This window comes from Grampus griseus, assembly GCF_964374135.1.
Source record: "Grampus griseus genome assembly, chromosome: 9".
Taxonomy (NCBI): domain Eukaryota; kingdom Metazoa; phylum Chordata; class Mammalia; order Artiodactyla; family Delphinidae; genus Grampus; species Grampus griseus.
Window position 1 is genome coordinate 43,911,868 of NC_139003.1, and position 1,153,433 is coordinate 45,065,300.

The 1,153,433-nt window shown below is 40.7% G+C and overlaps 8 protein-coding genes across 15 annotated transcripts; 4 read left to right on the forward strand and 4 right to left on the reverse strand.

The window, feature by feature from the left end:
- Positions 1-16,565: 16,565 nt before the first annotated feature.
- KBTBD2 (kelch repeat and BTB domain containing 2) lies at positions 16,566-58,223 on the forward strand. Of its 6 annotated transcripts, none has more exons than XM_082662141.1 (5): positions 16,566-16,647; positions 17,050-17,154; positions 46,921-47,433; positions 52,490-52,655; positions 54,843-58,223. In XM_082662141.1, exons 3-5 carry the CDS (start codon positions 47,264-47,266, stop codon positions 56,376-56,378), a joined length of 1,872 nt encoding a protein of 623 aa, XP_082518267.1. In that variant the 5' UTR covers positions 16,566-16,647; positions 17,050-17,154; positions 46,921-47,263; the 3' UTR covers positions 56,379-58,223. The 6 variants fall into 6 exon arrangements, with proteins under 6 accessions (XP_082518267.1, XP_082518269.1, XP_082518264.1 ...); XM_082662138.1 differs by lacking the exons at positions 16,566-16,647; positions 17,050-17,154 and adding exons at positions 34,514-34,543; positions 36,163-36,265; XM_082662140.1 differs by lacking the exons at positions 16,566-16,647; positions 17,050-17,154 and adding exons at positions 34,833-35,087; positions 36,159-36,265.
- Positions 58,224-68,601: 10,378 nt separating this feature from the next.
- LOC309827648 (V-type proton ATPase 21 kDa proteolipid subunit c''-like) lies at positions 68,602-69,884 on the reverse strand. The gene has a single exon (XM_082662412.1). It carries the CDS (start codon positions 69,492-69,494, stop codon positions 68,877-68,879), a length of 618 nt encoding a protein of 205 aa, XP_082518538.1. The 5' UTR covers positions 69,495-69,884; the 3' UTR covers positions 68,602-68,876.
- Positions 69,885-92,440: 22,556 nt separating this feature from the next.
- On the reverse strand, positions 92,441-150,709 carry AVL9 (AVL9 cell migration associated). Its single transcript, XM_082661447.1, has 16 exons — positions 150,602-150,709; positions 132,070-132,190; positions 129,802-129,887; positions 127,133-127,204; positions 124,110-124,199; positions 123,351-123,417; positions 122,144-122,184; positions 120,990-121,028; positions 116,770-116,839; positions 109,212-109,750; positions 102,215-102,349; positions 100,376-100,595; positions 97,991-98,108; positions 95,578-95,631; positions 94,991-95,079; positions 92,441-92,658 (listed from the first exon to the last, which is right to left on the reverse strand). The coding sequence occupies exons 1-16, from the start codon at positions 150,692-150,694 to the stop codon at positions 92,543-92,545; spliced, it is 1,950 nt and encodes a 649-aa protein (XP_082517573.1). The 5' UTR covers positions 150,695-150,709; the 3' UTR covers positions 92,441-92,542.
- A 7,866-nt stretch (positions 150,710-158,575) lies between these two features.
- LSM5 (LSM5 homolog, U6 small nuclear RNA and mRNA degradation associated) lies at positions 158,576-162,233 on the forward strand. The gene is made up of 5 exons (XM_082661865.1): positions 158,576-158,648; positions 160,153-160,248; positions 160,531-160,558; positions 161,276-161,348; positions 161,971-162,233. Exons 1-5 carry the CDS (start codon positions 158,603-158,605, stop codon positions 162,001-162,003), a joined length of 276 nt encoding a protein of 91 aa, XP_082517991.1. The 5' UTR covers positions 158,576-158,602; the 3' UTR covers positions 162,004-162,233.
- A 42,917-nt stretch (positions 162,234-205,150) lies between these two features.
- Positions 205,151-755,736, forward strand: PDE1C (phosphodiesterase 1C; the record flags this gene model as incomplete). 2 transcript variants are annotated; one of them, XM_082661639.1, is made up of 19 exons in its annotated part: positions 205,151-205,460; positions 373,415-373,465; positions 405,907-406,078; positions 645,998-646,111; positions 647,919-648,101; positions 649,034-649,100; positions 654,021-654,137; positions 656,078-656,218; positions 666,374-666,474; positions 668,982-669,110; positions 676,499-676,600; positions 678,292-678,412; positions 687,418-687,499; positions 690,965-691,085; positions 693,153-693,328; positions 701,328-701,558; positions 708,338-708,415; positions 736,357-736,425; positions 755,567-755,736. In XM_082661639.1, 19 exons carry the CDS (start codon positions 205,151-205,153, stop codon positions 755,734-755,736), a joined length of 2,535 nt encoding a protein of 844 aa, XP_082517765.1. The 2 variants fall into 2 exon arrangements, with proteins under 2 accessions (XP_082517765.1, XP_082517766.1); XM_082661640.1 differs by lacking the exons at positions 205,151-205,460; positions 373,415-373,465; positions 405,907-406,078; positions 755,567-755,736 and adding exons at positions 488,049-488,525; positions 506,969-506,995; positions 745,709-745,771.
- A 22,429-nt stretch (positions 755,737-778,165) lies between these two features.
- On the reverse strand, positions 778,166-789,801 carry PPP1R17 (protein phosphatase 1 regulatory subunit 17; the record flags this gene model as incomplete). Of its 2 annotated transcripts, XM_082662199.1 has the most annotated exons (4): positions 778,166-778,236; positions 784,411-784,563; positions 785,865-786,017; positions 789,720-789,801. In XM_082662199.1, the coding sequence occupies 4 exons, from the start codon at positions 789,799-789,801 to the stop codon at positions 778,166-778,168; spliced, it is 459 nt and encodes a 152-aa protein (XP_082518325.1). The 2 variants fall into 2 exon arrangements, with proteins under 2 accessions (XP_082518325.1, XP_082518326.1); XM_082662200.1 differs by lacking the exon at positions 785,865-786,017.
- Positions 789,802-837,083: 47,282 nt separating this feature from the next.
- Positions 837,084-905,385, reverse strand: ITPRID1 (ITPR interacting domain containing 1; the record flags this gene model as incomplete). The annotated part of the gene is given in 18 exon segments (XM_082661701.1): positions 837,084-837,215; positions 842,136-842,233; positions 842,345-842,442; positions 842,444-842,621; positions 842,624-842,732; positions 842,736-842,816; positions 876,401-876,411; positions 878,977-879,028; positions 883,763-884,047; positions 884,050-884,166; positions 884,168-884,326; positions 884,330-884,337; positions 887,496-887,698; positions 889,115-889,201; positions 891,205-891,256; positions 903,308-903,351; positions 903,901-903,949; positions 905,231-905,385. Coding segments are annotated over 18 exon segments (1,905 nt in total). The 5' UTR covers positions 905,373-905,385.
- A 165,827-nt stretch (positions 905,386-1,071,212) lies between these two features.
- On the forward strand, positions 1,071,213-1,072,226 carry NEUROD6 (neuronal differentiation 6; the record flags this gene model as incomplete). Its single annotated transcript, XM_082662321.1, has 1 exon — positions 1,071,213-1,072,226. One exon carries the CDS (start codon positions 1,071,213-1,071,215, stop codon positions 1,072,224-1,072,226), a length of 1,014 nt encoding a protein of 337 aa, XP_082518447.1.
- Positions 1,072,227-1,153,433: the final 81,207 nt, after the last annotated feature.

Consider the following 1,153,433-nt stretch of genomic DNA (forward strand, 5'->3'; position numbering starts at 1 on the left):
AAATTTATACTTGGCTTTTCATCTCCCCTCTAGGGTAAAGGCGAGACTGGGAAGGATTACGGAACAGGAAAACGTTCATTGGTACTCTCCTCTGTCTTTGTGCTTCCTCTTCCATATACTGGCATTATCAGTTTCCCCACCTTCTAGGGTCCAACCCACAAGGCCCAATTTGTTAATCTAATTAACACTAAGCCATTCATTCACAAATACCTGAATATATATGATGTCCCAGGATCTATACTCTTCCATGGGGATACTGCATTGGCTACACTAATCCATGGCCCTAAGGAATGAATACATGGTCTCCTTTGATGAGGGTAAGAATGTCACAAGTCTCATCTGTCATGTCATGAAATGGGCTATGAAAGTTAAGACACAGGTGCTACTAGAACACATAGGAGTGTCACATAATCCAGCCTTGGGTGGGGATAGGAGTGAGAGGTGTTTTCCTGGAGTATCTAAACAAAATCTTTAAGTAGGGGTTAGATAAAGTCATAGGTCTCGTAAGACCAGCCTTGGAAACACTATCATCTTTTGCTTTTCATCTGAAAAAATGTAGCGCTTAATCACTGTTTACCATCTCCTTAATCCATTTTGAGGGATACCTGGTTAATACAGGGAGTTAAAGGACATTTTTCTATAGGACATTTTCATCACAGGGTTACTTAGAAGCAGCATTGAGCGGACACATTGATATGTATCAAAATACTGTCCATACTGTCACCCAGAAAGCCTTTCTTGGAGGCACCCCCATCCTCTCACATATGCTCTGTTCTTTCAAATAACCGTGGGAGAGCCTCCAATCACATAAAAATCTTTTTAGCACATAGTCACAGACCTAACCTGCACCATTTATTGGGAGATTGGTTCTACAAATTGACCACCTAGGTCCTAGGTTCTTAGTATAAAGATCTTTTGTTTCCTAAAGCTTCCTTTATTCCTAAGGAGTCTACACTAGTTGAAAGCATAAAACATATGATTCTACAGGCCACCACTGGAAATATCCATCAGTGGACCTACTGTGTTCCTGGCTTCCATTTATAAACAATGAGTTGGCATCCTTTCCGTCTTCAAGATGGTTCCTCTTTGTGGGGAATGCTTAATCTTTTTATTTTGTCCTCAAATCCACCATCCTTTTCTCCTTATCTAAAGGTCCTTGGAGATTACAAGACAAAACTATTCATGACAGATGGTGCTGTCATGAGTGATGTGGCCACTATGAGAGAAGAAAATGCTTAAGAATCACACACTTTTGCAATTCAATTTATTTGCTGTTTTACAACTTATATTTCCAAAGGCTTTACAATGTCACATTTTCTTGTTTTTTGATACAATGCTTTAATAGTTCAGTCAAGAGAGATATATGATGCAATATTTAGCTCTTCCTTGAAGCTGGAACTCAGCAATTTATTTCCTGTGAAATAATAATGGAATACATTTCCTTAAATTGGCATGTAACAGACTCAAGATGTTATACAGAGAATCATTACCAATATCTGTAGTTTCCATTTTTAGGATAAAGCCAAAGGTCTTGACATTTTGCCTGAGCTTAGTTATCAGTCTTCCTTTTATGACCACTGCAGGGCAGAAATGGCCTTTAAGGGGCCATCAAGCCACTGCTCCAGGACCAGGGGTTGAGGTGAGGCAGGGTTACCCAATGCCAAGACTCTGTGTAGGGAAGCCTGTCAAGCTACTGCCCCTTAAGGGAGATGCTAAGCTTCCACTACCCAGCTCTAAGCTGGGACACTAAGAGTGACACTGCCAGGATCCCTTACAAAATCCCATTTTAACCCACGACATACTACCATTAACAGATCGGGAGTTAAGTGTGAAAGCCAGCTTAAAAATAACATTCCACAGAATTGAAAGGCTTTGGCTCTAATCCTGTCAGGTAGGGCCTTCTTTACAAGGTATGTCTGTTACCTGGGTAGAACTCTGCCGTTTGTCATTGCCCATAAGCAGTGTTAGCTTTGAAGGGCAGACCAGGCACCAAGTAGGAAACCCCAAACAAATAAAGTCCAAAAAGCAAATCATAAGACGAACTGGACACAGGACACATAACCAACCTCTAGAGCTGCTGGGTATTTCCTAAACTTTATAGCATCTGCCTCGAATCTCTGTTACTTTGTAGGGGAACTTGGTTTTTGATCTCTCACAGTTACCTGAGGGAAGAAGTGATTCATACATTAAATAATCCAAATTGCTTAAAAACCAAAAGGAAAAAATAAATCAAAAACACATCTTTCAAGAAATTGACCTGTTTTTCATGATACTATTCTATATCATTCTGTAGTTCTTGGCAGCAAAAAATATCATTGGCAAAAATAATAACAGACAATTTATAGAAGAGAGACTTCTTGACTGTGTGACCTGGAGTAAACTGAAGTTCCCATTATCTTCACAGGACGACTCGGTCAGACTTTTTTTTTTTCCGGCTGCACCGTGCGGCTTGCAGGTTCTTAGTTCCCCGATTAGGGATCAAACCCTGGCCCTCGGCAGTGAAAGCAAGGAGTCCTAACCACTGGACCACCAGGGAATTCCCCAGACTTTCTTTCAGACATGGCCAAAGAAGAAAAGTGCTAAAAACTACTCAACTACAATATTAAGAAGGGGGAGAGGGAATACATTTATAACCAATGTTATTACTCAAAATAGAAGAAGATTCATACACGCTCTGATGGGAAATGACATGGGAATTCAGAAGCAGATAAGACTTTGAGAAGGCTAAAGGTAAAGTTGCCGGTGTTTTAGTTTATTCATTTTACAATGTTAGACATCGTGATCTAGGGCTCACACACATCTGGAATGGTCCCATTCATTATGGAGCTTACACAGCGCTTCTTTCTTATGTATGAGGGGTCTCTAAGCACAGTGGTCCAGAACAGTCTCTCTTGCCATCTTTTATAAGCAGGGACTAAACATACCAAAGCCAAAAAACTCTGCTCATATTGTAAAGTCACCCTATTTTTAAAAACCCCTTCCAAATTACTGAGCATGAATTGAAGTCATGACAACAGCCAAGAGTTAAGATGTGACAATACCTCAACTTTTCAGTGGAAGTGGTAGGCATAAATATGTCAAGTCTAAAGGTTCTGGGACTAAGACTGGAACTTATTTAAACTTCCCTGGGGCTCTTATGCATCCCATTCTTCACTTACCTGCTTTGCTTCATTCTTTGCACCCCAGAGGTAATCATCTCCCAAAGCTCTCCTTTGGGCCCGCCCTCCCTCCCCACTCCTGTCAGCTGTGCCCCCGCCAGTCACAGGATGGTCCAAACTCAAGCTTCAACCAGGTGTGGGGAGGCTGCTAGTCCAGTCCCTCAATCTCACCACTTTATGCCCCTCCCACCATAACCCACACAGCAAAGCAAAACAACTTCTCTTCCCAAGTTAACTCTTTTCCATGGATGTTACCATTTTTTTGGATGTACTCAAGTTCAAACTCCAGCCCTTTCTTTTTTTTTTTTTTTTAACATCTTTATTGGAGTATAATTGCTTTACAATGCTATGTTAGTTTCAGCTTCGCAACAAAATGAATCAGTTATGTATATACATATATTCCCATATCTCTTCCCGCTTGCGTCTCCCTCCCTCCCACCCTCCCTATCCCACCCCTCCAGGCGGTCACAAAGCACCGAGCTGATCTCCCTGTGCTATGCGGCTGCTTCCCACTAGCTATCTACCTTACATTTGGTAGTGTATATATGTCCATGCCTCTTTATCGCTTTGTCACCGTTTACCCTTCCCCCTCCCCATAGCCTCAAGTCCATTCTCTAGTAAGTCTGTGTCTTTATTCCTGTTTCACCCCTAGGTTTTTCATGACATTTTTTTTTCTTAAATTCCATATATATGTGTTAGCATACGGTATTTGTCTCTCTCTTTCTGACTTACTTCACTCTGTATGACAGACTCTAGGTCTATCCACCTCATTACAAATAGCTCAATTTCGTCTCTTTTTATGGCTGAGTAATATTCCATTGTATATATGTGCCACATCTTCTTTATCCATTCATCCGATGATGGACACTTAGGTTGTTTCCATCTCTGGGCTATTGTAAATAGAGCTGCAATGAACATTTTGGTACATGACTCTTTTTGAATTATGGTTTTCTCAGGGTATATGCCCAGTAGTGGGATTGCTGGGTCATATAGTAGTTCTATTTGTAGCTTTTTAAGGAACCTCCATACTGTTCTCCACAGTGGCTGTATCAATTTACATTCCCACCAACAGTGTAAGAGGGTTCCCTTTTCTCCACACCCTCTCCAGCATTTATTGTTTCTAGATTTTTTGATGATGGCCATTCTGACTGGTGTGAGATGATATCTCATTGTAGTTTTGATTTGCATTTCTCTAATGATTAGTGATGTTGAGCATTCTTTCATGTGTTTGTTGGCACTCTGTATATCTTCTTTGGAGAAATGTTTATTTAGGTCTTCTGCCCATTTTTGGATTGGGTTGTTTGTTTTTTTGTCATTAAGCTGCATGAGCTGCTTATAAATTTTGGAGATTAATCCTTTGTCAGTTGCTTCATTTGCAAATATTTTCTCCCATTCTGAGGGTTGTCTTTTGGTCTTCTTTATGGTTTCCTTTGCTGCGCAAAAGCTTTTAAGTTTCATTAGGTCCCATTTGTTTACTTTTGTTTTTATTTCCATTTCTCTAGGAGGTGGGTCAAAAAGGACCTTGCTGTGATTTATGTCATAGAGTGTTCTGCCTATGTTTTCCTCTAAATGTTGGATAGTTTCTGGCCTTACATTTAGGTCTTTAATCCATTTTGAGCTTATTTTTGTGTATGGTGTTAGGGAGTGATCTAATCTCATTCTTTTACATGTACCTGTCCAGTTTTCCCAGCACCACTTATTGAATAGGCTGTCCTTTCTCCACTGTACATTTCTGCCTCCTTTGTCAAAGATAAGGTGACCATATGTGCGTGGGTTTATCTCTGGGCTTTCTATCCTGTTCCATTGATCTATATTTCTGTTTTTGTGCCAGTACCATACTGTCTTGATTACTGTAGCTTTGTAGTATAGTCTGAAGTCAGGAAGCCTGATTCCTCCAGCTCCATTTTTCGTTCTCAAGATTGCTTTGGCTATTCGGGGTCTTTTGTGTTTCCATACAAATTGTGAAATTTTTTGTTCTAGTTCTGTGAAAAATGCCAGTGGTAGTTTCATAGGGATTGCATTGAATCTGTAGATTGCTTTGGGTAGTAGAGTCATTTTCACAATGTTGATTCTTCCAATCCAAGAACATGGTATATCTCTCCATCTATTTGTATCATCTTTAATTTCTTTCATCAGTGTCTTATAATTTTCTGCATACAGGTCTTTTGTCTCCTTAGGTAGGTTTATTCCTAGGTATCTTATTCTTTTTGTTGCAATGGTAAATGGGAGTGTTTTCTTGATTTCACTTTCAGATTTTTCATCCTTAGTGTATAGGAATGCCAGAGATTTCTGTGCATTAATTTTGTATCCTGCTACTTTACCAAATTCATTGATTAGCTCTAGTAGTTTTCTGGTAGCATCTTTAGGATTCTCTATGTATAGTATCATGTCATCTGCAAACAGTGACAGCTTTACTTCTTCTTTTCCGATTTGGATTCCTTTTATTTCCTTTTCTTCTCTGATTGCTGTGGCTAAAACTTCCAAAACTATGTTGAATAAGAGTGGTGAGAGTGGGCAACCTTGTCTTGTTCCTGATCTTAGTGGAAATGCTTTCAGTTTTTCACCATTGAGGACGATGTTGGCTGTGGGTTTGTCATATATGGCCTTTATTATGTTGAGGAAAGTTCCCTCTATGCCTACTTTCTGCAGGGTTTTTATCATAAATTGGTGTTGAATTTTGTCAAAAGCTTTCTCTGCATCTATTGAGATGATCATATGGTTTTTCTCCTTCAATTTGTTAATATGGTGTATCACGTTGATTGATTTGCGTATATTGAAGAATCCTTGCATTCCTGGAATAAACCCCACTTGATCATGGTGTACGATCCGTTTAATGTGCTGTTGGATTCTGTTTGCTAGTATTTTGTTGAGGATCTTTGCATCTATGTTCATCAGTGATATTGGCCTGTAGTTTTCTTTCTTTGTGACATCCTTGTCTGGTTTTGGTATCAGGGTGATGGTGGCCTCGTAGAATGAGTTGGGGGGTGTTCCTCCCTCTGCTATATTTTGGAAGAGTCTGAGAAGGATAGGTGATAGCTCTTCTCTAAATGTTTGATAGAATTCGCCTGTGAAGCCATCTGGTCCTGGGCTTTTGCTTGTTGGAAGATTTTTAATCACAGTTTCAATTTCAGTGCTTGTGATTGGTCTGTTCATATTTTCTATTTCTTCCTGATTCAGTCTTGGCAGGTTGTGCCTTTCTAAGAATTTGTCCATTTCTTCCAGGTTGTCCATTTTATTGGCATAGAGTTGCTTGTAGTAATCTCTCATGATCTTTTGTATTTCTGCAGTGTCAGTTGTTACTTCTCCTTTTTCATTCCTAATTCTATTGATTTGAGTCTTCTCCCTTTTTTTCTTGATGAGTCTGGCTAATGGTTTATCAATTTTGTTTATCCTTTCAAAGAACCAGCTTTTAGTTTTATTGATCTTTGCTATCGTTTCCTTCATTTCTTTTTCATTTATTTCTGATCTGATTTTTATGATTTCTTTCCTCCTGCTAACTTTGGGGTTTTTTTGTTCTTCTTTCTCTAATTGCTTTAGGTGCAAGGTTAGGTTGTTTATTCGAGATGTTTCCTGTTTCTTAAGGTAAGATTGTATTGCTATAAACTTCCCTCTTAGAACTGCTTTTGCTGCATCCCATAGATTTTGAGTCGTCGTGTCTCCATTGTCATTTGTTTCTAGGTATTTTTTGATTTCCTCTTTGATTTCTTCAGTGATCACTTCGTTATTAAGTAGTGTATTGTTTAGCCTCCATGTGTTTGTATTTTTTACAGATCTTCTCCTGTAATTGATATCTAGTCTCATAGCGTTGTGGTCAGAAAAGATACTTGATACAATTTCAATTTTCTTAAATTTACCAAGGCTTGATTTGTGACCCAAGATATGATCTATCCTGGAGAATGTTCCATGAGCACTTGAGAAAAATGTGTATTCTGTTGTTTTTGGATGGAATGTCCTATAAATATCAATTAACTCCATCTCGTTTAATGTATCATTTAAAGCTTGTGTTTCCTTATTTATTTTCATTTTGGATGATCTGTCCATTGGTGAAAGTGGGGTGTTAAAGTCCCCTACTATGAATGTGTTACTGTCGATTTCCCCTTTTATGGTTGTCAGTATTTGCCTTATGTATTGAGGTGCACCTATGTTGGGTGCATAAATATTTACAATTGTTATATCTTCCTCTTGGATCGATCCCTTGATCATTATGTAGTGTCCTTCTTTGTCTCTTCTAATAGTCTTTGTTTTAAAGTCTATTTTGTCTGATATGAGAATTGCTACTCCAGCTTTCTTTTGGTTTCCATTTGCATGAAATACCTTTTTCCATCCCCTTACTTTCAGTCTGTATGTGTCTCTAGGTCTGAAGTGGGTCTCTTGTAGACAGCAAATATATGGGTCTTGTTTTTGTATCCATTCAGCCAATCTGTGTCTTTTGGTGGGAGCATTTAGTCCATTTACATTTAAGGTAATTATCAATATGTGTGTTCCTATTCCCATTTTCTTAATTGTTTTGGGTTCGTTATTGTAGGTCTTTTCCTTCTTTTGTGTTTCTTGCCTAGAGAAGTTCCTTTAGCAGTTGTTGTAGAGCTGGTTTGGTGGTGCTGAACTCTCTCAGCTTTTGCTTGTCTGTAAAGGTTTTAATTTCTCCATCAAATCTGAATGAGATCCTTGCTGGGTAGAGTAATCTTGGTTGCAGGTTTTTCTCCTTCAACACTTTCAATATGTCCTGCCACTCCCTTCTGGCTTGCAGAGTTTCTGCTGAAAGATCAGCTGTTAACCTTATGGGGATTCCCTTGTGTGTTATTTGTTGTTTTTCCCTTGCTGCTTTTAATATGTTTTCTTTGTATTTAATTTTTGACAGTTTGATTAATATGTGTCTTGGCGTATTTCTCCTTGGATTTATCCTGTATGGGACTCTCTGTGCTTCCTGGACTTGATTAACTATCTCCTTTCCCATATTAGGGAAGTTTTCAACTATAATCTCTTCAAATATTTTCTCAGTCCCTTTCTTTTTCTCTTCTTCTTCTGGAACCCCTATAATTCGAATGTTGGTGCGTTTAATGTTGTCCCAGAGGTCTCTGAGACTGTCCTCAGTTCTTTTCATTCTTTTTTCTTTATTCTGCTCTGCAGTAGTTATTTCCACTATTTTATCTTCCAGGTCACTTATCCGTTCTTCTGCCTCAGTTATTCTGCTATTGATCCCATCTAGAGTACTTTTAATTTCATTTATTGTGTTGTTCATCGTTGCTTGTTTCATCTTTAGTTCTTCTAGGTCCTTGTTAACTGATTCTTGCATTTTGTCCATTCGATTGTCCATTCTATCTCCAAGGTTTCGGATCAACCTTACTATCATTATTCTGAATTCTTTTTCAGGTAGACTGCCTATTTCCTCTTCATTTGTTAGGTCTGGTGGGTTTTTATCTTGCTCCTTCATCTGCTGTGTGTTTTTCTGTCTTTTCCTTTTGCTTATCTTACTGTGTTTGGGGTCTCCTTTTTTGCAGGCTGAAGGTTCGTAGTTCCTGTTGTTTTTTGTGTCTGTCCCCAGTGGCTAAGGTTGGTTCAGTGGGTTGTGTAGGCTTCCTGGTGGAGGGTACTAGTGCCTGTGTTCTGGTGGATGAGGCTGGATCTTGTCTTTCTGGTGGGCAGGTCCACGTCTGGTGGTGTGTTTTGGGGTGTCTGTAGACTTATTATGATTTTGGGCAGCCTCTCTGCTAATGGGTGGGGTTGTGTTCCTGTCTTGCTAGTTGTTTGGCATAGGATGTCCAGCACTGTAGCTTGCTGGTCGTTGAGTGAAGCTGGGTGCTGGCGTTGAGATGGAGATCTCTCAGAGATTTTTGCTGTTTGATATTATGTGCAGCTGGGAGGCCTCTTGTGGACCAGTGTCCTGAAGTTGGCTCTCCCACCTCAGAGGCACAGCACTGACTCCTGGCTGCAGCACCAAGAGCCTTTCATCCACAGGGCTCCTTAATTTGGGATGATTCCTTGTCTATTCAGGTATTCCACAGATGCAGGGTATATCAAGTTGATTGTGGAGCTTTAATCCGCTGCTTCTGAGGCTGCTGGGAGAGATTTCCCTTTCTCTTCTTTGTTCTCACAGTTCCCAGGGGCTCAGCTTTGGATTTGGCCCCGCCTGTGCGTGTAGGTCGCTGGAGGGCGTCTGTTCTTTGCTCAGACAGGACGGGGTTAAAGGAGCCGCTGATTGGGGGCTCTGGCTCACTCAGGCCGGGGTGGGGGGGGGGGGTAGGGAGGGGCACGGAGTGCGGGGCGAGCCTGCGGCGGCAGAGGCCGGTGTGACGTTGCAGCCTGAGGCCCGCCGTGCGTTCTCCCGGGGAGCCGTCCCTGGATCCCGGGACCCTGGCAGTGGCGGGCCGCACAGGCTCCCCGGAAGGGCTCGTGGCTAGTGACCCGTGTTCGCACACAGGCCTCCCGGTGGCGGCAGCAGCGGCCTCAGCGTCTCATGTCTGTCCCTGGGCTCCGCACTTCCAGCCGCGGCTCGCGCCCGTCCCCGGAGCTCTCTCAAGCAGCGTTCCCAATCCCCTCTCCTCGTGCACCAGGAAACAAAGAGGGACGTAAAAGTCTCTTGCCTCTTCGGCAGCTCCAGACCCTCCCCCCCCCCCCCCCGGACTCTCCCCCGGCCAGCCGTGGTGCACCAACGCCCTGCAGGCTGTGTTCACGCCGCCAACCTCAGTCCTCTCCCGGCGCTCCGACAAAAGCCGGAGCCTCAGCTCCCAGTCCCGCCCGCCCCGGCGGGCGAGCAAACAAGCCTCTCGGCTGGTGAGTGCCGGTCGGCCCGATCCTCTGCGCTGGAATCTGTCCGCTTTGCCCTCCGCACCCCTGTTGCTGTGCTCTCCTCCGCGGCTCCCAAGCTCCCCCACTCCGCCTCCCGAAGTCTCCACCCGCGAAGGGGCTTCCTAGTGTGTGGACACTTTTCCTCCTTCACAGCTCTCTCCCGCTGGTGCAGGACCCGTCCCTATCCTTTTGTCTCTGTTTAGTTTTTTCTTTTGCCCTAACCAGGTACGTGGGGGGTTCCTTGCCTTTTGGGAGGTCTGAGGTCTTCTGCCAGCGTTCAGTAGGTGCTCCGTAGGAGTTGTTCCACGCGTAGATGTATTTCTGGTGTATCTGTGGGGAGGAAGGTGATCTCCGCGTCTTACTCTTCCGCCATCTTCCTGGCCCTTTCTTAAAGATTCAATTGCGTTAGTCCTCTCACATGTCTCTATCTCTTTTTTTTTGTATACATAGTTGTTAAGCAGTTTAAATTTTATTGACCTCCTGGTTTTTTTAAAAAAGTTAAATTTAAGGTCACACCTCTAAGTTTGATGCACTCTATACAGATCGTGTAGAGTATGACTGTGAAGAGATACAAATTAGTCCATGTGGAAAAAGATTTACTAGAGTACAGAATCATTTTCATAAATACATGTCTCTATCTCATACTCCCATGTGAGTCAGGACCCTCACCACTTTGTTGATTTATTGGGTTGCCAAAAAGTTCGTTCGGGTTTTCTGTAAGATGTTATGGTACTTTTTGGCCAACCCAGTACAACACTTTTTGTTGAATAAAACTGGTTTGGGGGGACTTCCCCGGCAGTCCAGTGGTTAAGATTCCACCTTCCAATGCAGGGGACCTGGGTTCAATCCCTGATCGGGGAACTAAGATCCCACATACCACAGAGCCAAAAAATAAAACAAACAAAATGGTTTTCAGCCATATAGGCACTCTTCACTCTAATTTCTCCTATAAAATACTGCTGGTTGAAATTCCTACGGCACATTTGTCTCATTTCTCTACTCAATCTGGATTAGCCCCTTATTGCCTACAGGATAAAAATCTATAAGTGAAGAGAAACACTACTACTTTACCCCATTCTCCTTGGTCTATTTCCCAATTCCTCACAAGTCTTCCCTCTGGCAGGATGGTCTCGAGAGGAATCCTGCCAAGGCTGCCCATTTGAGCTCACACTACTGTCTCCATTCCCACTCCAAACTTGCTCTTTTGTCTCCAAACCACAGAACCTAAAACTGTGTCAAAATTCTCTGCCTCCACATAGACTGCCCATTCTCAGCAATCCAGCTAGACTGATGTCCTCCTGACTATCTCAGCCCAACTCTCCTTACCGCCACCATCCAAATCTTTATAATCTACTATAGCACTTTGTTTCAAATTACATTGCAGTTTCCTAGAATGCAGGAATTCTAACTTGGGATTTTCTTTGCAAATCCTATGAATATGGGCACCTACAGCTTAAGTGACAACATACTTTCAAAACAGAGAAATGCTATTGATTCACAGCTGCCTTTGCATCCAGGACTTGGTATGGAACCGCCACAGACAACCAGATAGGATGAACCCACTAGTCACTTACATTCCAATGGTTTGTGAGAGGCTCTCCTGGACTCCAGTCCCTCTGGCTTGGGCATAGTGTGTTTTCTTCGGAGGGTGACACCAGTGCTTTCACAGCCATCCTGTCGTTTCAACTGGTAAACCACAGGGACGACGTGCTCATATTCACCACCAGCTTGTAATAACCTGTACTTATTTCTGGTGGGCCAGACCATAACTTGGGGAGGGACAGAGCACTCAGGTGGCATCCTGATTATCCTTCCAGCCTTCAGATAAGACCTTCCTTTGGAAGATGTCAGAGGGCCCTGTGGACTCACTTCTTCAAGGAGGCATTCTACCTCATGCATTACATCTTCAGCTTCCAACTCAGAGTCTTCTGAATCCTCAGGAAGCACGATGGTCAAGGCAGCGCTTTTCTGCAGCAAATAGGCTGTCTTAACATTTGAGACGCTGCTCAGGTCTATCAGCTTCCTGCCTTTCACAGTCTTTCTAGTCTCCGCACACCTTTTCAAGTTCTCTTTATGCACCTCCCCAATCTCATCATTCACCATCACTTCATCTTTGTCTGCACTTAATTTCCTATTTGTGACTGGCTTTCTCCATGACCCCTTGGTTTTGCAGTCTGGTGAGGTGCCTTCATCTCTGCAGGGCATTTGCTGGGGGGGTTTCTCTACCTGTGCTTCATACCAACTCATGTCGCACTGGATGCCCTCTTCTACTTTGGTAAACTGGGCCGACCAGGTAGGGGAGGGAACGTGCCCCTCATAGTTACTGTTCTCTACCTCACCTTCATCTTCATCTTCATCCTGGTTCCTACTCTCCAGCTGCTCTGCTCCCTTTCTCCCACTTCCTGGTGAAGACTCAGGGGAATTCTCAGACTGTACCTCATACCACCAACTCATATCGCATTGGGTGGCCTGACCTACTTTGTTGAACTGGGCCAACCAGGTAGCGGATGGAACACCCCCCTCAGGGTAGCTATTGCTCTCTACCTCTTCCTCTGCACCCACATTCTCAGGGGAGCCATGGCTCCCACGACTGTTCTCTGGCATGCTTTCCCCTGCAGTAAGGAGCTCCTGAGATGCTGAATGTAGGCTCGGGTCTTTTACTGCTTCCATGCTGGCACAGGGTGGCCCTTCCTGATGCAGCTTGTTGATGTCTCCAGGAGACGGGTACAGTTTTGAGTTCAGGCTATTCTGGATCTCATCCCTGCCAGGTGGAGGTGGTGGGTTTTGGGAAACAGCTGCATATCCCTTCTTTTCTTCACCCAAGTTCATCTCCATGATAGATCCTGACTTAAACATCTCATGTCTTACAACATCAAGACACTGCTCTGACTGGAGAGCTCTGTGTTCATCTTTATATGCAATGCAGTCTCCACCCTCATGAGGGTTACAGAGCACACCTCTACTTTCCCAGGAACTCTGTGAAATCCCATTGTGCTGCAGTATGTTCTCTGGCATGGCTTTACCATAAGCCACATCATACAAACCCATAGTTTCTTTCAAGGATTTCCAGAATTTTATTATAGAGGATCCTTTGCCCTGTACTAGCCTCCTTTGCTCTTTCTCGGATACACAGATTCCTTGAGGTGCATCTCTATGCAGAGTGTTATTAGAAGGGCTCTTGCTATGTAGCTCCCTCTTCTGGGCGACAGAAGTCAAAGCCCCATCTGTTTCTTGATGAATGTTGTCAGTTTCAATGTCAATATTAGTAGCAGGGATACTGGTCACCCTTCCTGTGTCATGGCTGTCGCCTTCTGCGTGCATGTCTTGTTTTTCTCTCATGTTTTCAGCCTGTTGAGGTTCAGTCTGTGTGTGTTTCGTTTTCTTTTTTTTTCCACAGCCACCATATTCTCTGAACTGTGCCGTGTTATAAAACATAGGGACTATGGGTCTTCGGTTAAGAGTAGTGGGCAACGGGGACTGAGGGATGAGGAAGCTGGGATACTCATTGAGCACCACAGGATATGGAAAATACAGACTTCCATTTCTCAAACCTAGAAAGAGAAAGGCATAGCCATTTTGTCTCCTGTGGCCAGTCACAACATTCAGCCAGAACACCTGTACAGCCACACCAATGGTTAAAATATTGAGTTTTCTCTATGTCAGTTGGTAAAGGCCCCCAGTTCCTCCCTGAACATCCACAGGAGTCAACCAGTGAAGGAGCAATGACTAGAACAGTGGGGCCTCCAGAACCCTTCTTCACACTAGAACAGCACTACAGCAGGCATCTGTTCCAACTGGTTGGTTCCCAAGCCATCAGTTGGTCAGCATATTAAGAATAGCACCCCCTACTTTGTAGCCTTTTAAAAGAGACCAAGCACATACCAGGCATAACTCAGGCTTGTCATGGTTGCAAAAAGAATAATATCAGGCCTTACAGAGCAAGAGGGAACAAAAGTTCTTTGGATTTAAAATCCTTTCTAAGCCTATGTATTCAGCCCTATTCATTCATACACATACACACATCTTCCCCCATTTCCACTCTTTAGGGATAACCACTGCAGTGGTGTCAATAATGCCAGACATATTTCTCTCAAACAAATATATTTTGGGGAAAGGCATTTGACTTTGCAAGACAGATTTGTACAACTGACAAATGAAGCTAAGGTAAAACTTCTAACTATATAAAAGAAGGAACAGTCATATTCCAATCAGTGTTCATGAAGCAATTTAGCCAGTATTGTGCAGTAGATCTTATGAACCCAGTTTCACTGTTGAGGAAGGTATCAGTGTGCCTCTAGTACTTGGCTAAGATACCTCTAGTATATTTGTATAACCATATGCATATGGGTATTTTCCTTTATTGAAGGAAAAGGACATCTCAGCTTGGGTTTCAACATTGTCCTAAGAGGTTAGAAGCCACAGAAGAAAGTTCATCTAACTACAAAGACAGATAACCTCAAAGCCAGTCCATGGAGGGTCAGGTTTGGAACTCTTGTTGAAACTACTGGAAGAGTGGGCTCTTCTCTTGGATCACTAGCCATAGAATCATTACAGGCCTGGAAATGCTGTGACCATCTTTGCCACTTAGAAATAATGGCTGACAGGCCAACACAGAGAAAGTCAAAACCTAGAAATAGAGGGAAATAGACTAAAAAAATGGATTATGTGTTTTGAGTCCCCATCTAGCCAAACAAAAGTGGCTTCACTCTTGGAATTCTATACATTCCTTTTTTCACTAAAATATGAATTATGTTGCAATTAAAAATACAAATTTTCTTCCTACTCCCAGCACCATCCACTTTAATTCCCCTAAACCACAACTCTAAAGGATAAATAATTGAAACCTTAAGCTGAATGGTGTGGAAAAACCACAGAGGTATAGCATCTCAACCTGTTAATTCAAAGAATGTTTAAGATACAATATAAATTGCTTTCTCTCAGAACTTCCTACACTCTGTACTCACACAATTCCTGTCTCTGCACCATTTCAAAATGAAATTTCAATGTCTGTACTAATTAGGGAATCTCCAGAGAAACAGAGCCAAGAGTTTATATACTGTAAGATTTCTTGAAGGAGCTGGCTCATGTGGAGGTGCTAGTCCAACATCTGGCAGGTAGAGGCACAGTGAAGAATTGTAGGTCACAGGCCATACGCTGGCACAGGTCCCTGTTGCTCAGACTGAGACTATTCAGCTGGCAACAGTGGTGAATTCAGAAGCTCTCCTTATCACACCTAGTTTTCTACCTGGAAAAGCTGCATAATATTTACAACATGCTTTATCTCCAGCAGGATACTCAGAAGAGCAAGTTTAACATTATCTTTCCTACTTGGAGAGGTGAGATGGGAGAATCACCCCATGGATCCTCCTGCCTGCCTAAAGCCCCCTCCCCCATGTACTGAATGAAACGCTAGATGTCCACCTTCCAAACATTTTCAAGTCTTGCTTGTCATTCTTCCTCCAGAGTACTTTTCTGACTTCACCATAATAGGTCTGAGAACCTTTAGGCCTTGTCAAAACCCGTACAGGGACTAGGAGCACTAAGGCACCTCTGGCCTCACACACGAGGGGACTTTGGTTGGATTACTCTGTGACCCTGGGCCAGTCACTGACTGGGAGCCTCAGCCCCCTCATTTGGGGAGCAAGGATAGCAACAGTACCTAGCTCATGGGCTGTTGAGGTCAATGAGAGAACCTATTTCTAGCATTTAGCAGAGTAACTGGCATATAGCTAGAATTCGAATGTTTCCTATTAACCTGAACAACAAACACTGCCCCATGCGCTGCTACAGTCTCTCTGGTGTGAGCACAGGGTGAGGAAAGGGCGGTAATGGACGCAGGTGTTAGAAACCTTCAGGCTTTGGCTCACAGGGAGGGTCCCTAATCCCACTGAACCTCTTTGGGGATTCAGATTCCTTACCTGCCCCAGGAATGGAGAACGAATTATAGACAGGATTCTGGTACCAGGGACCCAGGTGAAGCTGCTGGGCCACGGGGTGCACATAAAAGAAAGGTCTGGAGTTACTGCCCTCAAAACTGTCGTTGTTTCCTGAAGAGTTCATTTCCCAGGCTGAAAAGCAGGTGTTTGTAGTTAGCAAAGGACAGCCGCACTCTGCCCTGTAAAGTGCTGTGAAGGAAGAAAGTCGTCCTCGTCCCCCATCAGAACTAGGAGCCTGGGTGGAGGTCCCTTACCTTCTCTTCCCGCTCGCCTGGGATGGGGACACGCGGGGGCTGCCCTGCGTGCGTTTCGAACAGAGAAGCAGCACCCAGAGGCCCGGGCCCGTGTCGTGCTGAGCAAGTCTGGCTCCCCAGGCAGGAGCACCGTGGGGAGATGAGGCCTTGGAGGCGCGGGGTACCTAGCGCTGGGCGCCAAACGCCAGGGGCCGCGCCCCGCGGCTGCACTGGGAGATGCGGCCTAGGCCTCGGCTGCACCGCCCTTGTCCACAGCCTCTCCAGCCTGCCCCCCAGCCTCCACCCGGGCCGATCCCCTCCTCAGTCTGGGAGTCCAGGCCCCCGGCTCCGCGTCTCCTACCACCCCCCTCCCCACAGGCCTGTCTGTTCCCGCGACCTCCACACCCTGCACCCCCGCGCCCTGCAGGACCCGCGCTCGCGTTCGGGACACCAACCTGCTCCAGCTCGACGTCTGCGACTGGCAGCCTCTACGGTGGCTCACACGACCCGCGCCGACCCGACCTCTGTAGCCAGGTGAATCTACGCTGCTGGTGGCCGAGGCTCCAGCCTTTATCTGGGCGGCTGGAAGGCAACGTGCTGCCTCTTCCGCAGGCACCGCCCCTGGCGCATTCCCTCCCGCGCATGCGCCCTGTCAGAGCTCGTAGGCCAGGTGGGTCGGATCGAAGGCGCCGGTAGAAGCGGGGGCTGAGACGGTGGAGGGGAGCGGCCCTGTGCACGCTGCTCCTGGGTGAACCCTAGTCCTCCCTTCTGCCCACCCTTGTGTGTGTGGGCGCCCTGGCCTAGACTCTTCTAGAGGGCAGAGCCCTTCCCGTTCCCTTCGCTCTCCACGACTGTCCCCTCCTCTGAGTGTGTTGAGTGAGGTCGGGTCAGGCCGCTCCTCTGAGCTCCTGGTCTCCTCCTTCCTTGGGCCTAAAGCCGCTGACACTTAAAGAAGAGGAGGCTACTGAGGAGAAGGAGAGAGGAAGGAGGCCAACGTGGACGGAGGACAGACCTGAGAGGAGGAAGACTCACACAGGAGAGGTAAACAAGCGTGCTTAATGCTGCTGAGAGCAGCATCTCGCAGGGGCAGGGGCTTCGGCAATTAGGACGCTAGTGGTCGGGGGAAGTGGTGGGACAGGAAGGCGCTGGAAGTCTGTGGGGTGATGGATGGGCAGTTAGAAGGGGGAAGCTGGCAAGTACAGAGTACTGTTTGTGTGTGAGTGGAAGGAAAGTCATAGGACGGTAGTGGAGGGGAGTCGTGGGGATGTAAGGAGGATTGTGGATTTTGTTTTGTTTTTGAAAGGAAGGGATTGAGGTATATTTATCCTGGGATGGACTGACAGGGAGACGTTACTGGTAGTGGAGAGAGAAGGATGTTAGGACGATGTTCTGAGAATGGGAGGGTAGCCAAGGCTGGTTACAGTGCTTGGCCTTGGACAGAAGAAAGTCGTTGAGGTTGGAGGGAAATGAAATCCTGAAGGCAGGAATTTAAGTGCATTAGCGTCTGATGACCTTGTTATTACTATATTTTCAGTCAAGAGGGGTAGGAATAGTACTAACCATGTCTGCCATATTTCCCCATGGAATGGAAAGAGCAGTAATTTACAGACATGCAAAAAGAGCTGCTGGTAGAGTTGGGGGCTGACCTGGGGTGAGATTCAGTCATTTGTATTGGCCTTCATCTGAAGTGTTATGTCACTTGCCTAGTCATTTTCAGTTGCTTGGGAGAGACACAGTGGTTGGATGGATCAAGGACTGTGGTTTTGTAGGGCTTGTGGGAAGAGAAGTCAATGGTTCAAGAAAGTTCAGTGTAATGGTGAGAAGTTAAATACATCATGGCACATGACGTATACCCTGCACTTGTGTGACCCTGAGTGTGAGTACCTCCATAAATTGTGCTCCCTAGGTACCTCACCTCACCCTACTTAGTGGCCTAGCATGTAGTTAGGAAGAGAAAGTAATGTCAGAGAGGAACTGATCAAGTTAAGATGAAGTAATGGAGGTCTTATACTTGAGAATGAAAGAGCTAGAGGAGGGCGTTCGTGGTCCGAGAATGGCAATCTGAAATTTCGGCTTTCAGAGTTGGAGCAGTTGTGAGTTGTAACAAGGTCCACGGGGTGGCCATTGGTTTGCTGAAGTCCTGTGGGCATGAAGGTCATTTGCACTGAGAAAGGAAAAGATCTGGGAGGCTGGGGTTTTGTTTGAGTCACCCCCTCTGTTGCTGAACTCAAGTTTGTGTGCCAGACACACAGTGAGGGCAAACAAACGGAAACATCGGAGTTTGGAGCAAAGAAAGGTTTACAGTATTTGTTGAAGAGGCACCAACCCAAAAGATGGGAGACCTAGACTCATCTCAAATCCATCTTGCTGGCTGGCTGGCTGGGGTGAGAGGTTTTTAAAGACAGCAGAGGTAAAGGTTCTTTGTGATTTCAGCTTCCCGATAAGACCTCAACTGCAGACTTCCTGGCTGCCTGTGACTTGATGTGTCGTTGGTGACTGTGACTGATCTGTGTGTTCCTGCAAAGCAAACTAGTAAATCGTGGTCTTGTGATCCCTTAACTTCTTTCTAGGAGAGAGCAAAAGCAATGGTTGAGACATTTTATTCTGTACTTAGAGCCTTCATGATGGTTCAGGAGCTTCAGTTCTTAATTGACCCTCCAGGTGTCATCAATTTTAAGTCCGCTTGGGGCCAGCTGGTTGAAGCCACAGGACATTATCTCGACAGTTTGGGGTCATGAATCAAGGCATTAGTTTAAGCTAACAATCATGGAAAAGGTTATGTTGGGCTTGCTTTTCTTTTGTTTCTGCATTCCCTCACTTCTCCAGTGAGTAACTGTTTGAATCTGCTCTTTGGGATTCAGGGAAAATCTAGGAGACTTAAACCATTTTCTATAAACGAGAAATGACAGACACAGGAAGGCTTTTGTACCCGGGAGGGCCCCGCTGCGCCCTGCTTCATTTCACCTCTTTCGTATGGTAGTCATTTAGAGGTTCCCATGTCCTCAGTGAATGTGGCAGAGGGACCAGCAAGGTGAGAGATAGAAACATCACAAGATGTTTGTATTCATAATGTGATGTTTTTCTTAAAGAGAGTTCCCCAAATTTTATAATCTTCAGTCCCCAGAAAACTTGGATCTGCCACATGCTAGTGGCCATGTCAGCCCTGGAGTGCATGGAGAGTGGGAGAATGAAGAACCTCCTTATGAGGGAACAGGTTTCAATGACTATTCAGTGAATAGGGTGAGGGATATGGTGGCTTGTGCTTAGGCAAACAGGGCTTCCAGGTTGCAGTGGCTGGGAGAGTTGGTAGGTAGGTCAGCAGGGAGAAGAACTGGAATGCAAGTGTCCCAGAAATGCCAGCTCACTGGGAACTTTGAGGCAGTGCTGGAAGATGTCAAGAATGAAACGTATAGTGGTACTAGACCACTGATGTAAGGATGTTTTTTGTGCCAACTGAGCATTTTGTGTTGGGTGGGGTGTCTGAGGTTAGATGGTGGTTGCTATTTTTGCATTAAGGTCCAGCTAGTAAACTGTGTGTTCTCTGCTCAGAATTCCAAATGGTTTTTATTATTATCATCTCTATTTTAAGATGAGGATATCTGAGATTCAGGAAGGTTAAATAATCTGTCCACATATATTAAGTTGCAGTCCTACTAGTTGGAAGGGGAGTGAGGTGAGGTCTTTGAATTCCCAGACCCAGTGCCTTTTCTACTGTTTGTGTGGTCAGTGTCACTCTCATTTTGACAGTTTGACGGTCTTCGTCTCCCATTAAAGCAGAGTAGTTTCTACTTCCCCCTCAATTGACATGCTGATCTCAGATAGAAGTTTTAAACACGAATGTAATGATAGTCTTGCTTTCCACACCTAAAAACCTCCTTCACCCTCACTAATGATCCTTCATTTACTCATTCCATGTACAAAATTTGAGTCCCTATAATGGTACCAGCACAATTTTAGCCCTAAGGAAACGGAAGAAAAACAAAATTGTAATTCCTAAGGAGCCTTCATTCTTGTGGTATTTGCAATGAGATGCCATTCACAGCTAACATATTGGGGAAAAAATGAGTCTGACAACACCAAGGGTTAAGGAGGAAGTGGAGTGACAGGAACATGTATACATTACTCCTGAGAGTGTAAATTGGTAAAAATCACTTTGGAGAGCAAGTTGACAGTATCTGAAAAAGTTGAAAATGTGTCATACCCCATGAACCAGCAATTCTACCTCTCGAAATATCCTAGGGAAAAAACCTTGTATATACACACAAGGAGCTGTTTATTAAAAATGTTTGTTACCATAGCATTGCTTTTAATATATATAAAAAAAATGAAAACCACTTAAATATCCATGAAACAAGAGAATGGATAAATAAGTTGTAGTATAGATAAATTATGGGAAACTACATAGGCGTTAAATGAATGAACTAGAATCACATCTGTCTCCATGGATAAATCTTAAATATAAGGTTCTAATTTATAATTTCTTTTATAAATATCTTTTAGAGTTATAGTTTTTCTTGCTATTGAAAATGATTTATTTAAACTACACTTTCTAACTGTGTTGGTGGTATATAGGAATAATATTGATATTTACATATTGATTTTATATTCCAGCAACTTTGCTGAACTCTTTAGTTTCAATTTTTTGTGGATTTGACTAGATTTTCTGTGTGAACACTCAAATCATCTACAAATAATGAAGTTCTTTTAAAAATATATATTTATTTATTTTTGGCTGCGTTGGATCTTCTTCGCTGTGCGCGGGCTTTCTCTGGTTGCAGAGAGTGGGGGCTACTCTTTGTTGTGGTGTTCAGTCTTCTCATTGCGGTGGCTTCTCTTGTTGCGGAGCACGGGCTCTAGGCGTGCGGGCTTCAGTAGTTGTGGCATGTGGGCTCTACAGCACAGGCTCAGTTGTTGTGGCACATGACCTTAGTTGCTCCGCAGCACGTGGATCTTCCCAGACTAGGGCTCGAACCTGTGTCCCCTGCCTTGGCAGGCGGATTTTTAACCACTGCACCACCAGGGAAGTCCCAATAATGAAGTTTTGTTTCTTCCTTTTCAATGAATAGCTTCTCATTTCTCTTATTTGTCTTAATCTTCTAAGACCTTCAGCACGATATTCAATTTAGAACACTGATAGCAGAGAGCATTGTCCTGTACTTAATTTCTAATGATACACTATAAAGAATTATTGTAGGTTATTTTCAAGATACTCTTTAGCAAGTTAGTAGGGTCTGTTATTCCACATTGGCTGAGAAGTTTTAAAATTTTGAATGAATGTTAAGTTTTAGCAAGTGGTTTCCTGCATCTTTGAAATAATCATATTTTTTCCTCTTTCTTCATCTTGCTAATAAAGCAGGTTCCTTACTAAATTTTTCTCTCATTAAACAATCCTTATATTCCTAGAATACACTCAACTTGGTCTTGATATATTTTAATATACATTGCAGGATTCCATTTGCTGGTATTTTATTTAGAATTTTGGAATCTAAGACTATAAGTGGAATTGTTTTATAATTTTTAATTCTCATATTGTCTTTTCTTGGTTTCAAGATATCCTAGCCTCATAAAATAAGCTAGATAACGCCATTTTTTTCTGTTCTCTAGAGCAATTTGCATAAGACAAGGATTATCTACTTATTCCTTGAAGGTTTGATAGAACTTCCCTGAAAGAGTATGTTGTGTATTTTGTTTGGTGGGTAGACATGGCTACTGATGCAGTTTATCTAATGTTTATAAGTCTGTTTCGTTTTTCCATTTCTTGATTTGGTTTTGATGACTTGAATTTTTCTAGGAATTTGCCCTTTTTGTCTGAGTTTCCCAGTTTACAGGCATAAAACTTTTCATAATTTTTGATTTTTTAAAAGTGCTTGTGATGTCTGTAAATATGTTCCCATTTTGATATTTAATGTTCTTTGTCCTCTATATTCTTTCCTGATGAATGTGCTCAAAACTATATCCATTTCATTACTCTGATCAAAGAACCAACTGTTTTGTTGTTGTTCCTCTCCTTTATTTCCTATGTAATAATTACGGTTCTTTTATTTCTATTCTTAAATGTCTTTCGGTTTCCTCTGTTGTTTGCTTTTCTAGCTTATGAGTTGGACATTTACCTAATTAATTTAATTTTTATTCCTTATACATATATATGTTTAAAGCTATAAATTTCCTTCTAAATACTTCTTTAGTTGTGTTTCACAAGTTTTGTTGAGAAGCAGTCTCATAGTCATTTATTTCTAAAATTTTCTAATTTCCACTCTGTTCCTTTTTCTAATTACAATATGCTTTCTGTCATGATCCTTGAATTACTAAGAACTAGGTTTTTCAATTTACAAACATCAGATTATTTTGGTTTATGTTTTATTAATGATTTCCAATTATATTGCATTTTGGTCAAAGTACATGATTTGTAAGTTACCAATAATTTGGTATTTGTTTGGACTTGTCTTATAGCCTTGTAAGTATTCATATTTTGTAAATGATTATAGTAAACTTGAAAAGAAGTTTTATCCACTAATTATTAGATGTTCCTTATTTATAAATATCCTTTAGATCCAGTATTTTTCTGTTCAATTTCTCTATACCCTTACTAATTTTTGGTCTACTTGATGTATAATTTACTGAGTTACACGTGTTTGAAATCTCCCATCATGAGACAGATTTTTCACTAGTAGAGGAGAGAGTTAAAAATATGGAAAGGGGGAATGAATCCACTATTGTTGGATTGGAATCAGAGATGTTAGTGTGAACTCATGGCATGTATATAGATAGATATAGATAGATAGGGATAGCATGTATGTATATATGTTGATATAAATGAGTGTATATACATGTAAGTATGTACATATATATGTGTGTGTGTATGTATGTGCTTACATCTGTTTTCTGGTTCTGTTTGCTGAGAGGGCCTAAAGAAATAATACCTTAGGGACAAGGAGCACACCTAGCCCTCAAATCTTGGTTTCTAAATGCCATTCTCCACTCAAAGGAATCAGAGCTTGGAGAAATGGCTGTTTCTAGGACAGGCAAATACAGAGAATCACAATTTACTGGAGAAGCTCAAGAGCAGCAACCTGTATGGGAACTAGCACTCAGTAGGGAAACCTGAACTGTAATTGACAAATTGCTGGAGGCTCAGTTTTGACAAGTCTGAGAAATAAAAACTCCAGGTAAGCTCAGTCATTGGTGGAGCCCCCACACTTTTATGAGTTTTACCTCCTGGAGCTCTACAGTTTTCTCATGGTACATATTGGAGAATAATCCCAGAGTGCTTTCAGCAGGGGTATCAGAAAAGGAACCATTTTAAAATATGCCAGATCATTCTGTTCTTCTTAACAAGTTCTGCCCTCAGGAGAAACTGTTCAGAGCCTATCCTTCTGGGGTTTTATCAGAACCTAAACTACTTCTGGGAAGGAAAGTTCCCACTACACACACTCTAGCTGTCCTGTCCCACCTAAGGGTTGGGAGGTGGGACAGAGAGACATGTGTGAAGTTCACAATCAGAGATTTAAGCTCACTAAAAGACTGAGACATAATCGTAGGAATATAGAACACTTGCCCTGACCCCGTACCGTACCACTACATTGCTAAAAGCCAATTTACAGCAGTTCTTCAGCCAGTACCCATAATGTACTTTACCCAGTGCATTATGTCCAGCTATCTAGAAAGAAATTACAAGATACATTAAAGGGCAAAGACCACAGTTTGAAGGTACAGAAGAGGTATGAAAATCTGACTCATATGTGGCAAAGATGTTGGAATTATTAGACCTGGATTTTGAAACAACTGTGATTAATATTCTAAGGGCTCTAATAGATAAAGTAGACAGCATGCAAGAACAGATGGCTAATGTAAGCAGAGAGATGAAAATTCTAATAAAGAATCAAAGAGAAATGCTGGAGATCAAAAACATAACAAAATGAAGAACGCCTTTGATGAACTCATTAGTAGACTGGACACAGCTGAAGAAAATCTCTGAGCTGGAGAATATGAGAATATAATAACAGAATTAAAAACTTCAAAAATTGAAAAAAGACTGAAAACAGCAGAACAAAATACTTAAAAATTGGGAAAACTGTAAAAGGTGAAACATAAACATAATTGGAATACCAGGAGGAGAAGAAAGAGAAAAGAACAGAAGCAACATATGAAGCAATAATGACTGAGAATTTCCCCCAAATTAATGTCAGACACTAAACCACAGATCCAGGAAGCTCAGATAACACCGAGCATGATCAATACAGAAAAAAAAAAAAAAAAAAAAAAGCCTACACCTAGGCATATCATTTTCTAACTATAGAAAATGCAAGCTAAAGGAAAAAATCCTGAAAGAAGTCAGAGGAGAAAAACACTTTTACTTAGAGATGAGCAAAGATAAGAATTACATCTAACTTTTTCTTAGAAACCATGCAAGCAAGAAGACAATGGAATAAATACTTAAAATGTTGAGAGAAAAAACCAATCCACCAACCTAGAAATCTGTACCCTGTGAAATTATCTTTCAAATGTGAAGGAGAAATAAAGACTTTCTCAGACAAACAAAAATTGAGGAAATTTGTTGCCAGTGGACCTGCCTTGCAAGAAATGTTAAAAGAAGTCTTTAGAGAGAAGAAAAATGATATAGGTCAGAAACTCAGATCTGACCTATAAAGAAAAGATCATTACAGAAGGAATATGTGAAGGTAAAATAAAAACTTTATTTTTCTTATTCCTAATCTGACAGATAAAAGTTTACTCAAAATAATAATAGCAATAGTGTATTCAATTATGTATGCTTTTGTGTATATATATGTTTATATATGCTTACCTGTAATTGAATGATAGTAATGATAAATAGGTCAGGAAGTAGGAATTAGGAATTAGTAAGGTACTCATACTATTGGTGGAATCAGTATAGTGTTATTTGAAAGTGGACTTGGATTTGTTGTAAATGTATATAGCAATCTCTAGGGCAACCACTAAAAAGAGCAAAAGCAGAAGTACAACTGATAGGCTAAGAAAAAACAGAATCATTTAATATGGTCAGTAAGAACCACAAGAGGCAGAAAACAGTGGAAGACAAAAATGGGGACAAAGAAAAAGGGCAAGAAATAGAAAACAGTAATGTATATGGTAGATATTAATTTAACTATAATGGGTAATCAGTTTGGATGTCAGTGATCTCAATGCACGAAATAAAAGATGCAGATTGACATAATGGATCAAAAAATAAGATTCAACAAGAAATTGACTTTAAATATTAAGACACATGGGGACCAAAAGTAAATGGATGGAGAAAGATGTACCATACTAGGACTAATCAAAAGAAAATGGGAGGGAACTTTCCTGGTGGTGCAGTGGTTAAGAATCTGCCTGCCAGGGCTTCCCTGGTGGTGCAGTGGTTAAGAATCTGCCTGCCAACACAGGGGACACAGGTTCAAGCCCTGGTCCAGGAAGATCCCACATGCCGTGGAGCAACTAAGCCCGTGCGCCACAACTACTGAGCCTGTGCTCTAGAGCCTGCATGCCACGACTACTAAGCCCAAGTGCCACAACTACTGAAGCCCACACGCCTAGAGCCTGTGCTTTGCAACAAGAGAAGCCGCTGTGATGAGAAGCCTGTGCACCACAACAAAGAGTAGCCCCCGCTGGACACAACTAAAGAAAGCCTGCACACAGCAATAAAGACCCAACACAGCCAAAAATAAATAAATAAATTAATTAATTAATTAAAAAAAAGAATCCACCTGCCAATGCAGGGGACACAGGTTTGAGCCCTGGTCCAGGAAGATCCCACATGCTGTGGAGCAGTTAAGCCTATGTGCCACAACTACTGAGCCTGAGTTCTAGAGCCCTCAAGCCACAACTACTGAGCCCTCACGCCACAACTACTGAAGCCTGTGTGCCTACAGCCCATGCTCCACAACAAGAGAAGCCACCACAATGAGAAGCCCACACACCACAACGAAGAGTAGCCCCTGCTCACCACAACTAGAGAAAGGCCACATGCAGCAACAAAGACCCAACACAGCCAATAAATAAATAAATAAATTTGTTAAAAAAAGAAAGAAAGTGGGAGTAGTCATATTTATTTCAGACAGAGAAGATTTCAGAGCAAGGAAAGTGATCAGGAAATAAAGAGGGGTATGTCATAATGATAAAAATGTCAGTTTTCAAAGAAGACATAATAATCCTTAACATGTATGTGCCTAACAACAAAGTGTCAAACTAAGTGAGGCAAAAACTGATAGAAATGCAAGGAGAAATAGATGAATCCACTATTGTAATTGGAGACTTCAGTGCCCCTCTATCAGAAATGAGCAAATCCAGCAGACAGAAGATCAGTAAGGATACAGATGAACTCAACAACACCATCAATCCCCTGGATAAAATGGACATCTATAGACTACTTTATTCAACAGTAGCAGAATATACATTCTTCTCAAGTTCATGTGTAACATTATATTTAATGGTGAGAAACTTGAAGGCTTCCCACTAATATCTGCTACAAGGCAAGTAGCACTGCTTTTCAACATCATACTGGAAGTCCTAGCTAATGCAATAAAATAAGAAAATGATAATAAAGGTATACTAATTGGGAAAAAAGAAATAAAACTGTCTTTGTCTGCAGAATACATGATCTTCCATGTAGAAAATCCAAAAGAATGGGTAAGAAAACTCATGGAACTTAATACGCAATTATAGCAAGGTTGCAAGATACAAGGTTATTATTCAAGAATCAATCACTTTCACATTTACCAGCAATGAAAATTTTCAATTTGAAATAAAATACACATTATACAAGCACCCTCTAAGAATGACATATTTAAGTATAAATCTGACAAAATATGTATAAGATCTATGAGAAAAACTACAAAACTGATGAAAGATATCAAAGAACTAAGTTAATGGAGATATGTTCATGGATAGGAAGACTCAATCTTTTCAAGATGTCAGTTCTCCCAAACTTGATTTCTAGATCCAGTGCAATCCCAATCAAAATCCCAGCAAGTTATTTCATGGCTATCTAGAAACTGATTCTAAAGCCTATATGGACAGGCAGACTTAGAACAGTTGACTCAATATTGAAGGAGAACAACAAAGTTAGAGGACTGACACTACCCAACTTCAAGATTTACTGTAAAGCTATGGTAATAAAGACAATGTGGTACTGGCAAAAGAATAGACAAAACAAACAATGTAATCTAATAGAGAGCCCACAAATAGACCAACATAAACATAGTCAACTGATCTTTGACAAAGGAGCAAAGGCAATACAGTGGAGCAAAGATAGTATTTTCAACAAATGATGCTGGAACTATGGGACGTCCACATGCAAAAAAAAAAAAAAAAAGAAGAATCTATACACAGACCGTACACCCTTCACAAAAATTAACTCAAAATGGATCATAGATCTAAATGTAAAATGATGCAGAACTATAAAACTCCTAGAGGATAACAGAAGAGAAAACCACAATGACCGTGGGTATGGTGATGACTTTTTAGTGACAATTCCAGTGGCATAATCCATGTAAGAAAGAATTGATAAACTGGACTTCATTAAAAATTAAAAACTCTGGGAAAGATACTGTCAAGTGAATGAAAAGACAAGCCACAGACTGGGAGAAAATATTTGCAAAAGACATATCCGATAAAGGACTGTTATCCAAAATATACAACGAACTCTTAAAACTCAACCCTAAGGAAACCAACACCTCAATTTGAAAAGAGATCACAGACCTTAACGGATACCTCACCAAAGAAGATATACAGATGGCAAGTAAACATGTGAAGAGATGCTCCACATCATTATATCACTAGGGAAATGCAAATTAAAACAACAGTGAGATACAACTACACACCTATTGGAATGGCCAAAATCCTGAACACTGACAACACCAAAGGCTAGTGAGGATGTAGAGCAATAGGAACTCTCACTCATTGCTGGTGGGAATGTAAAATGGTATAGCTGCTTTGGAAGAGAGTGTGGCAGTTTCTTACAAAACTAAACATATTCCTACCATACAATCCAGCCAACTATTAAAAATGCACATTTTCTGACAGTGTGACAGTAGCAGTTTTGCTAGATAAAGTACTAAGGACTTTCATGACTTTTAGAATTGCAGTACTTTTGAAGCCAAGACGAATTAAGCGTAAGACAAAGTTATCTCATTTTAACATCACAATAGACCTAGGAAGTAGGTACTATTATTATTTTTCCCAATCTATAGATGAGAAAACTGAGGCTTGGGTAGATTAGGTAATTTGCTTTAGATCACAGATCTAGTAAGTGACAAAGCCAGGCCTCTTTCCAGTGTTTTCTTGTTGCTGTTTTGTTTTGTTTTAACCTTTTTTTTTGGTAAAATATACAGAAAAATTATCATTTTAAGCATACAGTAGCATTAAGTACATTCACAGTGTTGTGCAAGCATCACCACTATCTGTACTCAGAACTTTTTCATCATCCCCAAACAGAAATTCTGTATCCACTAAACAGGAACTCCTCATTCTCCCCTCCCACCAGCCCCTGACAACTACCGTTCTACCTTTGTCTCTATGAATTTGACTACTCTATGTACCTCATATAAGTGGAATCATATAATGTTTATCCTTTGATGCCTAGCTTATTTTGCTCAGCATAATGTCTTCAAGGTTTATCCACAATGTAGCATTGTTTTCTTCTTTTTAAAGGCTGAATAATATTATATTCCCATTGCAGTAATATTCCAATGTATATATCACATTTTGTTTCTCCATGTGTCTATTGATGGACATTTGTTCCTACCTTTTGGCTATTGTACTATTATGTACATGCGTGTACAAATATATGCTTGAGTCCCTGCTTTCGGTTCTTGTGGGTATATACCTAGGAGTGGAATTGCTGGAGAGTATAGTAATTCTCTGTTTAACATGTGGAAAAGAACATAATTTTAATTACTGTTATTTATTTATTAATTTAATTTATTTATTTTTGGCTGTGTTGGGTCTTTGTTGCTGCACACGGGCTTTCTCTAGTTGTGGCAAGTGAGGGCTACTCTTTGTTGCGGCGCGCGGGCTTCTCATCGCAGTGGCTTCTCTTGTTGTGGAGCATGGGCTCTAGGTGTGCGGGCTTCAGTAGTTGTGGCACGCGGGCTCAGTAGTTGTGGCACGTGGGCTCAGTAGTTGTGGCTCGCGGGCTCTAGAGCGCAGACTCAGTAGTTGTGGTGCACGGGCTTAGTTGCTCTGCGGCATGCGGGATCTTCCCAGACCAGGGCTCGAACCCATGTCCCCTGAATTGGCAGGCGGATTCTTAACCACTGCACCACCAGGGAAGCCCTACTGTTAGTTATTAAATGACTACTGTGTGCTAGGCACTTTACTTATATTGTCTTGAATCCTTATACAATCTTAAGGTATAGTATACCCATTTATCATATGAGGATATAGGCTTAGAGAGGTTAAATAACTTGCCAGGAAGATGTAGCTACTGAATGGCGAGTTGATAAAACCCAGTCCAGTGCTCTTCCTGAAGTATACTCTCGTTTACCATGTTGGTCTCGTGGATTGATTGTCTTTGTAACAGGCATTGTTGCTAGTTTTACTAGTGGTCTCACCCACTTCTTCCTTGCTGGGAGAACCACAATTTTGTCCAGATAAAGAAAAGCAATGTGTTCAGAGAAAGTGGGTCTTTTCCCCCTCTAGCCCTATCAATGTCTGAAAACCAACTACAGGAATCTCATTATCCTGGGCAAGAAGATATCAATATAAGAGGAACTTTGCTGAAGATTCTGGGAAATATTTTTCCTATCTGTTAATCCAAGAGAAGGGAGAAGAAAAATCACCTCCTTTTCCTTCCTGCTTATACTATTTAAACCATGTTACTGAGATAATATGGTAGTTCCTAAGATTTGAAGTGATACACGGAAGCAGTTGGCTAGGAGAAAAGAAAGCAGTAAAACAGAGTAGTTAAAATCATAGATACTGGAGCCAGGCAGCCTAGATTTTAATCCTGGCTCTGCTAATTTATTAGTAGTGTGATCTAGAGTGAGTTACTTAACTTCTTTGTGCCTTAGTCACTTCAACTGTAAAGTGGGGACAATAGCAGCAAACTCATATAGTTGTTGTAAGGATTAAATGAGTTGATATAAAGTGCCTAGTACATAATAAGTACTCACCAAGAGTTAGATTTTGTTTTGTTTTTATTATTATTGGTGTAGAACAAAGACCTCAGACACTCAGAGGCTGGTAGACATACTATCCCTTGAGTGAGACCTGCAGTTACTAACAGCCTAGCTTGCTTTCCTCTGCTAACACACAAACTACTCAGGTTGCATTTTGACTTTTTGGAACACTGCTACTTTTTGCTTCTACTCTACTACTTACTCTTCATACTGTCTTTCTACAACACAAAACTGATTCCACTGCTAGGTCCCCATTAACTTTAGGATAGAGTCCAAACTTAACCTATACGCAGCTTCATGATCTGTATCTACCTCTTGCTTTCCTCTCCAGATACCCTGTCATTCCCCCACAAATTCTCCATGTTCTAGTCATGGCTAATGACCTTGTTCACCCAACAAATACTTATGAGTGCCTAGACACTTACTGTGTAAAGCACTGGAGAGTCAACAAGATATGAAAGGGGTTTCTGCATTCATGGAGCTTACATTATAAAAACATTTAATTATAACCATCAGAAGGGCTGTGAGTTAAAAATACTGTGTACAATGAAAACTTAATAGTGAAACCCACCAGCTCGTTTGTTTGAACCTCTATCCTTGATCCCTGCTATGTTCCTCTGCTGGTCCCCTTCTTTTTCTGCCTACCCTGCTCCACTTTTTCTGAAAAAACTTTCTTGAGCTTCTTGTTTTTCTTATGTACTCTTATAACACCAGTGTACATATTGCTTTCACAGAATTTATCCTACTGTTGATTTGCTTGGGTCTTTTCCTCCAACATTCCTATTCCTCTATGAGTCTTTTATCTCTGTATCCTAGGGTACTAAAGCAAATCTTTGTTGAATAAATGATATCCACTTTCTAAAACTTCTTATCTTGAAATAATTATAGACTCAGAAGTTGCAGAAATAGTACAGAGAGTTCCTTGTGTACCCATCACCCAACTTCCTACAGTGGTAACGTCTTATATAACTATAGTACATTATCAAAACTAGGAGACTGACATTGGCACAGTGCAATTAATTAGACTGTAGGCCTTACTCAGATTTCATCACCTTTTATATGCACTTATTTTTTGGTAGGTGTTATATGTAGTTCTATTAAACTTTATCATATGTATATGTTTATAATTATACCAGAATCAAGATACAGAAATGTTCTGTTACCATAAAGAACTCCCTTGTGCTACCCGGTAATAATGATGTCCATTTTAACTAGATTTTCTCTGTATATAATACAGGGAAGCAAGATGGAGAGGGTATACAGTTGACTCTTGAACAACATGAGGGTTAGGGGCACTGACCCTTCTCTAAGTACATGTACTTTATAGTGGGCCCTCCCTATCTGCAATTCCACACCTGCAGATTCAATCAACTGTGGATTGTGCACTGTCCCCCCTCACAGATGGCCTGGTAACTTCCTCCCCCAAATCCAAGGTTTTTAAATACGTTAAAATTAACATTAAGAATATTTTAGATTATCTTAATATCTTAAATGATTATGATGTGTAACATCAGAAATGGTTAAGCAAAGATTCAACTTTAGAAAATGTGTAGTTGCCTCTTTATTTCCCCAGGAAATCATTTCTGTTTTCTTTCTAGAATCATGACAATGTTTAAAATGAAGTCTTAGAAGGATTGTTTCATGGCCATTGGCACTTAATTGAAAGAAAATGCCTTATTAACTAAAGAGGAATGCTTAAAACAATGTCATGTGCCTAATTTTGGATATAGATCACATGGGAGCTACTTTACCTTGTAAAAAAAAATAGTATAATAGCTAGAAAATACTGATTTATGATCTCCCTAAACTGGACCCTCAAACTAGCTGTGATTGTTCCGCTTCCAAGCTAAGAGGTGAAATCTGTAAAGAAGTCAAGGTGCTGTTGATGCTCATAATGCCAAGCACCCTATAGTTGTTCTACCACAGCAGCTGCAAGGAGTCAGCCTCCTCTGACTGCAGTACGTGCTTCTTCCTGATTGTTCCAGTTCCCTCTGAGGATTTTTAAGGGGATGGCAACTTTGAGGAGAGAAGGAATGGTAAACAATTACAAATATTTGAGGATACATTTTCAACCTGTTCTTTTCCCAGTTAAGATAAAACACCAAAAAGATTGGCTTCTTTGAAACTCTAGAAACTTCAATCCAGGCTACCAGCCCACAGTGTTTTAAATGTTAAAAAGTGATGCTTTAAGTATTAACCAAGTAGCAGACTGCTATTTGTCTGACCCAAATAGCCTTTTGCTAGAGCTTGGAAAAACTAAGTCCTCACAGCTATAGTTGGCTGAAAGACAGTTCTAGAAAATGAGATGTATGTGAGAGTCAGCTGAGTTGGGGGTATGGAGTATTATCCTGAAAAAGCTTTTACTTTCCTGGAAAAAAAGAAAAAGAAAAAGGTGGCTGAAGCCACTCCTTTCCCTATCCTCCTGCCTTGAACAACGGGGTGTAAAGAGTAAAACTGCTGCAACCACCTTGCAACCATGTGAGAAATGTCAGGAGAATCACAGAAATTGTGGCTCTCCTGTTCTTGAGCTGTTGAACGAACGATAACCAACTACCTGCAGACTTAGGTGACTAAAGAGACGCTTCTTTAAGCCATTGCAATATAATGGTTTTTAATTCGCAGCCATATGCATTCCTAACTGTGCAGCTATTAAAATGACACCTTTTTAGTACTCTCTTTCATCCTCACTATTAGCTACTCTTCCTATAGTTCCTGCTATTACTATCTAGTCACCCTAACTGGAAAACTCAGTCATCCTTCACTTATTTTCCCTCATCCTCTTAGTAACCAAGTCTTGTTTATTATATCTAGCTAGTTTCAAGTCCACCTCTGCTTCACTATCTTCGCTGCCACTACGTTAATTTGGACTCTCTCTCCACCTCCTGTCTGGACTATTTTTACAGCCCCCTAATTAGATAGTATCCCCACATCCAGTCCAATATCCACCATGCTTCAGAATTATTTTTCTAAAACCTTATAAGATACTCTTCTCCTTAAAAATCTTAAATGGCTCTCAGTCCTCTAGAGGAGGAAAGACAAACTCCTTCTTTTGTTGTTTCTGCCTTCTTGTTTAGGCTTTGCATCTCCAGGATCCAGTCTGGCCCAGAGTAGGAGCTCAGGTGTTTGTTAAATGACTGAATCTTCTGTATGGCTTCTTTGTTGTTAAATATCAACACACGTAAACATTTAATCAGACTAAGCAGCGTGATGGCATCCTGGATAGTCAATAAAGATTTGCTGAGTTAATCTAGTTTCTGGATTCTACTGTAAAATCCTTTATCAGTAGTCCCAGATATACACATCTTGCTGTGTATTCAGTTGATTTAATCTGGCCTGAAGAAAGAGGCTCTTCAGTAACGTGTACGCATTTAGTTTATAACTGGTCACGTACATCCTCCAGACTGGGCTTATGCCAAGAAAGGAAGTTACGAAGGTGGGTGAAGAAGCCTATATGGGCATTTCTGACAATTTTCGATCTGTGAATTACTGCTATCAAACGAGAGAGTAAATCTACGACTTCCTGCAGCCTCGCAAGCCGTACCAAGTTAACCGCACCAGTGTGGGCCACAGCCTACAGCCGCTACAAAGGCTTTGCTTTGTGAAGCGGAAGGCTCTTCTTGGGAACTTACTGCGGGGAGCGGGGGGCCGCTGCATCGCAGCACGAACTAGCTCAAGGCTTCCCGTGCAGAGCTTCCCCAGAACTGCGGGCTCTTTCAGGTGCTGCTTCGAGTTTTTCCTTGGCCTAGAGACCAGGACATGAAGCCTCTCTTGATAAGATCAAGAAAACGGAGAGTGCTTTGATACGTGCAGAGCGTGTTTTGGAGAGCAGGGGTCGAGGAGACAAAGCCCACTCAGCCAGCCGCCCAACATCTCCCTTTCTTCCCTGGTCCTGTGTTGTCTAGTCCTCCTCATTTCCACTCCCGACTCAGCCTGCAAATTTCTATATTTCAGGAGGGAAAAATCACTCTACGGCATAAAACCTGGTGCCCTGCTGGCCGCATTTCCTAGCACTGAATTTCTCCCGCCTCCCTTTTCGCCGGGCTTAGGCCTGAAGCCTTCACCGCCCGAACCCCCTGGCGTCCCAGGCCCGGGCGTCTCCGGGGCGACCCCTCCGCCGCGCACGCGCCCTACGCGAGATCTCCGCTGACCTTCTCCAGAAAACCCCTTCAAAAGCGTTTCCCCTTCACCTCGCGCCTTCCCCGCCCTTCCGGCTCTTCCTCCACGCGCCTGCGCGGACCCAATTGTTTTGGCTTTCCGGTGGGATCCGGCAAAGGAAAAGGGCGGGGGAACCGAGTGTAAGGGCGGGCGGGGTGGGGGGGGCGTCTCAAGAACCCGGGAAACTGCAAAATTGACGTTTGTGCCGCTAGACGCGGGCGAGCAGCGGAAAGGGAAACCTGGCGAAGGCTGGCCCACGGTCCGCTGTCCGCGCGTTCCCGGGCCTCAGAAGGGGCCCGCCAAGGGGGCGAGAGCGCGCCGCAGGGGCGGGGCGGGAGCGGCTACCCGGGCGTTTCGCGGCCCCGGGGCTGACGAGGCGGCGCGGGCAGGCTGCGCGGCTCCCGTGGGAGGAGTCTGGCGGTGGTCGGGCCTTGTGGAGAGTGCAGCTGCGCCCAGAGAGGACGCTGCTTTCCGCTCAGGACGGACCGGCCGAGGGAGGGCGCGAGGGGAAACCGGAAGGAAGGGGAGGCGGCGGCGCCAGCCTTCCTCGGAGGGAAGCAGAAGCGAGACCCCGGCCCTAGTCGCGGCAGCAGGGCCACGCCCCCGCCGCCGCGCGTGAGGGGCCCAGTGTCTTCGTGGCCACCGGCCGCATCGGATCCCAATCCTCGGGACTGAGGGACTCGGGTGAGCAGGCGTCGCCAGCGCCGGGCGGGGGTACCCGGGGACGACCTGTGGAGGAATTGGGGGAGGAGGGCCGCGGCGGGAGGGGGCTCGGCCCTTTGTGGCTCGGCGGGCTGGGGGCGGCGGCGGCATCTTTCAAACCGGAGACGCTTCCGCTGCGGGCGGGGGAGGGGCGCGGGCGGCTGGCGCCTCCCTCCACCCCCGGCGGCGGCCCCTCTGCGGCTCTGCCTCCGGCCGGTGCTTGAGGCAGGGGCGGCGGGGCTTGCCACTCGCGGGGGCGTTTCCGGCCGCGGGTCTCCCAGGCGGCGCCCTGGCCCCGTCTGGCGCCCGCATTGCCAAAATGAAGCTGCTTCCCTTAAGGACTCGCGGCGTCTTCGCGAGACGGTGGGCAGTAGGAGGGCAAGACCTTCCTTGCATTTTTTTCCCCGGTACTTTTGAAGTAACCAAGAGATGTCTAGATTAACTGAGGCCCCATTGTGATCTACTGATGATTTTAAAAAGAAAGCAGAAACTGCCCTTTGAAACGGAAAATTCTGTACGTATTTACTTTAGACTGTGAAATCGCTAACTTATTGAACTCGACCACCTTTCTCTCCCTATGAATTGAGAAACCGTGAAGTGGAGGAATATCCCATAGTTTGATGTGGACCGGTTATTTTGAGTTAACAGGTTTTTTATTTCTCGTTTGTTGATCTAAGATCTGTTTTTATACTACCTCAAAGAGAGAATATACCCTCCACAGATCTCTAGAATTGTCCGATGCCACGATTGCCCCTTCAAATGAAAATAGAAAAAGAATCTAAAAATGTAAAGTTAACTATGAAAGGGTATGTTTGTGTGAAATATCTATCTTCTATATCAGTAGTGTTATAAAAACGTAAGGTACAGGACTGGTCACGTGTTGTTGACACATGAATCTGTACGTCTGGCTCACTTAGCATTCAGGCATTCACAGACAACCCTATCAGCAATGTGGTCTAACTAAAATTTTATTTTCTTCTATTGAGGCAACCAGTTAACTGGGTGGAATTAACAGAGTGGTTTTCTTTCTCTTTTCTTTTTTTTTTTTTTAAGACAGGGTGTTCCCCCCCTTCCTGCTGTGTTGTGAATTTTTGCCTGAATTTGAGTGGTATGGACTTCAAATCTCGCAATTGTGAGTGACTGACTTTAGTTAACCTTTGGTAAGGACCTTTTTCCTGACGTTTTTTAGAAGGACTTTTTCTGACTGAAAGTAAATCGAAAAGTCAAACCAGTCAGTTGTTTTCCAGTCTTGATGTAGAATTTTCCTAATGTTAAGCTTACTTCTTCACTTTGATCTTTTGTTGGTCTAGTGTTTATTGAAGTCGCTTTAGACTGGGCCCTGAAATTCTCAAGAGGTTGTTGTCCTTAGTAAACAGTACGGGGCTATGGCATTTCTGTTGAGCTTGCTTTATAGTTCGTGCTTTTCCACATAGTTCTGTTTTCTCGACAGTTTTGTAAGAAGAGTTCTAAGTGCTATAACTCTTTTCTCCTTTTTGCTCTCATAAGCAGTACCATAAAATCTGTTAGCTTTGATTATTCACATGGCCTTTAAGGAGATGGGTGGGAATAAAGGTGTCATAGTGCTTTAGTCCACAGTTCTCCATATATTTTCTTCTGGTTAATGGAAATAACGAGCTGTCTCATAAAATCCAAATATTGAGCACTGAATGTGTTTAAAGTGGATGGTAGGGACTTCTCCGGTGGTGCAGTGGTTAAGAATCTGCCTGCCAGTGCATGGGACACAGGTTCCATCCCTGGTCTGGGAAGATCCCACATGACGCGGAACAAGTAAGCCCATGCGCCACAACTGCTGAGCCCACGTGCTGCAACTACTGAAGCCCGCGCGCCTAGAGCCTGTGCTCTGAAACAAGAGAAGCCACCGCAATCAGAAGCCTGTGCACCGCAACAGAGTAGCCCCTGCTTGCCACAACTAGAGAAATCCCATGCGCAGCAACAAAGACCCAATACAGCCAAAAAAAAGTAAAGTGGATAGTAAATTCATAGAAACCTGAATGCAGTCACAAAAGCCAAAAGATACTTTGATTTTCCCAAAGATTTTACTCATATACTTAGAAAAGAGTTGTATTTTTTCTTGCTCTCGTTCTAAGCCCAGGAAAAAGAATTGGTTCTGCTATCATAAAAAATATGAATGAAAATGTCAAAGTCCTTCATTATATCTTAGTCTTATCATTTCAGTTTTGTGGAGTTTGAATAGAGCAGATCATATTTAAATAACTCAGGGTATTGGAAATGATAAGTTGATTTCAAGTAACTTTTTTTTTTTTTTTTTTTTTTTTGCGGTACGCGGTCCTCTCACTGTTGTGGCCTCTCCCTTTGCGGAGCGCAAGCTCCAGACGCGCAGGCTCAGCGGCCATGGCTCACGGGCCCAGCCGCTCCGCGGCATGTGGGATCTTCCCAGACCGGGGCACGAACCTGTGTCCCCTGCATCGGCAGGCGGACTCTCAACAACTGCGCCACCAGGGAAGCCCTCAAGTAACTTTTTAAGTATATGAAGGGGTACTCCTGGTTCCCTTGCTGGTTTTTTCAGTACCTAGATTCCTCTGTGTGGGAAGAAGGGATTATTGTAGAAAATTTGGAGAAAATGTAATCATTTAATGAGAGATGTTTTTTAAAGTCTTTCCTTTTTTTTTTCAGCTCCACTCCCATACCTCTGACAAGTGGCAACGTGTAGTAGGTTCCATGATAGGCAGGGGATTCTGAGTATTCCTCAGTTTACCCCCCCTTTTTTTTAAAGAAACTGAGAAATTTAAATAGTCATAATCATCATTAAGCAGCTATGCCCTTAATGACCTCATGAATATATTTACTATCTGGGAAATATTTTCTTCTGCTGTTGTGATTGAAAAAAATCATTGATTTGGTGGAAAATGAAATCCCATTGAAAAGGTTAAGGTCAGTTTTGCTTTAGTCTATACTTCTCCAGCTTTCTTAAGTCTATGTAGAGCTGAGAAGAAAAGAGAAAAGTGATATCCAAAATAAAAGGACATACTACACTCATATAATTATTCTATCACAGATGGTGTCTCCTTTATGTTCTTGTTTAATTTTTTAAAAGTGAGATAACTTATTATTCATAATGTAGAACAGAAGCTTATTCTTGTGACCTGAATTTACTTAGGGTACTGAGCGTAACTAACTTGATGGAGCCATGTAGTTTTTTCAGTATAGTTGGAAAGGAGGAACACAAGGAAATAGACCTAGGCTCTGAATTTGATTAGAGTAGAGGAAGCTGTACTGAAATTTATCAAACTTGATACATTATTTAAAAGGCAAGGTGTTTGGTCTTTTTTTTTTTTTTTCCTTTGGCTGCATTGGGTCTTCGTTGCTGCACACGGGCTTTCTCTAGTTGTGGTGAGCGCGGGCTACTCTTCATTGCGCTGCGTGGGCTTCTTGCAGTGGCTTCTCTTGTTGTGGAGAACGGGCTCTAGGCACGTGGGCTTCAGTAGTTGTGGCGTGTGGGCTCAGTAGTTGTGGCTCTCAGGCTCCAGAGTGCAGGCTCCGTAGTTTTCGTGCATGGGCTTACTTGTCCTGCGACATGTGGGATCTTCCCAGACCAGGGCTCAAACCCATGTCCCCTGCATTGGCAGGTGGCTTCTTAACCACTGCGCCACCAGGGAAGTCCAGTTGTTTGTCTTTTAATTGATGCTTGTCCCGACTCCAAAAATTTCTGTTTGTGTAGTGGTTGACAATCAATCTGAAGATCAGGTGGTCTTCCAAACATTCTCAACTGTCAGGGTTGTTTTGGTAACTTGAAAGCAAAGTATTTCTGGCACCAATATTTTGTCCTCCCTAAGGAGAAACCTGTTTTCTCACTGAAATGAAGAAAGGCTTGTTTTATGACTGGTATCATTTAGTTTTTCTGCGTGGGCATCAGCCTTCTCAAGGTTAGTCTTTGTTGTACTAGTTTGTTTCATGATTTGTACCATCAAAATACTCCCTAAAATCTTTGAATAAATTTCTCTTATCTAAAATATCATTCACCCAGCGGGAAAAGAGAACTGTGTTTGAGTGTTGAGACCTTGTAATTGGGACCCTTAGACCTGTATAGGTGTGAAGTTTTGAAAGTCGGGAAAGTACTACAAAAAGCTTGACCAGTGAGTGCGTTAATAAAAGTAATTGCAAATTTTTTTGCACACAGTAGTACTGTTGTGTGTCAGGCAGCACAGTTCCAAGCTCTTCATAGAACTCATTTAATTCTTAGTCCATTGAGAAGAATTCTATTTTTATCCCCCATTTTACAGATGAGCATACTCATGACAGAAAAAGGTCACACAACTAGTAAGTTGCAGAACTGGGATTTCAACCCAAGTAATTTGGCTCCACAGTTCACGCTCTTAATTTTTTGGCAATACATGAAATTCAGAATGCCTTGGATTCTTTCTAACAAAAGTTTTTGATCTTCTGTATTGAGATTTGTAGCAGTGGAAGATGGAGCATCACCTAAGTTAATATACAGCTTGAAAATGCTTCATACAGATGATAACCTGTAGCCCACTGCCCTTCCTTTTTATCACTGTTTTATCCTTACTGTGTAATTTTTATGCAGTCCTTGTTTGCAGCCTCCTCTCCATCTTTTTATCCTTCCTCATTTCACATATACAGCTCAGTTAATTGCTGAGCAGTCTCATATTCACAATCAGTTATTTAATCCTTTATTCTTTCCTTTATCCTCCAGGTCTTCCCTGTATAACATTGGAAAAGCTTGTTTTGTATCTGTTTGAGTTTCTATAGCTACTCTGTGGAAGGGCACTACAAATGACACACCTGTGGGAATGAAAACTAGATTTCAAAGTGAAGTTAGACACATCTGCTTCCCCTAATAAAAAACTACTGCCATCAACCTCTGAAACCTGTGAAAGTATTTGGAATTATTTTTTTAAATTTTAATATTTCACACCTTTTTCTAATTAATCTTGATTCCTGTTCCTTGAATATCAGTATTTAGATCCTATAAAATTTATTATTACCATTATTTTTAAATTATGAGTATTATAGTAGCATTTACTTTGTTTAAATTTTCTTTGCAGATACACTTTTGGGCATATTTTAGCTTTTGCAGCCTAAGGACTTCAGTTTTTTAATAGGAAAGTGAAGTGAGGATTTCAGACAACCAACGTAAACTTCTGGAGTACAACTGACCCTTGAACAACTCGGGGTTGGGGCGCCAACCCTCCTAATACTAGAAAATCTGCATGTAGCTTATAGTCAGCCCTCCAAATTCTATGTTCATCCATATCTGTGGTTCCGCATCTGAGGATTCAACCAACTGCAGATCGTGTAGTGCTGTAGTATTTACCATTGAAAAAAACTGGACCTGTGTAGTTCAAACCCCTGCTGTTCAAGGGTCAGCTGTACAGGTACTTTGAAAGTTGGATTTTTCTACAGTTTGATTCTATGGTGAAAATGAAAAACAAGTTAGCTCTGTGAAAATTTACTTTATAGTCGAATTGATTATTCAAAGGGAGGAAAACCTATTGAAATAACTTTCCATAAGAGGTGTTTCAGATTTTTAAGTAGAATTGTATATATTGATATGGATTGTTGACTGATTTAATCCTAATGACCATTTAATAACAGAATGTTTGTTTTGAAACTGTTTTGTGTGGTGGAATTCACTCAGTAGAACCTTGGAGGCTTGGGTATCCTAGAGCAGCGGTCTCCAACCTTTTTGGCACCAGGGACTGGTTCCATGGAAGACAGTTTTTCCACGGGCGGGGGTGGGGTGGGGAGGCGATGGTTCAGGCGGTAAGGCTGCCCTCCTGCTGTGTGGCCAGGTTCCTAACAGGCTGGGGACCAGTACCAGTCTACGACCCAGGGATTGGGGTCCCCTATCCTAGAGAAAATGTTAGGATCAAAGTTTTGGCTTTTCCTTTTTTTCTCCCAATCTCAAGCAATTTATAAATTTTCTGTTCTTACAGGAAGCTCTTAGATTTAAAAATAAGTTGGTCTTTGTTCTGTACTTATTTGCAGGAAGTCGGTAAAAAGGAAAGGATCTCATCCTATGTATAGCATTCTAACCTTATTCATTGCTATTATTCTCTGCTACCAAACAGATCAATCAAAAATATTGAATTGAGCGCAGAACTTAGAAAAAAAGTAAGAATGTGCATAATTTTAATGCCAGAGTACATTGTACTTTATTAGATTCTGAATTTTGTTATATTGTGTTTGTATGACTCCCATTTAATTCTTATTCTAGTTGGTTTTTTTCACTGTGGAATATGTTCTAACAACCAGCTTTAAAATACAGGACTTTAAAAAAAATAAAAAATAATAAAATACAGGACTTTTCTATTAATCTTGAGGTGCCTGGTACCAGGAAATGTGGCAAGTAATAGTGGTTTCCCAGTCTTTGGCCCTTGGTTCATCTAATGAATCCATGTGTTCACTAAATGTCTTTACACATTGTCTTGTATACATCTTCTATTTTTCAAATGTATGTAAATATGTTGTAGTTGATAAAAAAAAAAGAGAAAGTGTTTTTGACTCTAAAATAGTTTTTTCTCATTGTGAGTTTTTCCCAGCAGATTATCTTTAGGAAAAAAGTCCTTTTTTTCTAAGCTTAATAAAGGATACTCACATTAGATTTTAAAAAAAGAAGTGTTTCAGAAGTCCACTGAGCCTGTAGTAAGTGGGGAAAGCGGTTGTGTGATTAGGTAAGAGACATTAAAATATTTCAGTTGAAACGTGGAATATATACAGGTTAGATTAAGAATTATATTTAGGACTTAACCTGGTGGCGCAGTGGTTAAGAATCCGCCTGCCAATGCAGGGGACACGGGTTCAAGCCCTGCTCCAGGAAGACCCCACGTGCCGCGGAGCAACTAAGCCTGTGCGCCACAACTACTGAGCCTGCGCTCTAGAGCCCGTGAGCCACAACTACTGAGCCCGTGCACCTAGAGCCGGTGCTCCACAAGAGAAGCCACTGCAATGAGAAGCCTGCGCAGCGCAACGAAGAGTAGCCCCCGCTCGCCACAACTAGAGAAAGCCTGTGTGCAGCAACGAAGACCCAACACAGCCATAAATAAATAAATAAATTTATAAGAATTTTATTTAATTCAACTTTCAAGCATTTGAGGTTTGTGCGTTTTCCTTGTTCGTGTGATCTGAAGGGAAAACGATCTTCTAGGAAAAACAGCTTGAGATATGTATTTTTGTCACTGATTTTTTTTTTAATTTCTTAATATTTGATCAAGAAACAGCCTGAAGCAGAGATTGGTACATTTGGCCTGCAGTATGTTTTTGTAAATAACATTTTATTGAAATAGTCATGTCCATTTATTTACAGGTTGACTTTTGCTGCTTTCAGGCTACAGTAGATTAAGCATTTGGGACAGAGACCTTAATGGCTTGCAAAGCCTAAAATATTTTGTCTTTATGATGAGAAAAGAGAGTAGTATACCTTTTGAAAGTTTGGTTTTTTTAATTAAATAATCATTGCATATGTTAACAAAATTCAGAAGGTTTAAATAGGTCTTCAATAAGTTTTTCCTTCCTCTGCAATGTGAACCACGGTTAGCAATGGGGACAAGTGCCATTTGCCTCCTTTCCTCGTTTTACTTGTGCTACAATTGTTCTTATGGTAAAGAATAAAATTTTCTTGTATTATGTCTCTATCAAAAGTTTGGAAATGAAAGAGCACGACAGCTAGATTTTATTCATTTGCCTGCTTCTTTTTGTTTTTGAGTTTGTCTGGAATAATTGGTTTTTAAAACACCCTGTTTTTAAATGATAGTCATGTTTTGGCTGTAGTAAGGGTAAATGCACTTGGTGTCTTGGAGCTCTAGTGGTTGGCAACTCTCAGTCTGAGTCCTTAGAGTACAATACAACGACCAGCCTTTAGTAAATACTCAAACATTTGTTGAGTTAAATTTAAGTAGCCATTAATTTATAATAGAAAATTAAGTAAACAATTTCATTGATACCTGAGAATTACTAAGCCTGAGGATGCTAAATTCTACAGACAACAGGGAGTATGACTTTTTTTTTTGAAACTAGTTTTAGGTATAACACAGAATGATATATGGTACAATATATTTATTAAAAAGGGAAAATTCATAAAATGAGTCAAATCATTGGTTATTAAGTAATATGGTACAGACATTGTGAAATGTTTCAGAGTATGTAGGATATTGGTTTTAAGGTTTTTTTTTTTCTGGAACAAGTTGGGAAATTAATTAAGTTTTATTTTTAGGAGAGAAGGAATCTTGTTATAAAAAATATGTTACGGGCATTTAAGGTGGTTGTTGTTGATCATCTTAAACTTTGCCATTTTTCCCCATTTTTATTTAATACATTTTGAAGTCTGTGTTCCCAGAGAAGGGACACTGAATTTTATTTTGGATTGTACTAGATACAGATCAGTTTAAATTAAGTTGACTTTATATGATGTCTGAATGACTTTTTCTGCCTATTTTAATATTATGATATCATAAATAAAAATTACTTTATTAGGAAGAAATGTACCCTAGATTTCAAAGGAAAGGGTGGGAATAGGGTGTATAAAGCAGTGACAATGAGATTATATAAAGTTGGCTCGCCATGTCGTATTCTAAAAGCAGACTTCAGTTTTAATAGTTTTATGCATATGATAAAAAGAAATCAAATCTAGTAAAACTGAGACAAATTCAATGGGGCTCAAAAAAGTCACTGCAAAAAAATCAGGTCATAGTATGAGGTCAGAGAAATGACCAGAGTGAACCTGTACAGCTACCCTGCAAGGAATTCTGGAGTCTAATCTAAATCCATCCCTGCACTGGCCACCAGTTCCTGTCACCTGGTTTAAATATGGATGGAGGGCTTCCCTGGTGGCGCAGTGGGTAAGCATCCACCTGCCAGGGGACACGGGTTCGATCCTTGGCCCAGGAAGATCCCACATGCTGCGGAGCAGCTAAGCCTGTTCACCACAACTGCTGAGCCCTTGTGCCTAGAGCCTGTGCTCCACAGCAAGAGAAGCCACCGCAATGAGAAGCCCGTGCACCGCAACGAAGAGTAGCCCCTGCTCGCCGCAACCAGAGAAAAGCCTGCACGCAGCAATGAAGACCCAACACAGCCAAAAATAAAGTAAAATAAAATTTAAAAACTAATAATAAATAAATATGGATGGGGACAATTTTGGGTCCTGCAGCTGGGGTTAGGACTTACAGTCTATTAATACATGCATTTCTGTAAGATAAATTTTTAGAGGTAGAATTGAAAGATTGAGGTATTAAGCATTTTCAATGCCAAATATATCTTCTATAATACTTCATTTGCAATCTGAAATTCAAAAACCTCTTAAAATGAAGTTAAAAATTTTTTTTTTTTGCAAAACTTGACCTGAAGTAACATAAGACTGTATATAGTATTATTTTTCACAATGTGCATGTTTCCCTCAGTCAGAATAGTAGGATGTTCAGTTCTGGAGCTCTGCCCCAGACCCTTTGTAATACATGATATATGTACCACATTACCTCTGTAAGATCTGAAAAATTCTAAATTCTAGAACACAGCTGGCTCCAAGAGTTTGTTTGTTTGTTTTTGTTTGTTTGTTTGTTTTTGTCTCCATTGGGTCTTCGTTGCTGAGCGCTGGCTTTTCTCTAGCTGCAGCGAGCGGGGGCTACTCTTAGTTGCGGTGTGTGGGCTTCTCATTGCCGTGGCTTGTCTTTGTTGCGGAGCACGGGCTCTAGGCACGCGGGCTTCAGTAGTTGTGGCACGTGAGCTCTCGAGCGCAGGCCCAGGAGTTGTGGCACACAGGCTTAGTTGCTCCACGGCATGTGGGATCTTCCTGGACCAGGGTTTGAGCCCGTGTCCCCTGCATTGGCAGGTGGATTTTTTTTTTTTTAAGTTTATTTATTTATTTTTGGCTGCATTGGGTCTCTTTGTTGGGTCTTCGTTGCTGCACATGGGCTTTCTCTAGTTGTGGCAAGCGGGGGCTACTCTTCGTTGTGGTGTGTGGGCTTCTCATTGCAGTGGCTTCTCGTTGCAGAGCTCGGGCTCTAGGCGTGCAGGCTTCGGTAGTTGTGGCACGCAGGCTCAGTAGTTGTGGCACATGGCCTTAGTTGCTCCATGGCATGTGGGATCTTCCTGAACCAGGGCTCGAACCTGTGTCCCCTGCATTGGCAGGTGGATTCTTAACCACTGCATCACCAGGGAAGTCCCAAGAGTTTTGATTAAGGGCTTATACGTATGTATCAACTTATACTCCTCTGTAAGAATGCTCGTTTCCCGACACCCTCACTAACACTGGGCCTTGCTGCATTATTAATATGTGAAAATAGCCAGTGATTTTAGGTATTATTAGCTTTAGAGGTTATAGTAGTAAACGTAGATTTATAGTGTAACTTTTAGATTTGGAAGAGCAAAGTCATTACCTTAAATGACCCAAAGTCTCTGCCTTTGCACCTATTTTAGTTACTTCCATATAGTTAACTTGGCTGGAAATTTGACAGTCTACGTCAAGTTTGCAGTTCATGTAATAGTATAGTTTGGCAGGAAGTACAATGTGATCTTCTCTGACATATGGATGATATTTTTGTGAGAAAAAGTATTAGTGGTTCCAGTGATGGTCAAATATATTTATAGGTTTCATGTCAACAGCACTTGACTTTCTGATTATGGAGCTAAGAGTCATCTAATTAGGAAATAGGTGATAGTTTTTAACTGTTATTAGCACTGTATATTCTATATGTTTTTCCTGATTTGTAATTCCTTTGCCATATGTTGTAAATACTGATTTCTAAATAACATTTTAAATTAAACTTTAATGCAGCTGGAATTTCTTTTGATGAATGGTATGCAGTATGACTAAAACTTAGGTGGGTTTTTTTTTCCTTCAGTGGGTAACCAGTTGTTCCAACGTTATTTGTTGAAATAACCCAATCTTCTAGTTTGAAATGACTTGTTTATCTTTATCATATCTAATGTTTTTTTTAACATGGATGTATTGTATTTACTTATTTACCTATTGTGTTTATTTTTGTTTACTTGGGTTTATTGTAGAATTGTAATACATTTTAATATTTGTTAAGAGTATGAGGAAAAACTTGTTTTTCCTTCCCCTCAAATATCTTGGCAGTATTTGTGAATTCTTCCAGATGAATCTTCTGCAAGTTGGATTTGTATTAAATTTACACATTTTGAGAACATTCATATCTGTATAGTATGAAGTCTTCATGTAGGAATACATTCCTCTATTTTATCATGTTTTACGTTTCATTTTTCAGTAAAATTGTATGTTCTTATAAAGATTTCTAGGAAGGAACCACTGTACAGAGAGAGATATGTTGTATTTATCTCCGTTACAGGATTGAGCTGCAAATTTTATAATATAGTTTATGCTTTGGAAATAAACAAATTCAATCTATTTATCATATAGTTTAAGTAATTTAAATATAAAGGCTGTGTGAATACATTTAAATTATACTCCCCAAATGAGAATCTCCTTGCAAGAGAAAGGGTTTTTTTTTTCTCTTAAATTACAGTCATGTATTGCCCCTAAACAAATAAGTAGGAGATTTGGCTTTGCTGGTAATTGAAATTATTTATTTTTAAAGAACTTTTAAAAAACTGTATGCTTATTGATGTGTTCCTTATTTTCTAGAATGTTTATATTTTGTATAGAAGGCAAAAAATTAACTTAAAACCAGAAATGTAATAAACTTGTTAAATGTCCCTTTTCTCATGTTTCATTTTTATGGTAATGTCTAAAGTTGAACTTCAAAAAATAATTCATATTTAAGTCTGCGATTTTAAACATTGTATTCTAAAAATGTACTGACCTAGATACTCTAACTGAACTTTTTTTTCTTTTTAGTTACTCCAGAGGATCCACAGAACATAGGATGTTGCCACAAAATCTACCTCGTGTGTTACTCTCTTTCACTCATGAGTTGAACAACAGTTACAAATTTGAGCAAGATATCTGCAGACTGTGTTGAAAAACTCTGAAGAACCTAATTAACACAGGATGACCTGGTAGTGATTCTAAGCCTAAAAAGATACTGCTCATTAGTGAATGTATCAATCTTGGTTCTGAATGCTGCAGATAACAGCAAGCAGAGTTTCTCCTTTCTTTATTTCTGAAGCATTCACTTGACCTTCCATCAGTAAGACTGATTTTTCTAATCTGTTCCTGGATATATTAATGGAATACAGTCATGTCCACTCAAGACGAGAAGCAGGTCAATACTGAATATGCTGTGTCCTTGTTGGAACAGTTAAAACTGTTTTATGAACAGCAGTTGTTTACGGACATAGTGTTAATTGTCGAGGGCACTGAATTCCCTTGTCATAAGATGGTTCTTGCAACATGTAGTTCTTACTTTAGGTAAGTACTGTAATCTTGGTTAGTTTGTAATTTCAAATGCAGAATGTTAGCTTGTTTTAATCTTTTAAACATTATTTAAATTTTTAAAAAAAGTTAGGTGTCTTAATGTTTTGCTTAAGTTTTTTATTTGGGGGCTTCCCTGGTGGCGCAGTGGTTGAGAGTCCGCCTGCCGATGCAGGGGACACGGGTTCATGCCCTGGTCCGGGAAGATCCCACATGCCGCGTGTCTGGAGCCTGTGCTCCGCAACGGGAGAGGCCATAACAGTGAGAGGCCTGCGAACCACAAAAAGAAAAAAGTAAAAAACAAAAAAATTTTCTATTTGGGTGATATAGTGCTTGTCAAATCACCTACTTGCGTGTGTAAGTAAGGGGCAGGTGAAATAAGTTTTTACAAAGGATTAAATACAAGAAATATGTTGAAATTAACTAAGGTAAAGTTTTAATGATGGGGAGGCAAAAAGGTTCAGAATACTATTTTTTCATTGAAAGAAAGAAAAACGAATGGGGTAATTTTCACTTACTCTTAAGATTTTAAAATGTTACATTTAGAAAACAGTCATTGTTTATAAATTTAAGAGTTACAGGAGGCTTAATAATAACTTTTAGAAGATAATTGGTACTGTTTAGACATGTTAAGGACTTTTATTTTCTTTGCAAAAATGAGTTCCTTTACTCACTCTTGGTTTCTTTCATCATTTGTGCTATTGTTTTAGCCGTACCAGACTCCTTGCCAGATTGAAATAGTTAATAATGTTTTTGTTCTCTGTGCCTCAGAATTTATAAGTTGATTTAGTTATTTGTTTGCTAATTACAAATAAATAAAGCTTAACTTTACATTTTTATGATCTTTTGCAACTTTTAATCTTTTTAAGATAGGTTTCCCTTTATTATGTGTTTCATGGGAGGAAAAGAATTAAGGCGTAGAAATTCCTATATTTGGTCTCTGCCCTTAGGTTGAATTTTTACTTAATATTTGAAAGGGACAGGGAGAATAAAGATGAATGAAATGTGGACCAGTATATTCCTGCTACAAATCTTAGCTGGCATAAGTGGAGATCAGCAATGAAAGTTACTTTCTGCTGCTCCTTAGTGGCAGCTGTAGACAGGACAGGTTTAATCTTGACTTTTCAAGGCTAACATACACGAAGGTGTAGAAACTTAACATTCCTTAGTATAACACATCTCATGATGATTCTAGAAGCTAAGGCCCAAATGTCAGTTGCCTTGCTCTGCCTGCCACTGTTTCAGGTTTAGCTGTGGATATTTCATGCAATTTCAGACATTGATTTTCTTATCTTTGGAAGCTGAGCATATTTGCAAACAGTGGTTCTAGAGAATTTAATGGATCTAGAGGATGCTCAGAATCCTCTTGTGCTTCTACAAATAGAGATTCTTGGATTTCAAACCTAGAAATTATGATTCAGTGGGTCTGAGTTAGAGTTTTAGGATTTGTATGTTTAAGAGCTTCCCAGATGATTGTGATGGTCAGGTTTTTTTGTTTTTGTTTTTTCATATTTATTGACTTAGTAGATGGTGTTAGAAATTCAAGGTTATAGATTCAATCAAACCTGGGTCCATTAGTTCTCCCTTTTTAATGGTTATTAATTACAAATTGATTATCCATTATTGGAATGAGCTATATGCTTTAGTTGTGGATTTTCAGATTGATATTTGTAATCATAGAGTAGAATCTTTTGTGGTAATATTTTAGCAGTCATCTTGTGTAACTTTTAAACCTATGCAGAAAGTGTATCTCCATATTTTCTGAATTGTCATCATCTTTATCAGGAAGTAACACATGGGTTTATGGGTTAGGTATCTTACCTTTTTTTCTTCTGCGCTAAGTCTGTTTTTTATTGTATAGATAAAACACTGTTCTTTAAATTCTCTAGCCCTGAGGTTATTATTTATCTTTAATTGGGTTGGAATTGGTTTTCCTGAAGACCAAGAAGTTTAAGTATTTCATTAATGTTACAATCTTAAAAACAACACATTCTCTTTAAGGCTGCTGTTATTAACTTATCACTAACTAGTTTCCTTTTTTAGCATCCTTGGTGTTCTGAGAGAATATATTCTCCCTAAAGCAAATCAGATACTAAGAAGTAGAAATAGTAGTAGAAAGAGTAGTCCTATCCATGTTTGGGCTTAAAGCCATCCATCTTTAAAATCCTGTGTCTGGAACAGTTTCATAATCCACAAGACGAAGACATTTATATATTAATTTTCCCTCCCATATATATTCTCTGGACTGTGTAGATTATTGTTATTGTATATTCCCACAATAATAACCTGATTTTCTCCCAAGTGTTCTTCAACTGGATTCTGCTTTCAGGTTTGTAGATTTTGGTATCCTTACATATAATGTTGCTATCAATCTTTATCATTAGAAATTTACTATTAGAAATTTTGCCTTTTGAAACAGATACATTCCTCCTTTGTAGTTTACCAGTTCCATCCCACTAAGAATCAAAAGAACTTCTAAAATCCAGAGAACCTCTGAAATGGTAGTTTCTTCTTCTTGGTAACATATACACTTCATTTTAGACCCTAAATGAAGGGGATTACTTGAGAATTACTCAACACCTCTTCCACTATGGTAATTTAGCCTCCTATAATATTATGCAATTCAGTATTTACTCTTTCTTTAAAAAGTCTGTTTAAGATTTTTATAATCAAGTTGGCTAGGCTTCTACTAATCTTTGGTCTTCAGGAAGCATAGTTCCTTCACAGAAGTCCATCATTCTGGTGTCATAAACCATAGTCTAGAATAACCAGTCTCAGTGTCATCTGTATAGTCAGCTGTTCCCTTGCCCTACTTCCTCTTTCAAAGTTAACTACCTTCTACTGGCACAGACAGAAAAGCACATGACCCCTAAATCTTGCATTTTTACTCAGAGCTCCTATAGTTCTTTTCAGGTTGCTTTTGTTATTTCCCATTCTCCCGGGCCACACAAGTGAAGCCAGTAGCAATTGGTGTTTTTATTAGTTTCTTGTCACATCTTGGGTATTTTTCAACAGCACTTCCTAATCTCTGTTACTTGGTTGGGTTTATTTATGGCCATTCTGTATTCTTTGGGAGGAAGTTATCAACCACCCTGATTGATGTTTTTGCCACTCTTCCATTCCCTAACTGCCTGAAGTTTAGTTGCTGTTCTTACTGCTCATTGTGAGCTACACTAAAAATCACTAGTGCCTTCCTAATTGCTTTTGCAATGTTTGTTATCCTTGACTACCGTTTTTGACACCCTACCTCTCTTGCCCTGAGTAGCATTGTACTGACTGGCTTGTTCTTATTTCTCTGATGAATGTTTCTCAACCTTCTGTTATTCTTTTTTCTAACACATGTCATTTTGTAGATAATTCACAGTCTTCTGCATTAATGCCTGACCTTCAAAGTTCCAGTTGTATTAAATACTCAACTGATTATTGTATTACTTCCATTTGACTCAGCTGCTCGCACCTCAAACATATCTAAAATTTAACTCACCTTTTTTGCAAGATTAACTGTTTTCCTTGACCTTATAATTTTTCTCTCAATGGTTAACATTTTTTTCAGGTACTTGAAAATAAACAGCTTTGATTCTTTCCCTGTCTACTTCCTACTATAGTCTATTCCATACGTTCAGAAAATCACCAGATCTTGTTGGTTTTTTGTAAAAGCTTTTGTATCCATTTCTGCCAACCTAGCTCAGGTGGTTCTTACTTCTAATCTAGATTATTGCAGTAGCCTCAGAACCCTTTTTCCTATCTCCAGCCTTTGGCCCTTGAGGTCTGTCAGTACAAAATATTCATCCTAGAATACATTTTATTATGCTAATAAATCCATGCTGAAAACCCTTCAGTGAACCTTCTTCACTATCTACAATAAAAAGCTCAGACTCGTATGTCTGTGTATGTGTGTGTGTGGTTTTTTTTTTTTGGGACATGCTGAGGGGCTTGCGGATCTTACCCCAGCCAGGGATTTGAACTCGGGCCCCGGCAGTGAAAGCACTGGGTCCTAACCACTGGACTGCCAGGGAATTCCCTCCTATATCGCATTTTAAAATCCCTCTGTGGGACTTCCCTGGTGGTCCAGTGGTTAAGACTCTGTGCTGTCCATGCAAGGGGTGCCACTTTGATCCCCTGGTCGGGGAACTGAGAATCTCACATGCCTCAAGGCCCAAAAAAAAAAAAAAGCCCTCTGTGATCTGACTGCCACTTATCTTTCCGATGTTTTTCATGAGCCCTTATGTTCAGCAATGTCACTGGGAAAAACAGTTCTTATGTTCTACCCTGACTCACTGTTTTATCCGTTTTAAAGCCTTTCTCATCTTCTTGTCCTTGAGGTTGCCCAGGCTAGTTCTTGTGCTACCCACTTATGATCACTATAGGCATTTCTGTATATGCAACAATATTCTTTGTTTTCTTACCTCTTCCATGTATATGGGCATTTTACTTTGTGTTCTCCACAACACTAATTGCCTTTCCAGCATATTTTCCTGCATGTAATTTTTAGGAAACTGTTCTGCATATTTTTAGGAAATCATGTGAGTAAATGAAATTTTTAACGGCTTTATTGAGATCAAATTTACACACAATTAAATGAATTTTAGTATCTTTACAATTTAATTTGAAACATTTCCATCACTTTGTGCCAATTTACAGTCACTCACTGTTCTTACCCACAGCCCTAGGCAACCACTAATCTCCCTTCTGCCTCTATATATTTGCCTCATATATATTTGTATACACATCATACAGTATGTGTCTTTTGTATCTGCCTTTTTTTCACTGAGCATAATGATTTTGAGGTTTGTGTTGTAGCACGTATAATAGAGTTCCTTTTTATTGCTGAATTCCTGTATGACTATAAGGATTAAATTAGTTTTGATGTTATCACTCAGAATGGCACAGTGGAGTAGTTTGGTATATCTTTGGCACTGGATTATAATTTTCTGTTGTTTCCCTTGAAAGCTTTCCCTATAAGTTGTCCATCAGCAAATACCCTAAATAAACATCCCATATTGTCTAGTTTTTCTTTTTAGCCTTACATTTGTTTTCCCCATCTCTACTATAGGGCCATGTTCATGAGTGGACTAAGTGAAAGCAAACAGACACACATACACCTGAGGAATGTGGATTCAGCCACCTTACAGATAATAATAACGTACGCATACACGGGTAACCTGGCAATAAATGACAGCACTGTAGAACAACTTTACGAAACAGCTTGCTTCCTGCAGGTAAGCCGTTTTTTCAGTCTTACAGCTATGTAATTTTATTGCAGATTTTAGAAGGTAAAACTCTTTTTAAAATACGTAAGGGAAAAACAATAGGATTTGATCAGCTAATAAACTTAGTTTTATGATGGGAACTTGACTAAAAAGATAGGTGAAAATTTCATATTAGTTTCATAGTCTGCCTAATATACCACAGGATTTAGATTTCAAGTAAAAGAAATTTTTAACAGCATTTGTTAAAGTGCTTCAGTTTTTTGGCTAGAAGCTTAGATGTGCTAATTTTTGATGGTTTTTTCACAGAAAATGTCAAGATTCTTATGGAAGTTATCAAACATAAATGTTCATAATAGCCATGAGACCTTACTGAGCTATTAAGGAAAATTATTTAAACTAAAATAAAAAGTGATGATTGATATATTTACATATGATAAGCTATTTCACTGTGTTTCCCCTTCAACTTTTTTTCTTTTTTGGCTGTGCCGCGTGGCTTGCGGGATCTTAGTTCCCCGACCAGGGATTGAACCTGGGGCCCCTGCAGTAGAAGTGCAGAATCTCAACCACTGAACCACCAGGGAATGCCCCCCCTTCAACATTTAACTTTAAGAGGAATATAAAAATATTTTCCTCATTTTTTCCAAAGGGAGAAATAAAGTTTCTCCAAAGGGAGAAACTTTAAAGGTTAAATTCTGGGAGTACAGTTCATGATACCTAGTAGGTACTTGATAAATGTGTGCTGAATAAATGTGAATGATGCCGGTCGAATGCCAGTTTCTGGGTGTGACTCTGGGAACCAGAACTCAGTCTGTCCATGCCTTAAGTACCTGTCTTCCTTTTTAGTCCTGTATTCTTCCCCCCCCACCCATAAACTGTGCAGTGTCCTACTATACCTATAACTCTGGGGACACTGAAGTCATGGTAGCTTCCTGGTGCTTTAGAACGGAAGACATTCACATCCTAAATCCAAACCTAAAAGGGAGAAATGCCTACTGTAAGAACTGTCTTTCTTCCATAGCTTATATGTTTTCATTACCTTTTTAAATTTTTTAGCAATTCTAAAAGCAAGTTTTTTTAGAATTGCTAAAAAATTGAGGAATTTTAAGAAATTTGGATTCCAGAACATTGTTATTATAGTGATACCTTTCCTTATAATTTTTTTCTATCATGTTAATGAAACCTATAGGCATATGCTTGGCCAAATGCAAAACAGCACTCTGCCTCTGGGAGTAAGTTGCCCTGGCAAGCCTGGGAATGTGGCATTTTATGACTACCAACATGGCTTTTACTATTAACCACATGAAATGATGTTTTTATATGCCAGGTTCTGTACTAATGCTTTATATAGGTTCTCATCTAATTCTTAAAATAATCACTTGTAAGGAAGGATTTCCCCATCCTACACAGGAGAAAGCTGAGGCTTAGAGAAGTAAAGCTACTTGTCTGATATTGTACAAGTGTTGACTGGCCAATCCAGGTTTTGAATCCAAGCAACCTGACTTCTTACCACAAACTGCTTCTAGTCAATCACTGTGTCGTTGAATAAGTATAGTAGGTAGCACTTCTGACTCAAGATCTACTGTTTCTTAAGAAACAACAAATCTAGGAAAGTTAGAGTGGCTAAGATGGGTCGTTTAAATATAGGTAATTTGTAATTGCACATGAATATATTCTTTTGATTGGTTATCCTACTGCTCCATGTAAGAAAGGCAAATAATAACTACTGTTAGGCATTGTGTATGATTTTCTGCTTCTATATGACTGTCTTGTCCATGTTAAGAAAACCAGATTCCAGCTTCTCAACAGTAATCATTTCCTATACTGATTTACATTGTTTTCATTTGGTTCTCTCAATTACGTATTTTGCTAGGCTTTAAAAAATACATAACTTATGCATGAATTAATTTCTTTCCCTTTCCCTTTAAGGCTGTTTAGGTTTTTAAGAGCCTATTTAATGTTATACTACTGACTCCTAAATAGGGCAGTTAAGTAGGCCACTGGACAGGAAGACGAAATGCAAAACTATGCATAGTCTTCTAATTTTATTATTACTGGAAGATTATCTCTTAGCCCAAACATGTGTATCTAAAAATAAAAACTATAGTATAGGGATCTGATTAATATACCTGTGTGTTACATAAAAATAAAATTTGTCTAGCCTGCCTTTATCAGCCTTTTTTTTCCCTTCTATTTTAGGTAGAAGATGTGTTACAACGTTGTCGAGAATATTTAATTAAAAAGATAAATGCAGAGAACTGTGTGCGATTGTTGAGTTTTGCTGATCTGTTCAGTTGTGAGGAATTAAAACAAAGTGCTAAAAGGATGGTGGAGCACAAGTTCACTGCTGTGTATCACCAGGAAGCTTTCATGCAGCTGTCACATGACTTACTGATAGACATTCTCAGTAGTGACAATTTGAACGTAGAAAAGGAGGAGACAGTTCGTGAAGCTGCTATGCTGTGGCTAGAGTACAACACAGAATCACGATCCCAGTATTTGTCTTCAGTTCTTAGCCAAATCAGAATTGATGCACTTTCAGAAGTAACACAGAGAGCTTGGTTTCAAGGTCTGCCACCCAATGATAAGTCTGTAGTTGTTCAAGGTCTGTATAAGTCCATGCCCAAGTTTTTCAAACCAAGACTTGGAATGACTAAAGAAGAGATGATGATTTTCATTGAAGCATCTTCAGAAAATCCTTGTAGTCTTTACTCTTCTGTCTGTTACAGCCCCCAAGCAGAAAAAGTTTACAAGCTATGCAGCCCACCAGCTGATTTACATAAGGTTGGGACCGTTGTAACTCCCGATAATGACATCTATATAGCAGGTGGTCAAGTTCCTCTGAAAAATACAAAAACAAATCACAGTAAAACAAGCAAACTTCAGACTGCCTTTAGAACTGTGAATTGCTTTTACTGGTTTGATGCACAGCAAAATACCTGGTTTCCAAAGACCCCGATGCTTTTTGTCCGCGTAAAGCCATCTTTGGTTTGCTGTGAAGGCTATATCTATGCAATTGGAGGAGATAGTGTAGGTGGAGAACTTAACCGGAGGACCGTAGAAAGATATGACACTGAGAAAGATGAATGGACAATGGTAAGCCCTTTGCCTTGTGCTTGGCAGTGGAGTGCAGCAGTTGTGGTTCATGACTGCATTTACGTGATGACACTGAACCTCATGTATTGTTATTTTCCAAGGTCTGATTCATGGGTAGAAATGGCCATGAGACAGACTAGCAGGTCTTTTGCTTCAGCTGCAGCTTTCGGTGATAAAATTTTCTATATTGGAGGGTTGCACATTGCTACCAATTCTGGCATAAGACTCCCCTCTGGCACTGTAGATGGGTCTTCAGTAACTGTGGAAATCTATGATGTGAATAAAAATGAGTGGAAAATGGCAGCCAACATCCCTGCTAAGAGGTACTCAGATCCCTGTGTTAGAGCTGTTGTGATCTCAAATTCTCTATGTGTGTTTATGCGAGAAACCCACTTAAATGAGAGAGCTAAATATGTCACTTACCAATATGATCTGGAACTTGACCGGTGGTCTCTGCGGCAGCATATATCTGAACGTGTACTGTGGGACTTAGGGAGAGATTTTCGATGCACTGTGGGGAAACTTTATCCATCCTGCCTTGAAGAATCTCCATGGAAACCACCAACTTATCTTTTTTCACCGGATGGAACAGAGGAGTTTGAACTGGATGGAGAAATGGTTGCACTACCATCTGTATAGTCAGGAGTTCAGGGAGTGCACGCCTGATCTATTTGCTTTGTCATTTTCTTTGCTAAATGAGAGAGGCTATGAAAGGACTGAATATGAGTACATAAAAATCTATCTTTGATAAATTTTATTTTTATGCCCTACTTAATATTTGCATCAGTATAATATATATCAGTGAGTCTTAAGAAAGATATGCTTCCATAATATGAAATAGATTATCCAATAATTGAGAAACTTTTATGTGTATCATGAGCATAAAAATCTGGATTATCTAACATTGTTAGCCCTGTGTATGTACAGTTCCAAAAGTTCTCTTATTAAAGTAGTTTCCTGTTCCTAGTGTGGTATATCGCAAATTATGCTGAGGTTATTTTATTATATGTATTTCATTCCTGTGCTTCTGTTCTGAAGTCCTGGAATAGTTTTTTTCGGTGTAGTTAATTGAGCTGCACTTAACACTAATGTCCATGTTGGTATTAGAAATGTTGTCTAAATCCTATAGTTGAGGAAGATCTTCCATTTTATGGTATTGCACAGGGAAAGTATGACTGCAGGATCAGTCTAACTATTAGGTGCATGTATTCTCTTTTCACTAACTTATACTTGTCTATCTAGAATACAGGTCTTCCAATCAGCTGGTCATTTACCAGGTGTGGACTTAAGTTGCTGGGCTTGCAATAAGAATTGCTAGTCCCTCATTGTGCGGGTCTGTGTGGAGCTTTAATCAGTAAATGCCTCCACTTTCTGTATTACATTAACATTGGCTCATGCATATAACTACCTGCTGCTGTCGTATTTCTCCATCTTAAAGATTTAGAGTGGGTTAACCAGGTCATTACATCTTAATTTAATAACAAACATTACTGTAGAGTGATTGTGTATAGATATTTGTTAGCTGTCAGGGTGTGTTTTTTTTTAACCTGTTGTGTGTGGGGGTAGGATTAGAAAGGTGAACCGTTCAGGAATTCTCTGCACTAGCGGTGCAGAAGAGCAGATAACTAGTGCTGCTCTGGCATTAATCCCAGGAACCACTAGCAGTAGCGGGGTGCCGCCAATCTAACATGAGCACAGGTGCTTCATGACAAACATTACTAGCATGTTCAACTGCATAATGTTCTGGCACTGTATTTTGAATGACATTAATTTATTAAATAAATTGTATATATTCAATATATGTTTTTCTTTTGTGATGCTTTTAGTTGTGCTTTTAGTTTGTTTTACGGAGTCAGCTTAGTTTGTGACAGGTGATTTCTTCAGAATTTTGTTGATTATATGATATTTGTCTGATTTGAGCCTTACTGTAGGAACACAAATTACATAAAAAGTAAGAGGCAAACCAGAGCCTAATGTTACAAAAAAAAAAGATTTTTAGTTATTTGAATGGGCCTTGTCCTCTTTCACATACGGTTTTTTTCTGCCTCAAACACTCTTCCCCTTTGACTGGTTAGCTCTCAAGTGATTATACATCCTAGTTTGTGCCTGTTTTCCCTTTCACTTTGAAAAGTGTCCCTGTTTGGATAGTAAATGATATGGTAACCCTGGTTGAATTCAGTTTACACTTCAGGTAACTTCCTCCAACTGGCTTAAAAAAAAAATTCTATTGATACTACCATGAGTTCCCTTTGTTTAACTCTCAACTGTGGGATTTCCCTGGTGGCCCAGTGGTTAAGACTCTGTGCTCCCAATGCAGGGGGCCTGGGTTCCATCCCTGGTCAGGGAACTAGATCCTGCATGCTGCAACTTAAAAAAAAAAAAAAAAGATCCTGCAAGCCACAACTAAGACCCGGTGCAGCCAAATAAATAATTTTTGGGAAAAAAAAAAAAAAAAAAAGAATAAATCTCAATTGTACCCCATATGACCCAATACTCGTTAAACTATCTTATACTTATTGATTGTTTTCACCACTGCCGTGAGGGCAAGGGCTTGTGCCTACCCTATTTCTGCATCCTCAACATCTAATAATGCGTGGCACATAGGCATGCAATAAAACCTGTATAAAGGCATGCATAGGTCACAAGGGGAATCTGAATTACAGTAAATCATTCAGACTACTATTTTGGAATTGCAGTAATTATTGGAGTATCTGACAGTATGGAAAAGGATTTGTCAGTAGATTAACATCAAATGAGCTGGCATTAAAAACAAAATTTCCAGAGCTTCCCTGGTGGCACAGTGGTTAAGAATCTACCTGCCAATGCAGGGGACACGGGTTCGGTTGCTGGTCTGGGAAGATCTGACATGCCGCAGAGCAACTAAGCCTGTGTGCCACAACTACTGAGCCTGCGCTCTAGCGCCTGTGACCCACAGCTACTGAAGCCTGCAAGCCACAGCTACTGAAGCCTGCATGCCACAACTGCTGAAGCCCGCGAGCCACAACTACTGAAGCCCGTGCACCTAGAGCCCGTGCTCTGCAACAAGAGAAGCCACCACAATGAGAAGCCCACGCACCTCAACCAAGAGTAGCCCCCATTCACCACAACTAGAGAAAGCCCGCATGCAGCAACGAAGACCCAATGCAGCCAAAAATAATAAATAAAATAAAAATTAAAACACAAACTTTCCAAAACAAACAACAAAACCCCCCACAAACTTTCCAACAATATAAAAAGGATTTAACCAAGTGGGGTTTATCTCAGCAATGAAAGGTTGGTTTAACATCTGAAAATCACATAATATATTAACAGAATAAAAGAGAAAAATCATATCATTTCAATAAACAGAAAAATTATTTGACAAAATCCAAGCACCATTTGTGATATATATATATTTATAGAGGTACTAGAAGAAACATGGATTAATTCCTCTATAATGAGTAGGGAAAACTTTCCTAATAATAGCTCAAATTCCAGAAGTAATAAGACAAAATGTAATTTCACATACAAAAAAATAAAACTTTGGTATAGAGTAAGACACCTAGGCAAGACACCATAGGCAAAGTAAGAAGACAACAATACAGGAAAAAAATTTCAAGTGGTAGTATCTCTAATATCTTTAAAGAGCATATAAAAATAAAAAGGCCAAGATCTAAGAAATTGAGCTTCTGAGGTGAAAAATAAACCATATAATATATGCTAAGAGAAACACACAATAAAACCAACACTGAGATGCTATTTATCATGTATTGGCAAAAATCCAAAAGTTTGAATACTGTTGGTGGAGAAACAAGCACACCCATACATTCCTGATAGTCCTGCAAAATATGGTAGCTGTGGGAGATTTGACAATACTGGTAAAATAACCCTTTGATCACAATCCTGTATCTAGGGATCTCTCCCAAGATAAACTGGCAAAAGTATTTTTTAAATGTATGCACAGGTCTGTTATTCCTTACAACAGTATTTGTAATAGCAAAAAGGCCAGAAACAACACAAAATCCATCAGCAGTTGGTTAAATCAGGATTGGTTAAATAATGTCAGATCCATAAAGTAGATCTCCAGAATATATCATTAAAGGGCAAAGTGGAGAAAAGTGTGTATATACAGTAAAATGTACATTATTTACAAAATTTGCTATGTGTTTAAGCTAAAAAGATAAATATAAACATTTTTAAATGGTTAACTAGAGGGAAAGGAAAAGAACAGTATGAGGGTTAAAAATAGAAGTCTTCTTTGAACATACCTTGTTTTATAAATTTGACTTTGGAATTATGTAAATATTTTACATAATTATAAAACAAAATTAAAATTAAAGATTTTAAGATGAAGCAAAAGAATCTAAATTAGTATATGGGGGTGGCATAACCCCACAAAAAGGAAGTTTCAATCAACTTAAAACAGTAATTTGTGCATCCCTAGTGGAATAAACCCTAAGGAAAAAAAAGGAAAAAAAAACTTTAACTTTTTTTAGTCACATTATTAGTGGTAGTGTTGGTATTAGTATTCTAATACTATTGTGTGTGTATTGTGGTTAAAGCAAATGAGTAATAATATAACCTGTTATTACTAGAATCTTCTTAGAACTGGAATTCCCTGCAGAGGAGAAAGGAAGAGTAGAAGAGGATAAGTAAAACCCTGATAAAACCCTATACAAATTCATAATACATTAAAAATTTTTTTTTTCTCCTTTCTGTTGAACAGGCCTCAAAACAGTCACCAATCCTATGGCAGTGAGCATCCTAGCCCATGGACAGTAGTCTTGAAATAATACTTCCCACTAAAGGAAACAAAGATTCTTGACAAAAAAAAAAAAAAGCTAATTCCAGATGTGAGACAAGAAATGTACAAAGGAGGCTATGAGTTAGAGATAAGATGGCAGAGTAGAAGGACTTGAGCTCACCTCCTCTCATGAAAAACACCAAAATCACAACTAACTGCTGAACAACCATCAACAAAAAAGACTCGAACCTACTAAAAGTGATAGTCTACATCCAAAGACAAAAAGAAGCCATGATGAGATGGTAGGAGGGGTGCTTTCATGATATAATCAAATCCCATACCTGCCAGGTGGGCAACCCACAACCTGGAAAATAATTATATTGCAGACAGAGTTTCTCCCACAAGAGTGCAAGTTCTGAGCCCCACATCAGGCTTCTCAGCCTGGGGGTCTTGCATCAGGAGGAGGAGCCCCCAGAGCATTTGGCTTTGAAGGCCAGCAGGGCTTGAGTGCCTGAGCTCCACAGGACTGGGGGAAACAGAGGCTCCACTCTTAGAGGACACACACAAGGTTTCACATGCACTGGGAGCTTGGGCCAGACCTACCTGTGGGTCTTGGAGGGTCTCCTGGGGGAGGCAGAGGTCAGCCGTGGCACACGGTGGGGGCAAGGACACTGGTGGTGGAGGCCCCAGTGAATATTCATTGGCATGAGCTCTCCTGGAGGTCACCAATTTGGTACTGAGACCTGGCCCCATCCAATAGCCTGCAGTCTCCAGTGCTGGGACACCTCAGGCCAAACAACGAACTGAGTGGGAACACAGCCCCACCCATCAGCAGACAGGCTGCCTAAAGTAGTCCTGATCCCACAGTTGCCTCTACACATATCCCTTGACACGGCCCTACCCACAAGAGGCAGGACACCCAGCTCCACGCACCAGTGGCCACAAACACAGAAAGTTAGACAAAAAGAGTCGGCAGAGAAATATGTTGCAGACAAAGGAACAAGATAAAACTCCAAAAGACCAACTAAATGAAGTGGAGATAGGCAATCTTCCTGAAAAAGAATTCACAGTAATGATAGTAAAGATGATCCAAGATCTCAGAAAAAGAATGGAGGCATAGACCAAGAAGATACATGAAATGTTTTACAAATAGCTAGAAGATGTAAAGAACAAACAAACAGATGAACAATACAATAACCAAAATGAAAAATACACAAGAAGGAGTTAATAGCAGAATAAATGAGGCAGAAGAACGAATAAGTGAGCTGGAAGACAGATTGGTGGAAATCACTGCTGTGGAGCAGAAGAAAAAAGAATGAAAAGAAATAAGGACAGTCTAAGAGATCTCTGGGACAACATCAAATACACCAACGTTTGCATTGTAGGGGTCCCAGAAGGAGAAGAGAGAGAAAACGGGCCTGAGAAAATATTCGAAAAGATAATAGCCGAAAAGTTCCCTAACAGGGAAAAAGAAACACTCAAGTGCAGGAAGCGCAGTCCCACACAGGATAAAACCAAGGAGGAACACATCAAGACACATATTAATCAAATTCACAAAAATTAAAAACAAAGAGAAAATATTAAAAGGAACAAGAGAAAAGCAGTAAATAACATACAAGGGAATCCCCAAGAGGTTATCGGCTGATTTCTCAGCAGAAACCCTGCAGGTCAGAAGGTAATGGCATGACATATTTAAAGAGAAGAAAGAGAAAAACCTACAACCAAGAATATGCTACCCAGCAAGGCTCTTGTTCAGAGTTGATGGACAAGTCAAAAGCTTTACAGGCAACCAAAAGCTAAGAGAATTCAGCATGACCAGACCAGCTTTGCAACAAATGCTAAAGGAACTTCTCTAGATGGAAAAGAAAGGCCACAGCTAGAAACAAGAAAATTATGAATGGGAAAGCTCACCAGTAAAGGCAAACATACAGCAAGGTAGGAAATCATCCACACACAAATACGATATCAAAACCAGCAACTGTGAGAAAGGAGAGTACAAATGCAGGATATTGGAAATGCATTTGAAATTAAGAGACTAGCAACTTAACACAATCTTGTATATATATAGACTGCTATATCAAAACATCATGGTAACCACAAACCAAAAATCTACAATACATACACACACACACAAAAGAAAAAGCAATCCAAACACAACACTAAAGATAGCCATCAAATCACAAAAGAAGAGAACAAAAGAGAAGGGGAAGAAAAAAAGACCTACAAAAAAAATCATAACAATTAAAATGGCAATGGGAACATAATATCAATAATTACCTTAAATGTAACAGACTAAATACTCCAATCAAGTCATAGACTGGCTGAATGGATACAAAAGGAGGACCTGTATACATGCTGTCTACAAGAGACCCATTTCAGATGTAGGGACAAACACAGGCAAAGTGAGGGGATGGAAAAAGGTATTCCATGCAAATGGAAATAAAAAGAAAGGTTGAGTAGTAATACCCATATCAGACAAAATAGACTTTAAAATAGATTGTTACAAGAGACAAGGACACTCCATAATGATCAAGGGATCAATCCAAGAAGAAGATATAACAATTGTAAACATATATGCACCCAATGGACTTCCCTGGTGGCGCAGTGGTTGAAAGTCCACCTGCCAGTGCAGGGTACATGGGTTCGAGACCTGGTCTGGGAAGATTCCACATGCTGTAGAGCAACTAAGCCCGTGCACCAAAACTACTGAGCCTGCGCTCTAGAGCCCGCAAGCCACAACTACTGAGCCCATGTGCCACAACTACTGAAGCCCACATGCCTAGAGCCCGTGCTCCGCAATGAGAAGCCACTGCAACGAGAAGCCCGCACACCGCAACGAAGAGTAGCCCCCGCTCGCCACAACTAGAGAAAAGCCTGGGGGCAGCAATGAAGACCCAATGCAGCCAAAAATAAACAAATTAACTAATTAAAAAAATATATATATATATGCACCCAACATAGGAGAACCTCAATATATAAGGCAAATGCTAACAGGCCATAAAAGGAAAAAATCGACAGTAACACAATAACAGTGGGGGACTTTAACACCCCACTTTCATCAATGGACAGATCAACCAGACAGAAAATCACTAAGGAAACACAGGCTTTAAATGACACATTAGACCAGATGGACTTAATTGATAATTACAGAACATTCCATCCCAAAGCAGCAGAATACATATTTTTCTCAAGTGCACATGGAACATTCTCCAGGACAGATCACATGCTGCACCACAAAGCAAGACTCGGTAAATTTACAAAAATTGAAATCATATCAAGCATCTTTTCTGACCACTATGCACTATGAGATTAGAAATCAATTATAAGAATAAAACTGTAAAAAACACAAGCACATGGAAGCTAAACAATATGTTACTAATCAACCAAGGGATCACAGAAGAAATCAAAGAGGTAATCAAAAAATACCTAGAGACAAATGAAAATGAACACAGTGAGCCAACATCTATGGGATGCAGCAAGGGCAGTCCTCAGAGGGAATTTTACAGCAATACAATCTTACCTCAGGAAACAAGAAACATCTCAAATTAACAACCTAAAATTACACCTAAAGCAACTAGAGAAAGAAAAACAAACAAAACCCAAAGTTAGTAGAAGGAAAGAAATCATAAAGATCAGAGCAAAAATAAAGGAAATAGAAACAAAGAAAAATATAGAAAACATCAATAAACGAAAAGCTGGTTCTTTGAAAAGATAAAATTGACAAACCTTTAGCCAGAGGCATCAAGAAAAAAGGGAGAGATCTGAAATCAATAAAATTAAAAATAAAGAAGATACAACTGACACCACGGATATACAAAGGATCATAAGAAAGTACTACAAGCAACAATATGCCAGTAAAATGGACAACCTAGAGGAAATGGACAAATTCTTAGAAATGTATAACCTTCCAAACCTGAACCAGAAAGAAATAGAAAATATGAATAGACCAATCACAAGTACTGAAATTGAAACTGTGATTTAAAAACCTACAACAAACAAAAGTCCAAGACCAGATGGTTTCACAGACGAATTCTATCAAACATTTAGAGAAGAGTCAACACCTATCCTTCTGAAACTATTCTAAAAAACTGCAGAGGAAGGAACACTCCCAAACTCATTCTATGAGGCCACCATCACCCTGATTACAAAATGAGACAAAGATACCACAAAAAAAAAGAAAATTATAGGCTAATGAACATAGATACAAAAATCCTCAACAAAATACTAGCAAACAGAATCCAACAACACATTAAAAGGATCATACAGCATGATCAAGTGGGATTTATCCCAGGGATGCAAAGGTTTTTTAATATCTGCATATCATTCAGTGTGATACAAATTTATCTTTTTTCAAAAAAAAGTCTTTTAATTGTTCAAAATAGCACAAAATGACATCACACTATGGTAATATTGAGTCACGGGGGTTACTCTACAATAGATGAACAGGCTTACAGTTTCCAGAAATGAGAGATCAAAGGGTGGTTGGGAATAGGGATGGGGGAAAACAATGAGACCAGGCAGTGGGCTCCAAGGTGACCAAACGTGACGTTTTCCACACATTAACAAATTGAAGAATAAAAAACATATGATCATCTCAATAGATGCAGAACAAGATTTTGATAAAATTCAACACTGATTTATGATAAAAAGTCTCCAGAAAGTGGGCATAGAGGGAACCTACCTCAACATAATAAAGGCCATATATGACAAGCTCACAGCTAACAACATACTCCCAGTGGTGAAAAGTTGAAAGCGTTTCCTCTAAGATCAGGAGCAAGACCAGGATGTCCATTCTTGCCACTCTTACTCAACATAGTTCTGGAAGTCCTAGCCATGGCAATCAGAGAAGAAAAAGAAAGAAAAGGAATACAAATTGGAAAAGAAGTAAAACTGTCACTGTTTGCAGATGACAAGATACTATACACAGAAATCCTAAAGATGCTATACCAGAAAACTACTAGTGCTCATCAAAGAATCTGGTGAAGTCACCGGATACAAAATTAATACACAGAAATCTCTCGCATTTCTTTTTTTTTTTTAACATTTATTATTTATTTGGCTGCAGCAGGTCTTAGTTGTAGGACGTGGGATCTTCACTGCAGCATGTGGGCTCTTTTAGTTGCAGCATGTGGGCTCTTTTAGTTGCAGCATGCCGGATCTAGTTCCCTGACCAGGGATCGAACCCAGGCCCCCTGCATTGGGAGCACAGAGTCTTAACCGCTGGACCACCAGGGAAGTCCCTCTTGCATTTCTATACAGTTAACAACAAAGGATAAGAAAGAGAAAGTAAGGAAACAATCCCACTTACCATCACAAAGAATAAAATACTTAGGAATAAACCTACCTAAGGAGGCAAAAAACCTGTACTCGAAAACTATGAGACACTGATGAAAGCAACTGAAGATGACACAAACAGATGGAAAGATAGACCACATTCTTGGATTGGAAGAATCAATACGGTCAAAATGATTATACTACCCAAGGTAATCCAGATTCAATGCAATCCTTATCAAATACCAATGGCATTTTTCACTAGAACAAAAGTTTTTAATTTGTATGGAATCACAAAAGACCCTGAATAACCAAAGCAATCCTGAGAAAGAAAAACAGAACTGGAGGAATCAGGCTCCCTGACTTCAGACTATACTACAAAGCTACAGTAATAAAAACAGTATGGTATTGTCACAAAAAGAAAATATAGCTCAGTGGGATAGGACAGAAAGCCCAGAAATAAACTCATGTACCTATGGTCAATCTATGACAAAGGAGGCAAGAATATACAATGGAGAAAAGACAATCACTTCAATAAGTGGTGCTGGGAAAACTGGACAGCTACATGTAAAAGAATGAAATTAGAACATTCTCTAACACCATACACAAAAATAAACTCAAAATGGATTAAAGACTTAAATGTAAGACCGAATACTATTTAAAACTCTTAGAGGAAAACTTAGGGCACTCTTTGACATAAATTGCAGCAATATCTTTTTGGATCCACTTCCTAGAGTAATGAAAATAAAAACAAAAATAAACAAATGGGACCTAATTAAACTTAAAAGCTTCTGCACAGCAAAGGAAACTATAAATAAAATGAAAAGACAATCCTCAGAATGGGAGAAAATATTTGCGAACAATGCAACCAACAAGGGATTAATCTCCAACATATACAAACAGCTCAATATCAAAAAAAAAAAACCCAATCAAAAAAATGGACAGAAGATCTAAATAGACATTTCTCCAAAGAAGACATACAGATGGCCAAAATCACATGACAAGATGCTCAACATCCCTAATTATTAGAGAATGCAAATCAAAACTACAGTGAGGGCTTCCCTGGTGGCACAGTGGTTGAGAGTCCGTGTCCCCCAATGCAGGGGACACGGGTTCGTGCCCCGGTCCGGGAAGATCCCACAAGCCGTGGAGCGGCCAGGCCCGTGAGCCATGGCCACTGAGCCTGCACGTCCGGAGCCTGTGCTCCGCAACGGGAGAGGCCACAACAGTGAGAGGCCCGCGTACCGCAAAAAAAAAAAAAAAAAAAAAAGAAAAACTACAGTGAGGTATCACTTCACACCGGTCAGAATGGCCATCATCAAAAAGTTTACAAACAATAAATGCTGGAGAGGGTGTGGAGAAGAGGGAACTCTCCTACACTGTTGGTGGGAATGTAAATTGGTACAACCACTATGGAGAACAGCATAGGGGTTCCTTAAAAAACTAAAAATAGAACTAGCATATATGATCCAGTAATCCCTCTCCTGGGCATATATCTGGAGTAAACCATAATTACAAAAGATACATGCACCCCGATGTTTCACTGCAGCACTATTTACAATATCCAAGACATGGAAGCAACCTAAATGTCCATCAACACAGGAATGGATAAACAAGATGTGATACACACACACACACAATGGAATATTACTCAGCCATAAAAAAGAATGAAATAATACCATTTGCAGCAACATGAATGGACCTAGAGATTATCATACTAAGTGAAGTCAGTCAGACAAAGACAAATATCATATGATGTCACTTATATGTGGAATCTAAACAAATGATACAATGAACTTATTTACAAAACAAAAACAGACCTACAGACTTCAAAAACAAACTTATGGTTACCAAAGGGGAAAGGTGGGAGGGGAGAGGGATAAATTAGGAGTTTGGGATTAACATATACACAGTACTATAAATAAAATAGATAAATCGGGCTTCCCTGGTGGTGCAGTGGTTGAGAGTCTGCCTGCCGATGCAGGGGACGCGAGTTTGTGCCCCGGTCCGGAAACATCCCACATGCCGCAGAGCGGCTAGGCCCGTGAGCCATGGCCAAAAAAAAAAAAAAAAAAAGATAAATCAACAAGGACCTGCTGTATAGCACAGGGAACTTTACTCAATATTCTGTTATAACCTATATGGGAAAAGAATCTGAAAAAGAATGGAAATATGTATATGTATAACTGAATCACTTTTCTGTACACCTGAAACTAACACAACATTGTAAATCAACTATACTCCAATATAAAATAAAAATTAAATTAAAAAAAGAATAACTTCAATTGCAAAAAAAAAAAAAAGAAAGAAGAAATGTACAAGAAACCTAGAATATTTTATTATACCAGATATAAAGAAAGCTATCAGACAGTTAGAGTCACGTTAAATGACTCTGCAGCCCACTAGTCAACAAGAACCATTGACCAGGCCTGACTACTGCTCCATGGGATGGGAGACACCTGGGATTCTTGACTGCTGGACCCACAAGGACAGCAGGCACCGTAACCACCATTCAAACCTCCTCGTCAATCGCATAGTGTGGGCAAACCTCTGGTCCCAGGAATATGGCCTGGTGGGCCACAGGGGCCTGACGCCCAAGGGCAAGTGTGCAAGAGCTAACTGCAAACGTGTGTTCCACTGTGACTCAGCATCGAGGCTCCCTGGAATCAGTTCTCAGGTCTGGCTGTGTAGAGACAGATGAGGCCACAAAAAATTAAAAATGAACCAAAAACCACTGAGCAGAGAGAGGGCAGTATGAGCAACAGTAAGAATAAAAACTCCAACAAGAGGAAGATATATTAGGCTAGTGATTTGTTGAAAATTAAAGCTTCTGAATTATAACACATTTCCCTTTCACTTTTTTTGACCCAGACCAATACCATGTTTATTTCACAAACACTGGGAAGATGGGTTGGAGGTAGAGGTGGGACACGGGTGCAAAGCTGCACACAGTCATCAGCAGCCCACTCGCCACACTGAGGGTCCAGCCAGGCAGTGCCTCCAAGTCCACAGGCAGCAGAAGTGAGTGCAGGGAGGGCCCTGAACACCAAGCCCCCTGAAAGCCTAAGGGGCACAGCTCCAGCTGTCCCGGGAAAACCACAAATAAATAAGAGTGGGGGGGTAGCCCCACCCACACAGATCATCTAATCACCCATCTTCACTCTGGAGGTCTGAAGGATTGCAACGCTGACCTCAAAGAGGCCGATGGCACTGCCAAAGATCTCCACAATGAGAATCTTTACAAAGAGGCTGGGGTCCTGCACATCAGCCAAGGTGGCTCCACTGCCCACGATGCCCACACAGACTCCACAGAAGAGGTTAGACAGGCCCACTGTGAGGCCAGCCCCAAACAAGGAGTAGCCTGCATGGTAGTTTTGATGGCCAATGGCCTTGGGGTCAGTAGCACTGCAAGGCTCAGCCCTGTTGCTAATGACAATCGCCATGATGATGCCGTAGATGGCCACAGCCTCACAGAAGATGATGCTGATCAGGTTCTTGGTCTTAATCCTGGGGGCCTTCACCCCTTCCCCAGTGATGGAAGAGCCAGTGATGCAGATGCCCCATGCCGCCCCAACCACAGACAGGGAGATAGCTAGGCCAATGCCCAGGTTTGACCACATGATGGGGGAAGTCTCCGTCAGGAACCATGCCACATCAAAGCGGGAGCCCAAGTCAAAACTGGCGTAGCAGATTCCCATGACGAGCAGGCAGGCCCTGAAGGCCACGAAGACCCCGGAGTACAGCAGCACTAGGCCCGTCATGGCGGCAACGACGCCATGGGGGGCCGGGAGCTCAAACCGCGTCCCTGCATCCGCTGTCCACCCTGCAGCCTGTGGGCCCGCCCTGCAGTGTCACCTCCCCTTTCATTTTCATTGTGATTCCTTTTCCCTGTTATTTTTCATTGTACCAGTAACATTATTTTTAGAGGAAAAACATTGAAATACAAACATTAATATATGTATTTGAAAGTAGATATTTTCCCAATACTAAGCACATGCTGTATCATATATTTTCCATGTTGAAAATATTCTTCTCTCTGTGGGAGAGAGCCAGCTGTTTAGTGGTACGCAAAGGAACTTATTTTACTCTTGATCCACGGAACCTCCTAGGGGACACCACTGTAAAATATGTCAATGTTTTTTTTTTCCTGGAAATGGTCTACTAAATATTTAATCTCTTTTCTTTATTATCATCAGAAATTAAAACATTAGCATGAAAAAGTTTAAAATTTCTTAATTATTTTTATTTGAGAAAAGTATACTCATTAGAATATATGGAATATTAAACCCTAAATAAGAGGACTTTATATCGAAAGAAATATCATTAATCATCTAATATAATGAATGTCAAAAATTCTATTTGTGTTCCTGCCAAAATACAGAAACTTATTTTTAAAAACTGAACTATTACTTTCTTTGTGTGTGTGTGTGTGTGTGTGTGTGTAATTCAGATTTTATTGCTTATTATATCATTCCATACAACTTTAAGTAAACAGACTTTGAGAAAATATACTGGGAATATTAAACAGATGATGGCAATATTGATGAAAATGTTCAAGTGTTTTACATAAGGTAGTAAGAGGCACCACTGCCACCATCACCCTCCGAAATTTGTATGTTTCACATAAAAAGAGTAAAATAGTTTATTGGCATTTAACTAGCATTATTCTTTGTAATTTATGCACCAAGATACACCTAAACAACTGCAGAATCTTCAGAGCAAAACAAAGCATTTTCTTTCACTAGCAGATATAGCAGTTTCAGTTTCTTTAAAAAACAAGCAAACATGGGCTTCCCTGGTGGTTCAGTGGTTAAGAATCTGCCTGCCAATGCCAGGGACACAGGTTCGAGCCCTGGTCCGGGAAGATCCCACATGCCACAGAGCAACTAAGCCTGTGTGCCACAACTACTGAGCCTGTGCTCTAGAGCCTGTGTGCCACAACTACTGAAGCCCGCGTGCCTAGAGCCTGTGCTCCGCAACCAGAGAAGCCACCGCAATGAGAAGCCTGTGCACCACAACGAAGAGTATCCCCCGCTCACCGCAACTAGAGAAGGCCCACACGCAGTAACAAAGACCCAATGTACCCAAGAATAAAAATAAAATAAATAAATTTAAAGACCAAAAAAACCAAGCAAACAAATCAACACAACTACACACACAACCCCAAAACAAAAGTTGGCATATTTCAGTGGTCCTGAATTTTCATGTTTCTATTGTATTAATTAAAGAAATAAAATGTGATTCAGCATTTAAAAATGAGACTGATCTTCTTCACCATAATTATACTTACTTTATAATTCAAACGATTTAACTGAAGCCGATGTTAACCCAGCAAAAACCATGGATACAACTCAAACTGCTCTTTGGCTAAGAAAATTTCTTTAAAAGTTAAATATTCTTTAAAAACTCAAACCCAAGCTGCACAGGTGTAACTTTAAGAACCAACAACTGACCCTTCCAGAAAGCACAGCAGTAGTTCCAAGTGTTTTGAAGCTGGGGAACATATACAGAATCACTGTAAATCGCACACACACATCAGTAACTTCCTGATAAAACTGTACTAATAGTTTCCTCTATTACTGACTAAAAAAATAAATCAAGCAGGTACTACAGTTCAGCATTTAAAAGACTTCTATACCTATTTTTACAAAGATGCTTGGGCTGAGACATACATTTGTATACTTGAAAACAAACAAGGCTTGAAATGTGGTTTTATGTGAAACCACTTAGAAGAACTCAGTCATCAAAAAACTAAAAATACACAACAAATAGGAATTTATTAAAACCACTGTCTCTAACAATATAAAAATTAAATATTAAGGCATCTTTTACTCTCATCTTGGTGTATGCAGCAAAGAGAAGTGTTTTAAATAGGAACCAGCACTTCTATTTCCAATGCTTTCTAACACATTTGGCAGATTTTTTTCCTTTCTCCTATTCCACATTCCGTTGAAAGCTCTCATGATCAAACATCATGACCCAAACCAAAAGAAAAGTATAAACAGATATTGACTTATTAAAAAGCAGTTCACCCTTGAAAAATAAAAAGGAACTACAAAGAATATTCTGTATAGGGAATTTCCTGGTGGCTCAGTGGTTAGGACTCTGTGCTCTCACTGCCGAGGGCCTGGGTTTGATCCATGGTCAGGGAACCAGGATCCCGCATGCTGCATGGTAAAAAAAAAAAGAATTATGCATAAAGTTCAAATACTAGTATTTAAATTTCTCTGAAGCAATTTGCGCTTCAGTAATTAAGAGAAAGAAGGGATGAAGACTTAAATACGAGAAGCCTATTAATATGGATCACGCTGTGGACTCGTTCACTCAGTAGTCTGCTCTGTTGAGAAGAGAATTTGAAAAGGGCTTCATACTCCCTTAAAAAACAAAAATCACATTCACCAGAATAAGATCATTTAAATTAACACTGATTATATATAATTCCCCATATTTGTCCACTTATGAAGCTCAATTTCTTCATAAAATATACTAAACAGTAACATTTTCACCTTTTATTAAGGCAAGTTTGGGACTTTTATGTTTGTAGAGTAACAGGCCATAGCATGTAATCTTGCCAGCCCTCCCGCCCCCATCAAGTGTGAATGTGATCAAGCCTCTACCCCCAGCTACCAACCTATGAAACTACAGATGTTAGAAGAACATGTTAAATTATTTATGCCTAAAGAATCCAATCAGCAAAATCCAGATTTTGGAAAACTGTACAGGACAAATGACCCAATTTCTTCAGCAAATTGGAAAAAAATACAAAGTTGTAGAGGAGGAATCTGTGGTCACTTGAAAGATTTATCAACTAATGGCCTTGTGTAGACTTTAGTTCAGTACCAATTCAAACAAACTAAAAATAAATATGCCTCCACACAAACACCTGTACATAAGCAATTATTCGTAACAGCCAAAAAAATGGATAAACAAAGCCTGGTAAATCCATACAAAGGAATATTATTCAGCCACAACAAGGAATGAAGTTCCTTATTCATGTTACAACAGATCAACCTTAAAAACTTTATACAAGTGAGGGTGTTACCGAACCAGGTTTGTTCTGCCGGATGCGCAGAAAGTCAAAATGGTGAGACGCCGAGGTTTGCAGCAAAGTGAGACGGGAAGACAAATCTCAAATCTGCCTTCCCAAAGGCAAGGGGCTCAGGTATTTATGGGAAAAAGAACAAAGAAGCAGGGCACTCTGAGGCGTGGAGAGAGAGGAAAGGTTATAGGAAAAAGGTGTGATAATTGTTCTGGGCAGGCCTCTCTGCACGTTCAATATGTCACAAGTGGATGCTCCCGTATGCCCAGCTGAAGGGTCAGTGGTCCTATCCAGTCCTAAGCAGCTCGGCTCAAACCAGACAGAGCTGACTCTTGGCTCAACTTGAAGCCGAGGCAGCTGACTCCAAGTTCCTGGAAAACACCTTGGGCAAACATATTGTTTAAGCTACGTGCTGCTTGGAGGACCCGAAAGTCTTAAAACTTTGATTAGTGAAGGAAGGTGACATGGATTGCACCATGGTTTCAAATGAAGCCAGACATAAAAGACCACATATTGTAATTATTCCACTTATATGAAATATCCAGAAGAGGCATACCCACAGAAATTAATTTGGAAATGGGTAGCGACTGCTAATGGATACAGGGTTTCTTCTAATGGATACAGGGTTTCTTCTAGGTGTGATGAAACTAGTGGTGATGATTGTACAATTTTGTGAAAATACTATAAACCACTGGGCTGTACACTTTAAAAGGGTGAATTTTATGGCATGTGAATTGTGCCTCAGAAAATACAGCATTCGTGGGACAAATGGAAATTTGAATACTGACTTGCTACTTGATAATATCAACAGTTTATAATATTAAAAAAAATTTATTTTTTGAGATACATTCTCAAAAATTTACAGATGAAATACGATGCTAGAATTCGCTTTAAAAATAATACAGAATAGGTGGGAAATCATTATTTTGAGTAAGGATTACATCAGGCAAGAATCATCAGTGGATTCTGTAATGGTCCTAACATATGTCCACCAATTCTTTGATATTCTCCCTTCAAGAGTTGGGACTTCAGGGAATTCCCTGGCGGTCCAGTGGTTAGGACTTGGCACTTTCACTGCCAAGGGCACGGGTTCAATTCCTGGTCAGGGAACTAAGATCCCACAAGCCGCGCAGTACGGCCACAAAAAAAAAAAAAAAAAGTTTTAACTTAAAAAAAAATTTGGAGCTAAATTTCCCTTCTCTGGAATGTGGGCTGGACTTGGTCCCTCACATCTAATGACTTGACTGTAGAGGAGGTGACAGTGTGTGACTTCTAAGACTAGGTCACAAGGCTTTGCCCTCTCCTTGCCCTCTCAGGGATCACTTGCTCTAGATGAGGCCAGTACCATGCTATGAGGTCACACAAGCAACCCCAGGGAGAGGCCCATGTGGCAAGGAACCGAGGCCTCCTCAGTTCCCACTAACTAAGATCCCACAGGCTGTACGGTGCGGGGCGGGGGGGGGAGTTCTAAAGAACACAATTGACAAAATTGGAATAAGAATGGTACAGTAGATAAAACTATTGAGTCAATGTTCAATTTACTGAGGTTAATAATTATACTATGGTCTATAAGAGAATATCCTTTTTCTTAGGAAATACACAATGAAGTATTTAGGGATAAAGGGTTGTGATGTATGTTACACTCAAATCGCTCCCCCAAAAAAGTGTGTGTGTGTGTGAGAGAGAGAGAGAGAGAGAGACCTACAAATGAAGCAAATGCAATAAATATTAATAGATGAAAGTAAAGGGTAATGGGTATTTGGTTTTTTTACTATTTTCATTTTTGCAACTTATATGTAGGTTTGAAATTATTTCCAAATAAAAACTTTAGAAAATCATATGGCGGGCTTCCCTGGTGGCGCAGTGGTTAAGAATCCACCTGCCAATGCAGGAGACACGGGTTCGAGCCCTGGTCCAGGAAGATCCTGCATGCCGCGGAGGAACTAAGCCCATGCACCACAACTACTGGCCTGTGCTCTAGAGCCTGAGAGCCACAACTACTGAGCCCTGTGTCACAACTACCAAAGCCTGCACGCCCTAGAGCCTGTGCTCTGCAACAAGAGAAGCCACAGCAATGAGAAGCCTGTGCACCGCAACAAAGAGTAGCCCCCACTCACTGCAACTAGAGAAAGCCCGCGCACAGCAACGAAGACCCAACGCAGACAAAAAAAAAAAAAAAAAAAAAAAAAAAAAAATCATACGGCAAAAATATTCTACGGGAGGGAGGAAAATAAGTGAGGGTAAAGATGAAAAAGATTGACTATAGGGGACTTCCCTGGCAGTCCAGTGGTTAAGGCTTCCAATACATAGGTTGTGGGTTCGATCCCTGGTCAGGGAGCTAAGATCACACATCCTCAGGGCCAAAAAACCAAAACATAAAACAGAAGTAATATTGTAACAAGTTCAATAAAGAGTTTAAAAATGATCCACATAAAAGAATCTTAAAAAAAAAAAAGAAAAAGATTGACTAAAATTGATGAGTACTGAAGCTGAGTGGTTTATTATAAAAGGCTTAGGAACTTCCCTGGTGGTCCAGTGGTTAAGACTCTGAGCTACCCCCAATGCAGGGGGCCTGGGTTTGATCCCTGGTCAGGGAACTAGATCCCGCAGACCTGGCACAGCCAAATTTTTTTTTTTTTTTTTAAAGGAAGTTTATTATACTCTCCTGACTACTTTTGTATGTATTTGAAAATTTCCACAATGAAGGTAAACAACACTGAAGCGACTGAACTTGAAGATCCCCTCTGTCTCTCTGAGTTCAATGGTTTTTTTGAGCATGGTGGGTTATGGATGATGTAAATTTGAGTTTCACCTTCGTTCAAGTTTTTCCTCCAAAAATTGGGGATAATAATTTCTACTAACAGGATTATTAACTTTATATTACACATGTCAAAGTTGTTAGCACGTTCTCTAGCATATCCAATTGTTCAATATGTGTCAGTAATAATTATTACTATTGGATGAATAAGTGAAATATAAAGATTAATTTCCACTTGAGGTTAAAAGAAGTATTGTCTTCGGAGTTTGTTGTTAAGGGATTAGACCTGCATAACCACGACCATTATAGGCATAAGGTATTGGAACAGGTCCACCCTGGGTTCTGTGGAAAGAACAACGTCCTTATAATTAATTAGGTTAACTCCTATGCGTTAAGAAATTTTTTTTTTTTTTTTTTTTTTGCGATACGCGGGCCTCTCACTGTTGTGGCCTCTCCCGTTGCGGAGCACAAGCTCCGGATGCGCAGGCTCAGCGGCCATGGCTCACGGGCCCAGTCACTCTGCGGCATGTGGGATCTTCCCGGACTGGGGCACGAACCCGCGTCCCCTGCATCGGCAGGCGGACTCCCAACCACTGCACCACCAGGGAAGCCCAAGAATTTTTTTTTTAACAGGATGTAACAGAGTCCTCTATTTACCCAAAATATCTTGACCAGAGCCCCCAGTAAAAGTACAAGACATAAAATTAGGAGCTTTTCCATCATTAAACAAAGGACTGGTGGAATCAAGCCTGCATTAAAAGTTGTGGTAAAACACACATAAAATTTACCATGTTAAGTAATTTTAAGTGTACAGTTTGGTGGCATTAAGTACATTCAAATTGTTGTGCCAGCGTCACCATCATACACCTCCAGAACTTTTTATCTTGCAAAACTGAAACTCTGTACCTATTAAACAATAGCTCCCCATTCCTCCCTCCCCCCAGCCTCTGGCAACCACCCTTCTAATTTTAGTCTCTGTGAGTCTGACTGTTGTAGGTAACTCACACCAGGGGAATCAATACAGTAGTTGTCCTTTTGCGACTGGCTTATTTCACTGAATGCAATGTTCTCGTGGCTCATCCACATTGCAGCACGTATCAGGTTTCTTTCCTTTTTAAGGCTGAATAATATTCCATTGTACGTATATGTATCCACCATATTTTGTTTATCCAGCGATGGACACTTGGGTTGTGCACACCCCGTGATGACTGTGAAAAATGCTGCTATGAACCTGGGTGGACATATATCTCCTCCAGTCCCTGCTTTCAATTTCAAGCTTGGATTTTTACAATTTGTGGGAGAAAGTTGTATTTTAAATTCCTCTTACCATCTGGCATTTAATTTGTTTGTTTGATGTGTTTAAGTGACCGGTAAGGGGACAATGATGATGCTTTTCCTGATAAAATACTAACATGAATGGTCTTGACCTATTCATAATAGCTAAGCTTCCGTTTCATTTCAGGTGAGTCCCTTCACGTGCAACACTACTCACATGACTACTGGAAAGTTACTTCGATTGGAGGGATTTGAAATAGCAACATTGTTTTAGGCTTTGGATGCTGGGTGAGGATGGGGAGAACTGAAGCTGGTCAAGTTCATGGGAAAGGGCCTGGTTTCTCTTCAGCAAAAGTCTTCCTCTTTGAGGCCTGAGAACTGTTACTCGCTCACGTTTGATTTTCCCCGTGTACCCCCGTACGATGGCACTTCTTCCCTCTTTCCTGGAGGGTTACATAATTATGCAGCTCGACATCGTGGGCCTTTTTCCCCCGGACAGTACTTTCTGGAACTGCTAGATTTCCAGATGAGAACTGTTTATTCTGGATCAGACTTAAGTTGGTCATCTGAATTCTCGTGGGTATGGAGAGTTTTTCTTACCCTTGGCCTACTTTTTGTGCTGCTAAATATCCTCTTACAGTTCCACCAAGCACTTTGTAAGACAGAAAGAGTTGAAAGCACTGCTTCTTTTGCTTTCTCGGTTCCTCTGGCTGTTTCAGTGCGTCAGTTACATGGTGCTTCTCTGGTAAGCCACAACCACAGAGGAAGGAAAGGAAGGTTTTGTTCACGTCACAATGTAAATCAAGTGCCTACTATGTGCCGTGCTCCAGGCCTCATAGTTCATTACAAAACCGGAACAGTAAGGATGGTGATAGAAATACATCCAGGGCTCAGTTGGGGGAAAAAAGGCACTGAAGGCCTGAGGGCTCTAATTCCCATGCAGTGTGCTTGTATTCTGTGTCCTGGCACAGTTCAGAAGTAGAAAATCACCATTGTGTTATTGACCTCATATATCAACTCATTTTTCCATGTTCCCATAGCAACGTGGGAGAAACTGAGAAAAGATATAGGAAAGAGGAAGAAAAAACGCAGGGGAAGCAAGCTGGCCTCCTGCTTCCTCTGTATACTTCAGTAGATCCTGCATTTTCCTCTTCTCCTCGTTACCCCAGTTTCCACAGTGATTGTTCCGATAGCTGTCAAATGTGACCATGAACATCGCACTCACTAGTATAACACTGAAGCATCATAACTCAGTCCTCCTCTGTTCGTTGTTCCCAGTTTTTCATTTTTCACTATAATGAAAAATGCTATGACAAAGAACTCCATGCACATGGCTTTTTTCTTTTTCTTTTTTTTGCCTTTTGGATTATTTCCTTGATATTAACTCTTAGGAATGGAATGCCAAGCAGGCTTGGGGGGGGTGGATTAAGTCCGTTTACATTGAGTTGGACGCTCTCCTGATGAAGGTACAGGGTCATAAAAATGTTCATGCCTGCGTTTTCGACACTCCTTAAAAGTACATCTCGTTGAAAGCAATGAAATAAGCGTTAGCTTAACATTCACACACACTCAAAAAAGAACTCCGCTGGAGTGTGCAGGAACTCGATACAGTACAGGAAGCACTGTGTCATGGAGACCTAAATAAGGAAGGAATAAACAGTCATGTGCTGGGGAAGGCATCCTCTTCAGTCACATCATCCGGGAGGATTTCGCTGGAGCAGCTTCCCACCTAAGAGAGGATTTGAAAACCACCAATCTACCTCCTTTCTTTTATTCAGAACATAGGCCCAGAGAAGTCTTTTTTTAACATGCCCAAGGTCACATAACAGGCTAGGACTGTATTCTGCCTTCAGCTTTTGGGGTTCTCTGTACAGACATCCTCTCCTAGTAAGTAAGGGAAACTGAGGTAGCGACTGGAACCCAAGGGAGGAGGCCCTGAGGGAGGCGGCCCACGTGCTTCCTTGGGCCTTTCCTCTCTCCTCTTCCCATCTCTCTCCCAGCCTAGAGGGATGAGAAACACCATCTTAAATCGGGTGGTGGAGCCTTCATTTTATTGTTTTCCTTTATACCCTACACATTGGATAAAAATTCATTTGAATCTCTTCAGTTGTTAATCTATAAAGAATTAAAAATTGCTGAAAGCAACCGTGTATTCAAAGCAAACTGCGTATCAGATACACTGCCCATGCGTGTGCTTAGGAAATTCACACTTCCCTTTTATATCCAATTATGCTGTTCATTTCTGGTCCCCCCTCCTTGAACCCTAGGAATTCACACCATTTTCTTCATTTTCCTTTCACCTGTCTGTGGATTGTGACCTTTCACCTTCCAGTTACATATATCTTCTCCCTTCTCCCAAAGTCACAAATCAGAACTGTCCATGCATCCAATGTTTACTAAGGGCTTACTACGTCCCAGGCACTGTTCTAGTCCCTGAAGACACAGGAATGAATAAATCAGAAAGAAATCCCTCCTCACTTTCTATGGGAGAAGATGGACAATAAACAAATATGAACACAAATAAATGCATCGACAACACATTCGTCATCTAAACCCACTGCACCCATGGGAAACCCAAGGTTCAGAGGTGGTGAGTAATAAGCAAGTGTGGGTGCTGGATTTCAAACCCAGGCCTGTCTACATCCAATTTATGAGATCCTAACTTGTAAGCTACAAAGCCCTGAGCAAAAGCAAAGACTGATGCTGATTACTGTTGCCAAAGTCTAGCAAAATGAAAATGCAGGCACTTTTTTTTGGTAATTTTCACTTGTCAGAGACACCAGCCTTTTTGGGTTTGCAGTTTTCTTGAAAGATGTGCCTGAAAAATGGAAACCATATTCCTTCCATTGACCATGCCTACCTAACTCCAGAAACAAATTACAGTTTGAAATGGTTGGGGTTTTTATGATTAAAAATTTTTTAAATGTGTCTTATGTGTACAATTTGATTTTAACTATGTATATACTTATGAAACCACACAGATCAAGTGAAATAGTTGATTTTAATCAACACTATGCTTGGCCTTGATATCTGTCACAGCTTGAAAGTAGATAAAGTATCTTTTGGTCCCCAAAGAAAACAACTTGATGTTTCTGTTTGAAATGCTTTGTTTTGTGAAGTTGATATAAAGGCAGTTGCACTTTCCAAAACTTTCCAGCTTACTTGATGGAAAGTATTTCATACTCCTGACCCTGGGAAGGCAGCTACCTCATCCAACAGAAGTCCTCAACATACAGATGACCCCTTACAGGTACTTCTTTTCCTTCTTGTATCAGCAGGGATTTCCCCCCTCCTCACTCTTTCCTTAATCCTTGTATTCTCACCAAGAGTGATCTCCGGTGGTTTCTATACTTCTCAGGTTCCTTCTGGCTTTAGCATCCCCAAAGACTGTTCTCTTCCTTCTTTCTCCTCTGTCATCACTCCATAACCGTTCCTAGGCCTATACTCACTGACCTGCTCTTCTGCATCACAGGCCACAGGCCCCCCCTAGGGTGGACTGAAAATCTGCTCTTATCTTTACTGTCTCTACTCAAAATCTTAACCATCTTCACTCAAGGAGCAGTGTGAATGCCACCTCCTACAGGAAGCCTTCTCTGATTGTCCTAGCTGAAAGGACTGCCATGGCACTTTACTGGACCTCTCAAGACACTCATCACATTTTTCACTATCAAATTTTTTTTATCAGATCTCCTCTTGTCTCCTGGAGCCCCGACAGCACCTCACCCACAGCAAGTAGTTTTGTGACTGAAACTTGACTTACTCCTGCTGGGGCTATGCAGACAGGAGCTATGTTTTCAGCTGTCAAGCTGTAAGTTACATTCTTCTGTCTGTTGTGCGGAGCATTTCAGTTCTCTAGCACCTTCTACTATACTTCAGTACATACTCTGGCTTTCTGACATGCAGGCTTTTATGAGCTGAGACACAGCTCCCATAAACAACATTGTCCATTTAGGAAACCCATTCTGCATTCCCTAAGAATTGTATCAGAAACCTTGGAAATACAATCTGCTCTTCAAGGTAGAATAGTCACAGAATTTAACCTGATAATTTAAAAGGAAACCAAAAAAACGTTTTCCAACCAGGAGTAGTGACTAGTATCCTTCATTTCCAAGGAGACCCAAGAGGAAAAATTCTCAGTATTCATTAAGCCCAGATGCTCAAAGGAGTGGAATTAATGGCACACAAAATAAAAATGTTTTAAACTTCGAGTCTCAAAATGTAGGATCTATCACTAATAGAAAAACACACTTTAAAAGTTGTAAAATATAAGATTTTAAAATTTCAGGGACTTCCCTGGTGGCACAGAGGTTAAGAATCTGCCGGCCAATGCAGGGGACACGGGTTCGAGCCCTGGTCCAGGAAGATCCCACATGCTGCAGAGAAACTAAGCCCGTGGGCCACAACGACTGAACCTGCGTTCTAGAATCCACGAGCCACAACTACTGAACCTGCACGCCACAACTACTGAAGCCCACGTGCCTAGAGCCCGTGCTCTGCAACGAGAAGCCACCACAATGAGAAGCCCGCGCACTGCAATGAAGAGTAGCCCCTGCTCGCCGCAACTAGAGAAAGCCCATGTGCAGCAACAAAGACCCAACGCAGCCAAAAATAATTTATATGTATTAAAAAAAAGATTTTAACATTTCAGTCCTTATGCTTTTAAATGACCATAGAGTGGGTAACATACAAAAAATACTCATTTATCTTCATGTGTTAAAACCTTACCTGGAATTTCCATTTCTAAGGCATTTAGTGGGAGTGAATGATCTATCGAGGGCACTGAGGCTTTGGCGTGTAATGGATGATCTTGTACAAAGAACCAATTCAGGATTCCTGCAGCTGAAGACGGTGCAGCGTAACTTCTGTCTCCGTGGTTTCTAGGAAGTGCTGCTGACTGACTGTTTTCTAGGGCAGAGCCAGGGGGCAGGTGGAAAGGCTACTTTTCAGATTCTCTTCTGTCCTACTTTGGGCTAATCATTCCTCAGTGCACATGGCTCATCTGGTAACGCTGATCAGAATAAAAATTCCATGGATTAGATCGAATATAAATGAAAGTCCGGATGTTAACTGCAGATGGACTTTTAGAACATATGAAGTATTCCCTTCCTGCTTGTAAACTTTAGGAAGAAACAGTGAGTTTCACCCAGGTTTATCAACATGGTGGTGGCGGCACGGGTCTCTTGGGTCTCCCCTTTGCCAAAAAGAGTAACCTCAGCAGATGCTGAAGTGTCCTCCGGGCTCTCCCGGCACCGCCCACAATCACTCTAGAGCCGCTCCTCCTTCACAAGCCCCCCCCCGCCCCCCCCCCCCCCCCCGCTAGTCTAACGGCTGGAGAAATCAAAGGAAAACAGTTCTCAGGGTGACATCAGGATGACTGGTTTTTGACTGAGGGCTGGGTCCATAGGAGTTTTGTTCTGGGGCCCATCGTTTGGGGCAAATGGGATTTAAAGTTGGTACAAAGCTAAGAGATTGGGCCCTTGAGGAAAAGGAAGGCGGTGATGGCTGAGTTCAGAGAGACATCACTAGAGCTAATGGCTATGCAAATGCAGTGGTGCCCAACCCAGAATGAACTTTCTCAAATGCAGCACCCAACCTGCCACTTGCCCTTGGAGAGCCCTTTAAGGTTTTCCCCTACCCTTTTAGATCAAGTCCACCCCCCCTCTGCCAGGCTGACAGGTATCTCTTTTTCCAAACCTGGCCTTATCTTACAGCCTCATCTCTTGCCCATCCCCCCTTGCCATTTAGGTTCCAGCCACACCAAAGAACATTCACTGCTTCCCAGTCTTTGCCTATGTTGTTCTCCTAGGCCCTGGAGCCCTTTGTATCTACACCCACCTCACTCCTAAAACTATCACTTAGCCTTCAGGGGAAGAAACATCTACTCACCCCTGCCAAAAAGGAGCTGGCCACCTGCTCAAACACACTGGGCCGACCTTTGACCCAGCCTCTTTACCCACTATGGTAACCATCCATTCTCCCCCTGCTATGTGGGTGGCATGTACTGTGTGTGTACACAGTAGGCACTCAAATACTTGATGGGAAGAAGGTAGGGTTTAAAATGCAGTGTGAGGGACCTGGGTTAGTTCTGAAAGTGACTTCCCAGGGCAAGTAGCCAAAGATGTGCACATCTTGGATCTCTGGAGGCCAGTGTGAGTCTCTGCTTCGGTGCTAAAAGTCCTTAGGGCTTGTGGCTGCCCAGGACAGTTCCGGACACACCAGACATTTATGTGACTGCTAGACTTGGAGAACATCAGCCCTTCAAAGTAAAAAAAATTGGGTTCCCTCCTCTGTCTTCAAAAACTCATGCTGAGGCAAAGTTTTGCACAGGACCTGTAACAAAATGAGAAAAATAGGGACAAATTAAACTCATACAACACAAAGAGTTACTAATTTGATTTAAAGGATTCTCCTTTACTCTGACCCTATGCTCTTCCCATGTTCTGGTATTAAAACGTCTTTGTAAAAAGTGACAGTGATAAGAGAAAGACAAATATCATATGATATGGTTTATATATGGAATCTAAAAAACTGATACAAATGAACTTATTTATAAAACGGAAATAGACTCACAGACATAGAAAACAAACTTCGGTTACCGAAGGGGAAAGGGGAAAGGGGACAGGGGTGGGATAAATTAGGAGTTTGGGATTAAAATATACACACTACTATATATAAAACAGATAACCAACAAGAACCTATTGTATAGCACAGGGAACTCTACTCAGTATCTTGTAATAACCTATAATGGAAAATAATCGAAAAAGCAGTGCATGTATATATATATTATATATATATATAATATACATATATAAAACTGAATCGCTTTGCTGTACACCTAGAACACAACATTGTAAATCAACTATATTTCAATAAAAGGTTTTTAAAAACCAATAAATAAATAATAAATAAATAGAGTCCTTACTTGGCCAAATAAGAAGTGCCAAAACTTTCTAGCCATATCGGGGAGGGGAGGGCGGAGTGGGGACTGGGAAAGAAATCTCAGGTGAAGAAAGCCCTAAATGTGCAGGGCAAAACTGAAAAACTCCTAGAAGATTACAGAGAATATCCTTATGCCCTTGAGGTAGAGAAAAGTTTCTTAAATAAAACACAAAAAGATATCATTTCCTCTAATCATAAGAGGAAAGATAAATTTGACTACATTAAGAACTCTATGCATCACAAGAGACCATAAAGAATGAAGGTAAGTCACGGAATGAGTATTTGCAACACACATAATTGACAAAGAAATAGTATCCAGAAATCCATCTATCTATCGTCTATCTATCTATAGATTGAGGTATACACACATACATACACACTCGTAAAATTAAAATGCAAGCAAATAAGAAACAGATAACCTAACAGAAAAATGGGTAAAAGACGAATAGGCATTTCATGAAAGTGGAAATCTAAACAGTCAATAAGTAAATTAAAAAGTACTCAATTTTATTTGTACACAGGGAAATGCAAATTAAAACCCACAAGGAGATACCATCTTAAACCCATCAAATCAGCAGAAATTTAAATTCCTGGTGATACCAAAGCATGGGAGACAATGTGGAACAATGTTGTTCTCATTCCCTGCTGGTGGGAGGGTAAAATGGTATCATCCCTTTGAAAAACAGGTTGGCATTAACTAAAAAGTTTGAAGAGATACACATTCCCATGACCCTGCAGTTTCATTCCCACATTTATACCCTAGAGAAAACATGCACAGGTGCACTGGGAGATGCATACTAGAAGGGTCAGAGCAGCACTGCTCTTCACATTAGCTTCAAACCAGAAACAACCAACGCCCACCCATAGCAGACTGGATAAACTGTGGTGCAGTCGTACAGTGGAACAGCTTATAAAGCAGTGAAAGAGAATGATCTCCTAAAACCAAAATTAAGCAGAAAAAGACAATACGAATGGTGTGATACCGTTTATACAAGTTCAAAAACAGACAAAAAATAACAATGCTGTTTGGGAAACATACACAGGAAGGAGGAGGTCGAATTATAAGAAAACGATTATCTCAAAAATCAGAAAACCAAACACATCTGGAGAAGGAAGAATTATGATCTGGGAGAGACACAAGGGGCAGCGCATTTTAGGTGCGGGCACTATGCTATTTCTTGCCTGGGTACTAGTTGTGTGATTGGTTAAGCTTAATGTATACATTTCTTTTCTGTATGTGTATTTCGCACTTAAGTTGCCCGTCCCTTTCTTAAAGTTTTACTGGTTGAAAATCTCCAAGACAGAAGCACCTATTTGCGTGGTGCTCAATCAAAGCTGAGTCCAAGTATTTTAGAAGGAACTCCGAGTAGCCCCAGGTGAGACTTTGAAGAGCAAGAGAGGCTGGAGCTGACCTTCAGTTAAGTGTCTATCAGGGGTTCTCTCAATAATGCTTCTCCAACAACTAGAGGGGTGGGAAAGCGTGACCACAGCAAAGGTGTCACTTAGCCAGGGGGCTTGTGGAGGCCAGGGTGTCAGGAGAGAAGTTTGGGATGTTACTGTGTGGTGGACCCTGAGTGCCTGATTCAGGAATCTGGATTTAATTCTGTAGACAGTAAGTAGACTTGGAGGATTACCATGCAGCAAAGGGACAATTAAAAATACCCTAATGGGGCTTCCCTGGTGGCGCAGTGGTTGAGAATCTGCCTGCCAATGCAGGGGACACGGGTTCGAGACCTGGTCTGGGAAGATCCCACATGCCGCGGAGCAACTAGGCCCGTGAGCCACAACTACTGAGCCTGCGCATCTGGAGCTTGTGCTCCACAAGAAGAGAGCCCGCGATAGTGAGAGGCCCGCGCACCGTGATGAACAGTGGCTCCCGCTCGCCGCAACTAGAGAAAGACCTCGCACAGAAACGAAGACCCAACACAGCCAAAAATAAGTTAATTAATTAAAAAAAAAAAGTAACAAATGTTCAAGTACAACTGGTGTCTTAAAATAAACAAAAAACCCTAATGTCTTAGGGAGATGATTCTGGGTGTGAGGGGTAGGGTGGACTGAAAGTAGAGAAACTGATAAAGGCTCAGGCATAATAGACCAGGAATGACGGAAGTGAAGTTAGAAAGCGATGGAATGAAGACGAGTTACTGAGGAAGAACAGTAGGAACTTAGTGATGGAACAAACTTTTTCAAAAACTTATTTTCTGTTCTTTCCCAGCCCTTCCATTCTAAAGCTAACTCGAGAGAGATTCTGCTTTACAAGGACAAGTGACTGGAACCACGTAAGGTCAGAAGAGGACTAGCAGACACACTGATTTGATGCCGAGAGCCCAACTGAAGGCTTCAAAATTCCCTCCAACTACTGGAGAGTATTGCCAGGGTCGGGGGCCGGGGGGCGGGCAGGGAGGACAGAGGGTGGAGCCTTTTCAGCAGCAGCAGAGTTGTTTAATGGCGAGCAAGGAGTTTTTAACTTTTCATTATGGAAATTCTCAAACATACATTGACACCAGAATAGTCTAGCAAATCTCCTGGCTTCAACAATGATCAGTATGTTATCAAGTGGCTTTCGCCATTTTCCCACCCTCCACGTCAATGTGTCCCAGGCGGGAAGCCAGCTCTGGTGAAGGATAAAACATACACATTTAGAAACATTTGAATCTTAGTTTTTGTGTTAGGCTGGGATGTCAGTGGTTCCAAAACAGGTATACATGGGATCAAGAGCAAAGAGCACAACCATCTGGCTTTCCTGCCCCAGACACTCCCCGGCCTCTGAATCCACAGCCATACAAAGTGTGTTACCTGTGTTGGATGACCTTAGCCGCCTCGACTGGAGTTGGCTGTCGGTCACGCGACTGGAAGCTCCGTTGGGGATTTGTCGATTGTGAACTTGGACAGATCAGTCCTGCTGCAGAGCAGTTCCCTAAGCCTGTGATTACCACAGGAGGAGATGAGCCCTTCACAAAGTGTTGTTCCTTGGAAGAAACTGCCTCTATAATCCTGCTCTTTCCAGATGTTGCCAGGTTTGATCATTGCAACTCCCATTCTATCAGAATGAAGAGAAGGCAGCTCTGACCTGGGAGACGATGGGGGACCATCCCCTCACCACGGCAGAGCCTGAAGCGCAGCTGGAACAGGTCCTCGGAAAAGGGAGATGTTGGCGGTGTCGAGCTCTACTGCCCGAGTCACCTTGTCAGCTCCAGGCAGCAACAGTCCACGTTGTAAGAACACTGGTACCTTAAATTTAACCCTGTACTCAAGGCAGCGCACATTCCTGGGAACAAAGAAATTTGTCTCCTTCTTCTGTGAAGCTGTTTTGCAAAACAGCTATAAGGAAACCATGGTACATGGAAATACATATGTGAAAATGTGCTAGGAGTCCTCAGTGGAAACGTCAAGGTTATTCTGAAGCTCACCAGTACGGATGGAAAAATGGGTTGCTTGGGGCAATATCCTAGTCCCCTGGGGATTTCTGTCCGTGAGCATGTGACAAGATGTTACTGCACGACCAAACTCCGTTTGGTTGTACTCTGTGCAGCCCCAGGCACTAAACATTCTTGCTGCGAGGGTCACCACCTCACAAACTGAAGCACCACAAGTATTTTCAAAATGAGAGAGTAAAAAAAAAACACGAGCAATGAGTCCTTTAGTTCCGCTGGTTTCCTAATAAACGAAGCTGGCCCTTCTCTCCAACTGTGAAGCAGGCCAGAAACCACACTGACAACATGAAGGGTACTTCTAGAAAAACAGGCCAAGTCCACTGTATGCAGGAGAAACAGGATAATTTTATTCTCATTTTTCCTTAAAATAAAGATACAGTAGAAGTTTTACAATTCAGTATGATTGGACGTGATTTATAATTTTAACATTTTTTAAAAAACAAATGACAACAGAAACAAAAGACTACTACAAATTATAAAACTACTAGAGCAAAGAGAAACTATCTTTCTAATCAAAACATGTACCACAGCTCTAAACTTCCTAAGAAAACTTTCTAAGATTTCTAAGCTAAACTTTCTTAGAATGGGGTTTGTGAAAAACCTTTAATCTCAAGTATTTAAACTATTCCTGTACCCACTAAATGCTTTCACCAACTTGTTAATCATATGCTTCCTAAATTTAGGAACCAGTGATCAAGTGGCCTGAAACAAGTCTTGATCCTATATTTCCAGCTATAAATTACTAATATTTAAAGAAAACAATATATTTTCTAAGCACGTAAGTTTTCTAAAAACTTCAATTACCTTTTCTGGCTCAGTACCTCACTGAAATGTTCAAATATTCATATTGCACACAAAAAAATTTGAGCAGCATACTATATGAGTGTGAGAAGCCGATGAAAAATAAGATTGAGGAAAATCCCTAAGTTGTGTCCCATTTAACATGATTTAAATATATAGTTTCTATATCTTTAATTAATATAAGTAAAAAGGTAATCTTTAGAACAGCACAGAGATACAAATGCATTAGCGTTTTACAAAATATATTCAATCCCTTATACGTCCAACAATCTTTTAGTTTTGGAGCTGCCATACAAGGGAGCTAGTTTCTTCTCCTTCATATGAAAGCAGGAAGTCATGTGTACAAAGTTATTTATATGAGAAGAATAAAGATCCACATTCCTTTTCTTTGTCCTTGACAAATATTTATGGAATGTTGGAAGTGATGAGAAAACAATTCCAATGTTATGAAGTCCAAAGACTTGGAATGAAAAAACTCGTAGTGGCACGCTGAGCTACACAGCATGACAATCATCTTCTAGAAACGAGGGTTGCGTTCTCTATCGTGTTTAGAGGCTACCACAGAACTGGGTGGAAAGGCCATGAATGACGTGCCACCTCTGGTCAAACAATCAGAGCATGCAAATGTCAATGCCATCTCAAGAGTCCCAACCAACTCCCTGATAAAATGACAGGCAACACTAACCGGCTACCAGCCTAACAGGCTACTTTCCCAAACTGCTGAAGCAGATAAAAGTTCAAGGGGTTCAGGATAAGTCCACTGGCCCCTCACAGGGCTGGGTGCTCCTAAACTCATCACCAGGCCTCAGGGAAAAGGACCACTGACTCTAACTTCCACAAAACAAATTAAAAGCAAAAACTGCCCGCCAGGGAGATAAAGTTAAAGCCTCATTTTAAAACTCATGGGCTTCCCTGGTGGCGCAGTGGTTGAGAGTCCGCCTGCCAATGCAGGGTACATGGGTTCATGCCCCGGTCCGGGAAGATCCCACATGCCGCGGAGTGGCTGGGCCTGTGAGCCATGGCCGCTGAGCCTGCGCGTCCGGAGCCTGTGCTCCGCAACGGGAGACGCCACAACAGTGAGAGGCCTGCGTACAGCAACAACAACAACAACAACAACAAAAAACTCGTAACTAGCAGATGAAAAATTTAAGTTCTTCATAAAAGAATTATTATAACCTTTAGCATATTAAATAGTGCTCTCGGGCTTCCATGGTGGCACAGTGGTTAAGAATCAGCCTGCCAGTGCAGGGGACATGGGCTTGAGCCCACATGCCGCAGAGCAACTAAGCCCGTGCGCCACAACTACTGAACCTGCGAGCCACAACTACTGAGCCCACATGCCACAACTACTGAAGCCCGTGCTCCTAGAGCCCATGCTCTGCAACAAGAGAAGCCACCACAATGAGAAGCCCGCACACCGCAATGAAGAGTAGCCCCCGCTCGCCTCAACTAGAGAAAGCCTGCGCGCAGCTACAAAGACCCAACACAGCCAAAAATAAATAAATTTATACCAAAAGAAAAAAAGATACTGCTCTCAACGTACTTTCATTCAGATCTTAAAGGACCTTGTCTCTTGGGTTTGCAACTTCTCACCTCTCCCTTCCTAATTTGTTTTCTCCTTGCCTTTCTAAGTAAATCATTCTAAAAACAACAACAACAGAAAAAAAACAATGCTTAATATAGGACTTGGAAAGCAAGATAAGGTTGAGGAAATCACGCCATATGCTCTGGTTTGCTGCCCAAAGATACAGCTGCTGTGTTTCTTAAAGCAAAAAGTAGAAGAAAATTGTATTTTAGGGCCTGGGGGCTAGTAAATCACTAACAGATTTGGGGATAGACTATTCATACTGGTTATATGAGCCAAATGCAGATGTAAAATAACCCTAAGCCATACTGTGACAGGCAACTTTTCCTATTCACTTAACTCAGGACACTTGGGTCAGCTTCAACCCTCTTTCCTTTACCTATGTCGTCATTACAGTGCCTAGCAGGAATTAAAGCACACCAGGGACATTTTCCAAACACTCTTTTTAAGTCACCTGGACAGGAGCGAGGTCTCCACCAAGCTATGGATGCAGTCTGTGTTGCCTGGCACACTCTGAAAAAGCCTGGCTGACCCTAGCTCCCTCGGGCCTACATAAATGCACTCAGTCCTCAGACAAAAACACTGTGGCCAAGCAAAGCACACACCTTTTCCAGTGAGTTGTCCGAAGACAGCCACACCAGTGTTGGCTCCACTCACAGAGCCAGTGGCTAGAGGAGGCTACTGCTTCCAGGCTGGACGCTGGGCTGGAGCCAGGAACCCAAACTTGAAGCACGTAGGCTCCCGGGACCAGGGGCCAGGCTTCCTGCCTGCAACTGTGCTGGCTGCCCCAGGGCCCCCCCAGCAGCAACGTAATAGCCTGCACTCCCTGAAGATGCCCATACCTTCTAGAACCTGAAGGAAATAGAGTTATGGTCTTTTGACCATTTCTATGACAAAAGTTCTATCTTCTGAAATACTCACTTTATGTTGAAAGCCAGTTAAATGACCACTGTAAATAAGAGTTGAACTCTTAACCAGAAACATGAATAGAAAGTTCCATTAAGGTGTATATAAAATAGGGAGTGATACTAAAGCAAAGTTAAACTTTATGTAACTTGTTTTATTTCAGTGGGATTCCAAAGTGGATTGGACTTCTTGGAATAGTGAGAGATGAGAATTCACCCCAATTATACAAGCTATACAAACGAAAGGAGGAACCAGCAGCGTGCTGGCTGACCCCTCACAGCACTCTTAGCGCCGTGAACAGCCTGGCGGTCGAGAGTAGCAACTGCGTACCGATACACTATCACACTCTACTCAACAATGCGGCCTCACGAAAAAATAAGATGTTAGTCTCAGTGCAACTTTAAAGTACCTTTTAAAGTTTTGTTTGGTACTACTTTCTTCTCTTCAAATAGTATTTCCTGAGAAAGCAAATTTTCCTAGCAGAAGTGGAATTAATACAGTTCTCACAATAAGCCCTTTACCTTGAGTTATTATACTCAAAGGGAAGTACGCTTTTAGGTGTGCAGGACTTGTGTTAAAACACAAATTGGAAATTTTAGGGATATTTAGATTATGTCCCTATGTTTCGTTTCACACGCCCTAGTAGTGCTTTTTATACAAACATTTCTTAAAGGGTAAATCAAATATAATCAAGCGTCCTCCCTAATTAGGTCCCCGATTTTCTCAATACTCTTTATATCAAATGTAGATTATACTCATGATGTATTTTCCAAGTATCTGAAAAAGCAGTCTGTCGCCTGTAAGTACTCCCTGAGAACACCCAGCCAAAGTCCCCTTGAAAAGCAAATGAGAGCTGAGCCTGGCAGCCACATGAGGTCTAGTTGTGTAAAAATATTCAGTAGTGAGCACACCTGTGTCTAAAATGAACCCAGGTGTCCTTCATGAAACATGACTGATGTCATGGCTGTAGTTTTCTTCTCTTGCTTTTCTAAATGTGAGCCAAGATGAGATTTCTGTTTAATATTTACAGATCATCTTGCTTTTGGAAGGGGGTAGAGATTGATTACATGAGGATTTTCTATCAGGGAAGTAGGAAGGCCAAGCGCCCTGAAAAGCTTTATGAAGATTAAGACTAAGAAAAAACCTGTAAGTCTGTAAACACCCAATGGAAAACTGTTCAAAAGAAGAAATAGAAGGCACAAACTCTGGGTTAAAAAATGCATGTAAAGATTGCAACATTACTACAGTCAATAGAACTAACACCTAGATCTTTAAAAGTCTTGCCCTAAATACACACTCAGTTAAACTGCTTGAACACCGCTATAACCGTCACCATGCTGTTTCTTTGCACATCTACTCGAACAATTAGAAAAAGGAAGAAAGCACAGTGACCCTCCTTGACACCTCAAAGCAAGTGCTTAGGATTGGGAAAGAATAAATTAAAAGCACAAAACAAAACACTCCATCCTCAGAACTACCACCTCTGACTTCCACGGTTTCTAGGAGGAAGTGAAGTGATAAATGTATTTTGTGGGTAGAAAACCAACAAACAAAAAATCCTCATATAACTCAGCAAGATAATAATGAAGGGCTGGATTATATGCCCCCTTACTGTTAAATGTAAGCACATTTTAGGGCCCACTTTAGAGAAATTAAAATAGTAATATAACTTAATCTTAGCACATATAAATAGCCATCTGGATATTCAAACAGCAACAACAGAACAAAATTTACACCAAGTAAAAACTTTTCTAAAGTAAACAAATGTATAATATCAGAACTCAGAATTCATTAGAACGTTCACTGTGTTTCAATCAGGCTCAGACTGAAATAAAAGTAGTCAATTTAAACCCCAACCTGGGAAGCCGTCCCTGCTACGCTTGTGGTTTCGTCTTTTCAGCATCCCGTGACATTCATTTACACAGAGGGCAACCGTCCCTGTAAACAGTTCGACCTATTGGTCCCTGCTGTGGACCTGTGGTCGATGAAGAGGAACAGTCTGGGAGCAGCAGACAGACAGGGGATGCTTAAACCTAAGAAAGCGACAGCAGCTTCTGGGTGGCTTGCTCCGCTCAGGGTTTCCCGTCAGGCAGCTCAGTGAGACTCTGTGGAGTGGAACTGGTGAAAGTAGAAAGCCATGAAGACATGGCTGTCTTTGCACTGGAAAAAGCTCCTCCAACTGACTGGCCTGAATGGAAAGAAGGGGAAAAACAAAAGGAAAAAATGTCTTCACTTTTGTTAAGAGACACTGAAAAACCAATGTTAATTAATAAATGTTAATTAACTGCAACCGATATGTTAATAGTTACTAAAATACCATTTACACTTCTAGTTTCAAAATAATCCCTTACCATGGGAATGTCTAAGAGGAACCTGGATAATGCCAGGGTGTAAGACCCTGCTCTCCTAAGCATTTTGAAAATCTTGAGCAAACTCTTTCCTCAATACCCACTGTGCCAGACCAGTGGTTCTCAGCACTGGCTGTGCAGCAGAATGACTCGGAGAGCTGAAAAAGTCCTATGAGCTCTCTGTACCCTAAATCCAAGTTGATAACTAAAAACCACCTGCAGGGAAGAGTTGTTAGGCTGCTTAGGGAAATTTGGTTTTGTCATCTAAAATGATGTTGCATCAAATGAAGACACACAGAGCTCTATCTGCCTGAGGTCTGTTCTGTTTTTAAGAGCGTTATCTCGTGTTAAAGTGAAATTATTTAAGCTGAATCATCCATACTCATTATTCCTGAAGAAGGGAGTGTGGAAGAAGAGAATAGGCCTTAGAATTTAAATATCAGCAGCATCACTAAAAATTAACTACCAACTGACATCATATAACTATGATGAAGTAGAATTTTCCTACTTTTCCATAGTGATGGGGCTATGTGCCTTGTGTTTCTCTTCTAAGACGAGTGTGTGGAGTAGTTCTCTCACCCTGTCTATCTCTGGATATACAGAATGTTAGAGCTACGAGGACCCCTGCAGAGATCACTTAGTTCTGGGGCTTTTGAGTTGTGTTCAGTAAGGGTTAGCCAAGCTCTCTCAGGAGGTAAGAAAGGAGACGGGTCCTATTTTCAATACTGATATGACAAAGCAAACATAGCCAAATGTAAATAATCAGTGAATCTGAGATAACTGGGAGTTCCTTGTACACTGTTGCACAATTTAAGTTTGAAATAATATAAAAATAAAAAGTTAAAAATATAGAAAAGAGGGAACAAGAAGTTTCTTTACAAAGGGTATGGAATAATCTTCAAAATATTTTAAGTGAAAAAAGGTACAGAAGGGTGTATACAACAGCATGCTACCATTTGTCTGGCTTTGGTATCAGGGTAATACTGGGCTAAGTAAATGAGTTGGGGAGTATTACCTCAACCACTACTTTCTGAAAGAGTTTGTATAACAGTAGCATTATTCCTTAAATGTTTGATAAAATTCGTAAGTGAAGCCATCTGTGTTTAGATTATATTTAAAACCTTGTGGCAAGCTTTTAAATTTTAATTCAACTTATTTAATAGATACAGGGCTATTCAGATTTTCTATTTCTTTACTGCATTGGTTTTGGCGATTTGAGTCTTTCAAGGAAATTGTAGATTTTACCTAAGTTGTTGAAAAATTGGCATAAAATTATTCACAATATTATTATCCTTTTAATTTCTGTAAGATCTACAGTGGTGTCCCCTCTTTCATGCCCAATACTGGTAATTTGTATCTTCTTTTTCTCTTTATTAGTCTAAAAGGTTTCACTAATGTTGTTGATTTTTTCATAAAAACAACTGTTGGTTTCACTGATCTTCTTTATTGTGTGATACTACCTTAAAAGACGGCAACTCCTAATGCCTACTTTATTATTATGGCTCTCTACTATTTATAAAGAACTGTGGGCTGGGACTTCCCTGGTGGCACAGTGGTTGGGAAACCGCCTGCCAATGCAGGGGACATGGGTTCGAGCCCTGGTCTAGGGAAGATCCCACATGCCGCGGAGCAACTAAGCCCGTGAGCCACAACTACTGAGCCTGCGCTCTAGAGCCCATGACCCACAACTACTGAAGCCCGTGCGCTTAGAACCCGTGCTCCGCAACAAGAAGCCACCGTGCTCCGCAAAAAGAAGCCACCGCAATGAGAAGCCCGTGCACTGCAACGAAGAGTAGCCCCTGCTGGCCGCAACTAGAGAAAGCCCGTGTGCAGCCAAAAATAAATAAATAAATAAATTTAAAAAAAAAAAAAAAAAAAACAAGAACTGTGGGCAGCTCAGGGAATGGAGGAAAAACTCCAGAGAAGCTTGAATCCTGGTAACAGAACAGACAGGACAAAATTTGCTAAACTTGGTTTGACATCATCTAGTGCCACAAGAATTGTTTTAATGAATAAGCCCAAAATTTAAAACAAAAACCTCTGTATTCGACCATCTTGCATTATTATGTGATACACAGATCTCTACAACTTTATGTTTTTATCAATGACATATTGAGGATAGAGAAGAGATGTGTTATGATTCCAATCTGTTCCTGCCCAAGACATCCTTACCAACAGCTTTTCCTGTTTGCACAACATTCCGACTCGTTGTGACCATGACGTTTCCAAGTTTTTTGCCACGTTCACTGTTTTGAACAGAACTGAGTAAAGGAGAGGAATGTTAAGTACAATTTTAAAAAATTTCTCAGGTATACATTCACCACTCCATAACCATCCCTCAAATCAGTACTGCGAAAAGAAGCTAAATAATGCATTATTTGTTATGCATCAATTAATTTACTAACATTCTAAGCATGTGAATCTTCAGAAAACACTAAAAGAATACGCAGATGAGCCAAAAAGTGGTAAGGGCGTAAGGATGCATGCTTAACTCTTCCTACAGTCACAATATGCTAAAGTAACTTCACCAGAACAAAAATGGCAAATCTGGCTATTAGTTCACACCATTCTCCATGAAACAGCAGTGTTTTCACTTTGAAACATACACACTGCTGAGCTAGAGAATGTTATGCACATATTTGGTTACTATTTGAAGCACAAGTCTGTGAAGTGGAGAAAAACAATTCCCAATTAGCAATGAAACACATGGCATACATTCAGACGTAAGACTGTTCCTAGTATTTTCCCTAAATACTCACTGTGAGAATCTTAACTTCATGTCTGACACTGAATACTGGCCTTGGAAAGGATGGCTGTAAAACAAAGTTTGAGTTTAGACTATGAGTATTTCACCAATAAAGCTGCAACACAGTTATCACATGGAAGAATCAGGAAACCTCCCTCGCAGGGGTGACTCAGCCGGGTGGCAGTGCTCCAAATGAGATATAGGAAACAGGGCTTTGATCACAGCTCTCCACTTAACAGTTATGTAAGTCCCTCTGAGCTTATGTCCTTGCTTGTAAAATAGGTGTGCTTTTTTCCTTGGGTGGGGATGGTTTGTGTTAGTGCTGCCCTAATGTTCTGAGTTACCTGGTCTGGGGTGGGGCCCAAGCACCGACATTTTTAAAATCAGGCAACCTGATCAACTTTACACTATAAAAGAAGGCATCAATAAATATTCAAATTCTTATCTCATACGCAGGGGTCTCTCTGTCAATGTCTAACAAAGAAAGTGACCTAGAGAAATTTGTAGCCGCTTATTGAAATATCAAAATGCTATTTATGGCTTTTCAAATGAAAACAAATTGATATATTGGCCATGTTAAGCATACGTTAACAATCCCTCTTTTTCTGGATTTCTGAGTCTCCGGTTGGAAAGAATTGAGAGATTAGTTCATCATTCTCTATTCCTGCAAACACTGTGCTTAAAGGATGAAACATGCCTGCTGCTTTTAAGGGAAGTCAGAGGACTACCTTCTCCGATCTTTAGGAGTTGAAGAAAGGGTTTCATAGATCTCAAACCTTACATTTAGTTTTGAATATTTCCAAATTATACCCCCTGCTGACAGTTGAAGACTATCATTTCTTGTTTTGAATTTGGTGAAAATCTGCTGATGGTCATATCTGCATAATTTCCCTACCTTTTTTTTTTCCTGGCCCTTTTCTTCAGCTTTCTCCTCAATCTAAGTAACCGCAATTTATTTACATATTTTTAAAAGTATTGTTTTTACATTCCTTTAAAACACATTCCAGCTAATCCTCATATGGACCTGCAACACAATCTGTCGAGCTGCTTCAAGTTAAAGGCACTACAGCAGACGCAAGGGGCTGCGTAACGATCTGACCAGGCTAAGGGTCAGAGTACCGGGGAGGAGACCAAACTACGAACGGTCACTCCCCCAGCACTACCACAAGGAGCACCGCCAGGCAAACAAACTCACATCTGTTTCTCCTTATTACTCTCTAGAACACAGACCTTGTGGTTAGTGAGGGAGAAAACTCTGAACTCTTAGTCCTTTCATTTAATACCATTAAAACGCTTGTGCCTTTTAATTCTCTATGTTTTTACCACACCCAAATGGCAACATAGGTTTCTGCTACAGCCCAGTATGAGGATTAAATTCCCCCAAATCGGTCCTGAACCTAGTCATTGTTCTTGATAGGTACAAAATATTGGCAGACATGTTCTCCCAAACCCTGCTTCCTTACAGATGCTTCTGCAAGTTACTATGACATAATTCCTGGGTTTTGTATTTGTAGCACCACTTAAATCACATCCCCAGTTGAGCTAAGTTTACCATAGTTCCCAAATAATATGGTAATCAGTACTAAGTTGATTTTTGTCAGATTCTCACCGAGAAGTAAAGTTTAAAACACAAATGAAAACAAACGTTCAGTGTATACTTGTATTGTAAATAAAAAATTATATATTTTAATTTAGAAAAGAAGTTGCCAAGATGTACGCATTATATTAATTGATCTCCTTAGACGCTACTCTGCCATTCACATAGTATTATTTCTTAATGGCCCCACTCCCCAGCATGTTTAAATGTCTTTCACATGGGATAAAGTCTTTGCCCAGCAGTCGGCACTGTGACAGGTATTAAATTTTGTTGGATCTAGAATCTGATGTGGAAACTGCATCAGATTTGACTGCAAATCTAGGAGTTTAAATATTAACTTTAGTTGTTCACACTTCATATTTTAAAATAACCTCTCAGTTTAAAAAAATAAAAATAAATAAAATAAAATAACCTCTCGGTTTTAACCAGTGCTATTTCCCTCAAGGGTTCTGTCTTGTTTGACCATTCTGCTGAGGCAGAGATCCAGCGAAAGGGAGGGAAGAACCATGAGGTAGGAGGATCCTCACAGGCCAGGACTTTGTCTCCAAATCACGCTGGAAGCTGGGAGAAATGTTAGTGCTTCCAAAATGCCTTGTGCTTTGTGGGTAAGAAGTGTGAATAGGGAAGCAGTTTTCAGCTGCTTCTCTGTACTTGGGAGCCTTTTTATAAAAATCTACTCAGGGAGATTCTTGAAGATATTCACAATATCATCAGAGTTAAGATATGATTTTCTTTTCTTTTTTTTTTTTTTAAAAGATATGATTTTCTTTATGCTGGGGCACACTTAGTAAGTGAACCACCTCTATCAACCTTCAGAGGATGTGCTTACTTTGGATTTATTTCTGCAAGTGCTGGATGCTTGTTGCTGTTCCAGACCCTGTAGTTGTGAGTGTTCTTCCATGCTGTAACAAAGGTCGTCCCATAGTCTGATAAGATCTTTTCATTATCTGTCAAGTAAATATTTGAAAGTTGAGCTGGACTGTAGTCAGTCAGGGATGTAAAGATTAATAACCTAAACCAGTAAAGAAATGGCTTTAGCCTCCCTGTCCCCCTGCTTTCTTGGGGAGACAGCCTACCAGATGTTAGGAATCTTGGGTCTAATTCCAGAAATCCTGTTAAGAAGTGATGTGGCCTTTGGTAAGTCACTTACTCACTAAGAATTTCATTTTTCTTACTAGAAAATAAGGAGGTTGAGCCAAATATTTTCTAAGGTTCCTTAAAACTCCAAAATATTTCCAAGTTCTCCTTACCAAGGTAAGGAGGCATAGTATTATTTATTAAAATCTATAGGCTGGACAGTGGGTTAAACATACTGATGTCTACACATGGAGCAGGCAATTAGGGTATCTTTTCATCTTCTCACAAATGCCATTTTTCTAAGAAAGGCAATTAGAAAGAATACATTAATTGGTTCTTTTTAGACACTATTTACTTTTCTTTGCCTCACTATTCAGTGAAACTTACTCTTGAGTTTCCATGCATTTCACAGTCGAAATACTTAAAATAACAAGGAGATTTTTCATATATTTAATGCTTAAAACTTTTTGGCTTTATCACTATCGAGGCGAAGCTTCAATGAGGAGCGTTTCTTCTACTTGGAAGGATAGAAAAGGTTTTGAGGACTGATTCAAATAGCTATTGCTTCATATGTTAACTTCAAGTTGCTTGCTTTGAGGGTGAAACATGTGACTTTTTTTGCTGGGAGAGGAAGAGAAGGACATAACACGGTTCTGTATGCAGCATAAGGAAGTTCTTTTAAGAACATACTCCTCAAACAGCTCATTGGCCTGAATTTCCTTTAAGAGCTTGGGCCTGAGCCAGACTTCTTGGGCTGAAGTCCCAGCTCAGCCTCTTACCAGGTGGAAGAGCAAACTATTTAACCTCTCTATCCCTCACTTTCTCTTCTGTAAAATGAGGATGACACAGTATCTACCTCTAGGATTGCTGGGAGGATGAAATGAGTTAGCAGATGTTAAGTGCTCAAAAAAGGGGGTGCTGCACATGTTAAACGTTCCCCCCAAAAGTTAGCTACTATGTATTACTCAGTGCTCACAGTTACCCGGGCAAATATTTTTAAGAAGTAAATTAATTACTGAGGAAGCTACATGGCTGGTGGAGACTTGGGTTTTCTTACTAGATAAACTGAATGATTCTGGGTTAGAGGATTTAATTTTGGGGTCTCAGCTGCTACAGCTATAGAAGAGGCAGACATTCAAAAAAAAAATCCCATTAGCAAATAAGGAGTCGCTCCATTAGCTTTCCTAGCGAATGAAGAACATGCCCGAAGCCTGAGTTTAAAACTATATATATTATGTGAAGAACTAACCTGGGAGGTGGCAGTAGTGAGGTTGATTTAAAAATCTACTAACACAACAATGTGAAGGTACTTAATGTCACTGTGGAACGATACACTCATAAATGGTAACGATGGTAAATTTTAGGTTATGTGGATTCCACTACATTTTTTAAAAAAGCAACTGTGAAATAGTTGGATAATTGAAAAGAAGGAAAACCAAAAGCTCTATACTCTTTTAACACCACCACCACCAAAGCTAATGAATATATGCCAAGTGTCCAGGGTGGTAGGTGTCCATGGTGTGAGAGCTCATTGCAGAGCTTCATTTTCTCATTGTATATATTCTTTTCCATGGGGAATGAGATAATTTTAACTCAGCAGTGATTCTATGTTTGCCTGTTCCATTTTAACCACTTAGTAGGGATAAAATTTCTCAGAATGGGGGATAAATTTGAAGGTCTAATCACTCAGAATGTGATTTTCAATGATTTCTATTTTTTATATTTCTCTTTTCACCCATTATATATCTTAACATGTAAGCAGTGTTTATAAATAGCACTCAAATACTGATATACCCTTCCATATGGTGGAATACTAAGGGGCCATGTAAAAAGTGACGAAAATCTGCATTTACTCTCTTGATAATATGTTTATGTTTCTATTATAAAGAAAAACTAAGTTATAAAAAACATGAAAAACGGGATCCATGTTTGTAAAAGGACTACCACAAATACCACAAAACTAAAATCCAAAACACAGGCTTAGAAAAAGGTCTAGAAGGATATCAAGTACTCAAAATGCAAAGAGTAGTTAAGTCTGTCTAAGGGAGTGACAGGTAATTTTTCATAAACTTGTTTCTTATGCAATTCAAAACATCGTAAGAGTTACAAAATGAGCAAGAGGCTGTGAGCTCCTTACCTAACTGCAGTGTGGCGGCCAGCAGTGCATGGATGTAGACTGCAAACTGGGCTCGAATCCATTCGTCACCTCCCTCCCAGCCCGTGCCATCCAGGAAGACATCATCTCGGTTCTCGGTCACATGCCTCACTAGGTAATCTGCGAACCTTAGGTCTGCAGTGGTTGGGTTAAGCAGCTTCCTGAGTTCTGGATCATGGATCTGGATCAGAGCTTCTTCTACCTAGAGGGTACCCGGGTATAAGTCAGAGTCTGGGCATTCACGCAGATATCCATGCCACACTTTAAAGAGTAACTACTGGCAAGTTGGAGCTGGAAATAAAAAATATGAATAACAGCGTTCTCAAAAGGTGAGCCTAAGAAAGAGACAGGTTTTTTACACTGAAGTTTTTTTTTCTTTCACTATTTTAAAAATGCTCATTTTCTGTTCTTAGAAAATATATGCATAAATATTTAATCTTGAATTATAGAAGTAATTCACGTTGACTGAATATTTTGGAAAATATAGAAATGTATAGTTAAAGTCACCTTTTTCATACAAACAGAAATGAATACAATTAAATATAATTCCTAAAAATTTTTCCTTTGATTGCACAGACACTTTGGAATATTTTTATTATGTAATACTTGATACAGAAAGAAATATATGTAACTTACAGGTTAGTTTTAAAGTATAATAATAAAACAAATACCCATGAACTTGCCAACCAACTTCAGAGCTAGAATGTAACCAATAATGTTGAGAAAACTCTGTGGTCCTCCCATCTGTATCCTCCTGCCTTGGAAAGTATATGTATTTTTCTCCCTCAAAATTGGGATACATATAGCTTTGAATCCCAGATTTTTCATTTATTGTATTATAAACGTTTTCCCAGGAGGCACATTCTGGTACTTTCTGTTAGAAACTACAAAAACCTTAGGGTGGCCAAAATCACCCTCATGCATTTGTAAAAATTAATTGTAAAATTGAACAAATTATTTAAATTTCTTATATATTAATAAGATGTCAAATATTTTTCTCTAGTTCCTTCCTCTTGATATTGGGGCATATTAAACAAGCTAGAAGTATTTAAAATATTTATACGATAAACACATTTTAATTGTGAGACTGTAGTAGGACCAGATTGCCTAGGTAGGAATCCTAGCTCATCCAGTTAGTAGCTGTCTGATCTCTCTGTTCCTTAGCTTCTGCAGGTGTAATACAGACAGTAACAATGCCTATTTCAAAGGTTGTTATGAAAACCAGACCAGTTCATATACCTAAGGCGCTTAGGATGCCTGGCAAAGGAAGCAATTATTACCACGATTAGTATTATTACTATGCCCCAAATTCCAATTAAGAAAGAAGGAATCAGAAAGAGAAAAACAAATACCGTATGCTAACACATATACATGGAATCTAAAGAAAAAAAAAAGATTCTGAAGAACCTAGGGGCACGACAGGAATAAAGACACAGACGTAGAGAACGGACTTGAGGACACGGGGAGGGGGAAGGGTAAGCTGGGATGGATTGAGAGAGTGGCATGGACATATATACACTACCAAATGTAAAATAGATATCTAGTGGGAAGCAGCCGCATGGCAAAGGGAGATCAGCTCGGTGCTTTGTGACCACCTAGAGGGGTGGGATAGGGAGGGTGGGAGGGAGGGAGATGCAAGAGGGAGGAGAAATGGGGATATATGTATATATATAGCTGATTCACTTTGTTGTACAGCAGAAACTAACACACCATTGTAAAGCAACTATACTCCAATAAAGACATTAAAAAAAAAAGAAAAACAAAAAGAAAGAAGGAAAACAGACCAGCGGTGTCAAGGACCCACACTCATATGTAACCTACTTCCACAATGGCATCACTGAGGTGTTTCTGTTGTCGAAAAAGGATGTTAGTAGCTCCAGCAACAAATCCTCGAATGGTGACATCAGAGAGAAGATGATGCTGCTGCAATGCCATATAAGGCAAACACAGATATCCCTGAATTACAAGAGTAATAGAAAATATTAGAAAAGTAATGGAACAGCCCGTCTCTCCTCAAGCCTAGAGAGCTAATAGTAGGAAAAAAAACTCCCCATCTTTCCCCAACCCCACACCATTCCTAACACAGCTGATCTTTGACTCAATACAATAATATTCCAATAATAATAACCATAGGTCCGCATGAATGGTCAATCTTGGCAAAATGGTCTACCATGAAGGTTGTCTTACTTGACCACTTTGTTCCTCAGTTCAACTTAAAAGCCTCCACTGTAACTAACACACCGAATTTTTTTTCATTTAGGAAATGAAGTATTAAGCCCATTAAAAAGTATGTTGTTTAGTAGAAAGCTGTTTGTTCTTCCAGTAAAATTTTAAAACACATGCATTTGCACATAACCAGCAAAGTACTATTATAAGAGCAAACACTGCATAGCAATTATTTTACTGTCCTATTGTTTAAAATTATGCAGCAGTATTTCAAGACACTTGCTACTAAATGTTTAAAGCACAAATGACAGTGGCAGTAGTGTATTTAATTACTTTCCATTTGAATTGCATTTGAAAATACCATTGCCCTGAAAATTATACTTTAACCACCAAGCCACAGCAGGGAGTTAAGTGTACAGAAAGCAGCCTATATCCTGAAAATAAAGGTGTTAGCACCGGAGTGATGCACTGAAGGAGGAAATGGAATTTCTGCTGAAAGATTCTATATCAAGATAGATTTCCAACTAGTGGCACAATCTGCATGTGAAGGCAGGAGGGAGGACTTGCTGAAACCCTGAATTTGTTTCAATCAAGTCTGATGACAGTTTCATTCATTTATTTATTTATTTTTTTTTTTTTGCGGTACGCGGGCTTCTCACTGTTGTGGCCTCTCCCATTGCAGAGCACAGGCTCCGGACGCGCAGGCCCAGCAGCCATGGCTCACGGGCCCAGCCGCTCCACGGCATGTGGGATCTTCCCAGACCGGGGCACGAACCCGCATCCCCTGCATCAGCAGGCGGACTCTCAACCACTGCGCCACCAGGGAAGCCCTCATTCATTTATTTTTTATTCTCACCTTTTTTTAAGAAACACTGACTATAGTTATCTGGATAGTGTCTTGTTTCCCTCATGAGACGAATTTCTCGGAGGGCAGGACACACCCCTTCGGCTACTGCAGGTCCTTCCATGCATCTACCATCTGCCTTGTACCTCACAGCTGGTTGTTATATACTTAACATGAAAGAAGACTTCCAAAAGTTGGAATATATGTCTAGAAACCTGGTTTTATTCTTCTTCTTGACAGTGTCTTCCTCTGCTCTATAAAACGCCAACTAATAGAAGCAGCAAAAATAAATCTATGTCTATGCATTAGACATACTGAGTATACAGTGCTTCTCAACCCACACCCTCTGACTAAAGGTGGAAAGGACCCCTGGTCCTTAGGCCAAATCACTCAAACAGCTGGTGCAAGGCTCACAGGTCATGCTTTACTTTGTGTGCTATGTATTAAAAACAACAGGCTCCCCGCTCCCCAACTACCTGTTTCTAAACATAAATACTACAATATTGAATGCTCTTTCAAACTTGATATGGACCCCAGAATACCCTACTCCCCCAACTAGGCCTGAGAATCCTTCTTGATAAAGGCACCCTCAGAACTGCCAATTTTTACAAAGATTGATTTAATTGCTCATAGTATTGCATTTCATAATTGACTCTGTTAGAGAAGAAAAGTCTACCGTCAACAGTGGAATTCTTGGCTAAGTCTATAACAGCATGAAAACTAAGAATGTGTTTTTTTAAAAAAAAATCAATAGTTCAAAGCTTTTTAAAAATATGAAAAAAAATTTCCCTAAAATATTATACATATATATATTCTTTGACCCAACATTTTACTTCTTGTAATTTACCCTACAGATAGACCTGTTCATGTGTGAGATTTGTAAAAAGTTATTTATTGCAGCATTGTTTATCATTGCAAAAGACAGGAACCCTAACTATTCATGAACAGGGCAATGAATAAATGTTCTTCTATATGATGGAACACACTGCAGCGAGTGATGAAGTTCATCTCCAAGGAATATTTTGCTTAAAAAAAAAAAAAAAGATATAGGTAAGGTTGGTTGCCCCTGGAGAGAGCAACTGAATAGCAGGGTATGGAATGAGAGAGACTTTTTATTATAGATGCTTTGGAACCTTTTGAATATTGAACCATGTGAAAGTATTACATATTTATAAAGTTATTTTAAATAGTAGATCAAAATGGCCTTAAAATTTTGCCATCATTACTTTTAATGATGGTCAATTTAGCCTAAATCTTTTAAAGGTCTTCAGTGTCTGGTGGCAGCAAGAGCCTGGGTACTTTCACATAGAGCAGCCTCTACAGCCAAACTCACCATGGCTTTCCACTTTTCTAGGATGCTTTAACTTCCACATTTGGAGCTGCAGTATATAATGGTTAAAAAAAAAAGAAAATTGAAGAGGTATCTGCACACCTATGCTCACAGCCACACTACTCAAAATAGGCAAAAGGTAGAAGCAACCCATACGTCCATCGATGGATAAATGGATAAAGAAAATGTGGTATATACGTACAATGGAGTATTATTCAGCCTTGAGGAGGAAGGAAATCCTATCATATGCTACAACATGGATGAACCTTGAGGACATTATGTTAACTGAAAGAGGACAGTCCCAAAAAGATAAATGCTGTATTATGATTCCACTTATGTAAGGTATTTTAAAGTAGTCAAGTTCATGGAAACAATGATGGGTGACAAGAGCTGGGGTGAGGGGAGAATGCGGAGTTGTGGTTTAAAGGTTATAGAGTTTCAGTTTTGCAAGATGAGAAAGTTCTAGACATCTGTAGTACAACCATGAGAATACACTTAACAACACCACTGAATTGTGCACTTAAAAATGGTAGAGATGGGCTTCCCTGGTGGCACAGTGGTTGAGAATCTGTCTGCTAATGCAGGGGACACAGGTCTGAGCCCTGGTCTGGGAAGATCCCACATGCCACGGAGCAACTAGGCCCATGAACCACAACTTCTCAGCCTGTGCTCCGCAACAGGAGAGGCCGCGATAGTGAGAGGCCCACACACCGCAACGAAGAGTAGCCCCCGCTCGCCGCAACTAGAGAAAGCCCACGCACAAGAAAGACCCAATGCAGCCAAGAATAAAGAAAAAAATAAAAATAAATTTTAAAAAAATGGTAAAGATAAACCTTATGTTGTTTTTTTTTAAACCACAATTAAAACTAAAAAAAAAATAATGTCAAAAAACACACCTCAGCTTGGTAAATCTGGCAAACCTGTTGTGAGCTGATCTGCTAGAGAGCTGCAAAAGCATAGTGCCTTCTCCATTGCGACTTGGGAAGGGCTACAATGCCATCAGGACCAACTGGCATTTTCTCATCTCTCCTCTGTTCAGGGATGATAAGCATGTTCATGAACTGGAAGTCTCCATACTGCAGGGATGTCAGTTCTCTACAAAATTTTATCTAGCGTTTAAAGGTAATCTCTCAAAATCTCAACCTGTGTGAGTGAGAACTTAAGTTCTCCTAAAATTAATTAATGATCCTAAAATTAATGTGGAAATGCAAAGGGCTAAGAAACTCTTGAAGAACAATAGCAAGAGAGGAATCTCTGCCTGACTCAACATACATGGTAATTAACACAGTGCAGGACTGACGCAGGGACAGACAGATACACCAATGAAACAACAAAAAGCACAGAGACAAGACTCCCTTTCTCAACCATACACAAAAATTAATTCCAGGTAGATAAAACCCAAAATGTGAAAGCCAAAACTACAAAGCTTTAAGTCCCACAAATCAGTGACAACAAGGGAAACAACCCAGAAGCTTTGAACAATTACTACACAAAGGGAAATCCAAATGGTTAAGAAGAACATGAAAAGATGCTCAACCTCAACAGTGACTACTGAAAAAAATTACAAACTAAGAGCCAGAAGATACTATCAGATTGGCTAAGTATTAGGAAGTCTGACAATAACAAGTGTTGGTAAGAATGTGAAACAATGGGAACTCTTAACCACTGCTATGGGAATGGAAACTGTCACAACCACTTTAGAAAACAGTTTGGAATTATTCTAGTAAAGCTAACATACCCATTCCCTGTAATCCAGTATTCCCACTTCTAGGTACTGAATCCTAAAGAAATGCTTGCATGTATACAGCCAAGATTTCCAAATAAGAATTTCATAGAAGCATTATTTGTAGTAGCTAGAAATTGAAAACAATGTAGATGTCCATCCACAGAATTCGTAAGCTACAGAAGAGCCGAAAACAGAAAACTACAGAGGAATAATAATACACGACTTCATGCAAAATTACGGATGAACTAAAAGCAATGTTGAGAGGAAAAAAAATAGTATAGTGACACTTAAATAAAACTAAAAAACATGCATCCATTACTTTTTAGCTAGTCACAAGTTATCTGTAGGTTCCCTAAATTTGAATATGATACTCTGTAAGCAAGCAAACCAAATATAAACTCAGAAGCAATACATAAAGCAGTTTAATACATATGGCAGAAAAAAATTTTGGTTTCCAACTACATATACTTTTAATTCTTTCATATATTTTTTTTTACTAAAACAGTTGCAAACTGTGGGCTTCCCTGGTGGTGCACTGGTTAAGAATCCTCCTGCCAATGCAGGGGACACAGGTTTGAGCCCTGGTCCGGGAAGATCCCACATGCCACAGAGCAACTAAGCCTGTGTGCCACAACTACTGAGCCTGCACTCCAGAGCCCGTGAGCCACAACTACTGAGCCCACGCACCTAGAGCCCGTGCTCCTCAACAAGAGAAGCCACTGCAATGAGAAGCCCACACACCACAACAAAGAGTAGCCCCCGCTCGCCACAAATAAAGAAACCCCATGTGCGGCAACGAAGACCCAACACAGCCATAAATAAATAAATAAATAAATAAATAATATATATATTTTTAAATATGCTTTTTAACCTAGTTCTTCTGTACAAGTATTTTTAACATCTTCAAGAGGAAAAAAAAGCCTAAAGGCAATTGACTTTTAAGTATATTCCATATCTGAAAGCTACTGACATGAAAGAATCAGCGATTGTATTTGAAACAAGTTAGATTTGATTGTATTTGACTGTATTTGAAACAAGTTAGATTTGATTGTATTTGATTGTATTTGAAACAAGTTAGATTTGAATCATCACACAATAAAACATAAAACCAAAAAAAAAGTTTAATTTACCATAATGATGGTGGTAAGCCCATCATATATTCAGTACTGGTATAATGGGCACAAAAAGAATATTCTGCCAAACAGTTTATTAACAGCACACGGAACACATTAACATTGCTTTAATTCAGCAACCTGGCAGACAAAAACAAAATCCCTCCCTCTTGATATCTCCACAGTGATAAAAATTAGAGTGGGTGGGTGAAGCAGCAAAGTAAGGGCTCCAAAAAGTATAGGCAGTCATGACACTCACATATGAATTCAGAAAACCCACAATTTGCGTCTATTGAGTATACTCAGTAGTTTGAGAGCCCTGAGTTTTCTCCCCAGGCTCCTGAATCCCAGTTTTAAGAAAATGTGCATTAGTTCAATCATGAAACCAATTAAGATAATTTCAGCATCCCCTAACAGGTCACAAAATGCACAAAGACAGCATTTTCTGTTAACTATTCAGCAACACTGACTTGGGGCAAGTACTTATTTGTAAAACTGAATACACCCAGAAAGAATTTATCATATAGTGGAAATACATGTTCAAGTCAATACTATCCAATTTCTTTTACTTCAGGGATAAAGGAAGGTACTTAGGGAAATCATATAACATTGCTCTAATTACTGGACAGATGTATCTGTCTTTCATGGTAGATTGCAAGACCATGGTTGCAAGAATTTAGAACCTAGTACAAGCCTAGCACATAGGAAGGCAATAAATACTTTTTGACTAAAAAATGAAACATACAGGAGACACTGGTTCGATTCCTGATCCGAGAAGATTCCACATAGCGTGGAACAACTAAGCCCATCTGCCACAACTACCGAAGGCCGCGCGCTTAGAGCCCATGCTCCGCAGCAAGAGAACCCACCGCAATGAGAAACCCACGCACCACAATGAAGAATAGCCCCTGCTCGCTGCAACTAGAGGAAGCCTGCGCACATTAGTGAAAACCCAATGCAGCCATAAATAAATAAATAAATTTTATTTTTTTTTTAAAAAAAGGGATTTTTTTTCTTCTGCTCCATTTTGAAAACTAATTCATGAATGGCAATAAAATAAGGAGTTTCTCCTGAGTAGAATGAAAAATCAAAAGAACCCAAATGTCGCTTCCAGAACCCTAAAATATTCCTGAAATTAAGAAATGATACCCTAGGACATAAGATACTGGCTCAAAGATTCAATTAGATTTACTACGTTGTGTTTAAGTTAAATCATAAATACATTTTGAATGTTTTTTCATAAAAAGATTAAAAAATACTTTTTAGGGCAAGTTAACCAAAACACTATATTATACCTATGAGGGGTACTAAAATTTACGTTAGCCATCTAAGCTTTTTTGTAGCTTTTGGAATTGTCGTATTTTAATATACATTCATTTAATGTAATCAAGACTGCCTCCTCCTCCACCAAAGATAAACCTGAATAATTAAAAACAGGCCAAATACAGTGATTGGTGACCTCAAAATCCCCAGAATTAATTCTCTGTAGCCTTATACTATGGTCACAGATGCCAAAGCACTGTGTATTTTACAGTCAAAGAAAAATTTTCAGACTGAAAATGTGTTTAACACTAAAAGTTAAATTCTAAAAGGATTTTGTTATATCCTTAAGGGCCTTAATAAAGCATTTTAAACCTTACCTTTGTGAAGATGGCCAGGGGCATGCCATACTGGTCCTCTTCCAAACCAGAAATTATCCCTGGTATCAGGACTACCTGGCCTGTGTTAGCTTGAGGTTGTACAGTAATCGGAGGACTGTCTGAGGGCAAAGAGTCCTTTGGAAATGAGTTTGTCTGTTCTGATCCCACCTGTTCTCTTTCTTTCAAGGAGGAGTCCTCTAAGACACTAGGATCCAAGGTCTCCCAGTCACTTTCTGAAGACTCTGGAGATGGGCGAGAAGGAGGTTTCAAATATTGATTGCTGTCATTGGGTTCCTGTCCTTCACTGCTGTCATCATCTACCTGGAAAAAAGGCTCTTCAGTCTTCATGGCAGCATCTCTTCCATGGTTTCTCATCATGATTTTCTCAACAGTTTCCAAGTTGGTATTTGAAATGTCAGGAGCAGGCATAGAAATAAACTCATCTTCAGTGGGATTACTTTCTTGAAGCCCAACATCTTCAGACATACTCTTTCGGGGTCTATATTGAGAACTATCACTGAGACCATGTTCAATCATGCCTAAAACATACAATATTGGTGAACAGTTTGGCTCATAATAAGGTAAAGGAAAAACAAGAATTGTATATTCTCCTTTAAATAGTGGAACTCCCTTGAAGTAAGTCAGAAGAGACATACAAATATCGTATATTAACGTATATATGTGGAATCTAGAAAAATGGTACAGATGAACCGGTTTGCAAGTCAGAAGTAGAGACAGAGATGTAGACAACAAATGTATGGACACCAAGGGGGGAATGTGGGACGTGGGGGTGGGGGTGGGATGAATTGGAAGATTGGGATTGACATGTACACACTAATACGTACAAAGTAGATAACTAATAAGAACCTGCTGTATAAAAAAATGAAATAAAAATTAAAAAAATAAAAAAACAAACAAAAAAAATTAAAAAAATACAATCAAAATAGTGGAACTCTCCTATAAAAATTTTAATAAGCTATGCTTGCACAAATTTCAATGAGAAAAAAGAGAACAGAGAGCAGAAGCAAAAAGAACTACAATCCTGCAGCCTGTGGAACAAAAACTACATTCACAGAAAGATAGACAAGATGAAAAGGCAGAGGACTATGTACCAGATGAAGGAACAAAATAAAACCCCAGAAAAACAACTACATGAAGTGGAGATAGGCAACTTTCCAGAAAAAGAATTCAGAATGATGATAGTGAAGATGATCCAGGACCTCGGAAAAACAATGGAGGCAAAGATCGAGAAGATGCAAGAAATGTTTAACAAAGACCTAGAAGAATTAAGGAGCAGACAGAGATAAACAATACAGTAACTGAAATGAAAAATACACTAGAAGGAATCAATAGTAGAATAACTGAGGCAGAAGAACGGATAAATGACCTGGAAGACAGAATGGTGGAATTCACTGCTGTAGAACAGAATAAAGAAAAAAGAATGAAAAGAAATGAAGACACTCTAAGAGACCTCTGGGACAACATTAAACGCAATAACATTCGCATAATAGGGGTCCCAGAAGGAGAAGAGAGAGAGAAAGGACCCGAAAAATTATTTGAAGAGATTATAGTCAAAAACTTCCCTAACATGGGAAAGGAAATAGCCACCCAAGTCCAGGAAGCGCAGAGAGTCCTAGGCAGGACAGACACAGGGAGAAACACACCGAGACACAGAGTAATCAAGTTGACAAAAATTAAAGACAAAGAAAAATTATTAAAAGCAACAAGGGAAAAACGACAAATAGCATACAAGGGAATTCATGAAACATTAACAGCCGATTTCTCAGCAGAAACTCTACAAGCCAGCAGGGAGTGGCACTACATATTTAAAGTGTTGAAAGGGAAGAACCTACAACCAAGACTACTCTACCTGGCAAGGATCTCATTCAGATTCAATGGAGAACTCAAAAGATTTACAGACAAGCAAAAGCTAAGAGAATTCAGCACCACCAAACCAGCTCTACAACAAACGCTAAAGGAACTTTGCTAAGTGGGAAACACAAGAGAAGAAAAGGACTTACAGAAACAAACCCAAAATAATTAAGAACATGGTCATAGGAACATACATATCGATAATTACCTTAAATGTGAATGGATTAAAAGCCCCAACCAAAAGACAAAGGCTTGCTGAATGGATAAAAAAACAAGACTCACATATATGATGTCTACAGGAGACCCACTTCAGACCTAGGGATACATACAGACTGAAAGTGAGGGGATGGAAAAAGATATTCCATGCCAATGGAAATCAAAAGAAAGCTGGAGTAGCAATACTCATATCAGATAAAATAGACTTTAAAATAAAGAATGTTACAAGAGACAAGGAAGGACACTACATGATGATCAAGGGATCAATCCAAGAAGAAGATATAACAATTATAAATATATATGCAACCAACCTAGGAGCACCTCAATACATAAGGCAACTGCTAACAGCTATAAAAGAGGAAATTGACAGTAACACAATAATAGTGGGGCACTTTAACACCTCACTTACACCAGTGGACAGATCAATCAGACAGAAAATTAATAAGGAAACACAACCTTTAAATGAAACAGTAGACCAGATAGATTTAATTGATATTTATAGGACATTCCATCCAAAAACAGGAGATTACACTTTCTTCTCAAGTGCGCATGGAACATTCTCCAGCATAGATCACATCTTGGGTCACAAATCAAGCCTCAGTAAAGTTAAGAAAATTGAAATCATATCAAGCATCTTTTCTGACCACAAGGCTATGAGATCAGAAATCAATTACAGGGAAACAAACGTAAAAAACACAAACACATGGAGGCTAAACAATACGTTACTAAATAACCAAGAAATCACTGAAGAAATCAAAGAGGAAATCAAAAAATACCTAGAGACACATGACAATGAAAACACAACGATCCAAAACCCATGGGATGCAGCAAAAGCAGTTCTAAGAGGGAAGTTTATAGCTATACAATCCTACATCAAGAAACAAGAAACATCTCAAATAAACAATCTAACCTTACACCTAAAGGAACTAGAGAAAGAAGAATAAACAAAACCCAAAGTTAGCAGAAGGAAATAAATCATAAAGATCAGAGCAGAAATAAATGAAATAGAAACAAAGAAAACAATAGCAAAGATCAATAAATCTAAAAGCTGGTTCTTTGAGAAGATAAACAAAATTGATAGACCATTAGCCAGACTCATCAAGGAAAAGAGGGAGAGGACTCAGATCAATAAAATCAGAAATGAAAAAGGAGATGTTACAAGACACACCGCGGAAGTGAACAGACCAATCACAAGTAATGAAATTGAAACTGTGATTAAAAATCTTCCAACTAACACAAGTCCAGGATCAGATGGCTTCACAGGTGAATTCTATCAAACATTTAGAGAAGAGCTAACACCCATGCTTCTCAAACTCTTCCAAAAAACTGCAGAGGGGGCTTCCCTGGTGGTGCAGTGGTTGAGAGTCCGCCTGCCTATGCAGGGGATGCGGGTTCGTTCCCCGGTCCGGGAGGATCCCACTTGCCGTGGAGCGGTTGGGCCCGTGAGCCATGGCCGCTGATCCTGCGCGTCCGGAGCCTGTGCTCCGCAACGGGAGAGGCCACAACAGTGAGAGGCCCACGTACCACCAAAAAAAAAAAAAAACAAAATTACAGACCAGTATCACTGATGAATATAGATGCAGAAATCCTCAACAAAATACTAACAAACAGAACCTAACAACAAATTAAAAGGATGTTAAGTGACCAACACCCCCATGATTGAGTGGGATTTATCCCAGGGATGCAAGGATTCTTCAATATATGCAAATCAATCAATGTGATACACCATATTAACAAGTTGAAGAATAAAAACCATATGATCATCTCAATAGATGCAGAAAAAGCTTTTGAAAAATTCAACACTGATTTATGACAAAAACTCTCCAGAAAGTGGGCAGAGAGGGAACCTACTTCAACATAATAAAGGCCATATACAACAAGCCCATAGCAAACATCATTCTCAATGGTGAAAAACTGAAAGCATTTCCTCTAAGATCAGGAACAAGACGAGGATGTCCAGTGTCGCCACTTATTCAACATAGTTTTGGAAGTCCCAGCCACGGCAATCAGAGAAGAAAAAGAAATAAAAGGAATACAAATTGGAAAAGAAGTAAAACTGTCACTGTTTGCAGATGACATGATACTATACATACAGAATCCTAAGGATGCCACCAGAAAACTACTAGAGCTAATCAATGAATTTGGTAAAGTTGCAGGATACAAAATTAATGCACAGAAATCTCTTGCATTCCTATACACTAATGATGAAAAATCTGAAAGAGAAATTAAGGAAACACTCCCATTTACCATTGCAACAAAAAGAACAAAATACCTAGGAATAAACCTACCTAATGAGACAAAAGACCTGTATGCAGCAAAGTATAAGACACTGATGAAAGAAATTAAAGATGATACAAACAGATGGAGAGATATACTATGTTCTTGGATAGGAAGAATCAGTAATGTGAAAATGACTATACTACCCAAAGCAATCTACAGATTCAGTGCAATCCTTATCAAACTACCAATGGCATTTTTCACAGAACTAGAACAAAAAATCTTAAAATTTGTATGGAGATACAAAAGACCCTGAATAGCCAAAGCAGTCTTGAGGGGAAAAAAACAGAGCTGGAGGAATCAGACTCCCTGACTTCAGACTGTACTACAAAGCTACAGTAATCAAGACAATATGGTACTGGCACATAAACAGAAATATAGATCAATGGAACAGGATAGAAAGCCCAGAGATAAATCCACGCACCTACAGTCAACTAATCTATGACAAACGAGGCAAGGATACACAATGGAGAAAAGACAGTCTCTTCAATAAGTGGTGCTGGGAAAACTGTAGAGCTACATGTAAAAGAATGAAATTAGAACACTCCCTAACACCATATACAAAAATAAACTCAAAATGGATTAGAGACCTAAATGTAAGACTGGACACTGTAAAACTCAGAGGAAAACATAGGAAGAACACTCTTTGACATAAATCACAGCAAGATCTTTTTTTGATCCACTTCCTAGAGTAATGGAAATAAAAACAAAAATAAACAAATGGGACCTAATGAAACTTAAAAGCTTTTGCACAGCAAAGGAAACCACAAACAAGAGGAAAAGACAACACTCAGAATGGGAGAAAATATTTGCAAACAAATCAATGGACAAAGGATTAATCTCCAAAATATATAAATAAATAGCTCATGCAGCTCAATATTAAAAGTACGAACAACCCAATCCAAAAATGGGCAGAAGACCTAAATAGACATTTCTCCAAAGAAGACATACAGATGACCAAGAGGCACATGAAAAGCAGCTCAACATCACTAATTATTAGAGAAATGCAATGAGGTATCACCTCACACCAGTTAGCATGGGCATCATCAGGAAAACTACAAACAACAAATGCTGGAGAGGGTGTGGAGAAAAGGGAACCCTCTTGCACTGTTGGTGGGAATGTAAATTGATACAGCCATTATGGAGAACAGTATGGAGGTTCCTTAAAAAATTAAAAATAGAATTACCATATGACCCAGCAATTCCACTCCTGGGCATATATCCAAAGAAAACCATAATTCAAAAAGACACATGCACCCCAATGTTCATTGCAGCACTATTTACAACAGCCAGGTCATGGAAGCAACCTAAATGCCCATCGACAGACGAATGGATAAAGAATATGTGGTACATATATACAATGGAATATTACTCAGCCATAAAAGGGAACGATACTGGGTCATTTGTAGAGACTTGTGTGGATCTAGAGACTGTCATACAGAGTGAAGTAAGTCAGAAAGAGAAAAACAAATATTATATATTAACACATATATGTGGAACCTAGAAAGATGGTACAGATGAACCAGTTTCCTGGGCAGAAATAGATACACAGATGTAGAGAACAAATGTATGGACACCAAGGGGGGAAAGCAGCGGGGGGTGGGGTGGTGTTGGTGTGATGAATTGGGAGATTGGGACTGACATGTATACACTGATGTGTATATAATTGATGTCTAATAATAACCTGCTTATAAAAAAATAAATTAAAAAAAAAAACGAGAGAGAAAAGAAAATGTCAGACAAAAGAGAAACCCATGGCCAAAGTGAAAATGTCAGGGAACTAGATCCCACATGCCACAGTTAATAGATTCCCTCATGTCGCTTCCCTGGTGGCACAGTGGTTAAGAATTTGCCTGCCAATGCAGGGGACACAGGTTCGAGCTCTGGTCCAGAAAGATCCCACATGCCATGGAGCAACTAAGCCCATGCGCCACAGCTACTGAGCCTGCACTCTAGAACCCGTGAGCCACAACTACTGAAGCCTGTGTACCTAGAGACTGTGCTCTGCAACAAGAGAATCCACCGCAATGAGAAGCCCGTGCACCACAATGAAGAGTAGCCCATGCTCGCCGCAACTAGGGAAAGCCCGTGCGCAGCAACGAAGACCCAACACAGACAAAAATAAAATAAATTTTTTTAAAATTAATTAATTAATTAAAAAAAAGATTACCCCATGTCTCAACTAAAAGATCCCATGTGCCGCAACGAAGATCCAACGTGCTGCAACTAAGACCCAGTGCAGCCAAATAAGTAAATAAATATTTTTTTAAAAAATAAAAATAAATAAACTTCTGGAGAAAAACAAAAAATAGAATGGTAACCCTAACCACTTTTTCCTTGAAAATTTTTATCATTCAAAGGTTCATGGACAAAAAAAAAAAAGGTTCATGGACTTCCCTGGTGGAGCAGTGGTTAAGAATCCGCCTACCAATGCAGGGCACATGGAGTTGAGCTCTGGTCAAGGAAGATCCCACATGCAGTGGAGCAACTAAGCCCGTGTGCCACAACTACTGAGCCTGCACTCTAGAGCCTGCGAGCCACAACTACTGAGCCCATGTGCCACAACTATGAAGCCCGCGTGCCTAGAGCCCATGGTCTGTAATAAGAGAAGCCACTGGAATGAGAAGCCCGCGCACTACAACGAAGAATAACCCCTGCTCACCACAACTACAGAAAGCCCGCGGGTAGCAACGAAGACCCGATGCAGCCAAAAATAAATAAGTATACATACTAATATGTATAAAATAGATAACTAATAAGAACCTGCTGTATAAAAAATAAAATTCAAAAAAAAAAAAAATAAATATTAAAAAAAACAAAGTCCAGGACAGGGCTTCCTTGGTGGTACAATGGTTAAGAATCCGCCTGCTAATGCAGGGGACACGGGTTCAAGCCCTGGTCCAGAAAGATCCACCATGCCGCTTAGCAACTAAGCCCGGCACCACAACTACTGAGCCCATGTGCCACAACTACTGAAGCTCGCACACCTAGAGCTGTGCTCTGCAACAAGAGAAGCCACCACAATGATAAGCCCACGCACCGCAATGAAGAGTAGTCCCCACTCTCCGCAACTAAGGAAAGCTCGCGCGCAGCAACAAGGACCCAATGCAGCCAAAAATAAATAAATTAATTTTTTAAAAAAAGGTCCAGGACAAATTATAAAAAGGTAGAGTAGAAACCGCTACGCTCTTACCTGGAAAAAGGGATAACACCGTCATCAGGGCACCCACCAATTTATTCACTGGAGAAATATAAAAGAGAACCTGAAATGGAGTCAATCAAAATTAAATCAGAAAATCCATGAGTCCACAATGATACTTTAAAACAAGAAAAAAGAAAAGAAGGGAGAGGGGAAAACTCTTTACAGAAGTGTAACAGCTAAAACATACAGAATTTATGATAGAATCAGACAATCACCAAGCCATCTATCACGGTTCAGGTAAAAATTACCAATGGATGCTAAAACTATTGTGAAAGGTTGTTGGGCAACAGGATATCCACATATCTTCAAATTTATCAACCCACAGTTTACCTATTAATTGCAAAGAGAAAAAACAAGTACCTAATTTAAAGAAACCTGGTAACCACCACCTGAATCAGATCATCAAATTTCACATTGCCAATAATAATACAAACAGTCATGGGGCTCCTGATGTGATGCCCCGAGAAGGACACACCACCACCTGTATTCTTGCCAAAAAAATTTAATCTGAAACTAGTGACAACAATCAGACAAATCTAATACTATAATGCAACTAATCTGGATTCTTAAAAAAAAAAAAAATTAAAAGGCCAATGTCATAAAAACAAAGAGAAACAAAAAAAGAGCGAGGTGGTGGCACTGTTTGAGATTAAAGAAAGCTAACAATGCAATAAGTGATCCTTGGTCTCCAGATTAAGAAAAGCAACCAGCTTATAGGACATTATTATGACATCTGGGGAAATGTGAAAATGGACTGTACATTAGATAGCATTTATTATATCAATGTTAAATTTCTTGAATGTGAAAATGATATTTTGTCTGTGGGAATGCACCCTTATTCTTAAGAAATATATCCAGGGCGTGTTAGGAATCGGGCTGCACAGCAGGAGGTGAGCAGCCAGCAAGCAAGGAAAGCTTCATATGCCACTCCCCATCGCTCCCCATCGCTCGCATTACTGCCTGAACCATCCCCCCTGCCCCGCCTCCGATCCATGGAAATACCGTCTTCTGTGAAACTGGTCCCTGGTGCCAAAAAGGCTGGGGACTGCTGTCCTAAAGTATTTAGGGATGAAGTACCATGGTGTCTACAAATTACTTTAAAATTATTATGATTCAGGGAGAAAAATGAACACATATAAAACAATGTAATGCAAAAGCAAAATGTTAACAACTCATAAACACAGATGAAGGGTATAAAAGTGTTCATTATATATTACTCTATCAACTTTCCTGTAGGTTTGACATTTTTCAGAATAAAAATTTACAAAAATTAATCCGGAACAGGGTTCAGTTAGATAGTGCACTAAAACTAATGCTGGTGAGAATTACATTAGAGGAAAAAAACAAGCATGTAGTTGCTCAGGTGAGAGTTTTTTCTTTTTTTAAACCATTAAATCATTTAGTGGCACTAAGTGATATCCAGTAAAGCGTAACATCCATAATCTCCTGTGCTCTCCTTACACATTGCTTATTTGAATGCTTTGCAAGTACAGAGAAACCAAGACTGCATTAAAAGATGTCCTTACTTTATTAAATCAATATAAAAAGTGTGTACCTGTGATTTGCCATATTAAATAAAGTCTACTTGATCATAAGTGCCACTGCATGTGGCTAGGCTAAATATTATTTTGCAAAATTTTGTTTCAGATACATGTATCCACATGTGCTCTAAGTTTCAATGAAAAACATTTTTTATTATGGGTTGCAATAAAAAGTTTGAAACCTACAACTCAACAACAAAAAAAACAAACCTGATTAAAAATGGGCAAAGGACTTGGATACACATTTCTACAAGGAAGATATGCAAGTGGCCAAAAAGCACATGAAAAGGTGCTCAACATAACTAATCATTAGGAAAATGCAAATCAAACCCAGGAGATATCACCTCATACCTATTAGGGACGGCTACTATCAAAAAACCTGAAAATAACCAGTGTTGGAGAGGATGAGAATAAATCGGAACACTTATGCGCTGTTATTAGGAATGTAAAGTGATTTAGCTACTGTGGAAAAGATGGCAGTTCCTCAAAAAATTAAAAATAGAACTACCATGTGATCCAGCAATACCACTTCTGGGTATACACTCCAAAAAACTGAAAGCAAGGTCTTGAAGAGACATACATAGACCCATGTTCACAGCAGCATTATTCATGACAGCCAAAATGTGGTATGTACATACATGGAATATTATTCATCCTTAAAAAGGGAGGAAATTCGGACATCTGTTGTACATGGATGAACCTTGAGGACACTATGCTAAGTGAAATAAGCCAGTCACAAAAACAAACACTTATGATTTCATTTATATGAGGAACCTAGAGTAGCCCAATTCATAGAGACAGAAAGTAGAAGGGTGGTTGCCAGCAGGTGGGAGAAAGGGAGAACGAGGAGTTAGTGTTTAATGGCTACAGAGTTTCAGTTTTGCACAATGAAAAGAGTTTTAAAGATGGATGATAATAGTACAACAACAGGAACATACTTAACACCATGAAACTGTACATTTAAAAATAGTTAAGATGGTTAATTATATGTTATGTGTATTTTACAAGTATAAACTATTTTGAAAGGTTGAAACACTGTACCAGTACATGTTAGTTTCATTCACTTTTTAAAAATTTACTTTTTTTCTGTTTGAAGAAAGAATACATATTCATCCAGAAAGCTAGAATACAGAAAAGTGTATTTCCTTCTTAAAAATATAGCCAATATTCTCACCACACTGTTGCTGTCTTTCCTCCTACTCTTTTCAATTAATATATATTTAATTATAAAATTGGAATCATGGGCTTGATATGTAGCTGGGCAAACTTTTTTCACTTAACATGCCATGAAACACCTTTACAACAATTAAAAAAAACCCACCCAGAATCTTTTTTGTTGTTTGGAAATTATATACAAAATAAATCAATACTTACTTAGTCACTGATAATTCATTATTAAAAATGACTGAAAGAATCTCTTAGATAGAGCTTTGCATCAACTAAGATTAATTCTGGAAATTAAACCTCTAAGAGAACAATTACTGGGCCAAACGGATAAACATTTTTATGGAAACAAAATATACTGGATATTGTGAATGGCTGACTCTCCAATATCCATTCCACCCTACTTTACTGAGCACAGTAATACAGTGTATACAACTGGCCACAGATCCAGGGATGGCTCCTGATTACTCTAAACCAGAGGTCAGCAAACTTCTCTATAGAGGGTCAGATAGTAAGCATTTTTCATTTGTGGGCCATTTGGTCTCTGTCCCAACTACTCAACTCTTCCACTGTAATGCAAAAGCAGCCAGAAACAATAAGGAAAAGAATGGCTGTAACTATGTTCCAATAAAACTTTATTTACAATAGGTGGTAGACCAGATTTGGCCCTGGGGCCTAGTGTGTAGACTCTTGGTCTAAAATCCCTCATCTAAATCTTTGATCTAAAATCATTGCAATCCCATCCCTTTGTACTAGAGAGTGGTCTGGAACCCAGGTTTAAGCCAATCAGTACAGGCGTTTCTTTGGCACCAATTATTGGTTCTGGGTAGGCACATGGCCTCATAGGCCCAAAGGAATTGACAGGAAGAATCCTTATTAAATGGTGTGCGAAGAGGTATTATCTCTGCCACCAGTTATAGCTAAGGAAGCACATAGTTCAATTACTGTTGGCAGTTATCCTACACTACAAGGGAAGTTAGGCTCAAGATAAAGCAAGCACTGTGGACCACAGAACAAAGAGATGGAAAAAATCTAGGTATTTAAATACATTGTCAAACCATTCAGTCAATCCACTCTGAAGTCTGAAGCGAGCCAATACATTTCCTTATTTTTTAAGTCAATTTAAATTGAGTTTTCGGGACTTCCTTGGTGGACCAGTGGTTAAGACTCTGTGCTTCCACTCTAGGGGGTATGGGTTTGATCCCTGGTAGGGTAACTAAGATCCCTCATGCCGCATGGCACGGCATGGCAATCAATCAATCCATCAAGAGAACTTTCTGTTATCTATAGTCAAAACCATTCTGATAACTGAATACTATCAAATTGCCCCCAGAAGAGACTGCATGAATTTACACTTCTATAGTAGTGGACAAAAATATGTGCTTTAGCCCACTGTACTTTTATGGCCAAAAAAGTCTTAATTTATACTTTACCATTAGTTTCAATTTTATATAGTATTTAAGAAATGTCAATAAATATTAAATATTCTAAACATTCAAATCTCACCTTCTTTTCAAGAAGAATTAGTTTAAACAGGATTAGGACCTGAAGAAAGAAAAAAAAACTATCAAAATAAGAAACTCAAGCCTATTTTTCATTTGCCTTTGCCTCTCCTCAAACATAACCATGTATCACTGAATCAATAATATTAAATAATTCTAGAGCTTTAAACACTACATTGAAAATTATGAACTTATACTGAGAAATTCCTGTGTCCTCTAAAAATGTGAATACCACTTAAATTGCTATCAAATTGCACTTTTCGGAATAAGTTGCGCCATTTTTGCTTGAAATATCTGCAAGCTCTTTAAAGTTAAGGTACTATTCATTTACTTCTGGATGTCCAGGGCATTCACAGAGCAGATACTCATTACAGCTGTTAAGTGAATGATCAATGTGTGTATGTCCCAGTCAACAGACGCCTTAAGAATAAAGATCAAAAGATATAAGTATAGATATTTTACTGGAAAATGTTTCACTCTCAGGGCAACATATAAAATACTCTGCAAGATAAAAACATGTTTCTTTTAGATGTGGTATACATATACAATGGAATACTACTCAGCCATAAAAAAGAATGAAATAATGCCATTTGCAGCAACATGGATGGACCTAGAGATTATCATACTAAGTGAAGTAAGTCAGAAAGAGAAAGACAAACGCTATAGATATCACTTATATGTGGAATCTAAAATATGACATAAATGAACTTATCTATGAAAGACTCACAGACATAGAGAACAGACTTGTGGTTGCCACGTGTGTGTGTGGGAGGAGTGAATTGGGAGTCTGGGATTGGTAGATGCAAGCTATTATATAGAGAATGGATAAACAACAAGGTCCTATAGCACAGGGAACGATACTCAACATCCTGTGAAAAAAAGAAGTTTTTTTCCACTCTGATTTCATGATATCCAAAATTACAAAAACCATAGAAAAAAGTATCCTATCCTGCACAGAAATAAATGACACTATTTGTATACTTTTAGAAATTTCTACCATATAAGCACTACGAACACTTTCAACTTTGTATCACTATGACAGCTGTCTCAGGAAAACTAAAACACAGTTATGCCACGCTCTGCATTAGACCATGCAGCTCGTGGAATTTGCCCAGTTAAGTAATTTTAGTACGTCATAAATTAAATAACATATCATACCTTGTGTCGAAAATGAAGCACAAGATCTCGAGGAGATAGACCTATAATGTTTAAAAAAAAAAAAAAAAGCTAATCTATGACTACCAACTACTGTTTTTGTCAAAGCAAGTTTTAACCTCCTCAAAAGAAAGGCAGGTAAAAGTAGGAATATGCAAATATTTAAATATTTATGTAATATCTCATGCACACACATAATCAGAATTTATCAAATACTGTTAACAGTCAAACAGCACTGCGATAGAACTTTGCAATAATGAAAATGTTCTAAATCTTCACTGTTCAATAGAGTAGCCATATGTGGTCACTGAGCACTTGAAATATGGCAAGTGTGACTAACAAACTGATTTTTAAATTTTATTTAATTTCTATTAATTCTAATCTAAATGTAAACAGTCACATGTGGCTAGTGGCTCGTGTTGTGGTCATGCAGCTCTAACACCTCCCCATTTTCCAGCCATCTTACAAATTACCCAAGTTTAGAAACTATGAAGCTTGTACTACTGTGGCAGTCAATCATTTAAACATGGTTTTTGGTCACTACACCCCATAGGCTACTATTTCTGAATCACAATCTTCTCTGATCATCTGCCATAAGACAAGATAAATTAATTTAGAGAAAAACATATTCTCAGAATAGAAGCTTTGTAACCAGCTTACATTACACACAGGATTGCAAAAGTGAAGTTCCAGGGTTTGGCTACATCATGCTAAAATGGGAATTGAGCAAGCGTAAATCACTATGTGATCAACAATTTTTTTAAAACATGAAAAGGACATTTATTGAGTGCCTAACACACAAATGAATGTTCTGGGTTGTCAAAATAGCATAAAACCCTCAACTTGAAAAATCTTAGAATAGAAAAGAGCTAATAAGCAGATTTCTCTCTCTTGCTCTCCCTCTGTGTTATGACAGGGAACTGACCTGGTCAGCATTAACGTAAGGAAAATAAACTTCCATTATTACTCTGAAAAGCAGAAATTTTCCTTATACAATTAATAGTTGTAAATTTTGATACAAGTATGTTACAACCCTTCTTAATGCAAATACTGTCTCAGAAGATATTTAAGGAAGCAGCAGCATCAAATGTTGGAGAATTTAGATCCCATATAGAAACGTAATGCTTATCATGAAGTTTTACATGCAACTCAGCATGCCAAACAAAAAGAAACGAGGGCATTTCTTCTGACTTGTAAAAAAGTGACTTACCAAGATATACCTGGGATCCTTCTAATGAAGTTCCTCCCAGGGAACTATTCATATGTTCATAGAGCTCCTATAAAATAAAAATTCAGTTTAGAACACTTTACTATCATTTTAGACACTGAATTAGAAATAGGATGACCAAGGGAAAATTGGTTCTTTAACTGAGGCAATTTTGTCTCTCTGAAACTTGCCAGTTTCCAGCAATCCTTCCTTCTCTTCCTCTACATATCAGAGCTTGATTCATTTCCATGGTGGTACGGATTCCTAGGATAAATTTCCTCTACTTCCTTGCTAAATAACTAACTGTCCTACTCTCACTAGAATCCAGGAGAGATCCATGTTCTATACATCCATGGCAGCCTCAAGAAAAACATATTATCCATCTTCAGTAAAGTAGGAATGTGGTTTTTCTGTGCTTTTTAGTATGGGAGTTAGGATCCAGAAATGTGATATATAAACATACTGCTCAGTGTATTAATAACATAACAAATGTAGAGAAGAAATGCCATAGCGAAAGGGCTATTATCCATTAACAGAAACATTTATGTCAGTCAACTGTCAATCATTATTTTCTAATAAAAGATGGCTTCATTAAGTTTAATAAGTATGAACTGTACATTTTGGGATGATCATTGGCTCTTCAATATTATTTTCAAACAAGAATGTCCTTCTTAAGCTAATAAATGATTAGCTCACACTATTAAAAATCTACTTGATTCATCAATCTGTCTTCACACACATCTATGGGGGGGATAAAGTTACCTTTAGAATGGAAATTTGGGAAAAATCCTTCTCTTCAAAATATGCATGCGTAATAAGTTGAAGTTTTGCTTGAAGTAAGCCATAGAGAGGCTTAAAGAAAAAGAGAAATTACCATTAGTTTGATAATAGTAAAAAAAAACAAACACCCCACGACTTTTTAACTTGAAAAGACTGAGAAGGAAAAAGTTACTGACAACTTTAGTATCTTATTATTCACAGCTGAACGTTAAGTCACTGTTCTAGCTCCTGGACTGCAGCTGCAAAGTGCCTGACCCACTCAGAGCACCGGGGTTGAGAGTGAGCACAGACCTCCTGGGTCTTGCTGCAGTCACTCAGCTGCGTAACTCTGGGCACTTAACCTCTCCATGTCTGCTGACTGATGTGAACATGGGTATATGAAAAGACAGTACATCTTCTGGGGCTTTCTCATCTTAAATAACACAGGTAAAAGCACTTTCTAGAGTATCTGGCATATAGAAAGCACTTAAATGCTAGCCATCATTATCATAAAATTTAAAACATATCGTAATCCTGCACACGGTTCTGCTAGCTTGTAGTAACGTTTAATCATCCTTATAGCGCTAATTCTTATATTCAGTTGAACATTCATGATTAAATTTAATTTCATTTCCCCTTTTTTTGCCCTCTATAGAGGCTTAAAACAACTAGTCTGTGTCCTTTATAATATCCTATATCATATTTCTTTTGTATATCCGAAAAAAGTTACTCCTTAATTCTTATTTCTCTATTTAAAACCTTCTTCCTACCATTTCCATCCTTTTATGTTCTGTTCTAGATGTTTTCTGGTTTCTGTGTCCTTTTTAGGATGCAGAGACTAATGTTGAATATATACTCTAATTAGTTAAAACAAGTAATAGTGGAATAGTTTTCTCCCCCAATATCCCGGTTAATATATCATTATTTCTATCTAAATATATTTTTATATATAGACTAAAATGCACTATGAACCACCAAACATTTTTGTGTGAGCTGGCTCTATCTGTCTGATAAAACTGGCTTTTCACCCCAATTTTATCACATAGCAGTTACATGTTCATGAGAGTTAGACATTTTTTCTCTGAGATATATCTTTATTTGTGAAATGAGAACGATAAATACTTAGATCTCTCTTCTTACGAGGATTAAAATGACAACTATATCTAAAAAGTGCCTGGTATAGAATACTTGACATATAGGCACTTGATAAGTGGCACTTGTTATTATTATTACTGTTCTTTGAAGAATTATTCAGGAAGCCTTTCAACATGTTGTGTTTATTCAATATCCAGCACTCCTATACTTTGGTCATCTGGTCCAGCATTAAAAACAATAATTCACTGATGTATATTTTTTCAGGCTACCCTTCTAGAAACTGTGTACAGGAATCAGATTAGCAATTTACCAATTTTCTGATATTGAAGTCTTTTATAACCATTCCTTTCCTAGGAGACTATTCGTGCCCTATATTTAAAATTACTTGGGACTTCCCTGGTGGCGCAGTGGTTAAGAATCCGCCCCCCTATGCAGGGGACATGGGTTCAAGCCCTGGTCTGGGAAGATCCCATATGCCGCAGAGCAACTAAGCCCACGCACACAACTACTGAGCCTGTGCTCTAGAGCCCGCAAGCCACAACTACTGAGCCCGCGCGCCTAGAGCCTGTGCTCTGCAACAAGAGAAGCCACTGCAATGAGACGCCCGTGAACCGCAAGGAAGAGCAGCCCCCGCTTGCTGCTCTAGAGAAAGCCCGCGTGCAGCAAAGAAGACCCAATGCAGCCAAAAAACAAACAAAAAATTACTCTCTGGGAACAAATATCCTGATCCTCAAAATCTTATTAGTAAGGTCCATAGTACTAAATTATTCTCACTCAGGTTTTTTTTTAAAGCTTAGTACTAAGCAAGCTACATTTAAATTGTCTGTGAATATAAGAAATTGGAACAACTGCAGAAGAAATAATTAAATAAAACCATAGTTTTTTGGTGACTAGGCTAATGAAATATTCTGTTTTGCGTTAGGTTAACTGCAGAAACATTTGTACTCAGTAATCATATAGATCTAAGATAATTAATATGATAGATATCTAGATATTTTTTCCCACAAACAGAAGTGGGGGGACTATATTTTACATGTAGAACTAGGCATCTGGTGTTACTGGTAAAGGTGTTATTAATCCATTAATAATACAAATGGGACATCACAAATGATTTAATAGAGACAGCTATGAAAAATAAGAAATGCTATATATTTTCTTTTGAAAACTAAAAAGTTAAAATGATTATAAACTTGCATCTGATCAACCTGTACAGAGAAGAAACAATTTTAAAGTGTTGTTATAGTACAATTCATTATGTCATTTCCTTTCCTCAAACATTTTCAGTTTTTTGTGTTTTTTTTTTGCGGTATGCAGGCCTCTCACTGTTGTGGCCTCTCTGGTTGCGGAGCACAGGCTCCGCAGGCGCAGGCTCAGCGGCCATGGCTCACGGGCCCAGCCGCTCCACGGCATGTGGGATCTTCCCGGACCGGGGCATGAACCCGTGTCCCCTGCCTCGGCAGGCGGACTCTCAACCACTGCGCCACCAGGGAAGCCCACACATTTTCAGTTTTTAAAGAGCAAGCTAGGGATACAATTTTTCACTGCAAAGAGCCATGCACTTTTGTATCATCAATAAAATCTGAGTAATTACGATACTTTGAATTTTAGTAAAATATTACTTATCTACAGTCTCGAGAACAAAACAAAGCTGGATAAATTAAATATATCAGATGCCTCATTTTGCTCACGTATCAACCTCCTTCCCCAAAACTGATCTATTAGATTTCCTCCCTCTTAAGTAGTTTTGGGCAGAGGGGAAATGAGAGTGAACCTACTGAAAGGCAAAGAGGAGATGCAAGAGCATCAACAATAAGCCTCTAATTTTAATATATCACTGTTTTCATAAACCTCTCCTCATTCTAATAATGCTTTATCATCAAATAAAAAGCTGCCATGAGTGTTTAACATTAACAGGTTACTTGGTCTCTTACCAGCTTGCTTAGAACACAGACACTTTTCTGAACGGTCTCTCTGGTGATATCTGCTTGCCGTACCTTCAATGCCTATTATAAACAAATAGTCATTATTAAAAACATTTCATGGACATATTTAAAAATAATTATTTTTCAATATAACACAGCAATCAGAAAAAGTATCTTACACTTAATTAAAAGCACTTATTGAGAATCTCAATTTATTGAATGAATAAGTGTCAGCCAGAGCACTCTGCCAGAATCTGGCGGGCAATGGGAACATAACAGTGAGAGACAATCTCTACTCTCAGGGAATTCAGTCTGGAGGAGATTACTTGATGTGTAAATTGCCACATCCATAATGCAAATCAGTCATCCCTGGTTCTGGTTTTAAAATGGACACCCCTTTCGGAGATTAATGTTTCTGATGAGAAAGGGACAGTTTAACAGCTTGTTTCTCCAGAGATGCAAGAATTGTCAGCAGTTTTGTTAAGCTGGTTATTCTACGTTACTGGAGTCTACCCTGGCACACCTGTATTGTATTGTAGCCCAGCCCTGAGCCGTAACTCAAGCCTTGGTGATTCTGAAGATGACTACATGAGATATCTGCAGTTCTCTGCAAGTAGGAAACAGGACTTGATCAACCTCAGGTAAGGCTGTGAGGGCAGTAAGAATGACTCTTCCCCCGCAGTGTACTGCCTGACGTCTCCTTGGATCTGTCCTGAGGACCATGGGGTCTCAGTGTCTTCAACTGCCTGAGGACTGATGATTCGTCATTAGATTACATCAAGAGTAGAGCCTTTCCTCAATCTGTTTCTACCTCTTTACCTTGATTGGATTCATCCATCGGGTCTCAGCTTTGTTCAAAAGGAAAGGAAAGGCTTTCTCCTAGGCTCTAGGGCTCTCTGATATCTGCTTTATCTGTCTGGTTATCATATGAGGTGAGAACAACCTGGAGGAATGGGCAACCCCAATATACTCTGGAGTGGGTCAGACTCAAGAGGTGTCGGAGACACGCAGTATGAAATGCCACTTAAAGGCTGTCTATGTAGAGCATGAGAACTGTTGTTAATGACAACAGCATCAGAGGAATAATTTTACTAGTGGTTATACAATTTACAGGGGATAAGAGGTAGTGAAAGGAACAGATTTCCAAGAAAGGGCAACAGCTCAATTCATCTCATCTAATAAGATGTAAGGTACATGAAGAAATCAAATGCGTAATTATTCGCAGGTTTATCTTTAAACTCAGTTATTCATTTGAACCACAAACATTTACTGGGTGTGTCCTATGTTCCAGGCCCTGCGCATGGAGGGTTATTTCACAGTAGGTAACTACTTTGGGTATGCTGGGATTTATTCGTGCAGTTTACTTTTAAATGCCTGAGGGAAACACACACACACACAGAGCAAATGTGGTAGAACATTAACAACTGTTGAATGTAGATGGTGGGTATACAGGTGTTTATTGTGCAATTCTTTTAATTTATCTGCGTGTTTGAAATGTTTATTATAAAAGCTGAAAGAAAATTTTTAAAGACTTACTAAGTTAATTACCCACCTGAGGAAGCTTTTAAAACTTTGTAATTGCCTAGGATCTACTACCAGAGATTCTACTTCAGTCTGTAGAAGGAAAGGCCTGGCAAGTATACTTAAATTAAAAAAAAAAAGTCTCTGGGGCTTCCCTGGCCGTCCAGTGGTTGGGACTCCGTGCTTCCACTGCAGGAGGCACAGCTTCGATCCCTGGTCAGGGAACTAAGATCCCGCATGCTGTGGCCAAAAAAAAAAAAAAATCTCTTGGCCAAAAAAAAAGAGTCTCCATGTAGTTCTGGTTAAAAACCATTGTTTTAGAGCAGCGGTTCATAGTCTTGCCTACATATTAGAATCACCTGGGGAACTTTTAATACTCCTGATGCCCAGAACGTTAAATCAGAATCTCTGGGGTTGGGACCTAGTCATCCCAAGTATCTAAAGCTCACCAGGTGATTCCAACAGTGAAGCCGAGGTTGAAAAGGCTCACTACTTCAGAGTATTAATCATTTCATAAGAGGAAAGAGATCTTTACTCAGAAAGGGTATCCCCACCACAAAAAGAACGGTGCTGCACAGAAGCAAACCAGGAAAGGGGAAGCTACCCATCTTGATTTATTTAAATTTATTAATTAGAGATATTATAGTAAGTTAGGCATTAAGCGGGAAGGTAAGTTTAAGAATGATCAAAATCTTAGTTATATATAATTAAGATAACTTGCAAGTAGTTTGCAGCTACTATAAGTACTTTCCATTACTTCTAGAATGTTCCTTAAAAAAAATACAACACTCATTACCATTCCATTTTTTAAAGTTACATACCAAACACTAGAAATAGAAAACTCAAGGACACCATGAAATTGACATACAGTATTTTGAAGACAAATGGATAATTTTGGTATCAATATCTAAAAACAATGTACAAAATATTATACAATACAAATATAATTAGTCGCCAATGTCAACTTAGAAAAACATTCATGTGAATTAAACTGGTACTATAGAGAATACAGCTACATGGTTTATAAAACTTTAAAACAGTATCACAGGTACCACATGAAACATAAAGATTATGTATTTCCCCAAATTCTACATCTTAAGTGGCCAACAATTAAACAATTTTTTAGTGTTTTTTGGTGTTATTCATTTTAACTGTACCTTGGCTTCAATTTGTCGATAGCAAGAGATACCATATACAGTGGCTCCATTTCCATTTCTGGGTGGCAAGTGAAAAAACACAGTATCTAAGAGATATACAGAAAAAGGTAAATACCAAAGTGGACTACCCATATTAATAATGAACTTTGACGTTATTATAATGCAGTCACTTAAACAAAAACGATGAAGTAACACATGTCAGACTTATTTCTAGCATCACAACCACTGGTTTCTTAGAATTCCTCTCACTGCCTTCCAGTGTACACGCATGACAAAAAGCCCAAGAGGCTGAATCATAACAGGTCGAATTGAGACTACAATCATTTTTCTCAGAAAATACTTTATTATACAGGATTATTCCAGATAAAAAGAAAGTAAAGAATCATACAGGGAATTCTCTGATGGTCCAGTGGTTAAGACTCTGCACTCTCACTGCTAAGGGCCTGGGTTCTACCCCTGGTCGGGAACTAAGATCCCATAAGCCGTGTGGCCAAAAACAAGAAACAAAAAAAAAGTTTATCCTTAGGGACTTCCTTGGTGGTGCAGTGGTTCAGAAACCACCTACCAATGCAGGGGACACGGGTTTGAGCCCTGGTCCAGGAAGATCCCACATGCCGCGGAGCAACTAAGGCCGTGTGCCACAACTACTGAGCCTGAGCTCTAGAGCCCGTGAGCCATAACTACTGAGCCCGCGCGCCTAGAGCCTATGCTCTGCAACAGGAGAAGCCACCGCAATGAGAAGCCCGCACACTGCAACGAAGAGTAGACCCTGCTCGCCGCAACTAGAGAAAGCCCGCATGCAGCAACGAAGACCCAATGCAGCCAAAAACATAAATAAATAAATAAATTTATATATATATAAAAAAAGAATCATACAGACCAAAGGCAACACATAAATTTTGAATAGATCCAAGAAATTCTTGGGACAATTGGGGAAATTTGAACATAGATTAGATATGAGATGGTATTATGGAGTTACTGTTGAATCTCTTAGCTGTGGTAAAAGAATCGAACGTCATCCCGGGGAATGATCTTATTTTTACAAGATGCAGGCTGAAGTATTTAAAGTGTCATGATGTTTGCAACTGACTTTCAAATAGTATAGGCAAAACTGTACACATATATAAAGAAAGTTTGTGGAATATTTACTGTTCTTCCAACTTTTCTGTATGTTTAAAAGCTTTCATGATAAAAAGGTTTAAAAAAGAAGTCTTGTGAGGTTAAAAGTACAGCATTTTAATTTTATGTTAGAGACTTCCCTGTGGCGCAGTGGTTAAGAATCTACCTGCCAATGCACGGGACACGTGATCGAGTCCTTGTCTGGGAAAATCCCACATGCCGTGGAGCAACTAAAGCTGTGCGCTACGTTTACTGAGCCTGCGCTCCAGAGCCCGTAAGCAACAACTACTGAATCCCACGCTCTGCAACAAGAGAAGCCAGGGCAACGAGAAGCCCACGCACCGCAACGAAGAGTAGCCCCCTCCCTCTGCAACTAGAAAAAGCCTGTGCACGACAACGAGGACCCAATGCAGCAAAAATAAATAAATATAAATTTTAAAAATTAATTTTATGTTAAACTGCAGAGTAATATTTGCTTCATTTCATACAAAAATTAGTAAATATTAGAAAAATAAGTAGCCAAACCAAGTTTAATCTTGTGTCTCGGTAGAGCCTCTAATACCATGATAAAGTATAGTATATTTATTTCTTCATTAAGCCATTCAAAGCACTCATCTATACGGTGATAGGAGACTCAGTACTAACTTCACAGCATTGCTTTCCTTGAGGGTGTTAACATGCTCCCCACGCATGCAAGCCAACTTTTAAGCAGAGCACTGTGATGGCAGTGCTCCAGAGGTGGAGAAGCAATCCCAGCTGTTTTCAGGTGGGCACTAGAGGACGAAGCTAGAGCTCCAATCAATCTGCAGCTGGTGCAGGTAAAGCTCCTTAGTTTGTCTCTGAGAGGAGTCTGAAGTTTAAATGCAGAAAGTGCTACCAGTAGCAGATGTCCTAATATGGCTAATTACTTACTTTGGCCGGAGCTCTTGGCAAAGGAGTGGCCAGTGTCCACCAACCATTACCAATATAAGCCTGGCACTTCTCTGCAGATCCTCTAGTATATGACTAACTAGTCATCTCCAAAGAAGCATTTAAATATTTTATGAATAGTCACAATAGGCCAAAGGTCTTTCATTACCAAAGTACTCAGACTCATGGCAAATTTTTTAAAAAGCCACCTACTGATTGCTCCACTGTCTGTTTACATACCTTCTTGGTAGTTGTGTGCGCCATCTGGTAAGGCAAGGAATGGCAAATACTTCCATTCTTCAGGTAGAGTGTGACTGTCATGTCCATCTCCTGGAATCAGGGGCGGGTAAGAGAATTCAACCTAAAATGGTAAGGAACGTTAGCCAACAGGTTGATGATCAAAGGCAGCATTATATCCTGGCAGACAAAAATGCTTTCAAATTCTGAATGACAGAACTAAGGATAAGCCACACTTCTTGATGCCATTTTCAGCAAACCTATGGTATAGAAGAGGAAAAAGAAAAAGGGAGGAAAGCCACGGAGCAACTAAGCCCGTGTGCCACAACTACTGAGCCCGCGTGCTGCAACTACTGAAGCCCGCGCACCTAGAGCCCGTGCTCCGCAACAAGAGGAGCCACTGCAATGAGAAGTCCTGCACCACAACGAAGAGTAGCCCCTGCTCGCCACAACTAGAGAAAGTGCGTGAGCAGCAATGAAGACCCAACACAGCCATAAATAAATAGATACATAAAGTTTAAGAAAAAAACCCTAGAAAAAAAGAAAGAAAAAATGAGGAAAAAAAAATTAGTAAGCCTTTTTCCCCTTTTTTATTTAAAGGAGTTTAACTTTGATGTGCACAAGGGTAGTGGGTAGTGGTGGTGGTGACTGGATTGGAGATGTACATGTGGGAGCTGTTATCAAATAGACGGTAACTGAAGACATGGAGCCCTGAGAAAAACCAATATCCTCCTGAACTGAGTAGGAGAGATCCAACAAAGGAGCCTAAGAAGTTGGGCCAAGTTCTAGATTTGCTTCCCATCAGTTGGCTCCCTTGCTCCCAATACTTGAAGCTTTGAGTCTATGGTTTCGATGGGTTGTTAGGGAGGTGAATGGGCATTAACCACCACTTTAGGTTATTTTTTTCCCAAGACTGAGAAGTGATCAATGAAGTCTCTCTAATACTGTTTGTCTTGTAGAAATAACAAAGTTTTTAGTATAAGCCCACGGTTTCTGGCATTCCCTAGGTTTACTAACATTTTCCCTTTGCTTATGGGGTTTCTTTTGTTGTTATTTCAATGAGACTTTTGGAGAGGAAGGCAGAATTAAATGCTGAGGACTTGGGTTATCATACTGATGTAAGTTCTAAGTGTCTTATGTTTAATTTTCTTTCAAAGTATATTTAAGCAGGAATTTGCACTGCATTAGTAATAAATACACTGAAGTTGGAAAAACATAGGGGTAAGAATCACTTTTAGATTCCATCTTTAATGTGGAAAGACATGATGGCTCATTTCCCCACATCTCAAGGTAATCAAGGTGCCACTAGTCACATGAGAGCCGATTATAAAAGGACTTTAATAATGATTATTTTTAACAGGTGATCTAGTTCTATATTGAAAATGTTTAAATTTCCCTGCGTCCACCTCCAGAAGCAATCAACATTTCAGTTTGAAAGGATCAGTTACTTAACATCAATTAACTGAAGGCTGGGCATACATAATCTCAAGCTCCATTTCACATTTCTCTGTGTCTTCTCTATGATACCAGTTTTATATTGGCTAATCTTAAAAGTGTAAGGGAAGGCAAGGTGTGCCACAGAGGGAAAGACATAAATTCAAAGCCGATGCTATGAAGCTGGTAGTTACAGAGCTAAAAAAAATTCCCAACTCAGAATTCTTACTTTAACAAGGGAAAAAAAAAAAAGAAACAAGAAAATTATTGTATTTTATGTAAACACTAAAGTCCAATATATAACACCTAAGAAGTACTGGTAATTATCACAAAATAATTTCTTTTGGAAAACCACTAATTTTTATGTACAGTATTTATTTTAAAAGTATTTAGTATGGAATAAACATGCTTCTAAATAAATATAAACATAACGGACTCAAATTCTCACAAATACTTCATGAAGTATGTTGCTCTTTAGGATCCAAAAAGTTTGCCAACTGAAACTTATCACTTGCAATCTGCCTCTACAAGGATTAGGTCACTAGCCACTGCAGTCACTGACCTTCAACACACCCTGAAAGGAGTTCAGGGAGGAGATCAGGAAGGAGGCACTCTGTGCTCTGGGAAAAACTGGCAGAACGGGCCTTCAGATAGTTAGATCTTTTCAGAAGATTTGAGCCCAATGTCTTGCATCTTCTCATATCTAGAAAAGCACTAAAATCATTAACGGAGACATCTGCTCCTCGTGACTAGCAGCAACCCTCTGCCAAAATGTGTGCCTGATTGCACACATCCCCCTTCACCAACTCACACGTATACTGGGACTTCCATGGTGGTACAGCGGTTAAGAATTTGCCTTCAGGGCTTCCCTGGTGGCGCAGTGGTTAGGAAACTGCCTGCCAATGCAGGGGACACGGGTTCGAGCCCTGGTCCGGAAGGATCCCACATGCCGCAGAGCAACTAAGCCCGTGCGCCACAACTACTGAGCCTGCACTCTGGAGCCCGTGTGCCACAACTGCTGAGGCCTGTGCACCTAGAGCCCATACTCTGCAGGGAGAGGCCACCGCAATGAGAAGCCCGCTCGTCGCAACTAGAGAAAGCCCGTGGGCAGCAACGAGGACCCAACGCAGCCAAAAGTAAAATAAATAAATAAAATAATAATAATAATAGATTTAGGGTATTTCCTTAAAAAAAAAGAATCTGCCTTCCAATGCAGGCAATGCAGGTTCGATCCCTGGTTGGGGAACTAAGATCCCACATGTCGAGGGGCAACTAAGCCTGTGTGCCACAACTACTGAGCCCACACGCCGAAACGAAGACCCAGTGCAGCCATAAATAAACAAACAAACAAAATCTCCATGAAAAAAAAAATCACAGGTATACTAACCTCTCCTGCTACTTCTTCAGAGCAGTTCCTCAGAGGTTTCTGAGAGGCTATCTCCTGGGCTATAGTCCTCATTTTGCCCCAAATAAAACTTAACTCACAACTCTCACATTGTGTGGTTTTTTTTTTGTATTCATTTGACAAGTTTAATCTAGAAAATTCCAAAATAAAGTAGTATGACAACACTCAACCTCTCATTTAATATTTATTTATTTATTTTGGCTGCGCCAGGTCTTAGTTGCAGCAGGTGGGATCTTCATTGGGGCATGCGGACTTCTTAGTTGCAGCATGTGAACTCTTAGTTGCAGCATGTGTGTGGGATCTAGTTCCTCAATCAGGGCTCAAACCCAGGCCCCCTGCATTGGGAGCGCGGAGTCTTACCCACTGGACCACCAGGGAAGTCCCTCAATCTCTTATTTAAACACGGAAATGCAATTTGAAATAATAAAGTTTTTACTCATATATTGAAAAACATGAAAAAGATTATTCATATTTTGTGTTGACAAGAGTATGGGGCTTGGCTGTGGGACTGTAAATTGGTACAGCAGTTTGGATGACTATTTGGCAGTATTATCAAATCAACAATACACTGACTCAGAAATTTCAGTTTTAGGAATTTATCCCACGAATACACAGATATTCACACAGATAAGTACAAAAATACTCACAGAAACATGACTTATTGAAGGATAAAAATCGGAAACCTAAATATCCATCAGAAGATTGGTCAAATAAATTTTACATCAGTTCTATCCAGCTGTAAAAAAGAATCGTAGATTTATAATATATTGATAAAGCAAGATAGGTATCGTATACTATATAGTAGGTAAAATAAGAGCCCTCCAGACATGTCCATCTCCTAATCCCTAGAATCTGTCAATGTTACCTTACAATGCAAAAGGACATTGCACCTAAGATTATCTCCAGATGGGGATTATCCAGGCGGACCCTTGTAATCACAAGGGTCCTTCCTTATAAGAGAGAGGCAGAAGAGACAGTCAGAGATATTTGAAGATGCTATGCTTCAAGATGCTTTGAAGATGGAGGAAGGGACCATGAGCTAAGGAATGCAGGCGACCTCTAGAAGCTGGAAAAGGCAAGAAAACTGATTCTCCCTTAGAGCATCCTGAAGAAACGCAGAGCTGCCAACACCTTGATTTTAGCCTAGTGAAACCCATTTCTGACTTCCAGAACGCTAATAAATTTGTGTTGTTTTAAGTGTGTTGTTTGTGGTAACAGAAGCAATAGAAAATTAATACATACTGTTAAATTTAAAAAGCAAGCAGGATATCAGTAAATATAGTATATAATCCTACTTATACTGTGATTCCATTTATGCTAACAATTATACATCTTTGTAAATGGATTAAAAAACATGCTTGAAAAAACCTTTAATAGAGGTTTTATCTCTGGAGAGGTGAAAAGAGTTGGGGATTGGAGCTAAAGGAATATTCCTGTTAATTTTTTTCCATCTTTTTTTTTTAATTTCAAACTTACAGAAAATTTGAAAGAATTCAAAAATCTTGTAACTTCCACATTCACAAACTGCTAATTTTTTGGCCATATGTGCTTTGTGTTGCACGTGTATACAAATACTTTCTAAACCATTTGACAATAAGTTGAAGATATTATCATTTACTTTTAAATTGGTATTTATTTTTAAATGACTGCTTTTTAAAAATTAATTAATTAATTTACTTTTGGCTGTGCTGGGTCTTCGTTGCTGTGCGCGGGCTTTCTCTAGCTGTGGTGAGCAGAGGTTACTCTTCCTTGCTGTGCACGGGCTTCAGTAGTTGTGGTGGCTTAGTTGCTCTGCAGCATGTGGGATCTTCCCAGACCAGGAATCGAACCTGTGTCCCCTGCACTGGCAGATGGATTCTTAACCACTGTGCCACCAGGGAAGTCCCTAAATGACTGCTTAAAAAAAAAATTTTTTTTTGACATGGACAATTTTTAAAGTCTTTATTGAATTTGTTACAATATTGCTTCTGTTTTATGTTTTGGTCTTTTGGCCGCGAGGCATGTGGGATCTTAGCTCGGACCAGGGATGGAGCCAATCCGCAGCCCCTGCGAAATCTTAACCACTGGACTGCCAGGGAAGTCCCTAAATGACTGCTTTTAGAATAATTTTAAAAAAAGCAAATGATAACCACAAGCAGTTCCTAACTTCTGAAGGAAGTATTTCCATCCTATCCTTTTGGAGGCAAAAGGACATGGAGAGATCTATTTCCTTTTCGGAAGATTTAGTTATCAAATTACCAAAGGCCAGAGTCTAATATCTGATGCTATGTTATGTTCAATATATGATCCTGATTCTATTAAAGGAAGATCTGTTTTGAGTGACTCTAGTTTGAACTTAAAATGCAATCAACTCATAAAATTGTTATAAATATAAGTGTAGATACTACATGTTTGAAGAATTCCATTGGGTAAAATAAGGCGGCTTTAGACTGACTTGCATCTAGAATACTTGTAACATTGATTCTTCAGGAAAATGTATTCAGAATTTCAAACAGCTAACTTTTTTGTGACACAACCTTTTCATAAATTGTACACTGCCTATATTGTGTTGGCAACTTTCTAGAATTCTTCTGCTAGTTTATTTGCCACAAACAAATCCTTGCATTTGGAGACAGCTAAACTTGCTAATCAAATTTACAATAGTCCACACAAACTCCTTTCTGCGTCTACACACATACAACAGTTTCTATGGCTATATGGTGTTGTTTCATTATTTAATCAATCCTTTATTGTTGAACATTTTAAGTTTTTTTAAATTATTATAAGCTATTCGGTACAGTTAAATGTGATGTAATAAAAAAAAAAAAGATTTTTATTCGGTCTTTGTCCCTGGTCCTGACCCAAAGCTCCTAAAACCCTTGGAATTTCCTAAGAGATAGGAGCAGCCTTTGTTATTCATAAGAAGATGCTTTCAACCATACCTAGGTTCATGCTAATGAGGGGACTCTCGGTGGGCATGGGCTAAATGGCTCCAGGATGGGGCCTGGTCACCAGAACCATCAAGCCTTGATTTGAAGCTAGGAACTTTCAGCGCCACCCCTAAACCTCTGGGGAGGGGAGAGAGGCTAGAGATTGCGTTCAATCACCAATGGCTAATGATTTAATACGTTATGCTTATGTAATAAAACCTCCATAAAATCCCCAAATGATGAGGTTCAGAGAGCTTCCCAGTTGGTAAAGACACTGAGGTGCTGGGAGGATGCTGTGTCCAGGGACGGCATGGAAGTTGCATATCCCTTCCCACATACTTTTTGTCCTATGAATCTCTTCCATTTGGCTATTCCAGAGTAGTAGCCTTTAATAAACCAGTAAAGGTAAGCAGTGTTTTCCTGAGTTTTACGAGTTGTTCTAGGAAATTTTAGAACCTGAGGGGTAGACACGTAGCGTAGAACAGAACTGAATTGTAGGATATCCCGTCAGTGTGTGGGGAAAAACAAAATAACAATGAATCTGTTATCTCCCAATTAATGGGATTTATAAACCTTAAGTTGTACATTCTTCATATTTTGAATACAGACTCAACACTCTATATGCCCCTTTTCAATACGTCCAAAATAATCCAGACAGACACACAATTCACGGCACATAGGTTTAAGAGGAATTCTCTTGGAGGTTACCTGAGAGTCTTACATAATAGTTGAATCAAAACGCAATTTAAACAATAATGCCAATAAAACTAAGCAGTACCACAGAAAGTAAAGGTAGGTATAGTAGGCTGCCTCACTGTCCAACTCTAAGGGAAACCACCAACACTGCAGTTTACAAGAAGGGCTCTCTCTCCCTGCGGCTGTGCTGTGCAGGGTCTGCATACTGTACAGGATAGCCCTCAGTATATATGAAAAATCACTGACAAAACCCAAAGTAAACCTTCAGAGATAAGCAACATTTAGAATGATGATCATCCAGTAAGGTTACTATTTTACCGTGAAAGTTCACAGCCCCAAATCTTAGTTAAATTTGGGGAGCAAAGATGGTATCTGGGAGGGCATTAGCACAGACAATATATAACAGATACATCAAATGTTCCCCTATGACTAACTCACACAAATTTTAAGCAGCTCTCTCTCTCCCTTTATTTTTTTTTTTTTTGCGGTACGCGGGCCTCTCACTGTTGTGGCCTCTCCCGTTGCGGAGCACAGGCTCCGGACGTGCAGGCTCAGCGCCACGGCTCACGGGCCCAGCCGCTCCGCGGCATGTGGGATCTTCCCGGACCGGGGCACGAACCTGTGTCTCCTACATCGGCAGGCGGACTCTCAACCACTGTGCCACCAGGGAAGCCCTAAGTAGCTCTCTTTTTATGTCAACCAACACTCATATGGTAAAATCTATTTTGATCTCAATTAGTAGTAATAATTTACATAACTACAAAAGAAGGTAAGAGGAGGGAAAAAGAAGACAATGGCTGATTGCTAAGAAGGGAAAGCGGAATAAAGATGCTCTTATCACAAGGAATAAAAGGCAATTTTCCATAATGCTAAATGAACTATGTAAGAAATGGTGACACACACACACACATATATATATATATATATATATTTTTTTTTTTAATTTTTGGCTGCTTTGGGTCTTCGTTGCTGTGCATCGGCTTCCTCTAGTTGTGGAGAGCAGGGGCTACTCCTTGTTGTGGTGTGCAGGCTTCTCAGTGTGGTGGCTTCTCTTGTTGCAGAGCACGGGCTCTCGGTGCGTGGACTTCAGTAGTTGTGGCTCTTGGGCTTAGGTGCTCTGCGGCCTGTGGGATCTTCCCGGACTAGGGCTTGAACCCGTGTCCCCTGCATTGGCAGGTGGACTCCCAACCACTGCGCCACTAGGTAAGTCCTGTGACGTATGTTTATCCTCCAGGAATGGTAAAAATTACAACCCCTTTCTACAGTTCACAAGTCAAACTGGGGTGCTCTAATCAGATTCCATCTACTTTGTCTTCAGAAGCAAAAGACTGAAAAAACAACAATGAAAAACTACAAAAACAAAACAATTAACATAGTGTCCTGGTGTGGACTTTGGGTACTTCAAAAATATCCTTTGTTCACTAACAATCTACTCCACTGTCAAGAGAACCATAAAAGCCACAATGCTAAACAGCACACAAATTAAACACATCCTTGGACCCCACAGATATGGCTACAACAGGGCTTACTAAGGGAAGGAGAGGGCTTCCTGAAATTCTGAAGCAACTGCTCCACCTCTCCGCTCCCTTCCTAAGTACCTCAGGGATTTTACCTCCTTTATCAGAAGCACAGGGTACTTGTTTTCTTAACAGTCAAAACATTTTAGGCACCAAGGCTCTGTCATGATGTTTTTCAATTTAAATGAAACTTTGGACGTAGAAGACACATCTTCTCTGAGCTATATTTTCCCTCACAAATTTCTTGACGATTCAATACTAGAAAAGAAATGGCACTCTTCCTCATTAGTCTCTTACAAAGTTGGCAGAGCTGAAATTACAAAGAGATATTAGGAATACTGTATATAAAGTTCCTCTAATACAGGAGAGCTAGGAAGAGGATTTATAAAAAACATAGGGTGGAATGATGAAGACTGGTCTTCTGGATGAGATGATATAAATAGAACATTATTTATCCCTAGGCTATTGAGAATATATACAAAGATGATTATCAAAGCTACAAAAATTATTTTCTTGCAGGAAAAAAAAATTAGAAACTTCCTAACAAATGATTTAAATCAATTTGTTTTAGGGACTTCCCTGGTGGTCCAGTGGGTTCCCAATACAGGGGGCCCAGGTTCGATCCCTGGTTGGGGAACTAGATCCCACACGCATGCCGCAACTAAGAGTTCGCATGCTGCAACTAAGGAGTCCACATGCCACAACTAAGACCCAGCACACCCAAAAAGAATCAATTTGTTTTAATGAACTATACCCTAGCAATCTTTTACACATTTATCTATCTATCTATCTGTCTATCTATTTATTTATTTATTGCAGTACTCGGGCCTCTCACTGTTGTAGCCTCTCCCGTTGCGGAGCACGGGCTCCGGACACGCAGGCTCAGCGGCCATGGCTCATGGGCCTAGCCGCTCCGCAGCATGTGGGATATTCCCGAACCGGGGCACGAACCCGTGTCCCCTGCATCGGCAGACGGACTCTCAACCACTGCACCACCAGGTAAGCCCCATCAATTTATTTTTAATGTATTTATTTTTGGCTGCGTTGGGTCTTCATTGCTGCACGCAGGCTTTCTCTAGTTGTGGTGAGCGTGGGCTACTCTTCGTTGTGATGCACGGTCTTCTCATTGTGGTGGCTTCTCTTGCTGTGGAGCACGGGCTCTAGGCGAGTGGGCTTCAGTAGTTGTGGCTCACGGGCTTAGTCGCTCTGCAGCATGTGGGATCTCCCCGGACCAGGGCTCGAACCCGTGTCCCCTGCGTTGGCAGATGGATTCTTAACCACTGCGCCACCAGGGAAATCCCACACATCAATTTATTTTTAATATTTCAATATTGAACTTTTACATGGCAAAAAAGATTCCAATTTCTGGGCATGCACCACACCCACAAAATAGAATCTAACAAATTACTAATATCACCTGTGAAAGCCATGGGGGCAGGAACAGGTTTCATTAACAATCCTGCAGTGATTTCCTCATATATTAATATATAGCTAGCATACCCTGTGATGAGTTGGATGAAGAAAACACAAGTGCAGAGGGCCATATTTCAAATCTAACTGGACACCCAAACATAGTTTATTCTGAAGTCAGACTTCTGACAATTTAATTACCTAGAACACTGCCAACTAGGAACAAGTAAGAAAAGCATCTATCGGCCTAACCCGCTGTCATGCAGCCCTGGATAATACACTAAGGAGAAGTCTTTAGGTCTTCTTTCAAAACCCATGACTGAGTCATTTTATTTCATACACATTTAGTAGATGTGCCCTCCCAGTCCACTGAAGAAAAGAAGCAACATATGAGAAAGCAGGGAGGGGAAGCTGAAAACTACAACATTATGTTTCTGGTCAACACTGAGAAGTAACTGCTCACTGCTCCGTCATCTCCCTCTCTCTGTCTGGCTATCAAAAGCCCAGCTGAGTCAGAGGCATGTGCAAATCACTCTATGTTAAAATAAACCGATAATGCCATAGTACAACGAGTGACATTTGTTATGAAGGCAGAATCATCCAGACTAACTTAAACTGTGTTCAGTATATGCTGCTACAAAATCTATTTAAACAAGATCCCCAGTTAAAAAAAAAAGAACGAAAAGAAAAGATGACTTAGTCTCCACACTTAGAAAAATGGTGCAAAGTCACAAGGATGTTCTTTGCTGTACTATTCAAAATAGCAAAAAATTGGAATGCCACCTAAGTGTCTAAAAAGGAGACCAGTTAAATAAAGATTTCTACAAAATACTATTTAGCTACTTTAAAAATGCTATAATTCAATACTTATCAAAATGGAAGGTATTAATGGTAAAATATTACATAAAAAGGCAGGTCCTAAAATTTGTTTACAGTATGATACATTTTTGGAAAAAGTTATATATATTCATAAAAAATATTCCTCCAGGAATATTCAAGGCAGGTTTCTCTAGGATAAGGATTTTAAGCGCTAGTTTTCTTTTTTTTTTTCCTCTCTATATTTTCTGACTTTCTACCACAGTGAGTACATATTACTTCTGAAAAGAAATGTCATTTTTTGGGACTTCCCTGGTGGTGCAGTGGTTAAGAATCCACCTGCCAATGCAGGGGACACAGGTTTGAGCCCTGCTCCAGGAAGATCCCACATGCCGCGGAGCAACTAAGCCAGCAAGCCACAACTACTGAGCCCGCTTGCCACAACTACTGAAGCCCGCGCACCTAGAGCCTGTGCTCCACAACAAGAGAAGCCACCACAATGAGAAGCCCGTGCACCGCAATGAAGAGTAGCCCTGCTAGCCGCAACTAGAGAAAGCCCGTGCACAGCAATGAAGAACCAACGCAGCCAAAAATAAATTTATGGTTTTGAAGTCATTTTATAAAACAGCTGAAATATGATTTTAAAAATTGTCAGAAATATCAATTTAAATAACATCTTCTAAAAATACCCTAGGGAGAAACTGAGTTTTTAACCTGGTGGCATCTTTTTCTTTTGGCCGCACTGCATGGTATGCAGGATCTTAGTTCACCATCGTGCCCCTTGCAGTGGAAGGGGGAGTCCTAACCACTGGACTGCCAGGGAATTCCCTCTGATGGCACTGTAACCAAAGAATATAATAGGACCAGTCTTTCTCAAAATTATTAGGTAAGTAGGTCTTCATCTTTCTCTTGTAGTGCCCATCCATGATAGACCAGGGCCCTTCTGCAGTCTCCCCTTGTCTAGCAAAATCCGTGCTCAGCAAAGGATCTGCACCACAATGATACCAAGGAGAAGGCTACCCATGATATGTATTTTACTGGGGATCAAAGACTTAAGGCAAAGAAAGAAATTTATGCCTGCTGTATAAAAAAATAAAATTAAAAGAAAAGAAATTTATGTACTGTTAGGCACTTTCTAGCTACCTGGGGAGAATTATGAGGACAAAAGAAGCTTCCTGAAATTTCTAAATTTCCATTACACAGGTTGACCTCCCACCCTGTTTAGCTGTGATGCCAAGGCCTAAAGGAAAACTATTCCACCGCTATTAAGTGTTAATGTTGCAGCCCTGCAAAGTCACAGATTTTCATCATTTCAGCATAGAAGAAGCATGGCTAAAATCAGCAAAAAACCTCCACCCAAATATAAAAGTGCTATGGAGGGCCAGAAAATGCAATCTTCTTTCACGAGTTTTTCCGCATAGCTAAAAAAAAAAAAATCCTTAGATGTTCCCATAACCAGCCCACTCAGACTTTTATTCTTCCCTAACCTCTAATTCTCCAAAAATTTGTTTTTTCTGTTCCAAAGACCTACTTATTCCAACAAGAATCACAAACAATACCTCCCCAATATTTCATTATTGTCACCACAAGATTCCATCAATAGCAGGTGCATAAACTTTGTATCTGTCAGCCAGCCTACTGTCACCAAAACCTGAAGGGGTCAGGGCTTGACACTATCACCCTAACATAAACCAACCATCCCCTCAAATTTCCTCAACCCATTCCTGAATTTACCGTGCTACATCCTGCTACTCATGGAGATTTCCCCATCACCAGCCCACTCAGACCAAAAGGAAAATATACTGTTCTCTTCATTGCTTCTAGTTGCTTTATTCATTGTTGTTTAACTACTCACGTAAACATGAGTTCTAGTGCTTTAATGATTCTACTTTTGAAAGAACTGCAGTCTGGTAAAACCAGTTTATCCAAGAATTAAAACTGCTAGTTATGTTTACAAAACCATGAATTCTATCAGAATAGTGGTCAAAATTCAAGTAATAATTCCAACTTTTTATGATATCACTTTGGAAAATAACTATTCCCTATTAATTTGAGTGTTTTAAAAAGTTCCACTCTACGAAAGAACCAAAAAGTTTGATATACATTGATTATACTATTTTGCCAAACATTATGCAAATCTAACAAACACAGTTTATATATTTACGTCCACAAAGCAAATAAGGAACAAGCAAAACTCTGGGACACACAATCTGTAACAAGCAAACTACTATATAGAAGATGTCCATAAATTACCTCATGTCAATGAGTCTAATTGCAGGTGAATAAGAAGGAAGAAGAATTCTTTGCTAAGCGCTAAATTTTTTAAAATTTCAGGGAAAGAGTTGGAATGGATAAATATTTCAAAACCGTTTGAATTGTCATGGTAGTACTTTAGCTACCATGACACTATCACCCTAACATAAACCAACCGTCCTTAAAATGTTCTAAATGTTAAGTAGATCAATAAACTAGAATAATGACCACTAGAAATTAACATGGTATCTATAGAAGAATTCATTCTCATGAATTACCCAAATAAAAATGAAAAAATAATCAAATGATAAACAGATGTTCATTTTAATTTAAATGAAGGCATTTTTCATTTAAAATACATCTGGGGCTTCCCTGGTGGCGCAGTGGTTGAGAGTTCGCCAGCCGATGCAGGGGACGCGGGTTCGTGCCCGGGTCCGGGAAGATCCCACATGCCGCGGAGCGGCTGGGCCCGTGAGCCATGGCCGCTGAGCCTGCGCGTCCGGAGCCTGTGCTCCGCAACGGGAGAGGCCACAACGGTGAGAGGCCTGCGTACCGCAAAAATAAATAAAAATAAATAAATAAAATAAAATACATCTGAAGTCCTCAAAGGTAGAAAAAAATAGGAAACAAAGTGAAGGAATCAACATCTACATGCCTAGTTTGAGGATCTTCAACATAGATGGCTTTCATCTTGCCCATGTAAACCGACCTCTTTATCACAGCACTGTAGAGCACCTTTATAACAGAAGAGTCTACAAAGATTTAGTACATTCCCCTAAATAATCATGTTCAACCCAGCACACTGCTGAAAGGAGTTACTTTTTTTTTTAAAGAAATATATTGGTTTTAAAAAAAATAAATTAATTAATTTATCTTTTTATTTTTGGCTGCGTTGGGTCTTCGTTGCTGCGTGTGGGCTTTCTCTAGTTGTGGCGAGCGAGGGTTACTCTTCGTTGCGGTGTGAGGGCCTCTCATTGCGGTGGCTTCTCTTGTTGTGGAGCACGGGCTCTAGGAGCACGGGGTTCAGTAGTTGTGGCATGTGGGCTCTAGGGCACAGGCTCAGTAAATGTGGCACACAGGCTTAGTTGCTCTGTGGCATGAGGGATCTTCCTCGACCAGGGCTCAAACCCGTGTCCCCTGCACTGGCAGGCGGATTCTTAACCACTGCGCCAGCAGGAAAATCCCAGGAATTACTTTTTTAAGCAAAGGTTTTACTTCGGCTCACTTGAATCTAAATATTACCAAGTACAACCAAGTATGGGAATCTTCTCTATGAATAATCTCAGTGTGTGGAATGAACTGGTGATCAACATGACCTGCTGCATCTTGAGTACTTGGAAGAGCAGTCTAACAAAGCACCCTCAAACCACCTAAAACAATCTGAAGTCAGTTACAATTCAATGAGCCATATACTTTTAATCCTTTACACCTGGAAGTAAAATCTTAATGGTGGAGAAGGGAGCTGATTAATCCATCCTGAGGGAAACTTTACATAATTAGAAAGTCTGAAACACCTGATACACTACTGATTAACAAAGAATGGCAGTCTCTAGAACAGTCCTTCTGCCTAAGACTTGATGCATGTACTTTACAGAACATCAAATATATTTGGATTTTGAAGGGTTAAGAAAGCAGAGTTGGACACATGCACCACAATGTCCACTGCACTATGTACAATAGCCAGGACATGGAAGCAACCTAAATGTCTATCAACAGAGGAATGGATAAAGAAGATGTGGCACATATATACAATGGAATATTACTCAGCCATAAAAAAGAACGAAATATTCCCACTTGCCGCAACATGGATGGACCTAGAAATTGTCATACTGAGTGAAGTAAGTCAAAGACAAATACCTTATGATATCACTTATATGTGGAATCTAAACAAATGGTACAAATGAACTTATTTACAAAACAGAAATAGTCACAGATGTAGAAAACAAACTTAGTTACCGGGGGGAAAGCGTGCGGCAGTGAGTGGGGGGTGGTGGTGGATAGACTGGGAGACTGGGATTGACATATACACAATACTATATTAAAAAAAGAGGACCTACTGTATAGCACGGGGAACTGTACTCAATACTCTGTAATGGCCTATATGGGAAAAGAATCTAAAAAAGAGTGGATATATGTAAATGTATAACTGATTCACTCTGTTGTACACCTGAAACTAACACAACACTGTAAATCAACTATACTCCAATAAAAATTAAAAAAAAAAGAGTTGTAGGTCATCCAAAATCATTTGCAGAAGTTAAGAACATCCTTTAAGAACTAATACGACATATACTGGAATTTTTAGTACACTTTGATATTTTAGAAAAACTAAGACAAAAAAGGGAGAAAGTAGGGCAACCAAAAATGAGAAATGTAGATGAACAAACTATTTACCCATCTTTTCCTGTCCTAGTATACATTAACTGAACACCCTATTCCAGCTGGATGAACTTCCATGAATTTATATAAATTATGTCTCCAGCCAAAGTTTGTTTTTCACTGCATTGACGTGTCAATTTTATCGATCAACTCAGTGTGAGAGCCCTTCATTCATTTGCTCTGTTGGCTGAGTGGAGTGGCTATGTTAGCAGACCCCTGACACAACCTGACTACCACCATAGAGGGTTTCAAAGTTTTTTCAGATTATCAACTCACCAACCTTAACTCTCTTTAGAGTCGAGAAATCAGTGTCATCTCTCCAGCTAACCTCCATTAGAGGAGTAACAGAAACCAGATTACTAGTAAGCCAAAATGTTTCTCTGAGAAATAGTAATAGTTCTACTAAAATTCTAAGTGTTTGAGTCTTGCAAAAGCTACAGAATACACACTAGTTCTATCTAAAAATCACCTACATTTTGACTTTGACAAATTCTAACAAATTCTTGTTTGATTTGCAAAACCAGGTTCTTAGCTCTTCATTTTCTGCTATGAGATGTAATTATAATTTTAAATATTTATGTATGTATGTATGTACGTATGTATTTATTTAGGCTGGGAATGGTCTGAGTTGCAGCACGCTGGATCTTCGTTGCGGCATGCACGTGGGATCTTGCTCTCCGACCAGGGATCGAACCTGGGCCCCCTGCATTGCGAGCGCGAAGTGAGGTAAGTATAATTTTCAAAAGCTGCTTTCAGCCAGCAATAAGAAAATAACCCTGCGACTTTCCTGGTGGTCCAGTGGTTAAGACTCCACGCTCCCAATACAGGGGGCCCGGGTTCAATCCCTGGTCAGGGAACTAGATCCCACACACGGCAACGAAGATCCCGTGCACCACAACTAAGACCAGGCACAGCCAAATCATCTTTCATTGAATTGTGGCAGAACCCTTTGCATTCTCTTCAATTCTATCAACAACCCAGGTGAGCAGACACTCAACAAGTGTATGTATTCAAAAATAATTGCCTTAGTCTCCCTGAAGCACCTTGTGGATTACAAAAATATATATATAAGGCATGTATTTTTTCCACTCTACTAAAAGCCTACAACCTAAAGTGCTACTAAAAGAGATGCAGTTATGAAGACTAGGGACATCTGGGCTTTAATGTTAGTGCTGACAAAGAGGCTCTCCTTAACCAAACTTTAGTCAGGCTCCTCTGAACTCTCTTCTCAATTAGGCCCTGACTTCTGGGCTTCTGGGTTCACCTCCGCATTGTCCAATTTTAGCAAGAATCCTGTTAGACCGGTTTAGCTAGAAACCCCTGTTACCCCTGAGGTACTAATTTTCTTTCCATCCACTGGCCCCCACTCTGCTTCCTGCCTATAAATTCTCACTTTTCCTTGTTATTTTCGGAGTCCAGCTCTATATTGAGGTCTCTTTTTCAATGTTGCAATTGCTTTTCTGAATAAAATCTGCTTTTACCACTAGCTGTGTAAGTATGTTTCAGTCACTTAACCTTTCTGGGTTTCACTTTACTCATCTGTAAATTTAAGGGAGGTAGAGTAGATGACCTCTAAGGATCCCTGCCAGGTCTAAAATTCTCATGACGAAATCTGGTAGAGGAAAATGAGGTACAGGAAAAATTAAGCAATTTGGACTTGCTGGAGGTCACAGAGCCGTGAAGCCAGGACATCATCTTCTGACTCCCACCCAGCACAATGTCCATTTTACAAAACCAGTCACCGGGAATTCCCTGGTGGTCCAGTGCTTAGGACTTTCACTGTCAGGGCCTGGGTTCAAACCCTGGTTGGGGAGCTAAGATCCTGCAAGCCATGCAGCACGGTCAAAAAAAAAAAAAAAAAAAAAAAAAAAAAATCAATTTCAATGCTGAAACCAAAAGGCAGACAAATCCAGAGAAAGGGCATACCCAGGGTGCTATTTCACCCCCGAGTTCTGCTTCATCTTACAATCTGTTGTTCAGTACTCTTTAATCCCTAAGCAGCATTACATTTTTTTTCCCATAAGATAAATCATTTTTCCTTTCTGGAAACATAAATTATACTACTTTTACCAATAAAACACGTAGAACACATAATAATTAACCTTGACTTTAGATGACAGCAATGATTAAAAGATTTTATTCTATTTCCTACCAATATTTCCTTCTGTTTTGTCATTAAAAGTTCCATTCAGTTTGGTTGTGAAGTGGGCCCCAGTTCTTACTTTACTGTAAAAGACTCCTAAATGCCACGGGGCTCAGCTGAAGGCAATACTGACTCCAGCGTTACTTCAGTAAGATCGTTTTACTTCCTCCAAGTTTCAGTTACTTCGCCCATATCCAAGGTAAGTTATAAAAGACAACATCAAAGATGTGAAGTTTTAAAGTATTAAAAATCTAATGATGATGAACACTGTGTTTACATGCCATGGTACAATTATCTCAAATATCTATTTTAATACCTCTAAATATAGGGAAAGTTTTTTAAATTTTTTAAAATTAATTTTTATTGGAGTATAATTGCTTTACAATATTGTGTTAGTTTCTGCTGTGAGGGCCACATTTTAAAAACTTATATTCTACTGCTGCTGCTTTGAATTTTTTAAAATACCATACTGAATAATGCCACTTCCTCCTTGGTATCTTTCTATGCCATTTTTACCTGAGGGACAAGGAATATGATATATTTTAAAGTTAAGGGAACTAGATCCCACACACGGCAACGAAAACACATACAAACATAACTATTTTTTCACGCCATCAGTTTTCTGTTATCATCCTCTAACGAACTTAAATTTTGCCAATAAAGGTCTTCTAAAATGTTACATTTTCTGTGAAATGCAAGAAACAAAATGCTACATTACCTAGTGGGTAGCAATCAGTAGTTTTAATACTTTACGAATTTCAATTTACCGTTCACTAGCACATTATGACATCACTGCCTTCCAGCGTTTGCTCTCATTAAATAATCCTGTTTCTATCTTTGTTCCCTTGCCTTCCATACATAGACGGCAAATGTTCTATTGTTCCCGTTCACCATTTCAGTGAAGAAGCTTAAAAATGACTTTACATTTGCACGTTTCTTTGCTCGGTAAATACAGTTCCTCTCACTGCAGTTGAGCTGGAGAGGTCGATCTCTCACCAAAAAGCAAGATCTGGACAAAACTAAACAGCAAAACCAAGGCCGAATGGGAAGGGTGGGGGGTGGAGTCAGTACACCAGCCTAACAGGGGTTCTAGGGCTTCCACAGATAAACAAAGGAAGTTGATTTCCCCACGGCGCCGCGTGTGCTTCACTCGTGTGGAGTCCCAGAGCTCATTACCTCGAAAACGCAGCCCAAGTGCTGAATTTTTCTAAAGGATCCCATTATAGGTGGACACCCAGAAAGTCAGCGGAGGCAGAGCTGGATGGGGAAGAGAGTGGGCCGACCTTCGATTCCTTCCTCCCACCCCACCAAAGAACCTAAATACCTACCAGCCCCAGCATACCGACACATAGCTCCTCAGCTGCTCAAGATACAATTTTCAGGGGCAGGAGAAAAACGGGAGCGTGGGGGGTGGGCTTCAGGTGGGGTGAGTGCGAGGAGCTGGAGAGAGGAATCAAGTTCAGAGGCGAAGCCGAGGGCACCAGAGGGAGGTCTAAGCAGAGCGGAACAGCTTGGGTGCCGGCGACGCGCGAACGCCCGAACGGCCGGGGGCGGGCACAGGCCCCTTCCTCACCTGGCAGCCCTTCTTGTGATGAAAGCCGACCACCGCGATGTGCAGTACGGGCCCACGGGGGGCGCTATCGCCGCCGCGCCCGTTTTTCTCCATGGGCGACCGCCGCAGGCCCGCAAGACGATGACTGCAACCGCCGAGGGCGGCAAGCCGAGCAACCCCGTGACCCCCAGGAGGACTGCGAGCAGTGGATTTCAAGTGTCAGCGAGGGTGTCGCATGAGAGCCTCGCAGGGAACGAGGAGGAGGCCGAGGCTCCTGCAGCTCTGCACCGCCCCCCCCGGGCCGCAGCCGAGCTTCCCTCATCCGCTTCCGCTGCTTCCGGGCTGTCACCTGATGCGGCGGCAGCCGCCGGTAAGGCGGGACTGGGCAGGATTGGGAGGCACCTGATGAGGCGGGGCCTGGCGGGGCCTGGAAAGGGGGAGGGGCGCCGGGATGGGGCGGGGCCTGGTGGGGTCGCCTGGCACACCTGTCTCCCGCTCACACCCTCTAGGTGCGAACTCATCCCACTTCCTCCTCCTCTGTCCTCGTTTCTTCCCCCTTAAAATCTCCGCCCCTTCCCATCTCTTCCCTCAGCTTTCCTTTTTTTTACTTCACTTTCGGAGTATCCAGTTCTTTCACTTCCTTTCCTTCGCCTCTCTGGCCTACAGTCTCTCTGTTCTTTACTCTTAAATTTTGATAACACGGAGACATATTGGTGCGGCTGTATATCTCTGTATTCAACCTTTAAATTACCTGCTTACCCAGAGTTTCTCTTTTGCTTCGTTCTATGTTTTTTTTCCTTATTTAAATATTATGTGTAGGAGTTTGGAAGTGTTTTAAGGCCTGATGCAGAATATCCTTGAAAGTAAATTTACAGGGAGACCTGTAAAATGATCCTTCTAGTCCTGCTATTTTATTTATTTATTTATTATTTTAGTCCTGCTATTTAAAAAAAAAATTCATTCTATCTTTCTGGTTTTAGTACTCTGGTCAGCACAGAGTACTAAAATACATGGGGTCTGTTGTCACCAGGATTTTTTATTTCCTTACTGTTTGTACTAATTCAATTTAAAAAAATTGAATCTCATTTTACGTCAGTTTAAAGTGAATAATGGAAATACTAATAGATTTAACAAGTCTTATCCAGGGCAGTTTGAGGATAGGTACCTGCTTCAAATAGCATTCACAATTATTACAATAACGAGCTGTGAAGTTTATCATTACATGTTGCACATCCCTTAGTTTAGACAACCTTAGCAGCTGATTCCACTTCTGGCCTTGAAATTTAAGGACATTCATTCTAATATAAGTATGGCTGAGAAAAACAGTATACTCTTCTTAGAATATACTTTCTGTGATTCAGTTGAACTGTTTTAATGCTAAGAAAAATACTGTAGAAAAATTTCAAGATGTTGCTACTATTTCTTTTCTGTATTACAAAAGTCTTGGCATTGGCTCAAAACTGTGTGAAACTATAATATTGCCTGTATACAGAATATGTCACTGTTTTGTTCCATCTGCCTTGACATTTAGGCCACAATTGGCCTAACTAAAATTGAAGTGAAATTGAACATCTTTTCAAAAGGATGTAAGGGCAGGACATCTTAGGACTATGTATCTACAGTGAATGCCAATTGTTTATTCATTGTGCAGGAGACCCAGTAATAACTTTATAAAAATCCATGTCATTTTGCATCCTAGGGCCTCCAACTAAGATTAAATCATTTATTCATAACCATTATGTTGGTTAAATGTTTAAAAATTATGTCATTTAAAATAATGCTATAAACAAAGAAGATATGTTACAGGGAAAATTGGAAAAGAAAGTAAACAAGTGGATTTCCAGAATTTTTTCCATCCCTAAGTATACAGACTGGTCCATTTAACAATTTAGAATAACAACTTTTATGGTAGTTTTTTTTTTAATATTTTTAAATTAATTTATTTTTGGCTGCGTTGGGTCTTCATTGCTGCACGTGGGCTTTCTCTAGTTGTGGCGAGTGGGGGCTACTCTTCTTTGCAGTGCGTGGGCTTCTCATTGTGCTGGCTTCTCTTGTTGTGGAGCCCAGGCTCTAGGAGCACAGGCTTCAGTAGTGTGGCACACGTGCTCTAGAGCACAGGCTCAGTAGTTGTGGCACATCGGCTTAGTTGCTCCGCGGCATGTGGGATCTTCCTGGACCAGGGATTGAACCCATGTCACCTGCATTGGCGGGCAGATTCTTAACCACTGCTCCACCAGGGAAGTCCTACATTAGTTTTTAATGTGTTGTATTAATATAAAATAAATTCATTAACAACATATTGTCTACAAGGACAAATATCTATTGAGGAGAAAATAGAAATTTCTCCTTTATTTTAAAAAATATTGTAAGGAACAAGATTGGAAATAACAATTTGAGATAATGGAATACTTCCTGAACATTATTTTGTTTTGTTTTTATTTTTTTAAACTTTTTATTTTATATTGGAGTATAGCCAATGAACAATGTTGTGATAGTTTCAGGTGCACAGCCAAGTGACTCAGCCATACATATACATGTATCCTTTCTCCCCCAGACTCCTCTCCCATCCAGGCTGCCACATAACATTGAGCAGAGTTCCCTGTGCTATACAGTAGGTCCTTGTTGGTTATCCTTTTTAAATATAGTTGTGTGTACATGTCAATCAACTCCCTAACTATCCCTTCCCTCCCCCCCACCCCCCTGCAACCATAAGTTCATTCTCTAATCTCTAAGTCTGTGAGTCCGTTTCTGTTCTGAACATTATTTTGAAAGGAAACTTTTGCTTGTATTTTTATGATGACATTTATCTCCAGGGAAAAAATTAGAAATGCTTTTCTGAATATACATTACATTGAAGAGCTTCTTTTAATTATATATATTTTATGGTGAATTATAAATTCTATTTTATATCTGCTCTGTAAGTAAGAGCTAATGGGAGAAAAACCCTGGAGACATAGAGCTGTGACATGTTTTCAAATTCATTAAAAATAAACTCTTCATCTGGAATTGCGTATTGTTTCTTTTTCTGTCTTGCCTCAGGAAAGTACTCAGTAAAATAAAACCACTCCCTTCCTGCAATCCCCATTAACTCTACTCTCTAAACAAAATTTTATCAACTTTTTCAGAGTATAAAGAGACTTTCTTTATTCTTCATCAATAATATTGAATATTGCTTATGTTAATTTGGTTTCTGTAATGGAATACAAAGTATTGACTTTCTTAAAGCATATTTTTCTGAATTTTAAACTCTATCAAGTAACCAATGCCTTGAATTTGGTCCCTACTCATACTATAGTATGGTGAAAATAAAACAAGAATACAGATAGGAAAACAAACAAACAGGAAAAGAAAAGGGCTTCACAACAAATTTGGCATTACTTTGTCTTTAGAATCATGTGAAGATTAAGGAGGTTTTTGATGGATATAAATGAAATAGAATGAGAAACAACTTAAAGAACTTAGACCATACCTGGCCACAATGCTTGCCCTTGAACAGGTCTCAGTAATAATGATCTTGATGGAACAAAAGAACAAAAAAATGTTATCAGATAAGAGAAGTAACAATAGCAAAGATAATACATCTGTCATAAAGACCCAGTTCTGTTTCAATGATAAAGATTAGCCTGAAGCACTTTCTTGAGCTGTTTTGCTCAACTGTAACCTGAGGTTTGATGTTGACCTTTTGTGACCCTCCTGCCTTCAACCAACAAAAACTTTGACTCTGTCGACCTTTGCCCCAATTCTGTGCTGAATTTTCTGCTCAAGCCCCCTCATGAATATGCATGTACCTTAGCTTAAAACTTCCCCAATTTTCCTGTTCGGAGAGATACTGTTTTGGGAAAGATCCCTGGTGTTATCCTTACTTGCTGCAAGTAAGAAATCCTGCCTTCTCTGGATCTTTGGCTTGGTTGTGTCTTTCAGCTAGACACCCACCAAGAGGCAAACCCAGTTTTCCGGTAACAAAATTGCTGCCTTAAAATGGCTTATGTGTTTAAAAGTAAGATAAATGTGAAACTAGCTACCTAGCAATGCTAGCTTTTGTAACGCCTACTCTAAACCAACCACCATATTAAATATTAGGAAACAAAGATAAATAGTAATAGCTCATATTTAATGAGTCCTCTGCTAGCTACTTTTCATGTATTATCTCATTTAATCTTCACAACAATCCTGTAAGTAGACACTATTATTCTGTTCTTTCCAATGGGTAACATGGGACTTGCAAAGTTTGAATAGGTCAAATAACTAGAAGGAATTGTGGTGGAGATGAGGTTTGAATCAAAGTAATTTAACTTCAAAACTAATGGATTTAATCATGCTTCTTCCCAAAATTCTTGACTTTGAGGAACCTTTTTTTGCAGGAATGGGGTGGGGTGGGATGTGTGTTACCCCCTGGGTAGATAATTATAAGAAAATGTTACCGAACACAAGTTTGTGTGACCAATGCACAGTGAGGCCAAACAGACCGAAACATTGGAGTTTGGAGCAGAGAAAGATTTATTGTAGGGCCAAGTAAGGAGAATGGGTGGCTCATGCCCCCCCAAACCCCAAACTCCCTGATGGTTTTGGGGAAGGAGATTTTATAGGCAAAATTTGGGCTGAGGACTACAGGGTGTGTGACTTTCTGCTGATTGATTAGTAGTGAGGTAACAGGATGGTGTTCTAGGAATCTTTTTTTTTTTTCCTTTTTGCAGTACGCAGGCCTCTCACTGCTGTGGACTCTTCCGCGGGCCTCTCACTGCTGTGTACTCTTCCGTTGTGGAGCACAGGCTCCAGACGCTGAGGCCCAGCGGCCATGGCTCACGGGCCCAGCCGCTCTGCGGCATGTGGGATCTTCCCGGACCGGGGCACGAACCCGTGTCCCCTGCATCGGCAGGTGGCCTCTCAACCACTGCGCCACCAGGGAAGCCCTAGGAATCTTATGCTCAACCTGAAGCTACTATCCTCCACCTGGGTGGGGGCCATAGTTCCTACAGAATTCAAAGATATTGTTATGTATGTTCCTTGAGCAAGAACCAGGACACTGCCCCAAGGCTGCACCATTGTTTCTTGATTTCTCCTCCCTTATTTCTGCATCCCCTCCCTTCCCTAATTAGAAACTGTTTGAATCTGCCCTTTGGAACTCAGGGAAGGTCAAGGAGGCTGAATGAAGCCTATTTCCTACAAACAAGAAATGGGGGACACAGGAAGTCTTTTGTGCCCAGGAGGGCCCACAGGGGAGAGCATTGAGAGCTATTAACATTGAGCATTTAGAGCATTCTGAGAGCTATTAACATTGTTGCAGGATCATGAGAGAGCCCAAGTCTGCAAGTCAGAGAAGCTTCACAGAGGTGGTCACATTTGAACAGGGTCTTGAAGGATGAATGGGATTTATTAGAACTTGGGGACAGAGCATCCTAAATGCAATAAAGTAAAATCACTAAGGACTGAGGTTATTAAAGGACAGCATTTAGAAAAGGAAGGGTTTTATGACAAACTCAGGGGAAGTATATAAGATTTAAGTTAAAGTGCAGGGAGAGATGTTTGGAGGAGGGCACATGCCAATTTGGAGGAGGGCACACAATATTCCCTCTACTTGGAATGCTGCTCTTGTCCCCTTTCTGCCTATCCAATTATTCATCCTCCAAGACTAGATTCCTGTCAATTCCTTTGTGAAGCTTCCCAAGCTATCTGTGTGGCCAATGGGCAAATTTAACTCTCTGAGTATGAGGAACTTTATCCAAATACCAGATCAAAGTGAAACCGCAGTCCTCCTCAGATGCAACTTGAACCCAGCCGTACTTCAGATTGGGACTTGAACCCACAATACCAGACTTAGGAGGGGACTCAAACACATTGTCTTTTCATTGAAACAGCTTACATGGTGTCAGGACTTACTGAAGGTCATGTTCTTTGGTTTCAGCACAGAAATAATTCAGTGTGAAGCAAAGTGATAGGCAAAGAGTGGGTTTATTAGCATAGGATGCTTGTGAGGGATACAAGTAGTCAGGCAGGGGAGCACAGCTCCGAGAACAAAGAGGGCTATATTTTTATAATCAAGGAAAAAGTGGGGAGGGGAGAAGACCAGCTCCTTCCTCATTTTTGGGTAGAGGTCAAATCTTACATCATTAGTTCCTCCTTTGACCCTATATGGTCTAACCCAGACTGTAATGGCGCTATTTAAATCATATGTATATTAGCGAAAGGGTAGTGACATATACTAAAATATGGTAATTCATCTCAGGTTTCAGCACAATGTCCCCTTTCACCTAGTTTCTTTCCCCTTTCCCCTTTATTCCTGTTTTGGCTTCATGCAGAAATGCTACTCTTCAAGAACCATAACTCCCTGACTTCATGTAACTACATGTAGACCCCATATCTACTGTCTTTTGTTTTAACTATCAGGATTTGTGGTTTGAATGCACCTGGTATTCCTTCAAGGTAGAGTAAATTTTCTGCTATGTTACTGGATTCTTTTATTTTCTTTTAAACTGGATTGTTTTCTTGAATGGTCATTAGTTTACAACAGTCTCCCAAACTCCCTTAAAATTCTCTCTCTCTTTAATCCCCTAGTGGGATTTATAACCTATTTAATTATCCTACTCTATCTCTATTAAAAAAGTAACTATTAGGAGTAAATGTATTTGTAAGTTTCCTGACACATATGAGGTACTCAATATTTCTGAAATGCAAAAAAGCCAGGATTGGCTTAGTATTAAGAAGGAGGTTGAATCCTAGGGGACTTTGAACTCAAGGGCCCACCTGTAAGGGCTTCTGAACCTCCTCACTGATGTTTGCCTTAAATCATACCTACTTCTCTAGGATCCCTGAAGCTAAAAGAGGACTTTTTGCTTTATGTATTAAATTTCATATGCCTTCCACATAATGTTTGTTAATTGTCTTTCTCCTCTATTTATCCTCTGGCTCCTATAAGGACAGAAGACATTGTAGTTCTGTTCTTTACACTGTTTTATACTCAGCAAAATGCCAGACAGTGTGCAACTAAAGTATTTGTTCAATGAATGAATGATGGGTGCTTTACAATCATTTGTTGTATGAATGAAGGATGTTCTTTCTGGCCTCTCTTGCTTAGGCTCTTTAGTTTTAAGTTCCTCAGATACAAACATAAAATATACTAAGGCAGAAAATTTGTTTGCTTTCTCTTTTCAAAAAAGAAGTGTAAAAGCATCAAGGTTTCCTAAATGTGATGTCATTAACATAGAGTGACATCTGGTGGTTGCCTGTTGGACAATGTGTTTGTGGAAGAAATAGTGAAAAAAGTCTATAGTAGACTCCTAGATATAACAGGATTTAAGAACGATAGTAGAAAATAGGGAACATATTTAAAATCTCCCCCTCGCCCAGAAAAGTTTTTTAAAAATGTTAGTTGTGGGTTTTATTTATTTATTTATTTATTTTTGGCCACACCATGCGGCAGGCGGGATCTTATTTCCCTGACCAGGGATCGAACCCATACCCTCGCCATGGAAGCACAGAGTCGTAACGACTGGACCACCAGGAAAGTCCCTTAGCTGTGGGTTTTCAATCCACTGAACTTTTAAAAGAATTGGTAGATTCCTTAAAAGAAACAAAAATAACAACAACAAAATTTACGAAAATTACAACACAATGAATCGGTGGCGGGAAAATCAAATTTATTTATACTGGTCTGAAGAAAGATCCTGGGTTGAAATGAGATACAACTTGGGGAAGATAAGACGACTCAAAGGTTTCCGTTTGGCAAAGTCTTCCGGGTTAGAGGAATAATTTATTTACAAGGCGGGATAGTTTTAAAGTCTCTTGGAAATTTGGAGAGAAAGGTGAGTGTCTGTCGAGACCGCAAAACGTTCAGTGAACGGAAATATTTCCCAGGATCTCATTGCCGGGGAAGGAGTGACTGGGAGCGATCCCCGTGGACCGGCCCGATCGCACTCTCGGCCTCAGATTGGTCGAGTCTGAACGGGCTGTCGGAAAAAGCGGAAGCGCGCTCTTTCAAACTCGCCTTCCCAACTTCGAGAGACGCAGACCACTTCCGGCGTAGCCATGGCGGCTAACGCTACCACCAACCCGTCTCAGCTTCTCCCTCTAGGTAATCGTTGTCGTGTTGGGGTGCCGGGGCGGGGAGCTGAAGATTAGGGTCGGGGCTCGAGGGGCAGCGCAGCCCCTGGCTGAGTGTTAGAAAAACGTATATGACCAACTGCTTTCTTCGCGGCTCTCCTCTAGGCGCCAAGTCTCTGCGGCCTCAGGCCGCCCGCGTCTCTTCGGCGTGGTGGGGTTTTCTCGAGGCAGGGACTTTTGACTCCCCAGACCAAACCGTCACCGGAAGAGGTTCACGCTTAGTGAATAAGTCGTTGGCCTTCTTTGTTGTGAGCTCGCCTTTACAGTAGTGGATAGCAGTCCCGTTCCTCAACCTGGCATTTAAAATCCCCAGATTAGACCCTGTTGCTTATCTGGCCGGTTGTTGAGAGAGGCACCAGGATCTGGACTGCGCCTTAAAAGAGGACTCTGGAAACTAGCTTTTCTTGCCGCTCATTCTTTCAACAGTTATTGCGCCTCTGTGCACTGGACACTGTGATTGGGCACTGTTCAACAAACTAAAATCACGGCCGTTGCCTTCAGATAGCATACAAACCAGTGTAGGAAACAGGATACCGGGCAAATAAACATCGTACCAAATAACGCTAAGCCTGCTGAAGAGATGTTCAAGCTGCTGTCCGACTACAGAGGATAGACTTTTGGGGGGTGGGGGAGACGTAGTGACGAGAAGGGATCTCTGGTGAAGACAGGCCTCTCTCTTTTTTTTTTTTTAAATAATGTTCTATATCTTTATAAAATTTTTTTAATTAATTAATTAATTAATTAATTAATTAATGGCTGTGTTGGGTCTTCGTTTCTGTGTGAGGGCTTTCTCTAGTTGTGGCAAGCGGGGCCACTGTTCATCGCGGTGCGCGGGCACAGGCTCCAGACGCGCAGGCTCAGTAGTTGTGGTTCACGGGCCTAGTTGCTCCGCGGCATGTGGGGTCTTCCCAGACCAGGGCTCGAACCCGTGTCCCCTGCATTAGCGGGCAGATTCTCAACCACTGCGCCACCAGGGAAGCCCAGGCCTCTCTCTTAATATTTTGTATCTGAAGGGTGATTGAGCTAGTGGATGTGGCCGTGATTGTAAAGTGTCATGGAACAAACTCTTTTTGAATGATCAGTGTATGCCAGGCAGTGTCCATTGGGGATACACTGATGAGTAAAAACAACCACCATCTCTGCTCTCATGGACCTTAGAGTCTGGGGGGTGTGGGTGGGGTTCATATGTCAATAGGATAACCTAAAATAATATTAAGCCACAGCCATGACAAATTGTTACAAAGGAGGGGTAAGTGGAGAACAGGGAAAACTTTCCTGTTAATAGAATGATTAACAGAGACATGTAGTGTAAGATCTAAAGTTTTCGAGTGAATACTTTTCCTGGTTTATATTTCACCATATGCAAGTAATAAGTGCCAATAGGCACTCACATATTTGTTGAAGTAACGAATGGGCATAATAATCTTTTCTCTCCTCTCCCCCTCCTTTTTTTTTGTTAAAAAAAAAATCCATAGAGCTTGTGGACAAGTGTATAGGATCAAGGATTCACATTGTGATGAAGAGTGATAAGGAGATTGTTGGCACACTTCTGGGATTTGATGACTTTGTCAGTATCCTTTTAAAAGTTGGTAGTATGGTTTTTTCTTCGGTATTTTAAAAAAAGAACTTTAGACAATCAGTACTTACGGATTTTTATAATAAAAATTAATTTATTCTCATGGAAATTGTGATAGTGTTTTAAGAGGTGCGTGTACTGAAAAAAGATGAAATTACTAATCACAAACATTTTGAATTTGAGCCATTGTGTTCAATGTTATAATTAAAACTGAACAAAGGCAGAAGCCAGAGTAAATTTAACTTGGTATATTTATTTTCTTAACACCAAATTTCAGATATGGTACTGGAAGATGTCACTGAGTTGTGAGTAGTGTTGAAAATTAAGGAATTGGGCAGGGGAATCTCTTTTTAATTTAAGGCAGTTTTAGTACTGTTGAGTCAGTAAAATGATCTGTTGAGTCAGAGAACACTGCCTATTCGAACTACTCTAAAGATAGAAGTTTTACCTACTGATGTTAGTAAAATTGGATTAGAGGATTATTACCTTTATGTAACTGTCACTAAATTGCTAGGAAATTAGTAGAGACAAAGCTTTAAGGTAAAAGGTACTAAAAACAGCCAGGGATCTTAGGGCTTAGGTCAAATAAAGGAACTGATAATAAGAGCATTTAATGCTTTAAATTAATTATTCTACAACTTATATATAATAGAAAATGTAAATGATGCCTCAGTTATATTAATTATAAAGATCATGACCAGTAGCTCTGCTTTCAGATTTGAATTAATTACAGATTGGTATAATGGATAGGAATCAGTAGTAGATAATAGTAAAAAGAGTGAGGATAGTAAACATTTTATTTCGTATTTGATCTCCTTGGCAAGTTTCAGCTTTTTAGATGAAGATCAGCTCAGTGGATGTGGATCTTAGGCCAGTCAGTCCACTCTGTTGCCTTTGGGGAAGAATTTACATCACCCAGGGGTGATGTACATCACCCACTTTGTCTCTGAAAAGTGTTGGTACAGTTGCCTGACCTCATGTTCATTTATATAGAATAATTAACCTTTAATCTATTTGTTTAGTGAAATCACACCAGAAGGAAGAAGAATTACTAAATTAGATCAAATTTTGCTAAATGGAAATAACATAACAATGGTAAGACACAGTAAAGCTATTTTTATTTAGATGTTAAGCCATTTTTGTGGGGCAGGGATTACAGAACTAACTTGCTTGACTAAGTGCTCATGGGTCCAGTGGTGCTTAAGATGGGAAATGGGTGCTCTGGTGGTCAGGGCTCTATGGCCAAACTGTTGAAGATGACATTAGGCCTAAGATTAGTTTGCTTGTGCTTTTTTTTTTTTTTTTTTTGCGGTTCGAGGGCCTCTCATTGTTGTGGCCTCTCCCGTTGCGGAGCACAGGCTCCAGACGCGCAGGCTCAGCGGCCATGGCTCACCGGCCCAGCCGCTCCGCTGCATATGGGATCTTCCCAGACCGGGGCACGAACCCATGTCCCCTGCATCGGCAGGCGGACTCTCAACCACTGCGCCACCAGGGAAGCCCTGCTTGTGCTTTTTAATCATTTGTTTTGCTAGGAATCATTGTTGAGACACTAAGTATTAATTGATGATGTTGGAATTGTAAACAGCAGTGACATGGAGAAAATGGAAATATGGGGGAGGGGCAAAGAGGCGTGACTCCGATCAATGAGCAGCTCTCAGGAGGGGTTTTTAGATTATGTAGTTCTAAACTAAATACTAAACTTTTTCCTCCTTTGCAGCTGGTTCCTGGAGGAGAAGGACCTGAAGTATGAATGGATTTCCTTGACTTATGCTAGATTCTGTTTTGTCTTACAATGACAACAAAATAGAATTTTTATTTTAACCTTTTAATGTTTGTATTCTCTGAAGCCAAGTTTTCCGTTAAAGGGAAATGCTTTGAAGATGCATTGTAAATGCCTGTTTTTGTAAGTTAATCATGATTATGTTGGAAAAAGAAGAACAGTTTGTTCTTTGAAAACAAAAATAAAGGTGTTTTTGTTAACTGTCATTTTATTTATTATACTGCAATAGCCAGTGGTTGTAGTTACTTTGTCACTTGCTTTCCTGTCATTTTATGATTATTTGCTTCCTCATTTAGGTGACCATTTGATTCTCAAACAAAAATTGTTCAAAACAAAATGATGAGCTTTGATTTTGAACAGGTGCATTAAAAAAACCTGAAATGATTGCTTACAAAATTCAGTTCAAACTCTGATGCTTTGAAATGAGGATTTTTCTACTGAACTCAAGTTCCATTAACTCCTATTAAAAACAAAGCAGCAAAATACACAGGTAATATATGCACATTGTAGAAGTGCAGATAAAGTAAAAAGGAAAATATTAATCACTTTGCTGTATATTCTCTTAGACTTTCTTAATATACTCTCAGTACACACTTTATTTTTACAAAAACTTACTCTTCCTGAATGTACTGTTTTGTAGCCTCCAGATAAGACTTTTTTTTGAATTTAAATGGGGAGAATCTTTCCGTGTCAAATATTTTGGCAGCATTAATGTGTGCATAGTATTTTATTAAATGGGTTTACCATAACTTATTTAGCCTATTCTTTATTACTGGCCACAGTAGTCTAACTAAATCTTTATACATTTTTATTTTTCTTAGAATAAATTCATAAATATGTAAGGTCAAAGGATAGATATTGTCGTGTTGCCAACAAAAAGTTTGTGCCAACCTACATATAGTTGTAGTTTTTCATAGTACCCTTCACACACTTAACAACATTGGCTATGTTCTATTTTCTCCTCTCTTTGTCATTGTGATAGGCAAAACCTGGTATGTTTAAATTTTTAAAAAGTAATTTTGAACTGATTTGTATTTTGTGAATTACTTATATGAGGGTTTTGCCATTGAGATGCTGTTCTTTTTCTTACTAATCTGTAAGAATTCTTAATACGTTACTCTTAATCGTGCATTTTCCAATAACTTCCCCAGTTTGTAGTTTGCCTGTTGGTACTTTTGTTTGTTTGTTTGTTTTTATTTTTGGCTTGTTGGTTCTTCATTGCTGCACACGGGCTTTCTCTAGTTGTGGCAAGCTGGGGCTACTCTTGGTTGTGGTGCACAGGCTTCTCATTGCAGTGGCTTGTTGCGGAGCACGGGCTCTAGGCACGCGGGCTTCAGTAGTTGTCGCGCGGGCTCAGTAACTGTGGCTCGTGAGCTCTAGAGCACAGGCTCAGTAGTTGTGGTGCAGGGGTTTAGTTGCTCCGCTGCATGTGGGATCTTCCTGGACCAGGGCTCGAACCCATGTCGCCTGCACTGGCAATGCTGTGTTCTCAAACAAGTGGGAGAGAGTTCCGGTGCTTTTTTGCCGCATAGCTTACACACTTTCCTTTTTCAGGAAGGTGAGACTAAGCCAGAAGACTGTATACCAGATGTCCCAGGCAATGAACATGCCAGGGAATTTCTGGCCCATGCACCAACCAAAGGACTTTGGATGCCACTGGGAAAAGAAGTCAAAGTCATGCAGTGTGAGTGTGGAAGGGTTTCAAGTAACACCCTCAATACGTGCAAGTTATAGACCACCGTTTACAAAAAAGTTCACTTACTTAATTTGTTCTCACCACTGCGCTGTTAAAGTCGGGGTACGATCTCTATTCTATAGATGAGGAAGCCGCCTAACATATGTTATTAAGTGGTACAAGGTGAGGCAGAGCGGTGCTTTGACTCCAGGGCTTCTGGCTGCAAGGGCAATGGACTTCCACAGGGCTGTAGCTGCCTGCAGAGTATATGCTTCAGTATTATGCCTGTAATGGAAAGGATATTCCATGTTAAGGTTTTATCCAGGTGACCTGAGAGGAGCTCTGGGCCACAGAGGGTGGGTCTGGAACAGGTAGAGCTCTGTGTGCACACCCTCCACCGCATCAGAGCAGCAGCACCTTCATCCAGCGAAAGATGGTGTTTGAAGAAGGGGTACTGCTGCCTTTAAAGACATTGTTTGTACAAAGATTCTTCATGCACACAATTAAAATAGTGTTTCCCAGCCCCTTTCCTTCATTCTCCTCACCTCCAAGGGACCACCTCAACCTCTTTTAAGAAGGTTATTTTGAAGTTTAGCTCTGGACTAAACAAGGACTAAACATACCAAAGGCAAAAAATTTGCTCATAAACACCTTGTTTTTAAAAATCCCTTCCAAATCACCGAGCATCAGTCAAAGTCATAACAGCCAAGAGTTAAGATGTGACATTACACCACCTTTAAGTAGAAGTGGTAGGCTTAAATATTTCTTGAGTCTAATGGTTTTAGGACTAAGACTGGAACTTATTTAAACTTCCCTGGGGCTCTTATGCATCCCATTCTTCACTTACCTGCTTTGCTTCATTCTTTGCACCCCAGAGGTAATCATCTCCCAAAGCTCTCCTTTGGGCCCTCCCTCCCTCCTCACTCCTGTCAGCTGTGCCCCCGCCAGTCATAGGATGGTCCAAACTCAAGCTTCAACCAGGTGTGGGGAGGCTGCTAGTCCAGTCCCTCAATCTCACCATTTTATGCCCCTCCCACCATAACCCACTCAGCAAAGCAAAACAACTTCTCTTCCCAACTTCTGACTCCAGCCGCCTTTTAAAGATTCAATTCTGTTAGTCCTCTCACATATCTTTTACTCCCATGTGAATCAAAACCCTCAACACTTTGTTTTGTTGAATAAAACTGGTTTTCAGCCATATAGGCACTCTTCACTCTAATTTCTCCTATAAAATACTGCTGGTTGAAATTCCTACGGCACATTTGTCTCATTTCTCTACTCAATCTGGATTAGCCCCTTGCCTACAGGATAATAATCTACAAGTGAAGAGAAACTCTACTACTTTACCCCATTCTCCTATTTCCCAATTCCTCTGCCAGTCTTCCCTTCTCTGGCAGGATGGTCTCGAGAGGAACCCTGCTCTGACTGCCCATTTGAGCTCACGCTACTGTCTCCCTTCCCACTCCAAACTTGCTCCTCTTTTGTCTCCAAACCACAGAAACTAAAACTGTGTCGAAATTCTCTGCCTCCACATAGACTGCCCATTCTCAGCAATCCAGCTAGACTGATGTCCTCCTGACGATCTCAGACCAACTCTCCTTACCGCCACCATCCAGCTCTATAATCTAATAGAGCACTTTGTTTCACATTACATTGCAATTTCCTAGCATGCAGGAATTCTAACTTGGGATTCTTTTTGCAAATCCTATGAATATGGGCACCTACAGCTTAAGGGAAAACATACTTTAAAAATGGAGAAATACTATTGATTCACAGCTGCCTTTGCATCCAGGACCCAGTATGGAACCACCGCAGACAACCAAATAAGATGAACCCCCTAGTCACTTACATTCCAGTGGTTTGTGAGAGGCTCTCCTGGACTCCAGTCCCTCTGGCTTGGGCATAGTATGTTTTCTTCAGAGGGTGACACCAGTGCTTTCATAGCCATCCTGTCGTTTCAGCTGGTAAACCACAGGGACGACGTGCTCATATTCACCACCAGCTTGTAATAACCTGTACTTATTTCTGGTGGGCCAGACCATAAGTTGGGGAGAGACAGAGCACTCAGGTGGCATCCTGATCATCCTTCCAGCCTTCAGATAAGACCTTCCTTTGGAAGATGTCAGAGGGCCCTGTGGACTCACTTCTTCAAGGAGGCGTTCTACCTCATGCATTACATCTTCAGCTTCCAACTCAGAGTCTTCTGAATCCTCAGGAAGCACGATGGTCAAGGCAGCGCTTTTCTGCAGCAAATAGGCTGTCTTAACATTTGAGACGCTGCTCAGGTCTTTCAGCTTCCTGCCTTGCACAGTCTTTTTAGTCTCCGCACACCTTTTCAATTTCTCTTTATGCACCTCCCCAATCTCATCATTCACCATCACTTCATCTTTGTCTGCACTTAATTTCCTATTTGTGACTGGCTTTCTCCATGACCCCTTGGTTTTGCAGTCTGGTGAGGTCCCTTCATCTCTGCAGGGCATTTGCTGGGGGGATTTCTCTACCTGTGCTTCATACCAACTCATGTCGCACTGGATGCCCTCTTCTACTTTGGTAAACTGGGCCGACCAGGTAGGGGAGGGAACGTGCCCCTCATAGTTAACTGTTCTCTACCTCACCTTCATCTTCATCTTCATCCTGGTTCCTACTCTCCAGCTGCTCTGCTCCCTTTCTCATTTCCCACTGGATGCCATCAACCTACTTTGTACAGGGTGGAAGGAGGGGAGAAATAATGACACTCCTCATAGAGGCTATGAGAGTCACCTCCAGAGGGCATTTGCTGGGGGTATTCCTCGACCTGTATGCCCTCACCTACTTCATTCGGCAAGGGGACAGGGGAAATTACAGGGGAATAAAAATACTCCTCGTAACTATCAGAATCATCATCATCATCAGTTTCAAAGAGGTCCCTGTACTTCCACCGTGGTTCTTCACTGCTCTCTGATGATGGCTCAGGCTGTGCATCATAGCACTGACCCATGGCACCCTGAGTGGCCTCATCTACTTTGTTGACCTGAGCCAACCAGGTCGGGGAGGCAATACCTCCCTCAGGATAGCTAATGTTCTCTACCTCTTCCTTTTCACCCACATTCTCAGGGCAGAATGTATTCACAGGGATACTGGTCACCCTTACTATGTCATGGCTGTTGCCTTCTGAGTTAACATCTTGTTTTTCATTCAAGTTTTCAGCCTGTTGAGGTTCAGTTTCTGTTTGTGTGTCTCTTGTTTTTGTTTCTTCCCAGTAGCCACCATATTGTTGGAATTGTGCCATGTTATAAAACATAGGAACCATGGGTCTTTGGTTGAGAGTAGTGGGCAATGGGGACTGAAGGACGAGGAAGCTAGGATACTCACTGAGCACCACAGGATGTGGAAAATACAGACTGCATTTGTGAAACCTAGAAAGAGAATGGAATAGTTAGCTATTTTGTCTCCTGCAGCTGGTCACAACATTCAGCCAGTACACACCACACCTGTACAGCCACAACTGTTCAAATCCACCACAGGACTACCACTTAGTCTTCTGTTACCAAAGCCAAGGTCTTAAAGTCCTCCCAAGTCCTTACATGAATAACTACTAACAACTTTCTTAACCCATCTCCCACACACCTCACAGGCCTGTAATGCATTTTGCTTCCAGAACAATCTTTCTGAACAATCTGTGATCCTCACTTCAGTTACAGTATTTGAATGGCTGTCAGGATAACGAGGAACAATGACCACATTTCTTAGGATGGCGTCATCTAGTTTCTCAGGGTATCATCTCATTAAGATGTAGGTGGTCCAATAAGGACCTTGCCATAGACGGGTTCTTCCACATAAGGCAACTCCTCTTTTCCTACCTTCCCTGCTACCAAACTGCTACCAAAGCCTAATCATTTTACAAAGGGAATCCTGCCAACACATGGACCTTGAGGCATTTTGCTAAGAAAAATCAGTTGGACAGAAAAAGGCAAATGCTGTATGATCACTTATGTAAATATATGGAAAAAGTGGAATCACAGAAGTAGAATGGTGGTTGACAGGCCCTGGGTGTGGGGGAACGGGGAGACGTTGGCCAATGGCAAAAACTCCTCTAATTCAGCTTATTATTCAGAAGACAACACAGGCAAAGAGAAGTTAAATATTTACTAAAATAAGCCCATTTTTAAGAACATAATTCAGGGAATTCTGTGGTGGTCCAGTGGTTAGGACTCTGCACTTTCACTGTCGAGGGCGTGGGTTTGATCCCTGGTTGCAGAACTAAGATCCCACAAGCCTCAGGACGTGGCCAAAAACAAAAACAAAAAAAAACAACCCCCCCCGTCCCCCATAATTCAGCCCTCTCTTTCAATTCTACAGCACTGTGTACTCCATGTCTTAAATATTTAAAAGGTGGTAGACATTCTGGATATGTAAAATGCTTGGAAGTCACTTACTCCCAAAACAGTAAAAAAGCTAATATATCACAAACTCTTCTCAGATCATTCACAGCAATGGGTGTACAGGGAAGACTGCTACCCCCAGTATTGGAGAGACGTGAACAGACAATCACAACATACAGGAACACAAACCCTGTAGGGATCTCATCCCCATCTAGCCCACCGGAAGCGGCTTCACTCCTGGAATTCCAGGTTTCACAAGACAATATATCCTATAAATTTCTTCTCACTAAAATCTGAGTCATGTTGCAATTAAGAAAAACCGAGTACAAATCTTATTCCTACTTCCACCACTTACCCCTTTAATTCTCCTAAACCACAACTCTAAAGGACAAATAAAATATTGTAAACCTTAAGGGTGTAGAAAAACCAGGGGTATATAGCAGCTCAGCCTGTGAATTCCAAGAATGTTTAAGATACAATATGGGGACTTCCCTGGCGGTGCAGTGGATAAGAATCCACCTGCAAATGCAGGGGACACGGGTTCGAGCCCTCCGGGAAGATCCCACATGCCGCGGAGTAACTAAGCCCGTGCACCACAACTACTGAGCCTGCGCTCTAGAGCCCGAGAGCCACTACTACTGAGCCCTTGCACCAGAGCTACTGAAGCAGGGTGTGGAGGTAGCGGGAACAGACTGGCCTGTGGGGAGGGGGGTGGTAGGAGACGTGGAGCCGGGGGCCTGGACTCCCGGACTGAGGAGGGGTTCGGCCCGGATGGAGGCTGGGGGGCAGGCTGGAGAGGCTGTGGACAAGGGCGGTGCAGCCGAGGCCTAGGCCGCGTCTCCCGGTGCAGCCGCGGGGCGTGGCCCCTGGCGTTTGGCGCCCGGCACTAGGTACCCCGCGCCTCCAAGGCCTCATCTCCCCACGGTGCTCCTGCCTGGGGAGCCAGACTTGCTCAGCACGACGCGGGCCTGGGCCTCTGGGCGCTGCTCCCCTGGTTGAAACGCACGCAGGGCAGCCCCCGCGTGTCCCCATCCCAGGCGAGCGGGAAGAGAAGGTAAGGGACCTCCACCCAGGCTCCTAGTTCTGATGGGGGACAAGGACGACTTTCTTCCTTTACAGCACTTTACAGGGCAGAGTACGGCTGTCCTTTGCTAACTACAAACACCTGCTTTTCAGCCTGGGATATGAACTCTTCAGGAAACAACGACAATTTTGAGGGCAGTAACTCCAGACCTTTCTTTTATGTGCACCCCGTGGCCCAGCAGCTTCACCTGAGTCCCTGGTACCAGAATCTTGTCTATAATCCGTTCTCCATTCCTGGGGCAGGTAAGGAATCTGAATCCCCAAAGAGGTTCAGTGGGATTAGGGACCCTCCCTGTGAGCCAAAGCCTGAAGGTTTCTAACACCTGCGTCCATTACCGCCCTTTCCTCACCCTGTCCTCAAACCAGAGAGACTGTAGCAGCGCATGGGGCAGTGTTCGTTGTTCAGGTTAATAGGAAACATTCGAATTCTAGCTATATGCCAGTTACTCTGCTAAATGCTAGAAATAGGTTCTCTCATTGACCTTAAGAGCCCATGAGCTAGGTACTGTTGCTATCCTTGCTCCCCAAATGAGGGAGCTGAGGTTCCCAGTCAGTGACTGGCCCAGGGTCACAGAGTAATCCAACCAAAGTCCCCTCGTGTGTGAGGCCAGAGGTGCCTTAGTGCTCCTAGTCCCTGTAATTTTTCGACATGGCCTAAAAGATTCTAAAAGCTATTATGGTGATGTCAGAAAAGTATGTTGGAGGAAGATGACAAGCAAGACTTGAAAATGTTTGGAAGGTGGACATCTAGTGTTTCATTCAGTACATGGGGGAGGGGGCTTTAGGCAGGCAGGAGGATCCATGGGGTGATTCTCCCATCTCACCTCTCCAAGTAGGAAAGATAATGTTAAACTTGCTCTTCTGAGTATCCTGCTGGAGATAAAGCATGTTGTAAATATTATGCAGCTTTTCCAGGTAGAAAACTAGGTGTGATAAGGAGAGCTTCTGAATTCACCACTGTTGCCAGCTGAATAGTAGTCTCAGTCTGAGCAACAGGGACCTGTGCCAGCATATGGCCTGTGACCTACAATTCTTCACTGTGCCTCTACCTGCCAGATGTTGGACTAGCACCTCCACATGAGCCAGCTCCTTCAAGAAATCTTATCGTTTATAAACCCTTGGCTCTGTTTCTCTGCAGATTCCCTAATTAGTACAGATGTTGAAATGCTGTCTTGAAATGGTGCAGAGACAGGAATTGTGTGAGGAAAAGTACAGCATACAGAGGGGGGGAGGTTTCTGAGAAGAAGAAATTCATATTGTATCTTTTTATTTTTAAAGATTTTAAATTTTATTTATTTCTGGCTGCGTTGGGTCTTCGTTGCTGTGCGCGTGGGCTTTCTCTAGTTGCGGTGAGCGGGGGCTACTCTTCGCTGTGGTGCGCAGGCTTCTCATTGTGGTGGCTTCTCTTGTTGTGGAGCACAGGCTCTAGGCATGCGGGCTTCAGTAGTTGTGGCTCACGGACTCTAGAGCGCAGGCTCAATCGTTGTGGCACACGGGCTTAGTTGCTCTGCGGTATGTGGGATCTTCCTGGACCAGGAAGGTTTGCATTGGCGGGTGGATTCTTAACCACTGCGCCCCCAGGGAAGTCCCCCAAATATATTATTGATAAGCGTTGAAAACAGTGATGACCATTAAAAAAATAAATGGATAAAGGTCTCACCTCTTTGACTAAGGACATATAGATTCTGATAAGGAAGAGTGCATGTTTTTGTACTGGGTCAGTTTCAAGATTGAGTTTTTCATTTTGTAAAGATAAAAATTATACCTATTAAGAAAAAATAATCCATACCTAAATACTGAGTCAGTGAAATATAGAAAGCAAGGATTAATGGTGATTAGGTGACCAGCCTGGTCCTGGTGCCCTGTGCTTCCCACTCACTGACATCTCTAAGTGGTGAAGCTGGCGGTTGATCTCAGGTCAGCCTGATGCCCAAATCTGCTGCTGTCTGTCTGCTCCAGTCACAGGAGTGTGAGGTCATTTGGCATTAGCCTGGAACAGAGAATGGCTGGTAAATACTGCGTCTACTTTATTCAAGGTTGTCCCTGACTGAATCTTAGGCTGTTAAAACATTTCGTTCCTGAACCTAAGAAAAATCATGCGTGATATCAGCTGGCCGCCGGAGGGCACTGTGGAACAGGCTAGGAGTTGCTGAAGCCAAGGGTGTTTCGTTTTCCCCAGATCCTGCATTCCAAATCAGGTTCTGGTTTTCTACTCTGCTGTACTTACTTTGGGATCACACCACAAGGGCAGGTAGAGGGTTGAGTCCATACTATTTTACACTTATTTTTGAAAAGGAGGAATCTTTTCCTTCATATTTTCTACATGAGGTGCTGTAAAAAACTGTCTCTAAGTATATAACGTTGTGCATGAAAACATGGGCTCTAGAATCAGATTCACCTCGACTCTAGTCCCAATCAATCATTTATTAGTTGTGTGCGTTTAGGCGGCTACTTAATGTCTCTGGTTCCAACCCCTCATTTGTAAATTGGGAAAAATAACTACCTCTCAGGGTTGTAAAAACTAAGATAATACATGTAAAGCATCCAGTATAGCTTTCAGTCATATAGTAAGTGCTCAATAAATGGCAGTAGTCATTACTACTATTTTTAAGAGACCCTGGATCAACTTATATTTATGGTTTTCCTGTCACAGCAATTCCATTTCAACAATTCAAGCTGTCACATAGTCCACAACATTTCCCCCAAGAATTGAGCCCTTTGTCCTCTTTGAATCTTCTACCACAAAGCTCAGTGCCTGGGCACAAGGGTTCATGTGATTTGTTGAACTAAGTGGTGTCAGTAAAGCTATCTTTTAAGATGAGTCCGAGAAAGTGGGCTTTATTACTTGGAAAATGGCTGAACTTGCAGAGCAGTTAGCTTTAAGGTTAGCAGAGGGAGTAAAATAAAGAGAGGGAGATTTAAAAATATTCATGTTTATCATGAATAATGCAGTCATTTACTGAGCACCTACTTTGTGTCTGCCCTCCGGAAGCTCACTGCCTGGCCGGGAGACACATCTCCCTAACTGTGATACAGTGTGATGAGTAGGTTAGCTTTTGGAGCACATGGAGAGAGAGGAATGGGTTCTGCTTGTGGTGGGAGTGGGAAGCTGGAATACAGAGTACTGCTGAAAATCGGATCTGGCTCAGAACTGAGCCCTGGCAACATCTAGACGGTGGGGTTAAGGTATTCCCTTCTCTAAAGGATCTGTTTGTACCCTCCAGTTTACAAGGAGGATGGGGAGTCTTTTGGAGGTTGTAGGTTCAGACCCATTCAGGCTTATCTGATGCATTTGGAAGAGAGGGGCTACATATTGGGTCGGCCAAAAAGTTCGTTCGGGTTTTTCTGGTGAAATATGGAAAAACCCGAACGATCTTTTTGGCCAACCCAATACCAATACAGGTTGAAGGGAGGGATTTCAGAGGTCTTGGAATTTCATCAGAGGGGAACAAAGAGTCATAAGTATGAGGAAGTGGCTTCAGAAAGAAGCTGAGGATCAGCAAGAAGTGAAGGTCCTAGGAAACTCATCCTAACTCATGCCCCCAGGGGTGCATGTCCTGAGGAGGGAAGGGAGTGTCTAAGAGAATGAAAGAGCTGTCTCTCCAAACTCTGTATACATTGTGGGCCTGACTTTTTCTCTTGAGCACTTTGATAGGAGTCCTGTGTCACTAGGACTATGTCAGTCACATGCAGGCAAAGTGGGCAGCTGAACAGCTCAGAAAGAGGCATGAAAAGGCAATCAGGAAACCTGAGTTTGTCGCCAAGTGGCTGTGTAACCTCAGGCAAGTCACCTCTGTTTTTTAGGACTTCAGTTTTCTCATCCATAAAACAGGAGTTGAATTGGATGTTTGGGTTTCCTTCCAGTACTCAACTCTCCACCTTTGGTTGTCTTCATTTCAGCGGAAGAGAAAATCAGTCAAGGGCCTGAGGTTCAAGTGGGGAGGAGGGGTGGTTAACCGTAAGTGACAGGTCACGTCTGCAAAGCCCAGGCATGCTCATTCTTCCCTCCTGTCAACAGCCACCCCACCACTGCCAGCTGTAGTGTGTTTGGAATCTGTTCTGTGTTGGTAGCCATTGGGAATTGAGGGCATGTTCCCACATCTGCGGATTTTCCCATGACTTCTTGTCCCATGGGAATCTAGTGGTTTTGGATACTGTGGCTAATCTTCTAAAGCTATGATGCTTCCTGTTCTCCTTGCTGCCTCTTCCTTTTCTGTTCTGTTTCAATGAGAGTGAACCTGAAAACTGTCAGAGTGGAAACCACATGGAGAGGAATCATGGTCTGGTGTAGAAGCTCTATCACTTATTCACTGAGTGAACTCAGGCAGGCCATTTATCCTCTTTGGGTCTTGGTTTCCTCATCTTTTAAACCAAGACAAGAACTCATGCCTTTCCCATTCTATACAGGTGTTCTGAAGATGCAGGGGTCTCACAGATGTGAAATGCTTTAACTTGGCCAACTGTATGTATTGACATGGGGTCCGATTCTGGATCCCTCTTCATTCATCATTGGATACCAGCTGGTAACATCCTGGTTGACTTTTGAATCTATACGCCATAGCTTTCCAAAAAGAACTGTGGCGTCGACCAGAATGCCTGCAAAATAATTGATCACTCTATTTTCTATAAAATAGAGAAATAGAGTAGAAGATCATGATCATGGAGTGTGGTGAATCATAGATATGTGGGTCATGGGCTCACATGCTTCCCCTGATCTCTATTTTCTATAAAATAGAGAAATAAGAGTAGAAGATCATGACCATGGAGTGTGGTGAATCATAGATATGTGGGTCATGGGCTCACATGCTTCCCCTGATCTCTATTTTCTATAAAATAGAGAAATAAGAGTAGAAGATCATGACCATGGAGTGTGGTGAATCATAGATATGTGGGTCATGGGCTCACATGCTTCCCCTGATCTCTGGGAAGGAGTCTGTTTACTTCCTTTTAAGTATTTGCTTTTGTCTCCTAATTGCAACTTCTTGGGCCGTGGGCCCCATTAACACTTCTTCAGAGCAGCCCTGTTATTTGTCATTGGTTTTAGCCATCTTCATGGTCACCGTCTCATGGGGGTAGTAGGAAATGGGAAGGACCTTACTTTTCCCTCTGCTGAAGTGCCTGGAGAGCATCTCTTAGTGCTTGCAGCTGGAAGTGTGACATTTAATTAGTGGAGAAAATTGAGTCAGAGAAGATGCAGGCTGTGTGGGCAAGAGGGTGAGAAAAGGCTGGGGAAGACGTGATATGCTCAGTGGAGCAATTTGGCCCAGGTGTTCTCCCAGATCCAGATTGGGTGTTCACATCACCACAGGTGGAGATTACAGAAGCTTCAGGAATTTTCCGTAGTGATGGGAACCACAAGTGAACCCTCAGGGATGCCTGGTTTCTTCTATCCCACGCTTGCTTTATTTGGGAAAGCAAATGATGACTCCCCCCCCCTTCCGAGAGGTGAGGACCTCATCCAATGAAGCCTGGCCTCCTGCTGGCCTACTGACTGGTGCTTGGAGATGACACAAGCTTGCACTGAGAGCTGTGGTCTCTTAGAGCACAGGATCCAGAGTGTGATGAGTTGGAAAGGAGCTTCAGCGCCTCTATGCCCAGTCCTGCACCTTATAGAAGAGGAGACCTAGGTCCAGAGAGGGGCATTGACTTGCCTACGGGACTTAGGGGCTGAGCTGGAACCGGTGCTTAGGTCATTGACACCTGGTTCAGAGCTCTTGGCTATGCCACTCCATCTCCATGACTGGATGGTGATGTTTGGGTTACACTGGATAAAATTACCCCCTCTCTCCCAGAAGCTGAACGAAATCGCTTGTGTCTGAGCACCTGCACTTCTCCATGTGTGTCTTAGAGATATGCATTCCCAGTTTATTTCAAAAGTACCATTTCTTCCCTGCAGGCACAGGATTAATTGTAGTAATGCCTCATCTGCCTCTGGGCCCCTGGTACCTTGAAAAAGGCTGACAGTCTGCAGCAGGAGCTAAAGGGTGCAGGGGGGCCAGGAGGAGGGGCTTAGATGGAACAGGAGGCAGAAAGGAAGAGGGCCCAGTATGGAACTTAAAGGAGAAGTGGGGATCTGCCTTCTAATACTTGCTCTGTTGTGTGCAAATTTGGCAAATTCCAAAATTCCATTTCCTTCTCAGTCCCCCTTTACCATTTCCCAGTCTCTTTTCTTAGGCTAAGCAAGATGAAACCAAAAGATAATGCTAAAAATAACTCCATTCTTTAATAAATTACTTTTTATCTTTATGATTTTGATTATTCCTCATGGGTCAACGACACTTGATAGAAAAGTGAACTCCCCACCTGTGGCTTAAAGCCAAACCCAGGTTTCAGCTTTGAGGGGATTCCTGAGGGTATCCCATTAATAACCCTGAAGTCCTTAGGGAAGAATGAGATGCAGATTCTAGTCGGGATCTCCATCACTCAAGCAGGGGGACCCAGCCATTTTGTAAATCAACTAAGAGAGTAGGTGGCCAGGAATTCGGGAAATGTGTGCTCACCTTTTCACTCGAGTGGTTCTGCAGGGCAGGACAGATAGGCACAACTCTCTACGCAGATGATTTAGAGGGTGTGGTGTAAACGTCCTGCCCTTGCGGGCTTGTCCTAGCTCACAGCCGCCAGCCAAGTGATCTTGAGTAGGTGACATTTAGTGTGGTTTTTGCTTTGTGTCAGACACTCTCCTAAGCACACTGCTCCTCACAATGACCCAGTGAGAGGGGATGTATTATTGTCCCCTGTATCAGTCAGGATTCTCCAGAGAAACCGAACCAATATGCGATCTCTCCGTATCTCTATCTCTATAGATCTATTATCTACCCATTATCTATCTATCTATCTATCTATCTATCTATCTATCTATCTATCTATATATATCTGGCTACCTACCTACCTACCTACCTATCTCAAGGAATTGGCTTACACAACTGGCAAGTCCTAGGTCCGTAGGGCAGATCAGTAGGCTGGGGCAGGAGCCTATGTTGCCAGAGACAGAATTTCTTTCTCTGAGAAACCTCAGTTTTGGCTCCTAAGGCTGTTCACCTAATTGGATGAGACCCGCCCACAATACTGAGAGTAGTCTCCCTCATTTAAAGTCAATTGATTGTAGCTGTTAACCACATCTACAAAATATCTTCACAGCAACACCTAGATTAGTGTTTGATTAAATAGCGGGGCACTACAGCCTAGCCAAGTTGACACATGCAACTGACCATCACAAACCCTTTTACACATGAGCAAACTGAGGCAGAGAGTTCATGTCCAAGGTCTGGGCAGGGATGTGACAAGGTTAGAATTTCAACCCAGGCTCCTCAGCTGTGCCCTTCCCCGTTGTGCTGCTCCATGGCCTAACTGATTGAGGTTTCCTCAAGTACAGATGAAGCTAATACTGCCTGCCTCTTTCTACTCACAGGATTCCTGTACTTACTTATGTGCTTTTATTCTCTCATTCCAAATTGGATTCGAGGAAGCTCTGAGAAATCAACAAGTGAATTCCCATAAAGGTATTTTGAAGACTATGATGAGAAAAAATAAACCAACACTGACTGTGCGCCTATATGTGCCAGACACAGTGCCAACGTCTGCACGTTTGTTGTCTAATTTAATACTCAGAAAAAATGCAAATCCTCCATTCCTCAATGTTCTTTGAGGGCAACTAGACCTTGCTCGTATCCTTGTTGTTTTTCACAGGGCTGGGAGCAGTGGAGATACCCATTAAATGCCTATGAATCAATGGAATTATTGCCCAGTGGTGAAACATGAGACCAAGGTGATGGTTGCTAAGAGCTTCTTGGGCGGGGCAAAGGATTTTATATGGGATCCAGTCTCTTGTAGGAGCTGAAAAAATAATCCCAGCTCATGTTGCCTTGAGAGGGAAGGAGGAGTCTTCTCCAGAGACTCATAGGGGAAATCATCTGCAGGTGAACTTGCTAAAATTATCCACTCCTTTGGTGCAACACACACTCCCTAGGCTGGAAAGCACGGCCACATATGTCACCTGGACTCTTTAAAGCTTGCTTGTCCTGTAGGCAAAGTCTCTCCACTTAATGAGTACTGAATTCTTCTAATCCCCAGCCCTGGACAGTGTTCCCCTGGAGGGAGGTAACACGAGTAGGTTTCTTCTCTGGTTTGTTCTACATCAATCCCTCCTCATATAAACCCAAAGCAGCAAAATAGCTGGCCTGACATGAAAAGGGCTTTGTGTTACGTGGACGTGTCTTAAGGAGAGGTTTACCTGTAGGCGGGGTTTAGGTACTAATATGTTAGTATTAGAGAAGATATCCTGGCCAACAATCAGGTTTATTTTACCTTTGGCTCTGGGAGGACTGGGGCTTTCTGAAGTTCCCAAGAATGTAAACTTGGGTCTTTTGATCTAAGGGAAATGTGCTGAGAGGTGAAGAGGCACTGGCTTCTCGTCATGCGTTAGGAGGAAAGGGTGTGAGGTTTTGGCGTTAACCATGCGTGGTTTGAGTCTTGGCTGTGTCAATTCCTAGACATTTGAGATGGAGCAAGTTACCACCCTTTCCAGGTCTGTTTCCATATATATATGTATGTGTATATGTATATGTGTATATATAAGTATATGGGGATGTGTATGTATATGTACAATATATAGCATTGGGAGGACATTGTGAAAAACATAGGGCTGTTTTGATCATCACCATGAGACAATATATGTACAGAACTGGGCCTGTAGTAGGTACTCAGTACATGTCGAGTCTTACCCTTTCCAGAACCACTGCTGGGGGCTTGCCCAAGCCATGCCTCCCTTGTTGCTGATTGAATCTAGATGAAATCTAGTTAGAATGGACACCAGGAACATCTGAGAGGAGAGACTGTGGTTGAAGTGTGGAAATTGAGGGTCTGCCTGGGGAGTGGGTTCTGGGAAATGTAGTGGATGCTGTCAATGCCCCTTGTAATTATCCCCTTGGACCTGGAGGTCACTTGTAACTTGGGCGGAGTTTTCCATATCACACCAATGACCTCCTACCTCAAGCACATGATTCTTTCTGTTTAAAGGTTTTCTCTGGCCTGGTGAGCATGGTTTGTTCTTCTTTCTCAGGGCTTTGTTATGTGTGGGTGTGAGGCTGGCACCTGCTGTAGCTATCTCCTTGCCAGTCTGAGAATGAAGCTAAGACATGGAGGAGGTCAAAGAAATGGAGAAAGAACCACCCTACTTCTGGTCTTGCATTTTAGTGGAAGGAATGCATTCCTTATAATAATTTAAGCTAATTTGGGTTGGAATTTTCTATTTTTTTGTTGTTTTGCTGCTGGAAGTATGCTAATCAATACAGAACTCTCAACCAATGAACCACAAGAATAATCTTGTTCAGATCAAGTCTTCAGTATCCAGAATCTGTCACCCCTCTTCCATTTGTCCTATGTTTTTCTCATTCTATTGGGATTAATCCCAGTAGATAGTATTATCATATCAAGGCCTCTGACTCTACTTTTGCAGTTGTTTGCAAAAAGTTCATGTTTACTGCGATTTTCATCAATTGATTTCTGTTAAGGGTTGTTTCCTCTAATCTGTTTTGCAAAATGCTGAGGTTTTCTGTTTTTGCTTTTCTGGGAGTGGCTCTTATCTTCTTGCTTTGCTGAGAAGCACTCTCTCCATCTGATGCTTCGTCTGGTGACTGTTCTCAACCTTAATGAACTTTCTCTGCTTTACTGCTGTACTCTCTGTGGCAAGAAGAGATCCTTCCTGATGGGGGTCTTGTCTGGGCACAGAATGAAATCCCCACCCCATTGCATAACACTGTGACATTTCCTGTAATATGGTCTACATCCTCTCTGGCAGGAGTAGCACAAGGATGTGCCTGAACTCGAGGGCTCTTAGTACAGGGGCTAAATAAACACACAGGCCTTTTTTGTTTTAAAGGTTTTCCTGCTAATCATAGGGAAGGAGCAGCCAAAGTAACACATATGGGGAAATTACAGGGGTTCAAGAAATCTCAGAAAAGTTCCAATAGTAGTGGTTTTATCGTCTGTACTAAATTATTCTCAGATCATTTTCTTTTTATGTTGTAGTCCTTTTCTTTGCTACTACTAATGATACTCTGAATTTAAAAAATTTTTTGACTTTAGAACTCAATAAAAAACAGAAGGATGGGGCTTCCCTGGTGGCGCAGTGGTTGGGAGTCCGCCTGCCGATGCAGGGGACATGGGCTCGTGCCCCAGTCCGGGAGGATCCCACATTGCCGCGGAGTGGCTGGGCCTGTGAGCTATGGCCGCTGGGCCTGCGCGTCCAGAGCCTGTGCTCTGCAGTGGGAGAGGCCACAACAGTGACAGGCCTCTGTACCACAAAAAAACCCCAAAAAACAAAAAACAGAAGGATGAATATTAAAGCATCAGATCACTGTTTTAAACCTTGGAAAATGGAATTCCCTGGTGGTCCAATGGTTAGGACTCGGCCCTTTCACTGCTGCGGCTCAGGTTCAAGAACTAAGATCCTGCTAGCTGCACGGCGTGGCCAGAAAAAAAAAAATTAAGCCTTGGAACATATTTTTATGGGTTTAGGAGAATGAATAGGGATAGAGGACCATTTGTGTTTTTTTGTTGTTGTTGTTGTTTCCGGAGCACAGGGCTGGAACCCATGTGCCCTGCAGTGGCAGGTGCATTCTTAACCGCTGCTCCACCAGGGAAGCCCGATAGGAAGTTATCTTTGACAACCTCAGAAATATGTAAACTCTGAATTTACACAAGGGGGGTTCATGTTACATAAGGAAATTATATAATTATATACAATTATATGATCATCGTCTCAGAGTACTGTAAGAGCAAAGGTAAAAGTTACCTGTCACAACAAGGGAAAATAACACAGACATTTCTTATTCAAGATAATTCAGTTAAAAACAAAACAGGGCTTCCCTGGTGACGCAGTGGTTGAGAGTCTGCCTGCCGGTGCAGGGGACACGGGTTTGTGCCCTGGTCCGGGAAGATCCCACATGCCGCAGAGCAACTAAGCCCGAGTACCACAACTACTGAGCCTGCGCTCTAGAGCCCATGAGCCACAACTACTGAGCCCATGAGCCACAACTACTGAAGCCCGCACACTTAGAGCACATGCTCTGCAACAAGAGAAGCCACCGCAATGAGAACCCCGTGCACCGCAACGAAGAGTAGCCCCTGCTCGCCACAACTAGAGAAAGTCTGCACGCAGCAACAAAGACCCAACACAGCCAAAAATAAATAAAATAAAGATAACTTCCTATTAAAGCACTTCATGTACTTGTTTACATGTTATGAACATTTGAATAACTAGCCCTTTATTTTGAGTTACCATTAGGAAATCATGAAATACCTTGAATGTTGACTTTCAGGGTCAAATAAACCAGTTTAGCTATTTTGCTTAATTTAAACCAAACTTTATTTAGCTAAAAATGGCCAATGACTCATTTATTTTCTCATATGAATTAGAAAAATCAGGTGTGATGTAATTATAAGTAAATGCAGTTTTATGAATTGCCTCTAATTCAACTGGGAAATCATCGTAACTTTTTTTTTTTTGCGGTACGCGGGCCTCTCACTGTTGTGGCCTCTCCCGTTGCGGAGCACAGGCTCCGGACGCGCAGGCTCAGTGGCCATGGCTCACGGGCCTAGCCGCTCCGCGGCATTTGGGATCTTCCCAGACCGGAGCACGAACCCATGTCCCCTGCATCGGCAGGCGGACTCTCAACCATTGTGCCACCAGGGAAGTCCCATCATAACTTTTAAACCACCACTTCTTAAAGCATGTGATAACTACTCACACTTACTTGAACTTCTAAATCTTAAAATTCCAGTTTTGTACAGCAGTAGAGCTACTTGCTTTAAACATCATCAAATTGATGAGCAAATTCTGACTGTCTTAGTGAGTTGCAAATGGAAGTTGGAAGATGTACAGTATGTCCTAGTTCTTTGAGATGCATTTTAATATATCCTTCCATTTTGTTCATTTACATTGTATTTTTAGCTTCTACCCTTCCTTTTTCCCTCTATAATTTTATGTTGTGGATTTCGCTCAAAATAAAGACTATCAAAATCCATTAGAATTTATCCAGTCTGATGCTTTATTTTGCTTTTTCATATAAGAAATAGATGACTTTGTTATGAGTGTCTCCAAATGCATAAACACTATCCCTTTTCTTTGTTTCTTTCTGTGTCTGATTAGTTCATTCATATTAAATATGCTTTTGCTTTTTGTATTATGAAGTGGCAAGTCCCTTAGGAAAATGATTGTTTAAACTACCAGATTTTATCTGAAAAATACAGGTTGGAGAATGTCAAGAAAAAAGTACTAATAAGTAAGCCTTAATTGTTTCATTAGGAAAATGTTCAAGAATTGCCCAAAGTAGAGGTGATGGTAGGGAAAAGCTCACTGTGGATTTTGTTATCCACAAGCTGGCAGTTCACAACTTTTTCCTAAGTGAGAAGCCATACTGCCTACACAGCTGAAGAGGTTGAATTTTATATACAGATTGGCTGGATCTCCAACCTGAATAATTCAGATCAGAAAGAGAGGAGGGGATTTGCCTGGGTAGACAAAGCCTAGGAACTTTCATTCTGCCGAATCTTAAAAAAGGGAGAGAATACATTCTGATCTAAATTCTGTGAGTTGAGAATCAAAGCTATTGATCAAACAGATTTTAATAGCATTTAGAGTTTTAGACTCATATAATAGGTTAAAATTGAAGCTAGCAAATAACAGTAAGTTATTTTGGCAGAACTGGTATAATTTACTGCACCTTAAAGTTTTCAAATGAGAGCTTTATTTTAGTCTGATAACGATTACAGTACAACGACTTATATCTAGAAAGAATTGACTTAGCATGATAAAAGGACCATGTTTTAAAGCTATGTAGGGACTTCACTCGTGGTCCAGTGGCTAAGACTCCTCACTCCCAATGCAGGGGGCCCAGGTTCAATCCCTGGTAGGGGAACTAGATCGCACATGCCACAACTAAAAGATTCCGCATGCTGCAACTAAGACCCAGGGCAGCCAAATAAATTAATTTAAAAAAAAACTCACAAAAACCAAATATTTCTTTCAAAAAAAGAAGCTATGTAATAGTTATTATTTTTGAGAAATATATGAATTCTGCATTTGAATTTCTTTCCTTGAAGCAATGGAAATGTAGTTTTTGACCTGTTTATGAAGACATCTTGACATGCAAATACAGACATGTTGGTGTGGCTGAAACCAGTTCATTTAGAGGTAAACGTTTTGCTTTGAGATTATTTAGAGTCTAAGAATATACTGAACTAGTTTTAAAATAATGATCATTGGGAGGGGTAGCTGCATATGTTGAAGGATACAGCCTGTGGAATTTGTGCATTTTGCAAGGCTGAAATTATGGCAGGTCCAAAAACTGATGCCCAGTTCCATTTCACTGGTGTTAAAAAATATTTCACTGCTTTGATGGTCTTATCCTTCAAGTTAATATTTAAAAAGCCTCCTATATGTATATGTATAGCTGATTCACTTTGTTATAAAGCAAAAACTAACACACCATTGTAAAGCAATTATACTCCAATAAAGATGCTAAAAAAAAGAGAAAAGCCTCCAGCTGTGAAAGCAACATAAACAGGTTCTAAATGTACCTCATCTAAGTTCCTGTGCCTGAGGAAGCTAATGTTAACTCATCATGTGGTACTCAATTTGTACAATAAATTATGAACTTAGAAAAAAAATGATCCTCAGAATATATGACTTAACAATCTGTATTGTCTTTCCCTGGCTTGAATTTATTTATTTATTTAGTTTTTACATCTTTATCGGAGTATAATTGCTTTACAATGGTGTGTTAGTTTCTGCTTTATAACAAAATGAATCAGTTATACATATACATATGTTCCCATATCTCTTCCCTCTTGCGTCTCCCTCCCTCCCACCCTCCCTATCCCACCCCTCCAGGCGGTCACAAAGCACCGAGCTGATCTCCCTGTGCCATGCGGCTGCTTCCCACTAGCTATCTACCTTACGTTTGTTGGTATATATATGTCCATGCCACTCTCTCGCTTTCTCACAGCTTACCCTTCTCCCTCCCCATATCCTCAAGTCCATTCTCTACTAGGTCTGTGTCTTTATTCCTGTCTTACCCCTAGGTTCTTCATGACATTTTTTTTTCTTAAATTCCATATATATGTGTTAGCATACGGTATTTGTCTTTCTCTTTCTGACTTACTTCACTCTGTATGACAGACTCTAGGTCTATCCACCTCATTACAAATAGCTCAATTTCGTTTCTTTTTATGGCTGAGTAATATTCCATTGTATATATGTGCCACATCTTCTTTATCCATTCATCCGATGATGGGCACTTAGGTTGTTTCCATCTCTGAGCTGTTGTAAATAGAGCTGCAATGAACATTTTGGTACATGACTCTTTTTGAATTATGGTTTTCTCAGGGTATATGCCTAGTAGTGGGATTGCTGGGTCATATGGTAGTTCTATTTGTTTTTTAAGGAACCTCCATACTGTTCTCCACAGTGGCTGTACCAATTCACATTCCCACCAACAGTGCAAGAGGGTTCCCTTTTCTCCACACCCTCTCCAGCATGTATTGTTTCTAGATTTTTTGATGATGGCCATTCTGACTGGTGTGAGATGATATCTCATTGTAGTTTTGATTTGCATTTCTCTAATGATTAGTGACGTTGAGCATTCTTTCATGTGTTTGTTGGCAGTCTGTATATCTTCTTTGGAGAAATGTCTATTTAAGTCTTCTGCCCATTTTGGATTGGGTTGTTTGTTTTTTTGTTATTGAGCTGCATGAGCTGCTTATAAATTTTGGAGATTAATCCTTTGTCAGTTGCTTCATTTGCAAATATTTTCTCCCATTCTGAGGGCTGTCTTTTGGTCTTGTTTATGGTTTCCTTTGCTTTGCAAAAACTTTGAAGTTTCATTATAGGTTCCATTTGTTTATTTTTGTTTTTATTTCCATTTCTCTAGGAGGTGGGTCAAAAAGGATCTTGCTGTGATTTATGTCATAGAGTGTTCTGCCTATGTTTTCCTTTAAGAGTTTGATAGTTTCTGGCCTTACATTTAGGTTTTTAATCCATTTTGAGCTTATTTTTGTGTATGGTGTTAGGGAGTGATCCTGGCTTGAATTTATTGTTCTATCATGACTTAACATTACTTTTGTGGTTTTTTTGTTTTGTTTTGTTTTTACTTTTGTGTTTTATAGTATTTTATACACATTTGTGAATTAATTAGGCGAGATTTAGCATACAGGGGCCAAATTTTTACGGAGATTTGAGGGTTGCAATCCAACCCAGTTGATAAAGATTGTAAGCAGCAGGTCTCAGTGCTTCCCAATCTCTTGCTCCTCACTGATCCAGAATCTGTGAGACCGACCACATTTTCTGGTCACATCTAACTCTGCTGAATGCAAAGAGACTCAACTTTTATCTAGCCAAATAAGGGAGTCAGGAAAATACGAACATGCAGAAGTCATTGAACCCAAACTTACATTATATCAACCAACTTACAGGTATTCATATTAGATTATATTATATGCCAACAATATCCAGGAATAATGGTACTGTCATGTCTGTTTGGAATACAATGTTCCTCCAATACCATGCTAAACATTTTGAATAAAATCATGTAGCAAACTGAAAACAAAACCACAAAGAAGAACATCCCTTTCTTCTTAAGAATATCTTATTTCTTCTTACTGGGGATTTCTTGGAAGTTGTTCTAGTCAAGTGATCTCTATGAGCTGAAGGAGCAAAGAAGTATATCAGAAACAGTTGGGGCTCTTCCCTGGTGGCACAGTGGTTGGGAGTCCGCCTGCTGATGCAGGAGACACGGGTTCGTGCCCCGGTCCGGGAAGATCCCACATGCCGCAGAGCGGCTGGGCCTGTGAGCCATGGCCACTGACCCTGCGCATCCGGAGCCTGTGCTCCACAACGGGAGAGGCCACAACAGTGAGAGGCTCGTGTACTGTAAAAAAAATACCCCCAAAAAACCAGTTGGGATTCACAGAAATTTATACAAGAATGTTCATAGAGCATTATCCATAATAACCAAAAGGTGGAAACAATCCAAATGCCCATCAATAGATGAACAGAAAATTAATGGTATATCCATACAATGGAATATTATTCAGCCATGAAAAGGAAAGAAGTATTGATACATGCTGTGGCATGGATGAACCTTGAAAACATCATGTGAAGTAAAAGAAGCCAGGCACAAAAGGCACATATTACATGACTTCTTTTATATGATACATCCAGAATAAGCAAATACAGATTTGGGAAAACCTGTAGAGATTAGAAGTTATCAGGGATGAAGTAGGGGAGAATGGGGAGTGACTACCTAGTGGGTACAGGGTGTTTTTTATGGGGTGATGAAAACGTTTTGAAACTAGAGAGAGCTGGTGCTTGCACAATTTTGTGAATATACTAAATACCACTGAACTGTATACTTTAATATGGTTAATTGTATGTTTTGTGAATTTCCTATCCATTAAAAAAAAATGAGCAGGGAAGGTTTCTAAAAAATCTGAGCCCCTAGTTTTCTCAGCTCCATGTATTTTTTTAAATGCTCACTTTTCTTTTTAAATTTCTTTTAAATTTTTTTTTGGCTGCATTGGGTCTTTGTTGCTGCGTGAGGCATTCTCTAATTGTGGTGAGCGGGGGCTACTCTTCGCTGAGGTGCACAGGCTTCTCATAGCAGTGGCTTCTCTTGTTGTGGCAGACCACGGGCTCTAGGTGCATGGGCTTCAGTAGTTGTGGCTTGCGGGCTGTAGAGCACAGGCTCAGTAGTTGTGGCGCACGGGCTTAGTTGCTCCATGGCATGTGGGATCTTCCTGAACCAGGGCTCGAACATTTTGTCCCCTTCATTGGCAGGCAGATTCTTAACCACTGTGCCACCAGGGAAGTCATCAGCCCCATATTTTAATTTGCATCCTAGGGAGCATATCGATGTGAAAGCTCACATTTTAAGAGATGTGTGTGAGGTGACTATCTGGCTTAGGGTGACTCATCATCGTTTATTAAGCAACCTGGGAGCTTGAGAGCAGTGCATTTCTGGCAGTTTGCTGATTCCTTTAGGCAATCTTAACGCTGAGCCCTGTGAGCAGCAAGAACTAGCATGTGATTAGAGCAGAAGAAATTACTCTTAGAAAAGCATCATTAATTTCAAAAGCTCTTGTCCTGAGCTATGTGGCCAAGTGGAGACAAATTAGGATGCTGTCTAGAGGAGAGAAAGTGAAGTTGTTTTCCCCTCTTTAGGACAGAAGAGAAACCTAAACTCATCTGTTCCAAGTAGTTAATTCTTCCTCTGGGGTGGGAGTGGTGGGTTTGGGAGAGGGTGGTGGGTGGAATGTTAGTCATAGGAGGCATGGGGTTTGTATCAACTCTACTGCAAGATGCTTTGGTTCTTTGTTGCTTTGTCTCCTTGGTGATAAAAGGAAGCTGTTCATATTTCCCATTCGAGTCCATCACAGAATCTTTCTGGGGTCTAATTAGTAAGGTGGAAAGGGCAGTGGACAATTCTCAGGAGACCTGGTTTCTAGGGTCTGCTCTGGGGTCTCTTTCTTGGGCCTTGCTCTTCAGTAAGGTAGATCAGAGCAAAGCAGGATCATCTCCCAGGTCCTTATTTAGAAACAGATCCTGAAACAAACTCTTATTAACAAAGTGTTCAAAGCATTTGGACAGTGTACTCTTTTACTCTTCACTTTTTTAAAAAAAATAATTTAATTATTGATTTATTTATTTTTGGCTGTGTTGGGTCTTCGTTGCTGTGCACGGTCTTTCTCTAATTGTGGCGAGCGGGGGCTACTCTTGGTTGTGGTGCACGGACTTTTCATTGCAGTGGCTTCTCTTGTTGTGGAGCACAGGCTCTAGGCACGTGGGCTTCAGTAGTTGTGGTGCACGGGCTTAGTTGCTCCGCGGCATGTGGGATCTTTCTCGGACTAGGGCTAGAACACGTGTCCCCTGCATTGGCAGGTGGATTCTTAACCACTGCGCCACCAGGGAAGTCCCTTACTCTTCACTTCTGAAACCCCACTCAGACAGGATATAAAAACAAAACAAAACAAAAACCTCAAGGAATGCAATGGGTATTTGTCAAGATTATTGACTTGATTACCTAGGGTAGTAGTTGCTCTCTCGCTGAGGCTTTAAATAACACACATTGGGCAGATAGGATGTATTAAGCTTTGTACTGTGTCCTTTTATAAAGATTATGTCATCGAAAGATATTTCAAGGTATTACTATTCCAGTTTTACTAAGGTCTAAAGAGATTGCAAAACAAGCCCCGAATCTTGTAACCAGGGTTTGAATGTAAGTTTTTGCCTCCATATCCAGTGCTTTTTCTCTATCGCAGTATAGCTGATTTTCTTTGGGGGATGACTTAGCCTACACTACACTTCCTCTTCCCATGATCCTCCACTTTCTAGCTCCACAGTAGAATCCGTATTCCTTCGAAAGAAAAAACCACAGCCAATCTCTAAAATTCTATACCCCAATTTTATTTTATAGCCAGAGTAATATGATTTCTGCTTCCATCTTTCCATTGAAACACTCTGCAAAGGGCAGTTTCTAGAACACATGGGCATATTTAATCATATTCTTATTGGACCTCTCCATGGTGGTTCCGTTGTTGACCACCATCCGACTTCCTCTGGTTGCCGGTCCTGGTCTGTCCTGATCCTACGCTTTCTCTGAATGTTCCTCCTCAGTCTCCTTTGAGGGCTCCTCTTAACTCAGAATGATGAACAGCGGAAATGTCCGTGTACTGCAAGGGAAGCCCCGTCACCACTCACAGTTACACAATGGTTAGACATCAGAGTATTTCCTGAAGTCCGGATGATTCAAGGTGAACAGCAGCACCCAAAGTACAATTCCCAGTCTAGGCTGGGACCTCGTCTGTTTTCTTCACTTCTGAATCCTCACTGCTTGGCCTATTATTGGTGTAGAAGGAAGTATATGTGGAATTAAAAAAAAAATTATGGATAGATCTCCAAATAAAGATGGGTCCACTCCATGCAGAGGATGCAGAAAATGCCCAGGAATGTGGTCAGAAGTGCTTGGGGCTTTCCAGAGTAATTATGAGGAACACAGTATGGCTACAGTTTAGAGTGGAGGGGTAGAGGCACTGCTGCCAAGGCTGGAAAGTGTAAAAAAATTGTCAAAGACTTTGAAATAGGAAAGGAAAAGAAAAGATTACGAGGTGTCATATCAGTAGAATGCTGGGCATTGACTTGTGCCCTCTTCCATATCATCTGGTTCTATAGTGTTCTGCACCTTTCAGTGTCTTTGACCTTTTTTACACATTGTAAGTTATGTAACTCTGATAGCAATGCAAATGATTCTTGTCTATAGAAATGAAAACGAATTTTGTCTGGCAGAGTTGCAATTGATTCCCTGCCTCCTCAACACCCCAAACCCTACAGTTGGAAGCATCTAGTTTTGCATCTGTTAACGAATTCCTTTCAGCATTTCTGAGTGCCTGTGTATGTGTCTGCTCTGTGGACACTCCTTTGAATTGGGTTTTAATGCCTTATAAGTTCCTCATTAATTCATGGCTAAGTAAAATCTTTGACATGTGTTTACTTTATATTTGTCTGAGTCATGATTTTATCCTTTATGAAAAATGATACTTTAACAGACAATAGATGAGAGTTCAGTTCTGAAGGGCCTTGAAATCCACTTTAGAGGGTTTAAATTTTAATAGTGTCAGAGGTTCTCAAAGCAGAAACAAAGTGGGATTAGATTTGTGTTTTCAAACAAACACATGTGGTTGGGGTGGAGAGACCAGCTATTGGGCCACTGCCAGAGTCCAGGTAGGAGAAGGTGGGAGATGGAGTAGGGCCCAGCCCAAAGCCTTAACATGTAGTGACGCCAGGTGCTTCATAAACACTTAAAGATTAACAAAATGGATGAATTAAGTACTAACTTAAGGAAAGGGGAGATCAGAGAAGCATTTCTGAAGACAAGTTTCAATTAGGCACACCCACTACCTTCCAGACTCAATAATTTAAAACTTTCTGGGACTTCCCTGGTGGCACAGTGGTTAAGAATCTGCCTATCAATGCAGGGGACACGGGTTCGAGCCCTGGTCCGGGAAGATCCCACATGCTGCGGAGCAACAAAGCCCGTGTGCCACAAGTACTGAGCCTGAGCTCTAGAGCCCACGAGCCACAACTACTAAAGCCTGTGTGCCTAGAGCCTGTGCTGCACAACAAGAGAAGCCACTGCAACAAAGAGTAGCCCCCGCTTGCTGCAACTAGAGAAAGCCCGTGAACAGCAACGAAGACTCAACACAGCCAAAAAAAAAAAAATTTAAAACTTTCTGATTAAATGCTTTCGATTTATATTTTCACTGACCCTTATTAATATGATTTTTTTTGGTGGCACCGAGTACCAAATCTTAACACATATTCTAAAATCCTCTTTAACTCAATTCTGTACTCATTGTTACAGCACTGTTTCTGTTGACTCAGAATCTTTAGCCCGTAGGGTCTCACAATTGTCCTGTCTAGAAAGAGTATTATGCTTCAAAGAGAGGTAAGTACAGAAATTGGTGCTTTAAGGGTGTGGTAGACAGTTTCAACAGGGCCTCCAGTGAACCACTTGTGGAGTCTCCTCCCACACTGGCCCTGTGACTTTTTTTGGCCAATGGGACATTATCAGGCGTGGTATAAGCAGAGGTTGGATACACGGTTGTGTGTTGGGGTTTGTCTTCTGGAACATTCTCTCTTGGAACCCAACTACCATGTGCTATTGAAGTCTAGTTTTCCCTGTTGGAGAGAGGCCACCTGGGAGGAGCCAGAGTTGGAGATAGCACATGAAAAGAAAGGCCATGTAGAGGAGAACTGGGGTTCCTGCCAGCTCCCAGCTGAATGTGGGCTGCATGAGTGACCTGAGACACAGTCTTCCAGACTTAGGAGAAATGATAAATTGTTATAATTTTAAGCTGCTAAGTTTTGCTGCATGTGTGCATGTGTGTGTTTCATACAGCAAAGGGAAACTGAAACTGAAATAGGGTGAGAGCAGCTTTCCTAGAGGGGAGCCAGGAAGGGTACATCTGAGCCAAGTTCACTGTTTGAAAAATTCTCAGTCAATGGCCCCAGCGATTTTGTTCAACCACAGTTCCTATTTTCAGTGAGGTAGCAAGTGCACCCCCTTTGTGAGCTGTCTTAGCATCAGCTCTCAGCTGACTAAAGTCAATAGTTCTTTGAGCACCTCATATACTTTATCCCCTGCCTGTTATGCCTGAATATCAACAGAGGGAAAGGAAACATGGCAAGCCCTAAGGTACAATCAGGATTCTAAAGAGATCCGAATAATTGGCTGTCTATGTAAGACAGATGCCTGTAAAATTGGTTTCACCATAGCAAGCTCTTGAGAGGTTTGGGGAATTGGGTCCATTTGGCTAATTTTTCTTTATATTTAACACACACACACACATACACACACAAACACACACGTATAAAAAAAAGTTTGAACATGAAATTAGGGCTAATGAAAATGAGGTATGACAACCCTAACTGACTTTGATTTGTTCTTGCTTTGGGTATATTTTTTTATCTCACAGAGCCAGGAATTTTTTTTCATTTTTATTTTTTAATATATATATTTATTTATTTTTGGCTGCATTGGGTCTTTGTTGCTGCGTGCAGGCTCTCTCTCTAGTTGCAGCGAGCGGGAGCCACTCTTCATTGTGGTGCGTGGGCTTCTCTTGTTGCAGAGCACGGGCTCTAGGTGCGTGGGCTTCAGTAGTTGTGGCACTCGAGCTCAGTAGTTGTGGCTTGCGGGCTCTAGAGCTCAGGACCAGTAGTTGTGGTGCATGGGCTGAGCTGCTCCACAGCATGAGGGATCCTCCCAGACCAGGGCTCAAACCTGCATCCCTCATATCGGCAGGCGGATTCCCAACCACTGCGCCACCAGGGAAGTCCCAGGAATTTTAATTGTAGAACTTAGCTACTCTTAGGTGACCTAAAAAACAAACACCTGCTGGAAGATATAACAATAAATGCTCTCTTTGCAATATTGTCTATCAGAAATTACTCGGCTTAATCTCCACCCTTTATCCCTTGCTCTCCTACTCGTCCTACTTATCAACATCTATAATATTGAATAATTTTAATTGCTTTGCTTGAGGAATAATATTTGGTTCCAAACCCAGGAATGGCTGTTGGGCCTTTGGCTGAGTGGATAAAGTGGGCTGAAGGTAAGAGAGACTACTCAGGGCGATTTCTGTGGAGGGTGTGTGAAGGAAGGGCAGAGGGGAGGTGGTGAGTTACCAGGGAGGTAGGTCTGGAGGGGTGTTTCAAGGGAAAATTGTTGGGGTGAACGGCTGTGCACTGAGGTTCTCCACTCCTCTGTGTCTGCTTCTATGGACTCTTCAGTGAAATGTCCATGACCAGGAAATTTGCTGAGGGACTGGTCTGTTTTGAGATGTAGTAAAGTGCTGAGTCCTTGGGTGTGAGGGAAGCAGAGCCTTCCCATGGAGAGCCACACCACCTGGGTGCCACTGGTAATGTCTGTGGCAAGGACTTCTGTGGTATAGTTAGCAGAAACTGGCCTTCACACAAAGTGCCCCCACGCTCATTAAGAAGAGCTCTCTTCTTTTCTTCTGTGAGTAGGCCAAATGGATTTGATAAATCAAGGACTGACTTCTTGGGGAGGGGTAATGGGTAGGTTGGGAGTAGGAGATGGAGCCACTGCTGCTGGCCTAGTCTTGTTAAAAGAAGCCCGATTTTGTTTGGGAGGCGATTCCCAGCCCCAGGTGAGGAACCAGGTTTGGCTTAAGCTAATCATGGGATCTCATTTCTCTTTGCTAGTGTTTTAGGGAACTGGGCATATGACCTGGTGCTGGCCAGTGAGATGTAGGAGGGGACATTTGCTAGGTGATTTCTAGGGACAAGTTTTTTGCCTACCAAAAAAGAGCTATGTACTAAGAGAAGGCTCTTTCCCACCAGTCCTCTTCCTTCCTGCTTGGATTGTTGTTATGTGACTATGCAATGATTGGCGTTTTGGCAGCCATCTTGTGATCCTGAGAAGGCCAACACAAGTGCAGAAAAGCTGAACAATCTTGGGACTACCTATCTCCAGATATTTTCTTAGATGAGATAAATAATACGTTTGTGGTTTTGCTTTGTTTTACTTTTCTACATTAAAAAAAATTTATTTGTTTATTTATTTTAGTTTTGGCTGCGTTGGGTCTTGGTTGCTGTGCACAGGCTTTCTCTAGTTGTGGCCAGTGGGGGCTACTCTTGTTGCGGTGTGCAGGCTTCTCATTGCGGTGGCTTCTCTTTGTTGTGGAGCACGGGCTCTAGGAGCGAGGGCTTCAGTAGTTGTGGCACGCAGGCTCCGTAGTTGTGGCTTCCAGGCTCTAGAGCACAGGCTCAGTAGCTGTGGCGCAAGGGCTTAAGTTGCTCCACGGCATGTTGGATCTTCCTGGACTAGAGATCGAACCCATGTCCCCTGCATTGGCAGGAAGATTCTTAACCATTGCGCCACCAGGGAAGTCTCTACATTTTTTTTAAACTAAAGAAAAATTCTTAAAAGGTGGTGGGAGATGAGGCAGTTGCAGCCACTGGCAGCCTGTTCTTGGATGAAACTTTGTTACGTAGGGAAGTAGGAACCCAGAGCTGCTATTACAAGGAGGCGCGGGGTGAAAGGGGACTTTTCCTTAAGAGGGGAGGAACCTTGCTTTGTCTGTAGTTGGATTGCCAGGGCCTAGCATAATGCTGGCCACTCCCAGGGGGTCAATGAAGCTTCGAGGCGCCAGGCTCGCAAGATGCTGGAGCCTTTCCTTTTGGATAAGGCAGGGACAGGAAGGCTTAGCCTGATCGCTAACAGTGTAGCACCCTCCCCCTAAGCTCACCCACCCTGGCTGCGTGGGAACCTGGGCCGGGAGGAGGGGATGCACCTGTGCCCCAGAGCTGGGGGTGGGTGGAGAAAGCAAAGCCCTGCCCACTGACAAGGTTTTATCTCCAGTCTCTCGGTTCAGTGCATTTGTGGTTAAGCAAGCCGCTGTTGGTCAGGTTTTCCTGTTACGCCCAGCTGATATAGAACCCAAGTATTTTCTCCTGCTCTGTTCATGGGCTAAATGAAGTTGGATGCTTCACTGTCTTCACCTGCAGTGCAGAGTTGGCGTCTCCAAGTTGCAGCCTGAGACAGCTGCAGAATTGAGGTCGTGCTCTGGGGTCGTGCTGGGTTTGCTCTGGTTGCTAGGCATCAGACTGGGGTCTGGTCCCCACAGAGCTGTCTCTCTCCTTACTTTACCTTCATTTGCACTCGCTACCTCCTTCCTCTAAGAACTGCATTTGCCGGCTGCGGCAGCAGCCCCTAGCTTGGAGGGAGACCCCAGAGGCAGCTCATGCTCCAACCGGACCCGGGTGTGTTCCACTTTGGCTGAGATCCTTTCAACCTAGACAAGGCACCAGGAGTTCCCCACAGCTCATGGGTGTAGATGCAGTGTTCCACCTGCAACCACCTTGGTCACCTCTGAGGTGTTCTCTGTTGTGTGGTCTGCCCCTTCTTTTCTTCCACTTCATGCCCCACACCTTAAGCTCTAGTACAGGTCCTGCTGCAGCATTTACTTAAAGGGTAAGTCATTTAACATGTCTATCTCACAGTTTCCAAGTTGCTGGATAATCACACATGTATTTAATTGTTACTGTGGGGACCAGAGGAAGTGTAAACGCCCTGGTCTCAGTTGGGCACTGCTGCTTCTCCTGCTTTGACCTCATGTCCTGGTTAGGATGCCACTGGGCACCCCCTGGTTGCTAGGGCCCAGCCCCCCTTCATACAGCAGAATTGGTAATTGGTCCTTTGTTTGTCAGGCCATGGCTTCATAGTCTGTTGTGACCCTAGTTCCATTTTAAATAAATAGCCCTTTGGACAAACTGGCAAAAAATGTTCTTCAAATGTTAAAAAATAGACAAAGTAAATGTGCACAGATCTAAAACAATTCTGTCATTTTCAGAATGCTCAGATTTGATAAATGGTGGGAGTTTGACATAGTACAGTGGTTAAGAACATGCGTGGGTCTGAGTTAGAAAGACCTAGATTTGAACCTGCATGAAGTTGGACAGGTAGCTTAACCTCCCTGAACATAAGATGGGAATAATCCAAGCTTGGCCGCGCTGTTATAATGATGACACGACTATACAGTGATGACATGCTAACAGGTGTTGATATGTACTAGGGCCAGCATTTTATATAGATATTTCGATGGCAAATTTCTTATTATCTTCACCCATTTCACAGATGATGAACCTAAAAAATAGGTGAGATAATCTCCTAACATCATACAGCTATTAATTGTGCAGCTGGGCTTTGAATCTAGGACATCGTCAGAAGCCCTGCTCTGAACAATCAGCTAAGTGCTGCATTTAACATATCCTCCAACACATAGAAAGTGCTTAAGGAAGGCTGTCAATGATAATAATTGTTATTAAGCACATTGTCTGAAGACTCATTAGATGAATTTGTTTAAAATTCCTTAAAATGCTCCAAAGATGGTAAAATAAGAATAATACAAGCTAACAGATGCAAAGACATTGCAGAATGTTAAAAATTAGTTTTAGTTTATAACATAACTTGTAATCATATAAATTATTTTAGAGGAGAAGAGGCCCAACTTCCTGTTGTCAGATGTGGCCTGCCGGCTTGTCCTTGTTATGTATCAGCTTCTTATAGCCTCCCGGTCACCATTTTTGCCTTCCTGCTGGGGCCCACTCATGCCCTTGATGAAGCCTAGACAGGCCCTGGGGACTAGGCTCCTCCACCTGGCTTCTCTCTCTCCCAGGGCTGGGCACTGAGCCTGCCCCACACTGGCCATGTGTAATGTCTCTCCTAGTTTTGTTTGTTTCATTTTCTGAGCTTCTGTTCTAATGCACAGGTGCACAAACTTCGTTTGAGAGTTCGATAGCCAGTCTGAAATAAGTGAGTTTATTATGTGTAATCGTTAACTACTTCCCAGGCATTAGCCCATTTAACTTTCACAATGAGACAGATACTATTATTAATTCTAATCTTGATACAGATGTTAAAACTCTTTAAGTAAAAAACTCTAGCCAGAGTCATAGGTTTGACATTAGCTTGTGCATGTGGGAGGAAAGGAAAGTGTCGTCAATCTTTTCCCAGCTTAAAGAAAATTTCCAAATATTTGTACCTTCCAGAAAACAAAATATCAATTTAAATATCATTACAAGGGCAATACATTATTAAGAAAGGAGATCAGACTTTAAGAAATGAAAGTATAATGACAGACTTTGAGAGGTGAAAGTTTACTTTCATATTCGGGGTGTCTTAGACGACTTCTTTGGTAGAAAAACCACCTGCAAGGGAAATTTTGTGACAGAGTCCTCACTGCTTTTCTGCAGCTGGAGGAGAGGCCTAGCTTGTGGAGATTTCTGTCATCAGCAGGTGGGGCGGCATTTCTCATGGACATGACTGGTATTTTTCTCTACTTAGTACTGATAGAAACAAAAGCTGACCTGAGAAACTCAACCAACAAGGAGAAAGGGAAACCAGTAGAAGAGGATTATTAACAAAAGGCATATGCGTGCTGTTCTGAAGAGTCTTATTTTGTGCCCCCCTCTCTCCCCACCCCGGCCATCCACCTCCACTCTTTTTTTTTTTTTTTTTTTTTAAACTTTGCTTTTAGTTTGTCGCCCCTAAGCAGATACCGGGAATCAGGGCCCAGGCTGGGGCTGCCCGGCTCAGCCAGCGAGTCTATACAGTGTGTGCAGGGGTGCCGTTCGCCCCCTCCAGGTAAATGCAAGGACATGGTCGGCCAGGTCCTGGGGGATTTGGGTGAGATGGGGCCAGGCTGCAGGGCTAGTGGGTTCCATTAGGCAGCTGTCAGATGTCGAGAGAGGAAGCAGGGGACAGGGAGGGGGTTCGAGAGGGCGTAGTGGGCGCCGGCCCCAAGGCCCCAGCGCCCAGCACTCCGCCCTGTAAGCTGCTGGTGTCCTTGCCGCCCAGCGAGGCGAGGTGCGAGTCGTGCGTGAACCGGACGCTGGACACGTGGCTGCCGTGACCCCAGTCCAAGAGGCTCGGCGCCTTGGCGCACGCGCACAGGTACTGGAAGAGGTCCGCTTGGCGGAAGTCGTCGGACGCAGTCACCGTACACTCGTTGTGGGAGCAGCACAGGGAGTGATGTCGGTTCCATCTGAGCCATCTGGCCACATGCCATAGACATAGAAGTCCAGCACGCAGGTGTAGGTGGCCCACTCCAGTTCTCAGGTCTCATAGTGATTCCTCAGCAGCTTACAGCCTCCAGCCACGTCCCAGTAAAGGATCTCATAGTCCCAGAATTGGACATGATGAAGTTCCTATCCTTGGACCAGTCAGGGTGAGTGATGAAGCTGCAGTGACCCACACAGTGGCCAAAGCGGCTGGACTTGGTACCACTACTGGAAGCTCTACTCTTCTTTATACTGCTCTGTGGCCTGGGATGTAGATGAAATACAGGAGGCCCAGTTTAATTTGAACTCTAGTAAACAGGTTTTTAGTATAAGTGTGTCTCATGCAATATTTGGGACATACTTATACCAGAAAGGTATTTGTTGTTTATCCGAAATTTAAATATATCTGGGCTCCTGTATTTTTTATTTATTTTTATTTTATATTGGAGTATAGTTGATTAACAATGTTGTGTTAGTTTCAGGTGTACAGCAAAGTGATTCAGTTATACATATACATGTATCTGTTCTTTTTCAAATTCTTTTCCCATTTAGGTTATTATAGAACATTGAGCAGAGTTCCCTGTGCTATACAGTAGGGCCTTGTTGGTTATCTATTTTATTTTTTTTTGGCCACGCCATGAGGCTTGCGGTATTTTAGTTCCCCGACCAGGGATCAGACCCGGGCCCCCTGCAGTGGAAGCACAAGAGTCCTAACCACGGGACCTCCAGGGAATTCCTGAGGTTATCTGTTTTAAATATAGCAGTGTGTGCATGTCAATCCCAAACTTCCAATCTATCCCTCCCCCTTCCTCTTCCCCCCTGGTAACCATAAGTTTGGTTCTCTGAGTCTGTGAGTCTTTCTGTTTTGTAAATGAGTTAATTTGTATCTTTTTTTTTTTGATTCTGCATATAAGTGATATCATATGATATTTGTCTCTCTCTGTCTGACTTACTTCTTCACTTAGTATGATAATCTCCAGGTCCATCCATGTTGCTGCAGTTGGCACGATTTCATTCTTTTTAATGGCTAATATTCCATTGTATGTTATTATATTATTGTTATTATTAAACCTGGCAACCCTAGTTTGGGAGGCTGCATCAACAGGCTCCTGTCCTCTGGCTTCCTATTGTGTTTGATCAGTGGGAGGCACTGGTGGGAGGAAGGGGGCTGGAAGAGGAGGAGGTGGAGGTATTGGCTGTGTGACTTGCTCTGGCCAATAAAATGAGGCAGAAGTGATGGATGCCATTGATAAGCCTCAGTGAACCCAGCAGGACTTGTAAGATCCCAGAACAGAGGAAGGGAGCAGCCCTAAGTACAGTGAGGAGGGAGGAGCAGGGCTCTAGGTAGAAAACTGGGATTGGAACAGAGGGCTATAACAATTGCTGATTGGCTGGTGCCGTTCAATATTCAAGAATATGTTTCTAAAAAATCAACAGACTCGTTTTGGGAAGCTGGTGCACCTTAGCTTAGTCTAATTTTTAGTCTAATTAGTCTACTTTTTAGTCTAATTTAGTCTAATTAGCTTAGTCTAATTTTTAGTCTAATTAGTCTAATTTTTATAGAGTTTTCACTTTTCTGGTTTGTGAGAGTGGAATCAAAGACTTCATTTGAAAAAATGGCAGAACTTAAATTTAAAAAAATGTTAAGTAAAGAAATTTCATGGATTTCTCATTTTGCTGGGTAAGCTTTCAGAATATTGTCTTGACACCTAGACAGATATGAAAACCATTTATTTCCTAACTCTAAGGGCCTTGCATTACCGTGAAGGCAGTGAAATTTCTTTTGGAGGGTTCTAGGTCAATAGTTCATTTAAGAAAAGCTTTAATTCATGTCTGCAAGAGATAAGGAGATGGACTGTTCTCCTAATAGGTTCTTTTATAGGCCCTCCCCCTCAGTGTAGGGCCGTGGCCACGTCCTCTTCATCTTTTTATTCCTAGCGTTCGATGCAGTTCCTGCCATGTAGATGATGGTTGTGTAAATGTTTGTGGGATTGAAGTGAATTTTAGTCTTTTGCATTTGACAGACTAATATACAAATAGACCATATATGAAAATATAACTCTGATTTTCTATCTACAGCAACGAGTCCAGAAAACCAAACAACTCCCATAGCAACTGGCCCAAAATGGTCAAGACTTGATTAATAACTGACAGCTTCTCTAATTTTTGCCCCTACTTTCAACTTTGGACCGATTGGAGAAAGCCAGATATGCTCCCCTAACTAATCACATAAGGTGCTCCACTTCTAGTTAGCCTGCCTGCAGCTTCCCATGCCAACAGCCTTCAGTCAAGGGCATGCCTCAGGTCTTCCCTTTTTTCCACCATAAAGCTTTTCCACTCCTCTGCCTGACTTTGAGTCTCTGCCAAAACATGAGTGATGGTGGCTGACTCCTTTGCTAGAGCAGGCTCTGAAAATAATAGCCTTTGGAATATCTGCTTTATTTAATGAATTGAAATAGAAGATTTATTTTAATTAAATGCAACCAACATTCATTGAATGACCAGTATATGCCAGGTGTTAGGCTATTTGCTGTTTACTACTTAAAAAGAAAATGGTTGTTATCATAATTTTTAAAATTAAAAACTTAAATGTAATATTTTAATTAATAAAATTTTAATATTTAATATATTAATTAAAACAACCATTTGTATTTTGATATTTTATCAAAACATTCAGACCGATCTATTATTTATTAAATTGTTTTAGATGAAGATGTATTATAATAAAATTACATGGGTAAGTACAAACCCCAAGTTGCTTGAAATCTTACCTACTTTGGGATCCAAAATTGAGGTTTCAATGCTGAATCTGTAAAAGAAACTAAGTCCTGGACATGATCATGGCCACTTTCCCTCAGAACTTTTTCTGTAAATGGCCAGACAGTGAATATTTTGGCTTTGTGGGCCATTCAGTCTTTGTCAAAATGACTCGACTTGAGGGTTGCAGAGCAAAAGCAACAAGAGATAACGTGTAAAGCAATGAGTGTTGGTCTGTTCCAGTACTAAAATTTGTTTATGAACCCTGAAAATTGAATTTCATATACTTGTCACATATCATGAAAAATTCTTCTTTTTATTTTTTCCCAACAATTTAGAAGAAATAAAAAACATTCTTAGCTCACAGGCTGTATAAAAACAGGCGACAGACCACATTTGGCTCGGGGGCCATTGTTTGCCTCATAACATAAAAATACTCTGAATATCTTTAAATATAAAAGCTGGCAACACAGATGATATTGAGACTAGTCGGTCCTTTTCCTATGTATTTCTGCTGTGATTTTATATGTCCTTGTATATGGTATATGGTACAAGGTATATGTCTTTCTTAGTGAGGCTAGATTCATGCACACACATACACACACACACCCCACATACAAATTTCATATAAAATTGAAAGAATATTTTCACATACATATGTTTTATGTATTATCGATAATTAAAAATAACATCATGATGTCTTCTCTGTCTTTGGCTTCCTTTAGAATTATGTTTCCTGTTTCTGTTTAGACTCTGGCTCAGAACTGGGTGGGAGGGAAAGAAACAGAATAACCAGCCCAGTAGGTGCAGATGTCCTTTAAAGTCTGAGGGAATTACAGATATTATGTTTCCTTTTCTAGCTTTATTTCCTACCACAGGGTAATGACAATTAAGAGCAATTGAACCACTCCCTGCTAACAGCCTCTAGATTTCAATCACAGGATCTTTGGCAGAAATTCAACCACAGTAAAACCCATGGCACCTTGCTGGGAAATTAGTGGCATACTTGCTTCTCTCTCCCTACCTCTGTCTTTGACAGACACCTTAAATCTATCCCTGCATCTTCCCTGCTATGCCTTAACTGTGGCTCCAGATTCCTGCTAAACACAGCGCTGCAGGCAGCCACTACCAATCAAATGCAGGCACACTAAACAAAACTGATTTGCCATGTATGTGATATTTTTGTCTCAATCTTGATCTAAGAAAGCTCAGTTGTTGAAATTTATCATGCGAAGAACAGTTGAAAACCTGGGAAGGGAGATTCATGTGACTTTCAGATTTGGTCTTTTTTTACTTAGACCATGAAATCTAGTGGCTTTTTATTTTTACTTTTTTTTAATTCTTTGCTTCTTAGAAGTGGTTCAGTTTAATTTAATTTAACACAGCTGAGGCAAGACATGATTAGAATAGAAATATATTAAATTAGAATAGAAATATATTAGAATAGAAATATATTTAGAATAGAAATTAATTAGAATAGAAATATATTAAAAATTCTTCATTTAGGTTTAAAGGCCCATGTACCAAACGGGGAAAGAAGCTTGCCCAAAACGGGCCTGGGGTTTTAGTAGATGGCATTTTCAGAACACTTTGATGGAAGTCCAGGGTCTGCTGGATTATATAGGAAGAAACAGTTCCAAAGTATTCATTCTATCCTGATTAGACCACACGTGGATCATGGTCTTCTGTCTTGGAATTCAGCACCCCCAACCCCCAGCAACAACAACAACTAGAGAGCATTAAAAGGAACACAATGGAAGGGAACAAAGGGTCTGAGCAGCCTGTCACATGGGGATGAGCTGATGAAGCGGGCAGTTGGCTTGAAAGAGAGAGGGTTTGTGGGAGCACAATTGCTGTCTTCATATACTCACAGTTTTATCACCTAGAAGGCGGCACAGGTTGATTCTCTGTTACTCTGGGGGCATCTTTCTTCGTTTGTTTCTTCCTTTTAAATAATTGGATTAAAAAATTGTGGTTGAATACACATAGCATAAAATTTACCATTGTAATCATTTATAAGTGTACGATTCAGTGGTGTTATGTATATTCACATTGCTGTGCAACCCATCTCCAGAACTTTTTCATCTTGCAAAACTGACACTCTATACCCATGAAACAACTCCCTATCTCTCCTTCCCTTCAGCCCCTGTCAACCACCATTCTACTTTCTTTTTCTATCAGTTTGACAACTCTGGGTACTTCATAAAATGAAATTATACAGTATTTGTCTTTTGTAACTGACTTGTTTCATTTAGCATAATGTCCTCAAGATTCATCACATGATAGCGTGTGACAGAACTTCCTTCTTTTTAAAGACTGAATAATATTCCACTGTATGTGCTTACCACATTTTCTTTATCCATTCATCTATTGATGGACATTTGAGTTGCTTCTACCTTTTGGCTTTTGTGAATAATGCTGCTACGAACAGGGAAATCTCTTTGAGACCCTGCTTTCAATTCTTTTGGGTACATATCCAGAACTGGTATTGCTGAATCATATGATAATCCTGTGCTTAACTTTTTGAGGAACTGCCATACTGTTTCCCACAGCAGCTGTGCCATTTTACATTCCTATCAACAGTGCACAGGGTTCCAATTTTTCCACATCCTTGCCAGTACAAGGACATATTGTAAAATACAATATTTTATGGGGGTTTTTTGATAGTGGCCATCCTATTGGGTGTGAGGTGATTGTGGTGAGGAATGTTTCTCAACCTATGGGAACCCATGCTCCTTTTGAAGAAAAAGAAAAATCTCAGGCCCTTTAAAAATGTTATTTGAAATTTTAAAAGAAACTGACTATCTTGTCCCCAAACAGATCTCAGCAGTGGTAAATTTGCTTTCCCAATCACACAGATCCGAAAACTTCACCAGGGAGACTTTCTTCCTTTCCACGACAAACTTTTTCATTAGAATATCTAGAGCAGGGGTTGGCAAACTATAGCTCACAGGTCAAATTTAGCCTGCTGCCTGCTTTTATACACTCTTTAAGCTAAGAATGATTTTTACATTTTTTAATGGCTGAGAAAAAAATCAAGAGAAGAATAATATTTTGTGACAAGTGAAAACTGTATGAAATTCAAATTTTATTGTCCAATTCAGTTCTCAGAAAGGGCTGTATGCTGGCTCAGGCTGAGAGTCAGTCAAAATTCAGAGGCCTGGAAGAAAGAGAGAAGCTTAACCACAATTTGGTTAACAAGCATTTTGTCCAGTTGGTCAGTGGGGATGAAACAGTTTAGCTAATCATTTATGAGGCAAAGAATGGGCATTTGTAGGGTCAGTGTCTACCCTTGTCATAGATAAGCAAAGGGACATCCTTGAGTGTTATCTAAGTCATCTGGGAAAGGGTGGGGTTTTTTTTGTTGTAAGCTATTTCCCAGGACATGAAAGGACAGGGGATTTCTCCACCTTCACTGTTTCAGGTAATATTCAACACTGTCAATGGTAGAACCTCCAAGATCCAAAGTCACTCAGCTTGTAGCATGGGTGAATCAGATCTTTCCAAGACCCCTCAACGCACACTCTGCTGACCACCCACTGGTGGAAGTCTGGCTGGATGGGAGCGCTCCTGCCCTTGATGGAAGAGGTCAGTGGCCTGGAAGAGGAAAGGCAAGGGCATGAGAATGACATCACCTACAGCTGGCATATTCTCTAACAGCTTCCTCTAACCAAGCTCTAGTTTTTGATACATGGTTTGTTTTTTTGTTTTTGTTTTGTTTTTTAATGCAAGTAGAAAAGGAAACAGAGAAGATTGTTTCAGGCTCACCTCTTCCCACTTACAGGAGAACTGGGGAGAATCTGATTATCAGCAGCAGTGTCAACAACCAAACTCTTAGTTGAGTTTAGCTTCCCTCCTGGAGGAGGATGTGTGTGTGTGTGTGTGTGTGTGTGTGTGTGTGTGTGTGTGTGTGTGTGTGTCCTGGGGAAAGGCTTAGGTCAATCAGTGTGGCAGAGGGCACTCTGACGGTTCAGGGTAGCAGCTCTTTAGCATCCCATTCAAAAGTCTTATGTTTATGTAAGTATTTTCGCAGTGGGTACAGTCAAGTGGAGTATGTACTCCTAAGTAGGTCCAAAATACCTCCTTCCTCACCTCCTCCCATGCCCACATTTACATTATTGCTAATGATGCCTATGTCAGGTTTGGAGGAAAATCAAGTCAAGGTACACGAATAGGAAATGTCTGCCCAGGAAGCTCCTTTTCTAAAAGGTCCTTTGCCCAGAGAGAGGATTTCTACTTGTCTGTCAAGTGAGCAAGGAAAGAATAAAAAGCACTTAAAGAAGTTAATATAGCCATGCACACAAATGGGTTGAGGGACACTGTTGCTTTCCTTCTGTGTGCCCTGAGAAGATGGGTTCCTGATGTTAGCAGAGGTGAGAGGGCACTCCTGATGGTCCTTGCATGGCATGGGGATCGTGGTGTGCATTTGCCTCCATGTAATGTTAGCTCAGGGCCTAGGACTTCAGCTTCTGCCCACTTCACGGGAAACAATGCCAAGCACAGAGAGCTGTGTTGGCCCTGCAGCTGTCCCACTTCAGTTAATCCTCTGATTTAAATGCCCGTTGAGCGTTCTAAAACCTTTTTTCCTCTTCCTCCCACCTTGGGGTTTGTCGATCTGGAAGCCACCTCCGTGATAGTACTACTTCCCGCATACTTATTTGTATGCCATTTCACAGATGACAGTGCCAAGAGTCATGTCAGTGCTGGGCACTGAGGGAGGAGGGGAGGTTGGATCCCAGGCCAGCTGAGGAATCCCTGATAAAGTCATTCTCTCTTCACACATTCCAGCCTCATATGCTGTGTATTTCACAGTTGTCTTTTTTTGTGTGTGTGTGTGGTACGCGGGCCTCTCACTGCTGTGGCCTCTCCCGTTGCGGGGCACAGGCTCCGGACGCGCAGGCTCAGCGGCCATGGCACACGGGCCCAGCCGCTCCGCGTCATGTGGGATCTTCCCGGACCCGGGCACGAACCCGTGTCCCTTGCATCGGCAGGCGGACTCTCAACCACTGCGCCACCAGGGGAGCCCTTCACAGTTGTCTTGATTCATAGTTCAGTGCCTGACACCTTCAAGATGGGGAGCAGGGAGGATAGGAGACTGGGTTTAGAAAGAGGAGTCCCAGACACAAGATCCAACTCCATTGCTACTAACTAAGTGGCTGTGACCTTGAGCAAGACCTAATACCTCTCTGGGCAACAGGGTTTTAGCTGGAACTTAATCCCAGGCTGCTCTTCTGGCTTCTGGATCCACATTAGGTGTCACCACCTTCTTATTGCAGTCAGAGAAGGGGTGGGGCCAGCAGGGCAGGCCCATTAATAGAGTCCCTGGCTGCTCTGGCTTCCCTTCATGGGAGCCCCCAGGGCTGCGTTCCTGAGGAGTACTAGCAGAGTTGCCTCCCCTTGCACCTTGGCTGCCCTCTCTGGCCTTCATCCCCCGTGGGAAGGGTGGGCATCTTCTTGGTCCCCACAGGGGGGAGGCACCCAGGATGAGGGGCGCGGGAAGAAGTATGCTGGGGAAGGGGATCGCCGAGCCTTCTCAGGGACAGCCAGGAGCCCAGCCGGGCTCAGCGGGAAGGCACAGCCTGGAAGAGTAGTGATATTGGCCATAAGAAGAGTAACTGAGAAGAAGGTAGGCTCCTCCTCTGCCCTCGCTAAACCCTTCAATCTCTCGGGGAACAGAGGAGGCCCAGATGTGTCGGAAGGAGCAGGAAGGATGTGCCAGTCCTTTGGCCCCAGGTGAACAAAGTGCAGAAAGTAGAGAAAAAAGCGGTATCCCTCACGTAATGCCACGTCCTTTCCCCCCACAATCCCCAGTAAAATCTCTGGACAGTCTCTGCGCACTGACCCCTCCAAGTGTCCTCACCAGCCCGGATTATCGGACAGGCGCGGACACCGCCCGGGTTTTCCTCAGTCCCCGGCGTGGGCGCGCAGCCCTCCCTGCAGCCTCCTCCGCCGCCGCCGAGGAGGGGCTGCAACCCGCGGAGGCACAGGAGGAGCAGAAGCTGGGGGCGCTACGGCGCGAGGAGAGAGTAAACCTTTGGCAGGCAAGGGGTGTGGGTCCCGCCGGGAGCCTTGGCCGCTCCGCTGGGCCCAGCCCGGCCCTCCGAGATGGGCTCCGTCTCCTCGGCGCTGGCGCGGTCCCGCAGCGCCTCGGTGCAGCTGGGCTGCTCGCCGCCGCAGCCCGGAGCGCCCCCGGCTGCTCCCGCTGCTTGCGGAGACCCTGTCGCTCTCCCCAAGACCCGGAGGCTTGGACCAGGGCGTGGAGAGGCCGCCATCCGGCCCGCAGCCGGGGAGGCACAGCGGGCCGCGCCGAGCTCGGAAGGGCGCGAGAAGTTAGAGAGTTTGGAACTGTCCCCGGTGCTGAAGCGTGCGGCAAGTATGTCTCGGCCCCATTTGTCCGGAAGCCCCGGCGCCGCGGGTAAGTCTCCTTCTCTTGCGTAAGGATCGCGGGGAGCTGCTCCGTGGAGACCTATGGGGGCCCTCTTTACCGTCAGGGGGAGACATGAAGGCTGTGTCTCCCAACAGGATTTCGGTTTTCTTGTCCTCTTACCCATAACCTCTTGCCCATAAAACTTGCCCATTAACTTTCACAGGTTAAGACTCATTTCTGACTTATGTCAATAAGGGGTTATTTCATAAGAATCATCTTTCACAGGGGTTTAAACAGTAGCTGGCAAGGCAGTTTACACCCTAAGGACCTCTTTCCTCATCTCTGTACTGGTGTCGGCACCATGGGGAGACGTCTTCCTTGTTGTCTTGGAAAGACAAGGATAAAGGAGGTGCACCTTTCTCCCAGGGGAAGTGGGAAAAGGGTAGGAGATTCCAGCTTGTCCAAGACTTATCCATGTGTGAAGAAGGAAACCAGTATTTGAGCTACTCTCTTCTAAAGGGACTTGGGGGTGTGTGGCTGGGGAGGACATTTTAAGGGTAGGCAGCAAGGAAGAAGGGAAAAGAGCACATGAGATTTGGAGTCAGTGGTGGGTCTGGGTCTCCATCTCCTGCTTTCATTGTGGTCTTGGGCAGGATACCCTCCTTGTGCCTCAGTTTTATCATCTCTGACATAGGGATGATAATAATACATTTCTCACTAGGTAGCTGGAAAATCTAACCAGACATAGGGCATGCAGTAGTACGTTGAAACTGTCAAGTGCTGTGCAAATACTGAGTATGATGCCTGAACCAGATCTCTAAAACTCTTCAGCTGAAACTGAAGGGAATTGTGAAACGTTTCAATTTTTAGTTTGAGATATTCAAAGGTCCATTTCATAGGGTAAGTCCTGTTTTGTGTAAGTGGGAGGAAAAGTTCTCAGTTGGTACATGTAATTAAAAAAATCACACTAGAAAAGTTACCAAATACATCAGCTGGGCTTTTGGTCTCATACATGAATCCCCACTTCATCCCAAGCAAGGTTGTGATGCTCATTGCTATTGTCTGTTGAGTGTTCAAGAAGGATTCAGTAGATTCAGTGGGCAATATTAGTTCCCCTGAAGAGAAAGATGAGATTAGTAGAGAGGGGGATTGGCTCACACTTTGACTCATGAGAGTTAAGTATACGTGTAACCTTATTCCCTTGAGAATTTCCTTTTAAAAAAATAGTGTGAGTTTATCTATTAGCTTTTATTTGTTCTCATTTCACTCAAACAGTGTTTTCAAACAAAAATTAAAAGAAGATACATGTACATTATGCTTGCAAGGGGGGATTTATCATTATAAAATATGTTAGTTTTTTTGCATTCATAGGATATCTTGTGGTGTTAATGGAAAGAGAACCAGATTTGGAGTCAGGATATCTGGGTCCTGCTAAGGTCTGCGTTCTAGGCCAGGAGACCTATATTTTCTAAGCCTGTACTATCAGCTCTTTTAAAATGAGTACAAATAGAGTTGTGCCATCTCCTATGCCATGAAGCTGAAAGGAAATTATGGAGATAAAATTGGTTTGTAAACTATGAGTACTATACAAGTGTAAGGCATTATTAAAGTATCTGGAGACTTAATATTTTCTAATGTGTAGGATGGAAATTTCATTTTTATATAATCTTATCATAGTTACATTGGATGGAACAATTCAATACTAGATTGTGTGTGTGTGATATCAGTTGAATTACAAATATATAGATGTCTATGGAAGAATATTACCATATTTTTTCCTCATGCTTTTGATGATATGGACAGAAGAGTTGTATATTGCACTTAATTCACACATTTGTAATTCCCGAAAACTAATTTCTAGGAATTTGCATTGAATTAATTTCTGTTCTGGATTTGATGAATACACCTTGGAAATACTTTTAACTTTAACTTTTTGATTGTACGAAAATTCCTTTTGTCCATTCCCTCCATTTTATTTCATAAAGAATATCTCAAATTAAAAATAACATTCAGAGTTTTATGTCACCTAGAATACTTATACAAAGTTATTCAATTTCTATATTTTGCTCTTAAAAAAAAAAGAATGGTATTTGAGCTTGAATCTTTGAAGTGTGGTGGGTTTAGATAGTTGGAATTGCAGATGAGGCTCAGTTTTATCATCTTTAAAAGTGAGGTGAGTTGCCCTTACCTGTGAATCTGGGTGGCCCTTTGTTGGACTAGATTGGATTTCTCCAGATATTGGGTCAAATAGCACAGAACTTGTGAATCTGGGAGAAAAGTAGATATGCTGCAAACTAAAACTTGTACTTTACAAACCAAACTGAATATATACATGTGTGCTATGTGCCAGATGTTATTTTATGAGATGGTGGGATGGGTCCTTTAATTATCATTTTACAGAAGAAGATATCAAGGCACAGAGAGGTTAAGTAACTGGTCACACAGCTAGTAAATGACAGCCAGAATTTAAACCTTGGTAGTCTAGTTCTGGAATTATATTCTTATCTACTTCTCTATACTACTTGTCTTAAGTGCTATGGGTTTATTTCCCATTTTCCAGTCCTTTACTTTACTAGTATTTAGTAACGTCCTTTGAAAGCTTTGTCTTGTCTGAGCTATACACAGGGGAACCAAGGGCAAGTACGTTGGTCCTGGGAGGAAGATGTCAGAGTATTAAGGAAGAAACAGTTACCTTGGATATTATTGTGGTGGTAATTAAAGTAAAAAAACTTTAAGCAGGAAGACTCAGTGTGCAGAGTCAGGGCAGTTAGGCCAGCTGTTTCTCCTCATCTTCATTAAAGGCTTTGAGCCTCTGAGATTTATTTTACTATGGATGGTGATAGTTCCCTACTCCTCTCTCATGATACTATTGTGAAGGTAAGGTATCAAAACCCAAGTGGGGACCTGGCTTATATTAAGCATGGGTGTTTTGTATGTTTGTTTTTTAGAGCTTTGCGGCCCTGCTCACTGGTAGAAAGTAAGGATCAGGTTGATCCATTTTCAATAAAAAGGTATCTCAGAATAAACCAATAACCAGATAAACAAAAAACTTTCCACAGCTACCTGTCTGTTGTGTGATAATCAGCAGTAGATTATCTGAGGCTCCTAGCTTTTGTCAGAAATTCCCCTGGATGGGGAGAGACTTTGACATTATTCATTAAGATGGTTTTTGGTTAATAATCTGTGTATTAAAATTATTGGGGCTTTTTCAATTTTCAGTTGTTATTCCCACCTGCCTTTTTTTTGTCCTGCTGTTTTAATGTTTGGAAAAGGTGTATCCTACAAGAGGTGGTTTCATACTGCAACTGACGTTTGTCAAATGATGGTCTTGGAACATTGTCTTGCTGAATTTTTTTTTTTTTTTTTTTGACTACGCCTCACAGTTCGTGGGATCTTAGTTCCCCGACCAGGGACCATACCCGGGCCCTGGTAGTGAAAGCACCGAGTCCTAACCACTGGACCACCAGGGAATTCCCTGTCTTTCTGAATTTTATTTTCTGTTTCTTAGTTTTCATCTAAATCCTCTGTGAATCCTGAAAAGGTTACCGGGTGGTGGTCAAGGGCAGCTGTATTTTCGGGAGGCTCTGCTTAAGTTTAGAAAGTGTTTCTTGCTGTTGCTGCTGATCAGATGTTTTCAGTTTAAAGTAAACGTCAGACCACTTTGGTGGGCTATTAATCCCTTTATCACTGTTTGCCTCTAACTTCAGTCCTCTCATATGCTAGGATCAGTGGTTTTCAAATCTTGGTGTTTATCTTAATCACGCGGAGAGCTAATTTCCGAAGCCCAGGCTTGTGGGTATGAGATAGGGCTGGGGGTGTTAATTACTCTAACCAAATTTCCCAGGTGACTCCCTTACCACCAATGTATGTATCATAGTCACCTGGAGGCTGGCCAGAACACAGGCTCCTGGGCCCCAAATCCAGAGTTTCTGATGAGTAAGTCTGGCAAGCAGTCTGAGAATTTGCATTCATAACAAGTTCCCAAATGCTGTTGATGCTGCAGGTCAAGGGATCGCACTTTGAAAACCACTGGTCAATGCACAGAAACCACCTAGAAGGAACACTATTCTTAGATACATTGTGTTATAGCCATTATTGAATTCTTGATTTGGGATCTTGACAGATCCCCCAAAAGAGACTCTGGATCCTAGGCAGCTTTCATTTGCCCAGTCTCTCTGCTTCACCTGCCCAGCCCCTTAGCAACCACTATTGCTAATTTCTAAAATGACAGGATAATTATGATTCTTTACCAGTGATGCTTTTAATTTGGGATTAAATTTTTTGGAAAATTTTTAGCCTAACTAAAAGGACGGATTAATATAAAAATAAAACAAAAGCTTTTATCATTTTTAAAGACCGGAGGGTGGATGGTGATGCCACTAGTGTCTTAATCTTTAACACTCACAGCATCTTCTAAGGTATTTCCCTGTTCCAAGTTAATTTAAACAGACATAAATGGCCTTCTAAAAGCTTAGGTTAGTGACAGGCAATGCTGATGAGAACGGAGGTGTGATGGGCAAGTGCTGGACCCCTGTGGATTTGGCATTACCTGCAGAAACTGCCCCCACTTCCACAATGTCTTCCCCGTAGGGAGGCCAGCCCGGGTCCCAGTGCCCTATCAAGGCTGAAAAGTCTCTGAGTCACTTTCCTTTGCTTCTCTTTCCTGGCAGTTACTTGAGTCATTGCTTGCAAAGCCAGTCTCAGCTTAGGGCAGGGTTGCGTAACCTGTTTAGCTCTGAGCCACCAGTGGTGTATTTGCTCCTGTTGGGTGGAGAACTTGGGGAAGGATGCTTCACAGCTGTACAGCACTTTACAGCTTAGAAAGGCCTTAGAGAGTCTCTTTATCTTTGATCTTCAGGACAGCTTTCTGTGGTAGGTGAGACACGTGGCCTTATTGCTGGCCTTTAATAAAGAAAGATTTAAATCAACTTTTATTTTTTATTGATGACATGCTTTATCCTAGATCACTTGCAGTTAGTTAGACTTTCAGGTGGCCCATTATTAATTCTTCCAGCAAGTGGGTACCAGGAAAATAGGCTCTGGAATCTTAATCCTTGGTTCTGATACATCCTGGCTATAGGAACTTGCCTTCTCTGAGCCCATTTCCTTATCTGGGAAATGGAAATGGAAACGGTATTGGTATTGACCTCACCTACACAAGGTAATTTATGCAAGGAACTTAGTACATGCCTTGGGACATGATAATCATTTAAATATTAATTATCTTTACAGATAAATAAACAATCAGAGATGTAGACTCTGTACATGTAGATGTACAGATACGGAACTCTTCCCTGGAGTCCCACAGCCCGTGGACTGGCAGAGCTAGCCTCGAGATCTTTTGATTTCTAATCCAGTTCTCTTTTCACAATGTCATGGTGATTCTTCTGTGGAAATAAAACAATAACTGTAGTGAGAAAGATAGGAAAGAGGAGGATGTAGAACCAGAGAAATACTGGAGACAAAGGGGAAGAAAGCAAGAAAACACAAAGCCTTTGGTGTTAGGAGGCTGGGGCCCTTGATCACCTACTTCTGGGGTAAGGACATAGATCCCACATACATATGTCACCCTTGATGTTATATTGTCTGTAATTTACTCAAACTGTTCAGCCTATGCAGTGGTGCGTGTGTGTGTGTGTGTGTGCGTGTGTGTGTGTGTGTTTCAATCTGCTTTCTAGGGGCAGGTAGTTAACACCCTATTGAGAAATACTCAATAAGAAGTGTATTCCTACATTCTTCACCTATTCCTCCAACTGCTCCAATTATGTAATGCCTAATTGTGTTAAAGATTTTAAAATCAGAATAAAGGTAATTGGGAATAATTTTTCATTGGTCACAATGAGTGATGTTGAAGGTATGCCAGGGAACTTCTGCCCTTGCATGAGCGAGGAGTAAGAATCTGACGAGTCCAGTGCGCTATATACCTGCCTGAGTGACATCCTAATCCTACGTCTCTGATTTGGGTGGGAGACAAAGGCTGAGGCTAGCTGATTAAGTTGTGCATATTGCTTATAATAACTGTTTTTAAAAACAGTTGGCCACATCAAAACAGCCATGTCAAAAAGAAAAAAAACAAAGACAAAAACCAAAAACAAGACAACCATGTCAAAATGGACATCAAAATGTCCCTTTGTTTCTAATGTACAGGTGTGGTGTGTTTCTTCATAGAGAGTAGCCACTTGGCCAAATCCCTCCAAGGTTATATTTTGAGTTTCCTAGTGGAGCGGGGCAGGGGATATCTCCACCTCTCTTTCCTTTGCAGACCACACACTGAGGGCAGGGATTTCCCAGAGGCCCTTCTCACCCCTGCCCCTGAATAAATATCTAGGTCATTCCCAAGCACACTCTGAGCCTCTGCATCCCAGAGGGAGGGAGAGAGGACGGGAGGAGCGTTCTGGGAAGATCCTGTGATCTTAGATCTAAGATTCTCAGCATGTCCTGTCAGCTCAACCCAGACCCCTATTTATATATCAGCAACCATCAGTCCTGAGCGCCCTGACCCACTCCAAGTCTCCAGTGGCAGGTACTTGGGCCTCATCACACCTGAAGGCTGCAGGGGTGGTGAGGGGGTCCCACGCAGCGTGCAGCCCCTCTGCGCTGCTGAGGGAGGGACGGAAGAAAGCTCTCAGCCCGCCGCCCACTGCCCTGGCTTTTCAGAATTCTGAGGTCCCTTCCCTAAGAACCAACCCCTGCCCAACTCAGGGGGAAACTCTTCTTCTGCAGGGATTTTCACTCACCGTGTGGCCTTGGCAATGACTAGCCTGTACGCCAGCCAGCAAGAGTTTTTGCTTTTTCTGCCCTGTCACTTTTTCCACAGCCATACTAATTGTGGCCTCCCCAGGGAGAAGGAAAGGAGGCGTGTGCTGTCTGCTCCAGCCCTCTCCAGCTTCCAGCCTTTTGCTTTGTTATGTCTTGAGATTTGGGCTCCACTGGGTTGGGAAAGGGAGAGAGGATGAGAGTGCCAGGTAAGTAGGGGCCCCAGAACACTGCCTGCACCCCACATCGCTTTTCAAGCTGTCTCATAATGAAATGACCCCCAATACAAGGTGAGTCCTCTTTTTCCCCTTTGAGAAGATTCCTCAAAAAAAATTTTTTAAATGGCGTACTTGAACATACAGACTTCGAGGGGACTAGAAAAAAAATCACATTTAAAAAAAAATTTTATTTATTTATTTATTATTTATGGGTGTGTTGGGTCTTCATTTCTGTGCGAGGGCTTTCTCTAGTTGCGGCGAGTGGGGGCCACTCTTCATCGCGGTGCGCAGGCCTCTCACTGTTGTGGCCTCTCTTGTTGCGGAGCACAGGCTCCAGACGCACAGGCTCAGTAGTTGTGGCTCACGGGTCTAGTTGCTTCGCGGCGTGTGGGATCTTCCCAGACCAGGGCTCGAACCCGTGTCCCCTGCATTGGCAGGCAGATCCTCAACCACTGCGCCACCAGGGAAGCCCCACATGTATTTTTAATATTTATTTTACTTTGTTATACCTATTTAAAAATCTCAAGAGGCGGAAAATACATTAGTTTAAAATATTCCTTTTTCCACTCTTAACATTTCATAAAACACTTTTTTTTTGGTTTTCCCGAGACCTGATTTATTCAATAGCTTAACAGATATCTGCATGTTCGTTATGTGCCCAAAACACTTTTATTTATTCTTCTTACATGCCTTTTTATCACTAGTATTACTGTCTTTACTAAAGTCATTTTGGGATCATCTGACAGTTTTCTAGAGCATATCATCTTCACCTGTGTCTAAGCTGTTTGTATGATCTGTGCGTAATGCTGTCTCTGGAACTTTTACAAGGCATGGCCTGACCAAGGTTTAGCTTTCAGACATTCAAATTCACTTCTCCTCCTCCTTTCGTGAAGTCTGACCTCTAACCTGCTAGAAAGGAGAGACTTGAGAGCTCAAGTTTCAGTGAGTCCCTCTATCCTGAGGGCTAACTTGACGCGCGCGCATGTGCACGTGCACAGACACACACACACAGTCCTTGCTCATCATTTGGGCATACATGGCATTAATGAATCTTCATAGCTGGAAGGTTCCAGGGAGATCGTCTGGTAGTAGATAGTACCAACTTCTTTTAGTATTTTAGTATGAGTTGAAAATGGCATTATTGTTGTTATAAAAATAATACAGCTTGTTGCAAAAATGTCAAAAAATGTAGAATAGTGCAAAGAATAAAGCAGTAACAAACTATCAGCCAAAGATAACCACTGTTAACATTTTGCCGAACATCCTTCCAAGTATCTCTTCAGGCGTGCGTGCGAGCACACACACACACACATTTTACATAAATGATATCATTTTATACATGCTATTTTATAATATAATGCTTTCCACTCAATAATATTTTGTGAGCATTTTTCATATCAATGTAGTTAAACATCATTGTTTTTAAAGGGTGCTCTTCTGTGTATATGGTATAATTTACTTCTCACTCTCCGATTGATGGATTTTGGGGTTGTTTCCAGTTTTTAAAAAAATAAATATATTTATTTATTTTTGCTGCATTGGGTCTTCCTTGCTGTGTGTGGGCTTTCTCTAATTGCAGCGAGTGGGGGCTACTCTTTGTTGCGGTGTGCGGGCTTCTCACTGCGGTGGCTTCTCTTGTTGTGGAGCACGGGCTCTAGGTGCATGGGCTTCAGTAGTTGTGGCTCGCGGGCTCTAGAGCGCAGGCTCAGTAGTTGTGGCACACGGGCTTAGTTGCTGCACGGCATGTGGTATCTTCCCAGACCAGGGCTCGAACCTGTGTCCCCTACATTGGCAGACGGATTCTTAACCTCTGCACCACCAGGGAAGTCCCTCCAGATTTCTTTTCTTTTCTTTTATCAGTTTTATACACATCAGTGTATACATGTCAATCCCAATCCCCGAATTCATCACACCACCACCACCACCCTCCGTTGCTTTCCCTGCTTGGTGCCCATACGTTTGTTCTCTACATCTGTGTCTCAATTTCTGCCCTGCAAACTGGTTCATCTGTACCATTTTTCTAGGTTCCACATATATGCGTTAATATACCATATTTGTTTTTCTCTTTCTGACTTACTTCACTTTGTATGACAGTCTCTAGATCCATCATGTCTCAACAAATGACCCAATTTCGTTACTTTTTATGGCTGTGTAATATTCCATTTTATATATGTACCACATCTTCTTTATCCATTCGTCTGTTGACGGGCATTTAGGTTGCTTCCATGAACTGGCTATTGTAAATAGTTCTGCAATGAACATTGGGGTGCATGTGTCTTTTTGAATTATGGTTTTCTCTGGATATATGCCCAGGAGTGGGATAGCTGGGTCATATGGTAATTCTATTTTTAGTTTTTTTTTTTTTTTTTTTTGGCGGTATGCGGGTCTCTCATTGTTGTGGCCTCTCCCGTTGCAGAGCACAGGCTCCAGACGCACAGGCTCAGCGGCCATGGCTCACGGGCCTAGCCGTTCTGTGGCATGTGGGATCTTCCCGGACCGGGACACAAACCTGTGTCCCCTGCATCAGCAGGCGGACTCTCAACCACTGCACCACCAGGGAAGCCCTATTTTTAGTTTTTTAAGGAACCTGCATACTGTTCTCCATAGTGGCTATATCAATTTACATTCCCACCAACAGTGCAAGAGGGTCCCCTTTTCTCCACACCCTCTCCAGCATTTGTTTGTAGATCTTCTGATGATGCTCATGCTAACTGGTGTGAGGTGATACCTCATTGTAGTTTTGATTTTCATTTCTCTAATAATTAGTGATGTTGAGCAGCTTTTCAGGTGCTTCTTGGCCATCTGTATGTCTTCTTTGGAGAAATGTCTATTTAGGTCTTCTGCCCATTTTTGGATTGGGCTGTTTGTTTTTTTAATATTGAGCTGCATGAGCTGTTTATATATTTTGGAGATTAATCCTTTGTCCACTGATTTGTTTGCAAATATTTTCTCCCATTCTGAGGGTTGTCTTTTCGTCTTGTTTATGGTTTCCTTTGCTGTGCAAAAACTTTGAAGTTTCATTAGGTCCCATTTGTTTATTTTTGTTTTTATTTCCATTACTCTAGGAGGTGGGTCAAAAAAGATCTTGCTGTGATTTATGTCAAAGAGTGTTCTTCCTATGTTTTCCTCTAAGAGTTTTATAGTGTCTGATCTTACATTTAGGTCTTGAATCCATTTTGAGTTTATTTTTGTGTATGGTGTTAGGGAGTGTTCCAGTTTCATTCTTTTACCTGTAGCTGTCCAGTTTTCCCATCACCACTTATTGAAGAGACTGTCTTTTCTCCATTGTATATCCTTGCCTCCTTTGTCATAGATTAGTTGATGATAGGTGTGTGGGTTTATCTCTGGGCTTTCTGTCTTGTTCCATTGATATATGTTTCTGTTTTTGTGCCAGTACCATATTGTCTTGATTATTGTAGCTTTATAGTATAGTCTGAAGTCAGGGAGTCTGATTCCTCCAGTTCTGTTTTTATCCCTCAAGACTGCTTTGGCTATTCAGGGTCTTTTGTGTCTCCATTACAAATTTTAAGATTTTTTTGTTCTAGTTCCATAAAAAATACCGTTGATAATTTGATAGGGATTGCATTGAATCTGTAGATTGCTTTGGGTAGTATAGTCATTTTCACATTATTGATTCTTCCAATCCAAGAACATGGTATATCTCTCCATCTGTTAGTATCATCTTAAATTTCTTTCATCAGTGTCTTACAGTTTTCTGCATACAGGTCTTTTGTCTCCCTAGGTATTTTTCTTTTTGTTGCAATGGTAAATGGGAGTGTTTCCTTAATTTCTCTTTCAGATTTTTCATCATTAGTGTATAGGAATGCAAGAGATTTCTGTGCATTAATTTTGTATCCTGCTCCTTTACCAAATTCATTGATTAGTTCTAGTAGTTTTCTGGTGGCATCTTTAGGATTCTCTATGTATAGTATCATGTCATCTGCAAACATGACAGTTTTACTTCTTTTCCAATTTGGATTCCTGTTATTTCGTTTTCTTCTCTGATTGCCGTGTCTAGGACTTCCAAAACTATGTTGAATAATAGTGGTGAGAGTGGACATTCTTGTCTCGTTCCTGATCTTAGTGGAAATGCTTTCAGTTTTTCACCATTGAGAATGATGTTTGCTGTGGGTTTGTCATATATGGCCTTTATTATGTTGAGGAAGGTTACCTCTCTGCCCACTTTCTGGAGAGTTTTTGTCATAAATCAGTGTTGAATTTTGTCAAAAGCTTTTTCTGCATCTATTGAGATGATCATATAGTTTTTCTTCTTCAGTTTGTTAATATAGTATATCACATTGATTGATTTGCATATATTGAAGCATCCTTGCATCCCTGGGATAAATCTCACTTGATCATGGTGTATGATCCTTTTAATGTGTTGTTGGATTCTGTTTGCTAGTATTTTATTGAGGATTTTTGCATCTATATTCATCAGTGATATTGGTCTGTAGTTTTCTTTTTTGGTAGTATATTTGTCTGGTTTTGGTATCAGGGTGATGGTGGCCTCATAGAATGAGTTTGGGAGTGTTCCTTCCTCTGCAATTTTTTGGAAGAGTTCGAGAAGGATGGGTGTTAGCTCTTCTCTAAACGTTTGATAGAATTCACCTGTGGAGCCATCTGATCCTCGACTTGTGTTAGTTGGAAGATTTTTAATCACAGTTTCAATTTCATTACTTGTGTCTGTTTATATTTTCTATTTCTTCCTGGTTCAGTCTTGGAAGGTTATACCTTTCTAAGAATTTATCCATTTCTTCCAGGTTGTCCATTTTATTGGCATAGAGTTGCTTGTAGTAGTCTCTTAGGGTGCTTTGTATTTCTGTGGGGTCTGTTGTAACTTCTCCTTTTTCATTTCTAATTTTATTGATTTGAGTCCTCTCCCTCTCTTTCTTGGTGAGTCTGGCTAATGGTTTATCAATTTTGTTTCCTCTCCCTCTTTTTCTTTTTTTTTTTAATTATTTATTTATGGCTGCATTCGTTGCAGGTGCGTGGGCTTCTCATGGCAGTGGCTTCTCGTTGTGGAACACAGGCTGTAGGTGCGTGGGCTTCAGTAATTGTGGCACATGGGCTCAGTAGTTGTGGCTCGCAGACTCTATTAGCGCAGGCTCAGTAGTTGTGGCACACAGGCTTAGTTGCTCTGCGGCATGTGGTGCATCAGTTAGGTCCAGTCCATGGCAATTTGCCAAGGGTAAGCAAATGGGAAGCCGGTGTTTGCTGGGAGCTTGGATGGAAGATTGATGCATTTTTCTCAAGAACCACTTAGGCAAAGTGAAGGTGGATTCTCAGAGTCATAGTGAAGAGCACAGATCATCTGGGTGACTTTGGCTTGATATGTGAAGGTGGGAGCTTGCTCAGCAGTGACCATATCAGGGACATGGAAGGGGACCTTCTGTATTACGGCCCTACAAATACAAACGCTGTCTAACAGTATGTTCATGATCTCACTGTCTTAATATTTGTGATTTCATTTCCGCTGTCTAGCTTGAGTATTTTTCAAATTCACTTGGAGCTATTCTGTGACAAACCTGTAAAACGTCAGAGCAGGAAAGAGCCTTGAATGCCTTTCTAGTTCAGCCTTTTCCAGCACCACTAACTCCATGAGAAGAGAAAGGTTTCCATGGCCAAATGCATGTGAAAATTGCTGGTGAGACAAAGTTAAACAGGTTTGCTCACTGCTGGACTTCTCAGATGCTTTGTTCTAGAAATGTGCATTGTGACTCCAAGAGCAAAATCTAGCCTGAAGATTTCCCAGTATTCCCCCCTCCCTTTTTTTTTTTTTTTTTTTTGCATAGAGCATTTCTCCATGGGATACACTTAGGAAAAATGGATGAGGAAATTCAGATTTAGAGAAGGATACTGATTTCCCAAAAGTCATGCCTTGAGTAAGAGGCAGATTTGGGATTAGAACTCAGGTGTCTTCATTCTCCATTCATGCAATTAAAAAATCATTCTCTGTGACAGACATTTCTGTGCCAGGTACCGTGCTATAAACCTGAGTAAGAAAGAATCTTTTTCTGTGGATGGCTTACACTCTTGTTGGGGAGACAGTTATAACACGGCGTGAATTTAGAGACATACGCAGCATGCTAGGTTCCTCAGAGAAGGGAACAATGAACTTTCCAGGTTTAGAGCTCTATCTACTACATCAGGCTATTCCAGGACTTTAAAAAAGAGTCTTGTTCAGTTCATATAAGGATTCCACAAAGTATTTGCATCTATTATTCCATCATTCTACATCAGTGAGTTTAAGAATAGAATCCAATGTGCAGACAAAACTTTAAGGACAAGCAGTGGTGTGTTAGAGATGGCTTGCCCTCTTGTTAGAACCCCTTGTGCACATCTCTTCCCAATTCCTCATTCAGTGACCTCATGAGGGTAGCTTGAAATCAGCCGTGATGAGAGTATTTACACCACGGAAGACACTACAAATCAGGGTCCCTGTCCCAGTTGTTAAATTTTTGCCAGCATAGCGCTAAATAAGGATGTTCACTCTTTATAATAGTCAAGAATTGGATATAAATTGAATGTCCGGCAAGAGGGAATGTTAAATTATGTGCTGGTTATCTTCCAAACTCACCCTCTACTCTTCTCCACCCTCCTCTAGTCTGGGTGGTGACCTTTATTGTCTGCTTTTACCTTCTGACTTCTGTTTGTGTTGGACCAATGAGAAGCACATGCAGAAGGTTGGAGGGTGGAAGAGAGTCATGTCAGGTCATTTATTCCTCCAGCTCAATCCCTGCGGGGTCACTGTTGGCTGGCTGTCCCTCAGCTGAAGGCCACAGCTCCTATCAAGTGATCCTGGAAATCATTCCATGTCTGTTCATAGTGGTCTTCTCCCACCTGCCTTTTATAAAAATTTAAACAGCTCCAGAATCTTCTATCGTGTGGATGTCCCAGAGTTTATTCAACCACTTTCCCATCTATGGGCATTAGGTTGTTTCCAACATATTGCAATTACCAATAAACCTGTAATGAATAACCTTGGGCATTCATTTCGTATTGTTGTATTTTCATATTGTTGGAGGTATTATCATATCATTGGAGGTATTATCTTCAGGGAAAGTGTCTAGAAATGAGATTGCAGAATCAAAAGCCAAACGCATATGTAATTTATTACTAAATTCCCCTCCATAAGCGTTGTACCAGTTTGCATTCCTACCAGCAATGAATAAGAATGTCTGTTTGTCCCCAACCTTGCCAATAGAATATGCTGTCAAGCATTTTAATTTTCTTCAGTCTGTAACGTGAGAAATGGTATCTCAGTTTAGTTTTAGTTTGCATTTAAAAAATTATGGGTGAAGTTTAATATCTTTTTGCATGAATTATCTGTTCATGTATTTTGCTTATTTTTCTATCGTGTTTCTGGTATTTCTTTCCTCAATTTTTAAGAATTAACAATAGATTAGGACATTAGCCCTTTGTGATATATGTTGCAATTTTTTTTCTTTTGGCTTTGGTTTTGGTATTTTTTTGTTGTGTAAAAGTATGTTTCTATGTAGTCAAATTTATTTCTCCTTTTATTTTTTGTATCTGGTTTTTGAGTCATAGTTAGGAAACCTTTCCCTGCATTGAGGTTAGAGAGGAATTCACCCATATTTTCATGTAGTACTTGTTTGGTTTCATTTTTTACCTTTAGATCTCTGATCTTTTTGGAGTTTTTCCTTGTCTATGGTGTGAGATACAGATCTATTTTCATCTTTTTCCAAAGAGCTATCAAGTTGTCCCCAAGTCATTTATTAAAATGTCCATCTCTGCTTTAAGTGGTTTGAGATGGTACCTTTATCAAATATTAAATTTCCGTATTTACTGGGAACTATTTCTGGAATTTGTAATTTATCGTACTTGCTTGTGTGTCTATTCATGTGCTGGTGTGACATTGTTTTGCCATTTTTTTTTCAGATTTTTTTCAACATTTTACTATACAATTTTTCAAACATACATAAAAGTTGAAAGAATTTTACAGTGAATACCTACTTACTTACCCATTAGATTCTACCATTTCACCATACATGCTGTATCACATATCTATCCGTCTGTCTGTCCCTCTGTTCATTCATCAATCCATCTTATTTTTTGATGCGTATCCAGGGGAGTTGCAGGAATTATAACACTTCCCCCCAACTTCAATATGCATATCAGTTTATTTTATTTTATTTTTTTGGTACGCGGGCCTCTCACTGTTGTGGCCTCTCCCGTTGTGGAGCACAGGCTCTGGACGCGCAGGCTCAGCGGCCATGGTTCACGGGCCCAGCCGCTCTGCGGCATGTGGGATCTTCCCGGACCGGGGCACGAACCCGTGTCCACTGCATCGGCAGGCAGACTCTCAACCACTGCGCCACCGGGGAAGCCGTATGCCAGTGTTTTACAAACATGATCTTGTTTAATCCTCATAAGCATGGTATGAGAAAGGTGTGATTATCTCCATTTTACAGGTTAGGGACCTGATGCCCAGACAGAACTGACTTGTTAAAGGTTATTCAGCCTGGTTTAGGGATGGCAAATATATGGTAGAACTAGGACTTGAATGAAGGCTGTCTGACTTAGGGGCTTGTGCTTTTTCTATTACCCCTGGTATGTTAATGTATATATATATATATATGTATGTATATATCTTGATATATCACATTCTGACCTTTTGATAAGACAACCATGTTTTTAATTTTCTGGGTTATTCCCAATTTAAAACATTTTGTCCTTGGTCATCATAACTATCATCATACTTGATACATTCATATGCCCTGATTTTTAAAAATAGAACTGCCTGGGGGTCTTCTCTTCTTGTTTACTCCCTGTTCCAGAATTATGACTGGAAGGTCATAATCTCATCTGCTAGTGATAGATCTTTCCATGAATGACACCCATAGTTACTGTTATTTCTTAAAATATGTGTCTTTTGTTCCATCACGGAACAAACTGAACTGTGATATGTTTTGTAATTCATATAGCTGATTTCATGTTACTGTCATCCTTATAGTTCTGTCACACTTCGGATGGTTACAATTTTCTTTGTCTCTGAGGACATTGGAACCTTGCATTATTTACTATATAGGAGAGGAAATAGTAGCCTTATAGGGAGATGTGATAATGTTCTCTCCCTGTTACTATATTTCTGAGAGAAAGCATCTAGTAAGAGCCAAATGCAAGCTAAGGGCATAGATAGAAGTATAAATGAAACTTTCAGACCTGTGAGGGACCTTAGAACTCTTCAAATTCAAATCTATTTTTTTAAAATTGAGGGCTCAGAGAAGAGAAGGTACTTACACAAAGTCATAAAGCTAATAAATAGTGGTGCCAGAACAATGTTCTTTTACTTTCAGTATAATGCTTTTTCCACCCTAACCCAGAGTAAAGTGTTATGGGGTTAATTGGGCCTCTCCTCTGCAGCTATGACAGCCAAATTAGGAATCATTACTGACATTTCTCAGGTTTCCCTTTGTGCTGAATGAAATAATATTGGGGGAAAATAGAAGATAGAACCCACAGAGCAAGAGAGAAGAGATGGCTCTAAGAGGGTGCTTCCCTGCTCTTCTCCAGGAGGAGATTTATGCCACATGAAAGGGAGGTGAGTACGCTAATCACCTGGTGGGCCTAGATAGGCTGAAATTCATACATTTCATGTAATTCCACCATTTTTAACTTTCATTGTTAGGAGAAAAGTCAGCTGTCAGTCGAACGGTTGTTTGACTACAGATAATCAGCCTTTTCATTTTGTCTGCTTTTTAAGATTTTCTCTCTATATTTAATGATGTGTAGTTTGAATACAGTGTGTCTGGTATGGTATTTTTGTTTTCATTCTGCTTGGAATTTTCTGGTTAACCTGGGATCACTTTAAACTAATGTTTGAGTTGGGATTTTTTTGTCTCCACAGGTAGTGTAGGTTCCATCTCTGAATCCATGTGAGTAAAGCCTTGTGATGAAGAGTTCTTTGGGGAGAGTCCCCCTCCCTGTTTTTCATACTTTAGCTGGAGTCCGGGTCAAAGCAGTCAAGATATCCACTGTTTACCCATACTGTGGGAAAGATTTTTTTAAAAAAATCTAGTTCATACAATTGAGGATGGTGCTTTTTTGGAGGTCCAATTTTTTGGTGAGAGCTCTACTTTAGCATTCCACCCCTTTTTGGTTCCAGACTTTATTTCCTGTCCTCTCATGCTCATGAGGCCAATTAAAATCAGTCCCTAAGCCAACAGAGATTGACTGATTTCTCCAGAGAGAATGCCAGTTTCAGTACTTGCTTATCTCTCTGGATTTATGGTTTCTCATTGTTCCTAACCTTTGAGCCTTTCTATAACTCTCATGCCAGCTCAGACATGTCAATGAAAAGAGGTTTAAAAATGTTTTAGTAGCATTTTTGGTACCCCTGTGCCAGGAGTCTTTTTCCTTGACTTCCAAGTCTGTCATATTGTTGAAAATGAAAGTCAGTCTATTTATATTCAGCAGAAGAGTTAGACTATTACATTTGGATGTTATCTTGATATCACTCCAGCGCAACAGCCATATGGAACTCACAGTCTGTTGAAGGAGGTAGTCATTAAACCATTATACACAATAAATTGATATGGAGGATATGTTGGTCATCTATACAGGGTAAACGGGGACACAAAGACATGAACAGAGGGTCCAGGGGAGTCTTCTGGCAAAAGCTGACTTGAGCTGGGCTTTGAAAGGAAAGGGTGGAGAGACGAAGGAAAGAGTGGAGTGAGCTGAGTCAGTAAAGGCAGGGGGGGTTGTGAAATAGCATCTTTCCAACCCTACAGTCAGAGCTACTTGGTCACCCCAGTCTTTGAAACAGGTCCCAGTCTTGGTCAGTCCCAGTCCCACATCCAAAAAATCATTACCTAGACCAATATCAGGGAGCTTCTCCCCTGTGATTTCCTTTAGGAATTTTATGGTATCAGGTCTTCTGTTTAAGTGTTTAATTCATTTCGAGTTAACTTTTGTGAGTTGTGTAAGATAAGGGTCCTGTTTAATTTTTCTGCATGTGGCTATCCAGTTTCCCTACACCATTTGTTGAAGAGACCATTTTCTTCCCCATTGAGTATTCTTGGATCCTTTATTAAATATTAATTGACTGTATATGCAGGGCTTCCTCCTGTCTTTCTTGTTTCCTGTGCCTGTTCCTTTCTGGGACTTATTTGACCTTCTGGGACTTAAGCCCTGCCAAGTTCTTGCTAGTCCTCCTGGACATGGTACTGCATGTGACTACAGCCTAGCTCCCTCTCTCCACTCTCTGCTAGTAGGCGTTATGCCAGACACCCTTCATAATCTTCTCTTATTTCCTTTTCTCAAACAGTCTATGAAGGAGATTGAATTTGGATTTCAGTGGGTAGAAATAAGGTCCCCTAGCCTCTGTGAGGGAGCACTCCTCTTCCTAGCAGGTTCCAACCATGTTTGCTTGTGGGGAACCTTGAGGGAGCAGTAGACAAGCTTAAGAAGGGGAGTGCCATGGAGCTACCAGCTCCCTGCTCCCTGCCCCGTTATATTGGAAGTATTTCAGAAACTGCCAGAGGGAAGGAAATTGCAGCTCTAGCTTCTCTGGCATTTCAGAGAAGAGAAAAAAATATATACCTGCTGATGGCTCCCAGGTATACGTCTGTGATCTAGAACTCTCTTCTGAATTCTCTATCTGTATATTCAACTGCTTCCTTGATACCTCTACTTAAAATGTTTAGAGGAACCTCATAAGAACAGTGTGTACAAAGATGAATTCATCTTCTCTCCCGAACTTGGCTTTTCCTTCTGGGCTCCTGTCTCGGCGAATGCCACCTTGACTCACTCAGATGCCTAAGCCAGGAACAGCAACACCATCCTTGGCTTCTTCTCCCCTGACAAATCCTGTGATATTCCATCTCTGCTCATCTATTTCTGTTCCATTTGCCACTTCCTCAGCCCATTTCCTCACTATCACTTATCCAGCTGGTGTCCCTGTCTCCTTGGTTCTGCTCTCTTCCAATTCATTTATCAAAACTAGCTAGAGTGATCACTCTAAAACCTTGGTACTCAAAAGTGTGGTCCATGGACCAGCACCATCAGCATCACATGGGAGCTCATTAGAAATGCAGAATCCTAGGCCCCACCCCAGATCTGCTGAATCAGAATTTGCATTTATCAAGCACCCAGATGATACATACCTAAGTACACTGGGATTTGAGAAGCATAGCTCTAAAATAAATGTCTCATGATATCTCTGCCTTGTAAAATCCCTTAAAGGCTTTCTACTGCCCTCAGGAAAATCCATCCTCCTTAAATGAGCCCATAATGTCTTTTAAGATCTAGTCCCTATGGACCTAGGCAGATATGTCTCTTTTCTTGGTACTGTGGTGACCTCTGAGCAACAGTCACTGCCCTGCTTTCAGTTCTCTGTGTCTTTTCTCCAGGATTTGCATGTGCTTTTCCCTCTGCCTGGAATATTCTTTCTCTGCAACATTTCTTCCCCAAGGAAGCCTTTGTGACCTCCCATATCTGATCTTGGTTTCCCTTCTGTGTGTTCCTATGGATTTCCCTTATCTTGCTAATTAATTCTTTTTGTAACTTTATCAAATAATATTTTTACAGTACATGTACCTGTTTGCTCTGTGCTGGGATGCAAGCTGCTGAGAATACCCTGTAGATGCTGTGTTCGCCTCCATCTCCCCCTCTAGACTTGAAGCTTAGTGTAGATGGAGACCATGTGTATTTATTCACTTGTGATCCTGAGACCTAGCATAATACCTGGAGCAAAATGACACTCAAAAATGCAAATCAAAACTACAATGAGGTATCACCTCACACCGGTCAGAATGGCCATCATCAAAAAATCTACAGACAATCTACAAACAAAATCTACAAAGAAATCTGCTGGAGAGGGTGTGGAGAAAGGGAACCCTCTTGCACTGTTGGTGGGAATGTAAATTGATACAGCCACTATGGAGGTTCCTTAAAAAACTAAAAATAGAACTACCATATGACCCAGCAGTCCCACTATTGGGCATATACCATGAGAAACATAATTCAAAAAGAGACATGTACCACAATGTTCATTGCAGCACTATTTAAAATAGCCCCAGGACATGAAAAGCAACCTAAGCGTCCATTCACAGATGAATGGATAAAGAAGATTTGGTACATATATACCATGGAATATTACTCAGCCATAAAAGGAAACGAAATTGAGCTATTTGTAATGAGGTGGATAGACCTAGAGTCTGTCATACAGAGTGAAGTAAGTCAGAAAGAGAAAAACAAATACTGTATGCTAGCATATGTATATGGAATCTAAAAAAAAAAAATGTTTCTGATAAACCTAGCAGCAGGACAGAAATAAAGACATAGAGAATGGGCTTGAGGACACGGGGAGGGGGAGGGGGAAGGGTAAGCTGGGACAAAGTGAGGGAGTGGCATGGACATATATAAACTACCAAATGTAAAACAGATAGCTAGTGGGAAGCAAGTGCATAGCACAGGGAGATCAGCTCAGTGCTTTGTAACCACCTAGAGGGGTAGGATAGGGAGGGTGGGAGGGAGGGAGACGCAAGAGGGAAGAGATATGGGAATATATGTATACATAGAGCTGATTCACTTTGTTATAAAGCAGAAACTAACACAACATTGTAAAGCAATTATACTCCAATAAAGATGTTAAAAAAAAGCTATATAAAGTAAATATATAATTAGGAAAAAAAATGACACTCAATAAAAACTTGTTAAATGGATGGGGAGCCCCAAGTATACTGATGATGAGTATGGAATATAAAGGACCTATTTGGTGAATTAAGGGGGGGGGTGGTGACAAACTTTTACTCCCTTTAATCTGAGTGTGCTCAAAGAGGTCTATTCTCAGTCTTCTGGAGACTGGGAAATGGAGGCGATGGGAACAATTATTTCATTTTAAAGATGCAGAAACTGAGGTTCAGACAGGTTAACCAACTTGCCAAGGGTTCCACTGATTGTAAGAGTTGGAGCTGCGACTCCAATCCAGGGGTGGCTGACTCCAAAGCTGGGAACTTTTTCCAGAGTCAGGACCTGAGTAAAGGTCAGTTTGGCCACTCCAGCCCTGAATGAATGAATGAGTGAATGAGTGCATACAGGCATCTGTCCCTCATTCTGATAGTTATTTTAGTAATTCAGGCATTTCACATTCAAAAGGCCAACCATCTCTAATGTAGAACAATCCTTTCTGGTGTTTTCCATGGACAGCAGACTCCCTCAAAGAAAACTTTCCTTTGGCCTCTACTGTGTGGGATCTGAAGCCTCTTTGCTTCTCCATAGAATGCCAAATGTAGAAGAGATCTCATTAGAATCCAGTTGGTTCCATCTCTCTTTTCATCAAGGCTCAGAGACACAGAATGACTTACCCAAGGTAACACAACAGATAAGTGACTGAGCTGGAGCTCAAACCTGGACCTTTGAGTAGTCTGTTCAGAGCTCTATCCACTGGGCTTTGCCACCTCGTATGCAATAGGTGTTCAAGAAATGCTTGTTGATAGTCCTGTGATTGTTGCTCACTGCTGGGAGCTCTGGCAGTGACTCAGGCCTCAGTCAGAGGCAAGTCCCCAGTGATTTTTAGTAAGCAAAAGAGAAGTTCATGTCTTGAGCTATGATTATCTGTTCAGATTCCTTCAATTAGTGTCAAAGATAATAACTTGATTGTTATTATTAAATGTAAATGGGGATAGTCCTGAGATGCCCCAATAATTTTGAACAGAGACATGCACTGGCTGAGGCCTTGCCTCATGACTCCGAGAGAGAGAGAGAGAGAGAGAGAGAGAGAGAGAGATGGAGAAAATGAGTGTGTGTGTGTGTGTGTGTGTGCGCGCGCGTGCACATGCACACATGCGTTTGAATGTAACACTCAGACAGCCAGGACAATATGTTTCAGAATTTTCTACCTGCTGTTGCCTTTGAGATGCACGAAGAGCAAGCAGCCGTGTCCGCAGGCTGGGAGAGAGTCTGCCCGGCGACAGTGAGGAGGAGGAGGGACAGCGCAGGCGCTGGAGTCAGATGGTCTGGGCTCAGTCCCACCCTGACCCTTGGCAAGTTTTTAAACTTTATAGATTTACAAAGTGGGTTTGATACTACCTATGTCACGGGATAACATAAGGTAACGTGTGGGAAGTGCTGTACACAGCGCCTGGCACATTGCACGTGATTTAGGAATGGTTAGTGAACCATACAGGAGTGACTGGTAAGGTTGGCTGGTAGGGGCTTGTGGACAGGCTTCTCCCCATGGGCTGGTTTTGGATGCAGTTACTACTAGGCTGCCAGCCATGTTCTGAGGAGTGAGCCGACTGCATGATGCTCCTGGGATGGGCTCTGTCCAGATAGCTGGATGGTCAGTGCCTGAAGGCCTCTTGGCCTATGCAGAACCAGAAGCCTTCTTGTCTCTGGGGAGGGCTCTTACAGGACCCAGTTCTGGGGACAGGGATTCTGGGCAGGTGAGCCAAGACAGAGACTTAGGACTCTTTTACCAAAGAGTAAGATGGAGATGAAGCTACCAGAATTGGGGCCCAGCTGTCAGCAGGGCAGAGCCCTGTGGGCAGAGCTGGGGCCAAGGTCAGAGCCAAGGTGCTGGATGTTAAGTCTAGGCAGGATGGAGCCTCAAAATTCCTCCAGACTACATTGAACTCCTTAAGGGAGGTGCATAGTGGTGGTTACAGAGCAGGTGCTGGGGCCAGACTGTCTGGATTCGAATCCTGGTTCTGCCATCTAACTAGCTGTGTGATTTTGAGCAAGATGTACCACCTTTCTGTGCTTTACCTTCTTCTGTGAAATGGGAATGATAATCATATTGCTTACCTTGTAGTCTCTTTGGAGGATTAAATGAGTTCATTTATGTAAAGGACCCAAATCAGTGCTTCACATATGGCAGTGCTCAATGAAGAGTTAGAGGCTCTTCTACATGCCAGGCACTGTTCCAGGCTCCAGGAATGTGGCAGGAGACCAAACAAGGTTTCTTTTCTCATGGAGCTGACATTATAGTATGTGTGTGTGTGTGTGTGTGTGTCAGACAAATAATAAACAAATACGCAAATACATATATACTGTTAAGGGATAATAGGTAAGGCAGGCTGAGCAGGGCAGAAAGATCGAAGGGGAGGAAGTATTTTTTCTTTTTTTAAAATATGTATTTATTTATTTATGTTTGGCTGTGTTGGATCTTTGCTGCTGTGCTCAGGCCTTCTCTAGTTGCAGCAAGCGGGGACCACTCCTCGCTGCGGTGAACAGGCCTCTCATCGCAGTGGCCTCTCCTGATGCGGAGCATGGGCTCCAGGCACGCGGGCCCCAGCAGTTGTGGCACATGGGGTCAGGAGTTGTGGCTCATGGGCTCTAGAGCACAGCCTTAGTAGTTGTGACGCATGGGTTTAGTTGCTCCGTGGCATGTGGGATCTTCCTGGACCAGGGCCCAAACCTGTGTTCCCTGCATTGGCAGGCGGATTCTCAACCACTCCACCACCAAGGAAGCCCTGGAGGAAGTATTTTGGATGAAGTGGTCAGGGAAAGCCTCTCTGGCTAGGAGACTTGAAAAGAGGCATGAGTAATTGAGAGAGTTGTGTGGATATTAGAGGAGAGTAGCTTTCCAGGCTGAAGAAAGAGTAACTGGGGGGGCCTGAGGTGGAAGCATGCTTGGGCGTTCAGAAAACAGTCAGGAGGCTGGTGCAGCCGGAGTGGGGGGGAGCCAGCAGGATAGTGGGGAGTGAGGTTGGAGAAGTAATTGAGGCAAGTGCACATAGACCCAGGCGAAGCCACAGTGAGGATTGTAAGGGAGATGGAAGGCCATGGAGGGCAGGCAATTGAGCAGTTGAGCTGTCAGTTTCACCCAGGGTGCCTGAGTAGAGAATAGACTGATGTGGTGGGGAAATGGGGTAACCTCTGAAGCTATTGCAGTAGTACAGGCCAGACAGAGCAGTGGCTTGAATTAGAGAAGAAGTGGTGGGTGGTAAGGAGTGACCGCACTCTGATGTAGTTTGAGGGCAGAGTGGAGGTAGAGTAAGAAAGAGCAGAGTCAAGGATGACTCTTAACACCTTTGGTCTGAACGACTGGAAGAATGGAGTTGCTGTATCCTATCTCCTTGGATATAAAGAAGATGGGGAGGAGAAGGGGTTGAGGGGAAAACAGTCCTGCTCTGGACGTGTTAAGCTTGAGAATAGTGGGAGACGTCTAACTGAGGTTGCCAGGAAGCTGTTCAGGCGAGAGGCTGGAACTGGAGGTGTGGAACGGGGCATGGTTAGCATGTATGTGGGCAAGTCCCCTGGGGAGTGAGACTAAATAGAGAAGAACTCAGCCCTGGGGCTCCCCAAAGTTGGAGGTCAGAAGGAGGAGGACAGTCCTCAAAGGGGGCTGGGAAGGAATGGCCCGTGAGGAGGGAGGAAAACCAGGAGCGTGGTGTCCGGAAGCCAGTGAGGTGCATGCTTTCAGAAGGGGATAGCGATCAAACGTGTCACAGGCTTCGGAGGCCCAGTGAGGCGAGGCTTGAGGCTGACCATTGATTTGGGAGCACAGAGTCATTGATAAGAGCAGCGCCAGAAGAGTGGTGGGGTGAAAGTGCAGCTGGGGCAGGGTCAAGAGGCTGGAAAGAGAGGAGAAGACGTGATAATTACAGACACGTCCTTTGAAGAGTTTTATTATAAAAGGGAGCAGAGAATGGAACAGTATGTGGAAGAGCGTGTAGTCAAGTGAGAGACGGTTTTCTTTTATGATGGAAGAAATAACAGATCTGTGTGCTGATGAGAATGATCCAGTAAAGGGAGGGACACTGAGAGTGCGGGAGAGAGGGGGCACTAGCAGGAGCCGTGTCCTTGAGTAGACAACCGGAGATGGACCTGTGTGCCCTGGGGAGGCGCTGGCCTTGCACAGCTGTTCACACCCCCAACGGAGCCCTAGGTGCTGACTGGGCACTTCCTGGGGGAGGGGCAGCGGTGGCATAGGGAGTCCTGCAGAGAATGTTGAAAGGCTCATTCCAGAGACCAACGCTAAATTCTTTTTATAGCTTCAGAGTTTTGGTCTTACATGTACAGTGAATTTGATGAACTTATTGCCGGAAAACAGACAGGGCAGCTTCTAATAGCAGCTGTAGGAAGTTCTTGGCTTCCAAATTATGCAGTTGTCCATCAACAGCTCAGTTAAAGCTCTCAGGCAGCAGCGGTATGTCAGCATTAAAAAGGGTCAGAGTGAAACCCTCAGGAAAATTAATGAGATGCAAGTCCACCCGTTGGGCTTATTTTTAGATATTCTAGGCAACTCTCGAAAGGGTGGAATCTTGGGCTGCTTTATGTCAACGTCGCCGCGCCGGGAACTGACAATCTGAGAGGCTGGCCCTTCAAATAACAGACAACTTCCTGCAGCTCATGGGCAAGCATCTTCCTTTTTTACCCCAAGGCACAATTTCTTTCATTTTTTTTTTTTTCAGGAATCCTGAGTTGTAGGCAGTCTCTATTTGCCAGCCCTAATTATGGCTTATAACCTTGCAAACTGGCTGGGGTAGCTTGTGGCATTGTCCTCAAACCGGGCGTTTGGGGATTTTGCTGTGGCTGAGAGCAGTTCTGTCTCTGTTTCTGATGTTGTTTCTGTTTTTCTTCATTATTGAAAAGCCCAACCTTCCCTCTTTGTCCCTTTGGTTTGCAGCCCAAGTGATCGTCTTGGTTGGTACCTCTGATCTTTCTGTCCTTAGCTCAAGGGGTCTCCACCTATGCTGTCCTGAGAGGTGTCTTGTTGTCTGGACTTGGGCTCTGTCTATCCTACCTGCCTGCAGGTCTTGCCCTATATGGCTACTGAGTTTCTGGTTGTCAGCCCCAAGATCTGACTGGCGGAGGAATGGTGCCCCAGGCCCTACCTGAGCCCTGAGGAGATCCACCTGCCTGCCTAGACCAGCCTCATACCTATATTGATACTCTATGCTGGGTCAGGGCTATGCTTGGCCTTGGGGACTCAGAGACAATTGGGACATGCCCTCAAGGGTCTGACAGTACAGTGGGGAGACCAGCGGGGAGTCACCATCCTTTTCTCAGGGAACTGCAAGTCCTTCAGGGCTGGAGCTGAAGTGTGATGGGGCTGGAGCTGGGGACGTGGGCGGGCCAGAGCTGGGACTTCACACTGAGGGCAAGGGGGAGCCACTGAGGTTTTAAGAAGGTCAATGACATGTCATATTTGCATTTGAGATTTGCATATCTCTCTGGCTTCTGCTGCTGCTGTGAGGAGCACAGGTTGGAGGGGACAGGAAGACTGGTGAGCAGGTTTCGCTCATCTCTGCACCTGTCTGAGCCAGCTCGGCTTTAGAACACGATGCTGCTGAAGTTCCTTGCACACACCTGATTTCCTGATACAAACCCCTTACTCTCCCAAACATAGGGGCTTGGCAGTGGTGTGACTTTAAATACTGTTTCTTCCTCCCAGAAATATTCTCTCTTTGTAGAGACTAGAGGAAGGGATTATCTTTCTTTGTGGACTCTTGTGCACCAGAAATTACAATCCCAGCATATGGACCATTGAGACAAAACCAAAGAGGAAACTCATGTGCTGTTTTCACCTTTCCTTCCTCTGTTGCTGCTTTGTTTTGCTCGATGAGAGGTAACAGAGTATAGTGTTGGAAAGCACACATTTTGTAACTGGATTGCTTGGATTGCTTGAATCCCAGCTCCACCATTTACTAGTGACTCTGGGCAAGTTACTGAACCTCCCCTGTTTCAACTTCCTCATCTCTAAAATAAGGATAATAATAGTAACCTATATCATATTGTTACTGTGAAGGTTAAGTGAAATAATACCTGTAGGGTACCTAGACTAGGGCTTGGTCATAGTAGGACTTACTGCATCTTACCTATTTTTATTGGTGACTTGGAACGTTTGAGGACCAGAGGGCAAGGATGAAATGCTTTTCAGTGGCAAAGCGACTATAAAAAGACTCACCAAAATAGTCCTTCCCAACTGGGGTACCAAAGAGGCAGTGATGGGGCCCATAGACTATTTTAAAATAGCTAATAGAAAGTACACATTAATCTTTTTTTAAAAAAATTAATTTATTTATTTTTGGCTGTGTTGGGTCTTCGTTTCTGTGCGAGGGCTTTCTCTAGTTGTGGCGAGCGGGGGCCACTCTTCATCGCGGTGCGCGGGCCTCTCACTGTTGTGGCCTCTCTTGTTGCAGAGCACAGCCTCCAGACGCACAGGCTCAGTAGTTGTGGCTCACGGGCCTAGTTGCTCCGCGGCATGTGGGATCTTCCCAGACCAGGGCTCGAACCCGTGTCCCCTGCATTGGCAGGCAGACTCTCAACCACTGCACCACCAGGGAAGCCCCACATTAATCTTAAGGCAAGCTTCACAGGTGAATTATACTGCAATGCACTATGGTTACAATGTTGATATAAACAAAGTGCTTGGGAAAACAGAGTGATGCTCAACACTGCTTTTGGTGGGAAGGGTGTGGGCAGGGAGGGAGGTTACCAGGTTCCCGATCTCCTTCCCGGAGACTCAGCCTTACACACTGTGACTATCTGGACCACCCTGGGGCAGCTTCCACTTTGCTCAGCTACTGAATATCCTGGGAACATTGTCTTATCCTTTCCATTTCATTATTAGATTGACTGGAGAGTGGAAGGGTAGGGGGAGAGGTGGCTGCAGTAGGGAACACGGTGATTCTTACCTGAGCCCCTAAAAGGGGCCCACACTCAGGGAATGGCTACAGGAGGATCTTTGGAAAGGGGAAGGCGTTGTAATTTTATGTTTATACAAAGAGATATGGGCTTAGGAGACTCCAGCAAATGGTGATTTAGTCCACCCCGTGGTCCCTCACACCCTCACACCACTGTGTCTGCTTTTAACAGGTCCCAGTCAGCAATGTTTTCTTTCACTAAGCAGGCATTTATCTCCTAATACCATCAAGGCAAGGTCATTGTAATTAACAAAGGGCAGAAGTTTTTTCTTTCTTTGTTGTCCCAGTGCATGGGAAACACTAAGTTTACCAAGCAGACATTATGGTGTCTTTGCCAGTTGACCAGTGTCTTGGATTTCCTGTAGTTCTAAAGTCTGAGGGTTAGCTAGAGCCTAGGTGATCATCTGCTCCAACATTCCATCCCCGTCCTCTGACAGACCATCCATTCATTCTCTGATGGAACGGAGAATTTTTTCCATCTGAAGTTGTTTCTTAGTTCCCCTAATGTCCACTTTGTGCATGGGTCAGATCCTGTTGTACAATCATCTTTCAAGATATTATCAATGGATTTCTTCTTCTCAATGAGGAACACATCCCAGTGAAATGAAAAATGGTGGCCAAGTGAGTTATACTTTACACTCAAGAGCATCGTGGCGGGGGTGGGGGTACTTTGCTGGTGGCGCAGTGGTTGAGACTCCATGCTCCCAATGCAGGGGGCCCGGGTTCAATCCCCGGTCAGGGAACTAGATCCCACATGCGTGCCACGACTAAAAGTTTGCCTGCTGCAACTAAGGAGCCCATGTGCCACAACTAAGGAGCCCGCCTGCCACAATTAAGACCCAGCACAACCAAATAAATAAGTAAAAAAGAAAAAAAAAGAGTATCATGGGGGAACTTGAGAATAAAGTTATATCTTAGCTTAGATGAGGCCTTTGAGAAAAGCTATCTCTAATATTTATAAAACCTTGAAGCTCCTTTAGGAAATATCTATTTCGTAAAGTTGAAGTGATAAGAATGACTGCAATTCAATTCCATTTTAATTCAGCTGACATTTGTTGAGTACCTCCCTTTTACCAGACCCTGGGATAAACCAGGAGGCTGCAGAGATAAATAAGGTCCCTGTCCCTGGAGAGTTCATGGTCTGCCTAGGATGCAGATGAATAAACAAATAACTATAGTACAGCACATTGGGAGATAACTTAGAAATAGGAACAAACTGCTAAGGGAACTCAGATGAGGGAGCTCCACACCTGGAGCGTTCACTCCAGGTGTGGAGAGGCAAGGAGAGCTAAGACAGGTAATGCTATTTATGATGGAACTTACTAGATCTTGAAACATGGGGAGGAGTTGACTGGATTTGGTGGAGAAGCAGAAGCAGTGGAAGAGAACTGGTGAGGTGGATACACATAGTAGGAAAGAGAACAGTATTGTGGCACTCTAAGGAGTGAGTGCCATGATGCCTTTTCTTTGTGTCAGTAGAAATCCTTTCACCTAGTGAGGTGCTGCAGTGCATGCTTGAAGTCTGACTGCCTCTCCTGGGTGGGGGTTGTGTGTTTTCTTTTTATGGTAAGTCTGTGGTGAGGAATAAGGGAGGCTTGGCTTGCTTCAGGACTGGGCTGATCCCAGCAATCTTGCCTTACCTAGATTCTTTAGTTAATCAAAAATTCAGGGCTTCCCTGGTGGCGCAGTGGTTGAGAGTCCGCCTGCCGATGCAGGGGACACAGGTTCGTGCCCCGGTCCGGGAGGATCCCACATGCCGCGGAGCGGCTGGGTCCGTGAGCCATGGCTGCTGAGCCTGTGCATCCAGAGCCTGTGCTCCGCAACGGGAGAGGCCACAACAGTGAGAGGTCTGCATATGGCAAAAAAATAAATAAATAAATAAATAAATAAATAAATAAATAAATAATTCAAAGCTCCCTTTTTAACTGCAAGTACAGTTTAAATGGTGGTGACTGGCTTTCACACTTAGGCCTCCCTTTACCCGACAGAGCCATCTCTGGCTTTCTGAACTTCTTTGTGGGTGAAGGAGCTGCGGTGAGTTGCCTGCGACCCTTTGCAAGAGCCTCAGCGGGTTGGGAGGGCCTGAGAAAGACTTTGTAAAGAAGGTTTTAGAATTAAAAAGAAAGTCCTAAAGAGTGGTGAGGATTCTTAGACCTTGTAGAAATCTTCTAGCCCTGGGACAGCAAGTGTGTTTCCTCTTTTGTACTGTCTCTCATTGCATGGTGGTGGTTGTTTGAAAGGCTGGCTTGAGGATGTTCTGGACAAATGGGAAAGGGTCTCATGTGAGGTGAGTGGCAATGATGGAATCCAGATCTCGTGATTCCTGGGCGGGACTTTGGGACACATGGTGTGGCCGTTCTGAACCCATGGGGCATAGGCTCTTTCCACGGGAGGATTTTTACAATCTCATAAAAGTCAGAAAAATTCAGAGATCTCTGGGAGTCAACTAGATAACAGCATCCTGACAAATGTCATGAATGAAGAGAAAAAGAGGATTCTCCACGTTCATCTTCACTGGCCAGATATTTACATTTTATCAGAGCTCAAGGGGGTGGCCTAGGGTCTGGCGTATTTTATTCTCCTGAAATCATTTGGTAGTTAGGTCTTTTCTAAGATATTTAGATGTCATACTAATCAGGGAGGATTTACAGTCTTGTGAAGGAAAGAGGACAGGTGAATGTCAAAGGAATGAATATGCCCAAGAGTCCTGCCGTTGTTGTGCATTGTTCCCTGCACTGGGGCACTCTTTCAGTAGTTTTGGTCCTTAGAGATCCGGGATTGACTTTGAAAGGAGACAACATCTGACTTGTAGGATCAGAAGAGATTGTACTGATGTCATGATACTCAGTTGGGCACACCGGGAGTGAGGATACGAATGTCCCTATCTCAGCTCCAAAATGGACATTTCTAAAATAAGACTAATATGAGAAAGAAAAAAATATCTTCTTCTCTAAGATCATTTCATAGATTCCTCCAAGCTTCAGATCCTGTAACGTAAGAAATTTAAGCAATCTAAAAGGCAACAAATAGTACTCAACAAATTAATTGCATGGAAAATAAAGAATGGAGGTGATACCTGTAGACTAAAAGAGATTTCAGGAAGTATCAATCAAGTGCCATGGACAGACTTTAGTTGGACCCTGATTCTAACAAACTAAAAAGGAACACCGCAACCATTTGACTTCTAGGGGATAGTTTGGGTATTAGAACACTGAATATTTGATGATATTAAGGAATTGTTCTTCACTTGGTTTAGGTATGGTGATGGTATTGTGGTTATATTAAAAGAGAGCGACCTTTATGTTTTAGAGATATGTATTGTAGCATGTAAGATGAAATGATATGACGTCTGGGGTTTGCTTCAAAATGATACCGGAGGGGGAGAGCTGGATGGAGGTGTACAGAGGACAAAATTGGTGGTAGATTGCTGGTAGTTGGGGCTGGTCAATGGGTACATGGGGGTTCATCATATTGTTTTGTCTACTTTTGGGTATGTCCAAAAAAGACAATACAGAGGAATGCCACAAGGCAGGACACGGTTATGTATCACGTAATTGTAACGTATCAGGGATATGAATACAAAGTAAGGAACACACTGTTGTTCATAGAGTAAAGAAACTTATTGCTCACAGAATATTACTTTTTTAAAGATTTTTTTAAATTAATTTTTTTTGTTAAAAAGGAACTATTTTTAAAAATGGAAGCATAGTTAATTTATAATGTGTTTCAAGTGTACAGCACAATGATTCAGATATATATATATATATATATATTCTTTTTCAGATTCTTTTCCATTAAAGGTTATTATAGGATATTGAGTGTAGTTTCCTGTGCTATACAGTAGGTCTCACAGAATACTCTAAACAGAGCTTTTTTGGATCCACTTTAATGAGTAGAGGAGACAGCTCTAATTGACAAACGCATTCCTTAATAGATGTTATAAAGGCCAGTTTTGAAAATCCTTTGCTCTCAGTGTTTTTAGAAGACAGTTCTCTAGAGAGTACAAAAGTTAACTTTAGCCCATACATTTCTGGGTGAATTTAATTTGGATCTCCTCTCTGGAACAGGCAGTCCTGCCCTTTCCCTCACCCCTCCTCACTCATCTGTGTCTTTATAGCTCAAGCATATTTGCCCTGTGCCATGGTCTGCCCTACTGTCCCGAGTTCCTTAAGAGCAAGGATGTGCCTCAATCCTACTCTGTGTCCCCAACCACAGCCCAGGGCCTGGAGCACCATGGGGTTCAATAGAGATGAACTGAACTGAATTGAATAACGTTTGGTCTAGTCTCTGAACTTTCTGCCATGTCTAGAGAACTCCCAGGAGGCCACAGGTCACCCTGAGGGCTGCCTCTGTGGAGGGGCTTGGAAAGGGTCCTTGACATTTTCAGTGCCCAGGCTCTGGGCGTGTAGGCTCAGCAGCCATGGCTCACGGGGCCAGCCATTCCGCGGCATATGGGATCTTCCCGGACTGGGGCACGAACCCGCGTCCCTTGCATCGGCAAGCCGACTCTCAACCACTGCGTCACCAGGGAAGCCCAGTCGTTGGCCCTTGAGAATGAATTTGAAGTGATCCCTGTTTGAGGCGGTTCATTTTTTTCTTTGATGGTGTGACTCCCCCTGGTGGTTCTCTGTTAGAATAGCTTCTTCAAGGAGCTGTCATTCACTGCTTGGGCTGTGTGGCAGAAGAGAATTTAGAATCCTTTGTCATAAATCCAAGGTGCAACTGGCAGCTCTTGTCATTTATTGCTCTTTAATGTAGGAGTGGCCAGTATAGGTAAGTCCACCTGCATATGCCAGGCCATTGGATGGTGCAAATGGGGTGGCCATATACAGCTCTGTAATAAGAGCTTCAGGGAGTCACTGGCTTAAGGTACATCTTTTGCTGGCCTCCTAGGGAGTCCTCCTACCCTAGATAAGAAAACGAAGCTGGATCTATTGCCTCTAGAAGGTCACTGTTAAAATGCACACTGACATTTTGGGTTAGACAGAGAGGAGGAGTCTTCACATGAGTAAAGAGTGAAGTAACACTTAACTGAGTACCTGTTGTGTGCCAGATATTTCTGTAGGCCCTTCACATACCTTCCCATTTTAAGCTATGGCAACCACCCATTCTGATGTTCATGGGATAAAATTGATTTCAGACCCAGTCCCATTTCCCCTGTAAAGTCACTTGTAGTTCTCAGACTACGGATGCTAATATTCAGTTCAGTGAACACGGTTGCCGCACTTAGAGTGTACTCCCATGAGCACAGCAGCTCAAGTGCCTTGATAAGATGTAACAATCTGTCTTAGGGTAGGACAGAGTTAAGGATGCCTCTTTTGTATGGGCAATGAATATTTTTCTTTCTTTCTTGTTTACGGTAATGAATTACCATAAACATAGCTGTTGAAAGCAACATACATTTATTATCTCCCAGTTTCAGTGGGTCTGGAGGTTAGTATAGCTTAGCTGGGTCCTCTGCTGGCGAGCTCATGAGGCTGCAGTTAAGGCGTTGGCTGGACTTCATTCTCGTCTGGAGAAGTATCTGCCTCTAAGCTCCTCCAGGTTGTTGGCAGAATTCATTTCCTTACAGCCCTGTAACTGAGGGCTCCAGCTTTTTGCTGGCTTTCAGCTGAAGGCTGCCTTCAGATACTAGAGCTCACCCGCAACTCCCTGCCTGTGGGTTTCCTCGACATGCTGGCTTACTTCATTAAGCCAGCAAGGAGAATCCCTGACCTCAGGAAGAGCTCTCACCTGATTAAACCAGGCCCACCCTTGATAATCTCCCTTTCGATGAACACTAAATCAGCTGATTTGGAACCTTAATTACATCTGCAGTGTCTTCACCTTTGCCATATTCTATTGGCTGGAAGTAAGTCACAGATCCCACCCACACTGAAGGAAAGAGATTATATAGGGAATGACCACGAGGGGGCAGGGATCCATGGGGGGCCATCTTAAAATTCTGTCTACCACAGTAAGATTGTTCTTGATTCTTTTGTATTCCAGTATCACAGAAAATGCAGGTTCCATAAAGACAGACTAGCCAATAGGGTTCCACTCTTCCTTGATTCCTTAAAAAAATTCAGTACCATGTACTACCCGGCTATCGGCTATACTGTTCCCACTCTTGGCAGAAGGTGGGGGGATTTTCAGTTGCCCAGGTGTTCTCAGCCTCAGGGCTGATAGTGTTTCCTTGGCTTTGGACTGAGGTATCCCTGTCCTGTGCAGCTGAGTCTGCTGGCCTGACCAGGCTACCTTACGAGATGTGTGCGTCAGTTGTGGGAAATAGGAGCGAGGACGTCAGATTCTTTTTTAAGCAACTTTATTGAGATATAATTTGAATACCATAAAATCTACCCATCTTAAGTGTACAGTTCAATGAGTTTTAGTTTGTTTATACATTTAAACCAGCATCACAATCCAGTTTTAGGATAACTCCATTCCCTTGAGCCTTTTGTACTCAATCTCTGCTCCCATCCCCCAGCCCCAGATAACCACTGATCTGCTGTCTGACTCTATAGTTTTGCCTTTTTTCCCCTAGAAATATTATATAAATAGAATCATGTAATATGTGGTCCTTGGTGTCAGCTTGTTTAATCAAGCAGAATGGTTGTGAGGCTCACTTATGTTGTTGTATGTATCATTACTCCATTCTTCTTTACTACTGCGTACTATTTCTTTCAGGTCTGGCTACATAACTTGTAGGCCCAGTGCAAAATGCAAATGCCAGTCCCCTTGTTCAAAAAGCAGGAAAAAGTGCCACTAACGTTATTAAAATATAAAACTTTTCTTTTTCTTCTGTGGTCTCTTTCTTAGCTCTGTCATGGTGCTTTTTTTTTTTTTTTTTTTTTTTGTGGTACACGGGCCTCTCACTGTTGTGGCCTCTCCCGTTGCGGAGCACAGGCTCCAGACCTGCAGGCTCAGCGGCCATGGCTCACGGGCCCAGCCGCTCCCCAGCATGTGGGATCTTCCCAGACCGGGGCACGAACCCGCGTCCCCTGCATCGGCAAGTGGACTCTCAACCACTGCGCCACCAGGGAAACCCTGCCATGGGGCTTTTTATTTGCTATTTGGTGTTGTGTCTAGCACGTGGATACTTACCATGGCTCACTGTGTGCACATGGTCCTCCAGCTGCTGGATTGCCTTTCCCACCAGCCACTGGACTAATGTGCTGTGGCTTGGCTGGGGGTGTAGAAGTTGTGCCAGGCATCTCTCTTCCACATGGGTCTATTGCCCCAACCCATGGGGACAGGTAACCCCCAAGGGTAGTGCAAGCTTTATGCTGGGATGTGTTGGGAACCTAGATCTGTCCCATGTCCCATTGGACTTCACTTACCAAACACAAATTCAAAGATAAACTTACTAAGAAGTTCAAGATGGTGACCACAGAGCATGAAACCCTATGTGTGGGGTCCTTCTGAGAGTGGTCCGTGTGCATCTACCCTGGCTGCTTGCCCATCAAGGTGGCCCGGATTCCGTTGTTTGATATATCATTTTGTTTATCCATTCACAAAATGATGGACATTTAAGTTATTCTAGTTTTTAGTCATTATGAACGTTCATTTATGAGAGTCTTCATTTAGACATGTTTTCCTTCCTCTTGAGTGGATGCCTAAGAGTGTAATTGCTGGGTCATATGGAAAGTGTGGGTTTAACTTTTTGAGAAATCGTCAAATTGTTTTCCAAAGTGGCTGTACCATTTTACATTTCCCCTAGCAATGTCTGAGGGTTTCTTCCTATCCTCACCAACACTTATTATCTGTCTTTTTGATTATAGCCTTTTTGCTGGAGGAGTTGTGATGGTTTTTCATTATGGTTTTGATTTGCATTTTCACCATGACCAGTAATACTGAACATTTTTTCATGTATTTATTTGCTATCCATATATTTTCTTTGGTGAAGTATCTATTTAAATCTTTTGCCCATTTGTTTTAACATTGGGCATTGCTCATTGTTTTGCCCATCAGGTTGTTTGTCTTATTATTGAATTGTGAGACTTAAAAAAATGTGCTGGATACAAGTTGTTCTAGTTATATGATTTGTAAATATTTTCTCCTGGGCCATGACTTATCTTTTCATTTTCTTAATGCTGTCTTTTGAACAGCAAAAGTTTTTAATTTTAATGAAGTCCAATTAATCAAAAATTTTTTTCTTTTATGGTCCATACTTTTGGTGACATCTGATTCTTTTTATTACTCTCTTCAGGGGAGAAATTGGGGGCCATGGTGAAAGACAGTCACTGCTTTCTTATTTGTTTGGGGGCATTGAGGGACTGATTTATCTTGATTGTTTTATAGAAACACACAGAGAAAATGAACGTGATTTTTAGATGAACAGGACTTTTGCAGCCTCCCCTTGCCTTCCTCCCCATTGCAGACGTGCAGTACAATGTGTCTGGGGAGAGTCTTGTGGGGAGACTTAGAGATGATGGAGAAGAGTCATAGCCTGACAGTTCCACTCTCCACATGAAAAGGGAAAACATCACATGGAAATTTAAGGCATCGTGGGATTCTCCGACTCTGCATGAGGGATTTTTCCAGAAGATCTGACCTTGTGATTATGCTGGAAGTGGAATGGTTTGAAACTGAAGCTCTAGTTTTTCTTTTTTTCAAAATCTAAGCACCATTCAAAGGGAATGATTAGCAGAAACCTCAGTTTTAGCTAAAACTGCAAATAGGATGATAGATGCAATACTCATAAATGGTAAAGAGACATTTTATGACTCAGGATATTTTTATATCATTAATATCTTTCAGTTAGCTTAAAAAGTATTTACTGAACACCCATTATGTGCAGGCACTGTTCTAGGCCCCCTTTGTCCTAAAAAGGACAAAGCAAACAAAAATCCTTGCTCTTGTGGAGCTTATATTCCAGGAGGGGGAGACAGACAATACATAAAAAGTAAGAAAAATGGGCTTCCCTGGTGGCGCAGTGGTTGAGAGTCTGCCTGCCGATGCAGGGGACACGGGTTCGTGCCCCGGTCCGGGAAGATCCCACATGCCGCGGAGCGGCTGGGCCCTTTAGCCATGGCCGCTGAGCCTGCGCGTCCGGAGCCTGTGGTCCGCAACAGGAGAGGCCACAACAGTGAGAGGCCCGCATACCGCAAAAAAAAAAAAAAAAAGTAAGGAAAATGACACAGTATAATAGAAGTGACAGATGTTATGGGAAAAAATAGCAGGGGATGGGGGGGGAGGGATGCTGAAGATGTTTCATATCATATAGGGCGGTCAGGAGAGAACTCACTGAAGGGGTGCTATTTGAGGTAAGGAAGTGTTATCTGGGGAAAGAGCAAAAAAGGAAGAGGCCCCAGACAGTGCAGAAGCTCCAAGACGATGGTTTGCCCAGCATGTTCATGGACTCGTGTGGAGGTCCGGGTAGAAAGGGCAGGGAAGAGTGAAGCAGGAGACACACCAGAGAGGAAATGGGGCCGGATAATGTCGGCCTCAAAACCCATTAAGATCTGAGCTCTTACAGAGAGTGAACTAGAACACATTTTGTGCAACTGTAACATCCAAGTTTCTTTTCCATTCAGGTGTTTAACAGTTACATTTTCCTCAAATGATTTCCCGAAGAATACAAGGAATTCAGTGTGTGACTGAATAATAGTTAACTTTTAAAAGTGGCAAATGATGCTGTGTGGATAATAAAAGATAACAAGTGGATCTAAAATGTTATTATGGAGCTGCCAAAAAGATGGAAATACTGGCCTATGTACAAATGAATAAAATTTAAATATAAAAATGCATCTATTTTCTTTGAAATAGGTTTTAAATGGGTTATTAAAAATGGAGACTGGGAAATTACAAAAGAATTTATTACAAAGCAGGCTATAAATGGCAAAGTACAATGTTACAATGAAGTCGTAGATTTAAAAAGTGACTCACCAGAATATGCCATTTTTAGGTACAAGTAAGATGCACGCTTAAAGATATTTTTACTTATACTTGAGTAATATGGAATAATATGGACAGTGATTCAATCAGAGTATCTCCTTGTGCACTGGGGGAAGAAAGGTACAGCATGAACCCACTAACTCCTTAGGGAGTGGGCTGGGCCCACCGTTGGTGGTTTGTGAACCCAGCTCACCATCTACGAGAAAGTATGCGTCTTGCAACCAAATCTACAAGTCAGGTGACAACGTGACTCTTAGAAAAAGGTGTGGGCTATGTGGCTTAAAACTCAAACAAATATCAATCATTTAGACCAGAAAGTTCTCCAAGCCGAAACTGGACTTTTAAATGTAAATAAAATATCCTGCCCCAGAGAGACTGGAGTAGACCCAGAAGTCAGTCTGGTGTAAATTGACCTGTTTCTGCCTTTCCTGGTGTTCATTTTTGCACAGCTTTGTCAGAAACCCATTGTTGGCGCCCTCTGGTGGCAGATTCAAAATGAGGCCTAGTGACTGGCAACACCTTGCAGTTAACATGGCCTAACAGCCCTTACTTCATGAGAAATGACTGTACCAACTCACTGCTTGTAAAATCTAGCATTTCCCTTTGTTAGTGATGCATATTCCAGATTTAATAAAATTACTTGAACACTGATTTGGGCTTACAAAGAAATAAGCACGTGGAATATTTCTGCATGATAATAGCTAGTACTTTTGGGGTTCTTACTATTCTGAGTGCTTCACGTTTATTAACTCATTTAAGTCATACAACAATTGTATGAGGTGTTATTATTATTTTAAACATCTTTATTGGAGTATAATTGCTTAACAGTGGTGTGTTAGTTTCTGCTTTATAACAAAGTGAATCAGCTATACATATCTCTCTCTCTCTCTCTCTCTATATATATATATCTCCCCATATCTCCTCCCTCTTGCGTCTCCCTCCCATCCTCCCTATCCCACCCCTCTAGGTGGTCACAAAGCACCGAGCTGATCTCCCTGTGCTATGCGGCTGCTTCCCACTAGCTAGCTATTTTACATTTGGTAGTGTATATATGTCCATGCCACTCTCTCACTTCGTCCCAGCTTACCCTTCCCCCTCCCCATGTCCTCAATTCCATTCTCTAGTAGGTCTGTGTCTTTATTCCTGTCCTGCCCCTAGGTTCTTCATGACCATTTTTATTTTTTTTAGATTTCATATATATGTGTTAGCATAAGGTATTTGTTTTTTCTCTTTCTGACTTACTTCACTCTGTATGACAGACTCTAGGTCCATCCACCTCACTACAAACAACTCAATTTCGTTTCTTTTTATGGCTGAGTAATATTCCATTGTATATATGTGCCACATCTTCTTTATCCATTCATCTGTTGATGGACACTTAGGTTGCTTCCATGTCCTGGCTATTGTAAATAGAGCTGCAATGAACATTGTGGTACATGAATCTTTTTGAATTATGGTTTTCTCAGAGTATATGCCCAGTAGTGGGATTGCTGGGTCGTACGGTAGTTCTATTTTTAGTTTTATTTCCCATAGTAGCTGTATCAATTCACATTCCCACCAACAGTGCAAAAGGGTTCCCTTTTCTCCACACCCTCTCCAGCATTTATTGTTTGTAGATTTTTCGATGATGGCATTCTGACTGGTGTGAGATGATATCTCATTGTAGTTTTGATTTGCATTTCTCTAATGATTAATGATGTTGAGCATTCTTTCATGTGTTTGTTGGCAATCTGTATATCTTCTTTGGAGAAATGTCTATTAAGGTCTTCTGCCCATTTTTGGATTGGGTTGTTTGGTTTTTTGATATTGAGCTGCATGAGCTGCTTGTAAATTTTGGAGATTAATCCTTTGTCAGTTGCTTCATTTGCACATACTTTCTCCTATTCTGAGGGTTGTCTTTTCCTCTTGTTTATGGTTTCCTTTGCTGTGCAAAAGGTTTTAAGTTTCATTAGGTCCCATTTGTTCATTTTTGTTGTTATTTCCATTTCTCTAGGAGGTGGGTCAAAAAGGATCTTGCTGTGATTTATGTCATAGAGTGTTCTGCCTATGTTTTCCTCTAAGAGTTTGATAGTTTCTGGCCTTACATTTAGGTCTTTAATCCATTTTGAGTTTATTTTTGAGTATGGTGTTAGGGAGTGTTCTAATTTCATTCTTTTACATGTAGGTGTCCAGTTTTCCCAGCACCACTTATTGAAGAGGCATGAGGTGCTTTTATATTCCCATTTTACAGAAGGGGAAAATGAGGTACAAAGAGGTCTCATTTGCACAAGGTCACACAGGTAGTAAGTGGGAGAGCTGGGATTTGAACTCAGGAAGTCTTCTTCCAGATTCTGTGCTCTTAATCACTACACTATACCATCGCTTATTTGGCTGGGTACACAGTTGGTTTTGTCAGTACCTGGTTCTCTAGCATTGACTGTCATTCTTCAAATACTTTGCTTTTTGTTTTTATTTATTTATTTATTTTTATTAATTTTTTTTGGAATATAGTTGCTTTACAGTGTTGTGTTATTTTCTGCTGTACAGCAAAGTGAATCAACTATACGTATACGTATATTCCCTCTTTTTTGGATTTCCTTCCCATTTAGGCCACCACAGAACATTCAGTAGAGTTCCCTGTGCTATACAGAAGGTTCTCATTAGTTATCAATTTTATACATAGTATCGGTAGTGTATATATGTCAATCCCAATCTCCCAATTCCTCCCACCCATCCCCCCGCCCTGCCTTTCCCCCTTGGTATCCATACATTTGCTGTTCTCTATGTCTGTGTCTCTGTTTCTGCTTTTCAAATAAGATCTTCTATAACATTTTTCTAGATTCCACTTACATGCATTAATATACGATATTTGCTTTTCTCTTTCTGACTTACTTCACTCTGTATGACAGTCTCTAGGTCCATCCACATCTCTACAAATAACCCAATTCCATTCCTTTTTATGGCTGAGTAATATACCATTGTATATATGTACCACATCTTCTTTATCCGTTCCTCTGTTGATGGACTTTTAGGTTGTTTCTGTGTCCTGGCTCTTGTAAATAGTGCTGCAGTGAACATTGGGGTGCATGTGTCTTTTTGAATTATGGTTTTCTCTGGGTACTTTGCTTTTTAAAAGCAGAGCAAGGTGAAATACTTGTATGTATTTGTACGTACACACAGTTAAAATATATATTAAGTTAAATATATCATTTAAAGACAGCTATATAAAAAGGAAGATTATATATATGAAGGAAGATAAATACATCGCTTTAACTTCAAACGTATTTGAATGTTTTTCTTTGTGGTGATGCATATATTCTGGTAACACTTCCTGTCATTTATTAATTCATGTTGTTCTTCAGATTGGGGTTTAAAATGTAAAGTTTGCATGTCTTAATCTCTGTTTCTAAGTTTCTTGAGAGTAGAATTAGGATATGATTTATCTTTGAGTGCCAGTAGTGGGGAATCTATCAATACTTATTGAATGAATGAATAATGGAGTAAATATATGAGCTAAACTTTATTCAAAGTAGTGAGTATTCATAGTATTGATAGCAAAGACTCATATGCTGTTGATGATTCATCACTTTCCTTGCTACTTTATATGCACTAATTCAATCTACAGCAACCTTATGAGGTAGGTACTGCTATTACTCAACATTCTATAGGTAAAGAAACTGAGGCACAGAGGTTAAATAAGTTGTCCAAGCTGGTAAGGGCTCTGGCATCCATGAGCTCAACCACCATGCTACATGGTCTCATGCAAACAGGCCTGAGCTGGCCTTGGCTATGATGAGTGTGTTTACAGAGCTGCAGGGGTGCACCCTGCGTGGCTTTTTCTGTGCTTAGTGCTTATGATGGGAAAAGTATTAGGCATGGACTCCTTTCAGCTCCGGAAAACTCAGATTTCACACGCCTCCCCCCACCCCACAGCTTAACTCACCATGCCCTTCCCCCAGTCCCTAAACTCACTCCGCTTCTCTGCTCCCTGTCTCGGCAGGTGGCAGCAACAGTCTCTTGTCAGGGCTTCCTTTCTCCAGGGTTACCCCTGTCCCATCCATGCTCCACACAGCACTCCAGAGTGATTAAAAAAAAATAGACCATTTTTTTCTAGCAGTTTTAGGTTCACAGTAAAATTGAACATAAAGTACAGAGTTCTCATATGCCCCCTCCACACAGCCGGCCTCCTGCACTGGCTTCTGCCAGGAGTACGTTTGTTACAATTGATGAACCTGTGTTGACACATTATTGCCCAAGTCCATAGTTTACCTTAGGGTTCACTCTTGGAGCTGTGCGTTCTGTGGGTTTGGACAAATCTATAATGACATGTATCCACCATTACAGCAGCATACAGAGTAGTTTCACTGCCTTAAAAAACCCCTGTGCTCTGCCTATTTCATTCCTTTTTCTCCCCTAACTCATGGTAACTGCTGATCTTTTCTTTTTCCTGTCTCCATAGTTTTGCCTTTTCCAGAATGTCACATAGTTGGATTCATACAGGATGTAGCCTTTTCAGATTGGCTTCTTTCACTTAGAAATATGCCTTTAAGTTTCCTCCATGTCTTTTCACGGCTTGATTGCTCATTTCTTTTTAGCACTGAATAATACTCCATGGTCTGATGTATCAGTTTATTTATCAGAGTGATCTTTCAAAAACACAAATCTGATTGTAGTTCTCTCTACTTAAAATCCTTTAATAGCTTCCCTGTGGATAAAAAATAAACTCATTTGCATGTGTTCCAAAGTCTTCACAAAAATAGCCTTGCATTCTATCCATTACCTTCCCCATGGTACTCAGTTCTCCATCCTTAATGAACTTCTTTCTGTTCCTCAAAGTGACATATTCTCACGTACCCCAGGGCCTTTGCACATGCTGTTTCCCCCCTTGCTTCACATCCTCCCCCTACTCTAGCTCTTTGTTCTCCTCCTATCTTGTCATTCTTCATGGTGACTTTAGTATCAACATAGGTGGTCCATTCCATATTCTGGACTCTCAGTTCCTTGACCTCCGGCTCCAAAGACCTTTCATTTGACCTGATTAAGCCACCTATTTGCAAAGTCATGGACAATAACTGCCCCACCTCTTAAATCTGGATTTCTGGCATCCTGCTCTCTGATCCTTCCCTCCTATGTCTCCAGCTCACTTGTTTAAACAGGACTCCCACCCAGGCAAGTCCCAGACCACAGTGAAGCCTCTCTTTCTGTACCCATCCCCCTCCTCATACCCTCACTTCCCTCTCTGTGCAGCATAGATTCTATGGCCTGGCATTTAAGCCTTCCCTTGCAAAGTCTTATAAACCTCTTGCCTCTCTCTCTCCTCTATTGTCCCTGCCTGTAAAAAACCATAACCTGGTTAAAGCCAGGTTAAAGCCACTAACTCTGCCCCTGCCCCTGCACAGCTGTGCTCTGCTGGAGAAAAGGCCATAACCACTTGTTTCAATACATAAGACCAGAGAACCCAAACGGCGGCACCACGGTTCTCCATGAACAGCCTTTAATCTTGCTCGTCTTCACCCTGCCAGCCTTGACCCTGCCTCCTCCTCCAGCTATGGCCGCATCTCTGTGCTTCTGTTCAAAGCTGAGAAGTTTGAGAAGTCATGTGTCCTCACTTGCTTGATTTCCTCACCTCTTGGTCTCTCTCCTCCCTGCGTTTCCACAAGGCTCCATAACTCACTGTACTGAAAGGGCTTTATCAAAGCCTCCAGCGCCACATCTTGCCACAGACAGTTCTGTCCTCATCTTGTTCAACTTGTTAGTAAAATGGACTACTTATTCATTTTTTTATCCTTCAAAAAAATTAAAATTGTGGTAAAATACATGTGATACACAATTTACCATATTAACCATGTTTAAGTGCACAGTTCAGCAGTGTTAGGCACATTCACGTTGTTGGGCAGCCAGTCTCCAGCAGTCTTTTCTCTGTACCCATTAAACAACAACTCCCCATTCCTCTCTCCCTCCAGCCCTGGCAACCAGCATTCTACTTTCTGTCCCTGTGATTTTGACTACTTTAAGTACTGCATATAAGTGGAATCATACAGTATTTGTCCTTTCGTGACTGACTTATTTCACTTAACGTAACGTCCTCAAGGTTCATGCATGTGGTAGCATGTGGCAGGATTTCCTTCTTTTTTAAGACTGTAAAATCGTCCATTGTATGTATATAGCGTATTTTCCTTATCTTCCACCCGTTGATGGACATGTAGATTTGCCTCCACCCTTTGGCTGTTGTCAGTAAAGCTGCTGTGAACATGGGTGTACAAATATCTGTTCAAGTCCCTGCTTTCAGTTCTTTGGAGTATATACCCAGAAGTGGAATTGCTGGATCATATGGTAATTCTATATGTAATTTTTTTATGAACCTCCAAAACTCTTTTCCTTAGTGGCTGCATCGTTTTACATCCCAATCAGCAGTGTACAAGAGTTCCAATTTCTCCACATCCTTGTCAACACTTGTTATGTTCTGTTCTTTTTTTTTGATAGTAGCTGTTCTAATGAGTGTGAGGTGTTATCTCACTGTGGTTTTGATATTAATTTTTCTAACAATTAGTGATGTTGAGTATCTTTTCATGTGCTTGTTGGCCATTTCCATACCTTCCTTGGAGAAATGTCTATTCAAGTCCTTCATCCATTTTTAAATTGGATTGTTGGGTTTGTTGTTGTTGTTGAGTTGAATGAGAGTTCTTTATATATTCTAGGTATTAACTCCTTATCAGATATATGATTTGCAAAAATTTTCTCCCATTCTTTAGGTTGTCTCCTCATTCTACTGATTGTATCCTTTGACACACAGAAGTTTTAAATTTTGATATAGTCCAATTTATCTATTTTTTCTTTTGTTGCCTGTGCTTTTGGTGTCATATCCAAGAAATCATTGCCAATTCCATGTCATGAAGCTTCCCCCTATGTTTTCTTCTGAGAGCTTTATAGTTTTAGGCCTTATGTCTACATTTTTGATCCATTTTGAGTTAATTTTGATATGTAGCATAAGGATCCAAATTATTATTATTATTATTATTTGCATGTGGATATTTTATTTTCCCAGCGCCATTTGTTGAAAAGACTCCACTTCACTTCTGAAACACTTGCTTTTCTAGTGCTCTGTGACTCTGCATGTTCCTGCCTTGCCTCTTACCTCAATGACTGTTCCTTCTCCATCTATTATGGTGGTTCCTCTTCTTTCTGACCTCCAAATACTGGATCTCTATAAGCTCAGTACCTGTCTCTTTCCCCTCCCTTCCCTCCCTTCCCTAGGTGATCTCATTCAATTCCATGTCTTTAAATCATGACAACCCCCAATTCTCTATCTCCATCCCAGATCCTGTATTCCGGGCTCACACATCCACTTATCTTTTTGATATCTTCATTCAGATGTCTAAGAAACATCTTAACCTCACAGTATTGATTACCCCATCAAAGTCTGCTCCTTCCTTGTTCCCACCATCTCCCGCTTTGCTGATCTTCTCCAAAAAAGAATAATCATTTTTTAACAGCAACTTTTTTTTTCATTTTACTGCACTGGTTTGGGTCTCCCAATTACCTGCTCTCATAGCATGTGTTCTTACCTACCAAAGGACTCATGACTCTAGTTTATCGTAATTATTTGTTCCTAGCAATTGGCTGTCTCCTACACTAGACTATCACCTCCAGGGGTGTGCCTGCTTTGCTCAAGATAGAATCCCCAGCCCTCAGCGTATTGTCTGGGACATAGTAGGGGCTCAATAAATACCTGTTGATTGAGCGAATGAATGATCTGGCAGTGGAGTATGAGAGGTTTAGAGGTGAGGAGACTGGAGTTAGGGAACCCATTTAGGAATCTCTCTAAGTAAGAGGTGATAAATATCTGAGCTAGGAAAGTTGGGGTGGAAAGGAAGAGATATAGTTAAGAATCATGAAAGCTGAATCCATGGAATATGAATGTCTGGGGATGAGGAGGGAGGGGTGACTCAGAACTTGTGCAGAAAGTATGCTTCAGTGATGCGGCTTGGTACTTGATAAATCATGCTCACCAGAGTTGTTTAATATAATTTACTGAAATACTGTTAGCAAAGAACTATATTAGGTAGTTTCCTACTTTCCTGTAGAGAATTCTCTTCTTCTGTGTAGAAAAGTTCCTTTGCTATGGAAAGTTCTTTTCTATAGGCAGTTCCTGAAAAACTGTACAAATGTTAAATGTATGAAGGCTGCATAAGGTATTTGGATGTTACAAGGGAAACTCTGTTCTCCGAGAGCTAAGACACACTTCCCAAGTTACATCTTGTCTCTAGGTGCAATCTTGGATCATCTGGTTTTAGAACCTAATCTGTGTTCTTTAGCTTTTTTTCTTTTTCTGTCACAGATATACACACATCAGCTTAAGTTCAGTGAACTCCCAGTTGAGAGAGTCCCTGATTCAAGCTCAAATGACAATTCCCATTTTTGTGTCAACTGTAGTAAGGTTATGAGACTTAATGTGTCTAATCACTATAGTTCCAGTATGTCATTTTCCCATTGTCTACACCTTTATTTGACAATAATAAGGGCAAAATGCGGTAAAATATTCAAATAAGTGTGTAAACAATCTCTAATGGATAGAAGTGGGGTGCTGCTAAAATTGAACTATGAGCTGTTGGCTGGCATGACAGTTTGAACGGTTTGCTTGTTAGGTAATATACAAAAGATCCCCCATGCTGAGGACACCTTTGTTAAGAAGTGCCCTGCTGTAAAAAGGTTGTGAAGAAAATGGAACTCTACTTATATTTCAGGAAATTTGCAGGTAGTTCTGTATAATACCTTTAATTGGACTCTCCTGCTTCTATCAGAACTAGTCTTTCTACTCACCATGTTCGTTTCTTTGACAGGAGCGTGTTATGGGCTGAATTGTCCTCCACCCCCTCCCCCCAGCTGAATTCAAATGTTGAAGTCCTAGCCCCTGGTACCTTAGAATGTGACTGTATTTGGAGATAAGGCATTTAAAGAAGTAATTAAGGTAAAAGGAGGTTATATGGATGGACCCCAATCCAATATAACTTTTAAGAAGAGGCGATTAGGACATACACACACAGAGGGAAGACCATGTGAAGAACCAGGGAGGAGATGGCCATCTGCAAGCCAAAGAGAGAGGCCTCAGAAGAAACCAGTTCTGCCAACATCTTGATCTAGGACTTGTAGCCTGCCGAACTGTTTGAACATTAATTTCTGTTGTTTAAGCCTCCCAGTCTGTGGTACTTGGTTATGGCTGCCCCAGTACACTAACACAGAACTCCTTGGCCAAACGCCACCAGCCTTGCTGAGACCCCTTGGACACCCTCTCAGCCTTGCAGGGTCCTCTGGGCCTTAGAGGTGGAGAAGCATTCCCTTAGGGCCCAAGCAAGGAACAGAGGTTATGAGTGGTAGGACGACTTGTCCAGAGGCACACACCCAGGAGGAGGCCAGATTGTAGACTTGAGTTTACTGTTCACCACATAGCCCCCTTAAGAGATTTGGACCTGTCAATTTTTAGTCTATTTGATAAAATGCTGGTTAAGGCATACCATTTTGAATACGTCCATGTAATCACTGGCAAACAGATGCTATCCTTCTTTAGATTTCATGATAACGTTCTTAAATGTTTCACACGAATGGCCAAAATGAAAGAAGTAGTAAGGGAGAGAGCAATGATGGGGGAGGGGAGATTATTACAAACCTACACTTAGATCTCTGCCAAGATGTAAAAAACACCAAAAAAGTAAAAATCAATTACAGGTCATTTTTAAAAAGAAGAATATTTTCTTATGTTATTATAAAAGCAACAAATATTTATGGTGTAACATTTGCAAAAGGCAAAAGTTTAAAGAAAGAAACATGTATCCCTCACAATCTGATCATTCAAAGAAAACTCAGGAACAATTAAATAGCCGTCTTTCCAAAATTTTATTCTATGCCTATGCAAACATACGTATGTATCACAAAAATGAAACTACAGTGTACACATACAATTTTATTGCATCTATTTTATCCGTTTGGAAATATATATATTTATTTATTTACTTAATTTTATTTATTTATTTATTTTTGGCTGCGTTGGGTCTTCGTTGCTGCGTGCGGGCTTTCTCCAGTTGCTGCGAGCCGGGGCTACTCTTCGTGGTGGTGCGCGGGCTTCTCATTGCAGTGGCTTCTCTTGTTGCGGAGCATGGGCTCTAGGTGCGCAGGCTTCAGTAGTTGTGGCTCGTGGGCTCTAGAGCACAGGCTCAGTAGTGGTGCACGGGCTTAGTTGCTCCGTGGCATGTGGGATCTTCCCGGACCAGGGCTCGAACCCATGTCCCCTGCATTGGCAGGCGGATTCTTAACCACTGCGCCACCAGGGAAGTCCCCGTTTGGAAATATTTTATGGACATTCTCCCAAATCATCAAATAGTCTTTGAAAACGCAACTCTTATGGTTACATTTTTAATGTCCATTATACAAATATGCCACTCTTTATTTAATTAATATCCTAGTATTCAGGTAAAGTAAGTTCATTTTCTTCTTTTTTACCATTTTATTTATTTATTTATTTTTGAAGCATAAAATACATTTATTGGAAGAGTATTAGGTAGCTGACAGATTCAAAGGTGACCCTGTTGAATGAGGCTTGTTGAGGAACCGAAACCGGCAATGCTTGGGCAAAATTCTGCCACTGAAATAGTCATCTTGGAACAATGCAGCTGGCTCTTCAGCCCCAGGACCTTTTCACTGACAAGGCTTGGCTAGTGTGTGGCCACTGGAAACTCACTGTGGCTCCCTTCTCCTCTTCACTAAGTTCATTTTCTAATCACAGATGTGGTCAAAATGTTAGTGGAATTATGTTGAAAAAATATAGGTCAGGAAAAAATTTTTAAAGGACATATTATATATTTAGTTACCCCCAAATTAAGGACTTTTATTTAGACCATTGCAATTGAAGTTATTCTTTCTCAGTAATTATGTATTGTCACTGTAGGTAGTTTAGTTTTACTGAAAGAAATTTGAGTAAATTTACTTTTATTTTGAACCTTCTTTTCATTGAATCATTAATTGGTGGTTCATTTTATTTTATTTTATTTTATTTTTGCTGTACGCGGGCCTCTCACCGCTGTGGCCTCCCCTGTTGCGGAGCACAGTCTCTGGACGCGCAGGCCCAGCGGCCACGGCTCACGGGCCCAGCTGCTCCATGGCACGTGGGATCCTCCCAGACCGGGGCACGAACACACGTCCCCTGCATCGGCAGGCGGACTCTCAACCACTGCGCCACCAGGGAAGCCCGGTTCATTTTATTTTTAGTGTAAGTGTGTGTACCTGAAATGGTGTCTGTTCCATGAATTCCAGTTTAAGGTTCCAGTGCTTTTCCTCCTTGTATTTGTCTGCTTTTCTTTCTGAAATGACAGGGCCTGGCACGTTCTTAAACATTTTCTGAAAATGTCTATGAAGCAAGTTCAAAAGACCTGAACTTTTGTCCTCATTAAGTTGTGGAGAAAATAGAGAATGTTAATATGTTTGCTTTAAAATGAGTAGAATTGCAAGCTCAACTATCTGCTATGTTACTGCAACTCTCTAGCATTTGTCAAGGGCTTAATACACTGCAGGCACTTTCCTGTAAATTATTTCATTTAATTCTCACTCCAGTCTCACAATTTATGTAGAATTTCCTCCATTTTATATGAGCAGAAACTGAGTCAAAGAGGTTGAATCGCTTGTCCAGAGGCACATAGATAAGTGGCGGGCTCCAAAGCATGTGTTCTTTTTCATTACACAGCACAGTTTTTTGATGACCAGGACAGCTCCTCAGATCGTTTTTGGGCTTCTTTAATGGGCATTCAGTGGCAAGGAGCATGCACACATAGACCAGGTGTGATGATAAAATATTCAGACTCATTTTGTGGGTGGTTATGGGAATCATTCTCATTGTTTTATAGTCACAAACTTACATTATGTACAGTATATATCCTTGTGGGTAGTGGGTGTGTACATATACACAGGTGCAAAAGCCTACCTTGAAAAGGATAGAATGATGCCTTTGTAAACCTCCAAAACCCAGCCAAATCCTATAGTCAGAACACAAGTTGGCAGCCAAATGCTGTAATAACAGTACATCAAGGCTCAGAAAATTAATATTTGAAAATAAAGAGGTTTTACTATTTATTAACTATTTTTTCATCCTCATTCTTTTAACTTGGTGCTTGGCACTGATTGGCTATGACCTTGGTTTACCTTGACTATGCTTTTGGTTATTTATTGCAGCTGTATTGCCCCTGGTAGACATAGGCAAACACTCTTCCGAGATGTTTTTAGAGTACATTTTTTTTGATGTATAACATAAATATGTTTCAGTGTAGACAGATCACAAGGTACAGGTTGATGGATTTTCATGAAATGGACTCATCCGTGTAGCTGACACCCAGATTAAGAAAAAGAACATTACCAGCATCAGAGAAACCCCCCCATACCCAGTCTTAATCACCATCACCCCCTCCCCAAAGGCTTCCACTCTCCTGACTTTTATCACCAGTTTTGCCCGTTTTTGAACTTCCTGTAAGTTGAATTATAGAACATTTTGCATTTGGTTTCATTTTTCAATGTTATTTTGTGAGATTCATCCATGCTCTTACATGAAGTATTTGTTTATCCACTTTCATTTCTACACAGCTTTACTTTGTCAGAATAAGTCACAATTTATTTTATCCATTCTCTTATGGATGGACACTTGAGTTTTCCCCGCTTTTTTGCTATTATGAATAGTGCCCCTAAAAACATTCTCATACATATCTTCTGATACAATTACATATATATTTCATTGGATAAATGCCTAGGAGTGGATTGCTGGGTTATGGACTACATACATATTCAGCTTTAGTAGATGCTGCCAAGCACTTTCTTCCAAAGTAGTTGTACCAATTTAAATTCGCATTCATAATATATGAGAGATTTTGCTGCTCTGGATCTTTGCCAAAAATTGATACTGTTAGTATTTTTCATCTTAGCCGTTTAGTGGGTAGGCTCATTATGGTTTTAGTCTGTGTTTCTCTAATAACTAATGAAGTCAAGCACCTTTTCATATGTTTATTGGCAACTCGGATATCCTTTTTTTGTGAAATGCTTGTTCAGATCTCTTGCCCATTTTCTATTGGGTTGTTTATGTTTTTTTTATTGATTGCAGGTATTCTCTGTATATGTATATCTCCCCCAGATAATGTAGCAGCTAGAGGCAGCATGAAAAGTCCTGGGATCCTGGAAGGTGTGGTACCGAGGGGAGAAGAACAGAAAGGAGGTTGGGGCCCCTGGATAAAAGCCCATTTGCTTCTCCTTTCAGCCCTGACATGGGAAAGGTATTTTAGGCGGCGATGCCTTTAGTCCCTGGTGGCTCCGTGCTTCACCAAGGGGTACGCTGGCCCCACCGCTTGCCTACTGATCTGGATTTTGAAGCCCCATTGTCTGGGAATCTATGCATTATTCTAAACTCACAATTTCAGGTGCTCTTGTCCAGTCCCAAACTTGGGTGTCGTCTCTGTTTCCTCACCTCTCCTCCAAGCCCTCACCTCTCCAGTCCCACCAAGTCCTGGCGATTCTATGTCCAAAATATGCATCCAGTTCGATCACTGTGCCCCGCTTCTACCACCAGCACCTGGTTCAAGGCATGTCGCTCTTCCCGGAGGCCAATGAGATGGCTTCCAAATGGGCCTTCAACTGCCGCAGTGAACTGTTTTAAAACACAAAGTGAACCTTCCTTTAAGTTCTTTATTCTCCCTGTTATTATTCCTCATAGCCCCTCTTCTTTCCCTCTGTCACACTTGGTAATTACATGTTTCTTCTGCCTTTGTTTTCATGTCTGTCTTCTCCACTGACCTGTCAATTCCATGAAGGGATCAGACCTACTTTGCACACCAGTGCAGCTCAATAGTTGTTGCATTTGAACACGAGAGATTGAATGAACACCTCATGTCAAATCTGAATCAAGTCCCCAGTGCCCCTTTCAGGTGGTTATCCAGCCTCTTCTGGATACTTCAAGGGATGCAGTTCTCACTACCCCTGAGGCCACCTGTCCTGTATTTGAAAGAAAAGCAACATACCTAACTTCAGTGTTCAAAGAGGAGGCAAAGTGCGCAAGCTGAAGGAAGGCTGAGGTCCCAGTAAGACCGGAAATAGGAAAATCTTCCCAAGGCACCAATGTCCTTGCTTAATTGTTTTAGTTGGAAAACTCCGCTTAGTCATCAGATGCAGTTCCTGGCTCTTTGGCCCTAACTCCCTTCCCACCCACAGTGTTTCTAGGGAACACAGTGCACTTCTGTTTTGGGGGCAAAACAAGCTTGGGGGGTGGTGTCGATCTTGTTCCCATGCTATGCCTCTGACCTCTTCCTCTGGAACTGAGGTCCAGAGTGGAACACATCATGACCTGGGGCTCCAAAATGGGCCTCACCCATCTCTCAGTGGCTCAGCTCCTTACCCGAATGTGGATTACTGAACTCACTTTCATCAAAGGTGGTGGCAGGGAGCTAGATATCCAAATGCATCCCCTGAAAGAGACAAGGCTGCAGTTTGAAATTCTGGCTGTATTGAGGCCGTGTCCCCAGTGTGTAGTTAGTCTATTAAGTAGGAATCTCACCCCGTGATGATCTCAATTAATTTGACGTTTTCCCCAGTTCCCTTTAGATAGTCTGTACTCAGCACTGTGGGTTCATGAGCAATTTTAAATCCAACACAGGAAAGGTCCTCCTTGTATTCCCACAGTTCACAGCCAAGGCTAAGTCTGTCAGTGTAGCTCAACAAGGCCTTGGAGCCAGAGAGAGCTGTGTTCTAGCTTGATCAAGCCACTTGTCAAGTGGGACCCCAGACATTCACTTACCTTGCTGAGTCTCAATGTCCTCATCTGCGAAGTGGAGCTAATTCTTATCTCCAGGGCCATTGTGAAGATTAAGTAAGTTATGGAAGGTGTCCAGCACTGTAGCTAGTATGACTAGGTGTCCTGTATGAGATGATTCTTTTTCCAAACAGAGTCTCCCATCTTCTGGGAAAGATGGTCTGATATGGCTTACTGAATCTATTTGGTTGTTCTGGGAGATAACTGCATTTACTCCTGATTCTAGGACAGTATTTGCCGAATTGCTATACTGCAAGGTACTGCCAGCCTCCTTGGCATCCTTGATGGGGAGACAAAGGCAAGGTGTAGAAGCTGATTTGAGCAAATGAGCTGGAAACAGGCCCAAACCCTGACGCTTTTAATAATCTATCTTCAGTTCATTCCCAATTAATTCCCACCAGTTATGGGCGTAGAGGACTTTAATTCCCTCCACTCCTAGCACAGGCCTGAATAATTAGAATCCCCCAAATGCCCTACTTTATTCAGCAGTTCCGGACATGTGCTCTTGTGAGCCTTTTGAGTAACGCTGACAGTAAAGGAAAAAAGAAAAAGCGAAGACTTGGAAGAGATCTGCTGATTTTTCCTGGGTAGTAGAAGTATGGATGGTTATTATTTTTCTCATCTGCGTCCCACATTTTGTAAGAGATAATTTATTAGCATTATTATCAGAATCCCCTTCCCCCCAAACTTTCTGAGTTAAAACACCGGGCAGGTTAATTTAAATGCTGCTGCACTTCTGAAGCAAGGGTGAACCTATGTAAAGTGGTCAAAGCAGGGAGCAGCAGGCCCAGGGCACCTCAAGGTCATACATACTGGATTGAAAGCTCATCAGCATTAAGAGGGAACATGAGTGTGGTTTCTGTTGCAGAGTACAAGAGGCTTATTCCATTCGTAGTAGGTGCGTAGTAAACAGTGGCTAAGGTGATGAATGAATGATGCTTCTCTTCCGATGATCTCAGAACATTTTGCTTTCTCTATTTGCCTCAGTGAGAAATGCCTGCTTAGCTTAGATTCTCCCCAGATAGGGATACTATTTTTAAATCAATCAGCTGATAAAAATTTATTGAGTTCTTATTATGTGCCAGGTACTGGGTATGCAGTAGTGAACAAGAGAGTCATGTCCTTGCTGCCTTGGACCTCATAAGCTGGTGGAGAAGACAGAATGTGGTCAAATAAATAAAGAAATAAGATGTGTAGATGTGTAGGTGCTGCAGAGGAAATAAACTCTTGATAGGGAAGTCAGGTAAGAGTTCCCATCTAAGGAGGCGACTTGTAAGTTGAGACCTGAAGGATTAAAGCAAGAAGGTGGGGTGGGGGATGGAGAGTGGGGCTGTGTTCCAGGCAGAGAGGACAACGTACGCAGAGCCCCTCAACTGGGACAGAGCTTTGCGTGTTCCAGGCAGCAAAGGAGACGGGTGTGCCTGGAGCACGGCGAAAGACGGGGAGTGTGGTTGGCGTGAGGTGAAGCGGACAGGTGGGTAGAAGCCAGATCATGCAGGCACTTGGAGGCTGTGGTTATGTGTTTGGGTTTATTCTGAATGCAGTGGGAGCCTGCCCGCCCTTCTTCCCCCAAACCTACTTCACCTGCAGTTTTTCCATTTCAGTTTTTGGCAATTCCACCTTTCCAGTTGCTCAGGTCAGAAAGTTTGGCATCATCCTTGACTCCTTTTTTCCCTCTCAGACCACACCTCCCCTGCCAGCAAATCCAGCTGCCTCCTCCTTTAAGTTATAATAGAATCTCACCACTCCTCCCCACCTCCACTCCTCCACCCCGATCCAAGCCACCATCTCTCTAGTCTGAATTATTGCAATCACTTCCCAGCAGCTTGGCTAAGAATGCTGTCACATTAATATCTCCCTCTTGTGGTCAAAACTTTCCAATGTTTCCCCATCTCAGAGTGAAAGCAAACTTTCTTACCATTGTACAATCTGGCCCCTCCCTTTACCTCTTAGATCCTGGGTACAAAGCCAGTGGGTACAGAATGGCCATCATCAAAAAATCTACAAACAATACCTGCTGGAGAGGGTGTGGAGAAGAGGGAACTTTCCTACACTGTTGGTGGGAATGTAAATTGGCACAGCCACTATGGAGAACAGTATGAGGTTCCTTAAAAAAACTAAAAATAGGGCTTCCCTGGTGGCACAGTGGTTGAGAGTCCGCCTGCTGATGCAGGGGACATGGGTTCGTGCCCTGGTCCAGGAAGATCCCACATGCCGCGGAGCGGCTGGGCCCGTGAGCCATGGCCGCTGAGCCTGCGCGTCCGGAGCCTGTGCTCCACAACAGGAGAGGCCACGACAGTGAGAGGCCCACGTACCGCAAAAAACAAACAAACAAACAAACCAAAAACCCCCCAAAAAACTAAAAATAGAGCTACCATATGATCCAGCAATCCCACTCCTGGGCATATATCTGGAGAAAACTCTCATTCGAAAAGATACATGCACCCCAATGTTCGTTGCAGCACTGTTTACAATAGCCAGGACATGGAAGAAACCTAAATGTCCATCAACAGAGGAATGGATAAAGAAGATGTGGTACATATATACTATGGAATATTACTCAGCCATAAACAAAGAACTAAATAATGCCATTTTCAACAACATGGATGGACCTAGAGATTGTCATACTGAGTGAAGTGAGTCAGACAGAGAAAGACAAATATATGATATAGCTTATATGTGGAATCTAAAAAAATGGTACAAATGGACTTATTTACAAAACAAATAGAGGCACAGATGTAGAAAACAAACTTATGGTTACCAGGGGAAAGTGGGGCAGGGAGGGATAAATTGGGAGATTGGAATTGTCATATACACATTACTATATATAAAATAGATAAGTAATAAGGACCTACTGTATATCACAGGGAATTCTACTCAATACTCTGTCATGGCCTATATGGGAAAAGAATCTAAAAAAAAGTGGATATATGTATATGTATAACAGATTCACTTTGTTGTACACCTGAAACTAACACAACATTGTAAATCAACTATACTCCAATAAAAATTAAAGAAAATATTAGATATGTGGACACCTCAAAAAAAAAAAGAAGCCAGTGGGTAAAACACGGAGGGGAAAATCAGTGGCTATAACCATTTATTCAGTCAGTCATTACTTCAACAAATAGTTATTGAGAGCCTGCCATGTGCCAGGCACTCCTCTAGGTGCTTGGGACATGCTGGTGACAAATCAGATGAGAAGTCTCTGCCTCATGGAACTTACATAGTAAATAACTAAATTACATAATTTGTTAGAAGGAAATAAGTGTTGGGGGAAAAACAAGTTAGGGTAAGGAAAAATCCAGAATCTTGGGTCGGGGGGAGAGTGTGGTCTTTTGTTTTTTTTTAATTAAATTAAATTAATTAATTAATTATTTTTTGGCTGCGTTGGGTCTTCCTTGCTGCACACAGGCTTTCTCTAGTTGCAGTGAGTGGGGGCCACTCTTTGTTGCGGTGTGCAGGCTTCTCATTGCGGTGGCTTCTCTTGTTGCGGAGCATGGGCTCTAGGCACGTGGGCTCTAGAGCGCAGGCTCAGCAGTTGTGGCACACGGGCTTAGTCGCTCCACGGCACGTGGAATCTTCCCGGACCAGGGCTCAAACCTGTGTCCCCTGCATTGGCAGGTGGATTCTTAACCACTGCGCCACCAGGGAAGTCCGAGAGTGTGGTTTTAAATAAGGTGGCCTTGCTGAGAAGGTGATATCTCAGCAAAGCCTTGTAGGAGTGGGGGAAGTTAGCACTGCAAGTGACAGTGGTAATGAGGTCTTCAGGCAGTGGCCATGCTGGGAGTGGAGCAATGGCTGCTCCCTCCAGAGTGATGCAGGCTGAAGCTGCCATGGAGATTATGCTACCCACAGCCAAGGAGTGGGAGTGGTGGTCATGGTTAAGCCAAATAAGTTAGGTCAGAACAAAGAGCTCTCCATGTAGCCTTGATGGCAATATATTTGTCAGATCCCTACTTCCTTTAGAATCAGATTCCCAAAGTGGATTCTGAGCAACAGTTCTCAGCAAAACGATTTCATGGGCAAAGAGTTTGGTAAGTGTTCCTTGGAGTTTCACAGGGAACGTCAGCATCGTAAAGGCTTTGTGGGATTCTGCACTAAAGAAGCATGGTTAACTCAACATTTATTAAGCTTATTTAGTTGTGGAATCCTTTTTTTTTTTAAATGGAACTTCTAGTTAAATTCCATAGAACTACAAACTTGGAAATACTTACATAGACAGACTGGACCCAACCAATCTGGGAAGATTTGATTGGGTTCTCACTAGGAGCAAAGTGCTTGCAGGAGCTGGAAAACAAAGCTAGTTGCTAGGGTGAGTGGGGTCCTCCAACCAGGAAAGTCTAGATAGTTATGACATTAAGAATGGCTGGGGGGCTTCCCTGGTGGCGCAGTGGTTGGGAGTCCGCCTGCTGATGCGGGGGACGCGGATTTGTGCCCTGCTCCGGGAAGATCCCACATGCCGCGGAGCGGCTGGGCCCGTGAGCCGTGGCCGCTGGGCCTGCGCGTCCGGAGCCTGTGCTCTGCGCCGGGAGAGGCTGCAGTGGTGAGAGGCCCGCGTACAGCAAAAAAAAAAAAAAAAAAAAAAAGAATGGCTGGGAATGCATCTAGGATCAAATAATTATTAATCAAACATTTGTTCAATGTTTCCTTTCTTGTGGCATCTACGTGCTGAGAGTTGGCAAACTTTTTCTGTAAAGGACCAGAGAGTAAGCATTTTAGGTTTTGTGGGCCATATGGTAGTATGTAAGCAGCTATAGATAATACATTAATGAAGGAGCATGGCTGTGTTTCAATAAAACTTTGTTTATGGATACTGAAATTTGAATTTAACATAATTTACACGTATCATAAAATATTATTTTTCTTTTCCCAACCATTTAAAGTTGTAAAAACCGTTCTTGGCTTGCATACCCTTCATTTATTTATTTATTTTTAAACACTTATTTATTTATTTATTTTTGGCTGAGTTGGGTCTTCGTTGCTGTGCGCGGGTTTTCTCTAGTTGCGGCGAGCGGGGGCTACCCTTCGTTGTGGTGCATGGCCTTCTCATTGCGGTGGCTTCTCTTGTTGCGGAGCACGGGCTCTAGGCGCATGGGCTTCATTAGTTATGGCATGCAGGCTCAGTAGTTGTGGCGCCCGAGCTTAGTTGCTCCACGACACGTGGGATCTTCCCGGACCAGGGCTTGAACCCATGTCCCCTGCATTTACAGGTGGATTCTTAACCACTGTGCCACCAGGGAAGTCCCTGCATACCCTTTAAAAGCAAGTGGTGGGCCCCATTTGGCGCACTGGCTTGCCAACATCATGTGCTATATGCCTTCAGGAGCTCCCAGCCTAGTGGGAGACATCTACCTGGGTAATTACAGTGTGTTGTGGAAAAGGTTGTAGTGGAGGTCAGCACAGGATGCTCTGAGAGCCCAGAGGAGGCACTGGGAGGGGGTTGGATGGGTGAGGAGGGGAGCTAACAGCGAAGGCACTCTGGATTCTCTGCTTGGTCTTCAAGACCCGGTTGGATGTTGCCTGAAGGGTATGCCTGCCTGAACTCAGTGTTTCTTCTTCTGTCTGGGCATTAGTGTTCACCTAGAGTCTCTTTTCTGGTGCTACTATTTTCCTTTTGCCTCCTTGACTTGTTTCTGTGGTTTTTTATCCTCATTTGCCCCCAGTTTACTTTGGGGGCTTTAACTTTGGAGTACCCTCCTGGCTGCTGCAGCCTTCTAGAGATTGAGCACGTGTTCCCTCCCTCCTGAGTGCCCTCGGCCTGTCTCCCTCGGGGGTGGTATTTCCCCACCCACCTAGTTCTCCACTCCCTCAGTTTCTGACACTCACTACAGGAACTTCACACAGTGGTGTGCTGGTGCCAGTGCAGATCGGCTCACGAGACCCAAATGTACACATCTCATCCCAAATGAGTTCAGTGACGTTTGGTTGGTAGCTTGAAATCTGCTGCGGTGGAAGTATTTACCCCGTAGTAATTGGCAAAGAAAACCTGCAAATACAAATCAGCACTACCCCCCACCCCATCCCCTCGGCTGTGGCCATTTCTGCCCAGGAGAACTGTTTTACCGGCCACAGCACTCTTTATAAGCCCAGGCAAGATTAGTTTTTAGGATATTATACAACCCTACTCAGCCTGGGAGAAATTTGGATCTAGGTGTAGTGTCAATTACTAAACTGTTAAAAATGCCTGGAAGGTACCGCCCTCCTGTACCTTCCTGACACATTCCTACTAGACTCTCCCAGTTTGTGTTGCCCCTCTTCCTTGGTGTGTTCAATCATATCACACTTTTGTGTCATCTTCTGATTCTATGTGTGTCTTTCATTCAACTGTGATCTCCTGGAATGTGGGCCTGGAATAGGCAGCCGTAGAGTAGTGATTAATTGCCAGGACTATAGAGCCAGGCTGTCTGGGTGCAAATTCTGGTTCTATCACTTATGATCCGAGTAACCCTGAGCACGTTATTAAGTAACTCAGTTTACTTCATCTGTATAATTGGTCAGATTTGCAAGGGCTAAATAATTTCATGTACACAAAAGCACCTAGAACAATATCTGCCCTTAGTAAGCATTCAGTGAATTCAGCTATTATTAGTAATCATTCTGTTTTCAATTCCCATCTATTGTCTGGCACATGTTGTATGGTACACACTTAATACATTTAATATGTATATTAAATACTAATTGTATGAGCAAAAGTACAAATAGAGGTAGAGACGGGAGTGATCCTTGTGGGCTGTAGTAAGGGGATTTGAACAACTGATGGGGTTTGAAATAGGGCTTGAAGGGTTGGTTGAGTGTGGATAGCTGGGGAAAGTTAATGGTTAATTCAGTTGGCACTCCAAAAGTTAGGCCATTTGGTAAATATAGAAACTGAATGTGAAAAATAATTAGCATTAAGCTGATTTCATCTCAAGTTAGTAGCAGAACTGCTATCAAAATTTCATTTCTCTCCTCCCTAGTGTCTGCTGAGGTGTTACCAAGTGTTTTGCTTTAGGAATATAATAGATTTTAATTATTGAACAATGCACTTGAAGGGAAAGCAGGAAGTCAGGAATGTCCTGTAACTCTGGAGCATCAGTTTTATGCATTCTGGAGAAATTAACATAAGATGGTGACTTTTCCACAGCATCCAAAAGTAATTTTACAATGACTGAGAGATTGTGACCCCTTGACCCTTTCCATTCTCACATGCATTGTCACTTTGCCGTTTGTGAATTATTTTTCCTTTCAGAACTCACCTGTGCTGTCTCTTGGCAAATCAAAGCCAAGCTAACTAATAATGCATGGCTCTGCCCCGTGATTGTGTTAAAAGAAAGGCTGCTTCCCCACAGAAGGGAGGGGTGTTAATTTGCCTTTTTTAGGACCTGCACAGTGATTGAGGTTGACATAATTCTCTTTGAGGTTTTTATTCCTTTGTCATTGAGTAATTGTTCTTCAGCTGCTAGGAGTAGATCAGAGCAAAGGGATGAGGACTGCTGTAGACGAAGAATCAGGACTGTTGTGAAATTTACCCCTCTCCACTCCAAAATTCATAGCCTCTGAGGCAAGACAGATCTGCTTTGAATGAGGACTCTGTCACTTTGCAGTGAGTGATCTAGGACCTGTGATGCACCTTTTATTTTGAGCTTCACTTTTGTCTTCTGTAAACAGAGATTATGACACCTGCCTGGCTGGAGGTGTGGGTTTCAGTGAGATGGAGCTCTGCAGTGACAGTATGAGGCAGAGCCCCAGTGGCTTAGTAGGTGCTCAAGAAATGCTTCTTTCCTCACATTTCAAAGTTTTTTTTCTCCCAGAAAGTGTCTTATGAATGGTAGGATTTTCCTTAAACATATTTAAATTGACAAAGATATGTGAAAATGAACATCCAGATGAAACATCTATTGTGTGAATGTGTACAGGACTATGGGTGTACATGTTTGTGTGTGTTTGCTCTTGGAGGGCAGGCACGTACAAGAGTGACAATATTTCTAGACCAATTACTTGCATACTGCCTTCAACTCCACCTTTTTCTTCTCTTCCATCAAGAAAGCAAATCCATTAACAAAGAGGAACAGAAAAAAGTAGCAGACGGGTCTGAAGAGGCATCGGACAAGAAAACCCCATTCCATTCTTACAGAATCTGTGCTATTTGTGACAAGCATGATACTTGAAATTCACAACACGCAAGCAATTGTCATTCTCAAAATATATTATACATTGTGTAGTCTCAGTGACACCCCAAATTTGTGAATTTTACGGCCTGTCACTACAGACAAGAGCCTGTCAGTAATCTGCCAATTAGCAGGTTGAAGATTAACTGTTTGGGAAATTATCATTTTTAAAATGCTAAAATTATTAAAATGCTAAAATTATTATAGAATTGACTTAAAATCACAAGTTGGCTGGGTTGTGGGCAGGGAAGCTTTGCTCTGTGTCCAGGGCCATGGCATTCTGTGTGGTCTTTTACCCACCCTGTTCATTAGGATTTGGGGATAATAAAATGTATAATTATGTTTTATTTATCTATGCTCAGGAGGCATAAAAACTATAGAAAACAGTGAAAATGCTTTGTCATCGTAAAATACGTGCAGTTAAACACCATCTTAAGAAAAATTTCTGTAGGAGTATTTTCACTTTAGACTGGACTTAACTTTCCAGGCTTCGTATTCAGAGGGGCGGCTGCGGAGAGGAAGAAAGTGCGCTAGACCTGTTGAAGACCCATGTTCAAACCCTGACTTGCCTCTATGAGCTCCGTGACCTTGAGCATATTACTCAACCTCTCTGAGTTTATTTTTCCACTTGAAAGATGGGAGTCGTTATAACTACTCACAGAGTTGCAGCAAGTGATATTCTATACGGAAGTTTGTCCTGTGTTCCTATTCCTGTCTCCTCTGGACCAGTGCTGTGAAGATGCAGGAATACATTTGCCTCCTCCAAAATGGTTTGTGGGGATCGTCCCAAGTGTATGGAGGAAGCTTCTCTCACTTTTCCAGCTGGTCCCTTTCCAGGGTTGGTTTGCCCATTGCCCAGATGGCTCAGTCCCTTCCTGTGCTGGCTGAAGAGATTAGGAGTCAATAGCACCCGAGGGGGTGGATGCCGTCACTTGGAGAATGAGAAGAGAAAAAGGGTCTGGAACAGAACACCAGTGTTTAGGGTGCAGAGGAGGGTCAAAGGCCAGCCAGGAGGGAGCTGGGCATGGGAGTGCAGGAAGACCCAAAGTCTAAAGTGACGGCAGAAGAGCTAGTCAACTGCAGCAGACACCCCAGAGAGGTCAGCGAGGATGGGCTCCTCTGGTTACCTTCAGGTGGCTGACAGGGCATGTTTCTTTTCTTTGCGGATAGAGGCAGGAGCCAGGAGGACAACCGTGGAAGAAGAGTGGAACAGCCCGGGGGAAACCAAGGAGAAACTCGAAGATGTGGGAGAGCAAGTTCAGCCCCCCTGTGCGCAACTGACTTGGTTCAGAATCCTCCAAACACTCTTCTTTCCTCAGCTCTTACAACAGCTTAAGGGAACACAGAAGTGGCCAGTACTATCAGTTTCAATGAAATGATGGAAAAATCGGAACTCAGAGTGCTAATGCTTTTTTTTCGGCCATGGAGCAGCTAGGTTTGAATCCACCTCTTCTGAACCTTAGTCCTCAGCCCTTCTCACTGAACCGGCCGCGTCTTTCGGGAGTTTCCTAAGCGTTTACCAAAGCAGCAATGCAGCGCTTCCTGCAGGTCTCTTGGCCACGCAAAAGGCAGGACTCCACGCTGTCTCTCCCCATGGAAAAATATCCAAGCAGTGGTCCATCTTAGCATCCTCATGGCTAATCACTTCATGATTTCTCGCCTTTACTCCTGCTCCTGTGCTCACCGCCCTTCCCCCTGATCACTTCTGCCAGTTAAGTCGGGGGGAGGGGGGGGTCCCTTCGTCCCGGTGAGAAGAGACCAGGGGCAGCCCGAAATTGTGCTCGGAGTCCTGCCAGCACACAGGCGCCCCCCAGCGGTGCTGGCGGTAAGTGCAGCTGTGTGGACGGCGCCCTAAGGACCTGGGCAGGGGAGGGAGAGGAGAGCCTGTGTTTTCCAAAGTGAGGTTCCTGGTGCTGTGGGCTGTGGCAGTTTGGGGGATGTTGGACAGAGGAACCCCGTGAGACTTTGCAGGGATTTTTATCACACTCAGAAGGACATTTGGTTTGGATTCTAAGTATTCCCAAATTAACCCTAGGTGTGGGGTCCTCCAATCTGTTGAATGTTGACAGTCACATTGTCTCCTAGTGCCATTTCCCTCCTTTATGTGAAAATTAAGACTTTTAAAGGAACTTTCATCTAAGAGCTCAGGGTTTTTAAAAACATTTTTATTGAAGTATAGTTGATTTACAATGTTGTGTTAAGAGTTCAGGGTTTTAAAACAATTTTATAAAGTGTTGTGAAGCGTTAGAAATAACATAGGCTCTCAGAAGTTCTGGTTCCGGAACTGCGCTAACTAGTTTGTTAGGACAACCTGTTTCCCTCTCTGACCCTGTTACTTTACCTATGACTTCCTACCCTTCACAGGTTACTACTGTGCAAAAGTGCACCGAAATGCATCAGGTGTGAAAACAAAGTAACAATGACATGATAGCAGCAGCTGATGTTTGTTGAGTGGTTACTTTGTGCTAGATACCGCTCTAAGCACCTTTCACGCGTTAAGTCATTTAGTCCTCACAGCAGTCATATAAGGAAACTGAGGCAAAGCCCAAGGGCATACAGCCAGTAAGAGCAGCACCAGGATTTGACCTTGGCAGGTCAGCTTCGGAACTTGTGCTGTTCATCGTTGATGTTTTACTGCATTAACATGAGTGAGGGAGGATGAAAACGAGTATGGTAAGGGTGAAAATGACACCAATATTGTTATAAAAAAAAAAAAAAGACAAACCGAAACCTTATCATTTTTGCTCATGTCTTTTTATCACTCTTATCTCAAAAAAAAGAGACTGGTGTGGACATTATCTCCTCCAGGAAATTGTGGGCTGGACTAATGGCCCCATGCTGGGCTCCCCCCACCTCCTGGACGTCCCTCTGTCTATGCATCATGTTCAGTTATCATTTGTTCACTTGTGGGTCAGTCCCCCTAGACAGTGAGCTGCCTGAAGGCAGGGACGATGAGCCTGGCAGATAGACTGTGGAGCTTGGACACTGGGCCCCTGGGTACTGTTGGTATTTTCTCCCCTTCCTCTGTCCTTGCCACTCCTTTGAGGCAACTAGATCTCCCTCCCATCTTCCCAGGAGAGTCCCTGTTAAGTGGTTTCCAGGGTCCATCTGGGTATCAATCAGGGAGGCAGGTCTGCAGTCCTGCTGACTAAGTCCTAAGGGGCTGCTGACTTTAGGTGAGTCATCTTCATGACGCTTGGGTTTTCTCACTTCCCCTTGTGTGGCAGGAAGCTGAAGGTGGTCAGTGCGGCCGGGGCCTGGCCAGTATTGTGGATGGGAAACAGGACCACATAAGGTACTTGGAGGATGGGCTGGGGGGGAGGCTTGGAGGTGGCTAAGGGCTCCTCTCCCAGGGACAGAAACCACAAGGACAGCTCAGGGGCACAGTTCTGTATTCCAGGTGGGAGATGGGAAAGGAATAGGGCCTACTCTGTGGCCTCTAACTGACACCTGTCTCCTCTCTGCTTATGTATTTCTTTGGACTTGATTAAACAAGGGAGAGGTTGAAAAAATAAGAATGGGTGGAAGGGCCCACAGATGGGAGTGTCTGGAACTTTGCACCCTCTGAGAAGATGAAGACAGGCAGCCTAGCATGGTGGATGGAGGTCTGGGGAGAAGTCGGATTGGTCCCCATTTAGATGTCACATCCACCTTGCTGCACCTGGCCTCAGTTTCTTAATGTGCAACATGGGAATTGTTGTTAGGGCTAAGATTCTTTCTGGAGATGAAAGGGTCTGTCACAGTGGTTGGACCACAGTGAGGACCTCGACAAACAGGAATTGAAAATGAGGACCCACTGACTCTTCTTTCAGTTTAATCACTGAGTTAACACCTCATTTTTACCCTTTTTCACTTATCTCCAACAAGTGGTCTTGATTTCCAGCATACTTCAGCAATTCAATTTTCTTGTGATGTGCTTCAGTTGTCACACATTTTGAGTCAATCCCGTAACCATTCGCTGAATGCAGGCCATGTGTCAGTGACAGTGCTTCGTGGTTTGGAGGATATCTTCAAAATCACAGGGAGATTAATTAAGTCAAGAGGCAACTCGTGAAAAGAGGAAACCAAATTGCTTCCATTCTCTCAAATGCCCTTTGTTGGCCTGAGAGGCATTTTGTTAGAAATTCAGTTGCCAAATGTATGTGTAAGAATTTATCACAATTAGAAAAAATGCCTTTTGGTAACTTAAATACCTGACAAAAGCAGCTCAGCATTAAATCGTTAATACTCCCACCTGCTGCCAACATAACTGCTTTCTTTTGTCATGATAATACAGACTGTCTGATTCTCTGGTAGAGTTTTTGGGCGGCAGAATAATCAACATCTGGAAAAATGTGCTTGTGATTCTGAGATTTCAGTCATCTTGTCAACGTAGAGACTTTGTGCTTTCCCCACCCATGAAGGTTTTTATAATTTAAGATCGTAATTTAGAATTTCCACTACACAAGACTACAATCTCTTTCTTTTTGTACCAGGTTGCCTTGTATGGTGAACATGCCTGATATTTTGTAAAGTACCAGTAAATAAGGTGTCACTGATAATGCGGTAGCAGGACTTTTCCATTAAGTCCTGGTATGATGGAAGTATGAAATCTCTCCTGAGAAGAGGAGCCCAAGAGTTTTTAGACAATGAATACGAATTCTCCTTTACGCAGTTGGTGGTAAAGATGGACCATTTATCCTGATTCATGGAGGCTGGTTAGAGCACATCCTTGACTGAGAAGGCTGGCATGTTAATTTCCATATTTCTTCTTAAAGCTACTGTCAGAACCAGAATATTCATTCAACAAGTATTTATTGACTGCCTACTCAGTGCCAAGATTGTTCTAGGTATTTGGACTACATCAGTGAACAAAACACACACAGCCCTCACGAAGCTTACAGTCTAGGCACGGGTCATTGATCTGGCTCAGGATAATTTACTTTAATATATTTTTTAAATCATAAAATTTTTAAAACAGGACAAATACAGGAAATAATTCAGAGACCCATGTTTGCATTGACAACTGACTTTTTATTTATTTTATTATTATTTTATTTTTTTGACTGCTCCTTGAGGCTTGCGGGATCTTAGTTCCCCGACCAGGGATCGAACCCGGGCCAATGCAGTGAAAGTGCCGAGTCCTAACCACTGGACCTCCAGGGAATTCCCAACAACTGACTTTTTAAATGTTTTTCTTTTTTTCTAATAATGGGCAGAGTAAAAAATTTGGAGGACACATAAAAGAAGAAACTAAATTCTACCAAGTTTCCTGGGCGGGAGGATAAGCCTGAACTTGTTGCCTCTGGGTAACCAGGTTACCTGTAACTCCAGCACTAGACTGTAATCACTATCACCATTTTGGGGTGTTTTCTCCCCGTCTTTCTGAAGTGCAGTTTTTACATAGTTGTGACCATATTGTATCCTACTTTGCTCTTTTTCTTAAATATAGTTTTTTACTCTCACCAACTATGTTTTTCTGTGACATTTTCTCCAAAACCCCAGCATCCTTATCATTATCATCAGCAGCAGAGACCACATCCAGGACACAAAGTGTGGGTGGTGTGTGTGTGTGTGTGTGTGTGTGTGTGTGTGTGTGTGTGTGTGTGTGTGTGTGTGTGTGTGTGTGTGTGTGTGTGTGTAGCTAGCTGTGTATATCTGTGTGGGTGTGTGTTTGCTGGTGATAAGGGACATGTTTGTTAATTCTGTTTGAAGTGAATCACTAAGCTGGAACAAAGTCCTGGATGAATTTAGCTGCTAGTGAACAACAGATGGGGGAGAAACTCTCTATTACAAGTCATTCCAACAAATAGCTGGATCCACTCTGGTGTCAGAAATCCCCTTCTGAGCTGCCTGTCTGTTCTCTTTGGTTCCAGTGTTCTTGGTGCTCTTGATGATTCTGTTGCAAGGTTGCCACTGAGAGGAGTTACCTTCTCCAGGGATTTCAGAACCACAGTAAGAAAGATTTTCAAACTAAATCTAACACCATAACTCCATTCTTTGTTATTGGAGGGCTTGAAATGAGATGCATGTGTAAAATACTTAGCACAGAGCCTGGCACATGGTGGCTGTTAGATCCCTAAGGCCACTATGTTAGACCCCTAAGAAACCATGCTCCCTTCCCCATGTTCAAGTGCAGGTGCATGCTGACTCTACCTTTAACAGTTATCCATCTGGGACCTGTTGCTGTGCAAGTTGTAACCCTGGCTGCTCTGTATTTTTTCTAATCCCTATTCCCCAGAGCCCCGTCAGACATCTTGGATGTGGCAGATTTTGCTGGCCTACAGAAGATTCTTCACCGAGTTTCTCTCTGTTTTGCCCCTTGCCTCATAACATATGGACATTTTTGTATTTCTCTATATTTATGTTTTCTATTTACAGAAAGGAAAAAATCGTATGTCATAAGATGATGTAATTTTCAACTACTACTAATGAATTATTCTTTTGGCTTGCTTACTAAAGCCAGAGCTATAGTGTACTATTGAAATTGTCTATACCCTTAAACCTTCTGGAAGTGATAATACCAACATCAGGCCACATGAAAAAGAGGTGTTCTTTCTGGGGCAAAGCTTTAATTTATATATCATGGAGGTAGGCTTAGGTACATTTTTCAACTTCAGACCGAAAGGTTACAGCTGTGATTTGGGGGCAGATTTTTCCCTCAGCCCTTGGCAGACAGGTGTACTATGTCTGCACCTGGTGAATTGGAAATTTGGTCAAAACGGTGAAGAGGGTGGGGTTTCAAATGGATCCACACGTTTACCAAACCCTCTTTTCTTTCCTAATTTCATTTCCTGGAGCCCCTCTTGCAGTTTGATGGGGCCATGTGACTAATTTCTGGCTAATGGAATGTAGGAAGAAGGGATATGTGTTTTCTTCCAGGCTTTTGGGGGAGGTCATCGAGGAGATGTGACCACTGGTTGACCTGTGAGCTGGACCCAGGCAACTGGAGGCTCCCCACCACCTCCCCTGTCCTTGGCCCCTTGCCTTCGGCATTTTCAGAAGCTTCTCTAAGGATACAGCCCTAAGATAGAAATGTGGTGTTGAGACTCTCTGGATGGTATATGTGACTGAACCCAGCTGAGTCCTCTATATAAACTTAAGATTCGGCGGGTGTGTGCGGAAACTTACTCATTCGCGGCCGCCCAAGACAGGCCTGGTAAGAAAGTTCCCTTGTTTATTAAACCTGCCACCCACCAGTCTGGAGTGGTCTGCCTCTTTCTTCAATCTCTCCCTGCCCTCTGCACATAGGGCTTTGTAATGAGCAAGAAATAAACCTTTAAGTGGTGTCAGGCCACTGAGACTTTGGAGAGTTGTTATAGAAATTAGCTACACAAACTAATACAGGATTTGGCACATGAATATTAGTTCAGTAAATATGAGTGTGTTTTTCTTTTGGTCCTCAGGAAGCACAGAATGTCAGACTCCTCTCAAGGAAATCTGAACTGAGAAGAGTTGATACGTCTAAGCAAAGCCCTTGAGAGAATGTCAGCAGTCAAGCAGGAAAGCCAAATACATCGCCAATGGCATACGGTGGGGTTTGCGAGGAAAGCAGGGCTTCGGGCCAGGAGCCAGATAGGAACATCAGGATGGAAGTAGACCAGGAGTATTTGGGATGAATGTTGCAAACTGGCAGTGGTTCTGATCCTTGGCTTCTCCCTAGAATCATCTGGTGAGCTTAAAAAATACCAATGCTTAGCCTCCCATCCCTGTTCAGACCAGTGAATCAGAATCTCTTTCGGTGAGCCCTGATGTCTATATGATCGACTCATTCCACAGGTGATTTCAGCATGCTGTTGTTGTTGAGAACCGCTGCCGTGAACAGTATTGAAGCATCGGTGCCTCATCTTTACTGAGCAGTGGATACTAGTGTGAGGCATACTTGGATGACCCAAAGGTACTGAGTAATATTATGGCATGCTAAATAAAGGTCAGAGATAGTTGCAGCCAGAAGAAATTACCGCTCAAACACACCGGGACATCTGTGACTTTTCCTTGGCATTCAGAACTTCCTTGAGGTGCAGAATATAATCCCTGCAGGTTCTCTGATTCCTGGGTCCTCTCAAGCTGCTTGATGGCCACTAGTATCCATTTCCCATCTTCTCCAGATTCCTTCTTATTACCTTTGTATTAGTCAGAGAAACAGAACCAACAGGATGCACCCATCCGTCTGTCTATCAGCCTGTCTGTCTGTCTATCTCTCTCTCCAGAGAGAGGTTGGTTTATTGTAAGGAGTTGGCTCATGTGATTGTAGACGCTTGGCAAGTCCAAAATTTGCAGGGTAGATTGACAGGCTGGAGACCCAGGGAAGAGTTGCAGTTTGAGTGCAGAGGCTGTCTGTTGGTAGAATTCCTTCTTGTTGGGGGGAGGTCAGGCTTTTTTGTAGTAAGATCTTCAACTGATTGGATGAGGCTCACCTACATTATGGAGTGTAATCAGCTTTCCTCAGAGTCCACTGATTTACATGTTAATCTCATCGCCCCACCCCCCACCCCAGATGTTCACAAAACATCCAGAATATTTGACCACACAGCTGGGTACCATGGCCTGGCCCAGTTGACATAAAATTAGACATCACAATCCTCTTGCCCCTCACATGCACTCTCTACCTGCCAAAGTGTGCATGAAAAATGAAACATCCGAATGCCCATTCTCTGGCTTGTTCCCTGCAACTGTAGTTCGAGTCTTCTTTATACAAAGCAAATCAGATGAGCGCAATGTAGCAGATTCTGTCACAGCCTGGTCTCTCTCTGTCCCATGCTCTTACCACTCCCAATTGCTGAACTGGCATTTCTTTGCTTGAAACCTTCATCTGTCCACCAGATTTTGCTCTGCTGCCATTTCAGCAGGCCAGGAATACAGTTCGTCTTCTGTTTCCACGGTTCTGCATCTGTGGATTCAGCTAACAGCATATCGAAAATATTTGAAAAAAAATTCCAGAAAGTTCCTGAAAAGCAGAACTTGAATTTGCCACGCTCTCCCCTGGACCACTCCCAGTTCCCCCCAAGATTCTGTAGGGCCTTATGAGCCAAGGTAAGGAGGTGGGGTTTTTTTTGTTGTTTGTTTTAACTTTTTTTTTTTTTTTTTTTTTTTTGCGGTACGCGGGCCTCTCACTGTTGTGGCCTCTCCTGTTGCGGAGCACAGGCTCCGGATGCTCAGGCTCAGTGGCCACGGCTCACGGGCCCAGCCGCCCCGTGGCAAGTGGGATCTTCCCGGACTGGGGCACGAACCCGTGCCCCCTGCATCGGCTGGCGGACTCTCAACCACTGCCACCAGGGAAGCCCTTAACTAACTTTTAAGTGTTTATTCTGTTAGTTTATTCTAAGAGGTTTTACTTTGTTCTGAGAGTTTTTCTAGAGTGATGGGGAGTCTCTGAAGTGTTTCAGGCAGAGAAAGGACAGGACTAAATTTTTGTTTAAAAAGGTCGTCTTGGCTGCTGGTTAGACAAAGGCTTGGAGCAAGACTGTCAGCAGCTTGCAGGGTTAGGAGGCTGTCGTGACAGTTCACGTGAGAGACAGTGTAGCATGGACTGGGGAGGGGGAGCATGGAGAGGGGTGGGTGGATGCCAGACATTTAGGTGGTAGTTCTGTCAGGACTTAGTGGCTGTTTAGGTGAGGAGACAGAGGGGACAGTCATGACGCATAGGTTCTGATCCGATGGTAGAGTGCATGGGAGGACCATTTACAGAGATGGGGTAATTGGAGGTTAAGAGCGAGGCTTTGATGATATTCTGGAGGTATTATGGTGAGGAACCCCAAAATGCCTGAGGACTACAAGAACAGTATGGGAGCAACACTCAGCCCATGTCCACTCACCAAGCTCTGTGTTTGTCCTTGCCTGGGCTGCTTCCCCCAGGGGAAGGGGACCCTTTTCTAACTCTCACAGAGGTGCCGGGTGGCTCTTCCTAGCAGAGATCCTTGTTCTAGTGAGTTTGGACCGAAGAATGCCTTGGAACCCTAATCAGCCAGAGAAGAAGTTCGAAGGAGGGTGATAAAGGTGGGCCTGGCCTGGGAAGGGGAGTAGAAGCATTATCCCCCTTCTCCAACACCCCAAGGGAACTCTGGAGGTGGATTAGGAAGATGAAGAGTTCAGATTTGGATGAGTCGAGGTTAGGTGCCTATAAGACCTTCTGAAGAAAAAGGAGATACCCTGTTGCTTGGGGAAGAGATCTGAGCTGGAAATAGATACTTGAGAGTCATTACCAGAGCTATCAAAGTGAAGAGGATTGCTCAGCGGAGAGGTAATAGAGTGAGAAGAGGTTCCTGGATAAGAGCTTCTCTGGTTAACAACAGTAAAGGAAGTGGCTAAGAAAGCTAGAGGGAAAACCAGGAGCAGGTTGTGCCCTGGATGCCCGGGGAACAAAAGAAATCCTAAATGATGCAGCTGCGGTCCACGGAGTTAAACGCTGCCAAGAGGCCGAGAAGATGAAGGCCACAACATGTCCACTAAATGCAGTGATGCCTAGGTGACAGAAGTGTCGTGGAACAGGGAGGGGGACGGAGGCTGGTGGGTGGGAGAGGACCTGAGCATTTCCTGAGGGTGCTTTCTGAGCCAGGCCCTGTCCATGCTCCAGACTCCAGCTCTCAGGAAGCCCGTGGGTGTCTGCAGCTCAGTTGAGTGATGGAGGCTTAGAACCTCTGGCTCCATTGCTCATGGGGTGATTGATACTCTGGGGCCTTGGGCCCAGGGTGAGTGAGCTCTGAGCCTGTTCCTCTTGCCTCTGAGTATGCATTATCTCAAGCACTCTATGCAGGAAACAAGCACAAAAGGGACCTAGTGTCCTAGTGATGATGATGATGTTAAAAAATAACATATATTGATGGGAATTCCCTGGCGGTCCAGTGGCTAGGACTCCACGCTTTCACTGCCAAGGGCACGGGTTCAATCCCTGGTAGGGGAACTAAGATCCTGCAAGCCGCGCGGTGTGGCCAAATTAAAAAAAAAACACAATACACCATATATTGAAAGTTTACTATGGGTCAGGTTCAGGGAACATCTTTAACTTATCTCAGTATAACTCACATATTCCCTATAAGGTAGTTATTACATCTCCGTTTTACAGAAGAAAAAATCGAGACTCAGAGAGGCTAAGCAACTTGCCCAAGGTCACACAGCTAGCAAACAGAGGAGCTTTTTGTTTTATTTATTAGTTTTTTTTAAAACATCTTTATTGGAGTATAATTGCTTTACAATGGTGTGTTAGTTTCTGCTGTATCACAAAGTGAATCAGCTATACCTATACATATATCCCCATATCCCCTCCCTCTTGCGTCTCCCTCCCACCCTCCCTAACCCGCCCCTCTAGGTGGTCACAAAGCACCAAGCTGATCTCCCTGTATTTATTAGTTTTAAATGTTGTTAACCTGTTTATTATGAGCTGGCTCCAAAGCTCATCACAGAGGAAAATAGAGGGTGAATGGAGAGAGGGAATGACTGAGAATGACTCTTCTGCCCCAGTCACGTCACTGGCTGGCTGTGCAGCATTGCATGTTACATCTGTGTTCACTCCTTAATTGATCAAATGTCTTAGCGAGGGCCTACTCTGTGCCAGGCACTGCTGGGGCTGAGATGGAAGACCCATCCCTGCTACCAGCAGCTTATATCCTTGTGGGGTGACCAGCGTGCGAACAAGCAGTGTGAGTGCAGTGTGATGGTTCTAGTATGGAGATGTGGAATGGGGTCCAGGGGAGGCTTAAAGTGGAGTGGCCACCTCCCTCCAGAAAAGGCAGGCAGGAAATGCTTTCTGGAGGACCTGGGACATCAGCGGAGACTTGAAGGAAGAGGAGGAGGTCTCTAGGCAAACCAGGTGGGCTGAGGGGGGAAGAATAGTCCAGGCTTGATATTCAGGATTATGAAAAAGAAATTCAAGGCCATCATTTTGGTCTCTCCACCTCCACTGCAGAGTGTCTCCAGTTCTAAAAATCTCCTAACTGCAAAGGCTACCAGAAAATTCTCCCTAAATTCTTAGAGCAAAAAAGAATTAATTTACTCTAATTTGCTCCTGATGTTTTGGGGGAAGCATCGCTCAGCTAATATTTTTTGAGACATGGAAGGATTTTTTGAGACACTGAAGGCAGGTATAGAAAAATAGTCATTTTTCACGGATGCACTAATGATATGTAAACTTAGAAAAAAAGTTGAAAAATAGACAGTGGCCATTCCTATCACAAAGAAAAGTTGCCTCATTGTGCAAATAGAATTCTGTAATTTCCATCAGGGCTTTCGAGTCATCTTTCTGGGAACTTTCTCTGACCCTCAAGTGTGTAGGCACTTTGCTTTTTACTCTCTCTGTTTATTTAGATAGTCGCTGCCATCCCTGGGCCTAGAGAAACAAAGAATACGCTCTAGGGAAGCAATAAGGTAGAAGCAAAATGAAACAGAGAAGGGGGTTAGTGACAGCTGAAGGGAGTCGCTTCCATAGATACAGATTTTCTGAGACTGCTCTCTTGTTTGGACCCCTGGTTCCAGAGACTGTCCTGGGACTTTCTCTTCTTGTAAAGTCCTCAAAGGCAGGGACTGTTTCTTGGTTAGCACAATGCCTAACACATAGTTGGCACTCAGTAATGTTGATTTAATTCCACCCTTTCTTTCTCTGTTTATTTTTTCCTTCTCTCCCTGAAAGGGAGCGTGTTTGATGGATTAGTTAGGACTCATGTTTGCAAGCAGCAGAAACTCCCTTATGCTGGGTCACTCACAAAAAGGGAATGTAGTATAAGGTACTACGGCATCTCATAGAATTTGGGAGGAGCTGATTTTTAGATGCAGGCTGGAACTGGGACTGGAATTTCCTGGAAATTCCTCTTCACCTCTCACAATTCCTACTCGCAGCAAAGATACTCATTAGCCTTATCTGGACTGTACCAGTTACAGCCAGAAGAATAGGGCTGCAATTCAGAAACTTCATTGCCTGTAGCCGTTTCTGTGATGATGTGAACGCAAGGGGGCCCTCTCCAAAAACTGGAGTAGTTGTCAGAGAGCTGAGGATGTCCATGAGGGGTATAAACAATGCTCTTATTGGGGCAACTTGGGTTTACAATTCTTGGGCCTTTGGCTGTTGGGAGAATTCCAAATGGTAGATGGCTTCCTATCTGAGAACGGTTGAAATGCATTAGTGAAGTGCTGAGTAGCTGTCTTCTCTTTGGTATGACAAATAAAAAGTTATTTTCTTAGAAAACAGACTTTTTGATAACACATGCTACACATATATATATGCTCATCTTTATCTAGAGGTTTAAAACCAATCAACAATAAGTACTTTCCACTGACGCTCTTTCTCTTACATAGAAACAGTTATCAGCCCCTTCATAAGGAGTATCAAAGGACATGATATTAGAACCTGAGTCAGAGGAGTATCCTGCCAGATTAAAGTTTTTCCTTTATAGTTGTTATAGTTTGAAGGACATTATTTGATCCATGAGCTATGAACTAATTTAGGTACTGAATTCAGTTCCTATTCTGATTTCTTGGGATGAAACCAGGGTCATGCATTATCTTGGGAGAAATTAATTCTAACCTAATTAATCTTGGCTAATAACTGGATCAAACTATTATTATGTATATTGTTTCTTTCCTTCCTTCTTTCATTCATCAAGCATTTGTTGCTGTGCCTTCCTTGTTAGAATCCATTCCAGTAATTAAAAGCAGATCAATGATTTTCCAAACTTATTTTAAAGTAAATACAATAAAACTAGAAGTTAGCTAAGCCTGGGCAGGTGTAAGATATTTACTATAATCTAGGAGTCAGCAAACATTTTCTGTAAAGGGACAGACAGCCTTTTTTGGCTTTGTAGGCCATGCAGCCTTGGGCACAACTACTCAACTCTGCCTGTTGGTTTCAAAGCAGCCATACACAATATGTAAATAAATGAGCGTAGTTATGTTCCAATAAAACTTTATTTGTGGACACTGAAATTTGAATTTCATGCAGTTTTAATGTGTCACATGTTTTTCTTTTGAATTTTTTTTTCGATCACTTCATCACTTCTTAGCTTGAAGACTACAAAAACAGGTGACAGGCTGGATCTGACCTGCAGGTCTGTTTGCTGACCCCTGCTCTAACAATAAGAGCATAGGATTCACCCATCTGCATGGATATCTTGGTTTAGTTTCCTTACTTCACAGGCATTCTTAAAGGAGCATTTCTGAAAGAACAAGCAAAAGTAATGCTTCTGTTGATCTTAGTCTTGAATTCATTCTTTCTCGGCTTATGTAATGTCAGCACTCGACTTCACTTGGTTTCGTGTAAGAGCCCAACACCGAGAAGGCTGCTTTCAGACTTTGCACTTGAAGCAGTGCATTCAGTGGTTCTGTAGGTGTGCAATCTCTAAAACCAGGGAGAGAGAGAACGGTTCTGGGGAGAAGCAATTTAAAAACAGTTCTAATTGTTCAGGCAAGTTATTTTTACCAGTCTTTAGGGGACAGATAAATGATCACATTGTTATTATTTTTATAGATTATATTTCAAAAAGCTTTTCTGCTAAGAGTGATTAAATACCAAGTTTTAATTTCACTCACTCAGGGAAAATTTTCCATCACATTAGGATTTTTTTTCTTGATAACTTAACCATAGGAGACTATAACTCAGGGCTTTCAGGATCCTCATTCCAGAACTTACAGTGCCAGAAAAGAAGGCATGTGATTCTGCTGAAGGTTTGGGAAAGTGGGAGAAATACAGGGAAATGAGAACGATAAGAAACTTTTGGGGGTACTATATTTAAAATACATTCTATATAATACATATAAACATTTTATGTATAAAATTTTCTTATAAAATTAATGATAACAGGGACTTCCCTGGTGGCTCAGTGGTTAAGAATCCACCTGCCAATGCAGGGGACACGGGTTCGAGCCCGAGTCCGGGAAGATCCCACATGCTGCGGAGCAACTAAGCCCATGTGCCACAACTACAGCCTGCGCTCCAGAGCCCACAGCTCACAACTACTGAGCCCGTGAGCCACAACTACTGAAGCCCGCATGCCTAGAGCCTGTGCTCTGCAACAAGAGAAGCCACCACAATGAGAAGCCCGCGCACCGCAATGAAGAGTAGCCCCCACTCCCTGCAACTAGAGAAAGCCAGTACACAGCAACGAAGACCCAATGCAGCCAAAAAAAAAAAAAAAAAAATTAATGATAACAGTAATGAAAATATATTATTGCTGTGAAGAATTTTCTGCACTGTCTACATAATGAAACTTGGGAGTCACCTGGTGATTGCAATAACTGAAGGCCCACTGCATGCCTAGGTTTCACCCATTTCCTCTTCTTAATTCACATTGTAAGATGAAGAAAGCAGACTCAGGGAGGTCTAGCTTCTTGCTCAAGGTCATATAGCTGGTAAGTGGTGGAGCCACATTTCAGACCCAGGTCTCTTTATTTCTAGAGCCTTTTTCATGCTTTTGTGTTGTAACGAGTTCCAGTCTCAAGGAGTGCCTCAGGGTTTGAAGCACTCTCTTACTTCCAAGCTGGGACATGCCATTCTGTGTGACACGGGGTCTGTGACATCCATTGCCTTTTGGATCAATTAATCTTGCCACTGACCTGAGAAAACTATTAATGTGGTTCTAGGTCTTACCAGAGAGAATTTATAATTGACGTTCCAACTACATCTGACATTAAAAAAATACCCATTTCTCTAAAAATATATGGTAAATTGAAGAAGATTCAATTCCTGAGATATTCACTAACCTGGTTGCCAGTGGGCTTGAGGGTTTTATGGGCCCCCTGAAATTGCATGTGGAATACTGCACATGTGTGTATATGTGCCTTTTTTTTTTTGGAGAAGACTTATAATTTTAGTTAGATTCTGAAGACGTGTGGACCCACTGTTCTCTCAGAAACAACGAGGGATAGACCTGATTGACTCTGTTAGTATTGACAAGTGTTTGGTAATTGTGTCAAATTCCATCATGACAAATGAGGTTAAATTAACTGTAGTCCCTTAATAACCTGAGTGTAGCACTGTCATTCCATGTGCTACACTGTGTGGACTCCACCAAGGGACTCAGCTCTGGTCTCATTACATGAGCTCCCCAGCCCCTGACACAGAACACTGCAGCTGTAAATCCTTAGCAATTGCTTGCTGGTTGGAGGGAATGATTTCCTCTGTACAAATCTTGCCTAACTCAAGTCATTTCAGGTACTGGAAACACCAATGATTGATTTGATGTCATAAAGTGAAACTCCTCTGTCCAAACGCTGCCACTTTTTACCTGTAGGACCTTAGTCAAGGCCCTGTGGACCTCAGTTTCCTCTTCTGTAACAAGAGGGGTTAGCTGTAAGATTGGTTAAATTTCTGCCACCTCCACAAATTCCAGGAATCTTTGCTTGGCAACACATTCCAGGAGTCTCTATTTGTCAAAACCAAATTGGAAAGAGCTTGGACAATTCGTTTGGAATCGACTAGTACTTGCACATCTTAGAGCCTCTGTGTGTAAGCGCTTAGCCACAAATATGGGTTACTTTGATAATTACCTTCTGGCCAGGGACTGCCGAGAAGTAATCTTACCGGGGTTCCAGGCCAGTTAGGGAGACAGCTGCTGGGAGGAAGTGGGCGTGGCGATTTTCCCGACTTCCTTGTTTGGAGCAAACTTTGGCAGTATCTGACCGGCTTAGATGTTTGCTTTTCCATCTGTTGATGTGCTTTTTGGGAGCTCTCTTGTCCGCCAGAGAAAACATCTAGAAGAAGCCCGACGCCAATCTTTGCCATTCCCTAGAGTCCCCAAACCCCACCAGCCTCCAGAGAGGGGAAGGCGAAGCTGAGAGAAAACAGGCGTGCCTGAAGCGTGCCGGCTTCAGCGGCTCCCAGGGAGTAGGGTGGCAAAGACAGGGATTTCGGCACCCACCCACCCACCGGCCTGCATCCACGCGCACCGGTCCGCGTCGCCTGCCTTTCTTAGCACTCCTCTCGTGGTGTCTGGAACCTGGCACTGGAGATGAAGCAGTTGCGACGCTCGCTGGCTGCGCCGTGTGCCTAGTGCGTTCGTTAGTCGACCTCGCGGTCGCGGCGCCTGCAGCCGGCGCGCTCCGCTCGCAGCGAGCGACGGACCAGCGGGGACAGCGCGCGGCGCGCCGGAGGAGGGGACGCGGCCCAGCGCGGGGCGCCGGCGCGGGGCTGCGCGCTCCGCCGCGGGGGACCCCGGGACGCCGCCGGCCGAGCCATGACGGACGCCAGCAACAGGAAAGAGGGCTTCAAAAAATGCCGGAGTGCCACTTTCAGCATCGATGGCTACAGCTTCACCATCGGTGAGAACTTTCCGCCCTCTGTTGTTCTACTCCCGGCTGGGGCAAACCTCCTCTCAGGTGGCGCCGAGGGTCCTCGGGGTCGGGCTGGGCCGCGAGGCGAGGCGAGGCGAGGCGAGGCGCTCGCCAGGCGGGAGACCCGGGGAGGGGCAAAGGGGCCGGGAAGTCGCGTGTGTGGCCCGGCCGCCTCACCGGGGCTGTCCCCGCGGTGCCCCTCCCGCCGCTCTAACCCGGCATCCCGCTGAAGCTGGTTTTTAGGGTCACAGCTTTTGGAACTGCTCGATTTCCTCTCAGCGATTTTAGTAACACAAGCCGGGACAGGAGGGATAGAGACAGAGATAGAGGCAGAGAGATGGAAATAAATACTGGGAGAGAGAAAGAGTGACAGAAAGACGTGGGCATGACAGGCACTAAGACAGAGACACAGAGACACATAGAGAGACAGAATGACAGAGACATCTAGACAGAGACATTAGTAGAAACACGTAGACAGCATGTCAGAAATACAAAGTCGTAGATGCCAAGACAGAGAATGACTGATAGAATGTCAAAGACGTGGAGACAGTTATAGAAACAGAGAGGCAGAGGCTTTGAGAGACAGACACATAGAGATAGAGAGATTCAGAGAAAGAGATTGAAGGATAGGTTCTACCAAGATTGAAGCAAGAGGAGAAAGGGACACAAGGAGAGAGAGAGAAAGACAGGAAGGAGGGAGGGGGGAGGGAGAGAGTGAAGATAAAGCAGAAAAAGAGGCACATTTAGAGAGAGAGAGAAGGCAGGGAGGGAAGGATGTATCATGCTACTGAAACATTTGAGAAAAACCTGTCTGCTGTCCTCTGGACTCCTAGTGGCTCCTTTCCCAAACCCTTTACCAAGAGGGGTACCAGAGGGGGCTGGGGGTGTCTTCATGGCTGTTAGAGGGAGTGGGACCACAGGGCTGACCCTCTGGAAGCTGAATTTGAAGAGATCAGTTCTTGGTGCTTTTACTGCCCGTTCTATGCTGCACACCAGCTGGTCCAGGGATTGCCTCCTCATCTTCCCAGGAGATGGGCTAAGCCAGGGCAACTTCCTCTCTGGAATGTCAGAGTTTGGAGAATGGCAGGGCAGAGCCAGGTGTCAAGGAGCTGCTTCAGCATTTCTACTTCTGTGTGTGCTCAGGTCACTACGGCTTTAAATCTGAACTTCACCCCAGAGTCTTTGAAAGTGAGGGGTGTATTAATGTGCTTTTTAGAAGTGTAGCAGGAATTTGCCAGGGGCAAGAAGAGGCTGATGGACAGGAGCTCATCTCTGGACCACTTTTGCTCCTTCTAATGAAGTGGCCCAAGATTTGGGGGGCATGGGCTGAACAAATATTACCAGAATTAAGTCTAAACTCCTTTGCCTGCTTCCCAAGCCTCTCCATTCTGGCTTGAACTTGCTTTTCCTGCCTCAGCTGTCACTTCAAACCTGTTTCTTCCACACACTCATGATTGTTTGCCCACATCCCACCCCTCAGAGCCTCTGCTCAGGCTGTGCCCTCAGCCAGGAATGCCATTTCCCCCAACTCTGCACTGAGAAATCTTGTCTATCCTGGCTCTCACTTGCCACCTCCTCTGCTCTCCTTCCCCATCAGAAAGAATTTCTCCCTCTGCACTCATCTCAGCCTCTTAGTCCTCTGTGAGAGCTCACACTCGGCCTTGAATCACTTATTTCAGCAACTATTCGTCGTCCTCTTGCATTACGGATTCCTTAAGGATGAGACTGTGTGTAATTTATCTTTCATAATGGTGATGGTGGGTGCTTGGGAGTTTTTGTAGGAATGAATTAAAGGTTGCCAAGGTCAAAAATGATTCATTAAAAGGCCTTTGCCGTTTTAATATTAGTTTTTTTGAATCTGATAAGGAAGCACCCAAAAATGATTTTGACGTTTTACCTGGCAGTTCCCTGTGAAATCTTTTTCTTTTTTTTTTTACAATGGTGTGTTAGTTTCTGCTCCACAACAAAGTGAATCAGCCATACATATACACACGTTCCCATATCTCCTCCCTCCTGCGTCTCCCTCCCTCCCACCCTCCCTATCCCACCCCTCCAGGCGGTCACAAAGCACTGAGTTCCCTGTGAAATCTTATCTTCCAAAAAGTGTGGCTTCTAAAACCCAGGTTTACAGTGTAGCCCTCCCCGCCCCTCTTTTTGCTCCCATCCTCACTAGAGGAAATGGTCTGGCACGTTGGTGTGGTCTGCTAGTCAGAAGGGACCTCAAAAGTGAGCAGGTCACTTCCTGGTGAGAGAGCTGCCAGCTTGTTTCAGACCTTTGGGCATTTATTCATTCACTCCTTTCCATCTGCCCTCCTCCTTTCCTTCCTTCTTCAAAAAATGCTTATTGAATTTTACTGTATTAAAAGATACAATTTAATACAATGCCTGCCATATGGCAAACATTCAATAAATGGTAATTGTTGTAATTATTCAAGTCCCTAAGCTAATATCATGGGGAGTTTATGATGATGAATCAGACTTAGAACCTAGTGTTCAAGGAATTTGTACTCTTGGGGTGATGTGATGTGTTCATACATAACATTTTACAAAGTAGAAGCTAGTAAATGCCATAAGAGACATTTTAGAAGTTTTAGGCCAATATAGACATTTTAGCAAACACAGATATTCAAAAAGAAAGAAAGAAAATCACTTGTAATTTTATCACCCGATGCTAAACATTATTAATATTTCTTGTATAGACTTCCAGTACTTTTTATTGTATATACACAGTTTTTTTAACAAATGCAGTCATAATGTTTGGTAATGTTATTAAATATCATAATAGCTTTGTTTCAAGCTATATACAAAGTTTTTATTTAAAAAATCTTCTATTGTTGGCTATTTAGGTTGCTTTTAATTTTTTACCATAATAGACAATGAAAACAGGCTCAATCTTTGAGTACATCCATTAATACTTCTGAGAATAAATTTCTAGAAGTACGATTGCTTGGTCCAAGACTATGTATATTTTTAGGGATTTTAAAACATATTGCTCAACTGCCCTCTGGAAATACCAGCTTACACTCCCATCAGCAACATATCAGGTGCTCACACTCTCATGAGACTGGACTATAATTTTTCAAAAGCTGTTGGTTTGAGAGGTGGAAGGTAGTATCTTACTTCCACATGTTATTTCACTTCTTTTGTGAAATTGCCATTTTATGTTCTTTTCCTGTATGTTTTTCCTCTGGGGGAATTTCATCATTTATTTTTAATTTGCAAGTACAGTTGACCCTTGAACAACTGGGTTTGAATCGCGCAGGTCCACTTATACGAGAATTTTTTTCTATAGTAAATATTACAGTACTATACGATCCGCAGTTGGCTGAATCTGCGGATGTGGAATTGGGGATATGGAGGAATCACATATAGGAAAGGCTGACGGTTAGTTATAATGCAGATTTTCAACTAACCGTAACCCCTGAGTTGTTCAAGAGTCAAACTATACTCTTAATGTACAAAATACATGTTAGTTATACATATAATCAATATATTAATTATACATAATATATAATTATAATCACTATATATTAAGTATACAATATACTAATCACATAATAATTATATAATTAATATGTATAGTAATACGCATTATATACAAACATGTACGCGTGTGTGTATGATTTGCAAGTGCCGTCTGTCATATACGTTATGTGACATTTTTTTCTGAGCAGGGGACTTCATATTACTGCAACGTCAGTGTGTGGCAGGTAGGACTTGATTTCAGGACATACAGATATCTTGTAGCCTGTGCCCATGGTTGCCAGCTTGTCCCATGGTTTCAGCAGGGTGGAATAGGTGGACAGTCCCCCTCTTACCACGTGAGAGAAGAATCCTGAAGAGATCCTGGTGCCCAGATCACTCCCTTTTCTCAAGTGTCTGACATTCTGTCATCAAGAATCACCTTCTCTTCCAGTCTGTTAATTATGTAAAATTTCCAGGTCAAAGAACTTTACTAAACGAATTTATGTTATGGTCCTGGCGAGTCAAGAGATTCTTACCAGGAGAGGCTTTTGAGGACAGTGGGGGTCTTGAGGGTTCTTCAGAAGGGGAGGTGTGACCCACCCCTGTGGCAAGGTCAAGAATCACGTTTCCTTGGAGGGCTCCTGACAGAACTTCTCTCTGTTAAATGGATGTCTCTGGGATAAGAGGAGGCATCTGGCTCAGAGACTTGTGGTTCAGATTGGCAGGGAGAAGGCTTCAGCTGTGGTTCTCTGCCAGGAATGATACTCCCCAAGGGGTGTTTGGACACATATGGTACACTATTAGTAGTTGAGTTCTAGGGGGCTGGGGACAGGCTCTACAGACAGTGAGCAGAGATCAGAGGGGTTCAGTGTTCTGTAGTGTGAGGGCAGTCCTGCACAGTGAGGAATTGCCCTAAACGCCAGTGACACCCCCAGGGAGAAACCCTGTGAGGGTTCCCTCTGACATGAGAGCCTGGGGCTCCTGAGCTGGCCTATGCCCTGGCTGCAGGGACTCTGGGACACTGACGGTCAAGGCTGCACGAAGAACAGGCCCTGCCATTTGCCATGCATAGCTATGGGGTGTGGGCCAGGCACTGAACTAGGTGCTCTACTCTGCTCATTTGACCACCTTTCACAACGACTCTGAAAGGTACGTGTCATGACCCCCATTTCAGGAGAAGAAGCTCCTGAGACTCCGAGAGAAAGTAATCTGCCGGAAGTCACAAGCTAGGAAGTGGCAGGGTTGGGTTCAGACGACATCTGCCCTGACTCCTCAGCCCAGGGTTTGTCCCAACCGTGCTCCCTCCCATGGTAGACTTTATTTGTGCCTGAGCCTTGGGACGAGCCCATCATCCTGATAAGGACAGGTCAGGGAGTTTGCCAAGGTCTGATGAGCGAGCACAGGCTGGGGCAAAACCAGAAAAAGATGGACCATTGTCACAGGGAGGGGAGGGCTGCTCCTGAGAGGAAGATCAGGTTGAAGAAATAGGCTTGTTAATCCACCTCCCACCAGGGCCGTCTGTTCAGCGCTCCCCTCATGTACCTGGGAAATGGTCTTGTGTCCTCTCTGTATGATGTTCTCAGGTCATGAAATCAGGTATGCGATCGAGAGGTCTGGGAAACGAGACCATGAGCTTGAACACATGCTACATCCAGAAAGCACTACTGTCATCAGCCTCCGTGATTTGAGGGTCCCATCCCTAGGAAACCACTGAAGTTATGATTGTAGCCAACGATTGTAGCTGTTAACATTAATTGAAGCCCATATGTAGAAGTTCAAGTGTAGCTTGACTGTGAACTCCCATTTGAATATGAAATGAATGGTTGTTGTGGGAGTTGCAGTATCACTGGTTTCCAGAAGAACTTTCCTTGTCTTCGGGGGCTTGGTTATATGTTTGGGTTTGTATTCAGTGGATTTGCAGTTTCTTACTTTCTTCATAAGGCTGCCTGAAATACAAGCACACACTTTCCTCCCAAAGTGAAGTATGTCCGCAGAAAACAAAAGCACTTTTTTTTTTTTTTTCAGCCGCCTGAGGGGGCCTCCTTCGATCTCCCTTGGTGCTACTCACCACTCCTTTTATAGCTGAGAAAATTGGGCTCGGGGTATCCTCATTTCCCCTTCTCCCCTCGGCGATGAGTGACCTCCAGGGTGTCAGAAGGAAGTGGGTGAAGCCATGGGCTGGGAGGATGTGAAGTTGGTGGGACGTATGGAAAAGAAGCTGCCTCCTTCAGAAATGAACCTGGTGGTGTTGTGGAAAATTCTAGGCCTGTACTGAAGACGTGTTGCTAACAGAGGGATGTGTTTCCTGTAGCAGCTGCCACTGGCTCCCTTGAGTTTCTCTCTGCAGGGTTGTCCCAGAGGAGGAAAAACAAGGGGCCCCTAGACAGCAATCAGAGGCCCAAGGGGCTAGGAGTGAGGGTTCCCTGTCCCACCCTGGGACTGCCGGGTGCTGGGAAGCCCCGCTAAGTGGGGAGGTCTGCTGGAGGATGCTCCTTTCACAGGGGTTCTGTGTGGGCAGGGCTCCGTGGGTGTCGGGGGTGATGGGGCTGCATGCACCGGGGGTGTGGCCCCTCTCCAGCCCAGGCATAGCGGCCCCTGGCCTCCCTTGGTGTGTATGGCTGGGGACTTTCTCAGCCCAGACCGGTCTCAGTGCTCTCTTGGCTGACTGTCACGTCTGCCTGCTAGTTTGTCTGGGTGGAGGCGAGACCTTTGGGCATTGTACGCCTGGTTGCGGGTGATGGTGGGTCGCAAGGAACTGAATAAGGATCCAAGGCACACTGTCCTACCGCCACCTCCCAGTGCCCGTTGCCCTAATTCCCTCCTTCTCACATCCCTGGGAAGACTGGAGCAGAGTGAGGTGAGGTGGTGTGTGGACTGAGGGCTCACGCAGACTGGGACTGCAGTCTGTACTCTGGCTCTCAGCTGCCCCCCTCGATCCCCACTCCTGCATCTGAGCCTCAGTTCCTCACATGTCAGATGCGGAGTGTGATCCTTAGTTACGGGATGTGGTGAGGATCAAGTGAAGATTTGCATGAAAAATTTGTTGGTTAACCCTGAAATGCCATTAAAATGCTTCTTGTTATTAGGGGAGACTTAAATACTGGTTACAACTTGTGCACCCCTCTGCACAGCATTTGCACTTCAACAAAGGGAAGCTTGAGGAATGAGGCTCTCATGACGGGGTTCTGATTGTCAGCCAGCAATTGGAGTGCATAGTTTTAGGGATGTCTGTCAGCTGAGAGAGGGCATTTGTAGTGGGAAACCCTGGGCTTTGGAGTCACACAAAGACTTACTGTGCTGGTCAGGCAAGTCAGTTAGCTTCTCTGAGCCTTGGTTTCCTTCTTAGAATAAACGGGGCTAGTGACACCTTCCTCGTGCGTGAACGCGGCCTGGGGAGTGAAGTTCTATGCACAGTGCCTGCTGTCACACTGCGTGTTTGCTCAGCAACCCTTCCCTTCCCCTGAAATTATACTGACTAGAGCTGGCTCTGGCTGCGAGCAGGTGAGGGGGTCGGTGGTGTGATCCTGAGGGTTTGCGGGTGTGTTCTGGGGCAGGCTTAGACGTGGGTCACTACTGGTCTGTGCTGGTGCGGGAGTGGCCACCAGGAAACCCTGTACTGTATCCTGGCCCCTGACGCCAGTTGGGAACAAGAGCAGAGTGGGTACTGGACACTCTCCTGCCCTCTCATGGACCAATGCACCTTCTGGGGCCACACGGTGTCCCTGGCATGTCTACGAAGCCTCATGGACCTAGCAGAGCAATGGGCACAGTCCACCTGGGGCCATGGGGACGTTGTGGGTAGTGGGGAGAACAGCATTGCAGGAAAGAGCTTCTGAACTTGACTTGGGGATTGGCTGTAGGACACAGAAAGAAAAGGGGACCGGGATGGTGAAATTGGACCTCACAGAGTCCAGAATATAACAAGCTCTGGAGTTAAGACACTTGGGGTTCAGATTCTGAACCTCATCTTTTGCCATGATCTTGGAGAGGTGGCATCAAATGGCTAAAGTTTAGTGTCTTAAGCTGTAAAATGGACATAATAAATATAGTATCTACCTTGCTGGGTTGGGCAATTAAATGAGATAATGCAAGCCGAGCTCCTAGGCATTACCTTAGTCCATTCAGGCTACCATAACAGAATACCATAGATTGGGTGGCTTAACAGAAATGTATTTCTCACAGCTGTGGAGGCTGGGAAGATTTGGTGTCTGGTGAGGGCCTGCTTCTGGTTCATAGAGGGCTGTCTTCTCACTGTGGGCTGTCCTCACATGGCAGAAGGGGTGAAGGAGCTCTCTGGGGTCTCTCTTTTTTTTTTTTGTGGTATGCGGGCCTCTCACTGTCGTGGCCTCTCCCGTTGCGGAGCACAGGCTCCGGACGCGCAGGCTCAGCGGCCATGGCTCACGGGCCCAGCCGCTCCGCGGCATGTGGGATCTTCCCGGACCGGGGCATGAACCTGTGTCCCCTGCATTGGCAGGTGGACGCTCAACCACTGCGCCACGAGGGAAGCCCTGGGGTTTCTTTTATAAGGGCGCTAATCCCATTTATGAGGCTCCACCCTCATGACCTAATTACCTTCCAAAGGCCCCACCACCTAGTACCATCACAGTGGGGATTAGGTTACAACATATTAATTTTGAAGGGACACAAAATCAGTCTATAGCACTATTATTATTGGGGGTTAATAAACATTTGCTGAATATAGCACTGTAGAAGAGCCAGGGGAACCACAGGGGAAAAAAATTGCACAGTGTAGTGGAAAACATGTATCAGACTCAGAATTGAAAGTTAGGGTTAGTTTCTTCCTAACTTGCTCTGTAATCCTGGGCAAGTCGCTTAACATGGGCGACAGTTTCTCCACCTGTAAGTGAGCTGGTTGGGTACAAAAATCTCTGTGGTTCCTGCCACTCCAGGAAGGGAAGGCAGTGAGCTTTGAGTCCTGAAGGCCACCGTAGCTGTCCCAGAGCCAGAAGGTGCAGGGGAATGGCTAAGTTTGACACTCACAGGATTTCTGGTGAAAGAAATTTGCAGAGTTCAGAACAACGCAGAGGCAAATTGAATGTAGGGCTAGCAAAGAGCTGAAATTATTCTTGAAGTAAGTAGACTAGATTTTGTGTACACAACTTTGTATGGTAATTCACTGTACTCCCAGTGAAGTTTGATAACCGCTGAGCTCTAACCAAAGACAAGTCAATGTGTAGCTGCCTGGGCCTTCCAGCTGTTTCACCTTTGTGGTATCAAATCCCAATGAGAAATGGGGGGCTGGGTGGAGATTTCCAAGTGTTTCTGCTTGCCTGCAGGGTTAGCTCCATTCTGATGTGTTATGAAGCCTTCATGGCTTCCGTTCGTGTTGCTAGATTTGTTTGTAATGAACAGTAAATGTGATAATAGATAATAGTCGTGGAAGCACCTAGCCTGGATCCTGCTTAATAAATGTTTGCTGTATTTGAGAGGCAGTAGGTGTAGAGGTGAAGAGTGTGGATTCTGGAGCTTGACTACCTTGGTTTGAATTTTGGCTTCTCAGTTTATTAGCTGTGTGATCACTGTGACCTTGGACAGGTTACTTACCCATTCTGCATCTCAATGTGCTCATCTGTTAAATAGAGATAATTATATTACCTGTCTTCTAGGGTGTTGGAGGAGTAAATGAGTTAATGTACATCAAGCACTCTAAACAGCACCTGGTACATAGTAAGTTCTCTATAAAATGTTATGATATTTTTCCATATTATTATTATAATATTCATACTGTATGTAATAATAATAATAATAAATTTCCATAACAATATTATTTACATGAAGATAGTAATAACCATCTCTGAGTCCTGCTTGATCAAACACCCATTTATGCTGTTCCTTGAAAAGCTGTAAGGATGACCTTGGTCTTCTGCCTTTCTGTTGTTCAAAACTGGCATTTCCTGCCAAAAGGCATTCACTTCTGTGTGTTCTTGGACGTTGGCGTCCCAGTGCTGTACAGTTGTTCTTGATGAATCCATGGTGGACCTACAAATGTTCCCATCTTCTTAACCAGTTAATCATCTTTTAGGACTTAGTGTGTCACTTGTGATGGCTTTGCAGAGTGAGTCCCTAACTGCCAGGCCGTTTTTAGGTGGTTAGCTCTCCTAGGTCAGGATGTTATGTGGAAAGGAAGGAGAGGCAGAAGACCCGGGCTCTAGATCCAGCCCTGGGGCTTCCTGTCTCTGTGACTGTGGGAAAGAGCATCAATCTTTCTGAGCCTTGGGTCCCTCATTTGTAAATGAGGATAACACTTCCTTCTTTGTTGTGTTGCTGGGGGAATTCAGTAGGATGGGCAACGATGGAACCCAGCATACTCTAGATGCCCAGTAATTGGTAGCTGTTGGTTGTGACTGTGGAGAGGCTCTGAAATCAGGGAGCGGGCAAGTCTCCCGGACCCACAGCTGCTTCCTTGGCTGGAGCTCCCCGGCCTGCCCCCTGGCTGCCTCTCATAGCCCCCGACCAGCCACTTACGTTGGGTGCTGGCGTGGCTGCAAGGCTGTCTTTGTTTTAGTGTAGGATTTCCCATCAGGCCAGGGATCTGGAGCCCAGATGAGCGTTTCCAGCTGGCTCTGGGTAATTGGTGCCAGCTACTCTGGGGAGAGCTGCCTGGCGCTGCCTGTGCTGTTTGGCAGGCAGGCTCTGGAGTGTGGCAGCAGCTTGGCCTGAGAACCAGGCCTTCCCCAAGGGGCCTGTGGGGGTCTTGGAAGCCGAGCTGCTGGAAGTTGGTTTTTACCTGTTGGAGGCCAGTATCTGCCGGACAAAGGTCCAAACCACTCAAGACTCCATCTATGAGTATTAGTCCACTAACACTGCTGCTGAGGTTTGTTTCTTGGAGAGGAAATCACGTTAATTGATTTGCTGATTCCTGCCTTTTCGCTTTGCCTCTCCAGACAGCTGTGCTTCCTCTCTTCTTGATAACGGCATAGAGTGGCTCAGGTGTGATTCCCTGGGCTTGGAGAAGAAAGTAGGAGAAGGATCAGCTATGCTGGACTTGCGTCACTACTAACTACCAGCATTTGTTTAACCTTTAAAAAGGGACCTCTAGGGACTTCCCTGGCAGTCCAGAGGTTAAGACTCCGAGCTTCCACTGCAGGGGGCACGGGTTCGATCCCTGGTCGGGGAACTAGGGATTGACTGTTTGTTTTTTTTTTTGCACAAACCGGAAGTTGAATTGCTGAGCTCTGATGTTCACCATTGATGAGATATCTGACTACAGTCTTCACCTTTCTGAATCCTGTAAAGTAGGAATAATAATATCTATATTTGATTATGCCATTTATAAAGTGCTTGGCCTGGTAATGAGACCATCCCAGGTACTTATAAATCTTAATTCCTTTCCCTTCTCTATTCTCCTTCCTTAGCTCATGCCAAACCTGAAGGCATTTTGGCTGGGTTAGATGTTCACCTGTGATACAAAGTATGGGAACTCTCCAGCCCTTTGGAAACTTCATCTCTCTGAGAGGCCCCTGGAAAAATCAGGCATTGATTTACTCCTGACTCCTGGGGATCGCAAATGAACACATGGGATTTAGGCAGCGAGTGGGAAAGTGGATGGATTTCTGTTTTAAAGTCATTAGTTTACAATGTCCAAGAAAGACTTATTGTGTCTAGTGACTCATCTTTCTTTAACAGTTGGAAGTTTAGATTTTCAAAATTTGTCAAGTCAGTAAGTATTGAAGGGGAATCCAGCATCTCTTAAAGAGAGAACCGACAGCACTCTGAACCGGACCAGATCCCAGCCATGTGCTGGGCCCCAGAGAAACCCAACTTTCCAGCAAATGCCTTTTCTTCTTTTCTTATCTGGGTCATTCATGAGGCTAAGTGTTTAAAAGTTTAAAAGTTTAAAAGATGCAGAAATTTGGCCAGTTGTGTAAGACTATAAGCCTGGTCTTGGTGACTATTTCAAGGAGGCTGTTTTTTTTTTCTTCTTTTTTTTGAATAGTGGTCTTGCACAACTTTTTTCAGATTTATTCCTAGGTATTTGTTCTGTTCTTTTAAAAAAATTAATTAATTAATTATTTTTGGCTGTGTTGGGGTCTTCGTTTTTGTGCGCCGGCTTTCGTTCTGGCGAGCGGGGGCTACTCTTCATTGTGGTGCGTGGGCTTCTCACTGCGGTGGCTTCTCTTGTTGCGGAGCACGGGCTCTAGGCATGCAGGCTTCAGTAGTTGTGGCATGTGGGCTTCAGTAGTTGTGGCTCGCGGACTCTAGAGTGCAGGCTCAGTAGTTGTGGCGCGTGGGCTTAGTTGCTCTGTGGCATGTGGGATCTTCCCAGACCCAGGCTCGAACCCATGTCCCCTGCATTGGCAGGTGGATTCTCAACCGCTGTGCCACCGGGGAAGTCCCCCAAGGAAGCTGTTTTTTGGAGGTGATTATGCAGTTGTTTTTTAAGCTGTTACCCCCATGTTGATGATGATAATAACAAGGTTTTACCATTTGTGAAGCACTTTCCCAAACAGCAACTCATTTGATTCTACCAATAACCCTGCAAGAGAACTACGTGCAGCTGCATTTCAAGGGGGCTTCAAAAGTCAAAGTGACTTATTTCAAGAGCAGTGACCTAAATCCAGTTTCTGCATTTTGGAAAGCTCATGCATCTGAAGCAGAAATCTGGGAACCATCTTAATAGATTCCTTCTTCTGTGTCCCTACATCTAGTCAGTCATCAGGTCCTGTGGATTTTCTTCTCTAAGCTCTTTCCTCTTCATACTTTGCCCTCCACCTCCCCTGCCCTTAGTTTAGACCCCCTTTTCTCTCCCCGAGTCTACTGCAATATTTCCAAGTGGTCTCCCCACCTCCCCAACTTGCCTCCCCTCCAAACGCCTCTCAGCACCACAGCTAGAATGTTCTTCTGGAACACACAGCTGATCCTGCTGCCCTGCAGTTTAAAACTGTCCAGTAGGGCTTCCCTGGTGGCTCAGTGGTTGAGAGTCCGCCTGCCGATGCAGGGGACACGGGTTCGTGCCCTGGTCTGGGAAGATCCCACATGCCGCGGAGCAGCTGGGCCCGTGAGCCATGGCCGCTGAGCCTGCGCGTCCGGAGCCTGTGCTCCGCAAGGGGAGAGGCCACAGCAGTGAGAGGCCCGCATACCGCAAAAAAACAAAACAAAACAAAACTGTCCAGTAGCTTCCTGTCGCATGCAGGATCAAGCCCACATTCCCAAGTAAGGCTTGCAGGCCTTCTGTGATCTGGTCTTTTCTCTAGGCTCATACTTTGCCGTGTCTCTGGATGGTAATCATTCACTTGGCCTTTCTTTATGGGGTGCCCACCACATGCCAGCTATTGTGTTAGGCAGTAGGGATACAATGTGAGTCAAACTGACCAGTCCAGTGGAGCCCACAGTAGTGTAACTGTGCTCTGATGGAATGGCTGGGGTGCTGTTGCAGTGCCCGGAAATGGCATGGAACCTAGTCCGGGGGGCATTGGGGTGGGCTCCCCTGATGAAAGGGGCGGGAGAAGGAGGTGGGGAAGCATCCAGATGGAGCGGGCAGCCCAGGCCCTGCGCCTGGAGGGTGGGTAGAGGAGGAATATGGGTTAAGAAGAGTCCGGAAAGGTGGGCAGAGGTTCTTGTGGACCAGCTGAAGGGTTTGGTCTTTTTCCCAAGAGCAGTGGGAGGCAACTAAGAGTTTTAAGCAGAAGTGACTTGATCAGATTTGTATTCACAAATGCAGGGGCTGGCTGCACTGGGGCGAATCACTGTGTGAGTATTTGTTGACTGGTCCTGCTGTTGGGTCATCACGGGCAACTACCGTGCACATGGTGTTCCTCCTCTGTATCTGGGCCCTCCTATACCCTTCTGAGAATTCATTCTCTCTTCGGAGCAAACCAGAAAAACTTTCAGGCTGCCAGAGAGGCAGGTGGTCCGTGGGGGCAGGAGGCTTTCTTCACTTTCCTAATCACTTAATTCATTTTTTAAACACAATGAAGATGGGATTATTAATTTCATTTGCCTATAAAAATGATCCGTATTCATTCTGGGAACTCAGGAAAGAAAAACTCATTATCCAGAGATGACCTCTGTTAATATTTAGGTGAATCTGCTTCCATATTTTTTTATCTTAAATTCACATAATATTCTATAGCAGTTTTATATTTAAATGGGATCATCCGTGTTGTTCTGTTATCTGCATTTTAAAACTTAATTGTATGCATGGACATTTAAAATTACTCAGCTCCCTCTCTCTCTTAGTGCCTTGGCTCTCTCTTTTTTTTTTCTTTGCTATACGGGGGCCTCTCACTGCTGTGGCCTTTCCCGTTGTGGAGCACAGGCTCCGGACGCGCAGGCTCAGCGGCCATGGCTCACAGGCCCAGCCTCTCCACGGCACATGGGATCTTCCCGGACCGGGGCACGAACCCGTGTCCCCTGCATCGGCAGGCGGACTCCCAACCACTGCACCACCAGGGAAGCCCCCTTGGCCCTCTTTTGCGCTGTTCTTGGCTTCTTCAACCTGGATACCTCGCGAGCCAGGTGAAACTTATCTGAGCATCTCACAATGTGGCCTGTTTGGGCAGTGCTGTCTCACCAATTATACACACACACATTTTATGTACAAACACACACACACCACATACACTTATCTTCTCTCTCTCTGTGATTGAGCATTTGCTGTTCGCCAGGCAGTATTCTAAGGGCTTTGAAAGCACTAGCTCATTTAATTCCCCATTTTCTGATGAGGAAACGGACACTTGCCCTGGGAAGTGAAGAGCCCAGGGCTTGAATCCGGGGCATCTGAAGCTAACATGGTTGTGTGTGAGCCTGGCCATGCATGGGAGATGTCAGAGGAAGGGCCTTCTTACACCTGTGGCACATGCCTTTGGTAAAAATTCAAAGCACTTTTGGGACATCCAGCATCTCCTCTCAGCCTCCCAGTGAGAGGGTTTATGACCTTGAATGGGGGAGGCAACTGGGTATGAAGGTCTTAGGACCAGAATGTTTCTTAGAGTTTATTTCAACAGAAAGCTCGGTCAGCCACTCATTCCTTCTCTTACAAACATTTGCTAGGTGCCCTTTGACTGCCCTGCAAATCTAAGGAGACATTAGACAATTTTCTCATTCTTGAAAAGTGTGTGGGCTTGTGAGGAGACTGATAAAAAAATAACATCCATGGGCCAAGTGTTGTTTGAGGGATTTATGAAGAACGAGGGTAGCACAAGCGCAGGAGGAGCTCACTGCCTGCAGGAGTTTGGACCCAGTTTTTTCCTGTCTTGTCTTGTCTACCTTTTCCCTCCCCCTTCCCTTCCATTCATTCAGCTTTATTCAGTTTTTATTCAATTTACATACCATAAAATTCACCCATTTAAAAAGTACACTTCATGATTTTTAGTAAATTTACAGTGTTGTGCAGTCATTACCATGTATAATTACTTAACTGTTTCCATATTTTGGCTACTACGAATAATCCTGCTATAAACATTCACATGCAAGTCTTTGTGTGCACACGTATTGTCATTTTCTTGGGTAGATTCCTAGGAGTGGAATTGCTGGGTTGTATGATAAATTAATGTTTAACTTTTGATGAACTGCCAAACTGTTTTCCGAAGTGGTTGTACCATTTTACAATTCTACCAACTTGTATGAGAGTCCCAGTTATTTTCTGGTTTTTTTTTTGCGGTATAGGGGCCTCTCACTGTTGTGGCCTCTCCCGTTGCAGAGCACAGGCTCCGGACGCGCAGGCTCGGCGGCCATGGCTCACGGGCCCAGCCGCTCCGTGGCATGTGGGATCCTCCTGGACCGGGGCACGAACCCACGTCCCCTGCATCAGCAGGCGGACTCTCAACCACTGTACCACCAGGGAAGCCCGAGAGTCCCAGTTTTAAACCAAGTTTTAAAGAAGTAGGAATTAGCTATATCAGTGGTTTTCAGATACTGCAAGGGCAGGGCTGGCTGCATACGAACCAAATGGGGAGGTTGTTAAAGATTTCCTGGCCCCATGCTTTGGAGATTCTGCTTCTGTAGTTATGGAGTGGGACCTGGGCATGTGCATTTTTAGGAAACTGTCTAAGTAACTCTGATGTGTGGTTTTGTTTGGGAATCACTGAACTGGATGAGGTTCAGGAGGGGATGGGAAGGGGAGAGATTCTGGGAAAATTCTAGGCAGAGAAAATGGCATGTGTAAGAACAGCATCATATGTGCTTGTAATGAATGGTTAGAAGTAGGAGTGGCCAGAGAGAGAGGCCAGTTAGGAGATTTTTGCCTTGGTCCAGTCAAGACCAATTAATTCATTGACCTATCCATTTAGTTTTCTGTGAAAATTTTTTAGGGGAACTAACCTTTTTTGAGTACCAGGCACTAGGCTCAGAGCTTTATATTTAATTTTCAGCAATCCTTTATAAACCTTATTATTCTCAGTTTACAGGTAAGGAAACTGAGGCTTCGGAGATTAAGTAGTAGGGTTGGGACTTGAAACCGGGTTTGTCTAACTCTTTCCATTATAGCAATTTGCCCCAACGCTGTGCAGATCGCTGTGTGAACAGGGTCTTGGGATTTCATATTCATTATAGAAGAATTCATTATGCATTTTCATATTACACTTGATTCTCCAGCTTGCTATGTGATCACTGCTATTTGCTCTTCCTTTCTGTGGGTTAGAGGTGTATTAGATTTTCTCTAATGGAAATGACAATATTTAAACATTCTAAACACCTTGAGACTTTATGTCTGCTTCAGTGAAAGTCCTTTGGCTGCTGCTTTTTTCCTGGTCCCTGTTGATCCAGGTTGCATTTACTGACTGTGCCAACACTTGACCGGGATCTCTGGTGGCTGTCAGTCTGCGCTCTACAGAAGAGGGAGATGAAGCCCTCTGTGAATCAGGAGTTGGGAGTTCTGCGGTAGGGCTGTTTTCAGAGTTGGATGCATGGTGAGGGGAAACTTCTAGTAATTACCGAACAGATGCTCTTAATGAGGTCTCTGCTGGATTTCCAGGTGGCAGTGAGAGCTCTGCATTGGGACAGGGACATTGCAGTCACTGGATCATTATGTGACATCACATCCTCCCCTTGTTGTCATAGCAGCGTAATCATCCCACTGAAAGTGTCCCTCAGGGTGACGGGAAGCCACGTCTTTTTTCATTAATGGGAATTCATGGTGCTTTCTTCCATGATGAGGAGAAAAAGAACTAGCATATTAATGCTCTTTGAAAGGAGAATAAAGCTTAACGATTTTCAACATATTACTTCTATTGTTGTTATTATTTTAAAAATTATTATGCAAGTTGTACATGTTGATTGTGGAAAAATTTATAAAATAAAGATTGGCAAAGAAAACACAAAATCCTATTTATAATATCAACACATACAGAGAATTACTGTTAACATTTTGAGAAATGTGTTTTCTGCTTGAGTTTTAACACATATGAACATTCATTATTATTTTTTTCAAATATGAGACCATTATTGTATTGTTGTTTACTTTTTTCCTGCTACCTAACAGTGTGTAATTAATATCATTTCATTCCAATAGTCTTCCTCAACAGAGTTTTTAAGGTAACATGGTTTATTTAACTGGTCTCTATTGTTGGACGTTTAAGTCCTTTCTGCTTTCTTGCTGTCACAAATACTGCTCAGTGACTACCATCGTTTTTACATCTTTATAAATTCTTTTTTAAAACAAATTTTTAAATTTTTGGCTGCGTTGGGTCTTCGTTGCTGTGCATGGGCTTTCTCTAGTTGCGGCGAACAGGGGCTATTCTTCGTTGTGGTGCGTGGGCTTCTCATTGCGGTGGCTTCTCTTGTTGCGGAGCACGGGCTCTAGGCGCACAGGCTTCAGTAGTTGTGGCACGCGGGCTCAGTAGTTGTGGCTCACGGGCTCTAGAGCACAGGCTCAGTAGTTGTGGTGCATGGGCTTAGTTGCTCCGCGGCATGTGGGATCTTCCTGCACCAGGGCTCGAACCCTTGTCCCCTGCATTGGCAGGCGGATTCTTAACCACTGTGCCACCAGGGAAGCCCTATAAATCCTTTTTGCCTTAGGATAAATTCTTAGAAGTAAAGTTGTTGAGTAAAAAGAGTTGAATATTTTTGAAGCATTTGAAATATATATTCTACCCCCGCAGTATTGAACCAGTTTACAATTCCACACACAAGTATGACTTTGCCTGTTGACCCTTATATTGGATCTCAGCCTTTAAAAAAAGCTATAATTTGGTAGGTAAAAAATGGCATATAACCCTTCTGTTAATTTGTTTGATTATTTGTGAATTTGAACCTTTATTTCTTATCTGTTATTTCTTTTTATAAATAGCACCTGTATTTCTTTTATAAATAGCATACTCATTTTTCTATTGGGGAGTTCTCTGATTTCTATAAACTTTTTATATATTAAGGCTATTTAAACTTTGGTGATATTTGCTGCAAATAATTTTCACCATTTGTAAATATGCCTTTTAACCCTTTTTTATGTTCAGACTTTAAATTTAAAAATAAACCAATCAGGTTTTTTTCCCCATTTTTGGTTCATATTTAGAAAAACCTTCTAAATTGAAGAGATTATGAAAATATGTATCACTGTTTTTCTTCTAGTACTTTATAGTTTTATTTTTATAAAATTTTTGATTGAAATCTTTGAATTCATCTAAAATTCATTTAATGTTGAGGTAGAGATTTAATTTTGTTTCCCCTCTAAATTTATCCATTTTTCTCTGCACTGATTTAAAATATTAACTTTATAATATAATGTTACACTTACATACATACACACATTTGGGTGTCCCTTTGGAATTTCTATTCCATTCTTCTATCAGTCAGTCTTTTCCTATGCTGGTGTGATGCTCTTTAGTTATTGTAGCTTTGTGATACATTTTAATATCCAGTATGGCAAGGCTAGACTTGTTCAGCTTTTTCAAAAAGTTATTGGCTACTCTTGCTTATTTCTCTTCTTGATGGACTTTAAATTTGCTAGTTTGCATTTTAAAGTCCTTAGGATTTTTGATAAGGTTGTAGTTACAAGCATGAATTAGCAACTTCCCAGGTGGCCTAATTCTAAATAAACTTTTAAAAATATGCCATGGGTGCTGAAAAATGGAGGTTATTTTCTGTTTTCATGTGTATCATTCAATATATTTATTAAATTAATTTAATTATATTGTAATTATATAATCCAGACTAATTATCTAGATTAGTAATTATATTAATACTATTATTCAGGTCCTTCTATCTTTTTGGCTGCTTGACCTGAAGAAGACTACTTGTTTTTTATAAATTTCTCTTCATATTTTCAGTTTTAGCCTTCATGTATATTTTGGTACACTGTAACTTGTTTTGTAGGATTTATGAGAATTATATATTCATTGTCAATTTGTTCTTTTTCAGTGTAAATGATTCTCTGGATACATACCACTTAAGTGGTGTTTACCATTTTCTTTTTTCAGTTTACAGTATCCTTTCGTGTGTGTGTGTGTGTGTGTGTGTGTGTGTGTGAATATATTTCAGTATTAAAAATGCAAGTTAAACAACCCTCCCCCCCCCGCACTTCCAAAAGCATTAAACTTTCCCTAAACCTACTTCTGACATCTTGGTGAACACCCTTTATTATTCTGTTGCGTCTGTGTGCACATGAACACAGACATTCACAATTTGCCATGGGGTCGTTCTGTATATGCTGGTATGAAATCTGCATTTTTTTTTCCACTTAAAATTTGTCGTAGTCATCTTTCTGTTGCAATGAACATTTAAAAAACCATTACAAATTAAGTTCTTCTTGGTAAGAAATGTCTGTATTTTTCATCAGATCAAGCAATTAGGCTTCTCATTTTTTGTCCTTTTCTTGTTTGTTTTACTGTGCTTTATGTACAATATTTTGTTTTTTTGCTCCAGTCTGATAGTTTTAATTTTAAATTGGGGAGACTAATATAAATATCATTACAGTATTTATAGTTGCTCTTATTCCTGTAACATGAACAATATTTTCTACTGAAAAAAAATCCTGCGTTCTCTTTCCTATTTATTTTTTTGGTATATGGACTGCATTTTCTTTTATCTTTTCTAGTGTTTGGAAGGCATTATATTAGTAGTTAACTTTCATTTTTCAAAAGTTTCTTTAATTAACTTTTTCAGATTGTCAGAGTCAAGTGTGAAATGGTTCCTTTGGTGATAAGGTATTTGGCACACTTTTACTTGTCTTGCCCACTTCTTAGGCTATGTTGATATAACCTTGGCTTTGAAAATCCAGATGATTTTTATATTATTATTTTTAGCATTATAAAATTTTCTCTTTGGATAAATTTTTAGATTTGATTTTTGAAAACAATGTGATGGTTAATTTTATGTGTCAACTTGACTGGGCTAAGGGATGCCCAGAGAGCTGGAAAAACATAATTTCTGGGTGTGTCTGTGAGGGTGTTTATGGTAAAGATTAGCTTTTGAATTGGTAGACTGAGTATAGACCACCCTTACTAGTGCTGGTGGGCATCATCCAATTTGTGGCAGATCATGGGACTTCTTGCCTCCATGATTGTGTGAGCCAATTTCTATAATAAATCTCCTCCTATATATCTCCATATGTATCCTATTGGTTCTGTTTCTTTGGAGAATTCAGATTAATACAAACAGCTTTATCGAGGTGTAATTTACCATAAACTTAACCAACTTTAAGAATGCAACTAAATGGGCTTCCCTGGTGGCGCAGAGGTTAAGAATCTGCCTGCCAATGCAGGGGACACAGGATCGAGCCCTGGTCCAGGAAGATCCCACATGCTGCGGAGCAACTAAGCCCGTGCGCCACAACTACTGAGCCTGCGCTCTAGAGCCCAAGAGCCACAACTACTGAAACCCGCGTGCCACAACTACTGAAGCCCGGGGGCCTAGAGCCCATGCTCCGCAACAAGAGAAGCCACCGCAATGAGAAGCCCATGCACCACAACGAAGAGTAGCCCCCGCTTACTGCAACTAGAGAAAGCCTGTGCGCAGTAACGAAGACCCAACGCAGCCAAAAATAAATAAATAAATTTATAAGGAAAAAAAGAGAATACAACTAAATGATTTTTAGTAAACTTACAGAACTGTGTCACCATCACTACCATCCAATTTTAGAACATTTCCATTACCCCCCAGAGAGCTCTTATACCCATTTGTAGTACTTGAATCTGGTTTCATAGCCAGCTTTCTGCCAATTGATTATCTCTTTAACTAGTTTTACTTTTTGCCAGTCACTTTTGTGACATTCTGGAACTCTTGTCTTAATATTCAGATTGTTGGATTACAAATTCAAGAGATTTTCTAGAAGCTTCTGTGTGAGCTTAAGAGCTCACATACCTGAAAATCCCTTCCTAACATAACAAATAAATTGGTGGCATAAAATTGCTGCATGGTAACTTTTCTTCTTTAAAATTCTGTAAGCGTTGATTCAGTATCTCCTTGAATTTAGCCTAGCATTGGGGAAATCTGCGGCCTGACATATTTTTCATATTTCCTAGGCAAGCTGGTTTATCTGCCTGAGTACTTATGTATTTTTTTAATAAAAAAATTTATCCTTGTAATTAAATAGTTGTACAAGCATGTGGGTAGTTGTGGGTTTCTTTTAATGGATTTTTTTTAACATCTTTATTGGAGTATAGTTGCTTTACAATGGTGTGTTAGTTTCTGCTTTATAACAAAGTGTATCAGTTATACATATACATATATCCCCATATTTCTTCCCTCTTGGGTCTCCCTCCCTCCCTATCCCACCCCTCTAGGTGGTCACAAAGCACCGAGCTGATCTCCCTGTGCTATGCGGCTGCTTCCCACTACCTATCTGTTTTACATTTGGTAGTGTATATATGTCCATGCCACTCTCTCACTTTGTCTCAGCTTACCCTTCCCCCTCCCCGTGTCCTCAAGTCCATTCTCCAGTAGGTCTGCGTCTTTATTCCCGTCTTGCCCCTAGGTTCCTCATGACCATTTTTTTTTTTAGATTCCATATATATGTGTTAGCATACGGTATTTGTTTTTCTCTTTCTGACTTACTTCACTCGGTATGACAGACTCTAGATCCATCCACCTCACTACAAATAACTCAATTTCGTTTCTTTTTATGGCTGAGTAATATTCCATTGTATGTATGTGCTACATCTTCTTTATCCATTCATCTGTTGATGGACACTTAGGTTGCTTCCATGTCCTGGCTATTGTAAATAGAGCTTTAATGAACATTGTGGTATATGACTCTTTTTGAATTATGGTTTTCTCAGAGTATATGCCCAGTAGTGGGATTGCTGGCTCGTATCATAGTTCTATTTTTAGTTTTTTAAGGAACCTCCATACTGTTCTCCATAGTGGCTCTATCAATTTACATTCCCACCAATAGTGCAAGAGGGTTCCCTTTTCTCCACACCCTATCCAGCATTTATGGTTTGTAGATTTTTTGATGATGGCCATTCTGACTGGTGTGAGATGATATCTCATTGTACTTTTGATTTGCATTTCTCTAATGATTAACGATTTTGAGCATTCTTCCACGTGTTTGTTGGCAATCTGTATATCTTCTTTGGAGAAATGTCTATTTAGGTCTTCTGCCCATTTTTGGATTGGGTTGTTTGTTTTTTTGATATTGAGCTGCATGAGCTGCTTGTAAAATTTGGAGATTAATCCTTTTTCAGTTGCTTCACTTGCAAATATTTTCTCCCATTCTGAGGGTTGTCTTTTCATCTTGTTTGGTTTCCTTTGCTGTGCAAAAGCTTTTAAGTTTCCTTAGGTCCCATTTGTTTATTTTTGTTTTTATTTCCATTTCTCTAGGAGGTGGGTCTAAAAGGATCTTGCTGTGATTTATGTCATAGAATATTCTGCTTATGTTTTCCTCTAAGAGTTTGATAGTGTCTGACCTTGCATTTAGGTCTTTAATTCATTTTGAGTTTAGTTGTGTATATGGTGTTAGGGAGTGTTCTAATTTCATTCTTTTACATGTAGCTGCCCAGTTTTCCCAGCACCACTCATTGAAGAGGCTGTCTTTTCTCCACTGTATATTCTTGCCTCCTTAATCAAAAATAAGGTGAACATAAGTGCATGGGTTTATCTCTGGGCTTTCTATCCTGTTCCACTGATCTACATTTCTGTTTTTGTGCCAGTACCATACTGTCTTGATTACTGTAGCTTTGTAGTATAGTCTGAAGTCAGGGAGCCTGATTCCTCCAGCTCCGTTTTTCTGTCTCAAGATTGCTTTGGCTATTCAGGGTCTTTTTTGTTTCATAAAAATTGTGAAATTTTTTGTTCTAGTTCTGTGAAAAATGCCATTGGTAGTTTGATAGGGATTGCATTGAATCTGTAGATTGCTTTGGGGAGTATAGTCATTTTCACAATGTTGATACTTCAAATCCAAGAACATGGTATAGCTCTCCACCTATTTGTATCATCTTTAATTTCTTTCATCAATGTGTTATACTTTTCTGCATACAGGTCTTTTGTCTCCTTAGGTAGGTTTATTCCTAATTGTTGCACTGGTAAATGGGAGTGTTTTCTTAATTTCACTTTCAGATTTTTCATCATTAGTGTATAGGAGTGCAAGAGATTTCTGTGCATAAATTTTGTATCCTGCTCCTTTACCAAATTCATTGATTAGCTCTAGTAGTTTTCTGGTAGCATCTTTAGGATTTTCTATGTATAGTATCATGTCATCTGCAAACAGTGACAGCTTTACTTCTTCTTTTCCGATTTGGATTCCTTTTATTTCTTTTTCTTCTCTGATTGCTGTGTCTAAAACTTCCAAAACTATGTTGAATAATAGTGGTGAGAGTGGGCAACCTTGTCTTGTTCCTGATCTTAGTGGAAATGGTTTCAGTTTTTCACCATTGAGGATGATGTTGGCTGTGGGTTTGTCATATATGGCCTTTATTATGTTGGGGAAAGTTCCCTTTATGCCTACTTTCTGGAGGGATTTTATCATAAATGGGTGTTGAATTTTGTCGAAAGCTTTCTCTGCATCTATTGAGATGGTCATGTGGTTTTTCTCCTTCAGTTTGTTAATATGCTGTATCACATTGATTGATTTGCGTATATTGAAGGATCCTTGCATTCCTGGAATAAACCCCACTTGATCATGGTGTATGATCCTTTTGATGTGCTGTTGGATTCTGTTTGCTAGTATTTTATTGAGGATTTTTGCATCTATATTCATCAGTGATATTGGTCTGTAGTTTTCTTTTTTGGTAGTATATTTGTCTGGTTTTGGTATCAGGGTGATGGTGGCCTCGTAGAATGAGTTTGGGAGTGATCCTCCCTCTGCTATATTTTGGAAGAGTTTGAGAAGGATAGGTGTTAGCTCTTCTCTAAATGTTTGGTGGAATTTGCCTGTGAAGCCATCTGGTCCTGGGCTTTTGTTTGTTGGAAGATTTTTAATCACAGTTTCAATTTCATTACTTGTGATTGGTCTGTTCATATTTTCTCTTTCTTCCTGGTTCAGTCTCGGAAAGTTGTGCTTTTCTAAGAATTTGTGCATTTCTTCCAGGTTGTCCGTTTTATTGGAATATAGTTGCTTGTAGTACTCTCTCATGATCCTTTGTATTTCTGCAGTGTCAGTTGTTACTTCTCCTTTTTCACTTCTAATTCTGTTGATTTGAGTCTTCTCCCTTTTTTTCTTGATGAGTCTGGCTAATGGTTTATCAATTTTGTTTATCTTCTCAAAGAACCAGCTTTTAGTTTTATTGATCTTTGGTATCATTTCCTTCATTTCTTTTTCATTTATTTCTGATCTGATCTTTATGATTTCTTTCCTTCTGCTTATTTTGGGGTTTCTTTGTTCTTCTTTCTCTAGTTGCTTTAGGTGTAAGGTTAGGTTGTTTATTTGAGATTTTTCCTAAATTTACCAAGGCTTGATTTGTGACCCAAGATATGATCTATCCTGGAGAATGTTCCATGAGCACTTGAGAAGAAAGTGTATTCTGTTGTTTTTGGATGGAATGTCCTATAAATATCAATTAACTCCATCTTGTTTAATGTATCATTTAAAGCTTGTGTTTCCTTATTTTTTTTCATTTTGGATGATCTGTCCATTGGTGATAGTGGGGTGTTAAAGTCCCTTAGTTTGCTTGTGTTACTGTCGATTTCCCCTTTTATGGCTGTTGGTATTTGCCTTATGTATTGAGGTGCTCCTATGTTGGGTGCATAAGTATTTACAATTGTTATATCTTCTTCTTGGATTGATCCCTTGATCATTATGTAGTGTTCTTCTTTGTCTCTTGTAATAGTCTTTGTTTTAAAGTATATTTTGTGTGATATGAGAGTTGCTCCTCCAGCTTTCTTTTGATTTCCATTTGCATGGAATATCTTCTTCCATCCCCTCACTTTCAGTCTGTGCGTGTCCCTAGGTCTGAAGTGGGTCTCTTGTGACAGCATATATACGGGTCTTGTTTTTGTATCCATTCAGCCAGTCTATGTCTTTTGGTTGGAGCCTTTAATCCATTTGCATTTAAGGTAATTATTGATGTGTATGTTCCTATTACCATTTTCTTAATTCTTTTGGGTTTGTTATTGTAGGTCTTATCCTTCTCTTGTGTTTCCTGCCTAGAGAAGTTCCTTTAGCATTTGTTGTAAAGCTGGTTTGGTGGTGCTGAATTCTCTTAGGTTTTGCTTGTCTGTAAAGGTTTTAATTTCTCTGTCAAATCTGAATGAGATCCTTGCTTATAGAGTAATCTTGGTTGTACGTTTTCCCCCTTCATCACTTTAAATATGTCCTGCCACTCCCTTCTGGCTTGCAGAGTTTCTGCTGAAAGATGAGCTGTTAGCCTTATGGGTATTCCCTTATGTGTTATCTGTTGTTTTTCCCTTGCTGCTTTTAATATTTTTTCTTTGTATTTAATTTTTGATAGTTTGAATAATATGTGTCTTGGTGTGTTTCTTCTTGGATTTATCCTGTATGGGACTCTCTGTGATTCCTGGACTTGATTAACTATTTCCTTTCCCATATTAGGGAAGTTTTCAACTATAATCTCTTAAAATATTTTCTCAGTCCCTTTCTTTTTCTCTTCTTCTTCTGGGACCCCTATAATTCGAAAGTTGGTGCATTTAATGTTGTCCCAGAGGTCTCTGAGACTGTTTCAATTCTTCTCATTCTCTTTTCTTTATTCTGCACTGCAGTAGTTATTTCCACTATTTTATCTTCCAGGTCACTTATCCGTTCTTCTGCCTCAGTTATTCTGCTTTTGATCCCTTCTAGAGAATTTTTAATTTCATTTATTGTGTTGGTCATCACTGTTTGTTTGCTCTTTAGTTCTTCTAGGTCCTTGTTAAATGTTTCTTGTATTTTCTCCATTCTATTTCTCAGATTTTGGATCATCTTTACTGTCATTGCTCAGAATTCTTTTTCATGTAGACTGCCTGTTTCCTCTTCATTTCTTAGATCTGGTGGGTTTTTATCTTGCTCCTTCATCTGCTGTGTGTTTTTCTGTCTTCTCATTTTGCTTAACTTACTGTGTTTGGGGTCTCCTTTTCGCAGGCTGCAGGTTCGTACTTCCCGTTGTTTTTGGTGTCTGTCCTCAGTGGCTAAGGTTGGTTCAGTGGGTTGTGTAAGCTTCCTGGTGGAGGGGACTGGTACCTGTGTTCTGGTAGATGAGGCTGGATCTTGTCTTTCTGGCAGGCAGGTCCACATCTGGTGGTGTGTTCTGGGGTGTTGGTGGCCTTGTTATGATTTTAGGCAGCCTCTCTGCTAATGGGTGGCATTGTGTTCCTGTCTTGCTAGTTGTTTGGCATAGGGTGTCCAGCAGTGTTGCTTGCTGGTCGTTGATTGGAGCTGGGTCTTGGCGTTGAGATGGAGATCTCTGGGAGATTTTCGCCGTTTGATATTACATGGAGCTGGGAGGTCTCTTGTGGACCAATGTCCTGAACTTGGCTCTCCCACCTCAGCGGCACAGCCCCGACACCTGGCTGGAGCACCAACAGCCTATCATTCACACGGCTCAGAATAAAAGGGAGAAAAAAAAAGAAGATAGAAAGAAGAAGATAAAATAAAATAAAAGTTATTAAAATAAAAAATAAGTATTATAACAGTTTTTTAAAAAGTAATAAAAAAAAAGAAAGAAAGAAGAGAGCAACCAAACCGAAAAACAAATCCACCAGTGATAACAAGTGCTAACAACTATACTAAAAAAAACAGAAAAACAAAAAAAACCCAGACTGACAGAACCCTAGGACAAATGGTAAGAGCAAAGCTATACAGACAAAATCACACACAGAAGCATACACATACACACTCACAAAAAGAGAAAAAGGGGAAAATATATATCATTGCTCCCAAAGTCCACCTCCTCAATTTGGGATGATTCGTTGTCTATTCAGGTGTTCCACTGATGCAGGGTACATCAAGTTGATTGTGGAGATTTAATCCGCTGCTCCTGAGGCTGCTGGGAGAGATTTCCCTTTCTCCTCTTTGTTTGCACAGCTCCCAGGATTCAGCTTTGGATTTGGCCCCGCCTCTGCATGTCGGTCGCCTGAAGGCGTCTGTTCTTCCCTCAGGCAGGATGGGGTAAAGGAGCAGCTAATTCGTGGCCTCTGGCTCATTCAGGCCGGGGGGAGGGGAAGGGGTACGGAGTGCGGGGCGTGCCTGCGGCGGCCGATGTAATATTGCAGAAGCCTGAGGTGCACCGTGTGTTCTCCCGGGAAGTTGTTCCCGGATCACGGGATCCTGGCCGTGGTGGGCTGCACAGGCTCCTGGGAGGGGAGGTGTGGAGAGTGACCTGGGCTTGCACAGAGGCTCTTGGTGGCTGCAGCAGCAGCCTTAGTGTCTCATGCCCGTGTCTGGGGTCTGCGCTGATAGCTGTGGTTTGCGCCCGTCTCTGGAGCTCCATTAAGTGGCACTCTGAATTCCATCTCCTCACGCACCAGGAAACAGAGGCAAGAAAAAGTCTCTTGCCTCTTCGGCAGCTCCAGACTTTTTCCCGGACTCCCTCCCGGCTAGCCCTGGCGCACTAGCCCCCTTCAGGCTGTGTCCACGCCGCCAACCCCAGTCCTCTCCCTGGGATCTGACCTCCGAAGCCCGAGCCCCACCTCCCAGCCCCGCCCACCCGGGTGGGTGAGCGACAAGCCTCTTGGGCTGGTGAGTGCTGGTCAGCACTGATCCTCTGTGCGGGAATCTCTCCGCTTTGCCCTCTGCACCCCTGTTGCTGTGCTCTCCTCCGCGGCTCCAAAGCTTCCCCCCTCCACCACCTGCAGTCTCCGCCCGTGAAGGGGCTTCCTAGTGTGTGGAAACCTTTCCTCCTTCACAGGTGCCTCCCACTGGTGCAGGTCCCGTCCCTATTCTTTTGTCTATGTTTTTTCTTTTTTCTTTTGCCCTGCCCAGGTACGTGGGGCGTTTCTTGCCTTTTGGGAGGTCTGAGGTCTTCTGCCAGCGTTCAGTAGGTGTTCTGTAGGAGCTGTTCCACATGTAGATGTATTTCTGATGTATTTGTGGGGAGGAAGGTGATCTCCACGTCTTACTCTTCCACCATTTTGAAGCTTCTCCCCAGAAATTACCAGCCAACAAGTGTTTATCGATCAACTCACTATGCACCAGGGAAAGACAGAATAAATTGATGAGCAGGAAATCATTCTATGAAACTATCCTCCAGAGAAAGTTGGACAAATTCCATTGTTTCTATCAGTGAGGAGTTGTTCCTTTTTCTTCTAGATTTTTGAAAATCAGAGTGAGAGTTTAGGTCTCAGGGTACACATAAAAGTTGTTTTTTGACTTTCCACTTTAAACACTGGCATTGGAGGACTAGGTTAAAATAATAATAAGGGATATGAATCCTCGGGTGGTGACACACAGGCACAGAGATATTCAAGCAGAAATTCTGGGTGACCATCTATCAGGAATCAATTCTGGAGGCTGAAAGTCCAAGATCAAGATGCCAGCAGTGTTGATTTCTCCTGAGGCCTTCTTAGCTTGTACTCATCATGTGGTCGTCCCTCTGTGCATGAGTCCCTGGTTTCTAATTGACTTTTAAAGGAATCCAAAGGCCCTTTTGATCTACTAATGCAGTTTCTCTTCAGGTTAGGAATTTCTTCTATCATATCTTTGATTATTCTTTTCCATTTGTTCTAAATTCTTCTTCAGGAACATCCATCATCCCTATATTGACTTTCCATTCTCTGTTTTCCACAACTAGAATCACTTTAGGTTGCATGTTCTTCCCCTCTAATTCCTCTTTGATTTTACCACTGAATGGATTTCCTACAGCATCAATTCGTTTCTTTAACTGTTTCCAGTGTGTACATTACTTCTGCTATTGATTTTTTTTCTTAGAATTCTTCTTTCTCTTCTGCATTTGTTTTCTTTGCAATTTTAATTGCATTTTAATTTCCATCTGTTCATGTTTCTACTTTTTTTTTTTTTTTTTTGCCATGTAGTCTGATCCTCTTACCATGTTTGGGGCATGCTGGTGTGCATCACTCCCAGTACAGTTTCCTGTTTCCATTAGGCCATTACCTGTGAGTCCTGCTCTGTGAAGTGGCATCTTTTTTCTCCTCTCATTGCCTGATTCTCTGGCACTCTGAGCATGAACAAGCCACAGTTACCAGCGTGCATTGCTATCAGGGCTCATCCTGATGGTACAATGCCTTTATCTAAGAGGTGTGTACTGTGCTGTCATTAAGTCTCTTCTTACCCACATCAATGTTGTACTTTCTAGGATTTGTGGTTTCTGCTTAGATTTGGAAGAAGTAGGGGGTGCAGTTGGGGATGAGGGTAAGGCAACAGAACCTGAGACTAAGATGAAAGGGGAAGTTTGAAGCTTCTCTCTCTCTCTCTCTCTCTCTCTCTCTCTCTCTCATCTTTTGGTCTCTGTTTCATTCATCAAAGCCGCTGTGTCAAGAGCTGAAGTCTCAGCAGCTGTTGTTTTAATCCAGTGTCATCTATTCTATAATCCTCATCAGTTGCTCCCAGGTTCTGGTATTGGGCTGTGATCAATTTTAGTTTTGTTATGACTTTTTTCTATGCCTTCTTTGCTGTTAATGAGAACAAAGGAGCATCTGCATTGAGGACTTGTGCCTTTTCTACTGGTTTGGGCCAGAAGCATCGTATTTGATATTCTAAGACTATTGTAAAACTTTTAAAATGCCTCTTGGCAATTTGTGAGGCCTTTGTAAAAGTGAGGTTTATAGAAGATTAAAAGAGATAACTATATCTGTGTAGTGTCATATGTTGCTTATTGTGGGAAAACTTGGCATGGATGCAGTTTTTTTTTTTTTTTTTTTTTTGCGGTACGTGGGCCTCTCACTGCTGTGGCCTCTCCCATTGCAGAGCACAGGCTCCGGACGCGCAGGCTCAGCGGCCATGGCTCACGGGCCCAGCCACTCCGTGGCAAGTGGAATCCTCCCGGACCGGGGCACGAACCTGTGTCCCCTGCATCGGCAGGGGGACTCTTAACCACTGCGCCACCAGGGAAGCCCTGGATGCAGTTTTTAAGTGACGTGGGGTGTAGGGATTTTTTTGTTTTTCTTTAAGAGTGTATCTAGGAACAGAATAGTGAACAGTTGCTTTATAGAAGCCAGGATTTTGTTCTTTCTATGCTAACCAAAGCCACATTTTCTAGTTCGTTCTTTCTCCAGTGGTGGTAGTAGTGGTAACTGGTGTTGGTTGAGTGGTTCTTGTGGACCAGGTACCATGTTAAGGCTTCACATGTAGTAGCTCATTTAATCCACACAATAACCCTGTGAGTTAGTTGTTATTATTTGTATTATTCCCACAGAAAGGTCAAACGATTTGCTTAAGATCCCAGAGCTTATAAGTGGCAGAGCCAGGGTTGGAATCCAGGCTGTCTGGCTCTGGGGCCCCAACTCCTTACCATCACATAGCACAGTCTCTCAAAATAGCTGCCTTTCCTGTAGTTACTCAGCCCTCCTTCTAGATCCTGAGGTTCCATTTAACCCCTAACTGTATCATTTAATGACTTTCTGTTCTTGCATTAAAATGTCTCTCACTTGTGTTACCAGAAGAGCTGAAGATGATGTTTGGGATGTTTAAGCTTTTTCTCTACCATGTTTTTTGAGTCGTGAGTAGATACCAATTAATATCTACATAGGAAAAGGCACATGTTCATTTAAGTTCAGTTTATACTTGTTTTTGTCAGTTCTAATATTTCATTTCTTGTCTTCGGCTCAGTTTTCTTTGCTAGTAGTAGTATCTATTTCTTAGGGTTACAGTGAAAATTAAAGAGGTAATAAATGTAGAGTGCTTATAACTGTTTGGTACATGGTAAATGATCAATAAATCTAGCTATTATTGATAATATTGGTAGTATTTTTATAATACAGTTTTCTACTTTCATTATAGCCATTTATGCCCCAAGTAAGTGAAAATATATTTGCATTTTCATAAACTGGATACCTTGTAGCTCATAATTAAGGTCTGCCAACTTGATGATTGTTCACCAGCAATTATAGGGTCTTACTAAGTGAGCATGAATCATGTATCATGTCATTATGTCAGTGAATTTGCTGGATGTTTTTAACCAAATATACCAGTTTTCTTGGACACATCAGCAATTGTAAACATGTTAATTTATGTTGCAAGATTAGTTGTTTTTCTAGTGGAACTTGAAATAAAGCTTTTTCTATTATTTCAGTTTGTTTGAGATTGCAGGGTGAGTAGCAAAGCTCCTCTAGTTTGTTCCTACTGATAAGTACCAATCAGTTTTTTTTTTTTTTTGGATCCTGTGTAGCCAGTACATGACAGAGAAATACACTGGATGCTGAAGCGGATATAACACATAACCATCATCCTTAACCCCCAGTTTGAAAATTTCACATCCAACAAAATAGCATCTAGTTGATCTCATTTGCCTACTTTACAGTAAATATAAAAGTTTTCACTTTTAAATAAAATGATGATAAGTAAATACCATTATATCCATATTGGGGTTCTGTGTAAAATTTGATTTGAATAAAAGTTTTACTGTTAAAAATATTTGAGACATACTGGAGAGTTCTAAGTGTCCTTCTATTCTAAAACCCTCTTAAGATTTAATGTTAAGCCTTCCTGTTGTTCTTTGGTATATGTTTGTCACTACACAATCCTCCGTTTCCCTCTTCTATGGTGAGAATAGTGCTCACATCATGTTTTGAGATCTCTAGAAAAGGGCCAGCAGCAGGAGTTGATATTCTAAGTGCATTATTCTCCTTAGGAACCCAATGAGGTGGTGCTACTAGGAATCAGTGTTTTTAGATTTGGGGCACTTTCATATTTGATTTTTGTGTCACCACAATTATGGTGTCTACACAGTTGATTTTGTTAACAAATCAGGTGGCTTCACACTGACTGCAGACACAACTACGGCCGCGGTGCTTCCACAAATGGGTTGTACTAGCCCTTGAAGGCAAAATTCAAACTTCATCCTCTGGTTCTCAAGGGTGTCCTCCTCTGATCATCATTACGCTCAGCTGTCCAGTCGACTGAGCCCTAAAGTGAATTCTATCTTACTATCAAGCAAATACAAAGACCCAGTGGGTTTTGAAACTGAGTTCCAGTTCTCACTGTGATAATTCTATGTCTGCTGTGGCTAAAGAAATAGTTGTGGGATGACATCTATCCTTTGCTGTAGCCCCAAAATACTTTCAGAAGCACTGTAATTACAGGAAGTTCTTGGTTTATGTTTATACATTGACTCAAAGCACAGGACCAAAACTTTATCAATTAATTTTTTATGGGTGGTTTTGCTTTCCTCTGATATGTTTTGCGGAATATTGGCTGCCTACTTCGCTGGTAGGAAGTATGGCAGGCTCTACATTATCAGCCTCTGACTGAGCACCTTTTGCCCTATGTCTGTCTCTGCTGCTACTGCAACTATTGTTCTTTTTTGCAACTAATATTGTTTGAGTGCTGTGCTGCAAGAGTCACTCCCTGGGTAAGCTCCAAGCTGAAGTAGATTTCTCCATTGCCAGGTGTTAGGGCATTTCCTGTTTAATAACCTGCCCCCCCATCTCCATTTTGAGGCTGATGCTACAGAGGTTACTGATTAATTAATTAATTACAGGTTAATTATTGTATATCTAATATCATAGGGTTAACTAAGCATATGGTAGATGCTTAATAAACACTTGTTAAAATTATAGCATGGGCCTTTTACCAAATGTATTCTTTTACATTGTTACATTTGACATGTATGTCCAATTAGAAAACTTTTCAATTCTCAGCCTTTGTTCTCCAGCTCATCACTTAATAGTGGCCATATGGCTGCCTCAGCAGTTATCCCCTTAAATCTCATTGGCTAGAACTGGGACACATGCACATTCCTAGGCCAATCACTGGCTTAGTTGTCATTGTTCACTTAGACCAGTCATGAGTCATTCCATGGACTGGGTCCATTGCACCCAAACATAATCAGGATTCTGTTTGCTAGTCTTTGAAGGGAGAATGGCTTTTGGTTAGACAACAGGCAACCTAACTCTGAATATTTTTCTGGTTGAAAAGTCAAAGTTTTTGCTATGTAATAAATCTCACTGCAGGCAATGAACTTTGGCCTTGAGACTCTATTGATTTGTGCAAATAAGTGTTTAGAATTTTTAGAATTTACTTAAAAATGGAAGAATTACATCTTTGTTGGTTCAGTGTGATGTAACTTATTTTCTGAAATTTCCTTGTGAAACAGGTGGGTGTATGTATGTCTGATCTGGTCTGATGGGATGTTTGGAATGTTTGTGCTGGATGTGTGAGAATTTAGTCACTTCTTATTCTGGCTGCATCCCCCAGCACAGATCAGTCAAGCTGGGTTATGAGGGCTCCCACTAAGTCTGGATCTCACCCGGCTCCACGTGTCTCATCATTCACTCCTGGCCCTGCTGCTCTTTCGAACCCATCTGTCTAGTCTCCATCCTCTTGACTGATCACAAGGGGCAGGGAGATCTGGCTAAGTTTCAGGACGCTACATTGCTACACTCTCCAATCTACTCACCCAAGCTAATGAGCATCTTTACTTCTCAGGCAGGGTCCCTCCCAGGCTATGTAATAAATGATGCTGCTGGGGTGAACAGGTGAGACAAAGTGGAGGTGATTTATAGGTACTTGTTGCAACTAAATCAGTGGAAGAAACAGCAGGTCTGCAGTATCCCAGAAGTTCTCCAGCAAGAAGGCCCAGTTTATGTCCTCAAATTCTTCCCTTCATTGCTTCATCCTTTATTTGCAACAAAAAGCCCTCCCAGTTACCTCCTCAGATGTTCTCCGAGGTGGAGCTAGATAGACCACAGGAGGCTGCACCTCTGCCTGGCATTCATTTCATTTGCAAGCATTTTCCCATTTGTCATTATCCTAAGCTAGAGGCCCTGTTGTCTAGTCAGGAAAGGTTGGTGCAAAACCTGAGACAGGTGTGCCAGCTTCTTCCTGTTTTGCCTATTTGTCCATAAGGTCTTGTGGGACTATTAATTTTCCATATTTTCGCAAGTAATTTATTTAAGTTCAACTAACTAATCTGATACCATAACTTCCTCTAATGTAATGGATTTCATTCTGATGAAAATTACCCATTTTATAGCATCATTCCTATTGGAGAAGTGATTGTGTTCCTGGATAAAAAAATTCTTATTATTTTATTTAAACATTTTTATTGGAGTATAATTGCTTTATGATGGTGTGTTAGTTTCTGCTTTATAACAAAGTGAATCAGTTATGCATATACATATATCCCCATATCTCTTCCCTCTTGCGTCTCCCTCCCTCCCACCCTCCGTATCCCACCTTTCTAGCTGGTCACAAAGCACCAAGCTGATCTTGCTGTGCTATGCGACTGCTTCTCACTAGCTATCTATTTTACATTTGGTAGTGTATATATGTCCATGCCACTCTCTCACCTTGTCCCAGCTTACCCTTCCCCCTCCCCGTGTCCTCAAGTCCATTCTCTAGTAGGTCTGCGTCTTTATTCCTGTCTTTCCCCTAGGTTCTTCATGACAATTTTTTTTTTTAAGATTCCATATATATGTGTTAGCATACGGTATTTGTTTTTCTCTTTCTGACTTACTTCACTCGGTATGACAGACTCTAGGTTCATCCACCTCACTACAAATAACTCAATTTCATTTCTTTTTATGGCTAAGTAATATTCCATTGTATATATGTGCCACATCTTCTTTATCAATTCATCTGTTGATGGACACATAGGTTTGCTTCCATATCCTGGCTATTGTAAATAGAGCTGCAATGAACATTGTGGTACATGACTCTTTTTGAATTATGGTTTTCTCAGGGTATATGCCCAGTAGTGGGATTGCTGGGTCATATGGTAGTTCTATTTTTAGTTTTTTAAGGAACCTCCATACTGTTCTCCATAGTGGCTGTATCAATTTACATTCCCACCAACAGTGCAAGAGGGCTCCCTTTTCTCCACACCCTCTCCAGCGTTTATTGTTTGTAGAAAAAATTCTTATTTTTAAACTTTTTCTCTTACAAATATTTCTTTAAAAAATGGTACCTCTTCTTGTTTATTCTAGAATATCATAGCATTCTATCCTCCTACACACTCATTCAAAGGAAGGGATGTTTACCCGGTTTAGCACAACAATATGTACTTAGGTTAAAAAAATCCGAAAGGATACATGCACCCCAGTGTTCATTGCAGCACTGTTTACAGTAGCCAAGACATGGAAGCAACCTAAATGTCCATCGACAGGGGAGGGGATAAAGAAGATGTGGTATATATATACAATGGAATAATACTCAGCCATAAAAAAGAATGAAATAATGCCATTTGCAGCAACATGGATGGACGCAGAGATTGTCATACTGAGTGAAGTAATTCAAACAGAGAAAGAGAAATATTGTATGATATTGCTTACATGCGGAATCTAAAAAGAAATGATACAAATGAACGTATTTACCAAACAGAAATGGACTCAAAGACTTAGAGAATGAACTTATGGTTGCCGGGGCGGGGGTAGGAGGAAGGGTGGAGGGAAGGGATAGTTATGGAGTTTGGGATTGACATGTACACACTGCTATATTTAAAAAGGATAACCAACAAGGACCTACTGTATAGCACAGGGAGCTCTGCTCAATGTTATGTGGCAGCCTGGATGGGAGGGGAGTCTGGGGGAGAATGGATACGTGTATATATATGGTTGTTGCTTTGCTGTGCATCTGAAACTATCACAACATCACTTATACTCCAATATAAAATAAAAAGTTAAAAAAAAATTCCTTCCATGGGCACTGACTGAAGTTGATTAGGTTGTCCAGAGGGCCGGCATTGCGGAGGGGACTTCTCAAAGGTCATCTCATTGCACAATTCATCCGAGCCCTGTTTGTACCTCTATTTTGCATGTGAGGAAATGGAGATGTAGAGAGCAGTTAAAGGACTTCTGCCAAATGGCAAAGCTGGATCTGAATCTGGGTCCCAGCCACTCCAAAGCCCATGCCCCTGCACCGTGCAGCCCGTGTGCCAGAAGACTGTTGACTAGGATCTTGAGGGTCACGGCATCCAGGCTAGGGGTGCCTCAATTCTCGAGGCCAGGTGGCACCTTGGCCGCTGTTCCTAACCAGCTCCTTATTTGTGGAGTTTTGAGTTTTCACCTATAAAGTTCTTTCCTCAGGTCAGGCCCCTGGAGACCAATTTCGTTTTCTAAAGGCCTTTTGGGGGACCTTGATGGGCAGCGTGGGCACATTTGAAATCAGCCTGACTTCCCGAGAAGTCTTCATCTCTTTCCTTTCTTGACTCTGCTTGTAGATATATTCTTGCCTGTTAATCCAGTGAGAAAGCCTTCTCCTTGGCCTCAGAACCTTTTGCAGATTTCTTTCTTCCTCTCTCTCCCCCACTCTTTTCTTCCTCCTTTCCTCCCTCTCTTCCTCTCTCTCTCTCTTTCAACTCAAATGCTACTTGATTATTGTAAAAAGCAAAAACGTTAGAAAATACAGCTGCACAAACAGAAGAAAGAATTAATTAAAATCACTCTAAAGTCCACCACCTGGGGATAAATACTGTTAGATTTTGTAGTGTATTATTTTAGATTTTTTACATGCAAAATTTGCATATAAAATAGAATTGTTATGTATATACTGTTTATGCTTTGCTTTTAAACCTTTTTAATCGGATGACCTACTATTATTGCCTAAAAATATATCCTAAACGCCTGTCTGTATGAATATATGTATATCCACATCATCATTTTTAACAGGTGCACATTATTTCTGTATACATTGGTTATTGTGTAAGCAAGGCCTTGCTACTCAAAGTATGGTTTGTGTGTAGCAGTGTTGTCTCATCAGGAAGCTTGTTAGAAATGCGGAATCTTGCTACAGCCAGGCCTGCTGGCCTGGAAACGACTCCCAGGTGATTCGTGTCACGTTAATGCATGAGGAGCATTGGTTGAATGCAATCTTCCTTGTGGAACATTCCAGTCTTTTAACTATAAACAACACTGTGATGAACACATCTTTAGCAGGCGTTTTTCAGGAGGTCTCTATATACTGCATTGTCACAGCTGTCATGACAACGTGAGTTCGGCACTTTCTGGCAACTTGTGTTTTATAACTCACTGACTCTTCGAGGCCTCATGGGGAAAGAATTCACAAGATTTGAGAGGTTCTCGCCAAGTCAAGATAAGTAATAATTCATCATCAGGGGTGCTAGCTGGTTCTGTTTCCTCTCTTGCCCCCTCCCTGAGCAGCATCCAGGAATCCTTTCATGTGCATGAGTTTGAGGATGGGGGACGAGAGGTTTAGTAAAATGCTATTAATTAGTGAAAAGCTGCATGTTATTTGAAATGTTACCTATTATCCTAAGTGCATTTAAACACTAGACTATCTCTCCCCTTCCCAGTGAAAGGCTGGAATTCAAATCATAGATATTAAAAACAACCTAACGAATTTCACTGTAGGCAATTTTTCCTCATTTTCTCCTTGAGTCTCTCTGTGGGAGAGCAGGCTCATTAGTCTCTCTTTCACATTTACTCAGTCAAATATTTATCATGTGCCAGCTGCCTTAACTGTCTTTAGAACAAGGCAAGGTAGAAATAAATAAATGTAGAGCCTCTACTTTTTTTTTTTTAACTGTAGCATTTCCTGTCTCCTCCAAGTGCTGTGCTTTATATATTGTTATTCAATCCTTCCATCATTCCAAAAGGAGAGGTATCATTAGTCTCATTTTTCTAGTAAAGGAACGGGGGCTGGAGCCCTTGGTGATTGGCCCATAGCCATGGGGTCAGTATTCGGTAGGGCTAGAGTTGAAACCCAGGTCTGTCTCCACTTCCCGCCCACCCCAACACCCCCCCCCCCCACCTCTGACCCAATCTGTGCTCAGCAAGGCAGCCTCCTAAGCCTTTTGGGAAAATGTAGGGATGAATCCTTCAGAAATGTCCAGACCGAACTGAATTTAAATTCCTGACATCAGGTCTTACCCTCAGCACCTCAAGCCGAGGTCTAGGAAAGAACAACCACAGCTGGGGCTCCGCGTCTGGCTCAGCCCGTGTGGCTGGGTTGGCAGCCCTGCAGGAGCCTGCTGCTTCCCCACCTCCCTGTGACCATATCTGGTGCGCTTGCCGCATCCCCGGAGCACTGCCAGCCTCTTTCTTTACTGACGGGCACATGGTATCACTCTTAGGACAGTTGTCCTCACTAAGCCTCTCTGAGCCTGTTTCCACTTCTGTAAAGTGGGGAGAATAATCCCTAATTCCTAGGAGTGCTGTGACGATTAAAAATAATAATGAATGTAAAGTGCCGAGTGCTCCGGTAGAGGAGGTATTGTGATTGCTGTTTGTGGGTGGCCCCTGCTGGGTAGAGAAAGGAGACGGTGACCAGGAAAAAAAGAAGTGATTTTGGAGGGGATTTCCTCCACTGTGACATTATATCCCTTCCCTGCCAAGGGTGTGAGAAGAGACTCCACTTCGGGTGGTTGAGGGTGTCATTTGCTGGGATGCTAGTGGGAGAGAGACAGAGACAGTGACAGAGAGACAGAGAGAGAGAGAGGGATTTTTCTGCAGTCTGAGGGGAAAAGGCCCTTTGGCTCCCTCTCCTCCCAGAAGCTTCCCTGCCTCCAGTGCTTGATGGATGCCCCCCTTCCACCTGGCTCCTGTTTCTCGACCTGTTCCTTACATGGAGCTGCCCTGGGTTTGGGTCTCAGCCCAGCCTCTTTTCGCAATACACACTCTGAGGGTTCCCATCCACTTCAAGGTTGTGCCAGAGATTCCCAGAGCTCCTTCCCCAGCCCCGAGATCTCTCTCAAACTCCTGACGCCTGCTCCCCCCACCCACTGGACATCTCCACCCTCGTGTCCCCTAGACGCATCCCGCTCAACTTGCCCCAAACTGAACACACACCCATTCTTCCTCTACCCTTAGATGAAGTCCCCTAACCCCAGCCTGTGGTCTGGCCTGTGCATCCCTTTCTGACCCCATCTCCAGACTAGGCCTTGCTCACAGGGGATTTCCCCCTCACTGGATCTGTAACTAAGGAGAGTAACTGACCGAGGGCCTCTCTGCAGTGTTTAGTGGCATTGGTGCTGAGGATGTGCCTCCCAGGGCCTCTCCCAGCCAGTGACTGAGCTGCAGGGAGACCGAGGCAGACAGGTTCCCTGAGCTGAGCCAGGGACTCCTCTGACTGCTGACTCTGGCTCCGGTACTGCCCTGCCGGGCCTCCTTTAGACTGCTTGGTGGTCTAGGATACCTCCACCCAGCCTTCTCTTCCACCCTCCTTCCCTGGGGTCAAGCTCTTGCATTGCACAGTCAGTGGGCTCTTCCAGCCTCTCCAGCTCCCTCCCTCTCTTTACTCACAGGCATCTCATCTCATGATATTCTTTCCTGTTTAATCCCATTTTGCACTGAGGATTGAGCTAACACACTCATTCACACCCCAGGGCCTTTGCGCTCGTGGTTCCCTCTGCCTTGAGTGTTCATCCTCAGGGCCAGCTCATCTCATTCAGGTCTCTGCTCAAATGCCGTGTCCTCAGAAAGGCCTGCTCTGACCTTTCTATTCTAAAGAAGAAAGAAGGCCACCCCTCACCCCTGGCCTCCCGACCTTATCTGTCACATCATGGATTTTAATTCCTTCACAGCCTTCCGAATTCTTTTTATTTGCCAAACTTGCTTTTGTTGCTACTCCTCTCCCTCACCCATCAATTGGAATGTAAGCTCTAAAAGGATAGGGATTTTGTCTATCTTGTTCTCACCTGGGTTCCAGTGTAAGGAGCACTGCCTGCACATGGCAGGTTCTCCAAAATGGTCTCTTGAATTGTTAATTTGTTCTTTTCCAAGTCTCTCTTCTGCTTCTGCTAATGGGGCCACTTGCTCACCCTACCTCTACCTTAATCAGAAAGTTGGTGTTCATCCTTGATTCCTCTCCTGGAGATTTTCTCTCTTACATATTCTCAAATCCACCCTTCTCTCCAGCCTCTTTCTTATCTGTGTTTCTCATGAGGATGCCCTGATTGGCTAGGCTTAAATCAGGTGACCACCCCTAGAGCTGAGGAGCTTCATCAAACCTCATCAAGTGAGAGGGCTTGAGTGTGTGCCCTGCCTAGATTTGCTCATTAGCTGTTAGTAGCAGTGTAATTATCGGGCTAAAGGGTAGTGAGACAGCTCAGCGCTGGTGAAATGAATTTCCTTCTCTCTTCTTTCTTGCTAATCTTACCTTCTCTGAGTGGTCCAGCTATTCTTTTTTGTTAACTGCTTAAACCCATTAATACTCTTTTTTAAAAAACATTTTTTATTAAAAGATTTTTTTATTGATGTATAATTGACAGCATTATATTAGTTCAGGTGTCCAATGTTTATGACTATTCTTAATTTTATATATCTGAATGAGTTTTATCACAAACTGGACTATTGCCCGTTTCTTGGCAAAGTCAGCCTGGATTCCAAAGGGAAATGTAATTTGGATTAAAGAACAATAGGGGGCATTGTAGTATGAACTGGAGGAACAAAAAAGCATCTGTTTGGGCATTTTGGAAAAGCCTGCTTGAAAAGGGAGGGAGAAGTTCAGAAGGCTTCTAGGCAGGGCCTTTGTTAGTGCTGGATGGTTGGTTGTTTTCTAGCTCCATGATAGGCCTAGAGAATGTGGGGTGTGGAACACTCTTGTTTCATCAACGTTAGGACAGATAGGAAAAAGGATAGGATCAATGTGAGCACTGAATCCAGTGGATCCATTTGAATAATTCCTGGTGGACTTTAAAAAAAAATAAATTTATTTTATTTTATTTATTTACCTTTGGCTGCGTTGGGTCTTTTTTGCTGCACATGGGCTTTCGCTAGTTGCAGCAAGTGGGGGCTACTCTTCGTTGTGGTGCACGGGCTTCTTACTGCGGTGGCTTCTTTTGTTGTACAGCACAGGCTCTAGGTGCACGGGCTTCAGTAGCTGTAGTTGTGGCTGAGTTGTGGCTCGTGGGCTGTAGAGCGCAGGCTCAGTAGTTGTGGCACATGGGCTTAGTTGCTTTGTGGCATGTGGGATCTTCCTGGCCTAGGGATCGAACTTGTGTCCCCTGCATTGGCAGACAGATTCTCAACCACTGCGCCACCAGGGAAGTCCCTTCCTGGTGGACTTTATTGGCCATTCCTTGAGCATTGTACGTGGGATGCACCCAGCCAGAGTCCTGGGTGGCATGGGGTGTTCCTGCCTGAGGTCTCCAACCCCAGTGGACACAGTGTGATGAGACCTAACAGCTTGGATCCATTTTGGAGGGAATCAGAAACTAGCCATGAAAGTAGTAGTGTGTCAAAGGCACAGGCTTTTTTTTTTTTTTTTTTTTTTTTGCGGTACGCGGGCCTCTCACTGTTGTGGCCTCTCCCGTTGTGGAGCACAGGCTCCGGACGCGCAGGCTCAGCGGCCATGGCCCACGGGCCCAGCCACTCCGCGGCATGCGGGATCCTCCCGGACCGGGGCACGAACCCGTGTCCTCTGCATCGGCAGGCGGACTCTCAACCACTGCACCACCAGGGAAGCCCAGGCACAGGCTTTTGAGTCAGGTGGACCTACATTAAAATCTCACTGCAGTCACTTGGTAGTTGTTTGACTCTGGGCATGTTAGCTAATCCCTCTGAGCCTGAGTGTGAATTAGTGAAAAAAATAAAAACACCTACCTCATAGGGTCATTGAGATAATGTATATAAAGGGCTTGAAAATAGTAGGTGCTTGATAAATATTGGCTTCTGTTCCTTCAAACATTATGTTTTATGACCCCTGCAGTTTGCACATTAAATCTTCAACACCTGCCAGTGTTTTTGGAGTTCTCTACCTAGTGGTTCTCAATTGTTTGGAGTATAGTGGTACCCTAGAGACCTCTCTTTGGGAAGTGGGAGCATTTAATTATAATTTTGCAAACATCATAGTAAAGATTAGATCAGGCAAGAATCATCAATGGATATATACTAAATCTAGGGGGTTGGATGGGGTTTTGATGAAGGATAGTTGCATGGTCCTAAAGCATCTTGCAGGGGAAGAAATAAAACAGTAGGGATATTGAGAAAAAAATCTGACGTCCCCCTTGATCAAGTGTTCAAAATTAAAATGACTTATGAAGGATAGATGGACATGACGTGCCTCTGACTGTGAGACCCATAAAGGGAAATGTCTGTGCAGTGTTCTGGCTGAGAATGCAAACCTCAATCTAATCACAAGGAAACTTCAGACACGCAAAATCAGGAACATTCTCTTATAATAAAGAACAAGGAGGTTGGTTCAAGATGGTGGACTAGAAGGACATGCGCTCACTCCCTCTTCTGAGAGCACCGGAATCACAACTAACTGCTGAACAGTCATCAACAGGAAGACACTGGAACTCACCAAAAAAGATACCCCACATCCAAAGACAAAGGAGAAGCTGCAGTGAGACAGTAGGAGAGGCACAATCACAATAAAATCAAATCCCATAACCGCTGGGTGGGTGACTCACAAATTGGAGAACAATTATACTACAGAAGTCCAGCCACTGGAGTGAAGGTTCTGAGCCCCACATCAGGCTTCCAAACCTGGGTGTCTGGCAATGGGAGGAGGAATTCCTAGAGAATCAGACTTTGAAGGCTAGTGGGATATGATTGCAGGACTTTGACAGGACTGGGGGAAACAGAGACCCCACTCTTTGAGGGCACGCACAAAGTAGTGTGTGCATCAGGACCCATGGGGAAGGAGCAGTGACCTGATAGGAGACTGAACCAGACCTACCTGCTAGTGTTGGAGCGTCTCCTGCAGAGGCAGGGGGTGGCTGTGGCTCACTGCGGGGACAAGGACACTGGCAGCAGAAGTTCTGGGAAGTACTCCTTGGCATGAGCCCTCATGGAGTCCACCATTAGTCCCACCAAAGAGCCTGTAGCCTCCAATGCTGGGTCGCCTCAGACCAAACAAACAACAGGGAGGGAACTCAGCCCCACCCATCAGCAGACAAGCAGATTAAAGTTTTACTGAGCTCTGCCTACCAGAGCAACACTGAGCTCTACCACCACCAGTCCCTCCCATCAGAAAGCTTGCACAAGCCTCTTAGATAGCCTCATCCACCAGAGGGCAGACAGCAGAAGCAAGAACTACAATCCTGCAGCCTGTGGAATGAAAACCACATTCAAAGAAAGATAGACAAGATGAAAAGGCAGAGGACTAGGTACCAGATGAACGAACAAGACAAAACCCCAGAAAAACAACTAAATGAAGTGGAGATAGGCAACTTTCCAGAAAAAGAATTCAGAATAGTGATAGTGAAGATGATCCTGGACCTCAGAAAAAGAATGGAGGCAAAGATCGAGAAGATGCAAGAAATGTTTAACAAAGACCTAGAAGAATTAAAGAACAAACGCCTAGAAAAATAAAGAACAAATAAACAGAGATGAACAATATAATAACTGAAATGAAAAATACACTAGAAGGAATCAATAGCAGAATAACTGAGGCAGAAGAACGGATAAGTGACCTGGAAGACAGAATGGTGGAATTCACTGCTGCTGAACAGAATAAACTAAAAAGAATGAAAAGAAATGAAGACAGCCTAAGAGACCTCTGGGACAACATTAAGCATACCAATGTTTGCATTATAGGGGTCCCAGAAGGAGAAGAGAGAGAGAAAGGACCCGAGAAAATATTTGAAGAAATTATAGTCGAAAACTTTCCTAACATGGGAAAGGAAATAGCCACCAAAGTCCAGGAAGCGCAAAGAGTCCCAGGCAGGATAGACACAGGGAAAAATACACCGAAACACATAGTAATCAAGTTGACAAAAATTAAAGACAAAGAAAAATTCTTAAAAGCAGCAAGGGAAAAATGACAAATAGCATACAAGGAAATTTGCATAAGGTTAACAGTTGATTTCTCAGCAGAAACTGTACAAGCCAGAAGGGAGTGGCACTGCATATTTAAAGTGTTGAAAGGGAAGAACCTACAACCAAGATTACTCTACCAGGCAAGGATCTCATTCAGATTCGACAGAGAAATCAAAAGCTTTATAGACAAGCAAAAGCTAAGAGAATTCAGCACCACCAAACCAGCTCTACAACAAATGCTATAGGAACTTCTCTAAGTGGGAAACACAAGAGAAGAAAAGGACCTACAAAAACAAACCCAAAACAATTAAGAAAATGGTAATAATAGCATACATATTGATAATTACCTTAAATGTGAGTGGATTAAATGCTCCAACCAAAAGACACAGACTGGATGAATGGATACAGAAACAAGACCCATCAACATGCTGTCTACAAGAGACCCACTTCTGACCTAGGGACACATACAGACTGAAAATGAGGGGATGGAAAAAGATATTCCATGCAAATGGAAATCAAAAGAAAGCTGGAGTAGCAATACTCATATCAGATACAATAGACTTTAAAATAAAGAATGTTACAAGAGACAAGGAAGGACAGTACATAATGATCAAGGGATCAATCCAAGAAGAAGATATAACAAATATAAATATATATGCACCCAACACAGGAGCACCTCAATACATAAGGCAACTACTAACAGCTATAAAACAGGAAATCTACAGTAACACAATAATAGTGGGGGACTTTAATACCTCACTTACACCAGTGGACAGATCAGTCAGACAGAAAATTAATAAGGAAACACAAGCTCTAAATGACACCATAGACCAGATAGATTTAATTGATATTTGTAGGACATTTCATCTGAAAACAGCAGATTACACTTTCTTCTCAAGTGCACACAAAACATTCTCCAGGATAGATCACATCTGGGGTCACAAATCAAGCCTCGGTAAATTTAAGAAAATTGAAATCATATCAGGCATCTTTTCTGACAACAACGCTATGAGATTAGACATCAATAACAGGGAAAAAAGCATAAAACACACAAACACATAGAGGCTAAACAATACGTTACTAAATAACCAAGAGATCACTGAAGAAATCAATGAGAAAATAAAAAAAAAAATACCTAGAGACAAATGACAATGAAAACACGACAATCCAAAAATCATGGGATGCAGCAAAAGCAGTTCTAAGAGGGAAGTTTTTTAGCAATACAAGCCTACCTGAAGAAATAAGAAAAATCTCAAATAAACAAGCTAACATTACACCTAAAGGAACTAGAAAAAGAAGGACAGACAAAACCCAGAGTTAGTAGAAGGAAAGAAATCATAAAGATCAGAGCAGAAATAAATGAAATAGGAACAAAGAAAACAATAGCAAAGATCAATAAAACTAAAAGCTGGTTCTTTGAGAAGATAAACAAAATGGATAAACCTTTATCCAGACTCATCAAGAAAAAGAGGGAAAGGACTCAAATCAATAAAATTAGAAATGAAAAAGGAGAAGTTACAATGGACACTGCAGAAATACAAAGCATCCTAAGAGAGTACTACAAGCAACTCTATGCCAATAAAATGGACAACTTGGAAGAAATGTACAAATTCTTAGAAGGGTATAACCTTCCAAGACTGAACCAGGAAGAAATAGAATATGAACAGAACAATTACAAGTAATGAAATTGAAAAATCTTCCAACAAACAGAAGTCCAGGACCAGATGGCTTTACAGGTGAATTCTGTCAAGCATTTAGAGAAGAGCTAACACCCATCTGTCTCAAACTCTTCCAAAAAATTGCAGAGGAAGGAACACTCCCAAACTCACTCTATGAGACCAGCATCACCCTGATACCAAAACCAGACAAGCATACTACAAAAAAAGAAAATTACAGACCAGTATCACTGATGAATATAGATGCAGAAATCCTCAACAAAATACTAGCAAACAGAACTCAACAACACATTAAAAGGATCATACACCATGATCAAGTGGGATTTATCCTAGGGATGCAAGCATTCTTCAATGTATGCAAATTAGTGTGATACACATATTAACAAATTGAAGACTAAAAACTATATGATCATCTCAATAGATGCAGAAAAAGCTTTTGACAAAGTTCAACACCCATTTATGATAAAAACTCTCCAGAAAGTGGACATAGAGGGAACCTACCTCAACATAATAAAGGCCATATACGGCAAACCCACAGCAAACCTCATTCTCAATGGTGAGAAACTGAAAGCATTTCCTCTAAGATCAGGAACAAGACAAGGATGTCCACTCTTGCCACTATTATTCAACATACTTTTGGAATTCCTAGCCACAGCAATCAGAAAAGAAAAAAAAATAAAAGGAATCCAAATTAGAAAAGAAGAAGTAAAACTGTCATGTTTGCAGATGACATGATACTATACATAGAGAATCCTAAAGATGCCACCAGAAAACTACTAGAGCTAATCAATGAATTTGGTAAAGTTGCAGGATACAAAATTAATCCACAGAAATCTCTTGCATTTCTATATACTAACAATGAAAGATCAGAAAGAGAATTTAAGGGAACAATCCCATTCACCATTGCAACAAAAAGAATAAAATACCTAGGAATAAACCTACCTGAGGAGGTAAAAAACCTGTACTCAGAAAACTATAAGACACTGATTAAAGAAATCAAAGATGACACAAACAGATGGAGAGATATACCCTGTTCTTGGAAGAATCAATATTGTGAAAATGACTCTACTACTCAAAGCAATCTACAGATTCAATGCAATCCCTATCAAATTACCAATGGCATTTTTTTACAGAACTAGAACAAAAAATCTTAAAATTTGTATGGAGACACGAAAGACCCTGAATAGCCAAAGCAATCTTGAGGGAAAAAAAACGGAGCTGGAGGAATCAGACTCCCTGACTTCAGACTATACTACAAAGCTACAGTAATCAAGAAAATATGGTACTGGCACAAAAACAGAAATATAGATCAGGGCTTCCCTGATGGCGCAGTGGTTGAGAGTCCGCCTGCCGATGCAGGGGACACGGGTTTGTGCCCTGGTCCGGGATGATCCCACATGCCGCGGAGCGGCTGGGCCCGTGAGCCATGGCCACTGCGCCTGCGCGTCCGGAGCCTGCGCGTCCGGAGCCCACGCTCCGCAACGGCAGAGGCCACAGCAGTGAGAGGCCCGCGTACCGCAAAAAAAAAAAAAAAAAAAAAGAAATATAGATCAATGGAACAGGATAGAAAGCCCAGAGATAAACCCACACACATATGGTCACCTATCTTTTACAAAGGAGGCCAGAATATACAATGGAGAAAAGACAGTCTCTTCAATAAGTGGTGCTGGGAAAACTGGTCAGCTACATGTAAAAGAATCCCTAACACTATACACAAAAATAAACTCAAAATGGATTAAAGACCTAAATGTAGGGCCAGACACTATAAAACTCTTAGAGGAAAACATAGGAAGAACACTCTTTGACATAAGTCACAGCAAGATCTTTTTTGACCCACATCCTAGAGTAATGGAAATAAAAACAAAAATAAATAAATGGGACCTAATGAAACTTAAAGGGTTTTGCACAGTAAAGGAAATTATAAACAAGACAAAAAGACAGCCCTCAGAATGGGAGAAAATATTTGCAAACAAATCAACGGACAAAGGATTAATCTCCAAAATATATAAACAGCTCATGCAGCTCAATATCAAGAAAACAAACAACCTAATCAAAAAATGGGCAGAAGACCTAAATAGATATTTCTCCAAAGAAGACATACAGATGGCCAAGGGGCACATGAAAAGCTGCTCAACATCACTAATTATTAGAGAAATGCAAATCAAAACTACAGTGAGGTACCACCTCACACCAGTTAGAATGGGCATCATCAGAAAATCTACACACAACAAATGCTGGAGAGGGTGTGGAGAAAAGGGAACCCTCCTGCACTGTTTGTGGGAATATAAATTGATACAGTCACTATGGAGAACTGTATGGAAGTTCCTTAGAAAGCTAAAAATAGAATTACCGTATGACTCAGCAATCCCACTACTGGGCATATACCCAGAGAAAACCATAATTCAAAAAGACACATGCAGCCCAATGTTCATTGCAGGTCTGTTTACAATAGCCAGGTCATGGAAGCAACCTAAATGCCTACTGACAGACGAATGGATAAAGAAGATGTGGCACATATATACAATGGAATATTACTCAGCCGTAAAAAAGAACGAAATTGGGTCATTTGTAGAGAAGTGGATGGACCTAGAGACTGTCATACAGCGTAAGTCAGAAAGAGAAAGACAAATATTGTATATTAATGCATATATGTGGAATCTAGAAAAATGATACAGATGAACCGGTTTGCAAGGCAGAAATAGAGACAGATGTAGAGAACAAACATCTGGATAACAAAGGGGAAAACGGGGTGGTGGGTGGATTTGGGATGAATTGGGAGATTGGGATTGATGTGTATGCACTAATATGTATAAAATAGATTACTAATAAGAACCTGCTGTACTACAAAAATCAAATCAAATTAAATTAAAAAAAAACCCCAAATAACCAAGTGGTATGGGTGGAGCTGTAGTCTTCAAAAATGTCAATGTCATAAAAAGATAAGCAAAGGCTATTGGAAGTGTTCCAGATTGGAGAAGGCTAAGGAGGCATGACAGTTAAATGCAATGCCTGACCCTAAACTGGATCCTTTTGTGGATGGGAAAGGCCATAAAGGATGTTATTAGGTCAACTGAAAAAATTGGAATATGGATGGTCACTTAGATAAAAGCACTGTCAGTGTAAATTTATGAAGGTGAAAACTGTATTGTGGTTATTCCTATTGTTAGGAAATATACCCGTAAGCCTTTAGGAGTAAAAGGCCATAATATATGTAACTGACTCCAAAATGGTTCAGAAAAATAAATTTATATATATATCCACAGCTACACCCACACCCATGTATACATATTACATATGAATGAACATATACATATGGAGAGGGGAGAGAGGAGAAGGGGCGGCTGAGAGAGAGACGGAGAGAGAGAGAAAGGAAAGCAAGTGAGGTAAAATGTTAATAATAGGTGAATCTGGGTGAAGTGTTTATGGGTGTTCCTTGTACCATTTTTGGGGCAACTTTTTGCAAAATTTCTCAACAGTTAAAAATAATTCATCATGCTTTTCTCACCTTCCCTGTCCCCAGAGACCTGGAGCACAAAGGATGTTGGCGTGGTGGAGATGAACAGGTGTGCATAAGGAAAACTGTCAAGGTGATTCTGATATCCTCCCAACCATGCCTGATTGAAAGGTGGGAGCTGGACTCTGCGGGAGGAATCCCACTTGACATCTTAGTTCTTGAATCACGACTCAGAGGTGGTAAAATCAACAATCATAATTTTGCAGAGTCTTGAATGAAATGGTGTTTGTGACTGAGGACTAGAGGATCCAGGACAGAAAGAGGGAATCGAGGCCGTAAGGGGCAAGGAGAGCCTTTGGGTAGACATTTTCACCTGCACACCTAGGTGTGCAAGACATACTATCTTTCTAAAAATCATTTAAGGCTTTATTCCAATCTCCTATCCCAGTTGGTTGGCAGGAAGTTCAAAGAGTCATTACGGGGACTCACCTTCCTAGGTCCTAGGAATGAGAGAGTCACTGGTCCTCACTGGGGACCATGGAGTTCCACACTGGGGACCGTGGAGTTGCCTGGTTCCCTGCAGGTCCCACCCTGGTTGGTGGCTTGGCTGGCTGATTCTCCACCATGTTCAATACACAGGGAGTCTTTGGCCAGTCTGGGCACTTGTGTGCCAGGGGTGCTGCCATGCTGGGGGCCTCTTGCGGTCACCCCTGTGAGGTCCTTCCACTACCACCCTGGTGCACTGCCACATGGCAGGGTGTGGGCCCCTGCTCCCCATGGGACCCCATCCCCAGTCTGGATTGCTTACCATCTGGGGGATGGTCTGCCTTTCCTTCTTCGGAACCTTCAAAGTTACACAGCACCCTCTGTGCCATCCTCCCAGACTAGCTACTCACCCATCAGCATTTTATCAGTGAGTTCAGGATTTTGCAAAAGACAAGATGGGACCACAGACTTAGCCACCTAGTTACTTGCTTGGAATTGGGTGTGAGGTGGAGGTGGGAACCACAGAAAAAAACAAATGAATGTCAGAAAATATCTTGACACGTAACTTTTTATTTCCTATGTATACGTAGTCCAATTTCAAATTTTAAAAATATTCCCATCAATACGGGCAAATCAGGGGCAGTTCTGCCTGGTCTTTAGAAGCTGTTTTCTCACCAGCCACTAGGTGTCACATCTGAAAATCTCAGAGCAGCCCCAGGGGTGAACCTTCTGTTTTGGGGTCAGCACACAAGTTTATAAATATTTTGGTGTTCAGAAAGGAAGGCTCAGGATAATTTTAGTCCATCAGGGATTTTTTTTTTTTTCACTAAGGACAATACTTTAAGACTGGTGGCATGTTAAAAGGAAACTCTACAAAGTAGTGATATTGAACTGATGTGGAGGGAATGAATGGTTTCAAAGTAGTGAATGACTTACACCCACCAAAATGTCTGTGTAGCTCTTTTGATTCCCATTGTTTTCCTGTCACATGACTAGACACTTACTGGTAGGTTCAGTATAAAAATCACAGTTGACTTAAATTCTGGCTTCTGATCCTAGAGGCCAGAAGTGAACTCACCACGCAGAGATGGGAACTTTCTGGGTCCTCTCACTCCCCCAGGGGTGAGGAAGATGAGATCTCTCCCCAGAGAGAACCCATGGACAGTTTCCCTCCATGAGCTGACCACTCTGCCCATGAAACAAAGAATTGGGGTGGGTGGAATTTGAGAGAAAAGTGACTCCTGTTTCATCGGGACCTTCTCTGTGCCACGTATTTTACTGATACGTCGACCCATAATGCTTACAGCAGTCCTGAAAAGTAGAGGTAATTACGCATCCCCATTTTGCACATGGGAACACTGAGGCCCAGAAAATCGCATGGCTTTTCCAAGGTCATGTAGCTAATGAGGGGTGGAGCCAGGCTTGCCTACCTCTCCACTGCTGACTGGTTAGTTCACTTACTTTCGGTTGGACGGTGTTAAATTCAGTTACGGCCCTTCCCGTCATTGCCTCCCTCCCCAACCTTGACTCTAATATTCACAGACTTCCTGCTTGGGGTCAGAAACTTGAAGCCAAAGTCCTAATCACTGAAGTCTCCTCTGGAGAGGTGACCCTCGTCAGTGAGCCTGGACACAGGAAGATCCACGTAGCATCTCTCAGGAGACTGGTTAGGCCCAGTACTTGGGGTTTGACCACAGTTCTCGGGGAACAGCCCAATGTTTAGGTGGGACAGAGAATTTCTGGGCACCCGTCCATGACTGGGTGAAAGAAAGGACACGCTAAGGGTTTGTTTATGCAGTGACTCTGACAGATGTGTGGAGCGGAAGTGTTGAGAAGTCAGCCTGCAGAATAAATCGACTCATCCTCTGTTTGAAGGCTGGAGGAGCGAGTTGGGGTGACAGGTGGCCTCTGTTGACAGTGTTCTCTATCTTTAGATTAATTGGGTCCACTTTGGCTACCATAGCGCGATATCACAGGGTGGAAATGTGATGATATTTGCTCAAGGCGTTTCTCTGGGAGTGGATGAGAGAATAAGTAAAATCCTTCCTGAAGAGCAGTGTTTCTGCTTGTTTGTTTGTTTATTTTGCTTTTTAAAACTTAAGCCCAGTGTAGTGAGGAAACTGTGAGATTTTAAGTCAGATCAAGATTCAAGTCCCAGGAATACCTCATCCTCCCTACGAGGACACGTAGAGGTTTGAGAACTTGCCCAAGGTCCCCCTGCTGCTGAGAGGCGGAGCCCAAATTGGATGCACTTGTCCTGATTCCAAGGCAGTATCCTGTCTGGAGCAGAGACTTGTCCCGGGCCCACGAACATGAGGCATTTGTGCTGTACTTTTGGGGCACTTGTCCAGTCATGCCTACCTGTGCCAGTGCACGGGGGGAATTTAAGGATGCGCTGACGAAGGCAGAGAGGAGAAGGAAGAAAAAGGCAGGAGAGGGAAATTCTCCAGCTGGGGTCTCGCTACTGCCCCTCACCAGCCTTGGCCCTGTCATCCTCCTTGTTTAGAGTATGGGACAGCAGTTTATCCAAACTTCTTTTTGGCAGGATAAAAACGCTGGCGACCCCTCTGAGTCTGGGGAGTTGGGAAACACACACCGTATGAAATGTTTAAAAATCAGGACTGTAAAAATGTCTTTTTCTTTTTGATAAACTTTTGCTGATTGCCTACCATGTGCGATGATCCATCGAGGTCCAAACCGTGGAGTGAGATAGGGGACCTGCTGAGGACCTCCCTGCTGGGCATGACGAATATGTCAGCTCCTTCAATCCCATAGTTGTTCTGAGAGGTAGATCCAGTTGTTTCCAATTCACAGGTGAGAAGACTGAGGCTCCGGGAGGGTCACTGACTTGGGTCTAGCAGGCCTTTTGAGAGCAAGAGCTGCCCCAGGAAGGAGCTCATCCTTTTGAAGAATTCTTTGAGGTTATGACGAAGGATATTCTTTGGCTTCAGTAAAAAAAATCACAGAAGCCTGCAAGCTTGGCCAGAATAAGGTTTCAGGAAGTTGACTGCCTTGCCTGCGGGGTTTCCTGGAGCTTCTGTGTGTGAGCAAGTCCCTCAGTTGAGTCACTTGCACTCACTGGCCTGGCTATTTTTTTTTTTTAAAACATGACGATTCCTCAGGGACCCCAAAGTCTTGAATTCCCTTGGCTGGCACAGGGTGTGCTCGGCACGCCAAGCTTGTTAGCTGAGAATTCGCCAAGGGGATGCCCTTGCCCTTGTCCCTCTGCACACCAGTCATCCCTGTCATGCCACGTGCAGGGACCCAGCTCTCATGCGGGAGAAGGGAAGCGCATGGAAGATGTGTTGCTGAGAGAGTCGTTGTCAGGCTTCTGTGTTTTGAATTGGCAGGTTAACAGACAAGGGCTGATATTCATACCAGATTCAGTACAGATTCCATTTCCTCTTACATTTTGGAATGTTCTCTGATGTGCTGGACCTTGTGCTATGACATGATTTAATTTTGAGGAGTTTTTTTTATCCTCATTATATAGATGAAGACGCATGGATTCTAAGAGGTTAGGGAACTTGCCCAAGGTCCCCAGCTGGTGGGAGGCTGAGAGCAAATTCGAATTCATAGGCTTTTTTATCCTGTACCTTTGGGGCACTTGTTCCTTCCTCTGCTGCCCCTGGAAACTCTGCAGAGCGGTGTGGTGTCTTTGAGTCTGTCTGTCTGGCTCCTTGGAGATCAGCCAACTTGCTGAGCATGTAGATGGGATGGATAGCACGTAGCCTGCTGAACCTGTCTCCTTGGCTGCTGGGCAGCCCTGTTTAGGGCTGGACTCTGTCTGTTTCTTGCAGATGCACTGTCAGGTTGCAGTGAGCGTATCTGGTTCTGCTCCCAGAGACAGAATGTGGCCAAGCAAAGTGCCAGGCAGGGCTCTTCTGGTGTCTGGTGGGCTGGGGGCAGCCCTCACCCCCCACCACCGGGGCTCTAGTCTCGCCAGGAACCTATGCTGGGCTCGGGCAATTGAGATGAGTGTGAACTTGAGGGCACCGTCTGTCCTGCTGCCCAGGAGACAGCTGCCACTTCTTCCATTTCATGATTGCTTAAGAATTGATAATAATAATAGTAATAATAATGATGACGACAACAATAATAAAAACACTCATAGAATGATTATGTTGCCAAGCACTGTTCTGAGCATTTTATAAATATTTACTCATTTTAATCTTCACAAACACACTTTAAAGTAGGTGCAACCATTATCTATCTGTTTTATAGAAGAAGATGCCGAGGCACAGACAAGTCACGTGATTTGCCCCGATCACCCAGTAAATGATGGAACTGGGATTTGAATTTAGGGAGTTGGTTTCTGACGCATCATTTAAGTATAAATAAATCTTCATCGAGCCTCCCTGGTCATCAAACTCTGGCTGAGAGGCTTCTCTGTGGCTCCTGGAGGTCAGGAACTATGTGCCTAGTCATCTCAGCAGCTGCACAAAGCTTGATGCGTAAACTATTCTCGGTACGTGTTTGTAGAACAGGGTGGTGGAGGGATGGACGGGTGGACTGATGAATTGGCTAAAAGTGACAAACAAGAAGCTGAAACTAGGAGGCTGGGTTGGAAGTCGAAAGAATGGACCATTTACTGATTTGCAGATCAGAAAACATTTTTATATACATTGTTATATTTAATCCTCACAATAGCCCACTTTAGGGGTAGAGCAGATGCTACTGTTTCCATTTTACAGATGAGGAAACTGAGGGCAGGAGAAATGACTTGCCCAAGGTCACACTACTGTGTATCCAGTGGTTTTCCTACTGCTCCGTGGGACTGGCCAGACCCGGAGTTGGGCAGGGGTGCCAGGTGAGCCACTGAGCACCCCTGTGGCCAGGTGAGGCTGAGTGGGCAGCAGGAGTCCCTTGGCTAGGCTGGTAAAAGTGTCGGCAGAGGGAACTGGCTGCTTGGGACAGACATACAGTCCCCCTGGTGAGTTGGCTGCCGTTCAGCTCATGCTTTGGAGGAAGGGGAGCTAGGATGTGGATGCCTAGGGCTTTGCCACTGGACAGCTGCCTTGGCACTCCCTTTCTTGGGCCTTCCACTCTGTGCACCTGGCAGGACAGTCATACTGCCAGGCTCACAGTGGGAGCTCCTTATCTCTAACTCCAAATAGGAGGTCTACACTAAGCTTTCAGAAAGCTTCACTAAACAAGCTGCTTATACCTTGTACCTACTTGAGTGAAACCTTCTGGGAGATTCCGTTTGTTAAAGTTCAGATGCTTAGGTCTCTGAGGATTAATTCCTTATGTGAACCTTGCCTTACATGAACTAATAAAACACATAGGAAGCAGTGAGTGCAAGTCTTGTAAAATGTCTTTTGGTTTCTTTCCTGCATCTCCTTCCCCATGTAATGACTCTGGGTCAGACTTTTGCCATCTTGCCTCCTGAAAGGTTTTCCTACTTCTAATCTTGGTCCTCCAGCCCACCTCCACAGTGGCCACAGCGCGCAGTCCAAAACACAGGTATGATTGTGTCACTTCTTTGCTTCAACGTTCAATGTGTCTTTATTCCCCTGAAATCCTGAGGTATTTCTCACCCTAGTCTACCAGGCCCTTCCTGTGTCTGAACTAGCCTCTGCCCCTCCTGTCCATGCATACTTCTGTGTGTCTGGATGCACAACAGTATGAGCCAGTTCACTCCCAGGCTTGCCATCTCTTGTCGCGCCTGTGCTCTTGTTTCCGCCTGGGGTGTCCTTTCTCCTCTTCCTGTGGATCCTTCAAGCCTTGTTGCAATGCACCTGCCTCGGTGAAGCTTTTCAAATTCTTTGCTTCCTTGCTGGCAGGACAAATATACTCTCTTCTTTGGTTTCCATAGCATTTCATGATATTTCCAATGTTGTACTTAAAACAATGCATTTTAGTCATCTGCTTGTGCCTGGCTCCACGATATTCTCAGGGACAGGAGAGGGGGCCTGTTCGGCTCAGTCCCCAGTGCCCAGCACAAACTGTGGCTTCTTCTGATGAATGTTTCATGACTAGGTGATGGTGAAGCCAGAGTCCAGTAGGGCTGTCCTCTGTAGCTGCGTTCTTTCTTCTCAAGAAGAGGTAAACCTTAAGGAACCCAGAGATTTGATAATATTTTAGTAGATGAAGGGGCGTGTGTGTGTGTGTGCGCGCACACACGCGCGCAATACTTTATTTCTGAGATTCGGGCTTCAGGGCCCCAGGATTCCACTTGTATTAGTACCTTAGGAGCTTGTGGCTCTCTCGGTGCAAAATTCTAGATTCCATTTAAAAGTCTAGATTACATTTATGGAATGCTTCTTACGTGCTAGTCACTGAAAGACAGGTTCTCCCATGCGATGCCCATGGTGACTCTAGGTGACAGGTACTGTTATGCTCATTCAGAAGATGAGGAAACTGAAATTTCCAAAATATACAAACAGCTCATGGAGCTCAGTATCAAAAAAATAAACAACCCAATTAAAGACCTAAATAGACATTTCTCCAAAGAAGACATACAGATGGCCAAGGGGCACATGAAAAGCTGCTCAGCATCACTAATTACTAGAGAAATGCAAATCAGAACTACAGTGAGGTGTCACCTCACACTGGTCAGAATGGCCATCATCAAAAAATCTACAAACAATACATGGTGGAGAGGGTGTGGAGGAAAGGGAACTCTCCTACACTGTTGGTGGGAATGTAAATTGGTACAGCCACTATGGAGAACAGTATGGAGGTTCCTTAAAGAACTAAAGCTAGAACTACCATATGACCCAGCAATCCCACTACTGGGCATATACCCTGAGAAAACCATAATTCAAAAGGAGACATGTACCCCAATGTTCATTGCAGCCCTATTTACAATAGCTAGGACTTGCAAACAACCTAAATGTCCAATGATAGATGAATGGATAAAGAAGATGTGGTACATATATACAATGGAATATTAGTCAGCCATAAAAGAGAACGAAATTGGGCCATTTGTAGAGATGTGGATGGACCTAGAGTCTGTCATACAGAGTGAAGTAAGCCAGAAAGAGGAAAACAAATATCATATATTAACACATATATGTGGAATCTAGAAAAATGGTACAGGTGAACCTTTTTGTAGGATGGGAATAGAGACATAGACATAGAGAATGGATGTGTGGACACAGGGTGGGAAGGGGAGGGTGGGACGAATTGGTAGATTAGATTTGACATAAATACACTACCATGTGTAAAATAGGTAGCTAGTGGGAACCTGCTGTATAGCACAGGGAGCTCAGCTTGGTGCCCTGTGACGACCTAGGTGGGTGGGACGGGGGGGCGTGGGAGGGAGGTCCAAGAGGGAGGGGATATATGTATACATATAGCTGATTCACTTCATTATACAGCAGAAACTAACAACTTTGTAAAGCAGTTATACTCCAATTAAAAAAGGAAAACAAAAGATGAGGAAACTGAGGCCTAGGGAAGTTAGGTAACTTGGCACAGGTCACAGAGGTAGTAAGTGGTAGCCCAGGGCTGCTCAAAATGTGGTCCACAGGCTGGGCTGCCCTGGCCTCACCTGGGAGCTCGGGCAAAATGCAAATTCTCAGGCCTTCACCAGCCTCACTGAATCAGAAACTCTAGGGGTGAGGCTCAGGGATCTGTGTTTTAACAAACTCTCCAGGTAGCTCTGATGGACACTCAAGTTTAAGAATTTTAAGTATGCTGGCCGTAATTAAACTGAGGTATACGCATCTCCGAAGCCTTCTCCTTCCCTCCCTGTGTCTGCTCTCTCAGCGAAAAAAGGGAAGGATGTGGGAAAGGACCCCTCTGGCGTAGAAATCAATCTGGGCAGTTTATGTTGGTGTTTCCCATCTGAGTGGCCTTGACCCCCGTTAACTCATTAATGCTCTTAACAGCTCTGCAAGGCGATGTCAGCCACCCTGGGTTCATGCTCTGGGCTCTCACCCACCTCTGGGACCTCTTGTTATCAATGTGGGTGATTTCGAAAACAGAGAGTCTTGGGTTTCATAGCTCTTCTGGGAACAGTTTGGCAACAGGAAAAGGTTGAGTTGTTTCAGTTACTCTAGAATGGCTGCTTTTGACAGACTTCTAAGAGAAAGGAAAGGTGTTTCTCCAAGTCAGATTTAAGAATGTGCATTTGACTTTCTGGGGGAGCCTTTATTTCCTGAGAGAATTACATCAGCAGGAAAGGCTGTGTTGGAAGCATAGAGTTGATTGTAGGGTCCTAGACCACTTTCTATGGCAGTCCTTCCTAGAAGTGGACAACTCCTCCTAGCGGGGGTCTCTGAATGTTCTCTGCCCTCTCCTTGCTCACCTACACACGTGTGCACACACGTGCATGTACAGGCACTCAGACATGCACACACGTTCACATGTGCACACATATTACACACATGCCAGTGTACAGAGACATGCACATGTCTGTCCCCCGGCCACACACACATTCACCCACTGTGGATGGATTTCCCTAAGTAGATGCTATTTCTGATGAATAGTAGAGAGAAAAAGTCAGGATCTTTCTTTCTTCCCCATCTGCCTAAAAAAATAGCATTTATTGATTGCTTTGGGAACCTGGTGATATCAATGAGGGAAGCTGTTGCGCTTTCTGGCTACATTTTAAAGTTGGGAGGAAGGGTGAGCGTTTTCTCCTTGCTCTCTCAGGGGGCCGAGTAGAGAAAAGTTGTTCTTTCCCACCGGGCACCACCCAGAGTTTTGTACCTTCTTATGAATGTGCAGAGAACCTGAGTTTCCTGGATCTGTCAGTACCCGTGAGGTCACATTAGCAAGTCAGATGTCACTGGATTTTGCCCCAACCTGCATATCATAGGACTTCCAGCCCCCTCAGAGTCTCACCGTTGTTTCTGGAGGTATCCACGAAGGGGTGTCCTGAGTACACAACCACTTTTTGGTGCTCTTTCAGCTATAACAAATAACACCCAAAATGACCCACGCTCAGATGTGGAGTCTGGTCCAGCCCAGATCCTCAGATGCGGTCTGTATTGTCTCATCTCATTGTTTCATTGGTGCACAAGGCCCTTTGTGATACCCCTGTCCTCGTCCTGCCTTATTCCTTTTCCCTTATTCCCATACATTTTCCCGGTAGTGAGCTTCCTGTGGTTTCCAAATGCATCATGCTGATCTCGCTGCCCAGGATGGTGTTCTTAGGAGTGTCTGCTTGGGAGATTCCTTTCCCTGCTTTAAAGATCAGCCACCCCCTCATCCAGGAAGGCTTCCCTGACCCACTGTCCCCTGCCCTCAGAGTGGACACTCCCTCTTCCAGGTGTGTGTGTCTGTGTAGGGCATTCACCCTGCAGCATTGCCTTTTATTATTTACACATTGTCGCCCTGTGTCCGTAAGCTCAGGGTCCAGCTCAATGCCTGGCACATTGCTCGTGCCACAGCAATGTTTGTTTGAATGAAACTGGATCCATCTTCACATGAGCCCTGTGGGTGAGCCAGAGCAGAGATCATTGGCTCCATTTTGTAGATGAGGAAACCAAGTCTCAGAGAGGCTGAGTGACGGGCATTGGGTCTTGCAGCAGATGCATGATAGAGGCGGGTCTCAGGTGCCTCCCATCTGTAAAGGCAGAGTCCTCTGCTCTTGTTCCTGAGCTGGGCTGCTTCTTGGCCCCCCTGAACCCTTCCCTTCCCCAGCTGCATAAACGCAATTGTCTCCTTTTAAAAGTCATCAGAACCTTTTGGAAATCCATCAGCTTAAGAGAGATGAGAAAATGGTGAAAAGCACAGCCCATTATAAGCAGATTCTCTTTCTACCTCTGGGGTTTCATTCATTGCAAGGCATTTGCATGAAGAATGGCAGCTGTGTTCTCTGGAAGGCTGGGTAATGCTGATGGATCACTGTGGGGTTTCAGTAAAGGCCAGTCGGCTGTAGATGGCATAGAAAGGCTATTTACAGAAGCAGCAATAAAGATCTTGTTATAAGGTCACCAATAAGGTGGCCCTAAGAACTGTATTTAAATAAGGCTTCAGAGAGCCTGGATTTACCAGGTTTTGGGAAATGTGAATGCTACTTCTGGAGATGACCTTAAATCTCACTTAATAACGAATGTTGATGACTCCTTTGTAGGTTATTGCAAGTGTTAAATATCATTCCCGCTAAGGAATATCATCTCTCACCAAGACACCTGCAAGAGCCCCAGTTGCCCCTCTGGCCCCAAAGGCATTACCCACACACCAGCCAGAGTGATCTCTGAAACCCAATTCTGAATTTACCTTACCCAGGCTTAAAGCCTTTGATGGCTTCCCATCCACCGTGCTTCTCAAAATGTGGTCTGGGGACACGTGCCTGCTTGTTACCAGTAAGCCCTGAGAAAGGACACACATTGAGAGCAAGCATTTAGAAGCTCTTATAGTAACTGGCAGAATCATTTTATGTTTGTTAAATCTAATAGTGAAAAAAATTGGGCTTGTATTTTCTATGTCTTTTAATTTTTATGCTATTTTATAGAAGTGTCAGTCTGGGACACATTGGCAATGAGTCGTTTGAGCAGCACTGGCCTGCAAGGCCCGAAAGTTCTGGCCCTGCCTGCCTCCCTGGAGGTCCTCTCACATCCTCCTTTGTGTTGCAGCCACACTGGCCTCCTCACGTTCATTCTCCTTCCACGTGGAGATTTACAGACGCTGTTCCCTCTGCTTGGAATGCTTCTTCCCTGCCCGTCTTCCCCACGGATTTAATTCCCGCTTATTCTTCAGGTCTCAGCTCACTCATCAGTTTCCCAAAGAATTCTCTTTTTCTTTTTCCCTCCAGACTGGCTAGTTATATGCTCTCCTTGCACCTGGTTCTTCTTTATAATACAAAATCATCATCAAATAATTAATTGTATAACTTGTTTAAAGCCTATTTTCTGACTAGGATATTGTTCCATGAGGAAAGGGGCTGTTCCTGCTTTGCAGACTGCCCTGTAATCTTGGGATAGTGCACAGTGCCAGGCACCTAGTATATGCTCAATAAAGTTACTGAGTGAGTGAGTGCAGAATCAATTGGCAAATGTTCTTGGTACACATTGTTTATCTGATTATATTGGCTATAATTTTAAAACAAGAGAGCAGTTGCCTAAGAGTAGGCAGGTGAGAGAGGAGGGGATGCAGGTGATCTGTACATCACACGATTAGATCATCAGCCCCGGAATAATTAGAATTTGCCTAAAATACTCATAATCCCTGAGTATAATAGAGAAATACAAAATGGAATCCTCCCTGGACACATTAGCCATCAGTTGGGTTTCTTTACAACCCCAGGCTGAAATCTGATTGATACAGTCAATCAGATGAGATCTCAGCTAAAAGAATTTCACTTTGGCTGGAGTGTAGAGTGGGATGAGGGAAGTGGCAAACAACATACCTGGAGCGATGACTATGACCAACCTTTGCAAGCAATCACAAGGAGTTTGGGCTTTATTTTAATAGCACGAGGGAGCTGTGAAAGTTTAAGGGGTTTGGAGTAGAGAATGGAGAATGGGGGAAGGGCAAGAGGCTATAAATTTTTAATTAGGTCTTTGTTATTCATGGATCGATGGTTTAATGTGCATATTACCCTCCTCTGAGCCAGGTACCTCCTCTGTGCAGGTGCTGGGGAGAGAGCAATCCACAAGACAGGGAAGAATCTTGAGGCAGGAGAGCAGTTAGGAGACGGTTACAGTAATCCTGTGAGGGAGCATAGCGGCTAGACCAGGAAGCTAGGATCATCCTGGTAGTGGTGGGATGGAAAGAGGCAGACAGACTAGGTAGAATTGACAGGAGTTGGTGATGGATTCGATGTGGAAGGTGAGGGAAAAGGAGCGAAGGATGGTGGATGACTAGGTGCCTGGTCTGGAAAGCTGGGTGGATGGTGGTGCCTTTCCCTGAGCTGCAGCTTCAGGCTGCTTGTGCTATGCTTAGATTGGGCCAACCCAGGTTCAAATGTGCAGGCAGGGGTGGGTTGGAAAAGGACCTGAGGGGCTTAGCCTGGGTTGTTAGCCTTAGGCCTACGTGTACTTGTCTGTGGACGTGGCAGCTGCAGGTGAATGGATGCAGAAGAAGATCCAGCTGTGAGGGGCTGGGGACTGCAGAGGCCCGGAGCAGAACTAGGCTGATGGGGAATCTGCTGCCACAGCTCAAAGAATTTTGCATTAGCCGTGTGTGCGTGTGTGTATGTGTGTTTAATCCATCATTTTCTTTATCTGCATCATGCTTCACTAAAGCTCTTGACTTAATCTAGCTTGACTTGTACAAATGTCACCATCTGGCACTAGATCGTGTGCCTTTTCAATCAAAAAGAGTGGAATGATTCCATTCAGAAATGTAAGTCTATGACTGAATGCCTTCGTGGTGTGTTATGGCCAAACTCGAACTTGTAATCAGCCTTTGGGGTATCTTTTAAGTAAAAAGCTTGTTTGGATTAACAATAAAACAGACTTCATGCAGGAAAAGTTCTCACAGTTTCAGGGGCTTTACTCTGCCCTGAATCATTAAAGTAGACCCCGGGCAGCCGGATGTACTTTTGGAAGGACTCGGGGCACGTTGCCTCCGAGATGGGTGGTAAGAAGATGTGGCTGTAGTATTATCAGTCATCATCATCAAGCATTTTATCAATAGCCCTGACAGCACCAGGCAGACAGCACAAACCTGTGGTTTAGTAGAAAGTGTATGAAACAGGGAGTTAGAGCTTACAGCAGGACTTCTCAAAGTGTGGTCGGTGGTTTGTCCACACCAGACAGAATCCCCTGGGGAAGGGAGCCAGGATTCTGAGTCCACTGGTCTGAGATGGACCTAGGAAACTCCATTTTTAACATTTTGCTCCCTAGGTGATTCTGATGCAGAATCACCTGATTTGAGAATCACACCTGTAAGCCCATGTTTTTGAATCATACAGACCTTTGGCTCCAGCTCTGCTACTTATTGGCTGTGTGTGTGACCCAGGGTCACTGCTTCCTCTCAGCCTCAAATGTGTCATCTGTAAAATGAGGATAGGAGCAGTGTCTACCCCATAGATGGGTGGTAGAGAGGATTCAATAAAATGCTCAGTGCAGAGCTTAGCAGACAGTAGGTGCCCAGTAAATGGAAACCATTCAGCTCCTGCCAGGCTAGCCGACATAGGGCAGCTCCTCTGTCTTAATACAAAGCTATAGAGTTTAATAGGCTCTGCATATGGTGGAGTGGTAGCATACGCATGCTTGATTTACAAAAACGTAACTGTACATGCTCATTTTCCTCTCTTTTATGTAATTTAAAATTCTCCAAATTTATAGTTTGCACGTATATTCTTTTTTTTTTAGCAGTATGCGGGCCTCTCACTGTTGTGGCCTCTCCCGTTGCGGAGCACAGGCTCCGGATGCGCAGGCTCAGCGGCCATGGCTCACTGGCCCAGCCACTCCGTGGCATATGGGATCTTCCCGGACCAGGGCACAAACCCGTGTCCCCTGCATGGACAGGCGGGCTCTCAACCACTGCGCCACCAGGGAAGCCCTGCATGTATATTCTTTATAAACACTCTGCCTAACTGCATGCATTGATCTTGGGCACTGTTTAGGATTGTATACGTAAGACCAGAGAGACTCTACTTTACAATTGATTTAAGGGATTTTCAAAGGCAATCCTTGAGCACATGTGATTTTTGTCTTCTGAGCTAACTTTAGAACCTCACCCCCACGGAAGGTGTGACTCCGCTATACTTAAGACACAATGATTAACTTATTTTTGTGCCTTGATTTTTTTCTTTTAATCTGCAAAATTGAAATCATCTCATGGGATGTTGGGTGGATACATGAGATCGCGGTTGTGAAAGGTACTTATTTCTTAAAAAGAAAAAGTTTTAAATTAGTCCAAAGTAGAATTGACAAAAATAGTCACCAGTGTGGTGGGATGGCCCATTATGATCGACTCCCAGAAACTGATCTGGGGCATCTTTTGTCCCCTTCTCACAGCTGTGAATAGCATTTTTATTAGGCTGGTGTTCAAGGGGTCTTTCTCCTTTCCCCCAGCATCCCATGGAGGAACTGAGGGGACACCCTTGTTTACAGCACTAGTGCCATTTCCCACGGTCTAAGTAAGGTGTGGACGTTATTGTTGACCAGATCCTCTAATGTGCAGTTAAATGCCCACTTCTGTGGGCCTGCATTTACCCACTGTAAGGAAAGGAGAGGCCCACCGCTGGTTCTCCAAGCCATATTTTGAAGTATTTAGAAGCACCACCTTCAGTGAAATGATCTAGATTCTTTGCTTAAGAACTATAAAACCTTGGGATCTTGGAAAGGATTTTCTGTGACATACTGGAATGTGCTCCATAGCGTCCCTGATAAGAGGCTGTCCAGACCCTGCTTGGACAATTCCAGTGATGACAGGGAATCACTTGTCCTATTTTCACCCAAGGTGGCCCACTTTCTTCTGAATATCTTTGACTATTGGATATTTTCTTTTTTTATAGTGTTTCATGAAACATTTAACTCCCAAGAACTTCCATCCATTGGTACCTTAGAACCTATGGCCAGTCCCTCTTCTGCATAACAGCCTTTCATACATTTGAAAACTGTAGATACTTCTCTTCTTGAGCATGAACAACTTTACTGCTGCTCCCACCCAGCGTGTCTCCTGCCTATTCTTTACATATGTGCAATGCGCAGAAACAAAAGGAAGCTTTTCACAACGTCTTTCTCTCCAAGTGTTTTGTTTTCCAAGTGTTGATGCCATTTTGCCCAACGGTATGGTTAGAAGTTAATAATGATGCAACATCTGGGTCAGAGAGTATTTGCTGCAGCAGTGGGTCCTGGCATGTCTATTTGATGAGAGGCAGTAGTGGTTATTTGTAGAGGTTGTATTTTTCTGTAGTGAACTTACCTGTCCTTCTAGGTCTCTGCTGAGCTTACCTCCTCTGGAGGTCTCCTGTCATTCTGTCATGTCATCTGGCTTTGTATCAATGTAATTCACTGTGTAGGCATTCTTCCAGGTCCTGGGAAATCCCTTCTGGGGCTGAATCAAGCTGTTGTTTCAATTTTACATGCTGTTTTCATTCTCCATATGTCTCTCTCTTGACTCCCCTGCTAGATTATAAGCTCATTTAAGGTCAGGATTCTGGCTTGTACATATGAGTATTTGTAGTCCATTGATTTTCACATTCTTGGTGTTCAGTGACTATGATATTGATTTGAAGAGGAATTGGTCTTCCCTTTAATACTAAATTCTTTTCCTTTGGAACCTCACCTGTTGCAGTGGTTTCTGTATGGATTCCCTCGTTGTCTCTATCAAACCGCAGACCCATGCGTCCCATCGTCACCTGAATCTCTCTATTTATACATCTCCCAGGGACCTCAAGTGCAACATATACCATATTAACTAAGTATCTTTTAAACCCTCACCTGGGCCACCCAAGCCTGTTCTGCATGGCAACATATCTTACTTCAACAGCCAGCCCTTGACCATACCCGTATAGTATATTCAGTTATTTATTGAGTTGAGGTAATCCAACTTTGGAAATGTCTGTGAAATCCATTCTCTCCTCTCCATCCTGGCAGTCATGCCTCCCTGGAGGCCCTCCCTACTTCCATAGAGCTGACCTTGTTTGGAGAGACAGGCAATAAATCAAAAATCCTGAGCTTGGCCAACAAGGCCCTTGGCTCTCAAGCCCTAGTCCTTGTTCCCTGCTCCATCTTATACAGCATCTCTGCTGGTCATTCCCAAACACACCATACTCATAAATGCTTCTTGCCCTTTGCACATGCTGAACTCTTTTTTTCATCTATTAACTCCTACTTCTCCTTTATAGGTTCCAGTGTCATCTCTTCTGTGGAGCCTTCCTTAACTTTCCCAAGGAGGTTAGCCACTCCTTCCGGATCTCCACAGCACTAACTTTTGTACTTCTATTATTGAACCTGTAAGGTTATGATTATGATTATTTGTTTACATGCCTGTCTTTTCCACTGAGTGCTTCTTAACGAGCATTTTAAAGAATTAATTAATTAATTTGGCTGCATCGGGTCTTAGTTGCGGCATGCAGGATCTTCATTATGGCATGCAGGCTTCTCTCTAGTTGTGAAGTGCAGGCTCCAGAGCTCGTGGGCTCAGTAGTTGTGGCATGTGGGCTTAGTTGGCCCACGGCATGTGGGATCTTAGTTCCCTGACCAGGGATTGAACTCACGTCCCCTGCATTGGAAGGTGGATTCTTAACCACTGGACCACCAGGGAAGTCCCCACTGAGTGCTTCTTGAAGGCAGGCAGTGTGTTTTATTTATCTCCTCATCCTCAGCACCGTATTGTGCTTGGCACAGAGAAGTCACCCAGTTCATTTAATAAAAATTATAGCCATTGTTTATTGACCTCTTAAGTGCTGTGCATTGTGACAAGAAGTTATTAACACGAGTTATCTCATTTTGTTTTCATAGCGGTCTTCTGAGGGAGACATTATTATGAAACCCATTTACACCAGGAGAGCCAGAGTTGACCGCTCATCTCTTGGACTCCAGAGCCCCTGTTCTTCACCAATGTGCCTCCCTGCCTCTTGCAATAGATATTTCTTGAACGCGTCAATGACAGGACTTTCCAGAAGTTATAAATTTCCACGTTTCTATACCACTGGCTCACTTTTGCCAAGTGCTGCTTCTCTGGGTTCTAAGGAGATTCCAAATACATAAACATGGAATAGTATGGCCAATAGCGAATTAGGGCTGTGTTCCCTGCAGGAGCTCTGCACATCCAGGTTTTCTTGGCATTATCTAGTTGGCTTTGGGGCAGGGAGAGTATACACCCCATCCCCTGCTCCTGCCTCTGACCTGCCTCTAAGGGGGCAAAGCCCTTCTTTCATCATGAGTTTGAGTCCATGCCTGATGCACTTGGAAGAGAACACAGGAGCACAGAATGCTCCGTGGGCTGTCATTCACTGGTGAGCAGAGAGCAGAGGTGGGATGGCAGGGGGTGGGGGCGAGAGGGGTGAGTGGAAGGGGCTGGGCTGGACTAGAGCCAGAAAATGGCATTAGGCAGCAGAACTCACAGAAATGAATTCTGCTTTCTTCATAAAGGGACTCAGGATTAGCTTTGTGCAACCAAGGAGCTTATTATACTGCATAATTATTTTATAAATGCAAGGTATTTCAGGATTGGAAGGGGTCTTAGAGGTTTTGCTGTTTCAGCTAAAGCTAAGCCAAGAGAGGAGCTGTCTGTCTGTCTGCTTGAGCAAGACTGGGTGGCAGCGCCAGGATAGGGTTACCACGGCTCCCACCAATTTATTTATTTACAGGGAGAAATTTAACTTCCAAGGGCACTAGCACTACCGTGTTGAGGCCAGTGCATTTTCTCCTGCGGGGCACACATGGCAAAGGAAAGAGTGCGGCCTTTGGGTTCCCTCTAGCCTTGGCTGGATCCTGCCCTACCACACGCTGGTTGTGCAAGCTTGGCCCAGTCCGACAGCACGAGGAGAGAGGGCCTTTCCCAGGGTCCCCATGAGCTAACACGTGCAGAGCACCCAGCACTGCTCCAACGGGAGGCTGTGCTCAAAGAGGTTAGCTCTTCAGTTTGACAGTTTATGTGAAAAGCCACGTGACCCTTGGAAGTGTGCCTGCTGATATTAGAGTTCCCATTGAAAGACATACGCTTTTAATGGCTCCTCTTGTCAAGTTGTGACCAGCTGAGGCAGCGTGCTTCCACCTGGGAGTGTCCCTGCTGGTGGGACCGTAAAAATCCTTGGCTGTTGTCAAGGCCGTTTCCCGAAAATTGTTAGTGTTCTGGCGTGTAACTGACACCTTCCTTTTCTTGGGCTTCCTTTGTTGTTAGTCAAGGTGAATTTGATGCCATGAATTTCTGCTCTTGGTTTCTTAAAGTCATGCCTTTCCCCAAAACTCTTTGTGAACTCCATTTTTTTATGATTCTTTTTTTTTTTTTTTAATTGAAGTATAGTTGATTTACAGTGTTGTGTTGTGAACTCAATAGTTTTGGAAATCCCGGGTTCAGTGGTTTTCAGACACAAGCATGGATTAAAATCATGTGGGGGAAGCCTGCTTAAAATGCAGATTCCTAGGACACCCTCCCCCCTAATTCTGATCCAGAAGGTCTGAGTGGACTTGGGAATGTGCATTTTATCAAGCTTCTTTTGTGATTCCAACACAGGAGGTAGGGTGATGACACACTGAGAAATATTTGCCCTACTCCCATTAACAACATTTTTACTCACAGGCTTTTAATTCGTGTGATATTTTTCAATCCATGGATTTATGGGAAAAATGGTAGTTTTGAGGAACAGGTATAAAGTACCTATCCTCACAGTGAGGTTGGTTAATGGCCCTAGATACTCATGTGACAATCAAAGAGAAACCTTAAAATTGAGATGGTCTTCACGATGCCTTCCTTCTAAGAGTATTCTCGGTTCAGTGAAATTGTCAACCTTCCCCTCTTCTGAAGTCCTATAACATCTTGTCTGTTCCTCTTTCATGATGCCAACATCTTTTAAAGAATCTTTGCATTCTTCGTGTTTATTTGTGGGATGAAGGACTTCAGAGTCTCCTCGCTTTTGCAGAGTCCAAATCTTTAGCTTAGGTCTGTTTGGTGGGAAGACACCCTTCCTGCATGGACTGACTGTCTTGCAGTGTTGGTATTCCATGGAATCCTCATTGGAAAACAGTGCCCCAGGTTGAGGGAGCCAGTGATCAGGTAGAAATAGTGAACACCCGCAGAGGAAAAAGAACTAAAGTGGATTCCATTTTCCATGTTCAATGTCAGGGCTCACAGACACCTGCTGTCAGAATGCTGCTTCAGTGCAGGACTGGCCCAAGTCAGGGCAGTGGGTTCTGGAATATTGAGTGTGCTCTGGAGGCCAGCTTCCACGTGTGATTTTTGGCTGCATGGCTGCATGGCCTTCAAGTGCACTGGAAACTTTAAGAACCAGTCTGGGCTCTTGTCTTGTTTCTTGTTATCTAGCACTACTACTTGTGCCTACTGCCTCTGTGCTCCTGCCTGGGGCCCCATGTGGCTACTTTTACATGTCCTTCTCCTTTCTCTTCCCCCATCTCTGCGTGAAGGAAAAGCACAGCATTCATTCATTCATTCATTCATTCCACAAATTGGGCGTGGAGGTGTTGCCTTCACATCCTGCTTCTAGGCCTTTTCCTCCTACATTTCCATCGATGATCAGAATGTAAAAAGAGCTCTCGGAGAGCAGGAGCATGATGTTATCTTGTTTTTGTAGAGGAAGTGAGTCTCATAGTGGCTTTTGTAAAATTTATCTCCTTGGAAACCCACTGACACATAAATGCTCATCTTGAAGGCTTTTGAGACGTGCTTCATTCTACAGCCAGTTCAGAAACTCTTGTGGCTAAGTGTGCTTCCTGATCAGCAACACCGATATTTTCTTGTCCTCTTACTCAGGTCTGTATGTCCCAGATTTCAGTGTTTCTTTCTGGGAAAGAAGGTGATAAAGAAAACTAGCACTGATTCAGTCCTGAGAGCTCAGTAGACTTTCTCTTCACAGCTACACCCAAGTGTAAATATCATTATCCCCTATATTTACATGGAGAGGAACTAAAACTTGGAGAAATGACATCCCCCAGGAAAGAGGCAGGATTTGAACCCAGGCCTGCTGACTCTTACCTTCAGCTGTTGATTATTAGAAGGACTTTTCCAGGCCCCACTATCACCAACTCTCCCCGCAACCACAATGTTCTCGAAGACCCGACTCTCCTGCTGATCTGTGTGATGGAGGAGGACTGTTTTGTTATTTTTTTGTTTGTTGTTTTGTTTTTGTTTTTTTCCTTCCAGTTTTATTGAGGTATAATTGACATACAGTGTTTTGTTATTTCTGACGTGCAGTTTGAACGATTTTAAGTCCACCCCAGAGCCAGTTCCCGTGACAGGTGGGTCAAGGAAAGTGTGACTCATTGAAAACCACAGATGATTTCCACATTCCATTTTAAACTAGTGTCATCAGCTTCCTCCCACTCAAAAACATCACCCCAAGCTGCTGATCTTTAAGGACTCAAAGGGCTAATCTGAGTGTCCCTTGTTCTCTCTGCCTTGTAAGTAGTCTGTGCACGTCAACCCAGGAAGACAGGCACTGCCTGTGCGTGGAGTCGCCTCTTACAGCATTCATATGTAAAAAGCTATTTGTCTTGGAGGCATTTCCCTAAAAAAATACATCATGCATGTGTTCACTGTGCAAGAGTGTGTAGTGCCCGTGTGATCCAGGCAAGCCCCACTCTCCCTCCTCCTAACTGCCCCCCCTCCCCGCTTCCCACCCCAATCTGCCCAATAGACCATCTCTCCCTAGTTGTCCATTGGGAGTAACTCATTTGTATCAGGCACCCCAGGAAGTCAAGACTCTGGGTCATCCATCACCATCTCCTGGACACTCATCTCCATATGGCTTTTGTATCTTTTAATCGGACTAAATTTCTCTCTTCTCCCTGTTCCCTTAAACCTTCCACAGGGCCCTGTGGAACCCGCAGTATCTTATCAGTAAAATCCCCTGTGTCCTAAATCTTTTCTTTGAATGGCCACTTTACCTTTTTTGCTCCAGTTTAAACTGGGCTGTCTTCTGAGGACATTGCTTCCACTGGCGGTTTTATTCTCCCATGCCCACCAGGCTCAGGGGCGTGTACGTGAACTTCTCACTCCTCATGGCCACTTCAGGCCGTTGTTCTTGCCTCCTCCTGAGAAGCCCCCAGGTCTTTTGAAGCTCCTGCCTCAGTTGGTACTGTCTACCACTCTTCCTCATTATAGTCATCTATAAACCCTCTCTAGTCATTCCTTGCAGACTGCTGTACCTGATTCACTACTCTTGTCACAGTTTTGGGTGGTTTGAAGATACCAAGTAGGTGATCCTCGATTTCTATTAATTTATTTCCTCACCTTGAATGATCTCGTCCTTTCTCAGCCACTCATTCCCTTGGGTATACCCCAGACTTTGTCGCTACCAATCCTTGTACTCTCCACCCCCAACCCATAATTCCATTAGCAATATCCCACTCATTGACTGATCCTTTCCTTCCTTCCAGATCATTCCTTCTAGAAGCCCACCTCCAACAATTATTCAACCCCCGGCAACTCCAAACTATTGAACCTACTTTCTTTTCATTGGCCATTGCCCCTGTCAGATCATCAGTTTCCTTCTTACCCATCTCGTTTCCACGGGCCACCATTATAATCACTCCTTTGCCTACCGTTTCTACTTACCTTCTGTTTTACTTGCCTAGCACAGCCCCATAGCCAGGTAAGCCAGCAACCCTCCTCCTGCTCTCTGGCAGCTGAATGTGGCTGAGAAGAACATATAACCAGGCTGACTGTCTTATTTAAAAATTCATGACCACGAGATGGACTTGGAGGGTATTATACTAAGTGAAGTAAGTCAGACAGAGAAAGACAAATACTGTATGTTATCACTTATATATATGGAATCTAAAAAATAAGACAAACTAGTGCGCATAACAAAAATGAAATAGACTCACAGATACAGAAAACAAACTAGTGGTTTACCAGTGAGGAGAGGGAAGGGGCAGGCGATAGGAGTAGGAGGTTAAGAAGTACAAACTACTATGTATGAAATAGATAAGCTACAAGGATATATAGTACAACACAGGGAATGTAGCCACTATTTTCTAATCACTATAAATGGAATATAACCTTTCAAAATTGTGAATCACTCTGCTGTATACCTGAAACATATAATATTATACAATAACTATACCTCAGTAAGAAAAATTCATGACCATGAATGAATCTCATATTGAACGCTTGTACTTCCTGGCAAATCTTAATACCTTCTCCCACTTGAGAGACAACTGTTTTATATACTCTCTTCTCTCCTCAAAATTTTCACTCTATCTCCTCCTCATTCTCTACTGATGACCTTGCTTCTTATTTCCCTGAGAAAATAGAAGCAATCAGAAGAGAACTTCCACACACTCCCATTGCCACGTCTTCCACCCTCCTGCATCTGTACTCATAGACTCTGCATTTATATCCTACACCTGCTGTTTCTCCCCACGTACTCTCTCCTGGTACAACACATGGACTGTGTCTAAGGCCAACATCTCCACTTGTGCAGTGGACCCCATATCCTCTCACCTTCTCAGGAACTTTGCTCACAATAATTCTCCTCCATTTCTTCATCAATTTTTCTTTTTCCATGGGGTCATTCTCACCAGCATGCAAACATGCTCTAAAAGCTTCTGTCTTAAAAAGAAAGAAAGAAATCCTGTGTGAACATAACATTCTCCTCCAGTGATTGCCCCATTTCTTGGATCTCCTTGGTAGAAAAATTTCTCAGCATAATTTTTATACATGCTGACTCAGTTTTCTCTTTTTTTCAATTGAAATATAGTTGACATGTAGTATTATGTTTGCTTCAGGTGTACTGCATAGTGATTTGACATTTGCATTCATTATGAAGTGATAACCATGGTAAGTCTGGTAACCATCTGTCCCCATACAAAGTTATTACAATATTATTGACCATATTTCTCACGCTGTATATTGCATCCCCATGGCTTATTTATTTTATAGCTGGAGGTTTATACCTCTTAATCCCCTTCACCTAATTTCTACCCATTCCTGACCTCCCTCCCTTCTGGCAACCTCATGTTTGTTCTCTGCATTTATGAGACTATTTTCATTTTGTTTGTTTGTTTTGTTTTTTAGATTCCACAAATAGTGAAATCATATGGTATTTGTTTTTCTCTGTCTTATTTCACTTAGCAAAATACACTCTAGATCCATCCATGTTGTCACAAATGGCAAGATTTCATTTTTTTGTTGGCTGAATAATATTCTGTTGTATATCTATACCACATCTTCTTTATCCATTCATCTGTTGATGGACACTGAAGTTGCTCCCATATCTTGGCTATTGTAAATAGTGCTGCAGTGAACATTGGGGTGCATATATCTTTTCAAATTAGTGTTTTTTGTTTTCTTTGGGTAAATACCTAGAAGTGAAATTGCTAGGTCATATGGTAGTTCTATTTATAATTTTTTTTAAGTCAAATTTTCTTTTTCTTTTCTTTTATTGATTTTTATTTTTGGCTGTGTTGGGTCTTCGTTGCTGCGCGCGGGCTTTCTCTAGTTGCAGTGAGTGGGGGCTACTCTGTTGCGGTGCGCGGGCATCTCATTGCGGTGGCTTCTCTTGTTGTGGAGCACGGGCTCTAGATGCGTGGGCTTCAGTAGTTGTTGCTCGCAGGCTCAGTAGTTGTGGCTCGTGGGCTGTAGAGCGCAGGCTCAATAGTTGTGGCACATGGGCTTTGTTGCTCTGTGGCATGTGGGATCTTCCTGGACCAGGGCTCAAACCCATGTCGCCTGCATTGGCAGGCGGATTCTTAACCACTGTGCCACCAGGGCAGCCCTATTTATAATTTTTTGAGGAACCTCCTTATTGTTTTCCATAGTGCCTGCACCAAGTTACATTCTCACCAACAATGCACAAGGGTTCCCTTTTCTTCTCATCTCAACCACTGCGCCACCAGGGAAGGCCTCTACTCATTTTTTAATCAAGTTTATTTTTTTGATGTTGGGTGGTATGAATTCTTTGTATATTTTGGATTAACTCCTTATTGGATATATCATTTGCAAATACATTAAAGTCTTTAATCCATTTTGAGTTTATTTTTGTATATGATGTGATAAAGTACTCCAGTTTGATTCTTTTGCATGTTGCAAAAGTTGAGTTTCCTCAACTTTTATTGAAGAGGAAACACCATTTATTGAAGAGGCTGTCTTTTCCCCATCATATACTCTTACCTCTTTTTGGAGACTAAAAAAAAATTAATTTTTATTGGAGTATAGTTGCTTTACAATGTTGTGTTACTTTCTGCCCTACAGCAAAGTGAGTCAGTTATATGTATACATATATCCCCTCTTTTTTAGATTTCCTTCCCATTTAGGTCACCACAGAGCACTGAGTAGAGTTCCCTGTGCTATACAGAAGGTTCTCATTAGTTATTTATTTTATACATAGTAGAGTATATATGTCAATCCCAGTCTCCCAGTTCTCCTTTTTATAGATTAATTGACCCTATAAGCAAGAGTTTTTTTCTGGGCTGTCTATTCTGTTCCATTGATCTGTTTTTGTGCCAGTACCATACTGTTTTGTTTTTTTTTTTTACATCTTTATTGGAGTATAATTGCTTTACAATGGTGTGTTAATTTCTGCTTTATAACAAGGTGAATCAGTTATACATATACCTATGTTCCCATATCTCTTCCCTCTTGCGTCTCCCTCCCTCCCACCCTCCCTATCCCACCCCTCTAGGTGGTCACAAAGCACCGAGCTGATCTCCCTGTGGTATGCGGCTGCTTCCCACTAGCTATCTATTTTACGTTTGGTAGTGTATATATGTCCATGCCACTCTCTCACTTTGTCACAGCTTACCCTTCCCCTCCCCATATTACCATACTGTTTTGGTTACTATAACTTTGTAGTACAGTTTGAAATCAGGGAGCATGAAATCAGGGAGCTAGTTTATGCTGCTGTAACAAGCAGTTCTCACATTTATTTTTATTTATTTATTTATTTATTTAACATCTTTATTGGAGTATAATTGCTTTACAATGGTGTGTTAGTTTCTGCTGTATAACAAAGTGAGTCAGCTATACGTATACATATATCCCCATATCCCCTCCCTCTTGCATCTCCCTCCCACCCTCCCTAACCCACTCCTCTAGGTGGTCACAAAGCATAGCAGCTGTCACATTTAAGTGGCTTAAGACAAACAAATAGATAAACAGTCATCTTGCAAGTCCATTCATGGGCTGGCAGAGGCCCAGTCCAGGGTGCAGGCTGAGAGCATTGTTGTCAGTCATGCAAAGGGAAAGAGAGATGACAGATTGCATACTGACTCAAATGTTTCTACCTACGAGTGACACCTCTGCATACACTTGCTTGGCAGAAGCAAATCACACATACTTGCCTAGCTTAACAGGGTGGGGAAGTGCAATCCTACTGTGTACTCGGAGGAGGGAACTCAAACATTTATGAATAGGTCTAATAACTGTCACATTTACACATATAGTTATAGCCCTCTGTGAACCCCTTCCTGGCCTCATTTTTCCCTGTCTCTAGAGACTATCACTATGCTTAATTTGGTGATATCTCATTGTGTTAATTTTTATTTCCCTGATTATTATTGAAGTTGAGCATCATTTTATATTTATTAACTATTTTGGTTTTCTCTTTTGTGAGTTGCCTGTTTATATAAACATATATAATTTTTAAAATTATATTATTTGTTGCTTTTATATTGATTTATTAGAGTTCTTTATGTATTTTGGATACTAGCACTCTGTTGGTTATTTGTTATAAATATATTCTACTCCATGGTTTATAGTACCCTTTATTTATGGAATCTTTTGAAACACAGAAGTTTTAAAACACTTTATTGTTTACTTTTTAATCTTTTGTTTTATGGTTTGTGATTTTTGCATCTTGCTTAAGAAATCTTTTCCTACCCTGAGGAAATAATACTTTCTTTTGGAAGTTTTGCTTTTCAAATATAGGTCTTTATTCTACCTTGAGTTGAAAGTTGTATATGGTGTGAATTAGGACTTTATTTCTTCTCTAGTAAGGGTAATGAACAGTTCCAGCATCCACTAATTTATAATGCTTTTTCTCTTATATATCAAGTTTTCATATAACAAATATTCCAGGACTCTTTATTCTGTTCCATTATGCTGTGTGTCTGCTCCGGGGCTAATTAAAACATTCTTAATGGCTTCATAATTAAGTGCTAATGTCTAATAGAATGAGAATTATCCTTCTTCCCACCTCTGTTCTTCAAGATTGCTTTGGCTATTTTTGGACCATTGTTCTGCCCTAAAAATTTTTACAACAAGCTTGTCAAGTTCCATGGAAAGCCTTGTTGGAATTTTGATTTATTTGTTTAACAACAGTTATATATCACTTATTATGTGCCAGGCACTGTTCTAAATGCTTTACGAATACTTACTCAGTTAAAACGTATACTTTTATTTGGAGAGAATTGACATCTTTATGCTGTTGAGTCTTCCCATTCATGAACATGGCAAAGATCTGGCCTTCTTTAATATCTTTTAATAACATTTTATAATTTTCTCCATAATGATCTTGATTGTTCAGCTAGATTTATTCCTTGGCACTTTGTAAATTTTTATTGCTGTTGTAGAGGATATCATTTGAAAAATTACACTTCCTAATTGTACATTGCTGGTGTAAAGGAAGCCAGTGCAAATAGATTGTTATTGTTAACCTTAAATCCAGCAACTTTGCTTAACTCTCTTGTTAATTCTAATTATTTGCCTGTGAATTCTCTTGGATTTCCTAGGTGAAAATTATAACCTCTGCTGGTTAGGACTTCTGGTTGAGCAGAAGTGGTGATAACGGTCATCTTCACTTCATTCTTGACTTTAAAGAGAATCTTTCTCATTTCTCACCACTAAGGAGAAGTTTTCTGTAGTTGTCTGGTAGGTTCTTTTTATCAGATGAAGGAAGTATCCTTATAATTTTAGTTTGCTGAGAGATTTTTGTTTTGTTTTGAATTTTATTTTTTAACATAGAATTTTTTCTGGTGTATGGTTCTAAATATTTTAACTTATGCTTAGATTTGTATAAGCACTGCCAGTGAGTTTATAGAACAGTTCTATCGTCCCAAATACCTCCCTCATGCTATTCTTTAAACCCTCTCTCCAGCTCTAAGGTTTGGCAACCACTAATCTCTTCTCTGTCACTATAATTTTATTCTTTTCAAGAATGACACATGATTGGAATCTTACAGTATATAACCTTTGAGACTTTTTTCATTTGGCCTAATGCCTGTGAGATTCATCCAAGTTGCAAATATCAGAAGTTTGTTGTGTGGCTGAGCAGTAACCCATTGCGTGGAGGTACCACAGTCTGTCTGTTTACTCGCTGAAGGGCATATGGGTTTCTGGGTTTTGATGATTATGAGTAGAGCTGTCATAAACATTTGTATACAGGTTTTTGTGTGGCCTAAATTTTCATTTCTTTAGATAAATACTTAAGTATATGTGTAACTTTGTAAGGAAGTGCCAAGTTATTTTCCAGAGTGGCTCTACCAGTTTGCATTCTCACCATGTTTGAGAGTTTCAGTTGCTCTGCACTTTCACTAGCACTTCATATTGTCAAAGTTTTTTATTTTAGCCATCTTATTTGTCCTAAGAAGTGTGTAGTGATATCTCATAGTGGTTTTAATTTGTACTTCTCTAATGGCTAATCATGTTGATCGTCTTTTTATGTGCTTTTTAAGCCTACTGTATATATTTTTTGGTGAAGTGGCTATGTTTTTGCCCAGTTTTTAATTGTGTTGTTTCTTTTCCTACTATTGGGTTTTTAAAAATTATGGTAAAATTTACATAACATAAAATTTACCATTTTAACCATTTTAAGTTTATAACTTAGTGGCATTAAGTACATTCCCAGTGTTGTACAACCATCACCACCATCTATTTCCAGAACTCTTTCATCAGCCCAAACAGAAATTGTACCCATTATGTAATAACTCCCCATTCCCTGCTCCCCCCACTCCCTGGTAACCTCTATTCTGCTCTTTATCTCTATGAATTTACCCATTCTGGGTGCCTCATATAAGTAGAATCATACAACATTTGTCCTTTTGTGTCTGGCTTATATTACTTAGCATAATGCTTTCAAGGTATATACATGTTGTAGCATGTATCAATATCAGAATCCCATTCCTTTTTATGAATGAAAAATGTTTCACAATATGGGTGTACTACATTTTGTTTATTTATTCATCTGTTGATGGACATTTGGGTTGTTTACATTTTTTGGCTATTGTAAATAATGCTACTATGAACATTGGTATACAAGTATCACTTTGAATCCTGGCTTTCAGTCCTTTTGGGTATATACCTAGGAGTGGAATTGCTGGATCATCATTTTTGTTTTGTTTTTGTTTGTGTTCTTTTATTCATTAAAAAAATTGAAGTATAGTTGATTTACAATGTTGTGTTGATTTCTCCTGTACAGCAAAGTGACTCAGTTATATATATATATACACACACACACACATTCTTTTTTATATTCTTTTTTCCATTATGGTTTATCTCAGGATATTGAATATAGTTTCCTGTGCTATACAGTAGGACCTTGTTGTTTATTCTGTTCTTTTATTCATGAATAAGTATTCTTTGATTTTTTTCAAAGACTCTTCCTACATCTATGGACATGATTATTTTGTTTTCTTCTGTAGTTTCTTAGTATGCTAAATTATAACATTAATAGATTCTCTAATATTATTCTTACACCTCTGTGATAAGCAGAATTTGTTTAAGCTGTATTATAGAAAACAGTTTTGCTTTCAGTTTACTAACTGGTGTTGGCTCTGGTGTTTTTTACTATTATTTCACCTATGTGCATGTTTATGTTAGTAACATGAAAATATTAAACTTTCCCATACTCTTTCAATGTGTTTCTCTTTTAAATAATTATCCCCACATGCCGGCTTTAAGATTTACTTTGCCCCTGTGAAAAGATAAGCTGGTCTTCCTACTTTATAAAAACTGGACTCTAAGTGTAATGGAAGAGTGCTAAACTAGAAGACAGCTATACAGAGAGAACTGTTAGTGGTCACTAGACCCTTCTTCTAGGAGTTACATAAAAGCTTCTTCCAGCATCAGTTTGCAGGTAACTCACTAGTCTCTTCCCTCCTGGGCTGTGTGCAAGGTGTGGAACCTGGGAGCCTGGAGTCCTGGATCTTCTTCCTGCCTGGTTCCTAACTAGCTGTATGCTGGGTCAGTGTCAGTGACTCAAGCAGAGAATGGATGGGCCAGCTTCATGGAAGATGGCCGTGACTGTGTTCAGTGATGTCTAAAATGTCATCTCGTGAACGCTGTTGACCCAGGAAGGACCAGCTCAGTGATTTTGAGCAGGTCATGCTGGCTCCCTAAGCTTCGGTGTCCAGGGGGAGTCTCCATGGTTCTAGAGGTTTTTAAGGCCATCATGCTGTTTAGCTGTTTAGCAGTTTCAGGACTGCTACTTTTGTCCCCGCCCCCCTCCCAATTGATATGAATCGATGAATGTGATGGTATTTGGAGGTAGGGCCTTTGAGAGGTAATTAGGTCATGAGAGTGTAGCCCCCGTGATGGAATTAGTGTCGTTATATGAAGAGGAAGAGAGCTAGCCCTCCTTTACCCACCCCTGTCTCTCATCCACGCAAGGATACAAAAAGAAGGCAGGTGCCCTTGGACAAATTCCTTAACCTTTCTGAGCTTCAATTGCTTCACTTATAAGATGTAAATAATTATTATTCCCACCTCTAGAGAGTTCAGACCCTTTAGTATAATATTCAAGGACCGTCAGGACCCAGCCCCAACCTACCTTTTCAGTATCTTTCCTGGTACCTTGCACTCTGGCCATCTGAGATGCTCTCCCATTTCCCAAACACACAATCCCCATGCACTCTCCATGCCTTTCCTTATTTTTTCCCCTCTGCAGGAAATACAGTGTTTGTCTCTTCTGGGCCTCGTGAAATCCTCCTTGTTCTTCAAAGCCCTGTTCTCTGAAAGTTCTCCAGTCCTTTCCCATATCAGTTATCTATTGCTGAGTAACAAATTACCCTGTAGCTTAGTAGCTGAAAGCAACAATGAACACATATCATTTCACACAGTTCTGTGGCTCAAGAATCTAGAATCAGATTAGCTAGGTGGGTTTTGGCTCAGGGTCTCTCATGAAGTCACATTCAAGATGTCAGCTGGGGCTGCATTCATCTGAAGCCTTGACTAGGCCTGGAGGACCTGCTTCCATATGGCCACTCACATGACTGGCAAGTTGACGTTGGCTTTTGGTGGGAGGCCTCAGCTCTTCACCATGTGGACCTCTCCACAGGGCTGCTTGAGTGTCTTCACAGCATGGCTGCCTGGTTTCCCCAGAGAAGGGATCCAAGGGAGAGCAAGGTGTGAGTAGCAATGTTTCTGTGACCAGGATTTGGAAGTCATACACCATCCCTACCCCAGTATTTTGTTGGTCCCTGGGTTACTACTGACTCAGTGTGGGAAGGGAGCACACAAGGGTGTGAGCATTAGGAGGTGAGGCTCACTGGGAGCCGTCTTAGAGGCCAATATCACATTTCCCCAACAGAATTAAGTGTTCTGGTGTTCAGCCACATTCATTTATTTACAGGGTCTTTCTGTGCTATACAGTAGATATTTGTGTGCTAGTTTTATTTATTGGATGCATTTGATCTGTTCAGCCTGTAGGCAGCTGGTAATGATGCGGTGATTTATGGTGCTGGATGTAACAGTGCTGGCAGTGCATGTCTGAGCAATGTTTAGGGTGTGTGTGCGTGTGTGTGTGTGTGTGTGTGTGGTGTGCTTGCACTCGTGTCCGGCACATTGGCTCTCATGAGCTCAACTTACTGCGAGGTGCTTGGAGAGAAATGGAGCAGCTCTGGTTAGTCGTGGCTGTGTGGTTGACCCATACCCCGGATCTGAGGACCTCCTTGTTTGTTTCGGGCTTTGTGCCCTGCTGGTGGCTTGGCCAGGGTGGGCAGTGATCTTCTAGGTCAGCTGTTCTATTTAATGCCTGTGGAGGGGGGTGAGTTTCCCTTGCCCTCTCTGCTTGGACCCTCCTTCTCACGTGCACACCCTCTCAGCATCTATCCTCAAGTAGGTTTCAAAGTCGTGCTGGGAACTGTTCTTTCTCACAGCATGGCTGAAAGAAACCAAGGGAATTGGACGTTGAATTCAATAGTGTGCATTTTCAAAACCACCAGGGGCTTGTCAGGGAGCTCTTAGAAAGTGTGCCTGGCTGTGCCTTTTCAAGGTGGGTTACGTCCTTCAACACCTTGCTTCTGGAGCAGTACCATCAGCGCCACCTGGGAGCTCGTTTGAGATGCAGAATCACAGGCCCCACCCGAAACCGACTGAGACAGAATCTGCAGTTTTAACAAGATCCCCAAGTGGTTTTCATGCCTGGGGAAGTCTGAGATTCAGTGTTTTGGAAGGCAGCCTTCTGGAAAATTCAGTCCCTTTGGATGGCTCCTGAATGTACAACGCAGAAGAAGGTTCCCAGGCGCCCTGTGTGTCTCCTGAGAATCAAGCAAAAAAAGAGGCTTGGCCGAGGCGGTGGAGGTTTGGCTTCGCCTGGAGATCATTGTGGAAGTGAGTGTTAACCAGTGGGTTGCTGAGGCTTATTTAAAATAAAAACATCTCTCTTTTCTTTTGGCAATGATTTAAGTGATTTTACTTTGGTGGGTAAAGGGCTTGGGATATTTTTGTCAAATGAGGAGTGGATGGGGCTTGTCAGTCTGGAGAAGAGGGGGCTTAAAGGGCTGAGGCCATGATCGTTGTCATCAAATTTGGGAGGACCCTGAGGAGGAATGGGAATCAGGCTTGTTCAGTGAGGGCAGAAGGAAGACCTTCAGAAGGATTCCATAATCATGAAGATGACCTTGCTAAGGTTGCAGAACTAATTAGAGGTGAAGGGGGCCCTATCTCCACAGGGGCTGAGCTGCCATCTGTAGGGGCAGTCCAGACATGAGCTGGACCTGCCCTTGTTTGGGACGTTGCAGGGGGTCTGAGCAGGACATGTGGAGCTGGACCAGTTCCAGTCCTGTGAACTGTCGAGAAAAGAAAAGGGCTCATAGAACTGGGTTCACTTCCAGCTTTCCCATTTACTAGACCTGATTTGGGCAAGTTATTTAACTTTTCTAAGCCTCAGTTTCCTTATCTGAAAATGGGAATAATAATACTCACCTCATGGGATGGTGTGAAAATTAAATAAAAATTAATTATGGGTGTAAAGTTCTTGCCAGTGCCTGGCATGAAGTAAGGCTTAATACATTACAGGGTTTTTCCTTCCTCTTCTCTGTACTTATTTCCTTTGCCTTATTTGGGTTGGACTTAATTAGTTAACAGTTTGAACAGCTGGCTTGATATTATATTTTAATCTTGTTCATTTCTGATTCTTGTTAACTGCTAGCCGTCCTGGTTTGCTCAACTGGGGTGTTTTAATGAGGCCAGAGTAGCAAGGTGGCCCTGTATGGGCACTGCTTTGGTCACTCAGGTGTCACCCTTGTTGTGGGCCAGCAGTCGTGCAGCCCGGGGTCTGTGGTTGTCACCAGGGCATCAGCCAGGAGGGCTGGACAGAGCCCCACAGGCTGTTACCATTGGGAAGCAGCCGGGTGCATGTCGGGTGGTGGTGCTTTGGAGTGACTGCTGACTCTGGACTGGTGTACCAGCACCTGAATTTAGAGCATGTTTAGACATATCTGCTCTTGGATAAATTCACGTGTCCATCTGCAGATGCGACACTTTTGTAGATGGGAAGAGGAAAGAAGGCAGAGTTGCAGTGAGAGGCATTTTATAATGTATCAAGAGAGGAGAGAGCTCTTTTCTCTGCTTTTTACTACCCCCTCCCTCAATTAAAAGCTTTTCTTGCCTGAGAAAGGGAGAGATTTAGGGTATGGTTGGTCCATCTCAGTCTGCTCCCAGGCCTTGAATGTACCACACTTCTCCCCTCTCCCTGGAACAGATCCCATCATCCTCTCCACCTCCCTGGCTCTCACCTGCCCCGGGTCTCCTAGAAGCCTTCTGTTCTCCTCACTCCAGACCACCACAGTCTCTACCTTCTGTGAACAAGGACCCTTCATTTGGCATTCAGCAGAGTTTAGATCATGTCATGTATTAATTTTATGTTTTCCCAACTTGGCCTTGGGCTTCCTGAGGTCAGGACCTGGTAGCTTGGCCAGGTGGTTTCTGCAGAAATACCAGGTACCGTAATAAGTTTGTATTGCAATAACTCCAGTAATCTGTGTCAGGAAGCTCAGTGCCAGGCCTCTGGTCTCAGTGGACTCCTGCCCACCCAAGGACCAGTTGTATCCATCCTTGAGTCCAGCAAGACATGGGGAGGAAGGGGCTCAGGGAGTGAGTTTAGATTGTTTGATCTGAGTAACTGAAAGCCATGGAAAGTCAGTCTGAAACCTGGCAGCTTGGAAAGAGAGGCCAGGGAAAGGGAGCCAGGAAGTGATTGAAAAACGTAAAATTCACTTTTATTAATATCCCACTTTGTTACATAAAGGATTGGTGTACAGAGCAAAATAGAAATAAAGTATAATTTGTGGAATGAGGTTGGATATAGATAAATAAACAAATGTATACAATTAGGACCAGGGAAGATAGAAATATATTACATGAGCTTTTTCATATGACCCCAATTCCTTCAAATTAATTTAAAAAAAAACATAAAGGGCAATCTGTTTCCCAAGCTGTCTTCTCAGGTTGGCAAAGACTTATTTGATTTTCCTTTCTGTCTGTATTTCATCGCACCCTGGGTTGAATGAGCTGGCGAGCCACTCTGCCCTCTGGCAGGCAAACCTTGCCCTCTGCAAGGATTTGCCCATTACTCCAGGAGAGAAGGGCCCAGAAGGTGCACCATCCCTTCCACTCTCAAATTATCTGCACTGATGAGTCATCACTACAAATAGGTTTTATTTTCTTTTGTGCAAGAGCCTGATTCGGAGTCGATTTGACAGGCAAATGGGCCCAAAAGGTATAATGAGACAACACTAAGCATTTCTGAATAACGAAGTGGAGAAAGGAACAGGCTGAGGGGTGGCGAGGCCTTTTATGTCTCTGGGGCACACAGTCCAGTTGGACTTCAGAGCTCTGTTCTGTTGATGGAGCAGGAGAACAGAGTGCCTCCCTGTGTGGTGCTTCTGACCTGAGGCTCAGTGGAGGGGAGGCAAGGGGTTCTCCTGCCAGGGCTGGGTTTCTCGAAAGTAAGGCTTGTCAAACAGTACTGATACTCACATGCTAAAAGTGTGATGGGTAGCATGCAGGTTAAGAGCACTGGCTCTGGAATAAGGTGCTATTGGATTCAGTTTCCACATCTGCCATTCGCTAGTTGTTTCATCACAGGGAATTTACTTAAGTTCTCAAAGACTCAGTTTCCATATCTGGAAAATAGGGAAATAATAGTGATAACCTTAGAGAGTTGCTGTGAAGATAAAATTAGGTAATGAAGGAGCAGTGCTTAGTTTGGTCCTTAGTTATATAGCAGCTCTCATTTTAAGCAAGTCAAGTAATATATTTTTATGTAAGTATTTAATTAATTCAGTTATCTCTGTGAATTGTCCATTTTTTTGACCCTATTATTTTATGGTCTATGCAACCTGGCAGAGATTTTCCCACATACCCATCCTACCTTCCCCTCCAGCCTCTTCCCATCCCGCCCATGACAGGCTTTGGTAGTGTATCACAGACACATCTTGCTAAACTCAGACTCAGCGTCAGAAGGCTCCCTAACACAGTACTCTGCTCAGCCATTGCCAATCAGAGTTGTATATGTTTATGTTTAAAACATATCCTGGGGCTGTCAAGCGTCAATATTTATCAAACCCAATGGGGGCAAAGGAAACCAAGCCCTTTACTTTTACCCTTGACAGACCACTACGAGGGAGTTAAAGAGATGGGGTACATTCCCTTCTCTGAGAATGCTGGACTTGGAGCTGGAAGAAATGATATTTCGAACCCTGATGCTTGGCCTTGGTCTCATCTTGGACAAGCCACTTGATCTCTTGGAACGTCAGTTTCTTCCCCTGTTAAGAGAATAGGTCTTGCCTCCTGGGGGCTGGTTTTATGAGTTGTACTGTTTTCACGCGAAGATTTGATTCTAGTTCCTATTCCCTTGTTACTGTTTTCTAACTGTGGAAGATTTAATAGGGTTAGGGAGACACCTGGTAGCTGGGGTTCTTGCATCAATGTGGGAATGAAGCTCCTCTCTTTGTAACTAGATTCTTCCTCTTCTGGATCCTGTTATTGTGCATCCTGGCCCCTGTGACCATCTCACAAAAGGGCCCCTCTCTGCTGACCACCTCCTAGTCTTGTGCCAGGTATGAAATCCCCAGGCAGGTGACCTCCCCCAATCTCTGTAGGCTAGTACATGGCTCTCACTGGGGCTAGAGCCATGGAGTAGAGGGTCAGGACTTAGTGTGACTTTTCTCTAGGGGTAGCTCTCTCTGGAGCACAGCTCTTATCTGCCTACCTTTCTTGGAAGGCAAAGAGGCTAAATGGAAAGAACCTGGGCTTTGGAGCCAGGCATACCTTGATTGGGAATTCTGACACACAACTTTGTGGTCTTGGAAAATTTACCTGACTTTTCTGAGTTCCAATGCCCTGTCTATCAAATGGGAATGACAGTCTTACTCAGTGTGAAGGCAGGGACCATGACTGATTGTTCAGGGCTTTATCTGCAATTTAGTCAATGTTTTATAAGTATTCCTGAAGGACAGAATGGATACTTAAAAAAAAACATATTTATCGGGCTTCCCTGGTGGCACAGTGGTTAAGAATCCGCCTGCCAATGCAGGGGACATGAGTTTGATCCCTGGCCTGGGAAGATCACACATGCCATGGAGCAACTAAGCCCGTGCGCCACAACTACTGAGCCTGCGCTCTAGAGCCCGCGAGTCACGACTACTGAAGCCCGTGCGCCTAGAGCCCATGCTCCCCAACAAGAGAAGCCACCGCAGTGAGAAGCCCATGCACCTCAATGAAGAGTAGCCCCCGCTCACCGCAACTAGAGAATGCCAGTGTGCAGCAACGAAGACCCAACACAGCCAAAAATAAAAACAAATTTCTAAAATATTTATTTATTTATTTATTTATTTGGATGTGCCGGGTCTTAGTTGTGGCATGTGGGACCTTCGTTGCTATGTGCGGGATCTTCATTGCGGCTTGTGGGATCTTTAGTTGCAGCATGCGGGATCTAGTTCCCTGACCAGAGATCAAACCCGGGCCCCCTGCGTTGGGAGCGCAGACTCTTAGCCACTGGACCACCAGCGAGTCCCCAGAACGAATACTTATAGAACATTTAAATGCTCAGTGGGTGTTAATGTCCTTGTACCATCTTCTTATCCTGCTTCCAGTTCTTGGCCCCCATCGCACTCTGCATGGTAGGACGTTGGTCATTGATTCAATACTGTGCCAGGCATTTAGGCATTAGGAATATAGTAGTTTTTTCATTGGCAGAGAATCTGTGCTTGTGTGGGGATTAGACTGTAGTGGAAGCAAAACGCAGTAAACCCAGTGAATGAAGAACAGAGCATACGAGAAGGTGATAAGTGCTTCCAGGAGGAATTGTGCAGGGAAGGGGGACGAGGCAGAGGGAGAAGGGGAGTCGGGAGCTGCGATCTTAATAAGGTGGTCATGGAACACCTTAATTAGAAGGTGACAGCTAGGTAAGCTGTCACTCGATCTTGGACGGAGTCTCTGTCTCCCCAGTATTCCATTCGGTTTTCCTTGCTTGGGTCTTTGCAAGTGGAAGGCAAGGTGAGGTGAGGCCAAGCATCTGTGAGCAATGCCGAGCTTCACCTTCTACAGAAACTAGGAGGGTGCCTGGAACCTCATTCCAACACCCTCTTCTCTGAAGTACCTTGTGTGTGGTTTTCCAGCCAGCAGGCTTCCCAAAGGACCTCACCTGGAGGGGGTCCCTGGCAAGCCCCAGAGCTAGTGGCAGAACAGCAGCCAGCCAGCATGCCAGGTAGATTTCCTTGCAGGAAGCAAGGCTCTCCTGTGAACAGCTTTCTCATTGTGTGTTTGCCCTGGCACCCAGCACCCCAGCTGCATTTATGCTCCCCCAGGTGCCAGGGTTTTCAAAACAAGGGTGGCAGTGTTTTTGGTGCTAGTTTTGGTTACAAAGCAGTGTGTACCTGCCCATGCCACCACTATAACTGTTTGGACCACCCTCCCCATCTTTTTCTGATGGCCTGGAATGTTTGTGACTCAGTTGGGGTTGGGATGCTCATTGCTCTGAGTTAACTTCCTTTCTCACCATCCTGTCTCACCTGCCCCTCCCCACTGGTCTCCTTTGGAGAATCTTTAAGATTTGTTTCTGGCCAATTTTCTGCCGGGGTGGTGGTGGTGGGGGGAAACATGAAGCAAACATACCAGGGGCACACTTCATTTAGAATGCTGCTTCTCAAACATTAAGTAGCAGTTGTTTAAATTCTAGAATCTTGTCTTCCCTTGCAGGATTCCATTTCAGTGGGTCTGGAATGGGACCAAGGAATCTGTATCATATCATCATTATCTTAAAGTCAGTTCCCTAGCTGAACACACTTGGATAAACCCAGATTGAGAGACATAGTTTACCTCCCTAACTTGCTTGTACGTCAAAGCTGAATGAAACCTACTGTTGCAATCCTCCCAGAGTTTAGCCCTGTGTTGAGCTCCCAGGTGGCTCTCAGTACACATGTATTGAAGGTTAGAGGCAATGTGAGGTGAATCCTTTTATAAAGAACCCTTCACAGTATGAAGAGTTGCCCACTAATTGATCTCCATAGTTATGTTTGCAGTCTTAACTGTTGAATTTTTCATAAAGCAGAGGCACGTCTCTGTTCAGGATTTTAATGACAAAACAATAGCCTCCTGAAAAGAAGAACTGAATAGGGGTAATTATTTCTGAAGGCATCTTCCTCCCTGAATGTTGCTTTGATAAAGGTGTCTGAAGTTACACCATTTGTTAGTGCTTCACAGCCGTAGCTGCTCATTGGAATTATCTGGGAACTTGGAAAGTATGGATGCTTGGGTCCCGCCCGCTGAGGCCCTATTTAATTGGTCTGGGCATCAGGATTTTTTAAAACTTCTCTAGTGGTTCTTACATGTGGCCAGGGCTGCAAACCACTGACCTAGGAAGTGTGGAACCCCCTGGAGAGGGGAGTGGGTGATTCATTTCTTGAGACTTACAGGGAGTCCCCTTGGACTAAAGATAGAAGGTCCCCTGGATTCTGTGATTCAAGACTGCTCTGAAATCTGAATCTGAAATATGTTTCATATAAATAAATATACATACATATATAATGACCCAAACTATATATAATAGTTAATTGTTTTCTACCCCTTTAATAAAAAATTTGTTTCTGATTATAAGGATGGCATGTGCTTATCCAACTGTTGGGTTTATGTAGAAAAGTATAAAAAAGGCTGATAATCTCCCCAAATGCCAGCACATGGAAGAAATAACTGTTACTATATCTGGTGCACATCCTTCCGCTCATTTCTTTCTGGCTAAACACACACGCAGCCAAGATATACAGTTCAGCACCAATGGAATTAGTAATGCATACCGGTCTACGTGTTATACCCAGCACATCTTTCAGTAAATCTATGTAATAACTTTCCTTAAATGGTTAACTTTCCTTAAATCTACAGAATCATTTTTATGAGATCTTGCCAAATTCAAGCTCTAATTGCACGTGATAAATGGAACATCTACTTCATTGTCGAAGCTTGCTAGATATTTTTCTAAAATAAAAGGCAAACAGCAGTGTAGGAAAGCCCCTCTGCTGGTCAAGAAGCCCCCGTGTGTCTGAGCCGGCCAGCATTGTGCTGGTGGACCATCGAACGTGTCGGGGCAGTTTGTGGGCTGGGAACAGAGGGGTTTAGCAAGCTTGGCCACAACCACTCCTTGTAGTGCTGGTCTCTGTTGAGTCTTAGTTTCCTTCTTTAAGACCTTTAAGAGGTCCTGTCTTCACCTGCCTTCTGAACCCACGCCAAGGGTATAGAAAGCCCACGCCAGTCAGCAAAGAGCTGCCTCCCGAACGTCCAGGAGCTGGACTCACCCATAGGGGGCGTCTCAGTGGTGACCCATTGCTGGCCCATGGGTCTGGATAGTTACTCAGTTATTGAGAGAAGCTGACAATCTGCATTTATATTTGAAACCCCTTGATTTTTAAATGCAGACAACTAATTGTTTAAAAATGAAAGACATTGTAGGGGCCAAGCAGAACACACCTGGGGCTTTTTAGAGTCCTCTGGAAGCCAATCTGAGGGCTCTCTCTACGGAGCCATCTGTGGCACTGGTATGAATTTCAGTCTACTTCATTCAGTTCTAAAAATATTGAGGAATGCATTATTCTGCGTGCCAGTCACTGTTTGAAAGATTGGAAACAAAAAGATGAAAAGTTATGATCCTTGTCTCAGGTGGGGTAATTTATAGTTTAGAGCAGCTGTTCTCAAAATATGGTTTCCCCAGACGTGCATTCTCAGTATCACCTGGAAACTTGTTAGACATGCAAACTCTCGGGCCCCATCCCAGACCCACTGAATCAGAACTTGCATTTTAAAAAACCCTGCAGTTTATTTTAACAGACCTTCCTGGTAACTCTGGTGCCTGCGCGGGGCATTGCTGGTCTCACCACTGAAGCTTGAGAAGCACTGGTGTGCGCGGGGAGTGCGGAGCACGGGCAGAGGTCTGTGGACTGCAGAAGCCGTGCTGGAAGCCAGGGGAGCTTTTCAGAAATGAACGGCTCCTTCTCAATCTTAAAGGATGAGCAGGAGTGAAGCAGTGGGGAGGGGTGTTTAGAGGGGAGGGGGCAAAGGAGCAGTAGCAAAGAGGACAGAGAGTATGTAGGGCGTGTTTGTCCATTTAGAGTGTGTGGCTGGGCCCTGAAGGAAGCGCTGGGAAGTACAGTGAGCTGAGAAGACTAGGTGGTGCCAGGTTTTCAGTACTAGGTCAGGTTAGCTGGATTGCATCTTGTAGATGTTGGGACATCATGGGAGACCTTGGGGCACTGGGTCTGCATTTAGGAAAATAATGCTGCTAGCAGGGTTCAAATTCCTTCTGGGTAGAGACAACTCTCACTGGCCTAGATCTTGATTCCTGCCTCTCCTGGCGTGACTTGGATCTGGGTCAGCAATTCCCACCCTTGGATAGGGTGGCGGGAGGGGAGGAAAAAGCCTGTGGGTGAGGAAGCAGCCATGGCGGCATGTGAAACTGTGACGGTGTCGCGACCACCCCTCCTTCTTCCCTCAGGGAAAACACGCGCTCTCCAAGCTGAACATTTTAGTGCTTGCTGATGTTCTCAGCAATGGCGATGGTCTTCATATTCCTACTTTAAAAGCAGCCCGTCAGTTTCTGCAGCAAACATAACCTTGCTCTATTTCTTTCTTTAGAGATCTGTAGTGTCCAAAGAGGAAACGATTTGAACTCAAGGCCAGGAAACTCACGTCAATAGCGAACTAGGTCTTGCTCCGTTCTCCCGCCCTCCCTCTCTGTCTTCCACTCTCCATTTCTGTCTCTCTTTCTTTCCAAAATGCTGGGGTGTGAGAGATAATGGGAGCAGGATGCAATGTTACCTCCCCCTGCTGGTTGTTTTGTAGAATGTCTTGTTTGTAATACATACAGAGTGCAGACAGTGGGGCAATGCAAATGACCGAAGCACAAAGTAGACTGAGATTAAATTCATTAATTAAAAAAATTATGGTAAATTAAAAATTTTTCACTCCTTTGAAAGGGTGAAAGGAATTTTTTGACTCCTTCCATTCTTTGCAACATGATGTAATACATTTCTGAAGTAGTTATTTCTTTTGTCCTGTACTGCAAATTCTCATAGATGAGAATGATTTTAATGATTACATTGGCAATCTCCTTTATTCTGCATATGTATTGGATGTTCTTTCCTAAACTAAAATGAACAGGTTTTTCCAGTTGATTGCTCTGAATGTTCATTCAAGTTGATCACGAATATCTACAAAACACCCAAGGTTATAGTCATTATGGGCATTAAAAGTGATATTTAAAGGGGATGAAACTTGTGTTTCAATTTAACAATTGATATCTTTTTTATCCATGAAGATGGTGTTCGTAAATATAGGGGATGGTAATTATGACCCTATCAAGATGATAAATTATACAGAGGCTTTTCAGAGGAGGGTGAACGACCCTGCTGAGAAGCGTTAGGGGTACGGTTTTCTAGGGCAGCTCTCCGGACAATTTTCTCGATCCTCCTATTTGTTAGACTCTAAATTTAAATATCCTTCTTAACAATAACCAACCTTACTATCTTCTGAAATCCCTGCCTTGCTTTGCACCATGGACCAAGAAAATCAGACTGATGTCAGGTGCTTGGGGTGCATTTGTGTGCTGAAGGACATCCCGGTGAGAGGAAGCTTAAAGCAGAAGGACGTGCGCTGGCTTTGAAGCCTGGTGTGCACGCCTCTTACTCAGTGCATGCAAGCCAGTTAACTCCTGTAAGCCTAGTAAACTAGGTATTGTTTAGGTCGTCTCCAGCTTAATTCACTTTTCTAATCAGAATGATTAAGGCTCTTGACCTCGTTTAGACATTGAGAGCAGCACTGGAAATATAGAAAGAGAGGGAGTGAAGTTGCTTTTATCCTCTTACAAAGACTCTCAAAAACAGTGTAATAGTGAATCATCCAGAGGATTAGCTGTAGGTTGGGCATATTCTACGGACACATGTGCCTTGCTCTTAATTGTATCTTCTGTTTTTTTTTCCAGTTGCAAATGAAGCCGGAGATAAGACTGCCAGACCACTTGCCTGCTTCTCCCGTGAGTAAATCTTGTTTCACTCCTTTCCTGGGCTCCTTCAGAGCCTTTTTGCCTGTGTGGTTCACCCTGCCAGGTGTCAGTAAAACACTGCTAGTAGAAGAGTAATATAGGAAATGTCTTCAGTGGGTTATTACTCCATTTGAGCCCCACCGCCAGTGAGTTATTCATTGCTGTTGCCTTTTCAGTCCTTAGAATTGTGGTTTATCAAACCGTGTCCTGGGGCTTTGCTATTCGAAGTGTGGACCTGGGAGCAGCAGAATCGACATTGCCTGGTGGCTTTTTAGAAATGCAGAGCCCCAGGCTCACCCCAGACCTACTGAATCAGGGTCTGGATTTCAACAAATCCCCAGATTCCTGTGCACAGTTGAGTTTGAGAAACACTGCACTGGAGAATCCCCTCAGAGTACCTTGCCGTGGGGTGGGCTTTTTCTGAAGAATGAGTGCAGAAGAGTCTATGAAATGCTTGTAGTTGTCAAGGTCCGTTACATGTGTGGAAGCATCGTCACCTCCCCATGTGGACTTAAGGGCTGGCTCCACTGGCTTCTCCTCAGTTTGGTGATATTTTGAAGCTCAGATGGAATCTGTAACTGGTTCTCCTTTGGCACGGGGATGTTTGTAAGGGCCTAGGAGCTCCCCATCAATTTCACTTGACTCCTTTGTCTCCAGGTCTTCATCCCAATGGGTGAGCAAGGGTCAAAAGCCTCTTGATGTTTTCTGTGCCAGAGTGATCAGTGAGTAATACATTTGCAAGTTAATGCATCCCCTGGGATGAAAACCCAGATCCCAATGAAGGGAGTGGAAATACCAAGGGAGATTGAGTAGGGTTGGGTGGAGACGCTCCCCAAATGGGCTGAGCATCCAGTGGAGAAATAGTGGAACTGTAAATCAAAATAGATGGATTTTTCTTTCCAGCGCCGTCACTACTTTCACTTAAAGGAATTTCACTTATGCTTTCCGAGCCTCAGTTTTCCCACCTCAAAAATAGGAAACTCATACCCATCTTCTCTCTTTTATAAAAAGCTTACCATCTTTTGAAGTGATGGCATGAGAGTCACTGCATTGTTCACATAGGGCGGACAAAGTCTTGTGTGTGGATTCTGCCAACATAAGTCTTAACACGTAGAGTCTGAAGTATCGTTTCTCTGTTTATAGGGCTTCTTCCAAATTCTGCCTTCTAGCTCTTTTTGGGGAGGGGGCTTCAGAACTTCGGGATTGATTCCTAAAAACGATTTTTATAGAACCGTAATAATATGTGATAATGAAAGAGCATTAAGTGTTCACATTTTAGAAACTGTGTAATAAAACACTTGCTTCTCACAGGCCCCCCTTTTCACTGCCCTCCTACCTGGAATCATTATTTCCAAAATAAGTATTTCATCCCACAGCTCAGTGAGGATGATGAATATGCTTTCAGTCTCCTTATTTCTTTGTCTCCCGAGCAGTAGTCAGGCAAATTAATAAGCTGGGGTGGTAATCCGACCACGCTGTGCAGGCTGCACCCCATGGGAGTTTCTGCCATTTAGAGGCTCATCATGCTTGCCTTGAGTGTTGAAGGGTGCTGCGAGTTCAACACCCTTGAGTGTTGAAGGTGCTGTTGAGGAAGGTGTGGGAAGCATGTCCCAGGCAGAGAGAACACGTGGGCACAGAGGAGCCTCGCACGTTAGGGAAACTGGCTGGAGAGGCAGCCCGGGGTCAGGCTAAGAGGGGTCTTTGTGCTAGCCCATGGAGTGGACGCTGATTCTGGGGAAGCCTTTGAAGGGTGTCCTACTTGGCCAGCATCTCCCCCTCCTCCTGGAGCTTTAGGTGGCCTCCGGGGACCAGAGCTGTTTGGTGAAGAACTGGACCTCCCAGCCCAGCTCCAGACCCCAGTCAGGGGACGAGCTCCTGGAGCCCCCTAACACTGGGCTCCTGACATTGGGACTGTTGGCCCTGGGGCCGGGACTCCTGCTCGTCCAGATGTCTGGGATGCTGGGAGGCTGCCCTCCAGCGCCAGCCCCAGAGAGCCCTCCTCTCTAGAGAGGTCTGTTTTATGTGTATATCTGTCTCCCATTAGACAGTAGGCTCCTGGAGGCCAACGGACCCCTGGTTGAGCATGTATTGACTGTGCCTGGTTCAGGAACAGCTGCCTGTTGAATGAAGACTGAGTGAACTGCTACCCTGCCTGCAGCTGCCCCCACTCCTCCTTATCCTAACTTCGTGGACAGGGCAGGCTCTCCCACTGCCAGCACACACACTCCCGGATCCCTCTGGATCCAGGCCTCCCTCAGGGGGCTCCCATGTACTAACGTGAGGGTCCTCAGAAGCCACGAGGGACATGGGCTCTGGTGTCAGGCCTGGGTTTGGGTTCTGAGTCCAGGAATTCTGAATTCTGTGTGAACTTGGGCAGGTAACTTAATTACTCTAAGCAGGAATGAGTGCTAAAATGCTTAAAAACATGTGACGTGGTCACCGACCAATCAGGACAGATGTTGGCCATGGCTGATGTGAAGGAGGGTGCAGGAGGCCCTGATAGGCCAGTTACTGGGTGGGGCGGGGGCAGCTGAGGTGGATATTGGCCCTGATTACGTGAGGTAAATAATATAAAGCGTAGTGTTTGCACACTGTAAGAGCTCAGTAAGTGTGGGTGATTGTCATTACGTATATTATTACCCTGAGTCATTTTCCTCTCCCCGCCTACCTCTCTCCCTCCCTCCCCTCCTCCTTTCCTCCGTCCATTCCTCCCTCCCTTCCTTTTACATGTGTTTATTGAAGACTTTTCTCTGCTAGGCCCTGGGGGCACACAGATGAGTAAGTTTGTCTTCCAAGAGCCCACAGTCTAATCAGGGAGTTGGAGAGTTGGACAAGTAAGTGGCTCCAGTGCAGTGTGTGGAGGGAGATGTGAGAGATTGGTACGGGAGCTATATGGGGAGGCCTCACCTGGCCTGCGTTGGGGGTGGGTTCAAGAGAGTCTTCCTGGAGGAGAAAAGGATTAGCTGAGGCTTGGGGAGTGTGTGTGGGTTAACAGGTAGAAAAGGTAGGGGGGAAAAAAAAAAAAAGAAGCGACACCACTCTTCAAGGAATAAAGGCCATGTGTAGTGTTCAGACGTGGCCACAGTGTGGCAGGAAAAGCTCAGATTTGGGTGTACATCTCTACTCCAGAAGGCTTAAAAGAGGCTGCATGCAGTGCAATGGACAGAGCACCTTTTGAGAAGGGAGTGCACGGAATTGGAAGAGACTGTCCTGAGGGAGGGGTTGGCCCCAGAGCTTGTGTAGCTGGGCAGCTCCATCCTGGAGTTTTGATTGCTTCCCTAATTGAGGAAGAACAATTTCTCCCCTGAGATAAGTAATGATTGAAAAGAAAAGAATGGTGTCAAAAGCAGTAAGAAAATGGAGCCTAATTAGTAATGCCTGCAAATTTGGCCTCTTTTGCTTTGGGAGGTAATAATCCAGGTAGTGTTGAAAATAGATTATCCTATAAAAGAGCTGGAGTAGTTTTGGTGGATGGATGATAAAGCAAAGGGAGGTCGCCTAGTATTTTTATGTTGGGTGTATGATTGGGTGAATGATCCCCTTTCCTGGGCAGAGATGGGCAGGGGCAGGCGGGGATGTACAGCTAGGGTAGGTGCTGGGTGAGCCTAGTACCTATTACACGGTAATGGCCATTGTGGAGCCCCAAGGCAAATTCAAATCACGTCTGACGGAGCGCTCAAGTCCAGCCAGAGATTTTTTCTAAACTGACTGTCACAGCAAGGAGGGTTTCTCACAAGCATCAAGTTGGGGGTGGATGGGTTACAGAACCAGGATGATGAGAACAAGGATAGGATAAAATGGGTGGGAGTAAAGGCTGAGAAATGCCATGAGCAGTGATGGGCTGTGGCTGTTGGCTGGGTGTTCAACGTTCTCAGGGGTGTGTACTATGAGCTAGAGCCATATAAAGGGCCCAGGACAGGGTAGGAAGCACATATGGAGATTTCCTGGTTTGTCTTTAACAACTGTAACTATTTCCAAAATGTTCAGATCCTCTGTAGAGCTCCAGGTCCCACCTCAGTAGTATTCACAGACCGAGCATCTTCATTTCCTACTTGCTCCCGCAGAAAGTTACCTTCAGCAGTGGCAGCTCTAGGGGCTTAGGGGTAGCAATGCAGCTCAGTGGTCTTCAAAGTGGGGACCCTGGGAACTTGTTAGAGATATGAGTATTTGAGCCCTTTGCCAGATCTGCTGAATCAGAAACTCCTGAGGGTGGGTCTCAGCAATATGTATTTTAACAGACTCTAGTGGTGATTCTGATGCATGCCAGTATTTGAGAACCACTGCTGTAGTTGGAAGGACTATGTTATGGTGGTGGCAGAGATAGAGGTAGAGGTAAAAGGCAGCATGCAGAGCAGTACAATGGTTTTATTTAGTTTATACATTACAGAATAGTACAACTAGCAGTTTTCGATAACTGCTTGTAATATGTAATTGCATACAGACATAAGACAGAGCAAATGTTAATTGTCCTTGTCAAAGAATAGTGTATTATTATTATTTTATCTTATTTTTATTGGAGGAGTTTGTGGGGGCTGATGGAGGTTATGGGAAAATGATCTAAAGGTCCCTCTAATCCTCCCTTGTGACTGGCACTGCTCTGCATCATCTCTTGAATCTAATCCTCTTTTTTCTAAGATCATCTCCTACCTGGCCCTGACCTTTCCTACTCCACAACAAGGTCATTGTAAGAACTGCTTGGTTGGCCCCTAGCTTCTTGCTTGTAGCTTTAGATCACCCTCCACACAGTAACCTGTACCGTCACGCTCTAGTTTCTGTCATGACATATTTGTGTTTCAGAACACAGGGAGTTACTCCCTAACTTGTGTTCATCCAAGATTTATCTGCCTGACCACAAGGGTCCCACTGCTTGTTCTTACCCCCTTTCTCCATCCCTTTCATCAAATATAGTCGTTATCAGCCATGCAAATCTGCTTGGTTCAGTAAACAGATATATCAACCCATTATCTTAGATTTGAAAAATTTCAAGTTAGACCAGAACTTGCAAATGATCTAGTCCAAACCTCACTACTTCCTGTAAAACTCATCCTCTTTGTGACATCCCTGTTAGGGGGTCATGAGCTCTCTGAAGGAACCCATCCAGTGATGGAAAACTCACCTTGTCTTAGTGAGGGTTGATGGTAACGGTCATAGTGATGGACTGGAATGTTATGTGTTTGGGGAACTGAAACTCACTCTGCTTTTCTTTTTTTGAATGTGTTTGATCAAGTCTTTGAATACGTCCACTATATCACTTGGTCCCCAATATGTTAGTCATTGGTCCACCAGTGGGTGGCTGATGATACTATAAGTAGCTTCTAGAAGCTTGTGGACAATATGTAACCCAGATGTTAGCTGGAGGCTCTTAGTCCATTGACATCTAGTTAAATAGGCTCAAATCACTGTTGTGTGCCCTTTGGAGGTTCAGAGCAGACCTCAGTGTTTCCGTGAATATCTGGGATTGACTTAGTGTTCTTCTGGCCCTGATCTCCTACCTCTCTTGATTGTGTTCCTCTGTATGCTTCTGGCTCTTTTCATATCTGCTCTGACATAGACTCAGATGCAGGCCAAAGCCCCTTCCTCTTCTCTTCTTCCCGTGTAACCAGAGGCTATTGGTCAAAGCAAGACTTGACTGAAGATTAGGGAAAGGGAGATCACAATATGCAATTGTGTGCAGACAATTTAAAGTCATAGTTCTCTTCTCAACAGTTCTTTCACCCATCCCACAGCCAGTAATTGTTTTAAAGACCACGCTGCCCATGTAGCTCCTGGCCTACCACCCCTTGATCCTCCTCTATCCACCGTCCTCCATTCTTTACCCTTTATTTCCACTTCTCTCTTAGGAATAAAAATACACTCCTCCCAGTCTCTCGTGCAGAGCTGTATGACCATCATGTTAGTTGCTTTGGTATTTGCTGACACCCTTGCCTTCACCATCTCTCCTTTATTTTCAACTTATTTCTTTTCCTCCATGAAGGCCAGTTTCTTCCTTAATGGGAATTGTGGTCCAACCTGTTGAGATACTAACAGATATTTAACTCCTTGCCACAAGTGTATAAGCTTACACCATTAAAAAATCTGGTTAGAATATTTTTTTTGTGTGTGTGTGTAATGTGACCCCAGGGAGGCCAGGGAAGACATGGATTGGCTGTTGTATGCCAAGCACCTCCTCCCCTCCCCTCTCAATGTATACTCCTTTCAATAAAGTTAGGATAAAGTTTCTGATTCCAGTAAGAGGTGGACTAAGAAAACCTGAAAATCCTCCAATTTTTATAAGCCTGTAGGAATGCTGAGTAAAATATTTTTTTAAATGCCCTTAAATGCATAGTTAAACTTGCAATATAGAAAGGGAACTCTGCAGGTGGTAGAAATGAAAGAGGAATTTAATATCAGCACAGCAAGCTGTAAACATGCCTGCTGATTCTGCAGCTATGCTGCATGGGGGTGGTGCTGCTAGTTCCATGGGATCTAGTAACACATGTTTTAACATCCACCTGGGGAAAGAAGTTAAGGCCTTGGCCTGTGCAGCCTGGGGAGTTGGATATGAGACTTCTGCCTGAACTTGACTCTTAGAACATATGGCAGATCGTGTTTTCCAAAAATATTTGCAGCTCTATCTCCCATCCCACATGCTCTTCTTGCAGAGTGATGTTGACAAGCCTCCCACTGAGATGTGAAGCCTATGTTCCCTCCCCTTGAATTTTGGTGGCCTGTAACTGTGGCAGAATGTTGCTACGTGACTTGCAAAGTTACATCATCATAAGTGATGCAGCTTCCACCTGGGGCCTGTTGGGATGCTTGTTCTTGGAACACTGTCATCATGCTGTGAGGAAACAGAGAGGCCATATGGTGAGCCCACTGCTGCACCACCCATCCCAAAGTACAGGTTTGTGAGCAAAATAAATGGTTATTGTTGTGGTTTGAAGCCACTAAGTTTGGGGTGATTTGTTATGCAGCAATAGATAACTGGAACAAAGGGCTACCTCCTCAGTGAAAGAGGGACCTGAAAAACAAAATACATCCATTAGCATAGGGAGATAACAAGGAAACTTGTTTGCCTCCTCTTGCTCTTGAGGAAAAGTCTCCCCTGGGCGATGGGAACTACCTGCCTGGTCCAGGTACCCTTTCAAACTAAGAAATTAGTAAAAATTGGTTCTGTGGGCTAGTAATGGCAGAATCAAATGGAAAAATGCAGTAAAATCAATTGTAAAAATATTCTGAAATGCAACCCAAGTCATAATGTATTTTCATAAAGAAAACAAGGAGCACTAAATCAAAATTTTAAAAAAATCCACAGGGGCAGCAATCCACCAGGATGAACAAGAGTCAGTGAGCACAATGAATAGAGAATTAGAACCCTAAGACCTCGAGGTACTATATTGACAAACTGAAAGAAAACATGAACTACATATATTTAAAAATAAAGATATAAAAAGAATTGAAACTCTAAGAAGGGAACAAAAAGGAAGATTTTTAAGAGAACCTATAGAACTTCCAGAAATGTGAAAGTTAACATTAACAATAAAACAAACAAACAGACAAATAAACCCAAACACAGTTTATCCACCTGTGTTGGGTAGGACTAAAAAGGGAAATAATGAACTGGAAGATATATCTGAGGAAATTATCCAGAATGCAGCACAGGCAAACATGAAAGAATGGTTAAGCAATATGGAAGATAGAAAGAGAAGGTCCAACATACATCAAATAGGGATTCTAGAATGAAAGACCAAGGGGAATGTGGGAAAACTAGTAACTGAAAATCTAGTAGCTGAGAGTCCTGCAGAGTTGACTAGTGATATTAATCATCAGATTGAAGAATCATACCTAGTTTCAAGCCCGGAAATAAAAATTAACCCATTGCTAGACACATAATAATGAAACTGTAGAACATAAGCAATGAGAAAAAACTAAAAACAATTGGAGGGAAGAAAGATTACCTACTGTGTCTGAAACTGTAAGTTTAGTTCTTCTATATTAAAAGAACCTTGAGTTTTTAGTGGGGCCTATGTCCCCATCCCTCCAAATAGAGTGCATTTCTCAGGTTCTCTCGAAGCTAAGATGTAACTAAGTTCTGGTCAATGAAATGTAAGCAGAACTGTTGGGGCAGATTTCTGGAAACTTTCTTGAGGGTCTTGTGCTCCCTTTTTTCCTTTTCTTATTTATCCTTTCTCCACCCTGCTGCCTGGAACACAAATGTGATACTGAAAGCTCTAGCTGCCACCTTGGACCACAGGGATAATGGTCACACCAAGGGTTGGTAGTGTGGTAATATGAAGACTTTGTGGAACAGAGCTGCTATACCAGCCATGAAATGCTTACCTCTAGATTTTAGAGAGCTTAACATAAACTTCTATCTTGTTTGATATTTTGGAATTTTGAGTCTCTGTTACAAAGACATGTAGAATCCTAAATAATGCATCTACCAAGATTAATAATTAGACTGGCTGCATACTTCTTAATAGCATGTTTAGAAGTCAGAAGACAAATTGAATATTTGTGAAATGATGAGGGAAAAGAACTGCCAACCTGGAATACTATACTGAGAGAAATATCATTCAGGAGTGAGGCCAAAATAAAGACATTTTTCAGGCAAAGAAATTCCAAGAGAATTTATTATATGTATACCCTTGCACAGAGAATTACTAAATGCTATATCTCAGGAAGAAGACAACTGAACCCAGAAATAAGAATAAATTATGTTTAACAATTAGTTAAAAAGAATATTGGGATGTTTTTAGTTTTTTAAAAAACAGCTTTATTGAGATATAATTCATATACCATAAGGTTTCCCTGTTAAAAGTGTACAATTCAATAGCTTTTAATGTATTTGTGGAGTTGTGCAACCATCACCATAATCTAATTTTAGAAAACTTTTGTCATTCCTAAAAGAAATCTTGCACCCAATAGCAGTCACTTTTCATTGAGACTCATACTCCTAGTCCTAGTATATCACAAATCTACTCTGTGTTTCTATATATTTGTCTATTCTGGCCATTGTATATATTATAAAAGGAGTCATATAATATATGGTCTTTTGCGATTGGCTTTTTTGACTTAGCATAGTGTGTTCAAGGTTCATCCATGTCGTAGCATGTATCAGAATATCATTCCTTTAAATTGCTGAATGATGTTCCATAGTATGGATGCTCCACATTTTATTCTTTTCATTTGAGTGATTCCACTGTGAATAATGTTGCTATGAATATTTGTGTTCAAGTTTTTGTGTGGATGTATGTTTTCATTCAGCCTGGATGTACACCTAGGAGTGGAATTGTTAGATCATAAGGTAACACTAAGTTCAACATTTTGAGAAACTGCCCAGATCTTTTTCAAAACGGCTAGACAATTTTATATTCCTATCAGCAATATATGAGGGTTCTAGTTTCTCTAAATCCTCCCTTACACTTGGTATGGTTATTCTTTAAAATTTTAAACCTAGTAGGTGTGAAGTTGTATCATATTGTGGCTTTGATTTCCATTTACCTAATTACTAATAACATTAAGCATCTTTCCATATGCTCTTTGGCCATTTGTATATCTTCTTTGGAGAGCTAGTTAGTTTTTAAGACAAAAGGCAGCATTCCATTCTCTGATTTTCTAGTTGAAGGAAGTACAATAAAATGAAAAACGGTCATCACAGGGAAGCTGCCAATTATTTATGAATAAAAAGTGGAAGAAAACAGAGACCTCAAAAGCATCTGTTCCCACACTGTACTCATCATCTCTATACGAGTTCCTACTCCGGTGTTTCCTAACTGAATTGGTGCCATTTTATTCACTAGGCAACACCAACCGCAAACCTAGAAATCATATGTGCATCCCTCTTCTCCCTCACCAGTCACCAGATTATACTGGATCCATCTCCTGAATTCTGTTTCCTTCAGATCCTTTCACTCCATTCTCACTGCCACAGCTTTATTTTAGCCCCTTGTCATCTCCTACCTAATAGATTTCACCGAGCCTCCATTTTCCTCTGTGAAGTCTGTTCTCTTCCCTGCCAGAACAGTCTTCCTAAAGATAAAGCTGACCGTGTCATTCCTCTCCTTACAAGCCTTCAGATGTCTGCTTCTGGGAAGATGGAGTAGACACACTTTCCCCTATCACTCTTGTTAAGTACAACTGAAAACTCTGGTCATTTTATATAAGACAAGCAAAAAACAAAAACAAACAAACAAAAGACTCTGAAAGATGAAGAGAAGAAGCCAGACCAGCTAGAGATAATTGGGACCTGGGGAATGAAACAGTGGTGAATTCTCTGGATTTTCTTTTTGCCTTATACATCCCATTCTTGGAGATGGAGAAGCCAGAATCCTGGAAATGCCAACAGATCAGACAACAAAAGGCCCAGCAAAACCGTGCTCTCTGTATCCAGAGGACCAGGGAAGGGACAGTCTAGCAAGACAGAAAATGTTTAGACAATAACTAGACACTCTACTCCAACCAAATACCACAGAAAAACTGGGGTCCCATCCTCACCCATGCCAACAATGGCTGGGTAGGGAAACTGAATGTCTAGCCTCACATGACTATGAGGTGCCCTAAGACCCCCACTGTGGTGGCCTTGGAGAAGGCCAAGTAGGGAGCTGGCCGGTAATGAGGTCTCTTTCCCACCATGGTATCAGTGGAGAACATGTGGGGAACATGGAGTTCCACTTCCAATTGGTAATGAGGCATCCTTCTTCTTCCCTGTTGAGGTGATGTCACAGGAGGACTAGTGGAGAATCAGGACTCCATAACTGCCGAATGGTACAGAGGCCAGACTCATCAGATGTCACTAGAGGTCACTTGGGGAGCTGAAATGCTCACCCTTTTCCAGCAGTAACAAATTTGCCTGCCCTCCTTAGATGTCAAAGAAACTAGAATAGTTAAAATAATTTTGAAAAAGAAGAATAAGTTGCAAAGAATCAGTGTATTTGATTTTAAAACAATGTATAAATAAGGACTAGGTGGTACTGGTAGAAGGATAGATCCATAGATCAATGGAACACAATAGAGAAGCCAGAAGTACATCCATACAAATATGCCCAACTGATTTTTGACAAAAGTGTAAAAGTAATTCAATGGAGATAATATAGTTAAATGTTGTTGGAGTATTTGATCATTCATAGGCAACAATTCAAACCTCAACCTATGTTTCAAAACTTATACAAAAATGGACTTCAATGTAAAATGTAATACTGATACGATGAAACTTAGAAAAACAAAACAGGAGAAAATCTTTGGAATATAGGGCTAGGAAAGAAAGACGTTATTGAAAACATGATCTATAACAGGAAAAATATGGGTAAGTTGGACTTCATCAACATAAAACCTTTCTTCTACAAAATACTCTGTTAAGAGGTTGAAAAGACAAGCTACAGTCAGGGAGAAAATATTTGCAAGTAATGCTGCTATCCAAGAAAGTTCTGGTATCTATAATTCTCAAAACTCAAAAGTAAAAAAGTAAACAATCCATTTAGAGTATGGCCAAAAGATATGAAGAGACATTTTACCAAAGAAGGTGTACAGGTGGCAAATAAGCACTTGAAAAGGTGTTCAACATCAGTAGCCATTAGGGAAATGCATAACACCACAGTGAGATACCTCTATATACCTATCAGAATGACTAAAGTACGGAGAAAACCATGGTTGGAAAGGATACATGCACCCTGATGTTCATTGCAGCACTGTTTACAATAGCCAAGACACGGAAGCAAACCTGAATTTCCATCGACAGATGAATGGATAAAGGAAATGTGGTACATATATATGCTATGGAATATTACTCAGCCATTAAAAAAATGAAATAATGCCATTTGCAGCAACAGGGGTGGACCTGGAGATTATCATACTGAGTGAAGTAAGTCAGAGAAGGACAAATGTCATATGATATCACTTATATGCGGAATCTAAAAAAAAAAATGATACAAATTAACTTATTTACAAAACAGAAACACTCACAGACTTAGGGAACGAATTTATGGTTACTGGGGGAAAGGGTCAGGGGGGACAGATTAGGAGTTTGGGATTGATATGTACACACGACTATATTTAAAACAGATAACCAGCAAGGACCTACTGTACAGCACAGGGAACTTGGCTCAATATTCTGTAATAACCTAAATGGGAAAAGAATTTGAAAAAGAATGGATACTTGTATAGATATAACTGAATCACTTTGCTGTACATCTGTGACTAATACATCATTATTAATCAGCTATACTGCAATATAAAATAAAAATTAGAAAAAACAAATACACTATTTAAACATATGCAATTTATTACATGTCAGTTATATTTCAGTAAAGCTATTTAAAAAGTCTTAAGAGAAAGAAAAAAGAATGGCTAAAATAAAAAAATAATGATCACATCAAATCCTGGTGAGGATACAGAGAACACATCATTCGTACATTGCTGGTGGTACAGCCACTCTGAAAAAGTTTGGCTGTTACTTAAAACACTGATATGCAACTACCATATGACCCAGCAATTGCACTCCTTGGAATTTATCCCAGAGAAATGAAGTCTTACATTCACACAAAAATCTGTACGTGAGATCTCACACCTATTAGATACAGGGGTTGGTGAGGATGTGGAGAAGTTAGAACCTCTGTTCACTGTTGGTGGGGATGTAGGATGGTGTAGCCAGTGGAAAACAGTTTGATGGCACCTCAAAAAATTAAAAATAGAATTACCATACGATCCTGCAATTTCACTTCTGGATATATACCCCAAAGAATTGAAAACAAGGACTTGAAAAGATATTTGTACTCTCTTGTTCATAGCAGCATTATTCACAGCAGCCAAGAGGTAGAAGCAACCCAATTGTCCGTTGATGGATGAATGAATAAACAAAATATGGTAAGTACATACAATGGAATATTATTCATTCATGAAAGCAAAGGAAATTCTGACATGTTGCAACATGACTGAACCTTGAGGACTTTATGTTAAATGAAACTAGCCGGTCACAAAAAGACAAACGCTATATGATTCTAGTTGTGTGAGGTATCTAGAGTAGTCAGATACATAGAAACAGAAAGTAGGATGATGGATGCAGGGGACTCAGAGGAGGGGAGAATATTGTTTAATGGGTACACAGCTTCAATTCTGCAAGATGAAAATAGTTCTGGAGTTGGTTGGTGGTGATGGTTGTACAACAGTGTGGATGTACTTCATGCCACTAAACTGTATACTTAAAAATGGTTAAGGTGGTAAATTTTATGTTATGTGTATTTTAACCACAATTTAAAAAACCCTATACATGAATATTTATAAAAGCTTTATTCATAATAACCTCAAATTGGAAACAACTCAGATGTATTTATCCAGTGAATGGTTAAACAGACTGTGGTAAGTTTCTACCATGGAATGCTACTCAGCAATTAAAAGAACAAACTACTGGTACGTGCAACAACCTGGATGAATCTCCAGAGAATGATGCTGAGTGAAAAAGCCAACCCCAAAAGGTTATAAATTCTATGTATATAACATTCTTGAAATGACAAAAATATAGAAACGGAGAACAGATTAGTGGTTGCCGGGGGTTAAAGAGGGAGTGAGGTGGGAGGGATGTGGGTGTGGCTGTAACTGGGCAACGTGAGGGATCCTGGTGGTGATGGCAGTGTTCTGCATCTGTGTCAACATCCTAGTTATGATGTTGTACTATAGTGTTACAAAATGTTACCATCAGGGGAAACTGGGTAAGGGTACGACGGATCTTTGTATTACCTGTTACAAAGTTCTTGGCATATGACGAAATGCCCTTCAAAATCTGGCCCCAGATGACCTCTTCTGTCATGCTAATTTGTCATTTAAGCCCCAGAAACATGAAAGTACTTGCCTGTCCATGCTGCTTCACTCCTCCGTGCCTTTGCACGTGTGTTTCCCTCTGCTGATCACCAAGCCAACCCATTCATCTCTCAAAGCTCTGGTCAGAGGGCACCTTTTCTATAAAGCCTGGTCTGACCCCCAGGACAAAATTATCACTCCCTCATTTGTTTGACATCTATATATTTCTACACAGTTATATTACTACTTGCTTCATACTGTATTATAAGTAGCTCTTTATTGACTGTTTCCCTACTAGATTTTGAGTTATTTGAAGGCAGAAACTATGCCTTGCCAGTCAGTATATATAAATGTTCAATAAATGTTTGTTTAGTTGGACTGAAAGCAGAGTGAATGGGAATGTTCCAGATCTGTAACAATTCCAGACAAGGGGAGGAATCCCACTCATTGACTGGACAGCTCTTAGGGATCCATACTCAGTTACCTAACTAGAAAGAAGTCAGATGCATTTTAACTTACAGGACTCCCATGATTTACCAGTCACAACATCCTGTGATGCCTTCTTTTCAACAACTATTTATGGAGCACCTATTGTGTGCCAAGTACTGTGTCTACTCCCCTCCTTGGACAGGCAGGTAGGCCAAGGTGGTGCAGTGGTTCCTGCCATCATGTGCATTAGGCCCTGGCTAAGTCTTGGATTGAAGCACAGGGTGGACACCTATAGTCCTGTAGGCTGTGAAATATGTGACTGCAAGGACATCATCCTACAAACTAAGCTGTGAACAACTTCCTCTGCAACTGTACAGTCCTGGAGGCTCTGCTGAAATTCTCATGTTTGCAGGTGCAGTCCTTGAAACTTGTGAAAGAATTGCCTCGGTTCCAAGTCTGTAAGTTTTAGCTTTAGGGAAGCTAGGTTCCCTAATATAGGGCAAGATAGGAAGGGAGGTCAAGATGTGAAGCCAGTTGGGTGAGAAACTGAAGAAAACTCATGCATGATACAATTAAAACACGTAGAAGAAAAGACTGACAAGAGATTCATTCATGTTTTTAATATTGGGTTACAGCCTCAGAAGCAGATATCTTAGAAGCAGATAAAAAAAAGTTAACCTTGAAGGACATTTTGGGTGCAGGAGTATGAAAGTGAGTAAATCACAGTCCTTTCCCCAAAGGAGTTTACTGCCAACAGATGATCCATTGTTCTTATTACCGGCAATGGCTAGTTTGGGCCAGAATTAGAAAGAGTTCTTCTCTGTGACTAATATATTGTCCCCAAAGCCTCTGTTTTTCTGGAACTCTTGATGCAAATCTCCAAATCTCCAAATCTCCAAGTGATTACTTTCAAACACTTATATTTTTGATCACAGTATACATACCATTTAAACATGTCTAGGATGAATGTGGCACATTCTTCCAAGTGCTCAGAGCACTTTCATATAGACTATATTACCGAATTCATTCCCACCAAGTTTTTATAATAAGGTTAAAAATCAATCCTGGAACTTCCCAAAGGAATACTAGGCAGATTTACAAATGAATCATCCAGCAGATGGTAAGACTTGGGTTTTTGCATGCTTTGCAGACATTAACATACTTCAAGGTAGTTATGCATTGAAAAATTTTCACAATTATGGGGGAGGTGGTATCTGAATTAGTGATAGTCTAAGTTATAGAAAACTTAAAAAATACTATCTTCTAACTCTCAAGTACCCAACTTACGGTAACCATTAACGGTGTTTGTCAAGTAGATTTCACCCTTAGTAGGTAAAGCTTCTCTTTTAATTAGTATACTAAATGAATGCTGTCAAATTTCTTGAAAACAGTCTCCCTTTAATCTTGTCTACATCATTACTCTGCTGAACAGACTCATTCTTTTGATGTGTGACGAAGAGTAATCGAGACATTTCCTCTTGGAATTGATGGTCTCACTATATAGTGATCCACTGCACCAGATGAATTTCTAAATAGACTTTGAAAATTATGTGGGAGCTGTGCCCATCAGTTGGGTAAAGACAGATGCAAGGCTTTGCTTCAAAGCAGATTGGCACTGTTCTTACTGTTCTCTTTAGGCTTGGGTTATGCATTACTTATTGTGAAAACTAGCTGTTTGAATAGGAATGTCAGTCTTACTCTTGGTTCTTTCTGCTGAATTTATCTGGCAGCCGAGGTAGACAGTGAGTGAAACCTAGAGTGACTTACATACCTTGCCTTTCAGAAAACAACAGGCTCTGTATCAATCTTTTTGCATCCCAGAATGATTAAACTAGGGTTAAATCCAAAATAAAACTCCAAACAAAATATGAAGAACTAGGGAAATGAAACACTGTCCTGAAGACTTAGGGAATAGGTAGACTTCTGAAAAATGACCTAATATAGGAGCCAAAAGAAAAAATGTAAATGCTACTTTGCATTCTCTGTAAGAAGCAAAAAGACATAGACCCTGTGAGATAGGAGCAGAAAGCTGTTAAGAAGAAAAGCAGGTTGATTTTGAGTTGAGATGCAAAAAGGAACAATGCACAGAAAGTAAATATGAAACATAGGAATTAAAATCCTCACTGAAATATAGAAATGACACTGAAAAGATTTTAATCAATGATTGGAAGACAAACTTGAGAAACAGTGTGTTAGCCTATAGAGGAAAGTGATGAAGAATTGAAAACGCTGAGAAAAGATAGTAGGAGGTCAGAGAAGAAAGAACCAACACAAATAAATTAATCATAGATGTTCTGAGACTAAAGCCACACAGTTGGAACAGAAGCAGTAATCAAAGATAAAGTTGAAGGCAGCTTGCCAGAACAGAAAAAAGGTCTGAGTTTGCATATTGAAAGGGCTTGTTGTATTCCAGAAAAAAATTGAAAATCAGTAAAAGTAACCCACAATTACATATACGCCAGCAAAATTTTTGAAATACAAAGATAAAGAAAAATGTCTGCCTACAAAGGGAAAAAACACTATCAGACTTGTTTCCTAATTCTCTTCTACAGCATATAAATAGCAGAAGATAATTGAGAAATTGTTCAGAGTTTAATGTAAATTCAATAAATCTGTCCCTGCATTGTTGTTCACGTGTATCTCATTAACCAACATGTCATTCTTGGAAAGAATTATTCGAGGATATACTTAAGCCAACTGAAACATGAGTCAAAATAAATTCTGTAGAGCTGTTCTGTCCCATTAAATGTGGCTATTGGGCACTTGAAATGTGGCTAGTCCTAACTAAGATCTGTAAGTTTAAATACACATTGGGTTTTGAAAAAAAAAGGAAAAATATAAAAATCTCATTAATAATTTTTATGTTGATTACTTATTTAAATGTAATATTTTGGATTTATTGACTTAAAGAACATAATTTATTAAAATTAATTTCATTTGCTTATCTTTAATAAATGTAGCTACCAGAAAATTTAAAATTACACATGTGGCTTATATCTGTTCTGTTGGACAGTGCTGCTCTTAAAGATAAATTATTATGTTGAAGAACTGTTGAGCATCAAAACCAGGTAAATTTATCCTTAAGTTCAAATAGCTATTGGACATAAAGTTAGAAAACAAAATGTAATGTGAAACACAATTCTTAACAACGGAACTTCTTAATATTAAAATAACAATTTAGAAATAGAATTCAAAAATTCACATAACATCAGTGAAAGTGAATAGAGGAATAGGAAGTCTAGGAAGACTAATTTAATCATCTCATACAGGCAAGAGTCAATGGAAACTCTGTTGTTATTGATGTTGGCAGTAAGATAATAAGAGAAAGAATAGAAGAATGTATATTCTTAAATTTAAAAGTAACTATCATAGTGTTCCAATTATTACAACTATATATTATTTCAAAAGGCAAAATTAAAACAAAAAAATGATAAGCAAGAATGTTTCAGGTGAGTACAAAGGAAAAGGAGATAGCTGTGGCAGTATTAAACTTGATAAAATACAGAACTCAAGAAATAAAGAGCTGAGTCATTTTCAACTGATAAAGGATGTAGTCCACAATGCAGATGTGATAGCTCTATACCTTGTTTTCTACACATAGAGTGAATCTTTTCTTTAAATTCAGTGCCCATGAAATAGTTATAAAAATTACCATGTGTTGGATGACAGATGACATCAATAGATTCCCCAAATCAATATTAGATCACATAGAACATAATCTCTGACTATATTGTTATAAGATCTAGAAAATAAAAAGAAAAAATAAAGAGTTAAAGAAGGAAGGAAAAAAGGAAGGAAGAAAGAAAAAAGAATGGAAGAAAGAAAGAAAGAAAGAAAGAAAGAAAGAAAGAAAAACTTAAGTTACAACAACCAAAAATACTTTAACCACTTGAAATATTTTTTCAGAAGTAGTCAACTTTTGGGTCAAAAAGGACATGAAAATTTCCATTGCAGTCTTCTTAGAAAGGATATTCAATAAGAAGTTGGCATATCAAAACTGATGACATGTATCCAAAGCCATAGACACAAATGCTCTGATTTTAAAAAATAAATTATGGAAAAAAGAGGAATATAAACTTATTCAAAGTAGGGGAATGAAAATATCAATCTAAAAGCCCAAACAAGTGAATTAGAAATGAGAAAAGCAGTAGAATGTATAGATTCAAGAGCTAGCTCTGTAAGGCAATAAAAATAACTTATGGAATGGCACTGTCCAGAAAACATTCTATGATAATAGAATGTTCTATATTGGCACTGTCCAATACAGTAGCTACTAGTCACATGTGTCTGTTAAACACTTGAAGTGTGACTGGTGCAACTGAGGAAGTAAATGTTTAATTTTATTCCATTTTTATTTTAGTTTATTTTAATTTTTAATTGAAGTATAGTTGATTTACAATGTTGTGTTAGTTTCAGTGATTCATACATATCTGAATAACTTGCTGTACACTTGAAACTAACACAACATTGTAAATCAACTATACTTTAATGTATATATATGTATTCTTTTTCAGATTCTTTTCCATTATAGGTTATTACAAGATATTGAATACAATTTTATCCAGTTTTAATTGATCTAAATTTAAGTCACCACATATGATTAATGGCTACCATATTGGACAAAACAGCTCTAGAAAGTAAACAGAGAAGAAAATAAATAAGTAAAGAAATACTCAAAACTATTAATATATAGGTGAAGATTAAAATACAAAATGCCATAGAAATCTGTGCCAACAAAATTGAATATCTCTACAAACTGGTAATTTCTAAAGGAAAATATTGACTCCAAAAGAAATAGATACTCTGAATGCAGCAATAACAAAAGAAGACATTGAAAAATTTGTGAAATGATTACTTTGCTAAAGATACTTTAGATCCTAAGAGTTTTATAGGCAACTTTATTCAAATACCAGGGAATAGGTTATTCCCATGATGATGACTACATAAGAGATGAAACTAATGGCTTATTTTCTTTATGAATATAACATGCAAAAAGTCTTAAATAGAATTCTAGCAATGCAAATCTCTAAGTATACTACAATAACAATACAACATGACCAAATAGAACTTATTTGAGTAATGCAAGGTGGCTTCACTATTAAGAAGCATTTTATAGTATAATTCAGATGTCGTATAGACATGACTTTTAAGACCTATGCATGGTTGTCTCAAATCCCCATCCCACATCAGTTTCAATCTCTAAAATTCAATCAGCGGATTTTTCAGGAGTTTCTCTAGGTTTCTTCTCATTATCTCTGGCTCTCTTTTCCTGAATCTGTTGAATTTCCCCCTACACTTTGCATCTCGCAGATGTTGATTTACTCTTTTCAGACAACAAACAAGTATGGGACACAGGCCATTCTTCATATTTTCTGAATCCTCTCCCCAATATCACTTTCACAAAGCAACCTGTGTGTGAGATCTTTACTGTTCTAGAGAGGTGGTTACATTGCAGTTCCACACAGCATTCAGTTTAAACATGGATGTCAGACTTATATGTTCTTTGAAAGTTCTTCACTTATTTTTGCCAAGTATGGTTCCAGTAGCTATATTGCTCTGCCTTCTTTCTCTCCTCTCCTTCTTTTCCTCTCTCCTTTGTTCTTGCCCTTCTCTACATTTTGTGCATTTTGTATGAAGAATAGTTTAACTCTTTCCTTGTTTCTCTTTCCCTTAATCACTCTCTGTCATAACAAGATATTTTTCCCACAAAGTTCCCTAGAGGAAACTTGATTCCATCTGGAAAATAAGTTTTTTTCCATTTTGCTACTAGTTTAACACATCAATAGGTAAGAGTGAGAGAGTGAGAGAAAGAGAGAGAGATAGAAAGATGAGAGAGAGAGAGAGAGAGAAGAAACAACACACGATCATCTCAGTAGATGGTAAAGCCATTACCATTAAATATTTTATTTCTTGCAACAATAACCCAAACAACTAGCTTATCAAAGGGAATTTATAATAATGCTACAACAGAAAATTTCAACTACATTTCACAAATAGAAAATGAAGTGAAGCCAGCAAAATGATAAGGTTGCTTGCTATTGGCAATATGGTTTAAAATTCTTCTGGAAGTTTTAGCAAATGCAGTAAGACATGAAACAGAAATAAGAGGCATAACTATTGGAACAGAGAATGAAAAATTATTATCGATGATATATATGCTTACCAAACTGAAACAAAGAAACAAGGAAAAATTCTTAGAAAGAGGAAGAGTTTAGTAAGGATCCAGACTATTAAGTAAATACACCAAATGAATAGCTATTTTATATTCCAGCAATAACAATTTAAAATATATAATCTAAAAATGTACTCTATTAATGAGTGACAAGCATATAAAATGCCCAGGAAAGAAACTTAGTAAGAATTTTGAAAGAACATTTGAAGGAACAAAGAATTTTGAAAGAACTAAGAACGTTGAAACTTTACCGAAGGAAATTAAAGTCTGAAGTACATGGGAAGGCTTTTGGTTGGTAGGTGACAGAAACTCAACACAAACTCTCTTAAGTTCAAAAGGGGATTTGCTGGAAGGATACCATAGTAGTTCACAGACCTGTAGAAGAGCTGTAGAAAACTCATAGATCTGGGAATATAAGGCATTAGAACCAGCACATGCCACTCTCATTCTTTTTTCTTCCTTTCCTTAGGCGACTGGCTTCATTTTCTCAGGCTCCTCCATGCATTGATTGGGACATGGTTGCTGGCACTAGCAATGTAAAGAGAAGGAAGTGACTTTCCTCTTTGGTTTCAGTATGAAAAATACCACAGGGAAGAACTGTGATTATCTGAGATTGGGTTCTATACCCACTCCTTGACTCATTACTGAGGCTAGGGCCATGGAATAATATAGCTAGAAAGCCCACCAGACTCACATAGGATGAGTAATGGGGGAGGAGACATTCCCAAAATAAAGTGAGAGGGGCTGTTATAAGTAGGGAGGAAATGGTGCTTGGGTAAACAAATATGATAGATATTCCATACTGAAAGCACATTTTCATCTACCTGGATATGGACATGATATATTGTGAAGATGATAATGCTTATAAGAAATAAATTAATGAAACAATTAATTATACTTTTGTTAAATACCATCTCAATATAAATTCAGAAGGGAGATTTCTCTTTAGAAATTAAAAGAAGTGATTTTAACTAAGGTTTTCTTAGAGACTTAAACAAGTAAGAAAAGCTGAAAGAAAGGGGGAGGTGTTGCACTACCAGATATTATAAAGTTATAATAAGTAAATAATGTGATTCAGCTGTTTAAAAGTTTAATTTAACATGATAACTCAGAAATAAACCCTAACATATTTGAGAATTTAGAATATGTCATCACAAATCAAGTTGTATTCTTATATTTTGCTAGCCCCCCCCCTCAGTGTGTGTGATATCTGAAATGGAATTAAATTTTCAAATCTCTTTGAAATTGCAGGTAGCAGAATTTCTGAAAAGTTTCTAAAACCAAGACTTAGTATATTGAAAATAACAGAGCAGTACCCGTGTGACTCTTTTAAAGATATTCAAAACTTTCTTGACACTTTACGTTCTGTACCATCATTATTGTTCTATTTTAGTCAGCATAAAACTCTTCATCTGGGCTTTATTAGGTTCATTCTGGACCTCTGTACCCAAGCCCCAATTTTCCTACCCCCTGGGAATTTTAGGAGCCTTATCCTCACGAAAAGAGAGAATGCCTATGAATGCCACGTCATAGATATTTTGAGAATCGTTGAAGGTTTCCAAGGTTTTTTCTTTTTTCTTTTTTTTTTTACCTTTCTGGAGAATTAAGTCTCTTCTTTCCTTTGTAGAACTCTAACATCTCAGCCTTCTGCCAGCATAATGCTTCTGTATTTTTTTTTTTTAATCGGGAACCCAGTTGATAAGTCACTTGTCAGATTTCAATAGGATTACCACATCACCTTGGGCTCCTCATGCCAGCTGTTTATCAGGCTGCCACCATTAGACACGCTTCAAAATGAATCTGTAGTTATTTCAGATTTAGATTCTTCTCATCTCATTTTCTTGCCTTCTTGTCTCTTCTTAACCCATTAAACTCATCTTGCATTACTCATTTCTTCCTGCAGCCTGAACCTCCTTCTTTAAAGGAAGCTGCAAACATGCAAGAGACTACACATCAAGGTTCTCTCTAGTTGCAGATGGGGTGTATCTTACTTCTTATGTAAAAGGATGTCTTTTTCATAGTAAAAAATGCAGAATATTTTGTTTGATCTACACTATGTGTGTGTTTATTTACTCATAAATAAAATACAAACAGTGTGATGTATCACCCTGAGTCCTGGATTAGGAGAATGAGAATTTGGGGTCAAAGCAATTTGTGTTTTCTAACTCTATGATCTAGGTGGTTTGAGCTCTTGGAGGCTTAATGTCCTAGTGTTCAATAGTGTTTCAATAATACTTACTTTGGAGGGTTGATGTGATGATTAAATGATGTAATGCAGATGAAGGCAACATGACAATGCCCAGCACATAGCAAATACTGAACAAATATTGGTTCATCTGAATCTGAGCACTTGGTCTCCTGATAAGGTCAGTGATAAGGATGCTGCTACCAGAGTTTGTGACTCTGGAAAATTTATAATCAATCTGGAGTGTTCATAGAGTATACAAAAAGTTGTCTTCGTGAAGAGAAGAGAGAAGATTTATGGCAGGGACAGAGTGGGTTTTAGCAGCAAAGGTGAATGTAATGGGCATTTAGTGAGAGTCAGGAGCAAGTCAAAGGAGAGAGGAAAGCTGGGATGGGGAGGGGAGGGGAGTGGGCAGAAGCAGATGAGATGGAGTGGGCTGAATGGAGTTGCTCATCTCCTGCACCTGAGCCTCATTATTTTTGGTACCCTGAAGGCTTAGTTTATATATGATTTCCCTCGTGGGGTTTTTGATATTATTAAGAGAGACCTGTGTGACTGTTTCCATATTTTTGCTTCTACTTAGTCAGAAACATTTCATGCTTTCAAAGTCAACTTAAAATAAATTAGAGCAGGGGAATTTTTTTTTTTTTTTTTTGTCAGAACAGACCATTCCAGTGTCCCTGGATATTGCTCTGCCCACGTTTGTGGAGAATCGGAGGAAGAGTTCTTTCCCATTCTCTCGGATTTCAAAGAGGAGAGTGCCCAAAAGGCTCACATCAAATTGAGTTGGGATGAGCCGTGTCAGGGGGCTGTGATCCTCCTAAGGCAGGAATGAGTAGCAGATGGAATTCTGGTTGTATTCTCTAGGATCCAAAGACTGTGTGGAAACTCTAAGAATTGGGTACCTTTTGAACTCAGTGTCACTCCTGTTGGCCCCCTTTTAAAGCTCTAGCTCTACTGCGTTCTCTTTATTTCTGTCCCAGGCAGTCTCTGATGATGTGGAGGTGGTGCCACAGTCACGCACAGTAGACCCAGAGAGCTAGGGAATTAATACCCTATGGTGTTACCCTTATCCATGGGATGAGAGCCTGTAGATCAATGCTGTCTCTTCCATTCCTCGCGAGGATCATTCTGAGCGTCACCTACAGCTCCTCTGAAGATCTCTGACAGCAAAAATATAAGAGGTGGGAGGGAGGAGTTAGGATTATTTTGTTATTATAAGGCACTCAAACTACCTGTGAAGGGGTATGGTATTACTTGAGAGTCAACTTGGATTAGCTGTAAATGTATATTGTGAACTCTAGGGCAACAGCTAAAAAAAGTTAAAAAAATAACAATAAGCAATATGCTTAAGAAAGAGGAATCATGTAAGATGCTCATTTAAAACCATAAAAGGCAGAAAAACAGTGGAAGACAAAAATAAGAACAGAAAACAAAGGCAACAAAGAGAAAACACTAATAAATATGGTAGCTATTAATCCGATTATATAAATAATCATTTAAATGTCAGTGGTCTAAATTGACCAATGGTTTCAATGTACTGATTAAAACGTGGTTAATAACCAACCATGGTGATAGCTCAATATTGCACCTGTGTGCTGGCTGTCCCTTGTTGTGCCCTGATTCACTCTCTCTGTCCTCCACTCACTCCTGCTTCCTGAAATCACTTCCAAATAACCTACTTGCCACGAGCCCTTGTCTCAGGATCTACTTTCTAGAAGGAAACTAGGCCACGACCCTACCTTGGAAGCAATTCAGGATGGGCTAAGAAAGGCCCCTTTCTCTGGATATGGTGGTATTCTTTGTTTCACTCTTAATATGTTTCCTGTGATATATGTTTTACTTAAAATTGTTGAAACCAGTCTGTTCACCTTTTGCCTTAAAGGTTTATTTTATTTTATTTTTTTTTTTTTTGCGGTACGCGGGCCTCTCACTGTTGTGGCCTCTCCCGTTGCGGAACACAGGCTCCGGACGCGCAGGCTCAGCGGCCATGGCTCACGGGCCCAGCCGCTCCGCGGCATGTGGGATCTTCCCGGACCGGGGCACGAACCCGTGTCCCCTGCATCGGCAGGTGGACTCTCAACCACTGCGCCACCAGGGAAGCCCAAAAGTTTATTTTTAAAAAAATAGTCCGTCATTGCTAATTAATTTACTTAGCAAACATCTCTTCAAGGCCTGTTGAGAGCAATCATAAGTTCATACTAATAGTTCTGATTCAGATCCTAAACGACAAGATTCTTCTTCACATTCTCCTGTTGCCTACTTGTATTTTCCTTCTCCTGAAGTGAGAACTCTGGATCCCTGCACCCTCATGACAGTTGCTCATTTGCTCTTTCCTACAATATGTATGACATAGTTTAGATTACTACTTTATGATTACTACTGACTAGAAACCTGCTAATGGAAGTTCAAGGTTTCTTTGCAGTGTATATGTTTGTGTGTGTGCCCTTAGAGTTGGTCTCTGAGGATGTATAGTTGGAGTACGGTATTCAAAAGATATTTAAATTAATTCTTGTTTTCCATTATGGTTATGTTACCAATTTGATATACAGTTAGATTTGATAGTTTCTGTTTGTATTCAGTTTTAGGATTTCTTTATTCCTTGCTGATTTGATTTTCTTTTTGAATATTAAAACATTTGCATAGTTCAAAAGTAAACACTATCTGTAAATGCGAAGTGTTTCTGCCATCTTTAGTGTATTCTGCCTACTCTCAACCCATCCCCCTGTAGATAACCATTTTCATGGTTTCTAGTCTGCTATTCTTGTTTGTCTTTTTGCAAAAATATGCTAAGACATTTCCCCTATCTTTTACTCCAGAGATAGCATAATACACTATCAAATACTAGATAGCATAATATACAACTCACGCATGTTGCTTTTTCCCCACTTAGCATACATATTGGAAATCACTCCTCATCAGTTTACAGACTTTGGGATATTAGTAGCTCATTATATATATGTAGCATAGTTAATTCAATTGATTAGTATGGTTAGGTTAATTATAGGAATTTCTCAAGGGGTGCAGCAAATATTGGTTATGGACAGCATGATGTCTTTGGTATTGCTAAAGGATAATTTAAAAAAATCATAAGAATCCAAAGTGAATATATGTTAAAGATCTTATTTAACTCATTAATTGATGAAGAAACCAGTAAGATGTTACAACTGGTTTGAAGGAGAATCCAAAGAGCAAATATACAAATCCGTCAGGAAGGCTGAGATGCATTTGCTTATTAGATATAAAACTGGCAAAATGCATCATATCTACAAGGCAATAATTAATTGCATTCCATGGGACAACTTTACATTTCTAAAACCAAAAATCATTTGCATTACTATTAGTTTTCTCCAATTTTCAGAACTGTGAAATAGCTACAAGATAATAGAAAATGGAGATAACTGAGATGGGTGAGTTAGACAGGATATTCACTAAACTTTTTTGTCCATTTCAAGTCTTTAACCATTTTTCTTAACAATGTTTGTGGAGGGGATGGGGATGAGGGGAAGGAGAAAACAGATTTATTTTTCCAAAGACTCTCTAGTCTGAACCACTCAGTAGTTACCTTGCATTTTTCTACCTCTCCAAAGTTTCTTGAGGGCAGGGATGGTGTAATAAAAGCTTCTGTATGTCTTGAAGGATTCAGCACAGAGCTCTAAAGTGCTCTGCACTGTGCTAGAGTATTGGGGCCACAATCGTAAATCCCCTTCTGTTGATGGTTGGCATGTATCAGTGGACTTATGCCCCAGTCATATCCACTATTCTTGTCTTCCCATTTTGTGCTGTGTTGTTCACGTACAGCAGACTGTTGTCAATAATTAACCTTCTGAAAGAGATTAAAACAGAAATAGCAAGATTCTGCTTATAATACTTCGTGTTATGCCAGCTTCCTGGATCTCTCTCGGGTTTGTGCCTTAGGCCAGGTTATAGGTGATACAGTACTAATGAGCTGTTATAATTAGATCCTTGTGGATGGAGCCCAAGTTCTACTTAAATTACAGCTTTTATCAAGTCAGATAATGGCTGGAACACTCCAGGACAGGGCTGGGGCTTTGATATTGCCCTTCTTTAAAACATTTATTATTATTATAGTTTTTAAAAAACTATTGTTTGGGTTCAGTGAGAAGGGTAATTTATTCCCCATTTTATCCTGCCGTGAAAAATTTTCTTATCTCAGTCACGATAGAAGTGTTTGCTGAAATAGAATATTCTCATTTGAATCATGTACTCATCATCTGTGTGCTTCCTCTTCATGAATATGGAGGGGATCTTTGCTTATATTTTCTATCTTGAAATACAGCTTTTCAGAGCATGGTTCAACTGCAGGCCCACGAGCTGCTCCACCTCCAGCATTTTCTAACGGCATCACAGTCTACCTGGCTGCTTAACCAGAAACCTCAATCCATCTTGCCACTTCTCTCTTCATCGTCTACACCCAATCAGTTACCAAATCCTACTGATTCTACTTGCATATCTCCTAAATCCACCTGTTTCTCTCTGTCTTTATCATCACTGTGCTTTTCCAGACCCCTCATTTTCTCACGGCCAATTTGCCTTTTGGTTGATCACCCGGTTCTAGGCTCATGTACACCTCCCAACTGGAACATCCTCTGTATTGCTGGTTCCCAACAATTTTTTGAGCAAAGACCCCGCCCCGCCCCGCCCCCCCCCCTTAAGTTAAAAAACAAAACAAAACAAAAACCAAATCAAAGACTATCCCATGAGACTGATGGTTCTCTGGGTTCTCAAAGGTCAAGAGAACCAGGCCATTTCCATTTTTTGAGTTTCCCAGAATATTAAAAAATGTGAGGAAATGCCAAAATAAGCTATAAAAATTGTAATGTGTTATAACTGTTTGCATTTAACAAATTAATAATTTTAACATGAGAAAACTGTGCAGTGTAGCTATGCCTTTCACAAGATAATTGGAGGATTTATTAAAATGTCAGTTCTTAGTACTTTATAGAGGATGTATCATTTGGATATGGGGAACACCTTTATGTTAATATGCTGAGCACACATATAACATTTAGGAAAGCATTTGGCTACAACCAACCAAATACCTAAGAATGTAATAAGTCAGTATTCATATGTCTCACATCTAGAAATCTGGAGATGAGGGAGACCAGGGAAGCTGTTCAACTGTGTTGTCGGGGATTCAGATTCTTTCCACCTTTATGTTTTTCCATATGCAAGGTGTAAGCTTTTGTCATAATGCTTGTCACCTCATGGTCATGAGATGGCTGCTGTAGCTCTAACACACGTTCACCTTCCAGTAAGAAGAAAGAAAAGCAAAGGGGAAAATAAGGAAAGGCAAAGTTTAAAGGGACAAAAATGTTTTTCTCCTGTTGAGACTTTACTTTTTCATTGGGACAGATACACCAGCCCCAGGGATTTCCACCTACATTTCATTGGCCAGAATTATAACATATGGTTAGCCATAGCAGTAAGGGAGGCTGGGAAATTGAGTATATTGTTTTCTAGCCTCTTCGGAAGAGGAAGGCAAGTAAAAAGGGAGTTGGGAATGAATGTTGATTGAATCCTATTTATAGCTTCTGCCACAGTCGTCTTCTTTTTTTTTTCTTCATTTTTATATATTTTTTTTATTGAGGTGAAATTTACGTAACTTAAAATTAACCTTAAAATTTATTTTTATTTTTTTAAAACATCTTTATTGGAGTATAATTGCTTTACATTGTTGTGTTAGATTCTGCTGTATAACAGAGTGAATCAGCTATACATATACATATATCCCCATATCCCCTCCCTCTTGTGTCTTTCTCCCAGCCTCCCTATCCTACCCCTCCAGGTGGTCACAAAGCATCGAGCTGATCTCCCTGTGCTATGCAGCTGCTTCCCACTAGCTATCTATTTTACATTTGGTAGTGTATATATGTAAATGCCACTCTCTCGTTTGTCCCAGCTTACCCTTCCCCCTCCCCATGTCCTCAAGTCCATTCTCTACGTCTGCATCTTTATTCCTATCCTGCCCCTAGGTTCTTCAGAACCATTTTGTATTTTAGATTCCATATATATGGGTTAGCGTACGGTATTTGTTTTTCTCTTTCTGACTTACTTCACTCTGTATCACAGACTCTAGGTCCATCCACCTCACTACAAATAACTCAATTTTGTTTCTTTTTATGGCTGAGTAATATTCCATTGTATATATGTGCCACATCTTCTTTATCCATTCATCTGTCAATGGACACTTAGGTTGCTTCCATGTCCTGGCTATTGTAAATAGTGCTGCAGTGAACATTGTGGTACATGACTCTTTTTGAATTATGGTTTTCTCAGGGTATATGCCCAGTAGGGGGATTGCTGGGTCGTATGGTAGTTCTATTTTTAGTTTTTTAAGGAACCTCCATACTGTTCTCCATCGTGGCTGTCTTCTTTTAAACTTGCCAGTGTATCTTTGTAGCTGCTGGTACAACTTCTGAAGGTGTTATTGCATGTCCATCTGGGACCCCTGATGGACAGATAGCTTGGATCACATGACCCTTCTGATTCACTGACTGAGAAAATGAAAAACCTATTATGCATTCATTAGTGCTTTTACATAAATTTCTAGTTTATTAATCATATCTATATATACTGAAAAATTAGTCGTATATATAGACTTCGTTATTCCATCTACAGATACAATGGATTCACAGACCTCTTCACATAGCCTTGCTAGTCCCCACGGGTTCACTTTCAGTACTCTACAGCACCCTCGTTTCCTTTCAGAAACACGGAAGTTGTCATGTCACCATAACCTTGGTTAAAAATCTTTAATTCTTTTTTGCCTACAGAAGAAATTCTAAAATAATTAGCATTTTATTCAAGGCCCTCTATAACCAATCTTTGGCCTTATCCCTGGTCACTGTCCTCTCTCTCGAGCTGCTTTGTTCTGCTGTGGAGCCTTTGCACATGCTATTTGCGCTGGATGCTCTTGTCTCTCTTCCCCATCTGCTGAAGATCTGTTCCTGCTTTAGACCCATATCAGACGTTACGTTTGCTGTGTGGCTTTCCCCAGGGCCCTGAGGCAGAGTGGGGGAGCTCTCCTCTGCCCCTTCTAGCGCTTCTTTGTCCCTTAGTTATGGTGCATTGCCCATTTATTGTGATTGTTTATAGGCTGACTCATCCCAAGGGAACCAGTCTCATTCATCTGTCTGTTTCGAGAGCCCAGAATGGAATCTGGCATATTGAGGGAATTCAAAATTTGTATATTGAATGAGTAAATGAAAGAATGAAGGGAAATAGGCAGGGAGTTTATTGTAAGGTCTTCGCTTAGATCAAATCTAAGAAAACAGGCTGCTGCTTTTGTCTTCCTCCTAGAACCAGACCTTCGTTAACACAAAACCCGACTTTCATTAATAGGACCAGATCTTATTAAGATATGTGTTTAGGACTTTGAAAAAGCTGTCTTGCATTTCAGGAGTTGGAGGGCTCTGTTTTCTGCTCTTAATGTGCCTTAATTTTCTCTGGATTGACACAAAAGCAGTTTGGATGTGGTACACTCCCAAGGATCATTCGTGACTGTGGTCATTAAAAGAGTTGTTTTCGGAGCCATGGGTGTCCTTGGTGAAGGTTAAGGGGTCCTCATGAGGTGCTCCCTTTTGTGTGTGAAGTTCTTTTGATCTTAGCTGCAGAGACAACCTTCAGGCACAACAAACTACAGTGATTTCTTCTGTTGTGGGCTGTGGATGGTTGATCAGGGAGGCATCCCCACGAGCATACGAATATGTTCTCTACCCACCGATCCCATGCATGTGCATTAGCTGGCACTGCTCCTTACCCCTCCATGCCCACCTCCTCATGCCCCATAAAGAGTCTTTGTGTGAATTAGAAAAAGGTCCTCCTTCTGCACAGATGGGATAGAAAAAGCCAACCCCCTCTGGATGGGCAGAGCTCCATGGGTGCATGACTCAAGAGACCTGACAGTATATCTGAGCAAAGATAAAGGCTTTCTTTCCTCTGGGAAGAGGATAACCAGCACCGGCCAATGGTAACTGGGTAATGATAGTGGTCATACCCTCAGTCTCTACCTTAAAAATATAACTTGCTCATAGACATTTAAAATAATAACTATTTTTATTACTTATTTTTAATACTTATTTGTATTTTTATAATAACTCTTAATTTTAGAACATTTTTAGATTTACAGAAAATTTGCAAAGATAGTTCAAAGAGCTCCCAAATACCCCATTCCCAGTTTCCCCAATTATTAAGCTTTTATATTATTATGGTACATTTGTCACAATTACTGAACCAATATCGATATACATTATTATTAACTAATGTACATTATTGAAATTTCCTTAGTTTTTCGTAATGTCCTTTCTTAGTTTCAGGACCCCATCAGGATACCACATTTAGTTATCATGTCTTCTTAGGCTCCTCTAGGCTGTGACAGGTTTTCAGACTTTCCTTGTTTTTTGATTGCCTTGATGGTTTTGAGGAGTACTGGTCAGATGTTTTGCAGAGTGTCTGTCAGTTGGGATTTGTCTTTTCCCTATGACTAGACTGAGTGTTTTAATGGGTTTTATTATTTTTAGGTGTGGTAAGGCCAACAGATCAGGGGATGACTGCCATTGAAAAGATAGTTTGTTAGTATTCACAGATCCCAAAAGAGGGGGTACACGTCATACCACGGAGGCCATGCTGAGAAGCATTGGGGTTGTTAGGCGGAGGGAGGGAGGAACTGTGGGCAAGAGTCTTTACTGTGGTTTCTGCAGGAAGGAATGGGTTCTGCCAGGTAAGCAGGCTTAGGATTGGCTAGTTTGAATAATTTTAGTGCGCTCTGGGGCATAGGGGCTGTCCCTAGATGTCTGGTACCTGTCTGGAGTTATCGGGGCAGGTGGAGAGTGGCTCAGGATGTGAAAGCTTGGTGAGGGAGGTGTTGGGGTGTGGTTGCTGGTTTGGTTGGCTGGTATCTGAAAAGCATGCCTCTTGGAGGGGGGACTCTTCCTGAGGAGTGGAGGGGAGGGAGGAAGGGGGAGGTGACGGAGGCAGGAGGCCAAGGCAAGATGACTCAGGGGTATTTTCTGGTTGTCCAAACAGGGCATGTCTGGGATACGCACGTAGGGCAGATGTTAAAGTATTAAGTTTACAGAAGATGGAAACATGCTTAGTACTCTGGGGTTATAGATTTTGGGGAGAAAGACCGTGGAGGTAAAGTGCCATTTTCATCACATCATATCAAGGATGTAACTTATCACTGTTGATACTGACCTTGAATACCTTGCTGATCAGGCCCTATTTTGTGGTACCATATCTACTTCACGTCTGCCTTTAATGTTCATCTCATATGTTTGAAGTGTTTGTAGGGTAGGGTCTTGGTAAACACCCAGTGTAGTTTTCCTTGAATCTTGATCTTCCAGAAGAATGAACCCGCCTGTAGTGGGGTCTAGTTCTTAGGCGGGGGGCCCTCTTTGGGGTGGGTGTCTCCACAGAATACAGTCTTGAAACTTGGGCCTTAGGCAAGATGAGTTCACAGGGGAGACTTGTGTCTGAATATCCTGCTGTTCTCTAAAATGGTCGTCCTTTGTATACTTCCAGTTGCTGAATAAATACTTCAGTAAATACCGACAACTCTGTCAGGAGTTGGAGTTGATTATCACTGAAATGAGACAGGATATATATTCACAGTACTTAGCTGTGAGTTAAAATGCTCAGAGTGCTAACCTATTTTTGTATATAAATTTTAAAAATCCTGGTTACTCCATGAGTTGCCTGACCAAAACCTTCTGGAGCCCTCTCATGTTGGTGGAGATCATGAAAGATATGTCAGTGTTCCTGCTCTGCTTTTGAAAATCCCGAGTTGGGCAAGGCAGGCCATGGAGCTGGTTGGTAACTCACCTGCACCCCTTTTTCCCCCTCATGCCTCAGGGTCTAAGTCGCAGAACTGTCTGTGGAACTCCCTCATCGACGATCTCACAGGGAATGTCCAGGAGAAGCCACGGCCGACGATTGTCCATGACCCCCGGCCACCGGAGGAAATCCTAGCTGATGAATTGCCTCAGCTTGATAGCCCGGAAGCCTTGGTGAAAACGTCCTTCAGGTTTGGTGGATTGCAACTCAGTTTGTTCCTTCTTTTTGCTTGTGGAGTTATTTCAGTCCAGTTGGATGCCACGTCAGCGTGGCCAGCAAATTACCTCATTTCTCTGCACGAAGTAAATTAGAATTGATGAAGTAGTGTCGGAAGTAATGCCGCTAAACTTCTGGCTGGATTTCCTGAATGTAGTGAAGACCATATCAGTAGTTAAGTTGCTGTTGGTATTTAATTGGTATTGGCATTTAAACGCTGAGGCAAAGGATTTACTGACATTGGCAATTTGAATTGGATTAATGAGTCTTTTGCTTCAAAGGAGGATGACGCAGGGAGATAAGTGCACAGGGAAAAAGCACGTGGTGGGAATTAACTCAGCCCCGTGCCTTTAGAGTTCCTTGCTTCTAGTTGTAAGAGAAGTGAGAGCTGCTGCCTCCTGAAATGAAGTGTGGATCTTCTTCTGTGGTTTCCCAGGTGGCTGTTGACTCTGTCCTTGTTCATCGTTTAGTCCTGCGTTTTCCCGCCAAGTTCTCTGGTGTTTTCTTGTTGTATTGTACTCCACTTTCATCATGAGGCGTCTCCTTACCTTCTCACCTGTATTAAATAAAAATCAGCCTGGGTATGGATGCGGTATAGAAAAGTGATTCTTTTTTCTGAATGGGTCTTTCAAACTCACTTTTGAAATACGCAGTCATACTGGTATCAGAAATTAAGGTTTAATGATTTTGCCAGCCTGCCTTCCTCCCCTCCTTTCCCCCTGTTATTCTAATTTTACTTCTTTCATTTTTCTTTCCATTATATAAGGCTTTCATACTCTCCACATGGCCAGTAGTACATGTAAGCTTCCCTTTTCTTCCCTCATAAACAAATCAGACAGGATTTGGAGTCCAGGAAATATACTTGAAAAATGTGTTCCCTTCTGCATCCAGGTGATATGTGTAATCGCCCAGTAAAAGCCATTTCATTGTGTGAAGGTTCTTAGTGTGGACTGAATTATAGATGAGTTCTGAAAAGGAGTGATGAATAGGGGTTTGGATTTCTTTATATAATGTGACTGACGCAGTGGCGGGACCAGAATTGCAAGGCAAATGCTTTTCTTATTCCTAGGAAGGGTTTACTGCATTGTGAGGTTTAAGTAAAATAAAAACCACTCAAGTAGAGAGAAGTACATGCTATGAACCTGTGATTCTCTGCAAGTGACTGTGGGGGGAAGACGGGAGGGTGAATGGGTCTCGTGGTCTGTGTGTTCTCATCTGCAAGTGTCTCTGGTGGAGTCAACCCCTTCATATACTGTCTTCTGGTAATTACACCTTCCACCTCAAACCAGGTTCATCATCTTCTTCAGTGAATAGCTAAAGAGCTGCTCCCATGAAAAGAACATCGTATTTGCTAGCCCAACTCCATTACCATCATCCCTTCTCTTTGCATTCCCTCTGTGCTCTTTAATAGAGATAAGGTACTGATGGCCATGAACTTCTTTTGCTCTGCTAGTTGTATTATGTGCCAATGTCTTGGTTCCAGAAAGAGATTAATTTATAAGTTTGTTAAGGTCAGGATTTATTTCTGATTCCTTGTAGCACTTGGTGTGTAGTGGGAGAAACACAGTAGGTGTAAATATGCCAGTCCTATAGCAGTGGAACCCAGAAATGTATTGGCATTTGTTGTTCATTTACTGGTCTCCTTAATACAATTCTGTGCTATCCTGGAACCATCCTTTCTTCCAAAGAAGATAGTTGATTTCAATAGCAATGTTAGAGGGTAAATATTCTCTAATGCAGTTGTCCTTAATTGTGGTAGTAACATCAGTTGTGAGATTTGTTGCAGATAAATTATTATAAGCAAAATGTGGGAATAGCTTACTTATCAAGAAATAATTTAGAGCAGAATCAAGGTTGCTCTTGTAGCAGAAGACCTAAATAGACATTTCTTCAAAGAAGACATACAGATGGCCAAGAAGTACATGAAAAGCTGCTCAACATCACTAATCATTAGAGAAATGCAAATCAAAACTACAATGAGGTATCACCTCACACCAGTTAGAATGGGCATCATCAGATAATCTACAAACAACAAATGCTGGAGAGGGTGTGGAGAAAAGGGAACCCTCTTGCACTGTTGCTGGGAATGTAAATTGATATAGCCACTATGGAGAACAGTATGGAGGTTCCTTAAAAAACTAAAAATAGAACTACCATATGACCCAGCAATCCCACTCCTGGGCATATACCCTGAGAAAGCCATAATTCAAAAAGTCACATGCACCCCAATGTTCATTGCAGCACTGTTTACAATAGCCAGGTCATGGAAGCAACCTAAATGTCCATCGACAGACAAATGGATAAGACGATGTGGTACATATATACAATGAAATATTACTCGGCCATAAAAAGGAACGAAATTGCGTCATTTGTAGAGACTGTCATACAGAGTGAAGTAAGTCAGAAAGAGAAAAACATCGTATATTAACGCATATATGTGGAATCTAGAAAAATGGTGCAGATGAACCGGTTTTCAAGGCAGAAATAGAGACACAGATGTAGAGAACGAACGTATGGATACCAAGGGGGGAAAGCAGGGGTGGGGGTGGTGGGATGAATAGGGAAATTGGGATTGACATGTATACACTAATATGTATAAAATAGATAACTAATAAGAACCTGCTGTATAAAAAATAAATAAAATAAAATTCAGAATGAAAAAAAAGGTTGCCCTTGTAATACCACTTGTTTTCTAGATGCCTTTTGGATTGCAGAGAAGGAATGAGTTATAGCTGGATATTAAATAATGTGATAGGAATATATCACAATGTGTTCTCCCCTACCTCCCTTTTTACTCCAGAATTGAAAAAACCTGGTAATTGCTGACTCCAATATTAGTGACTCTGGAAAATCTAGGACGACCCGTGCATTATGCTCCTACAGTTTCAAACTCCAGGGGTGCCTCCATGATCAGCGCTCTCAATCCCTACTATGACTTCTTTAACCAAGCAGTACAGTCATCCCTTTGCTGAGATTGAGGTGTTGGGTTCTTTTTTCTGACTCTGAAATTCAGTCTCTCAGCCACCGTGCCGTGTGTGTGTGTGTGTGGACACACTTATACACAACCCCACACACAATTAAGGGATCCAGGCATGTGACTGTGAACATCCTGCCCTTTGCGGTTCTGCAGAGTCTTGTTTGCTGCGGAGGAACACATGGTTCTCGTGAATTGGCATCCTCTGTCCTCATAGCTCCTCTGCAGGATCGTTACCACCGAGCAACAGAGTAGAAGTGATAGCTTTGCCTACTCCCTTCTCTTTCTCCTTGTTCACACTTGGAGGGCATTTGGAATTTGGGGCCACAAAATATGGTCATCATTTTTTTTTTTTGATTGGGCAAGGAAATGCCTCTTTATTGGTGCTGGAGCTGTTCCTGAGGCAGTCAGACCATGGGACCCTCATTGGGACCCTTGCCCTCAGCTACTTCCATCTGTGGGAGATACTCTGTCCCAAGGACACCTATTGTATCAGCTTCTGTAACTGATGCAGAAGTGGGCATGGTAGGTGGGGATGTCCTTCCGGGCAGCAGCTGGGGACGCACGTGCAGGTAGCGCTTGGCAGCCACCTCCCACTCCTCCACGCCTTTGAGCAGATACACACAGAGTGAATAAGATCAGACTTGGGTTTTGTGGGTCCAGGTGCAGACACTGTGGGCTCTGAACGCTCATGAAGCCTCTGACATGAAAAAGTCTGCTTTCAAAACCTGAGACTTTTGAAAAGAGGAAAGTGGGGACCATAGCTAAATAAAAAGGCTTGAGTGTCTCGAAAGTAGACACTTCTGGGAACTGTATCCAGGTGCCTGTTTTCTTTGTTCCTCACGACCTGTCCCTTTGAACCTTGTTCTGCTCAGGTTTTTCTTAAAAGAGATGAGAGAATATGCTGAACCTGAAGCTTAAGGAAGATAGACCAGTCCAGCCAGTCTGATTAGTGACCCAAGAGAACAGGAAAGAGCTGGCTGCTGAGAACCCTTTATCTCCCCAGCTTCTAGTGTGCACATGTGCAAAGGTGAGACCCAGCCCAGATTGTACTGAAAGTCAAGGAAACCAATGTTTACTGAGCATCTGCTATGTCTAGGAACTGTACATTCATTTACTCAATCTCCCCAAACCCTGGCAAGGTGTGTATTGCTATCCCAGTTGTGCAGGTCAGGAAACTGAGTCTCAGAGAGATCAAGTAACTTACCCAGAGCCACCCAGCAAGTGGCAGAGCTGGAAATTTCAACCCAGTCCACCTGGCTCCAAAGCCTTACCTGTCCACCATGTTCTACCACCACATCACCTTGGCTTTCCTGCTTCTGGGTTTGCTGTTGGTGAAATAAGGTAGCGTGCTTGATTCTACTAATCTGGGTGTGCAATTTGGATATATAGTTTGAGGCTTATCCTATGAGACTGACCCTGTTCTATTGCACTGAATCTTTTTTCTAGTCTAAACTTACGTTTTTGATCCACCTACCCCTTTCTGGTAGGAGCCCATTAAGGTAAACTTTATGTCCAATAAATTCGTTGAGGGATCCTGTTAAATGCAGACCCACATTCAGTAGGTCTGGGTAGCAGCCTGTGAATCTGTGTTTCTAACAAGCTCCCAAGTGATGTGATGGTCCAAGGACCACCCTCTGAGGAGTGAGGCGTGGGCTTTGGAATACCACAGGCATGAATTTGCAAATGCTCTTCTTAACTGTGTGATTTTGAGTCATGGTTTTGATTCTCAGTTGCCTCATTTGACAAATGGAAACAGTGAAATAACAGCAGTGGCCTTGGGCCCTGTTGCTAGGATTCAGTGGGCGATGAATATGGCAGCCCCTAATTCCTTCTCTCCCAGTTTTTCAAAATCCTGTTTAGGAGTGGATTGATCCTCTGCACCTTGATCCCCTTCTTCTGTGACTGGGCTGTGCCATGTGCCCCAGGCTGGGAATATGAGCCCAGTAGGTACTTTGTGAGCAACGCTGGCCTCTGGCCTGACCTCCTTGGGCAGTAGTGGAAATTCTGAAGCCATCCAGCACGTTGGCCATCTCAGTTACTTACCTTGAATTGTGTGACTCAGCATAGGTTTTGATCATTTTGCATTTGGAAGAAGAGTATGCTCACTCCCTGGAGAGTCACTGGGGGATTGATGGACTTCTCTTCCCACACAGAATGGACTTATTTGGGCTTTGGCAAAAGCGTTCCTGATTCTATACATAACTTACTAAGAATATGTTCCAGAGAGCAGAACTGCATTGAGCCAACACCTCGGCTGCACATGAGATTAAGTCCTTGTCAGATCCCACTTAATGGATTGCGTTTTCCACGCAGAATTAAATCGTTGAACTCATCCTCATTTTGGCTTTTGGCATTCATTTTTCGACCAACAGCTATAGCCAAGAAGCCAGTTTCTGACTTGATTACTTTCAGGAAATGTGCAATCTGGCTGATGATAGGGCTTGGTGTGGGGTAGCGTCCCCTGCAGCTTCAGACCCCACCCCGGAATGAGTCATGGGTTAAAATTCCCAATTAGCTCATGGGAAGTCTGGTCACATGTCTTTCTCTATCACCATATGTTGGTCACCCACCGGGAACTTCGGGGGGCCCCTACTTCCGTGACTTAGTGCTGTCTCCCTGGAGTTGCAATTTTTCCTTTCTAGTCTTCACTAATCCAAAGCAGTAGAGTTTTGCTCAGGTCTGTGAAGGGGAAAAATGAAAGAATGAATTCTGATTTTTTTTAAAACTCAGAAGAGTTTCTGTTGCAACTTTGGCTTCCCACAAGGGAAATACTTAGGCTTCTCTTTGCAAAGCAAGTTTTTATAGACAGATTTTCCAATGTTGGAAATTGACAAAGCATATATCATGCAGACACTGTTCCGTTTGCATTCTTCCTGGTCCTTCCACTAGTATTTTGGGAAAGAGGGAGTTTGTCTCTGTGGTGGCCATGTGAATGCACCTCTCACATCTCTGACCACACGGAATGTACTTGACCCATGGCCCCAGCTTCTGTGCGAGGATATTTGTCCCTGGGATGGCTCTGGCTGTGTTTCTCAAGGGTACTTTCAGCCAATGACTAAGAGTGCCAGGGATCCTAAGGGTGGCCATTCCTGGGAGACACAGGACTCCTCTGATGGTGACTTCAGCTCGAGGACTCCAAGTTCCTTGGTGAACTTTCTTTAGAACTGCACTGTGATCTAAGACGCTCCCACCCAACCTGCCGTCCTTCTCTCCTTCACTGGAAGTCAGACCTGCATCTCGCCTCTCCCTGCCTCCTCTGGCTCCTTCCCCATTTTCTCTTTCAGATGTTCCCCCTGATAAATTTCTTGCATGTCTAATCCTTCCTTGGCACCTGCTTCTCAGAAGGCCCCGGCTAACTCAGTCTCACACCATGCTGCGATCCTCTGCTGGCCCACCACTGCCAGCTCTGTGCTGTGGGCACAGCTTCAGCTTCAAGGCTACTGGCCTAGAAATCCTGGGCCAGTTTTCTGTGCTTGATTTTATATTTCATGCTGCATCTTCCCCGTGGGCTCTAGTGGTGGGGTGAACATGGGGCAGGCCACAATTTTTTTTAGTCTTTTGTACTTTTATTGCCCACTGGAGACTTTGCTGAAACATTGAGATTAACTAAAGAAACTACAACATGAGAAGGGAGCATTTAAAATCGTACCCCAAATATAATTGTTTCTTTTGTACAAGGGAAATGCCAAAGAATGTTGGACATTGTACAGCTGGTTTGAACACTTTGGTTGCCAGCCAGTGGACCTGTCTCCAAGGCTAACTTCCCCTTAAGAGCGTATCCTTTGTCAAACCAGACACATTCTCATCAGGCTATTGGGGAAGCCAGGGTTCTACCCATAGGAATGGCACTCATCTGAGGTGTCCTCAACAACTTGGTATATGCCTAAATCAGAATAACTCCTAGCAGCACATTTTACAAAGTGTGAGTGAGTCATCCTAGGAGAATCCCACAGGGAGGAGTGGGGAGCTTCAGTACTGTCAGGTGGGGGAGAGGCTCGGATACTCCTGGAGGCTTCATCTCCATCTCTCTGCCAGTGTGCAGCGTGGGTCAACCTCCCGTGCCTCCTGATGAGCGACAGGAACTTCTGTCCTTGGTCACACAGAGACCTGAAGTGTGCTAGGAGTCTCTGAAGTTCTCTCTAAATGAAGGCAGGCCACCCATCTCTCTATGGCAGTGCTTTGCATCCTATCGAGGTCTGGTCATGATTCTCATGTGCTTCTGGATCAGATGGTCTGGCCTTTAGCCCTTGGGTACTTTGTCCCCATGTCAACCTCATGGGCCAACTCCCCAAGCACAATCCCTGGTAACTTCTGAGGTTCAACCTCAGGAGCTTGTGGGAACCTCTGGGGCCTGTCCAAACCACACAGAACCCAAGAGATAACTCGGGGAAGCTAAAACCCAGCCTCCTTCTACCTGACTCTACTGGCCAGAGTTTACTCAGATGTGGACCTTCTGGTTTATGGGTAGATGTCCCTCTAGAAAGAGAAGAGGAAGTCTCACTCCTGCCCCGCCTGCCTCATCTTCCTATAATCCCCCAAGTCCGAAAAGCTGGGTCTCTGGCTTCCTGCTTCTCCTACATTATATCCTCCTCTTCCCCAGGACCAGGCCTTGGGCTAAGTCTTAATGGTGGATGAGGTAAAGAGACAGATTGGCCTAACTGATATGGGACCCTACACTGGGAAATACCTCAGAAGCACCATATATGTTATGCCTTAGAAACTTTCAGTGATAAATGACTTTACCTCATTGGTTTTTCTGCAGTAAAATTAAGGTTCCCTAAATACAAATAGAGCAAAACCCTTTGAAACTGTGCCCTACGGTCATGCAAGTCTGGATATCCCTTGATTGGTGATTGGTCCCTGTCCTCAGCAGTGGGGGATCCCGGGTTATGTTATGAACCTCACGATAATGTTACCTTGTGTTTTACTCTGTAGAAATTTTTGTCCCCACTTGCAGCCTTAAGGCGGGGCTTCTGCCCTTGCTAGCAGGAAAGGAGAGATTTCCTTCTTATTGAATCTTTCTAATAACAGGTGCTCTCTTCCCATTCGAGTGCTCGGTCCTTGTTCTGCAGTCACATCCCATGCCCGGCTCTGGAGCCACTTGAGGTGAACTGGACCAGCACATACCCTTGCCCCTGGACCTCACACGGATCAGTGAATATGTTGAATGACACTTGGTGTAACCATTGAAACAGGCCAGACTGGATCATGGTGGACATAAAAGGGAAGCAAAAGGAATGGCGTTAGCCAGGGTCAGGAGGCAGGAAGACACGGCGTATGTTGAAGGAACTGTTGGATTTGTGTCTAAGGCATGTGAAAGTGAGGCAGTCTTGGAAAAGTACAGTTGAGACCAAATATGGCAGGGCGTTGTTTGCCACGAGAAGAAGGTTCACTTTTATTCCATAGGCAGAGATCTTTGGAGCGTTGGGAAATCTTTGGGGAAGCAGAAAGAAGACTGCATATTTTTTTCTAATTAAATTACAGAATTAGGATTTATATTTTCATGCCTCTGCCCTCTATACACAGAACATCAAGACTAAGGTTTTCTGCCCGGCAGCAGAGATGGAATAATGGAGGTGGAGAACAGCATGGAATTTAAAAATCTATGGAGGAAGAGCATGGATAATCAGGGGAAGACACTTGTGAGAATATGTCTTCCCACATGGATTGGAACAGGGACCATTGTTTTTTCTATTACTTCTAAATGTAGTAGCAGCTAATGGTTATTGAACAGACAGCCCCATGACTGTAGTCTGGCTGTTCCCCATTTATTGATTACCAGTAAGTGCAGCAGGAGTTGAATTTGCTAAGATGAATTACCTCTAGACCCCAGAGGCCAGCTCGGTTGGGGAAGGATGGTTATTTGAACAAGAGCTGTAGACATGCTAGACATGCTTGTCCTCCTTTGGAAGGGATGATGATTCTGGCTCAGGTGATGGGGTCAAGTACTCAGAGGCAGACACATTGCAAACTGCCCGAGAGTATAACTTGTGCACACTCTGCAAAGCTAGAAACAGGAGGATGTGAATCAAATAGCAAACTTGGATTCCGGGATCCAAACCTTGATCTGTACATCAGTTTCATTCTTTGAAAATGGTCCGGATTGAGAATGAGAAAGGGGATGTATGCAGGGGGCTGAATTATATTTATTAAATTTTGTGTTTCTCTGTTGTTTTGATAATTATTCTATCTTCGACCCTGTCTGGCCCTGTCGGGGCTGAGTTTCGTTGGTCATTAGGTTTCCATGGGTAGCACTGAATCAGGCTTTTGTGTCTAGCTCTAAGCCAACTGGTAGGTACCTACATTGTTTTTCAAAAAACTATTTTGACAATTTTTAAACCTTCAGAGAAGTTGTAAGACTAGTAAAATGAACAACTGTCTATCTTCCACCTAGAGTCACTTCTGCTTGCTTGCTATCAAATCTATCATCTATTTATCTTTTTTTTCCGAATCTTTTGACCTTAAGTTGTAGACATCATGACCTTTCAGCTTCAGCTTGTATCGCTTAAGAGTGAGACCACTTTCTTACACACACAGTATAATTACCAAATTCAGGAAGCTTAACTTTGGTATAAAACTATTATCTAATATACAGCCCACATTCAGATTTCACCAAATGTTCCAATAATGTCTTTTATGACAATCTTTTTATCTGATCCAGAACCCGTTCCTGAAGCACACGTTACATTTACTTGTCAGTCTCCTTTAATTTGAAGCAGCTTTTTAGTCTTTCTTTGTCTTGCATGGCATTAACATTTTGAAGCAAACGGGTCACATGTTTTGTGCTGCAGAACGTTCCTCAGTTTGGGATTGTCTGATCGTTGCCTTGCGATTTGATTCAGGTTATTCATGTTGACAGGAATACTATATAAGTGATGTAGATGTTGCGTCCTCCATGCAGCACTGGAAGAAGGCTGTCGATTGTCCCATTACTGGTGATGTTAGCTTTGATTATTTCATTAAGATTGTTTCCCCTAATGTGTCCCCTGTAAAGGTGCCGTTCTGCCCTTTGTAGGTAATACGTTATCTGCGGGGAGATAACTTTGAGATGATGAAGATAATCTCTTCTTTCTTTCTTTATTTTTTTAACATCTTTATTGGAGTATAATTGCTTTACAATGGTGTGTTAGTTTCTGCTGTATAACAAAGTGAATCAGCTATACATATACATATATCCCCATATCTCCTCCCTCTTGTGTCTCCCTCCCACCCTCCCTATCCCACCCCTCTAGGTGGTCACAAAGCACCCAGCTGATCTCCCTGTGCTATGCAGCTGCTGATAATCTCTTTCTTAACAAACTTTTATGCAATGGTTTTAGCGTCACTTGATGATTCTTGCCTGAATCAATGGCAATTTCTAACTCTATTATTCTTTCTCCATTTATTAAATGACATTTGATGGTAAATAAGAGCTTTCCCTTTCCTTCCTCTCTTGTTCCCTTTCTAGATTGTAGTGTCAGCATGCACTCTGGATTTTTCTTTCATCCATTGTTTTATAAGCCGTTATATCTTCATCCTACCTGGAGCCCAGGGAGGGTGTTTGTGAGAGAAAGGACACAAAGAAGGGTGGTATGGGCAGTCCTTTAGTATAAAATGCATCAACCCTAATGGGCAGAAATAAGTTTGACTTGGAATATGAAGAAGTGTATCAGCAAATCCAGGCTCTAAATAATCCCCTGTCCTGCGGGTAGGGGCTCCGTGGGCTGCTGTAATCTGATGGAAGGCAGTATCTTGACCTGAACCTGGTGGTGCCACTGTAATGATGGGAAATTGCAGAGTGGCAAGAGTGACATGGAGTGGGTTGGGGGAGGCATTACTTAGCCAGAAAAAGGAGTGTGAATGTATTGTCTGGACTTTTTTTTTTTGCAGTACGCGGGCCTCTCACTGTTGTGGCCTCTCCCGTTGCGGAGCGCAGGCTCAGTGGCCATGGCTCACGGGCCCAGCCGCTTCGCGGCATGTGGGATCTTCCCGGACCGGGGCACGAACCCGCATCCGCTGCATTGGCAGGCGGACTCTCAACGACTGCGCCACCAAGGAAGCCCTGTCTGGACTTTTAACTGGGTCTCCAAGTCTTTTCTCCTCTCCTCTTTCTGCCATGTAGCACTGCTCCCACTCCTGCCGGCCAGTGTCTGATGTCTGTGCCCAGCCCCATGGTCTGAAGACTTGCCTACATCTTATCACTGACGGGTATAGCGAGAATGCCTGAGTTCTGGTTTTAATCCCAGCTCCACTCCTCGCCTGCTGTGTGACCTTGAGCAGGCAGTTGAAGCTGAGCCTCAGTTTCCTCAACCGTTTAATGGGATGAAATCTTCTTTTCCTCGAGGGATACCTGTGAGGAGTCAAGGGGGCTCTGCATGTGGAGCAGTGAGCACAGTGTCTGGTACCAGCAAGTGCCTTGTAGTCGTAGGTAATGCGATCCCGCATCAGCATCCTGCTGAGTGCTGCTGGTAGATGTACAGCTAGCTGTAGGCCCGGTGTTGTGTGAAGGAATTCACTTTATCTGGCTGTGGCTCAGGTGTGTCCCTTAGTACTGAAAAGCCACTCTGACACCAGGGACCTTTGAGACACCTTCTCCCTCTCTTTAGTTTCTAGCGTTTTCCTCTTAATCCTTGTCCAGTCACGTTGTGTGTAATAACAGTAGCTAACCCGACTGAAGGTGATGTGTCAAGCACTTTTCTACATGCTTTACATGCTGTCTATTCGATCTGCACAGCAATCCTGGGAGATTTTAAAATTTTTATTACTTTAAATTTACAGATGGAGAAACTGAGGTGTGAACTTAACTTACCAAAAGTCAGACCACCAGTTGGTAGGTGTGGGTGGGATTTAGAGCCACACATTCTGGCTCCAGAACCCACATATAAGCACTAGAACACACTTCCTCCCTGGTCTAGCCTGGACGAGGTGGTCTGTGTCTTCTGGTTTGGTTGTTGGTGTGCGTTTGCTTTCTAGCTAGGCTCCTGCTTCCTGCCTGCTTCCCAGTGAAGTACCCGCAGCAGCCTACTCTCTTCATTTCCTGCCATTTCCTCGTGCCCAGGATGGACTCTTACTTCATTGCCTGCTGGCCTGCTCTCTTGGGCTTCATCCCCTGCCTGCCCCTTCCTCCTGCAGAACATAGCTCAGCCTACAAATGCCACTTTAGCTGCTGGGCTGGAGAACTAGAAGGCCCTTCTTAAGACTTACTGCTCTCCTGGCTGTGACCTCACACACTTGCTACCCACAGGCCTCTCCTACGAGCTTGTCACCAGCATCACCCTGCAGTCTTGCCAGAGCCCTTTGTCCCCAGCGGCCATGAACCATGGAGGTGTGTGGGTGCAATACAGGGACCTGGTAGAGGAAGGTGGTTTAGAACTGGAGCTTGGAATCAGGAAAAGCTGAGTTTCTATCCTAATCCTGTCTGTCACTTACCACCTTGGGAAAGTTACTCAGCTTCTCCTGGCCTCAGTTTTCTTTTCTGCAAAATGGAAATAGTAATGATGGGAGGATAAGATGAGAAAGTGTATGTCAAAACACTTAGCATAAAAACTCCTGAAATCTGAGTAAGGTCATAGGCTAGGTACTTATACTGTGTCAATGTCACCTTCCTGGCTTTGATAACATACTGTAGTTGTGTAAGACAGAAACTGGGCAGAAACTGGGTAATGGGTATGTCGAAGCTCTCTGTACTAGTTTTGTAACTTACTGTGTGTCTACAATCATTTCAAAAAAAGATTTAAAAAACCTTTAGCATAGTCCCAAATCTCAATTAATTGTAGTTTTTTAAATTATAAAATATCACCAAGAATTCAGTTACTTGGCTCAAGTTCAACTTTTTGAGGTGTGTATATTTGTGTGTGTGTGTGTGTGTGTGTGTGTGTGTGTGTGAGAGAGAGAGAGAGAGAGAGAGAGAGAGACCTAAGATAAAGTAGACCAGACAATTTCTAAAATTGTTTCCCTTTTGTAATGAATAATACCAGTGGCATCAGCAGCAACCGCAGGCAAATTCCCTCCGTGCTGTAGTTTCATCTTCTCCCAGTTGAAAACCTTGTCTTTTACTTAGTAATCTCTATCCTCTTCAGATTTATTATTTACCTTATATTTCAGTGGTTCTTAATCCGGGCTTCACAGTATACTCACGAGTGATTAAAACAGCATCCCTGGGGTAGCGCCCGGAGAGCTGTATGATTTGAAAGCTTCTTTGGTTTGTGGAGTGCAGCAGGCCTGAGAACCACGGTTCTACCTGCATTGCAGGCTCCCCTTCGGCCCTTTCTCCCTTCCCTCCTTCTCCCACATCCACATTGCCTTGGTGTGTGCTGCCTCCACAGGGCACCATTTTTCTAATGACCATCAAGGCCTTTCCTGACCGTGGTTCCCGGATACAGACGTTGCTCCCTTTTCTTTACAGCATTTATCTGGAGCGGATGTCTGGAGTTTTGGAATCATCACAGAATGAGCTCTCGCACCCCTCGAGATGCCATATGTCCATGCCATTTTAGATAACCGAAGTGTCACCAAATGTCCCTTATGTTGTCTTTCTCCAAAAGCCAATTCAGCAGAATTCAGGCGACGTACATGTTTTCTTTTGAGAATGTGATAGGTGGAAGTTTTCAGAAGGCACTGACTACTTTTGCTTACAGTTTCAGTGGCTGACGTATTTTCACCACCTTCTGGATAAACTCATTTTGCGACATTGCCTCAGTTTCTTAGTCACCAGTCCTCCTTTATTCATCTTTTACAAAATGAGATTTTGTCATAAAAATAATATACTTATCTTGTAGAACATTTGATAAAGGGTAAAAGAAAAAAGTCCTGAATATAATCCCTGCTGTCATTTTGGCATCCTTCCTGAAGTCTTTATATCTATGACTTATTCTTACAGTCATAATTACAATGTGGATACAGTTTTGTATTCTAATTTTTTTTACTGAATGTTTTATCTTTTTTAAAAAATTATTTATTTATTTATTTATTTATTTATTTTTGGCTGTGTTGGGTCTTCGTTTTTGTGCGAGGGCTTTCTCTAGTTGTGGCAAGCAGGGGCCACTCTTCATTGCGGTGTGCGGGCCTCTCACTATCGTGGCCTCTCTTGTTGCGGAGCATAGGCTCCAGACGCGCAGGCTCAGTAGTTGTAGCTCATGGGCCTAGTTGCTCCGCGGCATGTGGGATCTTCCCAGACCAGGGCTTGAACCCGTGTCCCCTGCATTGGCAGGCAGATTCTCAACCACTGTGCCACCAGGGAAGCCCTGAATGTTTTATCTTAAGCATTTTTCCAAGTTGCCACATAATGTGCGTGTGTGTGTGTGTGTGTGAGAATATATGCTGGACATTTAGGTTGTCTCCAGTTTTTCATTCTTTACAGGAATGCTGTGATAAAAATCCTCATGCATCTAGATATTCCCACATTTTAAGCTGTATCCCTAAGAGTAGGTAACTAGAAGTGGAAACACTGGCTCAAAGGGCATCTTGACCCTTAATAAACTGCACCAGAAGAGGAGCCCTGGGTGCTCTTTTCAGTGGGGCTTCTTCCAGCAGTTCCAATCAGTGCTGAACCCCTTAGGTTGAGTGGGATGGTGCTCATACCTCACAACTTTGAATTGACTATTATTAGTATTTTTTTTCAAGATAGCTTGTCCTTTCCTAAAGCTGTGTAGTGCCAGTGCTGATGATTTTTGTGTATTTTGCTGACATACTGCTCACGGGAATAGTATAGTCACTTTTTGATCTGCTACTGGTAGATGTCAATATCATCCCTCTTTTATGTATGAGCAAAGTAAGGTTCAGAAGAATTAAGTGACTTGCCAAGGGCACACAACTGAGAAAGAGCAGAACCAGGAGTTAAACCTGCACCATTTTGGCCCCAAAGCCTGTGTGTTTTCCACCCCACTCCACCCCACCCCCCAATCTGGAAACAGGGCACAGAAATAGAGTCGTAAATTGTTCCTGGGGGGAGGAGTTGGAGGCAAAGGAGAGGAGAAAATATCTGCCTAGGATAGACTTCAGAAAGGTTCTTGCCCACAATGAACCTAGAGTTTAGTGGAAGAAATATAAGTAAATCAATAATTGGGACTTCCCTGGTTGTGCAGTGGTTAAGAGTCCGCCTGCCAATGCAGAGGACACGGGTTCGAGCCCTGGTCCGGGAAGATCCCACACGCCGCGGAGCAACTAAGCCCGTGCGCCACAACTACTGAGCCTGCACTCTAGAGCCCGGGAGCCGCAACTACTGAGCCTGTGTGCCACAACTACTGAAGCCCACGCACCTAAAGCCCGTGCTCCGCAACAAGAGAAGCCACCGCAATGAGAGGCCCGCGCACCACAGTGAAGAGTAGCCCCTGCTCGCCGCAACTAGAGAAAGCCTGTGCGCAGCAATGAAGACCCAACGCAGCCATAAATAAATAAATTAATAAACTGATTAATTACAAAAGAAATTGAGTCTTTAAAAAATTACTGTCCTGTGCAGTAGCCTTTGTTTTATTTATTAAAATATTAGTTGCTTTATATAGTTAATATTAAATAAAACAAAAACAAATGCTGTTATAGGAATAAACAGAGAAGAGCATTTTTACAGAGTTTTATTAAGATTTAATTGACATAGAAAGAAACTGCACATATTCAAATACATTTGGCATTTGTATACATGCGTGAAACTGTCACCATAATCAAGGTAATGAACACATCCATCACTCTCAAAATTTCCTTGCAACTCCTCCTTCCAGCCCCTCCATACTGTCCCCAGTGGATCCCCGGGCAACCGCTGATTTGTTTTCTGTTGCTATAGATTATATTAATTACTTTGCATTTTCTAAATTTTTGCATAACTGGAATCATACAGTGTATATCCTTTTCAAAAAAAGCTGGCGTTTTTCACTTAGTCTAACTATTTTAAGAGTCCTACATGTTTTTGCATTTATCAGTAGATCCTTTCCATTAATTGCTGAGTAGTATTCTGTTGTGTGGCTATACCATGATTTGTTTATCCATTCAGCTGTTGATGGACATTGGCTTTTGCCAATTTCTGTAGTGGAAATATTCCCACCATGGCCAATTTCAAGTTAGCAGTGTGAAGTCACAGAATGTGGAGTTGGGAAGAGATGCAAGAAACCATCTGCTCCATATATTCTAGGAAATTTGTCCTGGGCAGTAAATAGGCATGGAGTGGAGGGAACTGGAGCGTCTCATGAATGGAACACCTTCATCTTGGGGAGTTCTCTATCATGCTACTGGTGAGGATAGGGCTTGTTCCCACTTACAAATAGGTGGTTTGGGACTTTGCCCAAATGTGATTACTGAGAAACACTATTGTGTTTACAGAGACTATTTGGTTTGAAGGAAGATGTATTGCTTAGGAAATAACTATTGATTATGGGTAGGACTGAGAACTGTTTTAAGGATTTTATACATTTATAATGATTTTTAAGAATGAAAATAAATATATGAATCTTTTTTGGGGAGAGGCTTGCTTTATTATACATTCCCTGCCTGGACATATTGTTGTTTTAACTTCATTTTAGATATCATGTGGAATGCAAAAGAGCTAGTTTTCAAAGTCAATAGAAAAAATATAGAAAAAAACCCTGAACTGCTCTACTTTGTCCTTCAGTATTTTATACATCTTCCTCTCTGTGAATAATAATCCATGTTTATAGGGTAACAGTTTACATTTATAGGATTGCTTTTTATTCCACATGATCCCAAAATGTTCCTCTCTGATCTCTGCATTCATCACTAAATAGCAGCAGTTACCTGGCAGAAACACCACTGAACCATGTCCATGGCACAGAGGAAGTACAATCAGGGAATGTGGTCAGACGTGCCATGTAGAGGAGGTGGCTTAGAAAAGAGAAAGTTTTGAAAAGTCAGGGAATCAGGTCAGGCATGGATGTGGGAACTTCTTAGGGTTCATTCATTCATGATAACCATTGTCGAACTCCTACCATGAGCCAGGCACTGTAGTAGGCATTAGGTTTAACATGGAAAGAAAATAGGCGTGGTCCCTGTCCTCGTAGAGTTTATAGCTCTAGTACATGGCAGGGAGCTAAGGACTTCCTCAAGTCTGGACTCAAAGAGGCCCTCCAAAGTGACCGTTTTTATTCTAATCAAACATCAAAGAAACCGTTGGACTAAAACCTAGCTTTTCTGCCCTGAAAAACTTAGGTCCTGTGGTCACTGGGTGTTTACCCCAGAAAGGCATTTCTGGAACTTAGAGTTACCGGGCATTCTTTGAAGGTACAAGAGAATCCCTCACTTCCCTGGCCCACACTGACTAAAGCAAAACAATGTGGAGGATTTTTTTCTTGAGGATTCTATCCTGACCAAGGCCTTGGCACCTCCCTGTGGCTCCTGATGTTCAGTTTTTCTCCCTCGGGTTAGTATGGATGGGCGTTAAGTGTAGTGCAGGCTCTTAACCTGGGGTCAGGCACTAGTGGATGACTTCAGGGGGTCTGGGAATGCCTCAAAGAGGGCCTAGGGTTCCATATTTATTTTTCAGGGAATCTGAACCTTTCAACAGATTGTCATGAGAGTTTGTGATTCAAGAAAAGCTTCAGAACCTTCAGTGCTTTGGAAAGAGCACTGTAGGTGGCAAGAAACCTGGGCCCTTCTCTAGCCATATATCAGGCAAGTTGTTAACTCCCGGTACCTCAGTTTTATCATGTGTACAACAGGGATAAATATTTTCCCTTTCTACCCAGCGGGATCATTGTGAGATCAAAGGAGATGATTTTACATGAAAGTGCTTAGAAAATGCCCAGTACCATGGAAAATCGAGTACACTGTTGCTGCTGTTACCATGGCAGATCATGGTGGGGTTAGTAGCTGGGGCAGGGGATGCAGGACAGGGAGAGGAGTTGAATCTGGGCAAGGCGTCTTTCCCCATCATCAGGGAGAGGATTAGCAATCTTTCCTAGTGCCTCAGTGTCCTTAATTCACCCAAGCCCTGGGGCCTTTACTGTGAGCTCTAATTCATCCTGGGGTGAGAAACAGGAGTCAGGAGAAGGAAGAGAAAATCTTGTGTGGATGACGTACGCAGGAAGGAGCAGAACCCCACACCAAAGAGAGAACACTTAACAGAGTAAACAAACCTTAACAAGTAAGTATGACAGAGAAATGTACTTGTTTCTCCTAAGTACGTTTACTCTGAGTCTGGGCCTCACCTGGGAAGACCTTTTGTTTTTGGATCCCAAGAGACCTGGGTTTGAATGGGGCCTCTGTCATACGTGACCTGGACAAGCTGCTTAATCCCAACCCACCCCCCCAGCACTAGTTTCCTCATGTGTAGAACAGAAATAATCATACTTATGCTTTGGGGGCTATTGTGAGGATTAAAAACATTACAGTATGTAAAGCTCAGCACAGTGCTTGGCGAACTGCAAATGGTCCTGGTACTTGGAGGTGCTCAACCAATATTGCAAATGAAGGACCCTTTCATGGTTCTTACTAAGGGCCTGGCCCTATTCTAAATGTTCCTTTAATCCTTATAATAATCTTTTGGGATAGGTACTACTAGCATGCTCACCTGACAGATGGGAATACTGAAATGTAGTTAAATAACTTGCCCAAGATCACTTAGCTCTCAAGTATTAGAGTTGGGCTTTGAACCTCTGTTCTGTCTGTCTCCAGAATCCAAGTGATTAATCACTGAACTATGCTTAACCCCTCAGCTGAGTTTGAATGGTTCTACCTGTCCCTCTGGAAGCCCATCAGCAAGATGTGAGACTTTGTTTTCTTGGCAGGGGTCCTTCTGCATACTAGCCCTTGCTCATCCTTGGGATATCCTACCAAACTCGGAAGAAGGATGGTCTGTTTCATAGTCAAGGCCAGAGGGAAGCCTAGGAGGTTTGGGAGTGGTCTTTGCCAGCTTTTGGCTTGCTGCAAGGGCATTTCGTATCCCAGTCTCTTTATCACTGAGAACTCAATGTGGCCGATTCTCTTAAAATAGTGTGAACAACATCTCCCAGAGCTGGGAGGTGATCAGCCAAGTGTGTAAGGCAGCCCCACACTGTTGTGGCCCAGTGGGAAGTGGATCTGCTGGAAGCCAGCCAGAGTACTTTGGGAATATGAGCAGCTCTGCTGTGAAAGTTGAGTGCGTCTGTGGGCTGGACTCCGTTCTGCAGAGCTGTGTGACCTTGGGCATCAAGTTAGACTGTGGCCCTGCAGTTGTCACATCCTTCCAAAGGGTGATGATAGTTCTTGACTCAGTAGCTTAGACCAACAATTCAGAGAAAAGGATTATCTCCTTGATTACAAGTGGAAGCCCATTTTCTAAACAAAAAGTAGAAGAAACTTTTCCTTTACTTGAGCTTCATTATCCATGGTGAGGGATGGACAAGGGGGTATTGAGATGTATTTACCTGTTTGTTTAAAGCTTTTTTTAAAAAAATATGTTTCTATTATAAATGTGATAGTGCTCATAGAAAAAGGAAAAGGGAAAATGTTACCCATGATTCTTTCTTTGCAGATTGCTAAAATTTGATTTCCTCTATGAATATGTTTAACTTCTCTTTAATCTCACAGTATCATGTTCTAAAATTTAACATTATGACCCGCCCAACATTTCTCCATGTTTAAACTTTTATGAGCATCAAAAACTCTTAAATTTAGTCACTTAGTAGATGTACTATAGTTTAGTAAACCATTTTCTGATATTTGAAAATTTTCCAGTGTTTTGCAAATGTAATATAAACAATGCTGTGAGGGACATCTTTGTGTAAATAGATTGTTGTAGATTTAGGATCATTTACCTGGGTTAGATTCTCATACCTCAGGCAGATTTGTGGAACTCCCCAGAAGCACAGTGTGGTCAGAGATAAGAGGTGCTCCAGCTGTTAATGCCTTTGGTGTTCTTCTTTAGTTACTGTTCTAACTCTCCTTCACTTGGCATTTTCTTATCAAACAGGTATTAACTGTAATCTCTTGACTTTTTGTCAAGCAACCATATCTTCCACTAATGGATGCACAAGATCTATGTAATTTTGATATTCATATTATCTATTGATATAGGACATTGGAGAGAATCCTTTCGCAGCTGTACTGAGCATTCTTTGTGCACTCTGAAGTGTTTAATTCAATTCTACATACGTTTGTTGATCACTAAAGAGCAGCTGCCAGTGAATTTGAAGGAGTGTTAATTGGGAATCAGAAAATGTAGGTTCAGAATTTGGCTCTGCCCTTTATTAAGTGACCTTACACACAGAGACTAAGCTTGTTCTAGTTTTGTTTTCTGCCTAAGATGTGGAAATAATATCTCTCTCGGTGGGTATTCATGAAGATGAAAAGATGATGACCTTAGTAAACTGTGTAGTGTTATATAAGTAAGAGGCACAATTATTGTCATACATGGAAAGTGTTCTGCTCAATACTGTGGGCGATACTAAGAGGAACCATTCATGCATTCATTTATTCAACAAACATTTATTGAGTAACTACTGTGTGCAGTGCAATGACCTGAATGCTGGGCATACAGTGATGAATAAGGCCCTGTAAACCATTGAGGAGTTTATAATCTAGTAGTATAGATAGCTGTCCAGTCCAGTATGATGGCCATTTCCTACATGTGGCTAGTGCCAGTGAGGAACTTAATTTTTAATTTTATTTAATTTTAAGCTATTTAAATATAAGCTTGAAAAAAGACATCATTCAGTAACCGTTATTGGAAAACTAATGTTTTCCATTGAGAATTATGTCTGGAACAACTCGAGTATGTGAATCTACATTTTAAGCTGTACATTGTATAAAATCTAAATACAATCAAGGATTTCCAGTGAAAATTTAGCCTCCTAATTGAGATATGCTGTAAGAGTAAAATCTACACTGATTTCTAAGACTTAACATATACAAAAAAGTGAAATATTTAATTAATAATTTCAATATTGTTTATATGTTCAAATAATATTTTGGATGTATTAGGTTAAATAAAATATATTATTAATTCACCTACTTCGTTTCACTTTCTTAAATGTGGCTACTGGAAAATTAGGCATGCAGGTTGCATTATGTTTCTACTGGCAGCACCAATGTAAGTAGAGATGAGTGAGCCACAGTGTGAGCTCTAGTGCAGGCTGCACTGAGGTGCAAAATGCTCTGGGAATTTTGGAGGTGGAGAAGAGAAGCATTTCACCTGCGGGGGGCTTCAGCAAAGCTTCTTGGAACAATGTCATTTGACTGAGCCTTGAAGGCAAACTATATGACTTTTTTTTTTTTGCGGTACGCGGGCCTCTCAGTGTTGTGGCCTCTCCCGTTGTGGAGCACAGGCTCCGGACGCGCAGGCCCAGGGGCCATGGCTCACGGGCCCAGCTGCTCCGCGGCATGTGGGATCCTCCCAGACCAGGGCACTAACCCGTGTCCCCTGCATCGGCAGGTGGACTCTCAACCACTGCACCACCAGGGAAGCCCTATATGACTATTTTTAAGGTTAGGTTTTATTAAGGAAGAGCAAATTCCAGTAACAGGAAGCAGCTTTCACAGAAGTATAGTGGTCAGAGGGTTTGGGGCCTGTTATTAGGAAGTATAATGGATTTTTTTTTTTTTTTAATGTTATCAGCTTCTACTCTGCCTTATTTGGAAGCCTCAGGGTTTTAAAGTTCTCTTATGCTGAGCTCTGCCCAGGTATCCTGCAATGTCATCCTGATCCCCCAGGGGGTGATAGAAAATATATACTCTTCCCAAAAGCACATTAGCTGGGGCATTCTGGACATAGGTCTGTAACAGAAATACAGACAGGTAGTTTCTGGGGCCATAGTGACTTTGGGACAGTCTTGTGGTGCTCTAGTGCCAGAGTGACTTGGAGACAGGATTCTTGTGGGATCTTTAAGACCAAACCACTTGGCAGCCACCTGCCATCTGCCCTTAGGGCTGAGTATTAGCTTCTACTTTCCCCAAACTACCTATACCTCATTCCTCCTGATTTAAATGTTCTTTTTGGGCAAATGTGAGTAGCTAAAAATCTAAAAGCTAAATGTTGATCCAGTTCTCAGACTGGGAATACAGTTTTTATTTATTAATTTTTACTGCAAATAATGAGGACCAAAACCAAGTGGAAAAATCATGGTCCTAGGAATCAGAAATCTGGAGTTTCAACCCTGCCTCTGCCACTTATCTGTTGTATGATTTTGGGCAAGTCACTCATTCTGATAAAGTTTGTGTAATGGGATCAATAATACTTATTTCAGAATTATTGTGAAAATGAAATAAATGGAGATAAATAAAAGTGTAAAGTTGGTAAAGTGCTATAAAACATAAGGCACTGTTTTGAGTTGTCAGTAATAATAATTCTGTGATAATTGGCAATTGCAATTATAGGTATTATTAGCAATGCCCACACAATTGTTAATAATCACATAAAATCACCAACAATTATTGTTACAGATTATAATTTGACTATATTTTAAAGTACAATTAATAAGCAGTTATGAAGAAGCACTCTTTTGAACCTGAGAGGAAGAACTTTGTTTAGATAGGAATCTCCATATCTGCTTCCCATCATTTCCTTTTTTTTCCCATGTGAATGTTATAGTTGGGAGGCAAGTGAAGAGTGAAGGGGAGGAGGGATGAGAGTGGATGGTTTGGAAGCTGTCAGCTAAACCTGAAGCATCCTCTGTTGCTGCTCTCCATTTAGTAAGTAGTTACATCCTGTGCAATAGCTCTGTAATTAGTTTCTCCTTTTCCATTCTCTCCAGCTATTTGTTTGGCTCAAGTCCTTGACACTCCTCACCTTTCTACTCTAATAGCCTCCCAACTGGCCTCTTTGCCTTGAGCATCTCCTCATCTGACCCATCCTACATCTAAAAACCTTCAGTGGCTCCCCATTGCCGACAGCATCTGTGCTCATCTGAGGCATTGGGAAACATTGTTGAATCAAAAGTCTGTGAATAATTTATTCTCTTTTTGTTTTACTCTTTAAAAACCCACTAGAGCAGGGTTCACTGTATCATTCTGTCTAGCGTGAGAGAATAAGCGTGGAATTGGAGCCAATGCATGAAAAAATTGCGAATAAACCCCAGATATGCCTGCAAGATGCTGCCATCCATCATTATGTTATGGGAAAAAATAGTTGAGAAATGGTAGCCTGAAGAATAAAGTCCGTGTTCCTTTGCGTATCATGAAAATGATCCATGGTAAGTCCTTATTTCGTCTTGATCCTCCGCCATTCCCCCACCTCACCACTCCTGCCATCCTTACCCGCTGTGTTATTCCCCAGCCATACCGGTTGCGGTGACCTTTGTTTCCTAGCCAGCATGTGTTCTTTCTTCTGTGGGAACAGCAGCCTCATTCCATTTAGGGAAGCTCTGTTCCTCTACCTTCCACCAGCATGGCTTGGGTGGGGCTGACCCCACCTTCAGCCTCCTGGATTGGCCCTGTATCTCAAGCCTGACTGGCAGAAGTACAGGATTCCTCCAGCCATGGGGATTGACTGGAGATGGGCAGGTGCCTCTAGCTGGGCCAATCAGAACCAACCTGTGGTTTTGTAGGAAGTATTGGGAGTGTGGTGCGAAGCTGGTGGGATGTGTCAGGTCCTTCCAGGGGCTATGTTGCTGCCTGGGGAAAAGACTGTCTGGGTATGAAGCTGACACAGAAGATAGGAACACTGAGAGAGAAGTGGACAGACTCTTGGCGGCATCCCTTGAGCTCCTGGATCCACTTGAAGCTAGATAAGGCTTGGTTTTATGAGCCGATTTAGTGTCTGTCTGTCTGTCTGTCTGTCTTAAGTCTGTTTGAGTTTAGTTTCTGTCATCTCAAACTGAGTCCTGACCAATATACTAGACTCCTTACCATCTGCAATCTTGACAAGCTCATTACCATGACATGTTTTTGCTCATGGCCTGGAATGCTCCTCCCCCTTTCTCCGCCCAGGTCAGGTATCCCCACTGCCTTCGCATCCTGCCTGGGCAAAATGAGTCTTCTCTGTGAGTTCCTATAGCCTGGGGTCACACAAGTCGTTACATTTTGTCTTACAGTTGCTACACGTGCATTGGAATTTCTGACCCCTTACTTATGAGATACTTATTAATTTCAGACACTTTCTTATTTAAATGTATGTCCCGAACACTTTGCATAGCTTCTGTGAATAAACAATAAATATTTGTTGATCTGAATTTAGTAGAAAAAGAGAAATAATAAAAGTAAGAAAGAAAGAAAGAAAGAAAAAGTGCATTTTGCCCTTTAAAATGTGAGTCTTGGTCTTGGACTGTGAATAAAGGAAGATGGGAACAACTTGTTGAATAACAAGTTAAACCTATTTAATCTCTTTTTGTGAAAACTGTTTGTACTTGACAGCTGCAAAATATTTGGTAGCCCGAAGATGGGAGGAATTTAGCCTAGCATACGGGGATGGTAAAAAGAGAGGCTGAAGAGATGATTCTAAGTTACCTAAAGTCACCGTCAGTGATACTGTGTCCTGCATAGCTGAATAACTCCTACCAGCTGATGGGATGTCAACTCTGGAATGTCTCTCAGGACTCTTTCCTTTTCATATTCCCTAGTTCAGGCCGTCCCTGAACACTGGACTACTGCAGAAGTCTTCTCACTGGGCTCCTTGCCCACCTTCTTTCACACATAGTTCATCCTGTATGTGGGGTCAGAATGATCCTGTAAATCTGCCCCTGTCACATGGTTGCTTGCAAGCTTTAAGTCCCTAAGATATCTCTTTAAAGCATCACTTAGGACTTGCTATGGTGGGGCCTGAACTTTCTTTTACAGGCTCATTTTCCAGGACTCCCATTCTTCCCTGTAGTGTTCCAGCTAAAGTGAACCATATGCCGGTCCTGACTGTTGACCATGCCCTGCTGTTTTCTGTTTTGGTAGTTCTCTTAGGGAGACCTCTCCACCTGGAATATTCAATTCCCAACTCTGCAAGACCAATAGCTGTCATCCTTTGATGCCACAGATGAATGCCACCCCCTCCCTTTTCTGCATTTGGAACTACCCTAGAATGTTTTAGTCATTAGGGTCATTTGTATATACATTCTGTATTAGGATAGGCTTGCCACTGTAATAAACAAGACAAGCCTCAAATCTCAGAGGCTTAACACAATAAAACTGTATTTCTCACTTGGCCACCATCCTGTGCAGCTTGAACATCTCTTCTCTCTGGCCACCTCCAACTCAGAAACTCAGGAATCTGGGCATCTTCCATAATGTGGCTTTACCATCTCAGAGACCTTAGCTTCCAACGGTCTGTCTAGAGAGCAGGAGAGAAAGAGAGAGAGGGTGGTGGATGGTGTGAGATGTTTTAGAGGCCAGACTGGGAAGTGGCACATGTTATTTCCATCTACATGCTGCTGGCCAGAACTGAGTCTTATGGTACCAGTCTAAAAGCAAGTGTGGCTGGGGAATGCAGTTTCCGTGTGAACCCTGGAAGAGGAAATGAAATCGATGAGTCACTTCCAGCTTCCTACTGGAGAAATTTGTCTCATCATTTCTGCACCCTTTGGCATTTATGAACAAAGGGCCCTAAACATATAAGGTGACAGTGAAATTGAGACCCATGAGGACCTGTGTACGGGCAGCACTGCACACATTATCTTTTGCTACTTTATTTTGCTTTCTTGCTCCTGAGCAGGGATAAAACCTTTAGTGCCTTCACTTTATACCTTCTCCCCCCCTTCTCCTCCCCCTTCTCCTCCTCCTTCTTCTGTCTACATTTTTCCTCCTTATTATCTAATTTTTTCCTATTCTCTTTGCCTTCTCTTAACCTACGTTAATTATCACCCAAAAGCCAATTGCAAAAGGCGTAAGTGTACACAGAGTCAGGAATGGATATGTTTGTGTTCTTGGGCAGGTAGAAAAGATGCTAACCACTCCAATTCCTTCTGTTCTTTTTTTGTGTGTGTGGGGGGGAGGTGTTAAATAAACCTTTTATTTGGGAATAGTTTTAGATTTTCAGAAAAGTTCCGAGGATGACAGAGCATCTCCATATACCCTCACCCAGTTTCCCCTAACGTTAACATCTTATATTTATGGGGTCCTTTTGTCAAAACTAAGAAACTAACATTAGTACAGTGCTATTAACTGAATTCCAAACTTTATTTGGATTGTGCCAGTTTTTCCACCCATGTCCTTTTCCTGTTGCAGGATCCCATTCCGGGTACCACATTGCATTTGGTTTTCATGCCTCCTTAAGTCTCATCTAGTCAGTAATAGTTTCTCAGTCTTTCTTTGTTTTGTATGACTTTGACACTTTTGAGGTGAACTGGTCAGATATTGTGTAGAATGTCCCTCCATGTGGGTTTATTTGATATTTTTCATATGATAAGTCTGGGTTCTTGGGAGGAAGACCACAGAGGTGAAGTTCTGTCCCCATCACATCATATCCAGGGATAAATGATATCCACATGATATCACTCATTATAATAAACTTGATCACTTGTTTAAGGTAGTGTTTGCTAAATTTCTCTACTGTAATGTTACTGTTTTCTTCTTTCCATACATTTATTCACTGGCTACTACTCACTAAGTCCAGCTCAAGGGGGAATGGGATTAAGCTCTGCTTCCTGAAAGGGAGAATAGCTACTTAATATTATTTGGAGCATCCAATTCTTTATGCTTCCCCACTTAAATGCTTTCAAAGCCCCTATAAATAGATTTGTGCCTCAATGGCAGACATAAATCACGGCCTCAAAAACTATCTCTCTGACAACTAAATGAAGAGCCTTGCAAATTCTTATCCCATAGGTAAGAGGAAGAGTCCATCCTGAGGAATCAAAACAAAGCGAGCAAATGAACCTATTAGCATCTAACCCTTCTGTGAAGTAGCACACCTTGGAGTCAGCTAATGACTGCAAAACGCTGCTTGACTCATCACCGCCTCCATTACTCATGAATGCACACGCTCACTCTTGGGTGAAGCGGTGAGGTGCCTAAGCTTTCCAAAACTGCTCCCATTCTTTGTGGCAGGCTAAGGTGCTGAGGTGTTCTGTTGGTGGGCAAGGGAAGTGGGCAAGAGGGTGCATTTTGCTGCTGTAACAGCCACAATCATGCCCTCCCTAGCTAGCTAAGAGCATTAGGGATGTCAGAGAGGAACCTTAGAATGTTTGATGGGAGGTGGGGTTTCTCACTTCAAAGCCCCCTTTCTCAGCTGTCAGGAAAAGTGTGAAGAGAATGCTTTTGAAATAAAAATTGAAATGAATCACAGCTCTAATTGTTTTCCATTTATAATCATAGTTGGGTGAGATCATCTAGATGGATCACTTTATTCTACATGTGAGAATCTACAGATGATGTGAAAAGTAGTGCAGCTGAGTGCAGGAACCAGGCCACCTTAAGACGTACCTGCTAATTCACTGCTCATTGGGACATACAGTTCTGAGAGGCAGGAGCTGGAAGAGAAAGAAGAATGTGGGTTTTGGCATCAGGCACACCCGAGTTTCAATCTTTTCTAAAAAATTTATTTTACTGAAGTATAGTTGATTTACAATGTTGTGTTAATTTCTGCTGTACAGCAAAGTGATTCAGTTATACATATATATACATTCTTTCTCATATTCTTTTCCATTATGGATGGAATCACAGGATGTTGAATATAGTTCCCTGTGCTATACAGTAGGACCTTGTTGTTTATCCATCCTATATATAAAGTTTGCATCTGCTAATCCCAAGCTCCCAATCCATCTCTCCCTCCCCCTCCTCCCCCTTGACAACCACAAGTCTGTTCTCTATGTCTGTGCATCTGTTTCTATTTAGTAGATAAGTTCATTTGTGTCATATTTTAGATTCCACGTACAAGTGATATCATATGGTATTTGTCTTTCTCTTTCTGACTCACTCCACTTAGTATGATAAGTGGTCCATCCATGTTGCTGCAGGTGGCATTATTTCATTCTTTGTTATGGCTGAGTAGTATTCCATTGTATATATATGTACCACACCGTCTTTATCCATTCATCTGTCATTGGACATTTAGGTTGCTTCCATGTCTTGGCTATTGTAAATAATGCTGCAGTGAACATTGGGGTGCATGTATCTTTTCGAATGAGAGTTTTCTTCGGATATATGCCCAGGAGTGGGATTGCAGGATTGTATGGCAACTGAGTTTCAATCTCGACACTGCCATTTATATTAGTCAAGTCACCTTTGCAACTTTGTCTCTCTTGAGCCTCAGATTTCTCAGCTGCCAGGTGGAGTTACTGAAATTTTCTTAGGATAGTTGTTGCAAGGATTAAATGAGGAAATACCTGTTATGCACCTACCTGGTATTTAATAGATGGCAGCTGCATCAGAATGCTTTTGGTGCAAATAACAGAAAATCCAACTGAAAATGGGCAAAAGATTCAAAAGAATATTTATGTTATTTCACATAAATAGAAGAATAGTAGTAGGATTACTCCAAGATTGGTTGTTTCAGAGGCTCAACATTGTTAACAAAAGTCCAGGTTCTTTCCATTTTTCTGCTCTGTTGTCCTCAGCAGGATGGGTTCGTCTTGAGAGTAGCTCTCCTCACAGTCATAATATGGCTGCTGACTTCCAGGCATCCCGTTCGTAGATGACACCCCAGAGGAAGATGAGGTATCTCTCCCAGTGTCTTCCTTAAGGGTGAGGAAACCATTTTCAAAAGCAACCCATCCCCATTCTTCCTTTCCTAGTTGACTGCTCTTCACATCTCATTGATGAGAATTACACCACAGATTTGTGTCTGAATCATGGGTCACCATAATTGGTTTAGACCAATCAGGATCCACTCCTGGAACACTGTAACTGGTTAGACCAATCAGGATCCATCCTGAGGCAAACGCTGGTCCAGCCTCCCTGATACCTGAAGGAAAATATGAATACTGTTAAGAAGGAGGAGCATCTGAATATGTCAAAACTTTTGCAGGTTCAGCAAACAAGGTTATTGCGGTAATTCATGAGGATGGACATTGACCTGATTGATTCAAATGTAGATATCTCTTCCTCCCCTTTAAATTGGTTCACTCTTTAATATGGTAGAATGTCAGAGTTTGAAGGAATCTCTTTAAAACATGTCTAAAGAATGATTACTTCCTTTTCTTGAACTCCCACCAGTATACAGGAGTCTGTCCCTGAAGCACGGATGAATGGCTTCTGGTGAACCAACCCTGGGGTTATATCTTGAGGTGATTATTTACATCAGAATTAATTGAAGTTAAATAAAGTTACAAGTTCAGTTCCTCAGTTGTGCTAGGCACATTTCAAGTGCTCACTAGCCACATGTGGCTAGTAGGTACTGTATTAAACAATGCCAATTGTATAACATTTCCATCATTGCAGAAAGTTCTTCTGGACACCAGTGCTATAGGTTCTCCTCCAGACCCTTCCAGTTTTTTTTTTTTTTTTTTTTTTTTTTCCGGTACGTGGGCCTCTCACTGTTGTGGCCTCTCCCATTGCGGAGCACCTAATCCGGACGCACAGGCTCAGCAGCCATGGCTCACGGGCCCAGCTGCTCCGCGGCATGTGGGATCTTCCCGGACCGGGGCACGAACCCGTGTCCCTTGCATCGGCAGGCGGACTCTCAACCACTGCGCCACCAGGGAAGCCCCCGTTCCAGTTTTAAAATTCTGAAGAACAGACTCAGGATTACCAATGTCTATGTACAGATTTAATAATTTGATGGGTGTATTGATCGGTTGGAAAAAAACCAAAAATAATTTATGGGTCAATGTTTAGAAATTCTTACCATAAATTATTTGTCAACTGATCCATGTGAAGTAGAATTAATGATTCTCAATGTGCCTAAATCTGCAATATGAGTTTTAATTAATTAGTATTTAATTTCTTTTGTGCTTACTCATTTATTCCTACAAACCTCAATTCTTGCATATTCTGGGAGTGATAATTTCTGACCTTATTATTTTCTCTCTTGTCTTGGTCTGCCCAGTACTCTGCATTTCCCAGCTGTTAACATCTTCATCAACCAGAAGATGGGGAAAGGAGAGTGTATTGAATTCAAACAGTGAAAAATTACAGCTTGTCAGTGTCTTGGGTGGAGGTTTGGTGAGAGAACATTGGTTCAAATAAGGAGTTTAGACCATCTGTTGAATTAACTATATACTGGTATTATTACTAATAGTACCTTATATAGGCATCTCCCTTTCACATTTTTTATTTCATTTAATCTTCCTGTAAGTTATTGTATTATCCTCATCTTCATACAAGAAAAGAGACTAAATTACTATTGTGTAATGTGGTATATTAGTTGGGGTTAATGTTTTTTAATTTTATTTAATTTTATTTGAATTTGGCTTAATAAAACACACACTGAATACACACACACACACACACACACACACACACACACACACAGCATGTGTTTCAAAAGGTTATAAAACTAGAATTTGAACACAGAACTTCTGATTCAAAATTTGGTGCTATTCATATCTGTGGCTGCTTTCTTTGTTCTTTTCTATACTTTGTACCTTTCCCCTTTGCCAGAGATAATTGACACATGGCCATGCTTAACTCTCATAGGAAGTTGTGAAATACAAAATAAAGGGACTCACTTCATAAATAATCATGAAAGAACTTGGGGATCTTGACATGAAAGGTATGCTGAATTATAATTATATAGAGGTACATAGATTATAATAGAATTTCCTTCTTCAGTCAGAGATGTAAACACTTATGGGTTGTTGCAAGCCTCTCATTCACCATAAGTAGCCATTTCTATGTACATGCTGGGATAATGTCAAAGAGAATGGAGGGTAGGAGTAGGAGATGGTGAATTGAATGGACTGACATGTCTTTCTTCTCTCATGTGTTCTCTGTTAATATTGTTTCCAGAGAGGAAACACTGTTTCAACTGATGTAGACAAAACTTGAATAATAGGTCGAGTGAACTGGATAAGAAATATTGAAGTGGAAAATGGTTATTGGATCTTTTCATTATTTAATCTGATGATGAACATCCTTTGTCACCTCCCCTTCTGTTTCTTATCCAGTGGACAGAGGAGATACAACAGCTGGCAATGAATCCATCCCTCACCTGGTTGATTATTCAATTTTAGGACCTTTATTTAACTGTGGTTGCTAATCAGCTTTTTTCCCAGGCAGTCTCCACATTGCTTTTTAATAATGGCGGCACCCAAGCAAAGCATGTGACAGGGATTAATTTAATTGTGTTGTCCAGAAAGTGGAGCATGGGCTCTAAGGATGCTGCAGTTGTACAGCCCTTGAAGAACCAGGTGCTGCTGACATTTTTCCTAATGGGGAGTGAAGATGGGAAGTGCTGGGGCTGGAGGTGGATCTTGGTTTACTTTTAGATCACTGTGGATTACTTGCTGTGCGTCTTTGCTTGCAGCAGGAAAGCTGATTTCTGGAAGCAAACTTCTCTTCATAATACATATTGTGTTTTGTATCTTGCAGGGTCTTTATTGAACCAGACCCTTACTCTGTAAAAACACTGCGATATTCTCATGCCCCATCATAGATTGCTATAAACAGGAATAAAATGGATGAATGGATGAATGAATACATGACTCTGTGAGTAGGGGTGAACTACATAAAGAAATTGCAATGCTTTATAACTACTGAGTTTAAAAAAAGCCTCTTGGGTGTAATTGCTTCCTTTTTCTACTAAGGACTGCTAAATAAACAACACCAAACTACTTCCAATTAAACAAGTGAACTCTGCATGCCTTTTCACATGAAGGCTTTGGAAAAGGAGGCAGACATTTTAGATTCTCTGAGGCTCAGACACTTCCTCTGTTTAATTATGATGCAGTAGAGATTATTTAAACTGAAATATAATTGACATATAATTTTATGCGTGTTTCAGGTGTACAGCATAATGCTTTGATATCTGTATATATTGTGAATGATGCAGTATAGATTTATCCCGGGAACAAAGAACTGAGCTAAAGCCTCCTCAACACGGATCATCATTTCAGCAACTTTGGCCTGCTGTTCTTGATACATGCTTGTTTTGGCCCCTCTCTCTTTGTAACTAAATAATCATTTTTATCAGAAAGAGTCCTTTGATGAGAGATAAAACCAAGAGAGAAGTAACATTGAGCACTTTGAATCAATTCATTCTTTCAACAAATATTTATTGGACGTTTACTATGTGTTAGACACTTCTGGGCACAGAGGAAGCAAAAACGGATGAATGAATTAAGGTTAAGTTAGCAGAGTTGACCATAGAGGGCTATCTGTGCTTCCTTCAAAATTTACTTTGAGAGGTCTCACTTCTCACCATCCCTGCCCCAAAAGGTCTTTTTCAAAGTATTTCCAACAACCTACAGGATTCGCTATGAGAGGAGTTCTGGCAATGTAATTTTCTCTATCGTGTCACATTTCCCATGATGCTTTAGTCTTCCTTCTAGATTGGCATGTTGGGAAGCAACACCTAAGACTCTTAATCTGCTGTGAACTCTTTTTGGGGATGACTTTAGATCTCCGTATGCAGTTCACTGAATGGTTTTGCTTAGGAGCAAGGCATAATGAGTTTTGCATTTAGAAGGAGTTCTCTATCATCAGAGTGAAGGATGGAAGTCCTTGCCTCTCTTCTTTGCCTTCCTTTCTTTCTTCAACCTCTTCCTGTTGCACTTTTCTCTCTATCCCTTCGTTGGGATTGCTGTTGTCTAGGTTCCTACTGATTCCCACATTACCAAATCTGACTGCAGCTTGTTTGCCTTCATCTCATTTGGTCCATGCCAAAGGAATCAACCAATTCCTTCTTCTTAAAACACTTTTGCTCTTGGCTAATGTGACCACCCTATTCTCCTGGTTTTTAAAAAATACCTCATTGGCCATTTTTTTTCTCAGTCTTCTTTACGAGCTCTTCATCCTCTATTTGACCTCTCCATCTCAGATGATCTGAGGGCTTCCTCTTCAGCTTCTCTAGGCTTACCTTTGCTGATTTTATCTGTCCCAAGTCTTTATCTTTTGTTTCAACACTTAGACTATTATGTGCCTAGGTGTGGTTTTCTTGAATGTGCTCTTGAGTCTGTACATTTTTGTTTTTTACTAAATTTGGGAAGTTTGGGCCTTTTTTTATATTATTTTTTTTCTAGCCCAATTTCTTTCTCTTCTCCTGGGATTCCAACTACCTTTATGGTGAACCTTTTGAAATTTCCCACAAGTCCCTAGGCTCTTTTAATTTTTTTTCAATTTTTTTCCTTGTTCTTCAGATTAGGTGATTTCTATGACATCTATCTTCAAATTCACCGAATCTTCTTTGTCTGTCTGCCCCTACTATAAACTTAATGAAGTTAGGGTCCTTGTCTATCTTGGTCACTGCTGTGTCTTCACTATCTAGAACAATGTCTGGCAAGGAAAGAAGGTAATGTCTGTGGTCTAGAGTGATACAAGGAGAAGCTGAACTAGGACACTGGCAATCAGGAGGAAGAGAAGATAGACCCAGAGAGGTATCTTATCATCAGTAATATTATCAGATCAGTTTGAAATTCAATTCAAGCAAATTATCCTAAGGCAGAGATTGAGTGAATTAGGTTTAAATAGATCTCATTGACTCTAATGAGGTGGCTTCATTAGGACTCCTAAGGGTCACTAATTCATTCATGGGGGCCCAAGGCTTGGCTCTGATGTACAAATGACAGAGCATTTGCTTCTTTCTAAACATTTAAGGATTTAAAATTTTCAGTTCATCCATACAAGGAACCAATCATCTAACCAACAAATTATTACCCTTACTGAGAGTTGGATCCTGGGCCAGATCCTGAGTATACAGGGGTGATTATGTATGTACCTTATAAGACTAGTAGAGTCAGAAGTTCAAAACAGTCAGTGTCATCCAGCATGATAAAATGCTCTATACAGGGTATGTGCCAGAGCCTGTCACTTTGAGAATGAGTATGAAGGGTTCAGGGAGCATTTTGAAAGGAGATGCTTGAGTTGTGACGTTTGAAGGACAAGTAAAACTCCTCAGACACCAAGGGAAAAGCTTGTGTGCAGATCCATGCAGGGAAACCATGAAGAGGTCCATAACCAGTGGGAAAATTCCAGCGCCCTCTGGTGGAATGTGGCAGTCTTGATTCACATAGCTTTATCCTGACCCCCTCAACTTGAAGAAACTAAGAACATGAAGCAGGGATTAGGATCCAAAATGCCCCAAAACAGTTTGCAGTAATCATGGCACTTATTAGCATTATTAGTATAATGGGGCCTGGGCAGAGATGAGCTCAGGAGGTTCTCCTGTACTTCTTGTCATCACTTGCCCAGTTGGGAGGTAGTAAGGGCAGAGAGGCTGTCATTTTTCAGGGTCTTACTTCTCTCCTTTTCCTCAATATATCAATAATATTCATGGCGATGCCATCTAAGTACTTCATTATCTCTTGCACCAGAGTTGATCAAGGAGGAGAGAGAGGCACAAGGGAATCTGCTTTCTACTGGTTAGGTTGCTGGTGAATGCTGCAGGGCCAGAGGAGTGTGGTCATAAGTAGTTGGGGAAGTAAAGGACTGTGATCATTTTGCAGCTCAGGAACAGGGGGTCTAATGAGGGAAATCCATTATGCTGAGATTACAGATATGAACAATGGCCATACTAGGACAGTAATACCCAGGTATTCTAACTCCTACTCAGGTACTTTTCCTCAGAATACCACAGGGAAGGGAAGAAGAGAGAAAGAAAGGAAGAGAGGAGAGGAGAAAAAGGGAGGAGAGGAAGAAATCCTTAATTAATATTCATATTTTGACCAAGTTTGCAATGTACTTTCCTGGTCTTAGTTACTTAGCTTCTGTACTTTGTAATAGAGAATTGTTAGTTTGTATTTATTTCAGGAAAAAACTGTGGTATTTTTCCTTTGGAAGATAGATAGATACGTAGCTTCTGTAATGAGAGAGAGAAAGAGTTGTTTTGAATGTGAGTGAAAAACTGTTCCTGTAGGCTCTGCCTTTCCTATTTGCACATACTAGCACTATTTTCTGAAAATAAGAACAAACAACAACCAGAAAGAGAAATCTATATTAAAACTATTCAATCTAAGTGATCAGCTTCGTTTTTGGACTTGTGTATTGGAAATATTCTTTCATTATTATTGTATGAGGTATGTCGTTTCCAGGTAACAGGGAAGAAAAAGCTTGGAAGCTCAGAATCACAATTTTATAATTCTCTAACTTGGTAAAGTACCATATAAGAGAACTTTAGGTTTAATTATATTGGAACAATGTGTGCTTATTTTAATCCTGAACTGAGATAACAGAGTCCTTGGGAAGATTATTTCTGTCTTAACTTTGGAGACGAAGAAAAAAAATATAAGCCCATTAAAACAACTCCGGGTCTTTGAATGAAAGCAGTAAAGAAGTTATACTATTACAAGACTGTTTTTGTGTGATTTCAAGTTAATGTGGAGTGACTTGAAGAGATTAAATGCAAAAAGCTTTGAATCTGAGGAAAACTATTTAACAGCAAGGCAATTGAAAAAGCAAGAGTGAGTTTATTAGCATTGTTTTTTTCTTTTGATAAATCGCTACTAATGTAATGCCTTGATAAAAAGAAACTTGAGAGCTACTATTATATTTTAACAAATTAAAAATAATTTGTTTACCTGTTACTAAAGTATTATGTCACATGTTCACTAATATACTGAATTTGGTAAGCAAGTAAGTATACATTAGACGACCCAGCAATCACACTACTGGGCATATGCCCTGAGAAAACCATAATTCAAAAAGAGTCATGTACCACAATGTTCACTGCAGCACTATTTACAATAGCCAGGACATGGAAGCAACCTAAGTGTCCATCGAGAGACGGATGGATAAAGAAGATGTGGCACATACATACAATGGAATATTACTCAGCCATAAAAAGAAACGAAACTGAGTTATTTGTAGTGAGGTAGATGGACCTAGAGTCTGTCATACAGTGGAGTAAGTCAGAAAGAGAAAAAGAAATACTGTATGCTAACACGTATATATGGAATCTAAAAAAAAGGAATGGTTCCAAAGAACCTAGGGGTGGGACAGGAATAAAGACGCAGACATAGAGAATGGACTTGAGGACATGGGGAGGGGGAAGGGTAAGCTGGGACAAAGTGAGAGAGTGGCATGGACATATATACACTACCAAATGTAAAATAGATAGCTAGTGGGAAGCAGCTGCATAGCACAGGGAGATCAGCTTGGTGCTTTGTGACACCTTGAGGGGTGGGATAAGGAGGGTGGGAGGGAGACGCAAGAGGGAGGGGATATGGGGATATATGTATATGTGTAGCTGATTCACTTTGGTATACAGCAGAAACTAACACAACATTGTAAAGCAATTATACTCCAATAAAGATGTTAAAAAAAAAGAGTATACATTAGTATATTGAAATTAGTATAAAAATAATAAGAAAAAATTTTAAATGTAATTCCAATACCCAGATATAACCATTGCACTCTTTTACTGTTTTCATATGTGTTTCTCAAGACCAACTGTATAATTTAAATTTATAATTACATTTTATTATAAATTATAATTATAAAGCAAATTATAATGTGTTGTTTGCATGAACACTATATCAGGGGCATCTTTCCATATCAGTAGATGTGCATCTTCAATACAGTGGTCTCAACCATTTTGTTTTACTCCGGCATAACTGAGGAATTAAACACAGTATCGATAGCGGTATTCTGTCAACTCTTTTTTTGTTTTTAAACATCTTTATTGGAGTATAATTGCTTTACAATGGTGTGTTAGTTTCTGCTTTATAACAAAGTGAATCAGTTATACATATGCATATGTTCCCATATCTCTTCCCTCTTGCGTCTCCCTCCCTCCCACCCTCCCTATCCCACCCTCTAGGTGGTCACAAAGCACCGAGCTGATCTCCCTGTGCTATGCGGCTGCTTCCCACTAGCTATCTATTTTACGTGGAACTCTTTTTTTAAGGGGTGAGGAGATGGGGTGGAGAGGAGGGAGGAAAAATGGTCAGTTTATGTCGAAAAAGCTCCACGTGACAAATACCTATCTGTAACATCACTTTTAATGATTGTATAAATTATAATGTTTAAAAACAAATTCCCAATTGTTGGCCATTTAGGTTGTTTCTAATTTTGAAACATAATGTGTAATATTGTGATAAACACTCCTCCCCACCCCCATCTGATTATTTCCTTACAATAAATTTCTAGGCATAGAATTACGCTATCAAAGAGCCTTTCCTGCACTAGCAGTACCTTGATTTTAGGCCCAGGACCTGCATTTGCCATGCCAGTGACCCTGGAGAGTCAATGTTATGGTTCTAGTACAAATGCTGACAGGCTTGAGACCCAGGAAGGGTAATTTGAGTCCGAAGGCAGAAAAGAACCAATGTCCTCGCTGAAGAAAGTCAGGCAGGGGCAATTCCCTCTTACTCACCAGAGGGTCAGTTTCAGGCTGTTGCGAAAACTGGAACCTTTCCTGTTAAGCTGTTGCTTTTCTGAGACTTCTCTGTCAGCTCTCAGTAGGAGCCTTAAGTGAGGCAAGGTTAGACTTGCATTTAAGGCTTTGGCTTAACCTGGGGCTTTTCAGCGTCATCCTGTATGTTTCCAGTTGACGGTTTTGGCTTACTAGCCTGAGTGTTTGCAGTCTCCCTTCATTTCTTCCAGTTTCCTGAGAACCTTCCTGAGCTTTTTGTAGACTTAGAATTTTAGTGTAAACAAAGGATGTCCAAATATATCCATGGTCATTGTGAAAGGCAGGGATTCAGTGAGGGAGGGAGAAAGAGAAAATAAAAACTGACCTTCAGTTTGCCATTGAGGCTGGTATTTTTCGGCTCCTCAGTCCCCATGCCTTGGTTACCCTCTCACACATTATTTGGCTTGGCATTGGTGCTACTCCCGCCTTCCTGGAGGAGTCATTATAGAAGAAATTCTGGGTCAGGTCAGAAGTCAGCCATATCATCACAGTATCACAAAGAACACAGAGCAACTGCAAAATGCTTTATGACCTCGAGGTACAAGTACTGTCATGTTTTATTTTTATTTTTAAAATAAAATCAAACCTGGCTTTAAGCGCTGCTAGCTTTGGTGGGGGAAGAATCTAATGTTCCTTTTTATTGGGGCTCTCTTTCTTCTCTACTGAATCATGCAGGGACCTCAGAAGTTATATGTGCCTCATGAAATGGAGGAAGGAAATGGCCTGACGTCCACAGTGGTCGGCATTATCAGTATCCTTCCATCTGCTCCTACGTGCTCCACTTGACACCTGGTCCTTCATTCTGTCAGGCTCTGCTTCTAGACTTGCATGTGAGGATGCTCACAGGATCCCTTCCTACTTGACCATGGGACGCTGTACAACCCCCTCACTTCCTTCTCCCTACCCCTCACTTCCTAAAACATACTCACATGACTTCCCAGGCTCTGGGAATCCAACCCTTAGGGAAAGGACAAGTCTGTCTTCCTCTTGTTGCACCAGTGTCTATCCTGTCCTCCTTTGGACAGTCTTTCCTAAAGTATTGTCATGTTAACTTTTCCCTGAGGGCAACAGAAACCAGCCTTTAAGGACACAGACCCCAGCTCCCTCTTGAGTGGAGAATGCAAGAATAGCTTTTGTTCTTGCAGCTAATGAATTCACAACAACATCCTGGCCCTGCCCCCCCCACAAATTAAAAGCATGGTACCAATTTAATTTTTCAATAGCTTACCCAATTCCAGAATTTTTTTAGACATTTAGGGGAGAAAAGGTGAGCAGTGCATTTTGAACATTCCTGGCCACCACCTATGATAACAAATAGACCTAGCCAGACTGATCAAGAAAATAAGAGAGAAGACAAGTGGCCAATATCAGGAATGAAGGATGGGACATCACTATAGATCCTGGTACACATACATGTATTAGTGCCACGTGTGTGCCCAGTTATGTGGTGAACTAACTGTTCTAATAAACTTGAAAGACTTAAGACACAAAGAGGTGAAAGAGTACTTACTATGCTGGAGTTAGAAGTCTTATGTTCCTGTTATATCTCTGATAATAATTTTTAGCAAGTCTCTCAACTGCTATGGGTCTCTGTTTTATTATCTATAAAAGAGTGTAATAAACCTGTACTCACAGACTCTGAGACCCAAAAGGAATCACATACAGGAAATCACCGTACAAACTGTAAAGTTCCATTTACACATGATATAGTTTTCTTATAGTTGTTATTATTATTAGCAGAGTTGGTCAAATAACTCTTGGTCAAATAGTTTGGAAAGCCGAGCCAGACAAACAGCTTGAGATGAATAGTTTTCTCTCGACCTTTAAAACACAATCTCTTTGAGGGGTTGAATAGAAAGAAAAGTTGATCATGTCAAGGGGATGAGAAATTTCAAGGCTGTTTTCCCTCTGATGGGCTTCCAGATGCAAACCAAGTAACAGTTTTGATTTCTGCATTTTGCATCTGCCTACTCCCAAGAGCAGAGAAGCAGAGATTTTCACTTGCATTGCTGAGTAATAACTTGCAAATAGGAATGCTCTTTCCCATATGGTCCAGGAAGTCAAGTGAGATGAGGAGTGCTAGCACTCCATTTTAATGTTTAGTTTATTGCCATGAAATGGGCTATAGGGTGCTGTTGATGAACTTGTCCAGAGATGTGACTGAAGCTCTGGATGGAAATAACTATGTAGCTGTAAGGGGCACAAATTTTATAATTCTGTAGTTTTATGGTCCAAAACAATAGCAAAAGAGGACCCAAATCACCTAACAGGGAATGTGGACTGAAAGGTCAGATCCATCTCTCTTGTTCTGGCTTCCTCTCCCTCTCCGGCTCCCTCAGCTCCCAGCTTTCCAAGGTTACTGCACCTTCTATGTTTCCAATAGCTCATCATCCTTCTCACCCTAGGTGGTGGAATCAGGAGAAGAAAGTACAGGTGGCAGAAAAATTCTGGCACCTTCTCTTTTGCGTTTTACCTACGTATATGCCTATTACGAGCAGCCCCCCTGCCATTTGGGGAGATCGTCAAGGTGTTCACGTGGAATAAATCTGACAAACCCCGCCTGCTTCTTCGTTATTAGGATGCATCAGCTTTAATCAGAAGCAGCAAGGACACGATCCTCGCATCCCCTGAGAATAGCAGGTGTATTCTCTTCTGGGGTTTGCTGAGCCTATTAGCAGTGTCCTTTGGCAATGAGGTAGATACAGCTCTGTGCTAGGAAGAAGAGAAGTATGCCAAATCTCCTACAAACTGAGTAGCATATGAGCACCCCATAGCAGACGTAGATGCAGGAATAAAAAGGGGGATGGATTGACTAAGATGATGCTTCTAAAACATCCCCTCAAGTTTCAAAGCACCCTATAGTTCCATCCCAGGGAAATGTCACATTTAAGGACAAAACTTTCTTGACTTACACTTTTGTAATGTTTCAGGGATTTTAAAGGCTTGGTCTAAGGAAACTCAATTAAAAACCCCTCATTCTGTCTTTATTTTTTATTGAAGTATATTTGATTTACCATATTATATTAGTTTCAGGTATACAATAGAGTGATTCAATATTTTTATAGATTATTCACCATTTCATTCTCTCTTTTTATAACCCCGATCTCCTGGGATTTCCTTACACTTTTCCTTGAGGAGACCTCTTTCATCCATGCCATTTTGTCCACACCAGCTTGGTCCCTTTGCATGATGGACTTCTGAGAAGTTGCATCTTTCCACTGTGCAGAGCATTCGGGAGGTGTAGTTCTTCCCTCTGATGGCTGTTCTCTTTAGAATCTGCCTGCAGCTGTCATCCTTTCTGTCCTCAGAGATCTGGGGGCAAGGGGGAAGGTAAGAGAGCAAAGAAATTGAGGAAATATGGTAAAATACCCCACATTTATAATTGTATCTTATAAAGATTAAGTTATCACACTTGTTGACCAACTATTTGGCGGATTGCCTAGACTCATTGGCTTTTTTGGCTTATTTTTCCTCATTAGCTAGGACTCTTTAGCCTCCCAGAGTTTAGAAACTGGGAGATTTACAGTGAGCTCCACTTTGCAGATCTTGGTTATAATTTTTCTTAGAAATTGTACCTCAGAGGCAACTACTGGCCAATCTCATTTCTGAATACAGATGTGAAAAATTCTAAGAACATTATCAAATTAAGTCTAGTAGTATAATGACCAAGTGAAGTGTCGGCCAGAAATGCAAGGATAGTTCAGTACTAGAAATGCATTATATTACAAGATAAATTGACTTTATTTTTTTAAATTTATTTATTTATTTTTGGCTGTGTTGAGTCTTCGTTGCTGCTTGCGGGCTTTCTCTAGTTGTGGTGAGCGGGGACTACTCTTCGTTGTGGTGTGCAGGCTTCTCATTGCGGTGGCTTCTCTTGTTGTGGAGTACGGGCTCTAGGCTCATGGGCTTCAGTAGTTGTGGCATATGGGCTCAGTAGTTGTGGCTCACCAGCTCTAGAGCCCAGGCTCAGTAGTTGTGGCGCATGGACTTAGTTGCTCCGTGGCATGTGGGATCTTCCCAGACCAGGGCTCAAACCTATGTCCCCTGCAATGGCAGGCAGATTCTTAACCACTGTGCCACCAGGGAAGCCTGATAAATTGACTTTAAAAGGCAATATCCGTTTCTTTTCTTTTTTTCTGTTATTTTAAAAAATTGTGGTAAGAACACTTAACAAGAGATCTACCCTCTTAACAGATTTTTAAGTGTAATGTTGGCAGTATCCATTTCTAAGTTATCTCTTACAAAAGTAGAATAGAAGGATAGTTTTTTTTTAGAACACAAAATATAGTAATGGAGGAAGATTTTCACTGTTAGAAATATGTATTATAAAGCTATAATGATTAAAGTGCTGTGTACAGATTCAAGTGTAGACAAACAGAGATGATGAAAACAGAGTAAAAAGTCTAGAAATGGACCCAAGTATATATGAGTTTTGTGTGTAATACAGAAGGTTTTTTAATTGGTGGGTGAAGGATAGCAAGGTCAATAAAATATATTGGGATTACTGGCAAAACATTTGTTAAGAATGAAGTTGGAGCACTTGTCATTCATACAATAAGCTTTAGAAAGAAAAAAATATAAAAAGAAGAAGAGGAGGGAGAGGATGAAGAAGCATGAGGAGGAGGAGGAAGAAGAGGAAGACGAGGAAAATAACCTAAGGAAGTGGGAGAAAGCGTAGAAAACATGAGTTCCGAGGTGAGGAAGACTGAATGGGGGGCTCTTCAGCAGCCTGGGGTGAAGACCTGAAATTGTGGGAAGATCCATGAGAGGCCTCATAGCCACCTTGAGGGAGACACATTCTCTTTTAAAACAGAGATTCCCTTATGATTCCCAGGGTGTTTAGAAAGTTTAGGTTTCTGATGACTCATCTTTTGGGAACAGAGAATCTGGTTTCATGATTGAAGGGTAATATTACAGCCATGAGGGAGTTCAAGCAGTGTTGGTAGAAGATACCAAGATGAGGTTGGGAGCACATCAAGGAAAATCAGCTTTATTTCTTTTCCATTGATATTTTCTTGTAAAGTAGGCAGGCAAGTAACTTATAGGGGTTTATTACTGAATCTTGTTCTGTCTACCCTTCTGCCCCTATGCCATTCATGTCCTGACCCGTAAAGGTGAGGTCCCAGCCTTTAAAGAGTGGTGGTACACCTCCCTCATTCCCAGGCCGGTCTTGTTCTTATCCTGTCTCCTTAGCTCTGACTTGTTCCCCTGCAGTTTTGATTGCTGCCTGATTGTGGCCCAAAGGTCTCCTGGTCTGAACCTCAGTCTCCCAAACAGACTTTGATTTGGGGGGGCTCATGGCTCCTACCACTTCTGTGGCAGAAGAACCCACCCCCCAACTCTGGTTCTACAGTCTCAGGCTAATTGGTTGTGACAAAGCCATCCTTGCCTGCTACCTCACTCCACCTCTAGTCCCTGCACCACTCCCCATGATGAGAGAGGCGTTCCAGCAAGTTAAATATGACCAACACCCCACACCCATACACTTTTGTGTCTTTAAAATGCTATGAGTGTGGTAATCGTTAGAAGATTTCAGGGTCTATAATCAAATGTACCATCTTTGGTGTCGCAGAAACATCCTTATTGTCACTTCACACCTGCCTTCTCTGCTCCAAGCTTGAAAATCTAGAGACTTGGAACTGGTCATATGTAGTTTTTGAAGCTTCTGATTACATTTGCTTACATTTTTTCGAACTTTTAAGAGGTTTCATCCTTTTGAGCCTGACTTTGAGGGGACTCTTGAGTTGGCTGCGGGACAGAGAAGATGGGACAGCAGCCTTGTTTTGCCATCTGGCTACAGCCCCCTTTTCTTGCTGCCGTGTGTGTGAAAGGCCTCACAACACGAGTTTAATTCGTGTCAGTTCACTCCCTCCCTTGCCTCTGCCAACAGCAGCTTCCAGCTTTGTTCACTTAATGAGAGTATGTTCGACGTAAGCTGTCTTATTTCTAGCAAATGTGTAGCAATGCTTGGAGGCGCTCTGGAGGTTTTGAGATTTCTCTGGGGAGTTGAAGGAGATTTCTAGCTTCTTCTCAGGCAGTTAAAGTTGTCTTCTCGTAAGCGGAGTTGTTACGTCCCCACCTGGTTCCGAGATTTTAAATGCAGTTGTTTGGAAAATACCACCCATCTCTGGGGTTTAATCAGATGGCAGGCTCTGAAAGGCTGCTGGGTTGGTGGCCGCGGTACCATCTTGAGGGATGATGACTCATGGGCATCATCATTACAGTGTGTATGGAGTGAGGTCAGTCTTTCACTTTAAATTAGGCAGAGAGAGAGGGAAAGGGCGGGGAGGGAAAGGGATGATGACAGAAAAGGACCAGGGAAGTGGGACTTGGTGAGACCACTGTGTAGCTACCGCCTTCTTTTGGTCAGTCAAGGGAAAGACCCATTCTTCCTTAGTTGCCATGGTTTCTTCAGGAGAGGCATCAGGACTTTGTAATGAAAGTGATGCTGAATTATGTATCTTACTATGTGCTGGGCACTGCTCTAAGCTCTTGTTGATAGATATCATTTTGGAGAAAGTTCACGGGCTTTGAAGACAGACACACCTGGATCTATCACTTGTGTGTTGTAATTCTGGGAGAGTGACTTTTCTAAGCCTCAGTTTCCTCATCTATAGCCTTACTCTGAAGGGTAGTAAGAGAAGGTGCTGTAACACTAGCCAGTGGCAGGCCCTCCATGGCAGTTTTGTTTCACGATCCTTCATTGATTCTTCTTGACCTGGGTGTGGTACACCTCATCTCAGCCCCAAACATGTCCTCATCTTGCTGCTGTGAAATATCCTTCCCTCCCTTTGTGCATCACCTAGATCTGTTACTCCCCATCCATGTGATGGTCTAGTGATTTTGTTTGGCCGTCTATCCCTCTGTCCTGTGCACATTCACATGTCTGTCTTGAAAGTGAAGCCCTGCAGAGGGCAGTGGTCAGCTCTCTGATGCTCTCTCCCTGCTGGGCCAGGCTGGGGCCAGCCACAGCTAAATAGATCATGAAAGTGCCGTGACAGCTCTCTCAGGGATTCATGAAGGTAGTGGGTGAGAATGCCTACACACTGGCCCAGCCAGAACCCACTCTCTGTGGCCTCAAGAGAGCTAATTGATGCGCACATATGAGGGTATTGGGAGGAACATGTGTGCCCCTGCTGGTGAATTTGCATGCTTGATACTCAGGTATTTGTTTAGAATGTTGGCATGTGCCAGGCACTGTTCTAGGCACTGGGCGTACCGCAGTGAACACAACAGACACAAGTCCCTGGTCATTTTTAGCTCACATTCTATAGCTAGTAGTAAATAACTAAAACACCGAGTGTGTCACCTGGATAAGGGCTATGGGCAAAAAGTCAAAAACAAAACCAAACAGGGAAAGGAGTGGGTGGAGAATGCTGGAGTGGGGAGAGGGGTTACAATGTCAATTCCGGCCTCCCTGAGAAGGTGAATTTGAGCAGAGACCTGAGAGAGGTGAGGGAGTGAGTCAGGTAGACCTGTGAGAGAGAACGTCAGGCCAGAGAAAGGGCCAGTGTAAAGGCCTGGAGGAGGGAGTTGGTTGAGGAACAGTGAGGAGGATGGCGTGTGTGGCTGGAGCAGAGTGGGGAGCGTGGAGGTGGAGGACGTGAGGGGGACGTGGGGGTACTAGAGGGTCACTAGAGATCCCTTGCATCTCTGAAATTCTGCTATTCACTGAATGAAAAATCATCTCTATTTCAGGAGTATCTAAGCATGGACATTCAAGGTCCAAGCACAGAAATAGTACGTTTCATTTTGGGTTTATCAACAAACTCCACTGACCAAGGCGAGTTCTTTGTTTCAACTTGAATATGCAGTATTTTAAAAATATTAATAACTCCTTAAGAAATACATGTTTAAGCTATAAAAATCTGAAGATACCTCAGAGGACAACCTCACTCTAAAATGAAGAAAAGACGAATCACCTGTTATCTCACCAAGCAGAGACGGCCATGGTGAAGACTTGCTGACTAGTAAATACCAAAATCTACACTGTGTGCCCTCTAGGCTTCTTCATTTAGGGCAGCGATTCTCAACTGGGGACAGTTTTGCTACTGAGGTACATTTGGTGATGTCTGGAACCATTTTGGGTTGTCACAGCTTGGGAGTAGCTATTGGCACCTAGTGGGTGGAGTCCAGGGATGCTGCTAAAACTCCTGCAACGCACAGGACAGCCCCACAACAAACTGTCTGGTACAAAACATCAATAGTTGTGAAGCTGAGAAACCCTCATTTAGACCTATTAGATGTGCTCTCTGTACTTTTATTAAAAAGCAGAAATGGAATCAAAGGTATATATTATTTTGTAATCTTTTCCCTCACATAGTGATAAACATCTATCCTTGTATATAAACCCATCTCTCTGTTATTATTAGAGTCTGTGTTATCCTTTCCTTCGTATGGATGTGCTGTGACTTAAATAACCACTTCTAAATTTTCAGCTATTTGGGTTATTTCCAGCTTTTTGTTTTTGATTTTTCTGATCATAAACAACAGTATGAGGAGAATTCTTGTACATAAATATTTCTGCATTTTGTTAAATTTTGTACCCCAGTGACTCACACTGTGCCCAGAGAAGGGTGGGAACTTGATAAATGTATCCCAAGGCTGAACTTCCATCTCTCTCGGTCCTCTGCTTCTACAGTATTTGTGTCCAATTCCCTGCATGTTCCTTTGGCCCAGGGTTCTTATTTTATGTAAAGTCCTGGAACGAGGACCAGATGAATCAGAGTATGTGTGTGCCAGGGGTAAGGTTGAACTGAAGAGAAGGCACGAACATTGGAACAGTAGCATGTGGTAGCTGGAGTTCTGCACTGAGTGACTCAGATTCCATTTCAAATCTCCAAGCTCTGGCACAACCCATAGGCCTGGTTCTGTGGGCCTAGATCAGGCCAGGGAGGATATTTGACAACGTGGAATACAGGAAAAAGACATGGCCAGATTTTCTAAATCCTGATCATTTATGCTGTGCATCCTATATGCTTATTAGAACAAGGAGGGAGCAAATTGATACAGGTTTGGAGCCAAATGTTGATCTTTGTCATGGTACTGGGAACATAGTAAATGCTCAGTAAACACTTAGGGAAGGATTGGGGTTGTGTGTCTTGCATCTCTATAATTTTCTTCTGGCATCATGGCCTAGGCAAATCCTTTGAGCTTTCACTTTCTTCTGAATTGATCCTCTAATTTTCTCAGATTTTCTATTTCTGCTTATGCATTTTTTCTTTTTTGCTCTATTCTGTGGAAGGATTCCTCAACATATATTATGAGCTTTGATTGCATTTTAATTGTGCCCAGTTCGGGGAAATGTGTGGTATCATTCCTCTGATAATTTTTCCCTTCCGTTTTCTCTTTATCCAGAACTCTCCTCTGTGAGGTGTTGGATATTCTGCATTGTCCTCTCATTTTAAAAGATCTTTTCTAGGATTTTCCATGTCTTTTGCTTAACTTTATATTAGATTTTTCCAACCTTATCTTCTATCCTTTGTGTTGAATCTTTTTATTTTTTCTAACATACTTTAAATATTTTATAGCTTTCTTGTTCTCTTTCTTTTTATTTGAGTAGCATCCTATTCTTGTGTCTTGCCTGCTATGTTTCCTTATATCTCTGCCGATATTAGTTATTGTTTACCTTCAGAAGTTTCTTCTCTTTCCCTCGTTGTATTGATTACACCCCCTCAAGTTTCTTTTTGTTTTTAATTCTTATCATGTTGAAGGATTTTCTTGAATATATGACAGTCCTTGTCTCTCCGTTCATATTTAAGAGCACTAAAAGCTGATGGCAAGCCCTGTCTACATGCTTAGGCTTGTCAACTGTTGGGCTTTATTGTAGGGTAACTGCGTAGGTTTCTGGCTCATCATCTCTTTTTGGGGAATCGCATCTTACTACTTAGTGGTATTTTCTCTGACGCTCTTCCAATTCTCAAGAAAGAATTTTCCAGTCTCCCAGCTGGGCAGGAGTGGGTGGGAGATATCTGTCTGGCTGCCAGCATCCTGGGGATAAGAAGTGGGCTAAGACTTGTGTCCTCAGCCCCATCCTCATCCCTACCTTCTACTGAACTCGACTTCTCAGATTTTCCCAGTGTTCTGCAGGATGAATCAACTCACTCCTCTTTTAGATTGTAGTGTTCTCTGCTCTGGTAGCGTAGCCAAACTTTATCTTTAGCCCTCCAGTGATTTGTTGGAATCTTTCACCCTCTGGTACCTCCTCCATATTCTTTTTGCCCTTTTTTTTTTTTTTTTTTTTTTGTGGTACGCGGGCCTCTCACTGTTGTGGCCTCTCCTGTTGCGGAGCACAGGCTCCAGCGGCCATGGCTCACGGGCCCAGCCGCTCCGTGGCATGTGGGATCTTCCCAGACCGGGGCATGAACCCGTGTCCCCTGCATCGGCAGGCGGACTCTCAACCACTGTGCCACCAGGGAAGCCCCTTTTTGCCCATTTTTACTCTTGTGGGGTATGGAGGGGGAGAGGTGAGATGATAAAACCCTGAACTTAATTGATTATATTTAACCAGCGTTCCCTGGACCTGTGCTTTTAGCCCAAGCAACTCTCTGTTACTTGTAAGTGACTGCTGAGTTTCAGCTGGCCTAGGCAGAAACCTCTTTCTTTATGGAATAGGATGTGGTTTTATGTGGCTTGTCACATGCTCCTCAGTCACCTGGAGAAACCCCTCAGTCCTGACTTCTCTATGAGAAGCAGTCCCACTGAGGCCCAGGGAAGGCTGAGAGGTCTCCAGGTATACATTGCAGAGAGCAAGATGCCTGTGATGAACCCTCTCCTCCATGGCCTGCCCTTGGCAGCAGGTGAGTGGCCAGTGTCTCTGGCAGTGGTCTCCAGGAGGCCACACCAGAAACACAGTGGCTCAATAGCAGTCACCTCAAAAGTCACCCTTTGCCCCCCATCTTCCTTTTGGCAGCGTGCCATGCTGTGCAAGCAGTTGTCACTCTAGACCCTTCAGGAATGAGTGCAGATTTTCCTGGACGGTTGCCTCCCGCCAGATAGGAAAGGAAGGAGGGAAAGGAATTGACATTGACTGAGGTTGGTGCCATGCCAGGTGCTTTATATAGCCTTGCTTACCTCATTTTTGTAACAATCCTTTGAGAATAGGATTGCTACCCTCACGTTATAGAGGAGGAAGCTGAGATTCAGGGAAGTTAAATAGCTTGCCCAAGGGCATGGTCATTAAGTGGCAGAATGGGGATTTGAACCCCAGTTTGTCAAGCTCAAAACTAGTAGACCCTCCATAGATCACTGTGGATGATGGTGACAAAGGGGGCCTGCATTCCTAGGAGACCTCAGAGGAACCATATTCCGTTAGGTGTGTACCCAGGAGGTGCTAAGTAAATGTGGTCCAAGTGAACAAATGTGATGGGAGGGCTTTCTTTTTCTAATTACTTTTAGAGCTTTAAGAATACCTGAAATGATACATTATTGTTTAGAAGAATCCAGAAGTTTAAGTGCCCAACCAGCTTTCAATTGTCCTTGACCAAAGAAATGTATATTGGATATCTGAGAATACTCAAATCAAATTTTTATCATTACTTTCAAGTAATTCCCTCTGTGGAGAATTCATTATAAGAATAACTTTGTTGGTTGATGTCCCATCCCTATGTTTGAGAAGCAGGTTGATCTCCTTTTTGTGATAGTTTTTGCAAGAACATTTAAACAAGTAACAAGGAAAAAAACATATTTGGGGGCAAGAGGATTTGGATTTGGGTCATGTTTCTTAATTTCCAGCACTATGGTCCTATGTTTAGCCAGGGATCCCAGTGTGAGAAGTGACATCAAGTGTGACCAAAACATTCAGTTGATCCTGTCTCTTGTGCCATGTGGAAATTCCATTAGTTAGAACAGGGTGGTGGTGAAGCAAGTCAGTCAGTTCTTAAGGGCATGTTTGTCCAATTCTTTCTTTTTCTCCAGCATATTTGTTCAAGTGCTGGGGAGAACATAGGAACACCAGGTCTATTCCCAGGTGGGGACGTTGGGACTAAGTTGCTCAGCAAAGAGAAAATCAGAAGCAGGAAAACAAGTGTGTGTGTGTGTGTGCGTGCACATGCATGTGTGTGTGTATTTGTACATGCTTGTGCATGTGTGTGTGGTCATCTCAGGCATTGCTTCACATACTGTTTGGAGTTTGGGGCTCACCTTTCTTATTCAGGCAAGTAGGTGGGTCATGAGTGGGTCAGTCTAGATTAAAGGGGAAGGTCAATGTCTAACTAGAAAAGGCATTGTATATTGCTTTAACCAAAACTGCAGTATTTACGTGGCTTTCTGAAAAATTCAAGTAAAACGTCATCTTTGCTTCTCCTTAATTTAGTAGAGATTGGCAGCTCAAAGCATATGGCATGAGTGTGTAATTTAAGAGAAAGTAAATTAATGTGCCACCAGGCAGGAGTTTATGGCGTTGGATGACTAATGGGAACAACCAGAACTATGTACTTATTTTCCTCTCAAACATAGCAGAATTTATACCACTTATTTCCTCAAATAAGAAATTCTTCTTTAGGAATGTCATAGTGAAACAGCCTGAAGTTTGATGGGACATCCAGAAATGTTGCCTGCCTCCCTCCCTCTCTCCTTCCCTTTCTTCTTTTTATTCTGTCCACAAAAACTCAGAGTTGGCCACATGCCACCTGCTGTGCTAGGCACCTGGGAGTGGAGTGGGGTCTGAGGGGCGGTTCCCGGGCACAGACTCATCACCGAGGAAATAGGCATATTTTTAAAAAAGTGCATCATGAGTACGACTGATAGTGGGATGTAGAAAATGGGGATGCATGATGTTTACTAAACTTACTGTAGTTATCATCTTGCAATATATACATATATCAAATCATTATTTTTTATACCTAAAACGAATGCAGTGTTGTATATCAATTATATCTCAATTAAAAAAACAACAAAAACCCAAACAAACAAAAAATAAAGTAGAGATGCAGAAGGTAGAACAAACTGCTTTTATGTTGGCGGTGAGAATGATGAAGGGTGGGGGCCTGAGAAGGTGAAGGTCCCAGAAGACATCACCGAAGAGGTGACAGTTGAGTTGGGTTAAAGGAAGAGTCAAGGTAAACTGGGGGAAGTGCACCCAAGTTGTGAGGGGAGAGGAGGCAGAACGTGGACTTCTAACCAGTGGAAAAGAGCATACTCGACGGCAGGTGGGTGGTACACTTGAGAAGAGGCCATGACTGTAGCCTATAAAGTGTAAGAGTCATGGGAGAGGAGGAGCTGGAACAGCAGGCTTGCAGGGCCTTACTTGCCATGCCCAGGAGCTCAGGATGGATTTTGCAGACAAGAGGGATCCAGCAGACATTTTGGGGTTTGTTTTTTTTTTAGTCAATTAATTTTGTATTTATTTAACCATGTAATGTATAAGGACTTGTACAAAATACACAAAGTATTCCACAACTTATGAAAATGTTAGAGTTGAGAAGGACCTGAAGTATCGCTCAATCTGCCATTTTTCTTCCAGATGACAACAGAACACAGTGGAGGTGAAACACACATGAACACAGTGTTCTGCAGGATAGCACACAGATACTGAGTATAAATTTTTAGAAGCAAAATCAGATTTCCTGATTCAGTCCAGGGCTCTTTATAAGGCCGAAGATAACATTTTCTCCCTTTAGGTTCTTTCTTCTATTGAAACCAAGGAATCTGTGAACAACTTTCTTTTGTAAGGACCTATGCCTGTTTTTTCCGGGGGGTGGTGCTATTTAATGTATTTTACTTCGTTTTTTTCATGTTTATGTAGAAATATTAGTGACTCTCTTTAATCGTTCTATCCTTTTTGTATATTGTTAAGAGCCATTATTGTCGCTACAGCAGTTTTTCAGAATAATTCACCCCCACAGCATTTACTTAATTAATTATACTGTGATAAGGTACACATAATATACATTTTACCATTTAAACTCTTTAAGAGTGTACAGTTCAGGGCTTCCCTGGTGGCACAGTGGTTGAGAGTCCGCCTGCCGAAGCAGGGGACACGGGTTCGTGCCCCGGTCCGGGAAGATCCCACATGCCGCGGAGCAGCTGGGCCCATGAGCCATGGCCGCTGAGCCTGTGCGTCTGGAGCCTGTGCTACACAACAGTGAGAGGCCCGCATACCGCAAAAAAAAAAAAAAAAAAGAGTATACAGTTCAGTGGCATTAAGTACATTCGCATTTTTGTGCAACCATCACTGCTGTCCATCTCCAGATAGATTTTCACCTGGATCTGATTTTTCATCATCTCAAACTAAAACTCTCCCCCAACCTCTGGCGCCCTCTATGAATCTCCAATATTTTTAGTGAAAATCTTCAAATATATAGTTTAGGTAATAGAATTGTGCAGAAAACATCATATATCTACCACCTCGACTGTACAATTAACAATTGCTGTATTTGCTTTCCCACAAATCTCTGCATCTATCCATCTCTCTGTCATTCATCAATCCATGTTATTCTCCCCGCTCCACACACACGTTATTTGTTGATGCATTTCAAAGTAAGTTGCAGACATCAGTATCCTCTCCCCTAACGCTGCGGCAATGAACATCTTTTGAGTTCCACATTTGTTTATGGCAGTAAATAGATGTTTTTCATTTCAACAATAGGGGACTGACTTGTTCAGAAAAAGTGCTCTGAGCCCATTCAATAGAAGAGATAAGAAGGGAATGATCTTAGGGGAAATTAAGGTCTATCGCCCTAGAAAAGCCTGAAGGATGCGAAAGCAGAACAAAACAACAAAACAAAAACCTAATTGAGCAATTCTCTCTAACTTAATTAAGTAAAAGGAGGAAAAGCTTTAGAGTCAGATAAATCTGGATTATCGTCCCAGATGTCCTATACATTCATTTTTCTACTCATCCTTCTACTTTGATTCATAAAGGATTTGATTGTGGCTTATAAGAACACAAGAAAAAAAATTGAAATTAAATAAAATCCATAAGCAGGGATTATATTAAGATCATTTGAATTTGAGTTTCATGGCATCTTTAACCAAGGGGTAAATACAATCATTTATATGATTCTCATTGTCCATAAAGAGAAAGGCTCTCCAAGGTCGTATAACCTTGGGCAAGTCACCTAACTTCTGTGAACCCCAGTTCTCTCATCTATAAAACGGGGGAAACAAATGCTTACCTGCCTCAGGGTGGTGTTGAGAATTATGTGGGTCATTGTCTTTAAAGGGCTTGGCACATTGCCTGGCACATCAGTGCTCAGCAATTGTTAGTTCCTGTTTCCTTTCATGTCATGTTACCTTGTGACTTGTGTTCCTACTATAAAAGTGAAGTGTAAACAATGTTCATTGCAGCCCTATTTACAATAGCCAGGACATGGAAGCAACCTAAGTGTCCATCGACAGATGAATGGATAAAGAAGATGGCACATATTACAATGGAATATTACTCAGCCATAAAGAGAAACGAAACTGAGTTATTTGTAGTCAGGTGGATGGACCTAGAGACTGTCGTCATACAGTGTGAAGTAAGTCAGAAAGAGAAAAACAAATACCGTATACTAACACATATATATGGAATCTAAAAAAAAAAAAATGGTTCTGAAGAACTTTGGGGCAGGATGGGAATAAAGATGCAGATGTAGAGAATGGACTTGAGGACACAGGGAAGGGGAAGGGTAAGCTGGGACAAAGTGAGAGAGTGGCATGGACATATATACACTACCAAATGTAAAATAGATAGCTAGTGGGAAGCAGCCACATAGCACAGGGAGATCAGCTTGGTGCTTTGTGACCACCTAGAGGGGTGGGAGGGAGATGCAAGAGGGAGGAGATATGGGGATATATGTGCATGTATAGCTGATTCACTTTGTTATAAAGCAAAAACTAACGCACCATTGTAAAGCAATTATACTCCAATAAAGATGTTAAAAAAAAAAAGAAAAAGTGAAGTGTAAAGAGCCTAGCAGAATGGGGTCTTAGTTGGAGTCTCACTAATTGAGGCTTTAGTGCTTGCAGCAACTGTTCTTCCTCTTTACCCGCCCATTTCCCAGTGGCAGTCTCATTTTTTCAGGGCTGGCGGAAGTTTTCTGGGATGCTTCATTGTTTTTTTCTTTTAATACACACCAACAGGGTAGGGCTATATGATTTTTTAAAAAAAAGACTCATTGCTCTCAGTGCAGGATTCTTTGTTTGATGGCTTAGAGCATTTTCTCTTTCGTTTATGGTTCTCTAAGTGTTGGCGTTGAAGTTGGAGCCACAATCAGCGATCTTTGGGGTCAGTCAGGGGACAGCATGTAAGATTGTTAAATAGTTCATTCTAGCTATTTTTTTTAAGGATTCCTTCAGTTATTTAGGCATCTCAGCCCTGGAGTTGGGTTGTCATTTGGCATTCCAACTTGCTGCTTGGCACTGTGGTCTTCTGACAGCCCCAAATCCAAGATTTACTCAACCTGGTTAATTTGTAGCTGTATTTAGATTTTGTGATGGTTAATTTTATGTGTCAACTTGATTGGGCTACGAGGAGTCAAGACTTTTGGCCAAATATTATTCTAGGTGTGCCTGTGAGAGCGTTTCTAGGTGAGATTAGCATTTGAACTGGTAGCCTGAGTAAAGCAGATTGCCCTCTGCAATGTGGGTGGGCCTCATCCAATCAATGGAAAACCTGAATAGAATAAAAAGGCTGAGTAAGAGGGAACTTCTCTTGTCTGACTGCATGATGGGAGACATTGTTCTTTTTCGGCCTTTAGACTGAGGCTGAAACATCTGCTTTTTTGGGTTCTCAAGGCTGCTGGCTTTCAGACTAGAACTTATACCACTGGTCTCCAGCTTACCAGCTGCAGATCTTGGGACTTCTCAGCTTCCAGTTTGCATGAGCCAATGCCTTGTAATAAACCTCTCTATCTCTATCTCTCTATCTCTGTCTGTCTATATATACATATCTCCTATTTGTTCTGTTTCTATGGAGAACGTTTACTACCACAGATTTGTCCTGTACCAGGACATATACCAGAGCTTGGACTAGAACCATCACTTCTTTATAGATAGAGCATATGTTATTTGCATTAAGACATTGTGGGATGTTTTCCATATCACAGAAAAATAATAATTTTAAATCATGTATTAATTCTTTTTTTTTTTTTTTTTGCGGTACGCGGGCCTCTCACTGTTGTGGCCTCTCCCATCGTGGAGCACAGGCTCCAGACGCACAGGCTCAGTGGCCATGGCTCACGGGCCCAGCCGCTCTGCGCCATGTGGGATCTTCCCGGACCAGGGCACGAACCCGTGTCCCCTGCTTCGGCAGGCAGACTCTCAACCACTGCACCACCAGGGAAGCCCCTAATTCTTTTTTTATTACGAAATGGTGTTCATTATCTTACTGAATTCTCACAACAGCCCTACAAGTCAAGATTTGAAAATAGATGTATCTAATTCCCAAACCTGTGCTCATTCCACCATGATGAGAATTGATAAGATGTCAGGGGAAATGAACAGTTTATTCTCTTGACAATATTTGATGCTCACTATGGCTCTAAACTGAGGATTAAAAAATTTTTGTTTTGGAGATCCTTTAACGTTTTCTGTTTAACATTCTATTGTCTAAATTCACCCTGTGTACCTCTGATGAGGGCTTTAAAGAACATCTTCCAAAACCGTTAATGCTTTCTTCCTCTGGCTTTGGGTGACGTCCCTCACCTGCTCAGTGATTGAATGAGTTCATGAGGCTAGAGCTGAATTCCCAAACTTATGCTGGGAGAGCAGCAATGCCTTAAGATGATGCACCAAAGAAGGAGGTGGTGAGGGTTCCCATGGGAAACACTGCATACTGTACCCCATTTTGGAGGTTCATAATACACCTTAGCGTGGTAAAGCTCTCAAGTGTCCTCCGGTAAAGACACCCTCTTCATATTTTGTAACCCAGCATTTCCGTAACTTATTTGACCAAAGGCCATTTTTATGATGCCAGTTTATAATTCTTTGCAACATAATATTATGGGAAATATTGACCTAAGCATGGGGTAGGTGTTTGCAGTGGCACCTGTTGAGACTGGGGAGGGGCCAGGTGTGAGGGACATTGGCTTGTGCTATTCTGTAGGCACTTTACTTAGGGCCTGGTTTGTTTAGGTCTTATTTGGGGTGAAGACCTGGAGGATATACCCCCATTTGCATAAGGATAGTCTGATGCGTCCATTTTTTAAAGTTCAAAAAACAGAAAGAAAAGCTTCCCTAGAAGCAGTGTTCTAATTCTGCAGACTGAGTTGATGAGGAACATCCATGCTAGAAGCAGCATGTTGGGTATACTAGAAGTGTGTAGCAAAGCTGCACATATGTTTGAGAGCCAAAGTGGGCTGTACAACTGTGAGAATAGACACTCATGTCCTGCTTGGGATACCTGACCCAGGTTAAGGCCAGTGTGATTGTGGCCAAGCTGCATACACAGCAGCAAAGGGCAGGCCAGTCCAGCTGAGGAAGTCTGCTGGGAGTGACACATCTCAGATGCCATTGTCTGGAGGGAAGAAACTGAAGATAAGGTGGGATTTCCTGTGCACCCATAGAGGGGCACCAGATCTGCCCATCCTGGGAACACAGTCTTTGGTTGTTGTCTGACTTCAGCCTCATCAGAAATACCTTGGCTGGTTTCTTTCCTAAGGAGATTTTCAGTCTTTAGGCAATCTGAGCACAAAAACTGTTCTTCTTAAAGAAACAACAAGATGATTCAGCAAACATTTATTAAATTTTTCGTATATGTTCTGGAGGAAAAATTAGTCGTTGCCTTCAAAGAGTTTATTTAGTATAGAGGGCTAGACTATCTTTTAAAGAAGTAAGGACAATAAATGAGTGGAAAGATGCGTAATGCTGAGTGAGCAGTACTAGCAAATCGTGCGAGCCAGGCTCTGGAGAATTCTCCAAGTTCTAGGTTCTAAGCAGCTGACTCTTATCCCAAGCAGCTGAATTCATTGATGTCCCCTTAGCAAGATATTGGGCCAGAGTCCTCCGGTAAATTAGTCAAGGATATAAATTACAATGACCAGAGCAAGAGATCTAGTTGACATTTTGCAGCAAACAGATGCAAAAGGGAACTGGATTTGGGGAACACACACTGGCAAGCTTGCTTTGGGAGTCAGCTGGTGGAATCGATCCCAGTAAAATGTGTAGGAAATTGGGGATTAATGTTCTGCAGCAAATTCTCACCAAGGACTCCACTCTTATAATTGCAGAAGACTGGCTTTTAACTGGGTGGGAAAGAAACCTGCTTTCCTTAAAGGTGAACCCCGTAGGAGCCCATACTTACCTTGACTAAAGGTGTTATTTATAACTCTCTCAATGATGTTTTTAAAGACTTCAGTTATTCTACTGAATTGTCTAGGTATTTGTGAAATGACTGCATTTTACATGTGCATATTTTCAGTTAACGAGGCAGCTAGGGTGCTAGGGTGACTCTCTGGGCATGGTTTGCCCTACACTTTCCTGCATTTAAAACTGAAAGTCCAGCATCCCAGGAACCCGCTCAGTCCCAGGCACATGGAGACTGTCAATCACCCTAGAGGCAGTTGTGGTGAAAGCTCTGCTTTGAAGTCGGACATCTGTACTGACTAGCTGGATCACTTTGGGCAAGTTGCTTAACCTCTCTTAAACTTTCCTTCTCAGAAAAATGGAGAAAATTATGCTGACTTCTCAGATGTTGTGTAGATTCAGCAACACAGCGCTTTTAAAAAACACTCAGCACAGTGCCAGGCACCTAGTAGGCGTGCAATAAATTTTTCCTTCCAAAAATATAGTTTGTCTATCATCTTGGCTTTTCTATCTTAGCATTTTGAAAAGCAAACCCTCAAAGGAAAAAGTGGGACACTTACCCTGTGCCAAGTGTTCAGCACCTTCTGCTCTAACTTCCTGTGGAGTATCTCCTTGGTTGAGCAGCATGGTCTGGAAGCGAGCTCCAGTTTCACTCTTGATTGTGTCCAGAGCCGGTGGCTCAGCGTTTGCCTGGCAGCCTAGCCTAGGCTAACCAGGAATGCTGGTGGGGGAGAGACAGCCCTGACTTCCCACTCTTGGTGTCAGATTCAGGTCACCCGGAAGTCAGCGTCTGTCTAGAGCTCCCAGTTTCAGAAAGCTGTTTGAAATCACCAGCGTTTTGTGGCCAACAGGGGTGTGTGTGTCCAGGTACTGACCTGGGGTCTAGCAGAGCAGGAGAGAAGATTTTGCAACCTTCCACAGGAGAGAGCATTGTGCAGCCTTAGACATGAAGGGAGGGAGTAAGACAAAGGAAACACTTTCCAAAGCTTGCTTTCCAAAACTTAAATCAAGTGAATAACATACACTTTTAAAAGAATTCCTTCCTGCCTCTTGTCACAGGGCTACATGGAGTGACATCTCTCTTATGAAAAGAAAAAGGGAAACATCTTTGGAAACTTTAAACATCATATTATTTCTCCCAGGTTGATTTTGAGGCTTTGAGAATAAGACAGCAGGCTTTTAAGGCTTGCCTTCTTAGAATATAGGGATGAGCCTAAACAGATGTCAGTTTTGTTGCTTGGGCCAAAAACCTTAGAGTCATCCTTAACTCCCTCTTGCATATCAGGGGTATGCTTCTCTCCATCTCCACTGCTACCACCTGGCCAAGCCACCGTCATCTTTAGCCTGAATAACTGGATGTGGCCTCCCGCCTGGTCTCCCCACTCTTGCCCTGGCCCCTGCTATGCTCTGGCCTTGTGCCAGCAGCCAAAGAGGTCTTTGTAGGCTGGAAGTCAGATTATGCTCCCACCCTGCTCTGAGTCTTGCAGTGAGTTCCCATTTCACTAGGAGTAAAGGCCAGAGTCCTTGCAGTGACTGACACATGGTCTTTCACAGCCCCCTGTTACCTCTCCGCGCTCCCTCGCCTGATTCTGCCACGCTATAGCTCCTTGTTCCTTGAGCCACCAGGCATGCTACCGTGTGGGGGCCTGGCTCGAGCTCTTCGCTCGAGCGTCGAGCTGTTCCTCTATGCCTCTGCACAGCTCACGCCTTCATCTCCTTCAAGGTTTTGCTCAAATCTCACCTCTGGAGAGGCTGACACTCACCACCCTGGTCAGAGCTATAACCTGCCCCTCCCACATACTCTCAGTCCCTCCTCCTTGGCTTTTCCTGTTTCCCACAGCACTGGCCTCCAGCACTGTATATAATTTATTTGTGTTCATGTCTTTGCTTTAGTCTCAGAGAAGATCACATCAAATGTTCGTCAAAGTGCAGGGGGAAGGGGGCAGACAGATCTGAGTTCAAATTCCACCTCTACCACTCATTCATTCCCTGTGTGATTTGTGTAAGTTAATCTCTCAGAGGCTCCGCTGCCTCATCTACAAATTAGTAATAATTAATTCACTCAGATACTCAGTAAGCACCAACACTGTGAAAGGCACTGGGGACAGAGAGGTGAATATGAAAGACACCGTCCTTGCTGTTATACAGTTGTGAAGCGGATTAAATGCAAAAATGCATGTCATATGCCTGGTAGAGAACTCAACATATATTTGTTGCTCATTAAGCACAGTTCCTTTGTTTTTTTGAAGACCTTGAATATACTTTTAATTTTCTTCCCTTTTTAGTTCATACCATTTTCTTTTGGTGCTATGAAGAGCAAACACACACACACACACACACACACAACACACCCCATGTTGTCATTAAGCTACAGCAGGATTATTTTTATTTTTTGCGGTACACGGGCCTTTCACTGTTGTGGCCTCTCCCGTTGCAGAGCACAGGCTCCGGACACGCAGGCCCAGCGGCCATGGCTCACGGGCCCAGCCACTCCGCGGCATGTGGGATCTTCCCGGACCGGGGCACAAACCCATGTCCCCTGCATCGGCAGGCGGACTCTCAACCACTGCGCCACCAGGGAAGCCCTACAGCAGGATTTTTGGGAAAGGGGGCTGGATGAGCTCTGGGAGGGTCAAAGAGCCTCCTAAAAATGTACGCAAATCATGGTATACACATTTTATTTAAATAGATAGAAACAAAGTCTGTGACTTTTATCAGATTCTCAAAGGGTGCCCTTGATCCTTAAAAGTTGAAAACATTTCCAACACCCAATGATTGGTCTGCTTTTCTGGGCTTCTCTAAACAAAGATTTGTAATGGAAACTCCAAAATGATGATTAATTCCAGGGTGGAAGATAGCTTTTGTCTAGTCTTGGTGCTAAGCTTCATGGGTGGTGAGAGGAGAGCCTGTATATGTCAAGGTCATTGCCTTTTGAATCCCTGGTACCACTGGAATTTAGAGGCTTGCTGCCACGCAGATGAAACCACCCCTGAGATGACTGGGATGACAGTGCAAGAAGTGTAGGCACAGGTGTTATGAATGCTTCATTAATCTAGGTTGAGTACAGGTCACAGAGGGCAGAACCCCTCCAGCCCTCAGCGTAATTCTGGGCTGTGATTTTGGGAAGTCTGAGAAAAGGACCATCCCAAAGAGAGTTAAATGCAGAAGCGTTATTGCTTTATTATGACTGTTATTTATGTTACTAACAGTAGGGCTGCCGGCTCACTTAGCCCCATGCATTATTTTCAGCTCTGTAGCATTTAATCCCAGTTCCCATCATTCTGTCTTCATTTACATGTATCATTCCAGGAAAACATTTTGTGTGATTTCTTGCTTCTTGCAAGAGAAAAATTAGATGAAAGGAATGAGAGGAGTTTAAAGGCAAGAAAATGATACCAAGAAACTGCTTTGCCTTGCCTTAATGAAGCAAGCAAGTAAAATTTTTACTGTGGTCTTCTCTCTGCGTGGAGGGTAGGAAAAATGCTGCCAGGCAAAAGCAAAAACCGGAGTGGGTGATGGAGGAGTTTCCTGGGAGATATGGGGATATATGTATATGTATAGCTGATTCACTTTGATATAAAGCAGAAACTAACACACCATTGTAAAGCAATTATACTCCAATAAAGATGTTTAAAAAAAATGTGGGATATATTCACCATGGAACATTACTCAGCCGTAAAGAAGAATGAAATAATGCCAATTGCAGCAACATGGATGGACCTAGAGATTATCATATTAATAAGTGAAGCAAGTCAGACAGAGAAAGACAAATATCATATGATATGGCTTATATGTAGAATCTAAAAAATTATACAAATGAACTTATTTACAAAACAGAAATAGACTCACAGGCATAGAAAAAAACTTATGGTTATTAAAGGGGAAAGGGCGGGGGAGGGATAAATTAGGAGTTTGGTATTAAAATATACACACTACTATATATAAAATAGATAACCAAGAAGGACCTACTGTATAGCACAGGCAACTATACTCAATATCTTATAATAACCTATAATGGAAAAGAATCTAAAAAAGAATATCTATATATATACACACATATGTATATATCACTTTGTTGTACACCTGAAACTAACAGAACATTGTAAATCAACTATATTTTAATAAAAATTGAAAAAAAATGCCAAAAAAGAGATTTACTCTCTTAGCAGTCCAACAGAGAGTAGCAGAGAGGAGGATAGTGGTTGCCAGGGGTGGGGGGGAAGGGGAAATGGGGAGATGCTGGTCAAAGGGTACAAAGTTTCAGCTATGCAGGATGAATAAGCTCTGGAGATCTAATGCACAGCATGACAACTGTAGTTAATAACACTGTATTGTGTACCTGAAATTTGCCCTCAAGTGTTCTCACTGCAGGCTTCTTTTTATTCCAGCACCGCCACTGTCTGCAAGTGTGGCCTTGGGCTAGCGATCTCTACGGTACTCATTCTTGTTTGTACAGCTGCTTAAACATGGCTTGAAGTGATTGGTAACTGCAAAGTTCTGGTACCGTCATCAGAAGGCTTTGGGTCAGAGGGCTGTTAGTTGTTCAGACACAGAGAGTTAGCCTCCCAACTTATACAAAAACCCCGACGTCTGAGAGAACCCATAGTGGGGCAGGTCAGTGACAGCCTTCAGTTAAAATCCAGTTCTGCCCCTTACAGTGTGACCTTGGGCAAGTTAAGTGTCAGTGTGAGGGTTTCATGGGATATCATACTTGCAAAGAGGGAAGTACACACATACATACAATAGAGAGTAGCCATTATTATTACTATTATCAACTGTACTACTACTGTTACTGTTACTACGCATGTTGGGAGCAATATTTATGTCTGGGGAAAGAAGAGGGATTGGATAGGTCCTCTAGATATCATCCAGGGTTAAACCTGCCCTTTCAGTAACAGTGATGGCTTTGTCCACACGTGGCCTTTTAGAGCTGTATTTTGACCACTGCTCAATTATCCAGATAGCTGAAAAATGTCAGCCATGGGTCCCAATGCATTATTGATGTTGGCCCTTTTTCTTCCAGCTGCATTGCACGCTCCTTGTCTGCCGAGAACAGGAAGGGTATTCTCTCTCTCCTGTGTCCCTTGGAGGCAGGCCAGGGTGGAATCCTGCTCCAAAATGTTACTTCCCTCCAAAGGTGAAAAGCGTGAGTCACATCTGGTCGTCCCGGTGGGTGATTTCCGCGCAGCCTCTCCTCCGCGCAGCTTCTCTCCTGCACCATTTCACGGGTGATTAAAGGCAGGCCAGCGCAGCCCGCTCCGCTGGAGTGAGGTCAGAGCCCGACTTCGACGATGCGAAGAGGGATTTTCCTCCCCTTTGCAAACACCGGGCGACGTCACGGAGCCTCGGGGGCGCTGTCAGTTGCGGCGGTGAAAGCGCAGGCTGACGGAATATTGATTTGGTGCGAGGGTTCGCAGCAGCTGGGACAAATGGGGCCTCCTCGCCGCTGCGGGGTTCCGGCCGCCTCTGCGACCCAAAGACAAGAAAAGCGTGGCCGAGTGTTTGCAAATGCCAGGCGGGATGGGCTCAGCCAGCGGCACGAAATGACGCGAGCCAGGCTACAGCCAGGATGCCCAGAATAATGCGTTCACGTGTACTTTTGCAGAGCAAACTCAGATAAGCTCTCAAATGTAAGCACCTGCTTAATTGGTTTAAAAAAAGAGAGAAAGCCCAGTCACTACATTTTCAGAAGTCCTTTTGCCTTGAAATATTCCGTAGCTTTTTCAGGAGTGGTTTTTGTTCCTTCTTTCCTTTTTGTTTTTCTCCTTTCTTTTGTGTTATAAATGGTTTATGATGATGCATTTGTTAGTCGTGGCCTCCAGGGCCAGATAGTGACCGTGGGAGGTAGGCTGTCACTGAAATTCTAATCAAAATTTATAATCGAATTGAATGGTGTAAGTCTCCCTGCCAATATTCTAACATAAACACAGTTTCATTTTGATGGGAACGTTGTTTCTAAAAGCCAAAGTTATCAAATAAAACTCCCGAGGTTACCAGTAGTAAATGACCAGCCCTCTGTCAATAAACCCTTAACCAAGTTTAGCTTTGCTATGGGAGGTGGAGGGGTTTTGAAAAGGTCATGCATTAAAATTTCCTCTCTGACCAGCTGGCTCTGGCACACACAGGCAGATAAATCCTGCAATAAATTAATAGGAAAAGTGGTCCCAAGTCTCAGGCAATGGTAGCATCTTGAGGAATTGCGTGGAACTGATCTGGCAGAAATGGTTGGTTTCTGGTGGATTGAATCATATACTATAGAATTGGAGTACATATATGGGAAATTATTACGAACATTAAAATTCTGATCATTAAAATTCCAACCTCCACGGCAGATGAGACTGATTTCTGCACAGGATGCAGAGGGCACTTCTGTTATGTTGTATGGGTGAGTGAGGTGGGGACTGATTTTCACGAATGCTCTCTGTGCTTGGGTGGGGAAAGGGAGGTATTAAATGAAGTCTTTCTTATTTAGAGACTAATTGATTCAGAAGGCTCTGTTTGGTTTGCCCATAGTGAAAGCAGAATGGCTTCTAATTGACTTACAATTGATCTTAATTGACTTGATTGGAGGTATTTTCAAGGACTCAGCACTCTTCCCTTTCAACGCTTTAGTTAAAATTCTCACGTGCCTCCTCAATCCCATTGAGGAGAGTAATTTTCATGTCTTCATTTACATTAGCCCAGGCTGTGGGGAAGTCACATAACCATATGTGTGAGGGTCCACCTGGTCCCATGGTGGTAATGGAGGCATCTAGCACTTTTAGAGTCTTTTGCTAATTTGCTTTGCGTGCTAACTACTTTTAAACTGTGTCCATAAGTTTCCATTCCTCTCCATAAACCAAGTCCCACTCCCTACTTATAGGAGTCTGTTTATATCTTAGAAGTAGAAATGTAAGCATATATCAACTTCTGATGGGTCTGACAATCTGTAAGTGTGAAGGATTATGGGCCAAATCAAGGTGCCTTCAGGGTCTTTTTTATTAGCCTGAATCTGTCAAAAGTGTGTGGGTGGAAGGCATTCATGGAGCTGTTGTTCTTAACTCTCCTGGGTCTTAAAAATCCTTTCACTTCTGAGAATCACAGGGACTAGAATGGACCATTTAGATGTACCCAAGGATAATTTTGAAAATGCTGTCTGGAGTAGTTAATATCCCTCATTCCCCTTGCGTGCTGAATCACACAGAAAGTAACATTTCACTTCTCTGGAGGTACAGCTGCCAGATTATTGAAAGTTAACATTTTATGCACCAAAATGTAACCTGGGCAATGCTTTATTGCCTTTCCCTGGATAATCCCACATTGGCTTCTGGTCATGTTGAAGGTTCATTTGTTTCCATGGCTCGGGTTTGCTCTTTGAATATAGTTTATATGGCAGGAATCATCTTGGACCATAATGAAATAAATTTTACAGTCCTTCTCGGAGAAGCCCATTTGGTCATTTGTCATTTGGTCTGTTATGCACTCGAGGGACAGTGATGAACAAGACAGTTGGGATCTCTGTCCTCCAGGAGAGTAGTCTAGTGAATCCTGTAGTAACCCTACCAACAGGGAAATTAGTTTATCATCAATGACGAATTAGTTCTGTATTGTGGATTTTGAATGCTGGAGCTCATGTGTCTAGAGTCTGTCCTCAGTTCAGGTCACTTCTTGAGATCATTCAGCATCTTTGATTAAGCCAGGGGACATTCTTGCTCCTTTCCGGCCATTCTTCACATAGCAACCAGAGTGATCCTTTATGAACACACAGCTCTTGTAATCCCTAATGATTTCCCATCGCACTTCAAGTGGAAGCTGGTCTGTAAATCTGCCCTCAAGTCTCTGCTGTGGCCCTAGCCACCTGCGTCCTCCACCTAATCCCAGACCAGTCTTCCCTTTGCCGCATCCCTCCAGTCACAACTTGCCTCCTTCCAGTTCCTTCACCCCATCAAATGCTGCTTCCTGCCCCAGAATCTTTGCATTTGCTGTTCCCTTTTGTCAGAAATGCTTTTCTTCTGCTTATCACCTGGATGACTCCTTTACCTCCTTCAGGTCTTGGCTCAGATGTCACCTGCTCACGGAGGCCATCCCTGACCACCTAGGTGGAGTAAAGATGGCTGTAAAATCTGTGTCACTTCCACCCTCCCCTCTGCCTTGAGAGGTGGAGTTGATTTCTCCTGCCCTTGAATCAGAGCTAGGCCATGTGGTTGCTTTAATCAGCCAAATGCAGCAGAAATGATGCTGTGCCAGTTCTGGGCCTGGCTTCTACCTCCTCCCACTTAGAACGCTTGCTCTGGCAATGAACTTGCCATCTAAAGAAGTCTCAGCGTGGCCATCATCAAAAAGTCTACAGACAATAAATGCTGGCGAGGGTGTGGAGAAAAGGGAACCCTCTTGCACTGTTGGTGGGAATGTAAATTGATACAGCCACTATGGAGAACAGTATGGAGGTTCCTTAAAAAACTACAAATAGAACTACCGTACGACCCAGCAATCCCACTACTGGGCATATACCCTGAGAAAACCATAATTCAAGAAGAGTCATGTACCACAATGTTCACTGCAGCTCTATTTACAATAGCTAGGACATGGAAGCAACCTAAGTGTCCATTGACAGATGAATGGATAAAGAAGACATGGCACACATATACAATGGAATATTACTCAGCCATAAAAAGAAATGAAATTGAGTTATTTGTAGTGAGGTGGATGGACCTAGAGTCTGTCATATAGAGTGAAGTAAGTCAGAAAGAGAAAAACAAATACTGTATGCTAACACATATATATGGAATTTAAGAAAAAAAAAGGTTCTGAAGAGCCTAGGGGCAGGACAGGAATAAAGACGGAGACGTAGAGAATGGACTTGAGGACACGGGGAGGGGAAAGGGTAGGCTGGGACGAAGTGAGAGAGTGGCATGGACTTATAAATACTGCCAAATATAAAATAGATAGCTAGTGGGAAGCAGCCGCATAGCACAGGGAGATCACCTCGGTGCTTTGTGACCATCCAGAGGGGTGGGATAGGGAGGGTGGGAGGGAGATGCAAGAGGGAGGAGATATGGGGATATATGTATATGTATAGCTGATTCACTTTGTTATAAAGCAGAAACTAACACGCCATTGTAAAGCAATTATACTCCAGTAAATATGTTAAAAAAAATTAAAAAAAAGTAAGTCTCAACAAACCACACGAGACCATGTGGACAGAGGAGAGGGGAGGGAGGGGGGAAGGGAGAGAGAGGGAGGGGGGGAGGGGGAAGGGGGGAGAGAGAGTGAGATGTCCCTGCCAAGGCCCCAGACATGTGAGTGAAACCATATTGGTTATTCTAGCCCCAACAGACATCTGACTGCAACTGCATGAGAGACACCAAACAAGACCAGCAGAAGAACTTGCCTGGTCAACCCACAGAATCATGGGAGATAAAAGATGGTTTTGCTGTTGTTCTAAATTTTAGCCACTAAATCTTAGAGGGTCGTTTGTTACATAGCAATAGTTGGCTGAAATGCCCAACTTATTTATAAATAGGTCCCACCCCCATTGTTTTCTGTACTGGAGAAAACAGTTTCTGTTTATTTTCTTTTCAGCACTTTTCACAATTGATATTGATGTATTTATTGTTTTATAATCTGTTTAGCATCTGTTACCCTAATTAGACTGATGCTCCATGGTGCAGGCACTGGATTTTTTATTGACCACTGCATACCTACTATCACAGAGTGCCTGGCACATAGTAAGCACTAAGAAAAGGTTTGTTGAATGAATGAATGAATGAATTTAAAAGTTTCCAGTATTTATTTGTGAGATTGTCTCCCTCCACCCCCCACACCCCAAATACAGAGACAAGCATCTGCAAATCTTTTCTGGGGGCGGTTCAAAAACAATTTTTAAAATTTCTTTTTATCTTTCTTTATAAATCATACTTGTTAAATCACAATTCTACTTTGTATCTGCTACACACCTGCTCAGCAGATTTTATTGATTCCCTATTGGCAATAGCATAAAAAGACTACGCTTTCCTATGGCAGTTCAGGCCCACCTCAGTCTGCAGATCCAGCCTTTCTTCACTGTCCCTTTCTTGGCCCCCTTACACCCATCACTCCTGGTTATGACCTGAGCCACCACACACATTTCCACTTTCCTGGAGTCTCTCTTCCTCTAGTTTTTTCCTTCAGGAAACTTTTGTCAGTGGCCTGTGGTTTTAGTGGGCATTTCTTCTTCTTATCTGTGAACAAACCCTTGAATGAAATCCCCAGGTGGAAGCAGGAGCTGTTCTTGAGACCCGGGAAGGAAGTTCAGAGATAAAGGAGCCTTGGGCTGGGGGTATGGGGACATGGATTCTGGTCCTGGCTTTGCCAACATCAAGCGCTGGGCCATGTGCAGTTATCTAACCTGCTGGGGCTGCCCTTTTCTCTCAGTAGAATTCGGAGCTTAGGTAAAGGGATCGCTGAGTTCCCTTCAGCACTGAGGTTTTCCACATTCAAATTTGCTTTCTAGTGACAGAAGAACAACCCGCTGATTTATGTGCATTTGGGGCAGAATTTGGCTGACTGCAGCATCAGCAGTTTTATGTGAACAAAATTTTCAATTTCATTAGTACAGCCAAGTTAATTTTGCTGGTTTGTCAATTTTTCTGAGAGGCAGAGTGACCACTGGGGCCAGGAGTCAGGAAAACCTTGTGCTGTCGTGTTTCCCAGCCACTAGCTGGAGTGTAAGCCATCCAGAGGGCACCGAGAGTCCTCTTGGATCTCATCCACTTCCTTTCTAAACTGGGGATAAAAATAATATGTGTTTCATTCACTCTAGGGTTGTTCGGAGGGGCTAATGTGTGTAATACGGCAATGCTTTGAGAGGCCATTATCAAAAAATTATTGAAACACAAATTTTTTTTAAAGATTTGATGTAAGTTCATAACAATGCAATTGACAAGGAAATTTAGTTATTTCTGAGATATACATTTTAAAGTAATAACTAGAATTATGACTTATAACATTATACCTGAACATATAAGATTTTTAGAAATTTCATGTAATGTCTGAAACATTTATATTAACATATTTCCATACAAATAACCTAAAGAAAGTTTAGTATTTGTTGTTTTTGTTTGTTTTTTTATACTGCAGGTTCTTATTAGTCATCAGTTTTATACACATCAGTGTATACATGTCAATACCAATCGCCCAATACAGTACACCACAATCCCCACCCCACCATGGTTTTCCCCCCTTGGTGTCCATACGTTTGTTCTCTACATCTGTGTCTCCACTTCTGCCCTGCAAACCAGTTCATCTGTACCATTTTTCTAGTTTCCACATACATGCGTTAATATATGATATTTCTTTTTCTCTTTCTGACTTACTTCACTCTGTATGACAGTCTCTAGATCCATCCATGTCTCAACAAATGACTCAATTTCGTTCCGTTTTTATGGATGAGTAATATTCCATTGTATATATATACCACAACTTTATCCATTCATCTGTCGATGAGCATTTAGGTTGCTTCCATGTCCTGGCTATTGTAAATAGTGCTGCAGTGAACATTGAGGTGCATGTGTCTTTTTGAATTATGGCTTTCTCAGGGTATATGCCCAGTAGTGGGATTGCTGGATCATATGGTAATTCTATTTTTAGTTTTTTAAGGAATCTCCATAGTGTTCTCCATAGTGGCTGTATCAATTTACATTCCCACCAACAGTGCAGGGGGGTTCCCTTTTCTCCACACCCTCTCCAGCATTTGTTGTTTGTAGATTTTCTGATGATGCCCATTCTAACTGGTGTGAGGTGGTACCTCCTTGTAGTTTTGATTTGCATTTCTCTAATAATTAGTGATGTTGAGCAGCTTTTCATGTGCTTCTTGGCCATCTGTATCTCTTCTTTGGAGAAATGTCTATTTAGGTCTTCTGCCCATTTTGGGATTGGGTTGTTTGTTTCTTTAATATTGAGCTGCACGAGCTGTTTATATAATTTGGAGATTAATCCTTTGTCTGTTTATTCATTTGCAAATATTTTCTCCCATTCTGAGGGTTGTCTTTTCGTCTTGTTCATGGTTTCCTTTGCTGTGCAAAAGCTTTGAAGTTTCATTAGGTCCCATTTGTTTATTTTTGTTTTTATTTCCATTACTCTAGGAGATGTATCAAAAAAGATTTTGCTGTGATTTATGTCAAAGAGTGTTCTTCCTATGTTTTCCTCTAAGAGTTTTATAGTGTCCAGTCTTACATTTAGGTCTCAAATCCATTTTGAGTTTATTTTTGTGTATGGTGTTAGGGTGTATTCTAATTTCATTCTTTTACATGTAGCTGTCCAGTTTTCCCAGCACCACTTATCGAAGAGACTGTCTTTCCTCCATTGTATATCTTTGCCTCCTTTGTCATAGATTAGTGGACCATAGGTGTGTGGGTTTATCTCTGGGCTTTCTATCTTGTTCCATTGATCTACATTTCTGTTTTTGTGCCAGTACCATATTGTCTTGATTACTGTAGCTTTGTAGTATAGTCTGAAGTCAGGGAGTCTGATTCTTCCAGCTCCATTTTTGTCCCTCAAGACTGCTTTGGCTATTCGGGGTCTTTTGTGTTTCCATACAAATTTTAAGATGACTTGTTCTAGTTCTGTAAAAAATGCCATTGGTAATTTGATAGGGATTGCATTGAATCTGTAGATTGCTTTGGGTAGTATAGTCATTTTCACAATGCTGATTCTTCCAATCCAAGAACATGGTATATCTCTCCATCTGTTTGTATCATCTTTAATTTCTTTCATCAGTGTCTTATAGTTTTCTGCATACAGATCTTTTGTCTCCCTAGGTAGGTTTATTCCTAGGTATTTTTTTCTTTTTGTTGCAATGGTAAATGAGAGTGTTTCCATAATTTCTCTTTCAGATTTTTTCATCATTAATGTATAGTAATGGAAGAGATTTCTGTGCATTAATTTTGTATCCTGCAACTTTACCAAATTCATTGATTAGCTCTAGTAGTTTTCTGGTGGCATCTTTAGGATTCTCTATGTATAGTATCATGTCATCTGCAGTGACAGTTTTACTTCTTCTCTTCCAATTTGTATTCCTTTTATTTCTTTTTCTTCTCTGTTTGCCGTGGCTAGGACTTCCAAAACTATGTTGAATAATAGTGGTGAGAGTGGATATCCTTGTCTCGTTCCTGATCTTAGAGGAAATGCTTTCAGTTTTTCACCATTGAGAATGAGGTTTGCCATGGGTTTGTCGTATATGGCCTTTATTATGTTGAGGTAGGTTCCCTCTATGCCCACTTTCTGGAGAGTTTTTATCATAAATTGGTGTTGAATTTTGTCAAAAGCTTTTTCTGCATCTATTGAGATGATCGTATGGTTTTTCTTCTTCAATTTGTGAATTTTGTGTATCAATTGATTGATTTGCATATATTGAAGAATCCTTGCATCCCTGGGATAAATTCCACTTGATCGTGGTGTATGATCCTTTTAATGTGTTGTTGAGTTCTGTTTGCTAGTATTTTGTTGAGGATTTTTGCATCTATTTTCATCAGTGATATTGGTCTGTAATTTTCTGATTTTGTAGTATCTTTGTCTTGTTTTGGTATCAGGGTGATGGCGGCCTCATAGAATGACTTTGGGAGTGTTCCTTCCTCTGAAATTTTTTGGAAGAGTTTTAGAAGGATGGGTGTTAGCTATTCTCTAAATGTTTGATAGAATTCACCTGTGAAGCCATCTGGTCCTGGACTTTTGTTTATTGGAAGATTTTTAATCACAGTTTCAATTTCAATGCTTGTGATTGGTCTGTTCATATTTTCTGTTTCTTCCTGGTTCAGTCTTGGAAGCTTATACCTTTCTAAGAATTTGTGCATTTCTTCCAGGTTGTCCATTTTAGTGTCATAGAATTGCTTGTAGTAGTCTCTTAGGATGCTTTGTTTTTATGCGGTGTCTGTTGTAACTTCTCCTTTTTTCATTTCTAATTTTATTGATTTGAGTCCTGTCCCTCTTTTTCCTGATGAGTCTGGCTAATGGTTTATCAATTTTGTTTATCTTCTTAAAGAACCAGCTTTTAGTTTTATTGATCTTTGCTATTGTTTTCTTTGTTCCTATTTCATTTATTTCTGCTCTGATCTTTTTGATTTCTTTCCTTCTACTAACTCTGGGTTTTGTCTGTTCTTCTTTCTCTAGTTCCTTTAGGTGTAAGGTTAGATTGTTTATTTGAGATTTTTCTTGTTTCTTGAGGTAGGCTTTTATAGCTATAAACTTCCCTCTTAGAACTGCTTTTGCTGCATCCCATAGGTCTTGGATTGTCGTGTTTTCATTGTCATTTGTCTCTAGGTATTTTTTGATTTCCTCTTTAATTTCTTCAGTGATCTGTTGGTTATTTAGTAACATATTGTTTAGCCTCCATGTGTTTGTGTTCTTCCCGTTTTTTTTCCTGTAATTCATTTCTAATCTCATAGTGTTGTGGTCAGAAAAGATGCTTGATATGATTTCAATTTTCTTAAATTTACCGAGGCTTGATTTGTGACCCAGGATGTGATCTATTCTGGAGAATGTTTCGTCCGCACTTGAGAAGAAAGTGCAATCTGCTGCTTTTGGATGGAATGTCCTATAAATATCAATTAAATCTATCTGGCCTATTGTGTCATTTAAAGCTTCTGTTTCCTTATGTATTTTCATTTTGTATGATCTGTCCATTGGTGTAAGTGAGGTGTTAAAGTTCCCCACTATTACTGTGTTACTGTTGATTTCCTCTTTTATAGCTGTTAGCAGTTGCCTTATGTATTGAGGTGCTCCTATGTTGGGTGCATATATATTTATAATTGTTATATCTTCTTCTTGGATTGATCCCTTGATCATTATGTAGTGTCCTTCCTTGTTTCTTGTAACATTCTTTATTTTAAAGTCTATTTTATCTGATATGAGTATAGCTACTCCAGCTTTCTTTTGATTTCCATTTGCATGGAATATCTTTTTCCATCCCCTCACTTTCAGTCTGTATGTGTCCCTAGGTCTGAAGTGGGTCTCTTGTAGACAGCATATATACGGGTCTTGTTTTTGTATCCATTCAGCAAGCCTGTGTCTTTTGGTTGGAGCATTTAATCCATTCACGTTTAAGGTAATTATCAATATGTATGTTCCTATGACCATTTTCTTAATTGTTTTGGGTTTGTTTTTGTAGGTCCTTTTCTTCTCTTGTGTTTCCCACTTAGAGAAGTTCCTTTAGCGTTTGTTGTAGAGCTGGTTTGGTGGTGCTGAATTCTCTTAGCTTTTGCTTGTCTGTAAAGCTTTTGAATTCTCCACCGAATCTGAATGAAATCCTTGAAGGGTCGAGTATTCTTGGTTGTAGGTTCTTCCCTTTCATCACTTTATGTATATCATGCCACTCCCTTCTGGCTTGTAGAGTTTCTGCTGAGAAATCAGCTGTTAACCTTATGGGAGTTCCCTTGTGTGCTATTTGTCGTTTTTCCCTTGCTGCTTTAAATAATTTTTCTTTGTCTTTAATTTTTGCCAGTTTGATTACTATGTGTCTCGGCGTGTTTCTCCTGTATGGGACTTGCTGCGCTTCCTGGACTTGGGTGGCTATTTCCTTTCCCATGTTAGGGAAGTTTTCGACTATAATCTCTTCAAATATTTTCTCTGGTTCTTTCTCTCTCTCTTCTCCTTCTGGGACCCCTATAATGCGAATGTTGTTGCGTTTAATGTTGTCCCAGAGGCCTCTTAGGCTGTCTTCATTTCTTTTCATTCTTTTTTCTTTATTCTGTTCCGCAGCAGTGAATTCCACCATTCTGTCTTCCAGGTCACTTATCCGTTCTTTTGCCTCAGTTATTCTGCTATTGATTCCTTCTAGTGTAGTTTCCATTTCAGTTATTGTATTGTTCATCTCTGTTTGTTTGTTCTTTAATTCTTCTAGGTCTTTGTTAAACATTTCTTGCATCTTCTCGATCTTTGCCTCCATTCTTTTTCTGAGGTCCAGGATCATCTTCATTATCATTATTCTGAATTCTTTTTCTGGAAGGTTGCCTGTCTCCACTTCATGTAGTTGTTTTTCTGAGGTTTTATCCTGTTCCTTCTTCTAGTATATAGCCCTCTGGCTTTTCATCTTGTCTGTGTTTCTGTGAATGTGGTTTTTGTTCCACAGGCTGCAGGATTGTAGTTCTTCTTGCTTCTGCTGTCTGCCCTCTGGTGGATGAGGTTATCTAAGAGACTTGATGGGAGGGATTGGTGGTGGGTAGAGCTGACTGTTGCTCTGGTGGGCAGAGCTCAGTAAAACTTTAATCCACTTGACTGTTGATGGTTGGGGCTGGGTTCTCTCCCTGTTTGTTGTTTGACCTGAAGCGACCCAACACAGGAGTCTTCCTGGGCTCTTTGGTGGAGCTAATGACAGACTCTGGGAGGGCTCACGCCAAGGAGTACTTCTCAGAACTTCTGCTGCCAGTGTCCTTGTCCCCATGGTGAAACGGAGCCACCCCTGCCTCTGTAGGAGACCCTCCAACACTAGCAGGTAGGTCTGGTTCAGTCTCCCTCGGGGTCACTGCTCCTTCCACTGGGTCCCGATGTGCACACTACTTTGTGTGTGCCTCCAAGAGTGGAGTCTCTGTTCCCCTCCAGTCCTGTGGAAGTCCTGCAATCAGTTCCCACTAGGCTTCAAAGTCTGATTCTCTAGGAATTTCTCCTCCAGTTGCCTGACCCCCAGGTTGGGAAGCCTGACGTGGGGCTTAGAACCTTCACTCCAGTGGGTGGACTTCTGTGGTATAAGTGTTTGCCAGTCTGTGAGTCACCCACCCACCAGTTATGGGATTTGATTTTACTGTGATTGCGCCCCTCCTGCCGTCTTATCATGGCTTCTCCTTTGTCTTTGGATGTGGAGTACCTTTTTTCGTGAGTTCCAGTGTCTTCCTGTCGATGATTGTCCAGAAGCTAGTTGTAATTCTGGTGTTTTCGCAAGAGGGAGTGAGAGCACGTCCTTCTACTCCGCCATCTTCAAAAGTAATCCCTTCAATGCTGAAACACAATTTTTGACTTATCTCTTTACCAGGATAATAAAGTCTCTATATTTATCTTGGGTGCTGTGCACGCCAAGGTTCCAGTACCATTTTCCATCTTCCCTTCCTTCATGTGCTTTTGGACGGGTAAGATGGGGGAGGAACTACTGTCTCACGAGAGCCTTCAGGGTTTAAGGCACTGGTCATACATGTTTTTTCAAAAAATTCCTTACAGTAGTCCTCTAAGGGAGGAGTTGTATTAGTTAGGATTCTCTTAGTCGTCAGTGACAGAAATCTGATTCACGCTAGTTTAAGTGAAAAAAAAATGGGTGGGGGGGTGGAGGAGATATTTATTTTGTTCATATAACTTAAAAGTCCATGGGTAGTTCTGGCTTCAGGAATAGCAGGATCAAGGGGCTCGAAAGACCCTTTCACATTTTCTTCTTTGTCTTTTTAGTTCTTCTGTCTGCTTTTCTCTGTTATCCCAGAGAAAAGACAAATAGACCTCCTCTCTCTTTCCCAGGGACCACATCGAATCTCCCATAAGGAACTGGTGTTGGATCTGCTTTAGTTACATGTCACCTTCAGACCAATCACTTTGTTCAGAGATAGGAGGTGGATGGCTCTGATTGGCCAACCTAGGCCATGTTTGTTATAGTCAAATCTAGCCAGGGGCTAGACTCCAGGTTTTCCTACAGCTTTTTTGGGTCAATGAAAAGCTTGGTTAGCTCAGATCAGGCTGAAGGTTTTGAATCAGGGTATGTGAGAGCTGGGAAAAGATCCAGAGGTCACTGAGCCCAACCCAGCCATGGCCAGAGAAGAGAAGAGAAACATCTTGTTCTGGGTCACAGGCGATTCAGTGCTACTCCTAGTCCTTTCCTTTTCCTGTATTTACCTCCACTGGAAGGGTTACATGAACTTCTCCTGTCAGAGTAACTGAAGGATCCTTCCAGAGGTAGGGGCAAAAACTGGATCACATGCAGGTCACATCAGACCACCCCTGAGCTGGGACTCCATCCTGTCTCTCCTCCCATCTCCTCTCCCTGCCTCGCTGGGCTACACTCTGGATGGTTGAGCCCCATTTCACATGGGGCTTCGTCCTCAGGGCTTCGTCAGTCCACTGTCTCTTTTTGCATCTTTTTTTTTTCCTGGTGGAGGTAGTTCCTAGTATAGAATCTGCCCCAAACTATGAAACCAAAAAGAGAAGACATCAAAGGGGAAAGCAGTGTGACTGTCACCAAAGAGGCCCCTTGCTGGAAAGAAACGCCCATGGGAGAGAAGAGCCTGTGATGACAGTGTGTCCTGGGGGCTGGCTCACACTTGGTGTGGGCAGGAAAGAGGGGCTGCTCTGCTTGATGGTGCTACTTCCAATGTCCTAAATGCTTCTCCAGAATTTTCCCGTGAAAAGACTCTAGATGACGCCATTGCCAAATTATGAAAAATGTATCAAGGACACTGGCTTGCTTCATGGAGGTCAAAGCAAGCAATCATAATCTTGTAGCTAGAAGATGGGTGTTCATGCGAGATAATGCTGTGCTTTTTCTGATTTTGTCTGTTTTCTTTGTCTAGCTCTTCCTTGGTAAGCTGAGGAGCTTGTTTGCATTTGGTAGTTGGATTCCTCTTATGGAGCCCTGGTTATCATTTGCCCCATGGTTGTTGCATGGTCCTGAGGCAGGTTCCCTGAGCTGACCTCAGTATATGATGCATATTCAGGCAGCAGGTACCCTCCACATGTGACCATGCTTCCCTCTGCCTAGAGCCACCCATAGCTCCCTATCGTCTGCAGAAGAGAGCCCAAACTTCTTCCATGACCACACAGGTCTGGCTGACACTGCCAGCACTTTTCTCCTGTTCTTCTTAGTCATGCACTTATAGTCAAGCCACAAAATTGTTTGTGGGTCACTGGCCACTCCACCCCTTCTCAGGCTTCTGTGTATCTTCTCATACAGTTCCCTCTTTCTAGAATCACCTGCCTCCACCCACCTTCCACCTTCAAGATCCAGTTCAGATATTATCTCCACTACGTAGCTACTGTAATTCCCCCGCAGTTTTCGGGACCCCTCATATGTGCTCCTGCAGCTCCACCCTCTCTGTTATATACCTTTTAATTTGTCTTTTTATGTGTCTGTAGGGAAGAGATAATAACAAAGGGAAAAGAACTTTGCACTATGGTCTTGGTTTAAAACCTGGCTTTGCCATTTTAGCAGTACGTCTTTGCAAAATTGATCTGACTTTTGGGTGCCTCTTCTGTCTTTACTTGTAAATGGACATAATGAATTCTTCTGAAGTGTTTTGTTGAGGGTGAAAATGAACCAACCTGTGATGTGCTTTTAGCATGGTGCTTGGCACATGGTAGTTCTCAATAGCCAGTAAGGGTAGTGGTTGTTTTTATTGCAGTTATTATTGAATTGTGACATTGTAGTGATGAAAGGGAACTGAGGGGTCATTCTCATGCCTGTGAAGCCTGATTTCTGCTCCCTTGTCTGATGGTCATGCAGCTTCTCCTTGAACTCTGCCAGGTACAGGGAGTTCACTTTCCTTCTGATCTTCTGATACTTAATGCTGATTATGCAGAGGTTTGATAGTACTTAGGCTAAGTTACTCTTTGTCTATTTGGGGCACTATTTTACTTTATTTTTTTTCTTGAACCAAAGGTTTTATTTATTTATTTTTGGTTTTAGTTTTTATGCAATTTTAAAGGTTATACTCCACTTCACAGTTATTACAAAGTATTGGCTATATTCCCTGTGTTGTACAATGCATCTCTGTAGCCTATCTTACACTCAATAGTTTGCATTCCCCCTCCCCCATCCCTATATTGCCTCTCCCCACCTCTCCCCACTAGTAACCACTAGTTTTTTCTCTATATCTGTGAGTCTGCTTCTTTTTTGTTTTATTCACTAGTTTCTTGTATTTTTTTAGATTCCACATATAAGAGAGATCATACAGTATTTGTCTTTCTCGTGTGACTTATTTCACTTAGCATAGTGCCCTCCAAGTCCATCCATATTGCTGCAAATGGCAAAATTTCATTCTTTTTTATGGCTGAGTAGTATTCCATTGTGTATATGGAATATACACATCTTCTTTAGACATTCATCTGTTGATGGACACTTAGGTTGCTTCATACCTTGGTAATTGTAAATAATGCTGTTATGAACATTGGGTGCCCATATCTTCTCTTTCTTTTTTTTTGGCCATGCTGTGCAGTTTGTGGGGTCTGAGTTCCCTAACCAGGGATCAAACCCATAACTCCTGCAGTGGAAGTGCCCAGTCCTAACCACTGGACCACCAGGGAAGTTCCCATGCACGTATCTTTTCGAATTAGTGTTTTTATTTTTTTTCTGATACATAGCGAGGAGTAGAATTGCTGGGTCATATGGTAGTTCTATTTTTAGTTTTTCGAGAAATTTCCATAATGTTTTCCACAGTGGCTGCACCAATTTACATACCCACAAACAGTGTACAAAGATTCCCTTTTCTCCACATCCTCGCCAACATTTGTTATTTGTGTTCTTTTTGATGATAGCCATTCTGACAGGTGTGAGGTGATATCTCATTGTGGTTTTGATTTGAATTTCCTTCGTGACTAGTGATGTTGAGCATCTTTTCATGTGCCTGTTGGCCATCTGCATTTCCTCTTTGAAAAAATGTCAATTCAGTTTTTCTGCCCAATTTTTAATTGGGTTGTTTGTTTTTTTGATGTTGAGTTATATGAACTGTTTATATATGTTGGATATTAATCTCTTATTAGTCATATCATTTGCAAATATTTTCTCCCATTCAGTAGGCTGTCTTTTCATTTTGTCAATGGTTTCCTTTGCTGTGCAAAAGCTTTTAAGTTTGATTAGGTCCTGTTTGTTTATTTTGCTTTTTTTCCCTTTATTTTAGGAGACGGATCCAAAAAATATTTCTATAATTTATGTCAACGAGTGTTCTGCCTGTGCTTTCCTCTAGAGTTTTATAGTATCCAATCTTAAATTTAGGTCTTTAATCCATTTTGAGTTTATTTTTGTATACAGTGTTAGAGAATGTTCTAATTTCATTTTTTAACATGTAGCTGTCCAGTTTTCCCAGCACCACTTATTGATGAGACTGTCTTTTCTCCATTGTATATTCTTGCCTCCTTTGTTTAGATTAATTGACTGTTAGTTCGTGGGGTTATTTCTGGGCTCTTTATCCTGCTCCATTGATTTCTGTGTCTATTTTTGTGCCAGTACCATACTGTTTTGATTACTGTGGCTTTGTAGTACTGTGTGAAGTCAGGGAGCATGATTCCTCTAGCTCTGTTCTTCTTTCTCAAGATTTTGGCTATTCAGGGTCTTTTGTGTTTCCATACAAATTGTGAAATTTTTTGTTCTGTGAAAAATGCCATTGGTAGTTTGATAGGGATTGCATTGAATCTGTAGATTGCTTTGGGTAGTGTAGTCATTTTCACAATGTTGATTCTTCCAATCCAAGAGATTATTTTAACGACTTGTTTTGGGGATACAAGACAGAAGTATGATCCCCAAATGGAGTTTGGCATGTGGGATCTTCCCGGACTGGGGCACGAACCCGTGTCCCCTGCATCGGCAGGCAGACTCTCAACCACTGCACCACCAGGGAAGCCCATTAGTGGGATTTTGATCAAGTCAGAGAAAAGCAAATTTTGAAAGAAAAAGGAAAAGAATAGCCTTTCACTTTAAGTAAGCTAATCAGAGAAAGAGAACCAAAAATAGTCTTTAAAAATGTTTGTAAAACATGATTTTGTTTCATTTTAGAAAACTTAAAAAGTAAAGATGTATGAGAAAGTTAATAAGGATATAACTTTTCTTTATTTTAGAGCCATAGTAGTTTTTGGAGCTGGAGGAACCTTAAAGATAATCTAATTTAGACATCTTCAAATTTCTTAAGCAACAGAATATTTTACTTCAAATTAACATCTTATAAGGGATTCTAATGCCTACCTCAGATTTTAAAAGTAAAGAAAGAGATGCTCTGGTTGAATGAGGAAGTGGAGTACTTAGTTCTCAGGGTCAGGGTCCACCTCTGCCTTCTCCATATCCCATCTCTGAGTGACCAGTGCTCCCACTTCACAGATGAGAACACTGAGGCCAAAGTACTACAAAACACCACGGAATTCCTTGCTTCTCATTCAGGGTTCTTTCTAAACTACATTAGGAAGAGTTTGCCTTCTCTCCACCAACATATTACTACTTTTAGATACACCATGTTATTATGTCATATGGTCAGCTTATTTTTGATAAAGGAGGCAAGAATATCCAATGAAGAAAAGACAGCCTCTTCAATAAGTGGTGCTGGGAAAACTGGACAGCTGCATGTAAAAGAATGAAATTAGAACACTCCCTAACACCACACACAAAAATAAGCTCAAAATGGATTAAAGACCTAAATGTAAGGCCAGAAACTATCAAACTCTTAGAGGAAAACATAGGCAGAACACTCTATGACATAAATCACAGCAAGATCCTTTTTGACCCACCTCCTAGAGAAATGGAAATAAAAACAAAAATAAACAAATGGGACCTAATGAAACTTCAAAGCTTTTGCACAGCAAAGGAAACCATAAACAAGAGGAAAAGACAACCTTCAGAATGGGAGAAAATATTTGCAAACAAATCAATGGACAAAGGATTACTCTCCAAAATATACAAGCAGCTCATGTAGCTCAATATCAAGAAAACAAACAACCCAATCAAAAAATGGGCAGAAGACCCTAAATAGACATTTCTCCAAAGAAGACAAACAGATGGCCAAGAGGCACATGAAAAGCTGCTCAATATCACTAATCATTAGAGAAATGCAAATCAAAACTACAATGAGGTATCATCTCACATGGTTTAGAATGGGCATCATCAGAAAATCTACAAACAACAAATGCTGGAAAGAGTGTGGAGAAAAGGGAACCCCCCTGCACTGTTGGTGGGAATGTAAATTGATACAGCCACTATGGAGAACAGTATGGAGGTTCCTTAAAAAACTAAAACTAGAACTACCATATGACCCAGCAATCCTACTACTGGGCATATACCCTGAGAAAACCATAATTCAAAAAGAATGATGTACCACAATGTTCATTGCAGCTCTGTTTACAATTGCCAGGACATGGAAGCAACCTAAGTGTCCATCGACAGATGAATAGATAAAGAAGATGTGGCACATATATACAATGGAATATTACCCAGCCATAAAAAGAAAAAGAAATTGAGTTATTTGTAGTGGTGGATGGACCTAGAGTCTGTCATACAGAGTGAAGTAAGTCAGAAAGAGAAAAACAAATACTATATGCTAACACATATGTATGGAATCAAAAAAAAAAAAGGTTCTGAAGAACCTAGGGGCAGGACAGGAATAAAGACGCAGACGTAGAGAATGGACTTGAGGACACAGGGAGGGGGAAGGGTAAGCTGGGACGAAGTGAGAGAGTGGCATGGACATATAAATACTACCAGATATAAAATAGATAGCTAGTGGGAAGCAGCCACATAGCACAGGGAGATCAGCTTGGTGCTTTGTGACCACCTAGAGGGGTGGGATAGGGAGGCTGGGAGGGAGATGCAAGAGGGAGGAGATACGGGGATATATGTATATGTATAGCTGATTCACTTTGTTATAAAGCAGAAACTAACACACCATTGTAAAGCAATTATACTCCAATAAAGATGTTAAAAAATAAAATAACATAAAATAATCTCTTAAAGTCCAATTCCATGGAAGTCACAGTTTTGCATTGGGTGACATTGGGTTGGTAAATTGGTTTCCTCAGGTAAACAAATTTTATCGTAAGATGTTGACTGCTTAATGCTGTCTTTGCTTGAGAGTAATGCTTTAACTCACTGGAACTGTATGTGCTTCCAGAAAATCCTTAAGGACTGACTTTAATGAGATGACTTCAGCTTGTGTGGTAGGTGAGTATGTAAGTTCTTTTCAATCAAAAAGGTCTGTCATCTCACCTTCAGGCAGGTACCTTCTCCACTGCAGTGAATGGGGCTAGCCATGCCATCCTCATCACTCTCATCTCTAATTTCTGGAAAGTAAATGCCCACTTCCAAATGGATGAGCATTTAGGATTTAAACACTGCTTTAAAAATTTCTTTATCAAGGCCACTTGAATGGAACTTTACTTGAGCAATGGAGAAAAACTAGTTCTCACCTTTAAGTTTATCTGAATTTTGAGAAGCAGGCAAGTATCTGATGGATAGAATAAGAATGCTGGGAGTGTGACTGAATCATTAACTGCCAATGAGGGACAATACCATTATAGGGCAAGCTGCGTCCTGAATCTCAGGAGCCCTGAGTCCCAGGTTTGAAATGGCCGCTGGGAAGTGGGAAGTGGTGGTTGGCTGCATCTGGAAGGGAGCTTAACCACCAGTTCCTGTGATGTCTGGGCCTCAGTCAGCTTCAGCCAGGATCTTTTCTTTCTTTTCTTTTTCTGTCTTTGGTCTTTCTTTTAATCCCACCTCCCTCCTCCCCTCTTAACTGCATTACCTGGTCCCACTCTGCCTGAGCATTACACTTCATTGACATTGTGAATGACCTAGGGGGATGCAGATACTGAGTTGTAGCTTCTTGGAGCTGAAACTCCTCTCCAGTGTCAACATCTGCCCAGGGACCCTTTGAGGAGTCTGTCATGAATCAGTGGAAACTCCAACTTCCTTACTTTTGTTTATATTTTCCTTTCTTCACACCATTTTGGGGGGAGAGAGACAGACAGAGAGAGAGAGAGGACAGAGAGAGAGAGAGAGAGAGAGAGAGAGAGAGGGAGGGAGGGAGGGAGGGAGGGAGGGAGGGAGGGAGAGAGAGAGAGGTGACTCCCATTAGCAAGAACATATCGGGACTTTCTAAGTGTGATGTGTGGTTACTTTAGTCCCTGTCAATTGCTTTAATATTTCAAAATGGAACCGCCTCTGTGGCGGGCGTGGAAGTGAGCGCTGTGAATGAAAGCTCCAAGCACAAACTCCGCGGAACCTCGCCGGGGCTGTTTGCCCCACCGGCCCGCTGGGAGGACACGGACCTCGGTTCCCTGGGATTTCCGCGAGCGGTGCCGTGCTATTCATTTTGTGCGGGCTTCGGGAGTCATCGGCGCTCCGGGGCTGGGGGCCCTGCGCTACGGCGGGCCGCCCTGGCGCGCGCGGGTCTCCGGGTGCGGGGCTGGAGCCCGGCAAGCGTGTGCCCTGCCGCCGGCGGTGCCCGGCGCGCCCCTCTCTCCGCGCCCGCGGGTGCTAGACCAGACGCCGGTCCCGGCGCGCTCGCAGACGACTCTTCTCAGTTGTCAGTTTTCTCGCTTGTCAGCAGAGCTGCTGGTAAGTGACAGAAAACAGAGAGGGGGCGGGACGGCAGCGTGGCTGGGGAGAAAGCGACCGGGAGGGGGAGCCGCGGGGCGCCCCAGGGCAGGGGGCGCGGGTGGAGCCTGGGTGCACGGCCTCCGGGTCGGACCGCCTAGCCCCGGACCGCCCAGCCCCGCGTCGGCTCCCCCTAGGCTCACCCGCCTCCTCGGTCTCCCCTTCTCACTTTCTCCCTCCTCGCCGCCTCTCCTCCTCACTCGGTCCTCCCTTTCCCCCCCTGCAGTCCTTCAGCTGCCAAACTGTTCGCTTCCTTGGCTTTGTTTGAGAAAAAAAAAAGAACCCGAACAGGTCTGAGGTGTTTTCTCCTAAATCAGGAGCACAATTCCTACCCTTGGCATTAGCCCAGGAGCATGGCTGGTTCCCGCAGCTGCCTCCGGGGAGCACCTGGGTCCGGGGTCGCCGGCCCTCCGGGCCCGCCTTAAGCCATGATTTGGGGGTCGCAGAAGGGGGAGCGCACGCAGAAAGTGACAGGCAGACGCGCTCGCCACCTGACTGGGGCTCGAGGGCAGGGCTGGGCAAAGAGGCGGGAGAGGAGAGCCCAAAGTCTCTCAGCCTCACTCCCAGTGATAACCTGCAGCTATGGAGTCGCCAACCAAGGAGATTGAAGAATTTGAGAGCAACTCTCTGAAATACCTGCAACCAGAACAGATCGAGAAAATCTGGCTTCGGCTCCGAGGGCTGTAAGTAGATCTGTTTACTTCTTTCGCCCTATTTCCCTCTCATCAGTATTTTACTACACAGCCACAGTCACGACTGCTCACCCCAATTCCTGCATGACCCTTCAAAATACAACGCTAGAAGTTCCACAACCGCTTCTCTGTTAATTACAGTCACTGCTACCTTCCTTTCAATAGCGAGACTTGTCTTTCTGAGTGCTTCGGAATGCCTTGCTGTTTCCAAGTCATGCTTTCTTTGGGGAAGAGGAGATGTCCTTAGATTTCAGTTATAGTAGCTCAGTATTCATGGAGATATTTCTGTTTGTTTGTTTGTTTGTCGGGGAGAAAAGTTTGGGGACTCAGGTCACAGACTTTTAATCAAAGGAAGAGTTATTCTCTGCAGAATGCTTGCAGACACCTTGGCAGGTGGTCCAAGAACTTAACCAACAGTTCAAATTCAGCATGTATTCTGCCTGTTAGATTTTCCTCTCCCTCTCCCTAGCCTACTTCAACTTCTGATATTTTCTTAGGATTCTTTCTAGCAGGAAAAGAGTTACTGAAAGGAAGGACTATTTTTGGAGAAAGTAGGGTTCAGAACCAATATTGGAGTTTCCTAGTAATATTTGAACAGTGAAATAGGGCGTTTGCTTTCAATACAGTGACCAGAATTCTAGTTGGACTGGTGAACAGAGATCTCTGAATTTCATCCACTTCATTGGGTGCTGTCTGTTTTTGGGTACTGAGGAGAGGTGACCTGAAAATATGTGTTATTTTCTGTGAAAAGATTTCATAAACAATGAACTGCTGGTTATCCCAGTCAGGAAGCTGTAGTGACAGCTGTATGGTTACAGCTTGCTCCTCAGTTGACCAGGCAGGTCCCAAAGATACCTTCCATAACCACCAGATACTCATTTCCCAGATATTTGGCATCAAATATCTAGTGCAGATAAAAAAAAAAAATAGGTTATCTCCAAGTATATTCTCCAGACCTTCTGTTCCTACCAAGGGCAGTGATGGGAAAACCAGCTCCTTGGCAGTTTGTTTTGCTGCAGTTATTGTTTTTGAAAGCACACACACACACACACACACACACACACACACACACACCCCAAAACAAGTCAGAAGGGCACTGATCTAAGTTATCTTTATCTTGGGGGAGACCACATTCCAACCAGGATATTCACAGTTTCTAAAGGGAAGCAATAAGGTAGGTGTTTCTTCAAGGTATCCCCATTTAAAGTGCAATTTATAAAAGCCCTTCCATCAATAATCAAAGTGAGTTTCATTGCCATTGATCTAAATGTGAAACCATGCCAAATAATATGATTTTGGGGTTGTCTGGCTGCTGCAAGCAGAGGCTGTAAACTTATTTGGAAATCTTGTCTTTCTGGCTGGCAGGCTCTTCCAACAGTTGAGATGCACGCAATGCAGCACCTCTTTCAGAGAGGTGTTTACAATAAGCTCATGTTATATGTGATGAACACTCCATGTGATCATATTGTGGTGCACACAGAAAGTTTGTTGCGTCCACAAAATCTGGGTCCAAAATATACAATGTCAAAGTGTTGTCAGGCTGGTCTCCTTGACATCCCGGCTGGAGGGACTCATGTGCACACACTCAGGAACAGCTTCTCTCAGGCTGCTTTACAATTCCAACCAACTCCACAGAGCAACTCAGGCTGGGGAAGAGTGTTTGGGCAAATCAGCCAGGTTGAGGTGGGAAACTTGTGTGAAAAAGCATTCAGAGCTTACAACGCACTGTCTTGTAGCTTCCTCTGTTTCATCTGTTAGGCTTCTCTCCCCAAATTGTTGTCTGCATTTTTGTTTTCAAGTCTCTTGTGTTTACCTAGCACCCTGTACCTTTGAACATAAAAGGTGTGGGTTGATTCTTTTCCAAATGTGTGTTTTTGAATCCTTCTCTTTTTACCCTTCCTACTGAAACACCCTGCCCAACAGCAGTCCCAGGAGATCTGTAGCTTCACTTTCTGATTTGAAAAAGGACATGTTACTATTGTTACGACATTTTTTTTTTTTTTTACTACTGTTATGGTTCTTACTACCACTTTTTTTTTTTTTTTTTAACAAAACAGTAGTGCTGTAATAAGTAGCTAAAGATTCCGGAAACCAAAGCGCATGCTTTTTTATACAACTTGGAGTAACACTTTTGCAGTTAACAAAATAGAAACCTTAGGAGATGGAAGGGTGTGTGTCCCTTTGCTCCCACAGTGGATTAACAGTAAGAGAAAGGAAGCTGTTCTTTCAACATTTTAGAAAAACTCAATAACCAAAATTGAATTTTCATACCAATTTATTACCATGACACCTGTATAGAAGGGGCTTTACAGGTGACCACAGATAGTCAGGAATTTGGTTCACCTTGTTTGAGAGCCATCTAAGTTTCAGGACTTGGTCATCTCATGCCTGGACTATTTAGTGGTATTGTCAGTATCTCGCCTACTTAATCTATCCTTGAATTTTTCATCTCCTCCAGTAGAATGTCAGTTCCTTAGGACAGACACTTCGTGTGTCTTGCTCACTGCTGTACCTCCAGTGCCTAGAACAGGGTTTGGCACATAGTAGATGCTCAATGAATAGGTGATGAAGGAAGCATAAAGACCCAAAGATGAACTTTTCAGTATTCAAAATGAAGGTAAATGTGTATCTGGGTCAGCTTACAGGCCACGTGGTACTATCAACACAATATTCCATGAACTAGATGGGAGGTGGATTTAATTAACATCATTACCCAGGTTGGGCACAGGAATCTAAACTGAGGTGGCAACTGGGCAAAATGTGGCAAAGCCACGACCCAGGGCAGGATCCCACTCTTAGGTTTACCCAGGTTCTCTCTTTTCCTCCCCTTTTCTGCACTTGCCTGGAGTGGTCTTTACCAGCAGCAAGAGGATCGTTGCCAAGAATCTATAGTGTGGAGAATATAGGGGATGGTCCTCTCTATATTACAAGCCCCACACATCCCCCTTTCCACGCTTTCCTTTTTTCTCTAGCACATTTCACTGTCTTAATACTATATATTTAATTTATTTATTATGCTTATTGTCTGTTTCCTCCAATTAAAATAGAAGTTCCTTGAGGAAGGAGCCTCTTTTTTTGTGTTTCCATTTCCTCCCTTGTCCCCCAAGTGCTGTTGTCCTTACTCTATCCTCTGTAGGAGTGGGTGGAATTGTTAAGAGCCCCTCCCAATGCCTGTTTTGTTAGGGAATCTTCCAGCAGGGAAAACATGACGACTGCACTTGCTTCCTCTGATGTTGAGGGGGAGCCTCACGGCTGTATGGTTTTGACTCATAACTTGTACCCTGGGTCCTGACCAAGAGTTTTTCCTGTTATATGATGACAAAAGGGTGCTTCTATATATATATTTTTTTTTTTAATTGAGAGCAAGAGAACAGGTTCCACTTATTTCTTGGCATTTATTGTCACAATTGTAATTGAGCTTTTGTATATCTGTTTTGCCCAACTATGAGGTAATCAGTACAATAAGATTTATGCTTTTATAACACTCTATGAAGATGCTTTTTTTACATGATCTAAAATAGTATTATGAACATAAACGGAGATATGGTTTATTATGTTTATTGTCTGTTTCCTCCAACTAAAATATAAGTTCCATGAGGACATAGTTTTTTTTTTTTTTTTGATCTGTTTTGGTTACTGGAGTATCCCCAGGTGTATGGTTATTAGGGTCACAGACTGGGATTATTGTTTCTGTCTATTCACCAAGCTTTCCCATCCCCCTTATTATGGCAGTAGACCCTCCCCCCTGCCCCCCAGCCCTCCATGGGCTCAAGATCCAGGATTGGCCAATCACAGAATTTCACCATTCTGGCAACAGTGGTTGGTCTCAAGTGTGGCACAGAACCCAAGCAGAAGCAGTAGAGTCCTCCACTGAGATTTTCTGTTGGCTGGGGGAGAGTGCTGCTTTCTCTTCTGGGTTTTCCTGGTGGCTGCTGCTGGCTCCATTTCTTGCTGCGTGGAGCAGAGCTTTCAGTGACAGGAGACAGGCCAGAACTTACAGAGGAGCAGAGGGGAGAAGATGGAGTGGAAGTCCCTGGGTCTGCTCCCACAAGCCCCAGTCCCTGCAGTTGTTTCTCTGATTCTGTCTGCTGTCCCAGCTACGCGAATCCGTCAGGCTGTGTTCCTGCATAGGCTACTTCGAGTCTGGTGTCTCTGAAAGTCTTCACTAATACCCCCACTCAAGTACAGAGAACTTAAGTGACTTTTCCAAAGTATACATCAAAGGCGGGGGGGAATCCAGAGGCCAAGAAGCCTGGATCTTTGGTTTTGTATTTCTTATTTAATAAAGACTTCTCACTCTGTACTTTCTTTCTACTCTGTACTTTCTTTCTACTCATCTGAAATTTTTCATAGGGCCATCAGTGTTCAGGCAACAGAAGTTTAGTCAGTTAACATTTGCTCAGTGTCTGTTATGTGCCAGGCACTTTGATAAACTCTGTGCAGAAGTAGATAATCCATAAGGCTGTAAGATATAAGGCTGTAGCTAAAGAGAACAACACAGGGAAGTCAACACAGGGAAGTCAACACAGGGAAGTGTTGACTGTAGTTACAGAGGACACACGGGGAGCCACCTCTGCCTGGGAGGGCCAGAGAAGGTGTGAGCAGTGAGCTGCAGACTTACTCGGAGCAGAGTCCTTAGAGTCACAAGGAAGAAACTTGCACAGATTTCTTTCATTCATGTCAGCCTTCGGCAGAGATGTGAGGAAAACAGGGAGTCATCCAGTCAGCACAGAGTACATCAGCTCAGAATTCTGAGCTGTTTTTATGGACAACTGGAAAAGCTGTGTCTACTTAACTAGGAATATAGCCTGAGTCTCAGTGCCCTTCCCTATGCTCACCTCTTACCGGTAATCCCAAAAGAGAGGGTGTGGTTGGGTCTAGCTGCTGTCATTCAACATGGAGCTATTGGACAGAAATCTCCCAGGTCACCTCAGAAGCAGTTGGCCCCTACATTGGTCCCTGGTCCATCAGCTGTACAGGTAACAGGGTTACCTTCTCTGACAAACCCATCCCCAGAGGTCTTAGATATTCTCCTTAAAAGGTAGTTGTGAGGTATCCTCTTGCAGCTCATCTAGTGCAATATTGAGGGATAGATAAAGCTAGTGAATGGAGGTAACAGTGTACAAAGGTACAGAGGTATGGGAGACATTGACACATCAAGGAGGAATGAGAGATAAAGTTGGAAGAAAGGCATGGGCCAGGTAGTGATACATGGAATTTTAAAAAATTTACTTTTTGTTTTATTCAAAACTATACATGCTCATAGTTTAAGGAGGCAGGTCTTCGACCACGTTACACACACACATACAAATGTGTTCCAGACACTCTCCATTGATCCTTCAGGGAATCTTTTTTTGAATGCATGTAATTTTAAGGAGTTTACACTTTATCCCTTAAGTTCTAAGGCATTGTTAAAAGACTAAGCTAGAGAGTAACACAATGAGATTTGAATTTTAGGATGGCTATTCTGGAAGAAGTATGGAGGACAGATTGGAGATGAGACTTGAGGCCTGGAGATCAGTTGGAGAAGATTCTTCAATGTGGTAGTACCACTGAGGAGGAAAAAATAAGGGGCACAGTTGACATTAGAATGGAGCAGACAGAAAGAGAGAAGGAGAAGTTGTCTTCCAAGCTTGTTTTGTCTCGGATGTATTAGTGAGTTTGGTGCCATTTGCCTTGTTAGAGACCACGGAGAGAAGTGCAGGCTTGGATACAGCAGAATGATAAATTTGGGTTTAGACATGCTGGACTGGAGCAGCCTCTGGAAGGTTCAAGTAGCTGGTGGTGATAGCAGCCTGGAACTATGGAGAGACCTTTGGCCTAAGAGCCTCGGGTCTGAGAGTCATGGTTCTGAGTTAAAGCCTTGTGAACAGATGACCCAGGGAAGAGGGGCTTCACCTGAATCTCACTAATAAAGCAATTCCAAAAGAATAATTTTTAAAAATTGATGTTTATTTCCCCCAGATTACATATTTTAGGGTGTTAATTGGGCCTTCCACTCTCCCGTTTAATTGCAAATGTCAGATGGTTCAGCATAATTTTATTGGGCTCTTATTATATACCAGATATTAGGAGCTTCAGAAGAGAAATGAAAGTATCAGGAGAAAAGCCCTGCTATCAGGAAACTTAGAGTCTAGTTAGGGAGACAAGATAATTCTTTATAGAAGTGAAAAGTTATAAAACAACAATAAAAGTATGGGCAATAATTAATTGCTAGGTAAATGACATTGACACAATGCCCTAGGATTTAGAGAAGGAAGACGTTTGTGTTTGAGGGATTGTTTTCGAGTCTTTCTTTTCCTAATAAAGGCCAGTTAAGTCTCCCTGAATTATGTTCTTAATGTATATTGAAGGGGAGAAAGAGGTGAATATCAAAAAGGGTTAAGTAGATTCTTATATTTAGAATGAAATTTTCTTTACTTGAATACTAATGTCATATATTAGTACATCATCACTTGCTTATCAGAATTTGGTTGTGCTAATTTATTAGCTAATTACAACTCAGTATTTAGCAGCCGTTTATTATTTTGGCTAAGCTTTACAGCCTCTGTCGGTAAGCAGCCCTAAGCAAAGAGATTTCTTCATTTCTAGCTCCATTTTCCGTCTTTAATTTTCTTTGGTTCATAGAAAACTACTTTCCTTGGTTCCAGTTTCCCCGTATGGAGGGAAAGTGCTCACATGACCCACCTCATAGATTTTTGAGAGATGACAAGAAAAGTAATGATTAAATGTGAGACACGTAATGTAGTCTGTAACAGCTTTGAGAATGACCATCACAATTTCCCATTAGTAATACGAATGAATTCTACAACAAATAAAATACTCTATTTCTGGAGAACGTATACTGAATCCATGCAAAGTGCTATATTCTTCAGGCTTATTGGAATGTACTCTTTATTTAAAGACCTTTTGACAGCTCTTATTAAATAAAATAAACGAGTATAAGAAAAATCTAGATGTTCCTAGGTTGTGAAATTATGAAAAATCTTAAGAGAATAATTCAGTCAAGAAGACATCATTCATAACTATAGGTGATGAGTTTTATTTATAAATTTGAATGAATACACACTCATCTATATGCAGGAATCTCATCTATCACTCATTCATTCAGCAAACATTTCTTTAGCACTTACCATGTGGCAGGCACTATGCTAGGCACCAGGGATACAGTGGGAAACAAGACAAATGTCCCCTCCTTTAGGGAGCATTCAGTCTACAGGTAGAGGCAAATGTTAAACATCTAATTCCCCAAATAGATATTTACTGTGATGAGTGCCGCAAAGAAGTACAGGGTGCTGTGGAAACATATAAGAGGGGGCCCACACCAGGTCTAAGAATCAGGGAAGCCTTCTCTGAAGAAGTGAGATTTAAGCTGAGATACGAAGAATAAGTAGGTGTTAGTTAAGAGTTGAGGAAGAGTGTTCTGAGGTATCCAAGGCCTGGGAAAATAGCAGGTGCAAAGAGCCAAAGGGACATGACGCCTCCGAGAAGACAAAAGAAGGCCAAGTGGCGGCAGCAAAAGCAGTGTGGAGACAGGAGGCTCAAGGCACAGCTGGAGAAAGGGGCAGATCTTGCCTTTTCTTTTAGACCAGGGAGCCTTAGCAATGGGAAACCACTGTAGGTCTGTGGGGATGGATTTGAGAGATTTTTAGGAGATAGACTCAACGGGATTTGGACTTGGCATGTGAGGGAGAATTGTGGAATTTAGAATAACTCCCAGGTTTTTAGCTTGAATCCACAGGTACTATTTACTTAGATCGGGATCACTGAGGGGGGATCAAGTTTGCAAGTTTGGTTGTGTGTGGCAGCAGAATGAATGCGGAGTAGAAATCATGAGCTCAGTTTTGGACATACTGAATATGAGAGGCCTATAAGACGCCCCTGAGGAGACATGAGCAGTTGGATAAGAAGGCCTGGAGATTTAAGGAAAGGTCTGTGTTGGAGATGTAAGGTACAGCCCAACAAATTAAGAAGAAAAAATTATATATATATATATAATAATGATATAATACATATTGTAAATAATATATATATAATGTGTATAAATATGTATATGTGAATATGTGTATTCATGTATGTGTCTGAATGATGCTAAATTAATATTCCTATAAAGTTTACAAGTAGAGAGAACATAGTTTAGTGTGACCTCTCTAAATAGTCTGACAGAAGATGCCAGAAGACGATGAGTTTATATATGCTTTCTCATTGGCATTTACTTGTTCAACATTTGGGAAAGACCAGCTAGTAGTCAATCTACATGGCTTTGCTTGGAACACTTGTACTGACTGCTTGGTGTCAAGTCCACCACAACATGGGTTTGGAGCAAAGACAGAAACCTGAGCGCTAGGCAGGGTCATTTCCAGTATTCCAGATGCAGAAAGAGACCATGACCCAAGAAGCTAAATGGAATGAGGCCCTCATCACGGACCTTGTGGGGACTGTCAGGCGTGAGCCAGGCAGTGAGACTCGGAGCTTGGAGCCCAGCCTCCTGCAGAAGGGTCTGGTGCAGCTTGGCTGGGTGGAGGCTCCCTAGACCCTGCAGGAGGCTGTCCTGTTGTCTAGGCTCGTCCAGTGGGCGCCGCCTCATGCTGCTGCTCCCAAGGTGTCCTACGTGCACACACCGGGCCTCTGTCTCTCGGGGCATCCACAGTTCTGCCATAGTGCCCACCCTCCACATCAGCTCTGCCTCATTCATGGCCTTTTCCCCGGAAGCTCTTTAAGGCCTTCCAAAAATGGACCTTCCTCCCTTCTTTTCCACTCCCTTCCAAAGACCTGTTGCAGGGACCCAATATTCAATATTCTGCCAAAATATAGCTTTCCTTTCCCTTAAGGCCAGTAGAAGAGTGAGAAGCAACGTGAGGATGTATTTTGACTGAAAGTCACTATTACGCATCCAAAGACCATTAAATTCTGTTTATCTAGATTCTAAACAACCAAAATTCTTAAATAAGCAAGACTTTTCCTACACTCTAGAGACATGAAGTAAATCTGGTAGTGAAAGATTAGTCTTTGAAAGCTACTTCCAGGTGTGTTTTTAGGAGTAGTTCAAATTCAGATTAATATCCCACCCCTTTTTTTTTCTCTACGTCTCTGAGTCTTGTCTGAGGATGACTCTAAGGGGTCTTACAATATCTTTAAATTAACCCCCCAAAGTATTTTATATTTCGTATACTACTCTAGGTTGTTACTTGGAACCCTGTCTCCTAACTATGAGAAACTATAAACACTTTCATGAACAGGGTCCTGCATAGCTCATTTGTGAAAGATAAGGATGAATTATTGTAAGTCAAGCTTCAAAAATGTTTAGAACTGCCATTCTGTCTATCAAACTACTAACTGAAATTAGTCATGGTTAAACAAATGAAAGAATGGTTCAAAGCACCCATTTGTGGGAGTCTTTGATACTTTCAGTGAGGATAACTGTAGCTGAGGAGAATCTGGTTCAAATGCTCAACTGATTCAGTTGACAGTGGCGCTCAAAATGGTCCCTAGGAGTGCATCTGCTAGCTGAGTGGGTTGGTCTTTTTTTCTGTATTTTGGGGATCGGCCTTACTTTTGCCATATTTAAATTGTTGAAATGTACAGAGCCTATGTCCAGAGAAGAGCCTTCTATAGATGATTCTATTGTGAGAGAAGATTTGAGAGGAAATAGGAAGGACATCTGCTTTCAAGGAGCTGTTGTATTGACTGACATTCACCTGGAATTGTAAATGGCCAATAGCTGCTTTCTGCCGGGAGTAGGTTTTGATAACAAGTTGGGAGGAAAGGTGGAGGAGAGAAGGAAGGAGTTACTACTTGGGGAGATAGGAAAGCCTTAAAAACATTAGACTGGTCACTGAAGTTAAACTTGGCAGAAGATACAGTTTTTGTTCTGGCTAAATCTACATGGGGAAAACGGAGTAGAGAATTCAAGCATCTCTCTGGATAATTCAATTAAAAACCTGCCCCTCCCCTAATTACAGGGATATCTGTGAAGAGTGAGGTTTTGTCTCAGTCCTTTGGATTTATCTCCACTCTGGCAGTGTTGTCACAGATATTAAGAAATATTTTTGTTTTCAGCCTTTCTCATTGATGTTTATCGAAACCGGAGATAGGCTCCCAGGAAGTAGGTCACAAAGATCTCTTCCATTCCCATCCACACTGTTTTATTGTACTTAGAACACTGCAAGTGGTTGTAAATATGTGAATGGAGGGGTAGATCATTTATGCAAGAAAGGTACTACTTAGACTCCTACAAGCATGACATTTACTTTGTTTTCTTTAACAACCTTTCCAGTATATTTTCATTGGTGCCACTGATTAGCTCACTGCCCAGCTTTAAGCAGTAGATTTTAAGCTAGAAGGAAATGGTCCTTGGTTTGCTCAAAAATAATGCTTTTCAGAGGAAGATTTCAGCTTTTTTGGGGAGGGGTCCTATTTTGGGGCCTGTTAGACAGTAATCTGAGTGCTGGAATTTTTAACCCAGGCCCAGGAGAGAAACAAGCATGAACAGGAGATTTGGATTTTTGTGACTGGCCAGCTGTCTGCAGCTAGAAGAGGGGTCTGGGGAGGGGGAGCAATGAAGACGCAGCCCTGTTGGGAAAGTGGGCGCAACCGGCGCGGGGTGGATTGACTGTGAGTTGGTGCCGGTCCAGGTGGGGCTTCCTGTGGGGTTGTTTAGTTTGAACTAAACCTTCTCCTCAAGGATTTCTCCTGTTTCCACTGCCCAGCCGGCCTTAGATAGAAACACATTTGCTTCCAGAAGTGAGTTAAACATTGATCATCTTATTTACAGCTGTGTTTCGGATTAGCATTCTCTCATGTTTCTGATTTACCAATGCTCAACCCCAAACCACACTCTCGAAGGCTTCCTTCATTTGAATTTGATCTCATCACTTTGGGTTAAACATATTGGAATTTTGTACTTTGGGAGTTGCTGTCCCCAAACATGATCTTCCTTTTCTAAGAGCCCTAAATGAAAGGGTGGGAATATGTAGGACAATTTTCCCCAATAGACAACCTGGCAGAAAAATTCTCTAGAAAATTTAAGCAAAAACAACTCCTTCCTAATTATTGGGTTATTCCAAGTAAAAGTGAGTTTATATTATTTCATTATTTTGTATTTTTTGTCCTGCCTTGGATCTTTGGCCAACCAGGAAAATAGAATTGTTGCCCATATGGATTTTCATTCTGTAGCTCATCAGTTAAGAAATATTTGAGCTAGTAAGAGAAGTTTCTCATTTTCTCTAATATCTTTCTTCTCACCACCCCTTCCCCAAATTGTCTGCTGGAAGGTGCCAGGAAACCGCAATTTATATATATTTTCTCATTGGCATTTACTTGTTAAAAATATGGGAAAGGCCATAAAGCAATCAGTATATATAGCTTTGCAAATCTAGGTTTTAACATGGGTATCATGGAAATGAAATCACTGGGAGAAATGAGAAGAAATGTACAAGGGCCTTCCATTCTCAGCAGCATCTGAAGTAGTTCATACAAATGATTTAAGACAGATTCAGTGGAAGTTTCTAGCGATATCCAGTTTTGTTCAGTCGGCACCCCATATGCCAGTAAAAAACAAAACCAGAGGATCATTCAGATCCTCGATCATTTCACAGATATTTGTGGCATTTTATCTCAGTCCACTTTCCCACAAGTGAGCCGCATGTGACCTGAGCTCGTGAGAACATGTACTTAACTCCCTGAGTTTTGCTGTGCACTTTTTTTTTCTGAGCCTGTCCCCCAATCTCCTCTCCCTTGAGGGAACTGAAGCCTGAGAACCAACATTTCCAAAGCTATCTGTGCCTCCGCAGCAATAGTGACCTCAGTAAGGAAGGATGGAGACGGGATCTGATGGGATCTGGAGCAGAGTGAGTCATTATTGCCCAGAAACCCTGGAGAACATTGCGGACAGAACTGGACTTCTCACTGTGTGTGGGGAGCTCTTGCATATTCAACTTCCCAGACCAGAAAATCTTCTTGTGCTCAACTGGGAGGTATCTTGCTGTCAACTTAGAGACTAAGCACAAGTTTTGGTTTTTCTAAGCCCGCTCGTTTGAATATTAAGCCTATTTATAAACCTCATTATTGCAGCAACCATATGGCTCTTACTCAAAGATACTCACTTTAAAAAAGTGAAAGACTGCCAGGTGCTTCATGATTTAGCCTCAATGCTTAATTGACTCTCACTCACCCAGGCTATCAGGAATGATTCCCAAGTCATCTGTTTGACTTTGGAGTCTGTGAAACTTACATGTGATTGTGGGTATGCCCAGTACTTTGCAAACTGCTAGCCATCAAAAAGCAAACAAAGCTCTTTAAAAGCATCCTGCATCTGCCACACTGTTGTTTCTTTTTTGCTCTTTCCTTGCTGTCTCTACTCTGCCCTTAGGTCCAGGTGTACTGTGGCCAGAATCACTCCTTATGCTTGCTTAGTTTCCTCCCTTCTCTCGCAAACTGGGGCCAAGAGAGGTAAAATGAAGTGCAGGGTCTTGAAGTTCAAGGTGTAGATGACACAGCCATGGACAGCTTTGGGGAACCTTTTTAAGTATTGGGGGTCAATGCTCTTTGCTCTTTGATGATACTCCCGTCTCAGTAGCCACTTGTCAGAATGTGATCAGCTGGACATAAATGGACTGAAGCCTTCCAGGGGAGATTTTTCCAGCTTATCACTTCCCCTGTCCTGTACACATGCATGCACATATAACACGTACACACTATTTGATACTTCTTGGCAATCCACGATTTCATAGAAACATTCCAGAGTTAAACAGACGTGGATTTTCAGTGAAGACCAGGAGTCTTTTAATTTGCCTAACAGGTAAGTGGATGTGGTCAAGCAATAATTCTAGTTATAGCATGATATCTCTGTGCTGAGTTATAACTTCTAGAGGATGCTTAGGGATTCTGTGTAAGCAACTCACTGGGCTTCAGTTTTTAGGGAATTATCGATAAAAAGGCTTTTTCTTAAAGATAATTTGAGATATTTCTAAGGATTATCATGGTGTCCAGTTCCTAAATATCTAATTTTACTTTCTTTTTTTCCTGCTTTCTGAGCAACGACCCAGCTTTGACATTAGAGGAAAGGATGTGGGTCTGCTAGGCTAACAGGGATCACTGCTGGGTGGGTGTCAGAGTGTATATAGCCTGCAGGCTCCCTGGGGCGTGTGGGGAGCGAGAAGAGCTGGGCAGAGTTTCAGTTCCTCCTCTGCTTACTAGGACTGAGATTAGCACCTGCTTTCTTTGTGGCTCAAGTGTTCTAAGATGAGGAGAACTGAGAGTATTCAATTTTTCTACTTTAGAAAACAATCTTAAACTTCTTTTTAAAACTTTTTTAATTAATGAAAGACTTTTTTTCAAACAAAATTTGGAAACCTATGGAATTATAATACCATTATTACTTATGCAGTACTATTGTTATAAATACAGTAGCTGACTCGTTCTTGAACGTTTACTGGATGCCCAACACTGTGCTAAAACTTTACATTCATTATTACATTCAACTCTCACATCAACCTGTGAAGTGCATATTATTGTTACCCAAATTTTACAGATAAGGAAACTGGTGGCTGGGAAAGTGATGTAAGTTGCCAAAGGTTACATAGCTTATTGGACACAGTAAGTTGAAGAAGGGATCTAGCTTAGGTAAGTGATCCTACACACTGTACTGTAATGCCTCTCTTTAAAAAACAAATGAATAGACAAACAATGCCGTGTGTGTGTGTGTGTGTGTGTGTGTGTGTGTGTGTGTGTGTGTGTGTGAAGGGTAGAGGGCATTCCGGGGAACAGAGTTTGCAAAGTGCTCTAGGCTTTCATCCATGCGGTTTCCTCAGCCTGGCCTTGTGAAGATGGCCTGCCTTTTGCCTCAGTGTGCAGGTGTGCTCTCTCCATCTCCCACACTGCCGAGATACCAGAGCACGGCAGCTCCTGGTCATTCTCTGTGGTCTGAATTAGCTCAGTCTAGCTACATGAATCTTGAGACTTGTGATGTATTGTTATAAGTTTCAAAAAATTATAAATTTAAAGTAAGTTTGAGAAGCCAAAACAGAAGATTTAAAAACATTCCCTTTGTCTTTAAGGTTATGAATCAGGGGCAAATTCTGTTGAAGTTCTTAAAAACAAAAGGCCAAGAATAAACTAGGTTCTTTTCTAGCTCATTTCCTGCATTTGGACGGAAAGAGCCCAGTATGTTCTGTGGTTGGTTTTGTTTGTTTTTGTCGAGTGTCTAAATTTCCTCCAGGCATCCTTTGACTTCTTTGACTAATTTCCTCAATTTTCTTTGAGGGCTTCAGGGTTTGCTTTCTGTCTCAACCAGTTCAAGGTTCTGTATCCTTAGAAAAGTTACTTAACCTCTCTGAGCCTCATTGCCATCAAGTATAAAGTGAGGTAAACCTCCTAGGGTCTGTAGCAGGTCAAAGTGAGTTAATTTATGTAACAGACATGGAACAGAGGAGATGCTCAACAATTGTGAGCCTCCTCTCCAGCTTCCCCCCGCCAGCCTTCTCTCATTGCATTCCTTCTGTGTGTAGAAAACCATGACTGTGGTAGATGGCCTCACTGCTTGTAGTAACTCATCACTAAACAGAAAAAAAATGAGTAGAAAGAAAGCATTTTGATCAGTGTCTTGGTGAATTCACTCATTCACGCAACAGCACTGTATTGAACAGCTGTCATTTGTCAAGCACCATGTTAGGCAAGGGAGAAATACTAGCAGATAGTGGACAAGCTATCGATCTTGCCATCAGCATAACAGATGAGCTCTGGCCACCATGGAACACACAAAAGAGATGATCCAGTTTGGGAGGCCCTAGAAGGTTTTCGGGAGAAAGTGATGACTCAGCTGAAAGCTGAAGGATAAGTAGGACTCAAGCCTCACCATCTTGCCCAGTCAAGATGATCTGTGAGTAGGATCTTGAGTAGAGTAGTTTCTATGGATCTGTATTTTCTCTTGTGCTTTAAGTGCTGACCTTCCAGCTCCAGTGTAAGATGACACTTTGGGTTGGGTGTCTTTGGACATGGGGGCTGTCTGTCTAAATGGGACAAGATGGGAAGGGAGAACTTCAGAATCTGTGAAGTCAGGAATGCATCTGTGAAGGTGGGGAGTGAATGTTGGGAAGGTGAGTTGGGCTGAAAATAAGGTTTTTTGGTCTCTCTTTTTTGGGTCTACCAAATGCACAACCCATGTTTTGATATGTGTGGGTGGCAGCTACAAATGATGTATTTACTTTGCCCACAGACATTTGTTGTGTACGAACCATGTGCCCGTCGATGTGCATGCCCTTGGGATAGATACAGAGACCCATATGACAGGACCCCTGAGCTCAAGAAACTCAAAACAAGGCGAAAGGGTCCTAAACCTTTTAGAATTCCCCTTACATGGCATGCATGGTACCTGGCAAATTCAGTGCATTGTGTTCTCTGAGATCATTCCTCCCATTTTATAGATGTGGAAGCTAAAGCTTGCTTTAGTGTAGAGCTTGTCTGAGTCTCACAGCTAGAGAGGGAGAAGTTGGATTTTGAACCAGGTTTATCACATTCCAGAACCCTATTGTCTTTCCACAAGGCAATGCAACAGGTGACCCCTTCTCTCAGGTGTCATCTTTTAAAAAAAAGTATACATTTTATTACATTTCTTGATTAGCTCAGTACTTTTCAGCCTTAGAACCTGCTCTCTGCCTCTGAATCTGTCTGGGCTGAGCTGGGCTGGTTTGAGGTCGTTAGGCACGCCCTTCTTACCTGCTTGCCCACGTACTTACGTATTCCTCCTTGTTGAACTCCTGCCCATCAATCAAAGCTACAAAGCTTCCTGAGCCACCCCTTGTCTTGGTTGTTATACTATAACACTTTTGGTAACATGTATTAATTTCCTTTTTTAGGATTCAGATTCTTTCAGAGAGTAGATCTTAGTAGAGTTATTATGAGTATTAGTGATGTATGTTAAGTGCTTGTTATAGTAGGTGCTGAAATTGGAAGCTATTCTTATTTTTGTTCATTTTGATGCACTCAGCGTTCCCAGCAGTGCCTTTTTTTTTTTTTTTTTGATACGCAGGCCTTTCACTGTTGTGGCCTCTCCCGTTGCAGAGCACAGGCTCCGGACGTGCAGGCTCAGCAGCCATGGCTCACGGGCCCAGCCGCTCCGCGGCATGTGGGATCTTCCTGTACCGGGGCACGAACCCGCGTCCCCTACATCGGCAGGCGGACTCTCAACCACTGCGCCACCAGGGAAGCCCCCAGCAGTGCCTTTTTATGATCCTTGGCAAATGTTGGCAGAATTCTGTGGAAGCCAATAGCAAAGGTTGTCTTCTTCTGGCCTCTGAAGACACACTCTGTTGACAGAACTAGTTGAGTTTCTGGGTGGGAACCAGGGGCATCCATCTGCCCCAACTGCCCCCTTACCTTTGGCCCTTGCACACTCTCACTGGGTTATTTTCCAGTCTTGCCAGAGACTCCCGAGCCCGGTTCATTAGACAGCAGTTCTAACGAGGGCCAAGGGCATGGGTCACACCCACAGCTCACTGTGGTCTGTGCCTGTGGATGAAACCTCTGCCTTTGCTACTGCCTAGAGCGTGCGAGCTGTCACTGCTGGGGTGGGGGGGTGGTCCAGGATGGTCAGTGCACACCCATCACAGCTTTTGGAGGGAGTGCAAAACACTGTTTTAAGCTGTGGGATACAGTGGGGCAGCATACAAAGAATCTGCCTTTGGGGAGCTGACATTCAGGTGGGTTATCTCATTTATTTCTCACCACAAGGTCTTGAAAGAGGTGCTCTGATTATTCCCACTTTACAGATAAAGAAAGTGAGGCTCAGAGGGGTTGAATCTCTGGTCCAACACTGTAGAGCTGAGTGCCACAGCCAAGATCGGAACACAGGTAGTTTGCTCTCAAGCCCAAGCCCTAACCCATCTGTTAGTTGACCTTCCTCCCTACATATATGATGTAATTCAAACATGTAAATATCTCTGTATATTCTTCCTATAGATGTATATATCTGTATATGTGACTGTATATGAGTATTTTATAAATTTTTATAATTATTCTAATTATAATCATAAGGCTCATTTAAAATAGAAAATATAGAAAATTCATACAAGTACAAATAAAAGTCATGATTCATTAACCTACTACCCTGGGCTCATGATTATCACTCTGATGGTTTTCCTTATAGATAAATAGGTATCAGTACCTCTCAGGTCAAGATCACATTGTGGGTTCAGTGCCGTATGCTGTTTACTTCACTTAACATGTCACACTGCCATGTATGTTTTCATTTAAACAGAGATGTCACAGGTCATAGGGATTCTGAATTTGAAACATCTGTGCCTTTTTGTAAAGCATGTGTGACATGTAGCTCTATTAGCAAATCAGTAGCTTGGCTTCCTGGTGCAGTGACTGTAATGGGAACGTCGGTGTGGAACCAAGGACAGCTGCATTGCCCTTCCCGGAGATGCTACCGGGAGATACGTTTTCCTCTCCCAGCACTTCCTTTCCTTTAATCCTCTCCATTGAAGAGTCTTTTAAAACTCTTTTGAGGGTCTTCAGAGCCTACAAAAGCTGACACAAATGTGAAAAACGTTGGGATACACTGGAAAATAAACTTTTATGGCCATTTCCTCCTCGAAGGCCACTGTGACCCAGGTGAGATTACCAGGGCCGATGTGACCTCCATTTGATAGATTAAGAAGCCCTGCACCCAGTAGATTTGCCCAAGGCTAAGTGAGGACTCTAAATTGCAGAGGTGGAGTAGAACTCCAGCTACTTGTGCTTCCTGGGGACGTGTTCTTCCAGGGGCCTGAGCCCACAGCTTAGCCAGTAGCAAGTTCCTGATTCTGCTCTCACTATTTTGCTTCTAGACTTTCTCATTGTCCCTTTTCTCACATCTTCCTTCTCTGAAGACCTTATGTCTGGTCTTATGGTTTAGTTGCATGATTACACATTTACATTTTAAAAGGCAGGTCTTTAAAGGGACTTCGGTGCTAGCTGATGGGGATGATAATAACAGTAATGACAGTACAAATAGCTAAGAGTTGTGGACCATTTACTATGTGCCAGATACAAGACACGCTTCACAGCCTCTGCCCACTTACTCCTCAACAACTCCATGAACCTGGTGAATGAAGGGCTGATATTTGAACCTGGATCTTGCTATCTTTAAGGTCTGATCTCAACCAAGATGCTACAGTGCTCTCAGAGGGGAAAGAGCAGAATATCGGGGGCAGAGCCATTGAGCTCTTGGGATGCTATGTGTAGCTGATAAGACTACGATTCTCTGCATCCAACCGCAATGTAACACAATAATCCACAACTTTTAAGTGGGTTTTGAGACCCACAAGCCTCACAGAGAGAACTTTCTACAAAGTGTTCACCTCTGCGTCCATCCCCGCTGAAGCTATCTTTTTCTAACCTACCACCTGCCGCAGACTCTTTTCTGATGTGTGTTTATGCTTCTTTTCCCACAGGAGGAAATATAAGAAAACGTCCCAGAGGTAAGAGCGTCCCTCTGAGAAAGGGGAACTGGTTGGTTGACTCCTTTGTGTCACAGCTCTTCGCAAGTCTGGCTCATGGTGGACGTTCATTGTAATAAACAGTCTCTCAGTTCCTTCTCAGCGAGTTGCCTGCTTTATCTTCGAGTCACTACTGTTTCTGTAATTAAAAATTGATTGCATGCATTTAGTGTGGCACAGTAAGTGTACACCTTCGCATGAGAGTGGATCCCGTGGCTTAAAAAGCTTGTTACTGCTAAGTTATCTAGCGATTTTATCAAAACCTTTGACCAGAGTGGGGCTGGGCTGAGGGCATGTGTAAAGGATTATAGGTGGAGCAGAAAAGGTTTGCAAATGCACGTTTGGTGTTTGGATTCTCCTTTGCCTGATTGGCTGACAAAATGCTATTGAGCTCAAAACATAGATACAAATTCCTTTAAGGGAAGTCTTTTGATTTAACCATGGAATGGGTAATTTAAAGTAGAATATCATCTGTCTTCACCCTCCATTACTCTGTTTTATTGAGAAGAGTTTGGAAAGCACATTCCAAAGAAATAGAGTTGCTTAGACCTTCTGTTCGCCAAGCAGCAGAAGACTACGGCTCAGTCTAAAAGCCTAGTGTCTGCTTTTCATGGATTGACTTTGGTATTATGGCTTTAAACAGATTATATGAGATCAAAAATTGCTGTTGCAATTAAAATCTTCCAGTAGGTTTCAACAATGGTACTTTCAGTGACGACTTTAATCTGACCTCTCCTAGTGGGTCTCATCTCATCGTAGAGGCTCCTATGTCCTATGGTTTCCAAATAAAGTCAGTAATCCAAAGTAGTGGTGTCATCATTTGATGTGCAGTGTGGAGGTGCACAAATCATTGAGAGAAAATGAACTAAAACTTTAAAAGCTTCCTAGACGTTGCTATACTTTTCTAAATATAGTGAGCTTATACAGATGGCTGAATAATTCTGTCTTGTTCAGGTTCATCAGGCTCATGGTAGTAATTGCATGTGAACCACTGAGCAGGGCGTAAATTAATCACTCAGATTAGAGGGCATAGTAGTCTTTAGTAGTAAAAGGTAATTTATCATTTTCACGTGTAGTTAACTTGAGGTATGACATGTTTCAAAGTTGCCTCAATCTTATTTTAAGGGGAGATAAATAGACAGGTAAGAGGGAGTTTCTCAAGAGAACTGCTCAAACCTGTCAGGTTTCAAATTACTGTGTCAATTTTTTGGGAAAGCATATTTTTGCATATCTGATGTGAAAGCTGTTGCATTTTTATGTCGATGTAAAAAAAAACTGGTTTGTATCAGCTTTATTGAAGTCTTAAAAGTGCAAATGAATAGAGGCTTGGTGTGAGCTCTTCTGCTTTTAATCACATGCATATTCTCATGTGAAATATTCCATGTCTACTAATTTATCATTGAGTAACAAACCATCCCCACACTTATGGCTTAGAACAAGGGTTTTACTTTGCTCATGATTTTATAGGTCAGGAATTCAGGAAGGACTTGTCTGGGTGGTTTGGATCTGACCCACCTGGTGTCAGCTGGGGCTGATGTGGATGGAGGATCCATTTCCAAGATCGATTCTTCACTTGCGCGTGGGGAGCTTCGGTGCTCCTTCTTTCTTTCTCTCTCTCCACATGGCTTTCATCCTCCAGAACGTCTCCAAGAGTTTGGGCTTCTACTGCATGGTGGTCTCAGGGGTGTTGCACTCTTAGCTGGCTTCCTAGGCCACGTGTTCCAAGAGAAAAGGAGTGGAAGGTGCTAGTCTCCCTGAAACTGGCTTAATGTTACTTCTTCTGTATCTTATTGGTCAAGCTATTGCAGAATCCACCCAGAGTCATGAGAAGGGGATATAGATTACATCTCTTGATGGAAGGGTATTAAAGAATTTGAGGCCATTTTCATGTATCAAACCTTCAACCTTTATCAGAATGATCTTGCTTGAGACCTTTTCCAGGGATCTGTAAATTTGGAGCGTGTGGATACCTCATTTGATGAATGGTGGACACTTTTAAATACATCTTGATACCCCGTCAGATGCTGGTCTGTTTGAATATATGCTTGTCTATTGGATGATTCATTTGGACTGGGAATAGCTGTGGTTCCTTTTTCATGTTAAGGACAGGTGTACTAGTGTGGACTCAACTGGTTAGTTGAATTCTAAGTGCAGTTATTTGGATTCAGTCAATAATTAGTCAGGTAAAGCTGGTGGCTTCATGTAGGAAAACTAAATGACACAAATGCTACATTAAAAAGCGTTAGGTCTTGTAGGTTTGCTTTGGACATAAGGGGAAAAACAGCCCAGGATACAAAAATAATCTACCTTTGTTTAAACTTTTCTTGCTAAGTTTCATTTCGTTTTACTCATGTATTTATTTACCTTCTAAAGCCATGTTAAAGAAAAAAAAAATTGACTAGCTTTCAAAATCATCATTATCCCACTACAACTCAACTGAGGTAGATATATTTCTTTAAATATTTCATAAAGTACTAGGCAGATTTTAGTAACCCACAAGAATATTTTTTTTAACATCTTTATTAGAGTATAATTGCTTTACAATGGTGTGTTAGTTTCTGCTGTATAACAAAGCGAATCAGTTATACATATACATATATCCCCATATCTCTTCCCTCTTGCGTCTCCTTCCCTCCCACCCTCCCTATCCCACCCCTCTAGGTGGTCACAGAGCACGGAGCTGATCTCCCTGTGCTATGCGGCTGCTTCCCACTAGCTATCTGTTTTACATTTGGTAGTGTATATATGTCCATGCCACTCTCTCACTTTGTCCCAGCTTACCCTTCCCCCTCCCTGTGTCCTCAAGTCCATTCTCTAGTAGGTCTGTGTCTTTATTCCCATCCACAAGAATATTTTGATGATAGTGATTCTACTAAGTCTCACTTTTAGTGTTAAGGGAAATGTACTCATGTCTTTCAAGACCAGAATTTCAACAGAAAGAGTGATGTTATAAGTACTCTTTACTGGGTTAGCAAGGGCACCTGTAGGTAGGAGGTAAGCTTCTCCCTGCACAACTTTATTAGATTGGGCTTTAAATAAACACAATTAAGGGGAACCATCCTTTTGCTTTCTGAATGGGGCTTGTCCACGAAGGCCAATCATTTCAAGAGATTTGCTGAAGTGGTGAAATGGTAATTTGAAAGCTAGAGGGGATTACACCGGAAACCTGCTTCCCCATAAAATTCTCATCAGGTTGTTTTCAGTACAGCTGCAGCTTCAAGTTATCAGGTCTGGCTCTGAGAAGTTTGTATCTTTGAGAAAGCATGCCAGACCATGTACAAAATAATCACAAATATCTATAAATAATCTAATATTTCGGGGCTGCCCCTGAAGAAAAGAATTTCTATGAGGGATGATGTTATAAGCTGAGTCTATATTAGAAGAGCTTCCAACACACACATGCACACACACTCACTCCCTGTTTCAATGTGCTAGGGAATCTGTGAATGGTCAGCACAATTAGAGGCAGATGTACCAATAAAGACATAGCCACAAACCTGAGGGACCTCCACAGACAATTGTTCTGTTTTCATATGTGTGGGCATGGAAATACTTTGGTCAGGATGGCCAGGGGTTGGAGTTTTAAGGCCACCAGATAGCAAAACTCTCAGTGGCATGAAGGTTTTTGTTGATTTGTTTGTTACTGACCCTAGCTTTGTTAAGATCATTTAAGTAGAAGTTCTGGTTCTGACTCTATCTGATTTACTCATTTTATAAATCTAGACATTTCTGTGAACAGTTAACTTTAGCCAAAGTTGTCTCTCTTTTTGTTGATAATCATATTAGATTGATAGTCACATGCATAGCACTTTACAAAAATCTCCGATTTTAACAAAAGTTTACTGAATACTTACTGTTGCCATACACTGAAATAAATACCGGAAATAAAAAGATACATAAAAAATAGCCTCTGTGAGGGGGTACACAGGCTTGTAGGTGTGACTGTGAAAAAATTATAATAAAATTTGGTAAGTACTATAATAGGTGTAAATACTGAATGTCACTGGGAACAATTAGATCTTTGGGGAGGATTCTTACATTATCGCATGCTCTTCTTTCACTAGATCACAAAAGAGAGCTGACAGTATTTTTTATTATTCATGGTGCTTGAACGTATGGGCGTATTAAAGTCTAATGGGATAGTTGAGAATTTCTTTTCTTCATGTTTTCAGTTATTTTAAACATGTATGTTTTGCTGATTCTTTAGACTTTTTCTCAAAGGGGCAAATGGCTCAAAAATATTCTGGACATTAGGAGGAAGACAGCCCAGGATACAAACGTGTGGAAGTAATTGACAAAGTGCGTCTTGCACATGTAGATAACAGAATGGCCTCTATCTGTTGCAAGGCATAACAAGGAGTTATTTTTTTCCCTCAAGTGTCTAATGCCTTCTTTTACTTGGATTTTTATGTGGCTCAGTAATCACACTTGATAAGCCCAATAATTGATTAAATCCAGCAAATGATTTCTTTAGTCAGGTCTGCCCATGTCGTCCTTCATGAATCAGCATACTTAATGAGTCATCAGCAGAACCTCCACCTTTGCTGTTAATAATAGATTGTCTTGTGTGGGCGGGGATGGGTAGGAAGGTGAGTGGATATCACCCTTTGGCAAGACTGCCTTCCAAGCACTCGTATTCTTGTGTTAGCAGGTGCATCTTTTGCTGAACTGTGTCCCGTTTCATTCCGGACGTATTAAGACTCATTGGTGAATCCTGAAGCTCTTTTGGCGTCACTGACATAGACTCGGTGGATGTTGTCCCCTACCTTTGTGGTAAAAAAAGACAGTCAGATAACTTGTGGGGGAAGTTGAAGGGGTGATAGGGTATATCAACGCACATATTTGTGCGTGCTTATGGATAACCGATCTTACACACTACTACTTACTCAGTAGTATTGACATTTAGAGCCCAAGTATTAGTGGTGAAATCAGGGACAAGAGGATCTTCTAAGAAATAAAGTCCTTTAAAAAATATTTTCCTATATGTATTTGCGATGACTAAAATTCTCAAAGTAGTAGGAATGTGTGCATCAGCTATGAGAATATGTCCAGTTTACATTCCAAGTTTGCCAGCTGAGTCAGGTTGACTTTACAATGAATGGTGGCAGACAGAATGCTAGAGAAAGGAGCAAAGTGGTCTGGTTAGGGCACAAATCACAGATGGACACTGAGAATTAGCCACAAAGGCTAATGCCCAAGGGAGTTAACATGGGAAATGGCCTACAAGTACTGTGATTTCAGGTGAAACAGCCAGGGGAGAAAGGAGGGTGATGGAGGGTCCACATAGATCGTTTGGTCAGATTTCAAAGTATCAGGCAACTGCCACTCATCATCCCTCACTCACTCATTCGCCTTCTTAATAGATCAGCAGGAGTCTGGGCAGCACAGGTGCAGGGATCTAGACTCAGAGTCTGTGTAGCAGGGGTTGGGAACGAGGTATGGCGAGAGGGTGCTCTCTCCCTCAGAGGTAGAGTAAGTAGCTCCGGCACTGAGTCTGGGTAGTATATTTAGACACTAGTAACAGGAATGACCTTGGCATCGAGCTGTCATTTTCTGAATCAGGCGGATTGTCTAGGCACAATTCAATCTTCTTTTCTCTTCCATCTTCAGGTCTGATGATTACTACGATTCTCCCACTCACCCAGGATCAACACTTTTGAGTCCTTTTATATGAGCTGTTGTGTGTGTTTCTTCAACTTTTCCTTTTTGTTCTCCCCTTTCACCTGTGATACGTGGGTCTCTAACAGGTGGTGGGCTTTTCCTCCACACTATTTTCATACTCATCATCTCGGTCCAGTCTCATTATCCATCTCTTAGGGTCTTGAATAGCCTCCTAACCACTCTTGGTCTTCTGGTTTCTTCATCTCCGTTCTGCTTACCCATGTCTGATTCCTTTTTCCACAGTGTCGCTGATGGTGTCACATCTGTTTAGAAAAAAGCAACAGTAACTCAACAGCAACAAACCTCCACTGGCTTCCTTTCAGCTAGTAAAGACTATCTTCTTGTCTGGGATTTTAAGGGTTTCTTCATCTACCTCCATCTCAATTTTCCTGTTTGTCTCTGTTATGCTCTTTCATTCACCCTGAGTTCTAGTCAAGCTCAACTCCTTGCTGACGGTCATATTTGCCTTGTGTTTTCTATCATCCCTTCTTCATTAACAGTCTTTCCTTACATTTAGGTCTTTAATCCATTTTGAGTTTATTTTTGTGTATGGTGTTAGGAAGTGTTCTAATTTCATTCTTTTACATGTAGCTGTCGGGTTTTCCCAGCACCACTTATTGAAGAGCCTGTCTTCTTTTTTTTTTTTGAATTTTATTTTATTTTTAATATAGCAGGTTCTTATTAGTTATCTATTTTATACATATTAGTTATATATGTCAATCCCAATCTCCCAATTCATCCCACCACCACCACCCACTCCCCACTTTCCCCCTTTGGTGTCCATACGAATTTTGTTTGTTTGTTTGTTTGTTTTTGTGCGGTACGTGGGCCCCCCACCGCCGCGGCCCCTCCCGTTGCGGAGCACAGGCTCCGGACGCCCAGGCCCAGCGGCCATGGCCCACGGGCCCAGCCGCTCCGAGGCACGTGGGATCTTCCTGGACCGGGGCACGAACCCGTGTCCCCCGCATCGGTAGGTGGACTCTCAACCACTGTGCCACCAGGGAAGCCCTGTCCATACGTTTATTCTCTACATCTGTGTCTCTATTTCTGCCTTGCAAACTGGTTCATCTGTACCATTTTTCTAGATTCCACATATATGTGTTAATATACAATATTTGTTTTTCTCTTTCTGGCTTACTTCACTCTGTATGACAGTCTCTAGGTCCATCCACGTCTCTATAAATGACCCAATTTTGTTCCTTTTTATGGCTGAGTAATGTTCCATTGTATATATGTACCACATCTTCTTTATCAATTCATCTGTCAATGGGCATTTAGGTTGCTTCCATGTCCTGGCTATTGTAAATAGTGCTGCAGTAAACATTGGGGTGCATGTGTGTTTTTGTTGTTGTTGTTTTTTAACATCTTTATTGGAGTATAATTGCTTTACAATGGTGTGTTAGTTTCTGCTTTATAACAAGGTGAATCAGTTATACATATACATATGTTCCCATTTCTCTTTCCCTCTTGCATCTCCCTCCCTCCCACCCTCCCTATGCCACCCCTCTAGGTGGTCACAAAGCACCGAGCTGATCTCCCTGTGCTATGTGGCTGCTTCGCACTAGCTATCTATTTTACGTATGGCAGTCTATATATGTCCATGCCACTCTCTCACTTTGTCCCAGCTTACCCTTCCCCGTCCCCATATCCTCAAGTCCATTCTCTAGTAGGTCTGTGTCTTTATTCCCATCTTGCCCCTAGGTTCTTCATGACCTTTCTTTTTTCTTTCTTAGATTCCATATATATGTGTTAGCATATGGTATTTGTTTTTCTCTTTCTGACTTACTTCACTCTGTATGACAGACTCTAGGTCCATCCACCTCACTACAAATAACTCAGTTTCGTTTCTTTCTATGGCTGAGTAATATTCCATTGTATATATGTGCCACATCTTCTTTAACCATTCATCTGTTGATGGACACTTAGGTTGCTTCCATGTCCTGGCTATTGTAAATACAGCTGCAATGAACATTTTGGTACATGATTCTTTTTGAATTATGGTTTTCTCTGGGTATATGCCCAGGAGTGGGATTGCTGGGTCATATGGTAGTTTTATTTTTAGTTTTTTAAGGAACCTCCATACTGTTCTCCATAGTGGCTGTATCAATTTACATTCCCACCAACAGTGCAAGAGGGTTCCCTTTTCTCCACACCCTCTCCAGCATTTGTTGTTTGCAGATTTTTTGATGATGGCCATTCTGACTGGTGTGAGGTGATACCTCATTGTAGTTTTTTTTTTTTTTTCCAACATCTTTACTGGAGTATAATTGCTTTACAATGTTGTGTTAGTTTCTGCTATATAACGAAGTGAATCAGCTGTATGTATACATATAACCCCATATCCCCTCCCCTAAGAGTATATGTTTAGAAAACCAGAATTCCAAAGAAAAGTCACATGCACCCAAGTGTGCCCGGCAGCACCATTTACAATACCCAAGATGTGGAGAGATACAAAATGTCCATGGACAGATGAACAGATAAAAACCAAGTGATATATGTACATAGTGGTATATGACTCCGCTGTGTGAAAGAATGAAATCATGTCATTTACAGGAATTTAGATAAACATAGGTAAAACATAAACATAGGTAATCATACTAAGTAAAGTAAGTCAGTCAGAAAGACAAGTATTATATGCTATCACTTACAGGTGGAACCAAAAAATACACACCACTGAAATCATTGAGAAAACATAAACAGACTCAGGGACGTAAAAAACAAACATATGGCTTTCCTGGCGGCGGGGACGGAGGTGGGTGTGGCGGGTCCGCGCGGCCTCAGGGCTGGAGCCGGAATCCCCGCCCGCCCCAGCGCCCGCCGCCGGCCGAGCCCCGCGCCCCGCGCCTCCGTCCTGGGTCCCGGTGGCCGGAGCTGTGCCCGGGTCCGCGGGACAGGCGGGCTCAGAGGTCGCTTGTGTTGGGGAAGGGTGCGGCGAGGTTCCGGCGCCTCCGCGGAGCATCGCGGGTCGGGGGCTAGGGGCGCCGCCGCTTGCTATGCTCTCCACCCTTTCCTGGCTCTGAAGCCGCGGCTGTTGGCCTGTGAACTATGTACAAGAATTAGTTGGCATCATTGTGATTTTTTTTTGAGTAGGGACTATGCTCCCCCAAAGCATGATGCCTTGGACCTGATTAGTATTTATTAGTGTGGATTGAATTTATGAGTGTATCAGATTGGGATCCTTCATGTATTTCGACCATGGGTCAGAAGTAAAGCCAGAATTACCAGGTGGAACTGCGGGTAAATAAGCTCAGATTGATAAATGATTCATACTTGTAGATCACCACATACTCCCACACTCAGGCTCTATTTGGCCCTCACACTGGCCAGGGTGGGGACCTATGAGGTCAGCAAGCCAGATGGCATGCATGGACAGGAATCAAAACATATGCAGTTGCTTGGATCATTGACTCTGCTTTTCTGTTTAAGTTCTTTCAATATGGGTCTCTAGCTTTGGGTGGAAACTCAGAGTGTTTTTGCTCTACATCAGTACTTCAGTCTCTACCTTTCCTCCATCCGAACCACTAGTCCTGGAGATGTTTAGTGCAGTGTCAATGTATTTGTTTGTGGTGCATTATTCTGAATATTTGATAACTGTGTGGTGTGCACCATTTGACTGTTCTGTGGTGTTTTGAGAATCATTTTCTTAGAGTGCCTAATAAGACCTAAGTGCTTCTTTAAGACTTCAGCAGCATTCATGCTGGGCATGTCACTGTGCTTCAGAAGTTAAGCCCAGACTTTCAGTTGCCCAAATAGGCAAGTCTATAAATCCCTCCTAATCCCAGTAGCCTTCAATACTAAAGAGGCAGAATTAACTTGATTGATTCAATCATTGGTGAGAGCTTCCAAATTGGGACCAAGTCCAATCCCAACAGTAGCTTAAGAGGCAGCTTTTGGAGTATCGGGAGACACTGGGTCCACTAGTGTAGATCAGTTTCTTAACCTTGGTACTATTGTTGTTTTCATTGTAGGGACTGTCCTGTGCATCGTAGGGTGTTTTGTAACATCCCTGGCCTCTACTCACTAGATTCCAATAGCAAATCCCCTATACCTAGTTGTGACAACCAGAAATGTCTCTTGGGGGGCAAAGTCATCTCTGGTTGAAAACCACTGGTATAGATGAAAGGTTAAGAATCAGACTTGTATTCTGTCGCTAGTTTAGCTTTTCAGTTTACTCCTCTCTGATCTCAGTGTCCTCATGTATAAAGGGATGAGGTTGAACACAAGAATTTCTGTGGTTCCTTTTGGCTCGAGAATGATACTCTCTGATTCTAACTACTAAGGTTTTCTACAGGAAAACGGAGACCACCAAACAACATTTCCAGTGATGACAAGCACTCTGTGACTTATAACTGAATCATTGGGGAGGAGCAACATTGCTGATGAGCATGGAGATCATTGGGCAGGTAACATGGTCTGGCCTCATAGTGATGGTCCTTTGGCCACCAGCCAGATTACCCATGATTTAGATACTTCTAATTTCACCTAAATAGTGTGAACGAATCATGAGAAGGACAATAAAAGGACAAATGCCAAAACATAAACTTTGGCAAAAACATAGATATGTCTAAAAGGCATTTTATTGATTAAATTTATTGTGTGTTTACCATGTGGCAGGGCTTCACATGCATTATCTTACTTAATCTTCACGGTGATCCTTTTACAGATGAAGAACCCAGGGAAAATAAGTAACTTGACTGATGTCACAAAGCAGAGAAATGGTTGGGCTAGGGTTTAAAGGCAGGTATTTGAGATGCTAAAAATGTCTTGTTTTTTTTTCCATTCTGGTGGTTTTATAATTTTTTACAGCTGTGGAACCTCCCCGCCCCCAAATGAAGCAGCTTAAAGCTGAATAAAATCAAAGGGTCAGAGAAATATGCCTTTTGGAGTTCATTTCCCTACTCTGCCAATTTTTATTTTCTCATCAAGACATTTTACATGTGAAATTTTTCATATTTGGCCTCAACCCACAAGTTGACGTTCTCAGGAAAATTCAATGAAGACTTAAAGAAAAACCCAACAAGCAACAGTGATATTTAAATAATGTGATTGAAAGGGGAAAAATCCTTCACCTCTACCACCAGGTTGTTTTTCAAAATCGTCTGTTTTAGTACTTAACTGCTTAAAATGCTTTGGAGCAATGTAATCAGTCATACATGAATACATAACTCTTTATGCGTAAAAAGTAAACAGCAAAATAGAATCAGATAAAGGAAAATTTGTCCTGTATTTTTCTACCCTCTGATTTAATATGATAATGCCTTTTCAAAATTCATGAGATCACTGCTTGAATTTTTCCCTTTGTCTCTGCACAAGTAAAATGACTCTCTGCACTGTACTGTTTATTCCCATAACTTTGAGGAGAGGGAACCTGCATGAAAATTCCTAAGCAAGCTGGAGGGAGTAGACTGAGCTGAGAATGTGCTTTGGAAGAGGCATGTCTGAAGTCTTTGCTCATCCATGAAAGAAGGGCAGAAAGTTGGGTCAAGAGCAGGAGTTTGGAGTCACCCATTTCTAGATTGAAATATGAGTACTTACCAGAACCTTTGTTTCCTGTAGGTCAGGTGAAAATAATGATACTTCCTAGGGTTCTTGGGAGCCCAGAATGATATAGTATATGTGAAGCACATAGGAAGGCTTTGGTACTTGGAAAGTGCTTAGTCACTGAAGGCTTGGGGGATCCCTCAGAGAGAAACCAGCATTCAGTGGCCACTGTGCAAATGGCTTGCACTATGAGACAGAGCACGGTAAAGTAAGGGAACTGGTAGGAAGCAGATGGCCCTGCTTTTTAGGGGCAGGGATTGTGTCTTTCTTACTGAAGAATGGAATCAGCCTTAACCAAGTGATTGGTGACCATCTTTTGGAAAGAAGGTTGGAGTAGGTGGGGTAGGGGAGTCCTATGCAAGGTCAGCAGCCACTGGGACATGGGCCTTAATTAGGAAAAAAAACTTGGAAGGGCCCAGTTGGGTGTAGTCATGGAAAATCTTTCCACAGGAAGACACTCATAGTTCATCTTCATATTTAGTTTTCTTTTTTGAGGGAAAATATATGTCCTTTAAACTATCACAGAGTGAATAGCACTATGTTATATTGGTTGATGGCATGCCTTCTAGACTCAGCATGCCTGGCTTCTAATCCCTGCTCTACTATTTTAAGTATATGACCTCTAGTAAATTCCTTAATTTCTCTAAGCCAGTGGTTCTCAAGTGGAGGCGATTTTTCCCCCAGGGGACATTTGGCAGTGTGGAAGATATTTTTGGTTGTCACATCTGGGAGTGGGACATACTACTGGCATCTGGTAGATAGAGGCCAAGGATGCCGCTAAACATCCTACAATACACAGAACATCCCCACCATAACAAAGAATTATCTGGTCCAAAATGTCAACAGTGCCAAGGTTGAGAAACCTTGCTCTAAGCCTTACTTTCTTCATCTGTACAGAGGGAATAATAATAGTACTTACCTCACAGGGTTGTTGTAAGGGTTAAATGAGATAAAGGTTAAACACATTCAAGTGCACTTGCTGGCTTTTAGTAAGTGTAAAGAGTATTTTTGCCATTATTATTAACATTACTATTTTGACCTATGATTCATTGTTTATGTAGCAGATTTATGAATTCTGTTTCATAGTTTATGGAGCTGACATATACAACTTTACAGGTGTTTAGATGCATTTAAATTTTATAAGGAAAAAATTTTGAAGTACTTTAAATCATGCATTAAAAGACATTTTGAAGTTGTCTTGAAGGGGTAATATTGTTTGGCTTATGTGTACTCTGTGCTGAAACAAATCAGAAGTCATAAGTTCTACATGCTGTTATAGTCTGTTAGACCTAAAATCGCAGATCTTAAAAGAAATAATTTGATATTATTGCATATTGTTACATAGGCAATAAAACAGAACAAATTTACTGAGAAATCAAGTCCCATCTCTTACATGCGGGGCTAGAGAAAGTTAATTATCATAGTAATCTGAGTGAAAGCTGGTAACTACAAAGTGAGCCTCAATATAAATTGGGATGGATTCCTACTTAGTACACAAGACAACAAAAATTGATATTCATACACGTCCAGAGCCAGTGCAACACCTCTGAAAGCTTGGCTCTATCTGGAGTCACAGGGCAAGCTCCTCTCCGCTGTGAGTTTGTGAATTGCAGCGCTTAGCCGCTAGGGGATAGGGTTGCCCTTGTTGTCTTGTTGCCCTCTGATATAAATACAAATGGTTGACTTTTTAATAATCAGCTTCTTAACCTTTAAGGTACGTTTTATCATTTACATCATAATCAAGAGTTTCTTAGAGTTAGCACAACAATTAAATAGCTTAAGAAAAGAATGTGGTGTGTGCAACGGGGACCGTGAGGTGTGTGATCACCTCTGCTGGTACGCCAAGTCCATAATTCCAAATAACGTTGTCATGATTTTGTGATAATTTTACTAATTCTAGTGTACTATGTTGTTAGTAAGAGTAATATATTTGCTAGCTACCACTGCTCACTCATGACCCATTATTAAGAAAGATCGAAAATTAACCCTTTTGGTAATACAAACAGTGCCTGTTTGATGGGTAAACAGAAGCCTCATTCATTAGAGGTCATAGTGCTCCCCCTTGGGAATGAAGTTACTTTATAATAACAATACCAATGATGGTGATGCTGGTGGTGATGGTGATGACGATGGTGGTGGTGATGGTGTTGGTGGTGGCCCACGAGCACAGCTATTCATTAAGACTGTAGCTTATGCTCGTTAGATCACACTAACTTCATACTTTTGCCTGTTTGCTTTACATTTGCTCCTTTCCCCTGCTGATTTCTCTGCGTTGAGAAATGTGTTCCGAGAGCATGATTTAGGGATTTGACAGATGAGGTTCTGATGAAGCCATTGTAAAGCTAAATTGCTTTTCATTTAGCACCATTATTTTGAATAGAAAGAAAATTTCCTTAAATTAGTCTCTTATGTGGAAAATGAATCACGTTTAAAGGGTACTTTTGATCTTTAAATTGGTGGGGTGGAAGGTTCCTCCTCCTTGATATCAGTGACTTACTTCTGCCATTGGTTTGCATGGGACCTTGTAGGGGCATAATTACACCAAAAGTCTCTAAGCAAGACAATACAGCATTGGCACTCAGAGCATAGATTTGGGGGTCTGAGAGGCCTAAATTTAAATCTCATTTTCACCCCTCCTTAACTTTGTGATTTTTCAGCTGGTTAAACATAAACATTCTCAGGGTATGGGCTACTGATAGTACCTAACTCATAAGGTTGTTGATAAGGATTAAATGAGACAATGTATGTATCGTATGTGACCCAGTTCTAGGTATATAGTAAGTGCCTAATAAATATTAGCTGTTAATATAATGCCCTGCCTTCCAATAAAAATTAACGGCCACAGAATGCCATTCTTCATCATAATGAAGAATGAGACCTTGCATGTTCTCTGCAAAACTTGACCTCCCTCAAGGACTTATTCTACTTGCACAGGAGATTAATTCTTCATGATCGCATGTGGCAGAGGAGTAGTTGGAATGGCGCCAGCAAATTATGGGCAGGGGGTGGGAGAAGTTGCCGCCTTTTGCTTCTGGCTGATCCACAAAGCATGAAGATAAAGTACAGGTCTGTAGAAAGAACCTAAAAGAAGGAATCCAGCCATTTTAGCCAGAGATTCTAGGTGTCCTCTGTTCACTGCTGCTCTCTTGGTCCCTGTATTCATTCTCAAAGAGGTCCTGCAATGCACAGGTCAATGGGCAGACACCTAACACACCCACCAGAGTTTTTAGAAAGGGAGGTCAAGTATGCAAAATGAAAGCCAGTCCACGTGGTTTGCATCGACAGTGTTATCAAGAGGTTGAATGAAGAGTACATGAGAGGTGTTTAGTTTTAAAAATGAGTTCTACCGTAAATATTGAGTAAAATCAAGTTAAGCATATTTTATTTATGGATGTCGACTTTGGCCTGACTCCACTTGCGGACTCTTTATTTCACTTCATGTTTACTGAGTGTCAGGTATGTGATAGTCAGGTACTGTGAGACATTCAAAAATAAATAAAAAGAGTAAGATGTGGTTTCTACCCTTTCTACCCTACCCTTTACTGAACCCAAACCCTGCTTAGTTTGGGTTCAGTTAAGGCTTTTGCTGGAGGTGATGCCTGAGCTGAGACTCCAGGATGAATAAGCGAAAATAGGCAGATGTGGAAAGGTCGTATGGGTACTTATTTAGAGGGAATAACATGAGCAGATAGTCGATTTTAATCAGTTTTGTTATCTGAGCTCCAGTGTCTGCTCTGGCTTGAGTGAGGTTTGGTATGACAGCTTAAGGCAGGGTCACTGTGCTGTGGGTATCCTTGTGCGTGAGCCTCGAGCCTTAGCTGCTGCACAGAGAAGTAGATAATCACTCCTCTCAGGGCTGCAAGAAAAGGAAAGAAGACAGTTCATAAAGACTTCTCTACTTGAAGGCACGTGGTGTGGCCACCTGGGCACTGTGGACCTATTGTCTCTCAGAATGGCTCATCCCAAAGAAACTAAGAGTCACTTCAAAACAAGAATCAAAGGGCGGATTTAAAAAATCTCCTACATCTTCCATAAGGGAGTAGAACTTAAAAGTAATGATGAGAAGTGTTCTCTATTTTTTTAAAGAGTTTTTGTAAGGCTGGTATTTTTCTTTTTTCTGTGTCTGGTAAAATTTATTAGCCAAAACCATCTGGGCCTGCATTTCTTGTGGGAAGATGGTATTCAAGCAATTCTCAAATGATATCAGAATCACCAGGAGAGCCTGTTAAAACACAGCTTGCTGAGACTGCACCCCCAGATTCTGATTGCGTAGGTCTGGAGTGGGGCCTGAGGATTTACCTTTCAAAAAGTTCCCAGGTGTACCTGATGGTGCCATTCTGGAAACCACGCTTGGATAACCACTGCCTTAATAGGAATAGGGCTATTTGGATTTTCTATTTCTTCTATGTCATTCTTGATGAGTTGTATTTGTCAAGAAATTTGTTCATTTCATCTGTGTTGTGATATTCACTGGTATAATGTTACTTACCATCTTTTTAATGTTTGCAAAATCCGCAGTGGATTTCATTCCTGGTATTGGTAATTTGTGCTTTTTTCTCATTATTTCTTGATCAGTCTCACGGCTTGTTTATTACTTTTGTTAATGTTTTTAAAAACCTAACTTTTTCTATTGATTATCTGTTTTATATTTCATTGCCTTATGTTCTTATTTTGATTATTTCTTCTGTTTACTTTGGATCTAATTTTCTAAGTTCTTAAGATGAAACTTAGAGCATTGATTTTAAACTTTCATCTTTTCTAATACAAGCATCTAAGCTATAGAGTTCCCTCTGAGTTCTGTTTCTCCTCTGTACCTCCCTGGTACCTCATCCGTACTTGTGTTACAATTGTCAACTGGATTCTTGTTTCTCTTCATAACAGTCCAATAAATTCCTTCATAGAAAAGACCCTCCTACTAATTTTTATCTCCCTAATAAACTCATAGGATGAGTATGTTGCAGCAGGTGGATGTGTGAATGTGTTCGATCTGGTGGCTTAGATGCTTCCTCCTTTGTTCTTGTTTCTTGCATGTGTGGTTGTCAGACAAAGGAACACCACTTATAGGAGGAAAAGTCATTTCTGAAGCAAGCTATGTGAGAGTAGAGCTGTCCTTGTTTTGAAAAACTGTTACAGTAGGTGTCAGTAAGGCCGGCCTGGCACTCAGAGAACACAGTTCCACTGCCTAAGTTGGTTGTTGGTTGAATTTTCTCTGAGTTTCCCCGCCTCTGGCATTTCCTTGGAGGCCAGGCTACCCTTCGTGCTCAATGCCAAATGGAGTCAAGATGAGATTTCTCTCCATTCAAGTCGGATTTCACAATTGACCAGGTGCATTGTAGCTGAAAAGTGGGGTTGCTTTTCCCATTTCCTCAGCAGCAGCTGGTATCTGTGGCTGTGAGAGGCACGAACAGCCCTCTGCTAATGTACTCCCATCCTAGGGCAGATGCGGAGCCATCCTGTTGGAATTTCTAGCTCCTGGCTCTTCAGAGATAAAAACTCTCAAGTGCGTGGATTTTCTGACTTTTGGCAACTCCTTTAAAGGCAGAAGAATTAGGGTGTTTGTTTCCCAGGGGAAAATGGGAACTTCTCTGGGGGATTGAGTTTTGGGGCCCATCATTGTGCAAATCATTTACAATAAACAATTATAACAAAATATTCTTTTTTATTCTCACACTTCAGAATCTACACCAGTGGTATAGATCTCAAAACAAACAAGCTAGGCTGAGGAGAAATCAAACTTTGATTTGAAATGCTAATGACTGTGATGGTAATAATAATAATAATAGCCATAAAAATACATGATAATACATGATAGTTATTATGTTCCTGGCACTGGGTTATGTGCTTTCCACGTGTATCTCATTTAGTTTTTGCTATAGCCTCCAAGGTAGGGGCTATTACTGTCCCTATTTTATGGGTGAGAAAACGGAGTCTTAGAGAATATAACTTTCTCAAGGTAGAAAATAATTGGACTTCGTTCCAAATGATGTTGGTTTGGCTCTTGACCCCAAACCTTTAAGCCCTGTGCTATCCTGCCTCTGTGTTTGACTTTGGGGACATTGGGATATGGTGACAAAAGTGGGGTTATGGCTTGGTGTTTGCATTAAAATTCATCATAAGTGCTGATTACAGTCATTCTGATGTAGATGATTCAGACATCTTCTTAATTCCTCTGTTTAGTTTTCCTGTGCACCTGTGAGTGGGGGCTACCATGAACATACCCAGGGCAGAAAAGGAAAATAATCTTTGTACAGAACGAGGACCTTAATGAAAACTCTGTTGAAGAAAAGGATCTCCGTGTTGTTGAGGCTTTCTTTTTTCTTCTACTGCTAAGGGAAGTCCACACGCCAGATTGGCACCTCTGTGCGAGGCACAAATCAGCTTTTCTTCCTTTTAGTGAGGTTTATGAGATGTGGCTTCTGATTGAGCTGTAATTGGAGGAGGGGACGGAGGAAAGAGGGGAGTACCTAGAAGCTCCAGTCCCATCTGTCTGGCCACAGGAGGACTTGATTTCTTCCTCTGTTTATAGAAGCTTATATGAGGAAACTGGTTTTTCCTGTTCTCTTCCCATTATTCTTCCCTTCTCTTTTCAGCAAGGGGCCAATCTGCAGGTGCTGTAAGGCAGCAAGTACCTTTCTTGCTTACTGTGACCCACAGAGAAAAACACATGAACACACACTGTGGCTCAGTGTGTGTTCATACTCACACACACACGTATGCTGTCACAAACACACACACACACTCTCACACTCACACGGAAATAAAGGTTTTATCTTACTACCGGTGACTACATCTGATATTTCCTATTCTATTCTGTTTTATTTTTATTTATTTATTTATTTTTGTAGAAGGTGAAAAATAACACACCATCATTTCACAGCTTTTAGCACAGTGCCTGGCACTGAGATGGAACTCAATTCATTTTCTTTTTTAAAAAATTAATTAATTAATTAATTATGTTGTTGAGGTATAGTTGTTTTAGAAAGTTGTTTTAGTTTCCACTGTACAGCAAAGTGAAGTAGAGTTCCATGTGCGATACAGCAGGTTCTTTTTTTTGTTAACATCTTTATTGGAGTATAATTGCTTTGCAGTGGTGTGTTAGTTTCTGCTTTATAACAAAGTGAATCAGTTATACATATACATATGTTCCCATATCTCTTCCCTCTTGCGTCTCCCTCCCTCCCACCCTCCCTATCCCACCCTCTAGGTGGTCACAAAGCACCAAGCTGATCTCCCTGTGCTATGCAGCTGCTTCCCACTAGATATCTATTTTACATTTGGTAGTGTATATATGTCCATGCCACTCTCTCACTTTGTCACAGCTTACCCTTCCCCCTCCCCGTATCCTCAAGTCCATTCTCTAGGAGGTCTGTGTCTTTATTCTCATCTTACCCCTAGGTTCTTCATGACCTTTTTTCTTTTTTTCTTAGATTCCATATATATGTGTTAGCATACGGTATTTGTTTTTCTCTTTCTGACTTACTTCACTCCGTATGACAGACTCTAGGTCCATCCACCTCACTACAAATAACTCAATTTCGTTTCTTTTTATGGCTGAGTAATATCCATTGTATATATGTGCCGCATCTTCTTCTTCTTTTTTTTTTTTTCTGCCATACGCGGGCCTCTCACTGTTGTGGCCTCTCCCGTTGCGGAGCACAGGCTCCAGATGCTCAGGCCCAGCGGCCATGGCCCACGGGCCCAGCCGCTCCGCGGCACGTGGGATCCTCCCGGACCAGGGCACGAACCCGTGTCACCTACATCGGCAGGCGGACTCTCAACCATTGCGCCACCAGGGAAGCCCTCTCCATACATATTTTAAGATTTTTTGCTCTAGTTCTGTAAAAAATGTCATTGGTAATTTGATAGGGATTGCATTGAATCTGTAGATGGCTTTGGGTAGTATAGTCATTTTCACAATATTGATTCTTCCAATCCAAGAACATGGTATATCTCTCCATCTGTTTGTGTCATCTTTGATTTCTTTCATCAGTGTCTTATAGTTTTCTGAGTACAGTTCTTTTACCTCCTTATGTAGTTTTATTCCTATGTATTTTATTCTTTTTGTTGCAATGATGAATGGGATTGTTTCCTTAATTTCTCTTTCTGATCTTTCATTGTTAGTGTATAGGAATGCAAGATATTTCTGTGCATTAATTTTGTATCCTGAAACTTTTCCAAATTAATTGATTAGCTCTAGTAGTTTTCTGGTGGCATCTTTAGGATTTTCTATGTATAGTGTCATGTCATCTGCAAACAGTGACAGTTTTACTTCTTCCTTTCCAGTTTGTATTCCACTTATTTCTTTTTCTTCTCTGATTGCCGTGGTAGGACTTCCAGAGCTATGTTGAATAATAGTGGTGAGAGTGGACATCCTTGTCTTGTACCTGATCTTAGAGGAAATGCTTTCAGTTTTTCACCATTGAGAATGATATTTGCCATGGGTTTGTCATATATGGCCTTTATTATGTTGAGGTAGATTCCCTCTATGCCCGCTTTCTGGAGAGATTTTACCATAAATCGGTGTTGAATTTTGTCAAAAGTTTTTTCTGCATCTATTTAGATGATCACATGTTTTTTATCCTTTACTTTGTTAATATGGTCTATCACATTGATTGATTTGCGTATATTGAAGAATCAATCCTTGCATCCCTGGGATAAATCCCACTTGATCATGGTGTATGATCCTTTTAATGTGTTGTTGGATTCTGTTTGCTAGTATTTTTGCATCTATATTCATCAGTGATATTGGTCTGTAATCTTACTTTTTTGTAGTATCTTTGTCTGGTTTTGGTATCAGGCTGATGGTGACCTCATAGAATGAGTTTGGGAGTGTTCCTTCCTCTGAAATATTTTGGAAGAGTTTGAGAAGGATGGATGTTAGCTCTTCTCTAAATGCTTGATAGAATTCACCTGTGAAGCCATTTGGTCCTGGACTTTTGTTTGTTGGAAGATATTTAATCACAGTTTCAATTTCATTATTTGTGATTGGTCTGTTCATATTTTCTGTTTCTTCCCGGTTCCGTCTTGGAAGCTTATACCTTTCTAAGAATTTGTGCATTTCTTCCAGGTTGTCCATTTTATTGTCATAGAATTGCTTGTAGTAGTCTCTTAGGATGCTTTGTATTTCTGTGGTGTCTGTTGTAACTTCTCCTTTTTCATTTCTAATTTTAATGGTTTGAGTCCTCTCCCTCTTTTTCTTAATGAGTCTGGCTAATGGTTTATCGATTTTAGTTTATTACCAGCTTTTAGTTTTATTGATCTTTGCTCTTGTTTTCTTTGTTTCTATTTCATTTATTTCTGCTCTGATCTTTATGATTTCTTTCCTTCTACTAACTTTGGGTTTTGTTTGTTCTTCTTTCTCTAGTTCCTTTAGGTGTAAGGTTAGATTGTTTATTTGAGATTTTTCTTGTTTCTTGAAGTAGGATTGCATTGCTTATAAACTTCCTTTTTAGAACTGCTTTTGCTGCATCCTGTAGGTTTTGGATCATTGTGTTTTTGTTGTCATTTGTCTCTAGGTATTTTTTGATTTCCTCTTTGATTTCTTCAGTGATCACTTGGTTATTTAGTAATGTATTGTTTAGTCTCCGTGTGTTTGTGTTTTTTACATTTTTTCCCTGTAATTGATTTCTAATCTCATAGCGTTGTGGTCAGAAAGGATGCTTGATATGATTTCAATTTTCTGAAATATACTGAGGCTTGATTTGTGACCCAAGATGTGATCTATCCTGGAGAATGTTCCATGTGCCCTTGAGAAGAGAGTGTATTCTGTTGTTTCGGGATGGAATGTCCTATAAATATCAATTAAGTCCAACTTGTTTAATGTATCACTTAAAGCTTGGTTTTCCTTATTAATTTTCTGTATGGATGATCTGTCCATTGATGTAAGTGAGGTGTTAAAATCCCCCACTATTATTGTGTTACTGTCGATTTCCCCTTTAATAGCTGTTAGTATTTTCCTTATGTATTGAGGTGCTCCTATGTTGGGTGTGTATGTATTTATAATTGTTATATCTTCTTCTTGGATTGATCTCTTGATCATTATGTAGTGTCTTTCCTTGTCTCTTATAACATTCTTTATTTTAGAGTCTATTTTATCTGATATGAGTATTGCTACTCCAGCTCTCTTTTGATTTCCGTTTGCATGGAATATCTTTTTCCATCCCCTCATTTTCAGTCTGTATGTGTCCATAGGTCTGAAGTGGGTCTTTTGTAGACAGCATATATATGGGTCTTGTTTTTGCATCCATTCAGTGAACCTGTGTCTTTTGGTTGGAGCATTTAATCCATTCACATTTAAGGTAATTATCGATACATATGTTCCTATGACCATTTTCTTAATTGTTTTGGGTTTGTGTTTGTAGGTCCTTTTCTTCTCTTTTGTTTCCCACTTAAAGAAGTTCCTTTAGCATTTGCGATAGAGCTGGTTTGGTGGTGCTGAATTCTCTTAGCTTTTGCTTGTCTGTAAAGCTTTTGGTTTCTCTGTTGAATCTGAATGAGATCCTTGCTGGGTAGAGTAATCTTGGTTGTAGATTTTTCCCTTTTATCACTTTAAATATATTGTGCTACTCCCTTCTGGCTTGTAGGATGTCTGCTGAGAAATCAACTGTTAACCTTATGGGAGTTCCCTTGTATGTTATTTGTTGTTTCTCCTTTGTTGCTTTAAATAATTTTTCTTTGTCTTTAATTTTTGTCAGTTTGATTACTGTGTCTCTTGGTGTGTTTCTCCCTCAGTTTATCCTGCTTGGGACTCTCTGCAGGACTTGGGTGGCTATTTCTTTTCCCATGTTAGGGAAGTTTTTGACTACAATCTCTTCAAATATTTTCTTGGGTCCTTTCTGTCTCTCTTCTCCTTCTGGGACCCCTATAATGCGAATGTTTTTGTGTTTAATGTTGTCCCAGAGGTCTCTTAGGCTGTCTTCATTTCTTTCATTCTTTTTTCTTTAGTCTGTACTTTATGGCAGCAGTGAATTCCACCATTCTGTCTTCCAGGTCACTTATCCATTCTTCTGCCTCAGTTATTCTGCTATTGATCCCTTCTAGTGTATTTTTCATTTCAGTTATTGTATTGTTCATCTGTGTTTGTTTGTTCTTTAATTCTTCTAGGTCTTTGTTAAACATTTCTTGCATCTTCTCGATCTTTGCCTCCATTGTTTTCCCAAGGTCCTGGATCATCTTCACTATCATTATTCTGAATTCTTTTTCTGGAAGGTTGCCTATCTCCACTTCATGTCACTGTTTTTCTGGGATTTTATCTTTTTGCTTCATCTGGTATATAGTCCTCTGCCTTTTCATCTTGTCTATCTTTCTGGGAATGTGTTTTTTTTTTTTTTTTTTTTTTTTTTGCTGTACACGGGCCTCTCACTGTTGTGGCCTCTCCCGTTGTGGAGCACAGGCTCCGGACACACAGGCTCATCGGCCACGGCTCACGGGCCCAGCCGCTCCGTGGCACGTGGGATCTTCCCGGACCAGGGCACGAACCCGTGTCCCCTGTATCGGCAGGCGGACTCCCAACCACTGCGCCACCAGGGAAGCCCTGGGAATGTGGTTTTTGTTCCACAGGCTGCAGGATTGTAGTTCTTCCTCCTTCTGCTCTCTGCTCTCTGGTGGATGAGGCTATCTAAAAGGCTTGTGCAAGTTTCCTGATGAGAGGGACCGATGGTGGGCAGACCTGGGTGTTGCTCTGGTGGGCAGTGCTAAGTAAAACTTTAATCTGCTTGTCTAATGATGGGTGGGGCTGAGTTCCCTCCCTGTTGGTTGTTTGGCTGAATCGACCCAGCACTGGAGTGTACAGGCTGTTTGGTGGGTCTAATGGCGGACTCTGGGAGGGCTCATGCCAAGGGGTACTTCCCAGAACTTCTGCTGCCAGTGTCCTTGTCCCTGCGGTGAGCCACAGCCACCCCCTGCCTCTGCAGGAGACCCTCCAACACTAGCAGGTAGGTCTGGTTCAGTCTCCTATCAGGTCACTGCTCCTTCCCCCCTGGGTTCTGGTGTGCACACTACTTTGTGTGTGCCCTCCAAGAGTGGAGTCTCTGTTTCCCCCAGTCCTGTTAAAGTCCTGCAGTCAAATCCTGCTAGCCTTCAAAGTCTGATTCTCTGGGAATACCTCCTCCCGTTGCCAGACCCCCAGGTTGGGAAGCCTGATGTGGAGCTCAGAACCTTCATGCCAGTCGGTGGACTTCTGTGGTATAATTGGTCTCCAGTTTGTGAGTCGCCCATCCAGCGGTTGTGGGACTTGATTTTATTGTGATTGCGCCCTTCCTACTGTCTCATTGCACTTCTCCTTTGTCTTTGGATGTGGGGTACCTTTTTTGGTGAGTTCCAGTGTCTTCCTGTCGATGATTGTTCAGCAGTTAGTTGTGATTCTGGTGCTCTTGCAAGAGGGAGTTGAGTGCACCTCCTTGTACTCTGGCATCTTGAACCTATCTCCTCTATTCTGTTTTATTAACATACAAAATGTTGACTGTGACCCAGCAAACTGATGTTCTTATTCAGTGATGGGTGGCACCCCATAATTTGAAAATTACTGATAGCGATTGGTGGGAACTGAGTATAAGAGCATAAACTGTATCCTTTTGTGGATTTATTTGAATGTCCATGTCCAGCCTGAGTGCATTAATAAACCCCGGTGCCATATTTTTTTTCTGTGGCTAACTCAGTATCCTTCCTGGAGTCTCCAGATTTTCCTCTAACCTGAATTAGATGCAAGTCATTTGAACACCTCTCTAAGATCTGTGGGTCAAGCCAAAGGAAGTAACCCACAGAGAACGAACCAGCTGGAGTTGCACAGTGAAGGCCCAGGGCCCTTGGCCTTCGCCTGCCTACATGGTGCAAGGTGAGGGCATAAGTTATGGGAGTTGACTGTGTCTTGGGAACCACTTCTTACTGTAATAAGCCCTTGACAATCTGCATTCTTTGGGACTTCACAGTAGATAACAGCAATAATGGAAAGCAATTTTTGTTCTTTTTCCTTTGCCAAAGTACTGACGGGGGAAGGACATTTATCCCTTTAATGACAAAGGGAATTGGGCTTCTCTGATGCACAGGGTGGCATGACATGCTTGCTGCTAACATATTCCATATGTGTTCTTCACCCTGCCTTCCAGACTGTAAGTTCGTTAAAACTACTGAATGAATTCCAGGGTAGGGACGATTAAGCTGTAATTTACTATATTTCATGGCTCGCTTCTCCCTTTTCTTTAAGCTCATTCAGCTGTGGCTGAGTCACAAAGAGACAGCAAATTCACCACAGTGCATCCCGCATCCTAAGACAGCTTTGGGAACTGACATTTGCTTCTGCTGGGATGCAATCAGGAGAGATACAGCCCCTCCCCTCTTGCTTCTCCCTGTCTGTGCGTTCTGTCCTCAGTTCACCGTGGGAAGGTCTTAGAGTTGTCAGCTGGTCTCAGTTGAGGATGAGTTTGGAGAAGTCACCTTCTGAATGGATTGTGCTGGTAACAGAGCTGCTGTTTTCCAGTTCATGGCCTGGTCTTCCCCATCTCCATCTGTTTGCTTGTTAGTCCTTAGTATACCCATGCTTTGCTGCCTCATCACTCCTAGACACTCTACAAGCAGCACTTCTCAAACTTTAATCTGATCATCTGGCAAGGTTGCTAAAATGCAAATTTTGATCTAGTAGGTCTGGGGTAGGGCCTGAGACTCTGAATTTCTAATGGATGATGCTGGTGCCCCGGGTCCTTGGCCGTTCTGTGAATAGCGAGACTCAACAGGTTGGTGTGTAGATGGCTGAGAGGACGCTGTCTGTGTGTGTGTTTATTGTTTTCATAACGATATATATGTGGCTATGGGATGGTAGCTTTTAATCTATGAGAAGAGAATCAGGACTGATCATTCCTTCTAGGTAGAGTTGCTCTGTACCCTCCAGTCTGATCACTTCTCTTTATGCATTCATCTTGTATTTCACATGTGCCTTTTGGGAATAAAGGTCCTGTTTCCTGCCAGTGGCTGTCTCCACACACCCTTGGCAGTGAATGGATTCACTGTGACCCCGATTCTTGCCTTGCAGTTGTGAGGAGCATGATATGCCCAGGTGGCAGAGAGATGGGAAAACTCTCAGGGTGTGAGAAATTCTTGATAGTGACACATTAACCCAGAAAAAAGCAGCCTAGCCTTGTTGTGAAGTTCCTGCTGATCTGAGACAGAGCCTAACACTCAGTGGAGTGACAGCAATAGCTTTGTTTTCCTCTTTAAGCCCTGGGGTTTCCACTCCTCTTCAAAAAACCCCTGAGTGCAGCCTGTTTTCTCCAGGACAGCACATGGCTTTTCTAACTAGTTATGGCATCCTGGATTTCTGTAACACATGCAGTTATAATGCAACACACCACCACCATCAATTTAGGAGGAATCTTAAATCTTATCTGTTCTTTTGACCTTGCTGGAGCTTTGGTCCTAGAAGGAATCTTAGATGTCATCTTGTTCAGCCTCAGGTGAGGCACAAAGCTCATATGGTGAAGGGTTGTGCCCAAGGTCATACAGCCTTGCATCTCATCTCCTGACTTCTAGGAAAGTAGAGAGCTCACTTCACAGCCTCTTGGTGTTTTTCCACCAAGCAGAGCTGCTGCTCCAATACACACCTGTGGCTTCTGCTCTTTGGTGCCTCTGACAAACGTCTGGATACAGAGCCTCCTTGCCCACCTCCTCCCACTTTCACACCCCCTGCTCTGTACCTGCCCTTGGACCTTGTGGTGATGGTGGTGGGGTTTCCCTTTTTTTGCCATACCACATATCCACACTGTGCCCTTACGTCTGTTTCCTGTGTCCTGCCAACTCTATTGATTCTGCTTATCCATCAAGACCCCGGTCAAATTCAACTTCTTCCTTGAGCCCAAGATCACTGGGCTGGGTGTCAGGAGCCCTGAGTTCTAGTCTCTACCCAAAATAAGCTATGTGGCATGCACAAAATCTTTAGACCTTTGTGCCCCAGTTCCTTCCTATGACAAAGGAACTGGCCCTTGATATATCTCTGATTTCGCGATAACTCCAGTTCCACACTAATCACTCCTTTCTCAGAATAGGGGCGCTTCTCTCAACTAGACTCGAGTTTAGATTTCCAGCTCTACTATTTATCACTGTGTGGCGTTATGCAAGTTGTTTAATCTCTGGGTCTCCATTTCATCATTAGTAAAAGATGGGGCTGTTAGGAGGATTAAATGCATAGTAAAATTATCTAACGCATATTAACACTGTTAAGATAATTTTTTAAAAAAGTAAAATTATAACTCATTCATAAGTAAAATAAACGTGTGTTAAAGATTTTCTCATTAACTCATTATTAATGAGGGAAATGGTAAGAAGTTACAAGCAGTTCAGATGACAATCCAAAGAATAGACACATTTATAGATTAGAAATGTGCAAATGGCCGGGCAAAACTTCTTCCACCATGGAGGAGGGAAGTCGACTGATTCTCCACCAGACAGAATGTAATTGCATGTCTATAGACAAGGATTATTTTGTATTATTATCAGTTATCCACAGTTTACAAAGTTGTAAGGTAGCTCAAAGGCTGTGTGGGATGTTCCTCTTGTGGTGAGGACAGAAGCAAGAGAAAGACAAACCACTTGGTCACCTTTAAAGCTTTCGCTTCCTTGCAGTGTATGTCATGACTCACATTCCTTTGGATAAAACAGATCTTATGGCCGAATCCAACATCAGTGGATGGAGGAGTGTCGTCCTCCCGTGGAGGGAGAAGAGGTCCATATTAGCAAATGACAACAGCATCTTCAGCAGTTAGCATTTATTTTATAAATTCTTAATCAGATTTATTATAAATTCTAAATCGGGTTTATTATAAAGTTGATCAAAGATGATGACGAGCTGTGAATCACAGTTGCAATCTTGCACCAAGCTCATCTGGTTTATTTCTCCATTTTATTTTTATTTCATAGTATCACCAAGACCCTGATTCATACACAGCTATGTAGAAGCATACTGATGTGTTCAGTTTTACGTGAGAAGACTTGCAGAGATCTGAATTTTTTAAAATAAACAATTCAGAGGAACTACTTCTCTGTATTCAGAATCCATCCACATGTTCAAATACACACACAGATATAGTGGGAGAAGCTTTATTCTTAGGTGAGCACAAACAACTAAGCATGAGTATGGTGGGTTCTAATGTATTAAATTTTGATTTTGGATAAGCACATTTGAGGGTGTGCCTTGTTGTTTTAAATTCTTTTTTTTCTCTGCAAGTAAAATATGAATACATTCTCTATAAAGAAATTAAAATATTGCTGAGAAGGCGGAAGTGTCCAATCTCCTTTGACTCCCCGTCTGTCCCTTCAACCATCCTTCTCCCAGATTCCTCCTCAGTATAACTTTCATCAGCATGGGATGTATACATATTTTATATAATAGGTATTTTTCTGCAACTTGCTTTTTCTACTCAATGATATCTTGGAAAGTTCTATATGTCAGCTCATAACAATTTACCTCTTTAAAAAAATTCATAATATGGGTAATCATAATTAATTGGGGTGTTCTCCTAACGATAGGCATTTAGGTTGTTTCTGGTTCTTTGCTGGGATAAGTTATGCTGCAATGAAATAGGAAGGCCCATTATGTGTTTATTAAGCGACAGTCTTTAAAATGCACAAATGCAATGGGTAAACTCTGCTTTCTTGTTCTTGCAGATGTATTGGTGCATGTAATTAAGGTTCATTGCTCTGAAACCCCTTTTATAACATTTACACAGTTTTTTAAAACCCAGGTCACATTACCTGTTTGAGTGAAAGTCATTCAGTATGAATATCCTGCTCTTAAACTCTTGATTCCTTGAATTTATTTGTATGAAATGATGTTATATCTGCCCTCCACCTCAGCTTTCTCTCCTCTGCTCCTTTCCTTTCCTCTCGCCTCTCACTGCACTTACATCCACTTTTTATGCAGGCCCCAAACAGCATTGCACATGATATTTCTTTTTCACGGTACGCTGGCCTCTCACTGTTGTGGCCTCTCCCGTTGCAGAGCAAAGGCTCCAGACGCGCAGGCTCAGCGGCCATGGCTCACGGGCCCAGCCGCTCCGCGGCACGTGGGATCCTCCCGGACCGGGGCACGAACCCGTGTCCCCTGCATCGGCAGGCGGACTCTCAACCACTGTGCCACCAGGGAAGCCCCCTGCACATGATATTTCTTGATTTATTCTGCATCTTGAAAATCTGTAGATTATTGTTAAGACAGGACTATGTACAACAACACTATGAATCACAAAGATAAACTTGAGATGAGAAATTCTTTGCTTTTTCAAACAACATGGGAAGAATATGAACTGGAAATAAAATTAATAATAATAAAAATTGAAGTTGAACTGGTTTTCACACTAAAATAGATCTTAACCTTTTTTTAAGGTTTGCATAGATTGAAGCAGTGACTTAAGTCTATTACTGCTTCCTCTGGTGAAGTCCTTGTAGCAAGAATAATGACATGTATGAAGAGATTCAATGAGTGTATTTGAATGAATAAATAAATATTTGAGAAGGGGAAGCTTGGGACCGTTTAGGTTTCCACTGAAAGTCAAAATATGTGCCGTTCAGTATGGTAACCACTAGCCACATGTGGCTATTGATCCCTTGAAATACGGCTGCTGCTGCCACATATTAAAATGGTAAACATTTGGCTACATTGAGTTAAATAAAATATACCATTAGTATTAATTTCATTTGTTTATTTTTTAAAATGTAGGTACTAGGAAGTTTAAAATGCCGTATGTGACTGGCAGTATCTGTCTGTTGGACAGCACTGCTCTAGCTGTTAACTGACCAGGACTGCTTTTGCATCACCTCTTTGTTAAGGACATACTTTAATTCTAATCCTACCTTTAGTCCCTAAAGGTGATTAAGTCAAAATCCCAAGAAGACTTGCTTATTCTTTCTTTCCGATCAGTTTTTGAAGATTTAATTAATGTGGTTTCAGTGTAAGACTTATTATATCATATTTTTGCTGCTCTGAAAATGTAAAGTGAAGAATTTGAGGAAATGGTAATCACTACATTAGCCTAACAGATAAAAAACAATTCCTTTTCCAAGTTTTCCTGCAGTAGTTTGTAATGCAGCTCATAGCAGTGAGGCTCATTTTGATAGAGAATCAGAGTTGTGGTTTTTGATTGATAAAAACTCCCTCCTTTAGCCTCTTTACCATTTTTTTATGGGCTCCTTTGCCTTTGCAAAGAAAACTGAAGCAGTTGCATTCATTTCTGATCTACTTGAAGTCTTATAGTTTGCCACATCTGGTAAAACCAGCATTCCTTTAGAGTGCTATAACTTAGTATCTATTCGAACACACACATAAACAGACAACACACCACTAATTTTGTATGTCAGTATTTTTGTTTCGGTTTGGCTTTGTCAGTCTCTGAAGTGTTTTTTTTTTAATCAATAAGCTTTATTGTTTTAAGTGAGTTTTAGGTTCACAGCAAAACTGAATAATGGAACACACAGGGAGTTCCCACATACCCCTACTCCTACGCACATACAGCCTCCCCACTCTCAATCAAGGAACCTACACTGACACGTCGCTATCATCCAAAGTCCGCAGTTTACATTGGGGTTCACTCTTGGAGTTGTTTTTTCTATGGATGTGGACAAATGCATAATGACATGTATCCATGCATTACGGTATCATATAGAGTAATTTCACTGCCCCCCAAATCCTCTGTGCTCCATCTATTCATCCATTCCTCCCCCAACCTCTGGCAGCCACTGATCTTTTTACCGTCTTCATAATTTTGTCTTTTCCATAATGTCATATAGTTGGAGTCAGACAGTATTTAGCCTTTTCGGATTGGATTCTTTCATTTACTAATATGCACTTAAGTTTCCTCCGTGTCCTTTCATGACTTGATAGCTCATTTCTTTTTAGCAATGAATGATGTTTCATCGTCTGGATGTGCCACAGTTTATCCATTCACCTACTGAAGGACATTTTGCTGCTTCCAAGTTTGGGCAATTATAAATAAAGCTGCTGTAAACATCTGTTTGCAGGTTTTTGTGTGGACGAGTTTTCCATTCATTTGGGTAAATACCAAGGAGCATAATTGTAAGATGAGTATATTTAGTTTGGTAAGAAATTACCAAACTGTCTTCCAAAGTTGTTGAACCATTTTGCATTCCCACTAGCAATGAATGAGTGTTCCTGTTTCTCCACATCCTCTCCAGCATTTGGTGTTATCAGCGTTCTGGATTTTGACCATTCTAATAGGTGGGTAGTGGTGACAGTTGCTTTAATATGACCAGATCAGTGAGTGATTCGGTTGGAATTCTGTTGTCCCAGCAGAATGCTGTTCTTAGAGGGATGAGGTATGTTCTTGATGTTCTGAGTTGGACAGTGAGTCCCTTCTGTGGTGGCTGTTGAGAGAGAAGAGAAGGTGGCAGACCAGAAGACGGGGCTCCTACATTTCACCCAGAATTGCAGGTTGTGGCCACCTCTGCTCTATGGGTGAACATACGTATAGCACAGGCTGTGGACCTGGCAAAGGAAAAAGTGGGAATTCTGAGTCTAAGCTGGAGGCAGCCTTTTTTCTATTTGGTGCTGGGTTCATTCTGACCACAGTTTCTGGATTGTACCGTCGTGTGTGCGCATGTGTGTGCATGTAGGGGAATACTGGTTACTTCAGCATGCAGCTTTTGTTTTCTGAGAGCAGCTTGTGTAACCAGCTGTCAGTTGGAGGGGTCTCATTAGTGGAGCAAATTCCCAGGAAGTTATTACAAGGAAACGCACTGCCAGGGCTTGGTTGGCCTGAAAAGACACAGCTATGTAGGTGTTCTGATCCTACCCCTTCTGATCAAAAAGAGACTGAAAGAGAACGTGCTCCCCTGTGAACAGATCGGTGGAGGGGGGCCTCCACCCTGACTGTGTGACCTTTGCCTGTAAGAGTGGATTGGGAACTGCATCCGTAACATGGGTGCTGAATGAGTAATTACAGGCAAGCCAGTCTGAGTCAGCCAATAATTGACCTTAACCATCCTTTCCCCACTGTGGTGAAATCTCACCCATGGCGAACCTACCTTATGGCTCTGCCTCAGTTCTGACGCGATTAGAATTGGCTCACCTGGAGCTGCTGTTCCCACTCTCCCAGGCACCTCCCACTTCTGCCAGGCTCCTCTGGTTGTCTGTCCCATCTTGGAAGCCTCAGCCAGCCCTGCTGGCATCAGCTGCTCGTGCTCTGAGTGGTGGCAGGCGGCCGTCTCAGTGATGTCTTCACGCCGTGAATACATACACGCCCCTGCTTCCTGACTTCATGCTCCTCGGTTTCTACTGAGTGTCCCTCCGCACTCCCTCGTGTTGTACTCCACCTCCACCTCCTCTCCACCCCCCTGGCCCCTGGCCTTGGGTTTCAGTCTGTGCTTGTGTCTGACCTCTCTCTTATACTGTCTTTTTGGTGTCTAACATAAAATTAATGTAAAGAAGTAGGCACATTTAGAGATAGTAAAGTGTTTTCTGAAAAGATGGCAACGTGATACGAAGATGACTCTCAGTGTGCTGCCCATTTTCTGCTGTGTCTGCTTTGACCCTTGAGGTCAGCAAGGACCCAGTGACCTTGGGATATTTGGCTCTCCGTCAGCTGATCCTGGGACCATTTCCTGCTTTGCTGGTCCTTGACCTGCTCGACTGTGACATTTTAAGCCCCCTGGATGGATTCCCTCGTTGGGCGGGTACTTGAAGGCATCGCTTTTCTAGTGTTCTGTTTGCCATCTGCGCAGGTTATAATAATTCACTGAAAGGAAAAAAAAGGTGAGGGGAGATTATATTCACTGAGAGAAGGGGAATTGCGGTTACCTTGGGAAGAAGACAGAGGTAGAGAGCTTAGGTGTTAAATGTTCAAAGCATGGCTCTTGTTAAAGTGCTATAACGTTTCAGCCCCGTGGCTGAATTGTGTATGGGATTCTGTGCTTCTGAGAGCTTATAGAACTGTGACTCTGTAGTTCAGTGATTAAACTTAGGCATACTTATAACAGATGTGCCTGGATGAAATGAGCTCTGATTTTATGTTTAATCTTTGCTGTCTCTGATGGTTGTTGAAGGAAGAAGAAATAATTCTATCAAGAAATAAGGTCATGCAATAAGAGAATAAGGAAAGAAGAATAAAATGATGGAGAATTTTCTTTTTCTTTTTTTATGCTTACTGGAAGAGAGTGAATACTTACTGATTCCCAAGCTCTTAGTAAATGCCATGGATGTTTCTTTAAGTCACACAACTACCTTACAAAGTTGATGGTAGTGTCCCCATTGTATAAAGATATACTGAAAACTTAAGACAACTTTGTAACGTTCTCCAAATCAGGTTTTCATCAATTTTAGATCTGCTAGGGATGTTGTACATCTTCCTCCCTTTTCCCTCTCTCCCTTCCTTTCTTCAAAAAGCATTTACAGTCAGCCCTGCATATCCGTGGGTTCTGCATCCACGGATTCAACCAACCATGGATTCATCCCACAGATGCAGACCCCGAGGATACAGAGGGCCGACTGTACTACATCATGTTACATAAGGGACGTGAGCATCTGCAGGTTTGGTATCTGTGGGGGGGGGGTCCTGCAATCAATCTCCCCTGGATACAGAGGGCTGCTGTATTTTGTACCTTAATCTGCGCTCAGTACTGGATTTAGTACTGTTGGAGTTCAGTAGAAGTGATCCTCTGACACATTCTGATATGAATTGACCATATATTTTAAAAATTTTTAATTTTTAAATAATAATAGATTCATAGGAGGTTATGAAGAAATGTACAGGGAAGTCCTGTGCATCCATCTTCTAGCCTCCCCCAGAGTTAACGTCTTACATGACTATAGCGTGATATCAAAAGTAAGAAATTAACCTTGGTGCAATCCATAGAGCTTATTCAGATTTTATGCGTGCGCTCATTCACGTGTGTGTGTGTGTGTAGCTCTATGCAATTTTGTCACATGTATAACCTTGTGTAATGACCCCCACAACCAAAAGGCTGTTGTACCATTACTATGAGACTCCTTCATGTTATTCCTTTATAGCTATATTCATCTCCTCTCCTCCATCTCTCATCCCTGGCAACTACTAATCTGTTCTTCATCTTTATAGTTTTATTTAATGAGGGTTCCATAAATGGAATCATACAGCATGTATCATTTTATGACTGGCTTTTTCTCCACTCAGCACAGTTTCCTTGAGGTTCATTTAAGTTGTTGTGCATGAGAATACTTCCTTTTTATTGCTGAGTAGTAGTTCATGGTACGGATGGACCACAGTTTGTTTAATCATTCACTCATTGTAAGATGTCTTGGTAGCTTCCAGTTTGGGACTATTACAAATAAATCAGCTATGAACATTTGTGTACATAAAAAAGAGATTAAGTTCTTCTGATGTATGTTTAAAATTTTATTTGAACTGAGGCATGAAAATAAATCGTCATGTTGTATAGGAAGTTTGACGTAGAGTGAAAACTCCGTTAGAACTTGGTAGTGGCTGAGGTTGTTTTTCAGCAAACATAATCTTTTTTTTTTTTTTTGCACGCGATATGCGGGCCTCTCACTGTCGTGGCCTCTCCCGTTGCGGAGCACAGGCAACGGACACGCAGGCTCAGCGGCCATGGCTCACAGGCCCAGCCGCTCCGTGGCATGTGGGATCTTCCCGGACCAGGGCACGAACCCATGTCCCCTGCATCGGCAGGCAGACCCCCAACCACTGTGCCACCAGGGAAGCCCAGCAAATATAACAAACATCACTGTCAGAAGAGATTTTAAACAACATCACTGTCAGAAGAGATTTCCCCCATTGTAACAAACATCACTGTCAGAAGAGATTTCCCCCATTGTAAGCTGTATGTTAAAGCTTTCACTAATCTCACCGGCTTTTATATGATTTTGCTTTATCCATCTTACTCTGGAGTCAATATTTCTGCCAGGACCAGTTGTGCAGTGGCGTGTCCTATTTCTTAGTTCTTTAATAGAAATAACTCAGCCATAAAAGCCAACAGGAGAAGTACTCAGTTGACCCATTGGTTGGCCAGTCTTTAACGTGTACGTGTAATAAATGGTGGGGAACAAACAGGCAAGTGGAAGAATAGGAACAGAGCCTTTTTTGTTGAGTTTTAAATGTTAGAAAATATCAGAAATAAAAAGAAAGGCACGGAAAGCAAACTCACACTGGATTTCTGTATTGGTAACAGGAAAATAACAATCTATTTCATATTGATTTCCCATATCCTTGGGATTCAAATAAAATGGCATGCAAATGTGAAATAATTAAAATTGTCATTCTTTTTTTTATTGTAGTACAGTTGATTTACAATGTTATGCTAGTTTCAGGTGTACAACATAGTGATTGAATATTTTTATATTCAATATATATGAAGAGAGTTTCTTTTCTCCATTTTATATTCCTGCCTCCTATGTTGTAGATCAATTGACCATGAGTGTGTGGGTTTATTTCTGGACCCTCTATTCTGTTCCATTGATCTGTGTGTATGTTTATTTGCCAGTACTGTGCTGTTTTGATTGTAGCTTTGTAGTATAGTCTAAAGTCAGGGAGTGTGATACGTCCAGCTTTGTTCTTTTTTCTCAAGATTGCTTTGGCATTCATTTTTTTAAATTCAAGTAGACCCAATTTGATGGAAGAAGCCTTTCCCAAAAGATCCCTTACAGAGAGATAAAAGTGTAATTTGCAATTGACATCAGCAGATTTATAGTAGAAGCCATATTCATATTCCTCGTTTATTGTTAAAGTGCCAGGCCTAACCTAATTCATTTGTTTATTCCTTGTTCACTCATTCATTTCCTTACTCATTCAAATGGTCTCCCAAATCATTAGTAATACTTCTGCTATATCATTATAAGCCTGGATACTAAAGGAACTCCTTTCCTTATTCTATACTCCCTGAAAATACTTTATTTCTTGTCCTGTGATTTCTCACATTCATGACTTCTGCTTGGATTACATTTTCCCCTTATGATCACTTGTCTGAATTCTACCTGTTCTTCAAGGCACCTCAAATGTTTTCTCTATTGACTTGCTCCCGATCTCTCTTATCTAGAAATTACATAACTTTCTTTTGATTTTCCCCAACATTTTATCTGTAGCCCTTTAATATTTTCTACTTTGTATTATGATTATTTATGTACATTTCACATCTTTGCTACCTACTGTTAATTGCTTGAATGCTGAATTCATGTTTGATTCTTCTTAGTATTTATTTGTTCTTTCCTTCTCTCCCTTTCCTTTCTTCCTTCCTCCTTCCTGCTCTTTCTTCTGCCGTTTCTTCCATGTCTCCCTCTGTTCATTTTTTTCTCTCTTATGGGTATTCATTAAATATTTGCTTACCACCTGCTATGTGCCAGAGACTATAATAGGGGTTTTGGGTGGAGAGAATAAAAACAAATACTAGGTCCCTGGGTTAACTTGATTATATATTTAAGTTACACATTAGGAATAAAAAAAATCTGATTGGTATATTGAGAGATCAGGGACATATTAAAAGAGAGAGTATGGAATATTCCTCTTCAGAAATTTTACACAAAGATAAATTGTTTTTTTCCTGAGAGAAGGGCATGTAAATGTAGTCTTCCTTAAATAGGACCAATTTCACTCCTAGATTCAGGATTCTGTGAGTTTAAGAAAAATTATTGTGTTCCTAAGTTTTGTTGACAGACATCAGGAGAGTGTCAGCTGATGATAAAAACTGAAAATGTCAAATAAAACATGACTGGAATTCAAATTGTGTGTTAAAATAACTTTTATTGGTGCATAAAATGCTTCAGCCAAGCATTTTGGAAGCTCTGAAAATGTAAAAAAGATAAGAGGAAGTAGAGAATAAGCATTTGTTTTGCTTATCACTTACCTGTATGGTATCTGATGTTGTATCTTGTCCCCTGATGGAGGTGCTTGATAAATGGTAAACAGGAATTGTGTCTATAACAGGTAGATGTGTTTTCCTCATGGCATCCTCTAACTCTTCTCTAAAAAAGTTACTGTGGAAAAAACATACCCCAAACTGAGAACTTTCACTGAGTATAATTTGTTTAAAGAGAAGTCAGCAAGGTAGGGATTTCTAGGGAAATGTCTACAAAGCTGTCAGAAGTTGAGTGCCCTGGATTTCAAGAAAAAAATTGTAAAGAGACTGAATAAGTCCATTTCTAAACAACAAAGTCTCGGGGAAATGTTTCTTTCAGTGAAGCTTGAGGAAGGACTATGGAACGATGAATGTGGGAATCTCAAGGAGATGGGCTGAGAAAGTGCAGATTCAGGGCAGCCTTTGATGACTGGCTTCATTCACATGGGCTAAAATGGACAGTGAGGCTACCAGTATAACTGGATCATAGTGCAAGATAGGAAGGAATGTAGAGGGATGGATTGAGGAGCTCTTTCTAAAATTCACTTACATGTCCTCCTCCGATGTTAGTTTTGTGGAGTTTTTCTTCTGCGGGTAATTGGCCTCTGTCCAGAGCAAAGCATTTGGCAGCAGAGAAATATAGCTGCCCGCCCCCCCCCCCCACCGTCGCTGGTCATAAGAGTTTTACCAGATCGAGGGTACAGAAATTACTGCAATGCAAAACATGACTTTGAATTTTATGTTCCTGGCAGTCACGAGGAAAACAAACACTATAGGATCTGTACTTTGTCAGGAAGATTTTGATTTGCTCCCCAGAGTCAAATTTTAGATTTGTGTAAAATTCGTACGACACAGACTGAACTCTTTTGGGCCTTGTTTGAATACAGTCTATCCTTGTACTAATTGCCTGGATTTGAGGCTCTGGTGTGCTTTTCAGAAAATGTAACTGCAGTTTTACTCTAAATGTTTTTACTCTGTAAAACCAAGAATCTGTGGTTTTTTTCTGTCTTTATTTTAAAATATCTCCACATTTCTGTGCTTTTAGATCTATGAGATTTGTCCTAAGTGTCCAATTTTGAGAAAAGGAGCTATTAAAATTTTGGTGTTTTGGAAGTCCTTGTATCACTGTATGTGCTTACTATTTCAGAAAAACAAATCCAGAATTTATAAAATTAAATTACCTTCTTTTGGTTTTTGTCCACAGAAAAAATATGGGGAATTTCTGTATGTTTATTTTTGGTTATTGTTTTAGGTGTAATGAAAAGGTGCAGAAATTGTCAATGCGTTGGTGGATAAGCTACCTGGGAGATGTTGGTCCCCTTTTGGCTAGCACAGCTGCTCCTTGAGTTATTAGAATTTCTACGAGTGTATTCACATATAGCAAAATGAGTATAGACTAACATTTGTATTGCACTTTTGAAAGGCGCCCTAGTGAGTGGGACCTGGGTCTGGCTCATGGATTAGGATTTTCCTTTTTTAGTGCTTGCTTTTTAAAAACACAAACCTCATCAAAGCACTATCTGACTCAACATCCTTCAGTGATTTCCCCCTTCTTGAGATAAAAGGATTTCTTCACTTGTGCTTTGAGCTACAGCCATTCTGAAATACTTGCATCCCCTAAACGTTTCTGGGTGTGTTTTACTTAGGTGTGTTTGATTTCTCCCCTTCCTCTAAAATGCACAGGCTGGAAGCACTCTTTGCTGGGACCTGCCTGTACTTCCTGAGTAGAAGTGTGCTCTTCCTGTGGGTGTGGCCCTCACTAGAGGCACTTGCCACGTGGGCCTGATGTCACTTGCATTCTTTTTGTCTCCCTGCCCAACTAGGTGTTTTTATGGCAGGGGATCTGTTGGTTTCTTTATATCCCAGCACCCAGGAGAGTCCTTGGCACATAGCCTCGCTTAATATTCTTGGGATGAAAGCTCATCGAAGGAGCACAAAGGGCTAGGATGTCTGTGGGCTAAGGAAGGAAGAGCAAATCCTTCAGTGGTCAGGCCATAAGTGCCCAGGCTGACCAAGCTCACCACTGTGGTCTTTCATGTTTGGCTTCTTTCAGTTAGCATAATGTCTTCAAGATTCATCCATGTTGTAGCATGTATCAGTGTTTTATTCCTTGTTATTGCCAAATAATATTCCATCTAATGGATATATCATTATCCATTCATCAGTTGATAATGAAGACTTTATCCATTCATCAGTTGATAGACATTTGGGTTGTTTCCACGTATTGGCTATTATGAATAATGCTGCTGTGAACATTCCTCTGTAAGTTTTTGTGTGGACTGTTTTTAATGTTTTCATTTCTACTGAGTATATAAGTAGGTGTGTATTTGCTGGGTCACGTGGTAACTCTACGTTTAACATTTTGAGAAATTTCCAAATAGTTTTCCAAAGCAGCTGTATAATATTACATTCCTATCAACAAGGAATGTGGATTTCAATTTCTTCACATTATCAACAACACCTATTATCGGTTTTTTTGGATTGTTGCCATCCTAGTGGTTGTGAAGTGGTATCTCGTGGTTTTGATTTGCATTTCCTTAATGGATAATTATATTGAGCAGTTTTTCGTGTGCTTATTGGCCATTTGTATATTTTCTTTGGAGAAATATCTATTCAGATCCTTTGCCCATTTTTAATTGGGCTATTTGTCTTTTTAATTATTAAGTTTTAAGTGTTCTTTATATAGTCTGTATACAAGTTCCTTATCAAATATATGATTTGGAAATATTTTCTTCCATTCTGTTTGTTGTCTTTGTATTTTCTTGATGGTATTCTCTGAAGCACAAAGGCTTTCAATTAGTCCTGTTTTTCAGTTTTTTTGTTTTGTCACTTATGTTTTTGGTGTCATATTTCAGAAAATGTCTAATCCAACTTGAGATTTACTCCTATGTTTTTTACTAAGAGTTTTGTAGTTTTAGCTCTTACATTTAGGTCTATAATCCATTTTGAGTTGATTTTTGTGTATAATGAAAGGTAGCAGTCCAACTTCATTCTTTTGTGTGCAGGTATTCAGTTGTTCCAGAATCACTTGCTGAAAAGACGTTGATTTTCTCATTGAATTCTCTTGGCATTCTTCTCAGTGTCCAGGTATTTTCGTCTTACTTGTTCTCAATGTTATTATTATTATTATTTATATAAGTAATACATGGCAGAAAGCAGTAATAATAATTAGCATTATTAAGTTCTTACTAGGTATCAGGCACTGTTCTAGGAGATCTACCATTTAGTCCTCATGATAACTCTGTGAGATAGGCACTGTTATCCCCATTTTACAGATAAGGAAGCATGGGAAGGTTAAATAACTTGAAAAAGGACAAACAACTGGTAAATGTTGGAGCCAGGATTTGGACACAGGCAGACTGACTCTACAGCCTGTGTTCTTAACCATTACGCTTTGTCTGACTGTGTCTTGTTCTCAGGAAAAATAAAAATTTAAAACAGCCAAAATTCAATCTCCAGAGTACTAATGTTGACATTTTCATATACATCCTTCCAAACTTTGTTCAATGTAAAAAATGTTATAACAATGGGATTAGACTACATATACATTATTGAGGTGGTTTTATTCAGTTTATTGATATATTATTACTGACTTTCCTTGTCCATAAATCTGTATCTAAAGCATCATTCTTAATGGCTGCAAACTATTCTACCACATGTCTGCACCATCATTGATTTAACCAATCCACTGTTGTTGGACGTTTAGGTTGCTTTCAGTTTTTCACTTCATAAAGTGTTCTGATGCATGTATTCATTTATGTACTTTTCCACTTTTTTTAGGATAGGGGAAAAATTCTTTTAGTGGGAATTTAAGCAGTATGAGAAATCTGTAGGGCTTTTAATGCATATTGAAAACTTGTTCTCCAAGAAGTTTCCATATGCTTACCATTGATATTTTATATTTGATAGGTGATTCTGATCCTACATTGCTTTAGTGTACATCTTTTCTATTATCAGTGAGATTGAACATGTATCAACGACTGTAATTGTTCTTTTGTGAATTACCTATTCATATTTTATTCCTATTTTCATCTAAGAGCTCTTTATATATTAAAAAATATTAACCCTGTGTCCTTTTTTTGCATTCCCCTCTAGTTTATCATTGTTTTTAAAATTTTTCTCATGACTTTTTTGATGTATAGAAAATTAAATTTCTTAGTAGCAAAACATGGTAGCAAAAATATATTAAGCCTTTCCTTTATGGCATCTTTGTATTTAAAAGTAAAGTGTCAAAATACTGTTTTCAGTGTCTGGCTTCCATGAGCTGGGGCAGGATATGAGAAATTTTCCCTTATATTTCCCCAGCTTGTTTTATTTTAAACATTGGTTATCTATATTCCTTTAGCTTATAGAGAAAATAAACCATCGATTTAACCATTTGGCATTAAAATGTTAGCAGTGAGACAGGCTGGGATGGAGAACTCGGGTCTCCTGTAAATTGCATGGTGTATGGTTTTCGGCAGTATTTCAACTGCCCGCTCCATGGTGTGTACTCATTTAAGTTTGCTCCTAGCATTTAGACGTGATATCTTAAAACTCAAACAACTTAATTTGTATGAGAGAATGTGGACTTTCTTAGCAACATAGGTTAGAAGAATCGCCTACTATCCAACTGTGAGCTTCACTCATGTGCCATCTCAGTTAGCATAACGTGGAGATTTGGGATCTTCCGCCTGAGTCAACTGGTTATTCTTCAGGCAGTGGAACAATTTTCTGGTCTCCTAATCTGATTTGTGGTTAAGATGATGATGGCAAGCAGATTGATTTCACACAATTGATTTAGAAAATGCATTTTTTTTCACTTTAGTCTGGTTTTCGCACATGGATGAAATACACTGCTAATTTTCTCCCAGCTCCATTTCAGATTTATTCTCTTTCAAAGGGTTTAGACAGAGGACTGGAAATGTGCCTGCCTTAAATAGAAGCTAATACTAAGTACTTTCTTTTGCAAAGCACTGCTGAACACTTTATCAGCTTTATCTCATTTAATCCTCACAATAAAAATATGCTATTTTTATGCCGGTTTTGCATAGGAGGAAACTGAGTGAGGTCAAGTTAAGCTGCCCAAGATCAAAGATCTAGGAAAAAGTTCTACAGATTCAAATCCAGGTCTCCAGAGTAGGGCTGTGCAGTAGCACGTAGGGGAAAGGAGTTAGATAACAATTTTGACTTTAAGTATAGTTGAAACCTTACACATATGGAGATAAACTTTAGTGCCTGTATATACTAGAAACCCATTATTATTATTTTATCTTAAATTCTTTTTTTAATGCACCCTTTTTATTTTTTTATCTTTTTAACATCTTTATTGGAGTATAATTGCTTTACAATAGAAACCCATTATTATTATAGGTGTTATTATATCTGTAAAAACCTACAGTCTAGAGGGCTACCATTTATAAATTTTTTTTCAGTTTTTTAAAATTGAAGTATATAGTTGATGTACAATATGATATAAGTTAAAGGTGCAAAAGGGCCACCATTTATATTGTCATCTAAGCATTTGATTCCTCATTTTTTGGTCATTTGTTCACTAATGTTTGTTTTGCCTCTGAAAGTTATAAATATACACACCTGGAAAGCTAGGCTTTCAGCAGCATACATATAATTGAGAATTCTGTGCAGGACTGTAGACCCTGTCTTTTTCTATGAGCTTGGAAAATATGTGCTAGGAATAAATGAGTACTTTATAATCTCAGAGTTACAAAAAAGACGTTAATATATTTCTTAGAGATTCAGTAGATAAAAGTTCTTGAAGGTGTTTGTTCCTCAACAAACCAGATCTGTAGGCATTAAAATGTCGTTGCTTTTTCATTATCCATGGCTGTGAAGGTGTGATGTTTTCAGTCAGATTACACCAGAGGTTTTTGTTTTGGTTTGTTTTGTTGACTGTATAGGTTTTAAATGTTTTCAAACTATCTTCTTACTGGCTTGACATTTTATGCCTTTTGCATATAAATTTTCCTTATTTTATTTTCCAAAGTCTCAGCAAAGTACTTGTGTATCTTGCATTTTTACTGAATTATTGCAGTGCTAAGGGCATCTTTCTACGCTTGGTCTTCCATCCACATATTATGAGGACATTAATCAGACCCGTTTTTTCTCTTTGCACAATCCCACAGGCCTACCCACCAGTCTATGGGAGAGAACAGCCATCATGCATGCTTTTTTTCTAGATGGTCTAAACCGCACATGTGTAAAAAGACCTTTAAAGTTGAACATTTTGATATGTGTCTGTGTGCGTGTATTTGTGTGTGTGTGTTTAAAACTTGAAATGTGGTTTTGCCAACTGCAATTGAAGAAGGATTACATATGTATGAAAGAGTGTTATTTTGCTGAGACTGTATAACCATTTATACCAAGGTAGGTCACAACTCACAATCCAAAAAACACACTTTTGACTTTCTGCCAGTGCACCTTTGATTTAGCAAAATTCACATTAGCACTATCTGAAACACTGAAGAAAGTGGAGAAGACTCAGCTTTCTAGGTTCTAAAAATACGGGCTGTATGTCTTATCTTTCACGTTAGCTTTTATAGGAGATTAAGTAAGAATGGGTAATGTTATTATTGTTATTATTAATAATAGCTGCAAGTTATTGAGTAACTCATGTTTCACTGAGTTAGTTATCAGCTGACATCTGCAATAACTGTGGAAAATAAGTATTATGAATTACCATTTTTACACTTGGACAGTGTGAGGTTCAGAGATAACTTGTTTGAGGTAACAAAGCTGGAAAGAGGTAGAGCCAGGACTTGAAACAGGAGGCCATCTGAATGTGAAATACACATTTAAAAATCAGCTTTATTGAGCATAATTCACATGTAGTGCACTGTACTTAAAGTACACAATATAAATTTTGACCTATGCATACACCCGTGAAACCCTTACCATGCTCAAGAAAGAACATATCTATCACCTCCAGAACTTTGCTCAGGACGCTTTTTAATGCCTCCCTCCAGCTCCACCCTGCCCTTTTCTCCCCATAAGCCCATTTCCAGGCAGCCAATTATCTACTTTCTAGCTCTGTAGATTATTTGCATTTTCTAGAATTTTACATATATGGATTTACACAGTGTGTGCTTTTAAAAAAACTGGCTTCTTTTACTTACTATAACCGTTTTGAGAGTCATCCATGTCGTTGCAGGCATCAGTGGTTCAGTCCTTATATTGTGAAATATTATTCCAGTGTATGGATTATATGCCACAGTATTTTATTCGTTCACTGTTGATGGGCATTTGAGTTGTTTGAAGCTTGGGGCCGTTACGGAGTTGTTAGGAATATTCATAGGCAAGTTTTTGTATGGACATAGACTTTTATTTCTCTAGAGTAAATATGTAAAAGTAGAATGGCGAAATCATATCGTAGCCACATGTTTAAAGTTTTAAGAAACTGCCAACGTGTTTTCCAAACTTGTGCCAGTTTACGTTCCCACCAGCAGAGTATGAGAGCTCCACTGATCCATATCCTTGAAGCACTTGGTATGGCCAGTCTTTTTGTTGTTGTTGTTGTTAGTTTCTGCTTTATAACAAAGTGAATCAGCTATACATATACATATATCCCCATATCTCCTCCCTCTTGCGTCTCCCTCCCACCCTCCCTATCCCATCCCTCTAGGTGGTCACAAAGCACGGAGCTGATCTCCCTGTGCTATGCGGCTGCTTCCCACTAGCTATCTGTTTTACATTTGGTAGTGTATATATGTCCATGCCACTCTCTCACTTTGTCCCAGCTTACCCTTCCCCCTCCCCATGTCCTCAAGTCCATTCTCTAGTAGGTCTGCGTCTTTATTTCCCGTCCTGCCCTTAGGTTCTTTATAACCATTTTTTTTGGCCAGTCTTTTCAATTTTAGCTGTCCTAATAGATGAGCAGTGGTATCTCATTGTCATTTTAATTTGTATTTCTGTAACATCTTATGATGTTGAAGCTTTTTTCATGTGCTTATTTGCCACCTGAATATCTTCTTTGGTAAAATACCTGTTCCACTCTTTTGCTTGTTTTAAAAATTGTTAATTATTATTGCTTTTTGAGAGTCTTTGTATATTTTAGACATAATTTTTTTTATCAGATATGTGATTTGAAAATATTTTCTTGCAGTCTGTGGCTTGCTTGTCATATTCTTAACACTGGTTTTTAAAGAGTAGATGGTCTTACTTTTGATGAAGGCCAGTTTATCAATTTGTTCTTTTTATGGATTGTGCTTTTGGTGTTTATTATAGGCAGAATTATGTCTCACCCCAAAAAGGTATGTTGGAATCCTAGCCTTTGTACCTCAGAATATGACCTTATTTATACCTACTGAAGATAGGGTCTTTACAGAGGTAATCAAGTTAAGATGAGTCATTAGGATGGGTGCTAATCCAGTCTGACTGGTATCCTTATAAAATGGGGAAGTTTGGTTACAGAGACAGATACACACATAGGGAAGATGATGTAAAGAGACACAGGGTAAAAATGGCCATTTTCAAGCCAAGGAGAGAGGCCTGGTACAGATCTTTTCCTCACAGCCCCCAGAAGGAACCAACCTGTCAACATCTTGACCTCAGACTTCTAACCTCCAAAACTATGAGACGATAAATTTCTGTTGTTTAAGTCACCCAGTTTTGTTATGCCATAGCAAACTAATACGGTGTCGCAAAGATGTTCGCCTGTATTTTATTTTAGAAGTTTTATAGCTTTAGGACTTATGTGGAGGTCTATATATACATTTTGAGTTGATTTTTGTATGTGGTGGGAGGTATGGATTGAAGCTTAATTTTTTTTTAACATCTTTATTGGAGTATAATTGCATTACAGTGTTGTGTTAGTTTCTGCTGCATAACAAAGTGAATCAGCTGTATGCATACGTATATCCCCATATCCCCTCCCTCTTGTGTCTCCCTCCCACCCTCCTTATCCCACCCCTCTAGGTGGTCACAAAGCACTGAGCTGATCTCCCTGTGCTATGCAGCTGCTTCCCACTAGCTATTTATTTTACATTTGGTAGTGTATATATGTCAATGCTACTCTCTTACATCGTCCCAGCTTACCCTTCCCCCTCTCCGTGTCCTCAAGTCCATTCTCTACGTCTGTGTCTTTTTTTTTTTTTTTTTACTAAATTTATTCAATTAATTAATTTATTTGGCTGTATTGGGTCTTTGTTGCTGAGCCCATGCTTTCTCTAGTTGCGGCGAGTGGGGGCCACTCTTTGTTGTGGTGCGTGGACTTCGCGGGCTTCTCATTGTAGTAGCTTCTCTTGTTGTGGAGCACAGGCTCTAGGCACATGGGCTTCAGTAGTTGTGGCTTGTGGGCTCTAGAGCGCAGGCTCAGTAGTTGTGGCGCACGGGCTTAGTTGCTCCGCGGCATGTGGGATCTTCCTGGACAAGGGCTCGAACCCATGTCCCCTGCATCGGCAGGCGGACTCTCAACCACTGCGCCATCAGGGAAGCCCTCTGTGTCTGTGTCTTTATTCCTGTCCTGCCCCTAGGTTCTTCAGAACCGTTTTTTTAAGATTCCATATATATGTGTTAGCATACGGTATTTGTTTTTCTCTTTCTGACATACTTCACTCTGTATGACAGACTCTAGGTTCATTCACCTCACTACAAATAACTCAATTTCGTTTCTTTTTATGGCTGAGTAATATTCCATCATATATATGTGCCACATCTTCTTTATCCATTCATCTGTCGATGGACACTTAGGTTGCTTCCATGTCCTGGCTATTGTAAATAGTATTGAAGCTTAATTTTTTGCACATGAATATCCAGTAGTTCCAGCCCCATTTGTTGAAAAGACTATCCTTTCTCCACTGAATTGCTATTACATCTTTGATTAAAATCAGTTTTCATGCATTTGTATGTCTGTTTTAGGACATTCTGTTCTGTTGCTTTGTCTATCTTTATGTTAATACCAAACTAACATTATGATAAGACTTGAAAACAGGTTGCATTAGTCTTCTATCTTTCTTCTTTTTCATAGTTGCTTTGGCTATTTTAGGACCTTTATGTTTCCATATGATTTTTAGAATCAGTTTATCCATTTCTACAAAAAGTCACTCTGTGATTTTGATTTCAATTGTGCTGAATGTATAGATAAATTTGCGGAGGCTTGACATCTTAACAACATTGAGTCTTTTGACCCATAAGCATGGTCCATCTCATCATTATTTTGGGTTTTCTTTAATTTTTCTCAGCAACATTTTGTAATTTTCTGTATTCAGGTCTTGACAACCTTTTATCAGATTTATTAGTGTTTCATATTTTTGATATTATTATAAATGGTAGTACTTTTTTTAAAATTAATTTTTATTGGAGTGTGGTTGCTTTACAATGTTGTGTTAGCCTTCATTGCACAACAAAATGAATCAGCCATACACATGCAGATATCCCCTCCCTTTTGGACTTCACTTCCATTTAGGTTACCACAGTGCATTAGGTAGAGTTCCCTGAACTATACAGTATGTTCCCATCAGTTGTCTATTTTATACATAGTATCAGTAATGTGTATGTATCAATCCCAGGCTCCCAGTTCCTCTCACCCCACCCCTTTCCCCCTTGGTACCCATACATTTGTTCTCTACTTCTGTGTCTCTATTTCTGCTTTGCAAGTAAGATCATCTGTATAAATGGTATTACTTTAAAATTTCAACTTCTGATTGTTCATTTATCGTATATATAAATACAATTGATTGTTGTATGATGATCTTGTATCCTGAAAGCTGGAAAACTGATTGATTAGTTCTAGTAGCTTTTTGGTAGAGTCCATCGGTTTTCAATATAAAAGATCATGTTGTCTGTAAATACAGTTTTACTTCTTCCCTTCCAATCTGTATGCCTTTTATTTCTTTCTCTTGCCTTAATGCACTGGGTACAACCTCCAGAATAATGTTGAATGGAGGTAGTGAGAGGGGACATCCTTGTCTTGTTCCTGATCTTAGGAGGAAAGTGTTCAGTCTTTTACTGTTAAGTATGATGTTAGTCAGGAGTCGCCAATTTTTCTCCTGTAAAGAGCCAAATAGTACATTTTTGGCTTTGAGGACCACATGGTCTCCATTGTAACTACTCGACTCTGACATGGTAGTACAGAAGCAGCCGTATCTTCCTCACATACATGCACTGACATTACTTTGCTGCATACTCAGGTAGGATTCTCTGCAGATCTCTGGTGTTTTCTCTTTGCGCAGTTCTTCTTTCTCAGGTAGTGTTTCCTGCACGTTCTAGCTGCCTTGGTCTCTCTGGAATCTCAAATCCCTCTCCTAACTCAGAGAGTCCATGGGCCTTCCGCTGGGTTACCCCTCCTTGCACTGAGCCCTGTCAACTTTCTCAAGGCTGTAAGCTGTGGCAGTCACAGAGCTCCCCTTGTTTGTCTCCTGAGTCTTAAATACCACTCTTCCTTACCTATTCTTTGTTGCCTTGATGTCCAGTGGAGTCGCGGATTGGGCCCATTGATCCAGACGGCACTAGGCATATCCATGTTTACCATTTTTTATGTCTAAAAACCATACATGAATTGCTATCAGAAGATTTTGTTTGTAGAAAACATTCTTCTACCACTTATCTTGGAAGTTTCCCTGAAACCTATTATTTAGTAATTTTCATATTATATGAGTTTTTACTTTTTATGACCTTCTTTTTAGAGAGAAGATCTCAAAGAAATATTAGATCTGACCATTCATTCAATGAATATTTTTGAGCACCTGCTCTGTGCCAGATAGTGTTTTAGGGATGGAGGGTATAGAGGTGAAAACAACCAAATTGATTTTTTTCGAGCTTCCATTTGAATAGCATGACACATGAAATGAAGAAAGTAAATAAGTAAAATATGTGGAACCACCAGTACTATGGAGAAAAATAAGGCTAGTTGGGACTGGTGATGATGGTGGTGGTGTTAGTGGTATTGGGGTGCAAATAAAAATAGTGAGGCGGGGTAAGGCAAAGACCTGAAGTGGGGGGTCATTGTTTATATCATTAGCTATTTTGATTATTTATCTTGTGGTAAACCTCCATGATATATTCAAAATAACAACTAAAATCATTTTTCGGGCATCCCTGGTGGCGCAGTGGTTGAGAGTCCGCCTGCCGATGCAGGGGACACGGGTTCGTGCCCCGGTCCGGGAAGATCCCACGTGCCGCGGAGCGGCTGGGCCCGTGAGCCATGGCCGCTGAGCCTGCGCGTCCGGAGCCTGTTGCCCCGCAACGGGAGAGGCCCCAACAGTGAGAGGCCCGCGTACCGCAAAAAAAAAAAAAGAAAAAAATCATTTTTCAAGCTCAGTTCTTTTCAGTAGCCTCCCTTATTCATAATCCTGATCCTAGCCCAGGGAATTAGGAATACGGCAGATCTGATTTACAGTATTCTAAAAGCCACTGGGCGGGGGCTTTGTCAGGAAAAGAAAAAAGTGGGGGGGGGGGCGTGGCGTTCCTTGGCAGTCCAGTGTTTAGGACTCAGCGCTCTCACTGCCAAGGGCCCAGGTTTAATCCCTGGTTGGGGAACTAAGATCCTGTAAACCGCATGACGCAGCCCAAGAAAAACCCAGAAAAACAAAAAAACAGAAAAGTATGTGTGGCAGGCCAATACGGTAGGTGTGCTGAGGTGACTGTTCGGGGGAAGAGAATTAATGGGGCATATGCGAGGGTAAAGCTTGTTTCTGAGGCCACAAGGCTTAGGTACAGACAGAAGTATTGAATAGACAGTGGCATACAATTAACTTTGACACAGGTAAGTTCTAGTTTTAAAACCTCTCTGGGTCCTGATAGAGTTAATTAGGCTAATTTAATGAAAAATATGTTGCTATGGGCTTTCAAATTCTGTACTCATTAATTTAGTCGTGGTACCTGCGCTTGAATATCATCAACAATAAGATAAACCTTGGAAGACATGGGACTTTGATTGTACAAAGGACCATCATAGAAATTGGGTGGGTTTTTTAATTAATCTTCATACTGTTCTGCATAGTGGGTACACCAGTTTACATTCCCACCAACAGTGTAGGAGGGTTCCCTTTCTACATACCCCCTCCAGCATTTATTATTTGCAGACTTTTTTTTTTTTTTTTTTTTGCAGTATGCGGGCCTCTCACTGTCGTGGCCTCTCCTGTTGCGGAGCACAGGCTCCAGACGCACAGGCTCAGTGGCCATGGCTCACGGGCCTAGCCACTCCGTGGCATGTGGGATCTTCCTGGACCGGGGCATGAACCCGTGTCCCCTGCATCAGCAGGTGGACTCTCAACCACTGCGCCACCAGGGAAGCCCTGAAGACTTTTTGATGATGGCCATTCTGACAAGTGTGAAGTGACACCTCATTGTGGTTCTGACTTGCATTTCTCTAATAATTAACGGTGTTGAGCATCATTTCATGTGTCCGTGGGCCATCTGTATGTCTAATTTGTAAAAATGTCTATTCAGGTCTTCTGCCCATTTTTTGAGTGGGTTGTTTGGGGTTTTTTTGATATTGAGTTTTATGAGCTGTTTGTATATTTTGGATACTAACCTACTGTTGGTCGCATCATTTGCAAAGTCATTTTGATCTACCATATGATTCAGCAATTCCACTCTTGGGTATATCTGGAAAAAACAAAAACTCAAATTCAAAAAGATATATGCAGCCCAGAGTTCATAGCAGTACTGTTTACAGTAGCCAAGACATAGTAGCAGTCCAAGTGCCCATCAACAGAGGATTGGCTTAAGAAGATGTGAGATATATAAATGTATGTGTGTATATATATACATACACGCACACACACAGCGGTATACTACTCAGTCATGACAAAGAATGAACTACTGCCATTTGCAGCAGTGTGGATGGATCTAGAGAATATTATGCTTAGTGAAATGTCAAATAGAGAAAGAAAAATACTGTATGATATCACTTATATGTAGAATCTAAAAAATAATACAAACATATACAACAGGAACAGGCTCACAGACATGGAAAACAAACTTATGTTTACCAAAGGGGAGGTCTGGGAGGGATAGTTTAAGAGTGTGGGATTGACAGATACGAACTACTATATTTAAAATAGCTAAGCAACCAGGATTTACTGTATAGCACAGGGAATTATACCCAGTAGCTTGTGATAACCTATAATGGAATATAATCTGCAAAAAAAAAAAAAAAAGAATCGTTGTGCTGTATACCTGAAATTAACACAATATTGTAAATCAACTATACTTCAATTAAAAAAAAAAAGAAGAAGAAACTGAGTGGGGCGGAGAGAAAGGGAGACCAGTACCACCGAAGTGTTGATGTGCCAGGCATTGGATGCTTCATATTCTTGTCTTGCTATTTGACAGTGAAGCTGGAGTGTAGCAGAGCTGGGACTTAGACCTACCCTGGCTGACTCCATGGATCGAGCACTTTGTGTCATGGCTGCCCCTTTTTTCTGATTATATTTGGTGGCTCCAGGGCCCACAGCATCATCTTCTTTCTTATGCCTATTGACCCTAAGTGCACCTCATTGCCAGTGTCAATCATGTATCTTTTCCACACCCAACCTACCCATATATGGAATTTCACCATGTTTTTGTTTCCTGCTGTGCCTCTGGGTAGAATGAAAGCATTCCAACATTGAGTGCTTATCCTCCTATGGACAATGTCACCAATCTCCTGTACGGCCAGCACCAACTGTAAATGATGGGCCTGGCAGTGGAGCACAGGGCTTCTGATCCAGGACACCCATCTACTGGTGTCTGAAAGATCTGGGACCCAGGCCATGGTTTATTTCCCCTGTAAACATCCACTACTGTAGAGGCATTTCTTTTCTTTTACTCATATCCTCCACCCCCTTGACTTGCATAGTGTGGGAGAGGATTTTGTATTTTAAGGTGAAGAAGACAATTTTTCTACATTGATCAGCCAAGGCAGAGAATGTTAATTCTTCTGAGAGCATCTTTCCTATAAAGTGAACCTGCTTCGCCAATTTAGCATGCCAGGAGAACAAGAGAAGAGTCGTTTCAGGCAAAGAACTAGAAATCAATTGCCTGTAAAAATTTTAAAATGCCTTTTTTAGGTGAATTTATTTATAGATTAAATAAATGAAACTCCTTACCTTTTCCTGCCTGATTGGTTTCAGTCAGAACCAGTGGAACCAAGAAAGTGATAATAGTGATATTGATCTGCAAAAAGAAAATGCCACCAAAGAAAGGCAGTAATGACATTTTAAAGAAGTGACTTTTGAAAAAAATTTTTCCTTCATGAATACTTTAAGCTATCTCCTCTTGTTGCCCTGGAAAAATCTGATTTAAGTCTGGCTTGAGTATTTCAGTGTGCCTGCAGATCTGTTTAAAATGACCACATTCAAAGATGCCAAATCAGCAATTGGCTAGAAGCAATGCCATAAACTCTGGCTCCATGCTTAGTGGTAAAGTGTCAGTTCTGAACTATACACCTTTCAAATATACCAGCCAGTCTGGTGTAGTTCCTTGCTGGTGTGATTGGAGGAACTCCTTGTATACATTTATGGACAGGCCGGTGAGGGGCGTGGGGAGAACACAGTTAAAATTTTGGATCTGGAACTCGCTAGTTGTGAGGTTTGGGTGATTTCTCAGAATCTCCACTTCCTTGCTCAGTGTGCAGGTGCTGTGTGATGTGGAGGGTAAGGCGTTGGTGGGGACTCAATAAAAAGGCCCACGGGGCTTCCCTGGTGGCGCAGTGGTTGAGAGTCCGCCTGTCGATGCAGGGGACACGGGTTCGTGCCCCGGTCCGGGAAGATCCCACATGCCGCGGAGCGGCTGGGCCCGTGAGCCATGGCCGCTGAGCCTGCGCGTCCGGAGCCTGTGCTCCGCAACGGGAGAGGCCACAACAGTGAGAGGCCCGTGTGTCGCAAAATAATAAATAAATAAAATAAAATAAATAAAAGTTAAACAGTTGATTAACATACTAAAAAAATAAATACAATTTAAAAAAAGAAAAGAAAAAGGCCCACGTGTGGGGCAGTCGTGAGAGTTCATAAACTAAGGATTTGGATGAATCTAGTCTGATTCTCTGCACCTGCACTTCAATGTTTTAGAAGTGCTCTATATCCTAGAAAGCTCTATGAATTAGTAAAGTGTTAGTGATTGTGGTAGATTATAGGGTATACACTTTAAGGCCAGGGAAGCAGTATTGTATACACTTTCAGCCTCTGCAGGAGCTGGCACCAACAGGGACACATAATATGTGCCAAATAAAGAATTAATAGAAATCAGAAGAGACCCCATTTTTCTCTTATAACAAATGGCTCTTTGGATATATTGAGAGGTGTGTTCAGTTCTCAATAATTTGGTATTAAGGAGAATTTACCTATGATATGTGTTTGGACTCTTTCTGTGGCATGTGATTAAAAAAAAAAACCCATCTTCAACTAGAATAGGAAAAAAAAAAGAGATAGTTAATTAACCAATGATTTTGAGGGTCTGAGAACCTATTGGATTTAAGTGTGGCTCGATCCAGGTGCTCAGATGAAGGCATCTAGGCCCAGTGTCTCACTCTATCTTCCCACATCCTGTTCCACAGAGGCTCTGTTCTCTGCCAGGCTTACCTGTTGCAACGAGGCCTCACATACCTCCAGGTTCAGTCCAGCAGAAAAAAAAAGTTGTCTGTAGGAACTCTTACACAAATCCCAGGACTTACGTGGCCTGGAGAAGCTTGGGCCACATGCCTGTTGCTTGCCAGTTCCTGTGGAAGGGAGGGGATTCAGGAATACCTCCCACTGGCAGGTCTGGGTGAGGCATGCCTGCCTGGAGCTGGGAGTGGGTTCCTCTGAAAGCAGGTGATCTGAGAATGGGGGATGAAAGAGTGAGCTACTGCCAGAAGACAGGGAGAGGGGACACCAGGTGGCCAATATACAGCCAGTGTTCACTCCATCTGTGGACCCCTTGGTTGTCCTCTTCAGGCCTTTGTAACCCATTCCTGCTCAAGTAAAGTTTAGAGAAGGGATATTATCCTTAACGAGGTAGTGACAATTCAAATAGTCTATTTTGTTTTATGATTCCTGTCTGTTTTCAGGTATCTTGGGGGTCATTTAAAGAACAGAGGCTTTCCCCAAATGTCTAAACTACACTTCAGGGTCTGACATGATCTCTCTAGGGATCCAGAGATTTTGGTGCTTGGAATTGAGTTCAAGTGTTCACAATCCATCTTAGCTGTGACTTTCTGGCAAACTGAACAGTAGCTCCACAGAAGCTCCACGGAAGTATGAACAGAATAGCCATGTTAAATTCTGAGCAAAGGGCAGTTCTTTGCATGGATGGCCCTTTCTTGTCATCCATATTTCACTTCATCAGAAAGGCCTTCCTGATTCTTAACAATACATCATTATCTGAAAATAGCTTTTGTTTCATTTTATTTATTTTTTCTCACTAATGTTAAACTCCATAAGAGCAAAAAAGTGTTTTCTATTTTGTTTTCTTCAGTAGCCATAGCACCTGGAACAGTGTATGACACCTAGTAGGCGCTCAGCAAACACTAGGGCATGAATGAGTGGCTCCTACGAACCACTCTTCTACTGCCTCACTAGGCGCGAAGTGTCCTCTGTAAATGAGGTTGGCTGGAGTAAATACAGTAGCTGAATCCAGCTATAACTATGTTGTTATAATGGATGGGCCGTGTAATATAGTGAAGTTATTAACTCCCAAAGTTTGTACTTTATCCAAAAGACATATTACTGGCTTTAGGCAAGGAATGAGTCTGGCCTCCATGATAGATGGGGCTTACACTTCAAGACAATAAGCGTGTACTTGGGACTTTTTTTATCTTGAACGACACAATTGCATCTGAGGACGAGCATGATTGACTATGTAGAAATGGAATAAGGTTTGTTATTAATGCAGTCTTGGAGCTCACGGTCTCACAATCTACTTGGCAGAGATTTCTAAGTCGTTACCCACAGAATTTTACCATAGTGCCTGGAAGTGAGTTAGAGTTTCCATTATTAATTCCTCCACACATGCCTCCCTCCTCCCAGCAAGCCGTGAGAAAGAGAACTGATTCCAGTGCCTGCACTTGGTAAAGGGGGTCTGCACTTCCCCATTCTAGAGAGAACCTAGAGATTGGATCTCTGTGTAGGTTCGTGGCAGGCTGGGCTCCTTGACAGATTGGATTCATTTGGTCAAATGTGTTGGCTTAAACTTTGCAGAAATGAAGTTGAATGACGTCAAGAGAAGCTACAGAAGCTGATGGTGTAGCACATTAGTGGACCTCAGAGTACAAGTTAGCTTTATTTATAGATACTGCTTTTATGGTGAACTAGCTAAAAAGACATCAACAAAATGAAAAGAAACTGAATTTCAGTTCTCAGTGTATTGCTTGTAGTCATCACTCTGTGAGTCTAAATGTTTCAGAAATTTTCACTCCATTTTGACATTTTTAACGAACATATATGAGCACTTTCCAAGTACTAAGCACTGAGGATATAAATTTGAATAAGATAAATCTGTTTTGGTTTCAGAAAAACACTCAGTCTAGAAAGGAGAGACAGATCTGCACACACCTAATTTGAAAATCTATGGTAAGTAGTATGAGAGAAGTCTGTGCAAAATACGATAGGAGGGGGCAAGTAATTCTTCCTGGAGTGGGGTGTGTGTGTATATATGCGTGTGGTATTTATGCCCTGCCTATGGCTTTTTGTCTCTAATAATAATGGAAGCAATAAATACACAATTAACGTTCATTGAGTGCTTTTTATGTCAGGCGCTGTTCTAATTACTTTATACCTATGATCTCATTTAATCCTTGTAGTAGCTTCTATGGAGAGGGTATCCGGATCTTCCTCATTTTGCAAAAGAGGAAACTGAGGTTCACAGAGGATCAGTAACTTGTTCAGGTTCATGAGGCAGAGCCTGTATTCATCTAGGTGACTCTTGTTACCTGTGGCCTCCCAGCACCACTGGACCCCTTGCTTCCATGCTAGTTGACAGGAGTCTCCTGGAAGTGCTCTCTGTGGATCCTAAGGGGTTGTTTCCTTCCCGTACGTACGGGTTACTCTCTTCCTGTGTGGAATCCATCATATGTGTGTGCCGCTAAGGTGACTTTACTAATGTGATGGTTCATTTTGTGCGTCAGCCTGACTGGCTACGGAGTGCCTAGATTAAACATTGTTTCGGGACGTGTCTGTGAGGACGCTTCCAAATGAGACGAGCATTTGACACGGTAAACTCAGTAAAGTAGCTCGCCTTCCCCATTGTGTGTGGGCATCATCCAATCCATTGAGGACCTGAATGGAACAAAGCGTGGAGGAAGGAGGAATTTGCCTCTTTTTTCTTTCCCACTACTTGAGCTGGAACATCTCGCCTTATCCTCTCCTGCCTTTGGACTGAAATTTATGCCATCAGCTTCCCTGGTTCTCAGGCCTTCACACTTGGACTGAATTACACCACCGGCCTTCCAGGGTCTCCAGCTTGAGAAGAGCAGATCATCAGTAATTGCGTGAGCCAGTTCCTCATGATAAATCTCCTTTTATGTGTGTGTGTATGTATACATCCCCCTGGTTCTTTTTCTCTGGAGAATCCTAATTCAGCTAATTAATCCTAATTCAGCTAATTCAGCTAATTCACCTAATTCATCAGACTAATACAGCTCATGTCAGGGGAATATCTTAACTACATATGTGTGCAATGAAATGACATTGTTGGTCTGTTTTAGAAAGCTCACTTCCTAGTAGTCCAAGCTGTGGTTCTCACTGAGTTCTCAGTATTAGTCTCCAGCACTGAGTCCAATCCATTGTGTTTGAATGTGCCCACTACTGCTGATAGAAAGTTCTGCCTGGAAGTCTTGGGGACCTAGATTTTTCTGGAGCTCCTCTCCAGAAACTTTTAGCCATTCACATGACTCCACTGGACCTCAGTTTCCACATCTGCATAATGGGCATAAGGATGAATTTGCTCCCTCACCCAGGGGCTGTGGGCAGGACATTTATGCCTGTGTGTTGGTTCACTCAGCTAGTCTGTGGTGATGATCTCATGTGTGGGAGACACTGTGTATCCTGTGCGAGTACAGGCAAGTCCAGACAGGAGCTGTCCCCATGGAGCTCACAGCCTCACTGGGGGAATCTGATGCACGTAACTGAGCTTGAGCACAGTTATTACTGTACACATACTTATCATCCAAATAATTACACCTTACTTATTAATTATGCAATAGTTCTATACAAATAATAATGGTAGCGCAACAGGCAGCTGCCATTTACCAACAGCAGTTAACTATGTATCAGGAAAATGTACTTTTATTTAGGCGTTAGAATCGACTTCTGATGTGAGATTTCTTGCTTGTTTCTTAAAAATCACTTAAAAATTTAAAATAGGACACGTGCGTGGTATAAAATTAAGATACAAAAGTGCATTAAATGAAAGGTTCGTCTCTTTCACTGTAGATTTCTCAGTCCTACTCTCCAAAGTAAACTCATTGTAAACTTTTTTTGTATCCTTCAAGAACTCTCATTCAGGTACTGGCAATATACTCATATCCATTCTTTCACACAGATGCGACCATATTGTGTACAATTCTACATCTTCTTTTTATACTCCATGCACTTTCTTTCTGTCTCTGCCTCTGTCTCTGTCTCTCCCTCTGTCTGTCTCACTACACACACACACACACACACACACACACACACAGTCACACACACATGTACACAGAGAGAGGTCAATCTCCACCTCATTACTTTTGATAGTGATTAGTTCTCTTTCTCGGGGAGTCAGTAGGTTAAAAAAGTCATATCATGTGAAGGTATTCTGTAACCGTAAAAATATAAAAGAGTAAACATACCCCCTAAGAACTGGCTGGGGTCTTGGAGGTCGAGCTAAGTGGCGTCATGAAAGGACTCTTGTTCTGGGGCGGCTTACCTAAGGAGGTGGAATGTGGCTCTGTGGGCAAGTGGGTAGATGTGGAGAGAGTGTTGCTGGGCAGTGTGTGTCCAGGGCTCATCTCAGGCACCTGCTCTGTGGGGAAAGCACTGATTCCCACCGCTCTGGCTGGTGGCTGAGGCTGGTGGGAGGGTGCTGTGCTGGTCAGGGTTGGCTTGGGAACTGGGTGGGACAGTGCAGCTGTCCTGAGAGGGAACGGGCTGCCATCTTGGGCCCCAGGCCTCCCAGACCACTTTCCTCGTCTGTTCGCCCCGACCCCTTTCTGCATTTCTACTCCTCCCCCCACCCAGTCTCTCACCAACCTTCCCTGGTGAAATCCTACTCTTCCTTCAAAGCATTCCCCTGCACCTTCATAGCTCCCTTTTAAAACACTGGGAGTGTGGGCTTCCCTGGTGGCGCAGTGGTTGAGAGTCTGCCTGTCGATGCAGGGGACACAGGTTCGTGCCCCGGTCTGGGAAGATCCCACATGCCACGGAGCGGCTGGGCCCATGAGCCATGGCCGCTGAGCCTGCGTGTCCGGAGCCTGTGCTCTGCAATGGGAGAGGCCACAACAGTGAGAGGCCCGCGTACTGCAAAAAAACAAAAAACAAAAAAAAAACACTGGGAGTGTAGCAGTGGTAAGAGCTGAATTGTTCCAAGTTCTCACTACATTCCAGACACTAAGTTCTTTACATAAATTTACTCATTGAATCCTCACTACCACCCTATGAGAGACTCTTATCATCCTCATTTTTATAGATGAGGAAGGCTGAGACACAGAAAGTTCACACATTTAATCAGTGGTGAAGCCCAGTCTCAAATTATGGCAGTCCGATGAACTGTCTGACGTAACGGCCGTAATTGCTACCATTTGGCCCTCACAGTGACCTTGACGTAGGTGTGGTTATCTCCATTTTTACAGATGAGGAAATGGGAGCAAAGCAACTTGGCAAAGGCATGCAGTAGTAAGAGGCAGAACTGGGTTTTTTCCATCTGGTTCTCATCTCCTTTCCCCTCTAACTTGCTGTCTCTGCACATACACCTAGGGTACTAGAGGCCCTTGTGCCTGACGTACTCACTGCTACTGTAGTCTTCTCTCCCCCAGCAACAGCCATGCTTGGCACTGCTCCTGGCATATAGCCGATGCTCAGTAAGTAATTGTTTCATGACCAGTCTTTCTGTTGGCTGTGTGAGGGTTCTTACCTTACCTAAACTGAAAGGCATGTCTCACTGCAATCATTTTGAAATTATAGATGGAAAAGTGTCAAAACCTGTGATGGCTTAATGTTATCATGTCACGTGGAGTTCATCTGTATTCTTTTTTAATAGATTTATTTATCTATTTATTTTTGGCTGCGTTGGGTCTTCGTTGCTGCACGCAGGCTTTCTTTTTAGTTGCAGCGAGCGGGGGCCACTCTTCTTTGCGGTGCGCAGGCCTCTCATTAAGGTGGCTTCTCTTGTTGCAGAGCACAGGCTCTAGGCACGCAGGCTTCAGTAGTTGTGGCAGATGGGCTCAGTAGTTGTGGCTCGCGGGCTCTAGAGCGCAGGCTCAGTAGTTGTGGTGCACGGGCTTATTTGCTCCATGGCATGTGGGATCCTCCCGGACCAGGGTTCGAACCCGTGTCCCCTGCATCGGCAGGCGGATTCTTAACCACTGCGCCACCAGGGAAGCCCTCATCTGTGTTCTTGCCCAAAGGCGTTTTTACATCCATGTGGGAGTGCCTTTCCTTCCACATTCCTGACGTTGCATGAAATCAACAGATTCAATAATTTATCAGTGTCACATGGGGCTTGTCCTGTGAAGTGGCTTCAGGGTCCAAGAGCTGGGGAACCACAGGGATTCCTGGTGCTTCTTCCGGGTTCTGCTGTGCTCTACTGAGGGTGTTTTACACAGATCCCCTGGCCAAACCCACATACACCTGGCTGTGCAGACCCTGAGATGGGCGTTTGGATGGAGTTGTCATAGAGTGTATATCAGTTATGTTGGGTCAGTTTCCCAAGTGCAGCCTGAGCATGTTGAACAGGTGATGTGCCCTTATGAAGAGCATATTTGCATATTAATGTGCCTGCATTTTGATTCTAGGCCCTTTACTTCCTTAGGACTGTGCCACTGAAGTTTGTGCTTAAGTCTGAGAATATCTGTAAGTTCTAGCAGAGCCAAGCCTGTGTCTAATGTAACTCTGTCCCCTGGCAGAGTACCTGGCACACAGTGAGCTACCATAACATAAATATTGAGTGAATTAATGGTTGTGTCTTTAGGGAGGTGAGAATGGTTCTGGGTGGGAAAGAGTTTCTGAAAACGCTGCAAGTATATCAGTTCCTCTGTTCCTGAACCCTGACGTTTCCTTCATGTTTCTTTACTTGCAAATGATCCGTGATGTTTCTGACCACAGCCATTAGGAGGTGGCACAGCAACCTTGGCTGGAACCTTCTTGGTGCATTGGCTTTTGGACAGAGAGTTGCTAAAATTAAACTGTTGCTTTGGCTTTAGTGCTGTTGACCTGTCTTCATCATTTGAGAAAAAGTGCATATATTAGAAAATTTGCCAGGGCCCAGAATTTGCCTATGGAAATGAATTTCAGTTAATCCCACCTTTAACTAAAGAACTTTTAGCCGTGTGTTAATCAAATTGTTAATTATGCTCAAAGCAGTGTATATGATGACTAAATTACCATAATTTTGCTACTAATGGTCATTTTCTGCTTCCGTCCCTTCAGTTGTATTATGGACCATATACACAATCAGGTAGCCTTACAGTTCTTTTATGAATCACTGATATAATCTTATAGTTGTACCTAGATGTGTACAAGCGTGATTAATAATGATAATCCAGTGTATTACGTTTGTTTTCCTGTTGCTGGAATTAATTGAAATAATATACATGCAAAAGCCTAGCACAGAGTGAGACATATGGTAGAGGATCGCTAAGTATTTAGTCATCTATTTAATATGCATACATCCATTTTCCCATCTAGTGGTAGTGCTATTAAAATATTTTTTAGCAGCCATATAGGGGCATTTTATTTTTTGTTGTTTTTTTAAAGTAGGTCACATTTATTCTTAGATATTCCAAGTTCAAATTATTGCTGCAGAGATCTATGATACAGAGTTCTAGAATCCCAATTCATTACTGTCTAAGCATTTGACTGGTTTATGATATATATTTTCTCTGAGACAAAGAATTAGCTTTGTCTGTAATCATGCCTATAGTCGGCCCTCTAGGTGGAGGTAGGATGGCCCACTATCTGGGTGAGACAGTCCAAAAGATGTTAATCCCACCACTTGGCAGTGAGTCCTGCAACAACTCCCTGATTGTGGTTGAGACCATTGTCAATGTAAGAGACAGACCAGCCACCATTTCTTCAGGTTCTCTGTTGTCGAGTCTGTCTAACAATTTATTTAGCCATTGTAATATCTACACTTTGAGTGGAATGTCTTCAGGGGCATTAGGTCTCTGACTTTTGTTCCATTCATACAAAGACCTGAATCTAACCATTGTGAGTGGGGGCAAGCGATGGGAGATGGAACCGATATTTTGTGTACCTGCTATTCAGGTACTATGTAAGATCCTTTGCCTGTGTTATCTCATTTAATCCTCATGACAACCTTAAGAGGGAGGTACCATCACCTCCATTTTAGAGATGAGGAATCAGAAGTCTCATGTGCTTATGTAGCTTGACCAACGTTCTAGTTACTAATTTGAACTCAGGTTTGTCTACTGCAAAACCCATACTCTAAAGTTCTATGCTGACTTGCCTCATGTAACACTGTTTGTTGTTATTTAATGTTTTGTTAATACTTGTCAACCTATCAATTCATTCTCTACATTTTCATGCAGTAAATTTGTCCTAAATTCTGTGCCAGAAAGACTGATCTTTCTATAAGCTGATGATGCTCCTTTTTATTAGATCATGAGGGTTATTTCACTTCTTATAGTTTCTTTTTTCTTGACTGGAGAGCCAAGTTGAGTGCTCAGTTGTAACAATTCTCATCTCTGATTTCTGGTACTATTATCCCCCCCTTTCTATCTAGAATTTTCTATCGATCTTTTTCTCTTATTTTAACTTGCCTCTTAAGCTTCCAAATTATTTATTAAAGTATAAATTATAAAATCATCATAGTATTTTTCAAACATTTAAACAGCTTTACTCATCTTGGAAATCAGCTTAAAAATGTTCAACAAATAGGGAGATACTGGATCCATTTAAGCAATAGCTTTATATCTTGTCCTTTCACGCACAAACGTGTGCACGAGTATATCCATGTGGATGCACACACACCATTAGTGGGACATGCCCTTTGAGTCTCCTGCCCATGGCTTGCATCTATCTGTCTTGTGTGGCATTGGTTTCACTGACCCTATTCTCTGGTCACCTGATCTGACCAACCACACAGTGTAGCTAAAGGTCATCCATCCAGAGGACACTCCCTCTCACTCCTCTAACTCCCTCTTATTTTTATTTATTTATTTATTTATTTTTTGCGGTACGCAGGCCTCTCACTGTTGTGGCCTCTCCCGTTGCGGAGCACAGGCTCCGGACGCGCAGGCTCAGCGGCCATGGCTCACGGGCCCAGCCGCTCCGCGGCATGTGGAATCTTCCCGGACCGGGGCACGAACCCGTGTCCCCTGCATCAGCAGGCGGACTTTCAACCACTGTGCCACCAGGGAAGCCCTAACTCCCTCTTATTAAAGCTGTTTAAAAGAGGCAATTTCTGAGTATTTGAACACTTTACATAGATCTGTGACCTTGAAATTTAGTTTTGGACATTCCCTTGGATGATCTTTAAGTCTTTCAGGCTATAAATTACTACTCTAGCCTGGCGGCTGCGGCTGGAGTGGAGCATGAGCAGGTGAGGCCCTTGTCCTCCCAGGCAAGGACAAGTCTGTATAGTAATCATGGTGGTTCTTCATTGTTCAACATTTAATGTTGCAGCTTCTCTCTCCAGCTTGGCTTTCATACCCAGTCAATGCATAGAGGAGTGTGTGTGTGTGTGTGTGTGTGTGTGTGTGTGTGTGTGTGTCCCGAAGCATAAAGCGGCAGATGGTTCTGAAGGCTGGCACAAAGTGGGAACTTCCTGCTGAACAGCTCTCCCTCTTGGGGTAATGCCGGCTGCCCAATAAACCTATGTTTTCTGGCACCTAAACCCATTGTCAAGGATCCTTCCTCTGCATAGGCAACCTGCACCTCAAGTAACATGAACAAGCGCAAAGGCCTTTGTTTGGCCTGAATGCTGATGACAATTTAGAATTGGTGCTTTTTATTTGTTTGTTTTGGTCCTTGAATTTAGTGCTTTCTGCTAGGAGACCAGTTGGCCTTTCAGCTCTAAGCAGCACTCCCTCTGTAGAGATATCAACTCTATGAGATTCTTTGGGGAATTTAAAAGTTGAGTAGATAATCAGTTCTTGCTCCCAAGAAGGTTGTGAGCCAAACAAGTTTTCCAATGCCAAAATCTAAGGGAGTTAGGGAAAAAAAAAAAAAGCTTTGGTGCAAAATTAGACATGCAATATGATAATTACATTGTAATTTTAAAAATGGTTTACTATTAAATAGATTTAGTTGCAGAGTTGGAAAAATGGAAAAATGCTGAAGAAATATTCTCTACTATAGAACAGGGCTTCTGGGCATTGGAGGTGTGGTGGAGAATGAGTCGCTTCAGATGGGTGTGTAAGTTTGTATTTCAGGTCCTCAAAAGTTGCAGAATGGACTATCTTGTCCGTTAAGTATTTTACAAAATAGACCTCTGACCAAGAGGGGCCTCGCTGGCTCTCTTCCTTCCCCTTATCTTTTCACTCTAATTTTAGGAGGACCTTGCTCAGTAAGTATACCTGTAATTATAGGCATTACAGGGGGTACTCAGGGGAAAGAAAAAGCTGCTTTTTTGAATAAGGAAAAATATCCAAAATAGTATCTAGAAACAAGAATAACCATGAAGTGAGCAAAGATCATCTAGGATTATTTGGGCTTCTCTCCGGGGTGGTCCTGTTTAGGATACAGGATGGAAAACATTTCTAGAAAGCGTTATCATGGTCCAGTCAGTCAGTCCTGACAACATGGGGTTTTGTTCCATGGGTGAAGACCCATATCATTACAGACTAGCTCTTGCTACATGTTGAGTGGGACCAGGGATTTTGCTGTAATCGTTGGTAAATAAGCATTTGCTAACCCCTCTACTGCTGTTGTTTTACAAACCAGTAAAGAATGATGGCTAAACAGATTCTGACAAGAATCAGTTACTCTTCCTAGATTCGCATAAAGCTATGAACCTTAGGTTGAATTTACTTCCTTCGTAGATGTTCTTTCAGTTTCTGAGGATCCTGAAGTTCCCTGTTGCCCAGTTGTTGGACCTGTGAAACCGAATGGCTAAAGGAGAGTGGGAAAATGGTCCTTAGGTTCCTTCTGATTGTGATGAGCTATCAAGAGCTCACTTTTTATCGCCTGCTATAGTTCAGAGAATGCTGTGCAGTTCATAATCTCATTTGAATTTGGCAACCTTGGGGTGGACAGGGAAGATTTTACAGTTTGCCCTTATTAGATGAGAAAACTGAGAGAGAGGTCAGGAGGTCATCCAGCTCATTGATAGTAAACCTGCTATAAATCAGTTTTTTATTCCAAGTTCAGTGCTGTTTCCATTAAGCACATTAGCTCTCAAAACGAGTCGTGCTTTCTATTCTTTAATGCTTTGATTTTGAATATTTTAAAAATATTTATTCTTTTGATGACAAAGGTAGTTTAGATAATATTAATTACATATCCAGATGAGAAAACTAAGGCATAAGGAAATTTGGGGGCTTACTCAAGGTCATAAAATGAAATTAGAGGCGGAGCCTCAGAGAATTTGGCCTTTTCTACCGCACATTGCGATTGTTGTTTGCCTTTGTGTCCTGCTTCCTCTGGCTTGAAGCACTTGCTGCTACTTGAGATATTGAAGAAATACAGGAAAAGGGGACTTGGGTATCTGACACAGACTGTGATTCAGCAACATCATGGAATTTCCACTTTCTAGTTTCTCTGCCTTGGAGGTTAATGATTTATTCTGTCTTCTACATAGGGCGATTGAGAAGTGGGTTGTATGCTTTTTTACATAAATATTGTCCAAAAAGGGAAAATGCAGCACTGTTACATTTGGCCAGCAACAAAAGAGTTTTTTAGTTTTGTTTGTTTTTAGGAGATCCCTTTTGTCCATCATTTTTTTTTTACTGATAAGGAAAGAGACTAAGAGAGGTGAAAAGACTTGTTAAGCTTACAGACTTTAGCACCAGGACCCAAGACTTCTCATTTTCTGTTCTATTCACTTTTTACTCTATTACATCTTGTGCATAGGTTGGCATGCAAACTATTTGTTATTTAATAATATTTCCTACTGTTTTGTAAGATATTATGAGACTTCTCCCTCCAAAATTTCTTCCTTCAATTTCCCATATCCAAAGCTTTTATATCTCTAAACGATTATGTTGTGTAATAGGAAAAAAATAGCCTTATAAAGGGTATCCATTCATCCTCCTGATTTCTAGTCGATCACTTAGAAGATTTGAAAATATATGCCCCGCATCCCTATGTTTCTCTTTCTTGTTCTTCCCAAGTTCCAGTTCTGAATGCTTGCCAACCAGGCCCTCCAGCACTCTGCATTTGCCCTCCTCCCCTCATTTCTAGCTCAAACTGTGATCCTTTGTGTATGTTAGAATGCTTTGCATACCCCAGAATACCCTTATATCAGCCAACTCAAGTATTAGCCTGGAAAACAGCAATTATTTATTGGGTTAAACATTCATATTGAATGATCACGAATGATCATGTTCTAGTTCAGACAGAGAGTAAGGCCACAGCTCTTCTCTATATGTCAGACATAGCTGAGGCATATTCACAACATCGTTTTATAGTATCTCAGTGTGAAACCACTTAAATATTAACCAGTATGTATTGGCAAGTATTGGAAGACACCAAAAGCATAATTATTTTTTTTTAGATTCCATATATATGTGTTAGCATACGGTATTTGTTTTTCTCTTTCTGACTTACTTCACTCTGTATGACAGACCCTAGGTCCATCTACCTCACTACAAATAACTCAGTTTCATTTCTTTTTATATCTGAGTAATATTCCATTGTATATATGTGCCACATCTTCTTTATCCATTCATCTGTGAATGGACACTTAGGTTGCTTCCATGTCCTGGCTATTGTAAATAGTGCTGCAATGAACATTGTGGTACATGACTCTTTTTGAATTATGGTTTTCTCAGAGTATATGCCCAGTAGTGGGATTGCTAGGTCATATGGTAGTTTTTTGTTTTGTTTTTTTAACATCTTTATTAGAGTATAATTGCTTTACAATGGTGTGTCAGTTTCTGCTTTATAACAAAGTGAATCAGTTATACATATACATATGTCCCTATATCTCTTCCCTCTTGCATCTCCCTCCCTCCCACCCTCCCTATCCCACCCCTCTAGGTGGTCACAAAGCACTGAGCTGATCTCCCTGTGCTATGCGGCTGCTTCCCACTAGCTATCTAGTTTATGTTTGGTAGTGTATATATGTCCATGCCACTCTCTTACTTTGTCCCAGCTTACCCTTCCCTCTCCCCATATCCTCAAGTCCATTCTCTAGTAGGTCTGCATCTTTATTCTCGTCTTGCCCCTAGGTTCTTCTGACCATTTTCTTTTTTTTTTCAGATTCTATATATATGTGTTAGCATACAGTATTTCTCTTTCTGACTTACTTCACTCTGTATGACAGACTCTAGGTCCATCCACCTCACTACAAATAACTCAGTTTCATTTCTTTTTATATCTGAGTAATATTCCATTGTATATATGTGCCACATCTTCTTTATCCATTCATCTGTTGATGGACACTTAGGTTGCTTCCATATCCTGGCTACTGTAAATAGTGCTGCAATGAACATTGTGGTACATGGCTCTTTTTGAATTATGGTTTTCTCAGGGTATATGCTGGATCATATGGTAGTTTTAGTTTTTTAAGGAACCTCCATCCCTTGTAAGAAATGTTCCCAGAGCAACTGGCATAACTAGGACAGGTGACAGGTTCAGAAAGCAGAGGAAGGAAAGGAAGGGAGCCAGTATGTACTGAGTGCTGCCCTGCGCCAGGCATCGTGGAGGTGTAGTGCATGTGTTACCTTACTTAGTCCTCATAGCTATTCCCATTTTGCCGGTACAGATATAAAGACACAGAGAATGTAATTTGTCAGTGGCCACAAAGTTAGTAACTGATAAATCTGAGATTCCGACCCTGGTCACAATCAAGACAAGAGCCGTGGAGACCTCATTTAACTCTGTACCCACTACCCATTTCCAATTTTTGCCTCCGACACCCTAACGTTATTTACTTCGTCAGAACCAGGGCTCAAAGCCTCTGAATTTGACCATTGCCCGTATTTTCTCCATGGAGGTGTTTGATTTGGTGACCAGATGCTATAGTATAACAGACATTTTTTAAAAAAATTGAAGTATAGTTGATTTACACTATTATATTATTTTCAGATGTACAGCATAGTGTTTCAGTATTTTTGCAGATTAGCGTAATAGACTTTTGAGGGCTAGCCTGGAAACCTCAGCACTATTAAATATCATTTCTATAAGAAAATGCATGTCACATTCCAATTAAACAACTTACAAATAAACTTTGAATATGTAATAGATATTCAAACATATATATGTAATAAATAAACTTTGAAAATTTGTTAGTTGGCTATACACAGCATTAATTGAGTTAAATTTATTAGAAAAAAAGAGAACTATCTTCTTCAGTGTCCATCACCCTCTTTTGTGGTCATGTGTGAGGACTCTAGGAGCCAGGATGGGGACAGCTGAGAGTTGCTGGTAAAAGTCATGTAGGAGACTCCCTGATATGAGAAGAAAATTCTTGTGGTTTAAACATGAAATAAATAGTAAGATCACAGTGATGTATTGAACTTTTAAGTGTACTTTTCATTTAAATGAATTTTTCCCCTACATCTTGCTGCTCTAAGGGAATCTCCAGTAGAGGAACAATTTAATTTTGAAGCTGAATTAAGTTCAGTAGTCAGCCTCAGAAAAGCAGAAAATTTCTCTTTACACACATAGAATTCAAGTGAAGTTGTATTAATTTCAATTGAGGAAGGCATCTTTTGGCTATTGCCACCGTGACTGATACTGTTTCCATAATTCTCAAAATCAACCAGATATTGAGGGCGTTTTCTGTTTGTTTGTTTTGCGGTACGCAGGCCTCTCACTGTTGTGGCCTCTCCCGTTGCGGAGCACGGGCTCTGGACGCGCAGGCTCAGCGGCCATGACTCACGGGCCCAGCCGTTCCACGGCATGTAGGGTCTTCCCGGACTGGGGCACGAACCCGTGTCCCCTGCATCGGCAGGCGGACTCTCAACCACTGCGCCACCAGGGAAGCCCTGAGGGTGTTTTTTAATCTGTCTAATTCTACTTAGCATTAGGGACTCGGTTTAGTGGCCCCTTCTTCTGGGGCCCTGCCCACCAGCCAACTGGAAGACACCCTCCTGTGTGCTCCCACATGGCCCTGCACTAACACCCATCTTGTTCCCAGACCACACGCACTGTAGTGGTCTTTCTGTTCCTCTGGGGCCCCACCAGACTGCAGGCTCCTTGTTGGAGGAGCTGCTTCAGATCCACCCCTTCCCTGTGCCCCGCACAGTGTCTAACCCTCAATAAGCGGTTACTGAATAATCAAATCAGTGAATGACTAAATGATTCCCATTTTTTTCTGGTTGGGGAAAGCAAAGCTCAGACAGGATAATTGACTGTGATTGTATAAGTAAGTGATGGAGAAAGTGCCTGCCCAGAAGAAGGCTAAAGACAAAGACACAGCTGGTCTCTGGAGTTATCATAGCCAGAGAGACCAAAGACAGTTCACCCATCAGGGGCTAACTACGGCTGTAATGAGCAACATTGATGGGGTCTCGTTAAAGCAAAAAGGGAGAAAGTAAATTTTCTCTTGGAAACACTGAAGAGACAGAGACACTGAAGAGACACTGAAGTATAAGAATGTATAAAGTGTTTGGAAAACTACTTGACCAAAGGTGGAAACTTTTTGATATCTATCTCTATCCCTATATCTATATTTGTATCTGTATCATCTATCTACATGTATATATGTCAAAATAGAAGAGGAAAAGTTGATTTAACAAGAAAATTTCAGTGTACAGTGTGTATGTGGATATAGAAGATATAATGTATGTATGTAATATATAAAAACATGCTATGCATGTTTATGGAAATATTCTTGGTTTCATGGTGATTTATGATTGACAGTACCCACCTGGCTAGAGCTTATAGCAACAGCACACATTTATTGAGTATGTGTCTGGCACTGAACTAGGTACTGGCGTGGGAGGAGATATAAAAATTAGGACTATTTTGTCATTGATCTTAAGGAGTTATTAGCCAGAGAAAGGGGATTTGACCTGAATACAAATGAAAGTAGAGCAGAATGAGGAAAAATACCATACGTAGAGTCCCAAATAATACAATTTTAAAAAACATAGAGGCCCAAATGTGGAAGAAACTGTATGCAGTTAGAAAATGTGTTAAAAGATGGTTCTTGAAGCATGGGCAGAATATCAACAGGTGGAGGTGGAATGGAGAGAAGGCAGGTAAGGTGAAGTCAGTCATCTTAGGAGTTGCGATTGTTTATTTGAATTACACGGACATATTCAAAATAGACGTACAGATGTTGGCTTTGTTACTTATCAGTCCTGGTTCTGGCTGGAAACCAATGGCACATCTAAGGGTTTAACTCAGGGCCATCTAATGAAGGTACTCTTTACAGACATGTGGGCAGAGTTAACAGAACCAAAAGGCATGGTAAGGCGCCCAGGGACTGGCAATAGCAGGAAGCTGTCACTGCCTGGGCCTGATGGGGCAGGGGGAGGGCTGGAGACAGCTCAGAGCTGTGTGAACAGTGACAGTTCCACCTGTCACTGTTGGAACAATAGTGATCTCGGGATAGGTCATGTCATAAGTACTTCAGCTTCCTTCTCTTTCCACTCTCTGATCTTCTACTGGCGCCTCCAACAGAAACTCAACAGGGAGTGAGGGCCAGAGTGATGCACAGGCCATGGGAGTCTCCCCCATAGGAGCTGGCAGAGGATAACCAGCACAGATACATAGTATTTTCTACAGATTCCAGCTTTAAACTGAAAGTTCATTATAGAACTGTTTGCATCAGAGAACTCAGAAAAATAGCTCCATATTGGGTATCTTTCAAAGAGATTTTATTACTGAAGCTACCAGAAATAACCTCTTTTAAGTCTACTTTGTATGCTAATGAAGCTATAACATGGTTCTCCAGGGGAAAAATTGTAATTATGCTTCAATAAGCTAGTTTTATTAGGGAAGGGGATATTTTGTTATCCAAGACCCTGCCCCTTCATTTCATCCTGGTACTTTGTAGAGATGAGACTGAGAGAACAAAGCCCTGCAAGGAGACTGTAGCTGGAGACATTTTCTTGGTTTCAAAGCTCATTTTTTTCCCTTTAGGCCGGGTGTGGTTTTCTCTTTAGGCAATATAAGAAGTTCCAGATCTCTGTAGTATCTTCCAGTGCTCCTGAGAAGGGATTGAGGAAGGATTTAATTTAGAGACATTCTGAAAGAGTGAGATGGATGCAAGATGAGCTCAGCTGGGTGGACCCACCCTGTCCTGGTTCCTCAGCGCCACTGGGAATAAATGCTTTCAATTGCACATCTCTTTGTTTACTTTTCTTAGTCTCCTCAAGAATCCTTAGTGCATTAAGAGCTGGTTGCTTCTTTAGCAGGGATTTCCGGATAAACAGTTTAAAGTTCCCTTTTTAAAAAAACACTCCACTAAATAAATAAATACATAAATGAATAAATAAAGAAAATAGTAGCTTAATTCTAGTCCATCCAAGAATGCTTTTTTCCACTCAGCTGTTTAAGGCACAGATTCAATGAAATTTAAATCGCTCTCTTATATTCCTCTGATTTAATCAGTGTTGATATTAAATTATATAAGTTTGGATTTTTGTCTTGAAACAGATGTATTTCCCCTTCTCTCTTTCCTTCCTTCCTTCCTCCCTTCCTCCCTCCCTCCCTCCCTCCCTTCTTTCCTCCCTTCCTTCCATTTTTCTTTTGGAAGATGGAAGCTCGAGTAAGTGTTGCAATAATTAATCTTCATCAAGCTTTCATCCTCCCAGTTAGTTCCTAGGGCAGCTGCAATAAATTGCCACGAACTTGGTGGTTTCAAACAATAGAAATTTATTCCCTCACAGTTCTGTTGGCTGGAAGTCCAGAATCAAGGTGTTGGTGGGCCATGCTCCCTCTGAAGACTCTAGGGAAGAATCTTTCCTTGACTCTTCCAGCTTCTGGTGACTCCACGTCTCTTGGGTTGGGGGCTGCATGGCCCCAATCTCTGTCTCAATCTTCACTCTGTGTTCTGTCATCTTCTTAAAGGGACAGCAGTCATCAGATTTAGGGGAAACCCTATTCTAGTATGCTGTCACCTTCATCCTTAACTAATTACATCTGCAAGGACCTGTTTCCAAATAAGATCACTGTAATGGGTTGAATAACGTCCCCCCAAAATTCATGTCCACCTGGAACCTCAGGATGTGCCTTTATTTGGAAATAGAGTCTTTGCACATGTAATTAGTTAAATTAACATGAGGTCATACTGGATTAGTGTGGACCTAAATCCAATGACTGGTGTCTTTATAAGAAGGGCAGAGGACCCAGAGAGAAGAAGGCATGCGAAGTAGGAGGAAGAGATTGGAATAATGCACACAAGCCACAAGCCAAGGAACATGAAGGATTGTTGGGGGCCGCTAGGAGCTAGGAAGGGAAAAGGAAGGATTCTTCTCAAGTCTGCAGAGAGAGCGTGGCCCTGCCAAAACCTTGATTTTGGCATTCTGGAGACCAGAATTGTGAGAGAATAAATTTCTGCTGTTTTAAACCACTGAGTTTGTGGTTATTTGTTATGTGGTCCTAGGAAACTAACAGTCACGCTCTGGGTTTCCAGGTCAGCATGAATTTGCCGGACCCTATTCAATCCACCATACCTCTTTCGCCTACTCCTCTTCTTTGCCACATTTTTTTTTTTTTTTGCGGTACGCGGGCCTCTCACTGTTGTGGCCTCTCCCGTTGCGGAGCACAGGCTCCGGAAGCGCAGGCTCAGCGGCCATGGCTCACGGGCCCAGCCGCTCCGTGGCATGTTGGGATCTTCCCGGACCGGGGCACGAACCCGCGTCCCCTGTATCGGCAGGCGGACTCTCAACCACTGCGCCACCAGGGAAGCCTGTGAGCTAAGTTTTGACACATCCAGGTGGACTCATTCATTCATTCGTCCATTCGGTTGTTCACTTACCCATTTATCAAGTATTTATTTTTTCCTGCTATGTGCTAGGCAATAACCCAAGAGCTAAATAGGGGTTGGCAACTGGAAAGATGAATGTAAATAGAGAAGCATCCTGACAAAAAGCATGAATAGAGTGTGCATGGAAGGAGGCCCAGATGACGAGGAAGTGTGGCTTAGGTGGCCTCATTCTTCATGGGCCCATCTGACTCCAAAATCTTCTGATGGCATATCTCTCTAATAGGAAGGAATTTTATAAGCATAACTTTATCCACAATGGAATGCCCTAGCATCTGGGACAAAACCCAGCAGCTGTGTGGCCGTGTGGTGCAGTGTACAGGGCAGGGAGTTGGTAAAAGTTATGCCTCCAGCTGACATTGCAGCTGGGAGTTAAGATTGGCAGAATATACTTAGTGAAAGTGGCAAGCCGCCAGGTTCTCAGAGCTCATACTCTGTGCCTGTCTCGCCAGCTTGTTGACGACCAGCAATTGTCAAGACCACTCTTTTATACCTCCATTCCAAAATGGGAAATTTTCAATGATTCACTAATAATGTGAGGTCACTTGCAAAATTGCTTCAAGTCATCAAAACTGATTACAGTCATGTGAAACACTGTGGCACATTACTTTGAATGTTTCATCTAATGTGCCTAAGCTTCACGCAGCAAAACTGCACCAAAACAAAAGCTATAAAAAGATCTGCAGAAACAGCAAAAAGGAAACACTGAAGCAAACACAAATTTGAGTCTTTGGAAACATACACTACGCCTCTTTTGGATATTGCATCCAGTATCCCTTGAGCTTGGAGTGTACAAATAAATGCCCATATAATGACTCTTTAACTGAGTAATTACATGCTTCTTCATGCCCTGTGGATTGATTAGCAATTACACATGGAATTGCTAGGGGAAAAAAATGAGACCTGCTGAAGTGGTTTCTGTCAAGTGGTAACTGAACATGGTTGAAAATGATTGTTTGCAAAATGACTCTGGTGGTTATTTCGATAATGATGGTTTCCAGAACTTGAAGTTTGTGATAAACAGTTTTCAGGACCTGAGAAAAACTGTGTTGGCTACAGCTGGGGAGTCTTTCTCAAGATTCTATCAAGAGTTTTGGTCTTCCTTTTTCTCAGAGTAAAGTCATATCGACATTTCACAGAAAGAAAGCTGGATTGTAGTTGGTGCCGTGTGTGGGACTGGGTTTGGACCAACCTGTGTAATTGTGGTAGGGCTTTAGGAATGAGATAGAGAATGTTTCCGATATCATCAAATCACCAAATGGGTTTTTCTGTAATTGCTAGTTTAACAATGCTCCTCTCCCTTCTAAGAATGGTTATTTAATAATATTTGGTCATTTATAAACTTCTTCTGTACTGTAAATTACCATTGGCAATGAATCTTAGTGGTAGCTGGGTCCCTCACTTACTAACATATGAATTTTGAGTTTGGCTATTACAAAGGGTTTGGCAGGGAGCAGACTCCAACTCAGATGGTTCAACAGATTTTTAAGGAAGTGGCTACTTGCAAGCATGGGCACAGGGTAAGGGTATTTGTGTTCCCAGAGACTAGTAACAATGGGAAGCTGTTACTACCCTTAGTTCTGAAGGCACAAGGAGAAGAATTAGCATTACAGGAAGCCAGTGAGAGACAGGAGCTGGAGTCTCGGAGGGCCACAGACAGTGCCAGAAAGTGTAGCTCACTGGAAGAAGACGGTGGGAGGAGATTCCTCAGCTTCCCTCCTCCTGACCTGACCTCTAGTTAGTGGCTCCCATTGGTCCTGTCCAACCAGAAGCCTGCCAGTAAGGGGGCTCTGGGTAATGTGTCTTTAGGAGGAAGTCTCAGGTCATAGAACGGGGCAGAGAAGGCAGGAGGATGATCCAGAGTGGAGGTGAAAGCAAACAGAAGAATCCATGCAGATCCTAGTAATACGGGCACAATCGTCAAAGTGGTCCTAGACCCTCATAGTACTCTATATACATAATTCTCATAGTGAGGCTCAGACTAGTTATAGCATAAGTGAGGCATATACACACAGGCTTGGGAACATAAAACTAGGGTTTGAATATCAGCTCTGCTGTTTACTAGCCAAAAAAAAGCTTTCCCCCCTTTTTATTAATGAAGAACTAAGCCTCAGTGTGATTAAATAACTCTCTCAAGATTACACAGCTAATAAGAACACATATGAAGAACAAAACACCGTAGTTCTTTACTGAGAGAAGCTCTGAATAAATGGGCAAATATTCCATGTTTCTGAATGGGAAGACTTCAAATTTTAAGATAGAAATCATTTCATCACTCAATAAGTGTCTAAGTGCATAACAACAAACAAACAAACCAGCAAATATATGCTGCACAATATAACCGTGCGATGCAGCATGGCATTTGGTCTCAAATATCTGTAAAATAGGCTTCACAACTTTTTTCCTTTCCTTTTCTTTCTTTCTTTTTTTAAAACAAGTTTTACCACGAGGATTAAATAAGATAGTATTTCTATGCTTAATAGGGTGTGTGGCATATAGTAATTGATCAATAAATATAGGCAGTTATACTTTTTTTAACATCTTTATTGGAGTATAATTGCTTTACAATGGTGTGTTAGTTTTCACAAAGTGAATCAGCTATACATATATCCCCATATCTCCTCCCTCTTGCATCTCCCTCCCACCCTCCCTATCCCTCCCCTCTAGGTGGTCACAAAGCACTGAGCTGATCTCCCTGTGCTATGTGGCTGCTTCCCACTAGCTATCTATTTTACATTTGGTAGTGTATATGTGTCCATGCCACTCTCTCACTTTGTCCCAGCTTACCCTTCCCCGCCCCCCACCCCACCATGTCCTCGAGTGCATTCTCTATGTCTGTGGCTTTATTTCTGTCCTGCCCCTAGGTTCTTCATAACCATTTTTTTAGATTCCATATATATGTGTTAGCATATGGTATTTGTTTTTCTCTTTGTGATTTACTTCACTCTGTATGACAGACTCTAGGTCCATCCACCTCACTACAAATAACTCAATTTCATTTCTTTTTATGGCTGAGTAATATTCCATTGTATATATGTGCCACATCTTCTTTATCCATTCGTCTGTCAATGGACACTTAGGTTGCTTCCATGTCCTGGCTATTGTAAATAGTGCTGCAGTGAACATTGTGGTACATGACTCTTCTTGAATTATGGTTTTCTCAGGGTATATGCCCAGTAGTGGGATTGCTAGGTCATATGGTAGTTCTAGTTTTAGTTTTTTAAGGAACCTCCAGACTGTTCTCCATAGTGGCTGTATTAATTTACATTCCCACCAACAGTGCAAGAGGGTTCCCTTTTCTCCACACCCTCGCCAGCATTTATTGTTTGTAGGTTTTTTGATGTTGACTGGTGTGAGGTGATACCTCATTGTAGTTTTGATTTGCATTTCTCTAATGATTAGTGATGTTGAGCATTCTTTCATGTGTTTGTTGGCAATCTGTATATCTTCTTTGGAGAAATGTCTATTTAGGTCTTCTGCCCGTTTTTGGATTGGGTTGTTTTGTTTGTTTTTTTGATATTGAGCTGCTTGTAAATTTTGGAGATTAATCCTTTGTCAGTTGCTTTGTTTACAAATATTTTCTCCCATTCTGAGGGTTGTCTTTTCATCTTGTTTATGGTTTCCTTTGCTGTGCAAAAGCTTTTAAGTTTCATTAGGTCCCATTTGTTTATTTTTGTTTTTATTTCCATTTCTCTAGGAGATAGGTCAAAAAGGATCTTGCTGTGATTTATGTCATAGAGTGTTCTGCCTATGTTTTCCTCTAAGAGTTTTATAGTGTCTGGCCTTACATTTAGGAGATAAAAGACCTATATGCAGAAAACTATAAGACACTGATGAAAGAAATTAAAGACGATACAAACAGATGGAGAGATATACCATGTTCTTGGATTGGAAGAATCAACACTGTGAAAATGACTATACTCCCCAAAGCAATCTACAGATTCAGTGCAATCCCTATCAAACTACCAATGGCATTTTTCATAGAACTAGAACAAAAAAATTCACTATTCGTTTGGAAACACAAAGACCCCGAATAGTCAAAGCAATCTTGAGAAAGATAAATGGAGCTGGAGGAATCAGGCTCCCTGACTTCAGACTATACTACAAAGCTACAGTAATCAAGACAGTATGGTACTGGCACAAAAACAGAAATATAGATCAATGGAACAGGATAGAAAGCCCAGAGATAAACCCACACGCATATGGTCATCTTATCTTTGATAAAGAGGCAAGAATATACAGTGGAGAAAAGACAACCTCTTCAATGAGTGGTGCTGGGAAAACTGGACAGCTGCATGTGAAAGAATGAAACTAGAACACTTCATAACACCATACACAAAAATGAACTCAAGATGGATCAAAGGCCCTTCTTGTCTGTGTCACATGGCTTGGCTTTAGCATGGATACAAGGTAATTTACCCTGCAGATGTTTGCATAAGAAAACATTGTACAGCATTAACTTTAGAACAGTTTGTAAACCAGAAGAGGCTTTTTATTTAATCACTGCAGTATATTCAAGGTTTAGAACTCCTCAGCGAGTGGAAAGCCAACTCATTGGCATATCCAGCATCCCATGTGGGGCCAACTGGAGAGCCTTGGCTAGAAACTGTGCTTTTAATAAAACCCAGTTGATTTTTAGTCATTTGTCGTATGAATGGAAACTTGTTGAAAAATATAAAGCACTTCATGTCCTGGTTGCTGTGCAGTGACTTGATAGAGATGATGTTTTCTACTTGCCCTGTCCTCAGCCTCCGCCACTGCCACCGGTAACCAAAGCCACACCTGGGAAGTGAACTGCTGAGAAAATGCATGTTTGCTAAGCTACTCAGGAAGGGAACACCAGGGTAGGTAATGCTGCATGAAAACTAATGTGGCCAGTGTTTCCCACTTTAAGAAAACGACAGTGCTAATAGCAAAAGGAAGAATTCTTTTGTTATATCTTACAGAGGACCAATCTAAATGTGCCAGTGATGGCACAGCTCCCAGATACTGAGTCATTTCCTACTGTCCTCTTGCTCTGCACCTTGACTGTTAGAACCCAGTGTATCAGTGAGGGTTAGGTGGTTTGTTCTGTCCGTACAAGAAATGGACTACCTAGATTCTACCGTCTGTAGCTGTTTTCGAGGACCACATAGAAAGACACTTTTGAATGACAGAGTTGGGTGATGCCAGGGTTACAGGAAGAGGTTTATATTTGTGCCTGAGCCACAGGTTAGCTAATGTCCACAGTAGAAGAACAAATGAAAAACTGACATGTCACCTTATGCTTGAAATGCCAAATATTTGGTTGCATAAAACTTCTTTATGTCAGCGTCAGAGGAGTTAACTGACTTGGCTGTTAATGAAATGAAATGTAAGACTCGGGAAAATCATATACATTTTAAAACTTCTATTTTAGGGACTTCCCTGATGGTGCAGTGGTTAAGAGTCTGCCTGCCAGTGCAGGGGACACAGGTTCAATCCCTAGTCCTGGAAGATCCCACATCCTGTGGAGCAAATAGGCCCGTGCGCCACAACTACTGAGCCTGTGTTCTAGAGCCCACGTGTCACAACTACTGAGCCCACACGCCTAGAGCCTGTGCTCCACAACAAGAGAAGCCACCGCAGTGAGAAGCCCGTGCACCGCAACGAAGAGTAGCCCCTGCTCACCACAACTAAAGAAAGCCTGCATGCAGCAACGAAGACCCAAAGCAGTCAAAAATAAATTTTTAAAAAAAGAAGCTTTAAAAAAAGAAACAAAACTTCTATGTTAATGGCACTGTGGCTTTAATACAGAGCATTTCTCTTGCCTCCTTAAACAGGATTATTACTGAGTTTTCCAATTTTTATTCCTTATTGTGCACATATTAGCCAATTTTGCCTCTGGCACTGGCGTACGTTTAGATTATGACCTCTTTGTAGAGAAATAGGTGGGCTTAGGAAGAATATTTGTACTCCAGGAGATAAATCTCTTCTGCATAATTGGACATGTCAGTTTATAAAAGGGTAGCAGAAACCTGTACAAATATAAATTGGTTTCATTGTTTATCTGCCCATGATTTTGACTGATAGATTTTCAATTTTCTGTTTGTGGATATTTTGAAAAACTCTTAGAGTTGTGATAAAGATTAGGAAGTTTGATTTGGTTGTTGAGTCTTTGATTCTTGGAAAACAAGTGAGTTTGATTTTAGTTTGGGTTTTTTCTTGATTAACTCATTCTGAATGTTTTTGTCCCTGAGTGGCTGCAGGTGACGTGGATCAGTAGGTGAAATAGAAGCAAATTCCAAGGCAAGATTCCTGAAAGGGCAAGTTTGAGGTGACTCACACATTGACCCTGTGGTGAGAAAGAGAGAAACTTATTAATCACGAGTCACTTCCATTCAAACCCCATTTAAGAAATTTTTACCTAGCTTAACTTATCTCTGCCTACTGAGAGATTTAGATAGCACATTCTCCCTGACAAGAAGGCTTGTGCACACATGTGGAAGTTCATTTTATTTGTAAATCTATTATTGATCATACTATGACCATACATTTAACTCTGTGTTTTAAATATTAAAACATTAAAAGTGTAAATATTAAAAGTTTAAAAATGCTTCATCTTTCATGACTTGCCGTCCAAGTCAAATTGATCATCTTCATCTTTAACTTGGGAAAGTATAAGCAAAGACAGACTTTTGAACTAATTCACGTGGAGACAGTTCCTTAAGTCTTCAAATTCCCATCTAAAGTAGGAAGAAGGATTTTCTCCCTCCTTGAGCAGGGCCCTTCTGCTTGTTTGCATATGGGCACTTCCATATATATGAGTTGCAGCCTTCTTTTTTTTTTCTTTTTTTTTTTTAACCAGAATCCTCTCAGTAATGATCAAAGAAATAGATCAGTCAGAAGGGGCTTTCCCTACTGTAATAGATTGTCTGACTGGATGTTCAGTCAGACAATCTATGTTCAAAAAAAAAAAAAAAGGCAGAGACTTGCTGAAGCCACATTCAGTGCCAGGACAGAATGCTCCATGGGTCCCCATCACATCCCCCAATTTAGGTCCTCTTATTAATCCCATTTTACTGCTGGGGAAACTGAACCTCAGTAAGGATGTGACTGGGTCACGGTTACTCAGCTTGAATCAGGTCATTATTTCCCCAGAGCTCTCAGCATTGTCTGTATTGCCTCTAAAGGAAGATGGTTCAGACAGAAGAGGAACTCTATCTACAGTGAGCTTCTGACACCAGAGTGACATGCAGTCAGGTGAGCGGGAGTAACTTGGCTGTTAAATCAGTATGTTCCTTCAGTGACCACGGGCAAGTCACTTAATCTCCTGGGGCCTCAGTTTCCTTACTTTTAAAATGAGACAGTTGGACAGAATGCCATCTGGGCTTGATAATATTCTTTAAGTGTCCAAGTATGTACTTCCATAGGTTAAATGTCCGGTCTGGAGTACTTCAATTACTTATTGAGAGTGGGGGATTTTTCCATTTTAAGACAGCTAATCAGTATAAACTTCATACTGCCCCACTCCATTTTGGGCACAAGGAAATTTGTTTTTGAACCTACTCTCTAGAAATTGCCTTCTGAAGGCCACGCTTTTTGACTTCTTTGTTGCACTAGCTCACACTTAACTGATGGTTTCAGCATGTGGTTTTGATTTGAGGGTGAGTAGTTTTACCAGTGAGGGTGAAACTTTAGCCCTATTTCCTTAACTGCCAGAATAAGGAGGAGGAAAACATCTGAAATGGGTATCCATGAATGTGTCCTGTTTCAGCGAGAAGGATTTAATGAAATGGGCCTGGTCGATATCAGCTTGACAAATAAATGAGCAGCCACATCAAATTGTACACAACGTGATCCAAATTGGGGGTGGGGAAGATTGTCAGGATAAACCTGCGTCAGATCACATGCGGCTGCTTCCAGATGTGCTTCTCATCTGTTACGTCAAACAAGATTCCTTAGTACCAGAACGATTGCCAGGTCTGTTGGGTGATGATTCAGAGTTAAAGAAAGATATGTATGAGACCGTGTGGGGACTAAGTGAAAAGTTATCTCTTCACATTTTGAGATGAGAGAATGAAATGTCAAAAGAGAGATAAAATGTGTTATTGTCCTTTTACAAAGGAAGAAACTGAGGCTTGGCGAAAGTAAATAATTTGCCCTGGTTACCCAGAATCAGCTGTTAAACTTACATCTATACACTACACTACAGCTCTATTTTAATCACTTCCATCACGTAGTAGTAGTGTGGTATGGTAAGCCAAGCTGCTACGGATAAATGGAGAAAATAACAGATATATAACTATTTCAGTAAGCCAGAGGGACAAATTCTTGGCAATCCACGCTACATAAAAGCCAGGAATAGATCAGAGAATTAAACTGTTAGTTATAGAGCAATAGACTCATTAAAAGACACATCAAAATGAAAAGTTGTTTAATAGATAGAAAACTAAGATAGCAAATTGGACCAGTTAGGGTAAAGCTACCTGCATAACAAACACCAGACTGTCGGTGCCTCAGTGTTACTGAACTTTACTTCTTGCTCTCACGTTCCTGGTCAAGTGGGTGACCACCCATCTAATCAATGATTAGGGTACGCGGGCTCTTTCTGTTCTTTGTACAGTCTGTGAAACCTCTGCATTCGGCAGAGAGTGGGGAAAAAGAGTGAAGGTAGGGCAGTTGCTCCTTAATATTCCTGGTCCTAGAGTGACATACATCACTATCACTCAAGAGCTAGTCCCCGTGACCTCCTCACCTCGGTGCAAGGGGGGCTGGGAAATGTAGTCCCTGACTGTGCAGCCACTTCCCAGAAACTACTCTACACTATGGAAGAGGCAGCATGAGTCTTTGGGAGATCCTCAGCCACTTGGCTACACAAATGGGCCTTCTAGACCTCACCTAAATGAGTTTCACTTACTTGTCACAGCAGAGGATTGAATTGGAGAATATATTTGGGAAAGGGGCAGCGTGGTGCTTAACTTCAAATGGCGACGTTTCCAGTCATCACAGTTTAAAATATTCCCATCAAAATATTGTGCACAAGGTCCTAAGATACCCTATTTCTGTAGCTCTACTTCTGTTTTGTTGTTGTTTTTTTCTTAACATTTTACAAACTCAAAAGAACAGGACTTACTGCCTTTTTTTTTTCCTTTCTTTTTTCTATTTTTTTCATGCAAGAGATCATGAAACGGTTTCTGAGTTGTAGCTCTCTAAACTCAGAGGCTTGCCAAGAGTGTTTTTAATGGCATCATCTGTGACATTTTCTACAGCTATTCTGATGTGTCAAAATGCATTTCTCTTAGCATGAAACTCCTGTGTCAGAGTAGCTGGCAGGATGAATAGATATTTTCTCTGGAGAGACTGGTTTGAAATGAAAGCAAAATCTGAGCTTATTGAGAAATCTAGCAAAGACTCTTCCTAGTGAAGGTGTTCTTATATAGAGCTGTCAGGTACCCTGATTGTTACCAGTTTCCAGTTTTGGCTCTTATACTTTCAGTAATTTTGCTGAGAATCTGTCGATATCAAACTTACACAGTGGGGCAAATTATTTTGCATTTACTTGGAGACTAAAGAGTCAGAACCTTTCTCTTCACTCCCAAGGTTCAACCCCTCTGCCTTCAGAATGGAGTGTGGGGTCCCTTAGCTACGGAAATGGGATATAAATGGTGGAGTCCATTAAGCCGAGTTTTGGGTAGAACCTCCTTCGGTTACTAATTGAATCAGCGCAGTTGCAAATCTGTGTTCTTGTAGGCCCGAACAGCTTTAGGCATGTTGGTCGAAGATGCAATTAGTAAACGTGCAGTTAATTTTTAAATACCTTTTAATCTGCTGTTTTAAATGGCTGCCAGTCAATACCAGCTTTCTGGCTGTGACAGTAAATATACATATTTATTATCAATTCAACCACATGATATTTTTTGAATATCTATCATATGGAAAGCATGCAGGGCACACTATTGGAAATATTAAGAATAATGAGGTCTTCCCTGGTGGCGCAGTGGTTGAGTGTCCGCCTGCCGATACAGGGGACACGGGTTCGTGCCCCGGTCCGGGAGGATCCCACATGCCGCAGAGCGGCTGGGCCCATGGGCCGTGGCCGCTGAGCCTGCGCATCCGGAGCCTGTGCTCCGCAACGGGAGAGGCCACAACAGTGAGAGGCCCGCGTACCGCAAAAAAAAAAAAAAAAAAAAAAAGAATAATGAGCAAACATAATCTCCAAAATTGAGGTATTTATGGTTCATCCATGTTTCTAGATAGATGCATGTTAATAATACCAGCTGTGGCATTTGTCTTAGGGCCAAGAGAGTGAAACAAACTGAATTCTTAGACGACTTTGGAGGAGGGAGGGAACTTGGACGGCTAGGACTGTTATGTCAAGGGAGATACCATGGGTAATGGTATTCTTCCTTGGATTTTGATTAATATAAATGACTTAAGTTTATTTAACGTTTTGATTGACTGTTTATTTTCCTCAAAACGCATTCACATGCAGCATCTCATTTGTATTGTTTCAGCTGTTTGTAACTGTGAAGAGCAGGTATTATTGGTCTGTTTTCCAGATGTGGAACTTGAAGCACAGAAAGTCATAGCAGGAGCCCCACCAGGGATCCAGAGTGTGTGAAATCCAGGGCTAAACCAGAAGTAGTGTCTTTTCTATGAGACCTTTGTACCTCCCTATATAATAAACTTTGGCTAAAAATAAGTAGTTCCCTAATAGAGGTACATTCTTATAGCTAAGTTGGTAGAAAATTTATGCTTGAGTAAGCAGGGAAAGATAGTAGATAAAGCTTGAGTGTTGGAAATAAAGGGATTAGAATATTCACTTTGCCATTTACTAGATATATGATCCTGGGGGAGTTACTTAACCTCTCTGAATCTCACTTCTGTAAATACTTGGGTTTGTTGAGAGGATTTGCAAAACAATATAAGGGAAATAGCACAGTGCCTAGCAAGCAGTAAGCACTCACTAATTAGTACTTCTTATTTTATTTTTAAAGTATTTTTTCCAGTTTTATTGAGATATAATTGACATACATCTCTGTATAAGGTATATAGCCTAATGGGTCGACTTACACATAGTGTGACATGATTACTGCAATAAGTTTAGGTCGATTCATCATCTTATATAGGTATAGTAAAAGAAAAGGCAAAAAGAGCAAAAAATGTTTTTCCTTGTGGTGACAACTCTTAGGATTTACTGTCTAAACAACTTTCGTATATAACATACAGCAGTGTTCATTATATCTGTCTTGTTGTACATTACATCTGCAGTACTTATTTATCTTATAACTGGAAGTTTGTACCTTTTGACCATCTTCCTCCAGTTTCCTCCCTCCCACCCCTGCCCTTGGATAACCACAAATCTGATCTCTTTTCCTGTGAGCTGGTTGCTTTTTTTTAAAGATTCCACATATAAGTGAGAAAATACAGTAGTATATATAGCTTGAAATCACGAAGTTCATTCTATTCCAAATAGCGTATGGATGTCATAACAGTGGTAGGGCAAGTGGAACTGTAAGTTGGTGTCTCCTTGTGGAAGATCAAAGGGAGGGTGGGAAAGGTTAGTGCACCAACCTTTCCATGGAAGGCACAGAGAGAGAGAGAGAGAGAGAGAGAGAGAGAGAGAGAGAGAGAGAGAGAGGCCAGACTAGCTCTCTCACACACGTGGTTTAGGCTTAGCTGCCATTGGGATCAGATATTAGGCCAAGTAAAACAGAACTGTTCTCCACGGAGAAGACCCATGAGGGTATGCTGGATAAAAGAAGGCCCTGCTAACTTGTGGTTAGCTGTGAGGGGGAAGTCTCAGCCTACTGAGGGATGCCCACAGTTGGGAAGAAAAACTGAGAATTGTGCAGTAGCAAGTGAAATAACTGTTAGTTTCACCATTTCTCCTTTGCCTCATTGCTCAGACTTACTGGCTACCAATAAATGTTGATAGCAACCTCCAGTGAGACAGAGCAAACTTGGGGAGGGAAAGACAGCTTAACTGAGAGCTGAAAAGTTTAGGAGCTAGTGGCTGAACTACCACATGTAGTTGGTAGGTTCCAAATCACTTAATAGGTTTGGAACCTACTTTTCTTTGAATCTATTCTTGGATAACTTCTGGGTCAGATGGCTCTTGCATTAATAGGAATAATAGCTAAACTCCTGGGAGGTTATCATGCAGTCAGGATACTCTGTACCTTGGTGAAGATACTGAAATTTCTAATCTTCTTTAATTCTATTTCAAGTTGAGGTCTTTATTCAAAGTAATTTGTTACTAATAGGAAAACAGTAAAGTTTGTGAATGATTCACTTAAATTAATAAGTGGACTCAAGGCTATTCCTGTAACTCTTACTTTCCTTCAAATATACTTTTCATGAGTGAGAGAGAAAGGGAGTGGAGTGATAACAGGAACATACTTAGAACATACAAGAACATATGTGTGTGCATGCTTAAACTCACACTCACGTGTACTGAAAGTCTCTGCCAAAGAGATCCCTTATCTGACATGTGGTTAGCAATTATGGCAATAACAATTTATTAGTTCTATTCTGCTCTGCGTATTTTTAGGGTGTTAGGGAAATTGGGGTGAGCTATGAGAGTATGCTTCAATTTAGTATTGACATTGGGGTGGGCTATACAAGTGTGTTTCACTTTATCAAAATTGGGATGGGCTGTGAGAGTGTGTTTCACATGTTTTATATTGATTAATGGTCAGCCCTTAAAAAGACCTCTGTTTTTATGTCACACTCTCTCGGGCCCCTTGGGAGAACTTTGCATGCAGCGCTGATTGATTGCAGTGCCAGAGAGATTTATAAATATTTAAATGGGAATTTCAATTTTTTAACTTGCAGAAGGATAGCTTAAGGACTAGGTTAGTTAACTGTTACCAAAATAAAGCAAGAGAAATGGGCAAGGAAAACTGTCTGCTCTAGTATAGAACTTTTCTTTATTAAGTGAGAATAGAAAGACATGTACATTTTTTTAATGTGGAAGCTGAAAACTTATACTTTCAAGCTTATGAAGCCTTCAGACCTCACTAGAGCAGGTCTTTGAAGACACAGGAAAGTCAAATACCAGTTAATCAGGAAAAAAGAAACTAAACTAGAAACCGTTTGTGATAACAGTTGGCTGCTTTTTTGGGCGCTCCGTATGCCTAAGTATATAGTTCATTTATGATCAGGCATCTTTGGAGAACAAAGTGCTCCATGTAACATAATTTTCTAGGTTACCCCTTTATGTCAAATTAAGAGATAAAAATGCTTTATTTGAGGTGAAAATTCCTGTAAAGTATTGAAAGTTCTCAATCCAGAGGACAGTGAACCCAGTTCAACCTTTTAATGCATATTAATGACTTCATTTCTTCTATTGTAGATTGTAAGATATATCATTACTGAATTTCATTAAAGGAAAGAAACACTACTATGTTAAAGGAACACATCAGTTCCAAGACTGATTTCAATTTCAGAAACATTAAAAAGTGAAAACGTAGAGGAAAATGATAGTAATTAAGACCAAACTGGATAGGGCTATTGAAAATAGTTCATCAGTGTGAAAGACCCCAGTCTTCCTTGTTTGAGCAATTTTGTTTGCTCATTGTAGGTTTTCTCATGCCCGGTGAAACCTCCCACTGGAGACAGCATGTCAGCCTACTGCCTTTGCCCACCCCTTAGGTTTGCAATTTCTAATATGCTTGGGAGTGGTGAACCAGTTGTTACACAGTTAGGGCTATCTGTAAGATTAGGGGCCTTCCAGAAAACTGCACAAATTTGGGGGCTCTCTTTTTGCTGTGCTCCAGCTTGGGGCTTGTCATGGATCTTAGCTGCCAGATTTGTGACTGCTATTAAACTGTGATCTGTAGCTTTAACAAAATATCTCTCACCTAGATGATCAGGAAAGAGTACTAGGTGTTAGAAAGATAATTAAAAAAAAAAAAAAAACCTCAAACAGATACGTCCCTCCCCGCAAAGGTATAAGTAATACTAAAACATCCAGGACATGGAAAAGTAAGGAAAGTTAGGAGAAGGAAAAAAGTCTAGAGAAGATGTCAAGAAGTGGTAATTTTGAACATCACTTTATTTTATGCTTAAAATCACAAGAATATGATTCACAACCTTCATGGAGCTAAGTGAATGTAAAGGAATGAATCATTTCCAAATGATATTAATAAAATAAAATTCAACTATCACTTTAAATAATTGTTTTTAACCTTGAGATGATATTTTTTCAGCTAGTATCTAGACTGCTGTATTAAAGGTAAACTGAACTATACTTATGCAGAGTTTATCAGTTACAGCTCCTTTTCCTGGTTGCCAATCAGCTAAGATATCTATGTTTACCGAGTAAGAGAGTCCCTATTAGTCAGGTCCAAAGTACACATAACTGTATTGATAAGGGAGGCACTCTCAAATGAGTCCCTAAAAGTGACATCTCTAAGGGAATTGGAATGGTTTTTTTGTTTGTTTTTTGCGGTACGCGGCCCTCTCACTGCTGTGGCCTCTCCCATTGCGGAGCACAGGCTCCGGACGCGCAGGCTCAGCGGCCATGGCTCACGGGCCTAGCCGCTCTTAGGCATGTGGGATCTTCCCGGACCGGGGCACGAACCCGTGTCCCCTGCATCGGCAGGCGGACTCTCAACCACTGCGCCACCAGGGAAGCCCTATGCTTTCTTATTACTGCCTCTAGACAGTAACTATCACTTGCCTCTAGAAATAAATGGCTTCCAAGAAGAATGATCTCAAGTTACTATCTCAGATCCTTCTAATATTTTGCATTGCTGCTTACTTGTACAGCGTCATTTATTACCTATGAGACAAAGGGTAGCACACATCCATTTTAATACCCCTTGGATCAATTTCAATCCATGCCATTTCTAGGGTGTATTTCTTCTGGGAATTCAAATGGCTTTGACATCATTTTGCCAGGTTTATAAATTATTGAGGGTCATAACTTAAAAAATGTACCCTTTTCTGGGGCAACACTGGCAGCATGAGGGAATTGGGTTATGATAAAAGGCTAGTTTAAGGGCATAAGTTGGGAACCAGCAACCCTTAAACTGATAACTGTTCCTGGAGAAGTTTGGAGGGGGTCATGATTCAGATTGACACAAAACACAATGCTTGATACAGCTTATGATTTCCCTCCTGAGCTTGGAAATGAGGTATCCATGGACTCTTCCACTTGAGTCTGTATCACACCAGGCTCTTAGTGTGGTTTCCTCAGGCTGCTCTTGAAGGAAAAAAATGGGCTTTTTTCTTTATTCTTAGGAAGATGTTTAGTTATTGTCTTTAGAGGTGAATGTAAAAAGAAAACCCAGAAAGGTTCTCTACCTCCCCTCTATGTATTCACATAAGTAGATATCTGTTTCACAGATATATACCTGATTCTCAGCTGGAAGAATATTCCTTGTTTCATGCATCTTTGCATTTTTAATTTTAAGTATCAACATCATTTCTATCAGATAAGACCACTCAAAATACCACTAAATTGTGATTAACGGTTTTCAAGGCACTTTCATACATCATCTTATTTGGCCAACATTGGAACCCTGAGAGGCTCACATCATCGTAAGATTACAAATGACAAAGTCCTTGATGTAAGAAGGTAAGGGATGTGTCCAGGTCACCGGGTTAAAGAGCAGTAGAGATAAAATTAGATTCCCTGTCAGGTTCCCTGACAACTTTAGTCCAATGCTGTTTTCTCAAAATGTCTGAAAGATTTCGATTAGGGTTGACTAACGGAAGGAGGATGTTGGGAGGGCAACAAAATCCTTGATATTTACATATTAATTTAGAGTACCAACATTATTTGCTACCTCATCCCTGGATCTGTCAAGATCTCAGGAGCAGATATACCCTTTGATTCAATTCTGGGAGCAAGGAGTGGGGCCGTTATTAAGGAAAATAAAGGTTACTTGAACACAAGCACTTTGATACCATGATTGTTGATCTGATAACCCAGATGGCTACTAAGTGACTAATAGGTGGTATATGCTAGATGAAGTGATGATTCATGTCCTGGGCTGGACGAAGCAGGATAGGGTGAGATTTCATCATGCTACTCAGAATGGTGCATAATTTAAAACTTATGAATTGTTTATCTGGAATTTTCCATTTAATATTTTCGGATCACATTTGACTGCGGGTAACTGAAACTGTGGAAAGTGAAACGGTGAATAAATGGTGGGGGGAACCACTGTGTTCATCTTTAACAGCCCTTCCATTAGAGAGTGTGTTGTTTCTAAAAGCACACCGTTTGGAGAGACTAATGATCAGTTCTTTGAGAAAGGGTAGGCATACTTTTCACTACTTGACAAATGAAAAGCTCAAGGACCAGAGAGCACAGATACAGACCTGGGAGAAGGACAGTGGTTTGCAGACGTTTATTTCTAAACTCTCTTTCTAGAATCCAATGTCCGGTGTCCCAGACAAACATACCCCTGGGAGTAGCTACATCCTGCCCAGGCTGGTGGGTCTGCTTGGTGCATTCTAGGATGAGCACTTCCCCAGAGTAAAGACATTGCTTTGAAAAATTGGGCCTCCCACTTACAGGACCACAGTCATACCATCAGGGCTCTGTTCTTCTTCCCTTCCTGTAAGAGCTAGTGCCCCTTGTCCAGGGGTTTTTTCTCTTCCCCCACTCTGCTTGTTGTATTCCACATCTTCCTCTTTCCTAGATTCATTCCTTTTACTAATCTTTAATTCTTTGAGAGATGGTCTGTGGAGATACATTCTCTGAATTCTGGAATGTCTGAAAAATATCTTCTTTTGCCTTTCTATTTGAATGTTATTTTGATGGGGTTCCAATTCAAAATAATATCTTGTTTATATTCAAAAAGAGTGGTCCTTTCTCTCTTAGCACCCGATGGTGGCAAGAAGAAATTTGATGTCAGTTTGTACCTTTGTAGGCAATCTGTTTCTTCTCTTTTTAAGCTTGTATTATTCTCTTCCTCGCTAACTTTGATGTTCTAAAATTTCACCACAGTATACAATGTGTGGTTTAATTCATCCTGCTTGGCACTTGATGAGCCCTTGCAAGTTGAGTCTTGAGTTTTTACCTCTGGGATTTTTTTTTTCCTTTAAAATTCTTTCACTTCTTCCTTTGTTTTTCCTCCTTCTGAACACCTATTGTACATATATTGAAATATCTTGCTTGATCCTCCATGTCTTTTAACTTTTCTTTCATATTTAGGAACTCTATATTTTTTTGTTCTGCATTCTGGGAGAGTTCCTTGACTTGTTCTTTCAGTTTCCCAAGTTTCTATTCAGTTGAATACCATCTACTTTTTAGTCCCTCATTCGGTTTTCTTCCAGTGATTAAAGTTTTAATTTAAAAGATCTCTAGTTAATTTATTTATGGTTACAATATCAACTCCCATCTCTTGAAATAAGTAACTATATTTATTCTAAGTTTATCTTCTCTTTGCTCTATTTCCTCAGGTGTTAGTTCTGTTGAGTTTGGCATGAGTTTCCTAAAACATTTGATGATTCTTACTTATCTCTTTGTCTTTGTACTTGAAAATCCCTGTTTTCCCTACCATACTGTATTTCCAGTTAATGTGGAGAGGATTAGGACATTCTCTGGGAGATGTTTGCTGGTAACTTGTCTTTTGGGTGTCAGCAAATTGCTGTGTTTCCTAGTTTTCAGTAACTACTCTGCCTCTATGACCCTAGCTCCACATCCACTGCTTTAGCTAGTGGTCAGTGTCCCTGCTGTCTGTTGCTTAGCACAAGAGAGACAGTAGCGAGGGGTTAAGTGGCAAGAAAGTACAAATCTAGTTTCCTAATAGATCACTCTGATGAATACCCCAGGGGCTTCTTCTGTATCCTGCCTCAGTTGACCTTGAGTGTGGCTTTCCCCGAACATTTCTACTTTATAAGCAGTTTTTGCCTCTCTGGGTTTTGGGGTGTGGTTTCTTTCTGGTTTTGCTTCTGAGTCGAGCTGATCCTGCCTGTTTCTGATCTTTCCTTAAACTCTTTGTTTCATCATGGAACCCTTTCTTTGTTTGCAAGGATGTTTCACACGTTTAAAAATACATTTTTAGTTATTTTGCAGGGTTTTAGGTGGGAGATAGGGAAGATTTATGTGCTCAGTCGGTCATCAACCTCCCCCTCCCATTTTTCTCATGCATGAGAGAAACAGACTTTAAAAAATTTCTCTTTGATTGGTTACATCACACGTTGTAACATCAGTGAGAAATCTCATTAGAGCTAGAGGCTTATCATAGTGTAGCAGAGCAAACTCTTTTTGAGGTGGGAAGTGGTAGAGGGTCCTCTGAGGTAGCAGGATAAATGTCTGACAGCAGTGTTTCTCAGTCTCACCCTCTAGTACAGAGGTCGGCAAACGTTTTCTGTAAAGGGCCATATAGCAAATATTTTAAACTTTATGAGCCATATAGTCTTTGTTGCAGCTACTCAACTCTGCTGTTGTGGTGTGAAAGCAGCCATAGACAGTATACAAATGAGTTAGTGTAGCTGTGTTCAAATAAGACTTAATTTTCAAAAACAGTCCTGTGGGCTAGATTTGACTGAAGCCATAGTTTGCCAGCTCCTGCTGATTCAATTTGGGGTCTAGAGTATTATTTAGAATATAAGGTATTTCTCAGACCAGAATTTTAGGAGAAAGTTGATCCATCAGGTAGATCGCATGTATAGAATTTCAATATCAACATAATTTTTAAAATGTCATTAATCATTCTGTTTTTGCCTTGAATTATCTTCAAAGTCAAAGAACACTTATTATCATTGGAGAGCTTAAAAAAGCTTGTGGTCTGGGTCATGTCTGAAAATATTCTGATGCAGAATTTATAGATGTTAGAGAAAGCCATCTCATAAATACTCAATTATGAGTTTCTGAAATGAAGAAGGAAGAGCCTCCTTCATGTCCCATGAATAACCTTGGTGTAGGGAGATGAGTGGGGATCAGCTGATGGTGATGTAGAAATGGTGGTGATGTAAATCTGCTGATAACTCAAAAGACTTTGATAGGACCAGTGAAGATGAGAAGCTACTTTGGAGGAAGCTACCTGAGCAAGAAAATAGCTTCCCTATACTGCAGAGGAGTTTGTGTAACTTCCGGGCTCTTCACTTTATTTTTACAGAATGGAAAGCCATGCCTGAGGTGATGTAGGTGAATCAGGACTTGGAGTGAGGGCTCTGGTTTCCCAGTTTGTTGTCTGTTTCATGACATGTAATATCAATAGATGCCAAGAGATAGCTTTAGAGAAAAAAGTCAGAAAATTGTTCGAGAAGATGGATTCCAAACCCCCTTTGGCTGTGGTTTCTTTTCTGTCAAACGATAGGAATGAAAATCATGGTTCTCAGCCCTGACTTTGTATCAGAACACCTGGACATTTTAAAAATAATTTCTGTACACAGATTTAACCTGAATCAAATGAATCAGTCTCTCCAGGTGGGTCTGGGCATCGGTATTTTTTAAGTTGCCCAGGCAGTTCTAATGTGCAGCCAGAGCTGGATACCATTGGTCTGACATTTCTCCCAGGTACATCCCCCAGTTTAGGGGGAATATCCTAGTTTCAGTTTCTGTTTTGCACATCTCTTTGTGATGATGGGTGACTCATCCTTTCTCCAGGCTGTGGACGGCCAAACATGTTTCCTCTTTATGAATTTCAGTTGGTCCTAATTGGAGTCGTCTTTGGGCATTGCTGATACTTTTTATCTGTCTAGATGACTTCTTTTCATTCTGCATTGACCTTTGTCATATACTGTCTTGTGTCTTCCCTCGTCTTTCCGTTCTATTATTTTGATCAGTTTCTGTCTTATTTTATTAGTCCATTCGGTATAGAAGAGATAAAATGATTTTCTTTCCTGAGCATGGCCTGATGAGTTAAGCAGAGTGAGAACTGTTCTTGCATGTCCTGAAGCTGCTCTTTTTTTTTTCCATTCCTCATCCACTCCCCCAACACCAATTCTTTCCCCCTTAAAAATCCCTTGCTTTTCTCAACTCTCAGATGTATTTCTTATTTGTCTCATGTAAGATGCTTGTCAATGTCTCTTCTCTGTTTTCTGGCATTATGGCAAAATAGTAATCATATCATTAAATATTAAAGAAGATCATATAACTCAATATTAAAAACAAAGCGCTAATTTTTCCTTTTTTTTAATTTGTTTATTTATTTTTGGCTGCAATGGGTCTTCGTTGCTGCGCGCAGGCTTTCTTTAGTTGTGGCGAGTGGGGGCTACTCTTGGTTGCGGTGCGCGGGCTTCTCATTGTGGTGGCTTCTCTTGTTGCAGAGCGCAGGCTCTAGGCGTGCAGGCTTCAGTAGTTGTAGCTCACAGGCTCTAGAGCACAGGCTCAGTAGTTGTGGCGCACAGGTTTAGTTGCTCTGGGGCATGTGGGATCTTCCTGGACCAGGGCTTGAACCCGTGTCCCCTGCATTAGCAGGCAGATTCTTAACCACTGAGCCACCAGGGAAGCCCTAATTTTTCCTTTTAACTCTTGTCAAACTCTGTCAACTTTATGAATATCAACCTTGAAAACTCAGTGAGTCTTGTCCACCCAAGTGTGTTACACATAGGTTAATAACCATGTAAATGATTTAGCTCCTTTCTTTTCTCTCTGTATGTGTATGTCTTGAAAAAATAAAAAACAGTCTAGCTACCTAAATAGTTTTGTCCCCATAATGCTAGAGCAATACTATTGCTAGAGCAATAATTTTAAATTAAATATTTTGCTGGGGCTTGGGCTTGTTTAATTTGGACTCTCTTAAAGGACTTGGATAATGTGTCTGAATTTTTCTGTGCGATACTTAGAACATGCCACTAGGAGCTAAAAATACTTTGGTGTTGGTAGTGGTGTTGCTGAGGGCTCGACACAATGATGCTGTATCCTCAGTGCACTATAACCACAATTAAGATTAGAAATATACCATTTGCCTTTGTGTCACTGGGACCTGTAAGATAAACCACTCATTCAATTTTTCATTCTACCAAAAATTTAAATTATTAAATACTTATATGTGCTAGGAACTAATCATGATGTATGAAGATTTTAATAAAATTTTACAGTAAACTTTTGTCAATGTTTTTGTCATTGGTGAGGGAGAGGCAGATAATTATAGCACTGAACACATGATTAAAAGGGAGGTATTCTAAGAGTAAATATTATATTAGGTATAAAGGGCTTTTTATCACTAAAATTGATACTGGCTTTAAGCTGTTTGGTCTGTTGATCCCCACTTTATCCAGTTGGCCTGCTCTTTTTTGAGATATTTTGCCAAACAAAAGCCACAAAGAAACTATTTGGGATTACCAAAATTTGTGAATAGTTTTGGAAATTGCAAATTCTAGACCTCTACAAACCAATTTAAAATGTGTTAGATGCCTATTGATTTTTTTCAGGACACTTGATTAATAATCATTATTGAATCAGAAATGGATCCATCTTCCAAAATGGCATTCTTGCAAGAATTTCAAAGTCGCTTGCAAAACCTATAATAGGCATTAGATTGTATCTACACAATATAAATGTGTGGGAGTAATTAGCCAGAGGGCTCAATCAATATAGATTTCTAATCTGGATGATTAAGGATAAAAAAGGGCTTTTTCGTCATCATGAGGGGCTTTTTAAAAATGAGTACAAAACACCTAAGTAAAGCAGTTTTTTTTCCAGTTTTATTGAGATATAATTGATATACAGCACTATATAAGTTCAAGGTGTACATACATCATGAAATGATTATCACAATAAGTTTAGTGAACATTCATCATCTCATATAGATACAAAAAAAAGAAATAGAAAATTTTTTCCTGTGATGAGAACTCTTAGGATTTACTTTCTTAACAACTTACATATATAACACATTAATTATATTTATAAATATAAATTATATTTATCATGTTGTACATTATATCCATAGTACTTATTTATCTTATAACTGGAAGTTTGTACCTTTTGACCCACTTCATCTAATTCCCCCTCCACCTACCTCCTGACTCTTGTAACCACAAATCTGATCTCTTTTTCAATGAGTTTGTTTTTGAAGTATAATTGACCTACAACACTGTGTTAGTTCCTATTACATAACATAGTGATTTGGTATTTCTATACATTTCAAAATGATCACCACAGTAAGTCTAGTTACAATTTGTCACCAAAAATATTACATAGTTATTGACTATATTCCCCACACTGTACATTTCATACCCATGAATCATTTATTTTGCAGCTGGGAGTTTGTACCTCTTAATCTCCATCACCTCCTTCTTTTTTCCCCCACCCCCTTCCCATCTGGCAACTACGTGTTTGTTCTCCATATCTATAACTATTTCTGATTAGTTATGTTTGTTCATTTGTTTTGTTTTCTTAAAAATTATACAGTATTTGTCTCTTTGTGACTTATTTCACTTAGTGTAATACCCTCTGAGTCTATCCATGTTGTTGCAAATGGCAAGATTTCATTTTTATGGCTGAGTAATATTCCATTATATATTTACATATACCACGTTTTCTGTATCCCTTCATCTATTGATGGGCACTTGGGTTGCTTCTGTACCTTGGCTACTGTAAATAATGGTGCAGTGACGTAGGGGTGTATATATCTTTTCTAACTAGTGTTTTTGTTTTCTTTGGTTAAATAGCCAGGAGTGGAATTGCTGGATCATATGGTAGTTCTATTTTTAATTTTTTGATAAGTTTCATACTGTTTTCCACAGTGGCTGCATCAATTTACATTCCCACCAACAGTTCACACTAGTTCCCTTTTCTCCATACCCTTGCCAGCACTTCTTATTTGTTGTCTTTTTGATAATAGCCATTCTGACAAGTGTGAGGTGATATCTCATTGTGGTTTTGATTTGCATTTCCTTGATGATTAGTGATGTTGAGCATCTTTTCATGTGCTTGTTGGCCATCTGTATGTCTTCTTTGGGAAAATGTCTGTTTAGATCCTCTGTCCATTTAAAAAAATCAGGTTGTTCAGGGGTTTTTTTAAGTTGAATTGTATGAGTTCTTTGTATATTTTAGGTATTAACCCCTTATCAGATATATCATTTGCAAAGGCCTTCTCCCATTCAGGAGGTGGCCTTTTCATTTTGTTGGTAGTTTTCCTCACTGTGCAGAAGCTAAAATTTGATATACTTTCATTTGTTTATTAAGACCAATGTCAAGGAGAGTACTGCCTGTATTTTCTTCCAAAGTTTTATGGTTTTAGGTCTTACATTTAAGTTTTTAATTCATTTTGTATTTATTTTTGTGTGTGGTGTGAGAGAGTAGTCCAGTTTGCTTCTTTTGCATTTAGCTGTCCAGTTTTCCCAACACTATTTATTGAAGATTGTCATGGATTAATTACCCATGTAAGTGTTGGTTTATTTCTGGGCTCTCTATTCTGTTCCATTGGTCTGTGTGTTTGTTTTTGTGCCAGTACCATACTGTTGTGATGACTGTAACTTTGTAGTATAATTTGAAATCAAGGAGCATGATACCTCCAGCTTTGTTCTTCTTTCTCAAGATTGTTTTGGCTATTGTTTGGTCTTTTGTGTTTCCATACAAATTTTAGGATTCTTTGTTCTAGTTCTGTGAAAAATGCCCTTGGTATTTTGATAGGGATTGCATCAAATCTGTAGATTGCCTTGCGTATTACGGTCATTTTGACAATATTGATTCTTCTGATTCATGAACGTGCTGTATCTTTTCATCTGTTTGTGTTGTTTTCAGTTTCTTTCATAAGTGTCTTATAGTTTTTAGAGTACAAGTCTTTTACCTACTTAGATTTATTCCTAGATATTTTATTCCTAGATATTTTATTCTTTTTGATAAAATGGTAAATGGGATTGTTTCCTTAATTTCTCTTTCTGATAGTTCATTGTTGGTGTATTGAAATGCAACAGATTTCTGTATATTAATTTTGTCTCCTGAAACTTTACCAAATTCATTGATGACCTCTAGTAGTTTTTTGGTAGTGTCTTGAGGATTTTCTATGTATATACCATGTCATTTGCAAACAGTGACAGTTTTAATTCTCCCTTTTCAATTTAGATTCTTTAATTTCTTTTTGTTCTCTGATTGCTGTGACTAGGACTTTCAAAACCATGTTGAATAAAAGTGGTGAGAGTGAGCACCCTTGTCTTGTTCCTGATCTTAGAGGAAACGCTTTCAGCTTTTCACCATTGAGTATGATGTTAGCTATGGGCTTATCATATATGGCCTTTATTATGTTGATGTATATTCCCTCTAATCCCACTTTATGGAGAATTTTTATCATAAATGGATGTTGAATTTTGTCAAAAGCTTTTTCTGCATTTATTGAGATAATCATATGATCTTTATTCTTCAGTTTGTTGATGTGGTGTATCACATTGTTTGATTTGTGAATAGTGAACAATCTTTGCTTACATGGGATACATCCCACTTGACCATAGTGTGTGATCTTTTTAATGTATTGTTGAATTAGGTTTGCTGATATTTTGTTGAAGATTTTTGCATCTATGTTCATTAGTGATATTGACCTGTGATTTTCTTTTTTTGTGATATCTTTGTCTGGTTTTGGTGTCAGGGTGATGCTGGCCTCACAGAATGAGTTTAGAAGCATTCTTTCCTCCACAATTTTTTGGAATAGTTTGAGAAGGATAGGTGTTAACTATTCTCTAAATGTTTGTTAGAATTCACCTGTAAAGGCATCTGGTCTTGGACTTTTGTTTTGGGGGGATGTTGTCTTATTATTGATTCAGTTTCATTACTGGTAACTGGTCTGTTCATATTTTCTATTTCTTCCTGGTTCAGTCTTGGGAGATTGTACATCTATAGGAATCTGTCTGTTTCTTCTAGGTTGTTCATCTTATTGGTGTGTAATTGTAGTAACCTCTTATGATCCTTTGTATTTCTGTGATGTTGATTATAATTCCTGCTTTTTCATTTCTGATTTTATTGATTTGAGCCCCCTTCTCTTTTTTCCTCTATGAGTCTGGCTAAAGTTTTATCAATTTTGTTTATCTTTTCAAAGATCCAGCTCTTAGTTTGATCTTTTCTATTTTTTAGTCTCTGTTTTATTTATTTCTACTCCTATCTTTATGATTAATTTCCTTCTACTAATGTTGGGTTTTGTTTGTTTTTCTTTTTTTGGTTCCTTTAGATGTAAGTTAGGTTGTTTATTGGAGATTTTTCTTGTTTCCTGAGGTAGACTTGTATCACTATAGACTTCCCTCTTAGAACTGCTTTTGCTGCATCCCATAGATTTTGGATTGTTGTGTTTTCATTTTCATTTTTCTCCAGGTATTTTTTTAAAATTTCTTCATGATTGATTGGTTGTTTAGTAGCCTATTGTTTAGCCTCCACGTGTTTGTGTTTTTTGCATTTTTTTCTTATAGTTGATTTCTAGTCTTATAGCATTGTGGTCAGAAAATTGGCTTGTTATGATATCAGTTTTCTTAAATTTACTCAGACTTGTTTTGTGCCCTAGCATGTGATCTCTCCTAGAGAATGTTCCATGTGCACTTGAAAAGAATCTTCCCTACTAGTTGTCTGCTGTTTTTAGATGGAATGTTCTATATATATCAATAAAGTTCACACCATTGTAAAGCAATTATACTCCAATAAAGATGTTAAAAAAAAAAGAAGTTCAATTGGTCTAATGTGTCATTTAAGGCCAGTGTTTCCTTATTGATTTTCTGTCTGGATAATCTGTCCATTGATGTAAGTGGGGTGTTAAAATCCCCTACTGTTATTATGTTGCTGTCAGTTTCTCCCTTTATGTCTGTTAATATATGCTTAATATATTTAGGTGCTCCTATGTTGGGTGCATATGTATTTATAATTGTTGTATCTTCATCTTGGATTGATCCCCTGATTATTATATAATGTCCTTCTTTGTCTCTTGATACTTTTTTTGTTTTTTTAAAGTCTGTTTTGTCTGATATAAGTATTGCTACCTGAGCTTTCTTTTTATTTCCATTTTCATGGAATACCTTTTCCCATACCCTCACTTTCAGTCTGTGTATGTCTTTAGATGTGAAGTAAGTCTCTCGTAGACAGTATATATATGGGTCTTGTTTTTATATGCATGCAGCCACTCTTTGTCTTTTGATTGGAACATTTAGTCCATTTACATTTAAAATAATTATTGATAGTTATCTACTTATTGCCATTTTGTTAATTGTTTTGGGATTGTTTTTGTAGTTCTCTTTTGTTCATTTCTTCTTCTTTTGTTCTCTTCTCTTAAGATTTGATGACAATCTTTAGTGTTATGTTTGGATTCCTTTCTTTTTTCTGTGTGTATGTGTCTATTATAGATTTTTGGTTTGTGGTTACCATGGGGTTTATATATAGTAATCTCTCTATATATAGGTGGTTATTTTAAGATGCTGATCTCTTAGTTCAAACGCATTTTAACAACCCTGCATTTTTAATCCTCTCTCCCCAATGTTCACTAATTTTGACATCATATTTTACATCTTTTTGTTTTGTGTATGTCTTAACTACTTACTGCAGATATAGATGATTTTTACTATTTTTGTCTTTTAACCTATATATATATTTACCTTTACCAATGAGCTTTTTCCTTTCATAATTTTCATGTTTCTAATTGCAGCCTTTACTTTTTCAGTTAAAGTAGTCCCTTTAACATTTCTTGTAAAGCTAGTTTTGTGTAAAGTGGTTCTGTCTTGTGTGGAATGGAATTATAGCACCATGGGTATGGTTTGTTAGATCATAGTGTTGAGTTTCCTTTCTGAGTACTTTTTCTTCAAAATTTCTAGGAAATAAATCTTAAATTTTTGTCGGAATTAGCAGAAGCAATCCTTCTAGTTAGTTTTTTGGAGCATTAGCATTAACATAATTTGGATGTGGTGAAACTTGTTAGTGTCTATCCCAACACATGCAGTGAGTTTTAATGGGCCATTTCTAACTAATAAAAGCTATTTGTCAAGTATATAGCTATATGTGATTTAGTCTTTAGGTCTTTAAAGCTGTTTATGCAAGTATACTTAGTTTTTAATTTGAAAAAAAATGGATCTTTTTCAGACCCCATGTCTCAATTTTTGGTCTGCAGTACATGGTCACTGTAGAAGTAGATAATTGGAAATAATTGAAACCTGGATAGAGGTTGCTGCTTATATCAAATGGGAGGTATTCTCTCCTATGTTGCCTCATAGGAAATGCGGTGAATCCTTCTCCCTCTATCAAACTGTGAGAAGTGGGAATAATAGGCCTTATTGGCCCTACCTCTCCCCAACTCATGAAAATGTAGTGAGCATTTCAGAAGTGCTGATACTGCTAGAATTGTCTTTCTTCCCTACTAGTTGTCCCATGCAGGTGTTTGCACTGATAAATAGGATACCCCAGAGCCAATTAGGCTTTAGTGCAAAGGATCCCAGAACTCTCTTCTTGGGACTACCATAGCATTTTATTTATACTGCTCTTAGCACATGTGTCTTAACTTTAATTCATTTTATTTGTTCCTGACCAGATTTTAAACACCTTGAGACAAGAGACTAAGTCGTATTTGTCATTATATTTGTGTCCAAGGCCTAGTACTGGGCCTGCCACAGAGTAGATGCTTGTGAATAAATAAATGAATAAATGAATGTGCCCTTGTATCATTGGAATCTTTCTCTGACCTTGACACTACTACTGTTTTTTTATTTGTCCCAAGAGCTGATTTATAGGTTTTCCTTTCGGGGATGCGAACTTCAGTGTGAAAAGCAAGAGCCAGAGGAGAATGAACTTGTGCCCTGAAATCAGTGAGAGGGAAGTTCTGTAATAGAGTGAAGTGTGGGCCTGGGGCAGGGGACAGATTTGAAATAACTGACTTGATTTGTTAAGGAATTGGAGAACAACCAGGGCCCAGGGTTGTCAGCCAAAACTTTTTTAAAAGTATTGATTTCAATTAAATGAAGGAGTTTGTGTCAGTATATGAAACTTTCTTTCCATCTACCAAGGATGCTTTCTCTTCACTATTCAATGTCTTGACATTTTAGAATTTATAGATCCATGTATTGAGGGTAGCTTTATCTGCTGGCTCTTATTAAAGAAGGCACTTGAGTTTTTGTTGCCTTTGTCATAAGGGAGGGTTATATGATAAGACAAATCCATTAACTTGACCTTTTAATCCTTACATGTGTGTTCCAGAAATGAGATTTTTAGTTTAAAAATACAGTATTATCATTGTATTTTGAAAATGAAATTGGACATAATCACTCACTCTCTTCCATTTTTTTTCCTGAAATCAAGTGTTTGTATTATTGGAAAGAGAATTCAGTATTTGAGGACCTTGTTTCTTGTAGAATCAGACCTTCATGGTCTTCTGGCCCACAGTGATCCTACAGAGAATGGAAGTCAAGCCTGTCCATCAGTCACCTAAGAACAACAAGTGCTAAAAATGACTTTTAGCAAAAGTTCTGGTCACACATGGGCCCTTAAGAGAATGGTGGCATAAGAAAAAATTACTCTTCCTCATCAGTATTACAAAATTAGATAACTTTTGAGTATGAGTCAAACAGTTTTACTGTATGAAACCAACTGGCATCAGCTCATATAAGCGAATGTGAATTTTTATATTGGTTGTGCTAATTGAACTTGCTGGAGATGATTACATCACAGATTGTCTGCAGTACTTCAAAGAGGTTGTGCTGTGAACCTAAACTAGTTACAATGCAAAGCACGTTACAAAGAAAAAGGTGCCACTGGAATAAATGACAGAGATGACATTAATTATTTTGTTGTTATCTGAATTATACCTACCAATAAAAATGTTGTTAATGAACTAAGCTAAGAGTCTTAGAGATCTATACCAAAAACAGTTGATTATAGTAGGTGCATTGTGAAAAATTGAATCATTTTTGAAATTGGTATAGTTCTTACAGCAGAGATGTGCATCAAATATAGCATCATTTTTCATGCTCTGAAAAGCTGCTCTTAAATCAGGGGCGTCCTACATTTGATGGTGTCTTAGTGTTGTGGTAACCAGAAGACATAAGGTTATGGAGACTCCTGGTAGAGACCTGGGAGTTAGTGCTTAGCCTTCTTGAAACAACTCTTTTTTCCCATACCATGGAAAACCATAAAATGGTACAGCACATGTTTAATTGCCTTGAAAAAGTAAAATTCATTCTAATAAATGCTATTCATTTGTGTCATCCTCAAACTGCTACATGCTTTTTTAACATAATGGGCTCTATTGGCTGCGCTTGGCATAAAAACCTATTATTTAGATGGTAAGTTTCTTCTAATATGATAATTGTTGTTAGAAGGCAAAAGCCTCCTCAGTTCTGGAAAATGAATTAGAAACTATTCTTCAATGACAGCATTCACTGTAGCATCACATTCAGAAATAAATACTTGGGCATTTATCCCTATCCATGTTTTAATTGTTTTAATAAATTGAAAATGCTTTATTGATAGATTTACTGTTTTATCCAATGAAGGAGAAAAACATCTAGTGAACTACTCAGATTTTCCATTTTCTAACATGGCTATTTCTTTCAGAGGTTAGTTTCTAAAATGTTCATATGTTGGCATTCACTTTCAACATATGTATCCAGCGTACTCATATTCCACAAATATTTATTGAGTGACTGCTTGGTTCTAGGATCTGAGTTAGGGGCTCTCACATGCTGCAGTTTATCTAACTCTCATGACAGTGCTATATGTAGGCTTGACCATTAGCATTGTAAATCTTCCAGCAGGAAAATATTTTATATCACAGCCCAGTGAATGACTCACTGAGAAAGAAAAACCATTTGAGGACCCACAGTTGAAAAATACACGACCGTCAGGCTGTATATGTGTGTGTATAATCCTGTGTGTGTACATGCACATACAGGCACGTGCGTAGGGTAGATACAGTGTTTTCTAGTCATCCACCATGACAGTAAAACATAATATTCTGTTTACAAGCTGTAACATGTAATAACAGGAATACTTGTGTCTTACATTATAGCCAGTTTGAGAAGAATGGCAGCCTTGTATGGGGGTGGGCTGGAGTGGACAGGAAGAGAGAGATTTGAGACATAGGGCACAGAATGTACACATATGCACACATGGATATCAGTGTTCATGGTGCTGACAGACACAACTTGCACCTTTGCCAAACCTCTAATCATTTATTGAATACTATTTTTTCTTCAAAATATACATCCCTTAGGTATAAAATTTTTGAACACTAGGCAAAATTATGCAAACACATGGTTCTTTGAAATCGCTTTTTTCATTTTCAGTGAAAATGATGTCTACTTTAGAAAGTGGTGCTGTGACTTAAACATTTACTTTTTAATTATGAAATATTTAATACATCTGTACATGGTAAAAAAAAAAAAATGTAGTCACGGTGATAGAAATTGAGTTTCCCTTCCACCCAAAGGCACCCCATTCCCCAGAGGTTGTCAGTGGTTTCTTGTCTATTGTACCAAAAGTCGACGATGTAATTAAGTGCACGTACAAATACAATTATAAATAATTAAAAAATGTAAATGAAAGACTGTTTACATGATCATCTTTTCTTTCTTTCCTTCTCCTCCTCTCCCTCCCCCTCCTCCCCTCCCCCTCCTCCCCTCCCCCTCCTCCCCTCTCCCCCCTCCTCCTCATTCTTCTTCCTCCTTCTTGTCCCCCTCCTCCTCTTTCTCCTTCTCCTTCTTCTTTCCCAAGCATCTTGTACAGATTTTCCTCATTCTTTTTAGACTGTGGAATTTTATTGTATGGATGACCCAGTGTCTTAACTAGTACCTCACATATGATATACACTTGGTAAATATTTGTTGACTTAATAACTTTAGTAATTTATTTCACTGCCCCTCCCACTGATGGAGAGGGGTATCTGACTGATAAGAGACATATTCAAGGGAAAAATAAAAACTAATAATGAGGTTCAAGTTAGCATTACAAACCTTTATCTCTTGGAGTCTACTCAGTGTTGCCACTGCTTAAAGAAATTCTTCAGCTCTGATCTTGGTAGTAATGAATTTCACACACACATATAAAGACATGTCCGTGCCTAAAGAGCTGCTTCAAGTATATGGAATAGATTTTTTTTAATAAATTTATTTATTTTATTTATTTATTCTTGGCTGTGTTGGTCTTCATTGCTGCACACGGGCTTTCTCTAGTTGCGGTAAGCGGGGGCTACTCTTCGTTGTGGTGCGAGGGCTTCTCATCGCAGTGGCTTCTCTTGTTGCAGAGCACGGTCTCTAGGTGCACGGGCTTCAGTAGTTGTGGCATGTGGGCTCAGTAGTTGTGGCCCGCGGGCTCTAGAGCACAGACTCAGTAGTTGTGGTGCACGGGCTTCGTTGCTCTGCGGCATGTGGGATCTTCCCGGACCAGGGCTCGAACCTGTGTCCCCTGCATTGGCGGGTGGATTCTTAACCACTGTGCCACCAGGGAAGCCCTGGAATAGATTTTCTACCAGATAATTTCTATAAATCTGACCGATTGAGCCATGTATTTGGGAATTTTACATTGATGTCTGAGTTGACTGCTCTTTCTGCTCTGCTGTAAAACCTCCTTGATTACTGTAGTTAGGTTGTGTTTGATTGAACACTGAAGTTCTATCTTCTTTTCACTTCTCAGAAAGGTATAGTTCTTACTTAGATCCATGATATATCACCTTTCACTCATTCATTTGTCTCCCATCTTTAATATATTTTGGCATTAGGTGGAATGTACATCAGCTGACTTGGTAGATGTAATCTGAATAAATTATACTTCACAAAGAATGGACTTGAGGACATGGAGGGGGGAAGGGTAAGCTGGGACAAAGTGAGAGAGTGGCATGGACTTATAAATACTACCAGATGTAAAACAGATAGCTAGTGGGAAGCAGCCACACAGCACAGGGAGATCAGTGCTTTGTGACCACCTAGAGGGGTGGGATAGGGAGGGTGGGAGGGAGATGCAAGAGGGAGGAGATATGGGGATATATGTATATGTCTAGCTGATTCACTTTGTTATACAGCAGAAACTAACACAACATTGTAAAGCAATTATACTCCAATAAAGACGTGAGAAAAAAAAAAGTGTACTGTTGGCATGTAAGAGTTACAGTAGTCTAATACTCTTCTCATTCTTTGCTGATGGTCCTGTGTTTGAACTTCACTCTTTTGGATCCTAAAATTATTTTAATAACAGGAACATATTGTCTCCATAGGCATCAACATTTTCCCCCTGAGGAAAGTGCAATGCTTATACTTTCCAGTTAGTTCTAGCAGCAGAGCAGAGCATGGACCGCTGCCCATTTCCTTGAATGGGGAAGGCATCAGAGTAAACACTGCTGCAGTGTCCTCCTTCTGAACTCTGCCTGTATATAAAAGCAGGGTCCCCAAAAGGAAGGAGCAGCCGCTGGATCAGTGGAGGAAATGAAAGGCTCTTTACATAAACCAGGTGCCTGTGGCTCTCATTGATTTGTTGATCAAAGCTGTCTGAAACGCTGCAAGGCAGGGATTTATCAGTGCCAGTCATGTGCCTGCAGGCCACAAGCGAGTCCTTTAGGTTCCTTAGGTTGGACTCCAAAGCTGATCCCATGGGAGGAATGGGAAATGCTTGTCAGCTCAGAGGAGTCTTCTATTCAGCTTTGCTGCAAATTAAAATGGGTGCTTTTACTTACTTGGGCAGAGACCCTGTATTACCCTTTTCTATTGAAAGTACTCAAAACAAATAGTGCTAGCCAAGATTATAGGAACCCTCACACTTGGATTTTAAAACTCAGGTTCCTTGGGACCCTGTGCAATAGAAAAAAAATTCACCTTAGGAAGTTGGGACTATTACACTTGCTACTGGAGAAAACCTTGGTGTAAGCACTGGACTTGGGTGGACCTCACCCTAGCTTTGCTGTGACCGAATCCCACTTCTAATCTCATGCAAGTTTCTAACTTTTCAGTGTTTAAGCTTCTTGCAAGTATACTGTGAGACACAGACAAATATAGTTGACATAGAATATTTTCATTTATTCATAGGCAGTGTGTCATTTAAATTTTATAGAATATGAAATTGAAGACGACACAAACAGATGGAAAGATATACTGTGTTCATGGATTGGAAGAATTAATATTGTTGAAATGACCATACTACTCAAGGCAATATACAGATTCAGTGCAATCCCTATCAAAATACCAAGGGTATTTTTCACAGAACTAGAGCAAATAATTTTAAAATTTGTATGCAAACACAGAAGACCCTGAATAGCCAAAACAATCTCAAGAAAGAAGAACAGAGCTAGAGGAATCATGCTCCCTGACTTCAGACTATACTACAATGCTATGGTAATTAAAATGGTATGGTACCAGCACAAAAACAGACACGTAGATCAATGGAACAGAGCAGAGAGTCTAGAAATAAACCCATGCACTTTTGATCAATTAATCTATGACAAAGGAGGCAAGAATATACAACGGGGAAAAGACAGTCTCTTCATTAAGTGGTGCTGGGAACGTTCATTGCAGCATTATTCACAATAGCCAAGACATGGACACAACCTAAGTGTCCATCAATGAATGAATGGATAAAGAAGATGTATAGATATAGATATATACAGAATAGAATGGTATTCAGCCATAAAAAGAAGGAAATCATGCCCTGTGCAATGATACGGATGAACCCAAAGGACACTATGCTAAAGGAAATGAGCCAGACAAAGAAAGAAAAATTCTGTATGATCTAACTTACATGTAGAATCTAAAAAAAGTCAAACTCGTAAAAACAGAGTAGAATGGGGGCTACCAAGTGTTAGGCAGTGGGTGAAATGGGGAGATGTTGGTCAAAGGATAAAATCTTTCAGTTACAAGATGAATAAGTTCTGGGAATCTAATGTATGGCATGCTGACTGTAGTTAATAATATTGTACTGTATTGTATACTTGAAATTTGCTAAGAAAGTAGATCTTAAGTGTTTGCACTCCCCGCAAAATAGATAACTACGTGAGGTAATGGTGATGGATATGTTAATTAGATTGACTGTAGTAACTATTTCACAATGTATATGTATCATCACATTGTACACTTTAAATGTATATAATTTTATTTGTCAGTTTTACCTCAATAAAGCTGGGGGCGGGGAATAAGTGCTGCTGGGAAAACTGTACAGCTACATGTAAAAGAATGAAATTAGAACATTCTCTAACACCATGTACAAAAATAAACCCCAAATGGGTTAGAGACCTAAATGTAAGACTGGAAACTATAAAACTCCTAGAAGAGAACATAGGCGGAATACTCTTTGACATAAATTGTAGTGATATATTTTTGGATCCGTCTTTTGAAGCAAAGTAAATAAAAGCAAAAATAAACAAATGAGGCCTAATTAAATGTAAAATCTTTTGCATAGCAAAGGAATCCATCGACAAAATGAAAACACAACCTAATATATGAGAGAAAATATTTGCAAATATTTGCGATAAGGGGTTAAATCCAACATATATAAACAGTTCATACAGCTCACCATCAAGAAAATTAACAACCCGATTTAAAAATGGGCAGAAGGCCTGAATAGACATTTTTCCAAAGAAGACATACAGTTGGCCAACAGGCACATGAAAAGGTGCTCAACATTTTTAATCATCAGAGAAATGAAAATTAAAATCACAATGAGATATCATCTCACACCTGTTAGAATAGCTGTCATCAAAAAGACCACAAATAACAAATGTTGGCGAAGATGTGGAGAAAAGGGAGCCCTAATACACTATTGGTGGGAATGTAAATTGGTGCAGTCACTGTGGGAAACAGTATGGAGGCTTCTCAAAAAGCTAAAAGTAGAACTACCATATGATCCAGCAATTCTACTCCTTGGTATATATCTGAAAAAACTGAAAACACTAATTTGAAAAGACACATGTGCCCCAATGTTCATAGCAACATTATTTACAATTGCTAAGATATGGAATCAACCTAAGTGCCCATCAAGATATGAATGGATAAAGAAGATGTGGTGTATATATATATATATATATATATATACATACACACACACACACACACACACACACACACAATGGAATACTACTCAACCGTAAAAAGAATGAGATTTTGACATTTGCAACAACATGGATGGGCTTGGAGTATATAATGTTAAGTGAAATAAGTCAAACAGAGAAAGCCAAATACTGTGTGATATCACTCATGTGGAATCTAAAAAATACAACAAATTAGTGAATTTAACAAAAAAGAAACAGACTCACAGATACAGAGGACAAACTATTGGTTACCAGTGGGGAGAGGGGCAAGATAGGGGTAGGGGATTAAGAGGCAGAAATTACTATGTATAAAATAAATAAGCTACAAGGGTATATTATATAACACAGGGAATATAGCCAATAGTTTATAATAACTATAAATGGAGTATAACCCTAAAAATTGTTAATCATTATGTTGTACATCTGAAACATATAATATTGTACATCAACTATACGTCAATAAAAAAAAATTTTTTAACTAAAAAAGTTTTTATTGAGTGCCAGCTGGCCTCTTCCATATTACTTCCATTTTACTCAATCATTAATCATCAAATAAATTTTGCCTTCTACTGACCCTGAACCAGTGGTTCTCAACTCTGGCTGCTCCTTAGAATCACCTGGAGAGCTTTTAAAAATGCCGATGCCTTGGGACGCTTCATCCACCTCCCCTCATCCCCCAATAGATTCCAATTTAACCAGTGTGGCTGGGACCTGGGCACTCATGATTTTAAAAAGTCCTCTACTCTACCTAATGCACTGTGGTAACCTAAATGGGAGGGAAGTCCAAAAGGAAGGGCCTACCTGCCTGTGTGTGGCTGCTTCATTCTTTTGTGCAGTGGAGGCTAACACAACAGTGTGAAGCAACCATACTCCAATCAAAATTTTAAAAAAAAGTCCTCCAAGCAATGCTAACACGCAGCCACTGTGCCTGAATCCTACTGTGTGGCTCAGGCGAGAAGCAGCTCAATCCAAAGTCAGGACATTTTAGAGCATCTGCCACTGGAATTATTGATTGGGGGGCTCACATTTAAAATCCCTGTCGCTTTCTCTGTTTAGAGGATCTTATTAATGCATGTTGCTTTGATCTCCCTACTGTGCTTGAGCATCAGCTGCTCTGAGTACTGCCCCCCGCATTTCTCTGCCCAAGTCGATTCAGCATATGCCATTGGTCTATGTTTAGTTATAGCTTCCCAAATGTACACTCCAGATATGATGAAAATGCACCCAAGCTGACAGAAACGTCTTTATGTAGAGAGAGATAGGAAGAAAAAAAAAAAGGACAGAGGCTTTCAATTCTGGAATAGTGGACCCACTTTCCCAATTACATTGTCTTTGACATCCTTTCAACGACTTTTGTAATGAATTTTTTAAAAATAAAACTCATTTTTGACTCCACACTTTTATCCTGAAGATTAATATCCTTTTTCCCCTTTTGCTTATAAACCACTGAGTGAATAATTGTATTTGCTTCTTCAACTGTTTCTCTGAGCAAAGCTGTCAGCTATACAATTGTAAAAATGTTCCATAACAGGATGCAGTTCATACATTTTGTCCACCCACATCACTTTGTTATATCCTCATTTGCTTCAAATACCCAAATGTAATTTGGTTAACTGTAAGAGAAAGATATGCCAGGGAAGTTTTACGACAGCCTGTGCTTAGATTAAAGGCTTTGGAATACATTTTACCTCTGGAATATGCTGCTTAAAGAAAGTAAACATTTATACTCATTCAGAAAAATAGGCATACAGAAAAGTTAGTAGGATTACAGCCTCCAGACTGACACTTTCAGAATATAAATTCAGAATTGAAACTCTATAAAATCTGTATCACTATGCAAATGATGGAGAAAAAAGACTATTAAATTATAAGAAAATCTGGCTCTAATTTCAGAAAGCATTCTTGCTTGGGGCAATGAGATTTTATATTTTAAAAGCTCAATTCCATTGGCGTTTCCAGAGCATTTCCCTAAGATTGTTAACAAGTCTACCCAAAATAATCTGAAGTATTTATAAGAGGGGCCAAGGACATTGTACAATAAAGTATTTAAAGAAAACAAATATTATCAGTGTAGCTTCTCTTTTCATTCTTCATGTTATGGAATTTCACAGCATACTAAGGTAGTATAATGATGAAGTTAAGAGGTGAACTTTGTAGGCTGACAGGATCCAAACTGTAGTTCTACCACTTACCTGTGCAACTTTGGCAAATTATTTATTGACTTTTCTTAATTCCAATTTTCTCACCTATACAATTTGTAATTAATAATATGTATCTCTTATGGTTGTAAGGATTAAATGAGTTAACGTACATCAAACACTTGGCATAATGGCTGAAACAAAACACATGTTCAAAGGAGTTATTTAAATTGTTAAATATTATAATTATTAATAATAGAAGCAGTATTGAGTCTGTTGATTCCATTTTCACAAAGAAAAAAATAAAAATCAGACTCGAGAGCAAGATGGTGACACAGGAGGCTCCTGGAGTTCCCTCCTCCCGTGGACTCACCAAATATACAGCTACACATAGATCAAGTCCCTCTAAGAGAAATCCAGAAACTAGTCCTGTGATTCCTACCCATTAGGAAACAGAGAATACCCACATTAAATTGGGTAGTAGAGGCTGAGACATGCTCTCGCCATAAACCCCACTAATGGCATAGCACGTGAAATTGAGAGGGAATCCCCAACTCCCAAAGCATTTGGACCACACGTCTAGCACCCCAACTTTTAAGGCTACTACCAGAAGGACAGGGCCTCAAATCACATAGCTCTGAAAGTCAGTGGGGCTTGCATTCATGAGTCCCACAGGACTGTAGCAAACAAAGAAGCAGTGGTTAAATGGACATACAGCACAGTGGCTATACACCTGGGCTCAGTGCAGAGGGAGGAGACAAAAATGCCCATCTCCCAGATTCTCCCTGGAAGGGGTTTGACTGCATAATTTCCCAGCTGCTGCCTGAGGGTCTGCCTCCTGATCAGCCTGCATCTAGGTGCTGACTGTAATCCTCCCCTTTGGGGTACTGATGAGTCCTAGCACACCCTCAACTACTGCAAGCCACTTGGACACTCACAAAGGTTTGAGAGGCAAATAGGCTGTGCTGGTTGATGAGATTTATCTCCTACACAAGACTACACAATCTGTCAAAACTGGGAGAGGTGGCTGTTTTATCTAATGCACAGAAATCAATACAGAGAGTCAAGGAAAATGAAGAAATGGGAATGAGTTCCAAACAAAAGAATGAGATAAATCTCCATCAATCTAGCTTAATGAGACAGAGCTAAGTGATTTATAGAATAGAGAGTTCAAAATAATGGTAAGAAAGCTGCTTACCGAGGTCAGGAAAGCAATGCACGAACAAAGTGAGAAACGCAACAAAGACATAGAAAATATTAAAAAAATACCAGGCAGAAATTGAAGAGATGAAGGATACGATACTTGAACTGAAAAACTGAATTGAGAGGTTCAACAGCGGACAAGATCAAGTGCAAGAAAAGAAGTGTTCTCTTATCATGTCATCTTTACTTCATCAACCTCACACTCTTTTTACTTCCAATATGACCATACTGTATTTAGGGCTGTATGAGTTATCCCCTGACACCATGACTCAGCTACTTCTGTTGTCCTGAGCATTCGTTCCTATTTTAAATATTTTAATAAGATACTAATAATTATCCAGATACTCAAATTTGAACTTTGGAATTTATCTGTAAGTCCCAGCCTAATATAATTTATTCATAGCAGTGCAGCTGCTGATTATTATTTGCACATAACCTGATCCATGGAAACAGAGGATCAGGTAAGAAGAAAAGGAATGCCATTCACTTTATTTTATCTTAGTCCATTCCACATTAGAAGTTGGTCATCTTGAGCCAAATAGATCTAGATTGGAGTGGTATACTGTGTATAGTACAGTGGAGACTTCTGGCAAAATATGACAGATTAAACACTTGGGTTTACCTCTGCTTCTTTATAAAACTCTTCCATGTGACAGTAAAGCAATGAAGAAGGCATAAGTGTACAAGAACAGAAGGGGAGAGGAAATGACAGAAGAAAAGAGATATCAATAAAAAAATTGAAAGCTGGGAATTGCCTGAAAAATTTGAAAGCTACTGGTCACTGTCTTAGCAGACTGGACACAGCAGAAAAGCCTTCAGAAAGAGAAGGTGACAAGAAGCAAGTCCCTTTTTGCTGCATAACAACAGAAAGACTCAGGACCTGGGGGCTGAGGAAGCTCAAATGATGGTTCACAGTCTTCACAGGGACAGTTGGACCCCCAAGTCCCCTCTGCAACATGCCCAGCTAAGCAACTCTCTTCTTTTTACTCTGGGATGAAGAGAAGTCACTTGGGTTTTCATGAGTCTACAGAGCTGGCCTGGGCATACATGCATGATATGTATATATACAAAAATGAATAACGCTTTGCCTCAGAGTTGGCAATTTGATGCAAATTTTGTTTGTCATGGGATATTCCATTTTCAAAACTCTGAAGCCAGAAGGGGAGAAAATTGTGACACAAAATGTCCCTGTTGTGCTTAACTTGAGACCAGGACACTGGAACTACAGGTGAGGTGGGGGAGTCTGATTCATATTTTACTAATACTGCTCATTGAAATCGAAAATGAACACATTAAAAAAAATCAGTAGCTATTCATGGATCTGTTTGATACAGTAACTCAATAAATGAATTTACATTCTAATTAAGGAGGTCTAATCACCTTGACCTCTTGTAAATCTCCTGGGGCTGGTATTGGAAAGGCCTTCAGTACTAAATATCTTTGACGGTCTTTGATATATGGGGTGTGGGTAGCACTCAATATTATTTACTATTGTATTATTATTTCCACAGGGTCTAAATCAGGGCAGTGATTTGAGTCTAAACTATTCAGTACAGCATTTCTAGGAGAGGCTTTCCTAGTGCAGAGGTATAGATATTTTTAACAGGTCTTTTAGCAAGGCAAGTTGATTATCAGACATCATGATTGAAGATTAGTATCGTACTGAAGAGTATGGTTACTTGGAAGAAACACAGAGAGTTATGACGAGTAGATCGATAGCTTGCCAGGTCCTTAATGTAGGTTTAGTATACTAATTCAGGTAAAAATAATATTATTGATTGTCCCTTATGGTTTTTCGTGTGTTTCTTGTTAGGTTTGTTTTTTTCACTCAGTTGCTATATGAAAAAGCAACTTACCCAAACCCAGGATCAAGGCAATTAATGTCATTAAGCAAAATATTTATTCGGCAGGCTTATTCGTAGAGCTGAAAAATTAGAACTATTCTACAAAGGCTTGGTTTTGGCAGTGTAATGAACCAAAATGCTCAGAGACTCATAGGTCTGACTCACTTATATTTAGGTTGACGTTAATTCGCTTTAAAAAGCAATGCCCATCTGTGACTGTTGTGTTGGTAAAAGGTCATGAAATCTTGAATGTGCCTCAAAAACCTTAAAATGAAATTGATGACTGTAAAAATCTTCTTTTTCTTTAAAACAGTCCCTGGAATCTTAGATCAGATAATCTAACATAGCATATCTTCTATTTGTAAAAAGAGAATTATCCCCACGAAAATAAATTCTCTGTTAATCTTGTGGTATTTGAGATGGAACCTGGGTCAGGATTGGGGCCAGTTACTTCTCCACCTGTAGCTGAGTAGAAGTGATGCCTTTCCCATGCAGGAGAACTGCCTTACTTGGAGCTGCTGGGCCTTCCTAGGGGCCACTTAACATTTCTGTTCATAACTGGTAGTTGGGATTCTTCTCTAGGTAGGTTGTAAAGTATATACTTTCAGCGCAGGGATTGGCAGCAAGATAATATTGCACCTCTCTCAGCATCAAATCAATACATTTCCCTTCACCGACTGAGTGTTGGGGGAAACTGGTCCAGTGGCTTCTAGAAAGGGATATGAATAAATGGGACATAAGCTGATATTATCATTACAGGTGGTGCAATGGAACAGTCCCTCAATATCATGTTCCACACTTATCACAGTTTGATATGAAGGAATGTTTTGTTTGTATAAACTCCCTCTCCCTCCTCCCCCAAAATGTTAGCTCCATGAGGCAATGCTTTTTGTCTGCTTGGTTTACTGTAGTCTCCTTATACCTAATATAGAGTCTGACACAGGACTGCACAATAAATATATGAATGAATGAACAATGCCTAAACCACCCTATGCCATGTCCTTGCCTACGCAGAAGTAAATTTACATAAGACAAGGTTGGAGTAAATGCATTAGGTCTCCTATCATGAGAACAGCATGATGTGAAGATGGTGTGTGGAACTAGCAGTGTGGGCTTATGAGTATCTTGCATTCTTGGCTATTTTGGTGACTTTATGTCCTTAAGTAGGTTCTTGGATTTCTATGGTCATACTTTCTACAGCTATATGATAGATATAGTATTTCTAGATAGCTTTGTAAAGTACTCAGTAATTCAGTTTTACTTGAAACCACTTATTGCCTGAGATTTGCAAATCACCCTTTAGGTCTGAGGAGTTTTAAGAATGAAAAAGACAGTCCCTATCTTCAGAGATCCTACAGCTCACTGGAGGAAGTCAATCATAACTGTAATAATAAAGAAGTCAATCATAACTGTAATAATACTAACACTTATAGAGCATGTATTATCTTCCAGGCTCTACTGTAAATTTCTATGTTTTATATATTTATAAAACTTATAAAGTATATACATTTAATATACTTATAAAATATATAAATTTAATCTTCATGGTATCCTCTGTGGTGGATACTAGCATTATTTCTCTTTTACAGGTAAGGAAACCAAGGCATAGAGAATTTAGTATAGACATTTAACGCTAAGCATTCCTGGAGAATAATTCCATGGATTCAATGAAATATGAAAGATAAGTGGATACCATTAATCCCCCATAATGCATAAGTAGCATCAGTCTAGGCCAACTTTGTTAATATCAAAACTGGAGGTAGGGGCTTCCCTGGTGGCGCAGTGGTTGAGAGTCCGCCTGCTGATGCAGGGGACACGGGTTCGTGCCCCAGTCTGGGAAGATCCCACGTGCCGCGGAGCGGCTGGGCCCGTGAGCCATGGCCGCTGAGCCTGCGCGTCCAGAGCCTGTGCTCTGCAACGGAAGAGGCCACAGCAATGAGAGGCCCACGTACCGCAAAAAAAAAAAAAAACTGGAGGTAGGGTAGGTTTTCATGGTGAGGTAACTCAGCTGCAGGCAGCAGGCTTAGCAGGCAGGCAGGGATTTTTAGGAAGATATAGCAATATCCATCCAAGACCTAGATGGAAGGACTGTAACTCAGCAGCTGAACCTTGAATATTGGAAACACTGGAGAGCAAGGCCAAGCCTGCGTCTGGGGCTGCTGGGAAGCATCTGGGTTGAGCTATTGTGACAGAGATTGGGACATGAAAGCACAACTCTCATTGGGTAAGGTAGGGTCTTATTGAAGGACACAGGCTCAGAACCTACAAGTCAGTGTATACACAGGAATACGGCTGACTTTCGATTAGATTCTTTGGGAAACTTAAGTCCCATCTCGGCTAGCAAATGGATTGGTTCTAGAGGGCTAATAGAATGAGTGAATATTTGAATGAATGAATGAATGAATGAATGGACATCGTCTTGGTGAGGCTAAGTAAATAGAACTAAATGAATTAGACATATTTAGGGACAGACAGACAGATGCATCGTTGTCACGTAAGTGGTTTTTCTGTGATAATGGATTTATTCTTGAGCAAACCCTCTCATAGCTTCAGAGGAATAGTGACTGTATTTCGTAACTTGAGTCTTGTCTTCCAAACTGTTTTCAAATGGACAGGAATCTTTGCTATTATAGATGCTAAAAGGCAGCATTTATAATAGAAGAAAAAACTTGAAGTAACCATGAAGTTATATTTGTCTATGTAGCATGAACATCTATTACCAAAGTTCTTATTGAGGTAATGTCTTTTTATTTATTTGATAGCTTAATATTCAACCTTTGTGATGATTGAATAAGACATCTGGTAATGGGGGAAAGAAAGGAATCAGTTTGCTTTATCCATGTATCCTTGCCCCGAAAACATGTATTTAGAGTGGGTTGACTATAGATAAAGTGAGAGGTATTATGTTAGGTCTACTATTTTCTTTCACTAGATTCCTCTTATTATCAAGCCAGTGTAAGCATCCCTATTTAATACACAAAGAAAAAGCAAGGCATGTATTGACATTTGGATGTAGATGGATCAAGTTGGATATAGAATTGCTAAATTCTTCCCTGAACTCCTTGTCATAAAGTTTTCCCTTCCAGCCCATGCTTATCCTCACACATGTAATCAGAACGATTACATTTGTTTTGATGTGATAGGTTTTTCCCAGTGATAATCTCTACATTCTCTAAAGTAGACTGTATTTTAATTAAGTTCTTGGCCTTTGATTTCTTTTATAGCTGTTTTGGAGAATTTGTGTAATTGATTTATACTTGGTACAGAACCAACTTTGAACCTGACCTGTAAATCAGATTGGAGCTGCTTAAAAATCATGAGTGATTCTGAGACAATCTGTGTTATGTTTATGTGAATTTATTTTAGCTAGTATATGCTTTTCTTTGCCTTGGACCGAATTCAGACTCACTGTATGGAGTGTCAGTGAGAAGGAATGAAGATAATTGCTGGTTTAAAAATATAGCTGTTGGACGTAGAGAATGGACTTGAGGACACAGGGAGGGGGAAGGGTAAGCTGGGACGAAGTGAGAGAGTGGCATGGACATATATACACTACCAAATGTAAAATAGCTAGTGGGAAGCAGCCGCATAGCACAAGGAGATCAGCTGGGTGCTTTGTGACCACCTAGAGGGGTGGGATAAGGAGGGTGGGAGGGAGATACAAGAGGGAGGAGATATGGGGATATATGTATATGTATAGCTGATTCACTTTGTTATACAGCAGAAGCTAACACATTATCAAAAAATTATACTCCAATAAAGATGTTAAAAATATATATATGGCTGTTGTAGATTGAACTGGCATACAACCCTGAGACGTAGGCGGAAGGTAGTAAGCTGAAGGGAGATTAATGAAGTGGACTGTGCAGGTTCTTTTTGAAAAACTCTCCTCTTTGTGCTCATGAACAGAGATGGCAAACCAGCATGCAAATGCTGCTCGATAGCCACAGCTGAACTGGTCTTATGAGGCTAGGATTGGAGAACTCCGTGTAAGGATGAATCCTGGTTAGCGCTTGGTCCTTCAAAAGGGGTGCTGATGCCAGCATCCCTTTTGAAATTACTCCAGACTATTCTTGTTTTGACCCCAGACCACAAACCCCAGACTTGATTTGATTATTTGAGCTGCCTTTAAGCCTCAGATCAGCCCCCTGCTTGCCCTAGTCATTCTGGTGTCTTTTGTCTGCTATTTCTCTGTTCATCCACAGTCGCATCTTTAATCTGACACCTGCTGCATCACTCCTGCCCTTCTGACTCCAGACTTTGGCTTTGTCTTTCTGGCCCAATGTTAATTGTTACCTTTAGCCTCCCTCCTTCTACATGACCCCAAGTGGCCACCACTTATTATTCAGGGTGCTTTTTTCCTCAGTCCACTGCCTTATAAAATGGCGCTGGACACAGCTGCTGCACAGCATTGGCTTGTATCCTGGGGATTGCTTTTCTTTTAAGCAGCATTGCAATTTCACTGAAAGATTTTCATTGAACATTCATGTGATTGACTGTGTACAACATAGAGAGGTAAAGTGAAAGTGAAAATAAGGTTTATGAATTTTAAAGAGTGTGGGATAAATATAGCCCCAAGTGTATGAATCCTTTAATGACGATGATGATATTGAACCCTTACCACCCCTTTTCAGGGGAGAAATCTGAGGTCCAGGATGTTTGTGTCCTCGAATTTATGTGGTAAATCAATAGAGCTGGGAAGACATCCTGGGTCCTGGGCCCTAATGTCTCTTGATCACCAAAACTACAAGTTGAAGTATGAAACACTTGGTCTAGCCAACTACTTGGGGTCATGAAGATAAAAATAAGTCCAACTATGTCAGCAAACAGTGGAGTACTAATCTATGAAACAAATCATCCTCAGCGATTACCTGTTAAACATGTTTGTGTGTGCAAAAAATAAAATGTATTTTGCATATAATTTCTAGCCCACTAACTGCTGTCCTTCTTAAAAACAGCCCTATTGGATGCATCCTGCTGTTTTAAAGGGAACTAACTCCCTGTCTCAAAGGCCAAAATATTTTTTTATTATCTATGTTTTAATATACCATGATATGAAAATAGTACTTCCTCTCCCCCAATAAATTTCATTTTAGAAATACATGTTTACCCAAATAGAAAGATATCTGTATGCCAAGTCAAAATATACTGAATACTTCTGGTAATAACAGTGTGGCTATAAGACCATAAGATTAACTAGATTTGAGGTAGAGTTCTTTGTCGTTATCTATTGTTTGAGAATTAATAGGTTTTATTGATTTTTATCCTCCTTTTTATCATGGTGACTTTGTATAGATAACTTTTGGTCTGTTAACATTACTTCTATCTCTGTAGAGTAACCCTTTGCTCCCTGGAAATTAATGGATTTAACATTTGATTCAAAGAAAACTAACCCGTTGAATTTAACACCACCTGCCTTCACAGGGAAAGCGGAGAAGATAAAAGCACCTGTGACACCTTGGGTAGAAGGACATGGAGTGGTGGAGGAGAACAAAGGAGTGAAACCAATTTGCTTCCTCAGGCGGCATAGATAACAGGCCTTTATCTTTAAAAGAAGAAGGAATCTCAGTGGCTGGATTGAGATACAGGCACAAGAGTTTTCACTTGTATTACTTAGTTGATTTGAGGGAAAGTTATTTCTCTTTTCTTAGCTTCAGTTTTCCCATCTGTAAAAGGAGCATAATAAAAGTGTAGATGGTTGTGAAAGTTTTCCGTGACATGAGCACATCTGGCTCGTAGGAGGTGAAAGGGATTTATTATTTACTATTTTAGAGGGAAGCTGGCTACACACCTCATGGGTGGGAGGAAGTTCCAGGGTGCGTCAGGGAAGCTGACGCAGGAATGGTGTTAGGGAGATTAGCGGCAGGTGCTACCTTCTTTGGAGATGAGCTCGCAGGATGAGGTTTGCTTCCTTAGTTAAGACAACTCATATAAAATACTGTAGTCAATGTGGATGGCTCTGAGGGCCAGCTGAGAGGTGATATGGTTACTCGGCGCCTTGAGATTGTCCTGTTTCTGGGGTTACCCACCAGGCAGAAGGGCCCAGGTAGCACCATAAATACCATAGGGGCCACTCTCTATTTTCAAGGATTAAGTTTCTGTAACGTATATAGATATTAATATTGAAACATCCCAACCATTATTTAATTTTTGTGATTCAGAAGGCACTTTATGATTTAAAGTCATTGTTTTATATCTCTCTATATATATCTATTATAATAACAGGCACATGCCATAGTGTATTATATTAGATATTCAGAAGTGATGGTTCACAGAAAACTGGTAATTTTTACCATTACTAGCATTTTATGAGTTTGTATATATATGTGTATAAACTAAATCTCAAATGATAGCCAAAGTCTGTTATCCTTCTCTGAATATATGTAATATATTTTACATATATTTAATATATTTTTAAAATTTTTTATTTATATGTATTTAAATGTAAATAAAAAATAAATATACATATAAAAATATATACATATAAATTATACATTTATATGTATAATAAAAATATGTATTTTATATGTATTATTTTATTTATATGCATTTTTAATACATATTTTTAATATATTTTACATAATATATGATTTTAGATTTAGTATTTTGATGTGAGTATTCTATTCAAAAATTAGGCTGATTGGGCTTCCCTGGTGGCACAGTGGTTAAGAATCAGCCTGCCAATTCAGGGAACAAGGGTTCGAGCCCTGGTCTGGGAGGATCCCACGTGCCGCGGAGCAACTAAGCCCCTGCGCCACAACTACTGAGCCTGCGCTCTAGAGCCCGCGAGCCACAACTTCTGAAGCCCACACCCTAGAGCCCGTGCTCCGCAACAAGAGAAGCCACCACAATGAGAAGCCCACGCACCGCAACGAAGAGCAGCCCCTACTCGCTGCAACTAGAGAAAGACCGCATGCAGCGATGAACCCAACACAGCCATAAATAAATAAATAAATAAGTAAAAATTAGGCTGACAAATTGGAAACCAGACTGTCAAGCTAAGCAGAAAGTGCACCTCAACTGTTTTTAGCACCTCAATTGTTGGGTCACTGATAATCACAGATAATTCTCTGGTGTTTGCATGGGCCAGGCACTTTACTCTTCCAAGTGTTTTACTCACTTATTTTTCACAACAACTGCATGAAACAAGGGCTGTATTTCCCCCTTTGACAGAGGAGTAAACTGAGGCAAATAAGATCAATTAGCTCAAGCTCACCCAGTTTCTAAGCGGTGGAGCTGGGATTGAAACCCAGGCTCTAGAAGCCATGCACTCAGCCACCCATGTAATGCCTCTCAGCTTACAGGCTCCTGAGACAAGATGGGTTCTCTCATCAGATCATATTATGATCAAATCATATTTATTTGCCGGGGTTTCATCATCCTCCCAACTTTTGAAAAGCCTTTGCTTGGTTTCCTCATCTTCTGGGGTGTGGGGTAGAGCTGGTACAAGGGAGCAGGGGAGGCGCCACCAAGATTGTTCGTGCCCACAAAAGGTAGGTAGAGGGACAGGGGAGCGAGTGCTGTCAGCGCTTCCAGAGTGGCTCTTCCAAACTGAAAGTGGAAACTAAGTGAACAGAAATGCCACATGGAAAGAAATCTACCTGGAGGATTGTGCAAAGCTAAAAAGGGGGAGGACAGTAAGGGTAAAAATTAAAGAAGAAATCAGGGGAAAGGACCATCTTAAGGGGGAAATGTTAAGCTAAGGGGTGTTCCTGATTTCTGCAGAGGACCCAACTTATTTCTGGCTGCAGTGCAAGTCAACCTGGGCATGTCTTCATTTTTAGGGAAGAATATATATTGCATAGGGATTAAGCATACTCTAGAGCAGTGATTTTTTTTTTTTAAGAAGATGTTGGGGGTAGGAGTTTTTTATTAATTAATTAATTTATTTTTGCTGTGTTGGGTCTTCGTTTCTGTGCGAGGGCTTTCTCTAGTTCTGGCAAGCGGGGGCCACTCTTCATCGCGGTGTGCGGGCCTCTCACTATCGCGGCCTCTCTTGTTGCGGAGCACAGGCTCCAGACACGCAGGCTCAGTAGTTATGGCTCACGGGCCTAGTTGCTCTGCGGCATGTGGGATCCTCCCCGACCAGGGCTCGAACCCGTGTCCCCTGCATTAGCAGGCAGATTCTCAACCACTGCGCCACCAGGGAAGCCCTAGAGCTGTGATTTTTAATCAGAAGCAGTTTTTGTCCCTCAGGGGACACTTGGAGACAGGTGCTACTGTCATCTAGTGGGTAGAGGCCAGAGATACTGTTAAACATCCGACAATGTATAGGCAGCCCTCTATAACAAAGAATTATCTAGCCTACAATGTTAATGGTGCCAATTTTGAGAAACCCTACTCTAGAGCTAGACTTCCTGGTTTCAAGTACTGGCTTTGCCACTTACTATTTGTGTGACTGGGGAAAAGAGTCTGCCTCTGTGCCTCAGTTTCCTCATCTGTAAAATGGGATGATGGTAAGACCCTATTTCATATAAAATAAATAAAGGTACACCTTCATTTTATGGAAGACAAAGCAGTGCCAACAGGGAGATCAGCTGGGTGCTTTGTGACCACCGAGAGGGGTGGGATAGGGAGGGTGGGAGGGAGGGAGATGCAAGAGGGAAGAGATACGGGGATATATGTATATGTATAGCTGATTCACTTTGTTATAAAGCAGAAACTAACACACCATTGTAAAGCAATTATACTCCAATAAAGATGTTTTAAAATCACACACACAAAGAATTGCCACATAAGTCATGATATTCTATGGATTGTACAATGCTTCTCTACTTCAGAGATAATAAATGTGAAAATAAATAAATAAATGTCTTAGAATTGATAACATATGGTATGACCTGTTTAATAGGTTTTTGGAAAGATTAAATGGATGTGTTTTCTTAGTTCTTGGTGCACACGGTGCTGTATGAGTTTTAGGGGCAATGGGAATGAAGAAGGGAGGTTTCCTTTTCCTTCTTCCCCCTCAGTTCCCTGTTTGGTGTTAATGAACCTAGGAGAGCCAGTGCCCCGGGACTTTATCTATAACAGAGCATATATTCTGGATCCTGGTTAACAGCTCCAAGTGCAACAAAATAAAAGAGCCAAATATTGAAGCCTTAGAGAGTCCAGGCAGTTGATGGTCCCAGGTGTGATAGGAAGGGTGGCTGCAGTCATTCCTCAGATGAGAGGGCATGGAGCCTTATTTAGAGAGTCTGGTGGCATGTTTATGGTACTAGAGGATATCCAAGGAGCTGTGTTTTCCTCTGACAATGATTTGGCTAAGTCACTGATAACCAATGTGTAGAAATAGCCATGGTGGCCAAAGCCATTTATTTACCTAGTTATAATTGGATACTGACATCTGAGTAACCATCTAAGAGAATTTAGGTTACATTTTTAAGAAGTTTTCTGTCTTTGGCTCGTTTTCCTATTTCTCAGTGATGATAACCACATTTTTATATTTTAGTGGTTATTCCATTAGGATTCTGGGTGAGAGAGTTATACAATCTGTAGGTGCAAAATACTGTCTTAAAATAGGAAATTCATGTGGGACTTCTGAAGAATGAAAAGCTCTCAAGCAACTGTTTTATCAGGAGCTATAGTTTCTGTGCTAAACTTTTGCATCCTTTCTACCCCAAATATTGCAGTGAAGAATCTGAGAGAGAAATTTAGCACAAGAGAACTGCCAGCCGAATCAACTCATTCATTCACTCAGTTACTCATTCGGTTGTTTATTCACTTATAGGACATTTGTTAAGCACCTACCATGTGTTCATCACTGGAGTTATAAAGATGAGTAAGAGTTCAGGGTCTTTATTTAAAAATCCACATAGCCGTATCTTGTTCTTTTTTAAATTTCATTTTGCTTTAAAATGGTGATAGGAACTCCTGCTGTTGCTAAGTTTTAAATTGCTTCCAAACCCTGTTTGCTTCTTGAGTAAAAGCTGATAAATTAACTATAATCACTACAACTCTGCTATGTAAGAGTGCAAAAGAGTAATTGTATCACAGGAAAATGGAGGCAGTAGGAGATGTATATTAAGAAAGTTATTGCAAGGAACAGGATTACTCAGTTCTGGGGGCTGGCTAGGTAAGTCCAAAACCTACAAGGAGGGCAGCCTGGAACCCTCAGACACAGCTGAAGCTGGTGTCCACAGGCAGAATTTATTTTTATTCTGGGAAGCCTCAGTTCTGCTTTTAAGGTTTTCAAACTATCTAATGTAATTTACTTTATTAAGTCAACTGATTATAGACTTTAATCACATTTACAAACTACCTAGATCAGTGTTTGATTGAAAAATTAGGGACTAGCCTAGCCAAGTTGACACATCAAAGAGACCTTCACAGTAATATTTGAAAGAAATTTGTTTTAAATTGTATATTTAAGTGAATAAGCAATAGCCAGAGTATATCCATCCACTATTAATTTTCTAATGGTACTTTGACATTATTACATTATTTGAGCTGTATTTATAAAGCATCAGTTAATTGATAGAGTCAATGAAATGAAAAAAGAAGATGACTTTTTGCATCAGTTTGGTCAGTTTATAAATTAAGTTTTAAAATGTATAACTCGTTGTGTCAGCATTTTGAGGACACAGTCTCTGGCTGCCAATATATCTCTTCTTCACGTCAGTTCATTCATTGGATGGCAGTGTTCGTAATACTGGGCATGGTCTTTGGGATCTAATTTTAACTTGGGAAATTTACAAATCAAAATTTAAGAATATTCTATCTCAAACTCGAGAAGCTAAATAAGAATATGATCGTGGTGTTTAGTTTATTTTAGTATGTCTTATTCATTTGTTTAGTCATTTGTTTAATCATCCAATCTATATTATTTGTTGAATAATGATTTAAAACACAGGCTCTGGTGTCAGATGCCATCACTTTCTAGGGGTATGACCTCAGAAGAGTTAAACTAAGCCTTTTTTTTCCATTGTGAAATAGGAATAATAATATTAGCTACTTCATAGATTTGTTTGGAGAACTAAATGCAGTTATCCTGCAAAGTCAGCGTAGTTACTTCTTCAGGTCATGGAACTGACTTTCAGTCTTTGTATGTCTTGGCACGGCACAGAGACTGACAAAGTCATACAAACTGACCATTGCAACACACTGTGATGTGCCCATTAGTGGTGGATGTCCAGAGTGTGGTGGAAACACATTGGAATGAGAATCCCTACGTACTCTTACTGCACAGGGACGTTTTGGCCCTCCACTTGCCACACAGAGAGTGAACCTTAGCACCACCTTCAAAACTTGGCATTGAGATTAATGACATGATAAATGAGGAACTGTTTCATCAAGAAGCAACAGTTAAAGAAAACGATATTTCTTTGCATGGAAAGTCAGGTCCATTGTCTCAAGAACTAAATTTAAAGATCCTAAAGAAATTTCTAGGTTATAGAGCAATATTATGAAATAACTGAATATCACTTTCTTAGGGATTTACCTACTGAGAGTTGTCAAATGACATCAAGATTATACAATAGGTGTCCTGTAATTAAATCACTGTGTGGTTACTGGCTTCATTTTAACTTCATCTTTAAATTATTGTTTTACATCTTTCTCTCTTCCCTACCTTCCCTTCCCTTCCCTTTTCCCCTTGCACTCATCTATTTTTTTTCATAAGGTTTTATTTTGCTCTAGTTATTTGGCTGTATATAAATACTTCTTACTTGTAGGAATAATTTTCACCTGTTCCCCGGTGATTTCTGATATTGAAAGTAGTAAATGACTCTGTCAAGTATATTTTCAAAGAACTTGTGCACAGAGACGTTAACTCACTTTATGAATGCCTTTGTGTAAGAGATATTTTCCAGCTATGTATAATAAATCTGCTTATATCTTTGGGATGTTTTTTCACATTCATAGTTTTTATTGTTTTTTTTTAGATTAATTTTTACCCTAAAATAAATTGCCTGCCAATGAGTTGCAATACATTAATTTTCAATGAAGAATGAAATGAAAGGGAGGAATATAAAATTATAAATAGATGTATAAATGGCATTATTCTAACAACAGGAGACTTAACATAGTCTAGTTTGTGGGACATGTGATTACATTCCCATCGTTGTTCACAGGCTGAACAGCCTCACAATAGTTCATATAACCCTTTTCATTAGGCTCGTGTTCCATAAAATGGGACTCAAACACCTGCTTCCCATAAAGTTTTACAGGTTCAAATTTATTAAATACCTTTTATGCTTGCCGACTTTTCTCGGTGCTAGTCTCTGTATAGAAGGAGTTATGAGTCACAGTCAACCCTATCTATGGAGGCCTGTATGGTTTGGGAAGGGAAGAATTGTGCACAGGAATGCAGATGAGGCTAGATTCCCATATAATATTACTAGGATGCCACTTTTCTTGCTCTTTACTTCCTTGGAAAAGGATATTTATCTTGCTTTTACCTGTAGGCTCAGAACTTCTCACTCTCTGAGGTTATTTTTGACTACACACACACACACACACACACACACACTCATGACATTCGTGACGTATCTATTAGGAGGTGGTTGGCTCACTCTCAAAATCTATTCTTGCTCTTCAGTTTAGCCCTCTCTCATTCTTTTAAAATTCTGCCTTGCAGCATAGTTATTTATATACCTAGCAGAGTACCTAGCACAAAGTATACACACACATGCACACACAGCAGCTACTGAGGGTTTAAAAGCACTGTGCTGGACTTCCCTGGTGGAGCAGTGGTTGAGAGTCCGCCTGCCGATGCAGGGGACATGGGTTCGTGCCCTGGTCTGGGAAGATCCCACATGCAGCGGAGCAGCTGGGCCCGTGAGCCATGGCCGCTGAGCCTGCGCGTCTGGAGCCTGTGCTCCGCAAGGGGAGAGGCCACAGCAGTGAGAGGCCCGCGTACCGCAAAAAAAAAAAAGCACTGTGCTAAACTCTCTACATAAGTTATTTTATGTAATTATCACCTAAGCTATGACACAGATACTCTTGTCATCCCTATTTTACCAAAGAAGAAATGGAAATATTGGGAGTTTGAAAAACTTTGTTCAGGGTTATACAACTAGTAAATGGAAAAGCTAGGCTTTGGATCAGAAGGCTTTATACTCCGAACACCACATGCTGGACTGCTGGACTATCCTTTCTCTTGTTCACTCACTGGTGCATGAGTCAACGCTTGTCTCCAACACTCAACTGGAAGCTTCTTGCATCTTTTCTCTCTATAGCCTATATGGCACCTGGCAACATGGCACATGGACTTGGCAACAACAAATACTGTTGACCCAACAGTACACTTGGCCAAGGGCATGGCGATTTCTGATCTACACATCTTCCTATATCAAGGCCAACCAAAAGAAAGTGCATTTCACTGTACAGCTAATATATTTAAAGCAAAGGCAAAGACAGCATTCACAGATTGATTGCCATCCGAGTAAAAACTTATATACTGTAATATAAAAAGTTAACATGCTCTTAGGAATTATTAAAAGAAGTTGACATTTGAGAGATAATAACTAATTAGAAACTCTTGATACTAACACTTTGAAAAGAGCCTGAAGAAACTAGAAGATTTGTGTAAGAATGAGTGAGATGATTAAGGCTGTTAAATGTGGTATTTGTGAAGAAATGACTTGAGAATATTTAACATAAACATTAAAGAAGGTTATGGTTACATAATGACTTCAAATATAAGAAGATTTAAAAAGAAACTGATCCATTTTGTATTCAATTTACACCCAAGAGAAAATGTACTTAGAGTAAAATGTTTGGTTTCACATTTATTATTCATCCAACATAATTTACTTAATGTCCACTGTGATCAACCACAAAGGCTTTAAAAGAAGATAAAAATTTGTACACATTAAGTTATATGGTTGCAACTGTCCGTTGACGTGGCAAAATGTTTCCTGGCTCTAAAGTGTAGACGGAAGTTATTTTACAGATCCTTGCATAGCATAATTTTGCAAGAAAAGGCATAACCTTTTCAATAGACATTTTTTTAAACATCTTTATTGGAGTATAATTGCTTTACAATGGTGTGTTAGTTTCTGCTTTATAACAAAGTGAATCAGCTATACATATACATATATCCCCATATCTCCTCCCTCTTGCATCTCCCTCCCACCCTCCCTATCCCACCCCTCTAGGTGGTCACAAAGCACTGAGCTGATCTCTCTGTGCTATGCGGCTGCTTCCCACTAGCTATCTATTTTACATTTGGTAGTGTATATATGTCCATGGCACTGTCTCACTTTGTCCCAGCTTACCCTTCCCCCCTACCCGTGTTCTCAAGTCCATTCTCTAGTAGGTCTGCGTCTTTATTCCCGTATTGCCCCTAGGTTCTTCATGACCTTTTTTTTTTTTTTTTAGATTCCATATATATGTGTTAGCATATGGTATTTTTTTTTCTCTTTCTGACTTACTTCACTCTGTATGACAAACTCTAGGTCCATCCACCTCACTACAAATAACTCAATTTCGTTTTTATTATGGCTGAGTAATATCCCATTGTATATATGTGCCACATCTTCTTTATCCATTCATCTGTTGATGGAAACTTAGGTTAATTCCATGTCCTGGCTATTGTAAATAGAGCTGCAGTGAACATTGTGGTACATGACTCTTTTTGAATTATGGTTTTCAGGGTATATGCCCAGTAGTGGGCATATACCCTGAAAACCGTAATTGAGGGAAGGCACTGCATTGTCCCCCTTTGTATTCCTGGAGCCTATCACAGTATCTGCATTCAGAGAGCACTCAGTCAATGTTGAAGGCATGTTTCAAGTACCACAATGTTAATTATAGAAACAAACAGATCTCCAGAAAAATATTCAGATGGCATCATTGGGTGACATTAAAACGTAAGCCTGAAATCCCATTTGGAGGAGTTGTTTCAATTTACTTTCTATGGCATTTAGGTAAGTGGCAGGGATGGGAGTGACAGAGGAAACAGGTGTGTATAAATACACAGAGACACCTTTGCCTTACAAATACACGGATGTGATGAACTGAGATGGTGATTTTTTTTTATTCAAATGAGTTTTTAGGACACATGATTCATTGGGACATGTACGGGAAGTTCTGTAAAGGATACAGTTCCCTTTGACATTCTTTCAAACTAACAAAGCCTGTCTGAGATAACAGCTGTTGGCGGCCACACTGGCATTTTAGGAGCTGCTTATTCATTCTCAGGAGGAATAACCTTGGGCAGAATGGACAGATATAAGAAAGTTTGTTTCATGACTCTTTATTCCAGTTTATTTTTGCTTGTTCTTTTCTGATTTCATTCCAGCTCAGCAAATGTATGGGCTCTCAAGGCATGGTGTTGAAGGGTTTTTGGGACCTCACTTGGGTAGGGAATAATGCCGAGTCCATTGTAGGGCAGTTTCCTAAGTTAAGAAGTTGAGTCCAAAGGTTGCTTCCTAATAAAGTCAACCCCGTTGGTCCTAGAAATTATCTTTGTGGGAAAAAAAGAAGACTTTGTCTCTTCCACTCCAACAACCTTTCAAGTTCCAAAATACAGTGTGTGGGTCTTGCCTCACTTAGTTTCTCTCTTCCAACACTTTTCTACATCCCAAATAATGACATAGTTTCCAAGCACCTCAGCGTCCATCCAGGACTTGCTCCAGACCTGAGGGCACTAGGAACCGAAGTGATGCAGCATTTTATCATATGCCTTGTAGCAAAGAAGCCTAGAGAAAGCAAAGAGTTTATGTGGAGAAATGAAAGTTTCGTGTAAAGATGCAACGGCTCATCCACAATGAAATTATACACTCTCTTCAGAGAAAGACATCTTGCCAAAGTTTGAAAGTGTAAGCTATTCCTAAAATGGTGTTGTGCTTCTATACTGGAACTCTTATCTGGCAACCACAGTGACAGAAATGGATGGAGTGCTGGAAACTATGAACGTTCACTCAGAAGAGAAACTCTATTATTATTTTTGTTGTATTATATGTTTCCCTTCTCCCTCCCTCCCTTCCTTTAGGTGCCCAGACCAAAAATCCTTTTGAATAGTATTAAAAAGCTAGATGTACAGACTGCAACTTACTATGGGACCTGTCCTTGGGGACATTGGCCTTTTAGGTAAATGAATTCACATAGAAAAACATCCAATCTTTACTAGGAAAACAAAGGAAGGCATCTGAGCCTTCCTGCTTAGCTAATCTTCTTCAAATTTAACAAAAATACTTTGTAGTATGGGTATGAAGGATTTTGGCTATTTTTATACAACCCTTCTTAAGATGGTTTGAGATCTAGGGCAAACCTGCAGTCTGATGGCTTGAGATCCCCGGCAAACCTGTACTAGGGAAGGGTGCCTCCTTATTCCCAAAACTTTAGGACATTTTTCAGTTTTTGAGACTAGTTGGTGACTAGTGGTGAAAGGCTAATTTGAAAGTCTTCTGCCCACAAAGCAGCAATTTTACAAGAGGTAGATGGTAGGTGGCAGAGAGGGGTGAGGGTAAAGGCAGGATGTTCTAAGGAGGATAAAGGATTGGAGGAGAGGAGGGACTGAGGGGCCATTGGAGCAGCACCCACCTGAGTGATGCCCTAGAACTCAACAATGTTTGAAAATAGGGACATCTGGAATTTCCTAGGGTTTGTGTGGCAGCTACATAGAGCAGAAAGCTGGCAGCTGTGTGGACAGGGACAGCTGTAGCTTATACCTGTGATAGGTGCCAGTCCAAATAGGAGCTGGGTATATAAGAAGTTGGTCACTTTTTTAAAAAAACGTTCCTATAGTCTTTCTATTGTCATGTTTTGTTTCTTTTTCATTTCTTCTCTCTCAATATGTTCACTTTTATTACATTATGATTTCAGCTTTCACCTTTGTTTCAAAGATCTGTTTTCCTGAATTTTATTGAACACAAAGCAGATGCTCCCTAAAATTTACTTGTGTTTCCTTTAGTGAATCTTCTTTTGAAAAGTGAGTCCTTCCTCTGCATTCTGAAGACTATTCTCCACTTTCTTTATTGCTGAATCTTTCTGTAGATATATTTTTTTCCTGTTCAGTTGTCCTTGAATAAAGAGAGGTGAATGTTGCTGGGTGTTTTCCATAAACTCTGTGGATGTGTTGTCCTAGGCTACCTTCATGTCTGCCAGGGTGTTAGTGGATCTTCTGCTCATCTCATTAACTAGAGAGACGGGAGTAGAAGTGAATTTCTAGTATGTCTTATGCATCCCGAAAGTACTTTATTCTGTGTCATTTCATCTCTGGCTTTGTCGAAGCCACTGGGCTAGGGGTTTGCTTCTGTTTATAGCTTTCTGTTAGGTCAGACTTTTGCACTGGATAAATAAATGTGGCCGTGCCTAATGTCTGTCAGGCACTACTGGTGACTACATCTCAGGAAAGCCCCACACTGCTGATTTTCTGCTAATTATGGCATAAAGTCTGGGACTTTCCGGGGGAGATGATTTTCAGCTGCTGATCTGAACTGCTGAGTGGGAGTCCAAATGATGCTTTCCCCGAGTGCACTACTCCTGCTCTGGCCTAAGGTCCTGGATGACATATTGCAGAATAATATGAGGCTCTTCACAACTCAGTTCCCCCAATATTGTGCTTTCCCTGGAGTGGGACTTGTTCATAGTAATGGCTATAAAGTGATATTCCATATAATGTTCTTAATAATTTCAATTGTTTTCTGAATGATTATAATTAGTTTTTAGTCCATAAAAGTGACATAGGAAGCATTTACACTAGGAATAGGAGCTTGTCTTAGGAAAAGAAGATGTATCAGCCATTTTCATGTGTAGTTGTCCTTGTATAGTTAGCATTATATTTCATCTACCACTCATCTTTAATCTTTTTAAGCTACTTTTCCATGTTGTTAAGGTTGGCTTTGTTAAATCTTGATCATGAGTCAATTTATTTATTTTATTGTTAACATCTTTATTGGAGTATAATTGCTTTACAATGGTGTGTTAGTTTGTGCTTTATAACAGAGTGAATATATACATATGTGCCCATATCTCTTCCCTCTTGCATCTCCCTCCCACCCTCCCTATCCCACCCCTCTAGGTGGTCACAAAGCACCGAGCTGATCTCCCTGTGCTATGCGGCTGCTTCCCACTAGCTATCTATTTTACGTTTGGTAGTGTATATATGTCCATGCCACTCTCTCACTTTGTCCCAGATTACCCTTCCCCCTCCCTGTATCCTCAAGTCCATTCTCTAGTAGTTCTGCATCTTTATTCCATCTTGCCCCTAGGTTCTTCTGATCTTTTTTTCCTTTTCTTTTTTTTTTTTTTTTTTTAGATTCCATACATATGTGTTAACATACGGTATTTGTTTTTCTCTTTCTGACTTACTTCACTCGGTCTGACAGTCTCTAGGTCCATCCACCTCACTACAAATAACTCAGTTTCGTTCCTTTTTATGGCTGAGTAACATTCCATTGTATATATGTGCCACATCTTCTCTATCCATTCATCTGTTGATGGAAACTTAGGTTGCTTCCATGTCCTGGCTATTGTAAATAGAGCTGCAATGAACATTGTGGTACATGACTCTTTTTGAATTACGGTTTTCTCAGGGTATATGCCCAGTAGTGGGATTGCTGGGTCGTATGGTAGTTCTATTTTTAGTTTTTAAGGAAAATCCACACTGTTCTCCATAGAGGCTGTATCAATTTACATTCCCACCAACAGTGCAAGAGGCTTCCCTTTTCTCCACACCCTCTCCAGTATTTATTGTTTGTAGATTTTTTCATGATGGCCATTCTAACTGGTGTGAGATGATATCTCATTGTACTTTTGATTTGCATTTCTCTAATGATTAATGATGTTGAGCATTCTTTCATGTGTTTGTTGGCAATCTGTATATCTTCTTTGGAGAAATGTCTATTTAGGTCTTCTGCCCACTTTTGGATTGGGTTGTTTGTTTTTTGGATATTGAGCTGCATGAGTTGCTTGTATGTTTTGGCGATTAATCCTTTGTCAGTTGCTTCATTTGCAAATATTTTCTCCCATTCTGATGGTTGTCTTTTCGTCTTGTTTATGGTTTCCTTTGCTGTGCAAAAGATTTAAGTTTCATTAGCTCCCATTTGTTTATTTTTGTTTTTATTTCCATTTCTCTAGGAGGTGGGTCAAAAAGGATCTTGCTGTGATTTATGTCATAGAGTGTTCTGCCTATATTTCCTCTAAGAGTTTGATAGCGTCTGGCCTTACATTTAGGTCTTTAATACATTTTGAGTTTATTTTTGTATATGGTGTTAGGGAGCGTTCTAATTTCATTTTTCTACATGTAGCTGTCCAGTTTTCCCAGCACCACTTATTGAAGAGGCTGTCTTTTCTCCACTGTATATTCTTGCCTCCTTTATCAAAGATAAGGTGACCCCATGTGCGTGGGTTTATCTCTGGGCTTTCTATCCTGTCCCATTGATCTATATTTCTGTTTTTGTGCCAGTACCATACTGTCCTGATTACTGTAGCTTTCTAGTATAGTCTGAAGTCAGGGAGCCTGATTCCTCCAGCTCCATTTTTCATTCTCAAGATTGCTTTGGCTATTCGGGGTCTTTTTGTGTTTCTATACAAATTGTGAACTTTTTTGTTCTAGTTCTATGAAAAATGCCAGTGGTAGTTTGATAGGGATTGCATTGAATCTGCAGATTGCTTTGGGTAGTAGAGGCATTTTCACAATGTTGATACTTCAAATCCAAGAACATGGTATATCTCTCCATCTATTTGTATCATCTTTAGTGTCTTTCATCAGTGTCTTATAATTTTCTGCATACAGGTCTTTTGTCTCCTTAGGTAGGTTTATTCCTAGATATCTTATTCTTTTGGTTGCAGTGGTAAATGGGAGTGTTTTCTTAATTTCACTTTCAGATTTTTCATCATTAATGTATAGGAGTGCAAGAGATTTCTGTGCATAAATTTTGTATCCTGCTACTTTACCAAATTCATTGATTAGCTCTAGTAGTTTTCTGGTAGCATCTTTAGGATTCTCTATGTATAGTATCATGTCATCTACAAACAGTAACAGCTTTACTTCTTCTTTTCCAATTTGGATTCCTTTTATTTCTTTCTCTTCTCTGATTGCTGTGTCTAAAATTTCCAAAACTATGTTGAATAAGAGTGGTGAGAGTGGGCAACCTTGTCTTGTTCCTGATCTTAGTGGAAATGGTTTCAGTTTTTCACCATTGAGGACGATGTTGGCTGTGGGTTTGTCATAATGGCCTTTATTATGTTGAGGAAAGTTCCCTCTATGCCTACTTTCTGGAGGGTTTTTATCATAAATGGGTGTTGAATTTTATCAAAAGCTTTTTCTGCATCTATTGAGATGATCATATGTTTTTTCTCCTTCAGTTTGTTAATATGGTGTGTCACGTTGATTGATTTACATATATTGAAGAATCCTTGCATTCCTGGGATAAACCCCACTTGATCATAGTGTATGATCCTTTTAATGTGCTGTTGGATTCTGTTTGCTAGTATTTTGTTGAGGATTTTTGCATCTATGTTCATCAGTGATATTGGCCTGTAGTTTTCTTTCTTTGTAACATCTTTGTCTGGTTTTGGTTTCAGGGTGATGGTGGCCTCATAGAATGAGTATGGGAGTGTTCCTCCCTCTGGTATATTTTGGAAGAGTTTGAGAAGGATAGGTTTTAGCTCTTCTCTAAATGTTTGATAGAATTCGCCTGTGAAGCCATCTGGTCCTGGGCTTTTGTTTGTTGGAAGATTTTTAATCACAGTTTCAATTTCAGTGCTTGTGATTGGTCTGTTCATATTTTCTATTTTTTCCTGGTTCAGTGTCAGAAGGTTGTGCATTTCTAAGAATTTGTCCATTTCTTCCAGGTTGTCCATTTTATTGGCATAGAGTTGCTTGGAGTAATCTCTCATGATCCTTTGTATTTCTGCAGTGTCAGTTGTTACTTCTCCTTTTTCATTTCTAATTCTATTGATTTGAGTCTTCTCCCTTTTTTTCTTGATAAGTCTGGCTAATGGTTTATCAATTTTGTTTATGTTCTCAAAGAACCAGCTTTTAGTTTTATTAATCTTTGCTATTGTTCCCTTCATTTCTTTTTCATTTATTTCTGATCTGATCTTTATGATTTCTTTCCTTCTGCTAACTTTGGGTTTTTTTTGTTCTTCTTTCTCTAATTGCTTTAGGTGTAAGGTTAGGTTATTTATTTGAGATGTTTCTTGTTTCTTAAGGTAGGCTTGTATAGCTATAAACTTCCCTTTTAGAACTGCTTTTGCTGCATTCCATAGGTTTTGGGTCATTGTGTTTTCATTGTCATTTGTTGTAGGTATTTTTTGATTTCCTCTTTGATTTCTTCAGTGATCTCTTGGTTATTAAGTAGTGTGTTGTTTAGCCTCCATGTGTTTGTATTTCTTACAGATTTTTTTCTGTAACTGATATCTAGTCTCATAGCATTGTGGTCAGAAAAGATCCTTGATACGATTTCAATTTTCTTAAATTTACTAAGGCTTGATTTGTGACCCAAGATATGATCTATCCTGGAGAATGTTCCATGAGCACTTGAGAAGAATGTGTATTCTGTTGTTTTTGGATGGAATGTCCTATAAATATCAATTAAGTCCATCTTGTTTAATGTATCATTTAAAGCTTGTGTTTCCTTATTTATTTTCATGTTGGATGATCTGTCCATTGGTGAAAGTGGGGCATTACAGTCCCCTACTATGATTGTGTTACTGTCGATTTCCCCTTTTATGGCTGTTAGTATTTGCCTTATATATTGAGGTGCTCCTATGTTGGGTGCATAAATATTTACAGTTGTTATATCTTCTTTTTGGATTGATCCCTTGATCATTATGTAGTGTCCTTATTTGTCTCTTATAATAGTCTTTGTTTCAAAGTCTATTTTATCTGTTATGAGAATTGCTACTCCAGCTTTCTTTTGATTTCCATTTGCATGGAATATCTTATTCCATCCCCTCAGTTTCAGTCTCTATGTGTCCCTGTGTCTGAAGTGGGTCTCTTGTAGACAGCATATATATGGGTCTTGTTTTTGTATCCATTCAGCCAGTCTATGTCTTTTGGTTGGAGCATTTAATCCATTTATGTTTAAGGTTATCAATATGTATGTTCCTATTACCGTTTTCTTAATTGTTTTGGCTTTATTATTGTAGGTCTTTTCCTTCTCTCATGTTTCCTGCTTAGAGAAGTTCCTTTAGCATTTGTTGTAAAGCTGGTTTGGTGGTGCTGAATTCTCTTAACTTTTGCTTGTCTGTAAAGGTTTTAATTTCTCTGTCGAATGTGAATGAGACCCTTGCTGTGTGGAGTATTCTTGGTTGTAGGTTTTTCTCTTTCATCACTTTAAATATGTCCTGCCTCTCCCTTCTTGCTTGCAGAGTTTCTGCTGAAAGATCAGCTGTTAACCTTATGTGGATTCCCTTGTACATTATTTGTTGTTTTTCCCTTGCTGCTTTTAATTCTTTCCTTTGTATTTAATTTTTGATAGTTTGATTAATATGTGTCTCGGTGTGTTTCTCCTTGGTTTTATCCTGTATGGGACTCTCTGTGCTTCCTGGACTTGATTACCTATTTCCTTTCCCATATTAGGGAAGTTTTCAACTACAATCTCTTCAAATATTTTCTCAGTCCCTTTCTTTTTCTGTTCTTCTTCTGGGACCCCTATAATTCGAATGTTGGTGTATCTGATGTTGTCCCAGAGGTCTCTGAGACTGTTCTCAATTCTTTTCATTCTTTTTTCTTTATTCTGCTCTGCAGTAGTTATTTCCACTATTTTATCTTCCAGGTCACTTATCCGTTCTTCTACCTCAGTTATTCTGCTATTGATCCCATCTACAGTATTTTTAATTTCATTTATTGTGTTCTTCATCGTTGTTTGTTTCATCTTTAGTTCTTCTAGGTCCCTGTTAAATGTTTCTTGCATTTTGTCTACTCTATTTCCAAGATTTTGGATCATCTTTATTATCATTATTCTGAATTCTTTTTCAGGTAGACTGCCTATTTCCTCTTCATTTGTTAGGTCTGGTGGGTTTTTATCTTGCTCCTTCATCTGCTGTGTGTTTTTCTGTCTTCTCATTTTGCTTATCTTACTGTGTTTGGGGTCTCCTTTTTGCAGGCTGCAGGTTCGTAGTTCCTGTTGTTTTTGGTGTCTGTCCCCAGTGGCCAAGGTTGGTTCAGTGGGTTGTGTAGGCTTACTGGTGGAGGGGACTAGTGCCTGTGTTCTGGTGGATGAGGCTGGGTCTTGTCTTTCTGGTGGGCAGGTCTACGTCTGGTGGTGTTTTTTCGGTGTCTGTGGCCTTATTATGATTTTACGCAGCCTCTGTGCTCATGGATGGGGTTGTGTTCCTGTCTTGCTAGTTGTTTGGCACAGGGTGTCCTGCACTATAGCTTGCTGGTCGTTGAGTGGAGCTGGGTCTTGGCGTTGAGATGGAGATCTCTGGGAGATTTTCACCGTTTGATATTACGTGGAGCTGGGAGGTCTCTTGTGGACCAGTATCCTGAACTTGGCTCTCCCACCTCAGTGCCACAGCCCTGATGCCTGGCTGGAGCACTAAGAACGTGTCCTCCATATGGCTCAGAATGAAAGGGAGAGAAGAAAGAAAAGAAAGAAAGAAAGAGAGAGAGAGAGAGAAAGAGGAAGGAAGGAAGGAAGGAAAGAAGAAGGTAAAATAAAATAAAGTAAAATAAAGTTATTAAAATAAAAAATAATTATTAAGAAAAAAATTTTTTTAAGTAAAAAAAAAAATGGACAGACAGAACCCTAGGACAAATGGTAAAAGCAAAGCTATACAGACAAAATCACACACAGAAGCATACACATACACACTCACAAAAAGAGAAGTAGGGAAATATATATATATATTGTTGCTCCCAAAGTCCACCTCCTCAATTTGGGATAATTCATTGTCTATTCAGGTATTCCAGAGATGCAGGGTACATCAAGTTGACTGTGGAGATTTAATCCGCTGCTCCTGAGGCTGCTGGGAGAGATTTCCCTTTCTCTTCTTTGTTTGCACAGCTCCCGGGTTTCAGCTTTGGATTTGGCCCTATTTCTGCGTGTAGGTCGCCTAAGGGCGTCTGTTCTTCGCTCAGACAGGACGGGGTTAAAGGAGCCGCTGACTTGGGGGCTCTGGCTCACTCAGGCCAGGGGAAGGGAGGGGTACGGATGCGAGGCGAGCCTGCGCGGCAGAGGCCGGTGTGACTTTGCACCAGCCTAAGGCACGCTGTGCGTTCTCCCGGGGAAGTTGTCCCTGGATCCCGGAACCCTGGCAGTGGCGGGCTGCACAGGCTCCCCGGAAGGGAGGTGTGGAGAGTGACCTGTGCTCGCACACAGGCTTCTTGGTGGCGGCAGGAGCAGCCTTAGCATCTCACGCCCGTCTCTGGGATCCGCGCTGGTAGCCGCGGCTTGCGCCCGTCTCTGGAGCTCCTTTAAGCGGTGCTCTTAATCCCTCTCTCCTCGCGCACCAGGAAACAAAGAGGGAAGAAAAAGTCTCTTGCCTCTTTGGCAGCTCCAGACTTTTCCCCGGAATCCCTCCCGGCCAGCCGTGGCGCACTAGCCCCTTCAGGCTATGTTCACACAGCCAACCCCAGTCCTCTCCCTGCCGACCGGAGCCCGAGCCTCAGCTCCCAGCCCCGCCCGCCCCGGCGGGTGAGCAGACAAGCCTCTCAGGCTGGTGAGTGCTGGTCGGCCCTGATCCTCTGTGTGGGAATCTCTCCGCTTTCCCCTCTGCACCCCTGTGGCTGAGCTCTCCTCTGCGGCGCGGCTCCGAAGCTTCCCCGCTCCGCCACCCGCAGTCTCCGCCCACGAAGGGCCTTCCTAGTGTGTGCAAACCTTTCCTCCTTCACGACTCCCTCCCACTGGTGCAGGTCCCGTCCCTATTCTTTGGTCTCTGTTTATTCTTTTTTCTTTTGCCGTACCCAGGTACGTGGGGAGTTTCTTGCCTTTTGGGAGGTCTGAGGTCTTCTGCCAGCGTTCAGTAGGTGTTCTGTAGGAGCTGTTCCACATGTAGATGTATTTCTGATGTATTTGTGGGGAGGAAGGTGATCTCCGCCTTTTACTCTTCTGCCATCTTGAAGCTCCTCTGGTCATGAGTCACTTTAATTGGAGATTCATGAATCTATCCTCCTTGAAAGATCACTGTCCCACAGTTGGCCTTAAAGTTTTTTTGTTTTTGTTTTTATTTTCTGGAAAAGCATATTAATGATGAAATTTTGAGCTTGTCCACAACTGAGAATGTATTTGTTGGCTTCACATATACATGGCAGTCCTAGTATACATAGGTAGATATAGATATCTTGAATTATACCATATTATTGTCAAAAATTGTTGTTGTTATTAAATTGCTTTTTGATATTTGGCATGGTTGAAGTCTTATGGCCAGCTTGAATTTTTGTTACTTTGTACATAATATATTTTTTTCTCAACAGTTTTCGCCTTTTTTAAAAATTCTTGGAGATAAAAAATTACAACTGCATATGTTGGATTTCTTTTTCTGGTTTATTTGATCCCTTTTCATCTGCTTATAAAGGTTTTTCTTCAGTCTAGGAAAACTTATTTGATTAAAGCTGCTTCTGTTTGTTTATTTCTTATTTCCCTTTTGTAGGAAGATAGAATCATCTGGTTCTTACTTCTGTTAGTCTTGTAGTTTCCGTCATCATTTTTTATGTTTTGTCTTCTCCTCTCAGGTTTTGAGAGCTGAGATGGGTCCTATTAGGGATTCATGTCAATTCCTGGTAGAATCTTTAAGCCCCAAATCAAGGGAGAACATTTTTAGGAAGTTTAAACTTACCCTCATTTTTCCTTGCCAGTGGAGAGTCAAAACAGGCTGGGGGTAGTTGGGCTTCTGGAGGTGAGAGTCAGAATTGGAGGCAGACTTAGCCAGGAATGTGTTTTGCTAAAGAGCTTCCATTTCTTATTTGGAACAACTCTCAGGGCTTGCTTCTGCAGTCTCCCCATTGTTTGGCAGGCTGGCTGTCCACTGTGTGTGAGGGACTTGATAAACCCTTCCATGCCAACTCCCTGTCTCGCACTGCCTTTGAAACCAGAACACTTCCTAGTGCTGCTAATGGGATCCACAGGCTAACCCTCACCTCCAAGCCTGCAGATGCCTCTGCTGATTTCCTTTGCATATTTCCCTTTTGCATGTTGGAGGTTCACAAGTCAGGTAGCCACTACCCTCAGTCCAGTTTCCTCTGTATTTTACGTCACTGAAATTCCTGGGAATTTATTTTGTATGGCTAACCCTCTTGCCTACTTTTTAAGGGTGATCCTGAGTTTTTCCTCTTTCCTTATTGTTGATCATTTTCATGTAGACCTGGAGGGGAATAGTTTATGCCTTGCAGAGATGTTGACCTGTGCTCTCTTATAAATGGAAATCTGAGGATATTTTGAAGTCAGGAAAGTGGGAGCACCCTTGGGAAATGGAGACTTGATAATAATCTTAAGTATCCTGATAGCATGTTTCTCTCTGGTTACCTCTGATGACCAAGGTCACTGAATAACAACAATGACAATAATGATAACAAATGCCTTTTAAAAAAACAACGGGGAAATGGGGGAAGTTGTTCAGAGTACAGACTTACAGTTGTAAGATAAATGAATTCTGGGGATCTAATGTACAACCTGGTGGTTATAGTTAGCAAGTACTGGTTTTAAGTATTGTATACGAAAGTTGCTAGAATAGTAAATCCTAAATGTTCTCACCAGGAAAAGAAATTAAATTTATGAGGTTTTGGCTGTATTAACTAGCCTTATGTGGTAGTCATTTTGCAACATATATGTGTATCAAATCATCATGTTGTATAAGGACACAATGTTATATATCAAGTATATTCAGTAAAGCTGAAAAAAATTACCAATCGTAGGTCACATGGTTGATGTGACCAAATCAATATCAATTTGATTGAATCTTTATATCAACCTAGGAAATTTGGTGGTTGCCTCTTCATTTTATAGCTGACATTCAGCTATTGCCTGGGATTGCAGAGCTAATACTATGTGATTTACAATTCAAACCGAAGGTTGTCCTCAAAGTTTCTGTTCTTTGCTGGCTGTCAGAGAGCCTGAAGAGTTGTCCAATCTCCATATCTCTGTGGTATTTACAGTGTTCCCAGTTGCTGGTCTTTGATAATCTGTTGGCATTTTATTGCTCTCATATGTACTGAGTCCTTCTCTGTGGGAATAGTGTTCATATACATAAGAGGAGAGCATGTTTTATTGTTTCTCTTTTACTGTCTGGAACTCTTGACTAGCAGTGGGAAAGGTCTTGTCCTCAGTACCTTGGTTTGTCATCCATCCTCCTTAAAAAAAACAAAAAACAAAACTAGGGTATTTATCTGCTCCTAGAGGAATTCTTCCTGTCCAGTAAAAGTTTGCCTTCATGTATTCCTTATGGAGCCCTCTGTGGTTATTTTGGTGGTCTAAGTCTCCTCATCTGTCTTGGAACATGTGTGGGCCATGGGACTGCTATTCTCTATGGTCACAGCTGAACAAAGTACCTGCAACATAGCAGGATCTCAAGCAGTGTTTGGTGATGTTGTTGCTGGTCGTGCTTTACTACATACAGTTAGGACCAAAAAATACGAAAATCAGAAGAGAAGCAAAATCACTGATAATTTAGGAAACTCTTAGCAAGATAAAAAGGTAGTTAGAAAGTGTTGGGGGCAGTGCTGGTAGATGAGAATATTTTTGTTCTTTAAATCATTTAGAGTGGAAAAATGTGTGTATTTATTTTATAACTTGCTTCTTTGAGAAATACTGGTCAGTTCCATCATTAGATTTATATTTTCCTTTCAGATATATTGGGATAAATAAAAATATTTAATGGCTGTAAACTGTGTCCCTCTAATTGTAGGATTATCTTTGGCTTCCTCTAATTATTTTTCCTCTATTCTAATTGAATCATGTCTTTTCCCCCCAGGTTACGGTCTTTGGTCAAACAATTAGAAAGAGGGGAGGCTTCCGTGGTAGATCTTAAGAAGAATTTGGAATATGCAGCCACAGTGCTTGAATCCGTATACATTGATGAAACCAGGTAAGCTAAAATGACAAGTTGATGTGGTAATACAAATTTTCTGTTATATGGCTTTTCTGAAATGTCCACCATGGCATGTAGGAGGTAGCATTCAAATTATTGGTCTTGGAGCTTTAGTTTTCACAAACAAATGGGGTAGATTTGGATATCACACATCCTCTGTACCTGCTCATTTATAAAAAGGAGCTAATAGAACTTACCTCTCACATGCCCATTATGACAGTGAAGTAAGAAAATGTAAGAGGAAAAAAAGTGATTTTAAAAAATCTTGCCAGATTTTTAATCAAATGTAAAGTTCAACTGGAATTATTGAATATTATTCATCTCAACCTAAAAATTATGTTCATGTTTTAATTCACGTTATCTATCTGTAAATGGAAGCTCCTGAAGGGATGGAGAAACATTTGTTCTCTTAAACACCCAGTATTCCTCCCTTAATCCTTAGGTTTGTTATTGATTTACTTAGCAGACCCTCTCCACTTGAATTATCCGTAAATACTAAAGCACTTCCGGTTACTATTGTAAAATGAATTTGAAAGTAACAAAATTGCTTTTCTTTAGAAAAATGTGGAAATGGTAAACATGAAAGGCTTTTCTTCTTTTTTCTACTTCAGACAAGCTTCTCTGTTAGTATTTGTGTTGTATTACTTTGCTATGCCAAATTCCAATCCAAAAAGATTTCACAGTAATCTAAGAATCGTGTGGCTTGGTTTTCGATGATATGCTTGGTTCCTAATTTAAGGAAATTTGATACCGTAGTTTTTTCCCAGATGTTACATTTTTCTCCCCTACCTCTCAATTGATGGGTCTAAAGAGAAAAAAAACAAAACAAAATTTTCCATTGACACCTGTTTTTACTGCTTATTTTTAGTAGTGCTTAGTATAAGTATAAAATACAATATTCAAAGTTCTATTGTAATTTATTACTACTTCTGTTCTAGCCTGACCTATGAACACATTTGAAAAATCTGCTGAGCACACCTGACAGATGACTTAAATCACTGTGCTCAAATAAAGAACTACATTGTTTTGGAAATTTTGCTTAAATTTAGACATTTCAGTTTCTGTAATGTCCTAACAAACTAGAGAGAATAGCAGTTGATATTATTTGGGTTCATTACTTCAGAGGACTGGGTTGATGTGATTTGGATAATACTCTGCAAAATCTTTCTTTTTCTTTTTTAAAATTTATTTTTATTGAGATGTAATTGACATGTAACACCGTATAAGTTTAAGGTGTACAGTGTGTTGACTTGATATATTTATATATTACAATATGATTACTACTGTAGCGTTAACTAACACCTAATTATTATTTTTTGTGATGGGAACTATTAAGATCTAGGCTCTTAGCAAGTGTGAAGTTTATAATACAGTATTGTTGTCTATAGTTTTTAAGTGCCATTATTTTTAAGACAAAATAATGCCACATGGCCATCTATGAAATAAACCTCCTGGTGAATGCATTTTAAAATGGAAGGTTTAGATTCCATTCAAATTCCACAAATCATCTAGGAATAAAGATACTGGGTGCTCCTGAGTGCAATGTGTCTCAGACCTACGAAGCCTGAGATAAAGTATCTTTGACTTTCTCTGATTCCTTTGTTCCTTTGTCCAGCCTGAAACAAACAAAGGGTGGGCTTTCACAAGCCTTGTCTAAAAGGTGCTGGATTTTTTTGTGGCCAATTTATTTTGGTTTCTTTGCACCTGTGTATGCAGGTAGGGTGGAGAGTAGGAACAGCTGCTTTGAACAGAGAGCTCTAAATTCAGATTTAATCTGTGTCCTGGTTCTGTTTCTTGGGTTCAGGAGACTCCTGGATACGGAGGATGAGCTCAGTGACATTCAGTCAGATGCGGTGCCTTCTGAGGTCCGAGACTGGCTGGCCTCCACCTTTACACGGCAGATGGGGATGATACTCAGAAGGAGCGAGGAGAAGCCGCGGTTCAAGAGCATCGTCCACGCAGTGCAAGCTGGGATATTTGTGGAGAGGTAAAGATGGCTGTCATTCAGTGACCAAAGCAGCAAAAGGGACACCAGTTTCTAACAACCAAAGGCTTTGCTTTGATGTAGTTTTGGTATCTTTATAAATGCTGAAAATTCTGGGTGGAAACAGACAGTCTTGAATGAGAGATGGCAAAAACATATCTCCGCAGCATCGTTAGGACAAGCTTTTGCCTTTGCTTTGAATTCTTTTTGTTAATGTTAACTAGAGAAGATTTAGTTTGAGTTGAGTCTCTAATGTTTAAAGAAGGACGTCTCATCCGTCGTCATTTGACACATGTGGATGATGCCTACATTTGGAACAAGTCAGGGATGCTTTGTTGAGGGTATTGAGCAAGGGAAGAGTTCATTCAAGGTGTTTGAGTTCCCCATGACACTTTCCAATTTTGTAAGTCACTTTGCTCTCTGAAATTAACTTGCCCCCCTTCCCCAGAAATGGATTCCAGAAATCGATTTATTCTTCCTACAACCCTTATCACACAATTACACATTTTAGAAATGCCATGGTCAGCTCGAAGTTCTCTCTAGTTTTTGACAGTTCTAAAGAACAAGCTCTTCTAAATAGGTTGCCCATAGGAGTTCTTTTTCAGGTTAAAGTACTACACTACATACTGTCCGTGCTATACTGTAATTCACTTCCAGCAGAACAGGAGACCCATTTTAATAATTTAATTTCCAATTTGGGGCACATAGACTTAATTTTTTTTATTTCCAATGCTGTACATGTTTGGGATTGCTTTCATTTCATTTCATAGGCCACTTGAATGACTATGAAAAAGGTTATAAAAGAAATTTTAGGTTCCGTGGGTCCATCAGATGACATGACTTCTTGTTAATTGTCAATACTGGTATAAGTCTGTGGCCTGCTAATTCTTCTTTGTAAGACATAATATGGCATTTTTCCCTTCTGACTTTGCCAGGATGTATAGACGAACATCAAACATGGTTGGACTGAGCTACCCACCAGCTGTTATTGAAGCATTAAAGGTAATACCAAGGAAAAGGTCTTACAATGTTCAAGGTACCTTATAAAAAGTACAGTTAAATTTCTTGTTAGAAAATAAGAAATTTTCGTTTACAATTCTATTTACAGTTTTCCTAGTCATTCCTGACTTTTTTCCTTCATTATCTTTTTGCTATTCGTTCTAACAGTATCACTATCTTTTCAGCCTTTGTACTGCCAAATTTTTAAAAAATTGAACTCTGTTTGGTTTCATTTCTTTCTGCTCTCTTGGAGTGGTTTAGTGATCTGTATAGCGATCTGGCGTTATGAGACTCAGTCTGACTTTGGCCGTAGGAGATAAAATTTGTACTGGTTATAAATATTCAACATTAAGAGGATCTTTGGTGATTATAATTCTACCATTATCTGCTTACCTGCTCTATATCCATTTTATAGATGAAGAAACTAAGACTCAGTGAGACTAAAAAAAAAAAAGACACAGAGACAGAACTGAGGTTTGATACCAGAGTTCCAGGCACATAGTAAGCTAAGCTCTCAGTAACATATTACTGTATGAAAGTATGTCCTCCAGAGACCTTGTTCTCTTCATATATCCTACTGTTTTCCCAAGCCCCTCACTGAGCCCAGAAGTTCCATGGGAAGTCACACAGATGCTTGAGTTTAAAGGGGCTAAATACTGCAAGATGACTCCCAATCAGACAAGCTCTTGGAATTGTATAGAGTAGCTCTGAGAGCCCCCAAGTAGATGTATTCCTGTAGAAGTGTGTTCATTCAGACCCATTGGTCTAAGGATATCCCAGCTGTGCTGAAGCTGATTTGACTTCTGGATTTGAAGGAGGGGCCGTGCTAAGGTTCAGGACCACAGAACTGGTTGACATTGCCTGGTGCCTACACAGGGAGTTGTGTCAACTTGCTCAGGGGCATCCCAGCATTCCAACTCTTCTTAAAGCTATTTTAGTCTTTCTCTGAAACCTGAAAAGTGCATTCCTGATGAAATTTTCAGAAGATAATTTAAATTCCCTTTTCACAGAATCAGAGGTGGGAGTGCTTCTTGATCAATTTAATGTCAAGAGAGGGCCCTTGAGGGTCATTTTGCTTTTATATTTCATAGTCCCTTTCTCTTGACTCGGAGACATTCACTGGCTGAATTTGGGAGACCCTATATATTCAGATCCTCAGTTCTCCATTTTATGTTTCTTCTTAAGTCATCTAGCACAGCAGTCCCCAAACTTTTTGGCACCAGGGACCAGTTTCATGGAAGACATTTTTACACGGACGGGGGGTAGGGTGGGGAGGCTGGTAATGCGAGCGACGGGGAGCGACGGGGAGCGGCAGATGAAGCTTTGCTCGCTTTCCTGCTGCTCAACTCCTGCTGTGCGGCCTGGTTCCTAACAAGACGCAGACTGGTACCAGTCAGAGGCTGGGGGTTGGAGACCCCTGATCTAGGACAGGTAGGATGCTCAGGAAGGAAACAGCAAGAAGACACATGTTTTCTCTCCCTCTTCTTCAACCCCCACTCTAATGCTGAATAAATTATTGTGTAATTTACAGCAATGTTTCCCATTTAATCTGTGAAATCACTTCATGAGATTTGATGTTTCATAACACCCACTATGAAGTTACATTGATTTTCATAATTGAACCGGAAACATTCAATGAAAATCTTGGGAACATTAAAAGCATCTTTTTTTTTTTTTTTCGGTACGCGGGCCTCTCACTGCTGTGGCCTCTCCCGTTGCAGAGCACAGGCTCCAGACACGCAGGCTCAGTGGCCATTGCTCACGGGCCTAGCTGCTCCGCAGCATGTGGGGTCTTCCTGGACCGGGGCACGAACCCGTGTCCCCTGCATCGGCAGGTGGACTCTCAACCACTGAGCCACCAGGGAAGCCCTAAAAGCATCTTTTATCCTTAATTTCTTCCTTTATCATGAACATAAATACAGGTGGTTATACCAGTACTAAGAAATTTATGAAAATATTTCTTCCAAATTAGAGCATCTTTTCTATGCAGAATAATTGAAGAAATGTGGAACAACCTGTGATGTGCATGAATTGTTGTTTTATGCTTAGGGAAAAGTAATTCTCAGAGGCACACATGTTGTCTTTCTGAGGGGAATGTTACCTTGATGATTCAGACAAAAAGTAAATACTAACTCTCTGAATTGCTATCCTTCTCCACACTATTGCTGATATGTACAGAAGGCTAAAGCTGTCGTTTCTCTTGGTTGTATGTTCTGTTTACTGCAGAAGTTCAAGACCTTTTTACAATGTAATATTTTTCTGCATCCCTAGACTCCAGTTTTATTTTCAGTGGATTGGAGGTGAATTGGAGATATGACGTAGATTCTTTTTTTATGTAGTGCCTGTTAGAAAAAGGTTATTTTCACTCCAGTGCCAGCAATTTATATGGAATCACTATCGTTTTCTTCTATTACAGAAAATTTCCCTAAAGCCTGAGAGAATACAAGTCAATAAAATAATCATCATGCTACTGTCATGTTAACCTTTGTGATTAATGTAAGAACATGGCATAAAATAACATTTAAGTAAAGAGAATACTTCACCACCACCAATTCCTAAATTTTAAATATGTTGCAGTTTTGTTCTTTTTATTTGTTTCCATGCAATGAATACTCACTTCTAATTTGGGGTGTTTTATCTCTAACCTTCTAAGGTGGGGTTATTGGAAATGTAGAATTGTGCTGTTCTTTAGAAGGGCATCTGTTGTGTGACTCAGGAAGAGACACTCTGGACAGACTCCAGGTTTAAAGAGGAAATGAGGAGGTTCAGGCTTTCTTCACTTTAGACTAATAGGAAATTCATGCAGTGTTTCCACAGGAATGGTGCTTGGGCCAAATTTGCTAAGAAAGGAAGAATGGTTTAAGGTGCTTGTTAAAATGCAGATTCCAGGCCACAAGCCAGGATTCTGCAGAGCCCTCCACCAGATTATCGGCATTTTTTTCTGAGTACCCCAGGTGGTCCTAAAGAACACTGAAATTTGAGAATCACAGCTAGGCCTTCTCAAAAATGAGGGGCTGGAGTGAATGTCTATCTCATTGTCTGTAGTTACTCATCCTTCTGTTTCTCTAAGACTTAATATTCAGATAAATCTTGACTTTTTACTATGATAATCTCTTGATTTCCAGTGTTAGAGAGCTTTTCTCTTTTTCATTCATTCCAGTGAAGAGGATTAAAAATTGTCAGATATGACAAAGGGTTTTCCTGTCTACTGAGTTGTCAGTGGACTTTTCTTTAGGACTATTGGCTAGACAGTGGCTGTCATGACAATGCCAATTACAGTAGCCAAGATGAAGCTTTAGGTGTTGGATTAATCTTAAATGACCCCACTGTCTATGGCCTAGGCCCTATTGGGGTATTTAGGGCATGAGGCTTGGGTCACAGCATGTATTCATTGAGTTTACAATGTCATTTGTCAGTAATGGTATCACCAAGGGGTGTCAGTGGGGTTATTACGTGGTTCTGCTACCAGTTGGCATTAGACACTTCATCTCTCTGAGGTTGCCATCTGTGAAACTGGTGAAAGTGATACCCGTTTCTAGAGCTGTGAGGGTTTGCAAATGTTTATCAACACTTCCCACTGTGCCTGGCACAGAAAATGTCCTTAATACTTGTAGCTATTTCTTTAGTTATTATAATGGAGGAGAAATTATTGAAGGCTGAGGTGAGGTTACCACCAAGTGTGAACTGAAACAATCTATTTGAAACCCTTTTGGAAATGTTTGGTTTCACCTATATACCCTGGCATCCATGAGAGAGACTGTTCATGGTCTTGGGGTGATCTTGATGGTTGGGATATTTGGAGAGGGACAGGATTGGGATGGATAGATGATGTTGGAATGCAGTGAGGGCTGAGGTGGGAGTCACTGGATCCAGCAGTTCCTGAAAGCCAAGGTCTCTTCCAGGGGACCATCTGACACGTAGTCTCATATGGGTCCTTATTGTCACACTCATGGCAGCACACTTTTCTTAACCACTGAAAGGGAGACTCTTGGTACACTGAGAAACCAAATGACTATTGCTTAAACACATCTTTGTTCATAACACCCACAAGTAGCTAGTTATAAGTCAAAGACACATCAGACAGTGTTTTGGAGTCGCTATTTATGGACAAATAAGGCTTTGAACTTCAGGAGCAGTGTGTAAGGAGTGTGTTCAGCTTAGCTCTTAGTTTTACTTTTTCAGTAAAGTGACTTACAGATTTGAGGGCTCAGTTCCCAGATTAGTGACTCCAGAAGTGGTAGCGTTTTTCCATCCCGTGAAATGAGGGCTCTCTCCTCGGTTTCAGCTCAGCAGTTTGGATTGTTGAGGTGACACATTATTTTGTGATCTATATGCATGTTTCTGAACACTTTTAAGTGGGTTAGCATTCTCAATGGTAGACTAAGAGGAAGTCAGTAGATAGTATCATGGGGCTTGGGAGAAGTTTAGAGTAGGGAACAGCCTAGGTTATTGTGAAATCAATTAAAATTTTGGAATTCGGCAGAGATAGTAGAAGGTTAATGGAAAGAGCCTGAGTTTAGGCATCAGTTGAACATGTGTTCATGTTTTGTCCTTAGCACTTGCTTGCCATGGGTCTTAGGGAAATTAGGTAACTTCTCAGTTTTCTCATCTGTAAGATGTGACCGATCATACCTACCACTTAGAGTTGTCTTCAGGAAAGATTACATGTTTATCACTGATCAGAATGGTAGGTACCCAATAACTTATAGCTATTGTTATTACTAATAAAACTATTGAATATTTTATCAGTAAATGCTATTTAGGACTGCCATATTGGAAACAGTTTGAGAGTGGAAAGGGTATTAGAGTCTTAGGCTGTGAATACCCAGGTGAGTGCTGTGGGCTAACTCCAAAGTAGGGAGATTAGTAGCTGTGTAAGTGGCTACCAACTAATGAATTATTTCTCTCCATCCTCTCCTGTAGGATGTGGACAAGTGGTCCTTCGATGTCTTTTCCCTCAATGAAGCGAGCGGGGATCATGCACTGAAGTTCATTTTCTATGAATTACTCACACGCTATGATCTGATCAGCCGTTTCAAGGTCAGTGTCTAATTAAAAAAAAAAGAACTGCACACATTTGTCCATACTTGCATGATTTGGGGGCTAAAACCAAGAGGACCCTTTTAATGTAGACTGAAAACTCTCTGGGGTGACTTGGGAAGCATCATCTGGACAGCCACTGCCATGAGCTCCTCTGTGGTGGGAACTTTTCATTACTCCCTTGTCTGGTGGGCTCATCAGCAGGGGAGAGGCTGGAGCTGCCCATTTAGATCCCAGTCGTCCTAGAAGTATGGCTGGAAGCCTGAACCAGCAGAGCTCCCCTGCCAGCTCTGCCCACAGATCTCATTTCAGCGAGACTTCGTGTGCTAATGACCACCACCAGCAAGGAGACAGGAATGGAGACAGAGTGCACGTCTGTTATCTCCAAAAACTTCTCTTTCGGCCACTTGGCTCAAATTCACACAGATATTCTCAGTTATCATCTGTGACAGATCATTGGTATTTCCCAGCCATTCATGCTTCAAGTTAATTCTTCACCTTTAAGTAAAGAGCATGAATCGATTCCAGTGTTCCACCTCCTCAGCCTTCTGATTCCACAGACTCTGGAGGTGGCATCCGGCTCTCCAGGGAACTTGAGCCTCATCTGCTGGCGTCTGTCATATCACGCCAATTACATTTCTCTCATCATGTGGACGAGTCTCCGTAAAATGCAGGTCTTTTTCTGTATAACATATTGATTTCTCTGGGCAGCATGATTCTTTATCACTTTCCTAAGGACTGCACATTTCAGGATATCTTTCTTACATAGCCATAAGCATGTTATGGCCATGGTCCTTAATTTCTTTTGCATCAGAAACCTGCTTGAAGATCTGATGGGTCCTCAAGACCTCAGAAGAAAGTTCCCGTGCACCTGCACACACCTTTGCGTAGCATTTCAGTGGCTCATAGATCTCCAAAGAACAGCCCAAAGAACCGAGGTTCATTGGATCTTCATTTTTTAAAATGATAATGAATTAATCTCTCACATCTAAAAGGCTATATTTAAATTTTAAAAATCCACAGATAGTAAATATGGAACAATGGGCCCAAGGGAGACATAGTATGGGTTCTCATGAAGCACTCTAGTAGTATTTCCCTCATTTTTTCTTATGAATGTGATTTCTAGTCTCCTGGAACATACACTCTCTCCTTTTCCCCCAGTCTTGTAATTGATAATTTACCCCAAACCAAGGAATTGATCCAGAAAAGTATACAATGAATGTCTTCCGAGTCTCCTTATTTTGTACAGGCATTCTGCACTTGCTCACTTTCTGCCAAATAGGAAACGAAGGTGTGTGTTATACATATTTGAGACAGAAAGCGGCTAGGATAACTGGAAGTATTTTTCCAAATTGCAAGGCACCAATAATAAGTTGCCAAGTAATAAACACAAGAACACAGCTTGTTTCTGTTATAGAACAGACTATCACTTGTGTTATGGGTTTTTTTTCTCACCTGTCCAGTGTACACATCACTCCTTCTAAAGTGTGCAGTTTTCAGAAGGCGGCAGCTTGTGTTTGTTTGCAGTCATTTTATAGCTTAAGATCTTTGTGTACTTCTGTTTTCCCACAAGTAAATGAGATGCTGCATAGTATGTGTTCATTTATTTCTCAGGAAATAAAGACTTGAGCCTTTGCCTGAGAAATAAATGAGCACCTACCTTTTTGCCCTCAATGTCCTTGAGATGATCCTGTGTCATTACCCTGGGTCTCTGAACTGGAGAACAAAGAACAATTTGCAGGGTGGACCAGGGACGTCCTGTTAGATTTTCAGATTATCCAATACTTTGTTCAGTGACATTTATTAACTTAGAAAAGTTCTAATGTCCTCATATGATATCTTACGCCTTCAGAAAGAGGCAGCTAGAGTACCTTAGACTTTTGCATCGTCACTCAAAGCTGCTAAATCACTAGCTAATTAACCTTGCCGCTCTCTTTCAGATCCCCATTTCTGCACTTGTCTCATTTGTGGAGGCCCTGGAAGTAGGATACAGCAAGCACAAAAACCCTTACCACAATTTGATGCACGCTGCCGACGTTACACAGACTGTGCATTACCTCCTCTATAAGACAGGAGTTGCAGTAAGTACAGATAGAAACTCTTGGATTACACAAAAGATGTGATAATGATTTATTTTGAATTGGAGGCTGTTTCTATTCTGATGAGGTTGAACCCACAAGAAGTGCATTGTTTCATGGACTTCCTGTTCCCCAATAATTATCTCACCAATCGTGGAAAGTCTCGGGGTTCCTTATTAACTTTGAATTTTTCTCCATCTTGGACTTGATGAAAGAAATATCTGGTAGTGCCTTGTATCCTTACTAGGCTATGGCCAAACTAAATGTAATTTCTATAACTAAATATGTATTTCCAGATATGGAGAGTGGTGCTATTAATCTCTTGCTATGGTCAGTTACAATGATATCCATGCATATTGAAATCGTATTGCGTATACTTGGGAACCATGCTGTACACAGTTAGCTTTTGGTTTAAACCAGTAGATCTTTTTCACAAGGACTCTGTTTATTCTCATTTATGTGCATTTGATTTTTTTGAACCTAAGGATTAGTCTTTACCTCTAACCATTTGGAATTTTCATGCTTGTTTTGAACGTTTTAGCTCTTTAGATATTTTTGAATCTCTGTTCTGTAATTCATTGCATTAACAGACCTACTCAACTTGGTTATCTGTGCCTTTGCCCTCTTTACCTTAATTTAAGCCATTCATTTTAAATGTATAACTGTTAGTGACAAACAGCTGGGTCTCTATAGTAAATAGAGACTGTGACTTTTTACTTTGAAATCTTCTGAATTGACATGGAGATAGACATTTTTCGGGGGTGTGGTTATTAATTAACCCATAAACCCAGTACACATTTGTTATCTCTTTCTGCTAGGGCGTGTTGAGAGGCTTGGTCTAATATCTCATATTAAATATGGAATAAAGTGGGAGGAGTGTGGGCTCTAGAGCTAGATATAGTTGCATATAAATCCTTGCATAATTACTTATTAGATTTTGTGACCTATGATAAATTGCTTGAATCTCTGAGTCAGGATTTCCTCATTTCTAAAATAGTGAAAAATATTCTGTCTGTAAAAGTACTGTGATGGTTAGGAATAAAGTATCAAAAGTGTGAAGTGCTCTGTCTCATAAAGGAAGCTCAACAGTTAGGAATTGTTGTTATTAAAGATTTCCCCCAAACCTCTCAGCAGTTTTCATTTTTTCCTTATTGTAAAGCTGATTTCTTAAAAATATTGCTTAAAGAGCTGTTTTTTAAATTTTAGAAACACTACATAGGAAACCTGTTTAATATGATAGTTTTTGCCCAAAATTTAGAGCAAACGTCATAGTTAATGGTGGTTCAATAAAAGCATGGAGCAAAACAGGGATGCTGATATTAATATTGCTAGTGAGCATTTTTCTGGAGATCTCAGTCAGTACAATATGGTATCTACAAAAGTTGAAGAAGCATCCTATGAAAATAATTTGATCATCTCTTTTAAAAAAACAACAAAAAAAGCCAACTATAAATTATTAGATCATATAAAAGGCCTCAATAAGATATGGATAAAATAGCTGTCTTATACACTGGAAATTAACAAGTATAGTAGAAAAACATACATTCCCAACAGTTATTAAAAAACCTGTAAATTACCCATGAAGAACTTCAAAATTAATGAAAAGGAGACTGTAAAACTAAATTAAGGGTACAAAAATAATGTTTAAATAAGTGAAGAAATACACCACGTTTTTAATGGAAAGCCTCAGTATTAAATAGAAGTCAATTTTCCTCAAACTAATGTTTATAGATTCAAAGCAATACCAATAAAAATTCCAGTAGGGTTTAACATGAAACATGATAAGCTGAGTCTAAAATTTATGTAAAATAGATATTTAACAACCTTAGAAAAAACAGTTTTGAAAAAGACAATGTGTGTGGTGGGGTAGTTCTTACTCTACTAGATGTTAAAATATCTGCTGAAGCTATAGTAATAAAAACAGTGTGGCATTTGTGCAAAAATAGACATATCAATGGAATTGATTGGAATTTTAAAAACTGAACCCAAATATTTATTGAACACTTTTTATGTGCCAGGTACTTCTTTACAGGATGAAGATACATTGGTGCTCTTACAGAACGTGCATTCTAGTAAGAGGTTACAGATAGAAGACAAATGAAAAAGTAAACAAGAAAATATCACTAGTGTTCTGCAGAGTATTAAAATAGGGCACCCGCATAGGGAAAACTGGGAGTTTCATTAGATAGTCAGGAAAGACATCTTTCCAGAAGTAATGTTTAATCTGAGACAGTTGTGATTTTAAGCTTGAGCCATGCTAAGAACTGAAGAAGGTATGCCAGCTGAATTAGTGCAGGATTAATACAACGTCCCTCATGACTAGAGGGAGTCAAAATGTATACACTTTCATTTATAAAATAGACAAGCCATGGGGATGTAATGTACAGTACAGTGACTATAGTTAATAATACTGTATTGTGGATTTGAAAGTTGCATAGAGAGTAGATCTTAAAAGTTCTCATCACAAGGAAAAAAATTCTATAACTATGTGTGGTGTGGAGACTTACTGTGGTGATCATCTTGCAGTATGTACAAATATTGAATCACTGTGTTGTACACCTGAAACTAATGTAATGTTGTACGTCAGTTATACCGCAACTTAAAAAAAAAAAGTCCCTCGTGAGAGAACAGCTTTTCTACATTCAAGGAGCAGTAATAAAGTTGGAGGAGAAAACGGGAGTCAGACCACGTCAGCTTTGTAGGCCTGGGTAATGAGTTCCAGTGTTATTCTAAGTACAGTGTGAGGCAACTAAAGGGTTTTGACAATGGAATGAGATGATCTGATAACGACTAGACAAGGATTACTGTGGAGAATGGATCTTGAGGTGGCTTGTTAGAAGAGATACTGGTGAGATAATGGTAGTTTGGACTAGGAAGGACATTGCTGGGATATAGAGACCAAAAGTTCTGTTTCTGAGGTAGAGTTAAAAGAATTGGGTGGTGAATAGGATTTGGAACACTAAGGAGAGGAATCAAGAGGACATCTTAGATTTTGGGTTTGATAAACAGGGTTGATGAGAGAACCTGGTAGCAAAGCAAGCTTTAGGGGAAGGGAAGTCAAGAGTTTTGATTCAGACATGTTGAGTTTAAGATCCTTATTAGATATCATTGTGGAGATGTCAAGCAGGAAGAAAACTAAGGAGTCTAGAGTTCTGGAGAAGGGTCAGGGATGGACATGGAGATTAAGCATTTGGAGCATATCAATATTATTTAAGAACATGGAACCAGATGACGTGATATAAAGAGAGGGCATAAATAGAAAAGTAGAGGGGCTCTGAAGTGAGTCTTGGAGCAGTTCTAAAGTTTAAAATGAGGGTAAAGAATTAGAGCCAACAATAATAACTAAAAAAGTATGGCCAGTAACATTGTACAAAACCCAAGAAAGTGTGGGGTTGTGGACACCAAGGAAAGAAAGTGCTCCAAAAACAACTGTGACTTATGTGGAACATGCTGAAAGGTTTAGTGGGATGAGAACAGAGAAGTGACCTCTGCCTTTGGTAACATGGAAGTCATTGGTGCCCTTGTCATGACCAGTCCCAGTGGTTTGGTGGGGATGGAACATGGACTGGAGTATAAGGACAGAATCGCAGGTGAGAAGGTGAGGACACGTCTATAGAAAACAATATTAGAGGGAAAATTACTCAGTTCAAGAAATGTTTGGGGGACAGTTCATTTGGAAAAAACATACTGTTTTTGTCCTACTTGAAATCATTCACCAAATATCAGACAAATGAATTAAAGATGTGAGCATAAAAATTTGATTATATTAGAAGAAATTATGAGGATATGTGTATAGCCTTGAAAAAGGAAATCCTTAAATAAACCTCAAAACATGAGTTATATAACAAAATATTGATTATTTTGAGTACATGGAAATTAAAACCTTCTGTAGAATAAAAAAAATCACCATAATGAAGTAAGTACTTGAAGAAAATACATAGAGATCAAGGATTAAGATCCAGATTATATAAATAAATCAAAAAGAAAATGGCACAAATTCCGTGGAAAAATAGGAGGAAACACATTGACAGAGTTAAGATTCTCCTATTGTAAAGTCTCTGGCATGGGCTGAATTTTGTTCCCCCTCCCTCAGATTTATGTGGTGAAGTCCTAATCTCCAGTGCCTCAGAATGTGACTGTATTTGGAGATAGAGCTTTTAAAGAGATAATTCAGGTAAAATAAGGTCATATGGGTGGGCCCTAAACCAATATGATTGGTGTCCTTCTAAGAAGAAGGGATTAGGACACAGACATGCATGTGTACTGAGGAAAGACCTTGTGAGGATACAGAGAAAAGGTGGCCCTCTGCAAGCTGGGAAGTGAGCAGTCACCACAAACCAACCCTCCTAAAACCTTGATCTTGGACTACTAGCCTCCAGAACTCTGAGAAAATAAATTTCTGTTGTTTAAGCTGCCTAGTCTGTGTCATTTTGTTATGGCAGTTCTAGCAAACTAATACAGTAGCAGAGCCAGGATTTGGTTTCAGTCTAATATTTAAATACAAAATATAAAAATTTAAATATTTAGCCATGCTTCTGCAATGCTGGTGGCAAAAAAGAACCCCTTATATTCTTACACCTCAGTATCCTCATGTGGTACTTCAAAGTACTGTGGTGAGGATCAAAATGGATGTGAAAATGTACTTTGAAATCATCTGTTTGACATATCTTTAGTTAACACCTACTGTGTACAGTGTACTATGGAGATATAAAGGTGAATCATACACAGCCTTTTTACCCCCTAGAAAAACTCTCAAGTCTTTATACTAATGCAAGTTATCATTACATAGATGTTATATCATAGCAGCCAATGATCATGATGTACTGCATACTATTCTTAAATGAGCTCATTTGCCATTTGCCATTGAATTTTCATTATCAATTCAGGCCGTATTCAGAATAATTCTTAAATATAGAAACTACTTCCCGCCCACTCTCTCTTGGAAACGCAGCTCAAAACAAGCTTCTTTCATTGCAAGCTTACGAAAACAGTAGGAAGCATTCTGATGAATGGAGAACATATTGTTATGCTAACCTTTCATTACAAACCAAGCGGGGGAAAATGCTCGAAATCATTTCAGCTTTATAAACTGTAAGACACGTAGGGAATGAAAATATCCCATTGATAAAGTGATGCCTGGGCTTCAACATCAACAGTATTACTCATTGTAATCTGTTTATATTACTCATTATTGCTTAGCTAAGATGCCTAGGAGATGCTTGAATCTTTTCATAATGATTTTGCTCACGTCTAAGAGAAAATCCTTGAACAGAATTAGATTGAAGAGTTGTTGATTGAATAGATATGAATCAGACTCTGAGCTCCAGTCTGCTTTTGAGTTAGGTCAAAAGATTCCAGACTCCAAACCTGTCCTCTGGCCCTTTCATTGCTTTCATCAGGCAAGGTGCTGTTAATTTTCCCTTTGCTTATTTTTTTTTAGAAAGGAGAAGCTGTGTATCTTATTCTTTTGATCATCTATGACATCATTGTATTTACAAGGGAAACACTAAGGCCATTTATCTAAATGGCATCTTGGTGCTAAGTAATTTTATAAAGGTTGTGGTCAGTAGAATTTTGGCCCCCATGACCTTTGCCCTCTGATGTCACACTTGTGAATAGGTCACATTAGATGGCAAAAGGGATTCTGCAGATACAGAAGGTTGCTAATCAGAGGGCCTTAAACTAGGGAGATTATGCTGGATTCTTCAGGTGGGCCCAGTATAATCACATGAGTCCTTAAAAGTCAAGAGATGTGACAGAAGAAGGGTGAGCAGGACTCAATCAGCTGTTGCTTGAAGATGGAGGACCCAAGTGGAAAGCATGAGAAGGAAATGAATTCTGCCAGTACCCTGAATGCACCTGGAAGCGGATTTTCCACAGAGCTTCCGGGAGGAACACAGTCTGCCAACACCTTGGTTTCAGCCTTGTGAGGTCTTCACCAGAAAATCCAGCCTCATGGTGCTGGCTTCTGACCTAGAGAACCGTGTGCCAGTAAATGGGAGTGTGTGCCTTACGTTTATGGTAATCTGTTAAGAGAGCAATAGAAAACCAATAAGAGTTGGAAACAGATTACTAAAGAAACTCTATCATTTACCCATCGAAGTCAGAACTTGCTAATAATGTCTCCACTAGCAATGAGGAATTATCCGTGTCTTTTCCTTCAGGTTTTCACTGCCCACCACGTGTCCCCCCACAACCCACATACATGCACAGCTTGCTCTCCTGAGTCATACACAGCAGAATTCAAAGTCTACCTTTACCAGTTGTTAAGGTATCCCTGTCATTGAATTAGTTGTGACACTCATATTTTGTAGGTAGGGAAATTCTGGATAGGATCTGTGACTTGTACTTGTCACAGTTTGATAAATCTTGAATAAAATTCTCACAGGACTTAGATTTCTGACATTTTATGGATGGTCATAAAACCTTCGGGGTTCATAGTAATAATGAATTTGGAAAAGGCAAGGAAATCTGAGCTATATTAAAATATTAAATCCCATTTCCCTCAAAATAGCTTCTCCCACTTTCTCTGTTTCTATTAATCCTGCCATCTAATGCCACCCACCATTTTTTCTTTCCGCTTAGGCTAGGAATGTCACAGTCATCTTGAATGCATTGTTTTCTTTGACTGCAACCTCTTCCTGCCCCTCTGCATTCAGTGAACTGCTCAGCTGTAAGGATTCTACCTCCATACCGTCTGTACATTCTATAAGGACTTTCCAGTCCAAAAGTTCAGCTCTTATTTCTTTCCTTTGTGCTCTCTGCTCTTCTTTCTCCCTTTCAGTGGCATGCTGACCATATTATTCTCTTGCATGTAAACTTCACTGCCTAATGAACCTGGTTTGTGTTCCTTTGGCTTTTAATGCCTGTCATCATAGGGCCCTAATCAACCCTCATTCCTGCTCCACTAAAGGGAATCATTTCCTTACTGGTGATGAATCAGCTTTTGCCACTGGGACTTGCTTCATTGTTCATTCTGAAAATGCCCAATTCCATTCTTGCTCGGTCCAATCTTCATTATGGTTTTATTGTTTGTTGTATGTTCATTTAATCCTTTGTTGGTTTTGGTTTGTTAGAAGTAAGTTACACTTAAGATAGGATTTTGTCAGTATATTTGGATAAGGACAGGAGTTACAGTGCTGTTTGTGAGAACTGTGATTATGTAGTTACTTAGACACTTTCTGCTGGCTGGGCTGATGCTCTGTGATTCAGATTTATTTAGATGGTACACTGTCTCCCATTCATGATCTTATTTTAACATGTTAAATTGACTTGGCATGAACTTGGAAAAAGAGATACATTGGTACTTGGGAGTGGGTAGAGGGAGTTGGGGCAGATGGGTGGGGACAGGGTGTTGGGGAAGAAAAGCAAAACATTGCCAAAATGAGAAAAGTACATATGAATGGGAAATATCAAGAAAACTTGTAATATAAAATCGTACCTATGTAATTTTATGAAGAATTGAGTAAACACATGAACAATGACCCAAAGGAAACGTGACTTAAAAATTATAAGTAAGAATTCTGGAGTCAGAAGGTGTGGCTTGTCTCAGGACTAGCTCTGAGACCTTGGGTAAGTTACTGAACCTCTCCCAGCCTCAGTTTTCTCATCTATGAAATGTGGATGACAGAGTACCTACCTTTATGGAGTTGTATATATTGTATGAGTTTCTATGTATAAATAAGTGAGCTCCCATAAGTGTTAACCCTGATGAGGATGATGCCCTTTGCTGCTTTCAGAAGAGTTTTTCAGTTTTCTTGCAATCTGCACTTATTTACCCATCTCTTTTTAATTTAATTCTGTTGATTTTTTTCATCTTATTCTGTTTTCTCCTTGTGTCTTTCTGCTCCTAGTAATACATCAATTTGTATTTTGTGACATATTATCAAGGATTCCAAAACGTTTCCTGACATTTCATGCTATGCTAGATTCTGCTAGAAATCTTTTTTGTTTGTTTGTTTGTTTTTGTTTTACATTTTCATAACATTTTAACACTTAATAGAAGCTATGTACAATAATTTTTTTATTGTATCTTACATAAGATAGCCACTACAGAAATTTACATAGGTAAGAAGTAAGATGGATGGTTAGGGAGGGCCCAGTCCTGTGAGCTATTTTCTCAGAGGCTATAGGTCAGAGTTCATTGAGGGGAGGGGCTTCAGATTACCCAATTAGGTGAGAGGTGAGGAAAGGCTAAAACACAGGCTGCTAGACAGAGTTATCCAGCCATTGGGTCCATCCATATCCCAAGACTTGGGAAATAGCATTACACAAATCTCTCTCCCCTTAAGTAAGCACAGTGCCAATACTCTCAATCCCAGCAGCTCTGACAGGAATCACCTGTCTCTCTTCCTTGCCTAGAGTGGGAAGACATCTACAACTTTTAGACACTATTGGTCCCTTCTCCCAACATTTAGTTTTGACTGTAGCACTTGATAACCCAGAAGAAAAACAAGGTAGTCTGGGTTGTCCTTTAGTGAGAGACGGTCAGAAATACTTGTTTATAGAATTTGAAATACAAATCCTCCAAAGTCAACTGGCTGCCGAAACAAGCTATCAACTGACAGAAGTGGGTTCTGGCTTCCCATCTGCAGTAGCCACTCCACTTTGAGGCAATGGCACAGAGGCGTTCTCAGAATGGAAATCACTTCTTTAAATGTAGTTTTCTTCCTGAGTTATTTCTGTGCTCATTCTTTCCTTAACTCTGAAGTCTTTTTTCCATAGGTTGTATGTAGTTTATTTATTTTTCCCTTAGCCATCTTCAAAGAAGGTAATAATTTCAGTAAGTTTCTTAGATGAAGATGAAGATTAGTAGTAATAGGAAAAAAGTTAAAGTGAGAATTATTAAAAATTGACCTGTTCATTTTTAAATCATTTTGTTAACTTAAATCAAATAAATATATTTTATTCACTAATCTTTAATTCAGTACCCAGGCTGCTTCCTGAATTCTTCCAATTTAGGTACCCATGTTTGTCTTGCATTACCCCTGCTCCCGTCTAAGACTTCTAGTTTCATTTCTTTAAAAGGAAATGGGAACTTAAAGATTCTCATGAAGAAAACTGAGTGCAGAAGCTCCCTAAATTTTTATAATTGTTTTCTACTGTTTCCCAGTTGTCACACCTATTATGATACCAGTTCTTTTAGTGACTGTGCAAAGCATTGAACTTCTATGGACATAACTTTTTGTATTCACATTTTATTGGTTTAGGTTATATTTTATTACATAATTATAATAATAACTGCAATTTGTTAAAATTGGGTTTGGGATAAACCACACTGAAACTTGGAATCATTAACTCAACTAGTACAAAAGTAAGCAGGGATACCAAAGGGTGAGGTGAGAGTGTGGAAGCTCCATCCTGTGGGCATCGAGCAGTGTGGTTTACAGAAGGGAGGGGAGGCATCAATGAATCCATAGTCTCTGAAATGGAAGTCGGTTGAGGGAGCTTCAAACACAGCCGTGGTTCTCAAACTCCAGCGTGTATCAGAATCATCTGGATGGCTTGGTAAAACAGATTTGTGTGCTGCAACCCACAGTTTCTGATCCAGTGGGACTGGAGTGGGGTTTTGCATTTCTAGCAGCTTTCCAGGTGATAACTAACACTGCGGTTCCAGGGAACACAATTTGAGGACCACTGAGCTACAGCCAGTTTTGGTGATGTGGATGGGGACAGGTCTCTTCAAACATCAGCTTGCACAAGGCAGAAGACCAGATGTTATCTTTCCATCTGTCTCTACCTATCCTCCTTCTAGTGGATAGGCATTAGGTTTTCTGTTACTCTTAGTTTTTGGTATTGTGTTGAAGCAAATTCTTTTTTTTTCTCTGTCTACTCAGGAACTTCATTTGGAATTTGGGAGAGGATGCAATGAGGGCTGTTAAAGTTTTCATGTTCATTGTTTTTTGCTTCTTTGAAAAAATAAAATAAAAACTACTAGTTAGCTCTTTCAGCTATGCTGGGCATGCTGTTTTCAAATCACACATCCTCCGGTCTCCCTACAGAAGGAAAAAAAACCATTTCTGTCTGTCAGAAAATGTGTGTTTGGCAATAGCTTGCCAGCTGCAGAGAGGAAAGGCAGCAATGTGGGTGTGTTGTCAGCAAGCTGAAGACTTTGAGAAGGAGACAGATTATCTGATTGCTCTGTAATCTCCCTTTCAGAACTGGCTGACAGAGCTGGAGATCTTTGCTATAATCTTCTCAGCTGCCATCCATGACTATGAGCACACCGGAACCACCAACAATTTCCACATTCAGACCCGGTGAGGATGTTGAAACCTTTGGAGAAGAGGCGAGAGGGGGCAGGGATAGAGTGTTGAGGTCAGAGGGGTGCAGTCACCTTTCTTTTGCATGGTGGCTCTATTTTGAGTTTCTGAAAAACTGAAATTATAAATAAGAGATTAGCCCAGTCAGCTTCAGTCAAAGCTTAAAGAAGCCATTTGCTCCTAATTCTCCTATGTTATTCACATTAAATATGGATATCCTTTTCTTCTCTATTATAATGCTAGCTATTTATGTATGTATGTACTATGCATACTCTACCCATTTCTGATAGGAGGTGGAACAGTTTCCATAAAGGTGCAGATACCGTGTAGACTAAACCACTGAGGACGGGCAAGGATTGGAGTGAGTCTGTTGACATTAACAATGGCAGAGCCATCTTACCATCTTACCTCTGGAATTCTGGTGATGCTCTTCTCATCCTCCCTGATTTCATCTCTGCTCTGTTCAGTGCATATGTTACTCCCTCGCACAGGGCTTGGGGAGCTAGGTTGTCTCATGTAGGCCACTTTGCACCCTCCGTAAGGAACTTCACAGGTAGACACAAACCTCTGTGGGAGTATTAAATACAGGTCCAGTTGCCTGCCTCTGAACCTCTTGACTGTAACAGGCATCACTAATTGATTTTGGTATTTTTTTCTTAACAAACTGCAGATTTATCCTTAGTATTCCTCTCAGCACAGAATTCCAGGCAAGCAGTACAGTCAGCTGTCATTTCCATTTAGGATGAAACCTTATCGGCCTTCGCCGGGTCTAAGAACTTAGCTTCTCGTAAGACAATGATGTGGAACTGGAGAGACTCTGACAGTAGGATTAATTGGGTCTTGAGGTAGGAATCAAAAGAAGCTAGAATTGGAAAAAGGTGGTGAGACACAGAGAAAGAATATAATGGGGAGGGTTGAGAGGCTAAATAAATACTTGCTGATTTCACTTGAAAAAAGCAGGTGCGCACTCCAGATAGATTTGTGTTTGTTAAGTCATTCCATACATTATTTAAGGAAGCCAGCACTTAATTATGGCGTACACGAAAGAAGACGATATCGACAACATCGTCTGATCTCTGCTCAGAAGGGGATTTCGGCAGAATGGAAGCGGACAAAAGGACCCAAGCCACATGCTTCATCTTCTGCCTCCTCCTTCCTCACAGAGTAGTTTTGGCTGCTTTGAAGCAGCCTTCTGTAGTTCTGTTGCAAGGTCTTTGAATACAGGGATTCCACAGAGCATCTCTGTTTAATGGATATCTGCCAGTGGAACCTTTGCTCTGAGGAAGAGACAGCCGTGAATAGCACCTGCTGAAGGAAGAGAGGTGGCTGGAACAGAGTTGTACATGGATCTTGGCTGGAGACCAGTGTCAAAAGTAGTCACAACACAGGGGAAAATGGCTTAATTACAGGAGTTGGAAAATAGCTTAATGTCACAAAATACACATCAGTTGGTGCCTTACTTACTCAGCGGATATAAGGTTAGATCCTTCACCTCGGGATTTGCTTGTTTTGTGTTACGTCCATTGGAATGGAAAAATGCCAGAGGGTTCAGTTGAGCTTGCTTTGGAATGAAATTTAAACATTCGCCTTCTTTAAACTGAATTTTATCCAAAGCATCTCAGCCTGTGAGATCCCTGTTTAGGAAACTAAATCTGTGACCTAGTTCTTTGCCCTTTGATGGACAGACTGTTAAGCCTAACACTTTAAAGGTATGCTAAATATATCCCAAAGTTTGGCCGATGACAGGTGGAAGTTATCTTGGGGAGAAATGGCTCAACTGTCAGAAGACATTACCTTCATCCCACCGCTGCCACTTAGCCACTGTGGGGCTCTGTGAACTCTCACTTTATATCTCTGGGATTTAGCCTCCTTGATGAGAAATGAATAAGCTCTAACAATCTAAGGTGTCATTAAATTTAATGTATTTAAATAGTATACTGCCCTATGTTTGGTGTCATTCAGCTGTTTGAGAAAGCGACTAACAATTGTCATATAACCCTTCCTCAATTTCCCATGTATGGCTTCTGCATGGCAAAATTTTAAGGTCAAGCCACTAACGGAAGAACTTGAAAACTGTACCTGCCAGGTGGTATGTGTTCAGAGAATTACAACTAAAACAAATATAAACACATTCCCTCATTGAATAAAATAAAAAGTCATTCCAGAAAATATAAGGACGTTTGACATGACCCACATTTTTAAAATAATCACCTTTGCTACTACTGCAGGTAGTTGAGATCTGCTTACAGAATAGTTTTTAGAGAGTTCTCAAGTTGGATATCACATGTGAAATAACATCCACATATTGACATTAAAATACTCTACGTACATCTATTGATAATTTGTAGTGTTGATGTTAGCTTTTTGGTCGATATAAATGGCATGGGGGCAAAGTTAATTGCTAAAAAAGGATAAAGAGATGATATATTCTACCTTTAGGAAAGTTACCTGAAAAATCTCAGCTGTTCAACATCCTAAATTATTTTGCTTGGCTTTCCTCTCAGGTCTGACCCAGCGATTCTGTACAACGATAGGTCTGTTTTGGAAAATCACCATTTAAGTGCAGCCTATCGCCTTCTACAGGAGGATGAGGAAATGAATATTTTGATTAACCTCTCAAAGGATGACTGGAGGTAAGGAGGAGCTAAGAGAGAGATTAGGAGGCTAGGAAAGGAGCCGTGAGGATGGACGGAGCATGCATCTTTTGAAGAAATAATACTCTGTTTGAAATTGTTATTGCTGTTTCTTTCTTTCTCTATCTCTCTTCTCTTGCTTGACACAGATACTCAAATATATTGTAGGCACCTTGGGAATATTTGCTGTTGGTTACCTTAGGAAACTTGTGTTCTTTTTATCTTACCTTCTTAAACCTAAATTTCATCAATTAACTTTTTTTCCACCTTATATTGGATTGGACTTCTTAAAAAAATCTTTCAAAATTTGCTAAGGAAATTGACGCTTTCAAATAATCATGGGCACTTAATTCTGTCGCCTAAGTGGCACTATGTGTCTTTGAATTTGGGCAGACCTGAGTTTGAATGTGAACACAATCATTTACTAGCTGTATGATATTTAGGAAGTTACTCAACCCCTTTACACCTTTTTAAAATTTAATTTCTAGAAAATAGATAACATTTAGCTTGTAATTTGGTTAGGGTAATAATACATGATATAATATAGGATATATAGGGTAATAATACATGATATAATCCATTTAAAATGCTTAGCACAGTTTGTGACACAGATCCTTGTAGCCTGCAGATCCGTACTATAGGTGAAGGTGTTTCAAAGCTTGTAGGCAAAATCACTTAAATGCTTAAAAACTTCTGAATCTACTGTGATGCAAATAATACTTATATTTTAATTAAATGATCAGCTGTTTATTGAGTATCTCTGTACCATTATGCAAGGATTCAGAGAAATAAGCCATTCTGAATAACAAATCTGAAACTGATTTTCAGTAAGAGTTGGCTATCAGTTTCCATGCAACTCTAGTTCATTAAAACAGAGAGGAATATTTGGCTTGAATTTTGTTGGAAAATGTTAGATTTAAGCAGCATCTAAAAAATGCAGAGCATTTCAGTTAATCAATGCAAATCTTGTAGAAAAAGGAGCCCTCTATCCAATTTAAATGTTTGTAAAAGTATAATAAAAGATTTGAATATGGCAGAGAACAGCTTTACACATATTCAGATATATCCCTTTGATCCCAGAGGAAGGAGAGAGAGAGGGAAAATTGGGTAGAAGCATCCTAGATCTCCGTGCATCCTAAAAAATGTTCAGCAAGGCTGTCAGGAAATTCTTGAGACAAAGTTGGCCATCAGAGGAGTCCCATGTCTCCCAGGAAGGGATGCCCTCAGTCATTGGCTTGGAGCAGCCCATGGGAAGCATGGCCTTGGGCAAAAATGGCAATAGTTTTCAGAATATAGTAGCTGAGGCCCATAGCCAATTAAATTCCTGTAGTTGGTGGTCTGTGTGGTATGTTCTCATGGCCACTGTCCCATGGTAATTAAAATATGATATTCAATGGCTGTATAATACTCCATCTATGGAAGTCCCATAATTACTTTTGAGTGTGTGAGTATGGGTGTGTTCGTGTGTTTTGGTTATTATAAAGAATCCTGTAATGAACATCTCTTTAATGTATGTTTATGTGTAGAATTAATGGATCAAAGAATGTTTGTTGTTTTAAGGCTCTTGTTGAACTTTGTCAAATTGCTTTCAGGTAATGCACTAATATTGCTGGCCTGTGGGATTTGTAAGCACATGGGATTTATGGCTGGATGGGCATAATTGCCTCTTAATCTATTTTGAAAGCATAGATATGCAACCTCTGTTATCTATATTTTTGTTAAGCGTTTTCTATTTCTGCTTAACTATACATTTGTCAAAATTTAGCTTAGATTACTTGTGTTTCCACTCTGCTATGATCATAAGCCTCGTTCAGTCTGCTACTGTGTTAGTGAGGCTGGTTTCGGCAATATCTAAACCCAGAATCATTGCAACAGACCAGAGTATATCAGTTCACACTGGAATACACTGATATTCACCAGTGCAACCATCCTAATTATGTCTCATTAGCTCTGCATTCTTATTGGTGGGTATTTGTGAAGTACTAGTTTGAATAATTTGAATACTACCTCTGACCAAAGCAAGTTGTAAAACTGAGTGATCCAGCAAAACTTAAGTGAATTTAATATAAAAAAAGTCAAACTAGTTACTTGAAAAATATAGTTTAATGAACTCTGTTTATGTACTAGCCTTATATATTTGTGTTTTTTATTCAGCACTATCTTTACTATCTCAAAGAGAGAGTGAAATGTAATTGATTTAGAATCACGGAACATCTCAGGTACAGGAACATTCTGATTCAGTGGAAACTTTATAATTATAGCCCATAGTGCCATGCTTTTTTGCTACTCCTGTTTTTGAGGATTCTGTAGGTTAAGAAAAGATTGTAGTTGATGTAGCTTAAGTTACATAGATTTAGTGTTCTATTATATTTTCATTTAAGGACAGTTTTTAAAATATTGTTGTATTATTTTATCATATTTTATTAATGTTGAGATACATTGCTCTAAGACAGTGGTATTATCTCACAAATAAAATATTAACTTATTATTAAGGGCTCTCAGTTAAGCCCATCAACCCAAAGACAACATATGTTTAGTATCCTATGTCTTTCTAGGAAAGCAATTTAATATCTGATAGATTCTATTTGGAAACATAAGTGCATTAGACTTTTAGGACCTTTATAAATGAATGTATTACCAGGTATTTACTGCATTTCAAAGTGGAAAAATATGGAATTCCACTTTGGGCAGGCCAAATCAGCTACTGATAAAGCAATTCTCCTGCAAATAAAGCTATAAACTATGGACAAAATACAAAGACACAAATAAGCACAACCTCCAATGACGTGAGAGCCGTAGAGAGTAAACAAAATCACACAAATTTTGGAGATGTGTTAAAATTTGGAGAATCTGACAGGATGAGGTGAGTGAGACGTTTTGTGTCTTTACTCTGAAGGCAGTCTCAGTCAAGGCAACACTAGATGGATAAAGCTATATTTATACAAAAACCTCCACTATGTTTCTGGCTAGAGAAACCAGTGTAGGAACTACCAGAGCTGCTAGCAAGTGAATTAGAACTCCATGAAAGAGATTGCCAAATAAGGGAAAACTTAAATTCTGCGACAGTCTCAATGACAATACAAAGAGCAGGAAAATGTGACTTGTTTGCAAGGGAAAAGACAATCAACAGATGCAATCTCCAAGAGGAACTATTGTTGGAATTATCAGACAAGAACTTTTAAAGCAGTTATTATATTTATGCTCAGTGAGGTAAAGGAAAATATGCTTGTAATAAATAAAATACAGTAAAATTTAACCAGTGAACTGACAATATAAGCAAGAGCACACAGAAATCTTAGAACTGAAAAAGTAAAATATCTATATTGAAAATTGACTGTATTGGCTTAGTAGCAAGTTGGAGAGGACAGAAGAAAGAATTCAGTGAGCTTGAAAAGATCAATCCAAATTATCCATATTGAAGAAGTAGGAGAAAAAAAAGATTTTAAAAAATGAGCAGTTTTAGGGACCTATGGGACACTTTCAGGTGGTCAAACATAGGGACAACTATAGTCTCAGAAAGACAGGAGAGAGAGAGAGAGAGAATGAGACACAAAAAATGTTTGAAGAAATAATGGCTGAAAACTTTCCAAACATGGTGAATGAGATAAATTTATAGATTCAAGAAACTCAGCAAACTTAAACAGGATAAATTCAAAGAAAAACATACCTGCATGCATATTATAGTCAAACTGCTAAGAGTCAAAGATAAAATTAGAGAAAAACGACTCATTACATTCAAGGGAACAATTTGATTGACTTTGGACTTTTCATCAGAAACCATGGAGGCCAGAAGGCAATGGAATAATGTCTTTAAAGTGTTAAAAGACACAACAACAAAAAAGTTGACACAGAATGCTATGTCCCATGAAAATATCCTTTAAAAGTGAAGATGACATAACATTATTTTCAGATGATGGAAAACTACAGAAATTTGTCACCAACAGAGCTGCATTTTAAGAAATGCTAAAGAGCTACATGATGACAGTATTTCGCTTAATTTATTTAGGTCCTCTTTAATCAGCAGTGTTCTGTAGTTTTCAGTGAACAGGAGTTACACTTACTTTTTAAAGTTACTACTAAGTGTTTTATATTTATTTTATTTATTTTCCAATGGTTTGCTGCTAGTCTGTGTGTATGTGTGTGTGTGTGTGTGTGTGTGTGTGTGTGTATATAGATATATATCTATATATCTGTATCTATATCTCCATCCAAGGCATTCAATGGGGAAAGGTAAAGCTTTTCAACAAGTGGTGTTGGAACAAATGGATATCAATATGAAAAAAAGTTTGAGTATTACCTCACGCCATACTAAAAATTTACCTTGAAATTGATCATAGACCAAATATAAAAGATTAAAATGGTAAGACTTCCAGAGGAAAACAAAGTCCTTGGGGTAGTTGGAGGTTTCTCAGATAGGACCCCAAAAAGCATGAAGCATTAAAAAAATTGTATTAAAATTTAGATTAACATACAGACACTATTATATATAAAATAGATAACCAACAAGGACCTGCTGTATAGCACAGGGAACTCTACTCAATATTCTGCAGTAACCTATATGGGTAAAGAATCTGAAAAAGAATGAATATATGAATAAGTATAACTGAATCACTTTGCTGTACACCTGAAACTAACACAACATTGTAAATCAATATACTCCAATGAAATTTTTAAAAATTATATTAAAATTTAAAACGTTTGCTCTTTGAAAGACACTGTTAAAAAAAAAAAGCAAGGTAGGAAGTAGAAGTTATTCACAACTCATATATCTTACATATGATTTGTATCCAGAATGTATAGTGTACTTCTACCGCTCAATAAGAAGAACACAAACAACTCAAGTTTAAAAAGGGTAAGGTCCGTGAATAGACATTTTTGCAAAGAAGACATACAGATGGCCAGCAAGCATATGGAAAGATGCTCAACATCGCTAATCATCAGAGATGCAAGTCAAAACCACAATGAGATATCACCTCACACCTGTCAGAATGGCTATCATCAAAAAGACCACAAATAACAAATCTTGGGGAGGATGTGGAGAAAGGGAATCTTTGTACACTGTTTGTGGGAATGTAAATCAGCGCTGCCACTGTGGAACGCTGTATGGAGGTTCCTCAAAAAACTAAAAATAGAATTACCATATGACCCAGCAATTCCACTCCTGTGTATATATCCAAAGAAAATGAAAACACTAATTAGAAAAGATACATTCTTCCCAATGTTCATAACAACATTATTTATAATAGCCAAAATATGGAAGCAACTTAAGTGTGTATCAACAGACAAATGGATAAAGAAGTTGTGGTATATGTATATAATACTACTCAGACATGAAAAAGAATGAAATCTTGCCATTTGCGACAACATGGATGGACCTGGAGGGTCTTATGTGTAGTGAAATAAGTCAGACAGAGAAAGACAAATACTGTATGATATCACTTATATGATAGAGGTAGGAGATTAAGAAGTACAAGCTACTGTGTATAAAATAAATAAGCTACAAGACTATATTGTACAACATAGGGAATATAGCCAATATTTTATAATAGCTTTAAATGGAATAAAAATTTTGAATCCTTATGTTTTACACCTAAAACTAATATAATATTGTAAATCAATCATAGCTCAATTTAAAAAAAAGAGGGGGAAGGGTCTGAAAGAGGCATTTCCCTAAATAAAGATATACAAATGGCCTATAAGTACATGAAAAGGTGCCTGACATCATTAGTCATCAAAGAAATACAAATGAAAAACACACTGAGATACCACTACATATCCCTTAGAATGGCTGAGATATAGAAAATCGAACTTTCATACACTGATTGTCAAAACATAAAGTGATACAAACCACTTTGAAAAATTTCGGTAGTTTTTTAAATAAAGTTAAACACTCATCTATCTTATAAACAAGCCATTCTACTCCTAGGTATTTACTCAAAAGAAATGAAAACATATCTACACAGTGACTAGTACATAAACACTCATAGTTTTATTCATAAGGGCTCCATACTAGAATCGAATAACCCAAATGTCCATCAGCTGGTGAATGGATAAATTAATTGTGGTGTCCTCGTATGATGGAATACCATTCAGTAGTAAAAACAAATGAACTATTGATGAACAACTATGTGGATGAATTGCAAATCATTATGCTGAGTAAAGAAGGCTAGAAAAATAAGAGTACATTTTGTATTTTATATGTGTGTGTGTGTGTGTGTGTGCGCATAGGCAGATACATATAAGTGTGTATACCTACTGTCTAGTTTAATATATATGTGCATGTACCTATGTACTCTACATATATGTGTATATACACATGCACATATATATCTGCTTTATGCCTCTCTAGTTTGCATTTTCTAGTTATATATATGTATGAGTACATACACACACACATATATAATAAAACCAGAAAGACATAAAGCAAACTATCTAGACATAAAGCAGATCAAACGTTGCCTGGGGCCTGTGGGTAGAGGAAGAGGTGAGCTGCAAAGAGGTTTGAGGGCGATGGAAATGTTCAGAACCACGACTGTGGTGGTCCTTCCAAAAGTTTTACTCAACTGTTAAAACTAATTGAAATGTGCAACTTTTAGGGAAGCAGTTTATTCTATGCGAATTCTACTTTAATAAAGTTCTTAGAGAGAATAAAAAGATCAGTGTTTGGCAGGGGTTCAGGAGCAAGAGGAATGAATAGGTAGAGCACAGGGGATTTTAGGGTGTTGAAACTATTCTGTCTGATACTGTTAATGGTGGGAACAGGCGAGTATGCATTTGCCAAACCTCATAGAACTGTGCAACATGAGAGTGGACCCTCAGGTAAACTATGGACTGGAGTGAATGTAAGGTATCGATATTGGTTATCATTTGTAACACATGTACCGCATTAATGTAAGAGGTTAATATTGAGGGAAACTGCAGTAGGGGAGCGCGTATATGGGAGCTCTCTTATACTATCTTCTCAGTTTTTCTGTAAACCTAAAACTGCTCTAAAAAAGTCTATTAAAAAAAGTGAAATACCTGTATCCAACATGTACTTTGGATTATCAGTCCCCCTCCTAGGATTAATTTCAAATTAATTTTTTCATAAAACTTGAATTCTTAGAGAAAGGAATGCTTTACTACACTTTCAGTTTCTTTGGAATTTTTCCTGTGAGTTAATTTTCCAAATGATATGTGCATTCCACATATTATATTCCTAATAAATGATATCATTAATCTTTAAGCTTCCTTTATTCCTCATAAAAAAGTCCGCCTAAAAGACTCAAGTTAGATTTGAAATGTCACAAGCAATTAACTAATTTTGGTTAGAAATGGCAAAGAATAAACTAATTTTTCTTTCCATTTTTCACTTCTATCCTTGTTTCTCCATGGGGTGTCCCTGAAAGGGAGTTTCGGACCTTGGTAATTGAGATGGTGATGGCTACGGATATGTCCTGTCATTTCCAGCAAATCAAAGCAATGAAGACTGCTCTGCAGCAGCCAGAAGCGTGAGTGGGCCTGTGACATCATGTGTTTTCATAGGTGTTTGACCTTGTCTTTGTCCATGTCACTGTACCTTTAAATTTTATCTCCTTCAATATGACTTTATTGAGTGATCTCATAAAATAATGATGCTTGGAGAAGAAAGCATGAGAATTGTACCTATCAAAGATATATTCTCATTAGGGTTGAAATAACAATTTGCCCCAGTAACAATTTGCCCCAATTAGAATTTAAAATATTTCCGTCAGAAACGAAATTTTGGAAGGTCCACTCAATGCAGAGGCAACAAATAAAGGTCAGTGAGTGACTCTTGGATTCTTGTTGTCTTTTTAATGATGGCAGTCATTCCAGAAACGGTTTTGAGTCAGTTTCTGAGGTGTCCAGTTCAATAAACATGGAGACCTTGCTGATGAAAATCCCAGTTGTAGGATGAATTGATGGTTTTCCCCTAGTTCAGCTGCAGTGGGGTTTGAGATGGGAGAATGGAAGGGATTTTATGTTTTTATTTTATTTTTTTTAATTTTGAATTTTATTTTATTTACTTTTTATACAGCAGGTTCTTATTAGTCATTGATTTTACACACATCAGTGTATACATGTCAATCCCAATCACCCAATTCATCACACCACCACCACCACCACCTGCGGCTTTCCCCCCCTTGGTGTCCATACGTTTGTTCTCTACATCTGTGTCTCTATTTCTGCCCTGCAAACTGGTTCATCTGTACCATTTTTCTAGGTTCCACATACATGCGTTAATATATGATATTTGTTTTTCTCTTTCTGACTTACTTCACTCTGTATGACAATCTCTAGATCCATCCACGTCTCTACAAATGACCCAATTTCATTCCTTTTTATGGCTGAGTAATATTCCATTGTATATATGTGCCACATCTTCTTTATCCATTCATCTGTCGATGGGCATTTAGGTTGCTTCCATGACCTGGCTATTGTAAATAGTGCTGCAGTGAACATTGGGGTGCATGTGTCTTTTTGAATTATGGTTTTCTCTGGGTATATGCCCAGTAGTGGGATATATATACCCAGTATGGTAGTTCTATTTTTAGTTTTTTAAGGAACCTCCATACTGTTCTCCATAGTGGCTGTATCAATTTACATTCCCACCAACAGTGCAAGAGGGTTTCCTTTTCTCCACACCCTCTCCAGCATTTGTTGTTTGTAGATTTTCTGATAATGCCCATTCTAACTGATGTGAGGTGATACCTCATTATAGTTTTGATTTGCATTTCTCTAACAATGTTGAGCAGCTTTTCATGTGCCTCTTGGCCATCTGTATGTCTTCTTTGGAAAAATGTCTATTTAGGTCTTCTGCCCATTTTTGGACTGGGTTGTTTGTTGTTTTAATATTGAGCTGCATGAGCTGTTTATATATTTTGGAGATTAATCCTTTGTCCATTGATTCGTTCACAAATATTTTCTCCCATTCTGAGAGTTGTCTTTTCGTCTTGTTTACGGTTTCCTTTGCTGTGCAAAAGCTTTTGTTTCATTAGGTCCCATTTGTTTATTTTTGTTTTTATTTCCATAACTCAAGGAGGTGGATCAAAAAAGATCTTGCTATGATTTATGTCAAAGAGTGTTCTGGAAGGGATTTTAAAAAATGGTGATTTGTTAAAAACTCTTATTGAGGTTCTGTAAGTTGGTCATCATGTGTTTGGATCCTTTGGGTTTACAGAATTGAAAAGCCGAAAGCATTATCCCTGATGTTGCACACGGCAGACATTAGCCATCCAGCAAAAGCCTGGGAGCTCCACCATCGCTGGACGATGTCACTCCTGGAGGAGTTCTTCAGACAGGTACCTTGTTGCTCTGCTAACCACGCCCCCACTGCTGTCATCCATGGACATATCCTGAATTTTATATTTCAGCAACATTGTGATAAAGACTATTGCGATTACAGTCATCTTCTTTGTGGAGGGAGGGTTCACAGCTTTTTTTTTTGGTCTTCTGGTCATGTGATATTTGAGTCTCACCTAAATTCTGATTCTCGGACTGTTATGGTATTTCTATCCTATGCAAAAAAAAAAAAAAATGCATTTCCTTGTGGCAGTCTTTTGTCAAAATGTCAGCTGATGAATGCTTTTACTTTTTGAGGGGGTGAATGACCAAATGGCAGTCGCTTTAACTCGCTTCTCTGTTATAATTGGCTGGATTGTTCCTTTCTAGCAGACAAACCCATGTTGTCAAGTTCCAAAGCCGGGTGGGGCAATTTGAGGTCAAGAAATCACTAGAAGCTACTGTTCCAATTATATTTAAACTTAGTACATCCTAAGACACAGGGTTGTGTTTTCTACAAGAATAGTGAGAGTCTTTCATGAGGATACATTGCTTTGAATTTTTTTTAAAAAAAGGTGCATAGAAGTAGAGAAATAAAAAGGTAAATAAATGCATAGCCCAAGACTGCTGTCTTCTCAAACCCAGACATGTGTGCTAAGCTCATCTCAAGAAGAGCTGCCATTAAATATCTGCTTTGAGATGTGAGGTCCTGAGGTTGAAGGCAAGATGACATGTAGATTATGGGACCTGAATTACAGTTAATTCATATTAATACAGTTAATTCATTAATTCTTGTTAATTTACTGAGGGTGGTTACAGTATGGATTCAGAGACCTCTGAGATTCCATAAAACACTACATATTAACACCAGTCTCAACTTTGTCCTCTAAACTGACAAGACATGTACTCTTTCACTGGTTACTCAGATTTTTGGAAGCAAATTACTCTTACTCTTATTCTTATGATTCTAGTTTGAATGGAGAAATTATAGAAGGCATTTCTGTGTTTGTTTTTTTCCTTCTGAAGCTGCACACAATATCCAGTAACAACGTGGGACTAGAGTTAACAGCATATTAGGCAAAGTTCAGAAGGCCCTTTATTGGAATTTTTATTCCAACGGGTTTGTGGTCTGGAACTAATGAAATCACTCCTCTGGTTCCCAGTGGTCTCATCTGTGATTTGTCTTTTGGAAGGTGGGAGGATTTAAAGGAAGGTTGAACCAGATTTTTTCCTTAGTGTCCTTCCCACATTAAATGTTCTACAGTTCCTTCATTCTGTCCAAGGGTGCACATCAACACGTGCACACACGTGTGCCCCCTTAAGCTGTTCTATGAATACGCCAGCAGGTACCTTATTCAGCATATGGCTGTTTCCCTTACATGGTCATTGCTTGGCCTCACAGAGTAGTTCTCAAGGGGAACCGAAGGGCGTGAGAGGAACTAGAGCTGTACACATGTGGCCATGCTGTATATACAAGAATGACTGCAAAATCATCCTTAATCGAGGGCTGATTTTGAGCCATTTTTCCAGAGGTTACTTTTCTAATATTAATGAAAGAATTTTCTCCAAATCTCCACTTCCCTTATCATATGCTTTTTTTGATTATTGCTTTTGTAATAATACTCCCTATAACTAGGAATATTTAATCTATAGCCAGAGGTAAATCATCACTAACTCATATAAGTTTGAGGTATTGAAGTGATTCCTTTTTTAAATTGTGAGAGAGTGAATATGAGAAATTACTTAAATATGTGAACATTTTTTCCCATTAAAGGAAAGCTTGTTTGCACAAACATAAGCTTGAATTGAAAGAAAATGTACCAGAGGCAATGTGAAAATAAGCATATTGAATTTCTTGCCAATTGGGAATGGAATGTTATCTCACTGGACTGGAACTATTTTTTAGCAATTATGATTCAGTAAATTATTTTTATTGACTTAATGTTTTAACCCAGATGCCATAAGCCATGGTAAGTAACCCACGTAGGAGAAATGTTGCCTGAGTTCTTAACTATAGATTTTAAATTGGACAGTTCAAATGGGAAATCTCAATGGGACTGTAGAATCGTTGAAAAAATTACATTTAGAAATTGGGTTATATTTCAGAATAAGGGCATATAGCCTCAGTGCTGATAGACCAGACCTTCTATGCTTTGCTAAAAGAGTAAGTTACATCTTCAGTTTTACAACCATTTTTTACAAAATCCAAGCCACTGCCTCAAGTCTTTTACAATGAAATATTGACTTTAAGGAAGTATAAGTTTGCCTCTTTGGTGAATACATTTTGAGATTCATTTCCTTAGTATTGCTGTATATTTTTCAAACATCTCCTATAATTCTTTTAATTTCCTCTGTGTTTGTGGTTGTTTCCCCGCTTTTATTTCCTATATCAGTGTCTTTTTCCTTTCTTCTGTATGAAATTAGCTAATCATTTGATTATTTGCTAATCTTCAGCTAATCTTTTTTATGTTATGGTGTCAGTTACTGTTTTCATTTTTATTAATTCATTTCTTCTGCTTGAGTTTATTTTGTTCTTTTGCTAATTCCCTGAGTTGGATGCTCAATTCAATTATTTTCGTTCTGCCTGTTTGATATTAGAAAATATAAGGCTAGGAGTTTGTGTTATCATGAATCTCGTAGGTTCTAATATGCAGGTGTTCACAATCCTTCTTTTCTAAATATTCTGTAATTTGGGTTTTGATTTCTCTTTTGCCCAAAAGTTGCTTCAGATGGAGATGTTTGTTTATGTAATTTTCCAGTGGTAGTTTCCTTTGCTTTCTACTTTTGCAGTTAATTTGTGGCTTATTGAAATTTGATCAAAGGATTGTTTTCATTGTTTGGATCTTACTGTGAAACTCGTTTGACACCTACTTTATAATCAATTTTTGTGAATGTTCATGGCTCTTGAAAAGTAGGTTTATTTTCTACTTACAGGGTATAAAATGCAAAGAACACCAAGCACATCCACCTTATTAATTATGTCATTTAGGTATTTTATATATTATTTTAAAAATTTTGATCTATCATGGGCTGACAGGTGTTTCTATTATTTTCATTTTCTATGTGGTATAGTTTTTGCTTCATGCATGTTGATTCTGTGTTATTTGTGTTCTTGGATATTCATAACTGTTAGATTTTCATAATTTACTGTACCTTTATCATAAAGCCCGCTTCTTTGTCTTATCTAATGCTTTTACCTAGAATTCAAATTCGGCTCATTTTAAGAAGAGACTCTTGTCTTTGCACAACTTTCTACACTAAACTTTTCAGAGATGCTTTGATTTGGGTGTGTCTTTTAAACACTGTATATAATTGAGGTTTTTCTATGAGTCAATCTAAGATTCTTTTATTATTTGAAACCAGCCATATTAACATCTATTGAAATGACAGGCATCTTTGCTCTTAGGTGCTGTCATATTTTATATTATGATTTCTGTTTTTGTGGCTTCTTTTTAAATCTTTCACTATATTGGTGGTACCTTCTGCTTTGTTATGTTTTTATTTCTTCTGATGACTTGAAAGTTTTATATTATGTTCTAGTGGCTAACGTGATAAGGAAAACTTTACATCCTCTATTTATTTAGATAGTATCTATTGCCTCCCTGCAATAGTAAACTTCTACGTCCTCTTGCTGCTTCCCCAACACATCATTGTAACTTGCTTAATTCTTGTAGTCTGTTCCTTTGTTATTTAAATAGAGCTCTATTCCTTTATATATCAGGTTTAAATGGTATATTTGCACCCCCATTTTTAACGCGTAAGAAGGACAGCACTTATTCATAACTCCCAACACCTTTCCCGTTTTCCTTTCGTAATATAACTAACTCCTTGCTACTGTTTGTTGGCTATATTATTTCTAAATTCTTAATATTTTCTAAGTGAGCATTCTGTCTCATGTACTATATGCTGTTTACAAAAAACACACCCAAAACAATGTGACCCAGAAAAGTGGAAAATAAACAAATTTGGCAAAGGCATAATTCTCCAGTTGTTCTTGTCCTGGCTCTACTCAGTGCTGCCACTTCGGCCATGGTTGATCCATTCATCTATTGGTTGGTCAAAGTTGTTCCTTGAGTGGTTTCTTCTAGAAGTGCTAAAAACCACATTTTTGTGTGTTTGCAAGTTTTTCTACTGCTGTTATAGTTGGGTCACAGTTTGTCCGGGTAAGACATTTTTTTGAATCAAACCTTCTTTCCCTGAGGCCTTTTTTAGATTTTGTTCAAATGTCTTCCACCTATGAATGTTGTTATGGGGAGGTTGGAGGCCATGCTAGAATTATTTCCACGTCTAGGTGATATGTCTTTTTGCTTATGTGCCCTAAGGATAATTTCTTTACCTGTGAAGCCCGGTGACATTACTAGGATATATTTCAATAACGAGTGTTCTATAATAGCTTTTCTTGGGACCTGGCGTGCTCTTTTTCTGTATAGATTCAAGTTACATTCATTAAATTTTTAATGATTTCCTTTTCCATTTGTTTTTGTTTCCTTCTTTAGGAAGAACAGTTATTCATATGTGGCCTCTCTTGTTTTTCTTCCATGTCTGTTATTTTCTTTTAAATCTTCTTTAACTCTCTGATCAGTGGTATTTTGTTCAGTCCTGAACTCCATGTCCCTTACTGTGTTTTTATCCAGAATAACTCTCCTTTGTTTGGCTTCCAACACAATCTTCATTTATATGATGGTTCTGTTTTTCTTTTCCATAGCTTCCCTGAACTCTGCTAGCTCCTGGTTCCCTAAGCCCTGGTTCTTGATAATTTCAGGAGTTTCTTTCGGATCATGGCAGTATGTTTGGTCATCACTTGGTGGCACTGTTTTTTCTGGTGAATGTTCCCTATCTGTTATTTTTATTTTTCTGTTCCTTTATTTATTTTTTTTCTTTTCATGTGAAGTAACTTTTCATAAGTTTTTTTTCCTGGTAGTGGAAAAGTGGAAAAGTGCTACCTTTTTTTCCTGGTAGTGGAAAAGTGCTGCCTCCTCTTTCTCTCCCCTCTCTTTCTCCCCCCCCTTTCTATCCCCCCTCTTTCTCCTACCCCTTTTTCTCCCCCTGCTCTTTCTACCCCCCTCTTTCTCCTCCCCCTCTTCTCATTCTCCTCCCTTCTTCCTTCTTCTTCTTCTTCATTTTATTATTATTTACCATCTTTGAGTGAAATGCATTATTTTTTGACCAACTATTTGCAGGAGATATGTGCCAGGGAGAAACTGGAACAGCAATATTCTAAGTTCCATGGTTTATTATAAGGCTTCTATGACATGGGGTGTGTGTGTGTGTGTGTGTTAGCCTTTACTTCTTCCTGGTCAAACAGTAGGCAACAGTTGTAGGACGGCTCACAGTTCAGTCTCTGTCATCCACCCACTTTCTTGCCATGCTTGTGTGTTTTCTCATTCAACATTTTCTTCTCTACTATTCCTTGGAGCTAAATAGGGTGCAGAGTAGCTCCTCACACCAGTGCTTACTATCTCTCTGGTTTTCCCATGTAATGGATGTGGGGTACTTTTCCTGTCTGAGTGAACTTTGGAAACCTCTATTCTTCAAGCTTTATCTGAGATCTGCAGCCATAGGCCTCTTATCTGGGCATCTTACCTCACCCCTCCCGGATATTCACAGCATTTTGCAGCCGTTCCTCACGTAGTTTTGATTTGAGATTACAGATTTCTCCTAATATTCATTTGTGTTTCTGTTGTTTGTCATTCTCCTGTTTTGAGAAGATAATTTCTGAGAGGGAAGGGCAAAGATGTCTTTACTATACTTATCTTAAATCCAAAATCATAATAATTTTCTCATACCTCATATTTGTAACTTCTTCCTCTGGGAAAGAAGAATGTACATTGCTGCATTTTGTTCAACTTGATGCTTTTGTTGCCTCCCCAATCAAATACCTTTTCTTCAGTCTACCTGGAAACACTCGCTTGAGATATCACCTAACAGTCTTTTGAAGCTCTTGCATTGAGAGATGCCGTCTGCCCTGTGAACTTCCAATACAGAAAGAACCTTTGTTTCTCTTAATTGGCCTGCTGCTTACAGATAGCTGCTGTAACAAACAAACACCCACATGTATAACAGTACACATAAAATGGAATTTTATCACCCACTCATGTGAAGTACCCACAAGTGTTTCTTGATTGGCAGGTGGTTTACAATAAACAGTGATTTTAGATCCAGACTCTACCATCTACATGGCTTCCATTGGTGCTTATCTACATCAAGCAAGCAGAAGAAGGGAGGACATAAAAACAGAGGCATAGGTGATTTTATAGGCCAGAACTGTGGTGGAAATACATCCCCTCTCCTCCTGTTTTATTATCTAGCACGAACTGGCACAGATTCTGGGAATCGTAGTCTAGCCACATGTGGACCGGAAATGGAGGCGGGGGGGGGGGGTGGTTTGTGAACAACTAACTACCTAATTGCTCTCCCAGCTTGCTTGTGATAAATGTCCAAGTGACCAAAGGAACTTGAGTGTTTCTAACCAAATTCATCTTTTCATTCGTTCAACTAACATTCCTTGTGTTCCTTTTGTAGATTGATTCTGTGACCTTATCAGTCAGTTATCTTAACCCCTACCACAAGAATGATAGTTATTTATTTTCTGGCACTGTCCTGGAAGAAAAAAAAATGAGTTCCTTTAAAAAAAATCCTTTGTGCTGACTGAGACTTTCCCCCTTTTTTGAAAATATTGACCTCTTTGACAAAGAGGAAGGTGTATGAATAATTCCACAAGGGCCAGTAGTTAAAGAGTTGTACAGTATTTTATCAGTCAAGCTGGATTCGCCTGTAGAAGTACATTCTTCTGTATTACTTTCCGCATACTTTTTCCAATTTATAAATGTATCTGTCCTCCAGAGGGAATTCAGGGACCACTATCTTAAAATAGGTTTTTAGTAGTTGGTAGTAATAGTTAATTAAATCCAAAAGATGTAAGTGATGTGTGAATGTGGGTATGGACAAGTCCATGGGATAAGAAGTTGCTTAATATCATGTACTTTTTCAGTAATAAAATCCAAATTAATGCATACATCTTAATAGTCAAGTGGTTAGTGTTCTTCTAAGCCACACCCATTAAAATGCACCAACAAAACAACTTATATCCCTGCTTCATAAGGAATAAGAGGGGGTTTTATTTGTGTTAGCTGAGCTAGCCCACTAAACCAGCTACACAACAACAATTTATGTTATAAATACTCTTCCTTCTCGTCATACTGCCCAAGTAGAAATAGCTTTGGAGTAAGTTATTTTCATCATGCCACTTGAGAGATAGAGCAGCCCTCAGCAAGGCATACTCAGAAACAGAGGGACGATTGTGTCCCATGGGCTGTTCATACAGAAAAGAGTACAGAAGGAACTAAGCCACTTCAGGACTGTTCCTGAGACCCTTGGATGTCCCCAGCGCCCATTGTGACCCCCACTATTCAACTTCCTCAGACGCCCATTCCTTTTCCTTCTTTTCAATAGATCTTAAATGTGCATGTGAACTAGCATCCTTTCTCTTTGGTAACATGCCTTAGAAAGAAAAAGCATTCAGTTTTTGAACTTTGATTGTCGAATTAGGTTATTACTCTTTATTTACTATAGGTTCATTGGCGATATTTATTATAATCAGAGTGTAACAATTAGATGTAACAAGTTCACTAAAAGTTTCTCAGGTTTTCACTTAGATGGTAGAAATATCTACTGGGAAACAATAATTGTTCTTTTAATTTATTTATATACATTTTGTCACTTAATCTTCATCGTTACTTGATGACATAGGGATTATTATCCCACATTTGAATTGAATGTGTGGGGCTTCCCTGGTGGTGCAGTGGTTAAGAATCTGCCTGCCAATGCAGGGGACACGGGTTCGAGCCCTGGTCCAGGAAGGTCCCACATACTGCGGAGCAGCAAAGCCCGTGCACCACAACTACTGAGCCTGAACTCCAGAGCCCGCGAGCCATAACTACTGAGCCCGTGCACCTAGAGCCCGTACTCCACAACAAAAGAAGCCACCGCAATGAGAACCCCGCGCACTGCACTGCACCGCATCGAAGTAGCCCCACTCGCCACAACTAGAGAAAGCCTGTGTGCAGCAACGAAGACCCAACACAGCCAAATAAATAAATAAATAAATTTATTTTTAAAAAAATTGAAATGTGGAGAGGGAATATAAATTTCCTGTGATCACACAGGTGACGAGAGCAAGGCCAGATTCAAGCCCAAGTCAGTAGCCATTAACCTGGGCAGATTCTTTTCTGTTAAATTGAATCAGCACAACTTTGCGGCTCTCAGAAGGGTGACACATTTTCCCTTTCCTCTGGGCGTGTGACTGAAGTATTGCGCTCTGGTTCAGAATGGTTTTTAAAAATCATCTCCATCACTATTTAGACTTTCCATAGCACTTGCTTATTATAGTCTTGTTTTTTGGTGAGATTGAGAACATATTGGCCGGAGAATCATGTTTTATTATTGTCTAACTTGATAAACACAAACAATTACTTACTTTGCTTATTTTTCATTCTACTTTTCATCCTCACTGAGCCCTGCAGTGAAGACCCCAGAAGCACTTACTCCAGCTGTTTATGGCTTTAGGTAGCACTTGGAGAATGAGTCCAAATCAGTCCAATTAGAATTGGTGTCTTAGACACTCCCCACAACTGGGAGGGGCTTGCTGGCTCAAGAAAGGCCAGCACAGGGCAGGTCAGCACAGGGCAACTGGAGAGCACACAAGAATTCTGACTGCTGTGCTGGCTCTAGGCCACAGGACACGTTGCTGTTCTTATTTTCCTTGGGGGACCTGTTGCTGTCTGGTGAGGCTTTCTATACGACAGCATGCACCTTTGCAGTTGGATGGAATGATTGGATCCCGGAGGGCTTCAGCCTCTGGGTGTCTTTTATGCAGAGGAGCAGGTCCCAAAAGGACATATTACATAATGTAACGGAAATAATTAAAATAAAGACCAGTGGCCTTTGTGGCAGCTGGAGTTGTGAAATAAAATCTGGGCAGCTCAGCCTGTTGTTGTTAATTTACTTTGACTTCCTGTTTTTCTAGGGTGATAGAGAAGCCGAGCTGGGGCTACCTTTTTCTCCTCTGTGTGACCGAAAGTCCACCATGGTTGCCCAGTCACAAGTAGGTACGTGTTTGCCAATCCATTGGATGGAACGAGAAACCAGAAAAGAGTGTCTGGAAGTAAGCACAGATGCTCCCAGTGATTCTTCAGCTGGGAACCTGGCTCCATTCTGCTTGCTGTGCTCATGGCTTTGGCTGGTTGAGCTGATGGAGCAGCTCTCCCCATCCTTCTCCCTGGAGTGTAGCTGGTTCCCAGGAAGATTAGACAGTGACACTCTGCTGTCTCCATCATTCCCTGCCAAGAGAAAAAGGGACCTTAACACTAAGGCAATGACAAGAACTAGTGGTGGGAAGCCATGCTATTTCAGTCTCTCCATTCTGCATGCAATACCAGAAGTTTCCTCAGTGATGCTTCCTCTAGCCCTGTTTCCAGGACAGCACCATTTCCTGGATGACCCTACTTCCAGGAATGGCTCTTTTAAAATGTTTCCTTCCCCTTCCTCTTTCCTCCCTTCCTTCCTCCTCTCTCCCTCCCTCCCTCCTCCCTCCCTTCCTTCCTTCCTTAAAAATAAAATTTAGCACTTTTTTTTTGGTAAAGATAACTTTTACACTGCTAATAACCATAATATATGGGCATTACAGAATTCTTCAGGTGTGAGGGAGGGTACCAGTGCCAAACATAAATTAAATGTCATCAGTGATCTCCACCTTGGAAGAGTCTGAAATCATTCAAAAAATAAATTCAACAAAGATTTATTGATTGTTTTCTACTTGTGTTTTGGGGACTTATTAATTTTTTTCATATTAATATATTGAGTTCCTGTTAGGTGTAGGGCACTGCTAGGCACTGTAACAGATGTTATAAAAAAAACAAAGACAAATTATACATGGTGTCTGCTCCCAAAGACATTGAACCAGTATTGGGTGGTAGGCAAGAGATTGAGAAAACAAAATCTATTAGATTGTTACAATGCTAAGGTAGAGATTGTGCATGGTACAATGAGATACAGAACAGAGTGTGTGAACATTAGACCCAGAAAGACTTGTTTAAAGGTAATGTTTGAGTTGAGTCCTAGGAGATAAGTAGGCAGTGTCTAGGCAAATGGTGATATGTGTTAGAGGTGGATGGGGTGGGTGGAAGGAAATTGCAGACAAGGATCAGCAAATACTAAACAAGGAAATTTAAAACAGTATAGTATTGTCAGGGAATTAATTACAAATAGTTCCATTTGGCTGGAGCAGTAGGTAGGGAGTAGGATGTGGTGAGGGACATGTTTGGAGAGAAAATCAGGTCCAGGTTAGGAATAGCATGTGCTTATACTTTCCTGTAGGAAATGAGGGCACAGCTAAAGAATTTTAAGTAAGGTTAAAACTATATATAAATTGATGTTTTAGAGTAAGAATCAGCAAACTATAGCCTGTGGGCCAAATCTGTCCAACTGCTTGGTCTTGTGAATAAAGATTTATTACAACACAGTTAAGCTCATTCATTTGCATATTGTCTATGGCTGCTTTTGCACTACAGTGGCAGAGTTAAGCAGTTGTATGACAAACTCCTTTGTTTAGGTTTTGTATGTGGCCCACAAAACCTAAAATATTACTATCTGGCCCTTTACAGAAAAGGTTTGCCAATCCCTGCTTTAGAAAGATTTCTCTCTCAGTAGTATGGAGGATTAATTGGAGGGTTTTGAGTAAGACTAGAGGCAAGGGCTCCAGCTGGTGCTTTCTGCAATGTTACAGGGAGGAGATGTTGAGTATCAGAACTAAGGCAATACAGGAGAGAGGTAGCATATAAAACATTAAGGATTCAGCTGGATGCAAGGCTAAGATAAAGGCAGCAATCTAGGTTGAGTGGTTGAGCCATGTCCTATTTACAAGGACTGGAGGGAAAGCTGATGAGTTTGTTTGGGTTTGGACATGTTGAATGAATTTAACTTGTGAGAAAAAAAAAAGGTGAAAATGCTGTCATCAAACACTTCAATTTCTGCTTAAAATTATACTGCAATTAACTACAATTCAAATTTGGCTATCAGTGTTTCTTTATCAGGACACTATTGGTATTCGCTTGGGACAATTCTTGTCTTGCCAATTACGTTACAGGATTTTTAGCATCCTTCACTGCTGGGCATTGAATGCCAGTATCACTTCCACCTTGGTCACTGTAAAAACCAAATAAGCATTTGTATGTTTCCAAACACTGTATTTCCTTTGACTGGTATCTAGTTTCATGTGGCTGTGTAATGAGTTATCACCCTTAGTTCCAGATTCTGTATTTTCTCCTGATGTGTCACAGAACACTGGGGTATTTTTGAACTGTTGAGACAGTCAGTCTAGCCCAGCATCAGTTATCTCCCCAGCATGGTGATCTCTCAAAGGTATAGTTCCAGATCTGACCCTTCTCCTAGTTTCCAACCCTGTTTCTTCCAATTCTTTTGACCCTCTTCCATCTGGATAGGTCCCTGGTACCTCAAGTCAGCAAGTCTAAGACCAAGCCCACCGTCTTCCTCCCCAGTCACATTCTCCCCCGTTGTCCCTGTTCTCTCTGCCTTCCTGTTGGAAGTCTCTGACAGATCCCACCTAGAGGCAGGACCTCCTCCCACTGTGCATGTATCTATGCCTCCACCACACTCTCACCTTAAAATGGCACTGGATCCTGCCTTCCTTACCTTGCCTTTGAGCTATTGCAACAGCTTCTAAAATGAGTTTCCCAGCCTCAGCCCCTATGGCTCTCTCCCTTCCCATCCATCTTGCCAGATTAACTCTCCCAAATAACATCAGAAAAAAATCTTATTACAATGCTGCCCAGACATCTCAAGGGGCTCCTAGTGCCTATCTAAATCCTAACCTTTAGCCTGATACGTAAGAACCTCCCTCCTGAGCTGATAATGACCTGCCTCCCCAGGCTTTCCCTTTCTGACTTCAAAAGAATCCCTAAGCCCCAGTCATTCTCCAGACACATCCTGCACTTTTCCCTATCCTTGTCACTTTGCTTATTTCACCCCCTGCATCTAGAATGAATACCCTTAAGGGCTCAGCTCAAACATCACAACCTCCATGATGCTGTTTGCAGCCTTCTCGGTGCAAGGGAAAATATCCTCCCTCCCTTACCTTCTCAGGAACCTTTATTTGGGCTTCTCCTTTAGCCCTTTCCATTTTTGTGCTCATTTAATTCCTCCTATAACCTTCCTAGGGCAGGCAGGTTGTGTTACACATCTTAGTCTTTTATGCAGCACCTATTGCATCGTTTTTTTACATAGTAGATGTTGAACTTGCATTTTTAAGCACTTTATTGAACTATCTCCTAAAAAGTTATAGGAAGGTTATGTAGGAGAAATGGAACTGACTCCTGATATGCAAAGCAAGGAATATATTAAATGATTAAGACCAACCTAGTCTCTCCTAATCTGATCTGGCGCTCCTATGAAGATGAATTTTAAAAGAAAGATACAACCCATCAGTTGGCATGGGAACATATGGAAAGGCCCAAGTTAATATGCAGTTCCTCTGAAGTTTTGCTGTTTCTCTTCAGGCTTCATTGATTTCATTGTGGAACCCACCTTCACTGTGCTCACGGACATGACAGAAAAGATCTTGAGTCCACTAATTGATGAAACCTCTCAAACTGGTGGGACAGGACAGAGGCGTTCAAGGTCAGTGCTGAATCTTGAAAGCTGGGAGTCAGGGTGGCCTGTCCATGGGGATAGACTTCTTCTGGAAGGGATGGGGGTGGTACTTCATAATTATGTTCATCCTACCTCCTCCTTATAAAAGATAAAAGGAGGGGCTTCCCTGGTGGCGCAGTGGTTGAGAGTCTGCCTGCCGATGCAGGGGACGCGGGTTCGTGCCCCGGTCCGGGAAGATCCCACATACCGCGGAGCGGCTCAGCCCGTGAGCCATGGCCACTGGGCCTGCGCGTCTGGAGCCTGTGCTCTGCAACGGGAGAGGCCACAACAGTGAGAGGCCCGCGTACCACAAAAAAAAAAAAAAGATAAAAGGAGGACTCAAAGTTGTACTCTCTGTACTCTCCAGGCTGGCCTGTAAGGGGATGACCAGGGTCTAGGTGATGACCAGCAGGTTACCAGTACTAACCCCCCACCCCGCATTCTCTCTTTTGGCGGCTTTGCTCTCAACAGCATCAGTCCCTGCACTTTACCTGCTGTGCCCAGAGGGTCCTTGCTCCCCATACTCCAAAAGGAAAGTACCACTGATCAGAGTTATCACAAGAAATGAAACTGACTTTCATTTCTAGGTTCAGGAAGAAAATAGAAAAAAACTGAAATTTTAAATCACCTTCTGCCACAACTTCACTATATTGAGGGTAGTTTAGTAGTCAAAGAGCACAGCCTCTGGAGTCACAATCCTGGCTTAAACATCCTGATTCCATTACTTATTAGCTGTGCCACATCTCAGGCAAGTTGCCTCAGTTTCCCCATCTGAGAAAGCATGGATTCTACTCATAGGTTACTGGGAGGATTAAATGAATTATTTAATCTCCGTAAAGCCCTTATAACAGGGTCCAGCACAGGGGAGGTGTCAGCTACAATAAAGCTAACGCTCGGTCTTTACTAGTCGTATTACCAGTAGTACAACTCTCCCCTCCTCCTCGTCCATGCAAAACCTTGGGCTTTGTCATAAAGGAGAGAAATGTAATGAAGAAAAAGAAGAAAAGAGCAAGAGAAGGAGTAAATAAGAGGAAGAAAGGCAAGAAGAATATTAGGACAGTGGGACCCCAGGGATGCTTAAGATGGAGGGACCCAGTCAAGGCTGCTAACAAGGAGGACAGAAGCCCCCTGCCAGAGTCCCACAGCTCCACAGCTCTGCCGGCGCTGGGCTGAGACCTGCCCTACTTATCTAGTCAGTCTTGGTTGTCATTCAGTGGATTTGCATTTGCGTCAGTCACTACTGTAGCTCCTTGGGAGTGTGTGATACTTTAAAGTTTCCCAGAAGGATGGTACTTCCTATATTATAATGTTATATATATTACTGTATTCCCTATGTTCAAATCTTAAAATGATACCATCTTTAAAAAGGTCTCCTGCATGACCGATCTCCCACAATCTCCATGCTGTCTGTGCCTCTCCACCTTCCCCAGGAACATAAGGAAATCACCTTACTCGGGCCTTGGGGATCCTGAGATCAGAGGATCTTGACTTCAGGGGGAGGGAGAGCTGGAAAGAAAGAGGACCAAGTGACTGGGTAACTTGGAAAAGTGGTCAGTGTGGAGGCAGGTGGGTGAACTGTGGAACCAAGTAGAAGTCAAGTTTAAATGCATTGATTTCCGAAAGTCAAAGGCAGAGAATTCTTGTGTGGGGGAACCTAGTCATATGGAAAAAGAACATCTGAACTATAGGGACTGTGGGGACGATCAATAGTCATGAGGCTGAAATCTTGGGGTTTTGTTTTCCTGCTGAATATGGAGACTTTCCCAGCTGTTGAATATGGAAAATAGGAATTACAAAGCTCAGGCCCCAGGAATTTCACACAGTGAAATTGAGTGTTAACTGAGTATTAACCACTCTTCTCTCAGGCTTGTTTATCGGCACACATTTTCCAAATACTAACCCTCCTCTTCCGTATGTTGTGGGTTTTGAATTTTTTATTTTATTTACTTTTTTATACAGCAGGTTCTTATTAGTTATCTATTTTATACATATTAGTGTATGTATGTCAATCCCAATCTCCCAATTCTTCCGTATGGTTTTTTTTTTGTCCTCCAGTTTGAACAACATCAGTTCGACAGATGCAAAGCGATCAGGTGTCAAGAGCTCTGGCTCAGAAGGAAGTGCCCTAATCAACAATTCGGTCATCCCTGTTGACTGTAAGAGTTTTAAAGCCACTTGGACTGAGGTGGTGCACGTCAATCGGGAGAGATGGAGGGCCAAGGTGCCCAAAGGTAACGTGCTGCTGGGGAATATTATCCAGACCACTCAGACCCGCTTACAAAGCAAGGCACTGCCGCCCCTGATTTATAGGTGTTGCAAATGAAGCACAAACTCAGGATATAAATTCAAATTGCTGAATGTTAGGATCGACCATCTTTTGATCTTCATTATATCGAACACTCAGTGCACGAGAGAATGAGGCTGACCACCAAGCTTCCCGACAGCGTGACCTTTGTGCTATATGACCAGAAGATTCTACAGAGAATGGGTGTTGCTATTTCTTGGTTTCTGCTAGGCCATTTTGTCATTCTTATTTCATGTCATGCGGCACATTTATGAGGCCTTTATTCCTTGTTTTATCTAAATGAAGCCTAGCCAGTAGCCACTTCGGCCATTATGTTGGGATAGAAGGGGCTTTAATCTCCTTACATGCATTTTTATCTTTCATGTTCTCAATTTCCCTTCAGCCATTACTCAGGCTAACCTTCTAAGATGAAGGTAATGTGCAGGTTAACAGAAATTTGAAGACAGAAAAGTCATCACTCTTGATACTAGAAACAAACAAACAAAAAAGCCCTGAAATCTGTTTTTCTGAAATTCATTTGCTCATATGCATGTTTGTGTTTATTGAGCATGTGCTACATGATTCGTACATACTGCATGCTCATGCTATAGTCTAGGTAGGAACACATCCCTGAGGTAAGTCTTAGGAAGCTGTGATGCCTGATTCCAGAGAGGGCACAGACGTGGATGGCTCTAGAGCCCAGCAAGGAGACTGATCTCAATGGGGTTTGTGGAAGTGAGCCTTCAATAACAGTCAGTTTTCGCCAACATCTATTGAATGCCTACCGTATGCCAGGCTCTGTACTCTGTGTTATTCACAGAGGTGAATAACAGACATCCTTGTCCTCAAAGCTCACGGTCTCCTGGGTGGGGTGGGGAGGCATTTGTACAGAGTTTCTTTCAAAGTAAGAATGGGAGTTCAGTTGAAGCTTTGCACTCATCGCCAGCACCTACTGGCCCCGAGCCCCAGACACTCATTATAGGCAAGGAAAGTTTTATCTCCGGTCACAGCATCCCACACTTGTATCCACCCAGTGTCTGGACAAGTGAGAAGAAGAGTAGGAGTAGACAGGCACAGCACGTTCTGGCAGTCTTGGTCCTCAAACACTGGGGGCAGGGGGCTGCTTCTAGTGTGGAAGAGATAAGACCTCACTGCTGGAATTATTCAAAGGCCAGCACTGTGTCCTGTCCAAGTGGCTGTTCAGTTCAGGTGGGGCAAAGGGTTTATCTTTACGACTCTTTTAAGGCATAATTGGGCCCTTATCATGTGGGGACAGAGGTTGCATCCTGAGCTCTGGAGGGAGCCAACGCCTCTTCCATATTTTAGGTGTGGCCTCTCACAGTCTATTCAGATGCTTTAAACATTGAAATCCTCCCTGTTGGCAGGCACTGCAAGCAGCAATGGTAGCTACTGCATCATTTCAAAGAAGCACTCGTCTTTTTTGTTTTGTTTTGTGTTTTTTGCGGTACGCTGGCCTCTCACTGCTGTGGCCTCTCCCGTTGCGGAGCACAGGCTCTGGACGCACGGGTTCAGCGGCCATGGCTCACGGGCCCAGCCGCTCCGTGGCACGTGGGATCTTCCCGGACGGGGGCATGAACCCGTGTCCCCTGCATCGGCAGGCGGACTCCCAACCGCTGCGCCACCAGGGAAGCCCCCCAAAGAAGCACTCTCTTATAATCAGTTACACTCGTTACACTTGAAAATTCAGTTCCTGACAGCACGCAATTGAAAGTGGTACTTCAAAATAATTTGTCTGCAATTGTGTGGCTTACTAAAATTACCTTCTGAAACTAACCACCTGGGGGAGCATTAGACAGTTTCTTTTCTAGGAGAAAATTGGCCCTTTAAAAAGAACAGATAAATAGGCACTAATAGTTTTTAAATATGTGAGGTGTGCTGATAGAGATAGTCTTAAGCTAACTTGTCCCTAACCTTGGTTGGGGTGCTTGAGAAGGCATCTTGTAGCTAGGATTTGAAGGATGCCTGGGGTTGAGCCATGAATTTGGAAAGGGAGAACAAGGAAAAAGGGGTAGACAAAGGCACACATATATTTCGTGGGAGGATAGTTTGGGTATCAAAGCAAAAGTTGGGAAAAGAGAGAGTTGAATCCCTACTTGCCCTGTGCTCTTTGGCAATTCAGACAGAGTCTTTGAGAAAAATTCCCTTTGGGGGATGATAATAGACATCGCAGAGTTGATGAAAAGAACAGAAATTACATATGTAAAGCACTGAGAACAGAGCCTGCACACGGTTAGTGCCTGATAAGTAGTAGCTGTTATTTTGAAAAACTGGAAAAGAAAGTTAGAAGTTTGAATGCAAAGTTAAGAAGGTGGTGGTCAAAATGCCCACCTATAATGAATATTTTATAACATTTTCAGCTTCCCAATAATGCCGTTGGCTGGTTGGCTGGTATTAAGAAATTCAGTTTGCATCTGTTTTTCCATTGGTGGTTGGTTTATGCTATACTATTCCAGGCTGTTTTGCTCATGATTCTTTTTTACCAGAAAACCCTGATTTCAGCAAAGGCTGCCCTGCGTGGGGCACTTAAATATATGTTGTTATTAAATTGATCAGAAATGGAATTGGATCTAAAGTTTTAGTTTTATTAATCAAACTGATTTACAAAGCTAGCTAGGCCAGAACGCATAGTTGTTAGGAAAAATTGAATCAGTATTTTTTTTTACAGCTCTTAGGGCTGAAAATCATTATTCCCAAACAAAGATGTGTAGGTATAACAGTTTGCAAGTCTGATAAATATTGATCAGTTTCCATTCAGGATTTAATACTTTTTAAACATTTTTTTCTGGTGTAAGAATAGTAGGTGTTTAGGTTACCATGCTGAAATATAAACAAAATATATAAAGAAGAAAATAAAAATCACTCATAACCTCTCCAGCCAAATATAACTACTCTTGAAATTCTGATGTAATTCTTTTTAATTCGATTTTCAATGCATATTTATAAGTAAAAATTTCCCCTTGAGTTGAGATTATAGTGTATGTAATATAGTATTTTCCTTCTCTGTTTCTATTTTGAAGATTTTATTCTGATACTGAATATTCTTAGAAAATATGATGTAAATGGCTACATTGTTTGGAATACCATAGTTGAACCATTTCTCTGTTACTGAGCATTTTGGTTTCTAGTTCTTCATTATTGTATATAACATGGTTATGAACATACAAGTTCAGCAGTCTTTGAGCCTACATCTGATTATTTAGGGTAAATTTCTAGATATGGAATTCCTCTGTCAAAGTAGATGAAAAATTCTAAAGCTCTTGATGTATATCATCAAATTTCTTTCAGGAAAGTTTTTTTTTAAACCGTATTCTCTTTCAGTGGAAGTGTAGTGAGAGTGCCATTTCCCTATATTTTCCCCCTTTATTTTTCTCATTGGGATGTTTATATTTTTATTGCTGATTAATAATAACTTTTTATATATTAAGAATAGTAACTCTTCAGTTGACAAACTGTCTTGCAGTTTCTGCCCTGCCTCTGTCCAGTTAGTTTGTCATATATTATACCTTTTAACTTTGTTTGTTTTTTTAAAATATATCCTATTTTTATTTTACTACAGATTATCTTCATATTTTTTATTGAATTATGTCTCTATCAAGGTAAATATGAAATAGTATATAATGATACTCCTTTGCAAGTGCTGAGAAGTTTATTGAGTTTTTAAAAATTTCCTCCATTGTCACTCAGTTTTTATTGAAACAATAAAAGATTTTCAACCTAGGTGATTGTAAGTAAATTGCTATTTTACAATTAACTTATTCTTTAATATTATTTTAAATATTTGCATCAAGTTTTATATCTAGCTTAACAATTATTTTTATTTAACACTATGATGTACTGGTTTTACTGTGCATCAATAACATATTTTCCTCATTCTGAGGTTTTTTTTCTTTTTTTTTTTTTTGGCCACGCTGCGTGGCTTGCAGAGTCTTAGTTCCCCAACCAGAGATTGAACCTGCCTGCTCCCTCGGCAGTGAAAGTGCAGAGTCCTAACCACTGGACTGCCAGGGAATTCCCTCATTCTGAGTTTTTAATGTTGATTGAATTTTTCTGTCAGCTGAAGCACTTTTGCTAAAATTTTTAGAAAGGTCCAATGGGAACGTCTTCTGAGTCCTGAATTAGCTAGGAGTACCTTTCTGTTGTTCTTGTATATAATCAAAACTTGACTACTCAGAATTCACATAGTGCTTGGTTGTCTTTATTAAGTTAGTTTCTCTCCTTTTCTTTCTTTCTCTCTCTGTTTGTAGGTGGTTTAGGTAGGCATTTCAGAGAATTATATTAAGGAATACTTAGCCCAATATCATTTTTAACCAAGAGCCTATAGTATCGTTATTCAGAAAGGCAAATGAAATGAAGAAATCAATGTATTTCTCCAAGACTGCACAGACATTCAGTGTGGGATAGAACCAGCTCTCAGGAGGAATGTAATTTATAGATCATGAGGGCTGTGCTCTACCTTAAGTCTTTAGCTCCTTGCTTTTGGCCATCTTCATAATGATCACATCACTACAGATGGTGTGACATGGAAAGCAGAAGGAAATGAGATTGAACTACAGTGTTTGCTTTCTACTAGTCTAGGAGCCTGGGAGTTCCATGGATGTTAAATCTAAAACCTGAAAAGTTCATTCTTTGTATATATGGAACTGTTACCATATACAAATTAATTGTTCTATCACCTACTGTGTCTCATAGTAGGAAAGATTTTATGTATATTAATATTTCACCTTGAAAATGTAAGAGGATTGGATTACAGTGGAACAGATGTTCCTTCTGTCAATTTATTTTCTCTTTTCTTATTTATGTGTTTGCTTGTTTTTGTCTACTTATTTTGAGTAGTAGCACTGGATGCTGATGGCTGATCACACTAATATCAGATATTTCAGAGATACAAAGAAGAGATAGGAGTAGAGTAGAGAAGTTGTAGAACATTTCAGAGCCATCCATTGGAACATGACTGCTGCAGAGAAAGGAATCATGTCGGATCTGATTATGATGTCATAAGAGCTACCATTCACTAATTTAAACACTAATTGCCTACTGTCAACTGTAGTTGAGCCCAAACAGACTTGTTTCTGAAATGTACCCCCTGGTTTTTTTGGGGGGGGGGTTGCTAGATTTTCCATAGAAAATTGGTCTGACTCAGTTGTCAAATGAATTTTTCTTGCTTAGATAATATGTTGCACTCTTGTAGCAAAGCAGAATTTAATACCTTCAGCTTTCATCAAAATTACTTTTAACGGGGATATTTTGAATGTTGAAAGTTTGCAGTAGATTCAGTGGGGATTCTGTGAGAGGATTATACATTATTTTACCTGATATCTGAGTATAAATGAATTCTCTTCCCCCTTGGCCCTCTTCCCCTCTCTGTGTAGTAAGTACAGTCATCTTTTTACTTACCTATAGTCAAATACAGTCAAATGGCTGATTTTTTTCAGGATAGGACTTTAGGGTGTGTATAGTTCCTGTATTTTATACTGGTCTGGATTGCTGATGATGGAATATGAGTCAGGTTCATTGGCAGATAGGGTGAATCACACCCTCTGTGTACATTTCATTTAGTCAACAAATACTCCGTGAGCACCTGCTAGGTGCCAGGCATTATACCAAGCACTGGGAATTCAGTGATGGAGATGACATTTGACCTTTGTCCTCGGGGCATTACAGAAGGATAAGAGGAAGTCTGGACAAACATTCTAGGGAGCCTTCTGTGGGCCTGCAGCCTACTTGAGAATGCCATCTCCCTATCTTCTGCAAGGGCATTCTTTTACTCTTTAGTTGTACCTTTCTGTAGGAGTCAGAAGACATATTATACTATATATGCACATAATTATGCAGTTTTGTTAAGAAATTTTTCCTTACCTTTTCACTGTAAATTATAAATACATCCTGTTGGGAAGTAGAATATCATGAAATATTGAATGGCAAACATTTGAAATTTAAATCAGTGCTTATCAATCCTTATTGCATGTTAGACTCATCTGGAGAGCATTAAAAATATCCTATTTTTGCCTCTCTCCCTCCAGAGTCTGATTTAATTTGTCAGGGGTGAGGCCAGGGTATTGGTTTGGATAGGTGGTTGGATGAATCGATGAAAGGATGAATGAAAACTTCATAAAATATTAAGGAGGACATCTGAGCCAGGCAAATGTAAGGGCAGGAAGAGTAAAATGAAGCCAGAGGTCATAGACATGCACAAAATACAACGCCATAAAGCCCGGCGAACGTGTGAACCTGGAACCAAATCTGGGCTTTGTGCTCTTTAGCAGCCGAAACAAAGGGAAACGTGATCACATGCATAACCACTCTGGTGCCCATTAGATTAAAATTTCACCTGTCATCTAGGAAAGCCATCTGTTTTCAGGACCAGGGCTAACCAAGGGAAGTAAAGAAGACCCCTGGTAATGAGGTGTGGGGCATTTGTAACACATCTAGAGAAAAAAATGCAATAATGCTTTTCATAGTGGAGATTGGAAGCCCTTTTGAGTGAATTGAATGCTAGACAGTGAGTCTGTAGACCTTAAGGGAGGATTGGTTTCTGTTAGGTGCCTTCTGTTGGTCTCTGTAGGTTACTTCCTACAATCCAGCTCCACTTCATTGCCTCCAAGCCTCTGCATGATCTCAACCTTGCATGTCCTTGGTCACTTGACCACATCATCTGTCACTAACCCCTTACTAAATTTGCTTTAGCCATACTGGCTAACTCATTGTCCCTGGAACGTACCAAGCTCATTCCCGTCTTACGGCCTTACACTTTTTATTTCCTCTGCCTGGAATGCTCTTTTTTCTTGATTATTGCATGGTCAGCAATTCATCATTCAAGATTTGGTCAAATGTCACCTACTTCACCTCCTTACCTAATGCCACCTCCTTCCCTTATGCCCATCGCATTCCATCATATTACTTTTCTGTAAAACTCTTTTCACCATCTGAAATTATCCTAGTGATTTGTTTGCTTAATTATGGTATTTTCTACTCTATAAGTCTTCTTGCTTGCTGCTGTATTCCCAGTGCCTAAAACAGTACTTGACACTGTAGCTGCTCAATAAATATTAGTTGAATGAATGTATCCATTTTTTCATGAATCCTTGACCATAGGCAATTACACTATGTTTTTGATTAAACACAGAGCCAGACCCTTTCACAGTCAACCAAATTGGAAATAAGGCTGACATCCTCTCATTAAAGAGGAAGACACAGACCAGCATCCCTGGCCAAACTAAAGGCCACCTCTCACCCTGTGGACAGTTTGAAGACCATGTTTTTTGTGAGGCCCAATTACACTCCTCCTACTTTTAAATTCACAGACAGTGGCCTGCAACAGTATTATTCTAGTGGTGGTTATTTTCCCTGTATTTTGGTTTTGTAATCAGTGTTTTTATGTTTAAACTCCAGTTCCTAAGCAAATCTACATGAAACTTCAGTTTTTACTGGGCTGTGGGAGAGCTTTGTAATGTCTTTGAGCCTCAATTCCACGTTTGTAAAATAGGGTTACAATATTAGTAGCTGCCGTACGAGGTTGAGAATGAGAGGAGGTAATCCTTGGAAAACACTTAGTATAATACCTGGCATAGAGGACACACTCAAGAGAACTTATTGATGGTAATATTAATATTAATAATGCCAATTACAGTATCGGTTTATTAATTATTATTATCCTTATTATTACTTTCTCCCCATCCCCTTCTTCTAACCCACTGTTTTCGGAAATGACATCACCATGAACAGATTTTATTGGTTTCCTGAATATACATACCAATCTGACTTGAGTTAACCAAAACTATACCCCAAACACACAGTAAACACCTTAGGTCATTTTAGTGCATTAATTCCCAATGCAAACTCTTGCTTTTGTTCAAAGAGGCAATTCTCCTAATGGCATGACCTCTTTTTATATTTTCTCCACCTTTCCTGGTTTGTTCTGGATGCAGAGGAGAAGGCCAAGAAGGAAGCAGAAGAAAAGGCTCGCCTGGCCGCAGAGGAGAAGCAAAAGGAAATGGAAGCCAAAAGCCAGGCTGAAGAAGGTGCATCTGGTAAAGCCGAGAAAAAGGCATCTGGGGAAGCTAAGAATCAAGTCAACGGAACAGGAACAAACCAAAGTGACAGCCCTCGTGGGAAAAATTCCAAAGCTGAGAAGTCATCAGGAGAAAAGCAACAGAATGGTGAGTAGGATTACGCCGGTGAAAGGCTCTTTTCAGGGTGCTAATGATGTGATGAATGGACGCTGGCAAAGAACTGCCCCTGTGAGGACAGGTCACAGAGCAGGGCTGCCCTGGCCATCCAGCAGCTGCTGATCATACCTCCCTAGGTTGTGGATTCTATTAGGATCCCATCAAAAGCAGCCAGAAGCTTGCTTAGGCCATGCTCTCTGGGGAGATTTATATCTTTTGGGCCCTTTCCAGCTGGGTCGTTTTGGAGACTCTGGCCAGCACCTGCCTACCAGCAGGGGAAATTCCTATTAGCAATCCCAGCACATTCCTGAGTGCTTAACGCAGGAATGAATGAATAGAAAGGCAGTCTTCTGTAGGTACCATCCCCCTGGCAGGGCCGGCACTCATGTCTGCCTAAGGTCTATTTCCATAGTATTGTCTATATATCTGTAGGTGAACGAGTACATACATTAGCCTGGGAATGAGCGGTTTCCTGGGATTCAGGGTTTTCAGTAGTAAAACCAGAAAAGTTCCAGACAAGCCAGGATGAGCTGGTCACTGTCGTGTGCATACAGTTGATGATTTCTTATATTTAATGCAGCAAATATTTATTGGTTAACAACTCCGTGCCAAGCACTGCTCTTGGCACTGAGAATTTAGAAATGAAAAGGCCACAAGAAGTCCACAATCTCCTAGGGGATATGGACACCCTCAGAATTAATTCTGAGCCAGTAACAGTAGTGGTATGGCAGATAAAATACCCAAGGGCCATGTGCAGAAAAGAGTAGCTTTGTTGGGTCTGGGGATTGCAAGATGTAGTAAATGTCAAAGAAAGCTTCAAGAAGAGGTGATGTCTAAGCTGCGTTTCAAATGCTGAAATTTGGGGGGACACAGGGACTTCTCAGCCACAGAGAATACGATGAGCTAATGCATAGGGGCATGGAATTGCTTACCTTGTTTAGGGAAGAGCAGGAAGTTCAGAGTCACTGGAGCTTTCAAGTGCCAGGTTGTGGCATGGTCATCTGGCAGTCAGACAGACCTGGATTCAAGTCACAACTGTGCCTCTCACGTCTTGCTGGCCTTGGCCAGGTTACTTAACCTTCCATTGTCTCTGTAAAATGTGCATAATAATAACTGCTCACAGCTTGGGCCACTTGTGAGCTTCCAATAATAATAATGGTAGCAAAAGCAACAATGACAATAAAACAACTAGCATTTATTGATTATACACCAGATGCTGTTTAAAATTCTCTCTTGGGAATTTCCTAGTGGTTCAGTGTTTAGGACTTGGCACTTCCACTGCAGAGGGCCCGGGTTCGATCCCTGGTTGGGGAACTAAGATCCGGCAAGCCACGTGGTGTAGCCAAAAAATAAATAAAAAATAAAAGACCATCCTTTAAAAAGAATAAAAATAAATAAATAAATAGAAAAATAAATAAATAAATTCTCTCTTTACATATTCACTCTCTCACCTGCCTGGTAGGTCCAGGTGATCTCCTCTGAACCATGGTCTAGCTATTATGCTACACAGCCCAAGTAAATGAGAAATACGTAGAAAGTGCTTAGCACGACACTCTCCAATTATTTTTGCAATTGACATATATAACATGTAGAACAGAAAACAATGTTTTAATACATGTAATAATGATAAGAGCTCATGTTAGGACTTCCCTGGTGGCGCACTGGTTAAGGATCTGCCTGCCAATGCAGGGGACACGAGTTCGATCCCTGCTCCCGGAAGATCCCACATGCCGCGGAGCAACTAGTCCTGTGTGCCGCAACTACTGAGCCTACACTCTAGAGCCCGTGAAGCACAATTACTGAGCCCACGTGCCACAAATCCTGAAGTCCTCGCGCCTAGAGCTCGTGCTCCGCAACAAGAGAAGCCACCGCAGTGAGAAGCCCGCGCACCGCAACGAAGAGTAGCCCCCACTAGCTGCAACTAGAGAAAGCCCGCGCACAGCAACGAAGACCCGACGTAGCCAAATAAATAAATTAAATAAATAAATAAATAAAATGAAAAGGTGTTTAAAAAAAAAAAAAAGCTCACGTCGTGTTCCAAGAGCTTTGCCTAAATTCCTTCAGGTAAGCCCCACGAACACCCCAGGAGGCAGGGAAGGCCATCATCCGACTTGCCCAGCCTCTCAGCAGCCAGGTTCTGGAGACAGCTCGTAACTAGTCTGCTTTGTATTCAAGCACATCATAGGTCAGAAAATATGTTCAATTCAATAAGAATTTCTAATACAACTGTTGGAGTTTTAGAGAGCAATGCAAAACACCCCTGTTTTCCCCTACTGAGGGTGGAACCAACTGAGAGGGAGATACCAGAATCAGAAAGTGATCACAGTGTTAGCTCCACTGCAGCTGGAGCTGAACTGGAAAACACGGACTTGATCTGCTGAGCACATGGGCTTCCACACACATCTGCCCTGAACTGGGCATGGCCCACGGGACACTGGCAGAGCAGGTGGGATCAGACCTCGTCCCTCACCCCCCACTCTGCATCTAAGCAGGCTGCTTCTGCAGTAACAGAAAAGGTGTGTGTCTCATGGAAAACGCATCTCAGAGGGGGCTGGGGGCTGGAGAAACGGGTGGCTGAGCTGAGCTGTGCATACTCAACTCTTCCTTCTAGATGAGTCTCTCCTTCCCAGAGGGGGAATATGTAAGGACTGGTGAGAAAGGCAAGATGTGTTTCTTCCCTACTTTTTTTTCTGTTAGGGAAGTGGGTTTAAAATGTCTTTGTCTTAATAAAAACAGCCATTATTATGTCAGTAACAGTTATGGAATGTTTAATATGTGCTGGACACCGTATGTGGGATTTTACATACACTAAATAATTTAAAAATCCTAGCAACTGTATGAGGTAGATATACTCATTTCCATTTTGCAGATGAGGAAACCGAGACTCAGAAAGATTAAATCACTTGCTTAAGGCCAAGCAAACATTAAGTAGAGATTTCAGGTCAAATAGGAATATGTGAGTCCAAATTCTGTATTCCTTAACCAGCATGCCCTTATTTGCACAGTTCAGTGCTGTTGGTGAGAGTAGGAAGTAGGAGGAATATTGAGACCCAGTTACTGTCCACAAGAAGCTTATAATCTGTTTATTCCAGGGGTTGGCACACTCTTTCTATAAAGGACCAGACAGTAAATTTTATGCTTTGCAGCCCTACAGTTTCTGTTGCAACTACTTAACATGCCTGTTTTAGTACAAAAACAGCCACAGATAACATGTAAACAAGTGAGCATGGCTGTGTTGCAATAAAACTTTATTTATGAAAATTAAAATTTTCACATGTCATTAAATATCCTTCTCTTTTTTCAACCATTTAATAATATTAAAAACTGTTTTCAGGTTGTGGGACCTATATGACCAGGCATTGGGGCCACGTTTGGCTCATGGGCCATAGTTTGCCAACCCCTGGTCTGGTCAAGGAGAGAAACCAATGAATACAAACATGCTGGTCACAAAGGAGGTTATACATTCTACGAGACAGGTATAAACAAATACCCAGAGAGGGCAGAGGTGGCAATAATTTATTTTGAAGATGGTTAGGGGAGTGCGTGAAAGCAAACAGGAGCCTGAGCCTCCAGCTAGACTGGATTGACTCACAACTGCGTTCATTTCCCAAAGTAAGCAGTAGTCTACCATTTCCCTTAAAAATTAAGCATGAAATGAGAGGTGGGAAAAGAAATCAATTTTGAGCAATAATAATAAAGGCTAATGGTGGTTCGGGACTTGGTTGCAGCAGCCTAATTAAAATGATTTATAACTGCACAGAAAGGCTCTTTTGTTTCCCCCTGTTTATTGAATAACAGCTCACATCAGCCGTTAGTCCATATTCAACCCATGGGAAATTACCTAATGGATTCTGTTCAAGGAACATCATCAAACAAACATGTGTCACTTTCCCGGCACCCTTCTTTGTGGTCGCTCAAGATAACTTCCAGGATGGAGCTGAAGGATATTGGCTAATTGTGGTTCTAGACATTTGGTCCCCTATCAGCAGTCATGGGAACCCCTAAGCTTTGGTCTCCATCAAGGTACTTTCCCCTTTAGCCTCCCTAACCCTGACTGAGGAGAAGGCAAGCTAACACAGGCTGCTGGCTAGCATCCAGCACATCAGACGCCTCCTCCTGACCTCTGGAAGACACCCTGGCCCTGCTGCAGCTGTGGGTAAAGCTCCAGTCCAGGGCAACCCTGAGACCTTAAAGTATTGTGCATTAGAGGTGTGACGTCTCATTGAGGAAAGAAAGACCATTTTTCTGTAGGGAATTAGTTTGACTACAAGACTCAGGATCATCCTTGAGTTCATTTCTGGCATCCTTAAAATAGGGAAGAGCCAGTGCTTGAACTGTTCCATGGGGTTTCCAAAGGAATCCATCTATTTTGGCCATTGGTGGTGGTAATGTGCAATGACCATGTGCTTCACTCACACTCCTCCTGCTGGCACTGTGGCCAGAGTTGACTCCCCTTCCCTCAAGCTTAAAGTTTGTCAAATTCCATTAAAACTACTTATTTTGTAGAATGTAACCTAAAATGGTCTTGAATTATCCTTGGGTAACCATTTCTACATAAATCTATAGGCCAAAGGCATTTAAAAATGGCAACAGTAAATGAAAGTCTGAAATCTAGAACTTAAGCTTCATAGGGAAGTTGCAAAATACAGTACTTGAGAGCTTGGCCTCTAGAATCAGACCTATCTGTGTATGTTATGGTAAATTACTTTATCTGTGCTTTAGGTTCCAGAGCCATAAGATAGAGATGATTCTGTGGGTTTTTGCTTAAGACTATTTAATATTTAAGCAAAATCACTTTGTAGAAAGATCAGTTGGTCATTTGTCAGATCAATGGCTTAAACCAGATCTAAAATAGCCAACAGGAGCAGTTTTGCTATAGCAGCAGACACTCTTGCAAAGTTTGGGGCAGAGATGCAGCCTGAGAGTGTGTGAAACACATTCAGGAGAGCAGTCCACTGCACTCAACACAGCTGGCCCGACCAGCGTGTGACAGAGTGTCCGCAGTGAAGTCAAGGAAAAACTCAAACTTGGAAAACATCCTCAATCATTTGGTGATTCAGCAAATTGATCACTTAGTGAATTAATCTTTGATGAATTTGTCTACTTTCAATAATAGTACCTTCATAATGGGGTTGCTATGAGAATTTAATGAAATGATGCATGTAAGGCATTTAGCACACTGCCTGGCACAAAGAAAGCAGAAAAGATAAATGTACCCTTCCCGCCTTGGGCCCTGCTCCCCGCTTCCTGGCTGCAATAATTATTAGGGTCTTTTTGCTTTATTAATGCCAGTAATTTAGTAGTAATTTATTCTTGGTTTTATGCAGGCTAAAAAGAAAGCCGCCATCAGTAAGATTTGTAAGAAAAATATCCAAAACTTGAGAAGAAATCTGAGAGAAGAAATACCATGTCCTTTCAATGTCACACTGGCATATTGTCAAAAAAGACCTGCCCAAGGATTATTTAACTGTCTTAGGCAGGAGTCAGCAAACTTTTTCTGTGTAGGCCCAGATAATAAATATTCCTGGCTTTGCATGTCTCTGCTGCAACTATTCAACTCTACCGTTGCAGCAGGAAAGCAACTACAGACATTATATAAATGAATGGATGTGGCTATGTTCCAGTAAAACTTTATTTCCAAAAATGATAACAAGCCAGATTGGCCCACGGACAATAATTTGCTGACCCCTTGTTTTAGAAGAACATGACTATGTTTAACTTTGTCATTTACTATTTGCTCAAGCCTAGGTACTGTGAGGTTATGTACTAACATGTAGATTTTTGACTACTAGAGGAGATAACCCCAACAGTTATAGTTTTATTGCCCTGTAGGACATAACCAGTTTCGTCTCTAACCTAGCAATCTTATTTTAATATATTTCTAAAATACTTAGAAATACCCATTTCCTTTTTTTTTTTTTTTTTTTTTTTTTGCGGTACGCGGGCCTCTCACTGCTGTGGCCTCTCCCGTTGCGGAGCACAGGCTCCGGAAGTGCAGGCTCAGCGGCCATGGCTCACGGGCCCAGCCGCTCCGCGGCACGTGGGATCTTCCCGGACCGGGGCACGAACCCGCGTCCCCTGCCTCGGCAGGTGGACTCTCAACCACTGCGCCGCCAGGGAAGCCCCTATCCATTTCCTTAAATGCTCTTGGAACCATCCTTACTGTCTTCCTGGTTCCTTCATAAATGAATTAAATAAATTTTTGACACATGTTCACTCTACACTGGTGTGCATAGTGTTTTTTAACTTTTACATATTACATTTCAACAAGCTCATTAATTAAAGTACCATTTACAGCTCAGTTTTAGAATAACAGCTGTCATTGAGTGACGTGCCAGATAGCACATTCAATACCTTAAATGCATTTATCCTTATATTATGCCTATAAAGTAGGTATTATTATCACCATTTTGCAGATAAGGAAAAGCACATAGAAGTTAAATAGTAGCTATTAATTGATATAACTTACAGTAACGCAGGTTTTTCCTCACTCCACAGCCTAATAGTAAAGCTGAACTGCCTTCCTTGGAAAATAACACCATTGACTTAAGTACAATCCTGTTTAACATGAACTTTCAGTCTTAATTTCCAGATCATAATCCAATTTCCAGGGCCTAATCCAGTTTCCTGATATTTACACTCAGACATGTAACCCCTCACGACTAAAATTATGTGGTTTTTTTCCTTTTTAACCTTGACAGGTTTAAAGATATTTATAACTTCCCCGTTAGCTTTATACATGTACTGTTTGTCATGTTTATTACTTTCAGGTGACTTGAAAGATGATAAAAATAAGACAGACAAGAAGGATCAATCCAATGTCAGAAATGATTCAAAGAAAACAGATGGTAAGAGCATAATTCCCATTATATTTTTCCATAAATTGTGCAATTTAATGCAAGCTTGTTAGATTTACACATAAAGTTGCAATTGTGTGGAATTGTTAATGTAGTCTTATACCCTGAAAAAAAACATTCACTGCATTTAAAGAGTACTATTATCCCCTTTTCAATAATTTACAAATTATTGTTGTATCTTTTCCCTTCCACCATACTTTCTCCATCACAAATGAGTTCTATACTCTTTCTTTTCCCACTTGCCACTTTTCATTTTAAACTTTATGAAAAGGTGATTCTGGGCTTGCTGATTATAATGGAATGGAATATAAGTCTCTGTGAATTATGCAGCGTAAATGGGAAATGTTCCATGTTTTCAGTTTTCAATTTTTTATACCTTTAATGAGTTATTATTTTGGGGAAGAACAAAAACAGAAATCTGTTCAGTGTTATCAGTATGTTGGGAGGCCCACATACTGCAGAATGTGCATAGCTGTAGAATACAGTTTGGTCAGCAAGAGTACATCTTAAAGGCAAGCTTTGGATGACAATCCCAAACCAGTTAGAATGAACCTACATTGTGATGGGCTTCATGAGCACTGCTTTTACTTTGCATAAATAGCATTCCATTCTTTGTAAAATCTGAAAGTTCAAATTATATTGCCCTCCAAACTTTGGACCATCAGATTGAGAAAACTACTCTCACCTTTTATATAATCCTCCTGTTTCAATTATAACATGGGCTTATTCCTAGTTATCCCCCCATACATATAAGTGATATTAAACTAAAAATGAAAGTTTTAGGAATTGGTTTTTGTTAGGGTCTCAGACTCTTTGAACCATACCTCCCTGCAGACATTGTATTAGATGCTAAGCTATTCTTTGAGTAGTTTGGTTAGTCAGAGAAGAACAAATGCAGGGTAATCAGGTTGAGGAGTAAGAAGAAATTTGAATACAACTCATACATCTGTTAAAAAGAGAGAATTGCCTTTAGTTTTCATCTCTAAGCCATTGTGATATGCTCTCTTTACCCATATGCATGAAATCAGTTCTTTCTTTGAAGATCATTCAAATAACTCACCCCAGGTGTCTTATCACATAATATCTGGGGAACACACATGTCCAATTTTTTTACCAAATTGTTTATGCAAATGGAAACCACTTGCTTAATACATACCCTCCTTGAATAATTGTGACTAAGACATGAATTACATGGAGATAAAATAGGATTCAGAATGACAGTCTCTTAGCCAGACTCTGTTATGGGTAAGGTTTGTTCAAGTCCCAGACATCATTAGACCCAAGTTAAGGTAACACAAGCCAGAATATGTACAGTAGAGGAGAATGCTGTTAGTTATAAACCCAGCACCTGGACACCTGACCCATCCTATATCCAGTGACTGACCCGTCTGAATTCCTACAGCATAAAAGCCCAGAATAAACCAATTCCCAGATCTTTAACATGGGGTCTTGAATCTTGTTGTATGTTTGTATTGTGCTATAAATAACTGTTGTAATGTATTCATGTGAGCATTGTAGGTTAAATTTTATCACCTTCATTACGCCCTTTTATTTTAACCTGTGTCTTTTTTAACTGAATTATCACCAGTATTTTAAATAATTACACTGTTTTTTTTTTTTTGGTGGGGTGAAGTGATGAAATAGATAATTTGTTCTATTGTACAAATAAGCATAAAGCTTGATTATTTAATAAATAGGATTCTTGATCCCATAGGGCAGTGAACAGGATGCAGTAAATAAAGAAGGGACATTTTCTGATGTCTATCCTTTTTCCCTCCATAACTCCAACCTTCCACTGATTCAAACTGAGTCTGGTGTGTCCATATACTTGTAAGTCTAGGCATGAAAAACTTTGTATTTTAATTTCATTGATGGGCTAACACGACATCAGTCATTATCATTGCTTTGGTGTCATCAGGACTTAGATCATTGGGCTTTAGTTACTTGTGTTATCTTAGCCCAAAATCCTATCAGGACTAAAGTTATTTCTTAGTGGCATGAAGTGGAAAAGAATTTGATCAGCTTCATATGCCGCTTCTCCATTGCATTAAAACTCTCTACTTTAGAACAAATTTTAAATGATATGCATATCAGTAGATATATTGATTTTTAGAAACTATCTAGTAACAAACAGATACTTTTTGAACATTTCTTTTTAACGGATCTTATTACATCTGATGACCAGAGGGAATCAGTTTAACTATTTTTAATGCTCCTACCCTTAATCCAACCCCTGGGAACCAGCTCTAATTTTTGAAAGGGAGTATCCAAGCACAATTTGGTGTCCAGTGTGATCAAACCCACTATGTTTTGAAGTTTAATATTCTATGCATTCAGAAAGAAACTCAATGGAAACTAGACTACAGTTGGCTATTCCCAAACTCCAATGAGCTGAGGCACACACAGAAGGAAGGAACATGTGCTGAAAGGGTAAATTACATCCTGGCAAAATGAACACATTGCAGTTGTACATTATCTCTGTCAGGCTACTAAAGTACTGTTTAGTACCCTGCAGCACTAATTTTCTAACTGACTTCAAAGAATGAATGCTCTTTGAAAATACCTTGTTTCTTAGGGAGAAATGTACTAACATAAAAAGATCTAGGTTTCTGAGCCAGGATTCTCTCAGAGGCTGTTTTTACACTGTCATTGGGAGACTTGTGGGGTGCCACATGAATGAATTATTTTCAGTGTGTTTTTAGTCATGTTTGAAACAGCATAGCTATAATTTTTATAGTTGCCCAGAAATATGAATTTGCCCTTAACTTTATGTGACTACATTAACAGAGATATAAGAGATAGCCACTGTTTGTGTCTCTCAAATGATTCTCTATAATTAGACCCTGCAAGGTTATTTACCAAGTCCCAGGGAGGGAGTTCAGCAGGAATTTTTCCTTTATTGAATGTTCTGGGAATTGGAATGTTAAAGATGTCAGTTCATGAAACGTAAGTCAGTTGTGAAGAGTAGAGTGGACAAAATACAATCCATGGACATCTGCTTCTGCAAAGAGCGCTACCAAGAATTAGGTTTACCCTTCCACCTGAAACAGTTTTTAAAAAAAGACAACATATGTGGAAGAATGGTTTTTCAAGAAATGAAGACATCAAGAAATATTGGGCATCAAGAAATGAAGACAGTGCTCTCTGAGAGACAAGAAACAAATGAAGTAAGCCCGACGATTGCCTCAGCTTACTGCATTGAGAGGGTTTCCAGGCAGACCTGATGGATTCCTTGTGTTGAGGAGTTGACTAAGGATCCAAGGATACCAAGGCAGCTATAATTAATGGGATAAAACACAAGAGAGGATAGAACTGAAGAGAGATAGAACTCTAGAAATCTGAAGAGTATTCATCAGAGTACTAATTGACTCTCAATGAGGAAACCACCTGAGACCAGGAAAGAACCATTCAAGAGGTTTGGAAAGAACAGTCCTGGTGTTCACACCTCACACAGAGCAATAAAAGTGCCTATTCCTACTAGCCAGACTAGAATACCTCATAATTTAACGGGAATTGGAATTTAAAGGGAATTGGGTAGAATACTCATAATTGTCTTGCCTTAGCAGGGGAATAATTAGTTGTAGGCTAAATGTTGCTTTAGGCCCACCTAACAAATCTTAAAATCAAGATATAAGAGTATCAAAGTGTTTCCAAGTAACTGCATCCCAGGATAAAGCATGCGTGTGTGTGTGTGTGTGTGTGTGTGTGTGTGTATACACACTCCCAGCAAGCTAAAATTCACAATATCTAACATCCAATCAAAATTTACTGGACATGCAAAGAAGGAAGAAAACACTACCAATAATAAGAGGAAAATAACAACCAATTGAAATCAACCCAGAACTGAAACAGATGTTAGAATTAGCAGACAAGAGCATTAAAGTAGTTCTTACAGTTCTTACAACTGTAGCCCATATGTTTAAGTAGAGACATGAAAGATATAAAAAAGATCAAATGTCTAGAGATAAAAACTACAGTGTCTGATATGAAAAATATACTGGATGGTATTAACTAAATAATATTGTATGGGATTAATGATAAACACACTGGATATGATTAGACATTTTGGAAGAAAAGAGTAGTGAGAATTAGCAATAGAAACTATCTGAAATGAAGCACAGAAAACAACAATAGAAATTGTAAAGAGCATCAATAAGTTGTAAGACACCTTCAGACAGCCTAATGTGTGTGTAATTGGAGTCCCTAAAGTAAAGAAGAGGGAAAGGAGGAAAGAATATTTGATGAAATGATGGCTAATATTTTGCCAAATGATGAAAACTGTAAGTCCATAGACTTAAGAAGCTCAATAAAACACAAGCACAAGGAATATAAAGAATATTACACCAAAAGCATATTATAATCAAATTACTCCAAACCAGTAATGAAGAGAAAAATTTAAAAAACAGCTAGAGAAAAAAAAAAAGATACATATGGAGAGATGAACAAAGATAAGGATAACAGTAGATATCTCATCAGAAACAATGCAAGTGAGAAAATAGTGGAGCAACATCTTTAAAGTGCTAAGGGGAAAAATTCAACCAAGAATTTTATACCCAGCAGCAATATCTTTCAGATATTAAAAACTGAAAGAATTCATTACTGGTAGACCTACACTACAAAACATGTTAAAGAACAGCAGAAGGGTGGATATGCCGGATGGAAATATGGATCCACACAAAGAAATGAGGAGCACTAAAAATGGTAACTAGATGGATAAATATACAATATTTTTTCTTATCATTTAAATATCTTGACTATTTAAATAATTGACTATTTGAACAGAATAATAATATATTACTGAGTTTATAGCATATATAAAACTAAAATGTATGACAGCAATAGCATAAAAGTGAGAAGGGGAGAAATGTAAATATGCTATTGTAAAGTTCTACTATCGTACATGAAGTGATATAATATCAATTGAAGGTATTGGATTGGCCAAAAAGTTCATTCAGGTTTTTGGCCAACCCAATAGATTGAGATAAATTAAGAGCATATACTGTAAACTCTAAAGCAATTACTAAAATAACAAGATAATGACATATAGCTAATAAGCCAAAAGAGATAAAATGGAATCATAAGAATAATTAATCCAAAAAGGTAGAAAAAGACTAAGAAGAGAACAAAGAATAGATGAGACAAATAGGAAACAAATAGCAAGAATATAGACTTAACACTAAGCATATCAGTTATCACATTAAATGTAAATAGCCTAAACAGCCCAAATAAAAGGCAGAAATTTTCAGATTGTAAGACCCAAGTATATTCTGCCTTTATATTAAAAGACACAAAAACCCAAAAATAAAAGGATGGAAATTGGTGTGCCAAGCTAACAGTAATCAAAAGAAAGCTTGCATGATTATATTAATACCTGATAAAGTATATTTCATAGCAAACACTATCACTGGAGAAAGGAGGTCCATTTCATGATAAAGTCTATTTATCAAGAGGATATAATAATCCTTTACGTTTATGTACCAAAATGCGTGAAATGAAGTGTAAAAAAATTTTAATACACAATTCTATTTGGAAGCATTAACATCCCTCTCTCAATCATCGACAGGCTAAGTATATATAAAATCAGTGAGGAAAAGAAGACTTGAATGACATTATCAACCAACTTGACTTAATTGACCTTCCCAGAACACCCACAGTATGAGAATACATATTCTTTTCAAGTGCACGTAGGACATTTATAAATATAGATTACATTTTGGGACGTAAAGCAAGTCCCAATAAATGTAAAATGATTCAAGTCATACAAAGAATGTTCACAGGTCACAATGGAATTACATTGTCATAGGATGTTCACATTGTTTTATTTTCTTTTTAATAGCTATAGAATTTATAGTGATGTTGTCTTTATCATTTTTTATATTGGTGATTTGTGTATTCTCTCTTTTTTTCCTGACCAGTCTGGCTAGAGGTTAATAAATTTTATTAATCATTGTCATTAATATTTTCCATTGTTTTTCTGTTTCTATTTCATTGATTCTGATCTGATCTGTATTATTTCCTCTCTTCTGCTTGCTTTTGGGTTTGGTTTGCCTTATTTTTCTAGTTTCTTAAAGTGGAAGTTAATGTCATTGATTTGAGATATTTTTCCTTTTCTAATATAGGCCTTTAATGCTGTATATTTCCCTCTAAATATTATTTTAATAACATGCCACAAACTGATTTGTTGCATTTTTATTCACATTCATTTCAAAATATTTTCTAATTTTATTTTAATTTCTACATTGATCTAAGGATTATTTAGAAATATATTCTTAGTTTCCAAATATTTGGGAATTTTCCAGAGATAGTTGAAATTTAAGTTCTTTCTAAATTGATCTATAGATTCCATGCAATCCCAATTAAAATCCTAGCAGGCTTTTTGGGTAGAAACTGATACGCTGGTTTTAAAATGTATATGGAAATGCAAATCACTCAGAATAGACAAAGCAACTTGGGAAAAGCAGGAAAAAATTGGAGGACTAAACAGGTAGGCCTGATTTCAAGACTTATAAAGCTATAATAATCAAGGCAGTATAGTATTGGCATTCGGATAGACAAATGGGTCAGTGGAGTGGAATAGAGGGTCTAGAAATAGATCCACATGTATATGGACTTCTTATTTTTGACATCGTCAGATGAAGGAATTCCACATTGACAGTAAATGAAGGGTGGATTATGCTGTAGAAGACTTGTTGACACTAAAATGAATACTTGTGACCAATGTGTGGTTTTGATTGCTAGTTTACTGTGAAATATATCCTTCATGTACACTGGAATGCTCACATCTACTGGCCAGTCAGCGGTTTCTTTCTCCCAAAGGAAAACCTACTGGGGAAGTCAAATCACATCAGAAAGTTGTCTGCTAAGCTGATAATGTAGGGGAAGTTAGTTGATGAATTGTGACTTCAAGGTAGAATATCCTGAAATGTCTGTCTCTACCATTGGGATGGATCTGCCAAGAAGAGTGAATAGGGACCATCTTGTGTACACTAGATACAGACAGTGCAAGAGGCGGCCCTCCATGGCACCCCTTTTATGTCTAGTCTCCTTTTGGATCTCACATTCAGTATCAGATATGTTGATATCTTGGGGTAGATGCTCATTCTTGTTCATTTTCAGTCATCCTTGATGGCATGTCTGGACCTTGATCTTGATGAAACTTCTTTGTTTTTAAGGCAACAGTCCTCAAACTTTTTCTCTCTTATTTTCTTTTCCTAACATATTATCATAAGCTTTGCATACCTCCCAAAATTATGCCCAGATCATGAACTCTGGTGGGTAAAATAGGCCAAAGATGGTGAACAGTTCTGGGGATACTAGCTGGTACCCTGCCCTTTTCTCTCATACCCAAGACGGCGCTACACTATAACAATAACCTTGAGTCCTTTCTAGTTTACTTTAAAAATTAAACCTGTAAGACTGTAGGGCTTAACTGTTTTTAGCAATGATTGATTTGCAACACACTTCACCATTGATTATGCCACTGATGTCAACACTGCTGTCTTGAGGTAGTTTCTACAAATAGTTAATCCCGTCCTTTGGATTTTTTACTCGCTTCCTTCTCAGAGGATAACATTATTTCTTAGTTCTGGGAAGATATCTCACTGTAGCCTTCTATGTATTGACAAAAGTAGGTCTATTTCTTTAATGAAGGAATTGCCTTCCACATGAGAATCTAGGATCCTTATGGGTTATTTTTCATGAGTGTACAGGGACCAAACATCTGGAGTGCCCTGGGTCCCAGTTAAGATAAGTCATCATAACAACACATGTTCTGATTAATATCCCATTTCCCTTAGCCATTTGTCCATGAAAACTCTTGTGACCCATTTACTTAACATATTTATATGTATCAACACATGGAGCATCAACAGTGAGTACATGCTGCGGTTTAGCAAGAAAGAGGCATGAAATATTTGCTTTTAAAAATATTTTATGCCTTATTTTCTCAAGTAGTGTGATAACCCAAGTGTCTTAACCCTCCACTGCAATGTCCCTGTCAAAGGAAGACAACAAAAAGTTGATAAATGTATGAGAGAATTGCAATATTGTTTTTAGATGCCTGTTATTCTTATGCATCTAGATAAGATCCCCTAATTAGATTCTAAAAGGTTTTGTTGCTTAAATTTTTTGATTTATATACTTCAGTGCCATTTTCTAATTGATTTTTGAAGCCATGCTGTAGGTTGACCCAACAAGGGTTGTTGTGAGTGCAGCAATACTGAAACCCAATATAATTTTTTTGGATGGATTTTGGGGAAAACTATTAGCCAATCCATTATACGTGGGTTGGAAGTGGTCAAATGGGGTGAACTCAGAAAATCTCTTTGTTCCTTTTTGCTGCGGATGATACACTTGAGAGCATGGAGGTCCAGAAGCCATTGACATCCACATGGTTCTAGCATTGATGAGTCACAGTGAATCAGAACAGTTAGCTCTTTTGGTTACGATCATCCATTTCAAAACAATGTGTTTTTAGTATAGTTTTAGGTTCAGTGAATATCCTTGCGCTTTTTAAGGAGGGTATGTAATACATAGCCTCATGGTGGATTATAAAGGAACAAGGTGACATGCAACAATTATTATCATCCTGTAGGTTTTGTGTTATTGAAATTCACATTTGTAGTATCAAACAGCAACTGAAATTGTGTGTGTGTATATACATATATATGTATGTATGTATATTGTGTGTATATATATGTATGTATTGTGTGTGTATCTATGTATATATACATATATATAATACAATGTAATATTGGGGGTTTAAAATAATTAAATTGTGTTCTACTAAAGAAAACTTCTAAAGTCAATTCATGCTTTTCACATAGCTGTTTAGATTCCAGTCTCTTACCAAATAACTACATAGTAGAAATGTCACATAAAACTATATTGTGTACTCTTTGTTAATGACAAAATTAATATTTTTAAACAACTTTCCCTTGCAATTATTGGTGTATAAGCTTTCATTGTTTCACTCTATCTTCTAGATATTTCGTTACACTCTTAATGTACCATTGTATTTTTTTTTTTTTTTTTTTGCGGTACACGGGCCTCTCACTGTTGTGGCCTCTCCCGTTGTGGAGCACAGGCTCCGGACGCGCAGGCTCAGCGGCCATGGCTCACGGGCCCAGCCGCTCCGCGGCATGTGGGATCCTCCCGGACCGGGGAAAGAACCCGTGTCCCCTGCATCGGCAGGCGGACTCTCATCCACTGCGCCACCAGGGAAGCCCCCCATTGTATTTTTAAAGGAACCTGGTTTGACAGAGAGGATTACAATTTTTGAACTACTGGGGAAATGTGTTTTTTTCTTAATACTGATGTTCAGGATTAAAATTAACTTTTTAGTATTCATGAAATATTTATCTGTTCTCCCCCTAGAAAAATTGTATTTTGTCAGATTCTTTGCAAGTGATTGGAGAAACACAAGTAACGATACATTTGTCAGAAGAAACTCTATTAACACTATAAAAAAATTCTTTAAAATAACAGCCGCCTTTGAAATATGTGCCAAAACCAGGAGCTAGAGATGTCTCCATTGTTAAAGCCATTTTTTTTCAGTCGCCCACAAGCTAGGAGAGCTGTTAAAAATGCAATGTCAAGCAAGTATTGAAGCTTCTTCTTTGTGTTTATTCTTAGCCTTTTCCACCAAAAGACAGCCTGATCTCCACGTGATGATATCTGTATTTCATAAGTATTAGCCCTCTACAATATATGCCATTTTTATTCTATACCCTGGAGCTGCAGTGAAAACATGAGAATAAATGTTTGTTTTTTTCTTTCATTCATTTTGAATCTTTTATTGTTTTTCCTGAACTAATAAAATAGAGAAGAACACGAAGAGCAGTCAGAATGTTTCAGACCTAAAATCCCAGCCTCACTTAACTTTCTCAGAAGGACTTCCTTAATCTCTGGTTTCTTGTTAGCTTCAAAAATAGCAGATTCAGGGCTTCCCTGGTGGCGCAGTGGTTGAGAGTCCGCCTGCCGATGCAGGGGACACGGGTTCGTGCCCCAGTCTGGGAAGATCCCACATGGGCGTAGCGGCTGGGCCCATGAGCCATGGCTGCTGAGCCTGCGCGTCCGGAGCCTGTGTTCCACAACGGGAGAGGCCACAACAGTGAGAGGCCCAAGTACCGCAAAAAAAAAAAAAAAAAAAAGTACTAGGTTCTTAATACAGAGAGGAATGGCAGTAAAATACCTTTGGACAATGTAGGACAGAAGAACGGAAACATTCACATATTTTAAGTTTGGAAAGAAAAGCCATGCTACCTAAAGGAAGAGAGGAGCCAGCAAAGTTAAAGAATAAAAGTTAAGAGGATCATTATTCTCAGTGATAGCACAGATTCCAAGGATCAGAAGAAAAGATGAAGAAAAATCACAAAGGTTGAACCTAAGAACTACTACCCTTTGTACAGTACTTATTCTTTATATTTGGATCCAATGGGCAAATTTTAGGACATGATGGCATAGGCAAGGTTTCAGGAAGTTATATTCCTGCAAATTTATCCATCATCTATTTATTCTATCCATCCATCATCCATCCATTAACAATCCACCCATCTTAGCAGGGCTATAGCATTGGTATTATATGCAGTAAAATTAATATAGAATAATCCTAATATAATCATATCCTCTGTCATTTGGGGCAAGGAGAAAGCATGGATGCATATGTTGGGGTATTTGGTGGTAACCATTTAAAATACCTGTCTTGCACTTATGACCTAGAAGAGTGAAAACAATGCCTGGGTAAATCTTAACAGCTATCTCTCAGACAATGTTTGTTTTTTTGTTTTTAGTATTTCCTCATTATTAAGAAACAAAACCAAACCAAGACCTGCTTATAAGCCCCACAGAAATCCTACTACTCAGCATTTAAAATTGGGTTTGGTTTTACCACATTTATTCTTCCCTGGATTTTGTTTTTTGTTTTTTTCCTATTTAGCCTTTTACAACTCTTTCTTGCTTACAGTATCACTTTGTTGTTTTCGTCGAAAGTTGACTCCATAGAGAGGCAGCTCTGGAAGGGTTTCTGGGACTTGAAAATCTGATTTAAATCCCAGCTCTGTGCTCAGCCAAGTCAGCTTACTTTTGAGCTTGGGTGATAGTTGAATCAGGCTGTAAAAATATCAAACCCAAGACAATGAAAAAGAAAAGTGTTTACAGATGTTTTTAAAACCCAGTGCCAGATTCTATGAGGCCTGCCTCACAGATGGTCAGCTTGTGATCTAGTAATAAACATTATGATTGCTAAACACATTTTTAGAGTCAAATCAAACTCGAACTTTAAGCCTCTTTTTAAAACAACTATCTTTAAACCGAATGGTTTTCTGTAGCATCTCCACTTACCTTCAGGAGTAGCCTGAGAAGGGAGGAGTAAGGCCACATTGTTGTAAGTCTCCATCTCCTATTTTCTAAATTAAGTTGCTGGAACATTCTTGGCTCTTCATTCCCTTAGAGTAAATACATTTCTGTGAATTCATACACCACACACTTCAGGCTTCAGAGCCCCCATGGCTACCCCTCTATGAGATGTGAGAAGTCTTTCTTCCAGGGGCGGGTGAGGAGGTAGCGCTTATTTAGAGATTTTCTTGAATTTTCTCAAGTTGGGTGAAGATAGTTTCCATTTCAGTTCATCAGTCACTCTTAAAAAGATGAGGGAGTTTAACCACTTTTTGTGGCCAAGCCAACATAGACTTACAATCAGTGGAATTCAAAGCCGCTGTAACAAAAATAGTCGCGTAAATCGGATCAATACAGAGTGACTTCTCACATTTTGTTTTTAGATCCTCATTTTTATATACTTCGTAGTCTTACCCAATTTTTGTTTTAAATGCTTATGCAATTTTAGTTTACATTGAAAACATATACACGAAACCAAAACACAACAGAGCAAGTCTATGCCATTTGAAGTTGAGGAGAGGAAGTGTGGAGTGAGGAGGTTTACAAACCATGTCAAAGCCACCTGGATGACAGGTGCTCTTTTCTCTGGGAGCTTAGTCCCACAAAGAGCCATGCACAGTGGGGCTGTTTCTTCATAAGGAGTATACATTTTTGACATATCATAATTTGCTGTTGAATAAATTGTAAAATCAATGTAATTATAATTTCCTTTTTACGTCACACTATGAAAGTCGGGATTAGAAAAAGGTTGGAGAGAGACTTCCATTCATCATTACACCTTTATCTGTCCCATCCACTTCATGCTTATTCAATTCACTTCCTTTCAATGAAAAACTAATGATTTGTTGAGCATATGCTGTGTGTCAGGTATTGTACTACATTCAAGAGGAGTTATCAAGATAAATAAGATATTTTCCCTGCCCTCAAGGAGTCTACGGTCTGAGGTAGAATATCTTCCTGCAGATAGATATGATACTAGCCACCATAGGGGTGAGTGCCCTAAGAGGAAGTTTTTTAGAGAAAGCATGTGTTTGGGAAGGCTGGGAACAGTCACTCAGGTCACAGACCCAGCTGCAGAGTATCTGCCTCTTGTTCTTTCATGTTGGTCGTATTCAATGACAGTGAACACAGGCACAGCTTAAACATACAGGCTGCCTTTATTTACCCCTTTTTGCCACTCCTTGACCAACTCCTTTCCTCTGTCCCTTGACCGGAAGGCCGAGGAGGGGCGGGTAGAGACCCATAGCCGGCCACTCCACCATGTCACCCATAAGCAATGACTAGCAAGGGAGGAAGATCTCCTCTCAGGGGCCTTTGGGTTCCAATCACACACCCTGGATGTACCTCTTCCATCTCTGGGACACAACAGTCTGGACAGCGGGCCTCTGCTAACCCAGGCTGTATGACACAGGAGGTGCGTCACTTTCCTTCTTGGCACATTGGAGCTCATTGGGTGTAACAGTGGTCCTTGTCAGCCATCTCCAGCTATCCGTCCTCACTTCCTTCCGACCAATCTATCATTTAGTGAAAGACTAACCTTATATCATCATAACAATATATTGGGTTTTATATGTGAGGGCCTGGGGACATCTCTTAAGGTGATTAATACTATAATGACCATCTAAAAGGAGTCTCATTACCTATGACCCCAAATTGATAGTGGCAGGGCCAGAGCACTAAGAGGCCCTGTCTTGCAATTCCCTTGTGGCCCAAACTACATACAGACAATCAGAAACAATGGAAAATTTCTAATCCATGATTTCAGCTTTTGTTTCACCTCTTTCCCTCCCTGACAAGTTCCAATGAGGCAACTGGCAACTTCTCTCACCGATCCTACTAGAATCAGAGTAAAGTGATTGGCCAGAAGTTTTTCTTTTTTCTGTTATTTCTCCCAAATGGGTGAAGGTGCTAATGGAGAGTAAACACTCACAAGACCAGAATGAAGAAAGAGGAACCGCAGGAGGTCTGGGTCAGTGGCCCCTGAAAATTTGAGAATTGACCGTAATTACAATAGATCGGAAAGGGCTCTCCTGTCTCCCAACTGGTTTGTACCTAATTTCGACCAAGTCTTATTTAGGAGAGTGTTAGTCTTTAAAGTTGAATGGAAATTTTCCTTGTCCTCTAATGACTCCTAACATTTCTGGAGATGATGATGTTATTCTTTTTAAAGTCTCCTGTCCCTCTGGAACCTTGCGTAGGAGGGAATCCTCTCTCACTCTGAGGCATGCTGACTTGGAGAGCACACAGCACTTAGGGGAAGCAACCATAATCATAATAATTTATGTTTGTTTGCTTTTTAAAAATCCTGTCCAAGTCTGTTGAGGTTACATGTTATCGAATAAGCCAGATGAAAAGAAAATCCAAGGTGGTTTATTTCCATTCATGAGTCCTGTTTCAATCTTGGTCTTCCACCACCTCACTCCAGGCCCCGTAGAGACTTCAGGTGACTTACCCATTAGCACAGTGATTTCAGCTGGGGCGCATCTTGCCTTGAATCTTTTGGGGAAGCATTTGTTAAGCATATGCTGTGTGTCAGGCATTGCACTACATGCAAAAAGAGTTATAAAGATAAGATATTTTCCCTGCCTTCAAGGAGTCTATAGTCTGGGGCAGAACATCTTCCTGCAGGTAGCTATGAATCCTGATAGAGGAACGTTGCTTTGGTATGGAAATGATTGGGATTAGATGAGTCCAATCCCACTGACCCCAGAGGCAAATTGACCGGATCAGATCTGGCAGTCTCTGTCATCCTGATTGCAAAATAAGACGTCTTAAAACCCATACTGCATGAACCAAATATTTGATGCTTTAGTTTAAAGCAACTATTAAGGCTTCCAATGTAACCAGTGTTTAAAATTCTCCACTGAGATTTCCCTTTATGAATAGAAGGATTGTGTTACAAAGGAGACAGCAGTGACTAGCATTGAAATGTGTAATTGATCCCTCTTTTTTTTGTCCCTCAGATTTTCTTCTCAGACCTGGAGGGTTGAGAAGGGGGGGCGGGGGAAGGCAGCATTGACACTTTTCTTTTTCTTTTTCTTTTTTTCAGATTCAGAAGAGTAAAACACACCTCATAGACAATAAGAGAGGCTGCCAATGTCTTGCATCATTTTAGCTGAGCTTCTTCATTCTCTTCTCCTTCCACAAAGACCTGTATCTGGGGAAGGTGTACAACTTTCAGAAACAAGCCCCACCCCTGCACTTGGCCTTCTCTCATGCCATCTCCTCCCAGGAGGTGACTTTCTTGGAGCTGGTTTGAGGTCTTAGAACTCTGGGGGAATCCCCCCAGCCCAAGCAAACAACACAACTTCCGATTTTTGCACAAACAGAAACAACACATGAAGGGACTTCCTCAAAATCCTTTGCTAATGCCCTGGCTTTCAAGGCACCTGTCTGGCCTGATGGGAACGGACATCCTGGAAACGCTGAGAGAGGCCTGAGAAAGCCACACACACACAGGAATTGCCACTGTATTTCTTTATGTGTTGTTATTTTTGCACTGGTTGCTGATGGTGGATGCAGCCAAGCTGGCCTTCATCGCAGCTAAGATGATGATTTCAGTCTCTGGTTGTTCCTTTCCTGAGTCAGGAACGTTCTTTCTCTCCAGTTTTCTTCCAGACTTAGAAATTGTTCCCATGCTTTTCTTCCCATTTATATAATATGAAATACTTTCTGTTTTATAAGAAAGGAGATTTTCCTCTTCTTTATTTGATGCTTAATTTACCTGTGCATTCATTAATACAAACCTGAATGTTTCAGCTCGTGACCATATCGTTCAGGTGGGAAACCCAGTGTTTTCACTGAGTAGCATCCATGACTAAATGGTTACTGAATTTTTTACCACTGGCTGGTCCTCTTCTTTTGAATATTTATGGTTTGACCTAATTGTTCTTCTTTCTCTTCAGGGAAGTGCTAAGGGAATTAGTATCAGGAAGATATGTCCAATAATTTTTTTTTCATTTTAATGAGCCTTTAGAAATGCCAGATAGGAGATGATTAATAGCACGAATCAAAAATAAGAATAGTGGATGTCACAGGGAAAGAGACAAAAAATACAGCCCCCTGAAACCAAGTCAAGAATGGGATCCAGTGGAGTGCAAGTCAAGGAATTTTGTGGATCTAAGTGGTGTGATTTGAATGAAACTGATTCTTAAAATGGAATTGTGGTTCACAGAGGAATCTTTGAGTCCTTCCTAAGGGTAAATCACATGAATAGGCTGGTGATGGAAGAGGAATACAAATAGGAAGAGAGAGAGAGCCGGACGGTAGGCTTAACTGTATTCCTCGTTGCAGATTTAATTTCCACGTGGAAAACACAAAAGCAAACATTTAAAAACTCCTCTCAGTACTAAGGCAACATGTTGGTATTTCTTCAGACAGAAAGGAGACTGTGTATGTCGTCTACCAGGCCTTTTGTCTCACTGAAATATTCCCCAACAGAAAGATCTGGAGAACTCTGTGGTGTGGAATGCACAGTCGTGTACTGATATTTGAGCAGGGTTCTTAGATCAGATTTCCATTTTACTTGGTAATAACAGATTTTTCTGTTGCTTCTCCTGTTTTCCTAACAGTGACCACAGTAAGTCATGTGGTCACAAATTCAAAACAGGAGCTCAGCAGGTCAAGTAAATGAGTACAGCAAGCTGTAATATCAGAATGATTGCGATAAATGGTAATTCATCGTGGGCCTGGGTATCAGAGAGCCAGTGAGGAGCAGTAGGGGGGGAGTGGGGAGGGCATGCACTGCCCCAAGGGGGCAGTGGCTGGCAGCTACGGGATCAGTGCTATGTGGGAATGAGGGTCCTAGATACCTAAGATTTTATGTAAACCCCCTCCAAATTTTTTCATATTGGCAACTAATTCAGAAACTTACAAACACAGTGCGGGCCAAAGAAAACATCCCTATGAACTAACTGCATTCAATGCATGGGACATTGATTTGCAAACTATGCTCTTTGAGGTGGTTTTAAATAGAAGTGAAATACAACCAGTGCATGTCAGTTCTTGACCTTGGACCCTGAACTTTTGACCTCACTTCAATTCTGTATTTTTCTATGTAGAGCTTTGCAACCAATCAAACTAGAAAGGTGCAGCTTCCCTTTTATACTCAATCAAGACTAAACAATATTTGAAAAAGAAATAGGAATATAGCCGTTTTTTCTAGCACCAATAAAGATGGAAATGTTTTACATTTGCTTTAAGTCATTAATTTAGCTGGAAAAAGATAGGAAGAGAATTTTATTCAGGATAGCACTCTGCTTGGAACTCTCAGCGTGGAAAAACAAAAGCATCATGTAACTCTTATTTTTAAATCCTTAGAAAGTGTTTTGAAGGGACATTGAGTAAAAAAGCAAAATTATCTATTTTTTTAAATAAAAAACAATGTATTACTGTGCTATAAATTGATACTGGAGCTGGTAAGACAACAGTATTGACTGGAAGAACAGTATTTCCAGAGCTCTAGCTCACTTGCTGTGGTCTTTCCATTCTCTAGAAACAGCTTCCTCCAAGTTGAGCAGTGAAGTAGAAGACACATTCTTCCATTGCACGGATTGTGACACCTTACTCTGTGTTCCATTGTCACTTAAAAAGCAAAGGCTTACACACCTGAGTTAAGAATTAACTGGTATGTGGGGAAAGTACTAGGGATATTCCCACCATTGACAAACCACCAGTTCTACATGTCCCTGAGTAGAAAGTGACAAATGGAGTTAGCCCTTGAGTTTGGGCCCCCATGTCACCAACTAGCTCTACAGCCAAGTTTTGTTGATGCAGTATGTTTTGCTGCCATAATGACCGAACCATAGGCGGGTCTTTGTTCCAGCTTTTATTCACACCCACCTTTCTTAGGTTATGAGCCCTAGTTGTTTATGGCAGCAGGCAAGAGACTCATTTCTAACCCATTAAATTCAAATGGATTTTCTTCCTATGTCCATTTCATTCCTGGAGCTTTTAAAAAGCATTGAAGACATCTGACAGTATCCCGTTTAGGACCTGATATACTTAAACAATAAAATGATATCTAGACATCTGAGAGCCAAAGAACAGTCTAGTGCATCTGTTCATTTCATTTGCAGAATTAAAGCCATTATATTATATTTTCCACCTGAAGTGATGCCTCTAGTAAATATGAAAAATAGAAAGTAAAGAGCATTATTATCACAAGATGTGAGACAGCAAATAAAAAGATGGAGACCAATTTTGTAATCCATATTTTAGGAGTAAGGTTGCTGGTCTTTTAATGTCACTTCTGTCATGGATCAATTGTCTTTAGATAGATAGGAAGAATATGTAATATGTTTTCTTCTATTCTTAACCTTTCAGCAGAGACTTACATGGTAGAAATGACTTCATAACGTTCCCCATGGAATAAGGAGGAAAACAAAAGAAAAAAGGCACAAAATCTTTTTCTCATAATGAGATAGAGAAGATTCTGAGATTAAAACCTATGTATGTAGCATTATGTCCCCCATAAAGGGGATTTTTAGGAAATAAACTTCATTCTTATTGCAAGATTCCCACACATCCCAACAGGATTTGCACCACTGGCCCACCACAGGGCCTGGCATACAGTCAGCGTTCAGGAAACACATGCAGAACCGTCCAGCTGAATTCCACTAGCCACCTGTGAGTGCAAAGTTCAAGTTTACCTGAAAACGCACTCAACGTCTTCTGTATGTCAAGTGTATTGCTAAAGGCTTATCTTCTAAGTATGTGCAGACATGCCCTAGTGACACAGATAGCTTATTATAAGGGACAGGAAATTGCAAGTAGTATGGGGGAAATTAGCAGTGCCAAGTTTATGAAAATAAAACTTCTCTATGGTTTTTGGGTTTAAGAAAAACAAATGAAAAAACAAAAACAGAAACAAACCAAAACAGGATTTATATGAAAATTCACTTCCAAAAAGAATGATGACACGATTACCAGTGGATTGATTTATAATCCAAGTTGTAACATTTAAAATCCAAAATAGACTTTCTTGAAGCGAGTAAAAGCATCTATATGTGCAGCATGGGGAATCAGTGCTCTGCCAACATTATGGTCGGTATAGTACTGAACCACAGCAGAGTTGGATGTTAAAGAAATAACGTTGCAATAATGATGTTATATTGGCTCTTCTTTGTGAATAAGTGGAAAGTAATATTTGTAATTCACTGATAGTGATCCATGATTAAAGGCCTCGTTATCATTTAGAAAATGAACTTGAAAAAATTGTAATGAACAGCGCAATATTTGTATAAAATATCCCTCTGAGAACCAAGAGACACATTATCTGCCATGACCAGATGTCAGTTGTTAAGGTTTCCTCTCATCAAACACACTGGTGGGCACAGAGATGATGGCAGAATTAGAATGGTAACAGCCTGTAGGACATTAGACAGGGTTCATCTAATAAGTGAATTTGGGTCCAGGGAAGTTTAGAAAATGGGAAGAAGTCCTCTGGATGTTTTCATTGGACATTTGCAAAAGCCTGGATGCTCCTCCAGGAAATCTGCAATAAACAACGATTGTTTCATCAAAAGAATATCTTGTTTTTACATTGAACAAGAGTGGGGTGCAGTGGGAGACCTGGACTGAAAGGTTCAGGAAAGTCAGTTTCAACATTATTAAGTCCTGATTATTTTAACTAATGCCCCTCCACCTCATCCATTTTTTTCTTTAAAATATTGGCAGACATATTTGAAATGAATTGACATTTATTCTGGCTTCTGTTCTCAAGCAGAAATGGATTGACACTGACAATGGCTGGCTTCACTAAATGAACTTGAACCCAGCCTAGATAGCCATCCACTGAACCAAGGGGTGGTGTGTGGGCCCTTCACCTCACTCAGAGCACACTTAGCCTCCATTGGGGAGATCTCACCATTTCTGGGGCTTAATGCTTGCTGTAGTAGGCCAGTCATTGCCATCTTGGAGGCTGTCAGCTTTGGTCAGCTTCAGTCATGTTTGCTGAACCTCACCCATGTATCTTCATGGAAGCTGGCTTTTGGACAACAGAAGCATTTCTCTGTCAGGTTACAGTGCAGGAGAACTCGTTTAAAATAAAGCCCATTAAAACCCAATGGCTGTGGAATGGCTTTTCAATAGATTGCCCTGGAGGCATACCCTTGTACAGTTTTTGCTTCTCTGTGGTGATCTGTCTTGGGGTAGGTATTTGTGTACTGGTGTCCTTGTCTTTGAGTGGCTATATGTGTGATGGTACAGAATATAGTCACACACCAATAAGCATAGATTTATAGTAAAAATCTACAGCCATAGGTATGGTCCAGTAACTGATTCTAGAGATAGAACTGTATAAATTTTCCTTTTTTCTTGCTTTGATGATATTTTTATAAAATTTTATATGCTGTAAAAAATTTTTTAAAATATTTGCTATTTTCATTTGTAGAGCTCGGTTAGGTTTTTATCAACTCTGGTGCCCGCTGTACAGCCAGATTCCTCCCTCCATCTAATCTCAGCATTCTCTCGCTTTTTCATACTTTTTCTCTCTCCTTATTTTCTTCGCTCATTTTTATACCTTTTGCAAATTCCTTCTTTTGCGTCTGTCCAGGCAAGCCATTCTGCTTGCAGCATCTTTTTAGCACATGGAAACACAAAATAATGGAAAGAAAAAAATTGTCTTGTTCCAGTGTGATCCACATGAGGAAAGGTTGTGGGCCAGGGATGGGGTATGAATAGATGGGGAGGAGGGAATAGTTTGGGGAAAGGAAGCAGGAAAAAGGAAATCCTCATGGGATATCCATTACCCAAAGTAAGGTGACTCACTTTGAGCCTAACATAATGCTCTTATTATCTCTTCTCAGTCTACGGCACAATTTTTGTACAGGGTTTTTCTCCTTAGGATTTTAAGCCCTCACCGTGGGCCTCTAGACCTTTCCTTACTAGGGCACTGGCCACCAACTCAGCTCATCTCCTCAGCCTGAGATCTTGCTGCTGTTCAGCTGGATTTCGGGGAGATGTCTGGATTAAAATCAAGAATGTTTAACAGGACTCAAAAGAGGGAGGCAAGCAAAATCAAAACCCCGAACCTCAATCCAAATCATGCCGAATAAATAGTTCTTTTCAGGAATAAGGAAGGTATTTCTAGATATGTTCTGAGAAAGCTCTTCCAAAAGGGAAGATGATAAAAGGGACTTTGTATTTTATGGCAGTGATAGAATGTACTTCCATGATGTGAAATATGTTTTTAGCAGATAAAATGCAGGTTGCAATTTGCAAGAGAATGACCATCCATTTTAAGAAAAGTGTTTTGTTCCCTGTGATGCTGGTCTGTACTAAAAGAAACTATTCAAATGCCATAGCCTCACATCTCTAAATGCAAAAATAAATCATAGGGATTCATGTAAAACAGAATATGCTAAACTGCTCTCAATAAATTATGTGTTTATTGTAAATCTTTTTTGCACAGATGAGGCAGACAGTCCCTCAATGTATAATTTTCCGCCAGCATCTAGTAATGAATAAGTACTTGTATGTTCTTCTGATTACCAAATAAAAACAATGAGTTAACCTCTCTGTTGAAATTTGAAAAATGAAAAGGCTGTTTTTCTTCACTTTAATGTTTTTCATTGTTGTCAATGTTCTGTCCCAGATAGGAGGCTGTCCAGACTCACTCAGCCATCTGTCTCTTTTGTATTCTTCCAAATGCCAAGCAATATCCAGGTACCGAGTGCTTTTGCCTGCACACTGAAGATATACACAGTGTATCGCGTCTCATATAATCTTTTTTGAGGGATGAGTGGATGGGCTATCAGAAGCTCCTTGGAGGCATAAGAAATGTCAGTGTTCCAGGAATTAGGCTGGCTTCCATATGTTCAGTTTTCTTCTGGGTACCACAATACGGTTTTACATTCCTACGATGCTAGTTTTTGAATTCCAAACATTTTTTCCTTTTCCTTCTCCCTCAGGTAGAAAGGGCTACCTGGCAATATTTTCTTTCGCTCCAGCTACAAACATAGGGAGTCTGACGAGGGACTAGTCATTACCCCTATTTGTGAGCATACATACATGGTTTAATATAGTGAATGGCGTCCAGCCTTCAAACCAGCCACTAAGAGGCACCCCTAGTGGTGATGGTGCATATTACACAAGTACCACCCCCTTATCTGGACCACCTCTGTATGTTGTTCCTCTGCAGTAACTCCACTGGGTTATTACTGACTAAAGAGCCTGGGATGTTCCTCCCAAGCGGCCATGCATTGAAACACTTTTTTTTCAATTCCTTTTTTTTTTTCCTGAGAGCCAAAAACAGAACTTATGTTGAAAAATATAGAGAAGTATAATAAAATTAAAATCACTTGTAATACCCCATTCAGTGTCAGTTCTTTACTTCCCAATGGTCTTTTGCTATGTGTTTTTACACAGTTGAGGCCATACAGTACAATATATTTAATTTTGTATTATGGTTTGTTCTCATAACATTGGATTGTAAGCATTACCCATTTAAAAAAACTCTTTACTAATATAATTTCAATTGCAACATAATTTTTCATTTTGTGGCTCTAGTGAAGTTTACTTAACTGCCTGTCTGCTGTTGGACAATTAAGTTATATGCTTTTATTTTCTGAAGTTGTAAATAACAGCAGCGGGACTCTTTGTACATAAGGGTTTGTCGCATTTCTGAATATCTCCATTGGAAGAATTCTTAGAATACTGGGTCAAAGGTCGTGGACCTTTTTTCAGACTCCTCATTCATATACCCAATCCCAAGGCATATCCAGATATTTAAACGGCCATATTTAAATAGCATATAACGTTGCATGTCTGAATAGCTCTTATGTTTTTGATCATTGTTCTTTGTGATGAATAGAGATCAGGTCACACAAAAGAAAGCATGGTATTCATGTATTGTGGAGGAGAAATGTTATCAAACACTCTGCCTATGCTGCTCTAGCTTATACACTGTTGGAAAACAACTCTTAGGAAAGTACAGGAGGTGGGCTTGAAGCCCTCCAAACTTTCAGAGATTCCACAGCCCTAAGCAGAACGTGGACTTCTCTTGATGCCCTTTTGTCAAGGCTGCAAAGGGGCAAAGATAACGATTCATTTAGCTCGTTGATCTCTGCCACCCCCTAAACGGAACACAGAGAAAATGTTGGTGGATGTGCTCAGCAACGGTTATCAAATGTTGTGGGTGTCTAAAGGCAGACACTGCAATAGGCTAAAAGAAAGAGTGAAAATGCACAGTAGACTGACAGACACTTTTCCTACTTTAGTCCTTCAGCACCCACTTCTGCCTTGGGACCTGCTTGTGTTGTAACAACATTGCTATTGTTGGACCGTTACTAAGGATGACGCTAGGTCTCAAGGGCTTTTAAATCACCTTTTCCGGCAGGCTTGGGCCTGGCCGTGCTAATCTTACGTTGCAGAGGGAAATTAATTGAGGTCAAGTTGCCGATCATTGGGTTTAGTGCTACCCTCACGTCCTGAGTCTTAGGTGTGTGTATTTGCCCCAAGGCAGGCAGCCTTGGTTGTCACTTTCATCCTCTTCTCCAGACTCCTGATGAATTGGATTTGTTGCCCTTTAGCTGAACCAACCAAGGACATTAATTTGAAATATCTGAAAGCTATTCGTTTGTCAAAAGATACTTCCAGTCACACAAGCTGCTGTGTTGACATCTCTGCCCCGAGCTGACTGATTGGGTTGTTTACTCCTTGAACATTCACATGCTCTGGGTCAAGGACAATGTAATGCGTGACCTTAAAGTGCTTCTCTCCCAAAGATGACATATTAGCTACTGTACACACACACACACACCTTTCTTTTGAATATAAACTGATAACACACACTCTATCGCACTTCAGTTTGCTAAGTTCTCTCACTTGGTCCTCACAATGACATCCTGAAATTGATGTTTTTAAATTTTTATAGATGAGGAAAATGGAACTTAGCACAATGTCAGCACTGATGTAGTTGTTTATTCATGTTTTTATTTTCCTTACCTCATTTACAAAATATTTCAGAAGTCTAAAATCACATAAATATGACCAATTTGCTTTTAAAAAATGAAGGCTGCAGAATAAAACCAGAGGCAGGAAGTCAAGCTAGTGTAGATTGAGTCAAACAGGGCAAACGTTAGTGTACGGTCATGCAGGCTGAATAGGCCTCCCCAGTTCCCAGCATTAGATCATAAATTGGGTCTGAGTTTCCGGGAAACCTAAATAAAAATGAAAAGAAACCATTTACAAGATTCACATCATTCATGAGGATAAAGCACGCCAGTTCCTCAGAAGAAAGAACACTTCCCTTACAGCTGAAAGAAATGTCTTCCACAGGTATTCACTGGGTACATTGCTTCTCACTCCTGGCTGCAGACAGGCTTACCTGGGCCCCATCCCAGATCAGTGAAACGGCATGTCTAGGGGGAGGCCCAGGTATCAGCATATTTTCTTTAGAACTCCCCAGACCATCCTAATGTGGAGCCAGGATTGAAAGGCACTTACAGAGTGAATTCTGAGTCACTCACAGAGCAGCATCCCAGGTAGATTTCTATAATAAATCCCAGAGTGAGGTTTATGTGTCCACCAGCCTGGAACAGTAGGGGTCAGTTTGAAAGCTGATCTGAACATGGATCTTCCAGCTCAATTTCTGGTGTGTTCCCTGGGAATGGGAGCAAGGGAGGGTGAAGGGTTTTAGAAAATGAAACTTAGATAAGCTGAGTATTATTCCCACGAACGGAACTTTGAGTAAAGTGATAGGTTATTTGGTGGCTATGGAGTGGAAGATGATTTCAGGGACACAACCTGACTTAACAGGGAGCCCATGGGAGGCTGACTCAGAGCCTAACCACCCCCAATGGTCCACGGAGCCACCTGATGGTCTGGAGAAATTGCCAACAGGTTTATTTTATGCGTCTCTGCCTGCTACCTGTTTGTGACTCACGATTAGGAGAGGCGCACGTGGTTTCTCCCTTTTCCTGATATATTGGGCATTTCGTCAAGCATACAGAGAAAATAACCGCATTGGTAGAGGGCTTGCAGCTCTGCTTTTCCACTGACCCACGGCCCCCAGAGTTTTCTGTCTCATTCACTATCTGCAAAGGAGACACCAAGGGAATGAAAAGCTGCCCCAAGAAAAATCCATCAAGCTTCAGACTTTGGGAAGCTCATGATAGGTCATTAAAAAAAAAATTATTTATTTTATTTTTATTTATTTTTGGCTGCGTTAGGTCTTCATTGCTGCATGTGGGCTTTTCTTTAGTTGCGGTGAGCGGGGCTACTCTTCGTTGCTGTGCACGGGCTTCTCATTGCGGTGGCTTCTCTTGTTGCAGAGCACGGGCTCTAGAGCGCAGGCTCAGTAGTGGTGGTGCACGGGCTTAGTTGCTCCACGGCATATGGGATCTTCCCGGCCCAGAGATCGAACCCGTGTCCCTTGCATTGGAAGGTGGATTCTTAAGCAGTGCGCTACAAGGGAAGTCCCTTGATAGGTGACTTTAATTGCGCCAAGCATTTCTATGAAATAACCTGGCAATAGTGAATATTTCTACAGGTAACACCATTAAAAGCTTGTCATCATTCAGTGCTTTGCAGTTTTTTAAGTGCTCATTTAGGTCACATTACATTTGATCTCTCAGCTTCATGAGGGTATCCGTGGAAAGCAGAGTGCCCTATTTTCCAGCAGTTAAAGAAGGAAATTTCTATCACATCAGGTTTTCCAAGCCTCCCTGAAGATCAGAATCACCTGGGACACTTGTGAAAGATCCACGCCCCTCCAGAAATGCTGGCTCACTAGTGCTTGGCTGGGCTAGGGAATCTGGGGTTTTCTTCCTTTTTGTTAATAATCCCAGGTAGTTCTTATGTGTAGGCAAATTTAGGAAGACGGCACCTGAAGGAAACCTGGATAACGGATTGGTCAAGAAATAGCAAGAGTCATTGGGAAAAGCTTCTCTAGGTTTAAACTCTGAAGGATCTTGGCTTAAATTTTGCCCCCCAACATTCAGTAACTTTGTGAAAATTACTTACACTTTGTCTCCAAATTCCATAAATTAGGAATCATTCTATCATCAGAGAGTTAGTATCAGAAAAGATAACTAACGTACGTTTAATTGTCCATTACTAATATGGTGCCTAGAACATGGTAGCTGCCTGATATGTGACAGTGACTGATGCTAATGACCAAGTGGCCAAATTGTGAGTCACACCTCTGAATAAAAAACCCTAAACTCTGCCTCCTTCCTAAAGCAGTGGTTCTTAACGGAGGGCAATTTTGTTCCTAGGGGACATTTGTCAGTGTCTGGAGGACATTTTTGATTATCACGACGGTGGGGGGCTTGGTGGGGGGGTGAGGAGGGGTTTGCTGCTGACACCTAGCGGTAGAGGCCGGGGATGCTGCTAAACATCCTACCATGCACAGGACAGCAAAGAACGATGTGACAAAATATCAGTGTGCATCTGTCGAGAGAAACCCTATCCGAAAGGGACAGTGAGACAAGTGAAACATCCCGTAAGTGGAGGGATAAACACTTTGAACCATTGGCTTCCCCACCGTGGAGGTGGATCCAGTGGGACACAGGTTGTTTCTGGTGGGTCAGGAACGGCTATGGATCTGCACCCTGGTAGTGCCCTTGATCGGGGCTGGCTTGGTACATACTCAGGTCCACCATTCTTCCTGTAGGATACAGTGTGAGTGGCACCCCCTGGAGCTGAGCAGTCAGGCAGCCCTGGCCCGGACCCCACTTATCACTTTGGGTAAATCTTTTTTTGTGTGTGTGGTACTTGGGCCTCTCACTGTTGTGGCCTCTCCCGCTGCGGAGCACAGGCTCCGGACGCGCAGGCTCAGCGGCCATGGCTCACGGGCCCAGCCGCTCTGCGGCATGTGGGATCTTCCCGGACCGGGGCACGAACCCGCGTCCCCTGCATCGGCAGGCGGACTCTCAACCACTGCGCCACCAGGGAAGCCCCGGGTACATCTCTTTACCTCTAGTGTCTGAGCACCCCGTCTGGGGTACGTGTTGACCTGCAAACTTGTGGCTCCATTCCCTGGAGGTTCCCCTTCAGTGGGTCAGCAAATGACCCTGGAAGCCATATTTATAAAAATCACCGAACTCTTACATTCAGGGCATCTACAAGATCTGGAAAATGAAGACCTAAAAGTTCTGCCAGATATCACTTCTCTCACCTCGTGCAAATTAACAGTTTTTGTGGGTCTGAGGTGTTTGGATTAATTTCGTGTTCTCTATTTTTACTATTATTACTACTATGACTAACACTATTAACGGTACTTCCACTGCTAATAATAATGATAATAATAATTAACAGTAACACAGAATGTCAGGGGTAGTACCCTGTTCTTTAAGACTAAAATGGAACAGTCTCAAACACCATCCCTAGTGTATATCTTCACATCTCACCAGGTATTCCGGGGTTGGGAAAGCTTATCCCTCACCTGGACCCCAAGTTCCTGCTTCATCTGATGCCGAGATCAGTCAGTGTGTCCTCTTGTTATCTTTACCCATGACTGTGTTCACTCAGACTAGCACAACCTCCACTCACGCCAGGCCTCTGCATGAAAAATAGACTTTACAAAAAGTTTGCGTAGGTTCAGGGGACTTGTGACAAATAACTTGACGTTAAATCATGCCTACCCTCTGCCTGAGAATTCTGTCTGCTTTTCTGCCAGCTCAGACTCCAGGCGTTTGTCATGTTGCTGGATTCTGGCCTTCAGGCCTCTTTTGCCCCACTCTGTATGGCCAAATAAACAAAGAAACGAATGAATAAACAAATAATATTTGCATTTATAGATAAAATATATATGTATATATGTGTATGTGCATTTTATGTGTATACATATATTGATGTATAAAATAATATATACGTGTGTGTGTGTATAGGCATATATTATATATATACAAACATACACACACACACACATATGTGTAAATGTTCTTTTGCAGAACAATTCACCTCGCTTCCTTTATTTCTCGCCAGAACACTTGGATGTAGTTGTTGTCATTTCCCTCGTTTTGCAGATGAAGACTTCATCTTCACAGCTCTTCAGAGGTTCCAGAGAAGTCAAGTTTGTTGCTTGAGGTCCAATAGGGAGTAAAGGCTATAGGGACAAAGCAGAGACAAACCCCTGACTTCTCACTTCTAAATCCAGAACTTTCCCTTTCACAGCAGCAGTTCTCCACTCTGGATGCACGTTAGCATCACCTGGGGTGGGCTTTGAAAATCCGGGTGCCAGAGCTCCAGCCCGGTACAATGAACACAGAATCTCTGGGTGTGGCGCTCAGGTAACTGCATATTTAGAACGCTTCCCTGGTGATCCTAAAGTGCACGCCTGCCTGCTCAGACCAGTCTGGAGACCGAGAACCATCACACGCACAGAGGTAATGTGTGCGTGTACTGTGCTCCTGGCTTTTCTGGACCATGGACTATGCCCTGCTTTGCTTCCACACCCTCACCCAACCTTCTTCTCAATGTTGTCTCAGACCCAAACTTTTGGATCATTTGATAACATTGCACGTGAGCATTTACCGGTCTGAAAAGTCTGTCCACAAACCTATTCTTTCTCATCCTCTCTTTCCTCTTTACAGGCACAAAGAAGCATTCTCATGACTCACCAGCCCCAAGCACTAGCTCCACTAGTCGCCTTACCTTGCCAGGTGGGTAAATATCGTTGCTTCGTAATCTTAGTTGATCACAGACAGCAGAGAGGACCCGTTTCTCAGGAGTTGAGTTTAGCAGTTGATAAGTGGGGAATCTGGCCCCTTGTGTATCCTGTTGACCCCATGTTATCAGAGGGCTTTGTCTCTGTCATCCACATTTGTAAGGTTCTCCCAAGAATGGAGATAACATATTCATAGTTGGTTCACAATCTCTCCTGCTCACTGATGGAAAGAGTAGAATCTTGATCTTCCTTAAGGTTCATCGGGACATGCTGTGCAAGTATTTCTTTGAGAAGCAGGTGGCACAGGGGAAGAATGAATTTTTGGTGAGAGAGAGAGACTTGGGTTCAAATCTCAGCTTTGCCGTGTTCACACTGTGCAGGCTCACTACACTTATTCAGCTTCTTGGAGCTTCTGTTTTCTCATCTGTCTGCATGATAATAAGAATCAGAAACAATACTCATCAATTTAACATAGTACTGACTCATAGAGGGTGCTCATAGCGAGTATCTACTATTGAGAAATAAGGAGGTCATGGACGATCTGTACTGGATCCTATCTAACATTTACTAGAAAATTTTAAGCATTCATGACAATCCTGTGTAATCACTATTTAATATGAGAGGTACCTATTGGTCACTGTCTCCATGCATAGGCTTACATTCTCTATGCAAATTAGGTTCCAAGTAAAACTTGGAAAAACACATTTATTTGGAGGGAAGGAGAGATTATAACAGGTAAATATGGACATTGTAGAAAAATCGAAAAGTAATACAAATTAAAAGAAGGAAAGATGTTGCCAAAATGCTACCACTCAGAGCTAATCAAGATTACCTCTCCTTCCAGTGTTTCTTAAATACCTTTTTTTCCTAGATTGAGATTATACTCTACATGGAGTTTTGTTTCCTCCCTTTTAAAATTTACTATTACATTATGAGCTTCCCCCCATGTTATTAAATATTTTAAAACTATTTCAACGATTGACTAACATTTCATATGATTATGCCACAATTTATTTATATACAGCATCCATGGAATTGGTTTCAGGACTACCCACAAATACCAGAATCCGTGGATGCTCAAGTCACCCACAGTTAACCCTCCATAACTGCAGGTTCCACATCTGTAGATACAAGGGGCCGACTGTATTCATTAATAATCTGACATTTATATAGCTTGCCTTTTTATCATTAATAACTTTACGTTCTTGTACATAAGTCTTCTTCTGAGTCTGTAAATATGGATTTAGGACAGATTCCTGTAGGTACAATTACTGACTCAAAGAGTATGTACATACTTAGGTTCTTGACCCATTATTGTCAAAGTGATTTCCAGAAAAGTAGTATTATTTTATACTTTTAGCAATGAGTTTGCCATTTCACTTTGCTCTTGCTACTGCTAACATTGATACTTCACTAATTTGATAAGAAAAATTATATTCATATTTTGTTTGCATTTAGTTTATCTTTAAAAAACTATGTTTTCTAATGTTAATTTATCTTTTACATTGTTTCTTTGGGGAATTTCCATGCTTCATCCATTCAAAGAGGGACAGTGACTTGCATTGTAGCTACTCTGAAATAGGAATGTTTTGCAAGCAATGGGGTGTTATAATTGAATTAACAGCATTTTTTTCTTGGTTGTACATGAAATAATAGTTCACTTTATAATCAGTGGCATCTTAGATTAGCTGAAATATAATCTATGTCCATCTGCCTTTTCAGCCTCAACTTAATGCAGTGTCCCTACCCCAGTCCAACAGCTGGACTCAGTGTCCACTGAGTAGCCCCTGAACTTACTTGCCTCTCACTCTGCCTAGAACAGTCTTTACCCTTTTCTCCCCTGGTTAATTTCTCTTTGCAGTCTCTCCAAACTATCTAGGTAGAATTAATGCTGACGTATAATTATTTGCTTATAAGTCCTTTAACCATTGATTGGTGGCTTTTTCAAGGGTAGGGACTGTCTTATTCTTTTTTATCCCAGTGCCTGCTGAGGTGACGAGCACATATTTTGTGCTCATAAATGTTTATGAGGCCGGGTGCCCTGGTGTGTGAGTGAGCACTATCCAATTTACTTTATGACTAGATAGAAAGCAGCCGTCCTCAGAAGAAGGCTCATCTTGGAAATTGGATTTGTATCAACTATACTAACTTACAGCTATACAACTATAACTATACAACTATACTGACTGTTTTTTAGTACTGAGTAGACCTTGCTCTGTAGTCTCTGGAAGCCCATTTCATCTTGTCCCTGTTTGTGGTTAATAACCTTAGGATTATAGTCATTATGAGGAAAACATTTCTAAACCCAACAACTTCAGTGTGTAGTGATGGTGTTTGCTCTTCTTTGTAAAGTCATAACATTCCTGGGTCAGGTGGGACCTCTGACATACTGGACACCTGCACGAACAGGCAGACCTAACCTGGTTTCCACCTGCTATGCCAGGGACCTATTGCTGGCCTGCTGGGATTCTAAGACCTCTGAGTCAGAGTCTCAGCCACCCTGTCTTTGGCCTTAGTTTTGCAGTCTAAAGTGGTCCCAAATTGGGTGTCAGGATCTGAGTTCCAACCACTTGAAAGCCTGTGGAGGTGGAGTGGGTCGTTCTCAAAACACTTGACATAATAAACCATGCTTTGTTTAGCAGACGCCCTCCACGTCATTCTTAATGACAGCCAGCCCGCTGTTTCTCCTTGTGACCTCACGAACGCCACACGTTACCTCCCACAGTGCACATGCCTCTACCACAAGCTCTTGGTACAGGCTGTCAAGCAACTTAAAATATGTTTTAGGATACTCAAAGAGCCAAACGGAGGAATAAAAATCCTTTAAAACCAATAAAAGAAAATTATGCTGAAGCCAAACAAGAACAGAGATATGCAAAAGAAGCAATCCAAAATCTGAAATGTTAAAAAGCAAACAAACAGGGCTTCCCTGGTGGCGCAGTGGTTAAGAACTCGCCTGCCAATGCAGGGGACATGGGTTCGAGCCCTGGTCTGGGAAGATCCCACATGCTGCAGAGCAACTAAGCATGCAAGCCACAACTACTGAAGCCTGTGCGCCTAGAGCCCGTGCTCCACAACAAGAGAAGCCACCGCAATGAGAAGCCCGTGCACCGCAACAAAGACCCAATGCAGCCAAAAATAAATAATAAATTAATTAATAATAATTTTAAAAAAGCAAACAAACATATAGTCATTGGGATTTTTTTAAAACAAAGAAAAACACAGTTGGTGGTATAAACTCAAGGTAGAACACAGCTGAAAAGAGAATTAATGTTGGAAGATAGTCCTTAGGTCTTTATACCAAACATATTGTACAGATGGAACCATATAAAAAAAGAGCTTGAACCATAAAACTCTTAGAAGAAAATATCCTTATGACCTTGAATTAGACAACGGTTTCTTAGATATGATACTGAAAGCCCAAGCTGCCAAAGAAAAATTAATAATACAACTTCATCAAAATTAAAAATGTTCCATTATCAAGAAAACTAAAGGAAAATTCATGAATGAAAGAAAATATTTGCAAACCATAAATCTGATAAGGATTTAGTATCCAGAATATGTAAAGAATTCTTATAACTCAACAATAAAAAGACAAACAAGACAATTAAAAAGTGGGCAAAAGATTTGAAGAAACATTTCTCCAAAGAAGATACGCAAATGGAACGTGAAAAGATGCTCAACATCATTAGTCATTAGGGAAATGCAAATCAAAACCAGAGTGAGATACCACTTCACATGCACTAGAAAGGCAAGAATAAAAAAGATGGATAATAACAAGTGTTGACAATGATGTGGAAACATTAGTACCACCATACATTGCTGATGGGAATGTAAATGGTGCAACTACTTTGGAAAACAGTTTGGCAGTTCCTTAAAATGTTAATCATAGAGTGACCATAACACCCAGCAGTTCTGCTCCTAGGTATGTTCTCAAGAGAACTGAAAACATAGGTTCACACAAAACCTTGTCTACAAATATTCATGGCAACATTACTCATAATAGCCAAAAACTGGAGACAACCTAAATACCCATCAACTGATGAATATATAAACAAAATGTGGTATATCCATACAATAGCTTATTATTTGACCGTACTAAAGGAAGAAAGTACTGATATGGTCTACAACATGAAAGAACCTTGAAAACATTTTGCCAAGTGAAAGGAGCCAGACACAAATGGCCACATATTGTATGATTCCATTTATGTGAAATATGCAGAATAGACAAATCTATAGAGACAGAACATAGACTAGTGGTTACTAGAGCCTGGGGAGGGAGAAGAATGGAGAGTGAGTTCTCATGGGTATGGGATTTTTTTTTATTGGTGAAGAAAATGTTTTGTAAACTGTCACTGTTTGCCAATGACATGATACTATACATAGAAAATCCTAAAGATGCCACCAGAAAACTACTAGAACTAATCAATGAATTTGGTAAGGTTGCAGGATACAAAATTAATGCACAGAAATCTCTTGCATTCCTGCACACTAACAACAAAAGATCAGAAAGAGAAATTAAGGAAACAATCCCATTTACCATTGCAACAAAAAGAATAAAATACCTAGGAATAAACCTACCTAAGGAGACAAAAGACCTGTATGCAGAAAACTATAAAACACTGATGGGAGAAATCAAAGATGACATATACAGATGGAGAGATATACCATGCTCCTGGATTAGAAGAATCAACATTGTGAAAATGACTATACTACTCAAAGCAATCTACAGGTTCAATGCAATCCCTATCAAATTACCAAGGGCATTTTTCACAGAACTAGAACAAAAATTTTTACAATTTGTATGGAAACACAAAAGACCCTGAATAGCCAAAGCAATCTTGAGAAAGAAAAACAGAGCTGGAGGAATCAGGCTCCCTGACTTCGGACTATACTACAAAGCTACAGTAGTCAAGACAGTATGGTACTGGCACAAAATATAGGTGACACCTATGGTCACCTTATCTTTGAAAAAGGAGGCAAGAATATCCAATGGAGAAAAGACAGCCTCTTCAATAAGTGGTGCTGGGAAAACTGGACAGGTACATGTAAAAGAATGAAATTAGAACACTCCCTAACACTATACACAAAAATAAATTCAAAATGGATTAAAGACCTAAATGTAAGGCCAGACACTGTAAAACTCTTAGAGGAAAACATAGGCAGAACACTCTATGACATAAATCACAGCAAGATCCTTTTTGACCCACCTTCTAGAGAAATGGAAATAAAAACAAAAATAAACAAATAGGACCTAATGAAAGTCAAAAGCTTTCCCACAGCAAAGGAAACCATAAATAAGACAAAAAGACAACCCTCAGAATGTGAGAAAATATTTACAAACAAAGCAACTAACAAAGGATTAATCTCCTAAATATACAAGCAGCTCATGCAGCACAATATCAAAAAAACAAACAACCTAGTCCAAAAATAGGCAGAAGACCTAAATAGACATTTCTCCCAAGTAGACATACAGATGGCCAACAAACACATGAAAAGATGCTCAACATCACTAATCATTAGAGAAATGCAAATCAAAACCACAATGAGGTATCACCTCACACCAGTCAGAATGGCCATCATCAAAAAATCTAGAAACAATAAATGCTGGAGAGGATGTGGAGAAAAGGGAACCTTCTTGCACTGTTGGTGGGAATGTAAATTGATACCCCACTATGGAGAACAGTATGGAGTTTCCTTAAAAAGCTAAAAATAGAACTACCATACGGCCCAGCAATCCCACTACTGGGCATATACCCTGAGAAAGCCATAATTCAAAAAGATATATGTAGACTTCCCTGGTGGTGCAGTGGTTAAGAATCCACCTGCCAATGCAGGGGACACGGGTTCGAGCCCTAGTCCAGGAAGATCCCACATGCCATGGAGCAACTAAGCCTGTGAGCCACAACTACTGAGTCCATGCACCACAACCACTGAAGCCCACATGCCTAGAGCTTGTGCTCTGCAACAAGAGAAGCCACCGCAATGAGAAGCCTGTGCACCACAACGAAGAGTAGCCCCTGCTCACCACAACTAGAGAAAGCCTGCGCACAGAAACAAAGACCCAACGCAGCCATAAATAAATAAATTTATATAAAAAAATTGTCAACTTAAAAAAAAAAAGATACATGTACCACACTGTTCATTGCAGCACTATATACAATAGCCAGGACATGGAAGCAACCTAAATGTCTATCAACAGATGAATGGATAAAGAAGATGTGGCACATATATACAATAGACTATTACTCAACCATAAAAAGAAACGAAATTGAGTTATTTGTAGTGAGGTGGATGGACCTAGAGTCTGTCATACAGAGTGAAGTAAGTCAGAAAGAGAAAAACAAATACCGTATGCTAACGCATATATATATGGAAGCTAAAAAAGCTGTACTGATGAACCTAGTGGCAGGGAAGAATAAAGACACAGACGTAGAGATGGACTTGAGGACACAGGGGTGGAAGGGAAAGCTGGGATGAAGTGAGAGAGTAGCATGGACATATATACAGTACCTAATGTAAAATGGATGGCTAGTGGGAAACTGCTGCATAGCACAGGGAGATCAGCTCAGTGCTGTGTGATGACCTAGAGGGATGGTATGGGGGGGTGGGAGGGAGGCTCAAGAGGGAGGGGATGTGGGGCTATATGTATACATATAGCTGATTCACTTTGTTGTACAGCAGAAACTGACACAACATTGTGAAGCAATTATACTCCAATAAAGATGTGGAAAAAAAAAAAGAAAATGTTTTGTAATTAAATATTGGTGATGGGGCTTCCCTGGTGGCGCAGTGGTTGAGAGTCCGCCTGCCGATGCAGGGGACACGGGTTCGTGCCCCGGTCCGGGAAGATCCCACATGCCGCGGAGTGGCTGGGCCCGTGAGCCATGGCCGCTGAGCCTGCGCATCCGGAGCCTGTGCTCCACAACGGGAGAGGCCACAACAGTGAGAGGCCCGCGTACCACCAAAAAAAAAAAAAAAAAAAAAATTGGTTGATTGCACAACCTTGTGAATAAAATAAAAAGCACTGAACTGTACACTTCAAATGGTGAATTATATGGTATGTGAATTATGTCTCAATTTTAAAAATGAAAGAGCATGGAAGATAGATAAACAGCTCTAAAGGCTCAAATTCCTAGACAGTAAATGCACCTCACTTGCCATACCTAAGTAATACCAAACACATACCTAAATGCATTGTGTGAGATTGTTCCAAATTATGTCAAGGGTGAGAAAATATTAAATGCTATAAGAAGCTGGTTATGTTCAAGGGAGCTGCGAGCAGGTTGCCTGTAATAAAATGACAACCAACTGACAGCAAAATTTGCATTAGCAACAGCAGATGCCAAAAGACAATGAAGATATATCTTTCATAGGCTGAGGGAAAATAAAGCATTATATAATAGCTAAAATAGCTAAATTATTAGTTATGAATGAAGGCAAAGTAAAAACATTTTAGGTTTACCATGACATAATTTAGCACTCCAGACTTCACTAAAAGAAGTATAAGGGACATACCTCAAGAGGAAGAAAGGTGAACCCAAAAGCAAAGTGTGAGAGACAGGAATTAATGGTGAGCACACAAGTAAATAAAGCATGTTGGTAAATGTGAGTAACTAGTCACCATAAAAATAATGTCCATATTTTTTGCGTTAAAATAGGAAACAGAAGCTATAGATGGAAGAGGGGATATTTAAGAGGGAGTTAAGGAATGCTAAGATCTATTCTGTCTTCGGGCAGAGCTTTGTAATTTTGTAACTTTTTTTGCAACACAAAGGATCATCAGTAAAAATAATAGAAATATAACCTATAGCATCTAAGTCAGCAAATGAACAACAACAAAGAAAGGGAATACAGAAAATGTATCTACTTGATAGAAGGCAGAAAGGAGAAAAAAGAAGCAAGGAGTAAAGAATGATTATAAAATTAGATAGTAGAATCAAGTCCAAAACTATCAGTAATAAGAATAATTGCAAATGGCTCAAACTCTGCTCTTAAAATACAGAAATTTGGATTAAAAAAAACAAAATCCAGCCCTGTCCTTTTAAAAGAAACACTTTTAAGAAAAACTCCCAGAAAGTCCGCTAATGTATGGCAGAAGAAATTCCATGCAAAATATAAAGCTAGTTCTTTGAAAAGCATCATCCATTTTAACATCTGTACAATATCCTATTATATAAATGTGCCACAGGATGTTTAATCATTTTTCTGTTGATGGTGGTTTTCCTCTTTTTTGCTATTGCAAACAATGCTCAACATAATGTTGGGCAAGAAAAGCAAGTTTCAATAAGATTTATACCATCTAACGCAATTTGTATTATCTTTAAAAAACAAGCAAAAATAAAAGTAGATATTTTATGGTTGCATAGAGATGCAATAATTGAACGACTATATGCACAGGAATAATAAACATCAAATTCTGGATTTTTTTTGTGGGGGGAAGGGAAGGGTATATTAGGTACTTAAATTCTACCTTGGTATTTAATCTCTTTAAACAAATTTTTGAACAAATACGCAAAATGTTAAGATCTGCTTAAACTGTATTGAGAGAGTACCTGGGTATTTGTTATATTATTAATTATAGTTTCTGTTTGCTCAAATATTATATATTAAAGAATTTCCTAGTGAAAAATCTGTGACTGTCTTCCGAGACAGTTTTGTTTGTCACATGTGTCAGTCCTGAAGCCACCAGAGACCACTTCATTAAAGAACTGCTTGTGTGGTTTACAAAATTATCAAAGCTTTCTCCTGACACGCCAGCACCAGGAAACTGCTCTGAGGACATCACCTTGATTCCTTGCATGCCCATAGCAAAGTGACTCTTAGATGGTAAAGTAATAGCACCTGCAGACAATTTTTTTCTAGTGCCAACTTCAAGTGTGCCCCATGAGGTTTGTGAACGCAGTCAAGCTCATGGGTGGGCCGTAAATGATGGAGAGCTGAGCCAATGTTGGCTCTCGCTGGAGGAGTGGCCCAGAGCTTCTCTTCCAATCATGACTGCTAACGATGGAGACTAGTCAGTGGCTTCTGAGCAGATGCCCCCAGCGCCTCGGTCACATCACGTTTCCGAAGTGATCGTTAGATGGAAAGGCACAGTACCGTAGTCATTCGCTGATGCAGATACCTGATTGCTCCTGTGTGAGCAGCTTCTGGCTTGCACGGTAGTGTTGGCAATAGATGCAGCTCTGCTTCTAATCTCTGTTGCCTGATGTAGAAAGAGTTGGTGCGTTGAGATGCCAGCTGGCTTGCAATGACATTTTTTGTGTGTCCTGTTCTAGGGGACTACGGATAAAACATCCATTCAGAGGATTCCTCAGAAGAGAACTGACCAGCCCTGAGGCCTGAAGACATTTTAGGAAGCTTATGTTGCTTTTACAAAAACAAAATATTATGTGTATTGTAAGTTACTGAGTGATTAACTTCAAAAATGGTAACTTCTGATCTTCCTAATACAGGTTTTTAACAGTAAATACTTTGGTATGTATTGCACATCTATCAAATATCAGGGGCAATGCTAGGTTCTTCACACGTATTATCTCATTTAATCTTCACAACAACCCTCTAAGGAAGGTACTGTTATCTCCATTTCACAAATTAGGAAACTGAGGCATACTCAGATAAATAGCTTGCCCAAAGTTAGCAGGTGGCAATCCTGTACTCTTTGCTCGAGTTTCATTGTCAGGCGTAAAGACTGATGTCAAACAGTCCACACTGGAACAGCCTTTCTTTCACAGTTGTACTCTGCCTGGGGTAGAGTACAATTATGCAGGTACCGATTTCAGGCACAACTGTGGGGTGTGGAGGGATCCTGCATTGTCTTAATTTTAAGTAAAGATTCCCACGAGTGGTCTCTGCAATTGCCTTCTATCTTGAGTTCAGTTTAAGGGATGCCAGTTGTCATCCTTACTATGGACTAGAGCAAAACACATTTGTTATATGTGATTTAGCACTTCAGAGCTCTAGAACCCTAAAGAAATTTAACTTTACAGGCTTCTTCTGGCAGAGGTCATAGTTGGTGTGAGCACAGGACAGAGCTACTGATTTGGCCTTACACTCCCCATCTTCAGATGCACACGTGGAAAAAGGCACACACTAATGAAAAAAAATCGAACAAAATACTTAGCTTGCGTAATCTCCCAAATATTTTTCTCCTTTGAAAGAGCATGCCTCATGTTCTTTGTGCTTGCCAGGAGAAACAAAATGAAAACAAAGAACTCAATTGAAGATGATCATCTCCTTGAGGGAGGGCTTTCTTATTCTTTTTTATTAATTAAAATAATATTTTTATTAAATTAAACGATTAATCATTAAATCATAAGGTCGCAGGGCATTTAATAGCTAGCAGTTGTTTGAATAAGAAAAGAGCTTATTTTCCAGCCTTACCTAATTGCTCCTGCTCTTTCAGCTGTTTGTCAGAGAGACTTGAAAACTGTGCCTCAGCCTCTCCAGACGATAGTAAGACCTGAGTTGAGGTTATAGCTTTGGTGTAAAACAAAAGTGCTCAGGCCTCAAATTTGAAACTTCAGAGGAAAGGAGCTTGCCGACATTCTTCTTTGAGCAAACACAGGCAACAAATCTAGGTATCAAGGCATTGTGGATGCAAAGGAGAAGTATTAGGTTTTGTAGATTCTAGTCAACTGGTGTGTATTCTAAGTGATTCCCCTCTTCTTTAGTAAATGAGAGATTTATGAAGGTTACTGAGTATGATGCCGAGTAGTTTACTCATTCATTAAATATTTTTCAGCACCAACTGTTATCAGTACTGGGATTAAATTCTGGGGATGCAAATCTGTATAACACCCTGTCCCGTCCTAATGAAGTTTATAGCCAGGATCAGTGATCTGTAGGGTGAAGCATAAGGAAGAGGTATCTCAAAGACCAGGGAATCAGTGGTTCGAGAATGGCTTCCAATGAAGGTGACTCAAAGAATTATTATGGCTCAGCATAGTAAATGCAAAGAGTCTTAAGAATCAAAAGTCATTTGTTTGTCATTTTCCTAATTATGTCAAGATTAGAGTTCAGGGACTGAAACTCCTTCCATCCTGGTTGGGTATCTAAGCCACCCTTCCCATCTGGGGGTTCCAGCTCATGGTTAGGAATAGCCCAAAGTGATTGAATGAGGCTCAGTATTTGTACACGGTATAAATAGTTTAGAATGTGGGATAGATGATTCTGCTTTGCTTAAAATGGCACTGGGTTTCAGCAAAGTGTAGGTAGCTGAATGGAAAAACAAACATATATATATATATATATATATATGTAATTTTTCCCCACAAATGCCCATTTTGGATAATTAGCCTTTTGTGAATCACAGTGGTGTGTTCTCTGCCAAATAGTCACAAATAAATTCATTAAGTTCATCTCTTCGTTGTGTGCTGAGGTCTTTCATGTGGTAAAATCCATTTGTACGGGGAATGACATGACTTTTCTGTACTATAATAAGAAATCCACCAGGGAGGCCACCATTAAAAGGCTCCTTGTGATGACCTTTCATCTCCTGTGCTGTGTAATGATGGTAGCCACATACCAAGCACCTACAACATACTGGCACTCCGCGAGGTTGCAAGGTACCATACCTACATTATCTCAGTTATAGCCCCTTTAAAATCCTCACAACAACCATGCAAAGAAGTTACCATTTTCCCCATTTTACAGAAAAAAACAAAAACAAACCCAAAACCCTGAATCCCAAAACAGATTATCTCCTTAGGATCTCACAGCTGGTAATAGTTTAATCCAGTTCTGTGACACCCCAAACCCACGCTTCTCTCACAATACCACACCACCTCTTCCAAAAGTAGACCTTCGTGGATTTGATTGTTGTCACAGATCTTAGCATGTGGCCAAGGGTTGGCCACTCCTGTGTGCAATGACCAGACCCTGTCAGCTGCCCCAAGCATCCCTCGAAACTTAAGGGGACATATTCTCAAAACAAACTCGGCACCTAAGCCAGTGGTTCTCAACCTGGCTACGAGTTAGAACCACTGGGCGTTACAAACATACTTGCTTGGGCTTCACCTTAAAATAACAGATTCCTTTCAAGACTCTTGGAGGTGGGGCTTAGGAATGCAGTAAATCTGAAGCTTTCCAGGTGATCTGATGGGCGTCCAGGGTTGAGAAATGCAGGTGGAAGCAAACAGCTTCAGGTTGGATGAAGGGCAATAAAACTATGTGGTTTATTTTTTTCCCTGTGGCCATGTATTCCTCTGGGGACGTGGAAATGCTGGTCAGGTGATCTTTCCACACTAGGGAGTGGTTTGGTTCAGGCAGTGTCAATTGGCCTTTTTCTGGATAGCTTCTCAGACAGCAAGCTTCCTGTCTCCTGTGCTCTTTGCTCTGTAAGCTTCAGATATGGCACCAGTAGATTAGTTAGTATTCCCATTTTCTTGAGGAAGAGTCCTTGGAGAACCAGAGTCTTTTCCAATGTAGATGCTGGGTTTAAGTATTCTAGTTTTAATATAAACTACACCTTGAAGAGTTTAAGAATAGACCCTCACCTTAGACAGCACTACATCTAATGTGCATGGTTTAAGAGTAATTTTCTGGCTGGGTTCATGTCGCTAGATTGTATTTCTGCAAAAGGAAGGAAGACCTATCAGCATGGCCTTCATGTAACGCTTTCATGTCTTGAGGAGACAAAGCAATTCCCTAGCTGGGAAAGTATTCTGCTGCTGAGTTTTCCTGGCAATTGCAAATCTTCCAGATAATTCCTGAAATGTAGGATCTGCCTCTGAGGAGAGGGATGGAAACTGATACTGGGTGAACGCCTACTACGTGTCAGCGCTGTGCTGGCTGTTTCTAATACGTTGCTTTCTTGTCATTCTCAGGCCTCTGCAGTGAGTGTTACTATCTGTTTTTTTCTTTTTATGGGAAACTGAAATTATGTGTCCCAGTCATATGGGGACAGAGAAAGAACTGAATCTGACTCCCTTCCAAGGATGGGTGAGGGGCGACTACAAATGAGATAATGGATATAAAGACGCTGAACTGCACAGAAGACAGGCCATGCTACTGGGCTCCTTAAACAGCAAAGCCCCGGGTTCACAAAAAGTTGTTATACTTCACTTTCGTTTTTAAAACTGTTTGCTGGGAAGCCTAGATATTGAACAAGGACCAAGTCTCCTGTTCTGGTGAGACAAATTAACATCTTCCACTTGCCCTTTAAGGAAAAGACCAGCTATGAAAACCAATTCAGCCAAACTGCTAATTTTAAAGGGTGTGTTTCTTCCTTTGGGACTGGGATGAACCCGTCTTGATTCCACTCTCTGTGGAGCTGATGTTAGTGAGAGGAGTCTTTTGGCTGATTGCGTGTCTTCCCACGAGCTTATCTTCAGAACGCAGTTAATTCATACCAAATGTGCTAGTGTGGCTGCCTCAATCAGAAACAGGTATAAGTCGGGTTTGGAATTCCAGATGCTCTGAGAAGTTGTCCCAGAGAGAAGCTAGAAAGAGTCCAGAGAGAAGACAAATCCAGAGGGCGAAACTGATGTCAGGCCGATTCTCTGGAAAGGGCAGAAGGAGTGAGCAACACCCTTTCCACCAGCCCAAGATCGGCGCTGCCAGGGATGGTGGTGCCTGTCCCAGAGTCTTTCCAGAGCTCCCCTTACCCACCAGCAGTTCCCCTGGACATGGTCACTGTCACTACAATAATAATAAAAGTTGCCCTTAACTGAAGGCCTTCTTTATGCCAGTCACTGTGGTTCACATGGTTCACAAGCCCCATCTCGCTGAGTCCTCCCAAGAAGCCCTGTTAAGTGTGTAACATTGTTATTCAGAGGGGGAAAGTGACACTTGAGAGGGGGGGTGTTTGCCTAAGACTAAACAGCTGGGGGAGGTGAAGGAGGCTTTAAAACCAGGTCTCTCCGACTTCAAAGCACCCACTCTTGCTCTCACGCCTTAGTCAGACACCAGGAACATCGTCTTTGGTCTTACTCGTTGCTTTTCCAAGCGCTCAGTATATTGAGGAAGGATCGCTGACTCTGAGTGTTGCAGATTTCCTCACAATCCTCAGGTGATAGCATCAAAGTTGTTTTTTCCAACAGAAAGAACATTTGTTTCTTCATTTCTCAGAGCTTTTGTCTTCATGTTAGACCCAACAGGAAGAACAAACTATGTGGGTAGGAGAGAAAAAAAAAAAAAAAGCCTAATTTTGAAGACCACAGGTAACTTTAATTGATGCATAAAGGACTCCTCACCAGCCAGGCAGTTCGTTGTGATCAAACTACAGCAAGAGCCCTGGCTAGCTCTTTACAATTTATAGAACACTTGCAGTGTGTGCAAAATATTATCACTGTCGTTCCCTTTGTGGAGATAAGGAGGGGGAAGATTGGCGAGACTGAAACGGTAGTTTGCAAACTCCGGCACAGTGGAATTATCTGAAGGGCTTTGGAAACTCCTGAGGCCTCAGCCCAACCCCACACAGATTCTGCTTTCATGGGTCTGGGGTACCCAGGAGTTTTAAAAGCTCCCCAGGTGGTTCTCATATGCAGTGAGGGGTGAGAACCACCAAGTTAAAAATTTCACCCAAGACCCTGGGGCTCCCCTGACTTGTTTGCTTGTCTCTGGTGCTTAGACCTCTGGAACACCTGTTCCATCCCAAACCCACATAGGTGAGGGAAGAGACAAAAGCAGCTATTTAAGAGACCTGTTAGCCACGATGTTTATGCAATTCCTTCCTGAGCCATTACCACACAAATTGTATTAAGAAGGAATGATTTGCTTTTGCTTTGGGGGAAGTATGATTATGGCTACTAACAATGGTATTCAAGAATCCCATATATCACAGATATATACTCAAATTATTGATAGTATAAATGAATTACTATTTTAACTTATTATGGTAGTTATTAAAACGTACTCTGAACTTTGGTCCCGGGTTATTTTAAATATGTGAGGTCTGAGGCTAGACCACTTGGATGTGAACCCAGAATCCAGACTTCCTGCAATGCTGGCTGTGTAAACTTTGGCAAGTTACTTAAGCTCAGTTTCCTCACTCAGAAAGGGGGTGATCGGGGCTTCCCTGGTGGCACAGTGGTTGAGAGTCCGCCTGCCGATGCAGCGGACATGGGTTCGTGCCCCGGTCCGGGAAGATCCCACAGGCCGTGGAGCGGCTGGGCCCGTGAGCCATGGCCGCTGAGCCTGCGCGTCCGCAGCCTGTGCTCCGCAACGGGAGAGGCCACAACAGTGAGAGGGCCGCGTACCGCCAAAAAAAAAAAAAAAAAGCGGGGGTGATAACAGTGCTTGCCTGTTGAATTGTAGTGAAGATTAAAGGCTGGTTCACATTAAATTCTTAGCATTGTGCCTAGTACACGATGTATGTCAGATATTATCATTATTTTACCATCACGGATCCTGAAATGAAAATCACAGGCTCAGTTCTTGTATCATTTTATCCTCGTGGAACGGATGTTGACACATCAATCCCTTGCAATTCAAAGCTCATGGATGATTTTTGAGCATTTTTATAAGGACTTTGCATCAAATTTCAGACAGATATCAATAGACACTATTTTAGAAATGGAATGTATGGCAGTGGGATTTTGTTCTTCATGTAAAACAACATTTATGAGGCAATAAATGATTGTTTTTTATCTTGTTAGTGTATGTGTTGTGTTGTGTGTGTGTAAATGCAGTTAGAAAATATCTACATGTGGAAATGTTTTTTCCAAAGGTCATGTTATGGCATTATCTTTGAAAAAGAAGAAAACACATGCAGAACACTTTTGTTTTTTTTTTTAAAGGTGCCAATATTAGAATTTATTCAGAAGCTAAGAGTAAATCAAGTTTCTGCCTTTGGAGGCAGTCCTCTACAGCAGAGATTCAGAAAATTTCCCAGTTGCTGCTGCTGTGCAGTGGCCCTGCAAGATCACACTGAAGCCGTGGGGGATTGAAGACACAGATTTGGGTTCTAATGCAGATCATGGTTTACTGCACGGGAATTAGGGTGCACGTAGATTAGACGAGCACTAGTGACCATTCCTTCTGCCTGCTGTCAGTGCAAACAACAGGGCACACCGAATTAATAAGATACAACATGTTATGACATGAGAACGACAGTGATAATGAATTAAACCAGTCCTTCCGAAAGTGTGACATGCTCCTGATAAAGGGGGCGCCTTGGCCTAATCAAAATTAGAAAAACACATGCTGTTGGCTGTTCTTAGGGATTCATGATACATGTCGCCATCCTTTAGGTCTCTGAGAAGTCCTGCCATGGACATACTAGTTTAACTTTAACACAGTTACATTTGATATATGAATAAATCGCAGTCTATTTTCTGAAGAAGAATAAGTCTATGCATTATTTCCCTATGGGAAAAAAAAGTCGCCACCAAGCAAAGTGGCCTCAGAGAGAGAGAATAAAAAGTTGGTGATGGCAGACGAAAGGGCGAAAGTCAGAGACACCTTTGGGAGAAATTGCGTTTATGAAAAAGATAAGATTGAAACAAATGAGGACTAAAACTCCTAAAAGAGCGCTAACGTCTATGAAAAACAAACATTGTAATTGTATAATAAAGGATGATGATGTGTCAGTTTTTGTCTTGAACTTTTCTTTTCCTAAGCACATTTGAAAGTAATATAGAGAATGACTTTCCCAAGTTCAGGCTCTGTGCAGAGAAACGTGTCTTTGTCAAAACTTCATTAGCCAATGAGATCGTTTTCTCCAAGTAAATTGCTCTAGGAGGCAAGAGCAGACTTTGTGAACGTGTCTCCAAGAGGAAAAGGGTCCAACTTTTTGATAAGCATATGAAGGGGAGGGGATTCTGTTCCCAATTTGGTTCTTCTCTGCTTGGGGCGGGGAGGGGCTTGGGTTGAGGGAGCAGAAGAGGATTGTAACACTACTGCCTGGGTTCAGCTGTGGGAGGTACCCAGTCATCGAAAGGGAAAGTGCCAGATCTCCTTCCAGAAATATCTCAGGAATCGCCAAAAGACAAAGGAAAGGATCCTTAAGTGGCCACAGCACCACCCCGGAAGAAAGGTCCTCATTAAATTCAAAACCGTGCCCTCATCCCAGGTGCCGCTGTTTTGCCCTGTCATCATTTCATGTTCCCCTGTAGAGGGGAAAGGCAGTCAATGCGTACAAACAGCACTGTGTGAATTTTTATTTTTTCCCACATTTTGAGTGAGGGTGACAGCAAGCATATAAGTATTTCCACAATCTCGGTGGGGAGCCGATCTCTATCAGCGGATTCAACTCTATTTGCAGCGACTCCAGTGGCAAGGAGAGCTTTCGTTCTGATGATCAGAATTCTAGCAAACGGTAAATGTTTCTTCATGCTGAGAAGTGGGAAATTCAATAATACTTTGGCTGGGTTCATGCTGAGTAGTGAAAATAGAATGAATATGGAGAGGGACTGTGACTTAAAGAGCAGTAAATCAGCTAGCCCAGAAGTGTGGGGACCATCAGCTTTTAATTTGAAGCCCTCGCCTGTTTCTACTCCATTCTCCAGGGTAACGGGACTGTTTTTATATATGTTCCTAGAGTGTTTTGTGCTGCAATCCCTTGTTTACCCCAAGAAACAGAATTAAACATTCTGAGATTTTTTTTTTAATCTGCATATACATTATTATGGCACTATAGGACCATTTGCTGAAAATCTTAACTTATGTGTTAGCCTAACTCCAAAGACAAAGTAGGTGTGGGTAGTGTCGAGCTTGTAGTAATAGCATTACTTATTATGATTGAACACTTTTTCTTCTGTAAGCAAGTCACAGGTTTCAGAGGGGGTTACTGGAATGGAAGCCCCATGAGGGTAGAGGTTTCTGCCTGTTTTGTTCATTGTTGTATCAGCAGGACACACAGTTAAGTGCTTTAACAAGTCGGTGAATGAATATTGATCTCTAGGCTGCGAACAGTATACTCAGCTGTGAGTGCTCTGAAAGGTCTCGGACTAAAGTGCAGAGTAAACTCAGTTTTCCTGACTTTCCATTATGTATAGTTTTGTAGAATAGCTTTGATACTTGATTCTATGGAAGAAATTTTTAGTAGTATGTTTCTTTTTAAAAAGTTACATCACTAAAACTTGATCATCATAGAAAAAATAGAAAGTGTAAACAATTAAAAAGAAATAAAATTGCCATGTTTATACTACTCAGAGATAATCACGGCTATGGTTTAAATGTATGTTCTCCCAGATTTTCCTATGCACACAGTTATATGTTTTTATAATATTAAGATTAGATGTGTATATGCTTTTTTTCATTCAGCAGTACTACATCCTAATAGATGTGTAGTATATATCACTGTTGTTTTAATTTTCAGTTCCCGAGTGACAAAAATTGTTGAGCATCTTTGCCTATGCTTTTTGGCCATATGTATATCTTCTTTGGCAAGGAGTCTGTTCAGATCTTTGCATATATTTAAATTGGGTTGTTTGTTTCCTTTTGTTGAATTTTAAGAGTTCTTTCCGTATTTTGGGTACAAGACCTTTATACATGTGCTTTGCAAGTATTTTCTCAATGATGTGCTTCTTATTAGCACTCCGGGATTGTGTGCCACTTTGCAACCCTAAAAGCTTACATACAGTGCTAAGTGCTGATTAATGAGATGGCTGTGCTCACCTGTGTTTGCTTTGTTATTTCCCAAAGTGACGTCACTGCTCCCTCTCACTTCCTTAACCCCATCCATTCATTGTCAAAGAACATTTGTATTCTGGGGTCATCATTGTCTATCTGTAGGAAATTTTTTTTCCTAGGCATTTGTCTTTATTTATTTTTGTTTGGTTTTTTTTTGCGGTACACGGGCCTCTCACTGTTGTGGCCTCTCCCGCTGCGGAGCACAGGCTCCGGATGCGCAGGCTCAGCGGCCATGGCTCACGGGCCCAGCCGCTCCGCGGCATGTGGGATCTTCCCAGATCGGGGCACAAACCCACGTCCCCTGCATCGGCAGGCGGACTCTCAACCACTGTGCCACCAGGGAAGCCCTATCTTTATTTATTTTAAGTGAATGACCAAAGTGATGATGTGCTTATTCATCTATTTGCAATAAGATTTCTAGTGAGAGTTCAACCCTGTTTGTTTCCTGGTTTTAAAGAAAACAAACAGGTCTGGGGGCCAGGAAGTCACCCCCAGGATTTAGGAGCACTGTGTAGTTGGTGAGACTAACGGTTGTCTGTCTTCCTTTGCATGGCCTGCAGTCACCAAGCCTCCTCTGCGTCATTTTAAACACCCTGCTTATGCATCTAGCGCCTACGCACCTTCGGTCCCAAAGAAAAGTGATGAGCATCCTGCAAGGTACAAGATGCTGGATCAGAGGATCAAAATGAAAAAGATTCAGAACATCTCACATAACTGGAACAGAAAATAAATCAAGGGGAAGAGGGAGTGAGGGAGAGGCCCACCCATCTGCCTCTGGGCACTAACCAGCCACAGTGGGATATGTCTCCAGAATGAAGCCTTCAGGGCTGGTGCTATCATTGTTGACTCCACCAAGGCACGGTGAAGCCTATACGTGAGTTTCCCCTTTGCTGTTCTGTTATAGAGCCATCAGTCACAGGATTTGGAAGTCCATGCAGCCTCTAGCAGCAAACCAGTAAGAGGCTTGTCTCATGCGGCTTTTATTGGTATAGATCTTTCAAAGTCTAAATTGGACCCAAGTTAAAATGATGCTACCCATTCAGAAAAAAATGAAATTCTTCCCATTGACACTTTTTTCATCCCTGGAAATTGACTTGCCCCGATGAGAATATCGGTTTAATAATAATCATTATATTTAAGAAATGCACTTCTAAAAACATCTTTTCCAATTTTTAATACAAATATTTACAATTCAAGTAAACATGGAACTTTCAAAGTCATTGCATTCCCAACAAAAGTTGTACTTCTTTTTTTTTTGCGGTACGCGGGTCTCTCACTGTTGTGGCCTCTCCCATTGCGGAGCACAGGCTCCGGACACGCAGGCTCAGCGGCCATGGCCCACAGGCCCAGCTGCTCCACAACATGTGGGATCTTCCCGGACCGGGGCACGAACCTGTGTCCCCTGCATCAGCAGGCGGACTCTCAACCACTGCACCACCACGGAAGTCCAGAAGTTGTACTTCTGAATGGAACTATCTTAGAGGGAAAGGAGAACTGATGAATTGTGTTCATATGTACTTTTGAACTTAGGCTTCATAAAGCAGATCCAAGTTAAAAATAAAGACCGTTGTCTTCGGTTCTCATTGTATGCCTCATGCCTGATAGCCTTGCTGTACCTTTAAGAACATGAGAGTTTACAGGAGATGGATTTTGGATCTGCTTTTCTCCCATCTTTCCTCTTCACTCACGGTAGACAATGCCAGAAGTCAATGGGTTGCCTGTACCTCAGGGACTCCTGGTTTGAGATTCACCCAGGAAATGTCCATTTAGTCTTATGGTCCTGGTTCAAGAGAGTATAAAATGCTGAAGCTAATTTGAATTCCGTATTGGCAGATTTTTCTCCGTAAGTTTGGAGGTGACTGTAAGTTAAATTTCAGGTCATCTTCCCAACAGACCACATATCTGAGTCCCTTTGGGAGCCCAATTGCTCTCACAGCTGTTGGCGGGATAGAGGTCTATAACTTACCTCTCTTCATGGTGGCATTTTTTAGCCTTTCTGTATCTCTCCCTAAAGTTTTTACTTTGGGACTAAATTCACAGAAATGGTAAGAAAAATCTCAAGGTCAGAAATAGCTTTTGATCCCTTCAGAAATGGTCTGGTGCGATGGCAAACTTCAGGTTTGTTGTCTGTCAGGTCTGATCTCCAGGCCTGTTCTGTCTATAACTAGTTGCAGGTCCTCAGTCTAAATGGCATAACCTTTAAAAGGCTCAGTTTGCTTGACTAGAAAATGGCCTTCATGATCCCCACTCTTGCCTTTTGCGATGAAGATTAGGGATAACATAGGTTTTGTTTGCTATGGCTGAGCCTGGAGAGTCATAGGTACACAGCAGAGGTAGCCGTGAGCACCCCACTGCTGGGAAAACTCTCTGGGATGCCCCTCAAAGAGGGGACTGTACCCTGAGCCACAGCCTTTGGGGTCTGATTGTAAAGCGCGTAGCATCTTCTCTTCTTATTCTCCACATTCATTTCCGATAAACCACAGTTTTGCAAGTTGAGTCTGCACCAGAGTTCAGTGCCCATCAGGCTATTGAGCAATTTATTTATAATGTGCTTTACAACGGTAGTTCAGGGAAATTTAATTGCTATACAGAAAGGAAAATCACTGTGACTTTTCATTAAGGAAGCAATTAATTCTTACCTCCCTGCTTGGTGCCTGAGCAAGAGGACCCTTCTGCAGGCTGGTAGAGTCTAATCCACCTGAATTAGGTTAACTCGACAGGTAATTTCTACCTGTTTGTATACAGATGCCTTAGTGCTTGCTGCATAGTCATTTGGCCACACAGTGAGACTGTCCATGGGGTAGTGGCCTCCAGTGGATCAACCCACAAATGATGGTCCTCACCTGTCCCTCAGTATATTCAGTCTTAGGTATTGAGATTGTAGCTGTGCTTTCTTTTCTTTTTTTTTTTTTTTTTGCGGTATGCGGGCCTCTCACTGCTGTGGCCTCTCCCATTGCGGAGCACAGGCTCCGGACGCGCAGGCTCAGCGGCCATGGCTCACGGGCCCAGCCGCTCCGCGGCATGTGGGATCTTCCCGGACCGGGGCACGAACCTGTGTCCCCTGCATCGGCAGGCGGACTCTCAACCACTGTGCCACCAGGGAAGCCCAGCTGTGCTTTCTTGACTGTGCTCCTTGGTATTGGAAACCATGATCCTGAGGAAGAAAGTTGACTCCTTCTGTATTCTTTTATCCCAAGCTGTTACTCTTCAGCCTTTGCTAATCTTTTAATTGAGCAAATGTACAAGTATTGAAATTCTGCATTGCTTGTAAAATGCCTACCATGATTTTTTGCATGATGGGTTGTATGGACAGGCCAGATTATATTCTTATAGCAAATAAAGTGATGCTTTTAAAGAACTTTCTGGTATGTGAGTCATCTTTATCTTCTGCAGAATTCTGGGACTCATAGGAAAAGAGTTAGATTTCCCTTATGCTTGGCACTGTTCAGTCCTGAATATCTTGTCAAGATGAATAGGCTAACTTACCCTTTTCAGCTTGCTTCCTGATTGTATAGGCGAAAGATTTTTTTTTAAAAAAAAAAAACCTCCTCCTCCCTACACCACAAACCCAATAAGTTAATTTGTTGAGTAATAATAGCAGCTAGTCCATAGGTAAACATCTGTATTAGCAACTCAGTTTATATCATTTCAGACGAAGGTGTATAGCTTAGTCTGAAATCTCAGTGGATTCAGAAAAAGGAATATATGTTTGAAGATGAAAGTGCCACTATACTTTTCTTTAAAAAAAGAAAAAGCGACTTTGCTCTTCATATGTGTCTCTGTTTTATCTTTGGATTCAAAATTCCTAGAGGAGAAAAGAATACAGCTTTAGCCCTTAGAGCCTCACCCTTAAAAGCAGGTAGTTTGCCTAAGCCATTCTGCCCCACAAACATTTACCCATGGAGGGCCCATATGACCCAGAGTTGTGGACACAGATATCAAGGTGTGAACTCATCATTTCCTAAAATGCCTTGGGTGTGTTGCATTAGACAACACAGTTGTGTTTCCAGTAAACAATCTCCCATCTGAAGAGAATTTTTATGTTAATAAGCCAAATGAAATGTGTGTCACGCAAAGGGCATCATGCATAGCTCATTTCTGGAAAGGAGGTTGAAACCATGATGAACTGGTGGCACAAGGATCTGGATAAGGCACACACTTAAAAATTATATTTATTTATTCAATTTGATGGAATCAAGGTATGGATCCAACTAGATCCACTCACTTCTTACGCTGCACTGCCACCTGGTGTCTCTTAGAGGCATGAAATGTTTGCTGAGTTCCCCGGGATCTTTTTTTTTTTTTTCCCTTTATAAAAGGAAGTTTTATTGTTAATGATGATAGTTTTTAGCTGGATGAATCTTGGAATTTAAAAGGGCAGGTGGCTGTGGAGAAAACCATTCTCATTCTCATAACAGTGTTGCTCCATTTCTGAATAGGTTTACTCTGCTAGCAAACCCAGGTCCTTGAAGAGTCCTATTGTTTTAAAATAATAATAATACACACATGAACACACTAAGAAATCTTAATCTATGGAGAAAATAAAATAAAATCGGGGGACATATTGGGAGACAAATTGCAGAAGTCCTGGTAAATGTAATAGTGACAGAATGCTAAATAAAAGACAATACCTGTGACATTCAAAATATGGAAATAAACTATTTACAACACCATTTAATTAATTAATTACCATTTAATTACAGTACCATTACTTTACTAGTCCTAGCATGCTCATATGCTCACACAATCTCCATTTCTAAACCCTTTCCTTTTCACCTGTCTCTCCTGGAGAAGCTGTAAAAGTTAACATTCAATTGCCCAGTTTTCTTACATGTAGGGGCAGCCATGTGACACAGTTTCAGCTAATGAGCTATAAGCTGCCTTTTCCAGTTCTCCTTCTTGCCTGGAATAGAGACTTTAGCCTGGATGTGCAGCAGCCATCTTGGGTCTGTGAGGTGTTGATGAGCATGGAAGTAAGGTCCAACATACTGAATGTAAATGGAGCAGAAAGCTAGAAAGAGCCCATGACTCTGATTATAACACCGAACTGCTATACCATTCCTAGACTGACTCCTTGAGACTTAGTGTTGTGTGAGAAAAATAAACTTATATTTCTTTGAGTAACTGTTATTATTTCTCTTGCTACCTCTGAAGCCTATTCCTAAGTAAAAGACCTTGCTTCCCTAAAGTTCCATTAAGATGCTTACATTTTAGTTTTTTTTTAAAAAAAACAGAACTTGTGTGTGTGTGTGTGTGTGTGTGTGTGTGCGCGCGCGCACGCGCGTGTGCGCACACTGCGTTCTCTGGGTAATTATCCAGCGCTGATGTGATCTTATGATTTCCGTTTGTTGACACCATTGAAACTACAAGCTACTGTTTTTTCTTATGCTCCTGTTTGCTTCCCTTTATCTTAATTGCTGTAGGGGGGCAGTTCTCAGGCATCTGAAGGACGGGTAGAAATTAAGAAACTAAAAAGTGGGTAGAGAAGAACATTCTAACGAGGAGAAAGAGCATGAACAAAAAGCATACACAATCTGAAAAAAGGCCATTATTATAGGAGCATTGTGACCAATCGGGAGGCTGGCGTGAGGTGAACCTCTCTGGACAAGCAAGGGCTAAATCCTGGAACGCTTGTAGAGGCACATTGAGGATCCTGGACTTGATTTTTAAGTGTAAGGGGAAGGTTCCAGAAAAATTTAGCAAGTTTCCAGTGGGATAAAATTTGTATTTTTACAAAAATCATCGGCTGCCCGAAGGAGAATGGATTAGAAGGGGTAAACAGAGAAAACTAAGAAGCCAACAAGGAGACCACAGAGGTTGGGAGGAGTCGAGGCTGATTAGGAGTGGCACTAGAAATAGCGAGGGATGTGGAGTTGATAAGAACTTGGAAAGTACAATCAGCAGAACTTGGAGGGGGCTGAGGGAGGAGTGTGTGCATGAGTGAGGGTAGATTAAGGCAGCGGGTCCAGAGATGGAGAGCACAGGGGCAGGGGGTGGTGCAGGATGGAGCAGGTGGAGAGGGAGGGTACTGGGGACAGAATGGAAACCAATTATTCTGCTCCACACGTGTAGAGTTTGTAAGACACACAGTTAGCCCTTTGATTTGCTGGTCAGGAACTCAGAAGAAGGTTCCAATTTGAGTTAGACATTTCAAGAGGACCACACCCCATAATTTCCACATGTTCAGAGGCTACTTGCCCTTATCCCCAACTGCACTTTGCATTACTTTTGGTGGTCTGGGTGGATTCAGTGAAATGAAGCTTTGAGGATCTGGAAAGCCAAGATCTCAGAGGGGACCAATGCCGTGTTTCAGTGAAAGGAGACTGGGGAGTGAGTCTTGAATCCAATTCAGTAGTAACCCTAAAGCCCCAATGCATAGGAAACTTGTAGTTATTAAAAGAACAGAAACTGTAGAGTCTAGAGTACTCTCATCAAATAAGACCTTAGGAAGGTGTTGTTTTATTAGTTTATGTTCAGAACCGATTAATAGCAGGAGAGAACAGGGCCTCAGGATTTTTTGAGCAAACAGAAGTCCTGTGACAAGACTGTTCTTTGTTTTCTTAGTTGAATGTGTAGGACGTGTGTTATTGTCCATGAAGGTACATACATGCTACGCCATTTTCATTTTCTTTGCTTATGCCTCGTTCCTGGCTTTGAGTACCATTCATTCACTGTTTTATTGACCACTGGTGGTTGAATCACTTCACTGTGCTGTGTGCTGGGAACATGCAACAGTGATTAAGATGCAACCTTTGGTCTCCAGGAGCTCTCATCCAGTGGGGAGGTAACTTTATGAACAAACAACATGATGAGGGCTGTGCCTGAGCTGTAAGTAGAAAGAGAAAAGGCAGAAAGTGTTGTTAAATCTGGGGATGCTTTAGGCAGAGAATCAGAGCGTATATGATCTGGCCCCTCTATCTCTCCAACATCGCCTGCAGCCATTTCCCACCCCAGATCCCTTCCATTCCGGTCCTAACAAGTTTCCTGTCATCCCTAGCTCAGCTCATTCCTCCTTGGCCCTATGATGAGCCACATGCCAGGCGAATATATGCATGACCTCCGAGAAGGAAGATAAACAATTCTGGTTACAGTCAGGTAGAATGTAAACTGGTATAAAACCAGCCACCTGGTGAGAAGAATCTTAAAGAAGATGAAAATGGGTGAAAATAACTGAAGATACACTTGAAGCTACTAATTAAGAATAAGATATGAAGTAGTTAAAAACAGAGTAGAATACAATTTAGAGAAAAATAAGAACTCGAGAGACCTTATTAATAAAGGAATAAAGAAGCTAATAATATTGAAAATAACTAAAGTTTCAATAACTAATATTGAAAATAACTAAAGTTAATTTCAATATTGAAAATAACTAAAACTAAATAACTTATAAGGTAAGATATATATTATAAACTTAAAAGAGATGAAAATTAAGATAAAACCAGTTAATCTAGTTACTATCACCTCATGTAAACTCTCCGAATTTCTCATAATTAATGCCCAGGAAAGATAAAACATAAAGAAATATAAAAACAAGAGATAGGGACTTCCCTGGTGGTGCAGTGGTTAAGAATCCGCCTGCCATTGCAGGGGACACGGGTTCGATCCCTGGTCCAGGAAGATCCCACATGCCACGGAGCAACTAAGCCCGTGCGCCACAACTACTGAGCCTGTGCTCTAGAGCCCGCGAGCCACAACTACTGAAACCCGCACACCTAGAGCCTGTGCTCCGCAACAAGAGAAGCCACCGCAAAGAGGAGTCAGCGCACTGCAACGAAGAGCAGCTCCCACTCACTGCAACTAGAGAAAGCCCGCACGTAGCAGCGAAGACCCAACGCAGCCAAAAATAAATACATAAAATAAATAAAATTTCTAAAAAAAACAAAAGATAAAAAGTCACAGCACCACACAATCCGAGACTAAAAGATATTTAATCACAGAATCTAGTAGAGACTGTCCTTAATTACAAGGATTTTATAAAACTGGGACTAGAACAAATAGAGCAAAACAACATGATTATATTAGTAAACAAATTATTGACCTTTTAATGTACAATTATGATGGAAATGCATTTCTTTTTTCTTTCTTTTTTTTTATTTGCAGTACGCGGGCCTCTCACTGTTATGGCCTCTCCCGTTGCGGAGCACAGGCTCCGGACGCGCAGGCTCAGCGGCCATGGCTCACGGGCCCAGCCGCTCCGTGCCATGTGGGATCTTCCCGGACCAGGGCACGAACCCGTGTTCCCTGCATCGGCAGGCGGACTCTCAACCACTGCGCCACCAGGAAAGCCCAACTCTATTACATTTTTATCTCTGATAAAAAAAACTTCACAGAGCAAAAAATAAACCTCAGTCTTGTCTAAAGGATCACAAAAATCGGAATATTGCAAATCAACGTTTGCTGAGTATTAAAGGCACTAACAATAGACAGGAAACTGCAATGTGACAATTTTTCCAGCAGGTGGCGATGCTGTGCAGGAAGAAAAGCTACCCTCAGGCTAGAGGAGAATGGAGGCTGGCTGGGGACAACCGTCAGCCAACACTAATTGAATATTTCTAGTTTCCAGGCACTGCCCTAGGTGTGCAGTGAATCCAGTGGGAGTGAGGCAGTGTCCCTCAGCTTTGGGAGCTCACAGTCTTAGGGGAGAATGTGTCTGTCAGGCAAGGTCATTCATTCATGCTGCTCGGAAAGGAACTTAAAAACAAACCCCACACCTTGTGCATTGTTGGTAGGAATGTGAAGTGGTGAAAAACAGTAAGGTGGTTCCTCAAAAAATTATAAACAGAATTACCGTATTATCCAGCAATTCCACTTCTGGGTATATACCTAAAATAATCAAAAGCAGGGTCTGGAAGAGATATCTGTACACCGTGTTCATGGTACCACTAATCACAATAGCTAAAATGTGGAAACAGCCCAAGTGTCTATAGATGGATGAATGGATAAACAAAATGTGGTATATTATACAACGGACTACTTATTATTCAGCCTTAAAAAGGAGGAGAATTCTGATACATGCTACAACATGGATGAAGCTTGAGGGCATTATGCTGAGTGAAATAAGCCATTCACAAAAGACAAATACTGTGTGATTCCACTTTTATGAAGTACTTGGAGTAGTTGAATCCATAGAGACAGAAAGTAGAATGGTGGTTGCCAGGGGCTGCAGGGAGGGGAGTTAGTGTTTAGTTACAGAGTTTCAGTTTTACAAGATGAAAAGGGTTCCGGGGATAGATGGTTATACAATATGAATATATTTAGCGCCATTGAACTGTACACTTAAACATGGTTAAGATGGTAGATGCTATGTCATGTGTACTTTACCACATACGCACCACCATCCCCGAAGCAAATACTTCTCTGCCTGTTAGCCTGTCTGCAGTGTTTCCCCATATTGTAGGGACACAGGGAAATCCCTAAGGCAAACCTACACATATTTCCAGGCTGCACTCCTTGGTTCAAGACCTGGAAAGAGAGGGTGTGTTTACGTTTGCTTGGCTATCATAGTAGGTGTGGTCATCAATCCAACGACTGAATATGAAATTTGATGTCTCCCTCCCGCAGTTGTGACCTTTCAAAGGTGTAGAAAAAGAAGACGGTCACCTGTCCTAGAGCTGCAGACCCAGGAAGCAAAAAGAAACCATAGTTATTGTTCTACTCTGGGCCAGGCATTCTACTTTGTAAGCATTATCTCGCTTAACCTTTATTTAATCACCTCAAAGAGACAGGATCAGCCATCCTTCTCCCTTGGCAAGTAAGGAAATTGTGGCTCAAAGTTCACCATGTTACCCAAGATCCATAGCTAGTGAGCATCAGGGGGGCGGGATCTGAGTTCTGACTGCTCAAATGGTTGCTCTCTGTGTGGTCTGATGAGGAGATGACAGGTGTGGGCCGTTCGCTTCTACTGCCCTTATGATGCTAAAAGGCAGTGCTTTCCAAATGTGAATCAAGTGTTAGGGATCAGCGGTGTCCCTTGTAAAAAATGAAATTCTGATTTGGCTTCGGCAGGAGACTCTGCACTTCTAATGAGCTCTTAGGGGATACCAAAGGCGCTGGTATCACTTGAGTAGCAAGACGTTAATTTGCAGAGGTTCCCAAACTTGCTCATTTTCTCAGCAGCTTTTGCTCAGGACTTTGGTTCAAAAGAAATTCCTATTCTGTTTTTTAAGTTGTTAGTTCCAAACAACTTACTAAGTATTATGTTCTGACAGCTTAGTGGCCATTAAACAATTATGTATATGTAAATTGAAGAAAACTGTAATGTTTTGATTTTATTCTTGAATAAGCACAATTACTTGCTAGTAGTGAGGCTGGAGCTAGATGGGCCCCAGGCTGAGCAGCTGGAGTTTGTCCTCTGTGGACGGAAACTACAAAATAGCAGGAGGGGGGAGAAGCTGTGCCCTGCCTAGATAAGAGATAGAAGACCACATATTCCTCATTCTCAAAGTCCAGGAGACCTTCCCAGCTACACACATGCAGAAAGGTTCCTTGAAGGTCAAAAAGAGAGGAGGCACCACCGCATAGTAGAAGATGTCAACCCACCCATAGGCTTCTTTGCTAGAATCCATCTTGGCTAAGAGATACACACGTACACATGGGAGGACCCTGAGATATACCAAATATAGACTCAGAACCAGGCAAAGCAAGATGATTTGCCAAAGGAAACCCTAAGGAAATGCGCCATAAAAGTGATTCAAACTACCACGAAGGCGCGACTCTCTGAGCCCGCCTGTGCATCTATCCACATTGTACCCTTTCTCCCCCTAATAAACACTTTCCTTGTTTCACTACTTTCTGTCTCTATGTGGAAATTCATTTCTACACAGTTGATGGGCCAGGTCCTCGTCACTGGCCACTGGTCCCTGGTGGTCTGGGGGCTAGGATTCAGCGCTCTCACGGCCACAGCCTGACTTCAATTTCTGGCTGGGGAACCAAAATCCTGCTTCAAGCCTCTGCCGGCTGAGGCCACCCGAGATCAGTAGGATAGATGCATACCCCGCCCTGCACAGTTTCTCAAACCTTGGAATCAGCTTGGACGCCACCACCCTCCTCTCCTGTTCCATATTGATCTTTTATGATACTTGCTACTTAGGACAGCAATTGTCAAAAATCCAGCTTCCAAAATCTATGACATCCTCAAAAGAAATTCAGTGCATACTGAAACTGTGAACTACCTGGAACTCACCTTTCACACAGAGGCTCACAGATATCAAGTATTGCTGGATTTCCCTCTGAAACTTAAAACATCCCGAGGCACCCCAGAGCTCCTCGGTGCACAGTTTGGGAACCGTGGCTTTAAAGCACTCTGGCTTGTGTTAGAGAACAGCTGTGTGGAGACGCAGACTAGGAGCCAAGAGACCCTTCCACTAAATTACTCTGGGACTTCAGCAGGTTGCCAAGGTCTTGAGGCCCTTTTCTGACTCGAGAGGGGACCATGTGAACTGACCTTTAACATTCAGATATAATATCTGTGATTCTAATGATCTGTACACATGTCTCAACTCCCCCATAAGATTAAGCTCTTAGAGGGTGGGGGCTGAGTCTCATTCAGCATCCAATCCCACAGCACCTTCCTCACAGTAGCTGTTCAGTAAAGACTTGTGCGATAGGGGGCTTCCCTGGTGGCGCAGTGGTTGAGAATCTGCCTGCTAATGCAGGGGACACAGGTTCGAGCCCTGGTCTGGGAAGATCCCACATGCCGCGGAGCAACTAGGCCCGTGAGCCACAACTACTGAGCCTGCGCGTCTGGAGCCCGTGCTCCGCAACAAGAGAGGCCGCGATAGTGAGAGGCCTGAGCACCGCGATGAAGAGTGGCCCCCGCTTGCCACAACTAGAGAAAGCCCTTGCACAGAAACTAAGACCCAACACAGCAAAAACAAATAAATAAATTAATAAACTCCTACCCCCAACATCTTCAAAAAAAAAAAGTTGCATATTCTATTAAAAAAAAAAAAAGACTTGTGCGATAAATGCCTTTCGAAAACATCTTAATCAGTTTCCAGGGCTACGGGGTGGCGTGGGGTGGAGGGAGATTTTATCAATTCTTTAATATCCAAAACATTTTTATGTACGATAGAAGCATTTTAGTGGCCAGTGTTTTAGCGGTAATTTTAAAAGGATACATGCATAGGGGAGACATTTGTACCATGGAATTCCAGAAGGGCAGGAACAGAAATAGTAATTGAGGAGAACTCGATGCAAAAGCCTGGACTCCAGTTCTAGAACACCTGTTTACTACCTGTGAGGATTTAGGCAAGTGACTTGATTCCCTGTACCTCAGTCTCTTTATCTGTTTAATCTGAATCATAACATCTCTGCCTATAGGGTAATTAAGACTATTTTAAAAGGTGCCGCGAGTGAGTGTGCTTGGTGAGTTAGGCATCCTTGTCATCCCACCACAGTGGGATGACACCATCCTCTCACCATCCCTGCCACCATCCCTGCCACAGAGGGGTGACTACAACTGTCCACTATGTCCAGCAAATGACAGCAACTTCCAAAAACCATAACCAGGAGTAGAGATCCCTGCCCAGCATCACTACTTGAATTATGGGGCTCAGATGTGATCCAGGTAATCGGAGAAGAGCCGAAAGGAGAAGACAAAGAGGCACTCAATCTCTATCCTTGTGAGAGGTGACAAATGAGGCATCGTAAGTCAATTTATTTCATAAATATTTATGTGTCCTCTGAGACAGACCCTTTCATCTTCATCTAAGGAATAAAAGAAAATGGACATCAGCAGAATGCCAATCATTCTTATTCTTTCCTTGGGACAAATCAAGCTATGGAATAGCTTTCCCTTAAAAATGGAAATTCCAAGCTCAGAACCCGATACTTCTCCCTAAAACGATAGAACCATCTTCCAGTCTCACCTCAGTATCAAGATGAATCACTTTTTCCACCCACCTAAGCCGTCCTCCTGTCCCCTAATTGATGAGACCTCAGGGTTCTACTAACCCTCTCTTTTGAGAATCAGATCCAAGAACACCCACCAATTAATCCAAAAGGTGTCCCTTGGGTTTACAGTTCATCATTATTGATTTTAGCCATATTAGCTATTAAACCTAAAATAGACCAAACATATTTTGTGGGAATGAAGAACTCTATGTGTGTGGGTATATTCATCAGAGTTATTCAGAGAAACAGAACCAATAACACACACACACACAATGAGAAAGAGAGAGCGAGAGAGAGAGAGTGAGAGCGAGAGAGAGGTTTTGAGGAATTAGCTCATGCAGTTGTGGGGTTTGGCAAGTCTGAAACCTGTAGGGCAGGCTGGAAGCCTGGAAACGCAGACAGGGTTTCTGTTTTGCAGTCTCGAGTCCAAATTTCTTGCTCTTTGGGAAATCTCTGTCTTTGTTCTCAAGACCATCAACTACTAGATGAGGCCCAATGCTTTACTCAAAAGTCTACTGATTTCAATTAATCACATCTAAAAATGACCTCACAGCAATATCTAGACTGGTGCCTGACAAAACCACTGAATACGTTAGCCTACCCAAGTTGACACAGAAAATCAAGCCTCAGAATTGGTGCCTAAAAAATGACTGAGTCCATCCAAAGCAGCCTAAAATCGGCTGTTTATTGTAATTCAACTGGTACCACCATAAGATGAATAAAACCACGCGGGAGTAGAGACTCAGGATGGAGAAACTTTCCCAGGTAAATGTCTTAGGAAAATGAAACACCAAAGTCCCTCCTCCAGCAGCCTGTGTCTGGGCTTCCTGGCTCTACACAGTGAACGGGAACATCTGGGTGGGTGTGGAAACACCTGCACAGGTGTGTTCACTGCAAGGCAATCAATCTTTGGGTTGATGTACCCTTTTCATCAATAATTTCTCCTCCACTGGGGCGAGTCCTTTCTGAGTAACTCTCTGCTTTATCAGATCCAGAGGAGGGGTGGAGCTCTGGGAAAATAAACAATGCAAAATCGTCACTCAGGGAAAGTAGTGTCCTCCTACCCATCTCTTCCCTCTCCCTCGGCCAGAACGTGAGTCAGATCAGCCTGGTGGCAAGAGGTTAATGTGTTGGAAGGTTGGCCCATGCCTGGAGTATTGTGAAAAAGGTATTCCTAGAAATATTTTGTCTACTTATTAAAAAGTATAATTCCCTCCCTCCCGCCCCCCAAATGATGTTGTGTTTAGTTGTATTAGGAGGTGATTTCTAGCCAGTGATTGGCTGGAGCTTCCGAAAAGAGCTAGACTCACTCACCCATTGATCCTCAGACTCCCTTTCCATACTTAGGGTCCTGCAGGTGTCCGTGATCTTGGCTTGCTGAGCTATGGTTCCTGATTCCCTTACCTGCCTCCCTCAGGGACCAACTCCCAATCCACACCCACCCCCAACCCCCATGCATCGAAACACAAACCACAGTGTCACCCCTTCCTGTAATGTCCACTCCATGGCTGACTGTTGATGGGACGATGAAGGTCCACGTCCTGTGCATGTCCTGCAAGGCCCTCCGTGGTCTGCCTCCCTGTAATTTTCTCATCTTATTTTCCCTAATCTCCTTGCATTTTCTGATCTAGTCATTAGATTTTCTGACCTACCAGGAGATTTTGGGTCTCCTTTACTTGTTGCTTCCTTCTTCCCTCTGCAATGTCATTTTCTTTTCTTGTCCATCCTTCATATTCTTTTTTGCCCAGTGAAGGGGCTGAGGAGGAAGTAGAGTGAAGGGAGCAGAACTGAGATTGGAGATCAGTGATCCTGAATTGTTTTGATTGAGCTGAAAGGATGACATCAGTGTGTGTGTGTGCGTGCATGTATGTGTTGAAGGTGCACTTTGTGCAGCACAGTATCTGTTGGTGAACCACCTAAATGATGTAAACAAGGTCTCAGACACCAAGAGGAAAGTGATGGGAAAGAGAGGTGAACTAAGATTGAATTAATGTCTAGGGAACCAGAGGCTTTCAATGCATGATCTCAATTACTTGTCACATCAACCTGGAAAGGCGGTATAACCAAACGGTTTTTACAGACGAAGACATCGAAGCTAAGAGAGGTTCAGTAACTTGCCACAGAGGCATAGCTAGCAAACGACTGAGCTGTTAGTGGTACCCCACGGGTCTGGCTCCAAAGCTCCTCGTCGTACCACATATCCTTCTCAGTGTGTATTTGTGTTCTCAAATTATGTTTGCATGCTCTCTATACAGAATTGTCCTGAGGACAGTTTAAAATTTTTTGCATCCCAAAGGTGGCTCAATCAGAAGAACGTGTCTTATGTAGCTATATGGATCCCGGATTATAGGGAGAAGAGCTTTCGAGATCCTTTTTTGAGCCCAGGCATCCTTCACTTGCCAGACCCTGTTTTCCTTACTGGACTGAGCTTAAGATTTGGACGTGGCCTCTCGTCAACAATCTGGGTGGGAATTATCTGCGTGGTCGCCCTCCCTTTCTCTAATACCCTTGGTGTGAGCCATTCTTCCCCAGTGGAAACAGGTGTGTCACCTACTGGGTGCTTTAGATTCAAAATCCGCAGGTATTGCTGAGATTAAATTTACTGCTATTGTTCAATTTTAATAGTATCATGCAACAGAGAAAATCTTCAAAAATGCAAAACATATCACATTCTTTTCTCCCACTGGTTCCTCACCAAGTGTCTACCCTGTGAAGACTTGCGGTGTATCAGGAGTTGAGTTTTTATGAAATTTGTCATTCCTGCCAGAGCAAATCCTTCAAGAAGGAACAAATGGAATTCATTCAACCCAAGGTAACCCCAGACAAGGCCTGTCAAGTGGTTCTCTGGGCCGGGGCAGCTGTTTCCAAGAAAGACCCATATGGAAGATGAGCTGTCCGGTGGAATGAAGACAGAAAATTAACTTTTGTCCCTCCTTCTTGCCAGGATGAGGACTAGAACATTTCACAAGTGTTTTAACATTTAATCCTCACAAAAACCTAACAAAATCTACATGTATCATTTGTTTTTGCCAATGAGAAAGCAAGACTCTAAGGAGGTAAAGATGCAGGTCTAAGGTCAAGTCCCAAGTCAGTGGTGTGAAGCCTGAAACCAAACCAAGTCCACCTGATCACAAGGTACAAAACTCAGGTTCTAGGCAGAAAGATTTACCCCCACAGGAGGTGGAATAGATTCTTTTGCTTCCACCCTGCTTTGCTTTCATTCAGGTGTCCTTAGGTCTGAAATACTCCCTCCTTTCCATTCTTTTTCAAAGCAAGCCCAAATTTCACCTCCTCTGTGAATTCTCCTAAGACCTGCCTGACAGCACTGAGCATCCCCTGCCCCACAGCTCTTCCGGGCTCCCGGACTGACATTTGTCCAGCACTGAACATAGCGGGTCATCGATATTTGCTGGCTCCCTCCAGGATGGTGTGAGCTCAGGGAAGCCTGGGACTGTGTCTGATTTTGTCTCTGAACCTCAGTGCTCAGAAGACAGTGGATGATCCATAAACACTTGAGGAATGAGAGAACACATACATGAATGAATTAACATAAATTCCAGAACTTCAGAACAGAAAATTGACTACAAGGACTGTGAAATAACTTCCAAAACAAGACAGTCAAAAACAGATCAAACAAATGCTGCATCTCTCATACTTTGGGGATTTAGTTGGCCTAGAATGACCCTTATTAGCAAATGGGAGAAACAGGCTGGTGGCCTGTGGGCTGGTGGGTTGTGCCTTGGGAGATCTGATTGTCTTCACCCCAGAGAGACGTGCTGGCTTATTTTCTTTCCTGGAGGACAGGTGGCAGCTCCAGGCTCCCCTGGGCCCCATGTCCTCCATCAGACTGCTTGGATGGTTGATTCTATTGCCAACCACAGCCTCCTGAAGTAGAGAGGTTAACATTCCAAACCTGCATTGCCCAATACAGTAGCCACTACCCACATGTGACTGTTTAAATTCTTCAAAATTAAGTAAAATTAAACATTGAGTGCCCTAGTTCATTAGCCACATTTCAAGTACTCAGTTGGCACAAGGTGCCCACCATATTGGACAGCACAGACCTAGAACATTTCCATCATTACAGGGAGTCCTATGGTCAGCGCCGTTCCAAATAATTTGGTGTTGTTTCCTAATTTCAGCACCGTCATAAATGAGCCCCGTAGTTGGGATCCTATCATCTCTGAATGACAAACATAATCTTTGCTCTAGAATTCTCCTTCTGTTGACTTCTTCCTCTACTCCTGTCAGTCAGGGTTGAGATTGAAATGAAATGGACCCCAGAATGTTCTGCCTCTTGACAAGCCGTCGTGTGCTTGGCTTTGGTTGGAAAGAACATTTGGGGTTGAGACTTATATGTGTACACTCAGATACACATACAAGCATTCTACTGGGGCTTTGGTGATGGAGCCTGTGTCTTTAAACCTCTTGGGAGAAACCAAGAATACTCTTTTCTCACTAAGATTAATATCTCATAGACTGATAGGAATTTTTTTCAGAGGCAGGGTTTGGTCAAATCAGGCATTGATCCTCTGGAACTCCACTACACCTGAAATAATGCTTTTAAACTACTAAAAAAATATAAATATTTGTACTGTTGGCAAATGTACTTTGCTCTGTCACCAAATACCCAAATGCAGAAGAAAATAAAGGCTTCCTTTCTGTTCTGGGTCATTAGAGCAAAGCCCTAGGAGGGGATTTATAACTACACAATTACAAATTATGAATGTGCATTTGTTCAAGAACTACACCCTGTTGATTTGCTATTTAGTTTTCTTATTGCTGGCTTTTTGCTTTGCTCTGTAGGAGAGCGACTGCAGATTTGGCTTCTGCTCAGACTGAGGAATCGCCAGGGATGTTGGTCCTATTCAGATATGCACAGGGTACATCAAAGACGGAGCTTGCAAACGTGCATATTAAAACCCATACATTACCCACACAATGAAAACCCTCATCCCACTGGACACAGGAAGCTTGGGGCTGAGTGTGAACGGAGGCCTCTCATGCTGGAGGCAGCTGAAGGAATGTTTGGCCTCCTTAATTATCTAGTTACGGGGCTTCTAACCCTGCTTGGCAAAGTCCTAGTGTTTCCTTAAAGGCCACCAAAGGAGGTGATGGGAGGAAGAGGGAAGGAAGGGGTGACCATGGGGCTTCCTACTGTACTCCCACTCAGTTCTTCAGATTCGATGTGTTCTACATACTAGCCTTTTCAGTATGATTTCCCTTCAACAAAAGGATCCCCCAAACACTGGGTAATGGAAGCAAGAAGCTTTCCTATGGGATTAAGGGGCTTAGGGAGGAGCGGGATTGGCCATGGTACTTGTTTTCTTTCTGGGTAGAAGGCTTAAAGCAATGGGTATTGGCTGGTATGCCTCAAACTTTCCTATGTGTGATGGCTCATTTCAATGAATGTGTGGGATTCATTCTTGTTCCAGCTACTGCCTTTCAGATGGAACACAGAGCCATGTGGTCATGCAGTGGGATGGGGAGGGAAGGTAACGTGCGGCTGGGGAAAGGATGGAGGGATCAAGGAAAGAGCTATGTTTCCCGGGACAAGTGAGAACTCAATACCAAGAAATTATAATAGCATTGACCAGGGCAGTAAAGAGCTGTATCGGTCACTCAGCATTGAAGGACAACCTCGTCAACCCTACAAGAACTCTGGGAAGTCTTCTTTTTTGAATTTCCTGAAACGGGTACTCTTATGTTATTAATATTCACCTTTTCATTCCAGCAATCATCCTGCTAAAAAATCTGGTTAATGAAATTGTGTGGTGAATATATACTGTTTGAGAAACACTGCAAAAAAGGGTGAAGGAAACAGGTGGCCAGACTTGCTGAGACTCATAGTACGGGCAGACAGCTGTCTCTTGCCTGCTAGGGGCAGATTTATCAAGGAGTCAATAAAGCTTAAACTCCAGGGCCCCTCACTAGCATGTGCCCTCCTGAGTTCTGGGGGTAGCTGGGAGCCACAGAGTGTTCAGGGAGGAGGGAAAGCCCGGGAGCCATCAGAAAATATTTCTGGTAAGTTGCTAAAGAAATTGCAGAAGAAAAGCACCCAGATATTCAAGATTCCAGAACCTGGATCTACCACTGGGCTCAACCTCTCCCCAATCCCACATCCTCCCCACCCCGTCTCCAGGTTTCATACACCTTTCAAACTCCTGTCTCTTAACCTGACTTTGTCTGTATCGCTGCTGCTGTTTGGCGGCCCCGTGCTGGTAACTGAGGGTCAGTTTGGTATAAAGGCTCTAGTTATATAACCCCAGGAGGGGCACAACCTTGACTCTACCAGAGGATGTTTTAGACACTTTCCCCCTAAGGCGATCCCAGGACCCGTGACAAGCCGGTAGGAACTACCCTGGGTGCCCAGCAGCTAGGAGCTGCAGAAGGTTGTACACAGCGGTCATTCCTCCACACCCAGTTGCCAGGATCACAGCACTCATGAGTTCGGAGGCCTGAGTTTCCATCCTGGCTTCTCCTCCAAGTCAGTTTCCTTGGCTATTTAGTTTTCTTACAATTGCTTTCGAGGATCAAATGAGGCGATAGAGGAAAAGGATTGAACAAATGCAAGGGCTGAGAGCACGCTGTTCTTTTCATGAAGGGCATTATTTAAGTAGTGATTAAACAATACATTTTAAATATAGATTATACATGATTTGATGGATAAATATTGTTTTTCTGGAGCACTAACACATAATCGTAAGGATGTGAGGATCTGTGGTTCGCTGTTTTTATGCAACTCTCAAAATTCCCATTTGGCGCCAGATGGGAAGAGTGACGTTGGTTCAGAGGAGCTCAGTTATCTTCCATTTTCTGCTGCTTCTTCTCAGCAAGTCTCCTGAAGACGAGGAGTCTCGCGTTGTTGGAAGGACCTGCTACTGTAGGTTAGGAAATACCTATCCTTTCTTCTTGAGAAAAATAAACTGATATCTTGGATTTTTCCAGGGCAGACCACATTTCAAATACTGCATTGTTTTCCCTGTAAATACACTTATCTGGGGAGAGTCTCCTGCCCTGATTTTTGGGGGTCAGGAATTACGGGCATTATTGTGTTCTGAACTTCTGTGAAGATGATACCTTAAGGCCAGTTCAAAGGCAATCCCGTGTCCAGGAGACCAGGAGGAGGAGATTTTCAGTCCATCTATTTTCTCTGCATTCATTCACTGCCTTGGGGAGTTTTCTGAGTAAGTCTTCCACACTTAGAAATTACAAGTGACAAGGGAGCCTCATTTACACAAGATGACAGAGAGTCTACACAATCCATCATGTAACTAGGAAACGTAAGTGCTCGATCAACCTATTTTCACAACCACATGTCATCTAAGTCTATCCTTGTTTTAAGAAAACAATGTGGACAACACAGGCTTGGGAGGCCTGCAATTCATTTAATTGCATTTAAAAGGAAACGCTGCTTGAGTCCTTTCCCAGCACCCGCTCCGGCCTCTCCAGGTGATAATTAAGCATTAGAAGCTGGCGGTGTGATCTCAGGCAGCAGCTTTTAAGGAGGATCTGGATTTAAATGAAGCCACCAGTGCTACGTGCAGCTAAGAGTCTCATGTCTAGCGCCTCCTCTTCTCAGGCAGCCTGGGCTTGGGGTAGATGCCATCAGAATGAACAGATGGCCAACCGATTTGCCAGTTCTGTTGGGATGCCTTTAGTTGGGGCCTTCTTTCTGAATGGACTACCATGTAATGCTCTTTAGTTTCTTAATATGATGATTATTTAGTTGGAGGGAAGTTATTCACAATGTATTGAAAACTGCTTTAATCCGAATGTAATCCTAGTCATTAAATGTCTAATTTACCTGCCTAGAAAAGGGCTACATGCGTCAAGGGAGGTGAGGGAGACTTGGCTTCAATCCAAATCGCCCAGTGACCTCCAGCGTTGGTTAGATATTCTGACTGGCTTTGTCCCTCACCATTTCTGTGAGTGCTTCTTTGAGGCTGAGAGAATTACAAAGACCATCTTCCTGGAAAGAGGAGGGCTGGTCTTTCAGTTAAGGCTATGCAAGTGACTCCCTACTTGAAGTATTTCTTCAGAGGCTCTGATTCAATTCCACATAATTGCTACTGATTTAATACCCAGGCAATGGGGATTTGGCAATAGAAAAGGCACAGTCCTCACTCTGAAAATGTCTTAAAATAATCCTGTTATAGACGAACAAGGCTTTTAAGCTTACTACACCCTTTGCTTTATATTATCTCATTTAATTCTCAGACTGTGAAGGCAAGGTGGGGATTACTAACCTCATTTTCAAGATAAAAAAACAGACTCAGAGAAATCCAGGGACTTGCTCAGTGTTGCACAGTTGGGGCAAGAACCCGAGACCTTTGTCTCTTCAACAGCCCGTCTACTTTCCACCCCACCCCAGGAATCAGAAATGAGGAGAGCTTTTCTGAGCACCTGCGAGTTTATTGAGAACAACCGGTGGGCATGGCTGCAGGTATACCACGCTTGTACGGCAAAGCTGATAGAACGAGAGTTCATCTGTGTTTTCTTACTGAGAATCCCTTGGTGGTGAGGTAATCCTATTTTCCACATACGTGTAATTGCATTTGGCTTCTTAAAGACTTTCTGGTGGCCAATTTCACCACTTAGGCTTCAACCAGCAGCCTGGCCACAATCTTTCTCCCCTCTTCCCAAAGGTGTGATTGGGGCCACCACTAGGAAAAGTGGAGTGGGATCAAAGAGGGAGAGATCATTAGGGACGCAAAGTATGGGTCTTCAACAGAGGTTCCAAACTCCAACGTGAAGGCTGGAGGGTGAAGTCAGTGGGTGAAATACGCCAGGGGGGGCAGATGGAGCGCTGGAGAATGCATATTTCTCCTAAAAGGGCATCTGGTACTCAGTGCCCGCTGATGGTCGCCACGCTTCTAAATCAGGCTCAGGTTGCCAGACCTTGAGATGGTTTCTCAAGAGAATCTGGAAATCTAGGATTTTATGTAAATTCTCCTGACTAGATTATTAAATATTAATGTTGATTCAAACATTTTTAAACCTCTGTGGGTCAAAAACAAACAAAACAGTCCTTGAGTCTCTTTTGCAACCTCTTCTCTTTATAAGTGTAATATAGGGTATTTATAAGTGTAAAATAGGGTATTTTTAGGAGAAATGCACCCAGACATAGTGATGCATCTTATTACCAGAAGCATCTTTATTACTAGCAGGGTCCTGTATCTTTTCCACATTTGTGAGAAGGACAGAAAGACAGAAGGGATTAACAAACTATTGGAGTCAGGGTGTATACAGAGCTTCCAAATTATCACTTAGGCAGGATCTGTTTGAATATCCACCTTTATACCTTTGAACAACAGCTTTCGTTTTTCCCCATGTCCATCACCTGATAGATGAGGCCCTCGTGCAAAACCTTCTCATGGCACTCACAGACGGCAGGCTGGGGCAGGGGTCGTACACAGACTCCTGCTCACTAGCTAATGTCACATCTTTCCCTCACATCCATGAAAGCATATTGGGGTCTAAATAAGCGAGATTGCTAAAAGTAGAGGAATGGTCTTCCATTGATCTTAATTAAGTTTTTAAAAAGTAAATTCATTACAAACATCGGTATTATACCTATCATTAGTAATGGTCATTTGTGACACAACTCACAAAATTTCAGGACAACATAGTTAAGAAACATTTTAAAAAATAAATAGGGTATATTGCTAAGCTTCCCAGATAGACCAGCACCCTCTACCTGTGGTGTTTTCAGTCCAGGCATGGTTGGTTGGGTTGACTCCCCCAGCTCACATATTCGCTTTTAGGGTATCAGTTACAAGGGTCTTACTTAGGTATGTCACAAGAGACACTTGGACTCTTAAGAAAGGATAAAAGAGATAAAAGACCATGTTGTCCAAAGCAATCAGTGAGTTAGAACCCAAACATTCTCATTTCCCTAACTGGCAACAGGGAGCCCCACGTTATCCATGCTCTTTGCTCCACGAATGGATCCAGAAGATGCAGGTGCTGAGCACTAAAGCTTTCCCTGTTATCTCCCAAGTTAGGATGATCTGCTTCCTTTCCACTGCATCAGAAAATGAAAATTCAAGAAGTGGGAATAGAAACCAGATTCAAAAAAGAAGAGGAAGACGGAGAGGTGACTGGCAATCTGATATAGCATGCCTCCTGGGGAAAATGTGTCTGGATCTTAAAGGCGGACTATGACAAAATGAGAGCAGAAACAAGTCTATTTTTTCTAGGTTGCCATAGGGAACCAATCTAACCTATTTACAGGTGGTCTTAGGGGAAATATCTTTAAATAGCTATTTGTCACCATCTTTTTCATCATCTTCCATGATCACTTTGGGTCTCTCGTCCCTGAGCAGTGTCACACCTGCAAAACAAAGCACAGATCTGCAATTAAGTGCCTCTAATTAAAATATTAGACGACCTTAGAGCATAGACAGTACACAGGAGCATGGCAACGCAGAAACGTTTTAATGTCTGCAAAGCTAAAGGTGCCAACAGAGAGAGAGGGAACTGAGGGGCCTTATTTGGCCTTCCCAGAGGAGCTGTGGCTCAGTGAGAACACCGTTATGGTTATAAGAGATGCTCAACCTAGGTGTCAGAGGCAACTCTCACCCCCTTCTCTACATTCTACATTTAAGCTTACAGCAGTAGGGTGGAAGCATATGGATTTTGGAGTCTAACTGCTTTGGACCCAGTCTGCCACTCACTTAATCTCTGTTGGGCCAGATAGCACCTTCAGACCTAAGTTTTCTTGTATGTAAAATGAGGGCATTAATATTTATATAAAGGATTATTGTGACAACTAAATGAGAAGTATGTAATAATTCTGAGCACAGTGCTACAGCCATGAGCAGCTTAGTTCTTCCTTTCCTTTCACAATTTGCTAGTTTATTTTCCCTTTGAAAAGAACTGGTAAGCCTCATGAAGTCAAACTAAACATATTTTACTAACATCTGGGAAAATATTGAGCTGCGACTCTGAACACGCTGAATGTCAGTGCTGGTAGATGATAAATTTTATGTGGTTTTGAACAAAATGAGAAAATAAGGAAAATGCAGTGAATGTTTTTCATACAGCTATATGGCTACAATTCTGTCCTTTATTTTGAGATGATTATTTTTCTTATCTTGGGGATTAAAATATCCTTTCTTCTATGAAATTTTAGGGGTGTTAGATGGTTGTTTTGTCAGTATCCTTACTAGGAAAAAGTCGAAGTTGCTATCCCTATGTTAGGCTCACAATATCTTGTTTTTAAAAGTTTACTAGTTGGTGGAATTCAGAAGCCTGAGCACCATTTTCTGGACTGATCAGCCCAGAAAAAACTATCCAAGGAGGTCTGGACGGTTCTGCTTATCCTGTGAATTGTGAAATCGGTTGTTTTAATAAAAGGAAAGGGAGCTGTGATTCAGGGCCAGTCCTCCATGGTTTCTGTCACCCCACTCCAGTCAGTCAGCTTTGTTTACCCACCTCTGCCTTGAATCACTCCCCACCCTTCTCAGAATCAGAGACCTTTCTGTTCATGAAGCATTTCGTAAAGATCTAAACTTGAGGGAGGAAAGCTGTGCACCCCAAGAGGCCTTTCTACAACGCTGGAGTCCATTCAACAGTGGCAAATTGACGAATACTATGTGTTGAGCTTAATGACTATTCCTTTGATTCAGTCCCTCGTTGGTTCATATGGGTTCTTTACCAATTAGCTGATATTTATTGGAGGAGAAAAACAATTTCAAGAGTCTGGCTGAAAATAAGGCTTTTGCATAAATCACTTATGAAGCAGAGTGGGAGATATTTTCTCTTATACCAGTTGCACAGAGGTTTGGATTTTAATTTAGAATTAAGGCTATCTTGATCGAAGAACACAGAGTCAGCTATGCTGAGCCCCCAAGCATACCATCCTTCCTTCCTTGATATTTCTTCACATTACACCAAATTTGGGTGGATTCAAGGTGGACAGGAGCCTTTAACTTCCCAGATCCTAGTCAACTTTCTGGTTATTTTAAGTATCCTTGACACCTAGTTGTACAAGTATCTGGGCCAAGAAAAAAAAAAAAAATTCTGGGATTTCAGGGAAGGGAGGAGGCTGTTAAATCATCAAGGTCAGCCCTTCCCAAAGTGGGCTAGGTTTCCACAGCGACACAGGAGATACTTTCAAGTGGAGGTGAGCTAGTATATTAGTATACTATTATACAATTATATAATAGTATATAATATAATATATATACAATAATATATATTATATATAATAATAGTATACTATTATATTAGTATAATTAAGCATTAGTATAATCAAGCATTCATTTTAATGTCTTATAATTTAAAAATACATGGTAGTTTATCAAAATCCTGATTTCATGGATATCATTGCTTAGGATGAGGCTTACATCAGCAGCATCTCTATGTCGTCACCGTGTGCTTATCCTTGACGCTTCATATCATTGCCTTTGGTTATTCGAAGATGAATGAGATTTAACAAACACTCGTCTATCTGATTTAACCCAGTCTTGATCCTCACATTTTCCTGTATAAGCAGAGGTGTATTATTGGAGAAATGTGCTCTAGAGCCAGAAAGCTTTCCCTTCATTGGCCACTGAACTTGGAACAGGTCACTTAACCTGTCTGAGCCTCAGTTTATGCGTCTGTAAAACGGGAGGAAACATAATTTGTATCTCCCACAGGGGGTGATCCCGCCAAGATAGATTTAGCCCAACATTCTTTTATGCTTCAATCACACCTTACATGAACCTCTGTTAAAGTACTTGACATGTTGTAGGAATCATTGGACAAGACATCGTCTCCTTACCAAAATATGAGATTCTCAAAGGATATCCTAACGTCTAGCACGGGACTTGGAATGTAGTAGGGATTTAGAAAAATGTCACTTCTTTCCCTTTCACTCTCTATGTAGAAGAGTTTAGGGCACTCGGTTGCTTCGTAGAGCTTGATGTGTTTTTAAGGCCAAAGCTGTTAGTCCAAGGTCTCTAAAGGGTCAATTAGCCTTGCAGCAAGCTGTTTTAGGCCATGACCCCCGCCAGAGCACCATCTAAAGCCAGTCACCAGCATTACAGATGTGTGCAGAGCTAAGGCAGCCAGAGCTAAGACACCACCCCTCCTGGTAAACCACACCAGAGAGAGCGCTCTATTCCCGGCAGGACAGAAGAGGTGTCACTTTCAAAGGACACATCAGGCTCCTTTCTACAAGTACCACATTGAGCTTTGATCTCCAAGTGTTCACAGCTCATAGGCCAATTTTTCAGGAAGTTTCTCTTCAATGCTTGCAGCCTCATTATTCATTACTTTCTCCAGTTCCTTTTGCCACAGACCTCAACTGAAGACTTCGCTTCCTCTTCAGCAGGTCTCGGCTACGCAGATCTGACCAATCCCAGACCAGTTCTCCCTGCCCTGCAGTTCCTTGGCCCTGGCAACTGTGGGTCACGTTGAGAGCAAAGCTTGGGCTGGCAAGGAAGCCCGAGATGACTCCTCACTGCTCAGAGGAGTTGTCTGATGGTTGGAAGCTGTCAGAGAATCTCATTAACCTCAGGGAACGAAGGTAGCTAGCTAGAGATTTAAAGAAGAGAGTGAATCCCTGTCCAGCCTTCACTTGCCAAGGGCTGATGAGAGGAGCTGTCTCCAGAGTGCATTTTCCCGTGAGTTCCTCTCAAGACCCTTATTAGAATCAGTGTGTCTCTCTGAACCTCTGCTGAAGGCTCCATTCTTATCAGCCTAACTGGCATTTCGATTACTGCCAAATCTTTAGATACTAAAAGGCTCTTCAAAAATAAAGTACTTCAGCTAATATGCTAATGAAAGCTAGAATCATAGAACACTATCTATAATTGCAGATACTTGCAACCCAAAGATTTGCTGATTCAATGAATTCCATAATGTATACAGGCCACTGCTCCAACTCTTGTGTACTTTGCACTGTTTGATAAACATTTTTTATTTGTCCGGGAAGCTGCTCTCTTAGGATGTCGATATTGGGACGTAAGCAGCCTCCATTCCCAGAGAAATAGAGCTTAACAGTTTAGGAAGTTCCTTGAATCAGCAGGGTTCTATGGAGAGGTAAAACACTGTGACTAGAAAAATTCTCACCTTTAGAAATGATTTAACTTATCTCAAAGAATATAAGGTTCTTGAGGACACGGGGAGGGGGAAGGGTAAGCTGGGACAAAGTGAGAGAGCGGCATGGACATATATACACTACCAAGTGTAAAATAGATAGCTAGTGGGAAGCAGCCGCATAGCACAGGGAGATCAGCTCAGTGCTTTGTGACCACCTAGAGGGGTGGGATAGGGAGGGTGGGAGGGAGATGCAAGAGGGAGGAGATATGGGGATATATGTATATGTATAGCTGATTCACTTTGTTATAAAGCAGAAACTAATACACTACTGTAAAGCAATTATACTCCAATAAAGATGTTAAAAAAAGGAAAAGAATATAAGTTTGAAAAGAGATAGAGGTGAGCTAACATTTATTGAGGACTTTCAATAAGCCAGGAACTGTGCCAGGTGCTTTATATACTTTATTTAATTGTGTTAACAACCTTGAGAGACAGATTTTATGGTTCTCCTTTCAGAGATGGATGAAATGAAGGAGGCTCTTAGGGTCTGTTTCCCAAGGTCACAAAGCTAGAATGGAGCAGAACCAGAGATCAAACCTACACCTGTCTGATTCCAAAGCCCATGTTCAGTGCTGCGTACTAAGGTAACTCTCTGACCGTCAGTATTTTTGTTCCTCTACTAAGTCTTCCCCTAGAAGGACTTCAGTAAAAACAAATACAAGAATGAGCATAAAATAATCAGTCTCCTAATGGAGAACTTGAAACTGCTAAATGATGATTGCCAAATGGAATATCTAATGAACAGATACTTATTGAGCATGGCTATAGAGGAGAGACTGGACCAGATATCAAGGTGAATACCAGCAACGCAGGGCCATCCCAGGCCAATTCTCATGACTTCATTGAAAAAGTCTTTGATGTAAGTCAATTTAAATAACAACTACAACAACAGCAACAAAAACAATAAGGATAATACTAAAAGAGAGGGCAAAGTCTTGGTATTTGCATGCCCAGCTCTAATACAGAGTTAGTTCAGAATAAAAAATATGCATTCTGGCCTTGGAGGGGTCTGTTGGCAGAGACTTTAAACTGGCTGAGTCTTAAAAGGTGACTAGAATTTGGACAGAGGCAGAGCTTGGAGGAAATGTGTGATGGGTTGAAGGATCAGTATAGGTAGGGATGCATGTAACCTATGAGAAACATGGCCGAGGCTGGTTCAGACCCTCCCAACTGGTCCTTGGTGCATTTCTGCAGACAAGTGCTTCCTCATGCTCCATTCCTCCTTGCCTGGCTCTTCTCAGAGGTCAGTAACCCTGTCTGCTCCCCTGACTGTCTTTCCATGATGTGTTCTGAGCCGTCTTTCAATTTTGTTATTAGATGCAATAATGGGAAAATACAGTTTTATAATAATGACTAAATCTCATCTCCTCCCAAGCGTCCCTTCTGGATTGCTAAAATGCTACCAGTCTAAACCATAGCATGGTGCAATGAAAAACTGCTCACAGATGAGACAGACCTGGACAGCAGCCCCAGCTCTGTCATGTAACAGTGTTTGAACGTGAGCATAATTTGATCCATTCATCAATCATTCTAATCATCCCATCATCAATTAGCCAATCAGCCATCCATTCATCAATTTCATCAACAGAAGACTTTAGAGTAGCTAAGTTACTTAAATTCTCTCTCAATTTCTTTATCTGCAAAGTGAGATAATAGTTATTGTGTTATCCAGTTGATTTTTGAAAATCCACAAGACATGTAAACTCAGGAGCTAACGTTAAGTAGGGTTTCAATAAACATTAGCATATTTTCTCTTCTGCCATTCTCCCACCCCCAACTACTATATAAAACAAACACGCACTCCGTCTTATACTCTAACCGTGATTGTGTATGTCTTTCTCCCCAACTTGTACATAAAATTCTCAGGGACAAGGCTATACCTCACATGCTGACTGCCCTGCCCTATAACGTGGGGTTGTGCACATAGTTCAGCAAGATTTTTTGGTTTGATTTGACACATATTAAGAGAGCTATCATTATTTCTGCAGCTCTCTTTCTCTCCCTTTCGCTCTCTCTTTCTCTTCTTTTGAGGATTTGGTAAATATATACAGGTGTCTTGGGAGACTCAGCTGTCAGCCATAGAATGCAAGATTCCTGGAAGACTGGGGAGGAGGGTATTTAAACTCTTTTCAAGGACCCACTGACATTTCTAGTTCATTGGCTCAGTGAATTCGACCAGTTCTGCTGAAGCATGAGTTATGCTCTGATCATCACCCAGCTCCGAGTCAGCCCCAGGGGAGCGGCCAATGAAGGTAAGCCTGAAAGGCAGCAGTAAATGCTGTTCCTCCCCTGGGCCCTTCTTTGAGACACAGATTGCTGGGCCAGGACAAAGGCCATGCCTCTGGCACGTCCAGATGTTAAGCCTGTTGACCTGTTTCCATCACCCCCTGAAAATGCCGTGCACCAGCTCTTTTACCTGCTGCAAAGGGGGACACGTGCAGGGCAGGTGTGTCTTTTCTCCGTGGCTTTTTCTGTTCCAGGTCAGTGTTATGAAGAGCTGGACTCATTTTGCCTTTTGGATGTCTCTCTTGGACATCGTATCTTTTAATTAAATGTTCTGAAAGCACACCTGCATAATTAGGGGAACAGAGGGAGAAACAGGGTCAAATACATGCATCTATATTTGCACATACACCTGGTGATGGTAGTCAGCATATCTTTTCAAACATCTTAATAAAAGCAGTTTCTTTAAAATAAGAATTAGTGTTTATTGAGGCTACACTAGAGAACATCATTTGTGCAAAGGATTTTACATGTCTGCTTTCATTTTAGCCTCACAAAACCCTGAGCAATTTAATATTACTACCACCGTCCACTCGCTGAGGAAAGTGAGGCAAAGACATGTGCCTGAGGAATGGAGCCCAGGTCTGTCTGCTGTCAAAGTCCACCCGCATTAGAGCAATGGGGCCTTTGCTGTTCCGTAAGCCATGGGCTACACTCTTCATTGGCTTAATTAGTCCTCTACTTCCACCTACCTGCCTACTCTCCTCTCTTCTATGCGTGAAAGTTTTCTCCATCTGTAGAATGGAGAAAACTCTCTAAAAACAGCCTCCTCTATAAAACTGTCCACAATTCACTGCCCACACTGAGTTCCCAGGGTCCTTATCTGAGGACCTCCGTTATGATGTTACTTCTTGCTGTATATTTCAGCTGTTTATGTGTTTCTCTTATTTCTTATAAAACTGAAAGAAAGTTCCTTTTCAGAATGCTCTGTGTTCTATTTGTTTTGTATTCCCCTGAGTGGGTTGTGAATAGAGAGGACATTAAATAAATGGCCTGGAGGGAAGGGGTAAAGGAAATAAGACAAAACAAAACGTTTGGAAACAAGAGAGTGTCACACGCCACATGCAGGGTTGTTATAGAGACGCGTTAGCTGTTCACCAGACTGTTTCGCTCTTCTGGGCACACAGCTGGGCTGCATTTCTCTGCCTCCCTTGCAGTCGGGTGAGGGTTGTGACGGAAGGAAGTGTGTGTGCCACTTGCAGGCTTGCCAGTCCTCCACTCTGTCTGCCCTGGGCCTGCTGGATGCCTACAGTGACTTTAGAAGCCGTGTAGTGTTGATGTCCATTGACTCAAGTCCCTGCGGGACTGTTTGAAGCACAGCCTGCCTCCCCCGTCCCCAACTTCCACTGATGAGGGAAAAGTAAACCTGTATTGTGTTATCCACTAATATTTTGGACCATATATATATATGGTATATATATATATATGTTATAATGGCTGGCCTTATCGTAACTAAGACAAATGTAGAGATTGCAACAATGATTTAAAAACATCCAAATATTTAAGGAAAAAATTGCAAGACCAATGTGATCTAGAGGCGAGCAGTTCCCTTTTACAGATGTGCAAACTGACCTCACCGTCCGTTACCTGGTATGAATGGTGGGATGTGCAGGGCCGGTGTATCTTTTCTCCTTGGTTTTTTCTGGTCTGACTCAACATTCAGGGTGACTTGTACGTTTTTCCCTTTTCTTGGCTTCTTTTTGAGCTCACAGTCCTTAATAAACTGGTCTGAAAGGTCATCTGATTTTGACAAGACGCAAAGAAAAAAGAATATTACATAAGTGTCCAGTCATGGACTGGTTGGATTCCAATTATACCTGATGATAGGAGTAGAAGTCGTTTGGTCTGAAAAAGAAAAGTATTTATTTATTGTGGCCTCTTCTACAGCGGACTTTACATGCATAAATCATGTAATAAAACTAGAATTCTGTAAAATTCCAAATGGAGAGAGCTTAAATGGGATGGATAATCAAGGCAAAGAGGAATTTTAAAATATAGTTAAGCAAGGCACAGAGTGGGTTTAAGTTACATTTCTGATGGGAGAACAGGTGTCAAATGCTCCTTCCCAGTTTCCTTTGCTCAAGCCTTATTCTCTTTGGAGAGCCCAAGGGCCGGTATGGCGCCTTATGCCCTCTTTGGTCTTGTACTTGGGTTCTCAGTCTGTTCCTCACTGCCTTCATTTCTATGACTGGCCAAGTCACACCAGTGATTCACACTTACATTTCAGCACTGGTCTTTTTAAAAAATTTTTATTTTATATTGGAGTATAGTTGATTTACAACGTTGTATTAGTTTCAGGTGTCCAGCAAAGTGATTCAGTTATACAAATACATATATCTATTCTTTTTCAGATTCTTTCCCCGTATAGGTTATTACAGAGTAGTGAGTAGAGTTCCCTGTGCTATGCAGTAGGTCCTTGTTGATTATCTATTTTATATATAGTAGTGTGTATATCAGCATTGGTCTTTACCCTGCCCCCTGGCTTTGCAGTTCTCCTATTTGCCCATCCTAACCCCAGGTCCTCGCGTCTTCTTATTCATCTCTTTATTTTCCTCAGTCCCCTGCATTACCTCACCAGAGCTTCTGAAGCCTCGATTCTACATCATATCCATCAGATGTCATTGTATGTAATTAATTCGATTCGATCACCCCTTGCCCATTAAAGTATTCTCTCTGTTCCATTTTACTCCTCGGTGCTTTGGTTTATGTTGCTGTCCTTTGAGCTCCTCTGTCACTGTTCTAGCATTTGTTCATTCCATAATGATTTATCTCCTGCTCTAGATAGAGCCTTCTTGGAGATTAAAGATTATATATCCTTTTGATAATTTTATTCTTAATTGCCTCTCCCACCAATAAATGCTTGCTGAATGGATAAATAAGTAGAGGCAGACTGATCTAAGTTCAAATCCTGACTCAGTTTCTTGTTAGTTCTGAGAACTTGGGCCATAGTTTCTTTTTTTTCCCTTTTTTTGGGGGAGGGCTTAATTTCTAGGAACTTTAATATTCTCTCAAATGTTAAGGTGAGGATAATATTAAATGTGTGTGTGTGTGTGAGAGAGAGAGAAGAGAGAGAAAGGGAGAGAGAGAGAGAACTAAATTTGTTAAGGATGGTAAAGCATTTGATACATTTGATATATTTCATACCCTCAAAAAATGTTCACTCTAGCCATTGCTTACCCCCAATACTTTCCCCAAGGCTCAGAGGAAAGTCAAACCCTCCCACTCCCACCCCATCATTGTCTTTTCTTACTAACCCGAGTCCTGGGTGTCCTTTCTCATTTTCTAAGTATCCACAGCATTTTTACTCATGTTAACACCTTTAAAGGGTGATCTAATGATTACTTATGCATATCTTCTTGGCCCTCTTTTATGACGGGTGTCTTGTATTTTATCTCCTTAGCAGTAATGAATAAATATTTGTTGAATGTATGCTTGAATGAATGAACTCAAACAGATTATGGATAAGGAGCTATCCCGTTAGGATTCAAAGAAGGTGCAAGGCAGGGAAGCTATTTGTCTCTCTGGAAACTCACTATGGCCTGGATACTGTCCAGCTAGATTTACAACTATGAATGATGTTGGGGAAATTCAGAGAGTAATTGGATTTTTTTAATCCCTCCCTCCCTCCCTCCCTCCATTCCTTCCTTCCTTCCTCCCTTTTGTTTTTCCTCTCTTTCTCTTTCTTTTGTTTATGAAAATATTCAGGTCACTTTTTTTAAAATATTGTGGATTAAATGTGCCAGACCTTTTCACTTCTTTTGTGGGTCTAGACATAACCTGTGTCATTCATTCATTTATTTATTCAACAAACATTGATTAAACCTCTACTGTATATGCCAGCATTGAGCTAGGACTAAAAAGAAAAGTAAGAAATGGACCTTGCTTCCAAGTTGCTTATGGTCTATTGGACGTTATATCTGGATGATCCTTTGTTTTAGAAAACCCAATACATGTGAGGAACCAACTATCAGAACTATTTAGTAACTATCATTATGCCTGCCTCATCAGAAGATCATAGTACATAAACAAAAAATCAAACAGCATCATTCTTCAGCCATATTTAATAGTAATAAATATTTCCTTTTATCTGGGAGATTTTAATAATTTCATCCAATCATTTCAATTTAATAAGCATTGATTGAAATTGTACTATGTGTAAGGCATTGGACTATATGATTTTATGTTTACATGCATGCAAAAAAAGGAGATGAGAAGGGGACTTTATTGAGTACTACTTATGTGCTAGGTGATTTCACCTCATTTTAGTGTGTGGGATGGACCAACACCCTTTCTGATTCGTCAATGCCTATGTTCTACCAGACGTTAAATATTCACGCCATCCTGAATATATTATCTCATTTAGTTCTCACACCACGCCCACGAGGAAAGGTACAGTTATCCCTAACTTGCAGATGAGGGGACTGAGGTTTAGAAGGCCAGCTAAAAGGCTGAAGATTCCACTGCTGTCAGGTTATGGCAACAGGATTAAACCCAGGCTCTTGAGTCTATGTATCTTAATGCCGGGAGGAAAATGTAATTTTAAAAATGTATTAGCACAGAGCACAGTTCATTCCCCCCATATTATCCAAACCATAGACATTTGTTGAATGAATTAAAGTGGCTCAGAATGAGTGCTGCCCAGCTGTGGGGTCTCTGGAAGTACAGGCTGGCTATAGACCAGCCATGCGTCACCGTTCAACCCCAAGAAGCGATTCAGGGCACCGTACAAAGAGCAAGACATTTCCTTCAATTTTGACTTTTACTTCAATTGCCTTTTCTCCCATGTTTGGAGAAATCCTGACTATAAAATATCTTGATGGTAAATGGGGAGAGGGGAGAGGCAAGGGGAGTCATAACCAAGCGAGGCATAAACAAAGGCTATGAATATGCAAAAGGCCCACCCATCAAAAGTCTGAGTGTCTCATTTTTAGCAATGGGTAGAGGCAGAAATGTTTCTGGTATTTTCATTACAAATGTTATGCAAAAAGTCAGTTCTGGAAAGGAAACAGATTGACAATAAAGCAGAAAAAGGCTATTTAAAATTCTGTCTTGATAGGCAAAGAGAGATATTTGAAATATTTTATTGGCACTGCACGTGGGGTGTAAGTGTGCCGGGAAGGACTGGAAACAAGCTATAGTGTCACATTCCATTTATTGCCTCAAAAATGCTCTGCCTGGGACTCTGTCAGACCCAAAAAAGAGGACACTGCCTTTCCCCTCTTTTTTTAATTCTAATGAACTTCTCTACAGTGCTTCAGCTAATATTTACGTGGCAGACCCCACAGACCCACGGCTATTTGCCCATCCATCTGGTGTTGGCTGTCATCAAAAGTCACAAACTATCAGGTTTCAGGGGGCCTCCCTCTGACTTGCTTGCAAACTGAATGGCAGGGATGCCCCCTTTCTGACTTTCACCCTTGACATTCGCACTGGAGCATTTACCTAAGTGGCCGCAACGAGGGTCAAGCTTGTCCAGTCTGTCTTCTGAGAGCTCCAGTGGCTGCATTTGCTCAGTGGACATCATCAAAGGAGGGGCCGTGTGTGGATTTCTTCTCCAGCACCACTGAAGTATAGAAACAAGTCCATTAGTACCTCTTTTGTTTATTCACTCACTTGTTAAATATCTACTGAGCACTATTTTTAAACTCTGCTTCTTCTACTTAGCTACTAGAAGCTCCAAACTTAAGATTTAAGCCAAAATAAATGAATCACACACACACACACACACACGCACACGCACACGCACACACACACACACACAGATTATCAGTAATTGTCACGTATCAAATGTTCAATATTTGCTGTCTTTCAGAAGCACTGTGGGAGTTTCAAGAATGAACACTTGTAAAGTCTGATTTAGAAAAGAGTTAGCTGGGAGTTACAGAAAATCTTGATTAAACCTTGCCTGTATTTTTTTCTGTTGAGTTCTGCAAAGTAAGATTATGCCTATTTCACAGGTGAGGAAACTGAGGATCAGAACATCTAATTAAGTTATTTAGTCACACATCTATTAAATAGCCAAGCTTGGATCCATCTCCATTTCTGAAGACTCCCACTAGAGACCCAAGACTCTTAAAACAGTGGTTCCTTTGAATCGAAATTGAAACAGGCTTCTGGTTTTCTACCATTACATGCTTATAACTATGAAGTAATGAGACTTCTTCCCTATCCACATTACAACAGTCGTAGAGATGTGGTAGGAAAAAATCTAGGTCTTGAAATGGATCTTTATTATTTTCTCCCTAGAGATTTCTGACGTTATAGCAAATCTGTTTCCTCTTCCTCCTCCCACCATAGCCCATTTTTCCTACACCGCAAATCCGTTGAATTTTTCAGAGCTATTAGTTGTAGCCATGGTCCAGAAGGAGTAGAAATTCAGAATGGACGTGTGTCAGGTCTGAATGAGAAATGCATTAGTTGAGATTTATAGGAAATCTTCATTAGAGTCTGCCTATATTCTGTTTCTTTTAGATAATTTATTACTCGTGTCCTACCGTAGCAAGAATGGTTGGAGAGCAGTAAGATTAAAATGACCCAACTGGTCGTGTTTTCTTGAGATTCTTGGATACTGGCATGCAGAGGAACACACAGACCAATTGTGTTAACATTTCAAGCTCACAGAATTAGTTCAACTCAGTTGTCTTCTGAGGAATAAGCCAATGTTCTCTGGGAAGGCTAGAGGGCCTCTCCTCCTCCAAGCTGAGATCATTGTGTAGCAGATGGAGACATTAACGGATTACTTGAGCCAGCTTTTAGTGTCATTCTGAGCAGACTGACTTCACTGAGTGACTTCAGCAGAAATCAATTCAGACCATTGCTTTTAGTGTTTGTATAGAGACTGCCAACTCCCTGGGACCATAGGAAGTATGCTGTTAACTTGGGTGGCCGGCCGCTACCTGCTTGCGTGAAGAGGAAAGCTATGGGACCATCATTCAGGATGAGTGGGCTCAGTGTTGGGGTCTGGAGGCAGAGTCATTCAGATATGACTGTGTACCTACTCAGTCTTTCATCTCTTTGGGCAGAAGGTCATGGGCCCTGTCATTGACTTTGTGCTGAACACCACCCCATGCAGGAACTAGTTAAAATATTCCTTCTCTAGAAGAAGAGACTGAGACTCAAAGAGCTTAACATGACCTACAATTAGTTACATATTTAGAGTCAGTCATCGTTTGAACTCAGGCCTCTTACCTTCTGCTCTAGGTCCTCTCTGGCAGGAGTACCCTCTCCTTCTCTCCAGCCTAATGTAAGCTGGTTTTTGTACTTGGTCATATGGCTGCTCCTATGTGCTCAATAGCTGGTTTATTTACTTTGAATCTGAGCTTTCAAGTCAAATAGATCTAGGTTAAATTTCAGCCCTTTACCTAAAAGCAGTAAGACTTTGATGAAGTGGCTACATCGTCATGAGGTAGTGAGGATAGATGGAGCCCAAGTGCAATATAATCGTTTTTGCTCTTTCTGCCTACAGTCTATTGCTGCTGCGGTAGAATTTGCCCAGGCGAGCATCTTCCTGGTGCACCCACAAACTGGCACCCGGGGACATAGGGTCCTCTCTGCCCCCATTCTTAGCCTCGGTTTTCTTATCTGTAAAATAGACTTAATAATAACTATCCCAGAGTTACTATGACGATTAAGTAGTAGCTATGTGCTTTGCACATTGTAGGTACTGAGTAAATGTCAGTCATGTAACATTGTCTATACCTTACTAGATAGCTGGCTAATGAAGACCAGCTAACGAACTGAACAATTCTAAAAACATTGACTCTTTCATTTTCATCTAGATGCTGACCCATGGGACAGCCAGCCACCATCCGAGCAAATTGGCTTTCACAGTACTGGACTTGAGAGAAAGGAGGCTGCCCTTGAGAGACGAGCTGTGCAAGTGTCAGAAGTCCACGGACAAGGTAAGCGTACCTGGTGACTAGTCACAAAACTGACACATGCCTCCTCCCCAAGGTAGCACCTAGTGTCTATGGGGGACACATCACTATTTTAAATCAGTGTGAGGGAAAAAATGATGGTAAGCCTCTGTTTACTAGGAGGCTGAGAGATGGTTTTCACATTTGGGATTTTACTTTACAAAAATACTCCATGCTGGGCAGGGATGCATTTTGCCCATGGGATTAGAAGCTACGTTTACTATGGATGATGTCACTACAGTATTCTTGGCTGTAAAAAAAAAAAAAAAAACCTTCACACAAAGAAAGGAACGAGTACACGGAGGAGAGAGGTATTTGGAGTTTAGCATCACCTTATTAATGATCGTCATTTTATCTGCCTGTTGAATCTTAGTATAAGACGACCCCGTCTCCCTGCCCCCTCTGCATTTCTACCCTCAGTGAGAAGAGGTGCTCAGGATAATTGAGCCACTGTAAGTTAGGAGCTAGTCTAATTCTTGAACTAGGAAATGGAGTATTTCTACTTCGTATTCCTGACTCTGCCCATGCGTTTCTCTCTTTAATTCAGTCTCCACCCCAAGCACAGCATATGGATGTTGCTTTTGTCATGCTGCCCAGGGAGTGTTTCATCATCTCCCTCAGCAGCTCGCTGTAATATGGGAAATTTCTGAAGAATCAGCTCTTGCTTTCGTACCTAAACACCTGGTACCCTGGGTCTTCAGATTCCAACCAAAGGGCTAGGGACTGAAGAGATGCTTTGGGGGTATTTTATAAACTATTCTCTAGTCAAAGATTTGTGATCCTTTAGCATTCTCTTGCTGTTTATTGGTTCAGTGTGGTCTCTGAATTTGAATACTCACACAGTGACGGCTGGGACCACCACTGTGACTGTCAGTATTGGCCCTCCCAACCTCTCCTGAAAAGCCTGGGGCCACATGTATGGTGGAAATCAGGATATTTTTATTATGTAACACCTCCAGAAGAGTCTCAGGAAGCTCCACAATCACAGGCATTACTTCTGTAGCAAAAATATGAATATTCACACTAAACCACATAAATAAAGCCTACAAAATGATTCATACCTTTCACATCAGGTTTAGCTACCAAATGAATTTATGTTGAACCTAACAACAACAAGAACTTTTGGTTTTCAGATTTTTCCATTAGAGAAGAAAGAGCTGTGGGTCTGTATTACTTTTCTCATTGTTGTTTGAAAGAATGTGGGTGTTTTGTTGTAGCACGTACAAGAGACCAGGTGATGGCATATCAGGGGTTTGAGGAGGTTTTCAGGATCGTGACGCTAAACTCTCGTAATTCCTCTCAGTAATTCTTACATTCCTTTTCTCAGAGAGACACTTGTAAACACAAATACCACTGAGAGAGGAGATACATTAACTGATGTCACAGCACACAGGGGTTATTAATGACAAAGGTCTCTTTCTCTTTTGAGAACAGGAGAGGAAAGGTCCAGGGAGCTGGGTGCCAGGGAAGGAAGCTGGCTAGGTTGCAGGGCAGGAAGGCCAGAGCAGCCTGCTGAAGCCGAGGACACCTTTGAGGGAGCCCGTCTCCACTAGCTCAGAGCTGGTTCCTATTTCAGGAGGATAGTAGTGCTATTTCTGAAGCTAAAAAAGATTGGTCAGTTCACTTTAAGGTCAGAAGCTGCTCTGGGCATGTTGTCCTTTCTCTTAACACTGAGTAGATTTCTCAGTTGGGTGTTAGCATATGTAGTTTAATGCATAGAAAATTCCTCACTGACTGTAAGCATTTGGTGCTGTGAGGTGATATAAGGTAGAAACAAATGCTTGGTTGCTTGTCCCACTCTCTAGCTGGGTGAACTTGGGAAAGTTATATGTCCTCTTGGAAACTTAGTTTCCACATCTGTGAAATGGGCACGATAGTGGCTCTTCTCCAGGGTTGTTGAGAGTATTAACAGTACCATGTGTGTCAAGCTCCCAGCCCAGATCCCAGCACATGCTACCATTTTAAGAATGTCAGTTGCTTTCTTGGCTCTTTTAGTCCTCTGCTTGGAATTACAACATGTACATCTAAATTGAACCATTGGAACCATCTCCTTGTCCCATCTCTGGCCTTTTCTGAAGCTAATGATGAGATAAGAACAATCCGAGGTACAAACCAACTGCAGAACACCCACTTCCAGGCCTTGGGAACATACTAATACTGATTCTCAGGAGCGAGCTGACACTTAGCCGAGTCACGTGGTATTCTAAAGAATTTCCCCAAATTAGTCAGACCTGGATTTACTTGATGGAATAAAAAGTTAGAAGGTTATGTCCACAGCCCAAGGCGGTGTCTGGTTAAAGTAGCCTCTGCTTATGTAAAAATTCACATCTTTTGTCAAATCTTTTTTTAACCTGAGGACTGAATTCAGGTTAAAAGTACCACGTTTTTAAATCAAATTTATTCATTTAGAAGGCCTAAATTTGCAGTATTCCTCGAGGAATGACTCTTCCTCGAAGTAGGACAGAGAGGGGATTTTTTTGATTAGGACACTCTCCTCAGCCTTGGAAGATAAGCCTCCCTACGCTGCTGTGCGAATACGCAGACATTCCTGTGTTCATTATGAAACTTCGCAATTTAATTTGCGGGGACTCTGGTTCTTACAGAACTCAGGAGTCCACCTCCCTTGGAAAAAATGACTTGCAAGTGGTGACTTTCCCAGCTCCGCATCTAATTCCGGCTTAGTCTCACTCCAGAAAGCATCGCCATCTCCCACGCCCCCTGTACCCCCAGCTGCAACCTTCTTTGTCCCAGCAACCACAAAAGAGCTGTAACTTATTGGAAGCTTGCTTTTCTCACCATAAAAGTTCTCAGAGTAAAAATCCGAAGCACTTACCAGTCAGTGCAGGTGCTGAGATGAGAAGGCAAGTGATGGGGAGGAAGTGTTTCCTCTCTGAAGCTGGGCCGGCTCCTCAGTGGCAGTGGCTGCTGCTGCCCGGCTTCAGCTCCTCTTATCAAGGGACCAGCTGCCGCTGTTGCCATGGGGATGCTCTGTTTCTCAGGCGCCAGGGCAAGGGGGATGGAGAGGGAAAGAGGACTCATCTCGCGGCCACTGCTCCCTACCGTAATAATTGTCCATTACAAAAACAATGCACAGAGTAGTGCTTTGAGGGCCTGCTGTGCAAGGCTGGAGTAGTCCAGACAAACAAGATCGGTCCTTTAATCCCCATAACAACCTTATGCAGTAGGATTTTTTTGGCCTGGCTTTGCAAATATGGAAGTTTAGGCACAGAGAGATTAAGTGACTTGCCCCAAAGGTGCCACAGCTAATTCTGACCCTCAAATCCATTTGAATTTAAATTCAGAGTACTCTCACTCACCACTGTTGCCTCTTGGAGTAGTATGCTGATGAGAAGACGAATAGTAGTAGCAATCGCTGACATTTACATAAGGTTTCGCACATGCCAGGCGCTCCTCTTTACACATATCAACTCTTCAACCCTCATAACAGCTTTGCAGGATAAGCTGCTGTCATCATGCCCATCCCACTGATGTGACATTTGGGGCCCAAGTTCTCACTGCTAGTAAATGGTGAGGGCAGGGTTGGAACTGGGCATTGAATGTTAGAGTCCATGCCCTTAACCACTTTACAGTCCTGCTCACCAGTGAGAGCATTTTAGAAAGAAATAAAACATAACAAAGAATGCAGCCCTCACCATATAGGTGGGGTATGGAGGGCAGGAAAAATTTGCTCCTTCAAAGGAACTAAACCAGATGTTCTAGTATTAGGAATCCACATGCACTCCAAGAAAGGCTTAGTGTCAAAGGGTATTTAAACAAGTTGTGCGGGAGGTGACATGCTGTCAGATGGAGAGGAAGGGTCCATGTTTCCCATTTGCTCACTGGAGGAAATGTCCTGTGTTGATTGGAGGAACAGACGTTTGTAGTCACTGGTTTGGGCATCAAGAGCAGGGAGGTCAGTCTGGGAGATCAGGTAGGGATCAGTATAGGCTGGAAGGACTTGAGATCCCTGAGGGTAATCAGGAGGCTACCCACCAATACTGCCCAAGAAATGGGTTCTCCCAGAAGAGGTCTGAGCGCTTTCCATGCATGTTGTTTTCTTTCTTCCCTGAAGATGCAGGCTGTGCAGGTCCTCAGAAGCTCCTCATTGGCCTCAACTACCAGTTAGTTCCCAGTATTGAGTTGGTCAATGCCTCCTTGACATTTACCAGCATCTCAGTAATAGAGCAAGAACTCATATAATAAGCTCATCCTGAGGTTGACCCCAAGGGTTAGAATTTCTTCAAATGCCATGGTAGTGTATCAGTAGAGAGTAGGCTTCCCTGTTTGATCCACCTTGTCTTGGTCCTTATTGGAAGCTCTAGGACAGAGATGAAGGCTGCCAAATGGTAATGCTCCTGGCTAGGAAGGGAAACGCCTGCATGCTGAGGCAAAGTCCCTAAAAGCGGCTCTCAGTTCCAAACTGCCTGCTTTATCCTCTTACCAGCAGCCTTGTTGGCCAACACGTTAGCAGCATCTTCATCTCCAAACTTAGGTGGAAAGAATATGCTTTCTTCCTAGACTTCTCAATTCTTTTTTAAAATTAAACCTTATTTTTTTTGTATAACTGTAGACTCACATGCAGTTATAAAAAATAATACAGAGAAATCACCTGTAGCCTTTAAGTAATTCCTTCAGTGTTACCATCTTGCAAAACGATAGTAAAATATCTCAACCAGTGTACTGGTATGGATACAGTCAAGATACAGAGCAGTCCCGTCACCGCGAGCCTGCCTCACGTTAGCCCTCCCCCCTACCCAACTCTTCCTGCCCTTACCCGCTCCTTAACCACAGCAACCACTAGCCTGCTCTCTATTTCTATAGTTTTGTCATTCCAAAAATGTTATGTAGCTGGAACTGTACAGTATGTAACTTTTTGAGTTTTATTTTTGTTTGTTTGTTTGTTTTTAACTCGGCATTGTTCCTGGTGATTCATCCAAGTTTTTTCCTGTATCAATAATTTGTTCCTTTTCATCACTGAGTAGCGTTCCACGGTATGCACCAAAGTTTAACCATTCATCTGTTGTAGGACATCGGGATTGTACCTGGTGTTTGGCTATTACAAATAAATCTGTTATGAAAATCGATGTACAGGCTTTTGTGTGAACATAAGTGTTCATTTATCTGGAATAAAGCCCAGGAGTGAAATTCCTGGCTCCTATGGCAATTGCAAGTTTAATTTTATAAGGAACAGCCAAACTGTTTTCCAGAGTGGCTACACCGTTTCATATTTCCACCAGCCATTTATGCGTGATTCAGTTTCTCCACATACTTGTCAGCATTCGGTGTTTAATTTTTTAAAAGTCATTCTCATAGGTGTGTAGCATTATCTCATTATGGTTTTGCTTGCATTCCCCTGTTGAGTAACAATGTTGAACGTCTTTCCATGTGCTTGTTTGCCACCTGTATGTTTCTTTGGTGAAATGTGTTTTCTAATTAGATTGTTTGCTTTTTGTTTTTACTGTCGAGTTTTGAAAATTCTTTATATATTCTAGATACTAATCCTTCTTTACCAGAAATACATTTTTGCAAATGTTTTCTCCCAGTCTATAGCTTATCTTTTCAAACTTTTAGCAGAGTCTTTTGTAGAGCAAAAGTTTAAAATTTTTATCGTCTCATGTATCATTAAATTAACTTTAAAGCATAAAATGTTGAGATTATTTCTGGGGCCCTTCAGAGAAGCTGAACAGTGTTAGGAATTTTAAAACACTCTCGTCACAATTTCCCAAGTTCAAAGGGAACATTTTCAAAGAGAGAAGAGTGTATGAATTCTTTATTTCCCCTTTGGATAGACACGTACTTCTCCGAAGTTCAGGTTGTTGTGGTGGTGTTTTTTCCAGGGCTTTCTATGCGCACTTTAATTGATTATGCCCAACCCCCCTTTTAAGACAGATGTAAACAGCAACTGTGATGGCAGATGGTAATGTAAACCTATACCTCAGAGAGTTCTAAGTAACAGCCACATATGTGCAGTGTTGAAGTCATGGACCCTTGCCCTCCAGTGTTCCCAGTGTAAGAGCAAGGAGACATTGTGTACGTGACATGATTTGTAGGTCCAAGAGCCCTCTGATGAGTGGCTGAATTGGCTTCCGGCTTCATTCCTGATGGATGCCTAATGGTAACTAGCTTTAAATGAACGTATTTTCATTTTAATCACAAATATTCAATCTTTATGAATAAGAATGATCACAGTGATAGACATTTTCAGACAATTTATTTCAGTCAGTAACCCATAAAATGTGCACTTGAAATATTTGCCTTCCAAGATCAATCTAAGGCAGTTTCTGTGTTGATGGTTGATGGGGCTCCAGCTTTTCAATTAAGAAAGAGAGAGAGAGAGAGAGAGAGAGAGAGAGAGAGAGCACTGAATATTTGTAGGCTGGTTCTTATCCCAGAGATCTTGCTGGATCCCTTTGGTTACTTGCTTCAACACTCAGAGAGGAGAATTACGGTTTCAGATCAATATCTTCTGGTAAATAAGTATCTCTGTTTTGCTTTGGGAAGCTGTGAAAACAATTTTAGCTCTTTATAACAGAGGACTGTTTGACTTTATCTATAAGAAATTCTGATATCATTTATTCACATCTAATTGAAATAAAAATATAGAATATATTTAACCTTCCAGAAATTGTCAAATACTTAATAAGTGCTTATGGAAATAGGAAGTAATATTAATTCACTTCAGATAATTGTAGATTCACGTGTAATTATAAGAAATAATATAGTGAGATAGAACCTTTTCTGTATTGTGCTCAGTTTCCCCCAATGGTGACATTTTTTAAGACTATAGCACAATATCACAACCGGTTATTGATATCCATACAATTCACCTATCTTATTCTGATTTCTCCTGCTGTGTGTGTGTGTATTGTTTCATACAGTTTTATCACCTGTGTAGGTTAGTGTATCTACCACCACTGTCAAGGTACTGAACATTTCCACCACCAGAAGGATCCCTCATGTTGTTCTCTTATTTATTTATTTGTTTATTTATTTATTTATGGCTGTGTTTGGTCTTTGTTGCTGTGCGCGGGTTTTCTCTAGTTGCAGCAAGCAGGGGCTACTCTTCGTTGTGGTGCACGGGCTTCTCATTGCGGTGGCTTCTCTTGTTGCAGAGCATGGGCTCTAGGCTTGCAGGCTTCAGTAGTTGTGGCATGTGGGCTCAGTAGTTGTGGCTCACGGGCTCTAGAGCGCAGGCTCAGTAGTTGTGGCACACGAGCTTAGTTGCTCCGTGGCATGTGAGATCTTCCTGGACCAGGGCTTGAACCTGTGTCCCCTGCATTGGCAGTTGGATTCTTAAGCACTGTGCCACCAGAGAAGCCCCCATGTTTTTCTTTTTTCTTTTTTTTTTTTTTTTGCGGTACACGGGCCTCTCACTGTTGTGGCCTCTCCCGTTGCAGAGCACAGGCTCCAGACGAGGAGGCTCAGTGGCCATGGCTCATGGGCCCAGCCGCTCAGTGGCATGTGGGATCTTCCCAGACCGGGGCATGAACCCGCGTCCCCTGCATCAGCAGGGGAACTCTCAACCACCGCACCCCCAGGGAAGCCCCATGTTGTTCTTTTTTAATCACAGCCAGCTCCCCACCTCCCACTCCTGTATTCTTTGCCCCATCATAACCTCTGGCCGTGTGGCAGTCACTAATCTTTTCTCCATTTCTATAATTTTGTCATTTCCAGAATGTTATGTGAATGGGGTCATACAGCATGTAACCTTTGGCATTGGCTTTTTCCACTCAGCATAATTCTCTGGAGATTGTTGCCTGTATGTTCTTTTTTCTTGCCAAGAAGCTTTCTATGGTACGGATATACCCCAGCTCGCCTAACCATTCACCTGTTGAAAGATATCTGGGCTACTTTCAGTTGTCATTTATTACAAATAAAGCTGCTATGTACCTTTATGTACAGGCTTTTGTGTGAGCATAAGTTTTCATTTCTCTGGGATAAATGCCAAGGGGTACAATTGCTGTTCTGTATGGCATTTGAATGTCTAATTTTTTAATATGCAATACCTTTTATTCCAATCACCTCCCAAAACAGGTTTCAATATGGTGACAACTAAGAGAACACATACACGGGAACGAGGCAGTGGGTTGTTTAATTTTATGGAAAATTACCAACCTAGTTTCTAGAGTGGTTATATCAGCTTACATTCCTGCTAGCAATGTGTGAGTGACCTAGTTTCTCTGCATCCTCACCAGCATTTGATGTTGTCACTATTTTTTATTTTAGCTGTCCTAACAGGTTTGCAGTGATATCTCACTGAAGTCTTAGTTTGCATTTTGCTGAAGGCTAATGATGTTGAACATCTTTTCATGTACTTACTTTGCTATCTTTATATCCTCTTCAGTGAAGCGCCTCTCCATGTCTTTTGCTCATTGTCTAATTAGATTGTCCAATTTTTACTGTTAAGTTTTGAGAGTTATTTATATATCCTAGATATATAATCTTTTGTTGGATATGTGGTTTGAAAAGATATTCTCATAGTATGTAACTTACCTTTTCATCTTCTTCACATGGGTTTTACAGAAGAAAATTTTTAAATTTCATGAGTCTTATTTAATAGAGATTCTCCATTGAAATCATCTGGGCATAGACATTTCTTTTGAGAGCTTTCAAATTACACATTCAATTTCTTTACTGGTTCTAGGTCTACACAGATCACTTATTTCCTGTGGGTTAAATTTTGGTAGTTGCTGGTTTTCAAGGATTGGTCCATTTCTTCTAAGTTATTGAGTTATGAGCATAAAGTTGTTTCCTTATTATCTTTTAAGTGGCTGCAGGATACATAGTAATATCTCTTACTTCATTCTTGATATTGGTGATTTGTATCTTCTCTCTATTTTTGTAAGTCTTGCTAGTGGTTTATCAATTTTACTGATTTTTTTCCCAAACAACCAGCCTTTTTGTTTCATTGATTTTGCTCTACAGTTTTCCTATTCTCAGTTTCCTTGATTTCTGCTCTTATCTGTATTATTTCCTTTTTTCTGCTTGCTTTGGATTTATTTTGTCTTTCTTTTATTAGTTTCTTGAGGTAGGAAATTCGGTTATTCATTTGAGACCTTTCTTCATTTCTCAGGTAAGCATTAATGACATAAGTTCCCCTCTCAGAACTGCTTTAGCTGCATTCCACATATTTTGATGTGTTATATTTTCATTTAATTCTAGATATTTTCAAATTTCCTTTGAGACTTCCTTTTGACACGTGTTAGGTACAGCAGATACAATAGTGAATAAAATACAGTGTCAAAGTCCTTTGCATGGAATATGGCACGGGCAGATGGCCAAGGACAGTCACATTTTGAAAGTTGGAAGATTGCAGCAACTATTTATCTACCCTTCTGAAAAAGAACAAAACATTACAATCTTTCTGGAGGGACAGTGTTATATCATTTCGAGAACTGTCAAATTTTAAATGAAACTTTGGATTATTCCTGATATTTTGGTCTCAATGATAACATCTACCCAGGAATGTGGGTGACTTGGCTTTAAACGGCATGGGTGTCCCTACTTTGTGATGTCAGCTGACCCGCCTGAATGTCTCAGGGGATGCGCCACTCGCCTGTCAGGACCTGATATTGCAGCTTTCCTACGGCGCTTGACTGGATATTTGATCTGTGATACATCCTTGTTTTCCACACATACCTCACCTTTTATCTCACCTTCATCTCTACCTTGATTTTCTCTCATTTCCTACAGCTGATTCAATTCCAAGACTTGCCCCACCTACATACATTTCTATCTAGTTTCCAGGTCCTGGCCTATAATGGTTTATCTTATCCGGTAGAGATCTAGAACCATGAGGTCTTTGAGCATCGTTCTCACCAAAGGGGCCATAGTCCCACTGGCCTCAAGTGCATTTTTGACCCAGAGAGTCCCAATCACACTGACTGACCTTGAGCACCATTCTGACCCAAACAGCCATAGTCACCCTGACCTAACTACCTTTTGTTAAGTTCCCACTTCAGTCTAAGTATGTTCTGGTGAATTCTCATCACAACCCATCAGGTATATGTTATTTTGTGTTACAGGTTTAAAACTTGATTTTCAGAAACCTAGGTCACTTGTCAATGTTGAATATCTGCTAAAGAGCAAGGGAGTGGTTTGAACCCACAATCTATCTTCTCCAGAGTCAATGTTCTTCCCTTCATCTTGCTCTGTGATGCATGTGACACTTTCCCAGTTGTCTCTGCATTGGTGGTCTTCCCAGGCTTCGTGCTCTTCTATTCTCTTGTATCAGTGAAGCAGACAGATCCGACCCATCCTTTGCTCCCTCATGGAAGCCAAGCTGACTTTATTCTTTTTGAGTAACAAGCTCTCAAAGCTGGACATCTGGCTACTGTATAAAATGGTGATCACCACTCAGCAGAATAGCAAAAGAGCCATGTGGCTTTTCTTCGGTTACTAATCCAAAGCTTTGCTTGAATATTAATTCTATCATGGCTTCTCTGATGCCCTATTAAGTAAGTACTAAAGATGAGAAACATGCTGAAAATATGCTGACTAATGCAGCTCTAAGTCATTAAGGGCACCCAAATGCTCTCTGGTCCCTGGTTACCTCTCCAGCATGCGAGTTTGAATACACCTGTGGAGAATGAGTTCATTGCCCTTTCCCATGCATGCTGCCTTCTAGCTAAGCTATTAGAATTTTCCAAATCTGAGACTTGCCTGGATTCTGAGAGATCTCCACCAGAGGCAACACAATAAGGGAACTGAGCCTAACCCCCACTGCGTCACCAAAGCCTATCAAATGTTACTGTAAGCGTTCATATAAGGCTGCCTTGTTGGAGGAAACCAGCGAGGGAATTGATGTGAGCTACCAGATGGTAATAGTGGCAGACATGACACATTGTTTATGGGGGCTTCTAAACACAGAGGGAGCAAGCACATATATTTTCCCAAAAGGCGCACAGAATTTTAAGGTATATGCAATGCAGTTTAAAGCTTTTGTTGCTCAGAGAGAAGTAGTTAAATGAGGGGCTGTCACATTTGAATCATGCTATGAAAATATTAAGTAAGTTCATTAACTTTCTATGAGCATAAAAAGTGTTGACTAAGGTTTTTATGCTATGGCAAAAAATCTTATAAAGTTTTAGGACTTTGCCTCTTTGGTTTCAACTGCATGAAAAATGACACACAATTTAGGAATATGTGAAAGCAAATTTTAAACTCAGCATGTGTTTAAAACAGCGGCTGTAACTTCTGCACTTGATTTCAAGGAAATTACATGCCTCATATTACTACACGCATAAAGCCCAGAGGGAAACTCTCTTGCCATTTGCCAGTGAGAAGTTCAGCTTCCCAGTTTCTGGGAGGGCCTCCATGCAGAATTTTGGCTTCTTCTCCTGTCTAGTACACCCTGGCCTGGAAGTGGCAGCTCTAGAATGCCTACATAGGAGCAGCCCCGGGGTGCACTCTGGTTGGAAGGGGAGGTTAGACGGTCTGCCTCAAAGCTGCATTCGCAAAGCAAGCACATGGTTATTACTAGATTGTATATTCATTTGTGTTTGGATTGGTGGTACACACTATGGGGAGGCTAAGTCTACCAGCCCTTGTCTCTGCCAGTGCTTCCAGAGAGTTTTTCTTACATTCCCATCACAATCCAGGAAGTTGAAATGATACCAATTGCCTTTAAGGTCAATTTTAAAGATCTATACCTAGAATCAAGGCTCACTTGATTTGATCTTTTCTTACCTCTCCAACCTGGTCATCCACTACTGCCTAAATGATTTCCTCCCTGTTCTCCAACATTCTTGTCTCAAGCATATAATATACTGGAAAAGAAAGCACAAGGTTTGAAATCATAGAGAACTGGGGTTAAATCTGTATCATGTCTAGTTACACTCTGGGTGATCACAGACAATTTAATCTCTGAGACCTCATTTTCCCACCTATAAATGGTGATAGTAATACTTGTCTTATACAGTTCGGATAAGTATTAAGAGCGATAATACCATAAAAGTATCTGATGCAGTGCCTTGGCTCAGAGCTGTCGCCTAAGAAATACTCATCCTCTTCCATTGTCCTTTGCTTCATTTTTTAAATTCTCCCAACCCCCAAAATGATAAAATCAAATTTAATTTTTGTCAAATAAGAACGTCCTGGATCAACTTAGACAAAATCTGTATTCGGAGGGTCAGTAGAACTTGGAAAATCATGTATGAGAACAACTAGTAAGAGGTAATAGCTCCATGACCATTCAAAACTATGTTCATTAAAATCAAATCTGGGGAGAGACTTCTGCTACCAGTTAGAATATAGAAACTTCTGCTACCAGTTAGAATACAGAAAATTGGAAGATCCTCACAAGATCTTAAGCAAGATAAGCAAGATATCTTATACAAACAAGATAAACCACAAAAATCACAGTTTTTTTAAAAAAAACAATGGAGAGTTGAGGATTCATAGAAAGCTAAATGAGCTAAAAGTCAGAGAGAGTGACTATTTTTTCCAGGATAAAATAGGCTTATGGCTGCCTTTATAGCTGGTGAGGTAAAGAAAGAAAAAGAATTCATTGTAGATAAAGATAAAAAATAATCTTAATGGCTGGGTATGAGCTGGAATATGGATTAAAATCCTCAAGAACCCTGGCCAGAGTGAATCTACACCTACTTGCTATTACTTTCCTAAGGGTTTTCGTTGAGTGCAAGAAGTTAGGGAGTATGCTGAGGCTGGGGCAAAGCAGGAGGGCTGGAGGAAGGCGGAGGTATCCTCCTCGAGACGCTTAATGCCTTCTCCGAGTTAAGCGTAGTGGTGCATTTCACTGAAAACTGCGCGCAGGGCAGGAGAACTAAAGGAGAATCCCCTTGAGGCATTTCAGGTCTTCACTGAATGCAGGGTGGGAACCCATTGAATGCAAGGATTAGAGAAGAAAGCCAAGGGAAATCACTCCAAGGCACTCTGGGCCATCACTAAGTACACTTTAGAGATGGTCAAAGGCTAGAATCTGGGCCACAGGATGGAGAAAGATCTCCCAGAAATGCACAGAAGAGGGACTAAAGGGCAAAGAGAAGACCTCAACGATCAAAAAACTGAAAGCAGGGCTGTCAAGCAGAGAAAGATACCCTATGGTGCTGAAAACAGCAGCTGGAGAGTGAATCTTAAAGAGATCTTGAAATCCCTAATATATGGAGTCCAAGCCCTGCTGAAGGGGAAGTCCTTATCCCACCCTGAAAATATTTGGAGCCAGTGGTGAAGTGAATCTAATGAAAGTTATAACAAAACCCCAACCCAGCTTAAGTTCAGATTAGACTTATTCAGTCTCTCATGCTAGTGCCTGGCAGAAGAATCAAAGTGCCCTTTTCTGGGGGTAAATATTATTCACCTCAGTCTCTACAGTTCTTTTGCCCATGTCTGCATACAATAAAACATTCTGAGACACGCAAGGAAGCAAGAAAATATGATCTGTGGAAATGGTAACTGTGAATACACATAAAATACTTTTATTTTTCTCATTTCTTAATTTTTAAATGATAATTGGATGCTGAAAACAAAAAAAAATATTAACAATTTATTGCGGAGATTATAGACAATATAAGACAACAAAAGTTGGAAGGGAGGTAAAGGGAAGCAAACTGTTGAAAGGTTCTTAAGTTATATGTAAAGTGACATAATATCACTTGAAGCTAGACTGTAATACGTTAAAGTTGCATACCATAAGCCATACATAGAGCAACAGCTTAAAAAAGAAAACACATTAGTATGTCTAATAAATCAAGAGTGGTGATGAGATGGAATCCTAAGAAATACTTGATTAATTCAAAAGAAGACAGGAATTGAGGGAAAATGGAGCAAAGAACATATGGCATAGAAAATATTAAGATTGTAGAAGTAAAATAATATCTGTGATTACAGTAAATGTGATGGAATGAATATTAAAATTAAAAGACAGAGATTGTCCAATTGCATAAGAAAGAAAAGCCAGACTATATACTATTTATAAGACACACACTTTAAGTATAAAGACACAAATAGGATAAAAGCAAGAAAATGGGAAAAATATGTCAGGCAAATAGTTTAAGAAGGCTCAAGTTACAATATTAATATCAGACAAAGTAGACTTCAGGATAAGAAACATTACCAGAGATAAAGAGGGACATTTCATAATAACAAAAGGGTCAATTAATCAAGAATGCATAAATCATTAGTGTATAGGTACATAATAACAGAGTTTAATAAAACAATAACTGACAGAACTAAAGGAAGAAATAGAGAAGTTCACCATTATAGTTAAAGATTTTAACACTCCTCTCCGTAATTGATAGTACATGTAGAAAAACAATCAGTAGCAATATAGAAGATTTGAATAACAATATCAACCAAATTGAATTAACTGATATTGTAGAACATTCAACTCAACAGCACAACGTTTTCAAGGGCATATGGAAATTTACCAATATAGACCATATGCTGGACCACACACACACACACACACACACACACACACACACTCAATTTTTAAGGACTGAAATAATACAGAGTATATTTTCTGGCCTCAGTGGAATAAAATTAGACATAAAAAAACAGAATGTTTGGAAACTCCTCAAGCAGTTGATAGTTAAGACATACTTCAAAATTTTCCGTTAATCAAGAAGTAAGAATCAAGGAGGGCTTCCCTGGTGGCTCAGTGGTTGAGAGTCCGCCTGCCGATGCAGGGGACACGGGTTCGTGCCCCAGTCTGGGAGGATCCCACATGCCGCGGAGTGGCTGGGTCCGTGAGCCATGGCCGCTGAGCCTGCGCGTCCGGAGCCTGTGCTCCGCAACGGGAAAGGCCACAACAGTGAGAGGCCCGCGTACAGCAAAAAAAAAAAAAAAAAAAAAAATCCATTCATGGTTCAAAAGAAGGTACAGGGTACAAGGCCAGTACAACTGAGTTATATTTCTGTAATAGGAATGCACATTTGGGAAATAAAATTAAAAATACCATTTACATAGAATCAAATAATGTGAAATAATTTGAGGTAAATTTAACAAAATATGTGCGAGACTTCTACCCTGAAATCTGCAAAACATTGCTGAGAGAAATTAAGGAAGTTCTAAATAAGTGGATGGTTCTAGCATGTTCATGGATTGGATGACAGTATTGTTAAGAAGTCCATTTTCACTATTTATTTAAAGATTTACCTGAAGGCAAGTCTCATTCAAAATTTCAAAATTTGAATAGCAAAAGCAATTTTGAAAAAGAAGAACAAAGTTGGAGGACTTACACTACCTGATTTCAAGACTTACTATAAAGCTACCATAATCAAGGCAGAGTTATATTGACATAAAGTGGGGTTTCACACCTTGGCACTACTGATATTTTGAGCTAGATGATTCTTTGTTGTGAAGGTTGTCCTGTACACTGTAGAGTGTTAAGCAGTATCCCTGGTCACTATTCGCTAGATGTCAATAGCAGCCCCCTCTAGGAGTTGTAACAAACAAAACATGTCTCCAACCATTGCCAAATACACCCCCTCAGGGGTGGGGCAAAATCACCTTGGTTGAGGACCACTGGTATAGAGATAGTAGAGATAGATAAACTGATCAATGAAACAGACCAGAGAGACCTACTCTTATATCACTGGTTGATTTTTGACAAAGCTGCCAAAGCAATTCAATCGGGAAAGAAAAGTCTTTTCAGCAAATAATGCTGGAACAACTGGCTATTTACACAGAAAAAAAGCAAACTTTGATCTATACCTCACACCACACAAAAGCATTAATTTATGATGTATCATAGACCTAAACAAAAAATGCTTAATCAATAAAGATCCTAGAAGAAAACAAAATAGTTCCTTCCATAAACTTGAGGCAGAGAAATATTTTCTAGAAAAGATCCAAAAAGTATTAGCCATAAAATCGGTATTTGATAAACCATACTTCATCCAAAGTAAAATCTTTTGCTCATCAAAAGATAACATCAAGATGGGACTTCCCTGGTGGCACAGTGCTTAAGAATCCGCCTGCCAATGCAGGGGACACAGGTTCAATGCCTGGTCCGGGAAGATCCCACATGCTGCAGAGCAACTAAGCCCATGCGCCACAACTACTGAGCCTGTGCTCTGGAGCCTGTGAGCCACAACTACTGAGCCCATGTGCCACAACTACTGAAGCCCACATGCCTAGAGCCCATGCTGTGCAACAAGAGAAGCCACTTCAGTGAGAAGACCGCACACTGCAACAAAGAGTAGCCCTCGCTCGCCGCAACTAGAGAAAGCCTGCACACAGCAAGAAAGACCCAATGCAGCCCAAAATAAATAAATTTATATATAAAAAAGATAACATCAAGAAAATGAACAGGCAGACCACTAACTTGGAAAATATATTCACAAGATTTACCTATGACAAAGGACTCATATCCAGATAATAAAAAGATCTTCTATAAATCAATAAAATGACAAATAACTCAATAAATTGGGCAAAGGACTTGAGTAGAACCTTTACCCAAAAAGGTAGGCAAATGGCTAATGAGTATATAAAAATGTACATACTCAACAATGAAATATCACTACACATATTAGAATAGCTAAAATTTAAAAAAAGATGAATGACAGAGATGGCAATGAGCGGGGGCCAATGGAATGCTCATATACTATTGGTGGGAGTAGAAAATAAAACATCCATCTTGAAGAATATTTGTTAGTTTCTTATTAAGTTAAATACTCATCTATCCTTTGACTGTAGAATTCCATTTCTAAATATTTACCTTAAAAGCAAAACTAAAACAAGAATTTTCAAGCAGAAGAAAAAATTTCAAACTAGAAACAACCCAAATGTCCATCAACAGGAAAATGGATGAAAAAAATTGTGGCATCCTTACACAGTGGAATGCTATATACTACAATGAAAAGGAATAAACAACTATAACACCAACAATGTAAATGAATCTCAAAACATTTTGTTGAGTGAAAAAAAATCCAGATAATTATTGCATGATTATATTTACATGAAATTCAAGAACAGAAAAATATAATTTAATGTGAAAGAAATCAGAAGAGTAGTTGCTTGTGCTAGATAGTTAACTAAAAATAGGCACAAGGGAACTTTCTTGGAGTGATATAAATATTCCTACATCATATTTGGGAAGAGGTTCCTAGAAGTGGCATAATTAAATTAAAGGGAGAAAACATATGTCATTGTGCACTTTTATATTCACACTGGTAGTGTTAAGAGACTGTCTGTTTTCTAATAGCCAATAACAGAATAGTTGTCAAACTTAACAGATATTGCCAAAATGGTATCGCAATATATTTCTAATTTCTTTCGTTTAAGTGAGGTTGAAGATTCTTTCATATGGTTAAGAGCCAACTGCGTTTCTTTTCTGTGAACAACATTCATATATCTGTTCCTTTTCTCAATAGCTCTTATATGTTAGAGTTATTTCTTTGTCTATGATAGAAGCTACACATACTTTTCCCAAGCTTGCTATTTATTTTAAAATTTCCTTCATATTTTGCTATGCAGAAATTTTTTAAAAGTTATATAGTCAAATATATCATTTTTCCCTATCGCGTCTGGAATTTATTTCATAGAAAAGATTCCTCCACTGCCACATTTCAGGGGAATTTGACCATGTTTTCTACTATTTTTATGGTTTCATTTTCTGACATTTAAGCATCCGATTCATTTAGAAACTGGTATATCCTAAAAGAAACAGATTCAATTTCATCTTTTTCCATATGACTATCTAGTTATTTCACTTATTTAAAAGTCCACTCCTTCCCTTCACTCTGTATTTTGAGATGTCACTTTTATCATATTCCAAATTTCTATTTGCTTTTGGGTCTATTTCTGCACTTTCTATTCTGTTCCATTGGTCTGTTCTGTCTATTCAGGCACTAATACCACACTGATTTAATAATAGAGGACTTATAATATGCTATAATATATGGTAAGACTATTCCCTTCTCTCATTGTTGTTATTTTTCAGGGATTTTCTGGCTATCTTTCCTTCGAATCTGCTTATTTTTTTTGTCCTTCAGGACTGCCTTATAGTTTTTCTCACTCAGCTTTTGAATATTCCTTGTTAAGTTTGTGCCTAGGTTTGTGACATTATCTTATTTTTCCTATTGTAAATGGGACCTTTTCTTGCATTATGTTTTCTAGCTAGTTTTTGTTTATACGATGAGAGCTATGATTTTGACACATTGATTTTATAATCTGCTATTTTATTAAACTCTTGTGGTTTTTAGCAGTTTTTTCATGATTCTTTGCATTTCCCATATATATATATATATATATATATATATATATAAAATTATCTCATCTATAAGTAGAGCTAGTTCTACCTCTTTCCTTTCATGTATCTCTGTTTTCTCTTTATTAATAGCGTTGGCTGATACAATATGATAACAATGCTTAAGAGTTGAGGAGACACTGGGCATTCTTGCTCCTGACTAGAGGGAAAGTCTAGAAGTTTTCCAGTATGTAGGGTACTATACTGGCTATTGGGTTGAGTTATTAAGAAGGTATCCATTAATTCTTTTATTATCTAGTTTTTTATATAGGATGGCTTCTGAATTTTATCAAATACCACTTCTGCATCTATGGAGGTAAAAATATAATCTTTCTCCTTATTTTTATTAGTATGCTGAATTAATTTTAAAGCCTTTCTAATATTTAACAAATGTTACATTCCTGGGGGGGCACTTAGTATATATTATTTTTCATTGTGCCATTGAATTCTATTTGCTAATAGTTTAAGATCTTTGTATTGATGTTCATAAGTGAGAATAGTTGTATAGTTTTCTTTTTGGTGTAATCTATTTCAAATTTTGGTGTCAATCTACTCTGTTTGCAAACTGAATTTGGAAGGTTTTTTGTTTGCTGTGCTCTGGAGTAGTTTAAGTAATATTAGTATTATTTGATTTGTAAAAAGTTTGGTAGAATTTCCCTGAAACTTCCTGGTCCTGGTGCTTATTTTGTCGGGAATCCATAAAACTATTTTCTTTTTATCTTCTATGGTAATTGTCCCGTTTAGACTTTCTGTCTCTGCTGTGGTTAATTTTGCTTCTACATTTTCCTACAAAATTATTCATTTTAATTTGTTTCCAAATTTATATACAGACTTGTGCAAAATTAGGGTAACATTAAAAATCATTTTCCAGTTGAGAGCTGGAGCATGTGAGAACTGGATGGGATGCTGGGACAACAGGCATAAACTGGCCTGGATAAGGTGGGACTAATGGTCGATCACCCTCTGCAAAGTTGTTTCTTATGATTTGTTAAGCCCCTGATTGAGGTTATTTCTCCTTCATTATTTCCCTATCTTGTCCTTTTATTCCCTTTAATCAGTTGGCTTATGGTTTGTCTATTTCATTTATTTTATTAAAAGAAACAGCTTTTGTATTGATCTAATTCTAGTATTTTTCTGTTTTTTAACTCATTAAATTCTGCTTTTGTCTTATTAGTTCCTTCCTTTGGCTTTATTTTGGTTTACTTTATTCTTTTTTCTAGTTTTTGGAGTTGGTACTTAGTATACACACACATTTGTATACGTATGTGCATATTTGCTTATGTCATACATATATATATATATATATAATTTTCCTCTCATTAGTACCTTATCACAGCTTCTGATGTGTAATATTTTCATTTTTGCTATTTTTAAGGAATTCTGTAATTTTGTTTTGTATTTCCCTCTTGACCTAGGAGTTGTTTAATAGTATGTGTGTGAGTACATTTCTTAAAACTATTATGATTTAAAATTTACCTAGTTTTATTCCATTGGAGTCAGGGAATGCTCTTTGCACTATTTCTATCCTTGGGAATTTATTGAGGTTTTCTTTGTGTCCTAAGAAACTGTGGCCAATTTTCCTGAATGTTCCACGTGCACTTGAAAAGAAAACATACTTTCTGTTGTCAGTTTTCAGAGTTTGCGCTGGATGTGTCTCGGACTCTGGTTCACAGTACCTATTTCCACGCTTTTTCTCTGACCGTTTCTGACAGCCCTTGGCTCTGCTGCACTGGTTGTCTCTGGTGCTCTGCCCTTGGCTTCTCTGCCACTGCCCTGTGGAGCATCACAGGGGCCTCCTCAGCTGCTCCGGTGCACATGCTGACCTGAAAGCGTTATGGTATTAACAAGGCATTAATATCTTCTGAGGCAACTCTGGGAGATGGTAACCAGTGGTTCAATACTCTCTTCCATGTCTCAGGTAGTAGATTCTGAGATACATTGAACATGGCTCTTCAGATGGATACCTCATACCTGTTTTGTTTTGATGTAGATGTTATCAGTGGGTTTGGATTTTGCTATCCTGTTGCCCTGTCTGGTCTTCTTTTTTTTTTCATTTTTTTTCATTTAGTGAGATTACACTTCCACTGCTGACATTTTCCCACAGTTTTTCTTTATAAATTTAGCATGTTTGTATCCTTAACCAGTATATTGTTTTTGTGTATTTGTGAGACTTACATAAGTGTGATTATAATGCTGCAATTTGCCTTTAAAAAAATTTTTTTTGAGATCCACTTGTGAGGTATGTAGTTGTGGGTATCTATTAAGGACCAGTCAGGAAAACAAACACCACTCTGGGTACATACAAAAGAAATTTAATACAGGGCAGTGCTTCCATGGAGAATGAAAGATCGGAGAAGTCAGGTAGAGAAGGATGAAGCAAGCTAGCCATTAGCAACAGCACAAGGCACTGCTACCATTAGGGCTGAAAGGACATAGGAGGTAGTCTAACCAGAGACCTAGCCGGGCCATCTGATGTGACCTAGAACCACAGCAGGAACTGGCTTCATAGAGAAGGAATTGTCTGGTGGAGAATGGCAGAGATGTGGCCTACACTGGGAGAAGTCCACGAAAGCAGAGAAAAAAAGGGAGAAATACCCTGGATTCTCCCTTCCTCCAACTCCTCAGTCTTCAGGCTGTGTGTCTGATTGTCCAGGATGCATATCTAACCAGAAGTCAGTTGTCAAGGGAACCCAGAAAATGTAGTTTGCATGAGAAGGATAAGGAATAGATCTGAATAGATCTGAGAGCAAACAAACGAGGATTAGCTGTGGTTCGTTCATTTTTCACTGCTGTAGAGTATTCCATTGAATGAGTACCCCAGGGTTCATTTGTCTATTCTACTACTGATAAACATTGAATTATTTCTGATTTTTTCCTATAAAAGTAATGCTCCCAGAAACATTCTTTATTCTTATCTCCTGATGCATATGTACAAGATTCTCTCAAAGATTTACTCCTGGCAGCTGAATATCTGTGGTAGAGTATGTCCATGTTGAATTATTCTAGGTAATACCAGACTCTTTTCCAAAGTGGCTGTAGCAGAATATATTCTTATTAGGGGTGTTTCAGAATTGTGTTTTTTCCATATCCTAATATAATTTTGTATTATCTGCTTTTTAAAAATATTTACCAATCTGATGGGTATAGAATTTTATCTTGTTGTTTTAATTTGGATTTTATTGATTGCCAGTGAGGTAAAATACACTTTCATGTGTATATGGGATATTAGCCCTGCCTCTTGTTTCTATATTTTGCCATATTTAAAATCCTCCTCCTTTCTATTATTGATTCATATTAGTTAAAAAAAAATCTATTTCTGATCCTAATATGTACTAAGTATATGTGTACCAAATATCATCAACTATTTTGTGAATTTTTTCCTCTACTTATCGTGTCTTTTGTTGAACAGAAATTAAATGTGAATTACTTTGGTTTATGGATGTTCAATACGTGTTCTGTTTAAGAAATGCTTTCCCACAAAAAAGGCCATAAGGATATTTTCTAATATTAGAAAATATATTTTCTAATATGCTAGGGTTGAATGTAGGCAACATAATCTAGGTATTTTAATGGAAAGGAGTTCAAAAGAGGGAGTTCTAACAAAATCTGGAGGCAGTATCAAAATGAAATCTATGATCTAGGGTGAAAAAGCCATAATGACAAAGCTGCCATGGTCACAAGTCAAGCACAGCTTGTCTACTCTGAAGCTGGTGACTGAAGGCTGGAACAGAGCCCAGCTACTGCTACCATCGCAACTGCCCTTCACGTCAGATGGGCAGGATGCTTGCTGCATTTTCCATCGTCTTGCTTGAAGCAGAAAACAGCCCAAAGCAGCAGGTGGGTGGCCTTGGCCTCATTGCCACCTTCTAAATCCCATGTGAGCACACCTATTTGATGAAACCTAATTTGTATCCTGGGCCTTAGCTACTGGGAGTTTGAGAAATGTCTTTTTTTTTTTTTTTTTTTAAGATTTCTGCAGTGTAGGGATACACATCAGAAGAAAGTACAAATGGATTCTGAGCATTGGTCGACTGCATCTCACACCTCCTCTAAAACCTTCCCAGCTCTGCCTTCCCATTTAAGTCCTTAATTCATCTGGTTTTATGTTGTCAGGAAGGAATCTTATTTTATTTTATTTTTTCCACACGGATAACTGACTGTCCAAGTACTATTTCTTGAAAAGGTTGTTGCTCCTCCACTGATATGAGATGCTGTTTCCATCATAAGTGCAGTTTCTGCATACTTATGGGTTTGTTTTGGGGTTCTTTATTCTGTTTTTTGGGTCAGTTTTTCCATCTCTGTAACACCACATTGTATTGATTAGTATATCTTTATATTTTTCTTGATATCTAGCAATATTCCCCTGATCTTGATCTTCTGCAGAAGTGTTTTAGATCTTCTTTGGGTTTTTGCTTTTTTTTTTTCATTCTAACATTTTGTTATGTAAATTTCCAAACATAAAAAGTTGAAAGCATTTTACAGGGAATAAACATATAACTACAACCCAGGTTTTATCATTAACATTTTACTATACTCGCTTAATGTATACCTATCCATCTACTCATCCCTCTAACTTTTATTTTTGATGTATTTCAAAGTATGTTGTAGACGATAACAGCCAAAACTGATGAATGATGGAAAAAAATCAAAACAGTGATTGCTTCTGTGCAGCTGGGGCAGGGCTGACTGGGAAAGAACATGAGGGAACTTCTGAAATGATTGTGATATTCATTATCTTGAGATTATCTTGAAAATATCTTGAGTTGCACAGGTGTACCCATTTGTCAAAAGTTGTTGAATGGTATATTTAAGATTGATACATTTCATGATATGTTTAAAGGAAAAAGACTGAACACAGTTCTTGCGAATGAGATGCATACTCCTACAATTCGTTCTGGATTTTCTTCTAACTGCCCACAATGGTGTTTACTCCCTGCCCTTCGGCACATCAGACTCTTACCTTTTAAAGCTCTGTGAGGCACTTCACAAGCTGAGAGTGTAATTAAAACTTCAGAGCCTGATATTATTATTTAATCAAAACCAAAACTACCGGTGGGAATGTACTGATGGGCAATGAATTGATTTTTAAAATAAGTGATGTTGAGGCAACCACGTATCAGTTTGAAGAAAAAGAAAACTAGTCTCCTGCCACCCACCTTACACCAACATAAATTCCAAGTACATTAAATGTTTAAAAAGTACAAACATTAAAAGAAAATGCTGGTGAATATTTTGTAATATTTGAATGTGAAAAATCTTTCCAAGCTAACTAAAGCAGAGGCTATGAAAATAAAGGTTTATATAAAATTTAAAAACTGATGTAACATAAAAACTCACAATCAATTTGCAACATTTATGTCAAAGATTGAATCTCCTTACCCTATAAAGAGTTCTTACATATTAAAGAGAAAGAGATATTTTCCCCTCCCCAAAGACTGAATATACAAACAACATACATTAGAAATGAAAAAAGAACTCTGACCCACAGTCTCTGCAGCAATCAGCACAAAATGGCTGTAAGTTGATAATTACTGTCAGCTTTCCTAATTTTTACCCCCGTCCCAACTCAGGGCCAACCAGAGAAAGTTAACTATTCTCCCCAAACCAATCATATGAACTAGCTCCCTTCCAGTTAGTTCATTTCCAGCTTCCCCATGGCAACAACTTGCAATCACGGCATTCTTGAAGCCTTCCATTCATTTCACTCTAAAGCTTTCCCACTCCCCTGCTTGCCCTAGAGTCGGCCAAACACAAGCACTGCTAGCTGACTCCACTGTTACAGCAAGCTCTGAAATGAATAGTCTCTGCTTGTTCTCAGTTGAGTGCTCCTCACTTACTTCCGCACTCCCAAACGTGTGCAAAGAATATGAACAGGCAATTAAAAACCAAAAAAGAAAAGAAAAGGAATAAAAGAAAAAAAGTCAGAAGTATATGTAAATATGTTTGATCTCACTAATATTCAGATAAATGCAAACCAAATTCATTTATCAGGTTGGTAGAGTTAAATGAATGATAATGATTTGTGAAGAGTATGGAATAAGGGTCATTGTTAATGAGTTTACCTTTATGTTGAAACTGGGATAGTTTGGCAATATGTATCTAAATCTTTAAAAATGTTCACATTTTGACCCTGAAATCCCACTTTTATTAATTTAATCTACCAAAACTGTCTGACCTGTGTAGCTACCTGACAAAGATATCTTTTCATTGTTAATAAAAAGGAAACACGAGAAGCTAACAATGTATCAACATGGGGAATTAGCAGTATTAGAAAACAATTATAATAGGCTGTGATGCAGTCATGAAACAATGTTCATGTTTGCAATTGTGTAATTTTTTGAAAGATCATACAATGTATTTCCCTTCTTGGTAAAGTATACCTCCTGCCCCCTTGCCAAGCAGTTTTTTTGACATGAACACTTGGTCCTGAGTCTGAGGCTTCTGGCCCCAGAAGAGGGGAGGACTGATAAAGCTTAGAACATAGAAGTCATAGCTCAGCTTTGAGCATTTTAAAGTCCCTATCAAGAGAAAAAACATAAAAGCAGGGCTTTAGGAAAGAAAAATAATAATTTTCTAGAAAATTCCAAAAATTTTCACAAATCAAGGATCAATCCTCGGACCATGAAAAAATGGAGATTATGATAAAAGGAACATTCTTATCACACAAGCACAAAAGCCCTTGTGGAGTCAGGGGTAGGAGAAGCTAAGAAAGAGATAGAAGGAGGGAAATATTTTAGTTTTAGTGTGGGTTTTGTGGCCTAGTTCTGTGTGCTGCTAGATGCTTGTTAGATCTCTGGGATTCCCTGACAGAGGTATGGGAATCCCAGAGCGAAGGGGAGTCATAGCATGCTTCCCATCTGAGCTTCTGGTTGAGCATCTCTGTGTCTGTCCCATGGCTATATGGGGTGGGCATAATAGAAATGTCAGCATGGTGGATTTAGGTGGAGAGAGGGTCTGAGACGGGGTCCCATGATTCCCCACAGCCTGGGCACGATGTTGAGGAGAGCTAGATATTCCAGTGGGCCCCAGTCTGGCGATGAGGGTGGTGGTGTGGAGTGGGGAATGCACAGCAGACAGCTGACTGTTGAGAGCCAGTGGACCTGTGAGGCTATCACCATGGCACAAGGCAATGAGTGACCAGTGAGGTACAATAAGATTTTGTAACAGAGGTAGTTGGATAGTCTCATAGCAGTTTATAGACAGGGCTTGAGCCTGAACTTCTAAAGTTACCTGTGAGTCTACTTTAAAGCATAACTTGAATTTTCTAGAATCTAAGCTGTAATGGGACAACAGTTACCAGTTAGAGAGATTAGGAGCAAAGTATCACAGGGAGATATGCAGGATCGTAAAGGAGAGAACATGGAAGAAAATTGCACTGAAGCAGGGGCAGGTTTAGAATTGATAAACAGCCTCTGAAATGATCGTTACAGTCACCAGTGCATGGGTATGGCTCAATTTTATGGAGAAGTGGGCATGTGGTATATGAATGTTTGGAGCTGCCTGAAAGACAAGGTGTCAAATCACTTTCAAGGTTGATTGGCTCCTGACATAGAAATATCTGGGTCAAGCGAAAGAGATACCTTGGGACCTGTCACGGGATGGGAGGAGGGCTGGAGGAGTCCCAGATGAGAGTTACACATTCCAAGGTTGAGCACAGTTCTCTGCTGAGCAAATCTCTTCTGTGAGAAAAACTGATGAATTTGAAAGGATGGGGGCTGGAGAAAAGAAGGGGCGTTTTTAGGCTTTTATTTTTAAATTATATTTGCTAATCAAAACGTCTGTAGGCTGCAATTTAGCCCTGAGGAAAGTGCCCATTGAAAATTGTGTTGAATAGCAGACCTCAAATCTCATTATGTGAGTAATGGTCTAACAAAGCCTGCCTATTCTTTACCACCCACTTGAGCTTGCACGAGGGAAACAACCCCTAAGGCAAGAAGAGGAGCCTAATGCAAACGCTGTTTTTCTACAGATGCCTTATTGTTCCTTTGCCAAATATATCACTGAAGACTAGTTTGTTTGTGATGTAGGAAAATCATTTGGCTGCTGTGAGCTAGAAAATTGGTGTGGAAAGAGTTGTCATGGACAAATTAAGTGGCCTATGTTTTACTTTGACAGTGCTATTTGGAGTGAAAAGCAGGTTTCCATACTAAATTGGGATAATGCCTTCTTTATGAGGATTAATTATATAAGAGTTTAAATTTTTCATTATTAATAGATTGCTCTCTTGTGAGCAGTGACCGTATAGCTTGTTTGAGGTACTAAAGGTTAACAGTGGGTCAAATATTCTGGATAGTAGTCGTTTTCTGGGGCAATTCATGAAAATTGTTCTGCTAAATATAAAGTGACCTTGCTGTTTATGATAAAGAGAAAAGAAAGGAAGGGAAGGGAAGGGAAGGGAAGGGGGGGAAGGGAAGGGAAAGGAAGGGAAGGGAGGGGGAAGGGAAGGGAAGGGAAGGGGGGGAAGGGAAAGGAAGGGAAGGAATCTGACATTTCTGAGTGTTGATCAAACTGCTATGCTATGATAGGTCCTGGCAGGTCTGCCTGCTTCCTTTCGCTCCCCCTGAGTCAATAACCCACAAGATAGCCAGACTAATCTTCTTAGTATGTTTTGCGTCCTGTCACTATCCTACTTCAAACCCTTTGATGGCTTTTCATTACATTCAAAACACAATTCAGAAAGATCCTACCATGGCTTGAGACCCTTCTGACCTGGTCCCTGCTTCTCCCTCCTGGACTGGCTCCAACCTTACTTTCTCTCTGTCCCCTAAACAGCGCAAATTCATTCCCAGCCACCGTGGTGTACTTGCTGTTGCCTCCCTGGAAACACTGCCTCAGGTATTCATGATTACTTTGTTTTTATTTATTTATTTTGCTTTGCTACCTTTTTAACACTTCATTGAGTAATAATTTACGTACAGTTAAAGTGAACAATTTAATGGTTGTTAGTATATTTACAGAATTGTGCAACCATCACCATAATTTCAGAATATTTTCATCACCCCAAAAGAAATTTAGTTCGCATTGGCAGTCACTTTCATTCCCCTCCCTGCCACCTCATTCTCCAGCTCTAGACGACCACTAATCTACGTTCTGTCTCTATAGATTTGACAATTCTGGGCATTTTATATATACAAGATCATATTGTAAAATATATGGTCTCTCGTGACTGGCTTCTTTCCCTTAGTGTGATGTTTTGGAGGTTTATCCTTGTTGCAGCAGGTATCAGTACTTCATTCTCATATTGTTTTATTGATTGATTACATAAATGCACTTATTTGAAATTTCATTGTTTCTACATATTTGTTTACTAGTCCACTGTCTATTTAAAGGGCACATACTCCCACTCAAGAAACCCTTTCATTTGATGTATATAGATAAACATACTCAGCAATCCCAGGGGGGTGAGTAGGTGGAGAAGTGAAAATCTGACAAGTAATTTATCTCTGTGGAGGACTCAGGCATATGTGAGCAAGCTCAAATGAGAAGCCTTCCCCACCTCCTCCACTATTGTATCTAGGGAAAAAACCTGAAGGTTAGGGAAAAAAAAACACTTGGATAGGGTGCCCCTGGTTTGTAGTTGTTAGGAGCTTCTTTGTCATGCTAGGGGGGGCGGGGTTGCTCACCCAACCCAGGTGAGGGTCATTTGACTCTTTGGTAGAAAGTACATAGAAAGTATGCTTGTTGGACTTATATCGATTAGGGCCATGGGATTTAACAACTCTCTACAGTTAGATGTAAGTTTATCAGAATCTGATAAAATACAAATTATTTTATATCCAATAACAAATTCAAATAATACTTATCCAGTAGAGGGGCTTCCCTGGTGGTCCAGTGGTTAAGACTTCGCCTTCCAATGCAGCAGGTGGAGGTTCAATCCCTGGTCGGGGAGCTAAGATCCCACATGCCTCGGGGCCAAAAAAACCAAAACATAAAGCAGGAGCAATATTGTAAGAAATTCAATAAACACTTTAAAAATGGTCCACATCAAAAAAAAAAAATTTATCCAGTAGAGAAAATAACCCCCCAAAATATGATTTATTGCTCTGTAAGACATTACCAGTCTTTTACTTAAAGTAGAAATTTTATCAAGTATTTATTTGTCTTACACTCATTATATAAACAAACCTTTCTCGTGTTACTATTTATTGTTTTTTGTTTTTTTTGGCTGCACTGGGTGGCATACGGGATCTTAGTTCCCGGACCAGGCATCAAACCCACACCCCCTGCAGTGGAAGCACGGATTCTTAACCACTGGACCACCAGGGAAATCCTCGTGTTGTCCTTTAAATAAACTCTGTCATCTTCCTAGTTCCCTCCTTAATGAGTTCAACAAAACTTCCACAAATTTTCATTATGTATTTGAATGTAATGTCTCTTTTCTATAATCTTTTGGAAAATGACACACTTCACACAATTAACTTAAGACTGTAGTTTGTATGGATACGTTTGATTGCACTAAGAGAAAATCCACTTTGGCATACAGACCTGATTTTGTTCTTTGGAAGGACACTAACTGCTTTTTAAAGTACGGTTATTAAGGTATAATTTACATACAGTAAATTCACCATAGTGTGGTGTGCAATTCTATAAATTTTGACAAATACATTGTCATATTCCATCACTACAAGTCAAGATAATAGAACATTTCCATCACCCCCAAATTCCCCACTTAGCCTTTTTGGTAGTCAATGCCCAGCTTTCAATCTAGCCCCTGATAACCACTGGTCAGTTTTCTCTCCCTATAGTTTTGCCTTTTCTATAATGTTATATGACTGGAGTCATAAGAGTATATAACTTTTTCAGTCTGGCTTCTTTCAGAAGCATAATGTGTTTGAGATTCACTCATGTTCCTTTTTATCGCTGAGTGATATTCCATTGTATATATTTATAGTAATTTGCTTTTCCATTTACTGACTGATGGACATGTGGCTTTTTTTTTCCTAGTTTTGAGAGATTATTAATAAAGCTGCTATAAACATTAATGTGTAGGCTTTTGTTTGTATATTTGTTTTCATTTCTCTTGGGTAAATACCTAAAAGTAGTAATTTCTGGGTTGTATCATAAGTGTATGTTTAATGTTCAAAAAACTGCTACACTGTTTTCAAAGTGGCTGTACTAGTTTGCCTTCCCATCAGGAATGCATGAGATTTTCAGTCGCTCTGCATCCTTTCCAGTACTTGGTAGAGTCAGTTTATTATTAGTATCATTGTTATTAACACCATCCTAATAGGTGTGTTATAGTATGTCATGTGGTTTTAATTTTTTCATTGCAGTTTGAATTTGTCTTTCTCAATACTTTTTTTTCATGTGCTTATTTGCATTCATATGTTATTTCACTGAGGTATCTGTCTAAATATTACATCTTTTTGAAAAATTAGGCTGTTTGTTTTCTTATTATTGAGTGATGACAGTGCTTTATATATTCTGGATGCCAGTTCTTTATCAGATATGTGTTTTCTAAGTATTTTCTCCCAGTCTATGGCATGTCTTTTCATTTTCTTTCTTTTTCTTCTTATTCCTCTTATTTTTATTTGTTTATTTTAAAATTTTATTCTGGTTGGGTGCTAGTATTATTCTCTTTTTTAAAAAAATAAACTTTATTTTTAAGAAACATTTTAGATTTATAGAAAAATTGTGAAGATAGTACAGAAAGTTCCTATATGCCAGAACCCAGTTTCCCCTATTATTAACAGCTTACGTTAGCATGGTATGTTTCTTAAAATTAATGAACGAATGTTGATACATGATTAGTAACTGAAGTCCATATTTTATTCAAATTTCCTTAATGTTTACCTGATGTTCCTTTTCTGTTCCAGCATCCCATCCAGTAAACCATGTTTACGCAGTCATTTCCATAGGCTCCTTTTGGCTGTGATAGTTTCTGAGACTTTGTTTCGATATTCTTGACAGTTTTGAGAAACATTGATCATACATTTTGTAGAATCTCCTTAAACTAGCATTTTTCTGATGTTTTCCTCATGTTTAGATTGGGGTTATAGGTAGAAGGAAGACCGTAGAAGTAAACTGTCATTTCCATCACATCATTTAAGGCTATACAATACCAACTTGCCTTATCACTGTCGAAGTTGATCTTGATCACTTGGCTGGGGCAGAGTTTGTCCGGTTTTTCCACTGCAGAGTTATGTATTTTCCCTCCTTTCTGTACTGTGCTATTTGGAAAGATTTTATTATGCACAGTCCATACTTGAGCCTGGGGCAATTACAGTCCACTTCTTTGAGGCTGGAGTATCTACAGACATTATTTGAAATTCTTCTACATGGGAGATTTGTCTCTTCTCCCCATGTACTTACATTTTAATCATCCACTTATATCAATGAGGGCTCATGGAAATTTAGTTCATACCTTGAATAATAATCCAGGATGACTTTATTTTGTTGCTTAAATCGTTCCATCTTTTGCCATTGAGAGCTCTTACACTTGGCTCCTGTGTCCCTTTGACATAATCCCTACTGGATTGTTTTTGAACTTCCTTTCTGGATTGTTTTTGAACTTCCTTTCTGGCATTACAAGTTAAGCCAGGCTAAGCTTGTATATTTCCTACCCCAGTCCTAGAATCAGTCATTTTTCCAAGCAGGCCTATTTTCTTTTATTGGAGGGTGATGTTAGAAACTAAGGTCTAAGTGCTAGGTGTGATTGATGCTACTGCAGTGTCCTTACTTCTAAGTCTGTTCAGCTGATAGGGCAAGAAAATATGTATATTTTCATGTACATTTGTAAGGTATATTAATTGGTAGTTTTTCTTTTGGAATATCTTTTTAAAATTTTGATATCAGGTTATAAAGTCAATACATAAACATTAATAGCCTTCAATATATATAAACAAAAATAATTTTTCTCCCAAGCTCTGTCACAGGGAGACATTCCTGTCTCTCCTTGGGGTGAGGTGAGAGGTTCTCTCTCCTCAAATTTCAAGTTACCTGGTTGCCCTGTGATCTCAGCTGTATGACAGATTTACAAAAATTATGATTTTTATCTAGCTTTCCTCATTGTTCATTAAGAGTGGTCCAACTTTATACAGTCTAAGAAGAAAGGGATCTCTCAAAAGTTAATCTATAATGTAGTTAGTTATTTTTGAATTCAGACATTTCATAGGAAAACGAGTTACAAGCCAGGGAATAAATTCCTCCACATCCCATTCTCTACTGCATCCACAAGACTAGAGCAGAGGTCTGCAGGATTTGGGGAAACACCAGGATACAGGTCAAGACTGAATAATGCAGACTTGGAGGGGAGAGAGGATCCTTAGGTGATATCAACATTTGTAAGTAAGATATGTGATTTCTTGAAAAAAGGTACTGCAAATTCTCATGAAGAAGGTTTGAATGAGGCTCTGCGTGAGAAAAAAATCAAAGCCTGTGGGCAGGTGGGCAAGGATACCACCTGGAAGGCATCCGATGAAGGGACCTTCTAAGAAGTGCCTAATTTGTGAGGTGCTTCTCCTTTGGGCTAGAAGAAAAGTTAAATTCAGCATGCATGTTATAATTATTTTCCTACAAATATAATTCTCTATAGATTACTTATACTAGTAGTTCCCAACCCTGTGTGCCTATTAAAATTACTTGAAGCACTTTTATAAAATGTCAGTGCCCAGGCCCCATCCTATACCAATTATATAAAAATTCTGGTGGGGACTTCTCTGGCAGTCCAGTGGTTAAGACTCTGCACTTCCACTGTAGGGGATGCGTGTTTGATCCCTGGTCAGGGAACTAAGATCCCACATGCTGAGTGGTGTGGCCCAAAAAAAAAAAATTCTGTGTTTTTTCCTAGGCAATGGCAGCTTTTTGAAAATTCTTAGGTTATTTTAATGGGCCTCCAGATTTGAGAATCACTGACCTAGATGATTTACTATAATCTGAAAATCTCATACAGGCATGGGATTCAAAAGTAAAGGAAACCTGTCCATACGAAATCCTGATTCAAAGGAGGCCCTTGGGAGGAAGTAGCTTTACAATAAGGTAATGAATTCCATGTGCTGGTGAAGCAAGCAGGGGCTTGGGGTGGAGGAGAAATCTTTGAGGGGGATTATATAATTTGGATCCAGGTTTGTGATTCTCCAACCAAGAGGCAACTCCTCTAATTTAAAAGGAGATGTAACCCTGAAATAAGAGGAAGAACACTGTTACTTGGGTTGCATTAAAGACTTGCCTTGTTGTCCTAATATTTTTTTCTCAATTTCCCCGCTGTCTGGTACAAATGATGATCCCAGGCCCCGAAACCCTGCTGTTAATAGGGAATTTTTGAAAAGTATAAATAAATAACATAGACAGGCTGTTAGCTATATGTTTTTTCCTCCCCAAACCAAAAATTCCTTGACGGATTAGACTGTGTCTCGTCTTTGTTTATCCAATGTTTATTAGTGTTGATATATTGATTAGTTAATTAGCTAATCAACTTTCTTGTCTATTCACTCATCAACTTCTTTTATGAACTGATATCACACCAGGCAGTGTTTTAGACCTGGAGATAGGATATGGAAAGGTGACAGACAAGTCTCTTCCTTACGAAGCTTACATTCTAATAAGGGAGATAGCCACTAAACAAATAAAGTAATAAAAATCCAGGTAATAAATGCCATGAAGAAAACAAAGAGGATAAGTGGATAGAGAATATACAGAGATGTGTGTAGGAAGAAGCTCTATTTTGGAGAGGGTTGTCATGGGAAACCTTTCTGTAGAGTTTGCATTTGGACAGAGATTTAAATGGGAAGGCACCAGCCATATGAATATCTGGGGAAAGTGGACTAGCAAATGCAAAGGGGGAACAGCAAGGGAAATGCCCTTGAAGTGAGAATGACATTAATGTGTTCAGGAATTAGCAAAAAGATCCATGAAGTTGGATCATAGTGAGAGAGGCAGAGAGTGGTATGAAATGAGGTCATAAAGGTATGCAGGGCTGGGTCATGTAGAGCTTTGTATATATTGGTAAGGAGTTAGGGATTTAATTATAAATATACTGAAAGCCGTTGGAGATTCTTATGCAGAGAAGCAATCCATCTGATTTATGTTTTTAAAAGACAATTCTGGTTATTGGGTGGTAAGTGGATAACTTCAAGAAGGAATTAGATATTATTATGATGTTCCATTATGAGAATAAATGTCTTGGTTAGGTGAGGTAAATTGAGTGTTCCAAGACCCAGAATGGAAAAATATTCCATTCAACTGTAGCTCTGGGATACCATCATGATCTAAAAGGACTCAATTAGTCTCTTTGAAAGGAAAAGTTCCTTTGAGAGACAATTCCTGTTGGATGATGTCCCATGTTATTGGCAAGAGTTTATAAAACATCTTTCCTTCAAGCCATCTCAGACATGGTAATCCAGGAGGATTCAGGTACTGCATCTTAATTGATGTCATCATAAACAGTTGCATCTGGTTGCTGCAGAGGCAGACACATGAGTCTGTGTTCCATACCTATGGTAACTGGAACATCATTTTCTATTATGTTCTATTTTGTTCTGACAGACAAATGATTAATTAGCACAATCAGCATCTCTCCTTGAAAAGGGCCATGGATCAGCGTGTTCCCCTCCATCATGTAATTGAATCAGGGCCCACACACCTGTTTCCACTTCCTTTAAACAAACACCTGTCCAATAACCAACACAAAGCAATATTAAATCTCAACCTGCCTTGTGCATAAGTACATCTTTCAACTTGACCTAATCAATGCTGAAAGCTAGGAAAACATGGGTCTCAGAGAAGACTGCTGCCTGATCCTCACATGTAATCAGAGCATCTGCAGCTCTGGCCCCACTCATAACTACTTTGCGGAGTGATTCTGGAATCAGACCAGCCTAGGATCATACCTGGTTTTCCAGTTGTGTGACACTGAGCGATTCAGTTAACCCCTGTTAAGTCTCTATTTCCTCATCTTTAAAATGGGGTTAATGACGTTTATTACAAATGTTTGTCGTTTTTCTATACATAAGTCATGCAAGTAAAAGGTTTAGCACAGTATTTAGCACATAGTAAGCAAGTGTTAGCATTTTTTACTATAATAAGATAATATTAAAAGAAATTAGGTTGAAAATTTTCAGTTCTGGTTAAGATAGGGTAAATGCATGCCACCTTCTCTTTTCCACTGATTACAACTAAAAGTCCTGGACAGAATATATGAAGCAACTATCTGAGGACTCTGAAAAGTATACAACAGCAAGTTAACTGGGGAGGAGAAAAAAGCCACGAAGAACTACAGCTATGAAGATGAGTTCCTGCTTCTTCTTTCCTCCCATACTTCCAGGCATAGATTCAAGGACTGCTTGAATCTTGAGACTGTACAACAGGTACTAACAGAAAAAGTTGCATGAAAAGTCCTCTCTCTTGGGCCAGAGGGCTGGGAATGGGGTCCATGGGAAAGAGAGATTTTTTACCTCTCTAAGCCCTACTTCAGTAATGAGGTGGCATTCCCATGGCAGTGGGAATTGCAGCAGCAGTGGAGGTGGCATCATGGGTAGCAGCTACAGCAGCAGGATTTCTGCAGGCTCCTTTCTCTTGCTACTTTGCCCTGAGGTAGATCCAGTTTCAGGAAGTTCATTATAGTACATGGATGCTAAAACCATGGTTTTCTAGGCAGAGCCATGAAAAGGAGTCCATAGGAGTCAGAGAATGTGGGGGGGATTCATAAGGAGGAGGTAGCAGGAGAAAGGGATCCTTTAAATCTGTGTATAACGTTTGGGCTCATCATGAGTTGTGCATGTACAGAACTTGATCATAAGCAACATAGCAAAGTCTTTGAGAACTGAACTACAGTGTAGACCACCACCCTGGTCTCAGACTGAACCTGGATGGTGCGTGCACAGGTAGGCCGGATAGTACAGAAAGGCTATGAAAACTGAATTCACAACAGAGCTACAGCCTGCTGGTGGGTCAGGACTGTGGTCTGAATCTAACTAGGTTAATTGCCTACTAAAGAAAACAAACAAAAAAATAACACTCCTCAGAAATTTTTTAACATATCCTATATTATCATAGCATAATATTAAAATGTCCAGGATACAGTCCAAAATTATTTGACATACAAAGCACCAGGAAAATGTTAACAATCTTCAAGGGAAAAAGTGATCAACAAATGCAAACTCCAAAATGACCCAGATGTAGGAATTATCAAATATTTTAAAACACCTCTTATAGTGAAGATTCATGCAGTAAGGGTGAACATTCTCAAAATGAACAAAAAGAAATAGAAGGTATGCCAAAGAACCAAATGGAAACTTTTGAACTGATAGATACAATAACAGAACTAGAAAGTCCACTGGAGCACCTCAAAAGCAGAATAGAGATGAGAAAAAAAAGAACCAATGAGCTTGAAGTTCGATCAATAAAAATTATCCAATCTGGAAAACACAGAAGAAAAAAAAATGTTTGATAAAAAATGAACGGGTCCTCAAAGAACTGTGGTACAATATCATAAGTTCTTATATACTATGATTACAGCCCTGGAAGGAGAGGAGAAATAAATTGGTGCAGAAACATATGTGAAGAAATAATGGCTAAAAAATTTCAAAATTTGGTAAAGGCCATATATTTGCAGATGCAAGTTCAGCAAACTTCAAAAAGAATAAACTCAAAGAAAACCTGCTCTTACTCATCATAATCAAAGGGCAAAAAACCAAAACAAAGCAAGAAATCTTAAAAAGACCATAGAAAAACAATACATTAAAAAGGGATCAGTGACCCAAATGATGGCAGATTTCTCATCAGAAACCATGGAGGCAAAACAAAAAACAAAAACAATAACAAAACACCGGAGGAATAACATTTTTTAAGTGCTGAAAGAAAAATACTATCAATGCAGATTTTCATGCCCAGTGCAAACAGCACTCAGTAATTTAGGTCTGAGAACAGGTCTGGTACTTAAAATAAGTTTTTTTCACCAAATGTTCCCACTATGTTCTAGGTATAGTGCTCAGTACAAGTGATTCCAGAAAGATCAACACTCAGCTACGCCATCAAGAAACTTACTCTAAAGTCCAAGATAAGGTGGAAATTTGAGCAGTTAAGTGCCGTGTAAACACTGGAGTTAAGGATGAAGTCCATATAAGGTACTCTGGTGACACAAAGGAGGAGGTAGTTGTTTCTATTCAGGTAAAAAGAAGGAACCAGGGGCTTCCCTGGTGGCGCAGTGGTTGAGAGTCCGCCTGCCGATGCAGGGGACACGGGTTCGTGCCCCGGTCCGGGAAGATCCCACATGGCGCGGAGCGGCTGGGCCGGTGAGCCATGGCCGCTGAGCCTGTGCGTCCGAAGCCTGTGCTCCGCAATGGGAGAGGCCATAACAGTGAGAGGCCCGCGTACCACACACACACACACACAAAATAATAATAAAAAAATAATAATAATAAAAAAAAGAAGGAACCAGGCATAGTTTCAAGAGGAGATTATGTTTGACTTGAATATTCAAAGGTATATCCCAATGGGTAGAGAAATTATGCAGTATAGTAGGTACTCTGTAACAGGGAGAAACATGAATACACCCTGCAGTGGTTTGTTGGTATATTTGGGCAACTTTAAGTTTTTTAGTTATTATAGCACATATACCTCTGAACACTTATTTTTCACTTTCACCAAATTTCCAACTTCCAGTTCCTACAGCACGTTGATTGAGGGTTGGATCCAATTCTTCTTGCACACAGAGCAATCTGATTATACTGGGGAATTAACGCTCCAGGGGCAGATTTCAACCGATGACTGATGGGAGTTGATGAATAAATACCCCAGCCCTCATATCCCTTGGACAGGGTAACTCTGAAGTACTGGGGTCTCAGATTTCCCGGTGGAATTTAGTCCTGTTTGCCCACTCTTGTTAACTTGCTTGACAATGCATACATTATTGATTTTCATCCATTCCCTCTCCTACTTCCCCACTTGCCTTAGTAGTGTTTTTAGGGATAACTTCTCAAAGAAACTCTTTGAACTTGTATCCTTGTTTCAGGATCTAACTCTGAGATAACTCAAACTAAAAGAGTTTCACAGATTAGGTTTCCAAGGAAGCAGATTCTGAAATGGAGATTTAGAATTTATTAAGAGGTACTCTTGTAATTAACATCTGTGAGATAAGAAAGCAGGATTGGACAGAGGGAGGAGTTGGGCTGTAGTTACAACAAAAGTCTCAGGTAACCCCATGGAGAGCTCTGAAGCTGGAGTCACTCTTGAGAGTTGTCCCAAGTTGAGGTGAGGGGGCTTGGCTTACATTCCTTCATATCAACCAGTCATTAGATGCACGTTTAACCTTAATTACCTCCTGTAACATCCTATCTCCAAATACAGTCACACTGCAGGTTAGGGCTTCAAGATATGAATTTTGCGGGATACAATTCATCTTATAATGTGTGTCTTTATGAAGAGAGTGTTATATGATGTAGCGGACTGTGACTTTACATAGACATATGTATAAGTATGTCTCACCTTGAGCATAAGTGAAGAGAAATCCCTAAACCTTGTTTTATACAAAGCAAGGCAGTGCTCCTTAATTTATTTCGGTAAGCATTTATAGAGAAGTGACTATGAGCAAGACACTGTTATCAGATGTGAAAGATACAAAAGTGAATAAGATTACGTTAGAAGTTCTTACTGTAATTTTAAATGACTTGGATATTTTACAAAAGGACACACAAAATATTCTTGCAGACTAAAGCTTTTCAGAAAGCAGACCACTCAACCAGAAGAAAGGGAACCTATTACCTTTCTAAATTTCAAAGAGCATCCCTATTTAAATAAAGAGTTTTCAGGGGAAGCAAATGTATGATTCATTGCTCTACAGTTATTCAGATTAAATGAATAGTAGAGAGTTGTTTTCTGAAACAAAATACATACACATAAAGTGACCAAGTGCCAGACAGATATCCTACTCTACCACTTGTATACCCAGCTCTGGAGCCTCCACTGTGGACTGAAGAAGAAGCAGAGGGGTTTCTGGAGGTTGAGGCTGTAGAGAACAGATAAGTGGTAAGACTGGGCAGGAATGAGAGTTGAACAGGGCAGGGAACCTCCCCCTGTAACGCATCAATGTTATACACTCATTAAAGCAATGGGAAGTTCACAAGATTCAACAGTTTTCAACAGTTCAAGAAAACTGTGTCAGTGGATAATAAAAAATAAAAGTAAGTTTTATTTTATTCATAGGAATTGCTAACAGAGCAACGCAGTTGACAAATGCCTACCCATTTCCATAGAAGAATACAGATGGTCCAAAGCAGAAACATGTAACTTTTTTTGAATGGGTAAATACTTGGCTTTTGGGAAAGAAAATGCTGGACACCTATTATATTCCTTAAGTCTTAGAAATTATATACTTATAAAATACCCCAAAATATTTATTTTAAAAAAGAAAAATATAGATGTTCTATGACTCTGGTACACTGTCATTAGCAAATAAGCAATTATTGAGTGATAATGGGAATGAAGAAAATGTAGGTGCATTTAGGAAGTAGGTGATTTCTTTCACTTCTATTTTCCTGGTGAGTGAATTCAGAGAAGGACTGGCTCTGACTGTTAGAGTGGATTACCAACATTGGATAGCACTGAACTCTTGAAGTACCCAAATGGGAAAAGTCTTCAATTTGATTCTAATGATTAGAAATCATTCGTGACATGGAAGTCTCTTTCTTTACATAATTAGGTTGACTCAGAGAGGGAGCATCTCATACTAAACTTCTGGTCTACTAATGTTTGAAAATTAGACTATTAGAACCTGAGTCTTGGGTTAGAGAAAGGTGCTACCAATATTTTGGCTTCTGTTCACATTCTCTCATTTTCAAGAAAGACGATTTGACATCATTTCAAATAATCTACAGTCCCTACAAATTATGGCTGTTCTTTGTTGTTCAAATTAAAATTTGAAATTAGATATGCAACCCACTATCGCACAATTAAACATTTTGAAACTTTTCTTCTCAAAAAACCTTTAACCTTTAATCTCTGCACAAATGTCCTATTTTATGACCTCTGTTATACCACAGAAATTATTTCTCAACAAGAAGAAACAGTTACATTAGACCAGATTTTCAAGTCATTAGAACATATTGTGACTTTACTTTTTCTACTTTAGCAAAATTATTTTCTTTTGAAGAAAAGATGATTCTGGACCTGCAGACAAAAATGCATATATAAGGGAATATCTGTTAAACAAAATCTAATGGGATTCTGTGGAAATGTTTTCCTGTGGACTGAAAGATGGATATCCTTATATAAATCTACATAGCCTATGCATATGCTGTGGTTCAGAGCAACCTTCAAGGTTTTATCCTTTTGTCTCCATCGTGAGTGAAACCTGGGTCTTCACTCATGCATAACAAAACCAAGGAAAATATATAACCCGAGTTTCCAAGTGTTGTTTCTCAACTCAGTTTTCTCTATTCACACCTTTGGCTTTGAATATTGAAATGAAATCTGGATGGAATAAAATTAATACAGGAAGGGACCCCTGTCCTTCGATCTAAAAGAGGTTAAATTGTTCCCTTGCCAACTTGTAAATCTGAAAATGATCAGGTGGTGTGATTTTTATTTTTTTTCTTCTTTTTCATTGAAATGGAATGACTCTAACCCCGAGCTGGGTTTCACAATTAAAAGGTTTTCTATGTTATTAACTTTGTACAAATATTTATTGCAATGATCTCTGATTTCAGATATGTAGTCTGGATTTTCCTGAATAAAGTCAACTTGGATAGGTTAACTTCGAAAAAAAGAGAATGCAGGATCTTGGAACCTGAAGATAGAACAATGAGATTCCCCAGAAAATCATTCAGGGACTGCAAAGGAACTCTTGCCATTATTCTTGGGCAATGGGACAAGCAGTAGTAAGCTAAGAGTTGCTAGGATGGTAGGTTCCTGAGGAGTCTTTGCGGAAGAAGTCATCTCTTTACATGAAAGCAACTCAGAACCCGCCTTTGACTGCAAGAGTCATTTGTCATTAACATAGTACAGTGCTTTCCAAATTTTTATATAGAGTGAGATGATTTTTTTAAAGGAAAATCTCTGCCAGAGCTAAATAGGTAATGCAGACAGAAGCAGGGTTACTTTGGTTGATTTGGACCTATCAGTGGGCCCCACATAAGCCCCAAGGCTTGGCAGAGCCATAATGGTGAACCACTGGCAAAACATGGAATCAGAGAGTCAACTCAATCCCTTACTAGTTGTTGGAACTTAGACAATTTATAGTCTTTTTGAGCATATGTGTGCACATGCATATGTGCGTGTGTGTGTATTAATTTTTGCCTCTCAGGATTGTTGTGAAGATAAGTGATAATGCATATGAAGTGCTTAGCCCAGTACCTTGCATGTAAGTAGATATTCAAAAATGGCCACTACTCTTATTATCATCATCATCGTAATCATAATGAGCTGTACTCCATACGGAATCATACAGGAACCATGTTCCAGGCTTGCTCTAAAGGGCTATATACGCATTAACCCTTGTAATGTACAGATGATGACACTGAGGCTTAGAAAGGTTAAGTAGTTTATCCAACACAGATGGTGGAGTTGGATTTAAGCTTCTGGATTTAACTCTAGAGCTTGAGTCCTTAACCCCACTGTACAGTTGCTTCTCATTAATAATACAGCACAGGACTCAGTGCCTACCTGTGGAGATCATTCTCTCCATCTTAGTTTCCTCCTATTCAAATGGGGAATACTTCCCTTAGCACTGAGAGGCTCAAATGAGGGAAAGTCTGTTGTGTCACACGCAAAAGACTTCTATTTTTATATGGCAACTTATATGGTCAGTTCTTTTTATGCAGTTTGATTATATGAAATAACAACCATCAAATCTTCATTTGCATCTGTTTTGTGTGGAAGCAACTCAGGTCAAAAACAGGTCTGAACTTTATCAACACTCCAAACTCCAACATGGAGTTATTTAGCTTTAAGCTAGGTTCTCAGAAAAAAAAAAGTTTTCCATGTCTAATGAACAGTTTTGCTGTGGGCTGCTTTTGAGAATAAGAGATTGTCATATAAGTACTTGGCATGGGGCATGGTGTATCACACAGAAATAAAAAGATAGATACTGAGTGAGATTTGGAAGCAAGTCTTCCAGCTGAAACTATCTTGTGGAGAGTAGAAAATGCTGGATGGGAATTCTGGAGAGAGCTGGGAACTGGGCTTCTAGAGTGAGTGTGTATATTGAGAAAGATGGTGTGGAGAGAGACAAAGAAGAGAATTGAGGACAGAAGAGGGATGTTCACACTCTAAGGAAGTATAGTCAACAGAGGGAACTGCAGGGTGGTCTGAAGGGTAGGAGGGCTCCCATGAAGCCAGAGGTTTCCGAAAAGCAAGGAGGATGAAGAACGGAAATAGGCTATGAGATGGGTTCTAGTAATGGGTAGGTTCAAAAGAAATAGCTTCTTAGTTTCCTTGCTGGAAAGTAACCACCACTGGCCCATCTTACATAAATTATGCACTTCCCTCAAGGAGTTACTTTTCCATGAAGTTTTTCTGACTGTTCCATTCTTCATGCATCCCCCGCTCCTGAGAATTCCTGCAGCACTTAGAGACCACCAGTGCACTCAGCCCTGGTGTACACCACCCCGCATTTCACTGGCAAAGGGGGGTGGAGGGCTCACAAGCCTCCCCAGCTGGGTGGAAGCAACTTGACAGTTTTGCTTCTCCCTTCAGGGATTACACCAACTGCCTTCTAACGGGAGCTCCTGCACAGCTGTCAGTCCCCAGTGGTACATTTTCCACAAGGCAGTCAGCGTGACTTTTAAATGTAAAGCAGATCACAGGACAACCCTGCTTAAAACCTACAGTGGCTTTCCATCACACTTGGGAAAAACTCAGGCTCTCGGACTCCAGCCTACAGTTATCCCGAAGCCCCACCTCTCAGACTTCCACTCCCTCCACTCCCCTATCACTCACCCACTCAGCAATGCTGGCTGTTTCTGTCTCAGAGCCTTTAAACTTCTCATTCCTTCTGCTTTATTTTTATTTTATTTTATTTTATTTTAGAGAAGGGCTCTTTTTTTTAAATTAATTAATTAATTAATTAATTAATCTTTGGCTGTGTTGCGTCTTCGTTGCTGTGCGCGGGCTTTCTTTAACTACGGCGAGCAGGGGCTGCTCTTCGTTGCGGTGCGCAGGCTTCTCATTGTCATGGCTTCTCTTGTTGTGGAGCACGGGCTCTAGGCATGCAGGCTTCAGTAGTTGTGGCACGTTGGCTCAGTAGTTGTGGCTTGCGGGCTCTAGAGCGCAGGCTCAGTAGTTGTGGCGCTCGGGCTTAGTTGCTCCGCGGCATGTGGGATCTTCCCAGGCCAGGGCTCGAACCCGTGTCCCTTGCATTGGCAGGCGGGTTCTTAACCACTGCACCACCAGGGAAGCCCCCTTCTGCTTTAAATGTTCTTTCCCCAGAATTTCACATGGCTCCCTCTTCCTCACCATTCGTGTCTTGCCCAAATAGCTTCCCTTTCGCAAGGCCAACCACTCTGATGAATGTGGTAAGCTTTTCACCCCACGTCACTCTCTACAGTATTATCACACGGTCTTCGCCATGGTGAGGATCTGACGTGATCTTATATACTTGTTTGTTGGTGCGGTGGTTGTTTCTCACTCTTCGTCCGATGCTTTGTTGAGTAGGAGCTCTGTCTCGTTCACAGCTGTCTCCAGCACAAGAGGAGCTGCTGACACCTAGTGGGTGCTTCTTCAATAAGTCTGGCTTGCCGACCAACTCAAGGCTTTTGGACAGTCTGCTACCTCTCAGGCCTGGATCTTCCTTCCTCCTTCTGTTGTCACTCCTTCAACCAGGCCCTTCTGATACCCTGACCTAAATCAGCCTCCCTGTTATTCTCTCTTTCATAAAACCCTGTTATTTCCTTCAAAGCCCTTTCACAGTTTTCAAATTCATACCTATTTATGTGTTTACATTCTGTCTCCCCCAACAGACTGTAAGTTTCAGCAGGGCAAAGACTGTACACCATATATACCTTGAGGGATATATATTATATTCATCTTGGCCACTGCACCCTATGCCTGGCATATAGTAGGTGCTCACTTATTCTGTATCGACTGAGTATTAAGATATTCCTCCCAGGTTTAACCATAGAGTAGAATATTAAAAAATAGCTGAGGAAGGATTGATACATACTTCTCCATGGGGAAAATTTAGATACTCTTTTTTTTTTTTTTTTTTTTTTGCGGTACGCGGGCCTCTCACTGTTGTGGCCTCTCCTGTTGCGGTGCACAGGCTCCGGACGCGCAGGCTCAGTGGCCATGGCTCACGGGCCCAGCTGCTCCGTGGCACGTGGGATCCTCCCAGGCTGGGGCACGAACCCGTGTCCCCTGCATCAGCAGGCAGACTCTCAACCACTACGCCACCAGGGAAGTCCTAGATATTCTTGCTCTGGGTAGAATGTGCTTTTACATCTTGTAGAAAGGTCAACAAACCTGCCCTGATCTAGAGGAAGACATCTGTATCCTTTTCTCCAACAGGACAGTTTGACAGAGAGGCTGGATCTGATTCTGCCCAAGCTGGAGGAGACATCCTGGTGCTTCTCCCGAAGGTGGATGGAGGAAAGGCAGCTAAATGGGTCACACTGCAGCATGGAGCCCGCTGGCCATCACTGGGAGGAAAGGCAGCTCCAGGGGCCATGGAGGGGTGGATCTTAGCACATGAAGTCTGGCCATTCTTTTCTTCGGTCCACTTATACTGATGCAGTAGTGTTCAGGTGGTTTCCCTGTGAGAAGCTCAAGCTACTAAAAGGAAAACAGGAACAAAAAGTGTGGACAACTTCCCATATTTACACCAAGCAGCTAACTCAGACTGGTGGGAAAGGCACTGATGGGTGTGAATTCTCTAGACTGGGCTCTGTGCGATGGCAACAGATCCTGGCAGTGACTTAGCCCATATTAGGTCAAAAGCCGTGTTTCTTGTTCTCATTTGGAAAATGGGCTACTAATACTTATCTCTTGTTTACAGGGCAGAGGAAAAGATTGGCATGAGGGTGAGGTGACCCAAGTTCTAGTCCTGAATCACCATCAGCTAGCTGTGTGGCCCTGAGCAAACCAATGTGCTTTTCTGGGCTTCAATTTCAGTCACCATCTTTATTTGTATCAGTTGCAGGCATAGGTTTATTAGGAGGGCAGGTTTCCTTTTTGCTTTTTTTAAACAACTCTGTTGCAGAATAATTTACATACCATAAAGTTTACCTATTCTAAGAGTACAATGCAATGATTGTTAGTAAATCTACCACCACCATTCAATTTTGGAACACTTCCATCTCACCAGTAAGAAACCTTGTACTCCTTTATAAATTAATCCCTATTCCTACTCCCAGCCTCAGGCAATGACTACTCCACTTTTGGGACAAATACTTTTAATCTATGTGAAAATAGTGCAGATTTCCAAAACTCTAACAATCGCCAATATTCGTATTTGCGTGAGCCCCGTTCACATTGATTAAAGATATCCTGCTGGGTAGCCCCCTCTTCCTAGCTGCTGCCTATTTCCTGACCTCAAATAGCCCTGGCCTTGAAGAGTTAAAGTGTTGCTATCGGGCAAATGGCTCTCACAGACTCCCACTGAGAAAGTAAGAATGGGAACAGGAAAGCAAAGGGAAAGCTGGTCAATTTCTCCTTAGCCCTGCTCCGTGGTGCTCATCTGTCCTGCCCTGAATACCTTTTCTTGCTCCAGATGTGTGGGCTGGTACTTACTTTTATGGCTCCCTTAGATAATTATCTTTTCTCCTCTGACATGCCCCTGGAAAAGAGTGCCTGTTGTTTTCTAAGGTGCTGCTCAATTTCTTCTAAATGCTTCCGGAAACTCTGGCAGACCGTCCTCATTGTTTCCATCTCAGGGACTGTGCACTGAGAACAATTAGAAAGAGCTGAGAAGGAAGGTCTTTCTGAATCACTGCAAGAGTTCACCACAGTGGCACCTGCCTTCCCACCTGGGCTTACCTGTTCGCGACGAAGCCCTGCTGCTAATGTGTCAGAAAGAGAATAGGGAAAGCCCAGCCTTTGGTTTCGTCAAGCAAGTAGAGGCAGTATGTGGCTGGGACAGGAGGGCAGCCATTGTTGGATGGCCCTTGGAGACATTATGTCCCAGAGACAAGAAGGCGCTCTGGAAGACTAGGGGGAGGTAGGGTGCGAGGATGTAGACAGGAGAGGAGGAGGGAAGGGCCAGAATAGTGCGAGCCTGTGCTTAGAATTGTTGAGTTTTGTTTAATCTTGTTTCACTTTGGTACTGAGTACTGCCTCACTCTGAATCTCAGTAACACTGAGCATGTTTGTTCGGATGGTACGTATTTGATTAGAGAAAGTCTGCTTAGAATAATTTGTATTAGCCTTAGCTTTGCTTAACCACGGTCTCTGGTGGTTGAAATCTGTGGGATCAGCCCCACCCAGCTGACAAGCCCACTCAGAGTGAGGTAGGCGCAGACTAGGCAGCCCATCCTCCATGGACTGGAATTGAAAATTGAACTCTGTCCTTCCAATCCTGCTTCCCATTGTTCCTGATGTGAATCAATCTTTAAATCTTACTTTCTCTGTACGACGATGCTGTTGCCTTGGTTTCCTTATTTAAATATCTTCTTGCAGCCACCAAGCCTGGTCTATTTGTCAGGCACTCTGCCGATTTGCTGAGTTCTTACCAGCTATCCTCTTTGTTTTCTAGCCCTGGTTGGATCATGCTTTGAATAGATCCATGATCCAGAACCCCAGAATCTCTACCCATCTGACTTTGAGTAATATTAATGCTAGCTGGACCCTAACGCTAGATCTACCAGGTCCTCCATTTTAAACTCCTCCCTGAGTAGTGTGTAGTGTCTGGTCGTTGCCTACTCACCATCTCTCCCTCCTGTATTCATAATTACAGAATTCTAATATCTTAGGGGCACTGAGCATTTAACTAAAAACCTACATTTCCCAGTATCCCTTGCAGATAGGATGGCAATGAGATGGAAGTGGAGATGGTGGAGTGGGGCTTCTGGGAAACTCCTTCTTTTTTTTTTTTTTTTGGGAAACTCTTTAAAGGAAAAATTTCAATGGCAGGATGCTTTTAACCTTTTCTTCTTCTTCCTCCTTCAGTGGAGATCAATCTTTCAGCTATGTTATTTCCTACCACCCCTTTTTCTAGGAAGTCCCAGATTTCTTACCTTTCACCCCCAAGCCACATGGCCATGCTCTTAGCAACCAGATGGCTATTTTTACTGGTATTGTCATAATGGAAATACTGTCCTGAGTGATATTTTGATATTGAAACTCTCCATCATTTTGCCTTGAGAGTTCGGTTTTGATTCTATCCTCATTTTTATACATGAACAACATTTTACAGAGCAAAACTCTCCAATTATTGTTGCTTCGGTGTGAGTGCATTTGAACCAGTTAGAGGAGTATTTGAAGGTTATTGATGTCGGCAAGAGTGCTTGAAAGGTGACTACAGTTATGGTTCTTAAAACTAGAAAAGATCATACAGACCATGGAGGACTTCTTTTTATAGATAAGTGTTCTGACACAAAGAGTTAACTAACTTGTCCCAGGTCAAAACACGGTAGATTTCAAACCCAATTCTCCTGATTCATTTCTTTTTTTTTTTTTTTTTTTTTTTTTTTTTTTTGCGGTATGCGGGCCTTTCACTGTTGTGGCCTCTCCAGTTGCAGAGCACAGTCATCCAGACGCGCAGGCTCAGCGGCCATGGCTCACGGGCCCAGCCGCTCCGCGGCAGATGGGATCTTCCCAGACCGGGGCACGAACCTGCGTCCCCTGCGTCGGCAGGCGGAATCCCAACCACTGCGCCACCAGGGAAGCCCTCCTGATTCATTTCTTTTCTTCTCAAGATCTAGCTGAGTCACAGCAGGGACTACAGTGTAGCTAGTCATACGGAGAAGTTATTTGTCCCTAAGGAATGAGCCGATTGGTCTTAGTAGATTCTTACAAGGTGACCAAGTTCTAGGGACTGTGAGGCCAGGGCCATGGAAATATGGTGCTCAAGTAGGCTGAACGTTATAAACGTTGAAATTTATGCTTCATCTAGATATTTTGGGATAACCCTTTGTGATTGGAAGGCATGAAGGCTGGGATTTAGGAATAACTGACGGTGTATAGCTCCCTGTGAAGGGAGCGATGTGGAAGATTCTGAAATGCTGCCATCTCCCGGTCACTTGGAAACACTGAAACTATCAATACATTTCTGCTTTAGAACAGATACAGAAGTTTCAGAAAAAAGGAAACCTTAGTCAAGCAAACAAAAAAAGAGGCTGTTTTGAATTCTTTTTTTTCCAATATAAGGGCTAGGTTATAACTCAAATACAATGCAAGGTCTACTCTACTGACCCAAGCTGGGCCTTAAAACAAACTTTATCTTCAATAGTAAGAGCAACAATATTGACCCTTCACTTTTGAATTGGTTCATATTACTTTTCAGTGGCCATGGCTCACGGGCCCAGCCGCTCCGCAGCATGTGGGATCTTCCTGGACCAGGGCACGAACCCGTGTCCCCTGCATCGGCAGGCAGACTCTCAACCACTGCGCCACCAGGGAAGCCCGGCTCATATTACTTTTTAAAATTTGTATGATTTTCTTTTTCTTTAAATCTAAATAATAAACATTATAGATGGATCTTCTAATATCCAAAACTCTTATTTCATATACAACTCATTTTCTTTTCTGGAAAGATTTTATTTTGAATTAACAAATTATTGTGAAGAAATCACTTATATAAGAAATTAATCATATCAGCAAACCATTATCATAGATAACCCACGAGAGCACACCCTCTCTGTGACTTTCTTCTGAAGTTTTAAACACAGTTTTGGTTTTTTATACTTTATTATTTTAAACAAAATATAAAGCCAACTATGGTTTAATTTATATTTCCTTATGAAATTTATCTTAAAAATGTAAATTAGAAAAATAATATTTTTTCAGGATATGTTAGATCAATAATCTGGTTTTCATCATGGAAACTGGAGTACCTAACTGTAGGATTTAATATTTTTCCCCTTATAGCCTCTTAAAATGTCACCTTCTCCAGCTGTCTTTCATCCCTAACATTTGCCTACATGAACTATATGGTCAAGTAGATGTTTATTCCCTTAGAGCTGAGTTTTTCAACTTCGACATTGTTGACATTTTAGGTCAGAGAATCCTTTGTTGGGAGGGATGTCCTATGTATTGTAGGATGTTTAGCACCATCCCTGACCTCCACCCACTAAATGCCAATAGCACCTACCCCAGTTAGGGCAGCCGAACATGTCTCCAAACATTGCCAAATGTCGCCATGGCTGGGGTAAAATTACCCCCAATTGAAAACCACTGCATTTACAATCTCTCAACTAACATCAATGATGATGATGACTCCTACCATTCTCCAGGATTTGAACCTCGGTCTTTTTACTCCAAAGGACCCCAGCTATACATTAGCTTTTGTTCTTTTCTCTCACTGAAACTCAGCATAATATTATACCTAGAATTGATCTCAACACCTTCTTTTACTAGTTCAACCCTTATTTTATCTTTCATATAATCACTTTCTATATTCATATTACATTTGTATAGATTTCTATATCTTGAAGGACCATGTAGTAATTTGCCTTATCTTTCAAGGAATCACTTTCTCATGTTACTATTACACTTACATAGATTTAGATATTTTAAAGTTGGACACATCTTTGGGGTGGATTGTCCAAGGATTTGGTGTCAGCTAAACTTGAATGTGACTCTGGACTTAGGAGTTGTGGGAAGTTGGAAAATTAAACTCTCTCAGTTCTTGTTTCCTCATCTGTGAAAGAGGGAGGACTTGGCACATTTATGGCATGGATGAAAATGGGGGGTATTTGACACAGCATAAATAAAGTGCTTGGTATAGCACTCAGTAAATATTTGTGGAATTAACAGAATGGGAAGGTAACACAGAAGGCACCGTAGAGTAGGCACCCGGGAAATCGTAGTTGCCTTTCATTCTCCTTTGAACAGCTATAGTCCTACGTTACATGTGCTACCTTGTTTTTCCACCCTGTCTATACACGTAGTTTCATGTTTGACACGCTTTAATTTTTTAAATCAATGGCTAGCCTTGATGGCCTAGATTATTTCTGACCTTGAGAATTGCTGAAGAGGGTTCATTGGAAGAACTCACTAAATGCTTTTTGATTTACCAGGAGCTGAACAGGGCTGGGGGTCCTTCAGTCCTCAGTAACCTCAATGTTCACTTTTAAACAAGCTTAGCAAAGGAAGACCAAAAGTTCCTCTATTTGACATGAGAAGTTCTATATTTAAGACCTGAACAATAATAAAATAGTAACAAAAATCGGTAACCACTGATTATCTCATTTAATCCGAAAACGATCCTGCATCGATGACATGAATAGTCTCCCTATTTTACAAAGCAGGAACTAGGCTCAGAGAGATGAAATGGCTTGTGCAAGATTATACAACTAAGTGAATACGAGACAGAATTTTCAGTTAGACTGAACTGAAGAGGAGGTACAGGTGCATTGATTCTTAGAACCTTACATATGAATGTACTGTCCTCTACCCCTCTGTAAAATGGGGGTGGATAATAAAATGTGCCTTCCTTCCTTCATAAGGTGACTGGAAGTATCAAATAAGAAGAAATTTGTGAGAATATATTTTAAATAATAAAACAGTCTACAAATATTAGTCATGATTTGAAATGGAAAGGTGTGTCCCGAGAGCTCACATTCGGAAGGGAAGGCTGAACTTTATCCCTGAGGTATTTATCGTTGCTGCGTCTGCTTCTCCATCTTTGCAGAGGTAAATACTGACAGAATACAGCTCCCTCACTGTGGTGTCCTGAAGGACTTTCAAAGCCTTCCTGAACTGGGCTTCCAGATGGTTATGTGAGTACGAACAGGGCCTACAGGCTGAAGACACAAAGCTGGGGCTTTGCCTCGCCCCGTGTCAGGGGAGATGGCGGTGACAGCAGACACCACAGTGGGCAGGCGCAGCTTGGCAGGGGCCCCCTGGGTAGATACCAGGGAAACATGTGTCTGCAGAGACAGATTTGGTGAGGGGCTGGGCCTTGTTACTTGGAGCTGAACAGCAATGCCAGGGCCTAGGCTCACATGTGTTAAGTCTGAACAGAAACATCATTGAGCTGTCTTGCTTCTGTTCCCAGTCCTGGTTCTGCTGTGGTAACAGGGTCACACGTAGTGCATTCTAAACTTGCTTCTCTAGAATCCATTCCCAAGACCACAGCACTCTGGGCAGCTGATGCCAGTTTGCAGAACATCTGGATTGTCACAGACTTGGAGCATTTACGTTAGCATCTGGAGGAAGGTTTCCCATCTCAGATTCTGCCCTAGGTGGTATTTGACCCAAAGCACTACACCTTGGCCTCACTTGGGGAGTATCGCCAGCCACTTAATCTAGATGGGGAATGGACCTTCCAGATGTTTGGACAAGGTCGCCTGTATAGGGCATGGCTTCACTGGGCTTGGGGACGTGCTGTGGGACAGTTTTTTTGCATCAGTAAGGCGTTGTTAATATCAGGACAGAGTTTACCGCCTTCTGTTCCTCTTGGGGCCTCCGAGTCAACATGAAAGGACTTGTCTTGAGCATGATCAATTCCAGGTGATCTCTGAGACTCACAGTGGTGGCTTTGTACATATACATATACTGAGCCCAGCTCGCTCAGGCCTCAGGAACCCATCCTTCACTTCTGTGATGTGCATCACCACAGACCCAGAGGGCAATCAGTGTAAAATTGAGTCACTGGTTTCCTGTTACAAGGAGTAAAATTGAGTCACTGGTTTCCTGTTACAAGGAGTAAAACATGAAACAAAGGAAGAGGAATGAACATCTCTTAAAACGAAATAACAATCTGATTGTGAGATGCATCTTCACTAAGGGGAAGAAAATCCAGAAGGGAATGCATATGCCTTAAATGCCACACTTAGAAAACAATAAACACCACAATTTATACATCTGTGTATATGTACTGTAATGGACAGAATGTTACATTCCCCTTCCACCATGCTATGTAAACATTAGGAGACCCAAAGATTCAACAGAAGCGTTGAAACTCGCTGAAGATGGACAAAACAGACTTTGCAACCTCTCACTTTTTCTATATTTGTTTTGGTGCAAGATTTGTGCCACAAGCTGTGAAGGACTCCCAGTACATCATTATTCTTTACAATTTCCAGATAATGTCTAAGCAATTACTATTCTGGAATGTAAGCTTCATATAAAATGGTTGCTATTCCCTTTCTTATAACTCTGGAATGAAATTATACGTTAGAGCACTAGAACAAAATTATCGGTTAAAGCCCATTTATTCATATGCTGGTAGGTTCAAGTCAGTCTGGTCCAAATGAAAATAAACAACCACCAACATAAAGGGTCCCTAAAAAGTAGAGAGTGTGATTTCCTCTAAAAGGGATATAGTTATATTATAACTGTTACCTTTAGTTAACTGTACTTTGTAAAGCACAAAAAACACAAAAATAAACAAAAATAACCTCTGAAACTCATTTAAGTGAATTTGTGAAGAAACCAGATTATGAAAACTTCTCTTTGATGGTGAGATCAAATGGTGGAATTGGGCATATTTCTCTCAGGAGTAGAGCCTTATTTATCTTGTGTTTTAGAAGCCAAATACATGCATCTGAATCATTTTGAGCAAGTCGCCAAGAAAATGTGGTCCAATTTATAGATGGTTTCGTTTCTTCAGGAGGCTAAAAATCTTTCCTGCCTATAAACCACCTTTCTGACAACTCGATAATAAACTCTCAAAATTGAGTTTGCAAATTCTCTTTTTAAAATAATTAATTAATTAATTTTGGGCTGCACTGGGTCTTCGTTGCTGTGCGCAGGCTTTCTCTAGTTGCGGTGAGCAGGGGCTACTTTTCTTTGCGGTGCACAGACTTATTGTGGTGGCTTCTCTTGTTTCGGAGCACGGGCTCTAGAGCTCAGGCTCAGTAGTTGTGGCACACGGGCTTAGTTGCTCCGTGGTATGTGGGATCTTCCCAGACCAGGGCTCGAATCCGTGTCCCCTGCATTGGCAGGCAGATTCTTAATCACTGCGCCACCAGGGAAGTCCCGGGTTTGCAAATTCTAACCATTCTCTTAGGGTTGTAGGAATTACATGATACAAAGGATGAGACATTGCCTAGTCCAGGATGGCTATGATAGATGATTAAGCAAATAGACAAATACAAATGTGCCTCGTTTAGCACTCCCACACCCTCACACCTAATATGTAATATGAAGGTTGGCATGACTTAGGGGAAGACGATATGGCCTCTGGCAAGAGTAACGGACTTAGTACCTGCACCCCCAGGCCAACCCAACCCAGTTCCTGAAACTATCGAGGCCAAGACAGGTAGAACTTCAGAAGCCTCATCACCTCCAATAGGATTTTCCCTATGCACTTAATATGCACAAGGAGCCATAGCTCTTCCTTACTCCACTAGATTGGGGCCTTGGCTTACCCCTCCCTTACCCCTTACCCCTACCAGTCCCTTTCCCCTAGCTATATCTTATTATTCAAACCCTTGCCTCCTGGGTGGATCCTGTACCAAGCCACCACGAATCCCCCCGTGAGTTTGTCATGCCCCCTAGACTGCTGATTCCCTCATTCTGCCAATCCTGTAGCTCGGGGTGGGGGGTTAATCTCTCTAGAATGTATGCTACTAAGATCCAGTTTGCTCCCATAGCTGAGTCATCTAGAAAATCTGGAGCCAAGACTACTGGGTTAAGATTCTGACTCTCCTAGTTACTAGTTGTGTGGCCTTGGGCATGCCACTTACACTCTCTGTGTCTGTCTCCTCATGGGGAAAAGAATAAATATGCTGATGATATTGTTTGTGGGGTTGCGAAGAGGATAATATCCAATAATACATACGTGAAGAATTTATGTACATGGAAAAGATGTTGTAATTATATATACATTTTTACTGCAGAACATCATCTTAATATTATATTATCTTTCAGAATTCAATCATTACTAATGTTATTAAATATCATTAATGAGTGTCATTATTAATATTAATATTTACTAGAAATTACCTTTTCTAGCACAGGACTGTCCTCACAGAGTTAAGATTTTACCCTCCCAAGTAGGTAGACCCTGCCCCGGGGAGGTTTGCTTCACCATCTCACGGGTGTGAAACATTTCTGCCTGGGAGGAGCGTGATGCTGCAGGCACTTTGTCCAAACAGTCACCAGGTGGCAGCATTACACCAACCACAGCACAGGGGAGTCAGGGCCCTGACAAGAGTCTCTGGAATGGCTGAAAGCAGTAAGAGAAGTCAACCTGAAGGGTTGCTCTTCTAAGCTGAGTTAGTGATAAAAGCTCTGAATCCTAAGTGGAAAGTTTTTACTTAATGTAGTCTGAGTTCCTAGAGGCTCAGGAAAAAAAAAAAACCTGTGGAATTGAAACATAAATGAGGGGAGGGAGAAAAAGAAAAGGAATCTTTAAGGGTGTGATGTATGCTGGAGTTGTGCAGAACAAAAGAAATGGTTCGACCTTAGACTGTTTGGAGTTCCCATCTTCCCTGAGCTATTCTACTCTACCTCTTTGCCAAGTTCTTCTCTCTTCCATCCTCCAATGGCAGAAAATTCTGTGACAGCTCCATGGTGAAGTTACATCTCAGGAGCAAATTATCTTAGAATTGGACTGGACATTACAGCTTATGCCAACTCGAATGCCTTTAGGAGCTGGGCAGGTCGCATAGATATGCGAAGCAGCAAGATTCAAGACGATAGGGAGCCGTGTGAATAGTTTGGACTCCAGAGTGTGTGTTCCCCTAAAGGCATTAAAAAAAAAATTCATTTGTAGGGCTTCCCTGGTGGCACAGTGGTTGGGAGTCCGCCTGCCGATGCAGGGGACGTGGGTTCGTGCCCCGGTCCGGGAAGATCCCACATGCCACGGAGTGGCTGGGCCTGTGAGCCATGGCCCCTGAGCCTGCGCGTCCGGATCCTGTGCTCCGCAATGGGAGAGGCCACAACAGTGAGAGGCCCGCGTAAGGCAAAAAAAAAAAAAAATTAATTTGTAGAACAAACAAAACCTCTCTATGGGCCAGTCAGTCCCTCATGTTGGAAGCCTGCATGGTGCATCCTACCATCCAGTGCAGGAGTACCTTCCAGAACATTCCTTATAGATGGTCATCTAGCTGGTGTTTGCCCACTTGTGGTGACACAGACCTACTCTTGTGTACTCAGAGGGTATCATACCTTTTAGAAAATGCCTTTTCGTATTCAGCCAAATCTACTTTAGCACTTTCCATCTGTTGCTCGTACTTCACTCCGTGGAGTAATACTGGACGTGTCTAACCCATTTTCCCCCGGACAGCTCTCTTGTACTCTCCAGGCCCTTTCTCCTCACCTTAAATCTCCCCAGATCCCCTTAAATCAGCCCTCAGAGGGCAGGGTCTCCAGGCCATTTCTGTTTTGTATTTTGGAATAAGCACTTAATAATGTTTGCTGTAAAACTGGGCGCCCAGAATTCGATTCCGTGACTGGGACATGGTCTGACCAGCATGGAGTGGAGCAGGACTGCCTTCTTCCTTCTTCTCGATATTTCTCTTCTGTACACACAGCCTAAGGTTAGTCTAGTCAGAGGCTGTGTTTGCAGTGTTGGGTTGTACTGAGATCAGTCTCTATTTTGTATTCTCACAGATTGACCTAGCTAGCTTGGGACCATGTTTTCATTCAGTCAAGGATGATTCTGACCTTCATTCTGAAAGCTATTTGTGTTATCTATGGCTTTGAAACACATTCTTGCTGTGGGCCAAGTCACAGTTAATATTCTGAAGAGAACAGGCCATGAGACAGAGCCAGGCAGGGTGCTCTACTGCAAAGCCCCCTTCTTCCATTGAATGCATGTTCACTGGCCCTGCAGGGCCCTGTGCTGCTCCAGAAACTCCATGGACACAGCAACAAAAGTACCTGGCCTCACAAAGCTTATATATATATATATATATATATATATATATATATATATATATATATATATTTTTTTTTTTTTTTTTTTTTTTGCGGTACGCGGGCCTCTCACTGTTGTGGCCTCTCCCGTTGCGGAGCACAGGCTCGGGACGCGCAGGCTCAGGGGCCATGGCTCACGGGCCCAGCCTCTCTGCGGCATGTGGGATCTTCCCGGACCGGGGCACGAACCCGTGTCCCCTGCAAAGGCAGGTGGACTCTCAACCACTGCGCCACCAGGGAAGCCCAACACAGCTTATATTTTATCTTGACTGAATTCTATAACTCAAGAAAGGCTGACAATATTCGTGACTGTGGCAGGTACACCTGAAGAGATTTAATTTTTCCTTCTATGCCAGCAGGCTGGAAGCAGAGGAGTTTCTATCCCATAAAGATTTCTACATAAGGATTTGATAACTTCCATTAGCACCCTGCTGACATTTTTGTTTCAATCTCTTTCTTACAGCCTGGGAATCCTTACTTTTCCTTTTTCCTTTTTCCTCCTACTCCCCTCCCTCTCCCTCACCTCCTCCCTCTTTTGTTTTTTGTTTATTAGTCCAGGTTTAGCAATTTCTCCTTTGTTCTTTAGTCAGAATAATCTTCCTTCATCATTCCAAAAATAAAATAGCTGCATCTCTAAAATCAGCTTCTTTTTGGCTTAATACCATTAGTTATTTTTTAGCATTATAGAAGTAATATATAGCAGTGAAAAAAATTTGGAAAGTGAAAAAACATAAAAAAGAAAAGAAAAAATACGTATAATCTAACCATACAGGAAAGTTACTATAATATATATCTACTTCAATCCAGTACATTTTCTTTGTGCACATGTATATGTATGTTTTATAAAATAATCATCCTAATATACATAGTATATATTCTGCTTCTTTTCACATAATATATTGTGAATTTTTCTCTATCAAAAATTCCTTATAATTTGTGTGTGTGTTCATATGTGTGTATTTGTAAGCACATGAATTTCTTTTTCAGATTTTGATATAATGATTGTGCTACTTGTATAAAAAAATAAGTAGATAGGTTTCTCTTTTTTTTCTCCCTATGCTCTCAAGCAACGTAGAAAGCTTAGGTAGTATCACGTCCTTAAACTTTTTTTTTTTTTTTAAGAAGATGTTGGGGGTAGGAGTTTATTAATTAATTAATTATTTTTGCTGTGTTGGGTCTTCGTTTCTGTGCGAGGGCTTTCTCTAGTTGTGGCAAGTGGGGGCCACTGTTCATCGCAGTGCGCGGGCCTCTCACTATCGCGGCCTCTCTTGTTGCGGAGCACAGGCTCCAGACGCGCAGGCTCAGCAGCTGTGGCTCACGGGCCCAGTTGTTCCATGCCATGTGGGATCCTCCCAGACCAGGGCTCGAACCCGTGTCCCCTGCATTAGCAGACAGACTCTCAACCACTGCGCCACCAGGGAAGCCTGTCCTTGAACTTTTTAAAGTGCTCAGCCATAAAACCACTGATTGTGGTGCATCTTAAAAGATGAAATTCTTTGACAACTTTTAATTTCTACAATAGTTATTGACATTTTTGGATTCCTACTTCTTGAATTAATGGAAATACTTTCTTTTCTTACTTATTTTCTAATGTTGTCAGTCAAATAAATCATTTGTTTTCATTCTACAGTCTCTAAAAAGAACAAAGACTAAGTTTCTGCCTCTTGTCATAGCTTTGGCTTTATTTCATAAATTTTTGTATGTACTTTCTTTTCTTGAATTCTACTCTATCTAATAATAATAATGTTGGAATTCTTGTTTTCTTTTTGTTTACTTTAGCATACTTTTTGGTATATTTTGCCCATTCATTTTTCTTTTAACTTTTCTGTGATTCTTTATTTTAAATATTTTAAAATATTTTAAAAGGTTTTATTTTATTTAAAACGTTTGAGTCTTTTCCTTTGTTAGATCCATTTATTATATCTATAACCATTTTCATAAAATATGATCTTGGTCTTATTGTTCGTAATTTTATGTTATCTACTTTTATAATTGTGATTGATGTAGTAAGCATATGGCATACGTGATGCAAATCTTCTCTCTCTCTCTTTTTTTTTTTTTTCACGGTATGCGGGCCTCTCCCTGATGTGGCCTCTCCCGTTGCGGAGCACAGGCTCTGGACGCGCAGGCTCAGTGGCCATGGCTCACGGGCCCAGCCGCTCTGCGGCATGTGGGATCTTCCCGGACTGGGGCACGAACCCGTGTCCCCTGCATCGGCAGGCAGACTCCCAACCACTGCGCCACCAGGGAAGCCCTCTCTCTTTTTTTAAAAATAGGCTCACTAATAGTCCATGCTGGTCTTTTCTGCTGAGCTGGGATTCAGCCTCAGAATATTTATCAGTTCAACATTACTAAAGGTTAATACTAATCAATGAGAATTGGGACATAAGTTATAATCTATTTGCTATTCTTATTGTATTAATAAAGACCATAACTTCACATTTAAGCTGACCTGATTTCAAACTGCATCATAAATAGCTATCTCAGAGACTTAATCGAGGATTAAAAGAGATAATGTAAAACACTTAGCCTAGTGCCTGGCACTCAATATTTGTTAGTATCATTAGTATGATTAATTTCCAATGATTATTCTTTTGCCAGGTGGACTATATTTTCTTAGGTTGCTTTTTTACTCTGGTAATTCATAAGGCATATAGTGTGTTTTTAAATTTAATTAGTGGTAACTTAAAAAGTTCAAACATATTTCACACTGCGATTTTCAACATCAAGAATTATACATGTCTATTGACTGCCCAATTAATCAGTATTTGTTGATAATTTTATTTTCTTCTGCATTCAGCTTTCTTTGATATGATCTAGGATTTTAGATCTAGAATGTTGTTGTTAAATTATTTTTTTCATGTGCCTTCTTTTTAAGAATTTTCATGACATTTGGATTCCGTCTGTATAATTTACACTTCCTTCTACTTTGCCTTGCTCGTCCTCTTAACCAGGATTTCCTCATTCGGTAGGCTGGTGTACATCTTTGAGAAAGAAAATGTGAGTGCTCTACTTCCTGAGAGTTTGCTTATCTGAAATGTTGCTTCACAATTATATGACAACTTAAAAAGGTATAAAATTCTTGAGTTGCAAAATATCTACTTTAAAATGAAAATGATGTGCTCTTATCCTCTGGTTTCTGCTGAGAGGTGAGTGTGAAAAACCTCTGTTGGTCTCATGGTCTGACCATATTTTAAAATATACATTGCTTCCTCTGGCATCTTTTCATACCATTTTTTTAGAAGCTGTCATGTAACACACCACCTAAACAATAGTTGAAAAGGACATTTTAGAGTGAATAATCAGAGGGAGTGACTTATGTTTCTGTGTTCCCTCCTCCCCCCACAAGCTATGTTTCTACCCATAAGGAGAAGAGGCCAGTGTGCCTGGAGCTAAGTGGCATAAAGTAATCAGGGGATTGATCATGAAGAATCTTGGAATGAAGCAAAGTAATTTTAATCAATTAAATTATTTCTGAAACAGAACATTTATATGAATCTATAAAGATTATATTGTTTCAATACACATATCTTCTTTGTCTACATAGATACTTGTTTATTAGATATTCTTGAGAAAAAAGGAAGGGGCACAGAGGCAGTTTTGAATTGTAAACCTGCATTCATCATTCGGGAAGAATGTAATGAAAATTTTTCATTCGGAACCGGTGCTTGTCTCATATTTGAAAATAGGAGAATAGAAGTTTCCAGGGCTAAATGAACAACGTCGCCATGACCATTTGAGACAATAGGTGGATTACAAATTTTGTGATACCAATTTATATGAAGCTTTTAATTTCTGTACTGATTCAACTACCATAGTTGTGAAGACCACCGGTCCAAATGTTTTTTCTCTTGCGAAGCTGTCTGGGAGCAACATTATCCTTGCTTGACTTAACCAGCTGATGGGCGGCTGATTATCCCAACTGCTCAGACAGCAAGAGGCAACAGTCCGTTTACACGGTAGCCTCCTTCATCAAAAGTAACAATTTAAGTATCCAAACTGCATCTATTTTTCTTACAATTATAAGTAAAAACTGTTTCTTAAAAATACAATTCTTAAAAATGTAATAATCCAGGATGAAAAAGGAAAAAAAGTTTGGAGACACCAAGCTGGAGAACTAAAATTTTCATCAAGAATCAGGCTTATGATTTTCATCTACGTACATTCTAGGGGACAGATGTAGGAGTGGTGGCTACATCGGGGGCAAAGGGGAAGCTCTCTGGGAAGCCACTTGTGTGTTGGTTAGTCTCCATTTGCCCTTCCTTACTTTCACTGCTGCTACTCCAGTCATTTTTTGCCCTGTCTTTCCTCCACGTTTTCACTTGTGTTCAGTCAATGGGAGGAACTGGTAGAGATTGAAGGGCAGGAGAAAGAACACTGAGTACTTACTTACCACCACTTCCTTCGGGGTACTATTTGAAAATAGCTGCACTCCTTTACGGTGAGATCTCCAGGTAAAGTGTTTTCCTTCTAAAGCTTCCACTTTTACCAGGCTCCAGTAACATGATTCTTTCCCACTGTTTTTTCAGACTTAGGAGTGGTAATGGCTTTCTGCTCTTCCTAGCCTAGGGGTGCTTCCCCACCTCTTATTTGTTCCTTGAATTCAGCCCACCTCAGTAAATAGTTCCTTTTCAAACCTCTCTTCAGTTAAACATTTTTGAATATGGTATTGCTTTTCTGAGTGAAACATCCAGGACAATCACCCAGATAACTAAAAATGCTTTGCCATGGCTAATCTAGTATTCTCATAGCATTGCATCTTTTTATTTTATTTAAAATTAAAAAAAATTATTTATATATTTATCTGGCCATACTGTGTGTGCAATCTTAGTTCCCTGACCAGATATCAAACCTGGGCCCTCGGCAGTGAGAGCACAGAGCCCTAACCACTGGGCCACCAGGGAATTCCCAGTATCTTTAAATTTTAATTCTAATTAATCTTTATTTATTTATTTTTTTTAAAAAAAGGAGGTGTGTGTTTTTAGGGACCTTAACCCACTGAAGCTTGTTGGAAAGATGGACAGAGGATTGAGACCCTGCCCTCCGTATCTGTCATATTTAATCCCTTTCACCTCTTTGCCTTGCTCATTTTGATTTTTCTCTAAAGAATGTCTTTCATGTCACTCTTTGTTTTTTGCACTACCAATGTATTTTTTACTACTTCAAAATCATTTTAAATTCTGGTAAAAATTATTTTATATATTCTCATTCATTTACTTGACAACTATATTACTAGTTGGCTACTCTGTGCCAGGCATTGGATGAATAATGGAGAGACCTGAAAGACACAGACCAGGCTTTGAGGAACTTGTCTAGTCGACAAGGCACAGATTATGGGTAAAATAGATGGTAAAAAAAAATGCTAAAAGTGCCTTTTAATTGAATTTGATAGCAATAAAAAATACCCCCAGAAGATCTTTTTCAACATATGTTTTAGAAACACATAATTTATAAGACGTGCCTCCTAAGCAATGAAATAAAATAATTTGAAAGCTGATGACTAGCCACCATCTAGAAAATAGCTTGCTATATTTATTTATTCATTTCCAGAAATATTTATCTATTGAGTGCTTACTGTGAGTTAGGCAGTGTTCTAGATTCAGGGAATACAGTGGTGAATAAGATTGTGTCTCTCCTCGGCAGAAGTTCAGTCAAATGTTCTGAGAATGAACTCTGAGGACGTTGGTAGCCCTTACAAAGAGTAAAATAGCCTTATAACAGTCTTTGTACACTTTAAAGACTAAGTCCTTTTATCTGCGGCTCCAGCAGCACTGGCTCCTCTTTAAAGCATGGTTTCACTGACACGTGTAAACTATTTGGATTCAAATGCTAAAAACTATTCAGAAGAGAAATCCTGAATACCTACTACAGGGGGAAAAATCAAGTGAAGATGCTGTATGCAGTTTTGTGATATTCATGATAGCAAAGGGAAGCATGATAACAAATGAGAAATATAATCATGGATCTATAAATAGTGAAATGCAAACACAAGTATATTAGAAAAACTTATTTCTACCTAGTATCACCAGATTAGTGATGGCAACTGAAGTATGATTAATGGTGGTGCTCAGAACGAGGTTACACACCCAAACTTAAAGCATGATTGTGGTCACAAGGTGGCCTATTTCAAATTGACTTTTCTAAAGGAATTATATATCTGGCTTAATTTCAAGCAAGCAATTTTAATATCTTTTGTCACACAAAGTATATTCCATTGCTTTATGTGATGTTATCATTCTTTTTTCTGGTCTTTGCTCTTACAAAAGGAAAACCAGAAGATGCACAGCAGTAACAGATTTTGAGGCTGAATTCTTTTTTTCTTAGAAGGACATGTTTTTGCCAAGTTTGCAACCCACTTGAACTTCTGTTTGTTCTTTGATTTTAGAATAAACTTGGGTTCCTTTTAACATTGGGAAAATTACAGATTTTGCCATAGATAAAGAAGTCTAACAAAGTTTACTCAAGATTTTTATCATCACCAAGTATCTGTACGTAAAGAACCTTCTTAATACAATCATTGTAGCTGAATCTGAAATATAGTGTCTTAATTTAAGGTGAAACCATTTTATTTTCAATTAAGCATTCATAAAATAACTTTGTAAAGGAAATATTTTTTAAAAGATATTCTAAGAAAAGCTTACTCTAATTTTTAATGGTTTGAAGAAGAGCTTGCTTTATTTAAAAAACTACTTGATCATTTGTTTCCCCAGCAAACATGAGTGTTTGCTCTGTGCTAGGCACTGAGGTAAATTCTGGGGATTGAAAAGAAATCAGACATTATTCATGCCATCAAAATGCTATTACCTGCTTAAATTTACCTTTACACATATCGTTTAAACAAAGAATAATTTGGGAACATGTTACACAGAGAACTGGTTAATCATAAAATAATCAGAATTGAAGATTCAGAACTGAGAGTCTTGGGTCTGGATTTGTCACTAATCATCACTGGCATTGGAACAAGTCACTAACCTCGTGGGCCTTTCTTTCCTCATATGTAAAGTATGAGGATTGGCCTAGAAATGGAGTTATTAAGCCTTCCATTTTATAATGACAACAATTTGATTGCCTGAAATAACCATAACCTCATGCCCACCCCTGAATGTCTGAGCATGCATATTGGCTCAACACGGTCCACCAAAGCCTACCAAGACATGGAGAGGGTAACTTGCATGTATTTATAGACAAAGAAAAGGAGGGAAGACTAAATCTATTTTTAAAAATAAATAGGTTATTATGGTTAATATATACAGATTACAGGTAACATGGGCATATTTTAGAAATGATAAGAAGATGAAGGTGAACAGGGAGTCAGAGAGGAGAGCAGAGAGGATTTCCTCTCTCAGACATACTACAAGGTGGTGAGCAATCAGGTTTCACAGAGTGAATCCTGAAAGGCTTTGTGTTACCCACTCCCTTATGACACGTGTGATAAAACATTTTATCTGCTTTGGCTTCTAATGAAATGCAATCTGCACCAGCAAAACTCATTTTGTAATAAAGTTACATCCCAATAGGTTATTTGCAGCACAGAATTTGGACAGGACATTCCAACCGGAGTCAGAGAAATCTGGGTTTCGTCCTGAGGCCAACACTTGCCAGTTGGGTGAACTTGAGCAAGTGACTTAACTTTTATGAGTCTTGGTTTCCTCATTCACAAATTAGAAATAATTGTAGATAAGTCTTTATACTCAACTATAATTATGGGGTACTACGTTGTAACCAAATTAAGGAAGGGAAGTTTCTGAAATCTGCCTTTGGCCTTTCTTGACTCCCTTTTACTTTCTTGCCTCAAAGCCTTTTCTAACATCATCTCTACCTTCTCCAAGGAAAACGGAGGACCCCACTTAGAAGCATTTTGTCTCGGAATTAGGCTATGGAACAGCGAAGAAACAAATATTTGTGAAACTTGGGTACAAAGAGTTGGCAAGACCCAGATGCCTCTAGCAGTGTTGTGTATCAGAAGCAAAGGGCACGAGAGGGATCCCCCAAAGAATAATGTAAACTTGCCTTCTTTCCATTTCCCCATAAACGGCCCTATTATTTGTTATGGGATACTGGTCATACTGGGGAGAGGGGCAAATTGGGTGGTGATTGGAGAGATACACATAAAACAGAAAAGTTCTTACGTTTGAGGAAATGGTTACACCTTTGGTCTGGATACAGACTTCAGCGTCCTTGCTTCCATAACACTAATGGGTACCAAAAAGGCATATGAGTCCTAAGGGTCTGCGAGCCAGATGTCTTCTGTCTTCTCCAGGCTTCCTTAGGATCCCAGGGAGGCCACAAGTACATGAACTGTCAGAAGAGTGTGTACAATTTCTCTAACAACAGTAAATATGGTGTTTCTGAAATTATTTCCCCACCATTTCCCTTGCTACAAATAGAAAAGGAACTTTATTTTCTTTCCCTACAGTGATTTGTGCTAGAAATAAATTTAAGCACCTTTCTTCTGAAGTTAAATATTCTTTTCTGAAATTCAAATATTTTATCTTCGCTCTGTCAACCAAGTTTACTGAATTTATTTTAGGTCCCTAAAGTACTGTGGGAGCAGGAATAGGGCACAAACATAAACCAGAAAATTACAAGAGAATATGGTGGTTGTTTTCCTTAGAAGATGGGACATTGAATTATTTGTAAGGTAAGGGACTTGTCTAAAGAGTGACTGTTAATGGAGTCCAATCAGAATATGTTTCCTCTGAAATAAGTTTGTCTAAACTCTGTTCTTTCCACTTACAGTGAAGTTTTCTTCACAAAAAGCAAGACGATTTAGATTTTATATTGATACACATTTTCTTTTAAGTAAACTGTTGGAGATATTTGGTTATATCTCAATGCCCCCTCTTGTGTAACTTAGAAATGCTTAATATTGCATGGAGGTATGATACCTTGGCACTCTGAAACTTAAGGCTAATTTTATGATAGGTTATCAATGAAATACTTGCTATTGAGAAACTCCTTTACGTAAATCATCCTCTCTGCACGGGTCTATCACTTTTTAATTGTTGGTGTTGTCTCCATTCTAATTAGAGCAGTGCTTCAAATCTACTGTGGTTATAGGAGTAATAATAGGATTTTCCCTTCTCTAGGTTTTTCTTCCTGAAGGATGCCAAGTGCTTTAAAAATTGAATAAGTTGATAGACAAATTATACTGGGATGAGCACACCTACCAAGGATGTGCAACCATCTCCAGGGTAGCTCCCTGTAGCTGTTTACTACCTCACAGTGGTGCCTAGGAGCAGTTGATTAAAAAGGAAAGAAGAATGCCACTTGGAATATAAGCAACAGGGGGTTTGAGGGAGAGGAAATATAATTATCTAGATTGGAATGTGACCAGGACAACCACACCATATATGCAAACTACTAAGCTTAAAATAATTCCTTTTATTGATGGAGTAATCAGATTTGGAAAGGCAAAAAGTAGGCAGGAGAGGTCTGGGAGTCCGACAGTTGTTTGAAAGACAAGCTAGTGTTTTTACACTGCCAACGTATGCATTTTAGAAACCTTTTTGGTCTTGTGTTTTTTGTCTTATTCACTTGTACTAATCCTCACGCTGTTTCTTGCTTTGGGCACAGAGGAAATCAGAAAAAAGCCCATTGAAAACTACTCTCCCAGCTATCTAGGGAATCTACTATGTGATTTAAGGCACTAGCTATTTTCAAAGCTAAAATAACAGATAGTGCCTGTGGAATCAGAGAAGATGAAAAATTGGACCTTTGTCAGTGTGTGGAAGGGGTATGTTAAAAAGTGTATTACCTCCTTCAGTTCCTAGACCCACTCCACATTCCCCTGCTGTTTTTCCTTGGAACACTTCCTAATGAATCACTTTAACATGAACCTTTTACCAAGGACTGTTTCTGGGGAACACAGTCTAAGATAAATGGTAGGGATGATTCATAAGTGAACTCTCGAACATAATGTTAAAAAAATCTAATTATTGAAAGTCCAGTATATGTAAATATTCATCCCAGGCCCTGAAGGGCTTATCGTAAATAGAATAAATGAAAAAGAAGTAAATTAACAATAATTTACATTAAAAAAACCAAGAAAGAGCCACAATTGAAAACCATGATCGATTCAAGGTGATGTTACTAATATGTTGATAACAAACCATAATTCTTGAAAATTGTAAAAATTCCAAAAATTTACATGTTTGTATGTACAGTAGGCATAACGTTGTCTGTACCGTATGTACAGTAGGCATAACGTTGTCAAAGCATTGTGTAGCATCCAGGCCTCTTTACAGAAAACTGAATTAGAATTCTCAGTAAACTCGAATGTACCACTTGTATGAGCCCCTAATTAGTCACTTAGTATGTTACTAGTAACAGTCTGGATCATATCTGAAAATGAAAGTCTGTGTAATTACACATACTTTCCTTTTAAGAATCAAAGAAAAGACTTCCATTTTTTAAATCAGTTAATGTCTCATTTTTCTTAAGAGAGTACTAAGGACTATCTATTGATAATCACTTATCATGTCTTCATATCTTTCCATAGAAATGACAGAAGAGGGTTTACAAATGACTTTCAAGATGAATCCACAGTAATAACTACAGTGCTAATAGCCACTATTTATTGCTCACCACTACTGTTTGTGATATTCTGTACACATTGTTTCTGATCCTTACAACTGCCCAGTTGGGTAGATTTCATCAGGCCCATCATAAAAATGGAAACATTGGGGTTTGCAGGCCTCAAATAACTTACCATAGGTCACACAAAGAACGTGACCTGACCTTATGTTCATGCTTTTTCCATTAAAGCACACATATCAAATCTTTGGTATTTCACCAGTCAGTCCTGTATCCATGTCCAAAGAAGGAAGGAGAAAATATTGGCATTTATTTTCTAAGGGCTAAATTCTGGATTATGGTGATTTCTAGAGTTTTGCTAATCAATATATACTTTCCAGAAGCCACTCTTATGCTCCTTAAGGAAATTAATACAAAATTAAGCTGAACTAAGTAACATTCTCAAGCTTACAGCTTAGAGTTTAAAAAGAAATAGCTGTTTAGTCACTTGGCTGATGGTGATACAAAACGTCAGCAGTGGACCTGAAGTGAGGTCCAGTGTTTATTCCTGCCATTCTACTTCAGGGAATAAGAAACGACATTCCAGGGTTCCTTGTGATTTGAAAGTATAAATGGAATTTCTGAGTCAGGAGTTTTCTCAGTGGTTGTTTCTGAAATAGGTTTCAAAAAAAACGAGCAATGAATATTCTAAAATCAGATGACAAGGGTGTCCAATCCCTTCTCCTCAGAGAATCTTTCCTACCCATCTAACCAAATATAACTCCCTGTGCCAGGACATTCTATACTCCATTGCTCCATTTTATTTTTTCATAACCTTTAAAAACATCTAAGATTACCTTATTAGTTAATTAATTAATTATATAAATGTATATTTATTGAACACCCATTATGTATCAGGATCTGGGTATGTCCTAAGGAACTGGGCATACAGTATTGTACAAAACAGAGAAAATAACTCTATGCATGAGATGTGTACACCTATTAATTTTATGTCATCTCTTCCTTTTGTGGAGACTTTGTTATTTATAGCTCTGGACACATAATAGGTACTCAATAAATATTTGTTAAATTACTAGAAAAAGTATAAATCTGCAAACTTGCATGCAGTTATTTTTTAAAACAAGCTATTGAGCTAAAGTTGAGTCTCTCTTCCCTTCCATACCCTGCTCCCCACCAAAAACAACTAGCCCTGCTCTTCTCTTATAAAGCATAATTTTATTGGAAATATTTATGAACTGACCTCTCCATCCCCCTTACTTTAGATGCTTAAGAAAATATTGGAGGTTATGTAGGTATTTTAAGCATTTGATGGTTTGGACTAAATAACAATCTGAAAGTCCATGGTACCTGGAGTCGAGGACACTGGATGGTTATAACGAAGAGGTCTCTAAATTTTAATACAGATGACCTGAATTCAACTTCCAACCTTGGTGCATACTAATTGGTTGTTTTGTGGCAAATCACTTAACTCCTCTGAGCCAAAGTTTAGCATCTGAAAAATGGGGATAAGCCTGACTGCTTAAACTACTATACTGGTGACTGTAAGGAAAAAACTTATGAGCTAGAAAAATATGAAGCTGTTATTAATGGCAAGAATAACACAAATGTAACTTAATGTCGTAAGAAGCCAACTCTCAAATTCAGGAAGGTTGAGAATGCTGTCTGGCATACAACATAAATATAAACATAAGCACTGAATCTAGCTTTACATGGAAACAAAACAGACTGCTGATCATATGGGGATTTAAAAGAAGGACGGCCTTAACCAAGAATATCTTTGCTTCTGGTGTGTCTTACTACCTGATATTCTACTAGTAGAAATGTTTCAATCCATTGTTACTGAATAATAAAACAAATGTAGACTCTGGACTAAAATGGTAGAATGAACACATATAATTTTTTTCTTTGCAAATATCTTGATAAAACTGTAGTGAAGAAATTTGTTCATATAGTAGCATCTCGGACATGGAATTGTTAAACCATCTTTGAGAAATGTACACCAGGACTTGTTCATTAGGTTGGCAGCAGAGGGGCAGAAGGAAGTATAAAAGGGAGGGAAGTATGTGGATGTGTTCCTATTTATAAATATATATATATTTAAATGTTGAGCCTTCTTTTAATTTATTTATTTTTATTTTTGGCTGTGTTGGTTCTTCGTTTCTGTGCGAGGGTTGTCTCTAGTTGTGGCAAGTAGGGGCCACTCTTCATCGCGATGCGCGGGCCTCTCACTGTCGCGGCCTCTCTTGTTGCTGAGCACAGGCTCCAGACGCGCAGGTTCAGTAGTTGTGGCTCACAGGCCTAGTTGCTCTGCGCCATGTGGGATCCTCCCAGACCAGGGCTCGAACCCATGTCCCCTGCATTAGCAGGCAGATTCTCAACCACTGCGCCACCAGGGAAGCCCCCTATTTATATTTTGATGATAACCATTGATGTGTGTGCATCTCTTAGCTGTACTATAGGAATATATTGTTAAGTAATTCAAGGGAAACATACCTCCTTGCTAATACTTTAATAGTTTAGATCAGATAATGAATCCTCTTTAAAAAAAAAAGAAATTTGTTTTATTACAAAGACATAAAAGGAGAGAAGTACTTCTGGAATAATGGAAAAATAGCCTGCCAAACCCCATTTCTACATAAAAGCAACAAGAACACTGGCAAAAATGGTCAATATTAACTTTTTCAGAACTCTAGAAATTAACTCAAGGCTTGCAACAACCTAAGGAGCATTTATTCAAGGAAAAAAAAAAAGCTGGATATAAATAGGAACAGTGAACTCTGTGGCATTTTAACTTACCCTAATCCCATCATCCTTTCCCCAGCTCTGCATGAGCCTTGAAAACCAGCAACCTTGGAACAACAATAGATGTGAAAATCAGAAGACTTAGCAGTGAGTGGTAGAAGCAGAAAAAGGGTGAACCTCCCAGAAAAGCCCATCCCTGGAGAACTGTCACTAGTTGACCTGGCTGGCAGCTCTCTGACAAAACCCCATTCACTAAGCTTGTCTTTATTTGATTTGACTCACAGGTCCTTAAGTGAGGAAAGCCACATCTTCAGGGCATTTGTCAAAAACAACCAAAGATAATTGTTTAACATTGCAGCTACCTGAGATGGCGATACCACTTGGGGCAAACATGAAGCTGACTAATGCCCACAGAAGACTCTGAAAAGCTCCAATATATTCCTATGGATCTAGAAGGTTGTACACATGTGCAAGGTTGTGTGCATGACAGGAAAGATCTGAGGAGACCCCAATCTTTCACCTCGGGCTGACCTTGAGGCTCTGAACAAGGAGGAAGTGAAGACTAGGCTGAGTTGTATATAGTTGGAGCACTGAAGCTGTGCTCCAACATATCCACAGAATCCATCAGCAGTGCGTGGGAGATTTATTTGTTCAAGGCTCTTAAAAAAAAAATCTGCCCAATCATTAACTGACCACTAAGCTATCTTGAGTAGAGACTTCAGTGACTGCACATGACAAAGAAGACAGACTTCACAGAATTAATCCAGGGAAGTCACTTTAAAACAAACCAACCAACCAGAAACAACAACAAACTATCATAACAATAAACCATAGGGAAACTCAATAAGATCAACAGTTAACTTCCAATCAGAGACCATGAAGACCAGAGGCTGTGGGATGACATTGCAAAGCACTGAAAGAGAAAAGAATGTCAACCGAGAAACTCTATATTCAGCAAAACTGTCCTTCAAAAATAAAAGACAGTTTAAGACATTCACAGATAAACAAAATTGAGAGAATTTATCACTAGCAGACCTGCCCAATGAAAAAAACTAATGGAAGTCCTTCAAGTTGAAGTGAAAAAACACTAGAGGGTTGGTGATGCTAAGATATCCTAAAGTGACAACTGTGCATCAGGCATTAAGCACCACCATCTTGTTGATTAGAAAGGCACACTAAGAACAGAGTTTTGTTTTCTGATTATATATCTTTTTAATCTAATGAAATCACTGGAGGATGTTTTCTGAAAAAAAAAAAGGGGTACCCAAAGAAATAAATGAGTTCTAGGAAAAGGATAATCCAACCCAAAAAGATGTAGGAAAAAGAAGGTGAAGGAAAATCCCTGAGGATGACAGTTTCATAGCAGGCTTAGAAATCATTCTATCTAGAGAAAAAAAAAGGATGGAAATTACCATAAGATTAGATACCAAGAGTAAATTTAAATTATTAGATTTGTTAGTTTACCTGGCGTAAAAATTTATTTTATGAAAAAATATATTGAGAAGGTATTGGAAAGTGTAGGAAGAGCTGGTAAGGTACATAAAAGAAAATAAACAAAAACACCTTGCCCAAAATATCTTGGTCCATTCTTCTATTCAATATCTCCATGTAAACTTTCAATTTCTCTGATAAAATCCCAGTTGATATATTATTTGATACTAATGCCTGAAAATAATAGTCTGATGGGCATAAAATTTTTTTATTCTTCTAAATTCAAAGTTTTTATCATTATCAAGTCAACAGAAGTCCATACTACTGCACTACATTATCTTTGCAAAAATTCATTTAAGTGACATTGATTTTATTTAAGCCTTTAGAGCCTGGCCATCATAAGTTTCTCCATCTCTCTCTTTCTCTAGCTCTCTCTTTCTCTCTCATATCATTGCTCTATGTAAACATTTAGATAGGGGCTTGATTTTGCCTTTTTATCAAAGGCAGGGATACAGCTCCTGAGAAATCTTTGTTGTCTCATTCATCCATTGAAGAAATACTTTCTGAGCTTCGAATAGGTGTCAGATCTCCCACTAGATTACCAAGGTATGCATGTCAGTGTCTTTGGACTGCTAGGAAATCACAATTTATTCACGTTATCATTAACAAAGAGCAAATACTGGTTTTTGAAATAGTCATATTTTTCAGGAGGCAAGAATTTATACTAATAATATTGCCTATTAATACAATAGGAACAATAATGATAGAAACAGAACTTTGAATTTCCCTGTAGACTGCATATTTTTAAAAGAAAGTCATTTAATGAAAATAGAATATTTACAAGTTCACATCATGTTATATTTTATTAAATAAATTTTAAATCCTATTGGTTAGTGCATCAGACCATGACCAAGGTGAAACCTGTGCAATTGCCATGCAGGTGGGCAAACTGCACCTGCTGAAGGAAACAGACCATGTCAGATATCATCCTTGAAGTCTGTGTGGGCACCAGAAGCAGACTACAGTTGGCAGCAGAAGAAACCAATCAAATTCTCAGCTGCTCTAGCTCTGAGCCACTCTCTAACCTCTCTTCCCAGGGAGAAGAACCAGCCTCACCTCTGGTTTCAACTTTCCCAGGGAAGACTAAGAGGGGGAAATGCCAATTCTCTTTCTAAAGTGAGGAGAACAGCCAGAATAAGGTCAGATATGGAAGGAAAAGCCCTAATATTCAAAACCTCTTCTAGTAACAGTTTCCTTCTCATTTGCTCAAACTTTTCTAGAGCCTTGTGCTTACCATACAGGATAATGTTTGCTACACAAGACAAGTACTGGGATCTTTCTTCCAACAGATTCCTGAAAAGAAGGTGGGAAGCTATGATTTTCCCCTTGCACTCCCCTAAGCCATCGATCTTCACATCGATTTCATACTGCCTGGGACTTTTGGCAAAACACAAACTCCCTTATGAATGGCCTAGTTTCTTGATGCAATATTCACCTTGAGTGGTTTTATACTAGCACTTGGCCAGTAATTAAAGGAACCTAGAAAGGAGTGGGGGAAAAGTGGTGGGGCCGAGCTGGGGCAAGAATAGGGGATAAACCGTATGATTAAAAACATCTGAAACAGCTCCTGTTCTCTTTACCTTCCCTTTCTTCCTCTTTTTTTTTTTCTTTTTTTGCCGTACGCTGGCCTCTCACTGTTGTGGCCTCTCCCGTTGCGGAGCACAGGCTCCGGACGCGCAGGCTCAGCGGCCATGGCTCATGGGCCCAGCCGCTCCGCGGCATGTGGGATCTTCACGGACTGGGGTACGAACCCGTGTCCCCTGCATCGGCAGGCGGACTCTCAACCACTGCGCCACCAGGGAAGCCCCCCTTTCTTCTTCTTTGGTGGCTTCTATCAACCACCCTTGGCCACACCCTTCATTCCTTCCATAATCACCTCTCCAGGCTCAAAAAAGGGCCTGTGAGAGACTGATTTTCTAATCCTCTTCCAAAACAACCTGTTAGGCTAAAACAAAATAAAGGATTCCTGGTTTCATATCTGCTATAAGCTATCCTCTGAACAAACCCTGAAACACATCTCGTTAAACAAAAAGTTCATTTTTCTAAGGGGCATAGAAGAGCATGCTCTTGTTCATTTTCATCTAGCATAGTTCTGTGGGGAGTTATATAATAATAATAATAACTGTTATTATTAAGCCTGAATTTAAATAAATAAACTGAACTCCTAGTTAAATCATAAACTTTGGTTTGCTCCCCCTTTTTTGGTGTGGTTTATTTCAACCATATTAATATACTTTGATTTTAATATTCCCTTAGAAGTACAACAGTGTTTTCTCTGTTGAATTATAAATCTAATTCTACCTACATTTTAACATTAGGGTGGTATCTTGACTATTCTAACATAACATTAAAATTTTTGTTAGGGAAATAGAGGAATGTTTTGGCAAGAATAAAAGTTTTTGGGGCTTCCCTGGTGGCGCAGTGGTTGAGAGTCCGCCTGCCGATGCAGGGGACACGGGTTCATGCCCCGGTCTGGGAGGATCCCACATGCCGCGGAGCGGCTGGGCTCGTGAGCCATGGCCGCTGAGCCTGCGCGTCCGGAGCCTGTGCTCCGCAACGGGAGAGACCACCACAGCAGTGAGAGGCCCGCGTACCGCAAAAAAAAAAAAAAAAAAAAAAAAAAAAAAAAAAAGTTTTTGCATCAGACAGATCTGTTTATCCTAGCTCAGTCACTCAATAGCTGGGTTACCTGGATCTAATTATTTATCCTCTCTCAGCCTCAGTTTCCTCTTCTGTAAAATGGGGGTAAAATCCACTAATTCCTGTGGTTGTTTTAAGGATGAGTTAAGAATGTAAAGTGCTGTGTGTGATGCCTGGCCTATAGAATACTCAGTACAGGTTTATCCCCATTCTTTAAGCCCATTTTCCATGCTAAGTGCTCCACGGATGTGATGCCAACCCCTAATCAAGACATGGCTACAAAGACGTATGCAAAGAATCCGTAAAAGAAATACCAATTTAGTTAGAGACATATGTTTTGCACCAGCTAATTATAATTCAAGGCAAACTGTGTTCAGGCCTATAGTAAAGGCATATCAAAATTTATGGGAGCACTGAAGAAGGGGTACTCCAGGGAAGAGGGTTCTTGGAGGAGATGATAGAAGAGGCAATAGCTGAACTGAGACCTTGAGGATGGATGACTTTTGGCATGTAGAAAAAGAAATTGGAAGTGGATTCCATGAAAAGGCAGCAAGGCAACTACAAAGATGTAAAAGTGGGAAGTGCTGAGGGATGCAAAGCAACCCAAATACATGCAGTTTGGGCTGTGGGAAAGGAAGTGAGACCGTCAGGATGTACTGAGGCCAGAATGGGAAAGACCTTGAATTCAATCCTAAGGATATATCTAAGTATAGACAATTAGGAGAATGAAATTCAAAAAACAATCATGAATGAACAGTAGAGCATTATTATGGAAGTGAAAGCTCCCAAACAAGTGTAGGGTTGTAGCTATAGAACTTAGCATCAAGCAACTGCCCCTTTTATTTGATAGTGGATAATACCAGCCTTCATGCTAATGGAACATACTCAGTCAATTAAGAAAAGTACTGATTGCCGGCTGCAAAACATCCCCATGGTGCCAAAATGTCTGTGGAGTGGGTGGGGAGGGGGAGGGAAGGTGTGATAATTAAAAGAATTGTTACTTGCAATGTCACAGGAGCCAATGTGTTAACTCTGCATGCTGGAAGCTAGACTGCTCCCAGCTGCCACGGGGAGGGAGGATGTGGTTTGATCCCTGGCACCACTCCTTGGGACAAGATGAATCACAAATGTGTTAATAGTGAGGTTCCATGTCATAATGTGCCAGATGGAGGTGGTTACATCTCTGATTGATTGCCTCCTGGCCAAGACAGGGGTTTTCCAGAAGGCGAACGTCTCCAAATTGGTGTTGGAGCTCTAGGGATCAGCAGGTCTTTATTTTGGTCAACGTGGACCTGACATTCTTGACTTTATGAAGTGTGGCTTCCCCAGGACACAGGCAGCCAGAAACAGTACGTGGATGAGGAAAGATGTGATGAGGGTGTGATATATGGAAGAAAGTTTTGCGCTGGACTAAGCGTGGCTGTTAGTGAATCTATGTATGCACTGGAAATAAGGGGGTGGCGTGGGGGTGAGGAGATGCACTAGACACCCCGCCCGTGAATAAATTAAATAACTAGAGAGAGGAAAGGAAAGAAAAAGAAGAGAAAGAACAGGGAGGAAATGCTTCCCAGCCCCAGACACCAAATCCCCACAGCAGATGAACCCGGATGCCAGGCTGAGGCCACCAGGCAGAACTACAGAGCAGAGTAATGCTGGGTGACCTTCCCGCCTGTTCCGTTCCTTTCCATTCACCCCAACTATAACCACCCAGCCCTTTGTTGTTGTTGATTTTTCTCCCCAACGCAAGCTTCCGACTATAAACAGCCAACTACAAGGGCAATAACTGTGGCATCCTACTGGGAGCTAACGCAGCCTCTCGTGCAGGCGCTGGGTCCTAATACAGGACAGTGAATAAAGCTTCATTACAGAACAATGGAGTTAGCTGCCAGGGCCTACAGATTTGAATAAACAACAAATAAGCAACATCTGCTCCAGCATATGTGTATGGTAAAAAAAAAAGTCACAAAATAAAAGAATTTGTAAATGCCAAAAGCAACATGAAACTGGCAGTGCTACTGTAGAGTGAATTTTTAATTGCACATGCAAAGAGGCAGGCTGTGGGTATTAGTCTCACATATGTCTTGTTGCTGCCAACCTGGGAGTATAGATGAATTTAATTAAATAAGGATTATCCCTTCTCCCCAGTACAATTACTTATTTATAACAATGATAAAATTGCCTAATAAAAATTGTAATATTTCAAAAACAAGCCTAGAAAACACCCTGCTTTCTGTAAGTCGTTCAGGGCTGTTTGAGTTGGAGTGTGTCTTTTAAAATGAAGTCTTTGCCTACTGCCAGCGAAGAAAACAACAAACAGTAACCCTTATCATAAAGCCCGCTGCAGTTAAACAGCCAGAGATGGTATTATGGAGAAATATAAAGAAAACGCAGAGCAGCATGGGAATTGGCTTTCGTGGGGTGTGCAGAAAATTAAGCAATTGGACTCAAATTGAGGCCAGGCGACTGAGACAAGGGACAGAGCCACTGAGACTTGTGCTCCACCAGTGTACTGGTCCTAATCTGTCTTGTGAACAGGCAGTCTCAAGTGATCAGTTCCCCTCATTCTGGCTATCCTTTTCCCTGTGCACTAATTCCCCCCAAACAAGTAACACTACCTAGGCCGAGCAAACAACCAAAGAGGTGGGCACTTCTGCTCCTCTTCTCATTGCCAATGGAGTCCATTTTTACCTCCAAGTTAGCAAATCACACCATCGGGGAGGTCAGTGGTAATAATCCAGGTATGAAGCCATAAACGCCAAAGTAGATTCATGTGTAGGAGGTTATTATAGAAATCAGTATCTTCTGAGTCTCATGATCTAAGTTTGTTTTATATTTGAGCAATGTTGTTGTTTCAATAGACTTTCTGCACTAGGGTTTAAGGTAAGCGTTAAGAGCTCGTCACCACAGGGATTCTGTCAATGCCAATTTAGAAGGCAACCAGAAACAAAAGACAGTCAGGGGCTCTGAGATGTGTGGCCATGGGCAACCACACAATCTCTGTACATCAGTTTCCTCATCTGTGCACTGGGAATGATAATGAAAGAATCCACCTCCAAGGGAGGATTCAATGAATTAATAGATGGAAAGTGTCTGGAAGTGTGCCTGACACAGAGTGAGCACTCAGATGTTGCCCGGAAGTTAAAATGATGCTTTATCAAGGCACTTAAATCTGTACTTGGTTCTTTCCGGGATGTTAGCAGCTTTCAATTCATCTTTTGCTTTTTCCTCTTGACCCTTATCACAATTGTACATTAATAATTAATTAGTTTCTCCTAAATCTTGTAAGCTCCATGAGACTAGGCTCTGTTTGTCTTCCATCTGTAACCCCAGCACCTAGAACAGGTTCTTGTATGTATAAGTGCTCATTGAATGTTTGTTGAATGAATTAATTCAGTATGGAAGGAGGACAAGATCCTGGCTTGAATTTTGGTCCTTCCCTTGGCCAGCTGTGTAAACTTAGTCAAGTTAATTTATTGATGTCTTATCTCTAAAGAGGAAAGAATAGTGTGATCATTACATTAAGTACTATAATTAAAATTGCTTGGGACACTACAGATCTGTGTATTGATGTAAATTGTTAATTGACAAGGAAATGCTCCTTCATAATAATTGTAATTGATTGGAGTATAAAGTTCAGCAACAGATTTCACATATATTCTGATAAACCAGCTTTCTGAGAGATGTTGCTGAAATGTGTATAAAAGTGAAGTAAATTGTCTACATTACTTAGTACTAAATGCAACATGAATAAAATGAATGAGCAATTCACAGATTTGAAAGGTATGTACAAATTGGGTAAATTCCTAATTTACATATATTGAAATCTATGACAGTAAAACCATTAAAAAAAAACATGCACTACATTTTAAGCTAGTCATTATACTCTGCCCATAATGCACTGTTGCAACATTAAATCACTACTGATGAATTAGAATTGGGAACTCTTTCGGTTAAGACAAGAGAAGCCCAGAAGGCGACATGACCAATGTGGGGAGGCAACATGTATGTATGGGATTGCCTGATGGGTCAGGCACTGTGCTAGGCTTACTGGGTAAATAGGACAAGATTCCTACCCCTAAAAGGAGCACTGTTTGGCACAAGAGAGCCAGGTTACAGTTTCTCCAGTAAGTCCTGTGGAGGTGTCATTCACCAAGGGCAATAATAGCAAAAGGAAGCGGGTATAGGTAGAGAAAATAAAGGAGGAAGAATAGCAGGGACTACGGAATTTGTCTGCCTAACAAAAGAAATAGGCCATTTTTGGTGTTTTCTAAATTCGAATACCAGCCTCTTTGAAATAACAAAGAAAGAAGAAGAGAGAGGAAGAGGGAGAGGGAGAGAAAGAGAAGGGGAGGGGAGGGGAGGGAAGAGAAAGGAAGGGAAGGGAAAAATTGAGAGAGAATAAACGATTCTAGTTTAGTGGTAACTGATGAGGAAGAAGACCAACCAGGAGACAGGATATAAAAGTTATCTCTTCAAAGTTCTCTAGGTCCCCAAATATACTCAAATTGTAAAAATTAACATTTAGGATTATCTTCATTGAATGATTATTCTGTGTAGACAAATTAGAAAATACAGATAAGCAAAAGGAGGAAAAACCAGATGTAATTCTATCATCTGGAGATTGCCATTGTTAATACTGTGATCTCTCCCTCTTTCTCTCTCTTGATTGATTGATCAAAGGATTGATTTTTGTTGTTGTTGTTGAAAATGTTTGAAACTTGTTTCAAACATTTTCATTTGTACTGTATAAAATGTAAGAAGGGGAAAGACAAAATATTACCTGAAACTCATCACCATGAGATGGTCACCGAACTATTACCTGTAGTTTATCTTATATGTAATTTTTATGTCTATTATATAGATTAAATATGTAATTTTATATAAGCAAATTGAGATGTTTTTCTGTAGGAATATGAGTTTTATTTTGACCTGTTTTTATCTCCTAACTCTAAGTCTTTAACCACTGTGGCGTAAAATACCAGTTGTGTTCTCATTAATCACTGCGTGATATGCAGCATTATTTATTTAAACAACCTTTTACGTTGGATATCTAGGCTAGTTCTGATTTTTTTTTAATTTAATTTTTTTTGATTATTTTTAGTTTTCACACCTCTTTTATAACTGTTTTAGGATAACTTTCTAGAGGGTGCGCACAGCTCAGAAGGTAAACCATTTGCAATATTTCTGATACATGTTGTTATATTGCCTTTGGAAAACAATGTGTATACTTGACATTAGATTATATGATTTCTTAACCCTCCATCAATTTAGTAACTCATTTGTCTATTTTAGTGTAATTTAAATTTCTTAGATTACTACTGAGGTTGAAATTTGCTTCATTTACATTATTTTGAATTTATAGTGTTAACTTTGCATTTTCTGCACTTTTCTATAAGGTGGAGGACTCAGTCCCCAGGTCTTGGATTTGGTATTTTGCTTTGTTTGGAGGAGGAAAGTGTCACTTATACTTATACTTTTTTATTGAATTCAAACATTACTGCATTTATATCTATGGCAAAGTAGCCTATACATTATGTGTGAGTGTGTGTGTGTGTATAAGATATAAATGAAATAATCTTTGCATTACAGTTAGATATTTTAATAAATATTCCAAGAACACCAGCAAGGAATACTTATTTCAATATTCTTCTATTAAAGGCACATTATCAATTATAATATTAATATCTTTTCTATCATATTTTATTATTTCATGTTTGACCTGTAAAAGATGAGAGGAATAATAAAATCTCTCAATTTGAGTGGAGATGTTGGTCAAAGGGTACAAAGTTGCAGTTATTCAGGATGAGTAAGTCTAGAGATCTAAGGTACTGCATGATGACTATAGCTGGTAATACTGTATTGAATATTAGAAATTTGCTGAGAGATTTCGGGTTCATTCATTACACACACACAAAAAGTTAACTATGTGAAGAGATGGCATGTTAATTAGCTTGAGTAGTCATCATCATAGTAATTATTTCACTGTGTATATGTACATCAAATTATCACACTGTACACCTTAACATACATAATTTTTATTAAAACAAAATCTCCCATTTTCATTGTGTCAATTTCCTATAGTATCACAGAGTTTATTTTGCTAAGTAGTGTTATGAAAATAACATACACACATGGTTACATAATAAAAAGATGCCAATTAATTTAAAACATGTGTTTCCCTTCTGTTAAGGTACTGCCATTAACAGTCCCTTATACATTCTTTCAGAAGCATCCTGCACATACTTTCCACTCTCAATATACTCTTTTAACACAAAGAGGTATGTATATAGACTCTTTTGCACGTATCTTTTTCCCCCTCCTTTAGCAGGTGTATATCTTAGAGACCTTTCCGTATCAACATATAAATATCTGCCTCATTTAAAAAAATAGATTTTAATGTCAGAATAGATTAATAGATTTTAATGTCAGAATGTACAATAATTATTTGAAGCAAACATATTTTTGGCACTTAGGCTGCCTCTAGTTGCTTGTTATTATAAACATTTTTATAGTAAAAAATCCTTGCGTGTACATTTGAGTCTATTGGTAGGTCAAGTTTCAGAACTATAATAGTTGCACTAAAGTTACATACATTTAAAATTGTGCAACATCAACAGATTATACTCCAAATAATTATGACAATTTAGCTTCCAACCAACATTGGGTGTTTGTTTTAAATTTTTATTATCACTGGGTATTATATAAATCTTTAAATATTTGCTAATATGGTAGGTGAAACACATGTTATCATTATTGTTTAAGTTTGTATTTCTTTAGTTACAGGAGACATTGATCATGTTTTACCATTTTTATGGAGCTTGTATATTTCTTCCCTGGACTTTGTATCTATTTCCTTTCCTCATTAATCTAATAAGGTTTTGTTGTTGTTCTAATTGATTTCTAGAGGCTTTTTACAAATTCATAAAATCAGTCTTTATATAGTAGATGTTAATTATTTGGTATGTAATGATTCATAATTTTTAAATCTTAAATGTGGTTTATAATTTTGATTAAATTTTTAAAGTCTTCTTTTTAAGTTTTTTTACCTTGAAGTATATTTTATTAGATTTTAATATGATAAACCCTAATTAATTTTTGTCTTTATTTCTCTTTTATCCTATTTCCAATCTTTCACAGTAGTTTGTTATAATAAAATAGAATTTAAATTATTATTGTAAATTTTATTTTTATCCCGTTACTTTGTAATATTTTGTTTCAAAAATTTTGACAATAATTAATTAACTTTGTATGTTTAGTTGGTTTTTACTTGAGTTCACTTTTTCCATACCCTATTTGAATTATTCTAGAGTACTTTTTTTTTTTTTTTTTTTTTGCGGTACGCGGGCCTGTCACTGTTGTGGCCTCTCCCGTTGCGGAGCACAGGCTGAGAGATTTCGGGTTCATTCATTCGGGTTCAGACACTCAGGCTCAGCGGCCATGGCTCACGGGCCCAGCCGCTCCGCGGCATGTGGGATCTTCCCCGACCGGGGCACGAACCCGTGTCCCCTGCATTGGCAGGCGGATTCTCAACCACTGCGCCACCAGGGAAGCCCCTAGAGTACTTTTTTTTTTTTTCCTTGCAGGATCTTAGTTCCCTGACCAGGGATTGAACCTAGGCAGTGACAGCTTGGAGTCCTACCACTGGACTGCCAGGGAATTCCCAGGACTATGTTATTTTGAGTAACATCTTACTCAGTCAGGACATTGTCCTAGAAGGGTAGTGAAGGGAATACTTCATGAATCTTCCTTTGAGAATGACTTTAAGCTGCCCTTGCATATAGAAAAAATATGAATGGGTATAAAATCATTGGTTCACATTTTCCCACTTCTAAATTATGTGTACATCAGTTTACTCCCATCTGCCATTTAGTGTTCCTAGTGACATGTTGGAACGTTTTCACTTGTAAGTAATCTGTACTTTTCTGTCTGGAAATTTGTGGATTACCCCTTTCCCCACCTTATCATTGTATCTCATACATTTTACTGTGATATTTAGGTGTTCTCATTTCCTTCATGTACCTAGACTTAATAAAAACTATTTTTGTTGCAATATTTATTTATCAAAGGTAAGATTTAGCTAATTTACACTGCTACTGTACTCCCTTTGTCCTTGTATTTCTATCATCTATCTATCTATCTATCATTATCTATCATCTATCTGAACATTTCTTACTTTCGCAGTCTATCAGCTTTAATCATTATCTTGCCAACCTTCTATCTAAGGTAAAGACATTAGTGTACTGTACTGAATGTTTTCTGTTTGCTCCTCCAGATCTAGTCTCCTTTCTTCTCTATGTGTCCCTTATTGACCATATCAATGAGCTTCCTTGATCTCTGGCATCATCTTGGGTTTGGCCATTGGAGATTGGAGGATAGCGAGAGAGGGAGTTTGGAGTATTTATTTTCCCACCTGCCTCCTTGCTGGGTCATCCACAGCTTGGCTGCCTCACTCTACAAAAAGCCACAGCTTTCCGTACAGCTGTTCACCACCCGGTTTCAGCCACTACTCCTTCCCCTGCCCCTGCAGTCCTAAGAGTGGTAATTTCTCCCTAATATTTCCAAACCTAGGATTTGGCACCATTCATTGCTGGGTTTAAGCTTGTTCATACGTTTATGGAAACTACTTCTCAGTTGCCCAGGTTGGGTGCTATCTGTTTTCTTCTTGGATGAAAGTCCCTGTTCTTTCCTCCACCTTTCTTCCAACATTTCATCTACCACTTCCCAACAGCTCTAATTCTACCTTCAAAATGTTTATGTGACCAGAATTAAGTCTCTGTGTTTGCCTATTTGTTGATTCTCGAAGCTGAAAACCAATCAACAGTGTTCACATTGTTATAGCTGTGTAAATATGATTCAATGCAGAGTCTGTAGTTTGGTCAGGTGGCATTCCCTTTTCTTTATGCCCATTGCCATCAATTGGTATTAGATACCATTAATTTAAAGATTTCTATTATTTATGTACCACTAAAAAAGGAAAAAACCCTCTGCCAATTAAATTATGACCTGCCATCAATTGTAAGATGTATCTTGATTTCAAGGAAAAACTGTTCATCTTATAATTGATGAAATACAGTGGTCAACTCTTCCCTTGCCCTCTTGACTTGTCCTTGAGCAGTTCTCAGCCTGGAGTCACAATCCATTTCACAGCCTGCATTATTTTTCTCATTCACCAACCACATGTCTTCCAACTGCAGAGGAGTCATTTCAAAGTTGTATGGTGTAGTATTTAAGAGTACAGACTCTGGTGCTAGATGACCTGAATTTGAAACCTGGAACCACTTTCTACTATCTGTGAGGCCATGGAAAGTTACTTAACCTCTCTGTGCTTCAGTTTCTTCATCTAATAATTAGAAATAATAATAGTGCCTAACTCAATGGTTTATTTTGAGGATTAAAAGGTGTAATGCATGTGAAGTACCCAGAACATGTGAAGTACCGGTTACACTGTGACTGTCCTTGTTAAATATAATGAAATTGCTCTGTGAGTGGTCTCCGTTAAATGCCCCTTACTGCTTGGGTCTCAAAGTAGCATCCCCAGTCCTCCTCCAAATGGTAGAAAGAAACACAACAGGGCATTACTTTTCCCCAATTAAATATCTTCACCAATCTTTTCTTTCTCTCTGCAACTTGTCCCTTCTTTAAATACACAATGAGCTCAAGAGTTGTGGAACTGAGTCCTACAACTTCCTTAGAAAAGTTGCATATACGGATTTGTCACATGTTGACTTTGTATCTGATATCTTTTTTAGAACCTCAGTCAAAACTAAGACGGGAAGAGTCCAACTCTAACCACCTGTTAGAACTATGTAATATACTCCTTGGATCTGTCTTCCTTGACATTTTGTTTATTATATCCATTTCATTTTCTACTTGATTCTTAAATAATTTCTCACACATGTCTCCTACTTTTTAAATTCAGTTATTTTTCTGCAGTATTCAATCTGTCACTTACTGCCTTCATTGTACTTTTTTAAATTATAATTTAATTTTTCTATCAGCTTTTTGCTATACCTCTGTGATTTTTTTAAACTTTTTTTTTATACAGCAGGTTCTTATTAGTTACCTATTTTATACACATCAGTGTATACATGTCAATCCCTATCTCCCAAGTCATCCCACCCCCCCCCACCCACCCTGCTTTCCCCCCTTGGTGTCCATACGTTTGTTCTCTACATCTATGTATCTATTCCTACCTTGCAAACTGGTTCATCTGTACTATTTTTCTAGATTCCACATATATGCATTAATATCTGATTTTTATTTTTCTCTTTCTGACTTACTTCACTCAGTATGACAGTCTCTAGATCCATCCACACCTCTACAAATGACCCAGTTTCATTCCTTTTTATGGCTGAGTAATATTCCATTGTATATATGTACCACATCTTCTTTATCCATTTGTCTGTTGATGGGCATTGAGGTTGCTTCCATGACCTGGCTATTGTAAATAGTGCTGCAGTGAACATTGGGGTGCATGTGTCTTTTTGAATTATGGTTTTCTCTGGATATATGCCCAGTAGTGGGATTATTGGATCATATGTAATTCTATTTTCAGTTTTTTAAGGAACCTCCATACTGTTCTCCATAGTGGCTGTATCAATTTACATTACCACCAACAGTGCAAGAGGGTTCCCTTTTCTCCACTTCCTCTCCAGCATTTGTTGTTTGTAGATTTTCTAATGATGCCCATCCTAATTGGTGTGAGGTGATACCTCATGGTAGTTTTGATTTGCATTTCTCTACTAATTAATGATGTTGAGCAGCTTTTCATGTGCCTCTTGGCCATCTGTATGTCTTCTTTGGAGAAATGTCTGTTTAGGTCTTCTGCCCATTTTTTTTTTTAACATCTTTATTGGAGTATAATTGCTTTACAATTGTGTGTTAGTTTCTGCTTTATAACAAAGTGAATCAGCTATACATATACATATATCCCCATATCTCCTCCCTCTTGCATGTCCCTCCCACCCTCCCTATCCCACCTCTCTAGGTGGTCGCAAAGCACTGAGCTGATCTCCCTGTGCTATGCGGCTGCTTCCCACTAGCTATCTATTGATTTGTTAATGGTTGCTTTAAATCCTCAAAATTTCACAGTGTACTTTATTTTCTTTTATTAAATTTTATTTATTTATTTTTATTTTTATTTTTTGGCTGCATTGGGTCTTCGTTGCTGCACATGGGCTTTCTCTAGTTGCAGCGAGCGGGGGCTTCTCTTGTTGTGGAGCACAGGCTCTAGGTGCGCGGGCTTCAGTAGTTGTGGCATGCATGCTAGTAGTTGTGGCTTGCGGGCTCTAGAGTGCAAGCTCAGTAGTTGTGGCTCACGGGCTTAGTTGCTCCATGCATGTGGGATCTTCCTGGACCAGGGATCGAACCTGTGTCCCCTGCATTGGCAGGTGGATTTTTAACCACTGTGCCACCAGGGAAGTCCCTCGTGGTGTACTTTAATATTGTACCATTTCACATAAGATGTAAAAACTTTGAGCTATATTGATCCATTTACCAACCTCCCCTTCCTCCATGCTGAAAATGTCATATGTATTACATTTATGTATGGTATAAACATCACAGTTCACTGTCTATCATTAGTCTGAAGAGCTTCCTTTAGCATTGTAAGTGCACTGTAGAACTATACTAACGAGTTATGGTCATAATTTCCAAATGAATCTAAGTTAACTCTCAGATTAGTCAAGGCATACCTTTCCTGTCACTGTAATATCAGCAAACACAGAAAAATTACCACAGTATCTAGCAGTTCACAATTAGAGGCTATTCCAAAAATGCTCACCAATAAAAGAATGACTACAAAGAATCATTTGGAATCCTCAGAAATGAATATTTTCAGTGAGATGAGAATTGTTATATGTTTCCTTCTTATATTTATATTCCCTCGTCATTCCAGTGATAATTTTTCAGTGATAAAGGGAGGATGGTACATTTGTGGCCTTGGGTCCCCATCTTTCATAAGAAGAAATTTTGCTCAAATTCATTTAGGGAAATGCTTAAATACACTTTTTCTGCTAATATTCAGAGTATTGTGCTTGAGTAGATGAAATAGTCTTTAGAATATCTTCAAGTTTTAAAGGTATTTGAAGTGTTCATCACATGCCTTCATCTATTTGTATGTATATATGTGTCTTAAAACTACAATTCATTATTACTCCCATGGTTCTGTGGATTGATTCAGGTTAGCTATGTGGTTGTCGCTTGGATTCTCTCAGGCAGTTGCAGTCTGATGGCATCTGGGCTGGAGTCATTTGAAAGTTTGACCGAACTGGGTAACTAAGATGATTTATTCACAGGTGAGCTCATTCAAGGCTGTCCCACCAGAGTGATCACATGTGGCATACCCACATGGTGCACTTTTCACACAGAATGAGCTAGGTCTAGGTTCCCAGAAGGAATGTTCCAAGAGCAGGTATCTCAAGAAACAGGAAGCAGCCAGGTGGGTTAAAGGATAAGCTTGAAAGTGGCACAACATCATTTCTGCCATATCCTATTGGTCAAACAGTCCATGTGCTTTCATCTTTTAAGTAAAGTCATCTTTTGAACTTTGTGTAAACATTCATTCATATGTGTATATATTTAATATGTACATATATAATTCATATATATGTAATCCATTCATATATATCAATCAAAGTAATAATTTTCCCTTTCCCTATTAATCAAACTAGTTTTACTTATTTTTTCTCAGTCCTATTTTTTCTTGGGTTAACAACACTGTTTTTGAAAGTAATAAAATCGCATTTGCTTTACTATAATTCAGATTTTCTCCATTAGGCCAACCTTCACCCATCTTAATTTGTTCTATGAATTTGAGATTAAATGTAAATTAGTGCTTTTGCCTAACTTCCCAAATCATTTTTTGGAATGACTGGGGAGACTTACATGGTATCAGCAGACCTCTTAATTGAATGTCAAGGAAGGCAATTCCTATTGGCAAGGGGACCTCCAGCTTCACTGAGAAGCGTTCAATTAGATGGAAAACAGATGCTTATTTTTGTCTTATAAACCTCAGTGCAGGTTAGTGGTAATTACTTCGAAGAGCAGGATAACAATTTATGTAATCAGCAGGACCCTATAATTACTAATGCATAATTTCTAAACAGCGTTTAGCAAAATGAGGCCCATACATACACTTTGTAATGAAAAAAATGTGTTTGACACCACACTAAATTAAATTTTAAATTTGCATATTTTCTTCTAGGAAGCACGCGAGCTTCATCTGCTTTATTTTGCTTCACTAACCCCTGTCTACTTCTAGCTCTTTTATAGCATCATGGAAATGCTGAATCACAATGACGGCTGAATGGCAGCCTAAGAACCAGTAGTGGAGAAAGACTTCCTTCTCTGTTTTCTAGGGTAATATAACACCAGTCTAAGAGATGATTTGGAATGTTACATCTAAGCAACTTGTTTCCACTGTGAGATTAATATGATGGTCATAGAATCACTTAATGTAGACTATAAGTGCCAGCAGAGAACTTAAAAATTATCTGTACTTACCTCTTTATTACAGACGGAAAAACTGAGGTCCAGTAAAATATGACTTGTGAAACAGCAAGCAGTTGGCAGTAGGAGTAAGAAAGTATTCACTCAGTTAGTCCCAGGTCTGTGTAAAATCCATTTCATTAGCCTATTTTGGGCCATATAGAGTTTTTTTTTTTTTTTTTTTTTTTTTTGCGACTACTTACTCTTAAGCAGAAAAGAAATTTTACTCATAAAATATTCTAATGGAATGGGAATGGATTTCTTTTAAAAATAATGAGTCTAAACCTTTACCTATATTTAATTTTTATTTATTTATTTTTTTGCGGTACGCGGGCCTCTCACTGTTGTGGCCTCTCCCGTTGCGGAGCACAGGCTCCGGATGCGCAGGCTCAGCGGCCGTGGCTCACGGGCCCAGCCGCTCTGCGGCATGTGGGATCTTCCCGGACCGGGGCACGAACCCGTGTCCCCTGCATCGGCAGGCGGACTCTCAACCACTGCGCCACCAGGGAAGTCCCATATAGAGTTTTTGTTAGACAATAACACATACTACATTAGCCCCAGGGATACTGGACATTTCTGTAGTAAGTATTTTGAAATTTACATGTACATATGCATTGCTAGCAGGTGTTTAATAATAGTAGGTCGAAGTAGTAGTAATAGTAGGTATAGCATCTCTTGAAGATAATTTAAGTTCTACATATTAAGAAAATTGAGCACTAGTTATTGACATTTTCTTTGTGAAAGACCATTGATGAAATTGTACACCTTGATGAATTCTTACCTACAGTTCCTGAGGTCATGTCGAGAGGATTACCAGCCTCTTCTTCAAAGCTCTGGACCTGAGACACCAAAGTGCATCAGTCTCATTAGAAACGCTTTCATAATAAATTCACTTCATTTATTTAATCAACATATAATGAATACCTACTGGCTACTGCCAAGAGGATTAAACATGATTTCTGAACTCAGAGAGCTAACAGTCTGTGGCAGGCAGGTGGTATGTACAAGGCACTCATACCAAAGATTCAAAGAACTAAGGGAGTTAAGAAGAAGGAAAGGGAAAGATCACTTCTGGGTGGAAGGAATAGAGGCCCTGCCTGGAAAATGTGGCATTTGAACTAAACTTAAATAATATTATTACTATTAACCTAGAAATATTTCTTTTGTTCCTAAAGAGCTTTAACTATATTTGGAGCAAGCAAGTTATTTCCCATATTTAATTTTAGCTCTCTAAGGGATTTATTTACAACTTGGTAAATTTGTGGAGAGCAATTCAGGAAATTTCATAACTCAGTTGCTATATAAAGCTTAGAAAAAAAAATTTGAAAAAAATATATGAAAAAATTTGAAAAAAATTTGAAAAAAATATTTGAAAAAATATATGAAAAAAAAATTTCATAACTCAGTTGCTATATAAAGCTTAGAAAGCGCAAAGAAAATTTGATTTTCAAATTGATTTTCAAATTGAGAGAGTAGAATTTATTTAAAAAATTCTTTTAAGGAATTAATATTACCCTATTAACGAGAATAAAATTGTTAAAACAAAATAATAATTATTTCTTTAAAAATAATAACAGCTTTCTATAGAAACTTGATAAATATAAAAAGTTAAAGAAGGTAGGAAAATGGTTACTGTTATTATTTTGGAGCATGTCTTTGCAGGTTTTCTTTTAATACATTAATTCTGGATATAGTAACGTAGTCAAATTTTCATCTCAAAATTTGGAGGGACCTTTTTTCCCCATATCATAAAATTTCTTTGAAAACACCATCTTCAATGAGTGCACAATAGGCCATATTTTGAAGGTACATTAATTTACTTAATGATTCTCCTAATGTTGGAAAGTTTTCTAAATTTTGCAAATAGAAATGATGCTGAGATGAGTATCTTTGTACATAAATCTATTTCTACATGTCATATTATTTATTTGGGATTCATGTCTGAATATTGAAGGCTGAATCAAAGGATGAAAACATTTTAAGCATTGTGGTACATACGGCCAAAAATTACCTTTAACCCAGGAATAAACAGAGGACTATGAGGATATAGCTCAGCAATGTAAGAAGAAATATTTATTCCCTCTTTTTAATCCTTCATCTCTTTTTTCACAGAAGGTACTTTATACTTGTAATTGATTAGACATACTTCTACTTAATTAGACATACTTCTACTTAATACTTAACATTATTTTTACTGGTTTTGTAACTCAAACCAGTGTGCACCATATAAATTTTTCAGTATAATAAGTAAATTTTTTCTCTGTGAATGTTATCCTGGAGAAAAATCCACTTAGTGCAATGTAAAGTACCTATTCATCTATTAAAAAAAAGAAAAACAAAAAATTCCCAATAATGTAAAATGGAAACCAGGTGTATTCCTGGGTTATTCCACCTGGGCCCAAGTTATTAAAAAAAAAAAATAATTATAACGTTTGAAATATTTCTCACCTAAACAAGATGCTGACTGGCATTGTTTAATACTATGGGTAACATTCTTACATAGGAGTTCCAGAGAGCAGGGTCCTTGTATGTAAGCCAGAGGGAAGGTTAAAGATGTTATATTGTAGATACAAAGAAGCATCCTAAGAGAGTCTACAGTTACAGAAGTTTCATAAGTATTAAATTCTCATAATATATTTGGGAATTAAAAAAAGAAAGGAACAGACTCAGTTTAACTCAGTAAAATTAAACACAAAAATGTTGATTTTTGCATTAAAAATCTATGTACAACTTGGTTGGAATCATAATTTTGAGAAGTGAGCCAAATATTACCATATTCAGCCTTTAGTAGGACTTTAGGGAAAACATCATAGAGTGATCTGGAGGCAGAATTTGGCCAATCAGAGTTGAAATTCTGATAGGTAGATATTTAAGTACATTGGTTTATGTTTTAACTGCCATGAAAATCTGCCAATTTCACACATAGTTTTCATTTCTTATATTTTTAAATTTGCCATTAAAAAATGACTATTAAATCTGGCATTAGCTCCTGTTTAAGCTACAACCTACCCAAGTTTCATTTACTCATACATTGGTATTGAGTGAAAGAAATATTTTTCTCCCAGTCTGTGTGATGAAGATTTAATATTTTAAATATACATTTTTAAGAAAACAAAGTTTGGGACTTCCCTGGTGGTGCAGTGGTTAAGAATTTAACGAGATCTCGTCTGGGAAGATCCCACATGCCGCGGAGCAACTAAGCCCGTGCGCCACAACTACTGAGGCCCCCGCGCCTAGAGCCCGTGCTCTGCAACAAGAGAAGCCACCACAATGAGAAGCCCGCGCCCACAATGAAGAGCAGCCCCCGCTCGCTACAATTAGAGAAAGCCCACGTGCAGCAACAAAGACCCAATGCAGCCAAAAATAAATACATAAGTAAATAAATTTATTTAAAAAAAAGAAAACAAAATTCAAATAGTGAGTTTTTAAATATCATTTTGAAGGCTCTCTCTGCCTTATATATACATATAGCCTCTTACACAAATCTGGGCAAATATTAAAGAAACACCACAAAGAAAGTTGGCTTCAAAGTTCAACAGAATATTTTGTTTTTATATGGAAGCCACTCACAGATTAAATTATCAAATACTTCTAATATTAATTTACTCGTTTATGAATATTTACCAAGTTCCCACTATGTGCCACAAAACGTGAGGTTTTTATTTTTTTTTTATTTTTGGTGTCTGAGTGTGTTCTCCCTTACCACACCTATATATACTAATACGTATTGCTTTTCCTTGAATAACTGTCATATAAGAATATTTGAAAGTTTGCCATGCAAGGACTAACATTCTTTTCTTAGCTCTTTATGTTGAATATGATGATATTTATCTCTCCCTGTACTCTTACATATAGATGACATACAAGGAACTTGGCTCTGCTCTAAGTCAGTATAGTTTGATGCAGAAGAAGCTTAGTAAGGGGACCGTGGAGTCTACTGAGGCTTGTCAACAGGCTGGAGTTGGGTGAATTTCCTGGTTGGATCCTAGGAAATAGACAGCAGACTGAATAATGCCTTGCAGATTGTCTTTATAGTCTTTATAGTACTGTAACTATTAGTTTGGTAATTAAATAATTTTTACAAGATTGAATAAAAGAAAATACTCTTTTTTAGTGCCACCTGCGATTGTATTCAAATCACGGCACTTGACCAAAGCTCTGTTTTTTCTCCATTTATAATTTTTATTCATTTTTATGCTACTGTTTTAAAGTCAGATTAATATTTTAAGGTTCTTAAAATAATTTTTGACATAATACATATGCATACAAAAACATATACACATAGATATTAGGATCATTAACGGCTATATATTTTGAGGCAATTTTTATCTCTTTGTGGGATGGAGAGACCTACCAATAGGCATTCTTAGACTTCTTTTCAAGTTATTGTTAAGCTTTAACATCCTACGATTTCCTTGATTGTCTCAGCCCCCTGGCTGATTAAGAGCCCCTTTTCTTACTCCCCAGATATCCAAACTTGTCTCGTTAGTGACATGAAAGTTTATCAGCATAGCTGTCACTCTCCCTACCATGTTATTGGCTTTTGTGCTTATCCCTGCCACTACACTGTGGTTACCTTGAGGGCAGAGTCTGTGTTCCAGAGCCTCACATGTAGTGGGCTCACGTGTAGAGTGTCTCACATGTAGTGGGCTCACATGTAGAGTGTCTCACCTGTAGAGGGCTCGAAAGAGAGTGGCCTGACCTTGGGACTGGCATATAAATATCCTACCTGACTTCTAAACAATTTACATTAAAAGGGGGAAAAAGCCTTGATCTTCTATACTTTCTCTGTAATTAAAGAATAAAGAGATGAGTGGAAATGTGTATATATTTTTAAAAAGACTTTGAAGTACAGTTGGGTGTGCCATCTAAATGACAATGAAAATTAGCACGTGTGAATGAAGGTGGGATGAAGAGGCAAAGAGTATGTGTGAAATGGAGGTCAAGCTATGTGAGTATCACTAAATCCCAAAGCAAGCAGGCAAATAAAATGCTATCAAACCCAAGTCCCTACTTTTTTTGTCCAAGGCCCTGCATTAGGTGTTGCAAGGGAAATATTCCCAAGACATATTCCCTTGAGGATAAAAATCTAATCCTCAAGGAGCTGAGAGTCCAGCGGGGGAGGTGTAATCAACACACACACACAATCTTTACTGTAATAAGCTCTCCATGCCAAGGCTATGAGAATACAGAGGAAGAGTGGTGCGCTAGCTTCACTTAGTGGGAAGTAGTTGAACTGACCCTCAAAGAAGGTGAAACATGAAAAGTTAGAGAGTAGATGAAAGTATACTGAGATGCATAATAAAACATTGAGGAAAAGCAAAGTGAAAAATAACCTGTGGATTCAGTTGTGAGCAAAAAAAGGAAAAGAAATGGGAGAAAGCAAAGGCTGGCTTCATACTAGTTTAGTTCTGACTGAAGTAACTAGAATGACCTTAAATGTCCTAGATTAAACAGAAGTTTGGAATAAGATGTAATGCTGAAGGGCTGAAAGAAGAAGGGGTTAAATGAGGGGTGGAAGGCAAAAGATGCCTTGGTGGGAGATACTTCCCTTAGAAGTTGAGTACACTGACCTCTTCCATTTCGAAGGAGTCTGGTGCTTTGCCTGCAAGACAAGACAAGCTCTTGAGTTTGTTAGTCTGAAGTGAGTTCTCCTTTTGAGTTCTGTCCTTGACTAACCCCTCAGACACATAGGAAGGAGGAGCCTGCTTGGCCAGCATGGATGAGTGAGGACACTGCTTGCTCAGAAGAGCTTGGGGAGGATCACAAGCTGTCAAGTCATCACTGGCCTGAAGAGACCAGTGCTCTGCTGAAAGAGACAAATGACTTTGGTCGTGTTTGTTTGTCATGGCAACTCTGCTCCACACCCTGCTTCTGCAGAGACGATGGAAAATTTGTTTCTCATCTTCAATGACTGTGATGTTCCCAGGCTATAATCCCTTCTAGTGTTCTGCTCTGAACCTATCCTAAAAAAGTTCACCCATTCTTCTTCGATGCTCTTTGGCTTCACTCACTGAGGTTCTTTGCACACTTTTTCCTTCATCTTCCTCTTTAGCTTTGTTCTGCAGGATGTTGACATCATTCAGCAAAGATGAGAAAGCACTGGCCACATGATCCAATATTTCCAGCTGTTAGAAACAGCCTGAACAATATAAGCAACACACACTTTTTAGTTTCAACGAAACTGCATTCATGTGGTAAAAACTGAAGAGATTTGTTAACTCATGTGATTTTCAAGATGGGAAGGACTTTAAGTTTCTGAAACTCAAGTTTTCCTTAGTGTGTGCCATTGATTATCATGGAGGAGGTTCCTCTACGTAACAAGGTATCACTGTATTATAGGGAAAGAGAGTGCCTTTTATATTTAGTTGAATATGCATGACTATATAGATTCATATAGTCTTTATGTGTTAATCTATAAAAACTATAGGCAAGGCTGAATCTTAATGTCATGTGTTAAAGTAAATGTCAAAGAGTGAACCCAGCTCTTTCATATGAAGTGAGCTTGGAGATTCTTCCATTCTTCCATAGCTTGAGGCAGTCATCGTCCTCATCATCACCTCCATCATATCCATCTATACCCTTCACCTGAGAGTGTGGAAAGATCATGACATATGGAATCAGAAGGCCTGGATCCAAATCCCAGGTCGACCAGTCACTGAAAGTGTAACCACAAAGTAAATGAATTGATAGATTCATGGTGCTTAATCTTGTGCCTGGCACATAGTAAATGGCCCGTTTCTTCATCTGGAGAATGAGATAATAATACCAGTCTTACATATCTCTCACATCTGTTGTGAAAAACACAATGCTACATACATATCAGTTAAAATAAATGTGCACAACTCAGGAAGGGAATGTATTGTCTTCAGTCTTCCAAGAGGTGATAGTCATTAATGTGAAAACCCATTTACCTTTCCAAACCAACCAGCTCCTCAACTTGTAAGTCTTTCTGAACCACCTGGCCTCACTCATTCGGGCAATATGCAAGAATTGGCTTAATTAGTATGTGGGAGAGATCTAATGTAGCAAGGGCTACTTTGGGGATGCATTGCCACTTTGAAAAAATTGTAAAAAATATTTTTGGTATCTCCAGACAGTAAAACCACAGTAATGGAAACAGAACATTTTGTTTTTATTACATAGCCTTCTCTCAACCCCAGTGATAGCATCAAGGGTTGCATAGCTCATCAACGGCCAAAGGCCCACTGGTGTGGAAGGATACTGCCCTCTGTTCTGTTGTTTGCACCATCATAGCAATGCTACAGACTCCTCCATGAGCAAATCATTATGCCTACCTGTTTTCTTCACCTGAAAGTGGAAGATATTAACCATTCATAATTCTACTCCAAAAAAATGTGATGGGTGTCTTATGGAGGACTGTGATATTCTGTCAAGACCTAGAGGAACTCTTTGGTTCCAGATGTTTTCAGAAATACTCTGACTACGCTTCCCCCTTAAATTTAGTTGTAAGCTCAAGAGCATGATTGAATTGTAATTCCACTTTTACGATTGTCTTAGTATCCTTTCTATAGCAGATTTTTATACTTAGACTAACATAAAACCTATCGATTTAATTGGTTCAGGCAATTCAGAGAACATAATAGTGTGAAGTGTTGGATGGGGGTTTTGTCTGTTTGTTTTGCTTTGAGGTACACTGAACAATGAACCAACTGATTCTCATCCCTTCAAGTTGGAACGTTTTGTACTGACTTTGAAGGAGACATACTTTTCCATTCTGTCTACGGGACAACCAACTAATTTTACTATTGCTTCTTTTACATTTGACTTTCTCAGTTTTCTCGAGTTGAAAGTGTACTGTAAGTGTTGAGTCAGAATAGTTACCGTGCTCTATTAGCACAGGTCTAAGTGGTGGAAATTAGAGGGGGCCAGCAGTCACTGGATCAGGGGCCAACTCCTGGTTTCCCTATAATCCATGTGTCAATTTCATCTGTGAAATGTTTACTTCACAGATCTGCTCAATCACTCCTCAAATATTGGTAAGTGTTATTATTCTCCCCAAATAAATAACTGATCAAAGATTTTGCATCTCTGTGGGGCTTGGAGGAGGAGACAACAAAGAACGGTATTAATTTCTTCTAAAGGTAAAGAAACGTTACATTGCAACACCTTCAGTTTTGCATACTCTTTTTAAAAAATGTCGTTGCTGAGATTTCTGAGACCCATTTCACCCATATGAAAGCAGGGGAAACAGAAACTGAAATGAAAAATCTAAGTAAAACCTCTGTTCCTGATATTTGTTTGAGAGAAACACTTCATCTCACTTGACTTTCCTTTCAGGGAATTTATTTATTTAGAAGAATTTATTTAACAGAATTTTGGCATGTTCCGCAGTCCAAAATTCTGCAAACTCTATTCCACGGAGGAGATGTTCTTTAATGCTCCTCTAAGAGAGGTTCTGTACTGAAATGATTTTGAAAACGCTGCACTGCATCCCCTCTAGAAGACTGAGAGTGCACCTCAGCATATTAAACAAATCCTGCAGTAAATAAACCTGTTTAACTGTAAGCCATCTTTCTCTCAAATTATTTGAGCACAGTACACATGCTCCAAGAATATCCTCAGTAGTGTCCTAGAGAAAAGTATTCCATTGACGGTCAGCTGGAGAAAAATTGCAGCATGCATGATAACTATAAGATTTAAGCACAGTTAATCCACAAATCTGAAGATATGACAGATTTATAACTACCAATTACAGCTTGGGGTGGAAATAAGCAGTGTTCTAAGCCTCACAGATGAGAAAGTTAAGGTGTCACTTAGTGACTCATGAGCCAGATCCTGGTTGCTCTGACCTCTGGGTATGTGGCTATGGTATGTATTAGTGCTGTTCACCAGTATTGTCTTCCTTCTGGGCATGCAGTACGATTGCACATTGTCACCCCTTTGGAGTTAAGTGTGGCCACATGATTTATTTTGGACAATGAAGTGAGCACACTTGATATGTGTAAGTTCTGAGCAGGAGGCTTTAAGACCCAAGTATCGTTCTCTATTTCCACCTTTTCCCTGTCATTACAACCAGTGATGTTCCAGATAGTTGAGCCAAGTCCATGGATAAGGAAAACATCATGGAACAGATCTTTCTTCCTCCCAAAATATACACCAATCTGCAGTGGGCATGGAGAGTGATCATGACATAAACTTGTTTCTGTTTGAAGCCACTGAGATATTGGGGTTGATTGCTACTGTACAGATCTCCTGGCCCATCCCTCCTAATACTGTGGCTCATCTGACTGTTCATTGCCATTGCTGAGGTTCTGACGCCACGTGGTCCTCACTTACTGTACGAGTCAGGGTTCTCAATGTCCATTCGCTGCTTTTGAGCTTCGAGGAAAACACGGATGTTGATTCCTCTGGCTGCTGAGTCACAACCCAGGAATCTGGCTGGGATTCGTGTGTAGATGTCTGGCTCGTCAGCACCAAACCCCAGATCCAAGAGAATCTCCACTGGATCTTTTTCCCAAAATTCCAGCCATTCAGGAATGCTGCAGTAAAAATATGAATATCTTTATCCAGTAACAGTTCACTTAACCAAAAGCCATTTTTTTTCCTAGTCACCTCACCCACCCAATCTTCCAGAAATTGAGTAAAGGAGGAATCTGAATAGACAAACAGATGGTGCATTTCCTAGAACTCATATATACTTCCTAAAAGGACAGTCCTTCACCCCCGCTCAGGGACTGCTTGTCTGTACTTTAAAATGAGTTTACTTAACAGGTTTTCCATTTCACAACAGGCAGGTGTTAAATTAGATATGGCAGGGATATTGTGGGACAAAAACCAGAGGCAGTGAAGTGATAACCACAAAAAATGGTAGTTGATGGCAATATGAAACAGAAGAAAAAAAAATCAACCCTGAAAACAGTAGACTAAAAAAAAGAATATTTAAAAAGAGTATCAGTCTGGGGCGTCCCCAGTCACGCAGATTTGTTGAGGATATCACTAAATGGAGACTACAGGACTAATGTTCACAAATAATGACTTTAAGTCCCTAGGTGAGGTTAAAATATGTTCTGTATTTTTTTGGACTTGGCTGAGAAGCAAGAAGTACTTTTTTCAACTTGTTTTATTCAGTGCTGGCACTTAAAATGATACCCTGCAGTTATGTGGAAATTATCTTTATATATACCAGCTCACTTCCCCCTCACTGACTACCCATTTACACAAATATTTATTGAACGTCTGTCATGTTCTAGGCTCTCTGGTAGGCATCTAAGGCACAAAAAAGAACAAAAATAATATAGTCCTGCTTTCTAATGGCTCACATTCTCACGGCCAAGAATATAATTATTGATTGATTTGTCATTAAAAATACTTTCAATATTATTTACTTTTTTAAATCTATATTTAATCAGGTAAGAAAGACATAAAATACACTCACTTTGTTAAAAATTGCAATGTCCTACATAAGGGTCTCTCTCCCCTTGGCCATTACCCCTGCAAATCCTGACTGCCTTCCTACTGAATTTATGTGTATCCTTCCAGACATTTTCTTTTTATGTAGTTACATATATGCTTTATAGTTTTCACTTGTTGGCTTTATAAGCAGTAACACATTCTATGTATCTTTCTGCATCTTGATTTTTTTCCTTTTAAAATATGACTTAAAGATCATTGCAAGTTAGTATAGTTATCTCTACCTATTCCTTTCATCACTGTATAGAATTCCATAAAGTGGGTGGGCCAATAGTTTAACTGGCCATTTCCCCATTGACAGATATTTAGTCCACCTTCACTGAATCTTTTACATCGTTCTTGCAAGTTGGGGTTCTGAAATCCTTTATTCATTCTCTCATCCATCCATTCAACAAGTATTTCTCAAGTGCCTATTTGTAATTTCATGAAATCCATCGTTGAAGAGAATGATTTTTCTGGATGAAAAGTGCCTGGAAATCACGTACCTTTGTGGTATACTTGCAGCAGAATGGCCAGAGTTGAAACTGGTCCCTCTGGAGAGAGTGGGAGTTTCTAAACACTGATGCAGAGATCTGCAGTCGGGGGTGGGGGGAAATACCAACGATGAGATGTGTTGATTTAGATAGTGCCCTGGGAGGTCACTGTGACTCTTTCCCTTCCAGAGCAAACATTTGCATTTCCTCTTTATTTCTAATAATCTCGTAATGGCCGCACCTTTGAAGAAGAGAGAGTGTGCAGCAGAGGAACTGCTCCTCTCTTCAAGAGCGTTGTGTTACAGAAGGTGTAGGAATTTAAGTGTTAGGTGCCCACAAGTACTCATTATAAAGGTGACAGAATGTCTCACTTTGGACAGATGGCAAATCATTGGGGAACCTTTCAGGAATACAGCTTTGCTAGGCACCAACTTTCAGGAAAAAGTTAAAATTATGTGATGAAAGAGGTAGAGCAAGCAACCACTGAAGCAACTCTGCATGAATTCTCGTAGTGGTGGAGGGTTTCATACTGCATGGTTACCACTCTCTAAGTGCTGTCTCCTGTGGTCATCCATATGCAACACTAACAAACTCCTTTCTTATGGCAAAGGCAAAAAAAACACGAGCATCTCTCCCTGCAAACAGGCCTGCAATGCAAGTCATCTGAAAGGGTTTCCAAACAGAATGGAACCCTGTTATAATATAGTTCACTTTTATATGGCTCAGGTATACCATAACATATCTAGCCTCATCAAATATAACAGCAAGTGGGCACAAAATTGGAATTTATCAAAGAATACAATGTTGATATCAATTCTCCCAAGGAGACCAAGTTATTTTACATGGGCTCCTGAATTTGCCTTAGCCTGGTCCACATTTGGTAAGAAGAGCTGGGCCCCGCCTCTTCTTTGTTTAATTGCTTCTCTGTATTAAGGCTGAGAAAATGCACGTTTCTCAATAATAAAGATTCTGTTTTAGCAGATGACTGAGCTGGCTGAGAGCCTTGGAAGGCAGGAAGAAGATACCTTTCACTTACTGCCTCCCCTCCGTTTGCATTAGGTTTGCCATAATTTTTGTTTCACTCTGTGTTTGAGATTCACACTTTATTTTATAATGTTCAGCAGAGCTACCCAGAAACTGCCCTGACCTTGGATCCAGGAGAGTCCACGTACAGTCACAATTCCAATCAAGCTGTAGGAGCATGGGTGAGTCACTGACCTTAACTTGTCATTTTCCTCTTCAACAAAACGAGTTGCCTGAGAGATTTCTGTGGTCCCCACGCCTCTATGATTCTGTGAGTAGCAAAAACATCTAATCTTCTAAGAGGGAAAAACTATGCCGAAGTAGCATTTTAGGTCTGAATCGGTAGGAGGTAGAGGGATACAGCGTTGAACGTTTGGTTTTCGACAAGTTCGAATTATCCGGAGAAGGCAAGAGTGACTAGAGCGTGGGAAGCAGAGTTCCCAAACCCCAGAAGCACACTGTCTGTTCCGGTGGTTCTTATACTAGAGTGGGCCTCAGAATATTTGAAGGGCTTGCAAAAACATAGATTTCTGATCCCTACGTCCAGATTTTCTGATGTGATGTGAGTGGGGTGAGGCTTGGAAACTTGCAGTTCTACTAAGTTGCCAGGTGATGTTCCTGCTGCTGTTGAGACCCCTTTGGGACCTAGTCTCTCTCCTCATATTAGGGACACTCAAAATGCTTTCTACCTAACAGTGGAAACCATAGGCATTCTTGTCCAGCAAATATGGACATAATAATGTCCATAATAATGGACAATATGGAAACACAGATGTAACTACTTTATGAACAGGTCCTCATGAATAGCTGAATTTTAGTAGAATACCATTTACGTGGATGCTTTAATTAAACTCCCCCCAAGCCAGCATTTGCTGAGTTAATCTGCACACTCCTTTATGACAATTAAAGAACCTCTATCTCTCTCGAGGCTGGTACAAATGGTTTAGGCACTGTGGCTAAACCAGTGACAAGATCCCAAGATCCATGGCATTATAAAGAGACCTCCTCATTTCCACTTCATTTATGAAAGACGTGGCTGTAAAATCCTGCAGTGAAATAACAGTGACTCTGTCACCTACCTCGTGTAGTCTTTCACAGTCATTTGAACCATTCCTTGTTCATGAAAAGGAACTGCAACAAAAAAGAGGAGATGAGCTTAATTTCCTTTTTTTCTAAAGGAAGGTTTTCTCACCTTCAAACAAACCAACATGGCATTGATTTCCATATCCAAGACTGTGTCAGCCTGAGATAAAAGGCATCTCTGTAGTGAACAAGACAGAATGTAATTAATGGCTAAATTGTGTGACAAGCACTTGAAGAAATGTGGTACTTGCTCAGTGAAGGGGGAAGTCAGTGGCAAATGACGTAGTCAGCAAAGATTTCATGGAGGAAACAGTACTTGTCTTGGATTTTTAAGAATGGGGAGAATTTGATCAATGGAAAAGAGGTGTCATTATGAAAGAAGAGTGTCTATAGCAAGTGCCAAGCACAGTGATAGGGCTATAGGCTGATTAGATCACAAGGCATTTTGGAATACTCTCTCCTGGTACAAAAGGTTGAGGAGCAAGGATGGGGACAGGCAAAAGAATACATGAAGAACCCAGCATTCACGGAGCAGTTTCCATTAATTTGTATCACCTAATCCTTACAACAGTATTATAATTTAGGACCTATTCTTATTTTTCAGATAAGGAAACTGAGACTCACAGAAGTTGAGTAATGAGCCCATGACCACACAGTCAGAAGTAGCAGATCCAGGAATTTATCATTACATTTATTATTGATTATAACAATAATAGTTACTATTTATTTAACATTAAGTTTGTGTGAGGCAATGTGCTAAGCATGTTACATGCACAATCTGTTTATCCGTGAAATAGGTATCATTCATGCCCACTTAAGAGAAATAAATTGAGGCTCAGAGTAAATAAATTTCCCATGGCCAGTAGGGTGCCACAGCTTATTTTTATTTGTTGCTGTTGTTTCTTTTCAAGACACTACGCTGTCAACAGATTGTCTTGTTGCTTATTCGAAAGCTGGAAAGAAGAGTTTATTATGTACGTGTTAGGACATGGAAAACAATAAAAAGTTTTTGAGCAAACAAGTAAATGTGAGAAGGACGATGCTGAAAGTCCATTTGCCTGGTTAGTGGTGCTGAGGACAGAATAGAAGAGCTACATATTGGATGTCAGAGAGGCCTATTCAGGGGCCGAAGCGGTACTCAGAACCTGTGTTGTGAGGTAACGCTGCGGTAGACATCTGCAGAAGGAAGTGTTCAGAAGACAGGCAGTTCCTCACAAGTCCCCCACTCCATCCCCAGGGCTTCCAATTTCCTCTCACTGTGGCTCTCCTGGGCGCAAATGTGTGACATGTATCAAACTGGAAGTATTACCACCCAGCACTTCTATGAGAATGTAAAGTTCTTCACCATAAGAAATATAACACAGGTTGGGAGAGATTTTAGAAAAACAAGCTTAAGTCATTGAAACATACATAAAAAAGGAAAATAATAAAGGGCTTTTCAGTCTGGAGCCAGAGTTCCTCTCTGGGTAGGGGGTCTCTGAATAGATCTCAAGGTATCTGGGAACTTGTCTCTGAATACCAAATTTTGAGGGTGAAGATAAGAATACTCATAGTTTTCAGCTGTTTTCTTTTTAAGGTTCAGTGACCCTGCCGAGTGGAAAAGGGCAACTGGTCTAGAAAGATAAAGACTAGAGGTATATTACTGAGGTGTGAGCAAATAGTGGATTCTTAATTAAGTCCGAAATACATAACTACAATTTTAAAAGGTAATAAGAAAACAGATACAGTAAGTTCTGTCCTACAGAACAAATGGAATTCTGTCACCACAAGAGCTATATAGGGTGAAAAATATTAATCTATGATAAAGGTTTAAAAATAAAGTATATATATCTCCATGCTACCACTCTCAATCTCACTCTCATAGTAGACATCATTAATCAATGACACCACTTTCTCATAGAGCCTAGATAGGCTCTCAAAATTGTCAGGGATTGAATGAGATGAAGCTTTTATGCCATTCTTTGTGTAGAGTAAACTTCATGAGTGGTTTTTTTTTTTTTGAATAAACAAACTTCACCCTTTGTTTAGAATAAACTATGAGTTTAGAATAAACTGCTTCATAGAACATTATAGGAGCCACTACCAAGGATGGAATATCAAGGTGAATGATCATTATTATGATACAAATGTGACATTTATTAAACGTGCTGTGTGATATCTGGTGACAGTTATTCATGTAAGTTAAAATATCTGACTCAAACTTATGCACCAATTTAGAAATTAGCTTAGAATCCAAACTCCAGTCTTTTGCCCATTACCTCAGTAGTTTTAAAACTATGCGTTTTAGTGAGGAATTCTTTTGCAAATTTCTAGTAATTTAAATAGATAAAAGGAGTGCTGTTCTGGGCAGAGTGGTCTCCCATTTAGCTCTTCCTTCACTGTCAGTCACCTCCACAATCCAGAGTTCGAAAAACTCATCTATTCAATACCAAATCGCTCACCTAGGCAGGCACTGCTAATCCACTGCAGCACTCTTGCTCACTGAACTCAGTCTCAAACCTTCTCAAATCATAAAGCCAATGCCAATTGATTAAAGTTGTCACATGGGAGAAAGCCTATTTGCCACTTTATTAATCATGTTATAGATGCCAGCACAGTATAATATTTTGGCAGTCATGTTGTAATGACTTGATGAATTAAATAATAGGTTGCCCAAAATGGAAGGTTAAAATAAATATTTATCATTTTCAGCAACCTTTTGTCTATTTCTCCCTGCCCCCACCATCTCCATCTATTGCTCTGCATGTATCTCACAAAGGCAGGCTCCATTTGTGCCTAGTTAGCTCATCCAGAGAATTCTGGAATTTCTGAGCAGCTCTTGCATAAAATACTCTGGGGTTCTAGGACATTTGGCTTCATATCCTGCCAGTACCGCCACTCTTGCCACTGCCTCAGTCTTTTCTGGTTGTCTGCTATTGCTCTGGATTTCCTAGAACATGTGAACGGATGTGTACGTCCAGGCCAGGAGTCTGGCATTGTGGCCACAGTGAATTGCTCAAACTGTCAGAAAATGACAGGAAATGAACCATTTTCAGATACTGATGAAAAGAGTTAGCTCAGCCTTGTTGAGTTTTCAAAAACCCTAGCCCCACAGAACATCCAAGTCATCCATAAAATTCCACATCCCTTCACTCAGGGCTTCTTCATGAGATTCTAGTGCCCACACAGATCTAGTAGCCACATTCCACGGACCACACACGCTGCAGCTCTGCAGTCCAGGTTCAGGAGCAATCTGGTTGCCAAGAAACCAAGGGCAGCCCCAAAGGGGAAAGAAGCCCCTGAAAGAAACATATTTTCTAAGGAACGTGCAAAGTAGACGTGGCTAGTTCACTGAAGCGTTGTTTTCTGGTCTGATGACACACATGAAAGCCTTACACAGTTTTAGCATCAGCGGGCCCTGTAAGGCCCAGCCGTCGCTGACAGCTAGGGGCTGGGCAGGATGTTTGACCCCCCTCACCTGAATCTCGCACTTACTGATATACAGATATAGCTTTTACATCTTTTGTTAGACTCTATACTCTTTCTTTTTGATCTTGTTTAAAATGACACAAATGTCTATCTCTATCCAATATATTCAGACACATAGCCTTCTCTGCTGCCAAGCTTAGATTCTGGAGAAAATGAAGCCAGGGAAAATCGATATAATTTTTGAAACTCACAAGACAAGCCTGATTTTTAAAATTGTAATATAATTATCAAAAATCAATTAGCTTCACTGCTTCATTTCCATTTTTCACTCCCTGGACACCCTGAGTCCTGGGAGACCAAGGGGCATTTTTAGCTTTACTACGTGTTTACTTCCTGATGACTGTGGAAACAGGAACTGGCCTTCCCAGTGTTGGACGCTGACAGCTGAGTCTTGCACAGGACAGTGTGAAACTATTATTCCTTGCCTGCTTGCGTTTTCTTTGGTTTTACTTTAGCTTTCTTTTTTTTTTTTTTTCCCCCCACTTTGTTAATTTGTAAGGTAAACTTCCTGGAACCTGAGGACAACCCGGTCAGGGTCAGGCCCTTGCTTCTTTGCCTGTTTTCAATAATGAACCTGAAGCTGGTAGCCCAGTTCTCAGCAGCATTGGTATTCCCAGGCTTTTGTTAAAACCCAGAAGATCCAGCAGCCCTGGCTCAGGTCTCTTCAGGGCAACATCTGCTGGAGGTGATGCGCCCTGCAATTCTCTGCAGTCTCTCCGCCTGCCTGGTTCATTAGCACTCAGCTGCCTGGCTCACAGAAGCATTTAAGTCTGTGACCTCTGATCAGAGCACAAATTTGACACCTAGGGAATGCCATCATGGGACAAACAAGCTGCTCCTGTTACCCCAGATTTCCCCAAGCTTCACCACATAAGCCTGCCTGCTATGCCTGCTCAAATCCACACTGGCTTCTCTGGGCGCTTGGCTCTGATATTTTCTCCATTTCTTTGTCCTCCCAAGATAGCACTCTTATTAGGTTTTTAAAGCCAGATTTTACTCTCTAAAAGCATTGAGGGAACAAAGAAAGAAAGAAAAAATTCAAGTTCTCCTATCCTCAAGATTCCTAAGGGTTGGTCTGAAGGAAAATTAAAGTGAGAAAAAAAAAATTCCTTGCTCTACTCAATACATCCCATTGCATGGGTTAAAACGCCAGTTCTGATTCCCTTTTAGATACTTGAGTCTCTCCAGCCACCCTCCCTACTGTTAGGTGGACTTCTGCCATCTGAAGCAGCAGACACTGCACTTAACCCTGCAAAATGTATTACTGGAGAAGATGTAGTGAGATATGCAGAAGGCACTAATTAGCACCTTTATTGGCTTGGAAAGCATTTTTTATTTTGGTTTTCCTAAGCATTTCTGACTGATTCATGGAAGACATTTGGTTCTTTGGAATATCGTCCAATAGACTAATCAAATTGCATTTTCACAGGCCTCTAAAATAATAGCATTCTGCAGCTTTCTGTATATTTAACTCCTGCATGACCAAGACACTTAGTAGAGGCAGTCATCAGGGTTTGTTTGTCTCAGTTGGCAACTTATTAAACTATATTCTTACAAGAAAAAGAGACTCTGACATTCTCCCTGACCCTCATGCTCAGAACTTTAAAGCCAGTTGTGATGCTTTGCTCTTCTTAACCCAGATAGTTGTTTATTTTCCAGATGCTGTGGAATCTTCTTCTCTATTCCTCTGCTGACACCCAGCCCAAGCTCTCATCACCCCAAGCCTGAGGTCATACTAGCTTCTTCCCAAAGGGTGCACCTTCTTCCCATTGCCAGGATAAACACTGGAATCTGTCATCTCTCTTCTTAGAAACCATTCATAACTCATTACAATAGAGATGGCAAATGTGAAACACACCTGCTTCAATTCCCCAACGCTGCACCTGTGGAGTTATTACTTATTATTCATGACCCTCTGTCCAGGTGAACAAAGATATGGCTTCACAGTTCTACTCAACACAGATCCCAGCTGTAACTACCCATCCTTTGGCTGGTACTTGAGATGACACTTCTTTGCCATCCCTGTCCTAAGACGTCAAGCGTGATTCCCTCTTTCTGCATTTTAAGGCATTTATAACCTGACCACACCCTATTTAACAGAAACATGTCTCCCTTTGCTCCTTAGCATGAAACCTTTTCTCTAGTCTTATCACCCTATATGCTTTCCTGCACACATTCAGTTTGCTTCTCACTCTGTGCCTTTATTCAAGCTCCTATTGCTTCCAGGAAATGACATCGACTTGCTTTGTCTCTTTGTTTTTTCAAAACCATATCTCTCTTTGATTGACTAGCTCAGGTCTCACCTTTTCTTGAAGATTGCCCAATCTGACTAAATCATGTTTATTATGGACCAGTTTTACTAAGATCTTTTTGTTGACTAGCTTTAGGGAAACCAGATGTGTGAGACAGAATTCTTGCCTCAGTGGCCTTTACAGTTTTGTTAATGAGGCCGATCATATACTAATAATTTGAGGCAGCACAGACCAAGTGTCATATGGGTAGAACCCATGATGAATGTCACTGATGTTCAGAAGAGAGACTGAGTCTCTTAGTGCAGATGTCAGGAAGGGCCTTACAGAGAATATGGGACTTGGGTAAAGTCTCAAAAGAAGGGCAAGAGGTAAACGGAACAGGAAAGACTTTAAGACAGGAGGAACTGGATGAAGAAAGAGAAAGAACTAGGTATAATGAGAGGAGAAAAGACTAGACAGTCTTGTAGAAAACTGGAACAGGTTATATTCACATTGTAATGGTCCTGGAAAGTCAGAGTGACATACTTGAGGGCAGGAGTCATATATTCTACATCTTTGCATCCTCCACCTTGCATAGTTCTCTGCTTTGAATGTTTTCATTTGATAAACATTATGCTTTCATATTATAAACATTCTTATAATATAGACAACAAATTTAGAAATTGATCTTGTAAGTTCTTATTATTTAATAGTTTTTTAAAAAATTAATTTATTGATTGATTTTTGGCTGCATTGGGTCTTTGTTGTTGTGCGTGGGCATTCTCTAATTGTGGCGAGCGGGGACTACTCTTGGTTGTGGTACTCGGGCTTCTTGTTGCAGTGGCTTCTCTTGTTGTGGAGCACGGGCTCTAGATGCGTGGGCTTCAGTAGTTGTGGCATGTGGGCTAAGTAGTTGTGGCTCACGGGCTCTAGAGCGCAGGTTCAGTAGTTGTGACGCACTGGCTTAGTTGCTCCGTGGCATGTGGGATCTTCCCGGACCAGGACTTGAACCTATGTCCCCTGCATTGGCAGGCACTTTCAGTCTGTATGTGTCCCTAGGTCTGAAGTGGGTCTCTTGTAGACAGCATATATATGGGTCTTGTTTTAGTATCCATTCAGCAAGCCTGTGTCTTTTGTTTGGAGCATTTAATCCATTCACGTTTAAGGTAATTATTGATATGTATGTTCCTATGACCATTTTATTAATTGTTTTGGGTTTATTATTGTAGGTTCTTTTCCTCTCTTGTGTTTCCTGCCTAGAGAAGTTCCTTTAGCATTTGTTGTAGAGCTGGTTTGGTGGTGCTGAATTCTCTTAGCTTTTGCTTGTCCGGAAAGCTTTTGATTTCTCCATCGAATCTGAATGAGATCCTTGCTGGGTAGAGTAATCTTGGTTGTAGGTTCTTCCCTTTCACCACTTTATCATGCCACTCCCTTCTGGATTGTAGAGTTTCTGCTGAGAAATCAGCTGTTAACCTTATGGGAGTTCCCTTGTATGTTATTTGTCATTTTTCCCTTGCTGCTTTGAATAATTTTTCTTTGTCTTTAAGTTTTGCCAATTTGATTACTATGTGTCTCGGCATGTTTCTCCTTGGGTTTATCCTGTATGGGACTCTCTGCACTTCCTGGACTTGGGTGGCTATTTCCTTTTCCATGTTAGGGAAGTTTTTGACTACAATTTCTTCAAATATTTTCTTGGGTCCTTTCTCTCTCTCTTCTTATTCTGGGACCCCTATAACATGAATGTTGTTGCGTTTAATGTTGTCCCAGAGGTCTCTTAGGCTGTCTTCCTTTCTTTTCGTTCTTTTTTCTTTATCCTGTTCCGCAGCAGTAAATTCCATCATTCTGTCTTCCAGTTCACTTATCTGTTCTTCTGCCTCAGTTATTCTGCTATTGATTCCTTCTAGTGTATTTTTCATTTCAGTTATTGTATTGTTCATCTCTGTTTGTTTGTTCTTTAATTCTTGTAGAACTTTGTTAAACATTTCTTGCATCGTCTCGATCTTTGCCTCCATTCTTTTTCTGAGGTCCTGGAGAATCTTCCCTATCGTTGTTCTGAATTCTCTTTCTGGAAGATTGCTCATCTCCATTTCATTTAGTTGTTTTTCGGGGGTTTTATCTTGTTCCTTCAGCTGGTGCATAGCCCTCTGCCTTTTCATCTTTTCTGTCTTTCTGTGAATGTGGTTTTTGTTCCACAGGCTAAAGGACTGTAGTACTTCTTGCTTCTGCTTTCTGCCCTCTCTACAATTATTTTTAATTAATAATATTTAAATCTTCATTATGTACCTCAAGTGTAAATGAAATAAGGTTTTATCAATACAAGAACACCCTTAAATGGAAGTGTCTCTTTTTGCCATCCAAGCTTGGCTCACAGAAATAAGGAAAAGCTAGGGATAAAATTAATGGCCATGGATTTACACCAGTATGCAGTATATTGGTTTCTGGTAAAAAGAGCATGAACTTTGAAATCAAACAGAATTCAAATCATGTGTCCACCTCTTTGGCTTTATGTGGTTTTAGGTACATCTCTTAACTTTACCGAGTCTCTGTTTCTTCAATATTTAATGAGGTTAATCAATCACCTTGTTTGAGAAATACTTCACAATATTTTTAAAATATGCAACAGGCACTCAATATATGATAATTACTAATTATTACTAATTATAAGTTTGAGACTGAAATGTATAGGGATCAGAAACCTCAGGAAAAACCTGAGTGAACCTCAGGAAAAAAAACAATAACCATGGAATTTTCCAACTCTTAAGGGCTAGTACCTCACTCATGTCAATTTTCCAAGAGTTTAGTTTCTTATAATTTAAAATTTCTGGAGTTAAGGTAGAATGGGCTTCTTATGACTTTCTAGAAAACTAATTTGATGCATCTTTTTTATTTTAAGATCCAGATGTGGCCATTTTTCATTTCTACGGATACTTGACTGACATTTAAAAAGTTAGCATTGTCCTACTTCAAAACATTTAAATTCATGAGGACTGAGTTGTGGCCGTAAAAGCCGGTACACAAGAGTCAGAAGACCCGGAGGGAGAAGTAGATGCCAGTGAACTGACCCACATTGTTCATGCTTTGACTTTTCTAGCAGGGACACTGATGCAGAGCTTTCCTCCCAGGATACTTCCAGGAGTGTCCATGCATAACACGGATGGTAAATTATACTATAGTCCTCTAGAGAGGAAACGTGGCTGCAGAGTCAGACAGACCCATGTTCAAATCTCAACTCACTTATCTACTAACTGCGTTACTTTGGGCAAGTTACTTAACGTTTCTGAGTCTCATTTTCCTCTTTGCAAAAGTTACTAATGATAATATCCACCACAGAAGATGGTTCTGGTAAATGAGATAATATACACAAAAAGTACCTAGACTGTGTGCCCTCCACATGTACTAATTTCATTCCCCTCTGGGAGCTCTACCTAGCATAATGGTGGTGAACAAGATAGGCCAACCAGATTCCAGTTTAATAAAAGTTAGACTTTAAAAAAAAATTAGACTTTAGGTAGCTGCAGAGCAGCATGAAAGCCAAAAAATCGCCATTAGAAGCGAAGACCTGACCTTGGCCATCTCAAGACATGGGAGGAAATCAGCAATAGGGCCACTGAAGCCTTATTCCACCTCTTCATTTTATTTGAGGTCCACTAGAATGCTTTCCATGGGAGGTGCTGGGTCCCCTGGAAGATGAGCAGGCACTTGGATATTGTTACACTTTAATGTATAAAGCCTCAGAACGATCACTGAGGGAAACCAGCCTCAGAGTGGTTTCTACTTGTAGTCAGTTGAATAGTATCCCCTCAAATTTCATTTCAGTATCTGAAATTTCATATCAGAATGTATCCTTTATCTGGAAATAGGGTCTCTGCAGATATAATTAGTAAAGGTGAGGTCATACTGGATAAGGGTGAGCCATAAATCCTAAAGCCAATGACTGGGGTCCTTAAGAGAATAGAGAAGACTCACAGGGAAAAGACAGCCATGTGAAAACAGAAGCAGAGCATGCAGTGATGTAGCTACCAGTCAAGGAATGCCAGGGTTTGAAGGGAACCACAAGAAAGAGGCCAGGAAAGATTCTTCCCTTAGAACTTTCAGAGAGAGAATACCTTGCTGACACTTTTTTTTTTTCTCTCCATTTTCCCCTTTACTTATACTACAGACAGCATTTAAAATCTTGTTGCCATAGTTACTGATATTAAAGCACATACAAGAGAATCAAACCTGAAACTCTAAGAAAATATACTTGAAATAAAAGAAAAATCACTACAGTGAAATGTACTTATATATAATAATTTCCCACCTGACACTGTATTATTTTTCTTCCCTTAGAAGATATAATGATTGAACTATATCGTGCCCCCAAAAGGTTGCAGGATTTAAAGAACTTTAAAATGTTTCCTTAAAAGAGAACCTTGCTGACACTTTGATTTCAGACTTTCAGCTTTCGCAACTGTGAGAAAACAAATTTCTGTTTTAAGCCACCAAGTTTGTGGTAACTGGTTATGGCTTACCTAGGAACGAATGCACCACTCTGCATCATACTGAGATTGTGGGAGCTTTCACAGGATTTTCCCTCCAGCAGAGAATACTTTTCTTTCTCTTCTTCAGTTCCTTTTTGGTTCACCACAGTTTTCTCTCTGACACACCCCTCATGACCTTCAGGTCTCCAGTTTCTGCTACTACTGTTATAGTTTCCACTTCCGGGTGCGGTCCTCGCTTCCCTAAGCTCAGGGTGCCTTGAGCTCATTGCAGCAAAACCAGCACACAGAGGGGCTGAGAGCATGCCCAGCCACAGGTCCCTCCACCCACCTCCAACCAGCTGTAACTAAAAATCGTGGCACTTGACCACCCAGATTCTCCACCTGCAAACACAGATGAACACCAGCCTTGCTACCACACAGGTTACTGAGTTTAAAATATGACAGATGAGGAAGGGCCTTGTAAAAGTGAAGGCTCAATTAAACTTGTAAGAAGCTATTCCATTACTATTAAAAACTTCACTAAAGACAAAGGACCTGGCAGATAGAAACTGCGCATGTCTGATCTCAGAGTCATCTTGTTACCCTTCTTTCCTCCAACTCTTCACCTCATGCTTTTACTTCATTGACTTGATTCAAAGGAGGAAGGGCCATGATTTGTCTTAATTTCTGGGAAGTGAAGCTTTTAATATAGTTACTGACAACCCCAGAACTGGTGCCAGGCCTCCTACTATAATCTGGGCAAGATGAAGTATCAGAGGGATATGAAATGCTGGCTATATTTCTTAACTTCCTGCCTTTTCATGAGAATAAACTGTCAGGAACAAAGGTACTTAAATTCAATTTATTGGCAAACATCTTCAGAGATTTTTGGCATCATGGAACTTTTATATTTAAAAAAAATAAAGAAGCTTGGCAAAGGAGGAAATTTGAACAATATACCTAGATTTTTAAAGTAAAAATTCCTAAATTTAAACTGGTTTGTAGCCAATGGTCAATCTTAATTTAAGTGGCAGTGAAGGAAGTGAAATAATTAAAACCAGCCAAGTAAGTAGCAATTAGACTAATAATTTTCCCTCTAATCATTAAACTCCTTATTTATGTCATTTTTTACATGCATTATTTAGGGCATTACATCAATTTTAAAACACACTGTTTTCACATTTTAACATCTATGAAATCAGGATGTGTCTAGTAGTCAATGTTGCCTACTATAATGCCTAGTTATAATTGACAGGGATGACAAGGATGGTTGTTTTATTTTCCTATTGGAGTGGTACTTAAAATGTGGGTGCATTTTATGATTGAGGAGTCTTACAGTCTATGAAATACCGTATTTGACTTAATGAAGATGTAAACTGTGAAACCTGTAGTTAAATTTCTTTTTCTTCTTGTAATGTTCTTATCAAATCTCAATGTAACAAGTGTGATACACTTTCTGCCTCGGAAATACATATTTGTACTGTTTGCTATAGAATTCAGTCATTTGTTGTTTTTGAGAACAAATGCATCATTAGAAAGAGGATATAATTTTAAGAGTGAAGAATAGAAAGAAACTAGATTTAGAAATAAAAGTACAATACAGTGTCAGGAAAAATTAAACAATTTCATTTTCATTTCCATAATTACATCCTTGCAAAATGTCTTCACAGACCCAGTGAGTTTTCTGTTAGAGTCTGAGCTAATGATATGGCAAGAGTCCTTGTTTCTAGCCCCCAACCTGCTGCTGGATAACACCTATCTGTTCTGAGCTTGCCTTAAATATTAAAGAAAGTGATTGAGCTGAATGGTTTCTGAGATTTCTTTTCCATTTCTAGGAACCTCTGATAATTCTTATTTTTAGATTTATTCACACAAACATTTTAATACATCTCCTACTCAGGCCCACAAAGCATAACTGCTTCTGGGTTCTCTGGTCTTACCGATGTGGTCGATGGCTGGCTGAAGGTTTTCATTTACAGAGACACTATAAAGAAACAAAAGTATTGTGAGTCAAACAATGTGTGTAAATAAATTATGCTAAATTGCTCCTTAATTAAACAGAGTTATGCAGTTAGGCTTTATTATAAGAGGTCTTTTGGAAACCAATGAACAGCTGGGGGCTGAAATATTATTCTATTTTGTACTTTTTTTTTTTTTTTTTTTTTTTTGCGGTACGCAGGTCTCTCACCGCTGCGGCCCCTCCCATTGCGGAGCACAGGCTCCGGACGCGCAGGCCCAGCGGCCATGGCTCACGCGCCCAGCCGCCCCGTGGCATGTGGGATTCTTTCCGACTGGTGCACGAACCCGTGTCCCCTGCATCGGCAGGTGGACTCCCAACCACTGTGCCACCAGGGAAGCCCCTCTATTTTGTAGTTTTAAACCGATATATAACTTTTGCAATAATAGAGTAATCCTTCAAACACCCAGTTAAAATGAAAATCCCTACATGTCACACCTGTCCCTGAAGGATTACCCATACTGTTTTCATGGATCTTTGCAAGAAGGATGTGTAAGGGCATAAAGAAACACTTACAAGAATCCAGAGTCCAGCCAGTGCTGAATACTTTCTTGTTTGGAATCTTCTACTAATGAGAAACAGACCAGTTAGTCAAAGCATAACCAGCTAAAGTGATCCCACCCTGTTATTCAGCCACCACCTAATAGGTCTGGTTCCTAGTATTTAGTCACATGTTTCTATAAGCATATTCATTTTTTCCCCAAGGCAAAACTTCCGGTTTTCCATAATCAGCTTTTCCTGAAAATGAACTGTAAACTTGCCAAAGGACTAACTTAAAAAAAAGAGAGAAAGAAAAAAATGTGAAAAGGAAAAAAAAAAATCACCAAAGAGCAAGAGATGTTAGAATAATTTTTAAATTACCTGGTGTGAATACAAAGGGTGAAAAAGCATAGGAGACTTTTGCCTTTCTCTAGTTGGATATAAATCACGTGGAGCCTCTCCTTACTGAATCACATTTCCATAAGGCAGCTAGCCAGTGATGTTCATTTGCAAGGAGTTCTCTGCCAGGTTAGGAACCAAATTTGCATTCATTCCAGGGGCAAATTGCACTACAGTCCCAGAATTGCCACAGGCACCCTGTGTCTTTTAAGGTGGATCTTTACCACTGGCTCAACAAATAGTCAACAGGCAAAAAGGAAGGGATATAAAAGCAGTTTTCCTGTAAATATTTGTTTCCATTCTGGTTGGTTACAGGTTACTCTGGGCTTATTTTCTTTGACTTTATCCTACGAAGCAGTGAGGTACCTGAATTACCCCCTCACAAGGTGTCTGGTGAACCAAAAAGGCCAAGTGGACATGGGAGGTGCTTAGTTTTCAACTGAGATACTGTGAAGGGATAGAATAAATTGGTGGTGGGCAAAGAAGAAAAGCCATCAGTTACATCATAAAAAATCAAACAAACAAAAAAATCACACTGAAGGGAGAAGTGTTTTCTTACTTATTACTCTTTAAACAATTAAAATTATTATCAACACCTTGTGCAAGACCCAGCAAATAAAAGCCTTTCAATAAAATGTTTGATGTCCTACGAAGCTTCATGTCTCTGGCATGGACTCCACATAGCTTTATGATCCTGGGGACTTAGGATGAGGGGATCTTGGAGTGGAAAGGAAGCAGAGTTCATTCGTTAGTTGGTCTGTTTCCATCAAGAAGGTCTGTGTCTTAGGTGTCTGTCGGGGAAGTCAGATGTGCCCATTTCATAGAAGTTTCTGGTATCATGCCAGGAATACTGGTATCTTCAAAGTCAAATCTTTGTTCCAAAATCATTTGCCCCCAGCCCAAAACCCCATATCCCTCACCACTCACAGTAGGTTGGATTCAAATATCCCTGGGGGCCCGTTCTCACCCAGCATGGGGGCGGTGAGACTGTGGCTCTCCTCCTCAGAGCCAGGGGGCGGCTGCTCATCCAGGGGAGCCCATGTCCTCTTGGTGGACCTCAGGATGTCTCTCCTGCTCTTTTCCTGGTCTCCTTGAGACTTCTCCGCCATCTTTAAGAGAGTAATTCAACAAGCTAATTAAAAACACACACACAAACAGATTAGACACAAAGAGCTCAGCTTTCAGGCTTGGCTCAGTGAGAGGGAGAGGACGACAGGATTCACAATTCAATGAGTGGACCCAGCTTTACAATTTTTGGGAGCCTGGCTCACCTACCCAAGCAAGGTCCCTGTCTCAATGAGATAACTGTTTCTTTCTCAATGGAGAGGCAGCTGGAGACTAAGGACTAATGTGGTCTCACCCTTCACCAGGCCACATCCACACTCTGGAGGATTCAATCTGGTGGTCTGGGATGTGGATGGCAAGCAAAGAAACTGGACTGGAGGACCTACCCAGCCAAGGAGAAAGTTTAAAAGCATTGATTAACATAATATAAGTATCTTTCAAATTCATCCAACAGTTACATCTATGACAATATGTTTAGAGACCCAAAATGTAAAAAATAAGGGCTTTGGCTGAGTCTCATCTCTGCAATTTATTGTGTGGCCTTGAATAAATTATATAACCTCTCTGCATTCCCTTATTTTTAATTGGGGATCAATTCCACTGAATTTTAATAACTGTTAACCTCAGCAGAATACTTATTATGTGCTAGATTCTATGCTGAATTCTATAATCCGTTATTTAATTTAATTGTCAATGAAGGAAGTAATCTAATTGCTTTTTTTAATGAATTTATTTATTTATTTTTGGCTGCATTGGGTCTTTGTTGCTGTGCACGGGCTTTCTCTAGTTGCCGCGAGCAGGGGCTACTCTTCGTTGCGGTGCGCGGGCTTCTCATTGTCGTGGCTTCTCTTGTTGTGGAGCACGGGCTCTAGGTGTGCAGACTTCAGTAGTTGCGGCGCGTGGGCTCAGTAGTTGTGGCTCACGGACCCTAGAGCACAGGCTCAGTAGTTGTGGCGCACGGGGTTAGTTGTGCTGCAGCATGTGGGATCTTCCCGGACCAGGGCTCAAACCCGTGTCCCCTGCATTGGCAGGCGGATTCTTAACCACTGCACCACCAGGGAAGTCCGGAAGTAATCTAATTGTCACAATTTTGTAGTAAATCTAAGAGCAGTGGGGTTAAATTGCTTACCCAAAGTCACACAACAACCAGGATTCAAACCCAGGCTCTGGACTCTAAGCATGTTCCCATGACAATTAAGCTGCACTACCTGCCCTGTATGATGGTTGGGACAACTGGGATGTTAATAAATACGTTATTTACATGGCACAAGAAATACAGGCTGTCCCCATCATCTCATTTGACATTTATTAATATAGTTGTGAGGCTCACAGAGTAGGAAAGGAGACAGAAGTTTAGAGAAGCTGTGTAAATTGTGTAAACTCCCCAGACTATCAGCACATAGAGAACAAAGGCCTCCTTCTTACTGGTTGATGTGTCAGTATTTGATTGAATTCTCAGCATAGAGTAGGTGCTAAATAAATATGTACAAAACTAAAGTAGCAAAGCTAGAGTTCAAAACCACTAATCCGTGACTGAATTCCTTCCATGGCATCTACTTGAAATTGCATTAGTTTATTCTTCAAGTTTAGAGAAATGACCAAATAGTCAAATACCTACTTCAGCAGCATGTCTTGCATCCCTAAACTTATGCATAATCACTGATCACATGACATGTAGACAATCATTTCTAATCAGCATTTTAACAAGTCAAGTTGTTCAGGTTTATTATAAACATTTGAATATTTTCATTTAATTACAGATGAGCATTCCAGGTGCAATTGTCAATAAGGGTCTTCCTATATGATTTATACCTTAAAATTCTGTCATTCAGTTGAACTATAAATATACAATTACTGTTGCAATAATAAATTACTGCAAAAATTAATTGTAATGACTGTTAATTTTATGTTTAAAACAGCAATTGTTAAGAAATCTCAATTAATTAAAATTTAAGGCAAAGGGTGGATAGTTAATATCTATACTAATGGTAGGTCTTTTAGCCAGCTAACTTTAGAAAGTTAACTTTAGGAATATCTTCTGGGAGCAAATAAATGTTTATAAAAATTTCTATGATAACATAAGACAAAAATCATACAGAGATGATTATATTTCTAAAATTTACAGAATTATTTCATATGCTAGAATTTATAACATGGCAAAATAAAGTTTAGAAACTACATTTAATTTTTAGTTGTTTAATTTTTGAGTAAAAAAATAGTCTCTTTGGTAATGCCTTGTATCTTGTATGTGTGAATTATAATAAAAGCATCAACTCTGACAGTACAAAATCTCACAAGGACGAAACCTCCAAAATGCTCAACAACATTCATGAAATATCAGACTCCATAAAGGATCAGGGCTTGAAGGAAAGAATAATGTATTACAAAAAAATAAGATTCCCCCAGTAATCTTGCTCCTCCACTGACCTCAGCTGAAAGTCAGCTTCTGTTTAGCACGAAGATTTTGCTTTGTAGTGGCAGCAAGGACTGTCAAGCAGTTCAGTCCTCAAATTGCTGCTTCTGTACTATAATGTTGAATTTTCACCTAGCTACCACTTTCTCAAACACAACACTGTAAAAGTCATCCAGATTTTAGATAATGGTGCTGCTTTATTCATATATCCCCAAACTTCCATTCTACAATGGCATGTGTGACCTCAGCCACCAGCCTTGCACAGCCAGTGAGGATACGCTCCCTGCCTGCTCAGCTGTACTTGGCTTTAGAGCAGGAAAAAGCTTGCCAAGGAAAGTGGGAACCCTTGCTAAAAGCAAGGGTCAGGGACAGGTTTGTAAAGAAAAACTCATTTGTTCCCTCTGTTATAGTGGATGCCTTCCCAGTTAGTAAACAAATCTGCTTCTGGAAATGTATTCTCTGATGCTTGAATGACCTTGCTTTGGCACCCACTGGCTTGACCCACAGAGAGTCCTTTGGAAAGGGACACAAATCAGGTGGCAGGCCCAAATAGTCCAGTGGACTGACAGGGCAGAAGTTATGTCACGTGGCCTCTGCTGACTCATCTAGTTAACCCCTCCCCAGGACCGCTTGGAACCTAAGTCTTGCCAGCTCTGACTTGGCCCAAAGTGAATCCTCATTCTGGATTGCGTTGCCTCCTGTGCCTGAGAGGCCCTCCTCTCTCTTCAGTTCCCTTGTATTATGATTACTATGTCATTAATCGTTATGTGTATAAAGAACTGCCATTAACACGGGAAATTTCTTATATTATCTAGTTTAACTGAAAAAAACAAGAGGATGTGAAACTATATACGCATCAAGAACTCAATGTTGCAAGAACAAAACAAAACAAGACCGAAACCAATGTATTGAAGAGACAAAAAGTAACGTACTGAAATGTTATCAGAGTTTCAAAATTTTTTAAATAGTCAAAATGAGAAAAAATTGGCTTTGTTACATTAATATTACATCACATTTTCTTTCACTTGAGCAAATTCAACCATACATGATACTCAGAGCAGTGGTAATGATCCCACCTTTGTCCTCTGGAATTAACTTTTTGCACCTCTACGCAAACAGGTTGTCTTGCCAAATTGGTAGTTCGTACTGCGGAATAGAGGTTGTGCTTTATTGACCTCTGTATTTCTCATAGATCCCAGCACAGCATTTTACCCAGAGTAAATAATCTTTAACTATTAGTTGCTTGCTTGGTTATTTGGGAAAGGAACGTGCAGTTGGCTTAGCTAGTATTCTTGTCTGGTATGTGGTTAAAAGAGCAAGTGTTTTCAGATCAGATAACTCCCAGTTTTAATCAGCTCTGCTGCTTTTCTGACATCTCCTTGGGGAAAATTTCAAATTCCTCTGATAATCTGTTTCCTCATCTCTGTAACGAGTATGAAATAGTAACTTCATAGGGTTGTTGGGAAAATTTAATGAAAAATGTATATAGAACAATCAATACCCATATTGGTCAATTTTTTTTTTCTTTTTTCTTCTCTTCTTTATGTTGCCTCTTATTGTTCTGGCAAGAACTGTCAAGTAAAGAAGATGAATCAACAACCAATGCAATAGTTTTTCTCATAGGAGATAAATTTGACACTTATTTTGTAGATAACCCATGTCATCTTGAGATTACTTAGTTTGGGTAATTGAGAAGTAGATATATTTGGGGAGTATGAGAATAAAATAATTCTGTGACCATGAGAATGCAGATTTCCCTGAGACTAGTTAGAGGTTCATATCAGAGTTTAGAAATTCCCTTAACTATGGACTTAATTTCAAGGTTATAACTAAAGGCTGTAGCTCTAGCCTTGGCTACCACTTCTGAATGAGCCCTGTGGTCAAGAAGAGAACTTCATAATGAAAGAACAGCCCCAAGGCATTCTGGGTCCACAAGGGAACTCACGATCTCTATGTCTCCCTCTGGATTCTTGTTATCACAGCCTTTGTTCAAGCCTTCGTAAGATCTCACATAGTATCCAGGCTTGCCTTTCTCCCCTCCATCTTCCATGTGTAATGCCTTCCCTAGTAGCAGGATTTAAGAGAAGTCTACATAGAGCCATGGGCTCCAGGAAGACCTGTCCCTTTTCCAGCTGTAATGCCATTCACAGACATTTGAAAAGGAAGCCCCCCAGAGTTCCTTATATTCTCAAAAAGATAATTACCATGAGCCTCAGTACCACTCACCTCTCTTCACAAACTAAGAGATCAGTACTCAGAGGCTGACACTCAAAGAGAACTGATTTACACTTCTTGCCCTAGGAGACCACAGGATTAATCCCATCATGCCCTAGAGCCATGTTCATATGGCAGTGAATGTTGCCTCATCTGGCCCAATCTCCCACCCTTTCAGGACTCTCCTAACCCTTGTGCCCTCTGGAATTCATGGATTAGAACCCACCAAATCCCCTTTATCTGAAGCTCTTCACTGAATGTCCCTTCAATTCTTTCTCTAATTGAAACCTGGACACAGCTTCCTTTCTCACTGTCTCAAGTTGTGGCTTTTTCTTTTTTGCCCATTGAATTAAGAACATAGTCTTGAAGATGGTGTAAATTTCCTTCATGTTCTTCATTGCTGCTTTCAGATCTTGTTTCCTCTGTCCTTTGAAGAACATGCTATCAGACTATGTAGGACATCAACATCTAGGACATTTGCCCCATTTACTGAAACTTTTAAGATGGTATTTCTGTCATCTTTCTGGGAGATTTCATTATCAATCTAGATGACTTATCAACAACTGAGCACTCAGTTTAATAATCTGTCCACTTTTCATATCTGGAGAAAACCACAATTTGAAAAGAGAATGCACCCAATGTTCACTGCAGCACTATTTACAATAGCCAAGACATGGAAGCAACCTAAATGTTCATTGACAGATGAATGGCTAAAGAAGATGTGGTGTATATACATAAAATGGAATACTACTCAACCATAAAAAAGAATGAAATAATGCCATTTGCAGCAACATGGATGGACCTAGGGATTATCATACTAAGTGAAGTAAGCCAAACAAAGACAAATATCATATGATATCACTTATATGTGGAATCCAAAAAAAAAAAGATAGAAGTAAACTTATATGCAACACAGAAATAGACCCACAGACACAGAAAACAAACTTATGGTTACCAAAGGGGAAAGGAGGGGAGGGATAAATTAGGAGTTTGGGATTAAACATATACACTACTATATATAGAATAGATAATCAACAAGGACCTACTGTATAGCATAGGGAACTATACTCACTATTTTATAATAACCTATAAGGGAAAAGAATCTGAAAAAAATACATATAAATATTATATATATATGCATTTATAACAATCACTTTGCTGTACACCTGAAACTAACAATATTGTAAATCAACTATACTCCAATTAAAAAAAAATCTGCCCACTCTCAACAATCCTTCACTCTACTTGATTCTCATACTTCAACATTGTAAATGAACATCCTTTTAAATCCCAGTTTCAAGCATCCCCTGTCACCACTATTCTGCTCACATCTTTGCCTGGGCACAATCACCGGGTCATTCCCTTCAGCTTACAACATGGTATAATGTTTCCCATCTTAAAATAATCCTCCATTGACCCTTTCAATTCAACCGATGATGATTCCCAAATTCACGTTTCCAAATCTGGTCCACAGCTTCAGAATAAGGTCCCTGAGACTCAGAATGGGGTATTCCCAGTTACGTGACATCTCCACTTAGATACTTATAGACAGCTTTAATTTAATATGTACCGCACTGAATTCTTCGTTCTTTCCTTGACTTCTACATGACCCTCCCACGTACCTGCATCTATTACAGTGTCTGTCTCAATAAATAGCACCGCTATTCAAGTAGTTGCTCAGGCCAAGAACTTGTGAGTCTTCCTTGATTCCTCTGTTCCTTTCACATCGCACATCAAGCCATTAAATTGAGAGAGAGAGGCAGACAGACAGACAGACAGACAAAGGAGCCCTTGCAGTATATCTCAGACCAACCACCTTCACTGGTATCAACCTGATGTGAATCAGAACTTGTAGTTTCACGTGGATCATAGCAAAGATTCCCATCTACACCTCCCATTCTCTTTATAACCCACTCAAATCGGCATAATAATGGTCAACTATCAGTTCTTATCATTTTAGAATTTTCAGCAGCATTTGATATAGCTGACCGCTTCCTCTTAATGGAAACAGTCTTTTCATTTGTTTCTTAATACCACAATTTCCCAGGTTTCCTCCTATCTCACTCAAAGCTTTTTTTTGTTTCAAGCTCTTTTGCTGGTTTTCTCCTTTCCAACCTCTAAATTATGGATGGTCTATACCACAGTCCTCAGCCGTCTCTCATCCTCTCTATCTACTTGCTCTCCCTACATGAGTGCGGCTTTAACTGCTACTCTCTAATTCCATAGTTCAGTGTAAATCACTATTAAAGTATTTTTACATTGTTTTATAAGTCTGCTTAATGTCTGTTTAACAACTCTGCTTAACCATCTCTTTTTCAGGACAGAGATCTTAGCTCTCATATCATAATTATGTGGAAAAGATAATGTATGTTTGTTGACTGACTGAATGAATGCCAACAAGGGATTGAGAATATCAAAGAAAATCTGGTTATGAAATGATTAAGAATGGTTTGGTATTTAGCAGTTAAACAACTTATCAGAAGGTGCAACTTGCCAGGAATGGGTATACAGAATCAGGGAATAGTGCACTGTGGATCTGAATTTTAAAAGTGATAAGTTTTTATATATATATTCATATACACACACACACATGCATATATATATATATATATATATAACATCACCATTTTGAAGCAGAATTTTCTGTCATCACTTGATGCCCACTTCTGCCATTTTGACCAAAACTATCTAAGTAGATACCTTTTTCTACTCTTCTCTTATGAGCCTTCCAACAGCTAACAAGCAGATGAAAGATATTAATTCATCACCAGGGAAATTAATCAACAAATAGTTAATTGGTATATGACATTGGGCATGTAGTTTCAAGTTGTCTTGGGATGTAATTTCTTCTTGCATGATATGAGAGAATTGGATGAGATGAGATAATTCCATCAGTCGATTATTCAATTTCTAGCCTCCACACAAACTGTTTAATATTTGACCAATGGAGCTCATATTTAAAAAATATTTTAAAGCTATATTCATCAAAACTATAAAAGTGAGAAGAATAAAACATTGTTCCTATTACTCACAAGTTTGGAAGACCACTCAAAAACTCAAGCAACAAACCCAAGCCAGGAATGCCCTTCTGCTCTTCCTACCTATCCAAGTATCAAAGTCCCACAAATACTTGTAAATGTTCCCAAATGATTCAGTGAAGTAGAGGGAATACAGTGTTCTGTCATCACTCTGCTGGGAGGAACAAGCAGTCTGTGATGACTTGTTCTGTGGGTGGTTTCCTCCCACCAGGAAATATGTGAAGGGTGCTCACTCCTGCCATTTAGGAGCAAGCTGGATCTAAAGACAAGGCAGTTGTGCCCAAGTTGGAACCCAAAGTCAGTTCTCTTGGACTTGGAGTTTTCCTCTTTTGCTGGGGAAAATACGCAAAAGATTATTATTTCAAGAATCTTATATACAGCTTCCTGGAAACTTGAAATGACTCTGAGGCTGGTAAAGTTGGATCGAATGATCCATCTACTGCTAGCTCTGTTCCAATCCCTTTCCAGCTTTAAAGAGATTTTTATTTCTCAATGATCCCCTCCTTTGTCATCATTTCTACTCTTGTCTTCTAAACATTTGCTTTGCTTCATGCTAGGGGGGGAGGATGAAAGGATGTGGGGGCATCTATGCACTACTTCTGGTCTCCCATTTCAACATAATTGCAGCCTAGGTTCCTTCATGTACATCATATTCTGGATACACAGAACTACTTGTTCCCAAATGTGCCCTCCTCTCTGATCCCACTGGGTACAGATCCTTCTATAGTGCTGCCCCTTCTCCTTACTGGATACCATCTCATTGAGTTCAAACAGAACTTATTCTGTAGAACTTTTTCTCCTTATCACTCTCCACTCCCGCCCCAGCCTCCTTCTGGAACTCACAGCAAACTGTGTGACCCCTTATTGTAGCACTCTTCACACTCAAGTTAAGTAGTTTTTTTACACTTCTGCCTTTCTCACTCATCTAAATGGACTTGTTGGGGACAAGGACCATGACTTCCTCATTTTTGTATCCATGATACTTAGTCTAGGACATGGATAATGATAGGTGATTAGCAATAACTGCTTAATGAATGTATAATTACTTCTGACCCTGGACTCTGTCTTTGCTCAAAATTGTGGGAATTGTGAGTTACTCATCTTTGTAGTCTTCATCATTTTAGGCAAGGTACTGTATACCTGTAGTTGCTCATAAAAGCACATGGTATAAATGAACTATAAGTTAAATAAATTCAATAATGATATCTACTAATTCAATTCAGTTCAGTATTTTACTGTCTACTGTGTACAAAGAAACTTTGAGGAGCTTACAGTATAACAAATAGCATTTATTAACTACATATTGTGAAGCAGAATATGCATTTTAAAAGAAGTACAACTGTTCTCAAAAATTAAAAGAGGAAAACGTTCTTTTAGGGGCATAAGAAAAGGCTTCTTGGAAGCGAAAGTATTCATTCTGGCTCCTGAAGATGGGATAATGGGTAGGCAAGCATTCGAGACAAGGGGTTCAAAATACATGTAAGCAATGATAGCATAAATTTTACCAAAGGGCTATTAACCGGTGACTTTGCAACAATTAAACAGATGTTCTTCAGTGTTAACTTACTGAAATCTTGTGGCATCTTATATGATGGTGTGATGATTAATTTTATGTGTTCACTTCACTGGGCCACAGGGTGCCCAAACAGCTGGCTAATTATTATTTCTGGGCGTGTCTGTGAGGGTGTTTCCGGAAGAGATTAGCATTTGACTCAGTAGATTGAGTGATGCAGATTGTTCTCCCCACTGTGGATGAGTATCATTCAATCTGCTGAGGGCCTGAATAGAAGAAAAAGGTGAAGGGAAAGTTCTTTTTCTCTGCCTGATTGATTGAGTTGGGACATGAGTCTCCTCCTGCTTGGAAGTCGGATTTATACTATTGACGCTCCTGGTTCTCGAGTTTTGGACTCAGATGGGAACCTCACCACCAGCTTTCCTGGGTTTCCAGCTGGCAGATGACATATCATGGAACTTCTCAAGTTCCCTTATTGTGTGAGGCAACTCCTTATAACAAATCTCTCGACAAATAGATAGACAGACACATAGATAGGTAGGTAGAGATATTTTTTCTCTGCATATATCTATGTCTGTATCTATCTACATATCTCTGTATCTATGTTCTGTTTCATTTCTCTGGAGAAAGCTGACCAATGCAGATGTTTATTTCTCTCTCTTTTTAAAAACATCTTTTATTTATGAAAAAAGATTTTTTAATAGATCTTTATTGGAGTATAATTGCTTCACAATACTGTGTTAGTTTCTGTTGTACAACAAAGTGAATCAGCCATATAGTTGGGCTCTATCACACTTTCCTTCCATCTACCTTTCCTAATAACCTTTGCAAATGACTGGTCCAGCAATTTGCTTTAAGATCTTTAGGTGCATACACCTCAAGTTTAAAAGTATACTGTTACACAATAAAAACTGCATCATATTTCAGTTCAATAGGAAACTAACACGATGGTAAAGATCTTAATTATATAAATGAGAAAGCATTCACAAAGAAATAGCTGATAGTGAAGAGAAGAGATCAAGATTTAAGCCAACTCTTGTCCCTAAACACGCTTTCCTCCTAGACTTCTTACAGAGGCAAATTCTAGCAGTATTCTTTACTCCTTTGGTATCAGAGGTGCCATCATTGTTCCCTTCCCACTGTGATCATAACCATAAAATCTCAGGGAATGTAGCAAAGGGAACAGATCTTATTCATTATAAATGATCTTAAGAAACTGTCATGATATTACAGCTTCGTACCCACTGACTGTGTTGGGAAGACAAACTCTTCCCGGATAAAATCTGCATATGCAGAAATAAGTTATGTATGCATTGTGAAAAAGATTCCTGCATTAAGGCAGGAAGACTTTGTACTATTTCTTACAACCAACAGTATGTGAATTTACAATTATTTCTAAATTAAATGTTAATTAAAAAACAAAAAATAAAACAAAAGAAAAAGAGTCCTAAACAATTCATCAAAATAAATTTCAATAGTGTTAATGATTTAATGTGAAAAAATGAAATACAAATAGTCCTAGAATAAAATATTGTATTTTTTCTAATCTTGAGGTTGTAAAAGCCTGCAGAGAAATGACACCAAAGGCAATGAAGGGAAATCATGATGGATTTCACCAGATAAAATTTTTAAATTTACTGTGGCAAAAATAGTAAACATGTCAAAATGTTTTAAAAAATGTAAAAATATTTGCAGTATATGTGACATTAAAAGTTTTCATATCCTTAATGTATGACATGCAATTACAAATCAAAAAGAAAAAGATACATGGAAGTAGAAGCAGTGTAATGATCAGGCAATCCAAAAATAGAAAATCTATGAATGACTAAAAAATGTAAATGTAATGTCATTATTATTTAAGAAAAGGAAAACTAAAAAGAGAATGAGTTACCATATTAGATTTTCAGATAGAAATTCATTAGCGTGAGAATAGCTGACTCATTATGATTATTTTTGACCATTGCTTCCTCCTTTTAAGGTTTGAGTCCCACTATTAAATCATTTCCTAACATAATAAGACTGATAAGTAGGTGATCTTTTGATGGAACTTTATAATGAAAGGTTGTTTTTTATTTCAATTAATTAATTTATTTACTTATGGCTGTGTTGGGTCTTTGTTTCTGTGCGTGGGCTTTCTCTAGTTGTGGCAAGCGGGGGCCACTCTTCATCATGGTGTGCGGGCCTCTCACTATCGCGGCCTCTGTTGTTGCGGAGCACAGGCTCCAGATGCGCAGGCTCAGTAGCTGTGGCTCACGGGCCCAGTTGCTCCACAGCATGTGGGATCTTCCCAGACCAGGGCTCGAACCCGTGTGCCCTGCATTGGCAGGCAGATTCTCAACCACTGCGTCACCAGGGAAGCCCCGTGAAAGGTTTATAGTGAGAAAAATGCATACTCTTTTTTTTTTTTCCTTACAATTCTTCAATTTTCATCCCTGAATCAAATTGCCTGGCTTGTCAACTAAAAAATACAGGGTGTTCTGTTACATTTAAATTTCAGGTAAAAAATAAATAGTTTAGCATAAGTATGGGTCATACATTATTTGGGACCTATTCATACCAAAAAATCTTGCTGTCTATTTAAAATTCAAATGTTAACTGGGTGTCTTGTATTTATCTGGCAAGCCTATCCTTGAATCAGCTTTCTCTACTCTTGCAAAAGAAGTTTTCACTTCTACAGCAGTTTCCACCTGTACCGGAAAGCCCACATGGCCGGAGCACATCAAGCTCAGTTTTCATATTTAGTGAATTAACTGATTAGTTAAAAGCCAAAGAGTGTAACTCTTTTGCTTCATCTTAATGAATTAGACTTCCTTCAGATAGTAAGGGAAAAGTGACACAAATGATCCAAGATACAAACAATAGATACAAAAGGATGGAAATATAATTTCTGCATCTCAGAAACATTGCTTGAAATAATATTCACAACATAGAAGAAATAAGCTAACCATTTTGAGCCTAGAGCATTCCCATCCCCTGTGTTTTAGACCTTTCTGTGTTAATGGCAGCCACCCAGGCAGTCACAGGGATGCTGAAATCATCTGGGCCAGAACCCATGACGATTAGATTTCTTACCTTATTGCTAATAGTCTCTCTTCCTAGGAATCACTCCGTCACACAGCTGCAGGTAAAAAAAAAAGTTTCAGAACATGCCACAGCTGCCCTTTCATTCCAACTGAGAGAAAATGAGAACAGAGAACTAATATCCCCTCCCCCACAACAAACAAACAAACAAATGATAAAAGTTACTCTACCAGAAGAAAGGAATCTCAGCAGAGAAGTGGCCCTTGTAGTTAGTTTGCTGTAGTTGTTCTCAAAGAGTGTTTGTAGTGGTCTTGGATGCTTTCCTGTCTCCTTGAGCATCACAGCTGCTAACATTAAAAAGCCTTTGTGACAGAACTGTGATCTAGGTTTTTATTTGTGCCTATTTAAAAGTTAGTCATAGAAAGCCAGGACAGTCTGCTTGCAAAGATCCGTGGTCAAGTTGGGGATAAAGATATGTAGTGATTCCCTTTACCCTCCCTTTTAAGGAAAGAAAGCAGCAAGAAAGTACTAGTTAGAAATAGCATAAGTTATTAGTAAGAAGTCCTGGACTCAGAGGAATGCATAGAGAATGGATACAATGATTTCAGTCGTGTTTTTATTTCTATGAATCCTCTTGCTGTCCCTTTAATGCCCTCTGACCTGTTGGCAGTAGCATCAGGTCTGAATGCAAGACTGGGAAGCACTTCACTGAGGAAGTAAAGCAAACCTGTCTTCATTTGGTTACCATGGTTATGGTACTGTGTGTTACCAACCTGATGATTTGCATTGCAAACCATCACTGGAAATGAGGACAGTGGAACTTGATATTCCAGGTGGAGAGGTTCAATTCACAGGAACTTCTACTGGAAAGTTCAGAGCAAATATACACACATACTCCCAAACCCATGAAGAAGAGGACCAAACTGTAAGGGCTAACAGTCAGTCTTATCCTCCATGGAATTTCAGTATCTATGAAGTATTTTAGTTGAAAGATCAGACAATTTCATTTTAGAAAGGTAAATAAGCACATTATTGGCCTCATTAAAAAAAATTAAATTTCACAGTCACATTCAGCATGCATTCTTGTGAAAGACATAATGCTAAAGCACTCCCTAAAAATTATTCTATCCTGAATCACGCATGCCAACAAATAGCCTTCATTTTGAAAAGCTTCATTAGCAGAGTTTGAAATGATGGAAAAGACCGTGTGCATTTCAACTTATATTTAACTTCAAACAAACAGGAACCCCAATATATAAAAGGAGAGTGCTGAGGTTGTCTTCAAGAGGAATGAGTGGAAAGGGCCTCATCAAATCTTCCCTCTCCCTCTATGACAGCTAGTGAGGTTCCTCTGTAGAGCTCCTAATATTAGTGGGTAGAATGCTAATGGCCCTATAAACTGGCCAGAAACCTATCCTGCGAGAAACTCTTGTCTTTTAGGCTTCTCTCACCTCTTCACCACCAGGTTCTAAGACCCTTACTCTCGGAAGCCCAGGAGTCTCTCGAGGCCTGAGATAACACCACAGCCACCTTTTCCTCCTGTGGCATCCACAACCCACTCAGCCCTAGGAAGAGCAGAACTTTTGTCTTGGACAAAGACTAACTGGCAAAGCATACTTTAACTGAAGTATCACGTGCAGAACTACACTTGGAAAATGGAGTCCATAGTTTAACAGTTTTCATTTTAATAAAAGAGTTTTTTTTTAATGCAAATAGACATTCAATTGCACCCACAAAGAAATCCTCAACTAGCCATATTTTAGTTGCCTATTATTTATATATGTATTATTTATGTAGATCACTTATTGGGAAGTTGCAGTACACGATGGATTGAAATCTGCATTAGAAATTAGGAGAATAGGACCCTATCTTAACCCAGTTCCTACTAGAATGGTCTTGGGAAAATCAATTCCTCTTCAGAGACATAGCTAATTTGGAAAAATAATGTGTACATTACTGAATTTTTAAAAAAGCTCTCTGCATGAAAATTGAAGATATCATATTGTATCAAAGTCTGTGAAACAAGGGAAACTGATAGCCAATACATTGTTATTCTATGAACAGTCTTCCAAATAAAACACCTTCCTTCTAGTTCTGTTCCCTAGCATGCAGAATAATTTCTTCCTTAGTAATAAAGAAATACTTAAAGTTGAATGAGTTCACTCCCTATGGGAGAGGTAATAAAGTAAATCAAAGTGACAATAGAGTTGCTAAATTTTGGGGGGTAAAAGGAGAGGGTTCTATGGAATCTCATAGTTAGAGTCCTCAGCCCAGGTTTGAGGGTTTGGAAAAAGCATCCTGGAAAACATGGAGTCTAAGCTTGATCCTAAGGGAGATCAGAAGTTAGTCAAGGAGGTGAAGAAGAAGGGAAATAAGCTAAAGGGGGTGCTCCAATTAGTAGGGAGATGAGGGTAGGGCAAAAATGCGACTGGAAAACCCATATATTTTCCATATTTTCAATAAGTGTATCATTCTCATAACCTTGATCTCTTTGGAAATTCTGTAATACAATGGCAGGGATAAGGAAAGTGAGACCCAGAAAAGCTAGTGATTTGAGAATATCACAAAATGAATTTTTGGTATATTACGCCCTGGAATTAAGGTCTCAGGAATCCCTTTCCTAATGCTTCTACCATTAATGGGTCGTCCTGGGAAAACAGGCTAAAAGAAGAGGCACAAGTTTAATGTCTTTCCAATTAACTGAGTTTACTTGTGGTTCCATTTGTCTGGGGTAGCCTTCTTAGGAATGCCAGTAAGTAAACATAAGCTCCTATCCTCTGCATGGGGTGGGGAGAAGGAGGGCGATCCAGGCAGAGGGAACAGCATGTGCAAAGGTCTGGGGGCCAGAGAGAGAATGGTGCACTTGAAGAATTGCAAGAGTCTAAGTATGGTTACTGCATAATATATGAAGAGTCAATGTCAAGTGATATAGCTGGTGAGAAAAGGAGTAAGCAGATCATAAAGGCTTCGCATTCCATTAAGAGATTTGAACTTTATTCTGAGGGTAGTGAGAAGTGACATTATCAGATTTATATGCTAAAAAAGATCCTCTTGCTTTAATATGGAGAATTCAATGAGTGGAAGGAACATGACTAAAGACAGGAGGCTGGGGACCAGGTGAGATGCAATACTGACTGCAGCCATAGCCCCACGGTTAAAGACATGAGTTACTTTAGAACCATGTGTGAGAAAAAATCAGCAGGTCTTATTAACTGATCCACTCTGTGGGGAAAGACAGTGGTCAAAGATTTTTCTCAAGTATAGGTTTATAAAGGGATCTAGTGTGTTTTGTTTACAAATATAGAGTTTGGGGTTCCCATGGAAACACCAAGGGGAAGTATCAGTATGCAGTTTGGATACATGAGTGTGTTCAGTAATGAAGTCTGGGTTTACATGCATGTCCAGTAACAAAATAGCTTCTAATTGAAGCCAAGGTGACAGGTGAGTTCACTACAGGAAGGACTGTGGAGTGAAAGTAGGTCCTAGACCAAGATGGAGAACAAGATGAAGGGAAGAATTAAGAGTGCCAAAATCAGAAGCGGGCTTGTAAGCTCTGGAGAACTGAAACCTTTGATCTACATGAGAAGCCAAGTTACAATCATCAGGCAACTTGATGAATCTACAATAGAGTCAATTGTATTGTTGAAATGTCTAATGGGTTCAAACTATCAGAAGGAGACACAACAGTTGAAACTTTTGATTCAAAGTTTCTCAAACCTAAATGTGCATGGAAGTCCCTAGTGCTAGAGATTTTAGTCAGTAGGTCTGGGGTGGGATGAGAAAATATGCATTGTTATTGATAAGTTCTCCAAAGCAACTCCGATGTAGCGTGTCCCAAGGGAGGAATTTCAGAATCATTGTTTCTGGTTAGTGCATCCTTTCTCCTGATTGGCCAGTTTTGCTTCTTGACATTGTTCTTCTACACACAGATACTCACCTTCTACTCTTAAGCATTTAAAAGATATATTGATTGTTGAGCTATACATGGAGCTTGTGGTTTCTAGTACATTTCCAGCTCATTGGGAATGTTCCCACTTTTACTCTTCTCACTTTTACCCTGTGAAAACTTCACTTACAGAGAACATGTGAATGATGATGGTGGTGGTGGGTTTTAATGATCAGAGGCAGAGCCTGGGGGAGGGAGACAGACCTTCAGCCTCCCTAGAATCTCATCAGACCCACATTCTTTAGTAAGATCAATTGAAGTGTTTTCCAAATAGCTCTTAATGTCCAGTAGATGGACATTAAGATGGTGTTTCACTTTAGTAAGACCTTTAATGATGCTTATTACTGTTTTTTACCCCTTTGAGTTAGATTTGTCATATCATGCATGCTATTGGGTATTCATTCTTATCACAATAAGTCCTGCTAGGTCAATTTAATCTTTCTACAGTAAAGATCCAAATCAAATGCTGCCTCCACCGGGAATGGGACTCCCCTATTTTACTCTCATTTTCCTTATGCTTGTCACGGAGCACTTACCACATTGTGCCTGCTATTAGACCACTGATTCTTAAATGGAATTTACTTTGCCCCCAAGGGGACCTTTGCCAATGTCTGAAGACATTTTTGGTTGTCACAGTGGGATGGATGATGTTACTAGTGTCTTATGGGTAGAGGCCAAGGATAGTGTTAAGCATGCTATAATACACAGAGCACTCCCCCCGTCACAAAGAACTTTTCAGTCCCAAATATCAAGAGCATTGAGATTGAAAAAAAACTCTGTATTAGACAAAGGAAAGACATAAATTGCTTAGGACTTAGAGCCACAGGTGCTTAGTTCCAGCTCTGGCTCCAATGTTTACTATCTGTGAGACAACGGGCAGGTCTCAATTTCTGAATCTGAGTATTCTCATCAGTAAAATGTAGATACTTACTTTACAGATGCTCCTTTCACAGAAATATTGTAGGGTTCATGGCAATAATGCATAAAAGTGGCCTGTAAACTTAACACAATCATCATTGGATGCTTTGAGATTGTATGTATAATGATGACTATAATGATAATAATTATGCAGGGAGTTTGGATATATAGGTCTAGAGCTCAGTAATGAAATCTAGGCCGGATTTCAAATTAAACTAGAATCTTACTCATTTTAATTTCATCTCAGTGAGTGTTTATTGAGCAGGCTCTCTGGGCTGGCATTCTTCTAGGTACTATAGATATAAAAATGAGACATTCTCCTCGAATTAAGGGCTCTTTTTTAGGATGGAGATAGAGATATAAACAAAAATTAAAATATCATGCAAAATAGCCTAAGATAACAGAGAATAGATGAATGAAGTTTTTTTAGAAAAATAGCAATTCAAGATATATTTTAAAAGTTTATGGGTTGCATTATTACTGGCAACAAAAAAACTTTCTTTACTACCTCTCTTTACTGATCCCCACGGGGAAAAATATACATTTTAATGACTTAGATTACCCACTCTTCAGAGTAGATGAAAGTCAGTGAGGAACTGAAATTGCTTTTTAACAATGAATATGTTAAATCTGACCATACAGAAAAGTAACAAAATGGAGGCAGCTCTCTAGTCTTTAATCCTAAAATGGGACCACTAGTCATGACTCAAAACAGTGGCTGTGCATTGCTCATTGCTCTAACTGAGGCATAAAATGCCCTCAGAATGCAAACTAATGGTATTTGGGGAATGCAAACTAATGGTATACTTGAAGTTTCCGAGAACACACCAGGCAGCTGGACACTATTCCCAGTTATCTTGCTCATAGGAAATAAATAACTGCTCAGTAAATGTCCAAAAAACTGAACAGGATTACTTGACAGTAATAGAGGAAGTGGGCACTGATTTTGCCCCTTTCTCTACAAAGCCCCACAATGTTTGGTTGTAAGGGAGAGTACCAAATACCCAGGGATATCTCATTGAAAAGAGTGAGTGGACTCATCTTGTCTCTACACTGTCTTGGGTACTCAACAATTTCAGCATAACTGAATACTTGATATATTACTAACATGTACTTCCTACACTGTCCATTGTCATATTCCCTTCGTGGATCTCCTAACCTAGAATGTACTCAGTATTGCCTAGGCTAATAGCTCCAAGCCATTTTAATCCAAAGGGCTACTCAGTGGCTCAAGAAGAACCAACACCCTTACAACTACCATTTACATCAACAAACCTTATAGAGTTAGTAAGTAAGAAACCCTACTATTCCACACCATGAGCACAGTGAATATGGCACAGTTGGACAGCACCTAAGATCTCTAAGGGATGCGGTCCAAGAGAATCTCTCCCATTTTTGTGAACTTTACCTTCAGGAAACCCAACAGGTTCTCACAGTGAGGATGCAAGAAAAGAGACTCTCATGGCTCTGGGAGCAGTAGGGGAAGAGTAATCATTGTGAAATATGCTCAGATCCTTCTCCATAACAAAGGCCTGTTCTCCAAGAGAAAATATTTTGCCAGAACCTCACCCCAGTTGTGGAAAAGCATTCCTCCTACTCTAGACCACTTTAGATTTCTTGTCTCACCTAAGAAAAAACATAGTCAATAGGGGTCAGGGCTTCAAGGAAATAGATTGGGAATGCTGCTGCCAGGTATGGCAATAGGAGCAGGAAGGAAGAAGCTATACTATTGGAGAAACACTTGTGAAAGTCTCAGCTCCAACACAGAGACCCACTAAAACACTGAGATCTAATCAGAAGACTGCAGAAGGCATCCCCTCCCCCACATTCTACTAACATACCAACAGAGTTCTGATATAATCATAGTGGATTACAACTTAAAAATCTACAATCTCTCTCTCTCTTTCTCCCTCTCCTCTCTTTCTCTCTCTCTGAGGAGTACTTGGGGAAAATCAAAGTCAAGATGGGAGACAAAAAACCAAGACACTAGAGGAATTTGAAAGCCTCTGGCATCTATAGCCATAGCTAACATTAAATACAGCCCAATCTCTGGTCAAATAATATAAATTCTTACACTAAAGGCTATTTACTTCAGTTCTTATTACCTGATACAACATGTATTACTTTCAACAAAAAATTACAAGGGAAGAAATAACACAGTCTAAAGAGGTAAAACAATTATCAGAACCAAAATCAATGATACAAATGTTGGAATAATCAGATAAGAAATGTAAAATAACTATGATTAATATGTTAAGGGTCTAATGGACTTTAGAACAAGGAAGATTATCAGGGGTAAATATCAGCATCATGTAATGATAAAGGTATAAATTCTCCAGAAGACATAACAATTCTAAATGTGTATGTGTAACAGAGAACAAATCTGACTCCATATTGGCTCAATTCCTTTAGTTCTAACCTTTGTGCTCTGTTGCCTGTGCTTAGTCATGATGGCTCTGCACCTTTCTCTCTTCAAACAGTAAAATAATGTTGCCTATAGCCTGGAATATACATAATAACCCTTTCTCAAGGCTCTGCCTCCCAGGCTTGACCTTTAAAGGCGTAACACTTTTCATTCATATAGAGATAAAAAGTTGCAGAACAGAAAATAACATTTGTCTTTTTGAAGGTTTTTAGGAACATTGTGATCAGACCTATGTGGGCAGCTGTAAGAACAAAGAATTATCACATCCCCTCCAGAGTCTGGCTGGCACCAAGATGTCTGAAACAACCAGCCACACCCTCTCCTCTTTCAGTATAAAAGAAGCCTCACTTCTAACTCAGGTGAGATGGTTCACTAGTCCACCACTTTCTTGGTCTGCTGCCGTCCTAAATAAAATCGCTATCCTTTGCCCCAACAACTTGTCTCTTGATTTATTGGCCTGTCATGCAGTGAGCAGTAGAGCTTGGACCAGGTAACATATGCCCTTAACACAAGAGCATAAACATACACGAGGTGAAAACTGATATAACTGAAAGGAGAAATAGGCAAATCCACTATTATAGTTGGAGATTTCACCACCCCTCTTTCAGTAATTGATACACAAAGCAGGCAGAAAATCAGTGAGGGTACTGATGACCTGAACAGCACTATTAACCAACTTGATCCTGTTGAAATGCACAGAAAATTTCATTCAACTATAGGAGAATACATATTCTTCTCAAGCTCACATAGAACATTCAACAAAGTTGACCACATTCCGGGTCATAAAATGTACCTTAATAAATTTATAAGACTAGAAATCACATGAAGTGTGTTTTCACGCCACAATAGAATCAAACTATAAATCAGTAACAGAAACATAACTATAAAATCTCAAAATATTTGAAGATTAAACAACACAATTCTAAATAACACCTGGGTTAAAGAAGAAATCTTAGGTTTAAAAATATTTTGAACTAAATGAAAATGAAAATACAACTTACCACAATTATCAAAATTTGTAAGACGTAGCAAAAGCAGTGCTTAGAAGGAAATTTATAGTATTAAATACATATTTTAGAAAATAATAAAGATCTATAATCTAAGCAACGTAAGCTTAAAGCAAGCAGAAGAAAAGAAATAATAAAAATAAGAGCAAAAATCAATGAAATTGAAAAACAGGAAAACAATAGAGAAAAATCAATGAAACCCAAAACTGGTTATTTGAAAAGATCAATAAAAGGGATAACTCTTTAGCCAGGCTAAGTGAAAATAAAAGGGAAAAGAAACAAACAATGTGAGAGCCAGGTTTCTCACAGTTGGAGTGGAAATTTACAAATAAACAAGGGGAAGAGGCTAGAACAACCCAGGTGGTAATGGATTAGAGTTGAGGACAACAGTATTAACTCATGGTTAGCTTAATATACATATAGATAGTTACATATGGAAATATTTATACATATGTTTATATAGATGAGTTAGCATACACATATATATTTCCTCCCTCTGTCAGCTGAGAGGGCCTAGAAGCAAAACACCCAGTAGTAATAAGCATGTATAGTTCCCAGATCTTGGTTTCTAATATATCATTCTCCTGTAAAAGGAACCAATGCACCTTGAGAGATTGTTGAACTATAAATGATAAACTCGTAACATCTTAAAGTAATGAAGCGCTAAACACGCACGCGCGCAAACACACACACACACACACAATGATGTGGTATGTCAAAGAGATACAAAAGCCAGCTGAAAGAGCTCCTAACGGCCCAAGCTGGTACAATTTGAGCACACAATACATAAAGCAGTATTGGATTATAACCCAAAATTTAAAATAAATATCCACGAGTCCATACTCATATAAATAAGTGATTTATATAAATAAATAACTGTGGGAGAATAGACAAATCTCCTGTGCAGAAGAATTCCAAATAATTTATTTAGATACTACACTTTCTAACTTCTTACTCCTTGAGTGTGGGCTTAGCATAGTGACTCTCTTCCAAATAATAAAGTATGGAAAGGTGGGAGGGAGTAACTTTACAGATAAGAAACCTGACAAACAATACCTGAACCAGGTGATCAAGGCTAACATCAACACTCATGTCATGTTGATAGTTTGCACCCTTGATACAATGCGATGAGAATGCTATTTTACCTCTGTGACCTTCCTCCCTCACGCCCATAACTCCAGTCTGATTATAGGAAAAATACCAGACAAATCCCAGCTGAAGGACACTCTACAAAATATTTGATCAATATTCTTCAAAAATGTCAAGGTTACCAAAAACAAGGAAAGTCTCAGAAACTATAACAGTTAAGAGGAACCTAAGAAGATGTGAAAACTAAATGCAATGTGGTATCTTGGATGGGATCATGGAACAGAAAAAGAACAGTAAGTAAAAACTAAGGAAACAAAGGTACAGACTGTAGTTAATAATGATGTATCAATATTGATTTATTAATTGTAATAAATTATCATACTAATGTAAGATGTTAATAATAGAGGAAAGTGGATATGGGGAACTCTGTACTATCTTTGCAATTTTTCTGTAAATCTTAAACTATTCAAAAATTTCTAAAAATTATTTATTTGGCAGTTGGACAAGATGGTATTTAGTATATTTATTCTAACTCTGATATTCAATGATTTTAAAATAAGATATTTGTGATTTGCTAAGTGACAAATAGCAGCAGCATGCATATATATATACATTAAAATTATACACATATTGAGAGAGACTAGAAATATATACATATATGTATGACTATGTGTATATATCTATGTAGATGTAATATTACTATATTAGGATACATAAGACAATGTTAAGAATAGTTATCTCTGGATGATATGATTATGGACAATTTTTACTTTCTTCATTTTATTGACAGTATTTTAAAAACAACTGACTAAGGACACAATTACTTTTGTAAAATAAAAACAAGTCAGTAAAAGGTTTTGTTATACAAATCAATGAGTATCCATGACGGGTGTTGCCCGTTTGGACTATGTGCCCCTCCTCCAAGCCTAACCAATTCTTCATGCTTACTTCTATCATTGTATTTACAAAATAAATTATATATGTACGTTATTTGTCTGTCTTCCTTCCTAGATTATAAAATTCTTAAGGACTAAAAAATCTATCACTTCTGCATCACTACTGTCTAGTCCAGAGCCCAGTATGTTGTGCATTTAGGGGCACAGGCAGAGGGCAATGCAATGTGAAATCTTGGGCAAGCAACTGAAGTAACTAATCCAGTTTTCTCATACATAAAATGAGAAATCTGGGCTACTTCCATCTCTGGGGTTCCTTCCAGATTTAAGATTCAACATTCTCTGCCTGTCTCAATGAATTAGGCATAATTTCACAAAATAAGAACTCCAGGGAAATTATGTGACTTGCCCAACTTCTTCTTTTGCATCTTCTGGAAGATGATGGAAGATTGAGATTCAGGAAATGTCTGCTCCGTGGGAATTGGTTCAGAAAGCCTTTTTCTGTAGGTTTTAAATAATTTATTATTTGCAGTTAAATCTGTCCTTGAAAATTTACAAAGGTTTGAGCAAATCAGAGTGGTTAAAATACGGAAGGATTAAATACAAGGATAATTATTTCATTAAGGCCTTACTGAAATTATTCTTTAAAAAATTTCTGCAATATGCAGAAAATACTCTGTGTGATAAAGTGAACATATTGCTACATGTGTGTCATTCTGATTACACTGCTTTTTCCTTGGGCCTGAGATTAAGGAAGAATGATGAAAAAGGACAAGTCACCATCCATACATCTTGAAGTCAAACTCTGAGACCCTTCCACCATCAGTGGTTCTGCCATCTCTTAATCAGCAACATTTTCCAGTTTTCCTACTCCTATTCCCCACTGACACTGATCCCTTGAAACATCAAGTTCACCTAGAAGAGCCTATTACAATTTGTTTTAGTTTTCTATCAAGCTGCAACAAAGTTGCTACAAATTTAGTAGCTTAAGACAACACAAACTATATTATAGTTCTAGAGGTCAGAAATCCAAAATTCGTCTCACTGGACTAAATTAAGGAGTTAGCAAGTCTGCACTCCTTTCTGAGGGCTCTTGGGAAGAATCCATTTCCTGCCTTTTCCAGCTTCTAGAGGCTGCCCACATTCTTCAGATCCTGGCCCCTCCTCCAGCTTCAATACCAGCAGTACAGCATAGTCCAATCTCTTGGACATTGATATTCTACTCCTGCTATCACATCTCCTTTTCCGACTCTGATTCTCCTCCTTCCCTCCAATAAGGACACTTACAGTCACGTTGGGCCCACCCAGATAATCCAGGATAGTCTCCCCATCTCAAGATCCTTAATTTATTCATATCTACAAAGTCCCTTTTGATATGTAAGGTAGCATATCGACATCTTTGGTATGGGGGCCATGTTTCTGTCTACCATGTATCTGTCTTTCTCTCAATATCCAACAGAGTGGACACCTCTATTTTCGTGGCAATCTCTGAGTTAGGCACTTTTTGGTACCAGTCACATCTTGTCACAGAGAAGTCACTACTTTGTCAGTTCTATAAGGTGACCCTTTGAGAAAGTGTAAATGGATATGTGAGGCTCTAATTAAAGCATGCAATACTTTTCTATTCAGATAAAATTGGTTTTTTCTTAAGAGTATAGCTTTGGTGAGATAGACTCAGATTTAAATCTGGGCTATATCATCAATTATCTGTGTCACTAAGAATAAACTGCTTTCTTTTTCTGAGTTTGCCATCTCTAATTCAGCCACATTTTCTACCACCCAATTAAAGACCCCACCATCCCTGAGATTTTTTCTTTGATGTGAGATTTGAAGGATATACAGGGTGTCTTAAATTATACAGTAACAGTCATAATTGAGCTTCATAGACTTATTAGAAATAAATGAGTAGAAAATAAGTAAGATCTTATAATTTGGGTGGGCTTTTTACTTGAAACATCTAAGGTTTGATATATTCATTCTCTTCTCTGAAAATATTTTCAATATCTATTCTCTAGAACCTATAAACACATGCCAAAAAATCTTAGAAAAACCACCTAAGTGTCTAACAAGACACCCAGGTGATGAAGTATTATGCAGATTATAAGATATGATGTTTATAAAAAGAGTTTTATTTTTAATCTCCTGGTCCCTTCCTCTCCTAGCCCAACCCTTGTGCCTCTGTGATTCTCTGAAACTTGTCCAAGTTTCTCTGCATGCCCTATGGTTCTGGGAGTCCAGCTCTTTTTTCCTTTTTAAAAAATTAAACTAAGTTCCCAAATGTACCCTCCTTCCTTCCCCAGTGCCCCTCTTTAATAAAATTATATTAAACCTGCTAAAAGTTCAATGTTTAACTAGAAACCTAGTATATTATTAGCAACATAACTTATTCAGGATGACTCCAAATATATAGACTATTTATTTCCCTAGCACAATATCAATGGCATCTTCAAACATGACAGAGAAAATCATTAGTCCTACGTGTAAAGAGTGTCACACCTTGATCATATTCTTGGGATCTGTGTCCTGCTTCCTTCATTCTCTTTTCTCATTCTCTCATTTACATTCCCACCTTCAGTTATTCTTTCTTTAAAAATGTATCAGTCTGGCTCATTGCAAACATTTTAAACAATACATATTAAACAATATAATGTGTATAAAATGAAGTGAGAAATGTTTCCCACCTTCTCAATCTTGTGAGGTAATTATTATAAAAAGTGTTGCCAATCATTGTCCTCCATAATTTTTCACTTATGAACACCTGCTGGACATCACACCACGTCCAAGCGCATAGATCGGACTTATTTTTGGTGGCCACATAGCAGTCATTGAATGGACATACCATGATTTGTTTCTCTCTAATGCTCTCTTTATTGCTGCTGCAGAAAGCAGGATGTGTCCCTTGTTGCATTTATCACTCCATGTAATTTTCAGTGGAGAAATACCAAAAAATAATGAAAAAAGCCGTCCTTAAAAATATCTTTCCCCCTGAAATTTCTCACTTCTGGATCTTTGGCCTTGGAGGAGTTTGGGGAGTGGTCTGGTAAAGTTATTATTTAGCTGCACATTATTAAACATGAATAGACAATTACTAGAGCCCAATTCCCCCTCTCTTGCCAGTTCCTTAGTGATAGTGATTGAAATGGGCCATTCTCATGTCAGAACCAGAAATGAGAGGGAGTCCTGTGCTGACTTAATAAACGTATCTGCCGAAAATACAATTGTTTTTATTCTACAGGGGGGCAGACAGACAGACACATATATGTGTGTGTACATATAAACATAGATATAGCAATTGTATTTATATATGTTGATATATAAATATATATCTTTAAATATGTTCTACTGTCTGACTGGAACATTCAATTTCATCAGTATTTAGTATGTTTCATCAATTAACAACTTATATTAAAGATGAGGTACTAAAATACCATTCTGATTATGGCATTTTGAACATTCTTCTGAATGACATCCTCACACAGAAATATCACTATCTGGAAACCACAAATGGAACATCATGCTTATAAGCAGTTCTCACCTCCTGGATTTTCGCTCTCTCGCTCTCTCTCCCTCTCTCTCTCTCCCCCCCGCCACACACACCCCTCTCCTTCCCTGGAATTAGCTCTCTCTCATGACCACACATTTATTTGTCAATTCTCAGCTGCAACTCTAGATTATCATTTTGATTTACACCCATCCACAGAGAATTACTTCTCCTTCTTCTGTCTCTTTCCCAGTGAACTCTTCAATCCCCTCATCATCAATGGCATTTAACATCATTCTATTTGTTTCTAATAGCTGAAGTCCCCTCAATTTCACCTGCATTCAACTCAAGTCTGTTAGCTTAGTTTCAATCAAAAGATTCTTACAAATAGGAAGGAGAAAGGAAGCTGATTTCCTGTGTCTCTCCTTTTAACGATCAGGGAGAGCAATTAGGTTGCTATGGCACAAAGAAAAGGTCCTGATAAACAGTCTTACCTCCTCCAGTTGGAGTGAAGCTCAGGGACGAGCAAAGTTCGAGCAAAGTTCATCCCCTAAAGAAGCTGACTGTCATAGTTCCATCCACCAGCCCCATCCACCTGCAACAAAAGCTTCACTGCTGAACTGTCTGAAAGTTGTATACGTGGACAGTTCCTGCAGGAAACAGCGTAGCATTTGCCTAATATTGCATAACATTTTCATAATCCATGCCCATTTGTCTTAAGAAAAAACCTGTTTTCCTGATATTTTATATCAGGAAGCATTTGAAACAGGGGACTGAGACAGTGAGGCTCCTTCACGCAAATGAACCAGACTAGAGGAGACTTCTTGCATTCCTTGGTCCCACAAGATTTTTGGAGGTCTACTTTGTGCCAGACCACGGGCTAGGAAAAGGAAATGTGAACATGAACAAATCATTCTTCTCTCCCCCAAGAAGCTTGTAGCCATTTGAGGGCCACAGCCAGTAACTCCCAGGGAGGAACAGTGAGGGCAGAGAGGGAGAGGGCATGTACTATCTAATGGAAATTTGGGAAGGCTTCACCAAGGACATAATGCATGCCATGAGTTTTGAAGCATGAGTAGGAGCTTCCCTGATGAACAAAGATTGAACTAGGCTTGAAGCTGTGGGGAGAATGCATATACAAAGGCACAAAATTATTGAACGGATGATACCTTTGGGGAACTGCAAATTGTCTGCATGGCTGAAGCACAGAGTATGTGGTGGCAAAGGGGAGAAATGAGGCTGAAGAAGAAGGAAGCCTCACCTGGTGGGCTGACTTATGACTTAGAAAACTGTGAATGTAGCTAATTATAATGATTCTACACTTTAGTGTCTGAACTTAGCATATTATTTGTAATTGTGAGAGAGAAGCATTGAAGGCAAGAGTTCAATATATATTTAGTTACTCAGTATACTCAGAAAATGAGTGATTTGTTTGGGCAAATGATGTAGTTTGAATTAGGGCACTGAATACCAACTTCCAATTAATTAGAATAATTAAAGTACATTAAATATTAAAGCTGTCATTAGTTCATAGGAATATTCCTTTGACATTTCAGAAGGTTCTTCAAGGCTTTAGAAAGGGTCGGGCCTGTGATCAGGATGAGTACCACTCTGTGCGAGGGCCAAGGTGATCGCCCCCAAGATCTGCTGGGGAGGAGGTGAGCTTAGTGTTCTCCTCTTCTAAAAATCACTTGCATTTAGAGTATTTTTACACTTTTGTGTTCTGTGAAGCCTCCTGGCAGATTGAATTTGGGTCAGCATAATAAATGAAGCACTGCACTAATAATGTTAATACAAACAAATAATCAGAATAAACCACATTTACCCACATGATCTAACAAACATATAGTCTTGTGGTTGAAACTTGGCAAGTTAATTGTCATAAGAACCCTGAAAGGAAGGTGGAATGAATTGGCAATTTTATCCCTAGGTCAGACCTCCGTTCTTGATATTTCCCTGTTCCCACAGAACGGCAAACCCTTGAAATAGCAAGCACATTCTATTGTTAACATTTCTTCCTCTGTGAAATCGAATTAATGATTATAATTTGCTCCATTAATATTGGCTTTACAGCTTCATTAAGTGCTTTCACATGCATTATTTTACTTTGTTTCTAAAGATTTGTTGGATACCCAGGGCAGGAAAGTTGTTGTTTTTTATTGTTTTTTTTTTTTCCCCTCCTACATTTAACATGTAAGAAGCTAAGACTCAGAAAGGTGACTTGCTTTGTTCAAGGTCACATGACCTGAACCACAATGCTTGCTTCTGTCTCCAAGTCTGAATACCCTTTTGCAATCATACTGCCTCGAGGACATTTCCTTAAAAGGGAGTTGCGCACGGTTAGTAACTTCTACTGCTTGGATGGTCTCCAGGACTCCCAACCATTTTCCAGAGCTCCCAAGTGATTTTACATGGCACAGTGTCCATCTTCCCTAGCTGCCTTCAATGTCCTGACCAGGACATCGCCTCATAAAAATTCACTTGTTTCCTTCCACCTTGTCTTTGACCACTCTTGTACTCACATGGTTTTCCCAGGTTCTGTCTCCTGCCTCTACTTGGACTCTCTCTCTCTGTCTAGCATCTTAGAGTTTCACATCTCTTTTGAATGCCTGACTGTCCTCAATTTATTTCTTTTATCAATACTGCTCTTTTATTGTTTCTATGAGGATGCAGGACTGCAGATGATAAAACAAGTACTGTCTCAATTTTATGTCTGTCCCAGTTCCATGCTCAGCATCTCAGACTTCCAATTACCTGTCAGGGAGGATGAGTCACTGAGGGGTACAGGCACGAAATTAACTGCCCCCAGAGAACAAGGGCGGGTGAAAGCCTCCTCCATTCCTCAGCGGAACCAAAATAGGCGTTCTGGGACAGGTCAGTCCAAAAGGGTTACTTACTCAAGATAGATTGGGTGGATGGCATAAGAATATAAATTTGGTCAAGAGGAAACCAAGGCCATGTCTAGAAATATAATGCAGAAGTTCAAGTCTGAGGATCAATGAGTTTTCAAGACTAAGATTCTGAGGAATGAGGGAGTCCTATGGTAGAGGGGAGATTTGCTACTACAAGGTATGTTGGATAGGAGATGTTTAAGCAACAAGGATTAACTTGATTTTGCCTTTGGGATTAGTTACAGGATGCAGGCATGAATACAGAGGGGCAAAGTCTTAACAAAATACACAGATCCATGAATAGCCATCAGCAAGATAAAGACAGCAAGCAGAAAAAGGAAAGGACTTGCAAGAGAGAAAAGGTGATAGGCAGTGGAAAGAAGGATGACGAAGAGTAACAGAGTCTGATTTAATAAACCAGAGCTTCATAGGGCTCCAGTCCCTTTCCAGCACTGTCTACCTCTAATACGAGACATAAATAGAAACCTCCAGCTACATGGAGCTAGTCAAATCTCCCCAGACCCTCAACTTTATCTTGCCTCCATGACTTTGCATATGCTTTCCCTTCTCCCTGACATCCTCCTGGTTAGTCCACTTGAAAAACACCTAAGCACTTATCAGGGCTTGACTTACAGATGATCTCCTTTATAAACCTCTCCTTGATGCCTTACTCACCAATTTATTTAAGCACTGTTTGTGTTCCCAACATTGTTCTAATGAAAACCTCACATTAACCCTATGGCATAGATGCTAATGTTATTCCCATTTTGCAGATGAGAAACCTGACATGAAAAGGTTAAGGAACACATTATCTCAAAGGAAGAATTAGGAGTCAAACCCTGGTGGTAGTGGGTTCCAGAGTCTGTACTGTTAACTACTATTGATACGCCTCTCCAAGGCTGCTAATCTCCCCTTTCTGATGCCATTACTGTACCTTGAATATATTACTATAATATCCTTGTCTATGTGGCTTTCTTACCCACTAAACTTGAAGATTCTGTACAGCTGAGCCAATGACTTATCTTTGTTCATAGCCTCGCACTTGTTAACTCCAGAAAATATTCCTGTATTTCTTTTTTTTAAAAAAATAGATCTTTATTGGAGTATAATTGCTTCACAATACTGTTAGTTTCTGCTGCACAACAAAGCGAATCAGCCATATGCACACACGTGTCCCAATATCCCCTCCCTCTTGAGCCTCCCTCCCATCCTCCCTAGCCCACCCCTCTAGGTCATCGCAAAGCACCGAGCTGGAGCTGATCTCCCTGTGCTATGCAGCTGCTTCCCACCAGCCAGCTATTTTACATTTGGTAGTGTATATATGCTGATGCTATTCTCACTTCGCTCCAGCTTAGCCCCCCCACCCCATGTCCTCAAGTCCATTATCTATGTCTACCTCTTAATTCCTGCCCTGCAACTAGGCTCATCAGTACCATTTTTTTTTTTAGATTCCATATATATGTGTTAGCATATGGTATTTCCTCTTTATGACTTACTTCACTCTATATGACAGACTCTAGGTCCATCCACCTCACTACAAATAGCTCAGACCCAAGTAGATGCTGCTTCCTCTTTTGGCATAAACTTCCCCTACTTCTTTGCCTATACAGTTCCGACTCATCATATAAGACACAACACAATCAATTTATTTTACTTATCCATTCCACCATTGATAGAACCTCAATTGAGTTCCAATGCTACCTAATCACCTACAATTAAATTATGTGCTTTCTTATGGAAAACAAAAATAAGCAAATGGGACCTAATTAAACTCAAAAGCTTTTGCACAGCAAAGGAAACCATAAACAAAATGAAAAGACAGCCCACAGAATGGGAGAAAATATTTGCAAGTGATGCAACTGACAAAGGATTAGTGTCTAAAATTTACAAACAGCTCATGTGGCTCAATACCATAAAAACAAAAAAACAATAAAAAAATTGGGCAGAAAACCTAAATAGACATTTCTCCAAAGAAGACATACACATGGTCAAGAGGCACATGAAAAGATGTTCAACATCGCTAATTATTAGAGAACTGAAAATCAAAACTATAATGAGATATCAACTCACACCAGTCAGAATGGCCATCATCAAAAAACTTTACAAACAATAAAAGCTGGAGAGGGTATGGAAAAAAGGGAATTCTCTTATACTGTTGGTGGGAATGTAAATTGGTACAGCCACTGTGGAGAACAGGGAGGTTCCTTAAAAAACTGAAAATAGAGCTACCATATGATCCAGCAATCCCACTCCTGGGCATATATCCAGAGAAAAACTTGGTTTGAAAGTATACAGGCACCCTAATGTTCACTGCAGCACTGTTTACAATGGCCAAGACATGGAAGCAACCTAAATGTCCATTGACAGAGGAATGGATAAAGAAGATGTGGTACATATATACAATGGAATATTATTCAGCCACTAAAAAGAATGAAATAATGCCACTTGCAGCAAAATGGATGGACATGGAGATTATCATACTAAGTGAAGTAAGACAGGCTGAGAAAGACAAATATCACATGATATTGCTTATATGCAGAATCTAAAAAAAAATGATACAAATGAACTTATTTACAAAACAGAAACAGACTCTTTTACAATAGCTCTTTCACTCATTTGTCATCACCTAACCAACCTCTTGGGGTGGGGGAGCTTGGTTATTAAGGAATAAAAGTCCAATTACTGAATGATCCAGCTGTCATGTATCTGTTGGTACTGGCTCTGACTGTGGTCTCCTCCAGTCCTGCCCTGACTAGGTATCCCCTAGCCTCCCTGGGCTGGCTGCTGATCTTGACTTTCAGAAATAATAGGGTGGGTAGCAGTCTGCTCAGGGTAATGTGGGGAGAAAAAAAGAGCACATGTAAAATTCCTTCCCTACCCAGTCACTCATCTGTGGTGCTTGTCCTTCTGTTGTCTAGGAATGTCTTGTGTTTTATGTAGGTTGGTTGGGGCTATCTTTGTTTTCCTTTATCATCTGTGGTAGCTCCAGGGTTGGACCTCAGAAAGGGGGCCACAGGCCATGTTAGCTTTTCATCTTGTCTAGTGTTTTTATGAGGATTAAATGAAATAACTATACAAAAGCATCAGGAGGACAGTATGTCACCGGTAAATGTCACCACACTAGGATTATTATATGATTATTCTGCTATCATTAATTATAACTTTTCCATTTCTCATCATAATAAATATTCTCATAAGTATATATTAAGCCTCTTCTACACCTTAGACTCCATTCTGGATGAAAAGCTATAAAATGTATTCCACACAGACCTTGCTCTGTAGGTGACACAAACTACTGAGTATTTTCAATGTGCACAGCAAGGGGGGCCCTTGTCCACATGGGAGAGAGAGGGTGTTCATAGAGCCTCAGAAAGGAAAGAACTTATAAAATCCCTGTGAGTTTTCCAATAGCTCTTACTATGTTTGGCAGAGACACAGTCATGGACATCAGTCTCAAGGAAATGCAGGGCCAGAGAGCCCGATGGACACTCAAAGTTTCAGTGATGTTGGGCCTGAGGATAACACATTGTGATATGTTGGGAAGAGCGCTGTAAAAAGAGGCTGTTCCAGGGCTTTCATTATCACAGAATTTTACTTGTGAAAGGTTTTCCCGTACGCAACAGGCTTTCTTTCTCTCCTTTCCTGCTCCTACCAAACTGGAATGAATTTGCAACCTTTGCACGGAACAGTGGTGTTGAGTAAAATATTTCTTTACAAATTAAGAAATGTAAACCACTCTGCAAATATCCTCCTGGGTCTGTTGACATAGCAGGAGTGGCAGTAAACCTCCTAGCTAAAACGTATTAAGACATTTCTGGATTCCCTTCTCCCTTCTAATTGTTTTAGGAACAAAACTTTTGGCAACCTGACCCTTTCATGGAAGTAGAGCTGGAGGCACAGAGCTGATTATGAAGATCATGTATGCAGGATTAGGGAAATGAAGGCTTTCTGACCTTCAGTCCCAGGAAATACGACCTCATAGTACTCTCCCTCTCCACTCTGCAAATTTTTTTCCCATGACTATGGCTATGGGAACATCAACTCTCCCTAGCACAATACGTAACCTAATTTTATGACAATGTTTCCCATGACCAAACAAGTGATACATGGTGAAGGTGGAGTGCAAACCTAGGTCTTTATTACTCCAAAGCTGAGAGACTTTCCATGATGTGTTAGGTGTTTAACATGTGTTGCTTCACACAGGTCCACACCAGGCCCACAGCTTATCTTCCTTTAACTATCTGAAGCCCAGACTAAAGGGACCATAATTCTTCAATCAATAATCAAGGCAAAATTACACCTCTATGCATAATGAGATAGAATGTTTAAAACAAAGAAGGTTCTGGAAAAATCTAGTAAGCATGGTCACCACACTCCTTGCTCTTGGGCTCCAACATTTTCTGTAAATATTTACTAAATGTCTGCTCTCTTCCTTAGTCTCTGTTAGAAGATAAGTAAGTTCAAAACATGAGCAATTAGAGCCAGCCATAGGCCAAAATTGTGGTTTTCACTTCCTGCTTTAGGAGTTCCAGCACCCATCTTACCAAGTCCTACCATAGGGGCCCAGAAACAGGACCTGCACTATAATTCAAACCCAACTTAAGGTATTCTTTTTCACTCTATGAGTCACTAAGTATTACGGTTCAACAAAGCCAAATCTCTAGAACTTTCAAGAGCAGGGATGTATCCGCATTGTGTTCAAGAGAAGTTTAAGAATCAAATACATTTTTGTTTTGAAAAACTCAGTGGAATTATTCCCTTTAGGCTTCTAAAGCTATGGAGCAACACACCAAGACCACAGCACAAAGCTGATGGACACCTGAGCCATGGGAGGAAGCAAAGTCATCCCAAATCAGTGGGCCTGAGCACAGCAAAGTGGTCCTCAGTGGCACTGTCAGGTCCCACAGGCCTGTGACCCACATGGCTGGCATCTCCACTGTGCAGGGCTTGGAGAAAAGTCAGGAATCAGGGCCTGAACTTCTGGGGAAATTCTACAGTCTTCATAGAACTGGTTTTTCAAATAAAGCAAAGAACAATAAATAATTCAGATAAGCTTGTTAAAGGTAGGCCAAGGAGGGGGAACAAAGGAGACTGGTAATATGTATTTCCCTTATTAGTGAAGGCTCACCCTCTGGGGGCAGGCGGAATGTTCATAAGAGGGGTGGTAGGTGACGGAGCACATATACAACCTGGCAAATATTTTCTGTTTCTCTCATTCTCTATAGGACACTTTAGGCTTGTTTGGAGTCAAATTTCCTCTCAGGTTTGTAAAATAGTTTACATTTCTTACAAAAGCAATTTGATCTGAAGGGTGAGGTACCACTTGGTAATAAAAGCTACTAAGAAAAAAATTCAATCTTCTTTAAATTTCATAACTGACCTTTCCTTAAGCTGGTAATATGACATCCTCTTTAATACCTATCCATATCTGACACTAGAACAAACAAAAATGGTCATCTTCCAAAGACTTCCAACATTTAGCACTTTAGCTAGAAGCTAAAATCCAAAAACTCAACCTGGTTTATTTGGAAATTTTGCTCTTAATTTGCTAATGCTTTCATAGATTAACCATTTGTTATTAAATTCTAGTATTGCATTAGGCCAGAGATCAAGACATTACGGCCTGTACTACTGCTTTTTTGGAATTTTTGATGCTGTCTATATGAATTAGCTCATATAGATTGATTTGTGTACATGTTTTATGGGCACTGATATTTTAGATCCTCAGTTTTGTAAGAATGTAAGTGTGAGATTATATATACATATAAAATCATCTATTAATTATTCACTTCATATATAACCTTGCTTATCATTTTATATATATAAAATATTAAATTATATATCTACAATATATAAAATATTTTGCATGTCAGTTCTACTCTCTTCCAGTGTAAAGTTTAATGGTATTATTGTCTTTTTTTATTTTTATTTATTTATTTTTTTGCAGTACGCGGGCCTCTCACTGTTGTGGCGTCTCCCGTTGCAGAGCACAGGCTCCGGACACGCAGGTTCAGCGGCCATGGCTCACGAGCCCAGCCGCTCCACGGCATATGGGATCTTCCCGGACCGGGGCACGAACCCGTGACCCCTGCATTGGCAGGCGGACTCTCAACCACTGCGCCACCAGGGAAGCCCCTATTGTCGTTTAAGATTCCTTGGAATGCTATAGTATCTCAGTTAAGTATATAAATACATATATGTATATTGTGCATTTGTTCTGACGAAGAATTGTGTAAACAGGCCAGCAAGTACTCAGAATCACTCCTTTTATATTATGACTTCTTCATTCTTGAGCTCTTGAGCTCTGAAGTTTGCTTTACTTCCTGGCTAATTGGAGTGGATCTGCAAATAATTTTATTAGGTAGGGTAGGTACGTCATTGGTATATTTTATGAGCTTCTGTTTATCAGAAAATACATTTATATTGCCTTCTCACAATTGTCTGAGTCTAAAATTCTTGGGTCTAAAAACTCTTCATTGAGAGAGAAAAAACATTGCTTTATTGTATACTGACATTTAAGGTTATAAATGAGGAACTGAGCTAAATTAATGTTTGTTTCTTTGCAGAAAATCTGTTTTTCTTATTTGGATCACAATTGATTTTTATCTTTATCCTAGTTGTTTGTCTTTATCCAAATGTCTAGATGTATGTGTCATTTCTTTGACTTCACATGGAATTTGCAGAAAATGTTCTATTATTATAAATTTATGTCTTTTCTACTTTGTCCAAGGTTTCATTCAGAAATAATACTTATTTGCAAGTTGGCCACCTACGTTTGCCCTTAGCATTTATAATCTTTTTTCCCCAGCACTGTACTCTTCTTTTTGTATATTGTCTCTTCATTCTGGAAGAATTTTACAAACTTGTCATTCATATCACTGATAATTCTTTTACACATCAGTTCTACTCTCTTCCAATGTAAGCTTTAATGCTGCTATTGTCTTTTAAGATTCCTTGAAATTCTATATTATTTCATTTAAGTCTATTTTCATCCCACACTCCAGACTTTTAATCTCAATCTGCTCTCTTAATGGCTGCGTCTGCTCGTGTTTCACATAGTATATGTCTTTTTGTTCTGTACTGAATATTCCAAATCTCTTCTCCCAATTTTCTTTGGGATCATGAATAGATGATTTGTAGAAATACCTTCCTTTTCTTGTTTTCTCCAGCAGTACACCAAATGTCCTATTTGGAGGTTATTTTCTATCATAGTCCCCATGTTGTTTCCTTACTATTATTGTCTACCCTTAAAGTAAGGTGAGATCTAGTAACTCCCCATATCTATTTTCAGACAGGATGAAAGGATAGGCTTTTTCTTGTTCAGATTTCCCTTCTCAAATCTAAAATGTGAGGGCAGGTTCATGGGCACATCTTCCAGATCCATGACCAGTCTCTAGGAAGCTTTTAACTAGTGTCTAATTTTCCTGCCTTGGGTCTCTCATGCTATGAACCCGAACAATAGGTGAAAATTGACCATGCCAAGCTTGCTGTGCTCTGTAAGTTCTTCCTTCCTCAGCCTTGGGCTTCACTGTTTTCTTCATAGGATGGAATTTTCCAGAATGCACTCTACCCAACCCTGCCCTCTACATCTCCTAGTTGAGTTCTAAGATTTATAGTCTCTGCTTGAGATTTTAAAAAGTGGGAGGGAAGGACTGGGGGATAAACACATTCCTAATCTGGTGGGTACAGGTCCTGGTTCTTAAGTCTACAGGAGCTTATATAGAAGGAAGACAACATCTATTATTTCTTTAATGATACTGTTTCATGACATTGAACCAGGTCATGACACAAACTGATAGTTTTTTTCCTAAAATAACTGCATTTGTGTTTTATTGACAAGGCGTTCCAAACCCTGATATGTTGTCTATAAATTTCAGTTTCTAATGCTTTGGATTCCCTCTTATTCTACTTCTTCGTGAGTATTTTAGAAGACTCTTGGAGAGCCTAGACTGGGGGCTACTTGCCAAGCAGCATTCTGAGCAAGAATGCCACAATGATCAATCTTTAGTAACGCTTATGTAAAGATGGTTAAAATCGTCAAGTCATGGGGCATTACTCTGTTAGCAACCTTAAATATCATCCAGTATAGTCTTATCTATCTGAGATATGGAACCGTGGTAGAAGAACTTACACCCAAGCAGACTCTTCAGAGTCTGCAATTCCATCAGAGGAGATCCTAAAATTTTCCTATCAGCCTCTCTCTCTACCTATAGGTCAGGGGTATATATGCAGTGGCTCAGAGAAGCTGGGCCCTAATTGCCCTGCCAACTTTCCTAAGAGAAGCTGGTACATTCTGTCATATCCCAGACTTTAGCATCATCTGTCCACCAGGAAATGGATTCATCTTTACCTTCCTTTCTTCCTCCCACCCTTGCCTATTCCCACCACTCCCAGCAAAACATGCTAATCCCTGACAAAATTACTTCCCATTAAATTCCCATTTGCAATATTCATATGACAATGGGTAAGAAGAAAATTTGGGGCAATCGTTGAGCCTACTTGTAGGGAAAAGCAAGTGAAGTGACAGAACTTATCTGTATTCACCTGCTCCCTCTTCCCAATTAGGCATGGTGATAGGACTCAGGCTCTCTCTCTCTGGTTCTCTTATGCACACACACACACATACAACACACACATGTGTGCAACACACATACACACACATATACACAAGACAGAGTATTAATGATTGTCTGTCCCTACCATGACTTTGATTTCATCCTAAGAGCAGAATAAACCAGGGTTTCACAAATTATAATCCAAGGTCCATGGAATGTTAACATATATTACATGGAAACAAAGAAAACCGCCTGAACAGCAACAACAATGAATGGTGGTAGGGAGAGGCTTGGTGGTCAAATACCTTTGGGAAATGCTGATTAGGCACAAACAGTCCTCGCAGCAGGAATTCTTAGGATCTCTACTGAGTTCATGTGCTCGCTGAGAATATCCAAATTCAGTGTGGAATAAGCAGTGTTTCCCACCTTATTGAATCATGATTATCTCACGGGGATCAAAGCATTTGAGAAAGTTTTAGAAGTAATAAGCTAAATACCTTCCCCAGTCTTCCCCAAACCTTCCAGATATGGGGGCTCTGGAATTACAAAGACCTGTATTTAAAACCAGATTCTAGGACTTCCCTGGTGGTACAGTGGTTAAGAATCTGCCTGCCAGTACAGGGGACACGGGTTCGAGCCCTGGTCCGGGAAGATCCCATATGACGCAGGGCAACTAAGCCCCTGTGCCACAACTACTGAGCCTGCGTGCCACAACTACCGAAGCCCACGCACTTAGAGCCCATGCTCCGCAACAAGAGAAGCCACCGCAATGAGAAGCCTGAGCACTGCAACGAAGAGTAGCCCCCTCTCGCCACAACTAGAGAAAGCCTGTGTGCAGCAAGGAAGACCCAACGCAGCCAAAAATAAATAAAGTAAATGTATAAAACAAACAAACAAAAAAACCCAAAACATATTCTGCTACTTGCTATGTGGCCTCTGTTAAGTTGGTAAACCATTCTGAGCTTTGGTTTCATCTTCTACAGGAATTTAAATAATAATATGTGTTTCACTGCATCATTTAGAGGATTAAATAATAATTCCACTCAAATGCCTAGCAGAGGGTCTGTCTCCTTTTTCCTGAAGATGCATTGCTCATAAAACATTTTCAAGTATGGTAATGAACATGGTTAGACCCTACCCAAAATGCACAGATCTCCAACAAGTGGCTAGTCACTGAGGAAAATCTCCCATGCTCCCTCAAACCTCTATGAGGTTGCCAAGGTGCCCAAACACTTCACATACTATACGTTTGTGTTAAAGCACTGAAGACACTGCTAAAATATAGCCGCCCCTGGGAAGCCAATAATAGCATTTAGAACTACTGTGTGAGTCAGCTTCTCAGATTAACATTTACTAACCAACTAGGCCCCTAAAAAGAGCAGTGGCTGAGAGATACTATGTGCAAGGACCAACATTAGGGGGACAGGTTTTGAATACCTGATCTACAACTCACTGGGTGGGGATAAGACTGAATGATGTGTGAATCTCTTAGCATAATACCTAGTACATTGCAGGAACTTGATTGGAAAAGCATGCATGTATGTATGTATTATTATTACTCACTCATTAATTGAGCAGTTTCTCTGTGCCAGGCACTGGGGATACAATTCTTGCTCTCATTATATGGATGTGTTCACTGAGAAGCCCATGCACAGTTTAAATAACATTAAATCATCCAAGCCACTTAATCCACTCCCTACCATCCAGTGGTTAAATCCACTCCAAATATTCACCTAACAGTCACCTGGGTTCTGCTGGACACGTGAATGGAAATGGGGAGCTCTCTGTTTTCCAAGGCAGCTGATTCCAATTTCAGAGTCTCTGGTAGTGGATCACGTCTCTCAGTGAATCCAGGTCTCCCACACTGCCCATTTTACTTCACAAGAATAACTTCCATGCACATTTCAAATAACCTTGACCCACATTAAAATCATAGCCAGCATCTTTACCCCCTTTCTTTTAGAAACCGTAAGTCATAGCTAAAACATTCCTCTTTACCTGCCATTCCTTTTACCTGGTACTGCTAGTGACCCCTGCCCTTCTTTTGTTTCAAATAGAGCTGATGCGACAATATCTGACATGATTAACTACGATGTCTCCTCGAAGGCTTGATTAACTGCAAAGTCCACTTGCCCTCCTGAGCAGCAAGGACTCCCTTTCCATTGTCACCACGGGATGCAGCCCTGGCAGACCGGGCAGTTTATGCTCACATCAGCGGTGAGGTCCACCTCCCCTGGGGACAGGTGGCTGTTTATTGCTGTGGAGCAGAAGGAGAGCTGTTTGTCCTTGGCTTCATCTGGGTCCCCATGGCCTACATCTGAAGGAGCCACAGAATTTCTATTTCCCGCTTAGTGAGAGCCCTGGAAAGTGAAGGTAGGGGAGATGATCCCATGCTAAAGATATTGGATTATTCTTTTTTTATACTTGGAAGGGACAGATTCAAGTCCTCACTTATTCAAGATAAATTTTATGTCAAGACAAATGTGAGTCAATGCTCTGCTTCAGCTCCTATCTTCTTTTTAAAATTTATTTTTATTTATTTTTTATTTTTGGCTGCGTTGGGTCTTTGTTGCGATGCACGGGCTTTAGGCACGTGGGCTCAGTAGTTGTGGCGTGCAGGCTCTAGAGCGCAGGCTCAGTAGCTGTGGCGCACGGGCTTAGCTGCTCCGCGGCATGTGGGATCCTCCTGGACCAGGGCCCGAACCCGTGTCCCCTGCGTTGGCAGGCGGACTCCCAACCACTGAGCCACCAAGGAAGTCACCCAGCTCCTATCTTCTGCTTCTCTACTCTCAGACTCAACGCCTGCTGAAAGTCAAGGACTCACTTCATCAAGTCCCTTTTCCCCCCCGCATTCCTCTTCATTTTTTCTAACAATGAGAGGGCAAACCACTGGGGTTGGCTGAGTGAGCAAATGAGATTTAGGAGGATTGGAGAATTTCCGGTCTCATTTTCAATGTTATTATCTCACAGGGCAAACTCTAGCGTTAGTGACTGGGCTCAAATTCTGGTTTTGCCCTTTGCTAATGGTGCGATTTGGGGCAAGTTAGTTCTCAAACGACTCTAGAAGACGTGTTAAATAAATTATTTAGGAGAAGAGGAAACTGTGACTCAGAGTGAAGTGACTTAATCTAAAATCAAAAGATAAATGTGTTCTAAGGCAATGTCTTAAACTTAAGGCTGAGTCCAAGATCCATGTCCTTGTTACTTGCTCGAGCTCCCTGATCCACTAAAAGATGCTGAACGCATCCATGCCAGTTGCTAGATAAAGACTATTCCAGATTTTGCATTCATGGATTTCCCTTGACAGAGACAGGTTTTGCCGGTAGAGTTGTTTGTTCTTTTCAGTGATACTGATAGAGGAAACAGCTCCCAAGGGGACTGAGTTCGAGACAAACCTCCATTTTGCCTCAACTCAGTTAAACTCTTTGAGCCTCAACTTTCTTCTTAAAGAAACAAGAAAGTAGTACCTGTCTTATGTGTTAGTGTCACGATTAAAAGGTGATGACTATGAAAGTACTTTTCAATCCCTAAAGCACTTTATGTAAGTGTAAGGGATTTCTAGCATTGTTGTCATTGCCGTGACGCATCCAGGACTCTGGGGGCAGGGGTTTCTGTGCGTCACCGTGAGCTCCCCTTTCGCCAAAATGATAAGGAATGCGTAGAGGAAATGGTAGAGTCCCCGCTTCCAGATGTGAACAGAAAATGAGTGGTCTTGGTTCTTCCTGACACTTTGTCATGCAAAAGCTATTTCTGTTGCAGTGTGCAAAGAACAATGAGGGGGCAAAGACTCTTTGAGGCAATGTCATTAATGAACATTCCCCAACCCCTGGCAGGAGTGGGCAGCCTGAGTTCTTCAGAAGGGGAAAATTTGACTAGCAATTCAGCCAGAGGTCAGGAGCAAAGATATTTCTGCCAATAGAGTTAAAGCTCAGGCATTCTTCTGATGGCATCTTTAATCATATCACCTCTTCCTCAATTACTCTACCATCATTATTCATTCTGCAGGTATTAAACAATGATTTATTATGCTCTAAGCCCTCGAGATAGAGCAGTGGACAAAACCAACAAGGAACCTCACCTCATGGAACAGACCTTCCAGTAGGGGGAAGAGGAACAATAAATAACCAAGCAAATAAATGGTAAGATAATTCTAGGTGGTGATAAGTGTTATAAAGAAAATGCAAGGTGATGGAGTTGAAAAGGATTGGTGAAAGTTCCTTTAGACTGGGTGGTAAGGAAAGCCATTCTGAGGGGATGGAAATGACATAACAAGAAGCCAGGTGAACTGGTGGTTCTCCATTTGCCCCCATCCATGCTCTGCTTTTCTCTATTCTGACTCCCTTCCCAGCTTATTTCCAATGGGATTTAGCCAATGAGACACCAGAGGGCAGGAGGAGGGAGAGTAAGTAAATCTTTCCTTGCTTAGAACCTGAGCCTTATCAGACAGGTGGAGACTGTGGTCCTCTACAATGGCAGCTCTCCTGGGGTGGCCCCCTCCCTGGTTCCAGCTCCAGCAGGGCCCCAGTAACATGGTCCCTCCCACCCCAGCCCCAGTTTTTCTGGCCTTAGAGGTAGCAATGGCTTCTCAGTACTGGTACTGTCTAGGTTTCCCACCTTTCCTGGCTGTCTCCTTAACCCAACCCACAGTACAGTCCCTCAACCAGAAAATTTGGGATGGACTCTGTTTCTTGCTGGAATCTGAAACAACACACCTTGCGAAGATGCAAGGACAGAGCATTCCAGGCAGAGGGAACGCCATTATTTTATGGACAGAATGAAGAGGATGTTATCAATAATTAACCTTTCTGTGATTTGTTTTATAGATTAGGAAGTGTTTTCCCATGTATAATCTCATTTAAATCCCATGACGACGTAGACAGTTTGGGCAGCTATTACTCCCATTTTACAAACGAGGAACGGTAAGAAGTAAATGACTTGCCAAAGGGCGACACGAATGGTCATTACTAGAGTCTAACCTCAAACGAGGTTTCTGGCTCCAAGTCTAGGCTTCTCCACTTCCACCCCTGTCACCTAGCAGGCAGGTGGAAAAGAGAATCCAGGGACATTTCCCAGGGACCAGCTTACCAGCTTCAGTAGCAGCTCACAAAATCCGTCACACTCAGCAAATAGCCAACTAGAATCTTTAATTCAGCCATAGAGTCCCATGAAGTGCAAAAATCCCCCCAAGATAAAAAGTGACAAAGATAACCATCAAATCTTATTAAAGGGAAAGCCATGTGATTAAATCTTACAAGTTGATACTTTTGTTTCAGAGAACATATATTCTCCACCTTACTCAAAACATTACTTTCCCCTAAATATATGTAAGTAGTCACAAATAATCTATCTTAAAGGAACTGAAGAAGATGGTTTATGAGAATCATTCGACGGAAAAATATTAATAGAATTATTTTGAAGATCAATAATAACTAGTGTATACCTAATGTGTCTTGAAGTTGAGAATTTTGTATACATGGTTCTCAAAATGGGCACATTCATAGTCATAACACCCCCTGTATGAGCAATATAGTATAGATCTAGGAGTAACGGTAGAATTTATTCTTAAAAGTAGAGCAAGCCACAGAAAAATCCAATTTCCAGCAGTAGATCATTTGTTCCAAGACTCCTACAAGCCACCTTCCTCATTAACTTATCATTTGCAGTTGAAAATATCTACATGCACCTCTGTGACACACCCATAGTTAGTCCTCTGGGGGTTTCTAAGTCAGATTGAACATCTGGATTTGCAGTGAATCCTAAAGATCACCAGATTCAGTGTGGTAGAAGGAGATGGATAGACGGGCACATGACAGTAGGCAGCCACCACGACAAACTGCTCCTGCTGGCCCAGGCCAGCTCGGAAAGCTTAGACACACTAAGACCACATGGATATCTGCTGAAGGATGAATTGTTACATGGCTTTGGAAAAAGTCAGTGTTTCCATTTCTTTCTCTCCCGCTTGGCATTTTGGAGCCTGCTGTCAGGATTCACACCGATTTTTGGCTTGGTTTTAGAGGCTTTTTTTCCTCTTACTACAGTTGAGCTTAAAGAAAAACAGCACAAAGAAATTGTTAAGAAGAAAGGAAATCATGCTCCAGATGGTTTTGAAGAGCTCTAAACTGACCCAGAGCCCAAGAAAAGGCCTTTCATTTATAGAACATTGAGGAAAATGATATTCCTTTTATTTGGTCATAAAAGCAACAACTGAACATGCCCTGAGCATCCACAGGAATGCACTCCAGCATGTGCGCCTTTGTGTGTCTGTGTGTGCATCTGTGTGCATATCTATGAGGATACGGTATGTATATGTCCAAACTAGAGACTCATAGAAGCTATGGGGAATATTCACTTATGAACTTCCAATTCTCTAACAGCTGCTATGATAAAGGACATCTCCAAAAAATTGAGAAATGGTCAAATTCAGTTTCCCAATGGTAGGAAGTTTCTGACAAACCCACTTTGGGAAACATGGACTTTCCCTCACTGTATTTAACATACGTGAAGGGAGATGAAGTCCTGCGCAAGGAGGGAGTGTGGAAAGGGACGGGCCCTGGAGGAGGTCAAGAGTCTGGGAGGCTGCAGTTGTAACGTCTTTTTAGTTACAGGTCACAGAGACTGTACTCAAACAAGCTTAGGCAAAACAATAAATAAAAAGGATTTATTAGAAGGTTTCTCGGGTAATGAAGGAACCAGGGCAGCGTAAAGGGTCAGAGACTGGGACCTGTGACTGATACTATTCCAACTTTCTGTCCATCTATCATGTCAGACTGCCTCTTTCTGACCCTATTCACTCCAATGCACACAAGTTTTCTCCTTGAGGTGGAGAATGTAGTCACAGGCAGTTGGAGTCCAGTCACAAAAGACACATACTGTTTCCTGTTGGTTCTAGATAGAGTAAACCTCAGAAAGGTAACCTGATGAGTTCGGCTTTTGCCACACATTCTTCTCTTGACCAATCACTGAGTCCAAGCAGGTTATGCCTGCCCAGCCTGATTCCCCAGGATCAGAGTCTGTACAAAAATAAGCAACAGTGCAGGGAGGAGCAGTCAGGGAAGATGATGGTGGAAGTGCCCTACACAGTCGGAAAACATCCCCCACAGCAGCGAACGGAAGCTTACCAGGTTACCAGGCTTGTGTTACTCACACTTAATATCCCAAATAATATACAATTCAAAGATGGGGTACAAGTTTTAAAATTGGGGACAGACTTATTGCATTTAGAGCGGAGTGCAAACAGCTCACCATGGCTGACAGATGCTATATGATGTGGCATGCCACCTCTCAACCTCACCTCACGTCCCTCTGTCTAATCACACTGCTCTACTTTCAGGTCCTGCTCTACTTTCAGGGAAAGAGGGCTCTTGCCCTCCTTTGGACTTAGTGCATTTTATTCCTTCTTCCTATAAATGTTTTTCCCTTGCTATTTGCACGGTTAAGATTTCATCATACTTCAGAGCTCCTGTCCTCAGAGAGGGCTTCACTGAACACCCTGTTTAAGGAAGCTTTGCTCTCTAATTCATCAGAGCACTTTGTTTAGCTTTTATGGTACGTCACCTGCTTGTAACTGATATATTTATTTGTCTGTGTAATCGTTCATCTGGTCTCTGTTCTAGACTGTAAGCTAGGTAAAGGTAGGTACCATGTCTGATTCTATCATCACTATATTCTCACATCTGTAAATGTGCTCCACCCATAGTAGGCGCTCATAAGTACTTGTTGAATGAATGGATAGATGGATGGATACACTGCCCAGATGAATGCAGCAGCAAGTGAGGAATAAAAAGGGAAAATGAAATACAATCTGAAAGGTAGGAAGGGGATACAAAGCATGGATCCTGGTCGGCTGTGCAGGACCCACACAGGGGTGCTATTCTCAGAACACTAGGGGGCGCCATTTGCATAGACTACAATGATGCTGGACTCCCCACCCCCACCCCCACCCCCCACCCCCGCCCCCCGGAGTTAGTGGTTTCTAGACCACATCTACCCAGTTTGGTACATCTCCTTGTTAGGAACAAATAAACCAATTCTAGAAAACCACAGACCTTTTCAGCTGTCTCAGACTTGAGGTCTGTGATTCTTAAATTATCTGTGATGAAGGACCAGTTTTGTAAAATTATTTCGAAACTTTTGTAAACTACAATAAAAATGAATTGCTAAAAAAGAAAATTAAAAAATCTAGAAGACATGCAAAATAAAAGCCCAAATTTGTAAACAGATTGAGCATAAAATCACGGTCCAATTACCATAAAAATATATAAACACTTTTAACTTCTGTACTTATCTCACTGTAGACAAAACAATGGTTTACAGATCAACACTGGTCTGTGAGCCACACTCAGGGCATCGCTGCTTTAGAGAAAACTCAAGTCAGAGTGGAAGACCAGCCACCAGGCTAGGTGGCTGTTAACACCCTGCATTGAGTCCTCACAGCTATCCTGTAAGAAGGGCAGGAGGAAGAGAGTGAGGTGAGTTATGTAAGTGCAGGGTAGATACCATTTTTATTAAATTCTGAAATTGCATTCATCATGGATTTTTTGCATTAATTTTGATTTTTAAAAATATTATATTAAAATAATATTTTCTTGATTCCTGAGTTTTTTGGTGTCCCCTTAAATTTTGCATCCAAAGTGAATCCCCTCATTCACCTCTCCCTAGTCCTGGCCCTGAGGAAGGGCATAATATTTGCTATTAATTTACTATCATAGATTAATTACTATGAATTAATCTATGTGAATAAGTGGCTGAGACCTGAACACAGGTCTAACCTTTCCATTGCACTACACTACTGCCCATGCTGAGCATCTACGATTCACTAATGCATTCACTCATTCATTTATTCAATAGCAATGCCAACAGAGATTAAGTGTGTGCTACATGTGTAGCTGGAAATGAGTAAGTTCCCAGCAGTAAGTAGAGGCCAGGTAATACATGACCTTGAATGTGAAGTATGGATTTTATCTGGAGTTACTGGGACATTCTAGAAGTGACATGGTCAGATTAAATATTTAGAAGGTTCACTCTGAATGCAGTGGGGTGACGTGGTAGACAGGAGTGAGCAGAACTGGAGAGAGGTATCCAGTTAATGGAAGGATACAACAATCCAGGGAAAAGAAGAAAAAGAAGGTAAAGATGCTGGTCACATTTGGAAAGACTCTTACCATTGGCATTTTGAGGGTTCAAGGAAAAAACAAAATCACCCCTGCTACCACCAGGCTATGCTCTATCATGCTCCCTGGGGTAAGGGAAGACATAACATAGGTTTATTGGAGAAACCAACCAATATAAAACTGTGCATGGGGGATGGGGAGGGATAAGGAAGAAAACACAGGGATAAGTGAGAATCTGGAGAGAGGCAAACGGGTGCAAGGAGACATGGAAATACAAGAAACTGGTAAAGGAGAGAGCAGAAGGCAGGCAGCATCTGCGTGCTCAAGGACAGGAGGAAGGGGGAAGGCGGGAGTAGGCGGAAACAGCAGTCAGATTCTCAGCAGCACTAAAATTGTCCCTGCCACTTGGCAGGAGTCAGTTCAGATGTCCCAGATCCAAGAGCCAGGGCCTTTTCCTCATTCATATAACACAAGGAGCAAATTAGTGAGATTCATGGACCAAAAGATCCCTTGGCAAATATTGGTTCTATCCTTGGGGATGTTTTAAGCCCTCAAAGCACTGTTTATCGAAGTGATGGCAATGACAATGAATTATTTCTGCCAGAATGAACTATAAGAAATTTAGTCTGGCTGATTAAAAGGAAGTTTATAAAGCATAGTTCAAACATGCACGATGCCTTTTAGGAAAAATTAATTTAACATTTAAATTAATACACAATTGATACTGTGATTTAATCTTTAGAGACCCTAAAGAGCACTCTTTTCATTATTGACCATTTTTACAATGAAAAAGAGAGACCCTTGATACTGTGGACAACTTTACAATCCTCTATGCTTTTTCACTCAAATTATGCATTCATTTTTGCATTTGCATTTGCTTTGCACATTCATTATGCAATTGTTGATTCTTTCAACAATTCTATAAAGTATAAAGGGCAGAAATTATTATTCCTATTTTGCAGAAGTGAAGACTGAGGCCCAGAGTGGTGCAGAGATTTGTCCAGCGTCACACATATGCCAGGTGTTAGAGCTGACCCTGTAACCCAGCTCTCTTGACTAATAGAACTCTTTCTACTCATTTCTATCATTCCACTTTAAACAGCCTATGTTGTGTGGCTTTTCTGGAAGTGCAACATGATGATCATTCCATCATCTTCTCCCAAAGATCTACTGAAGGACAATTGTGAAAGAGGATCACATACTTCCTAAAGGAGGCAACTGCAGAGACTTGGGCCTGGAGTCAAAAGGTTTAGACACTCCCACACTGCAACTTACCACCCCTATGACCTTGGGCAAGACATTAAGCCCTGAAAGTCTCAGTTTCCTTAGCTGAAAAATGGCTGCCGTAGTCCCTATTTTACTAGATTGTTGTAAAGCGTTATGTCCAGTAGAAAAGAGAGGGGTAAAGGGATGGCACACAGGTCGAGCAAATGGGATTGGAGGAAAAAAGGAGGAAGAACCCCAGGGTATTTAGGGTCCATAAGGAGAAGCAGACCCGGCAAGGACATACGAGTGGAGAAGAGGACATACAGAAATAAATTAGAAATTAGCACGAGTCCTGTAAGCATCTGGAAGACAGAAGAAAGCTCACTCCTTGAGTACCTGCTGTGTGCCAAGCACTGCTAGACACTTCGGAGTATATCATTTATTCAATGACTGGTTTTGGCCACTTACTATGAGCTGAGCACTGTTATAGGTGCTCACAGACAGATTGCATGGCCCTAGAGGCTTACCTCCTCTCCTCTAGTGGTCCAGCAAAGAGAGTTAGCTCCCTGGGACAGGGACCAAAGCAGACATTCATGGAGCTCTGAGGTTCCGCCTTTCTAATGAGGACACATCTACCAGGAAGTTTCTACTGTTACATGGTCGCCCCCTTCCCACCGTTATAAATATGTACAATTTCAGAGGAGTGGAAGATTTCTCTCTACCAGCGCTGTTTTCATGGTGTGCCTGACCTGGATACCCTTCTCTGGAATAATAAACTTCGGACGATCGTGTACACTCTACTCCCCATCTGCTGGTAATATTTTCCCCAAATGCTCCAGTCTATATTTATATCACACGATAATAGTGGCATGTGTGCCAATGCCTTTTTTGCAGAACACAAAGATTCTATTCTCAAGAAGCTAACATTCCTGTGGACAAGACAGACAATGAACAATTAAATAAGATAATACTCTGTCATTGGCTCCATCCAACTTTACCATAACTGCTCAGGTTTGAATCCCTGCAGGCGATCCGTGGCTCTCAGCCAACTACGGCTGATACACTCCCCTGGGTGCTCTCGGCTACTCTTGTGGCTTCGACCATCATCCACCACTACTCTTGTGGCTTCAACTGTCATCCCCTAGACCTTTATCCCCAGCTTAGGTCTCTCTTCTGAGTACCAGACTCTTCCTTTCAGCTGCTTCCCTGACGTCTCCACATGCACGCCAGAGGTGCTGCACACCTCCTCCTTCTCCATTTTCAGTCTTCACTGAAAGTCTTCACTGAAGTCTTCCTGCCGCCCAGGCTAAGAATCAATCAGTCTCAATCTTTCCCTCACCCTTTCTTCCTACAACCAATCTGTCACCATGCCCTGTCAAGTCTTGCATTTCTGGCCTCTTAATCTCTCTCCTCACACCCTCTCTGACTTAGGTTCCACTCTAAAATCTGAGCTCATGCTCACAACAGTCTGTTGACTGGTTCTCTCCTGCAATTACCCTTCCGCCTAGAACTCTCTCAACCCTGCACCACTGTGATCTCCCTAGAGTAGACATTTAAGCAGATTACTCTCCAATTTCCGAAAGCTTGTAGGGAAAGGACCAAACTTCCAAGTAGGCTTGGCTCCTTCTCTCCCACCTCCCCCCCACCCCACCCCCTTTGACTCCTTTCCCTGGAAATGGCCTATGCTCTGGCCACACTAAATTTCTCACCAATTTCCAAACATAACTTGCCATCTTGAGACTATTTAAATCTGCAAACCCTTCCTAGAATGCCGTTCCTCTCATCAACCTGCAGAACCCCAACCCTCTACCGAGACCCAGCCTCAGGCCACATGCATTTAAAATGTCTTCCCAACTTCCCCTAGCTAGAGACAGTCTGGGCTCTCAAAACACTTAGAAAGATTTATCTTAATATGTCTTCTTTATATGCCTAATTTTCCACTAGAAAGTGAACCCCTTAAAGAGCTCTTTGTATTCTTAGGGCCTAGAAATTGATACAGAATAATATTATAATAATTATATTAATAAAATAACAATAAATAATGATAATATCTATCATTACATAGTGCTTACTGTGTTCCCAGCAGCAAATCTGTGTATGCGAATATATGCACACATATGCATGTATATTCAAATAACCTTCAAAAGAAACTTTGAACTAATGCTATCATTAGTTCCATTTTACAGATGAAGAGACTGAGGCAAGTGTGTTAACTGACTAGGCAAATATCACACAGCTAGTATGTGGCAAAACTGAGTTTCGAACTCAGGACCAGAGTCCTTGGTCATTAGCACTAAGCTTTACTGCCTCTCACAGGGCATTCTGCACATTTTGGATAGGGCTGGCCGACTGAATGAATGATTAAAACACAAGGCAAAAGGTGGTGAGAATGTTAAGAATGGTTAAAACCAAGAGACCAAGACCTATGATGCAATCTAACAAAGGCACGGAGGCAGGTGACACTACAGTGTTTGCCTTGTGGGGAAGATGGTGAGGACAGAGGGCATGCTGTAGACAAAGGGAACAGCATAAGCAGACAAGACTCTGGAAAGATTGCAGTGCTTTTAGGAGAACAGTGCAGAGCCGAGAGTGGCTGCAGAACTCCAGAGCAATACTGAAACCAAGTAAATGAAATGTTTCCCTTGGAAATAAAAGTATTTTCATTATGTGGTACTTTTCTCAGGCCTGCACAGGATGTTCTGGGCCTGAGGCACTTTTGCCTTTGTGGGCCCCCTCCTTCATAAACTGTATTAAAAATTATAATTTACAACTACATTGGTGTAAAGATGAACTTGTTAATATTATATATTAAAATATTTCATTTGATCTAAAAGTTTACTTTTTTCTTTGGATGTTAAAATAAATTAAAAATAGGCCCTATGAAAAATCAGAAAGAGAAATTAAGGAAACACTCCCATTTACCATTGCAACAAAAAGAACAAAATACTTAGGAATAAACCTACCTAAGGAGACAAAAAACCTGTATGCAGAAAACTGTAAGACACTGACGAAAGAAATGAAAGATGATACAAACAGATGGAGAGATATACTATGTTCTTGGATTGGAAGAATCAACATTGTGAAAATGACTATACTCCCTGAAGCAATCTACAGATTCAATGCAATCCCTATCAAACTACCAATGGCATTTTTCAAAGAACTAGAACAAAAAATTTCACAATTTGTATGGAAACACAAAAGACCCCGAATAGCCAAAGCAATCTTGAGAAAGAAAAACGGAGCTGGAGGAATCAGGCTTCCAGACTTCAGACTATACTACAAAGCTACAGTAATCAAGACAGTATGGTACTGGCACAAAAACAGAAATATAGATCAATGGAACAGGCTAGAAAGCCCAGAGATAAACCCAAGCACATATGGTCACCTTATTTTTGATAAAGGAGGCAAGAATATACAGTGGAGAAAAGACAGCCTCTTCAATAAGTGGTGCTGGGAAAACTGGACAGTTGCATGTAAAAGAATGAAATTAGAACACTCCCTAACACCATACATAAAATTAAACTCCAAATGGATTAGAGACCTAAATGTAAGGCCAGACACTATCAAACTGTTAGAGGAAAACATAGGCAGAACACTCTATGACATAAATCACAGCAAGATCCTTTTTGACCCACCTCCTAGAGAAATGGAAATAAAAACAAAAATAAACAAATGGGCCCTAATGAAACTTAGAAGCTTTTGCACAGCAAAGGAAAACATAAACAAGATGAAAAGACAACCCTCAGAATGGGAGAAAATATTTGCAAATGAAGCAACTGAAAAAGGATTAATCTCCAAAATTTACAAGCAGCTCAATATCAAAAAAACAAACAACCCAATCCAAAAATGGGCAGAAGACCTAAACAGACATTTCTCCAAAGAAGATATACAGATTGCCAACAAACACATGAAAGGATGCTCAACATCACTAATCATTAGAGAAATGCAAATCAAAACTACAATGAGGTATCACCTCACAGCAGTTAGAATGGCCATCATCAAAAAATCTACAAACAATAAATGCTGGAGAGGGTGTGGAGAAAAGGGAAGCCTCTTGCACTGTTGGTGGGAATGTTAAATTGATACAGCCACTATGGAGAACAGTATGGAGGTTCCTTAAGAAACTAAAAACAGAACTACCATATGACCCAGCAATGCCACTACTGGGCATATACCCTGAGAAAACCGTAATTCAAAAAGAGACATGTACCACAATGTTCATTGCAGCTCTATTTACAATAGCCAGGACATGAAAGCAACCTAAGTGTCCATTGACAGATGAATGGGTAAAGAAGATGTGGCACATATATGCAATGGAATAGTACTCAGCCATAAAAAGAAACGAAATTGAGTTATTTGTAGTGAGGTGGATGGACCTAGAGTCTGTCATACAGAGTGAAGTAAGTCAGAAAGAGGAAAAAAAATACTGTATGCTAACACATATATACAGAATCTAAAAAAAAAATAAAAAATGGTTGTGAAGAACCTAGGGGCAGGACAGGAATAAAGATGGAGACGTAGAGAATGGACTTGAGGACACGGGGAGGGGGAAGGGTAAGCTGGGACAAAGTGAGAGAGTGGAATGGACATATATGCACTACCAAACGTAAAATAGATAGCTAGTAGGAAGCAGCTGCATAGCACAGGGAGATCAGCTGGGTGCTTTGTGACCACCTAGAGGGGTGGGATAGGGATGGTGGGAGGGAGACACAAAAGGGAGGGGATATGGGGATATATGTATACGTATAGCTGATTCACTTTGTTTCAGCAGAAACTAACACAACACTGTAAAGCAATTATACTCCAATAAAGATGTTAAAAATAAAAATTAGGCCCTGAAGTCCTATGTACTTTACATACCATACCTTCTGTGCCTAATGAGTAAATTGGCCCTGACTTCTCTCTTAATTGTTTAAATCAACAACCCTCAAATGTTCTCTCAGGGATGAATGGAGGATGACTCTGACAGGGTTAGTTCTCAAAGATCATTGTTTATTATCAATTTCCTTTTTTGCAAAGTGAGAGAAATAGTCTCTATCATCTCTGAGGGCCCTTCTGACTAAAAATTAATGTGCTATCTGTTGTTTTTGAGGTGTTTAACAGCCCAGAAGTATACTTCAAGTTTATCATCCAATTTGATTCCACAAATTCCCACTATTCATATAAGGAAACTGAGGCTGAGGGCAGCAGGCTGCCTGGCTTCACAGCTCATACATGGTGGAGGGTGAGGCAAACCTAAGTCTTCTAACTCCCATGCACTGCTCACATTAGTGGTGTGTTCCAGGAAATAACCCCTGGGGTAAAAGAGAGGCTTATATCCATGTATGGTTTAAATAGTTATGTACGATAGGTCATGAACTTGGAGCTGGCCACATGGTGTAGTAGAAATTGTCCTGGGCTTGGAGTTACACATATGGGTTCTTGTCTCCGCTTCACCATTTCCTAATCATGTGCCCTTGGGCATGGTATTTAATCACTCTGAGAATCAATTCTTGTATTAGTCAGCTCAGGCTGCCATATCAAGACACCACAGACTGGATGGCTTAAACAACAGAAATTAATTTCTCATAGTTCTGGAGGCTGGAAGTCCTGTATCAAGGTATCAACCAATTTAGTTCCTGATGAGAGCTCTCTTTCTAGCTTGCAGATGGCTGCCATCTTGGAAGCGCATTCACACGGTCTTTCTCTGAGCACTGCACACAGAGAGAGAGGTTTACCTCTTCCTCTTCTTATAAGGCCACTAATCCATCATGAAGGCTCTGCTATCATGACCTCATCTAATCCTAATTATCTCCCAAATGTCCCATCTTCAAATACCCTCACATTGGAGGGGTAGGGTTTCAACATATGAATTTTGAGGGGACACGATTCAGTCCATAATGTTTTTCTAATCCAAGAAGTGGGCATAATAGAATACTTGGGAGAATAAACTACAATTCAATAAACTATATATATATGCTACCTTCATAAAGACCGGATATTTGGCTTTAAAAGGTTTAGATGCTTAGATTTTGTCTTTGTTCCTGTTTCTGTGGCTTAGCAGGTAACTGAACTCTGGTACTGACTCCTCATCTAGTCCTCTTCCAGATCAAATGCAGAATTATCGGTCAATACAAGGAGTCCAGTCTGTTCAAACCCACACACGTTTTACTTTTCAGTACCTACAGTATTTTGGGTACTGGGCTGGACCCAAGCAGGGCAGGAAAAGGAGACAGAGGTGCACAGCCACACACTAAGACTGCTGTCTAGTCCAATGGTGTTTTGTTTAAACGGAACACAGGTTTGATAAGAAATATGTGGCCAAAATAGCATAGGATGCTAGCAGACAAAACAGAATGAGGAGGAAGGAAGTACAGTTGAGAAGAAAAGCTGAAAATCTTCCCGCTTTCCTTGGGGCTGGTCAGCTCTCCCCTTCTTGCTTCTGCACCCACAAAAAGAAAAATCCAGAATAAAACCTCTTAACAGGCAAAGAAATATTTGTTTGTATAATTTCCTATTAAAACTAAAAGTTTAGCCTGATTCTAGTCAGCTGAACATTTTCCACCCTCTCCCTTACCCCATGTTGGCCAGGCTAATAAGACAAGCACTGTATTGAGGAAGTTTGGGCATGAATTTTATCACTCCCTGAACAGTTCTGAACGATAGAAGGGGAGGCATTACTACAAAGTTTTAAAACTCATACTACTTTGAAATTATCGCGTAAGAATTGTCACAGGGGAACGCAGTAAGACTGCGATTTCTTCTTGTTTTACACCACAGGACTGAAAAGGGAGTTGAAGGAGATTAATTACATTCCCTGCTAATCAATGCAAAGACATATTTTCTGCTTCTCCATCTCATAATTTTTATTTCATCTAGTTTGGGCTTTTTTAGGGTTGCCAGATGTCCCAGTTTCAGTGGGACAATCCTGCATTTTGAAGGTACGTCCCATCTGCTCTTGAAAATATTTCTGCTCACTGCTCTCTCGTGGACTGCAGGGTTTTTAGAGCTGCCAGCCAGAGTACGGCTGCTGGAGAGAAGATGATAAATTATTGTAACGCTATAAAAAAAAATCACTCACATCCACCACCACCCCACCTTACCAATGCTGTGAATTAATTCTGCAGGAATCTTTGTCATGAAAGGTGAATCTCCAAGTCCCCAGATGGGAATGTGAAGCTCTTTCCACACCGGCTTTGAGAAGACAGAAGAAGTAGGCAGGGCAGGAAAGCATGCACGGACTGATTCTTGGATTTGCTGTCAGAACACCTGGCTCTGCCGTTTTCCACAAGAGTGACTTTGGTCCAACTGGTTAAAAGGACAAACTGTTTTTTGAGCACCTACTGTCTACCTGACTTGATGCTAGGCACTTTTGATAAAGTAGCTGATTAATTTCTATAATAATGTTGGATAGTATAGGTTTTAGCCCCATTTTATAGACAAGGATGTTGATGCTCAGATCCACTGAATCCAGAACTCCATGGTACCAAACCCCACTCTTTTCACTACAGATGACTCACTTTCTTTATCTATTAAGCAGGAATAATAATAATCTATACCTTGTAAGATATGAAACAGAAGTTGATGAATAGATTCTCTAAAGATCTCTTCCAGGGCTCCTATAATGGGGATGAGGAAAAGTGTCAATTGAGGTTCCATCTGTGGAAGGTTTTAAAAGGACAAGTTCCACTGAGCAAGCATTCTTCGTGCTGGTCTAAGTGTTTTTTAACTTGACTTCAGATTAGACATTAAGGATGGCACTGTCAGGGAGAAGCTAAGTGATCTTAGGGCCATGGAACCAAATTATCTTCTTCCTTTGTATTCTTGCATTCCTCACTTCTCCTAGCTGAGGCCTTGAAACTGATGCTTCAGTTCGGTAGTCATTTCAATAGGGCTACTCATTACATTATGAACAGCCAACTTATAGAGAGTGAGTTTATCATATTTATTTTAACAGAACAAGGCCCTAACAGCAGAGGCCAGGCTGGGCAAACACTGTTGGTAGCATTGAGGCAATGCCTGGGAGAGACATTGCAGAGGAAACCCGGCCACCAAGAGGCAAGTGAGAATGTTCTGGCATCCTGTGGGAAAGGCAATGAATGATTTCATTAATACACATTGCCTAGTTTTCTTCACACCAGTAGCGTGATGCTTCTTCCAGGCCCATAGCTTTGATATTGTTATGCCTCAGTGGGAAAGCCTCAATGGAAAGAGAGTCGATAATCCGTAATGTGGGCCTTTGTCAGTGTATCGAAGTAACAAATGTGCAAGTGGTGGAGGGATCCTAAAATACTGCTAGCACGTCAGCTGTCATCACTTCGGATGTTTTGCGGGCAGCATGTCACGTGGACTACTCATCTTCTTGTTTTCCTCCTGCCCTTTGCAAAGACATTTTCTCCCAGTAATGACGAAAACTGTTTTCTTAGATTTCAGTTCCATGCACTCTTACCCTTCCCACCTCTTTCTGTCCTTTATTGGGGGTTAGGAGTTTTTATCTTATAAACTGTAGAAGTGCTTCAGCATGTCAATAGACCCCTTGCAATTTTTCAAAAGTGTGTATATATATGTACATTCCATCAGATTCTCAAAGGGATCCATGACATCAAAATAATTAAGACCTAATGCAGTAAAATATCCCTCTGCCTGGGGTTACAGGGCCACACATAGCCAGTGTTCTACCTGTGGAGAAAAGAGTTATTTCTAATCCAAATTACCTACATTACCACAAGCAAATTACTTTAGCTCCAAATTCTTCTGTTTTCTCAGCTGTACAATGGGCTCAATGAATCTCTCACTGACTCCATAGCCTCTTCTTGTCCCTGCCTCTGCTGCTCCAGGCACACAGATTTTCTACCAGTTCTGAATACTCCACACCTTGTCACATCTTGGTTTCTGTACTTCTGACCTCCAACCATTCTCCTATCACACTGTACAATAACTACCTACTTACATGCCAGCATCCCCTCTGTCTGCATCATCCTGGGGAGGGGTAGCCCTGCTATTCATTTACCACCAGTGTCAGGCAGTGGGAATGAAGTAAGAAATTCATAAAGTTGTTGTGAGATTCAGCTTGTTTGAACTCCCACACACTCCACCTCCTTGCATAGAGAGAAAGGAGAAATTAGCTCTGCTGGCCTGAGTTTCCAAGGGCATAGACGGTAGGGTGTGTAGACAACCTAACTGCCTTCCAGCTTTCAGTGTCCAAAGAGTGGCTTATTTAAAATACAGATTTCTAGGCACCGCCCGCAAATATTCCGAGCCCATTTGGGATGGAGTACCTGAAAGTAGTGCACCCGGGCGGTCCAGCGAGGCTTGGTTCGTCAGGGTAGCTGGGGACCGGACATTAGTGGACTGAGAGATAACTGCAGCCTCTTTTCCTGAGATCAGAAACAGGTCTGAAGAGCTGAGGAACCACTGTATTTCCTTGATTGTCCTCTGGGTGGCGCTGTGCAGAAGCTTCAGCGAGATGAAGCTCTTGAAAACTCATTCTTCAGGGCTGGACCCCAAGTGGGGCTTCTGCTTGTTGGCTCAGGATTGCCAACGCCAGGAATTTATATGCGGTGATGTCGGGCAAGTATGAGGTTCTCATCCAGATTTCTCTGCTCATCCTGACTTGGGGAGAGAGCATTGTTTCCAAGACAGGAAGATGTCTTTGGGTCCCGGTGGTGCTTGTCACTTCTCACAAAAAGCAATGAGCTCAGAATGGCTGGGGGCTTCAGTTACTTCACCAGATACTTTTCTCCTTCACTGTGAGTTTTAATTACAGAGGTAATGCATGTTTTTGTAGATGACTTCAAAAAAAGCGTGTAAACAAAAATAATTTTTAAAAGTCACCTGAAATCACAGCACCCACAAATAACCACTGTTAACGTTTAGTTCATATCCTTAAAAGGATACTGTTTGGTAACCTGCTTTTTCTAACTTAACCATATAAGAAGAACATTTTCCAGGCTAGTAACTACATTTAAACTATTTTTAAAAGTTGCCCAGTATTATAGTATTTCATTTATAGATGGACCATGGTTTATTTAACCAATTCCATACTGTGAGACAATAAAGCTTCTCTCTCTCTCTTTCCTTATTCTATCCTTCCCTTCCACTTTCCCTTTTCTGGCTTTTATGACCAACTCTGCCATCAGAATTTTACAGTTACCCAGTTGCCTCTTCAGATGCTCGTCCAATAATTTCCTAAAGTATAAATTCCGAAATAGAATATCTGGGACAAAGGATACATAATTACAGTTTGCACTTCTGGCTGCTTTCTGGAAAAGTACCCATTTTACTCACACCGCCAGTGAATGAAAGGGAGCAGAGGGACTTCTGAAGGGATACTCTAAAGTCTCTGACAATTTGTCCTGCTGTTAGTTTGGCAGAATTTGGTGATAAATTAGCTTACCAGCCCTTTATTCCTGGGAGGCAGAGAATGGGGCTGTAGAACACCTTCACAGACAGGCTGTTGCTTCTGCCTCATTCCAACAGAGCAGTCCGGATGGGAAGCTGCTCATCCTCTCCACCCTTACCTCTTGGGCTTGGGAGCCGGAAATTTACTGAAACTACCTTAGAATTAGTGCAAGAGAAGAAATATGGGCAAGGTGGTGGTGACACTGCATGGAGTGGCTAACGTAAATTCAGTGTCAGTTCCACTAATCTTCTCTCGCTCTTTTGGACAATGATAGTGGCTGTCTTTTCTTCCTATCACACTGAATTTCCCGGATATGGGAAGTGGGAGAATGGCTGGGACTTCATGCTTTGCCCCAGGGTAGGTGACCCAACAACATCCACAGGCAAAATATTGGAATCTGCTCCATCCCAGAAGGAGTGAGAGGGTGAATAGCCTTGCCATGGCCAGAGTTAAAATTCTATGTGGCCATGAAGTTAGGATGGAAGAAACCCATATGATAACACTTAACATCGAAAGTCATAGGTGTGAATTAGCCAAAGACCAAGAAGTAAAAAGAGGTAGGAAAGTTGCCAAAGGATACAGCAATCCAAGTTGGATACAGAGTCCAGAACCTAAAGCCACAAGGCCAGAAGCAAGGACAGGTGGTTGGGGGGCCTGGGCACAGTCCTGGGTGTCTTGCTGCTTCCAGTTTGTTTTTACCACCCCACATGGTCATGGCGCTTGGATGGATAACATGCAGCCTCCATGCATACAAACTCACAAGCCCTCTGCCCTGAGGTCCAAGGGCAGAACACCTGGCAGATACAGCCAGATCTTCCAAGTGCACAGTGTTTATGGTCATTATTAAATGGCCAAACAGCAGAACTGAGCTTTGGCAGCCAGGATGGAGGGGGTGAGTATTTCACAGATTTAGGCAAAAACTATTAGGGAAGAAGTGTCCCTGGCTAGGGATGCAGAGGAGCTGTGTGCAAACACCTCCATCCCATTTCTGCAGCTCAGCTACTCTACAACTGGCTGCAGGATGACCACAGAGAGTCAGAGGTTTGCCTTAATAGCAAGAGGCCTGGTAGGCATTTTACCAGTGTGCCAGGGATGAGATAGGGCTGGGTGTGGGTAGGGAGAGACCATACTGTTGTATACTCCTGACTTGTCTACCACACGAATATATTTGTTTCATGATTAAAAGAAAAACTAATTAAATCTGTTTTCCAAATTCTTTTCGAAGAATTTTGCATGCTGTAACAATATAAAGTAAAAAGAAAGCAGAAAATAAAATTGTCTATGGTATAATTTCAATGCGGCAAAAATGTTTATACATTTACACAGAAAAGGTGTTAGAATGAAATAAAGCAATATTTTGACAATATGGGGGAAATGTTGGACTTCAATCTACTTTATCAGCTTATATTGGTCATTCTCTGTCATTGATTATAAGTCTCCAGTTTAAGAAAGCAAGAAGCAGCCATTCCTGTACTACCCTCCAGCCTGTGATAAGAACCAGGTAGAGCCCAGGCAGGAGTGTTAGTGGGATTCAGGAAATGAAAGAAGAGGGCACCGTGCGAAGCAAAGTCGCATCCTTAGCCAAAATGCAGCTTTTCCTCATTTCCTATTTTTGCTTCATCTGCTTTCTTCTATATTTTTAACTTGTTAAACTGTCTGTGCCCTTTCATAATCAAGGTAGCTGTCAGTCAATTAACTAGTTGATTACAATGAGACAGGTATAGCAAAAAATGCCAGCAGGAATATAATGATTATACTTAGGTTAATTGAAAAGTAAACTGTGAATAGTTCTTATGCCATGATACAGATTCAGCCATGTTCATGTAACCTGTGTTTGTAATTCACTAGTTTAAAAACACCTCCAAATATCATTAGAAAGAGATATTGAAACTGGGGGCACCCAACTGTGTGATGAGAGGCAGCTAGGATGGAGCAGTAAAGATCACGTACGATGAGGAATGAATGATATGGGGTTTGGTCCTAGCACCCAACCATCCTTGCCAAATTGCCAGCTATGTGACCTGGGGTAAGTCATGTACACTCTCTGAGCCTCAGTTTTCTCATCTGTTAAATGGCAATGTAATACCTATCCACCAGGTTAGTAAAATTTATACAAAACGAGTGCTAGAGGACCCAGCATCAAGAAGAGGGCTGCCATTTTCTGCCCCCGCTACCCACCATATCTTCTCAACCCCAAAACCAGTTAAGATTATTCCTAAGAAGATGCTCTCTGTCCAAGTGGAGATCCCTAGCACAGAGGCTTGAAATGTGAGCCAATCTTGCCCTCCTTCATGGCCTCTACCTGCTCCTAAGTCTAGATTTTTCTCCATGGAATTCACTGTGAATTAGTCTCCCCGTTCCCAGCCTGAAGTTTTAGCTTTGCTAAGTATCATAGCTGTTCCTTTATTAGCCCAGGGTGGATGCCAAGACAGGCATATCTTTCAGGAATTTAGAGTGCATTTTAGAAGAAATTAATTGGAGCTCAGAAATACCATGACTTAATGTGAATATTTTCTGTATTTGACAATAGTAAAAAGTAGTGAAGCTACTGTTTCTCTTAAATATATATGTTCCATGAACTCTGAATTTCCAAAGATTAATTTGTCTGGTTTGAATAACAATGCCCAATAACTAGTCTTTTAGCAACTTTTTTTTCTATGAAAAATGAGAATTTTCTGCCTAAGCATCAAGCTAGATCAGACAAGCTTTTTCAATTCCCTTTTTTTCCCAGAACCTTCAGCCTCTAGAATGTTCTAAATCTATTTGATAAGCACATGAAACTTTAATGTCCCTATGAGCTACAGTTCTCTAAATTAATGTTTGGTATAACAATTCACAAAGCAACCCTTGGCAGTTCCATTTGCCTACAGACATGCTAAGAGCTGGCCTTACCTACTGGTCACAACCTGTGAAGACAGTTTTCCAACTAGAACTGGCCATTTTAATAACGATGACATTGATAACAGCAGTGCAGCAACAGGCATTTTATCACCAGATCAAATATTGGGTTGGCCAAAACGTTCATTCGTTTCCGTAAGACGGCTCTAGTAGCACCTAGTTGTCTTTAACTTCATTTAAAATAATTTTGTTAGATTGTATGTGACTGCTGTCATATCAGCGTGCATTTAACAAAAGACATCAAAGTTGGTGAATTTTTGTGTAGCCATTTTAATACTGAAGATGGAAGGAAAAAAAGCAACATTTTCAGCCTATTATGCTATATTATTTCAAGAAAGGTAAAAATGCAACTGAAACACACGAAAAAGATTTGTGCAGTGTACGGAGAAGGTGCTGTGAATGACAGAACATGTCAAAAGTGGTTTGCAAAGTTTCGTGCTGGAGATTTCTCACTGGACGATGCTCCACGGTTGGGTAGACCAGTTGAAGTTGATAGCGATCAAATCGAGACATTAATTGAGAACGATCAATGTTATACCACGTGGGAGATAGCTGACATACTCAAAATATCCAAATCAAGCGTTGAAAATCATTTGCACCACTTTGGTTATGTTAATCACTTTGATGTTTGCGTTCCACATAAGTTAAGCGAAAAAAACCTTGACCGTATTTCCACATGCGATTCCCTACATAAACGTAATGAAAACGTTCTGCTTTTTAAACAAATTGTGATGGGGGATGAAAAGTGGATACTGTACAATAATGTGGAATAGAAGAGATCGTGGGGCAAGTGAAATAAACTACCACCAACCACACCAAAGTCAGGTCTTCATCCAAAGGAGGTGATGTTGTGTATATGGTGGGAATGGAAGGGAGGCCTCAATTATGAGCTCCTTCTGGAAAACCAAACGATTAATTCCGACAAGTACCACTCCCAGTTAGACCAACTGAAAGCAGCATCCGATGAAAAGCGTCCAGAATCAGTCAACAGAAAATGCATAATCTTCCATCAGGATAACGCAAGACTGCATGTTTCCTTGGTGACCAGGCAAAAACTGTTACAGCTTGGCTGGGAAGCTCTGATTCATCTGCCGTATTCACCAGAAATTGCACCTTTGGATTTCCATTTATTTCGGTCTTTACAAAATTCTCTTAATGGAAAAAATTTCAATTCCTTGAAAGACTGTAAAAGGCACTTGGAACAGTTCTTTGCTCAAAAAGATAAAAAGTTTTGGGAAGATAGAATTATGAAGTTGCCTGAAAAATGGCAGAAAGTAGTGGAACAAAAGGATGAATACGTTGTTCAATAAATTTCTTGGTGAAAATGAAAAATGTGTCTTTTATTTTTACTTAAAAGATGAAAGCACTTTTTGTCCAACCCAATACAACAAGAATAGAGGCTGAGCATTCAAGAAATCTCTTGCAATTATGAAGACAGAGTTAGACTCCCCATCACCACTTTCTCCCACATTCAGTTTCTATAGGTAATTCCTCTTTAGCAATCATTGTCAAGCCCACTCAGAAGTGGAGAATAACTCAAAACACTTAGATTGTTTTAAGGCTCTAGTATACAAAAAAAAGATAAAGAAATGTCAAAACAGGGTCACCAAAATGATGCTATTTTTAAAATATTACTTTTAACAAATTAATGTTTTATACAAGAAATATTTACAATGTAATGCAATCATGCTGTTCACAAGCGCCTGGTAGTAAGAAAAATAATAACAGCTTACATTTATTGAGTGCTTACTATATGCTGCTCAAAGCACTTTTCATATCTTACATCATTTAATTTTCCAACAACCTTATGAGGTATGTTCCATTATGGTTATTTCAAAGACAAAGAAATTGGGGCACAGAAATGTTCAGTAGCTTGCCCGAGGTGAAAGGGAATAGAGACATTTACAGTTTTGGGATATCTTCTTTCCAATCCTGCTAGCGTACTTCTGAGATTGTGTGTGTTGCCTCAGTTAGACTCAGGGATGGAAGTCTAAATTTGAGAACTTTGTGAACGTGAGACCTCTAGTCACTTGCAGTAATCAGGAGGACATGTCGCACTAACTGCGGGACCTCGGCAAGCACTCACCAGGCATGGCCTCACAGGGGTCGTACTCTGACTAAACACTTCCTTCTGGCTGAGTCTCAGCTTAGACCCAGGGTTAGTCTTCCTCTGGAAGGCAATGAATACTCCCCGAATCTCTTGTCTTCTTAAAGGAGGAATGAAGCCCACTGGCTCAGTGATTTCCCTAGCTTCATATATCACTCCCAGACTGAGACTTGGAGCAGGGCCAGAAGTGCAGGGCCATCACCTTTGCTGCCCTGGCTTTGTTCTCAGCCCCTGGAGAGAATGGGCTCTTCCTGGATACCTCCACTACACCTCAAGCATTCTCAGCAGAGTGAATGAGCAGATGGAGGCTCAGATGGCTTGATTCTCTATGTCTTTGAAGAAGAGAAGGAGTGAGAGAGTGAGAGACAGGGCATCAGCAAAGTGTGCATTTTCACTATCATTATCCCATCCGCTTCCCAATCCACCCTAGCCTGTCTTCTGTCCCCTGGGCAGCTCTTTCAGTGGTACTGGTGGTCTCTATCTTACTTAATCTAACAGGTACTGTTCTGTTCTCTTCTTTATTACACCTGCTAGTACTTTTTGGCACCACTGACCATTTCATCTTCATAAGATCATCTCTTCTCTTGGAGTCTCTTCGTCTCAATTCAGTGCAGGTTTTCCTCCCACCTCTGTGGCCCCCCCATTCTCAGTCACACAAGCAGGCTTATCAATTCTGCAAGGATTAGCCACTGGCCTCTTCTTCTTTCTCCTATTTTTCTTTGCTTAATTAATGCCCAAGACTTCAATCACTAGCTATAAACAGGTGACTTTCAAATTCACCTCTCCAGATCAGGTATTTCCTTTGATTTCCAAATGCATGTATCCAAAACAATTACTTATTAAGCTCCTTTAAATATCTCAGAGGCACTTTGGATTAAACTTTTCATGTGCTTTTGAAATCAAACTTATGATCTTCCCACCATGAATCTAGTCCTTTTTCAGTGTTTTCTTTGTCAGTGAATGGCCAGAATTTACCATGTTCCTTCCTTTTTCAAGGTGCTTGGCACATGATTCTCCCTCTTCCACATGAATGTATATTATATAGATACATATTGACGCATGCATAAACACATGTATGCATGTACACAAACTGGCAAATACGTAAAAATGAACCATTTTATCACTTGCTAAATTTCAGTCTTGACCATTTTCATTTATGTACTGAAGGAAATAAAAATCACTTATCAGAAAAAGAATAAACTTGGTGTTAAATTCTGCACAAGTAAAATATTTAACTCAGCACACATTACAATTCTTTCCATTGTAGTTATTGTAATTACAGCCTAAATTGTAATCTGCAGTTGCAAACGACTGGTTGAGTCTTTTTTTCTATTTCTTGTTTCCCCACTCAGTGGACAGCTGTTTACATTGATGTTTTTCTGGTGGAATCATACCCATAATTTCACTGCTGCCACAGGTCAGCTATTGGTCTATTTCTTAATCTAAAAACAAAGATTGGAAGGAACTGTATATACTGGTTTATTTCAGTTTAGGGATAAGCATGTGATAAAGTGTCTCCAAAGGCTCCACTTCTCACTTTCATCCAGATGTAAGCCTCAAAAGTGCAGCTTCATCTTTCCAAATATTTTAAAAATATTATATCCCGTCTACTTCCACCACCTGTACCCAGGACCAGCTACGTAATTTGTGAGGCCCACTGCAAAATGAAAATGCAGAGTCCTTTGTTAAAAACTTAAGAGTTTCAAGATGATGAAAGCCATGAATTAAATGAAGCTTGGGACCCTTCCAAGCACGGGGCATAGGTCATACACCCATCACTTGAGAAGAATGTGTATTATGTCATTGGGTACAATGTTCTGTATGTGTCTGTTAGATCTAGCTGATTTATTATGTTGTATATGTCCACTATTTCCTTATTTATCTTCTGTTTGGTTATTCTAGCCATTATTCAGAATGTATATTGAAGTCTACAACTATTATTGTAGGCCTGTATTTTTCCCTTCAATTCTGTCATTTTTTGCTTCATCTATTTTGATGGTCTTTTATTAGGTACATAAATGTTCATAATTGGTATATCTTCTTGCTGTATTGACCCTTTTATTAGTATATAATGTCCTTCTTTGTTTCTTGTAAACTTTTTAAAGTCTACTTTATCCAATATTAGTATAGCCACCTAAGCTCTCTTTTGATTACTACTTGCATAGAATACCTTTTTCCATGTGCTCACGTTCAATCTATTTGTGTCTCTTATAAATAGATTTAGTTGGATCATTGTCTTTTTTTTTTTTGCGGTACGCAGGCCTCTCCCTGTTGTGGCCTCTCCCGTTGCAGAGCACAGGCTCCGGACGCGCAGGCTCAGCAGCCATGGCTCACGGGCCTAGCTGCTCCGCAGCATGTAGGATCTTCCCGGACCGGGGCACGAACCTGTGTCCCCTGCATGGGCAGGCGGACTCTCAACCACTGTACCACCATGGAAGCCCAGATCATTGTCTTTTGACTGAACAGTTTAATCTATTTACATTTAAATTAATTACTGATAAGAAGAGACTTCTGTCATTTTGCTGTTTGTTTTCTACGTGCCTTTTAGTTTTCTGTCCCGCATTTCCTGCATGTCATCTTCTTTTGTGTATAGTTGACTTTCTGTAGTGAAATGTTTATATTTCTTCTTCATTTGCTTTTTGTATATTCTATATCTATTTTCTTTGCTGTTACCATGGGTATTATATTTAACATCCTAAAGTTATAACATTCTAATTTGAATTTATACCAACCTAATTTCAATAACATATAAAAACTCTTCTCTTTTACAGCCCTATCCCCATCTTTTTTGATTTCTGATATCACAAAATTATACCTTTATACACTGTGTGCCCTAAAACATAAACTGATACTTATTTTAAATTCATTGATCTCTTAAATCACATAGGAAACAAAAAGTGGAGTTACAAACCATTGTTACAATAATACTAGCTTCTATAATTGTCCATATTTTTACCTTTATTGACATCTCTATTTCTTCATACAGCTTTGAGATATTGTCTAATGTCCTTTCATTTTACCCTGCAGGAGTCTCTTGAGCATTCTTTCAGTAACAGACTTCCTCAGCTTTTGTTTTTATGGGGAGTCTTAATTTCTCCCACACTTCTGTAGGACAGTTTTGCTGGATGTAGGATTCTAGGTGATACGGTGGGGATTTTTGTTTTGGTTTGGTTTGGTTTGGGTTTCTTTTTACTTTTAGTACTTTGAATATATATGCCCATTGCCTTTTTGCTTCCAAAGTTTCTGATGAGAAATCTGCTGATATCCTTATTAAGGATCCCGTGTGTGATGAGTTTTTTCTCTCTTGCTGCTTTCAAGATTCTCTCTCTTTGACTTTTGAAAATTTGATTGTACTGTGTCTTAGTGTGAGTCTCTTTGAGTTCACCTTATTTGGAGTTCATTGAGCTATTTGGATGTTTATATTCATGTATTTTATCAAATTTGGGGAGTTTTGAGCCATTATTTCTTCAAACATGCTCTCTTCTTCTTCTTTCTCTTTTTCTTACTTCTTAGACTCCCACAATGCATATGTTTGTCTGCTTAATGGTGTCCCACAGGCACCTTGGGCTTTGTTCACTTTTTCCAATCTTTTTAATTTTTTGTTCCTTAGACTTGATAATTTCCATTTCCCCCTCTTCAAGCTCACTGATTCTTTATTCTGCCCTCTTGTCTGTCTTTGAATCCCTCTAGTGAATTTATCATTTTAGTTATTGTACTTTTTCAATTCAATTCAGAATTTCAATTTTATTTGCTTTTAAGTTTTCTATCTCTTTATTGATATTTCCATTCTGTTCATTCATAATTTTCTTGCTTTATCCACGTCTTTCTTGGTTCTTTGAGCATCTTTAAGACAGCTGCTTTAAAGTCTTTGTCTGTTAGATCAACCATCAGGTCTTTTTCAGGGACAATTTCTGCTGATTTTTTTCTTCCTTTGAATGAGCCATACTTTCCCCTTTCTTTCTATGCCTTGAGATTTGTTGTTTTAGTTGAGAACTGGACATTTGAATCTAATAATGTGGTAACTCTGGAAATTAGATTCTTCCCCTTCTCCAGAGTTTGCTGTTTCTTGTAATTGTATTTGTTTATTGTTTTTGTAAATTGTTGTAGGCTGTCTCTGTACCAAGGATCAAGGATTAGCCTGAGCTGTAAACTTAATGTCGTCTCAGGATTTTTCTGAGGCTCAGGCTTTCCCTGGACATGTGTGGTCACTTTCTAATTTTCCACATATGTGTATTTGTTTTAAATATCCTAGTCTTTAATGTCTGACTTCTAGAAGGGGAAATGAGGAAAAATAAAGGGGAGGGAGGAAAGGGCACTAGCCCTTTAAACCCCCTAAAAAAATCACTTCAGTCAGAGGAGGAGGGGCTCACAACAATGAGGACAGTGATGTTACTGCAACAAGAGAGGCTGCCTATCTCTCAGCCTAAGCCCGTGTGATCAGAAGCAGCAATCAGTGATCAGAATACAGATCCCTGATACTTGGAGAACATGGTCCTTTTTCCCCACCCTGGCTCCTGCAAACTGTGTGTAGGCTGCTTCAGGAACATATGCACAGCAGCCTGCCATGGGGGTGAGGGTGGGGGGTGCGTAGCTGCTACTGTACTAAGAGCTGAAGTTGACTGGAATTAACTGCAATTTACCTACCAAGGCTTCCCCTGGAAGTTGCAAACCTTCAATAGACTCCAGAGTTCTGAAAGAGTTATATCTGATGGATTCTGCCAGTGAAATTGTTGTTTAGGTGGAGAGACAGATTCCCAGTACTTCCTACTCTGCCATCTTCCCAGAATGCTCTCTCCAGCCAGATACCTTTTTTAATTTTTTTTTAACTTTTGATGAAAGCCCACATACCAGCTTTTGAAAAACTAGTGGAGGAGATAAGCAAATGTGCTAAAGAGGCATCAAAGTTCAGTGGAAAGAACAAGAGACCAAGAATAAAAAACTAGATTTGTCGTCTTGTTTGTTTTATCCTCTAAAGCAGCACTATCCAACAGAAATATAATGTGAGCCACGTATGTAATTACATTTTTAGTAGCCACATTAAAACAAAGTACAAAGAGACAGGTAAAATTCATTTTAATAGATTTTATTTAATTCAATATATCCAAAACATTATTTAACATAAAATCAATATAAAATATATTGATGAAATATTTGTATTTTTTAATAACAAAGTCTCTGAAATCTGATGTGTATGTTACACTTATAGCACCTCTTGATTTAGATGTTAAATTTTCCTCAGAAATAATTGATCTGTATTTAGATTCCATGAAGTTCACAGTTAAAAAGTAGATTAACATAGCCAAGTTGCTTTGACATAATGAAAATGTTCCAATAACTGAACTAAACAGCAGTTTTTAAATTTAAATTAATTAAAATAAAATAAGATTTAGTATTCGATTACTTTAGTTTCTCTAGTCACATTTCAAGTGCCCAATAGCGATGTGTGGCTAATGTTGACCAGATAGGACAGCACAGATTTGGAGTGTAACCTTAGAGAAGCCAGTTACCACCTTGAAAATCAGATTTGCCATGTGGATCATGAAATGATTGGACTAGTTTATTTCTTATGTCACTTGGGGTTCTATCACTTAGTAATTCAAAATGAAATAAAAACCAGAATTACGGAGCACCTCAGAATCTTCACTTCACATCCTTGAACAATTTCTGGGCTGATTTCCACACCTATGAGTTTTAGACATTTCTGAGGGTATTTCAAACCTTAGTATGCTAATTGTAAGTGAATAGACCCCACAATTTTTTTTAATTTGCTAAATTAACCTTGAAGTTATACTATCATATTCTTCAAATGCCTTTGCTTTTTTTGTTATATATTTAAGTGTTTGCTCCTAAATTTTTGGAAGTCTTCAGGGTGGCTGTGCCAGAATCAGTAAGGCCTGGGAACATAACACAACCCACCGCCAACTGCTTCCCTCTATCATTATTCATCTGCTCAAGGATGATTCCTTTCCATCTCCACATGAGCTTGTTTTCTACTTCACCTACCTGTCCATATGAGTTAAAGTTAACTTCTAATTTTCTATATTATCTAGGAAGCCAAGAAAGTAAGTTGAGAACTGCATGTGCGCTTCCTTCATTTTAGATAACTGCAGGCAATAACATTCTACATATGGATCATACTCCATAGATTTCAAAAATTTTTATATAAATAATCTCACTTGAACAGTCAACATGCATGTCAATATGAATGAAAGGAAAAGAGGAATTTAAAATCATGCAGCCAATACATAGAAACATCTGTATTACAAAAATAGTGTTCTAAGTCTTAGTCGAGTGCTCTTCTAACACATCATTTTGAATCTCCCATATCAGGTTTCTGCTGGAGCTAACATGACACTAATTGCACTCAGTACATATAATAAACCTCCAACTTAGGCACTTTTCTTAGGTGTTCAGGATGTTCTACCATTCACAGAGCAGCCTCATAGAAAAGTAGGATATTATTCTGCTTTTTCAGATGTCAGGCTTCTAGCCAGTCTCTCCAACTCTCTAGAACACAGTTCTGAATTCAAAATCAAGAATAAATAAACCAAAATTATTCCATTACTTGATACTGAGTAATAGGTGATTAATTGGGTTGTCAGTTGCCACTGTTTCCAAGGAGATGTTACTTGAAATTTCCATCGTGCAAAACAACAGAGAATCATTTTCTAACTCAGATTCCAAATAAGAAGGTCGCTCTTTCCTCCCAATGGATGCTTTTCCCACAAGAAAAAACAAACAAACAAAAAAACCAAAAAACCCCACAAAAACATGGGAAGGAACAGGGCACAGAAGTACAATCAAGGACAACAAATGGTCCTCGATGAGCACAAGGAACAGGATGAAATGAGGTTCACCAAGGGTTGTGGGGTGAGCCTATTAGTGAGGAGCCCAGGCTTTCAGCATACCCACAAATATGTGATACAATAAGTCAACAGAGAAATAACAACAACAATGTCATCTCATTGCCACAGTCATTTGAGGGAACATGGACTTAGAAAATTCAGTTTAATGAGATAGAGAGCTATAACTTCTCCCACCACCTCAGGGCAAAGACGGACACTAAACTTACATTAATAATAATTGCCTTGAAGCAAGAAAGGGACATTAAGAAAAAACTGATCATTATAATAAAATTAACAATATAAATGGTGATGATGATGATGACGACACCAATGACAGTGAAATGCTGATTTACTTTCTTTGTTTTGCTTACTTGCAGTTAGTGAACTAAGACAGGCCTGAGAGAGAAGGTCTAGGGAAGATCATCACAATTAATCTGGCCGAGACAACAGGACAAATCCTTGCTCTTATTCTTCCATGGCTAACTGGCTTATCTTCAGACTGGGCTTTCCTAGCCATTTGAGGGGAAAGATATACAGGACTTGAGATTCAGAAGCTTAGGAGAAAGGGGGCAAAGGAAGTTGTGCAGGTCTCTTTATTCTAGGCCAGAGTCTTCTGCATGGCCCAGTCTAACTCCCCAGAGGAATACATTGTGATTTCAGTTCCTAATAAGTCTCTAAACAATATAATTGATACCCAATACAAATCCCAGCTTGCATTGGGGTGTCTCCTTTCCTGGCCTTGTCCTTGGTGCAGATGGTATACTTGGGAGCAGTGCTCTGGCAGAACAGACCTGGGTGATGGGTTCATGGGACCTCTTATGAACCTCCAACAGACCTAGGCAGTATATGTACAGGAGACTAGAATGTGGGCAGCAGGCTCCCACGTTGTGGCAGGTACAACTGGCATTAGGAGAGACCTCCAGTGCCCTGTTTCTAAGCCATCATCCCTAGATCTCTAGAATCCCCTCAAGAACCACTCAGGAAGAGGGAAGGGAAGCCGTGTGTTCAAGGCTGTGGGCTGATGATCCTTATTCCAACCAGAATAGTTCTCCATTAACAACTTTATACACTGCTGTCCACGTAAATAAGATTTCATTTGAAAAAAACGATTCAGGGGCATAAAACAAACAAACAAAAGGTCTGCAAACCACCACTTTAATTTTTATACCCCCAATGGCAAACTGCATCAACCATATCTTTTTATTTTCTGTATTCTGATGCTTTGCCATCTAAGGCCTTGTTGACCCTGGATAGACTGTACCACACAGGGTTAGCCAATTCCTAGAGACAGAGACAGGAAACAAGTGAGCCAGTGGCATGCCTTTCATATGCAAGCCAACCAATACCTCCAATTGGAGTCTTTACTAGGTTTTCACATTCCAGGCTACTACCATTCCCCTGCCCTAATCATCCCAGGGACAGGTACCAAACCACTAGGTACAGCCCTTATGCCTCAGAGCCTGCTGAAATTATTCAAACAAGCCAATCCCAAACTTGCTTACCCTGCCTTGCCTCTTCCTTCCCACAGAAACCACAAGAAAAGCTCTTGCCCACATTTCCCCACCTCTCACCTCCTGTCCAACCCTGTGCTTCTCCATGCGGCCCTGCATGGTACACCAAACTTCCTGTTTCTTGGGAACTGTATAAACTTCTTGACTTCATGACAGTCATTTCTGTGCCTACATGTCTTATCATACTTGACTGAAATAAATCCCAGCTACCCTTAAAACACAAAATACAGCTCCAGATCTTGCAAGCAACATCCCATGTATTGTAAGCAGAATCTGGTGTTAGCAAGAATAGGAATTTGTAGGGACGCTGAGAACAGCTTGCCCAGGAACCTTGAGCAGCTCTACAGTTGCATTCTTGGTGGGTAACTTCCCACAGCAGGGAGCACAGCTAGTGTGGGGGCTTATTTCTAGCATCAGAGCAGGCTACCCTCCTACCACCAGAGTTCTGACATGCAGGTTTGGACCTTTTGGGTTGAAAGAGTCAGACACAGTGGGTAGCCTGGTGCTAGCTAGAATAGGCTATTTTTCCTTTCTTCTGTCCCTCAGCCATTGTTGAGGCTGATGTGCCTCTGTAGGTTAAAAAGGGATGCTTCTGTTGCAATTAGAATAATGTGGGTTATACAGGCAAAGGAACTTAAACATGGCACAAGAGATGTTTGGGGATGGGGCAAATGACAAAGGACATAATGTCTTCTTGCTCTGTGTTCTGCTCACCCACTAGAATTAGAGGCTGTGTCATGGACAGAGAGGATGAGGCTCAACAGTGCTGATACTGCTTTGTTGGACCACATTGCTCTTTGATGCATAATATACTTTGTATTGAATTCAAAAGAAAAATGTAACTGATTATAATTCAAAATTGGGAAAAATGCAGTTGAATTTTAAGAAGATCTGATTAATTGTACATCTTCTGATTCGGGGTAAATTTTATTAACTTCCAGTACAAATCAATTTCAATGCTGGAGGAAGCATTTAAAAAATATTGGTAAAGGCTTTGGGAGTTGAACTGTCTACCCTATAGGCCCCAGTGGATACTGGGAATAAAGGTGAGGATTTGGAAGAAGGGAAGCAGATTTTCTAAGGATGCTTGATGGATTTCCTCTCCTTAGGAGGATGGCTGCATCCCTGTTTGGCCATAGGTCTGAACAATAAGATCATTGAGAGTGAGGAAAGAATAAAAAGTGGAGAAATGCTATCAACTATAGAGGTAAGGCTCCTCTTGGCTCCATTCTGCCCCCTTTCTACCCCATCACTAGAAGAGTAAGGTAGAAATAGAAGTGAGGACATTTTATAAAGTCACAGTTCTGGGGATACTCACTGGGATAAGCAAAGGGGATAAATGTCTGCAATGTGACTTATAATAAGAAATATATATATTTGGTCTTAGTTTCCCGCTTTCTGGCACAACTCCTAAAACACTTGGCATTTCCTAACCATTAAGAGCAATGAGAGAATCTTTTGCTATATTTGGTCTTTTGTCCTTTGCTCCTGAAATACCTCCAGAGTTGTAAAGGTAAAAGGAGCATCTCATTATTCATAACAAGCCCCTTTCAACTACACCTGATTTTGTGTTAATGAAGAGAATTTTGGAAAGCTCCAAAAGGATGGGGGCTGGTTGCCTGTAGAATCAATCATGTTATTAGAAGGTTGGAATTTCTGGTCCCATCCTCACCCCTACCTGTGGGAAGGGACATAGGATGGAGATTGAGTTCAATCACCAATGGCCAATGATTTAATCAATCTTGCCTATGTAATGAAGCCGCCATAAAAACCCAAAAGGACAAGGTTCAGAGAGCATCCACGTCGCTGAACAAGTGGAGGTGGTGGCACACCATGGAACCTCCATGCCTTTCCCACATGCCTTGCCCTATGCATCTCTTCCATCTGGCTGTTCCTTTATACTAATCCAGTCATCTGGCTAGAATCATGCTTTCCTGAATTCTGTGAGCCACTCTAGTAAATTAATCAAATCTGAGGAGGGGATGTGGGAACCTCCGATTAAGAGCCAGGTGGTCAGAAGCACAGGTGACAACCTGGACTTGTGACTGGCGTCTGAGGTTGGCCAGAGAAGGCAGAATTGTGGGACTGAGCCCTTAACCTATAGGATTTGGAGTTATCTCTGGGAGATAGTGTCAGAATTAAGTTAAATTGCAGGACACCCAGCTGACGTCACAGAATCGCCTGGTGTGAAAAACAACCACCACAATAAAAACTACTACACGTTTGGTTGCCAGAGTACAGAAGTGTTTGTAGTGCAAAGGAGAACAGCTGAGTTTTTTCCTTTATAAGTCTGATCCCACACAGGAACTGAACTCTGATCATCTGTCTCACTGCCATCTCTTTGCTATTCTCATGGAGGTAAGATGACCCCAGGAAGCAGCTCTGCCCTAAGCCAGCCTGGGACGGGCAGCCAGATGAATTGTGCTCTAGACATCGACACAAATACAATCGCACTCTCACTTCATCTTGTTGACTTGCCTGTCTTTCTTAGGACTGGACTTTCCTCAGCAAGGGATGGTGCAGTCATTAGGTCTACTTTGGTTCTTACTGACTCAAACTCAACTTATATGAACTGAGTATAAAGGGAAGTTCAATGATCATGGAGACAGACCACACGTCTTAGGACTGATAGCTCCAGATGCTCAAATGCTACCAGAAGTTCACTCCATGTTATCTCTTCTCCTTAACTTGACTCCCTTACAAAAGCTTAGTCTATGTCTGGTAACCTGGCCACCAATAGCTCCCAGGCTCATGACATCCAAATTTGCTACTGGAAGAAAGTTTTGAACCTCCTAGGTCAGTGAGAGCACCTTGAAAATACTTTGATTGCAGCAGCTGAACCAGGTATCTAGCCTCGGTCAGGTCACATTTTGGACAGGAAGAGGGGTCACATGAGACCCAGAAGCACCCATCAAGGTCACACTGTAACTTTGGAGCAGGGAAATGAGCATTTACCAGAAGAAGTGTATTTGTGTGTTTGGGTTAGAGCAGGGAAAAACAGAGCCTTTTCCTTCCTATGTAGGGAAAAACCCAGTTCTTCCCTGCTATGAGTTTCTTCCCTGAGTCTCCTTTACCTTCACACGGAACACTTCACTTCTGACACTCCTGGTCACCAAGTGTATGGAGAGTTTTCCCAACAACAACAAGCAATTCTCAGACACCAGCTGTGTGTCTTACAATTTAACTCAATCTACAATATACACAGGGAAATAGTAGTAGAGCTCACAGGTAAGGGCTCAGTCCCACAAGACTGCCTTGCCCCACCTCACTTCACATGCCACACAGCTCAGGTTATCACCTATGCTTCTGACTGACCGGCTATAGATCAAAGCTTCTATCAACCCCCCTCCTCAAGTTCAATTAACTAGAGCGGCTCACAGAACTCAGGAAAGCACTTAATTACATTTACCAGTTTATTAAAAGATATGATGTGAGGTCTGGGAGGATCCCAAGCACAGGTGCTTCTGTCCCTGTGGAGTTCGGGTGCATCACCCACCTGATGACCTGGAAGCTCTCGGAACCCCATTATTTGAGGATTTTTATGCCTCCTCAGGTAGGCATGAGAAATTATTAATCCCATTTCTAGCCCCTCACAACTCTCTGGAGGATGAGGAGTGAGGGTGAAAATTCCAAGCTTCTCATCATGGCTTGGTCTTTCTGGTGACCAGCCCCCATCCAGGAGCCCATCTGGAGTTGCCTCAATAGAACAAAAGACGTTCCTAGCGCTCTTACCACTTAGGAATTTTCAGAGGTTTTAAGCGTCCTGTGTCAGCGATGAGGTCAAAGACAAATATTAGAACAAGAGATGCTCTTAGTGTTCTCATCACTTAGGAAATTACAAGGGTTTTAGGAGCTCTGTGTCAGGAACTGGGGGCAGAGACCATTATAAATATTTTATATTATCTCCCACAAGAGTTCTCAAATAGGGGTGGTTTTGCCCCAGCCTAACCCCCAGGGGACATTTGACAATATCCGGATACATTTCTGATTTTTACACCTGGTGTGTGTGGAGGGTGCAACTGGCATCTAGTCTGTCAAGGTCACTGATGCTGATATACATCCTACAACATAAAGAAGAGGCCCCGGGACTTCCCTGGTGGCTCAGTGGTTAAGAATCCGCCTGCCAATGCAGGGGGCACGGGTTCGATCCCTGGTCCGGAAAGATCCCACATGCCGCAGAGCAACTAAGCCCGTGCGCCACAACTACTGAAGCCCTAGTGCCTAGGGCCTGTGAGAAGCCTGCGTGCAGCAACGAAGACCCCACGCAAAATATAAATAACAAATAAATAAATAAATTTATTTAAAAAAAGAAAAAGAAGAGACCCCCACAGCAAAGAAGTATCAGTCCAAAATGTCAATAGTAGTGAGGTTGAGAAACCCTGTGCTGAAGAGAAGGGAAACAGTGGGGAAAATCTTGTATTACTAGAAGGGACAGAAATGTTGAGCTGATTTGACAGTAGAAGTCCCTGCAAATGGTAAGCTATGGAGGCTGGGATTCAAGCCTGGGAGTAAAGGACAAGCGGCCAGGGGCCACCTGATCTACTCTGGTTCTCATCTTTTACCTGCCTGAGTCTGGGCAGGAATCTTCTGCATGGTCCAGCCTAGTTGGCAAGCACTTCCTTCTTCTGGGGAGGCAAAGCCTCACATCATTAAAGGCTTTCTCTAAGCTTTGTTCTTGTACTTCCAGCTCTCAGAACCACATCAGCGGCTGAGTATGCTGGGAGCAGGGCTACCTCTGCTTACAAAGTGTGCTCACCCAATGCCCTCTCACGTTCTCCCTCACAAGGAACTCTGTGCCTCACTGCATTAGCCTTACTCTCAGCCTTGTGCCTCTGTGTAGGTTTGCCCCTTTTCCTCTGACTGCCTTGCTACTCTTTACCCTTCAAGGCTTAGTTTACGGGTCACTCCCCCAGGAAGACTTCCATGAACCACACTCACTCCCTCCCAGAGGAGATGCCCCACACCTGTGCTCCTACGGCATTCTAGGCTCCCCTTCACCAAAGCAAGCATCACATACTACACCACACGGACATTTTTGATCTCATGTCTCCAAAATGCAGCAGTCTCCTTGAGCTAAGTGACTATTTTAGGCCCTCTGGATCTCCAGCACCTAGGACAGTGCCTCCCATGGTGACTGTGACTTTACCTGCCCAAAGTATAAATGACCTCTAAAGGCTCCTTACTACCTCAAGATTTTGGACAACTTACAACAAGTTGGAAGAGTCAGAGGTCAAAGTAGATTTTTAATCTATTTCTGTGCAATAAAAATGAAAGAATCGGGGGCTTCCCTGGTGGCGCAGTGGTTGAGAGTCCGCCTGCCGATGCAGGGAACACAGGTTTGTGTCCCGGTCCGGGAGGATCCCACATACCGCGAAGCGGCTGGGCCCGTGAGCCACAGCTGCTGAGCCTGCGCGTCCGGAGCCTGTGCTCCGCAACGGGGGAGGCCACAACAGTGAGAGGCCCGCGTACCGTAAAAAAGAAAGAAAGAAAGAAAGAATCTCCTATAAAAGAACCAGAATGGCAATAAACGGAAGGGGCAGGGCCTCAATCCAAAATGTCAGCCTGAAAACCTTTTTTTCCTGAGGATGTGTTAAGAGCTCTTGTTTTCAACCTGGCACCGAAACAGTTAAAGCTGCACCATTTGCTGTGTGAGGTTTTGATTCTGCTGACTTTATTTCAAGCAATCAAAAATATCTAATTTGCATTCACATTCACATCAGTGGCCCATATGTTAGCCCTGCTTAAAAGCTATAGGCCTGCATTCATTATGAAAGACTTGGCTCCCCTTCCTTATCTTTTCACTTGAAAATTATTGAGATACTGTTGCTACAAAGGGTTATATTTAGCTAAGACACAGCGTTTCCTTGTGCGTATGTGTCTCTGCCCATGTCTGTGTGTCTGAAAGGGATTTGATATTTGCATCTTCCTCCAAAATATCTGATAACTTTCAAAATGGGAAAAGGAAGAGCCGTCTCTTTCTCTAGCCATTTCATATGTGACAGCGCTGCCTCCTACCTAAGGCATCATTAAAAGACGGCGTTGCAATATGTCAGTGCACATGACTCTAGACCACACACTGAGCCCTGATGAGCAGACCCCTCTAGAGAGCTGCAGTGAGGAATTCAGTTCCTTGAGAAGGAGCCCAACTAGGATTTGCTCCTGGGATTCAGTCACATTTCAATTAGATTCAACTCACCAGTGGGAAGGTCTTGCCTGTGTCTTCTTTTATTTATCAAAAATTTACAGAGCCCCTACTATGTAATAAGCACTCTTCTATGTAAAGTCAAGGAGATTTGTGATGAAGGGTTTCTGCGATCAAGGAATTTATAGGGAGCGAGGGCAGAGGAGAGCGAGCATTCCAACAATTATGCCACTGTTGGAAACGTGCTAGAGTACTGGTATGTGTGAAGTGCTCAGGTTGCACTCCAAGGAGATGATGGGTTCTTCCTGGAGAGCTGGAGCAGCAGGCAGGATGAGGTGGGAAGGCAGGTGGTCCCAGAGATGGACACATTTAATCTGGACATTCATGAGGAACTCACGGTTGTGGAAAAGCAGAGAAGGGACAGAACAGCAGGAGCAAGAGTAAGGTGTGAGTTCAGAAAGCACGTTTATTCCACTCCCTGGCAGATTCCGATGCCATGAACACTCCACCCCCGATGGGGCATAGATAAAAGACATAATGGCTGGGGTGTGTACAACCAATTACAGTAGTTTCTTTGTTCTCTAGAAGGATACATGAGCAAATGGTAGAGTGGTTGCCTAATGGGAAGAAAACCAGGGGCCTAAGGACAGAAGTCAGGAGAAGTCTGTATCTTTTTTACTTGCTTGGATCGTTTTCCTGCTCTGTGGACGGCATTGCTATTTAAAGAAAAATATTTCAAAAGTTTTATTATTAGAGAGGCTAATCAGAGCAGATGTACCATGATATCAAGTTAAAAAGATCAAATAAAGTGAAGGGATTCAATAGCATGTATGTATATTCAATATTTTAACTATTGGTAGCAACAACTCCCTCCCAACAACTCTGGACTGATGGAGATCCCCCATCCCCACCCCGAGAGTTGGAACACTTGGTTGAGAAGCCCAGGGCTCTGCTCTGGCTGAAGTAAAGAGCAAGAAATGCCAGTCAATTTGCCAGCTATGCTCAGATTGCCTTAGAATCCTGGCTTTACCATTTACAGTATGACCTTGGTAGGTCACTTAGCTCCTTCCTGCCTCACCTTCCTCATCTGTAAAATGGAGATGATAGTATTATTTCATAGGGTTGCTGTATGAAGCAAATTCGATTAGTGCTAGTAGTAGAAGTAGTAGTAGTAGTACTAAGTGACACTTTCCACAGGCCCTGCTCAGGAAAACAGCCCTGGGCTGCTATCTGCTTTGGAATGGGCACTAAGATTGAACGAGAGATTAGGCATGGGAAGTGACCTATATATGGCCTGGGGATGGACAAAAGACCTGTGTGGCCTGGTTCTAAATGATGATATCTATTAATTACACATGCTCTTTTCAAATCTGAACAGAATTACAAATGAAAGTTGCAGTGATAGAAGGGCAACTTCATCTCACATCTTACAGATGAATCAGAGGAGTCAAGAGAAAGTAGAGAGCTGAGGGTAAAGCAGATGCCCAGAGAAAAGCAGAGGGAGAGAGAGAGAGCCCAAGTGTAAACTTGCAGCCCCTATGAAAGGTAGCCCAGGGTCCTGTCCACTTTCCAGTTCTCAGTTCCAGTCCCCAGGAGTTCTGGCTGTACTTTGGTTTCTGCCCTTTGATTTCAGTAAGTGTCCTTTGTGTGACTTTAAACTAAATGTCCCCATTTTGAAGCTAGAATTGAGGGATTCTCTGCTCTAGTCATCCAAAACATTCCAAATACGAATTAGTTGCAGGCATGTCTTACTCCATCTCTAAACTGTAGACTGTGAACAACTTTAAGAGCTAAATCACTTTTTTTACTTATAAACTATTTCAAACATAATAAAAATAGAAATAATTAATGTGAATCTGTGAACCCAATAATTAGGTTTTATTTTGTTGTTGTTGTTGTTGTTGTTTTTGCGGTATGCGGGCCTCCCACCCCTGTGGCCTCTCCTACTGCGGAGCACAGGCTCCGGACGCGCAGGCTCAGCGGCCACAGCTCACGGGCCCAGCCGCTCCGCGGCATGTGGGATCTTCCCGGATCGGGGCACGAACCCGCATCCCCTGCATCGGCAGGTGGACTCCCAACCACTGCGCCACCAGGGAAGCCCCCAATAATTAGTTTTAATAATTGTTTGAGTAAATAGTTTTGCCATGTTTGCCTCATAATTTTTTTAAAGAAATAAAACATTTCAGTACAGGTGAAACCCCTAAGATACTCATCCTCAGTTCTACTCCCCACCCTCAAAAATAGCCACTATCTTGAATTTGGTATTTATCATTCACATAGGGCTGATAATATATAAGTATATATACACACACATATACAAAATATTCATATATACATATCACATATGTGATATGTATTATATAAATATGCTAAAATTTACAAAATGATATAATTCTGCTACTTCAGTATATTATGTTTTTCAAAGTTATCCATGTAGATATACAGCTCAATTTCATTGTTGACTAAATCATAATTTGTCTCTTCTGTTGATCATTTGGGTTTTTCTCCGATTTTTTTGCTGTTATAGGCAATGTTTCAATGAACATTCTTGCACATGTAATCTCACAGACACACTGAAACCTTCTCTAGGATAATTGCTTAAAGGTGGATATTGAGTCCTACCATCCATGAACATGGTATAAATCTTTTTTTTTTTAAGATCTTTCATGTCCTACAGACGTATTTTACCATTTTTATAAGGATTTTTCACATTGTGACATGAATGGGCTACTGAAAACAATTCAAATGCCTCTCCTTTCTTGCTTTCCTGTGTCTTGGAGGAAACCAAAAATGCTTGACTACCCAGACTCTTATCTAAGAGATGAGAAACATTTAGAAGTGTTGAAAACAGGGATGGCAGATCTGACTTAGATTTTTAAAGGGTTATTCTAGATGCTGTGTTGAGAACAGACTGTATGGGGCTTCCCTGGTGGCGCAGTGGTTGAGAGTCTGCCTGCCGATGCAGGGGACGCGGGTTCGTGACCCGGTCTGGGAAGATCCCACATGCCGCGGAGCAGCTGGGCCCGTGAGCCATGGCCACTGAGCCTGCGCGTCCGGAGCCTGTGCTCCGCAACGGGAGAGGCCACAGCAGGGAGAGGCCCGCGTACTGCAAAAAAAATAAATAAAAATAGACTCTATGTAGGGGACAAGGCATAGAACAGGCAGAATAATACTTCAGAGGCTCTAGCAATAATCCAGAGCAGAGCTAATGGTGTGGACCAGGGTAGTAGTAATATAGGTGGTGAGAAGTAGTCAGATATATCTCAATATATTTTGAAGATAGACCTGATAGGATTGGCTGAGGGGTGTGAGCATATTAAAGGAGACAGTGACAGATGCCAAGGTTTATGTCTTGAGTAAATGGAAGGATGGAGTCATAATTTACTAGGATGGGGAAAACTCCAAGGAGAGCCAATTGGGTGTGTGTGTGGAATTTAGTAGTTTTGTTTTGGACATATTGTTTGAGGTATGTCTTAGATACCTAAGTAGAGAAGTAGAAAATTGGGTTTATAAGGTCTAAAACTGAGAGAACAGATCTATGATGGAGATGCAAATTTGAGATTCATAAACGTATGACTGGTATTTACAGCCATCATGATGGAATAATCAGTCAGGGCCTGAGTGTAGACAGAGAAGAAAGAAGTTCCAGGATTAAGTGCTGGTACACAGTACCTTATTAAGAGATTGAGGAGATGTGGAAGAACCAGCAAGGAAACTTAGAATTGGTCAATGAGGTGGGAGGAAAGGCAAGAGAGCGGTGTGTCCTAGAGGTAAACTGAAGAAAGTTTCTCCAGGAAGAGGGACTGATTGTGTCAAAAGCTGTTACTGTGACAAGTACAATGAGAATGGAGAACAGACTATTGGATTTTGGCAATGAGGAAGTTACTAGTGGGGTTGACATGAGCAGTTTTGGTGGAGTGGTGCTGGCAAAAGTCTGATTTAAATGAATTCAAGAGAAAACAAGAGGTGAGAAATCGGAGTGAGCAGAGACAACTCTTTTAAGGTGTTTTGTTGAAAAGGTTAGCAGATAAACGTCCTGATAGCGGAAAAGGGATGTGAGTTCAAGAGAGAGTTCTTTTTGATGTGGCAGGACTCAGAGCACGTTTATGTGCCATTGAAGATGACCCAGGAGAGAGTCCAGAGAGTGGGAGGTGATGATAAAGATACTACAGAGGGGAGTGAGGATGACTACTGGAGCAGAGATAGAGGGATGGAATCTAGGCTTCAAACAGAGTGGTTAGCTTTAGTTGGAAGCATGAGAAGCAGCAGCAGCATGAGAGGTAGATAATACAGGCGCTGATGGAGATAGGTGAGTAGGTGTGAGAGAGGTGAAATTCTCTTTTAATTGTTTCTGTTTTCTCTGTGGAATAGGAAGAAAGTCAGCAATTAAGAGCATGAAGGATGATGATAGGTTCGAGTTTTGAGGAATAAGCACACCTATTGACTTCAATAATTGACCTAAAATGAATTACCCACCCTCTTCTTTTAATCTGATAAGCCTTTGGAAATGGAAGGCCAAAGTGAACCAAGAAGAATGTTCTTATTTTCTGACATGACCTGTGGTTTAGGATGTTGGAAAGGTTAAACCAAATTCTACATTAATTGAGAACAACTGTTTTATTCCCGTAGGCTGTTCCCCATAACCCGTCATTCATCCTCTTTCCAAAGGTTTCACTCTCACACCTCTGTAACCCATCTCTTACCCTGAAGTAATTTTTTTAAAAAAACACATATAGTCATTTTATTCCCCATATTTGTTGGATGTTGAACATCTCTTCACCTTCTATACTATTCAAATGTTACCTTTTAGACACATTTTCTAGTAGGAGCTTTATCCCCTCCAACTATTGTCTCCTGTCTATGCTGCCATCAAATTAGTCATCTAAGTATACTGTAATTAACTGTTTGCATATCTATCTCACTCACTAAACGTTGAAATGTTAGAACAGGGGTCATCAAACTTTTTTCTGTAAAGGGCAAGATAGCAAATATTCTAGGCTTTGTGGGCCATAAAATCTCTGCCATAACTACTCAGCTCTGCTGTTGCAGTGGAAAAGCAGCCATAGACAGTACCTAGAAAATGGGCACGGCTGTGTTCCAATAAAACTTTATTTATCAACACAGAAATCTGAATTTAATATATTCTTCTTTTGATTTTTCCCCCAACTCTTTAAATACGTGAAAACAATCCTTAGCTCACAGGCCATACAAAAACAGTGAGCTGGATTTGGTCCACAGGTCATAATTTGCCAACTCCCGTCCTGGAAGCCTGTGATTATATCTTTTCAGCTTTGCATCTCTATTGCTCATCCTGGTGCCTGACACAGTATATGCTCATTAAACTTTATCAAATAAATGAATAAAGAAAAGAAAGAGAAAGGGCAATAGGAGAAAATAAGCATGTCTGTTCTCTCCATGCACATGGTTTAGGGCCCAGGGCTTTTAGCTGTGGGGTTATCAGAATATGAACAGAGCATATTCAGAGCCTAGCCAGCATCATCGAGGGTTCTCTTCTCAGCAGGGCCAATAGAATCACTGAAGACAGTTCAGAATCAGGTTAGCATTCTCAAAGGAGTCAAAACAAAAAGGCAATGGCAGCTTGTGGACATGAGCTAGTCGGGGAAAGAGGGGAGCCAGGGGAGCTGAACATGAGCAGCCTCAGAGCAGTCCAATGAAAGGTGAAGTCTGGGAGGTTAATCTGCTGTAGCAGCAGCTGCTACAGCCCTGACTTCTTTCCTAAGGCTGCAGGCAAGGGTGTCCTGAGTCCCTGAGAGAACAACTTGGGAGATGAGCCTTATGTGAGATGACAGGAAGACTCATTGTAACAGAGGGATGGGATAGAGTAGGAAAAAACAAGTGAGATGGCTGACATAGCGCCAGATTGACAGGAGTTTTATAAACCAGGCAGAGGGTGTTAGACATGAAATATGATCAGAGAGTTAGAGCCACGAAAGATTTTTGTAGGGGGAAGATAAGATTTAAGAAAGTTTGTTGCCATTTATAGGTTTGGGAGAGATAGAAGTAAAAAAAGAAAGTTAGGAGTTTCTTGAATGAATTCAGGTGTGACATGATGAAGGTTGGCAAGGGAAATGAGGAAAAATGGCGGTTTTAAGAGAAACTTCACAGGAACAGCCATTAAGACTCTGCATACCCTTAGTGTGTGGAGATAGATAAAACAAAGATAATACAAAGATTTTATGCACAGCTGACCGAAAAATATGTAGTTCCTTTCTCAAAACAGACAAGGGATAGAGAAGGGGAGGGGAACACATTTGAGACTCAAGTTTTACTTTCTGCCAGTAGAGTTTGAGATGGCCAAAATAAATTCAAATTTCAGCCTGATATCCATCAGGCTGAAAGTTAGACTTGAGCTTGAGAGACGTGTAGTGGTGTACTGTTTAAAAATTGTCTCTCCATCCGTCAGACTGAAAGTTAGAATTCAGCTTGAGAGATACATAGTGGTATATAATAATATACCACTGATAAATGTTTAACAATTGGCTCTCCAGGAATAAAAGCACTCTGATATTGTATTTGCCAATTTCTGAGGTGTAAATGCTCCTACCATGATGATTTTAAACTACCAATCTGACGTTACTGAATGCAGAGTTGGAAAGAGCTGCCACTGTGGACCAGTGGGAGCTGACCCCTGCATGCCACTGAAGACAGCAAAGATGGAGACATAAAAATCAAAGAAAAAGGGGCTTCCCTGGTGGCGCAGTGGTTGAGGGTCTGCCTGCCGATGCGGGGGACACAGGTTCGTGCACCAGTCTGGGAGGATCCCACGTGCCGCGGAGCTGCTGGGCCCGTGAGCCTGTGCTCTGCAACGGGAGAGGCCGCAACAGTGAGAGGCCCGCGTACCGCAAAAAAAAAAAAAAAAAAAATCAAAGAAAAAATCAGAACTGGGTGAACCTTAGAAATCTTGGGCTGAGTCCCTCATTTTACAGAGATGAAATTGAAACTAGAAATAGGACATAGAGCAAAGCTGAACTCTTCTTTTTTAAAATTTTTATTTATTTTTGGCTCCATTGGGTCTTCATTGCTGCACGTGGGCTTTTCTGTAGTTGCAGCGAGCGGGGGCTACTCTTTGTTGCAGTGCGCGGGTTTCTCCTTGCGGTGGCTTCTCTTGTTGCAGAGCACGGGCTCTAGGCACGCAGGCTTCAGTAGTTGCGGCACGCAGGCTCAGTAGTTGTGGCTCGCGGGCTTAGTTGCTCCGCGGCATGTAGGACCTTCCCAGACCAGGGCTCAAACCCACATCCCCTGTATTGGCAGGCGGATTCTTATCCACTGCATGACCAGGGAAGTCCAAGCTGAACTCTTGAAAGTAGTAGTAGGATGGTTTAGAGATAGAAGAGCAAAGTATAATGGGTGTAGTCTTTATCTACATAGACACAGCACGGTGCTATAAAAACACCCCATTTGAAGATTAAGAAAATTATGGCATCTACAGTAAGAGAAATATAATTCCCCATGATTTTCATCGAGAAAAGAATAATTCTCATAGAGTTGGCCGCAATTTTCTATTCTAGATCCTGATTTGCCTATTGCCTGTTTTCTTTAGCTACCGGTACAAATTACTTCAGATGCTAAGGCTCTAAGTTTGCATGCACATTCAATTTCACTTATTCCTACAATATAGCAAAAGAAGGAAATGATCCCTGTGGGTGTTTACCTGGGCATCCTAAAGAGAAGGCTACAAACCCTCTATCTCTCAGAATCCACTGAGATCATTGGAACATCCAGGAGCATGGTGGGGATTCATCTGTTGTCTTTGGAGGGGTGAGGGTGTGTCATCTTCTTAGTTCCTCACCGTGACTCATAAAACCTTACTTAAAAGGAGACTGCCCTAGGAACACTGTTATCACACCCGCCACTCCATTTGGTATAGCTTATCTGCTGAGAGAAGTAAGGGGCCCCTTAGAATGCAGGGGTTACAGGTCTTATCAAATCCTCAAGTTCAAGGGAAGTTCAATAAGTATTTTTCTTTTGATACCTTGAACTTCGATCATGTGACAGTTCTTAATAGTCTCACCACATTGGGTATATCCAGCTGTGGTCTTAGGAAAACATAGGCTGGTTCAACTTTATGGTGTGTTGTGGAATTTTCCCCCAAAAGTCTCATTCAAATGTTGCTTCAGCCTCCCTTCTTATCCTAAGGTTTCTGAATCAATTGAGGTCCTGTGAGAACTTAATTTCATGGAGGGGGGAGGATCCTCCTATGTGGAAATATTCCACAGATTTCTTTCAACTTTATGGAAATGAAGAAAATCATGTTCTCTTTAAGACTTTGAACTAGGTGAGATCAGACCCTATAGACTGCTGATAGATCTCAGAAGCCAATACTGATGTTGACTTCAGAAAGTTACAAGGCTATTTGAAAATTTTAAACCTACAATGAACACATGGTTCACCAGGCTCACTTTGATCTTGCTGAGAAAATGTTCACAGGGAAACATTTGCTGGCTTGCATGCAAATACTTATGAGTGTAAACCAGATCTCTAAACCACTTGTAACTCACTCATTTTCCTACTGGGTGACCCCCCTCAACTGCTCAATCAGCAAAGAGTCAACTTATTAGTTACTTATTAGTTACAGTTTACTTCTGTTCAGATTAAGCCGGCCCTGTGGCCTTCAGGCTCATTTCATCACACACAAAATACACACGCTCGCACAAACACACATACACACATACACAATGTTGACAAAAGCTTTAAAGGGTAATATAACTCTTTTCTAGAGGTTTTCTCAGGATTGGGTAGTATGTCAAGGGAGGAATTATATTTGATATACCCAAATTTTATAAAAAAGCTTCTTAACTGCACGGTAGGTTTCCCAGCCTCCTTTCTTTCTTAAACTTCCACTGTCAACTCTTTCTCCTCTCCTTTCTCCCATGTTGGTCCTCTGGCCTCCTTTCTGTTCATTTTCTTCTCTGTCTGCTATGGTCTGAATGTTTGTTCCCCCCACAATTCACATGTTAGAATCCTGCTGCCTAACATAATGGTGTTAGTAGGTGGGTTCTTTGGGTGGTGATTAGGTCAGAAGTGTGGAGCCCTTATGAATGGAATTAGTACCCTTATAAAAGAGACTCTACAGAACTCCCTTGCCCCTTCCACCAGTGAAGACACAGCAGGAAGTCTGGGACCTTGAAGAGATCCCTCACCCAACCATGCTGGCAGTCTGATCCTGGACTTCCAGCCTCCAGAACTGTGAAAAACAAATTTCTGTTGTTTATAAGCCATCCAGTCTGTGATATTTTGTTATAGCAGCCCAAATGGACTAAGACAGTGACCATCTTTTTTGTTAAGGAAAGCAATCTGGTTCTTCCTTAAATCCTCTCAAAATCTTCTTCATATAAAGCCCATGTGAAAGAAAATGTGGTAAATATTTTTACTTTAATTTTTTGTCCTGTTATAAAAATACTTTGCCATGATTATTATGCAAATAAATAGTTTGCTTTTACACCAAATCACTGATGTAAACTGTAAGTTGTGACTGTTGCTGCTGTTCCTTCTCCTCATTTCTTTTTTCCCACAGAATGAATCTTCCATGTTTCTTAGGAGAGCCGAGAGTAGAATCACTCTGCTATCATCTGTGGGCTCTTGTCTACAGGCCATTCAGGTGTCTACACTGAGGATAGATAATCCTGATCTCACTGAAAACCAGAGATTCCCTTTCTCAATTTGTTCCTAATACCACCCACTCCCTTTCTTCCGAGTGAAAACATAGTCTGTTTTCAGAAATACACTAGCGTAGGGCTTCCCTGGTGGCGCAGTGGTTGAGAGTCCGCCTGCCGATGCAGGGGACACGGGTTCGTGCCCCGGTCCGGGAAGATCCCACATGCCGCGGAGCGGCTGGGCCCGTGAGCCATGGCCGCTGAGCCTGCACGTCCGGAGCCTGTGCTCCGCAACGGGAGAGGCCACAACAGTGAGAGGCCCGCGTACCGCAAAACAAACAAACAAACAAACAGAAATACACTAGTGTATTTCCCACTGTGGGCCATGACTCACTGTAGATCATGAAATCATGTTAGTAGGTTACACTGGCTTTTTTTTTTTAATGAAATATGGTAGAAAAAAATAAAACATGTGAATGAGATCGATAGGAAGGGTGAGTATAGTTTTATGAAATATTCAGTTATAACTAATGCAAAACATATTTCTTACTGTGAATAAGTCAAAAATGTTTGAAAGTTTGAAAGCCACTACTTTAAGTAATGTTTTATTTGAGAGTTCAAAGATTGTTACAAACTCTGCAGAGTAGACTGGGGTGGGGGAATTAGGCATGATCCTGCTCTGGCTCTTGTGTGCCCTGTATCAAAACTTCCCCCAGTGTCCTTGGGGCAGGGGGCTCTCAAACATCCTCTCTCCAGGCTATCCATTAGGCTCTGGGCTCACCCTGGCTCCAGTAGGAGGGTGGCAGAGCCTTTGGGAGGTTTGCATGAGGATGATTGACTCTGGTCTTTGAGTACACTCTGATGGGGTAGAAGGTAGCAGCTTTCAGCCGAATTCAGAGCAACTCTGCCCAGCCACTCAATACCTGGGGGTGGTATACACACAGCACAGTCCCCAGAGTCATCTGGACTGCACCCCCTTGAGGATCACACTACAGCATCACTGGGGATCAGAGACAAAGCCATGCGTATCTGCCCACTGCCTCTGGCTGGCCTTCCCTGGGTCCTGGACATCTGGGGACAGTGAGGACCTGTGGATGAGAGGGAGCCACTACAGTCCTGCCCACTGTCTCACCAGTAGTGCTGTCCTCTTGACTTCTGCACAAGGCAGTGGCAGCCACACCAGGGCTTTCTGCCCTCCTTGCTGACCTCCAGGGTCAACAGTAGCAGTCCCCATAGTCTCTCTCAGTTTGGTAAAGGAAAGTGGCCAGCCCTGTGAGTCAAAGAGGCGACACCAGGAAAAGTCCCAGGTAATAAGGACTCCTGACAAAATGGAATGAGGATGCTCGATCCAAGTTCAGGAAAAGGTACCAGGGATGCCCAAGTGCAAAGGGGTCCCACGGTAGGTATGTGACCAGTAGTGACTTGACCTCTTCCAGTCAGCCTAGTTTCTCTGAAGTGGGCTGGGGAGTCCCGTGAGTCTCTCGAAGAGGCACCAGGAGTTGTTGGCAAAAACAGGAAACAACCCACTGCCCGACCTCTCCTCCCACCTCTGCTTGTGAGGCAAACCATGAGTGATTCTTTATCGACCGAGGTTCCACAGGTTCTCCTCCAGGTATCAGCAAAGAATACCAGCTGCCCCAGCGATACGGTGAGTACCCCATGAGAATCCCTCGTGCTTTTAGCTCTCACGCAGTCCAAAGTCCAAAAACTCCTCCTTACTGGCCGAAAGGAGGAAAGAGAAGAGCCCTGCCTCAGCCAGCTGTGCCACCCCCTAATGGACCAAGTTTGTAAGGAACTAGCGTGGCTAGGCTGCTCTGGCCCAGAGGCAGTCCCGTCTAACCCTCTGTGGGACATTCTGACTGAGACTGCAGAGGGAGTGACTATCTCAAGCACAGGTCATTACAAATTCAAAGGGGACCCCCAGTTACAAGTTATATCAGAGTCCATGCCATTTCACCGACTCCTATTTTGACCTTTTGAGGAATCCATTAACAGTTTGTTTCTGATTCCAAATTTCCTAAACCAGAAATCTTACTTGGGTCAGATCTTGTGGCATTTGCATGCCAAAAAATCACTCCAATTGCCCCTCCCTCCCATCCCCAGTAGTTGGGAACAAATCCAAAACAGAACATCTAAGGTATGGGGAACCCAAACATCCCCCATACTGAAGGATACCCGTTAAGTTGCATCCTGCAGAACTAGAAGTTTTTCAAAAATCACCCCTTGACCCCAAAACATTTAATCTTCCTATGTAATAAAGCCTGGCCCCAATACCAGCTGGCAGATGGGGAATGTTGGCCCCTTCAATGGGTCTCTAAATTGCAACATCATCTTACAACTGGACCTGCTATGGCAGAGACAAAAAAAATGGGATAAAGTTCCCTAGATCCAGTTTTTTTTTATGGCCTTATATCAGAACAAAGGCCTTCAAAAGGGATGTGAGCTCTCCTCCACTGCGGTAGTACCAGTCCTTGAACCTCCCCCCAGGCCCTTCTTGATCTCCTTCCTAACCCTCCTCCTATTGCTTCCTCCCTACCCCCTTCCTTCATATGTCCCAGTTTGGGCCACAGGCCCGAGGGGCACCCTCCATACAAGCCAGAACCTAACCTACAGAACCCAGTCCAGCATTTTAATCCTGCCACTCTGCTACCTACAGAAATGGGGTCCCTGGAAACAGAAACCTATTCCAGTTGCCCCGACCCAGGAGAGAGTGAAAAAGGCTGGTGGGATATGCAGTAACCTCCCAGACCCAAGTCATAGAAGCAAGAAGCCTACCCCCAGGGACTTCTGCCCTAAGGGCAGAGCTGACAGCCCTCGCCCAAACCTTAGCTTGGGACAGGGAAGATCTTAAATGTTTACAAAGATTCCTGATATGCATATACTATCCTATACACATGGGGCTATTTGGGAGGAAAGAGGTACACTTACTGCAAAGAATAAACAGGCGAAACGTGGCTTGAGCATATTAAAGTTCTTAGAAGCAGTACAGTCTCAAAAACAATGTGGCAGTGATTCATTGTAGGGGTCACCAAAAGGGGGAGGCAGAGGTAACAAAGGGAAACAACAAAGTGGATGCAACTGCCCAAAGGGTGGCCCTGGAACCAGTAACTTGGTCTCTATCCCTCAAACCTCAAAAGCTAAATCCATCCAATTATTCCCTAATCTACACAAAAGAAAAATCAGACAAAGCTGGAAAATGGGGCTTCAGTACAGATCTAGAAGATCATGCATGGCTGGTTAATGAACATGGGCAATACTTCTTTCCCCAAACTGCAGCTTATCAAGCTATCAGGGAGGCTCATCAAGGAATTCACTATAGAGGGGTGAGCCCTAGATATTGGTTAGTGGAGGTCATGGTAACTCCTGGAATGAAAGTATAATCAGTTGAAGAGTTGAGATATGTTCCATCTGCACAATAAACAACCCCAAAACCAGACCCCCCCAGGGGCTCCCAGATAAGGCCCATTCAGACCAGAGGGACATATCATGGAGAAGATTGGCAGGTTGATTTCACGGTCAGGTCAAGGGTACCGGGCAATTTCAGGTATTTCTTAGTGCTAGTGGACACATTTTCGGGGTGTATAGGAGCATTCCTTGCTAGAACTGAAATGGCAGCTGAAGCGGCTAAGGCTTTACTAAAAGAAATAATCCCCAGGTTTGGGCTCCCAGGATCCTACAAAGCGATAACGGTCCAGCATTTGTGCCCCAAATGACAAAGGGAAGAATGAGTGCCTTGGGCATAAAATGGACCTTGCACTCAGTCTGAAGACCCCAATAGCTGGGAAAGTAGAGAGATCCAATCGGACCTCGAAACAGGCCTTAGCCAAGCTGGGTCAGGAAACTGAAGAAAACTGGATTAAGTTGCTTCTGATTGCCCTGCTCCACATGCAGTCAGTCCCAAGAGATAAGTTAAAGTTACATGCATTTGAACTCACGTATGTAGACCCATTCTCCAAGCCTCAGAGAAGAGACACCTTAACCCCTCGAAATAGAACAACTCGAGAATGCCCTCCAGGTAGGAGAATCCATGAAAGCTCTCATGGACTATGATAACCAGGTGCTGTCCACACCCACCGACCTGGCCCTACACCTCTTCTGGCCAAGATAAGATACTGGGTGCACCTAAAAACCTGGAAAACCAGCAGCCCCAAAGATCAGCTCAACTTCTAAGTGGAATGGACCCCACTTGGGTCCATTCCACTCATCCTGTCCTGAAGTTGCAGGGGATCTCTCCGTGGACACATCACACGTGAGAGAAGAGTGCCCCCAAGCCCCAAACTCTGCAGAGACAACCTGAGGCAACGGGCCCTTTGACTAATCATATGAACGTGTGTCTGACATGAAGCTTCTCTTCTGAAAAACCAACGTGCGATCAGGGATATTCAGGTCACGGCACTGAGCCTCACCATCCGGGCACTCTTTTGCCTACAGGAAAAAGACCTAGATGCCTTCATTTTTAGGAAAATCTGACATGGGACCATTGTTCTTTTGCTAATATTTGGGCCATGTACCTTAAACTGACTGGTGTCCTTTGTCTCCTAAAGGTTAGACAAATGGTGGTCACTCAGGGATATGAACACTTGGGGCTGCGACCTGGGGACAACCACACACATTTAAAGGCAGCTGGGGAGAATCTCCGCTCCTCTGCTGGCGTTATGACGACACCCAAACTCAGCAGGAAGTATCAACAGTTGCAGAAGATGGACCATCACCCCTCAGCGCCCCTCATGAATGAGGAGAGGACAAAAGAAAGGGATTTGTAAGCAGCAAAGCCCATTAACAATTCCCAGGAAACAAAAATAGAATCTGCGTAATAAAGTCTGACCTTTTTTCCTTTTCCTTTGTGCTCAGTCTAGTTCCACTTGCTCAAAGGGTGCAACGTGCAGAGGCCTTGCAACAAACACGTAGGACTAGAGTTCCCAGCGCAGATTCACCGCACCGACACTTCAGCTCGGCGACCGTGTGGAGAAGCGCTGCGCGCTACACTCAGCTCAAGATGGCGGCTGTGAGGCGCGTGGCGAGGTGCTGCTCCCGGAACTGCGATCTGAGCCTGAGCAGCACAGCTGCGCCTGCCCCGCCAGACAAATGACCCCGCCCCACTGAGAACGGCATAAAGCAGCCCCGCCCACAGCCCGTCGGAAGGGGTAGGGAACAAAAACTTTTTTTTTTTTTTGCGGTACGCGGGCCTCTCACAGCTGTGGCCTCTCTCGTCGCGGAGCGCAGGCTCCGGACGCGCAGGCCCAGCGGCCATGGCTCACGGGCCCAGCCGCCCCGCGGCACGCGGGACCCTCCCGGACGGGGGAACGAACCCGCGTCTCCTGCATCGGCAGGCGGACCCCCAACCACTGCGCCACCAGGGAAGCCCGGGAACAAAAACATTTGATGAAGGACTTTGAGTTCTAGTTTTGCCTGAAAACCACCAATTAACATATTCTGGTAAGACCAAGAAACTTCCAGGGTCAAAAATTGCAGAATGAGGGCTTCCCTGGTGACACAGTAGTTAAGAATCCACCTGCCAATGCCGGGGACACGGTTTCGAGCCCTGGTCCAGGAAGATCCCACATGCAGCGGAGCGACTAAGCCAGTGCGCAACAACTAATGAGTCTGCGCTCTGGAGCCCGCAAGCCACAACTACTGAAGCCCGTGCTCCGCAACAAGAGAAGCCACAGCAGTGAGAAGCCCGCGCACCGCAATGAAGAGTAGTCCCCGCTCCCCGCAGCCAGCGTGCAGCAACAAAGACCCAACGCAACCAAAAATAAATAAAAATAAATAAATTTATAAAAAGTTGCAGAATGGATATCAGTAACTTAGAAAGAAAAAGATCAGAACCAAAAGTGGCATGCTCTTTCAAAGAATTGCACATAACCAGCATCCTTGATGATACAGAAAATGACACTGATGGAAAAGCATGGACATCAACAACACTGAGCAGAAAACTGACTCAGAAGACTCTAACTCTGAAATTTCATTTTCTTTTGCTTGCATTTTCCTGTGGTGTATACCAAAAAGAAAGATATATGATTTTAGAAATAAGTCAATAAGTCTAAAAGAGCTACTTCAGTATATAAAATAAAAATTCCAACTAGATAAGAGTATTTTATCATAGTTTATAAAGCAGTTTTTGTTTTTTCTTAGTGGTACAGAAAAAAAGGTTCATCTTACCTCCAATGGCATCTTAAATTGATGAAACGTGGAATTACATTTTGAACCCCACTTCCTCACTTGTGACATGTCTAAGGTCACCAAGTATGATTAACCCAGAACCATAATCCACCCTTCCTAATTCTTGGCTTACTTCATCCCCTTCTATATATGAGTGCTTGTGCTAAGCCACCAGGCCCTTAGAGGCAGACCCTGTTTTTTGTTAGAATCCAGCAAACTGTCTGACATGTAATACCATTCAATTAGTATTTGTTTTTTGAATAAAGGAATGGATGAATAACACTATGGACATTTAAGCATTCAGAGTGATATGTTTTTTTGCTTTCTGAGAAATGATGACCGGTAAGTACCAAACGCAATTTCAGAAATAAGCTAGCTCCCTTTTTCTGCAACAATGGAATGATTTCAAAATGCAGGTTAAGAGGCAGAGCAGCTCACCTTTCATGAAGACATCATGGTTTCATGCCATTTGAATAGTAAGAATGAAGAAGAAAAAATATCCATTCTTCACCAAATCCATCTAAATTTAATTAGCAAAGCTAAAAGAAAGGAACTTTATTTGTGAAGGATTATTATTCCTTTCCACATGGAGGAATGCATTTTTTCTTTAATTTGTGCATGGAATCTCTAAAGATAACAGGATGTACAACCCCAGATCTAGATAAATTCAAGCCAGTACCCAAGACACTCTCTGAGTCTTTCAGGAGGCTCATCAGTGATGGAAATATGTCACTTTTGCCTAAGGCAATGTCATTGCTCAAGGGAAGGCAAAGCACAAGTGTGAGGTCAAGGGAGTTGTATACACAGAACACCCACAGGCATTTAAGAGATTTCTTCAAAGAAAAATGTAGGGAGAACTATGAGTGAAAGTATGCAAATTGCCTCAAAAAACGAGATGAGAAAGTCTTTGAGAACTATGTGAAGCCCTTGATAAGCCCAAAGCTCCAATGCCTCATTTACATGCCAATTAATTAGAGAACCCTTCTAAGGAAGACAGAAAACTTGGATTAAAAACAAAATTGCAGCAGCACTTGGGCCCTAACCTGTAAATAATCAGTAAGATGTCTGACGGACCAACATTATGCAGAAGAGATTTTGGCTTTAGATTTGGGGAAAATCTCTTTTATGGAACTAGAGAAAAATTGATGAAACATGGAATTATATTTTGAACCCCATTTCTGCAAGTCATCAATTGAGGAAAATAGAACACCCAACTCAAGAGGAAAATAGAACCAAGAGGAAGATAGAAAACTCAGGAAAAGACAGTTGGTCAAGGCCTAGCTTCCTATCCAAAGTAGTCAGCTTATCATTCACTTAACCAAATTTGATAACTGTTTTGTCCTTGAATCCTGATGTGGGAGTGGGGGACAATTTTTACCCCTCTATTATACCTTGTTTCCCAAATGGCTAAATCATCACTAAGGTGAAAGTAAGAGACTGATAAGGGAAGGGGAGGGGAGGGAGAAGAACAATAGTTTACTGGTCTACAATAATGAAATGACCTAAGAAAGACCCCACAACTCAGCAGCAATATCTACTCAACACTATTGGAGCTCATATTTCAAGTCCCAAACTGCTACCTCACTGCAGAGTTCAAGGAGAAACAGCCTGCAGCAATTCATCCACTTCCATTGGTAATGAACCAATAGAAAAAGTAATCAGAAAATCCAAGCCCAGTCCTGGTTCTGCCTCCAACTAAACATAAGACCCTGGAGTACCAGTTCACATTGCTGCATCTCAGTTTCTTCATATTTAAAGTGGAGATGCATGAGTAGATTACAAGACCTTACAGATCCATCATGCTATAGGTCACTCCTGCTCTCAAGAAATTCAATTTTAGGCAGTAAAAAGAAATTATAAATACAAATCTAAATGGCAAATTAGAAAATAATGAGTTTTAAAGGGGAGGAATAAATAAGTGCTATAAGTGTGCAATGGAAGAAGAAATACTTCAGGGAGGAGGTTCAAAGTGAAATTTCATGTCCTGAGCACCATTTAGAATGAGCAGAACTTGAACTTTATAGAATTAAGGAAAAGCATTTCAGGCAGAAGATAATAGCAAGAGCAATTCTGGAGAAGGGAGAGATTTCTGTGGAAAATAGGAAGGACAAGAGGGAAAAGGGAGTAAGAAGGAAGGAGAAAACTATGATTTATTAATTTCCTCCTGTGTAATAAATTCTATGTTAGGAACGTTAAACGTGTTAATCACTTAATCCATAGAACCATAACAAGTGTCTATTATTAGGCTTCCATTATAAATGAAGAAATTAATGCTCAGATAGTTTAATAATACGCCTGGAGTCACATAACAAGTAAATATGAAAGTAATGATATGAACTCATGTCTGCCCAGCTTCAAGGATGTGTTGGAAGCTGAGCAGAGTCTTTAAGAGAACCCAGGAATTGGATGGGTTGAGAGGGGATAGGAATTAGCCTCACGACTAAGATCTTGATGTTGGTAATATATTGATTCTGAGATGGTGAGTCATGGAGTTGGGGCTCACTGGAGAAGGATCGTGTTTGCCTTGCCATGACATCCACCCGTGACAGCATCACAAGTCCCCAGTGGGTCCCATCACATGAGGGCATGTGGGATGTGAGGTGGGGGAGAATGTCCCAGTGTAGAAACAATACATTTCTGCGTACACACTGTGCTTTTTCACATGTCAATGGTGCTTGTATTTTTCACCTCACTTCTTCCTGACTACTCTGGGAGACAGTACAGGAACCTGTTACAATTCCTTTGATGAAGGAGAGTCTTTGTGTCTGGCCTAGACCACTGGTGTCGTTAGTGACAGAGTTGGGAATGCTCAGGTCACCTCTCTTCTCCCTCCTTTTCCATTCTCTCTGATATCCTCTCATGTGCATCTACTCTTTCAAATTTGTATGGTATTTAGATTATAAAAGTCATTTATATACAGTATTCCACTAAATGCAGTCCTCCCAACAATTTATTCCCATTTTTCAGGTGAGAAAACTGAAGTTTAGAAAGGCTAATCACAGAACAAGTGATAAATGATGGAGAAGACTCTCTATGAGGAGCTATGAAAGTGGCACAGATGATTTCTTTCCTTGAGAGTTTGAAAGGCAGAGGAACATGGGATCATAGGTAAAGCTAAAACTCTTGGCTGGCAGCTCTCTTCAAATATTTGAAGGCTGTCATAGATAAAAGAAGTTAGATTTGCTCACTTTTTCCTCTCTAAAAGGAACAATAAGAACCAGTTGATTTGATAAGAGTGAGACAGATTTCAACTCAATTTAAGGAAGAATTTTTTTCAATGTTTTCTGCTTATAGAGGAAATACATGATGATGGGGGAAAATTTTAAAAAAAGCAAAGAAAACTATAATAACTGTTCATAGTACTATAATCTAAAGGTTATATTAACATTTCAGCATATTTCTTTCTAGCATTTTTCAATGAGTATGTATGATTAAATAAGAGATCATAACTATACATAAAATTTTGTATGCTATTTTTTCACTCAACATTATATCATCTCATAAGCATTTTTTTCAGCTCATTAAAAGCTCTTCATAAACATAATTTAATGGATGCGTAAGATACAATTGTATGGCTATATCACAATTTATTTAACTAATGTCCTATTTTTGGACATTTATGTTTTCCATAATTTTTGGCTATTATGAAATAATGCTTCAGTGAAAATATCTTGTGCATAAATCTTGTTCCATAGTTTTTAGGATTTGATAGGCTAGAATTTTAGAAGTTGAATTACTTAATAAAAAGTGTGATTATCTTTAAGACATTGATGCATATTGCCATTTTCCCTCTGTGAAATTTATACTAATTAACCTCTTCATACTCACTTTTTTCTCTTGATATTAAAGACTCTACATGCTTCTGTTTGTATTTTCCTCCTTCACTGACTATTCCTTCTCAATCCATTTGGCTGACTTTTCTCTTCTGATTGGCCCCTAAATGCTGGAGGGTCACAGGGCTCTCTCTGACTCTCCCTTCTCTTCACTACTAATATATATTTCCCTACATGAATTAAAACAGTCCCTTGGTTTTGAAAACCATATAAAACTCCCAAATTTATATCTCCACCATGACCTTTCCCTGCAAATTGAACCTAGTATATTTAATTACTCATATGACAACTGCACTTGGACGTATAATAAATATCTCAAACCCATGCCCAAACTCTTGATTTTCCTCCCAACCCATCTCAACCTGCTTCTCCGCAAGCCTTTCCCATTTCAGTAAATGGAAATCCCATCCACTCAGCCGTTCACGATGAGCATTACCCTGGACTCTTCTCTCTCCTTTACCCACCAAATCTAATCCACCAGTAAGTCCTATCAACCCTCTCTCCAAAACCTATCCTGATATGATTCTCTCTGATCCCATTTCTCCAACCTGTGAGAGTGACCTTCTTAGTAGGACAAGAAGCACTGCTTGGAGTCAGACAGCTGGGATTTGAAGTGCCCGGTGCTTATGGAAGTTATTTGGGCATCTTGGATTCCACGAGAAATTTTATCCCTTCCTGCCAGGGGAAGGAAGACATCAATCCCATGGGAAGCATGTTTTGAGAGAGCCCCTCCTGTCCAGGGTGGTTCCAATTAATTCATTGCCCAGGTAACCCCAAGTGAGCATCCAGAGTCATTTTTTAACACTCCTGCTTATCAAACTATGTCAAAGAATGGTAAGGAGGCCAATGGTTTTGGAGCAGGAACAATAAGGGGGAGAGTAGTAGGAGATGAAGACAAAATGATAGGAGGGATGGAGGAGATCCTGTCGAGCTTGTAAGCCATTGTAAAGATTCTGTGCCCACATATGCTGCCTTTCCTCTTGTCACTATGCACAACAGATCCATGATCTTCTCTAAGCCTTCTCAAAAATGTCTTCAGTCTCTCCTACATAGTTATCTTTCTCTCTCTCTCTGCTAGATCATGCAAACATGTGATTATTTTCTGATTTTCAAAATCCCTCCTTAACTCCAGATCCCCTGTCTCTACCTGACTCCATGCCCTGAAATGTTTTATGGACTGAAACTCTCACTACCCTTGCTTTCTGTCCTCCAGTTAAGTTTTCATGAGATAGGGTTGCTGGATTTAACAAAATCAACAAAATACAGCACACCCAATTAGAATTTCAGATAAACAAGAAATAATAATAGAAGTATGTCCTAATATTGCACTTATACTAAGAAGAAATTCATTGTTTATCTGTAATTCACATTTAACTGAGTGTCCTTTATTTTTTCTGGAAACCCTACATGGGAGTCACTGAGGAGACTGAGGGTAGAGAAGAAAAAGGAGGGACTGTATCCCCTAACACCCATCCCTGCAGGGCCCCAGTGTAGCCATTTCTGGGGTCCACTACCTGAGCCTGTAGCTCCTGTCAAGTTGCCCTTCTCCCAGGTCTAGAGCTCCCACTGTTTCTGTGACAGCTCCCTGCCCTGCCCCTTTAGGCCCAGAGGGGTAAGAGCTTCCTGCTCTTGCTAATCCCTGGGTGCCTCACAGCCCTGTGGTTCCATGATCCCTGCCCACACCTGTCTTCTTCTTTCTTCGGTTTCCCACGTTGAGTACACTGACAGTTTTCTACTTTTTTTCTCCCTCACTTGAATGTTTCTTCCTGAGGGCCATGATGGTGTCTGATTCGTGTACTGCACCTGACGCTAGCACACACTCTAAGTATTTGTTGACTAATTGATTGAATTCAATTCCTTTCTTCACATATATTTACTGGGTGAGTGGTTCTCCTAGTGTGATGCTTGGACCTTGGCTAATGTAAGAAGCATCATCTGGGAACTTGTTATAACTACAGATTCTCAGGTCCACCCTGGGCCTATTGAATCAGAGACTCTGGAGGTGGCCTGGTCATTCTGATGTCTGCTAAATTTGAGAACCATTGGGCTAACAAATGGGGATATAGTAGTGAACAAAAATGACAAGGTCCCCAGACTCATGGTAATTATCAATACAGCAGACACATCTGCACACATTCAGCTTAACAAGTGACATAACTAGCTAACAGACAGCGTCTGAATACATTCTACCTATTTACGCCTGTGAATGGTTGCCCATATGATTCACAGTCTGGGCTTGTCCTCCGTTTGAAATCCCTGGAAACTTCCAACAGGCCCTTTGTGAACCTGATGTGAAGGTAAACTGAACTTTGCCAGTTTAGAGAAGCTGAATTCTCTACTTCAGACTACATCTAGGGCTAGCCTACATGGGAGGCAGGAGATTTGACAGAAACTAAAGGAAAGACTGCAGAATTGTCTCATGATCTCGCACTACTTTCAAATACCCTACCTGATATTAAAAAGCGAAAGCAAAAACCTGAATCTAGTACAAAATCTGTTTATAATTATACAAACCTAAAAACTCCATTTTACATGTAAATATAAGGTATTTTTACATCCTTTATTACGCTCTGTGTTTTCCAGGAATGGCTCCTATTACGCAAATTGAGGACATACTTTGTTTTGTTCTTGTCTCAAGTATTGCTCATCATTTCCAAAAATCGTAACACCAATGGATGTCTGAGTTGTCAATACAGCATATCTATATCACGTTTGTGGCTGTCATATTTACTGTGATTCAACAAACGGGGGAAACTGTGGGCTACATTATGTCTTGTAGCACAGTGCGTCTAAAACTCAGCGGTCACCTGGGGACTCTGCCTTGCTAATGAGCTCCCAGTTGGTATTGATGCTGCTGGCCCATGGACCACACTTTGGGGAGTGAGGTTCGAAGGTAACTGTGCCCCACCACTTGCATATTGGAATGTATATGATTTTATGATTAACTCTTTTCATACCTCTTTTATATTATAATTAGGACATCATATCAATTAAGTATATAGTTAAATTTAATCCTCTATGGATTTTATTTCACAACACTACAGGGAGCAATACAAAATGGGGTGCAAAGCCTGATAGAGTTGAGAATATTGGTCTAAGTACTTCAGGGTCATCCCATATGCTTGCCACATGAGTAACTTAGGGATAAAAAGGCTAAACCAATCTCTCCACAGGAACTGTCCTGGAAGGATAGGTTCAGGAATGGGCATATCCCAATTCAAAACAAGAAAACTCATAAAAAGCTTTTCAGGGGATTTTTGGGAGAGAAGTTTCCTCATTCTTATGAGTGGACCCAGGAAGCATCCTTCTCTCTTCCTCTGGACATTGCAAAGCGAGGACCCAAGGTCTGATACTGCAGGAGCTGTCTCACTGCCAGCTGGAAGACAAAGCTAGCGTGGCGGGAGAGGGGAGAGACAAGGGAAGCGCAGACAAAATCCATAGCCTCTGGATTAATCCGACTATGGGGCCCACCTACTTTTGTTTCAGTGTGACAGGTGAGCCAATAAATGTTCTTTTGTTTAAGTCATTTGGAGGTGAGTTTTCCGTGTCATTGGGACACCAAAGGGTAGTGTCAATGAGATGCAAACCAAGGGAGTTATCTGGCTTGGAGATGTGAATTTGAGACACAGCAACACAAAGATGGTTTTTAAATCCACATGATAAAATGAACTCATTTGAGGAACGACAATCGCTAGAGAGCAGAAGAGGCTCAGGACTCAAATCCAAGGAACCACAAACTTGAGACTCTGGATAGAGGGTGATAGGAGCCAGCAATGGGCCAGGAGGGTCAGTGGACTGATTGCTACGGACAGCAAGGAAGACTGGCACAAGTGCACTTGTTTCCCTAAGCTCTTGCCAACATAGTGCAATGTTTGGTTTCATTTTTCCCCACTACTGTTTAAAACATCTTCCCCAGACTCAAAACTTGCCAAAGCTCTCATGCAAATGGGAATTGTCTTCATGTAAAAAGCAATTAATATGCATGAAATGGATTATTTTAGTGTTTGAATTGTATCCCCCTAAAACACATTTTAAAACTCTACAAAGCAGTGTGAATACAAATTCCTTTTTCTTTCTCTCACATGGGAAAGTCCTTGCTTAAAACAAGAATGCATGCAGTACTATGAGTTTACTATGTGTGCAGAGTGTTTGCTCCTTTTCAGTCTACCAGTAGGGAAAGGTGATTGGCCAAAATGAGATTCGTGGGCCAGGACCCAGAATGGTGAGGCCATGGTGAGCTTAAGGAATCTTCTCTATACTTCTTCAGGAACGTGGAAAAGTGGGTCGTGAACAACAGCGAAGGTGAGAACAGCAATCCTCAATTGCTAGGGAGATGGTGCAAGGCAAAAGCCTTGGGAAATGTTGATTTTTTTTTTTTTAAGTCAACCTTTATATGGACTATCTTAAACAGAACTGCCCTGTTTAACATTTGTTGGTATTAGAAAAATCACCTTTAAAAGGAGTTTATCTTTAACAGGTCACTGTCTCATGGAGACTTGGTACACTTCACCTGGACTATATCATCCCGTCTTGTGCCCTGACATTTTATCTGGGGGCCCCATTCAGTCCTCAGTGATGGAACCGTGATGCCCTTTGCCATCCGTGCTGCTTCCTTCCCCACTTGCTCCAAACACATGCCTTCAACCCCCGACATTCCATCACAAAAACGTTATGTACCTTCTATCATGTCTCATTCAACCAAATAGATTTCCAATAGTACACACAGAGCAGCTCACATTTCCTTTGAATGAAAACAATTCATTCCAGAAAAGAGCTAGTCTTCATATCAGACACCTCACTGAAACTGCTTCCCCTTAAATTTCTGCATTTTTTTTCCAAGCAGCAATTGCAAACTTGTGATCTTCCTGAATTTGATTGGCATTCATGTTTTATTTGTTCTATAAGTTATTTTTTAAAAGATCTATTTTAAATCATAGGACATTTCAACATAAAAATCCAGGCTACTGGTTTCTCTTGAAAATTCACAAGACCTGGGAACCTTGGGCTCGATTCCCACATGGTGACAATTGGACCTCACCATAGTCCTCACCATTCCCTACTGTCTCCATGACCTAAGGTCACACAATATATGCCATTTATCATTATACTTACGCTATTTCGCTTCTTTTAGTAGAGAAATATTTCTCTGTACCTGGGTCTCCATCAAATATGATGGACCACATATTTAATGAAAAATTCTCTTTCTTTGTAAAAGTAAAAATTATTCCAATGTGTTTTAAAGAAAATGTAACTCCACTTCACTTGTTTTTTAATTACCTCAGTGTCCATTTGAATTGGAAACCCCAGTGTATAGGACACTGACTTTCAGCATTGTCTCTGATTATTACAAAAGAAGCCATAATATTCCTCAAAAGAAAACATTTCATTAGCTTAAATAATAAATATATTATTCAACACCTTTTCAAAAGATGGGTAGAAACAAGGTTAGGGAGTCATGAAATCAAACAATATTATTCAGGGCTATCCTTGTTATGGCTCAGAACCAAGGCTTTCTGAGAACAGGTGATCTTTCATTGCTCTACAACTGCATATCCAAATTTACTTGTAATTTGAATTCTGAGGGTATAAGAAATGTGACTACTTACTCTTAAGCAGAAAAGAAATTTTACTCTTATAAAATATTCTAATGGAATGGGAATGGATTTCTTTTAAAAATAATGAGTCTAAACCTTTACCTATATTTATTTTTAAATTTTTATTTATTTATTTTTTTGCGGTACGCAGGCCTCTCACTGTTGTGGCCTCTCCCGTTGCCGAGCACAGGCTCCGGACGCGCAGGCTCAGCGGCCATGGCTCGCGGACCCAGCTGCTCCGCAGCATGTGGGATCTTCCCTGACCGGGGCACGAACCTGTGTTCCTTGCATCGGCAGGCGGACTCTCAACCACCAGCGCCACCAGGGAAGCCCCCTTTACCTACGTTTAAAGTGATATTTTCTAAATTGACTTTACTGACTTGTGATGCACCCTGCTTTCTATTTCAAGTGTTGATATACTTATGGGTCTATTTTTGACCACTCTAGAAGTCCGTTAATTTATACCTTCATCTCTGCCAATACAATATTCTTTAATCATTATAGATTTAAACAAAACTTGATATCTGATAGGATAAGATTCGCACCTTTATTTTTCAAAATTAGAAAGGTATGATTAGTGATGAGATAGTCACTTTATTTTTTTATATTTCTTTCTTTAAATTGAAGTATAGTTGATTTACAATATTATATTAGTTTCAGGTATACAACATAGTGATTCAATATTTTTATAGATTATACTCCATTTAAAATTATTATAAAATATTGGCTATATTCTCTATGTTGTACAATATACCCTTTTAGCTTATTTATTTTATACACAGTTGTTTGTACCTCTTAATCCCTGTAACCCTGTCTTGCCCCTCCTCACTTCTCTCTCCCCACAGGTAATCACTGTTTGTTCTCTGTATTTATGAGTCTTTTTATGTTTAGTTATATTCATTTGTTTGGTTATTTTTTAGATTCCACATATAAATGATAACATACAGTATTTGTCTTTCTCTGTCTGACTTAATTCATTGAGCATAGTAGCCTCCAGGTCTATCAGTATTGTTGCAAATAGGAAAATTTCATTCTTTTTTATGGCTGAGTAATAGTCCATTGCATATATTTACCACAAATGTATGGAAGCAACCTAAATATTCATCAACGATAAATGCATAGTCACTTTATCTGGATCAAAAACAAGGTATGAATTTACTCTGACCCCAAGGACATATCGTGTACTATCTGTAATTAGTCCTCAAAACAATCTTGTAAGATTGAAAGTGTTATTCCTATGATAGCGAGAATGAAGCTAAGATAATAGTTGGTGATGGGTAACTTGTCCATGTTAAGACATTAGACAGTGGCATGTGCAGAATCTCTCTGACGTCAAGTGTGGTGCTTATTAAAGATTTTTAACACCAGATCACTTAGTGCCTCTCATGAAGTCCCATGAAAAATTGTTGCTTCTTTCCTTGGGCAATATGAACTCTTATATTTTTCTCTTTGGAGTCTAGGAAACTTAGATTCAAATTTGTGCTTAACAATTTAACTGACAAGTTCCTTCTGATTTAATTATCTATTACTATTTTTTGTTCCTTTTCTTAATATCCTCTTCCAATTTACAGTTTTTCCTGTCTTGATTTTTAAATGTTTATTCCTAATGTGTTGCATTAATGAATATAGGTTTTATAGCTAACCTTAAATAATTTACAAATAAAAAAATAAACAAATACATCTTATTTCTATTCCAACAGTGCTTTTCAAACTTTAATGTGGGGCTTCCCTGGTGGCGCAGTGGTTGAGAGTCCTCCTGCCGATGCAGGGGACACGGGTTTGTGTCCCGGTCCGGGAGGATCCCACATGCCGTGGAGCGGCTGGGCCCGTGAGCCATGGCCGCTGAGCCTGCGGGTCCGGAGCCTGTGCTCCGCAACGGGAGAGGCCACAACAGTGAGAGGCCCGCGTACCGCAAAAAAAAAAAACCTTTAATGTGCATCGGAATCACCTGGGGTCTTGTTAAAATGCAGGTTTTCATTGGATAGGTCTGGACAGGGCCTGAGACTCTGCTTCTCTAACCAGTTCCCAGGCAAGGTTGATGTTGCTGGATCCAGGACCACACTCTGAGACGCCCAGCTCTTCATCCCAGACAAGAAGACGGCACAATCAATCTCCAGGGCTCCCCAGAGGAGAGATAGATGCCCACAGTAGGCCCGACTCACCGATGATGGTTCACAAGTTTTCTGTAGCTTCAGGTACAGCTGGGAAATAAAGGTATTCTTGGGTGTGATTTACTTTCAGCCACCTTCCACGGCCAGGACACGGGCTTTTCTGGCTAAGGAGAGCCAGACAGGTAGTGAGGATATTCTTCCTTTCTGATAGAGGGTTCAAACCTGGATGAACATTAGAATCTCCTGGGGGGCTTTTAGAAACCCCTAGTTCAAGCCACATCCCAGCTCGATTAAATCAGAATTTCTTGGGGCAGGGCTTCAAGAATTTTCTGAAGTTTCCCAGGTGGTTCCAAAACGCAGGCAAGGTTGAGAACCACTGCTTTACAAGAAGAGAGGGAAATGGTCCCCTTGACCAGTTTTATGGAGAATTTTGCCCTCCCAGTCTTACCTTGACTCTTCTGAGGTAGGGGAGGCCCCAGGCCAGGCCAACACCCAGCCAGAGCTCTTAAGGTTATTTTTTCAAAACTGTTTCTGTAACCAAAAGGGGGGTCTGGTTGCTCACCGCTCAAAAGCCAATAAAGAGGCCAGGTTGGTGGAAAGGAAAGTTTGCTTTGTTTTGGATGCCGGCAACTGGGGGAGAGGGCGGACCCCTGTCCAAAGGCCAACTCCCCCCGTGACAATCAGGGGGCAAGAGCTTTTATAGACAGAGGGAGGGGGCTACATGCAGAAACAGCACAGTCAGCTCTGACAGGCATCTTGAAATCGGTCATCGGTGGTCTGACCAGCGTCATCTTGACTGTTTTAGGTACAGTTAGTCTTCGGTTCCAGGGTCGCTTTGTTCCCGTTTCCCTGAGGCCAATTCTTGGAATTGTGGCAGCTTATGTCATGGCTACAGCCTGGTCATCATGTAGTTAACTTCTTCCACCTGGTGGAGGTTTCAGTATCTATAAGACAGCTCACAGGAGATGGCTCAGAATATTATCTACAGCCCTCGAGAAGGAACTAAAGGTCCTTGACTATGCTTAATGACTAAACTATTATTATTTAGTCTTGTTGGACGGTTTTCCTTTGTTTTTGCATTTTCTCACTTCTCTGATTAAACTTATTCTTTGGCTAAAGTTTTTCCACAGACAAAAGGCAGGCGGAGGACATGGGGCAGGGTAAGGGCCATAGGGTCCTGCTCCATTTCATTTCTACTACTAATCCCCTGAAATTCCCCTTGTTGGGACCTTTTATAAGATCAGGTTCTTTTAGAAACTTTTTATTTTAAGATCCAAATAAAAATTAGAGAGTAAATATTTTAAACAACACATTTCTTTTACATTAAAAAAGATAAATCATGGACGGAATTTATTGCCTTTTCTTCCTTATATGCCTCAATCTGCACCTCCATTTCTTTCTGTCATTATTTTTCATGTCCAAGATCATTGTACTGGAAGGCAGGTTTCAACTTTTCTCTTTAAGCCTCTTATTTCTGTGAAGTGGAAAGTACAGAGTTTGAAATCCACATGACCTTGGAATTGAATCTTGTCTCCTCTGATTATTAGCTGTGTGTTAGAGGGTAAGGTTTTTCTTCATATAAAAAAGCCAGGATAATATTTACTTCACATGCTTGTTCATTGAGTTGAAAGGGTTAAATTAGTTAAATGAGAATATGTAACAGAATTCCTTCCATTTCATGGAAACTCAAATCTTAGTTTCCTTCCTTCTTTCCTTCCTTCCATCTCCACTGAGAAAGATTACAATATATCATTTCCTAGAACTGATTCCCCTCCTTCTCCTAAAAGAGGTTTGAGGAGACTGAAAGGAACTATGTACAAACAAATATTTAATGGAAAGCATGTGTCTGAATGAAATCATTCTTTTAGAGAGATAACTGTCACATGCCACCATTACTAAGTAATGTGTTCTTCATAATCTCAATTTAAATAAGTTTTGAATAGAAGAATTGCTATTAAAATTCACAATGAAACACAGCAATTGCTTTTTCTTTTCTCAGTTTTTTCTTTTTTTTTCTATTTCATAAGTGACAATGTGACATGTGAAAATCCTATCTCACACATTCTATAAAAATAAATTTCAATTTAATTTAACAAATATGACAATGTGAGAAATTAGAAAAAAAAACCCTTTAATAGAAAAATGGCTAAATTAAAATATATGAATATAATGTAAAATTATATATGTATACATATATATACACACATAGGGAGAGAGAGAGAGAAATGAAAACAAATGAACTAGATCTGGTTCTGCATTAAATGGATAACTTTAAAACGTTAATTTTGGATTAAACTGAAGGACACATAGAGTATATGATCATATTTATTTAAGTTTTAAACACATCTATGCTTTATATCATTTATGGGCTCATAGTTACATTCATGGAACCATGAATGAGAAGGTTCACACCACCTATGGAAGAGTAGGAAGGAGGAAAGAGAGAGGAAGGGAAGGTAATAAAAATGGAATCAAAATAGACTTTAGCTGTATAAGTAATTTTTTTGTTTTTAATCTACAGGTTACATGGTAAGTTGGAAGCCAAAGTAGTTTTTCATAACTCAATTTATCTGGAAGCTGTTATGTTTCTCTGAAGTAATTTAAAGGTTTGGTTCCTTATGTCATTTATTTTGACATCACAGCATTGTATCATGACTAAGCTTACTGACTTTGGGTATCCTTCTGGCTTTGCCACTTTCTAGCAATGTGACCTTAGGTAAGTCACTTAACCATTCTCTACCTCATTTCCTCATCTGGAAAGTGGAGGAAACAATAGACCTACCTCCTAGGGTGTTGTGAGGGCAGTTAGCACACATAAAAGCACTTAGAATCGTACTGGCAAATACCACTAAATAAATCACTATAGTCATCACCATCACTGAGATTTTCATTTAAAAGGAAGTTACTGAAGCATCTTAGTACCTAGCCTCACTGTGCACTCCACAGTCCAAGGATCAGGAATTCAAGCCCTAGAGGAAGGGGACTGATAAGAGCAGAGAGGAGCCTCTTCAGCCCCAGATATTGGCTGACATTTGGGCAAAAGCCCCAAGCCTAGTGGGGACCTGGCAGGCTGGGCCAGGAAAGGAGGTGGAACTCCCCCCGGATGAGGAGCTGTGGGAGAAGGGTTATTGCTCAGGGAAGATTGCCACCTGGAAGGGACACAGGCCCCCAAGTGTCATCCCTGACATGATAGATATCAGCTCTACTGGTAACAAGATCAATTTCAAGCCTCCCTGGATGGTGGCTCTGGGGTTTTGCTCTATTTTCTGCCTTTTCTATGGAGCTGGGCTATGCTTTGTTCCAGAGATGGGGGCCTAGTTTTAGACAAAACTCTGAAAGTGACAGAATAACACTGTGGATAAAAATCATATACCATGATGCCAGACAGGCACAAGTGTGAATCTAAGCCCTGCCATTTTCTAATGAATGTTTTTTTAAATTGTCGCTGTGAAGACTAAATGAGATAATCTATGGAAAGGCCTTGGCCTTGTATTTGGCCTATGGAAGTGATCATAGCTAGTGGGCTAGCTGTTATCACTATTACTATTAAGACAGTCTGACGATGATGATGATGATGAGATGAGATGAGATGATGAACGTGATGTTGGAGAAGACCAAGGGTGGGAAACAAGGATTAGACTCTCCCCTGTGATGGAAAAAGAGGTAAAGATTTAACCAATATTTTAATCAAGTAAAATGAACCCCCAAAAGAAGCAATTATACTTAAATTGAAATGGGACACTGCTAGTTGATCTTGCACAAGCATCTCTTCCAGACACAGGAGTCTCATGTTTCTAAATTGGTTTACAGGGCACATTTCTTCCCACAATCATTTAAAACCCTGGTTAGCCATAATAGGATAAAAGCCCACATTAGGCTGCACTCAGAAAACGGAACTTAAAACTCAAGGAACAAAGATTTAAATAACAGAGCTGACAGCAGAGAGTTACATTCCCACACCTTTGGCAGCGTGTGCGGATCTTTGACGTTTCACCAAAGCTAAATGTTCTGCCTCTAGAACCTCACTTGTTCTTCACTATTTTTATTGTGTTGCAGCTTTAAAACAAAAAAGCCAATTAAGTTAAACTAAATTGTTGCACAATCAGCTTCTATAATTACCAGCAACGGTTTATGATAGGTTCAAGCAAACAGAGGGTTTGAATTTTTTTTTTTTTTTTTTTTTTTGCCCGAGTGGAAGTTTCTTTTCGTAGAAACAATTATCATGGCAGTGCTTCCCAGCAAAGGGAAAAGGTAGCCTGAAGCCATTGCATATTTCATTTTCAGTCCAGCAGTTTTAGAGTTCTTGCTTTTCCCAGCGACTATTCAGTGGGAGGAAAAGACAACCAAAGGCCCTGGGTAAAGCATGCTCTCTCACAAAGCAGGCAGCGAGGCCACCAGACGCTGGGCAAAAGGAACGCTGCCCTCATCCAGGGCAGCTCCCAGCTTCCCACGCACATTCATCCACAGGATGGAGTAATGACAGAATTGGAATCACATATCACAACCAAATTAATGCAGTCGCTCTCCAGCAACATACGTCGTGATGCACAAGGATACAGAACTAAAGTTAGATTTAGTAACAATCAATAAATAGCAAAGACATGAAACAGCTAGTTGGTAGGTGGCACAAGGAATGTGTCTGGGGTTAAACCACTGTTCCATCACCTACTGGTTGAGCAAGTAACGTAATCTTATTAATTCTCAGTTTTCTCATGAGTAAAATAGGGCTGCTGGTAACATTTAGCTCAGAGAACTGCTTTGAATATTAGATAAGCTAATAATGGGTTCGATAATGTATTCAACGAATATTTATCAAGCAGTTAATACGTCTCCAACACTGTCCTAAGTGTTGGGGATACGAGAATGAACAAAACAGTCCAAAGGAGCTTAGAGGAAAATTGTCTAGCACATAACAGGCACATGTAAGATGTGAGCTATGATTTTTATGTTTGTATTATTTTATTGTTATGTGTGTGATTTGTTTTTGTCATTGTTAGCTATTATATTTTATATTCATAATGATATGATATTATTCCTGCATCACCCATGGGAAAACTGAAGTTCAGAGAACCTAAAGTAATTCATACAAGGTCATAGGACTAGTATGTTAGAATAAAGTTTCAAACCTAAGTTTATGGGACCTATGTCCATCTCCTACCTAAACTCAGAGTACAGTTTGAGGCCTCTCATGTGGGATCAGGCCATGGATTCAACACTGCACTTGCCTCTCAATCACAACATGATCTTAAATCTTCATTATACCCGGTGATCAATAGCTGAATGCTGTGGGCGTGGTCCTTTTCCCGGAGAGGAAATAAGGATGGTGGGTAGAAATGAAGCAAAGGTAAGATTCAGTTAATCATGAGGAAGAACTTTTCAACAATTAAAGTGATTAGACTTTGGTATGGGTTATGATACGGGGTACCAGAAGAGGTGAATTCCTTGTCTTCAAATAGAAGTGAAAAAGCATTGAACGTCCATGTTTCCTGGGGGATTTAAACATCCATTAGGGAATTGGTCCCTAGTTCCTACTTCCCCAATCTGAGAATCTCTCAAAGAGCTTGATAAAAATACAGATTCTGTGGACTCCCTCCCAGATTTTTAGAGTATCTAGGATATTTGGTATGTAGCTCAGATAGCTGTCTTAAAAATTAGGTGAACTAATAATGTATTCCCTTACTTATTTAACAAGTATTTATTGAAGAGTTACTGTGTGCCAGGCCCTGTCCTGAAAGCTGGGGATAAAACAATGAACAAAGTAAGCAAAGTGCTCAACTAGGGCTTCCCTGGTGGCGCAGTGGTTAAGAATCCGTCTGCCAATGCAGGGGACACGGGTTCGAGCCCTGGTCTGGGAAGATCCCACATGCCGCAGAGCAACTAAGCCCGTGCGCCACAACTACTGAGCCTGTGCTCTAGAGCCTGCGAGCTGCAACTATTGAAGCCCGTACACCTAGAGCCTGTGCTCCGCAGCAAGAGAAGCCACTGCAATGGGAAGCCCATGCACCGCAACGAAGAGTAGCCCCCGCTCGCCGCCACTAGAGAAAGCCCGTGTGCAGCCACGAAGACCCAACACAGCCAAAAAAAAAAAAAAAAAAAAGTGTTCAACTAAAGGAGTCTAGAGGAAAATCATCTAGCACCATGCTCAGCACATAATAAGCATGTGATAAATGTTAGCTATGATTTTTATAATTGTGTTATTTTACTATGCAGACTCACGAGACATCCCTGGTCTTCCAGGGTAGCCTGTCCTTAGATAGGCTGAACTGACGGATTGGCTCTGAGATGTGACCATTTCAGGTCTCAGGAACGGTATCTTGCACAAACACTGCACAACCATTTCCTAACTGATTATTGAATTTGCCACGAGTGTTGATTCATCTGCAGCACTGAATTGTTGATGAGCAGAAGACGAAAGGATGAGCTGGCAGCTTTCTGCAACTACCACAAGCTCCTTCTAGACTGTAGACTCCGGGAGGGCAGACTCCACATTTATTTCTGCTCTACCCCCATAGTTATCTTGTACAAAATTTGTTATCAGCTGGAGTTTATTTAGAGAATGGATAAGTAAATAAATAAGAGCAGCATTTTCTAACTTGCCTGATCATAAGATTCACTCAGAACACTTCTCTTTTTTTTTTTTTAATTAATTAATTTATTTTTGGCTGTGTTGGGTCTTTGTTGCTGTGAGGGCTTTCTCTAGTTGCGGCGAGCGGGGGCTACTCTTCGTTGCAGTGCGCGGGCTTCTCATTGCGGTGGCTTCTCTTGCTGCAGAGCACGTTATCTAGGCGCATGGGCTTCAGTAGCTGCGGTGCGTGGGCTCAGTAGTTGTGGCTCAGGAGCTCTAGAACACAGGCTCAGTAGTTGTGGCGCACGGGCTTAGTTGCTCCACAGCATGTGGGATCTTCCCAGACCAGGGCTTGAACCCGTGTCCCCTGCATTGGCAGGTGGATTCTTAACCACTGCCCCACCAGGCAAGTCCCGCAGAACACTTCTTAACGTATGGATTCTCATTACCCACCCCAGGCTGACCAAGTCAGAATTTCTAGTGACTGGTGCCTGGGAATCGATATCTTTAACAACCCACCTCCCCCAGTGGCTGTGATGTCAAGAAGGTGAGGGGTACACTGATATATGCTAGTCTTCTAGTCTTCCCTGGTTGTACCAGACCTGAGACTTTCTCCTGGCTCAGGGGACTCTCAGTTGGTTGAACATCAGGGATACTGGTCTGGAGATGAATTCCCATGCTTGGTTTTCCCCAGTTCATTTCTGAAACACGTGGAGGCTGGGGGTGGCAGTGGCTTATGCTGGAAGGCACTTGAGGTTACTTCACCTCACTCTTCTGCCTCCTTCTCCCCTGTGCTCAGCACCTATTTTGGAAGAATTTCCAAAGAGGTTTCCTAAGTGCTCATTTTAAGGAGGGAAGAAACACTACAAGAAATGCACTGTTTTTTTTTTTTTTTTTGCTTGCTGAAATCAAAACCTGTGTTTTCTTCTTCTCCCACTGATTAGAATCTCAGCATTCCACTAAGACAATCTCCAAAAAAGGAAAAGCAAATTAGCAGGGCTTTTTCTGAGGATATGAAATACTTTACAATTAAATAAGGTACGGTCGGGCTCGGGGCTGATCACTGGTGATGGGTAGGTTTCTGCGAGGCTGCAAATGAATTCAGCATGGGACAGCATTCCAAATTGCTCCTACAAGCTTTCCCTTTATTATTTTTATTTGGTTATGTGCTGACTCTCATCCAGAATTGCACTTAATGCCCTAGTCTGAAGTTGTTGAAATGGCCCCCCATGGCATAGTGTGACAGTGAAAGGATATTGCCTTTGGAAGCTGCTAATGGTCCATGAAAAGGAAACAGCAGCGAGCAGGAAAGCAATGCTCCAAAATAACGTCAGATAAAAATATTCACGTCTTCACTTTCATGTCCATTTACTGGGAGAGAGGTGTGATCACAGGGAAGGCAATGATTTCCGAAACAGGCAAAGGTAGAAAGAATGCAGCCATCCAAGGTTAAAAATATACCCACATTCATATGTATATTTTTCTCCAGTTCATAATTAAAAGATGGAATCTACATTTGGAAACCTAATTGAGCTCCAGACTCTAAACACAGAAGGGGAAGCACTCTGGAGCTATAATGGTACAAATGGCGGTCAGATACGGGCAGGGTTGTTAACTCGTCTATCTAACCAGTCTGCATGGGCATTCACTATGTGCCAGGCCATGTGTTAGGAGCTGGGATGCGGAAGTGAGTAAGACAGGTCCCTGGCCAGAAGGAGCCTACTGTTGGCAGGGAAGAGAGACACAACACACCTCTTATGGTAACGTAAGTCAAAACGAGGTGCTGGAGGAGCGCAGAACATTCAGCATTCGGGGAGGAGCTGGCATTGGAGTTCATACGCTGCCAAAAGAAAGTGAAGAGAGCTGCTGGGTGGGCGGAGGGGGGAGTGGAAAGAATGTTCCGGGCAGAGGGAAAGTTCAGTGCAAAGGCACAGCATGGATAAGGGGTTGATGAGTCGGAAGAGTGTTGAGAGGTTGAGTGTGGAGGAAAGAAGGGGTGCTCGTGGAAAGAAGGTCCAGGTAAAGCTAAGGAGAGCTGCGGGTGTTGGGCATCAGGGAGGTTTAGAGAGGCCTGGTCAGACACCATAAAGGACTGACGGGCTCCTAGTGACCAACTAACCCCTCACTATTGACAAGGGCCCTCACATACTCTCCTTGTATACTTAGGGAGTGTTTGGCTCTCAATGTCTTGAGTGAGAGTAGGAGAAAAAACATTACTACATATTTATATTAATTAATGAAATTCATTCAGATCCCTTCCCTCCTGTTTCCACTTCACCTGTGCATGATTTATACGATATACGTATGTCATGTAGTACGGCTATTTTGGTAAAGGTTACAAAGGCCTTCTGGCATCAATTCAGAAATGCCATGGTTTAGTAAAGATCAACGGATAGAGAGCTGGAAGAGCTGGGCCTTAGTCTCAGTTCTACTACTAATTACCTGTGTAACTTGGTCCCACTGATCGCCTTCCTTTTCTGAATTCAGCCTCCTCACCTGTGAAATGGGTTGGGGTGTGTGACTGTCGAGATGCTGTCCAGCTTGGACACTGAGGAATTCTATGACCATCCTTGGCTGCCTCGTAAGCAAGAGTGACTCTGAACTCAGCAGTGCTACTTGGAGGTTTTCTGGGAAGAGTAGTCAAGGAGGCAGATGTTAGTAAAGACAGAGGCCCGGGACCCAAACCCACAAACCAGGCAGGGGTCTCGTGTCTACTCCTTGCCTTCCTCATCCCAGAAGCCAGAATTTCTGCAACCCAATCTTTATTCCAAATTCCATACCCACAGACGTGGACCCTATGACCTCATGAAGGCACAACAGGAGAATGATAATAGCTAACATTTATTAAGTTCTTACCATGTGGCAGACATTGTGCTAAAATATGCCCACTACACAAACGAGAAGACTTCAGTTCGGGGAGTTGTAACTTGCCCAGGGTATCACTGCTGAAAACTGATAGCATTTGGACGCAGGGTGCCTGGTGCATTGGTGCACTTGACTCCATGCAGTGTTGCAAGATTTGCCCAGCTCACTCAGAACTACCATAACCATCAGGTATCAGAGTCTATTAAGAAGCTGAGAATCAGTTAATTAACAATTTATTAAAACCATTATGATGCATTTGGTCCAGGGCTGAGGGCCAAGAGAGTAGTAGAAGTATGAAATGTGGTATCTGATTCCCAGGAACTAACTATAATAAAAAGAGCAAACACATAGAGTGCTTATGAGATGAAAGACATTATTCTAAATGCTTTACATGTATTAATTTATGAAATCCTCTCAGTAACTCTATGAGAGAAATGCTATTGTTTCCCAATTTTTGCAGATGAGGAAACTAAGAGGTTAATAACTTGCTCAAAGTCACATAGCTAATAAGTGGCAAAGTTTGGAGTCACACCCGGGCCAGTTGGCTCCAGAGGCCATACTTTTAACTATGCTGTACTGCCTATACGTTCGCAATTCAGCTCAAATTGGAAAACGTGTTGAGCCATGTGACCAGGGACCTATGCTAACAGTCCACAGGCAGTACCCTGGACACTGTGGGTGGAGAAAAGCCATGCAATAGCTGTGAACACTGCTGGGCAGCATACAATGGAAAGGGAGAATGCGTGAAGGTCATAAGATGAGGGAGAAGAAACTTTTTTCCAGTTCTGAAGAGATAACAATATACATTAAATGAATCAATAAGCAGAAGTAATCAAGGAAAAGTACACACAGGTATTCATGTGCACACAGTTCAGACGGTTGAAAGCACAAAAGCCTTTATGGTCTTTAGTGGGTGAGCATCAGTAAATATAAAAATGCCTTTCAAATTAAATTTAAATGTAAACTCTACTCAGTGTCAGAGTCTATCCAGGTTGCCATAATAAAACACCATAGACTGGGCAGCTTAAAAAACAGAAATTTACTTCTCACGTTTTTGAAGGCTAGACATGCAAGATTCAGGTGCTTGCCAATTCCACTGCTGGCAAGGGCTCTGTTCCTGACTTGCAGTTGGCCACCTTCTTGCTATGTCTTTACTTGGCCTCTCCGCTATACTCGCAGAGGGAGAGAAAGTGATATGCCTCTTCCTCTTCTTGTAAAGACACAAGTCCTATTGGATTAAGGCCCTATCTTTATGTCCTCATTTAACCTTAATTATTGAATACCTCCCAAGGACCCATTCTCCAAGTACAATCACATTGCAGGTTAGAGCTTCAATATAGACTTTTTTTTAAAGTCTTTATTGGATTTGTTACAATATTGCTTCTGTTTTATGTTTTTTAGTTTTTTGGCAGCGAGGCATGTAGGATCTTAGCTCCCTGACCAGGGATTGAACCCGCAACCCCTGCACTGGAAGGTGACGTCTTAACCACTGGACCGCCAGGGAAGTCCCCCAACATAGACTTTTGAGGGGAACACAATTCGGCCCACAACACTCAGTGTGGCTATCCTTCGTTGAAAAGTGTGGGAAAAATTACTTTGTAACTGTCTACATTACACGTTGCCTAGAAATAAGAGATTTGATTTTCCAATGTAACTATAACGTGGCAGTTTTCAACCTTGAGTATTTTTTCATCTTCTTTCTTCCCCATATAACAACAATAATAAAAAAATAATAATAATAACATTTAGGAGAAAAGCATATTACCCTACGAGACAGCCATGTTTACTGTGCACTGATTTCCCAACAGAAATTAATTCCAAGCAAATTTACATTCTACATTTAAAGGAGATATAAATAATTCATATTTTCATATCATCAGCACTGTGCGTTTCCTACACCAGGGTACCTGTTATTTTTTCAGTTTATCTGTTCTAAATTTTGGTTCCATAGCTCATTATCACATTGTTTGTGCTTCTGTTCCAAGGTGGTAATTTAATCGTCTTCCATAGAATTATGTTCAATTAAAATGTATGCAGTTTTACCATTCAAAACCTCTTTAGTTTTTAATTTAATTGCTGTAGGATTCATGTTTATGTACCATTGACGTGCTTTATTTGCTCACCACACTCACACAAATACCAAACCTGCTAAGTAAATGAAATCCTTGACAGCTACGGGTGTGCCTAAGTGTCTTCTTCCTCCATACCAAGTGACTCATTCATGCCAGCCTCTTAGAAGGAACTGACTCAGCAAAATTTTCTTTGTAGCATCTTCAACATTTTGATTCTACAGTCTCTTTAATAGTCTGCACAGTGTAGAAAACTGAGTAGAATTCTGTTTCACCAACTCCTGTTGCTTTTTTGAAAAGCCCATGTAGCCTATTTATATTTTGTACTGCTACATTCAGCATGGGTCTGCATATTACATATTCATGGCATATATCTAGATAGATTTACAAGCAAGAACCCAGGGAATTCCAAGCTGTAAACTGAAGAAACCTCACTGGTTTTTTCACAAAAGTTTGCAAATTATAGATCGTGGTTTTTGTCAGGGAAGCTGTCTAAACGTTGCAAAACCATTCTATCTACCACCTACAATACTTACACTGGAAAGAGGATATGACATGCCTCAAGCAATAAGAATGTCAAACAGGGGGTATAAAAGGTAAGATGGAGAATTTTAAGTCAAATCTCACCTACTGCACCTAAGAAATGATAAAAATTTTAGTACTATCCACCAGTAGTCTATGTTTCATATAATTCCAGCAAAAGTAATACACTGGTGTTTTGGGGAGGCAAGCAAGTCACTTACCCTGTTCTTTGCCGGCTGGTAAAGCCACTAACATTACCACAAGGTCTCTAAGAGAACAACACAAGAGACACCTCAGAGAAGACTGCTGACTGAGGATTTTTCCTATTATAGTAGAAATGCTCTAATTACCTCTGAGCTCCTTGGATTCTGCCCACCCCTGTTGATGGGTAAAGATGGGTGAGGAAAATGGAGCTCAGATGTGTAGTAGGACAATTCTAGGGAAACTGCTGAAAGTTGAAGGAAGGATGTGATGGTAGCTGTGGCCCCATGACTTGGGAACAAGAGAGGCACCTACCTGTTTACTGAAGGCAGCAAAACCCACAGCCCTGTCCTCCTTGACACTCCCACATACCTCATTATTAATGCAGTGATATCCTGGCTCTTTGCTTCAATTGCTTGAGCAAGGGTGAGTCCCTCTCCATGGAATGCTTGGATCAAGTTGCTCACAAGTACTAAAGAAGTCCTTTGGGTCTTGCTAAGTTGCCATTTTATTTGAAATGATCAAGAGCCCATAATTTACATGGATATAAATACAGACCTTTGAAAATAAGGGCATGGGTAGGCTTAAGGCACTGTCATAATTCCATTTCCTTAATCCAAAAAGGAAAATGACTGTAATTAGGCTGAGATGTCTGCCAAGTTTCAGCCCAGAGGGACTATTTTGGCCAAGATATAAACCCCTGAGAATACAGACTCATAATGGACGTATCAAATCACACTTAACTATGGCAGAAAAGTAGCTGCTTTGTAATGCTATCACTCAGTGATCATGCCTTATGTTAGCATTTTAATTAAAATAAAGAATACTTCTTTTTTTTTTTACTGTCTATCACCCTCTTCTCAGATATTATTACCAGATAAGATATTTAGATTAGCAAAAAAATCTGTAAAATACAGAAGTGGAAATGAAACATCAACTTCATCATGCCCCCACTCACAAGATACCTTCATCAAGACCGACTGGGAGGCAACAAACATAAGTAAAGTGAGCCTTGGTGTATTCATGCCTGGGTCTATTTAGTGTGAACCTCACATTCACTATGGATATAGGAAGTTTAATTTTTAGGGAAGTTGAGCATAGTTTAATTAGTTATAGTTGCAGAGCACTAACTGGAACCTTAATGACTTGAGAGAATGAATTCACCTCCCAAAGAGCCTAACCTCCTCTCAAGGAAAATTTATCCAGAGGGAAGATCAAAATGATTATTAAATGAAGTTATACAGTTGCCATCAAAAACTGCAGCTATGCCACAAATTTCATATCCTATCCAATGGAGACATCGAAAGCAAAGTGGCAGCTGGCTTACAGCTCCACATCCAACTTAGATGAAAGCTCATGACACCAGCCAAGCTTAACCTGAAAAGTAATCACATCTTGGTATCTAGGGGTAATTGACATGGGTGATGAGCAGAGTGTTATTAAAAATATTTATCATCCAGACATGACAGACACTGGCCATAAACAACTTCAGTGGTCATAGTGGAGGGTGCTGGCTGGACATCAGCCTCAGTTATACAGAAGGTGGAATGACGTTAAGAGGAATCTACCCAGGCTTCGGTAAATGAGACTTTACGAAACCATAGGAGACCATGATTAAAAAAAAAAAAAAGAAGGAAAAAAATGTTCGTGTCTCTCCTCACCAATCTGCTCCCTGACTTGGAGATGTGGGACCTACATGTGTGAAAGGATGAGACATCCATTCATCTTCTATACTTCTTGAAGTACTCTGGAAGGTGGCTGGAGGATGGATCCCGATCTCCTCCCTGTCTCAATCTCCCCACATCCATATGGGTGCTGAAAATTGCAAGGCAGAAAAAGAACCTGAGGGAAGGCTGATGGTGGTACATTTCATTCTGGGAAATGTCCCTCGGAACAAAGCACTTAAGTCAGAGACATAAGCAAGAAGAAATCTAGGAATAGCAATTTTGAAAAAGAGAAATAAAGTTGAAGCACTCATATTTACTGATTTCAGAATCTACTATAAAACCTTAGAAATTGAGATAATATGATAATGGTAACAATAGACATATAGACATATTCCATAACAATGAAATAGAACTGAGAATCCAGAAATGAACCCTCCCATTTATGGTCAATTGATTTTCAACAAATGTTCCGGACAATGCAATTGGGAAAGATTAGTTTTTTCAACAAATGATGGATGCTAGTACAGCTGAATATCCACATGCAAAAGAATGAATTTGGACCCCTCCCTAATACCATACACAAAAATTAACCCAAAATGGACTATAGACCTCAATGTAAGAGCTAAAACTATAAAACTAAAAGGAAAACAAGGAATCAAATCTTCATCGCCTTGGGTTAGGCAATAATGACAAATTATTGTAATTTCCTAGTTACAATACCACATGCTTAAGCGACAGAACAAAAAAGACAAAGTGAACTTCATCAAATTGATAAACTTGTGCATCGAATGACATCATCAAGAAATTGAAAAGACAACAGAATAGGATAAAATATCTGCAAATTATATATCTGACAAGAGACTTGTATCCAAAATATATACAGCTCTCTTACAACTCAACAATAAAAAGACAACCCAATCAAAAATGGGCAAAGGCTCTGAATAGACATTGCTCCAAAGAAGAGATACAAATGTCCAATAAACACTTAAAAAGACACACAACATTATTAGCCATTAAGGAAATACAACAGAAAACTACAATGATGTTCTACTTCGTACCTGTTTAGGTGGCTATAATTAAAACAACAGGCAAGAGAAAGTGTTGACAAGGATGTGAAGGAATTGAAACTCTCATATTCTGCTGATAGGAATGTGAAATGGTACAGGCACTTTGCAAAGCAGCTTGACAGTTTCTCAAAAATTTAAACATAGAGTCACCCTAATAGCCAATAATTCCACTCCTTAGGTATATACCCAAGAGAAATGAAAATATATGTCCAAACGAAACTTGCACATGAAGGTTCATAGCATCATTATTCATAATGGCCCTAAAGCAGACACAATTCAAATATTCATCAACAGTAAGGTAACTGTATGGAATAAACAAGATGTGGTATATCCAAACAACGGAATATTACTCAGCAACAAAAGGAATGAAGTACTTATACAAGCTACAACATGGATAAACCTTGAAAGCATTTTGCTAGATGAAAGACACCAGTGACAAAAGGCCATGTATTGTAAGATTCCATTTTTGTGAAATGTCTAGAATAGGAAAATCCATAGGGGTAGAGAGTAGGTTCCTGGTTGCCAGGGGCCAGGAGGAAAGGGGAATGAGGCGTGACTGCTAATGTGAATGGAGTTTCCCTTGGACCATGAACATGTTTTAAAACAGATTGTAGTGTTGGATGCACAAATCCATGAATATGCTAAAAAATCACTATACTATTCACCTTAAATGGGTGAATTTTATGGTATGTAAAATATATCTCAATAAAGCTTTAATAAATAAATACAGGATTTTGAGTGCGAAAGTTTATGATCCAAGGCAAAGCTGGGTTTTCACAAAGTGAAAGCATTGAAATATAGTTCCAGATTTAAAAAATGTATTATTTTTAAAATATTATTTGGTGATATATTTCAACTCACCAAGGAAGAGATCAAAAAAGGGGAACTTGGCAAGACTATAGCTACCTATCCAATATCAATTTTCCCTCTCTAATTTACTAATAGAATCCCAATTGTGTTAAAGTTGGCATTGTCTCCACCTAGAAGCCACAAGTCTCCCGGGCAGCTGGGCAGACACAGGTACATGACCAATGACATGTAGGCAGAGTGTGCTGGTTGTTTCTGTGAAAGTATTGCTCTCCTGATATATGCACAGTCTTCTTTCTTCTTAGAACCCTTCTTCCTATTTCTTGTCCCTAATGCAGTCATCTTGCTAGCAACAGGAAAAAGACCACAGTCCAGGGATGGCACAAGTGGGTAGCCAGTGATATTATGAAGTTGCTGTTCCACCCCTGATTGCCCTACCTTTAGACTTCTTGCTACATGAAAGAAATCAAATAGCTATCTTGTTTAAGCAACTGTTACATGTTGCTGAATTCAATCTCTAGCCAACAAAGGCTATGAAGTACTGGGTTTAAACATTGCAACCAGTTAAGTTAGAAATAAGTCTAAAGAACATCTAAAAATCTGGCTAAAAAACAATGAAAATATCAAACATTATTCTTCAAAGAGAAAAAATATAAAGAAAGAGCGAATAATGTAATGCATGATTACATATTTCCTTCTAGAGTCATGACCATGTTCTAACATAGATTGTGGCGATGGGTGTACAACTTGTGAATATACTAAAACCCAATACACTGCATAATAAAGTATATTATATTCTAGATCTAAATATCAAATATTAATATAGGTCAGGTAACAGGGGTGTGATTAAGTATAAGAAAAGGGCAAGTTGGGAATTAATAACTACTTCTCTTAAATAATGGAATATTAAAGATATCATTCCAACGTGAATCTTATCATAAGAGAAACATAGGTTAAAATATCTTTTCAACAAACATAGTTAACTACTAGTAGAAATTTAAAAAGAGGAGGGGCTTCCCTGGTGGCGCAGTGGTTGAAAGTCCGCCTGCCGATACAGGGGACATGGGTTCGTGCCCCGGTCCGGGAAGATCCCACATGCCGCGGAGCGGCTAGGCCCGTGAGCCATGGCCGCTGGGCCTGCGCGTCCGGAGCCGTGCTCCACAGTGAGAGAGGCCACAACAGTGAGAGGCCCGCATACCGCAAAAAAAAAAAAAAATTCCTTTTGGTTGTTATTATAGATACACCAAATTTCACCTTCCTGGTAAAGACACTGCTGAATTCATCTGCATGGCTGTTAGCATAACTAACACCGTGTTGGGCCCTTAAAGTTTTTCCTGTCCTTCTGCTGACCCTATCCAGGTCTATACTGTACAGCAAATTACCTCTCTGTCATCCAGGGCTTTGTAGTTAATAGATATTGTTTAATAATCATTAGGATCAGGCAGCCTCTATGCTCTGTTAGTCATCCACAAGACTAGTTACCCATTCATAAATCTTGCCTCAGGAATGCATGTCTTGTTTCCAAGTACCTAGGCCCAGGCCCTAGGTTAACTATAAAATTGTCCTAATGGCCCCTCAGTACTGCAGAGTGCAGCTGCGAATGCTTCTGGATTGTGGTCCACCTGATCCAGATCCCACCCTATGAGTAAGTTACCCTATAATCAACTGATCCATTGATTATGTAGAGCTGTCTGTCTTATTTTTGGTCTCAAAATGCCTGCTCAGTTTGGTGGGTGCTTTTCATTCCCTCGTTCTCCAACATCATTTAGTATTAAAAATACCAAGGATCGTTTTCTAAAAACATGTTCAACATTTTAACTGACAAAAATGTCATTAAAAGTGAAAAATTTGAAAAGCATTTTGGGAAACACAATGAAAAAATAAATAAGAGTTAGGATGATTTTCACATCTTCCTCAGCAGGGGACAGAAGTGAACAGTTGATCTACAAATCTGCTTATATTGATGCCGTTAGACTTGCAAAGACATCATTGTTAAGAGCAAATAGTGGGAGATAAAATAAACAGAAGTAAAAGCTGGAGGAAAAAGAAAGTATTAAGGGAGAACCAAGAACATCTGGATAGAGAGGTTCAAGGAGCAAAAGTCTGAGGAGTAGGAGAGAAAAGGGTGTCGAGTGTGAAAGCCATATTCCACACTCTATACACTACAAAGGTTGGGCAAAATCCAACTAATAATAAAGCCAAAGAAATGACATGTGGTTAACCAAACTCCAAGAATGGCATAAATGATACCTAGACAAATATAGAGAAGGAAAAACGTAGATGGCTATAGTCGCTCCTCTCCAACTAGAGAGGAACTAGAATTTGATGTCTGGAATGAAGAGCTCTGTGGGATATCACCGAGGATGCAAAGATAACCTGGGTCGCACAGCCAGACCAGCCTGGAAAGAGCACATTGTTTTTGTCTCCACCCTCTCCCATTTCTTGGTGGATACATGAGCATTGCCTCAGATACCTCCACACTGGTTCTGAGGATGGGTCCTTCTGGCAAGTCCATGCATGAGTCATACCTATTTCCTCCCGCTCAAGCAGCAGTGGGATGTCTGCTGTGACTGGGCCTCAAAGCTCCTCAAGTGAGGTGTCCCTCAAAGCCTCCCCCAGCTCATCATCAAGCCCATGATTCGTGCCATCACTCAGACCAAGTGTGAACAGTGCCCTACAGCTCCTTGTGCCACATGTGATACACGGGCTGCAACACAATGCTGACTTCTGCTTGCAGCATCTTAATGCCCCTGGTTCCACTTTTGACTTGTTTTTATTGCACTGCTCTTCTTGGGACTTAGGCAGAAGTCACGAGGCTTGGGCTACAGTACATCCCGTGTGATGGACACCACACTGCAGCCAGAGTTAGCCCTTGGACAATAATCTCAAACCTACCCCCAACATCTCTCCTCCGTTGGTGTAAACTCCTCCTGGGAGGACCCCTGCACAGATCCTCCTGGTAAGTCTCTGAATAGTAATGACTTGTGGATTTCAACTTCTCTGTGCCAGCACCGGATTTTACATGAGTTTTCTTAGTCAATCAATGATTCTTTGGGATGGAAATCACCCCCCACATTACACTTGAGGAAAACTGAGGCTCAGAGAATTAAATGCCTCACGCAACATTTGTCAGCCAGTTTATTAGAGTCAAGATTTATGCTCGAGTGTTCTGCTCTCCAAGAATAAAACTCTTCACAGGTAGACAAAATTTGTTCCGGGGTAATGCAGCTCAGACAGGGGTTCCCATGTACTTGGGGCAAGATTCAGGGCTCTCTCTTGCCTAGGTTTAAAGCCACTACATCCCCTTAAATTGAATATCCAAGGAAGAGGACATGATAAAATAATTTATTCTGCCTCAAAGCTTATGGAATCCCCTAACAGCTATTGATTCCCACAAACTAGTCTCAATCACGTTAGATAGGAGAGGTAACATGGCTTCAGGCTAACAAAAATTTTGTATGAAGTAAAAAGAAATGGTGTTTTTCAAGGCTGAAAAATCCCAAAGATCTGCATTAACACAGTGCATGCATACCTGCAATATGTACTTTAACAGCGTAATCGTGTACAATCGTAACAGAAATGTTTCTTTAAATATTTCAGTTTTACAAGACAATTAGTGACAAAGAACACAGCCATAGGAAATCAGGTGTCATTGTTTGATGCTGCCGTATGGAGTGGAAACGTTGTAAATTTTAATTCCAAGACCCAAATGATTCTAAGTAAGACAGCAGAGAACAGTCATTCTACCTGATGTTCGGAAGCAACTAGACAATTGTAGGAGTGTATCTGAGTTTGTAAGAAACTGAAAATGACAATCAAAGCACATGCAAATGTTTGTCTTATATGTATGGGGGAAAAAAGCTGGCTGTGCAGATTCTAGGTATAAACTGGCAGGGCTGGACATAGGGAAATAATAAAATCAATCTATCGTGTTCCCTTCCCTGGGCTCTCTTTCCTTCCCAGCCCCGATGCCCATGATATTCTCACTCAGGAGGTTCTGCTCTTAGCTGTTCACAAAGCCCTGACTAAAATGTCTTTCAGGAACATATCTCAATATGTTGAATTCTAGGTACTTTTAGAGGCAATGTGGGAACCAGTTTGCACCCCTATATTCACACATCAATTTTTTTCTTCCTTTTACTAGTTCATTTATTCTGTTTCTTTGGATTTACTTTTAGTTCATTTGTTTACAACATTTCTTAACTTCTAACGTAAATATTCAATTCTGTATCAAAATGAGTCATGACAGAAAACAATCCATTCAAATGAGTCAGCTGACAAGAGCTTAATAAAGGAATTATGTGTAAGTTGTGGACAGAGTTAAGGAGTCTATTTCACAGAGTGAAGTCTGAAGTTCATCTATATGTCTGTTTATCCTACAGCAGCATGCTTTGGGGAAGCTTTAAATCCAATTTCCCATTCTCAGTCTTCCATGTTATTCTGATCTCATAGCTTTGTTCCAACTTATTTTTACCTATCCTACACCCCACTTGGTGATTATTGTTATTGTTTTGCTTTTACAGTCATTTTTTCTTTAGGTTTACCTCTTCTGTTTCTCATGATTTCATTCTTCTTCTGGATCTCTCTGGGTGCAATTTCCTTCTTTTTAAAGTCCAGTATTCCTTTCCTTGAGTGGCAAACTGAGCCATTTACTAAAATTATTATTATTTTGTCCTCACTCTGGAATGATAGCTTTCATGTTGATTACTCAGCACTGAGTTTCCTCACCATGTTTTGGGTACACTTGGGATTCCTCACTGCAGTGGTGCAGGCATAGGACCTCAAGTTTTTGAGGATGTTTTCCTTCTCTCTCAGAGCAAACTTTTTTGTGCTTCACCAGACTAGCACATGGAGATTTTCCAGATGATGAAGACTTTGATGCTGGAAGCTTTATATGTGGAGCTCTGGTCTTTCTTCCCTGCCCTGGATGTGCTGTAGCCCTATGTAGACATTCAAACTCCAGTCTCCCGGGCTTCCCTGGTGGCGCAGTGGTTGGGAGTCCGTTGAGAGGCCCGCATACCGCAAAAAAACCCAAAAAAACCCAAAAAAACCTCCAGTCTCCCACCTCAATATCCTCTATTACGAAAAAATCCATGGGTTGCTCCAGTTCAGCTTCTCTTTTATACTCATGCTTTGTTTCTCTTTTCATTTTTACTACCTCCCTTTTTCATTCAGTAACTTGCACGTTCATTAATGTTCATTGCCATATAGTATTTCATTATATGAATATGCCACATTTTATTTATCTAGTCTCCTCTTAATGGACATTTTGGCTCAAAATTATGTCCTTTTGGACATGTGCTCTGTGTACATATATAAAAGTTTCTCTAGAATATACACTGAGAATTGAAACTACTGGCTCATAAAGTATGCACATCCTCATCCTTACTGGATTTTGCTGTTTTGTCTTTCAAAATAGTTGTGCAAGTTGACAATCCTATGAGCAGTATGTGAGAGTTTCTTTAATCCTACATCCTTGCCAATAGTTTGTATCCTCAGTTTTTTTTTGACTTTTTGCCAGTTTGACAGGTATGAAATCTATGTTCTTATTTGCATTTATCCTGATAACTCAAGAGGTTGAGCATCTTTTCCCTTGTTTCTCTGCTCTTTCATTTCTTTACTCATTGTTCTACTTTTAAATTTTCTTCTTATTGATTTGTAAATGTCATATATGCTGGATGCTAATGCTGTATTGGTTATACAAGTTAGCAATATCTCTCCAGTCTGTGGGTTATCTTCTCAGAATTTCTTTCTTTTTTTTTTTTTTTGCTTTTTGATGAAAAGAAAAATTCAATTTTTTTTTTTTTTTTTTTGCGGTACGCAGGCCTCTCACTGCTGTGGCCTCTCCCGTTGTGGAGCACAGGCTCCAGACATGCAGGCTCAGTGGCCATGGCTCATGGTCCCAGCTGCTCTGCGGCATGTGGGATCTTCCCGGACCAGGGCACAAACCCATGTCCCCTGCATTGGCAGGCGGACTCTCAACCACTGCGTCACCAGAGAAGCCCAAAAAATTCAATTTTAATGTTGTTAAAATTGTCTCTTTTCCTTCCGGTCTTGCATTGTTTTGAGGATTGATTAAGAATTTTTTTCCTACTCCAACTTCATAAAACGTCATCCTATATTTTCTTCTAAATGTTTAACATTTTGCTTCTTGCATTTAATTTCTAAAACCATCTTTATGTTTGATATGAGGAAGGAATCCAATTTTATCTTTTACTCTATAGGTAATCAACAGACTCTTCTTGGTAAGAATTAGGATTGATTTTTGTGAATGGCCCATTGAGGAATAATGGGCTTACATTGGGTAACCCTCAGCAATTTGTTACAAGCAGCAAGATTTGGAGCAAAAGCTTTTTAAAGATTACTTTAAAACTACTCAAGTTTAGGGCTTCCCTGGTGGTGCAGTGGTTGAGAGTCCGCCTGCCGATGCAGGGGACACGGGTTCGTGCCCCGGTCCGGGAGGATCTCACATGCCGCGGAGCGGCTGGGCCCGTGAGCCATGGCCGCTGGGAGAGGCCGCAACAGTGAGAGGCCAGCGTACCGCAAAAACAAACAAACAAACAAACAAAAAAACTACTCAAGTTTTGCTCTACTATTGAGCCTTTGTCTGAACTTCTTTCCGTAAGACAAAGAGATAAGTAGTCTTTCACTCTGCAACACAACACTGAATTTTTTCTACTTTAGCAATTATTTCTTTTTCCCGGGAATATCTGTGTCCCCATCTATTTCCTCCACTAACCTGTGGGGCCTTGAGGTTTGGTCCAGTGCCTTCTGATCTTTGCATCCCTGGTGCCTGATATGTAATAGACACCAAACGTTTGGCAGATTAATGAATTAATGAGCATTTTTGGATCACTCAGAGGGGAGTTTGGACGAGCCCCAGCCAGCTTGCTTAATACTGGATGGAATCCTGTTTACTCTTCTCATTCCTATGTCTAAAAATTGGGGAAGAGAAAGATATTCTAAGCTATGCAATAATTAGTTCTAGAAGTGTCTTGTCCTAGGCTTTTGTGGATTAATTTGGGAAGCAACACAATGCCCCATTTACTTTCATTTTACTTTTAAAGAGAGGCAGAGAAACATCATGCATACAAAAAGCTGCATTAGGCTGACCCCAGCTCTAAGTGGTTAAAGAGTTACAATCCAATCCCGTGCACGTGATTCTGATCTTTTTTCATTTGTCTTATCTCAATAATTATTTGTTTCATACCTCAGTTTTTTTACCTGCCTTAACACATTTGAACTCTGTAAAATTTTCCTTTGCACATGAATTAGTGTGAAATTTATTACCATATTCTTTCCACTTATTAAAAGGAATGTACTTTACAAATACGACTGTAGTGCAAATTTATTATTTACATCCAGAGCCCTAGCCTTCATAACTACTTAATATGGATAAGGTGTTTCGTTTTCCGATGGAGTCCAGCTGCATCACTGGCATCAAACTTGTAATTGCCTCTTTGGGATTTAAAACCATTATAGTTGTGCTTTTATGTTCTCTTTTGTTTTGCTTGAATCACTTTTTCAGGTCTATGAAGTACAGCTGGCACAATAAAAGTTTGATCAATGCATAACCAATGCAGTGTATATTTCTTCCAGAAATATAAAACCCAGGTGAAAAATGTTAATCTATGAAAATTATCTCTGTCAGCTACTTATTCTTGGAATTTAAATGGGTTTCAATCTTGAGGTAAGATCTGAGCTTGGATTTCTATGTTAAAGTTTCTGAGTTTGCCAATGTTGTACACTGATGTGTATGTTAGGGGCTGCAAGATATAGAACTTCTATTATTGAAAAACAGATCATTTTATTGTCTCTAAAATACTCTACATTTATTTATTGATTTTAACATCTTTATTGGAATATAATTGCTTTACAATGGTGTGTTAATTTCTGCTGTATAACAAAGTGAATCAGCTATACATATATCCCCATATCCCCTCCCTCTTGCATCTCCCTCCCATCCTCCCTATCCCACCCCTCTAGGTGGTCGCAAAGCACCGAGCTGATCTCCCTGTGCTATGCAGCTGCTTCCCACTAGCTATCTATTTTACATTTGGTAGTGTATATATGTCCATGCCACTCTCTCACTTCGTCCCAGCTTACACTTCCCCCTCCCCATGTCCTCAAATCCATTCACTATGTCTGCGTCTTTATTCCTGTCCTGCCCTAGGTTCTTCAGAACCATTTTTTTTTTTTAGATTCCATATATATGTGTTAGCATACAGTATTTGTTTTTCTCTTTCTGACTTACTTCACTCTGTATGACAGTCTCTAGGTCCATCCACCTCACTACAAATAACTCAATTTCGTTTCTTTTTATGGCTGAGTACTATTCCATTGTATATATGTGCCATGTCTTCTTTATCCATTCATCTGTCGATGGACACTTAGGTTGTTTCCACGTCCTGGCTACTGTAAATAGAGCTGCAATGAACATTGTGGTACATGACTCTTTTTGAATTACGGTTTTCTCAGGGTATATGCCCAGTAGTGGGATTGCTGGGTCGTATGGTAGTTCTAGTTTTAGTTTTTTAAGGAACCTCCATATTGTTCTCCATAGTGGCTGTATCAATTTACATTCCCACCAACAGTGCAAGAGGCTTCCCTTTTCTCCACACCCTCTCCAGTATTTATTGTTTGTAGACTTTTTGATGATGGCCATTCTGACTGGTGTGAGGTGATATGTCATTCTAGCTTTGATTTGCATTTCTCTGATTATTAGTGATGTTGAGCATCCTTTCATGTGTTTGTTGGCCATCTGTAAAATACTCTATATTTAGACTGGTTAAATAATGTACACTTGGATTGTCTTAAATATTCTCTTGATTAGAAAATGGGGACAATGAAATGAAATAGTTTGTTTTTAATTTTTTTAGGGGGACAAATTATCACAAACCCAAATTTTTAAAAATATAAACATTATGGTTATAAAGAAATATATTTCAAAACCCTGGCAATTTAAAACTGACTACTAGCATTTTTTTTCTTTTTTGGAGACAAAGTTCCAAGAATGACTAGTTTCACTTGAAGGTGATATTATGATTTCAAAACGGTGTGATTGTCTCTAATTTCTAAGTGCAAGCAGGGTTAATCATGGACAGATGTTCACCATCATCTCTAAATTTCTTTGTTCTTGTCCATTAAAATTAGCTATATTTTGAAGGAAACACAAAGCTGTGTCCATGGCTCCTCCTTGAAAAAAAAACTCTTTATACTTTATATGGAAAATATGGCAGCGATAGCCACTGCCTCGAAAGATCTGGATCCACCATTTCTACCACTTGGGATCAACCTGGACTGTAACACAGATGTGTCTGTGTTGTCCCCAGACTTTCCTGCCTATGCATTTTCTCCCCCTGCAGGGCACGAGTGTTTACCTGGATTCTTTGCTGACCCTTGTAAAGAATTGATATTAGTCAATTCCTCAGAAGTATAAATTAAAATCACCTTCTATCTTTTCCCTGACATCTTAAGTCTAGAATTTGTTATTGTGGAATGAAGTGCTTTATCCCTAGATAAGTACATTCAAGCAGGAGCCCCGGAGAGCAGGGAGAGTGAGGCCATTCCAGTTTCCACAACGTTTAGGCAGCCATGAGGTCTGCCTGGTGGCCGGACTGGGACTAGGGGAAGGACAATGGGGCACTAGACTTGGGTGTCAAATTTAAGGTAGCACACACACACACACACACACACACACAAACCTCTCAGTAATCAGTAATCAAGGAAAATATTTTAGTACAAAATTTAAGAAATAAATTTTTGGTATTTTGTTCATTCTGGATGATGATGTTTCACCTTTTAAAATTGAGAGTGAGGTGAATGATTCATCCTAGAACTGGTCTTTCTTGGTCATTCTATTCCAAACGTCATCTACAGAAACTATTTCTGCCTAGTATCTGCCTGATACCTTGGGCATGAGGGATAGTCTGAACTAAGCTCTCCCCGTGGAAGGTAGATAATCAGCTCATTACATGGACTCTGAGAAGAGTGTTCATTGTCACAGCATGCCTAGCACAAAAAATAATAAATGTTCAATAAATATTTTGAAATAGAATTGAATGAGTGCGTCAGTACATATTTGGTATTATTAGTGCACCAATGAAGAAGAGTCTATTTAAATGTGCTCATTAAATGAAGGCTATTTCCGCGTGTGTCGGTTACCCCTCTGGAAAGCAGCTTAAGTAACAATAAACCTTAATACAGAATGCTCTGTTTTAAGTCACCACAATATAAATTAGACATGCAGCTGGTTGCATAAATATAATACATTTTTTTTAAAAAAAGGTCTTCAATTTCTTATGCAAGGCAAATATAATAAGCAAGTTATTTTAGTAACCATATTCCTATTTAATCTTGGGATGAACTGGCATAATTTTACTTTTTTGGTGAGAAAAGGCACTTTTTTGATGGCAAATTAAATTGCAGGCCTATTGATTTTTAAACCTACGGAATTACAGGAACTTAGCTTTGGGATACCTTAGTCAACCAAAATCAGGTCCATTTTCCTCTGTGCCTTGAAAAATATGTCAAATCTTATTGTATTGAATATTAAGGAGGTAATGTCTGTGTCAGTTAATTAGTTCACTAGAGCACAGACATATTTGTTACAGATAGCCATTCAAGTCCCATTCTCTATAATAAAGAGTATCAGATCATTTAAAATGGTGAAAAACCCAAGAATCACTTACATAGCATCTGCTTAAACTTCCAAGGTTTTACATATTTAAGTATGCACAGGTCTGGTGCTCTTAGAATTCAGTTTAAATAAAATAGCTAAAACACATGGTGAAGACCCAGTCAGGAAGAGTTGGGAATTATATCACTTCCTTTCTTACCTGTGCCTAGAACTTTCACCCACCTCTCTGTGCCATGCTGGAGTTTGACCAAATAACCCTTTAGAAAGAGGCAGTCTTCTTTGATTTTATTTGTGGTTCAGTCGAGAACATTCAGAATCATTGAGCAGAGATGAATATGAAGGGAGGACCAGGCGGAGGTGCTGAGGCAGGTAGAGGCAGCGGGAGCATTTCCAGCTGAGACACAGACCTGGGGTGCAGCGTCACAGCCTTTGGAGTCTGGTCAGAATCACAAAAATGTGTGGGGACTGAAGTGGGCTGAAAAGGCGGGGGAAGCACGATCATGTAAGGTCTAAGTTTTCATCTTGTTCTGAAAAATATGGAGCTACCGAAAGATTTTAAACAGAGGGGTGACATATACGACTAGATTTGCATTTTGTAAGGATCCTTTTAGGGGCAGGAGGCGTTTGGATTGGAGCAGGGACAGGACTGGAAGCCAGCGGGGAGGCAGACACTGGTACAGTGAAGGTTATGATAATTTGACAGCTGAGGGCGGTTTGAACTAAGATAGAGGCTCTGAGGACGGAAAAGAGAACACAGAGCACATTTTGGCTTAGAGTCTGTAAATACTTTCACTAAAAATACCTTTTGCTGTTTGCAAGCTCCAAAGGAAGTAAGTTAAACAAGAGATGCAAATGATCAGATTCTGGTAAACTCTCTGGAAAATTTCACTAAGAATTTGAAGCAGTTCACCTCAGATAATCTGGGGTATAGATAATCCTAAGTAGAAACATAAATGTGTGCAGTCTAGGTATAGTCAGGCCCTAATGAATAAGCACATTGGTCATTATTCACTGCAGCGAGGCTACGTCTGTGCTCTGGCCACCAACTTAAAACTTTGCTCTGCTGGTGGATCCACAACGTATTCCACTGGATAAAAGGAATTTTTTTAATCTTTTTTGACTATTTCAAGTTACTATTTATTTAACACAGATTTATGTATTTAGGTTTGGAAAAGTGTTACTTTGTGGAATGTAGTAATAATTACATTAAAAAGCTTTTACACCCATGCACACGAATGTAGTGCCAGGCACGTTCTACGCGTGTTTTACGTGATGGTTGAAGGTTTTCAGCCTATTGGTGTTTCAACTGATCATCTCAAAAATATCCAGGATCCTGATGATCTTGCCATGGGGTCAGCAAAGAGAAACCCCATGGCTACATTCATTCATTTAACAAGAGCCCGTTGAGAGTCTTAGCAGCTAGAGGCTCTAGCTTAGCTGCTAGAGCTGAATGGCTCCCAAAGGCTTCATCGGTGGGTGGCCCCTTTCTTTCTCACACTCCCTCCTCCCCCAAAACACAGTGGTCCCCAGGGGAGGTAGCTCTTCTTTGTTAGTGGACATACACTCTCCCTGTGCCAACAGGCAGCCGAGCTCTGTTTCCAAAACTCTCCCTTGCATCAGGCACAATCATAATAATGATAATATATATAACATATATCATAATAATGATATATGTGTATTATATGTAATATACATATATATCATTGAGCACCATAGATATTAGGTCCTTGCGTATGTATCAAATGATTGGCAGGCCATATATATTTTTATGTCATGGAAACCATAGCCCAGGTACCTGTATCACATCCTTTGGTTCATGTTTGATCAGTGACAGCTCACCTGATTTTGGACTCACTCACCTTAAGGAGTGCCACGTGTCTCCATCTTCTGTCCCAGAGCCTTCTCCACTCTGTGAGAGAGTGCATCACCCTCAGAGGCAACCCTCAACCTACGTGGGATGGGAGCCAGTGGGTAAAGGAGGCAGCCTTTCCAGATACTTCTGGACACTTCTGGGAGAGCACTCTGTACCCTTCTGAGGAGGTCTCACTGGAATCAGGACCCTGTAGTCCTCAGCAGCCCCTCCATAACATACCCTTGGATTGGCTTTTCCTTGTTCCTGTCACACACACCCCCGACCCTCACTCCTGCTTTCTGTGATCACACTCCCCAGGTAAACAGCTGTACCCAAGTCCTTATCTTGGACTTTGTTTTTGGAGTAATTCCAACTAAAACAAAAGCAATGTCTGGCACACAGTAGGTCCTTAACAAATGTAATCTCTTGACCCCTTCTTCCCATGGTAAAAATGAGAACTCAGAGGCTCAGGGGCACTGAGTAACTTGCTGGAGACGACACAGCCTGAAACCAGCAGAGAATTCAAGTCAAAGCTTCTTCCTCGTGGTTTCTGTCTTAGAAGCTGGCTTTTGCTCTGTCCAGAGCAAACCAATGAGGACCCCTAGTGGCATGAACAGGATGGACATACAGCAACCAAAGGCCATGCCTTTAAACAGCCTGACACCATTCAGAAAAGAGGTGTGAAGTCGGAATCCGCGCCAGGATTCCTGGGAGAAGTTCAGCCTAACGGGTTACACACAGGCTTCAAACCATCAAGGGTGGTTCCACAACCATGGGAGCTGCCCCAAAGATGACATGTCTCTTTCCTGTACAGGAAAAATGAGCATTGTATTCCCAGGTTTCCAAAGAAGGTTTCTCTCTCTGGATCTTAAACCTCCTTTTACTGGGTTGGATAATTTCTAACCTTTCCTGTACTGGCTAATTACTTTATTCATCTATTTCTGAAGTAAGGGAAACTCCTATCCCCCAGACGGAGCATCAGTGAGAGAGGGAGAGAGCAGGGGACAGGGTCTACATCAATACTGGGGCTTTAGTTGGGCTTTAGTGGAGGATGCACCCCTCCTCATGTTGGAGCGTTTTCTCACCAGGCTGGGCACAGATGCCCACCAGCCTCCTACACTGCAGCGAATCTGAGGAGCAGAAGTCTTATTCCTGCTCCTTTCTGAAGCCCTTGCAGCCTACAAGCATTCATTCCAGAGATGTCTGGTGGGTGTCTGTCTTTTTTTTTTTTTTAACATCTTTATTGGAGTATAATTGCTTTACAATGGTGTATTAGTTTCTGCTTTATAACAAAGTGAATCAGTTATACATATACATATGTTCCCATATCTCTTCCCTCTTGCATCTCCCTCCCACCCCCCCCATCCCACCCCTCTAGGTGGTCACAAACCTCCAAGCTGATCTCCCTGTGCTATGCGGCTGCTTCCCATAGCTATCTATTTTATGTCTGTCTTTGACATGTTCATGCACTTCAGCTCCCATGAAGCCAACCAGACTGTTCCACATTCTATTCTAACAAGGTTTCTTTACTGGGCATGCCCTGTGCCAACTGTGTCACCTACTCTGGGAAGCTTGGGTATATGGAGTCACTGTTCTGGGTGGACTCAAGCAAGAGATATGGGAGGTTGCTCAGTGGTAAGGAAGCAGATAGAGCAGATGGAGACCCAGTGGCAGAGCACAAACCCGAGAATAGACATAATGGGTGCCAAACCAGCCTGGGACACGAGGGGGAGTAAGAAGGAGGCGGAATTTGCCTTTACTGGTCTTTTTAGCCGAGTTGGTGAAGCCACCCCTTCTCCTTTACCTGCTCCTTTCGTAGGGTCCGGCGCAAGTATCAGGAGTCCAGGATCCCCCTAAATGCAGGGCAATCTCCCCAAGTCTTCCTCCCCAGAGACTGCCTGCTTGTAAGCAAGACTGATTACAGACAGATAACATGGGGGAAGTGTAAAACAAAATAAGCTAAGTGCAAAGGGCAGATATGAAACAGATTTTTTTCCAGGGCTCCAACTGTGGTAGATATTATAAGCAGAACAGATTTCATATGGAAGACATTGACAAGGAATAAACATAGCACCCCAAGCTAGCGTTTTCAAGGATTTGCTTCTTTGAATGTAAGCGTTTAAAGAAAAAAAATCACATACTTATCAAACAATAGGCAGCAAAACCTCTCCCCCCAAATGGCAAAGGCAGATCAAACCTAGGTATGGGTTACCTGTGTTTGCAAGACCTGCTTCAAAAATCCCATTTCAATTTGCTATGAAAGCATGTGCTGCCCTAGCTTTCTAATCTATGTTGAACGCTCAAAGGTTAAAGAGACTTGGCTGAATTTGTCTTAAGATATACCCTTTGTTCTGATTCAATCATTTATTTGAATTTAATATTTTAAAGGACACTTCAAACAGACTTCACAAAGCCCCATTACCATCAGGACCATATTTATTATTTAATATTTAACTGGGGAGATTTGTCAAAACCCTTAAGAATTAATGGTTACAAACTTGTGGAGTTAAAAGGTTTGTGGAGGAAACCATTTTCAAACAACAGGGGGACAATCCCCTTGTAGGCTGAGCCCCCGCAGACCGGGCCACCACCATAACGTGAATAAAATTTGTGATCTAGTGACATGTTGAACCCATCTCTCCAGAAAAAGCAGGAAGTGTAACTGCCTTTAAATAAATATTCTAATGTGCTTAACTTCTGAATTGTAAAGCTCAGCTTGTGCCTTAAGAAAGGAGGTGAGAGTGAGAGCAAAGCAACTTGAAAGGAAATTGCAAACAAACTGTTATTTCAGGTCTTCTACAAAGACACAGGAGAGAGTCCCAGAAGTTGGGATCAATCCAGCCACATTAAAATGTACCTTTGCCTAAAAGATCTTCAGACTTGGGGGAAAATGTTTTTTGATCTTCAGGATCCATAGCTTTATGATGCCAAATATCAAGAAGAAAATTCGAAGCCTGAATATCTATATATAGGTGAGTGGGTCATATTTTAGAGATGACAGATCATTGTGATCATTGAATTGTTCATTCAGATATTCCTGTGTCCTATGGACCAACAAGGCGGTCGGGTGGAATTTGTCATAGCTTTCGATATCTTTACGGGGGTTCAATTATCTTGATTAACTGCCCCAACTATGCAAACTTCCTAAAAATAAGAATAGGTGAGGCTCTGTCAGCTACAGGCCAAGAATGTCACAGAATACACGTCAGACATAATGCTGACCAGGTCCAGGTTGAGGAATGGAATGCCCAAGCTGCAATTTCAGGCTATAAAAGGATGCACTTAAGAAGGTTAGTCATCAGCAGAGCCTCACAAACACCCCCAGACTGACAAGAGTAGGGCTGTGGTAAAGGGTGGCCCATGGGAGCAAATCTCAATTTTATGAATAATGCCACAAAGTAGTGCAGTTTACAGGCCACATGCCTCTGTCTTAGCTTATACTTGGCCAGTTGAAAGGCTAAGCCAATCTGGAGTAGCTGTGAGTGACACTGATAGAAACCATGATGGCCTAGGGGGCTGTCTCCCACCTCCAATATGGAGTAGCCAGACTCTCTAGGCAAGAGTGAGTGAAACAGTGGCCTCAAAACAGTGAAAAGACAGCCCCTGCCAGTGGCTTCAGAAAGTGTGAATGGGACTGACAATGGGTGTCATTCTGCAGCCTGGACCCCACATGGTAGGCCAGGTACTAAGTGACACACAGAAAAAAGCCATGGGCTGCAGAATTGCTTCTGGCTGTGTTTCCTACTCTGTCTTCTCAAGCATTTGGAACCTTTATCTGCCAAAATAAAACTGCAGAACATATAAGCTGTTTTCATTTCTTTTTGTCTAGAACTAAAATACACGTGAACAGGGATCTATAAAATTGCCAACGAAGCCATCATAATACTTAAAATAAACAAACATCTATATCTGCTCCTACTCCCAAAGGTGAAGATTCACCAGTCATATGAAAAGATTCACTTGACCAAAAGAAGCAACAGAACCAAATCCCCAAAATGATATAGGTTTATGACAAGAAATTTTAAAAACTGTGTATTTGAAGCTGTGTATTAAGTATATATGACAATACATACTGTTGTAAATTCAGTATCTTTCAGAGTTGCATCTCTGCAAAGAAAACAAAAATCTGCTTCCAGAAGAGAATGCTGTCAGACAAAAAACAGGTTTTTGAAATGTAAAAGTACTAGTGAAGTGGTGAATAGCAGAAAATGGAATCTGTGAATGGGAACACTAGAGCTTCACCCAGAGAGCTCAGTGGAAGGCGATAAATACGGAGCAAGCAACAAGTGGAAAGATAAGTGACCCAGATGATCGATCCACAGGATGTAGTATGAGTATGATGAGAGAACAAAGAAAACAGCAATATGCAGGAGACATAATTATTTACGATTGAAATAACAACAGAAAGATTTCTGTGATGAAAAAAATGCTAAATGAACCTGGAGTTCATGGGTCCAGTACAAAAGGTAATGAAGAAAGGCACACACACACACAAACTCTAGTTATGGTTTTCTATTTGAAAGACAAAGGAAAAAAATATATATATTTAGGCATGAGTAATTTTTTTTAAAAAAGGTAATCAGATTAGAACTCAAAGCCAGAAAATAATTGGGGTGAATATGTAAAGAAATTTTAAGAATAACAAAAACAGATTGCATGCCGTTTATGATTGAAGACAAGAGAAACATTTTTTTCCTGATAAGCAAGGGCTATATACGTTTATCACCCATATGCTTTTTCTGAAAAATGTCCTCAGAAAAGTATTTCAGTTCATTGAGAAAGTAACAAAATAAAGCATTTAAATATTATATATGTAAAATGTTGTTTAAAAGAAATGGCAGTGAGCAATGAAGGCAGTAAAGTTCAGTTAACAGCTAAACAATTGCTAATATGATTATAAACAATGCAAATATCAAACATTATTCTTGAAAGAAGAGATACAAATTGTATTTCAAGAAATGAATATAAAAACCCCAAATTATTTAAAGTCAACTGAGCATAGGAGATGGGAAGAGACAATAAAAGCAGAAATATCTACTCTGGGAGGAAAGCGAAGGTGGGGAAATTAGCAGAAACTGATTAAACCCTAACGCTGATAAAGATGAATTCAAATATTTTCAATAAAAAGATAATGACTATTTGAGAACAATAAGTTTAGAAATCTCAAACCACTACTTGAAAGAAATGTAAGCAACAAAGATAACAAAGGAAAAGGGAAGATCGACAACAAAATAGGATGACATATAAATATAAAAAAGATTGAACTGTAAACAATTCAAAATATCCCATAACATGGGACTAGTTGAATAAATTATGGAATATCCATGCCCACAACTGAATACTCTGCAGTCATAAAAATGAGGTGCATTTTGAAAAACTGACACCAGTAAGTACAGATATGCACACGCATGTGCATGCGCGCACACACACACACACACACACACACACACACACACCCCAATATGGAGAGACTGACTCCACTTTTGTTAAACAGATACAAGGTGACACTCAGAGTATTTATCAATCTATACAGCACTGATTCTTTTCTTTTTTCCACTGAAGTAAAATTGCTTTACAATGTTGTGTTAGTTTCTGCTATACAATGAAGTGAATCAGCTATATATACACCTATATCCCCTCTGTCTTGGACCTCCCTCTCACCCCGCCCCATCCCACCCATCTAGGTCATCACAGAGCACCAATATACAGCATTGATTCTGACCAATCAGAATAAGCCTTAAACAAGTGATCCAGCTGCAGCATCAGTGCAAACCCCAGGAATGATAGCGATATATCCGTAGAGAAGTATGAATGTATATAGATACTAACAGTTCTAGATGTAGCTATACATAAAAATCAGGAAGGGTAGAACCCTAAATATTTACAGTGGTCATCTTTGGATTGTAAGATTAAGGGTGATTTTTATTTTTCTTTATGCTAAACCATGAATATAAAATAATAGTTTCAAAAGGGCAAGGATGTTAAATTGCTTTTCCTAGAAAGCGAATGCATTCCTTCTCATATGCTGTGGCACATGTTTTCAGAAGAGGTGGCTACAGTGTGGGTGTACAGAACACAAAGTTCCTTACCATAAGCCAGTCGGTCATGCTGGGGCACGAAGTGTCCAACCTCAGTTCATTAGCATCATCCTTTAACTACAGCTGATTGCTAAAAAATGTGAGGCCAAAACCAAAACTCAACAACTTCTTATCTAAAACATGGGTTAGGAAAAGTAATCTATCGAAAAATATCTTTTTTCCTAAAAAATATGACAAATATAAAACACATCTAGTATGTGGCATAGGGTTTTTAATTTAATTATCTGAAGAAACATTTTTTTCCATTTCACCTTCATAAAGCATTTATTAATAGCATTTATTTTCTTCTTTCAGATGGAATTTTGAAGGTTCAGTTCTCCAGATTTGGGCCAACCCCTTTCACATTCTTAAAATCTGCATCATGATTCACTTTTATGGGACTAATTAGGTTCTAAGATACTGCACTCAGGCTCTCACATTAAATAAATAATTAGCCCAGCTCTCCCCTTTGGGACCTGTAGAGCACAGCTATATACCCTGCAGGGTGGAAGGGTTTGAATTCTCCCATGCACATAAACTCACTTGGTAAGGTGGCTGACTGGCTTTTCTGAAGGCTATTCTGAGATCAGCAGATTGAAGGCTTCTGCTGAAGAATTGTTAATCATCCAGTGCAAGCCATGAAACAATCAAAAGACTGTCTCATGTTTGAGAAAGTAATCTCCAAATTGTGTTCATATCAAAATAGAAAATAAGAGAAGTGAGCTGCGCTGGGGAAGATGAGGCTGTTACGAGCATGGGAAACACTTGGGCTCCACCAGTCAACCAACAAGCAGTTGTTGTGTACAGACTATCGGGCAGCATTGTCCTTGCTGACAGGGTATATACAAAGCAATAAGTTATTTACAGTTTATTAACATACATGGAAATACAATCAGAAGGAAAAGGCATTTCAGAGAGAGGATGAGATTGGTTTCAAGTAAGTTGTGCTGGAAATGAACACAGATTATTTAAGAATGACTTTTAAGTGCTCTGTCAGTGATTTAAAACATGGCACTAGGCACCCAGCCAGATAGCCACCTACTAGTGGCAGTTGAAACTTTGAGAAGAGATTGAACTCAGGGAGGAAAGTTTAAAGAGAGAAGAGGAGGGGATAAAGTAGGAGCCCTGGAATCAACTCATGCATGGAGTGGAAAGAAGAGACGGGAAGGAGGCCCGTTGCTTGGCAAACAATGGAAGTATGATGCAGAAAGGCAGCGAGGATTTGTGCATTCTCTAGGCTAATCAAATGCTTGGATCATCTGTCCAACCACCTCCTCTGCTGGCAGCCCTCTGGGTCCTGGACCTTGGTTACACCTTCCCTTTGGTGCCCTGCAATCTAATTGGTCATCTACATTGGCTGCTTCCTGTTCCCTTTTCTCCATCCCTGCTTCTCTTCCCCACTTTCTACCTCCCTCATTTAGTCCCTTGGTTTGTATTCTCATTTGCTATCATTCATACATCTTACTTTCTCCTGTTCTGTACCTTGGGCACGTGACTAATTTGGGAGAATGAAGTTAATATTAGTCTTATTTTTGTTAAAGGCTTTACATATACAGACATTTCTGAAGCCTTAGAAAACCTTCCAAAGCACTTGCAAAATATTTCTATGAACTGGAACAACGTGAAGGCTTAGCATGAGAGGCCACCATGGCACAAAAGCCTAAGAAAACAGGGTAGGAAAAGCAAAATGGGTTCTTACTGATGACTAACATTGGCACAGCCTTATACACATTGCTTTTACAATTGTGGTCTCCTTTTACCCTCAACGTAAAGCCATGAGATGGTGAAAAGAAAAATAATAATGACGATGCTGAGACTAAGAATAACAAACAACAATACTAAGGACTTTTCACTAATTATCTCAGTTACTCCTCACAACCACGTATGAGAAGGGGAGCACTGCTATCTCCACTTTGCCGATGAGAAAACTGAGGAATTGAGATTTCAAGTAGTATGTATCCTTTGATCCAGCAGTTCTATTTTCAGGTATCATCCTGCAGATCTACCTCCATATGGGCAAAGTGTTGTGAGTACAAGAATATTAATTGCAGCCTTATTAGTAGTAGTTGAAAATGGGAAACAACTGAAAGGGCCATCAATTGGTGGCTAATACAAGTAAATTACTGTACTCTCATACAATGTGAAACATTCATGCTTAAAAAGTACAAGGTAGGGCTTCCCTGGTGGCGCAGTGGTTGGGAATCCGCCTGCCAATGCAGGGGACACGGGTTCAAGCCCTGGTCTGTGAGGATCCCACATGCCGCGGAGCGCCACAACTACTGAGCCTGCACTCTAGAGCCCGCGAGACACAACTATTGAGCCTGTGCTCTAGAGCCTGCGAGCCCAACTACTGAAGCCCATGCTACTGAAGCCCGTGCTCTACAACGAGAGAAGCCACCACAATGAGGAGCCCGCACACCGCAATGAGGAGTGGCCCCCGCTCGCCACAGCTGGAGAAAGCCCACGCGCAGCAACGAAGACCAAAAATAAATAAATAAATAAATATAAAAAGTACAAAGTAGTTTAAGAGTAAGATGCAGAAGAGGGTCATGGTATGCTATCATTCGTGTGTGGGGAAATACACACACACACAAGTACAGTGACTGTCACTGAAGTACACACAGGAATTAGTTGTGCCACTGGGGAAGGGACAGAGAGGCTAGGGGTCAGGGAAGGAGACTAACTTTTTATTGAATATCTTGTACACTTTTTGAATTTTGTACCATGTACATGTACCCTCTATTCCAATTCTTTAAAAACATTTCAGAAGTAAATAATTTTTATAAGTAATAAAAAGTACAGTCACATAGAGAGCAACTGAGGGCGTGAGGACTGCATGCTAACTGCAAAGGCCTGGCGTCCACCACAGCGCTGATGAGGAATCCACCACTCCTGTTTTCACAGATGAAGAAACTGACACCATGAGGTTAAATGGCTTGCCCAAGATTACAATTGCCCAGCTGTAATGATAGCAGTTTCCTTTTTATTGCTCAATCATCAAATCCCACATGGAGAAGGCACAATAGAGAGGAAAGAGCATGGGGAATTAAAATAGAAATTTCTTTCTGAGAAGAAGGAAATGAAGGGACATTTAACACATGAGGATTTAAATTTTTTTTTTTTTTTTTTTTTTTTTTTGCGGTACGCAGGCCTCTCACTGCTGTGGCCTCTCCCGTTGCTGAGCACAGGCTCCAGACGCGCAGGCTCAGCGGCCATGGCTCACGGGCCCAGCTGCTCCGCGGCATGTGGGATCTTCCTGGACCGGGGCACGAACCCATGTCCCCTGCATCGGCAGGCGGACTCCCAACCACTGCGCCACCAGGGAAGCCCGAGTATTTAAATCTTAACCACCATGGCTCCCTCCCCCCATCTCCTAATCAGTATCACTTGGCACCTACCCAATAATAAAGGCAAGACTGTACATGAATAAGTTATTGTCACCTTAAATAGACTTGAGGTTCTTGAAGGCTGCAGCCATTCATTCATTCATTCAATCATTCAGCAAATACTTATTGAATGTTCTATCTGGCCAAAGAACAGACACAGCCTCTTATCCTCAGAGAATTCAAAGGCTAAGTGGGAGAGACTGTTTCTCATATGTCACTCTATCCCCCAAGATGGGTCGTTAGAAACATAGTAGGTCACCAAAAAGAATTTGCTAAATAAATAAGTCTGAATGAGCACAATATCCCTCCTAAACATTGGGAAAGATAGTTTCCTCTCCTAAGAGCTACTCCTCACCTTGTCCTGAACCCCCTTCCCCATGATACAGTCCTTCACTGAGTCTCTAAACCGGAATGATAAAACTTTTCATTCAAGGGCATGGAAATCAAGATGGTAACTTTGGCTTAAAACAACAGTAACAACAAAAACCCTGAAAATATTGGATCCCAAGCTATAGTGTTTCAGCAAAGAAATGTGATTCCCTTTCTATATTCTCATTTTATTTTTAAGTGTTTTGCTGCGAAGTGGGTGAACTGTCGAGCTCCATGTCACAGCCTGCAGCACAGCAAACTGGCGTTTTCTGAAGCCCGTAATGTGATAATTAAATTGCTAACAGGCACCTTAGTGATGGCATTTGCTGAAGATGTGAAAGCCCTCTCACAATTGCACCTTTCTGGAGGGGACTAGTCTGGGAGCACAGTGATCAACTCAGGATGTCTTTTTTTATATATATTTTCTTCCATGAGTACATTAAATTTTTATGTGGAGTGAAATGGGACAGGACTTGTTTCCCTTCCACTGCACAATGATTTATTACCCAAAAAAGACCGCAGAACTAATTAGCAGAGTAATTAATTAATATAAATTTGCATATTTGCATTTGCAATTAGTGCAGCCGACTGATTAGTCTGAAAATGAGAAGTTTGACTCATTAGATGTTAGTGTCTGCTGGACCAGAAAGCGGCTGCCAGATGAGGCGGAAAAGGGTGGAATAAGCATGTGTGTTTCTTTTGTTAGAAGAATGGAGAATATGCTCAAATATCTGGGGCCAGACATCAGGGTTCGCAATTTTTTTAAAAAAGTAGTAAATTATTTGCTTCCATTTCTGCTACTCAATGTTCCTTGCCCTTTTGCCTACAGCAAGTTATTCCAACCAACCCTGGAAGTCAATGTGCCCCTCAGACCGGGCTCCTCCTATTCCCCAAAGGCAGAGGGGTCTCTGTCGTTTGTGGGTGAGTGGGAAATCTGTCCTGGTTTGATGTCCCAGGAATTTGACTCCTGCACTCAATTCAGTGGTTCTGTCAAAACAGTTCTCTAGTGCTGATGAGGACCCTCAGGGGACTGTGAGCCTTCACTACCTTCCCTTCAGGGGGTTCAGATTGCCTTCTCTTTGTTCCTCCAGCTGATAGCTGAGCTCAAAGCTCTCCTATCTAGTTGACTGAGTGAATCCATTTTTGCAGAATGACACGGGGCAAATAAACTATAAACATACGCACAGACACGTAGACACACAGACTTCAAATAAGACATTAAGCACCCACAGTAAAATGAGGGACCTGCTCAAAAATTTCCAGGGAGGTTGGGGAATCAGGGTGAGTACGAAATAGCATCTTGATTTGACTTCATTAAATATATTTTCAGGGTAAGGATGCACATCGCAACAGGAGAGAGCCTGATTTGGGATGAATGCTTTTTTTTGTAATAAGGGATACATTTAGTCTCAAATCAAACCAAAACGGAAATAAAAAATTATTTCATTTGTTTTCTTAACATTCTTTCTAAAACTGAAATGAATTGTATATACTTTCCTTGGTGTTCGTATACCTTTTACAGATGGCAAAAGAAATTTCTGAAAATACGTTGCTTTAGCTCAATCCTACAGATTCTTTGTAGACGAAAATTACCATTGAGCTTTGTTAATTTATTAGATAACTTTCTAAACCACACAATTAGTGTTGTTGTGGGTCAAATCCTGTCCTCAGGAGCTGGAGAGATTCTAGAGAGGAAATATACATGCATATTACATCAGAGTTGTACTTTTATTCGTCCCATCTCTTTCTTTTGCATAATATTTTCCAGGTTCAAATAACATCCAATGCCTCCCCCACTCCAAACCCTAAGCCAGGGCCTCTGCCTTGCACATTCCAGGGGACAGCCATCCCATCGTGGCCCTACTTGTCCTTCAAAGCTCCCTCGACCTCACCTCCCCAACTCTGCCCACACAGCAATTTCCTTGCTACATCTTTTGTCCTCCAAAGCACCTGGTCCTCGCCCCTGACACACTGCTTGCCAGACAGTATTCCAACCATTTCTTTATACCTTCGCCTCATTTCTTAGACTGATCAATTTTTTGACATAGCTGTCTTATACTTGCATCTTTGTATCCCAGAGCCTGGCATATTACCTGGTACATAGTAAAAAATAAATAAATGCTTGTTAAATCACTGCATGGATGAATTAATGAAGGCATTTATGGTTTGATTATAGAATACATTCATCAAGGGATTTGCGTACAATGTAAAAAAGCGGATCCAAAACATATGCAAGGACGTAAGTAACTCGAAATGCAGTCAAGTAAAAAAAAGAAAAGAAAAATGACTGGTGGATCAGTACAGTTCCCAGTTCAAACTTTTACTTGGGGTCTGTACTTCATTTGTCTTGGTTTTTCCCTCTCTCAGTGCTTAAGGGAGAACCTCTGGTGCTTAACTGTTTGGCATTTTACAAAAAAACTTACTGATTTTTCGCGTATAAGTTCAAAATAAAGACTTAAACAAGTAGCTTGAGTATTATTTTCAACCATAACCTAAAGGTAACATATGACCAGTAGTCCTAAAGAATTGGAGCTGGTGAGTAGGATTAAAAACAAATGTAAAAAATTTAGTGGTGAGGCAAAGGCTTAATGTGGTATTTGAATCTACAATGAAAGGAAACAAGTTTATTTTGATCACTTATCAAATTTTGTTTTTGTTTGTGTATATGTTTTGCTGTCAGTTATACAGTCTTTCCTGGTAGACCCTAATCAGGTCTTTTTCAACAATGTACTCTCCTGTCCCCAGGGCAGGCATCTAGCACAATGGCTGTAATATGGGGGCAACTTGATCAAGGCAAAATAGACCTTAATAAGATCACGTGGAACTTAACTAGATGTTACTTCCTAACATCTATACAGATGTCACCATAGATCCTAAGATACACTGAGAGCAAATTCTTGGTTATAAACTTTTTCTTTGCCTACAAATTTTACACACAAATACTATACTGGTAGTCACTCAGTCACTTATGTATTTGTTGGTCTGAGTGTTTTAAATTTATTCTCCACTTACCTCAAGATTTGAGGTAGCAATTGAGCTGAACATTTTTAAATCCTTTGTAGAGCAATTCGCCATTTAGAAAGATTCCTTGTTTCCTAACAGTGCCATAATACATATGATGAAATATATCTTTATATTTGTTTCTATAAACTGCATGGTTTATTTTCCGGAAATGTACCACAGATATATTGAGAGGATACCAGCAACGATAATGGATGGCAATACCTTCTGTCTTTATCACTGGAATAGAGGGAAAATCAAGTCATATCTCAGAAAACGTACGGTAGGAATTGCTATAATTGTCCGTTCCATATTTGCTCGCTGAGAAAATGAGTAGTGATTTTTATACTTGTTGGAAAACATAAATTAAGATTTGCTTATCCATTTAGCCATCTCCAAATGAGACATGAAAATACAGACTCATGTATGACTACAGTCCAAACATGGCATTTCTTCTGTACTAAGACTTTGGGTTTTTGTTCTTGTGATTTAATTTCCTATTCAGACAGTGACCAGAAACAAAAGAGGTTTCACTGTGAGGGTTGGTCTCTATAGTAGAAAGTTACAACCCAAAGGGACAAACAGCTCTGGTAATGGCAGAAACTTTTTTGTGTCCTGCTAACTTAAGCTGATTCTTTAAAAGAATCATTCTAGATCACTAGTCCATTAGGTGAATTAAACACTTTGGCTATTTTAGTAAAACACATTGCAGGCTTTTAACATTGTTTTTTGAAAAGGGAGACACTTATGTCCCATGTAGAGCCCAAGTCTTCAGCAACTGCACTTCTCTGTGGGTTTTGCCTCCCTGGAATACTCACTGACAGGCAGGCCCCTTCTGACCACCGACCTCTAACATTTCAAATAGTATTTTGTGAATTCATCCTCTCTCTTTCACAAACTATAAGGTTTAATAGCGATTAACACTAGACCACAGCATTTTCAAATTAATGATAGCCCTGCCAATTCTAATTGGTATTCTAATTAGCCCAACTGATTCAACTAATTAAGAACATTAAACTTTTTAACAAAGGCTAGCTTGCTTTGTGTGTTGTAAAATGGGATCTAAGAGGAGTGGAGATGGTGGGGGGCAAGGGGGGTAAGAACAAACCTGGATTTCCATTACAGACCCGGAGAGGGGGGATGGGCTGATGCTCCCTTTGATGGGGGAAGGGTCACAGCAGCCTTGGTATTCAAGAAGGGTGAGAACAGGTTCATGCAGCGATGGTACCCTGAGACTTCTCATAAGTGGTATTAAGGGCAAACCAGCTCTGTGGTGGTTCACAATGAAGTGGAACCATAAACCATCCAGCTTTATACACAGTGTGACCTTTGTTACAAGGAAGGAGACTGGGGCTGCGCAACTGAATCTCTGCAATTTCAAAATGTGTTTAATTGAAATCTCCTATTTTCAAAAGCACTCTGTGCTCTGGTAAACTTGGCAATGGAGCAAGCAGAGCAGTGCAGGCTATCCTGGGGGCTGTGGCCGGAGTTACAGTGAAAATCAAAATCGTAGTGTCACACTTGACTCCCCTATTTTACTCACATTCCTCATCCAATTTGCTAGTAGATTCTGTGAGCCCTTCCTTTAAAATAGATCCAAATTCTGGTGACCTCTCTCACTTCCTAGACAGAACCCCTTTTATCCTAGCCACCAGGGCCAAAATGTAAGGGGATGCTTACCCCTAGGGTGGTACACCAGCGCTCACGTGACCCTAAGGGTGAGTGCCTCCTTCAGCTTAGGATCCCAGGTGCCCCGCTCACTTCCCCTCCATCACAGCCCTGCACCCACCATGTCTATCACCTGACACCTGCCATACTTTTGCCCTCTTAGCCAGCAGCAGCTCAAGGCCCTCCAATGACTGACTGCCTATTACACTTAAGAGAAAGTCTGAAATCCTGACCAAGGCTTACCAGGCCCTACGTGGTCCACAACTAGATGCCTCTTTGGCAATCTCTCATATTTTTCTCTTCCTTGGTCACTGCATTCCTGGCATGAGGGCTTCCGGGGGTGAACCAAGTTTGGGGTGGTGGTCCACCCCAGGTGCAGGCCAGAGGGGGTGCACTGTCTGCAGAGAATTTTATTTTATTTTAATTTTTTTACTTTTTTAAATTTTATTTTAATTTAATTTAATTTTTTTTTTGCAGAGAATTTTAAAAGGTTTAAAATACTGACATAGTCTATCTGCTTTCTATAATCTCCATTTTACTGGCAATTCTAAACCATGCCAGTGAAAATACTGTCTGCAAAAAACAATCTCTTGTTCTTCTAAGTCTGTGTTGTCCAATATAGTAGCTATTGAGCCCTTAAAATGTGACTGGAGTAATTGGGAAACTAAATTGTTCATGTTTAAATTTTAATTTAAAGTTAATTAACTTAAAATTTCAAACTTCAACTACCAGAAAACTTTTAAGAATGTTTTCTAACAACTTGTGAATCTATTTTTCAACTGTAAATTTTATGAAATCTAAATACAGATCGAATATTTCTGATGAAAATTTAGCATAGAAATGGAGACATGCTGTAATGTAAAATATACACCAGATTTCTAACAGCCCCAAAATAAAGAATGTAAAACACCTCATTAATGAATTTTTATATTGAATACCAGTTGAAATGGTAATGGTTTGGTTATATTGGAAGAATTCAAATATCTTATTAAAATTAATTTCATCTGTTTCTTTTTGCCTTTTTTTTTTTTTTTTTTTACTATGGATACCAGAAAATTTTAAATGACTTGTGTGGTTCACATTATATTTCTATTGGAAAGTGCTGGTCTAAGTTCTAAACCAGGATATGCAAATTTCTACCTATAGGCAAAATTCAGTCCACCACCTATTTTTGCACAAGCCAAGAGCTAAGAATGGTTTTGCCTTTTAAAATAGTTGAAAAATATCAAAAGAAGAACCAGTATTTCACAACACGTAAAGATTGTATGAAATTCAAGTTTCATAAATGGAGTTTTATTGGAACACAGCCACACCCATTTGTTTATATATTGCATAAGGCTGCTTTCACATTACGATAGTAAAAGAGACCCTATGACCTGCAAAAAAAAAGGCTTTAAAGTTTTACTGCTTCGTCTTTGAGAGAAAAGTTTCTCCACCTCTGTTCTAAAGAATTGGTTCAGTTGTTCTTGAGTTTTAATATATGTTCGAAAGGGATGTAAATTCAGAAAACTCCTAGTTACATAGTTGGCCCCTGACACACACACACACAGCTACGAGCCAGTCACGAAGATACTAAGAAAAAAAGACACAGATACTTTACAGGATTATTGTGACAATTAGATAATGGAATAAAGTACCCAATAGAGCCTAACACTTAGTAAGCACCAAATGAATGCCCTTGAGCCCAAAAACAGTCTCCAAAGGGGCTTATCACAGACTTCCCTGGCGGTCCAGTGGTAAAGACTTCACGTGCTTCCACTGCAGGGGACACAGGTTCGACCTCTGGTCAGGGAACTAAGAACCCACAAGCCGTGTGGCCAAAAAACCAACCAACCAAACAAAACACACACACACACACACACACACACACACACACACACACACACACACAAAGGGGCTTATCACAGTCCAAGAGAAGAGACAGACAGGTAAGCAGGCAGTTACAATTCTTTGTGCAAGTGTACCAGTCCAGGTACTTATAAGGAGGCATCTAACATAGTCTGGGGAAAGGTATCAATTAATGAGCCCTCAGACTGACTCTGGTATTACTAAGGGACCACTTTTGCAATGTAATCATCACTCATCCCCAGTTCTGAAATTTCTGTGCATTAAAGTTTGTCAGCGCTCTTACTGATAAGTGACAGAAACTTAAACCAGAAATTTTAAAGTGAACTTATTGTTTCCATAACTAAAAGTCTGGGGTAGTCTTGCTTCAGACATGGCTTGATCCAGGTGTTCAAACACTGCCGTTAGGGATCTGCTCCTCACCATGTCTTGGCCTCTCTCCCTCTGTGAGTGCATCTTTCTCCAACAGCCTCTCCTCAGGAGTAGCCAAGATGGCACTAGCAGCTCCAGGCTGACATTCTTCCAGCTCAGCGGCCTCAGTGGAAAAAAAAGTTCCCTTTTCCAATAGTTCCATCAAAAGCCTGGGGCTGATTCTCATTGGGCTTACTCGGGTCCTGTGCTGATCCCCAAGCAAGCACTCCATCCAGGGAATGGAATTGTTGACTGGCCCCTGGGTCTAACCTATCTCCAGAGGTGGAGTTAGGACCACAAAAAGCATGCGGATTGAAGAGGGCTCATCTGCCAAAGAAAAGAAGAGCATTTTGCCAAAATATAAAGAAATGACTCTTGGCACTCAGAAACAGATGGCCACTACAAGTAAGCAAAAATTCAAAAAAATAAATCAACAGTGGTCCAGAAACTTAAGAAAATAACTAAAGCTGTGATTTGTTAAATAAGAACAGCCTCTTTTGCATTATTCAGAAGTTATGATTAACCAAGTAACTGTTTTCATATGGAGAAAGGAAAAACATATAGCAGATAAATTAGCAGATAAAATACGTTTGGCCACAATTATTGTTTAGAATTTGCCTTTCTTAAAACAAACACTCATCTGAAGTAAGTATAATTCTAATGACAAATAGACTATCTTACATTTTTCATTTCTATTTGAAGTATTCTTAAAGAATGATTCTAGATTTTGTGCCAGCCATTTCCAAGAAATCATATTTATTCATTGGGGTGTATGTATGTGTCTATGTAATATGTATGTAGCTCTGTGTTTGAGTTGTAAAACAGAAATAAATGAAGAAAATGTTTCCCTTTTTAAACTATGTTTTAAAGTAAATAATGATAGAGCATAATTTTTCATCACCATTTGTCAGGCCAGGGTTAGGGGTGTGTGAGTGAGCACTCACCCCAGAACAAAATTTAAGGGGGTGCCTGTAATGGAGTAAATGTCTACACCCCAAAAAAATTGTCGTTGAAGCCCTAACTCCCAGTGTGATGGTTTTTGGAGATGGGGCCTTTGGGATGTAAATAGGGTTAGATTAAGTCATGGGGTTGTGTCCCTTATGATAGGATAAGAGGCCTTATGAGATGAGGAAGAGATCTCCCTCTCTCTCCCTCTCTCTTTGTCTCCTTCACTCTTCCAGTATGTGCAACAAAGAAAGGTCATGTGAGGACACAGTGAGAAGGTGGCTGTCTGCAGGCCAGGAAGAGAGCCTTCCTTCACTAGAAACTGAATTTACTGGCACATTGATCTTGGACTTCCAGCTTCCAGAACTGTGAGAAGTAAATTTCTGTTGTTTAAGCTACCCAGTCTTGGTTTCTTTGTTATAGCAGCCTGAGCAGACTAAGATAGCATCAAAATCAATATAAATAACATTTTAATACAAGGTTTTTAAAATTCAAAATTAATGCAAAAAATCCACAATAAATAAAATATCAAAATTCTATGTCTTCTGGGGCCCAATCTAGTTACCTTGCTTCTGCTTATGACGTCTTGGTAACTATGAAGATAGTTTTGATTATTAGCCTTTGAAAACTCTTTCTGGGGTTTCCTGGGTGAAGACTCTCAGTGTCTCGACACTGAGGATGGTGCTCCCACAGGGCTGACTTTCATGGGTGTGCCACCTGAGCGGGCACTCACTCAGAAAGACCCTGCACTCAGAAGGGTCCCATGCTTGGTTTAATGATCTATTGTTGCCATCTTGAAATTCTTATTAATTTCTGAACTAGGGTCCCTGCATCCTCAATTGATTCTCAGCCCCACTAATTATGTGGCTGGCCCTGTACACCTGCTTTAGGTGCCCTTCATTCAACAATAAGATAAAATTCATGATAAAGAAGATGTGGTACATATACACAATGGAATACTCAGCTATAAAAAAGAATGAAATAATGCCATTTGCAGCAACATGGATGAACTTAAAGATTATCATACTAAATGAAGTAAGTCAGAAAGAGAAAGACAAATACCATATGATAGCACTTAAATATGGAATCTCAAATATGACACAAAAGAACATGTCTATGAAAGAGAAACAGATTCACAGACATAGAGAACAAACTTGTGGTTGCCAAGTCTGAGGGGATGTAGGGAGGGAAGGATTGGGAGTTTGAGATTAGCAGATGTGCACTATTATATATGGAATTGACAAACAACAAGGTCCTACTGTATAGCACAGGGAACTACATTTGATATTCCATAATAGACCATAAAGGAAAAGAAATATATATCTGAATCACTTTGCTGTACAGTGGAAATTAACACAACATTGTAAATCAACTATACTCTAGCTCTAACTAAACCTACCCCAGGCACAAAGGGAGACTGTAAAACACTTGAGATAAAAGAGAAAGCTGCATTTCACCCTGCAATGTACAACTCATCACAGAAGCCAGTAAGAGCAAAACAGGAAAGGAAAGTAAATCAGTGAAGCAGGTTCAAAATACCCATCACACTCATCATAAATAAAAGCATATTGGCCCTTGGCAGGATACTATGTGTATCCCATCAGAAATTCCAGTTCTGCAAGATACTCCAGGAAGAAAGGAAGTCACTCATAGTGGTCTAACAAATTTGGGACATGCTCCCCTGCTCTTGGAAATTGTAATGTGATTGGGCATATGGAAGAAAATCAAGAGAGCCCACTTGAAAGAAAATACCTTAGACCACACAACTCCTTTCCTTGTGATTCCCATTAGCAGTCTACAGAGCGTTCTTTGGAAAACACTTTATTAGTGCATAGCATGTTAACCAGAAAGTGTGTTTTACGAGGAAAAAGCAACTTGGGGTTCCAAGAATAAAGGAAGTATATAGAGTTGCCAGGTAAAATACAGGACGCCCAGTTAAATCTGAATTTCAGAAAGACAATGAATACTTTCCAGTATGTTTGTCCCATACATAAATATGTCTGAAATTCAAATTCAACTAGGTGTCCTGCATTTTTATTTGCTAAATCTGGCAATCTTAGTAGTATACCCATTCTGCCATGTCCTCCAACCAGGTGTATTTCATATGGAGGGTGGGTGGCTTATGAAAACTGGAAGTTGAAAGAAATAAAAGAGGCAGACACTTCTAAAAGGTATTCCTAAGGTCCTTGTAGGTTAGCAGGTAACTCCCAAAGCACAGAGATTCTCAACCATGTGGAGGTTTAAAAAGTGCTGTTGGCAAGGCCCTATCTCCAATGACAGGTGAATACGTCGATTTATCCATTGAGCACAGTACACAAGAATAAAAAACATAAACATATATATGTTTATATGTTATTATATATATATATAAACATATATATAATTATTCATATAATAATACAATCCATCTTGGATTATACTTCTTATATAGCAACACAATCACCAAGTATAATTTTTATAATTTGTATTATTCTTTTATGGAGGACAGGACCTCCAAAAGCACAGTATCTAGGGCCCACAAAAGTCATAACTCCATGCTGCCCAGACGTTCTGAATTAAACGCCACACCACCTCATCTATACAATTCTCACTGTTTATTTAGTTATGACTAGAATTCTCATGGAAGATAAAGTTTTGCAGTCTCCTGAGGAATAGTTAAAAACCAAGTTCTCAAAGACCTCACGAGTTACATGTCAAAATTTCCTTTTCAATCTGCTCTTTCCTATTGTAGAAAAATTATAATTCTTCCAGGTAAGAATGTTAATTTCATCCACATTTCCAATGGGCTATTATGTTTTTACTGCCATCACTACCAAAAATGTCTAGGATCATTTCAAACCTGAAAGAGACAGACTTCTTCTATGGAGTCTTATAAATCAGGGGTCCCCAACCCCCGGGGCCATGGACTGGTATCAGTCCGAGGCCTGTTAGGAACTGGGCTACACAGCAGGAGGTGAGCCGTGGGTGAGCGAGCAAAGTTTCACCTGCCACTCCCCACCGCTCCCCATCGCTCGCATTGCCACCTGATCCATCCCCCCGCCCCGACCCCGTCCATGGAAAAACTGTCTTCCACGAAACCGGTCCCTGGTGCCAAAAGGGTTGGGGACCGCTGTTATAAATGACTCTTACCCCCCACTACTTTAGGGATGTGTCTAAATGCCCCTAAAGACCAGGAGTCTTTTAAGGACAGGCACCGTGTTCTACTGATTTATCATGCTAGACATTCAATAATCGCAGCTGTTAAGGACATGCCATCTTTAGGTGTCCTGTCCGGCCTTTAATTCCAAATACGTAATATATTCACTTACTTCTGTTTCATTTTCCTCCCTGATTCTCTCTCAGCCCCCTCCCAACGTGGATTGTTTGTAAGAGACATGCTAATCTGGAAGGATTTTTGCTTTGGAGAAGAGGATCGTTATTATTATCGTGGATTTCCCATTCCTTATCAGTCCACCAAACGTATGCGCTGCCTCAGCAGCCAAGTAACCAGCAGGGCCAGATGGAGCATGACGGAGGACGGTCCCTTCCATTCTTTTTTATATCAATATCTCCCAAAAAAGTAACAGGGGGAAAAGTAGAGCTGGCGTACTGCAAGCTATCATCGCCACTAACAAGCCAAACTTATATCCTGTGAATGGTAGAAAATCCAGCCTGGGGAATGCTTAATCTTTGAATCAAAGGGATAATGATATATTTCCTGCAGAAAATGACACTGGCCAATAAGAGAATTCAAAGCCATGTGCCACAATCTGAGACTGGATCTTGTACCAGTATTGGTGGCCAAAATGAACGGCAAACTGCTTCGTGAAATAGTTACTCTAGCTTTTGAAAGAAGTAATTAGCACTGAAGCAGACTTTTTGGATTAAAAAAAAAAAATAGGAAGGAGATATCTGGGTTCAATCTTCACACATAGGCTGAATAAAATTACTGATCATTTTTGCCACCTCAGAGCCTCATGCTTTCCAAAGGATTTTTTCCTGCTTAAGGACTTATATAATCTACCATTTAACTTATGGTATGTGAGGCGTGAAGCTCTCTGTCACTGACTTATTACCTCATTGCTTAGCCATGGTGTTAATGAAGAAAAGATTACAGCTTTGATTGACAGATGGGCCTCATTGCTCTAAGGTGAGCAGTCAAATGTGCTATGACTACAGTTGATCAATTCAATTCTACTATCAATATTGATTGAGTCCCTACTAAGTACAAATCAGCGTGTGTGTGACGTAGGGACTGCAAAACAGAATGAAACAAACAGAAATCCGAGACAGTTTTTGTCCTCACGATCTAGTTGGGGAGACAGATGCATTCACAAATAGCTCCACTACAAAGTAAATTATGCTACGCACAATAATAGAACCACAAAGTATAGTGGGAAATCAGGGGAGAAAGATTAATTCCAACCCGTGAGGATGTGAATGGATCGCCATGAATTTACTACCACCCCAGGAACAACAACTTACCACATATGTTATGATAACAGTGGGTTCGGATTGCTATTTTAAAACACAAATGAAAAATATACTCTAATTAGATGAGATTTGCCAGCCAAACAGAGCAAACCAACCAGAAGTCTAAAATACAAGAAGACAAATAATGATTTGGGCTTTTTCATTTTGTGTAGGATTAGTTCGCTGCTTATTCTATTTCTATAGGTGTAAACAATGTTTTTTTTTAGTGTGATCTAGGGGTTATAAGTTCTACCTGTATATGGCAGATCTTGGGAAAAATACATGTGGTCTCTGGGGGGTGACTGGATTGTGCCTGTGTGCGTTTGAATCCGTGGCATTAGCAAAGTTAGCCTTTTAATCTAATGCTTTAGTTTCCAAAGTCACCTCATGGCCTTATATCTGCAAGCATGTAAACATTAGGACTAAAAATGCTTTCTGTCTGTTTATTGTCTGGGTGTGTAGTGTATTCCTTCCATCAAAGCCACTGAGAAATTCAAAAGTAGGTGGAGACAAAGTGCAAAGTCTTCAGTGTTTCTATAGGAAAGAAATGTAGTATTCATAGCAGAGAAGCTCAGGTCCCTTAAATATTTGCAGCCTGGCTCAACCTTCCCTCAGATGGTATCTGTCTTTAACACTTTGCTATATTTCCTGGCCCAAGGAGCTAAATTTGTAAACGAAAGGATATAACATTTTCAAAATAATTGATTTCATTGACAACATAATATGTGCTCTCTACCTATAACCCAAATGCTTGGAAAACCAGAGGACATTGCCATAGACGTGAGCCTTTCCTTCACAAAGAGTTGAGGAATTATTTCACATAAATGCCTTATTTTTAACCTCCCCCCATTTTTATTTTAAAATAATCCAGCAAATAATAAAGCAAGGCTTACTATGTGCCAGCTAATATTATAGCCATTTACATCCAATGACCTGTGAGATAAGAATATATTTATCCCCATTTGACGGATGGAAAACCTGAAGCATAGGACCTTACTCAGAGTCAACCAGCAAGAAAGTGTTAGAACCAGGGGTTCTGGTTCCCGATACCACATACCGATCTGCTTATGTACTTATGCTTTAGCTACTATACTGGTCTGCTTATGTATATAATCCTCACAGCTGCTGTAAGAATTATGTAGCATATGCAGAAAAGCTGGTACAAAGAAAGTATTAAAATATTAGTCAATATTAACATGATCAAATGTTAGTCAGTAATTTAGCCATCATGTTTTAAAACTTAAAATCAACTAAAGTACTCTTTATGTGCAAGTATTCTGAAATATGTCCTTGTAAACCTTCTGCATAATCTTAAATTTGCACTATCTTCCTAAAGGGTATTATATAAACAAAGCAAATATTCACTTGTTTGATACTCTACGCCATAGTCTGCCCCTCATGCATCTCAATGCTTTAAGTTTGTTAGTTTCATTTCCTAAACAGGATTCTTGAGTCATTGAAGGAAAGGATTGTGTCTTCTACTGTCTTTCTCCAGTATCACAGTGGCTGTTGCATAGGAATCACTCAGTAAATACTTGGAGATTTGTAACAGACTCCATAGCTTTGGGATAATATTATTGATCTTGTGTAATGATCTTAGAAAGTGTGTGACTATCATGTAGGTAATTACTAAAGATTAACTCTTTCTAAATGTCCTATTCCGAATTCCTCTTAAAATTACACATGCAGAATACATGTATGCATTTCTGTTGGATATATACCTAGGAATGGACTACACCTAACATATATATGTTTACTAAATTATTTGTATTAGGATAACACTACTTATAATAGCCCCAAACTGGAAATTATCCAAACACCTGTCAACAACAGAATGGAGAAACAAATTATGATATAGTCATACAATTGAATATTATACAGCAATGAGAATGAACATTCTACAGTTACGTGCAACAACATGGATAAACTAACTGCACAAACAAAATGCTGAGATAAAGAAATCAGACCCCCCAAAAGTATATACTGAATGATTCCATTTATATAATGTACAAAATGAACAAAACCAAGCAATGCTGTTAGAATTCAGGACAGTGCTCTCTCTTGGGGAAAAGTGTTGGGTACGTGGAAGGGGCAGGAAGGAGGCTTTTCTGGTAATGTTCTGTTTCTTGATCACAATCTTATTACACAGATGTGTTCAATTTGTCAAAATTAATGGAGCTGTGTACTTATTGTCATGTGTGCTTTTCAGTCTTTATTATACTTCAAATGAAAATAATTCTCCAAATACCTGCAAACTCTACTCAAATGTTTTCTTCATTCCCTACCAACAAACTCTCTTATCATAGTAAGCTTATTCTGCTTTTAATTAGAATATTGTGGACGTATTTTGTGTGTTAATTCAACTCTAACTTCCTTGAGAGGTGGGGCTCTTTGTTGTTTATCTTTATTTCTCCTAATAATATCTAGAGTGGTAACATACAAATGTAAGTGTTTTGTTGAAGGAATGAAAAAAATGAAAGAATAAATGAACAACTCAACCCTCAACTATTCCAGACAAACAGAAGCTCAGTCATGACGACTGTCATCACTGTTAGAGGATTATGTCATACATGGCAGTCTACTGATCTACCTGTCTATGCGCATGGCTCTAAAAGACAAATGTATATAGTAAAAACGCTTAGGTCACTGGATATATTAATAGGATAATTCTTCATTTTGTGAATAGATTCGTGGTTAAGTTTTTCTACTTCATCTAATATTTATTATTTATTCAGGATTTATTTTGTACTAGAAACAGTTCTAGGCAGTTCATTGACATTTGATCATTTAATTCTTAAATCAGTAAAGGGTGAGTTGTTAAGAAACTAGGATTTGGATTCAGACAGACTTATGTCCAAATTGTGATTCTCCCACTTAAAAACTGAGCAGTTGTGGGTACATTAATTCTCTGAGCCGCATAGTTTCATAGAGTCTACAACAGAGATAGTCACGTCTACCTTATTGCAAGGTTCCCATGAGACAATGTACAGTTGACCCTTGAACAACACAGTTGGAATTGCATGGGTACACTTACAAATTTTTTCCATAGTAAATATCATAGTACTACACCATCCACCGTTGACTGAATCCAAGGATGCGGAACCATGGATACGAAGGAATTGTGTGTGTGGAAGGCCACCTATAAGTTATACGTGGACTTTCGACTGTGAAGAGGGTTGGTACCTCTATCACCCAGCCCCAAATTATTCAAGGGTCAACTGTAAATGAGGCATTTAGCCTGGTGCTTGGCGGATTACACGTGAAAGAGTACTGTTCATTATCATCAGGACCAGAGGTTAAGGAACTTTCCCGCATCTAATCCACGACCATCCATCAGTAAGTTCTGCTGACTGTATCTCCAAAATATGTTTCCGGGCCTCCTCTCTCCATTTCCATTACCACCACTCTAATCCGGGCCACAGCCAGGCCCCTCTTGTTCTGTCCACTGTCATAGGCTTTGTAAATCTCTCCCTGTTTCTTCTTTTCTTCTCTCCAAAGCAGCCAGAATGATCCTTTCAAATCTTAAATTGCCTTAAACCCTCAATGTCTTCCTTTGAAATAAATTCCAAATACTTCACCAATATGCAATCTCATATGGTCTGATCCTTACTCTCCCTGTGCTCTGACCCTTCTGCTCCTACCAGAACATTAGACATTTCACATGTACTCTTGCCTCTGTTGCTCTTCCTTCACAGCTCAGCACAAAAGATGACTCAGAAAAAGGTTCCCATGTGATCCAGTAGATCTTCCCATGATTCTCTGTAGCCATCAACACGTAAATTTCACATTTCTATGTTTACCTGTTCATTGCCTGCCCACCGTTTAGACTAAACTTCCCAACAATTTTGCCATGGCTGTTCTACACGCCACTGAATAGTCACCACTAACCCAGTGCCTGGAACATATATCTTCATTCAACAAGTATGTACTTATGGCCTTTCATGAGCAGGCACTAGAACTGCAGATTAATACACACGTTAAATAAGTAAATGTATTGTGTTAGCAAGGGATCATCTCTACTGAGAAAACCAAAACTGGTGGAAGGTTGATAGAGGGGGAGAGATGGGGGTAGGGGTACAGTATAAATTAGGGTGGTCAGAGGGGACCTCCCTGACAGGAGCATTTGAGCAGAGACGAAGAATGTGAGAATAAACCAGGGAAGGGGATTCCAAGTAGGACCAAGTGCAACTATCCTGAGGTAGGAGCGTGCCTGAGAGTGTGAGGAAGAGTCGCGGACCAGTGTGGCTGGAGCTGAGCGAGTGAAGCGGAGAATAGTAGAAGGTGAGATCAGAAAGGCCAGAGGAAGCCTCGGGGCCTCTGTTAAGTTTAGGTTTTGACTGAGGGAGAGGGGAAGCCGTTGAAGGTTTCCGAGCCTAGAGGAATACAATCTGATTCATGTTTTAACCAGATGCTCAGGATGCTGAGTTGAGGACTGTGTATGGAATGTACGGAGCCAAGAGTGAAAGCCCAGGTGCCATTTAGGCCAGGTGAGAGATGAAGGCAGTTTGGACCAGGGTAGGAGTAGTGGAATTGCCAGAAAGTGGTCAGATCCCGGATATAATTTTAAGATAGTACTGAGAGAATCTGCAGACATTTGTTTCTAGTGTGTGAAAAAGAGGAGTCAAGAATTACTCCAAAAGTGATATTCAGTAAACCTTTGTTGAATGGATGAATGAATGAATGAATGAATAAATGAATGACACATAGCTATTAAACAGCAGCAAGGTTAGTTGGTCATCAAAATTCTTGTTGTGATTCTCAACTTTTTAAGAAACTAAGAGAAAGCCTTTCTTTAGAAAAATGTACATATGTACATATATGCCAAATTTGTACATAATTTTAGGAAGGACCAGAACCTCTTAAAATCCATCCAGAAATCCCCTGTGTGAAGAGAGCCTGCATGTCATCATACAAGCAACTAATATAAAACTTGATTTTCAAGATGCAGTTTGCATAAACTTTTGCAAAAAAAATCTCCTTATAAAGTACCCACTCCAATCTTACAAAATGGATTCATGTAACAGGAAAAAGACAAACTGCACTTCTGTTTTCTATGTTTATAAGTAACGATTACAACACTGGAATATAGCAATAATTTTGAATTCAGCAGCATAAAAAATAGTCATCAGGGACAATAAATCATTCTTAATATATGTAAAAGCCTAAAGGAAACTACATTTTCTTACAGTAAGATCACAAAAGTTAATAAAACACCATTTCTTTACTAATGGCTGGAAGTATAATAACTCAGTCCAATAATACTGGTTTTGTCATACTGGTAGAAGTTTTCACTGGCAGATTCAGGCGACCTTATTTGATAACAAATTAGAAAATGAATTTAATAAATGCGGTTTGGTGAGTAAAATAAAAAGTATGCTTCACGGAGGAAAAATGAGAAAGGTATTTCTGGAAAGGACTGCAGTGCTGTTTTGTGCAAAGACTAAAGTCAAAGACAATGTTGCAGCGTGTTGTGAGTGGCATAAACAACCATATATTTTTAAATTGCATAATAATAGTACAGTTCACTCTAGTCTTCACTCTGAAAGAAATCTAAAAAGCAATCCAAATGTTGCTTTATTTCCAGATTATCTGTTTAGTCTAAGTAATGCTAGTGTAATGCACATAAACAAAATAGTAAGACATCTAGTTTAAATTATATTTTTAAGCCCTCTAAAGTTTCAAGGGGAATAAGGTTGTGTTGTGTCTTGTCTTACAAGTTAAATACCTTTATTTAAACCCCAAGGGCTGTTTTCCAAAGTGGGATGCTCTGCCACAGCCACAAAACTCTTTCAAGGCAACGCGGATCACAGAGTTAAAACTCTAGGGATTAACACTGGGCTAGTTCACAGGCTTCCAGGCTGCCCTGAAGCATTTGTCTAAAAGCTTTAAAAAAAAAAAAAGGCAATAGAGAAAATGGTCCAAAATCTATCTCAGGAAGTACCCTACTTCTGGGGAAAAAAACTCTGGTTCTGAGGTTTTGCTGCCTGATCCTGCCCAGGTCTACATTCTGCTGCCTTATACCCCTGGAGAGCTGAGAAAAATGCCTGTCATGTTCCAAACTGATCTCTTAAGTAATGAGGGGATTGTGAAAAAGAGAGTCAACAGAATTCCCATTTGCTAAGACACAGGTACCAACTGGATGACCTAAAAATAACAACACTTGAGTCTTAATTTAGACTTTATGCCTCTGTTGCCTTGCAACTGAGTCAAATTATACCTAAATTTTCTCTGGGTCATTTTTATAAGTGAAATATGAACATTCACCCAGTGAAAGCAAGACAGAGGCAGGCAGATAGACATTGGGCAATTTTAAAAAATCTATTTAAAAATGTCATGGCCTCAGAAGCAAAGAGCATATCAGTTCAATTAATATTAAATGGAGTTATAGAGGTAAACTTTGGTGTGCAGTGATTGCCGTAAAAGGAGAAATGGTGAGGATACACTCCCTTTACTCCGAGTATTTGTCTATAACTCACAATGTATTTCTGTTTGGAGTACTGGTGTTAACATGCTTTCTTAGCAGAGAGTAGAACAGCCGTTATGGTGTATGTTATGAATGCATATTAACAGCACAGACATTTGCATATCTGGAACTACAGTAGAAAATGCATAACGAAATTTCTTTTGAAAGACTATTGTACAAACACACTGAATCCTTGCTAAATCTTGACATAACAACTTTTTGTTTCCTCCCTTTAAAAAAAAAAAACTAAGACATTCAAACAATAGATTAATACTCAGAAAACCTCAACACAGATTCTATACCCCACCTCGCCACATCACCACCACCACCAAAGGGTTTTATTTCGTGTTCAAAGGCAGAAATAGAACAGCCCCAAATGTTTTCATGGAAAAGCTGGTTCTCATTTGTCTGCACATCGCAAAGATAAAGTATAAAATCTATCCTTGGGATGAGCTACATCGGTGATAATTTTCTACTAATGTGTCACTTTATCTGTTCCTTGGATTTTGATTTTCATGTCTGTGATGCCTGTAATACAATGCAGCTTCTGGAGACTTTGCAAGTTTAAAATATGGTGCAATATGCAACATTCATGACGGGGCTGGCTGCTTCATGGCTTGTGACTCTGATACTTACTTACCCTCCTTTACATTTAAAAAGTAAACCATTCCTGAGAACAAACAAAATTCTGCACCTGGTCTTCCTATAGATATTCTCTGTGCTGATATAAAAATTGTGTGTAGTTTTTGAACCAAAAGCTATATGAAATACACTTAATGCACCCATTACCAGGACTATTCCCTTAAACAACAAATTTGAAACGCCTTTGGTGTGTCTGATTTTTTTAAAAACATGAGCTAGGCCAACCTACCCAATATTTTAAGTTATGAGTTTATAGCCTTATTTTAAATTTGCATTTTTTTACCAGACCACTGAGAGACAAAAAATGACCCTCCTTTACTTAGCATGATTCTTCTTTTTGCCAACTTCCCCATCTTTTCTCGAACAGTCCAGGCAAAGTCAGGTAACTTTGTGGGGAGACGGAAATGAGTGGGGTATGACAGGAGAAAAATTGCATTTAGCTTGAGTCCCCCGATGCCAATTTGGAACCAAAGTGCATTAAAGCAGCAGAATTTTAAACCTTTCAAAACTGGGATTTATAAGGGGAATGCTAACACAGATTCAACAGTTACAACTCTGCCAGGGATTACTTTAATACCAAAAGCATACTGTCTCACTTTATAGAAAGAGATTACTCAGTTGTCAAACAACAAAGGTTGTGTTTGTCTATTTTTAAACTTTTATTTTTTTTTAAAGCGCCCTTTTAACTTCAGTGACAGGCAATCCTGAAATAAAATGTCCTTTTATTTCAGGGGTAGGGGGCTGGTGGTGGCAGGGGAGTAGAGAAAAGGAGAAGGCGAGGTTTGCCTCTGGCTTCACAGTTCGTTTTATCTATAAGGCTTTGCCAGCTTTGCTTAACTGTTTGTACCCTGCTTTTGTTAAGAAACCAAAAGGGAAAAGTGGAAGAAAAAGGTAAGTATGAAATAAATCTGACAGAGAAAAACAACTGGACACTGATACAGGGATGAGAAGATATTTAAAATGATTTTGATCCAGAGGGGGGAAAATGTGAGGGGATGATTTTCAGGAGAAAGAAAAAAATCTGAAAGCTCCAAAAAATAGGAAAGCTAACCTTTGACTAAAATACTCAGCAAAATGCTAGGGAAAGACAAAAACCTAAGTGATAATTTTTATGTTCATTGTATATGAAATGAAATGAGAAGGAACAGGCCAGTGAAGGCTGTAAAGAGAGGGACAATAAGAGAGTGAAGTTGTGACTTTGGGTAGAGGACATAAGAATGTAGTTTGAAATCTTTCACAGTGGACTTGCAGTTGTCTCTGCATTTTACACAGATATACAAAGAATCTCTCTGAAAAGTTGTTGAAAGATACCAGCAAGTGTAGAAAGGGGAGCATCTGAGGATGTCTTTCACAGACCCCAGATGGAGAAACTGTTCTTTTATTCCAAATTCTTAAGAAGCACAGAAGTCTTACATGTCAATAAGAGAACACACAGACACACACCCATAAGTTACATGCCATGAAAGGAAATAAGGAGACCTTTGTTGATCCCTGTTCGCTTACACAAATCTTAGTTTGGTTAAGCATCTCAAGACCATTTTCCTGATCTCAGCTCCTTTTCACGGCTTTCTTTCCCTGGGCACCCAGGTGCACAAATGGGATGGTGATCTTTACAAAACATCAACAACAACAACAACAAAAAACCTCTCGCTCACACACAAAAGCCCACCTTGCAAATGAATGGAATATTAACGACTACCTAATAGTTGCACCGTTGGCAGGGCGAAACTGAACACTAACACAGCTATTTCTACAGATTGCCAGTGAAGCCGAAGCAGCTCGAGGAGAAACGCACCTACTGTATGTGAAAGGCTGGTGCAGATTTTTTTCCCTATCAGTCTAACCTTCTGTGTTGATGCATGAATGCTGGTACCCACTTACAGGGATGCCAGATGATCAGTGCAGAATGAAGGTCCCAAGAGAGAGGATCACATGGTTCTCTCTGCCCTGTGACGTCACTAGCAGATGGCATGGGTACCAGCTCTGGCAGTTGGCATCAATGTCACTTTTTAGAGATCAATGAGATAGTGCAGATACACACAGATCTAGAGACTCCAGGAGACGATGCGACACTCAGCCTGAAAAGATGTGGAAGATCCAAAATGAAAACTGATTATTGAATGAAATTAAAACCTAAGGTAATATAAATAAAGATATACTTCAATTGATGCTGGCTTTGCATGCAAGTATTTAAAGATACAGTGTCACTGTCTTATAGTATTTATATGGTCTTTTGTCATCTATAACTTCTTATCATATTTCATTCTTATGATGTAATTATCACATACTTTCACGGCTATTATGTAACTGCAAGTATGTAGACATTATTAAGAGTTTGCGTGTGTGTGTTTGTGTGTGTGTGTGTGTGTGTGTGTGTGTTGAGGGAGCTGGAGATTGTTAAATTAAAAAGTCTCTGTTTTAACATGCCTATTTGTTTGAAGACTTTAGATGAAAATACTTGCTGCTTTGCCAAACGAAAGCCAAAATTGCATTTGAAACACAAATTATTTTCCCCTTTCATTCGGGATTCTGAATACACGTGCACAATTGCAGTCAGAATCCTTGGACCGTTCCTGTCAGATATTAGCTAGAGGGAGACTTCTGTGGCTCGTAGAACAAAAACACTACGAGAGTGTTTTTTGTCAGATGATTTGAACAGCAGTAAACAGACAATTACACTGAGAAAAATTTAAAATAGAGAAGCAGTCTCAATATTTTTCTTGACTTAAAATAATGCCAGTGATTTTTAAAATTTATTTATAGAGTTTATCCCAAATTAGCCTAACCTCCCCCTCGCTTTTTTTGGTGAAGGTTGGGAAAAGAGTGCTCTCTTACATGTTTCGTTACGGATCAGAAAGAAAGCAGTTTTTAAATTGGCTCTGATTAATCTTTTCTTTAAATTTGTGTATTTCAACAGCCACTTATCTAAATTCACAGTTATATAATACAGCAAATAAAGTTAAGGCTTATTTTCTTTCTAAAAAATAAATCTCCACAAATTTGTCAGCTAATGGAGAGGTAGCATTTTTTATTTTAAAAACTGGTGCCTCTTCTCATTTTGCACTCAGGGGAATTGGAATTAATGAAATTCTGCATTGCTATATCATGTTTTGCATTTGTTTGAATTTCACTGTCCTTTTCGTGTATTAAAAATCAGTTTAAAATCAAAGAGAAATGGAGGTGGTGGTGGTATTACAATAAATACTTCCTGTTTTATTTTCTTTTGATAATTTGGTATAAATTAATCCTATTGCATGTGTCATTGTTTTCTTTAATAATTACTAGGCTGCACAAACTCAAAAATTTTATTTAATGTAAAAATCAGTCTTTTTCTCATGTTTTTGTATTCTTATGATTAAGTCATTGAATATGCTTTAAGTGTATAAACTTTAAAAATGAAAACACTTTAAATATTGTGCTGGCATTTTTTCAGGTAATTTAAGATTAGAGAACCATGTTAACACTACCGTTTGATGAGTCAGTTGTAATGCCAGAATCCCAGATGTGCAGAAAGTTTTCTAGAGAATGCGAGGACCAGAAGCAAATTAAGAAACCAGAAAGCTTTTCCAAACAGATTGTCCTTCGAGGAAAGAGCATCAAAAGGGCCCCTGGAGAAGAGACTGAGAAAGAAGAAGAGGAGGAAGACAGGGAAGAGGAAGATGAAAATGGGTTGCCCAGAAGGAGGGGTCTTAGGAAAAAAAAGACGACCAAGCTCCGACTGGAGAGGGTCAAGTTCAGGAGACAGGAAGCTAACGCGCGCGAGAGGAACAGGATGCACGGCCTCAACGACGCCCTGGACAATTTAAGAAAAGTGGTCCCCTGTTATTCTAAAACCCAAAAACTGTCCAAAATAGAAACTTTACGACTGGCCAAAAACTACATCTGGGCACTTTCTGAAATTCTGAGAATCGGCAAGAGACCTGATCTGCTCACGTTCGTCCAAAACTTATGCAAAGGTCTTTCCCAGCCAACTACAAACTTGGTGGCAGGCTGCTTGCAGCTCAATGCCAGGAGTTTCCTGATGGGTCAGGGTGGGGAGGCGGCACACCACACAAGGTCACCCTACTCTACCTTCTACCCGCCCTACCACAGCCCTGAGCTCACCCCTCCCCCGGGGCATGGAACTCTTGATAATTCCAAGTCCATGAAACCCTACAATTATTGCAGTGCGTATGAATCCTTCTATGAAAGCACTTCCCCTGAGTGTGCCAGCCCTCAGTTTGAGGGTCCCTTAAGTCCTCCCCCAATTAACTATAATGGGATATTTTCCCTGAAGCAAGAAGAAACCTTGGACTATGGCAAAAATTACAATTACGGCATGCATTACTGTGCAGTGCCACCCAGGGGTCCCCTTGGGCAGGGTGCCATGTTCAGGTTGCCCACCGACAGCCACTTCCCTTACGACTTACATCTGCGCAGCCAATCTCTCACCATGCAAGATGAATTAAATGCAGTTTTTCATAATTAATGAGGAAAATGAAAATAAACAGTGGTCATTCACCTCCCCCTTCTGATTAAGACAAAGCAGATGCTTGTGGGCTGAGTAATAGGCACAACTCTAGCTAAGGTGTTTACTAGTTTCTGGAGTGTGTTTCAACTATTGTGAGAATTTTCTATGTAATAATAAATCTCTTTTCCTATGAGAACTTCTTTTCCTTTCCTTTTGTCTGTAAAGCACTGTGATTCTGTTTCTACTGGAAGGTTATTTTTTTCATGTTTTATTTTCTTTTAAATTCACTTAATTTGTTTGAACAAGGTGTCTAAGAATATACTGTTGAATAAAGACGTGCACACAGCATAATTCAGTGTCTACTTCAGTTGTACAGTAATTATAAAAATGCATGTTATTAAAAATAAGATGAATAAAATGATGTGTTTATAATTATTAGGAATTTATATATAATGTATCTCTGAAAAATTGAACATTTTAAATATCGAGAATAACACTAAGCTGACAATGATATTGGAAGATGCATTTGAGGGTGTACAACAGTATAAAAAGCTATGCAACTTTCGTTTTATTAAGGACGAGTCTAAATGCATTCGATCGGGAACTATTCCTCTTCAAGGATTTGCAGGTGGGGCAACATGATATTTGGGTAGGTGGTGTCATAATTTTGGAATAATTATATCAATCCTAGAGAAAAAATTTTCAGCACTTGTTTTGTATTGTTCAGAAATTATCTGTACAGGTTTGTTTTCACAATGTATAATTGTGGTTTTCCACCCACATTTTTAAAGCAATTAAACATAGATATTTCCACTCGTAAAGGACATCTATTAGCTGTGATATTTTTGCATGATACTTATTATTTCCTGGTACACAGCTGGTTTCTGTCTCCAACACTCCCTCCTCCCCATTTCAGACATAGTTCTGGATTTCAAAACCAGGCGAGATAAAACAAATTTCTTAAACAAAATGGCCAAAGTGCTTACAAGAAATTTTTCTTTTTTTTTTTTTTAAGTATCTTAAATGAAAGAAGAGGTGCCCATGAGGGTTAAACATCCTGGGGAAACAATGATAAATCCTGGTAACCTTCAGCTCGCGCCGAAATTCGGTGGCAAATTTCCAGCAAACACCAGAGTGGATGTTAAAACTGGAAGGTTTTACTCTGTGCCGTTTAAATAAGTCTGGCCGATTAGAGGCTAAATTCTGTGTGAGTATAAGTTTAAACCCTACTTGAATAGCGCAAAGGAGCTCACCCTCTTAAGCAGAACTGAGACTCTTCTAAGATAAAAATCAAGGTGGCAGTGACCTCACTCCAGATGCCCTCGTGCGTAGGTTGCCTCCAGGGGGAAGATGGGGACAGCTGCGAAGGCTGGTGAGGCCAGTAGAAATGGGTCCACCGATGGCGGGACCGCGCGGTGCTGGGTGGGCCGAGGCAGGGGGTCCGCGCTCCACGGCTGCGCCCACGCTGCCCACTTGTGCGCCCCGCGGGCATCGACTGAGCGGGCGCAGGCCCGACGGCGCCTCGCGGCTGACGCGGGGAGGAGGTGGAGGCGGCTTCCCGTCGCCTGCAGTCATCCGGGCTCAGGGACACGGGCTGCACTGCCCGGGTCCCGCCCGCAGTGGGCGCCCTGGGTCCCGGGGGCCGCGGCTCTTGCTCCGGCCTTGCAGGCCGAGGAAGACACTTCACCGCGGGGGGAGCAGGCGCGCCCGGCAGACCCTGCCCCGAACCGGGGAGGAGGCGACCTCTTGGTCGCCAGGCCCCGGGGGGCGGGAAAGGGGTCGCCCCATCGCCCGTGCTATCTGCCACGATGGGGGACGCGCGGCGGCGGCGGCAGCTTCAGTCTGCCCAAGTTCGGCTAAGAGCTGCCCGGTCCTGCCCCTCCGCGGCTGGCGGGGCTTCTTGAGCCGAGGCCGAGAGACTCAGCGTCCCCCGTCCCTCAGCTCCCCCTGCCTTAAGCGCCCGGCCCTATGGCGCGCGCGGCCGCCGCGCTCCGAGGGGCAAGGGTACCAGCAGCTGCTGGCGCGGTACTCGGTGGGTGACGGACGCGCCCTTCAAAGCAGGTGTGTTAACACCTGCCCGTTCACACCCCGCGAGGGCCGGGGCGAAGGAGTCGGGAAAGAGGAGGCAGTGTGCCCTCCAGGGATAGAGAGAAGTCTGCCTTAGGTAGAGAGCCGCCTGTCCCCTGTCTGTCGCCGACACGGGAGTGACTCGTGGTTGCTTCGTCGAATCCGCGCACAACACCTGCCCTCCCTGGGACTGTGTCCAGGATTGCCCGGCCTCGTTAAGGCCCCTCAGACGCTGAGAGTCAGATCTTTGCTCACCCTGTCTGAGCAAAGAGCACGAAAGTGAGGAAGCACCTGGAACTAGAAGAATCTGTTGTGTTTGGTTTAAAAAAAAAAAAAAAAAGAAAGAAGGAAAACTAAGGCAGTTCTGTTTGGTCATTAGCAGAATAGGTGTGGCGTTCCCACACCCTTGCTCCAAGGTGACCCACACTGCGCCTGCTCAGTGTCTTGTTGGTCCAGACAACCTTTGAAAACCGCAGTCTTCCGAGGGTCACAAACTCATGTTGGAACTAGAGATTGCAACAGGAGCTGCAGTCTCCTGTCTCCCTTCTGGCAATATGGGAGAGCTGCGAAGAAAAGCAGCTGGCTGAATGTCTGGGGAAGAAGCAAACGTTCAGAAGAAGCATCTCATCTCAGAGCTTTGTTCGTAAGGAATTCAAGCAAGAGTGGGATTTTTAGGCACAGACCCTAGAGATAATGAAATTTCTTCCATAATTTGGATGCACAGATCTGATGTGTGCTCTCTCCTTCAGTGGACTGATAGAATCAGGGTGTGTGGGACTGATCCCTGTGGCTTAATTATCCTTCAGATCCCACTGATGACCTCTGGCATGGGAATCACCCAGCTGCCACCTTTACACTCACCAAGGACAGAGTGTCAGTTCTCTTCCCCAACAGGGGCCTCCCTGTTCCTGGTTGACTGCAACCCTGAGAAATCATATGAATTGTTCATTCATATACCAACATCACAGATGCAATGCATTACAGAATCCTACCTCTTAAGGTATCGCTCCAATGGAAGAGGAAATAGTAAAGAATAGAGAGCACAATTGATCAGGAAGGCTTGGAGTCGGACAGATTTGGGTCAAAATCTGCCTCACTGCTAACCTCTTAATGCAGCCTCAGAGAGACTGTACACAACACCCAGAAGGCTTGAGGTCAGGACACCTTAACTCCTTGCTCTCTTCTTGACCCCATGCTTCCCTTACCTCCCAGCATGAGAGGATGAGAGGTATTTCTATTTTCTGAACCCTTTTAATAATTAACGCCTTTCAAATTGATTAAGCATCTCTTCTTTTTAGCTGAGTTATGTGAATCTCATATTTAATCTCAGGATTAGTGTGTGTGTGTGTGTGTGTATGTGTGTGTATAATGTAAGTGGCCTCAACAAAATAAAGATGTATTTCACGCTTATTTAAAAGAAGTGGTAGATAAAGTAGGACTTGTATGGCTGTCCAAAGGCACCAGAGGCCTAGGTGCCTTCTACCTTTCTAGTCCTCTAACCTTAGTATGGGGCTTCCATTCTCAAGTTCACCTCATGGCCCAAGATGGCTGCTGGAGTTCTAGCCATTGTGTCCTCATTCCAGTGAAGAAGAAGGAAAGGGGATGGCAAAAGAACGTCCCACCCACCTGATCAGACCCCTTTAGAGAATATTTATGAAAGTCCCACCCAATGAGTTATACTTACATCTCACTGCCCACTTCTAGATTTCAGAGAAGCTGTAAAATATACCCTTTTTATCAGAGCATATTGCCACCTGGAATAAATTCAGGTCCTGAATATGTAAGAGGGAGAAAATGGATGTTGGTCAGGCACCCAGCAATCTCTGCCATGCCTCTCCTTCTAAACTCTGAAGCCTCAAGAGCTTTGGCCTCACCTTATGCACTGTGAGGACCACTTCAGCAGCCTGCCTTGCACATCATAGGTGTTCAACATAGTTTTAAATTATTTTAAAAATCCTCATGACAGTTCAGGAGGAAAACGTTCCAGGGCATGTCTTCCATCTGTGTGCTCATGAGATACACTGCATATCAAACTTCAACCGGACCATTTCTGCAGTACAACCATCCTTCACTGATGCCCCTCAAGGGGTTGTCTTGATCACACGGGTCTTTGTCTCCTCACACTGCACTGCTTCTGGCCTCCAAGATGACACTTTTGTGCCGCCCATGGCATCGCCTGCCTTAGAGAGTTCAGTCTGCCAGATAAGAGACTGTCTTAGCTTATTTTCTTTTTAGTACAGTGATCCCCATCCCTTCCCAGCTGTATGTGGCCAGGTTTGCTTACCTCTTTCCAAGACCAATGCCTTTAACTCTGCTGTCCACCAATTCCTTCGTCTCTCTGAGATCTTATACTTTTCCCAAGTATTCTTTTTCTGTTTCTACTACCTTTTTCCTCTTTGACTACATACATGCATGCTACCAAATGGTCTCTTTGGCTCCCCCAGCTTATAGATTCTATGAAGGTTTGTTCTTAAGTCCAGTCCTCCTCCTTCCCACGCAAAATGCAAGACCTCAAGCCTCTCGCTTTCTGTATTTTGAAGGCATGGAAGGAAGGGGTTTCATCTACCAATCCTAGTGCTGCCTGTGCCTTTTCTGTCATGTCCCCATGCCCAGGTTGCCCATGCCAACGCCACCTCCCATGAAGCACTGTGCGGCTGATGTTCTACTCTGTGGCCCACCTGGTGGCACCGGCCCACCTTTGACCTCCATCAAATATCTTCTGGGCATGTGTGCTCCCTCTTGGAATTACTTTCTCTCTCTCATCACCTCTCTGTGGGTCTCTGGCTTATAACGAAAAACATGTTCGTATTTTGAAGAGAGGGCAGAGTGCTCGAGCTCCTGACAAAGGTCTCTTGCTTTAATCACCCAGCCCTCTTGGTCCCAGGGCCCTCAGCCATCCAGGGAGCTGGGTCAGGGTAGGTTCAAGCATGGCCTCCTGTTTTCTCAAAGCTACTGCAGCTTGTCTCCCCTTGGACCTGTTACTGAGTTGTCTTCGATGAATCTGAGATGTTCTGTATGTGTGGGGTATCCTCCTTTCCAACAGGGACCCTATTTATTTATTTACTTTTTGCGGTACGCGGGCCTCTCACTGTTGTGGCCTCTCCCGTTGCGGAGCACAGGCTCCGGACACGCGGGCCCAGCAGCCATGGCTCACGGGCCCAGCTGCTCCGCGGCATGTGGGATCTTCCCGGACCGGGGCACGAACCCGTGTCCCCTGCATCGGCAGGTGGGCTCTCAACCACTGTACCACCAGGGAAGCCCGGGACCCTATTTATTAATCAGGCTTCCAGTGGAAACCCAAAGTAGGACAAGGTTCAGGTTCTTCCCTTGAGTAATGCTATACCAGGAGCATAGGAAGGGGAGGGTCTATACCCTCCCCTCTCATACTAAAGTATATAACATGATGCTCTAATCTTGGCAGAGACCCAGCCATGTATATAAGTCTTTCTTCCCAAATTGGAGACCCAAACCAAAACAACAACAAAACACCCTTCTTCACCCTAAAGCCCCACCTGGACTTTTGCTCCCTTCCCTTCCTAAGCAAAGTTCTTCAATAGGTACTTGACAAGGAATGTTTCACCTTCTTTAGCACCTGCTCTCTTTAATCTGCTGTAGTCCTTCCCCCACCTCTACCATCTGAGGCTTTATATGTTTTAATATTTACTCACGAGATACCGTTTTAACAAAGCACACTGATGTTTCAAAAGAAAGAACTCTTCCCCAGCTGACAGGAAGCAGCCTGGGTCTTAGCAGTCGAGCACTGGCCCCAGGGCTCAGGCGCATGCCCCTGGGGCACCTCCAGGAGGGGAAGGGGCAGAGGGAGGGAAAGGTGTGGCTCCACCTGCTGGCTGGGGGCGTGGGTTACATGGCAAGGAAGGAGGGAGACGTCCCGGGCTGGTGGCAGGGAGGGGAGGGACGGAGGGAGGGAGATAGATAAATAAATAGATAGATAGATAGATAGATAGATAGATAGATAGATAGATAGATAGGAAAAAGGAAAAAAAAGTGTGTAAAAACCACTGATAAAAAGAATTGGGATATCAGGTTGGAAAAGTTGACTAGAGATCTCATCTCATACAAGGCCCTGGGTGCCCGGTAAGGGGATTCGGAAGATGATCCAAGGGTGTTAGGTCTGAGGGCCCAACTTTGTCCAGTTATGTCCATTAGCTTTGTGCCCCTGGGTAAGTAACACGACCTTGCAGGTTCTTAGTTTCTGGTAAAATAAGGATCCTACAAAGTATCATGGTTTCTTGAGGTCGAATGACTGTTATTCAATCCCTATTCTCTTTGCTGTCTCTCTGGCTGCCCCTGCCCTCCCAAGCTATCGTGGATTTCCTCACACTTTGTTAACTATTCTTCTGTCTGCTTTACAAGTCCTCCCTTCTCTTACCTTTCCTCAGCCCTTTGCACCTCTTCGTTGTCTTGTAGAGCCCATTTCTCTGCCTCCTGTCCCCTCTATATGAAAACTACCAGATCTGCACTTCAGCCCACCAAAAATCTTCACCTGGATATCCCATTGTCCTCTAAAACTCAATGTGTCTATAATGAAACACTTCCCAAAACACTACCCCCTCCTTCCAGCCTTATCTAGAACATTTCTGAAACTTCCTGTGAATAAACTCTCTGAGCCTTCTCTGGTTAAATGAGCATGACTGTGAAAAGCATTTTGTAAAAAAAAAAAAAGGTATATTATATATTTCTCATATTTCCTTCTTTTTCTGGCCATTGCCCTTTGAAGTTAGTCTCCAGGTTCTGTTGATTTCCCCTTATCCCTTCACATCTTGACTAATTTACTGTCCTCCAAGCTAATCACCCCTGTTCACCCTTCCTCCTTCCAGCTAATTTCCCAAGGCCAGATTAATCTTCCCAAACTACTCCAACACACCAATCCCTTGGAGTAACACCTTTCACGGTTCTCATTTACTATCTGATAAATGATAAAATTTTTCATTGGTCTAAATTCTCCATATTAACAGTAAAAACAACTGCTGACATCATATAGGACTTTAGAATTTACAAAACACTTTTCACATATTCACCTTATTTACTCCTAGGAACTTATCATGGAAAAGTTGACTAGAGGTCTCATACAAGGCCCTGGGTGCCAGGTAAGGGGTAATAATTCCCATGATTCTTATTTCACTGGAAACAGAATCAGCAAAGTCGTGTCACTTGCCCCTGGGCACAGAGATAATGGACATAGGTGGACAAAGCCAGTTCTCAGATTTTTGCCCCTTGGTTGGGCACCCAAGGCCTTATGTATGGAATGTCTAGTCCACTTTTCCAACCTGATATCCTGTTTCATTATGTAAATGGTCCTCACCCACTTTTTTAAAAAAGCATCAGTACACTTTGTTCAAATGTTTTCTTGGGAGCTAGTGTGCACATGAAAATGTTTCTGGCCTTGGTAAAGACAGGTGTGGTAAGCCAAGACCAAGACACCCCCATCCCTGCCCTAGCTCCTGAGATATTTCTGAGGAGCAAGGGTAGACAACTTCTACTCTACAGAAATACATCCCTGGTTAAGCCTGTTTACTGCACGTCCATCCTCCTTTGTGTCTTGCATTGCCCCACCTGTTTGAGATGTCCTCATTTCTATTCTTTACCATTTCAACTTCATGTGTCCTTTAAGGCCACCTCCTACATGAAGCCTCCCAGGTCCCTCTAGGCTAAAGTGACGTCATGCTGCTCTGAAGTCACAGCCCTATTGTTTCAATCACATAATTGTCAACTAAATTTTCACTGTCTAGATATTACGTTATATTCAAAATCTTGTTTAGGCCATACATTGTTATTTAAGGTAGAGATTTGACTAGCTTGTACACTCTATGTGAGCAGGGGCAATGTTTAATCCTCTTTGTGTGTCCACGGGGCATGCGCTCATTAAGTTCTTGATTCATTGATTGTAATTAGGGCTAGAAGCTCTAGTTTGATTACAGGATAACCTCAATTCAAAGGCAAAGCAGCACAGACCTTTCATATCCAACAAATGACACTGAGCAACCGCATAAGGTTCAGATTTTCACCGTTAACGTGAGAATAATAACACATATGTCATAGGGTTGTGAAGATAAAATGCAATCATTTATGAAAAGTGATTAGCTCACTTCCTGATTCAAAGTAAGCAAGCAGCTGATGAAACCAGATATTATTTCTGTTACTAACATGGTATAAACATATTAACTCCTGCTAAATCTGAACAGTATGAATATTTTTCTAAGTGCAGGTTTGATCGAGGTTACACATTGTGATACAAATTTAGTCTAGCGAACTTAATCAATATATTTTTAATAGAATAAAAATAGAGTCCCTCACACATAGTAAAAGGAAGTACTAGTTCATCTGAAACTTTGCTTCAGCTACACACACACACACACACACACACACACACACACACACGGTACTATATATTTTACAACATCAAATGTCAAAAATGTTGGAAAGCCCCTGATCTGGAAGATATCTATGGTGGAATAAATGTATGAAAAAGCCGGAGAACCCAAGCTCTGTATACACCTGCACCCAATCTTGTGAACTGTATTACATCTTATGTCAGACCCCATTACACCAGAAAGGTGAGAATTCCCTGTATTCTCACCTGCCAGTTTCCGGGGATGACTTTTATAATGTGACAAGAATCGCCAAGGTGCCACATCAGGGACCTTATTTCTCTCCAGAGTTTGAAAAAGGCGATACAGCAATGAGAACTCTGAGGGAAAGATGGTAAAGAACCAGCATCCTTTTAACGTCAGGAAGGGGAGGAGAACCCCAGTAAGTTCAGAGACTTTATATTGGAGTATCGCGTAAGAACCAAAAAAGCCATAAAGGACCCATCATAATCGCCTGCAAGAATCCAGCCAAGTCCTAGATTTGGAGGTCAGGATTCCCAGGTTTTGCTCAGCAGCAGAATCACCCACGGATTGTTTTCTGGAATTCCAATTCTCAGTTTCCATCTCCGCCTACTGATCCTTTGCTACTTCATTACCTGGTCCACATACGTTCCTGGAATGCCAACGCCAGAGGTATTTCACATCACTGAACAATGAACACAATCTTTGGGGTGACAGATAAAGGCAAAGGAAGGAAAACTGAAATATCTTTTCAGCGCTCAGCAAGATAGTTGGATACAGACAATGGAAAAGGCGAGGAATTCCTGGTGCCATTAGTGTTCTTGTTAAAGAAGAAAGTAAAGTATAACATGGGTCACACTGGCCTTTGTGCAGCAGCCTTGGTCAGGAATATCACAGGTGTGTGATTTGCTGAGACACAAGGGCTGTTTTTCTTTCCAGCCTTTGAGTAGTCAGCACTCCCAACAAAAAGTTGGATAAACATGTAGAAGACCTGAGATATGTCATTAGAGAGCAATGATTCCCAACTATTTTGGCATTCTTCCTGGTATACTTTTGAAATACATCCACTCTCAAATCCCCCTTGATGAACATTCCGTATCTATTTCTTCTCAAAATATAATTTAAGTAAGATTAGTCATGAAGGATTTTTGTGTGTTTGTGTTAAGACATGACTTGAGATAACAGGGGACATCCTGGTGGATCCTGACCTGGGACTGTCACTCTTCTTTTGTGGTGGAAGAATCCAGACTTGCTGTAACCCTGGGAACATTAAATACAGATTTCCTCATGGAAGTGTCTTAAAAGTAGTGCCATGGATTCACAATTAGGATGGTGGGCTTGTCATAATGGAAAAATTGGTCTTTGTGCATGTTCCCCAAGACCCTCTCCCAGACTTGGAAAATAAAAGAGATATCCCCCAACGAATTTTAAAAATTTTATTCTCTACTGCATCTGGAGACTTGCAAATTGCCATTGGGTGACTATGCAAGGGGGTCCCATGTCACATCAAAGAGGATCTAGACGGGAATGTAGACTGGCCAGCACCCCTGGAGAACTGGAATTGTGGGCAAAAAGGAATATGTTCCAGATCCTCACTTTCCTAGTTGGATATTTCAGGGCTCTATAGACATATATTTCAATTAGTTTGTGACACAATGGCCAATGAAAAGAGGGATGGAAATATTACCAACCTTCCTTATAAAACACTAGGGCAATTGCTCTGTGCCTTCAAAAAAACCGCAAAATAATGGGTCTTAGCCTTCACCTTTTCTGTCTCAACAGGAGGGAAAAGTGGAGGATTCAATGAGAGGAGTTGTTCATTCAACAATTATTTATTGAGTCCCTACTCTGATGAGTCCTTCACTGTGCTGGGCAGTGAGGATAGAGTGACATAGGAGGAGACAAGCTCCCTGATCTCCTGGAGATTCTGGTGTGGTGAGGATGCCCATGGGTCCTTCACCCAGGTAAGAGGCTCTTCAGTAGAGCCACCCTGTGCCACGTGATGTGAAGAGGGTGCTGGGAAGAGGGGGACACAGTGGTGAGCAGGCTAGGCGTGGTTCCTGCTCTCTTGGATCGTGAATAGTCAAGAGCCCCCATTCATTCAACAAATATCTATTACTAAACTGCTATTCTTCAGAAACTACATTAGGGGTGAAGACATAAAAATGAAAAAGACACTGCTCTCCAAGAACAGGGAGTCCAAGACAGAAGAAAGATATTTAGACAAATATAAATTAATAAATCAAAAACTTTAGTGGAGAGGACACAAATGGTTCCGTTATGTTTAAAAGGTTCAATGGCAGCTCTCTAAGTCTGGAGTTGGGGAGACATGTCTGAGCTGCAGTTGTAGACTTGGAGGTATGAATGGACTCAAACCCAGAGTGTGGGGTGTGAATAGAAAAGAAGCGTAAAACCAGAGGGCTGATAGTTAATATTACTCTAAGTACAGTCCCCTCCAGTGTTAAATATTCCACAGGATAAGTTCTCTGGATTTGCAATTATTATCCCAGATTCCTCTCAAAATTACTGCAGGACATGGAGCATAACTGTACCAAACCAGGCCTTTGATTTCTGGACAGGATTACTAAGGACCATGCAGACAAATTAAAACATGGTTCCTAATTACAAGATATTGGAACAATATTGCTCTAAAGTTTTTTAAAGTTCTTTGTTGTAAAGTTCTGTGTCATGAAGTCAGATGGTAACAAGAAAAGGTCAAAACTGACCACTCTACACCATTCTATCATTTAAGCTGAACAATCAATTTAGGAAGTGACTGGAGTGATTTTTTTAACCTCTCTAACCATCAGTATCTTTATTTGCAATAGTGAGAACCACAGCAATTACTTGATAGCATTTAGGGGAAGATTTAATTAGATATTGTGTATAAATTACTCAGCATGTCTGGCATATAGTGAGTACTCAATAAGTATTATTATTATTTTTGAATTTTATTTTGTTTATTTTTTATACAACAGATTCTTATTAGTTATCTATTTTAAACATATGTGTATATATGTCAATCCCAATCTCCCAATTCATCCCAGCACCACCAACACCGCCCCCCCCAGTAATATTATTATTATTTGTGAAGTGGTTGAACATCTTTGATGATAAAATTCCAATTACTCACATGCAGATTACCCATAGCAATATTTTTTAAGTACCGGCTAGTTTTCTCTTTTCTATCTCCTCCATTCATCGCCAGTCTGTGTTACTCAGGGAAGGCCAACTAATTTTAATATTATCTGATACCGATTATAATTAGGAAGAAAAATCTGTAGCCAAAACAATACATTTTTAAACTCACGTATAAACATTTGTTATATTATTTGCTAGTGTAGATTTTTCATACCACTATTCCCTATTGTCAGAAGTCTCCTTTGACATGGAGCCTAAGAACACAGGGAAGACATAGGCCATCTGACTTAGCTGTGACCCCGTTCCCCACCCGAAATAATAGAGCTGAGAATACTTCCCACGGAAGAGAAAGGAAATGAATATGAATGAATTTATTGAAACTATTACATGACCATGACCATGTTATACTTCTTTACGTTGTTTCATCTTATATATTCCTCCCAACAGTGCAGGGAGATGAGTCTGGTATGAGAATTTCATTTTTCAGACAAAGATTGAGGTTTAGAGCAGTGAAGCAACTTGTCCAAGTGATAAATGGTGGACCTGGAATTCAGCCAGATCTGCCTGACCTGCAGCCTCACAATCTCTGCATGAACCTCGTTCTCTCCCAGAGAATTACAGCAGCTCAATTTAATGAGGCTTCTTCGAGGCAGGTCTCAACCTACACACTTCACGTGTACTTTCTCATTTAATCCTCCCAGTGACCTGGGGGGCATATCCTATTATTAGCCCCCTCAGGAAACTGAGGCACAAAAACTAGCCCCGGGTCACACAGTTAAGAAGCGCTGGGATGAAAATTCAATCCAAGGGAACCCACACTCTCCACCACCAAACTAAGACATTTAAGACAACCAACCATAATCTTCAAAGCTGTGCACTGACATGAAAGCATGATTAGTTTCAATCCAGCAGGGGAGAGAAAAATGATAAGCTATATGATAAAGACAAATCACCTATAAATTAGGGGAAAAAATATTTGCAACAATTCAGTTCCCACCTGGCTGTACCAGGAAGGTAACTGTTACTGAGTAGTAATACAGCCATTGTTTATCAACACAGGTGTCCAGCTGGAGCAAAATCATTTTCTCTCTAAAAATTTGGTGTTAGGGGAAATAGAAAATTAACTCTTAAGCTTTCAAAATGATAATCTAGCATTACTTAAAAGTCTACAAATTTGTTCCTAAATGTATTTAAATCTTACCAGCGAACATGATGCTTGGTTATTAAAAAGTAATTCCGGAGAAATTAGCTTGCAGCTACAAAATTAATATAATTCATTTATTACTTGCAGCCACAAATCAAGATGTTGTTAACACTGCTACACACAATTTAATGTGCACAGTAAGTTTCCATATGGCTTCAATTTTAGGTTTCTGGTCACTCCATTGAATCATTTACAGAATAGCCCAGCATGTCTAGTCGGAGGGCGCTTGACCTAACCAGTGTGAAGCTTTGACTTTCAAACTATGTAATTAGAGGTTTGGTTTATTTCTTATTTTTACCGTATTAAACAAATATGTTTTAAAATATATAGGCTTATTATTACATAGAGATTTAGTGATGGAGAAAAACCAAAAGCACCCAGTCTCCAATGCTAGCCAAGGCTCATCTATTTTTCCTGGTTCCCCACTTCCTTTTTCTTTTTACTGTTTTTCCTTAGAAGATGAAGGACAAGGAATACACACACACACACACACACACACACACACACACACACACACACACACACACACACACACACACACACACACCCCTAGCTGATTTAAGAACGCTGAGATAAAAGAGTTATTCAGAGTTTAAACTTTCTTCTTCATGATCCCACCAGAATGATAGGTCATCTGGGTTTCACAGCTAGATTTCATGCCTCCATTAAAAGGAGTTCAAGTTCCCTAATGAATGAGATACACAACTTGCATCATGCTCGATGAGAAACAAATATTTTAATTGTACTTCATGACTCAGGCCTAAAAGAGAGCAATCAGCCTAAAGAGTAGGGAATATGTCTCTCACCTGTATTTTCCTTTAGTGTTTCGTTTTCTTGGGAACTTGTGTCTCCACAGAGCCCCTCAGGGTATTTTGTGTGGGCAACTGCTTTTCTTCCTTAGTCATTCCCACCATGAAGCCTGGTTGTCAGATCAGACAGATCAACCACTTTTCTTCCAGAATTTGTCCTGGAAAGGATCTCTTCATCCATCGTGATATAGCCTCTGCTTTAGTCACTCCATTTCATTCTGTAAGTCTTGCCAAATTCTTTTTACTGCCACTTTCAAAAGTTAAACTGACAAGAGAAACCTATGATTCAGAAAAAAAAAATTAGTGACAGAGATTTCTCAACTTTATATTTGGTAATTGCACATTTTTGCTTCTGTTATTTACAGGAGGGGTGGGTGATAGAGGGGGGAGGAAGACAGGAGCTGAGAATACAAAAAGGCAATATGCATTGGCTCTGATTCATACCGAACAACGATGCTCTCACAAGAAAGGGGAGCAAGGTTACACGAGGGAAACGACCCCAAAGGGTTTCTATTCTCAAACTGATGCAAAGGTGCACATCTTTGTAAAAGACTTACGGGTTTTGATCCTAAGCTAGAAAAAGTGGACAAATTAGAAAAGAAACATTCTATAAAGATCAGTGAAGAAAATTAGAAACACAACATTGATAGCTGTTAACGACTAGGGAAACAGGAACCAAACTATACCCAAGAGTTTATTTCAAAGCTGGTTCTAACAGTGATGCTTTCCTTCTGAATGATACCTTTAAGCATTATTTTACATGGATGATCACAACAAACTTTTTGACATGTTGCAGTAAATAAATGTAATTACTAGTCTTAGATATGGAAAAGCAGAGAAGTAGGTGACTCACCAAAACTCACGCTGTTAGCAAGGAGCAGAGTTTAAATTAGACCCAATTCTTTCAAAAACCAGTTCAACAGTCCTTCCATAGTATTGCTCAGAAAGTCCTGGTAATGTCTAAGTTTCATTGTTTTAGTAACGTAATGGCAAAATCTTGCTTTAAGGATGAGACAAGTATGATTTGTGTATTTCCAGCAAAGAGTGTACCATATTATTTGTGTTTTGTCACTTTTAAGAATTGACTCTATTTCCTTGGATGTTTCACTGCAAGCCTAAATATTTAAGATGTTTGCAAACATTGTCAATCTGTCTATCAATTTGAATACAGACTCCAGACCATGGAAAATGCTGTGCCCTTGTAGGAGACCTGAGGAGCCACTGACAGGTTTGGGAGACTTATTATTGGAGCTGGGAAAAGACACCGGTTAAGAAAACCTTAGAAGAAAGAAAATATGAGAAAGAAAATCTGAATCATGGATTCCCTTTGTCTTCCCCTATCTTAACATGTGTTACCCATCTCTCTCTTGACTTTGTGAGATGTTTACTCCATCACCTGGTCATATGGTATTTATTCACTTTGTGAACTTTAAGAATTCTATGTTCAAGTGGCCCTGCGAATCCGAGGGTTTGGCATCTGTGGGTTCAACCAACTGTGGATCAAAAATATTTGGAAAAAAATTCCAGAATCTCCCAAAACGCGAAACTTGAATTTGCAGTGCACATTTACATAGCATTTACATTGTATTAGGCATTAGACATAATCTAGAAATGATATAAAATAGACAGGAGGATGTGCATAAGTTGTATGCAAATACTACACCATTTTATGTAAGGGTCTTGAGCTTCCATGGATTTTGGTATCTGCAGGGGTCTTAGAACCAATCACCTGCAGATGCCGAGGAACCACTGTATATCCACGTAAAGGCATATGCTCTATCAAATCGTAAATCCTGGTCATGTTGTTGACCTACACAGCACTCATTACAGCACTCAACAGTGTCCTGCATACAGCAGGTGCTCCATAAATGTTTGTTTAACTGAATCCATTTATATTGTATGCATAAAGTACTCTATGTGTTTACCAAGTGCTAATCCTGTCCTAAAAGATGAGAATAGTATCCGTTTTTTTTAATGTTTAATTCCCTTTATTTATTTTTTATACATCTTTATTGGAGTATAATTGCTTTACAATGTTGTATTCATTTCTGCTGTACAACAAAGTGAATCAGCTGTATGCATACATATATCCCCATATCCCCTCCCTCTTGATCCTCCCTCCCACCCTCCCTATCCCACACCTCTAGGTTATCACAAAGCACCGAGCTGATCTCCCTGTGCTATGCGCCTGTTTCTCACTAGCATCTATTTTACATTTGGTAGTTTATACATGTCAGTGCTACTCTCTCAGTACATCCCAGCCTTCCCCTCCCTGCCATGTCCTCAAGTCCATTCTCAACATCTGCATCTTTATTCCTGACCTACTGCTAGGTTCATCAGTACCATTTTTCTAGATTCCATACATATGCGTTAGCATATGGTATTTGTTTCTCTCTTTCTAACTTATTTCACTCTGTATGACAGACTCTAGGTCCGTCCACCTCACTACAAATAATTCATTTTCGTTCCTTTTTATGGCTGAGTAATATTCCATTGTATATAGGTGCCACATCTTCTTTATCCATTCATATATCGATGGACATTTAGGTTGTTTCCATGTCCTGGCTATTGTAAATAGTGCTGCAATGAACACCGTGGTACATGTATCTTTATGAATTATGGTTTTCTCAGGGTATATGCCCAGTAGTGGGATTGCTGGGTCATATGTTAGTTCTATTTTTAGTTTTTTAAGGAATCTCCATACTGTTCTCCATAGTGGCTGTATCAATTTACATTCCCACTAACAGTGCAGGAGGGTTCCCTTTTCTCCACACCCTCTCCAGCATTTATTGTTTCTAGATTTTTTGATGATGGCCATTCTGACTGGTGTGAGGTGATACCTCATTGTGGTTTTGATTTGCATTTCTCTAATAATTGGTGATGTTGAGCATCTTTTCATGTGTTTTTTGGCCATCTGTATGTCTTCTTTGGAGAAATGTCTATTTAGGTCTTCCACCCATTTTTGGATTGAGTTTGTTTTTTTGAGAGAATAATATCAGTTTAAAATGCTAATTTCTTGCCTGGTTTCTGAATACTGAGCAACCAGGCCACCATGTGGAACCTGACTCAGAGACAGGCAAAAAGGCACACCACCACCTGAATAAAAGACAACAGTATTTTGTGTGTATGATTTTCTCCAGAGGACCCCCCCAAAAAAGTAAAATCCCTTTTAATGTCTTTTAATAAGTTTAGAAAAAGAAGGCAGTGCCCCTTTAAGAAACCACTTATGTCAAAAGGTTGGTCAGAGGTCAGGCTATAAAACTACAAGATTAGTACGAAGTACTAGTGAGTACACTTTCCTGGTTGGTTGTTAATGGAGGAAAGATTCAGCTTCAAAGGGTGGAAAGCTAGGCAGGAAAATAATGAGGTGGAGGGAAATTACTCCCTTCTGATTGGAAAAGGATCATGAGGAGGGAATCACACTGAGGAGCCCTAGGGGGGCTCCGATCTCTCCCTCGCAGCTTTTCCTAAGCAGTGTGAGGCAGAGCACCATGTAGACCTGAGAGCTGAACGAAACGCCAGGGCCACTTCCTCTTTTCGCAGGGAGCACTGGCCTGATCGTCCCGAAGCCCGGATGTTCAGGACAGCCTCTTAGAATTTAAAACTTCCGTCCAAGTCTGGACACAGAGGGACACAGAATCGGAGTTAGGTTAGGAGGGGACCCACGGCAGGTACTTGACAACCGTTGATGAGTAAGGAGAAGGTATCTGATTGTTTATATGATTATATTCCTAATAATGTGTCCTGATTCTATCATTCTCTAAGTGTTATACAACACAAATAACAGTGCTTAGAATTTTAAAGAGCTGTGTAATGAAGACTCACCATCCTGCTTAGTGTTACTGTTTCTCTCTTCCCAAACAGAATAATTTTCTTTCATCCAAGAATGATTTCTTTTTACTAATATTACAGATTCTGGCTAGGTGATCATGAACATACTGAGTGCCTGACCCCACCCATCCAAAATGGTCTTAGTCTGTGAGATCTATGCTTTGCTCCATCCCTCAGGAGTAGTATGAGGGTCATATTGCTTATTAGTCTCAGCCATGGTGACAAGGCACCTATCATATGAGCAGCAGGATGTGCTTCTACTTGCTCAAGCCCCGAAGTATGTGTCCTGCTTTGTCAGGGCATTTTTCCAGGAGCGTTTGTTGTGCCTTCTCTGTCCCACAGGCCTGGGTAAGACAGGCAGGTGGGAACCTGCAACCCTTTGCTGCAGGTGCTTGCACCTGGACAAACATCTCCTTTAGCAACAAAATACAAAGACACTCTAAAGGACTAAAAATAATTGTGAGCGTGTGCAGTTGGGGCAAATTATGAACAAGATACAAAAAGACCAAAAACCCAGCAAAAGTAGGGTGTCTGGAGCAAAAGCAGGGTACTGCGCATGCCCCCTGCACACAGCACCACCAAGGGGGTGGGCAGACCACCTGAGCCACCCCTCCTGCCCAACCCCTGGACCCACCCCTACCCTCTCCCCATATAAAGGACCAGCTCGCACCGCGCCCCTTGGGGAGCAAGCCAGGGCACCTGCTACTTGTTTTTGCTCCCCCATGCTGCAGCACAAACCCCTTAAAGCCTTGCCTGAACTTCTTGTCTGGCCTCTTACCAGTTTCTATTGATTAAGGAGGTCAAGAACTCTGGTGCGTAACATTGGGATCTTGGGAATCCTGAATGTTACTGCCTAAGTCCCTTCAACTCTTCCCAGATTCCAAAGATATAGCAGACTGATGGCCTAGTGCGCTTTCTTGACACGCCAAAAAGAGTTCCCAAATGGAATGTCCAGATTAGGCTTTTAAAGTTTTGTTTGCATGTTTTGACATTTGACAAGTTTTTCATTATTAGTTTTGATAATACAAGGATTGCACATTCATTGTAAAACATTTAAGTTATAAATCTAGCTAACAAACTGTTAAATAAAATACGTCCTATCCTCCTCTTTTGACAAATGTGCCTGTATAATGAATGGGAAGGCCTAGTTCAAATGGAGAATAATCTGACTTCTTGGAATTTCTCCTTGGACACTGGCAGTGCGGGGAAAGACAGCCTTTAGGTGCCAGCCTGCCCTCCTTTGCTTCCCACCCGCTGACTCCCCTTGGCCATCACTTGAGGCTGAGAAAGCATGGTTCACTATGCAAGGACTGGCCCAGCAGGTCAGCAGCTGAGGAAACCAGCCCAGAATACATTTGTGAAAGGAATTCTGGGCCCTGGGTACCTGGATCTTGGTCCCGACTGTGGGCAAAGACTGAGGATGAACATCTGCCTTTGCCCCTCTGCCTCTCTCTCTCTCACATGACCTGTCCTTATAGATGAAATTTGGGGGATGTGGCTAAGGAAAGCTGAGTTGGGGATAAATTTAGTCTGGGGTTGTGGTCCTCGGTCATTCAATACTATTGCTGGCTCTTTAGGTGCAGGAATGGATTTCTGGAATAGTCCTACTACCCAAGTAGGCTGAGTTAACCCTCAACGTCCTGTACCATAGAGTGTGTCTTATAGTATATTGTGCTAATGGGGGGAAAATACAAAGCCAGAAGTTAGTAGTGGGAAATTCTTCCAATTATCAGATATGTGTACTCGTAAGTGGAACATTCAGTCTCATCCAGGACTGGCCAAATGGAGTTCTCTCCTGTCAGGAATGCATCTGATAAGGCAGCATATCCAAGTATAAAGGGACCATACATTTCTGCCTTTTTTTGATGCAATAACACATTTGATAGAGCTAAAAAAGTACCATTTTAACTGCCATTTGTAGAGCCATTTTGGGAAGTTCAATAAAACAAGTGTGAAATTACAAAATCTTGATTTGAACATATGTGAAGTATATCGTCTTTGCTAATAATTAAATTGATTTGTAAACACACACACACACACACACACACTTTGGATAAAAGTGATGGGCCATTAAACAAAAGTGATACTGTGATCAGCTGTAGTAGATGAAAGACTGGCTTAACTTTCTACTCTATTAAAAATTGTATTAGCAAATTGTTGCTATATGAAGGGTAGATCAACATTATGCAGAAAAAAAATAATGTAGGGGGAAAAAGGTATTTGCAAGTTGTCAGCCAGTTAACTATTAAAAATATTTTGTGTGTGTGTCTATATTTTTGGATTTCTTAACGTTTGTAGTATTTTCCAGCTTTTAAAAAATCTCTAATGTGTTGTGATGTCTTTGCTCACCTTAATCACTCATTTTGGACCTAATTTTGTGTTTTGCACTTTGCATTCTTTGTGTTAAAAGTCTCCTGCCCCACCTCCACTCCAATCATATAAACTCCATGTTCCCCAAACCTAGGTCTGCCTCTGGGTTCAGGGATAGAACAGATGAGCAAAGGTGGGCAGTCTCAAGCCATGCAGGAGGGATTTAGGTCCAGAAAGGCAGTGACAAGCAGAGAGTTTAAATGGATAGGAAAGGTGTTCTTTAAATCAGATTAGAAGGTATGAACACTGAGTAAAAGCCAATATATTCAGACTAGTAGAAGGGAAATGTCAATATAAACTAAGAAAACATTTGACTGACAGGTAGTTTAATGGAAACGTGCTTTATTTTTTTTCAAGTCCATAGATGAGCTGAATTAATTCAAATAAAATATTTGGGTATACATATCCTTCAGTTAATCAGATACAATTCATTTAATATTTAGGGCCATTGATTGTATTTACATATAAATATTTAATATACAGTCTGACAATTCTAAACAAAAACTGTCTTGCTCTTTTAAAGCAAGGGGTTATACGAAAATGGACTGTGGATTTACCCCACGCAGAGGCAAATCCTGGATCCCTTGCTTATCATCTGTGTGACCTTGGGCAGGTGACTCACTCTCTCTGGCCCTCACTTTTTTCCCTTGGATATTTCACCTAACAGTAGCACCTGCCTCATAGTATTGATGTGAGGATTAAATGAGATAATATATGCAGAATGCTGAAAACAGTGCCTGACCCAGAATAAGTGCTGAATTCATGTTACCTCTATCTTGTTAATCAAATACCTTCCTTATTGCCCATGATAAAAATTAATTTCAAACAAGCCAGGATGAGTTATTACAAAACCCGAATCAGATGGTAGCCAAATAGGTCTGGCTGAACAAATTGTTTCAGCTCTGGCCCAGTAACACTGTGGCAGAGACTTTGACAGATCATGCAGTGTTAGGCTGATGGGAGAACATGGTAGGAAGGAGAGTAAATTAGTCATGAGTGTAGCAAGTGATTGATATCATCTGTAACCCTCTAGGATTTCTCTGCATTGCCATGCTGACCAATTTAAAGCACAGCATTTATTCTCTCAGTCAGATGTTTGAATTCTAGATTTATACCGAGTGACTTCATCTATCTGACAAAATACAGAGAAGAATTACAAAAACAGAATAAATCTTTAAGTGGTTAATTGCCATGGCAATAAAACTGAAATAGATTCGTCATGTGATTATAGTATAAGATTCCAGGTACTATAACTGATATTCACAAATATATATTTAAGAATTTTCTGCTCAAATGTAACTCCATTGCAAATTAGCAAGTTGTAATGGGAAAATATTAGCATTTCTCCTCTTTATCTTTAAAACACATTCCTTCCCTTGAAAAATTAGCTTTGGGCCTACAATAATGATGTTTTAGAAAAAGAAACAATAAATCCTAGCATTGAGCAAAAGGCTCAGTATTATTCAACCATAGACTCAGTGACGGTTTAGAGAATAACATGTGATGTTCACTGCACAAAGATTTCTTTAAAAAACTATTAGCACCATAAGCTTTCGTGGGTTTTTTAATAACATTTTCCTACTAAAATACAAAAGAAATTAATAGATATAATTTAAACTGTATTCAAAAAGAAAGAGAGAAGAATTGGGTAGTTCTTTTTTTTTTTTTTTTTTTTAGTAAGCAGGCCTCTCACTGTTGTGGCATCTCCCGTTGTGGAGCACAGGCTCTGGACGCGCAGGCTCAGCGGCCATGGCTCACGGGCCTAACCGCTCCGCGGCATGTGGGATCTTCCCGGACCGGGGCACAAACCTGTGTCCCCTGAATTGGCAGGCGGACTCTCAACCACTGCGCCACCAGGGAAGCCCAATTGGGTAGTTCTTAATGTGGCTCATACCTCATAATGGGCTTAGATTAAAAAGTAACATTTTCTTCAATGATGAGTCAGGAAATGTGGAAAGGATAGGCAGGTCCACAGTTACATATCCTAATTAAAATACAGACCCCTAGTATTTTATGTGATTAACACTATTTCATTGAACATGTGTTTGCAAGCCACAACTGTGGACAGTGCTACAGTTAAATTCTGTTTTGTTAAGTTACCGGTATAATTATAATTGAGCCAGAAATAAGTACTGTTAAAAAAAAGAGAGGGAGACTTCTAGTTCTAGAAAGCTGAGGACACATGACCACTCTCTCCCCAAATTCCCTTAAACTGCAGGAAGACGATAAAAAATTAAATACACAGCAGCATTTAAAGGTTGGACAGTATAGTACCAAAAGATCGGAGCAAAGAAAATTTTCACTAATAGGTAACAGAAAAAGGGAAAATGCAACTGAAAAACCTACAACCACTTCAAATGAAAGAGAATTCTCTGTGTCCGGGTGAGTTTCCCCAACAGAAACTCTAATAATTCCAAACCCAGAAGCAGCAGAGGCTAGAAGGAAGACAAGAGAGACTTAGCAATTGGTATGGGGCTCTAGAAGCACACAGCATTCTAACAAATGTATGGTCACTAAGAAATTGGTCTTCATAACCCAGAAGAAAAACCACCCATAGACCTGAAAAGAAAGCCTGACTTGCCCTATATGTCTTCTTCCTCCCTCCAGCCAGCAGAAGTAGGGCTTTCCAAATCAGAACACAAATTCATGGGCAGATAGGAAGTTTCAACTGAGCAGAGGAAATAATGCTTCCTAATAACATTGTTTAAATTAGATCCTCATCTATAATATGAACAGACCGCAAAGAGTCACCAAACATCCAAGAAAAACTCCAGCATGCAAGAGACACAGTATTTAGCAAACAAAAGAACTATATCCAGAGAACACAGAATTAATGCTGAAAACAAAAGAAAAGTTTAAGTACGTTATCCTCCAAGAGATTTGTAAAGCTATCACATTTATAAATTTAAAAAGAAATAGCTGGCTGCTATAAAAAAAAAAACAGTGGGAGCTCCTATCAATTAAAGTAGATTGCTAAGAAAAAATCAGTAGATGATCTGAAGTGTAGAATGTACACACTGAACATGATAACAGAACTCTAGAACAATGTTCAAGGGGTGTTAGTCACCTCTTCTATTAGGAAAAAAATAGCGTGGAAGAACACGGGACATGTTCGGGGCAGGGAGTCATTTAGTTTGGCTACCAGGTAGTTATGCGCAGCAGGAGGGGTGGGAGATCCTGAAGAAAGTGGGGATTAGGAGATCGCCAGGGAGAAACTAAGGTTGTCCCAGGGCTGGCGAAGAGTCAGGAATGGAAACGTGGCAACAGAGGGAGCAGATCCAAGGCAGCTGACTGGTTAAGCCTCAGCTGCCTTTATCTTCCTCTCACTGTGATAAGAGCTAATCCCAGGAGAGCCTACAGATACAACAGAAAACATCTGGCTGGATATTCTGAGTGTAGGAGCAAGAACAAACTCTTCTCTAGCAGCCGCAGTTCTCTGCAGGTAAGGGGCTAAGGATCCGGGGAGGCTGCCTGACCCACATTGGAAGGAACGTCCTGATCTTGAGCTCAGTAACGGCTAGGGTAAGAAGCTAACCAGGCAGAGGGCGAGGGCATTTACCTGTCTTCCAAAGGAATCCATCCCACTGTATGGTATTCCTGCTTCCGGGAACAAACATCCTACCCAAGCCAGACTTTAAACTAAAGCAATTTTTGTTGAAGTTAGATTGAAACAGTGTTTCGGTGAGGGACATTTATCCTAGGATAGAGTTGTGTAGACAATAGAGATGTCATTTACACTTGTGTCATTGATGAACACGGTAACAGTGCTGTGCTGGTAAGTGTTTTAACAACAGGCTCTGCAGGGAACAAGCCTAGATGGTAGCATTTGCCAATTTTGTATTGTAAATACTCCTACCGTGGCCGATTTCAAGCTATCTGTGCAATGTGCTTGCATATGGTATTGGGAAGAGATGGCCAGCCAAACCCAGTGAACCATTGCATGCAGATCACTCCCATGTTGACACTGGACCTTCCAACACAAGCCCCATGACTTGCTGTAATTTTTCTGACTCTTCCTGAACCATCAAAAAAAAATCAGACACTGAAAAATTACTTATCTTTCACTCTTTTGAAAATCAGCCAGGTCCTTGTCAGCGTACTTTGAAATTTACTTGCTTAGTACATTTTACCAGTGGAATGGAACTCGTTTAAACAGATATGTAGGTGAGAATATACAATAGATGTCTAAGAGAATGATCTATAGGAAGCCAGTCCAGAAACCTATTAAAATGACACAAAACAGGGGGAAGAAATCTCCCTCTGCCTCTAAAAAGCCGGAGACAAATCTGGACGCTCTTCCACTATTTTCCCAGGGCCTGAAAGAAAGTAACTAGTTCATAAATTCCATCAGGAGCTTGGGGATTTTTGATGTAATGAGTTTTACAGTTTCAGAGGAGAATGCTTTGCTAATAATTATGTAACAGTAATTAAATCTGAAAAAGGCTGTACTCTAACTATGTTGATTTATTGCAGCTCCTACAAAGTACTCCTCAAGAGTACGTTGGAGTGTGTGCTGCCTCCCTCCAGTTTTCTTTAAATTCTCACAGAGCACTGGGTCACAGATGGCCTGAGCTGCTATATTTTCCCTATTAAATTCCTAATAATCTTTTTCTGAGGCTGAGTCATGGAAGCCTGGGGATTTCTCATTTTAATTAGAAGGTTTAAGGAGCTAACTCTGTTTGAAATTTTCTCCTAGGAGAGATGGGTGCAGGTGATCCCATTCAGAAGAGTGACACAGTACCGTGGCCAGGACACATTTCCATATTAGATTGCAGTTTGCTTGGCTCAGGTCCTATTTCTGAGGTTGATGATGTATTGTCTGAAACTGAAGAATAAGCTTCGGAGAATAGGGTTATTTGGGAATTTTTCTTTTGGGGGACATATTTTGGCATTTGGTTCCCATCCCTACTTTGCATATAGAGCAATGATTCAGGGACATATCAACCTGAGCCAAAGTCACCAGGGAACAGATTTGGAGACCATTTGTCCATCTTCATTCCTGTAGTTTTCTCCCTTTGGCCCCCTCAGACCTAATTTCTAAATCTTCCAAGTTTGGGGACAAGCTCATATTAAATACCATCTTTCCTGTTTAATTTTACTAGCAAAAGACTCTAGAAATGTGTATGAACAGGCAGGAAAAGCTAGTTAAAATAACATGTATAATGGACTGAGCATTCAGAGAGTAGCATTCAGGATGAGGCATATAGCTGAAATCAGATGATCCTTTGGAGTTTACCAATGAGTTTGATTGTTTGTAGAAAACCTATCATGTAAGACAAAGTGTGTGGAGCTAGGCACAGTTCCCTTGATATTATAAATGTACAAAAAAGAAAATGCTTCTTCTAAGACAGTTGTTCAAGTTTTGTCTGCCCCGATCGCAAAGCTGGTTTCTCTGCTTTTGTAAAATAACGAGCACCTCATGCTTTGCAAGTGGCACCATCCAGAGAAGTCAAACTAAAGTGTCTCTACCTTTGTAGCCCCCCCTGTAGTTTTCATATGTGCATATGTTCCAGAGCTGGCAGCAAATGCATTTTATAAAGCTAAAACCATCAGCGGAACAAATGCATCATTGAAAAGATAGATTTTTGTAAATGTAGAATGCTGGCTTTTTCGTTAATTGAGACCACGAGAAAGATTTTTTCCCCCTTTCACATCAAAATGATATTCTCCTTTCGGTCTGTATTATTGAATTCTCTGGCCCCTTCAGATTCAGCTAATTGAGTTATTTCAAGGTTTGAGAAGTATCCTTACTCAGTTAGTAGGAATCCCCAGCAATTACTTTTGTGGCTTCATTTTTTCATAGCAATTCATTAGGTTTCTCAGGACAGATCCTAGTCTCTATAGCCATAATTTTAAATGTAAGCATATTTATATTCTGTACCTATGGAAAATAAAATACTATATATATATATATATATATATATATATATATATACACACATATATATTTTCCACTGTTAGGATATGTCATTTGCCATGTGTTATAATCAAAAGTAAATCAAGAAAGGAAATAATAGTTTCCACACTAAATTCTGGGTTACATCAGAAGGTTTATAAAGCAAAGACACGGGCAGCTTGAGAATGTTATACTAAAAAAAAAATTTTGAAGGCATATAAGGATTTTTAATCTGTAAGAATAAGTTTTCTCTCAGATACCTCTGGGCCAAGCTAATGTTTCTAGAATGTGCTGGCGATAGCCATATGCTTCGTGAGTCCGTTCTTGAAATGTGTGGACAAGGTGGCTGAGAGCTGCCAGACTGCCCTGTGTGAGCAGGTTGGCCTGCATGATGGGTGTAGATAACACTGTAATAATAAGGCAAGCGACACCCAGCACCGTCATTGTGTGAGAGATCCAACCACGTTCACTTCAAAGTCCGGGTTTAGGAGAGGAGACAATCTTTTCATACCTCATTCATAACATGGCTGGATAGGAAAGGAAACTCTGTACAAAATAGACAAACAAAAATGCGCGTGGATACATGGAACTGGAGAGAATTTCAAGTTATATATGTTTATTCAAGCTCCTAATGACCAAAATCTTTCATTGGAAATTCCAGATCTCCATGCACCAGACCTAACCTAATGTAGGAAGCATGCTGTCTGAGCATTTGGTCAGGGAAAGAGTTAAGGGCATGATGTCTGCAGCCAGGTTCTTAAAGGAGTTAAACAAGAACATGTTTCAGACTTCTGATTAATGGCCAGGGACATTCCAAGCTGCTTTGCCTACCTCAGCAGTACATGACTCGTACAGCAGGGTAATATCTAATAACTAATCTTTGACACAAGAATTAAGTCATTTTGCAAGAAAGCCGATCATTAGAAGCCAAACTGAATTATAAGTAATACTATCTCTGTAGAGGATTGTAAATTAATTGGTTTTTAACAATAACATTTCTATATTTTATTAAAGCAGCATAAGAATTCAGTGAAGAAACGAATGTAGCAGATAAACAGGCCAGGTGCTGGTGATGCAAATGAAATAGATGACAGATGGTGAGTAGCACGCTCACTCACTGTGTGTGTATAATGGATAGAGGTAATCAAAGTCCTTTGTGAATTGGCGACTTTCTGTACATCAAGAACTTTAACGCGGACTTGCTTACACATCTCTCTACCCCCTGCTCTCAGCACGCACATGTGCCCGTACACACACACACACACACACACACACACACCTTCTCAAACACACACACAGCATCATTACACATACATCCTAATTATAGCCTAAGTTACTATCAGAAGGATGGGCTATAACTCTATTTACATAACACCACACAGAGATACCATTCCACCAAATCAACCTGTATACACTAAACAACAGATTTCTCTGATGAGAACATCACATTAAGGAAACAAAGCAACGTGTTTCCATGAAAGAAGTTCTATTCAGCAAGGAAGTGATACTTAGACCAAGAGGCTGGGCTTCAGTGGGAAAGAATTACTTCTGGCTCTTACATTGAGTTTTCCACTAGAATCTTTAAAATGTTGATGAACATTCTGATGGGTTTCCTTTTTGCCTTCAAATGATGGTTAAGGTGTCTCAACACTCAAAGAAAATGCTGACCCAAGTCGACGATTAGATTTCTAGATTGTATGTAGACTTCTCTCCTCTCCATTCTGGTACCAAGAAGATTGCTTTATTTTACTACTTCTTCTAATAAAGGGAAAACTGTACTCAGTTAATTCCAGGACATAAATTCATATCCCACATGGACTACAGAAAATAGTTCCTCTCAGGATCATAATAAATGAACATACAACTCACTGGGAATTATCTTGCATATGATCAAATTGTATTTCCTGTCCTCTGTTATTATCTTAGCTTTATTTCCATCTTTCTTCCTGCTTACTGGACATTTCCACTTGGATGTTTAAATGTGACTTTAATATCAGTATGCTCGATATTACATGCATAGTCATTTTTCCACAACCAAGTTCACATGGAAAGTTTCCTTTCTCCAACCTTACTTTCACTCAGATGTGAAATTCTGAACTTTTCCTCTTCTTTTCTTTAAACTTCATATACGGTCAAAATACAAACCCTGTTGATTTTCCTTCTAAAATGTCCTGACATTTATCATTTCCTCCCCTGTCCTGTTTCTGGGTTCTAAACTAAGCATTGTGGCTGGACCACTTCATCAGCCGGCTGCCATGTGGTTTCCTCAGACTCTGTCTCTTCCTTCTCCCACTTTTCCCTATTCCCTTCCTGACTAGTCTTCTCTTCACGTTGCCTTCAGGGCTCTCTTTCCTACTTCATCTAAACCTCTGCTGGCCCTCAAGCTTCTCCAGCCAGACCCACTTTCCACTGGCTCTCACAGTGCACCATTTGCTCCATTGGGGCCAGATTCCTGTGGTCTGTGCAGTGCCATGTTTGTTGTGGGTTAATCTCCCGTGATCCATGCAGCTGCCATGTTCCTTCAACCTCAGAGCCTTTGCACCTGCTGTACCTCTGCCTGGATGTCCCCAATCCCTCTCCCTTCCCCTGAGCTTATTGAAGCCTGCTTGATCTCCCCTCTCTGTGAGGATTTCCCTGACTATTCTCTCTGAATCTCACAGTCAGTCTGCAACCCACTATTTAGCCCTTCATCATTTGCTATTTTGAATCGTTCTCTGGTTGCTTCACATGTGATCGAGCCAGCCCAGCTACACTGGGAGTCCTTTGAGTAGAAGAACTGCACGTTGCGTGTATCTGTACCCACCCCCATTGGCACGCACTCGTGGTGCCTTAAAGCCATTGTACCTGCTTTCTTACTGAACAGCAGATACCCGGCAAGGGGGCCACAAGTACTCTGATTCTTCACCAACACTTTATCACCCAATTCAAATCATTGTCCCTTCTTTCTGTGCCCTTGAGGCTTGATTCTAACCACAGACTTCTCTGACGAATGCTTGACCCCTTGGACCTTAATTCTGACCAGGTGCCCTACCTTAGGTAAGCCCCTTTCTGGTTCACCTTGGTCCTGGGACCCTACTTTGGAGCCCCTTTTCTTTCTCCTTTGAAAAATCTGCTCAGATAATCTACCCTTATGAGTGCTGAGCAATAGTAAATACCCAATTAGTGTGTGTTCATTAATGTCTCGTTTATGGGAAAAATACATTTCTTTTTTTAAGCTACAGCACAAATCTGTCAGATCATTCTAAAGTACAATTTACCTGCCCTTCCTTTATTTATATATATGTGCCTACCAGAACACGTCTATACACCAGGCCTTAAATTTGATTCCAAGAAGCTTAAATGACATTTGCATTGCAGGATTCTGTGCTTAAGGCCGCAGAAGGCGCTGGAGTTGGCCTGGTGGTACTAATTTTGTGTTGACTCTTCCTCAGGGAATAGTATGCTTTTGGACTGTTTCTGATTTCCTATTAGATGGCATTAAAGGAAGTATATTATATCCTGAACCTAAAAGGATCAGCTCTTTAATAAACCAAATTGACCTTTCTGCTTTTTTCCCAAAGGGATCAGGGTCCTCCTCCATGCCTTGAAGCCCCCTTTCTTCCCTGGAAATAAATTGATTTTGTGACTGTTTTGTTTGGCTTTTTTACGTGGCAACCACATATATGGTGAAGAATAATGACAAAGAGTCATACTCCTGGGCAACTGGGTATAGCCAGATGAGACGATAAATATAATTTGTTGAATTACAGAGGTAGCTCCTGTTCTGTCGGGTGTGTGTTCAGCTTTGACATCTTGGCAAAGAGATGATGTCATCAGAGTCACAAGGCAAGTGGCAGACCACCTGTTAAGCATCTAGTCACAAGTCAAAACCAAGAGCCCCAGGTTTATAAATGTTCCCCTTTAAGTCTCATCATTCCAATTTGAAGTTATACCATTTTCAACAAAAATCTTTTTATTATCAAAGCTCTATGTTAAGGATAATCAAATATCAGAAGACTTGATGTTTTAGTACCTACCTATAATCATTGAATTTATCATGGTGGAAATGGACAGCCTTGCAATTCATGGATAATTGGAACACTAACATGTAGGAACTATATTAATACCCTAAATGAAAGATGCATTGGTACACACTGCTTTTGCAGGCCTATGTAAGAGTAATGGATATACTGGGTAATAAAGGCATGACTGGACTGTTCTGAGCTAAGATCACCTTTCTTGTGACCACTCAAAACCAAGATTTTGATTCATTGCAATTGTAATGCTCAGTATTAGCACCTCGAGCTCTTGCTGAAAAGTAAATTTACTTATATCCCTTAGATATCCCCCTTCTCCGACAATTTTGGCCTTTCTTTTGCACAGGAGAAATTCTGCAACTGAGTTCCAAAATCTCTTCTTCCTAATGCATCTGTAAACAGCTGCAGCTCCCTGTTCAATATTGGCTGCAGCTGTCATAATGCCCCAGAAGGACAACAAAATGGAGAGAGCTCCCCTTAATTGCCTTGCCACCACTGATTGAATTTATGTTTTGTTTTTAAGTAACATTTTGTTGCATTTGTATTACTGAAATCACCAGGTTACAGTAAACTATATTCCCAGATCAATGTCCCCCGAAAGAAAGCAGACGTGAACTTTATCACCAACAACAAATTCAATTTTCACATTACCTGCTGACAAAGAAGCTTGTTTCAACAACACTTGCGGATTCCTGAGAAGTCCACCAAACAAGAAGAAATCCACAAGTCTCAGGTTTTAATGTCACATAGGTTTGCTATTTAACTATTGCTTTTCACCTCTAGGTGAATTGATCTTGGCATGTTTTGTTTTTGTTTCAAAATCAGATAGGGTGACACATAAAGATGTTCCCAATTGGAACCCTAGTGCATTGATGGCGGGAATGTGCAGGCTTTATGGAAGACAGTTCGGCATTTCCTCAAAAAGTTAAACATAAAATTATCATATGACCGACCAATTCCACTCCTAGGTACATACACCAAAGAACTGTAAACAGGGACTCAGGTACTTGCACACCAAAGCTCATAGCAGCATTATTTGTAATAGTCAAAAGGTGGAAACAACCCAAATGTCCATCAACAGATGAATGAGTAAGTGTAATGTAGTATACACATACAATGGAATATTACTCAGCCATAAAAAAGAATGAAATTCTGACACATGCTACAACATGGGTGAACCTTGAATATATTATACTAGGTAAAACAAACCAGGCACAAAAGGACAAATATATGATACCATTAATACGCGATATCTAGAATAGGCAAATTCATAGAGAGAGAATGGAGAATAGGGGTTATCAGGGGCTGGAGAGAGTGGGAATGGGGAACTATTGCTTAATGGGCACAAAGTTTCTGTTTGGGATGATGAAAAATTCTAGAAATAGATAGTGGTAATGACTACCATACTCAGTGGCACTGAATTATACACTTTAAGATGGTAAATGATATGTTATGTATATCTTACCACAATAAAAATAGTTATTTTCAAACCATCTAGAGCTCAAAGTTGTGTTACAAATTTTAATGTGAATTCTAATAATTAGTTTATTAGAGGTGGGTCAAAGTATAAAGTTTGAAGCAATAGGAATTTTATCTATTAATTTCTAAAATCTTTGTCAAAGATAAAACTAAAATAAATGTTTTTTATGTCTTTTGTTCCATTTTTTTCTCTGTGACTTGTAGAAATACATGCACACATATATAACATTACTTTGCTAATTAAATGTTACATGTCTTTGAATTTGTGACCTGTCTTTCATTTTCTTTAGTGTTAATGAATTAATTTTACACTTTAATATCAACACTAATTTTGTGCTTCATCTAAAAAAGTCAAAAAGACTTTTTCCCTAACCTGAGGTCAAAAGATAATATTTTCTTCTAAAACTTTTATTGTTGTGTCTTTCATATATAAATTCAGTAATTGGGTTTTGTACATGGTGTAAGGTAGGGTTAAACTTCATTATTTTTTTCTGTATTAAAAACCACTAGTTCTTCTACCTATTTTTGGAATTCTCTATTCTTTCCCCCAACAATCTAAAACACTCCTCTGTCACATAGAAACATTCCATATATATGTAGGTCTATTTCTGGGCTCCCTCTTCCGTTCTGTTGGTCAGCTTCTCTATTCCTGCATCAATACTATACTGACTTAATTACATAGTTTTATAACAAGCCTTGACACCAAGTACAGCAAGTTCTTTCATCCATCTCTTCCTCTGCATACTTTGACTTTTCTTGACTCCATGGTCTTACATACAAATTTTAGAACCAACTTCTCAGGTTCCATGGAAAACACTCTTAAGAGTTTGATTGGAAATTCATTGAATTTATTTGGAGAGAATCAACATCTTTACAGTATTGGGTTATCCTGTCTATGAACACGCACTACCTCACCACTTATTAGACTGCTTTAGTGCTTTTTAACAAAGTTTTCTAATTTTCTCCATACAAGTCTGCACACATTTTGTTAGATTTATTCTTACGTTCTTTACAGTTTGTTGTTGTTATTGTAAATAAAAAGGTTTTTTTTCTTTATTTGCATTTTCTAACTGTGGTTGGCATTTATTATTTTTGTATATTGACCTTAAATACAAACACTTTAATAGATTTTCTTATTATTTCTAATAATTTGTAGATTATTTTGGGTTTTCTAGAAATAGTTCTATTGCCCACAAATGGTGATAGTTCTGTTTCTTCGTTTCTCATCTTTATAACTTTAATTTTTTTTTCCTTATCTTATTCCACCAACTAGAATTTCCAAAACGATGTAGAATAAAAACCATGAGAATGGATATTTTTGTCTTTTCTTGCTATCGAGAGACCTCTTTCAAAGTTTTTCTATAAAAAACAATGTTGGCTGAGGTTTGGGATAGATATTCTTCATAGGTTTCTAAAGACTTTCCTGGTTTGTATGGGTTTTTAATAATAAAAATGTATTTAATTTTATCAGTGTCATTGCTTTTCCTCCTTTTATTGAGACAATAATATATTTTTAAACTTTAATATATTAATGTGAATTTGATAATAATTTAGAATGTCTAAGATTTTAAAAATTAAAATAATAATAATAATAATTCATGTGACTAAAACAAAGAAAGAACTAAAACAACAGCATGTAATTTGGGAAATAAAAAAGCAGTCCCCTGCTACTCTGAAAGTGGTTGAGATCAGAAATATTTAAATCTCATAATATGTATGAGTTAGAAGAGTTTGATTAAAATCTATAATTTAAATGGCATACTTAGGAATCGTTGAATTATCTTCCATTTGAATTCTTTCAAACTGTGTTTCTTGTTGAGGAACAAATGTGTAACAATAATTTAGCATAGAAAAACAAGTTAATACAGAGCTATGGGCCAAGGATCTTCTCAGTTCAAAGAGAATTAAGGGTCACAAAAACTTGATTTGGACACCCCAGCTGTAAAAGACATTTGGGGAACAATCTGGAAAATTTGAAAATGGTCTGATTATTGTACAATATTAGGGAATTATTGATAATTTTGTCAAATGTGATCATGGCTTTGTGATTATGTAGGAACACGGACTCCTTTTCCATGGATGTCTATTGAAGTTTTTCTACGTGAAATGTCATGATGTCCATAACTAACATAAAAGCGCTTAAATGGAAATAAGAAAATTAATGAAGCAAATATGGCAAAATGTTAACAATTGTTAAAATTAGGTGCTGGATATATGATTGCTTATTATATGGTTGCAATTTCCCACAAGAAAATAAGAAAGATTTCTGGTATTAAGTACTAAGAGAAAATGCTGTGCTAGGCAACTCCTGATAAAGCCCCAAAGATCCTCGCCTCCTGGTATCTGCGCCCTTGTGTCCCCTTCCCCTTGAGTGTGGGCTGGACCTAGTGACTAATGAACAGAATAGGGCAAAAGTGGTAGCATATCACTTCTGAGATTAGATAACATAAAGACTGTGGCTTTTGACTTGCCCTCTCTTGTTTCTCTCTCTTGGTCTCTCTCTCATTCTCTCTCTCCTCCCTCCCTCTGGGAAAAGCCAGCTACCATATTGTGAGCTGCCCTATGTGGGGGCAGAGGGGGGAGAGGAACGGGGCTGCCAATGGCAAGGAAGTGATGCCTCTAGCCAACAGCCAAGGAGGATCTGAGGTCTGTCAATAGCCACAAGTGAACTTGGAAGAGGATCTTCCCTAAGTGAAGTCTCAGAAGACTCTGAGCCATAGGGACTAGCTGACCTGTTCTGGATTGCTGACCTACAGAAACTGTGATATGGTACAAATTTGTTTTTTGTTTTTGCAGTACGCAGGCCTCTCACTGTTGTGGCCTCTCCCGTTGCGGAGCACAGGCTCCAGACGCACAGTGGCCTGTGGGATCCTCCCGGACCAGGGCACGAACTCGTGTCCCCTGCATCGGCAGGTGGACTCTCAACCACTGTGCCACCAGGGAAGCCCCCAAGTTTGTTGTTTTAAGCTGCTAAATTTGGGGGTAATTCGGTATGCAGCAATAGATAACTAACACAAATATTATGAGAATAAAAGAAACTAAACACATAACATTGCTAGAGACATTTTGAAACATCATGATTTCAATGATTGTTTTCAACAAGGAGTTAGCTCTTACTATTTCAGGAGTTAATCACTTTGGTAGGAAAGGGAGGTCCATTTGGCAGTAGGAAATGATCACTAAAAATTAAGAAATGCTAAGCTATCATTCTGCAAGAAACAGGTCTGTTGACTTATGATTAAATCAATAAGCATGTATAAGACCCCTACAATTTGTGCAGCACTGTTTTAGATGACAGAATGAAAACAACATAATTAAAATGTAGCCCCTGCCATTTATTGAACTAGAGTCTATTGATGCATAAACTACTCACTGAGATTATACTAGGCAGATTTTGATGCCATTTTCATTCTTCCAGGCCATCTGAACACCACACAAGGAAACTCCAAATGGACAACACAGCTTCTAAGATTTAGTTAGCTTACATCTAGAAATTAGTTTATATAATAGGAAGAGCTGCAATTAAAGACTCACATCTGCCAATGTCTGTGTAAGATGGTGGCATAAGCATAGATGCAGGGGAATCCATTTTCAAACTTCTCTTTTAAACGGCCATGAAAACACACCAATGAGAGAACATCTGCAACCATCATTCATTAACAATTATTTATTGAGCACCTACTGGGTGCTAGAGACCCTGTTACGCACAGCCTAACAGAGGTGAATAAATTAGACGTGGATCCTGCCCTCACTAAGTTTATACTATACTGGAAGATGTACAAATAAGTTATATCTATGTATTATGATGGATACTATGAAGGAGAAGTACAGCATGGCAGGACTGCTTCACTGAGGATGTTTGATTTAGGTTGTGACCTGAAGAATAACAAAAATGAGAATATTTCTAGTGAGGGCAGCAGCATTCTCAAAGTCCTTGAGATGAGAAAGAACTTGGTCCAAAAAGAACAGAGAGAAGGTCAGTGTAGCTGGAGTGTTGGGAGCATGAAGATAGAAGACGGCTAGAGAGGGCTTCCCTGGTGGTGCAGCGGTTGGGAGTCCGCCTGCCGATGCAGGGGACGCGGGTTCGTGCCCCGGTCCGGGAGGATCCCACGTGCCGCGGAGCGGCTGGGCCCGTGGGCCATGGCCGCTGGGCCTGCGCGTCCGGAGCCTGTGCTCTGCAACGGGAGTAGGCCACAGCGGTGAGAGGCCTGCATACCACAAGAAACAAAAACAAAAAAAAAAGAAGACGGCTAGAGAGGATGGTGGACAATTCTGTAGCCAGTCAAGAATGTTGTATTTCATCTGAAATGCAATGGAAAGCCTCTGAGGGGATTTAAGAAGGTGGTGAACTGGTCTGATTTATACTATGAATAGATCTCTCTAGCTACTGTGTAGAAAATTGTGGGAGACCAGCACTGAAATTGAGACTATGATTAAAAACCTTCCAACAAACAAAAGCCCAGGACCAGATGGCTTCACAGGTGAATTCTACCAAATATTTAGAGAAGAGCTAACACCTAACCTTCTCAAACTCTTCCAAAATATACCGGAGGGAAGAACACTCGCAAACTCATTCTACGAGGCCACCATCACCCTGATACCAAAACCAGTCAAAGATGTCACAAAGAAAGAAAACTAAAGGTTAATATCACTGATGAACATAGATGCAAAAATTCTCAACAAAATAATAGCAAACAGAATTCAAAAGCACATTAAAAGGACCACACACCATGATCAAGTGGGGTTTATCCCAGGAATGCAAGGATTCTTCAATATATGAAAACCAATCAATGTGATACACCATATTAACAAATTGAAGGAGAAAAACCATATGATCATCTCAATAGATGTAGAAAAAGCTTTCGACAAAGTTCAACACCCATTTATGATAAAAACCCTCCAGAAAGTAGGCAAGGCGGGAACTTACTTCAACATAATAAAGGCCATATACGACAAACCCACAGCCAGCATCATTCTCAATGGTGAAAAACTGAAACCATTTCCTCTGAGATCAGGAACAAGACAAGGTTGTCCACTCTCACCACTATTACTCAACATAGTTTTGGAAGTTTTAGCCACAGCAATCAGAGATGAAAAAGAAATAAAAGGAATCCAAATGAGAAAAGAAGAAGTAAAGCTGTCACTGTTTGCATATAACATGATACTATAGAGAATCCTAAAGATGCTACCAGAAAACTACGAGAACAAATCAATGAATTTGGTAAAGTGGCAGGATACAAAATTAATGCACAGAAATCTCTTGCATTCCTATACACTAATGATGAAAGACAAATTAAGGAAACACTCCCACTTACCATTGCAACAAAAAGAATAAAATACCCAGGAATAAACCTACCTAAGGAGGCAAAAGACCTGTACGCAGAAAACTATAAGACACTGATGAAAGAAATTAAACATGATACAGACAGATGGAGAGATATACCATGTTCTTGGATTGGAAGAATCAACATTGTGAAAATGACTATACTACCTAAAGCAATCTACAGATTCAATGCAATTCCTATCAAACTACCAATGGCATTTTTCACAGAACTAGAACAAAAATTTTCACAATTTGTATGGAAATACAGAAGACCCTGAATAGCCAAAACAATCTTGAGAACGAAAAACGGAGCTGGAGGAATCAGGCTCCTGGACTTCAGACTATACTACAAAGCTACAGTAATCAAGACAGTATGGTACTGGCACAAAAACAGAAATATACATCAATGCAACAGGATAGAAAGCCCAGAGACAAACCTATGCACCTATGGTCACCTTATTTTTGATAAAGGAGGCAAGAATATACAATGGAGAAAAGACAGTGTCTTCAATAAGTGGTGCTGGGAAAACTGGATAGCTACATGTAAAAGCATGAAATTAGAACACTTCCTAATACCATACACAAAAATAAACTCAAAATGGATTAGAGACCTAAATGTAAAACCACACACTATAAAACTCTTAGAGGAAAACATAGGCAGAACAGTCTATGACATAAATCACAGCAAGATCCTTTTTGACCCACCTCCTAGAGAAATGGAAATAAAAACAAAAATAAACAAATGGGCCCTAATGAAACTTAGAAGCTTTTGCACAGCAAAGGAAAACATAAACAAGATGAAAAGACAACCCTCAGAATGGGTGAAAATATTTACAAATGAAGCAACAGACAAAGGATTAATCTCCAAAATTTACAAGCAGCTCATGCAGCCCAATATCGAAAAAACAAACAACCCAATCCCAAAATGGGCAGAAGATCTAAATAGACATTTCTCCAAAGAAGATATACAGATTGCCAACAAACACATGGAAGGATGCTCAACATCATTAATCATTAGAGAAATGCAAATCAAAACTATGAGATATCATCTCATACCAGTCAGAATGGCCATCATGAAAAAATCTAGAAACAATAAATGCTGGAGAGGGTGTGGAGAAAAGGGAACACTCTTGCACTGCTGGTGGGAATGTGAATTGGTAGAGCCACTATGCAGAACAGTATGGAGGTTCCTTAAAAAACTACAAATAGAACTACCAGACGACCCAGCAATCCCACTACCGGGCATATACCCTGAGAAAACCATAATTCATAAAGATACATGTACCACAATGTTCATTGCAGCTCTATTTACAATAGCCAGAACATGGAAGCAACCTAAGTGTCCATCGACAGAGGAATGGATAAAGAAGATGTGACACATATATACAATGGAATATTACTCAGCCATAAAAAGAAACGAAATTGAGCTATTTGTAGTGAGGTGGATGGACCTAGAGTCTGTCATACGGAGTGAAGTAAGTCAGAAAGAGAAAAACAAATACCATATGCTAACACAGATATATGGAATCTAAAAAAAAAAAGGTTCTGAAGAACCTAGGGGCAGGACAGGAATAAAGATACAGATGTAGAGAATGGACTTGAGGACACAGGGAGGGGGAAGTGTAAGTTGGGATGGAGTGAGAGAGTGGCATGGACATATATACACTACCAAATGTAAAATAGAGAGCTGGTAAGAAGCAGCCACATAGCTCAGGGAGATCAGCTCGGTGCTTTGTGACCACCTAGCGGGGCAGGATAGGGAGGGTGGAAGGGAGACGCAAGAGGGAGGAGATATGGGGATATATGTACAGCTGATTCATTTTGTTATATAGCAGAAACTAACACACCATTGTAAAGCAATTATACTCCAATAAAGATGTTAAAAAGAAAAAAAAAAGAAAATTGTGGGAGAAACAGCGATGGAAGCAGGGGCACAACTGTCTCTTGGGCCTGTACTTTATATATCTTCTCTTTACTCCCATTATGTTCTGCTCCTTATTCTTTTCTTTCACATTCGGAAAGAATTTACTGAACTCTTCTAATGTAATTTAATTTTCTGGAGCACCCAATTCTCTCCCTGTATTACAGTTTAGAATTTTGGAATTGTGATTTTCATCTGTTCATATAGACTTTTCTAGTCTTAAAATTGCCTTTTCTTCGCATCTGTTTTATCTAGCTCCATGTGTACAAGGTATCTTTTGAAAACAATTTTATTGTGTTTTTTCCCCTTATTTACAAAAGGCAAGACATCTTCACATTAGGAAAAACTAGAAAGAACAGATAGGTGAATGAAGAAAATAAAAATAGAGTCTTAATTGCACACTTTAAAGATAATCAATGTATGCCAGTGGGATCGTAAGTTTTGTGCCCTTTTATTGTCTGTCTTCTTTCACTTAAAATACGTCACAAAAATCTTTCCATATGAATGTTTATCTCCAATGTCTTTTAAAGCTGGGTAATATTTGCGTGTGTATGCTGTCAGTTCAAGCATTTTCTTAATTTTCCTATTTATCCCTGAAATGCTGCAGTTTCCTACGGGTCTTTTTTTTTTTTCTGTATGTAATGTCCTTGAAGGGGTTCATCTCTTCTCATGACTTTAAAGATCTCTTAAAATATACATATATGGGACTTCCCTGGTGGTCCAGTGGTTAAGACTCCGCGCCCACAATGTAGGAGCCCTGGGTTCGATCCCTGGTCAGGGAACTAGATCCCGCATGCCGCAACTAGAAGATCCCGAAGGCCACAGCTAAGACCCATCGCAATGTACATATATATGTACAACTGAATCACTCTGCTGTATACCTGAAACTAACACAACATTGTTAATCAGCTATACTCCAATATAAAATAAAAATTAAAAAATAAATAAATGATGCAATCGCAAAACTGTGCCTTTAGCCCAAACCTTTTTCTACTTAACTTCAGAGTCATGTTTAGCTATATGCCTAACAGATCCATCCAGATATCCTTTCTCAAGTGTTAGCGTATGTTAGCATCACCTGGAAGCTTGTTCAAACACAGATTTCTGGGCCCTGCCACCAGGAGTTTTGACTCCTATACATCTGATATCGAGCCCAAAGATTTGCTCTCCTAGCAAGTTCCTGAGTGATGCTACTGTTGCCCTGGGAACCACGCTTTGAGAACCACTGTTCTATAGACACCTCAAATTCAGAATATTTCAAACAGTAATCCTCCTTTTTACCCCCAAAGCTCCTCACCCTTGCTTTCACCATTTTTGTTGCAGTATGAAATTCATATAGAAACATGTCCATATCATACATTTTTCATAAAATGAACACTCATGTGTAACCAGCACCTAGGTCAAGAAGCAGAACATCGCCAGGGGCCCCCAAAGCCACTTCACGGCCCATCTTGCCAAAGTGGGTTCAGACACCATAGACTGGTTTTGCCTAGCTCTGTGCTTATATAACCTGAATCATACAGTATGTGCTTCTTTGTATCTGGCTTCCTTCTCTCAACTTCATTATTGCATATGGTGTCGACTTCATCCTTGTGTCTGTCGGGCACACAACAGGAAAGGTTAGCACATGTTAGCCTCCCCTTTCTCACCACTCTCACATCTAATCTATGAACAGGTCTATTGACTATAACTCCTAGTTATATTTTCAACTCATCCCTACAATTAAAGACTCAAAAAAAAAAAAGACTCTAATCACCTCTCATGGAAACTATTAACATATTTTCTCAACTGGTTTCCTTGCCTCCTTTCTCTTGGTCCCTCCACTTTGGTGCCAATTTGGTCATTTAAAATGAATGACTCTCTTCCTGACTTAAAAGTGAAACACCAGGAACCAAGTTGTCAAATACCACCATCTGTTTTCCTTTCTTCCTGCAATTTCCCTCTTTCTCACTGCAACTGGGGATGTTCCTGATGACAGAAAATAGTCAGTTACAAGCCAAAAACTTTACAGTTCTCTTCTGTTACTACTCAGGAGAACTAACCCAGTCCCCTTAGTTTCAGTTGAAAAGGAAAGTCCTGGAGAAGGATGTTGATTGGTCCGGTCGGGGTCAGGTGCCCAACCCTGGATAGGCAGGGTGGATTCAGGCCAGAAAGCACAGGCATGGCCATGGGAGATCCACATAATGAGTGGCATCTCCAAGGCCTTTAACCACACACTGGGTCCTATACAATCCATGTAAGTGGAGTTCTAGAAAGCTGAATTTGAGTGGAGAGAGGGGAAACAAAGTTCAAAAATAGAAAGATGAAAAAAAGACTTGAGTCATCAGATCTAAAAGGTCCTGGACAGGAATATTGAAACCATGCATTAGTCATATCATATTGACATTTCCAAATACCAAGAATAAATGACAAGTGAACCAGAAGAGCACTGGACTAAATACTAGAAGATGAAGAAACGTTCACAGAGTTATAAGGAAACAGAAATTTTCTCTTAAAATTCTGTACTCAGACAGACTGGTGTGCAAACAAGAGGGGAAAGTATAACATTTGCGGACATTTAAAGATTTGAAAATGTACCACCTATGTCCATTTTCTGGAAAAAAACATCTTTTTTAAGTCCTAGGGAAAATCATTTAGTCAATCACTCCAACGACAGCAACAACAAGAAAGACTCTGAATGCAGGGCTCAAGAGAGGAAAAATTAACATACAGAAATGAGCAATATAACTGCTAAAATATATAACTAAACCTAAACAATTGTGGTTAATGGAGTTGTGAAGTTTAATGCTGTTATTTAGAAATGAACCTTAAAGTCAAAGATATTACGTCAAAGTAAACTGAAACTAGAACTCTAGGTTATTAAAATAATTGGGAGAAGGGCAGGTAGAGGTAAATAAAAACATATTCATGTCCTTTTATTTTTTAAGGAATGGACAGTGTTATAAACACTGTTAAATTCTGGGTGTTCAAAGACAAAGCTAAATTCCCATACATGTGCTACAAAAGCTAAAATCAAACCAGCAAACTATAGCCCAAGAGCTAGCTGGCTGTCTTTTTAAGTCCAGTTTTATTAGATCCTGGGCTGGGGTTAGGATGAGGCAAAGTGTGCAGTGCAGATTTCTGTGTTTATTTAAATTTTTGATGTTATTCATCATGGACTTTTTGCATTAATTTTGATTTTTTTAATATATTGCATGAAAATATCCTTCATCTTGATTACTGAGTTTTTGGCACCCTCTGAAATTTTACGTTCAAGGCCTCTCACTCAGCTCACTCTAATCCTAGCTCTGCATCAAAACTATTTGAAGAAATAAATAAAAAAGAGAAACTTGGTCAATCCCTTAAAAACCACTAAAGAGAAAAAAGAAACAACAACAGCACACACCATGAGGGAGAATTGATAAGCAAAATATACCATATAAAAGCTGATGACAAGAAAGCAGAGGACGTAGTAAGCTCAGAAAAAGAAAAAAAAAATGTCAAAGAAAAGGGATATTTTTCATTGATAATACAGATACTAGTACTTTTCTACTTGATAAGCAGTATTTATTGATATTTTTATTCAAATGTTTTCCTGTAACAAAGAGATACTGAGATATCATTTACCAATCAATATTGCACTGAAATGTATACATCCACATCAATTGAAAGACAAGGAAATTTATATAAAACCTTCAAGGGTTTTCCATTGTTCTTAAGGTAAAATTATTTCTCTCAGCCTCTCCTAGGATCTGCATGATCTGCTCTTAAACTCATTTTCTGAGGCCCTCTTACACACCAGTTACAAGCTTTCCCTATGTTTAAACATGCCAGACTGCTCCCACATGGGGTGCTTCCCCCCTGAGCCATGTCCTCTTGACAAGGCCCTTCTTAACCTGGCTAGCTGTGGTGATCCTTCAAGACTCAGCCAGAATCTCAGCCTCAGGGATGCTTCTCTTGGGTCCCACACTAGGATCCATCACTCTGTTTTATGTTTCATAGCACCTTTCATTCTCCCTGACATTTCTCATACTTTGGAAATATTCAGTCTATAACGAGGGCAATGATTGTATATTGTTCACAGCTTTTGACCAATGACTAGCATAGCCTCTGGCACATAGTACACACCCAATAAATTACTTGTTGTTGAATGATTGCAGTTAGGTCTTTACTATTATGTTTTCTCAATTTACTATTTCTATTCCAGTACCACAGGATTTTTATTGCAGTATTTTTAGTGTCTATTTATGGCTGATAGAGTAAATGCCTCTCACTAGCTCTTTTTTAAAATTCTCTTGACAACTATCATATATTTAGAACCAGCTTGTCCAGGTCCAGAGACAAGCAAACAGAAAAGGCAGTTGGGATTCTGATTGTAATTGCATTATATGTCTATATTCATCTGGAAAAGACCAACATTTGCATTATATTGTTTCAGGTCATAGCCACTGCATTTTCCCCTGCTATGGTCCCCCAAGGCTATATATGTAACATTCAGCTGGTTGACAAATTTTAGAGGTTTTGGTTATGCTCATGGGAGAGGTTAGACCGAGGGAGTCAGGTAACACCCCTCTCCCAATACAATACACAAACATCCGACAAAATGAAGCAGAACAGTGGAGGAGTGTCTCAGGAGAACTTGACTTCCTTCACACTTCATTTTAGGAGTTCTCTAATTTTATCCTATCTTTGTGAGCTCTTGCACCTTCCTGATCTTTCCCATCACCCATACCCAAAGCATCTAAGCATTAGCAGCATCACGGAACCCAGACCTAGCCTCTGCTATTCTTTTTTTTAAAAATAAATTTATTTATATATTTTATATTTTATTTTTGGCTATCGCGCGGGCTTCATTGCTGCACCCGGGCTTTCTCTGGTTCCGGTGAGCGGGGTCTACTCTTCGTCGTTGTGGTGCGCGGCTTCTCTTGTGGCGCAGCACAGGCTCTAGGCTCGCAGGCTTTCGTAGTTGTGGCTCGTGGGTTTAGTTGCTCCGCGGCATGTGGGATCTTCCCGGGCTTGAGCCCATATCCGCTGCATTGGCTGGCGGATTCTCAACCACTGAGCCACCAGGGAAGTCCAGCCTCTGCTATTGTAAATGGACATACTAGTTCGAGGAAATCAAGCATGCTTCACTTTTACTACCTGAAATCTTATTTACAGAGGTAAGTAATGGTTTGAAAGTCTGCATGCAGCCACGTTTCCTTAATAATGGGGATTCTCTAACTCAGCCAGGGAAGAAAAGCATCAAGGAAAGGCAGATGTCTGGCAGTTCTAAGCATTTGGCCTTAAGATGCCTCCAGGAATGAGTTGGAGGAGGGAGCATAGTTTGACAGTTTTCTGCTTCTTTTGGCTTTTCTGTATGTTTTATTTTGATATTAGACAACCAAATGTTTAATACTACTATAACCTCATACTCCATTTATTCTGGTCTTACTTTACATCCTTCAGAAAACTTGTATACAACAGTGGCAACTCATCTTACACAAGGGTTGGTTTCCAAAACCAGCACTCAAGGTGACAATTGCTTATAGTTAAAATTAGCCTTGAAAAACCTTTAAATTGCCCCTGATAAACAGTATACAGATGTAATATCTTACAATAAATTCAACACAGTCAGCTTTTCCTCCAATATTGAAACAGATTGCTGTTTCTTAAGTTGAACACACAGTATAGGACTTGGCCTATATCTGGGGGCTCAATTGCATGAAATATACATATCTTAAAAAAAAATAGAAGCGTGTGCAGCAGGGAATAAGTTTAATTTGTATATGATAAACGGGCATATGTTATGACTCCACTATATTTCTCTTTAGGTAGATTTTTTCTTATTATATGTATCCCCAAGTAACTTATAGTTTCTACAGTCATTATGAATGAGATCTTATTTTTTCATTTCAACTTTTTGTCACTTATAGCTAGGAAATGGGAAAGCATTGATTTTGTGTGTGTTTTTGTACTCCAGCAATTTAATAAATTCTTTTAGCTTTATTAATAGTTTTATAACTGATGCTCTTGTATTTTGTAGGTATACAATCATATACTCATATCAACTGTTAATAATAGTTTCTCTTGTATTCCAATATTTATACTGATTATTTTCTTGCATTGTGATATTTGCTTGAACCTTCAGAATGTTTAAAAAATAATGACGACAGTAGATATATTATTGTTTCTTAATCTAGTATGGAATACCTTTATCATTTTCCCTCTACTATAATTATCACTCTTGGTTCCTGATAAAATTATCTTCATGATTTTTAAGACGTTTCCCTATATACTTTGTAATAAATATAAATTCAATATTTATGATAAATCGTGAATGACTACCTCTTGTTTAAGAAAACTACACAAAGATTGCTAGACAGGGTTTACCAAGAGGCAAATAGGTATATTGATTAAGTTAGGTTTATTTGCCATGCTCTTAGGTTTTGGAAAATATACTCAGACTATCTATAATAATAAGGAATTATTTAAGTATATCCAAGAATATGAAGTGGCATGGAATAGGGCCTCTGCAATTATGTCCACATACTTTCTAGGCTGAGATGGAAAGCACGTATCAGAAGGACCTAGAAACATATGTCAGAATTTCTCAAAGCACACACTAGTTTTAATTTCTTTCAAATTGCTGAGTGTTTATGCTTTTCAAAAGAAGATGTGATATTTATAACATTTATAGTATAACACTTAATTAACATATAATGATATAATTATATAACATATAACACTTATATAGCTAGATAACAAAAATACTATTAAATTATTTCTACTCATCCTTCTGTGTATCCTTAGAGAAATTCTGAGTGACATTCAAATATTAACACTGTGATTTCTGGGTAGTTGGTTTTGAGGTGTGTCTTTGAACATTTCATGTTGATTAAATGCTTTTTACGAAGCACATGTGTAACATTTTCCAATTAAAATGGATATGTTATTTAAAAAAATAAAGAAGAAGAAGAAGATCTGATGGGATGGGTTTATACTATCCAATACTTAGCATAATTTTACCACAAGCCAATTCAGAGTGTATTGGCCTCTCTGACACTTAAGTAAGCTTCCTTGTGGCTAATACTTCAATCACGGATCCAATCAGTTGTAAGTATATCCAACCTATGCTCTATTAGATATACTGATGCATAAAAAGTAACAAGATTGGGGCACTTTTTAAAAAGATAAACATGCATGGCAGACTTGAGGCTTCACGAACATCGTAAGCGTTCTGCCCACTGTATTAGGTTGAATCCCAGACGCTGTGTAGATGTTTTAAATAAAAATGGAAATTAACAAACTGGATTTTTGAAAGTAATATTATTGTTTCATTTGAGCATTTTATGAAGAGCATGGAACAAGTAATAATTCATATAATGACTTAACCACATAATGTTAAGTGAAGTCTTTTTATTTTACCAGATCTTAATGCATTAAAATAATATGAGCATTTATCACGTGGATTTGATTCCTATATATTAAGAAATCATTTTCTTGATATTTGGTTTACAAAACTAGCACCTGCTGATTTAACTGAAATATGTAATGATCTTTCTGCTTTCTATTACATTTAAACAGATGTATACAGAACTAATGCTAATCAAGGTATTTGACTTAAGGCCACGTGCCTCGGTTCTGTGTCTGTTCTATTTTTTCTACTAGAGTTATATATTTATCATCTTCGAATATTTCTTGTTACATGCTACCTAAAGCAGCAGAAATGTCAGTGTTAATCAACAGCAAAATATTTAGTCTCTGTACTAAAAGTAATCAATGGTCATGCTTGTCACCATATGAATACTATTTGAGTATTTTAAATTGCATTCTATATATAAAACTTTTATTAGCTTCGTTCTTGCCCTCCAAGACTTTTGGAGGGGGTTTAACCCTCCTTGGTAGCAGTAGAAGGTGACGCCAGCCTTCAAGACCGCAAGCTGCCTCAATTTCTAGACTCCAAATCTAATCCTTAAATCTAATATCCAGTCCTGGTATTAGACAGTATTAATCAGTAATGGCCACCAAAAAAACTGTGGTGTGACCTGAATTCATGAAAACACTGTAATTCCATCATTGGGAGAAACAAAATACTGTACAACCCATGGGTTCATGTGCTTGCCTGTCTAGTAACATCTCTCTTGTTTGCAATCCAAGACCATCCTTCCTGCTCTTGCCTTTGTCTTTTCTCCTTTGCATATCACCACACTGCCAACTACTCTCCAGAACTTTTCCCCAAGATAGAGCAGTAAGACTATGTGTTTGTCTATCATTAATTACTATTTATTTGTACATGGCTTTTCATTTTAATATCATGGTCATGATGCAAGGTTTTAGAATTGAAGTGATGGGAAGTGGTGTCTACAAAGTTCAGTATTAGCTGCATCTGCTCCACTGGTCTGAACTTCATCTGTGTTATGGGCTCACATGAATCTCATAGTTTGAAGAGTGTAAGCACTCAGCAGGCTCCCTAGCTAACCATTCTTCTCAATATCTTTACTGAATTCATGACCCAGCATACCCTATTTTTGTCAACTAAACCTAACACATTTCCCTCTTCCAATAAAATGGATATTTCGTTGAACAAAAACTACCCAATAATATTCATTAAAATATTTAGATTTACTAACATTAACTTTTAGTTGAATTCTATGTATGTGTGTAAACCTGGCAATAATGCCTTTATCTTATAATTAGTAGTATTATTAGCATGTTCACAATCTTATTCATCATCATTCCTCCCACACTTACTTATTACACACCTACTGGGTACCAGATACTATGCTAGGCAAAAAGTATGAAATTTATGCTCTTTTCTCACAAGTAGATGATTTGGGTATATCTCTTAAGAGGATAAAGTTAAAAGGACAAACTTAGAATGAAACTATAACACATAGCATATAACAGACTTTTATTTCTAAATCTAGCTTTGCTAGTCAGAATAAACTTGTCATTAGTAGATTCTGGATAGATCTAATTTCTTAGCCAAATAAACTAGAGCTTATACTGAGAATTCTTGATTAGTAATTTGTCTCTAAAGATAATATATAATTCCTAGAAATCAGCTCTGAAAGGATTTCCTTTTCCATCCAAGATGGAATAAAAGGAACCAGATTTACACACACATACCACAAACGCCTAAAACAACTAAATATCTGGTCAAGATATACTAAGCTACGATCTAGACATTGGACAATAGGGAGGACAGTGATTCCTAAGAGAAGGAAACAAATTATGTGAGTCATATGATTATGCCAGCTAACGGTCCAAAGAACGTTTCCAAGCCATGGCACAGTCAAGGGGAACCTAGGCAGAGGCCAACAGTCTCCACTGTTGAGGAGCCATTGCTGGGAGTCCGGGGAGGCTTACTGTGGCTAGAGCTGTTAGGGCCAAGTAGTGGGGGGAGGAGAGCTGCATAGAGAGAGTGCTCTGGGGAATTGCAGAGGGATCCCCTCAAGTCTTCAGCTGCATGCTGATCTGGGCATTTGTCTGAAGAAATCACCCAAGGTTGGAGGAAGAACCATCTGAAAGCATTAGAGCGAACACTCCTCAAAACTAACACAGAGGGGCTTCCCTGGTAGCACAGTGGTTGAGAGTGCGCCTGCCGATGCAGGGGACACGGGTTCGAGCCCTGGTCTGGGAGGATCCCACATGCCGCGGAGCAACAAGGCCCGTGAGCCACAACTACTGAGCCTGCGCGTCTGGAGCCTGTGCTCCGCAACAAGAGAGGCTGCGATAGTGAGAGGCCCGTGCACCGCGATGAAGAGTGGCCCCCAGTTGCCGCAACTAGAGAAAGCCCTCGCATAGAAACGAAGACCCAACACAGCCAAAAATAAATAAATAATTTAAAAAAAAAACACAGGGATTTCAATCCTACTACTGTTATTTCCTGTGTATGGTCTTTGGCAAATTGCTTATGCTCACTGAATCTCAGTTTCTTCATCAGCAAAATGGATACATAATACCACTGACACCAAAGAGCTTTTGCAAGAATCAGAAGTAATGTATATTAAACACACAACATGGGACCTGGCACGTAGTAGGTACTCAATTTTTTAAAAAAACGTGTTCCTGCACAAAAATAAGTAAATGAATAAAACTGGCACAGGGCTTGGACTAATTCATGTTCCCACCAGCCAGAGTGGAAAACCATGTAATTCGTGAGGCATTGCGTAAAGTACTCAAAAGGATATTGCCTCAGTAGTGGTAGAAAAAATAAATGCTGCTCCAGTCCCACCTAACAAATCTTAAAAATCAAGTCTTGAAAGGATAAAATGGTTTTCAACTAACTTAACTGCATTCCAGAACAAAGCTCAAGAATATTTATGGAAACACAACAATATCCAACACACACCAAGGTAAAATACACAATCCAAAATCCAATAGAAAATTACTAGGCATGCACAAAGGCAGGAAAATATGGCCCATAATGAGGAGAAAATTGATCAACAGAAATACATTCTGAAATGACGCAGATGATTAAATTAGAAAATAACATTAAAGTAATTATTATAACTATGTTCCACATGTAGAAGAAAGATTGAGTGTTTTAAGTAGAAACATGCAAGATATAAAGACCCAAATAGAATTTCCAAAGATGAAAACTATAATGTCTAAGATGAAAAGTCCATTGGATAAAATTAACAGCAGTTCAGATAATATAGAAAAAGAGATTAGCAAACATGAAGACACAGCAATAGAAATTGTCCAAAAGTGAAACATAGGCAAAGACTAAAAGAAATGAACAGAGAATCAGTGAGTGCGGAACAACTTCAAACATCCTACTGTACATGTAATTGGTGTCTTAGGAGGACAGGACAAGGGGTGAGAAAAAATACTTGAAAACAAAGGGCTGAAAATTTTCTAAATTTGATGAAAACTGCAAACCTCCAGGTCCAAGCTCAACAAATCCCAGGCCCAAGAAACCTGAAGAAAACTACATCAAATAACCTCATATTCAAATTGCTTAAAACCCATGAAAAAGAGAAACCTAAAGAGTTGCCAGAGAAAAAAAGCTCAGAGTATGCAGAGTAACAAAGATAAGAATGACAAGAAACTTCTTGTCAGAAACAATGCAAGCTGGAAGTGAGCAGAACAACATTTCTAATGTATTAATACTACAAGAAAAAAATTATCAATCTGGAATTCTATACCCTGCAAAAAAAAAAAAACTTTCAAAAACAATGGCAAAATACAGATTTTTTCAGGCACACAAAAGTTGAAAGAAATCGGGCTTCCCTGGTGGCACAGTGGTTGAGAGTCCGCCTGCCGATGCAGGGGACACAGGTTCGTGCCCCGGTCCGGGAGGATCCCACATGCCGCGGAGCGGCTGGGCCCGTGAGTCATGGCCACTGAGCCTGCGCGTCCGGAGCCTGTGCTCCGCAACGGGAGAGGCCACAACAGTGGGAGGCCCGTGTACCACAAAAAAAAAAAAAAAAAAAAAAAAAAAGTTGAAAGAAATCATCTCCAGCAGATCTGCACTACCAGAAAAGTGAAATGAAGCCCTTCAGGTAGAAGGAAAATGATCAATGATACCAGGTGGAAATCTGGAGATATACAGAGGAATAAAGAGCATCAGAAATGGTAAATATGTGACTAAATATAAAAGAATATTTTGTCACTTATAAAATATCTTTTAAAAAGACTTGATTGTTTAAAACAAAAAATAAAAACAATGTGTTGTGGAATTTATAACATACGTACAAGAAAAGTAAATGACAAAATTCACACACGGCAGGAGGGAGGGATGAATATACTCAGTTGTGAAGTTCTTATTCTATACATAAATTGGTATAATGTTACTTCAAGGTACACTGTGCTAAGTTCAATATGTATGCAATCAGTACTAAAGCAACCACTGAAACAGAGTTATAGTGAATGAGCCAATAAAGGAGATAAAATGGAATCACAAAAAACTTTAATCAAATGAAGACAGAAAAGGTGGAAACATGGAACAAAGAACAGCTGGGATAAATATCTATTCTGAAGGAATAATCTGAAATACAAAAGTTAGAAGCAAAGGCGTTTATCATGGCACTGTCCACAATACAAGACATTGGAAACAACTTATCCAGTGATAGGAAAATGGTTAGTAAACAACGTGATGGAATACTATGCAGACACTAAAACTGATGTTTATGAAGAGCTCGTAACGAGATGAGAAAACGAGAAGGTGTTATAAAGTACATTGAATTAAGGCAGAATCTAAAATTTTATAGTGAGCATTACCTCAACTACAAAAACCATGATACGAAAAAGTCCAGCAAAAAAACTGGATGGTGTGGCAATGGTGATTTTTTCTACTTTTTTTTTCAATTTTCTATAATATGCTTATATTCCTTTCATAATCAACAACAACACACCCACACATACACACACAGTAATTAAACTCTTAAATTTTGTCAGGTCCCGTGCCAAATCTATTCACATATTATCTCCTGACTCCTCACAACAGCCTTGCAAAAAAAGGCATAATTTCTTATGTTTTTAGTTAAGGAAATTGAAGCCAGAGAGTATATGCCTTGGTTCAAACAGTGAATAAGTGTCAGATTGTTGGTAGTGACTGACATCTTCTGCACAGGCTTAATTCTTTTACCAGAGTATTAGAAACCAAGCATGTGTGATTCCAAAGACTGTGGTTTGTATTTGTCACAGAACTAATGATAAGTGGCATATAATTCTCTTTAATTTTGTATATTTAGTTTTCAATTTGGGAGATAAAAGATACAGAAAATTAGCTGATGTAATTCAGTTGATTTTTTTTTTAAGCTGCTCTTCGTAAGCTGCACTTGTTAAAATAGAAAGATAACACATCTTATAATAAATACAAAAACCAAAATGGCAGCTACAAAAATTCTTCAAGCTCTTATAGGCATGATCTTTTCAAAGAAGGACAGATATCTATTGATTAGGACCACAAATCCTTTGCCTGATGGAGTTTAAGACATATTAGAAGACATTATTCACAGAACAATAGGAATAAATATCAACTTGTCGTTTGCCAAGTCCCCACGCTCTGTAGTATTAGTGTATTGTGGATAGTTTGCACCCACTGACACTCATGTTTACTAAATACATGTGTTGTCAATTGATATCCTTAATCACAGAATAATTTATTTATACCAACATATTGAAACTGCTAAAAACTTTTACTCTTGATAAAGGCAGAGAAATCTAGTTTTAAAATATCTCGGGTATCAAACTTGAAAGAATGATCTATTCCAAGATCAAATAACCTAAAGAAATCTGCATGTTATTGAGATGTTTATGGCTGGCAAGCACAAGGTAGTTATATCATTTACACTTGAATGTCCTTAATATGTTGAATCCTCTAGCTAAACAAGTCTAATCAGATGCAAAGAGAAAGCAAAATACTGTGATTTTGTTTTTGTTTTTGAATGCTGGTTGCCTGGAGAGCAGACAAAATGCTTCTACTCCTCTGAAAAATCGGAAGCTACAAAAGTGATTTTCAAAATTAATGGCAACTCACAGCTGAAAATTATACCTTTGGGCAAAGGGCCAATTCGAGATGCGTTTCGCTCTGATTTGGAGCCCTGCCAGAGTCCCTCAGTCCCATTTGCTCGGTTATGTAGCTAACAGACAAAAAGGAAGCACTGAGAGTATAGCTGAAATTCGGCTGCCTGAAAGTCAGTATTTAAGGTCTTGCTAAGATGCATGTTAACATGTAGAGCTGCATGGTGAGAACAAGAATCATTGGACATTCTCAAACTACCAAGCAGAACATGACTGGGGAAGGAATGCTGCTTATTAGTGGAGCGTTCCAGCGTCCCTTGGTATACCAGTCAGCGGGCATTGCATAGAGGAAACGGGAGTGGCACGGAAACCCAGGGACAAGAGTACCACATTCTGACGTTAGCACGAAAAACAGGATTTGTTATAACAGCCTCGGATGTTGACGAGACCCATTTCTAAAATAAACACACGGTATAATTTCACCTGATTACCATACTGAAATCGTTATTTATTTTCACCTTACACTTACGTAACGGCTAAATATCAAGCTAATTGGACTTGATAGTTTTCGCAAATAAAATGCCTAAGAATAACTTTATTAATACTACTAATATTTTTCAGGCTGCAGATAAAAAATACTGATAATTACTCATTATGAACCTAGATTAGGGAACAAATTTAGCTCCCTGCATTCTTCGACTTAAAAAGAGCCGGGGTTTGGGGGGCATTTTCGTTTTGTTTGTTGGAATGTTACAACTTTTAAAAGAACTGACTATAGAAAATAGAGACAGAAAGAAGAAAGATTATTCTGAGTTAGCCATTGTTAACATTTTAGGGTAATAATATCCTGCCATTTATATAAAAGGAATATATATATTTGCCATATATTATATATATACATACATATATTTGCCATGCATATATATATATTTGCCATATATATATTTGCCATATATATTGATGGGCATTAATATCCTGCCATATATACATATATATATAAACATAAAAGGATATTTTTGTGCAAAAATGTATCATTCTGCTCTGCAGTGTGTTTTGGGGTTTGGCTTTTTCTTTTTCACTTAACCATATATCATGAACAGCTTTCCATAAGACTACTATTTTAAGTGTAGGTAAAGAAAGATTTTGAATATCCCTTTTTGAATAGTCTGTAAAGGGAATGTGAGTAACACTATTTAGTGGAAACTGCTTCTTCTTCAAACAGGCTAGACAAAATTCATCATACGAAAAATTTAAAGGGCTGTTGCTCTTGCAGTATATAATATGGTTATTAAAAAATCTCAGTTTCTGGAATAAGGCCACCAGACCTGTGTTGGAGTCCCCATTCCACCCAGCTGTGTAACCCTTGGAAAATTATTTAACCTTTCCAAGCCTAAGCTTAGACTTAAAATTTCATGAGGATCAAGTGAGACAATGCATAAAAAGTGCTTAACCCAGAAATGCCATTGACAGCTAGCATTTATTTATTCCCCTACACTATCTTAAAAATCATTTTATTGGTCTTACCCAGCTCTCGCACCCCAAAATCTCATAGCGAGTTTCATTTGGTGTTGCAGTAAACTTATACCTTGATTTGAGAGATCTTCCATCTTATAACATTCAGGTTTCCCTGAGTGTTTCAAGAAGTCCTTCTTATACCTCAGAGAAGTAGGCTCGGTTCAGGTGTTTTTTTCCCCATAAAAATACTAAACATTTTTTGTTAGTATTTTCCCTAGGTAATTTGTATTTCCACTATTTCAAACATGGCCATTTTTCCCTTATATTTTCTACTGACAACTGAAGGCACAGAGAAAAGCTATTATGTTTATTTTTTTACTTGTTATATTATTTAAATATATTGGTTCAGAATGATCTCTTTAATTCTCATGGTAGAAGCTCGCATTATCTATAAATAATGATTATTCTGTATCCTTCCTTATAATAATTATATTTCTGTTTCATATCTATCACAATGGTTAGACTTGCCAAAAAGTACTCAATAATAATAGAAATAAGAATTTATTTTTATTCTTAATTTTAAATATTCTTTATGTGGTAAAAGAAGTTTGCCACTATTTTTAATTTTCTAAGAATTTTTCAATCAGTGATAGATGTTAAATATTTTTAAATGCTTATATAAAGCATCTATGGTGATGATTTTATGTTGTTCTCTTTCTGATCTGTTAATTAAATGAATTAATAGATATTCTAACACTAAACTACTCCTTCTGGAATAAAGCCTAACTATGGTGTATTATTACTTTGATAGACTGCTCTATTTAGTTTGGAAATATTTTATTTATAATTGCTGGCATTGACATTAATAAGTGTACTCATTCTCTCGTTTTCATATCTTTATCAGATTTTGATATAAACGTTGTGTTAGTTTCTGAAAACAACTTAGGAAGTTTTTCATTCTTTCATTTGACCTAGAATAGATAAATGATTTTGGAACAATATGTTCTTCAACGTCCACACTATCTGGGTTATGACGCTTTTAATGGTAGATATTCATCTAGTTAACTTTCAATCAATTTTATGATTATTTGTTTGTCTCCTCCTCCTCCCCTTTCTGATTGATATATTATCTTTAGTTCCTCAAATGTAAATTCTCCTCTTAATTATATCCGCTAACTTTCTAGCATGGATCACTTATGGCATCAAAACTTAAGAAATCTCTCTGAACACTCTAAGAAAAGAGAAGTATTAAATTTGTCATAGGTATATTTAGTTCTTTCCATGTGAAGACTTAAAGAATAGCCTGAACTCCTGGTACTATGGTTCTCAACTCACAGACCCTATAATCTACAGTCTATAAATCTATAACCATTGAGCATTGTTGTAGACTGAATAAATAGGTTTATTTCCATATGTATTTATTTAATTTCTGCCTCTCCTGAGTGACAATAACCTCCATGGACGACAGGAACTTTGTTTATCATGCTATTCATTATCTTGTTTGTACTCAATGCATATTATTAAACGAATAAATCAAGGTACAAATGGATTAAGTGCATTTTAAAATAATATCAGTTAACTATAATAGTATCAATTAACAAAAATGTCAGCTAGGCATTCAAGAGGTACACAAAATTGGCCAGACCACCCAGAGCCATCTCTAAGACTTCTGCAAATTTCTGAGCAGCTTACATTCTCTAGTCCTCTTCTGCATCCTTACTGTCTAAGACGTTTAAGGCTTCCATCCAGCATGAAACATCTCTTTCCACAACAGTGAGAGAGAAAAAAAAAAAGAACTGTCCTTCCTCATTCTTGGTCCATGTGGCTTGAGTGTGCATATACCACCCAGACTCCAGGATGGGACAAGTGCCCAAAGTCTGGCCAATTACCAGTGTTATAGTACCAATTTTACTGTAATATTACCAATATTATGGTAATATTTCAGTTCTTTGGCCAAAATATTCAGTTCAGAGGTATTGCTCAGTAGAGCTCAGGAGAGCCCTGAAATCCTGCTGACACAACTGGGAAAGGGGCATGTCCTCATCTCTGGATATTCTAACATGGTTTTCTGTAAGCCTTGGGTTGCCAGGGTTCATGATGAGGAAAGAGTCTGCAAGAGAATGAAGCCAACAGGGAGGAAAGACGAGCTGAGGGGCAGAGAGAGAGTCCCAATGACCTTGTGTGAGGGTATCATCTACCACCTATATAAGACAAGATTTCTTTTATTTCAGTGAGCCAATGAATTATCTTTTGTTTCTTAAAGAACTTTTCTATCAGTTTATTAGTTCATTTATTCAGAAAATACTTTCTAAGTACCTAACCAATGGGCAAGGCATTGTTTTAAGTGTTGGCGGTATAGCAGTGAATAAGACAAAGTTGTACCCTCATAGGAGTGATATTGGTGAACAGATAAATATATCAATAAACATTTAACATAATGCCAAGAATCAAGAACCATAAAGAAGACTAGGCAGGGTAGTGGGATAGTAAGTTTTGGGAGATAGTTATAAAGGGGAATTAGGGAAGACCTCTCTAAACAGAGACTTAAATAAATCAGGGGTAAACACCCTGTAAGTATTTGGGGAAGGTTGTTTTAGGCAGAGAGACAAAAAGCTCAAACTAAGATGAGAAAGTGCTTTGTATATCTGAGGAAGAACAAGGAGGCCAGTGCGGAGTGGCTGACACAGAAATGACAATCTTTCTCTCAGTGACTCTCTGACCCACCATTTATTTAACTCCCATCATATGCAAAACCAGTTAGTGCTATTCAAAATGGAGATAGGACTCATGCAAAGACATGACAAAACCAAGCCATCCAGGAAACACATAAAACTTTCTTTGACTTTAGTCGTATGACTAAATCCTGCAAGAAGTGTCCTTCATCTGGTTTTGTCCACAAGGCCAGAAAGTTCTAAGCAAGCCAGTTAAAGCCCAGCCCTTTTGACCCTATTGTTTGATTATTTAACCATCACCAGTTTTTTGCTGTTTGCTTATCTTACTGCTGCCAATTTTACAACAACTCTGATTTTTCAGCCAATTTGTTTATTCGTCATTTCATTTCCTAGCCTTTGTCAGTTACCTGTAAACTGTAAGAAGGGTGATGTATTCAGATGAGGGAAGTTTGGCAGAGTCTTGGTCGGGATTTTTTGAGAGAGAGCATGCATGTGGAGATGGAGTGCTTGGTGAAAATTAATGAGTAGTGATCGGAGTGAAGAAGATACAATCAAGAAACTTTTGTCAAGAGGAGAATATACCCAGTGTTTTCATTTCACCCTCACACCTTTCTCCCTAAAAGGCAAATTATAAAACTTTCGGCTGTTAACTGTTTCTGCTGAATTCTCTCAACCACCAGCAATACAATACTACAGAGCACAAAGCCATGTGTGTGAGGGTCCTCCCTCTATTAACAATACCACATACAACTCACTCTTTGCATTTTAATTAGTAGCCACATCTTGCTTCATTGCTTGAGAAAAATACATTTTTTGTTTGCTTTGTGAATTGATCTGAAGTATACAGAGGAATTGATTAAGCAGATAAAATGGCTTCCTCAAAATTGTGGAGTCAAATGTTGGAATCAAAAGTGGAAACCTAAATGCCATGTGTTTCTCTGGGCATCAGAATTTTTGTTCTCGTTGTCAGCTATTGTAGACTCATTCCAGGTATTATCTATTGGTAAAGTGTTTCCCAATATGAATAGTTTATTCCTCAGTCAAATAAATTTGGAGTACCTCGGGTCAAAACAAAGTTAAATAGACCATGTTCAATCGTGAAAGGTTGAAAGCTCTTCCCCTAAGATCTGGGACTAGACAAGAATGTCTTCTTTACGGAGACAAATTATTAGAATTCATAAGTGAACTAAGATTGGTCACTGGTTATGAGTCAAGAACAAAATCAATCATTCATATATATAAAATCTAATGAACAACAAATCTAATGAATATGACATAAATTTATTAAGAATCAGTTTTTAAAACCTGAATAAATGAAATAACAGAACATAATTATGAATTTGAAGACTCAATATTGTTAAAGTGTCAGTTCTTCCCAAATGATCAAAAGAGTCAACACAATCCTAGCCAACACCCAAACAGGATTTTTACTTGTGTGTAAGTAAAGCTCATATGGAAATGCAATGGCCAAGAATAGCAGAGACAGCTTTGAATATGAAGAAGAAAACTGGAGTACTTAATCTCCTGGGTATCTTGATTTTTTAGAAAGTTGTAGTAATTAAGGTAGCATGGTATTTGGTACAAGGATTAACAGAATAATGGAACTGAAGAGAGGATCCAGAAACATACGAACCGTACACACACTCAATTTATGACAAAGGTAAAAATGCAGTGTGACACTGAAAAGATGGTCTTTGCAATAAACAGTGCTGAGTGAACTGGATATCCATACAGAAAAAGAAAACTTTTATTCCTACCTCAGCCCATACCAAAAAAAAAAAAAAAAATCAGTTGAAGGAGGATTGTTGATCTAAATATGAAAAGCAAAACAATAAAACTTCTAGAAAATAACACATAAAAATATCTTCCTGACATTAGAGTAGACAAAAATTTCTTAAAGTGGACCCAGGAAGCACTATCCATCCTGCAGAAGACTGGTAAATTGGATTACTTAAAATATTACAACTTCTGACTATAAAGAGACACTTCTAAGAGAGTGAAAAGGCAAGATTGGGAGAAGATATTTGTAATACATATAGCTGTCAAAGGACTCATCAAATATCTATAAATAACTCAAAAATTAATTTTTTAAAACACAGATAACTGAATAGAAAAATAAGCAAAGGTCTTGAATAGACACTTTACAAAACAGGATATCCAACTAGCCAATAAACATATGAAAAGAAACTCTACATCATTATTCACCAAGGAAATGCAAATTCAACAATGAGCTCTCAGTACACACCTTTGAGAATGGTTCAAATTAAAATCACTGGTAACAAGTGATAACCAAGTTTAGGCAAGAATATGTATCAATTGGAACTCTCATAAACTGCTGGTGGGAGGGTAAATTGTTACAACAACATCGAAAAACTATTTGGCGGTATCTGTTAAAGCTGAATATATACATGCACTGTTACCTAGAAATTTCATTTCTAGATTTTCATACCAAACAATATGTGTATATGTGTTCATCAAAAGACATGGACAAAAACGTTATATTGGTACTACTCATAATAGCTAAAATAGGTAAATACATCAAATGTCCACCAATAGTAGAATAGATAAACTATAGTATATATATATATATATATATATATATTTTTTTTTTTTTTTTTTTTTGCGGTACGCAGGCCTCTCACTGTTGCGGCCTCTCCCGTTGCGGAGCACAGGCTCCGGACGCGCAGGCTCAGCGGCCATGGCTCACGGGCCCAGCCGCTCCGCGGCATGTGGGATCTTCCCGGACCGGGACACGAACCCGTGTCCCCTGCATTGGCAGGCGGACTCCCAACCACTGCGCCACCAGGGAAGCCCTATAGTATATTCTTAAAAAAATACTACGCAGGAATAAATTGTTGTGTCTGTTATTCACAACAATAGACATAATGATAAGTGAAAAAAACCCAAAAAAGTAGTACATAATGTATGATTTCATTTATATAAAATTCAAAGACAGGCGAAAACTATTAATGGTGATTTTGGTTGATTATAAAAATGGCCAGAATACTTTGAAGACCCTTGTGTTAAGAAGTAGAGTCTCACCCCTTGGCCTTGTGATTTTCTTTGACAAAGAAAATGTGACAGTGATATACCAGTTCTGAGCCTAGGCCATAAGAAGCCTTGTAACTTCTATTCCTGCTACGGTTGCAGTTCTGCCACTAGGAGAACAAGCCTCAGTTGGCTTGTTGGAGGGATTATGTGGAGGAGAACCTTGACACTCCAGTCAGAAGTCAACCAGGCCCCAGGCAATCAATCTAGTGGCCACAAGCTGATGCAGGAGCAAGCACCCACCCTGAGATTAGCTGAGCCTCATCCAGATCAACAGAACTTCCCAGCTAAGCTGAGCCCACATTGACAACCCACAGAATTGTATCCATAAATGACAGTTTGGGAGTGTATCTAACGGATACTGTGGTGGAAGAGGTGGTAGTAATTCAGAGACCTGCTAATAGGGCCTTACAGGGTTTTTATAATCACCTATTTCCTGATCCAAATTTTGATAACACATATGCGTTCACACTAGGATTCATTGAACTGTATAATTATGACATTTGTGTGTGTGTGTGTGTGTGTATAGTGTGTGTGTGTGTGTGTGTATCATATATTTTTTTACTTCGGTTTAAAAAGTAGAAACAAAATAAAATCTTTATGTAATGATATGGGATAATTTCCTAGATACATTGTTAAAGGAGAAAATAAGAGCTCAGAAGAAGGCATATGGTATCGACCATTTGTGTAAAAAAAGGACAAAGAATATGTGTGTATGCAAATGTGTTCGTGTGTGTATGACTTCTTTCCTTGTATATGAACACTTTACATCTTTAAATATACATAAGAAACTCAGTAACACTGTCTCATGCTGCTTCCAGGAGGGAAGTGGGTAACTAGGGGATGGAAGAGGAATAGAGAGACAATTTTCACTGCTGATTATTTTATACTTTTTGAATTTTGAACCACACAAGCTTATTACCTATGTTTTAAATTTTAATAATAAAATTATAACTCTAAAAGACCATTCTCTTAGGTACTCTACTGTAAAGGCCACATAAAAATTCAGAAGAAGCAAATATCAAGAGAAATGCTAGAGAAACACCCAGCTACATGAGCTTAAGAGTTAGGATTTGGTACGGGAAAGAAAATACGGTATCACGTTCACAGCTGTAATTTGTCACTCAAGTCTGCAGTCAAGAAAAGCCAGTCCTTGGATCTGAATTGTTTTCCATGACAGTTTTATGGGCTTGCCCTCAACTTAGTAGAATAAAAATGCAAGAATTCTGAGTCCAGAGAATTGATTAGACTATTGGAAAAGATGGAAAAGATGGTAAAGATTGGAAAAGATGGTAAAGAAGAGACAAATTCCAGACTCCATATTACTTGAGGACACGAAGATGGGGAAGGGTAAGCTGGGACGAAGTGAGAGAGTAGCACTGATATATATACACTATATATATATACACTACCAAATGTAAAATAGATAGCTAGCGGGAAGCAGCTATCTATAGCACAGGGAGATCAGCTGGGTGCTTTGTGACCACCTAGAGGGGTTGGGAGGGAGACGCAAGAGGGAGGGGAAATGGGGATATATGTATACATATAACTGATTCACTTTGTTATACAGCAGAAACTAACACAACATTGTAAAGCAATTATACTCCAATAAAGATGTTAAAAAAAAAAAAACAACTCTTGGAAGTCTATCAGAAGGAAAGACCATTTCCTGAATTGGCTTTCTCTCCTAATTACCTCTGTAATTGCCCTTTCCTATTATTTTGTACCCTTGTAATACAATGCGCTCTTAACTGGTGTCTCTAACTTTTGCGTCTCCCTTCCCCAGTCTTTATTCCACATAACAAATACAAAATTATGTTTGTGAAACACACACACACATGCACACGCACACACACACACACAAGACCTCAAATTAGGAGAAGTGGAGTACATTCAAAGGGGTATTCTAATTGGTGCTGATTCATAAAATTATGAATCAAGTGTAACTGAAATCCTTAAGAATTAGTGGAAAACTCATCAATTTTTTTCAAGATAATTAAGAAAATGGAGTCTTTCTTAAGAAAAACAAGACCATTTACTTCAGTTTGGGAACAGTTGACTGAAACCACCAACCTTGGCCAGGCCTGCTTGCCTGAACTGTCTCACAACAGGAGGTCCTGATAAGGAACATGGTGCTGCCTCCGTAAACTAATCAGAAGAATCCAAAAGAGGCAGGAGACAACCAACCTCCCGGAGTCCTTCTTGCCGGAATCCATGTCGGCTGAGAGATGCACGCGCCACCAGGAAGGACCCTGAGTCAGACTATGGGCCAAACAAGATGACTGGCCAGAGACAACCCAGAAACTTACCCCATGACCATAAAACCTGAGACTGTGAGCCACGTGGCAGAGCAGTTCTCCTGGGTTCACTTACCCTGCTGCTCTCCACCTGGGCGCCCCTTCCCAATAAAGTCTCTCGCTTTGTCAGCACGTGTGTCTCCTCGTATAATTTATTTCCTAGTTTTAGACAAGAACCCACCCTTGGGCCCTGGAAGGGAGTCCCCTTCCTGCAACACTTCCGTGATTAATTCTGGAGGAGAATTTTGTTGGCTGGGGAGACCAAGAGAGCATTCTCGTTGCCTTGAGTTTACCTTCTCTTACAGCCTGAATGTTTGTGCCCCATCCACAAATTCACATGTTGAGATCCTAAATCCTAACGCGATAGTATTAGGAGGTGGGGCCTTTGAGAGGTGATTTGGTCACGAAGGTGAAGCCCTCATGAATGGGATTACAGTTGACTCTTGAACAACTTGGGGTTAGGGACATCGACCCTCCACGCAATTGAAAATATTCATATAACTTTACAGTTATCTCTCTGTATCAACAGTTCCACATCTAAGGATTAAACCAATTGCAGATCCTATAGCACTATAGTACGTATTTATTGAAAAAAAATCTGTGTATAAGTGATTTGAACCCACACAATTCAAACCCATATTGTTCAAGGGTCAACTACAGTTTGCTTCTAGAAGATACTCCAGAGCGCTTCCTCGACCCTTCCACCACATGAGGACACAGTGAGAAGGCGCTGGCTATGAACCAGAAGATGGACTCTCACCAGACCCCGAATCTGCCAGCACATTGTTCTTGGACCTCCCAGTCTTCAGAACAGTGAGAAATAAACTTCTGTTGTTTATATGCCACCCAGTCTATGGTCTTCTGTAATAGCAGCCTGCCTGAATGAACTAAGACATCTTTCCTTTTATTATTTTTCTTTTTTTTTTTAAACAATCACTTCTCCACTACCATGGTATTGGGCCACAGCCTTTGGTGGGGGTCTTTATCTACTAGAAACTTGAACTCTTTTCAAGGGCAGAGATCACTCACATTGCAGTCCCCAGCTTTTTACTGCCTTTTAGATACCCTGACCTTTCCCTTACTAAGAACAAACTATCAAGAACAAGAGAATTTCACACCTTCAGGCTCCCCTTAGTCCCTATTTCCTGAAAGCAAAGCACATCTCTTTTCTAGATAATTGGCACCAGAAATTCTTCAGGTAAGTCTCCATCTCTAATTACATAGATTGGCCTAATACCCACTAGAGATCAAAGAGAGTAGCCTAATTTGATGCAGAAATCATAGAAGTCATATAATAAATATACCAATTTATTTCTTGAAGAATTTTATGACTTAATGTTTTAAGTTAATTATTGGGAAAACTTAAAATATGTCTAAAATAAAGTTTAAAGGAAGGAGAAAGCAGGTATATTTAAATTAAAATTAAGCTACTTATGACTTGTAATAGGGTAATGTTAGGCTATGTTATGGCAACAAAACTCATTGGCTTATTGTAATATAAGGTCTATTTCTCATTCATGCAAAATTTACTGCAGATGGGGCAGCTGTCCTGTGTGTCTCTCTTTTAAGTTATGACTCAGGGGCCCAGGATTTTACCATGTCAAAGCTATGACCCAGGAACATGTGGTCTCTGAAGTCACCATGGTGGGGGAAAGGAGGGACAGAGAAAGCACACTTATCCATAATTACCTTGGCCTGGAAGTGACGTAGATTACTGATGCTCAGGGTGATTGGTCAGAACTAGCCACACAGCCCCAAGCTAATGGCAAAGGAAGCTGGGATATATAGGGGTACATGGATATCTGGTGAACACTAACTCACTAACTATCTCTGCCATGTGACTTTAGCCCAGTAATTTGGGAAAGCAAGCAATGCATCTATTGACTCATTTAATCCTGTAGGTCACCCCATGAGGCAGGAACTATTAATATTCCCATTTTGCTGATGTGGAAAGTGAGGTATATGGAGTTTAAGTAGGTTTCCCAAAGTCACACAGCCACCAAGGGGAAGAAATAAGATTCAGATCCATGCAGTATGGCTCCAGTGCCTGCACATTTCATTCCTATAATGCTTGCTTTCCACATTGAAAGAAAAGTAGGGGGGCTGAGACATTGTCAACACATTGGTCAGTCCTCTTCTTTAAAGGGGTTAGATAAAGGCTTGGTAGATATAGGATTCTTTCAATCATAGAAGAGGGTCAATGCGTATGTTTTGTTTATAATATTCACCTAGACTTCCTAAACTACCAGAAAAAAAAAAAAACACGTGATTGTGGAATCTTGCTCTTTGCTTCAGCTACATAATCTTGGCCTTGAGGTTCCCTGAGGATTTTGGAGCTGAAATCCAGCGTATTTTCTCACCATCATCCTCTACACAGATTGCTACTATATAGAGCATTTGCAAAGTGCTGAATCAAAGAGATAATTGCTCTGAATTAATGAGGAGAAAAAGAAATTCACATTTTTAAAATTTCAAATATTATTCATTTCTGTACCCTCTAGGTATCTGTAAAAAAAATGGATAATAATCACAATTAAAAATAACATCTGACAAATATTTAAAACCAAAGGGACAATATCACTGAACAACAAGCGGCCTCATATTCCATTCCAAGGACTCTATTTATATAGATCCAAACCAGATAAAAAGACACTGCTTTTTTATTGTTACCAGATAGAGTTGACTAGGGCTCTCAGAGTTTAAAATAAAAACTGTTAAAATTTTAGTTCCATGCAAGAAACTAGAATCCATCAGGTCAAATCTAAATTTACTTATTTTACTTGATCAACAGTAATATTTGAAGAAATGGTACTTCTGCAATAGTTTGTGAGTCAGTGCTCACTATGAGATTTTTCTGGAACTACAAAAATTCATGGCTTTTTCAACCTAAACGTTTTTTGAACTTTTGGAGAGGGGGAATTGAAGCTAGGAATATCATTTATTCATTAATTTTTAAATGAAGAAGTTACTTTTGATATACTCAGCCTAGCGAATCAACAACAACAAAAATATTGCCATATCTAGAACAGGTGTTTCTGTAATTGTGATACATTAGCTGGAATTTTTGCAATGCATACCGGTTCTCAAATCCGTGGTTCTTTTTGAAGCAAACAAAAACTTTTCGCAAATCTGCTGCAATCAATGATCTGTAAGGATTCCTCAACCAAAGTTCCTCTAAGACCTAAGAGATTCGCAAAGGCTGTGCTGAGAACCAGGGACGGGAACTCCATCTCAGCATCCTCATTCCTGCTTTGCTCTGTCCCCAAAATAGTCATTCTGTCTGTCAAGTACCCTTTCACAGCCCTTTTTCACTCGCTCTGTCTCTTGTTGAACTGTCTTTCAAGACTTGGCTAAAGATTTTCCTCTGTAAAGTTTTCTTTAATTCGGCAAGGAACATTTTTTCTTATGCTACTATACACTTATAGCAATTGCTTTAATGTATTATAATAGTTTCCCGGGTAGAACGTGAAGTTCACGGAGGTAGGAATCATGACTTTTTACCTTTTTAAACCAGAGCTCTTTAAACATTAGGTCCTGACACATGATAGATGTTTAATAAGTATTGTTTAATGAATAAACAATTCTAGGTTAAATAAGAAAATATACTACATTTGGAAAACTGAATTCCATACTAGAATAGTTAAACTGTGCTTTCTTTACTGTTTGAGGATGAAAACCAATTTAAAATATAATATATGGTAAAAACAATTTCTATTATATAAACCACACAGCATTTGAATGCAAGCAATTTGATCTCCCAGTGGTGGGCCGAAGACAATTGTTTCCATCTCTAACTAGATTTCACATGCGGTATCAGGAGAAGTTGGTAGGATTAAGTGCAAGCATGAGTTGGCAAGAAAGTTAATACCATGCTGGACTGCTGAAAACTCAGCAAAACAATTCCCCAATTAGAATCTAAAATATAGGAAGAGGGTTTCTCCTTTAGCTAATCATCACACCATCAGTGAGTTGTAGAGAAGATGAAAGATGTGGGACACGGATCAAGACCCAAGTCTCATTGGCAAGAGAGGTCTGACGGTCTGCCCCAGAGGAAAGGCTGCTCCCTAGTACTAGTCCCCCATGGACCGGAGCCAGATGGTAGCCTGGGACCTGCCATGGTACCTACAGCCCAGTGCAAAACCCCATTACTGGGAAGCTGCAAACTTACTTTTAGAGGATGGCCGGGAGAAACCTAAGGCTTTCATCTGTTGCAGGCATCTAGGGTCTGATGTGGCACAGTATCAGTGGCTGTTCAATGCCGTTCCTTCCCCATTTCCACTCTTAATTCCCGTCCTTTCCTTGCCAACCACTCTAGTATTATTATTATTGAGGCTTTGTGTCTACGTTCACTATGTCTGTGTAGGCATCATGTAGCATAAAAAATGCAGAGTAGTTGTTTTATGTGTGTGTGTTTAATTATTGTCATGGTGTTATGCTATTAATCATTTTCCATTTTTATGTCACCCCATATTGTAAAATCTATCCTTGTTGCTACATGTACACTTAGTCCATTATTGTTGATGGTATAACCACATTTCATTTACACATTCCCTGGGGATCTTCAACTCCTTCAAAGCCATCCTGCTATGAACATGACCTCTGGTAACCTGCATGAACTGAGATGGCTCCCTAACTTTGAAGTCAGACTTGGCACAGAATTGTATTTGGAGAAGCACTATTCTGATAAATTAAAATAATTAAAAAGCTATTTAAATACTTTAAATATATTATTTTTCCTGTTTAACTCTCATTCAAACCAGCCTTTAGAAATGCTGGTCTTTTTTACTGCCACCCTCCCCCATTTCTGGGTCATTCTTTCTATTAGTTCTCTTCCATTTCCAATAGAAAACGGCCTTTCATTTCAGCCTCTTTCATTGTACACTCATATCCCTCCTAATACCATCTTTCCCAGGAGCCAGGTAGATGGAGGAACCAAAGAGGAAAACTTGACATTAACTTTTTCCCCAGCTTTTTTTTTTTTCCTTTGAGTCTCTCTTAAGTTTCTCTGTATGAAATGACAGTTCTGACTGGGGAGTTTTCCTATTTACTATGACTGTGCTTTCTTTCGACCAATTGAAAGGATGTTTAAGAATGATGTATGACCACTGGTCATATGCATTAATTTATTTATGGTGATTTTAAATGAACTGGATGCATGCCCACTTGACATATCACATAAGATGATGCAGCCTTCCACAAGGAGCCCTGAGCACTCCAATCAATACTTACCTCGCTAATGAAGGCCTGCACCCCAACTTCCCTGGCACCCCCAAGGCCCAGCCTCTGTCTAAGAAAACAGCATAGCAATAGTTACTTTCTAACATACTCTATAGTTTATGTATTTATCACGTTTAGTTCACTGTCTGCCACCCCTTTGCTACTCAAGAGCAAGTATCTGTGTCTGCTGTATGTATGTATCCAAAGCATGGAAAACCCTGCATACCCAGCATGTAGCACAAATCTTTGATAAGGAATGAATGAATGAGTGAATGAATGAATGACCTCCACTGGTGCTCCCTGACTTTTAGATGATTGCTGCTCTGGGACATTTTCATAAATCCCACAGAAAGTTCTTCCTTGAGGACATTAGCCTTGACCTCCCTCAGTTCTCCTCCGGGTGGCACCTTATAGCAACCTCCTCAGTGCCTGCAACTGGAAGGTCTCTTTCTGCCAAAGTCTCTTCATCTGGAAGGAAGCCCTCCTGAGTGGATCTCATTTTCAAATAACCTGCAGTTCCAGTCCCTGCCAGGGGACCCGTGTCCGACCCATGAGAAATAGGCCTCTCTGTCCTGTTCTCCAGGGAGGCGCATCTTGCTTTTAACACACCCTCTCCCCCTTGCTCACTGCCAAGCAGATGACCCCTGCCAGTCTTTAATTTGAGCCTACCAGGCACATAACCCCATCAGCTCCCGCTCTCTCCAGGCTGCAGGTTCTTCAGGCCTTTCTCAGGAGGGGTTTATAGAAGGAAGCACACCCTCCTCTCTCCCATGAGGGTGGGGACAATGGGAATGACACCAAACTCTATCACCTGGACTCCTCAGCCTCTACACTTTGATAACAATATATTCAATGTGTCACTAAAAATGCTCAGACACCACCTTTTGCAAGTCCTGTAAATGTGGGGCATACTCATGCTAAAAAAAATTATTCCTTGTTTATCTGAAATTCAAATTTAACTGAGCAAGTTCTATTTTATTTGGCAAACTTATATACAGCTGGTGTATTTCTCATGTTGAAATAAGAGCTATTAACACCTATTGTTTTTCTTTGGCTTTCGGCCCCCAAACAAAAAGCAATGATACCAAATAAGTCCATCCACAGAACAACATGTTAAACCATACAGCACTCCCCGTGTGTTATGTATCTCATTTATATTATTCTTTGCTTCCTTCTGTCACTCAGTATCCATACAACCAGACTTTATTCATTTTTGTATTTTCAACTACTAGAACGGATTCATCAAGATGCAATGTCTCTAAAGTTCATACCTTTAGGAGAAGCCATATTAAAACTTTTTATATGGTGGAAGTGGGCGTTAATAATATCAAATTTCAGAAATTCTCAGGCAAATTTTTCTCTTTCATAGAGAATTGCTTGTGTAAATATCTGGAGCAGTTTCAAGCCTGTTATTCTTTGAGAAGCAGCCTGGCCCGGCCTGCGGCATCCCTTGAAGAACTTTCCGCACAGAGATCACTGCTCCTCCAGGGCGAGAAATGAAACTGTGGCTTCTTAAATAAATGGATCAGTTTTAAGTGATTCCTGGTCTTTCTCAATGCCTCATTAAAATATCTCTGAAGACACACAAAGATGAAAATTCGTAACACCAGTGAAAACTGGAACAATGAGCCTGTTTCCAAATACTCAGAGAATCTGGCTTTAATGCCGCTATAACCAGACTCATAAACACCATACCACAACAAGGGACACTGGGAGCTTTGTTTCTAAAGGAAAAACAAAACAAAACAAAACAAAAACCTGTATACCTGAACGAAGGAAGAAAAATCCGTTTTTTCTCCTCCAGTGTACAATGCTTAGTTGAGAAACACATGAACTGTACTCATCAGAAAACTAGCCCTTCACTGAGCTCATGTTATTTTTTAGGACAGCCAGATGGTAATTTCTCATTTCACTCACCCCCACCTCACCCCTATCTATATCCAGAGACTTCAGCTCTTCAGAAAACACCTGGGCAAGACTTAGGTTGTGGGCTACCAGCATAGTAGTCTCCATAAATAAAACAAAATAGGCCTGGGAGAAGATAGAAATAGAAGCAGTAAAACCAGGGCTATAGTTTTCCATGCAGTCCATCTGTTTCATGCGCTTGAGAGCTGGCGATGGACGTAGGAGGGGATCCCATTTCTGTCTTAGGGAGCAGAACTAGACAGGAAACATGTGAGGCACTGGACTCACCAACCTACCTTCCATCTGTGACTCCAGGAAGGAGATTCAGCCACTACAGAAGTGGTCGGAGCACAGGGGTACCCTCCCACCAGCTCCCCAGGTAAGGATAGAGCAACCTAAAAAGTAGGGGGGATTAAAAGAAAGGTAACACCTTCTGAAAGACTCAGAAAAAGGATAACTCTAGACATTTTTGCTCAAAGAAGCAAAAAAAAAAAAAAAAGAAGTTTATATCTCAATAAATGATGAGATGAAATGGAAAAAGAAGGTTAATGATAAAATAGACCAATAAACAATAAGATGAGAAGAAAGTAGGGTTTACTGAAGTAAGACATGGCTATCAGGAAAAGGAAATTTCAAAAGGCAGAATTAAGCCCTTACTTAAGGCAGAAATAGCAGAATTGGCATTGACATACGAATAAGTAATATAGAGGACAAACTTGAGAATTCATTATAGAATAAAGAGGGAAAAGACAAAAATGGAAATGGGGAGAGAAAAAATGATGGACACAGAAATTCAAAGATCTAACTGATGATCTAAGTGATGTTCTACATGGAAATATTGGTGAGTCAATTAAAGATTGATGGATCAAAATTCAAGAATTTCTTCTAAAGAGGACAGCATAGCAAAGTTCACAGGAAGGGCATAAGTTGAGAGAAAATATTTGAATTGCTTAAACTTACAAGAGATTGCCATCCAGACCAGCAAGGAATGCCTCCAAGTCAGCAAGGACGAAGGAAGGAAGGAAAGAAGGGAGGGAGGAGAGAGGGAGGGAGGGGCAAACGAATGAACAACCCCCACACCCCACACCCCCAGAAAATGGGCAAAGGACCTATAAACTGAATTCACAGATAGGGAAAGCCAAAAAACTAGTAAGAACATGAAAAGGAGTTCAGTCTCACTGGAAATCACAGAAATGCAATTCAGAACAAGACATGACTCTTCATCTGTCCAAACAGCAAAAACAGGAAAGTTAAATTATATATATAAAGTGCTGGTGAGGATGAGGAGAAAGAGTGAAATTATAGATGCCTTCCAGGAGTGTAATCTGGCAGTGAATAAAATATGTGAATACCCTTTGCCTCGTGAACATCAGAAGAAGCAGCAGAAGGTGGAGGAGGTAGAAGCAGAAAGAGAGGGACAAAGGAAGGAGCAAAGAAAAAGACAAGTGATAATTGATCCAGAAGAAGAAAGTAAAACAACAAATAGAATTAGGAGAAATAAGCCAAAACTATTTTTATTTTCTTTTTACTTTTCTGAAATTTTCATTTTTAATTATGTATTTTATACCATATATGTATTATGCATGAATTTTGTAACGTATGATACGTAAATATCAAAAAGAAGTTATTTTTAAGCATCCCCAATCCCACCACCCAAGGTTTATAACTACTGCTAACATTTGGTATATTTCTTTTGGAACATTTTCTATGCATAAGCACTTTCCCAAATCATTAAATATTCTTCAAAAATGATTTCATCATTTTTAAAGATGGCATAGCATTATATTAATTGAATGTACCATAATAATTTCTAATTTTATCCTCATTATAGAAATCGTAGCTATTTCCAAATTTTAAAATTACAATTAAATAATTTTTACACCAGTTTTGTTAGCATCCCTGATTACCTTTTAACCATTCATTTATAGATGTAGAATGACTGTGTTTAAACATTGTTAAGACTCCATATTCCATATTACACCATTTCCTTCAATAATGATTATAGAAGTTACTATTTTTTACTACTGTGTGAAATCTCCACATAACATAATTGACCCTGTATTTTTAAAAGCTTTTGCCAATTTAATAAGTGAAATATTATAACATTGTTTGAATTTGCCTTTTATATTAGTAGTAAGTTTAAAATTTTTACATTTACAGGCCATCTGTTTGTACTGATCTCCACCAACTCTGGGCGTAAGTATTATCTTCTTATGGGGCTCTGACACCTTATTCACAATTGCCACTTGCTGCCTTATCTCACCAGCCCCCACACTCCCAATTCCCTTACTTTGCTTTCTTTTATACTTTGCCATAGCAATTACCACTTTCAGTATACGTTAAAATTTATCTATTTATTGTTTCTCTTCTTTATTTTCTGTGTGTCTGTCTCCTCCCACGTTCATATAGCTTCCCAAGAGCAAAGATCATTGCATATTTTGCTCACTGATACATCCCAAGACTCGAGGAGAGGGCTTGGCCCATGGTAGGCTCTCAATAAATGTTTTGTTTTTCCTTGGTGTGAGCCCTCCCAGAGTCTGCAATTAGCCCCACCGAACAGCCGGGTAGGCTCCAGTGCTGGGTCGCCACAGGCGAAACAACCAACAGGGATGGAACCCAGCCCCACCAATCAGCAGACAAGTGGATTAAAGTTTTACTGAGCTATGCCTACCAGAACAACACCCAGCTCTAACCACAACCACTCCCTCCCATCAGGAAGCTTGCACAAGTCTCTTAGATAGCCTCATCCACCAGAGGGCAGACAGCAGAAGCAAGAAGAACTACAATTCTGCAGCCTGTGGAAGGAAAACCGCATTCACGAAAGACAGACAAAATGAAAAGGCAGAGGGCTATGTACCAGATGAAGGAACAAGACAAAACCCCAGAAAAACAACTAAACAAAGTGGAGATAGGCAACCTTCTAGAAAAAGAATTCAGAATAATGAAAGTGAAGATGATCCAGGACCTTGGAAAAAGAATGGAGGCAAAGATTGAGAAGATGCAAGAAATGTTTAACAAAGACCTAGAAGAATTAAAGAACAAACAGAGATGAACAATACAATAACTGAAATGAAAAATACACTAGAAGGAATCAATAGCAGAATAACTGAGGCAGAAGAATGGATAAGTGACCTGGAAGACAGAATGGTGGAATTCACTGCCAAGGAACAGAATAAAGAAAAAAGAATGAAAGGAAATGAAGACAGCCTAAGACACATCTGGGACAGCATTAAACACACGAACATTTGCATTATAGGGGTCCCAGAAGGAGAAAAGAGAGAGAAAGGACCCAAGAAAATATTTGAAGAGATTATAGTTGAAAACTTCCCTAACATGGGAAAGGAAATAGCCACATAAATCCAGGAAGCACAGAGAGTCCCAGACAGGATAAATCCAGGGAAAAACACGCAAAGACACATAGTAATCAAATTGACAAAAATTAAGACAAAGAAAAATTATTAAAAGAAACAAGGGAAAAATGACAAATAACATACAAGTGAACTCCCATAAGGTTAACAGCTGATTTCTCAGCAGAAACTCTACAAGCCAGAAGGGAGTGGCACGAAATATTTACGAATATATATGACGAAAGGCAAGAATCTACAACCAAGATTACTCTACCCAGCAAGCATCTCATTCAGATTCGACAAAGAACTCAAAAGCTTTACAAACAAGAAAAAGCTAAGAGAATTCAGCACCACCAAACCAGCTCTACAACAATGCTAAAGGAACTTCTCTAAGTGGGACACACAAGAGAAGAAAAGGACCTACAAAAACAAACCCATAACAATTGAGAAAATGGTAATAGGAACATACATATCGATAATTACCTTAAATGTAAATGGATTAAATGCTCCAACCAAAAGACACAGGCTCACTGAATGGGTACAAATACAAGACCCATATATATGCTGTCTACAAGAGACCCACTTCAGACCTAGGGACACATACAAACTGAAAGGGAGGGGATGGAAAAAGATATTCCATACAAATGGAAATCAAAAGAAAGCTGGAGTAGCAATATTCATATCAGATAAAATAAACTTTAAAATAAAGGTTGTTACAAGAGACAAGGAAGAACACTACATAATGATCAAGGGATCGATCCAAGAAGAAGATATAAAAATTATAAATATATATGCACTCAACACAGGAGCACCTCAATACATAAGGTAACTGCTAACAGCTATAAAAGAGGAAATCAACAGTAACACAGTGATAGTGGGGGACTTTAACACCTCACTTACACCAATAGAAGATCATCCAGACAGAAAATTAAATAGGAAGCACAGTTTAAAATGACACAATAGATCAGATAGATTTAATTGATATTTATAGGACATTCCATCCAAAAAACAGCAGACTACACTTTCTTCTCAAGTGCACACAGCACATTCTCCAGGGTAGATTACATCTTGGGTCACAAATCAAACATCAGTAAATTTAAGAAAACTGAAATCATATCAAGCATCTTTTCCGATGACAATGTTATGAGATTAGAAATCAATTATGGGGGGGGGAACATAAAAAACACAAACACTTGGAGGCTAAACAATACATTACTAAATAACCAAGAGATCACTGAAGAAATCAAAGAGGAAATCAAAAAATACCTAGAGACAAATGACAATGAAAACACGACAATCCAAAACCTATGGGATGCAGCAAAAGCAGTTCTAAGAGGGAAGTTTATATCAATACAAGCCTACCTCAAGAAACAAGAAAAAATCTCAAATAAACCATCTAACCTTACATCTAAAGGAACTAGATAAAGAAGAACAAACAGAACCCAAAATTAGTAGAAGGAAAGAAATAATAAAGATCAGAGCAGAAATAAATGAAAGAGAAACAAAGAAAACAACAGCAAAGATCAATAAAACTAAAAGCTGGTTCTTTGAGAAGATAAACAAAATTGATAAATCATTGGCCAGACTGATCAAGAAAAAGAGGGAGAGGACTCAAATCAATAACATTAGAAATGAAAATGGAGAAGGTACAACGGACACCGCAGAAATACAAAGCATCCTAAGAGACTACTACAAGCACCTCTATGACAATAAAATGGACAACCTGGAAGAAATGGACAAATTCTTAGAAAGGTGTAACCTTCCAAGACTGAACCAGGAAGAAATAGAAAATATGAACAAACTAATCACAAGTAATGAAATTGAAACTGTGATTAAAAATCTTCCAACAAGCAAAAGTCCAGGACCAGATGGTTTCACAGGTGAATTCTATCACATATTAGAGAAGAGCTAACACCCATCCTTCTCAAACTCTTCCAAAAAATTTCAGAGGAAGGAAAACTCCCAAACTCATTCTATGAGGCCACCATCACCCTGATACCAAAATCAGACAAAGATACTACAAAAAAAGAAAATTACAGACAAATATCACTGATGAATATAGATGCAAAAATCCTCAACAAAATACTAGCAAACAGAATCCAACAACACATTAAAAGGATCATACACCATGATCAAGTGGGATTTATCCCAGGGATGCAAGGTTTCTGCAATATACACAAATCAATCAATGTGATACACCATATTAACAAATTGAAGAATAAAAACCATATGATCATCTCAATAGATGCAGAAAAAGCTGTTGACAAAATTCAACACCCATTTATGATAAAAACACTCCAGAAAGTGGGCATAGAGGAAACCTACCTCAACGTAATAAAAGCCATGTACAACAAACCCACAGCAAACATCATTCTCAATGGTGAAAAACTGAAAGCACTTTCTCTGAGATAAGGAACAAGACAAGGATGTCTTGTTCCTACAACCACAGATGTAGAGAACACCACTATTATTCAACATAGTTTTGGAAGTCCTAGCCATGGCAATCAGAGAAGAAAAGGAAATAAAAGGAATACATATTGGAAAAGAAGAACTAAAACTGTCACTGTTTGCAGATGACATGGTACTATACATAGAGAATCCTAAAGATGCCACCAGAAAACTCCTAGAGCTAATCAATGAATTTGGTAAAGTTGTAGGATACAAAATTAATGCACAGAAATCTCTTGCATTCCTATACACTAACAACAAAAGATCAGAAAGAGAAATTAAGTAAAGAATCCCATTCACCATTGCAACAAAAAGAATAAAATACCTAGGAATAAACCTGCCTAAGGAGGTAAAAGACCTGTACTCAGAAAACTATAAGAAACTCATGAAAGAAATCAAAGCTGACACAAACAGATGGAGAGATATACAATGTTCTTGGATTGGAAGAATCAACATTGTGAAAATGACTATACTACACAAAGCAATCTACAGATTCTATTCAATCCCTATCAAATTAGCAGTGGTATTTTTTTTCTTTCTTTTTTTTTTTTGCAGTACACGGGCCTCTCACTGTTGTGGCCTCTCCTATTGCGGAGCACAGGCTCCGGATGCGCAGGCTCAGCGGCCATGGCTCACGGGCCCAGCCACACCACAGCATGTGGAAACTTCCTGGACCGAGGCACAAACCCGTGTCCCCTGCATCGGCAGGCGGACTCTCAACCATTGCGCCACCAGGGAAGCCCAACCAGTGGTATTTTTTACCAAACTAGAACAAAAAATCTTAAAATTTGTATGGAGACACAAAAGACCCCAAAGAGAAAAAAGCAATCTTGAGGGAAAAAAACGGAGCTGGAGAATCAGACTCCCTGACTTCAGACTATACTACAAAGCTACGGTAATCAAGACAATATGGTACTGGCACAAAAACAGAAATACAGATCAATGGAACAGGATAGAAAGCCCAGAGATAAACCCATGCACCTATGGTCAACTAATCCATGACAAAGGAGGCAAGGATATACAATGGAGAGAAGACAGTCTCTTCAATAAGTGGTGCTGGGAAAGCTGGACAGCTACATGCAAAAGAATGAAATTAGAACACTCCCTAACACCATACAGAAAAATAAACTCAAAATGGATTCGAGATCTAAATGTAAGACCACACAGTGTAAAACTCTTAGAGGAAAACATAGGAAGAACACTCTGACATAAACCACAGCAAGATCTTTTTTGATCCACCTCCTACAGTAATGGAAATAAAAACAAAAATAAACAAGTGGGACCCAATGAAACTTAAAAGCTTTTGCAAAACAAAGGAAACTACAAACAAGATGAAAAACAACCCTCAGAATAGGAGAAAATATTTGCAAATGAATCAAGGATTAATCTCCAAAATATATAAACAGCTCATGCAGCTCAATATTAAAAAAACAAACAACCCAATCAAAAAATGGGTAGAAGATCTAAATAGACATTTCTCCAAAGAAGACATACAGATGGCAAGAAGTACATGAAAAGTGCTTAACATCACTAATTATTAGAGAAATGCAAATCAAAACTACAATGAGGTATCACCTCACACCAGTTAGAGTGGGCATCATCAGAAAATCTACAAACAAATGCTGGAGAGGGTGTGGAGAAAAGGGAACCCTCTTGCACTGTTGGTGGGAATGTAAAGTGATACAGCCACTATGGAGAACAGTATGGAGTTTCCTTATAAAACTAAAAATAGAATTACCATATGATCCAGCAATCCCACTACTGGGCATATACCCAGAGAAAACCATAATTCAAAAAGACACATGCGCCCCAATGTTCACTGCAGCACTATTTACAATAGCCAGGTCATGGAAGCAACCTAAATGCCCATCGACAGACGAATGGATAAAGAAGATGTGGTACATATATACAATGGAATATTACTCAGCCATAAAAAGGAATGAAACTGGGTCATTTGTAGAGACGTGGATGGATCTAGAGACTGTCATACAGAGTGAAGTAAGAAAGAGAAAAACAAATATCGTATATTAACGCATATATGTGGAACCTAGAAAAATGGTACACATGAACTGGTTTGCAGGGCAGAAATAGAGACACAGATGTAGAGAACAAACATATGGACACCAAGGGGGGAAAGTGGAGGGGTGGGTGGTGCTGGTGGGATGAACTGGGAGATTGGGATTGACACATATACACTAATATGTATAAAATGGATAACTAATAAGAACCTGCTGTATAAAAAATAAGTAAAATAAAATTTAAAAATTCAAAAAAAGTAAAATAAATGTTTTGTTTTATTTTGTTTTAATGAATATTACAAAATTTCCTTTAAAAATATCTGGTGCATCAATATGTAAATGGAGAAATAAACTATGGTACATCCATGCAATGGAATATTATTCAGAGTTAAGAAGAAATAAGTTATTAAATCATGAAAAAACATGGAGAAACCTTAAATTCGTATTGTTAAATGAAAGAAGTCAGTCTAAAAGGCCTACATACTGTGTGATTCCAACTAAGTGACACTCTGGAAAAATGCAATACTATATAGGTAGTAAAAAAATATATATTCAGTGGTTTCCAGGGGCTCAACAGGGATGAATAGGTGGAGCTTAGGAGATTTTTTTGTGAGACTACCTGTGTAATACTGTAATGGTGGATACATAACACAGTGCATTTGTCAAACTCCTAATAACTGTATAACACAAAGTGAGCCCTAATGTAAACTACGGCTTAGTTAATAATAATGTATCAATATGGGTTCATCAATGATGACAAATGTACCAATGCAAGATGTTACTAATTGGAGCAACTGTGAGGGGAAGAGGGGGAAGGGGCATATGGGAACCCTGTGCTTTCTGTGCATTTTTCTGTAAACCTAAAATTCTAAAAACTTTAAAAAATAACTATTAATTTAAAAGCAAACAATGTATCTTTATTTTCTCCTAGTTCTCCTGTGTTTTGTTTCTTTATATTTAAATCCCTACTCCAGGGCTTCCCTGGTGGCGCAGTGGTTGAGAGTCCGCCTGCCGATGCAGGGGACACGGGTTCGTGCCCCGGTCCGGGAAGATCCCACATGCCGCGGAGCGGCTGGGCCCCTGAGCCATGGCCGCTGAGCCTGCGCGTCCAGAGCCTGTGCTCCGCAACGGGAGAGGCCACAACAGTGAGAGGCCTGCGTACCGCAAAAAAAAAAAAAAAAAAAGATAAAAAAAGAAAAAAGTAATACTACACAGGCTGCAATATAAAGAAAGAGTGTCAAGGTGGGAAAGATTGGAGCCAAGGAGACCAGTTAGGAAGCTCATGTAACATCGAAGTAAACCATGACAACTCACATTGGAAAATGATTACAGAAAGGACATAAACCAAATGATTTCTCTAGTTTCTTTAGGTTGTATTGCTGCATTTATTCATTTTATTAGAAAACAGATGTCTGGGCTATCTTCTCTCAGTTCTCTGTAGAATACCCTTAGGAACCTTCAACACAACCCTACATTCATAGCTTTTAATCTGCAGTCAATAGAAGAAATAGGACACAGAGGCCCTTCTCTGTCTACTGTAAAATTTCTAGTGTGTATTTCACTGTCTCTGATAGACAGAATCATGTAATACTTCATATTATAATTAAAACAAAATAATATTTCTTACCTTATAAGATTTCATTTTATATTTTATTTTACTGGAATAGGATATGACTATGGTGTTTTGCTTTTGTTTCCAAGAAGCTCACTACTAAGGTTTTAGCTCAATTATAATAGGCTTGCTTAGTTTATCTCTTGTCCCTTTAGCATGTTTTTGTTCTTATTCTGTTCTTTTTATTATTAGAGTTTTTTTTTAATATGACAAAACAATCTTTTATAGACTGTATTTGGGGATAGGGATAGCTGGGGAGAAAGAATTTCACACATCTTATTACTTGTGGGGTAATAATAATGGTAAAATTACTGTTCATAGTAAATATTATCCTTACTCAAGATTCAGAGACATTGAGTAACTTACCCATGAGCACATCTATAGTAAATTTCAGGGCCAAGATTTATATCTGTATCTTTCTTTCCCCAAATCTTAGACTCTTCTCCCCCTTTACCCAATGCCTATTAGGCAGGAGGACTTGAAAAGAATGAATTAAATCTATTAGTCTTTAAAAAGTTTTGAATAAAACTATTATTAAAATTGAAAAAATGCACAATGTATACTTATATAAAATTATCATACACTTTAAATACCTTACAATTTCATTTGACAATTATACATCAACAAGGGTGAAGAAATTAAATAAACCAATTCTAAAGGAAAAATGACAGAATGAGAAAGAAATGAAACCTATCCCAAAAAGTTTTTGTAAGAATAAAAAATATGAATGGAATTTAAATTATTTAGTCTAAATCAGAAAGGTGAGAAGCAATTTCAAATATATAAAATATAATTAGTCAGGTAGATGGGGACACCCAGATTTCTTCAATTAACTGGGTTGCTTATAAGGCTGCATGTGGGAACTGAAGAAGACAGAAAACTCTCCCAGCAGCCTCTTAGCCACACTCACAGACACTGGATTGACTTTTAAGACACAAGCCAAGTTGAGCCACCTATTTCCTTTTCCTCTGCATGGCAGGCCAATGTTGCTTCTCATTCCAGTGATCCACCATTGTGGCGATGCAGCTCCACACAGATGCTCTGTATTTGCTAATACTTCACTACTGACAGACTCTTAGGGGAATCCAAACCAAGGCACCCAACGTAATCTATGCCCCTTGTATTTTACTCAGTGATGGAGATGTTCATTTGTTGCTTTTCGATTATACAGATAGTTCCCTGCACTTGGGGTAACCAATCCTGGTCCTGTTTGCCTAGGACTGAGGTGGTTACCATGATTTGGGACTTTTAGCACTAAAACCAAGAAAGTCATGGGCAAGATGGGATGAGATGGTCATCCCACCAGCCCATTGCCTGCCTGCACTGGTGAATGTCTGCAGCTACTTCCTTCTTACAGACAAGAGACAGACAGCTGGAGGTTGCTCTGAATTAACCAAGGATGGAACAGTATCATTAGCATGTGGGTTAATTAACTGGAAAAGAAGCAGAATTCTTCACCCACTGTGCACAATAGGTATGCTGAGGAAGGATAATAAAGGGCCTGAGAGCCTGAGTGGACCATATGACTAGCAATCATCGCCTTGAGACACAGACAAGTGGTTATCACTTAACAATTATTAATATTTCCTAGCAGTGCCTCGCGCAAGGATCTCACTATTTGCCAAAAGTCCTGCCATACTTCATGGGATGTGAAGAAAATTAAGATGTTCATTAAAAACCAAGGGTCACTCAGTATAACTTTAGAGTCTCAAACATATGAAAGTATGTTAAGGTCTCTTGTGGAATTAACTAGCAGATATTCTTACTAAGTTCTGAAATAGGCTCTCAAGCATATCCTTTCTAATGGAAAAATATATGCACAAACAATACTTTCATAATATAACCAGGAACATCTGTCTAAATCTGAATGTTAAGTTATACCTGGAATGTCCCAATAAGGATACTTGGGTTGTAATGATGTATGAAAACATCTTGTAAACCATAAAGCCTCATGTAAGTTGAGTAACCCATAATTCATCCATCACACATCACTGGAACAACTAAAACTATAAAATTTTATATTAATGTTCTAGAATCTTTTTCATTTGGACTGCGAGCAGGGAATTTTCTTTTCTTTTTATCACTCAATTCCAGCCCTACGAGCATGAAAGGCACAAATCAGGTAATCAACAAATGTTTGCTTCATGAATACATAACCAAATAGACTAATAAGTGCTGCATTCTGAACCCAGATCAGTGCATCAGGGCATAGTGGTTCTCTGACTTTCCACTAATAGTGCCTTGGTTGGAATGCTTCCTCCAGTCTAGGTTGAAGGGAAAGGGTGTATTTCATTACAGTTCTTGAATTGTACTGTGAGCCACTCCATTACAAACACCTTAAATTGTACCTTCCTTCTTTCAAAGGTGAAGTCTATGTTACTTTCAGAATTTCTGTCTTAGCAAATACTTTTTCTCCCTGAGAATGTACTCCCTTCTTTTTGATAATAAAAAATTATGCAGTTTTCCATGTTTCCCTTTTTGCTTTGGTTTCTAGGAAGCTCAGAATATACATATTCCTATTCAAATGAACTTCCTCTTTATATTCCTTTGAATCTTAACTTTTAAAAATTACTTTTCCTTTAAGATATTCCATATGCTTCTGGGAGACAGAATATCAACATATATGTATTTGGAGCCACACCTTTTATAAATTTAAAAGCAGGTGTCTAATTTATCAAGGCATTGTTCTAGACCTTTGGTAGTAAGTATCATCCTTACTTTACTGTGCAAGCTTTTAAAAGCACCACATGGTGCTTCTTTAACAGGCAAGGAAGACTTTATTCAAGGCATAAATGTGCATGTTTCAACCAAATTGAAAACCAGTGATGTGGACTTACTTAAACAATAGGAAAGGGCTTCCCTGGTGGCGCAGTGGTTGAGAGTCCGCCTGCCGATGCAGGGGACACGGGTTCGTGCCCCTGTCTGGGAAGATCCCACATGCCGCTGAGCCTGCGCATCCGGAGCCTGTGCTCTGCAGCGGGAGAGGCCACAACAGTGAGAGGCCCGCGTACTGCAAAAAAAAAACCAATAGGAAAGTTGTTTGGAATATGTTATTCAGGGTATAAACAACACCTGTATCGTGCAGGTAAGAGACCTAGCTCCCTCTACCACCCAATAGTTTGGACTGGGTTTTTTCTACTGGTTGAGAAGCTGAAGCTCCAAACTCCACGTGGCCAATTGAGCAGCCAAATCTACCATCTGGTCCCCAATGTGTTTGTGACCAGCGTTTGGGCCTCTTCAATAATAATTTCAATATTGACAATGGAGCAAAGTGATGAAGAACAGAGAGTCTGGTTTTGCAAAATTCAGACTTTTCCTCCTTTAGAATGTCCTTGGGCAAGTCACTTAAGTGTTGATCACAGGGC

Coding starts and splice junctions, on each gene's coding strand:
- KBTBD2 (XM_082662141.1), top strand. CDS start 47,264: ATGTCCACTCAAGACGAGAAGCAGGTCAATACTGAATATGCTGTGTCC. Junction 47,434..52,489: donor ACATGTAGTTCTTACTTTAG/GTAAGTACTGTA, acceptor TCTCTACTATAG/GGCCATGTTCATGAGTGGAC. Junction 52,656..54,842: donor AAACAGCTTGCTTCCTGCAG/GTAAGCCGTTTT, acceptor CTTCTATTTTAG/GTAGAAGATGTGTTACAACG.
- LOC309827648 (XM_082662412.1), bottom strand. CDS start 69,494: ATGACGGGCCTAGTGCTGCTGTACTCCGGGGTCTTCGTGGCCTTCAGG.
- AVL9 (XM_082661447.1), bottom strand. CDS start 150,694: ATGGAGAAAAACGGGCGCGGCGGCGATAGCGCCCCCCGTGGGCCCGTA. Junction 127,205..129,801: donor ATCGACAAATTGAAGCCAAG/GTACAGTTAAAA, acceptor TGTTTATAATAG/GCATTGAAGGTACGGCAAGC. Junction 116,840..120,989: donor TAATTCTTCTTGAAAAGAAG/GTGAGATTTGAA, acceptor ACTCCATTTCAG/GTTCTCTTTTATATTTCTCC.
- LSM5 (XM_082661865.1), top strand. CDS start 158,603: ATGGCGGCTAACGCTACCACCAACCCGTCTCAGCTTCTCCCTCTAG. Junction 160,249..160,530: donor GGGATTTGATGACTTTGTCA/GTATCCTTTTAA, acceptor ACCAAATTTCAG/ATATGGTACTGGAAGATGTC. Junction 161,349..161,970: donor ATGGAAATAACATAACAATG/GTAAGACACAGT, acceptor CCTCCTTTGCAG/CTGGTTCCTGGAGGAGAAGG.